Source organism: Leptinotarsa decemlineata, unplaced genomic scaffold (assembly GCF_025532065.1).
Source record: "Leptinotarsa decemlineata unplaced genomic scaffold, Ldec_3_MD MMD2_tig00026375_RagTag_RagTag, whole genome shotgun sequence".
Lineage (NCBI taxonomy): Eukaryota > Metazoa > Arthropoda > Insecta > Coleoptera > Chrysomelidae > Leptinotarsa > Leptinotarsa decemlineata.
Window position 1 is genome coordinate 408,208 of NW_027412711.1, and position 1,120,072 is coordinate 1,528,279.

General features: G+C 34.8%; 5 protein-coding genes and 10 long non-coding RNA genes across 30 annotated transcripts in view; 7 read left to right on the plus strand and 8 right to left on the minus strand.

The window, feature by feature from the left end:
- msn (serine/threonine-protein kinase msn) overlaps nucleotides 1-186,637 on the minus strand; it is a 239,473-nt gene extending 52,836 nt beyond the window's left edge. Inside the window, exons 1-15 of one of the 8 annotated variants that reach the window (XM_074185519.1) lie at nucleotides 186,302-186,637; nucleotides 186,073-186,138; nucleotides 123,385-123,592; nucleotides 119,588-119,764; nucleotides 104,703-105,085; nucleotides 104,264-104,487; nucleotides 98,727-98,834; nucleotides 98,516-98,618; nucleotides 98,173-98,193; nucleotides 90,879-91,144; nucleotides 70,120-70,297; nucleotides 66,707-67,444; nucleotides 38,764-38,874; nucleotides 19,386-19,560; nucleotides 8,479-8,699 (exon numbers count right to left, since the gene is read on the minus strand). In XM_074185519.1, the coding sequence (XP_074041620.1) occupies nucleotides 8,479-8,699; nucleotides 19,386-19,560; nucleotides 38,764-38,874; nucleotides 66,707-67,444; nucleotides 70,120-70,297; nucleotides 90,879-91,144; nucleotides 98,173-98,193; nucleotides 98,516-98,618; nucleotides 98,727-98,834; nucleotides 104,264-104,487; nucleotides 104,703-105,085; nucleotides 119,588-119,764; nucleotides 123,385-123,592; nucleotides 186,073-186,138; nucleotides 186,302-186,367 (3,045 nt within the window). In that variant the 5' untranslated portion in view covers nucleotides 186,368-186,637. Of the gene's footprint in view, nucleotides 1-8,478; nucleotides 8,700-19,385; nucleotides 19,633-38,763; nucleotides 38,875-66,706; nucleotides 67,445-70,119; nucleotides 70,298-90,878; nucleotides 91,145-98,172; nucleotides 98,194-98,515; nucleotides 98,619-98,726; nucleotides 98,835-104,263; nucleotides 104,488-104,702; nucleotides 105,086-119,587; nucleotides 119,765-123,384; nucleotides 123,593-186,072; nucleotides 186,139-186,301 lie in introns of all 8 variants that reach the window. The other 7 variants (XM_074185516.1, XM_074185515.1, XM_074185517.1 and 4 more) reach the window with 7 other exon arrangements.
- Nucleotides 79,639-84,204, minus strand: LOC141486905 (uncharacterized). The gene is made up of 2 exons (XM_074185524.1): nucleotides 83,821-84,204; nucleotides 79,639-83,771 (listed from the first exon to the last, which is right to left on the minus strand). Exon 2 carries the CDS (start codon nucleotides 83,122-83,124, stop codon nucleotides 82,522-82,524), a length of 603 nt encoding a protein of 200 aa, XP_074041625.1. The 5' UTR covers nucleotides 83,125-83,771; nucleotides 83,821-84,204; the 3' UTR covers nucleotides 79,639-82,521.
- On the plus strand, nucleotides 161,659-164,815 carry LOC111509053 (uncharacterized). Of its 4 annotated transcripts, none has more exons than XM_074185525.1 (5): nucleotides 161,660-164,057; nucleotides 164,110-164,205; nucleotides 164,286-164,318; nucleotides 164,373-164,462; nucleotides 164,516-164,815. In XM_074185525.1, exons 2-5 carry the CDS (start codon nucleotides 164,134-164,136, stop codon nucleotides 164,747-164,749), a joined length of 429 nt encoding a protein of 142 aa, XP_074041626.1. In that variant the 5' UTR covers nucleotides 161,660-164,057; nucleotides 164,110-164,133; the 3' UTR covers nucleotides 164,750-164,815. The 4 variants fall into 4 exon arrangements, with proteins under 4 accessions (XP_074041628.1, XP_074041626.1, XP_074041627.1 ...); XM_074185526.1 differs by having other exon boundaries at nucleotides 161,660-163,740; nucleotides 163,817-164,205; XM_074185527.1 differs by having other exon boundaries at nucleotides 161,659-164,205; nucleotides 164,528-164,815.
- LOC141486906 (uncharacterized) lies at nucleotides 170,055-181,581 on the plus strand. Its single transcript, XR_012468104.1, has 2 exons — nucleotides 170,055-170,328; nucleotides 181,199-181,581. It is a non-coding gene; the product is annotated as an uncharacterized lncRNA (long non-coding RNA).
- Nucleotides 186,638-239,531: 52,894 nt separating the features above from the next.
- dally (division abnormally delayed protein) lies at nucleotides 239,532-910,243 on the minus strand. 3 transcript variants are annotated; one of them, XM_074185537.1, is made up of 8 exons: nucleotides 909,929-910,242; nucleotides 709,326-709,469; nucleotides 551,982-552,431; nucleotides 543,507-543,817; nucleotides 285,861-286,135; nucleotides 279,142-279,274; nucleotides 251,313-251,472; nucleotides 239,532-242,329 (listed from the first exon to the last, which is right to left on the minus strand). In XM_074185537.1, exons 1-8 carry the CDS (start codon nucleotides 910,107-910,109, stop codon nucleotides 242,151-242,153), a joined length of 1,833 nt encoding a protein of 610 aa, XP_074041638.1. In that variant the 5' UTR covers nucleotides 910,110-910,242; the 3' UTR covers nucleotides 239,532-242,150. The 3 variants fall into 3 exon arrangements, with proteins under 3 accessions (XP_074041638.1, XP_074041639.1, XP_074041640.1); XM_074185538.1 differs by lacking the exon at nucleotides 909,929-910,242 and adding an exon at nucleotides 710,697-710,816; XM_074185539.1 differs by lacking the exon at nucleotides 709,326-709,469 and having other exon boundaries at nucleotides 909,929-910,243.
- Nucleotides 334,078-365,076, minus strand: LOC111506616 (uncharacterized). Of its 2 annotated transcripts, XR_012468119.1 has the most exons (4): nucleotides 354,743-365,076; nucleotides 344,945-345,114; nucleotides 338,898-344,883; nucleotides 334,078-338,791 (listed from the first exon to the last, which is right to left on the minus strand). It is a non-coding gene; the product is annotated as an uncharacterized lncRNA (long non-coding RNA). The 2 variants fall into 2 exon arrangements; XR_012468118.1 differs by lacking the exon at nucleotides 354,743-365,076 and having other exon boundaries at nucleotides 344,945-345,581.
- LOC141486920 (uncharacterized) lies at nucleotides 372,603-374,770 on the plus strand. Of its 2 annotated transcripts, none has more exons than XR_012468116.1 (5): nucleotides 372,603-373,160; nucleotides 373,361-373,566; nucleotides 373,643-373,731; nucleotides 373,971-374,168; nucleotides 374,636-374,770. It is a non-coding gene; the product is annotated as an uncharacterized lncRNA (long non-coding RNA). The 2 variants fall into 2 exon arrangements; XR_012468115.1 differs by having other exon boundaries at nucleotides 372,604-373,160; nucleotides 373,639-373,731.
- Nucleotides 515,654-527,029, minus strand: LOC141486921 (uncharacterized). Its single transcript, XR_012468120.1, has 2 exons — nucleotides 518,008-527,029; nucleotides 515,654-517,844 (listed from the first exon to the last, which is right to left on the minus strand). It is a non-coding gene; the product is annotated as an uncharacterized lncRNA (long non-coding RNA).
- LOC111512560 (uncharacterized) lies at nucleotides 527,107-528,090 on the plus strand. The gene is made up of 3 exons (XR_012468117.1): nucleotides 527,107-527,203; nucleotides 527,834-527,890; nucleotides 527,956-528,090. It is a non-coding gene; the product is annotated as an uncharacterized lncRNA (long non-coding RNA).
- Nucleotides 910,244-957,100: 46,857 nt separating the features above from the next.
- LOC141486889 (uncharacterized) lies at nucleotides 957,101-959,323 on the minus strand. The gene is made up of 3 exons (XR_012468095.1): nucleotides 958,924-959,323; nucleotides 958,677-958,825; nucleotides 957,101-957,218 (listed from the first exon to the last, which is right to left on the minus strand). It is a non-coding gene; the product is annotated as an uncharacterized lncRNA (long non-coding RNA).
- Nucleotides 959,324-979,737: 20,414 nt separating this feature from the next.
- On the plus strand, nucleotides 979,738-980,395 carry LOC141486901 (uncharacterized). Its single transcript, XR_012468102.1, has 2 exons — nucleotides 979,738-979,937; nucleotides 980,035-980,395. It is a non-coding gene; the product is annotated as an uncharacterized lncRNA (long non-coding RNA).
- Nucleotides 980,396-989,164: 8,769 nt separating this feature from the next.
- LOC141486910 (uncharacterized) lies at nucleotides 989,165-989,670 on the plus strand. Its single transcript, XR_012468107.1, has 2 exons — nucleotides 989,165-989,294; nucleotides 989,403-989,670. It is a non-coding gene; the product is annotated as an uncharacterized lncRNA (long non-coding RNA).
- Nucleotides 989,671-1,019,214: 29,544 nt separating this feature from the next.
- On the minus strand, nucleotides 1,019,215-1,023,513 carry LOC141486874 (uncharacterized). The gene is made up of 3 exons (XM_074185467.1): nucleotides 1,022,738-1,023,513; nucleotides 1,022,547-1,022,649; nucleotides 1,019,215-1,022,117 (listed from the first exon to the last, which is right to left on the minus strand). The coding sequence occupies exon 3, from the start codon at nucleotides 1,021,089-1,021,091 to the stop codon at nucleotides 1,019,742-1,019,744; it is 1,350 nt and encodes a 449-aa protein (XP_074041568.1). The 5' UTR covers nucleotides 1,021,092-1,022,117; nucleotides 1,022,547-1,022,649; nucleotides 1,022,738-1,023,513; the 3' UTR covers nucleotides 1,019,215-1,019,741.
- Nucleotides 1,023,514-1,077,726: 54,213 nt separating this feature from the next.
- On the plus strand, nucleotides 1,077,727-1,079,887 carry LOC111513656 (uncharacterized). 2 transcript variants are annotated; one of them, XR_002723246.2, is made up of 4 exons: nucleotides 1,077,727-1,077,791; nucleotides 1,077,851-1,078,012; nucleotides 1,078,111-1,078,259; nucleotides 1,079,754-1,079,887. It is a non-coding gene; the product is annotated as an uncharacterized lncRNA (long non-coding RNA). The 2 variants fall into 2 exon arrangements; XR_002723245.2 differs by having other exon boundaries at nucleotides 1,077,733-1,078,012.
- A 29,205-nt stretch (nucleotides 1,079,888-1,109,092) lies between these two features.
- Nucleotides 1,109,093-1,112,938, minus strand: LOC141486909 (uncharacterized). Its single transcript, XR_012468106.1, has 3 exons — nucleotides 1,112,624-1,112,938; nucleotides 1,112,275-1,112,522; nucleotides 1,109,093-1,109,206 (listed from the first exon to the last, which is right to left on the minus strand). It is a non-coding gene; the product is annotated as an uncharacterized lncRNA (long non-coding RNA).
- Nucleotides 1,112,939-1,120,072: the final 7,134 nt, after the last annotated feature.

Sequence of the window (1,120,072 nt, forward strand, 5' to 3'; positions counted from 1 at the left end):
TGGTGTAAATAAATTAGTTGTGATAGTGAAGTATTGTTAAAATAAATTTGTTTAAGACAGTGAATTCTTTAATTCGTTACAGTATGTTCCTCAATAAATAAGGGCAAGAGAATAAAGTGCTAATGCATGAAATTAAGATAAAAACGACAGTGAATAAGCGGAAAAAAATTCGGGACCTGAGCTTGAAAGGCTCGTAAACTAATACATAGACAATCAAAATAAAGTGCTAATTAAGTGCTCACCAGATATTTATAATAAACCTAGATTCCATAATGACTATGGAGTTCATGGACCTGAAAGCCAACATGACTGATGTACTCTGAGTTTTTATAGTACGTTTCTCAATAAATAAGGGGAAGAGAATAAAGTGCTTATTAGGTGCTCACTAGATATTTATAGTAAGACTGAGTTCTTACAGTACGGTCCTCAATAATGAAGGACATGAAAATAAAGGGCTAATTGGGTGCTCATTAGATATTTATAGTAAATCTAGATTCCATAATTCCTATGTGGTTATGGACTGATAACCACCATGACTGATGTACTGAATTTTTATGGTATTTTCTCACTATCATGAGGGCATTAGAATAAAGTGCTAATTAGGTGCTCACTAGATATTTATAGTAATCCTAGATTCCATAATGCCTACGGGGCTTATGGATCTGAAAACCACTATACCTGATGGAGTAAGTTCTTACAGTATGTTCCTCAATAAATAAGGGCATGAGATGAAGGTGCTAATCAGGTGCTCATTAGATATTCATGGAACACCTGAGTTCCATAATGCCTATGGACTTTCGTGCTCAAAATTTCTGTGGTTGTTGTTCTTTATCGGGTTGGTATCTGATTCACTTTGTTAGTGCACGTCTGAGAAAGCTGAAAATAATCTAATTCTATGAAAATGTCAAGAATTGAATAAAATAACGTTTTGATCCTCATTTGTACAAAAATCAATTGGAGAGAAATTCATAACTTTCCTATTTCAAAAAAATATAATTTTTTATTAACGGGCGTTTGCAAGGTGACTTTTAACTGGTTTGTCTATATTGAATAGAGTGATCCAATAAAAACAGTCTTTTGCTTCCCGTCTAGAAATTTTTTTTTAGAATGTTACAAAAATTCTTTCAGAAGTGTAGCTCAATATTTCAATTCTTTATGGAGGTCACTGAATTTATAATTTCCTTTCTAAATAACACGAAAAACATTTTTTTTTCCTCCACAAAAAATGACTTTCGTTGAATAATTTTTTTTCCGTTTTCTTCCAGTAGAACTACGAAAATGATTTTGAATCAAATTTTGAAGCTTCTGTTCTTGTCGGAAATTGAATTCTGTCGACTTAACAGATGAAGATGTATGAAGCTCTGGACAAATATCTGCTATTATTATAGTAAAAAAATAAAAATTCGAAATCTTCTCTTTAGTCTGTTCAAAATGATATCTCGCACTTCTCATGTTAAATCAAATTATCCATTTTTATGATTCATCTTTACATTTATATTCAGTACAGTGAAATTATTTAGTATACACTATTAATTGTGGAATAATTTGATGACTGTTAGGATGATTTTTTGCACTATAATTGAATTCAGTCCATTGTTGTTACGGAAACAGTAAGTTGAATATAGTCTTATTTGTTTTGTTGAATTTGCTCGATTTGCACTTCTTGACAGTCGTGGAGAAGTGCATGATATTTTGATCTTAAGATCAATGGTGATGCCATTGTAGGTAACTGTACATTTTTTGGAACTGTAACTTTTTTGAAAATCGTTCTTTTATGTGGTGAGAATGTGAAATATAAGATGTTGCATGTATTTTCTATCAACGGCATTCAGGAAGAAATATTAATTTTAATATCGTGGGAAGGATATTGAAAACATTCACACATAATCCAATAAAGTATAATGAAAAAGAACAACTCAATGTTTGTTTGAGCGTTATTGAAAACAGAAAAACTAAGTTTAGGAGTATTATTGAAGACGCAGGAGTTGGCAGAGAAACTGTGAGAATAATTTTGCAAAAAAATAAACTCCATCCCCATAGGGATGGAGTTTCAGCCAAAAGCCCGAAACACGTGTCTATGGTTTGCCCCTTTCATGAGTGCTATGTCCGATATTAACTTCTGTTTCTATATCAAGACACTCAATAACTTTCATATTTGTATAATTTCCTGGACCCGGATGTCACGCAGGTAGCTATAGCTGCCTCCGTGGTGATTTTGATAGTTTTCTTGTGAACACGAGATCTATCAACTGAAACCACAAATGTGCGGTTGGCTCCTGTTGGTGGCTCCGTGCATTTGTATTTCTATCTTTTGGTAACCAAGTGTTGCCCATCCTTACACTTGGCTGCACCATACTGATGATGGGCCAAAAGCCCGAAACACGTGTCTATGGTTTGCCACTTTCACGAGTGCTATGTCCGATATTAACTTCTGTTTCTATATCAAGACACTCAATAACTGCAATGATGCAACTAATGTTCCTTTATTTTCAGTATTTTAATATTAATGTAAGTCACAAAAAGGATTTGAAGCTTTATAACTTCTATTTAATTATATGCGAGCGCTTTCGATAACTGGTCGTACTATCATCATCTAGGCTCTACTCAAAGTAGAGTCTAGGCTCTAGGTACTACAGGTACTTTAGGTGAATTTGCCTGTATTTGGGTTACATCAGGTAACATAGAAATATATAAATAAATTTATTTGAAATAGATATCCTAAAAAAACTGGAATATATTGGGTAAAACATAGCAGTAGTAGATGATGAATAGATTAATAGAGAGAAAAATGATGAACAACTCAATTGGAATAGTATTGTGTCTGTATATATTGAGATAAGGAGCATTTGAAGAGTTGAAGGGTATTACTTTGTATAATTTCATTGGGAAGCTTGTTATAGTCCAAGAATCCTCTGTGAAAAATAGAATTCATTGTTCTTGCAAGGTTAGTTCGTGGGACAACCAAGTCATCTCTTCCTCTTGCATCGTATTTGTGTATCTGATGGGTTTATGTAATAAACTCAATGAAGTAATGTGGTGCTTTTCCAGTGAATATTTTGAATATGAATATCATAGAAAAATATTGTAATCTATTTTTTACTGTCATCCAATTCAGAATATTGATCATTCATAATATAGGAGTATATTTATGGCATTTTAATAACAAGCGCATTCCTCTGTTTTGTGATTTTTGTAGAGTAGAGATAGAATTACCGTCTAGTAATAATATCAAAGTAGCACAGTAACCAAAGAGTGGTAGGATTATTGTTTTATAAACAGTCAAATTAGATTGGAATGTTAATTGTCTACTAATTTTAGTAAAAAAAACAATTTTTTAGAAATTTTATCACACATATACTGAAAGTGTTTTTTTAAGTTCAAAGTGTTATCAACAATGAAGCCTAGGTATTTGAATTCTTTCACAATTTCTATAGTTTCGCCGTAGATCTCAATATTAATGGAGTTGATATCTATTAAGTTATATTTATATTGTGTTGTCAATATCATAGCTTTCGTTTTAGTGGTATTCAGTTTGAGTTTGTTAATGTTTGTTTATATTCAAGAGCCAAATTAATTTTGCGTAAAGCATTATGAATATCAGAGTCGCTTGCTGCAATGAGAGTATCATCTGCAAAGAGGTTGAATTCACAGTCACTAATAAAATGTATGTCATTCAAATAAAGTATGAATAAAACAGGGCCAATTACACTCCCTTGGGGCACCCCGGTATCAATTGCTTTTTGGCTTGATAGGACGTTGTTTATTTTAGTACATTGAGATCTGTTGAGTAAATAACTTCAGAACCATAGCAACACCCTACCAGTTATTCCATATTACTCTAATTTTGATAGCAAAATAGATATATCTATAGTTTCGAACGCTCTTTTGAAATCCAAAAATACTGCTGCTACATATTTATTGTCATCAATTGACAGTTTCCATTTAAACAAGGCGAGTTGAAGAGCAGTTTCACATGAGTTTTGCGATCTAAAACCTGATTGAAGGTTGTTGTCTTCGATATATGTGCATATTTGGTTATAAGCAGCTAAGTCTATTACTTTTTCTAAAGGAGACAGAGTGTTTATGGGACGAAAGTTGAAAGCTTCATTTGCATTGTAAACTTTAGGCACAGGAACAACTGTACTAATTTTGAGTTTATCTGGAAAGTGCCCATTTATCAAAGAAGTATTGACAAAATCAAGAAGTACTAGACCTAGTAACGAGAAGATACTCTTGAGAACCTTGTTATTCATTATATTAGTGTTACACTTGTTATCCAAACATGAAATAATTGACTTCAATTCCTTCAGTGTAAAACGTTTGAAATCGGACAAATTGCATCCAATCACTTCAAGATTTTCACATGACCATTGTACAGAAGCCGGAATTGTTGCTTTAATATCAAGAATACTTTCAATAAAAAAATTATTGAAGCTTTCAGCTTTGTCTTGGTCTAACATCACTCTCTGTGTATCAAATACAATTACATATACAGGCTGATTCACGGTAGATGGCACATTAGACGTTTCTGGTGAACCAGTCAATGGATCACTTTGAAAATTTAATGGAGGGCATATTCGGACATTCTCTAGCCAACTAAAATATTTTCGACAATGCGGTGTTGCCGCTTCTATTAGAAAGCAGTAGCAACTTTGATTTTTCAAATGGAACACTCTGTATATAATATTATTTTTGGAATCTCCAACAATTGCCCGACAACTTTTCTTGATATTTCCCTATACCTATCTCTTACAGTTTTCGAAATAAAAATTAATTTCAATTTTTTTCTTCGAAAATCATGACTTCTAAAAATGCCGATATCTTTTAGTTAAGAAGTACTATGATATCGAAATTTGGTTTGGAGTTAGGTGATACTTGGACACTTCCCACACGTCAGCCTAATGTCCGTTACTTCAATACAGGGTGGTACAAAAATACAGTTTTATTCGTTTGCTTGAAAAAGTTGCTGAAATTTGATTATTTTAAATGGAACATCCTGTATATTATGAAAATTCGGAAAGCTGCTGAAATTTGCTTTCTTTCTATGTATATCATACCTATACCTAACTTGTCAAGTTTCGGACTTATGAACATTTATTTGTGAAAATGTCCCTTCAGAATGGTATTTCCATTCGGTATTTGGTAAGCAGGCCATGATTACTATTTGACAGTAGCGTTGTGACATTCTCCTAATAATATCGACATTTTAGTCACTTCAGAAGTTGCAAATACCTTCAAAACGATGGAACAAAACTATTCAAATGAAGTTCTTATGAATTTGTTTATTATTTTTGGACAGTGTGACAAAATTATCAGCAGAACATGTAGAAAGTTCAATGAAATGTATCCGAATCTACCGCCAATGAACCTCAAGAAATTTATACGAATTCAGAACAATTTCAATATGTTTGGATAAACTTTAAAAAAGCACCAAGAAACTTGAAATTGGAAATATTGATATGAATAATTATAAAAAAGTAAAACAATCATGTGGAATATTTCAAAATATGTTCGAATCGCTGGCCGTTCACTTCCAAGTACTTTAAAATGCGGGTGTTGACTGCTTTCGTGGTGGCAGATCTGATTTCATTGGGATCCAAATCTTCAAATGTTTGGGCAATCCTTTCTAACAATTTATCTCTCGAACGCACGGGTATTTTGTAAACTTTTTCTTTAAACATTCCCCACAAATAAAAATCTAATGGATTAAGATCGGGTGATCTCGCTAGCCAATTCCATGGTCCCAAGCGCCTCATCCACCGATCGTCAAATAGTCTATCCAGTTCTGCGCTCACTTCTCTTGTGCAATGTGCAGGAGCTCCGTCTAGTTGGTACCAACAGTTTCGATAATCTTCGAGTGGCAGATTATCCACGAAACTGTCTACAGTATTCTCCAAAACATTCAGGTAGCTTCTGGATGTTAATGACTCCTCGTATATCACGTACCTCAATTTGTTGTCCATCAACATGCAGAAGACATTAAAAGTAAATTTTTCTTGAAATCCGGCTTCTTTTGTGACGTGAGGATTTTCACTGGACCAATAATGACGATTTTTTCTATTGAAAATCCCTTCTCTCGAAAATTTCGATTCATCAGTCCAAATAATTTTATTTAAAAAAAGTGGATCTTCTTGAATGCGTGTCAACAACATTTCACAAAATTCTACTCTCTGTTGAGGATCTTGAGGCTTCATTGCTTGAATTTTGGTGAATTTATAATCATGCATTTTATGTCTTCGCAAGATTCTTTGAACCGATGAATATTTTATACCCAAATCTTCTTCAGCACTTCTTACCGATGACTCGGGAAATGCGTGAAAATATGCTAAGACATTAATCTGGTTGTCTTCGAAAGTTACGGGTCGAGGCAAGTTTCTTGGTGCTTTTAAAGTTGATCCAAATGCATTGAAATTGTTCTAAATTCGTATAAATTTCTTGAGGTTCATTGGCGGTAGATTCGGATACATTTCATTGAACTTTCTACATGTTCTGTTGATAATTTTGTCACACTGTCCAAAAATAATAAACAAATTCATAAGAACTTCGTTTGAATAGTTTTGTTCCATCGTTTTGAAGGTATTTGCAACTTCTGAAGTGACGAAAATGTCGATATTATTAGGAGAATGTCACAACGCTACTGTCAAATAGTAATCATGGCCTGCTTACCAAATACCGAATGGAAATACCATTCTGAAGGGACATTTTCACAAATAAATGTTCATAAGTCCGAAACTTGACTAGTTAGGTATAGGTATGATATACATAGAAAGAAAGCAAATTTCAGCAGCTTTCCGAATTTTCAATAATATACAGGGTGTTCCATTCAAAATAATCAAATTTAAGCAACTTTTTCAAGCAAAAGAAAAAACTGTATTTTTTACCACCCTGTATTGAAGTAACGGAGATTAGGCTGACGTGTGGGAAGTGTCCAAGTATCACCTAACTCCAAACCAAATTTCGATATCATAGTACTTCTTAACTAAAAGATATCGGCATTTTTAGAAGTCATGATTTTCGAAGAAAAAAATTGAAATTAATTTTTATTTCGAAAACGGTAACAGATAGGTATAGGGAAATATCAAGAAAAGTTGTCGGGCAATTGTTGGAGATTCCAAAAATAATATTATATACAGAGTGTTCCATTTGCAAAATCAAAGTTGCTACTCCTTTCTAATAGAAGCGCAACACACCGCATTGTCGAAAATATTTTAGTTGGCTAGAGAATGTCCGAATATGCCTTCCATTAAATTTTCAAAGTGATCCGTTGTCTGGTTCACCAGAAACGTCTAATGTGCCATCCACCGTGAATCAGCCTGTATATATTCTTTGTGATGGATCTTCTCTAGGTTTACTGTTTCTAGAAGTGTGTATTATTTTGTGTCATATATTTAATGTTAGGTCTTGTTGTGTTTTGATTTGTATTTCTTCCTTGATAAGTGAATTATGACTGTTAAATTTATGGATGTTCAAGTTTCCCCAGATGTCCATACGGTTTCCCTTATTGACTTGTTTTATGAGTTTTATATCCTCTGGTGAGGGGAAATTATGTTTGTTTTGTATGGCGTGTATTGCGAGGTTTGAGTTATATATTATTGGGTTTATGTATGCCTTTTTGTGCCCGTCGTACCTTTGGATCAGTTTTTCTTGGTTTGACCGATATATGGTCAATCGTCTTCAGGTGATAACCGTTATCACCCGAAGATGATTGTGGATACTAACAATCGAAACGTCGTAACGTAACTTGATTTGGAATCTTTTTAATTGTAATTTTTTCCATTTTTTATTAAAAATATTTTTAATTTTCAGCTTGTATTAATATTTCAATTTCTTATTTTTTTGGTTGTTGCTTGTATGTTATGTCTTTGTAATTTTAGTTTTTTGTTTAATAAAATTGTTATTTTTCGATTTAATCTTTTTAAATTTTTTTACAGATTCTTTCAGGGATTTCAAATCAATTTATATTATATTAGACAATGGAAGTCCGAACTGATGGAAAAACAACAACTAACCCAGGTAATGCCGCGCAGGTAGTTGAAGTAAAAACATCAGGCACCTGTGTAATGTCTTCGATTTGGATGAATCGTCGCAAGTCATTTCCCACTATGAAACGCAAAAATTAATTTCGTTTGGTCGATACGAGCAACCGTTAGACAACATACTTCGGGGTGGGAGTCTGAATAATGATTAGTATTCCGGAGAGGTGCATGCTCCAGGTTCAGGTGAAAACACCTTACCCCTTGCCTCTCATGTAGACCTACGACTTTGTAGGTACGTGTGGCGGAATCATTGTCATTGTATGAAATATTACCTTTTTTAATGCTTGAACATATTGCTAAGAGTTCTGCAATGGGTTTTCTTCCTTTAGATTTTATGAAAATATATTTGATCGGAGATATAAATGAATTAATCTGGGGGATAAAAAGTTAGGGTACTGGAACGAATTCCAATAAAATAATATAACAAAAGATCTACACTCACATCACTAACACCATCTGTCCTCAATATTTTACTCTTCAGCCAACTGAGATAGTACACTCTAACTCTATTCTTCTTCCCTGATATCGTAACAAGAATATTCTGACCTTCAAGTACTTCCATCTGTTGAAACCTCCTTCTTGATATTAGTTGGTACACTTTACCTTGACCACTCCTATCCAAAAGCATAAGTCCGTGTTCTGTGCCTATGAGGAGATTCACACCTATAAAAAATCGCTGATTAGTACCGGATCTACAAAAATTTCAGATATAAATAATGAAAATATAGATTGGTAAATACAGGAACGACCTGTTTTCTGTTACAAAATTTACCATCCATAATAGTTATTATTTTCACATTTTTTTTTATTTAAGGTGTGTTTTGCTACACAGTAACTTCATCAGTCTAACTAATGTTAGTCCAACTGACAAAGCTACTGCGTAGCAAAACGTATATTAAACAAAAAACTTTGTGAAAATTGTATAATTATCACCATGGATAGTGTTAATAATTTTCATCAAGTCAGTGTATTCATAATACAACACTTTCTTGTGGATGGATAATAAGAAATTAAGGAAACAAGAAAATAAACTGAATGACTCAATCTTTGAGAAATATAAAGAAGACAGTGAAAAGAAAGCACAACAAAGTACTATAACAAAGTTTCTCCAGTTAGTCCTTCAATTTGATACATATAAACAGATCTTTCTTGATGCAGAAATATGCTCTTAAAAATGGGCCGATCAATATTTGTAGAGCTTTATTCAGTCCTTGTCTATAAACATTTACAACTTAGTATAGGGAACTGAAGAAATTGCAACACTTATAAATGATGGTAGAAATAAATGAAACCATTCAGCTGCCATTGGGTAAATCACTTTCAATCTTTTTGCCCAAAAATTTAAATAGCAAATTACCGCTGTCATACCAAAATTAATACAAGTGGGATGGTAGCCGGCTCGCCAACTGCGAGCCACTGACGTTCAGTGTTTGTCAAATTCAACTTTCTTTTTGAAAAAAATTGAAAAAGTGCATTTCTAGATCGAATTTAACAAACAGTTACTTGAAAAAGTCGTGTCTACTCATTCCATCGACCACTATATGGTTTGAGCCCTACGTTTGAACGATCAATATTTCCTGTGTATCATCCAATCTCGTTAATCCTTAGCTTCCGCGTTTCCACTTCTGAGGATGGTCGTTTGTAGAAAAGGGGCGATGGCTGTTTACAGGAATAACGGATTTTCACAGACAGTAAATCATATATTTATCGAAATGTATTCAAGTAATAGTACCATTACTTCAGCACTGTTGAAGCAGCCATACTTTCATAATTCAAATCAAAATAAAATGAAATTATTATAATTGGTTTAAAGGCCACCTAATCAGCAGAAAAAAAGTTGCATAAAGTGAAAGTTTGTAAACATCAATCGAATAGTTCATTTGGATTCTTTCATTCGTGCGATTTTTGTTCATTTGTTCACAGTTAATAATACTCTGATCTCAACATGGCAGCCGACGAATGAAATTATATTATCAATACATAAAATAAAACAGATGATTACTTAGCATCAAGAAAGTTACACATCAGAGATGTATGCTAGGCAGTTGCTTTTTTTTAAATTCTCATTTCAAATATCTATACAAAAAAATTCCAAAAAAAAACAGAATATATATGCATGTACACAAAAATAAATGTCTAAAATGAATTGATCACATTTGAATTACTGTGAGAGCATTTTATATAGATTTGAGTCAATATTTGTTGTCTGCAAAATTAGAGGAATTCCGGTATTCCTGTATAATTCTAAAATGTAGTTCAAGTATTAGTTTCATGTTAAATAATTTTAATTTCATTATTCAGCAATGACATTTATATACATTAGGGTGCAAATGTATGGAATAAATTCGATATTTAGAAAATAGGCGTCTTTTGAAAGACGTCTAAAAACATTCCAACTTTAATTTTTGACGGTCCATCTCATGATATACATATGAGAGACGTTTCGTTACCGGTGTTGGCGTGATGACGTAATCTACAATTTTTTTTAAATACAAACAGGGGTCATGTGGCACCTCATTCAAAAGGTCCACTATTCGTCTATTCAACGGTATAATTATTCCAATATGTATTAATACAGGGTCATCCGAAATTATGTATTTAGATGGATGAAATTACAGTAAATACTCATTTGTTGACCTAAATTATGCTAAGGACCGCCACTGAGAATAAAACATCGTGGTGAGTACTATTGTTTTTGTTAATTCAGAAAAAGAAATGCATTGATTGAAATTAGTAGATGTTATTGAAGTTAAGCGTCATTGAAGCGTTTGATATTATTTCTATAAAGATATTTGAGTCACTTATAATCTGACAATGAGACTTACAGAAACCAAACGAATCGAAATTTTAATTATGATTGGCTGTGGAGATGCTTATTCAATACTAAATACCCCAACCGAGGACCCGTTTCTCAATCAACAATTAGTAAAATTGAGATGAAGTTTCGAGAAACGGACCATGTTAAAGACCTATCTAAAAGTGGTAGAAAATCAATTTCAGAAGCCCAAAAACTTTACGTGGTACTTGTGTTCCAAGAAAACCCCCATACCAGCTCAAGGCAAGTCGCACTAGATAATAATTATACCAATTGACTATTGCTACAGTGTTGAAAAAAGAAAAGTGGCATCCTTATTAAGTTTATCCGGTTCAAGAACAGTTAGAAGATGACTTTGACAGAGGAATCGAATTCTGCAAAATCATGATGGAACGCTCTGACATACAGAGTCACCAATAAAGTGCGCACCATATGGGAAACTTTTTTTTCGAAAAGTTTCAATGATGTTTAACTTCGACACTTGTTTGTGCTTTAAATTTAACTTAAAATGATGCGGCCAACTGCGAGCCACTGACGTTCAGTGTTTGTCAAATTCAACTTTTTTTTTGAAAAAAATTGAAAAAGTGCATTTCTAGATCGAATTTAACAAAAAGTTACAGCAATTTTATATCCATATGCCAAATTTTATGTAACTAGGATAAAGTTAACGTTTTGTTTATTTTTGACAGATATCCCCTTTATTTTAAAAAACAAGTTCGGTTAATTGTCATCAATTCATGTATACATAACAAACTCATCATGGAGTTAAACTTTTCTGATACATTTTTACTTATACTATATGTGTGCTATATACTATATTATACTATACTTATATGCTATAAAAATTTCAACATGACTGGTGCAAAGTTTCAATCACTTGGCTATTTTCTTAAACAAATGTCAGTACCTTCAATTTTGAAAAAGCATACACAACTCAAAGACACAACATTGCATTGAAAAAAATTGTCGACTACGTCATCACACCAACAATGTTGACGAAACATCTCTCATATGTATATCATGAGATTGACTATCAAAATTTAAAGTTGACATGTTTTTTTGGGTCCTTTCCAAAAGACGCCTATTTTTTAAATATTGAATTTACTCCATACATTTGCATTGTACTGTAGAAAGTTCTAAACGACTTAGCAACAAAATACAAAATGCAAATTTATTCTAACAAAAAAAGTATAGTAGTAATCAAATCTATTTTCCTAAATTCAATATGAGAAATATAATGAAAGTATTAACACTTTGAGCCAAACGTGTCCACCGGTGATAATTTACCCTTTACTTCCTGGGACCACTTGTCTGTTTTCAACCACTGATCACAGTTCAGTGAGGGATGAAGATACATAGCACAATAAATTTTCCAGACTTGACTATCACTAAAATCAATAATAGACATGATTTTCCACAAACCAGACTTCACAATATATAATTTATCGACAGATCCATATCAGCATTTAGTAACATTCAATTGTATGCTCCACAGACTATTGAATATTTCATTTTCAGAAAGCAATAAACAAAAATATTTCATTGAAATATTTCATTCATTACTACACCTTTGGTGTAGTAATGAATATTACTGGAGTTTTTTCCCAACGAATTGTTGTCAACAACAGTTACAAAGTACATATTATTGACTCACCAATGGTGAGTGGTTAACTTCCTGTTGGTCATTCAGTGTAGGGTGACAGTGTTCCATGTGAGTACAATTTATTACCATTTATTCAAAGTAGAACTCATGTGAATGATATCTGATTCTTATTCCTCAACAAATGTTCGATATACAAACTGAATAGAGAAAAGTATCTTCTGTATAATTCAGTGTTCATATAGAAGTATTTGTTTCGAAAGAATTTTTTTCTTTCGTGTAATTCAATGTTTATATGAAAGTAGCTGTTTCAGGAGGACTTTCTTTCAGTTTGTGTCTGAAAGTTACTTCTTTGCATGATCTACACATCCATGTATAGAGTTACTTATTTTCAAATTGATTACTTCCTTCCTTTCTTTGGAAGATTCTCTCATCCATTTTTTTGTATCAGATGGAGTAGTAGAAAGCCAAAAACTTTCTTTCCCAAAAATTAATCACTCCTAAAAATATATCCCTTTCAAATCAAATAAAGTTTTGTCTTTATTGTTTTATTATTAAATTAATTTGCTTAAATTATAATTTGTTCTATAAGCCAAGTCCAAGTTTTTCTTTTTAAAAATGAGCGATGTCATTGGAGAGTTCACCAAAATACCTATATAAATGTCCTATGACGCTTATTATCGTTTCTGGAAGTGAAACAGACCTGGCAAATGGTTTGTTATCGTAGTTTTTTGGAAATAATTTGAAAAAATGGAGTTGATAGTAACTACCTTGTAAGCATTGCTGACAGCAATTTGTTTGATATCTGTCAGTGCTCTCTGAAAATTCTTTCTGACAGTTGGATATTCAAAGCAACTAATTTATGGTGTTTTTAATGTTTAAATTTTTAATTAGTTTATAACTAAGCTCCGGTAAAATTATATGCCATTAGGTAGGTAGGTAGGTCATATGATTCAAATTACTATATTATATAAAGTACTTTTAGGTAGAATTTAATCAGTATGAACACGCCTGAAGAAGCAATTGTAAAGGAAAACACGTGTTGTACTTTTGTGATATATTATATTTCATGTCCAGTTCTCAAAATTTCATAATTATGTAGTATATGTTTTATTCTACTTCACAGCACAAGGTTCAAAGAAAGGCAAAATACGGTCCTGTCCCTCCAGCCGGTCCATCACATAGCACGTGGAAATGTTTTAATTATGTTTATTGTGCTTCATGTGCAAGGTTCGTTTTATTCTCTCGTTGTCACACGCTAAATTCAGAAATGTAAGTACTATGTACTACATTTAGGAACAGATCAATAGATTTAAATGATTTCATCAGTTCGGACTTCCATTTTCTAATATAATATAAATTGATTCGAAATTCGTGAAAAAATATTATAAAGATTACCCGAAAATAACAATTTTATTTGAACAAAAAAACTGAAATTACAAAGAAATAACATAAAACCAAACAACAATCAAAAAATAAAAACCGAAATATTAATAAAAGCTGAAAGTTAAAAATTATTATTAACAAAAAATGAAAAATAAAAATTAAAAGATTTCAAACCAAGTTATGTCATGACGTTTCGATTGTTACTATCCACAATCGTCTTCGGGTGATAACTAATAATAGAAACGTCGTGACATAACTTGGTTCGAAATCTTTTAATTTTTATTTTTAATTTTTTGTTAATAATAATTTTTAATTTTCAGCTTTTATTAATATTTCAATTTTTACTTTTTGGCTGTTGTTTGATTTTATGTTATTTCTTTGTAATTTCAATTCGTAATTTGTAATTTCAAATAAAATTGTAATTTTCGGTTAATCTTCTTAATATTTTTTCAGGAATTTCAAATCAATTTATATTATGTTAGACAATGGAAGTTCGAACTGATGAAATACACCACCAAGCATTGTCAATCATTTTCAGATTTAAATGATATTAATCTAGGAAATACAAAGAGCCATATAGGTGAGACTTATAAACAAAACATATTCGAAACCTGTTTCATTTAGTTATTTCAATGACATATGTAAATGAGAAATCATCAATAAGAAACCTTCGTCAGTGATTTTTTCCATTGTATATATACCTACTTCGCGAATTAATCGATAGACAATATTCTTTTTTAGGGCTATGGTGAATTCAAAACACAAAAAACGTAGAAGACGAACTTCGTCAGCGTCTTCAGACGAGGGAAAGCCTGCGAACAAGAAGAGGAGTCGTATAGATTCCGCTGCGTTACTGGAAAGACTGTAAAGAATAGAAGCGAGTTGAAACATCGGTCCACATCACGATCAACGATATCCTCACGGGTGTATGATTCACGCCATAATGATCGTAATCTCATACAGTCTCCGAAGCGAGTAGTTTCTGACGTATGTTCTCAATCGATCCGACGTTTACCTATACGGGAAACTTGTGCGGGGTTAGATCATTCAGCGTTGCCGTGTGTAGCGACCAACACTGAAGATAACAAGCAAGACGAAAATGTGTGTAACATTTCAGTAATACCAGATGAGGTGTCGGGAGTTCACAGCCCAGAACGAGATGAACTTGTCATTCATGATGACGTTATAGTTGAACAAATACTCTCACTTTACACAAGCAGATAGTTTCACAATGGCGAACAATTCTGTCGAACGGGTTGAAAAAATCCGAATCACAGACTTTATTCATCGCATATGGTGTCCCCAAGAATTTGAACAATTTGAGCCCCCCTAAACTTAACCCCGAAGTAAAGGCTGTTCTGTCTAAATAGAGTATTTTGACAGACTCCTCTCATGTGGAAGTTCAAAATCAGTTTGAAAAAGTCCTAGGTGCCTTAGGAAAAAGTTTTAACGTTATGCTGGAAAACTTGGAAAAAATTCCAGAGGACCTAAAGAAACAAATTTTTTCGGACTTGTCAGATTCCGGCAGAATTCTGTTTCATCGCGTGTCTGTAACACATAAAAACATGATAGCACCTTGTTTAAAAAATATGAAGGAACTATCAGATACTAGCATTCATACAGAATTTTTTAATCATAAACGAATGGAATGGAAGAATAAATTCCTTGAAAACACTCGAGAGTGAAAGTAAGGAACTGAAATTACCTAGTGCCAAACAAAATCCTATTTGGAAACAAAGCAGAGAGGGAGGCGGGCATACTCAGAGCCCGTTTAACCACGGTCAATTTAACATGGGAAGAAATTTAAACTCCTACCGCCCGGTCCGTCGGTTGGGGACGACAGGACCAGAAGCGGGCCAGACCTCCAAGCTTACCACCGAAATTATTCGAGGGACAACCAATGGACCAAGAGTAAAGACAGACGGAGATATTAATAGAGAAAGTGAGTATCACGGGTTATGCAGGCCAGCTGAAAAACTTCAGGCACCATTGGTTGCATTCAACCAAAAACCATATCATATTACATTGGCTAGAGGGGTACAAACTACCCTTTATTAAAAAACCGCCACCTTACCATCGTCGTGGCGTCGTACTAAAAAATCTGCAGTAGAACATAGACAAATGCAGGTTGAAATAAACAATTTATTACAAGTGGGTGCGGTAGAGACTTGTAATATCTGCCCTATTCCTCACAAACAAACCCAATGGTAAAAAACGTTTCATTTTGTACCTGAAAGCTCTTAATAAATACATTCACGCTCCACACTTCAAAAAGGAAGATGCCAGAAGAGCCGGTAAACTGATTCGAAGAGGCTACTATGGAGCTAGGTACTGATGATCTTAAGGACGCCTATTATTTGTTGCCAATTTATAAAGAACATAGAAACCCGAGATTTTTTTTCAACAACACTCTTTTAATTTGTATGTCTATCATTCGGCTTAGCGTCTGCTCCTTATGCTTTCACGAAACTCTTGAAACCTGTAGTTCAGAGTTTAAGTGATAAAGGTATACTGTGCACCAATTATCTTGACGATGTTTTCATACTAGGATCAACAGCAAATCAGTGCAGAGAGAATGTGCATGTCGTTACTTCCTTATTGACCTCTCTAGGATTTATTATTAATTTAGAGAAAAGTGTCATGATTCCTAACAATGTAACGGAAAAACGTACCTAAATATTGAAGTCCTTCAAATATTTCCTCAAACACCCAAACTTTCAAATCCTTAGATTTGCACATTTTTAGGTTTACTTACAGCCGCTTGACCAGCGGTTAAATATGGTTGGGGGTACACAAAACTCTTCGAAAGAACTCTTCGATCTCATTTTTGAGATCCAATAAAGGAAATTATCATGCATACATGTCACTGCCAGAATCTTAGCAAAACATAATCTTAGAGGAGATCGATACGATTTAGAAATTCGTACTGATGCGAGCTTGTCAGGTTGAGGAGCTTTTTCAGGCGGTGAAAGTACACATGGCTGGTGGACTCAATAAGACTCGTCCCACCACGTCAACCATCTGGAGCTTAAAGCGATATTTTATGTCTTGAAATGCTTCACCAGCCAGTTCAATAATTGTACCGTTCTTATGCTACGGTCCGAAACAGAGTGGGCTCTAGATCAAAATATTTTCGATAATATTACACGATACTTTGAACAACCAGAAATCAATAGATTTGCTTCATTGAACAACCATAAATGTCAACGATATATTTCGTGGTTGAAGGATCCACGGTCAGAAAATATTGACGCTTTCACTGTATACTGGGGAAGCATATATTTTTATGCATTTCCCCCATTTTTGCAGATAATAAAAGTTCTACAAAAAATATTAAATGAAAATGCAGAAGGGATAATAATAGTTCCTCTCTGGTCATCACAACCCTGGTTTCCGTTATTCTCAAAACTAATAGTAGGCACTCCTCTTCAGTTTGGACCCAACTCAAATCTTTTATTTTGTCCTTTCAGCGGAGAAAATCATCCACTCTATCGAGACCTTATCCTGGTAGCAGCCAAACTATCTGCGAAGCATTTCGCAGAAAGGGAGTGCCTGAAGATGCCATAGGAACGATGCTAAGATTCTCAAGTCAAAACACACTCAGTCAGTATGGCACAACATACAAGTTGTGGTGGCAATACTGTCAGCTAAAAAGATATCCCTCTTCGATTGCGAAATATCGGATATCTTTTTTTCCAGGACATTCTAAACTCGTCTGGAAGCATTTACGGAACCTTCAATAAACACCGAGCGACTTTATCACTAATACAAATTTGGAAATCAAATGCTTTATAAAAGGTGTTTTCAGACTGAGGTCTCCAAAACCCAGATATAATTGCACCTGGAACCCTCAAGAGATTTTTGAATTTTTTGAAAATTGTGAGTCTGACCTGAAATTTTTATCCTGCAAACCTTATTGGCCTTGGCCACTGGAGAAAGGTACAAACAATTTCACTTATCAAATGTTCAAACGTGAAAATTTCAGGTTCAGGCATTATCATCCCAATTCCAGATTTAATAAAAACCTCAAGACCGAAATTTTACCTACCATCCTTGTCTTTGCCATATTTTCATCAAAACCCACAGCTATGTGTAGTATCTTTGCTAATACATTACATGGATACCACTAAACCTCTAAGGATAACTGGTTGTGATGCTTTGTTTATTTCAGATCAAAGGCCACACGGTATAGCTTCCAAACAAACACTCAGTCGCTGGGTGAAATTTATACATCGGAAAGCGAAAATAGATTCTACAGTTTTTACAGCCCATTCCATTAGACACGCGTCAACCTCTTCGGCTTTACGAAAGGGTATCTATACGTGATCAGAAAGTCAGCTAGTTGGAGCAAGGAGTGTAATACAATTGCCAAATTCTATAATAGACCTCTAGTTAGCTCTAAGAATGATTTTTTCTATTCTATTATGAATCTAGAATAATTTGTATAACTTGTATAATATAATTTGTATAACTTGTATAATATAATTTGTATAACTTCCCTGAAGTTCGATCGAAATTATATGATAGTCCAGTCCGAAAATATTACAACCCTGTCCCATCCACAAAAAAAACCCAAATGACCATAAAAACACATACAATACAATTATTTAAACTAACGAAAACATTTCCACACGCTATGTGATGGGCCGGCTGGAGGGACAGACCCGTATTTTGCCTTTCTTTGAACCTTGTGCTGTGAAGTAGAAGAAAACATATACTACATAATTATGCAATATTTTTGGACTGGACCATGATATAATTTCAATCGAACTTCAGGTTAAGTTCTTTTGATTGTTTTCATTACTTTTATATAAATTTGAGAGCATTAACTGGAGTGTATTAAGGCGTTATGATATATAATTTGGTTAAATTGTCAGTTAAAATATCACAATAAAGTGTTACTTGAATAAGTTATGGATTTTTATCAAGTATCAGCCATCAAGTATTCATTCAATGTGTATTATTAATGTTAAGAACTGCCAAACAGTGAAGAACTCTAGATAGTAAACTATACAATTGTTTTCAATGACCTTATATTTCAGATATATTGTTATTTTTACTTCAATTTATTTGAACAATATGAAGAATAATCTTTAGTAAAGCTTTCATTATTCAATTTATTTACTTTTTGTTTTATAACCCCAAAAAATTACTATGAATAAATAAATTCTGCATTCTACATTTTGGGACCACAAATTCACTAAGCGTACTAAGAATCAATGAAATTGTTTCAACCTGTGTCCACGCGTTTCTGAAATTTAGAACATTCTGTGGCCACCGGAGAAAGTCTCAGGAATATAAAACGGAAATGACCACTCGTGGATACGTAGAGTCTCAAAATGTTAAATATGCATGCATGTTATGTATTCTACTGTTACTATTATTCTGTTCTACTATTTTGTATATTCTATACAAAGGTGTACTGTTATCAAAATTTGAGCAAAATTGGTTATCACTAATTTCAACATTGCAAAAATTTGTGCTCTGAAAACCTACAATTTTTTCTCGACTTCTGGTCACGATCAAATATTTTCTTATGTTTACTAACCCCATAGCGCTGCACATAATATTTCGCTGTTGAACCTTTTCTTGTATTTCCTGATTTCTGGAGTGTCCGAAGATAATTCATGCGAGGTGGGTGTCACATTTACGTTGACATGTGATTCTCTTCTAGAAGGTGCTGAATTGGCTCCAAAACCAAACGCTAGGAATGAACGTTGTTTCTGTTGCAAGGCAAGAGCATTAGCGTGCATATGGTGTGGAGGAGTTTTGGACGAAGGCGGGGTTATTAGAAACTGTAAGAGAATTTAAAAAATTGTTATTTTTATGAACAAACTAATATTCGTTCTTGAGATAAATAACATTGAATTCAGTTGCGGATAAGGCATTATTTTGGTAAGAATGTCAATAGAGCTTCTATCTCTCAAGATAAGATTCATATAAACAACTTCAACATACATATTCAATAATGAAACGATATTTCATGGCAAATGTAGCTTTCCAGAAATATTATACATGTTGAGAAATGAGATTGTTATTTTCAATATTATATCATTTATAGTTCAATAGAATGTCTGGCAATATATGTGAATTGAAAGATTTGATAATTTGTTCACATTGTATTTCATTTTCACACAGGAGTCACAGCAAAATTTTTAAAATATCTGAATATCTGAACGTTTTTAAACATTGTTACTTTAAAATAACATTTGGTGTATTGGTACTCTATATTTCAAATCTACCCGTAACTAATTACTATTCTATGATTTTCAATAAAAAAAACCTTACATTCATTTTTATGTACTTAACAAAAAATAATATACCTAAATCTACAGTCACCTAATTGAATTAAAACAAAAAAACAAAATTATGACTGAATGAAAATAACCTATAAATGAAGAATATGCAATGTAAGAAGTTTGGCGAAATTCCAAAAGGTATTTTTGTCACTGTTTTGATAATTTGCCATAATTCTTTCCTAGAAATAATCACAAACAAACAAGCACAAGCAACAGGCACATTCAAAGAACTATTCAAATGAATATTTGGCTTCTGTGATTTAGTCCAATTATACACATGTTTGGTGGAAACCAGTCATGTCGAAAATGATTTTGTTTCAAACTAATTCACAAAAGCCACAAAGTGTCAAAAAAATGTTAGTGGATCAATAAAATGATAATGAAGTCTTTCCCGTTAGTTTTCCAAAACCAACAAATGCATGAAAAAATAAGTAAACTAGCATAAAAATGGATTACGAGAAATTATGAATGACTAACTACCATTCCACCATGTACTGTTTGATAATTTTTATTTCCTACAGTCAGAAATCGTTTTCAAAATAGTGAAACTTCAAGTAATCAATGAAAGATTTGATTTGATTTCGATAATAATCTTTATTATTCCCAAGAAACGATAATATTTATAATTTAGATTCCTGTACATTTCACTCAACTTACGATAAAATGCTTATGGAAAATAAAAATAAATTAAGCATTAGTAGCAACACAAAACCCTGTCGGAAGGCATACATCTCATGACTTTCTAAATCTTTTTTGAAAACCGCTGAGGTATACCATTTTGTTCTTCTAAACACTAATTTCTATATATTTAATTTTTAGCAAAATCAACATTTGAAAATATTAGAAAAATCTTTCCATATAAAATATGTTCACAGTTCCACTTCTAAACTTATTCCACTCTCCTCGCTTTTGATAATTTAAATCGAGAAAGTAGTTTTCTATGATAACTGTTTCATCGAGTGATTTTCTCCACTTATCTCTAAATATCGTGGATCGGCAATCATTTCTTCAAGTAACAACTGACAATTGTCAATTCACCAACAATAACATTTTAAACCCAAAGGACCATATCCAATAAGGATTATGTTTGGAGCACATGTATTTTTTCTACATTGACTACTCTATGTATTCGTCATTAATGTCAGTTATAATTAGGGTGAATTTTTGAACAAAAAAAAGTACACTTAGGATTTGTAAAATGAAGGTTTATTTTTTATTGTATACAAGTATACAGATGCAGCAGCAAGAAAACAATGTATTTTTATAAAATATCTACCTATAAAATATATACAATATATGAATTGAAGGGGTTATATTTTTAGGAGTGATTAATTTTTTGGGAAAGAAAGTTTTTGGCTTTCTACTACTCAATCTGATACAAAAAAATGGGATGAGAGAATCTTCCAAAGAAAGGAAAGAAGTAATCAATTTGAAACTCTATACATGAATGTGTAGATCATGCAAAGAAGTAACTTTCAGACACAAACTGAAAGAAAGTCCTCCTGAAACAGCTACTTTCATATAAACATTGAATTACACGAAAGAAAATAATTCTTTCGAAACAAATACTTCTATATGAACACTGAATTATACAGAAGATACTTTTCTCTACTCAGTTTGTATTTCAAACATTTGTTGTGGAATAAGAATCAGATATCATTCACATGAGTTCTACTTTGAATGAATGGTAATAAATTGTACTCACATAGAACACTGTCACCCTCACTGGTATACACCGATGTTTCGCCTTAAGACACTTGCCCTAAGGCTCTTCAGTACCAAATTGGATAATATTATAGAAAATTCACACACTTCATTCATGAATTACGATTTTGAATGTCACGGAATAAGCTTGTTCTGCTTATGTCATCGATGACATCGTAATGACATTCATTCACCTATTTGATTTAATCCCAGCCAAGAGGAATCCTATTTGAATTGAAGGGGTTATATTTTTAGGAGTGATTAATTTTTTGGGAAAGAAAGTTTTTGGCTTTCTACTACTCCATCTGATACAAAAAAAGGGATGAGAGAATCTTCCAAAGAAAGGAAAGAAGTAATCAATTTGAAACTCTATACATGAATGTGTAGATCATGCAAAGAAGTAACTTTCAGACACAAACTGAAAGAAAGTCCTCCTGAAACAGCTACTTTCAAATAAACATTGAATTACACGAAAGAAAATAATTCTTTCGAAACAAATACTTCTATATGAACACTGAATTATACAGAAGATACTTTTCTCTACTCAGTTTGTATTTCAAACATTTGTTGTGGAATAAGAATCAGATATCATTCACATGAGTTCTACTTTGAATGAATGGTGACAGTGTTCTATGTGAGTACAATTTATTACCATTCATTCAAAGTAGAACTCATGTGAATGATATCTGATTCTTATTCCACAACAAATGTTTGAAATACAAACTGAGTAGAGAAAAGTATCTTCTGTATAATTCAGTGTTCATATAGAAGTATTTGTTTCGAAAGAATTATTTTCTTTCGTGTAATTCAATTTTTATATGAAAGTAGCTGTTTCAGGAGGACTTTCTTTCAGTTTGTGTCTGAAAGTTACTTCTTTGCATGATCTACACATTCATGTATAGAGTTTCAAATTGATTACTTCTTTCCTTTCTTTGGAAGATTCTCTCATCCTTTTTTTTGTATCAGATGGAGTAGTAGAAAGCCAAAAACTTTCTTTCCCAAAAAAAATATACAATATACAAACGCAAAATTCAATTTTCTTTCGACATGCCAGCTTGACTATCTGGATCATTTTGGTACCAATCGTATTTTTGGGAACTAAGGATAGCCTTCAAATTTTTCAAAAATTTCACTACAAGTCTCATTGAAGTTTGTGTGGACTTGCATGATGGATTCCAGAGTAGATAACTTCATCTGCGATTTTTCGGAACTCCAAAAGTTATTTATATTTGAGAACAACCTTTCAAGCGACGCACTGGTCCCAGGCAGACAAAAAATACACTCGCATAAAATCTTAACATTTTTTAACCCGTTTTCTATTTGCAATAGTTCGAGCCATCGATCTTCAGCACATTTTTTTGTACTCGACACCAATAAAATCGCAAAACTGTTTTAATTTATCTACTCTGACTGTAAAAATATATAAATGCTTAAAAATCTTAACCGCAATAACCTCGACATCAATTGGTAAGACGTCCGTCGCATTTTGTACACAGTTGTTGAAAATGTGTGCCACACATCCAATTCCAACCAAGGGTTTGCCACGAGAAGCATTTAATTTGTGAAATAGATTGTTCACCCCTTGTCTTCTCATTCCGCCAAAATTTGTATTCGTATTATCAGCAGACAATCCAATAAATACATTTGTCAAGTAAATTCTGGTTATTCAAAGCACTAACCACATAGTCGTTTAACTGCTCTGATGTTTCACCAGGTAAGTCGCGCAACTGAAGTAATTTCACTTGGATACTCTTTTCATAATCAAAGTACCTCACCATTATGGGCACAACTTTGATTTCCTTATGATTTGGCGAATCAATCGTGATGCTAACAAAATTTGCTTTTTGTAGATCAATTTTTAATCTAGACTGAGATTCTTGAGCAAAAACATTTTTCACAATGTCTTCAGTTTTGGTTCGAGCAGCTGCAAATTTTGGCTCAAACATATTTACTATGAGTTTGGACGTGCAGTTTAATGATCTGAAACTTTGCAAATGCCTAATTGTATGATAAGCAAACGCACCTTCCTTGGCGGCAATCAACATATTTTCCGAACTGAAGTTTTTAGTTTTAAGTAAGATTTCCAATTTTCTGCTGTTCAACTTCGTCTTTGCAGCCAAAATATGCTTTTTCTTTAACAAAGGTTGTTTAATGGTGCTGCGACCACTGTTAGAAATATCAACATCACTTCGGCAAATTTCGCAATACACAAGAATATTATGTTACATAATATTCTTATCTTATAAGAACATAATTTATGTAGGTACTTCTTCAACACGGAACACGAAAAAATTACAAAAAACCGCTTGACCAATTTAACGCTCAACTAAATCAAAACTAATCGACAGCCGACAGCGAATGCAGACGATATCAAACGAAATGCTAAAAAATCGTTGTGACTGGGATGGCCAAATAGCGTTCGAACTGCGGTAAAATGAAACAGCGAGATAAACGTATCGGCAAGCTAGTTTACGTGCGTCGCGTTGTTGCGCGCTGTTTTACAGGAAGGCGATCATTGGCTGCACAGTGGGTTAAACCAAACCAAATCGCTATGAGGTTCGTTCCAACCTTGAGTCACAAACAGATTTCCAACTGTTTGTAAATCGTTGACAACGCGCATGTCTGGTAAATATTGGTTTCTGATTAATTTGAAATTTCTGATTGGAACAGCTAATAGTTCAACTGAAGTTTGGCATGGAATTTCAACATAACATTTAAAAATAATTTGGGAAAGAAAGTTTTTGGCTTTCTACTACTCCATCTTAATACAAAAAAAGGGGATGAGGGAATCTTCCAAAGAAAGGAAGGAAGTAATCAATTTGAAAATAAGTAACTCTATACATGGATGTGTAGATCATGCAAAGAAGTAACTTTCAGACACAAACTGAAAGAATGTCCTCCTGAAACAGCTACTTTCATACAAACACGAAAGAAAAAAAAAAATCTTTCGAAACAAATACTTCTATATGAACACTGAATTATACAGAAGATACTTTTCTCTGCTCAGTTTGTATTTCAAACATTCCACAACGAATGTCACTCCTAAAAATATAACTCCTTCAATTCTTTAAAAATAAATCTAATCAAGTGTATTTCTGGAGAGTAAAAGAAGGTTGCAGTATTTTATATCTCTATTCTATTTACTTATCAACATGGAACTGGGAGGTCACCGCAATAATTAATTTGTGTAATTAAAGATGTTCATATTATAGGTTCACTTAAAGAATTCCCAATTTTTCCTGCCCCAGCAAATACATAATTTATTTTATAACAATTTTTGCAGGTTATGTTGTTTGTAAGTTGCATGAACATAAAACAGAAACAGTAATACGGAATACGCATGCGTCAGATTGATGGTTAGAAGATAATCCTCAAACCATTCTGATAGATTTCGAACAGGTTTGAATCTTGGATGGAACAGAAAACTGATAGTTTACTAATGGTTGGAAACTCACGTTGGAACGCAATCACATTACTGCGCAGAATCCTGACTGTCAGAAACTGTTTCTGACGCTGGTTGGAACGAACCTATTGATATACACCAAAATCAGTTTAATTATTTCGTTTTTTTTATTGAAACAATAAGTAGGACATACTTTTTGGTAGGTATCTCTAAAAAAAAGTACATTTAGGCGTACTTCATAAACCTTCGAAGATAGTAGGACAGTGTTTGAAAAGAAAGTACTACTGTCCTAATAAAAAAGTACATATGGTCACCCTAGTTATAATATGTAGGTGATGTTTGTATTTTTGAGATTAATTTGCTTTTTGAAAGTCATTTCAATTATATGCATTTCATTGTACATATTGATAAAGATTCTGTGTGGTGCATATATAATTATTCAGGGTTGGCTACTCTCTGTATTTATCATGAATGTCAGTAGTTGTTCTGACTTCATAGAGAACAGGTGTGAGTTTAGTAAATTGTTTATAGTTCAGTAGGGTACGATGACTATTAAAAGGGAAAATACACTAATATTGGATTTCAAGAATGTTAGAAAGAAACCTCCAAATATAAATATCCATAGATGGATTAAACAAGATTTCGATTTCTCAAGAGATCAAGTAGAATGTATTCAATATGATCACATACGTTCGATGGTGTACATAAAAGTTATAGGTGGTTCCACTTATGTTTCGCTTGCGTTTACGCAGCTATTTTTATCAAGTACTTTCTTGGTTTTTTCTCATTTTGTCTTCAATCGAGGACCGCCTGCCCGGTACTGACGATACCCAATAGGCTGAAACAGCTGTATACCGGTGGCTCTTAAATTGAAATCAATATGGGAATGATCAAAGAGTACTTATCTATATATATATATATATATATATATATATATATATATACGAGTTACACCTCTCGAAGCGAAGCAGTAACTCGTCTTGATAATGCCATCTGAGATGATGGCGAAACGTCGACTATCGAATAGTACACAACGGATGAACACCCGGAAGAACAACACATCATATATATATATATATACAGTGTGACCCATTTAAAATGGAACCACCCCTGTAGAATGTGCATTTTTCAATCAATCTCAATTTTTTTTAATTGAAATATTAAGCATGAAAAACTGTATCTTGACACTAACTTTCACAATTTTAGTTTCATTTCCAAGGCACTCTATGGTTTTTTTTGTTTGTCAAAAACGGCAAAAGTTTATTAGGCAATTTTTGTTTTCAAATTTGACTACACCACTGGATTCGTAGTCGTTATAAATCATAACTGTCAAATTTTCATTAAAAAATATTTGTTAACAACGAAGTTACAACAACTTCAATTTTGGAAACAAAGTATTTGTTTGTAATTTTTATTCAGATTATAGACACATTTGAGATCTGACAACACTGTCATCACCAAGTAGAACACCAGTGAATTTGTACAGTGAAAATCCGAAGTCAACAGCTCAATGCGTTCTACAGTTATAACTCCTGAAAATATGGTAATGTGAGAGATTTGTGGTGCAAGCGTTTTGTAATAAAAATCTGACTACGCCACTGGATTTGTGGATAATATTCCCTTAAAATCATTCATTTGAGTGTAGGTTACGAGAAGTGTATTCTAGAATAACAGAAAATTAAAAATTCATTTTCAAGTTATGCAGTACTTAGTACATTCTTCCGCATAGCCGCTAAAATCAAATTGATTTAAAGCATGGAAATCATTTATTCAATAATAAAACAGAGAGCAGGACAAAAATTGTTCCCTGTAAATTCTTCATAACTCAGCTAAAACAATCTTTTAGAGGAGATATCAATAATTTGAGGAAGCTGAACTCATTATGCAAAGGTTTTATAATAAATCAACAGTAGGCTGTGATTTTGACAGTTAATCATAAATAAAATAATAGTTGTTAGTTACGTGCATTTAATAATGGCTTTGCAATTATCATTAGGAGAAAGAATTGAAATTGTGAGAATTTCTGGGGACAATTATCATAGTGAAAGAGAAGCAGCTAGGATATTTAATCACAGACATCCAAATCGACTTCCCATTGACAGAAGCACCGTCAGTAAAATTAACAAAACATTTAAAGAAACCGGTGCAGTCAGCAAACATATTTTAAAAAATAATCACCGAAGAAGAAATTTAAACGAATGTGCTGTTTTAGATTATTTTAGAAACCACCCAAACAGAAGTTTACGAGTCGCCAGTTTGGATTTAAACTTACCGAGAGAGACTATTCGACGATGTCTTAAACAAAACAAAATGAGAGCATTTAAACCTAAATTTCTTCACTCTTTAAAGGCAGGTGATGAAGTGAAACGTATGGAATTTTGTTTGTGGGCACAAGGCGAGTACCTGAATACAAGAAATTTTTTAAACTGCATAATGTTTAGTGATGAAGCTTCTTTTAGCACCAATGGGGTAGTTTCATCGCAAAATGCTCGGTATTGGGCTACGGAAAATCCGCACTGGATCATAAATTGTAAAAGTCAATATTCCGAAAAAGTTAACGTTTGGTGTGGTATAGTACAAAATAGAATAATAGGTCCATTTTTTTTGATGGAAACATAAACGGACAAAATTTTTTGGAATTTCTAAATAACCAATTATCGGACGAAGTAGATGAAATGCCTCTTGCGGAACAAGTAAATTTATATTTTCAGCTCGACGGCTGTTCCGTGCACAATTCGAGGATTGTTAAAGAGTGGCTAAATAACCAGTTTCCAAATCATTGGATAGGACGAGGTAGTGACTTAATTGAATGGCCACCTAGATCGCCTGATCTAACAATATTAGACTTTTTTCTGTGGGGTATTCTGACACAAAAAGTATACAGAACAAGACCAACGAATCGAGCTGAACTCATGCAAAGGATACGACAAGCTTGTGCCGAAATTACAGTTCAACAAATAAGAAATAGTGTAAACAATATTCGGAAGAGATACGATAAATGTATTGAACTTAATGGAGGTTTGGTAGAAGCCACAAAAATTTGAATGTTTAGTTTTAAATCAATGTTTATTTTAGTATCAGTTTTTTCTTAATGGCAATTAATTGTTGAATAAATACTTTGAAACTTGTTTGTATACATTTTGTTTTCATCAGCTATAGAAGAAGGTAGAGTAAGTTCAGAATCTCATAAAATGTGATTTTCCAGGTGCGCTGTTACAAAAGTACTATTATTTATTATTGGGAAACTTCCAAAAAGCTTACAAGTATGACCATTAATACTTCAAGATTCTATCAAGATTTGGTAAAAGCGCAATTGGGAGATCCCATGACATGAGATTCTGAACTTGGTCTACTACTGCGTAACTTGAAAATGAACTTTTAATTTTCTGTTATTCAATTATTCAATTTTTATTTTAATTTTCACTTCTCGTAACCTACACTCAAATGAATGATTTTAAGGGAATATTATCCACAAATCCAGTGGCGTAGTCAGATTTTTATTACAAAACGCTTGCACCACAAATCTCTCACATTACCATATTTTCAGGAGTTATAACTGTAGAACGCATTGAGCTGTTGACTTCGGATTTTCACTGTACAAATTCACTGGTGTTCTACTTGGTGATGACAGTGTTGTCAGATCTCAAATGTGTCTATAATCTGAATAAAAATTACAAACAAATACTTTGTTTCCAAAATTGAAGTTGTTGTAACTTCGTTGTTAACAAATATTTTTTAATGAAAATTTGACAGTTTTGATTTATAACGACTACGAATCCAGTGGTGTAGTCAAATTTGAAAACAAAAATTGCCTAATAAACTTTTGCCGTTTTTGACAAACAAAAAAAACCATAGAGTTCCTTGGAAGTGAAACTAAAGTTGTGAAAGTTAGTGTCAAGATACAGTTTTTCATGCTTAATATTTCAATAAAAAAAAATTGAGATTGATTGAAAAATGCACATTCTACAGGGGTGGTTCCATTTTAAATGGGTCACACTGTATATATATATATATATATATATATATATATATATATATATATATATAGATATATATATATATATATATATATATATATATATATATATATATCCAAAGAATGCAAAAATTTACTTTATAAAGCTGAAATTGAACCAGTCGCATTTTCAGATCATTCAGTGTATCTTATTTTACCTCAAAATAAATAATAGGCCTAAAATTATAAATCATGGATGAAGAAACTATAAGCGATTTTAAACAAGAAATAATAAGATTAAAACAAAATTTCTGTTATAATAAAAATTTTATCAGATGGTTTCATGTATTCAAAAAGAAAGTAAAATCTTTTTAAAAAAATATTGAAACTGATGTACTGTTGAGTTTTATAACAGGGCATTAATTGAACAATGAAACACTTCTCAAAGGCGAACAGGTTGGGAATGAAATACGTGAAATGAAAAATATCATGATAGAATTGAAACAAAAAGCTTAGGACAAAAAATTCATGAACAAACATAAAGACCAACTCAATGATCATTACTCCTTATATGACCTGATGAAGGAAAGAAAAAATAGTCCTCAGTAATCTCAAAAATTTAAACTGAAAACCAAGGAATTTTAAAGACTTCTAAAGATATTTCACATTATGCATCTGAACACTACAGACAAAAATTTCAATCTGCCGAGGTTGGGGAACAGGCTGTACGATCTATGCTAGCTCATATTGTCAAGAAATTGTCGATTCTAGATAATACGCAATTAAACAAGGGAATCGATAAAGATGAAGTGTGGAAAATCTTGAATTCAGTGTCAAAAAAGAAAACACCGGGTATCGATGGAATACCCTATGAATTTTACATTTGTTTTTTCAATGAGATAGGAGATGAATTAACAAAATTTCTTAACTTGATCTTCATTAGTGCAGTTTTGCCCCCTAGAGAATTTTCTGAGGCTGTTATTACTCTGATTCCAAAGATGAAAAATCCATTGATGATCAATGATTGGAGGCCTATAGCTTTATTGAATACGGACTATAAATTACTGACAAAAATTATAGCGAAAAGAATAAAAACTGTGAATTTCACTAGTTCGGACTTCCATTGTCTACTATATAAAATGATTTGAAATCCCTGGAACAACTAAAAAAGAAGAATTGAAATTGAATAGCTGAAAATAACAATTATATTAACCAAAATAAACCTGAAGTGAAATAAAATACAAGTAAAAATAGAACAATTGAATAAATAAAAATAAAGAAATCAAAAAAAAGAAAATAAAAATAAAAAGTGGAGAGATTCCAAGTCACGTTAGTTCACGATGTTTCGATTGTTAGTATCTACAATCGTCTTCGGGTGATGACTGGACTGATTCCTCCGAGAGATGACTATTTATAGGTCGTTCGAGTACTTTCACTTATCCCCGCTTTCCATGTACGCAACATATAGAAATCCATGATCAAGCGAAAAATGGCCAACTCCCGCCAAAACGGTCATCTCCCACGGAACCAGTGCACGACTCTGCATCTTTTGTAGTCTGATTCATTACCTTGTAATACTGAGGCACTAAATGAACTGAACAGAATGGGAAGAATTTATAGCAAAATTAGAAAGTAAAAAACTCGAAAATAATATAATTTAAAAAAAAGTTAAATGGTTTTATTGAAAAAAAAAGATAATCATGATGTAGATAATGTACTAACAACTTGAAAAGAATTCGGAAGGTCCTAGGTAGCAGCCATCACACCACTCTCCTCAGCAATCTACGGTGTTGATCAGATAAAAAATAATAAAATCGTGGGGCGTAGTATTTACATATTTACTCAGGTTACGCTACGCCTAACGATTTTATTATTTTTATCTGATCAATTTGCTGAGGAGAGTGGTGTGAAAAACTGCTATTTAGGGCCTTTCGATGTATTTTTCAGTTTTTAGTACATTATCTACATCATTATCATCTTTTTTTTATAAAACTGTTAAATATTAAAAAAAATTGCCTATTTTATAATATGTTGGCTACTCTATGTATTTGTCATTAGTGTCAGTTGTCATATGTAGATGTTTTTATTGTCCTATACTAACAAAAGACATGTTTTTAAATTGAGTATAGAAATATTGTAATATAGGCTTTCACGGCTGGTGTCAATGTTTTGGTTGGTTTCCGAGTTATGCCGTGCTTTTCTTTTTGGTTATAATCTCCAAATGATTCAACAGCAACTACGGCAGACATCTTCAGTGGCGTGTTCTTGACGTAACAACTTGAACGGAAGCTTTCATTTCTGCCGTGTCATTTATAGTGCTGATTTTTTTGCGCACTTTCCGCGCGATTTGGGTGACTTGTCTTCGTTTTGGCGCTTTTTAATTATGTGTATCAGATATTTGGTAGATATATTCTCTCTCCCTTTCTGTTGAAATTATCTTGGTGTGTGTGTGTGTATTAATATGGCTTCTAAATACATTCTTATTGAATAATGATTCGACGTTGCTAGCCTCTCAGTATTTTCGAATAAGATCTTGTGTTCCCTGTCGGACAATGCATGTTCCGTGACTGCAGACTTCTCGGTCTGCCCCAATCGGCAAATCTGCTTGGGCTCGACTAGGCGGGTAGCAATACTTCTTTTCGTCTGACCGATATAGACTTTATCACAATTACATGGAATCCTGTAAACTTCCATTGGTTTGTTGTCTTTTGCTGATCTCAGATACTTCGATATTTTCTTCGTTGGTTTGAAGACGGTGTTAATTTTCACCTTCTTTAGAATTTTTCCGTTCCAGTACAACATGGAATTAAAAGAAAACCTCCAAATCTCATTCCATTAAGGAAGGTAATAAGGTATACAGGAAGAAAACACACACGTATCGATATCTACATAATGGATCCAACCATCACCCAAAACAGAAACGAATATGTGAAGAAAGGTACGTCGACGACGAAATAAAACATCTAACAACTGTGTTACAAGCAAACGGCTACGACAGAAAATACATAATCTACGCTACACGTCCAAGGGAGAAGAAGATAAACTTCAGTGAAGATCAACTCCAAGGCACTGTTTATCTGCCATACATAGAACGTGTCACCAACCGAATGGGGAAAATTCTAAAGAAGGAGAAAATTAACACAGTCTTCAAACCAACGAAGAAATGTCGGAGAATCTGAGAAAGGCAAAAGACAGCAGAGATCCACTCGAATCTGCGGGAGTTTACAGGATTCCATGTAACTGTGGTCTATATCGATTAGACGAAAAGAAGCATTGGTACCCGCCTAGCCGAGCACAAGCGGAGTTGCCGATTGGGACAGATCTAGAAGTCTGCAGTCACTGAACATGCATTGTCCAACTGGGAACACAAGATCCTGTTCGAAAATACGAGAAGCTAGCAACCTCGAATCATTTTTCAACAAGAATGTATTTAGAAGCCATAGAAATACGCAAAACCCAAGAGAACTTCAACAAAAAGGAAGATAAAACATATCCACCAAAGATCTAGCACACAGCATTGAAAAGCGCCAAAATGAAGCCAAGTCACCCAAATCGCGGGGAAAGTACACGAGAACCCGCCATTACAAAAAGTGCGTGAAAAATCAGCACTATAAATGACACGGCAGAAATGAGATTCAGTCTGAGTTGATACGTCTAGAAGAGTACTTCACCATGCCACTGAAGATTATAACCAAAGAAGACAACGGCAAAACCTGGAAACCAACCATAAATATCGAAACTTTCTTAAGAGTCCTAAAGAACATATTTGACTTCCTAATTGTTTCACTCTTGTTAGGTAAAGCAAAAATATTCAGGATAGAAAATGAAAAACATCAAATAAGTGACTTGAAACTAACTGAAATTCGCAGGGAGGTTAGAACATTTATAGAACCTATTCATTATGAAACAATCATTTGAAAAATGTACGAGTCGAAATAATATGTGTCATTGACGACTTGTTTATTTTGTGGTATTTTGTGGTTATTATTAATTTCATTAAAGTGATCATGAATTAGAAGTTAAACACTAATGAGAACTATCTGATCTGTTGAAGACGACACATATTTATTTGTTATACAAGAGACGAGCAGTGGAAGATATCATACATAAATAAACCTCTCGCAAAACATGTTTTGCGAAGAATATACATTTTTGTAATGCTTAAATTTTCAAATCATCTTGAGAGACTAAAATATGTAAGGTAGTTGATAAGATTTGGACTCTATTTTTTAATGGTCATTCAATGGTTAAATGTTTTCATTGATAAATTGATGGATGTAGCCGTTACTACGTGGTAGGAGATCATAATGAAAAAAGAAATGAAAATTTCTATGTTTTTTACCACTTTCAATTGTAACTAACGTTACTGCATACAATAAACTCTTTATTGTATTAGTTTGAAAATGTCCATATAGGACGAAACTGCAGTAACGTTAGTTACAATTAAAAGTGGTAAAAAACATATAAATTTTCATTTCTCTTTTCGTTTTCATTGATGTTTTATCATATCTCCAAAGTAATGAATTAATAAAGGAAAAAGATTCTCCAAGATCTTTTAAAATAACAATTCACTTAGCTCTTAGCTTGTGTACCTTTATTAGGTAGTCAACCATGACTACTAGTCAATATGACAGTGAGCATTAGTACTAACGAAAACTTAATGTTCAAATTGAGGTTATGAATTGAAATTATCAATGAATAGATTAATTTATAACTTCAAAAAGACACATTTTCAGTTGATTTTTGTAGGAGTTCAAAACCCCCTGTTTGTATTACAATCAATATTTATTATTTGGAGACAAAACCCAAGAATCAAAACAATTATGTTTTCCTATGTACAATAACAATGAATAATATAAGACTGAATATAAGTTTAAAAAAAATGTGATAATTTAACTAGGGAATAATGATTCTACAAGTTTGAAATCCTGTTTCTGACTGATACAACAACTTTGAACCTCAACATCAATACATAATGAAGTCTCAAACACTACATAGGCAACTCTGAGTTTTCATACTTACATTTAAGTAACACACGTTGTTATGGACGTCACTCGTTAGGCAAAAACCAAAGAGAAAGACATAAACATTAGTGATGTTGTTCAGATGATAACAAAAAAAAGTGAAAAAAGCCCATGACTAGAAAATAATCCAAGAGCATCTTTAGAAAATAATCCAAGAGCAACTTTTGAATATAAATAATATAACCAAACTTATCAATGGATGGGCCTGGATTTGAATTTTTTTTTGTTATAGCAAGGGAGCCCACGATGCAAAATGGGGATTTACTCGAGCGTCATTGAGACATATTAGGTTGCAAAGCTTAGATGATGAGAAGAAAAAAATGTTATATAATATATACCTACCTTTTCATCGGTGGAGGAAGTGGCTATAGATTTTTAAATATGTAAAAAATACTGTTGCATGAACATACTCGGGCGGTCAGATATTGATAACATCAATGTCCTACGTATTTTTAATAATGTTGGTATGTTAATCTGGTCGTTTGCATGATGTGGGTGGTTGTACGTAAGGGTTAAAAGTGAAAAGAAAAAAAATCAATCGAGCGCGTCAGATTTTCTAAGGGGGTGTTGAGTGCAACAAAAAAGGTCTCATTCAATACTCGCGGCCATTATTATAATGTGCTAAAAAATTCGCCATTTTGAAATACTCAAGCGCGTCAGATTAAGATATATATGGTTCAATCTGACGATTATCTTGAAGGATTCGCTTAATCTGACAAAAACAATATTTTTTTTTTAATTCATTGAACTTAACCAATCGAAAAGCCCAGGAAATAGCATGTTTTTTAAGTAGAATACTTGTATTTATAAAAAAATAATTAAAAAAATACCCAAAAAAATTTAATTTTTAAGAAAAGAGAAATTAAACTTTCTATGTTTTTACCACTTTTATTTGTAACTAACGTTACTGCAGTTTCGTCCTATAAGGACATGTTCAAACTTATATATTGTATAAGTTTGAAAATGTCCTTATATAAAAGAGAAAGAGAAATTAAACTTTCTATGTTTTTACCACTTTTATTTGTAACTAACGTTACTGCAGTTTCGTCCTATAAGGACATGTTCAAACTTATATATTGTATAAGTTTGAAAATGTCCTTATATATTGTATAAGTTTGAAAATGTTCTTATAGGACGAAACTGCAGTAACGTTAGTTACAAATAAAAGTGGTAAAAAACATAGAAAGTTTAATTTCTCTTTTCTTCATTATGATTTCCTACCACGTAGTAACGGCTACATCCATCAATTAATTGATTAAGTAATCATCATCTTCATCAAGAACGAGTCTCTGTGTACAGCTGTGATGGCAACAGAATTCGGCTTGCGGAAATCGTCAGATTATATATTTTTCGTTATTCTTGAATTATTTCCTTCTAAATAAAAAAAATTTAGCTACGTTCGAGAATGTCGTAATGACGTAATTTTTTTTACAACTTTGCTGCCCTCCTCTTTCTTTACTTCACTCTCAAATTGTCAGATTACTGGAATATACACTTTTTAGCAGGTAATTAACTCACCCTACCTTAATCTGACGCGCTCGAGAATTTCTGATGATCAACTTTTTCTTACTAATCTGATCTTTTATCCCCCACAGGCAGCCTTACATATGGGGCTCATATTTGGTGGAGGTACTTAACCGGGTACAAGGTATACCCCTGTAAATTAATCTGCGGCGCTTTAGTAAATCCCGAAATCCCCGCTTGGGCTCCCCTATTATTAAGTGTTGTTAACCGTTGAAACTATCATGGATCATCAATTCTACTGTTCAATATTTTTTAGGCATAAAGAAAATAATGTTGGTGTGAAATATTTCAAGCAATACAGTTACCTATAATGTCGAATTTCTTTTAAATAACAAATTTCCACTTGAATATTATTATATAACATAATTTTTCGATATAAGCTATCATTCAAGTAAGAGCTCTTTCTGATATAATACAAACTTCAACTGATTTGCCTTAATTTTTCACTTGTAGAAGAAAAAATATGTTATATAATATGTATTTCAATCCATTTTTTTATTCATGACACGTGTGTAATGATTCATTGTCCAAGTATGCATATAACGAATAATATGGATACTCCTATCTAATCAATACTGGCCACTGAAATATTTAGATTCGATTTTTTTTTCATTTACTCATTAGTGATTCTTTCGAAAATGGATCCAAAGTAATATAAACTATAAATGAAAGGCTCATAAATCTGCTCAGTGGCAGATGACTTAAAAATTCAAATATGAAACATTATCAGTGTGTCACATTGAGCTTCCATTAGAAGTCGGAGATAAGTTTATCGAAAAGTTTCATATAAAATCGCAGCATATAAAATTTTGTTTAATATGTCATGTAATATTGCTTTCCACAACAAATTCACCCAGCATAAACGGATGAGAGGTTACGTCAGAAATAATGTGAAAATGCTGATCTATGGATTCATTCCATTTATAATAAGAATTCAGTTGAAAAGTATTATATTAGGGTTGAGTGGAACAACACAGTAACAATTGTGTTACTTAAAGTTGAACTTCGCCAACTGTGTCCATTTACTTTGTTGAATAATGATGGAAATAACAAAAACGATTATTATCATTACAATATTTTTTTGAAAGTCACTTTCTTGGAATCCTAATGTGAAAAGCAATATGTAAAATTTTATTTATGAAAAATTTACTTTGATATGCCAAGCTCCTACTCTCTGGCCTACATGTTATGAATTATTTTCAAAAGAGAAACGACGCATTGGAGTCCAAAATTACTTCAAACTTCTAGTGGCATATACTGTATCTATATCTAATGACATGGGACTAGTCCCATATATATATATATATATATATATATATATATATATATATATATATATATATATATATATTGATGGATGTAGCAGTTACTACGTGGTAGGAAATCATAATGAAAAAAGAAATGAATTTTTCTGTTTTTTACCACTTTTATTATTTAGTTTCGTCCTATACGGACATTTTCAAACTTATATAATAAACTAACAATGATTCATTACATTAGCCTTTATATACCACCCCTCTAGGTACTAATAGAGGTAGGTACTTGGTTTGATTGAGTACCTGAATTTACAGTTCACAATACGGATCTGCCAATTTAAAAACCGGAGAGTAAACTAAATCGATTTGATCAATTAACAGGTTTGTGAATTTCCAAGTATTCTGAATAATTGAGTTTCAAACCCTTCCTTGCATAGTGCAAAATTTCCGTATCGCTTAGATTCGGAAACTTGTGGTTGCATGCCAAGGAATGGTTTGAAAACGTCGAATCATTTTTTCCTAGTCTGAAGGACCTTTCATGTTCAGCATACCGTTTTTGGAAATTTCGGCCACATTGTTCCACTATTACACTCCGGACACTTAAGCTTATGAACTCCAGATTTCTCCAACTTGTTCACCTTATCTTTGGCATTGAAAAGGAAATAAGATAACCTGGCATGTGGTCTGAATGCCACTTCCACATTGTTTTTTCTGAAGAAACCCGCAATTATCTCTTGTTCTTTTTCCAGAATATGTTAGCGTTACCCATTTCTTGATTTCTGGTTGTTTGACCTGAGGGTATATTAATCTGTAAGTGAATTTCCGGCTTTTTTCCTGACTAACTTCTGGAAGTATCTGCGTTGAAACCATTATTATGACCTATTTGTGTAATTATATAAATTTCCATAGCTTGATTGTTAGCAGACAAGGCAGTGAGAATGCTCTGTGCAACATCCCATCCCATCCCAAGCGATTCATAAATTAACAGCCTACAATGGGTAACGCTAACATATTTTGGAAAAAGAACAGAGATAATTGCGGGTTTCTTCAGAAAAAACAATGTGGAAGTGGCATTCAGACCACATGTCAGGTTATCTCATTTCCTTTTCAATGCCAAAGATAAGATGAACAAGTTGGAGAAATCTGGAGTTTATAAGCTTAAGTGTCCGGAGTGTAATAGTGGAACAATGTGGCCGAAATTTCCAAAAACGATATGCTGAACATGAAAGGTCCTTCAGACTAGGAAAAACTGGTTCGAAGTTTTCAAACCATTCCTTGGCATGCAACCACAAGTTTCCGAATATAAGCGATACGGAAATTTCGCACTATGCAAGGAAGGGTTTGAAACTCAATTATTTAGAATCCTTGGAAATTCACAAGCATAAATATTGCGGGTGCAACCTGTTAAATGATCAAATAGATATAGTTTACTCTCCGGTTTTTAAATTGGCAGATCCGCATTGTGAACTGTAAATTCAGGTACTCAATCAAGCCAAGTACCTCTATTAGTACCTACAGCGGTGGTATATTTGAAAATGTCCGTATAGGACAAAACTGCAGTAACGTTAGTTACAAAAAGTTTCATTTCTCTTTTCATATGTATATATATATATATATATATATATATATATATATATATATATATATATAAATATATATATATTATATTAATAAACATATTGTAACAAAACAAGGAAGGAAAGCAGTCATAAACTTTAATTTTCGCCTATGGAAGTTTGAATACTACAAAAACTTACATACCTCTTCACTAGTGGATTTATCGCGAGTAGATGGTGTACCAGGACTACCACTGGCCTGACTTAGGAGGTCCGGTAATACACTTTGTCGAGGATGATCACCACTTCTTCCATTCTATAAACATAATTACAATAATAAGTTGTTCACTAAACTAAAACAAATTTTTCATTTACACTAAACCTGTGTATGTTGACGCCACAAATGAATAAATGTGATTAATTTGTATTAAAACACTGCTAAGCATTTTAAGGCATCTTCAAAAGTTATTACAATATTTGAAAGATGTAACAAATGTTGGAATAAGAAATAAAAAATATATAATGCATATCGTGAATGTCACTGACATTTCACTATGTAATTCTGAACTTTCTCTACATATCTTTTTCTAAAAAAATATTTTTGAATGTCTTAGATGAGTTTCAATTATGCAAATTCTGAAGCCAAAAAAACGTATCTGAAACTTTATATTCCATTAGAATTATTCATAAATATTTGTCAAGTCATACTACACAAAAACTTATAGTTTGTTGATATTTCAAAGGAAAAGTTCTAATTTTTATAAAAAATTCAGACTCAACTTACTTTTTTAGATCATGATATAAAATCGGAAAATCACATCAGGAAAGAATTAATTTCATGCATTGATTTGAAAATACTAAGGGTGTCCAAGAAGCAATGATGGAAATGTATTTGATCACAACATATTTTACATTCTACATAATTCAGTTTATATTGTAGTTCCGTCATAAGCATCGTTTCAGATACACCAGAGTTCCACTTGAATTTTCATGTTGGAACTTTGATTTAAATTTACATGAATTGATAAGAATGTCCACAATATGCCCTGTTAATGGTATGCAGTATTACATCCCTTCACAAGGGGACAGACACCAAATGCATCATAATGTACCAAGATAGAAATCGTAATACACAGAAATTTACTCCATCATAACGTCAAAAGATAGAAATCGCAATTGATCATATAGTACAAGATAGAAACGTACAGCGGCATAATATACAGTTTCGTAAGGTAATCCATCATAATATACTTCATCATAACGTACTCCATCATAACGCTAATGCATCATAATATCAAACGATCACATTCGTAATCGGTAGAAACCGCATCATAACGTACTTCATCACAATATAAAACATCATAACGTAAAGTATCATAACGTATTTTGAAAAAAAAAACTAATCAATACAGTTTATTGTATGATTTTCACTATAAAAGGGTTTTACAAAAACCGCGACACGTGTTTCGCTATACAAGCATAGTTTATGCTTGAGGAAGCTATTGAATAGTAATATGCTTCTGTATGTATCATATGCTTCTGTTCCACAACATATCTATCAGAAATTTAATTAATCCGTTTACAATACACATCTATTAAATAATACAATGCTGTATTTTTATTTAGATTCCATCTATTGCTGAATGAAAATAGGAAGCATAGTTTATGCTTAAGGAAGCTATTGTATAGGTAGTATGATATGCTTCTGTTTGTATCATATGCTTCTGTTCCACAACATATCTATCAGAAATTTAATTAATCTGTTTACAATAGACATCTATTAAATAATACAATGCTCTACTTTTTTTAGATTCTATCTATTGCTGAATGAAAATAGGAAGCATGTTTTATTAAAAAGTTCAACACAGAAAAGTGAATGTCAATCATCACAAAGCCGTCAAGTGGGATTTTCTAATTGCAGCAGAGCCAAAAGCTAACCAATTCGAGAAGATACTGACTCAAATTCCAGGTAATAGTGCAAATCTATTGAGACTATAGATATATTATGAAGTTTGAATTGAGCAGATTAATAATCCTCTTAGGATAAGGAATTGATTCATCCGTTTTTTATGTTGCAAGTTTCTTTTATCATTACATATGGAGCAACTAACTCAACGTAGAAAGCTTTCAGTGCTCCATTTGATAATTATTCTCACATTCACTACCAGTACCTGTGCAAAGCGATGTTCAAGGGAGAGCTTATCAGCCTAGCTTCACATCGACCTACAAGAGATCATCTGTAAATAGGGCCGTCACCATGGGGAGGGGGGGCTCCCCTCCTGCTTTTTTGACTTGGGAAAAAGTTGGGCCGTGAAGATTGAAAAAAATAATAGTAAAAAATGAATAAAAATTTAAAAAATAAAAATGAGAGAAAAGAAAGGAAAAGGTAATTAGAAAAGGAAATGAACCAGGTGAAGGTCGTGATTTCCTAACATGCATAACTTGGAGATCCCATACTTTGAAATTCTGAGTTGTTTGAATACTTCAAAAAAAGGTTTGTTTCTCCCAAGTAAGAGAACTGTCCTGAACAGTCCACAAATTTTCAAGTGACAATTTTACGAAATTCTCAACTTTTCGCTGTTATTTCGACTTGGAAAAGTTGGGAAATTTCGGGCCGTGAAGATAGAAAAAATAATAGTAGAAAACAATAAGTTCAATATAATTCAATTGTTGTTTCCTTTCATTTGTATTGAATATTCCCTATACATGGTGGAAGACCAAGGACCTTGATCCAAAGAAGAATAATTCCAATTATTATTTTTATAATTACCAAAATTTATTTTTGTTTGTGCATACCCTAACGGGCATAAGCATTCAGCCAATCTTTGGATAGCTAAGTAAGAAAATTAATATATAATAGTAGTAACTAATCCATCAGCTTTCATTTTTTTGAAAGTTGGGAAATTTTGCTGGTGGGGTTGGGAAAATTTGAATTCCCTTCCCCCCTGGTTTTTTTTTCGCTACGGCCCTGTCTGTGAATACCTTAATTTGATATATGCCTGAATTCTTGAGAAATATAGATTTTTGTAGAGACCAGTGTTACTCATTTTTCTATGTATAACTTTGATGTGAATAAATCTGCTGGTCTCGTTGTTATTACTTATATCTCAACAACAAAAGAGATTTGTCCAACAAATAGTTTCAGACTATTGCATTTTAACTTGGCTTATATCTGAATACATAAATAAAATTAAATCTGGCAATGATATATTCTTTGACAATGGCACTCAATTTGTATAGTATGTACAAGTAAGGCCGTGTAATTCACATAAGGTGTAAACAAATGTTATGAAATTTTTAGATGCCAACTGAGAAAAAAATGTATGTTCCCTTTTTACAATACAGTTTTTTTGAACTTACACATTCCTCACACTTACTTACACATGCACATACACATACACTTACTTACACATTACACTGTGGTGCTTCTAGAAAAAAATCATACCAATGTTCACTAAATTATCATTATTTTGCTATTAACTGTGATTATTATGGTTTTCCTTTAGACAAGTACCAGTCAAACCTTCGCCATGAAGCTCAGACACATACGAAGGGCGCGGCGGTGCCATTCTTTAAAATGGTATTTGGTCTCGGAAATTGCGGATTCTGAAAAGACGAAGTGAACCAAAGACAGCGACTTCCTGCATTCGTCAGGCTAAGATTTCTGCCGTCTTATACTAGACAAGTTCTCATGACGGATCGTTAAAACAAATTGAAACTGATGGTTGGGGAATGTGTACCTTAAGAGAATTGGTTTCATAAGGAGTCACACGGAATGTTTATTGTTTACCTTCACTGTTTAATTTGTCAATGAAGACTTTCCAACTTTTGAAAATACTCAATTCCTCCGACGACCAAGATTTCTTAAAAGATGTTGATGATTTGTCAACTAACAAATACAGCCACTTTTTTTAACGAGAAGTATTAGTATCACCCAGTATACCCGGGTACTCTTTATGTAATTTCTAAGGAGTCCTTAGAATATGAGTAATTCATTTCTAACAATATTCCTTTTTATATCTACATGATAGAATTCAGCAAAGTGTTGGACATGTGTAGATCATTGATTTTTAGCTTCTTTTGTTTACTGTTGTATATACTAGTGAATAATACTCTTTTGTAATTTGGCACTCTTCCTAATACTTCAGTAGTCTATAGGAAAATAAAGATATTTATTCATTTGTTATTTATGAGTTGTCTTAGTTCCTTTTTAAAATTTTGTGAAATTGGATGTTTTAAAATAATACTTATATACTGATTGTTGTTTAAATTTTGTTGAATTTTTATTTCTGTACCGTTTCATTTTGGTTGATTCTTTATTATCTGAGAACATATAGGTATTCGTTATTTAAAAAAATGGTTTTTTTTTAATGTTAACAATATAATATTATTTTGTATCATTCATTTTCCTGTCGAAATACTTGATTGACCTTTTGATGCTATTGAAATTGTCCAGTCAACAACTAAGAAGAATATGCTCCAAAATTCAAATAATAAATTTGGTTCAGATTTAAGAGGGTTTCAACTGATACTCGTAACCAAGTTCCCACAGTAACTTTGTTTTTGATACTGACGACTAAAATATGTTTTTCACTTGTGATTTTGATATGAAAAACATGACCTTACAACATCAATAATATGAAAAGTAATTATTTTCATGCACCAGTCAAAATTATTTCTACGAGCTCGGTTATTCAGTACAATTTTGTTTTTATATAATTTATTCAGAATTCATTATCTTTGTCAAAAGTTTATATCGTCATGGTTATTTTATTACATTTGAATAACCATGTGAAAACAATACCTGTTTGTAAACAAACCCTAGCTACAACCGACATCTTAGTACCACTATAAAAAGGCTGATGACAAGTGTTTGAGCAACGCTCGCGTTTAAAACTCTCACTTTTTACACCGTTATTTATCAAGGGCATAACGCATAGGTGTTTATAGCTCGGCGTGAATAGTGTAACGATACTGAATATACCGCCTGCTAGTACATAAATAGCTATTTTCTGCAGTAAAAAAGGATAGAAAAAAAATGCTATTTCACCACTCCAATGATGATCTGAAAATGTCACTTTTCTATCCCGCAAATCATGAGACTTCCAAATTTTACAACTGGCTCGAAGTAGTAAAAAAATATTTGCCAACAAAATTTATTCACATTCTAGGAGAGATTCGACTAAGTTGGCAACCTACATTTTCATGAAAAACCTCTATCGCTTCAATGGTCCTAATTTTTACATAGTGTATAAAAATTGAAAATATATACAGAACATATATTAGTTTTTGTCATAATTTCTCAGATAGAATTCAGTTTTTTTCTTTTTGTTCCGTTGGTTGCATAAACTGCTAGGCTTGTTACTAAAACTAGATGAATACTACAGTAATATTCAGTACTACACCAAAGGTTCCAAACAGTGCATCACAACTAAAACTAGATGTTCGTTCAATGATCGTCAAAATTATTCCAGATTGATTAGAAATAAGAATCTAAGAAACTATTGATTCTATCCATCCCCAAAAATGAACATTGAACAGTAGCCCTGTGAAATTAGTGAATGGCATAGCATCTGTCAAAAATTTCCCTAGCAATTAAACATAACACACAAAATTCCCTAGCAAGTTAATTTTGCACATAAAATAGATATTAGGGACTTTTTTTGAAAAATTGAGATATGCAGCTGGTATAGTTTTTATTTCTGTACAAAAATTTATATGAATTTCTAAAATTGAAGAGAGGTCTTTCATGAAACATTTTGGTTGGCAACTTGGACGAAACTATCTTTTTGAGTGATAATATTTTTAGTGTTTATAGATTCAGAATGAGGTTAACTTGAAATGTAAGCAGGCGTCATAAACTCTATCATCATTAAAAAAGCGTCAGCTCAGATGACCAATACATAAATAACTTGAATAACTTTTTTGCGCACATAGGATTTATAATTAGTGTGAAGTTACCCACAACTTTTCATCCACAGTTTATGACGAAGGACAATCGAACAGGGTTTAGAATGAGATTTGCGAACAGTGTTGCCAGATTGCAAATATTAATAATTTTACCTGTATTTTGATTTTAAAAACACGATATATTATTGAAACATGTCGAATAAATGAGTCAGCATTCTACATAAACTCATTATATCAGCAAACTGTCCGTATACAAGCAGTAATACCGAAAAAAAATGTAAAATAAGAGTAAAATATTATTCAGGCAAAATTCATTTGTACCGAAACATGTAGCGAATGAGAACTGGAAAAATAGTTTCTCGGTAAAAATTTTATGACTTGTAAAAAGTATGTCATTTGAAATATCCTGCGTTAAACAATACCGAATGCCCAGGAAAGACTCATCCACAAAATATAAAATTTCTCACTGATCAAAAATAGTTTGTTGACGAAAATTTCAGAATTAATTCAGCGAAAGTATAGCTATCGACGTGCCGTAACAAATTTGCGTACCATTCGTTTCTTGGGTGCGAAAAAAAATAGTTCCATATATTCGGAACTGAATTATTCAAAAAAAGTCAAATTTCTCACTTATCAAAAATAGTTCGTCGATGAAAATTTCAGAATATATTCTTCTAAAGTATATCTATCGACGTGCTGAAACAGATTTGCATACCATACGTTCCTTCGGTGCAAAAAAAAAGTTTCGTATATTTGGAACTGAATTACTCATGAAAGTCAAATTTCTCACTTATCAAAAATAGTTTGTCGATGAAAATTTCAGAATATATTCTTCTAAAGTATATCTATCGACGTGCTGAAACAGATTTGTGTACCATACGTTCCTTGGGTGTGAAAAAAATAGTTCCATATATTCGGAACTGAATATCTCAAAAAAAGTAAAATTTCTCACTTATCAAAAATAGTTTGTCGATGAAAATTTCAAAATATATTCTTCTGAAGTATATCTATCAACGTGCCCAAACAGATTTGTGTACCATACGTTCCTTGGGTGCGAAAAAAAATAGTTCCATATATTCGGAACTGAATTACTCAAAAAAGTCAAATTTCTCATTTATCAAAAATAGTTTGTCGATGAAAATTTCAGAATGAATTCTTTGCAAGTATATTTATCGACGTGCCAGAACATATTTGCGTACCATACGTTCCTTGTAGTAGAATATATTCTGAAATTTTCATCGACAAACTATTTTTGATATGTGAGAAATTTGACTTTTATGAGTAATTCAGTTCCGAATATATGGAACTTTTTTTTCGCACCGAAGGAACGTATGGTACGCAAAGCTGTTTGGGCACGTCGATAGATATACCTTAGAAGGATATATTCTGAAACTTTCATCGACAAACTATTTTTGATAAGTGAGAAATTATACTTTTATGAGTGATCCAGTTCCGAATGTATGGAACTTTTTCTTTCGCACCGAAGGAACGTATGGTACGCAAATATGTTCTGGCACGTCGATGAATATACTTTCAAAGAATACATTCTGAAATTTTCATCGACAAACTATTTTTGATAAATGAGAAATTTGATTTTTTTTGAGTAATTCAGGTCCGAATATACGGAACTATTTTTTTCGCACCCAAGGAACGTATGGTATGCAAATCTGTTTGAGCACGTCGATAGATATACTTTAGAAGGATATATTCTGAAACTTCCATCGACAAACTATTTTTGATAAGTGAGAAATTTGTTTTTTTTTGAGTAATTCAGTTCCGAATATATGGAAGTATTTTTTTTCGCACCCAAGGAACGTATGGTACGCAAATCTGTTTGGCCACGTCGATAGATATACTTCAGAAGAATATATTCTGAAATTTTCATCGACAAACTATTTTTGATATGTGAGAAATTTGACTTTTATGAGTAATTCAGTTCCGAATATATGGAACTTTTTTTTCGCACCGAAGGAACGTATGGTACGCAAAGCTGTTTGGGCACGTCGATAGATATACCTTAGAAGGATATATTCTGAAACTTTCATCGACAAACTATTTTTGATAAGTGAGAAATTTGACTTTTTTGAGTAATTCAGTTCCGAATATACGGAACTTTTTCTTTCGCACCGAAGGAACGTATGGTACGCAAATATGTTCTGGCACGTCGATGAATATACTTTCAAAGAATACATTCTGAAATTTTCATCGACAAACTATTTTTGATAAATGAGAAATTTGACTTTTTTTGAGTAATTCAGGTCCGAATATACGGAACTATTTTTTTTCGCACCCAAGGAACGTATGGTACGCAAATCTGTTTGGGCACGTCGATAGATATACTTTAGAAGAATATATTCCGAAATTTTCATCGACAAACTATTTTTGATAAGTGGGAAATTTTACTTTTTTTGAGTAATTCAGTTCCGAATATACGGAACTTTTTTTTTCGCACCCAAGGAACGTATGGTACGCAAATTTGTTTGGGCACGTCGATAGATATACTTTAGAAGAATATATTCTGAAATTTTCATCGACAAAATATTTTTGATAAGTGAGAAATTTGACTTTCATGAGTAATTCAGTTCCGAATATACGGAACTTTTTCTTTCGCACCGAAGGAACGTATGGTACGCAAATATGTTCTGGCACGTCGATGAATATACTTTCAAAGAATACATTCTGAAATTTTCATCGACAAACTATTTTTGATAAATGAGAAATTTGACTGTTTTTGAGTAATTCAGGTCCGAATATACGGAACTATTTTTTTTCGCACCCAAGGAACGTATGGTACGCAAATCTGTTTGGGCACGTCGATAGATATACTTTAGAAGAATATATTCCGAAATTTTCATCGACAAACTATTTTTGATAAGTGGGAAATTTTACTTTTTTTGAGTAATTCAGTTCCGAATATACGGAACTTTTTTTTTCGCACCCAAGGAACGTATGGTACGCAAATTTGTTTGGGCACGTCGATAGATATACTTTAGAAGAATATATTCTGAAATTTTCATCGACAAACTATTTTTGATAAGTGAGAAATTTGACTTTCATGAGTAATTCAGTTCCGAATATACGGAACTTTTTTTTTGCACCGAAGGAACGTATGGTACGCAAATCTGTTTCAGCACGTCTATAGATATACTTCAGAAGAATATATTCTGAAATTTTCATCGCCAAACTATTTTTGATAAGTGAGAAATTTTACTTTTTTTGTTATTCAGTTCCGAATATATGGAACTATTTTTTTTCACACCCAAGGAACGTATGGTACACGAATCTGTTCCAGCACGTCGATAGATATACTTTAGAAGAATATATTCTGAAGTTTTCATCGACAAACTATTTTTGATAAGTGAGAAGTTTGACTTTTATGAGTAATTCAGTTCCGAATATATGGAACTTTTTTTTTCGCACCGAAGGAACGTATGGTACGCAAATCTGTTTGGGCACGTCGATAGATATACCTTAGAAGGATATATTCTGAAACTTTCATCGACAAACTATTTTTGATAAGTGAGAAATTTGACTTTTTTGAGTAATTCAGTTCCGAATATATGGAAGTATTTTTTTCGCACCCAAGGAACGTATGGTACGCAAATCTGTTCAGGCACGTCGATAGATATACTTTGGAAGAATATATCCTGAAATTTTCATCGACAAACTATTTTTGATAAGTGAGAAATTTGACTTTTTTTGAGTAATTCAGTTCCGAATATACGGAACTATTTTTTTTCGCACCCAAGGAACGTATGGTACGCAAATCTTTTTCAGCACATCGATAGATATACTTCAGAAGAATATATTCTGAAATTTTCATCGACAAACTATTCTCGATAAGTCAGAAATTTGACTTTTATGAGTAATTCAGTTCCGTATATACGGAACTTTTTCTTTCGCACCGAAGGAACGTATGGTACGTAAATATGTTCTGGCACGTCGATGAATATACTTTCAAAGAATACATTTTGAAATTTTCATCGACAAACTATTTTTGATAAATGAGAAATTTGACTTTTTTTGAGTAATTCAGGTCCGAATATACGGAACTATTTTTTTTCGCACCCAAGGAACGTATGGTACGCGAATCTGTTTCAGCACGTCAATAGATATACTTCAGAAGAATATATTCTGAAATTTTCATCGACAAACTATTCTTGATAAGTGAGAAATTATACTTTTATGAGTGATCCAGTTCCGAATATATGGAACTTTTTCTTTCGCACCGGAGGAACGTATGGTACGCAAATATGTTCTGGCACGTCGATGAATATACTTTCAAAGAATACATTCTGAAATTTTCATCGACAAACTATTTTTGATAAATGAGAAATTTGATTTTTTTTGAGTAATTCAGGTCCGAATATACGGAACTATTTTTTTTCGCACCCAAGGAACGTATGGTATGCAAATCTGTTTGAGCACGTCGATAGATATACTTCAGAAGAATATATTCTGAAATTTTCATCGACAAACTTTTTTGATATGTGAGAAATTTGACTTTTATGAGTAATTCAGTTCCGAATATATGGAACTTTTTTTTCGCACCGAAGGAACGTATGGTACGCAAAGCTGTTTGGGCACGTCGATAGATATACCTTAGAAGGATATATTCTGAAACTTTCATCGACAAACTATTTTTGATTAGTGAGAAATTTGACTTTTTTGAGTAATTCAGTTCCGAATATACGGAACTTTTTCTTTCGCACCGAAGGAACGTATGGTACGCAAATATGTTCTGGCACGTCGATGAATATACTTTCAAAGAATACATTCCGAAATTTTCATCGACAAACTATTTTTGATAAATGAGAAATTTGACTTTTTTTGAGTAATTCAGGTCCGAATATACGGAACTATTTTTTTTCGCACCCAAGGAACGTATGGTACGCAAATCTGTTTGGGCACGTCGATAGATATACTTCAGAAGAATATATTGTGAAATTTTCATCGACAAACTATTTTTGATAAGTGAGAAATTTGACTTTCATTAGTAATTCAGTTCCGAATATACGGAACTTTTTTTGTACCAAAGGAACGTATGGTACGCAAATCTGTTTCAGCACGTCGATAGATATACTTCAGAAGAATATATTATGAAATTTTCACCGACAAACTATTTTTGATAAATGAGAAATTTTACTTTTTTTGAGTAATTCAGTTCCGAATATATGGAACTATTTTTTTTTGGCACCCAAGGAACGTATGGTACGCCAATCTGTTTCAGCACGTCGATAGATATACTTCAGAAGAATATATTCTGAAATTTTCATCGACAAACTATTCTTGATAAGTGAGAAATTTGACTTTTATGAGTAATTCAGTTCCGAATTTACGGAACTTTTTCTTTCGCACCGAAGGAACGTATGGTACGCAAATATGTTCTGGCACGTCGATGAATATACTCTCGAAGAATACATTCTGAAATTTCCATCGACAAACTATTTTTGATAAATGAGAAATTTGATATTTTGTGGACGAGTCTTTCCTGGGCATTCGGTATTGTTTAACGCAGGATATTTCAAATGACATACTTCTTTTACAAGTCATAAAATTTTTACCAAGAAACTATTTTTCCAGTTCTCATTCGCTTCATGTTTCGGTACAAATGAATTTTTCCTGAATAATATTTTACTCTTATTTTACTTTTTTTCGGTATTACTGCTTGTATACTGACAGTTGGCTGATATAATGAGTTTATGTAGAATGCTGACTCATTTATTCGACATGTTTCAATAATATATCGTGTTTTTAAAATGATAACATCAAAATACAGGTAAAATTATTAATATTTGCAATCTGGCAACACTGTTCGCAAATCTCATTCTAAACCCTGTTCGATTGTCCTTCGTCAAAAACTGTGGATGAAAAGTTGTGGGTAACTTCACACTAATGGATTTATAGGGTTTGAAATTTAAAATTTTATTTAAATTTCATCTTACTGAATAAGTAGAGATTTCTAGGCATCGCGACAAGCTTTTATTATAATATCAATTCTGTAAAGTCATAAATAAATGTGGTTAATGTGATTTAAAATTTTATTCTGATCTTTTTAGGGCACTTAAAAGATTGTTTTAAAAGTTTTTTTATCATTATTTTATATTTTTTATTTTCAATCGAGAGTTATCGAGTCGGAGAGTCCTTCAACAGAAAAACTTAAGGAACGGGAAAAATTATTATTAGGATAAAGTATATTCTATAGAAGTAGGTAGGTACCTACTCCTCCGGCATACCTTATAGAAGAATAAGCTTGTTTATTTCTTAGTCTATTCATTTCATTGATGGCGTCATTATTACATGGCCGAGTCCCATTTAATTTCGAACAGTCTAATTCTTCTATCAGGAGGCTTTCTATTGATGAGACCCTACTTAAAGCCACGTACGCTTGGCCGGCAGCGAACAACTTTGAACCCAAGTATACAACAGTGTGGTCAACCGTACTACCCTGCATTTTGTGAACTGTACAAGCCCAGCATAAAACAATTGGCAACATTCTACGTTCAGCTGTACCATGGCTGAATTTAGCTGGAAATTGCACAGACTTCGGTTGAATAACGTCGATTCCCATCTTTGCCGAAGTCGATACGGCCTGATGGAATGTCCGTGTCATACAGTTGTGCTCTCCGGAAACAGGGCCATATAATTTCCATTATATGACTGATGACACCATTCACTAGATCCTTAGACACATCAACATTGTATGGCAACATCACCTTGGCCCCCACAAGTATTTCCAACTCTTAAGACAAACCCCCAGTCTTGTTTATATCAGATGGTATAATATTATTTAAATCTATATTATCATTTTTTCTAGTACAATCTTTTAGACTATTTTGTACAATTATTTTATTAAAATGCAAATACATATGTGTTCTTACAACCTACTACACCATTTATTGTCTTCTTTTTTGGAGTTCGGGAAGTAGGTATTTAAAGGTAAAAGCTTGATTTAATTTTTTTTCTAGAAATATATATTTTTTATTGAAGCCAACATTGGATGTGGCATCTATTTCATGGTGGGCCTACCAACTGCCTATCATAAACGAATGCGTATACAAAATTTCGTGTCCCTGTTATTTACCGCTGAGGAGATCTCTCGTACGGAGCCGAACCTGGCAACAGCATCAGGTCACGTTTATGATTAACATGCATTGTCATCGGTTCTGGACCAGCATGCAAAATTTCAGGTCAATAGGATACCGGAAAGTGGGTCGAATTAAACTTGCAAGATACATACAAGACAAGTTAAATGAAAGCTTTTAATAATAGAAAATATTAACGTTATAGATTCTATTGAGTTACGTCAATCAACAATGCTTTGAGACTTTACCGCAATGAAGAGTAGTATGCCAAAGAATGTAAAACGAGGAAATACAGGAACTACATCAATATACGAAGCAGTCTATTACAATCAATATACACCAACAGATGTAATTATGTATCTGATCGGCCATTTTGATATCTACTCATAAAATGTCTTATTTCATATGTTAAATTGAAATGAAAATGAAATGAATTATTCTGTAATTACTATCAATCATCTCTCTAGTAATTATACTGAATCTTTCAATAATAGTTCCACTATCAATGAAAAATAAGAAAACGTTTAATATGAGTTCGAAACATCAAATAAGTAAATCGACATAATTTTGGTTATCTTTGATGAAACTCAAAGTGAAATGTATTTGAAATAAATTCTACCCTACGTAGTAAAGAAAATTTCCGCCAAGAATATGACGGTTATTTTGTTTAGAAAATTTGTGTTCGGCCCCGTATGGCACCGTAAAGCTTTTGTGAGACAGACTTGATGCGCGCGCAACTAAATTATGATGGATTACGTTATGATAATTTACGTATTATATACATTACGGATATGATGGAGTACCTACGTATTCTGTACAATACGGTTGCTACGCTTTAGCGATATGATACATTTAGTTTATGATACAATGTGAATATGATGCGTTACGATTACGATCGGTTAGCGTTTCTATAAGTACGTTATGAATTTGTACGTTATGACAAAGTAAGTTCTGCTGGTTTACATTATGATGAATTGCGATTATGACGGCTTACGTTTTTCTGCATTACGTATTCTGTATATTACGATTATGATCTTGTGACATTATGATGCATTGCGATTTCTTTCCTTTGCTGTTGATGGAGTACATTATGATGAATTACATGGACCCCCTTCACAACAGGGTCATTATAAGAGTTACTTTTTGAACAGCCTTCGTATAATTGAAATATGTGAAATGAATATATTGTCAACAATTTGCAGGTACCAATAAGTAAAAACTTTAGGACACTGTACACTTTCTTTTCAAAATATTCTATGATCAAGTCGAATGCCTATAAAAAAAATGGATATGTGTCAAAAATCCATTTGCTGGATATTCCAACACTGTCGGAATTTTGTCAAAAATATTTATATATTTCAACCATCATTTATATGAAACATAAAAAAAACAGTGTTCAAGCTGACTAAATTATAATATTCATTAGAACATTTTTGACAAAACCATCCTTGCGTAAACCTAGCTATAAACTCTAACTAATGCACACACAAAAAATGGAGTAAGAAAAAGACGAACACAATCAAGACAAATGAATAAAAAGATGGCAGCAGCGCCGCAGCCAGCTTGACATCTATCTTCATGCTCATCATGGATAATTCAAGAATTCGAAACATGCTGAGGTATTTTTATTCAAAATCGATCTCGATAACGATGTCCAACCTTCATGTTCAATTTGTAGATGAAAAATTGGTTATTTTTTAAAATTGAAGATGTTAATATAAGCGAGAGTATTTGTAACAAAGTATTAATCGGTTGTTAATTTGAGTTGTTAAAACAACCACATGCAGAATTTTAGAAGAAGCTGTTCACTGGGGATAATTTATATATATATATATATATATATATATATATATATATATATATATATATATATATATACAGGATCAACCAAAAAATCCTAAATTATTTTTTTGCCTATATCTTCTTTATTCGCAGACATATTGAAAATATGTCCACCTTTTGCCATTGGCCTTGGGCTACTCCCATTTTTGAATTTTTAAATACGGAGCTGTATTTTTTGTTCTAGTTTTTGGATCGTAGACGTTCACTTCATTCAATTTTATATTTCGGTAATATTCGATTATAATTGTGTGAATATTTTCTTTTAAATTACGGCACTGGAAATTGGTTGACTGAGTTGAATAAAAACACAATAGCAACTTTCACGTCTCCCTATGAACCGTAGAGTTTTTCGAAATGGAACACCCCATTTTTACGGTAAAACATATTAGGGGGCAAAATAGGCTCAAAATTCCTTCAGATTCGTGATCAGGACTACCAACTTACTACGAATATACTTTTTTCCTGAAAAAAATTCAGTCCTGAAAAATCCGAATTTGTCTCACTCCTTATGGAAACACCCCCGTATCTTCCGTAATATTCGAGGTGGAACGATGAAACTCTCAAGACTGATGGAAATGCTCAAAATGCACCTACCACCTGAATGGGGTTGGCCAAAGTGATATACACTGACCGCCACTCGCGATGGAACACCCCATTTTTACTGTGGACGGACAGTGTATATAACTTTGGCCAACCCCATTCAGGTGGTAGGTGCATTTTGAGCATTTCCATCCGTCCTGAGAGTTTCATCGTTCCACCTCGAATATTACGGAAGATACGGGGGTGTTTCTATAAGAAGTTAGACAAATTCGGATTTTTCAGGACTGAAATTTTTTCAAGGAAAAAGTGTAATCGTAGTAAGTTGGTAGTCCTGATCACGAATCTGAAGGAATTTTGAGCCTATTTTGCCCCCTAATATGTTTTACCGTAAAAATGGGGTGTTCTATCGCGAGTGGCGGACAGTGTATATCACTTTGGCCAACCCCATTCAGGTGGTAGGTGCATTTTGAGCATTTCCATCAGTCCAGAGAGTTTCATCGTTCTACCTCGAATATTACGGAAGATACGGGAGTGTTTCCATGAGAAGTGAGACACACTGTATGTGTTTTGATGAGCAGAAAAAAAAATGGTAGCAATAATAACATCCGCAACGAACACTATAATTATAATGAAAATTGAAATGAAGTAAGTAATTTATAAACACAAAAAAATTAATTGTGCAATAAATGTTCGAATTGGAGTCTTTCCATTTCGAGACAATGGGATTATAAGATGGTCTGCAAGATCACCAGATCTTACTATTTTGGACTATTTTCTATGGGGGATATTGAAAAATAGGATTTACGCTGGCAGAGAGATAGAAAATGTGGAAGAATAGGTACCTAAAAATGAAAAAAAACTCTCGAAAAACTCTATGATACATAGGGAGACGTGAAAGTTGCTATTATGTTTTTATTCAAGTCAGTCAACCAATTTCCAGGGACGTAATTTAAAAGGGAATAATTCACACAATTATAATAGAATATTACCGAAACATCCCGAAATATAAAATTGAATTTGATTTCTCAGTATGAAGTGATCGTCTACGATCCAAAAACTACAACAAAAATACAGATCTGTATTCAAAAATTCAAAGATGGGGTGGCCCAAGTCAGATGACATTATACATAAAAGATTAATGGATATATTCTGAGAGACCACATCAAGTGCCAATAGCAAAATGTGGACCCAGAACCAAAAGAGCTATATTCGATTTCTTTACATCATTGAATAGCTCTCTATCTCTTATCGTTTACAAGATCCCCATATACAGAAACGAATTTGAATAACATAACACTCAAGAAAGTGGCAAACCATAGACACGTGTTTCGGGCTTTTGGCCCATCATCAGTATGGTGCAGCCAAGTGTAAGGATGGGCAACACTTGGTTACCAAAAGATAGAAATACAAATACACGGTTGGCTCCTGTTGGTGGCTCCGTGTATTTGTATTTCTACCTTTTGGTAACCAAGTGTTGCCCATCCTTACACTTGGCTGCACCATACTGATGATGGGCCAAAAGCCCGAAACACGTGTCTATGGTTTGCCACTTTCTTGAGTGTTATGTCCGATATTAACTTCTGTTTCTATATATATATATATATATATATATATATATATATATATATATATATATAGCTGTTTCAGCCTATTGGGCATCGTCAGTACCGGGCAGGCGGTTCTCGATTGAAGACAAAATGTGAAAAACCAAGAAAAGTACTTCATAAAAATAACTGCGTAAACGCAAGCGAGACATAAGTGGAACCACCTCTTAAATTTAAATCAATATGGGAACGATCAGAATCGTATCCAGCAGCTTGACTGAATATATATATATATATATATATATATATATATATATATATATATATATATATATATATATATATATATATATATATATATATATATATATATATATAATACAGAATACTAGGAGGTTCAACTTTATTGGGTTATCTCGAACATATTAATTGAAAGGTAGTAGTGAAACAACTTATGGAATAGTTTTGATGAATGCCAATACCAAAACATTTTTTTCCTGGTTTATTTTTTTGTCAACTGAGTCAGTATCATCTCCTGGTGATCGTCTTCATAACTACTACCGATAAAGCAGAGTTCGGTCACATGATTAGAAAATCTAACTCTCAAAATAAATGTTAAATGCAATCTATCAATTGTCAGCATTGTAAAAGTGAAGTGAGCAATTGTGCGATTGATATTATTTCCATTACTCGACTTGTTCTTAATTTCAATATTTTCATTTTATAACCACATACATGATGTTTAAGGTTTCAAAGTCATGATATGAGAAAGAAACATGCAATTATGAACAGATAATCTTAATTCTATTCAACTATTTGCCAATGGAACACTAGTTAGTTCAGTCAATGACCTTTTTCCCGTGGATGCCACACCTTCTGGAGGGCGAACAATGTTATATTGAAAATACGGCCGAACCTGTACCGGAGGGTGGATGCCACACCTTCTGGAGGGCGAACAATGTTATATTGAAAATACGGCCGGAAATGGATATATTGACTAATTATAATAATCAACTTTTGTTTAAAAAAGTTTGTTCTTAAAGTCAATATTTTCTGACTTATTCGCGAGTGTCAGTTTCAATTTTTCATTCAATAAACCCACATTTTCAGTTTTGACAGTTTTTTTAGACACTTAGTTCTTAGTGGTAAGTTATGGTGTCAATACAACGGGAGAAATAGCTTGTTGAAAGTTGGTTCTTATTCATCAAACACCAAAATTGAAAGTTTCAACGTGAAGTAACAAAAAAGCTGCATTTTACGTATTGACGAATATAAAGGCAATTTTTTGCAGTTCCAACAATGCTCTTTTCACTCCAAGCTAATTTTTTCAAAAACTGAGCATTGTAAACTGATAAAAATTCAAGACCATAAAGTGGTAACGAATATTTTCAATTGGGGTGGTAGGTTATAAGAGAGAGATAATCATATTTTTCGTCTCCGAAAATATTTGATGATTTGATTCATAGCCAGTCTTCAAGTATGCCTACTGACTATGTGAATAATATAATAAATAAAAAACTAAATAATAATTTTCATTTTGACTCGCTCAGTTTTGATGTTAGGGATTAAAAAATGAAAGTAAAGGTGTTTTTAAACACTCCAAAAATGATTTAATAAGTATTCCCTGAAAAATTAATTGTTTATAGATTAATTCTCGTTGAAACTAAATTTTGGTGTTTAAAAACCAACTACTATTCCGTTTGTATCGTATTGGGTATACAAACACAATAAACCCATCATCCTTTTTGTTTTTTTATAAGATAAATTTCTACTCAGGATGATGTTTTCGATAAAATACTTTTTTAGTTATCCGCGAAAAACCGCCTCAAAACGTTTATAGGTTAAAAAATTCACAATTTCACTTGCGAATAAGTCAAGAAGTATTTATGTTCAGAAAAAAATTTATTGAACAAAAGTTGATTAGAATTAGTCAATTTGTCCATTTCGAACTTACCTTCAATAAAATGTTTTTCACCCCGGAGCAGAAATGGCACCATTTCTTAGGGTCAACCTCTTATAAAAGGTGAACTTTGAAGTATAGGCTAAGTAGAATCTAAATCCAAATTTTTGTGCAGATCAGTGTTGTTTAGCACAATGGCAGCTGAACTCAGAGTACTGGCCAGACAAGCCTGCCTCTGTAAAATAGAGAGCATTGTCTGAGCGATTTACTATAAATATTTATAGACCACCAGGTAATAGAGCCATACATAATCATTAGTCTGACGATCATCTCATATATCCAAAAGATATGTTTGGGGCCAAGTTATTCTAAAGATACTTCGACAAGTCCACAAAGATAGTCCGGCTTAGTGTAAAACCTTTTGAAAATGAGCCTTCCAAATGATTCATATCGAGAATAATGCCTTGATATTTCAGTTCCATTGCAAATGGAATAACATTACCAATGAAGGAAAGGGGACTTGAATCATCCAGATTTCATAGTTTTTCTGGAGATTACAGACAACTGTTCAATCTGACACCAGCTTTCAATGTCATCCAACGTTCTTTGGATGACATTACAGGCTACCTTTCCTGACATACTCCTTGCAATAACCAAAAAAAATTAGTAAATGAAGACCAAAATCATCCTGCATAAATGTTATAGTTTGTCATGATACTTTAATTTGGTTTCATAACTGGCAAAAACTAGGATTTTCTCAAATTGAAATAAAAACCTTTCAGTGACGTTTTTCCACTTGACTTCATTTCTGAAATTCACATTTCGAATAATGATGTTTATGTTTAATTTTGTTTGCAATCTGTCAATAATCCAAAGAGTGTAAACTTTCACTAGCTATTGATAACTATGTTAAAGCTGATAAGTGGAATTTGGAACCTCTGGCGTGAAATGAATCTATTGAAAACATATTTTGAAAGGTGCGTCAAGAGACAACAAAGTACACCTCTATTTCATATAAAGCAAAGTGAATAGTGTACTCTGAGTACATGCAGCGCCGATGGTGCTATCATGGTTGTTGATAAAATGTTAGTATAATGATATCACCAAAGCTCATCCAGAATCGTCATAAATAGACGTCGTTCTCTGTATCGTTCCGAAATTTCTTTGAGAGAAAACTTTGTTTAGCCTGCTTTCAAATAGAGTAAGAATATAGTCTGGAAATTATGACAAATTACAAGCAATATAAGTTTTCTAATCATACGATCATAAATTGCTCTATAGGCAGGAGTAAATTCATGAACGAAAACCTCGAGATAAACTTGAAAATATTTTCAAAGTGCAAGAGAAGTGAAATAATAATTAAAAATCAATTAAGTGGAGCATCATAAAATACCTATTATTATTGGTTCAACAGTTTCAAATTATTTAATTGATTTAAAGCATACAAAAATATTTGGAGTTTCAATTCAGTTTTAATTACAGAAGAAGTTTCATTGAACTAACTTGTGGAACTTGATCCCTTGAATCTGAAAATCTCTAATCTAATAATGAAATTTATCATCATGGATTACATGAACAAACGATACCTATCTGAATATAATTCTAACTTTTTACATTTATGAGGAATACCAAACATAGTTTGAATTGAAGGGGTTATATTTTTAGGAGTGATTAATTTTTGGAAAAGAAAGTTTTTGACTTTATAATACTCCATCTTGATACAAAAAAACTTGGGAATCTTCCAAAGAAAGGAAGGAAGTAATCAATTCGAAAATGAGTAACTCTATACATGATCATGTAGATCATGCATGATCTACACATCCATTGAACGCTACATTGAACAAATGGTACCACCCTAGAAATAAAAACACCAGAGAGGACAACCGCTGGAGAAGCGGCACCAACCCCACAAGAAAGAGAAGTGGTACCAACCACGGAAATAGAAATATATATATATATATATATATATATATATATATATATATATATATATATATATATATATATATATATATATATATATATATATATATATATATACCTGGAAGAAAAGAAACTGGACTTCTACACCTACACGATCAAGAGAGACATACCGCTTCACGCGGCCATCCGCGGAACCCCAGAAAACGTGGAGGCAGGCGGAAGACGTCGGAAACAACCCGAAGAAACCACTATTCCTAGTGAAAGTGCCCAAAAATGAGGAAAAGATATTCGCACTAAGGACATGCGTAAACCTAATAGTGCGGGCGGAGTCGCAAAGAAAAAATAAGGAACTAGTGTCACAGGTGTCAATTTTTTGGACACTCGCAAAGATGTTGCCATTCAACGGCACGTTACGTGAAATGTGGTGAAAACCACGAAAACAGAGACTGCACGAAAATTACAGACACGTATGGAACGCCGTTTTACTTCTTATTGTCACAAATATTCATTCCTCAATTTATTCAACTAACAATGTATTTGTTTGAATTTAATTGATTCATGCATTTGTTCGACACATTAAAAACGATTGTTCCCAAAATTTGTTCTATTTTAAATGACACTTGATTTAAAATTTTACATGAATTAATTTGTTTGATGAAAAGTTGCGAACAGTTATAATATAGATTCATTGTTTGAAATTTTTGCAAGTAAATGTTTGTCATATATACTTTTTTGGTAACTATCGAATAATTTACTACAATTTTTGTGAAACATGAATAAAAGAATAAAATGGTTTGTTGATAAATATAGTTACATGAATTAAAACGATTGTTGATAATTTTAATTCGGCGCTAGCGTCGAACGGATTCTTGCAGAAGCTGAATTTTTAAATCTGGCAACATGATAGTTTAGTGATAGTAACACAATATTCCGTCCGACCGCAGCGCTGAATAAAAATTATCAACAATCAATTTAATTCATGTATCACCTAAAAGCAACAATCAAAACAATTCATTTTTACAAAATACCGATAGAAAGTAAAACGACGTGTCACGCCGTTTTACTTTTTTTAATATTCCTTTGAAATGATCTGAATTATTTCGTTTGTTGAATTTCAGTGATACATGAATTAAATTGTTTGTTGATAATTTTTATTCGGCGCTGCAGTCGAACGGATTATTACCGTACTATGATCAATGACATACATATATATATATATATATATATATATATATATATATATATATATATATATATATATATATATATATATATATATATATATGCAGTTATGATGTAGTTCAGCAAAAATACGTCCGACGTCAGCGCATTGTATTGCATTGTATATGTTTCCTTCTTCCAAAAACTTATTTGCCTCTAGTATAGTTTGACGAATCCTACGCTTCATATTAAAACCACTCATGATAAATATAATATTGTAATGTTTTCACTATGAACAACCCGAACCATCAATTTCTGTTCAGTTGGGTAACCTATTTCTTGGTGTCAGTGTCAGTATTAGGCGTATTAGACTATAACTATAAGCCGTGCTTACGTTAACTATGACGTCTGGACATCTTACGTTAGACACAGTCTACAATTTGTTTCTCAAAAGTCGCATAACATTTGCCATCTATACAATCAAACAAGATATACTAACCACAGAATAGTAACATTAACGAAAACTTGATGACATTTTACAGACACCAACCAAGAAAACTGTAAGAGGAACTAGTTTGACCAAAATCCGTTCGACCGCAGCGCCGAATAAAAATTATCAACAAACAATTTAATTCATGTATCACTGAAATGCAACAAACAAATCAATTCAATTCTTTCCAAAGGAATAATAATAAAAAGTAAAACGGCGTGGCACACCGTTTTGCTTTTTATTAATATTCATTTGAAATGAGCTGAATTATTTTGTTTTTCGAATTTCAGTGATACATGAATTAAATTGATTCTTGATAATTTTTATTCGGCGCTGTCGTCGGGCGTATTTTTATGGAACTACTCAACTGTATATATGTATGGCGTTGGTCATAGTACGGTAATAATCCGTTAGACCGCAGCGACGAATAAAAATTATCAACAATCAATTTAATTCATGTATCACCTAAATGCAACAGTCAAAACAATTCATTTTCACAAAATACCAATAGAAAGTAAACCGGCGTGCCACGCCGTTTTACTTTTTATTAATATTCCTTTGAAATGATCTGAATTATTTTGTTTGTTGAATTTCAGTGATACATGAATTAAATTGATTGTTGATAATTTTATTCGGCGCCACGGTTGAACGGCGTGTTGTCGTACTATAAATGAACTAGCATGTTGCCATATGTAACAATTGAAGTTCTTGATAAATCCGCTCGATACCAGCGCCGAATTAAAATTATCAACAATCGTTTTAAATGTATCTTTCAAATACAACAAACTTTTTAAATCATAAAAAAATTTAATTTTTTGTCAGAAATTAGCTTTTTAAAAAGACTGATGAAATAAAATGATACTTGCTTGAGAATGTTTTGCACAAAAGTTGTAACCAAATTTTAAATTGAATGTATTAAAGTGAATGTTGCAAATATTGAACACTTTCAATAAAATTGAAATATAACAATCTTTATTATTCATAGAAAAATATTTAGTATGGAAAGTTAATTTGCTATATTTTCAGACAAACAAAAGTCTATTTTTATTACCAACAATGTTTCATGGAAAAACTTTGACAGTCATTCAAATATATTCATTGAAATTTTATTCCCAAACTTACTTTTAGACAATGAATTTAAAGTTTCATTGTAATTCAACAGTCATATAAATAACTAACATTTTATTGAAAGGTCAAAATTATATGCGGAATTGAAACGTTTGTTGAATTTACTCGAATAATACATTCCATTGATTGTTGAATTAAAATGTTGGTTTATTGCTGAGTTGAACTATATGTATATAGATTATTTTTCATCATAATATATAATAAATGGGCGTTCCATTTTCCAATACTCTGAAACAATATTTTTCTTCGGAATCAATAAAAGCTTCAAGTTATTTCATTACTCTTTTTTATTCAAATAACAATTTTATTCATGTAACATTTTAAATCAAGTGTCATTTAAAATAGAACAAATTTTGCAAACAATCGTTTTTAATGTGTCGAACAAATGCATGAGTCAATTAAATTCAAACAAATAAATTGTTAGTTGAATAAATTGAGGAATGAATATTTGTGACAATAAAAAGTAAAACGGCGTTCCATAGACACGCCAGCGAAGTGCGCGAACTGCCTGGAAGCTTACCCGGCAAGTTACCGAGGCTGTAAAATGTTCCCGAGGCCGAGGACATCAGCATGGAACAGAGAAGCCGACAGACACAGGTCTAAACAACAACAACAGTCATCTGCCAAAAAGACGATTCCACAAAAAAAAGGAATCGGACAGCGGCAATGAACTAATCAAAGTTCTGAGCAAGCTCACGACGGAGCAGCAAAAGATCGCGCAAGCGGCATTAGCTGCACTAATTCAATCACCCGGGAGACAATAATGCCTGCACGAATCCCGGAACAATTAATAGGATCGTGGAACATAAACGGTGCCACAGACAGGCGAAACGAGCTACTGGAGCTGCTATCGCGTCTAGACATAGACGTCATGGCACTGCAGGAGACAAGGTTAAGGAGCGAAAAGAGCTACCGAATCTCCCGCGAGAAGATCAAGTCCCAGACATACTTGACATCGCACTAGTGCAGAACATCGAAACTACGGAGATGGAAGTACTAGACGAAGGTTCGTCAGACTACAACCCAAACTTACAATAGGAAGAGGTGAAATGGAAACAGACACCTCAACAAAGCGAGTCATCGACTGGATGAGATACCAGCGCGCCATACACGATGGGTGAGATACTGCGCATCGAAACAAGAACAGATCTGGAGGACGCCACACACCAGCTGCAACAGGCGATCATCCAAACGATGGAAAGAAGCGCACGGGAAGTCCCAGCAACACGCTTCAACTTCCAAGAGCAGCTCCCACCAGAAACGATGGAACTGATCAGAATAAGAAGACGCCTAAAAAGACAATACCAAAGGACACACGCACCTATGGATAAAAGGTGCATGCAAGGATCCAACAGGAAAGAAGAACTGAGAGCTATCCGAGAAAGACAATGGACCACTCGTCTGGAAGAACTGAACACTGAGGACCAGTCTGCATGGAGAATGCAGAAAGTACTCAGGAATGGACCTCGACAGCCATGCCCGCCAATACACGGCGAGCAAGGAATCGTCTACACTGACCAGGAAGGCGGACGCATTCGCGAACAACTTCGAAAGGCAATGCAGAGAGAACGACGTCCCATTCACGGACGAGGTAGACGAAATAGAGAGACAGGTGAAAATGAACGGTACGAAGGCTAAGACAACGAACGGACAACGCGCAACTCCTGGCCCCGACATCTCCCGAGGAAGTGAAAGAAATCCTAAGACATCTATCCACTCGGAAAGCACCAGGCCCGGACTGAAAGTACTACCGCGCAAGGGTATAGCAGCCATAACAAACATCATAAACGCTATACTCAGATTGCAGCACTTCCCGTACCCGTTCAAAGAGGCAACGGTAATCCTCATCCCGAAGCCCAAGAACCACCTGTTCCCAGACAATCACAGGCCAATTAGCTTACTTCCTTCCATAATCAAAGTGGCTGAGCGTGTCATCTTGAAGAGACGCGAAGACCAAACCAGAGAGCCAGGAATCCTCCCGGATGAACAATTCGGTTTTAGATCAGAACCTTCGACAGAGCTACAAGTTCTGAGGGTAGTAGACTTCGCGACCGAAGGCTTCAACCTCGGCAAAGGATACAACACCGGAGCTATCTTCTAAGACGTCTCCAAGGCGTTCGACAGAGTTTGGCATGACGGACTACTGGCCAAGATGAGCGATTTCGGATATTCAAAACCAATAGTAAAATTAATTCAGTCTTTTCTAGCTGACAGGCGATGCCGTTGCAGAGTAGGAGACGAACTATCAACAATTCGACTACTGGAAGCAGGGGTTCCGCAAGGAGCAGTACTTTCGCCACACCTCTTCTCTGTATACATAGCGGACGTGCCCAAGCCAGAGAACAACTTCAACAAATTGGCGCTCTACGCGGACGATACGGCCCTGCTGGCGAGATTCACGAGCCAAGCGCATGTCACGAGGTACTTGCAGCAACAGGCAGACAGATTAGAGGAGTGGGCCAACCTGTGGAAGATCAGTATAAACCCTGACAAGAGTCAGGCGATACTGTTCACTCGCAGGTTTGTACAACCGGAAGGCAACGTCACCTCTAACGGAAAAGAGATTTTGTGGACCAACAAAGCGACATACCTGGGGGTCATCTTAGACAGGAAATTAACATTTCAGTCTCACGTACGGTAGAGAATCGGAATGGCTAGACATGCCAGAAAATGCCTGGCACCTATCATAGGACGCAGAAGCAACATGGGGTTGAAAGTGAAGTTGCTGATGATCAAAACCGTTCTCATGTCCATAATACTGTATGCCTGCACTGCCTGGGGCCAGTGCGCACAGACATACAGGAAGAAGATACAGTCGTTTATGAACGCGAGCGTAAGGGCCGTCGTAAACGCACCGTACTACATTCCCAACAGATTTATATACAGAGACCTAGACCTGGACACGCAATATGTGGACGTGTATATGAGAGAACACGCAGAAAATCAGATCGCACAACAACCCAGCGCTACGCGATCTACACGATGCGTTGAATATGGATGACCCCAGATTCCAAGAAAGGGATAAATACCCGAGGCCGACCAAGCACCCCCACGAGTCGCCGTCAGGAGACTCAGGTAAGCATAGCACTAATCAGACTAACTCTCTTTCAGGTAGGTTCAACGCAGAACAACTCTGCCGCGATTCACTCCTCCTCAGATTCACTGACGTTTGCTAGACGCTAATAACAATAGCCGCCGGTTCGTTTTCGAGGGCCCCCATTCAAAAATTCAGTTAAGAATAGTCACGACAAAACATATAATCGATCGCGAAAGAATAGCACCTAAAGGCTGACTTTCGACCAAAAGAGGTCAGATGTCAATCATGCTGAAGTGCCCATCAGTAAGTTGAAGACCGCTTGGGGTGGATGGATTGGGGTATTAGGTTCTCCTCGCTAACTAGCTGGGGGGGAAGCTTCTACTTCAGGGCACTCAACCCGGGAAGGGACATGGGGAGGGGGGTTTGGTCGTGATACTCAGACGGTTCACACCGTTCTGAAGAGACCATGCCCGGTTCTGATGATGAGGCAATCATGTTGTTGAGTTTTACCTGAGTTCTTCTTCTTCTTAGTTGACCTCATCTCCCCGTTAAGGTAACGGATTCCTATCCGTTTTCACGGATTCCTATCCGTGAAAACTTCAGATTTCATATTCGATACCTTAACGGGAAGATGAGGTCAACTAAGAAGAAGAACTCAGGTAAAACTCAACAACATGTAAGTAGTAGGTAGTAGAGTTTATGGACACTCTACCTCTGAACACGTAACGAATACCGTTTTACCAGTATAGTAAGAAGTGAGTTGAGCAGGGTCAACAAACTTCTGAACACGTAACAGCACACCTAGATAATGACAAATGAGATTTTGACGAAACGTCGGTGAAATTAGAGATAATATCACATACACGGATCAAATACCCGGAAAAAACAGTTCAGCATATTCCTATCCGTGAAAACTTCATATATATATATATATATATATATATATATATATATATATATATATATATATATATATATATACAAATAAGAAAGTTATTGAGTGTCTTGATATAGAAACAGAAGTTAATATCGGACATAGCACTCATGAAAGTGGCAAACCATAGACACGTGTTTCGGGCTTTTGGCCCATCATCAGTATGGTGCAGCCAAGATCTATCACAAATGTGCGGTTGGCTCCTGTTGGTGGCTCCGTGCATTTGTATTTCTATTTTTTGGTAACCAAGTGTTGCCCATCCTTACACTTGGCTGCACCATACTGATGATGGGCCAAAAGCCCGAAACACGTGTCTATGGTTTGCCACTTTCATGAGTGCTATGTCCGATATTAACTTCTGTTTCTATATATATATATATATATATATATATATATATATATATATATATATATATATATATATATATATAAAAATGGTTAAGTATGAAACCTATGCAGAACCAGCACCACAAACTGTAGAAAGGTGTTGCTTTTACTTTTTATAGCACTAGAACTTGTGTAATTGAAAATATCAGTATTCAGCGACTAAATCTAGAAGAGCAATTTTCTAAATCTAAGAATTAGTTAACAATTTTTATACAACTTCGAAGAGTAAAAGCACCCGAAAAACAAACCAAAAAAACCAAAAATTACCTGAATGAAAGAAAATTCATCCCCTGCAGTAGAATTCGAACCAGTCGATGTATTCGAGATATCCGATATATTCAAAGAACTTATTTCAATAGGTTTTGAACTATGCCTTCGCATACTATCAGCTTCTTTGCAAAACTGAGATTCTATTTCTTTTCTACGAGCCTCCAGAGTTTCTCTTATACTTCGCCTGGCTTCCGAGTGTCTCAGTACTATATCAGACTCAGTTTTTTCACGTCTAGGACGAATAAAATTCTTCAATAAACTACCTTCTTTTTTTTCGGATCGGCCAAGATCAACATCAGTCTTTTTTTTAGAAGTGGAGCTTACTAATGAATCAGTTTTCTTAATATAATCCATCAATATAGGCTCCCCACTTGTCTTTTTTGACATTCCAACATCAGAGCCCCTTCTGTTACTGAATATACCGCTCGATCTGGCATTTTTGTCAATATATATAGCCGAATGTCTTGAACTCATGGGGAAAAAATCTGAATTTTCTCTACGGAAACCTCTGAAGAAGGGATTTGAAATTTTTGAGTCGCTCTCCATTCTCCTGTGTCCTTGTTTCATGTCATTTTCATCACTTTTTTTTTCAGAACTGTTGGATGTAGACGTGGAAGACTGAATATTGGCGACTCTCACTGGAAAAAACTTGTCGAAATCCCACTCTCTGAGCAGTGTTGCTTCGTCAATATCTTCAACATTGCGGAGTTTGTCATCTAAATTAGCTGCGGACTGCTGCCATTTTTTTTGGGAATAAGAATATTTACAGATACACAGATACAAGGAGATTTTTTTGGTGTCTTGTCAAAATGTGTGGAATATACAATTATTTTAGCAATCATCAAGAGTCAGTCCCAAATCATCTCTTGATGCTTTCATTATGATTCATAATTTGAAATATTCTGAAGTTATTAAATTGTATGTATGCACAGCTTCACTATACTGTTTTATCTATCATCTATCTATGTATTTTGTGATGCTCTGTGTGGAACCTTCAGTGCAGTAATGAATATTAGGAGTTTTTTCCAACACCAAACCGTTATTTTAGCACCTCGACACGTGTTTCAATCACCAAGTGATCATCTTCAAGAGTAATATCAAAAAGTGATCATTTTCCTCTTGAAAATTTTACTAAAAAAACTTCATAAATATGGATGTAGAGGTGTAACGAACACTTGGTTTGAATCGTACTTTTCAGGTCGAAGTCAAATGGTGAAGACAACAGAACTCTCGGAGAAAAGGGCCATTGAATATGGTGTACCATAGGGTTCTGTGTTAGGCCCTATTCTGTTTCTGCTATATATGAATGACATCTCTATGATTAACATATCTGGTAGTCACTCTATTCGCGGATAATACTACAATATCGTGAAAAGAAAAAAACTCAGAGGAGCTAAATAAAATAATATCAGACTTGAAGAAGGTGACCAGCTGGTGCGATGCAAATTTACTCTCTCTCAATGCACCCAAAACGAATATAATATCATTCAAATGTTCGCTTGATGAAATTTCCATAGACGCTGCCATATTACAAAATAAATTAAACACAAAATTTCTCGGTGTATTCATTGATAATAGGCTGAAATTTGATGAAGACCTTAAACAACTCAAGAGTAAGATCTCCTCCGGATGTTATGCAGTTAGAGTGGTTTCAAATGAGTTGGGTTTCCATGTTGCAAATACCGTTTACCATGCGCTTATTGAATCTCGACTACGTTATGGAATATCTTTTTGGGGAGCATGCAACTCATCCCTTCTCTCTTGTGTATTGATATTACAGAAGAGGGCAGGCACTAAGATGTCTCTGTAAAGTCAAACCCAGAGAATCGTGCAGGAACTTGTACACTGCCAATAAAATGTTAACAGTCATGGCACTTTTCATCTTAGAGACGGTTTGCCTTATTAATAAACATAAATCGAAGTTCAATTTTGCTTCATGCTACTCGTAATAGCAATTATATCTTTAGACGTTCCATCCCAACTTCGAATTTAATCAAGGATTCCATATTATACTATAATGGTGTTAAGTTGTTCAATAACTTACCATTAGAAATGAGATCTGCAAATCTAAGCAAAATTCATTTCAAAAAGGTCGGTGAAGAACCTACTTGTTGATAGACCCTATTGTTTGGAAGAGTATTTTAGCGAATCCTTCTAACAATATATCAGCAAAATGTTAGCAATTAATTTTTTGTACTATCACTTTATATATGCTGGTATTTTATTTATACATTTTTAGAACTTTTTTATATTTAAATTAATACATTTTTATATCTACATTTATACTTTTTTAGTACTTTTTCTATATTAATATTGTATACCTTGGACTTTGTCAATAAGATGCAAATATTCGGACAATAAAGTATATTTTGATTTGATCACTTTGTGATCGAAACACGTGTCGAGGTGTTAAAATAACAGTTTGGTGTTGGAAAAAAACTCCAGTAATATTCTTTATCTATGTATCTGTCTATAAAATCAACAACATTATAAAATTTTTCAAGTTCAAGGAGTTAACTTTTAGGCTAACTCCTTGACACATTTATGCATATCACCAACACACAAACTGGTCTTTTGGATTATCATCTTGCAGTTGATAATATTTTTTATGATTAATAATTTATTTATTCAACTTCAGGCCATTCATATACTTGGATACATTTTCTACTAACTTTTTTACCATATTGTTGTGGAAGATCTTAGCCAAAAACACAGACAAGTTAAAAGATTGGTGAAAAAAACAGTATTTCCTTTGCAATTGCAAAGGAAACAAATGATGTATTTCGGGAATCATTACAGAACCGATTTTCTGAGAAATTAAAAAGATAAAGGAAATGACAATTCTGCCTAAAATAATGGGCCACAAGAAAGGATCAAACTGAAATTATCATTAAAAGTAAAAACTTCAATGTCAAAAGAGGAAACTTGACAACACAATGTCAAGATAAAAAACCCAAAAAAACAAAACCAAAGTTTTTTATTGCACTACTTTGGAGTACATACACTCAATTGATCTCATACAAGCAAATAAAAAAATCACAGGACAAATGCCACAACTCGTTTTAGATATTTTTCATTATGGCCTTGTCAGGTAGAATAAATAGTATCAAGACTGCTTTGATGTATTTTGTAACCAATAAATATCACTATTTTGAACCATGGTAGAATGTTTCGTTTTGAGAGTTACAAGTAATACAATTATGGTAAAAAAAAACATGGAACACCACTTTCTCTCTTTTTTTTTTTAGATAAGCTAGAAATCTTTATTTTTGTTGTCTTAAATGGCAAAAAGTGTGAGTGTTTCAAGACAACAAAAAAACCTCTCTCATCAAAAAAGACACTGAATGAAAAATATATTACAAGAAAAGCCAAAGTTCCACATTTTCAAAAGAACAATTCCAAAAGCTTACCTTCCTGAGAACAAGAGTTCTGTCTCCTTGAGATTCATCGTCATCTGGCGTTGGGGGTAATGGTCTGTTGGGAGCACTTCCAGAACTAGATCCTGATCCGGCTGTAGCTCCTGGACTAGAAACACTAGCAGTACCCTCCGGAACCACACCCAAACCTGCCCTGTAAGAGAATTCAGGACTAACAGAAAAAAAAAAACGGAAAATTTCAACACAGGATAATAAAAAAAAGGGTGAACAAAAAATCAAAGGTATTTATTTAAAATTGATTATATTAATTTTAAATTGATGAAAAATAGTGGAACAAGGTGGGGATAGGGAGAAAAAGAAAAGAATTAGTGATTTGTTACCAGCAATAACATGCTCTTCATCATTTCATCCATTGCTTATAGACAATGGAAATAAAAGAACATTAATTAATCAACTAACATATTTCACAATCTATGTTTTTTATTGTTTTGGTAGGTTATATAATTAAAATTGAAGATAATCAGTCTGTTTGGTGGCCAAAATACTTTCACATTACATGAAGTTGTGTTCTAGATTTATTTTATTATCCTTACATTCAGTCAATATTAAATTATTCCAATATATTTGTATGGCTGCAGTGGGGTAATGACCTTAATATTTTCACTTATTCCATAGGTGCAGTTTTTGAGCAAATTTCATTAAACCTTTTTGGTAAGGCATCAATCACTTTAATGTTCTTTATGAAATGGTAGAACGCATTGACTTCAAGTTCTTATGTTCTTGTTGCTTTGGTGATTGTCAACCATGAAAGTTTGTTTCTGCTGTGGTTAATTGTTCCCATTTTTGCACTTTATCTTGTTGGTTGAGTAGGTACTTGAGTAAATAGGATTCTATTTTTTTTCTTACAAATAAGCATTTCATTTTTTAACAATAATAGTATGCATATTGTAAAATATGTAGACATTTGTAATAACTTGATTAACATGCCAATGTCGAGTTATTCAATTTTAAACTTGCCAAATGAAAGCTGCCATGAAATAATTTCTGCTCTGCTCTATGCAGAACATTTTTTATTTTCATGGGATCGAAAATGCAGTTTCAATACTAAATTAATTAGATAGTTCGTACTGGAACCTCTGGCATAAAATGAATCTATTGAAAAACACTTTCCCAACACCAGAACAAAAATTACTTTCTCGACGTGCGTTTCGCTAACCAAGTTAGCGTTCTCAGGAGATAATTATGACTGATCATTATGAGTCACAATGATCTCTTGAGGACGCTAACTTGGTTAGCGAAACAAGCGTCGAGAGACCGTATAATTTTTGTTCTGGTGTTGGGAAAATGTTTTTCAAGAGATTCTAAATGAATTAGATGAATCTTTTACGACAAATACATACTGATAACTTGTTGTACTTAAATTTTAACTTTACTAAATTAATGAGTGGTCCAGGAATAATGCATATATTTTTTTTAATAATTCCACTGTCTATACCAAATGCATCCAAACTATTGTTATTTTTCATGGACAGAATCAAGAACATCTTGCTCAATTACTGGTAGTATAAAAAAGACGATGAAGGCGGTGGAGAATGACAAATTTGAGAAACATACCTTCTGCACAGTTAGGTATGATACTTTCAGCCACATTGACAAAAAAATTATTGAATTCTTCAGTGGAAATTTTAGTACTACAGTGGTGATTTTATTTTTTGGGAAAGAAAGGTTTTAGTTTTCTATCTCTTCATCTTCACACAAAAAATGTGGAAATCTTCCAAAAAAGGAAGAAATCAATTCCTATTACATTCAAAGTTGACTAAATTCTGATTGACTTTTAATTTATTGTCTGAAGAAGTGATGTAGTTTTTGTGAGTCATAGTGCTAAAATTTTTTGGTATTCTTTCTCTAATAAGTGATATAATGACATATACATAGCATCATTAGAAGTGTCTTCTATAAATCTGAGGTTCACTAAGGTAACTCGTATGACTTAAAAGGAGTAATTGAACCAATGAACAGGGGGTTTGTTTTCATTGCGTTGAATTTTCCACAATGTAGTACATGATTTTTTTGAAGCTGTATATGTACTCACTGAGAAATCAGCACTCATCAGTACTATTCAAGTACCTAAGTACTCAAATAGTATTATGAATGCTGATGATAGCGATATGTGATAGAGATACTGTGACTAAGGCAAACATTTGCGTAACTGATTTTCTTCAGTTTGGGATCAACGGATTGCTGGTGAATTTGATCAAGATATTTTTTATGGTATTTACAACAAAAACCAAATAATCATGATTCCAATTCTCTAATAAAAGGTAATCATAATAGTCTAAGAGCCGGTAAGAGATCAATTTACACTCATCTGATAACCAGATGAAACATTTTTTTTTGAAATTTTATCAGTTAATGAACAAATGAATAAATACATTTAAACTAGACATACAGATTTATTAGAAGTGAAGTTATATAATTTATTTGAAGTTAATTTATAAAATTCATAAGCTTCATTCATAATTTAAATCACCTGATTCTACCTACACAATATAATCTATCTTCAGCAGAGTTTGTTCTCCAACAAATCCAATTAGTTTCAAATAATTATTTTCTAAAACCCAGCCACAATTTAATGCAATTTGGATTGATTGCGTGATGCCACATCGAATTAATGTATATAGTTTGCAAAATGTTCTGCATTAAAGATGACCAATACAGTGGCATGAGTCGAAACTCTTAACTTTTTTAATAATTGTTTAGTGTCTTATTCTAAGAAGTAACTTATCTGGAAAATAAGATATAAACTACTGAACAGCATTCATTTCTTCAGTTATGAAAATATCAGCTTCGTCAAGTAATAATGCAAAAGCATTTTGAACCTTTTATTTTTATAGAGTTGTTTGTAAGGTACTAACACTTAGCTTTCAGGTGGAAAACTGCCATATAGTTACAACCAGTAAACGAGTGGAATGCTGGTAGGTTCCTAATTTTTTAAATAAATCTGTATAATTGATGCAATCATGGTATTGAGTATTTTTCTTCTTGTTCGCTGAACTGGCTAGCCAAACTTCTGATTTTTCAATTTTGTGCACCTGGGTGCATCTAATGAATACGTCCCGCACAACGGCTATGTTGTATCCTCTTCTATCACACTGACTTCTGACGCAATTAGTCTCTCTCTCTCTCACACACGTATTTAATTGCTCCGATTGTAAAACTTTATGACGAACTTTTTGCAGACAATCCAATACCATCATATTTGTTATTAAATTGTTTTATTTTGACACTCATTTGGATTGTTTAACAGCTCGGTATAATTACCTATATTGATTTAAATATCAGACTTGCTTGGCAGGTAGCTATGACCAGAAAGAGGAGTAAACCTCGACAAAATAATCCAGGAATCCTATGGTGTAAGCCTATCGTGCCTAGAGGATGAATGGTTCGCCCGTGACCGTGCCACAAACGATGCCTGCCGGATATCTAGTCGCTTCCGGTAGTGATATAGAACTTGTCACAGTACGGGAGCACTGCTGTGACTGACTTACTTCTGCCCTACTCGTGGGAATTAAATGGAGATTAATACACATAAAAACAAAAATACTGATATTCCTGCCATGCAGGACATTATGACCGACCCACCTCGTGGAAATCAAATGAATGAAAAGCTTGGTGCCTAAAGTTGGAGAAGGGTCACTCGATGATAAGGAGAACCTTTTTAGAATAAAAAACGTTTTAGCTAGGACACCTCCTAGACCAAGAACAGTTTCACTTTCAGATGTGGAAGAAAAATTGGGAAAAAGAAAAAGAGTAGGAATCACTACAGATCATAGTATAAAAAGTGATTCCCATAAGGTGATGGAAGTGCTGAGGCAGATTACAAGCCAAGTGAAGTCATTAGAGCAAGTTCTAAAACAAATCTACAAGCCAAAAACGAGCAGTCTGAGCTTTCACGTAAAAAATCTGGAAACTATGTGTCCTAGAGATTGGTTAGGCGATACTGACAATGCCTCTCACCCATATCAGAAGCTACTGATGGAAAACGAGAAACTACGAAAACAGATTAAAACCATGGAAGAGAAACAGAAAATGCATGTGGAATACTATATTTCTGACGTGAAATGCGAAAACTGTGAGAGAAAGAGGAAAAAATGAGATCAAGAAAAAAAACTGAGGAAAGACGGGACATATGAAGACTTTTTGTGCTGTCCCTGAAGAAGATTGGAACACTGGCATATTCATTAATCCATGCACCGAAAATGTACAGACCACGGATGCTCCAAATGAATTTGGTATTATCTTGCTGTGTACCAGCAACATAGAGTCCAAGGATAAAAATATAAATGGAATCATAAGTTTGGAGGCAGAGAGGGATTGGTCCACCAGAACAAAAAGTACGGTGAAATATCTATGATGCGTCAGTCACTGGAACTCCCAGATAATGATGGTAATCTCAACCAGACAACGAGATGGGTGTATTACCCAATTATTGAGCAAGACATTGTAGCAAATAATAAATCAGGCAAGCTACTTTTTCATTCTCTATCGAATATAAAGGAACACTCATCAAGACAGAACCTAAACAAGCTCATCATTCCTGAGACAGATGGTCTCCTTGGACTCGTAATAAATCGTATGTTGGCCTTTTTGTTCACAGACTCAGATATCAAACCAGTTATCTCAAGACCAGAACAGCGAATAGGCAAGAACAAAGCAGACACGATGGAAAAACAATGTATGAGTAACACCCAAACAAGTAATGTACAGAACCAGCAGACAAGAAAACCCAGACAGGATGCCTTATTGGTACGTATGGAAGAAAAATCATACGCTGACCTGCTTAGAAAAATAAAAGACAGTCGAACCTAACGAAGTGGGTGCTGAAATCAGGCAAATCAGGAAGAGTATAAAAAATGAAGTCATCCTAACAGTTCAGAATGGATGGAGCAAAGCTGAATCACTTAAAAAGAAACTGGAAGAAAAAGGACCGGAAGCTACGACTTATCAACTCAAAAACAACAAGACTATCCAAGTTAGGGGAATGGATGAGGTGGTGATCGAGGATGAAATTTGTGAAGTAATTTCAAAGATTATTCAAAATAAAACGGGAGAGTTTCAAGTGAGAGCGCTTCGACTAACCTATGGCAATAAGCAAACCGCTACAATCATATTACAAGAAAATGACGCTGAAAAACTACTGGAAGCTAAATCAGCAGAAATTGGTTGGACTATAGTATAACAATTTTCAATTGAAGGTAACTCATATACAAATTGAACTGAGAGCTAATGGTAACAATGTTAAATGTTAGAACTAAATTCTTACTGGGGTCATTTTTATTGTCTATGCATCACCATTGTAAATAATTGAAAAGTAAAATGATTCCATAAAATTTGCCCCCCGTAACAAGATAGCTTCTGCATATCTATAGGATGTACGAGCGAATAGGTGAACCAGTTCTGTAAATACTTTGAAACATTGGTAAACTGATCAACACTTCGCAGGTCTATTATTATATTTACGTCCTTAAAATGCCATAACTAGTCATTCGGTTTCTTCATTATCAAGCGTCCTTATTTGCATAGGCGTAGTGTGTTCTGTTTCTTGTGAAGGTGACTTTGTTTGGTATTTATTAAATATATTTTATTATATTTATTAAATAGGCTGTTATATTTATTAACTTCAAAATATAAGATAGAGTTGACCAATACTTGTTTTTCAAAATACATTATCATAGATTTTCATCTCATTCACACTTTATTGTGAGATAATTAGTTGACCTAGTCATTAAACTCAAGTATAAATGTTCCTTAAACTCAAATATAACTGTTATTAAATAGTTTCTAGAATATTAATAGTTTCTAGGTAGATAGTAATATTTCAAAAAGTATATATAAATCACAATGTATGTAGAATTCAGTTTGTTAGTGAACACGCTTGAAAAAGCTATTGTTCAGCGAAACATGTGTTGCAGATTTGTTAATCTGTTCTAGTGAAAATCTCACAATAAAGTGTTTTTCAAAATACATCAACTTTAAAATAGTTTTTGAGGTAAGTAAACAACTGACAAATAGCTGAATAATATGATTGAATTTAATTATTTTTATAGTATTAAGATGGATGCCGTAGCAGGTCCAAGTAATGTACAAAGAAAGCGGAAGTTTATGTCGTTAGAAGAAAAACAGATTGTCTATAGAGTGTACGAAAATTTAAAAAAAACACTCCGTACAGTGGAAGCTGTAGCCCAGTGTTCATTTTTAACGGGAATATCCCTGTCGACAATTGAACGCATTGTACGTGAAAAAAAGGTGACTGGGATTGTGCAAGCTCCAAAAGTACTTTGTCGTGGTAGAAAAAAAATTGAATTGGACGAGTACCAGAAAAATTTAGTACGCTATACCATTCATTCTTTCTTTTTTGAGAATAAAGCGCCAACCATCGAATCCGTTAGGACAAAGTTAGGACATTCCAAAAATTAGCAAAGAGACGTTAAGGGGAATAATAAAAGAAGATTTGAAATTTATATATGCCAAACGATTCCACAAATCTGTCTTAATAGAAAGAGAAGATATAGTCTCATGGCGAGATATCTTCGCTCTATTAGAGAAATGCTCACAAAAAGATTTATTATCTGGACGAAATGTGGGTAAATGCTGGTCACAGAGTATCTAAGATCTGGCAAGATACTACTGTAACTAGTTATCGTCAAGCATTTGTGTACGGTTTATCAACAGGGTTACGCGGACCAACGGGTAAAGGGCAATGACTAATTGTCGCCCATATAGGTAGCGAGAGTGGCTTTTTAGACGATAGTGCACTAATTTTTTTATCAAAAAAAAACGGGGGATTATCACGAAGACATGGACGCCCAACGCTTTTCGAAGGATGGTTTGAATCCCTTCTTTCACGAGTCGAGCCAAATTCGGTAATAGTAATGGATAACGCTTCTTATCACAGCCGATTAGTAGAACAGCTGCAAACTATGACCACCAGAAAAGCAGACATGCAAAGTTGGTTAGAACAAAAAGGAATTCTATTTTCCGAAGACATGGTTAAGGCCGAGCTTATGAGTGTCATTAAACAGCATCGTGACAGACAGAATGGGTAGCGGATACGAACCTGGTTATCATAAACCAAGGAGACAAACCTACCTTTGTCCATAGAAGTTATGGTTCCAATCTCCACAGAAAAAATTCGATCGTTCATAACATCATGGAATGTGCTGGATGAAGAGTCTCTCAGTGACCATAAATACATACTATTTGAAGTCGTGGGAAGAAATCAACACTATAAATCCAAACAGACCCAAAGGTGGCAAACGAAAAAGCCAAATCGAGAAAAGCTCCATTCGATACTGAACGAATTGGAAGAAAACGAGAATGTACACTCCCCAGAGAATTTCTCAAAAAACCTGGTACAGATATGTGACAAGGTTATGCCAAGAAACAGGAAAGGAATCTGCAAGAAACCTGTCTACTGGTGGAATGTCGAAATTGCTAGCCGTCGAAAAGAATGCCTTAAGAAGCGAAGAGAATACACGAGAAACAACCTTACTAGCGGCAAGGGAGATTTTGTGGAAATCCTACAAAGAAAGTAAAAAGTGTCTCATAAATAGAATTAAGTAATCATAACAGAATTGCTGGATAACATTACGTGACTCCATTGATAGAGATATCTAGGGCGACAGCTATAAAATTGCAATGAGGGTAATATTGGGGTTTCCTCCCCAAATAACTCTCACAATGGACATAATGGAGAAGGTGACCAATCACCTCTTTCTGACTCATGAGGGGGTAACATTCATTTGCGACCACAGTGGTAGACTTCCATACTTCACAGTCGAAGAGGCAGAAGCTGCCGGCAGAAAATTAAAAAGTAATAAATCTCCTGTACCAGGAGGAATACCATCAGAAGTAATGAAGATGTTAGTCGCTGAAAAACCCGAGTATGTGCTCAAAGTCTACAATAATTTAGCAGATCATGCAAATTTTCCCGTAGAATGTAAAAAAGCTAGGCCTTCTTCCTATGGAACAATTTGCCTACTGGATGTAGAAGGCAAGTTCTATGAACACTTGCTGCTCGAGCGCATCAACGGAAAACTGGAACGAACCGGGAGACTATCAGCGAATTAATATGATTTCCGAAAGCAACGGCAAACCACTGACGCAGTTAATGGAGTGATACTCTGTGCAAGAGAAGCCATGGCCCAAGGACTTCTCTGCGTTGCGATACGATACGCGATACCCAGGAACGCCTTCAATATTGCATCATGGCAGTGATTCTGAACAAAATGAGAGACAGAGGGATATCTGAGAGCCTAATTGGTATTATCTTCTCATACTTGTCGGAAAGGGAAGTAATACTGGAGAGCGAAGGAAGTGTCAAATCTATCAAAATAAGTAGTGGTTACCCCAGGGACCGGTGCTGGACCCCACTCCTTGGAACATTCTATATGACGACTTTCTGAAATCGTAAATGCCTGATAAAACTTATCAGTTTTGCGGATGATGCTGCCACGATAGTGACAGCAAAAACAGAAGAGTTTCTGATGAACTCGACGAACAGAGGACTGGTCCGTACCTCAGAAAAAATCCACCGGCAGCGATTGGAATTGGCTCCCGAGAAGATAGAAGCTGTCCTTCTCTCTAAGAGAAGGAAACTGAAACCAATTAGTTTTGATATCCAAGGAACAACGATTGGACTCAGCAAAGCTATGAAATATCTGGGTATATGGCTACACACACAGCTCACTTTTGTTGAACATGTAAGCCAAATTGTAGTCAAAGCCGACAGAACCGTGGCTGCACAAAGTTAATGCCGAATATAGGTGGCTACAGGGCATATCGAAACGATTAATCATATCCAGCGTGGTGCACTCCCAGATGCTGTATATATATATATATATATATATATATATATATATATATATATATATATATATATATATATATATATATATATATATATATATATATTATATATATATATATATATACTAGAAACATGTGGATTCGTTTTCCGATGGCATTTCAGGTTAGCTTCCCAAATTTCTGCTACCGCAGTTGTCGGTTGATTGGTCAAACCACCAACACTGACATAAAAAACTTGGCAAGTTGACTTGGGTGTCACACCAATAGGTGGTTCCACTTATGTTTCGCTTGCGTTTACGCAGCTATTTTTATCAAGTACTTTCTTGGTTTTTTCTCATTTTGTCTTCAATCGAGGACCGCCTGCCCGGTACTGACGATGCCCAATAGGCTGAAACAGCTGTATACCGGTGGCTCTTAAATTGAAATCAATATGGGAATGATCAAAGAGTACTTATCTATTTATTTTTTGATTTTCATGGAATTATTTTCCAGCAGCTTGACTGCATTAACCTTTCTAGATTTCATATATATATATATATATATATATATATATATATATATATATATATATATATATATATATATATATATATATATATGGAGACAAAGAATAAACCGTCTTAAACAAATTTATTTCCAAAAATATTTCACTATCACAAACTAATTTATATTCAACAACTAATGTTTAATTCATTTCCACTAATTGAATTCCTTGTTTAAGCGCTCGATTCACTTTCTGAACTAAACTGCTCTCTCTGGGCGAGAAGCCGCCCTTTTATATCGGTAACAATCGTTCTAGAATTCTATACTCGTTTCGGTACTCAACTAAAGTTTAATCGGTGGTTGCCGACTGCATTACTTTTGCGGTTGCCGACTGCATTCCTTTTGCGGTTTTCATGTGTTTGTTCGCTGGTAGACATATCGGTCAGAGGCGGCTTCAGATTCGTTATATTGCCCCCTTCTTAAAGACTTTTCGGCCCGAAATGTCATCCTTGGCGTGTGTCGATACTTGCAGGACTCCCCATATCTGCACTGTGAAGTTCGATGAAAGTAACACTTCACAGGCTTCATGCTCGATCGTGGAAGATGGTTACCTCACACCAAAATCTTGATTCCGCTGGATCTGAATATCGTTTGTAACATGCTTCTCACAATTCTCCAATCAAGCCTGTCAAGCCCAGAGGCTAATTTCGGGATTGCCAAGTCCACAAGATTCTGGTCGAGCATAGTGTCCCTCAGTCTGGTAAGACTTTTCCAGACATCTTCATAAGACGGTTTGTCTCGAGAATGCTTTTTGGTCACCAATGTACGACCTTCCGTCCGTTCAAGTATGAAGACATGAACTTCTGGAATGTCATTTCATCCTCTGGTGGTCTGAGGGAGCGAACTTGGTCGTGATCTCCAGCATAAGGAGCCAATCTATTTAAACAGACGAACCCAGGCTTTCTTCTAGGTGGCTTATGGATTCGGTAGACGAGGTCGTTTATCTTCTTCATGATTTTGTACGGATCTTCCCGAGTCTCTTAGGGTTGTTTAGCCAAACTAGGTCACCGGTTTCGAATCCTCCAGCATTCGCCTTGATGTCATAGGCCTTCTTCATCCTATTGCTGACATAGTCTTCCCCCGCAGTGTCTTGTTCTGGCGGCGTTCTCAATTTCAGATCGCAAGGAAGCTGCAGCTCTCGGCCCATTAATAATAATAATAATACATTTATTTTTAATTATTTGTTCTGGAAACGACTTATCAAACACATCGGACACTGCACTGTGGAATGATAAAAAAGGGGTCACATTCAGAGAGTATGCTCACCCAGTATTTCAAGGCAGTTTTGACAGAACCTATCATAGTTTGAACGACTGAACAATCTACCATACTTATGTATGGTTTGTTTTTTTTTTGTTGATTTTAAAAGAATAGAACATATCACTGCTTCATGATCAGATAATCCGGATGGAATAACTCTGCATAAAACACTTTGCTTGTCAATATTGCTACAGACATAGTCGATGCAGGATGCAGAAAATCGAGAAATGCGAGTATCTGTATCAACATGCATATACTTAAGTCAAATGATAAAAGTAAGTTCTTCAGTGACTCATTAACCAGAGAATCACAGTCATTGTAATTGATATTGAAATCGCCTGTTATGATTATAGAACTATTTATCGGCAGGTCAGACAAGAAAAGCTCAAATTTTCTCAAAAATATATTAACATCTGTAGAGGGAGATCGGTAAAGACAAACAACATATAAATTATATTGTTTGCTGAAGCAGATTGTGAATTCAAATGTTTTATCATCCAAGAGGTCATTGAACTTTTCGATTTGAGAGAAAGAGTAATCGGTAATTGCAGTGTCAGCCACCAGTATAACTGTTCCCCCATGGTTTGAGTCTGCTCTGGAGTTTCTGCATACCACAGAGTACCAAGGTATGTATATAGGCTCATTACTATTACACCAACGTTCTGTTAACAATACTATACTGGATATTACTGGAGTTTTTTCCCAACACCAAATCGTTATTTTCAACACCTCGACACGTGTTTCGATCACCAAGTGATCATCTTCAATGAGGAAGATTAAAACTAAGGACTAGTGCGAGCTAATCCTATTTATGCTATACAGGTAAACCATTCAGGCATACCAACCTAAATTAATTTTACAATTTTGCCTTATCTATTATTTTACAATATATGTTTATATAAAACAATTTTCAGCTATATAAAAATTAATTTCACAATATTGCATATCCAAAATTATTTTTGCAATGTGTCCTTATGTAGTAATCAAGTAAACCCAACAACATTGTTTTATTTTATTTTATTTTAACAAGCTATATAGTATGCTCTTTCGTATTTGATTTTTTGGAGAGACTCGACCCACAATTCGCTTACATATGTTCTATCATCATCTTCTACATCTGATGATGGCTAACCGAACTGCGTACACTCTGTATTACAGAGGAAATGGACGAACAATGCCCCAGCATTGTTCCTTTCTCAAGGTTACGGGAAAGTAGTTGACATTCATAACCCTGACCGGCACAACTTTATCAACACGCAACAGGGTCTTCCCCATGGCGATTTCTCGTCCAATTTTCTCATCGTGTATTTCGGGCTTGAAAATTACCACCTTTCCACTGCACACACTTACGTACAGGCGAGCCTCCAGGATGGTTTCAGTCCTCTCAGGAACGCACACGTCTTCATCTAAAATGACCCTGATCATCTATTCGCTTCTTTCATGAAGCACCAGCTCTTCTCCGCTGACACGTAGGATGCCGTCTTCAAAATTAAGTTCAAACCCTCTGGAATTTATTATGTCCATTTCAATGATCGCATCGTCCTCGATGTCCGCCACCAATGCTCGATGGTTCAATTTAGTGCTGCCCAACATCAATTCAATTGGTAGTTCTCCAAGTACAGTGGCTGGCTCCCCTGTTGCGGTGCGTATCTTCCAACTTGAAGGTTCAATTCTTGCCGGTGTTTTGGCATTTGCTACGCACATGCCCAATTTTCCCACAGTTCCAGCATCTTATTTGTTTTCTCTCAGGCAACACTTCTTTCATTACCTTTCCAATGGTGACCTCAATATCAGCAGGCATCTGTCCATCTTCCTCGATAGTTCGAACTTTGCTCTGGCTCTTGCAGGATTTTTTGCAGCCTCAAAGTCTAGAGCGCTTGCCAGTACATCTACGAGATGTTTGGGGTGATCTTGTGTCATGAACTGCCTAGTTTTTTGGTCGCGAAGTCCGTCCAAGAATGCCTGAACTGCTAACCGATCCATTACATTTCCCGGTGTAGCAGGAAATGCCAGAAAAACCAAACGAGCAATGTCGGCTTCAAATTCCTGTAGAGAATCTTCTGATTTCTGGCAGCAGTTCTTCAGCTGTGAATGATAAACGTGCTCTAGGTGTGCATGTCCATACCGTAGCTCAAGATGTTTTATAAGTTGGTCATAGTCTTCCTGTTCTTGGGCGGTGAGGGTTTGCAAAATATTCCTTGCTTCTCCACGTAACGCCAGTGTTAATGCTACCGCCTTTTCTCCTGCATTCCATCCATTCGCTCTGGCCGCAACTTCGAATTGTCGGCGGTAATTTGCCAAGGGAGTTTTTCCGTCGAACTGGGGCGGCTTCATGGATAGCTTTCCTGGTTCAGAACTGACTGACATATTTTATTGCCTTTTGGAGTTCTTTCATGTTAAAACGCCACTCTATTTACAGGCAAAAACAGAGAAATACCAAAAATGATTGAAAGACCTGTTGAACTGTACGGTTATATAATGAGGTACCAACAATAAACATGAATGTACAATACCACTACTTCCCTTAAGAGATATTTCAATGATTTACTTTCTATTGATTTGTACTTTTCATTTGAAATCTTCTTAAGTTATTTTACATCCCCCTTATATTGGCCAATATATGAGTTCACATGTTAATTTCTTTCAATATCATATTGCTGATGATTATATATTTTAAAATTTAAATGTTGAGTGGTAAGTATTACCTTCTCTTAATATAAATAATTCTTTGGATCCTGGAGTTATAATTAATGGATAGATCTAACCTTTTCTCCAGGGCTAACGTCCAGAATTATAAGTCCTGATGTTAAAGCTTGTTGCTTTATTGGGAATCCTTGAATCTTCTTGATTGAGCTGACAATGAACCAGCAGGAATACTGAGTAACTGGTCTCTAAATGTAACCATCTACATTGATAGTAAACCAAAATCCCATCTACACCTCATGGGCCTAACAAATCAGGAAATAAATTTAGGTATCTTAAACCTTAAATCATCTCTAAAAAGGCCAACCGATCTGCAAGTGTAACTGTTAGAAAAGTGAAATATCAATCTCCAAAACTTACCTTCCAAAAAGGAAAGGCCTTTTATGTAGATATTAATTAGAAATCAAATCGGGAATTGCCACACAGCCTTCCTCGTGAAATCTCACCTCGGAAAAAAAACGCCTTTTTCAAATCTAACCGGACTTATAATGACCAATTGTGACATGCAATGAAGAATTTATATAAGGAAAATATCTCAATAATACACTTCTTAGGAAATATATTATCCTCTAATTGTTTATCATAACAAAGCGTCATGAGGTTAGATGTTAAGCGTCATGAGGTTAGATAATAAGATGTATGGCAGGTCTACGTCACAGAGAATCCTGTAGAAATACCTTCACTGAACTGGCACTCTTAACATTGCCTTCACTGTATATATTAATCATAACAATGAATATCAAGAAAAATGAATCAAGCTACATTAAAAATAACATGATACATAAACATCACACTCGGAATGGTAATGAACTGCGACTACCCTACTCTCGACTGGCTCTTGGTCAGGGATCCTCAAGTTATCAAGGTATCATCTGCTATAATAAAGCACTTCAGCTATTTGGAAACACTTGTAATTTCACTGAATTCCAAAGTTCTTTACTTGATTACCTTACCAAAAATGCATTTTATAGTACTGAAGAATTTCTTCAACTCTAGCTATTATTGTGTAGTTACTTTATTTTACTTGTACAAATAATAATAAAAAAAAAATAGATTTCACAATTTTAACTAATTTAAGCTACTTGCATATATTATTTGTCACTGTTCTTGCATCTTTTTATTATGTCTACTTAACTTCTAATAACATGTATATATACACTAACTATAGATAAGCACAATTGCTTTATGTTCGGTTCTGACTAGTCTGATAAAGTTTTATGCTGTATGTACCACATGTATAAAATCTTTTAATGATGAATAAATTTCTATTCTATTCTATTCTATTCTAAAAGCGTACCTGGGTATAATGGTAACATTCTGTTGGACGGAATCTAACTTCGATTCATCTGACATCAAAAGGTAAATAAATGAATCTAACTTTCAACAATGTTCATGAATGAAATGTAAAGTGGAATTCGAAGCCTAGGAATTATGCAAAGACAATTATAATGTTCCTGATGAATTATATTCAAGACACATAATTGAGATTGTTTGTTATGCTAAAAACTTGACAGAAAACAGAAATGCACAACTCATCTCAATATATAATGTTATGAATGCTGCATAAGTTTTTTTATTTGAAGTTTCAAATTGTTACACACTTTCAGGTATCATTCAGAATGTTTACTTGTTATTTTGAAAAGTCATTTTTAACGTTATACTGCCCTGATTTCATCTTTGATCTCCCCTTTGATTACCCCTACTTCCGTGTTTATTTCCTTCCTGACTTTGTCTATCTCTATCTCGATGGTTCCTATCCTTTCTTCGAGTAGACTCGCCACACAACAAAGTCGTTTCTTTAAGCCTTCCACATTTTCTAGAAGTTTGTCTTCCAAACTCTTCAAATTTTCCAGAAGCTTCTCCTCCAGGCACTTCGAATTTTGTTCAAGTTCATCTTTTAAACTTTCCGAATTTTCTAGAAATTTATCTTCCAAGCTTTTTGAATTTTCCAAAAGCTTCTCTTCAAGGCTTACTGAATTTTGTTGAAGTCTATCGAGTTTGCTCATTATTGAACTCAAATCACCCCCAGAAACTTTGAATAAATATGTTTCGGGATCTTCTCCTGATTCAGTCAAGTTATGCCACAGTCTCTTTTGGAGTACTGATTTCTTTCCAGAACAATCTAGTTCCCTCTCCTCCAATTCTTGCTTCAATTTCAAGTCCACTAGGCGCACTTTCCTCGAACACATTTAAAAAAAATGTTTAATGTCTAAACAGGAATAGATCCCAATAACAAGACACATTAATATTATTAACAAGCATGTTACAGTTTATATCTGCCTATATACACAGAATATACATACATATATAGATACATACACATATACATGAATACAATACTAATTTATCAACTAGAAACACCTGAAGCGAATAAACAAAAAATAAAATAAAGTAAACATTTAGGAGAGTTAAGCAAAAAATTAGGTGGAACACTTGTGTGCAGCAAGCTAGGAGAGTAATTGAAAAAAACCTTAAGTCAGATATAGAGCTAACAAGTAAAAACATAGTTCAGGTGTATCACAAAAAAAACATAATTCAGCAGTAATACAGTAATAGTAATAAGCTCACATAGTAGAATAACTTTCACGTATGCATTGAAAAGAGTTAAAAAACTGTCTCTGCTACGAAAGTTCTTACAGTTGCGATAAATGAGCCCTAGCACCTGTTTGGCTGAGCACGTTATTGTGTCATAGTGGATGGAGAAACTCAGTTTAGGGTCAAATGTGACACCAAGATCCCTTAGATGAGTGCTTATTTGAAGAGGTGTGTTATTTATGCAGTAATCATGAGAAATAACATTATGTTTAAGAGTATATTTTGAGTATTTACATTTGTTTGTATTGAGGGGAAGATTATTTTCGGTACACCAAATGTACAAAAAGTCAAGGTCTTTTTGTAAGATTAAGCAGTCCTCCTGTGATGTAATGGGCCGAAAGATTTTCAAATCATCCGCAAAGATTAAGAAATTGCTAGAGAGAGTATTTCCTATGTCGTTAATGATGAGTGAGAATAAAAGAGGTGTTGAATTGCTTCCTTGAGGGGCACCACTGGTTGCAATAAATTGGAACGACTTGTGACCCCTATAATCTACGAATAGGATACGTTCAGTTAAGTATTAGCGGAAAAGGTTTAAGAGTTGGGAGTTGAATCCATATTGGTGAAGTTTATTGATAAGAATGTTATGATCCAACTTGTCAAATGCCTTCGAGAAATCTGTGTAGACAGTATCTACTTGTAGGTTATTATCAAGTGCATTACTTACTGATTGTGTGAAGCACATTAAGTTAGTTATTGTTGATTTTTTGCTAACGAAACCGTGTTGAATTCTTAACATCAGGAAAGATTCTGTTGTACAAGCACATCTCAAAAGCCTTTGCAAAGTTTGATAACAAGGTTATAGGTCGGTAGTTTTGGATATTGTTTATGGCAACAGCTTTGAAAATTGGGCAAATTTTTGATATTTTCCATTTGTTAGGAAAGCATCCTGTACTCAGTGCTAGAATGAAGATTGACTGTAATAGTATGGCAAGGAGGTGTGAACAATCTTTAACGAAAAAGCTAGGTATGTTATCATCCCCGCTTGTGAGTTTTGGTTTTAGTTTGTTGAGAGAATTGCAGATTTCAATTAGTGAAAAATGTTTTAAAGAAATGATAGGATTGTTTGAGGTAACATTCGTGTGTTCATATGATTGCAGGGGTGGAGAATATGCACTTTCAAAAAATTGTGCGAATGCATTAACGATTTCAGAGGCATTGTTGTATTCAACATTGTCCCAGAATAGAATACTAGGAATTCTTGATATACCTTTCTTATTTTGAATGCACGACCAAAAATTGGTAGGATCTTCTTTGATTGCCATTTCAGATTTATTTTCATATTCTCTGTATGCTAAATTGATTTTTGTTTTGATGGATCGACGAAGAGATCGGAATTCTTCTTTGAGAATACCTGAGTCTGTAGTTTTCAGTTTTCTAAAAATTTTATTTTTTCTTTTAATTTCGTTGATTATTTCATTATTGGGAGGATATTTTCTAATTAAGTTGTGACTAACCAGAACACACTGACTAATAATTCTGTACAATGGTCGATGGGCGACCAGTCAACATTTTGCATCAGAGTATATAAAAGTGGAAAATTAGCTTTACGAAAGTTATACCTGCTTTCTGATGAGTTATATGGTGATGAGAATTCAAAAATTATGTTCAGTGCTGGGTGATAGCCATCTTCGGTTAGAAGGGGTAGTTTATCGTGTGATACAGAGCATTGAAAGTTAGATAAGACAAGGCCAAGTAAACGATTTGAAATATTAAGCAGATAATTGAATTTGTTTAGATCATATAAACTATTGAATTGATGGAGATTGTCCAAGTTGTGATTCCCATTTATGAGATTTTCGTTTGAATAGTTTGGTATATTGAAATCACCTGTAATGAGAATCTTGTTATCATATAAACATTCAAGTGACTCTAGAGTTTCAAATAATTTCAGAATATGAGCTTCGTTAGTAGTTGGAGGTATGTAAATCACAAACATGAAAAAAAATATTGTGCTTGAATACAATCTTACAACCTATGACATCAATATAGTAGAGAAGTTACCCTCGAATTCAGAAAGATCAATTTCAACAGCCTGACAGTCATCTCTCACTGCTAACAGAACGCCACCACCTCTAGATACGGAGCATGCTTCGAAGTTTCTGTCTTTTCTGAAGACCACATAATTATCAGTAAAGAGTTCCGAGTTGTAAACGTTGGATTGGATCCAGGATTCTGCGATGGCAATGATATGGAAATCGGCTCCAGAGATGATTTGTAAAAGTCATTTGTTTTTGTACTGAGACCTTGACATTTTGATAGTAGCACTGTACATTGATGAGGGACTCCTCTTCAGACGAGCTTAGTGGTTTTTCATCATTCTCGGCTCTCCATTTATATGTTTTATTTTGAGATTTATCTCACCATTATTCATGGGGTCAGTTAACTGTTTCTTCATATCTTGATACTGTTTCATTTGGTACGGAGTCAGAGGTAATGAATATGTTTTTGAATTTATCTATGGATTTTATATTTTTGTTATTGTATATTGATATCATTCGCCTTCTCAGCCGAATAAAATGCGATTTTTACAGGCCTAGGTTTAGTATAGTTTTCATTTATTCTCCCAATTCGAAACATCTTCACATCATCTTAGCCAATGTTAGGATTTATACATTTAATAAATTCGGTGCAGGCTAATTTATCTTCTCGGTTGTTTTCGTTTTCAGGAAGGTTAAAAATAATCACTTTTTTTTTTCTTGATTCCCGGTCTGCGATTTCGGCAATCACTTCTTTCATTTGGAGGGTGGGAGGTTCCGGAATCTGATGCTTGTTCTTCAGGGCTTCAATTTTGTTTTTTAGATCTGCGAGTGATTTAACTATAGCAGAAATCTGCTGTAGGCCGCAGTTACAATCATTGCATAAAAATCGAGGGACCCTATTTTTCAGTTGCATATACTTGATTTCGGTGGCTGATAATTCAGAGCAGAGTGAATTCGAGTGAACATCCCTCTTACAGGAATCACACTCGAAATACGCTTCATCTCCTACATCATTTGTACATTTGCAACACTTTAGTGGCATATTTAGTGGCAAAGTATATCACAAGCTTGTAGTTTGTCTCTAATTGTCTATTTTCCACAAAACTGAATATGTCCACTTATTTTAATCGAGTCCGAAACACTTATTTACTTTCACAAGTCTATTTTTCGCGAGAAAAATCTATCAGTTTATGTTTCCTTAGTCCGGTAGTGTCCACTTCGCTAAACACAACGAATCACCAGTCTCTCTGCGCGAACAAATAAGTCTTATAGTCAATTTCACAGCAATAAAAAGATTGTCCACCAAACGCTCACAGATTTATTTTACAATTCCACTTCTGATCACCAATTGTAACAAATTAAAGAATTAACTGTCTTAAACAAATTTATTTACAACAATATTTCACTATCACAAACTAATTTATATTCAACAGTTAGCAACTAACGCTTAATTTATTTCCAGTATTTGAATTCCTTGTTTAACTGCTTGTTTCACTTTCTGAACACAACTGCCCTCTCTGGACGAGAAGCCGGCCTTTTATGTCGGTAACGATCGTTTCGGTACTTAACTAGAGTTTAATCGACGGTTGCCGACTGCATTCCTTTTGCGGTGATGTCATGTGTTTGTTCGCTGGCCGACATATCGGTTAGGGGCGGCTTCAGATTCGTTACGCTATTATAGGCGTGGTTTTTGTTGTAAATGCCATAAAAAATGACAAAATGGTTAAGGCTTTCGTGGCTGAGGTTTTCACTTCCTGACGTTTCGCTGGCGCGAGTGGCTAGCTTCCTCAGAGGTTTATACGTCTTTGATGACCATCGGAGATAATAACTCAAGAGGTTTATACGTCTTTGATAACCATCGGAGATAATAACTCAAGATGTATAAACTGAGGAAACTAGCCACTCGCGCCAGCGAAACGCCAGGAAGACATTCCAAAAATCCATGGCCTTCAAACCCGGAAAATAGTGACTGCCATAAAAAATGTATTACGACATCATGGTTATTGAGCACTGAGACATAGAAGTTACATCCGACTGGAATCACATGCAAAGACTGAAGTATTTGCAGTTTTTCAGTTTGTCAATAATTATTGCCTTAAGCAAATTTTTGGAACTATCTTTACACAGGACAGGTGGATTTGCTTACTATTAGAAGAATTTTGAAACAATGTTTGAGAAACAGTTATCATACACTCTTTTATCAATTCAGCATCAGTAAAGTGTTTCATGTGTTTAGCAAGAATGTTACACACTTGGTAAAATGCTTTTGGAATAGCCTCATTTTGCATGACTGCTGTCATTATATTTTATTGACGATAAATGGACGATTTCAAATAAGTTATCTTATTCTTTCTTTCAATCGATTCTAAAGGGCAGGCTTCAGTTAATGAACTATGCTTACTTGTGTAGTGGCAAAATAAATTATATTGCTTAATTCCGAAGACAGTTTCTCGACATAATGAACAAATAGTACTACCTTCCTTATGTCCACTTTTGACTATTGAAATAATTCACTTTCCCCACCCCTCTTATTACAAAATGAGGCTAAAACCCAAATACAATGAAACCGAGTATTTGTTATTTATTGAATCGAAGAGGTTTTTGTATGAAAGTGTATAATTATAAAATTATTGCAAAGCACTTTCGACATCAGTGCACTGATGATGACAAAAGTTGAAAGCGCTTTGCAATAATTTTATAATTATACACTTTCATACAAAAACCTCTTCGATTCATTCATTCAATAAGTGTATCAGCTTTCCAAATCTATTTATTTTTTATTTGTTTTGCATTGAGTGGCTAGCTTCCTCTTCAAATAATATTCCACACTGGAATACTTACAGGGGCTTAGGCGGGTCACTGGCCAGTAGCGTACCATCATTTCTCACTCTGCCGTTATCCTCCGGCTCTGAATCTGTCTCGCTGTCAACGTTATTACTGCTAGGCTGGTTGCTAGGCATATGGTTAATAGCAGAGCTAGGAGTGGATACATTATTGTTAGCTGCCGACTGAGCCTGTTTGTAATTCTTATTTCGTGGAGGAGCTTCTGGTTGGGCAGTTTGCTGGACCCCGAGTTCGTTCAAATGTGCTGCAAGAGCGTCGAGTTCCTAAAATATGAAAATCAGAAATGCTTTGTATATCTTGACAAAAATGAATATGATAAAGTTTGGATAATATTTTTCATAATTTCTACACATAACAGATCTGAAACCTAAAATTATATACAAGAAATGAACAAACTTTTTAAAATACTGTTACAGGTTGGATTGTCCACCATGAGATTTTCAGTTGCTTAAAAATATGGATCCATAGATAAAACTACTTAAGTGAGCAAAATCATCAAATATTATTTGTTTGGGTGTTTTGATGTCAAAAATCGAGGCATCATTTGTAAAATAAAATTTATGTAAAAAGTTCTCTTATATTCACTTTAAAACACTTCTTTTCTACATATTATCAGATAGCAATTTGGTCCACAATAATGGAGATTGGGATATAAAAAGTAAATATTCATGTGCAGTTGGGGGCAAAAGATCGACCAAGTGTCATCAATACTTGAAGCGATAAAACACTTTTATATAGCATCTTTCTTTTCAAGTCCAAGAAAACTGCAATTACATAATCACTAATATCAATTAAGTTTTCCATTTTGTTATGGTTAAATGTAGTGATGATTTGCATGATAGATAGATAGATATTTATTTTCTCCTTCATTGCCACTATTACACGGATTAGGTAAGTCAGAATTACATAAAAAGAAATGTAAAATGTATAAGGTGTATATATATACCTTAATGTATAATGTATAATGTATATATATATATATATATATATATATATATATATATATATATATATATATATATATATATATATATATACCTTATACATATACCATATCTATGGAAGATGTGTTTAGTATATAAACACATCTTCCATACACATGGATTGTGTACAATTAAATAGCATACAACAGATACAAACTTAGTATACTGGAGATAAAATCCATGTATATACTAATACACTGTGTACACCGATACACTATTTGTGTGTTAGTATACACAGATGTGAGTTATGTATAACTGAAAATCGCAATTAAGATACAGGTCCAGATACCATTACAATATACCAACTGACCTTACACAAAACTAGAGTGCAGGTAAACAATTATACCCACTAATTATGCTAAAAAGGTTTATTTATTGGTTATGTACTACTATTTATAGTTTTTAAATAATTTTCAAATTCTTGTATATTGTAGAAGCAACCTTTGTTCATAATCTTTCTCAGTTCTTTTTTGAAGATTATTACGGACGAACATTTGATATTGTGAGGAAGCAAGTTGAAATAATAACATCCTCTGTAGATTCCAGTTTATTTTTAAAGAATGCGTGATTAACCCTGCCCAGTCGCAAATTTTTAGAATTTCTAGTGGCATACTTTGAAATATCTCCGACTTTCTCAAAGTAATTGATGTTTGTTTTGATATACATTAAGATTTTCATGAGATATATACTAGTTAAAGTAGGGATGTTGTTCCGTATGAAAGTATCGGCATGATTCGTTATAGGAAAGATCAAATATTACACGAATTATCCTTTTTTGTATTACAAAAGGTCTTTCCATCTCTGTGCTATTTCCCCATGACATAATGTTGTAGTTCAGAGTTGAGTGAACTAATGCATAGTATACATTTAGTAGAGATTTCATGTTCAAGGATCTCTTCAGTTGCTTAATCGCAAAGCACTGGCTACTGAATTTTTTGCAGATAAAGTCAATGCGCCGGTCCAGTGCATTTTGGAGTCGATAAATGTGCCCAAAAATTTTGCATCTTCACACATGCTCATCGTGATATTGTTTATTAATATATTGTAGTCTGATTGGTTTTTATGCATTCCAGTGAATTCAATGCATGTTATCTTACTAATATTGATTAAAAGTTGATTTTTTTGGCACCATTTATGACATTCATGTATGACTGTAAGGGCCCTGTTATTTGCTTCTTCTGGCGTTTTGCCATGCACCACTATTGAGGTATCATCTGCATACATGAATGTCTCTCTCGTACTTATGTGTAAAGGCAGACCATTGACATACAAGATGAATAGTAGCGGGCCTAGGATACTTCCTTGCGGTGTACCCAGTTCTATGCTAAATTTTTCTGATATTACATTTTCTGTCTGTACTACGAGCTGGCGATTGGTAACATATGAAATGACCCAGTCGTTCAGCGAGCCTCGTATGCCCAGCGAGTTGAGTTTATTAGACAATATCCGCGGATTCAGTGTATCGAATGCACGTGATAGGTCAAAGAGAATTCCTAACACGAAATAATTCTGTTCTAGTTTTTCGTATATGTACTGTGTGAATTCTGTCGTTGCCGTTTCGGTGGATCGGCCTTTTCTAAAACCATGTTGACACTTATGCAAGATTTCGTATTCATCTAAAAAAGAGGTTATACGATCATATGCAACTTTTTTTGATGACTTTGGAGATGGGACTAACCAGTGTAATTGCCCTGTAATTTTCAATTAGGCGCTCGTCCCCTTTTTTGAAGACTGGTATTGTCTTCGAAATTTTTAATAGATCTGGGAATTGGCCAGTGAGTAGAGAAAGGTTGAGGTGAGATGAAGTGTTAAAATATATTTGCAATACTTTATTAATTTTACAGGTATTTCATCTAGACCAACTGAAGTCTTATTTTTGAGATTTGATATAATACTAATAACTTCGTGCTCACTATAGGGGTGAAAAAACATAGACGCATGATTGACTACTTTAACACTATCATTGTCAGATGTCATAGTTATCGCATTTCTCAGTGTATTCGCAATAGAGTTTGTGAAATGTGTTCCAAACAAGTTTGCGATAGGAATGGGCTCGGATATCATGCCGTTTGCTGTATCTAACGTAATAGGTTTGCGGTTGATTTTGTGTCTGTTGATATTATTATTAACAAATTTCCAAACATCCTTTGATGTTTGTTTGAAGGTGATTGACAATGTTTCATGATGAATTTCACTAGATCGGACTTCCATTGTCTACTATATAAAATGATTTGAAATCCCTGAAACAACTAAAAAAGAATAATTAAAAATGAATAGCTGAAAATAACAATTATATTAAGCAAAATAAACCTGAAATGAAATAATAGTGAAATAAACTACAAGTAAAAATATAACAATTGAATGAATAAAAACAAAATAAAAATAAAGGAATAAAAAAAGAAAATAAAAATAAAAAGGGTAGAGATTCCAAGTCACGTTAGTTCACGACGTTTCGATTGTTAGTATCTACAATCGTCTTCGGGTGATGACTGTAGACAATGGAAGTCCGAACTAGTGAAATCCTTTGATGTGTTGTGTGAATTTGTGAGTATCTTTTCGAAGAAACTTTATTTTTCGTTTGTTAGTTTCAATTCTAAACATTTCGTTTTCAATTTATATTTTTGATGGATACTATCTGACTCTGTTGCAAACTTCCTAAGCCAGTTCAACTGGCGTAGGCTGTCGGCCTCCGTATGTGCACTTTGGGATATTATAATTTTTTCTTTTTTTTTGAGTTGAACTGTTTTACATTTACTGGTTTTTTAGGATGGGATATTTTGAAGCAATAACTAAGTGTAACCAAAATGTGGAAAACATTTCATTAATATCATCACTTTCTGTAAGTTCTTCCCATTCCCTCAAATACAGTGTTATGAATTCATTTACTGTATTATCATTCATGAACCTTTTCTGGATACGGATGTTACCTGGCCTTGTTTTTGAAGTTTCCGATGTGAACCAGGTTACAACTTGCGCTAAATGGTTGGAAAACCCAGGGTCAACTAGTTTTGCTTCGTTGCTGCCCTCTTTATTTGTAATAATATAATCGAGAGTATCATGAATGATTCTGTCTAAAGTCTGATTGACAAGCCATTAACAAATTATTTTGATAAATTGATGGATGTAGCCGTTACTACGTGGTAGGAGATCATAATGAAAAGAGAAATGAAAATTTCTATGTTTTTTACCACTTTTTTTGTAACTAACATTACTGCAGTTTCGTCCTATATGGACATTCTCAAACTAATACAATAAACTAACAATGATTCATTACATTCGCCAATATATACCATTCAGGTACTTGACTGAGTACCTGAATTTACAGTTCACAATGCGGATGTGCCAATTTAAAAACCGAAGAGTAAATTAAATCAATTTGATCATTCAACAGGTTGTATGCTTGTAAATTTCCAAGGATTCTAAATAATTGAGTTTGCAACCCTTCCTTGCATAGTGCAGAATTTCCGTATCGTTTAGATTCGGTAAACTTGTGGTTGCATGCCAAGGAATGGTTTGAAAATGTCGAATCATTTTTTCCTAGTCGGACACTTAAGCTTATAAACTCCAGATTTTTCCAACTTGTCGACCTTATCTTTGGCATTGAAAAGGAAATGAGATAACCTGGCATGTGGTCTGAATGCTACTTCCACATTGTTTTTTCTGAAAAAACCTGCGATTATTTGTGTTCTCTTTCCAAAATATGTTAGCGTTACCCATTTCTTGATTTCTGGTTGTTTGACCTGAGGATATATTAATCTGTAAGTGAATTTCCGGCTTTGTTTCCTGACTAACTATTATTATTATGACCTATCTGTGTAATTGTATCAATTTCCCTAGCTAGATTGTCTGCAGACAAAGGCAGTGAGAATGCTCTGTGCAACATTGAGTTGTCGGCTGCTAATTTATGACTGTCTGGATGGAAAGAATCGCTTGCGATGGTGATGTCTGTATAGCTAGGTTTTCTGAAAACATTGAACTCGAATTTATTCTGATTGTGTGTAATGGCCAGGTCTAAGAAATTTATCTGTTTCTCTATCTCTGTTTCAAGTGTGAACTGAATGTTGCTGTCGAGATTGTTCATGAATGTCACCTCTCAAAGCGAAGCAGTAACTCGTCTTGATAATGCCATCTGAGATGATCGCGAAACGTCGACTATCGAATAGTACACAACGGATGAACACCCGGAAAAACAACACATCATATATATATATATATATATATTATATATATATATATATATATATATATATATATATATATATATATATATATATATATATATATATATATATATATATATATCCTCACATAGCACAGGTATACTGTTTTATCCGTTATTGTATTGGCTTCCTTTTATCAATTTAAATCAATTTATTTTATATACAAATATCTTTTTTGACTAGTCCGATAAGTTACATAGTTACATAAGTTACTGTAGTTTTCACTACACAATGTGTATTGTTTTGTGATGAATAAATGATTCTGAGCCTAGAGCTACACCTTAGGTGTATTGGGTATATTTTCATTTACACAAGAGAGGTGAAAAATGTCCCTGAACTCGGTCTTATGACAATGTCACGCCATGGCCTTTGTGTATGCCGCTGACAAAGAACAAGATATCTTCATAGCGCATCTAATATTCAAAGCAACAAATTGCTTCCGCAAAGTTGACATAAAAAGATGGAAATTATAAATGAATCAAATTGAATTGTTCCAATAGGATTTTGACCAAGGCCCTTCTGACCATTATAATTACATAAATTTAGATCAGATCAAAAGTGATGAAGCGACAATCAATAATGAAAGGTAGAATGTAGAATAAATCTGCACGTAACAGAATTGGTTCCAGTTCAACAACCATTTTTACAGACATCATGGAGGCATAACAATAGGACCCATTGTCTTTTTTATAGCTAATTTAAAGTTCATTGTTCTTCTGTATGAATCAAGATAACCAAAGTGGTTGGATTGAATTTTTGAAAAACTGAATGTGAAAGTAGTCTTCAAAAATGTTTTTTCACTTCAACAAATGTAAGGTAACCTAAAGACAAGATGTTGGAAACCGAAAAGTCAGGAAGTATATGAAATAAGCTGTGAGGAGTATGACAAAAATATATCAGTCAGACTGAGACATCTCCGAGTTGGGAGACCAGAAATGTCTGGTGTCACTCAACACGCCTTGGAAAACAACCATAGAATAAATGAATACTGTCTAAAATTGTTGAAATCGATATATGACACTAGACATTTGGAGTATTTGAAGTCTGAAAATAGGAAAGTGTGGCATAAGAATGATGAACAGTGACAAAGGTCCCATTCCAAAGAGTCCATTACCTAGCATCATATGAATCACAGTGTTAAAAGTTAGCGGAAACTTTTCCGAGAACATTTTCTGCCAATCTCTACCCAAAGTTAAAGATCTGTGTCTAAAAGCGAAAGTGTCCCATATTATCTACAAATAGGCCTGCTATGGAGTTAGGAAATGATCTATGTCATCTCCTGAAGAAGTCAACTTAGTCAAGAAAAGTGGTGTCCGGAATCACACGTTAAAAGGTAAGACCTCGTTAGTCCTTAGCTCGCACAAGTTTCGACTTCTGAGGGTTGTCGTTTGTAGGGGTGCGACAGCTGGTTAACGGAAAAACAGATTTTAAGACATATTTTTAAAAACAGTGCTTGTTTTGGACAATGAATGAGTATGATAATTACAAAATATAATGTTGAATTATAATTTTGTTATCAAGTTGTTAAATTTGAATAAACATTCTACCAATTCATTATAAAGAACCTTCACATAGGGATAACGACAATACCAGTATAATTCGTTACAATTTCTACCTAAATCTATCAATCTACTTGAATTTACAAATATATCAATTCTTTTAGATAGTAGACTTCAAAAATATTCAGTCATATTCCAAACAAATATTCCACTTTAGAACAAATACATGGATATCACGATCAAGTCAGTAATTGGGATGTCTCTGTTAAATGAAAATAAGTAGTTAAAATGAATAAGTATAAAATGAATCTTTTTGATATGAATGAAAATATCTCCAATATCTGGTCGAAAGATTTGAATATAATGTTTTACTGGCATTTATGAGTGTCGATATTTTATATTCTTACGGTTTTCATTATCAATATAATATGGTAATAATATTTGCATACAGTAAAACATTTTTTGAAAAAGTGTTACCAAAACAAAGACCTTATTAATTAATTACATTATAAACATAAAGTTTCAGCTAGGTATAGACTAAACCATCAAAAAATACATAAAAAGCAGGAGAGAACAAATAAAAACCTACCTCAGGTTTACGTGCAGGACCCTGTGGTGAGAAGTGACAAATGGACATGAAATAAACAGAAGGACTAAATTAGATGGAAAGCAGTGCTACAAAATAAAAAATATTGTTGTAGTCAATGATTAATTGATGCCAGGAAACAATTTTCAAAGTGAAAAAACAATACAGTAATTTGAACAGTACAGTAATTTGAAAAATTCAAATTATTTACTAAAAAACACAAATTAGTAATAATTAAAGTGGAAATGACACACATTGGTTTTGGATTATACACAAATAGATATCCTACTATTAATTTACTACTTACAATAAAATTGAAAGTAAAATAAAAAGGATATGTTTTTACCATAGGTTTGAAATGGTGCTGTTGTGAATTCCTTTGTTGTTGCTGCTGCTGTTGCTGAGATTTTGAAGCTCCAAAATTGTTGTCAGGTGGAGGTGGGAGAGGCCTGAAATTTTTTACCATCTAAAGTTTTCAATCTTATAATCTTATTGAGTCGTGCGTGGTTTTGCAAGACAATACTTATTGAAAAAGATAAGAGTCTCTTCTTATTTACCTGCGAGGTGGAGCAGGATCAGGAACAACTATTATTCTTTGAGGAATTGGAGGCCTTGCAGGTGGTCCTGGTTCTGGAATTTCTTCTCGATCTTTATTTTTACCACTCCTGAAACACAAACACATTAAAAATTCAAAATATAAAATCTTTTAATGATGAATAAATTTCTATTCTATTCTATTCCATAAAGATCACATAGGATATCATTTTCTTTGTGAAAAACAACATACAAAATGGAATAAATATTATAATAAAAAACAAAAATAATAATAATAATTATTGGTTCGCTCGACTGGTCTGTACTGACCCACTCAGTCAGCAAGAATAAGTCTTTTGAGGTTGGAACAAGGAACATTAAATTTGAGGCCTCAACGAAATGTGCGGATCAATTTTTCACAAAAGGCCAGAAGGCACTGGAACACTGATAAACTCTAAAGAGACATCGAGACTGGTCTGGGAATGCTGTGAAGAACTGAGGAAACTGGCAGATAGGAATAGACCGACTATATACAAGGTGCTAGGACACTCTGATATCGTAGGTAACGAAAAACCTGATGAGTGTACCTGTGTACCAGATACATTTCATCAACTCCATATATAAGCCCTGAACAAGCTGTAGGAGTAACAACCAATATAGCAAGTGGGTTTATAAAAAGCATAAGATTACGGGAAAAATATATCTGGGAACACACACTGTCCATTGAGAGAATACCTAATCAGAATAGGACTGTATAACAGATACGTTAGCTGCATGCATGCAACAAAGGGGCAGATAAAGCTCTTCATATTTCATGCAAATGTGAGGCAGTGGACCACAGGAGGCAAATAATTTATGGTCAACTTAAATTATGACCTGAAGAAACTAGTACAGGAAACAAGATTGTTAGAATGGGTATCGAAAAAAAGATATGGGGTGGGCCCGAGAGAATACTACATCTGGTTGAACGAAGTTTATATATATATATATATATATATATATATATATATATATATATATATATATATATATATATATACATACACGGGCAAGCCCAGTTCAGACTGGGGACATGTAAAGATATTTTGGAGAAAAGCTCGGGACTGATACCAAGTCCGTTGATAATTTTGAATAGAAGTATTAAATCTCTCTCTATGTTTTCTGCGAGTCTCAAGGGAAGGTATGTTCAAAATGCATTCCAATGCAGTATAGTCGTAGTATACACGCATCTTGAAGGCAATATATCGCAGGAAATTGTGCTGAACGGCCTCAAGTTTCTTTTTTTGTGTAACGTCGTGACGGGACCAAACTGTGGAACAATAATCGAGATGAGATCTAACCAGCGAAAAATAAAGAGATTTAATAGCAGTGATGTTGGTGAAATTACAAGTGGTTTTCTTTGTAAAGCCAAGAATCTTCATAGATTTTTGAATTACAGCGGAAATGTGTGATTTATAGCTAAGTGTGGAGTCTAGGATCACACCTAGATCTTTGGTTTCATTAGTAGAATGTAAGGTCCGATTATTTATACTATATTCAAAATGATTGGGTGATGTGTTCGATGAAAGCGAAGAATTTGGCATTTGGATGCATTCAAACACATACCATTTTGCGAACACCAGTCGGATAGGCAATCTATATCGTTTTGTAGACACAATGTAATCAGCTTCATTTTTAATCATTTTGAAAAATTTTAAATCGTCGGCAAATAGCAAAGCTTCACTTTCATGGAAACAGCTGATTAGATCTTTGATAAAAAGGTTAAACAACAGTGGCCCCAAGTGTGAACCTTGTGGAACACCCGATGTAACTGCGATGGTATGAGAATAATAATGATTAACTCTAACAATTTGTGTTCTTTCCGTAAGACTGCTCTTGAGCCACTGCAATATTTGCCCATCAACACCATGTAAACAAAGTTTATGGGTCAATAGCTCATGATTAACTTTGTCAAAAGCTTTGGAGAAATCAGTGCACACAGAGTCAACTTGCAAACCTTTAGACAGAGCGTCAGACAGAAAATCAACGTAGGTAATTAGACCCAGTTTAGCTGACTTTTTGGATGTAAATCCGAAATGGACGATAATTACACACGTCGGATTTTCGACCTGATTTATATATTGGGGTGACATATGAGGTTTTCCAATAGTCCGGGAATTTGCCAGATGATAGGGAATTATTAAATATATATTAAAGTGGTCGAGCTAAAATAAAGCTAAATGATTTAAGAAAAGTTGGAGGAATTCCATCAGGACCGGGGCCTTTGTTGATATTAAATTCGGACAGTTTTTCGTAAATTTTAGAGATTTCAATATGATAATTGGACACATTAACCATGGATGTAATATTGGTATCATAAGGATGTAAAGATTGACTTATATAGACGAAAGAAACTTGATTACAGCAAAAAGGTTGGCAATATCGATCACATTGGTAGCAGTATGATTACCAGAAGTCATTGTATTAGGTATAGTGTTATTTTCCCTTTTGCTGCTTACAAAAAAGATTCAACATTAATAATTATAGAATGTTCAGTGCGTTGGATGTAATCTGTATAACATTGTCTGGATAAGGATTTACATCTTGATCTTGAATTGCTAAATGCTGCGTAGCTTTCTAGACACCTTGCGCTCTTGTAGATCTGGTGAGCTAATTTCTTTTCATAAAGTAGTTTCTTCAGCTAAGAGGAATGCCAGGATGGAAATCTCCTTTCATAGATTTTTTTTTGAGGAACGAAGCGATCGATGATAGAATAAAGAATGTCGTAAAATATTGAAATCATATCAGAAAGCTCCTTTCCATGTAATGCACTATCCCAATCGATTGCTTCAAGGGTCAAATTTATCGATGCATTGTCAGCGAGAAGGAAGTAATAGTAATATTCCTCATCAGATGAATATTCGTTTGAGATTTTGAGTGGCAAATAACATTCAAGTGGAGGATGATGCGAGTCTTCAGGAATTAAGATGTCGACAGCCTTTAGTACCGTAAGATCAACTGGTGATAAGATGAGATCAAGAGTAACTCCTCTATCGTTGAATATTTCGTTGGATTGAAAAAGATTGAGAAAAGCACACATGTTGGACATCGTTTCAATAGAATCTATCTCAGATTGAGTGGATAGAACAAAGGAGAAGCAACAGAGCAATAATCCTCCACCTCCCATAATGCTGGTGGACGATTAATATCGCCAATAAAAAAAAGTTTGCATTACTATATTGCTCATTCAAGGTAATTAGCTGATCAAAGTAAGATTGGTATAAAGTTGGTGAAGATTTAGGTGGAAAATATACCGTACCAATAATAGAATTGTTATTGAAGAGAACAAACAATTGTTCGATCGAAGGATCAGACTGAATTAGATAAACAGAAAATTATTTTTTGATAGCTATCAGTACACCACCACCCCTGCTGAAGATACTGGATTCACTAGAGCGGTCAGTTCTATATATGTTGTAGATGGAAAGCCCAAGTTCGGCGTCGGTGAATTCAGGTGTGAGCCAGGTTTCGGTGTAGATAATGATATCATAAGAACAATTGCTAAAATTTAAACTGAGGTCCGTCAGTTTAGTTCTAAGATCTCTAACATTTTGGTAATAAAGCGAAGGGCTGCTCGGTTTTAGTTTTTTTTAATGATTTTTGGTGTATTATTGAAGTATTTTATAGACAAATTCTGCTCACCAGCCTGTTGACGCACTATAAGTTCATTTTTCACCGAGTCAAGTTGCTTTTTTTGATAGAGTTTGATCAGGATGGAAAAATATTTTGTTAGAATGGCCTAATTTATATTTGTTTCTTAGGATTTCATGGACATCGCAAGCAGAAGACATACAAACTTTAATTGGTCGATGACCATTTTTGTTCTTCTTCGCAAAATGTAGAATATTTGTGCCATTGACGTTTACCGCCCCTTCAGATAATATGGATTTTACTTGGTTAATATCTTCGGATGTAGTTGATAATTCCGGTAGATTAAAGATCAATAAATTCTTTGATCATTTTTGACAATCATGAAGCTCATTTATGATGTCATCAGTTGCTGGAAAGTAACTCTTTTCATCCTTTAATTTATGAATTTCAGCTTTGAGTATGGTAACTTCAGACTTTCAATTTCTCTTAAAATTTTGGGCACACTTTTGAATGCCTGACAGCAGTCATAGCAAAAGTAAAACAGGGTTCTCTTCTGAATTACAACAGCTCGAAGTTCGGAAGAACTCAAACCTGAGCATTTTTCCCTTGGATGTAAGATGATATGACAGCTATCGCAAGCGACAGACTTATCATCAATGTTTTAACCGCAGTTTGAGCACTTATTTATAACCATTTCAACAATTTCACTGGAGTATCAATGTGTGAGCGATATTAGCACTAATTCTCCCGGACTAATGAACAGATCAGTTAAGTTCGTATCAGATGGCACTTTTTGTAGGTTTTGAGTTTTATTTTTTGTAATCAGTGAACCAATTGATGGATAACTATTTTTCTATTTTTGCAGACAAAAATGAGATAATTTTATGGTTCACTGAACGTAAATATATTAGGCGAACGTCGCACAACAAAAAACGAAAATTTTTGTTGACTTTTAACAATTTTTACTTAGATAATTCGAGGAGCGATCAACAGCACTGTCAAGAGTTCAACACTTTCGAACAGTTCTCGAACAGAAATGATAAATAGATAAGATTTCTTTAAAGAGTAATGTACAGTATATATATTTTTTAAGTATATATGTATGAGGTATTTTTGTATATATTAATGTCTTGAATGGTTCAATTCAAGTGTATCTGTTTGTACTTGTGATGCACTGTTTGGAACCTTTGATGTAGTAATAAATAATACTGATCCCAACACCAAACTGTTATTTTTAACACCTCGAACTTGTGTATTGAAACACGTGTCGGGGTGTTGAAAATAACGGTTTGGTGTTGGGATAAAACTTCAGTAATATTTCCTATCTGTTTGTGTTTCATGTTATTATGAAAATAATACAATGAATAAACTGATTGATCTATATAGTATTCTTGCCTATGGTACATGTATTTTTTGGATATAGTTTTGTTCAACAAAAATATATTGTGGGGACCATCACAGAAGTGGAAGAACTTTAAGAGACTAAAGATTCAGTGCACCTCTATAACCTCTGTATATATTTATACAAAATGAAACAACAGTTCTTCAATAAGAAAAATCTTCACTAAACACAAGATCCAGGGAATTTCTTGTACCTAGAAGTACATAGAAGTAGCCTACATAAAAAAAAAGTCATTTATATTTGGGGTGCAGAATTTTTAATCTTTGAATGCCTATCCAAACCTCACCAAGAATTATTATTTTTATTTCACTATGAAAGTTTTACTTATTGAGAAAAAACTTTATAATTAACTTTGTGGTACTCAGTTTTTATATCTGTGTTGATGATGACATTTTGATTATTTGTACTGACACATTTGTCATGTGTTTTAATTTATTTTAAGGTGGCAATAAAAATATTTTTTCTATTCATATATTTTCAATTCTAAGGATTCAAACCTTATAAACGTATCCAATTCAGTTGTCTTACCTTGATGGAGGTTCAACTTGGCTAAGAGTGCGCCCTTCTTGTATTTGTTGGAAATTCCTGCGTAGTGTATCACCACCAGGAGCTTGAACAATACTACTAGGCTCTCCTGCAAGTTGCGGTTCTTCTTCTTCATTTTCAGAACCTGAATATCTGTAGTCTTCCCTCTCCTTTTCTTGTTTTCTCTTTTTACATCGGTCGATGTGATCTTTCAGTTGAATTCTAACCTATAAAGTAAATGATTCAATTGGTTATTTTGGTCATAAAAAAACATATTGATCGATTGTTGAGGCAACACCACCTCTAGGTAAAAAATATTCTGTGTAAGATACATGAAAAACTTGTGAAAGTATTGTTCATGTGGGAAATGAAATTATGTTTCATTCACTCATAGATTGACAAATTTAAGCATTTGATTTTGAATTTCATTGCTATAACATACCTGTCTCTCAGTAGGTTGGTCCCTGATGAATGGATGTTTCAAAAGTTGTTCCGTATAAGGCCTCTCATGATAATCCTTGACTAGAACAGTGTCTATGAATCCGTGAAACTTCTTATTCCACTTTTTATTTTTCAGACGCGGAGGAGGATTCCTAGGTATGAGAAATAGTGCTCTCATTGGATGAAGTTCGCATAAAGGTGGTTGCGACTCTGCCATTTCCAAGGCCGTGATCCCCAAAGACCACAAATCACTGCGGTTGTCATAAGTTGCGTCGGGATTTTCATCACATGCTATGACTTCTGGAGCCATCCAATAAGGGGTACCGATAAAAGTATTTCTGCGGCCAATTGTTCGATCCAACTGGGCAGAAACCCCAAAATCGACTGAAATGAACCATATTCAATTTTTAGTGGAATAACAAAGGGGAATTTTAGATGAGAAAGAATACTTGTGGGGGAGTTGTAGTCCTTTGGTCTCTAAAGAAGCGGTATCTTAGTCTCTAAGAAAATCCTAAAACATATTTGGTAACTAGGTTGCAAATCAGCACGATTTGACAGATATTAAACGAAGAGGGTGGCACTGAGTAAGGAAAAAAATATTAAAGTGAAGTTGACCATATATACAGGTTCAAATCAGAACAAATTAAAATATGCTTTATTACCCAAGATCTGAACATCTTATTAACAAAGTCTAGTAAAGTAAAACGTGAATATGGGACAATTAACAAATATATACTATAAAATAATGCTTAGAGACAAGAGCAGAGTATATGGACAGAACAATATTAAGCCCAGCTGAACAGATACAAATATAAGTACATGAATATATGAATATTGAGTAAATGTAAATATATAATGCTACGTAATGAACATTGATAGCCATTTTGTGTTGATTTCAATAACTCGTTTACACAAAGCTACATGCCAATTACTCGATAGAGCCTTGGTAGAATTCGTCCACACTATAATAGGGCCTCCCAACAAGGAATTCTTTTACTTTCTTTCTGAATTTCTTTTCATTATATATTCGATATTATATTAGAGTGAATACCATATTGTATCGAAATTGAGTACAATTTGTGATAGTAGTATCTTACTCTCTTGCAACAACTCTCACTGCATGACATCCTGCTGCTAGTCTTTTACATAAGTAGTCGACATGGAAGTCAAATTTTAGATTTTCATCAATGAAAAGCCAAATTTTCAATTTTTACATTTTCCAAGTGTACTTCCCTTATGTTACATCTAAACATGACCACATTTGTTTTGTCGATGTTGAATGATAAAAGATAAGAATCACACCACCCTTTCACCCTTCTTATGTTGACGATGATTTGATCAAGTAAATTTGAATTGCTATGCCAGAGGATAATGGTGTCGTCAGCGAAACGTGAATTTACGACTTATGTCAACATGTAATAAGTCATTGACATAAATGAGAAACACAGGTCCCAACAGAACCAATATCTTCAAAAAATGTATCATATTAGATGTAGAGGGTCTGTATACACATATTACAAAAAAACTTAATTCGGCGCATCTCCTGATTGAGAATCAAACTCTTTTTCCATAATTAAATGATCCAATTCGTCAACCTTGAAAAAATTAGAACTTAGATAATCTTTAACTAAAACAAGGGTGCCTCCACCAATTGAGTTAAAGCGATAATATTTTGAAATCAAGCTATAACTGAGGTAGAAATACTGGTTCTTCCGGTTTCAACCAATGTTCAGGTAAAAGAATTATATCCGGATATTCATATTCAGCCAACAATAACAATAGTTAATAACGATGAGATTGGAACCTTTGGTGTGAAAGTTGAATAACTTTTTTCGAGATCAATTGCCCTGACACCAAACTGATATTTTTGCACTAGACGCGCGTTTCGCCAACAAACCATTCTTCTCCTGAGGATGCTAACTTTGTTGGCGAAACGCGCGTCGAGTGCAAAAATATCACTTTGGTGTCAGGGCAATTGATCTTGAAAAAAGTTATTCAATAACAATAGTTCATCAGTCTTGTGTCTTAATGATTGAATGTTCGAGAACAATACTCTGATGCTTGTTTCCTTGCTGCGCCTAAAAAAGACGGGTCCTCAGAAGTTTTTGCAGACCTCGTTTCTTGTACTGTTGGCATTGTGGAAGGACGAAACTGTTTTCCATATGAGCTTTTATTGCTTTCGATAGGAAGTACGTACCTTCATTATTGAAATTTGTTTCATAGCCCCTTCTGATAAAGTTTGATTTTCGTAAAATATTGTTGCATTCAAGGAAATGTCTTTGGAGATAGTCTTGATGCAGTGCTTTAAATAAGGTTATATTATTAGACACATTCATTCAAGTAGCTGTTGAGTTTGTAATTCTAGTCTGGTTCACATGTACTCGATTTAGCTCTTTTTGGTGACATTTTTCAGCCCTGTCCAAAAATTACGACTAAGGTGTCATTCGATTCGTATTTCTGCCTAGAAAGTTTAAGGATAGGTCCGAAAACGCGCCGATAAAAATTACAGAAGTTATAAACAATTAAGTGAAAAAAAAAATGGGACTTTAGTTTTTTCTTAATATCTCGGAAAATTTTCAAAATTTTTTAAATTTGAAAAAAGATTTGAAAAGATCAATGAATTTGCGTAAAAAAGTCCCGACTCCCGAAACTGTATCTCGACTATTTATAATTTTTACAGAGCCCTGAAAATAGAGCCAAGAGCGGGTAGTCTGGCTTCCCCGCGCGCCTTTCGTCACTCTGACATAAAAACAAAAAAAATTATTTAAACATATTAAATGTAAATATTAAGGAATGAAAAAATTCATGTAATGTTGGGATACATCAATAAACAATAATCCGCAGTCAAAAAATTTTTATCCCAATTTTAACGTTAATTATAAATTTTTCAATGAATAACTTTTTCTGAATTGAAAGAATATAAAAATTCCTATAATTATTGAACTAAAACCCAGGCATTTTTTCCTTTGGTGAAGTTATCCTTAATAGGCAAAAAACAGAATACCTGTTCAATAAGGATTGTAAGTTACCATGTGGGCCGGGTGTTAGATATTTAAAAGGAGAAGACAATCTGGAAAATTAATAATGGAAGACACCAACCCTTATTTGGTTCCAGAAGATCTCCTTGCTTTCTGATCTCACTTCCTAATTAGTTCGTGGGGTACCCCGGTGGCGATCTTGAAGGATGCTGTTTTGGTGGTAGATAATGATAATTTTCACCATACATTTAGCGGAACACACTTCTTTTTCCGAGCACACCTCTTGCTTGTCTGTACTTTATACTTTTTTCACGGTTTCCGACCTCCGCGCGTGCGTATAAGGCCGGTGTCATCAATCAAATGTAAGCAATAATAATAATAATAATAATCATACCTGAACCCACATACAGTAACAGGTGAATACCGAACATACTCCCCACTAGTTTTGGTAAATATAAATTTAGCAAAATAAAATATAAAATATAAGAAAATATAGGCAACTAAAATAAAAAAAGAAAAAGAAATAGATTTTAAGCCTCCGGTAAAGGGCAAAGTTTTACCAGAGGTCGGGTAAAGACCCCCGCTCTGCACCGAACTCGAGCAAGATTCCATTTTAATGGAGGAACATTATCCTCCTTAATAATCACTAATGCACCTTCCTTGAGAGGTGTTCCTGGAAGCGTCCATTTTCCTTTCTGATGAAGAGTATGGAGGTACTCCCGATGCCACCTCTGCCAAAAAGTTGAATGCAACTGTAAAAGAAGCTGAAAATGGTCAAGTCTGCCCATTCTCAGATGTGATGTATCAGGATCAGGAAGTGCGGTTAGGGGTTCAAGCGTTAGGAAATGACCAGGCGTAAGAGCTCTCAGGTCGTTAGGGTCTGAGCTCATTGCGCACAAAGGCCGAGAATTTAATATCGATTCTATTTGTACTAATACAGTGTTCAGTTCTTCATAGCTTAATATTTGGTTACCAATCACGCGAGCCAAATGGGATTTAATTGATTTTATGCCTGATTCGGCTAGACCGGCAAAATGAGAACCATAAGGTGGATGAAAAGTAAATTTTATTTTTTCTTCAGCGAAAGCCTCCTTCATAATAGTCAATAAATATTTATTAGCGCCGACAAAATTTGTTCCATTGTCAGATACTATTTCTGAACAACGACCACGTCTAGCAATAAAACGACGAAGCGCGCATAAAAGTATATTTGTTGATCAATCAAATGTAAGCAATAATAATAATAATAATAACCATACCTGAACCCACATACAGTAACAGGTGAATACCGCACATTACCGTTGCCAAAAAAAAATATATTTTCTATTTTTTTTATTAACAATTGAAAATAATAATTTTATACAAAATACATTACTTTTTTTATTGTTTCAATGTCTCATGGCTAAAAACTAATTAATATTTTTTTTTTAATTTTTACAGCTATTGTTAATAAATTAATTATAAACAAATACATTGTTTATGAGCAATTCGAAAATTTTTTTTGCATTATGTTAATTGAAAAAAATCATGATTTTTAGAAAAAAAATGGTTTCTTAAAAAATTTCTTTGTTGCTAAAAAATGCGTTTGTTAATTAACAATCGTTTTTTGCAAGTAAATATTAAAATTAAGGAACCGTTTTTTTTTAATCATAAATTCTATTGTTCTTTGAGGTTTTGAAAAAATTGTGAGCATCGGAAATTTACAGAAGGTTAAAATCAAATTAACAGAATGACTGATTGCTTCATTTAATTTTCTTAAACTCCATACAAATATGACAATAAGTAAATGTTAATGATCCTACAACTACTAAAAGTGCAATCAATAAAATCCTTATGATTTATTGTTACATGACACGAAGTTTATGTTGAGAAGACTTAAAAATATGTCTTTTTTTAATAAATAACGATCAATAATTAAATAAATAATAGGACTACAACTTTAGTAAAAGGCTTGAATTGTTATTGAATTCATAATGAACAAAAAAGACTTGAAGCATATTTATCATAACTGCAATAGTTTGAAAGTTATTAAAATTATAAAAGCGAAGGAGCGAATGAAAAAGAGAAGTATCAAGGTATCACAATATTAAAAGTTTTATAAAAAATAGAATAAATTAAAAAAAAACACATAGTTACTTTTATTATAGAACAGAGTATTGAAAAAAAAATTTGTTTATAACAATTTTTTAAATAAACAATTAAAAAAAGAATAAAAAAAAAGTTTTTTCAAAACCTTAAAAAACAATAGAATTTATGATGAAAAAAAAACGGTTCCTTAATTTTAATATTTAGTTGCAAAAAACGATTGTTAATTAACAAACGCATTTTTTTAAGAAATTTTTTTAAGAAACCATTTTTTTCTAAAAATCATAACGCAAAAAAAATTTTTCGAATTGCTTATATTTAACGGTAATCTATTTTTTTGCCTATTAAGGATAACTTCACCAAAGGAAAAAAATGCCAGGGTTTTAGTTTAATAATTATAGGGATTTTTATTAACTTTCAATTCAGAAAAAGTTATTAATTAACAAATTTATAATTAACGTTAAAATTGGGATGAAAATTTTTTGACTGCGGATTATTGTTTATTGATTATCCCCAGCATTACATGAATTTTTTCATTCCTTAATATTTACATTTAATATGTTTAAATAATTTTTTTGTTTTAATGTCAGAGTGACGTAAGGCGCGCGGAAGCCAGACTACCCGCTTTTGGCTCTATTTTCAGTGCTCTGTAAAAATTATAAATAATCGAGATACAGTTTCGGGAGTCGGGACTTTTTTTTTCACTTAATTGTTTAAAACTTTTGTAATTTCTATCGGCACGTTTCGGACCTTTCTTTTAACTTTCTAGACAAAAATACGAATCGAATGACACCTTGGTCGTAATTTTTGGACAGGGCTGAAAAATGTTACAAAAAAAAGTACATGTGAACTAGACTATCTGTAAAAATTATAAGTAATCGAGATACAGTCGGGACTTTTTTTACGCAAATTCATTGATCTTTTCAAATCTTTTTTCAAATTTCGAAATTTTGAAAATTTTCCGAGATATCAAGAAAAAACTAAAGCCCCATTTTTTTCTCTTAATTGTTTATAACTTTTGTAATTTTTATCAGCGCGTTTTCGGACCTTTCCTTAAACTTTCTAGGCAAAAATACGAATCGAATGACACCTTGGTCGTAATTTTTGGACAGAGTTAAATCGAGTACATGTGAACCATATTACAGATGAGGTAAATGTTGTAGACTACAAATGGGTGTATAAAAAGAAGAGAAACATTGATGGTAGCATAAGGTTTCATGCAAGACTTGTAGCCAAGGGTTATACTCAGAAACATGGCATCGACTATTGTGAAAATTTTTCTCCATTAGTAAGGCATAGTACTTTAAGAATTTTGATTGCTTTATCAGTACAATTGGATTTGGAAATTAGTCATTATGATATTATGACAGATTTTTTGAATGGTGTTTTAACTGAAGATTTATATATGCATCAACCAGAAGGTTATCAAATACCTAATTGTAAAAATAAAGTTGTAAAAAGGCGATTTATGGGCTTAAACAGTGTTCACGGATATGGTATGAAAATGTGGATAAGGTAGGTAGGTAGGTCTAAAGTGAGTGGGTCTATTCGAACCTCCACCGCAACCCACAAGGGTTTATTGTGGCTCGCACCTATTCACACTAGGCCAAATAAACTCAGCTTCTTAATGAAGCCGATTAGTTTGTATGGTGAGTGATCTTTCAGGTCAGATGATGCGAGTACGGATCTGCCGAACTCAAAGAACCTGACTCGGTCCCCAGCGGGGCATGCACAAAGTATATGCTCTGCTGTTTCATCATTTTCCAGACAGAGGCGACACACACTGTCTTCCGACAGTCCAAGTCTCCGCATATGATGATTCAAATGACAGTGCCTTGTAAGAAGGCCTGTTAGACATCGTAGTTCATCCCTACTGTAGTCCAACAACTGTTTGGGATCAAGCTTCGAAGGCTGAATAAACGCCTTGGAGTAAGACAATCCTGAAAGATTCTGCCAGAAGTCCATAAATCTTCTTGCTATCCAAGTGTTCAGTGTTTCTTTGGCAAAGCCCAAAGCGATGCCAATGACAGGTTCTGGTCCAATGAAGCCTCTTGCAGCACCCCCCTTTGCAAGAGAGTCAGCATCTTCATTGCCTTCCAGGCCAGTATGGCCAGGAATCCATACCAGAGACAATCTGTCAAGTCTTCCTATCGAGGAGAGTCGTTTTTGGCAGTTTGTAACCAATTTAGACGTTGCTCGGTAGGAGCCAAGAGCTTCCAACGCTGCTTGACTGTCCGAGAGTATTATGACAGCTTTTTTAAATGGTGTTTTTATTGAAGATTTATATATGCATCAACCAGAAGGTTATCAAATTGTAAAAATAAAGTTGTAAAAATGCGATTTATGGGCTTAAACAGTGTTCACGGGTATAGTATGAAAATGTGGATAAGGTTCTCAAGGAATTTAATTTTAAAAGATCTGAGTTGGAGGAGCATTGTATCTACATTAAAAACAATGAAAATAGTTCAACTATTATTGCTTTTTATGTTGATGATTTCTTTGTTTTTTCAAACGACCCTGGTGAAACTGGTTTGTTGAAAACTACATTGAATAGTGAATTTAAATTGAAAGTTTTGAGTGAGGCCAAAGAATTTCTTGGGATGCAAATTATCAGAGACAAACAAAAAGGGACTATAATTCTAAATCAGAAAGATTATATAAATAAAATATTAAAAAGATTTAATATGTCGGATTATAGTAAATCCATGTCTACCCCTTTAGACACTAATTTGGAATTTAGTTTGCAAGTTGATATTTGTAATGAAAATATTCCATATCAGCAAGCTATAGGAAGTCTCATGTATTGGGCAGTGCTCACTCGCCCAGATATTGATTTTTCTGTAAGTTTCATGAGTCAATTCAATAATAGTTACTCTGAACATCATTGGAAATGTGTAAAAAGAATATTTAAATATTCACAGGGCACTAAGGATTTAGGTTTAGTTTTCAAGACAAATAATTTTGCTATTGAAGGTTTTGTAGATGCTGATTGGGCAGGTGATAAGCAAGATAGGAAAATCATATATAGGTTTTGTTTTTGAGCTCTCTGAAAGTGCCATATCTTGGGAAAGCAATAAACAAATAACCGTAGCTTTATCAAGTACAGAGGCTGAGTATATGGCAGTCTCAGAGGCAATATACCTCAAGAATGTTTGGTTTGAATTGACAGGCAAGTCAGATTGTATAGCATTATATTTTATAAGAGAGGCTATATCAGATAAAAAATGTTGAATTCTTTCATGTACCAACCGATGAAATGGTTGCAGATGTTATGACAAAAAGTCTTAATGTTTGTAAACATGATAAATTTGTAAAAAGTATAGGTTTGTGGAAAAGTTCAAAGGTTTGATGTAGTGGAGGTGTTGGTTTCTGACATCAAACTGTAATGATTTATGTCGTTGGCAATATTGAACTGTTATATTGGCAACAATGTACGCTTCCCGTCTTTTAAAAATAAAGAGTAGTCGAGATCGAACAGCAAACAAGCGTGGTTGTTTTATTCCCGTTTCTCTCTCTGCTCAACATTTTCGTGGCATTGAATTGAACCTGGTTACTTTCATCCCAATTTGAAATCACCTCTAGATCTTTATTAAGATATGTAACCTCCTGTGCCGGTGAAGACGTGCATCCTCAGCCGATGTCCTGGAATTCAAATGAAATAACGGGACAAGTATGCTGTCTTCCGCAAAGCATTATATTGGATTCTTAGTTTTTTTCCAATAAATCGTTGATATACAATAAAAAAAAGGTTGTAGGCAATATGGATCCCTGGGGAGCACCAGCGTTGAAGGTAAAAGTATTCTACAGACATCCATCGACGGCCACTAGAAGGAATGCATTCTTTCAGGGAGCTGGAGAACCATACATAAAAATGATGCAACAAGCCATAGCATCAAAGTTTTGCCAGCAAACCCTCATACCACACGTCGAAGGCTTTAGAAATATCAAGTGCAACAGCTCGTGACTCTCCATGTTTCTCGATTCAATAAATCAATCAAACAAACATTTATTGAATCAGTTTTCCTACACAGTCACATTAGACAAGAAAAAACATTACATCATCATCAACAGGTCAAACAAACATAAAAAAGATTACTGTCAATCTACTATAAGGTTGATGTAGTTGAGAGTTATTTCTGGTGAAATGTTCATGAATTTGCTCATTTCTGAAAATAATTGAAATATTGTTCTTTATACACAAATCGGAAAAGTCTAGGGATATTTTTATAACATACTAAATATCATAAAAATAAATGCACGAGGTCGTTTAATTTTGATTAAATTGGTACACTCGACAACCCTGTAGATTTCTATGGGTTGAACAAAGCCTGCAAAAACGGTAACTAATCTTTTATCAAGATTTTTACAAACTGTAGGTTTTCGGCTAAAATGAATAATCTGAAAGTGTCGAGTTTGTACATTCTATGCAGTTCTTGCTCAGCAATTAAACTGGAAATATTGTGCTTTAACATGGAATGCCATCACTTACCATTGGCTGAGATGAATAGAGCTGTAGGGCTTCTTCAAGGTGGCATGCTACAAAATGATGTAGCTCTTCGTTTGGGGGTATCCCAAAGTGTTATCAGTCGATTGTGGCGGCGTTTCCGTGAAACTGGCAGTCCAGCCGAACAACATCCAGGGCGAGGACGCGCTACAACTGCAGTTCAAGACCGATTTTTGGTCTTAACCGCAAGAAGACAACCGACAATCACATCACATGAGTTGGTTAACGTATTGCAGCAGACGCACCAGGTAACCATTGGTCGTGATACTGTCAGAAATCGACTGCATGAAGCAGATCTCCACAACAGAAGGCCACTTAGATGTCCACCTTTGTCGAGAGGCAATCGCGGTAGAAGATTAGAGTGTTGTCAAGAACATCATAACTGGGATGCAAATGATTGGGCCACAGTTTTGTTTACAGACGAATCCAGATTCTCGTCGAGCAAGACTGTGGAGACGACCTGGAAATAATGAACGTTTGAGACACGTCCAGGAAGTCCACACATACAGAGGTGGTACAGTAATGCTATGGGGCGGAATCATGATCGGCGGCAGAACCGATCTCGTTTTTCCAAATCGCTCCCTAACAGCTCGACAGTACCTCGACACCATTCTTCTACCTATCGTCCGTCCGTTTGCTGGTGCTGTTGGTGAAAACTTCCACCTAATGCACGATAATGCTCGTCCACATGTCGCGCGTCTAGTGACTGACTGGCTCACCAACGAAGGAGTTGATGTATTGCCATAGCCAGCACAATCACCGGACCTGAATCCCATCGAGCATGTGTGGGACATGCTTCAACGAAGAATTACTTCGCACATGGGGAACATTCACACAACGTTTCAATTGAGAGAGCTTTTAATTGCTGAATGGGCAAATGTACCTCAACAAGACATTGACAATCTCATTTTGTCGATGCACGATAGATGTAGGGCCGTAATAAACCAGCGTGGAGGCCATACTTTGTACTGATTCCAATTTGTTTTGTATTATGATTTTTTTTCGGGGTGCCAAAGAAGAGCCATATTTTTTTTAGTTTTGCTTATATGCGCACTCAGTATTTTTGACCATTTAATAAATTTTGTTGTAAGTTACATTCGTTTAATTATCACCCGTCAACTTTTTTTTCCCTAAAGCGATCTAAAAAAAATTATTGCCATTTTAAAAAATATCCCTAGACTTTTCCGATGTGTATATATATATATATATATATATATATATATATATATATATATATATATATATATATATATATATATATATATATATTTATTTATTATTATTTTATATATATATATAACATTTTTTCTAAAATTCCAAACATTAATATTGCATATAAAAATCAACTCACATTGAACAAATTTTTTTCAAAATTAAAAGACAAAGATCCAATTTTAGACAATTCAAATGTAATCTACTGCATACCTTGCACACAATGTGAAAAAAAGTATATAGGCCAAATCAAAAGGAAATTGAAAGACAGAATTTGTCCTCATAAAAGCGACATTAGAAATTAAAAATCGTATGCTGAGCTCTAGCTCAGCATACGATTGAACTAGACCACAGACCTGATTATGATAATGTAACTATCTTAGAACATGAATCCGATTCAAAAAAGAGAACTTTTCTCGAAATGACAAAGATTTTTAAAGAACCAAATTCAATCAATGGGGAAGCAAACTGTCAATTTGTTGTACATAGAGGGCGCTAAGTGTTTGTCATCAAAAGATACATTGGTTATATGGGAACATTTGTGATTTTTCGTTTTCATTCAGAGAAATGGGTCGTTGTGCTTCTTTCGGGTGCAAAGAAATGGGAGTTTATAAGTTTCCTGAAGGTACTGTTATGAGAAGAAAATGGGAAAAATCTTTGAGGATAGTAAAGTTCAAATGTACTGATCATTCTAGGTTTTGTGGTGAACATTTCAAAGATTCTGATTGAAGTAGTACTTCAAAGACAACTGGTAATTAGCATTCATTCTACTTACTTATATGTGATATTAATTTTATAAAATTTTATAGGGTTTTCACCTAATCAGCCAGTCCACACAAACACCAACTTCATTCAGATTATTTTCCAATGATGAATTTCTAATGAACAAAAATCTGTTCTTTATTATACAGGTCTCTCTTGAGGGATAGTCTCGAAATTAAAATGTCTATCATAAGCCTCTAATCTGAAAACAAAATTGAACCTTAAAACTTGCATGTTTTTGAGGTTAGAATAATGTTCATTGATTATTAGTGAAAAAACACAAAATGTGTTTTTTTTTCATTAATATATTTCTTGGGAGCAAATTAGATGCAAAAAAACTGTCTTTATAATGAGAGAGTTGTTCAAATATGCAAAATTATGAACCTTTCCACTAGATCAGCTTTCTTCCCTCCTAGGGTTGCACCTCTCCTCTGCCACTCCTCCTTCAACTGAGCAATACGCCATGTAGAATACATCTTGAATTGCAAATTTAAATAAGAAACTCTCAAATAAATCAATAAATAACGGTGGAAACTTTGACAGCTAATGACCAATGTGACAAACACTCAGCGCACTCTGTCGGATGAGTTTCCCGTAATCATCCCCATTATAAAACATAAATCATCTTAGCACAATTTACCCATTTTACTCATATCTACGAAGTCGCCCTCTACAAGGGACTTCCAACAACTGATATAACCCTTCCAAAGATAATATAATATTGGCAACCCTAGATAGTTGGTGTTTTTATATTTTTTATTTTTCATCTCTCATTGTACGTTGGTAAAAAGGTCAAAAAAATCGTCAATGATTTCATTACTGTCAACTTTCAACTTTACATCATAGTCTCCATGGAAGACTATGATTTAATAAATACTGAGGTTATTTCAAATAATCTAATCAATCATTACATAATGTAAAGTTTCTATTTTCATGTTGTTTTTTACCAAGAGTGTTTGTCGTTTGGGAAATGTTATGTTTACAAATCGCGGCAAGTGAAAGGGATTACTAACCTCACTTTCGTAAGTGTCACACATTTCACAATTTGTTAAATAAATATTAAAATCAATCAATTCATTGTAGAGTTCCTGATGAAGAGCCAATAAAGACTCGAAAGCTAGAACAGAAAAAAGAGTTCACTTATTTTACCATCCCCTTATTGACTACATACCCGAAAATTATAACAGATTCTTACTGTTTGTTTTAACCGACGTAAATATATATGTTTACCGAGCTTCAGTTTGACACTATCAACATGGAACTTCCAGGTAAGTTTATTATCAATATCAACACCTAAGAATTTAGTACAATTAACTTGATGTTAGTTTCATTATTTAATCTAACCAAACAGCTTTTATCAATTGTTGTATTTTTATTAACAAATTTGAGCATTTGAGATTTACCAGCAGGCCATTTATAGAACACCACTCAGATTGCGTTGTTCCAAATATTAACTTTTGGTATTTTTGATTATGTCCAATTTAGATATTCATTTTATTAAATATAAATTGACATGTTCGATACCATGTAGTTGGTCTATGAATGAATAAATTTCTTTCTTATGGATGACATATGAAAAGAAGGTTGCCTGTTGATATTTGTTTTCGAAAACCATATTGATGGTCTCTCAAAGGGCTAAAGCCTTCCAAATATTTAAGGATATGGTGGTTTACGACTTTCTCCATGATTTTTGATATCACTGATAGCAAAGCTACTGGTCTATAATTATTTGGAAGATTTTTCTTGCCTTTTTTGGGAATAGGCTGATCACGAGCAATCTTCCAACAAGAAAAAACCCCTTCCTTGTTAGACAGGTTGAAGTCTGCAAAATACTAGTGCGAGTTCATTGGTTTTTTCTATGGTTGTTGTTGCAATTGAACCATCCGCTTGTGTTAGTGGTGGAACTGTGGATTTTGCAAAGTTTATTATCATTGTTTGCTTTCATTTATTCTAAGTTTTCAGCTGTTGGGAGCATTAACAATCCTAGTTCGGTTTTCGGCACTGGGATTTTTGTGCCACTGCCGGTAAAAACAGGAGAAAATTTTCCAAAAAAAGTTCTGCCTCCCGGAACTGTGGGACCAATATTTATAATAAGTTTTTTCATCGTATCTAAATTAGTTTATAAGTTATCCTAGATTTAAACATAAAACAACTGGTGAGAATGATGGAGTAAAGAAAAATAGAATTTTTGAAATTTGATATGAAATATAAATAATATATTTTTCTCAAGAAATAATACATAGTTGTTTTTTATCTTGTGTAGAAAGAGAAAAAATATATAGAAAAAATTTAATTATTTATAATAAATTGTTTATTAAATTAACAATGGAAATTTAAATAAAAACTTATTATTTATTGAAGAGCAAAATAATAAAATTTTTTGGTAACGAATCAGTTTTTAAACAATACATTTTTTTTTTGTAAATTATGATTTACATTAAAGATTATATACAAAAATATAAACAACACATTCTGTTTATAACAATTATTTAAACAATAGCAGATACAAATTTTGAAAAATCATTTTCGTGTAGCTTCTGATCATAAAGGATTTAATTTTGGCAGGGAGCCACTGTTTTGGGATTTTATTGGCCAACATTTGAAGAACTATTCAGCTGTCAATGATTACACAGGACATTCATTTGTAACAAATTAAACAGTTTGGTTATTTCTGGCAGAAGTTCAAACTAAATTATTTATAGCAAATACAGTGTACTAGAGGTTTAAGCTCGATTAATAACAAACCAATTATCTATATATTATTATATGATGAAATTAACTTTTTTCATGAATTAAAAAGAGCTGATTAATCTCGGGGAAAATTTGTTGTATGTAATAATTACCAAAAAAAAAGGTATTTCATTGACATTTTTTTTATTAGAATATAATTATTTATATTTTGAAGTTATAATTTGTGTTACTTGTCTAGACTAATATTGGATGTTTCTTACTTCTACACAACGAATTCACAGACTATGAATAATATTTGTGCGTTTACTTATTCAAGTATAAAAAGAAATCAAGAGATGAAATGTTATCCATATAGCAAATACTGGGTAACAATACGAGTTATATTTGGCTACTACATAGACAATTCAAAACATGTGTCTTCATTGCCTATATAACTTCATTCTTAAATTAGATTCATCATAATCAGAACAGTGAGTCATTTTGCAATGTTATATAGGTATATTGTTGTTCTTGAAAATGTAATCTGAGTACTAGCAACAAAACAGTCAATTATCGTGATTTGTTCAATGATAAGTGGAAACAATTTTTATTATTTACCATAGATGACAACTGGGATACTTCAGATTTGAAATTAGAAAATTATTTTCAACTTACCCAACTTCACTTCAGCATTATCCGTCAACAGTACATTCTGTCCCTTGATATCCCTGTGTATAACTTTGTTTGAATGCAAATAGGACAAACCTCTCAAAATTTCTCTACAAATATATGCGATCCACTCTTCTTTCAATGACTGACCCTTGGTGGATTTCACCAAATCAGTAACAGATCCTGAAAAAATTCTACAGTCAATATTTATCAAGTAATAATATTTGGGAAAAATATATTCACTGAGAGGCGTGGCAATTCGTTATGGATTTTGCCTTTCTTAGACTTATTGGTGAAGAGGACAGACACTGAATGGGAAACGTCTGTATACCGAAAACCCACTCACACGGGACAGTATCTGAACCAGGAATCCAACCACCATCAATCAACTAAGAGAGAAATCATCAAGGATCTAGCAGACAGTGCTTTCGGGCTCTGTAATACAAAGGAAGGTCTCGAAAAGGAACTAGGCATTATCAAAAATTACCTTCAACGAAATGGTTACTCCAAAGTGATGGTGGAACAGGCTTCAGCTAGAAGACAGCATGAGCCTCACAAGGAAGAGAAGCCGCCACAACCAGTACTTGTACTTCCCTACATCAGAGAAGTGTCAGAAAGGATAAGAAGAATTGGGTCCAAGTATAACATCTAAACCTGATTCAGATCTGGGAACACTATCCGTAGCAGCCTCACGAAGAATTGCATTTACCAGATACCATGCAAGTGCGGAGAATCATACATCGGTGAAACTAAGAGGCCATTGAAAGTTCGCATTATCGAGCACAAGAAACACACACATCAGGAATAGCAGAGCATGTTTGGACTCATCAACATCAGGAGGAACAACACAAGGAGAAACACTAGTTTAGGAGAAAATTCAAAGAAGCCGCGTATATATTGTCTAACAAGGTATTTAGCCAAACGTCATGAAGTAACTTGGCTTGGAATCTTTCAATTTGTAATTTTCATATCTTGTTCATAATTTTTTCAACTTCGTTCTCGTATTAATATTTCAATTTTTTGGTTGTTGCTTACATTTTATTTCATTGTAATTTCATTTTTTTTTGCTTAATATAATTGTTATTTTTAGCTGATCTTTTTAATTTTTTACAGATTCTTTCAAGGATTTCAAATCAATTTATATCATATATTAGACAATGGAAGTCCGAATTAATGAAATGCAAATATATTAATAATTATCCACGTCTCAATCATTGAACAAATGTATATAAATAAGTTTTATTGTTTTACTTGTTTGGTTTTGAATTTAAATTCAAAACATTATCTTCTCCCAATGTTCCTACAAAATAGGAGCTGGAAAATACCTGCTGGAAAACGACAACTTTCCTAGTAAATAATAAGATGGACATTTGATTATATCCGAAAGACATTTGTGCAAGTTTACTCACATATGAAACTCTTGCAGATAGATGCCTCTCGTTTGTTCGACAGTATTATTTATGCACGGCAGATTAAACCAACATAGTAATGCACTGGTAATCCACTGATTGATTTCATTGAAGTCCTGCTGTTGGATGAACAGGAAGCACTTTGTAGCGAAACGCGATTTCCACAGCGCCACTTCGTTATAGAACCCACAATACATTTCTATGTGCTCTAGGCAGGGCTACGATTAGCAGCTCGAGAAAGGTTTTTCAAGGCGAGTTTTTTTAGTTCCACATAAAAACGGCAACGGCTATTTCGATCGTGGTTACTGCAAAGGCCATTTAAAAGTCAGAAAAGATCGACACATTGATGAAACTGTTTTCGTGCTTTTGGTTGAATAAAACTCATAATATTATCCTTTTGATATTTGGTTGGTGCCTGCACTATTTTAGGTAGGTAAGGATATAAAATTCAAGTGTAAATCTAAACGTGCAATATTTTAGTTTTGTCAAGTCATCTGAGAATAAATAGTCTATCACATTTCTGCTTTTCACTTCAAAGAGCCAGGTTTGATCCACTACAACCCTGAGATACCATACGATCCATTACAACTTGCAATAAATCAGTGTCCGTCGACTTAGTCATGCTAGTCCAGGGTAAATACCATAATGTAGTGAAGGGATGCATGCAGCAGGCTCTGAACATTATAACAAGATGGACCGAAGAAGAAGGGTTTAACATAAGCCCATCCGAATCGACCATAGTAGCATTCACCAACAGGACTAGGAGGGTCTCGGACCTCTAAAACTTCGAGGTGAAGAAATACAAGTATCGGGGGAGGTTAAATATCTGGGAGTAATCCTAGATTCCAAACTGACCTGGAACCAATACTTGGAGAGGATAAAGAGGAAAGCTGAGGTAGCACTGATGCTCGCCAGATGCACCTATAGAAAAACATGGGGGCTAAAACCAGACATCGTATATTGGCTATACACGATGGTAGTTAAACCCATGATAACATACGCATCTCTGGTCTGATGGCCAAAGATGAAGCAGGCGACCGCCATAACAAACTAGGCAAGGTGCAAAGGCTTGCATGTTTGGGAATGACGGGAGCAATGAGAACTACCCCAACAGCTGCATTGGAGACACTCCTGAATCTACCTCCTTTAGACTTTGTGATAATGGGGGAGGCCAGGATGGGCCAATTCAGACTGGAAAACTCACCGAACTACAAAAGATCGGACCGAACAGAAATTTTGGAACAAGTGGAGGATCACATATTGAATATGTGCACGGACCACATGACAACGAATTACACCTTTAACACAAACTTCACGGCCAAAATCATAAGCCGTGAAGAGTGGAAGACTATTAGTCATCCCGAAAACATGTTTGGAAAAAACACCTGGTATACAGATGGATCGAAGACCAAACATGGAAGGGGAGCTGGAATATAATCCGTCTTTCAGGCGGAAGTGTATGCTATCTTGCAGTGTGCAAGGCTTATTAAATTGAGACCTCAAAGAAATGAGCGGATCAATATTTTTACAGACAGCAAGAGCGCACTAGGGGCTATGACAAATCCGAAGGTGACATCAAAACTGGTCTGGGAATGCCATGAAAAACTGAATGAACTTGCAAATTGGAACTAATTAACTTTGTACTGGGTGCCAGGGCATTTAGGAATCACAGGTAATGATAAAGCTGATGAATGGGCTAGATGCGGATCATCAACTTCATATATAGGTCCTGAACCAGCTCTGGGGGTACCAAAATCATTGGTACGAAACCAGATTAGGACATGGACCAATAAGAAGCACACAGAGTACTGGACAAAAGTACCTGGCGCAACAAACACAGTAGAACCTTAATTAGGGAACTACCCGAGAAAATAACCGAAGAACTACTTCAATATAGTAGGGATCGGCTCAGAATAATGACAGGGTTACTAATCGGCCCCATTTTATTCAGGTGTCCGCTTAGCGGACACCTGAATAAAATGGGGCTGTACAACGGAGACCTCACCTGCAGATTATGCAACGAAGGGAAAGAAACAGCTCTACACATCTTATGCGAATGTGAGGCACTGAATCACAGGAAGCAGGCAATATATGGACGTACAAAAAGAGAAGATGGGGGAATAAACGCAATAAGCCCAAGAGGCTGCAGTGTTTTCTGGAGACTTGGACTAAATGGACAAGTCAGACAGCTCCCAAGGTACAAAAAAAAAATGTCCATCTTGGTGTTAGTAAGAGAAATAATTTTCCGGTAGGCCTTTGCCAGATTCTACTGTGTAGGAATGTTGAGAAGTGGATGTTTCAAATTTCAAATGTTTTATTTAGTGATTTACCTATTTTTCATCACCTTTGAACTATTCACTATGAGTTCTTGAGTCTGATAATTGTTATAAGTACCTGCACCGCAGTATTCCATAACCAGCCAGAGTTGGTCATCTTTTCCGGGAGGCGATTTTTTTATGAAAGCGCCATAGTATGTAGCTATATTTCGATGGTTTGAATACTTCTTGAGAACATTGATTTCCAATTTAATTTCTTCCTCTTCATCCTCTGTAACATCCATAACCTTAATAGCGGCCAGCTGTCCAGTTTTTGTATGACGGCCCTGTAACAAAATGAAAATTATGTAAAAATTTGAGAGGACTGACAAAAATTTAAACAAATGTTACTATAATGCATTTAATGAACCATATGCAGAATAATTCAGTTCATTGCACATATAATATCTGAGGTTAGGTTACTAGGTTTCTGAGGTCACTCTTGGGAAAGCATGTTGATTGATAATTCTGAACGAATTATAAAGTTTTTTTAATGAAGTAAGTGTATACAAGAACTGAATTGATTCAATGAATACAAAAGAAGAATATTTTAAGAAATCATATTGACATGTTTGAGGTGTTTCATAATTGGCAAAACTGGCATTTGACGTATGTCAAAACGTGTTTTCACTGTTAAAATGTATCATGTTAAATAAATTGATTTATTGTTTTGGTCACATATCATATATATCTACTGCATGTGTTGTTCATCCTATGACAATACGCACTTCAACCAAAAACAAATACATTAAAAACAAGTACTCTTCCCAATCACAAGAAATACAAATACTCTTCACGACGCGAGTTTCGCTAACCAAGTTGACGTCTGGTGTACTTCATATCCTAATCCATTTTATGGTCATTATCATTAACATGTTCTGATAATGCACATCTGTTTATGTTCCTCTCACAATCACTGCAGTCACTTCCATCAGAAAAAAATTATGTTTTGTAGAGATACTTATTTTCCTAAAAGGAAAAGATTAGTCAGAACAGCACTCAAGAAAAATTATTGACAAACCGCGCTCATCAGCGCGGTGTAGCCAAGTGCACAGATGGGCAACACTTGGTTGCCAAAAACGGGAGAAAACAGCACAAACGAACGGAGTCACCAACAGGAGCCTACCGCACATTTGTGATTTCAATTAGGACACCTAGAATTTCTAGGATATCCTAACATCACGGAAGCAGCTATAGCTACCTGCGTGACTTCCGGGTCCAGGATATAAATATAAAAGGGAAGGTGTTATCGAGTACTGTTCATGTTAAGGATTATGGGGATGATTGAAGATACAAGTCTTGTAACATAAAACGTGCGTTATATTTCTATCTCAAAAAACGATATGGTAGGCGTACGCAGTGTTGCCATCATAATCCAATATTATATTCAATAAATCATTGTTAGTTAACACCTCCCCCCAATGATTTATATTAACAGACCTAACATTACAATTAATAAGTTTTAACAGAATTAACAAACTAAAAATATACAATGCGAACTAAACTCTATTCCAACCCTAACTTATGTACAAAATAATTATGAGAGGTTTTGTTTAATGGTTTCGTAAAAATATCGGCTATTTGTTGCTTTGTAGGTATATGTATATACATAACACAAATTTCCTTACATTCTATTTTATGTTTAATAAAGTTGTATTTTACATCCACATGCTTCATTCTTTTTTGAACACGATTACATACAGAAAATATTGTACTTTTATTGTCTTCATATATGGTAGTGGTATTACAACTAACGTCTAACTCATTTAATAATTTCCTAATCCAACAAGCCTCCAGAGCGGCTTCATTGAGGGAGTATAATTCTGCCTCAGTAGTGCTTAAAGCTACAGTGCTCTGCTTTTTGCAACGCCAAATAACACTGTTGTCAAATACTTTAAATACATAACCAGTTGTAGATTTCCTATCTTTATCTACAGCAAAACTAGCATCAGCATATCCAACTAGTTGTTTCGTAGTTACAATTCTTATATTTTAAACTATAATCAATGGTACCCTTAACGTATCTTAAAATCCTTTTCAAGCATTGCCATAACCTTTCTGATGGTCTAGATTGATATCTTGCTAAATATGAAACAGCAGCACACAAATCAGGTCTTGAACCTACTAAAGCATACATTAAAGAACCTATACAAGCTCTGCATTTACGCTCTAAAGAGTAATCAACTGTACAATCAAGATTAACATTAACTTCCATGGGCGATTCACTAGCATTTGCTTCAGACAAAGCAAAATTTGTCAATATGGATTCTAAATACTCTTTTTGGTTAATATACAAATAGTTATTATATTGAATAATATGAATATCCAGATATTTTGAATTTTTAGATCCTAGATCTTTCATTTTAAATTCTGTATTTAAAATTTCTTTAAAATTATTTATCCTTGAATTGTCCTCACATAAAATTAATAAATCATCCACATGTAACAAAATGTAAATACCATCCTTAAAATATAAACAATAATCACTTTCTGCTCTTTGAAACCCTTTGCTTTCCATAAAATCGTAAAATTTATTATACCAATTGAAGATTTTTCAAGACCGTAATTATTTTTTTTTTATTTCAAGACATAATTTTTATTTGTATTTACACCAGGTGGGGCTTTAAATATACAATATCATCAATTTTACCATGAAGGAAAGCACCTTTAACATCCATTCGATGAATTAAATAGTTCCTTTGAACAGCGACTGATGAAAGAACTCTGAGAGTTTGTAATTTCAAAACGGGAGAATAAATTTCTGTAAAACTACCTTCCTGTTGGAACCCCCTTGCAACTAATCTAGCTTATTGGCGTGAAGTTATCCACAGATTTCTGGCCACACTTGCTGACGTAGAGGAAAATAAAAATCTATGGTTGGGATACGAAATTATTAGCACCCGTACTAATATCTGTGGCTGGAAATACCTATTCACTATAGGTTGAACGTGGAATTATTAAGACTATTTGGTGTTCAACTTTTTTATAGAATCTTGAGTAGATTGACGCGTAGATAATCGTTTTCTCATCAACAATACAAATTTAGGGAAAAATAAAATTGGAAATATTAGACTTACTTTCCAATATCCCATGTAAAATGATATCCGATGATGTGCGTCCATCAAAATTACACAACTTCCATAGTTTCTTGAGTACATTAAACTTGGTGATGACAGTTTTCTTGTCATCTAAACAGATTTCGAAAAAGAAATTGTTGAAACAATCAGACTCATTTTTTGAGATTCCTTGTATTCATGAGAATCACACAACTCTTATAGAATCTTGGGTAGATCGATATAGTGAAAACTCTGTTTTCTTGTCACCCATACAGATTTGCGATAAAAAATTGTTGCCACAATCAGACTCATTTTTTGAGATTCCTCGTAGAATTGGAACCAGAAGATGTGCGTTCATGAAAATCACACAACTCTTATAGAATCTTGGGTAGATCGATATACTGAAAACCGTGTTCTTGTCACCTCTACAGATTTCGATAAAAAAATTGTTGCAACAATCAGACTCATTTTTTGAGATTCCTTGTAGAATTGGAACTAGACGATGTGCGTTCATGAAAATTACACAACTCTTATAGAATCTTGTGTAGATCGATATAGTGAAAATCGTTTTCTTGTCACCCACACAGATTTCGAGAATAAAATTGTTGCAACAATCAGACTCACTTTTTAAAACACCTTGTAGAATTGGAACCATATGATGCGCGTTCATGAAAATCACACAACTCTTATAGAATCTTGGGTAGATCGATATAGTGGAAACTGTTTTCTTGTCACCTATACAGATTTCGATAAAAAAATTGTTGCATCAATCAGACTCATTTTTTGAGATTCCTCGTAGAATTGGAACCAGAAGATGTGCGTTCATGAAAATCACACAACTCTTATAGAATCTTGGGTAGATCGATATACTGAAAACCGTGTTCTTGTCACCTCTACAGATTTCGATAAAAAAATTGTTGCAACAATCAGACTCATTTTTTGAGATTCCTTGTAGAATTGGAACTAGACGATGTGCGTTCATGAAAATCACACAACTCTTATAGAATCTTGGTAGATCGATATAGTGAAAACTCTGTTTTCTTGTCACCCATACAGATTTGCGATAAAAAATTGTTGCCACAATCAGACTCATTTTTTGAGATTCCTCGTAGAATTGGAACCAGAAGATGTGCGTTCATGAAAATCACACAACTCTTATAGAATCTTGGGTAGATCGATATACTGAAAACCGTGTTCTTGTCACCTCTACAGATTTCGATAAAAAAATTGTTGCAACAATCAGACTCATTTTTTGAGATTCCTTGTAGAATTGGAACTAGACGATGTGCGTTCATGAAAATTACACAACTCTTATAGAATCTTGTGTAGATCGATATAGTGAAAATCGTTTTCTTGTCACCCACACAGATTTCGAGAATAAAATTGTTGCAACAATCAGACTCACTTTTTAAAACACCTTGTAGAATTGGAACCATATGATGCGCGTTCATGAAAATCACACAACTCTTATAGAATCTTGGGTAGATCGATATAGTGGAAACTGTTTTCTTGTCACCTATACAGATTTCGATAAAAAAATTGTTGCATCAATCAGACTTATTTTTTGAGATTCCTTGTAGAATACAGATTTTCGATAAAAAAATTGTTCCAATTCTACAATGAATCTCAAAAAATGAGTCAAATTGTTGCAAAAATTGCAGTTTCGGAAATAAACATTTCCGAAAGCTTGACGTAATACCAAAGTTTTTCTTACTCTCTGGCATCCTCAAAATTGACTGCAACCCCACAAAAAGAAATCACATAGTGGTTTCGAAGTGTAACAACGTGGTTTTGTGTGTAACAACGAAAACTTAACAGAGCCGTTTTTGAATATAAAAAGTAAGATTTTTTAAAAAAGCTCGGACACGTCGATTTCTAATTAAAGGATGACACCTTTCAGACTAATCAGATTTTTTGTAGTACGCACCCCCCCCCCGGAGGGGTGCGTCCGACGACCCTTATTTAGATAGGGAAAGTAGGTCGAATGGCACCTTGTTTTAAAGGTTTTTCGAATACCTTTACAACTCTGTTAAAAGAACATTTTTGTAACGATTAGTTTTCGAGATAATTTGAAGTTGAAATTGCCATGTTAATAATACAGACAGACCACTCGGTAACTTGTATGCCTAAATAAAAATTTTTTCGAGCAGTTCTTCTATCAGTTTTTTGTAAAATAAAATCCCTTTTTTTAAATCAATACCCATTCCTCTTCTTCCAGTTTTCATTAGTATATCGTTCGATTGTTTTGTTTAAACGGGTCGTGTATTGTTATTTGTTTATAAATGCCTTACACTACTGCTGAAAGGGTTTCAGTTATTGCTTTATTTTTTGGCAACGACCAAAATGCTAATAGAATATCAATTTTATTTAACGAGCAAAACCCTGGTAAACACCTAAGCAGAAATCACGTTCTGGATTTGGTCACAAAATTCAGGGAGACAGGTTCGGTTTTAAATAAGAAAAGAAATGTTCAGAGAAGGGTAGTGAATGACGATAATGCGATTGGAGTGATTGGTCAAGTCATCGCCAATCCCAGGTTAAGTACCAGAGGTTTATCAGCAATGGCCGGAATAAGCCATATGAGCGCATGGATAATCCTTAAAAACCATAAATTCCATCCTTACAAAATTAAACTCGTCCATGAACTCAATGAGGATGATTTTGATCGAAGACATGAGTTTTGTGAGGACATGAGTGAGAGATTAATGCAAAATTCCGAGCTGCTTTATAACATCTGTTTTTCGGACGAAAGCTCATTTTATTTAAATGGTTGCGTGAACCATCACAATTGCTGTTACTGGTCGGATGAAAACCCAAGACAATACGCAGAAATACATACCCAACATCCCCAAAAGTTGAATGTCTGGGCCATTTTTCATTGATGAAAATTTAACCGGTGATTCTTATTTACAACTTCTTGAAGAGGCAATACAACCTCGTATAGTTGAAATAATTGAACATTTTCAACAAGACGGTGCACCACTCCATTATGCCCAGCAGGTTCGAAATTTTTTGAATAATCATTTTGAAGGACAATGGATTGGCAGAAGAGGTCCAATTGAATGGCCAGCACGATCACCAGATTTAACACCACTGGACTATTTTTTGTGAGTATATTTAAAGTCTAAAGTGTATGCTACACAGCCAGCCAATTTAGATGAATTACGTCGTCGAATTATTGATGAATGTCGAGCTACAACTCCTGAGATGTTGAATAATGTAAGAGCAAAATTCGAACAAAATCTTTATTGTTGCATGGAGCAAAATGGCGCACATTTTGAACATTTACTCTAAATTTCCTATGTGAGTTACCCTTATTAGGTGTTACTTTTTTTGTTTGTGCTTTAAAAACAATTATTGGGATTTATTAACTCTAAAACAGTTTTTTAAACTTTTCTGTGTCATCAGCATTCAAGGAAATCAGCAGGTTGTATTCGTTGTGTAGGTAAGTTTTTAGTATGATTCACTTTTTTGTCAGAAGCATAAAATATCCACGTCAAAAGGCAACCTTCATTAGGAGGTGCCACTCAATTTACGTAAAATGTAAGGGTGGTAACCAAACCCATCCCCCGAAAAAATCTCGTAATAAACAAATAATTCTTACTTTTTTACTAAATTAAATGGACACGTATTAGTAGGTTTTCATAAAAAGCAAAAGTTCATTTTTTTAATGAAAGTTCTGAACGTAAATTGTACCTCAAAAACAATTTGATTTATTTTAAAAAGAGTTGAACTCAACAAGGTGCCACTCGACCTACTTTACCTATCTAAATAAGGGTCGTCGGATGCACCCCTCCGAGGGGAAGCGTGCTACAAAAAATCTGATAAGTCTGAAAGGTGTCGGCTTAGTTAAGTTTTTGTTGTTACATATTAAAATCAATAATTATTTATAAAATTATTACAATGTGTTAAAACAACGATAAAAATAAAATAAATACTACAATAAAAATTAATTGGCGCTCCGGGGCGACTTCATTGATTCCAGTGGCGCATTTGCTTTTTCAGATTTCAATTGAAATATTATGTCTTAGTTTTAGTTAATTTGCGTGAAAACTTGAATGTAATTCCGTTATTTCCATTAAAAATATTTACGCTATTTGTTTTTTTCATCTGGCGGCATTTTATTGTTGAAATCATAAAAAAATATTCTCATGGCTATATCTGTTGATATAGAGTGTTTTTTTGTAACTGTTAGCTGTGTGAGTTTTCGAATTTTTGAGTTGTCATAACTTTGTTAATAATGAATATTTTTTCATGAACTTTTGGTCACACCTTTTTAGAGGCACTCTGAATCCAGTGGCGTAGTGATTTTTTCAATAAAAAACTCGCTAATAAAAAATCCCAATTTTCGACTAAGAGAAAATATCGTAGTATGCCCTGAAACTTTAATAAACATTTCAAATTCTAAGAGAAAATATCGTAGTATGCCCTGAAACTTTAATAAACATTTCAATTTCTGTCCCAAGGTAGACCTTTTAGTACTTGACATTTAAAAAAAAAATATTGAAATCAGTTTACAACTTCAAATTTTAGGGGGGTGTTTCCATTGCAATTGGCTGCACCGCGCTGATGAGGCCAATAGCCAGAAACACGTGTCCGCGGTTTGCCCCTTTTTTGAGTGTTTTATTCACGATGTTTTCCTTTTGATTTATATCATATACACTCAATAACATCTTTATCTCTGTATTTATATCCTGGACCCGGAAGTCACGCAGGTAGCTATAGCTGCCTACGTGATGATGTTAGATGATTCCTGGGAATGCTACGTCTTCTAATTGAAACTACAAATGTGCGGTTAGCTCCTGTTGGCGACACCGTGCATGTTTTTCATTTTTGATAACCAGTTGTAGTCCGTGAATAAATAAATTAACGGGGTCGCTCAGTCAAAAAAATCAAAAATCAAAACTCTGCTTTACTTTGCCAAGCTTTCGCTTCTAATGGGAAGCTTCTTCAGGGCCTATAATTTATTGAGTTGTGGGTTTTTTGCCAATGAATAACATTACAATTCACACTTACAGTAAAAATGAGTAAAAAACAATGAATTGAACATATAAATTGACGAGAGAAAGTTAAACATTTAATTTTTTGACTGAGAGACCCCGTTAATTTATTTTACTGTACATATCTCCAGTCGCTAAGATTCTCAACTTATTTATATACAGGGCTATTCAAATTCGTTTCTGTACATGGGGATCTCGTAAACGATAAGAGATAGAGTGCCGGTTAAATTATGGCAAAGTTGCGTATTTTAGAGACCTATTCAATTATGTAAAGAAATCGAATATAGCTCTTTTGGTTCTGGAGATATACAGGAAAAACAAAAAAATCCCAAAATTATTGTTTTGCCTATATCTTCTGTATGGCAGACATATTGAAAATCTGTTCACATTTTGCTATTGACACTTGATGTGGGCTCTCAGAATATATCCATGAATCTTTTATACATGGTGTCATCTGACTTAATACACTTATTTGCTGCATTGTTGCGAAATCATTCAAAATCCTCAATCTCGAGTCTTCCACATTTTCTATCTCTCTGCCAGCGTAAATCCTATTTTTCAATGTTCCCCATAGAAAATAGTCCAAAATAATAAGATCTGGTGATCTTACAGACCATCTTATTGTCCCATTATTTGTCTCGAAATGGAAGGACTCCAATTCGAACATTTATTGCACGAATAATTTTTTTGTGTATATAAATTACTTACTTCATTTCAATTTTCATTATAATTATAGTGTTCGTTTCGGATGTTATTATTGTTACCATTTTTTTTCTACTCATCAAAAACACATATAATATATTTTTGTTGTAGATATGTTTCAGATAATCATAAAAGGTTTTCTTATTCGAAGTTCATTGTAGAAAACGCTCAGAGCAATGGAAAAAATATGAATAGGTACCTAAAAATGAAAAAAAATTCTCTTAAAACCCTACGGTACGGACGTGAAAGTTGCTATTGTGTTTTACCGAAAAATCACGAAATATAAAATTTAATTTAATTTCTCAGTATGAAGTGAACGTTTACGATCCAAAAACTACAATAAAAAATACAGGTCAGTATTTAAAAATTCAAAGATGGGGGTGACCCAAGTCAGATGACACCCTGTATAAAAAATTCGTGGATATGGGAGAGCCCACATCAAGTGCCAATAGCAAAATGTGGACAGATTTTCAATATGTCTGCGAATAAAGAAGATATAGGCAAAAAAATAATTTGGGATTTTTGTTTTTCCTGTATATCTCCAGAACCAAAAAAGATATATTTGATTTCTTTACATCATTGAATAGGTCTCTAAAATAATCAACTTTGCCATTGTTTAACCGTCACTCTATCTCTTATCGTTTACGAGATACCCATGTACAGAAACGAATTTGAATAGCCCATATACAGGGTGTAACTAAATAAGTGTAAAACATTCAAGGAGGTGATTCCTCATCGAAAAAAAGATAGAATCTTTCATATAAAGAAATTTCATTGAAGCATCCCTTGTTAAGATACAGCCTCTTAAAGGGGGTACATAAAATTTGTATAACAATATTTTTCACAAGTACTAAAAATTTACAATATTGAAATTAACCTGAAGTTTTGAACTACCAAAAAGACACTTAACCAGAAATTTATTTGGTTTACCCCATGGTTGTAAGGGGTGGAAAACGCAACCCCTAAAACTTATTTCCAATGTAACTTTTTGTCTTATTATTTGTTTACCATTTAAAAATTTATTTTCGATAGCCTGTTTCATTCTTAAAAAAATGTCTCTTGGGTTTTTTGCCCAAAATAAACCAGTTCGCAGCAAAAAATTATTTTACGAACAACCACAGAGATACATCGTCATAAATGCGACAATACGAAACTTATCTATCTAGTAGGTCGCTATTAGCGATAGTGACAATTAAATTGGTATGACGCTGTCAGTTTGTGAATTTTCGAAATTGAAATAATACTAATTGTGTGTTGTTCTGTTCTTAATTTGTTACTTCAATAATTCACTTGTTATTAAAATGGCATATACAAATGAGAAAATGGCTGATATGCATTACGTTTACGGTCTGTCGCAGGGGAATGGGTTAGAAGCTTCTAGAAGATATGCTGAAATGTATTCTCAACGGCAGCATCCTTCACATAGAATATTTGCTCGACTTCATCAACGATTACGAGAATATGGTTCATTCGACAAAAGAACGCAGGATTGTGGTGGCCATCAAGAAGTACGAACACCACAGATTGAGGAAGCAGTACTTAATTTGATTGAAGAACAACCTACTAACAGTACTAGAAAGATTGCTTTCCAGCTAAATGTTTATCATATGACGGTATTTCGAATTTTAAAGGAACAACTCTTATACCCTTTCCATCTGCAACGAGTACAGGCACTGTTACCGCGAGACTTTCCGAACCGTCTTGAATTTTGCAATTGGATGCTGGAAATGATTAGAAGAAATCGTGACTTTATGAATACGATAGGATTCACAGACGAATGTAGTTTTTCACGGGACAAGATTATTCATTTTCATAATTACCACATATGGGCTGATGAAAACCCTCACGCTATTGTCGAAACTAACCATCAAGAACAGTTTTCTCTTAACGTGTGGCTCGGAATTTATTTGGGCCTCATTTTCTACCTCCTCGATTAAGTGGTGAGGCATACGTTCAATTAGTAAGAGAAGTGCATCCAGTACTGCTGGAAGAAGTACCTTTGGGCGTCAGAAGGAATATGTTTTTTATGCATGATGGGGTTGCCGCCCATTTTAGTCAAGTAGCACTGACTAAATGCAAATCAGTGGATTGGTCGAGGAGGACCACAGAACTGGCCCGCTCGATCCCCGGATCTCAATCCTCTCGATTTCTCTATTTGGAGCCATTTCCAGCATTTGGTTTATCGTACTCCTGTTCGCGATGTAGAGGACTTAAGAAACCGCATCATCGATGCGTGCAGGACAATCAGAGAGACTCCAGGAATATTTGAGCGAATACGTGGCTCAATGCGCCGACGTCTAGACGCATGCGTAATGTCTGTAGGTAGACATATTGAACATTTTCTATGATTTCTACATGTTGTGTTTTGTTATTAATACATTAGTTTCTTTTATTACACTTTAATCGTTTAATACAGGTACTAACTTCAAAATAACAATAAATCCAGTTCGCATTTATGACGATGTATCTCTGTAGTTGTTCGTAAAATAATTTTTTGCTGCGAACTGGTTTGTTTTGGGCAAAAAACCCAAGAGACATTTTTTGTTTAGAATGAAACAGGCTATCGGAAATAAATTTTTAAATAGTAAACAAATAATAAGATAAAAAGAAAGAAATTTTAGAGGTTGCGTTTTCCACCCCTTACAACCATGGGGTGAACCAAATAAATTACTGGCTGAGTGTCTTTTTGGTAGTACAAAACGTCAGGTTAATTTCAATATTGTAATTTTTTCAATGCTTCTGAAAAAAATTGTTATACAAATTTTACGTACCCCCTTTAAGGGTGCTCCAATGAAGTTTCTTTATTTGAAAGATCCTATCTGTTTTTCGATGACGAATCACATCCTTAAATGTTTTACACTTATTCAGTATACTTATATAAAATTGAATTGCTGTTCGTTAGTTTCGCTAGAACTCGAGAACGGTTCGATCGATTTGGCTAATTTTGGTTTTACATTATTTGTGGTCCAGGGAAGGTTTAAAAGGCGAAATAATATGAAAAACTAATAATACTAGAGAAAAAGTATTCAAGAGCGGCTGGACCAATTTTTATGATTTGGATTTGTCTCCGTCGGGAATATTAAGTATTAAAAAATTATACTTTTTCAATTAAAATGAACTCATGAACGGCTGGACCAATTTTCAAATTTTTGTGTTTTTTTATATTTTCCTCGTCCGCTTCGTCGGGAATAGGATAATAAGTATTGAAATATAATATTTTATCAATCAAAATAATAATAAGTAGCGGGCCCGGCGAACTTAGTTCCGCCAACAGTCAATAAATGAGCAGATTTAGGATTTTAAAATGGATACAAAATTATTAAGTTTAATAAAATAAATGGTATTGGTATATAACAAAATAAATGAGAATTGGTAGGAAGAGTGCACTCTTCAGTGACCCTTTATTATCACTACTCTCGTAGCAATGCATAAGGCTATCTCTTAGCTCATGCTTCCACTCAAAGCGTCCATTGTCATTGCCAGGATTGTCATCAGTAGGCAAATTATCGTTATGGGCCCACCACCTTGCCTCTGACCTCTTCGAGCGGGTCGATTATGGGGGTCCCTTTCTCGATGACTAAGAACCAAGTTTCGGGTCCGCTGGGTGGTTAGCCCTGTGGACCCACGGCCGGCACCGGAGGGAGAATAGTGTTCTCCTTTCCGGGTACGCCTGGGCTGCTGGTCCGGTTTTGCACCAGTTGCCCGGGTAAGGCCAAGGGTGTTAATGACCATTATTATTGGTATTATTATTATTATTTTTCATATATACTAACCTTCAACACCTTCCCTGAACTTCCACAAATAATTCAAAACCAAAATTAGCCAAATCAGCACTCTCGAGTTTTAGCGAGACTAACGAACAGCAATTCATTTTTATATAGAAGAAAAGAAGATAAAAAAGCAAATCATCAGTGATAATGGTGACGTGTTATAATAAAAAAATGTGTGCTTCTCGGGCCGCCCGACAGAAGTAATAACTTGAATAAAATCTTTTATTGATCACTTAGTGTATGTGCATATATTATAGCTACCATAAGCCAATTGATTCCTTTGTAGGATTAAATAATGATACTGATATTGTACAAACACAAAATTAGTATCATAATTTTTAAGCCACGTTTCACATAATAAGTACATACGTAGTTGCTTGCTGGATTTTTATAATACTGTCAATGGCAAACTGAAAACTGACCGTCTGTCCGATGAGAGAGAGGAGTCTACCTTCTGCTGACGTATGCGCGAGAGAAAGGGAAGCCAGACAGACTGGCGGTGTAACGCGTTAGGTAACGAAGCGGTTTACGCTCGGTTAAGAAGTTATCACTTCAAACTGCGCAACTGACAGCTCACATTCATTTTTACAGGTCATGTTCATTGTTCATTTGTATTATAACAAAACGCAACTGACAGTTCACGTAATGTTGTCAATGTCTATTGTTTGATTTAAATTATCGCAAAGTTGACCGGTAATGTGTTTGTTTTGTGCAAGAATTATTATAATATAAATCTTATTGTGACGATATTATTATTAACAATGCCGCGATCGAGAAGATCTGATTTTTCCGGACAAAGCCGTAATGCAATTAGGATTCGAAACATCGCGAATTCTTCATTGTTGGTGAAAAATTGGAAAAAACGCGATATTATGCTTACACGTCGCGATGCTAAGCAACTGCAACAAATATATGAAACACATCATTTGTATGACACGTTGCAATACCCGCTGATGTTTTGCAAGAATAAGATGGATATTATTTCAATATCAAAATGAAAAATCCATTGAATGGTGAGAATAAGTAGCATAGCTCAAACATGACGTAAGTTTGTTTGTTTCCAATATGCATAAAATATGCAATAAAACAATAGGCATGTGAATTTTACTTACAAAATAATAATTCAACTGTTTTAATTTTAGGTGAGGACACTACCAAGAAGGTTAGCAATATTGCGTTGACATGTACGTCAAAATCGAAACGAAGGCGCTCAACCTTCATTAGGTTGAACCAAGCCAAGGAGTATATCTATTTACATATTGCAATTAGCACCGAAGGAAATGCAGCTAATATTGGTCGATTGACTATGCTGCCGGCGACGTACGCAGGTAGTCCACACCATATGCATGAATATGCGCAAGATGCAATGACATAATATGTTCGTCATTATGGTCGGCCAGATCTCTTCACTACTTTTACGTGTAATCCAAAATGGATTGAATTTAGCCAAATGGTGCTTTCCGGACAAACGTCAAGTGATCGACACATCACCGCACCTGCATTCAGGCAAAATATATTGATGAGGAACTATATTTTCATCCGTACAGGGGCCCCCGTACAGGCCCATTCCGTCCTATCCATTTATTGGGAAATACTTCATTTAGATGATATCTCACTTCTGCCGAATAGTGAGCAGGTGCACCATCATGTTGTAACCACATTATATTGCGAAGATCAATAGGAATATCTTCTAACAAACCTGGTAAATCATTTCGTAAGGAATTGAGATACATTGTTCCATTTATATGTCCCTCAAAAACGTATGGACTAATTACATATTCTCCAATGATGCCTCCCCAGACATTTATCGACCACCATGTTGACAGTACACCTGTCTCAATAAATGGGGATTTTCTGTCAAATAATAATAGTAATTATGTCGATTCACCCGACCAGAAAATGTTAAAAAATCTTCGTTTCGACGAATTTTTCCCATGGCCCAATTGCAAAATCTCACTCTATTCTCAAAATCGGCATACAGTACTTCTTGAATTTCACTAGTTCGTACTTCCATTGTCTAATATATAAAATGATTTGAAACCTTCAAATAAACAGTACTTCTTGATGTAATAGAATGAGGTATGGATGAAAGCGATGTTTTTTCAAAACTCGTTGCACTGATCTCTCACTATCCACTATTTCACAAATTTGTCGTTGACTCCTACTAGGATCTTCTTCAACAGCAAGAAGAACTTGCAATTCATTATCTTCATTAGTAGCTGGCTTGATGCGCTCATGTTTGGAATAATTAATAGATCCAGTTTCAACGAATCGTCCCAAGACCTTTCGGAAAGATCTTTCATCTGGATGCCTTCTATCTGGATACCGTTGAGAATAAATTCTACTTGCCAATAAACAATTCCTGTCTGATTCACCTAATATGAAAATCATATCAATCAAATCACTTTTTGATAACAACATTCTGATGAAATTGTACCGACAGTTCAACTTCACGATTGACTAAAAATTTCAATATTCATTTGCAGCCAAATATTTTGTTCTGTCATTTGCCAGACTACTTGATTTCCAATAAATATTTCATTCGCTGAAAGGTTGTTTTAGACCGAAAGAATATGGCACAAATTCCGAGATTTTTGAAATTATTGTAACTATTCAAGAACGTCCATTTTGTGGTGTAATTCGCAACTTGTTTATCTAGCAACAGGTAATTTTAGGAATGGGGGATATTTTAAGGAAAGGGTATTTTTTGTACATTCTTATCAGTCGTCAAATGGATTTCGCTTTGAAAAAATGACCATTTTTCGAAAGAAATGCTCATTTAAGAAAAACTATTGAACTTAGCCATAGGGAACACTTAATGAAATTTGTAGAGGTTTCGTTGGCGCTTCTTATGGATCAATAATATACAGGGTGTTCCATTTAATCTAAGGAAGATTTTGCAAATTTTCATTTACAATATTTGGCAAGCGGTTTTTCATACCCTGTATATCACAGGTCGATTTCAGATTAGTAGCTGGCTTGATGCGCTCATGTTTGGAATAATTAATAGATCCAGTTTCAACAAATCGTGTCAAAACCTTTCGGAAAGATCTTTTATCTGGATGCCTTCTATCTGGATACCGTTGAGAATCAATTCTATTTGCCAATAAACAATTCCTGTCTGATTCACCTAATATGAAAATCAAATCAATCAAATAACTTTTTTATAACATTCTGATGAAATTATATCGAAAGTTCAACTTCACAATTCACTAAAGATTTCAATATTCATTTACAGGCAGATATTTTGATCGGTCATTTGCCAGACTACTTGATTTCCAATGAATATTTTATTCGCTGAAGGTTGTTTTAGACCGAAAGAATATGGCACAAATTTCGAGATTATTGAAATTATTGTTACTATTCAAGAACGTATATTTTGTGGTGTAATTCACAACTTGTTTATCACATGGGGCGATATTTTAAAGAAAGGGTTGGACAAAAACTATGCATCAAATGAAGAAATTACACGGTAATCTATTTAGAGAATAAATGTGTTTAAACATAACATTTATCTCGATCACAGTCGTCACATATGAATTTCACAGTAAAAAAATCATTGATATAATGGCGATAAAATAGAGAGTTGTCATTTTTAGATTTTAAAAAAATAAGAAAAACTATAGGACACGCTATAATGTACAAAATTGAAACAAGATATCTTTTGTATATTCTTATCAGTCGTCAAATGGAAGATTCTGCAAATTTTTATTTTCAATATGTGACAAGCGGTTTTTCATACCCTGTATATCACAGGTCGATTTCAGATATAACGCTCGAGAGAGTTACCACTGTAGGATATTTGACAAAAAAAAATCAATTGGACTTGGCACAACTTTATAATTTTATAATTTCAAATATTCTGAGTGACGAATATTGGAAAAAACCTGTTGTGCTAGATATCTCGAAAACCGTCAATATTTTCGAAGTGAAGTGTCTCTGTGTGAAAGTGTCTTTTATTTTCTATGCAGAAACAGAAAAAGCGATAAAAATATATTGCCATTTAAAAAAACACAGTTGGGATCCGCCCAGAAAAAATTGAACACCCTGTGTGAACGCCAATATTTTTATTTTGTCGAGGTCGAGCAATAAGGTAATATAGAAATTTACATTCCTATCTGTTTCCTAAATAGAGATATGGAACACCGCGCCACTGTTGCAGGACCGTGTATAATAAATCGCAACTTCAGGAAAACTGGTTACCACTGGTCTAAGATTTTCCTGAGACAACTTCTCCTCAGAGTTAATAAAACTAGAGACCCGCTCAACGCTATCAACAAAAAACAATTTAAATATTGGCAGCTTCTAGTTCAGTTTTCACCATAGATATCAGTGATAAAGTTAATACACTTGAAATTCATATGTTGCTTTCCACCTTTTGTTACTTTTTTAATAGTTTTCCACATATCTTTAGGGATATTTTTATTCGAGTCAACTTTTTGTTTAAAGTATTACTTTTTTTATTTAAAAAAAATTAACCTCATTTCATTTTGATTTATTTTTATTCCAAATTGGCACTGGTCGTTTTTTGGAAGTATTTATATAAATTGTCCTTTGTTTAGAAATTGATTTCATTTCATTATCGTACCAAGGAACCTTATATATTGGTGAATTTCATTCACATCAGTGAAATTACTCGACCATTCACATTCAATCATCCTCAAGTTGATACTATGAAAAACCTCATCAGTTAACGTCCGTGTGAAAAAAGGTGTTGTATTGCAAAGTCACTATTCTGTATATTGATGAAAATTATTCAGTGATCAGTGATCTTAGGCTCATGGTGAATAGAAACATTTAGATTATTCCGATTTGATATCACATAATCAATTCTTGTCGAATCACCAGATGTTCAATACAAAAAGTCATCATTATATTTTATTTTTTTTACTGTGAGTAGTATTACTAAGATATTCTATATTTGCATCACCAATCAAAAGACACGTTTATTACTCATGAAGTAGTACAACACCATTGTTCAAATTTATCCAGGAACACATCATGACTTGAATTTGGGTAATGATAGAGTCCACCTACTGAAAATTTTGTGTTATTCAATTCAATTTTGATAAATTGGCACCAGTAATTGGTATCCAGTATACATTTTTTTGTAACGAATAACTAATATCTCCTCTTACTCAGCGGCGGCTCGTCAGAGGAGGCTTAGCCTCCCCATAAAATTTGAGGCTATTCATCGCAATAAATTAAAAGATATTGACAAATAATTATGATAATTTTTATCTAAAAATGCTTGGGTATCATTACTTTACCATTAATTTTTAATATAAATACATAATATGCCCGAAAAAAACACTATCGCTCACTACCTAGTACGTACCACACTGTATCCTGCATCAACAAACGTCAAACGCACCGCCCATGAACGAATAAACCATCAACCCGAAATAATAAATGCCATACGTTACAAAGGAGCCAAGCCTCCAACCGCTTTAAAAAACACAAGCTCCGCGAGACCGAACCAACCAGCGATATACGTCCCGATTTGTAATTTTGGTTGCGGAAATTATAACGTTAGAGGAGGCTAGCCTCTAGTTGGTCTCCGTTAGTGCACGACTGCAACACAGGTTGCCGTAACCGACCGGGACTGAAAAATATTTCGGTAAATAGTTTTAGTGTTTCTTGATGATATTTGTTATTTGTATATAAAACAGGCAGTATTGTATTATATCAGTGCTTTTTGGTAATATTTTTAATGAAGTGTTTTCTTTCAATTTCAAGTTGTTTTCAGGTTTTCACTTTTCGGTAAGTTTTTTTTCCATTTATTATGGATAAGTTGGACGAAATTAAAAAAATCTGATGATATAGTCGATTGGTTGCTGGAAGGCCTCAACCAAATTTGATTTCAATTAAAGCGTCAGATAATCGACAAAATCGAGGATTTAATATTAGTTGGTACGATAAATACGATTGGTTAACCGGCTCCATTGAACGAGAAAAACTTTTTTGTTGGCCCTGTGTTTTATTTTCCGTACAAACCGAATACCAAACGTGGTCTAAAATAGGATACTCCGATTTAAAAAATCTACCTCGTTCTACAGAAAAACATTTTAAATCTAAGGAGCATATATTTTCGTCTTATAAATTAAAATTGTTTAGCAAACAAAATATAGCAAGAGCTTCAGGTACAGGTCAAAAAGAGACCATAATTTCTTTAAACGGTAGAGTTTTTTCGGACACCTCAAAAACCATCCAAAATGAGTTTATAGACAGTGTGGCATATACTATTAAGGAAAATATAAGCAAGGAGATTGAAAGTGTTTTTTTGCATGGGAAATTGATGAAACTACCGATATTACCTGTATATCACAACTTTCAATCGTTTGTATGTCAAAGATGGTAATGTGACAGAACGTTTTATGGGTTTTCATGATGTTTCATCTGAGCGCACAGCTGACGATTTGTTTATTTTTTTAATTCGTACGTGTGACACCTATAATTTTAGGCAAAAGTTAATTGCGCAAACCTATGATGGGGCTGCGGTCATGGCCGGCCATTTAAATGGTTTACAAACTAAAATAAAGTCCATAGCTCCTCATGCACTTTTTACGCATTGTCATGCCCATGACCTAAATTTAGTATTAAGCAAAGCGTGCAACAATAAAAGATTGCCGCGTATTTTTTTCAAGTTTGTCTGGATATTCGGCATTCTTTTCAAAATCCACCAAAAGAAGTCATGTTTTAAATGAAATATGTGGTAGCCGAATGCCAAATTTGTTGCTACGCGTTGGAATTCTATATCTAGAGCAGTAATAGCAGTAATTTCAGTGCATTCAAACAAAGACAAATTGATTAATGTCTTTGATTTTATCCTAAACAGTGGCGATTTTGAAACCGACGACCAAAGTCTTAGGGAGGAGAGAGGTTTCAAATATATTTTAAATGATCACAAGTTTTGTTTCTTGTTAGAAATATTTAATTTAATATTTGAACATACCGATGTTGCTTTTTCTATTCTTCAAAATAAATCAACAAATATTAATTACTCAAAACAACGGTTGAAAAGAAAGAAAAGAAAACGGTTGGTGTTAAAAGAGGAATATTAAAACCTTCCTCTTTGAAGATGATCACTTGGTGATCGAAACACGTGTCGAGGTGTTAAAAATAACGATTTGGTGTTGGGAAAAAACTCCAGTAATATTATTTAGTTTCCTCAGCATCACATTTAGCACACTTTTTGGCGGGTAAAGGTACGGTCGGGTCTGAATCAGCTCTAAATATTAAAACTTGCAAAAAGTGCAGAAATAATTTAAAAACCGGTGTAAAATGCACAAACTGTTCTAACTACTTCCATGTTAGTTGTGCAAAATCTCTGAACCATGTGAATTTCATAAGTGAGGATACAGTTGCATGTTGTCCAGTGAAAGTTCGAATGAATGATCGAATTCACAGTGATGACAGATCAAGCATTCTTCGATGCCCTTGGAAACCTTTCAACAGACAACAATGTAGATATCAACATATTCAACTACGTTATAAAACAAAAAGATATGTTGATAAATGAACTGCGAGAGAATATTCAATTCCTAAAAACTCAAATAGAGGAGATGACCAACTTGAAGGCTTCTTATCATGCCACGAAAAACGGACCCTCCGAAAAAAAAGGCGGAGACAAGAAAACATATCCTGATAAAACTAAATCAACGAATGATGCTTCTCCCAATATAAACAATGATTCCAGCTCCTCTGGCTCTTCTGTAAATTCTATAATTACAAGACAAGAAGTGTCCAATGCAATTTTGCAAACCCAAACCAGTCAAGCAATGGATGACATTATTAATCTGACGAAAGACCCGCAAATTACGGGAGAATGGAATCAGGTTACAAAAAGAAAACCTAGACAACTTGTCATCGGTAAAAACAACTCCTAATGGTAAAGAACTGAAAGGTGTACCCAAACATGTAAGTCTCCATGTCTACATAACGGATCCCTCCATGACTGTTGAAGATCTTCAGGGATGTACAAAATCTTATTTTCCCGAAGTGAAGTGTGAAGCCTCACCATCCAAATTCCCTGAAATATACTCTTCGTTTAAACTAACAATTTTTGAACATCACCTTGATGATGCAATGGATCCTTCCAAATGGCCTGATAATGCTCATGTACAACGTTTTTTACACCTTCGCCAAAAAGTGACGCATAAGGACCAGCTAATGAGATAAATGGCAAGTTTGACCTTTTATTAATGAATATTCAGTGCCTTACGCAAGACAAAGTTGACAATATAACTATAGAAAATTTCTACAATCAACTCAATTTTATCTGCTTAACAGAAACTTGGTCCATTGTTGAAAATATAAATGCCACCAATTTTCCAAATTTTAACTTATGTAGCCACTACTGTAGGAAACTATCTAGGGGTGGGGGTGTAAGTATATGGGTCAATTCTGACCTGAATGTCAAACCGCTAGATCTCTCTGAATTCTGTGACGAGGAAAATATAGAAATAACTGGTGTATCCTGGGAATGTTTGCCTGGTAAAAGGTACATAATTTTAACAAGCTACCGATCTCCCACTGGAATCTTCAATATTTTCTTTCATAAGCTAAATGACTTATTAAATAACATTTTCCACAAAAATGTTGCCATAATTCTCAATGGTGATTTTAATCTAAATTCATTTGGGAATAATGATAAAATTAGTTTCTCTCAGCCATTGACAACATATAACCTCAATCCCAGAATTCATGAACCAACACGTATCTGCTCTACAACTCGAACAATACTTGATCAAATCTACAGCAACGACACCGACTGTGACAATTATGTAGTTCAGGACAATAATATCTCGGACCATCGTACGATTCTTTATTCTTTCAACAAGCTCGTACTCAGGAACGCCAATGATAAAATCTATATATCTAAACGAATTATGAACGATATAAACATCAACAATCTTATAAAGGCACTCCAAAATGAAACATGGGCAGAGGTTTATTCAGCAACCAGTTCAGAAACGAAATTCAACTCTTTTCATGACACTTTATTATATCATTATAGTGTTATATGTCTACTTATAAAAGTTAGAATATCAAAGCAAAAAACGGATTTCGGTAGAGAATGGGTAAACGAAATAGTCAAAAAAATCTAGTCAAAATTTAAAAACTTCATTTCAGGCTCAAAAAACGGATCCAAAACTAAACGCAATATACAAAACAGCTAGAACAAATCACTCAAATTTGATCAAATATACAAAGAACCATTACTATATCAACAAAATTCATTCATCTTCCAACATAAACAAGACCACATGGAGTATTATTTCTACTCTGAACGGAAAATACACTACTCACAAAAACATCTCCCTCAAAACAGGTGATGAAGTTATCAATAATCCAAAATCTGTATCCGAAGCCTTCAATGATTTCTTTATTCAGGCGCCGTATGACACCATTAAAAAAATAATCAATAAAAGTCACTCACCTTCTAAGAATATGAATAAAAATATGCCTAATAGTTTCTTTATCAGATACGTGACTGAACAGGAAATTATGGATACTATAAAGTACAAACTCCAAAATAAACACACCTGTGGCACAGACGATATTTCTGGATTTCTAATTAAAAAAATCGCCGCCTCTATCGTCGAACCTCTCACTCATGTAATAAATGCCTCCCTTCAAGAGGGCTTATTCCCATCGAGATTGAAGAATGCTCTTGTATCTCCAATTCTAAAAAAACATGATCCGCAAAATATGGAAAATTATCGTCCCATTACTGTTTCCCCCATATTCCCCAAGCTTTTTGAATACACAATGCTTGCACAACTTGTGAACTTTCTAAATATAAACAGTTCACTTCACGCAAACCAGCATGGTTTCCGCACTGGACATTCCACAGAGAGTGCTATTCATTGCCTTTATGTAAAAATTGTTAATGGGACACAATCCAACTGGATTATTCTGTGACCTCAGTCGAGCTTTTGACTGCGTAATACATAAACAACTACTTGATAAACTTTATCAAAAAAGGAATTCGAGGGAAATCCCACGATTGGTTCAGTTCTTTTCTCGAAGGAAGAACCCAGAGAGTAAAAATTAGCCACACTAGTGCAAATAAAAAAACTCACATATTTATCATTTCCACAAGAAAATAATATTGGTGTACCTCAAGGCTCTGTCTTGGCTCCTATACTTTTTATCATCTATATAAATGAACTCTCAATAGTTTTACCGGAAGCGTTCACTTGCTTATATGCTGACGACGCTACTCTACTCCCCTCAGATAAATCAAAATTAGAACCTAACGTCACTGATATCCTACACGGTTGGTTAAGTAAAAACTCGCTATATCTCAATCCTTCCAAAACAAACTACATGACATTCCATACCAGTCAAAACCTCAATTTACCTGCCTTAAACCTGAACCTATGCGGTATCTCTATCGAACCCTGTACCACTATTAAATTCTTTGGCATTTCTCTTGACAACGATCTTACTTTTAAAACACACTGCAAAAATCTCACCGGCTCACTGAACTCTAAATGCTATCAAATCAGAATGTTAAAAAATGTATTGAACACTGAAGGTCTACTATTATTTTATTATGCTCAAGTTCAATCCAAAATTACTTATGCAATCAGTACATCTCCAGTCGCTAAAGATATATTCATTGCACAAAAACGAATAATTCGTTTCATAACAAATGCACCGAAGCTGCAGTCATGTCGAAATCTCTTCAAGAAACTCGGTATTCTTTCTTTTTACGGTCTCTATATTTTGGAAGTCGCAACATATATTCATAAAAAGAAAAACACGTTTCTCACAAGTACTGACTTTCATAGTTACAACATCAGGAGAAGAAACGAGCTACGCCTACCAAAGTCACGTCTAAACCTCCGTCACAATCTACCTGATATAATGGGATTGAGACTATACAGGCTGATTCACGGTGGATGGCACATTAGACGTTTCTGGTGAACCAGACAACGGATCACTTTGAAAATTTAATGGAGGGCATATTCGGACATTCTCTAGCCAACTAAAATATTTTCGACAATGCGGTGTTACCGCTTCTATTAGAAAGCAGTAGCAACTTTGATTTTTCAAATGGAACACTCTGTATATAATATTATTTTTGGAATCTCCAACAATTGCCCGACAACTTTTCTCGATATTTCCCTATACCTATCTGTTACCGTTTTCGAAATAAAAATTAATTTCAATTTTTTTCTTCGAAAATCATGACTTCTAAAAATGCCGATATCTTTTAGTTAAGAAGTACTATGATATCGAAATTTGGTTTGGAGTTAGGTGATACTTGGACACTTCCCACACGTCAGCTTAACCTCCGTTACTTCAATACAGGGTGGTAAAAAAATACAGTTTTTTCGTTTGCTTGAAAAAGTTGCTGAAATTTGATTATTTTAAATGGAACACTCTGTATATTATTGAAAATTCAGAAAGCTGCTGAAATTTGCTTTCTTTCTATGTCTGTTTAAAAAAATCTGTTTAAAATCTGTTTTTCCGTTAACCAGCTGTCGCACCCCTACGAACGACAACCCTCAGAAGTCGAAACTTGTGCGAGCCAAGGATTAACGAGGTCTTACCTTTTAACGTGTGATTCCTAACACGGGTTGTCGGTAGCAAGTGAAGATCGATCGTTCAGACTAGGGCTTGAACCACCGACCAGCACGGCAGTCAATTCGAGTGAGTGAACAAAGCACCCACACCGAACCGCTTGGCTACCGACATACCTATACCTAACTAGTCAAGTTTCGGACTTATGAACATTTATTTGTGAAAATGTCCCTTCAGAATGGTATTTCCATTTGGTATTTGGTAAGCAGGCCATGATTACTATTTGACAGTAGCGTTGTGACATTCTCCTAATAATATCGACATTTTCGTCACTTCAGAAGTTGCAAATACCTTCAAAACGATGGAACAAAACTATTCAAACGAAGTTCTTATGAATTTATTTATTATTTTTGGACAGTGTGACAAAATTATCAGCAGAACATGTAGAAAGTTCAATGATATGTATCCGAATCTACTTCCAATGAACCTCAAGAAATTTATACGAATTCAGAACAATTTCAATGCATTTGGATCAACTTCAAAAGCACCAAGAAACTTGCCTCGACCCGTAACTTTCGAAGACAACCAGATTAATGTCTTAGCATATTTTCACGCATTTCCCGAGTCATCGGTAAGAAGTGCTGAAGAAGATTTGGGTATAAAATATTCATCGGTTCAAAGAATCTTGCGAAGACATCAAATGCATAATTATAAATTCACCAAAATTCAAGCAATGAAGCCTCAAGATCCTCAACAGAAAGTAGAATTTTGTGAAATGTTGTTTACAATGTTGTTTGGACAGCGTGACAAAATCATCAGCAGAACATGTAGAAAGTTCAATGAAATGTATCCGAATCTACCGCCAATGAACCTCAAGAAATTTATACGAAATTTAAACGAAATTTATAAACTTTAAAAAAGCACCAAGAAACTTGAAATTGGAAATATTGATATGAATAATTATAAAAAAGTAAAACAATCATGTTGAATATTTCAAAATATGTTCGAATCGCTGGCCGTTCACTTCCAAGCACTTTAAAATGCGGGTGTTGACTGCTTTCGTGGTGGCAGATCTGATTTCATTGGGATCCAAATCTTCAAATGTTTGGGCAATCCTTTCTAACAATTCATCTCTCGAACGCACGGGTATTTTGTAAACTTTTTCTTTAAACATTCCCCACAAATAAAAATCTAATGGATTAAGATCGGGTGATCTCGCTGGCCAATACCATGGTCCCAAGCGCCTCATCCACCGATCGTCAAATAGTCTACCCAGTTCTGCGCTCACTTCTCTTGTGCAATGTGCAGGGGCTCCGTCTAGTTGGTACCAACAGTTTCGATAATCTTCGAGTGGCAGATTATCCACGAAACTGTCTACAGTATTCTCCAAAATATTCAGGTAGCTTCTGGATGTTAATGACTCCTCGTATATCACGTACCTCAATTTGTTGTCCATCAACATGCAGAAGACATTAAAACTAAATTTTTCTTGAAATCCGGCTTCTTTTGTGACGTGAGGATTTTCACTGGACCAATAATGACGATTTTTTCTATTGAAAATTCCTTCTCTCGAAAATTTCGATTCATCAGTCCAAATAATTTTATTTAAAAAAAGTGGATCTTCTTGAATGCGTGTCAACAACATTTCATAAAATTCTACTTTCTGTTGAGGATCTTGAGGCTTCATTGCTTGAATTTTGGTGAATTTATAATCATGCATTTTATGTCTTCGCAAGATTCTTTGAACCGATGAATATTTTATACCCAAATCTTCTTCAGCACTTCTTATCGATGACTCGGGAAATGCGTGAAAATATGCTAAGACATTAATCTGGTTGTCTTCGAAAGTTACGGGTCGAGGCAAGTTTCTTGGCGCTTTTGAAGTTGATCCAAATGTATTGAAATTGTTCTGAATTCGTATAAATTTCTTGAGGTTCATTGGCGGTAGATTCGGATACATTTCATTGAACTTTCTACATGTTCTGCTGATAATTTTGTCACACTGTCCAAAAATAATAAACAAATTCATAAGAACTTCGTTTGAATAGTTTTGTTCCATCGTTTTGAAGGTATTTGCAACTTCTGAAGTGACGAAAATGTCGATATTATTAGGAGAATGTCACAACGCTACTGTCAAATAGTAATCATGGCCTGCTTACCAAATACCGAATGGAAATACCATTCTGAAGGGACATTTTCACAAATAAATGTTCATAAGTCCGAAACTTGACTAGTTAGGTATAGGTATGATATACATAGAAAGAAAGCAAATTTCAGCAGCTTTCCGAATTTTCAATAATATACAGGGTGTTCCATTTAAAATAATCAAATTTCAGCAACTTTTTCAAGCAAACGAAAAAACTGTATTTTTTTACCACCCTGTATTGAAGTATCGGAGATTAGGCTGACGTATGGGAAGTGTCCAAGTATCACCTAACTCCAAACCAAATTTCGATATCATAGTACTTCTTAACTAAAAGATATCGGCATTTTTAGAAGTCATGATTTTCGAAGAAAAAAATTGAAATTAATTTTTATTTCGAAAACGGTAACAGATAGGTATAGGGAAATATCAAGAAAAGTTGTCGGGCAATTGTTGGGGATTCCAAAAATAATATTATATACAGAGTGTTCCATTTGAAAAATCAAAGTTGCTACTGCTTTCTAATAGAAGCGGCAACACCGCATTGTCGAAAATATTTTAGTTGGCTAGAGAATGTCCGAATATGCCCTCCATTAAATTTTCAAAGTGATCCGTTGTCTGGTTCACCAGAAACGTCTAATGTGCCATCCACCGTGAATCAGCCTGTATAACGTCCTCCCCAATGAATTGAAGTTAATGAATCAGGCTCACATTTTCAGGAAAAAAACTAAAGATTTCTTACTTCATATTACACCGTACGATCTGAATGAGTATTTTGAAAATTGTCGCAATTGCTAGTGCTAACTTTTGTCACGTCTTCAAATATAGTGTGTTGTCCTCTAGCATTTACATATTTTATTCACTTATAGATATATTTATTTTATGCTAGTATTTGGTTTTGTCATGTCTTTAAATATACTGTGCTGTCCGCTAGCATTTATTTATTTTATTTTATTCACTTATATATATATATTATATATATATATATATATATATATATATATATATATATATATATATATATATATATATATATATATATATATATATATATATATATATATATATATATAATATATATATATATATATATATATATATATATATATATATATATATATATATATATATATATATATATATATATATATATATATATACACCTATATTAATATATTTTACTACAATTTTGTATACCTTGACTTGCCCTATAGCTTCTTGTATGCTCATATTGAGGACCAATAAACGTATTATTATTATTATCCATTTATTCTAATCCTGACAAGGTTTAAAAATCTTTGAGCCTATATGAACTATTTTTGTATTGGATGCACCATAATATGGTGAGACACCATTATCATATTCTGATAATTGAGGTTTAATAACATTAAATGAAATGAGATATTTTGTAGCACTCAAATATTCAACATTAGACACAGTCTCAATAATTTTATATCTAAAAATTACTGCCATCACTGTCAGGTTTAGGAAAAATATGTGGGTTTGCGTCATCCCATTTGCAACATTTGTTTTCTATTAAAAAAACTGATAAAAACAATATTTTTTAAGGATTCAAGTTTTATATTTCATTGTTGGTAATCATGACATCTGTCATCATTTTGGGGGCAAGTTGGGTGACAAAACTAAACTTAGTTTTTTTTATTTTAACAAAAATTGGCTAAATTCGTTATTCGTAAGATAATACCTGATCGGTATTGAAGGCGAAGCAGTTTTCAGGGTCAATCCGAGTCAAGTCAATCCAGAATCAATTCGGTCAATAGTTGATATTTATGTGTAATAGAAGATTTGGCGAAGAAAGAAGTGTTTACCCTTGCTGATGAAGATAGTTAAACACATATATTTATTTATTTTATTTAAAAACTCTACAGACCATGGCCCAGTTACAAAGTAGGAAAGGTAAATATCACAAATAGATTTGTACATACAACAAAAAGACAAAAAAGTAATAAAAAAAATATTCAACAAGAGTTATACAATTTCATCCAACCTATTTCTAAAACTAGTGTATAAGAAAAGCAGATATAATAATCGTAAAAAATATATTTTAGCCACAGATACATCAATTCACAATTGTACTTGACGATTAAACCATCACCCCTTTTCCGATATAGATAAACAATTAAATGAATCACAATGCACTCTCCTAGCTCACTCGAGTTGACTAACTAATAATTCCATCCAATCTCTCGGGCCCCGCGATTTTTCGGGTACCGTGTTTTTTCCACCCATGTCGATAGTGGTTTCTTACATTCGGCCATGCTTCTATTCCACTCGATCTCGAGGGGAAATCTACCAGTTTTCTGAAAGAAAATAATAGAAATCAATTGCACAATCAAACATTCTAATCAATTGACTCCGGTTGCGAACTCGCTTTCCAGATATTTCATTCTTCATCGGAGTGAGCACTCTGCTCACTGTCACCACTTTCAACATCGGTCGTGAAAGACTTCATCTGATCTATGACATATACTCCTGTATACTTTCTTCGAGATCTATTAGAACTCTTGATATCGCTGACTTCATATCTATCATTGGCCGGAATCTTAGTGATAACAAATTGTCATCGTATTTCGGTAAAAGTTTCTTACTCTTGCTCGCATTGCTACTGGCTGGTTTCATCAACAAAATCTGCTGTTCTAGCTCGTAATGAAATGGTTTGCACCCTTTTGATTTGTAATATTTTATCTTCATCTGATGTATTTTTATCCTGATTGGATGGCGTCTGATATACTTCTGAAGTTGTAATCGAAACAAAGCTCATATGGATTTTTTTCCACTTGAATAACCGACGGTTGAAATCAAACCTTACTGAATGGAGAAAATGAGATTATCTCATGTATTCTCGTCGTACTGAATAAGTAATTCAGTATTGCACGGTTTTGCCTTTCCACTTGTCCAATAGCATGTGAAGTGATAGTAGTAGTATACACCACCTTAGTTCCTGAAATTGTCTGACTTGTTGACTATGAACTTATATTCAACACCTCGTTAAAATATTCACAGCAAGAATCTTCTAGTTGAGCTGATAGAACCCAATCGATTCTTGAATTATATGATGGAATCGGCCGATACTTGAATTGATTTGCAGTGCATCTCATTCAACAACCCTACAAATTTTCTCTGAAGTACCTCTACTCAAGGTATCTACATGATCATCCTGCTCCCAGGACGGTATTCGATGTTGGAATCGAACCCCCACGTAATAGCCACCATCTTCCGTTTCTCGGAAAGATATCTCTCAGTGATTGTGATTCTAAGTGTATTACAGTCTATTATAACTTTGGATTCACGACCTAGCAAATGACCTCCTAATTGCTTCAGACTTTCGACAACTGCCAATGTTTATAATCCAAATGAATGGTAGAGCTGCTCCTGCTGTTCTTCCTGCACTAGGAATTTGAAATTAAAACCTAGCGAATGAACTCTGAATTGCTTCAGACTCTTGAAAACTGCCAATGTTTCTATTTCATATGAATGATAGCGTTATTCCTGCTATTATTCCCTCATCGTCTGTGGGCTGAAGAACATGACAGACCCGAATGAATTATCTCCCTGCTTTGCAGCAGAATTCTGCCAACACCAACCTTGGATGTATCGGTATGAAGCCCGTTTCTGCTGCACTGTCGTGAAATGCCAAATCACTATCTAGAGATCCTTCATGAGTTTCGAAAGCTGTGTGACGCTCTTCTTTCCACTACAACTCCAGTTCTTTCTTACTAAGGGATGTTATTGGTCGAGTAATCACTACAGATCCTCCAAATAGCTAGTTGACCCTAGGAGCCATAGAGACTAGGAGCTGTCTTACTGAATTAACGTTCGCAGGCCAACTTCTAAATGCAATAATTTTCCTAGAATCAGACTCAAGACTATTCTGACAAAATGGTTTAGACTTTCACGGCTGAGGTTTTCAGAGTCGTTGCTTTTCGAGTTTGAAAGCCGTGGATTTTTGGAATTTCTTCTTGACGTTTCGCTGGCGCGAGTAACTAGCTTCTTCAGAGGTTTAACCATCATGGCTTGTTGTCCGATGACTACCTTTTAGGATTCGTAAAGCGTATTTATGTCTTGTCAGGTAATCAGTTGTGTTTGTACCTGCACTTGTACCTTTACTCGTACCTGCACTTGAACCTGGAACATTAACAATCTTGCTGCCTGTTGTCCTGTTCGTTATTCTCGAATTCCTTAAAATGGGGTTCCTTATTCGATTGAGGTTCACCGCTTCTTCTTTTCTATTGAAATTCTCCGTGTGTTTGTGGATCTCAATTGCCTCCCGTACCAGTCGGCTATGGTATCCCTGGTTGGGGGCAATTAGTTATGTGTTTTCAAACAAAATTATGTGGTCTTCTTCACTAAGTGCCTGTTCTGCCACAGCTGACTTGTCCGTTTGGCCTAGTCTGCAGTTCCTTTTATGCTCTTTTAGTCTTGTTCCCATGGATCGTTTGGTGGTTCCGATATATACCTTTCCACAAGTGCACGGTATGCGATAGACCCCTGCTGCTGATAACGGGTCTCTTTTGTCTTTAGCCGACCTGAGGCTTTGTTGTATCTTCCTCGTGGGTTTGAAGACTGTTTCGATGTCGTGTTTGTCCAATAGTTTTCCAATTCTGTCCGTGACCCTAGAGATAAACGGTAGATATGCGCGTGCAACCATCTGATCCTTTTTCGCTTTCTAAACCGTGGTGCCCTTCGGTTTCATGGCTTTTCTGGTCTCGGGGGCATTGTATCCATTCGATCTCAAGGTCACTTCAAGGTATTTCGGTTCCCTCTACAGATGTTCTGGTTCACATATTCTCCAAGCCCGTTTCGTTAGAGTTGAGATGACTTCCTCTCTTTTGGCTAGGATGGTGGTTCGATAGTGCGTGCAAGTATCTGTGTGTGTGGGTTTTCGATTCACTTTTGAATGGGGGGAAACTTCTATGAGCAACTAAATGGCGGCGATGGGGAGTCCACTTAGCCCAGTGATAGCAAATTATTTAATGGAACGGTTTGAAGGGAAGGCGATAGACACTTTTCAATTGAAGCCGATCAATAGAGATCCACAAACACACGGAGAATTTCAACAGAAAAGAAAAAGCGGTGAACCTCAATCAAATATGGAACCCCATTTTAAGGAATTCGAGAATAACGAACAGGGCCCTATAATTATTAAACTAAAATCCTGGCATTTTTTTCCTTTGGTGTAGTTATCCTTAATAGGCAAAAAAATAGATTACCGTTGCCAAAATAAAAAAATTGTTATTTTCTATTTTTTTATTAGCAATTGAAAATTACAATTTTATAAAAATACATTGCAATTTTTTCATTATTTTTTATTGTTTCAATGTCTCATGTTAAATACTAATTAATAATTTTTTACAGCTATTGTTAATAAATTTATTATAAACAAATACATTGTTTATAAGCAATTCGATTTTTTTTTTGCATTATGTTAATTGAAAAAAATCATGATTTTTAGAAAAAAAAAATGGTTTCTTGAAAAAATTTCTTTGTTGCTAAAAATGCGTTTGTTAATTAACAATGGTTTTTTGCAACTAAATATTAAAATTAAGGAACCGTTTTGAAAAAACTTCAACTTCAAAATTTTATGATTTAAAAAAAAACGGTTCCTTAATTTTAATATTTAGTTGCAAAAACCGATTGTTAATTAACAAACACATTTTTCAGCAACAAAGACATTTTTTTAGGAAACCATTTTTTTCTCCAAATCATGATTTTTTTCAATTAACATAATGCAAAAAAAAAATTTCGAATTGCTTATAACCAATGTATTTGTTTATAATAAATTTATTAATAGCTGTAAAAATAAAAAAAAAAATTATTAATTAGTTTTTAGCCATGAGACATTGAAACAATAAAAAACAATTGTAATGTATTTTTTATAAAATTATAATTTTCAATTGTCAATAAAAAATTAGAAAATAACAATTTTTTTTATTTTGGCAATGGTAATCTATTTTTTGCCTATTAATGATAACTTCACCAAAGGAAAAAAATGCCAGGGTTTTAGTTTGATAATTATAGGGATTTTTATATTAACTTTCAATTCAGAAAAAGTTATTAATTAACAAATGTATAATTAACGTTAAAATTGGGATAAAAATTTTTTGATTACGGATTATTATTTATTATCCCCAGCATTACATGAATTTTTTCATTCCTTAATATTTACATTCAATATGTTTAAATAATTTTTTTGTTTTTATGTCAGAGTGACGAAAGGCGCGCGGAAGCCAGACTACCCGCTTGGCTCTATTTTCAGGGCTCTGTAAAAATTATAAATAATCGAGATAGTTTCGGGAGTCGGGACTTTTTTACGAAAATTCATTGATCTTTTCAAATCTTCTTTCAAATTTCCAAAATTTTGAAAATTTTCCGAGATATTCAGAAAAAACTAAAGCCCCATTTTTTTCCACTTGAATGTTTATAACTTTTGTAATTTTTATCGGCGCGTTTTCGGACCTTTCCTTAAACTTTCTAGGCAAAAATACGAATCGAATGACACCTTGGTCGTAATTTTTGGACAGGGCTGAAAAATGTTTAAAAAAAGTACATGTGAGCTAGACTATACCCCTTATAAAAAAGAGGAGATGCGCGACAATTTTTTTTTCACGACAAATTCTCGACAATTATTCAATATAATATTGCAATGATTTTACTGCAAGTTGCCTTGCTAACTTTATGGAGGTCATATTTCTGCGCAAGTTTAAGTAAGCTGCCTGATTGCAAAAATAAAAGAAATTGTTGCTGGTTTAATCTTCCAGGTAGTTCAATTGATCGGTTTATGTTTCATTTATTATACCAGCTCATAAATTAATACCAAACTGGAAGTGAAAGCAAAAATATATTAAATATTTTTTGTTATATGTGCAACTCAACATGCATTTTATATGGTATTAACTAGTACATTTATCAGATCCGGTACATTAGTCTTTCATTTAGTTATACGGATTGACTTCATATAGACTCAGAGGTTGAACCAATTGGAGTTCTTGAATTTTCGGAAATTTCGTAACGCGAACCTGGATTTGCGGAATTTTCGGACAGCAGCTCAGGCCGTGTACTAGTACGCGTACGCATATATTGAGGAAGTACAGTCCTCATAGGACAGTTTTCCATAAGGTAAACAGAGTTTTAGCTGTGATTCCTCTCAAAAAAATTTTGCAAATTTTTGTTTTCAAAAAGCAAAATGGCGGAGAGGACTGCAATTCCTCACTATCTACGTACGAGTAGGTACAAGCTTTCAGTGTCGGAGATCGAGATTTTTTAAATGACAGATTTCTTGTAAAACAACATTATAACTGTTTTAAATTCACTAGTATTTGAAAAATTAATTAGTGAAATCCCCATAAGACTTTGTGGTATTTTCCCAAAAATTTTGGGAGATTGCAATACTCAATTTCCCGAATACTTACCTAGTGCAACAGTTTTATTGGTCACAAATAATGTTTCAGTAATAATACTTTAATTTTGGATTTTAACAATCCGGATCTCCTACATTCTGTGGACCGGGTTTGTGCATGGGAATTTATAAATGTTGCACATTGAGACTGGCCTGAAACCCACAAACTCTAAACACAGAGTGCAGTCGGCTTCTGTTGCATGTTTGGGCAATAAAAAAAATTACAACGGCATTATTTGAAAACTTACAATATTTGTAATGAGGTAAAGTACAGTAACGGAGATTACACTTTCTTGAAGCATTTTGTTATTATTTGGGACTGTTTGGTTCTAACTTGGTTTTCGACAGTATCAAGCTTTTTGGCTGTATTCATTGTCTCTGACCTTACCTTTGCCGCCCCTTCCAGTGACCGTTTTTAGAAGAAGAAATGACGCTAGTAGTCATAGATTCTTGAGTTAGTTTTGTCCAACCGCACAGCGCCTTCTTCTAGTTGTAACAATCGCCATTCATCTTGCACAAGTCCGACATCAAGTTGTAATGGCAACGCACGAGCTAGTGTTGCGATTCGACCCACGGTAACTGATTTCTTTCGCTTTCATGACTAAGGAAATTATTGCTCATAGAACTTTTTTTGATTATATGGGCTACTTTGATGTGCTCTTGGGCTTTTGTTAGGAAACTCAGCCGAACATCCTCTTCTAATGCATAAATTTCACTCATCACATAATCGTTCAAAATTATTTTATTAGCTGGAAATAGATGGGTAGGCAATAATATATAATTGCAGACGCCAACATTCTTAAACGATTCTGGCTTACATATTATTGCAGTAAGTAAAGACGCTGGACGATGAAGCTCATCGTATATGATATGAATCATAGGTCTGGAGGGCTGAAATGCTTTAGTAAATGTAAAGTTTCTTGTACTAGATCCACGATATTTGTCGGGAAATAAAAAACTATTATTCCAGACCATTCAACAAACATACCCAGTTGATAAATTATTATTGGTAATGTTATGAAATTTAATAAGCATATGGTAAAAATTTACGGCGAGTAGATTTATTTTCGGAATTTTCGGTCAAAAATATACGGCAATTTCGGACCTTTACCGAAATATCGGAGTTTTCCGAAAATTTCGGACCCGGTTCGATCCCTGATAGACTATACCACTGTTGTTAGTTGTGAAAAAAAGAATATAGAATTTAAAATAAATCCACATCACTTTTCAAATATTTAACGGCCGATTTCATAACCAATATCTAAAGTCCACTTTACCGAAAGGAGACTTTACACTAAAGTCCCCTTTAAAGTAGCTGTTGCCGCCATTTGGTTTTATAATTAATATTAAAGTGCCCTTTCTATAAAGTATCTTTTAAGTAATTTATAAGATGTTGGTTAACCTGGAATTCATAGATTTTGACAAGATTTGTCATATTTGGCGAGTATTTGAATAAGTAAGGTTAAGAGTTGTGGTGTTTGGTGTTTTGGTTATTTGTTTTTGTGAAGACAATTTATTTGGACAGAAATGGAAATTTTGAAAAATAATAAGAAACTTCGCTCGTCAAATTTTTCTCGAGAGGAAGAAATGAATTTAATACAAGAAATTGAAAAATTCAAGCATATTTTAGAATGCAAAACTACCAATAAAGTAACTAATGCAGAAAAGGTATGTATTACAACTACAACCAATTTTGTGTGTGTATTTTATTTATTGTAGAATACATGCTTATATAATCATAACCCTAATTTTACTTCATCAAGGGTGAAGGGTGTGAGCTTTAAATAATAAATTAAAACTATATATATTTATGTAGTTATAAATATAAATTTAAATATGATTTTAGGAAGAGGCTTAGCGCAAAGTACTTTCCAGCTTCAACTCTAGAAATCTACAAGTGAGAAGTATGACTCAGATTAAATCAAAATTTGATAATCTGAAAACAAAAGCTAGAAAGGATATGACAAAAAAAATCATATAAGTATGACGGGAACAGGGGGTGGTCCCACAATAAAAATTGATTTAGATCCTGTTACAGAAGCAACCCTAAATGTAATAAATATGAAAACGGTGGTGGGTTTGAATAACAGCTTGGATAGCGATTTCATAAATGTAATTACATTTTTTTATAACCAAATCATTTTGTTTCAACAGTTACCAAATTAAAATTTGGTTAATGGTTAAAAACATTCTTTATTTCATGATTTTATCTGTATTGGTTAGGGCAATAAAATTAAATATTAATTGTTCGTGATATTATAGGATCTTGGAATGTATGCATATTCTTCAGTTTCAAGTGAAGAACTTCAAAAAGAATATCCTCAACAATTTGCTGTAAGTAAATATATCGTTTTTTGAATGATAATATATTTGTAACCTGCTTATAGTTGTCAGAGAAATTTGTTATTTTTTCTCTTGGGAACATACTTGTATAATATTAATTATTCTGAATATATTATTAGAGGATTCAGAAATGATAATAATTGCATCAGGAGAAACCAAAGATGAAAGGTCAGAGATTTCTACGCAATCAGTAAGTTATTGATTTTTTTCACTACTAATCCATAGTTTGGAAAAACTTTTTAATTTGAATTGAAGAGTTTATATTTTTAGGAGTGATTAATTTTTGGGAAAGAAAGTTTTTGGCTTTCTACTACTCCATCTTGATACAAAAAAAATGTGGGAATCTTCCAAAGAAAGGAAGGAAGTAATCAATTTGAAAATATGTAACTCTATACATGGATGTGTAGATCATGCAAAGAAGCAACTTTCAGACACAAACTGGAAGGAAGCCCTCCTGAAACAGCTACTTTCATATAAACATTGAATTACATGAAAGAAAAAAATTCTTTCGAAACAAATACTTTTATATGAACACTAAATTATGCAGAAGACACTTTTCTCTACTCATAACGAATGTTTGGAATACAAACTGAGTAGAGATAAGCATCTTCTGTATAATTCAGTGTTCATATAAAAGTATTTGTTTCGAAAGATTTTTTTTCTTTCGTGTAATTCAATGTTTATATGAAAGTAGCTGATTCAGGAGGGCTTTCTTCCAGTTTGTGTCTGAAAGTTGCTTCTTTGCATGATCTACACATCCATGTTAGAGTTACTTATTTTCAAATTGATTACTTCCTTCCTTTCTTTGGAAGATTCCCACATTTTTTTGTATCAAGATGGAGTAGTAGAAAGCTAAAAACTTTCTTTCTCAAACCTTTTAATTTATTATGCTTATATAAGCTAATATTTCAGTTAAGACCTCAAAAAATGTAATAGTATATTTGCTTTTAGATATTGCCTGAATTTACTGAACAAATTGTATTGGAGGACAACCAGAAATCACCTCTAGATCAGTGACACCCTCAGGGATCATGTCAAGTAAAAAAAGTGAATTTTGAATTGTGTGAGGTACAGTTGTAATTTTTATTATATTAACTATTGTCTGTTCTCAGCAAACGCATATTAAGAAAAAAATTGATTGGAGTAGTTATGCACCAAATAATTTAAAAAGAAAAGCCAACGGAAAACTACAGCCAACCAAAATAAAACCGTTATATAATGCAAAAAAAGAATATTATAAAAAGAAAAAGGGGCTTCTTGAAAAAACGGTAGAAGCAGAGAAGAAGGAGAGATCAAGGAGAAGGGAGAGAGAAGAAGAACATTAAAAAAATGATTTTATTGGATTTAGAAATAAAATTAAAAGAAAAACAATAGAATGAATTAAATGTTTCATAAAACTGTGATTTTTAATTATTATTAGTATTTACAATCTAGCAAAATGTTCATTATTTATCAAATTCCTTATGTTTTCTGCTATATTTGGATTATTTTTCATGGGTGGTGAGTACATCTTCATTGTCTTCCTCTATTTCATCTTCTTCAGTAAAGTTATTATTCATATCAATGGCAATGTTATGAAGAAATACAGTTGCGACTATTACTGCCATTGTGGTTTCTAGTTTTAGTCTCATGCCAAACCTCAAAACGGGAAATCGTCTTTTCCATAAACCGTATTGACGTTCTACTACATTTCGAGTCCTTATTATAGACCCATTGTATAAATTTTTAGCAGGTGTTCTAGTTTGTTGTAACTTAGTCATAAGATATGGCTTTAGAGATTATCCACTGTCACCAATTAGCATATACTGACCAAATACACCATTTTCAAATTTTTGCTTCAAACTGCTATTATTAAAAATTGTTTGGTCATGCACCGATCCTGGCCATCTCACAACAATATCTCTTATTTTCAATTTAGCATCGCTAACTGTCTGAACATTTAATGCAAAATAAGATTTTCTACATCTGAATATTTCTGCATCATGTCCACCAGGAGAATCAATTTTAACTAATGTGCAATCAATTGCTCCAATGGTCTTGGGAAATGAAGCTATTTCATAAAATTTTTCAACTGCTTCTTCCATTTCTCGATTATTTTCATACATGCGAATGTGTTGTCGGGCTAGTGAGGCAATAGCAGTAGACACCTTTTTGATAATCCTGCTAGCTGAACTTCTAGACACTCCCATAAAATCTGACACGATTATTTGCATATTTCCTGATGCATAGAATCTTAAAGTCAACAATAATTGTTGTAATGGTGTAATGCACCCACCTCTAAAAATTAAATAAAAGTTATTTATAATTATATTAATAATAAAAATTTTACAAATTACTTATTATATTAGTAATTCAATTTGTTCTTTTAATTCATCTAGTGGATACAAAACAGTTTGTTTCTTTAAGCGAAAACGTTGGTAAAAGTCAAGCTCATCATATTTTTCAAAACAGTCTGTTCTTTTCCTATACACTTTTGGTCTTCTAGTATAAATAAATTGTTCATCAGATGAACTTGAGCTAGACGTTTCAAAATTACTCATATTATTATGATCAACGGCTAAAAGAACACAAAAGTAGCAAACATAGCGAGTAGCACAACATAACCTCAATTATAAAAATTGAGGTTATGTTGTAGTTAAATGACACTTTAGCGAGTTGAAGTAGAGAAATCTACACTTTAACCTTGAAGGACGTTTTTGACTTAAAGATTACTTCAACTTGGTTATGAAATCAAAAATACACACATCGGAAAAGTCTAGGGATATTTTTATAACATACTAAATATCATAAAAATGAATGCATGAGGTCGTTTAATTTCGATTAAATTGGTACACTCGACCACCCTGTAGATTTCTATGGGTTGAACAAAGCCTGCAAAAACGGTAACTAATCTTTTATCAAGTTTTTTACAAACTGTAGGTTTCCGGCTAAAATGAATAATCTGAAAGTGTCGAGTTTGTACATTCTATGTAGTTCTTGCTCAGCAATTAAACTGGAAATATTGTGCTTTAACATGGAACGCCATCACTCACCATTGGTTGAGATGAATAGGACTTCTTCAAGGTGGCATGCGACAAAATGATGTAGCTCTTCGTTTGGAGGTCTCCCAAAGTGTTATCAGTCGATTGTGGCGGCGTTTCCGTGAAACTGGCAGTCCAGCCGAACAACAGAAGGCCACTTAGATGTCCACCTTTGTCGAGAGGCAATCGCGGTAGAAGATTAGAGTGTTGTCAAGAACATCAAAACTGGGATGCAAATGATTGGGCCACAGTTTTGTTTACAGACGAATCCAGATTTGGATTTCATCCAGATTCTCGTCGAGTAAGACTGTGGAGACGACCTGGAAATAATGAACGTTTGAGACACGTCCAGGAAGTCCAAACATACAGAGGTGGTACAGTAATGCTATGGAGCGGAATCATGATAGGCGGCAGAACCGATCTCGTTTTTCCAAATCGCTCCCTCACAGCTCGACAGTTCCTCGACACCATTCTTCTACCTATCGTCCGTCCGTTTGCTGGTGCTGTTGGTGAAAACTTCCACCTAATATAATGCTCGTCCACATGCCGCGCGTCTAGTGACTGACTGGCTCACCAACGAAGGAGTTGATTTATTGCCATGGCCAGCACAATCACCGGACTTGAATCCCATCGAGCATGTGTGGGACATGCTTCAACCAAGAATTACTCCGCATATGGGGAACATTCACACAACGTTTCAATTGAGAGAGCTTTTAATCGCTGAATGGGCAAATGTACCTCAACAAGACATTTACAATCTCATTTTGTCGATGCACGATAGATGTAGGGCCGTAATAAACCAGCGTGGAGGCCATACTTTGTACTGATTCCATTTTTTTTTTGTATTATGATTTTTTTTCGGGGTGCCAAAGAATAGCCATATTTTTTTTTAGTTTTGTTCATATGCGCACTCAGTATTTTTGACCATTTAATAAATTTTGTTGTAAGTTACATTCGTTTAATAATCACCTGTCAACTTTTTTTTTCCCTAAAGCGATCTAAAAAATTATTGCCATTTTTAAAAATATCCCTAGACTTTTCCGATGTGTGTATTTAGGCCCGGTTCCATAATATCGGTCAACAGCACACTTTACCGAAAGGCGCCTTTTCTCAAAAGTCGGCTTTAAATGTCCCAAATGTTTCATAATCGAATGTAAAGTCGCCTTTACTGAAAGTGCGGTTTTCTTTCATTGAATGACAGTTGGCATCACTGAGCGTACATAAAGTGGGGTTAAATGTATCTGTTTTGGTTCGTTTTCACGCTTCGCTGCCTCTAGATTTTCAAGTACTTTGTTTCTTTTCGTGTTGATGGCTTCAAGCAGTTGCAAGAAAAAAAAGGCATCGCCCTTCAGTAAGGAAAAGGAGCTGCGGTTAGTGGAGAAAATCTATGAAGAGAGGAAGTTCATAGAGAACAAAGAAACAAACAAGGTTTCAAATATTGCGAAGGTGAGTTCATTCCAGTTTGTAAAGAATGTGACTGCTCATATCTGAGTATTTTATGTAACATTAGATATAATTGCAGGAAATGGTATAGGTACAGATTTGCGCTTCATTCAACACCAACACTTTAGAATTCAGAGGTGTCGATCAACTAAAGTCAAAATATGACAACCTCAAAACAAAAACGAGGAAACAAGTGACGAAAGAGAAAAAATATTAGAAGGGCACTGGTGGTGGATTCTTCATACCGAAGATGGACGACCCAGTTATGGACATGATTCTGAAAATTGTGAATGCAAACCCAAACGACGACGACAATATGAGTAATTATTGAAACATCTTTGAATATATTTATGAAATATTTTTTTATTTCAGGCAAATGAAACAATTTTGGAGAAGATGGATGAAGATCTGAGAAAAGATTCAGATGTCTCTCTTATTGAACCGCCATTGCTTATTGAAGAAATGGAAGTATGTATTTTATTGGTTTTAAATGTTTATAGTTTGACTATTTTATGAAGAATGTTTAATCAATGATTTTTAAATTGCAGGTGGTACTTGCAGAGGAAACGCCATCTGAAGAAGTTAGTATATTGATGCAAATTTTCTTACAATCAAATCAATGAGATTAATTGTAGGTGCAAATTGCAAAACCTTCGTGCCATCAAAAACCCCCATCAAAAAATGTGCTTAAAGGAAAAAAGAATATCCCTGGATGTTCCAGAAACGTAAGTTAAAATAAACTTGCTCTTGAACAAGTTAAGCACTTATTTATTTGAAGTTTGCTTCACAGAAAGTTACCAACTGGGCGGATTGTAATCCTTATGAAACATCTCCGTCCAAAAAGTTGCGACCTGTTATGCAGAGTTCATTAGGAGATGCGGAAGAAAATTATTACAAAGTCATGGCAGAAACCATGAAGCACGAACTGGAATTGAAAAAAAATAAAGATGTCAGGGAGCAGGAGATACACGAGTTGGAAAAGGAAAAAAGAATATTGAAATTGAATTGTTAAAACTCGACCTGTTACGAAAACAAATTCAGTAAATGTTTCAAAAATGATTCTTTATGAAACTTTATTTTTTCTATGTACAATTTCAATATAGATTATCTCTTTACAAATTTGCAAAATTATTGTTTATTATAAGCCTCTGCATGTTTCTGCCTCCGTTCAATATATTTTCATCATCTTGGTCTCCTCCTCCTTCTTCTTCTTGTTCTTCTTCAACTTCAATGTTTTCTTGGACAAGCCACTCAGGTAGAGGTTCATCGCTCCAGTCAATAGCCATATTATGTAAAACCGTTGTTGCTATAATGACGGCCATAATGGTGTTGAGTTTGAGGCGCATTCCGAAGCTCAGAACTGGGAATCGTTTTTTCCACACACCCTATTGTCTCTCCACAACATTTCTTGTTCTGATTATAGATTCATTGTATAAATATTCTGCCTCATTCATGACTCTGCGCAACTTGGTCATCAAGTATGGTTCAAGATGATAACCGCTGTCTCCTATCAAAATATATGGCTCATACTCGTCACGCTCAAACTCATTCTTCAAAATACTATTGTTAAAAATGGTTTGATCATGAGCGAGACCTTAATATTTCAGCGTCGGCACCTCCGACCGAGGTGCAATCGAAGTGTGCAATCGATGGCACCTATAACTCTGGGGAATCTTGCTATTCTATAAAATTTTTGAGCATCATTTTCCATCTCTTCCCTGGTAGATCTCATGTTTATGTACCTTTTCTTTAGACCTGCTATCGCACATGACACCTTTTTTACTATTCTACATGCGGAAGTTTTTGAAATTCCCATGAAATCTCCCGCAGTTATTAGGAAGTTTCCCGTTGCAAAAAATCGCCAAAAATAATAGCAGCTGTTGCATCGGTTTAATAGCTCCTCCCCTAAAAATTTCAAACATGAAAATGGTATAGATGATATCTTATATCAAATCATCGTTGAACAATACATTATATATCATGGATGTAAATGGTGACATACCTATTGGTACGAGGTGCAAGAACGTTTTCTATTTGCTCCAATAATGAAACTGTATTTTTTATTAGGCGAAACCTATCATAAAACTATTTCTCACTATATGTAGTCAGGTATGCTCCTCTTTTCCTGTATGCCTTCACTTTCCTCAAATCCACATAATTTTCATCCTCATCTTCATATGAAGAAATCAACTCAAATCGACGATAATTCATTTTAATGCTCAGAAGAAACTGAAATTTATTGGTGGTTATGTTGACAAAAAGCCTCCTTTTGCGAGCAAAAGTCGCGAAATCGACGCTTTAGCATAAAGGACACTTTTACGTAAAGGAGGCTTTAAAAATCCATTATGGAACCGACTCTAAGCATAAAGACAACTTTAGTTCTTAAAGGAGACTTTAACATCGATTATGGAACCGGCCCTTATTGAAGTATCCTTCAAAGTTAAAATAACCTTTGTTTCTTTATGAAATCGGCCGTAAATGATTTTCAATGTTAAAAAATCATAATAAGGAAAATACATTCATTTTATAAACTTTTATCATATGATCTCAAATATATATTCATTAAAATGGCTCCAAGAAGCACGTGTTTTTTTAAATCCATTATTTAAACTTTTTATATTGTTGTTTGTAAAATATTCGGAGAAAACTTTGTTGGTTAACAATTGTAAGTATAACTTTTTGGAATATCAAGGTAGTTTTTCCTTCAGGTGAGACTTCACTCCATGAAGTGTTCAGATAGATAGCAGCATTATCTTGATAATATTTGATACTGTAAAAAATATTTTATGTGGTATACCGTAATGGCGACGCGGCGTTTAATTAAAATTATAAATAATGGATGTAGAGTTTTGGCATGTCTATACAGAGACGCCTGGAAGAAGGTATGCGAAACATGTGTATAGGTATAGCGAAACACGTGTATAGGTATAGCGAAACACGTGTTGCGTTTTTTGTTTAGTGAAAATTTCACAATAAAGTGTTTCTTATTCTTATTTCACATATCATACAAACCTAAATTTTTGTATTGAGCTTTGATAGTATCTAGCAACAATATCAATTTATTTCATTTGTTCCTTTTAGATTGTCCCAAGACAGGAAAATACTTTTGAGGAAAATCATTAAATGAACTTGAATTAGAGAGTAATCTCTCTATAAGTACTACAGTACTTATAATGATGAAAATGATAGTAACAATGTCGAAACATTCAACTCTAAGGAACGAAATGCATATTTATTGGAAAGTATTAGGGAATTTTCATTAATCGTGTGAAGGATAAGAAAATATTTAGAGAACAACACTAGGATAGGGAAAATGATATTAATAGAAGGTGGGTTACAGAAAAAAAACTTAAAATGAGATTTACAAAAAAAAAAGAAGTATACAGTTTTCGATAACAGCACGTTATGGATGTATTCGTTGGACTACAGGAGAAAAAGACATTGCCTTGCAATAGTTTAAAAAATGTATTCGTTCGAAGATAACCCCCAAAAAACACGAGTGTCAACAATTTATTCATCAGCATATTGGTATACTTCAAAAAAAGGACTTGGTCAGGGTAAAAACATTGCTTTATAATATTCAGGAGAAAATGAGGCTTGTCAAGAGTAGGTAACAGTAACCACATGGAATAAACTTATAATTTTTTTATGTATATGCTCATATGTCTTACTTCATTACTTTATTTTCCGTTGATTTTTTTCATTTCAAACGTTTTGAATATACATGAGAAAAAAAGTATTTTACTACCATTTTAACATTTTCATATCAAAATAAGCCTCCTGTCTTTGATTAACCTGATAAAAAACTCATATGAAAACTTTTGAAAAATATATAACTTTCAGCCATAATGGCTTATTTGCAATAGTTAGAAAATTAGATTGATTCTAATCAAAATGAATCTCGATTTTTTTCAAAGAAAAAATGTGACAAAATGTATTTTTCTCAAGAGGTATCAAATATTTGGAAGGTAATGAATAATTTCTTCTCAGAAGTGAATAATTTACTTTTCATCATTTATCCATTGATATTAGTATGTTTCGAAATTTGTGGTAGACCGGTTAATTATTCTTTGATTTCCAATCGTCGTTTGCAATATTCATGTGCTCCTCTTGGTCTTCCGATATCTAGCTTCCGAGAATCAGTATTATATATCAAGTGTATACAGCGTGACTCACGGTCGATGGTAGGTTAGACGTTCCTGGAAAACGCAAAGCATGATTTTTCTGAAAATTTCACCTCTCACATTTCCTTACCTGTTCTATCGATCTAAAATATTTTCAGCATTGCGGCGTTACCACTTCCATCAAAAAGTCCTAGCAACTTTATTTTTTCAAATGGAACACCCCGTATATTAATACATTTTTGAAATCGCTCTGGTATTTTAATACTTTATGGTTAATAATGTCCTATACCTATCTCTATCTGTTTTCGAGATAAAAAATAAATTGTGCTAAATATGGTCCAAAACATAGCCTTAATTGAAATTAAGTACATCAGTACTCTCAATTCATGAAAAGTTGATATTTTGATGATAGTTTGGACGAACTCGAAATATTCAAATAACACCAAGAAATCGACTCCATATCATACAGGACGTGCTAAAATTACTATTATTTCCATTGTGCATAAAAGTAGTCAAAAGTCCATTTTTTCAAATGAAACCCCCTGTATATTACTCGGTAAATTGAAAGATGGTGAAAAATGCTTCAAGATGATATATCATGTCCCTATACCTGAATCGTCAAGTTTTCTCAATAAAGTCGCTTCTTCTAGAAACATTTTTTTAAATTTGGATTTAGGTAGCAGTGGAATTATCAAGCTTATAGCGGTTCGGTTACTTTTATAAGTAATTTAAAAAAAGTTATCGACGGTGTTTCGAATCATCTTCCAAAATGAATGCAAATATCGATTATTCAAACGAAGTTCTTATGAAATTATTTATTATACACATGAACAAAGTGATCAAATCATTGTCAGAACGTGTAAAAAATGCAACCAAATGTATCCTGAATTAACACCAATGAACGAGAGGAAGTTTGTAAGGTTACAAAATAATTTCCTTAACTATGGTTCAAAGTTTCCAGGGAACAACTGTACCAAAAATCAGTAATTTTTAGGTAAAAAGTAAGATTTTGTGGGAGAAAACATGTGAAAGTACAGACAGTAACAGAATAGGATGATTCAAAATAACAAAATTGTAAACAAAATATCTCATTTTCACAATAAATGCTGAAAATGTTGTCCATTACATTCTAAATACTTTAAAATGTTTTTTTGTACGCTACTTGTGGTTGCTTTTTCAATTTCCTGGGGATCCAGATCTTCAATACTCCGCACTATTCGCCGTCGCATTTTTTCTTTGGTAGGCACTGGAGTACTGTATACCCTTTCTTTTAAAACACCCCATAAAAAAAGGTCAAGTGGCGTGAGATCGGGTGATCTCGGTGGTCAATACCACGGCCCTAAACGCCTAAACCAACGATCGTCGAAGAGTTCGTCAAGTTTCCTGGAGACTTCCTGGGTGGAATGAGCTGGTGCTTCGTCCAGTTGAAACCACGAATTCCTATATTCCTCTAAAGGCAAATTTTCAAGAAAATCGGTTACAGTCGTCCTTAATATTTGGAGATATCTCTCTGCATTCAGTGTGTCTTCATAAATATAAAAGCTAATTTTATTGTTCTTCAGAATACAGAAAACATTCAGGTCAATTTTTTCTTGAAAACCCATTTCTTTTGTAACATGAGGATTATGATCAGCCCAAGAATGTTTATTCCTTCTATTGAAAATACCATCCCTCGTAAATTTTGATTCGTCGCTCCCAATTATTTTTGACAAAAATTCCCGATCTTCCTGTGTATGAATCAAAAGGGATTCACAAAAATGCATTCTACGTTCGAGTTTTCTGCTTTTAGAGCTTGAACTTTGGTAAATTTATACGGATGCATTCCGTGATTTTTCAAAATTCGTTGTATGCATAAAAATATGCCAAAACGTTAACAGTATTGTCCTCATTTGAAGTAACAGGTTTTGTTAATGTTGAAGGCGATTTTAACATGGAACCATAGTTGAGGAAATTATTTTGTAATCTTACAAACTTCCTCTCGCTTATTGGTGTTAATTCAGGATACATTTGGTTGAATTTTGTACAAGTTCTGGCAATGATTTGATCACACTGTCCGTGTTTAATAAATAATTTCATAATCAATATTTGCATAATCAATTTTTGAATAATCAATATTTGCATTCATTTTTGGCGAATTTTTGAAACACCGTCAATAATCTGTCATAACTGTCATAAGCTACCTAAAAATCAAATTCTTTAAAAATTATTTTTTGTACAACTGTTGTTGAAAATCTCTTTGATTCAAATTCAAATTTTTTATTTGGTTCATAACAAAGCTAAAGCTTTAGAACATGTCACAAAATACCATCAAATTAACATATGCCAAAAGTAAAATATAAAATCTTCAGAAGATACAGTGCAATAAAAATAATAATACAGTACATACATACAATCGTGAAAGGCGTCTTTGCTCTATGGTCCCGGGAGTGAATGGAAAAAGTCATTAATACCATATAGGGGATTTTCCGTAAGTAATGTCTTTAAATGTTTTTTAAATTTACTATAGTTCAGAGAAGTACTGTAAGAGGTAGGGCATTGTACATTTTAATATCAATAGTATCGTCCATTCTTTGTAACCGGGTTTGAGGTAAAATCAAATTATCTTTATTTCTAGTATTGTGACCGTGTATATCGGACACAACAGAGTAACTATTAATGTTTTGTTTGAAATATAGTAACTTTACAAAAATTATCAGAGAGTAAAGTGTCATTATTTTCAACGTTTTAAAGATTGGTTTGCAGGAGTCTTCAAAATTAGCTCCTATGATACATCTTACAGCCCTCTTCTGAATGACGAATATAGCATTTAAATGAAACTGAGCTGCCGAGCTCCAGACAGACAAGCCATATCTAATAATGGATTCGAACAGTGCTTAATAAGTAGTTATTGCAGCGGATTGGTTAATAAGTTGTTTAACTTTTCTTATAGCAAATACTGCACTATTTAGTCTATTGCAAATTGTATATATATGTATGTTCCATAATAGCCTGACATCTATATCTACACCCAGAAATTTAGTGTGCAGCATGTTTAGGTCGTTTTCTACATTGTAGATTCGAAAATGAGACTTTTAGTTTTTTTTTCATTGAGTATGAGCTTGTTTGTCAAGAACCAGGTTTTTGCTTGTTCCATAACTTCCCCAAGTATTGTAGCCGGACACTCCCCTTTATTGATACTGATGCCAAATGTGGTGTCATCATCATACATAATTGTCTTGATATTTGAGGAGAACATATTTGGCAAATCGTTTATATAAATAATAAAGAGAAGGAGGCCCAATATTGATCCCTGAGGAACTCCCCTACTTATTATCTGAGGAGTGCTTCTCTGATTTTCAATACAAACTACTTGAAATCGATTGGACAAGTGGGATTTGATTAGTTTCAGTGCCACTCCTCTTATTCCGTAGTACTCCATTTTCCTCAGTAGTATGTCATGATCAACACAATCAAAAGCTGCACTTAGGTCTGTGAAGATTCCCAAAAATTTTTCGTTTCTTTCAAAACTAGCTTTTATAGCACGAGTTAATGACTTGATAGCATCCAAAGTGGACATATTTTTCCTAAAACCATACTGCTGAGGACTCAGGATTTTGTTCTTTTCGAAGTAATCAACTAGTTGATTATAAAGAATAGTTTCAAATATTTTTGAAAAGCAAGGCAAGATTGATATTTGCCTGAAGTTTTGAGTTAGTTCTGGGGATCCTTTTTTATACATTGGGGAGATTCTTGCCAACTTAAGCATTGAGGGAAAACATCCTTCATTTAGAGAGGTATTAATGATATTTTCAAGAACGTCCAACAATAAATGACCACACTGTTTAACAACATAGACACTTATTCCATATATATCTATTAGTGTGAAAGCAGCCACGAGTTAGAACTCGTGGCTGCCATGGATTTGTCGATGCGAAGCGGGAGATCCGATAATCAGCGGCTCCCAAAATACGGAACAAATTGATGGCCAGCCATGAATTTACTGAACAATCTGAAATGTATACGATTAAAAACAAGTATAACAATAAATCGTGCATATCAAAAATTGTCGAGAATATCAAGTCATTAGAAATTGTTGGAATATATACATATAAGTTAAAAGAAAATCCATGATTCATCAAATCCATAACTTATTAAAATATTTCGTGAATGCATTCAATTCAGCATACAGAATAAGACCCTTATGCCAAAATATTTTGTCGGGCCGAAAATCAACCCCCAGCTAGAATTGAATAATTTTCAAAGAAAGATCCATAACTCTTTCAAATATTGTTTGGATTACGATTTTTTTCTGTGAATGTATTGATTTTAGCGTACTTGAGGAGACCCATATGCCAAAATATTTTGTCGGGCAGAAAATCAACCCCCACCCCGAATTAAATAATTTTCAAAGAAAAATCTATAACTCTTTGAAATACTGTTTGAATTTGTAATTTTCTCTATGAATCTATTCATTTCAGCGTACTTAAGAAGACCCCAATGTCAAAATATTTTGTCGGGCAGAAAATCAACCCCCACCCCGAATAAAATAATTTTCTGAAAAAAATCCATAACTCTTTGCAATACTGTTTGAATTTGAAATTTTCTCTATGAATGTATTCATTTTAGCGTACTTGAGAAGACCCCTATGCCAAAATATTTTGTCGGGCAGAAAATCAACCCCCACCCCGAATAAAATAATTTTCTGAAAAAATTCCATAACTCTTTGAAATACTGTTAGAATTCGAAATTTTCTCTATGAATGTATTCATTTTAGCGTACTTGAGAAGACCCCTATGCCAAAATATTTTGTCGGGCAGAAAATCAACCCCCACCCCGAATAAAATAATTTTCTGAAAAAAATCCATAACTCTTTGAAATACTGTTTGAATTCGAAATTTTCTCTATGAATGTATTCATTTCAGCGTACTTGAGAAGACCCCAATGTCAAAATATTTTGTCGGGCAGAAAATCCACCCCCACCCCGAATTAAATAATTTTCAAAGAAAAATCCATAACTCTTTGAAATACTGTTTGAATTTGAAATTTTCTCTATGAAAGTATTCATTTCAGCGTACTTGAGAAGACCCCAATGTCAAAATATTTTGTCGGGCAGGAAATCAACCCCCACCCTGAATAAAATAATTTTCAAAGAAAAATCTATAACTCTTTGAAATACTGTTTGAATTTGTAATTTTCTCTATGAATCTATTCATTTCAGCGTACTTAAGAAGACCCCAATGTCAAAATATTTTGTCGGGCAGAAAATCAACCCCCACCCCGAATAAAATAATTTTCTGAAAAAAATCCATAACTCTTTGAAATACTGTTTGAATTTGAAATTTTCTCTATGAATGTATTGATTTTAGCGTACTTGAGAAGACCCCTATGCCAAAATAATTTGTCGGGCAGAAAATCAACCCCCACCCCGAATAAAATAATTTTCTGAAAAAAATCCATAACTCTTTGAAATACTGTTAGAATTCGAAATTTTCTCTATGAATGTATTCATTTTAGCGTACTTGAGAAGACCCCTATGCCAAAATATTTTGTCGGGCAGAAAATCAACCCCCACCCCGAATAAAATAATTTTCTGAAAAAAATCCATAACTCTTTGAAATACTGTTCGAATTCGAAATTTTCTCTATGAATGTATTCATTTCAGCGTACTTGAGAAGACCCCAATGTCAAAATATTTTGTCGGGCAGAAAATCAACCCCCACCCCGAATTAAATAATTTTCAAAAAAAAATCCATAACTCTTTCAAATATTGTTTGAATTGGGATTTTTTTCTTTTAATGTATTCATTTCAGTGCACTCAAAAAGACCCCTATGTCAAAATATTTTGTCGGGCAGAAAATCAACCCCCACCCCGAATTAAATAATTTTCAAAGAAAAATCTATAACTCTTTGAAATACTGTTTGAATTTGTAATTTTCTCTATGAATCTATTCATTTCAGCGTACTTAAGAAGACCCCAATGTCAAAATATTTTGTCGGGCAGAAAATCAACCCCCATTCCGAATAAAATAATTTTCAAAGAAAAATCCATAACTCTTTCAAATATTGTTTCAATTGGGAATTTTTTCTTGAAATTTATTCATTTTATCGCACTCGAAAAGACTACTATGTCAAAATATTTTGTCAGGCAGAAAATCAACCCCCACCCCGATTAAAATGATTTTCTGAAAAAAATACATAACAAAACATTCAAGTTTTGGACGATACAAGAAAGTCACATAGGAATCAAAAGACTCCGATCACGATAAATCAAACCAATTTGATCTATATTTGATGACAGAAGAAGAAAAACAATGTTTAATATGTAGAACATTTTTCAAAATACGAGGATTAAAAATCCACATGCGAAAAGTGCATTCTAAATCAGTCGATACTACAAGTTCCTATGAAAATTCCAATCCCGGTAATGATTTCGAAGAAGAATTTGACCCTGGAAACAAAGAAGTTCCATTTCATATCCATTTATCTAATTTGAGAAGAAATATACATATTATTAAACGTATTCCGAAGGCTGCAAGGTTACTCTCTGCAATTATCCTCAAAAAATTAATTAACGAATGTGTATCCAGGAATTCCTTCACTTCTTGGAAAAATTTGCTCATGTTTGCTTATAAAAATTTTAGTATTCAGAGAACTAAAGATAATCGAAAAATTTCAATCACAACAATAGTGAAGAAAAATTTGAATAGTTTCAATAATAACATTACGAGATCGACTAACTGTTATGCCAAAATTTCGAAAAAACATACAAATTATAATGACATCCTTAAAAAACGAGTACTCTCGAAAGTCTCTGACGGTGATAAAACAGCAGCTGTTAGATTTCTCTGTTCTACTGATAGTCCTGCTGAATTTGATGCTGCAACATTGGAAGAATTACGAAGTAAACATCCTGCTTCTGAAAGTTCATACAATTCTGGACAATATACAACTTCTCATAGTCCTCTGGAAGTTACAAGCGTAGATGTTCTCAGAGCAGTGAGATCTTTTCGCACCGGTTCTTGTGGAGGTCTTGATTCATTGCGACCGTCCCATATTCAAGATATGCTAAGCTATAGTTCCGGTAGTTGTGGCGAACATCTTTTGAATTCTTCAACAAACCTTTGCAATATGTTTCTTTCTGGAAAGGTCAATCAAGACATACGTCCTATTTTATATGGTGCTTCTTTATGTGCGTTAAAGAAAAAGATTGGCGGTCTACGTCCTATAGATGTTGGAAATTTTTATCGACGTTTAGTAGCGAAACTTGCTTGTTTCAATTTACGAGAAAGTCTTGGAAATCTATTTCGTCCCCAACAATTTGGATTCGGAACAAATGGTGGTTGCGAGGCAGTAGCCCATGCTGCCCGATGTTATATTAATCAAAACCCTAACCCAGTTGAAAAAGTTTTTCTGAAACTTGATTTTAAGAATGCAGTCAATACTATAGACAGGAATTTCATGTTACATTCGGTAGCTAACGTCATACCAGACATATATCCTTTTATTGAACAATGTTACAGTGAACCCTCTTTTTTAATATTTGGTAACGAAATTATAATGTCCGAACAAGGAGTACAGTAGGGAGATCCACTTGGACCACTATTGTTCTGTCTTTCTATTCACCATATTATAAATAAAATATCCACTGAATTCAACGGCTGGTATCTGGATGATGGTTCAATTGGTGACAAAGCAAATGTGGTATTAGAACATTTTCGTTACACAATAAGTCATTCGAAAGACCTGGGACTTGAACTAAATTTCGAGAAATGTCAACTCATTTTTCTGGATAAACAGGTCCCTAACATCATCGATCAATTCAACCTAATAGCTCCTGGTATACGAGTGATTGAAAAACCAAATTGGTTTCTTCTTGGTGCCCCATTATCTGATGATGTCTTGAAATTTTGTTTGGAAGAAAAATTACAATCACTTCGTGTCATGTCAAGACGTTTATCTATTTTACCAACACATGTCGCATTCCATTTATTGAAGAATTCATTAGCCATTCCAAAATTATCGTATATTTTGAGGTGCAGCCCTACTTGGCATGACGAACAGGGATTACAAAATATCGATGACGAATTAAGAAGGATGCTGGAACTCATTACTAATAACGATATCGAAGACAAAACTTGGTTACAGGCATCACTTCCAGTTTCTAGAGATGGATTAAGAATTCGTTCAGCCACTTCACTCGCTTTGCCATCATTTCTGTCCTCATTTTGCAGTGTTTCCGATCTGATGGAAATTATCTTACAATACCCAAAGCCAATATCTGATTGTTTTTGATCGGGGAAAATCTCTTTGGGAATCTAAAACTGGCCAAACAATGAAAATTAAAGACATGAAAAACCAGAGGGCATGGGATAAACCATTAATAGATCAAGCAACTAGTATTTTATTGAAGACAGCTTCTGACACTTCAAAAAATAAGGCTCGTCTTCTCGCAGTAACTGTGAAAGAATCTGGTGCTTGGTTAAATGCTGATCCTGTAGCATCACTTGGGACTCTATTGGATGACGACTCTTTCAGAATTGCCATCGGATTTCGACTTGATACACCACTGTGTGTTTAACACTTTTGTAAATGTGGTGCATTTGTGGATGAATCAGGTACTCATGGGTTGAGCTGCCGTTTTAGTGCTGGTCGTTTATCTCGCCATTATGTAATTAATGATCTAATCAAGAGGGCTTTAACTTCAGCAAAAATTCCTGCGATTTTAGAACCCATAGGCACAAGTCGAGACGACGGAAAACGGCCGGATGGTATGACAATTGTTCCATGAAAAAATGGTAAATCTGTTGTTTGGGACTTTACTTGTGTAGATACATTAGCAACTTGCCATCTTCCTGCTACTTCTGCGAAAGCCGGTGCTGCTGCTTCTTTAGGAGAAAGTTCCAAACTACGGAAATATCAGAATTTAGGAAATAATTATATCTTTCGCCCAAAAGCTTTCATCAATGAAATTGAAAAAAAGGTAACTGATGAAACCCACGAATCGAGAGCCACATCTTTTCTCATTCAGAAAATTAGTATAGCATTCCAAAGAGGAAATGCACCTTCGTTTTTCGGTACTCTCCCTGATTCCAAAAAACTTGATGAAATTGACTTGTTTCCTGAAAACCAGTTTCGTAAAGAAAAGTGAGGTAATAAGAAACCATTTTATGAAATTGAAATAAAAGCAAATTAAAAAAATACTTTCTCTCAGCAAAATTCTCAAACGGGTTTCAAAGATATTTCGGATTGTTCCGTGATAAATTCTTCAGTCAAAACCTTTGGGTTAAATGGTTTGAAAAATATTGGTAACACCTGTTTCATGAACAGCGTAATTCAATGTTTATCAAATACGAGATGGTTATTGGACGCTGAAATGAATACATTTCAAGGAAAAAATTTTCTTCCGAAAAATAATCGAAAGAGGTATGGATTTTTCTTTGAAAATTATTTAATTCGAGGTGGGGCTTAATTTTCTGCCCGACAAAATATTTTAACATAGGGTTCTTTTTAAGTACGCTAAAATGAATACATTCAAAGAAAAAAATCCCAATTCAAACAATATTTGAAAGAGTTATGGATTTTTCTTTGAAAATTATTTTATTAGGGGTGGGGGTTGATTTTCTTCCCGACAAAATATTTTGACATAGGGTTCTTTTCAAGTACGCTAAAATGAATACATTCAAAGAAAAAAATCCCAATTCAAACAATATTTGAAAGAGTTATGGATTTTTCTTTGAAAATTATTTTATTAGGGGTGGGGGTTGATTTTCTGCCCGACAAAATATTTTGACATAGGGGTCTTTTTAGGTACGCTAAAATGAATACATTCAAAGAAAAAAATCCCAATTCAAACAATATTTGAAAGAGTTATGGATTTTTCTTTGAAAATTATTTTATTAGGGGTGGGGGTTGATTTTCTGCCCGACAAAATATTTTGACATAAGGTTCTTTGCAAGTACGCTAAAATGAATACATTCAAAGACAGAAATCCCAATTCAAACAATATTTGAAGGATTTGTTTGAAGGTGATTGACAATGGTTCGTGATGAATTTCACTAGTTCGGACTTCCATTGTCTACTATATAAAATGATTTGAAATCCCTGAAACAAGTAAAAAAGAATAATTAAAAAAGAATAGTTGAAAATAACAATTATATTAAGCAACAATAAACCTGAAATGAAATGATAGTGAAATAACCTACAAGTAAAAATATAATAATTGAATAAATAAAAATTAAAGGAATGCAAAAAGAAAATAATAAAAAATAAAAAAGTGTCGAGATTCCAAGTCACGTTAGTTCACGACGTTTCGATTGTTGGTATCTACAATCGTCTTCGGGTGATGACTGGACTGATTCCTCCGAGAGATGACTATTTTATAGGTCGTTGAAATACTTTCACTTTCTCTACTTTCCATTTTCCGCTTCACTGATTCCGTGAGAGATGACCGATTTGGCGGGAGTTGGTCATTTTCCGTTTGATGATGGGTTTTCATATGTTTCGTATATCTACGCTGGCCTGGCTGAATACATTGTTGGACAACATGTATGCGGCTTCCTTAAATTTTCTCCTGAACCAATGTTCCTCTCTGTGCAAGATCTCAGCTTGGGACCACTCGATGTTGTGTTGATGGGTCCAAACATGGTCTGCTATTCCTGATTTGCTGGTTTCTCCCCGCTGTGTGTGCTTCTTGTGCTCGGCAATGCGAACATTCAATGGCCTCTTAGTTTCACCAATATAGGATTTTCCGCACTCACAGGGTATCCGGTAAATGCAATTCTTGGAATCGCAGTCCGCGTTTGGGGGCCTGGTTTTCGTGAGGCTGCTACGGATAGTGTTACCGGATCTGAAACAGGTTCTAATGTTGTACTTGGAACCAATTCTTCTTATCCTCTCCGATAATCCTCTGATGTAGGGAAGTGCAAGCACTGGTTGTGACGGCTTCTCTTCCTTGCGAGGCTCCTGCTGTCTTTTAGCCAAAGTCTTTTCTACCATCGCTTTGGAGTATCCATTCCGCTGAAGATCATTTTTGATGATGTCTAGTTCCTTCTCGAGACCTTCCTTTGTATTACAGAGCCCAATTATTCTTTTTTTACTTGTTTCAGGGATTTCAAATCATTTTATATAGTATATTTGAAAGAGTTAAAAGAGTTATGGATTTTTCTTTGAAAATTATTCAATTCGGGGTGGGGGTTGATTTTCTGCCCAACAAAATATTTTGGCATATGGGTCTTCTCAAGTACGCTAAAATCAATACATCCACAGAAAAAAAACGCAATCCAAACAATATTTGAAAGAGTTATAGATATTTCTTTGAAAATTATTTAATTCGGGCTGGGGGTTGATTTTCTGCCCGACAAAATATTTTGGCATATGGGTCTTCTAAAGTACGCTAAAATCAATACATTCACAGAAAAAAAACGCAATCCAAACAATATTTGAAAGAGTTATAGATATTTCTTTGAAAATTATTTAATTCGGGCTGGGGGTTGATTTTCTGCCCGACAAAATATTTTGACATAGGGGTCTTTTCAAGTACGCTGAAATGAATACATTCAAAGAAAAAAATCCCAATTCAAACAATATTTGAAAGAGTTATGGATTTTTATTTAAAAATTATTTTATTAGGGGTGGGGGTTGATTTTCTGCCCGACAAAATATTTTGACCTAGGGTTCTTTTTAGGTACGCTAAAATGAATACATTCAAAGAAAAAAATCCCAATTCAAACAATATTTGAAAGAGTTATGGATTTTTCTTTGAAAATTATTTTATTCGGGGTGGGGGTTGATTTTCTGCCCGACAAAATATTTTGACATAGGGGTCTTTTTAAGTACGCTAAAATGAATACATTCAAAGAAAAAAAATCCAATTTGAACAATATTTTAAAGAGTTATGGATTTTTCTTTGAAAATTATATTATTTGGGGTGGTGGTTGATTTTCTGCCCGACAAAATATTTTGACATAGGGTTCTTTTTAAGTACGCCAAAATGAATACATTCAAAGAAAAAAATCCCAATTCAAACAATATTTGAAAGAGTTATGGATCTTCTCAAGTACGCTAAAATCAATACATTCACAGAAAAAAACGCAATCCAAACAATATTTGAAAGAGTTATAGATATTTCTTTGAAAATTATTTAATTCGGGCTGGGGGTTGATTTTCTGCCCGACAAAATATTTTGGCATAAGTGTCTTATTCTGTATGCTGAATTGAATGCATTTCAAAAAAATCTCCATCCACGAAATATTTTAATAAGTTATGGATTTGATGAATCATGGATTTTCTTTAAACTCATATGTATATATTCCAACAATTTCTAATGACTTGATATTCTCGACAATTTTTGATATGGAGGATTTTTCGTTATACTTGTTTTCAATCGCATACATTTCAGGTTGTTCAGTAAATTCATGGCTGGCCATTGATTTGTTCCGTATTTTGGGAGCCGCTGATTAGCGGATCTCCCGCTTCGCATCGACAAATTCATGGCTAGAACTCGTGGCTGCTTTCACACTGATTATATATCTTCAGTCTTCTTGTTTTTCAACGTCTGTATCACGGCTAGAACATCATATCTATCATTTGCTCTAAAAAACATTGAATATCCAGTATTATTCGTTTTGCCTAAATATTCTTCTATATCCTTTGAACTGTATATCCTGTAAACTGTTTACTAGATTTTCAGCATGAGTGATAAATGACAAGTTCAAATTATTTGAACTTATGTTTTTTGGATACACCCTTTTTGTACTTCTTTTCCCTGTTTCAGTTTTTATAATGTTCCAAATAGTTTTACTGACATTTTCAGAATTTTTAATTTTACTTTCATTAAAAGTTTTACGTGAGTACGTTAACATTTTATTATATACATTTTTACTAAGTCTATATGCAGCTTTGTTATTTTCGGTCGGGTGGTTTTTATAAAAGTCATATAGAAACAGTACTTGCTCTCTAGCTCTAAAAACTTCCTGTGTTACCCAGTTTGTATTGTTAGTTTTATATTGTCCTATCAAAGTTAAAAGAAAGGAATTATTAAAATGGTGAAAGAAAGTCTCATGGAAATTATTATATTTTGTATTAGCAGTTTCTTCAATAAACACACTACGCCATGTCTCAAGTTCCAAAAATCCATTTAATTGTTCAATATTATATTGAGAGTACAGCCTTCTGCTATTTTTTAAGTGGTCGTCAACTTTTCTTTTTTCTACCTGAGTGGCGTCTAGCAGGTCAATCATTTGGCACTTATGATCCGAAGCACCCCACCATAGATTTGAGATATTAAAGTTTTCATTTGTGAAAATGTTGTCAAGACAATTCCCTTGTATATGAGTAATCTCAAAGATTGTTTGTTTTAGGCCGAAAGACTCAAATAGATCAGAAACTCCACGTGCATTTTCATCTTGAGAGTTGTTGAAATGAACATTGAAGTCCCCTGCAACCACCACTCTGATGCAATGATTTAGGTTATTAATAAAATGAAGTGCCCTAGATATTATACGTATGAAACCATCTAAATTTTTATGCTTGGTGGATCTATAGACACAAAGAACTACTAAATTCAATTGTTTTATATGACAAGCAGATATTTCACATAGTTGTTCTTCAGACATCTGAACAACATTTTCAAGGTTTTTAATATTTTTATTAAGTAGGCTCTTATGGACAAATACAATGGAACCACCTCTCCTGATATTATTTCTTGAATAATAGCTGATACAAATAAAGTTTTCAAAATTCACCGATTCCAATTAATCTTCCCGTAACCAATGTTCAGTAAAACAGAGTATTTTTATTTTGGGGTATAACAGTAAGAGATGCTTCAATACCAAAATTTTATTTGAAATACCTTGCATGTTTGTATGTATGATTGAAAATATAGCAGGTTCACATAAACCCAGGCCATCAGATACAACTTTTGCTGACTGACATTCAATATGTAAAGTCAAGTTGTTTATACAAGTGCTTGTAGTTGGGTATTCATTTAAGGATTGGAGAAAACTGATTGTACACTACTGAAGGAGCTGTTCACTACACCAAAATTTTTTTGACGAGGATTATCTAGGAAATGTTGACCTTTTTTAAAATCAAACCGTTCAAATGTTACACCACCTGGCTAGAATGATTGTTCATATATAACATCCTTGAATCGGGGTTCTACACCAACTAGGAAACAGTTATTATCCTTTCTTGTGTAAAAGGTTTTTAATAATTTAACTTCAATTTCAGTCATATCACATTTTGTTTTTCCATGTATGTATTTCTTTACCATTTCTTCCGTCACATGTTCTTTAGTCCTTGATACAAATAGCCAAATTTTTCTATTATTTCTGTTTTTTCCCGAGTTAGTAACTTCTCGACCTTCAAATACAGTTCCAGCTGGATCTTTCCCTCCAACATTAGACCCCACAAGTTTTGTTCTTTTGTGTCTACGCTGTACAACTTCTGTGAACGTTTCTTGGTCATTTCGTATTGTGTTCGAAATTTCAGGATTCCTACCATCTGATTTATGTTGACTTTGTTTATGTTTGATCACAGGTACGTTTTGTATGTAAGGGACGTTTGTGACCTACTTCCATAAGTCAAAGGAGGTATCAGCAGTGTAGCAGCTTCCCCTGTTAAAAGTTTAATCATGTCCTTATTGGAATCCTTCAAGTTTATGACTTCTTGTTTCGTGTTTTGGATGCTATCTTGTATTGTAATTTTTAATCCTAGAATATCTGCTTGTAATGGTTTGACAACTTTATCTGGTATTTCCTGTTTCATAGCTGCTTTAATGCATTGAAGTTCATTATGAACATCTTTTATGTCACTCAGAAGAGGTTTAGTAAATTTATCATTAATGTCTTTAACAGTGACATACTCCTTTTGAAGAAAAATATTTAATGATTCTTCAAGTTTATTTGAGAGTTTTTTTATATCTTTTTGAATTTCTATGAGTGTAGTTTCTTGAGTTACGATATATTTTGATTGACAGTCTACACATAAATATATCAGCCTTCTGGTTGACTTCAAGATAGCTGCTCTGTATTCAGTAGTTGGCAATTTCGCACATGTTTGACACAGTTTACATTTGCATTTATCACATATACTTAATGGGTCTTCCTTGGTCTCCACTATTTTGCATTTATGGCAATTCATTATTTAAAATTGTTAAGCCGGACTTATTCATTCCAATATCCAGTTAAAAGTCAAGGACAGTCATTGGGTCCAAAAAGTTAAACTGATAAGGTGATAGAAGTTGAAAAAGAGAAAGAAAAAACTGGCAATGAGAAATAATTTGAATTAAATTCAAATCAAACTATAGATGACTGGTATTTCCAAGCAAACGAATTATGCCATTTTTACTATAGTCCATCTAGCTTGTTGTTGACCAAATTTCACTAATTATTGATCACTTTTTACCACCATAAACTTTACTTATTAAAGCTGAGATTGAGAACACTTGTACACGGTGTGAATATATCTGTGATAGAAACACTTCAATCAGAACACCTACCAAAAAATCATTTAGAAAAGTTCACACATGCAGTTCGTGCTATTGGTAATATTAAATCCCTGTGAAGTTACTGACGATGGCAAAGTAGTATTCAGTCCAACTGTAGAAAGTCCTTCATGACTAACCAATAATCCTCCTTAAAATAACGTGAGTTGGCGTATGTAGTTGTAACATATGCCTTGTAATCCAAAGATCGTGTGTTCAAATCCCATGGACCCTATAATTTTTTTTATTATCAGCAGTAACGTTATACAAAAAAATTTGCATGATACATTTGTTAAAAGTGATTTTATTTTGCTCGTGAGTTTGCGCCACTTGCTGACGCTCGTTTTGCAATAATCCCCACTCACAAAATAAAATGCCACTTTCAACACTTGTAGGTAAAACGTGAATAACTATTTTTCCACAAAAACGGCTTTATTAAGAAAACTTGACGATTTAGGTATAGGGACATGTATATCATCTTGAAGCATTTTTCACCATCTTTCAATTTATCTAGTAATAACAGGGGGTTTCATTTGAAAAAATGAACTTTTGACTACTTTTATGCACAATGGAAATAATAGTAATTTTAGCATGCCCTGTATGATATGGAGTCGATTTCTTGGTGTTATTTGAATATTTCGAGTTTGTCCAAAATATCAAATTTTCATGAATTGAGAGTACTGATGTACTTAATTTCAATTAAGGCTATGTTCTGGACCATATTTAGCACAATTTAAAATACTAGAGCAATTCCAAAAATGTATTAATATACGGGGTGTTCCATTTAAAAAAATATAATTGCTAGGACTTTTCGATAGAAGTGGCAACGCCGCAATGCTGAAAATATTTTAGATCGATAGAACAGGTAAGGAAATGTGAGAGGTGAAATTTTCAGAAAAATCATGCTTTGCGTTTTCCAGAAACGTCTAACCTACCATCGACCGTGAGTCACGCTGTATACATTTCAGTAACGCGCTAACTAACGGCAGTAACGATGAACTAAACATGTATATTTTTAGAAAAAAATACAGCATTTTGAAGCCCAGGCCTTTTTCCTAAAGACATGTTTTTTGAGACATCAATGTGACTTGTAATGAATCTTTTACTGTGGAGTGGAAGTATGACATGTTATATACTGAGTTATACATAATATATGTGTATATATGTATAATATACACTTGTATATACATACATTGATTTTCTACAAATATTTAAATTCATTAAGGGTTTTCATTGATGAATTGACATTTTTGAATAGACTTTTTATTTTTATTTATTATTTTCATTATCGGATTCATCAGTAATTGCTGTGGTAGATTGTAAGACCGAGACAATAGGCTTATGGTATGAGAAATATGATACATATGTTTTCAAATGAAAAATTAGAAAGATATTTAGAGCAAACTTATCGATTGTTTATCCATGTCTTATGGTAGGCTCATTTTGGGTATTTTTCATTGGTAGTTCTAATTTATCTTGAAGCCACTGTCAATTGAGGAAATACCTCCATAATACGGGGCTAGTGGGTACACCTCTATGCAGGATGTGTGAACAAGAAGATGAGACTGTCAGGCATGTCCTGTGCAAGTGCCCGGAGTTATCGTCAATAAGAGCGTGTGTGTTCGGCGAGTCTTGGCCTACACCTGTCGATATAAAGGAGATGTCTCCCACCTTCCTGGAAAGGACAGGATGGACGATGCCCTCGGAGGACAACTCCTTGGGAGGATGTACAATGGGTCACATGTGGCCTAAGTGCTGTGGGCTTACACTCACCCTCCCTGCTCTACAGATACAGATATCTTGTAGAAAGTTTACCAAGAGTTGTCCATCTTTGGACGCGAAATTAACATCGAAATCTTCTGCTAAAAATTGTGGCAACGTATGATAATTTTTTCCTAATTCTTCAGGGCCTACTCGACCGTAAATGTGTGCTCGCACCTGTCTCTCTTGTTGCCACAGTAATATGAGAAACATAACTGCCTCTCTATCTTCACTACCTTATACCTCACTCTCAACTTCTGTTCGCCTCGCCCGATCACTCTTTTTGTAGCGCTCTTGTCACATTCACCAGCTTTTCCCCCAAGTCAAGTGCACATATAGAAGTTTTACTTATAAAATCAGGATTTGCCATTCTGAGGCCATTATACATCCTTTGAAGCAGGTTACCAAACATTGGTTAGATTACAGCAGGAATTACTTTGTCTAACATCCCTACCTACAGGATAACTATCGTCTAAATCATAACATGAAGAGACTTGTACTGTGTGAAGTCATATTGTGCTGTCCATGTTTGGAAGAAAAAACAGCAGAATAATACATTGTGCCTGCTACTTTTGATAAATGTTGGTCGAGTTATATAGTTAATTTATTTATAAATGCCACAATGTTTTGATTTTGATTTTTTCAGGTAAATATTTTCACTTTGAATCACATTTTCCAACCTAAATATCAGCAAGAGAAAAAGAAAAAAGAAAAGGTAATTTTCTCAATTTTCAGGGTAAACCCTTTTCTACTTTTGATTACACTTATCATCAATGTTAGAAATCACACGTTAAAAGGTAAGACCTCGTTAGTCCTTAGCTCGCACAAGTTTCGACTTCTAAGGGTTGTCGTTCGTAAGGGTGTGACCTCTGGTTAATGGAAAAACAGATTTTAAACAGAAACAATCTCCTCATTGTCTTTTCTGGGAAACTATTAGATGACACATCTCTGAGATATGAATGTTTGAAAAGAAATTGAAAATCTTACCTTGTAAACCTGCCCATATGTGCCATTTCCTACAACCTCGATTAACTCGAAAATTCCTGCAGGATCCTGCAAAAAAATTGTTTTCAAAACAAAAGAACTAATCTTAAGCTGATGATTCACACCTACAGATTTGACGTGTTTACACATGAAATTAACAGAGTTTGGGCAATATTATGGGGTATTATTTACAGGAAAATTACTACTTTTGCATTTTGAAAAGAAACCTTACCTTCAGGGCTGTCAAGTCGATATCATCTAGTGAACAGTTCACTGAAGGGGGCATTTGATGCGCCATTTTGATTAAGTTTACTCACTTTTAATCAAAATATTTATCACTTCTCCCAATAACGAGCCAATACTACACTACACAATTGAAATACACATGAGATATAGCCATAGATTTGAAAAAATCCAATTTTACATGCTAGTCTAGATGTGGAACGCGTTTTGAATAAAAAAATTTCAACAGACAATCAAACAAACCATGTTTATCGTACTCTCGGCGCACCCTTCTCTGTCGTCTCGACAACGAGGACAGAAGATAAGACAGATACACAACACTCAACGAGGTCACAAAATTTTAGCTTACAACAGAACCCATCAGACTGCTTAAAAACTTGATTCAGTTTTGCCACCATCACAACTCTAAGCACTGAGGCGACACTGCAATGACAGTAACAAGCAGTGGCGGGGTTTTACGAATTTAGAAAAAATAAAATCGCTGACCTTAAAAAATATTCGACTGAACTGAAAATTCTAACATCTATTTTAGAATTGTGACTGATATCTAAAAAGGTTATTCAAAATGTATGTTCGATATTCAATGAAATTATACAGCATGTAAGCAAATTCATTCGTGATGGAGATATACTGAAGATAGCAGAAACAAAGCCCAAAAGAAATTTTGTAACTCATCAGCGAAAACAGTTTCGTTTTTAAATGTATAAGACAGCAAAAGAAGTATTCGATCAAGCAATATATCCAATACTTATGTTACCATATTATATATGACAAACCTAAGATAACACTTACAAACTTAATAAACAATTCAAATTAACTTAACTTGGTAAAAAATATATTTTGACAATGAAATACGATTGTAATAATATCTACATTTGTACGACGTTACATCTATTGAGTTTTCGATTAAACGAACAATCACACCCAACTATTCCAGCGCAAACCTGAATAAAGACACATTGTTCAGGTGAATCATAATATGAATTTTGGAAATACTGACATTCTTATTTTTCGAAAATCAACTCTCAACTGTCGCAGTCGGTAAGATTCGCGAAAGAGTCTGTGAAAGTTAAACGTTTATTCGCGATCAGAAACAATCGATTTCTTGACGGCAGCATCACGACTTCCCTCCAACGACCAAAGAGAGAAAGCCAAAAGGGCCCGAGGTTACGAAGGGGCGCGTGCTATCGTTCGAAGTCAGTAGTCATATAAAATAGTGTGCTAAAGGGGCGCCTGTGAGTGCTTGCCTAGGGCGATCTCCACGTTTAATCCTCCTCTGAATTAAACGTTCGCCTTTTCAACGAACACTCTTGAGTATACATTTTGCAATGGCATATCCGCATATTTCTTTAAATATAATGTCATAGGCAGATCCATCGCCATGAGGGGGGGGAGGGGAGGAGCCTCCCCTCCTACTTTTTCGACTTGAAAAAATGGGGAAATTATGGGCCGTGAAGATAGAAAAATATAATAGTTGAAAAATGAATAAAAATTGAAAAAATAAAAATGAGAGAAGAGAAAGGGAGAGGTAATAAGAAAAGGGAAAGAGTTGGAGATTTGAGCCGGTTCTAAGCCTCCCCCACCACTATGACGTCACGTAGGGTGAATGACCCTCCAACCAACACTCTGACGTCACGTGGGGTGAATGACCTAGACTGACTCATGCCTCCCCCCACCACTATGACGTCATTAACGATGTAATGGTGTAATTAGCGTGACTTTGAACGACATGTCCGACTCATGCCTCCCCCACCACTATGACGTCATTAACGACGTAATGGTGTAATTAGGGAGACCTTGAACGACATGACCGACTCATGCCTCCTCCCACTACTATGACGTCATTAATGACGTAATGGTATAATTAGGGTGACCTTGAACGGCATGTCCGACTCATGCCTCCCCCCACTACTATGACGTCATTAATGACGTAATGGTGTGATTAGGTTGACCTTGAGGGTTGGTGTGTGTATCTGTGTGTGTGTGTGTGTGTGTGTGTGTGTGTGTGTGTGTGTGTGTGTGTGTGTGTGTGTGTGTGTGTGTGTGTGTGTGTGTGTGTGTGTGTGTGTGTGTGTGTGTGTGTGTGTGTGTGTGTGTGTGTGTGTGTGTGTGTGTGTGTGTGTGTGTGTGTGTGTGTGTGTGTGTGTGAATGCATGGTACAGGGTTTATCATTGCGTATCTGTGTACAAACATATGTTTGCATACTTCAAAGATCCTCCAAGTAATGAATGTTCCATCAGTGTGAGCCCACCAAGTCAGTAGTGGTGTGACGTCACAGCAGCAGCAACCGTTTCATAGTAGGAGAGCGAGATGTGCACTACACGGCGTGTGGCTGTGTAATGCATATTCATCAGTGTGTCCTTACCTCACTCGATGCCGTCCCCCACCACTTGACACCCCCACCCTTCAACCTCCATCACTGGACACCCCCACCCTTCAACCCCCACCATTGTACACCCCCACTGTTCAACTACCACCACTGGACACCCCCACCCTTCAACCCCCACCACTGGACACCTCCTCCCTTCAATCCCCACCACTGAATACCCCCACCCTTCAACCCCCCCACTGGACACCCACACCCTTCAACCCGCAACACTGGACATCCCTACCCTTCCACCCCATACCACTGGACACCCCCACCACTGGACCATTATCTCACATGACGTCACGTGGGGTGAATGACCTAGACCGACTCATGCCTCACCCCACCACTATGACGTCATTAACGACGTAATGGTGTAATTAGAGTGACCTTGAACAACATGTCCGACTCATGCCTCCCCCACCATTATGACGTATCAATTGCTTTTTTGTTGTTGTTGTTTAGTGAAGTCAAGGTGATGTGACCTTGAAATGTCTGGTGCATGGATCGTTCAGAATTTTTTTCCGGTTCTAAGTCTCCCCTCACCACTATGACGTATTAATTGCTTTTTTCGTTGTTTAGTGAAGTCAAGGCGATGTGACCTTGAAGTGTCTGGTTCATGGATCGTTCAGATTTTTTTCATATGAGATTTTGTGTGTGTGTGTGTGTGTGAGTGAGAGAGAGAATGCACGGTACAGGGTTTCATCATGTGCTTGTCTATGTACAATCATACGTCTGCATACTTCGAAGATCCTCCAAGTAATGAATGCTCCATCGGTGAGAGGCCACCAAGTTAGTAGTGGTGTGACGTCACAGCAGCAGCAACCGTTCAACGGTAAGAGAGCAAGATGTTCACTCCACCACGTCTGGCTGAGTAATGCGTATTCATCGGTGTGCCCTCACCTCTCTCGAAGTGAAGAAGGCTGTGACGTAACGCATCGCTCTAGCCTCGCTATCGATCGTGATACGCAGGTGGCCGAGGACTGTGCTAACGTCTGCCCTCTCCGAGAGCACAACGACCACTGCCTGTTCATATCGGCATCTGTTATCTAAGATTCCTAGAAACCCTGGTGTTGGTAACGCTTAGATTTTGTTTTGAACTTTTTGAAGGAACCACCTGTTGCTTTTAACAACACTTACGAGAGTTTTCCCGAGATGGCGCTATTCTGAATTGTTCGAGTCCCCGCTGAGTCAGTCAAATTAATTATTATCTGTCATTGTCAAAAAGGATTTTCAACTTTTGGTATTTTGAAATTGATATTTTTTGTCATCCCAATCTTTACATTGTTCGCATTTTTTATTATAGTTTTCGTTTGTTAGTTCTCAGTTATTTTAGTTTGGTTACATTTTTCAGTAGTAATAAGGAATAGTTTTATATAGTGTATAAGGATACTTTTTGTAAAATGGACAATTCTGTATTTTGTGTGGACAGTGTAAAAATTCGAGTAATCATCTGTATTCAGTGCCAAAGGTAAATGAAACATTTTATAATTACTGTCTATCCACCACGGATAAACTAAGTTTGTATCAGCCTACACCAAAATCCAACTTCATATTTTGAATAATCCTTGACCCTTTCAAATCCACCTTCTGCTACTAGAATATCATTACTTTCTTAATCATAATATCAAATTGAAAATAAACATTCACTTTTGCTATTTTAAAATTTTTTTAAATACAACTTAATACCTAGTTGGGTAAATTTTCGTTATGTGGACACCCGGCGATTTTGAAAAAAATTTTGACTGTACTTACGTATTTTGATGCCTAGATTACGAATCCGAAAGAAAAAAGCGGCGCTCTCCCTTATTCAAAAAGTTCCCTTCAAAGTTCAGAAAAGGGCAACTTTTCAGCCTTCTTTTTCACTAAATAAACTATTTAAAAACTCAAGCATTTATTCACTAGGTCACCTTTACACCTTATTCCTCATTCTTTAACACTTTTCACTTCAATAATCAACATTTTTCTTATAAAAAACTTAATTTAAAAACGAATGCTTCTCCTGGTGACATTATTCTATTTTTAGGTTAGTTACTAGTGACATTTCAGAAAAAAGCGGTTGGTATTTGCCGTCGCCTACTATTTCAAAAAACCTATAAAAAACCTTAGATTAGATATCTTTCCTTGTCTAAGTAAAAAACATTTGAATTACTTCAGGAATATGGACTGCCTCAGTCTTACCAACCATATCATTAACCTTAAAAACGTAAAATACGGTGATATGTAACCAAAAAGCAGCTCCGTACATTTTTTAACATTTTTATAAAAAAAATGTTGATTATTGAAGTGAAAAGTGTTAAAGAAGGAGAAATAAGGTATAAAGATGACCTAGTGAATAAATGCTTGTGTTTTTAAATAGTTTATTTAGTGAAAAAGAAGGCTGAAAAGTTGCCTTTTCTGAACTTTGAAGGGCCGTAACTTTTTAAATAAGGGAGAGCGCCGCTTTTTTCTTTCGGATTCGTAATCTACGCATCAAAATACGTAAGTACAGTCCAAATTTTTTTCAAAATCGCCGGGTTTCCACATAACGAAAATTTACCAATTATTCAGTTTTGTTTACAATAAATTATATAACAAAGAAAGCTTGTGCTGTAACCACTTATACTACTACTACTACTATAATTATTATAGACACATTTATGTGTGTTTAATGAAGGACAAAATTAAAGTAATGAAAAACATTTGCATGAGCAAAGAGTGAGATTCTTAAAAATATTTTCATCATCACAGAAGAAATTGATTTTATCAGAGTAGTCATTTTCAAGTCTCAACATTTTAGATGTTGGAGATGGAGAATGATACCCATAGTTAGTTAAGTGATATGGTGTAATAAATAGCTTTATTTGTCTGATGGACCTTCGTGGAACGTTGAAAGTTATAGGGGAGAAAATTTCCGGACAATCAATGAAACCAGATATAATTTTGAATAGATAAACTAATGATTTAGTGTAACTTCGATTCTGAAATCTGCATGAAATATTTTTAAAATCGAATTGAATGTATGAACTCATCGTGCCTAATTTCGTAATAGTTAGTTTCCTGGCTTTGCCCTGGTCATTTTTGGTAAAAATATTCGACTGCAACTGAGACAGTCATATTCAGTTGTGTTGATGGAAGTAATCTTAAATCTTACAGAATAAAGTTGATACTGAAATTAGTTTCAATGAATATGTCGTGGAGAGTACTTCGTCAACGCCGCTGAAGGTGACTGTCGTAGTTGCAGTCTAAACGTTTGGAGTTTACCAAAGAAGACAACAGCAAAACCCGGGAACCAACCAAAACATTGAAGTCAGTCATGAAATCATACTACACGAACTATTGAAAATTGTCGATGAAGGATGCTGAAATTTTCCGAGATTCAAAGATTGATTTTAATTTTTTTATATCTGGTTTTATTTTTCAGTTTGCAGTTGGATTATCCAGTGGAAAAACTCCCTTTGAAACATGAACAACCGAAATACTTGAATCCCTATGTTTAGTTCTGTGATCAGTTTTTTCAAAGAATATTTTATAAAGCGTTTACCAAATATCTGATAAGGATTGTGTTATCTGAATTGAAGGGGTTATATTTTTAGGAGTGATTAATTTTTTGGGAAATGTATCAGATGGAGTAGTAGAAAGCCAAAAACTTTCTTTCCCAAAAGATTGTGTTATCATTTATATAGTTTGATTAATTTAATTAAATAACATGTATTGATCTAAAAGGGAAAACATGTTTTATACAAGTAAATTGATGGATATACGTGATAGAAGATCATCATGAAAAATGTAGATTTTAGACAAGTTCTATTGTGAAATTGACGTGATAGTCATTTTTATAATAAAAATACATATTTTGATAATTTTTTTAATTTTTCAGTGAAACCGCTCCTGACCTTCCACTAAACGTTTTTCCTGGTCCATCCTGTAGTATTCCAACTGATTCACCAGACTCTGTACCAAAATATCCATTGGTAAATTCTAGCAGTATTCAACTAGAGCATATTCCTAACCCCATCGAAACCAATACAAACCTTTTTTTTTTAATCAAGAATGATAAAATTTTCATTGATCTTCCTCTTTACTGGAGTTTTCATAAGTTAGAGAATCAAATTGTATTTTCTAAAGTGGCACTTGGAGAGAACAATATGCCTTACTTAGAGAGATCAGTAGTTCTTACTGCTGATACCATACAAGCTCGAGCAATGCATAGAGTTGTTGATATCATGGAATCTGTAACCACCGTAGACAATCTAGAGGATTACTTGAGAAGACTAAATGAGGAAAAAATCTGCAACAGTCAGAGTTCATCTTGTGAAGTTTTGATTCCCATCAATAAAAACAAATGTATTTCTTGCTCTAAATTCATCTACAATAAGAAAGTGACAGAGGCGAAGAAAAAAAGTGCACAATACAAAAAAAAATAAAATCAAACAACAACTGTACATGAGAAAGAGAAAGGAACAACTGGAATCTATTGTGGTGAATATTACAAAAGAGCTGATAGACTCGAAAAAAATTGATAAATTCATCAAAGATCTGCCTGTATCACAGCAACAAATGATAAAAACTTGTTGTAAGGCGAGTCACTGTAAAAAAAACAGGAAAAGGTATACTCTTGATTGGATATATTCCTGTATATTGATGAAAATTAAAAGCACAAAATTGTATAACTACATGAGGGAAAATAAAATTCTACCATTACCATCCCCAAGTACACTTTCAAGGTAAGTGAAGATCTCCATTTGAAGAAATTGGTATGTAGCATACTTTCATTTTCAATTAAATTTCATTTGAAGTTATCAGACTTATCAAATTTATACTGCTCAAGTATCACATAACTATAGTATTTTTTTTAATTTCTAAACACCAATAAAACTTAATATACAGAGTAATATTACTCCTAGTTATTTTAAGAAACATTTGTAATCTATAAATTGAAAAAAAATTCTAAAAATCTTCAGATCTTTATCAAGATTCCTTTTCATCAAACTGTTCATTATTTCTCATGTTTCAGTTTTTCTATATTTCTAAATTGTTTAATCGATAATTAGTTAGGTATCATTTATCATCACCCTTTAATTTCGAAAAAAAAAGGAATTTTAATATTTTCTGAAGATGTGTTTATCACAAATATGTGTTTCAAGTTGATGGTATGGAAATTAAAAGCAATATTTAAGAAATAAGTACGCCATGATATAATAATACTTCATTTTAGTTTTTGACAATATGAATTGACAATATGAATGACAATATGAATAATCAGAGTAATATACAAATAAATAGATACATCAACATTTTTAAGGTATGTAAACGTCAATGTGAAATATGAAATATATATAGTTTAAAAACACTATAAGTATGTAAAAGCACTGTAAAATATCCTATGAGTAACATTTTAAAAGAAATTCTGAACAGAGTACAAACATGTTTCAATCTACTTTGTTTTGTCTTGAATATTGTGCAAGTAGAACACTATTTCAAATCATTGGGTGGAGTGTCGAAAAAATTAGCCCAGCACTATCTGGTGATCAATACTAAATTGTATAATTCGTTAATGAAATTTGGAAGTTGTCTTTGAACCACGTGTTTTTATAATGTATTTCTGACCTTTTACGATATTTATTTTTGTTTTTGAAGTTTCGCCAGCAGCGGTTGAATGTGGGAGAGACACTTTTTGCAAGTGTAAAAAATATAAGGAAATACATCAATATGCTAGAATATTTAGATACTGTTCAACAACATTAATGAAAAAAAAGGAACTGTTATGAATTCATATCATATATTGAAATACTCCAAACCATACTGATAAAATAAATAAATTGACAAGTACTACAGGTATTTTCAACAAAGTTAGGTATATTCCACACAGTGCGGAACAAATGTTCCCGGAATGTACTTTTGAAAAGATCATCTTTACACACTAAAGTGAGTGCCAAAAAGTAGACCTTTTCCGCAAGTTATAATATTAAATGAAGTGATTCTTTTAGGTACATTAGAAACATTGACGGAACTTTCGGGTTTCAAAAAGAGGTTTTTTCTATGCTGAAGGAAAAAACTAAACATATGAAGGAATGGGAAAAACATGGATGTCTTCTCGTTGATGAATGCAAGATTTCAAAAACAAAAAAATTCGATAAAAACTCCATGAAATTTGTTGGATTTGTCGATCTGGGAGAATACACTCCTAAGAAAATGGAGAACAATCTTGGAGACCATGCGTTAGTCATAATGTTCCAACCATTTGCTGGTCATGGTCTTCAAGCATTGGCATGTTTTCTTAGTGGAGGTGATGTGACAGGGGAGATTTTGGCCAGAATTATGTTGGAGTGTGTCATTCTTTGTGAGAATGCAGGGCTCTACATTGATGTTATAACCAGTGATGGAGCTAGCTGGATCGAAAAATGTGGAAACACCTCAGTGTAGAAAATAGCCTTCAACCATGGTGTGAACACCCCATGGATACATCTCGTAAACTGAGAATGTGTTCAGATTTTCCCCACCTCATAAAATGTTTGAGGAATAATTTGATGAAGAAAAAGAAATTCAAGGTATGACGGTATTTTGTTTATTTATAACGTCTCACCATCAATAAATTATATATTTCAGGTTCCTGAAGGTTGGGTTCTGTTTTCCCATTTTGAAAAACTTTTTGAACTTGAATCTAATAAAGAATTCAAAATGGCATTCAAGTTGACAGCAAGCCATATCTATCCAAAACATGGAGAGAAAATGAATACACGGCTTGCATTCCAAGTAAGAAATAACTTAGAGTAATTTTTGCTAAAAAAATTAATCATTTGTTCATTTTCCAGTTATATAGCAACACAACTGCCGTAGCAATGGAAACATATCGAGATAAAAATATCTTATCAAATATTGATTCCACTATTATTTACTGCAAAAAAATAAATCGACTCATTGATATAATGAACTCTTCAAAACCTGACAATGGATTGAAGCTTGACTCTCAAGAATATGAGGTGACTGTACCTTATTGTTTTCCATATAAATATCTCGATTTGAACAAAAATATATTGAAATATTCCAGTATCTTTGCATTGTATACTTAGTTTGGCAAGTTATATAGGGCGTTGCAAAATTTAATATAAATATTTCAAGGGCTTATTCCTAGGATCAAAATAAGACTTTTTTCTCATAAACCTGTGTCCTAATATTAACTTCCTACAACCTATAGGCAGTGCATGTGGCGCGATTGATGATCTATTTATTGAATATAGGATAAAAAAAGTAACTCTTGTCTAATTTCCACTAGTAAACTGTAAAGTAGTTGATAAAGTTGTTGTATATACATTAATACAGTCATTTTGCCCTCTAGGTCAGGTCTTCATCAACCTACCTAGAGGGCATAATGGCTGTGTTATTATATATGTGAGAACTCATTTGTCATACTAAGTTACAGTACTCGATAATGGTTTAATAAACCGAAACCAGTCGTCACAAATAAAAGGTCATGAGGCCACTTAGTATTTTAGTTTGTTACTTTAATATTCTCCTTTCATTTAGCGTCGCTTTTCAAAACAGGCAAGGAGTAAACATTTTTAGATTTTTTCATAGCTAACCTGATGTTTGAGTTAGATTTTTTTGGAATAAATAAGACACTTTGGCCATAAATCTTGCAGGCAACCCTCATTCATCTTTTTGAATTCAAAATTTATGTTTTTTTTTCGCGTTTGTTTTGTTTAAGGGAAATTCATTCATATTTTCAACCTAGGAATACACCCTTGGAATATTTGTCTTGAATTTTGAAACACCCTGTTTATCTGACATTCATACAGCCAATATCAACTCAACTTTAACAATATAATTTAGATCTCTTGAGCTATAAACATTTGCTCATGAGATATTTCATCTGATCTGATTGATATTAAAAAAACCTGATAAAGTACAAGTATAAATTTTAACTTAATGCATTGCAGGATCTAGATTCATTCTTGATATATTTGGACTTATGGAAACAATGTTCCCCTACAGAGTTTTTTTATCAGATTCTACTTATGAAGGGTTTTGCGCAACTATTTCATGTACACTAGACTTAACAAAGTATTTATCCAATCTTGGTTTCAAATACTTGATGACATCCAGATTAAACCAAGATCATTTGGAGGTGATAATGTTTACATATCCATAACAATTCCAATCAACTTTGTTGTTATCATTTTCAGCACTTTTTTGGGATGATGAGAGCTGCAGGGGGATGCAATACTCATCCCGAGTCAATTCTCTATTTTCTGATAAAACCGCCCAGGGGAAGTAATGTTAGTGGTGGAGAAATAATGAAATCACTTCTTCTTCTTTCTGAAAGAAAAAAAGCAAAAATTCATATTCGATATTGAAACAGAAGAAAATATCTCCGAAATTGAAGAGGATTTCTCAGACATTGATGAAGCTTTTGTTTATTTCTGTGGATATGTCGCAAAAAAAATTAAAAGCACCACCAAATGTGGAGAAGGTGTGGATTCGATATTGGGGAAGGGAAATGAGATGTTCAATTCCCTCATAAGAAACAAGAGCAGGGGATTTTTAACATGTCCATCACAAAAAATTATTAGCTTTCTTCACGATGTTGAAGCCACAATATCAGATGTTTTTGAGAGGGAACTTACAAGAAATTGCCTTTCAGTAATTTTAAGCAAATTGTCCAATTTTTCTCCCAAAAATATTGTGGGTTGTGAACACCACAAGGAAGAATTGTCAAGAGAGTCACTGAGGGCATATTTAATCTCGAGATTGAGTATCTGCTGTGCTAAAGAGCATAATGTAAGAGCCCTCGAAAATAAATCTAAATATTTTTCCAAAATGGCTAAATTGTATTGAAGTTTATCTCTTAGTGATTTTATGAAATTAGTGCCTATTAATAATACCCAAATGCCGGGTATTTGTTGAATTCCATAATATCCTCATGAATTACAGCAAGCATATTTTTTACTTGCACTGCTTGATCTGGAGAACGCCGCACACCAGCTGCAACAGGCGATCACCCAAACAATGGAAAGAAACGCACGGCAACTCCCAACTCAGCGCTTCAACTTACAAGAGCGTCTTCCACCAGAAACAGTGGAGCTCACTAGAATTAGAAAACGCCTGAAAAGACGATATCAACGGACACGTGCACTAATGGACAAAAGTTGTATGCAAAGAGCCGGCAAAACACTGCGAGAAGAAATAAAAGCAATCCGAGATCAACAATGGACAACCCGTCTAGAAGAACTAAACACCGAAGACCAATCTGCATGGAGAATGCAGAATGCAGACACCTCTTAGGAAGGGACCTCGAAAGCTAATACACGACGAGCGATGAATCGTCTACACGAACCAAGAGAAAGTGGAATCATTTGCGGACAATTTCGAAAGGCAGTCAGAATCATCGACCATCCCCGCGAGTCGCCATCAGGCGACTCAGTTAAGCATAAACTAATCAGATAAACTCTCTTTCAGGTAGGTTCAACGCAGAACAATTCGACCGCGACCGCGATTCACTTAGATTCACTGAGGAATGCTCGACGCTAGCAACAATAGCCACCGGTTAGCTTTCAGGGGCCCCCATGCAAAAATTCAGTTAGGAATAGTCACGATGAAACAATTAACCGATCAGAAAGAATAGCACCTAAAGGCTGACTTTCGACCAAAAGAGGTCAGATGTCAATCTTGCTGAAGTGCCCATCAGTAAGTTGAGGACCGCTCGGAGAGCGGGGGTGGATGGAGTGGAGTATTAAGTTTTCCTCGCAAATTAATTGTGAGGCGAAGTTTTTACTTCAGGGCACTCAACCCGGGAGGGGGCATGGGGGGGCGAAAGGCAGTGTTAAGGGTAGTAGACTTTGCGACGGAAAGCTTCAACCTCGGCAGAGGATACAACACCGGAGCGATTTTCTTAGACGTCTCCAAGACGTTCGACAGAGTTTGGCATGACGGACTTCTGGCCAAAATGAGCAACTTTGGCTACACTAAACAAATGGTAAGATTAATCGAGTCTTTTCTAGCTGACAGGCGATGCCACTGCAGTATAGGACAAGAACTCTACAAGGTGCAGTCCTTCCGCCATATCTCTTCTAGGTATACACAGCAGAAGTGCCCAAGCAGGAGGACAGCTTTAACAAGTTGGCGCTCTATGCGGAAGACACAGCTCTGCTGGCGAGATCACCATAATTACAGAAATCTTACAAACTTTAATATACTTTTACAGACAATAAATACTTCACATTCTATCTGAACTAAAGAAGCTATTCAATATATCTGATGGTCAATGAAAGGTAATTGACCGTGTTACATCCATTGTAAATTAATGAATTTTGCCTTGTAATTTCTCTCAAATTATTTGCAGAACCCAAAGGCTTGCATCAAGGTGGGACTGTAGTGCTATTTCTCTTGAATGATTTTGTGTATGTAACAAGATATGTATGTTTGAGAAAATCAATGTCCTAATCATGAGTAGAACTGCTAGGTGTGATATACATACATTCATAGTCACTATGAGTAGATGTATTTTGGTTGAATATCTATTAGAAAACAGCTGTTTCTACTCATTACATTGTTCTTCATATATAAACCGCTTATTCCAAATTTTATGCATCAAAGAGGAAACTTTTTTATTATTAATTTAAAAAAAACAGTTAAAAGTTGGTGCTTATCAAAAGGATCTCTCAACAGGTAATCGAAAAGTTCGACAAAGAATTCACTGGTAATATTTCTTTGTAATCAAGTGAATTATTCAGACCTTGAATATTATGAAAGTCCTTATTAAATTGTGTTATAATTTTTTTTCAATCTCACTGGTATGTCATCACCTCATTATTCGAATCATTTTCGATTAATATTCTATAGTTCCGTAGTTATTGAAATATTTGTTGTTTCATGAATTCATAACAGTATATAAAAGATAATTGCTTTTGATTTTCGTTCTTTTTTTGAAACGTTAAAATATTCCCAATGATTTTTTCTGTATTTTCAAAAATAGAGAGACTTCTGAATGACTTTTTAAAGTATTCTAAAAACACTTTATTGTGAGATTTTCAGTAGATAGTTTTACAAAAATGCAACACGTGTTTCGCCATACAATGGCTTCCTCGGGTGTGTCTTATTAACTACTGACTTTTTGAAAAGAATGATGTTTAATGCACAAACCAAGGACTCAATACAACTTTTCTCATCACCCATCATGGAATTCCTTGCGAAGCACCTACTTCTATCACAAATAACTTTTTGTGACATTCAGAGTGAAATAGGTTTTAACTTGTTGCATACTTCTTGTGACATACTGCATTTATATATAACACAGTTACATTCATTATCTTGCACGTTGTTGATTCACTTTCCTTGATGCAATATTAATATGATGAAAATAAAAAAAATGTAAGGAACCTACATCAGATTCTTGAAGGAAATATTGTAGTTCTATGAGTTGCGATATAAATAAAATATTGGTATCACAGAAATAAGAAATTTCATGTTTACAAAGATCATGATTAGCTTCTGCCCAAAATAAAAAGATTTTTTTCTGGGAACATGGAGTTTGAGACCTATGTGGCTGGATAAAAAAGTGTTTTCATTCCAATACCATACCAAAAACATGTATTCAAGTATATAATCTTTATACTTACCACCTGTTTTGTTGAATTCGTTCCGATAAACAACCCGTGTCGAGTACATAATAACATCTGCCAACATTTCTTGGGTTGAAATATCAAGAAATTACACAAAATTTCTTCAAAACTTTGCTAGGGTTGAAACTTCAATAATTCACCAGAACTTGGACACTTATCTTTCGATTTAATACTGACAATTCGTCAATAACACTCAAAACACCAAAAATTCATTAACTCACTTCTTAAGTTATCCTAAAAGCACAGTATGAAAAATGAATGTGGAATTAAATATAAATACAAATACACCTTGTGTGGTCTATGATTACAGTTTACTGTAATGACTGCTTGCGCCACCCGAATCGGCGTAAACGTAAACGGCGTTGATCTCCGCTAATCAAGTTAGCCATAAATCCCTCATTTTACTCCAAACTTTTGCAGGTATGAGTAGATGCACCAGGGTTTTTAGACCTCTTAGCCTCCAACCATACTTGCCAGAATGGATTATTCATCACTTTGAATTGAATGATGAAAATCGAGAGGAAATTGAAGATGTTCGCGAAAATGATGACTATGAGTAGTTCATAGAGGTCCCACATACGATAAGCCAACTTGATTTTGGCATTCAGACCGCTTTTGTTTATTCTACTCAAAAGTTTGAGCTTGTGTTTATCATCTGGTACAATGTGTCTTATTTTCCATTCGATTTTATTTATTTCCAAATCAGCATCAACCTCACCTATATATGAGTTTTTGAATGATCGGGCGATAATCAAAATCAATTCCTGTTTAGCATTCAAGATACTTTTGTTGTAATCTTCAGCAAAACCCATCAAATATTTCAGTGGTAGTTTTCCACTAAAAACATGACTGTTTGTATCCAAGATATCTTGTTTCAATTGTGAAAGTCCCCAGCCAGATGTCAATAATGTGTTATAGCATGTGATTGTCCAAATGATATCATGGTTTTCATTGTAGATGTTATCTCAGGTTTTCTAACAACAGCTACTTGTTCACCACCCATTTCGTAACGAATTTCATCAAAGAGAAATGCAATTGCATTATTCGAGAGATAGCATGTTTTCGCTACATCTTTCGGGGTGAATTTACCTTCTATGTAAATGAAGCTCTCGGCAATATCTAGTATAACATCTTGATTATTGATTGCAATTCTAATTTCATCCGAATTCCTGAATAGCGGTGATCCGTATAGGGCTTATATGTGTGCTCATGTAAACTTATGTAAACTTATGAGAGAATGATCGAGCACTGGTTCATCGAATATATTCAACTTTTCACTGTATGTTTCGAGCACCATTGTTATTTTCTCACTTTCAATCCAATCGATTTCAAAAATATAAGATCACTCACAGACAGAGCGTTATGTGCTAACTGTTTAGCATACACTTGTGGAATGAGCTTCTTTTTATGCACACTTTTCTTTTTATGCACACTTTTCTTTTTGATAGTGCAAGCTCGTTTTGGTTTGGGATTGTTCAATACGATTTTGTCTATTGTAAATGAAACCCATAACAATAGTTATTCGATTTTCTTCAATTCCAAAATAATGAAAATCTCTTCTTCACTTCCAAAATCGATAAGGTTATTTTTTTCATCCAAAATACGCACTGTAATGTTGTGAATCAATTGACGACCTTCTGGACTGACAGGCATATATATAATACTGTGTGATTCTTTAGTAAGATTGTATCCAGGTTCGACATCAATATCGAATGAGAAAAGAATGTGGGATTCTTCACCATTAATATATGAACCAGATATTATATTGCAATCGAAGCGGATAAGTCTCACAGTTGTGATGTTTATTGGTAATGAGGATTCATGTGTCTGATTTGGTGGAAATATGTCATGAGCGAATCCCATCATTTCTGCTATTGAGTTTGGATGTGTCAGATCAATTTCATATTTGGATCGCATTTCACATTTGAATGTATTATTATTGGCGTGTAGATAGAAAATATCATCTGCAACGATATCAATTGGTTTTTTATCATGAAACAATCTGAACATGATGTGTTTCTGTATGACGGCATTGATCTCTTCTATTTCGTAAGCACCACATGGAATTTCAATTGTAAACTTTTGGAGTATCGATGACTTGTCATTACTGATTCTGAAACTCACTAAATTATTAGCTTCAGTTATATTATTGATTGTATTGCATCCATAGAATCCCAAAAGTCCTAATCCATAACGGCTGTTCCTATCCAATTCAATTGGTGGAAAAAAATCCGCACTCAAGACACTTGTCCCGACAGCTTGTAGCTCGAACTTTCGTGACATGACTGATGAATATTTTGAAACACATTTCAATTTATTGTTGTACAGAGCAACAGCACATTTGAGACAATTTACACTTTTTGGAAGGTGTTGTATTGTAATAAGTATCATTTTTATTGATACCGATATTCACATCCTCTATATTACAAATACAACACATAGATTTTCGAGGTATAGGACCATCATTAACATCTGAATCTAAATTTTCATCGGGGTGGTGTTCATAACAATATCTATGTTTCATTATATCGATGTCATCTTGTAGATGTTTGGGTAACTTTTCCCAAACATATGCAATCTCATGTGCAACACATGCAAGTATCACTTCCTTGGGCATATTTGCAAGCATCACTTTATCCATTTTTTTCAAGGTACCATATTTTGAAAACATTCTAAGTGAAAACCCCATTCCCTCGATAGCCTCCCGATCCAGTTTTGGTGTTGTATCCATTTTTCATTTGGAAACTTATTCAGAGAGAAACTGTAAGCACAAGTGACCACAGGGAACTGTATTAAATTTCTGTTGACGATCATAGTTATATTTGATTTTTACATTCGAACATTTTCGAAAGAATCGAGTCAATTCCAATGGTGGGGGTAGATCTCCAAAACTATCGAAATATGTGACTTCTTTCCCGCATTTTTTATATGCCACCCAATGTGTTCCTGGTCCACTCATTCCATCTAAATTAACAATAGTTGTCTCGTTTTGTCTTGGACCTCAAGAGGGTAATCTGTCACGCATAAAAACACCACGAAAATGTGGAATTTTCATTTTTTGTGCATAATAACTGAGGTAGGGGTTCAATTAGTTTTTTGTTTTGTTTGTGGCTTTGTATGGTTTGAAATATAGTCCTAAACCTTTACGGTATGGTTTGAGGTATATTCCACTTCCGCGTTTACCCAATGCTACAGCCTCCATGGTTTTATTGTTGCGATTGGCTTCCATTAAAGCCGCTCTGCTGGCTTTGGCCGAATTCACGGCCTTGTTAATACCAGCAGCGGCTCCCGCCAAACTCCCTAGTGCGGATAGTCCAGCAAAAATTGGTATCGATGGCAAAAGTCCATCAATCTTGGGAACAGGAATTATGCGTGGTGTGCGGATTTTCTTCTTTCCACCGGCAGCTTTGAGGTATTTACGTGCCGCCTGCAATGCCACAGTGATAGCTTTTTTGCTATTATTCGTCACAAATTGATTCCCACCAGCTTCCTTCAATACATTTCGCACTTTATGGACTATCCCAGCACCAAATGCAACTTTTCTGATTTTATTTTTCTTCGTTTGTTTTCCTCTTACATTTTTTCTTATTGGTACTACAACCCATGCCCATATGTCTTTTAGTTTTCATAATGTTGGTGACAAGTAATGCAGCTGCTCTTTCCCCAATACTCGCGTCCTTCGATTTAACTCTATCCCAAGCGCTGTATTCAAGTTCTTTGTCGGCTAAATGTCTTGTTGCAAGATCGGATGGATGCTTAAAATATTGAATATCGTGTTTTTTGCATTCAATATCTAATTTATTGATTCCAGGATCGTTGCGAGCTAAACGTTGTTTCAGTTTTGTACCCGGTCCACAGTATTGATAACCTCCGGGTAGATGTAATTCGAAAGAATGTTTGTTTATTAAATCATTAACAAAACCACAACCTCTTTTAATTTTATGATCACTTTCAATACGTCCGTATCGTTTGATAGTACACATTGAAATGAATAAGCTAATAACATTTATATAGTCTCCAACCACGGCACGATGCGCATTGTAAAACAGAAAGAAAAGTTTTCTGCAGATAATCTAGATGAGAAATTTGGGTGTAGATTGAATGGACAAAGGGTATTCAGACATGGTCCATTACTTCCATCATCAGTTCGAGGACTCATTATAGGACCTTCAAATTGTGGAAAGACGAATGCAATGATATCACTATTAACACATCCACAAGGACTGAGATTTAGAAATGTGTATCTCTATTCGAAATCACTCAATCAACCTAAATATCAGTACTTGCAAATGTTTTGGAACCTATAAAAGGATTAGGTTTTTATACATTCAGCAATAATGCAGAAATAGTGGAACCCTCCGACGCTAAGCCTAATTCTGTTTTCATTTTTGATGATGTGATATGTGAAAAGCAGGATATTATTAGATCATATTGATTGTTTTTATCTAGCACAGATATATTCACGGGTACCCAAACAATTAGTGCGTGACAATACCAATTTCATTATAATGTTCAAACAAGATGAGACGAATTTACACCACATTTATTCAGATCATGTTTCACCCGATGTAACATTCAAACAATTCCAATTGATGTGTGTTGAATGCTGGGAGGACCAATATGGATTTCTAGTCATTGATAACGACAGAAAAATAGATGAAGGTAGATATCGCAAAGGAATCGATAGTTTTATATATCCATGATCTTATTATTCAAACTTATTCGATCACTGAATATTGTAGAGGTCACTTCATCAGCGAATAGAGCTATAATTCAAAAAGAGCATTATGAATACGAAAAATGATTCTGAAAATAAAAATAGTGAAATGAATTTGAAACGTCAACTAGTAGAGACAACAGAAGCTGTCAGGCAGAAATTCAACTCTATCAAGAATGATAATATTGAAAATCGTACGACACTTGAAAAATTGTATGAGCCCATAACGAAACCGTTGAATGTTTTATCATCAAACGCTACTTCGTAATCATCAATGTTATCGTCAAACCATGGAAATGTTCAATCTACTTCAAATTATCCCATGAGTACTCCAATAGGAAGAAAACAATCTTTTGGTAGTGTATCATCTGTGAATAGTAACACGAGCACACTCCAAGACGATATGAGAACAACTCTATTCGAAACACCATCATCGTCCCACATCGATTACTCGGATCATGACTCCTCACCTAATATGATTGAAAGTCGTGATGATGTTTTGGCGAAACATTTGAATAATGTGAAATCTAGAAATCCAGCATATTTGGTGTACGTATGGATTCTATTACACAAAAGCTGAAAAAGGAAAGTCTAGTGGTACATTTCAAAGATGGAAACATTTCATTTTTGGATGCTAATAAAGTGAAAAAATATGAATGCGCAGGTACTCCATGATATGATCTTTTTGAAGAATCCGCAAGATGTTGATAATGAAGAAACTCGTCAAGTATATTTCAAAATATTGAAAATAACGAATGCTCCATATAAACAATATCATCTGAAGAATGGTTTTAAAAACACAAATTCTAAAAAATTTCGTGAAGTTATCAAACCTCTATTAGGCAATATCCAATAAGAAGTAGAATTGGTGGATCACTCAAACGAAAGAAAATGGAGAAAACATATAATGCTAAACCTGTGAATTATGTGTACTGGAATTCACCGAAAGAGTTAGTTGCTCGTCTACGACTATTGGTAGCTTCAAAGTCAGCTGGGCATTCTGGACATGACAATGAAATAATTCCAATAATTGAAGAATTACGTGAAGAACGTATAATATATTGATATATCCTCAAGTAATGATCACTATCATATCATCATTCAATGCAGTAACATTATCAACTTTTCCCTTTAATCATTTTGAAATAGAATGACTAATGAAATAAGTGATGTCAAACGACAAGTTGTTAATGAATTACATAGACCTGCAAGACGTAATTTTCATAGGAGAATAACCACCATCAAAGGTTTTGCAGATCTATAGCAAATAGATTTAGCTGAACTACAACCTTATGCAAAAAGTAATAAAGGATACCGATATATACTTGTAGTGATTGATTGTTACTCAAAATATTTGTGGACTGTAGCAGTTAAAGATAAAACAGGTAGTACAATAACTAATGCAATGAAACATGCCAAATTTTCCCTCAAACATATACAAAGCGATCAAGGGAAAGAATTTTTTAATATAAGCTTCTCATCTCTCATGCGAGACTATAATATCAATCATTATTCAACATTTAGCACAAAGAAGGCGGCTATAGCAGAAAGAGTGATTCGTACAATAAAGGCATGACTCTACAAGGAATTTTCGATGAGAGGTCACCACAAATGGCTTGATATTCTTCCAACTATAACTAGTAGATATAACAATAAAGTTCATCGTACAATAGGTATGGCACCCATCAATGTTGATTCAACAACAAAATTGAAATTCAAAGGTATCAAAGGAATTGGAGGAAATCAAAGTAAACCCAAATTCCAATTGAATGATATTGTACGTATAAGCAAGTACAAAAATATTTTTGAAAAGTCTTACACTGCGAACTTTACCACGGAGCTCTTCAAAATTGTTAAAATTAATAAAACCACCCCCCAACGACTTATAATCTTGAAGATATGAATGAACAACCGATTAGAGGATGTTTTTACGAAGAAGAATTATTACGAACCGAGAATCCTGACGTATATCTGATTGAGAAGGTGTTGAAGAGAAGAAAAAATAAAGTATTTGTAAAGTGGTTAGGCCTTCCTAGCGAACAAAATTCTTGGATTGATGAATCAAATATGGTTTAAATGTATCTACTATTGTATTTACGAATAAAGTAATGTTAAAGTTCATTTTTGTTTTCATTTCAATTATAAGTATGTGAACTGAAAAATATTGCAGCGGTAAACGTTGCCCCAGCCATTCGCAACGTTCTGTGTATACCAAACCAAATTAATTGTATACTCCATTCCCGCTTATATTTTTCAACTCACGATATTGAAAACACATTATCATTCCCAAAACTAATCGCCGTCACTTTGAAATGCAGTCTCCAACTCTTTTCGCCAATTATCTCTCACTGATAATGCCGTCTCATAAAGTTGAGTCGACTCCTCAAGCTCAGCCTGAGCTTGCATTCTCGAACGTTGATTGAATTGATTATCTTTTACAATTTTTGAACGGAGTTCATCTGCATCCGTACACATTTTAGCCAATTCAACCTTCGCTAATGCAATCTTAGCATCTAATGCTTGAAGAGTTTCCTTATTAGCATTTATAGCCCGCTTACTCTTTTCAAGTTCAGCAATAGCCATCTGCGCTTTTACAAGGCAACATTTTGCTTTCTTTTTCATTTCTCCAAACCGATGTTGAGGACTGAAAAAAGATCATTGCACATACCAGTGCAATGATTAATTGTTTCCTTAGGTCTACTTATTTGGCAAAAGTAGCACACAATAGCTCCCACTATCATCATTGGGTAGACACACACTTTTGGTTTTCCATCCCACTCTTTTGGAAACGGCATTTTTACTAATTCGTTTAGAAATAATAAGAGATGACTTATAGAAACTCTGACTGCTCTCTCTTACAACGACATTCTCTATTTATACAAATTAACATCATGTGAAAGTATAGTGGGGAAACTTATCCTTCTCTCCCACTCAAAACGAGTCAAGTGGTAGGTGGGAGTCGTACCAATTCCACTTCCTATTCAATCATATAAGTCGACTTACCTGAAGTTCATTCATTCACTCTACAACTGTGAGCAAACAAGTGTGAGCAAACAACAAGATGAATTCTGGAAAAATTGCTGCTGCATTAAATAACATATCTGCTATTGATGAAAATAATTGGATAGACGAGTCAGATGATGAGGATGTCAATATTCCACTAGAGGAAGTGATAGTTGAAGAAGAGGATATTGGAGTCGATGAAGATGTGATAGATGAAGTTGAAAATGAGGCCAATGAAGATGATGACGTTGTAGAGTTTGAGGGGGTTTTGGATGGAGAAGAAGACGATGAAGGGATTGTAGCTGATTCTACTGAAGGTGATGGTGCTTTGAGGATCGGTATGCGAATGCTCAATGTCAGTGAGACATCAGAAGATCCATTGGACTTATATTGTGCAATGGATGCATACGTGTTGATCAGCACAATTGATGGTGGTAACAAGAAACTATGTTGGTGCTGCTTTCGTTTTTATTCACACAGAAATAACAATGGAGGGTGGTATCATCATGTCAACACCCACAACACCGTCTCTATTATGGAAATGGGGCAGAATTGGTGTGATGCTTGCGAGAGGCCCCTAACAAACTTCACCCGAGTGTCGACATGCATTATATGTAACAATGTCAAACCTGTGGCACAATAACTGTGGACCTACTGGTCAAAAAAAACAACAGCCCTTTTCAGGGCTACATAATTCACACAAACAGTAGTAGTAGAATTCACAGATTATGTGACAAATGACTACTTTGACTAAAAAAATCGAAGTTGGGATTTTGTTAATCATTGAATATCTATACATATGATGAGTACTTCTTTGACTGAAAAGTCGAAGTTGGGAATTTGATAGTCATTGAATATCTATGCATATGATGAGTACTACTTTAAATGAGAGTTGAAGTTGGCATTTTGTCAATCATTGAATGCATATAATGATGAGTACTACAGAGTGTGATGATGGTAACATAATGTTAACAATGGTATGAACCTGTTTCTGTTTGAAAGTATAATGATAGCTCTGAAAAGAGCTGTTTTTTTAAGTGATTTGAGAACACAAAAATTGATGTGAGGTATTTGTCTAGAAGACCTTGGAATTGAAATAAAAAAAAGAAAATAATAATAAGACGAAGTGAAGAAAAATGCTCCACCCATCGCATTGTTCAATTTGTACCAAACCAAAACAATGTACACCCTTTATTTCACTCCTTTTTTTATTTTATTTTATTTTATTTTTTGGTTCCTAAAATTACAAATATAAACTTAAAACTACCATAATTAAATATTCCTAACTAACCTAAAACTAATCTTATGTTTACACTTAATCTACGAAAAAAGTGTCCATAATTGTCGCTAATTTTTTGTACAGCTCTATCGAAGAGGTCTCTGCTTTACACCTTTCCTGCAGAGATGCATAATTCCGATCTATTTCGGCCATTTCCTTCTGGAGCTCCCTCCGTCCGAATCTAACGTAACCTAATTCGCGCGCGGAATGCATTCACCATACCCGTTCAATTAATACGTCATCTGTTGGTTTTGGTTCTATTATTCTAACATTTGGATTAATGTCCAGTCCTAGATATCCCAGTCCACCTGATGGCCTGACTTTATGTTTTTTCTCCAAAACTTCAACTCTCTGTTCCAGTACATCATATTTTTTCATTGTAGTCGCTGTTAGACATAGCATCATATTTCTTCATTGTAGACGCTGTTATGTCAGACATTTTTATTTCTACATCACTTGTAAGTTTGTCAAATTTACGAGTGAAAGTTATCCGAGCCTCTGCAATTTTATCATCGAATGCTTGACGTGCATCGCGAGCAACATTACCAATTGTGGATTTTATTGCAGCTTCTAGGGCTAGAAGTATGACCTCTTTTGTTCCATTAATTTCCTCCTCGAGATATGATACAGTTACACAATCACTCTTGTCAATTGGTTCGCTTGTATTTTTCAATATTTCTCTTTGCATGTCATAATGACCATCCTTTGTTAATTTAAATCCATTCCCGGGAGGACCTCGAATGATATTACCACCCCATTTTCTTTTTCTACCAAACTTATCTATCGTTTTAGACATTCTGCACCCTACGATGATTCTTTTCAAACTGATATTTCTTTCATTTACATTATGCTATATACTTTGCAGTAATTGGTTAGAAAAAATATAAGTAAAACAAATAACATTTTTTAAAATCATTTTTATATTCATCAAAGTAACTTGACAAAAGTAATACTTCAATGTAAAAAAATTACAATGAAATAATCACAAATAATGAATGTTCCAGTTTGAAGGAAAAAGCAACAACACTTCGAATGATAATTCAGTTATTCATCTCAACAGTCAACAAATTAATTAGTTGGTCTAAGGCGCTCTCTTGAGAAAAAGAATGAACGATTTCAGACACCCAACGAATGTTGTCATTAGGATCATTTCGACAAAACTCTATATCGCTATGACCCCATGGAAGAGTTCGAGTGGTATTCGGAATGATGAATATTTTGTCGTCGTGATATGATAATGCGACTTTATTTTTCAATTCATGTAAATATCATGTAATACGCTTCTGAATGAGTTCATCTTCCTGAATATCATATCTTCTTCTTCGATGATTTTTTCATAGTCTTCACATGTCAATTCATTCTTTATAACAGATCGTTTGACGCCTTTGGCCTTCTTCAGTTCACCATCAACAGATTTCACATAATACGCTTTAGCACCTGTACCGTAAAAGCTGACTATTGGATCATTTGGGAATTCATCCTTGAAATTGCCCAGAACTGACTTTGTCAATGGGATATTAAATTGGTTTCCCATTTTATAATTAGATGTATCGAACTTATTTATATTATTTTTGATAAATTCATAGAAATTGTCTGTATTTACTTTGAGAATAAGGGAGTCGGTATCAGTGTAGAGTAAGGACGCATCTTCTCCAAACTGTTGTTTGATACATCCACATCCATAGAAAAAATCATACATAACTGTTTTGGATAATTCCAGAATGGAAAATCCCAAATACAGTGGTTTATCATAATGAACTTTTACTCTAGCCAATTGAATAGCAACAAAATTTTCAGTAAAAATGGAGCATTTTTAAAAATTTGGTCGGGATATGAGATAACTAGCACCAATAGTTCTTTTTATATTTTCCCAATTGTAATATATGCTACGTACGTTGTGAATGCACCGTAACAGGATCCTGACAATTGAGAGTGCCTAGAGGGGTACTGGCAATTGAGGTTCTAGAGTTAGGATTTTTTCACGAATAAGATGTCGGATAATGGCGTGGGCCAGATTTTGTATTGTGATATGAATTTTGATAATAAATAATTATTTATAAATTACACCTTTTGTTGTGTGAATATACAATAGTTTGGCGACGAGTCAGGAGTCTGCCATAAGTCAGGTCAGTGAAAAAGAAAATTGTCGGTTGTAAGTCAAAAAAAAAAAGATGTCATTAGTGGGATCTATAGAGCATTTCAATGTCAATGGAGGCGATTTCGAATCGTACAAGGAGCCAATGGAACAGCTTTTCAAAGTAAATAGCACAAAGGAAGAAAAGAGAAAGGTCCCTTATTTATAACATTATTTGGTCCGGAGGCATACAAATTGTTGAAAAATCTTATGCGTCCTGAAAATCCGACGACGAAAGCTTATAAAGATATGGTGAGCGTGTTAGAAAAGCATTTTACACCAGAAGTGTCAATAATTGCTGAAAGGTATAAGTTTAATAGTAGAAATCAACAACCAGATGAATCCATATCTGAATATATAGTACAACTGAAAACTCTATCAGCACCTTGCGAATATGGTAGCTTTCTAGACCAAGCTCTAAGAGATCGCTTTGTGTGTGGCCTCAGATGTGAGTCAGTGGTCCAAAGATTATTGACTAAGGACAATTCACTAAAATTTGAGCAAGCTTGTAAAGAGGCATTGAATTATGAGATGTCAACAGCACAATCTAAATTAGTCTTTCCACACACAAACGTACACCAAGTCAAGTCACAAGGCAGGTTTATGAATAAGACAAGTCAACCAAAAATGGGTCAGTCTTCAAAACAGTCAAGGTATCAGTCAAATAGTGAAAGTCGTTCACAAAAGTCACAGTACAAGCAAGCACAAAGAGATTCCCACATAGCAATAGATATTCCAGGTATATTTCATGAATATACATTTAAGGATATTGTATTATGCTATGAATATGCCATGGATATATATATCTTCTGGAGAATATTCCCTGGAAGTGCTCCTGGCGAACCTTTGATATATTTTAAGAATATTCCTTGGGAATATTCTTGGAATATCTTATAATATTCTTAGAATATCTAAGGTATATTCTATTAAGAATATTCCAGGAATAGAACCCGAGGAATATTCATAAAATATTCAGGATAATCTTAGTTTATTGTAGGAATATACAATAGAGAAACACCATAGAATATTCTTTGAATATATTTTATGAATATTCTAGGAATATTTGGAATATTCCAAGAATGTGACGAGTAACCGCTATTAGGCATGTATATATTGCATTTTGATACAAGATTCACACAACTAATAAAACACATAATATTCATAAACAAATATATTTTAAAAACAATATACACTGAAATATTTGACGTTTCAACCAATATTAAAAATAAAAAAATCTAATTCAAAATATTTATTCACTGAATAAAATATTCCTGAATACTGTCATATTACAAATATAAGAAATGTATTAAAATTAGGATGTTCCTACTCTCAAACAAATGTATACTAAAAAATATACTAAAATAACAACTCTGTGAATTCATCAGCACTAATTAAAAAATAATAAATATATCATTTCATTGAAAAAGAAAAAGTGTATTACATCAAGAAATAGGTTAGGTTGGGTTTCTCACTTCAAAAAATAAACCCACAAATGAAGTTTTTAAAATGAGTGGTATGATGGGTTCTTCAATGAATTTCACTTACTTAAAGTTATTCAAACTTTGCTCACCAGAATAGTTTTCCTTATATTTGTCCAACAATGCATCAGCCAGTGTTTCAATAGTAATACCTGGAACAAAATGTACATTAACGTTCATTATCACTATTTGAAAGTGGCATAATAAAACTGGAATAAAAATCAAATAGATATTTTTCGCATAGGTTACTCATGAACATTTACAACATTTTATGACTTGGAGAGCAACTTGCATTGTCTTGTTGAAAAGTAATCATTACGTTTTCAGTTCCTTGGCGCACCTGCCTATACCAGGTACCACTCTGTTTCCTTTTGGGCAAATTGATACTATCTTGAAAACGAGTGATAAAAATTATGAAAACAAATGATACAAAAGAATGTGTCATTCACTTACTTTTCTCTATTGAAGATACACAGCTGAAATCACTCTAGTTCAAACATGTACTTAGTCAAACTAACAAATCCCACACACCAACTCTCCTCGAACCTAAAATGAGGTATAGTAGGTTAATCACCATGACTTTACTATCGATACTATTGCATTTTACTTACTTTTCTTGAAGACTGAATAGATGCAACTCTCCTGTTTGAAGATCCAAAATCAAACTATTCGCTGTACTGCAAATTGGACAACCCCAAATTATAAATGGTACACTGAACGTGACAGAATTATAGTTTGATAATAACACCAACACATCATGCATTACACACGCGAACCTGCCACGTCAACCGCCATGTTGAATCAAATGTCGAATTTAACGCAAACGCAAATGTACCAAGCATTAAGGGACAGCCGCTTTCACAGAGCTTATTCGACTGTCGCGCGCTACACTTTAAATGACCAATGAGAAACGTTTACTCCAATTATTCACTTCCCCATTTCTCTGTTTCCAGGATTTTTCGCTTTGTAATTAAATAATTTCAAATACAAAAAGACAAATAGGATGAGAATTAACCAATTTATTGATGCAATTGGTTCATTTATTGGCCCATTCAAATTTTTTTGTCGTTTCCAACAGTTGCTGTTGGAGCAATTCATCCAGAATCTTTGCGTTGAGTTCAAAAACTGGTTAACACTATCAGGGTTATATACATTAGGTTATGCATTCGATTAAGATCTTCAAATATTTTTGTTTTTAATAATATTGAATTATTTGAATACGTTATTATAAGATAATTCAAAATTCCATTGTATAGAATATTCCAAAATATACCGTGGGGATATATTCTAAGAATATACCATATGGTATATTCGATCGACAATATTCTTAGAATATTCAAGGGAGAATAATCCATTTATAGACATTCTATGCACATTCTTTCGGGAATAATCCTGCCATATTCATTCAAGCATATTCTATGAATATTCTAAAGGCATGTATATATTCCAAGAATATTCTATGAATATTTGGAATATATACGTTCGTTTTATGATATACAGGGAATATTCCATGAATATCTAGTGCTGTGTGGGTTGTTTCCGTTATGGAAGGCAACACAATTGTGATACATGTCCTGCAAAAAACTGGGAATGTTTTGTATGCAAACGCAAGGGTCATACATCTAAAGTCTGTAGGCAGTCTAGAGGAGTCAAGTACGCAGAGGGTGAAGAAAACTCAGAGTCAGAAGAGGTACATAATGAGCAGTGTTTGAACCTAGAGTTAGAAGAAATTGTTATTAACAAAATTTCCAGCAAATGTCAACTCGTTCAGGTTTGTGTTGAAAACAAAAACATTGCAATGGAAGTAGATACAGGAGCTAGTGTAAGTGTAATTTCTGAACAAGATTATGTTAGATATTTTGAACACTTATCTTTATGTGTTAGCAATTTATCAATTAAAACAGTTTCAGGAGATAAATTGTTAGTCAAAGGTCAAATTATTGTCAAAGTTAGGTCAAGTAGGGATAATTTTGAATGCTTACCTCTAATTGTTGTTAAAACTAGTAAATCTTTCAAACAATTGTTAGGTAGAAACGGGTTGGATAAGCTTAAACCAGCTTGGAGATCAATGTTTAATTTTGGTCAAATTGTCAAAAATAACATAATGCCTAATGTTAAGAAAGAAAATAATCATTGTAAGTGTTTTAGGTCGAATTATAAGTCAATCCCAAATGTCAATAATGATTATAATCGGTCGTCAGTTGCAAAAAGTCAAGGTCTCAGCCAGGGAACAGAGCCAATGTGTCAGGGAGGTTGGAAAAGGAACAATAGTCAGTTACCGATTATCAAGTCAAGTAGTAAGTATGACCAGTTGGTATGTTTAAACCAAGGTATAGATGGAAATGTCTTTGAAAAACAAAAGGAGTCATTAAATTTACCTGCAATATGTCAAGTTAGGGAAAATGATAACCCTACAACAGGCAATAATCCTAGTTCCCCAAACAGTCTAAAATTGTCAACTAATAAGTCAAGTTATGTTCTGAGTCATGTTGAAGTTCAAAGTATGTTAAAAAAGTTTAAGAAGTTATATCCAAATGTTTTCAATAAGGATAGAAAAACACATATTAAAGGTTTTGAAGCTAATTTAGTAGTCAAAGAAAATGCAAATAAGATTTTTCATAAAGCTTATTCCGTACCTTATTCATTAAGAGAAAAAGTAAAAGTTGAACTTGAAAGTTTAGTGTCAGAAGGTATTCTAATTCCTGTTAGTCATGCAGATATAGCTAGTCCTATAGTGGTAGTCCCAAAGAAAAACAATAGTATTAGAATTTGTGGGGATTTTAAAAAAACTCTTAACCCAATTCTAAAAATGGATCACTACCCTCTTCCAACTCTGGATGATTTGTTTTTCCCAGTATCAGGTGGAGTTATGTTTAGTGTGTTAGATTTATCCAATGCTTATTTACAATTGTCAGTTAGCAAACAAAGTCAAGAGTTACTCACATTGGATTATTTCAATACACTAGATTACCTTATGGTATCTCAAGTAGTCCAGCTATATTTCAGTCAACGATGGAACAAATTTTGAAAGGGTTGGAATTTGTAGGTGTCTATTTAGATGATTGTGTAATTTCAGGAAGAAATTTAGAAGAATGTATTAAGAATGTTGAACTAGTATTACAACGCTTTGAAAAACATAATATCAAATTAAATTGTGACAAAAGTATATTTTTTCAGTCAGAAATTGAATTTTTAGGACACACTTTGAGTAAAGAAGGTATAAACCCATTAAAGTCAAAAGTAAAAGAAATTATGGATGCGCCTGTCCCCACTAACTTAACTCAGCTTAAAAGTTTTCTTGGGTTGTTGAATTCTTATTCTAAATTTTTACCTCATTGTTCAGATATCTTGAGTCCACTGAATGACCTACTAAGGAAAAGCCAACCTTTTAAATGGGGAAAGTCTCAACAGGCAGCATTTGAAAAATGTAAAGGCATGATTAAGAACTGTGTTACTTTAACACACTACGACCCTAATAAGGAACTTATAGTGGCTGCAGATGCAAGTCCATATGGGTTGGGTGCAATTTTAAGCTTGGTAGAAGACGATGTTTGTAAGCCAATCCAGTTTGCATCTTGTACGCTGTCACCATCAGAAAGAAATTATGCTCAAGTACAGAGAGAAGCGTATGCAGTCGTGTTTGCAGTTCGCAAGTTTCACAAGTTTTTGTATGGAAGAAAGTTTACCATTTTGTCTGATCACCAGCCATTAAAAACCATTTTTGGAGAAGAACAGGGGTTGCCTACTTTAGCTCATGCTAGAATTCAGCGATGGGCGGTGACATTATCGGCTTATAACTATGAGATTAAATACAAAAAAGCTAGTGAGATGTCAAATGTTGATTGTCTTTCGAGATTGCCGCTTTCTGAGATGTTCGAAGACAGTAAGGTAGAGGACCAAGTTTTTGCTTTCACATATGAAGATAACCTGCCTATTACGGCAGAGCTGATTTGTGAAGAGACAAAGAAAGACAAATGTGTGAGTGAAGTCATTGAAAACATTAAACATGGGTGGTCTTACTGCAACAATGAAGAGTTGAAGCCCTATTTTCAAAGAAGAAATGAGCTGAGTGTAGAATGTGATTGCCTAACTTGGGGAAATCGAGTGGTAATACCAGAATCCCTAAGAGGTGCACTGTTGGAAATTTTACATGAAAGTCACCCCGGAATTGTAAGAATGAAACTGAGAGCTAGAAGCGATTTTTGGTGGCCAAATATCAACGACCGTATTGAGCAATTTGTTAATCAATGTCAAGCATGCCAAATATTGAGTAACCGTGAAAAAAAATATCAGCATATCAGCTTGGGAAAAAAGTGAGAGAAACTTTTCGAAAATTCATGTTGATTTTTTTGATTTCGAAGGCTACAAATTCTTTTTGATGATAGATACCACGTCAAAATGGTTAGAGATTTTTCGAATGAATGGAACAAATGCTCTAAAGACAATTGTAAGACTTCGTGAAGTTTTTAGTAGATTCGGTCTACCTGAAGTTTTGGTGGCAGACAATGGACCCCCTTTTAACAGTGACGAATTTCATCAATTCTGTAGATCCAATGGAATACATGTAATTAACACACCACCGTATCACCCATAATCTAATGGCAGTGCAGAGAAATGCGTTTCGACAGCAAAAAAATCTTTGAAAAAAGTATTTTTACAGGATGAATTGTCAGTATTGAACATTAAAAAAGCTATGGAAAATGATATTTTCAACCGAAATTTGTATGAGAAATGCGATTCAATTGAGCATAAGTTGGATAATTTCTTGTTTAATTACAGGAACACTCCAAGTACCGTCACAATGAAGTCACCGGCCGAACTGCTATTTAAACAAGTTCCCCGAACTAAACTAAACATGTTTCATCCAAAATATTTAAAAGGGAAGGTAGAAAGGAAAAGAGAACAAGTCGTAGCCCAGAGACAAAACAAGGGAAGACGTGAAAATATAATGTATTTAGTGAATCAGTCAGTGATGCTATATATGACACAGCTGAAGAAGTGGGTTACAGCTAAAGTTTTAAAAGCAGTTGGTATACATTCTTACTTAGTTATGACCTCAGAAGGAAGAGTTCGGTATGTTCACGCGGATCATTTGAAACCAACTTTTCTACAATTTCCAGAAATAGATGTTTCCGTAGATGGATCAGATAAAACAGATAAGTCGGCGGTAGAAAACTTCCAAAAGTCGGATAGGCCTGAGAGTAATAGTGAAAACCTTCATGAGCAGAAATCTATAGAGAATCAAGGTTTAAAAAATAATGAGGTTCCCCCCTCAGTTGAAGTAGTAGACCCAAAGAGTTCTGTTAATCCTATTACACCTATACCTAAATCTCTTGCTAAAAATGATAGGGTCAGGGTTTCCTCCCCCAAGTATTCAAAGACATCTCCATCATTGGTTCGTAAATCTCAAAGAGTTAGTAAGGCTCCTGACAGGTTGGATTTGTAACCGTGGCTGGGATCTTGGAAACAAGCTAAGTGGGAAGAATATATGCTACGTACGTTGTGAATGCACCGTAACAGGATCCTGACAATTGACAGTGCCTAGAGGGGTACTGGCAATTGAGGTTCTAGAGTTATGTTTTTTTCACGAATAAGATGTCGGGTAATGGCGTGGGCCAGATTTTGTATTGTGATATGGATTTTGATAATAAATAATTATTTATAAATTACACCTTTTGTTGTGTGAATATACAATACCAATGTGTAATGAGTCTAACATCAATTCTATTGTATACGTTTTCCATTATTTTCCCATAGACTGCATTATTCATTAGTTTGTAGAAATCTTTTTCAGATTTGTTATTAGACCGATTACGCATTTCAGTATTCAAATCTATATAGGGCTTCATCCAACATGATTGCTTGAACCTCAATACTCTATGTGTGTTCATCACTATCAAGCCATGATTGACAGCTTGCTGTGAGTTTCTATAGTGAACAATATATTTTCTTTCATCGTTTAAATTTGGAATTAATTTGGGAACTTTCGATTTTGCATATGGAGGTATCAAACGTTCAACTAAAAATGGAAAATCTGAATGTTTATCGTGAAATTCTTGGGGATAATGTATATCCACTTCCAATACATATCCATAAAGACTATCAACATCCACATTCATTATATCAAGATTGAGAATTTCATGAGGTGTTAACCATGAAAATTCACCTGTTGGTAATGATTGTGACATGCTGTGACCATATAGATTTGTTGCATCCAAATATGAGATGAATGAAGATGGAGCCGGAAAAAAGTTTTGAACGATCCATGCACTAGACACTTCAAGGTTACATCACTTTGACTTCACTAAACAACAACAAAAAAAGCAATTAATACGTCATAATGGTGGGGGAGGCATGAGTCGGACATGTCGTTCAAGGTCACACTAATTACACCATTACGTCGTTAATGACGTCATAGTGGTGGGGGGAGGCATGAGTCGGTCTAAGTTATTCACCCCACGTGACGTCATGTGAGATAATGGTTCAGTGGTGGGGGTGTCCAGTGGTAGGGGTTGAAGGGTGGGGATGTCCAGTGTTGCGGGTTGAAGGGTGTGGGTGTCCAGTGGGGGGTTGAAGCGTGTTGGTGTTCAGTGGTGGGGGTTGAAGGGTGGGGGTGTCCAGTGGTGGGGGTTGAAGGGTGAGGGTGTCCAGTGGTGGGGGTTGAAGGGAGGAGGTGTTCAGTGGTGGGGGTTGAAGGGTGGGGGTGTCCAGTGGTGGTGGATGAACGGTGGGGGTGTAAAGTGGTGGGGGTTGAAGGGTGGGGGTGTCCAGTGGTGGGGGTTGAAGGGTGGGGGTGTCAAGTGGTGGGGGACGGCATCGAGTGAGGTAAGGACACACTGATGAATATGCATTACACAGCCACACGCCGTGTAGTGCACATCTCGCTCTCCTACTATGAAACGGTTGCTGCTGCTGTGACGTCACACCACTACTGACTTGGTGGGCTCACACCGATGGAACATTCATTACTTGGAGGATCTTTGAAGTATGCAGACGTATGTTTGTACACAGACACGCAATGATAAACCCTGTATCATGCATTCACACACACACACACACACACAGATACACACACCAACCCTCAAGGTCAACCTAATTACACCATTACGTCATCAATGACGTCATATTAGTGGGGGGAGGCATGAGTCGGACATGCCGTTCAAGGTCACCCTAATTACACCATTACGTCATTAATGACGTCATAGTGGTGGGGGAGGCATGAGTCGGACATGTCGTTCAAGGTCACCCTAATTACACCATTACGTCGTTAATGACGTCATAGTGGTGGGGAAAACATGAGTCGGACATGTCGTTCAAGGTCACCCTGATTACACCATTACATCGTTAATGACGTCATAGTGGTGGGGGGAGGCATGAGTCGGTCTAGGTCATTCACCCCACGTGACGTCAGAGTGGTGGGGAGAGGGTCATTCATCCCACGTGACGTCATAGTGGTGGCGGGAGGCTTAGAAACGGCTCAAATCTCCTACTGGAAAGAACCAGGAGAAGGTTGGGATTTCCCAACTGTTTTTTCGACTTGGAAAAGTTGGGAAATTTCGGACCGTGAAAATAGAAAACAATAAGCACAATATTATTTAAGTGTTTTTTCCTTTCATTTGTATTGAATATTCCTATACATGGTGGAAGACCAAGGATCTTGGTCCAATGTAGAATAATTCCCATTATTATTTTCATAATTAATAAGATTTATTTTTGTTTGTGCATTATCTAACGGGCATAAGCATTCAGCCAATCTTTGGATAGCTAAGTAAGAAAATTAATATATTATAGTTGTAACTAATTCCTTGGCTTTCGAAAGTTGGGAAATTTTGCTGGTAGGGTTCGGAAAATTTGGATTCCCCCCTTCCGGTATTTCGTTTCGCTACGGCCCTGGTCATAGGGATGCGGTAGAGATTTTAATAGAATATTTGACAATATAACACAAATTTTTATATGGATTATCGTGAAAGCTGCAAAACAATTATTATAAGGAAAAGTATATTATCAGTCCCATAACAAACATATTTATTTTGTTTGAACTTAACAACAAATAAATAATTGCACAAAGAAACTTTCTTTCAGTTATCTCAATGGTGCGATTTTGTTGCACCCTTTTCATAAAAGAGGACGTATGCTTCTCCACTCAAGCGATTTTGGTGAAATTGGTGTTACGTGTGAATCGTATTTGTGCCACGCGCCAGTATACGGGTGTCTGAAGTATGCTGTATAATGCCCTCTGTAAGTAGTCCCACTGTGATATAAAAGTGCATATAGATTATAACAACAAGTAGTTATATTTTCTGCTGCAAAATTGTCCATATCCAATCCTTCCAGAGGAAATTAGATGACATCATTCAATTTGCCTCTAAATCTTTCCGTTGGAACAAATATTTTTAAATGAATTACTAAAATATGGGGGAACTTGTGGATTGATTGATAGGGACTTCGTGCATTTTCTCCTTTCCTTGCATTTCGAACACGTCGATTTTTCATTTCCATCCAAAGTTTCTTCTCTTGTGAACGAATCCAAGCATTGCCACAAACTTAATTATTGGTCAGTATTTTGTGGTATGGAGAGAGACAAATCCCAGAAAGGATCAAAGGTTATTGATGGGTGTCCACAGTGTGTGCATTTCATCGTGGATTTCAATTGACCAACGAAACTATCTACAATCTTAGAGTTATGCATCCTCAAATATGTGAGCCATGACTTTTGTGCATTTTCGCTGTCGCTCAATTTTTCGTCAGTCTCCGTAAGGATTGGTTTAGGTTCCTCATTAATTATATTAACGTCTTCATGTCAACCTTCTAAAAGATAACGAAGAAACTCCTGGGCGTCTTGATGGGAATTACCCATGACTCGAGGAGCAAAACTTTTAATGTGATTTTTTTAAAAGACTGTATTTACTACTCTATCAAATGAATTCATCCTTTTTCAAATATTCCAACAGGTGTTACCAATATTTTTCAACCCATTTAACCCAAGGGTTTTGACTGAAGAATTTATTACTGGACAATCGAAATATCTTTCTTTATAAAGTTGGTTTTCAAGAAACATGTAAATTTCATCCATCAGGAAGAATACCGTAAAAAGAAGCCGCATTTCCTCTTTAGATGGCTATACTAATTTTTTGAGTGAGAAAAGATGTGGCTCTTGATTCGTGGGTTTCATTGGTTACCTTTTTTCCAATTTCATTGATGAAAAATAAGGCTTCAGAGCAAAAACACCAAAAGGCTGGTTCTATGGAAGGGTTTATTCCAGAAGCCAGTTTATTGTTCTGTTCAAAATCTTTGACCTTAGATTACTATGGAGAAATGAATAGTACAATTTTCACCAAGTGGATTATTTTACAGTTACTTCCCAGTTTGGAAGAACCATCTTCAATTATAATGGACAATGCACTGTACCACAGTGAAATTTTGAATAAACAGTCTACCAGTTCTTCAAGAAAATCGGAAATTGTAAGTTGATTACACGAAAACAACATTGATTTTGATGAAAAAATTTGACCTTAGATTACCATGGAGAAATGAATAGTACAATTTTCACCAAGTGGATTACTTTACAGTTACTTCCCAATTTGGAAGAACCATCTTCAATTATAATGGACAATGCACTGTACCACAGTGAAATTTTGAATAAACAGTCTACCAGTTCTTCAAGAAAATCGGAAATTGTAAGTTGATTACACGAAAACAACATTGATTTTGATGAAAAAATTAACAAAACCAGAATTATTGCAATTTAAGATGAACCGAAAGGAAAAATGAACTGGTACGAGAACATGGACATGAAGTATTAAGATTATCACCTTACCACCCAGATTTTAATGCTATTGAAATAATTTTGGCTGATTGCGAAACCTACGATAACAAATATATTGGTAGAGATGGATACAGTGATGAAAAAGTATTAAGTATGTGGAATGAAGCGTTAGAGAAGTGCAATGCTGAAACCTGGGCAAAATGTGTGAAACACACCGAATCACTCATAGAAAAATGGTATGAACGAGAAAAGCTTCTTTGTGATATGGATATACACTACACTATTATTATAAACGTTGGTGAAAGTTTTGAATCTGAAAGTGATTAATATATTTTTTTTTCATAAATGGTAGGTGCATAATTGGTACGTGCTCGCAATGTATACATATATGTATAAATAAATTTTTAGTTGATGATGTGTTGAGTATTTCCTGACCAAATATATTTCAACTGGTGTTTTTTTTACTTCTTAGACATACATTTGTGTCTCTGCATCCATGCACGGATAATTCAATGGAAGCTCGTTTGTTAAGCTAATTTTCAAGTAATATTTGATATAATTTGTGATGTGATGTGTTGCATAGTTCCTGGGATTTTTAAAAATCATTTATTTGATATTAGGTTTTCTACTGACGGAAAGATGGCGCTACCCATCACTCTTTTGAAAAATGAAACGATTCGATAGTTTTTCTCATAAATTCTGTACCTCAGAGGTAAACTATCGTAACTGACATTTTGCAAATTTTACCGGAGAGCAGTTGTAACTCAAGTTACTTGAGTTTACCTCTATCATATCATGACAGATACATTAAAGTCACATTGGCTCTGAGCCATTCATTAGCTGTGCAGATAACGACAACTATCCACTCAAGAATATAGACCTCGATAATGTAGTTACATCAATAACCCCAAAATCGAGAATTTTTTAGTTACGACAGTTTACCTGTCAGGTACAGAATTTAATACAATTTTTGCGTAGATATTATAGTTCAGGAATCGCAAAGTTGCGAAAAACTAGAAAAATCGAGCAATTGAACTGAATACTTCAAGTAACACTTTTTATGGGATTTTCACTGAATATTTTGCAAAACCGAAGCAGTCTCTACTATTCAAACTGACACTTAATCCATTGTAACGTTATTTCCACATTTCAAGCTCTTCAACTTCTAAATACAGTGACTAGTTTTTATTCAGTTATTTTGTTCAAATAAAGAAGCATATTACTTCCAAATTACTTCAAGACCTTCACAACCGTACGGAAGTGAACACCATGCTTTTACACACTTTGGCGATCACGGTCTTCAATCTCAGTTCATAGATGGCGCAACTATATTTCCAGCTAATGCTTGTCCTTTTATATTTTGAGAATGTATTGAAATACTCTTGGAGGACCATATTTGTAATAAAGCACGCCTACCTGGCATGCCTGACGTCACAGCTAAGCCTAGCTCTCAGCTGTGGACGCGTTAACAGAAGTCGTTACGCTATCGTTTAGAGGACAGATGCTAACATAGTTCTCGCCGCCTGTGCGTCACCATTGACAGCGAGGGATGAGCGATGCGTTACGTCAAAGTCATCTCCGTATCGAGAGAGTTAAGGACCCACCGATTAATACGCATTACTCAGCCACACGCCGTGGAGTAAACATCACGTTCTCCTATCGTTAAACAGTTGCTGCTGTGACGTCACACCACTAACTTGGTGGGTTCACACCAATGGAACATTCATTACTTTGTGGATCTTTGAAAGAGAGAGAGCGTTACCAACTTTTTTCCAATCGGAAAGGGGGTTTTTAAAAATTGATTCAATTGTCAATTCAACACTGTATTACTTTTGGAATTTCGAATTGATTCAATTGTCTATTCAACACTGTATTACTTTTGGAATCTCGAATTAGCAATTTCTGTGTAATCAACAGTTTCACATACGTTTTATGACAATGTAAACAAAATTTTGGAAGAAATATACTCAAGACGAATTCATCTCGATGCGCTCTCACATACTGAATGATGGCGTTCACGATCACAACTTGTTATGCAGACGTGTGTTTATTCTGTAGAAACTGGTACAGAGTACATATGAACGATAATGTCAAATCCTAACTTCATCTTATATGTCAAATCCAAAACACTACTTCAAAGTCGCCTTGTCCGCATGTAAAGACTTCTTCAAAAGTCACTTTGTGCGTACAAAAAAAAAATCTCAAACAGTCCGAAATAGTCTCGGACACTTGTTTAAATCAGAACGCTTTTGAGGAGACCACTGTGCCACCTATCGTATATATGGAGAGATGAAGACGAGTCATGTCCATTTTGTTATGTAGCGTATCCCTATAGTCAGCTCAAATGTTATCTATCTTCAATCATCGATTTTTAAAATCAAATATTTAAAAAAACATCCTAGCAAATAGCCCAAACAAATTTCCATGAATGCGCATGAGCAACGGGAACAGTTCAGCCTCGAGAGCAAGAACGATTCGGGACGGTTCAAAACAGTTCAGGATCATTTCGCAGTCAAAACCAGAACAGAGGATTCATCAGTCTGAAATTATCCTCAATAAACCAGAACGCTCCATATCAACTGCGCATGATCCTGACGTCCTAGAACCTGAATTTCGCAGAACCAGAACAAACCTGGTGATACGAGCCAAGCAGTGGTCGTTGGAACTTCAGAGAGTGTATACGTGTGCACTCTCTGTCATGATAGGTACCATCCAAACTGATTAGGATGGAGCACTAGTCAGTCGATAATGTCAAATTCTAACTCTTGTATGTCAAATCCAAACTTCAAACAGACTTCAATGTCTCCTTGTCCGCATGTAAATACTTCTTCAAAGTCACCTTGTCGATATCGTGTGACGTATGTTGAGATCATTTCAATGTTGAAAGTGTAGTATGTAGACGTACTAACTTGGTGGGCTCACACCGATGGAACATTCATTACTTGGTGGATCTTTGAAGTATGCAGACGTATGTTTGTACATGGACAAGCACTTGATGAAACCCTATACCGTGCATTCACACACACACAAACCAACCAAATGTAATTACGTCATTATGTCACAATCACACACACACACACACACAAAATCTCATATGAAAAAATTTTGAATGATCCATGCACCAGACACTTCAAGGTCACATCGCCTTGATGTTACTAAACAAAAAAAAGCAATTAATACGTCATAGTGGTGGGGGGGGGGTAACACAGTCCTCGGCTGCCTGCGTGCCTCGATAGCGAGGCTAGAGCGACGCGTTACGTCACAACCTTCTCCACATCGAGAGAGGTGAGGGCACACCGATGAATACGTATTACTCAGCCACACGTCGTGGAGTGAACATCTCGCTCTCTTACCATTGAACGGTTGCTGTTGCTGTGATGTCACACCACTACTAACTTGGTGGGCTTACACCGATGGAACATTCATTACTTGGAGGATCTTTAAAGTATGCAGACGTATGTCTGTACATAGACAAGCACATGATCATGTGACGTATGTAGAGGTAATGACCTCAATGTTAATGTGACCCGAGACAGACTAAAATCCCAAGGTCAACCCCCAAGGTTATGCGACTTTGAACATGTTCGAAATAGCTGTGAAAATATGAAGTGTGAATGAAAGTCATTCGAAGTCAAACCCAAAACACTACCTCAAAGTCGCCTTATCCTTATTACCTTGTGACGTACGTTAAGGGTGTAACGTAGATCAAGGTCGAAGCCAACTCGATGCGTCGAACACAGGCGCTCCCCCACCACCCCCACCACCAATTCCAACTCGATGTGTTGACAGAAGGCGATACAAGCAAACAGTGGTCGTTGAAACTTCACGGAGTGCAGACGTGTACGCTCTCTGTCACGATGGGTACCATCCAAACTGGTGAAGAAGGACCGCTCATCAGTCGATGGATCTTCGTGGTAATCAGACGTGTGTTTATTCTGTATAAACAGGTACAGAGTACACATGAAGAACAATATCAAACCCTGACTTCCCTAATCTCAAAGTTGAATTCCATGTTCAAGGTCATGAACATAAATGAAGGATGTAAACCCTGTACCGTGCATTCCCACACACACCAACCAAATGTAATTACGTCACTATATCACACACACACACACACACACAAAATCTCATATGAAAAAAAATTCTGAACCAGACATTCACCAGACATTTCAAGGTCACATCGCCTTGATGTTACTAAACAATAAAAAAAAGCAATTAATACGTCATAGTGGTGGGGGGAGGCCCAGAACCGGCTGTATTCTACTACTATCGTTTCTCGAAAGCCCCTGCTATCTGATTGTATGTTTCCAAAATGATCGTGATTACACTAAAGTCAACAATGATCTAACAAAATTCGATAATTTTAATATCACAATATAACGTTGATCTTAACGGTGAGAATTACCCCAAAGAAAAAATGCATCTGAATTTTGCGAAAATGAATTTTTGCTATTTCAACTACACACAATTCGGTCTTAGCTACAAAATTACTAATCAACATCCGCCGACTTTACCAAACGTATTCAAAAATACTTTATTGTGAGATTTTCACTAAACAGTTTTTCAAAAACGCAACACTTGTTTCGCCATACAATGGTTTCTCTTGTCATCGATTGTTCCAGAAGGGGCGAAAGCATCAAAAGTTCCAGTGTTGATGTGAAGCTTGAAATCGAAGCATCTGAAGGTTTCCCCAAAATACGAGAGCCTATCGCAACATTGTGCACGACACTGTCATTGAGCACCCCCCATTCAGCGAAATTGTTAAAAAGTTCAAAATTTTCAATCAGTTGACAGTTGGACATAACGAGACTAGCATTCGTTGATATTCAAGGATTTGTTGTTGAGCAACAATTCCACCCCCAAGGAGATTGCCACTTAAGATCGGTAATCAATGTAACAATTTTCTCCTTTTGCCGCCTTGAGCAAAGACGATAGAAAAGGCGTTGTTGTGTATGTGGAAAGAAACATTCATGGTTCGAAGTATTCTTCTTCTGTCTAGCAGATTAAATTCCTATCATCTGCTAGACAGTATTCTCAAGAAAAATCTATATGCATTTCATCAGTTCGGACTTCCATTGTCTAATATGATATAAATTGATTTGAAATTCCTGGAAAAATCTGTAAAAAATTAAAAAGATTAGCTGAAAAATAACAATTTCATTAAGCAAATAACTGAAATTACAATGAAATAACGTATTAGCAACCAAAAAATAAAAAAAATCGAACTATTACACGAGCTGAAAATTAAAAATTATTAACAAGAAATGAAAATTAAAAGATTCCAACCAAGTTACTTCACGACGTTTCGATTGTTACTATCCACAATCGTGGTGATAACTGATTATCACCCGATTGTGGATAACATTCAAACTATGGTATTGATCAGATAAAAAAATAATAAAATGGTTGAGGGTAGTATTCACATATTTACTCAACGCCTAACGATTTCATTTTTTTCTGATCGATACTGAAGATTACGGAGGAAAGTCGTGTGATGACCGCTACCTAGGACCTTCTGAATTATTCTGTATTTTTAGTACATTATTATCTTTTTTTTTAATAAAACCGTTCAACATATTTTTTGAACTTATTTTATTTTTCAATTTCAATTTTAATTTTTTTGTCTCATAAAGTGACGTATTGTGAAACGTGTGTTTGTTTTTTATTTTTGACTTACCACATATACACTTTGTATCGCAAATGGTGAATAAAAAACAATATAAGAACGTAGCTCTTCACAAATTTCCATTTCTTTTATTTTTCCATACTTTCCCATGTCCACAACCCATACACGGAATCTCTCACATTTAGTATGTTTATATTTTTAGCTTTGTCTTTTATTGTAATTTGTCTCCAACTCAGAACTTAAGTATTTGTGTTTCCTTCAATTTACTGGGTAAAATAAGAAGTGTTGACCTTAATTTTCTACTCATGAGTAGCTACTCACCAGGCGAGAAACCTTGCTGTAATGGACAAGTGACATGAAAGGTCGTAATTATGTGCAAAATCTTTCAGTTTTCTAGAAAACTGTGTCCCGTTATCAGATCTCACACCTCTGGAATATTGAATCTAGAAATCAGTTCTTTCATTTCAGAAAGCTACTTAAGCTACTTAATTCTAAAATCTCCAAATATCGAGAGTAATTATCAACTATGATCATACTTTTATCATTTTTCATGTTTGAAAAAGTCTACTGCAACTTTCTGCTATGGTCTATTCACTGTTTTGTCTTTGTGAAAAGTTTCTTTGATATTTTGTCAATTCTCAATGCAACTAGGGCATTTTTTCACCAGATTTTATATTCTAGCATGCTCACGACATTTAACGATGATCTAGCCATCTGGCCTGTGGAAATGGATTACACAACTTTCAACGATGAGCTTTCAGGAACTATTTTGCGTATCTTTAAGGAATAGATTCTCTGAATAAGGAATATCGTATTTATATTGATAGTAAGGACAAAGTTCCGTTGGTAATTTCGATTTTTCTAGCCCAAATAGAATATTCTTTGATTAGCGCTCATACTTACATATCGACTTCAACCTTTAACTCATCATTCAACCTGTAAACTTATGTAATTTGATACTCGATACTCGATACTCGATACTCGAAGTATACAGGGACTTATGTTTTCCAAAAACCGAAAAGTCTTTTAAAAAAATGATTTTTTATTCAATACATAAAAATGATTAAAAACGATGTTTAGCAGTACATGTATAAAATCAGACTGAATGTGAAAGGTCGTTTCCCGAGGCGATGCTCTCTGGCCGGCTATGCTGATAAGAAGCTTTCCTAGGAATTGTAGCTGAGTGTCAGCAGAATCCGGGGTCAGTGACAACGTAATTCCTCCCTCCGAAGATGGAAAACAGGGTTTCACGAAGAGAAAAATGTTTTCCGCTGCCTTGGTAAGGGTGGATCTGTATTTCCCTCTTGAGGTCCTTCAGGTGGTTGGTGTCGGACTAACAGGTGCTTGTATTTGTATATAACAAATATCAAAAAACATACTACGATTATAGCATATGCTGGAACTGTCCAAATATAACCTGATGATGGGCGAATATATGTTGTCAAGGGTAATAAGCGGTCGGCTTCTTTGTGGATTTCGTTTAGCTTGTCTAGAGGAACGTCTTGGAGTTTTAGAACTGGTACCACCTGGGTTGTTGGAATTTGAGGAAGCACTATGTCTGGTAGAAGTAGGGGTTGTTCACCTATTTCTGTTGCTTGGTTGACATATTCGTCCGTGGGGGTTTTGAACTGGCATCCAAGAGGTAAGGTGATCAAGTGTGCTCCCTTGAGAGTGGTTATGTCTGTTGTTCCACAAATAGTCTGGATACGGGTGGCATTCTTGAAGATGCCAATATAGTGGGCTTCATCTACTTGTTCGATAATGTTTGATTCCTGTTGGATTGGTATCAGCTCGCAGTTGATTGGGTTACTGTCGATGCTCAGGATTTGGAAGATACAATCCTTCGTGGTGGATCCCGGCAGGAGGTTGTTCCAAGGGCAGTAATGGACATCGTGCAGGTCCAGGCAGGGCGTTGTGGAATATTGAAAATACACCTCATCCGTTGTCAGATAGGGTGAGGGTGGTATAATGGTGGTTCCATTCAAGGTTGGAATCGAGTATAGATGGTAAAGGGTAAATATATGTGGAAGTACCAAAGGGAGTTTGATGATAAAGACGATTTTATTATGTCTTTGATATGTACCTATATCGATGATATCATAATATCGAGATGTATTTATTGGGTCTAATCCAAACAACAAATTTTCAAAAGAATAATGTTCTGATAAAAATGCTATCATTGTTTCGAGATCTTTTATTTTCAAAACGCTAGGGTGCGTAGTATGTAATTTTGCAAAAGTTATTGCATTTTCTAGATCTGTTAATATTTGGATTAGTAGGTGTAAAATGGCACTTAATTGATCGAATGCTTCTTTTGTTTCAAGAAAATGATTGAAATCAAAAACAAAGGTTGAGAGTTCTGTAGCAATTTTATCTATTCTATTTGCAATTACTTGTTGATTATGTTTCACCGTAGCAGTTGTTTCACTGAAAGTTTCAATTATATGTTTTGAGAGTGAGATCTGATCATTTACCCTAGAAATAATGTTTTCCTGGCTGTTTTGCAATTCTATAATGGCTTGGTCATACTTTTCGGCGTCTTGAGAATCTAGATTACCACTAATACTCTTAATTATACTGCCTAATCCGTTTATAAGGCCTCGTTTTGATCTCCTGATGGGTGTGAGTGTATCAAATTTAGCAAATGATAATTGGAGCTGAAAGAATATCGACTGATTGATCGCTTTCAACTCTTGAAAATATGGGTGTGATAGCCCGCTATTGACTGCTTCAAGTAATTTTGAATATTGATTTTGTATAAGAATAAGTTCGTCAGCGATAGGAGTAAGGTCAAAGTAATGAATGAAGGTGTGGAAACTACTTTTGACTCTTGCGGTTCCTAATTTGAAGGGTAGGATACCTGGATTTTTATTTAGTGACTGTATTTGAACTTCCTGGCTCATCGTCAGCGATAGGACGAACCTGAAACAATGGTCTTTTGAAACTTGATTTGTGTAGAGTATTTTTAGGTAATTTCAATTTTGTCCTTTGGTCTTTCAAAACTGTTACTCTTTTAAATTTTGAGGCTAATTTATTACGTGCCTCAGTGCGTTTGTATGCCGGTGTTTTTTCTTTGTAAGTGAGAGGGGGTTCGCGGTTTGCGTTCCGTTTTTCAATTAGTTTTTGTTTGGATTTGTTGAGTTTTTCATTGAGGTGCCTATAGATCTCGGAGGTCTTGTTTTTATGAGCTGCCATGTAGGCGCTTTGTACTCGATTTTCAATATTGATATTGAAAGGGTCCGAGGTAGATAGATGTCCAGTTATGACATCAATAGGTTTCATTCCTGTTGCGGAATGTATTGAATGGTTATATCCCATTATTGCATAAGGCATTTGTTTAATTATGTCAAGCTCTTTGTGGGTAGTTTGAAGAATTCTCAAATGCTCAATAATCGTGGAATGGAATCGTTCAACGATTCCCTTAGATTCAGGATGATCGGGGGTAACATAATGTAATTTTATGTTGTGGGTTTTCGCGAATTCTTGGATGAGTTCATTTTTTAGTTCAGTTCCGTTATCTGAGCTGAGTGATTCAGGAACACCATGATGATTAATATAAGTGAGTAAGTTATTAGCAACTTCAACAGCGCTAAGGTTGAGAAGGGGGTACGCTTGTCCATATTTGGAGAAAGCGTCAACGATAGTCAAGAATTTTTGATTCTTTACTTGAAATGTGTCCATAAAAACTGTTTCGAATGGCTTAGTTGGCGTTGGACTCACTTGTAAAACTTGTTTAGGGGGATTACGGTCATATTTATTAGGTTGACATACAGGACAGTTGTTAATGTATGTGCGGGTATCGATTCCTAATTTTGGCCAATAATAAGTTTCTCTAATTCGTTTTTCCGTTTCGACTATGCCTTTATGGTTTGTTTTGCCTTCGTGATATTTTTGTATTGTTAATTGTTGATCGTCAGTCCGAATAACATCTTTTAGCACTTTTGTACATCTAACAAATTTATACGAGGGTGTTTTGAATGTATTTTTAATTATTTCACAAAATCGGGGTATCATATTTTCGTCTGGCAAATATATTGCGTACGTATATTTTGGATCAAGAAAATCCTTGAGCAGTTTGATAACGTCTTGTTCAAAATTTTGCAATGATAACTGAGCAAATATTCTTTTTTTATTTTTAAAAATTTCTTTAATTTTCGGTTCTGCTGGTGAATAGAACACGAGATCAATATGAAGTTGGTGGTCAAAATTATTCAAGGGTTGTTCCGAGATTGGAATGGTGAGTACAGGGTCTTCGGCGTTGGAGTGGACGGTTTCACAGTTATTATTGTCAGATATGTTCATATTGGGTATTTCATCACTGACACCTGTGTTAGTGACTTCGTTGATAAGGTCTTCAACATCAGTTCGGGCTATGTTATTACTGCTAAGATGATTTCCGTCGCTGTTGGCTCCATTGTTTGTACTCACATCTATTATGGGAGGTACAATAGGAGAGTCCGTGAAATTGATCAAGTCTAGTAACGATGGGGTTCCAAAATATGATGAGGGGGGATTTTCGTCACTATCGACATCATTTAGATTGGGATTTTCATCCATCTGAGGGATAATTGATTCCTCATCTCTTGATCGATTTGGTCTAATAGGAGTGTTATTGGAGATATCCAAAATATCCAAAATTTCACGATGGTCTCCGTTGGATTCATCTGTAAAATTTTGTAATTCGTTTGTATGTATTTCCACTCTAGATAGTGCGTCCGCGTTGGTGTTTGACTTTCCCTTTTTATAGATGATTTCATAATCGAACTCCTCTAGTTTGAGACGCCATCTCACTAAGCGTGAGTTGGGTTCTTTGAGTGACATCAGCCATTGTAGGGGCTTGTGATCGGTGAAAATTTTGAATTTTCTGCCATACAAGTATGGTCTAAAATATTTAGTAGCCCACACGATTGCTAAGAGCTCCTTCTCGATAGTAGAGTAATTTTGTTCAGACTCATTGAGTGTTCTAGACGCATATGCGACTGGTTTGTCAGAACTAATTGGTCCTTGTGAAAGGACGGCTCCTAGGGCAAAGTTGCTTGCATCAGTCGTTAAATTGAATGGCTGTTCGAAGTTTGGGTATGTCAGGATCGGTTCATTGGTAAGCAATGTTTTGCAATGTTCAAAACATTGTATGAACTGAGAATTGTGGACGATTTTTGCACCTTTCTTCAGGCACATTGTGAGAGGTTTCGTCAATTTGGCGAAATCTTTTATAAATCTCCGGTAATACCCGAGAAGTCCTAAGAACGCTTTTATTTGTTTTGTTGTAGTTGGGATAGGAAATTTCTTTATAGCCGATATTTTGCTGGGGTTGGGTTTGATCCCATCGGTCGTTATGACGTGTCCCAGATAGGCGGTTTCCTTTTTGAGAAATTCTGATTTATCCATCTGAACTTTAAAGTTTGCTTTCTTCAAGCATTTAAATGTTTTAGAGAGGTTGTCTATGTGCTCCTGAAGCGATGTTGAGAACACGATAATATCATCTAGGTAAACTAGACAAATTTTGTTAACGTAATCTCTGAGGATGTTATCCATACAGCGCTGAAACGTCGCTGGACTGTTCTTGAGGCCCATTGGCATCCTCAGGTGCTCGTAGTGACCTCCTTCAACATTGAAGGCTGTCTTCTCAATGTCAGAGGGATTCATTTGAATCTGGTGAAAGCCAGATGCCAAATCAAGTGTTGTGAAGTACATAGACTTGCCTAGTTTATCCAAAACATCTGTGATGTTAGGAATTGGATACTTGTCATCAATCGTCTTCTCATTGAGCTTACGATAATCGATGATTATTCGCCATTTTTTCTTCCCAGATGCATCTTCCTTTTTGGGCACTATCCAAATAGGAGACGACCAAGGGGACTTGCTGGGTCGTATTATATTCTGGTCCAACATTTTACGAATTTGGGATTGAACTTCCTGTTTATGAATGAAAGGATAACGGTATGACTTCGTATAAACCGGAATTTCATCCTTAGTTTTTATTTCGTGTTTTATTTCAGTTGTCGCAGTTAATGGTTCACCTTCTCTGTAGAAGATGTCTGAAAATTGTCTACACAGTGTTAGTAATTGACGTTTCTCTTCAGAATTAAGGTGGTCTGTCCGTATTATATTTTGAATGTCACATTTAGGTACACCCTGTAAGTTTTCAGAGAAGTGAATTTCAAAGTTATTTTTCCAGTCATGTTCGCTTATGGTGGGGAACTCTGGAAGCTGATATGTATTATCATTTTTAAGGGATACGGTTTTAACCGGGTAAAGCATGGTTAATTTGGTGTCGTTTTCCGTTGGATTTGAAATTTCAACAGATGCTTTTCCTTTGTATGCTACAGTTAACGTTTCTGGAATCAGGCATGACAAGATTTCTTGTTTGGGTATCATAATATAACCGTCTGGACAGTCAACAGGAATTTGTGCGGAAATTTTGGAATTTTTTGGAATAATTTTTTGGAACAAGAGAGTTGGGTTCGATGTAAAATATTTTATAGTTATGGTCGATTCAGGGGTTATTATTTTACTATTAATAAGATCTAATCGGCTTTTTAACAATTTCAAATTATCGATTCCCAATAGGCCATCGAATATATTGTGAAATTTATATAGGAAAAATTTTATTTTCTTATTTGTTTTTAGTTCTTCAAAAGCCGGAATTATGAGAGACGAATTATGATTTGAAGTATTGAAACAAGTCGATACCGAAAAAGGTTCCTCAAGAATAAAATCTTTGAAGTATCGATTAGCAATTACTGGATCTAAAAATGAACGTGTTGAACCTGTATCGATTAACAATTTTAGAGGAGGTTGTTTTATTTCAATGAAAGGGAGCTGCCTTTCTTCGATGTTATTTGTTTCAATAATTAAGTGTGGTCTTCTTGACCCTGGGCCTCTAGAAAATTTTCTGGATCAAAATTTTCTTCATCATATACGTATTCGTCAGGTTGATAACTAGCGTTATTTTCATCAATTTCGTCTGGGGTTGAATCAGAGTGTTCGACGACAGGGACAGAACTTTGTTCAGTATGGAAGAGTTCTTCCGAAATGAAATTTCTATTCTGATTATTATTCTGGAAGGTGTTTGGACGAGTTTGTTGTCTGAGAGTTGTGCCATGTGATATGCCACTCATAGGGGTAGGTCGAATATTATTTGTATTTGGTCGGTTTGGAGGATTTTTCCAAACATTTTGAGGTCTCCCGAATACTTGAGAGTTCGTGAAAAATCTTTGAGGGGGTCGGTTGATCGGCCTTATAGGTATAGGTTGACTTGGAAATGTGGGGCGTTGTACATTGCCATTTGGCTGATGAAAATTTGGTGAAGAAAAAGTAGGTCTCGGTGTATTGAAACTAGTGTGGGGTTGTTGATAAGTAAGATTTGGAGGTCGACTTTGTTGATTGTGATTAGGGCGAGAGTTGTTTACTTGAGGTTTTGGGAAGAAGTTTCTTTGTAGATTCAAAATATTTATTTCGTCATTGAGAATTGTCAAAGCATGTGGTAATGACTGAGGATTACGAGCCCTTACTCTCGTACCATATGGTTCTTTTAAACCTACCAGAAAAACGCGTAAAGTTTGACCAGTAAAAAGTTTTCTTTCACATTTCTTCTCAACTTCGGTGGTGGTATGTAAGTCGATATAGTTACAAATAGTGTTTAAAACATGAATACAATTTGAATAAAACTGCTGCGGGGTTTCATTCCCTTGTCTCATATGCATTAAAGTTTGATTGAGAGAATTTAGGTCTCTCTGATCTCCAAAATTTGATAATAATGTTTCTCGGATTTCTAACCAAGTTTTAGCATTATAAATATTTACTGCTTCTAGAGCCGCACCCGTGAGTTTTGAAAATATAGTGTTCACAATCAATAAATTTTGAGGTGCATTAGCATTGGTGTTATCAAAATATATTGCTGATAGTTCTTCAACTGTTTTTATAAATCTAACCAGACCAGTTGGATTCCCGTCATATTCAGGGATGGTCCTCAGAAGATCAGAACTAATCGTGGGAACAATCACAGCGTCAGGCATACTGAGAGCTGCAAGTCTATTTACTAATAAATCTATAGTAGAATCTATTTTGAAAAAATTCAAAATAAAATTTCAAAAATCTCAAAAAAAATTTTTAATTTTCAATGCAAACTACTATAAATATTAAATATTTGTATCGATATTAGGTATAATATCAAATTCAATTTATATATTTGACAATATTGGTATCGTATTGGAATTATTGATTTATTTTTTTTATTAAATATTGGATAAGGAGGATGTTTATAGGAACTCTGAAGTTTCAGAGGAGTCTGACATACATAAATGAAGTGTACTTACAATAAAATCAAAAAAAGCTTAACCATCTGCATCTCGGCTATGGACTGCTACTGCTTTGAAGGCTTTTCGATTCCAACTTATTGTCTATGAACGTCGTTTCCACGATGGATGCGTACGTTCGCGATTTTGAACGAACAGTAAAAACTGAAGCGAACAATTTCACGATGAACTTTTTCACTTTCAAAATCCTACCGACTGCGCCACTTATGTTTTCCAAAAACCGAAAAGTCTTTTAAAAAAATGATTTTTTATTCAATACATAAAAATGATTAAAAACGATGTTTAACAGTACATGTATAAAATCAGACTGAATGTGAAAGGTCGTTTCCCGAGGCGATGCTCTCTGGCCGGCTATGCTGATAAGAAGCTTTCCTAGGAATTGTAGCTGAGTGTCAGCAGAATCCGGGGTCAGTGACAACGTAATTAGGGTGTTTATTAAAAATGTATGAAAATTCAAGGGACTATTCCTATTTTAGGATATTTTGTCCTTTGATGATTTTTGATAGGGCGCTTTCTTTCGAAGATACGTAGCGAAAAATAATTTCGACAATAACAATTTATTTTTAAAAATTACATGTAATGTTTCATAATCTACAAGAACTGTAGAAAATGACTACCCCCCGCTAGGATGCAAGAATCCAATCTTCTCCTCATCGACTCTCGAACTCTTTCAAAAACCCAGGATCGTTTCTGATTGCGTCACACCCAGCAATTATCCAATTTCTCAAATCTTCCATATATTTAAATGGAGTAGTATAAACTAATGCCTTTAGATTTTTTATTATTGGTAGGTCCAGTGTAGTACGCTATACTATTATTTCGGCTACATTAATAATTTACAAATTACCAAAATTGTTGTTATCGAAATTATTTTTCGCCCGGTATTTTCGAAACAAAGGGCCATATCAAAAATTAGAATAGTCCAAGGAATGGTCCCTTAATTTTTTTCTGCATGTTTAATAAACACTCTGTATGCCAGAATATTTATACCTCAATAACTCATCCTAAATCATTGTAATCCAGGTGCCAAGAAATCCCGATTCTTAGTTTGTAGAATTTGTACCAGAGGTGTTCAAAAAACACACTTTAATGTGAGATTTACATTTAACAGTTTACAAAACTGCGACATGTGTTTCGCTACACGAAAGCATCATCTGGCATCACAATACTGGCGTCAATGTATTCAAAAAACACTTAACAGTTTTACAAAAACGCAACAATAGCTTCTTCGGGCGTGTACAGCGTGACACCAAACTTCCTCTCGTTCATTGGTGTTCCTTGTGATCCAAAGATCGTGTGTTAGAATCCCATGGATCTTATAATTTTTTTTTCATTACCAGCACTTTTGTACTATTGTACAAAAAGTTTGTATGATACATTTGTTGAAAGTGATTTCATTTTGCCAGGTATAGGGGACACGATATATAATCTTGAAGCATTTTTCATCATTCTTTCAATTTATCGAGTAATATCTAGGGGGTTTCATTTGAAAAAAATCAACTTTTGTACACTTTTATGTATAATGGATATGATGGTAATTTTAGCAAGCCATGTATGATATGGATTCGATTTTTTGGCGTAAGTTAAATATTTTAGGTTTGTCCAAACTATCATCAAAATATCAACTTTTCATGAACCGAGAGTACTGGGGCTATTCAGGGCTATGTTTTGGACCTCATTTAGCACAAATTATTTTTTATCACGAAAACCGATAGATAGGCATAGGACATTATTAACAAAAAAGTATTATAATTGAAGAGCGATTCCAAAAATGTGGATCATAGACACTCGATAACACTTTTTTTTATATTTATTTTCTGGACCCGGAAGTCACGCAGTACCTGCGATGTGGTGATGTTAGGATATCCTAGAAATTCTAGGTCTCCTAATTGAAACCATAAATGCGGTAGGCTCATGTTGGTGACCCCGTTTTGCAACCAAGTGTTGCCATCTCTGCAGTTGTCTACACCGCGTTGATGAGGCCAATAGCCAGAAACACGTGTCTGCGGTTTGCCAATAATTGTTTTTCCGACTAATCCTTTTCTTTTTGATATAAATCATTGACATAGACCAATTTTGAGTAGAACCTTGATGTTTTGATTGTTTACAAAAAGGATCTGAAGTTTTCATAACTTCTAATTATTATATGCGAGCGCTTTCGATAGCAGACTGTGTCTTCTTCATGTCTTCTTCATGTCTCTACTCAAACTAAACGTTTTATCTTCTTGTTTGTTCTTTTATACGGTTAGATCGCCCTAGTAAATTTGTTGATGCTTCATTAATTAGGGTTTGGGCAGGTATTTGTCCTCCCCTTTCATCCCGAGATCTCATTAAATTTGCCTGTACTTAGGTTACATAATATTCTTTGTGTTGGTGTCTCTCTAGGTTCATTTTTTCTAGGAATGTGTATTGTTTTGTGGAGTATATTGAATGTTAGGTCTTGTTGTGTTTTGATTTGTACTTGTTCTTCTATAAGTGAATTTATGGATGTTTAGGTTTTCCTATATATCTATAAGGTTTCCTTTATTGACTTGTTTTATGAGTTTGATGTTTTCTGGTGGAGGAAAATGATGTTTGTTTTGTATGGCATGTGTGGCGAGGTTTGATTTATATGTTAATGAGTTTATGTGTGCTTTTTTGTGCTCACCTTTGGATGAGTTTTTTCTTGGTTTGTCCGATATAGAATATGCTGCAGTCCGAGCATTGTATACTGTACACTCCATTTAGGTTTTTGTCTTCTTCACTTTCATAGCTGTTTTTTTTTGTGTTATTTTCGGGTTGATGTTGATGTTTATCTATTCTTTTAGATATATCCAGATAAATTAGAAAATAGAATCAAACACAGAATACAGAACAAAGCTCACACTACTCCAACAGATAAAACAACACAAAGATGGACTGTATTCACATACATAGGTCACCAAACCAAAAAATTAACAAAAGGCAACTTTTCATTTATTTCTAGCAAAATTAAGGCTTGTATACAAATAAAGAAATACATAGTTTTCGGGTACTTAATATAACATTATAGCTGTTACAAAGCTAAAGACTAGTTAGTTTCACAATTTTCATTACGAAGAACAAAAAGTGAGATTTTGCAATATTTTTGTTAGTGAGCATAATCGAATTTTCAATTTTTCATATTTTTGGTTTCAATTCTTATTGCTTATTGATATGCGATCATTGTCAATATATAAATACAAAATGTGACAAAGCTGTAAAAAAATTCATGATGGGAGTTGATAGAATATTTATAAAAACTAACTCTGTAGAACTACTTTAAATATGGCTGATATAACATTATGAAGGTAGAATCTTCTGAAATATTACCAAAAATTCACGGGTAAATAAATTAAAATCTCATAACATTTGTTCCTGCTTGTTAAAGAAAGAATTGCATTTATAAAAAGTTTGAAGCTATTTTCAATTATGAATGTAAGTATTTGGTGAAGAATTTCTGGTAAATATTATTTCAAATAATTCACACAATATTTCTTATATACATACTAATTATCCTCTATATTTCTATATGGTTTCATGACATTTTTACTGTACATTTCATATGATTTATTTCTTTTCCTTGTACCCTCAAGGTTCCTCAAAATATATTTTTTTATAATTCATTCTTAACTGGGTCATTACAATATATTCAGAATAAAATTCGATAAGCTGATCTGATACTATGTAGATTTGCTCTTTTTAGAATGCTATTTGATACTTAGGAAAAATATAGTTTCAAATATCTTGTAAAATTTCTGATAACACACAGAGGGGCAGTCTCAATTACTTAAAGACTTTGTTTCATTAGTATATGTCTGTATATAAACAGTTTATCAACTGTTTTAATGGGAATTGTTTTATATTAACATAATCTCAGTAACTGCTGTGCTATTAGATACTTGAAACTATGATACAACTAATTATTTTAATAAAACCTTTCAAGTAAAAAATGTATATAAGCTAACAACTGATTTGAAAATATAATAATTTGAATAACTAATTTTATAATTGAATAATAGAATAGATCAATCACAGACAATTCTCGAAATAATTTAAAAGGGTTAGATATATATCTTATAGTGTACTATCTACATTCTCTCATAATGCTAGAACTCTTTCCTTACTATATCACTCGTTAGGTGTATTAGGACACACCATTAAAAGATGCATGGATAGATTTTGATATTTATTTTTTCAATTTGAAAAAGAATCAGAAGAGAAAATATACCCATGTCAAAATTATCAGTGTGTGAACTGAGTAAGTAATTTTTCATTTGAAAAATGAGAAATGAAAATTAATTTTTTTACCTATTTTATGAAAGTGGTAAAGAACATAGAAATTTTCATTTCTTATTTGTCATGATGATCTACCACGTAGTAACGACTACATCCATCAATTTATTGAATTTTGCAAGTGATTCCAATAAATTTGAGTAACTTAGTAAAGCTATTCTTCAAGGAAGCATGCTTTCAAATGTACAAAACGAGAGTCTGAACACTCTAACAAAATAAATCAGCATGCTTTCTATAAATATATAAAAAGAAATAACTGTTTCATTTTCATCGGTTTTCCAAAAACAAATCTTATCAATATCCCCATATTAAAAAATGGAATATTGCTTTTATTTGATAATTATGACTTATTTCAAGTTTCTGAAATTTGTAGAAACGTTGAAATATCCATAGTTCTGCGAAAACAATGAACCATGAAATATATATATATATATATATATATATATATATATATATATATATATATATATATATATACTTTGATGATATTGCAAAAAAAAGAGAATATTAAAAGAAGCTATTTACATATTGTATACATCATGTCTGTTTTACCACATGAACAAATTTCATAAAATACTTTTGAAAGTTCAAACATCTTCAATTGGCAACTGGAAAATAACTAATACAAAAACATGAGTTACTAACATTCTACGAACAGTCTCATGAGGACTCCTTTAAATATAATACATACAGTCTGACAAGTTTCCTATGACAATATTCATTACAAAAAACCAGAAAAACTTTATTCCCAATATGCAGTTCCAAACTGTTTGCAACTTTACAATATCACATTTTACTACTTCAACTTCATGAATTACATAAGCATATATAGTTTCTCCGACTTTTTAATTATCTGCATCTCCTTTCAATTATACCCAAATATGGTCGATGAGAAAAACATCTGAATATAATTTCTGAAATGAATTTATAATTTTAGATAACCTCTCTGTTTTTAGATTTTCTTGTAGTCATTTCAAATGTTCTACCCAATTTTGTGCAACATTTATGTTCTCAAAAAACAATAGAAAGTTTTCAAGATCATCTCTATGTCTACTATCAACAATTTCTTTTACATAAAACGATTCTCTCATATTAAACAATGGCACCTCTCCTGATGAAGCCTATCCATATAAATATCTTATTACAACTTTAACAGCAAATAGAAAACTTACTTTATCTTTCTTATCAATCTGAGAACACGAATATCTCTATCACTCAAGTCTACAAAATCTTTCTTTGTACAAAAATACTTTCTTCAGTTAGTAAATCCTCCAGTGAAAAACCATGCAGACTAATAACATTGGTATCATTGTATAATGAGTAACTGGACTGCAACAACCACTTCCCACTATTGTAACAGTCGGTGTTTGGACATTTGTTGTTTTAGTACCACCTGATGAATCTCTGGGGGAACTGTCATCTGTTTTTCCAATATCGTCTGAAAATGAGTGAATATGGTATTAATTACTGTTCACACAGTGTGTCTCAAGTTGTTTCAGGGAGATCCTTGATTATTCGAGTATATCAAATTGTCTAAAAGAACGATTCGTTCAGGCTAGTTTTAAATTACATACACTGTAGGTTAATGGACTGACACACACATACACATAAATATACATACACACACACATATATACGTATGGTGATGTTAGATGATGCCTGGGAATTCTAGGTCTTCTAATTGAAACCACAAATGTGCGATTAGCACATGTTGTCCATCTTTGCAATTGGCTGCACCGCGCTGATGAGGCCACTAGCCAGAAACACGTGTACGCGGTTTGCCCCTATTTTTTGAGTGTTCTGTCCACGAATTTTCCCCTTTTGATTTATATATATATATATATATATATATATATATATATATATATATATATATATATATATATATATGATCACGAGCGAGACATAAGTGGAACCACCTATTGATGTGACACCCAAGTCAACTTGCCAAGTTATTTTATCATGAACTTGGTAGTCCTGGTAGTTATGTCAAGTTTTCAGTCATTCGGTAGCTACAGCGATGAATACTTAGCCAGTTTCAATCAGATACCATCAGCAGCAATGGACCTACATTCATTGAAAAAATGGATAAAGTGTTCGATATTTCAAATTCAAATCGATTTGACGATGTCAAAGATTTCAATAAACCGTTTTTCGCAACATCAAAATAAATTGATTATCTGAAAGAAATTAGATTCAAATGGACAAATGAGATTCATTAAGGGGTGCCAGGTACCAATTTCGGCATTTCTGCAACTTTGGAAAAAACTAAATGTGAAGGACACAATATATTGACGACGAATATAAATCAGGACTGTGTAGAAAATCATTTTGCTCAATGAGAAATACTTGTGAAAATGCCAGAAACCCAACTCCTATTCAAATTACCGAATCACCAAACACATTTACTCTTCAGTATTTCACACAGGCAGAAGGTTTCAACTGTCTGGAAGATACTAGTGAGATTCTATCCGATATTACAGAAATATAATGAAGATTCTTGTGGAAGTTCCAAAAAATCCCTATAAACCTTTGAGAGTAGAGACAAATGATTATAGAACTCTAGCCACTCCCGAAGGCAACAGCTTGGGCTATGATTGTGGATATCTATTGAGAAAATGTTTAAGAAAGTATGTACAAATTTTGCCACGGCGGCTGGTACCACACTGAATGAAACAAATATATAGTTATCTTAAGACATACAGAAGCTAAACAGTTTGGAAGTTTATATATGCCTCCAGATTCATTTTTACAAAGTATCATTAATCTAGAGACATAATTTCATAATCATTTTAACAAATTAATTTCCAGTGATTGCATAGGCAACCAGCTCAAAACAATGTTTTCAAAAATCAACATTTCTCACCCTTGTGATAATTTTCCTTTGGATTTTTTATTTTCTCTTTTCTCAAGGGTATGAATTCATTATATTTTGAAATTTGCCAAGATAAATTTGAAAAAAAATGTAAAAAAAATCAAAAACTCATCATTCTGAAAAATCTTTAGAATAGATTTGCATAAGTTTTTCACCTAAATCGTATAATCTTACTTTACAAAATATACGATTATTTAACCACCTTGTCTTATTTTTTATCAATTCCTAAACAGTTCACAATTATATGAGACATTTATTGTGAACTCCCCCTAGCAATGATGAGGTCAGATCATGGAAACATATTTTTTGATCGAACCTCCTGCAGAGGTGCACAATAGCTTTTACCGACACCTTCCACGGATCAAAAATATATATATATATATATATATATATATATATATATATATATATATATATATATATATACAAAGAGAGATTTTATCGAGTGGGTATGATATAAAAATCAAAAATGAAACAATTAGTGGACACAACACTGCACCGCGCTGATGAGGCCAATAGCCAGAAACACGTGTCCGCGCCCCCTTTTTGGAGTGTTGTGTCCACTAATTGTTTCATTTTTGATTTATATATATATATATATATATATATATATATATATATATATATATATATATATATCTGTCTGTTTAAAATCTGTTTTTCCGTTAACCAGCTGTCGCACCCCTACGAACGACAACCCTCAGAAGTCGAAACTTGTGCAAGCTAAGGATTAACGAGGTCTTACCTTTTAACGTGTGATTCCTAACACGGTTACATATATATATATATATATATATATATATATATATATATATATATATATATATATATATATATATATATATATATATATGTGAAATGAATAGATAAGTACTCTTTGATCATTCTCATATTGATTTCAATTTAAGAGCCACCGGTATACCGCTGTTTCAGCCTATTGGGCATCGTCAGTACCGGGCAGGCGGTCCTCGATATATATATATTCGATATATATATATATATATATATATATATATATATATATATATATATATATATATATATATATATATATATACATATATATATATATATACCGGGTGTCCCACATTTTATGTGACAGGCAATATCTGGTTTGTTGAAGGAGATACACAAAAATGTTTCATACAAAAGTTTTAGGAGTTCATGAGAGCTATATTTTGATATAATTTTTAAATATACAGGGTGTTTGGTGTAGGTGCTACAGACCAAAATTCCATTTTTTTAAAATAGAACGCCCTGTATATCATTACATATTCAGATGCTACGTTAAATTCTGATATCATTTCATGTTTGGTTTTCGAAATTCGGTTACGGCGTTGTTGAGGTGTATTGCTTAAAATGTAAAGTCTTGAGAACGACTATTATTTTTAAAAATATCTCATACAATTATTCTCTCTGCATCAGATCACATGAAAATTAGTCAAAATTTTGGGTGTTCGAAGTAATGGTTTCAATTTTGAGTTGTGGAATTCAGTCAGGAATCATTTTGAATATGAAACAATTGCGAAATTGAAAGAGGTGTATTCGAAAACAAATCTTTAATTAATAACAATGTAAATAATATAACTTGATAAATCATTTCATAAGAATGGTAGGTACCTAGAAATAAGTCATAAAAATTGTTCAAAGTGATGCCCATTAGATATTATACAGGCTTCGAAACGTCGAATCACTTCTCTCGTACAAGTCGCTCTTATAATATCAGGCGTAATATCACTGCACGCTAGTCGAATTTTCATTTTCAGATCATCCACATTCAAAGGGGGAGTAGTGAAAACAATATCTTTTAAATAACCCCATAGGAAAAAATCAAGCGGTGATAAATCTGGGGAACGAGCCGGCCACCGAATTGGACCCTTATTACCAATCCATCTATTTGGGTACGTTCTATCCAGATATTCAGTAACAACCTGTGAATTGTGAGGAGGAGCACCATCTTGTTGCTACCAAATTCCTTGTCGTTCTGCTATGGGAATATCTTCCATCAACTGGATCAAATAATTTTCTAGAAAATGTAAATATCGCAATCCATTGAGATTTTCATTGAAAAAGTAAAGTCCTATGATGCGGCCATTGAACAATCCACACCATACATTAATACCCCAAGTAGTTTGAAAATTACTTTCGCGGACCCAGTGGGGATTTTCTTGAGACCAATAGTGACTGTTATGTCGATTCACAACTCCATTATTGTGGAATCGCGATTCATCGCTCCACAAAATTTTACTGAATATGTTAGGACTTTCATGTAATATTACCTGAATACAAGCAATGAATTCAAGTCGTCGTTCAAAGTCCGTGGGTTTCAAACCTTGTACCAACTGAATTTTGAATGGGTGGTATTTATTTTCTTTCAGAATTCTCTGTACATTAGATTTACTAACACCGACTTCTTCTGCAAGAGTACGGATAGAAACATGTGGATGAATAATAATATAAGCCAACATATTGATCTCTAAATCTTCAGTTCTAACAGATCTCATATGATGACGATGCTTTATAGTAGAAGGAAATGACCCAGTTCGCAATTTTTCTACAACTCTCGAAAAAGTCATTCGTGACGGAATGGGTCTGTCTGGAAAACGTTCTTGGTATAGACGTTGTGCTTGACGGCAGTTTTTCTGACATTCCCCAAAAATTAATAACAAATCAATGCAATCACTTGGACTAAACGCGAAAGGCATACTGGAGTTTTCGCACAAAGAACACAGTTACTGTTTTGCAAAGAATCACTGAATCGAACTGACAAGTAGATACAATTCAACAACATTTGTTACTATGGCATCAACAAGCATAAGCTACTTGATGAAATTGTGCAATATAAAGCAATTCACCCTCAAGTTAGTCACATTCTCAAGAATTTCAATATTATATTCAACTGATATCGATATCGTATCGTAGAGGTGAGAATAATGGTTTGTATTCAGTAGTAGTCTAGTTCAATTTAATAAAAGATATAGACTGGATTCGTGTACGAGTAAATAAGTTTTTTTGAAACTTTATATTTAAGGAAAAGTGCAATAACTCAACAACGCCGTAACCGAATTTCAAAAACCAAACATGAAATGATATCATAATTTAACGTAGCATCTGAATATGTGATGATATACAGGGCGTTCTATTTTAAAAAATGGAATTTTGGTATGTAGCACCTACACCAAACACCCTGTATATTTAAAAATTATATCAAAATATATCTCTCATGCACTCCTAAAACTTTTGTATGAAACATTTTTGTGTATCTCCTTCAACAAACCAGATATTGCCTGTCACATAAAATGTGGGACACCGGGTATATAAATATCAATGTAAGTCACAAAAAGGATTTGAAGCTTAATAACTTCCATTTAATTATATGAGAGCGCTTTCGACAGCTGGTCGTGCTATCATCATCTAGGCTCTACTGAGTAGAGCCTAGAGTAGAGTGTGCATGATACAAATAAAAAATGTATATTTATGCATATAGAGAAATATGGAATATTGTTGGAGATTCAGTCAAAATTACTGGACTGTTGTGTAAATAACACTCTTTGTCGAGCTTTCAAGAATGTTTATTCCCTTTATCAAGACATTAACTTGAGGTTATAGTAAAAAGTCAGACGTGGCAATGAGAAAAACAAAGTTAATACTCTTCCTCGTGTAGAGAAGTGTCGAACATTCAATTTAAAATTACAGAGAAAAAGTACAAAAACCCATTTTATTTAAACATTTAAAAAGTTATTTCACTTGCCGCATTCTTGGCACTTACTTGGAGGCGTGGTAGCATTGTCTGAATAATTTGTGTTGTTTCTGAAAAAATGTCATCGCCTAACAAAAAACCAGTTATCAAGGGTGTATCATTATATAACATTTTAAAGAACAGTACCTATAATACTAAATGAAATATGAGAAGAAAGCACAAAGAAATCATGTTCCATTTGCTACCTTAATCGAAACTAATTATAGGTACGACACTGGCCGGCAAGGGGGTTATCTTTCCAATAGTAATTTAGTGGAAGAGTCTATACTTGTGCGATCGCTCGCCATCACGTTTGGCGCTCGCTATATTTTGTGGGGTTGCAGTAGGGATGTTACAAAGTACTCTTTGTTATCTGCCAAGCTTTCGGTAAGTCGATCACCGTCGTTAGGACAACTAGAATATATCTTTTTTTATAAAGTTAGGACAACTAGAATATATCTTTTTTTATAAAGATACAAAATATGGAACACTTACTAACGGGAGAATAATAAAGAGACGAACAAAGCAAACAGAAATTCGAAGCATACATTTTTTTTAAATGTGTCAAATTTTGACAGAATGTCATGTGAGAATATTCTGATTACTAGGTGATTTTCTCTAATCTTTCTCGTTTTTAGGTAAAAATGTACAAATTTGGCTCAAATTCTCAAGATCTGTTTTCTTGTTCATGCTATGTTCTTCGTTAGTGATGTTGGTCATTTCTAAAAATTGAATTAATTTCTCTGTTCAACATTTCTGGGTTCTCAAAATTCATTCTGTGATCCTCCATCTTGAATTGTTCAAGAATTGGGCAAGAATTAACGTTTCACCCGCAGTCTTTTTTATGTGTTTTGTTTTGGAATAATTCATACAAGAAATTTAGTACATTGTGTTCGACTTTTGTTCATCCAAATTAAGAATTTTGACTTTACTATATAATTTAGAAATAGTTGTGACATTTCCTTTAGAAATTAAAAAAGTGATTGTTTCGGAATACATTAATTAATTTTGGTGTTAGTTCTTGAATATTATTTAATGATTTATAATTGAAGGGTTGCTCTTTCAGATTATCAAATCCATTTTGGGAGGTTGGAGAAACTGTTTTTTCACAAAAAAAAGTCTATTCACTAAATCTTTAGTGAATTATTTACTGAAACAGTTTCTTCAATTTCCCAAAATGGACTTGATAATCTAGTACAGCTCTTATACCAGGTGTCAACGAATCTATTAGAAAATTCATAACTTCTAGGCTATTGGGTGCATTGAAATGAGATTTGGTATAGGTAAAGAGGAAGCAATCACATTTTTTTCACTTTCCGGTTCTGAATTTTTAAATAGAATAGAATAGATATACCCTGTATATCGTAACATTCTTGGATTTTTGAGACAATTCTGGGTCAAAATATGATATTTCCGAAAGTTTTAACGCCTACTGAATTTTTTCAGAGTCACTTTTGAAATGGCATCTAGGTGGCCATGATCAGACGTAAACTAATCCAAGGACCTCAGGTGATATCAGAAAATTACAATTGCGGAGTTTTATTGATTGGTACGTTGAATATGAATAAGACAACTTGGCCAAATTACATTTTTGTGTCCAACTATTACTTTTCAAATGGCGACCATTTTTTGACAGGCACTTTTCGAAAAAAGGATTTTTTGACGAATCAAATGACGATACTGATTTATTTGCGATTGGAATACAAATAAGAACATAAATTAAATTACTGAGGAAAATACTTGTAATAATTTATTTACTTTTATCGAGTGTGCCATGGATAGGCATGATGCATAATATTTTGCAGTTATTTCCATGTTCCAGTTGTTCCATGAAAATTGCTTCCAGTTCGCCAACTGTTTTTATGGGCAACATGAGGGTACGGCAATAGGAAACCCGTTGTCTCCTCTCATGGCTAATCTGTTATGAGCAGATTTGAAATGGAAGCAAGGGAAGAGTTGGATTACTTTCCACGAACCTCGAAACGATACGTGGATGATGTACTTGCCATTTTCGATACGAATAGGAGTAAGGTAGATGATTTTATATTTCGCCTAAACAACAGATTTGCAAGAATAAAATTCACATATGAAATTGAAAATAACGATAGACTACCATTCTTGGATGTACTAGTTATTGAAAATGTCGATAAGAGTCTAGAGTTTAATGTATATAGAAAGAATACGAGCACTTTCAAGTATATCCCTGAAGGCTCTCATCACTGCCCACAACAAAAAATGACGGGACGACAATTTCTTGTCCATAGACTGCTCACATTTCCCTAGATCAAAGAAAGGTATTAGATTGAGATCTGGTGTTGAGAAAGTGTTTTTAATAAAATCTGAGAACAGCTTTTACCACGACTCAACTACTGAACATGTTTTGGTTGATTCAAAACGGACGAATGATGTTTTCTTCGGCAGTAGGTCCCCCGTGACTTATTGTACTTGTTGCTCAAAAAATATATTGTATTGCAAATGTCTGAAGCCGAGAATCATGTAGAAAAATTTTCAGTGATCTTCTTGTCTTGACAATTATATCTGTCTTTATATTTGAAATATGTATTTGATGTATTCAAAATCAAATTACCCTTCATAATGAATAAAAGTGTTGAAAAAGTTGAAAAGTTTTTCAATTGAGAAAGGTTTTTATTTTTTCAATGAATTTTAATTTTTAACAGATTTCAAACAGATTTTTTAGTACATTCAGATTTTGATTTTGTGCCGTGGTTAGTTCTAAGTGTTGTTTTATCTTTTGTGTTTTTTTCTTGTTATTGATCATTCTCATAAAAAATTTTATTGTCTGAGTTTAAATGAAGTGTCATCATCGTTATTCTTATTATTATTGTTATCATTTATTTCCCAAAGGGTAAGCTGGTCGGACCCTGTCCCCGAAGCACGCTTGAGAGAGTGCGCCAGTATTATTAAAGAATGACTACTCCCCACACTGAGTGGTGAGTTATTGGGTCCAAGAATCATGTGCTCTAAGCAGACGCAATGAGCCAAAAATGCCAGCTTTCTGCATTTCCGGCCAAGATTTATTATTATTATTTTACCTTAGGGTAAGTTTGTCGGGCCCTGTCTTCGAAGCTCCAACACATTCGGGAAGGCGTGCCAGCATTATCAACTAACGACTACTACTCACACAGTGGGGTAAGTGATCATTGGGCCTGAGAATCATGTACCTTCAGTAAAAACAGTGAGCCAAGAATGACAGCCTTCTGCATTTGTCCGGCTGAGATTTCTGCCTTATTTGAGATTCGAGAGTAGAGAGGGCATCATTCCACCAAGCACTCCAATAATCAGAACAACCATCTTGCCAGATTGGTCTGGATAGAGTCTGCGGAGTTCGAAGAGAAAATCGATATTTTATCGGTTTTCTTCCTCTTTTGAACAATATTAGTCTCATCAGGAGCTGAAAACTCCACGACAAAAATCTTCTTGCTCTGGTGGTCGAGAAGGAATACATCAGGCGTAGCTTGTATCATCCCGAGGGTGGGGAACAAATAGTTTCAATATATTATTATTATTTTCATTATCTTTATTATTACATTTCAATGAAGACAAAGACATCGACATTTCCAGTTGTCGATACTAATGACACAACAGGTAACGAAAATGTTGAGAAACTTGAAATATTTCATTCGTCGGCGTCGCCAAGTCTACAGTGAAAAATTGAAATTTAAAAACCAGGATCAGATTTTCAAATCCTGGGCACGGTTTGATACAAAACAACAAATATTTTGAGATAATGTTAATTTTTTCAGAGTATTCACTCTTGTTTTCTATAGAATATTTGAGAACACTTACCATCGTGTCTTGGCCCTGAGCCTGAACCAGACCCGATATGATCATCGTCTTGGTCGTCTTCTTCAATATCTGGACCACTACCAGATCCTGACCCTTCAGCTCCATCTCCCTGCATATAATCTGCATCCGAATAATTAGAACCTAGGGAACTTATGGCCATCTAGAAATCAAGAAAAATAACTTAAACATATATGTACAAAAAGTATATTTTTGATTTGAATGTTCACTTAAAATGTATTTCTGTTGAGCGTTATGTTTGATTTTCTGGCACAATCCTTTCCAGGCTCAACAAACATTCTAGATCACTTACTTTCAATGAAGGCACTAATTAAGAATTGTTATATATACTCGTACGTTTGAACTGTAAAGTTGATGCCTACATTTTCAACGTTACTGTTTATTTAATTTCAATAGGAAATATTCATATTGTTTTTAAATTATATACGTAGGATGAATTGCATTACATTTCTCATCATTGAGATATAACCTAAAAGAACAAACAAAGTTTAAAATACTGCAAAGTATTGAACATAACTTAATATCGGCATTCAATATAGCCTAAAATCTATAGAAATTTAAAAAAGCATAGGCAGGTTAAGGAAAAAAATATTCCAAGGATCCCTACTCTAAACACAAAATTTATCTCTTAACCATTTTGGATACTTATGAATAAAATAGAAACAACTTCAAAATCAACTGATGATGGTTCTGATTACAGCCGAAACATGTTCGACGCGGTTTATAATGGAAACTTTCACCAATACTGTATTCGAATTCAATTTGAATTTGGAATCAGTTATTCGACTATTTGTGTACGATAACTCAACAGAGTAATAGATACCAAACAAAAAAGTATTCACTCGGCCATCGAATCGCTGTATCATTTACATTCAATGATACATATCTAAATCGACAGACCTAGAAGATGCTTTTGGAAAAATCTATATTATACCATGAATAGGCAATTTTAACTACTTTTAACTCAAGTTGTTAACGGTTAGTAACACCTTAATTTTTTTAATAAACTATATAATTAATAATTACTAATTAATCATAATATTTCAACTAGTCTCAACACCCACACATTGTATTGAAATATATAATTAAAATCATTGTTATTTTTAAATATGTGCGGCATATGGAAACCAAAATGAGACCTTATTTGGAAAATAAGTGGGTGGCCAAACAGCCCAACCCACTTGAAAGGTTTGGAGGGCAATATGATGGACAATAAAAAATTCAGCAGAAACTTATATTATTATGTCCAATGATATAATTATAACAATAGTAATAGTAATTATAATAATTTTTTTATCTCATGAGTTCAGAACATGAGAGAGCAGGAATTGAAGCATTTCTCTTTAAGGCAGATGTCGAGCGTGGTGATTCTTTATCTTAGTTCTGAAGTCGAAAACTAAGTCAGATCCAGGTAGTTAGCCTAAAATAGGTTTTATCGATCATCGAAGTAACACAATCTTCCTCATTTGAGTTTTCCGCTCTGAGTGAAGCGAATATCGTCCGAAAAAAGAAGGAAAAACGCGTTGTTCGAGAGTACTCGAAGAGAACTGCACAGACTTTACAAAAATCACTCTGCTGAAATGGTTGTTCAAATTATAGAAGTTCTAGGTGGAATGATGCCTACACTACTACTCTAGGTCTCAAGCTTGCTTCAAAATGACACAAATCTTAGCTCAACAAACTCAGGAGTCTTTCACTCTTGGTTCGCTGCGTCTTGTCTCTTCTACTCAGGGCAAGTAATTCTCGGACCCAATGACCGCTTATTCATTGTTGTGGATAGTGGTCATTGGTTAATGACCCTGGCAGTATAACCAAGTCCATCATATAAAACATATAGTTGGTTAGTCATTAGCAATATTTCAAACAAAAATTATCATTTGAAAATCCATTGTGTAACTATGGCAGCATTTGGAGAAAAAATCTTATGCTTTCTACTTTTCAATTTTTATACAAACTAATTATAGGAAACTTAAGGAAGCAAGAAAGAGATTCAGTTCAAAATAAACTCTTTAGAAAGATGTGTAGATCGTGATACGAGTTACTTTCAGAAACAAACCGTATGAAAAAACCCTTTCGAAACAATTACTTTCACATGAACACTGAATAATTACAAGAACGAAAAAGTGTTTTCAGTTTGTACTCCAAACATTCGTTATGGAATTGAATCAGATATGATTTATAGGAAGATACACAATATCATATAAGAACTTCGGAGTTTTGGAATAAGATACTTGTCTTATTGCTTCATCATCACCTTTCACCACAAGATGAAGTATTCATTTCATTCATAACATGATGACTTTACGTCATACTACTCCAAAGTAAACTTTTCCAAAAATGTGTAGATCATACATATAAGTGACTTTCAGATACTGGAAGAAAAAGCCCCCCAGAAACTACTACTTTCACATGAACATTCAATTACACGAAACAAATACTTTCATATGAATATTTGAAAATAAATTTTTCCTATTCAATTTGTACTCCAAATTTATTCCGAAACAGCAGATTTTCGAGGCTAACTTGATACAGGTTTAAAAAAATACGTATATATACATACATATGTGAATCAAAATATTTCTGTTAAGAATCCTGGAAATCGTTGATTGGCTCACTGTTGCGATTTTAATATCGTAGCAAACATGGAAGAAGAAATAAGAAAAACCGAGTTACTTCCTTCCTTTCTTTGGAAGACTCCCTCATCCTTCTTTCTTTTTTTTGTATCAAGATGGAGTAGTAGAAAGCCAAAAACTTTCTTTCCCAAGAAAAACCGCTTCGGAAATTAGTGTACTTGTTTTGCCATAAAAAATGGAAATGATTGTAGCAGTCACGTGTGGAATATATTGTGAAACAAATCACGACAAAATAATTGTTGTTTAGAGAAACATAAAATTCAGAGGAAATGAAACAAACTTAATGTGATAACATACCTGAAAATGTCATAAAAACTGTAGCCCAATTCAACCAAAAACAACTAGCAGAAACCAAAAAGTTTACGTCCAATCACTGGAAAAGTTTTTGATTTGATCTACCATACTGGGAGAATTGAATATTGTGAAAGCATTAGTACTGATCGGTGAAATGCGCTTCAGGAAAACTGTTACAGTTCTGGCGTGTGGGAGAATTCCACTTTTCAGCCTATCAGGAATTTTTGAAATTAAATTCAATAAACAGGGAGAATCGGGATTGCCCCATTCTCTCTATTTATTGGAACGTATTTATAAAACATTCTTGACAAAATATAAAAATTTCTGGTTTTACCGGAAATGGCACCGGTTTTGAATTTTCAAATGGAATCCTGTATATTTTAATATTTTGTATATTTGTGGCCATTTTGTATCAGAATGCAACCTTTGAAGTTTCTACGCGTACTTAAGTTTTTAGAGCCACTTTTAGTACGATATTGCATCTAGCTTCTAGGTGGTCAAGATCGAACCTCAACTAATTCAAAGACAACAGGTAATGTCAGAAAATTATAATTGACAGAGGAATAAAACAAGTTGACAAAATTACATTTTTGAGTCTAACTACTATTTTTTAAATGGTGACCATTCTTGACAAACACTTTTCGAAAATATTCAAAACCGGAAGTGTCTGAATAGTGATAAATATGCGAAAAGCCTCGTTCTTCACTATATCGAATCGTATTTTAGTACATCTAATATTCTAGGAGTAATGTTGAGATTGCTAAATTAATTTCATTTGGTTTGGTAATTGGTAGGTACTTTCACTATACGTTCCAGTTAAAACAAGCTAGCATAAATTTCATTTATGTCATTTGATATTGAAACTGTGAAAAAATCCGCGAAATATTCCAACTTTAGCTTTCAGGGGGAAATATTGTTACGTAAAAATCAACCCATTGGTAATAACTCCCACCTCACAACCCTCATGTCAAAAATTTCAAATGAAAATAATCTGTTTTTAAATCTGTTTTTCCGTTAATAGTCGAATGATAATTCTATTGAAAGGTTTTCAACTCTGTATTCAACCCTGTAACATTTCCAACATTACAATGAGAAGCAATGTCATAAAATATAATCTTTTACATTTTTATTCAACTCTGAACACAGAGTTTCATTATCTGAAATGTTCATGAACACTACTGAATGATACTAATCAAAATAACAGAAATGAGAACTCACGGTAGAAACATTTTTATTTAAATATACAATATGGTACTGAATTTCAGTAGGAGATTTGAGCCGGTTCTAAGCCTCCCCCCACCACTATGACGTATTAATATTTTGTTGTTTGATTTGAAAGGGTTATATTTTTAGGAGTGATTAATTTTTGGGAAAGAAAGTTTTTGGCTTTCTACTACTCCATCTGATACAAAAAAATGGATGATAGAATCTTCCAAAGAAAGGAAGGAAGTAATCAATTTGAAAATAAATAACTCTATACATGGATGTGTAGATCATGCAAAGAAGTAACTTTCAGACACAAACTGAAAGAGAGTCCTCCTGAAACAGCTACTTTCATATAAACATTGAATTACACGAAAGAAAAAAAATTCTTTCGAAACAAATACTTCTATATGAACACTGAATCATACAGAAGATACTTTTCTCTATTCAGTTTGTATATCGAACACTTGTTGAGGAATAAGAATCAGATATCATTCACATGAGTTCTACTTTGAATGAATGGTAATAAATTGTACTCACTGGAACACTGTCACCCTAACTGGTATACACCGTCTTTTGCCTTAAGACACTTGCCCTAAGGCTTTTCAGTACCAAATTGGATAACATTATAGAAAATACACAAACTTCATTCATGAAGTTGTTGTTGTTGTTTAGTGAAGTCAAGGTGATGTGATCTTGAAGTGTCTGGTGCATAGATCGTTCAAATTTTTTTTTCCGGTTCTACGTCTCCCCTCACCAATATGACGTATTAATTGCTTTTTTTTGTTGTTTAGTGAAGTCAAGGCAATGTGACCTTGAAGTGTCTGGTTCATGGATCGTTCAGATTTTTTTTCATATGAGATTTTGTGTGTGTGTGTGTGTGAGAATGCACGGTACAGGGTTTCATCATGTGCTTGTCTATGTACAAACATACGTCTGCATACTTCGAAGATCCTCCAAGTAATGAATGCTCCATCGGTGAGAGGCCACCAAGTTAGTAGTGGTGTGACGTCACAGCAGCAGCAACCGTTCAACGGTAGGAGAGCAAGATGTTCACTCCACGACGTGTGGCTGAGTAATGCGTATTCATCGGTGTGCCCTCACCTCTCTCGAAGTGGAGAAGGCTGAGACGTAACGCATCGCTCTAGCCTCGCTATCGATGGTGACACGCAGGTGGCCGAGGACTATGCTAACGTCTGCCCTCTCCGAGAGCACAACGACCACTGCCTGTTCGTATCGGCATCTGTTATTGCATCCAGTTGGGACGTGGGTTTGACTGTGACGTCAGGCATCTCTACTGGGTAGCAACAATCAATGTGAACCTTTCACGGTTTCATGGTGGGTGACTCGCGCTGTTCAACATAAAAGAAATGCCTGGCACACTATGAAATCAGTAAACGAATATATCTGCAGCAGTAAGCAATTGGTTGAGTGTTATTCAGTTCGTAATAGAAGGAAGACGGTGAGTGTATTTTGCTGTTGGAAATTGTTTATATTTTCATACATATTTTCATCATGTCCGTTTCAAAAGTAGACTTAAATAAAATCAATAATTTGATTGTATAGGAGGTTGAAATACTAGAGCAGAAGGCTTTATCATCATTACCAATTGATGAAGTATATATAATTAAGAATATGTCAACTTATTCTACAAGGTTTGGAAAATCAATTTTATTAACTTTGGAAGATGTGAGAAATGATAAATTATTTAAAACATGGCTACCAAAACGTAATTCGTTGCAATTCAGTGATGACGATATAACTTATATCAACTCATCTGGTGATGAATATACAATGGTGTATTCAGGTCAGAGCCCGCAAAGTTTTGCAGGTATGAAAACGCGATCTCTAGTCAAATTCAGTATGATTGAATAATAATAGTAATTATGTATAGTGAATTTCTTTTTGTTTTAATAATATTCATATATTAGATGATTTAGATGATGATTATATGTAAATGTGAACATTACTAACTTAGTTGAATACACTCACTTTATAAGTACAAATAGAATGGGAATGTGAGTATTATATCATGGAAACAAGTTGTAGGTTGCTAACTGTTTTTTTTTATTTGATTCCAGTTCCACCATTCAGAGATGTGGATGCAGTATGCAAGTCAAGATTGGGTCGATGTTGTAGATCTCAAATCATCTGTTCAACATTTGTCGTCTAAATTGAAGGTGTTGGGTGATGGAGCTGAACATGCAAGCAATTATGATATGAGTGTATGCTATGATGAAAAACAAATCGAATTATGTCTTCGTGATGCTGAGAACTATCGGAGTGGCGCTGAAGTTTGTAAAAAATTTTTGGATAATGAATTGGAATTGTGGCAACTTTGTGAGGTTATGATTGAACTGAACCTGAGAAGATTCCTGTATAGCCTCCAACCATACTTGCCAGAATGGATCATTTATCACTTTGAATTGAATGATGAAAATCGAGAGGAAATTAAAGATGGTCGCGAAAATGATGACTATGAGGAAGAAGTTATTTTAGATAGTCTGTATGTTCCTGTAAATCATAAATAATGTCGAATAAAAAAACTTTGTATTATTTTCATGTTTTATTTATTTAAATCCCATAATTGCAATCCCATAAATAGAACATGGTTACAAAACAATAAATATGATATATATGAATTAGGAAAAATTACAATACATGATATAAGTCAGTTACAAATGGAAGATACAGTTACAAATGCATGATACAGTTTTAACATGCAATGCATCCAATGCATTGGATGCATTGCATGTTAAAACTGTATCATGCAAAATTAATGCATATACTTCAGTGTTGTCTGGAAACTTGGTCTTCCTTGTCTCAAACTCAATCTTTATATCAATAATTGATGATTTTGTTGCATTCGGTTGATGGGAACAATCGATGACGAATAGTGGATTCTCTCTAAATTGTCCAATGTCCATCAGAGGTTTACTCATATCTTTATCATAATAACTTCGCTGGAAACTCTCAAAAGCATAATAAGCAGGAGCATCAAGTTTTTTATCAAAATTCAAATTCCAACGCTCATATGGATAAACTTCAGAATTCAAGTATACTCGAATACTATTGATCTCAGCAGTTGTAAATTTTGTAATATCCTATGTTCTATCCTCAGATGTGGTAGTACTTTGGAATGCGATGATGACAAAACGAGGAGTTTCCAGAGCGTTAGTTGTTTTGATGGCCCATATGTCTGAAGAAGTCCCACGTAATGATGGAAGTTCATAGAGGTCCCACATACGATAAGCCAATTTGATTTTGGCATTCAGACCGCTTTTGTTTATTCTACTCAAAATTTGAGCTTTTGTTTATCATCTGGTACAATGTGTCTTATTTTCCATTCGATTTTCTTTATTTCCGAATCAGCATCAACCTCACCTATATATGAGCTTTTGAATGATCGGGCGATAATCAAAATCAATTCCTGTTTAGCATTCAAGATACTTTTGTTGTAATCTTCAGCAAAACCCATCAAATATTTCAGTGGTAGTTTTCCACTGAAAACATGACTGTTTGTATCCAAGATATCTTGTTTCAATTGTGAAAGTCCCCAGCCAGATGTCAATAATGTGTTAGAATGTGATTGTCCAAATGATATCATGGTTTTTATTGTATATGTTATCCCAGGTTTTCTAACAACAGCTACTTGTTCACCACCCATTTCGTAACGAATTTCATCAAAGAGAAATGCAATTGCATTATTCGAGAGATAGCATGTTTTCGCTACATCTTTCGGGGTGAATTTACCTTCTATGTAAATGAAGCTCTAAGCAATATCTAGTATAACATCTTGATTATTGATTGGTATTCTAATTTCATCCGAATTCCTGAATAGCGGTGATCTGTAGGGCTTATATGTGTGCTCATGTAAACTTATGAGAGAATGATCGAGCACTGTTTCATCGAATATATTCAACTTTTCACTGTTTGTTTCGAGCACCATTGTTATTTTTTCACTTTCAATCCAATCGATTTCAAAAATTTAAGATTACTCACGGACAGAGCGTTATGTGCTAACTATTTAGCATACACTTGTGGAATGAGCTTCTTTTTATGCACACTTTTCTTTTTATGCACACTTTTCTCTTTGATAGTGCAGCTCGTTTTGGTTTGGGATTGTACAATAGGATTTTGTCTATTATAAATGAAACCCATAACAATAGTTATTCGATTTTCTTCAATTCCAAAATAATGAAAATCTCTTCTTCACTTCCAAAATCGATAAAGTTATTTTTTTCATCCAAAATATGCACTGTATGTTGTGAATCAATTGACGACCTTCTGGACTGACAGGAATATATATAATACTGTGTGGTTCTTTAGTAAGATTGTATCCAGGTTCAACATCAATATCGAATGAGAAAAGAATGTGGGATTCTTCACCATTTATATATGAACCAGATATTATATTGCAATCTAAGCGGATCAGTCTCACAGTTGTAATGTTTATTGGTATTTCACATTTGAATGTATTATTATTGACGTGTAGATAGAAAATATCATCTGCAACGATATCAATTGGTTTTTTATTATGAAACAATCTGAACATGATATGTTTCTGTATGACGGCATTGTTCTCTTCTATTTCGTAAGCACCACATGGAATTTCAATTGTAAACTTTTGGAGTATCGATGACTTGTCATTACTGATTCAGAAACTCACTAAATTATTAGCTTCAGTTATATTATTAATTGTATTGCATCCATAGAATCCCAAAAGTCCTAATCCATAACGGCTGTTCCTATCCAATTCAACTGGTGGAAAAAAATCCGCACTCAAGACACTTGTCCCGACAGCTTGTAGCTCGAACTTTCGTGACATGACTGATGAATATTTTGAAACACATTTCAATTTATTGTTGTACACAGCAACAGCACATTTGATACAATTTACACTTTTTGGAAGGTGTTGTATTGCGATAAGTATCATTTTTATTGATACCGATATTCACATACTCTATATTGCAAATACAACACATAGATTTTCGACGTATAGGACCATCATTAACATTTCCATCGAGGTGGTATTCATAACAACATCTATGTTTCATTCTATCGATGTCATCTTGTAGATGTTTGGGTAACTTTTCCCAAACATATGCAATCTCATGTGCAACACATGCAAGTATCACTTCCTTGGGCATATTTGCAAGCATCACTTTATCCATTTCTTTCAAGGTACCATATTTTGAAAACATTCTAAGTGAAAACCCCATTCCCTTGATAGCCTCCCGATCCAGTTTTGGTGTTGTATCCATTTTTTATTTGGAAAATTATTCAGAGAGAAACTGTAAGCACAAGTGACCACAGAGAACTGTATTAAATTTCTGTTGATGATCATAGTTATATTTGATTTTTACATTCGAACGTTTTCGAAAGAATCGAGTCTTGGACCTGAAGAGGGTAATCTGTCACGCATAAAAACACCACGAAAATGTGGAATTTTCATTTTTTGTGCATAATCACCGAGATCAAGATCAGTAAGAGGCCTCTGAGGTGGGGGTTCAATTAGTTTTTTGTTTTGTTTGTGGCTTTGTATGGTTTTAAATATAGTCCTAAACCTTAACGGTATGGTTTGAGGTATATTCCACTTCCGCGTTTACCCAATGCTACAGCCTCCATGGTTTTATTGTGGGGATTGGCTTCCATTAAAGCCGCTCTGCTGGCTTTTGCCGAATTCACGGCCTTGGTGATACTAGCAGCGGCTCCCGCCAAACTCCCTAGTGCGGATAGTCCAGCAAAAATTGGTATCGATGGCAAAAGTCCACCGATCTTGGCAACAGGAATTATGCATGGTGTGCGGATTTTCTTCTTTCCACCGGAAGCTTTGAGGTATTTACGTGCCGCCTGCAATGCCACAGTGATAGCTTTTTTGCTATTATTTGTCACAAATTGATTCCCACCAACTTTCTTCAATACATTTCGCACTATATGGACTATCCCAGCAACAAATCCAACTTTTCTAATTTTATTTTTCTTAGTTTGTTTCCTCTTACATTTTTTCTTATTGGTACTACAACCCATGCCCATATGTCTTCTTGTTTTCATAATGTTGGTGACAAGTAATGCAGCTGTTCTTTCCCCAATACTCGCGTCCTTCGATTTAACCCTATCCCAAGCGCTGTATTCAAGTTCTTTGTCGGCTAAATGTCTTGCTGCAAGATCGGATGGATGCTTAGAATATTGAATATCGTGTTTTTTGCATTCAATATCTAATTTATTGATTCCAGGATCGTTGCGAGCTAAACGTTGTTTCAATTTTGTACCCGGTCCACAGTATTGATAACCTCTGGGTAGAAGTAATTCGAAAGGAAGTTTGTTTATTAAATCATTAACAAAACCACAACCTCTTTTAATTTTATGATCACTTTCAATATGTCCGTATCGTTTGATGGTACACATTGAAATGAATAAGCTAATAACATTTATATAGTCTCCAACTACGGCGGCACGATGCGCATTGTAAAACAGAAAGAAAGGTTTGCTGTAGATAATCTAGATGAGAAATTTGGGTGTGGATTGAATGGACAAAGAGTATTCAGACATAGTCTACTACTTCCATCATCAGTTCGAGGACTCATTATAGGACCTTCAAATTGTGGAAAGACGAATGCAATGATTTCACTATTAACACCTCCACTAGGACTGAGATTTAGAAATGTGTATCTCTATTCGAAATCACTCAATCAACCTAAATATCAGTACTTGCGAAATGTTTTGGAACCTATAAAAGGATTAGGTTTTTATACATTCAGCAATAATGCAGAAATAGTGGAACTCTCCAACGCTACGCCTAATTCTGTTTTCATTTTTGATGATGTGATATGTGAAAAGCAGGATATTATTAGATCATATTTCTGTATGGGACGTCATAAGGATGTTGATTGTTTTCATCTAGCACAGACATATTCACGGGTACCCAAATAATTAGTGTGTGACAATACCAATTTCATTATAATGTTCAAACAAGATGAGACGAATTTACACCACATTCATTCAGATCATGTTTCACCCGATGTAACATTCAAACAATTCCAATTGATATGTGTTAAATGCTGGGAGGACCAATATGGATTTCTAGTCATTGACAAGGAACGAAAAATAGATGAAGGGAGATATCGCAGAGGATTCGATAGTTTTATATATCCATGATATCCATTATTCAGACTTATTCGATCACTGAATATTGTAGAGGTCACTTCATCAGTGAATTGAGTTATAATTTAAAAAGAGCATTATGAATACGAAAAATGATTCTGAAAATAAAAATAGTGAAATGAATTTGAAACGTCAACTAGTAGAGACAACAGAAGCTGTCAGGCAGAAATTGAACTCTATCAAGAATGATAATATTGAAAATCGTACAACACTTGAGAAATTGAATGTGCCCATAACGAAACCATTGAATGTTTTATCATCAAACGCTACTTCGAAATCATCAATGTTATCGTCAACCCATGGATAGTGTATCATCTGTTAATAGTGACACGAGCACACTTCAAGACGATATGAGAACAACTCTATTCGAAACACCATCATCGTCCCACATCGATTCCTCGGAACATGACTCGTCACCTAATATGAATGGAAGTCGTGAAGATGTTTTGGCGAAACATTTGAATAATGTAAAATCTAGAAATCCAGTATATGATGGAACATTTGGTGTACGTATGGATTCTATTACACAAAAGCTGAAAATGGGAAGTCTAGTAGTACATTTCAAAGAGGAAACATTTCATTTTGGGATGGTAATAAAGTGAGAAAATATGAATGCGCAGGTACTCCAGAGTTGTATGATATGATCTTTTTGAAGAATCCGCAAGATGTTAATAATGAAAAAACTCGTCAAGTATATTCCAAAATATTGAAAATAACGACTGCTCCATATAAACAATATCAATTGAAGAATGGTTTTAAAAATACAAATTCTAAAAAATTTCGTGAAGCTATCAAACCTCTATTAGACTCACGACAATATCCAATAAGAAGTAGTATTGGTGGAGCACTCAAAAGAAAGAATATAGAGAAAACATATAATTCTAAGCCTGTGAATTATGTGTACTGGAATTCACCGAAAGAGTTAGTTGCTCGTCAACGACTATTGGTAGCCTCAAAGTCAGCTGGGCATACTGGACATGACAATGAAATAATTTCAATAATTGAAGAATTACGTGAAGAAGGTATAATATATTGATATATCCACAAGTAATGATCATCATCATTCAATGCAGTAACATTATCAACTTTTGCCTTTAATTATTTTGAAATAGAATGACTAATGAAATAAGTGATGTCAAACTACAAGTTGTTAATGAATTACATAGACCTGCAAGACGTAATTTTCATAGGAGAATAACCACCATCAAAGGTTTTGCAGATCTATGGCAAATAGATCTAGCTGAACTACAACCTTATGCAAAAAGTAATAAAGGATACTGATATATACTTGTAGTGATTGATTGTTACTCAAAATAATTGTGGACTGTAGCAGTTAAAGATAAAACAGGTAGTACAATAACTAATGCAATGAAATATGTACTGAAGGAAGCCAAGTTTTCCCCCAAACATATACAAAGCGATCACGGGAAAGAATTTTTTAATAGAAGCTTCTCATCTCTCATGCGAGAATATAATGAATATAATATCAATCATTTTTCAACATTTAGCACAAAGAAGGCGGCTATAGTAGAAAGAGTGATTCGTACAATAAAGGCATGGCTCTACAAGGAATTTTCGATGAGGGGTCACCACAAATGGCTTGATATTCTTCCAATTATAACTAGTAGATATAACAATAAAGTTCATCGTACAATAGGTATGGCACCCATCATTGTTGATTCAACAACAACATTGAAATTCAAAGGTATCAATGGAATTGGAGGAAAACAAAGTAAACCCAAATTCCAATTGAATGATATTGTACGTATAAGCAAGTACAAAAATATTTTTGAAAAGTCTTACACTGCGAACTTTACCACGGAGCTCTTCAAGATTGTTAAAATTAATAAAACCACTCCAACGACCTATAATCTTGAAGATATGAATGAACAACCGATTAGAGGATGTTTTTATGAAGAAGAGTTATAGAGTTATTACGAACCGAGAATCCTGACGTATATAGGATTGAGAAAGTGTTGGAGAGGAAAAAAAAAGTATTTGTAAAGTTGTTAGACCTTCCTAGCGAACAGAATTCTTGGATTGATGAATCAAATATGGTTTAAATGTATCTACTATTGTATTTACAAATAAAGTAATGTTAAAGCTCATTTTTGTTTTTATTTCAATTATAAGTATGTGAATTGAAAAATATTGCAGCGGTAAACGTTGTTCCAGCCAGTCTCAACGTTCTGTGTATACCAAACCAAATTAATTGTATACTCCATTCCCACTTATATTTTTCAACTCACGATATTGAAAACACATTATCATTCCCAAAACTAATCGCCGTCACTTTGAAAAGCAGTCTCCAACTCTTTTCGCCAATTATCTTTCACTGACAATGCCGTCTCATAAAGTTGAGTCGACTCCTCAAGCTCAGCCTGAGCTTGCATTTTCGAACGTTGATTGAATTGATTATCTATAACAATTTTTGAACGGAGTTCATCTGCATCCGTACACATTTTAGCCAATTCAACCTTCGCTAATGCAATCTTAGCATCTAATGCTTGAAGAGTTTCCTTATTAGCATTTATAACCCGCTCAATCTTTTCAAGTTCAGCAATAGCCATCTGCGCTTTTACAAGGCAACATTTTGCTTTCTTTTTCATTTCTCCAAACCGATGTTGAGGACTGAAAGAAGATAGCGATTCAGCTTTCAAATCACCCTTCATTTCTTTAAGTGAACCTTTTGGCTTCCTCTTCGATCTGTCACTTTTCGTTGTGGGTATTTTCTCTCGCACAACACTTTTCGATTGTTTTTTTTCTCTGAAGTCAGTGACAATCGATGAAGATGCATTAGTAACCTTCCCCTTGATTTTTCTAGATTTCTCATCAACACCAAGAGGAAGAGTAGATGAAGGGTGTTTGAGTGGTGATGATTGCGAAACGATTGGATTTTCAATAACAATTTGCTCATTTGGTTCCGGCACATTTGCAAAGTTAACAAAGTCGTTAATATCAAAATCATTTATCGAATCTCAACTCGATAAATGTAATACTGGAATATTTTCAAAATCAATGTGATCGATATCAATAAGTGGTGAACCATCTTCAGCCATCAACAACGGCATAGAGCTCATGGTAATGATTATTTAGGTCTGAGGAATGATATGTGATAGCAATAGAATGTGAATAGGAAAGGTGATGATGTAACTGATACTTCACCTTTTATAGAAGAAAATAAACTAACGCATGTGCTCTTCTATCAACTAGCCCACTCTTTCATTGACTAGCACATGCGCTCTTTCACCAAACTGTTCACGCATGTGACGATCTTTATCATTCAAGAGGAACACTTTGTTGCATGCATTTCAAAATGTGAGAAAATAACACAAATAGATTCAAAATAATATATTTATTGATAACAGAAGACAATGACATTATTAAAACAAAAAAATTAAAAGTGTTGATGTGTCTCTGTCGTTGTAGAATGTTCTTTGATTCTTCTCCTCAATATTTGTTGATCATGTGTCAGACAGCAACATTGAAGGAAATGAATTCTCCTATTGGGGTAGAGTTTACCAACCTTCTCACACAGATCCCAAGTACTTTTACAGCTGAATCCGCGACATACAATCATTGCATATACCAGTGCAAGGATTAATTGTTTCCTTAGGTCTACTTATTTGGCAAAAGTAGCACACAATAACCCCCACTATCATCATTGGGTAGACACACACTTTTGGTTTTCCATCCCACTCTTTTGGAAACGGCATTTTTACTATTTCGTTTAGGAATAATAAGAGATGACTTATAGAAACTCTGACTGCTCTCTCTTACAACGACATTCTCTATTTATACAAATTAACATCATGTGAAAGTATAGTGGGGAAACTTATCCTTCTCTCATACTCAAAACGAGTCAAGTGGTAGGTGGGAGTCGTACCAATTCCACTTCCTATTTCAATCATATAAGTCGACTTACCATCCTGAAGTTCATTCATTCACTCTACAACTGTGAGCAAACAAGTGTGAGCAAACAACAAGATGAATTCTGGAAAAATAGCTGCTGCCATTAAATAACATATCTGTTATTGATGAAAATAATTGGTTAGACGAGTCAGATGATGAGGATGTCAACATTCCACTAGAGGAAGTGATAGTTGTAGAAGAGGATATTGGAGTCGATGAAGATGAGATAGATGAAGTTGAAAATGAGACCAATGAAGATGATGACGAGGTGGAGTTTGAGGAGGTTGTGGATGGAGAAGAAGAAGATGAAGGGATTGTAGCTGATTCTACTGAAGGTGATGGTGCTTTCAGGATCGGTATGCGAATGCTCAATGTCAGTGAGACATCAGAAGATCCATTGGACTTATATTGTGCAATTGATGCATACGTGTTGATCAGAACAATTGATGGTGGTAACAAGAAACTATGTTGGTGCTGCTTTCGTTTTTATTCACACAGAAATAACAATGGAGGGTGGTATCATCATGTCAACACCCACAACGTCTCTATTATGGAAATGGGGCAGAATTGGTGTGATGCTTGCGAGAGGCCCCTAACAAACTTCACCCGAGTGTCGACATGCATTATATGTAACAATGTCAAACCTGTGGCACAATAACCGTGGACCCACTGGTCAAAAAAAACAACAGCCTTTTTCAGGGCTACATAATTCACACAAACAGTAGTAGTAGAATTCACAGATTATGTGACAAATGACTACTTTGACTAAAAGAGTCGAAGTTAGGATTTTGTTAATTATTGAATATCTTTGCAAATGATAAGTACTTCTTTGACTGAAAAGTCGAAGTTGGGAATTTGATAGTCATTGAATATCTATGCATATGATGAGTACTACTTTAAATGAAAGTTGAAGTTGGCATTTTGTCAATCATTGAATGCATATAATGATGAGTACTACAGAGTGGGATGATGGTACTTTTACATGCATTTTGTTTGTTTGAGACTATAATGTTAACATAATGTTAACAATGGTATGAACCTGTTTCTATTTGAAAGTATAATGATAGCTCTGAAAAGAGCTATTTTTTTTTGTTTCAGTCTTCAATTGTAGCCCTGAAAAAGGCTGTTTTTTTATTAATCCATGCAATGATATGGACTGACGCTCCTCATCATCAGAAACAATAATGATGGTGTCGTCATCTGAATCATCTGAATCAGATGATATACTAATCACATCGTCCGCATAATCATCTAGATTGTTGTCATCAACAGCCATCTCAAACTCTACATCTTCTTTCTCCTGCATACCTTGTTCTACTTGTTCTGGGAAATCATCAGGAAGATCATAGATTCGCTGCAGAAATTGAGCGAAGGTTGTACTGAAATGATCGGACGTTGAATCTATTTCATGTACCTGGACGGGTCCTATACTAGACATTGTGGAAGAATGATGTAGAACTGGGATTGATACTATATTTAGATTGGAAAAAATAAAACGGAGGGGCTCAAGTGTAAATGTGGAACAATTCAGTGTTTGATATTCGGAAACATCAAGAATGACGATCTTCATGAAACTCTGAGCGATTATTATGAGAAATTCTGAGTGATTATTATGAAAAAAAAAAACTAATAAGGGCGAGGGAGGAAGACACTGCCCCAGCCTCGCAGTGCCTCGTGTACACCAACCAAAAAGTCTGTACTCCGTGGAAGGGAAGGAAAGAAAAGGATGGAAATAATTAGAAATCATCATCTGAATTGAGGACTTCATCATCAATCAGGATGGGGGATGGTGGAGGACTATCTTCGATGAGGATTGGGGATGGTGGAGAACGTCTATCCTCAGACTCATCGTCAGTGTCATCGCCAGCATCATCGTCGTCATCATCATTATCGCTGTCCCCAGGCACTATGTCATCCCAATCGGGATCCCGCCAATCGTTTGGGTCCGGATATTCATTGTCCTCATCACTGCCGGTAACAAATTGCACCTGAAGTCTACAATCGTATATTATGTCATACGCAATTCTGTGAGGTGCCGTCGTCGAGTGGACTAAGGGTTGATGAACCGGCATCCAAAATGGTGTCTGAGGCTCCTGAACGCTATTTGGTTCACTAGTTGAGTCAGGTTCCATATTGGAGGTGAGTGATCAACTGAATATTCCAACAGATAATTCCTACTTTTATACTTTTGAAAGGGAGTGGGGAAGGATTGGGGATTAAGTGGGAATGAATTGCAAAATGACATAGGCTATATTCAATGAAAGAGATAATTGAATGGATAAAATACAATATGAATTATATGAAATTATACTTGTTGATTTCATTATGAAACATATCTTTTTTTCATTTTCTTCTCAAGAGATTATTTACAAGTGATTTGAGAACACAAAAATTGATGTGAGGTATTTGTCTAGAAGAGCTTGGAATTGAAATAAAAAAATGAAAATAATAATAAGACGAAGTGAAGAAAAATGCTCCAACCATCGCATTTTTCAATGTGTACCAAACCAAAACAATGTACACCGTTTATTTCACATCTTTTTTTATTTTTGTAAAATTACAAATATAAACTTAAAACTACCATAATTAAATATTCCTAACTAACTTAAAACTAATCTTTCATTTACACTTAATCTACGGAAAAGTCTTGATAAATGTCACCAACTTTTTATACGTCTCTATTGAAGAGGTCTCTGCTCTACACCTTTCCTCCAGAGATGCATAATTCCGACCTAGTTCGGCCATTTTTTTCGCTAATTGTCTCCGTTGGTCAACAATTGTTAACCAACGCGGCCTCACTTGATCTGGAAGCATGTTCGGCTTCCTTACATCTCTGTAGGAAACCGCTCAACATCTCACTGACCTCTCCGATAGGTTGTCGCACTTGTGGCACCAACACTTGGGGAATCGCCGGTGTTTCTGGCAGCGGTGATAGCGGCACCGCCAACGGGGTCAATACAACGCACTCCGGAGAAGGCGCCCTAGGTGTTTCAACTGCTGGTGCTGCTGCGGGCGGCGTGGAGGGCCTTAAACTCTTACAAGTGGTCGACCAACTACCTGCATAAGGATTAGTCTTATTGCAAGTAGCTCGGTACTTCTCAATAGGACCAAGCCTCGCTGCAGGTCGTTGACAAACCTTCTTCACAACCCTGACTTCCTCCTCCTCCTCGAATAAGTCAGGGCAGAAATAACATTGTTAACTTACTGAAAATTCTGCTTGTTGACTGGACTGGTGTGGACTAGACTGGAGTGTTGACTCGATGACTTGAGCTGTCGAAGAGTGCTCTCCTTGGGGTATAGGCATGCATGCGCGAGTGGTGGGAATGTGGCGGGGGCGCGCACACGCAATGGGGGTGGGGGCGTGCATGCGTGACTGTTGGGAGTTGAGGGTGGGGTGATGGGTGGGGCCTCGAGGGTTAGGGGTAGGACTCAGAGGGTGGGGCGGTGGATTGTTTCCCTGGGGGCGGGGCGAGCAATGGTGGAAAGAAAGCGGGCCGCGCTCGGCGCGGCCTTCGCCCTGATTCGCTACGCTCGCTACGCACGAGCTACGCATGAGCGTAGTGGGGCCACCGCCCGCGGTGGCACCCCGCCCCACCCCCCTGGGAGTGGGGGGAGGGGGGCCGCGCTACGCGGAGCCCCCGTCCCCCGGCGACAGTTGCGCTACGCGCGGTCTCGCCCCGATTCGCTACGCCACAATTCACCATGCAGGTTCAATTAATACGTCATCTAACCTAACCTAACGCGGGAGTAGATTCACCATGTTCGTTCAATTACTACATCATCTGTTGATTTTGGTTCTATTATTCTAACATTTGGATTAATGTCCAGTCCTAGATATCCCAGTCCACCTGATGGCCTGACTTCATGTTTTTTCTCCAAAACTTCAACTCTCTGTTCCAGTACATCATATTGTTTCATTGTGGTCGCTGTTATGTTAGACATAGCATCATATTTTTTCATTGCAGTCAGACATTTTTATTTCTACATCACTTGTAAGTTTGTAAAATTTACGAGAGAAAGTTATCCGAGCCTCTGCAATTTTATCATCGAATGCTGGACGTTCATCGCGAGCAATATTACCAATTGTGGATTTTATTGCAGCTTGTAGGGCTAGAAGTATGACCTCTTTTGTTCCATTAATTTTCCCCTCAAGATATGATACAGTTACACAATCACTCTTGTCAATTGGTTCGCTTGTATTTTTCAATATTTTTTTGCATGTCATAATGACCATCTTTTGTTAATTTGAATCCATTCCCGGGAGGACTTCGAGTGATATTACCACCCCATTTTCTTTTTCTACCAAACTTATCTATCGTTTCAGACATTGTGCACCCTACGATGATTCTTTTCAAACTGATATTTCTTTCATTTACATTATGCTATATACTTTGCAGTAATTGGTTAGGAAAAATATAAGTAAAACAAATAACATTTTTTTTTATCATTATTATATTCATCAAAGTAACTTGACAAAAGTAATACTTCAATGTAAAAAAATCACAATGAAATAATCACCAATAATGAATGTTCCGGTTTGAAGGAAACAGCAACAACACTTCAAATGATAATTCAGTTATTCATCTCAACAGTCAAACAAATTAATTAGTTGGTCTAAGGCGCTCTCTTGAGAAAAAGAATGAACGATTTCAGACACCCAACGAATGTTGTCATTAGGATCATTTCGACAAAACTCTATATCGCTATGACCCCATGGAAGAGTGCGAGTGGTATTCGGAATGATGATTCTTTTGTCGTCGTGATATGATAATGCGACTTTATTTTTCAATTCAGTGTAAATATCATGTAATACGCTTCTGAATGAGTTCATCTTCCTGAATATCATACCTCCTTCTTCAATGATTTTTTCATAGTCTTCACATGTCAATTCATTCTTTATAATAGATCGTTTGACGCCTTTGGCCTTCTTCAGTTCACCATCAACAGATTTCACATAATACGCTTTAGCACCTGTACCGTAAAAGCTGATTTTTGGATCATTTGGGAATTCATCCTTGAAATTGCCCAGAACTGACTTTATCACTGGGATATTAAATTGGTTTCCCATTTTATAATTAGATGTATCGAACTTATTTATATTATTTTTGATAAATTCATAGAAATTGTCTGTATTTACTTTGAGAATAAGGGAGTCGGTATCAGTGTAGAGTAAGGACGCATCTTCTCCAAACTTTTGTTTGATACATCCATAGAAAAATTGATACATAACTGTTTTGGATAATTCCAGAATGGAAAATCCCAAATACAGTGGTTTATCATAATGAACTTTTACTCTAACCAATTGAATAGCAACAACATTTTCAGTAAAAATGGAGCATTTTTTAAAATTTCGTCGCGATGTGAGACAACTAGCACCTATAGTTCTTTTTATATTTTCCCAATGTGTAATGAGACTAACATCAATTCTATTGTCTACGTTTTCCATTGTTTTCCCATAGACTGCATTATTCATTAGTTTGTAGAAATCTTTTTCAGATTTGTTATTAGACCGATTACGCATTTCAGTATTCAACATCCAACATGATTGCTTCAGTATTCAACATCCAACATGATTGCTTGAACCTCAATACTCTATGTGTGTTCCTCACTATCAAGCCATGATTGACAGCTTGCTGTAAGTTTCTATAGTGAACAATATATTTTCTTTTGTCGTTTAAATTTGGAATTAATTTGGGAACTTTCGATTTTGCATATGGAGGTATCAAACGTTCAACTGAGAATGGAAAATCGGAATGTTTATCGTGAAGTTCTTGGGGATAATGTATATCCACTTCCAATACATATCCATAAGGACTATCAATATTCACATTCATTATATCAAGATTGAGAATTTCATGAGGTGTTAACCATGACAATTCACCTGTTGGTAATGATTGTGACATGCTGTGACCATATAGAATTGTTATTGATGATGAATACGCATTACTCAGACAAACGCCGTGGAGTGCACATCTAGCTCTCCTACCGTTGAACGGTTGCTGCTGGGGATAGAGCGATGCATTACGTCACAGCCTTCTCTGCATCGAGAGAGAGGTGAGGGCAGACCGATGAGTACGCATTACTCAGCCACACGTCGTGGAGTGAACATCTTGCTCTCACCGTTGAACGGTTGCTGCTGCTGTGACGTCACACCACTACTAACTTGGTAGCCTCTCACCGATGGAGCATTCTTTACTTGGAGGATCTTCGAAGTATGCATAGACAAGCACATGATGAAACCCTGTACCGTGCATTCTCACACACACACACACACACACAAAATCTCATATGGAAAAAAAAATCTGAACGATCCATGAACCAGACACTTCAAGGTCACATCGCCTTGACTTCACTAAACAACAAAGAAAAAGCAATTAATACGTCATAGTGGTGAGGGGAGACTTAGAACCGGAAAAAAAATTCTGAACGATCCATGCACCAGACACTTCAAGGTCACATCAGCTTGACTTCACTAAACAACAACAAAAAAAAGCAATTAATACGTCACAGTGGTGGGGGGAGGCTTAGAACCGGCTCAAATCTCCTACTAATTTTATCACCTAATCTGTGTTGGAGTGTTGATATTTATGTCAAAATTATTCTGATATACCAACTGCTTGCTCAGTTTTATTATGAGAGTTAGTTGTAATAGAGTTAGTTGCAGTTTCTTGAAAATAACTAAGGGGCACCGCTCTTAGATCGTCTGAAGGTTTTTCCTGTTGTGCTTGTGTTTTGTCCTTAAAAAAATACTACAGAATGTTCACCCAGATCTCTCGATTTGATTACACAGAACTTTTTTCTATGAGAATGGTTGAAATCAAAAGTCAACGAGACGAACCCAACTACCTACTATAGATACTGAAATGAAACTGAATACGAACTCAAAAAAAGTTTTAATTTTTTTTGAAGTTGCTCATTGTTGTAATGTCAAAAATGTTATAGAGAGATACAAAATTAAAAGACCTTTCAAATAAGTTGTCACTTGATTATTATTCCTCTTTGAATTTTAACGTAGAAGTATGTTGGAAAAATAAAAGTTAAATGACTTATTCACGGTGGCTGGTTTTAACTGGAATGCACTATATAATACTGATGTTATATTTTTATTTTTACAACTTACAGAACTGCTGATGGTTTTCTTTCACACCGTCCAAATATTTCGTTGTTACAACACGTTGATATTTTCAATGAGAAATCATTTAGTTTATGATGGGTCGACATTTCATAAATGAAATTAGTTTCTGTAGTTGAATAAATTAGATTTTGATATTAAAGGAAATACTTGTCGTAAAAACTATATATTAAACATTCATAAAATAAGTATAGTAAACTAAAAAATAATCGCACAAATGAAACCACTTATCTCTAAGCAAAATTGAAATCAAGGCAAAAAGGGATTCAGAGGCCCTGACTTTAAGTTTAAATCAGTTGAGAGCCCAAAAAAATATAAAGAAGATTTTTTCATGTATACTTTAGGTTGGAAACGAAATTTAATAGCGGTAGCCTTAAAAATGGGGATAATACCAACGGTGATCCAGATAATGGGGAAAAAATAGGATGGAACGAAACATGGCGGATTAGGAGAAATAACGGATTCCATGCATCGTAAACAAAATAGTTAGCTTGTGCATATATAACTACAAATAATGTCGAGAAATTGATAAAAAAGTATTCTCATTATGGAACAGTGACAGAAGGCTATAATTTCGCATTAGAAAGAACGAGAGTGAAATTATTGGTGTTCGGTAGCGTGGAGCTGCGCTCTTTGACAATTTATGAATCGCAGAGAGAAGAGAACACGCATTTTTTATCGTGATATCGAAGTTAGGCGGTAGCTGAACCAATTTTATCTCGCATGAAGCACACCGTATCAATGTCTTGAAGTTAAAAAAAAATGTTATATTGAATATAAAGGTTATAAAAGATCTTGTCTCGTTTCATTATAGAGGATAAACAATCGCTTGTTCATATCTCTTATTTGTTAAAGTATTGGAAGAAAATCATAAACCTCAATACGGGTTACTTTGAAAACGTAAATGAAAAATAATATTATATTATCAAACCAATAAGTACCTTTTTATCATTTACAGGACATCTCTCATTATATTTTTTAAAGAAATTAGAGAATAGAGAAATTAAAAAAAAACATATAGTTTTTGTAACTTTCAACAGAATAGTTCTGGTCTTGCCATTTCTATTCGAAGGTAGGCAAATGAATTCTATTCTTTGTTTCACATTTCTCCTATCAATGAAATCTATTATCTTTACTAATATTTTAGAAATCTAGCCATGGAGCCCTCTTCTAAAAGTGATCAAAGGCATTTTCAATTAAATTCCTGAGAAAACTTCATATTTAATGGTTAGATATTTGTTTATTAATAAAATGCTTATGATAAAGGAGGAATAAAAAGATTAAAATGGTAGTAATTCAAAGTATTATTTATTACCATACAAATAAAAAATTATTGAGAAATCAGCAAAAAATTATTCATCATACAGAATATACTTTTATAGTCTTTAGTGCGAAACTTGTTTGCCTATGATTAAAATATCAACATTAGGAGTAATGGAACTTATCACACGAATAGCTCTTCTTGTCTTACATCAGAGCAGTTCAATGACTTTTTTATAAATGTAGCCCTGAATATGAATAATGAAATGAGCACACCCAATAATTCATTTTCAAATTATCTCCACCAAGTTCCATGCAATGCTGATAACTCGGTGAATTAGAAAATCGAGTTATTTAAGAAGATACGGATTGGTTTAATGTGAATAGCCTATGTGTGAATAAAAGCAAGACACAAACAGTTATGTTCTCGCTGTCTCATAATCTCTCAAATAATGTGAAATGTCTTGGTATAACCATTTATTCAAAGTTAACTTGGAAACTAGCAAAAAATCTAACATGCAAGGTCTATGCAATGAGACGGATAAAAAAAAATCGGTAATGAAGCTGCCCATACCACTAATCATGCAATGTTTCATAGTTCCTTAATTAATGGATTGATAAACTGGAGCACATCTGTTCATACCTCGAGAATATTTGAAATTCAAAAAAGAGCAATCAGAGCTTTAGCTGGAATAGGCCAAATAAAGAGCTGTAAGAATTGGCTTATTAAGTTCAATATATTAACTCTGCCATCATGTGTAATATACTGCAATTTGATACACATTCAAGAACATTTACAAAAGTTTACTACAAACGGTAACAACCATTCGTATAATACTAGGAACAAGGATAATATTAGAGGACCAAACCAAAGACTAGAAATAACAAGGAGATGTAACTCATACATATCATTGTACAATGCACTGCCCCAATCAATGAAAAATGCAACCCTCGCTAATTTCAAACCAAAACTGAAAAAACATATCTCAGAGAATGCGTCTGACTTCAGCTGTACAGAGTGACTATCGTCAATGTAGGTACTGTCTCTATGTATCTTTATTTTTACATTTCATTTTTAAATTTATATATTTATTTACTTTATTTTGTGCTTGTATCATATACAATTTTTATGTACTACCTACTCCTTTTCGGTAATTCTAATTGTAATTTATATATATTTTTTACATTATTGACTTGTCATAGCACTAAGGTGTAATAACTTGACCAACAGAAAATCTAATCTCACTCTTAAGTTCTCTTCAACACTTATTCTGCTTCTATAGTTATTTTTTAGGTACAAGAGTTCAGAAAATCTGTTCTCACACAAGTAACTCGTAACAAATGGCATCAAAAATAGCAGAGCTTGCCGGAAGAGCAAAGGGTACTCGGTTTTACATCCGATCCAGAAATTCGTTAAAGATTTCTGTTTAAAGTAATCTTTCATGGAATTATCTTCTGTAAGGTCGATAAAACTTTCTTTTAGTTCCAATTCATTTGGTGATATTCTCGAAAAAGGATTTCTGATCCAGTCCACTTTTGAATAATCTTCAGAGAAATACTTCTTGAAGCTTTTCCAAGTGAATACTGATATCTGAAACCACATCTGGCATTGGAGATATTTCATTTTCTTCAAAAAATGATGATAGAGTAAGGAATTCAGATGAATTCTCCTCCTGTATTTGTGAAAAAACAGGATCAACTTTCTCTTGAAGGAGTTTATTTTGTCACTGGCTGTGAATCTGTTGTGTTTGGTCCCTGAAGTCCCAAGTTCAGTGTGTTGAGTTCGTTAAAAATGTCGGCTAGGTAAGCCAATCTTGACAACCATTCATGATCAGCAAACAATTTTTTCATGTCATGATTTTTTTCACTTAAAAACATGAAAACTTCTGATCTCAGTTCAAAGATACGGTTCAAAATTTTCCTGCGAGATAACCACCTCACTTCTGTATGCAGGAGTGAAGTTTTGAACTTGCCACCCATTCCTTCACACATCAAGGAGAATAATCTTGTGTTTGGAGCCCTAGCCTTTATGAAGTAGTTAATAACTTTCATAGCATCTGATAGAACGGAGTTAATATTTTCCAGCATACCTTTAGCAGCTAATGCTTCTCGATGGATGACAGAATGCGAACTTTTGCATTCAGGAGCAACTCCTTTCATTTTTGCTGCTAGCCATGTCAATTTTCCTGACAAAGCCTTTGCCCCATCTGTACACAAGCCAATACATTTGGACCAGGGAATGCCAACTTTGAGCACATATTCATCATTTACCTTAAAAATGAGTTCCGCTGTGGTATGTGATTCAAGTGGTTTGCAGAAAAAACTCTTTTATCACCTCTTCATTATAATCAAATCGCAAGAAACAAGTGGTTGCGCCATGTTTGTAACATCACTGCTTTCGTCAACTTGAAGTGCAAAAGAAGTGTATTCTTAGAGTTTTAAAGCCAGTTGTTCTTCATATTATTAGACATATCGTCAATTCGTCTTCTTACTGTGTTATTTGACAGAGTTATTTTTTTAATTTCTTTGGCTGCCCTTTCTCCTAACACAGCTTGAACCATATCCACAGCGGCCGGCAGTAAAAGCGTCTCACCTATTGTGTGAGGTTTTCCATCTTTTGCAATTCTTAAACTAGCAAGGTATGACGCCTTTATCGATAAAGGCGTCATTCTAACTTGAGTTAGTATCAGTATTGACAAAATTCGTCAAACATTGGGTTTCTTTCTTTTAAAAATTAGATTTTCTTTTAAAAAATCAATAAGCCTACCAATCAAATCAGGGTGCTTAGTATTTTGGTGTCGCATCAGTAAAGAAGGCTTCATGGATTGGTTCGAAAGTGTTTCAAGACATACAACACATTGAGGAATAGGAATGTCACCGGTTTCAGTCACTGGCTTCACTATGAAAACGCACTGTAAGTAGCTTTCATCGTATTTACGATTGGCCGGTTTTTTAGAAGCTCCTTTAAAGAAGAAGAAGAGAATGTCAAAAATTGTTTCATAATTGAGTTTTTTTATACAAAATCAGAATTAATAATCACAACACCCACAACAAACCTGTAATGCCAAGTGAAAGTAAAATACAATACTTTTAAAGACCCACAGGTGAAAAATGAAACACCCTTTGTTTACCAATTGTACTATCTGGGGATTCCTTGGTAAAATTCCTAAAGTGTTTTATTGTTTTATTATTAGAATTATAAATTCCAATGTAATAGAAAAACAAAGATGTCAGGTCGTTCACTGGGTTATTTGTAGTTTGTTTTTCTAGAGACCCGTGAGCTGAGTCATGTTTGCTATCAACAGCATGTTGCTCACATCACTCACGCGTGCCACCTGAAACGTTCCCGTGTACCACTGGTGGTACGCGTACCACCGGTTGGGAACCCCTGCTATGAAGGTAGAAATGATTATTATTAATGTTCCTGACAAACGATATCGACAATCTGGAAACCAGATTTTCAATCGGAGTATTAACTAATATCTATTCAAGTGTTAAGTTAAAGTGTTTTCAGAAATATACCAAATTGACATTTCAAACCTTCATGATAAAACCGTTCAAAAGCCTATTTGGTATTTCTATATATATATATTATTATATTATATATATTATATTATATATATTATATATATATATATATATATATATATTATTTATTATAAAAATTGAGTTTCCGAGATTTCGTTGTCTTATTTTTTGGTCTTTGTAATGTTATTCGGCTTTTATAGTCATATATGGTAATCATATTTGGTTAAATGGAATTAATGAATTTACCGCTGAATGTGCATTAGACACTTGTTTTTTCGAATGACATGTGAAATGATAAGCAACTAAAACAAAAAAAAATATAATATGAATAACAGGTCACTCCTAAAATATAACCACTTTAATTTGAATAGAGAATAGTTTTGAAATCTTGAAAGTCTCAGATGTTGGATAGCTATCAATATTAGATATTGTGATTTTTTTATTATTAAACTCAGTTTTTCTATATCTTATAAAATCCATTATGTTGGGCGACACATTGAAATACTTTGTAAATTGTCTGAGTCGGTGATTATTATTCACAGAAGATTTTGGCATACTCAGACTTCGAAATCTACTTGAAATTGAAAATATATTCCGATGCAGGAGCGTAATTCCTCTCTACACAGACTGACACAATACGTAGGTACCAAAATTTAGTAAATTATGAAAGTAAAAGAGAACTTACGTGATGCACCCGTTGCAATTTATCGACCAAGTTAGCCACCTTTGGATCGACGCTTTGTATGTTTGTGTTCGGTTTCACTTCAGGATTGTACTTCTGCATATCCAGTCCTACGTCCACTACGGTTTTCGTATATCTAGAAAAATTATATTTTTAAAGTGAAAAAATAACTGGTATAACAATAATTGGAGAAAGTCTTTGTAACTTTAGAAGTTTTTCTCTTGAAAATCTAAACATTTACCGTTTTCCTTAAGTGGTAAGAAAGTAATTAGCAGGAAACTCTCAATTTCAAAACTATTACTTCATGCCAACAGCGCCATGTTCCACAAGAGAATCACACTTTTTAAACGAAGAAATCAAATTTCTTGGCCTTTCAACTACATCATTCGTTTGAATATATTATTGCGAAGATGAACTACTTTGAATCAAGAAAATATAATATCATCTCACAATCAACCACCTATTTGAAGATAAAAATAAACTGTTTCAAATGGAGAGCAATATCAACTTGATCTGAATACATATTGTTTGTTTGAATTTAAAACTATATTCCTTCAAATAAGGCAATTCGTTTGTAACAAGAGTTTTGTGGATCTATATAGAAAACTATATTATGATCGACTGAAGATAACAGGAATTTTATATAGAATGAACAGGGCTTCTTTTAAAGAAGTATTTCATTCATTTCAGTTTGAAAAAAACTGTTTTATTTGAACATAGATATTATTGAAAAGAATTTAAATTTAGTATTATGAGAAACTAACAATGTAGTATTGTGTTACCAGTTTTATGAAGTAAATTTAGATCCCATGCTTCAATTCGATCAACTTACAATCATAGGTTATAAAAATTTTATCAGAAAAAATATTTAGGTTTAGTGAAAAGTCACAATTCAAAAGTCGATTGAATATTCATTTCTGATATTTGTATAACTATATAATCTCTCAATAGTGTGCGGTTGGAATGTGACATTCAAGCAAAGATTAGCAAAGAAAATTTAATTCTCTATTGAGTTTTTTTATCATATGCTTTTTCAGGGTAATATGATTTGCAATTGCTTCAAATAAACCAATCATGATATATAATGTATTATTGTATTTCTTCCCTCACCATTTGTACCTGTTCATATAACAAATGAGATACTATGGATTTAAGTAACTAAAGGCATCCATATGAGAGGGACAGTTTATAAACAGAAGTATAAGTTCATCTTCGACAAGTAAATGAGTTTATTTGATTCATACAAATATAATCACTTGAAAAAAATGCCTTTCTTCAAAGGAAAACAATTAATTTCTCCTACGGAGATATTTAAATAGTGTTCCAAGTTAACATATTCTTTCAAAACCCAAAACAGTTTTGCTTCGAGATTAAATTTGCTCAGAGTGTATTGCGAATAGTTTTGTGGAAATGGATCGTACCTGGTTGCCTGGTTGAAAACAGAAATATGAACCTTAACTGAACTGAATTCTCAAAACACATCCAGTATGTGTGTTCATGTATTGTCGCGTGTGACATCTGGACATTATATTCTTTTGACGTGTGTCGAAAGAAATTAGAAGTATCACAGTTTGAGGCAAGATTTTTATAGTGAATACAGGTTTTGAAAACGGAAATGGATTGTTTTCCGAATCGTTAACCACTTCAAAAAAATACCTTCAAGAAAACTACAGAAATATGGAAAGTACCTCCATTTACATTTTTAAATTTGAATAAACATGAATTCTTTTTTGTTTGGTCGTTATTCAGGAATACCTATGCAACATTTTGAATAACTATTTCGTATATTCAGTAATATTTATGAGGAATGATATATTACATAATTAATCTAATAGTAACACTGATGATTTTCAAACAAGACTCAATCTCTAACGGAAGCAAAAAACTCTGGAAGGTTCGAAATAGATGAACATTTCAACCTAGTAGACCACTATTATAATATTCTGGTTTATGTTTGACGATAGTCGTGTCACGAAGTATTCTGGCGATGCATTGAATTTATTGGAGCCTCTGGAGACATCCTACATTTTGTTTTATAAGAGAGAGGACATTGTTAGATCACGATCTTCAGATGATGTGGTGCTGCAGGTTTTTTCGAGTTTTCCAGCAGCTGAAAAAGCAAATGCGCTACTGCGCTACTGGAAACAATGAAGTCGCCCCGGAGCGCCAATTAATTTTTATTGTTGTTTTTATTTTATTTATATCGTTGTTTCAAAAACTTCATTTGTGTAAAACTATAATAAATTAATTCACAAGAAAAAAAAATTAACCTTTTGAAATCGAAATTAGTTTTATTTCTAATTAAGTTTGATATAAATTCAACTTATCAGGTACACACATGAATGTAAATATCAAATGTATTGGTACAGGACCATGAATAAACTTTCCCTCAGTTATCTTGAAGGTGCGATTTTGTTTCATTCTTTTCATAAAAGAGGACGTATACTTCTTCATTCACAAGCGATTTTGGTGAAACTGGTGACACGTGTGAATCGTTACATTTGTGCCACGTGTCAGTATACGGGTGTCTGCAGTATGCTATATAATGCCCTTTGTAAGTAGTCCCACTGTGATTTAAAAGTGCATATATAGATTATTACAACAAGTAGCCACATTTTCTGCAGCAAAATTGTCCATATCCAATCCTTATAGAGGAAATTCAATGACAACATTCAATTTGCCTTCAAATTTTTCCGTTTGAGAGAATCTTTTTGAATGAAAACTTGTGGATTGATAGGGACTTTATGCATTTTCTCCTTTCCTTGCATTTCGAACACATCGGTTTTAAATTTCCATCTAAAGTTTCTTCTCTTGTGAACGAATCCAAGCATTGCCACAAACTCAATTGGTCGGTTTTTTGTGGTATGGAGACAGAAACAACCCAGAAAGGATCAAAGGTTTCTATGCATTTCATCGTGGATTTCAATTGACCAACGAAATTATCTACAATCTTATCCTCAAATATGTGAGCCATGACTCTTGTGCTCTTCTAAAAGATAACGAAAGAACTCCTGGGCGTCTTGATGGAATTACCCATGAATCGAGGAGCAGAACTTTGAATCAATTAAAAAAAGGTCATATAATAATGATAAACATAAAAACTAATAATTTTTCCAAAATATTAATAAAGTAGTTAATGAACACATTCTTGTTTTGACATGCACTTATGAATGATTTTTATGTTTTCACAATATACCAATAATAATAGAATATGCTGAATGGGAATGAAAAAACCTATAAAATAAAAACACAAAATATTTTGTCAAAACACCCAAAATATGGAATTTTTGATAGAGAGATTGAAAAGAAATCGAAGAAATGTCACGTTACTAATGCAAACGCACACACAGTCTTCTTTCTACAAACAGGCATCAAAAGAGTGAAAATATTCTATATGCTATATTTGATGTCTTTATCTGAAGGTTGAATATACACAGGATGTTGTCCGTAAACTCAGTTCAGTAATAGCAAAAATATTCCTTGGAGAATGATCATAGAATAAATGACAAATTGGTAAAAAACCGATACCAGAAAACATACATATGTATGTCTATAAAGACGTCTCGGAGAGGTATGGAAAAATGTGGAATGTGATCTATGAGCAACGGCAAGAGTTCCATCTAAAATGCTTTTGTTAACTCTTCTACATAGCGACTAGAAAACTGATATAATAATTAGTAATAAGAATTCATTCAGGCATGCGCCTCATTACTGAGATAAAAATTTTACTGATAAATAAAATTTCTGTCGTTCGCTTCAGCGTTGTTCGAGGTATGATACTGTGAAAGAATTCAATTTTCAATTATGGGAAATCATCGACTTCGTGTTAAGGCCAAATAGCCCGAAACCAGTCTGCAAGTGTGCCCGTTTCAACACTGGTAAAAATTTTTCCACCGGTACCGGTGGCAATTTAATTACCGCCCATATTAGCGAGAAATTACTTTCGTGTGTGATCTCACATTCCATGCGGAATATTATTTTGTAATTCTACCCCGAAGACAAGTGTGGAATTTTTCAGTGTAATTTTTCATTTTGAGTGTACTTTTGTGTTGAAATAAAACTTTATAGGGTAAATTTGCGATATAAATTTATATCGAGATATTACACTCTTGACAGAATTTTACAGTAGAATTTTACACTCTTATATAATTTCACAGTGGAATTCAATACTCTGATAAAATTTTACGGTGTAATTTTTCATTTACGGGTTATATTACCTTGGGATATTCCGTTGTAAGAAAGTCCGTATTCAGAGAAGTTTTGAAGACAATGATACCTCAATCGGATGTTGACTCTTGACTCTTAAGTGGCCATTTTTTCTCATGATTTAGATAATTGAATGCACAAGAAATATTACACATTGATATATTAAAAAAATATATATATATACAAAATAAGTTCATATACATTCTTGAAATGAAATTCTACAAAACATTTTTTTTTCATTTTGATAAAAGTCAAATAACAGTACAAAATAAAAAAAAAAACATTCTTCAAACTAACACATTTTCTTTCTTGCTCATGGTGGTATTATTCGGAAAGAGAAATGAAAGTAATATTTCTTTTTCTTTTTTCCTGAATTTCTGTTATTATCCTAAAAGAGAAATGAAATATCATCAAATGAATAGGTTTAGAAATCTAAAAACACAGTAAGTTGACGAACACACATTCCTAGAGAGAAACTACTACTAGTTTGACTTCAATATTAATATTTCTCAAAAATGTTTGATACATATTCAACCGTTTAAATAAAAAATTAGATTTTTCCAAATGTTTTCCAACATCTGAAATATAGCAAATATAGCTATAATGATATGGTATGAAGTGGTGATGAAGTGTTTTGTTCACCTCTTCAACAGAAACAAAAAGATCCTAAAGTGTTTCTCGATTCCTTCAATTTTGAGTTCCAACTTGCCTCCCATCGCAAAAATGTTTTCAAGTTCAATAATAAGAATCACAAATCCTCAAATTTATCCAAAATTATGAGAGATACGAATAAAACGTTCAGATATTTTTTAGGTGAATGGAATTACGATTTAACATTGTCGATATATGCAACCACCAATACGAAACTTTATTCCTCATCGAAATTCATTTTTAAAATGGATCGTGCATACGGCGTCACTGATGAGTCACGCCACTGCTATCGAGTATATTTCTTTTTCTCAATAACATTCAGTAATTATCACAAACATTTTCAAATATATGTTCTGTAATTATTTGAAAATCAGTTAAAATAATATATGTTGTACTATTCCATATAGTATGAAATAATTCGCGATGTGAGGTTAGGATATACTTGTAATAAAAAAACACTCTAAAATGCATAACGAGAAAACTCAATGAATTCATCTGTTTATTGGACTAGTTATTGAAATTTTACAAGAAATGTACTCACCTTCTTTACTTATTATCACCAACAACAAAAATATTCTAATGCACACGTCAGACAAACCGATGCGCTTCTGTAGACAAGAATGAACAATACAATAATCACTCACAAATACAAGCGTAACTTTACATTCGATAAAGAGATGACGAAAATTTACACTTCACTAAGAGGGAATACCCATCGTCCAGTTAGTAATTCTCTCCACATGAAATAATACGTTATGATTTCACACATATATTAGATGAATATTTAATTCTCAATGAAAAGTACATTGCCTACTGAAATTACGCTCGGGGATGTGAATTATTCAATAGAGAGAGTATATTTTCAATAAAACTGAAGTAATTTTCTTCGTTCGAAATGAAAATTCCGAGGTAAATTTCAATCATTTTTCCCGGTGAATAATTGAAAATCGTTGTGTCGCCAAAGCATGTGCCAGAATTTGTTCTGTGAAGAATCCTGCATTGACACCTGTCTTATATAATCCAAAGGCTTTCGTGATATTAGCCAGGGGAGTAGTTATTTTCTGATTGGTGTCAGTCCATGAACCTACTGTGTAGGTAAGGAAAGACTGGCCTGAATGAATTATTGATTAGCGAAACAGTAATATTTACTTTTTCCGCACTTAATTTTTGTTATCATTGACTATTCGCATGTATTTTATAGTTTTTCATGATTCTTCATCGGTCTATGATTTCAAAAGGCTAATAAATTATATTATTTATTCACGCCAGATTATCAGATTGGCATTCACATTCTGAACTATACAGCAAAATACAACGTATGCAAGTTTGTTTGATCATTTCGAATATCTAGCATGTTTTGATCTTCATTCTTTCGTAGTTCTTCGTGAAATGGATCATCTGATAACATTAAAAGCATCTTTCAGCGATGAGGTAATTGAACCTCAATGAGACATGAACGTTCAATCGATTAATTTATTTTTGTAATCACTAAGCCATTTCTAGAATATTAAAAAAGTCTCAAATTAATGGAAACCGAACACAAATAAATGGCAAGGTACTGAATAAAATGTCAATACAAATTTGACTTTCGTATGTGAACATGCCGACTCTTCTATTTTTTTATTATCAACTCAGAACAATGCACAGTCTATGAGTAAAAATTATGAACCAATTGAAAAAAATATCAAATGACAAAAACGGCATATGTATCTTGTAGAAAGAAATCCACCAAGTGACATTGGCTGATACTAGAAAATGAACATTGGTACTTTTACTTCCAAAGTACAGGAACGTAATTATTATAATTTCATGAGTAATTCAAGCTGTATACACTCAAGTAATTGAAATAAAAAAAAAAAACTCACTCTGCGATTCGTTCTCCATTCCAACACTGCTTGTCTTTGCGCTCGGCAAAGGATTCGTCCTGACACAGTGTGTTCGCGAGATTGGCGTAGAATCCTTTTGTTTTACCGATTGCGGAAAGAAAATGAGAAAGTTCATTTTCGGGTAGCGGAGAGAAATTTCTTGGGTTTGTGGATCGAGGTTTTCCACTAGACGAAATAAGCGTTGGAGTGCTGGTTTCTGCTATCAGAGGGTCTTCTTTCTGGGAGAATTCTGCCGCGCCGCATGTTTTTTTCACCTGGAAAAATAAATGGACATTAGATTGGTGGTCAATAAACTTGTGAAACAATGCTATTGTGTTGAATTACTGAGTAAATAATTCAATGTGAGGAATCCCTATTTACTTATTTCGTTTGTTGAAGAAGCTATACGATGTTTATACATCCTTTTTGCATCAAAAATAATTTTTTTGCACAAAAAAGTAGATAGCCTTTATTTCACATTACGAATTTGCATTGACTTCTGATCTTTTCCATCAACGCCTAACTTAATTATTCTAGATGCTAACAAAATCCTTATTGAACATATTTCCAAATCTATTTGTAAAAATATTCCTTCATTCATCGAAATAATAAGATTATAAGATCGTTTGAACATTTTCTTTTTTTTTGAGTAGGAGATTGTGGATCCAGCGAAGGGTGAATGTGGGTGAACAAGAGGAACTGAAATTTCGTTATTATAATAATATAGTGACTACTCGTTTTGTTCAAGTCTATTATAGTAAGGTAAATTTATTAATTAGTAGGCATAGTACAAACACATTCAAAACAGCGCCATAGCGTTAAATACATGACTGACCAGATATCTGTCTACCACTACCACCAGTGTTGTCCCAAATTCATAAGAGGTGCACAGAAAAAAGTACCAGATAGAAAAAACTACTGAAATAGTGAAGGGTGAATAATTAATATATTCAGCATATATTCACCCTTTTCCTTGCTATAGTTATAGTTTTTCATCAATTTTGAATCCCAATTCAACAATAATGATGAATAATTGGGCGAGAAAAGATGGTCACTACAGACAAAGTGACAACTGACATGAACATGTATAAGCAAATCATGTAAGAACGATTTCATTTCAAAAATAACACATATGTCATTCATCTAAGGTTACTTAGACTGATTTGATAAAAAACATGTTGAAAAAATACTAAAATGGCGCACTGAAAATATTTTGAGGTAACAAATGTACTAAATTTAGTACAGTACTAAACGGCAACACTGACTACATACGTCAATTGAGTGGAAGTTGCATGAAAAACGAGTATGTATACCGATTAGCTTTTGATTTGTCAAAAAGTCTCGATGCGAGAAATTATATTGATCCGATTTTGTACACATGTTAATAGACAAAATCTGTCGAGCGTTTTTTGTTCTTATCTTTAATTCATGAACCACAATGTGAAAAAATTTACCTAATATCAATTAATTCTCAAATGTAAACAACATTAAAAATTGAAGTGCCACCTCTACATTGTCAAGTAGCAACTCTGTGAATGGGATGCTGCTACATGTTTGGATCTCTTTATTATTTCTTTATCAAGAGTAGATCGAAAGTTTTGACACAATATTCTACAAGGGGAAAAGGTCTAAGTAATCACATCAGGGATATTATATACATCTTATAACTGATCAAAATTGTGGAGAAAGTTTTGAAAAACAAACGAGCTGAGAGTCACAGTGTTTTCAGTCTCATTTTCGAAGTATTGAATGAATTGGATGTGGTACCTCAGAAACCGAGAAAATCCGGATGTTAACATTAAATCAAAGTTTTGATAATTCCATACTGCACATTTTGGAGTTTGGTATTCTCATGTCAAAAGGTAACTTGGACGAAAACACCAAAAACCACGAAGAGAGAGAACAAGCTGCTTTGACATTTTGTCAAACAAATTTGGGCAACTTACAGGCGAATTTGGAAGTGGAGATATTCCTCCCTGAAACAAACAAAGGTCCTAGAATGCAAAAACATTCTATGACCCAGACATATATCTAAAAAAGTATGGAATTCCGAGCTACATTTTCAGACGTATTCTGAAAATCACAATGTTTTTCATGGAAAAGTCATGAAAATCGGGAACTACCAGAAAAATGGCAAGAGCATGATTGGTCGGTGCTGTTATTATGAATGTTTACTAAGCAAAATAATGCTCGCTATGGTCTATAGTTAATGAATCTAACCTAATGTAACACGAATTATTGAAATGAAATAGTCTAATTTCTAATAGATCAGGTTAGGTTGGTTACCTTAGTTTTGAAAAATAGTTGTGTAATGTTTATTACTCATATGATCGTGTTTAGGAAGAATTCCCATCTGACTACTCAGGAGAAAGTATAATTTTCGGCGTCAGGGCGAGATTTAGAAAATGTCGGTAAGAAGGTTTCAAACTTGAACATCAACGGCATTGATTTCCCTTTTTCATGAACTTCCTCTCCCCTTCCGGTCCAGACGTCCTGCAACCGCCCTTCGGCAAAGGGTTACTGATTCTAAGTAATTTGGAATATGTTGGAATTATGATATAAATTATATGCATGCTATATGAATATACGATGACAAATAAGTATATCTGTTAAATTGTGTGAAAGTGTGTGTGAGAGCGTTGGCTTTTAAATAATAATTTAAAAAATTCTTAGAATGCACGCCTTTTGATCCATTGAGCTTGGTATATGAAAAATATATGTTATCCGGTAGTTTTCAGAAAAAAAATACAGTTTTGAATTGAAATTTTACTGCTGAAAATTATAATTACTTGTCAAAAATATTAATGTAAAACAATCAATTTCGTGGTTGGAGATGAAAATTTGGTCAGCTTTGAAATGCTTTTCACTGATCTCATTTCGAAAGCAAGGTACATCGGCTATACATGATGGTGGTTGAACCCATGATAACATACGCATCTCTGGTCTGGTGGCCAAAGATGAAGCAGCCGACTGCTATCAACAAACTAGGCAAGGTGCAAAGACTTGCATGTTTGGGAATGACGGGAGCAATGATAATTACCCCAACAGCTGTATTGGAGACACTTCTGAATCTACATCCCCCTTGTGATAATGGGGGAGGATAGGATGGGCCAATTCAGACTGGAAAACTCACCGAACTAAAAAAGATCGGACCGAACAAAAATTTCGGAACATGTGGAGGAGCACATATTGAATATGTGCATGGACCACATGACACCGAAGTACACCTTTAACACAAATTTCACGGCCAAAATCATGAGCCGTGAAGAGTGGACGACCATTGGTCATCCCGAAAATGTTTGGAAAAAACACCTGGTATACAGATGGATCGAAGATCAAACATGGAACGGGAGCTGGAATATACCGAGAGGATAGAAATTTAAACTACAGTTATCCGCTAGGACTATACACATCAGTCTTTCAGGCGGAAGAGTATGCTATCTTGCAGTGTGCAAAGCTTATTAAATTGAGACCTCAAAGAAATGAGCAGATCAATATTTTAACAGACAGCAAGAGCGCACTAGGGGCTCTGACAAACCCGAAGGTGACATCAAAGCTGGTCTGCCATTAAGAACTGAATGAACTCGCAATCACGAACCAATTAACTTTGTACTGGGTGCCAGGGCATTCAGGAATCACAGGTGATGATGAAGCTGGATCATCAATTTCATATATAGGTCCTGAACCAGCTCTGGGGGTACCAAAATCATTGGTACGAAACCAGATTAGGACATGGACCAATAAGAAGCACACATAGTACTGGACAAAAGTACCTGGAAACAAACACAGTAGAACCTTCATTAAGGAACCGTCCGAGAAAAAAACCGAAGAACTACTTCAATAAACCTGAATAAAACGGGGCTGTACAATGGAGACCTCAGCTGCAGATTATGCAACGAAGGGATAGAAACAGCTCTACACATCTTATGCGAATGTGAGGCACTGAATCACAGGAGGCAGGCAATATATGGACGTACAAAGTAACGTTCAGAAGAATATGACGTACATACAACACGGAACCTGTATTGGTGAAGAGAACCGACACTAACGAACACCTCACGAAAACCAGGCCACCAAACACGAACTACGATTCCAAAAATTGCATTTACCGGATACCCTGCGAGTGCGGAGAATTATACATCGATGAAACTAAAAGACCATTGGAAATTCTCATTGCCGAACACAAGAAACACACAGCGAGGAAAAACCAGTAAATCAGGAATAGCAGAGTATGTTTGGGCTTATCAACATAACATTAAGTAGGCTCAAGCTGAAATAATCCACAAGGAGGAACATTAATTTTGGAGAAAATTCAAAGAAGCCGTATATATGTTTTCCAACAACGCATTTAGCCAAGCTAGCGTAGAGATACGCAACATATCCGTGTTAGGAATCACACGTTAAAAGGTAAGACCTCGTTAATCCTTGGCTCGCACAAGTTTCGACTTCTGAGGGTTGTCGTTCGTAGGGGTGCGACAGCTGGTTAACGGAAAAACAGATTTTAAACAGATATGGATAAAGCGGAACACGACCAACTCCCGCCAAATGGTTAGTTTCCGCTAAAACCAATGAAGCGGAGAGAGGGAAGAGGGGATAGGTGAAAGCACTCAAATGACCTATAAAAAGTCAGTTCTCTGAGGAATAAGTCCAGTTATTACCCTAAAACGATTATGGATACTAACAATCGAAACGTCGTGAAGTAACTTGGTTTGGAATCTTTCAATTATCAATTTTCATTTCTTGTTATTGATTTTTTAATTTTCATTTCGTGTTAATGGTTCCATTTATTAATAATTTTTTGGTTGTTGCTTGTATTTTATTTGATTAATTTCAGTTTCAACTATTCATTGACGAAACAGGTACAAGTAAGAACTTGACAAAAAATAAATAATAATTGCACAAATAAATTTTCCCTCAGTTATCTTAAAGGTGCGATTTTGTTCCATTCCACTCACAAACGATTCATGTGAAATTTGTGACACGTGTGAATCGTTGTATTTGTGTCACGCGCCAGTATACGGGTATTTGCAGTAATGCTCTCTGTAAGTAGTCCCACTGTGATTTAAAAGTGTATATAGATTATAACAAGTAGCCACATTTTCTGTTGCAAAATTGTCCATATCCAATCCTTCTAGAGGAAATTCGATGACATCATTCAATTTGCCTCTAAATTTTTCCGTTGGAGAGCGATTCTGATGGAATTTGTGACACATGTGAGTCGTGGTATTCGTGCCACGAGCCATTATACGGGTGTCTGCAGTAATGTCCTCTCTAAGTAGTCCCACTGTGATTTGAAAGTGCATATAGATTATAATAACCAGTAGCCACATTTTCTGGTGCAAAATTGTCCATACCCAATCCTTCTGCAGGAAATTCGAAGACATCATTCAATTTGCCTCTAAATCTTTCCGTTGGAGAAATATTTTTAAATGTATTACCAAAATATGGGGAAACTTGTGGATTGATAGGGACTTTGTGCATTCTCTCCTTTCCTTGCATTTTGAACACGTCGGTTTCTCATTTAAATCCAAAGTTTCTTCTCTTATAAACGAATCCAGGCATTGCCACACACTCAATTGGTCGGTTCTTTGTGGTATGGAGAGAGACAACTCCCAGAAAGGATCAAAGGTTACTTGAAGAGTGTCCAACAGTGTGTGCATTTCATCGTGGATTTCAATTGACTAATGAAATTATCTACAATCTTAGAGTTATGCATCCTCAAATATGTGAGCCATGACTCTTGTGCATTTCCGCTGTCGCTCAATTTTTCGTAAATCTCCGTTAAAATTGGTTTAAGTTTCTCGTCAATTATATTAACGTCTTCATGTAAAACTTCTAGAAGATAACGAAGAAACTCAAGTCAATTTATATCATATTAGACAATGTAAGTCCAACTAATGAAATGCACTATGAAACATTGTCAACCACCTTCAAAAAAAATCTGTTATTCAGATTCACATAATAGAAATGGATGGAAATATTGACAATACGGAAAATATTTCGATTGTGAGTATTTCAGATACCAAAAGTAACACTAATAGAATTGCCCCTCACTACACACAGATCAGTTTTCGTCTTTTCAAAATAGATATACGTAAGATAAAAAATAGAGTCCAAATACAAAGCATTTATGCATAATTTAACACATGACAACGTTGTTCCGACCCACCATAAGTCTCAACGTCTTCAGTTCAATCAGGTTGAAGCCCTTTTAGCTGATTCACAAATGCATTGCTGGACTTGAATGTCCTTAAAGGATAAGTCTGAGTAAGTGAGGACAATGACATTTTTCCTCACGAAAACGCCATTTACGAGATCGACAGAAAATTCAATCCTCGATAGTCGAGACTCCCCAAGGCGGTAATTTGCAAAGCTGAAATTCGACATCGACCGCCTACGATCTCCCAAAATATCAACTCTTCTTTCGGCACTATCGCAATCCTGCTAGATATCCAGAAAGCTTTCGATAAGATCTGGCACGCAGGCCTAATCTGGAAGCTTATCCAAATTAGCCTTCCACATGTATTCTGCATTTCACTGCAAGACAACTTGCTGAAAACCAGAGCCCAAATACAACCCATATATGGTTCGACACCAGTCAACTCTGTTTAGAGTTTTTGTTTTGCTAAGTCACTCACTTCATGAGTGACTTAACAAAAATATTCCCCTGTCAATGAGCCAAAAAACCTGATATTATCATCATCATTGTGAATAAAAAACAAGATTGAATTATCGAATGTTAGATATTGTTGTATGTTTGTTTGAAGGTGACAATGTTTCATGATTCATCATTTTCATGAGGAAAATGATTTGAAATCCCTAAAAGAAACAATACAAATCAAAAATTAAAAATAGTTAAAAATTAAGCAGTTATATTAAGCAAAAAACCTCTGAAACGAAATTACAGTGAAATCAAATACAAGAAAAAAAATAGAACAATTAAAAAAAATAAAAAAATAAAGAAATTCCAAGTCAAGTACTTCACGACGTTTAGATTGTTAGTATCCACAATCTTGGAATTGCAGTCCACGTTTGGTGGCCTGCCTTATGTGAGGCTGCTACGGATAGTGTTTCCGGATCTGGAGCACGTTCTGTGTTGTACTTGCACCCAATTCTTCTTAACCCTTCCAGTAATCCTCTGATGTTTGGAAGCACTGATTGTGACAGCTTCTCTTCCTTGCGAGGCTCTTGTTGTCTTTCAGCCAAAGTCTGTTCCACAATCGCCATGTAGCCATTCCGTTGAAGATCATTTTTGATGATGTCTAGTTCTTTCTCGAGACCTTTCTTCGTAATACAGAGCCCGAAAGCACGGTCTAATAGAGTATTGATGATTCCTCTTTTAGTCGATTGATGTTGGTTGGATTCGTGGTTCAGATGGTTTTTGGTATACAGATGTTTCCCACTTAAAGTCGGTCCTCTTTACCAATACATCTCAGAATGGCAAATTCGTTGCTTAACGCTGTTGATGTGCTTCAGGAAGGCGTCTGGTTCAGTGTTCTCTTTGTTCAATATTATGAAGGTGCCGTCAACATATCTCAACCAGACTCGGGGTTTTTTGTGGGCTTCTTCAATAGCCAGAGTTTCACACCACTACATATGCAGTGTCACCGATAAAGTTCGCATCAAATGGGAAACTTTTTTATTTATCGTTTTATGTGAAATTTGATTTTGGCAGTAGATTTTGCTTAAGAAATGATGTCAAATGGCGTCTACAAAATAGGTCACGTGATTTCCTTAACCTGTCAAAATTGACATTTAAAAAAAGAAACATGGAAAAATTACATTATTCTTCAAAATAGCCAAAAATATCAAAGGATAAAAATATTTTCTTTTGTAATTTTATACCCACACACCAAGTTTCAAACCCATAATAATAAGTATTTTATATTTTCACTATTTTTCCGCACTCCTGCTTTTTCTACTTATCAAAATTTAAGCACACCTGTACTAAATCATTTATTTTAACTAAACTCGTCACCGAATTTCTTTTTTTGTAATATAATGATATCTTAAGAGCTTCTTTGATGTTAAAAACAAATTTTGAAAAATAAAAGTTGTCAAACTTGATGCAAAATTCATCTAGTTTCAACGGGGCTTTCCAAACTATACAATACTTGAGTTTTTTAATGAGCAAATGGCCTCACAATATGAATTAGAACAAAACGGAACATTAGGAAACAATATCTTAGAGTGTTTATTGTTTTTTTAACAAAAAATACAGTGGAATTCAATCTTAATTAAAAGGAACTGAAAATAAACATGTACCTATACCTAATAGCAAAAAAACACGAAAAAAAGACTCACGACATTAAAAACACTACATTTCTGTATGTCTTCCATCGAGTTCTATGCAGATAATTGTCCTTCTTGATACATCTTTTATTGATTTGTTGATACTCACAGGGTTTATGTTCAAAATAGAGTTTCTAATAACAGTTTCTAGGTGATTCACGTCACGAAAAGGTCTTTGTTCATAAACGATTTGTTTTAAGTAACCCCACAAAAAAGAATCTAGTGGAGTTAAATCTGGCGACCTAGGCGGCCATATTTGCTCCATATTTCGCCCAATAACTTTGCCCCTAAACAATTCTAATAGTTTCTTTTTGACTTGTCTTGAACTATGAATAGGAGCCCCGTCACATTGATACCACAGACTGTGTCTTATTTCAACCGGCATATTGTCCACTATATCACTGATCTCAGTATTTAGAAATTGCAAATAATCCTGAGAAGTTAAATTGTGTCTGAAAAAGAATGGTCCCATTACCTGATTATCTAAAACACCGCACCACACATTTGTTTTAAATGAATATTGGCCCCGACATTCTATCACAAAATGAGGATTTTCCTGAGCCCACCACCTACAATTCTGGGAACTGACTACGCCGTTCGATGTGAAGGTACCTTCGTCGGTCCATAGGATTTTGTAAGGAAATTTTCTGTTTAATTCTACTTTTCCTTGGTACCAGAAAGAGAAATCTAGTCGAACATCGAAATCTCTTTCCTTTAAGGTATTTATAAATTTGGGTTTGTAGGGTTTGAATTTATTTTTATGTTAAATTGCTCTTACGCTTTCTCTTTTAACGCCAGTTCTATCTACAATATTGGTAATACTTGATTTTTCCTGTTCGATAACATCCAGGCAGACAGCCAACTGAACCTCATCATTATTGCGTGATGGATTATGACGTTTTTTAAAAGTATTTTCAACTGAACCAGTCAGTTTAAATTTTTTTAAAATCCTACTTACAGTGGATTGCTGTACATGTCTACCAGGATGTCTTGCGTTAAAAATATCAGCCACTTGTCGATGCAATGTGTTTTCACCACAAATTAGCACAATTTCAATTTTTTCTTGTAAAGATAACATATTATTTTAATTTTCATACATTACATTGAACTAACGGGCATTAATTTATTCAGTGACAGTGACGTTTTCTAAAACACATTATGTAGTTTCATATTTTTTCACAGCCTACCCAGTTTTTTTAAATTAGTGTTGTTAGCGGAGTAGGTAAATGTAAATACTATGAGTTTTTTTCTTTTATTGAATGGGCTTCAAGAATCACGAAATGATGTTTCCTAATGTTCCGTTTTGTTCTAATTCATATTGTGAGGCCATTTGCTCATTAAAAAACTCAAGTACTGTATAGTTTTGAAAGCCCCGTTGAAACTAGATGAACTTTGCATCAAGTTTGACAACTTTTATTTTTCAAAATTTATTTTTAACATCAAAGAGGCTCTTAAAATATTATTATATTACAAAAAAAGAAATTCGTTGACGAGTTCAGTTAAAATAAATGATTTAGTACAGGTGTGCTTAAATTTTGATAAGTAGAAAAAGCAGGAGTGCGGAAAAATAGTGAAAATGTTTTTATCCACTGATATTTTTGGATATTTTGAAGAATAATGTCATTTTTCGATGTTTCTTTTTTCAAATGTCAATTTTGACAGGTTAAGGAAATCACGTGACCTATTTTGTAGACGCCATTTGACATCATTTCTTAAGCAAAATCTACTGCCAAAATCAAATTTCACGTAAAACGATAAATAAAAAAGTTTCCCATTTGATGCGGACTTTATCGGTGACACTGTATATGCTGGCTATAACTGGTGAAAGTGGCGATCCCATTGGCAGTTTCTCGTCTTGACACATAAACATAATATCGAGTGGTCCCAAACTGAGATCATACACAGGGAGGAAACTGGTTTAGGTGGAAATTCAAAGAAGCTGCATACATGTTGTCCAACAATGTATTCAGCTAAGCTAGCGTAGAGATACGCAACATATGGAAACCCATAATTAAAGTATTTTTTTTCTCGATTATCAAAAACGCATTTGGGATAAAAAGCTCTCATAAAAAAATAATACTTTTGAAGGAGTGTCCAGTTTCTACTACTCTTAAGTGAATTATCAATAAGCATCTAAGTAGGCCATCGAATGAATCTGAGATAAGACTCTAGATTTGTTGAGTTAGACCAAAGCGCCGCTATTCGTTTGAAGGATCCGATAAGAACAAGTTTTATAACATTACTAGTCAAAATGCTTGACCGACTGAAATAAGTCAAATTCTTTGAAAAACCTTTTTTATATCAAACTCATTACATAATTTAGTGAAAAGAATGGCTTTCTTCAAGTAAACCGGCGAGACAACCAATTGAATTAAACAATTCACGAGATAATTTGTCATAATGAATACAATCCTAACAAACTTCCAAGTTAGCAAGTGGAACGTAAAACTCCTGAAATTCGCAAACGTGCAACTTCGCGGACTGCTTGTAACTCTAATTGTGAGTACTCGGTGCTCATGGTCTCTAATCTGAAATACGTTGGCATTATTACCAAAATCAGAATGTCTTCATTTATTGAAAATAATGACAGACGATTCTCACAAGGTGGATCAAGATTGATATTAGTGGAATTTGCCAAAAGAACCAAGATTGAGAGACTAGGACATCTAACACTCCTAAATGAACTGATACCATTGTTAGAGGAGGTTGAATGGAGGACTGACCTGGAATTTACATAGGATCAAGAGGAATAGCGAGGTTGCTGCCCAGATACACAATAGTGGTCCAACCCTTGATAACATATATGGATCTTTAGTTTGGTGGCCAAAGATAAAATAATCTATTGTTATTGATGCTTCAATTGTGCTATGAAGGCTTGCTTTGTTGGGAAAAACTGGAATGATGAGAACCACACCAACAGCATCATTAAAAAAACTCCCGAATCTATCCTTTTTGACCCAAACTTTACGGTTGAAGTCAAACTGTGATAAGCTACTTGTTGTGTTACTACATATCTGTCTTCCAGGTAGATGTATATGCAATTTTGCAATGTGCAAAGAACATAAGTTTGAGGCATCAAGTAAATTAGTGAATCAATATTCTCACAGCCAATCTGAACTGGCGGAGAAGAATAGGTTTATTCCATACTGGGTACCAGAATATTCAGGAATCACTTGTAAAGATAAAGCTGACACTATACACGAGCCTGAATCAGATGTGAGGATATCAAAAACTACGGTGTGAAACTAGATTGGGGAACATACATATCATAAAGGGATCATCCGAAAAAACAACTGCTTCGACAGAGGGAGAATCAGAGTACACGTGAACATGTGTCCAGAGTACACGTGAACGAATTAGGGTTGAATAATGGATATTCAGCTGAAGACAAAGAAACAAAGTCACTTAGACAAATCGTCATGTTTTATGAGTATATGAGGCACTGGATCACAGGAGACAAGCAATTCAAGGATAACCCAATTTTAGAATAAAATAATACTATGGAAACATCTTATGAAAACCTATATAAACTGATACAGGGAACAACATTGTTGGAAAGAGTGTCATGAAAAGACGGGAGAAAAAACGCAATTCCGTGAGGTAAGTGTTTTCTGTAGTCTTGAAAGAAATGAGCGAACAAATAAATTTTAGTTTCTATAATTTTTGTGTAGGTAATTGCCTAGAATAAAGTTCTTTTGAATTTTTCAAACGCATTTGTTATCAAATCCAGAAACACCGCAATACTAATCACTACTACTAATTTGTATATCAAATCAATGAATTATTCAAACAACTCTTTTAAATTTAACACATGAAAGTTATCTCTAGGCTAATGACAAATGTAGTCGATTCCGATGATACCAAAATAAGTTATCTCTTCCGGCGAGGTGACAGATCCGCCCCCTGGCGTTTATCAACGGTCACGTCATCACCAAATAAAATCATCACGAAACGACAATCGGGATGGCCACCAATAAAGAACGGATAAGGGCTCTGACGGACGGGAAGGAAGGGCAACACCGGGGTGGCATTCCGTTACGTGCTTTATATTTTAGCAGTCACCTATGTTAATTTGTGTCACGTTTCAATCACGTCGGCCTCGGTGAACATGTCGAAAAAATTACTCAATTTCGTGGGCTGGCAGCCGTTTTTCGTTTTTTTGACAATGTTGGTTTGATAAAGGGATGTTTACTGATTAGCGAACGGGTTCTCGCTAATGGACAAGTGGTGGAGGAAACGAAGATAATTGGGTGGGTTTTTGGTATTTGCGGGGTTGTTAATTGAACGTAAACAGAAAGTGAAAACTCTGTAAAACAGGAAACATGGTTTCCTATCGTGAAAGGGAGCAAATATCGCTTCAGTATGATCAATTGAAATTTTGATGTTTGTAAGTGAACGCTCAAGTTGAGCAGATATATTTCACAACAATTGAGTTCTTGACCAGTAAACATACATAAGCAGACTGATGTAAGCTTCCATGGTTCGGTCACCTGAATATCTTTTTAGTGCAAATTCAATTTCGGATAATTTCAGATTATTAGACAACATATATGGAGAGAATGTGTATCTCATTGACGGAAGGTTCCTACACCATTGAAACACGAGAGACGTATACCTGATTCGAGTAACTAAGCCACTATCAAAAGATACTGACAGTAGTCTTGGTCACAAAATGATTATCCAGGGCTCATTCTATTCGAAACGATCTCTAGCAACTTTTTGAAAATTTTCAAGAGGGGCTCGAAAAAATTGCAAAAGCTATAAACAATTTAGTAAAAAAATGGGGGTTGGTTTCCTAAAAAAAGTTCCACCTCCTGGAACTCTATCATCAATATTTACAATTTTAATTTAGAGGCGAAATTCGCGTTCCGCACGCGCTGACCGACACGGACCTTTGAACAATACAAATTAGTTTAACACTTCAATGCACGGCAAAATACAATAAACCTTGATATGATTGAAATAATTTTAATCGAGATCTGCCATCTTATGTACCTGTCAAGTATTCAAAAAGGTACAATTTATACTTTATTTTACCAAAATATCTTTTTTTGCATGTTTGGATTCCATACCTTTGTCCCAATAGACCACCGTCAACCGCATATGTAATTTCATTTGAATGATGTCATCTGGCGGCTAACGGAAAGAGTTTGTAGGAGGTTATTTTATAAGAATAATTGTTAGCAGATGGCAGTGCAATCTAGGTAGATCCCGGTTTGATGTTTGTCAAAAATTGAAGACAGAATATAGACTCACCATCGTGGGTACAATAAAAAGTAATAAAAGAGAACTGCCGCAAATTTTAACACATAATAAAGATCGTCCTGTAGGCTCCTCCACTTTTGGGTTTGGTGTTCATATGATGGCATCTTCATATGTGCCCAGAAAGAGAAAGAATGTGCTGATGATATCTTCGTTCCACAAGAGTGATACAGTCAATCCAATAACTGGTAAACCAGAAATTATTTTATTTTATAATACTACTAAATGTGGAGTCGATATTGTGGATTAAATGAGCTCCAGTTATAATGTAGCAAGGAATACGAAACGATGGGCTTTAGTTGTGTTTTACGGTATTTTGAACATTGCTAGCATAAATGCATTCATTATTACCTGGTAACGACCCGAATTAGAATCATAGTAAACAGAGAAGATTATATATCAATAATTTGGGTTTGGAGTTAATAAAAGACCATATGCAGTCCAGAGCTACTATGTCAGGTTTACATTCCTACATTCGAAATGCAATAGCTGAACATACTGGAATCGACACTGAAGAAAAACCTGAACCTCCACCCAACAAACGAGGGCACTCCAAGTATTGCAAAAAGAAAAAAAAAACTCGTTATTTTTGTAAATTTTGTAAAGCTTGGCTTTGTATGAGTCACATAATATTGAGTTGTAGAGAATGTGTTCAGCACCGGTCCTGAGTCCGGTACTGTCAATTCAGGTCAATGCAGTGTCTGCAGTGGTATAGTAATTTTCAATTTTTTATTAAAATTTTGTTTTTGTTCTTTTATTTCTCTAATTGACGAATTATTTCATCTCTGTATTCATTACTTTTTTTTATAATGGATTATTCTAACAATAAAGCCAAAAAGCATGGTTTTTGCATTTGTCAGTTTTTTGTGTGTTTATTATCAAAAGTAAATATATTGTTTCGTCAAGTTATTGAAAATACCTCAATACTTACGGAAACAACTTTTTGAAAATATCCAAAAATTTGTGGTGAAAATTTGTTATATTTGAGTTGGTCCTAATAGACCACCCTCGTGTATGGGTGTTAGTCTGGCTGAGGCCGTCCATCGGAGTGTTAAGCATGAAAAAATGTTTTTAAGAAACGACTTTGTTTTTAAAAATCATAACATTCATCACTGATAAAAATCCCCCCAAATAATTTTCGGTGCTCTTGGACAGAAGTTCCAAAAAAGGATCTTGTTTCCCAGACTACAGGGGAGGCCGCGGACTTCTGAGTTTGGAGTGTCTACAGAATGATTTTGTCTCCAGATAGGCCCGATCTTATAAATTTATTAGAAGGTCGAATCCTCCCCTCTACATGGTTCACTATGAAAAACAGAGGTGGAAACATACATTCCTTTTTGTAGCAGCTACCCGAACAGCCCAACCTCTGTCTCCCAGATGAAAACTGTTCAGAAAAAACTCACATAAAAACCTTAGAGATCTCGCGGCTTGTCAAGTTAATAAAGGTATCCTTCAAGAACATTGATAATTTTGTCTCTTTCGGGGACATGAATTTTGCCTTCTATAGGTCAAGTGGGCTGACATCGAAAACCGAATGACACATCGTGGCCTGTGAGGATGACGTCTTACAAATAAGTCCAGTGGTGGATAAGAGATTTCTGCATGGTCTGTCTCGAGGCAACTGAGAGCTTTACGCATTTGCTGTCAGCATGTCAGACATATGCCTCATCAGCCTAGATTCACCGACACAACGCGAAATTACGAGTCACACTCCTACGGTTATGATTAGAACAGTGTTATAACTATCCAATTCCCAACCTCAGGTGGGAAGACGATTTTCGTCATGGAGTTTCTTGCTTGGGAGAAGGGAGTATCGTCCGAAAAATAGTAGGAAAATCAGATGAAATCTCATCACAAATTATCACAAATTTTATTATAGTTCATGCATATAGCTTGGAGCCACAAGCATGACGATAGTTTGCGACTGTGTACAAATGAAAGACAATGTTTTCTCGAAATGTTTTACGAGGCACAAATATATTGATATATTATAGTAATACATAAGAATATATTTGAATGTTCGAGAGTTTATGGAAATGAGCTCGGCGTTTCTTTGAAAAAGTAATATAAAATTATTGTTATAAATGTGAAATGTAAATGCACTCGATTTATAATTATATGGGATTACATAACAGAAAAACATATTTCAAATCAGCTAGACAAATTATTGTCATAACAGATAAAATTTCTAACTTCTAACTTCTAAGTCGTATGCATGATTTAGATTTCCAGATATTTCATCTCATCACTTTTTTAATATCATTCAATTGCATTGCTTCACGTTGGAATATATTCACTAAGAGGCTAATTCTGATGAACCACTCATGAAAAAAAAGCAATTGGATATTCATTGGATGTCAGAAGTTTATGATTTGAAGTCAAATATCAGTTTCTTAGATTCAAGAAATATAAGATTTTTATGTAGACTTGGGAAAGACCGTGAATTGCTATACAAAGTGTTAATTGAGTATGTACTATAAATTTAACAGACGATTCTTTAGGTAATTTTAAGACGAAATGTTCATATAAATATGAGTCTGCAAATCCTTCGTTCTCAAGATACAGGGTGTTGAAAAAAAAAGTTATTCGTAAATATCTTAAATATCCTTTACCTAATTTTGTTGTAATTTGGCAATGGTATTCATAATATTAAGGAACTAATTTAGCCCGAACGTGATTCAATTTATTAAGTCCAGTGGCGTTTCGAGCGGGATTTGAACGAATATTTTTTACTTAAAAATGTAAGCCACTGAATTTTGTGCAATTTTTATTATCAATTTTTTGTATCTTGAAATTTTTTCGTATCTTGCTTAGTTTTTAAGAAAAAAAAGTCGACCTAATTGCATATCCCTAGACCTCACAAGGAATAATATGGGGAATCAAATGTTTCTTTTGGAAATTATTATTTTTACAATTCTTCATTACTAATTATGTAACAATAACAACAAATATTGAATAACATTAACATCTAGACTAACGAATTGCACTAAATTAAGTGTTGGAAATTGCCTCCTTCGGCTTCAATACAACCGTCTAGCCGCCGCATCATTGAATTTCGCACTCTTCTGAAAATACCTGGCGTATTTTTTATTATGTCACATGAATTAATGATTTTATTCCGTAAATTCTCTCCACTTTGAATATCAGTTTTGTATACCAACGCTTTAAGGTGTCCCCAGAGAAAATAATCTAAGGGATTCATTTCGGGCGAACGAGGTGGCCATGGGTGTGGGCCTGCTCTCCCAATCCAGCGATTATGGTAATTTTCATCCAAAAATTGCCGTGCCACTACACTAAAGTGTGGTGGAGCACCATCGTGCATGTACCACATTTGGAATCTTTCCATGACTGGAATTTCTTCTAAAAGTCCAGGTAAAACAAATTCTAAAAACCTTCGGTATTCCTCTCCATTAAGTCTAGGTGGAAGGAAGTGAGGCCCAATGAGATGGTTACCGACAATTCCCACCCAAATATTGTATGAAAACTTTCTTGAGAATTATTTTCTATCAAGGCGTGTGGATTGTTTTCGGCCCAAATGTGATTGTTGTAGAAGTTAATAATTGATTTGCGAGAAAAACAAACTTCATCTGTAAACAATATTCGACTTAGGAAACCTGGATTTCTTCTTATTTTACCGCGTAACCAATAAGAAAAAGCTAGTCTTACAGGCAAATATCTGGGCAATAGAGCTTCCACACGTTGCATGGATAGGGGCTGGGCTCCTAAAATCTGCCACACTGTGACATGTGTAATATTTATTTCTTCAGCTATTTTCCAAGTACTGGTATGAGGATTTACTTCAATCTCATTTAAAACAGCTTCTTCAATTTGAACTGTTCGTACCGTTGCAGGCCTCCCAATGACAATTTTTCATCGTAAATGCGTTTCTGTGAGCCATTGCATAACAGAAAGACATATCTGTCATTTCACTGTTAGTAAATTGAGCCATGTTTTACAAAAATGTTTCAAAAAATAACCACTAAACACACTTTTTATAACAATTATAAATTGAAAGCTTGTAAAGTTGACAACGACTGTCAAGTTGTTTATTAAATGCTGCAATCGTTTTCCAAGGCAACCCTTGAATATTATTCATGGTATTTTCAGAAGAGTGCGAAATTCAATAATGCGGCGGCTAGACGATTATATTGAAGCCGAAGAAGGCCATTTCCAACACTTAATTTAGTGCAATTCGTTAGTCTAGATGTTGATGTTATTCAATATTTGTTGTTATTGTTACATAATTAGTAATGAAAGATTGTAAAAATAATAATTTCCATATTATTCCTTGTGAGGTCCAGGGATATGCAATTAGGTCGACTTTTTTTTCTTAAAAACTAAGCAAGATACGAAAAAAATCAAGAGACAAAAAATCCAAAGAAATAAGAAAAATTGCACAAAAGTCAATGGCGCACATTTTTAAGTCAAAAATATTCGTTCAAATCCCGTTCAAGACGCCACTGGATTTAATAAATTGAATCACGTTCGGGCTAAATTAACTCCTCAATGTTATAAATATCATTGCCAAATTACAACAAAATTATTATATGTTCATTTGCACATTTCCTCTTAAAATTACCTAAAGAATCGTCTGTTGAATTTATGGTACATACTTAAGTAACACCCTGTATACAGGGGGTGTAACATAAGTACGTTAAAATATTCAAGTGACGTATTCTTAGGACAATTTTAAGAAAAAAAATATATATGAACTTGTGTCCGAAAATGCTTCGAAGCCGAAACGAAGCATTTCCGGACACAAATTCATATAGACTTTTTTTCTTAAAATTATCTCAGGAGTACGTCACTTGAATATTTTAACGTACTTATGTTACACCCTGTATACACTTCTGGATTCGTAACCACAAACTGTTTACTGTGGAACAAGTACGATTCAGAAAGCGCTATATATCTTTTTGAAAAACCTAGATTCGAAAGCTTGTGAAAAAGAAGTTTGTGATTCTGTTAAGAAAAACCTTAGAAAAAATATACATCAACATCGACATATCCCATAGTTCGCGCAAAAATTGACTTATCATCAATAATCGAGAGAGAATTCACTGAAACAAACTTCCATGATTTATTAAGATGTGGTTATACAAAATTTTCTTGAACAATTGAGTTGCAAAGTTTAAGAGAAATATTGACCTGTAATTAAGTACTGATTGAATTTTTTGCATCGAATTTGTGTATAGGATACCCTTTCCAAATTACGGAAAATGTGGAACATTCAAGTATTCAACAGAATTTTTTTTAATGGATGAAAAAAGATACGTATAGTTTTTGAATGAAGAAATATTATCTGGGTCAAATGTGAGTTTATTTTTCGTGTAATACAATAGTATAATATAATAACAATAATTAATTTCAATCAATAAGGTTGTACACAATGATACACTGTGACAAAATTATTGTGAAAGACGTCAATGGGAGGATTACATCAATCATTATATATACCTGTATACAATAAACAATATTAGGATTAAAAATGTATAAGATCTAGTTGATGAATTCTTTTTGTTTCAATGATTTCACATTCAGTTATAGGTTCGGAAGATTGAATTTAAAAGTATATATAATTCCCTATTACTCCCAACTCGCAGGGACAACAGTGATGTTATATTCTTGTAAGAATTACTCAACAATCTCATTAAGTAGACTATGTATATGTATGGTATTCAGATTACACCCAGCCCACCCTTTGAGAAAAAGTCCCCTACTAAGTAAAATCGCTTATAGAATACACAAAAAAGAGCTCTCCTTATTGAAATAATGAAATATTCAACAGGTATTTACACTTATAAATACGAAAGTCACTTAACACTCATTCATCTCTGTTTCTCCGTACTGGTAAGTCCTAGGAAGCTAAAATTTAGTATATAGGTGCTTCTTAGGTCTTGAATACGTACTAAGAAATTATTTTCAAATATTTCCACTGGAGCGCCAGCAGCAGCGGAAAAGGAGCGTTCATGAAAGTGAGTAAAGGAGAGGTACAGGAATTTATTCGGGAAGAATTAGGGAAAGTGCTTCAGGAAACAAACAGTCGACAAAAAGTTTGAAGGAGTCGAAAAAAAGTTGGAAGAGATATTCCGGGAAGTGCGGAAGGAATTACCGGAACCGAGAAGGATTACTGTGGAAAAATGGAAATCGGAAACAACATCTTCCCCTTCTAGCAGTAGTTTTATTAAAACTCCAACTTTCGATGGCGAATCTTTCATGGTCAATTTGTCGTAGACAATTTGAGGCCGCTGAGGAAAATGATGGGTGGAGAAATGAGGAGAAAGCAACAGCTCTCATACTGGCACTACGAGGAAAGGCTTCCGAAATTCTGCAAAATATTCCAGTAAATAGGCAGAAGGATTATGAAACAGTCGCATCAGCTTTGGAGGTCAGATATGGTAGTGAGCACCTTCAACAAGTCTACCAATCTCAACTAAAGGTGAGTACTCAAGGTCCATCAGAAAGTTTGCAAGAGTTTGGAGCTGAAGTCGAGAGGTTAGTAAGACTCTCCTCCCAGAAGCATAACTTCACAACTGGATTAGTGTCCATAGTTTCATCGACGGGGTTCGTAACACGGAGCTGCAGCAGTCATTGAGAATGGCACGTCATAAAAAATTTAATGTAGCCTTCATTTATGCCCTAAAATTTGAAGCTGCTGAAAATGTTTAACAACAACAACGAAAAGGCCTAGTGAAGACCATCAATGAAAGGGAAGACGATGGAACAGATCGACTCATGGTAGGTCTTGAAGAACTCTTTAAGAAATATTTGATGAATGGAACTGCACCCAAGGCAAGAGGAAGGCCTAAATGTTATATCTGCGGCAGAGAAGGACATTCAAGGCGGGTCTGTCGATCACGTCCAACATCCGACGAAAGAATAGACGCATTCGAGATCACATGAACTGGAGCGACAGGGTTTGGAAAAACCAAATTAAGCCTGCGGTAAGAAAAGTATATTGGCCCCAGGTAATTAATTTCCATGATTGGACGCAACAGTAACAGCTTAGTTGTCGACGGATCTCTGAATAATCATCGGTGCCGTTTCATCATTGATACTGGTGCAACGAGGTCAGTAATGAGAGCAGACATTTCCAACAGAAGCAGTTTGAAGAAATTTTGTCAGTAGTAACTGTACAGTCACTGGAGAAGCTGAAGTGAGACTGAGGCTTGGAAATTGAGAAATAGAAACTGAGGTATTAGTGGCCAACATCGTCGACGAATTCATTCTGGGAATATACATCATGTCCCCCTACGGATTCGTGGTGGACGTAAGGAACAAACTGTTGAAGGTTGGAAATGAGGAAATTTTGCTCGACGTACCCTCTCAATCTTATGACTGCGCCAATGTGGTTATACTGGAAGATTCCCGAATCTCTCCTAGCACCAAGAAAATTATTCAAGCGGAAATTGCTGGACCTGGCGGCTCGAACAGCATTGATGGAGCCATCCAACGGCTCTGAATCAGGAATTATCGTGGCCATATTCCTCGTGAATGGCAATAATCAGACCATTCCAGTAAGAATAATCAACCCAAATAATAACAGGGTGACTCTCAAGAAGGCGCAAGAAATAGGCACCTGCGAACCGGTCGTGAAAATCGCCAAAATCGAAGAAGTCCCTCTATAGCGTGCTTAACACGCAAAGGAACTCATAGACTCTTTCAAGAAGACGTGGATCCATCTGTCTGAAAAACTATGCAAGGTCATCCAATTCGTGGAGGAAGAGAAGAATCAATCAGCCCCTGGTCGTCACCTGTTGTGTTAGTGACTAAGAAAGATGGATCGACGAGATTTTACGTAAAGATACCAGAAAATACAGTTGCCCTCTTCCTAGAATAGATGACACCCTGAACATCTTGGCCGAATGCAGATGATTCTCAACATTAGATCTGAAAAGTGGATATTGGCAGGTAGCCGTTCGCCTCGAGGATAAAGAGAAGACTGCCTTTTCCATCGGCAATGGATTATACCAGTTTATGTTTAAGCCGTTCGGGTTATGCAACGCACCCGCAACATTTAAACGTTTGATGGAGTTGGTTTCGAGAGGACTTACCTGGAAAACATGCCTGGTCTATCATGATGACATTATAGTCACCGGAAAGAGTTTTGACGAACATCTGTCAAACTTGAGGGGAGTTTTCACGAGGCTACGGAATGCTCATTTGCAGATCAATCCTAAGAAGTGCTGTCTCTTCCACGAATGGGTGAATTTCTTGGGACACATTGCATCTTCAAAATGAGTTGAAAGAGATCCAGAGAAAATCAAGGCAGTGCAAGAAAGGCCACCACCGAAGAGCAAGCACGACGTAAGAAGCTTCCTAGGACTCTGTAGCTATTACCAGCGTTTCGTGAAGGACTTTGGAAAAATCGCCAGACCGCCAGACTGAAAAGAGAACACCTTTCGTTTGGTCCCCAGACTACCAACAAGCATTTGCTACCCTGAAGAGACATTTAACCAGCGCACGGATCCTGGCATACCCAAAGGAGAAGAGCTTGTTCATATTGGACACGGATGCATCCCAACAAGGAATAGAAGCAGTACTTTCACAGGTACAAGAGGAAGAAGAAGTCGTCATCAGCTATTTTCATAAGTTCCTGGGAACGTCCGAAAGATTTACTGCGTTACTGGAAAAGAACTCCTCGTAGTGATCAAAGCGGTGGATCACTACCACTAGTTTTTATACAGTGCATTTCTTTAATGTCCCTCTCTTTTATTTTTTGAACAGGTCAACTGAAAAGAAAAAAATTGGGATAATGAAATTAATGCATGAATACTTTATTTTGAAGTGGTATTGACAGATGAAACTTTCAAGATGGCGACTGGGCGCCATCTGGGGAAAAAATTAAATAGAAAGGGGGGTTTTGTGACACATCATTTTGAAGCATCTGACGAAAACTTCACAACCCTAGAATATGAAGTCAATATCTTCACCTACTACAAAATGGCGGAACATTCTAACAACACGATAAGGTTTGTTAAGTTATTTTTTCTTTATAAAAACGACAAAAAATATCAGTGCGACAATGAACATCATTGTTCAGTTAGAATATTCTCATTTAGTTTTCGGTTTTACTAGTAGAAAGGTACCACGTCAACAATCTTCTAAAATGATCAATTCTCGTCCATTGAAAAAAAAATTGAAGTACCATATTGTAGGACCTCTATTTATTGATCAAAATTTAACAGGGGAACTATATTTGAATATGCTGGAAACTACTGTCGACCATCTCATCACTGAAATCGTCGAAGCGAATTCTACTGAATTCAATATGGATATTGTATACCAACAGGATGGAGCACCATCACATTACTCCAGACAAGTAAGAAACTATTTGAATACTATTTTCCCGGTCGTTGGATTGGCCGTCGAGGTCCTGGATAATGGCCAGCCCGCTCGCCAGATTTGACACCTTTGGTCTTTTTTTATAGGGCTATTTGAAGCAAAATGTGTAATAAAACTGAACATTCTTCAATATTGGATATACGGCAGAGAATAATAATTATTTGTAGAGATATTGAGGTTACTGTGTTTGAAAATGTTCAGCGTGAAATATCGGATAGGCTGTTCATAAGTCAAGAAGTTCAAGGCAACCATTTCGAGCATCTTTTGAACTGACCTCAAGCTTATTACCTCATATTATGTTGTTAAATGTCAATTTATTCAGGCAATTATCAAAAGTTCCGCATTTTTGTAGTAGTTGAAGATATTGACATTATAATTTAGGGTTGTGAAGCATTTGTCCGGAACTTCAAGAAGATGAGTCACAAGACTCCGCTTTCCATTCAACTTGTTTTCCAGAAGGCGCCCAGTCGCCATCTTGAAAGTTTCATCTGTCAATTTCACTTAAAAATAAAGTATTCATGCAAGGGGGGGACATTAAAGAAATGCACTGTATGACCGTACATTTTTGATCAGGTCAGACCACTCAGCACTTCCGATGGCTCTTCAACTTCAAAACACCAGAAGGACAAATAGCTAGTTGGATCGAAAAGTTACAAACTTACGATTTTGAAATTCAACATCGGAAAGGAAAGAGTCATGGAAACGCAGATAGCCTCTCAAGAAGACCATGCCTGACATCCGGATGCAATGTTTGCCAACGCCAGGAGAACAAGGATACCCAGCTACCAGAAGAAGAACTTCCCACCAGACGTGATAAGGTAGCGGGCAGAGACTCCTTTATGGACAGCTCTAAGTTCCCCTACCTTCCGCTGCTTCGTGTAGCAACCTGTAAGGGCCCCTTACGTAAAGAAAATTTGAGGAATCACCTGACCATGGTGTGGTACGGTCATTAACAGCCTCTGAGGGTGACACTACCTTTCTGACGAGGCAAGACATCATCGTAGCGTAGAAGGAGGATCTCGTCTTGAAAACTGTACGAGAATAGAATACCAAAGGAGTGAGAACGGTATGGCAAGAGATACCCAAGCACCGGCAGTAGGAAAAGGGTTACTGCTCCAATGGAACTCCTTACTCGGAAATGGGAAAGCCCGGATGGAAGAACACACCAATTCCAGATAATCCTTCCAAAGACGTGTATTCCAAGTATCCTTGAACAGCTCCACGGTGGTTGCACTGAAGGGCATTTCGGAGTAAATTAAACTCTAGCGAGAGTGGGTGAGAGGTACTATTGGGTCAATTTCCGTCGAGACGTAAAAGAGTGGTGTAAGCGCTATGCTCTTCGAGAAAGGGTCCGAAGACAAGGCAGAGAAAAAAGTTGAAGAAGTACCTCAGTGGGTGCCCTTTCGAAAGAATCGCAGTCGACATTTTGGGACCACTCCCTATGACCACATACGGTAACAAGTACCTTATGGTGATGGACTACTTCTCCAAATGTCCTGAAGTAGTAGGCTTACCCAACCAAGAGGCTAAAACGGTGGCAGAAGTCCTGTTGCAAAACGTAATTGCCAGACACGGATTACTCCAAGAACTACACTCGGATCAGGGTCGCAACTTCGAATCGGATTTATGGAAGGAAATGATGACTCTGTTGGGAATGAAGAAGACAATAACACTCTTCACCCACAGTCTGGTGATATGGTCGAGAGGTAAAATCTGACCATCAATAACTACCTCTTGATGTTTGTTTCCGAAAACCAAAGAGACTGGGATAAGGTTCCTCTTTTTCTATTGGCATACAGGAGCTCCCAACATGACGCGACAGGTTATACACCATCCATGTTTATAACTGGTAGGGTACTTCCAATAGATGTATTGTATGGCAGTCCTTTCGACGAATCTCAAGAGGTACCTCTTTCAGAGTATGTGAATGACCTGAAGACACTGGAAATTGAACACGAATTTGCTAGGACCAATGTACAGCTTTCCAGCGACAGGATGAAGATAAGATTAGAGAAAAGTTCGTTGCCAGTGACCTTCAAGGAAGTCGATGCAGTGTGGCTCTCCCAACCCCAACGTCGGAAAGGTTTGTGTCCCAAGTTGCAGATACCATGGCAAAGACCTTCCTTGGTAACAAAAAAGATAAACGATCTGGTGTACAGAATCCAATTGTCACCCAGAAGCAAGCCTAAAGTTGTCCACATAGAGAGGCTGAGTCCTTACATGGTATCTCTTGGAATGTTGTTGGGGGCGAACAACCTCAGGGAAGGGGGAAGTGTTGTAAATCATGCCTGAAAGAAAATAACGCCGGCCGCCACTGGTAACCATAAACCAAACGTGACGTAGCTAAGAGAGCACGAATTCACAATGTTCCCTCCCGCTTTAGAAGCAGCGAGAATAATGCTACCGATTTCGACAGTATTTCGCGAAGTTTTCTAGCGCAATTGATTACGATATAAAAATGCCAGCATATCGACACAGTCAAGTGGAAGAAACAGTGCGGTACGTGAAGCGATCTAGTAAGACAATAGACATTCAAATAATTTTTTTTCAAAAAAATACACCTCACGATTTGATCTTCACAAACTTTATTTTCAAAAATATATCATAACATGTTTCACTAGCACAGTAGCTTTTTCAAGTGATTTATATAAATCTATATAAATGTATATACATTTTTATAAATCACTTGAAAAAGCTACTGTGCTAGCGAAATATGTTGTGGTATATTTTTCGAAATAAAGTTTGTGACGATCAAATCGTGAGGTGCAGTTTTTGAAATTACTATGGATCTTCATCAAGTAACGGCCGAATCAATCAGAAAATTCAAATAATAGTGCCCACACAGCACCAGATATTCATGGAATATTCCCTGTATATCATAAAACGAACGTATATATTCCAAATATTCATAGAATATTCTTGGAATATATACATGCCTTTAGAATATTCATAGAATATGCTTCAATGAATATGGCAGGATTATTCCCGAAAGAATGTGAATATAATGTCTATAAATGGATTATTCTCCCTTGAATATTCTAAGAATATTGTCGATCGAATATACCATATGGTATATTCTTAGAATATATCCCCACGGTATATTTTGGAATATTCTATACAATGGAATTTTGAATTATCTTATAATAACGTATTCAAATAATTCAACATTATTAAAAACAAAAATATTTGAAGATCTTAATCGAATGCATAACCTAATGTATATAACCCTGATAGTGTTAACCAGTTTTTGAACTCAAGATTCTGGATGAATTGCTCCAACAGCAACTGTTGGAAACGACAAAAAATTTGAATGGGCCAATAAATGAGCCAATTGCATCAATAAATTGGTTAATTCTCATCCTATTTGTCTTTTTGTATTTGAAATTATTTAATTACAAAGCGAAAAATCCTGGAAACAGAGAAATGGGGTAGTGAAGAATTGGAGTAAACGTTTCTCATTGGTCAATTGAAGTGTAGCGCGCGACAGTCGAATAAGCTCTGTGAAAGCGGCTGTCTCTTAATGCTTGGTACCTTTGCGTTAAATTCGACATTTGATTCAACATGGTGGTTGACGTGGCAGGTTCGCGTGTGTAATGCATGGTGTGTTGGTGTTATTATCAAAGTATAATTCTGTCACGTTCAGTGAACCATTTATAATTTGGGGTTGTCCAATTTGCAGTACAGCGAATAGTTTGATTTTGGATCTTCAAACAGGAGAGTTGCACCTATTCAGTCTTCAAGAAAAGTAAGTAAAATGCAATAGTATCGATAGTAAAGTCATGTTGATTAACCTACTATGCTTCATTTTAGGTTCGAGGAGAGTTGGTGCGTGGGATTTGTTGGTTTGACTAAGTACATGTTTGAAATAGAGTGATTTCAGTTGTGCATCTTCAATAGACAAAAGTAAGTGAATGACACATTCTTTTGTATCATTTGTTTTCATAATTTTTATCACTCGTTGGCTGCACTTTAATATTTGGGATAACGCCCACCAGGGGGAGTGGCATATCAATCGAAAGGGGACGATGAGAAGAACACAATGGTATGGGTTTTATCGCGAGGAAATAAGAGGAAAAAGATTTGAAAAATGTCAAAATTTTCTGACATGAACTAACCTAACCTAACCTAACCCAACCCAACCTAACCTAACCTAACCTAACCTAACCTAACCTAACCTAAACTAACCTAACCTAACTCAACCTAACCTAACCTAACCTAACCTAACCTAACCTAACCTGACCTAACCTAACCCGTGACATTTATATACTGCTTCGCCAATGAAATGGATTACGAGAAAGCCATCAAAGAGAGCAATATCCGTGACTACGAGACATCGAGTGCCACTGTAGCTGATTGGTACAGCTATTGTCAAGAAGTCTGTATGGTGGCCTTGAACGAGGTCTACAAAGAAGGCCAGATCGGAGGTGTCGGTCATATAGTAGAGATCGATGAAACCAAAGTTGGAAAAAGAGAGTACAACCGAGGTCGTAAAAGAGAAGGCCATTGGATACTCGGAATGATCGATAGAGATTAGAGATCTGCCCTGAAAACAAAAGGACCGCTGATGTTCTGATACCTCTGATCAAGAAGCACGTGACTCCGGGCACTGAAATTCACATCGACGGGTGGAAACCTTACCTATGCCTCTCCAATGAAGGATATGTCCACAAAACCGTTAACCACAGTAAGAAAGGCAAAGGACGGTTCGTCGATCAACAAACCGGTGCTCACACTCAGACAATAGAAGGAAGTTGGAAATGGTTGAAACACGATTTGGAAGAGCGTGGTTACAGTGGTGATGACCTGGCCATGCACATGTGCGAAAATCTCTGGCGTCGGGAAGTCCGTCACAATAAGTTGGATCCCTTCTTAGAACTCATTAAATGTATAAAAAGTCAGTTCAAACCAAAATATATGTAATAGAATAATATGAATAAAAAATATTTTTTGTCATTTCCTCGCGATGAAACCCATACCATTGTGTTCCTCTCATCGTCCCCTTTCGATTGATATGCCACTCCCCCTGGTGGGCGTTATCCCAAATACTAAAGTCCTGCCCACTCGTTTTCAAGATAGTATCAATTTGCCCAAAAGGAAACAGAGTGGTACCTGGTACAGGCAGGTGCGTCAAGGAACTGAAAACGTAATGAGTACTTTTCAACAAGACAATGCAAGTTGCTCTCCAAGTCATAAAATGTTGTAAATGTTCATGAGTAACCTATGCGAAAAATATCTATTTGATTTTTATTCCAGTTTTATTGTGCCACTTTCAAATAGTGATAATGAACGTTAATGTACATTTTGTTCCAGGTATCACTATTGAAACACTGGCTGATGCATTGTTGGACAAATAGAAGGAAAACTATTCTGGTGAGCAAAGTTTGAATAACTTTAAGTAAGTGAAATTCATTGAAAAACCCATCATACCACTCATTTTATTTACTTCATTTGTGGGTTTATTTTTTTAAGTGAGAAACCTAACCTAACCTATTTCTTGATGTAATTCATTTTTTCTTATTCAATGAAATGATATATTTATTATTTTTTAATTAGTGCTGATGAATTCACAGAGTTGTTATTTTAGTATATTTTTTAGTATACATTTGTTTGAGAGTAGGAACATCCTAATTTGAATACATTTCTAATATTTGTAATATGACAGTATTCAGAAATATTTTATTCAGTGAATAAATATTTTGAATTAGATTTTTTATTTTTAATATTGGTTGAAACGTCAAATATTTCAGTGTATATTGTTTTTAAAATATATTTGTTTATGAATATTATGTGTTTTATTACTTGTGTGAATCTTGCATCAAAATGCAATATATACATGCCTAATAGCGTTTACTCGTCACATTTTTGGAATATTCCAAATATTCCTAGAATATTTATAAAATGTATTTAAAGAATATTCTATGGTGTTTCCCTATTGTATATTCCTACAATAAACTAAGAATATCCTGAATATTTTATGAATATTCCTCGGGTTCTATTCCTGGAATATTCTTAATAGAATATATCTTACATATTCTAAGAATATTATAAGATATTCCAAGAATATTCCCATGGAATATTCTTAAAATATATCAAAGGTTCGCCAGGAGCACTTCCAGGGAATATTCTCCAGAAGATATATATATATATATATATATATATATATATATATATATATATATATATATATATATATATCTATGGCATATTCAGGGCATAATACTATTGTATTATGCCATGTATATTCATGAAATATACCTGGAATATCCATTGCTATGTGGGTGGAAGTGAAATAAAGTTAAGTTTGATTATTCAGTGTAGTCAATTATTGATCAACCCATGGAGAATAACTTAATATTCTATCAAGTGTTCACTCAAATATAGTTATTTCCAACTGGACCTACCGAATATCTTTCCATCAGTGAATTTCATATATGTTATTGTATTCGTTTGAAAATGTCCGTATAGGATGAAACTGCAGCAACGTTAGTAACAAATACAAGTGGTATAAAAACATAAGAAGTTTTATTTCTCAATTTTCATAATTACATTATAAGGACAGTGAGTTGTGTCAAGCAGCCCATGGTTGCAGAGAAGTACTCAAAGTGGGAGACTGAACTCACTTCAACAAAAACTGGTAACAAGGCTTAATTGGAAAACAATATTCCTATTTATAACAAGAACTATTCTTCTATCATGAATATTCATCCTGGGAATTGCTAAATAGACACTTCGTCATCGATGGTTTAAAATTATTGCAATGACCCAAAATGAAACCTGATTCTGTGACAAACATTGAATTCGGAAATTGCAGAAAATACGATTAATAAGATATGCGATGAATAAATGAAATTGAATATTGATCTGAGAATTTTTAATCGAATCACTATTTAATAATTTCCAAATTATTGATTTGAAATTGGAAAATTACTTCAAATTAAATTCAAAAAGTATTTTTTCATTCTTGAGAATTCATTTCGGACCACTCCAGATTCCTACAAGACATATTCATGAAAAGACCTGGTATCATCAAGACAAAGCAAGCGATGATGTACACGTGATTTGATCTAGTCCTACATTCAAATGTTTATGAATCCTGCAGACAATGGCAACAATACATTGTACAATGTATGGCAACACAAGTTACATTTCTGTTTCAAGAAAACCTCAAAAGTTGAAACTGTTACGGGCGAAATATTTACCGGGTCTTACCTTTTAACTTGCGATTACTAACACGGGTTGGACGATACGCAGTGAAAATCGATCGTCCGACCGTCGGGCCCGAAACCCCGTTCCACATAGCGGTCAACTAAATGAGTAGAACAAAGAACAATCAATATTAATTCGTACATAAATATTTTCATGAATAGTCAATTTAAATTTCAAAACTTCGGCTAAAAACTTTCTCAACTGAAAATTTTAAGTAAAGCCTTCAATTCCGCAATCTTGAAGTGATTAACCTCCGGATTATAACAGGGGAGCAGTGTTTTCTGTGTAATTTGTCGCGGATATTATTTTTAGATTTCGAAACGCTCAAGCTTCCTTGCCGAGACAATAATAGAAAACCACTGCTTTGAAACACATTTTGCGTCTACTATAGAAATCATTATTTATATAAACAGGTGCTGGATTCGTTTGCCTAGGGGCTATGTAGCTAGAGATATAGAATTTGCATTTAGATAAATACCGATTATCACTAACAACTACTATGAAGTCTTTTTGCTTGTTAAGTTTTTAATTTATATCTTAATACAGGCTGATTCACGGTGGACGTTAGACGTTTCTGGTGAACCAGACAACGGATCACTTTGAAAATTTAATGGAGGGCATATTCGGACATTCTCTAGCCAACTAAAATATTTTCGACAATGCGGTGTTGCCGCTTCTATTAGAAAGCAGTAGCAACTTTGAATTTTCAAATGGAACACTCTGTATATAATATTATTTTTGGAATCTCCAACAATTGCCCGACAACTTTTCTTGATATTTCCCTATACCTATCTGTTACCATTTTCGAAATAAAAATTAATTTCAATTTTTTTCTTCAAAAATCATGACTTCTAAAAATGCCGATATCTTTTAGTTAAGAAGTACTATGATATCGAAATTTGGTTTGGAGTTGTGTGATACTTGGACACTTCTCACACGTCAGCCTAATCTCCGTTACTTCAATACAGGGTGGTAAAAAAATACAGTTTTTTCGTTTGCTTGAAAAAGTTGCTGAAATTTGATTATTTTAAATGGAACACCCTGTATATTATTGAAAATTCGAAAAGCTGCTGAAATTTGCTTTCTTTCTATGTATATCATACCTATACCTAACTAGTCAAGTTTAGGACTTATGAACATTTATTTGTGAAAATGTCCCTTCAGAATGGTATTTCCATTCGGTATTTGGTAAGCAGGCCATGATTACTATTTGACAGTAGCGTTGTGACATTCTCCTAATAATATCGACATTTTCGTCACTTCAGAAGTTGCAAATACCTTCAAAACGATGGAACAAAACTATTCAAACGAAGTTCTTATGAATTTGTTTATTATATTTGGACAGTGTGACAAAATTATCAGCAGAACATGTAGAAAGTTCAATGAAATGTATCCGAATCTACCGCCAATGAACCTCAAGAAATTTATACGAATTCAGAACAATTTCAATTCATTTGGATCAACTTTAAAAGCACCAAGAAACTTGCCTCGACCCGTAACTTTCGAAGACAACCAGATTAATGTCTTAGCATATTTTCACGCATTTCCTGAGTCATCGATAAGAAGTGCTGAAGAAGATTTGGGTATAAAATATTCATCGGTTCAAAGAATCTTGCGAAGACATAAAATGCATGATTATAAATTCACCAAAATTCAAGCAATGAAGCCTCAACAGAGAGTAGAATTTTGTGAAATGTTGTTGACACGCATTCAAGAAGATCCACTTTTTTTAAATAAAATTATTTGGACTGATGAATCGAAATTTTCGAGAGAAGGGATTTTCAATAGAAAAAATCGTCATTATTGGTCCAGTGAAAATCCTCACGTCACAAAAGAAGCCGGATTTCAAGAAAAATTTAGTTTTAATGTCTTCTGCATGTTGATGGACAACAAATTGAGGTACGTGATATACGAGGAGTCATTAACATCCAGAAGCTATATGAATATTTTGGAGAATACTGTAGACAGTTTCGTGGATAATCTGCCACTCGAAGATTATCGAAACTGTTGGTACCAACTAGACGGAGCTCCTGCACATTGCACAAGAGAAGTGAGCGCAGAACTGGATAGACTATTTGACGATCGGTGATGAGGCGCTTGGGACCATGGAATTGGCCAGCGAGATCACCCGATCTTAATCCATTAGATTTTTATTTGTGGGGAATGTTTAAAGAAAAAGTTTACAAAATACCCGTGCGTTCGAGAGATGAATGTTAGAAAGGATTGCCCAAACATTTGAAGATTTGGATCCCAATGAAATCAAATCTGCCACCACGAAAGCAGTCAACACCCGCATTTTAAAGTGCTTCGAAGTGAACGGCCAGCGATTCGAACATATTTTGAAATATTCCACATGATTGTTTTTCTTTATTATAATTATTCATATCAATATTTCCAATTTCAAGTTTCTTGGTGCTTTTTTAAAGTTTATCCAAACATATTGAAATTGTTCTGAATTCGTATAAATTTCTTGAGGTTCATTGGCGGTAGGTTCGGTAGGTTCTCTCGGTGAAAGAAATGTAATAGCATATGATTGTAAATTGTTTACTCGCGTATATCAATTGGATAGAACGATATTCATGTTTTGTGGACAAAACTGGGAAATGCAGATAGATATTTGATTACCTTATGTAGAAAACATTTGTAGTAAATCACAATACATACACATACACAATAAGAAGGTGCAATCAAATTGGTAATAAACATAATACAAAAATTGTACATACAAGATTGAATGCTAAAATATAAAGATTGCAAATACCTGAAAGTTAAATATGATGAGAAACCAGAAGTTCAAGCAGAAAATTTACCAACATGTGTAGCAATACAGGTAGGTGTCCAGTTTATATTCGTCAAGAATGTAAAATGATATACTAATTAAAAACCGTTTGATCGCTTTCTTGAATTCATTTTTACTCATAATTTTCACCTCAATTGGGATTTTATTGAACAAGTTCTAATCAAGAGAATTACTAACTGATGCAAAAAGTCTATACCCAGGGGAGTTCTTGAGAGATTTTTTATGGTTTCCATCTGCATATTGCCCATGTATTCGTTGTTGAGAACGCATAGGTATTTTTTGGAATACCTATGAGCGTACAAAACACCGAACAACATGTATTTTAAAGGATTTTTTTAAGCCCATCATCTTCAATTTTGAGAGGTAACACTGCCATTTCAATTGAAAGTGCCCTCGTCACGCATTTGACTAAACTCTTTCACTATTTTGATTTATTGATCACTTCATATACAAACAATAAATAATTAATAATAATGAATAAATCATACGAAGCACATGGACCTGCTTGAACTTAAGGTAATGTTTGGGAACATGATTGCTCAAAATGTTGAACATTCCAACATTTTAGGAATATGTTATTTGAATGTTTTCCATGATTTTTAATAACACTGTAACAAAAATTAATTGCAAGCTTTTTTCCTATGATCTGTGAGCTATTTCGAGATATTTATTTCCACTTCCAATAAAGACCTCTTGAATTGGCAGTGGCCGAGTTCTCGAAAAGTTCTGCTAACTGTCTAGCGCGTAAAATGCAAAAAACATTGAAAACAAAAACGGTCATCAGAGTGCCCTAGACATCGTTACTCGAATGAGAATGCCATAAAAAGAAAAATGTCTAAAGAAAATTCCTGGCGTGATCCACCACAAAGTACAATGGCCGTAGCGCGGAGCCTAGATCAAATAATTATAGATCAAAGTTACATTTTATATTACTTCGGTGTAATGAACGTCGATGGTCGCTAGGGTTGTGGGGAGACCTTTGATGGAACTGATGAATATAAGAAGGGAAATGTTTTTCTAACCGACGCGCGACGAGTTATTTTACTTTGGGGTTATTTGAGATAATGGTTGATATAGTTATCTGTGGCTCTTTATTTTTCACTGTAACTTGTCGAATTCAATAATTTCACCTATCAAAAAAGAGCTAAGAAATTGTAGGCACCTTTATGTTTCGGAATGTAATTGCCTCCATTTCAGAATTGTCTAATGGTACTCACAGTTTTTTTTTAACTGGTTCGCTTCATTTTCAGATGTCCTCGACAGATATGACAGGACTTAAGAAATGTTAAATTGTTGTTGATTGGCTTCTGAAACATTCGTGTTTTCTGATATTAGTTTGCTGCAATTTCGCAAGTATCCATATCTTTCTTCATGACAGGTAGCCAAATAATATCCATTTCTGAGGAGCTATTCGGAATACACTTTTCTCCAGATATAAGAATATACGCTTATGTCTCTCAGTTTCATATATCTGGTGACGTCGTCTCGTTTCGCTGAACCACATGAAGAGATGTGTCACATAATATCTCTTTATACATATAAACAAAAACTGGAATTGGAATTGGAATTTTACCAATTCTATTTGAGTCTGCCCGGTACTGACGATGCCCAGTAGGCTGAAACAGCTGTATACCGGTAGCTCTTGAATTGAAATCAATATGGGAATGATCAAAGAGTACTTATCTATTTATTTATATATATTATATAAAATGTAAAGTGGTTTTTGTTAATAGTTATTGTGTAATTATTATTATTTTTTAATTTAGATAAAGTAAAAGTTTATTTCTGTTTGACTTTTATAATTATTATTGTTTTTATATCTGCTTTTTATTTGATGAAATAATAATTTAGATTCGGCTAGATTCTTATATTAAGTTGAAATCCCTATAACTCAATATATAGAGATTTTTCTCAACACCTCAGGTGGATTCAGACTCAAATACAAATATTACTTATCCAAAATGATCTGACTAGCAGGTGTTCCTGTGAATAATTTTGGGAAAGACACAACTGAATATAATAAAATGTAGAACAATTCAATCAAATGTAAAATTCAAATTATAAATATAAGTTTTGGGAAAGAAAGTTTTTGGCTTTCTACTACTCCATCTTGATACAAAAAAAGAAGGATGAGGGAGTCCTCCAAAGAAAGGAAGGAAGTAACTCTATACATGGATGTGTAGATCATGCAAAGAAGTAACTTTCATATAACCCCTTCAATTCAAATATAAGTTATCTAAAGAGAACAGCAATTAATTCTAAAAATGTTCTATGGCTACACCGAACTGATTTTCGTGGATAATGGAATGCACTAATAGTCTGTGAAGGGTCAGTTATCAATATATCAGGGGCACTGTGATTTTCTGCTTCAGCTCAACGGAAATTCTTGTATTTAATTGTTTCATTTAATTTGTCCAATTTATGTTCATGGACAATTTATTTTCTTATATTTAATTTTTGATGTGGAAAAGGTAAAAACCTGGTTTTACTCCAATGTGTTGTGTAGTGTAAATTTTCTCACCTCTGGATTCCTCTTCACTACTGCCGGGAATACTTTAAGCACTGAACTTGGACTAGATCTGGCTTATACTTGATTTTTATTATTCATGCATTCAATTACTATTATTCAATATAATTATATATGATTCTCTAACTTTTCTATTGAATTTTATTTAATTTTCTGGAGAGAATAATGTTGCGTGTCGTTCACTTTCGTTGCCTTGAGAAGAATCCTCTTGTTGATAAAAAGTTGAAAATCTTCCACCTTCCTTAGTTACCAACTATAAATTTTCCTAACTTCAATATCACAAAAATTATTTGTTCTACAGTTTTGCTACTTGTTCCTAAATTTAAATACATCTTTACTTAACAATTATTTGAATAGATGGTTAACCTCACTTATGTCTGTATCATCATCTGATGTCCGTAACTAGGGAAATGGTTTTCAACAATAAAATTCAAACTTTTCATCATTTTTTAATATTTACAACAAGTTTATGATGTTCTTTTCCAATTTCATTGAACAGATATAATTTTGTTTTCATTTGACATTAATTTACAACCTCTGTCAGCTGTCTGTTTCATGAAAATTAATAAATTTTGGTACACACATTTTGGAATTGAATTTCCCACTCTTTTGTTCTTGTTTCCTGTCAAGTCTGTAGATTTCTAAACATGTTCAGGGTGACCTCACTGTACTTCTTTATCTGAATTTTTCTGAGATGTTGTTAATATCTTCATCCATTGTTGTTATTGAGTCTTTTTATAACAAATACCTCAAGTATTAGATATATTTTTTTATAAACAAAAATATATCTCATACTTCCAATTATTATTATAAAATATTTTTATCGTTGTTTATATAAATAAATATCATGAATATTAAAAATTCCTCTGATTCTTTCATCATTTATATATTTTAATTTGTAACTATTCACATTATTTTCACTTTCAATTTCATATGGTCCTTCAAATATTGGAAGTAACTTTGCACATTCATGTTTTCAATAGTTACTCTATTAGCTCTTATTAACACTAATTGACATTTTTCAAATTATATATTTTTATGTATTTTCTTATTATTTATTGTTTTTGAATATCTCCTACCACTTTTATTTTGTTTCATCCCTACTTCTGTTAAAATGTCATAAAATGTTTTATTTTTTTCTCTCAACCATTTTCTGGGAGGATGTTGTCCCATCATTAAAAAATATGGACTGATTTCTGTAACCGTGTGTGACAATTGATTGAGATATTTTCCTACCTCTGGTAAATTATTGTCCCAATTTTGATGATCTTCTCTTGACTATATTCGGAGAAATTTGATCACCTCTTGAATATATCACTCAGATGGATTTGATTCCGAATGTCTTATGCTGGTGAATATAAATTTTATTTCATTTTTATGCCAAAAATGTTTAAATTCATGATTTTGAAAATATGTAGCATTATCCAAAATACATTTCTGAGGTTTACCTACTTCATTGAAATATTGTTGAAGACAATTAGTTATTACTTGTACATTAGTTCACTTACAAGGATATAATTTTATAAATTTTGTGAAGATGTCTACGATTAGAAGAATATGTTTATTTCTTATTTGTGGTTGATATGAGTTCACTAATAAAATCAATGGCAATTCCTATTAATTTATTTGTGGTGATAATATTTCTTTCAGATAAATCTAAGATCAAGTTCGTATCTATTGTTTATTACCTATTACATGCATTTGTTTATAAAAATTCGGTATTTTTTTGACTTTTTCGTATCTTTTGTGATCTTTAACTTGTTAAATTATGCAGATACAGTAATGAATTTGAAAATTTTTCAAGGGATGAATTGCCTGACAAATTACTGATCAACCATACTCTTATTGCTAATTGTTTAAACAATATACTTACTGTTTCTGTGTTCAGTTGACTGGAGCTCCGTTGAACATAAATGTTATAATATTATACATCAAAATTTTGTTTGTATATTTTATTTAAAACTGTTCCCGTTATATACTCAACAGTTCAATAGACTTCTCGTCGAGATTCTACTTAATTTTTTAAATTTTTTTTCGAAATTTCTTTCGTAAGAAAATAATTTTTTTTTGTCAAAGCATATAAGATATTTATAATAATGACTTAAAGTTCTTGAATAGTAATAAAATTAATTCGTATATTTCTTTTATTTATTTTCATCTTTTACAGTATTGCGATTGTTCTTTACGGTTTTCGTTTATATTTGACATTTTCTTCTTTTTTTAAAGGGAGAAATTCGGGAACAACTTGGCTCGTTAACGTTGGAAGTTGGAGAGTCTTCTACCGTTTCTTCGACAGCATAATATTCTTTCATTTGATCTTCTTCTTCGTCTTCTGAATCAGTATCCTTAAATCCAAAGATTTATCGTTTGAATCTTTCATAAGCTAATCGTTTTGTATTTCGCTTTTCTAACTTTATTTCCGAAATATATAATCAAAACCTTCATCTTCATCGTCTTCTTCATCTTCATTGGCGTTTCCATTAAGTTCAATAAGGTCAGTAGGATTTGAACAGCTCTCGCCTTTACATTCCTTACATGCTCTAGTACACTTCATCCCAGCTTTTTTGCAACTACAAGTATTGCTGCAATTTGAAGTTGAGCAACGGCAGTGTACTAGTTTTAATAAATCTATTGGTGCCAAAAGTTCTGTTGTTTTAATCGGTAAAAAAAGAGTTTCCGTTTTTTGCCATCCCCAGTCTTCAGGATTTTTGAAATTACCAAGCCATGTCTGCACTTGATAATAAGCTCTTAAAGAATGTTAATGCGTAGCAGAAGCTGTTGGTGGTAAAGTTGCCAAATTTACTGCGGTAGACTTTGTGACACCAGTCGAGAAGCGTTCGATTCTGCACTGGTTAATCGTATCTTCTTTAGCTGCAAATAATTTCATCATAACTCGCTCTCCAGCTTCTTTTATCTTGCTGACTGACGATTGAGGGCTATAAAACTTTTCTACTTTCAGTTTTGAAGTTGGGTCTTTCTGGATGCATTTTAGTAAGCCGTGTTTCCCTTTTCTAAATTTGGAACTTACTGTATCACACCCAGTGAAAGCATGGCTAAATAATAATAAATTCTTAAATTTGGAATTTTTGTCAGCTTCGTAAATTACATACGGTGTTTTTGAAATTTTTGGCTTCCACATAGCTATATATTTGTCACTAGGTGATAAAATACTACTGCGAAAAAATACAAATTTACGAAAATTCAATCGTAGTGTCATGAGGATCAAGAAAAAACAGATATATAATTTAAACAATTAGCAATAAAAGTATGATTAATTAGTAATTTGTTAGACAATTTATCCCTTAACAAAATTGTTCTCAAGTTTATTGCTGTATCTGTATAATTCAACAAGTTACAGATCACAAAAGATACGAAAAAGTAAAAAAATACCGAATTCTTATAAACAAAAGCATGTAATAGGTAATAAACAATAGATACGAACTTGATCTAAGATTTATCTGAAAGGGAAATTTATTCTCTATGAAATGCTACTATTGATCTTACTGATTCTTCTCTGTTAATTATGTTTCTCTCAGTTTGTTTTATTTTATTATTAATGTCTTTTACTTTTTCATTAATATTATTCTTATGTTTTCTAAGTTTATCTCTGGTTAATTTATTTTCCCTGTCAAATGTTTTATTCAACTTTTAATTTTCTGCCCTTCCTGCACTAACCCTTCTTCTACTTTATTATTACTCCCATGTACTTGGTGAATTTGTTCTTCACTTTCTTTTCTATGATCTTTCACCTTCTGTGAAATTTTTTCCACCTTTTCTTCTATGATCTTTTTATATTCTGCTAACATTTGTTTCAGATTATTATGATTTATTTCAATTTCTTTTTTTAATTTCTTTACATTATTTTTCTGTTCATCTAATTTTTCATACACCTTCTTCATATCTTCATTCCTGCTATCTGTCTCTTCATGTCTCATTATTTCCAATTTTTCCATATCTTGTCTTACTCTTTCCAGTCTTTACATATCTTCTTTCATGCTTTTTGTTTCTTAATTCCTCATTCTTTCCTCATTGCTGGCTTTTCTGTTCTGGTGTCTCCTATCTGCTGCGTTTCTTCTACATTTTCTTCAGTTGTCTGTTCACGCTGTTGACTCTTCTTAGTTCTTCTTGTATCCATTTTAATTTTTTTTTTTAGTGAATTCATTTAAAATTTAGATTATTTAGATTTTTCAATTTAGTTTAATAATTGAGCGGTACAATTGAGCTGTACAATTGAGTTGTACAATTGAGCTCTGCATTGGGCGACAATTTATTATAAAAGTGAAGTGGGTTTTGTAATTAACTTATAGTTATTATTATTGTTTTTATTATTAATGAAATGAAAATATTGATTTAGTTAGACTGTTATACTTATTATTGGTTTTATTGTTGTTTTTTCTTCAATGAAATAATAATTTTGCTTCGGCTAGACTCTTATGTTGAGTTGAAATCCTTATAACAATGTATAAAGATTTTTCTCAACACCTCAGGTGGATTCAGGCTCAAATACAAATGTTACTTACCCAAAACTAATCTGAATATCAGGTGTACTTGTAAATACATTTGGGAAAGACACAACTGAATATATGAAAATGTAAAACAGTGTAATAAAATGTAAAAACTAACTTCTAAATATAAGTTAACTAATGAGAACAGCAAATAACTCTAAAATGGTCTATGCTATACTGAACTAAGTAACGTGAATTACGGAACGCACTCACAGTTTATGAAATGTCAGTTAATCTTCTAGACACTCTGCAATTTTATACTCAATGAAAATTCTTGGATTTAATTTTTTTATTCAATTGACCGGTCTTTGTTCTTGGACAAATTATTTATTTATATATATATGCATATATTGGTAAATTTTCGTTATGTGGACACCCGGCGATTTTGAAAAAATTTTTGACTGTACTTACGTATTTTGATGCGTAGATTACGAATCCGAAAGAAAAAAGTGGCGCTCTCCCTTATTTAAAAAGTTACGGCCCTTCAAAGTTCAGAAAAGGGCAACTTTTCAGCCTTCTTTTTCACTAAATAAACTATTCAAAAACACAAGCATTTATTCACTAGGTCACCTTTACACCTTATTCCTCCTTCTTTAACACTTTTCACTTCAATAATCAACATTTTTCTTATGAAAATGTTAAAAAATGTACGGAGCTGCTTTTTGGTTACATATCACTGTATTTTACGTTTTTAAGGTTAATGATATGGTTGGTACGACTGATGCAGTCCATATTCCTGAAGTAATTCAAATGTTTTTTACCTTTATTCTTCAGATCGTAAATTGGTTTTTGGTGGTGTATTACGAATTTGAAATAGTAGGCGACGGCAAATACCAACCGCTTTTTTCTGAAATGTCACTAGTAACTAACCTAAAAATAGAATAATGTCACCAGGAGAAGCATTCGTTTTCAAATTAAGTTTTTTATAAGAAAAATATTGATTATTGAAGTGAAAAGTGTTAAAGAAGGAGGAATAAGGTGTAAAGGTGACCTAGTGAATAAATGCTTGTGTTTTTAAATAGTTTATTTAGTGAAAAAGAAGGCTGAAAAGTTGCCCTTTTCTGAACTTTGAAGGGCCGTAACTTTTTAAATAAGGAAGAGCACCGCTTTTTTCTTTCGGATTCGTAATCTACGCACCAAAATACGTAAGTACAGTCTAAAATTTTTTCAAAATCGCCGGGTGTCCACATAACGAAAATTTACCAAATTTTCATATTCACCGGATACTTCTCTGCTGTGCTGGAAATTCTCCACGGACTGAATTTCTCGATTGGATTTGGCTTATACAGGTTAGTTTTGTTATAACTTTATTCAATTATTATTATTCTATATAATTATTTTATTTTTTTACTAACTTTTCTATCAAATTTCATTTAATTCTAGGAGAAAATGATTTTGCGTGGCGTCCATTTTCGTCGCCTTGCGAAGAATGTTTATTGATGAAAAAGTTGAAAATCTTCCACTTTTCTTAGTTACCATATATAAATTTTTGTAACTTCAAATTTCCAACTTTTATATCTCAAAAACTATTTCCTCTACCAGTTTGCTACTTACTTCAAAATGTAGATACATATTTTCTTAACATTCGTGTAAATAGATGTTTAACCTCACTTATGTCTAAATATATTAATTTTTCGTAAGCATCATTTCATGCCCGTAACTAGGGAAATGGGCTACAACAATAAATTTCAAACTTTTCATCATTTCTAACTATTTACAACAAGTTTACGATGTCTCTTCCAATTTTATTCAACAGATATCATTTGACATTAATTTACAACCTCTGCCGGTTGTTTATTTTATGAAAATCAATAAATTTTGGTACAAACATATTGAATTTTGTATTTTCCGCTCTTTCATTCTTGTTTCATGGATTTCTAGAGATGTACAGGGTGATCTAACTGTACTTCTTTATAAGAATTTTCCTGAGATGTTGTGAATATCTCTATCCACTGTTGTTATGGAGTCATTTTATAACAATATATATAGACGATTATCTCTGGTGGAAATAACTTTCGTGAAATACGACTAACTGCTTTCCAGCTTTAATCGCTATTAAGCTTCAGCGGTTTGCACTCTGCTATGAGTGACGCCGCGCCGGTAACTCAATCTTATGTACTGATTATGTGGATTGTCATTTGGGATACCTATATATCAGGCAAAGTTAACCTGATCACCTAATTTGAATGATTTTTAAAAATTTTTTCATTGATTTGAATAAATGTTCATAAATTCTTCAACAGTATGAAAACATTCGCTACAAAAGAAACCTTCTTTTGAGCAATGAACACTTCAGTTCGACGCGAAAAAAATCCTCATACAATATCTTAATCTCGAACTTGTTAGCTATTCTTTGAATTCTTTAGATTTATCTTTACATTTACATTCTTTACTTGTTTGCATATTGTTCTGTATTCACATTTTCCTATTGCAGCTTTTTCCATAAAATGATCCCATATTGCTTCCTTCCTTCTTCCCGACATTAACATTATTAATATTCATTTTAAAATGAACTGTAAAAAAGACATAACTAGATCACTATCAGAGTAAGATATATACAACCATACAATGGAGAATGTTCCTCAATTTGGGTTATTACAGCAAATGCAAGTTTGAACAAAATAAAGTTGAGTTTAATTCATGAGTTTTTCAAATTAATTTCAAAAAATGTTCAAATTGATGTTTCAAATGTTGGGTTTTAATTTTTATAGGGATTTGTTCCTAATTCACATATTGGCAACAGCGCCTATATCAAGTTGAAATAATTTATACGTACCTAGAGATATTCTACTTTAAAAAAGGAAAATTATCTTTATAAATCAACAATAAAGGCAAAATATAAATTATAGTTCAATACCACCTCCACAAATCACATAAGCAACAGTTTTTTTATTATTTACTTATATAGGAGGAAGATAGGTTAGGTGCACAAAATGTCATATATCACAAAATGTCTCGGAACTCGGAACATAAGTAAACAGAACAGCACGCCTCTGGAATATGTCATCTTTATTTGTCTCATACAGGTAACAGATTCATTGTCCTTTATTAGCTATAACCGATGTTGCCAAATGGTGAAATAGAAACGAATCCCTTTAAATATTGAATGCATTATTTCATTCCTCTTTTTTAAGTATTTAAATAATAAAAAAAAAGAAGGTTGAAATGATAACTTTAAAATGCGTTATTTTAGAGCTCTTTTATGAAAACTACTTGATTTTCGTCAGGAGGAACATTCCCTATTATAGTCATTAGCAAAATGAGTTAAAAATCGATCCTCCCTGCTTTTATAAGTTCAAACTGTTTCCCGTTGAAGCAAGTCACGGCCTTAAGGGTTTCCGACAAGAATAAACCAATTCAATTTGACACAGGATTCGTCTTGTCAAGAGGACAAAACAAAATTAATTTCAAATAATTTATTGATATACATTTCACAACATACTCCTCACCTTTTTTTTTCCCAATCAGAACGAATTTAAGTTAATTTCTGTTGAGAAACAAAATGGATAATTGAAAGTTATACAAGATATATCCAAAAAAAAATTAAATTGGAAATATACAGTGGAAAACTGAGCTATGGAGAAAGGAAAAGTGCATTTTTAGATTGATGAACGTGTTTTTATCTGAGAACTGGCGAACCTTTCGTTTCTTTCAAATTTCAACCATAATCCGTTATATAAAATCAATGTTGTGAATATTTGAAGTACTCATTAGAAAACACAATCTTCGTTCCATTTTTCCAACCTCAACTTTTGTCTCATCCTTAAAATGAAAAATTTGGAAGGGCAAAAGTCATCTATCTAATCAAAGTTCCGATTAGTAATTTCTTGTACACAAATTAATTCATCCATACAGTCTGCTCAGAAGATCCAAAACAGTATCAAAATTTAACAACAAGCTATTTGAAAAAAATGGCTAGATAGCATCGATGAAGAAATTTTCCACATTTTTCAAAGTCTATTCGATTATCTCTGGTGAAAATAACTTTCGTGAAATACTACTAACTGCTTTTCTATTCCAGCTAGGTGTTGTTAGTTGCTTCAATCGCTCCATCAAGCTGCAGTGGCTTGTAATTGCTTTTGTAAATCCACCAGGAGATTTACAGCGAGGATTCATAGAAATCCGTGTTTCTGGTCGTCGAAAGGTAGCTTTGTTTTGTCGTCCGATTCGAGCCGAGGTTGGAAAAGTTAATTTGATGGTCTCTGATATTAGTGACGCCGCGCCGGTAACTCAATCTTCAACTCATTCTGGATTGTCGAGAAGGGGAGTGTAGTGATAAAATCTTGACGGTTTATGAAATCTATGAACCAAAGTAATCTAAACGTAATCAATGCCGTTGACGATCCTTGAAAAAATAAGAAAATAAATTGTATTCCAAAAAATCTGTTTGAAATCTGTTTTTCCGTTAACCAGCTGTCGCAACACTACGAATGACAACCCTCAGAAGTCTAAACTTGTGCGAGCTAACGACTAACGAGGTCTTACCTTTAAACGTGTGATTCCTAACACGGGTTGGACGATAGCGAGTGAAAATCGATCGTTCAGCCTGGGGCTTGAACCATCGACCAACACGGCGTCCCATTTGAGTGAGTAAACAAAGCACCCACGTCGAACCGACTGGCTACCGACCGAAATTATTGTATTCCAAAGTATAGACTCTGAATTCCTGTTCAGAGCATTTTCATTGCACTTTGAAGATGACTTCACAGTAAAAAAAGTTTAACAAATCAATATGAGCAAATGTGCTTAAGAACACAAGCTGGAAAGTTCACTCCGCAATATAAAATTCATCTGAGTAATCGTCTGACAGTCAACAAAAAAAAATATTGAATGTTTTTCCCGACTCCCATATGTAACTAGAATTATCACGTAGTTTTTTTAAGGACCAAACACAAGTACTACTGGAGATCCCTCAAGCTGCTCTAAGACCGGTGCCTGTGCCTGGAGATTAAATTCATTTGGTAAAACGTTTTCAGGAAGTTTATATCACATAAACGCAGTCGTCTAAATGAAATAGCAGAAGCAGAAAGCGAAATTGTCTGTCCTGAAATTATTATATACGGTTCGGAGACATTTATGTTTTTGGAAAAAACGGATGCCTGGGTTTTTGTGGAATTGAATTGAACCTAGTTACTTACTTCTATTCGAAATCAACTCTAGATCCTCATCAAGATATGCTGCCTACTACTGCCGGTTACCTGCAATCAAATGGAATGACGAAACAAGTGTGCTGTCGTCGACAAAGCAATATTTTGGATTCTTGTTTTTTTTCCAATGAGTCGTTGATATACAATTAAAAGAGGGTTGGAGAATATGGATCCCTGGAAACTACCAGCATTGATGGTAAAAGTATTTGTGAGATATCCATCGACGGCAACAGCAACAGCTCTTGACTATCCATGTTTCTCGATTGCGTTATTCCAAATATACGTGACATATGATAGAAGGTCGCCTGTTGATCTTTGTTTCCGGAAGCCATATTGATGATCGCTCGAAATGTTGAAGCCTTAAAATATTTGGGGATATGGTGGTTTACGGCTTTCTTCATGATCAATGTCAATGGTCAATGGAAATCAAGACAAAATAATCGAGAGAGCTAGTTGAAAGAAAGAAAATAATATAAAAAATGCGAAAAAATGAACAATGAGTGAGAAATTGAAATAATATAATAACGATAATTTCTAACACAGATTATGTGACCTAAAACTAACTAAATGAAAGTATGTAGGTAACTATTATCAATAAAATTGATAATTAAGATGAAAAATAATGAGAGAAATGCAAAATATAACAAATAAGAAAAAGTGTCCATACCTAGTCAGTCATGATCTCCCGAGAACTAGGATGCTAACTTGGTTAGCGAAACGCGCATCGGGAGACCGTATTTTTGTGTTGGGAAAGTGTTTTCAATAGATTGACTGAATTGAACACGTCCATATCTTAAGTTGATATTGAACTCTAGCTAGAATCAAAATCAAATTCTGAAGTAGAGTCGAAACAGTATTTCAACAGTATTTCACTATGTAGAGAGTTTATTGCATACTCTATGAAGATTGATTCGTTTGAAGAGTACACCAGAAAAAAATTAATTTAAAATCACACTACTTAACGCGTGAAATGAGTAGATGAACAAAACGAGATCTGGCGCACTTCAAGGTCGTGCGCCGCTGGTAGGTGTTTCAGAGAGAAACTTCAGTAACTGGAAGAGAGAAACGTGTGACGTTATCGTCACACGTTTGATGGAATGTATGATGGAATGAGTATCGTAGCGATTCAAGCGTGGAACTCCGCTCCTCGGCCCCCTTAGTACTCTAACAATGACGACGAAATGATAAAGAATAAAGGCACGGTCGAAACGTATGCGAATCAACGTATTTTGAAATGTTACTATCGAAGACTTCGCTCCCCCATTGCCCCCACGTTGAGTCCACAACGCGTAACCCCTCGACACTTTTGGGTGTCCTCTTTTTCCTTATGATGCTAACTTGGTTATCAAAGATGCGACTTAGTGTCCTTATAACATGTTGGAACGCTAGACTTCTGTTAAATCGACATGTTTTTTCTTAAATAATGTATTTTGACGCACCCTGTACACTTTGACGCCATGTTTTTTCTTTGATGATGTATTTTAAGACACCTCGTATACATTGAGGATCGCAAATCTGATTCATTATTATAAAATATATCACTTTTGCGCTTCCAATTTTCATCGAGTCGTATTCCTTACCCTTCACGCTTGATTTTGAAACCGGAAACGCTACATAACCTCATAAACAACGATTCATTTTACAACCAGCAACACCAAAATCGCTCTAGCAACGTAAAACGTCGATAACATCTCCATCTCTCTTCGCGTCGATTACGTCACACGTGTCTCTCGCTCTCACACACATACACACCTTTATATGATTTATTTGAAAGATTAATTCTTTCCCAAATCTAAATATATTTTTCTATCTTCAACACGATAATGACGTGACAATTTCTTTAACATTCTACGGAAATAAAAAAAATGCGGTCAAGTATAATGAATGAGTCAATTTCGTTCCCGACAAAAACATACGCTATAAATATCCATCATTTGCAATCATATCCAATATCTTACATTAGTGTTGAGGCTAAGGACAACGTCTACCACGCCGACGTCCTGGGTTCGATTCTCATAACTTTGAACTTTTTTTAATTAGAAGCACGTGCCAAGGGGGTCGAGGGGCGGAGAGAATGTCATGAAAATTTATCGTCTGGAACACAAAAAAAATCTCTCAAATTTCTACTCGTGAAACTCAACTAATTCATATTTTACTTCTGCAGTTTCTCGATCAAAATTGCTAAGGTCGAAAGTTATCCATGTAGCATATTAAATTCCAACCATAAATTCCAATAGGTCACTACTGCGCTCATTTTGTCAGAGACAGAAAAATTATCAAAGCTAAACCACCCCCTGTTTTCCGGATGTTGACAATTTCATGCGGGTTTACTTGAATGCGATGTTCTGAACAGTATTCCGCATTCCTCAGAAACTACAAATAAACTCGTTCGTATGAAAAGTTACATTCCAAATGAAATACTTGAAGACGCTGAGTGAGTAGTGAAACAAGATTGGAAATCATTTCATTCCTCGAGATGGTGAATTTACGTTCCAGAGGTCGGTCAGTCTTAATTTCACATACATTTATCATTTCACGTATGGCCCATTTTTTCCAAAAAAGTTCTCATTTTCAGTCCTCAACGATATTTCTTTTTTAGATTTCCATCGCCATTCTATTTTCATTGGCACATTTTTCCATTTTATATTTCATTTGATTTTTCTTCTTTGTAGTAGAATATCAGCAAAATATCTGTGAAAATGAGGAACCACTGACATATACGCCAAAAGTACTATTTCACTGGTCCTATCAGTGGTTGGTTTGAGCCGATTTCGGAACCTACCCCTTCTCACTTTCAACTTTGAAACGACCTTTATCTACCCTCAAAATTATCTCCACCCAAAACACTACCTCAAAAATACCTTGTCTGCGTCGTTGTGATGTTGTTGTGACGTAAGTCAGACTCAAAACACTCCCTTGACTATGTCGAGCGTCGTATGTAAAAGTCCCTTCGAAGACAACATCAATATATCCCTTTTTTTCAGAAACTACACCTCACGATTCGATCTCCACAAACTTTATTTGAAAAAGTATAATCACTAGCACAGTGCTAGCGAAACATGTTGTGATTATATTTTTTCAAATAAAGTTTGTGGAGATCAAATCGTGAGGTGTAGTTTCTGAAATTACTATGGATCTTCATCAAGTAACGGCCGAATCAATCAGAAAAATCAATATATCCAATTGACAAACAAACAGATAGTGAACAAGGAAACCCGTTTTAACGGATCCGTAGTTTATTTCGCTAAATTCACGTCAGCAATGTCTTCTCCAAAGGAATTTCTCAAGTATTCAACTAAAGGCAATTTTACTCACCGCGCCATTTCTTGGGAATCACTGCAGCACATAAAGGTGGTAGATACGATAGGTACTGCTAAAGATCCCTTCCCATCTTAAGGTTAGGCAGGAGGGAAATGGAGGGCGCAGCGCGTTTCATTTGTTTAATATTCGTTCTCGTTCTTGGGGTTAATTTTTTCAAGTGTTGAAGAAATCTGGCAGTATTTTTTCCAGGAGTGTGGTACTGAAATCTGAGAGTATCGAATGATAGAAGATTGCTTTGGGTTTTCAAAGAACTGTGAATTTCATGGGATCCTGCACCCGCATATTTTATTTTAGGTATGTTATTGTGATTGAAAGAATTACTTGGCGTACCCAAACCCTGCATACTAAGAGGCTTCTGTGTACAGTTGAAGTATTATGTTTGTATGTTCAGGTATGAACAAACCAATACTTACCAAGGTACAGCTACCGGACTGAGTCATGGCAGGTGGGAGAAATCGTATCTGCGTAAAGTTTGGGTCGGAACAAAGAAAGTATTAGGAAAAAAGGAATAGAAACTTTTGTTTGCAACTTTACGTTTACGGATCGAATAATCTAACAGACTGATAACAGATTTCTACACATCTACTGCACATCTTGAGAGAGGGGCTTCTCAGCGGCAGCTGTAAATAATATTTTATTGCTACCCTGATAATCGCTCAAACGGAAACACTACTCTCGTTACGTACGTTATGTACTATGAATAATTCTAGCAAAAGGACTTAATTTACAGTTTACACAGACTACTGCGAGAGCTGCAATGGGAGGCGGGGCAAATTCTAGAAATGAAAACTTCACTGGAGTTTGATATCACCAAAGTTTTAGTGCTAGGTGCTTCAAGTATTAAATAATTTATCGAGAATAAGCTATGGAGCATAATGACAAGTAAATATTGCCTCCATTGGAGCGACTATCACAGCAAACATTATTTATTTGATGCTCATCAAATTAGTGATATTCTCAGTGAAATCGGGAAGAACTGAAGTGAGAGGCCCGGTTTTGCCGGGTATGTCTACAGACACGTTCGCTTTATCAAAATGTGTAATGACAGGATTTCTGCTCATTTCGTTATATTCAGAAAAGGGCATGGAAAGTTTGGACGAAGAGATTTTTTGATAAAATAAAATATTTTTCCAAATATTATTGTGTGAAATGTCTTGTTTGAAGGAGTTTTATTGAACTTCTGCATAGGATAATGCTTACTAAAAATTCAAATATGTCTTCGTTCGAACCTTTCAATGCCTATGTAGCTTACAATAAGGCACTCAGTTTCCAAAAAAAAAAATAATGATAAGATCATATTTTGCAAAATTAAATTTATACAAACGCCACTAGTTAGGCAACTTATTCACATCAGATCATCGCTAGTTGTCTGAATTCAGGCGCGGTAGAATAATCAGAGAAAGTTTGCGGTAGTAGCCACGCCCCTAGAACAGCGGCGTGCGAATACATATTTTATTATTTCTTCAATAAAATGTAAATGGGATATTCCGAAATTCTTGGGAACAAATATTTAGTACTGGATATTTCACAGGAAGTGGTCAAAATTATAATTAAGGGTTAGAGCACATAACGTATATTTAGACAAGCTTTTATTTATAAGCTTTCAGGATTAGGTTCATTTGCAGGTAACAAACTTACCAACAATGTAAGAAATATTTCAAATTGAATTTGACCCAGTTCTAATCATCCGATTGATTTGAAATTTTGCAGGTGTACATAATCCCGGTGACAATGTATTATGAAATTTTTGTTAATATAAAAAACAAAATGGAGACTTCATATGGCAAACGAGTTTTTTGATTATAGTCCGATTCAAATCAAATTTGGTATCTAGGGGTTTTTGGGGTCGGAGATTATGATTCTCATGTCAAAATTGGGAAATTCAACGTGGTGGCTCCAGAATGGTGGACGAGTTTTGTGATTATCGCCCGATTTATTCAAAATTGGAATCTGGTGGTTTTCAAGGTAGGCGATTTAGATTTTTTTTTTAAAAAATTAAGATGGAGGCGAAATAAACGGGAAAAAAATGTTATTTGTAGTTGTCAATAACAAGAGAAATAAAAAGTTGAAAATAAAAATAATAAAAAAACATTTTCAAACAAATTCTTTTATACACACACAAAAAAAAAGAAAAACAATTATTTATTGTTTGATCTAGGTTATTCTGTGAGTTTTTCATTTTAAACTATATACTCAATTTTTCGTTTAGAATCTAGGTCTGTCTCGTATTCACTTGACTTGCATCAAACTGCTGCGCTAACGAGAGATTGCGAAATTATTGTCATATCGTATTGCTATAGGTCTAGTGACATCTGACTCATTTTCTGAATATAGGTATTTACTTTTTGAAAATACTTCACCTTCCACTGATTTCTATCATTTTGCAAAATACTGGGTGTTCTATAAATGATCGGTAAAATTTATACTTACATAATAGAATATAAGTAGTTTAGATTGTCAATGTCAATAAGTTATTTCAAAAATGACGTACCATACGTCACTTTTACTTTAGGGAGGAAAAGTACGACTTTGCTTCCTACAATGAGGTCAGGAAATGTATACTTCCGATAGAGGTAAGCGAAAAACATATTCATTGTTTATTTCTCAGTACATTTTTTTCCTAATAAAAGTGTGTGTATTACTTGAAACCCAAAGTGAACTACGTGCAAATACACAAAGAAACAAAAATGCAAAATATTTCTCTTTGTCACAACTTGGGGAGTTTAAAAATAGAAATAAAAAAGTTATATTATCAAAACAATTTATTTGCAGTAAAACAATCAATTATTGAACTTTATCTTCGAAGATAAACATGAAAACAACAATAAAAATTAATTGGCGCTCGGGCGACTTCATTGATTCCAGTGGCACATTTGCTTTTTCAGCTGCAGGAAAACCCGAAAAAACCTACGACACCACATCATCTGAAGATCTTGAACTGTCAATCTCCTCTCTCTCTCATAAAACAAAATGTAGGGTGTCTCCAGAGGCTCCAATAGATTCAATGCATCGCCAGAACACTTCGTGAAACGACTATCGTCAAACTTAAACCAGCCCGTTTCGTCTACGACCAAGACGCAATAATGACCAAATTCAACGTCAGAACCACAGTGAACAATGGCTGCATGAATATTATAACACTGGTCTGCTAGATTGAAATGGTCATCTATTTCGAACCTTCGAAAGAGTTTTTTGCTTCCGTCAGAGGTTGAGTCTTGTTTGAATATTATCAGTGTTATTATTAGATTGACTGGTGCCTCAGCTATACTTGTTTCCTTATATCAGTCAGTTAGTTTGGCGCATGTTTGGCAATACAGTCCATCATCACCTGTTGAAAATTTCATTTTCAGATGATTTAACAATAAGCTTTGCACGGACTGGATATTAGTCATATTAGGAAACGCTAGATGAAGTTTCAGATATTCACGTAAGTTTTTGCTACCTCTTGAACATTTACTACAAAGTAAACAAGTAATGAATTTTCCAGAAAAATATTTATAAACACAAGACGAGATAGACTGTACGGAATCATTCAATCCGGAGCGGTCAGGAGTATTGATTTTGCTATTGTTTTGCTCACGAAGAGTATTCAACAAGAACCCCAAGAATTCGGAACAATCCTCTTGTTGTCTTAACGAGTATCTAGTGGACTTCAAAGACTCCAGGAAATCGGTTGGAGGGAAAGATGATACATTCTTACGAAACTGCAGCTGCATGAACAGGTGTTTGAGTTTGATGAATAAGTAGGAAATATTCCCCTTCTCGTTCATCATTAAAACCTCGTTGTTGAAATTCTTCGTCATGAACAACACTTGTAAAATGCTACTCATGTAGCAAATGTTTCCTAAATCATCCAATCCAATGTTCTTCTTTAGATTTTCAGGATAACTCTACTGATTCGTAAGGAAGAACAAGTTTCACAGAATCTCCATAAGAACCATTTCTCAAGCTGTGAAGAAGGGTTTCGTAGAGGGATCGATTCGGCTCTTGCTTCATGAAGCTCTTCCACTGAAAGGGAATCAGAACTACGAGGACTGCATCTCATATTTGGGTCCATTGTCCATTGACTGCACTGAAAAAGAAGAAGGTGGATCAATCACTTGTGAAATAACCTTGATAGGAGACTGATGAATATCCACGTATCTCGGCTTGTTTCGAAGAGATTTCAGTTCCGTACTGAATCTGGTTTTTTGCAACATTCACCATTTTTTGCCTGGCCCTCTTTTTAACTCAAATTTTGCGACGACGTGTGTATCTCTCCTCAATTTATTTTAATAGTGCAGGCATTCTACCTGTTAGCGATTGAGATAAAATGGACACAAAATGTTTTATATTCCATTCCACAGCAGAAGCTTCACATCTTGCTTGAAAGAATCATCTTGAACAATAATTGATCCGTTTTCCACCTATGTGTTTACAAATGATGGAATTAAATTGTTCAACAGTATTCGTATCGACATTATATAATAAACTTTCGGAATGCATAGCATGATATTTGACTGGGACCATCATTATTTCGTATAAAGCTGAAAGAAAATGATAAATTAGTATACAATTCACATACCATCAATGTTTTAAGTTGAATATTCTAATTAAATTTCAATCTTATCTTGATAAATGAATTTCACTCACCGGTAAGCTTCATATCAGTTATTATTAAGTTTGCATTCGACTTTTCATTGCAGATGTATGATGAACAATTTCTGTGTTCTCCTAAAATATGACTGGGTCCATTCAATATATCTTTCCTTGAATTTTCAATTTTTTCATATAAAAAAGCATTTTCTTCTGATCGATATTCGATAGCCTTTGTTACTGAAGATCTAAACCGCAGAAGATTCTTCTGAAATTATGAAAAAAAAATTTATTACCCGAGAATATATCAATGATGATAATTATTGGGGTATTTCTTATAGATTTTTTCATTTGTACTGATAAAATAATCGTTTATTGACCTTAATTTGTTTTCCCAAAACTGCAGGGCCAGCATGTTTGTTCTTACAAATATCTGCCAACTTATTGACATAATTTCTTAGGAGATACATTCAATTTTTTTCACTGTATAAGGACCGAGTTCCAATAACTTTTGATAACAGGAGCTGTCTCCATCCGCAATCATCGTTTTAAAAATTATTCTGTGCTTTTCCAAACTTTGTTGAAATGCTGCTGCGATTCCATGGCACTTGAAGACAACATCCAATTTTTGAAACAGCGATGGGGTTTTGGCTGACTTCCTTTATTTTCATGTTTTTTACACACAACGCAATAGTCATTTTCAACCCCCATGCTGATGACTTTATTAGTCCTTTATAGTTCCTTTTATACGACCTTTTGGCCCAAAATCCATCGCAATTTTTTTCTTCTTCTATTGCTTCATCTATTACTTCTTGTGATTTCTCCTCTATCTTATTACAAACTCTATTGTGAAATTTATCGTATGTTCAATGGGATCCATAAGGAATTTCTAATGTTGCTGCGATCTTTTCAACATGTTTGTATCCCAATCCTATTGACATGATCCCCAAAACCGCTTGTTCATTCACTCCTTCGGCATCATAGTTAGTTTCTATATTGTAATATCGATTGCACATGTTACATTTCAATTTTACAGTCAATGCGAATCCAGAGCAACGTTCATCAATAACAACAATATTTTGCAGAGTGCATTCCGTACCGGGATCATGATTTTCTGGAAGTGAAATTATTTTCAGTGCATTGAAAAAATGGTCGATATCTATAATTCTTTTCCCAACCAAAATAATTTCTTTTTCAACAGTGTCTTTGTAATTTCTTTTTTTACATTCATTGGTTTTACCATCCATTTGGGTTTTTGTATCTGATGATGATATCTCTGTTATCGCTTTCCAATTGATCTGAAGATATATTTTCTATATTTGGATCGTTATTCTTATTATTTTCCAAAATTAAAGGTAACTCACTCGTCACATTGTTTGTTTGGGACCTGAAATAATAAAGAATAAGAGACATATTTAATATTTATGGAAACATGAATGAGATGTTGTGAGTACAAAAAGTGTAATTCACGCCCTAATGCATAAAGTTGAACTTTATAAACTACTTCATGTACTTACGGCGTAAATGAACTTTTCATTTCTCCAATGAAATTCTAGTTTCGGTTCACAGTATTTCTTTGAAAATAAAAAATTTTCACTTACTTGTATTTGGATAGCCTAGCGATTCTTGTTTTTGCACTAATTCGCCTTATACTCAAACTCATTCTTTTTTTTAGGACCAACGTCTCTCCAACAATGTTTGCTTTCCATATTCATATCGTCCAACAACCTCCTAGGTATTTGTCTTTTGATGAATACTAAACGCAAACCTAGAAACACACGATTACAATGATTTTTACGTACCACCACGTACTTAATCTGTGCCACCACTGTAGAGTTGCTTCTGTACTGATATTGTGTTTATGCGCATGTCTCAGCTACTTGCAAGCTCCACCTTTTCCCTTCCTCCCGCCTGACCCTGGCACCCCTCAGAAACTATTCGTGCCTGACACTGTTAATGTTTAATGAAAATTGAAGGTTTATATTTTCAATTCAAAATTTAGGGATGATTCAAACCGGAATATATTTGTTTAGTAAATTATAAATATAATAATATAGCATTCAGTCTAGTTTGAAATAAATTGCTGCAATTTAACCAACTCTCTTACCATTCAAAATAATCCCTTTCGAATTGCACAGTAAATTAAATAAGATTTTCTGAATGTGTTAGATTGCCGAACATTAAGAAAAACTAAATCGTTGTGGTAATTAACTTCTAACGTGCTGAAAATCGAACGTAAAAAGTAAAATCTTTTTATTCCCTATTTTACATTTGACTTGGGAAGTATGCTGGTGAATGCGTGTCGAGAGCGTTACGAGAAGTTCGATCGGGCGAGGCGCGCGCTTGACTTGTGATTGCGCATTCACCAATGCCTGACGAGAGTGTTACGAAAAGTGTGATCGGGCAAGCCGAGCGCTTGAATGGGAAGTAAGCTGGTGAATGCGTTACGAGAGCGTTCGAAGTGTGATCAGGCAAGGTAAACGGAAGATGAGAGTTAGTGAAGATTTCGTATATTTACTGTAAGGGCAAGAGAGAGAAAGAGAGGGGTGCGAGCACACATTTACGGTCGTGTAGGCACTGAAGAATCAGGAGAAAACTATAATGTCGATTGGGCGAAGTGATCGAAGTGCATTTTTTTCTAAATATCTAATTTTCATTCGAAAATATATGAATCTTATTTTTCAAACCATACCATTTATAGAAAAAATATATTTCCGTTGAAAAAAAAAAACTTCAAAGTCAATTAGATTCGCTCATTCGAAAAATCGATTTCACATATAAATAACACGGGAAACATGTTTTTTTGGCTTCAACTCGATTTTTCGGTACTGAAAAATTTAAAAAAAATTAGTCAACTACAAAAAAATTCCTTGTTGCAAATACTCTTCACTCAAAAGTTTTTGAGTTGTAGAGCTGGAAATGTGAATGTTAATTGAAACCAAATTTTCTTAAAATTTTTAATTTTACAATGAATATCATTTACAATAGACGCTGTGAAGTTATAGAATTGTTATTTATAGACTATAATATCTATTAAGTGAATTAATATAATTTTCAATGTACGAGTATGAATCGTTATTACTGAAATTATTTTTCTCATTTCTCAGTTGGTGTTTACAATAATATTGGCTTATTAATATTCGGAAAATGCTTCTATGCATTACTACAATTTGCAATAAGTATTGTTTCTGTTCCTCATTATTAAACTCCGATCATATGATTCCATCAATTGAACTTTTCATTCAGCAGTATCATTACGACACGTAATTGTTTTTATAATTGTTAAGCATGTATTATAATTTTTATCAGATTTTCATTGATCTGGATGTAATTTTAGAAATTCAATAGAAAGTTAAAATCACTCAAATCTTAAAATTTGTTGGTCATAAAGGTATCAATCTTGACTTTTTTGATATTAACACAATTTAAATTTGTATTTAGGATAGCTTTTTGATTGATCGATTCGGTAATTTCAATTATAATTTCTGAGCTCACATTATCATCGAAAAATAATAAATAAGTTCTTCAATCAAATACCAGAGATAAGAGCTAAATTTTTTTGACGCTGCTTCTGAAATTTTCTTTATGACGGTTTTATATTCCAATAAATTTTTAATAAATTCTAAATCTTGTCGCGGAGCTTGAATTGCCAAAGGCGCACAATACCATGCTTGAAAAAATACAGATATGACGGAGTCATATCTGTATGTTCCTGTGTTATTCATATGGGAAATCAAATGTTGGAATGAGCTAAGCCTCTATGACTTGAAGAAAATACAATGGAAATATTTTTTTCATTAATTAAATCACAGTATTTTGTGGGGTTGCATGTATTGCATATATTGTGGGGTTGCATATATTTGATTGATGCAACTAGTTTTCCTTTATTTCAATGTTTTAACTTAACACTTATTCACAAAAAGGATTTGAAGCTTTCGATAGCAAACCTTGCAATCATCTTTATGGTTAGATCGCCTTAGTGAATTTGTTATTTTTGTTGATGGTTCATTAATTAGGTCTTGTGTTTTTATTCGTATTTGTTCCTCAATAAGTGAATTATGACTTTTGAATTTATGGTTTAGGTTTTCCCAGATATTCATACGGTTTCCTTTATTGACTTGTTTTATGAGTTTGATGTTTTCTGGTGGGAGAAAGTTATGTTTGTTTTGTATGGCGTGCGTGGCGAGGTTTGATTTATATGTTTTACCTCAGTTGTGTGGTCTAAAGCGCACTCCTTTTTTTTACAGATTTAATTGTTTCAAATCAACTCAAGACTTATTAAAATTTGTTTGAAGGTGGTTGACAATGTTTCGTGGTGTATTTCATCAGTTCGGACTTCCATTGTCTAATATAATATAAATTGATTTAAAATCCCTGAAAAAAAATGAAAGATTTCAAGAATTGCATTTACCGGATACACTGCGAGTGCGGAGAATCATTCATCGGTGAAACTAAGAGGCCATTGAAAGTTCGCATTGCTGAGCACAAGAAACACACACAGCGAGGGGAAACCAGCAAATCCGGAATAGCAGAGCATGTTTGGACTCATCAACATAATATCAAGTGGGCTCAAGCTGAAATCATCCACAAAGAGGAACATTGGTTTAGGTGAAAATTCAAGGAAGCCGCGTATATGTTGTCCCAACGCATTTAGTCAAGTTTGCGTAGAGATACGTAACATATGCAAACCTCTTATCAAGCGAAAAACGACCAACTCCCGCCAAACGGTCATCTCCCGCTAAAACCAATGAAGAAGAAACAGGAAAGAGGGGATAGGTGAAAGGTGAAAGCACCCGAATGACCTATAAATAGTCAGATCTCGGAGGAATAAAACCAGTTATCAGCCGAAGACGATTGTGGATACCAACAATCGAAACGTCGTGACGTAACTTGGTTTGAAATCTTTTAATTTTAATTTATATTTTTTATTTTTGTTAATAATATTTTTTAATTTTCAGCTTTCATTAATAATTCAATTTTTTATTTTCTGGTGTTAGCTTGTATGTTATTTTCTTGTAATTTCAGTTTTTTGTTTTAATAAAATTGTTATTTTCGGTTAATCTTTTATTTTTTTTCAGGGATTTCAAATCAATTTATATTATATTAGACAATGGAAGTCCGAACTGATGAAATACACTTATTGAAATGTTATTTGTATATATAGTAGGTGTTTCTCCGCATTTACCATTTCATAAATCATTTACGATGAGAGCAAAAATCTCAAACCTTTCAAGTGAAAATACCCTTGAAAATACCCTTTTCGAAATATAAAAGACAACCAAATCAGATTCTTTGAATCGCAAATATTGTAGTAATTACTTTCAAAAAGTGTAATCCCATTAAAAGCAGTCACAAAGTTATGCATATTGAAATAGTTTCGGGATGAAAATTAGATTGCCTTGGGTTTCATGTCATCTGTCTTTTCGATCCTATTTCCCGGAATGGGAAGAGCATTATTGGATGTCTCTTGTGAATTCCACTGTCAAAGCCTTGAACTTAGTAATTTTATCATATTCGGAGACCTCGTCAGTATGCCAGTATTTCATTCTTGGTTTGGGAAATTTCATAAGAGGTCATTGAAGACGAAGGTATGTTATTGGAGTTCTAGAAGTGATAAAGGTTTGTCAGAATGATTCAGGCGATTATGATATTTATTTTCCATTTGAAATCACTGAGAGCTATTCAATTGGAGACATAATATATGAAGAGAAGTTTTTAGTTATATGTTAATTGTAAACAGTAGTATGACGAGCGAATGATGGATACAATCTCAAATTTCATTAATAGCCATATCAATTTGATGGCCCCACCTGAACATAAACTAGAATAAGAACGGGGGTAAGAAAAAAGCTGAATTAATAATCATAACTTTTATTTATCAAAATCTAAGAATGAGAATACTTGGAATGTGTTTGCTCGACTGGCTAAGTTAAGAAAACAGGAACAATGTTTGGAGCAGGTTTTGCAGTCAAAGACAAGAAGACGTGAGAAATCTTTTTTCGGTTCAAGCTTTCGAAAATTTATTAGTTCTTCTCCAGGTACTCTGAAGTTAAAAAATTAAAATTTCTAAAATACATATTCCAAACAGATCAATTATTACTTACGAAAAGTGTATATTCTAAGCCAACCACAACCCGGCTAATGCCGGGATGAAAGCTGAAGTAAAACCATCAGGCACCTGTGCATTGGAAGATTCGTCGCAAGTAACATCCTGTATATATGAAATTCATAAGCTTTTTCTGCACTCGATTCGATAGGATGCCCACTACGCCACCTGCAGACAAAGTCCGGGAACAACTCCATAAACATACACGCCGGGGTTGAAGTCAGAATAATGATGACATTCCAAAGAGGTACATAACAAACCCAGGTTCAGGTGAAAAAACACCTTATTCCATTCCTCTTATGTAGATCTACAACTTTGTAAGTACGTGTGGCGGAAAGCTGAAGTAAAAACATCAGGTACCTGTGCAACTTCTTCCATTTGGAAGATTCGTCCCTACTAAATTTCCCCATTTAGTAGGGACGACCACCGACATACCGTGGTACTTGCCCCTCGTCAGTACTGTCATCTCCCAAATTAAAGACGTTGCACAGGTGCCTGATGGTTTTACTTCACTTTCTGCACGTCATTAGCTGAGTTAGTTATTGTTTTCCGTCGGGTATCTGCAACACTTCCTACAAAGCCAAAGATACACAGGAGAGGAAAGGGGTAAGCTGTTTCACCTGAACTTGGGCATGTTATGCACCTCTCCAGAATACTATTATATATATATATATATATATATATATATATATATATATATATATATATATATATATAATATATATAATTTATATATATATATATATATATATATATATATATATATATATATATGCTCAGGGTTGCCCCTTTCCTCTCATGTAGACCTACGACTTTGTAGGTACATGTGGCAGATACCCAACGGAAAAACAACAACCCACCCAGCTGATGCCGCACAGAGAGTTGAAGTAAAGCCATTGGGCACCTGTGCAACGTTTTCGATTCGGAAGATTCGTCGCAAGTTATTTCCCACTATGAAATGCAGAAATTAACTTCGTTTGATAGATCCGACCAACCTATAAACCGGTTCCGGCTCTGTCTGCGCCATTCGGAGACAGAGCCGGAACTTCTGTTTCTATATCAAGACACTCAATACCTTTCATATTCGTATATATATATATATATATATATATATATATATATATATATATATATATATATATATATATATATATATATATATATATATATATATATATATATATATATATATATATATATATATATATGTCGGAGACAAGAAAAATGAGAACTCTTTTTTCTGTTCAAGCTTTCGAGACTTTATTGACTCTTCTTCAGGAACTCTAGATGATAAGATGAAAATTAACAATTGTCAAAATTTGTTGTACATTACTTACGAAAGTTGAGGTTATGTATATGAAGCAAGCATGAGAAGAATTGTTTTCTTAAAACACTTTGAAAATGTGATGATTTATGAACACTCATGATACTGGATAACTGGTTAAGACTGAGAACATTATAATAAAATGTAATATTCTACAAAATATTTTTTGACAAGACAATTGACAGTTGTCTTGGACATGTCCCTTTCACAAGATGTATAAAAATGTTAAAAAAATTTATTTTACAACAATCTAATGTTATTAGTGCCATCCACATTTTATTATAATGTTCTCAGTCTTAACCAGTTATCCAGTATCATGAGTGTTCATAAATCATCACATTTTCAAAGTGTTTTAAGAGAACAATTCTTCTCATGCTTGCTTCATATACATAACCTCAACTTTCGTAAGTAATGTACAACAAATTTTGACAATTGTTAATTTTCATCTTATCATCTAGAGTTCCTGAAGAAAAGTCAATGAAGTCTCGAATATATATATATATATATATATATATATATATATATATATATATATATATATATATATATGAGAAATGAGTAATGAGAAAAATCAAGAAAGTACTTGATGAAAATAGCTGCGTAAACGCTAGCGAAACATAAGTGGAACCACCTATTGGTGTGACGCGGCAACTCTCTGCGCGGCATTAGTTGGGTGGGTTGTTTGTTATTTATATATATATATATATATATATATATATATATATATATATATATATATATATATATATATAAGTACTCTTTGATCATTCCCATATTGATTTCAATTTAAGAGCCACCGGTAGACAGCTGTTTCAGCCTATTGGGCATCGTCAGTACCGGGGTGTGACGTTTACGCAGCTATTTTCATCAAGTACTTTCTTGGTTTTTCTCATTTTGTCTTCAATCGAGGACCGCCTCCCGGTACTGACGTTGCCCAATAGGCTGAAACAGCTGTCTACCGGTGGTTCTCAAATTGAAATCAATATGGGAATGATCAAAGAGTACTTATCTATTTATATTTTGATTTTCATGGAATTATTTTCCAGCAGCTTGACTGCATTAACCTTGCTAGATTTTATATATATATATATATATATATATATATATATATATATATATATATATATATATATATGTACATATATATATATGTATATATATATATATATATATATATATATATATATATATATATATATATATTATTAGAAAAATAGAAATAACAAACTTCAAACTCGAACGTATATTAAACTTGTGAACTATTTTCAAAATCAATAAGATATTCGATGAGCGGGCGATCTATATCAGGCATCGGGAGTGACTGGCCGTCCGAAGGTTGCCAGAGAGTCCCTTGACTGACAGCGACTCATCAGTTCCTGCGCGGTGTTGCCAACACGTCCATCCTGACGTAGTCTTCGCTCTCGAAGATACCAGAAACATTACTTGGCAGCAGCGATATCTGCAACTCCAACTGAAACACAAATTTTTCAGACCATTATCTTTTCTTTCCTTTCTAATAGTAGTGAGACCGCAGCCATCACATCGGATCTACCTGTAACGGGACAGAGACCAACAAAAATTCACATGAATATCACATTTTCAACTGGTGAGGCCTCAGCCATCACAACGGCTCTACCTCTGACGGGACAGAGACCGACACATTTCCTTTAGATCATTCAATCATCAACAGTGAGACCGCAGCCATCACCTCGGCTCTACCGCTGACGGGACAGAGACCGGAAATTTCACAAAAACTGATATGCAATAAATTTAGTTTTTCACAGTGAAACCGCAGCCATCACCTCGGCTCTACCGCTGACGGGACAGAGACCGGAAATTTCATAAAAACAGATATGCAATAAGTTTAATTTTTCACAGTGAGACCGCAGCCATCACCTCGGCTCTACCGTTGACGGGACAGAGACCGGGAATTTAATAAAAACAGATATGCAATAAATTTAGTTTTTCACACTGAGACCGCAGCCATCACCTCGGCTCTACCGCTGACGGGACAGAGACCGGGAATTTCACAAAAACTGATATGCAATAAATTCAGTTTTTCACAGTGAGACCGCAGCCATCACCTCGGCTCTACCGCTGACGGGACAGAGACCGGCAAATTCACAAAAACTGATAAACAATAAATTTAGTTTTTCACAGTGAGACCGCAGCCATCACCTCGGCTCTACCGCTGACGGGACAGAGACCGGAAATTTCACTTAACTTTAAGAAAAAACTGAATAAAACTCATCGTAATACTTATAAATGCTCATACTCACGATCACCGTTACTTTCAACTGGCACATCGTTCTCTAAAAATTCTAGAATTTTCTCCATATCACATGACACAGCCCACTGTGAAGGCCAACGCCTCAGCTGTTCCTTTGCTGCTCTTGTCACAATATTTGTGCCAACTTTCTTAATTTCGAATCGATCACGTTCTAAGCAAGCAACTATCTCGTAAGGACCCAAAAATTCATAATCTGATTTGCTGATATGCATCTGTGAGTCCCGATGCATCAAAACAAAATCACCAGGTGAGAAATTTGAATTATTTCTTCGTCGCCGATTCGCTTCATCTAGATTGGTTTTCTTGGACAACTTTTCAGCGACCCGTTTTCTGTCTAATTATCTGTCACGAATGGGCGATAAATCGGGAGAAATCTCTTTCAACAAAGCTTTAATGAGTGGGGTGCTACTTTTGATGCCAATCAGCAGTTGTAATGGAGAAACATTCGTACTTTTTTGAAATGTTGTGTTCAACACCAGTTGGATTTTCCACAAGTTGCTCGACCATTCTGACTTTACATGTGTTTCAATTCTTAGTAAGTTTCTAATTGTTCTCATGTACCTCTCAACCTGACCATTGCCGCGATGTACATCTGGAGTAATATAGTGAAACTCAATTTTCCATTTGCTCAAATATTTTGGGAACGTGGTGTCTTTGAAAGAGGTTGCAGCATCTGTTATCAATCTCTTGGTTGTACCAAAAAGTGATATGACAACTTGCAACTTTTCGCGAGCTTCGTGAGTCGTCACAGATTTCATGGGCATCAGAATACAATATTTCGTGAATGCATCCACAACAACAAATATGTGTTTATAGCCCTCTGAAGTTACTGGGAGTGGACCTAAGCAATCTGCATGTAATGTATGAAATGGTTCATTCGGTTTTTCCACAGGGTAGATCAGCACTTGTAAAGGACCTGATCGTGTTTTCTTCATAGCGCTGACAACACAGTGTCGTATGTAATTCCGAATGAAATTTCGCATACGCGGAAACCAAAAATGCATTGCTACTGACTCGTATGTTTTGTCAGTACCTATGTGGCATTGCTCATCATGAAAAATTCGGAGTAAGCCCAAACGACTTTGCCTTGGAACAAAATACTGCAAATTGACTGTTTCATCGACATTGGTTCGTTTATGATAAAGCAACCCATTTTTTTTCGACATATTGATTGGGATCAAGTTTTCCATCTCAAAGTAATGTCAGCATGTTTTGGATTTCTTCATTTCCTTTCTGTTCTATGTAGGCCCAATTATTATGAGAAATACGGCGAGCACTGGTTGACGGATTTCTACTCAAGTAGTCTGCATGTGGTAAATTTTTCCGTTTTCGGTAAACAATGTGAAAATTGAAATCTTGCATGTACACCCACCATCTAGTTACACGAGGAAGCAAATCCCTTTTTGTAGCCTTAGCTGTCAAAGCATTGCAATCGGTAACCAATGTAAATTTGATAACAAGCAGATATGTTCGAAAATGTTTTAATGCTTCCACCACAGCCAACGTTTCGAGTTCATACGAATGGAATTTGGACTCACTGTCAGTAGTTCGTTTACTAAAATATGCTACAACTCTGGGCTTATCCTCATACTTCTGGATCAAAATCGCACCATAGCCCAGACTGCTAGCATCGGTGTGGAGCTCAGTTGGTTGAGCAGGATCATAAACTACCAGAAGGGGTCTTGAAGTTAAATGACCAATCACATAAGATCTGGCGTTTTCTTGATCTTGGCCCCATTCAAATGGCACATTATTTTTTGTAAGCTTAGTAATGCAAGCCGTCCGACTTGCAAAATCTGGAATGAATTTTCTGAAGTATCCAGCGAGGCCCATGAATTGTCTTACTTGCTTCACATTCTCAGGTACTGGGGAATCTAACAATGCCTGAATTTTTCGTGTACCTGGTCGAATACCCTCACTCGATATTTCTCTACCCAGATAATCGATGGTAGATTGGAGAAATTTATATTTGCGGATATTCAACGAAAAACCAGCTAATTTCAAGGCATCTAGGACTTGTCGCAAGAATAATAAACCTTCATCAAGGGTTTTGCTCGGAATCAAAATGTCATCCATGTAAACTAAAGCAATATGGTCTTTCAGAGAACCCAGAGCTAAGTGCAGAGAACGCTGAAATACCGCTGGTGCATTGGCCAAACCGTAAGGCATTTACAGGTAGTCGTAATGGCCGTTTGGGACAACAAATGCAGTTTCGTGAATAGATTCTTCCTCGATTGGTATCTGGTGGAATCCCGACGCCATATCCAATGATGTGAAGAAACATCCTTTACCCAAACGATCAAGTTGGTCATCGATTAATGGGAGGGGGTAACGATCTTTAATAGTGTTCCGGTTCAGCTCTCGAAAATCAACGCACATGCGCAGAGAACCTTCTTACTTTTTCACAAGTAGTATGGGGCTAGCGAATGGCGATTCACTTGCCCGTATAATTTTATTCTCCAATAAATCAGATATGATGTCATTCACGACAGATTGTTCACTTTGTGCCAATCGATACGGCGATTATTATTCACAATTATGTCTTTATCAAGACGGATTTTTAAACTTACATTGTTGACAGTTCCAACTTCATGACCAATGGTAAACATATCGAAGTAATTTGACAAAACCGACAATAACTGGTCACGAAATTCTTGAGGAACCTGTATATCAGATTCCTCACTTATTTCGATTATACGATTTATGCCTGGAAGTTGCCGCCGTAATACTCTTGATCCTTGGTAATCAGTTATTGTCATAATTGAAGGGTCTTCGTACAAATTACGACCGATAAAAACATCGTAATCAAAGCATTCGTCGGGTACGACCACATAAGTGATTTTTGTATGCGTATCGTTTACCTTGGTGTTAGCAGTAAACATTCTCTTAGCACGAACTACTTGAGAAGTGATCCCTTTCAAAGACAAATCGCATGATTCTAATTTATTTTCAAACAGGTAGGAATATTTTTCCGAAATCAGCGAAAGATCAGCACCAGTATCGATTAGAGCCCTAAAGCGATGCCCATCGATAAAAATTTCTATGAACCCATTATTCAGGAGTTCCATAGCCGAACAAAAATTAATACTACGGCGTTTCTCTATAGCGGCCTTTGTAAAACACTTGGGAAACATCGTGACCTGTCTTACCACAGAACGCGCATTGTCCGCTTCTTGTTGATTCATCCACACTAGACAAGACAGCTTTGTTATGATTTGTCGTTTGTTTATAGTGTGAATCGACACGCTTGATTCGGCAATTAATACGAATATGACCCGATTTGCCGCACTGAAAACACTTTTTTGTAATTTTACTGGTACTTGGAAGTTCGTCATTTGCGAGAAACAGATTCGTCATTCGCCCTGTACTCCCCTGACTGTTGCTTAATAAACGAGGACAAAAACACCAAAAGTTCAGAAATAGTTTGACAGTTGCGATTGGTCGCAGCATTACGGACATCGAGCTAGGAAATTCCGTAAACGATTAGTTCAACCAAATCATTTTCCGAGAAATTTGCACGTGAGCTCTTTAATTTTGCTGTTTTTTCGTGAACATATGTTTCGTAGGTATTAACGCGAGCACTGGTAAGGGTACATGCTAACTCTAATAAATGCCCCAGATTCCTTTTAGGTGGAAAAGCCTCAATAAAGTCTTCAGAAAATGTTTTCCAATCGCGAGTTTCAGACGACCATCGTTCAAACCAATTCTTAGAAAGACCAATTCTCACTAAAGTCTGGATGTCCGACCAACCAAACTCACTTCGAATAATTTCAACATTGCTCACCCATTTACTGGAATCGTCCGTCTCAGGCCGAAAATACGGCAGATCTACTTGTTCTGTCGAATTTGATTTTTGCGACTGTAGTGCTTTGATCAATTCCTCCAAGATCACTTGCGAAGCTTCACCTGCCATTTTTTTTGCACTCACAAACAAACTCGCGAAAAAAACGAACAAATGACGTAGATAAGAATCCTACTTCTGATATTAGAAAAATAAAAATAACAAACTTTAAACTCGAACGTATATTAAACTTGTGAACTATTTTCAAAATCAATAAGATATTCGATGAGCGGGCGATCTATATCAGTCATCGGGAATGACTGGCCGTCCGAAGGTTGCCAGAGAGTCCCTTGACTGACAGCGATATATATATTTCTGGCTATTGGCCTCATCAGCGCGGTGCAGCCAAGTGTGAAGGTGGGGAACACTTGTTTGCCGAAAGCAGGAAACAACACATATGCACGAAGTCAACAACAGGAGCCAACCGCACATTTGTGGTTCCAGTTAGAAGACCTAGAATTCCCAGGCTACATCTAACATGATCACGTAGACAGCTATAGCTACCTGCGTGACATCCGGGTCCAGGATATAAATACAGACAAAGATTTTATCGAGTGTGTATGATGTACAAATCAAAAATGAAACAATTAGTGGACATAACACTCCAAAAAGGGGGCAAACCGCGGACACGTGTTTCTGGTTATTGGCCTCATCAGCGCGGTGCAGCCAAGTGTAAAGGTGGGGAACACTTGTTTGCCGAAAGCAGGAAACAACACATATGCACGAAGTCAACAACAGGAGCCAACCGTACATTTGTGGTTCTAACTGGAACCACAAATGTACATACATGTATATGTATATATAAATATGTTATTGAGTGTGTATGATATAAATCAAAAAGGGGAAAATTTATATATATATATATATATATATATATATATATATATATATATATATATATATATATATATAACCCACCCAGCTAATGCCGCGCAGAGAGTTGAAGTAAAACCATCAGGCACCTGTGCAACGTCTTCGACTTGGAATATTCGTCGCAAATTATTTCCCACTATGAAAAGCAGAAATTGACTTCGTTTGGTCGAACCGACCAAAACGGTTTCGGGGTGATTGACCCATCATCAGTACCGGGCATGGTCTCCTCAGAACGGTGTGAACCGTCTGGGTAATCACGACCATATGAAAATAATTCCATTGGTCGTAGTTGTAGTCAGTTTCACTCAATGTTTGACGTTTGATTTTATTCGGTTCATAAATAAACAAGTTATGTCAATTTGAAGAATCACGTCATCTGTTTATCTGTTTGAAAAATACAATTAAACCATTACTGTTCAGTTGATTTGATTGAAATTTTTTATTGATTTTACTTATAGTTTGTTGGGGAACGAAGGTTTTGGCTTTCTACTTCTCCATCTCAATACAAAAAATGTGTGAATCTTCCAATCAATTTCAAAAATTTAACTCTATACAAAGATGTGAAGATCATGCAAAGAAGTAACTTTTAGGCACAAACTGAAAGAAAAAACTCTCTCGAAACAGCTATTTATTTACGTACTGTCATCGATGACATATGTGGGTTCAACTCATTCCGTAACAAACAAAAAATCGTAATTTCATGAACGAATTGAGTGTTTTTTCGTATAATGTTATCCGAACCCTGAAGAGGCACGAGCCTATAGCAGGGTCTTAACAAATACACCAAACAAATTGTAAACTACTAACCAAAATAAGTAAATAAACGTGAGTACTACTACTAATGTTATCCGTATATGGTACTGAAGAGCCAATAAGACAAGTGTCTTACGGCGGAACTTCGGATGTCTACTAGTGAGGATGACTACGGAAGCGATGACAGTGTTCCATGTAAGTGAAATTTTACTTCTTTCATTAATTATATTGTGTAGGAATCCTGTGAGTGACATTTTATTCGATTGGAATATTTGGAATACAAACGGAATATAGAGTGTTTTAATTATAATTGAGCGTTTATATAAAAGTGTGTTTCGAAAGTATTCTTTCTTTCGTGTAATTCAATGTTTATATATGAAAATCGCCATTTCGAGAGGGCTTTTTCTTCCAGTTTGTGTATGAAACTTACTTCTTTGCATGAACTGTATACAACTAATTTTTGAAATTAATTTCTAATATTCTTTCTTTGGAAGATTCCCACATTTTTTGTATCAAGATGGAGAAGTTGAAAGCCAAAACTTTGCTGTCCCAAAAAATCATTCTGTCCTAAAAATATACCCTTTCAATTCATGGTTTGTATTGTGAAACAGTGTTCTTATAATCAGAGAACTAAAAACTTTTTTGTCGTACAAAATCTGGGAAAATCCAAAAATTGAAATCCACTCACATGAAGTGAAAAGAATAAAAGACTTACCGGATTGCAATTCTTATAGTCGTTTTCTGCGTTTTGTGGCTTGCTTTTTGTGAGGCTGCTATTGGTTGTGACGACCTCTTTCTTGCAGGGCTCCTATCTTCTAGCCAGAGTCTGTTATACCAGCTTTCTAAATATTCCGTTGAAAATTTTTCCTGATGCGATCCAGTTTTTTGCAGTGATTTCTTTTTGTGTTACAGAGGATGGTTGACTCGACAATCAATTGATAACAATTCCTTTATTGTCATATTGATTGTGGTTGAATTCGCCCAGAAGATATATCAACTATGACGCATTAACAAATGCGTGTTCAGCAAATTATGAAAATGATATAAATATTCATCGACCCAACGACAACATACATAGTTATGCTGAGGCCGCAACATTAACAATTATTTTCTTTGCATAGCATGTATATCATCATGATGAACAAAAAAAGTCCTACTTATAATTGGTTTGCCCCAGGACAATATGACATGAGAGTCTTCAAACTAGACTGAAATAAATACTTCGTGACTACTAGCCTAAGACTGGTTGTGCTCAATATGAAAATGTTTTTCTATTTTGGGCAGTCAACATTATTTGAAACTAAATGGAATAATAAAAAGAGACTGAAACGCGAGACCGTCTTTAAATCATCCAGAATTGCATGTGATACATTCCATCATTTAAACTTAATAAAACTCAAATGTATGGTGGTTTCAATGTTATTGACATCCCCATCTACTTTGCTCCATATCAACAATTTCCCATTTGTATCGCTGTACCGAGTTTAATGTCGCACATTACGACTCAATAAAAATAAAGAATATGGTACTATTTTCAGTTATTTATCGATGTTATCAATGATTCAATGCTCGCCAATATATCACAACTTGTACAACTTTCTGAATTAATCTGCTGAATTAATCAGTGTTTTGCTGGAGGATATAATTATATAGGAAGTCAATTCAAAACCGTAAACGAGTTTTAATTTTTATGCATTGTACCGTCGTCGAGTGTTTGATGGTGACATCAAGAAAGAAGAGAGACAGCATTGTTCGACTACCAAATTAGATGGGTTATTTACGCCTTCCATTAGGTGCACAAATGCGGATTCTTGGTGAGAGAGACCAAAACATTTTCGGAAATTATTATAACTGTCAATATAAGAAAAATATCCTTCTCGTTTTGCGGTGAACTAGATGAATATATAACAAAAATCTGCTCACAATAAAAGTGTTAAAAACTCATGAATTTTCCATTCAGGTTCTCCATTAAACGGATAAATTCATTATTAACAATTGATGTTTGATATGTCATCGATATTATCACATTAATATTTTTTCCGACAATATTCTGCGTGAATGGTGAATCGTTAATTCGGAAATTTCAGTCAAAACCTGGATATTTTTTCGAAGTTCTGACAAATTGCATAAAACTTTTCGTTACTGATATGGTTCTTGAAAATGGAAATTTATTAAGTAGCTAGCCATGGATATCAAAAGTGAAAACTGTCGAAGAGAGATTCATACGTATGAGAAAAAAATGAATATTTCGAGATAAATTTCGAAATATTAATCCCTCCCAGCCACCTACACAGTAGGGTCTGGTAAACGTCTGTCGAAAAGCAATTACTTCCCCAGCTAATACCACACTGGATATTGAAGTATATCCATGTTAAATTATTCAAGTAGATCCTGCAGACCGTGGTTTCAAGGTATCATCTCTCGTCAGTACAGGAAAGATCTTACCCAGACAGTGTCTGGGACTCAATGACTTTCAACACGGCTCCGCTACACAAATGAAACTTTCGTCTGAGCGAAAGATTGTTAATTAGCCCCAGCGGGGAAGAAACATCCCATATACCAAAACTCGAACAGAAATCAAAAGTGAAAACATGAGGACAATACTCCAAAGAAGGTCTGATCTGAGCTTCATAAAGCATCAAAAGTTGCTGGTTCGGAACAGTGTTCCAAGCTTTTGAGAAGCGGCTTTTGCAATTCCAGCGACATGATTGTTCTAAGACATATTGGTGTTCATTTTTAACCCCAAACAAGCTTATTGAAGCAGAAAGTCTCAGTGCTGATTTTTACGTGTTTCAGAAAATATTATCGAAAATTATTAATCAATACTGCTAGACTCATTTCTGCGGAATACTTATACTTATACTTTAAAGCTTTCACAAAAATAATGTAACTGCACTTATAATCTCAGTCTTGATTTAGATATATATAATACTCAGGGAACTAATTCAATAATTTTTTGTAAGTAGCTAGACCAATCGGAGGGGCCTAACATCCCCCATACACATACACCAAGGCTCGTTATGTGTATGAGCGCGATCGTGATTGTTATATAGTTTTATAACATAGTTTTGTAAAATTCGTTATTATTAATCTAATGGGTCTTCAGTAGTACTGAAGTAAAATATTTACGCTTGTTTATCCCAATAACTACTGCATAATTGAAAATATATACGTTTGAACTGATAATAAAAGTTATGAACAAACCCTTGTTCAGTTACAAAAATGTTTCTCATTGGATATACTTACAATCTCAGTCTCGATTTTTATATATGATTCTCAGGTAACTAATTCAATAATTTTTTGTACGTAGCTAGACCAATCGGAGGGGCCTAACATACCCTTAGACACACACAAAGGCTTGGTATGTGTATGAGCGCGAGTGTGATTATTAGGAAGTTTTATAACATAGATTTGTGAAATTTGTTATTATTAATCTGATGGGTCTTCAGTGATACTGAATTAGAATGTTTACGCTTGATGATACCAATAATTACGGCACGATTAAAAATGTTTCTCATTTTATATATGATACTCGGGGAACTGATTCAATAATTTTTGTAAGCAGCTAGACCAATCCCCCAGACACAAACAAAGGCATTGCAGCAATCATGTTGGGCGTTGGGCAATATACATCATTTGAAAAATGATGATTTTCACGTGTGGATATTGATATGGGATTGGAAATAAAGTAAGATATGTTGATATCACAATTAGGACCATCATTAAGCCGTTGCTTTCCAGAATTGGATGCACTCACCGGATGTGATCAGAATCCTGCTTTTATTCAAAAAAGTAAGCAAAGGACATTCAATATACGGAAAAAGTGAAGAGTATCAGGAAGTGTTCAAGAAATTTGGTGATCCCAACTCATTCAGTGACTTACAAATAGATACAAATGTATTCAACACAATACAGAGTTTAATTTGTGAAGTTTACAACGTCACAGGAATAATTGACGTAAATACTGCCAGATTTCAATTATTTTTGAATTCTTACATGGTTTCTGACGTCAGTGAAGAGTTCAACAGAAAAAAGTTAAGAATTTTGATGCGAGCAACTTAGCAAGAATGAGCTCGTGCAGCAGTTTAAATGAGCTAATTACATCACTAGTCTCTGGAGTAATGCTAATATGAAAGAGCCTACTTATTTCAGTCCTAAAAACAATGGGTTGACATTGAAAGACACTCGCTATTATTTTAAATGGTTCAATGGCTAACAATTACTAAGTTTTGTTAGTGAATCTCTTCAGGACGAATCAGAAAAAGATACTGAAGATGATGGAAATATTCAATACCAACAATACTTTGATGAATTATTAGACATTAATGATGATGACTATGTGAATAAAAAAAATTATTACGAAATTTCTATTGATGAATTTATTGTATTTTTTGTTTACAACAAAACGCAATTGAACTACTATTTTCATAAACTGAATGCAGTTCAAATCATACATTTTCCAAGTATATCGAATGGGAAATATTTTTCTAACAACGGTTTTTTCATTATGTTTATTATGAGTTCAAAAGGGTATATTTTTAATTGTGCATGTATTATTAGTAAAATTGAGCGTGGATATTCAACTTCATTATTAATGAAGACCCATTAGATTATTTATAACAAATTTTACAAAACTATGTTATGAAACTACCTAACAATCACGCACGCGTTCATACACATAGCGAGCCTTTGTGTTCATCTGGGGGGATGTTACGCCCCTTCGATTGGTCTAGCTGCTTACAAAAATTATTGAATTAGTTCCCTGAGTATCATATACTGAGATTGTAAGTATATCCAATGAAAATCATTTTTGTAACTCAACAAAGTTGTGTTCATAATTTTCATTGTGAGTTCAAATGTGTATATTTTTAATTATGCAGTAATTTTTTGTATAATTGAGCGTGAACATTCTGATTCATTATTACTAAAGACCCATTGGAATATTATTAACAAATTTTACAAAACTATATCATAAAACTACCTAACAATCACGCTCGCGCTCATACATATAATAAATATAGCGAACCTTTGTGTGTATCTGAGGGTATGTTAGGCCCCTCCGATTGGTCTAGCTTCTTACAAAAATTATTCAGTTATTTTTCTGTATCATATATGAAAATTAAGACTGAGATTGTAAGTAGCAATATTTTTTGAAAGCTTTAAAGCGTTTGCTAAAAATTACCGCCGTCGAAAAGAGTCTGGCAGTATTTATTATTAATTTTTGATAATATATTGTTCAACATACCTGAAAATCAGCAGTGAGACTTTAAGAAATGTAAATACTATTTTCACCCACCTTTAGCACCTGGTATTAGCTGTGAACTGGCCGTCGGCCCAAGTTAGCAGGTATGCATACCATATACTATGTACTAACACTACGTTATTCTATACCCTATACAATTTATTTCTGAGAAAATGAGTAACGTCTGGGGGCCCTAGGATATTGGACTAACAGAAACGATACACAATATAGCATATAAAAGAGATAAAATTTCAATTATATCGAAGGAACACTGTCTTGTCGATAAGAACTTTTCTTTGGTAAATAAAGCATATTTATTATTATTATTATTATTCCTCAATGGCGGTCATAGATGTTTCGAAATAACATACTTGTTTTATTGCCTCTTAAGCACCAATCTGGGTAACTTTACAAAATACAGCACTCGATTAATTTATAACATTACGATTTCTTGTCACGGAGGAGTTGAATCTACTCAAGTTAGGATGACCGAACCTTCATACGCTTATTTGATTTAATGTAAGCCATAGGAAACTCGTTCAAATTAAAATAGGCTTATTTTAAGGAAAGATTCGTTTTATGGAAGAACAAAAAATTTGAGAAATTTCCAATAAAAGAAAAAAAACAATTCATTTAACAATAAACTATTTTCAAAGATGTGTAGATCATGCATAGAAGTTACTTCAGACACGAACTGAAAGAAAACGTTCACTTGCAACAATTACTTTCATATAAACATTGAATTCAATAAAAGTACTTTCGAAACAACTACTTTCATTTGAACATTGAATTATTCAATTTGGATTCAAATTGATTGCAAAGTTGTTATGAACAGGTTTATATTTTAAATGTGATTGAATAATTTACAATAAGAATGTAGGTTTTCACGACTTGGGTCAATGTTTTGGTTGGTTTCCGGGATTTGCCGTGATCTTCAGTGGCGTGGTCGAAGTACTCTAATTGAAACAGTTGATATGTTACTGAAGATGACTGCCGCAGTTATAGTTGAATCGTTTGGAGAATATAACCGAGAAATACCACGACAAAACCCGGAAACCAACCAAAACATCGAATAATTCACTATTCGAATAATGAATACACTGATCCGCTATAAGTTTTATTCCACATAATAACATTTATGGTATGAAATTTGTATTATTATTATCATGTGTGAGCGAATGATTAACAAGGCCTCACCTTTTGGCGTGCCATTCTTAGCATTCTTTCAGTAATTGGTATACCTGGCGTAAACCGATTGAGGCTCGCCCCTATAATGTTTTTGTCTCGTTTTGTATCGGAGTAGAATTTTGCTGGTTCAATTGGTTCAAATGGTATTCAATCAGATCAAAAATATTTTTGAAGCATTTCTTGATTTACAGAAAATTACGTCAAAAAAAATTGTCCTCATTGAAACGATCCAGTCACATTATAAAGAGGATTCCTAAATCTGCTAGAAATTACTCTGCCTCTGCCCTTTGCGAAATTATAGATGAATGTTTACATACAAACTCTCCAACAAGCTGGGAAAACTTGTTATCTTTTTCGTATGCTTTGTTCTCCATCCCGCATGCCAAGGACTCCGGTAGATCTTCTCTCACATCCCTCATAAAGAAAAACATCAAACTTCTAAATTCCAAGACCAACGTCATTCCATCTCAGATCGATAAACGGAAATATAACCAAAACTTTTCTGAGCTTATTTTGAGTAAAATAGCTGATGGTGACATTAGGTCAGCTATCAGAATCTTGAGCTCAAGTGATACGTTGGCCGAATACGATGAATCCACGCTTCCAGTTCTCCGATCAAAACACCCACGATCAGATTCCTTTACGCATTCTGCGGATTCGCAACCACCACACGAGTTTTCAGAGTTTCCGGTGTTCCAATTTTCAGAACATGAAGTATCGCAGACAATTAAATTTTTTCGTTCTGGTTCTGCTGATGGTTCATTTTCTTTCCGCCCTAGCTACATGCAAGACCTCATTAGTCACAGCTCTGGAAATTCAGGATAGAAACTTCTTTCTTCTGTTACAAAATTATTTAATTTCATTTTTACTGGTAGGGTTTCTCCAGAAATTTGTCCTATACTTTTTGGCGCTTCGGAAAAAGGATGCAGGAGTAAGACCGATTGCAGTCGGTACCTTTTATCGTCGATTGGTAGCTAAAATGGGTTGTATGAAGATCAATCGATGGATCGATGTTACGTCCACTACAGTTTGGTTTCGGTACTGCAGGTGGATGTGAAGCTGTTGCTAATGTTGCTCATAGATATATTAATCTTCATTCAAATCCCGATTCGAAAATTTTCCTTTCCAACATGATTGATGGAAAAATCATGCTTCGTAAGGTTAAAGATTCGTTTCCAGGATTATATCCCTTCTTAAGTCAGTGTTATGAATCAGCTTCCTATTTGAGTTTTGATGAACATCTGATTCTGTCTGTTCAACAAGGTGATCCCTTAGGAACTGCTCTTTTTTGTCTGACCATCAACGAACTCACTGGATGCTTATCATCCGAATTTAATTGTTGGTATTTGGACGATGGCTCAATCGCTGGCGATGGAAACATTGTTTCAAAGGATTTAGAAAAATTTATTGATTATTCCAAATATCTTGGACTTGAACTAAATTTTGATGAATGCAAGTTGATTACTCTCTCAACTCCGAATAATATTTCCGAATCCATCAATTTGAAATTGGCTCGTCGTATAAAAATTTTGAAAAAGTCTAAATGGAGTCTTCTGGATGCTCCGATTTCTAAAGATTCACTTTCATAACATCTTTAAGAAAAACGGAAATCACTCAAATTGCTGACTGCCAGATTGAATGAACTTCCTAAACACGTTGCATTTTTTCTTTTGAGAAATTGTTTGGCGATTCCAAAACTTATGTACGCCTTCAGATGTTCCCCCACTTGGTCAAGTCAGTTAGAGCTTGACGAATTTGATAATTTACTCCGCAACACGACGGAATATGTTACAAACAATCATTTCAATAATGATTCATGGCTTCAAGCAACGCTTCCTGTAAAACTTGGTGGACTAGGGCTACGTTCGGCTTCTTCCTTAGCCATCAGTCAATAGTGTTTCTGATCTTATCGATTCTATCCTTCCCTCCATATTTATCAATATCAAAGACGTTTTTTATGCTGAAGGTGAATCACTTCAGCATGCCGCAACTAATATGGCTCCTCCTACAGAAAAAAAGAAAATACAAAGTGCATGGGACCGACCTCTTCTGAACATTATGACTGATGAACTTCTGAAAGCTACAAGTGTATACGATGAGACTCGACTGAAAGCAGCAATGATCAAGGAATCGGGTGCTTGGCTGAATGCTTTACCTGATGAATCTTTCAGAATAGCAGTAGGACTTAGGATGGGTTTATCTATTTGTGTGCCTCATACTTGTGTTTGAGGTAGTATAGTTGATGAGAAAATTACACATGGTTTGAGTTGCAGGGGAAGTGCAGAGCGTACATCTCGACGTCACCAGGTGAACGACATATTGAAACGAGCTATGGTGTTAGTGGATGTTTCTGCAATTCTGCAACCCTTAGGTACTAGTTGAAATGATAGTAAACGACCAGATGATATGCCTCTCATACCATGGTATGGGACTTCACTTGCATTGACACGGTCGCGGCTTCCCATCTAGCAGGAAGTTCGAAATCTGCTGGAACTGCAGCATTGTCTGGCGAGAAATTGAAAAGAAAAAAATACCAAAATCTTTGTAACAACTATCTGTTCCATCCAGTAGTGGTTGAAACTTTTTGTGGTTATGGCCCGGAGTCTGTTCATGAACTCAGAAAGAGAATGTGCCAAGCAACGAAAGATCAACGTTCTTCCTCTTTTTTGATAGAAAGAATTAGTATTGCTGTTCAACGTGGTAATGCTGCTTCGGTCCTTGGAACCATTCCTCCTTCACATAATTTTGATGAAATCATGCATTGCCCTCATTTCAGTACGGAACTAAAATCTCTTCGAAACAAGCCGAGATATGTGGATATTCATCAGTCTCCTATCAAGGTTAATTTGCAAGTGATTGATCCACCTTATTCTTTTTCAGTGCGGTGAATGGACTCAGGTCATTCTTGCCCCCAAATATGAGTTACAGTCCTCGTGGTTCTGGTTCCTTTTCAGTGGAAGAGCTTCACGAATCAAAATCCAAATTGAAAGGATCGATTGCAGCTTGAGAAATGTTTCTTATGCATATTCTGTGAAACATGTTCTTCCTTACGAATCAGTAGAGAGTTGTCTTGAAAATATTGAAGAGAAAATTGGATTAGATGATTTAGGAAACACTTCCTACATGAATAGCATTTTACAAGTGTTGTTCATGATGAAGAATTTCAAGAACTAGGTTTTAATGATGAACGAGAACGAGAATGTTTCCTACCTATTCACCAAACTCAAACACCTCTTCATGCAGCTGCAGTTTCGTAAGAATGTATCATCTTTCCCTCCAACCTCTTTCCTGGAGACTTTGAATTCTACTAGACACTCGTTAGGACAACAAGAGGATTGTTCCGAATTCATGGGATTCTTGTTGAATACTTCGTGAGCAAAACAATAGCAGAATCAATACCTCTGACCGCTCTGTATTGAATGATTCCGTACTGTCTATCTCGTCTCGTATTTGTGAATCATTTGCTGGAAAAATCCTCACTTGTTTACTCTGTAGTAAATGTTCAAGAAGTAGCAATAACGTATGTGAATATCTGGAACTTCAACTAGCGTTTCCTAATATGACCAATAACCAGTCCGTGCAAAGCTTATTATTAAATCATCTGAAAATGGAACTTTTAACAGGTGATGATCGACTGTATTGCCAAATATACGCCAAAATAACTTGACTGTTATAAGAAAACAAGTATAGCTGAGGCATCAGTCAATCTAATAATAACACTGATGATCGTCAAACATGAGTCAACCTCTGACGTAAGCACCAAAATCTTACGAAGGTTCAAAATAGATGAACACTTCAATCAAGCAGACCACTATTATTCATGCAGTCATTGTTCACTGTGGTTGTGGCGTTGAATCTGGTCATTATTACTCCTTGGTCAAAGACGAAACGGACTGGTTTAAGTTTGACGACAGTCGTGTCTTAAGTGTTCTGGCGATGCATTGAATTTAGTGGAGTCTCTGGAGACACCGTACATTTTGTTTTATGACAGAGAGGATATTGACAGATCAAGATCTTCAGATGATGTGGTGCTGCAGGTTTTTCTGGGTTTTCCTGCAGCTAAAAAAACAAATGCACCACTGCCGCCATCGATATTTTTTCATACACTGCTCCACACTCGATAATCTCGATAATCTAGAATGTGGTGCGGTGACATTGTCCTCAGAGAGGCTCAAAATGAATGATAGCATCTCACAGCCAAACGAATCCATGAAAAAAGCATATTTGATACCTGAGAGTACTCTCCGGATAGAATGACGGGGTTCAGATATTGGAAGCGAAATCTTGCCGCTAATGACTTTTACCGTACAAATGGCTTGTTCCATTGCGGGTGACGGGTAATGTATATCACTTTGGCCAACCCCATTCAGGTGGTAGGTGCATTCTGGAAATATCCATCAGTCCTGAGAGTTTCATTATCCTATCTCAATTAGTATGGAAGATATTATGAGAAATGGGATAAATTCGCATAACAATCTGGTGGTTCTGAATATAGAACTGAATTTTTTTCAGGAAAAAGTGTATTTGTTGTAAGGTGATAGTCCTGATCACGAATCTGAAGGAATTTTGAGTCTATTTAGCCTCCTATTATGTTTTACCGTAAAAATTGGTTGTTCCATCGCGAGTGGCGGGCATATTTAGGGCATATATATATATATATATATATATATATATATATATATATATATATATATATATATATATATATATATATATATATATATATATATATATATATATATATATATATATATATATAGTCTCCCAGAGTAGGAAGTGAGCCACTTCCATTGAAAAATTACGGTTGAAGTGAGGTCCGCGACAAAGTGAGGACCAATATACGGACCTCACTTTGTTTCGTGAATCAAATAGTTCTAATGAGTGTCTCACCACAAGATATTGTCATTCAACAAAAAAAAAATGGACCTCATTTGGTATGAAAACCCTTTCACCGCATATATTTCAGTTCAATGGTTGGGCGCTTGAGGTCGCTGTTCCTCCCGTATATTTTCATTCGTGTATTCCAAAGGTGCCTTCGATTTATTTGCTGCGTGCAAAGTGAGACCCGGAGATGTCGCAACATAGCGCTGTCCTCTCTTTGTCGGTGACTTTGTTAGTATATGAGTTCACGAATTCAGAAATACATTTATATGAATTAGTCTGGGCTTTAAGTTTGGATTTGTGTTAAATGGACATACTTTTTGTAAAATTAAATGGTTAGGCTCATTCGATTCGGAATATTGTCTATATCATTGTGAAAAAAAGTAAATTTGTTCATAAAAAATTCTAAAAGTTATAAACAATTTAAGACCCTAGAAAGCAGTGTTTGGTTTTGTTGTTTATAGTTCGTAAAGTATAAATATTTTTGAATTTTGTAAAAAGATCCTTGAAGAGAAGGAAATTTACTAAAAAAGAACGGTATCTCCCGGAACGGTATCTCCATTATGTATAATTTTGATTTAACGCTGAAAATAGCCGCCTGCGCGCCACTTTTAGGTTGCGCGCATGGCCTCTAAGCGAGTACATAACTTGAAAATAATTTTTTTGAGGTACGTGAAGTAAATAGAAAAATTTTAAAAATTCATGATATGATCTAAACACCTTAGAGAACTGATTTCGTTAGAATTTTTCATCAAAGTTAATTTTTCAATAATCTAAACAATTGTTAATTAACAAAATACTTCGTTTATAATAATTTTTTAAAGTAAACAATAAAAGAAAAGACACAATAATGTTGTACAAAAAATATCTTTATTCATCATTATTTTATCGTTTTTATGTCAATAAAAGAAATTCATAAACTGAAACAAATAATTTCTATCTCCATTTGTTTATTATTTCAACTGTCAATTATGATTGAAAAAAATTCTTACGAATAATATTTTTTTGTTTATAATAGTTTTTTTATATATCTACTAATTGAATTATTAGTTAAGACATTTTTTTCTTTTCTAAATTCATAATTAACAGTTATTTACAAAATGACAGAATAAAATTCATTAACAATTCCATTGTTTATTGACTTAACAATTAGTACCTTAGCTAAATTTATTTCTTGAAAGTTATACAAATTACAAAACCAACTACGAGCATAAAAATGCCTGAAACAATTTTTTTTTTCATTATTTATTCAATTTTGAAAATACACTTGCTGCAAAAGTCGCAGCAGCTGATTTGTTGACTTTAATACTCGTATAACTTTTAAACTATTAGAGATGCGACAATAAACATTCAGATCATTTTTGTAGATAATTGAATCGTCTTCCAAATTTTTCCTTGCATATATTTTTTAGTTATTGTTTATTTCTTGTTTTAGGCATTTGGTTGCCTTGAGTTTTTTCAACTTTTCAGGCTTACAGCTCAGTAAATATTGCGGATTCGGATATTGAACTCCGGAGCAATTTTGTTAAACTATAAATTATCTTACAGTTGCAGTTGATTATCTGTTTATTTGTTCATTTTTTCATAAGCTATTAATGAATTTCGCTAAATTTTGGGAGTAGATATGATATTTATATAACTGAAAGCAGTTTATTCCTTTCAAATACAGAATTTCGTTATTATTACATCAAGAATAAAAGAATAATGAAGCAGTCAGTTTATTTTATTAATTTTGTCTTTTCCTCTGTTTTTTGGGGGGAAGTTTTTGAAGTATGTACTTGCAATATCTAGGTTTGGAAGTGAACGTGCTATTCTTTTTCATTTGTTACTCGGGAGGTTTTCGATTTTTTGCTCTTCTTTCTCTTCTGCTTCATCTTCTTTTTGATCTCTAGATTCTTCCATTTCTTTTTCGTCTGAATCTGCTCCGAAGATTCGGTTAATAATTTTTTGATAAGCTGACTTTTTTTATTTTGTTGATCAGTGACCATGCCGTATTCGAAATCCTCATCTCCATCATCAGAGTCATTATTTTCATTTTCACATCGATAACAAAATTGCTCTGAAGTTCAGTATCCGAATTAGCATTATTTACTGAGCTGTAAGCCTGAAAATTTGTGAAAACCCGAGGAAATCGTTAATTTTTATAAACAAATTCCTAAAACAACAAAATAACAATAACTAAAAAATATATGCGAGATGACATTTGAAAGATAATTTAATTATCTACAAAAATGTCCTGAATGTTTATTGTCGTATCTCTAATAGTTTAAAAGTTATATAAGCATTAAAGTCAACAAATGGATCAGCTGGTGCAACTTTTGCAGCACGTGTATTTTCAAAATTGAATAAATAATGGAATAAAATTGTTTTCGATTTCTGTATGCTCTTGGTTGTTTTTATAATTTTTATAATTAAAAAAAAATTGAGCCAAGTTGCGTATTTGTTTATAACAAATTATTGAGCAGATAAACAATGAAATTGTTATTATAATCTTTTTTGTCATTTTTTGGAGAACTGTTAATTATGATTTTAGAAAAAAAAAGTCTTAACTAATAATTTGAACAGTAGATAGGTATCTATAACAATTATTATTATTATTAGGAATTTTTTTAAAAATTATAATCGACAATTCTCTATAAAGTTGCAATTTGTTTTTCATATATTGAAATAGGCCATTTTTTATAAAAAAATGTATAAACAATTTATTTGTTTCAGTTTATAAATGTCTTTTATCGACAAAATAATGATAAATGAGAAAAAAAATGTTCACAACATTACTGTGTTTTTTCTTTCTTTGTTTATTTAAAAAAATTATTATAAACAAAGTATTAAAATTTTCAGAACTTTTATCTTGCAATGTATCTAAGAAGGTCTCTACGGAGCGAAATGATTGCATGGTAATTATTTGAATATTTATTTTACTTTGAACAATAAAGGAAGTTCTAGAAAATTTTGTATTAACAAATTATTGTCCAAATTATTGAAAAATTAACTTTAATAAAACATTCCAACGTTAATGTTTTTAAATTTTTCTTTTCACTTTAAGTACCTCAAAAAAATTATTTTCAAGTTACGTACTTGCTTAGAGGCCGTGCGCGCAACCTGAAAATGGTGCGCGGACGGCTATTTTCAGCGTTAAATTGAAATTATAAATTTTGGAGATACCGTTTCGGAAGTCAAAACTTTTTTTCAGTAAATTTCCTCCTCTTCAAGGAATTTTTCTCAAAATTCAAAAATATTAATAGTTTACGAACTATAAACAACAAAACCGAACACTGCTTTGTAGGGTCTTCATTTGTTTATAACTTTTAGAATTTGTATGAACCAATTGACTTTTTTTTTCACGATGATCTAGACAATATTCCGGATCGAATGAGCCTAACCACTTAATTTTACTAAAAGTATGTCCATTCAATACGAATCTAAACTTAAAGCCCAGACTAAATGATTGATTACAGTTAATACCAATGGTTGTGAAATTAAAGAGACAACAAAATGGTCCTGTATTTGAATGTGAAATTACTGATTCAACTCATTCTATTCCATTTGTTGTTTTCGTTTTGACATTAGCGACGTTCGAGAAAAATATGTAGTCATAGGCAGATTCGAATTCAAGATCTGCTGGCACACTATTGCTGTGCCGTTTCACCACTTGTATTAGCTGTAATTTTTGATAATCACATCAGTTGAGTATGTTGAATTTCCCACTTCAAAGAATGGTTGAGTTTTGAATAAGTGATCGAATATATTTTTACTGGTTTTATCGCTCTTGATGAAGAGCTAAATGAAAAATTCAACTCAATTAAAATCTTTTACTTACTTTTACTTTTACATTGGTTTTTGAAAATGTTTAATTTCATCCACAAAACTGTTTCTCACATACAGAAATATTGCAAACTCGATGTAGGATGCTAACGTCGGAGTACGGAAGCGCAGAAGGGCCACATATTTTTATTATTTGTTTCTCGGAAATTACGACTTTGAATTTCGAAATTTCGACTTTTTTCTCGAAATTTCGAGAAATCTCGTAATTTGGAAATTACGACTTCAAACACGAAATTTCGACTTTCGAGATTCAAAGTCGTAATTTCCAAGAAACAAATTATAAAAATATGTGGCCCTTCTGCGCTTCCGTATCGAAGTTTGCTTGCTTTTTGAATAAAAGTTCAAAAATTGAAGTTTTCATTCACACACGTACTTTTTATCAATTTTTTTTAAACGCCATTGTTAACATCATTTATCTCGAGAATCTAAATAGAAATTAGTAGTTTTTGAACTTCGACTTCGAAATAACTCTCTTGTACTACAAAAACGTGTCGCAGATAGTAATCTGTTTATTTTTCTCTGCCAGTGAAAAAGTGAAAGTGTCAAAGCTCTCATTCATAAAAATGACACTTTTCACCGGTACAGATAAATGGACAGTACAGTATCATTTTTTGTAGTAACAAAGGTACACTTCGATGTCGAAGTTCAGAAAATACCACTTCCTATTTAGATTTTTGAGACCAATAAAGTGAAAATTGGCATATAATAAAATTCAGTAAAGAGTTCGTTGATAACTGAAAAATTTCAATCATTGACTTTTATTGAAGAACTGAAAAAATTTCGTCATTAGTTTCTCTTTATATAGAGTTGTTTGATGTCATAGTACCACCATATTCAAATAAAAATGGCCATATGTGTTATATTGTTGAAAAGAAAATTTTATTTCTGATCCAATGTTTGAAAAAAATATACAGTCCTATTGGAAATTCTTGACTTGTGAAGATTTTCACAAGGTTTATTATAAAAAATATCAGCTTCGAAGAACTCCGAATTTCAAATTTCTTACTACATGAACAATTGAATGGAGCCATGTACAATGATTTCGTTGTGACCTGGTATAGCAACTTCACAAGGGAAATCGACATGCCCACTTTCTATTCATAAACAACAACAATAAAAAAAATAAATGGAAAAAACTAATTTATTAATAACAAATTGTTTTTTGAATGAATAATTAAAAAACTATTTCTTTTTAAATTTCGTAGAACAATAGAATTCATGATTTAAAAAAATGGTTCCTTAATTTTGATATTTGGACGCAAAAAACCATTGTTGATAAATGAACGCATTTTTTAGCAATAATTAAATTTTTTCTCTGAAAATCATAATTTTATTCAATAAATATATAACAAAAATATTTTTAAATTCACCCATGTAAATGCAACGGAGCGAGGCGATCTAATCGTTAGCCTATTGAGAATAACTTCACGAAGTGAAAACAATTGTAGGGTTTTAATTAGTTATTTAACAGTTATTTATTAACTAACAAATGCATAATTAATGAAAAAATTGGGATGCAATTTTTTTTATCGTGGATTATTGTTCATTAATCTATTCCAAAACTGCATGCATTTTTTCATTCCTTAATTTTCATATTTATTATGTTGAAAAAAATGTTGTTGCTGTGTCAGATTGACGCCCCGCGCGCGAAAGCCAGGCTACCCGTTTTTGCTCTAGTTTCAGGGCTCTGTAAAAATGATAAATAGTAGAGGTACTGCTCCGGGACTCAAATGTTTTTTTAGCATATTTGATGATTTTTTTATCTATTTTTAAAATTCAAAAATTTTGAGTACTGTTCGAGATATTCAGAAAAAACCAAACCTCAAGTTTTTTAACTATTTTGTTTATGATTTTCGTAATTTGTTTCAGTGCCTTTTCAAACTTATCCTTAAACTTTCTGCGTGACAATGTGAATCCAATGACACCTTGATCGTAATTTTCGGAGACTATATAAAAATTTTAGAAGAAAATGGTACATGTGAACTAGACTATTGATCTCATTCCTGCCAAGTCCCTTGCTTCTTTAATATTTTGGAATCCACAACCGGTCTAAAACCTCGTTATTATTTTTCACCATATTCAAAATTTATGTTTTTTTGTCCACCATGAAAATTGTATTTGTGTAACTGAAATACTCAAAACATGAACAACATGTATATTTTAGTTTATTTTAATCAATACTAACTTGAATTACGTAGTGGTTTCCACGACGCAACAATCAAACTTTGAATCTTCGCTAATATACATATCTCTTGTCGATCTTGCATCCATCTGTTTCACATGTGAAAAACTCGGCAACGTTTAATGGACCTCACTTTGCCTTTATGATGAATTAATACGTGTATATATGTCCTCACATTGTTAGGATCTTTGAAAAATATATACGGACCTCACTTCGCTAGGAGAATACTACAGTCCTCACTCTGTAGATGTATATTGAAGAAAAAAAACTAGTCAAGCTGATGGAAAATAATTCCATGAAAATAGCTTGCGTTTACGCAGCTATTTTTATCAAGTACTTTCTTGGTTTTTTCTCATTTTGTCTTCAATCGAGGACCGCCTGCCCGGTACTGACGGGCAGGCGGTCCTCGATATATATATATATATATATATATATATATATATATATATATATATATATATATATATATACATATAATATATATATTTTATATATATATATATATTTTATATATATATATATATATATATATATATATATATATATATATATATATATATATAAAATATATATATTATATGTATATATATATATATATATATATATATATATATATATATATATATATATATATATATATCGAGGACCGCCTCGATATATATATATATATATATATTTTATATATATATATATATATATATATATATATATATATATATATATATATATATATATATATAAATATATATATATATATATATATATATATATATTACAATGTAGGTTTTCACGGATGGTAGAATATGATGTGTTGTTCTTCCGGGTGTTCATCCGTTGTGTACTACGTTGTGAACACCCGGAAGAACAACACATCATATATATATATATATATATATATATATATATATATATATATTGCAGTTTTTGGTTCAAACAGGAGTGGGGGGAACGTGTGACGTCATCGTCATTGGAGCTGTTTTCATGTTTCAATACGACAGTCATCTATCACCTAACACGTTTCGCTAGAAAAATAAATGAACTCAATTGTTTACCTCATTAAATAAAGCCGGTGAATGGGAGCATTCTAAGATCACGATGTGGATATGGACGTTGCCATATTGAATCCGTGATATTTCTTTAATATCACCAATGCTGTGCGGAACTTCAAAACTAACAAATTACATTCAACAGCATGAAGTTATGACCTCTATCATGAGGTTATAATAGACATTAGAACCTAAACTAGTGCCACATTCACTTCGAAAATATTTGCCATCACCATATAAATCGGCACAGTTCGTTACAAGTGAACTCGTGGCAACACTGTCGAATTTGTCGTTTGGAAGCCTACTACCTGCCTTGCAGTGATGCCAATTTGCCAGTAATTACTGCATTTGCAAGTAATCCGATTATTCAGAAACTAAAATGCAGTAATAAAGATATGCAAGGAATTTGTAAGGACTTTCGATATTCTGCAAGGATTTTGGATATCTCTCTTTATATTGATATATTTAGTGAGAGAGAGAGAGAAGGAAAGAGAAACAGTTGATTGAATAGAATAATTACATCGGCGACAGGTTGGTATGCATGGGGTACAATTCCCATTGGCAACACTGTTGCCTTGTTTGTCTATGTTATCCTCGAGTGTTTACTGTTTCCCTCCACTTCGTGTTGACATAGTTTGGTTTGTGATATTTATTGAAAATAGTGAATTTGTTACTGGGTTTGGTTTATATATAGTTAAATAATAGATAGAAACTAATAATGGGTTTGCAAGCAATCTCAATGTTCTAACCAAAAATTGACCTTACACAGGTGAGTGAATACAGGTTTTTGCTCATAGGCGTCACAATGAGTTTCGAATTGCTATAGATAGGTACTTCAAAATGAAACCGAAATTCATTTTGTATGGCACGCAGTGAAATGCAATGTTTTCAGATGAAAATATTTTAAATATACAAATTCTAATAATTTCTATCTACACGTATTAATGAATAAAGAGCAAAAATTTTCAGATTTCCAACTGATGCCAATGAAAGAGCAGTTTAAATTGAGAATTTGGGATTGAAGCAATGCCCCGAAAATACTCTAAAGTATGCAAGAATTTGTTCCGTTCATTTTGAGGGAGAAGCGTTTGAAGTGAAACCCAGTGGAAAATATTCCTGAAAAAAGGTGCCCGTCCTTTGTCTTTTAATCAAGAGTATATTCCTTCAACTTCAAGGTATAGTAATCATCCAACAGTTATCATTTTCTAACAATATTTTTTTTCGTAACATAAATGAACTTTTTTCAGAAAGGATGACTCATCTACAGATTCAACAGATACAGCTTCAGAAAACAATTTTTTGGAAGTTGACAAGTCTATTGATGACCCTCCACTAAAGAGGTAAGATCAAAACCAGGTGGTGTAACATGATTGAGGCTCATTTTTATAAATATTTCTGCTCCTGGTATTGTGCTAATAATCAAATAATGATCTTTTATGCTCACGTAATTTTGTACTCTTAGTGCTAAAAAAATATCAAAGGAAAACTGAATTGGTTCCAATGTTTCCTGTGGGATTTTGAAACTAATAGTATTTTCCATTTAGAAATTGGCCCAATCTGAGCATTCTATAATTTTTAGATTAAGAAGCAATGTGCAGACTCATCAGACCGAAATATCTCATACTCTGACTCCAGAAATGGGCACACATTCAAGAGGAGAATATGAAAAATGTATTGATTCTAGCTCAGAAACATTGACTGCATCAGAAACTGAACTAATCCATAACTTAGTCACAGAAAAGGAAACAGACTCGCCCACAAATTTGCAGAAGAGAAAGTAAGTGAAGAATAATCTAACAGAGAAATAGTTTTAAGAAGTTATCACAAGCAATGGGGTAGCTATATTTGTAAGCTAATTTTAATCACGATTCCCAAATTTGTATCCGTCAATGGTAACAACATGCGTTCAATAATAATAATAATAATGATTTCAGTTCATTTTGATATTTTAGGCCAGTATTTTTCTGCTTGTCATTTCAATGTAAATTAATTATTATTGATATTTGCAGTCTGATCTTATAGTTTTCCAGAATATTCAGAATTCATGTTCTTTGACATGTGCATGCTTGTGAATACAAATAACAGCTTTAACATTATTATTATTATTCTTTATTAATCCCAAGAAACATGAACGATGTTCATACTAGGGAAATAATACTAAATTAATAAACTTCAATATAACAATTTAAAAAAAAGATGAACAGTTTTTGAAGAAAAACTGAATTTTATTTATATTCATTTCAGAGCTCCTGATGACCTAGCTACCAGTGATTTTTCAACTCCTCGTAAGGTCAGAAGAAATCTGAAAACAATGAAAAAAAAATTAACAAGCCAGAAAACTAAAATTAGAACTTTACAACAGTCAGTGCGGAAACTGCGGTCCAAGGTGACAAACTTGAATTCACTGATAAACCATTTGAAAGGTAAATCTTTGGTCCGTGAAGATTGTGAAAGTTCATTGAGAGTGAGTTGATAAGGTTTCAATCCGTTTCACCACCACAACAAATTGTATGAAAATTATAGATTTTTGTAGAGTTGATTGCTCATGAACTTCTTTGCCGAGCAGAAAATATGATAATGATAATGAAATAGTCATCTTTGATGTCATAAGGAAGTGATTGAAAAATTTTCGGTGCTATAATATGTAGCGCATTATGGGATATATTGTGTTTTGTGTTTATTTTTTCTATACACATTTCAAGTAGCATTATAGGTACAGTTTAAACATATAAAAAAACTCTTTTTTTCCACTAACTCTAAAATTTTTATTTTGTTTATCATCTTAACAATCTGTGAAGGAATTGAAACAAAAGTTTTCTTTTATGAATAATCGACTCATTCTGAGAAGTTGAAAGTTCCAGCAACTTACTATTTTATGTTCTTTTGAGAATTCAAATTCGATTATGACAAATCATGTGATAACAACTTTTTGATCTTCAAAGATATCTAGCATATTTTTTGTTGCAGGCTTCTATGTCAGAACTCAAAAATATACACCAGCACTTAGATCATTTGCTCTAACTCTGAGATTTTATTCTACTAAGGCATATGATTATGTTAGGACGACATTCAATAATTCTTTACCGCACCCAACAACTTTATCAAAACGGTACCAATCAGTTGATGGTGCTCCTGGGTGGACAAAAGAAGCGTTAACAGCATTGAAACTGAAAGTTGATGCAGCTAAATAAAAAAAAATGTGATATTATTTGTAATTTAAGTTAAATGGACTGGCAAAAAGTTTTGTGGGTATGTAGATATTGGTACTGATTTGGATAGCGATCAACTTCCTGAAGCTAAAGAAGTGTTGGTGTTTATGCTAGTTTGTTTGAACAGTTGTTGGAAAATACCTGTTGGATATTTTCTCTTAGATGGTCTTTCTGGACCTGACAAAGCTGGTCTTGTTAAGAACTGTTTAGAGTTGGTTGATGAAACTGGGGTAATTGTGTCCTCTATAACATTTGATGGTACTGCAGCCAATTTCGAGATGGTTTCAATTCTGGGAGCAGATTTCAATGTTTCACCAATGAAAACTCATTTTAATCATCCTGTTACGAAGCAAAAGGTATATTTATTTCTAGATCCATGTCATATGATAAAATTGGTAAGAAATTGTTTGGAATCTTATAAGAACTTGCAAGACTCTGATAAAAATCAAGTGAGATGGGATTATTTTGACAAATTAGTTAACATTCAATATAATGAGAGGTTACATGATGCAACAAAACTGCGAAAACGTCACATACTGTGGACTAGAGAAAAAATGAAAGTCAAAATCGCCACACAAACGCTAAGTAAAAGTGTAGCAGATTCTTTGATATATCTATGTAAAGATTTATTACTGCCTGAATTCCAAGGATCGGAAGCAACTGCATTGTTCGCCCGTTACTTCAATGATTTATTCGACATTTTCAATGCAAAAAATAGATTTGTTAAATATAATTATAAAAAACCTTTGTCTTCTGTAACGAGTAAGTAATTTTTCGACTATCTTGACATTATTTAGGAATATATATTGCATCTGTCTACAGGAAAAGTTGAGGTATTGAAATCAAAGAGAAAAACTGGTTTTTTACGATTTCTTATTTGTATAGAGAGCCTCAAAGGCCTTTACAAATCTTATGTCGAATCTGGAAAACTGAAATATATTCTAACTTATAAATTATCCCAGGATCATGTTGAATTGTTCTTTGGAGCAGTTAGAAGTCGTGGGGGATTCAATAACAATCCAACTGTTAGACAATTTGAGTCAGCTTATAACAGGTTGATAGTTCATTCAGAAATAAAAGCTGGAGATACGGGAAATTCTTTGAACTTAGATGCAACCTTGATATTATTTTGTAACAGTGGTCGAGTTACCATCAGTGAGAATGGGGAAGATCTTTCTTCGACTACTGACCAAGCAATATTTGAGGATAAACTGAGTGAAGACATACGAGCGTTGGATTTTCTCCATTCTTCTGCTTGGTGTTCAACAGATTATGTTAATGATATTGTCTGTTATATGGCGGGTTATGTGTCGAGGAGCCTGGAAAATATTGTTTCATGTTTTAGATGTAAGTCACTTCTATTTGATGAAAATGATGAGACTACCTCTACACTGCTTATAAGAAAGGAATATCGAAACTTCACTAAGGCATCAAAGTAAGTAGTAGAAGTTTGTGTTGTTGCTGAAAAGTATTTTAGATTTTTCCATAAAACTAACAACATATTCAGTAATAGAATAAAAAACCTAATAAATATTTTGGTCAATAATACTCTGAAAAACATGACACCAAAAATATATGATTATTTTGGTGCAGCTATTGAAACTGATTTTGAATAAATATTTCAACATTAGAATTCATCATGAAACATCCTCTAAATTAGATTCATCAACAAAACGAGTTAGGTGTATATTGACAAAAACTGTTTTGTTTCGAAATCAATAAAACTCTTAGAAACTTCGGAGAAGATGAAAACCCAAACACCAAACTGGAATCACTCGCACTCGACGCCCGTTTCACTAACCAAGTTAGCGCTAACTTGGTTAGCGAAACGTATGTAGAGTGCGAGATTTCAGTTTGGTGTTTGGGTTTTCATCTTCTTCGAAGTTTCTAATTTCAAACAACTATTTCTGAAAAATATTTCCATTCATATTATCGAGAGGGTTATTTATCAAAATTATTGGGTAGTTGTTTCAATATGATTATATAATACTATATAATTGTAAAAGGTTAATTTTTAATTGACTAGTTTCAATTGTGAACCGACACTATTTTTCATATAATATTATTCGGAATGGATTCATGGATATATTTGTATTTGGTTCCTTTTCAAATTGTAATAATTTTTTTTATTGTTATTGTTGTTTATTTTGTATTGTTTTATTTGTTTCATTACAGTTATTCTTTAAACTCGAGTTGTTTAATTTACAATCCTACCTCAGAACAAGAAAAATATACCATCTGAGATGCAAACAAAGACTTCCTCTTCGTGCAGGAGGTCGAATTCAAGCTTTTTCGAAAGCCTTATGAAGTTGATATAGTTGCAAAATATATCTGGTGATAGTACAAAAATGATAATTGATGTAAAATCTAACAATGAGTTCTGATTTCAAAGAGAGGCAATGACACTTTTGATGATTTTTGTTGTTAGAGAGAGAAAGTCTGATACGACAAAATAATGGTGGGTTAAGTAAAATTAGACAGTCAAATTGTAAATTCAATCAAAAGGTTAATATTATCTTCTTACTAATTACTTTAGTAACCCATCTACTCTTAAAATTATAAAGAAATACCGTTTTGTGATTGTCATTTTGTACCTTCAATATGATAGAACTAGAATAGATCAAAATACTCAATTTAAAACATTGTTCCTTTTTCCTCTTTTTTTATTTATCAATTTTCAACAGTTTTTTAAAAGAACCGACTTTTTCGAGTAATTATATTTATTTCGAATACAATGAAGTTTTCTTGTAATTGATATCGGAAATATCTATGATCTCTAACAATAATTGATGAATAGATCTCTGAAGTTTTCATAAGTATATAACATTTTGCATATTTTCGTTTACATTGCCCATATTGAATTTATTGCGTGCGCCACTGTCCTTGGAGGGTATGTCACAGTCTATCAAGATTCATCCTTCCCCGTAACCCGCTTGCCTCCGCACCGAGCGACTTCAAAATATTCTGTGTTGAAGGTATTGGTTTGCCGAGTCCATTTATTTTTCTACGTCCATGGATAAAACATTAAAATTTGGAAGTGACGTAGTCAGCGTAGGAGGCGGTAGCGTGGTATAAAATGAATGATGATTCGTTAAAATGAATGAGTTATTTCAAAAAAAAATGTCGTAACTGTCAGAAAGCCACCAAGTTGTATATTCGCTAATAATTATCGGTTAGTGATGTATAGCATGTCAAATGAAAGAAGAATAAATGCAGAATGTATCGACATGTATCGAAACAAAGATGGCGCCACATGTCAGGAAGGCACAAATCCACATCGTCGTTAATGATAGTTGAACCTCAACGTTCAGCTTATCAAATGAAGGGGAAACGAAGACAAAACAAAAACAATGTCAGAAGGGCACAAAGCCACATCTTCGTTAATCATAGTCGAATCTCAACGTGCAGCTCATCGAATGAAAGGAAAACAAATGCAAAATTGATCGACAGAGGAAAAACAAAGATGGCGTAACATGTCAGAAGGGCACTCATCCGAATTTTCGTTAATAATAGTTTGTTCTCAACGTGCAGCACGTTAAATGAAAGGAAGAGAAATGCAGAATTCGTCGACAAAGTGCCAATAGGGCACTAAGTTGTATCTTCGTTGAGAACAGTCACATCATCGCGTAATGCAGAATTCATCGAGAAAGAAAAAACAAAGATGTCCGCAACATGTCAGAGGGGCACTAAGTTGTATATTCGCTAATAATGATCAAATCGTCATGCACAATACGTCAAATGAAAGGGAAATTTACGCAGAGGCCCCCACAATCGACCCGCTCGGAGGGGTCAGAGGCAAGGTGGTGGGGTCCATAACGATGATTTGCCTACCGACGACAACCCTGGCAACGACAACGGACGCTTTGAGTGGACGCATGAGCTGAGAGATAGCCTTATACAATGCTACGAGAGTAGTGAGTCCGCGCGAAGAGGGTACATGGCGAGATTGCATGCTCTGTGGTGTGAAACACATCCGGAGCATGCCGCCTTTTCCGCCCAAAATCTTAGGGATTACGTATCCTATCTTTGGCGGCAGGGCTATATAGCTCCTCCCCAGTCTGCTAACGAAGTGGTAGAAGTGGCAGTTCTACCACCCGTTGGCACGGCTGGAGAGGAGACTCGCACCATACCACCAATGGAGACGACAATCAGAACACGCAGGACGCTCCACAGAATTAGGCCCCTGAAGCCACAAGAACTGGCTTGTTTGGATGCGGAGGTTCATAGTGTTCTAACAGAAGAGGCTGACATCTGGCAAATCAACATCGCCGTGTATAACGTCGTCCAATCGCTTTCCGAATCGGAAGGACGAAATCCCGGCCTTGCGGTTCGGAAGATTGAACGGCGTGTACACAAGACGGAGGCTAAGATCACGTCGGCGAGACAACACGCGTCTCGTATCCAATGTGTGATGGACTACAGAGCGGCCAATAGGCCTTTCACGCCCGCAGTGCGGCGAATAGCCGCCAATTTACGACCACACTCTAAGCCAAGGCGTGCTGTTGACCACCAAATAGCATTGCCTTGATAGGATACGAATGCTAGTGGCTGCTAAGAAGTCACTAGTGAGGCGAGCGAAAAGTATCGCGGAAAATCTTAGGTTCCGCGAGAAACCTTCTCGCTTATTCCAAGAGCCTCCACGTGTTGTGGATAACCCGCCGACTGCTGATCAGGTGGAATCTTTCTGGAAGGATATCTATGAACACCCGCAGCCACTCAACTTAGACACTCCAGCCCTAGCGCAGTTCGAAGCTTTCAACAGAGAGCTTCGACAGCCTGAGCTCAATGAACTGCGCAACCCGATAACCCCAGATGACGTTCGAAGAGCCCTTGTTGGTTCCAAGAACTTTGCTGCTCCAGGCCCAGATGGGCTGAACACTTATTGGTGGAAAAAACTACCAAGTACCCACCGCCATCTGGCCAGAGTTTTCAACTTATGGCTGGACGGAGAGCAGCCGATTCCGGATTGGTTTGTCGAGGGGCGGACCGTTCTCATCCCCAAAAGTGGAGATTTGTCGATTCCTAAGAATTACAGACCGATAACATGCTTGAATTCGTGTTATAAGTTGTTTACAAGCATCTTATACACACGAATACTTACCGCAGTTGACCGAGTGTTCGAACGGATATATTAGCAGAGAGGGTCGAAGAGAGGAGTCGCTGGATGTAAAGAGAACCTGCTCATCGATAGATGTGTAACGCAGGACTCGATACAATATAAGCGTAACCTCTCTATGGCCTGGATCGATTACCGTAAGGCATTTGATACAATTTCGCATGAGCTCATCTTGCATTTGCTCAGATGCCTTGCGGTACCCGACAACATAGTGAGATGCATTGAACAACTGATACCACTATGGCGAACTCGCTTCACCATAACATCTGGTCAAGCAAGAGTCCAAAGAGGGTGGGTCACTTTCAGAAGGGGTGTATTTCAGGGTGATTCCCTCAGTCCCCTTCTATTCTGCATCTCACTATTGCCATTATCCGTTGCGCTCAGAAACGCTCGAGGGTATAACTGTGGCACCCCCGGAAACCGGAGGCACAAGGTCACCCATCTGTTTTATATGGATGATCTTAAACTTTATGCCTCTGGAGAGAAGGATCTCCATCAGTCCTTGAGGGTGGTGGAAGAGTACACGCATGCTATCGGTATGAAATTCGGGAAAGACAAATGTGCAATGGTTCATCTCAAAAGAGGACGATGCGGGGACTACGGAGAGGATGTGCAGCTCGTAGATGGAAGCATCCTACACCATCTGGATGCCGGAGAGATGTATACTTACCTCGGGGTGGAACAACGCCACTCACAAGAGGTAACCGCAGTGAAAACTCTCTCCGCGGCAAGTATCAGCACAAACTTCGACAGATCTGGTCATTGGAGCTGTCGGGGAAGAACAAAGTTGCTGCAACAAATATGCTTGCCGTTCCAATCTTACTCTACTCGTTTGGAGTAGTGAAGTGGACTCGGGAGGAGCTGTATCAACTCGACGTAAGGACCCGAAAAATGATGCATCTCTATAGGAGTTTGCATCCCAAATCGTCCGTTCCACGGTTGTACTTTCCCCGACAACAGGGAAGTCGTGGACTTTTGAGTTTGGAGTGTCTACATGACAGAATGGTACTGGATACAGCCTGTAAAGTCGTCAGGAGTTCGGATCCCCTTCTCTGCATGGTCCGTGACCATGAGAGAGCAGGAATTGGAGCATTTCTCCTTAGGGCAGCTGCTCGAGCAGCTGATGAACTCGGTATAGTTTTCGACTCTGAACGAGGTGACTACAACTCTGTCACCGAGTTGGAACCCGTTCAGCAAAAAGCTCAGATAAAAGCCGCAGAGATTACCTTACTTCTGCGGAGACACAGGGATAAGCCAATGCATGGGGTCTTCTTCAATAATATTGAAGACCTTGGCTTATCAAAGCGCCTGACGTTCGCTTTTCTCAGGTCGAGTGGGCTGAAGTCGGAAACTGAGGGGTTCATCATGGCTTGCCACGTTAGTCTACCGCAGTCGCGTGATGGGTATAGAGGTTCCTGACACAAGGTGCAGGGCCTGCCGCGAAGCTGCCGAGACCCTAATGCACTTGCTATCAGCATGTACAGCATATGCGGTCTCGGCCTATATCCATCGACATAACGCGGCCGTAAGAGTGCTATATTACCATCTACGGCACTCTTACGGTATTGACGAGACACCGGTGTTGCCCTACGCTCCGGGGGATATTGAATCCGTTGTGGGAAACGAGAAGTGCCGAATTTATTCGAACTATTCGTTCCCCACCCTCAGGCTCATACAAGCTAATAAGCCTGATGTAGTCGTTCTCGACCACTAGACCAAAACGATATTTGTCGTGGAGTTTTCAGCTCCTGGCGATACGAATATCGTCAGAAAAGAGGAGGAAAAACGGATAAAATATCGAGATTTTCTCTTCGAACTCCGCAGACTCTATCCAGATCACTCTGTCAAGATGGTCGTTCTGATTGTTGGAGTCCTTGGTGGAATGATGTCTTCTCTACTCTCGAATCTCAAAATCATACCGGCTTGCCGCACTAAGGCAGAAATCTTAGCCGCACAGATGCAGAAGGCTGTCATTCTTAGCTCACTGCGTTTGCTCAGGGCACATGATTCTCGGACCCAATGATCACTTACCTCACGGTGTGGGGAGTGGTCATTGGTTGATCATGCTGGCGCGCCCTCCCGAATGTATCGGGGCTTCGGGGGATAGGGCCTGACCAGCGCACACTACGGTGAAAAAAATAATAATAATAATAATAATAATGATGTTTGTATGTCGGTACAAATTCGTAATCGATTTATTAACCTCATTCTGCCGATTTTTGCTCTTTTTGGGGTGGGGATAACAATAGTTTCATTGCAATACTGATGGATTGTTCAGTTACGTTCAATAATTGATAATTTAACATTTTCCGTTGACTGTTTAGTTTTTAACAAAATAAAAAATTCAAGATATATTCCCTATCTTTACAACAAATTGCATTTGTTGTATTCCATTCTGGAAGATATTTTTAGATATTCTTGATAATTTTCTATTCAAAGATGTTTCAATTTTTCAAATTTTTGCTTATGTGTTTGTCGAAAACTTTTACTGAAGTTTTTCAATAATGGTGTTGGAGTTTTCAAGCCACTCTCGTATTTCAAATCGTAATTTTCATAAAATATCACAAGCGTTTCTTCACTGTCAATGTCTTCGGAAATTTCCAAAGTAACTTCACAGTATTTTCATTCGAAATGATTGAAACATTTCTTGATCAAATAACCTGCAAAGTAAACAACGGAATGTTTTTCTAATGTGGCATCATAATTCGAATGGAATACAGAATAATTAGAAGAACTGCTGGATGAATCCGTTTCTAAGGATGACGAATTTTCTTCAACATTCAACAAAGCTTCATTTTCATCTGCTGGTACAAATATGTTATCGTTATCATCTGGTTTACTGCCTGCATTGGCACTTCTAGGTGGTTTCATTAAATTGGTGACTATATTGATTTCAAAAGCTAATTGAAATGCTTATACTGCTGGGTTTCTGTTATATCCTCCCCTCTAACGATATACAGAAAATTGATTTTCAGGTGGATCCTGAATCAGTCTTCCTGTGAAAAAATATCTGAAACCTTATTTCTTTGATAACTTGCAAATTGTCACTGCATTTATGATTACAAGAAATCCTCCAAAACTATCACGTCTGGTTAATTAACCTTTTTGTCCAACTTTATAAAGATTTTTCATTAAGTCGTACCCTGCATTTATAGCAACATATACTTCCGGGTTGGTATCACTCAAAACAAGATTGAAGGATTTTTTGTATTTAAACATATGCTAATAATTGTCCATTGTTACAACAAAGTCAGCTGTATTTTCAGCTGTACTCGAAACAGATTCACCGGTTCTCGTGGATGTCATTATGGTAGCATAAACAATATGGGTTAATAATTGGGTAGCTAATTTAACATTTATTTTTTCAAAAGAATTCGGGTTGAAGTGTTTATCGGTGAGTTTCAACAACGCTTTTCCTGTTGTGCTCTTTTTATCCAGGTCATACACTTTCATTATGTCGGAAAAGCATATATATGTTCTTTCCATTCAGTACAAAACTATTGTTGATAAAATTTGTTTCTTACACATTTCAATGGATGAGGAACATAAAAAAAATAATAATTTTTTTTTTATATAAAAAATATAATCATTGTTCTCCAACACAACTCTATATGAATAGAAGAAATATTTTGACAGGTTGACCGGTCATTTTCAAGTATTCAATACACTTGTCAAAATTTTTAAAATATCAAGGTAATCATCAGAGACCATGATACAAATAAGTTATCAACGCACGGTTTTTCTTCGTCAACCCCCAAATGTTTGAAAACTTTCTGATGGGTTTAAAATCTGTTTAAAATCTGTTTTTCCGTTAACCAGCTGCCGCACCCATAAGATGATGAATCACAAATAATGTCTATTGTTACCAGTTTTGTTCCAATTAGTTCATCTAAGGCCTTCGTAATGATGAGCATTAACGGTTCACAGCACACCTCATCATCCGATACAAAGTAATTATTCAATTAGGGGGCGTCCATAAATTACGTGAGGTGTTTAAGGCGGGAGGGGTCGAGTCAAATCTCATCTAATCTTACGTTGGTGAGTGGGGGGTCCCGGCGAATATCACGCAATTTTTTTTCTGATTGAAACAAAAAAAAATACTATTTTGGTCCATTTAATCCAGATTGTAATACAATTAAGATCATTCACTAATTCGTTCGATTCTTCACGACCGTTTTCTGCCACCTCCATACCCTATCAGTCAAATTGCTGGACATTTGACAATTCCGGACTTTAAAGAGCATGACGGAAAGTCATTTGCTCCATTTCTAATACGCCACTGCCTACCGATTCAACCGCTGAATGCCTTAATCAGCACGCCTTATGATTTCTATTGCCCAAGTGTACGAGATGATTCAGAGAAAAGATGCTGCAGTACATGCGGTATTAACTTTGCATCTAGCACAAGAGCTGCAGAGCACAGGCGAGCAGCCCACATTGCACCAGCTAAGCAAGCGCCGTATGTTCCGTAAAGTGCGACCCTCACGGATTGTCACAATACGAGCTAATGAGTTACTGTGCGCAAGCGCCAACGGCTTAGAGTGGCTAGATCAGAACGAAGTTGAAGGAGCAGATGATTTTACTGAAAATCATATGGACATGTTGGTTCCAATAGTCTCTCTTGAGACCGCGCAAGATTCTCCATGGACTGAATTAGAGTAGATATTCTTTTTTTAATCACAGTAGTTACGATTTGAGTATTCTATTGTTAAAATTCTATTACACTTATAATTGAACTCTCAGCAATATTGATTGCTTAACTAGTCGTGAATAAAAGCACGAAGCAATTTTTTTTTTCTTTTTACAATAACCATCCAACGTGTTTACGTAAGAAACCCACATTTTGAAAAATCTCACGTGAGATTGGGGGATAGGGGAGGCCCCCTTACTTTGGCCGATACTTGATGAAAATCCATATCAAAACTTCTTAATACAGATTATCGTATGATTTTCACTATAAAGGGTTTTACAAAAACCGCAACAGGTATTTTGCTGTACAATAGCTTTCTCAAGCGTAAAATAATATTTTACCACTGCCTGTGGAACAAGATGGAACATTTTGCAACTATTTCAATCAATTTTCATGTTAGTTGATACTGACAGAACTATCAGAAAATAAACATTTCCGTTCTGTTCGAATGGTTTCAAATACATCAGAAGATGTAAACTGCTATTTGTCAATACTTTGTGACTTTGCAGAACTTTTGAGTAGATGAACAACACCGATTCTGGACCACTTCAAGGTCGTGCGTCGCTGGTAAGTATCTCAGAGAGAAACTTCAGTGAGTGGGAGAGAGAAACGTGTGATGTCATCGACGCAGGATAGAACGAGTATCGTAGCGATTCAAGCATGGAACTCGGTCTCCTTGTCTCGTTTCAGTCACGTGATTTTAATTAAAACAAGTTTAAATTTATGAGATTCGAACCTGGATCGTCCGCGCGGTAGGCATTGTCCTTAGCCTCTACATCAACGTAAGATATTGAAAGTAACTGCGAATGTTGGGTATTTATAGCGTTAGTTTTGTCGGGACCGAAATTGACTCATTCATTATACTTGACAGCATTTTTTTAAATTTCCGTAGACTGTAATCATCATTATCATGTTGAAGATAGGAAAATATACTCATATTTGGGAAAGAATTAATATTTCATGTAAATATGTGTATGTGTGTGTGAGAGCGAGAGACGCGTGTGACGTAATCGATGCAAAGAGAGGTGGAGATGGTATCAAGGTTTTACCGCTTGCTAGCGCAAGCAGGTGTTGTCGGTTGTACAAATAAATCGTTGTGTATGGGGCAATGTAGCGTTGCCGGATACTTAGATTTGGGAAATAATTAATATTTCATGTAAAGATGTGTATGAGCGAGAGACGCGTGTGAAGTAATAGAGGCAAAGAGAGATGGAGATGGTATCGAGGTTTTACCGATTGCTAGCGCAAGCAGGTGTTGCCAGTTGTACGATAAATCATTGTTTATGGAGTAATGTAGCGTTGCCGGTTAGGAAATGAAGGGTTAGGAATACGAATGTGTACGGGATATCTCACAAATACATCATTTAAAGAAAAAAACATGACGTCGAAGTGTACAGGGTGCGTCAAAATATAGCATTTAAGAACAAACATGTCAGTTTATCAGAAGTCTAGCATTCCAACATGCCAAAAGGGCACTAATTCTCGTATCTTTGTTAACCAAGTTAGCATCATCAGGAGAAAGAGGACACCCAAGAGTGTCAAGGGGTTACGCGTTGTGGACTCAACGTGCGGGCAATGGGGGGGGGGGCGAAGTATTCGACAATGACCTTTCAAAATACGTTGTTTTGTATAAGTTTCGAAGGAAAACGATGTTCCGTACGTCGTTGGTAAACAAAAATTAGTATTATAATGGCATTCAGAGAATACAGGCGTGACGTAGAGGAATTTGAGATACGAGTCCAACAAATAAGTGATGATATCCAATTATATGAGGAAAAAGAAAATGGTTCTCAAGCAGTTGAATAATTTACACATTCAAGACAAAGTGTTCCAGCCTCAGAGTGTAGAATATGTCGTCAACGACGCTGAAAAACAAATTTTGTACTTGCGACTACAATAATTTCTGTTCACTATGTGAACGTACCAAATGTGGGTGAAATTCCAAGGAAGTATCCGTGAAAGCTAGTGTTTATACATGTAAACAATGGGAATCGATTCGTTCGGCATCAGTCAATGAGGGTCAGTTAGCAGTATTTGCGCAGGCGCAATTCCAAAGAATACACCATTCAAATGTGAATTGAAAAAGATATTTCAAGATCTTCGTCATTTAAATACGAAATACTGTTGAATTTGTTCCAGAATACGCAACGAGGCAAGAGAAAAAGAAGCCACAAATGGAATTTGACGTTTATAGAGTTATCATAGAATCTACGATGTCAGCATGTATTCTAATTAGACAACAATTATGAAATTCAATAAAAAAAAATAATATTTTGATTGAAACAGTAAATTTTTTGTTTGATTCCAAGTTGATAAAAAGATATAATATAGGTATGTAGAATTATCGTTATCACTTATCGATAAAGCCAGACACGTGGCTCAAAGTGACGAAACAAAGGCTCTTTGTTTGATTGCATAATATGTCATCACCTATTTTCCTATTCTTACCTAAGGTGACATTGATCAGTGTCAATGCTGAATCAGCACCCAGAGATATGCAGTTCTCAAAGCGACGAAACAAAGGCTCTTTGTTTGGTTTTGAAATATGTCATCACTTATTTTCTTATAAATACCTCTTGCGAGGCGAAATGATGGGTTAGTTGTGTCAGTGATACTAGTGACAAGTGCAACGATTTTATCTGGAAGTAAGTGTTTTTCATGTTCACTTTATGAATTTTTATTGCAAGATTTTTTATACGTTTTTGACTTTTTCACAAAAGAATTTATTCAAATTCAATTTAATTCAGAGGTTGTGAGAGTTTTTGTTGAATTATCATTAATTTTCCAAAAATTTTCTCAGACTGATATACTTGAGTGTTTTTTCATACATACTTTTTGAGGATTAACGTTTTTTCAATTATTTTTTATACAAAACGGTTCAGAGGTATTTACGTATTCCTCAGGCCAAACCTGGACTACTATTTTTATCCTACATACATACAATCTTTAATAATGAATAAAAGATAAGAACCGGTAATTGCTGACATCCATTTTTCTCGAATACTATCTCTTACAGTAATTATTGTATCGTACAATTTGTTTTGATGTTAGATGGCAGCCTCAGAACCGGAAAACATGATTATGAATTTCACTCGAGAAACATCCAAGCTGAATAAGAGTTTTTCTCGTATTTTATGTATTTGTCTTTGACAATGCCATATCTTGTCTGTATACACATTTATTATGTAATAAACAGGAGCTCATTTTGTGAACAGCTTTCTAGTAGAATAAAACGCACAGTAAGTTACGAATAACTTTCATTCATGTTGTCGTTTATTGAGAGTGTTCGTATAATTTGAAACATTAATTGTTTTTTTATTTTTGGTTTCTCGCAGGTGGATTTCCTAAAATTCAAGTTCAGCCGTGGAGAGGAAACCAAATAACAAAATAGCAGATTCACCTGTAGAGACGCCGCAGAGGATATTGACAGCCAACATCGTGAGAAGCATTTGGAAAATACGCTATCGTGTTGTTTCATTTGAAATTGTACGAAATTAAGGTTGGTACTGCTTTTTTTCTCTGTTCTATATATGTATAGAGTTTGTGGTTGTATACTATATTTTTTGTTCGACTCAAAAAATTTTTCATTCATAGATATGATCCGCATGAAGTAGTGTTTTCGATATTTTTTCTTCATTTAGTACGTGCAGAATATGTGTTTTAAATTCGTTGTTTTGAATGACAGTTGATTTTTTCAATTATAACTGTAGCTCGCTCATTTTTCACAATCACTCCATGAAAAACATTACCTCGACTCTTGAATTTTATTTTTCTTTGGTGTATGTTTGTATTGAGGATTGCATTTATTTCAGAACACTACATCAACGTGTGCAGTATAACTTCAGAGTCATCTCAACAACTACATCCAAAATCGTCTTAGCAACATTTTCCACAACGAGTTTCAAATCACAACAGCTTCCAGAACCATCTCAACAGTTTCCACAGAACGAGATTCAATTCTCTGCAGCTTCCAGAACCTACTCATCACACCAAAAATTTCATTTGTGAACAAAATATCGGTGAGTCATGTCAATAAATAAAATTCAAATGATTGATTTTCCAAAAACCAAGTCGGTAATTGATAATTACCTTTTAGTCATTAGAGATAATAATTCAGAGTATATGGCCAAACAAGCTATATAATTTATTAATAAACATATAAGGAAATGCGTTTTAGCTATGAAAAAAATTAAATTTTCGGTTGGTGAAAAAAAGAAAATAATTAGAAAAATTGGGGAATTGAAACGCTTTAAAGTGATTATCGAAATTATGAATGATAAGCATATAGGCTCTGGTTTGAAACGACGAAGTCCAGGGTAAAGTGGCAAACTGTTAACAATGTTTTCAATCGTAGAGTAACAAAGGGGGTAATCATCAATTTAACTCATAAAGATCCTGAAAAGTTTCTAGGCGATGCTAGAACGTGAGAACGTGAGATTTCCAAAATTTTAAATCAAATGTCATGTCTCAAAGTTAATTATACATTTTCAGGGGATTTTATTAAAAAGTCGAATGATGGGAAAATTGTTGATCGTAAATATTTCAGTACACCAAATAAAATTATCGATTCAGGTACGGACTTGACTGCTTGGTACAATGAAAACGCTGTGAATGTTATATTGAATAAATTAGGCGAATTTGAAGAACAATTGTCGGGGTGAGCTTTGAGTAAAATTCTTTTGTTGGAAGTAGCAATTATTGAATATGTGATTGGTAACAGTTCTTCTTTCATTCCATTGCCACAAGAAATCGCAAGGAAGAAGGCATGTATTAATGTACAAACGATGACGGAATGTGCTTCTTTTGGAGTATTATTAGCGCCTTGTATCCTGTAGCAATACATTCTGATAGAGTGTCAAAATATCCACACTATTCTACAGTTTTGAATACTACAGGGCTGAATACTCCAATGGATTCACATCAGATTTCCAAATTTGAAAAACTTAATGATATTTCGGTAAACGTTTACGCTTTAGAATTGAATCAAGCAAAGGAAAAATCATTTTATGTAGTAGTACCTGCCAGACCCACGACAACAAAACGAGACAGACATGTTAATTTGTTATTAATTCAAGACAAAAATTTCCAAAATTGAACGATTATGAGGCTCTACATATTGATGACGATGACGAGACTGAAATGAAATTCCATTATTGTTGGATCAAAGACATGTCCCGATTATTAAGTAGACAATTGAACAGAGTGGGAAAAAGAATTCTTTTGTGATAGATGCCTCAAATATTTTTCAAGTCAGCAAAAATCAAATGATCACACTGTTTTGTGCGAAAAAGTGAATGATTGTAAAATTTCCTTTCCTACATACGATTATGTGGAATTTCGAAATTATGTTTATAAACAAAAATGTCCGTTTTTAATTTTTGCTGATTTCGAGTTACTGTTGGAAAAATGTAACGAAAACATATCTAACAAAACTACAAAATACCAGAAACGTATACCTTTCAGTGCAGGCTACTACTTCAAGTGTTCCTATGACGACAGATTCTCTCATATCGAGGTGAGGACTGTATGAAATGGAGGATTTTTTCTATCTAAAACCCAATAATAATACGCTGAAAAGTGGAATATTCTGCCTGAAGCACTCGATTGATTTCCGACCTGCAAATAGCTTGGCTCACATACTGGAGTTTTCATCTACTCTTCTCAAACCAAACGAACATTACGAATCCGATCTACCTGTGGATATCATTAAAGTACGCACCATACACATAGATAGCAACATTACGTTTGGAGCCTTCTATAACGACACACTGACTCATACGATATACGAATTTGCTGTTGGTGTTGATCCTGGGTATGCAATTGACGAAACACCTAATCACGCCATTTACCTACCTATTGCACATAGTCTCAGTAAACAATATTACGCTGCGAGTGCTCGACCAACATTCTAGGCTCATTGATTTCCGAAACGAAGAAATAATAATTCGTTTGGAATTGAAGCGGAAGTATGGTGCTGACTATCTATAAAAATAATTCACCTCCGTACCCCAAGTCAGTCTTCACTAAGACCTTCACTAGTCGACAACTGTTGACAGCGGAAAATAAATTGTTTCTGGAATCTCTTGATTATTATGTTGTCCAATCAAGTGTTCAACATTTCCCGAAAACCGCAAATCGATGAGTCAATACAAAAGGTAGAATGGCGGACCTACTATCCATATGTCAAATCTTTTCACAACAACGATGTTATTGAAATCAACAACAATCAATCTGATGCCTACGATGCTTTGTACGATAGTCTGCTGTTCATTAGTGGAAAAGTTGAGAAGACCAAAGGGGACGGTAAGGTGTCATTCGTAAACAATGCTGGCGCTTTCATGTTTCAATCTGCTAGTTACGAGCAGAGTGGTAAGGAATTGGAAACACTTCGTAAACTTGGAATTGTTAGTACTGTTAGAGGCTTTCTCATCTACACCGACGAAGATAGCAAACACTTGGCCACCTCCGGTTGGACTTTTTCCAACAATACAGGCGTCACCAACACAACTCATCTAACATTCAACATGCTCATACCCATCCAGAATTTTTTGAATATCTTCAACGATTATCAATGTGTTTCCTACGGTAAACATACCATTCGATTAGTACGAGCTGGAGATGATAGGAACTGTTTCAAAATAGAGACTCCTGCTGCACTTACGCCGAAAACGGAAGTTAAATTGGAAATTGAAAATATCGAACTGAAAGTTAAACGAATCTTTCCGCATGATCAAATTAAATTGCAACTTTTGAAAGCTATCCAAGCAGACACTCCTATTCTTATACCGTTCAGAAAATGGAAACTTCCACGAGTTGAATATACATACACGCGTTGTGAATTTGGAGGGCTATGGTAATACAACATGGATGGTTCCCACATTCGACAACAACGAAGGTGTTTTACCCTGTATGCATCACATTCGCAACCGAAACAACTACAATTGCAGTCTCCGAAACGTAGATATTTTATACGAATGGCTTTGTGACATATTACCAAAATAAAAATGTATAATAAATTTTTATTCGAATTCATTTCTTTTTTTATCTAACCTCACCGCCTTATGATACCCTCAACAAAAAAAAAGGAAACGTATGCAAAACGGTCGAAAACGCACGAAAAACGATCGAAAACGCACGAAAAACGATCGAAAACGCACGAAAAACGATCGAAAACGTACGGAAAATGGTCGAAAACGCACGAAAAACGGTCGCGAACGGTCGAAAACGCACGAAAAACGATCGAAAACGCACGGAAAACGGTCGAAACTTAAGGAAAACCACGTATTTTGATGTCATTGTCGAATACTTTGCCCCCCCCCCCATTGCCCGCACGTTGAGTCCACAACGCGTAACCCCTTGACACTCTTAGGTGTCCTCTTTCTCTTGATGATGCTAACTTGGTTAACAAAGATACGAGAATTAGTGCCCTTTTGGCATGTTCGAATGCTAAACTTCTGTTAAACTGACTCAAATGGTATATTTTGACGCACCTTGTTCACTTCGACTTCATGTTTTTTTCTTCAAATGATGTATTTGTGAGACATCCCGTACAAAGTCGTATTTCTAACCCTCCATTTTCAAACCGGCAATGTTACATTACTCCATAAACAATGATTTATCGTACAACTGGCAACACTTGCTTGCGCTAGCAACCGGTAAAACCTCGATACCATCTCCATCTTCTTTGCCTCGATTACGTCACACGCGTCTCCCGCTCGTACACATCTTTACATGACATATTAATTATTTCCCAAATCTAAGTATCCGGCAACGCTACATTGCCCCATACACAACGATTTATTTGTACAACCGACAACACCTGCTTGCCCTAGCAACCGGTAAAACCTCGATACCATCTCCATCTCTCTTTGCATCGATTACGTCACACGCGTCTCTCGCTCCTACACACACATACACATATTTATATGAAATATTGATTCTTTCCCAAATCTAAGTATATTTTCCTATCTTCAACATGATAATGATGATTACAGTCTACGGAAATAAAAAAAAATGTTGTCAAGTATGTTATATGCCCATGGCTGACCTCTACCATTCATCTCCAAGGTGACCATCTCAAGAACATAGCTGAATCAACATCCGACACCTACGCAGTTCCAGAAAGATCCCAGGCGCCGTTTACTGTTCTTTGTTCACCCAGACGCTTACTTCATGATATTTTTTCATATAAAAAACGTCCTGCGTGGCGTAATAGTTAGTTGTATTCTAGTTGTCATACTGTTACTACTCAACTCTGGGGATACAGATCTGTTTCCCCTGTTCAATAAATATCAATTTTTAAAAAGTTATTTTTCTCAAGTGAGTTATAACAAAATTGGCGCAGTCGGTAGGATCCTTCAACACTATACGAAACAAGGAACAGCCTAACCGATAGTGGTGGATCCTAATCCTTCAAGGAAGAACCAACAACCCCAAGCCACAGGACCATAGCAGGACGGTCTCTTCAACGGTAGAAGAACAAGCGCACGCTAACTTCGCCGGAGCAACGCTAGTGAAGCCGGATTTCATCCTCCATGGACATCCTTTGGTAAGCAACAAACAAAGAATCATCTCGATTTTTAATATAATTGAATATTTCTATTCTTGTGTGTACTGTTCTATTTTCAAAAATGCCCAACACAAATGCTTCACCCAGTGCACCCCCACTGAACCCTATAAATTGAGTGAAATTTTTTCAATTGTCCCAGAATATGACGGTGATCAAATTTTTCTTAATACGTTCATAAGTGCGTGTAATACCGCTTATCGCATGGCAATTCAAGACCAAAGAATTTTACTTATTTTACATATCAAAAACAAACTCAGAGATAAAGCAGCAGAATTAATAAGTTCTCGCAACCCAGAAACTTGGGAAGAAATTAAAATATTGCTAAACCAATATTTTGGTGATTCTCGAGATTTAGCCTCTTTAATTCAAGACCTGCAGAGAATTTTCCAAATGCCAAATGAGTCCCTCTTGTTTTTATTAACAGACTTCAAACTCATAATGCAAAAATGCATGCGGCTATACAAAAACAACCGCTCACCGCAGAAGAAAAACAAGCCCAACAAAATCTTATCGAAACCATGACGCTAAACTCGCTATTAGCAGGTTTAGAGCCAACAATCGGACAAATAGTAAGAGCAGGAAATCCACCCTCAATGCTCGAAGCTGTCCAGAGAATTAAGAGAGAATTACAACTCTCTTACTTCCAACAACAGAAACTCAATAAAAATATGAATCTTAACCAATACAAAAAACCACAAAACCCTACACAACAAAAATTTTGTAATCTCTGTAAACGACAGGGACACCTCCAAACCGAGTGTAGAGTCAGACAGATTCCCCAACAAAATTTTCAAAAACCCATGTTCCAACAAAATCCATCGAGCCAACAAAATTTTCAAAAAACAAATTTTCAAACGCAAGGTGTCAGACCTAATCAACCCGCATCAAATCAAAATCTAAATAGGCCATCGTTAATTAAACAAAACCCAAACCAACAAAGACCATCGGCTATACAACCCAATCCTTATTTTAATCGAACAAACACTCAAAGAGCACATTATCTCAATCAAGGCATAGATAGTTATCAAGAAAATTTTAATGAACTTTCTGAAAACCCCTACGAATACGAAGACTATGCAGCCAGTTTTCCAACATATCAAAATTTTCATGAAAACCCGAACGTTGACTCTGTTGATTACCCGCAAAATCAATTCAATCAGGATTTTCAATTTGGCTCAACAGCAGCAGACCCTCCTCCTATCGACCCAACGTCAGAAATTCAGACCCAAATACAAACATTGAATTTGGATTCCAACCTGAATTTTCCAGAGCAGAAATTCGTATAGAAAAATCATTTATGCTTAATTCAAAAAATTTATATCATATCATGGATGCCACAAAAACATTCAAAATTCTAATAGATAGTGGAGCCGGAATTTCAGTATTTAAACCCAAAACTGTCGAAAAATATAGAAATCGCTCACCAGAAAATGTTATGATTCAAGGTATTACTAACGAAAGAATTCAAATAACCGAATCAGTACTGGTGCCCTTTTCAGACACTGTCCCCCACAAAATCTACATACACAATCTTGACATAGACTTTGACGGACTTCTCGGAGCTGATTTTTTGGAACACTATCATTGTGTTGTTGATTTTCAAAACAAACAATTAATAACTGATTTCAAAACCATACCTCTTTTCAAAGTGATAGACTCGAATAATGTACCAGAGTCTTCCCAAAATTGTCAAAATTCAGAAAAGAAACACCAAGTTACGTTGGACCCAGAAACATCAACCGCAGAACTTGACGATATTTTTGAATACGACCCTGACAATTATGCTTTTGAAAGTAAATTTGACTACTACCAATATTTAAAAGACGAAATTCCAAATACTATAGAAATCGAACCTCGGACAGAAGGAATTTTCAAATTAAAATGTCATCTCTCAAATACTGATGCTATACTGGTAGCTCAGAATAAAGAAAATGTTCGTTTGCCAAACGCCTTAGTAAAAGTAAATGAAAAAGGAGAATTTTTCACTTCAATTATAAATTCAAACGCTATACCTAAAGTAGTAGAATTTTATAATCTGGATATTGAACCAATTCAAAATTTTTCCTTGAACCCCATAAACGAAACAAAAATCGAAAAAAATTATGTAGATAGGGAATTTGAAATAAAAAAACAATTACGATTAGATCATTTGAACGAAGAAGAATCCGAAATAATTACGCAAACTTGCTTGGAATTTTCAGACATCTTTTATTTGGAAGGTGATCGACTCACATTCACAAATGAAATAAAACATTCAATCGACACGAAAGATGCAAAACCGGTCTTTACCAAATCATATCGCTACCCTCAAATTCATAAAGAGGAAGTGAAACGACAAATAAACAAAATGCTAGAAGATGGAATTATACGTCCTTCTATTTCTCCCTGGTCATCTCCAGTTTGGGTTGTACCAAAGAAAATAGATGCATCAGGAAAACAAAAATGGCGTGTAGTTGTCGACTATAGGAAGTTAAATGAGCTTACTGTAGATGACAAATACCCTCTTCCAATGATATCGGACCTTCTGGACCAACTTGGCAAATGTCAATACTTCACCACCTTGGACCTTGCTTCTGGTTTCCACCAGATCGAAATCGATGACAAGGACATTCCCAAAACAGCATTTTCGGTAGAAAATGGCCATTACGAATTTCTTAGGATGAGTTTTGGCCTCAAGAATGCTCCATCAACATTTCAAAGGGTGATGGATAACATTCTTCTCGGAATCCAGAATGAGCGATGTCTTGTCTATATGGACGATATCATCATTTATTCCCCTACCATTCATGAGCACATTTCCAGACTAAAAGAAGTATTTAAAAGACTCCGCCAAGCCAATCTCAAAATCCAACCAGATAAATGTGAATTTCTTAGAAAGGAAGTAGCATATCTTGGACACGTAATAACCAAAGACGGAGTAAAACCAAATCCCGACAAAGTCGATTGTATAATAAATTTCCCAGAACCTCAAAACCAGAAAAGTATAAAATCATTCCTCGGATTAGCCGGATATTATAGAAAATTTATCCCAAATTTTGCTAAAATATCAAAACCCCTCACGAAACTACTTCAAAAAGACACACCTTTCATTTTTAATGATGAATGTAGAAAATCATTCGAAGAATTAAAACAAGCACTTGTTTTAACCCCAATTCTAATATACCCAAATTTCGAAGACACATTTCTTTTAACTACAGACGCAAGCGCATACGCTATCGGAGCCGTATTATCCCAAGGCCCTATTGGCAAGGACCTACCTATTGCATACGCATCGCGAACTCTCTGTTCCGCAGAATCAAAGTATTCCACGATTGAACGAGAGCTATTGGCAATAGTATGGGCAGTTAAGCATTTTAGGCCCTACCTTTTCGGTAGAAAATTTAAACTAATTACGGACCATAGACCCCTAACTTGGTTATTTTCCATAAAAGATCCAGGAAGTAGACTCGCAAGATGGCGTTTAAAGCTTGAAGAATACGACTATGAAATTATATATAAACCCGGAAGAATAAATAAAAACGCTGACGCACTTTCAAGAATCAAAGTTGATTCCACAAAAGCCTGTCTCGTTTTTAATACAAAACTAATACCTTCAGGTACCTTCATTTTGCCAACAAATGAAGAACTAGATCTTGAAATAATCCAAGATCCGGTACAAGAACCAGAGGAATCCGAAGGAAACCCTGAAAACCCTGAAAATATTGAAAACCCTGAAAACTCCGAAAACCGTGAAGGCGATCAATCAGAATATACACCAGAACAGATAACCGAAGAGTTCACAACATTCGTAAATTTATACAAAACAACATCTCTGATTGATTATTCAAAAGTCGAGTATTCCAATTGCCAATTTCTCGATAAAGAAAATAAAAACATTTTAATATTCCCTAGACAAAAGGAATTGAAAGACTTTCACTATAAAATCTTTGAGGATATTCTTGAAGAAGATTACGAATTCAGAAATCTCAAAATAAATATTGTATCAAGCAAAACAATAAAAAACAGAAAATATTATATAGTTCCTCTCACTTATGATCCAGAATCGGTGATTGAACACTTGTTTCTCACCCTGTATAGAAGTCAAAATGATTTAGATCCCTCTAAAATATATTGCATTGAAACTAATCCTGAACTTCCCATTTTAGAAATTCTATGTTTCATTTTTGCTCAAAAGGATATAAAATTCAAAATATGCAATAACATCATTACCACTCCGGATAAAGATCAAATCCCAATCATAATTGATCAAAATCATAACGGAAAAAGTAATTTACATCGAGGTATCAATGAAACAATTCGTAGAATACGTGAAAAATATAATTGGCAAGGACTCAACAAAGATGTTGAAAATTTCATAAAAGCTTGTGATGTTTGTCAAAAAGCAAAAATCTGTCGAAAAAATTTAAACAACCCATTAGTCATAACCGAAACGCCTAAAACAGCTTTCGAAAGAATAAACATTGACGTAGTTGAAATCCCAACGAAAAATTACGCATTGAGTATACGTGACGAACTGACAAAATTCACACAAGTGTATCCAATCCCAGACAAAACAGCAAAAAATATTTCAGATACCCTACTTTTATTTTTCCAGCACTATGGAACCCCATTACGAATCCATTGTGATTATGGTCGAGAATTCGATAATGCCCTTCTAAGAGACCTTTGTACCCTTTTTGATATAAAGCTAACATATTCTAGTGTCAATCATCCCCAATCCAACGGATCTGTGGAAAGATTCCATGCAACATTATTAGAAATGATTAGAGCCCATCTGGCTGAACACCCAGATGATCACCCTTTTAATGTATTACCATTCGCGGTAATATGTTATGATAACTCTGAGAACAAATCTCATGGATTTACACCCCATGAATTAGTTTTCGGACACACGGCAAGCAGGCCTCCAGAAAAACTATATAATCAAGAACAACTTATTACAAAATACGTGAGAGACCTAAATAATAGACTCTCTCATTATTACAAAGTCGCACGAGAAAAAATCGAAAGGAAAAAGGAGAAAGCTAAAATCCGTTTCGACAGAAATATTTCTGGAGAAAAACCCAATTACAAAGTAGGCGATAAAGTTTACGTTAAGGAATCGCAAATAAAAGACAAATTGCAAAATAAATTCAACGGCCCATTCATAATTGAACAACTCTTTCAAAACTCAGCAATACTTCTAAATGTGCAAACAAATCAAAGAACAAAAGTGAACTTTGATAGGATGAAACCGTATACTGAAAATTAAATTTATTTTCAGGTCACTCCTACTGCTCGGAACAGTAGCGTTCCCTGTAACCAGTCCATACAAAATCGAAACAATCAACAATACCGTAGGCGTATATTATCATGAAAAAGGTAATATTATTCTTACGAACGACAAATGGACGCTACTCGTCAGTAAAAACATTTCCCAAATCAAAGAAGCCTTTGATAACAACGTTAAGATTCTAGATTCATTAATCGGCATGACCTCGATTTACGGTCAAAGCATGAGCACATTTCGCTCTGAAGTCAAAACGCACACCGGGCTTATCTTACAACTAGCTCAAGCGTTGAGAGATAAGTTTCGTGAAATTGCAATGGATGCAAAACACCCTAGACGAAATAAACGTGGTCTCATAAATGGCATTGGATCTATTTTTAAATCAATTACTGGAAATCTTGACGCTTCAGATGGCGAATTTTATACAAACTCAATAAACAGGCTAAATAACGATGAACATCAATTAGAGAATTTATTAAAAAATCAAATATCCGTTACTACTTCTGTAATTCAAAATTTCAATACAACAATAAGAAAACTGCAAATTGATGAAAAAACATTTAATGAAGACATTCGAGTCATAGAAAAGTCAATAACAGAACTGAACGACAGAATAGCACAAGTGGAAGCAAAATTGAAATTTATAGAAATTTGTGAAAAACTTATGGAAAGTTTTTTATTTATTCAAGAAAACGTTGATGACGCCTTGGATTCAATCACATTTGCAAGATTGAATATTATTCACTCGTCAATCATAACACCTGATCATTTAATAAATGCACTACTAGAAATTTCTCAAAATTTAAGAAGAAATAACCTCCCTCTCCAACCAAAATTGGACAAAATAGCTCAATATCTCGAAATAATCGAACTAGAAGCTTTTCAAACTGAGCACAACCTAATATTTGTACTCAAAATCCCATTGACTGAACCTCCAATTTATACCCTATATCATGTGTACCCCATTCCAATATTTGATGATAGAACAGGGCTACATCATATTTTGCAAATTTCACAACAATATATCGCGAAAGACGATGACTCTTTAATGTTCATACCAATCACGGATATGAGTGCGTGTAAGACATTGACATTCCAAACTAAACTGTGTTACAATATGTTCGCATATCCGATTGACCAAAACTCAATTTGTGAAGCCCAAATTTTCAAGTACACGAAAAACGTTCCAACCAACTGTCAGAGCTCCTTATTTTTCAGTCAGAATTATAAGGTGCACAAAATTGAAACGAACCTATGGCTAGTGATACTCTCGGAACCTTTACAAGTGACTATAAATTGTCCCGAAAAGAAAGTGAAAACGGAATTAATAAATAAAAACTCTCTCATAACCCTTGAAACGGAATGCAGTGCCTTTATTGGAATAACAAAAATTCAAGCTGATTCCAGATTTTCGAAATATTCAAATATCTCGTATGGATCACATCCAGTCTTAATACCATACGAATGTTGCAATAACCTACCGGACAAATCAAGTATTCCAAAACTGAAGCCATTGAAATTGAACGATTTGAATGTCGATGATTTGGAAATTGCCAAACACAAACTTGATTCATATTCTAAAACCTTGGATGATTTAATAAATCAACCATATGTAACCAAACATATTTCTTGGTTTACATACTTCACCATTACGCTAATTATTGAGCTAATAATTCTGTACACCTTTTGTAAATGCAGAAGAAGACGTCGCAGCAGCCTAGCAATTGCAGATGTCAACAACCCACCACCGCCTCCAAGACCCTTCAGGCCTTTGAAGCGTTTTACAAGTATGTTCCCAAGAAGAAGACCTAGCCTTCAAGATGAGATTCCCGAGGACGAGGAAATCACATTAGACGATTACTAATATATTTTTTATACTTTACAGCCCAAAAGTTGCTTCATAAGGAACCAACTTTTTTTGGTAAAGGGGAGTTGTTATATGCCCATGGCTGACCTCTACCATTCATCTCCAAGGTGACCATCTCAAGAACATAGCTGAATCAACATCCGGCACCTAAGCAGTTCCAGAAAGATCCCAGGCGCCGTTTACTGTTCTTTGTTCACCCAGACGCTTTTCATGATATTTTTTCATATAAAAAACGTCCTGCGTGGCGTAATAGTTAGTTGTATTCTAGTTGTTATACTGTTACTACTCAACTCTGGGGATACAGATCTGTTTCCCCTGTTCAATAAATATCAATTTTCAAAAAGTTATTTTTCTCAAGTGAGTTATAACAAGTATAATGAATGAGTTAATTTCGGTCCCGACAAAACTAACGCTATAAATTAGGGATGTAACGGAGATAGTTTTATCGGAACAGAAGGCGGAGTCGGATTTTTTAAATTTGCTTTATCGGAGTCGGAATCGGAGTCGGAGGATGGATCAGAAAGTGATGGCATGAGAAAGAATTTTTATTTAAGGACAAATAAAACATTATTTAGTCAACATTTTATAATTTTAATTTTCAATTATAAAAGAAAACACAAACAATGAAAAAAAATTGCATATTTCCAAATAAACAAAAAATTAAAATAAACAAATTTAAACCCAATGTAGCATATTACATTGGGTATATTAAATGAACAAAAGCTTAAAAAACAAATTAGATCAAATGAATTGACTCAATAAGTAGTGTATTATACTTTACGAACAAAAGCTTTGAAGCTTTGTCTCCGTCTAATCTATTTCTTAATGAGTCGTAAATTAGGCCAGCGCCACTAAAAAATTGTTCGCTCGCTACCGAGCCTGGTGGACACGACAAATATTGGCGGGCAATTGATTGAAGCGGCTGGAATTTTGTATTTCCATTTACTTTCCACCACAATAACGGATCATCACTAATATTTATACGTTTTTCTTTGTTGAACTCATTTAGTATACTTTTCATTACAACAAATTTGTCAAAAACTGCACATTTTTCAGATGTGGTATTATCATCGTCTTCATTACTACTCAACAATATATTCGACAAAACTGTTTGGACATTACTATGGCTAGCTTCTGTTGACATTTCCATTCTTGTCCGTTTTTCTACAGGAACGGCAATATTATCAGCCTCGTTTTTAGATGTATCTGCTTCAAATAGTGACATTATTTCAGTTTCAATATTCTCTTTAACCACCTCATTAAAAAAATTTGTTTTATATCGAGGATCTAGATATGTTTCTATTGCAAAGAAATTGTTTGATTGAAGGTCACCAAATTTGGAATTAAATTGATCGATGGTGCATTTTATTATACTTTTAAATTTTTCATTTGTGTCTTGTTTACTGCCTTCAGTGTGTAATGTTAACTTTAGTGTGTGTATAAGTGGGATTACTGATGAGATACTGGTGTCATTGTCACTCATATTTCGAGTAATTTCTTCAAAAGGTTGAAGTATAGTCACTATTTTTTTAAGCTGCAGCCATTCTTCAGGAGACAACTGAGAGATGTTGTGTTTACTTGCGTACAGGCATAGAGAATCCTGTATTCTAAGCATTCTTTCCAAGATATAAAATGTATTGTTCCACCTGTAACAAATTAATTAAACTAATTAACGCTTATAATATACACTAATTTACAGTATAACTTAAAGTATTATTTAAATTAAATGAATGACAAAAACTAAATAATACACTCATTATAATCAGCATGCATATACCACAGCAAGTTTTAATAAAATCGATTTAATAGTTTCATTTGAATTTATTGTATTAGCGTGGATAGATCTTTGATTGAAATGAAATAATCTGGAGGTAAAAATAAATGCACAAATTAATACAACTTACCGCGTACTACACTCCTGTATTACACTCAAACATTCTTGGTTGAGTTGTTCCTTTTGTATTTTATACAGTTCAGTCTGAGCTAGTTGGGAATGATTAAAATGCGTCGAAATTTTTTTGCATTTGGATAATAAGGCTTTAATTTCTTCATCACAATCTAATAATATTCGCACACACAGTTGCAACTGATGTACAGTGCAACTGACATCAGGTATGTCGCCGAGTTTCATTGCTCGTTTCATATTAGATCCAGAGTCCCGTACAAAACAATGAATTTTCTCTTTTATGATGCCCCATTCCATCAACATACTCTTAATTTCTTCTAGGACTAGGTCTTCTGTATGTCTTCCTTCAAATGTGTGGCATTTTAAAATAACTTTTAGCTTTTTAAAATCTCTATTTATGCCATGCGCTGTCAGACTCAATAATGACACATTCGAACTTGGTTCAGTCCAAATGTCTGTTGTAAATGAGATCTTTTCAAATTGTGTGAGCAAATCTTTAATTTTTTTTTGCTAATGTTTCATATAGATGACCACAAATATTTTCAGTAAAAAAATGTCTTCCCCTTAAGTGATAATTCGGCACAGTGAACTGCATAAGTCGCCGAAATCCTATACCTTCCACAAAATTGAAGGGTAGATCTTGCAAAGCAATCATTTCAGAAATCAATTTGTCAATTTCCATAGATTTAGCATTAGAAGTGCACCTATTTGAATTCTTCAGCAAAGTTTCTTTTAAAGTAATTTGTTTTTTAGCATCCTGAAGGGGCGTCGAAGTCGAAGGCTGTACAGTATTTTTTTTTCAGTTTCTAACTTTATAAATTCTTCGTATTCAGTGGCATGGATAGACTTCAAATGGCCTTTTAACGACGTTGTCGTTCCTCCCTTTCTTGAATATGTCTTCGTACACAGTTTACACTTTGCCGAATCTGAATCAACTTCAATGAAGTAGTTCCAAATACAACTTGATTTAGGTTTCATTGTATAACACAAAAACAGATCACTTTCACTGATAATAACCCGCAAAAATGAAAACAAATATCAATAACCTATAAACGTGTCGTGTGCGTAACAAATGAACAAGTGAAAAAATAATTGACAATAGAGTGCACATAGTGAGAGTCGGGGGCCGGAGGGATTCACCACGCGACATGTATGAAGTATGAACCTGTTCATAACAGTCGACACAGGCCGCCGTCGCCGCTATGTTATGCTTAGACCTCCGATTAAAACCTTCGATTTAAAAGTGTCGGAGCCGAAGTCAGAACCGAAGGTGTAATAATAATCGGAAGTTCCGACTTAACGGAACCTGAGTCGAAGCTCCGTAGCATCCCTAACTATAAATACCCAACATTCGCAGTTACTTTCAAAATCTTGTTAGTGTAGAGGCTAAGGACAATGCCTACCGCGCGGACGATCCAGGTTGTCTCGTTCCACGTGAACGAGACAAGGGGGCCGAGTGGTGATGCGGAGTCCCAAGGAGACCGAGTTCCATGCTTGAATCGCTACGATACTCGTTCCATCCTGCGTCGATGACGTCACACGTTTCTCTCTTCCACTCACTGAAGTTTCTCTCTGAAATACTTACCAGCGACGCACGACTTCGAAGTGCTCCAGAATCGGTGTTGTTCATCTACTCTTTTGCAATTTTTCCGCGCATATAATGCGAGAATTCATGGAATCATCGATTTCAACTTCTCCCGTTCAGAAAAAAAAACTGCAAAATCACACATACATACATACTCTTCGATCCACAGAAGTTTCAAAAACATTTTTAATTACCATTTAATTTTGGAAAAATTATGTCTATATCCACTGGCCTACTTGACATTTGATGACAATCATCAATGATGATTTTCGATGAAACATTCCTAGGATATTTCCATATTCTGAAGAAATTACAATATTTGTACAGTAAAAAATTCATACGTTCACTCTTCTCAGAGCAGCTTATTTGGCGTATGAAGTGGACAATATTTAAGATTATCTTCGAGCTGTCAGATGTAATTCAATCTCTATAGGCAAGTAGTTGTTTTTTTAGCGAATGTCCTCTTTGATGAAAATTGCACTAATAAATGTCGAATGTAATTCAATATCTGTTTGGGTAAGTAGTTGTTTTGTGAGGGCTAGGTTTCCCTACACTTCGAAAACCAAATTTTGAACCACCCCTGTATAACGTAAACCTTCCTTCTTCATATAGAGAACGCATTGCTCGATTGTATCGCAGTCTGTAATTTGTGAGTTACGTCTCCCCCACCTCGAAAACAAAATTTTGATACACCCTTGTATACTCCATTGAATTGCCGCCACGTGTTTGATTTAACGATCTATTTTGAATTCCAATATTCCCAATGATGTGTTTTTCTCTGGCTCTCTTCTCTTAAATGATATGTTGGTATATACCTGGTATACTAAATTTGACAAGCAACCACCATGTTTTTTTTTAAAGCAGTCACCATGTGTTTTCTGTAATTTTTCATTCATCATTATTATTATCTCACATTCACCAACTACAATCATTATCCTTTTTATAATTCAGCCACGCGCTCAACTGACAAATCCTTATCATCACCAGAATGAACTTTAAAATCCTTATGGCGATTTACGTTGGTTGTGAAATTCTTGCAGTCCCTTCACTTACGATATTTCTTATCATTCAACTAGCCTTTCGACGCACCTAATTAATTTTATCGATTTTGAATGAGATCGGACCATAAACCAAGGAATTCGTCAGCCATGTTGATTTTATGGATATTCTCATATGCAAATATTTATTAAAAATTCAAAGATATGTATTCAACACCTTTTCATACAAGACGATGTATGGAATGGGTCAAATTTGAATTGCAAGACCGAGCCATGTTGGGCACATATCTCAATATTCATCAAAACTGCTATTTGTACGTGTGCTGCTTTTGATACAAATTTTCATTCAAATGCTCAAATAAAAAAATATTTCTTCAGATGTAGGTTTACTGTGATCAATAAATTCAAAAACTACCTACGCCTCTGCCTACGTAGACATACCTAGATTACCTGACGATGGAACAACTACATCCAGAATGATTCGTCTTGACTTTGATCAGGTTGAAAATCTCTTCCCGTACCCTTTAAACTGTCTTTCGCCATGGGGGACTACATCCAATGCCATCTTTGTAGTTTGACGCCATCTATTATTGGGAAAAGTCGGTTGCCAAAGCCAAGAAATTACAACATTCAGTAAGGATAGATATGCCTAGGACATGAATTCCCCAGCGCCATGTATTATGCTGCCCTCCTCGTCAAATGATATACTCGTAAGGCTGTTCTACTATCTCATTATCTTTGTACTATGTTAATACTCTTTGAACTGAATACGCCAGTAATCTTAAATATCCTATTTATATTATATTGATCTTCAATTATTTTAGGGTTATGTTTGTTTGAAAGTTGTTGACAATGTTTCATAGTGTATTTTACTAGTTTCGACTTCTATTGTCTGATATTATTCTAATATGATTCGAAATCTATGAAAGAATTAGAATGAATAGCCAAAATATCAATTATATTGAGCAATAACACGTGAAATGAAAATACAATAAAACAAATAAAATAGTCAAAATAAAAGACGAAAAAACCACAAGTAGAAAGGAATAACAAAATAAATAAGCAATGAATTTGAAAAAAAGGATTGAAAATAATAAAAAAATGTATTTAATATTTTTTTAAATAAAGTTTGAGAAGATCAAATCATTTCCGGTGTAGTTTGTGAAATCTCTCTTACCCATGCGAAGTTGGGTCGTATCGCTAATTTGGTAAAAATATTTGATTGATATCAATATATATTTATGTTACCATGCAAGAACTGGTCCAGATATTCGACAACACTGACGTCAATAAGTTCATTTTTATCAACATCGGTTATCCAATGCACACACACATTTCAAAAAAGACTTCCGAGTACATTTTGATGACATTCTTTATATTTCTCACATGGAACTTGAAAAAGACCGATTTGAAGAATGATTAACAATCGAGAACATGAACAGATGGAATCAAAACTATAAAAAATGAGAAATGGAACTTTCTATGTTTTTTACCTCTTTTATCTACATCTACGTAATTACGTTGTCTCTAATTATTTTTAATTGATGAAACGCGTGCCTCAAAGTGAATGATTGGTTACTGCGTATCGTGAAGGTTCATTTTTGTCAAAGTTGAGAAGTATTTGGGATTACAGGAAATGAGCAGTTGAAAGATGGGACAGGATTGTTACAATATTGAACTGAAAATCCTAGATTTCAATTTTTTAGAAAATTCAAAAACATTCAGCCGTGATATGCATTTCTTCCACGAAACTTTTCAACCTATTGAAATTTTCAAACTAAAAAATTGTTGAAAGTTTTTTTACCCGTTTCATAAATGTTAGCAAGATCTAGACATAGAGGATTTTATCGAAAACGAGACGCAATATTTTTTTCGCTTGAGTACCGTAATGAAATACTCACCAATTGAATAAAAATAACTCAAACCGAATGGATTATAGTTGAGACTCACCTGAAACAAGATAGAAACATAAAAATAGGTTATACAAATATAACATTCCGAATAAAAAGTGAAAATAACCGTCTAAAGAAATAAACTTTAAATGTTCAAGCCAGTCTCAGATATACCTAGATAGTAGGTTGAATGGACTGACGCCTATCAGAAAACAACTACTCCCCTAGGCGTCAGTCCATTCAACCTACTGTGTAGGTATACCCGAGACTGGCTTGAACATTTAAAGTTCATCTCTTCAGATTTGTTTACTGCCTGTTTTCAAGCATAGCCCACTGACTAATACGAAAGAAACTAACCGTGACAATAGTGTTGCATCACTCGTCGCCAAGAGGGCACTACCAACTTTTTCTTCAAATAGAAAAAGGTTTCGTTTGATAACTCGTTTGATAGGTATTTCAATTCTTTATTCAACATTCTCTCTTTTTCAAAAATATGATAAGTAATAAGCAGTTTCAAATTAGTTTTAAGGATTTACAGACAAACGATAAATATCATAATTTAAAAAAAATGTATGTAAATAGTTACTAGTCACTTTCTGACAATAATGAAGCTTTTTGACAAATTCATTATAGATTGTTTCCGAGGTAATTTCGTTATAGTCTATTTCAAAAGAGTGTAGAGTAATAAATCATGAAGTGTCATAAAATTTGCCTGAATTTCGTTGTCGTCCATGGGCGTAGGCAAATCTTAGGATTATTAAACTTAATAATTAAAGTAAATTAAAAATTACAGACATAGATAATAATAAAAGGCCATTTTTGGGAAGTAATTTGGTCTAAAACTAAGTACCTACATGTATTTAGGTAAGTAAAATTTCTTAAAAAAAGATTAAGATTAATTTTAGTGGTTCTTGTAAACTTATTTAATATGCAATTTGGGTTCATATACTTGAGCATGATTTCTCAAAAAAGGGTTAACACTTAGTTCCGAGGTGCCATGTCATTATAATAATCCCTTTTTGACCCTGCCCACCAATCATGCAATACCTATTGAACCCAGGTAATTAAGAAAAAGGGTTTAAATATATTGTAATGGTGTCTTAAACATTCGAGTTATAATAGTAATTGTTACTACACCAATTAAACGTACAGTGATATTGTGATATAGAAATAGTGAAAAAGTTATAAAATGGGGACATTTACTCCAAAGAAAAGAAGTGTAAAAAATTCTCCGCTATCTGTTTGCGAAAAAGTTATAATTTTAAATGTATATGATTGCATAAAACACGATCACCCTAGTTTGTCTGTGCAAGAAAGTGTTGAGCGATGTGCCCGAATGACTGGAATTGGACAGTCCACGATTTTTAAATTATTGCGAGAAAGAAAGATATCAGGCCAGGTAAGTCCATGCAAGAGAAAATCAGGAAGACCAATAAAAATCTTAGATGAAGACACCAAATGTGACATTCGAAGAAAAGTTCATTCGTTTTATTTTAAAAAGGAAATACCCACTCTTGAAAAAATATTTATCGAGATAAGCCAAGATAACGATATTCCTTTGATATCCAGAAAACTTTTATGGAAAACTTTAAAAAGTATGAATTTTGCCTGGGAAAAGCACAATCGAAAGGCACTATTACTGGAAAGTGATGAAATTGTTTGCTGGAGACGAAAATATTTGACAACTATAAAGCAGTACCGCAGAGAGCAAAAGAAAATTTTTTATCTTGATGAGACGTGGATAAACGAAGGTTATATAGTCAAAAAAATGTGGCAAGATAAAAATATAACAAGTTCTCGCCAAGCTTTCATAGAAGGCCTTTCGACGGGTATTAAAGTGCCTTCGGGAAAAGGGAAGAGGCTTATAATTGCTCACATTGGAAGCGAAGACGGATTTTTAAAAGAAGGTTTGTTAAGCTTTGAGTCGTGCCGGACGGGAGATTATCATGAGGACATGAATTCGGATGTCTTCGAAGACTACTTCGGGGAAATGTTGAAATTTCTTTCAGCTGATTCGGTCGTGGTTATGGATAATGCAAGCTACCATTCAAGGCGCTTAGAGAAGGTACCAACTTCAGCTTGGAGAAAGCAAGAAATTATTAACTGGCTGTCAAATAAAGGTATTCAGTTTGAGACGAATTCAGTAAAGAAGGAACTACTAGCCATAGTAAAACAACATAAATCTCGCTTCATGAAATATGCCGTAGAAGATGTAGCAGAAAAGTATAAAGTAACTGTGCTGCGCCTACCGCCATATCATTGCGAATTAAATCCTATAGAACTTATATAGGCACAAGTTAAAGGATATGTTGCAAGGCACAATACCACATTTAAAATGAAAGATGTCAAGGTATTGTTTGATCAAGCCATTATGGAAATCACATCAGAAAACTGGCAAAAAGCAATCCAGCATGTTTTAAAAGAGGAAGATAAAATGTGGGAACTGGACAACTTGGTCGATCAGGTGGTTGACCCTATAATTATAACACCAGGGGATGATGACAGTTCTTCGGATGAAGACTATACTGATGTAGAATAATTTAATTGAATTGTAAATATACTGTAGCGGGATAAGCAATCTGGACAGAGACCAGTGTATCAGTGACAGTGACACTTTTGCTTAGGTTAGGGTTTAGAATTAAGGGTAGTCTGAATAATTATTTTCTCGGAAGGTTCTCGAAAATTGTACCTAGTAATCTCTAGAACATTCAATTAGGGTATAAATAGAGTATTGTTAAACGTTAAGGGAAGTTCACAGTTTTAGTATTGTTCAAGTGTCAAATTGTAATAACGTATCCAGTAAAGTTCTTGTCGTTTTTGTGAATAAATTGATTTAAAGTCCCCACAAGTGTTTCAATACGTAAAGTTCGTTCGTGTGTGTTTGTGAGTATTTCCCGATTTCGGTTCGTATATATTTTATTGTTACATTTTATATTTTTTTAATAACACTGTTCTGCTGTATTAAATTTTTATTTCCTTTAATATAATTTTTATGAATGCATATTCTTTTGGCAATTATCCCACTAGCGCGCCTCTGGATCAGTATTTATCCGTCGATAACAATGGACAAATCCCTTAAAACAGGGTGATACCTACCTGCTCTTTATGAAACGACATAATTTTGCAATGCGGACTAGGGAAGTGACAGAATTTATTGACGGATCACCCTGTAGCGCTTTTGAATACTTAATGAGATTTTATTACTCTACACTCTTTTGAAATAGACTATAGGAGCATATATTTTTTCACCATGAACTTTGGAGGAGACTGTGTATCGTGAACTTTAGTTTTCACCAATTCCAAAAGGTGCAGGTAATGCAGCGGATCATTCTATGGGACCATGTTTACCTATCCACTGGCTTGGATAATTGTCATATAACTTTCAAAATGGCTCGTCATAATGAAGACTAATATTAGACATCTGAAATGTATGATACACAACCTCAATTCATTTCAGAACTCGTGAATAGAGGTGCTTGCTAACCCCAGAAATATTTCATAATGTATGAAAAAATATGTAAACAGATTTCATTATCATCAGGGTGTGAATGATAAATATTTTGAATGGTTATTGGGACGAACTTGAGTGATTTTTGAATATTTTTTTCTTGAAATTATATTTATAGTGTGTGCAGATTCTTAAGATGAATATAAAACTGCTAATTATTCAGGAACAGCTGATTTGATTTCCAACAATTGTATAGAGAATTGAAATACCTATCAAACGAGTTATCACATGATACTCTTTCGATTTGAAAAATATTAGAAGCGCCCTCTCGTCGACGAGTGGTGCAACACTACTGTCTTCCTTATCAAAAAGTACCAAAAACAATACATTTTTACGTGAATTTTATATAACCTTGATATCTTGTTCCGTTCAAAAGTTTCGAGGGGATAGGGAATATTTACGTCCGCACTGTATAATATACATCACTTACAAAAAAGCTTTGAAATTGAAATAATCTCCTGAAACTAAGATTCCAGTGAAGTTATATAATGAAATTTTAAGTCCGACATCAAGTATGATATTGTTCAATGTAAGTGAAACTTTATATCTTAATTCTTTCATATAGATATTACATTGTGTAGCGTTCCTATGAATTATATCTGATTCAATTCCATTACGAATGTTTGGAGTACAAACTGAATGAAAAAAAGTGATTTTCGTATAATTCAATGTTCATGTGATAGTAGCTGTTCCGGTTTGTATCTGAAAGTAACTACTGGGCATGATCGACACATTTTTGTAGAACTTACTTGTTTTCTATCTTCCTTCAGAAGTTTCTCACATAAAGTAGAATGCCAAAAACTTTTTTCCCAAAAAAATTTACATTCTTTTTGTTGCTCCCATTACATTTATGATATCGAGTCTTTTTAGGCTTGACATTATGATTTTTCAAAATTATGAATTTTTAAATTTATGAAATGCACTAACGGAAATGAATATACTCAAATTTCATTTAGATTTTTTCACGATAATATAAAATATGTTTTCTTATATTGATTATTGTTTTCGATGAAATTAGTAAAAATTACTCATACAATGAAGAGAAATTTATGAAATAACAAAAAAATCCTGAATGAATTAAAAAAAAAGTCCAACCTTTGTATGGCAATTCTTTACCAAATTTCGCCATTTTATGGAAATGGAATTTGATTCAAAAGACCACCGAAGAAATTATGAAAACAAGAACGGGGCATAATCGATGAAACAGCAAAAACTATAAATCGTCTATTTCTATGAAATTCAATTAACTAGAACATTACCGGAAGCAAGTACCGATAACGGCTGCACGAAATTGCTTTCAAAAGTAATTCAAGAAAACTATAATTATCAATTATTTCTCGTCTACAGCATAACGCAAAGGTTGTTATTTTTGTGATATTTTATAATAATTGCTTCAAAGGTGGGTTGAGCGATTACATTGTTAATTCAGAAATTATTCATTACGAAGAGATTAAAATTGAGTGCACTTACATCATCATCGATGAAGAATGTCAAGACTGCATACAGTGCGAACTTGAAAAGTCCCCAACTCTTAACTTTTTAACGAGACAAGAACAAAAATTGATTGAAAAAAAAAGATTAGTGAGACGTCATCTTGAAAAATTGTTGAAAAATGTTCACTATTCACTTTCTGACAACAGTAAAGTCAATAAGTAACAAATGGTATATGGTATGTCACGATTTCTTTTTCATTCATTCAAAAGAACTACAAATGATGTTTATCCACGTAAATTTTTAATCAAATTTGATATCTATCCTCGTTCGACAGGAACACTTTCTATGTCTGCATTATATATTATACTGCATGGCTTGGTACTGTGGTACTTGGTACTGTGAGATTTTCACTGCGGTTTGCGAAACACGGGTTTCAGTATACTGCAACGAATTAAAGAATTAACTGTCTTAATCAAATTTATTTTTAACAATATTTCACTATCACAACTGATTTATATACAGCACTTAGTAACTAACGCTTAATTTATCTTCACAGTTAGATTTCTTTCTTTAAACGCACGATTCACTTTCTAAGTATAGACTACTGCTCGGGACGGAGAGCGACCTTTTTATATCGTCAACGAACGCTCCGGATCTCTCTGGGGATTTCGGGACTCATCCACACCTTTCGCGCTGTTTCGCGATGAGTCATGCGTTTGCTGACTGGGACATCGGTCAGGGCCGGCTTCAGTTTAAAGACGTTTCGCCCCGAAATGTCATCCTTGGCGTGTGTCGATACCTGCAGAACTCTCCATATTTGCACTGTGGAGTTCGATGGAAGTAACACTCCACAGTCTTTATGCTCGGTCGTGGAAGATGGTTATCACATACCAAAATCTGGATGCCGCTGGATCTGAAGATTGTTTCCAACATGCTTCTCACAATTTTCCAGTCCAGCCTGTCGAGCCCAGAGGCTAATTTCGGGATTGTCAACTCCATGAGATTCTGGTCGAGCATCGTCTTCTTCAGTCTAGTAAGACTCCTCCAGACATCTTTATAGGACGGTTTGTCTCGAAAATGCTTTTTGGTCACCAAGTAGAAGATGTTTCTCTGACCTGATGCTTATGGATTCGGTAGACGAATTGGAACGGACTTTGTACGGACCCTCCCACGAGTTCCGCAATATCGGCGATAAACCGCGGCGTCGCTTAGGATTGTACAGCCAAACTAGGTCACCGATTTCGAATCCTCCAGCATTCGCTTTGATGTCATAGGCCTCCTTCATCCTATCGCTGGCACTCCGGATGTTCAGACGGACTCGTTCATGAATGTCGTCCATTCTCTGCCGAAGCTTGCTGACATAGTCTTCCCCTGCAGTGTCTTGTTCTAGAGGCATCCCAAATTTTAGGTCGCAAGGAAGCCGCAGCTCTCGTCCCATTATAATACTGGCAGAGGTTTGGCCGGTTGACTCGAGCACTGCCGAACGATAAGCCAGCAGGAACAGGTGGAGGTATTGGTCCCAGTCTCTTTGATGGTCTGAGACTACCTTGGACAAGTGGCGGTTTATAGTCTTATTCATTCGTTCCCCCATTCCATCGGACTGTGGATGTGAGGCTGTGGTTCTGGTCTTTCGAATGTCCAACAGTTTACATATTTTTTGGAACTGGTTGGACTCAAAATTTCTGCCCTGGTCCGAATGTCCAATGGGGCACCGAATTGACATATCCATTCTTTTACCAGGACGCCAGCGACGGTAAAGGCTTCCTGGTTGGGCAGGGCATAGGCTTCTGCCCACTTGCTGAAGTAGTCCATGGCTACCAGGATGTATTTGTTCCCATGGTGGGACTCTGGGAACGGGCCGGCGATATCGATGGCGATTCTCTCGAAAGGACTACCCACGTTATACTGGCGCATTGGAGCTTTCAGTCGTATAGATCCGTTACTGGCAGCGCATACAGCACACTTCCTGCACCAGTCCTTGACGTCGGCTTGACAATTAACCCAGTGAAAACGTTGTCTTACTTTCTGGAGGGTCTTCGTTACTCCCAGATGTCCTCCAGTGACTCCATCATGGATTTCTTTGAGCACCGCCCGTCGTCTGCTTCGGGGTACCACTGTCTGGCACCTTTCTTCTGCACCGTCTTCAGACTCCAACAACCGCTTCAGAACCCCGTTTTCCAAAGTCGGGAGATCCATTGTGCCCAGTAGGAATAACTGGCGAATAACCTGCTACCTCCTGCCACGATGTCTTCGATTACTTTTCTTCCATCCGATGACTAAACCAAGATCTTGGTCTTTTTCTTGGTCTTCCTTGATCTTATCATCCTCCCTGTTGTCGTTTACAGCTGTAGTTCTACAAATAGCTGCTTACTTCTCTTCTACTCGTCGACAATGTGAGCAGTCATCTGCGTTTTTATAGCTACTCTCAGCTCGATGTTCTATTTCGAAGTCAAATTCTTGTAATCTCTCAATCCAGCGCGCTACTTGGCCTTCGAGATTTTTGAACTGCAGAAGTCATTTGAGAGCTGCATGCTCCGTTCTCAACAGAAATTGTCTTCCATACACGTATTTGTAGAAATGCTCTACACCTTTGACTACGGCCAAAAGCTCTCGCCTGGTGACACAGTAATTACGCTCTGGTTTACTGAACGTTTTGCTGAAGTAGACAATAACTTTCTCCTGTCCATCCTGGATTTGAGAAAGGACTACTCCAAGTCCCACGTTGCTGGCGTCCGTATCCAAAATAAACTTTCCGTCAGGTAGGGGATAGCTCAAAACAGGAGCGTTGATCAAAACTCTTTTCAACTTTTTGAATGAGTCTTGGGATTTCTCAGACCATTGGAACTGGATCTGCCCTTCTGTGAGGCGGGTCAATGGTTTGGCGATGTTGGCAAACCCCAGCACATATCGGCGGTAGTAGGTGCATGAACCAAGGAAGCTCCGAAGCTGATGTATGTCTTTTGGAATGGGTCAATCCTCAACTGCTTTGATCTTTTGTTCGTCTACCGCCACTCCTTCCCCAGAGACGACGTGGTCAAGGTAACGGACTTCTTTCTGCAACAGATGGCATTTCTTGGAACTAAGTTTCAATCCAGAACTCCTCAGACGCATGAATACCTCCTCCAGATTTTTTAAGTGATTGTCGAACGATTTTCCGACCACGATTATATCGTCGAGATACACTAGTCACGTCTTCCACGAGAGCCCTTTGAGAACCGTCTCCATCAATCTCTCGAAGGTTGCTGGAGCATTATAAAGCCCGAATGGTATAACCGTGAACTGCCACAATCCTGAGCCGATGGTGAAAGCAGTCTTTTCTCGATCTTCTGGGGCCAATTCAACTTGCCAGTATCCACTCTTCAAATCCAAGGTCGAGAAAATTGTGGAGCCGGCTAGCGTGTCTAGGGTGTCGTCGATTCTTGGAAGAGGGTAGCTGTCTTTCTTTGTCACGTGGTTTAGTTGGCGATAATCCACACAGAACCTTGTCAAGCCGTCCTTCTTCTTCACTAACACGACTGGGGAATACCAGGGGCTGTCAGAAGGTTCGATGACTCCTTCTTTTCTCATATCGCTGACTATCTTATCTGCCTCTTCTCTCTTGGCAAGAGGGAGTCTTCTAGCTGATTGCCAGATTGGTCGGGCATTCCCAGTGTCGATTCTATGCTGAACCACATTCGGTCTGCCGCCTTTTCCTTCTCCAATGTCGAAGATTTCCTGGTGCTTCTTGACTAACTCCCTCAGTTTTGATCGGTGAGTTGGTGGTTTGTCCTTGGATGAAATGTCAATCAACTTCTCCAACTTTTAAGGCAAGTTGTTGGCTTGGCTAACAGAACTGCGTACACTCCGTATCACAGAGGAAATAGACGAACAGTGCCCCAGCATGATTCCTTTCTTCAAAGTCACGGGAAAGTAGTTGACATTCATGACCCAGTGCGATTCCTCGTCCAATTTTCTCATCGTGTATCTTGGGCTCGAACATTACCACCTTGCCGCTGCTCGCACTTCCGTCCAAGCGAGCCTCCAGGATGGTTTCAGCCCTTTCCGGTACGCACACGTCTTCAGCCAACAAGACTCTGATCGTTTCTTCGCTTCTTCCATGAAGCACCAACTCTTCTCCGCCGACACGTAGGACGCCGTCATGGAAATTCAGCTCGAACCCTCTGGAATTCATTATGTCCATTCCAATGATTGCGTCGTCCTCGATGTCCGCCACCAATGCACGATGTTTCAATTTAGTGCTGCCCAACACCAATTCAATTGGTAGTTCTCCAAGTACAGTGGCTGGCTCCCCTGTTGCGGTGCGTAGCTTCCAGCTTGTCGTTTCAATTTTTGCCGGTGTTTTGGCAAAGGTTGGCCCGAGAATGATTCTCGTCGCACCTGTATCCAGCAGCATGGTGCAAGGCTCGTTGTTGATGAGGCCGTCTACGAAAACACCTTTGTCTTGTACGGGGGCTTGCTGTGTACAGGCCGACGATTGCCCCTTCTCATCGACCCCCTCAAGTGTTCCTGATTTGGGTATCGATTCTTTGAAAGCTGGATATTTGCTACGCACGTGTCCAATTTTACCACAGTTCCAGCATCTTATTTGTTTCCTCTCAGGCAACACTTCTTTCATTACTTTTCTGAAGGTGGCCTCAATATCAGCAGGCACTTGTCCATCTTCCTCAATAGCTCGAACTTTGATCTGGCTCTTGCAGGATTGTTTTGCAGCCTCAAACTCCAGAGCGCTTGCCAGTACATCCACGAGATGTTTGGGATGAGCTAGCGTCAAGACCTGCCTCGTTTCTTGGTCGCGAAGTCCATCCTAGGATGCCTGAACTGCTAACCGCTTCATTACATTTTCCGGTGTAGCAGAATATGCCAGACGAACCAATCGAGCAATGTCGGCTTCAAACTCCTGTAGGGATTCTACTGATTTCTGACAGCGGTTCTTCAGCTGTGAATGGTAAACGTGCTCTAGGTGGGCCTGTCCATACCGCAGCTCAAGATGCTTTACAAGTTGGTCATAATCTTCCTGTTCCTGGGCCGTGAGGGTTTGCAGGATATTCGTTGCTTCTCCACGTAACGCCAATGTTAATGCTACCGCCTTTTCTCCTGCATTCCATCCATTCGCTCTGGCCGCAGCTTCAAATTGTCGGCGGTAATTTGTCCAAGGGGTTTTTCCGTCGAACTGGGGCGGCTTTATGGAGAGCTTACCTGGTTCAGAACTGGCTTTGAACTCTTTCGGTTCCGGAATGGAGTTTTCGGAAACATTTTCTGTGGTGTGGGCAGAATTAATGATTTGGTATTGCAACTTGTTAACTGTTTTCTTGCCTAACTTTTTTCCATTTTCTTCACCTCTGCTCCAATTTCATCTTTGATCTCCCCCTTGATTTCCTCTCTGATTTTGTCTATCTCTGTCTCGATGGTTCCTATCCTTTCTTCGAGTAGGCTTTCCATACTACAAAGCTTTTTCTTCAAGCCTTCTGCATTTTCTAGAAGTTCTTCCTTCAAGCTATTCGAATTCTCTAGAAATTTATCTTCCAAACTCTTCGAGTTTTGTTGAAGTTCATCTTTTAAACTCTTCGAATTTTCCAGAAGCTTCTCCTCCAGGCATTTCGAATTTTCCAGAAGCTTCTCCTCCAGACTTACCGAATGTTGTTGAAGTCCATCGAGTTTGCTCATTATTGAACTCAAATCACCCCCAGAAACTTCGAATAAATATGTTTCGGGATCTTCTCCTGACTCAATCAAGTTATCTCATAGTCTCTTCGGAGTACCGATTTCTTTCCGGAAGAATCTAGTTTTCTCTCCTCCAATTCTTGCTTCAATTCAGCGACTTTCAAGTCCACTAGGCGCACTTTCCCTGAACACATTTTATCTCTTACTGTCTATTTTACTCAAAACTGAATATGTCCACTTATTTAATGGAGTCCGAAACACTTATTTTTTTTCACAAGTATATTTTTCGCGAGAAAGGTCTATCAGTTTATGTTTCATGTGGGGTCCGGATACTGTGGGAAAATTTTAACTGGGTCAAAAAAAAACAAATAATAATAAAGTGCTACATATTATTTTGGTTTCAAATCACATTCTGAATTATAAAAGAAATACAAGACCTCTTATTAATGTGAGAAACTACACCGACGGTCTTGGCCAGTTTTGTATAGATTGGTTCTCGAGAGGAACAACAAATTCGAAGTGTGTCTTCTAGGTGAGCGTCTGTTGATCTCGAACGATATTTGTTTTTCAAAAAATTCATCTTTCATGCATATGTATGTCGAGCCAAACATAGTGGCCAAATTGATAGCTAGTCTTTTACAATTTACATATTTACATACATTTGCAAAGACACATCTTCTTGCAAATCAATTATCTCCATTTGAAGTGATGGCTTTCACATATTAAACAACGTGGCAGCTACATCTGTCCATTTTGCCGCTGCGTCAATTTCAAATGGAGATTTAAGATTTGCCTATCTCTGCAAAGTCTTGAAATCTTGTAGCAAATTCGTTCTTGAGATCGGCCAGAAATTTTATAAATTCTGCTATGTCTTCTTCAGAGGTCTCCTTTTTAAATTCAAGAATTGTCGGAAAATGAATTAATTCTTGTTTAACGATATCTTTTTCAAAGATATCCAGCTTACGACGAAAAGCAGACACGCTGTGTATCAGATTACATATTAATTTTCCATTCCCTTGTAACTCTGTATTGAGCGCATTCAGAAGTCCAAGAAGAGTGTTTTTAATGTCCGCAGCTGAAATTTCAGTTTTTCGTGTATTACTTCTCGCTGACAATGGAATACTTGAATTGCAGAGACATCTTTTTTTTCTTCAAGAAGTTACGTAACTACTGTCAACATACATTCCATCACTATCTCAGAATCCGAAAATGGTTTCTGGTGTTCCTTGGTAGCTCATGCAACGAACCAGTAATTCTGTACTCTTTTCGTAAGAACTGAGATATGTCTGAATTTTTTCTTTACAAGCCTGACTGCCAAGAGGAAAGTTTTTGTGGAATTGCTGATGAGTAGTTTCGTAGTGTCACTTCAAATTTCCACTTTAAACAACATTTTTATTGCATATAAGGCACACTGTAACCGCTTGAGGCCTATAAGGCAGCGTAAAACAAGTTGTTCAATCGATTTTGCCAAAAACCTTCTATTTCGACTGTCGACTCTTTGTTTTTTAGGATCTATATCAAAGTACGTACAGAAAGATTTTTTATCAAATGAACGAAAACGACAGAAATCATAAAACAATGTCCATTTACTCCGTTGTTTGTGCTGCGACAGATGACTGGCAGTCTACTTTCAGTGCTTTCCCACTCCCCCACTATCGATTTCGATACGCGCTCGTGCTTGTTTCAAAAAAACAAAACAGGAGCAAGCACGCTGAAGTAAGGTAAGTACGCGGTGCACTATGGAATGCTCCCGCACATATTTCCGAAAAAATGGTACGAAGTTCAAGCTATGGATGTACACGAAATACACGAATAACAGAAGGTTTGTTTTGGTTTTAAAATCCGAAACTTTTTGAAAACTGCGCAAGACATGATGCGTACAAATAAAAATTCTCAAACAGTCTGAAATAGTCTTGGACAGTTGGTTGAACCAGAACACATTTTGAGGAGACCACTGTGGCACCTATCGTATATATGAAGAGATGAAGACGAGAAAATACTGTTGATCATGTCTATTTTGTTATGTAGCGTATCCTTGTCGTCAGTTCAAATGTTATCTAACCTCAATCATCCATTATTAAAATCAAATAAATAAAAAAACATCCTAGAAAATAGCCCAAACAAATTTTCACACGAATGCGCATGAGCAACGGGAACAGTTCTCAACAGTTCAGCCTCGAGAGCAAGAACGATTTTCAGGATGGTTCAAGACTTAGGATCATTTCACAGACGAAACCAGAATAGAGGATTCATCAATCAGAACTTATCCTCAATAAACCAGAACGCTCTATATCAACTGCGCATGATCCTGACGTTCTAGAACCTGAATTTCGTAGAACTAGAACAAACCCAGAGACTTTTTAAAATATTTAAATTAAATATTTAACTTGGCAACTTGAAATAGAATACGTACTAAATTAAATTTTATTTGTGTAATTTTAATTGATAAGGGTATGGTTGGTATACCTCATCTATGAATTTTTATATGTACTTGGTATATGATACAGTATTTGGGGCGGTCCGCGGGTCAATCTTTCGCGGTCCGTAAACGGACCGCAGTCCGACTGTTGCTGACCGCGGGTATAATAACCGAACTGATGGAAAATGTACTATATAAATGAATCTGGTAATAATTGTGATATATCAAAGATTCAGATCTGATATATATTTTCGTCTGTTCTTCAGCAGCTCTGAATTCCCAACAATATTCAAGAAGTATTCATTCTGATAGAATTAATTTTAATAGAAATTAAGGAAAGCGCTTATCGGCATAAGATATAAAAAACTACAGGAATGGATCACATCACATTTCCATTAGAATACATATATTTTATGAAAATCTGTCTGACTCTACTTCAACTATTTTTTTTTATATTTGTAAATCATCATTAACCACAGAATTTTCTTCATCTTTTTCAATAACAACGGCATTCAATAATCATCAACATTAATTAAAAAAGTTTTGAAGGTTTGAAAGATCGTCTCTCAAAGAATGATATTATTAGAAACGATAAATTTGGCTTTTGTAGTGAACAGAGTACATGTGATGAAATTTTTTCCATCTGTAAGTGGCTAATAAAAAATCAATTGTGGCGAAGATGTCGCAGCAGTGTTCTATGAATATGATAATTTGCGTTAATTCCATCGTTATAGTTTTAACAAAATGGCGATTGAGTGGATCAACCTTGGAAATCAAAAACAGCTTGTGAAGGCTACAAATGAATCGAAATTACACTGTAGGAATTGAAGAGTTCAACATGGACCAATTTTGTTGCTATTATATATGAATGATTGTAATCCGGCTAAAAATTTTAATGATATTTGCCGATGATAGAATTTTCTATGGCATAATAAAAATTACGAAACACTTCAGAAAATAGTTAGCAGTGATGTTGTTAAAGAATGGTGTGTTGCGAATCTTTCAACATTCAACATCAATAAAATTAGCTTAATTACTTTCAAATGACAATTGCCTGATAAACAAATTTCTATCTTTTTCAATGTTCATGGAAACCATTTTCGACATATTTTTCATAAGCAGTGCTTCACAACACAACAATATTTTTTGAGTAGAAATGAGGATCATACAGCAAGTACACAAAAATAATAACTAACCCCATCCTCTGAAGCCTATATACTTCAAGTAGTTCAAGAATCAATGTTAAACCTTTTAAATTAGTACAGACCCATTCTGGTTCAAATTTCTGTTTTAGCTATGAGCGCCGCATACATTCCTTATTCTAAACTCCAGTTCGCTAAGAACGCTAAGAATTTTTTAACGAACCGAGGTTTGAAATGAAGGGCCATTTGAATGACTTTTATTTGTTCGCTGTTTAAGATGTAGGCGTTATCACCAGTGAAAGTTTTTCAATTTGAGGTTAGTAATCCATGTTCATAATTCACATATTGTAAAAATATTATTTTGCACAGGGGTAAGATGATTTCGAGTCATGATTGTGAATCACTCCATATTATAGAAAAAAGTCTTCCGCAGCATCTTTTTGGCTTTTAACCTCAACGCGAAAAACTCAAAAGATAAAATATAAGTTATTGATGTTTTGTGTTAATTGGTTGAAATATGATAACATTCCCGTGAGAACTCGAGGGAAAATGCTGTCTAATCTATTTCGTGATATAACAAAACGAACATATTGTTCTTTTTTCATTGGTGTACCAAAAAGTTCGCGAAAAGATCAGATGTAATCCTAAATTTGCATGTAAAAACAGGCTAAAATAGATCAATAAATAATTGATTATTACAAATTAATATTTCTAGGGAGGCTGAGAATGATTATCTCGTAAGAACAGTTTGAACAACGGAGAGTTATGCATATCAATTCGATTATTCAATAGATACTGGAAATAATTGAATTTATTAATTTCCATATTTTCCAGTAAGTTCAGTTCCAAACCTCGCAAAACTTTGAACTCTTGATTAACTTTATGTCTCTCTGAAAAGACGAGTAATACGCTGAATTCATTTTTCTATTAGGCTCTTTTATTCATATTTTAAACTTTTTACCAATTTGACCATGTCATATGTTCAAAACATAAACCTTCTCTAGTGAAAATAACAATTCAGTCTCCTATATTCGATAATAATAATCAATAATGGTATATCTACTTCTGAGTGTTGGATTCCTAATATTGAAGATTCAGTTTTTTGTATTGAACAACTAATGGAGTTGAGCTGATTCGTTTCCATCCTCACCGCAAGGCGCTTTTAAATGCTGGAAGTTAGCTATTTATTATGAGCATACAAAAAATATATGATTAGTTTCAAACTTGATTTGTCGAAGATATTCTACCGTTAATGGTAATCTATTCAATAAAAGGCTCTCAAGTTTATTAATTTTAAAATTTATTACCTGAAATTGTTTCATCACAGCATCCATTTTTTAAATTATTGATGGCTTTGATAAAAATACATTATCGACATTGTTACTTGGTGAAAAGTTTAAGAAGTACCTATACCTATTGTTTGATAATTTATATAAGCTCAGCGGTTTTACAATGATTTTTTATTGGATTTCTAAAAAAAGAGACATTTCAGAAGCATCGTATAACGATACACTTTTCAGCACAAACTCCATTAGTTCCTTCATTCTGTAAAAAAAATCCTTTACGTATCTGTTTTGCATCAGCCTCAATACCCCAATCATCATATTTGAGAACGTATTATGTAGCATATTAGAGACATCGGATTGAGGTATATTAGGAACGTTGTCCAATTAGCTCCCATCAGATCATTGTTAGAGTGAACATCAATTCTACAGAGGAAGTATATTCTAGGTGCATCAGAAACATCATTTGCACTCACCTCTTCAACGGTTTCTTTTGATGACGACCTAAAAAATAATTGTATTGGCGTTATTATCACGAATCGACTTCCTTAATGCCAAACATACCAGAAACTCGTTACACTGTTTTCAATCAACGAAACCGAAAAAATCGAACGAGATAACAGTACTGAGGCGCCATTGAAGATGTCGAGTAGTTGTGCATGTACCAATGGGCGTCCCCAATGGGGCTTCAGGTCCAATGGTTTCCCACGAAAAATCGCAGAATTATGGAATGAAATTTGACAATATTTTACCGTAGGTGGTGCCAAATGGTGGTATTGGCGAAATGACATATGAGTACTTGTAAATTTTCTCCAAATCTGCTACAAAGCTGCATCAAAATGTCAAATATTGGAATTTGAAATATAAATAATGTTCAAATTGGAAATCTTTACTTTTAGGAGAGTGAATTGTTTGGGAAAGAAAGGTTATGGCTTTCTACTTCTCCATCTTGATACAAAAAAATGTGTGAATCTTCTAAAGAAAGGAAAAAGTAGAAAGCCTAAACCTTTCTTTCCAAAAATTAATCTTCAATAAAAATATACACATTCAATTTTAACAAGATTCCTATAGTTGGGATTTAATCAAATGAGCGAATGAATGTTATTTACGTACTGTCATCGATGACATAGGTGAATTCAACTCATTGCGTGACAAAAAGTCGTAATTTCATGAACGACTTAAGTGTTTTTTCTTAGAATGTTATTCGTATTTGGTACTAGAAAGCCGATGAGGCAAGATAGTCTGGGTCACAAGATACTTTTTTTTTGGAACTTCTGTCCAACGGCACCGAAAACTATGATCCAAGGCTCATTCGATTCGGAATGACATCTAGCAACTTTTTGAAAAATTTCAACTATTAATTTTTAAAATAAAAATCTCAAATTATGTTCACTTCTTGAAGCTTTCTTTGAAAGCCTTCAAAAAAGATTCCCGTTGGAAAAATTAAAAAATTTTGATTTTCCACTTTGTTATTAATAATCAATGACGTTGAAAAGTGAAAAATTCAATTGAAGCAATGAAAATATTTTTTTCGATATTCAGTTTTATTCGTATTCTTATCATTTGAAGTTGCATTAAAATCATTTTTCATAATTTTTAGCTCTATTTGTTTAAAAAATTGTTATAAGATAATTGAAATTTTTTGGGGGGATTTTTATCAGTGATGAATATTATGATTTTCAAAAATTTTTGTTTAAAAAAAGTGTATTGCAAAAAACGCGTCTGTTGATCAACAATTTTTTTTTGCTACTTAATATGAATATTAAGGAAAAATTTTTTTAAATCATAATTTGTATTTCTCTTTAATATTCTGAAAAAAAAATTCCCATTTGTATTTTCTTTATTTATCTAATAAACAATTTGTTTTGAACAAATTAATTTTCACGATATATTTTTCTAAATACTATAATAAAAACAAAAACAACTAGGTGTGACTTTTTGTGTAAAAAAAGTTCTCAATTAAAAAAAAATCAATATTTTTTTTACATAAACAGTGACACATGGTTGTTTTTTGGTAGTATTTAAAGAAATATATCGTAGAAATTAATTTGTTTAAAACAAATTGTTTATCAAATGAATAAAGAAAATATGAATCGAAAAAAGTTTTTTATCAGAACATCCTGATTGGAATAAACGTGGTTAGTCCTGTGCTCCGCAGCATTATATAAGTGCATATATATCTTCCCACCATTATCAATTCCACTTCAATACTGTAACGTTATGAAATGTAACAATAATGAACAAAAGTTCAAAGAACCCTTCGATATTGGTAAATACTTTTCAGTTTAAGATAATCAATAAAAAAAAATTCAAAAGTTTGTCAAAACCAAAATTAATCGTTATGTGATGATGAATCGTTTGATCTTTTGTGTATTGCCTTCGTGTAATGCTGGTCAAAGTCCCTGTGATGTCGGTAAGAGTTCGTATTTTCATATTTAAAATGTGTGTATTTAATACTTATTATGATAAATAAATAAACAAATGACGTTCGAATGTCAATCAGAACTATTTCAAACTGTGTATTGTGTATGCCATAGATAATAAACACACATTTCTCACATAAAAATTAAATACAAACTGACAAGCAACATACAGATAGTTACGACAAATTGACGCGCCTTATGCACTTGCAAAATATGCATTTACTTAAATTTCTTCTGTTTATCTTCAAATAAAGTTATCTTGCATGTAAAAAATCTTTAGCAATTAAGTGAATACGTTGGTTTGAAAACTTAAATTTATCCACAGTACGATTTCAATTCAACTTTACTATGAAAGAAACCGGGCATCGTTTTCAATAACATTTTAACTTCAAACTTTTTTTTCACCTTTGTATTTTTACACTTCATAATATTTCTTTTCATATTTGCTCAAAGTAATTTACATTCTATTTTATTCATTTCTCCCCTCTTAGGTTTCAAAACTGTCAAACAATCTAACATAAATAAAACTCTAAACAGTGGTTCCCAATCTATGGATCGTGAGACACTGGTGGGTCGCGGGAGCAATTTGGGTGGGTCGCGGAAACAGATATAAAACGATTAATACTTGTGAATTTTTTTCCTATTTTGGATAAAGGCTAGAGGAGAGTATCAAGTTCTGTCGAACATAGCCTTCAAAGAGCTGATGGGGTTTTCAACCACATATTTGTGTGAGAGGGCATTTTCCACTTTGGTATATTTAAAAAATAAATATCGATATAGGCTTTGTGTGGAAAGTGACCTGCGTTTAAAGCTTTCAACTGTTAATCCAAATATAGAATATCTTTTAAATTGTAAGCTCCAGCGCCACAAGTCACATTAATTACATTAGTCTCATTTTTTCATTTTTTGTAGTTGTTCAGTTTCCATATTCTAATTTAAAAGTCTTTTTTCGTACTGTATTTTATCTTCGATTATATCATTTTTACCATTTTCTTTTAGGGGTGTATTCCTCAATAGGGAATTTTCACGATAATAATGATGAAAATATCATTAGTAGTAATAAATATACTTGATATTATTTAATGTGTGGGTCGTGAAAAAATTCCACAATAAAGTTAGGTCCACGGGCAAAAAAGTTTGGAAAACGTGTTTCTAAACCATTCACATTGAATAAATTGAAAAATGTTATCAAATAACCGAATAGAGTGTCAACAATCATTTAACTTTTAGAATAATTCGAATACTTTTCTAGTAACGCTCATGCCTACAAGCTGAGGACCGCCAATTCGCCATCGAAGATGGCAATATCCTGGCAATATTTCCCCAGATAATTTTTCTCTTAGGAAACTGACTAGACTGTGGCCAACTGGACTATCCCGGCAGTAGTTTTTGTTAAAATGCGATTATATTAATCATAAGAAATTCTTGCCTATAGAGGCAGAAAACATAATTGCATGTTTGCTGGAGTAATAAAATATAATGAGATGACAATGATCTTGACCAAAAATAAAACGGATGTATCGGGAAGTGGATTCTTTCAGTATATTCTTAGTTTTGATATTCATTCGTTGGTAAAATTAGCTTTTACTACATGTTAATTTCCAATCACAATAAAAATAGTCTTCGACTGAATCAAGTGGAGAAAATAATGACAAAGTGACATATTTCGAATTTCGAAATGATGAATTGGAATCAAATTATTTCGAATAGTGTTGCAATAATTATAACAAGAAATTTTAATCATATAAACTTTTCTGACGCTCAGTTCTGTTTCGCCGTGACTCAGAGGCGCCGGCTCTGTGGGTGCTCGGGTGCTCCAGCACCCACGAGAGGTTAATACTGAGCGAATATCTAAAATAATTCTCATTCTCATCTTTTAACAAACGCGATCTAAATTATATACCTTTATACCTAAATAATATACGTAATACACGTGCCTAGAAACAAACCTAGCCGCTCTCTCACGCACACGAAGCGCAGAACTACCGAATTTCACTTTTGTTTTGTTTTGTTACCTATATCTGTGATTCATAGATTTTATTCGTTATCGTTAATTGTAATTCATCAAAGTTAAAGAATGAGATGAATGACGTGCAATTTAATTTATTTTCAATCGAATGTTTTAAAACAAAAGTGTGTGTGTACGGTGCAGCATTTAGTATAACGGCGCGGCAGCGGCGGTACGAAGTTCCCAAGGTCAGCTAGTACTGATATAAATAACAAAAATATAAGTAGCTAGGTATGTCATCAAAAAATCTGAAGCACCAACGTGAATTTTAAAAACCCGGCTACCCTGGCCGTGATCCCAGCCCCCCGATAGACCAACCCTGAACGTTATGATCAGACAACGTCATATCGTCACGTCGAATGTGTAGTGGATTTTTCGAACCAACGAGAATCGCAGGTTAGTTAGAAAAAGCAACGAACGGCAGTGAACAAATGAAACAAGCGCGTTAATTTTGAATTTTAAATAACATGTTCAGTTTGATCAGTTTTAATTTCGAAATAATAAATAAAGTAATGAATGAAAGAATACCACTTATTGACTGTAACAGAATAGTTCGTAAAAATACGTCAACATTTCGAATAATTACTGTTTCTTTTTAAAATCTTCTTTTCTGTTGATCAGTTGTCGCTCCAATACGAACGACAACTCTCAGAAGTTGAGAAACTTGTGCTAGCTAAGGACTAACGAGGTCTCACCTTTTAACGTGTGATTCCTAACACGGTTGCAGAATCATCCCAGCTTCAACCAGATAAATTATCTCGAGAAAAATATCTGGTCGAGGCGGGAATTGAACCCACGGCCTTCCGATCGTGAGTCGCGGGCACTACCACCGCGGCCAATTCCACAACACATTCCATTACAAAGTCGTTGCGAGTTGTATTTTATTCTGTATACATAATTATAATTTGAAAAAATGAAAATGAAGTTGCTCACAAGTTCAATATTCTGTCGACACTGTTAATTCAGTAACGGATAACATTGAATACCGAGAATTACGGTCAATCTCAGATCACAACTAATACAGACCCATGGAAAAATTTAAAGCAATCACTGGATAAATAGAAAGCCAAAACCTTCCTTTCCCAAAAATAATTCTTTCATAAAAATGTACCCCTTTCAATTTCTTCTCCTTATTTTGTAGTTTTTTCCTTTACCTATCCTTAAGGCAAAATTTAAACCTGAATATCAAAGTGAAACTTGAAATTCTTCCCATTTCCGTAGTCGAAAATTTGACTGTTAATTATGTATTGGTTTCTAGTTCATAAATAATTCAAATCAAACTGAAGGTGACAAAAAAACTTTTTTGGTCAATTTCAAATCGTTTGAAACCAATTTGTTTCGGTTAGTTATAGGTACACATATTTTGAATTAACCATTATTTTTATGCGATTGATCAATCGTTTGTTTGAGCAACCAATAAAATATTGAATTTAATTTCCATATAAAATGAGGAGTAAAAAGAAAAAATGAATTCACGTTGAAACATAAGAAATAGGACGAAAATACTCATCTGAAGCCATGGTTACACGATATAAAAATTAATAAGAATACATACAACGAAAACAATGTTGATAACAAACAGATTCAAAAGTGAATAAAAAGCCTATTACAGAATTAAAAGAGGTATGGAGCTGATAAAGTAAAAGTGTGTAAAAATATATCGCGTCTTGAATGAAACGTCGCAAAACATACTAAGAAAATAGTAGAAACGACTAGGTTAGGTCGATAGTGAGTGAGTATCTATTTAAATTGGGTATATATGGTAGTAAATATCGAATGTCATCTTTCATCGTTCTTTATGTTTGTAAACTCATGCCATTCAATTTTTAAACCTTATATTTTGGTGAGTTCTTTTAATTTATTGTTTGCTTCCATTTTTTATTTTTAGATATTCTTGAAAAAAATTAATAGAATATTATTGATCTTCAAGCTTTCGGGATATTCTATTGATTTTTTTCAAGAATATCTAAAAATAAAAAATGGAAGCAAACAATAAATTAAAAGAACTCACCAAAATATAAGGTTTAAAAATTGAATGGCATGAGTTTACAAACATAAAGAACGATGAAAGATGAAAAATGTTGACAAACGTTGAATAATCTGTCACATTATCAAAGAAAATGGATCTGAAAATAATTTTGGCCTGTACCAAGTTATCATGAATATAATTCCCAGTAAAAAAAAATTTATTATAGTTGTAAAATCAATTGAGGTGATATAAGAGTTGATTATTTTTATTTTCATTTTTATTATTTATTCAAAACTTAAAATGTTATTATAAATTTAGCACGAATATTTCATTTCTGATTTTTTAATTGAAGAATTCTGACTTTTACTAATGTGAACTATTTCAAGGAACAATCTTTTAGTTTTATTATTTTCTAAAGATAGAATTGTGGTATTGTTATAATCCATATAATGACCCTCCGAAATTACAAGCTCTGCTAAAAACCACAAGATCTTTTATTGGGTCTACAGTCACTTTTATATGAGAAATTCGTGAAGAAAGGTTACGAGAAGTCTCACCAATGCAACTCAAATTACAGGATGTGCAAGAAATACTGTTTATCACATTGTAGGTGCAAAAATTAGTCCGCTCAACTTGCAACAAGCGTTTACTTCCATTAACATTTTCATGGTTATTTTTTCCACTTCTTGGCTTCCGAGAATACTGTTGAAAGACAGGATGATGTCAAAATATATGTGAAATGAAAAAGAATTTGAAAATTAACATTTTTTCAAATGAAATATAAACTCCTAACTTTGGTTCTATAATTTATTAATAAAACATCGGAGACAACTTTATGATAATAAATTAAGAAGCATTTATAACATATATGACAACGGCTTCATTTTGAATTCATTTCTGGAATCGAACACCATTTTTTCACGAACCATAATTCTACGTGGATTGAATGCCTTCACTTTTCATTGACGCAGCTTTACTTTCGCCCAATGCGGATGGACCTTTTCTCTCTCAGTCAATAAAACTTAAAAAAACCTAACATTATTTGTGTAATTGATGATCACTTTAATGAAATGAATAAAAACACTTTTGTCTAATTTCCACCAGTTATTTTATTTCTACGACCGGTTTCGGGTTTCATCCAATTATCAAGTATAAAAACTAACTAATACATTTGAAATCTAAAAACTTGATATATAGAGAGTTTGTAGATAATCTGTGGTGAGGTAATTAAGTAAACAGGGGTGCCAACTATAACAATTCAACACTGGAGTTTATAGAAATTACAGGGGTTGTCAAACTTACCTTATAAAGAACTTCCAGGATGAACTAATAATAATTTAAACAAATTGCGGTGAACTGCAGTATAAATAGGCCAAACTGATAGAAATTTTGATGTAAAGTCCATGAACACAACACATCTGTTTGGACAGAAAATCTACCATGTATGAACATCTGCAAAATTCAAAACACAAGATAAGTGAAGATAATCTCAAAATTCTACACACATGTAAAGGGAAGAAACTGAATTTGTTGAAAGCCTTGGAAATTAATATAAATCATATAAAAACCGAAATATATAACCCTAAACGAGCAACTCGATTTATGTAGGTCTCCACTTTCAAATTTATAAGTCGAGTTATTGTCAGTTTCAACGCTCATGAAAAATCTCATTTTTATATATTGACTAGTTGTTTCTCGCGGCTTCAGCCGCGTAGAATTTGGTAGTTGTAATACTAATTAGTACTATGTTGCTGTATTGCTGATGTTCCAATGTTTTGACAGAATCAGAATCAACGAACTTAGGCGTACGCAGCATTATAGAACAGTGCTTTCAAAAAATTGTTCTACAGCGCCATCTAGTGGCTGGTTACAGAAAAATTGATAGGCTAAAAACCTTCTCTATGACAAATTACTTATACATGTCAAGTTTCATCACGATCGGTTGAGCGATGTAGAAGTTTATCACTTACCAACCAACAAACATCCATTTTTATATATTAGATTGTTTGTATAAGCATGGTATTGTGCGCCTTTGTCAATTCAAGCTCCGCGAAAAGATTTAGAATTTTTAAAATATATATTGAAATATAAAACCAGCCATGTTTTCGAATTAAAATTAGAAATATATCTAGAGAAAACTGCATTGATTGTTGTTCCATGTCTTGATGTAGGTTCTTATCGGTTATTATTCATTTGTAGTTCTAATTTATCTTGTGGAAAGTTTACCAAGATTTGTCCATCTTCGGGCGCGAAATTACCATTGAAATTTCCTGCTGACATTAGTGGCCACGTATGATAGTTCTTATTTCCACCACAGCTGAATTCCATTCTGCCAAATCATAGATTTCCATCATACCAATAGCAGTCACTAAATTTGCAAGAGTTTGTTTCCCTCTGGTTTCTCTCGAAAATCTAAATGGTAAATGGATACAGATACAAATACAATATTTTTCAATTTAATTCTGATCGTTACGAAACAAAATTATGTTGAAGGAGCTTTTCGACAATATTCCATACCGAATAAGTTATGGAGAAAAGTAGTGCAGACATAATACAAATTAAATTTGATGAAAACAATACCGTTTGATGGAAATATAATTTGGTGATTCTGATGGGTTGATGAATGATCGTGCCTAATGCTTTAATTTTAACAAACCTATCTATAAAATTGATGGTGAATTGAAATTGGGAGAAATTTTTATTAATGATTATCTTCAAAGACCTGAACATCTATTATATATATGTTCAACTCAGCAGAGTTACGCTAGCTGCACACACACCGATTTTGGACGGCCAACTTTGTACTGGTCGTCCAAATTCCAATAGTGAACCACATGTGGGAACGGGACCTGGCACACACGCCGACCGGTGATCTTCGCTGGTAAAATACCGGTGAGCAGCCGTCCACTGCCACTGTATCGCCGGCAGTACCGGGAAGTAGTGGCGTACATGACTAAATACACTCTTGCATACTCACCGGTTTTTTACCGACCAATCCAGTCTCGAATGCTCGGTGAATTTGTAGTTACTACGCATTAACTTCGTTTTGATAGGGCGTGCTAATTACGACAACAAAGCAATTGATTGTTTGACCGATAAAAATCCGGTGCAAGCACCCGCTACCAATAAAATATCGGCCGATTTTATACTGGCCGTCCTAAATCGGTGAGTGTGCAACTAGCCTTAGTGTTCCAGACGAAACGGTCAGTTCACAAACCAGACTGGAGTGTCGTAACACTTTTGCGGCTTCTCTTTGTCTCGACAAGAGTTTAGTTTGCCTATCCCCAAGTCCACACTAGTGATTACCCAATTGATGGCACAATATGGCTTCATGTCGTCGGCCAGGTGCTCTGCTTGCACATGACAAATCAGTTGTAGTCTGTGTGTAAACATATGGGCTGTGCCAAGATATTTCGACCGTGTCTGAAAAGCTTTATCTTAGTGGTCCGTTACGTTGTTGTTGAGGTTTTACCAATTCCTTTCAATGGTCCGGCAGTGAATAGAGAAATGTAATAATTACAAAATATATTCCTCTGCAGAAACGGGTCAGGTTGAAGAAAATCGAACTCAAAATATTCTCATTTCATTAACAAAAACATATACAGTGTGTCTCACATTGGGTTGAAACTACAAAAGTTTAAGATTTTAATGCATTGGGCTCTCATAAAATAATACCTAATGTACAGGGCACCCAGTAGGAGCGTCCAACGTATCAAAGTTAGGTTTTTTAATGGAATGATATATAATGCTTTCTATATTCGATTAACGACAGAAAAACTTCTGACCAATATAATATCGTATAGACATATACTGAGCAGTTCTGAAGTTATGCCAAAAATTAACAACCGTCCTCATTTTCAATTAAAACTCAGTTGAAAAGTTTGTATTGCATTCGCATGTGAAATAATCTACAGACATTGATAACTAGATTTATTTAGGATTGATAGTACCGAAAAAATTACAGGCCCAGTTTTCCTATAAAATCATATTGATAAAACCATATTAATTTCAATCCAAGAGCCACCGGTAGACAGCTGTTTCAGCTTATTGGGAATCGTCAGTACCGGGCAGGCGGTCCTCGATTGATTTTATTCAGGTTGAAGCCTGGCTCCCTTCCCCTTTGAACTGATGTTTGCCAGAAAGACAAACGGGTCATGACTGATGTTTGAAGGTGGCATGAAAGTCCTCAGACATCCATACCGCCCTTCGCGGTGTACCCCTCAGGCTGGGGTGAGATGGATGAAGATATTATTCATCTGTTAACGGAGGACATAGGGGCCTCATTCGACAGAGTGTCGGGGCCTTCTATATCGGGAGGGGTCGTCTACAGCGTAATCTATAGCTTCCCTGACTAACGGATTTTCGTGAGTTTCAGCGTAATCTAAAACTCGCCGGTTCCTCGACTGGATGGCCTGCTGAATGGAAGGCAGCTTCAAATTTCTGCGGATGGCTTCATTCCGCACGAACCACGGAGCATTCACAATGATCCGTAGAATTTTATTTTGTAAGGTCTCCAAGATGGAGATGTTAGTCGGAGCCGCTTGTCCCCAAACGCCTGAAGCATACATGATGACAGACTTGAACATCATGTTATAGATCATGATTTCATTCTTTAGGCTTAACTTAGATTTTCTATTGATCAAAGGGTACAGGCTTGCCACCCGACCCTGGATCTTTGCCTTCACGCCTTCCAGGTGAGCCTACGATCTATAAGAAGACCTAGGTACTTGACCCGCGTTTGCCAGTTAATCTCCCTTCCAGAGATTCTTACTTTCATGGCCGGAGAAGCTATCGTTCTTCCCATGATTATTGCCTGAGTTATTTCCGGGTTCACTCGGATCTTCCACTCGAGGTACCAGCGCTCGAGGTCGCCCAATGCACGTTGCATATAGATGATCCCGAGCTCTCGACCCATGGAAGATGAGAGGAGAGCCGTGTCATCGGCGTAAAGAGATACCTTCGCATGCTCGGACCTCGGAAGGTCGCTGGTGTAAAGGGAGTAGAGCGTGGGAGAGAGCACGGCTCCCTGTGGCACTCCAGCAAGGATCTCTCTGTTGTCAGACAGAGAGCCCTCTACTCTAACCTGAAATGTTCTGTCTTTCAGGAAAGACCCAATCCACCGGATCAGGCCCCGAGGCAGGTCGAACGCGATTAATTTGTGTAGAAGGCCTTCATGCCAAACGCGGTCGAAGGCCTTCGAAATGTCTAATAGGACTAGGTGAACTTTTTTGTTCCTATTTAGCTCCGCGATGGTATTTTCGACCCGTCTCAGAGCCTGCAACTCAGTGGAATGTTCTCTCCTGAAGCCGAATTGCTCATCAGGCAGAACATTTCGGTTCTCAACTTCTTCGTTGAGCCTTTGAAGTACGACTCTTTCAGCCAGCTTAGCCGCCGCGCCGACGAGAGCAGAGTAATCGGGCGATAATTCTGCGGGAAAAGTCGGTTCTGCCCCTGTTTTGGGAGCATGATGACGACCGCATGTTTCCATCTTCTGGGGAAGTATCTTAGAGCCAGAGAGCTGTTGATGATGGTCAGTAGGCTCTCAACGCAGTTTTCCGGGAGCTTTTTCAATAACTTGTTTGTTATTGAGTCAAACCCTAGGGCTTTCTTGGCCTTTGCGGCCTTGATGTAGCCCTTTAATTCTTCCACAGAAGCCGGACGAATGAAAGACAAAATGAGAAAAATCAAGAAAGTACTTGATAAAATAGCTGCGTAAACTCAAGCGAAATATAAGTGGAACCACCTATTGGTGTGACACCCAAGTCAACTTGCCAAGTTTTTATGTCAGTGTTGGTGATTTGACCAATCAACCGACAACTTCGGTAGCAGAAATTTGGGAAGCTAACCTGAAATGCCATCTATTTATTTTTTGATTTTCATGGAATTATTCTCCAGCAGCTTCTAGATTTCATATCATTTCTAGAAACATGTAGATTCATTTTCCGATGGCATTTCAGGTTAGCTTCCCAAATTTCTGCTACCGCAGTTGTCGCAGTCTGCTACCACCAACACTGACATAAAAACTTGGCAAGTTGACTTGGGTGTCACACCAATAGGTGATTCCACTTATGTTTCGCTTGCGTTTAAGCAGCTATTTTTATCTAGTACTTTCTTAGTTTTTTCTCATTTTGTCTTCAATCGAGGACCGCCTGCCCGGTACTGACAATGCCCAATAGGCTGAAACAGCTGTCTACTGGTGGCTCTTGGATTGAAATCGATATGGGAGTGATCAAAGATTACTTATCTATTTATTTTTTGATTTTCATGGAATAATATTCCAGCAGCTTGACTGCATTAACCTTTCTAGATTTTATATACAGGGTCCTGCAACAGTGGCGCGGTGTTCCATATCTCTATATAGGAAGCAGATAGGAATCTAATTTTCTATAATATTACCTTATTGCTCGAGCTCGACAAAATAAAAATATTGGCGGTCACACAGGGTGTTCGATTTTTTCTGGGCGGATCCCAACTGTGTCTTTTTAAATGGCAACCTATATTTTTTATCGCTTTTTCGGTTTCTTCATAGAAAATAAAATAAACTTTATGTATATCTGCACTTCGAAAATATTGATGGTTTTCGAGATATCTAGCATGACAGGTTTTTTTTTCCAATATTCGTCACTCAGAATATTTGAAATTATAAAGTGGTGCCAAGTCCAGTTGAAATTTTTTTTTGGTCGAATATTCTACATTGGTAACTCTCTCAAACGATATATCTGAAATCGACCTGTGATATACAGGGTATGAAAAACCGCTTGCCAAATATTGTAAATGAAAATTTGCAAAATCTTCCTTATATTAAATGGAACACCCTGTATATTATTGATCCATAAGAAGCACCAACGAAACCTCTACAAATTTCATTAAGTATTCCCTATGGCTAAGTTCAATAGTTTTTCTTAAATGAGCATTTCTTTCGAAAAATGGTCATTTTTTCAAAGCGAAATCCATTTGACGACTGATAAGAATATACAAAAAATACCCTTTCCTTAAAATATCGCCCATTCCTAAAATTACCTGTTGCTAGATAAACAAGTTGCGAATTACACCACAAAATGGACGTTCTTGAATAGTTACAATAATTTAAAAAATCTCGGAATTTGTGCCATATTTTTTCGGTCTAAAACAACCTTTCAGCGAATGAAATATTTATTGGAAATCAAGTAGCCTGGCAAATGACAGAACAAAATATTTGGCTGCAAATGAATATTGAAATTTTTAGTCAATCGTGAAGTTGAACTGTCGGTATAATTTCATCAGAATGTTGTTATCAAAAAGTGATTTGATTGATATGATTTTCATATTAGGTGAATCAGACAGGAATTGTTTATTGGCAAGTAGAATTTATTCTCAACGGTATCCAGATAGAAGGCATCCAGATGAAAGATCTTTCCGAAAGGTCTTGGGACGATTCGTTGAAACTGGATCTATTAATTATTCCAAACATGAGCGCATCAAGCCAGCTACTAATGAAGATAATGAATTGCAAGTTCTTCTTGCTGTTGAAGAAGATCCTAGTAGGAGTCAACGACAAATTGGGGAAATAGTGGATATAAGTGAGAGATCAGTGCAACGAGTATTGAAGAAACATCGCTTGCATCCATACCACGTTCAGTTACATCAAGAACTACTGTATGCTGATTTCGAGAAAAGAGTGAGATTTTGCAATTGGGCCATGAACAAAATTCGTCGAAACGAATATTTTTTCAATAATATTTTATGGTCGGATGAATCGACATTCCATAAAAATGGATTTGTAAATCGACATAATTACCATTATTATGCGACAGAAAATCCTCACTTATTGAGACAGGTGGATTATCAACATAGGTGGTCGATAAATGTCTGGGGAGGCATCATTGGAGAATATGTAATTGGTCCATACTTTTTTGAGGGACATATGAATGGTGCAATGTATCTCAATTTCTTACGAAATGATTTACCAGGTTTGTTAGATGATATTCCTCTTGACCTCCGCAATAGAATGTGGTTACAACATGATGGTGCACCTGCTCACTATTCGGCAGAAGTGAGAGATCATCTAAATGAAGTATTTCCCAATAAATGGATAGGACGGAATGGGCCTGTACGGTGGCCCGCTAGATCACCAGATTTGACGAAACTAGATTTTTTCTTATGGGGATACATAAAAAATATGGTTTACGTTGAGCCACCAACTTCTCCCGAAAATATGCGACTTAGAATAACGAATGCTTTTCGCAGCATTACACCAGCTATCTTGCGCAGGGTAGAACAGTCTTTCAAACATAGACTTCAGGTCTGCATTCAAGAAAATGGAAGACATGTTGAACATATTTTATAAAAGTTTCATTATCAACCTTAATTAAACTCTCCCTTTTGTAGTTTTGTAATTTGCCAGTTGACAAATTTGAATATCTAGAACTCAAGCTCTGAATGAATATAATAACATGAAAAAAATAGTTATTTATAATGTTTCTTTCTTTTAACTTGTTTGGTTTGATATTGCACGATTTATGAGTGAAATTCTGCATCCAATGAAAAAATAATTTTCCATTTAGCAAAAAGTGATAGGTACATACATTTATTTCGTTAAAAAATATTTGTTTGGACACCTTCTAATGTACAAAATAGAAACAAGATATCTTTCGTATATTTTTATCAGTCGTCAAATGGATTTCGCTTTGAAAAAATGACCATTTTTCGAAAGAAATGCTCATTTAAGAAAAACTATTGAACTTAGCCATAGGGAATACTTAATGAAATTTGTAGAGGTTTCGTTGGCGCTTCTTATGGATCAATAATATACAGGGTGTTCCATTTAACATAAGGAAGATTTTGCAAATTTTCATTTACAATATTTGGCAAGCGGTTTTTCATACCCTGTATATCACAGGTCGATTTCAGATATATCGTTTGAGAGAGTTACCAATGTAGAATATTCGACCAAAAAAAAATTTCAACTGGACTTGGCACCACTTTATAATTTCAAATATTCTGAGTGACGAATATTGGAAAAAAAAACCTGTCATGCTAGATATCTCGAAAACCATCAATATTTTCGAAGTGCAGATATACATAAAGTTTATTTTATTTTCTATGAAGAAACCGAAAAAGCGATAAAAAATATAGGTTGCCATTTAAAAAGACACAGTTGGGATCCGCCCAGAAAAAATCGAACACCCTGTGTGACCGCCAATATTTTTATTTTGTCGAGCTCGAGCAATAAGGTAATATTATAGAAAATTAGATTCCTATCTGCTTTCTATATAGAGATATGGAACACCGCGCCACTGTTGCAGGACCCTGTATATATATACAGGGTGTCCCTGGACTTCCTCTTTTCCTCTCGGGAATGTATAGATGGGGTCAAAATATCACCAGTACTTCATATAACTTTTTTTCCTAAAAGTCTTCGTAACCAAGTTACGGGCCCTCGAAGTTACAAAATGAAAAATGTTTTTCTTTGATAACTTTTCAAGTGAATATTCAAAATCATCCAAATTTTGGTAATTGACTAAACAAATGAATTCCGTCGATGAGCTTTCATGCAGGAGTCAGTTGTTTTGCTACAAAGTCAGGAACGGACTACCCCCGATGGTCCACACCTCAAAACTTTGAAATGACATATATTTTTCAATATTTTTCAACAAAATAAGGTTACTTGGACAATTTTATGAATAAAAGTACTCGTTTGGAAAGTCGATCGGAGCAACGAGTCTTGATAAAAATGTAGTTCTACTCGACGACATCAAACCCGCTCGTCCACCATTATTTGAAATAAATAATTATCAAAGCAGAAATAATAATGATAACGTTAATTCAACAACATTTATAACAGGAATAATACAAAGTATGCTAAAATGAAGTCGTAAACAAAAAGTACAGTACCTATATGGAAGTTTAAGTCACAATTGTGATAGCAGATATTTTTTCAAAAGAAATATCAAGTTCTGTAGATTCGTGGTGTTTTTAAACTAACAAGCTACTCTACTATGAAATATCGAATTCATTCCATATTTTGTATGTACATAATACGTGTGGAATAATCACGTTTCGTGTTGATCAGTTATCTGAATCTCACGAAACTCAACATTCGAATGTTTCAAATTCTTCTTCACAGCTAAACTGTTGAGGAGTTTCACTGATAATTATAATTTTATGGGAGAAATTCTTTAACACGAATCTAAATTTAGCTGAAAAAACGCACATCGGAAAAAATATTTACTATACTAATAAAAAGCAAAACGAATGAACTACAAAAACGGCTGCACATGATCAGGTGAAAAATATCCAGGGAATAATTATGTTCCATTTCTTTCACAAATGTTGACAAAAAAACCTTTTAGAAACTTTTGATAAAAAATGAGAAACTGGAATGCGATTTTGTTTTGTTGAGTGGTGCGTTGTCATATGACTATCATTGTATTGTCAATATTCTATAGGATATTTTGAATTTTTTTGATATGGCCGAACAGTTTACATTCAATGAATATGCAGATATGCATGTATTTTATGGACGAGCATTTTGTAATGCTGCAGAAGCTCGTCGTCTGTATTCCGAGCATTTTCCCAATCGAACGGTACCGTCAAGAGAAACATTCGAGCGTGTCGATCGCAGCTTGAGGGGGACAGGTATATAATATTTGATAATTAATTTGAGCACGTTGTTTTATTTCGATATTATTGTAGGTACAGTTTTGCCAAAACGAGGTGGTGGGGGCGCTCCTAGGACTGTACGTACCGTTGTATTGGAGGAAAATATTTTGGAAGCCGTCGCTGATGATCCTTCAATGAGCATCAGAAATCTATCAGAACAGTTCCATACATCCAAGTCCACTGTTCATAGAATAATTAGGGAACAACTGCTCCACCCATTTCACATCCAGAAGGTACATGCCATGACACCTCAAGATTTTCCAGCACGACTGGAATATGCCAATTGGTTCATGGATAGGCAAAGAGAGGATATGACTTTTATTAATCGAGTTTTATTCACTGATGAAGCAGGTTTCAGTAGAGATGGAGTTATCAACTCTCATAATCTCCATATATGGGCCGGAGAAAATCCCCATGGGATATTGCAAACCAAACACCAACGGAAATTCAACGTGAATGTTTGGGCTGGTATCATAGGAAACCATCTTATAGGACCATTCGTTCTACAGGACCGATTGAATGGAGAACGTTATTTGGAGTTCATTCAAACCCGAAGAGATATATGGTTTATGCCTGATGGCGCTCCTCCTCATTTTAGTTTGATTGTGCGTGACCATCTGAACCATATTTTCCACAATAGATGGATTGGTAGAGGTGGGCCATATTCATGGCCATCGCGGTCTCCGGATTTAAATCCATTGGATTTCTTTCTGTGGGGGCATCTAAAAAGCCTTGTTTACGCTACACCTATTCACACAAGAGATGCATTGTTGAATAGAATAACATTACATTGTGAAGCCATACGAAACGACCCTGGAATGCTATTTCAAGTACAGAGAGGGTGCCTTCGCAGACTAAGAAAATGTATAGAGAGAGAAGGTGGTCATATCGAGCAGTTTCTGTAGCGAATTTTTCATTTCTGTTTGCTCTCGAGGCTCTTGAGTTTCGTTAGTTAAACGTGTTTGCATTATAAAAATTCGTTATGAACATTTTACCTATCATTTCCATTTTCCTTAAAAACTAATATTTTCGAATAATTGTAGACATCTCAGGATAAATGTTGTTGAATTAACGTTATCATTATTATTTCTGCTTTGATAATTATTCATTTCAAATAATGGTGGACGAGCGGGTTTGATGTCGTCGAGTGAAACTACATTTTTATCAAGACTCGTTGCTCCGATCGACTTTCCACACGAGTAATTTTATTCATAAAATTGTCCAAGTAACCTTAATTTGTTGAAAAATATTGAAAAATATCTGTCATTTCACAGTTTTGGGGTGTGGACCATCGGGGGTAGTCCGTTCTTGACTTTGTAGCAAAACAACTGACTCCTGCATGAAAGCTCATCGAAGGAATTCATTTGTTTAGTCAATTACCAAAATTTGGATGATTTTGAGTATTCACTTGAAAAGTTATCAAAGAAAAACATTTTTCATTTTGTAACTTCGAGGGCCCGTTACTTGGTAACGAAGGATTTTAGGAAAAAAAGTTATATGAAGTACTGGTGATATTTTGACCCCATCAATACATTCCCGAGAGGAAAAGAGGAAGTCCAGGGACACCCTGTATTGGCTTTGAACCAACTGTACCAGAATTATTTGTGCGGGACATGACTAGGAAACTAACCAATAAAAAAGTGTGAGCCGTCACGAAACGCCTGCAGATGTGAAAAATCAATGATACTATTTGTGACCCCTGTTGGGTACTGAAATATTAAAAAAATGTTATCAAAATATATGGGTCTTTCATTGAGCCTTAAATTTAAATAAAACAAAGTGTGTGTGAGATATTATCGAATTTTTTCTTTCTATTCTATATAAAGCCGTTTGAATGTCCGCCACGGTTTCTCTGCATGGAGCACATCCGAAACTTTCAACTTTCCATGGCTTATTCACGTACAACTGCGACTTGAGAAAACCTCACAAGAAAAAGTTTAATGGGATCAAATCGCATGATCTCGGTGGACAGTTCACATCACCTCCACGTGAGTTGACCATGCCCTCAAATCGCTCGTGCAGAATATCCAATGTAGCATGAGCTGTGTGGCACGTAGCGTTTTTCTGTTGAAACCACATGTTGGTGTCCAGATCTTTCAATACTGACCAAAATAGTCGATAATCATCAACCTATAGTGCTCGTCGTTGAGAGTAATGGCCTGGCCAACGTCGTTCTTAAAGAAATATGGACCGATAACGCCGCCACCCCAAAAGTCACACCAAACATTAACTTTTTTGGAATGTATTGGACGCTTTTGGATATCATGTGAATTGGTATCGTTCCCAATTCGACAATTTTATTTGTTCACGAACCCATTCATCCAGAAATAGGCCTCATCGCTGAAGATAATTTTTCGATGAAAATTAGGGTCAGTTGAAAACTGCTCCAGAACTCATTTATCAAACATATGTCGGTGTCTATGGTCGTTTACCTTCACTTCCTGAGTCAGTTGAATTTTGTACGGATGCAGGCCCAAGTCATGACGCAAACATTGCCAAGTTGTGGTCTGTAAAAGGCCAAGTTCCTGTAAGTGACGCGAAATCGTCTGCCTCGGATTCTCCTGCACACTCTCACAGACAGCGGCGATGTTTTCGGCAGATCTTGCGTTTCGTTGACATCTGGGTCTTGGTCGATTGTTTACCGAACCAGTAGACTCAAATTCATCCACCACATTGCGAATAGTTCTCTCGGTAGGACGATTATGGCGACCGTAAAATGGGAGAAGGGCGCGGTACGTTGCTTCAACAGAAAATCATTTTTATAAAACACATGTTTTACATGTTATTGAATGCTATATCCCTTCATGGAGATCTGGCAAAACAGACTGACTGAATGAATGACAACTAATTTGACAGATATAGCTTCAACAAGATGACCGTTGGAAGACCCTATACATGAAAACATTTCAAGAATCTTGGCTAGTTACTGCAATATTATTGCAATATCGAAAATTAATTAATTTTTTGATGTTCCTGTTGATAAAAAATAAAAAAACATTCATGCACTACTCACTATCAGCTGATTTTGAAATACAATTTTCTCAGTCTTTATGAAGTGAATTTTTCAAGCAAGTGTTATTATAGTGCATTATTTTTCATAAGAATGAAATTGAAATTAATAATCAATTTGAGAATATTATATGCTATGAAAATTGTGTAAATTCTAATCTATCAAGTGAGTAGATTTTACATTAACTGACCCTTCAACATTAACAAATATACGCGGGCTCAATGCACAGAAAAATGCACACTTTAATTATAAAATATATTTAATTTACTGCAAAATCACACTACTATCGTAGTATGATTTTGCTTTTTGTTTCTGCAGGAAGGCTGCCCACTTTCAGTTTCTCAATTATCATTGTCAGACATATTTTATTTTTCATTGTTGAAAAAATTGTTTATTTAGTAAACTATAGGTATCGGAGCTCAGTGTGGCAAGAGAGATAGCGTAACGCCGAACCAGTGGGAACATAATCGTACAGTCTTTGCGGGGCGACGCGTCACCACGGCAGCACTCGGTTTTACGTGCGGCTGGCTGTAGATGTTTTACATCAAAATAAAGGGTTCAGCAGGGCAAGGATCAGCTCAAAATAATTACTGGGCTACTTACTGTTTATTTGGAGAACAAAATAAGGCTACATAACGGAGACATAAGCTGCAGGCAATGAAACGAAGGACCAGATACCACTCGCTATATCTTATGAGATTGTGTGGCATTGAATAAGAAGGCAAGCAATTTATGGACAACCCAAATCACGGCCAAGAGAATATGATAAACATCGAACAAAGAACCAGTACAACTTAGTACAGTGAACAATATTATTGAAATGGGTGTCATAAAAAATGGTAGGGAAAAAGCAATAATGCTATAAGCCTGCAGTAGCAAATAACTGTAAGCTTGAACTTACTGGGGATACAATAATAATTTCGAAAATAACAAGAAAAAATATAGTAAAGTCAAGTTTTCATAACGAAGAGACAAAGAGGCAACACATATCACTTTTTCTATTGTTTGTTTGAAAGTGGTTTACAATGTTTGATGATGAATTTTACTAGTTCGGACTTCCATTGTCTTATATGATTCTAAATATACTTTGAAATCTATGAAAGAACAAAATTAAAATGAATAGCTGAAATATCGATTGTATTAAGCATTGAACCGTGAAATGAAATTACAATGAAACGAATAAAAAAATCGAAATAAAAGATGAAAATGACCACAGAATCAAAGGAAATAAAAATAGAAAAAAAAAGATTTTAAACCAAGTTACTTCACGACGTTTCGATTGTTAGTATCTGCAATCGTCTTCGGATGATGACTGGACTATTCCTCCGAAATATGACTATTTATAGGTCATTCGAACGATATGATAGGATGGGTGAAAGGAATATTTTGAAATAAAATTCATTTTGAAGGATATCCCGAATGACAGAAACCATTAAATTACATAACGAGAAGCAAGCTACAAAAGCATTAAAAAATATTTTCCATTTTGGTTATTTTATTCAATTTTGAATAGTTTGAAAAGTGATTGGTGAAATAAACTGTCGTCGGTGTGATTTGAACCCACGAACATTGACTCACAAGTCAGAGTTCAACCAACTACTCATAATTTTTTTAGCAACATTACAAGTTTCTGGTGGGGTATACTCGTTTTCACTTTGTGAGTTCATGTTTTCTTCTCGTTGAAAATTATTAAAAATTAGCTTGCTGAAAATTTGTGTGAGTTTGTAAACTACAATTTATTTTGTTATTAAGTGACGAACTCTCGAATGCGAATGAAAATGATTCAAACACATTAATGAATTTGCTTGCTCGAAAGTGGTGTGTTAGATATCTGGGCAATTATGATTGGTTCAAATGGTTTTAGAAATAAATCATTACCTATAACAAGCAATAGTCATATAACTGAGGTTTTTCAATATTCCTAAGAAATAAATCTTTTCTTTTTACAACATTAATTTGTAACTTTAGATTACATGAATGATATATAATAAGAATACGAACAAAACACAAATAATTCATTAGACCAATGTTATCGAATTCAATGAAAAGGCTTGTTCTTCAAATCTCGTGCGTATGCTGCGGTGGAAATTACTGTAATCTTTACAGATTGCAGTTATTAATTTTTCATTAATTTTTTAATGGTCAGTAATGATGATAAGAAACTGAGATGAATTTCCACGTTTATTATCGTTATCGAAATAGTTCCAACAATTCCTTCAACTTCAATAAGTTTTCGAAACAGTAATATGCTCTAATATTCATACAGAGTGGCCAATCGAAAACTAAACAGCCATCATCAAGATCTGTGTCAAAATTGTAGAAACGTTATTTGTTACTTCCTACTTTCACCCTCTAAGTGAGAGTAGGAATCACTTCAAAAATTTCAATGGCATTTGGAGTTGAGTAAAATATTATCTGAAAAAATAGGTCTTTATTTTCCATGAAAAAAATAACTACAATTGACAAACATTTATTTATAAATTAATAGATAACATTTGCGAGAAAATGCCGAAAATCAAGTGATCAATGTACTTTATACAAATTACTTCAACCTTTGTTATCATTCTGTAGAGAATTTTAAAATTTCACCGGATAGTTTTGTGAAAAATACCCGAATCCATACAATGTTAAACATTTCGTTGAAAATATTCGCCCAAGCATACATTTTATTTTTCAGACATCCCCACAGTAAGAAATCAAGGAACAACAAATCTGGAGAAAGATTGTTACATTCTGTCTGTTCATTCAAACCAGTGTTATGCAAAATAATGGACATAATGTGAAGTAGCTCCGTACTGTTGAAATATAAAATGACCGTCATCATGCTGTTATTTCCAGTTAATTAGAAATACATTTTGCCCATCAGATAATCAAACAGCAAAAACACCGGAACTAATATCCAAAACTTCTTAAACACAAACCTCACGTTCATTCTGAGATTTTCACATGTTCCACTTTACAATAGTGTATGAACATGCCTTGAATTAGTTATGATTACGTTACAGATTCTCAATCCTGTAAGTACCGAAAATATCCAAAGAGTTTGATGAATTGCCACTGAACATCCGTCGTGAAATCCAATATTTTCAAACAGACGGTGCCCCCCTATATTACAGCTATAGTAAGGGATTATTTAGGAAAATATAGACCGGAAACAATGGATCAATTTTCTTGGCCAGTTCGATCTCCAGACCTTACTCCTGTTTTGTTTGTCCTGGGATATATAATGGATGAGGTTTTTCTATACCTAATACAGATATCGACTATTTCAAACAAAAATGAGAGATGTATGGCAAGTTCAAGTTGAAGACGTTTATTCGCATTTGGGTTACATTACCGGACCAAATTCTGAAATATTGACAACTGACCAGACATGTCTACCAATTCTAGCTAAGCCGCATAATCATGAAATTATTAAAATAAGTTTGCATTCAAAGAATGAAGACTTCAAATTCAAAATACTTGAAAAAAGGGATATTTTTCACCTCTTGAGTATTCAAGTAATACTTTATAATGAGAATCTCATTGAACAGTTCAGAAAAACACGTCACCTGTTTCACTATACAACAGCTTCAATGTGCGAACATGCACATCTGAAAATCTGAAATGTCATTTAAGTTATCATAGATTTTCATCAATTCAATTATCGTTCAATTCCATCACACCACTCTTCAAAGAGACTCACTCTCGAACCGAATTTTCTCATCTGTATCAATATCTTTCCTAACGTTTGTGTCATGTTCTCCGTTTTCGAAAACAACGGAATGCCAGTTCTGAATGAAAGGTTTGATCATGGTCGAATCTATTATTTCCCATCTCCACATGGTTGCGGCAGCAACACGAATTACCATGTGGCGGTGGTAAACTCATGAGATTACAATTATATTTTGCTACCATATTGTATTTTGCGAGGTTGGTACTCCAACTTTCATAATCCCTGTACCGAGTTACTAAGCCGCGGAAACATTCAATGGACCAGGTCTCGAACAGAATTAGTGAGTTTCACACTCGGTATGAAAAAATACACTAGTACGAAATAAATCGTAAATGTTTTCTTCTTTCAACTATCTATTTATGAGCTAATTAATAATGGCTCAGAACTGATAGCTATTCATTTAATGCATTGCCAGCTATTTCAATAAATCAACTCATAATCTTCAACCTTTATAGTGAATTGATAACTGGTGAAGTATTTGATATCCTCACTTTGGCAGTATTGAAGAAATATTGTCAATATTGTCCATAAAAATGTGATCTATGGAGGAACCAAAGCAAAGGGGCGACGTTAAATACTTTGGTAGGTATGAAATATAAATATAAAGATTAACTAAGGCAAACACTTTCGAAAAATAGTTTCGAAAAAACAGCTGCATTTTTTCCTTCATTGAAAATTTTCCTACACTTTTTTAATGTACCACACTCTTTCGGAGTATGTATAATTACAAACTGATAGCGTTTTGAAACTGAACCCTATGTTCAATTTCAAAAAGATTTTCTATTTCTTTTTTATATTCAATGGTGTTCTTGTTTTTCCGAGGAGAAATATAAAATACTTTGAAAAAGACAAAGGTTTGTATGAACTCGTGAAAAATATTCTTGTTCCCCTAGAGAAAATAAAGTGATTGAACCTTCAACTCCAGAGGTAAAATAAAGTCTAATGAAATAAAATGAAATGAACATGATACATATGGTCAGATTTTCAGGTTGGGCTAGATATCTTCCATGTTCATTGTAATATACAAACAAAAATATCGGTAACAACATTCAATATTTCAATATTACAATTAAGCAAACGGGAATTTTATAGAGATGTAGCTGACTCGTTCATTTCCCCCTTTTCAAATTTAATTGGTTTTAGCGAATCGTCCCAATTTGCAGTTGGAAAATTGATAGTGTTTATGTCTTTATAAATTACATCGAATGATTATATAACAACAGAAACTTTTCAAGTGTTTCGCCAAACATGGAAAAATCTTGAAAGCTGTTAGTCATCGCACATAAAACTTTATTGTGAATAATTTGTAGGAATATTCCGCGATAATTATTTATCGTTCTGTATCACTTCAGCGGAGGACATAAATTTGCCGTATTAGGTTGGCAGTTGTAACCACTGGCCATTGTTTTGAGATGTAGAGCAGGGTTCTCCAAACTACGGCCCGCGGGCCAAATCCGGCCCGTCAGTGTCATCAACCCGGCCTGCGACAACCAATGATTTACTGTCATCAATCTGGCCCGCGACAGCCAATGATTACCTAATTGTTGTTACTTTTGCTGTGATAAGTTGAAGAAGAAAACACAGAATGATAATTACTCGGTTTTATTTACTTCCAAGGTAAAACTTAACGACAGAAATGATGACAAAGAAAACTTAACTTGAGTATCTAAGTTTGAGCATGTTAATAACTAACAAATATGCTCACTAATGAGATATATGTAATTGTGATTTTCCACCGACAATACTTTTTAGTTGTGGATCAATTTTACTTGTACCAGTTATCAAAAGAGATTCAAGATGCTCATCGGTCAATTGAGATCTGTGAACATTCTTTGTGTACTTCATCTTAGAAAACGTTTTCTCACACAAGTAAGTAGTACCAAAAACAGAAAACAACCCACGAGCACATTTATGCAAATTATCAAATTGTTCCAGTGGAAGACTCTAATAAAATTTCAACAAAGATGGATTTTGATATTTGTTCTTAAGCATATCACTGCACCGTAAATCAATAATTTTCATTTGGACTTCCGGAGCCAGGGTTTGAATGTCAGAATCGAAAGGATTTTGAAAGAGCTTAATTTCATTCGCAATGACATCAAAATCTGAAAAACGAGTATCAAAATTCATCTTCAAAGCACTCAAAGTTTCGATTGCAAAATTGACGGGAAATTCAGTCTCTGTAGTGTGGCTGAATATTTCACATGTTTCAAAATGTTTAAAACATTTTTTACTTAATTGTGATTGAAATAGTATTATTTTCTGCCTGAAGGATTTGATATTGGTGTAAAATCAAGGAGAAGCTGATTTTCTCCTTGCAATCTCAAATTCAGTTCGTTCATATGATTTGTCAAATCGACATAGAAGGCTAACTTCCACATCCATTCACTATTTTCTAAATCGGCAAAAGGGCGCTGCTTTTCTCATTTAAAAAAATTTCGTTCTCTGCTCGAAGTTAAAAAAAGCGCTTAAGGACTTTTCCGCAACTAAGCCAGCGTACGGCAGTATGATATGGTAAATCATTTTCCCCAAGCTGTTGAATAAACTCGCGGAATTGTCGGTGATTCAGCCCAGTGGATCTGATGAAGTTAACAACTGATATGACTGGTTTTAGAAATTCAGACATATCCAAACATTTTCCACACGAGGACTGTTGATGAATGATACAATGTAAGACTAATGGTTTTGAACCACCATCATTTTCTACAGCCTTTGACACAAGTGCAACCACTCCTTTATTTCTACCATACATATTTTTGCCTCCATCAGTTGTTATACATTTCAAATTTCTCCATCGAAGGTTTTTTTTATTAATGGCATTTTCAACTCCCTTAAAAGTATCTGCCCCAGTTGTCGTGCCGTGAATACTATCAATATCAAGAAGTTCTTCATACACTTCATAGCTTTTATCTACTCCGCGAATAAAAATCAACACCTGAGCAGTATTTGACACATCCGTTGACTCATCCAATGCTAAAGAAAACCACTCATGATGTCCATTTTCGTCAGACAGTTGAGATGACATATTTTCTGCGATGTCTTGCACCCTCCAAGCCACGGTGTTTGCTGACACTTTTAAATAAATTTACCTTTTCGGGGCATATTTCTTCGGCTACTGCAATCAAGCATTCTTTTATCATTTCTCCATCGGTGAATGGTTTGCCACGTTTTCCGATTTCAAGAGCCACACGAATGCTGCCGCGAGTTGCAGACTCTTGTTCATTATTCGCTAGTCTTTGAGAACAGCTATAGTTTCATTACAAATTGAACATAGCGCCTTATTAATGGACTCAATCACAAAATACTGAAAGTTCCATTTTTCTTGGGCTGCATTCACTGTCGATTTTTCGCTTTTTTTCCATACTAACAAATCACACATAAAAACAATAAGTCAAATCAAAATACTTTTATTGACGGGTGTTACTTTATTTCACAATAGAGAGTTTCGCTTTCTTCGCTTTTCCTACGCAGACTAACTCGCAGTTGCGCCGTTAGCCTTTTTATATGCAATTATTACTGCCATCTCGAGGTGATCGGAACCAGAACTTTCTGGAACCAACGCGGTAATTCCAAATATTTAATTACGCCTAATGCCACCTAGCGGGTAGCTGAAAAAGATAGTACATAGTACCACTACTCGCCACTAGATGTCGTTAAGTGTCACAATACACAATAATAATTGGAATGCAAAAAAAGCGTAAGTTTGCTTAGGTCACGCACTTTGCGACTATCCTAGTCTAGAAATATAGTTAAGGGCAGAAATTGGTCCTTGGAACAAACTGAAAAAATCATTATGGCCCGAAGGCTTCAAAGTTTGGAGAACCCTGATGTAGATTATCCTTACTTGAGTATCCTTGCAGCTCCTGCTGCAGGCATATAAAAAAGATGTATGAAACTAAAGAACCCGATCAAGAATTATGTGCATAAGGAATTATTCCTAATTTTTCTCGAATTGGGAGATAAGGCACTACCTAGACAAGTATGTATATCAAATTTAAACAGATAATGAGCGACTGTAAATTAAGCAAATATTATTATTCAAAAAATTTCGATCTCTGTAAACTACAAGCAGATTGAGATCTGGTGAACGAGTGGGCCAGGCAACTGATCACCACCATCCATATATATTCCTGCATCTCAGTTTCATCGTGGACATCACTTAATATTTGTGAATGAATATCACCAGTCAAATATTCGGAGGAATAGTATGACAGAAATGGTTTTAGTTCGTTATATATCTATGTCACGGTAATACCGGGCCCTCCCTTGACTCTACCGTGCCTTCACTAGTTACTTATTGACCATGAAGTAACAAAGGATCACGATGAAGAGGTTCTCAGTCCTCTACCTTTTGAACATACCTAGAAGTCTAGAATGTGCAGTCAGGAAGTGACTTATCGTCTCTTCAAGAGCAGGAAATCTTATGAATCTGTCCTGTACAAAATGCATGTGTATCAGAAGCAGAATCTGCACTATGTACGTTTGACCTTTTATGGGAAGGTTGCTGTGGGCATCAAGGTGAAAATCATGCACCTTGAACAATCGACAATCTCAATAAGGCACGACTCCAGAATTGCACAATCCGGCCTGGGCTGCTACAGGCTATCTGAGAGAAGAGCAGTTCATGGTGGGTGCACTTAGTACCCTGCACTCACAGGAGGCGACTCTCTGAAATTATTCAGATCTACCTGCAACACATTAGAGTTGTTAATTTACCTGACGAAGGTAGTTGCAGGCTGACCGCCGATCAGTCCTCATTAGACTGTAGAAATTGTACCATGGTCTATCAACCTTGGGATGGATTATTCTTCATAAAAAACGTCGGGCCCTGGTACCAGAGCACATATTCTGTGCCTACTCCGCCGCGAACTAAATTGGGTTTTCAGAGTCTCACTAATGCTAGTAAATCTGAAGGATCGCCCACGAAATAAAAAAATCGGCTTCGTTAAGAAGCTGGATTTATTTGAATGCGTTTGCATAGATGTTAATCACAATAAACCCTCGCGGGTTGCAGTGGTGGTTCTAGTATAATTACTCATTTTCTACCTACGTTGTTGAAATTAACTTTTCTAGAGAGGATTGTTTCTGAAGCATCCAAAGAATAGTTCCAGGCTACAATTTGAAAATTCATGAATGTTTTTATGCAAATCTTTAAGTTGACAAAAATTCTTGAGTAATAAAAGCATATTTGAGAGGAGAATTGTGATAATTTTTCAATTACTCACCAAGTACCAGTTTTTTCCATACCTCAATGTTTATATTTGATTTGTTAAAAAACAGAATCGGGCATCGTGTGTGCGAGCCGAACCTCCAGTTCTCATCCGTATTTTGACCTCTCAATTACAAATATGAATATTGGTGTTTCGGAATGGAAAAAATTTTTCAGGAAATTTTGACATATTCTGAGGAAAAGAACTTCTCTTTCATTCATTAACTAAATTGTTTATAACTTTCAAAGCGAATATCACTGAATAACAACACCAGGCCGTTATTTTAACACCTTGACACGTGTTTCATCACCAAGTGATCATCTTCAAGAGGAAAATCAAACAGGTTTTTTAGTTTGATCTTCCTCTTGAAGATGATCGCTTGGTGATCGAAACACGTGTCGATATGTTAAAATAACGGTTTGGTGTTGGGGAAAAATTCTAGTAATATTCCTTACTACACCAAAGTTTCCAAACAGTGCATCACAAAAACTTTTAAACTGTTTATTTGAATGTTTGAATCACACATAATTTGATTGACATCTTAATCATATTTTTCGGCCTGAAATGATATGAAATGGCACTTATCAACTAAACTATTTAATGGAAGATTATTATGAAAATCGCCTTCTGTTTTTTATTTGTCTTTTGTTTCCTTCTCCAAATTTAATATACAGTTGAAACAAAACTATCTAACTACCATTGTCTCTGTCGCAAAAACTAACTTTTTGTGTATCCCCCGTATCAGAGAGCCGTTTCCCAGCTATTTATTCAAGTGTTCAAAGAGATCGGTTGAGTCAGCAAAATTCCGCGACTCGGTACATGTATCGTCGTGAGGAAGAAATAAAAGCGCCTGCTGGTCGTTTGGAAAAATCTCTACCGCTTGTTCGATTTGTTTATTTTTTTCGATGGGCGGCGGCGGCGGCGGGCGGGAATCAGCGATAATGCGGATGCCGCGGTAGTGGAAAACTGTTCGAAAAAATGATTCCGCTATTTGAATATTATCAAAAGGCGAAATGTTTCCGGATGATTTTGTTTGAGTAAATTTGAATAAAACATACTCGCGAATGGTGATGGGGATTGGAGAGTGATTTACGGAGTTATTTTGTAACGATAGCGAATTCAGTTGAGAGCTGAAATAAATGTTTTCGTTGTCGAGGGATTCGAGTATGGAGTTAGATGTAAGATCGTCACTTGTTTTGTTTGAAAAATGATCCTAAAGGAAATTGAAACGTGGAGTTCAGTTGGAGAAACTAGTTCCGCTGATCAGTCATTCAGGCATAGACAAAAAAAGGATCGACAAGAAAATGTGCACGATTAGAGAAATATTGGTATAATCATAAACGATCAGTAGGAAAGAAACAGTAGCAGCTCAGGTAGCCACAGGAGGGTTTTTGATCTCAATGTTTGTTCTCAGTGTTATGGAACCTTATAATGTACGATGTACTTTGTCCTCTTTCAAAAGAATCAGATGTAAGGGTATAAGGCGAAACCGGAAAGTATTAGGGTTGTATATTAAGTTTTGAGTAAGACTGGTAATGAAAGTACAATCATTTTAGGTGTTTTTTAAATTTTTTTCATCGGGTGTAGAATAATGAGCAGACCCAATTTCATGTCAAAAAAAAATCCTTACACAGTTGTATAAATGAATAAAATTATTGAATTATATTATTAGGATGTTGAAATTCACTTAAAAGTTTCAGAATGAATATTTGAAATAATAAAATGTAATTTTCTAACTAAAAAAAACCAGTCGATGTAAAAATATTACAAAGCAGTTTTGAACGAATGAACAAGAAAGCTCAAACTTGGCATGATGATTTGAAAGTAGCGATCTTTCAGCTGCCTACAAGTCGTTCCATAAAATTTCTCATCGAAAAGGTTGTTGTGAAAGACCTGTTCAAAAAAGAATCTAACTAATTAGAATATGAATAAGTTATGGTGACTCTATCTTGCACAGGATGGACTAACTTATTTCAAAACTATCGAGCCGCCACGGCTCTGCACGGGTGCAATGCTGTTACTAAATATCCATATAAATGCGTGCGATCTCTGCTAATCATGAAGTGATATAGGGCAAAGAGCGGCCTTCGACGAGATATTTATAAGAACGCGCCGCTGGCCCCCGGCCGGTACCGCCGCAATCGCTATGTCCCTGCATTTTAAATCTGTGATGTCTTCGAAAATATTCACTTAAATTACATGCTGTAAAGTGCCATATTGATCTATACTAAATGCATAATGTATTTAAATTACTTCATTGAATAAGAATTAATGTATTGCTTAAAATAACTTCGTGAATAAGTCATTATTTCTCAAGGATAAAAAATAGTTATCGTGGGTTATCCCAAAGAGATAGACATATACCATCGCGGGACTCTTTTGTAGATCTTTGTGAGATGTATAATACTGTCTTACATTTTTTCAATGTATCTCGTAGGATTTAGCCAGCGTTTGCAATGTAAGCGCAAAAGAATGTGTTCATTTACTACGTCACATTGGAAACCTCCACAATTATCAGTGTTTCTCTACTATATTACATGTTATACACATATAAACCTTTCTTTTGAATCAATCTATCTATTAAAAAACACGCATTGGAATACGTTGCGTAGTTTTAAAGATCTAAGCATACATAGGGACAGACAGCGGGAAACGACTTTGTTTTATACTATACTCGGTCCATCTAAGCACCGGAGTGCTTCAAACATTATCATGCACAGTGCACGTGATCTCCCAGAAAGGGCTGCTTCTAGGGCGCACTAGGGAACTTCAAAAATTGTATTTTTTAATAATATGCGGATGGGTACCTATAGGAAATTTGTTTAAGTGGAGTGTAGGGACCAAATTAGCAATTTCTTCATACGTATCAGTACTCGACATTTGAAAAATTTTAAACTTTAAAATACCGTATATCTACACACCACAGGCGTTAAAACGTAACTGACCACACCGGAACTGTAACATGAATTCCGCCAGCCGATTCTAGTTAAATCTGACTGCATCTGACTGCAAATGTGCGTGGTGATCGTGATTTGTTTGGGTTAGTTTGTTCGTGGCATGGATATAGTTTATGTAGTGATATCAAAATGAATACAAATGAAATAGAAACACTGTAATACTGTGAGTTAAATCCAAGAGGTTGAATGAGAAAGATGTTTTGTAATAGTACGTATACATCAGACCCTGGAGATGAACCGTTGATGTAAGGGTTAACGTAAGCCAACCCGTGCACGCAATTTTTCATTAGCATAAAATAACCTTTTATAACTCATTTTCACTTATGCAGAATAGTTTTCGAATATAATAATTTTGGAAAGTGATAGAAACACATTGAAACAGGAGCCAAAAAACATATGTTTCGCCAGAAAGAATATACGCGCCGGTAGAGTCGGCAAAGTGTAAAGACAGTTTGTGCACTTTTGAATACATTGAAACCTGGGCTGGCGTCAAAATCGAAGTAGCCACATGTCCCACATGGCGCACAAGTTTCTGTAGGTTATACTACATATCAGCTAGACAACACTGCTGCTATTTCAGTCGGATCTATTCTGCACTGATGAGAAGTAATACCTCGAAACCGGTCTTTGAGTAATCTACTCTGGTTCTGCTGGTGGATAAACGAGAAACATCTCTGTCGAATATAATTTAGAGTCTATCGTAGTATTAGCCGAATAAGTAGTTGTTTTCAGGCAAGCATTTACCATATCATACTCTGTAGCAACGATAGGAGAAATGAATGTTTCATTTCTCCTATCATTCTGAGACAAGGGCAAGTAGAAAGAGGTTGAACAAAACTTGTAGAATATGTGATGAAAATGATACGGAAATTTATACTTGAATTCGAGTAAAAATCTGCGAATATTATACTTACTCTTAATAACACCATGTCATTTATCACAATTCGGAAATTCACAAATATCACAAACATGCAATTTACGCTAATCAAACTACCCTAAATGCTCAAAGTTTTCAGTTTTCTGAACAAAACTTCTGTTAGCATAAATGTTCAAGAACTATTTTTTCATGCGGTTCTTATAAAATTCAAATATAGACATGCCCTTTATTTTACTAAATATTTAAAGCATGAAAATATATTCATGACATCCTCAGACAATCATAAATATATAATAATGAATTGTTTGTATAAACCACTCTATTAATAAACGTGTCATTATATCACCCATATTTTGCAAATACAAGATTAAGTGGTAGGAATATTCGTTTTAGTAGTATCAAATTGCAGATAAGTGGAATATAGAGAAATGTATTCGAATTACGATGTTTATCATGCTATAAGAAAAAAATATCTATTCGACTTTATGACTGGTCATTAGTTTTTTAAAAGTACCTGTTGAACTCGTTCGAGTTTACTATGTGTCAATACCACTGACAAAACAGGTCAGTAGGAAAAATAACTGCACCAGAAACCAGTAACATAAATGTTTTAATCTTGTTCGAAATATCATACAGAATTTCAATACTGTCAGATATAATGGTTGGTTCTCTCTTTTTTACTCTATAATATATCTCCAGCACAATCATTTATAAATATATCAAACTCCCTATCATTATTATCTGTGTCAAAACATTTCCTTGCTAGGTCGTAAATATCTTCATTTCCCCTGGGAGACTCTCGAAGCGCGTTTTGACGATTATAAAAGCTGTTAATATAATCCCAGGCAAAATCAAAACAATATCGATGCACGCAAAATCAGATATCTTCTGAAGAAATTCGCAATTTTCCTTTAGTTGCATATCTCAGGATGGTGTCTCGTGTGAATGACAAAATATCCATTTGGAAAAAATTCTGGAAAAAGGTAACGATGATGTACTTGAGATAAAAGTGATCATTGAAACAAAATTATTAAATATTTCTTTGAACAATTATATCAAAGATTTCACAAATGAAATCAAATCTGTAATATACTGAAAATTAACAAATTGAATGGTATCTCTGTTTGAAGGTGATTGACAATGTTTCATGATGAATTTCACTAGTTCGGACCATTGTCTAATATATAAAATGATTTGAAATCCCTGAAACAACTAAAAAAGAAGAATTAAAAATAAATAGCTGTAAATAACAATTATATTAAGCAAAAAAACCTGAAATTAAATAATAGTGAAATAAAATACAAGTGAAAATAAAACGATTGAACAAAAAATAAAAATAAAGAAATACAAAATGAAAATAAAGATAAAAATAAAAAAGTGAAGAGATTTCAAGCCCAGTTAGTTCACGACGTTTCGATTGTTAGTATCCACAATCGTCTTCGGGTGATGACTGGACTGATTCCTCCGAGAGATGACCCATAAATAGTCATCACAAAATTAGTGACGTTTTGGGAGTTGTGGCTTCCGAAACATATCTTCGAAGAATTTTAAAGAAAATAGGTTTCAAATGGAGAAGGGCTGATAATAATAAAAAAATTTCAACCGGGAAAATGCACATCAGAGCACTGAGGATCAAGTATTTAGCCAACAACGACCAATTGTGTTTTTTATGAAACATAATTTCATAGTAGACATACATCTTCCAAGAACTGGACGGATAAACCAACCAAAGGGTTATTTAAAAAAATTGTGAAGGGACTCTAAGACTCATTATTGTCCATGTAGGAGGTGACATGGGTTTTATACCTAATTGTCGGCTTATATTTGAATCAGGCACAATATCAGGGGATTATCGGAACCAATAATGCTCCATACTATAGTATTCAATACAATCAGCCTCTAAAACAATTTCTAGGAAGGTTGACATGGTGAAGTGGTTGCACGAAAAAAATATTATGTTCACCCCTAACATGCTCAAACCGGAATTATACAAGTTGATCAAGGTGAATAAAAAGCATCATTTTAGATACAACGTTGATGAGGTTCTGCTTGAACACGGACATAACGTTTTGAGACTTCCACCCTACCATCCGGATTTGAATCTCATTGAACTCATTTGGGCTACTGTCAAAAACAACGTGTTCAAAAAAAACTTTCAAGTTGGAGGATGTGAGGAAACTGGTGGAGCACGAGTTTGATCAAATCACTTCCGAGGATTGGCAAAAACTTTGTCGACATGTAGTAGATATACAGCAGAAATATTGGGGGAATAAAACTTTCACAGACGTTCAAACAGAGGTAAATCCAGTGATTATGAATTTAAATGACAATAGCTGCACAAGCACAAAACATCAGGGAAGATGAAGAAATTTTGTATTCAGATAGTCACTTATTTTTGGATAAGTGTATCATTAATAACATTTTATGAATCACCTATAATACTAAATTAAATATGAAAAGAAATTGCAGAGAAGTCATGTTCCATTTGCTTCCCTACTTAAAACTAATTATAGATACGACACTGGCCGGCAAGGGACTTATCGTAATCTAATAGTAATTTAGGTGGGAGAGTCTATACCTGCGCGATCGCTCGCCATCAGCCGTGGCGTGTACTGTAGTGTTTTCTCTAGAAGAGACATAGAAGGATCATGGGAAAGAAAGTTTTCGGCTTTCTATTATTCCATCTCGATGAAAAACTGTGAGAATCTTCCAAAAAAGAGCCCTAAGCCCGTAAGAGCCTTCAGTACTGAAGAGCCCTAAGGCAAGTGTCTTACTGCGAAACATCGATGTCTACCAGTGAGGATGGCAGTGTTCCATGTAAGTGCAATTTTTTACTATTCATTTAGTGTAGAATTCCTATGAATGATTTCTGATTTCATTCCCTAACGAATGTTTGGAATACAAACCGAGTAGAGAATACGTAGTGTCTTCTGTATAATTCAGTGTTCATATAAAAGTATTTGTTCCGAAAGATTTTTTTTTCGTGTAATTCAATGTTTATATAAAAGTAGCTGTTTCAGGAGAGCCTCTTCTTCCAGTTTGTGTCTGAAAGTTACTTCTTTACATGATCTACACATCCATGTATAGAGTTACTTATTTTAAAATTGATTACTTCCTTCCTTTCTTTGATTCCCACATATTTTTATCAAGATGAAGTAGTAGAAAGCCAAAATCTTTCTTTCCCAAAAATTAGCCACTCCTAAAAATATAACCATTTCTATTTAAATATGCTTATTTCAGTTTGTTGAATCGAATTTCTTAAAATTTCTATCAACCTTTGTACTCTGATATTTTCCCTTCGTCTATAATTTTGAAATATGATAAACAAAAACGTCCAATTCAAATCCTATATACACCTTAAAATATGGATAACAAAAGAGTAATCTACCGATTTTCCGAACCTTCAATCAAAGTTTGAGTTTTCAAATGAATTCTTTGTGAATGCTTTCAACGACTGTCGCTGTGATAATTGAACCAGAGTTCGAAATGCACTTTTATGACACCTCATAAAAATTCAAATGAACAGGAAGTGATATATCTAAGTTACGAAACGGGACGTCGCCGTCGTTATGACTTCGTGAGAAATTATCGGAAATTAGAACTGAGGTGAAAAAACTATCGAATGATTTACACTGGCAATGATGATCTTGAAAATTGTTGTATTTAGTGTTAAGAACTTTTAGAATTTCACGTAAATATATTCAATGAATTATAATATCGATAATATATTTGAATAATGTGCGAGAAAATGATGTGTACGTATCTTCGACTTGTAGTTGACTGTTCCGGGCCGATGTGAAACTCGTTCCTCGCCTCTCCCCGCTTCGGCTCAGTTGTATCTGTCTGCAGTGGAATGTGAACAGGGTCGTATCGGCACAACATGGCCTCCGCTTTGAAACACTCCAGGGTTTCAAAATAGGTTAGAGTTGATGCGGCAGAATGCTGATTTAACTACGGGACGTTTTAGTTCTGCGGTGGCGGTTTTGATTACAGAACGTATAACACGATCGACACCTTTGTGGATTTGTAAAGTTCTGCCCATTTTCCATTTCAGTGGTGGTAGACCTTCCTTCTTAACGAGTACCACAAGACCAATTTTGATCAGCTGAGGATGTTGCGTTTTCCACTTCACTCTTGTTTGAAGATTGGAAACATATTCCTTTGTCCATCTAGACCAAAGATGTTGCACGATTTGCTGGGTCTTTTGGAATCTTGAAAGACGATTCTCCTTGAGGTCCAATAAGTTAGGTTCTGGTAGTGCTGTCAGGCTTTCACCAATTACAAAATGTGCCGGGGTAAGAGGAGTTAGGTCATTGGGGTCAGTTGAAATGGGATAAAGCGGTCGGGAATTAAGACACGAATTAAGACATTCAGTATGTAGGTTGCTGGGAAGTGACTCATCCCATGACAACTTGAGTTTCCAGAGTTCTTGTAGAATAATTTTTACCCTAATTGTGAAAAGAATCCCAGGAGGAGCAAAAATCTGAGCGGTTAGTGATAATATCTGACGTTTCGAATTTTTAGAACAATGTTGAGAAGTATTATTAGAGTATTGGAGACAGTAATCTATCGGATTCCATAGTAATCCGAGTGTTTTTATTTTGGTCCCTGTCACATATGTGTAGGAGATTAGGATTACAATCAAGAAGAAAATCTTTATTATTTGATATCCATTTTCTCAATGGAAAACCGTAGGAGAGTAGAAGTTTAGAAATATTTTCTTTAATATAATTGATCTCCTCTACAGTGCCAGCACCAGTGAGAAGATCGTCGACGTAAAAGTCGTGTAAAATAATGTCAGCAATTTTCGAAAACTCATGCTTGTTAAGATGTGCAACTTCGTGCAATGATCTGATAGCCAGAAACGCTGAAGATGCCAAACAATACGTGATTGTGTTCAATTTGTAAATCTAAATTTCACTTTCAGGATGGAAACGCCATAATATCTTTTGAAAATCGCATTGTGATTCATCAACGAGCACTTGACGGTACATTTTTGTTATGTCTGCTCTCAGAACATAATTGTGTTGTCGAAATCTCAATAGAACATAAAACAAATTATTTTGAATGGTGGGTCCCACCATCATGATATCGTTAATTGATATACCAGTAGTGGTTTTAGCGGATCCATCAAAGACTACTCTCAATTTTGTAGAATCTTTCAATACGCAATGATGCGGAAGAAAGAAACCTGAATCGTCACTTTGATGTTCAGCTAGAGACATGTGACCGAGTTGAATATTCTTCAATGAATTGGTGATATTGTACCTTCGTGTTGGGATTTTTTTCGAGTTTTTTTCTCGAGATTGCGAAACCTGTTTTCAGCTATTGTTACCACAACCGTCTATGGTTCTCTGTATGGTTTCCTAGAAGTGTTTCTCACAATAGTTTTCTTCGTCGAATAGGAAAATACAGCTGTGGTGAGTTTTGAAAATTAAACTTGCAGTACGTAAAGGACCTGATATTAACCATCCCAATTTAGTTTTTTGTAGCGTTGGAAGACCATCGCCAAGTTTTATTTGACCAATGCTCAAAAGATCCCAAAATGTGTCTGCCAATATTTCTATGGGAGCAGGTTTATCGAAATGTGGATCAGCCAAATTCAATTTACCAGGAATGTTCATTTTGGTTTAATGTAAACATGAGGAAGGCAAGTAACTCGTTTTTTAGGCAGAATATGCAAGAAATTGTTTTTTGAAAATTATTAATATTAGATCTGAACATGAGTGAAACAGAAAATTGTACCTTATTACTCATTTTGGTTTATACCAGTGACTGACATATTGATTCAATGCTTTTTCAAACGTAAAATATTGGACATTTTTTCTGAAATAAAATTCACCTGGCTCCCACTATCAAGCAGAACTCTACACTGATGTGTGTTATTAAATGCGTCAAAAACTTTAATTATTGCGGTAGAGAGTAATACCTGAGGAGAAGCAGATAAACTAGTAGTTAATGTATGTTGTAAGTTAATTTCATCGGCATCTACATTAGACGCGCCCGAACTATTTAAAGCTATGTCATTTACAGGTTTACCACTCTCCCCTACCCGGTTGTTTTCGAAATGTAACATACTATGGTGTATCTTTCCGCACCTCCTACAACCCGCTGACTTACACTCCTTTGTGCGGGGATTAGAGCCCAAACAATTTATACACAGTCTCAGACGTTTTGCTGTACTCAGTCTCTCGACTGCCATAAATTTAATAAATTCCGAACATAAATACGTGTTATTATTTTATTTGAGGTTGCTTGCCTTTGTGATTGTTTCATAATACGCTTAGATCCTTCCCCGTGTTCAGAATCTAGCGATAATACAATTCGACAACGTTCTTTCAAAAATTCTAACAAGTCTTTACAAGTCGGTATATTTTTCGAATCAGTTCGAGATTCCCATTCACGTTTTGTCATTTTATCGAATTTTGTTGTTGTCAGATGTAAATTTAAGTAATCCCATTGGTCTATAGGACGTTTCAACACTTCCAAGGCATTCAGTTTTTTTTTTTTCAAAACCATCAAGTAATGAATTGAATCCATAATATGACTCTTCTTTAAGGGTAGGTATTTCAAAAAGAGCCTTTACGTGGTTTTTAATCAATGCTTGTTCATCTTCAAATCTATCTTACAGTAAATTCCATGCGACTTCATAGTTGTTGCATATTTGTAAGGACGCAATTTTTTCCGCAGCATTTCCTTCTAAAGAAAGACGCAAATAGAGAAATTTCTGCACGTTATACATAGTTGGATTCTTATGAATGATTGATTTGAAACTATCCGGAAAAAAAACCATTTATCAAGAGAGCCATCAAAAGTAGGTAATTTGAGTTGTGGTAAACGAAAGTTTAAATTATTATCGTTGGCAAGGAAGAGAAGCCGTCACAACCAGTGCTTGCACTTCCCTACATCAGAGGATTATCGGAGAGGATAAGAAGAATTGGTTCCAAGTATAACATTAGAACCTGTTTCAGATCCGGTAACACTATCCGTAGCAGCCTCACGAAAAACAGGCCCCCAAACGCGGACTGCGATTCCAAGAATTGCATTTACCGGATACCCTGTGAATGCGGAAAATCCTATATTGGTGGAACTAAGAGGCCATTGAATGTTCGCATTGCCGAGCACAAGAAGCACACACAGCGAGGAGAAACCAGCAAATCAGGAATAGCAGACCATGTTTGGACCCATCAACACAACATCGAGTGGTCCCAAGCTGAGATCTTGCACACAGAGGAACATTGGTTCAGGAGAAAATTTAAGGAAGCCGCATACATGTTGTCCAACAACGTATTCAGCCAGGCCAGCGTAGATATACGAAACATATGGAAACCCATCATCAAACGAAAAATGACCAACTCCCGCCAAAACGGTCATCTCTCACGGAATCAGTGAAGCGGAAAATAGAAAGTAGAGAAAGTGAAAGTATTTCGACGACCTATAAAATAGTCATCTCTCGGAGGAATCAGTCCAGTCATCACCCGAAGACGATTGTAGATACCAACAATCGAAACGTCGTGAACTAACGTGACTTGGAATCCTTTTTACTTGTGACTTGGAATCTCTACACTTTTTTATTATTTTCTTTTTTCATTCCTTTAATTTTTATTTATTCAATTATTATATTTTTACTTGTAGGTTATTTCACTTATTTCATTTCAGGTTTATTGTTGCTTAATATAATTGTTATTTTCAACTATTCTTTTTTAATTATTTTTTTTACTTGTTTCAGGGATTTCAAATCATTTTATATAGTAGACAATGGAAGTCCGAACTAGTGAAATTGAAAGGTTACTCAGTACAAGAGATACTAATCTAACCTAACAAATGGCAGAATTCAACGTCTGCGCATGATAAATCAAGGCAGAAATTGCTCTTCCATCCAACCAGTAAGAGATAACTTATTAATACACATTATTTGCTTAATGAAAAGAAAAAAAAATAGAAAAGTAGGGAGAAAAGCAGAAAAGAGAGGCAAAAAACGAATAAATGAATATTAGATGTTTTATATATGAAAAATCATGTCACAAACATAATAATAATTTCTACATATTTATTGTAAAAGCATTATGTATAGGTGTCAACTGATCAATGTTGTAAAAGAAGAGAACCGGATTGTAGCATAAATCTCTTCAGATATTTCTTGAAACTATGTGGTGGTAGGGATTTCAATTCAACGGATAGCCGATTATATAAGCGTGCAATGTTATAAGAAAAAGATTCTCGAAAGAAAGAAGTTTTATGTTTAGGTGCAGTCAAAAGATGTTTAAATGTTAAATTTAGATTATGTATATCGGTTCTAAAGGACAGTTTCGTGAATAGGTAGGCAGGTTTCCCAGTGGATATCATCTTATGGAATAAACTAGCAGAAGGCAGTGTGCGCCTAGCATCAATGTTCAGCCACCCGAGTTGTTCCAAGTATTGAGACACATGCTCACGTCTCCTTACGCCTGTGACGAGTCTTATGCACGAATTCTGCAGTTTTTGAAGTCTCTGCATGTCAGATTTCAAGAGTACTGGACCATAAACAGTATCAGCATAGTTGGCATGAGATAGTACCAGTGCGTCGCAGAAGTGCTAAAAAGATTTTTACTCGAGTATACTAATTTTAGATTCATATAACCCTTCCTAAGAATCTAAGAAACATGTGTAGTGAAACGCAGGTAATTATCGTCACTTTTTGGTAATTGAACCCCATCGATGGAAATGTTAATCAACTCGGTGCAACGATTCTTCGCATTTGGCCTACCGAAGAGCATGACAGAAGATTAAGTTGGGTTTACAGAGAGACAATATTCACTTGATTCAGTTATCAGAGAGTGTAGATCATGAGTCATTTGTTCTAGCGCAATTTTGAGTGAATTTTCATCGAATTGTAAATACAATGTATCGTCGACGTAACAATGCATGGAAGTGTGAAGAAGGCGGTGTGAGAACTAAGAAGTATATAAAGCAAAAAGAAATGGACCTAAAATCGATCCTTGAGGGACCCCATTATTTATTTTAAGAGTATTCGATTTTTTGTTATTGAGTATGACACACTGAGAACGGTTCAGCAGATAATTTCCAAGCAGAGTGACCACGCTAGAGGCAAAATCCAGGTACTTCAGTATTGCCAGAAGTAGTTAGTTAATTCGATCAAATGCTTTAGAGTTGTCCAGCAATACAAGAAAACAAAGTTTATTATTCTCGATAGAACAAAGTAAATCATCAACAACTTGTAGGACATATATTGAAATCATTCAAGTAGTTACGTATCTGCAAGTTCACAAATTTTTCAAACGCTTTAAATATGGCACACAAAATACTAATTGGGCGAAGGTCAGTCAGACTCTCTGCATTGCTTATTTTGACTAACGGAATAATATGCGAATGTTTTCAGATTGTTGGATAAATATTTTTTTGAATACAATCATTGAATAAGTGGCATATGAGGTAAAATAATTGGACAACAATATAATAACATTTGTATGCTGATATTATCAGGTCCAACAGCATTAGACTTAATACCTAACAGGATGGTGTAAATTTCATTCTCGTTAGTTTCATGAAATTTGAATTTTTGGTTATTCAGCTTCGAGCTCAAAAAATGATTTATTGTGTCACCATCAGGCGTGGAGTTACTATTAACAATATCCGCCAAAAAAGTTGATGATTTTTTCAACATCTGAGAGGTGTTCAGCAATTGTCTTTTGGCCTTTTTTCTTATAAACATTGAGCTTAGCTAGTTCCTTCCACAATTGTTTACTTTTCGATAAGCAATAGTTAAGATATGCCTTCTCGAGATTTACCGTTCGATTTGTGAGATTCCTCAACTCCTTGTAATATACCTAGTGATGAGGTGACTTGTTTTTTTAAAATCTAGAATCATCTAGATCATCTCTGAGTTTGAACATGAGTTTATCTGTAATCCAAGGTGCTTTTTTCCTAGATATTTTGATAGTTTTAACCGGTGAATGTTTGTTAAAAAGTTCAAGAACTAACTTGTTGAATATGGCAACGATGTTATCGGAACTATAAATAGGTTGAAAATTAGTATTATTTAAGTCAGAATGAAATGTAACTGTCTGCAGTGGAATGTGGACAGGGTCGTAATCGGCACAACAAAAAGGATATACAAAAAATAAAATAGAATAGAACTTTTTTCGAGATAGTTTTCACTGTATATATGGAAACAATATTTAAATAAACAATAATGACACTCATGCGGTAAAATACCATCAAATATTGTCCGATTCAACGAAGTTCTTAGTTAGTATAAAAACAAATATTATCATCCATTGAATAATAAATCTGATTTTTTTAAATAGTCAGATTATAAAATTCTGGACCCGCTTTCTAAAATCGGGACATCATATTGTAAAAATGAGTGTCATTAGGAACTGAAAAAAAAAGATAAGATGCTCTTCAAAGGAGAATCATTGGACCAACACTATTCAACATATCGAGTGGGCCAACGAAAAGTATGCACCTTGCTTTTCTCCTTTTTTTTAACTTAACGGCTCGGACAGTTCAATTTTGCTTTCGAGGTTGACACATTTTAGATGTATTTTTCTATCTGTGCCTTCAACCCCCTAGCGAGGGTGAGTAACAACCCTAAAATTTAAATGGAAAGTGGGGTCGAGTGATATATCATTTGAAAGGGCACAAAATTCTCTTTCCAATGATACCTAATTTGTTGTATTTACTTGAATAGTTATAAAAAAAGCAATAACATTTACTCGATATTTTTGGTGTTAATGAAAATGCAGAAAAACGGCATTTTTGTCACTACTACATTCCTCAATTTCTCTCGTGCGTTTTTTGGTTCAAATAACAACAGCAGATAAGTGTACAAAAATAATTTAGGCAAACGTTCATTGATTCAGTTCGGTTGCTTTTGAAATTATTTCAACTTTACTGTAAAAATGGTTTATTCCATTCCTGAACGAGTTGAAATTGTCAAACTTTAATATCAACATAATAGTTGTGCTAGACTTACTGCTCGCCTCTTTAATAACAGTCATCCCGGGAAAAATGAGAATGATTCGTACGTTGCCAAGTTAGTCCAAATGTTTGTCGATACCGGATCTGTCTGTAATATGAAACACCAGCCACGGAAACCAATCAGAAATGAAGCAATGGAAATCGCTGTTTTGGGACATGTTGAATTGGATCATACTCAAAGTACCCGTCAGCTTGCTGCAGCCTCAGGTGTCTCCCGTTCGTCCATAATACAGATATTAAAAGCCTATAAATTTCATCCATACTAAATTAAATTAGTACACGAACTCAATGAAGATGATCCCTATAGAAGGCTGCCATTTTGTGAACAACTGAGCCAGCTACTAATTGATGATCCACACCTATCATTCAACACGTGCTTTTCCGATGAGAGTACATTTTTTAATGAAGCTGTGAATAGGCATAATTGCCGTTACTGGGATGATAGTAACCCACACTTATTCCGAGAGGTCCATACCCAGTACCCACAAAAAATCAATGTCTGGTATGGCATATTAGGTAGTCATATCATAGGGTCACTTTTTATTCCTGGGAAATTAACTGGTGAGGTCTACTTGAACATGCTTGAAGATACAATGGATCCTCTCATAACAGAAATAATTAAATGACCAAAATCATAATGATGCTCGGCTACATTTCCAGCAAGATGGAGCACCTCCTCACTATGTTGCTCCGGTAAGAGAGTTTTTGATGACCGGTTTCCTCGACGGTGGATTGGAAGGAAAGGCCCCATCGAATGGCCTGCCAGGTCACCTGATTTATCGCCTTCAGACTTTTTCCTTTGGGGACACTTGAAAAATAAATGTTTTGCTATGCAGCCCGAGTCCATAGAAGATCATCGCCAACAAATTACAGCAGAGTGCAGAAGTATAACACCTGATATGCTACAGAATGTTAGAAATAGATTTGAACAAAATCTGTATTATTGTATGGAAGCAAATGGGTCTTATTTTCAGCACTTGCTGGAGTAGGATTCTACTAAGTCAATTACACATTTCAAAGTACTGGGTTGTAATTGTTTTTCTTCATAATACCTACATGTTTGAGTGAAATACAACAAATTAGGTATCGTTGGGAAGATAATTTTGTGCCCTTCCAAATGATATATCACTCGACCCCACTTTTCATTTAAAATTTTAGGGTTGTTACTCACCCTCGCTAGGAGGTTGAAGGCACAGGTAGAAAAATACATCTAAAATGTGTCCCCCTCAAAATCAAAATTGACCTGTCCGAGCATTTTTGCGTTAAGTTACAAAAAAAGGAGAAAAGCAAGGTGCATACTTTTCGTTGGACCACTCTGTATAAGCTGGATTGACATGAGTTCAGCGGCTTATTTCGGAATCTCTACACGAAAACTGTTTGCTTTTAAAATTCGAATTCCAATTAGGATTATGTAAAAAATAAAGCATGAAGTATTCAATGAAATTTCTATCGGTATTCCATACTATGAACGACCTAGACTTGGAACTACTTCATGTTGAGTGATTTTCTTTCTTTGACTGTTCTTGTACTGTGCCTGTTGAGGTTCATTATTCTTTTGGTTTCTTCGATGCAAGACTTACAATAACAATTCTTCAATTCGTTTATTTAAAAAAGGTTTCGATGTTGTGATCTGATCCAGATCCTTAGTATATTTTTGATAATCCTTCCACATAAGGAATGAGTAGCAGTGATGGTACTATTTACTTTTTATGTCAGATTTTGGTTTTTTCTAGGTCAATGTATGAGTTCTGAAAACCATCGATGTCATCAAATTCCATATAGAGATTTTCACTGTTCTTGCAGAGATTGATTTGAGGAATATTTGTAGTTTCCCATTTCGATTGGTGGTGAGAGGTAATAAAGACTTGTTTTTTTTCACTAGACAGTCCTTTACAAATAGGTCTTGGACGTATTGAAATACTCGATTTGGTGATTTTTTGATAAAAAAAATCACATTCAGCCTAAGCAATCTTTAAGGCGTAGCATTCCGGTCATTAATTCTCTTCAGTGGTTTTGGTTCCCTACTACATACTTTCTTTTGATGATCTGTTGTGTCACTTGACAGGAATATTGAACTAGTTGCTTTATACGTCGAAACTACTGACATGGTTTTATGTGACACTTCCATTTTTCCTAGGGACTTGACACAAAGTCTTCAAAACTCGAATTTCAGTTAAATCTTGTGTGTTAATATTTTTTGAACTGAAGATTGGGGAAACTTCACATTTGAAAATCCGGTAATCTACTGACATGAAGTGTTGATGATGATATTCCTTATATGAAAATAAAACAGATGTTTCTTCGAGGTAGGACATATTTTTCCATTTTATCAAGGGTAAGAATTGTAGAGATGGAATAGCCTGCATCGATAATTCGTTTTATTCAGTAAAATGTAATAAATGTACCTATCAAGGTCGCATGAGTATGGTTTATTCTCATCAATTTTTAGTCGACGAGATGTATAAGTGCCTGAAACTTGCAGGGATGTAAATGTTTGAGAGGAATATATCTGGATGTGTATCAAGTAAACCTGCTAGCGATTCACGATCGTACAAACAAGAAATTCGTCGCGATCAACCGCATTAGAAAATAAGTCGCTTCGAAAACTCCCAATAAACCCAGTCTACTCATACAAAAGCGAAGACAAATTCACTTTAGAACTTTTCATCACCCCTTAATATGAAAATTAATATGCGAAAGTGGTTTTGTATACCTTAACTTCTCATTCTCGCCGTATCAAATGTGAAAATATAATGGCGGGATTTTATTAATAAGTTTTGCTCATGTCGAGGTTTCCTCGCACACAGACTTATTATATAGACCGGCAGAGGGAGCGACTCCTATGAAATATGGGCAGACCCAGTGTTAACGGTGCACTTAGGCCGCAATATTCGTGCGGAAAAGATTTCATTTAATTTCACCAAATGGCGTAGTTTATCTCGAACCTAGGCAGCTCGTGTTAAATTCTCCTGAAAATTTGACACTGCTTTATTTTCGCGATGATATTTTTGCAGAAAATAACAGCAAATAGCAGAAAATCGATGAAAACGTATAATTCACATGATTTCAGTTAGGAACTAGTCTGAAATATGATTAATACATTTATAGAAACATCTTTTTATTTTTGTTTGAAGGTGATTGACAATGTTTCGTGATGAATTTCACTAGTTCGGACTTCCATTGTCTACTATATAAATGATTTGAAATCCCTGAAACAAGTAAAAAGGAATAATTAAAAAAAAGAATAGCTGAAGATAACAATTATATTAAGCAAACAATAAACCTGAAATGAAATGATAGTGAAATAACCTACAAGTAAAAATATAATTATTGAATAAATAAAAATTAAAGGAATGAAAAAAGAAAATAATAAAAAAGTGTAGAGATTCCAAGTCACGTTAGTTCACGACGTTTCGATTGTTGGTATCTACAATCGTCTTCGGGTGATGACTCGACTGATTCCTCCGAGAGATGACTATTAATAGGTCGTTGAAATACTTTCACTTTCTCTGCTTTCCATTTTCCGCTTCACTGATTCCGTGAGAGATGACCGTTTTGGCGGGAGTATCTGAACCACGAATCCAACCACCATCAATCGACAAAAATAGGAATCATCAAGACTCTATTAGACCGTGCTTTTAGGCTCTGTAATACAAAGGAAGGTCTCGAGAAGGAACTAGACATCATCAAAAATGATCTTCTGCGGAATGGATACTCCAAAGCGATGGTAGAGAAGACTTTGGCTAAAAGACAGCAGGAGCCTCGCAAGGAAGAGAAGCCGTCACAACCAGTGCTTGCACTTCCCTACATCAGAGGATTATCGGAGAGGATAAGAAGAATTGGTTCCAAGTACAACATCAGAACCTGTTTCAGATCCGGTAACACTATCCGTAGCAGCCTCACGAAAACCTTTGGTGAAACTAAGAAACCATTGAATGTTCGCATTGCCGACCACAAGAAGCACACACAGCGAGGAGAAACCAGCAATTCAGGAATAGCAGACCATGTTTGGACCCATCAACACAACATCGAGTGGTCCCAAGCTGAGATCTTGCACAGAGAGGAACATTGGTTTAGGAGAAAATTTAAGGAAGCGGCATACATGTTGTCCAACAACGTATTCAGCCAGGCCAGCGTAGAAATACGAAACATATGGAAACCCATTATCAAACGAAAAATGACCAACTCCCGCCAAAACGGTCATCTCTCACGGAATCAGTGAAGCGGAAAATGGAAAGTAGAGAAAGTGAAAGTATTTCAACGACCTATAAAATAGTCATCTCTCGGAGGAATCAGTCCAGTCATCACCCGAAGACGATTGTAGATACCAACAATCGAAACGTGAACTAACGTGACTTGGAATCTCTACACTTTTTTATTATTTTCTTTTTTCATTCCTTTAATTTTTATTTATTCAATTATTATATTTTTACTTGTAGGTTATTTCACTATCATTTCATTTCAGGTTTATTGTTGCTTAATATAATTGTTATTTTCAACTATTCTTTTTTAATTATTCCTTTTTACTTGTGACTTGGAATCTCTACACTTTTTTATTATTTTCTTTTTTCATTCCTTTAATTTTTATTTATTCAATAATTATATTTTTACTTGTAGGTTATTTCACTATCATTTCATTTCAGGTTTATTGTTTGCTTAATATAATTGTTATCTTCAGCTATTCTTTTTTTTTAATTATTCCTTTTTACTTGTTTCAGGGATTTCAAATCATTTTATATAGTAGACAATGGAAGTCCGAACTAGTGAAATTCATCTTTTTATTTATTGACGAGTCTCGGACTTTGGCGAATCTATCCTCAAAGATATATATCAAAAATGTTTAAATAGTGACTACACCTATCACTTTATTCTGACTCGGAGACTTCTCAAAACTGAAACAAAAATTTACATAAAATATGAATGACCTACCAAAACATCAGATTTTTCCATTTTGAAGAACTTCAAATAAAAACAACGATGTAAAATGTTCACATTTTGAAAATAATCTTGTTTCATTCATCAACATGTGTACAAAGTTCAGTCAATCTGAATTTCACTAGTTCGGACTCCCATTGTCTACTATATAAAATGATTTGAAATCCCTGAAACAACTAAAAAAGAAGAATTGAAAATGAATAGCTGAAAATAACAATTATATTAACCAAAATAAACCTGAAATGAAATAATAGTGAAATAAAATAAGTAAAAATAGAACAATTGAATAAATAAAAATAAAGAAATGAAAAAAGAAAATAAAAATAAAAAGTGGAGAGATTCCAAGTCACGTTAGTTCCCGACGTTTCGATTGTTAGTATCTACAATCGTCTTCGGGTGATGACTGGACTGATTCCTCCGAGAGATGACTATTTATAGGTCGTTCGAGTACTTTCACTTATCCCCGCTTTCCATTTTCCGCTTCACTGGTCCGTGGGAGATGATCGTTTTGGCAGGAGTTGGACATTTTTCGCTTGATGATGGGTTTCCATATGTTGCGTATTTCTACGCTGGCTTGGCTGAATACGTTGTTGGACAACATGTATGCGGCTTCCTTGAATTTTCTCCTAAACCAATGTGTGTGTGAAACACACACAGCGAAGGGAAACCTGCAAATCAGGAATAGCAGACCATGTTTGGACCCATCAACACAACATCGAGTGGTCCCAAGCTGAGATTTTGCACAGAGAGAGAGGCATATTGGTTTAGGAGAAAATTCAAGGAAGCCGCATACATGTTGTCCAACAACGTATTCAGCCAGGCCAGCGTAGAAATACGCAACATATGGAAACCCATCATCAAGCGAAAAATGGCCAATTCCCGCCAAAACGATCATCTACCACGGAACCAGTGAAGCGGAAAATGGAAAGCGGGGATAAGTGAAAGTACTCGAACGACTTATAAATAGTCATCTCTCGGAGGAATCAGTCCAGTCATCACCCGAAGACGATTGTAGATACTAACAATCGAAACGTCCTGAACTAACGTGACTTGGAATCTCTCCACTTTTTATTTTTATTTTCTTTTTTTCATTTCTTTATTTTTATTTATTCAATTGTTCTATTTTTACTTGTATTTTATTTCACTATTATTTCATTTCAGGTTTATTTTGGTTAATATAATTGTTATTTACAGCTAATGGAACGGATCTTGGTACTGACTGCACAAACGGCTTCGCATCAGGTTTCATTTCAATAGTCATTTCTGTTTTATACTGACCTATTCCACTAAAAATTCCATCATATGTTCGCTCAATAATTTCTACATTCAATTTATTAAATGCTCTACCATCATTGTCAATATTTATACTTTGAACACTTACTTTGTTTCCAGGAAAATTCAAAACCTTAAAACGTAAAATAGAAGCTCTACAATCGGTTGCTTAAGTTTTCTTACAACATACATTTTTTCTAAATACGTGATACCCTCATAAGCTAAATTTACCTGAAATTTACCAACTACATCTAACTTATGATCAACTGGCCCTCGCACAGGCTCACATTCTTCAATTCTATTAATATTTTCATTAGGTGATTTTTCAAAAGGAAAACAGTTTACATCTGCCCCAGAGTCTACAAAAAATGGATACTTATATTTACCATCTATAAGCATATCAACATACCAGTGATCTTTATTACTTAAATAGATTTGTCCAATGAATTGGTCTATACTATCCAAGTTTACCTGTGAACCCTCTGCTCCTACTGCTCGGATTCTTTTTTTTTCTGCAAACCACACTCCAGTGTCCCTTCTTTCCGCTTGTTCTGCATACTGAATTCTTGACTGGGCACCTGTCCCGATCCACACAACCTGTTATAGCACAGTACTTGCATTTGGGTTTTTCCAGTACTCCTGATTTTTCTTGTTTTCCACTATCCTTGTATCCAACAGTTTCAGCCTTCTAGTCCTTCTTTTGAAACTTCTTGACGTTATGATGAACAACTGCTACTTCTGGATATTTTTCTTGTCTTAAAATTTTGTTTTGAGAATTTTGTAATTCGGCATGTCTAGCTGTTAAAACTGCATCAGCTAAACTCAAATTACTTTGTAGTTGTAGACATTCGCTTACCTTTATATCAGCTATTCTCACCACAATCCTATCTCGGATTAACTCATCTTTGAGGGTTCCATAATTTCAATGGTATGCCAAGGTGTGAAGCGACGTTATGGAACTATCGACACTTTCCCCGGTCTTTGGGTCCTCGCATTAAATTTGTATCTTTCGAATATTACATTTCGTTGGGGTATAAAATGCGAATCAAATTTAGCTAGAATATCATGAATAGTAGTGTTTACTCCTGCTAGTTGGAATTGAATGAGTATTTCCTCTGCCTCGCCGCCCATGAGGTAGACTAGAATATCTATTTTCTTGGGAAAGAAAGTTTTTGGCTTTCTACTACTCCATCTGATACAAAAAAATGGATGAGGGAATCATCCAAAGAAAGGAAGGATTAATCAATTTGAAAATAAGTAACTCTATACATGGATGTGTAGATCATGCAAAGAAGTAACTTTCAGACACAAACTGAAAGAAAGTCCTCCTGAAACAGCTACTTTCATATAAACATTGAATTACACGAAAGAAAAAAAAAATTCTTTCGAAACAAATACTTCTATATGAACACTGAATTATACAGAAGATACTTTTCTCTATTCAGTTTGTATATCGAACATTTATGGAGGAATAAGAATCAGATATCATTCACATGAGTTCTACTTTGAATGAATGGTAATAAATTGTACTCACATGGAACACTGTCACCCTAACTGGTATACACGTGTTTCGCCTTAAGACACCTGCCTTAAGGCTCTTCAGTACCAAATTGGATAACATTATAGAAAATACACACACTTCATTCATGAATTACGATTTTGAATGTGTGCTCTATTATCGGTTCCGGTAGGCATATTTCTTTCCTTCTTTTTGCTTCGCTGCAACCGTTAACTCTGGCACAAGATGGCTTCTCTCAAACTCCGTGAGCTACGATATTGAAACGAAAAAGATTTGAAGAGTTTCTTGATACGATACTCTCACTTTTAATTGTTGTGAGTCACCGCTGCCACCATGTCGTATCATGCAAATAAAACTCTGAGATCCTTTATTTGGGTTTATTTGCTTCTCAATACTTTATAACTTGCTCACCAGAATATATCACATCGAACTCACCTTCTTGACCTCTGTCGAAGCTTGGAACATAACCCAACAGAGTTACAGACACAGGACACCAACAACCATGGAGTATGTAAAACATTACATTACAGTTTCCATTGAAAAATTGAGAATATGTGCTATAATGTGCTATATAATGCTCACTTCGTTGACAAATGAACGTCGAAACACAGAGTGAATTTTCAGGCAAGCCAATGACAGAAAAGCACTGAAAATAAACAATTCTGATTCATATGTTCGACTCCTCTCGAACAGCTGAACTTCTTATGTAGGTATATGGCAAAAAACTCAATCTGGAAGTAGATAACAATAAACTTGAATCCATAAACCAGTTTAAATATCTTGGATTCTTACTTGATGATAGCCTATTATTGCATGCACATGTTTCCTACGTAAGTAAAAAAAATAGTAAGAAACTTTACTTCTCCTCTAGAATTTTTTCATGTATTTCAACATACTCCAAAATTACAGTATATAACACCATTATCCAGCCCCACTTTGATTATTGTGGTAGCTTACTACACTCCCTTGATTCTAATAAAATTCCACAACTACAAAAGCTGCAAAATCGCGGTATGAGATTAATACTAAAGTGTAATCGTTTTACCAAAATTGCAGCGATGTTAGATTTTTTGCAGTGGGTATCGGTGAAAAACAGATTTTATAAATTAACAATTATTTTTATTTATAAATCCCAGATTATATAGGTGAATTAACTATGATTAAGTCCCAAATATATAACTATACTACTAGAGGAAATAATATGTTTCATCTCCCTAATTGGAAAATGGCACACTCAATGAAATCGCTATTCTATAAAGGACTCGATGAGTTCAATAAGCTATCACAAGACATCAAGCAATCTAATACCAATTATGTATTTGAAATGAGGATTCAGTAAACATATCCAGTCACCAGTCACTATAAATCACCAGAATGTGTTAAAACATAATCAATCTTGTTTACACGAATTTATTTATATACTTTAAGTGCATTATTTTATTTTCCTTTCTTTTTATTATATAACTATAGTCTAGACACATGATTGTATAGCTATTTTTTTATTTTTATATTAGGACATGTCCTACTAAATAAATAAAGTTCTCTCTTGAAACCTCACAGTGGCATGCAGCCATTCGAAGTCCAGGAGATATTTATTCAACAATTTGTTTGTTACTATCATTGTCTTCTGACGGTTTTTATGAGGATGGTTATTCCGGTACGCTTGATTTCCTTACGGGTGTGAAGTTATCCATATCCACAGAGTACACTGAGAAAAAAATATTGAACTATTATTTTGCATTTAACGACTTTGTATACCTAACAATTTTCAATATGATACGCCTCATAAGCCACATCGCTCCCATAAACAATGCTTTATTTTACAACCAACAACACTGAACTTTTTGCGCTATCAAACGTTTGTTATCATTGAAACGGATCAGTTCGATACTATCTCCATCTCTCTCACACTCATATGATAAACCGGCTCCACTCACTTTTGTACACACACACTCTTATGAAAAACCATCTTTTTCGCTTTTACACACATACTCTTATAGAAAAACAAATTTGGGTAAATTTATAAATAGTAAATTTATAATAGGCAACCTGGGTTGAAATGTAAGTTAGATGTTGTTTGAAAAATATGTTCAGTCGCTGCAGAAGCTGCGGCTTGTGGTGTAGACGCGTTCAATAGAGTATTGTTTTCATTGCTCAACGGATTAGCTTCAACTTTCGTTTGTACCGCTTGCTGATTAGATGAAGAAAGCGACGCGGAATTTAAATTTGCCACTTCTACATCCACTATAGCTACCGTATTACTTGTAGATTGCGACCATGGTTGCCCGCGAGTTGCTAGTTGATTTGAGGCAATGAATTAATAAGAATTTTTCAAAATTCGTAAGAGACCGCTGGGCAACTCCACGATGAGTTTTTAATACTTTAACTTGATCAACTGTCATGTTTATTGCTCAATCAATTACTAAATAAGAAATAAAAAATGTTTATTATTTATAAGGAGAGATTTGTTTTGATCGTTCGAATTTGATCTGACAGAGTTTATTCTGATAAAAAAAATGAATAAGTGAGAATGGTAATCGAGACAAGGATATGTAGGATGAGTAGGATAAGATTGGATAGTCCAAATGACTTACCGTGACCATCGACGATTTTGACAAGACTGTTGCTAGCCGTGAATACATTGGATAGATTGATAAACCACTGCTTGGGCTGCTGTACGCAATGGATTTTCAGCACTTGATATCCTGAAACTGGTATGCTGCTGCTTGGAGTTGTGCAAGATTGCACTGATGTCGATAGTACGATGTTTACTGTTCACTTATAGTTTCAATTAAAAACTTGAAAATTGTGAAAAGATAGGGTGATAAAAATAACTAGCAAGATATAATGTGGACAAGACAACATTTATTCCAACTGTACTCTTGCAAGGTTTCAAACATAATGAATGATTTTACAAATTAAATGTTTCACCAAGGTAGTTGGAGAGGGAGTTTAGCTTGGTCATTGTAGGGAAAAGTTCGGGGTAATATAGGTAGGAAAGGTCACAATAGAGGGTGAGTCCCAAGTTAAGGGACACAAGGAACAATAAAGGAACTGAAAATCTAGACATTTGCAGCTTACAATATTTACATGGAAATAGACTTGAATATACGTGTTGCTTAGGTTTGAAAACCAATCACAGAGCTCCAGCAGATACGTCATACTCCTTTTTCAGATAAATACCAATCACAGAGCTCCAGCAGAGGCGTCACACCTTCAAACCACGCCTCCCGAACGCTAAATACTCACATTGCAACTTCATCCCTCCCCCCACCTCTTTCGCGAAGAACTACACCCTCATTGACAACGACCAGCAGCTCCCATGAACAACAACCATCCAGAACTACCCCTTTTATTCTTGAATCTGGGTATCTACTTCGAGAATATTGAATTTTATGAGGATGAGTGAATTAGAAAAGACCCATTCATTAGAAGACCAACTGGAAAACCCCCATTGGGAGACCTTTGAGAATAATGAAAAATTAAATAACTCAAACAAGATAAGTTAAAAATACGTAAAATAAAAATAATGCCATAAAACGATCTATTTTCTTGTAGAAGATTTAGAGCTGGCAACTCTAGGCTAAATACTAAAAATTTAACATTCACAATTCACTCGAAAAAATAATAATTTTGATAGCAAGATTTTGAAACCGATCATTATGCTTTGAAAGCAACCCCAATAGATAATACCCTATTCAGAAAAACATTAAAATGGAACTGTTGATAATTTCAGAGGATATTTCAGAACGATGTATGGTTTGTAGTGGTTCCGTTACTGACGAAATGAAAATTTGTGATTTATTTAAAATGTGATATTTCATTTTTACTTTTATCTAGAACAACTCTTTTTAAATTTTCTACACCCTTTGGTTGGTATAAATTTTTCATGTTGTCTAAAGCATAATAATTTTTCCCAAATAGTTCCTTCATTAGAGGGTTGCATGTGTTGTTATTTTTGAAAATATATTTTATGTCATTTTGTTTATGTTTCCGTTTCAGTAAGTTTCTGATTAATACATTTTTTGAAACTTCTTATTGTTTTATTTGAGATAAGATATATGAAATTGGGGAGTTTGAGCCCATTTAACATAATACATTTTTGCAAAAAAAAGGTTTCGCTTTTGGCTTCATCTGTATACAAAAAAAAGGGGAATCTCCCAAAGCCAAAACCTTTATTTTTCGAAAAGTAATCTCTCCTAAAAATAAACTCCTTTCAAATTGAACATTTTTGAAATTCTGTCAAACTATATTCAGAACCGAAGATGAAAAGAAAATACTACAACTCAGTGAATCAATCTTTTGAAATATAAAATTGTTTATAATCAATTGATAGTGTAAAACATTTTATGAAACGTGCTTTTATTGTATTATTATTTATATTATTATTTATATTATTATATTAATTACAACATCATCGAATAAAATCCACCAATCCATTACATTATATAATTGATATGAAATAAAAGTTTCCACTCCATTTTCACCTCCTTATATGTCAAAAACTTTGACACGGTGGTTCCTCTCAAACGGCGTGTAAAACTATGACGTGATGTTTTTCTCCTCGGTTTAGTCATCAAGAATAACATATTTCAGTTTGGTAGGTGTACAAAGTAGATTTTTCATGTTACGAATTTTATAAATATTGTAACGAATTAATGAATTAACTGTCTAACGCTCAATTTATCTTCACTGTTAGATTTCTTTCTTTGAACGCACGATTCACTTTCTAAGTACAGACTGCCTGACTGACTAGAAGCGGCGCCTTTTTATATTGGCAACGATCGCTCAGGATCTCTCTAGGGATTTCGGGACTCATCTACACCTTTCGCAGTGTTTCGCGATGAGTCATGCGTTTGCTGACTGAGATATCGGTCAGGGCCGGCTTCAGATTTATTACATTGCCCTCGTCTTGAAGACTTTTTGCCCCGAAATGTCATCCTTGGCGTGTGTGGATTCCTGCAGGACTCTCCATATCTGCACTGTGAAGTTCGATGGAAGTAACACACCACAGTCTTTATGCTCGGTCGTGAAAGATGGTTACCACACACCAAAATCTTGATGCCGCTGGATCTGAAGATCGTTTCCAACATGCTCCTCACAATTCTCCAGTCCAGCCTGTCGAGCCCAGAGGTTAATTTCGGGATTGCCAAGTCCACGAGATTCTGATCGAGCATCGTGTCCCTCAGTCTGGTAAGACTCCTCCAGACATCTTCATACGACGGTTTGTCTCGAAAATGTTTTTTGGTCACCAAGTAGAAAATGTTTCTCTGACCCTTCTTCAGCTGTAGCACTTCTCCGACTTCTGGATTCTGTTCTTGTAATGTTTGGAGCTGACCGAATTTCTTGTTGAATACCACAGCGATACCCTTGGACATTTGAATATCCTCTGCCACGCAGTGGGCTAGTGCGTAATCAACTGGAACCTTGAAAAGGTCTCGTGGCTCTTCTCGAGTTACCCCATGTACGACCTTCTGTCCGTTCGAGTATAAGGACATGAATTGCTGGAACGCTATTCCATCCCCTGGTGGTCTGAGGGCGCGAAATTGGTCGTGATTTCCAGCATAAGGAGCCAATCTATTGAAATGGACGACCCTAGGCTTTCCTCGAGGTGTCTTGAGGATTCGGTAGACGATGTCATTAATCTTCTTCATGATTTTGTACGGACCTTTCCCCGAGTTCCGCAACTTCGGTGATGAACCACGGCGTCGTTTAGAGTTGTACATCCAAACTAGGTCACCGTTTTCGAATTCTCCAGCATTCGCCTTGATGTCATAGGCCTTCTTCATTCTATCGATGGCACTCAGGATGTTCAGACATACTCGTTCATGGATGTCGTCCCTTCTCTGCCGAAGCTTGCTGACATAATCTTCCCCCGCAGTGTCTTGTTCTGGCGGCGTCCCAAATTTAAGGTCGCAAGGAAGCCGCTCTCGGCCCATTATAATACTAGCAGGGGTTTGGCCGGTTGACTCGTGCACTGCCGAACGATAAGCCAGCAGCAACAGGTGGAGGTATTGGTCCCAGTCTCTTTGATGGTCAGAGACTACCTTGGACAAAGGGCGGTTTATAGTCTTATTCATTCGTTCCACCATTCCATCGGACTGTGGATGTAAGGCTGTGGTTCTGGTCTTTCGAATGTCCAACAGTTTACATATTTCTTGGAACAGGTTGGACTCAAAATTTCTTCCCTGGTCTGAATGCAGCTCCAATGGGACACCGAATCGACATATTCATTCCTTTACCAGGACGTCAGCGACGGTAAAGGCTTCCTGGTTGGGCAGGGCATAGGCTTCTGCTCACTTGCTGAAGTAGTCCATGGCTACCAGGATGTATTTGTTCCCATGGTCGAACTCTGGGAACGGGCCGGCGATGTCGATGGCGATTCTGTCAAAAGGATTACTCATGTTATACTGGCGCATTGAAGCTTTCGGTCGTATCCTAGGCCCGTTACTGGCAGCGTATACAGCACACTTTCTGCACCAGTCTTTGACGTTGGCTTAAAAACTAACCCAGTAAAACCGTTGTCTTACTTTCTGGAGGGTCTTCGTTACTCCCAGATGTCCTCGAGTGACTCCATCATGGATTTATTTGAGCACCTCCCGTCGTCTGCTCCTGGGTACCACTGTATGGCGCCTTTCTTCTGCATCGTCTTCAAACTTCAACACCCGCTTCAGATCCTGCTACCTCCTGCCACGATGGTCTTCGATTATTTTTCTTCCATCCGATGACGAAACCAAGATCTGGGTCTTTTTCTTGGTATTTCCTGATCATATTGTTTTTCCAGTTATCGTCTACAGCTGTAGTTCAATAAATAGCTGCTTCCTTCTCTTCTGCTCGTCGGTAATGTGAGCAGCCATCGGGACATGGTATCCGTGACCAGGCATCTGCGTTTCTTACGGGGGCTTGCTGGATACAGGCTGACGATTTTTCCTTCTCACGGAACTTCTCTAGTTTTCTTGCTTTGGTGTTGGTTCTTTGAATGCTTGGACATTTGCTACGCACATGCCCAATTTTTCCACAGTTCCAGCATCTTATTTGTTTTCTTTCAGACAAAACTCCTTTTATCAACTTCCTAATAGTGACCTCAATATCAGCAGAACCCTTTCCGTCTTCCTCCATAGTTTGAACTTTGCTCTGGCCCTTGCAGGATTGTTTTACCGCCTCAAACTCCAGAGCTCTTGCCAGTGCGTCCACGAGATATTTGAGACGAGCTATCGTCAAGGCCTGCCTCGTTTCTTGGGCGCATCCAAGAATGCCTGAACTGCTAACCGCTCCATTACATTTTCGGGTGTAGCAGGAAATGCAAGACGGACCAATCGAGCTATGTCGGCTTCAAACTCATGTAGGGATTCTCCTGATTTCTGGCAGCGGTTCTTCAGCTGTGAATGGTAAACGTGTTCTAGGTGTGCCTGTCCATACCGTAGCTCAAGATGCTTCATAAGTGGGTCACAGTCTTCCTGTTCTTGGGCCGTGAGGGTTAGCAAAATATTCGTTACTCCTCCACGCAACGCCAATGTTAATGCCACCGCCTTTTCTCCTGCATTCCAACCATTCGCTCTGGCCGCAGCTTCGAATTGTCGGCGGTAATTTGCCCAAGGAGTTTTTCCATCGAACTGGGGCGGCTTCATGGAGAGCTTTCCTGGTTCAGAACTGAGTTTGACATCTTTCAGTTCCAGAATTGAGTTTTCAGTAACCGTTTCTGTGGGGTGGGCAGAATTAACGATTTGGTTTTGCAACTTGTTAATTGTTTTCTTCATCTTACTGATGTCTGCCTCGAATCCGCCTTTGATTTCATTGCCTATTTTTTTTTTCATTTCTGCTCCGATTTCATCGTTGATCTCCCCTTTGATTTCCTCTCTGATTTTGTCTATCTCTGTCTCGGTGGTTCCTATCCTTTCATCGAGTAGGCTCTTTCTTCAAGCCTTCTGCATTTTCTGGAAATTCTTCCTTCAAGCTATTCGAATTCTCTAGAAATGTATCTTCCAAACTCTTCGAATTTTGTTGAAGTTCATCTTTGAAACTTTTCGAATTTTCCAGAAGTTTCTTTTCAAGGCTTACCGAATTTTGTTGAAGCCCATCGAGTTTGCTCATTATTAAACTCAAATCACCCCCAGAAACTTCGATTAAATATGTTTCGGGATCTTCTCCTGATTCAACCAAGTTATCCCAAAGTCATTTTTGGAGAACTGATTTCTTTCCGGAAGAATCTAGTTCTCTCTTCTCCAATTCTTGCTTCAATTCGGCGACTTATAAGTCCACTAGGCGCACTTTCCTTTGAACACATTTTATCTCTTACTGTCTATTTTACTCAAAACTGAATATGTCCACTTATTTAATGGAGTCCGAAACACTTATTTACTTTCACAAGTCCATTTTTCGCGAGAATGGTCTATCAGTTTATGCTTCCGTCGTCCGGTACTGTCCACTTCGCGAAACACAATGAATCACCAGTCAATCTGTGCGAAAATTTTATAGTCAATTTCATTGTAATACAAAGATTGTCCACCAAGCGTTCACAAATTTTTTTTAAAAATCCACAACAAATTCATTTTTAACAATATTTCACTATCACAACTAATTTATGTACAACACTTAGCAACTAACGCTTAATTTATCTTCACAGTTAGATTTATTTCTTTAAACGCACGATTCACTTTCTAAGTACAGACTGCCTGACTGACTAAAAGCAGCGCCTTTTTATATCGGCAACGATCGCTCTGGATCTTTCTAAGGATTTCGGGATTCATCTACACCTTTAGCAGTGTTTCGCGATGAGTCATGCGTTTGCTGACAGAGATATCGGTCAGGGCCGGCCTCATATTCATTACAATATATCCACCCCATTTCCACCCTTTAGACGGCCTGAAAACTTGGACGGTTCTGTTTTTTCACTAAGTCAGTCAACAAGCGTATCATATTGAAAAATAATATAGTATAATAATAATAGTACAAAGTCGTTGAATGAAAAAATAATAGTTCAATATTTATTCTCAGTTTACTCTGTGGATGTGGATAACTTCACACCCGTGATTTCCTTTCAGTTCTGGAAAGTAAATTGGCGCTTGCACTGTAGTGTAAAAAAAAGGATGGTCAAATGGTCATATTTGGTGAAGTCGTTATCGTGTTATTTTTTTCACAGAGTTCTGCCACGTAACTTATAGATACAGAAAAATTTCTGCCAACCTTCTCAGATTACCAATAGGGCAACAATGTATTTTCTGGCGCATTTCAAGGTCGCCCGTCGTTGGTAAGTGTTTCAGAGAGACGTTATTGGGTGGGAAAGAAACAGGAAAATGCTGAAGCTTACATTAAATGTTTTGTTGTTAAGAGCATCAAGAAACTTATTAAAAGTAAAATTTCGATTTCTGAATTGTAACAAGATGGAGGCACGAGTATCGATTTGATTGAGTAATGGTATTGACTAACTATTTGTCATTAAAAAAGATATTTTTATCACTAAAATTTCAGGAACCTTTTTTCATGGCGTAAAGTTATTTGCACTATTAGATGATCACAGTTTTAATTTGAAAGGGTTATATTTTTAGGAGTGACTGATTTTTCGGGAAAGGTTTCGGCTTTCTACTAATCCATCTTGATATTGAAAAATGTGGGAATCTTCCAAAGAAAGTAAGGAAGTAATCGATTTTGAAAGAAGTAACTTTATACATAGATGTTTAGACCATGTGTATTTTTTCTTATGTTATCCAGATGGGTACAGAAGAGCCCTAAAGTAAGTGTTTTTTGGCGAAACATCGATGTCTACCAGTGAGAATGAGTTCCATGTGAGTTCCAAGTGGAATTTTTATGTTTCATTTAGTATATTGTGTAGAAATCCTGTGAATGATATCTGATTCAATTCCATAACGAATGTTTGGAATACAAACCGAGTAGAGAAAAGTGTTTCCTGTATAATTCAGTGTTCATATGAAAGTATTTGTTTCGAAAGAATTTTTCTTTCGTGTAATTCAATGTTTATAAGAAAGTAGCTGTTTCAAGAAAGCTTTTCCTTTCAATATGTGTTGAAAGTTACTTCTTGCATGATTTACACATCTACACACACACACACACACACATTTTGATCTTCCTCTCGAAGATGATCACTTCGTGATCGAAACACGTGTCAAGGTGTCAAAATAACGGTTTGGTGTTGGGAAAAAAACTCATCTATGTATAAAGCTACTTCTTTTAAAATTGATTACTTCCTTCCTTTCTTTGGAAGATTCTCACATTTTCTGTATCAAGATGGACTAGTAGAAAGCCAAATCATAGTTTTGTTATCTCAATATTTGAAAACTTATTAAATGGAGATTTATAGGAAAATATGGTTTCACAGTTTCTTTAGATACCAAAGAAAAGATGTGAAAGGGACATTTAAGAGGAAAGTGCTGGTTAAGTCAACTCTTTCAGAAATTTCGGAAGGAGCTATTATATGTGAAAGAACAAATGTTGGCGAATAGTTTGTTGACGCAAAAAAGGGCCGGTAATTCAACCTTCGAAAACTCTACACTATATATCGATAGTTGATTTTTCTCAATCATATATTCCGAAATATATTCAACTGTTCCAAATTTTTTGAATTCACTGGGTATATCACTTAATATTCACTATAGGAAAATGTATAGTCACTTTTGAAACTATAAGCGATATTTCTCAATAGTTAAAATAATGATACTATTAGCGAGCATTTTATTCTATCAAGAGTTGAAACTAATAAATGCATTTTTTATTTTTTGTTTCTACATATGTTAACATGGGTGTAACAATAATTTTTATTCAAGTCATAAAGTATTTCCAACACCCTAAGTAAATGATTCATTTGTGATATATTAGTAAAAACAAAAAAAATTAAATGAAACCAGAGTCCTGAAAAAGTTTTTGTGATCCAACACCAGACCATAGGTCTCGTCAGTGTTGCTAGGCTCAACCACGGATACATTGTTGGACTCAACAGCCCTTAAAGGACACCCAACTCGAGGTAGGTGTGTTTCGGAGAGTGGTAGAGAGAAACGTGTGACGTAATCGATGTAGAGAAGAATGGAATGAGTATCGCAGGGTGAACCTTGGGACTCCGCCTCAGCCCTTGGGCCCCTTTGTCGCGTACCAGTCACGTGGTCCTAATTGAGGAAAGTTTATCGGTATGAGAATCGAACCCAGGACGTCGCCGTGGTAGACGTTGTCATTAGCCTCGACACCAACGTGGAATATTGAATGTAATTGCGAATTGTTGATATTTATAGCGGTTTTTTTGTCGGAACCGAAATTGACTCATTCTCTATACTTGACAACAGTTTTTTGGTTTCCGTAGAATTTTAGGAAACTTGAAACGTCATTTCCTTGTAGAAAATAGGAAAATATCTTTAGATTTGGGGAAGAATTGATGTTTCATATAAAGATGTGTGTACCTGTCGCGCAATAGTTGTGTGGCCACATGCCGTCTAGCAACACGCATGGTGTGGCCTACCTACTTTGAGTGGCCATTTTTTTGAGGCCACTGAATGCGGACCTATTTTAAATGAATCTACGCGGTCTGCTGATCACAATGGTAACTACTTCTCTATTTGACCCCAGAGTGATGATTCAGAGATGTGCCAAAATTTGTGTTAACTCAACAACATTTCATCTACCTCATGTGGCCATCACTTTCGTCTGCCCAGTGCTGCATCTACAATAACATGCATCTTGGAAACTACTTTCAAGGACTCTCAATTTATTTATCGAGCGGACTGAAGCAAAATTGAATTCTCGCAACTTGTGTTTAAAGGTGCCTTGTGTGGACCATCAGGTGTTCATTATTTAGTGCCAAGAAGTTTTTCTTACGATCTTCAGAAATCAAACTTTCATGTTTACCTAATGCAAATGAAAGATATTCAAATATGATATAATATGTGACATAATTTACAGATTTTAACGAGTGATCTATTTAACTAGTTTTTTCAAAATTTGTCAAACAAATTCTTCAAAGAAGACTTACTACCTACAATTAATTCTTGCCGCTAAAAAGCTGGGGGTTAAATAAATCTCAACGTCCGTCCATAATAGGTACACCCACATCCCAAATGTTGGGTTGGCTTCTAACAAAAAATCATGCAGATAGTAGAAATTATCATTTATTAGCCTTTTGAGACATGATTCAATTAAAAGAATATAGGCAGTATATCTAATTGTATCATTCCAGGAAAATGAAAAACTGTACAAAAATATGTACAGATTTTCGTACATATTTGTGCATGTGCAAGATTGTGCATTCCACGTAAGACAATCGTTGAAGAGTGTGGTAATTGGTAAGCTTCACAATATTGACTATATATCTTTCTAAAATAAACTACCTCAAAAACCAATAACGAAACCTCTTGACGCTATTGTGTGGGAGAACAAGTATTACGGGTTTATTGAGCTGGTTGTGAAAATCTCACGAAGTTTTGGTCAATAATGGTTTTAAAAATATATGAATCATTAGGAATTAATTGAACAAAACCGCGTTTGAGTAATATGTGACTAAAAGACTTCTTAAACTCGTCAGTTTCTCATTTCAAATTTGGTCTAATTGCAGGGTATAGGTTTAGTGATGACTTTAGTTTCGTGGGGTGATTCCTTCTCGTATCTTATAAAAAACTTTGAATAAACATAGTGCTTTATCACTTTTATCGAAAAGTAGGGATGCTAAAGTTGTAATAGAAAAACAGTTTTTTATTACCTGCAAAAGGAATTTTGGCGATTGTGATAAAACTTGGCAAAGTTGTCTGATTGATATATGTGGTGAAAATCAATATTCATCACCAGTTTTATACAACTCTCTTATCAATATCAAAATAAAGAATTGAAAATACAATTTCATGCTATCATGTATGTTTGTCGTGTCGTGCTCACTTTTGGAAGAAAAAAAAATCTGTGAGTCAGGAAAAAATATTATGAAAATGCCTTATTACTACTTACTAATGCTCAAACGGTACTATGAGAACTCTTAATTTTTTTAATTTTATGCCAAAGGGTACGCCTAACTTTGTGACAAGGTAGTTTATTAGTTAGATAAATGGATGTACCAGTTGAACTGAATCAGGTGAGCAAGCACCATTATTGACTTTGTTACTGAAGAAATGACAGTAGCAAATTAATGTTTTTTTACCCCCATCAACATGCAAGGAATAACAATAACTAGTTGAGCATTGCTTTTTTAATTTTTAGGTAACATTACTTGTTCTAATGGAAGGCCCTGCATGTATTTTTTTTCTGGTAGAAAATGAAATTTCAATAATTGAAAATATTGACAATGTTTCTTCTTTAAGTGGAAAATAAGTGATTATTGGGACCTTAACAGTAGTAGTTACCTCACTTCAGGCCAACTGTGACGTCATCACAGCAGCCAGGTTGCCTCTCAGCTCGCCATATAAGGCAGACAGACCACCCAGTCAACCAGAGTACAGCAAATTGTCACGTGGTGTCCTGTCACCCAACCGTGAACCAATCAGAGTGTAACAAATTGTCATGTAGTGTCCTCAAACTGTCTTGCAGCTCGCCAGCTAATCAGAGCGCACGCTTCTACATCTTAGAACACCGTGGCGGGATATTTAAATTTTCTGTGGACATAAATAATTCAGGCAGACAGACGACCAGACATATCCCTCAACGAGACAGACCGCCCAGTCACGTGGCGCACTTACGTCAGCCCATCTTTTCGCTCAACACATTTTTGTTCCATGACGTCATAAAAAAAGTGTTCGTTGTTGAAGTGAACGCAGGCCTTTGGAGCGATAGACTTGATCTTTAGCCTCGACACCACCGTTAGATATTGAAAGTAATTGCGAACTGTTGATAGTGATGTCTTTGGTCATTGCCTTTCGAATTGTTTTTACATTTGAACTATGATCATTGTTCAATAAAACATATTTAGTTTTGTTTGAAGATGTATTGACAAAAACAATTATGTCACAGTCGGAAGTAGCTTAGCAGTGTAGGGGCGTTGGCGTTTGAGAGATAACCAGTCGAACCACCATCGCACCAAAGACCAGCGTTCAATTCTCCAACGAAAACTTTTTTATGATGTCATGAAACAAAAATGTGTTGAGCGGAAAGATGGGCTGACGTAAGCGCGCTACGTGACTGAGCGGTCTGTCTCGTTGAGGGATACGTCTGGTTGTCTGTCAGCCTACATCATTTAAGTCCACAGAAAATTCAAATTTCCCACCAAGATGTTCTGAGATGCAAGGCTGCTCTAATTAGCTGGCGAGCTGCGTGACAGGTTGAGGACACTACGTGACAATTCAGTACACTCTGATTGGTTTACCGCTGGGTGACAGGACACCACGTTACACCACGTGACAATTTGGTGTACTCTGGTTGACCGGGTGTTCTGTCTGCCTTGTATGGCGAGCCGAGAGGCAACCTGCTGCTGTGATGACGTCACAGTCTGCCTGAAATGAGGTAACTCCTACTCTTAATCATTAAAATGTGTTTATATTATGATACAAGAATAACCACTTGTACATTCACTTAATACCTGAACAAATAGCAAGTAATACTGTTAGAGACAGATTATATCGACTCTGCAATGAAATTTATATTTGCCTCCCACGATGGTATACTTAAAAACTTAATGCCGTGGAAAGTATGTAAATAAACAAATAAAAAATTTACAATACATCATGAACGATCAACTTGAATTAATTAAATTATTCTTCGTTACTAATTTTATTTTTATCAGGTACAATACTTAGTAGTCTTTGGTATAATTATTATGTTATGATCAACTAATTTAATTTACCAAGTTATTTGATTTGAATTTATATCTGATATTTTTAGATGATTGCATTAATTATCTGAAAAGACCGTGGTCTGATAATAAGTAGAAGTTGGTAATATTGTGTGATGTTAATGAATAATCAAATAGTATAAATATTTTGGGTATAGAGTATAAATATGTACTTGTGATGCACTGTTTGAAACCGTTGGTGTAGTAACGAATATTACTGGAGTTTTTTCCCAACACCAACCGTTATTTTCAACACTTCGACACGTGTTTTGATCACCAAGTGATCATTGTCAAGTGATCTTCATGAATATGATCACTTGGTGATCGTAACACGCGTAGAGGTGTTGAAAATAACGGTTTGGTGTTGGGAAAAAACTCCAATAATATTCAGTATACATATGGTTGGTTGTATTTCAGAACTGATTTATTAATCGTGCTCGAGAAAGCTATCGTATAGCAAAATACTTGTCGAATCGTGAAAGTCATACAAAAATTGTTTGATTAAGTTTTTCTCAAGCTCATGCAGGTATAGATGTGGAATATAAATATCGGAAAATATAAAACCCAATGTATTCTGGACTGTATCCGCAAAAGCAGTCGACCAGTTCAAAATTAGAGATTTGTTCGCGACGGAATATCAACTATTCAATTGAACCACCGTTCCCCTTTTCGCACTGTTGCGGATCGTTAGTAGTCGCAAGTAACAAGTTAGCCATAGCGGTTGACATTAAAATAAATTCTTGTGAACTCTCAAATGTCCAAGCTCAGAAAGGAAGGAAAGATACAAATGTTATAGTGGTATTTTGGTTATGGTCATGAAATTGGCCGATACTTGATGAAAATCAAAAACGCAACACGTGTCTCGCCATACACATTTTTGATGAGTGATCATTTTCTTTACGAATGAAACACAATCCATCATCCATTGTTTGATATTTGTTTCGGGTAAATCAACAGCTAGGTATTTCTGTGCGTACTCAGTTACCACAAAAACACCATGTTTGGACAGGAATATTAGGAGAGAATATTATAGGTCCACTTATTCATAACAACTTCAACACGCGTTATTCGGAAAAGCTATTTATTACATTTATTTAATTGAATTGAAAGTAAAAACCATTTTTGATTTGAATGGATAAAAACAATATCCTTATACCACATCCAAACGTTCTCCGCATATTGTTTACATTGCAAGAAGCATATTGACACACTAGTTCCAATGGAGATGTATCGACGTACCTAATCAAATTGAGGATAGTTCAGATATAAGTGAGGTATTCACAATATCACTCGACAGTGACAACACCTTCAATTGACGCTGCAATACCTAGCGAAAGCTATGTATGGTAATATATATTCTAATCTCGGGAAGAAAAAGATTTTTCTAATTCAGATTTTTTAAAGGCCGGATCTGACTCTCATATAATGTAAAATTAGGCGTGTTGTGAAAATATTCACAGTCATATGTATTTGTCACGTAGCTCAAGATGTAAATATGGGCATATCAATATCCTAGCATTGAAAGTTTTGTCAATTCAGCTAAATAGGTTTTTCTGAATACCCCCGTCGCACGTGGACGACGGCAACGACGAAAGGTTTGAAAAATGGGGGGACGAAGTACCCGTGATTTCTTCCTGGCGTTTTGAAAGGCAGAGAATATGGAAGGTAACATCCAAAACTTGATGTGGAGAAATTCCCCTGTTTCAACACTATTAATGTATAAATTCGAGTAAGAAACTAAATATTCAACACATTCAAGAAGAAAAAGAATTAATGAAGACTGATAACATGAAATTTCTATAATGGTTTTACTCAATTGTTTACTTTTACGCCAAACAAATCAGTAATGTGACCAGGGTTTCTACACATCTTGGGAGGTCGATAGCAATTTCTTCAGTCTAGTTCCTAACTAATTGTAATGACTTTTTATTAGTCAGTGGGCTATGCTTGAAGACTAGCAGTAAACAAATCTAAAGATATGCCAGCCATCTGACATAGCTCGATTGGTCTGTACCAATCGAGCTATGTCGACTTCAAACTCCTATGGGGATTCTTCTGATTTCTGGTAGCGGTTCCTCAGCTGTGAATGGTAAACGTGCTCTAGGTGGGCCTGTCCATACCGCAGCTCAAGATGCTTTATGAGTTGGTCATAGTCTTTCTGTTCTTGGGCCGTGAGGGTTAGCAGAATATTCGTTGCTTCTCCACGCAACGCCAATGTTAATGCTATCGCCCTTTCTCCTGCATTCCATCCATTCGCTCTGGCCACAGCTTCGAATAATCGGTAGTAATTTGCCCAAGGAGTTTTTCCGTCGAACTGGGGCGGCTTCATGGAGAGCTTTCCTGGTTCAGAACTGACTTTAACATCTTTCAGTTCCGGAATTGAGTTTTCGGTAACCGTTTCTGTGGGGTGGGCAGGATTAATGATTTGATTTCGCAACTCGCTGTTTTCTTTATCTCGCTGATTTCTACCTGAACTCCGCCTTTGATTTCCTCTACTTCTGTATTTATTTCCTTCCTGATTTTATCTATCTCTTCTAATGCTCTAGAAGTTTATCTTCCAAACTTTTCGACTTTTCCAGAAGCTTATCTTCTGAACTCTTCGAGTTTTCCAGAAGCTTATCCTCCAGGCACTTCGAATTTTGTTGAAGTTCATCTTTTAAACTCTTCGAATTTTCTAAGAATTTATCTTTCAAGCTTTTCGCATTTTTCAGAAGCTTCTCTTCAAGGTTTGCCGAATTTTGTTGAAGTCCATCGAGTTTGCTCATTATTTAACTCAAATCACCCTCAGAAACTTCGAATAAATATGTTTCGGGATCTTCTCCTGATTCAATCAAGTTATCCCACAGTCTCTTCTGGAGTACTGATTTCTTTCCAGAACAATTTAGCTCTCTCTCCTCCAATTCTTGCTTCAACTCAGCAACTTTCAAGTCCACTGGGCGCACTTTCCTTGAATACATTTTGTCTCTTACCTATTGTCCACAAAACTGAATATGTCCACTTATTTCAATCGAGTCCGAAACTCTTATTTATTTTCACAAGTCTATTTTTAGAGATGAAGGTCTATCAGTTTATGTTTCCGTAATCCGGGACTGTCCACTTCGCGAAACACAACGAATCACCAGCCTATCGGCGCGAAAGTTTTATAGTGAATTTCACCGTAATACAAAAATTGTCCACCATGCGCTCACAAATTTATTTAAAAGAATCCACTCCTGATCACCAATTCCAACGAATTAAAGAATTAACTGTCTTAAACAAATTTATTTTTAACAATATTTCACTTTCACAACTAATTTATATACAACACTTAGTAACTAACGCTTAATTTATCTTCACAGTTTGTTAACCACTCGATTCGCTCTCTAGAAACAGACTACTCCCCCTAGGGACGGGAGGCCGGCTTATATAGCGGCAACGATCACTGCAGATCTCTTCTCATCCTTACGGCATTCATCTAGAATTGTCATTGCGGTTCGTCGACCGCATTATTTTCGCGATGAGTCATATGTTTGATGTCTGAGATAACGGTCAGGGCCGGCCTCACATTCATTACAGTATCTTTGACATTTCTTTGTAGTAAAAGAGGTACAATTCAATGTCAAAGTTCAAAGAATATTACTTCCCATTTACATTTTTGAGATAAATCAAGTTAAAGATGGCATCAAATTTTTTTTATGAAAGTAGGTGGATTAATGAAAAATTTCATTTTTCGAATTTTTTTTCAACTGAGCAGATTAAGTCGTGGTTTGTTACTTCCTACATGAAGTTGTTTGACAATATTTTTATACATGACGTCATAGTGCCGTTAGATTGAATTTGGAGAAAATTTGGAGAAAAACCTTACCCTATTTTCAGTCTTTGACACCCAAGCTCTTGAACGTTTTTAAGAGTTAAAATATTAAATTTGCTCAATGCATTGTCACCACTACGAATAGTCTGTTTTCCAAAATTAAAACTCCTTTGAAAACTTTAGAAAAGTCTAATGTAGTATATGAAATTCCTTGTCATACATGTGATAAGACATGTGTTGGTCAAACATCTAGAATTTTATCAGGACGTATAACGTCACATAAAAGTGATTGTAATATGAATAAAGCTACCTGTGCATTGGTTGAACATGTCATCAACACAAAACACACAATGAATTACACCGAAGTTAGAGTATTGTGTACTGAAAGTAACTTACAGAAACGGCTGTTTAAAGAAATGTTCTTTATCAAAAGGAATACTAACAACATGAACAAAAAGACTGAGATTAACAACCTCAGTAATATTTATAATTACATCTTGAAATTGGAACTGATTCCCCCAGGTTCCCAAAGTAACAGATAGTGTGTGAGTTTGGAAGCAGTGCTGAGTCTTGTTATTCACTTCTTTTATGAGTACTTGGCAGCACTGTATCCATATTCAGATACTTTTTGAAACTGCTAGTGTCAACATTGCTGTTGGTGTGCCTTTTGGTAATCCTGTTTTGGTTTATACTGTCACTTTTCAAATTTTAAACTTCAAATGTCATAATGTCAATTATCAATTTGCAAATATTTCCTGTTTCCTTTCTTTCTAGTTGCTACCACGCCACTAGTAAGTGCCATGCATGGCCGTTAAAATAAAATTTAAAATTTCAAATCCTTTAAATGTTACTTCTGAATAAGTTTTATATATATTTTTTCTTTAAACCATAAAAATTTAATGTGTGACACTTTTCTACATAATGAAAAGTACTAAGTTTGTGTTTCTCAGTGAAACGTTCGACTTTTTACTATAACCTCAAGTTAGTAAATACTTTTTATCTATTGTTTTACAATTTTGCTTCAATGTTATCAATTTATTGTAGATGTCTTGATAAAGGGAATAAACATTCTCGAAAGCTCGACCATATAACAAAGAGTATTCTTTAAACAACAACCCAGCAATTTTGACTGCATCCCCAACATTATTCCGTATTTCTCCTTAACTAGTCAGTCAAGACTACCCATCGCTATATATATTATATATATTGTTATACAATATATCCTGGTATAATAGTGATTTGTGATTTATTTTGAAGTGAATTGTTTAAATTAATTTTTTTATATTAATAAATGGGTTCTGAATTTACTTGTTATATTTTTTATTATTATTATATGTTTACTAAAATTTCGACAACCTGTACTTTAGGTGATACCCTATCCTAAAGGAAACTTCCTACCTTGTCTAGCTCAGCTCAGTCGGATTTAAACAGCATGCAGTGCCCTCTCTCTCCACAGGTAGAGTTCTTGGAAAGGTCTTTGATGTTTATCAAAATTTATTGTGCCAAATAAAATTTCAAAATGCTAAATAAATATAATGTAAAATTTGAAAAAAAAAACAGCATTGATATTAATCACCTTATCACTACCTAGAATCTGCGAAACATAACTTAATCTAAAATGAGTACAGATTACCACTCTATGGTAATGTTTGTTCTATGATTTCTAAACTTTATCATAGAATGACAGTTTTCTGTTTGTGAATAAACAGTGAATAACTGGAAAGTGACAAATATTGATTTATAGACAAAAACAATTTTCACGATGTTATGATTTGTAAATTATTGTTCGAAATGGTGAAATAATGTTTATTGAGTTTGTGATCACTGAATGATGAAAAAGTCTCTCCTGCCTCCTTACTTGGTTAATAAAGATAAGACAAGGTGTCCTTCTGACATGTTGAAACGCACGTTTAAACGTTAAACTCTCCTAGTCATCTCATTAGCAAACAATTTTATCGAGTCGTATTGCTAACCGTTCATGCCTAATTTTGAAACCGAAAATGCTACATGCTACACAGCTTTATATGAAACATCAATTCTTTCCCAAATCAAAAGATATTTTCATATTTGCTACCACGAAATGACGTTACAATTTTCCTAAAATTCTACGGAAACCAAAAAATGTTGTCAAGTATAGAGAATGAGTCAATTTCGGTTCCGACAAAATAACCGCTATAAATATCAACAATTCACAATTACATATTCTACGTTGGTGTCCAGACTGAAGACAACGTCTACCACGCCGATGTCCTGGGTTCGATTCTCATATCGATAAACTTTTTTTAATTAGGGTCACGTGACTGATACGCGAAAAAAGGGGCCCAAGGGGTGAGGCGGAGTCCCTAGGAGGTCCACCACCTTTGAATCCCTACGATCTTCATTCCATCCTTCTCTACATCAATTATGACACACGTTTCTCTTTCCCACTCTCCGAAACATACCTACCTCGAGTTGGGTGTTCCACAAGGTTCCGCTCGGATGTCACGAAAATTGGAAAAAGTTGAGCTCTATGAAAAAGTGCATGGGATTTTGTGCCAGAAGTCTCTTTGTTCATCTACTTCAGAGTTGTGAGAGCCGATGACATTTCCCTCTGTGAAAATTCCATCTATGGGATTGACAGTTTTCAATGTTATCAATATTTGTATCATCAATATTTGTATAAATATCTATGTTTTGGAGACTGCAATTGTAGTTGGTTCGGTTGCGAATGTGATGTATACAGGGTGAGACATCTTCGTTCTTGTCGAATGTGGGAACCATCCATGTCATATTGTCATAGTCCTCCAAATTCACAACGCGTATAGGTATATTTCACTAGTTCGGACTTCCATTGTCTACTATATAAAATGATTTGAAATCCCTGAAACAACTAAAAAAGAAGAATTGAAAATGGAAAGTTGAAAATAACAATTATATTAACCAAAATGAACCGGAAATGAAATAATAGTGACATAAAATACAAGTAAAAATAAAACAATTGAATAAATAAAAATAAAGAAATGAAAAAAGAAAATAAAAATAAAAAGTGCAGAGATTCCAATCGTCTTCGGGTGATGACTGGACTGACTCCTCCGAGAGATGACTATTTATAGGTCGTTCGAGTACTTTCACTTATCCCCGCTTTCCATTTTCCGCTTCACTGGTTCCTTGGGAGATGACCGTTTTGGCGGGAGTTGGTCATTTTTCGCTTGATGATGGGTTTCCATATGTTTCGTATTTCTACGCTGGCCTGGCTGAATACGTTGTTGGACAACATGTATGCGGCTTCCTTAAATTTTCTCCTAAACCAATGTTCCTCTCTGTGCAAGATCTCAGCTTGGGACCACTCGATGTTGTGTTGATGGGTCCAAACATGGTTTGCAATTCCTGATGTGCTGGTTTCCCCTCGCTGTGTGTGTTTCTTATGCTCGGCAATGCGAATATTCAATTGACCTCTTAGTTTCACCAATATAGGATTTTTCCACACTTACAGGGTATCCGGTAAATTCAATTCTTGGAATCGCAGTCCGCGTTTGGTGGCCTAGTTTTCGTGAGGCTGCTACGGATAGTGTTACCGGATCTGGAGCAGGTTCTGATGGTGTACTTGAACCCAATTCTTCTTATCCTCTCCAATAGTCCTCTGATGTAGGAAAGTGCAAGCACTGGTTGTGCCGGCTTCTCTTCCTTGCGAGGCTACCAAAATGACAGGGTATAATAAATTTTTATTCAAAATTATTTCTTCTTTTTTTTCTAACCTCACCCTACGATCTTCATTCCATCCTTCTCTACATTAATTACGACACACGTTTCTCTTTCCCACTCTCCGAAACATACCTACCTCGAGTTGGGTGTTCCACAAGGTTCCGCTCGGATGTCACGAAAATTGGAAAAAGTTAAGCTCCATGAAAAAGTGGATGGGATTTTGTGCCAGAAGTCTCTTTGTTCATCTACTTCAGAGTTGTGAGAGCCGATGACATTTCCCTCTGTGAAAATTCCATCTTTGGGATTGACAGTTTTCAATGCAAACTCCGTCCTTTGAACGATGTAGAAGCTTCGCTTTGCAACATACCACCTTTGGGAACCCCAGTTATCATTATAGGAATGTAGGCTTTCATGGTCAATGTTTTGATTGGCTTCCGGGTTTTGCAGTGGTTTTGTTTGGTTATAATTTTCAAACGTTTCAACTGCAATTGCGGCAGTCATTATCAGTGGCATGGTCGAAGTACTCTTCTTGACATGTCAACCGACACATCAACTGAAGTATTTTCATATTTCATTTGTAATCTTCAATTACTACATTCCAGGTCTTTGATATGTTAATATTACCCCCAATCAAAATATTTCAGTAATTTTAAAATTGGTTTCTCTAGTTTGCATATTTGCATCAGTGTTTTGTCACATATATTGACATCACGGCAACAACGGAAACGTACAACATTCTCTCGAATATATTTTTTTCAGAAACCCCGCTAGTTCTATTGACAAATAGATGCATTAGTCACTGTCAAATATAGAATGAAATCCACACTGAGCAAACACCAAATGAAATAACGTTTATCACGACACTCCACATACGATACTGTTACGCCCTTTTACTATCTTCAAAAAATTAAATACAGGATCCTCAGTGTAGAAATTTAAGATACTTCGTCTCCGTGTAATCTCATTGGGGACTGAACGGATCCTGAAGCTTAGGTTGTTATCACATTATGGAATAGAGCTGAAGACGAGTAGCGATGTGTAAGAGAAAGGTATCCCTTCTATTATGATATATACAAGAGGATGCGATCGGTCTCAGTTTGATGAGTAAATGCTTCGTGTTTCATAGGTGTATTATGTCGATTCAGGTATGCATTGTGTGTCAACAGAGGCGTTCCGAGACGATGAAACGAAATTAGGAGAAGAAATTGTATTGAAACTCCCGGTAACACAGGATCATTATCTTAGTAAATAAAGAAATGAATACACTGAAAAAACACTTTGCAATTTTCAATCACGGCCCTATTCTTGGAATCATTCGAATTAGATGGATTATCGATAATGTTGAACTATTATAAAATCATTGAGGTGATTACATTCCTGTGCGGGCTCAGCCAGAGGACTGAGTTCAGCTTTTTTTAGAATCTTCTTTTCCTTTTCTGTCAAAGCTCGAGCCAGAGTATCGACGCAAGTGAAATCACAGACAACCGGTTTTCTTTCCGCCAAGGAATGAGTCATGTCATCTGGTCGTTTCTCATCATCGTAGCAGGAGCCTGAAGTTTCTAATATGGACAGCGTATTTGTCGAACATAAGGCACGTTTGATGACATCATTGACAGCTTGATGACGGGAAAAGCGTCCGGCGTAGATCTGCAACTCACGATATCCTCGGGTGCCTATTTCCACTCCACATTTGCATTTGTGTTAGCGTCCGGCGCTACATCTGCAACTCATTATATCATCGGGTGCCTACTTCCACTCAACATTTGCATTTGTGTTGAATAGAAATATTAGAATCTAATCGAAGACCTACCTCAACTCTAAAATATTCATTGTCCAATGATGTAACAAGGGATAAAACTGGTGAGGCATTCAACCAAGTGCCTGCATGTTTAGATAACACTGCCTTCTCTATAGGATATTTAGCAGAGTCTAACAAATCATTCTCATTTCTTCTGGGACTTGTTACTTCTAGATCAGTTTGTGACATCCATAGTTATTCGGGTGGTAAGATTGAATTTATCAAATTGGTCACACTATAACTTGAAGAGAGGAAGGTTGGTAGTGAAAGATCGGTGGTTATGCAACCACCAAAACATCCACGAGAGACCGAAAGGGTACTCTGAATCCATACATTGCTCTCCAATTGATAATTCAATAGGAGTCGAAGAGTGTTACGAATTTCTTCATCAAACTTGGTCGCATACGTTTGGAGGTGCCAGGCTGGATAAAATCTCATGAGATAAATAAGCTTTGTAATAGTCAAATACTTCCTGAGAAGATGGAGAGCTACATGTCTTGGAAGTACATGAAGACGAGAAGATATATTTCTGAAATTATGTATTTTTTTCTTGAAAGATGTAATAAATGATTCATCTGTGGGAGGGGAACTATCAAGAATTGAATTATTTCTGTCACTTATATTGATTATCGGAGCAATATCTTTGAATTATCTCAAAATATTCAAATCAGGTCCACTCAGAAAATGAAGTTCACATTTCTTGAAGTTCAGTTTAGGCCCTATCTCCTTCGATTCATGAATACCAGATGAGAGGGTATTGAGAACTTCTATAAAGCCTCCTCCAAAGGAACCGTTATCTATTTAGATGCTTGCTTTATATTGCGTATAGACAGGCAAAAGATATCTGGTGATATTGTGTTTTCATCATATATCAGTATGGAAGCCTGGTGGTAGCACTGAAATACAAACGGATATATCTGGAACACTATTTTGAACCGATTTCAGGATAAATTCTCGATTGAGCATATTGAAAGCATTCATATAGTCCAATTCAGGAAAAATTTTCCTTCCTTGCACTCGTGTTCATCAATATATATTTGGGCAGCGTGGGAGACGGCTCATAACCACTTGGATATCCGAAACCAAATTGAAATGGACGACAAATATTTCCTAGTTTTTTCTTCAATTTGAATGAAGCCAGTTTTGCCAAGTAAACGGCGAAAAACATAGCTAACGGCAATCGGTCTTATTCTAATTTTAAAGCACATAATGAATCACCGAATAAAATAGAACAAATTTCAATGTTCACAGTACTTGCTACAAAGGGCTGTTAGCGATGATAAAATAATCGATGCGGCAGAACCAGCACTATAACTCATCATGTCCTTCAGATGAGATGGATTCGAATAATCCAATCCTCGATAAGAACTACTACGAAAAGACATGATTGATTAACAAACTTCATTCTCATTCACAACTAAAGAACTAGTCGAAGAGAATTTAGTTTGATAAAGAATTTGAGTTTTTGATTGATAATGTTTAGACTGGGATCAATAGAAGGTTTTCATGCTAAAATTAGCCAGTTTGTCGTCAGAGCATAGAACTTTTACAGCCCTTGAAAGATATCCATCTGATTCTTTATAAATCACAATTTTGATTGGGATAGACTCAAGATATTTAGATTTTATGATAAACTCAGTTTCAGTAGATTTTAATGTAGTACGGAACTTTTATAAAAAAAATGGTCGAATGAAAATCACATATTATTCAGCAATATGCAATAACTTTTTTCAGAATCAGTTAATTTTACAAGTCGGTTAGAGTAATAATGGAAATAATTCAATATTTCTTTCAACCAAAAGTATTAATGTGTGCCTTTCAAACTAAGCATTAGTTGTAATCAAAGGCAAGAGTTTCAACAACATAATTCACTTGATTACAGGAAGTGAGGTATTATGGCCTGAAGTACACTTTTTGTGAGATGTGATAATTTGTCTTCAATTTATATGTGGTGCTGCAGGTTTTTCCGGGTTTTCCTGCATCTGAAAAAGCAAATGCGTCACTGGAATCAATGAAGTCGCCCCGGGGCACCTATTAATTTTTGTTGTTGTTTTATAATTTCATGAAATAAAGTATTTTATTTTTATTTATATCGGGATTTCTTTCAATTTTTTGCTAAAAATTTCTGTTTTGACAATAATAGTTTTCTTGAATTGAAAGGGTATATTTTTAAAAGAGATTTACAGTTGGGAAAGGTTTTGGCATTCTACTTCTTTTGATACAAAAAATGTGGGAATCTTCCAAAGAAAGGAAGGAAGCAATCAATTCTAAAAAAATTAACTCTATACAAAGATGCGTAGACCATGCAAAGAAGTAACTTTCAGAAGATTTCCACATTTTTTTTATCAAGGTGGAGAAATTTTTCCCGATGCTTTCTTGATATGATTTTGGGTACAATTATTGAACTGCTTGTTTTACACTCATAAAAGCATACATTTTTGAAAGGTACTTTTTAAAAGGAGTTTAGATATTTCATATAATATATAGTGTGGTGGTATTTGAAGAGAGAGAAATTGTTCCTGAATTTTGATTCACCCCGTATAATAAAAAAGTATTTTGGTGAAATTATTATTTCCCGATAAAAAATATATTGTCAAATTATTCTCATCACAAAACTTCTAGCCTACTATAAACTGATTTGATACACTATATGATAAGGTTTGGTCTGAAAAAGTATAACACGAAAACAATAATTAACTCACCTACCATGATCATCAAAATCGTACTAATTCACCTGACCTTTTCAGGTAAAAGAAATGTACGATAAATGCACGAATACTTTTATGACATAGGGATTAACTCAAGATACAAAATACTAGTTGAGAAATATAGTTGATAAAGTGTTTAACAGGGCCACCCCTAACTTCGGAATTTTGAATACGAATCTCTATGTTCATCGCAAATTTTTTTCTATTATATTCAATGGTAATTTGAAAAACCTGTGAAAATTTTAGGTCGTTTTGATAACATTGAATTATCAGAATATTTTTTATTGTGATGATATGGAAATATTCGATTCATTGTGTTCTTTCATGACTGAATGAGCATATATCAAATTATGAATTCATGAAGTATTTTCTTCAAAGTGTGTGAATTATGTGTGGGCTCATATGGACTGAAAAATTTCAATAATTCTAATTCATTTATTTTTTTTTGGGAAAGAAAGTTTTTGGCTTTCTACTACTCCATGGAGTAGTAGAAAGCCAAAAACTTTCTTTCCCAAAAAATTAATCACTTCTAAAAATATAACCCCTTCAATTCTAATTTATTATCATTTTTTTGTATCATGACTGAAGTTAATCATCGAAATAATATAACCTCAATTGTTTTCATTATGAATCTAAAATTTGTATCGATTCATGTTTCTATCTGAATCTTAAATCGTTGAGCAATGTCAAATTAATAGGATGCAATGAAGTAATCCTGACTGATGTTTCAGACGCCTACGAAAGTGTTTATTGAACCCAAGCCAGACAATTGAAGTGTATCACAAATACCTCTTGGGCATGGTTCAATCGAATTAATTGTCAGTTAATGCTGCTGATGAGTTCCGACGCAACCAAGAACACTTTGAAAAATCACATATTTATTGCCGACATTAATACGAATTTCAGAACCCCTCCTCGGGCTTGAGGATATATTCAGTATGCTCACCCACGATTCTTATGTAGTTGTAAGTCCGGATATTTCGTCATAAATCCTTAGATGTCAGGCACCTCCCGTGGACACGAATTGAAACATAATATCCAATATGTCAGTATACTGTACCTACGTACAGGATGGTATTTGGAAAAAATATTGTAGCATTCAGGAAGTATCACTTGGTGCCAGTTCTAAAATATTATCAATTAATGAAACAAGAAATTTCTCAGAATATATAATTCCAAGGAGTTGAATGTTGATGAAGATTTTCCTTACGAAAAGAAAACTCAAACCACAACAATCGATGGAGGGTACCAACAAAATCATCTAGGGACCACAACTGCATCATATAATATAAGCTCATTGGAATAACAGTATCTCCCCATCGATTTATATTAATAATAATAATAATATCGTTTATTATACATGAAAGGAAAAGGGTTAGCCGAAGGCTATCTTCCACCCCTCCCAAAAATTATATAGTAAGTATAAGAAAATAAATTATAAACATACTTATTTACTATCATAACAATGATAGAGAAGAGAAAAAAATAATACATCATATAGTTGCTAATAACTCTTAATATTCTTAACATTATTTTGGTCAATTTAACAATTTCATTGCACTACCATACATTGAATTTGATTTTTTTTAAATTAGCACTGAGCAGCAAGCATCTGTGATTTTATTTGTTTCTTAAATTGATGAACATTATGATTTGAAAGACGTAAAATTTCAATCAGATAAGAAGGGGCTATATAAGAAAAACATCCTTGAAATTTGGAAGTACGGTGCCTAGGTATGTTGAATGAGATAATTCTCAAATTGACCATATGTATGTCAGAATGCCTGCTTAATAAACTATATAAATAACTAGGTGTTTTAGTTTGAAGCAACTTGAACAAAAACATTTTTATCAAATATTGTTCTTTGTACCTCACATTCCGCTCCTTCATTGGGGGTTAATAAGAGTTTTAACTAACCTGAGTTTCATTTCTTCTGATAACTGATACTTGAATTTATATAGCGTGTTAGGAATCACACGTTGAAAGGTAAGACCTCGTTAGTCCTTAGCTCGCACAAGTTTCTCAATTTCTGAAAGTTGTCGTTCGTATGGGGGCGACAGCTGATTAACGGAAAAACAGATTTTAAACAGATTTAAACAGATTTGAGTTTGAAGAATGATACTTTGAAAATGTTTGTCACATGTTCATGGAAAAACAAAGAGCTATCTATGGTTACGCTAAGATTTTTAGCACTGCCTACCCAGTCAATGTCTGCGTTATCGAGAGTGAGTATAAAGTTACAATGAGTTTCTACTATTTGTCTTTGAGACCCTATGCATAAGGCCAAAGTTTTATTTGTATTGATTTTCAGTCCATGATTCTCCGAGTATAGGAATGCTTTGTGCGAATCTTTGTTTATATTGGCCACGCAACATTCTGTATCGGTGTTATGAGAAGACAAATATAACTGTATATCATCTGCGTATAGATGTACTTGACAATGTGATAAGAAAGTGGGGTGATCAAAAATAAACACTGAAAACATCAAGGGTCCTAAAATACTTCCCTGCGGTACACCTGAGATTGTTTCTTTTAGGGATAAACATGAGTAATCATCTAGTTTGACACTCTGTGATCGGCCTGTGAGATAGCTGGTCATCCATTTAAGAGAAATGTCATCGAATCCTATGAACTTGAGCTTGTTGATGAGTAAATCGGAATTAACTAAATCGTAAGCTTTACTTTGATCAAGCAGTAGTAGAATGGTGACTTTTGATTGATCTCTGAATCTCGCAAGATCGTCGATTATTTTCAAGAGGGCAGTCTGGCAATTCTAATAAGGCAGCCTACTATACTTCTAGATAATAAATACAAATGGTAGCCTGGCGTGACAAGCTGGTGTGATTTGTCTTTATTAATAATTGTTAATGAAACTTCAATATTTTTTTTTACTTTTTGTCGGCAAGATTAGCTTACAAGATTGGTTGGTCCCATTAACTGCTAGTAATATATTGAAACTGTTTATGTTTCTGTCAATTAGTGCAATTGATTCGGTGATTTGGGTATCCTGCATTATTTCATGCGAGGATGATCTGGTCCCAAGACATGAGTTGACGAACTATCATTTATAGAGTGTCCATATAGTCAGAATTTTTCAGTTTATCTAACAGATCCATCCAACATAAACTTAAATTACTATTGAATATTGAACTTATGGACATTTCAAAAATGTTTTTCGGAACAGACGAATCGGTGAGGTCAAATTTTTTTTTCAGATTCAGATTTTTTTTTCAAGACCTATCAGACCTATCAGTAACGCTTTCCGCTGTCTGTCAATATGTATGCTTAGATCTTTCAAACTACGCAACAGATTTTGATGCGGGTTTTTTAAGTAGATACAGTAATTCAAGAGAAAGGTCTATATGTATATAACATGCATAATATAGAAGAGATACACTGATAATTTTAGAGGTTTCTAATGTAATGTCGTAAATAAACACATTTTTTGCGCTTACATTGCAAACGCTGGCTGAACCCTACGAAATAGATCATAATAATGTACTACAGTGTTGTACACCCTAAAAAGGCCTACAAAAAAGTCAGCGATAGTATATGTCTATCTCTTAGTGATAACTCACAATAATCATTTTTTTATCCTTTACTTTTTTACGAGGCAATTTCAAGCAATACAGTATTATTACTCATCCAATTAGGTACTTGGAATACATTGTGCCGCCCCCCTCGGTACCAGCCGAGGGGAGGCGGCGGTACCCGGGGGGGAAAACTGGCCTATAAATAGCGCATCGAAGGTCACGCTACGCCAAACCCTGAGGAACTATAAGCCTATAGCAGTGCCCCATACAAAACACATTTTTACAATACTTTGCAATTTTATCCTAAAGCCTTATAAACATTTTTGACTTGACTTGACGCTTCGCCCTACAGAACTTTATGATAAGCAGTTATAACATGCGTTTATATGTATATTCAATATCAGCATTGCATCCGTGCGGAGCCAGAGTGGATCGCTAGTTCTCAATATACAATATATCTATTTTAGGAATTTTCGGCTACACCGGTTTGAATGTTTTTTTTAATTTTCCCCGAAGACAGTTGTCGCTTCCTGTAAATTTATGTCGCTCTCTTGCTTCGAATGCTAGATATTTTTCAATAACCTACAAATTGAAGGGGGACAAAAATTATATTTTGAAGAGATTTATCATATCATGTAGAACTGAAAGGTAGAAGTGGAACCTCTAGCATAGAATATATAACCCAAAACAATCACTACTCTCACACACTAGAACTGCAACACTCTTTCCGATGCGCTTCTCGCCAATCATGTGGGCGTCAATAGGAGATGAACTGGACTTATTCCAGGGACTAGACTGCACTCAATCTGATACATTTTCTGATGACCCCAACTTGCTTGGTAAAACGGGCGTCTAGAAGAGTGTTACATTTCTGGTGTGTGAAGGCAGTGAGTAATTTCAATGCTTAATACGTAATTACGTAATTAAACCATACATGCACTTCTGTGAAAAATCAGATGTATTTTCTATCTGAATCAGCCGTAGAAAAAACAATATAAGCAATGATGATATTTTATAGTCAATTAACTACCTTCAAAAATTTCTACTTTCCTACCTTCGAATGCTGATTTCTTAGGCAATTAGTAAACGCCATTTTTGTTTTTTTCTGAAAGTTGAAAATTCATAGTCTTAATTTTGGTGATTTTCAGAATGTATCTTGAAGTAATACATAGTTCATACACATGTTTGTTATATGGATATGTCTTTCCGATATCTTTGAGAATTTCAGCTCGTATTTTATCAGTTCCGGGAGATTTTCCAATTTTCAATTGTAATATAATTTCTTTTATTTCTTTTCGGTTCGTTCCTGTTAATTTGTTTTGTACTTGATTGTATTTTTTAAAGTGTTGTCATTTATTTATAACTTTGTTTGAGATTTCACTCACTTCAGTAAAATATTTACAGAATATGCCTGAGATTCCTAATGGATTGTTTGTTATAGTTTCTTCAAAAGTGCTTATTTTATTAATTTCAAATTTTTGTTTTGAATGAGTTGAAAGTTCATTAAAGTATTCTTATGAATTTTTGCTGAAAATTTCATTGTCATCAAGTTTTGTGATACAATATATTCTTTGCTGTTATATTAAAAAAGAAATCAATGCATCAATACACTATCAAAAATCATGGAGGAAGCCGTAAACCATCATATCCTCAAATATTTGGAAGGCTTCAATATCTTGAGCGATCATTAATATGGTCTTTGGAAACAAAGATTAACAGGCGACCTTCTATTGTATGTCACCCATATTTGAAATAACGCAATCAAGAAACAAGGCCTTTCTTTGACCGTGTGTGGTACAAGGGTTTGCTGACCAAACTTCGATGCTATGGCTTGTCGAATCATTTCTGTCTATGGCTCTTCAGCTTCCTGAAAGAACCTTCTCTGCAAGTGACCGTCGATTGATATCTATATACTTCCACCATCAACGCTGGTGTGTTTCCCAGGGATCCATATTGTCTTCAACCCTCTTTTTATTGTATATCAACGATTTATTGGAAAAAACAACAATCCAATATATTGCTTTGCTGACGACAGCACACTTGTCTCGTCATTACATTTGGATTCCAGGACATCGGCTGTTGATGCACATCTTCACCGGCAGCAGAAGGTTGAATATCTTGATGAGGATCCAGAAGTAATATCAAATTGGGGTGAAAGTAACCAGGTTCAATTCAATGCCACAAAAACCCAGGAATCGGTTTTATCCGAAAAGATAAATGTTTCCAAATCGGATATAATAATGTCAGGTCAGACAATTCCACTTTCTGCTTCGATAAGATTGTTGGGGGTTAAAATGGTCACCAATAATTCTTGAAACAATCATGTCGCTGGAATTGCAAAGCCTGCTTTTCAAAACCTTGGAACACTTTTCCGAACCAGAAAACTGTACTCGGCTCTGCAACTTTCGATGCTTTATAAAGCTCAGATAAGACCTTCTTTGTAATATTATTGTTCTCAAGTATGAAGCTCCACCCCAAATTATACCGCCTGATTGGAGATGCGAACATCACTTGCGAACTTGATAGTCTGGACTATCAAAAAAAGGTTGGAGATTTGTCTCTCTTCTGTAGATACTTTCACGGGAAGTGTTCAAGTGACTTAGCACATTTGATTCCACCAAAAGCGATACATATCAGAAATACTCGATGGACTGTGGCTGCTCATCGTTTCAAGTTTTAACTCAGTACACCTCGAACTTCACTGTTTAAGATCTGTGGAGAACGGCGTTAATGTGGAATAAATTTCTTAAGAACGTTTTTCCAAATGGATTTAATCTCCAGCGATTCAAATCCAATGTGAATCGTTACTTTCGCACAGGCACCGCTCTAAGAGCGCCTAAAGGATTTTCCTGTAGTGGTTGTGTTTTGTTCTTGAAACAAAAATAACTCAGTAAAGTTATTTTCCATTAATTTGTTTTTCCGATTTTTTATTCCAAATATCATTTTTATTTGGAATAAAATTGAAAGTATCAATGTTTTTACAGATCAAATTTAACTTGGAATATCATCAAGCATTTTCATTAACCTGTTTTGGGATATTTTTACCTTCTACGTAAAAAATATAAACATTGTAATGTAGAACTTTATACAGTTGTAGAAAGAGCATTTTTAGTTCGCCCCGATAAGTTACGCCTCAAAATTCAAACCATTTTTCACAAAAAAAGATATTCTATTTATCAGTTAGAGCTAAGAAATTATACAGATACTATCTTAATGTTTCGGTGGTTAAAATCTGACTGTGTCTTCAAAATTGGAAATGATTAATGATACTTGCATTTTTTCTTTGTTAGTTCGCTTTATTTCCGAATGTTCCCGACAGATGTCAACAAAGTGTTGAATGTGAAATATGTCAATATAGTGATTTTCTCCATTCAATAAATTATCAAGATGTTTATGAAAAATAATTCAAAGTTAAATAAAAAGTGAACCTCCGAATAATTTTGTTTCAGATATTCCTTCCAAATGACAATAGATCGAATTTTCGAATTGGTATTCTTAAGATGTCAGTATAATTCCATTTGTTTTTCACTTATGTGGACCGGGAAGAATTTTATAACAATTAACAACCATATTCTTCCTGGAGCGTGAATTATGTACCATTTTTACTTTCATTGTATTGACAAATTTATGATATGGAAGATATTGATGGATGTGAATTTGCTGACATATTCTCTTGTCTTTATTCATGATATTTTCACTGGAAAGTGAGACTCTTGATACGTGGTTGACTAATATAAAATTTACATTGAAAGGGGGTATATATTTTAGGAGAGATTAGTTTTTCTTCTACAAAATTTATATTTCATACGATGAATCACAGCAGATAGTCAAGTTATATAGCCCGATATAATAATAACAGTTTTTAATGAAAAGAGAAATGAAAATTTCTGTTTTTTACCACTTTTATTTGTAACTAACGTTACTGCAGTTTCGTCCTATATGGACATTTTCAAACTTGAACGATAAACAATAAAAGGTTAGTTTAGTTTCAAACATAGAAATTTTCATTTCTCTTTTCATCATGATCTCCTACCACGTAGTAATGGGTACATCCATCAATTTTTAACAGTTTTTGGTTTAATCGACTTAGCAATAGTCTGAGCCTCGAAAAACAGATATTTGACAAGAATATCATAGGACACTTTGAATTTTTGCATCGTTTGCACTAGTAGTAGGGATAAATATAAACTATTCACATACTACTATTCACAACTATTCACATAAACTATTCACATACGCTACTCTTTTACTAGAATCTGTATACTAACCTGTCCAGGAACATCTTCTTGTGTTAAAAACATTATTTTTCAATTGTACTTTACCATATGTTTATATAAGGATGAGGAAGTGTTTGTCCCTACCGAACTACTAGCGCTGCTAGTGAGTGATTTTTCATTCTTTAGGAAAAAGGTTCATTGACTTTGGCTTAATAAAAAAAATGAAAAGAAAATCCGGCCCCAGACGTCATTGACAATGACAGCATAAACTCCGATTAAGCCTTATTTACATTCTGATTAATTGACGGATATACCGAAATGACCTCAATTTATTATTCCACCGTAAAGCTTTTCGCATCCAGTCCTGTAGAAAGAGGATGTGATATATGAATATACAGTATACACACTCGCACAAGGTGATGTCATGCATAAGGGACGGGTCAATTAATTAGAATTATTTCTCCAAGCGAATATCTGATTGCATAATGGATTTCTAAATGAAATTGTTGACTCGAATAAATAACGCTATTATGTATTTGATACGTTTATTATGCAAAATACCGTTTTTATTAGAAGCTTTTAAGGTACGTCTATGATGGTAGGATCATCACAACAGTATTGTCGTCAATCTCCGCACAGAAAAAATGTGCTTAATATCTATTAACATACAATTATTCAGTTCAAATTCTGAATTAAGTACATGTGCATTCCTCTTAATTTATGTAACAATGCATAGTGAATTCCTATACAGTCCATACCAACTGATTTTTTGTTAAGTTTAGAAGCTCGTCATTTTAACTAAATACATACATGTGAAGGAGAATAAAAACCGATGGAATGTAATCACTTGGTATCCTCTACTTACAATTATGAACAAACATCAAACCACAAATACTTTTGTTGAGGGACTTCATATATGCAGAAATCTAAAGCGAAATTTAAAAGTTTACCTCGCAATTGAGATAATTTGGTTTATGTTTTGCTCATTAGGGAAAACGAAATTTTTAAAATTATAATATACTAACGTGCCGCGCCTGCTTCGCATGGGTTGTAGCAGAGCACATATTCCTATAATTTGTTTTCATATAATCTTATCAGCTTATAAGTCCTCAAGGCCTGTTCGGAAGATATTGCTAGTGTTGAAAATTCGATTCAATATAATATGCTTGATTCCTTGAAGGGACTGTTTCGAAGGAAAGTCAGGAATCAAATATCCAGGAACATGATAACAAATAAACCGAAACACTTAATAAACGATGATAAAACAAAAAGGAACATATCAAGCGATTGAAAGACAAAGACGTCTTTCATTTGAAATCCGACAAAAGTAATAAAGTAGTAATTCTGGATTATCGAAAGGGTCAATCAATACTCTTATCACTAGAGGGCCATAAGCGAAATTGAGAAACCCGTTACCAAAGATGACATAAATAAATAAAAAAACGTACAATAACGGTTTCTCGAGGGGTATTGAAGATGATATTATAAAAAAATAAAAGTTTAGGTTAAGAATGAACGAAATCTCGACTTTTAGAAACGACGAAAACCAAGATAAATATATCTCAGTTCATACCACCAATACACGAAGAACTTCAAAAAGATTTTCGAAGAAATAGATCTGAAGGCGGTATTTGAAACAAGTAATACACTACAGAGCCTTCGAAGAAATCCAAAGAATAAAGAGGAGACTTCAGAAAAGGCTGGAATTTACGGAATTAAATGTAAAGACTGCGGTGCAAAATATAATGGACAGACTTAAAGATTTACTGAAATAAGAAGGAACACTTAGCACAACTTGAATATGGAAGACCAAAAAAATCAGCAGTCGCCCATCATGTTTTGTAACAAAACCATTCCATAGACTTTAAGATTAGTTAGACAAGTTAACAACAACAGGCAGATGCCTGTTAGAGAGTAGAAATAAAAAAATATAATAGTATTATCAATAACGATGGTGGACCATCGTTGAAACAATATTTTATTTATCAGATTCACCCATTAGATAAGGCAACAATATAAAATTAATTTAAAACTAGTAGATAAGGCAATAATGCGAAATTGATTTAAGGCAAAACGATTTGTTACTCGAATGTTGAAATGGTGCTATGTGATATTCTAATCCTTATCATTTTTACTCAAAGAACACTCATATTCATCATGACAGGTTTTTACTTCGTTTATTACGGGTAGTAGTAAAAATTATCCAATGATTTCATACAAAATTAATATTGCAAAGGTTCTGATGCCATCCAACCAAGCAACGTATATGATCTTCGCACCACAAATCCTCACATATATTCAACTGGCTACAGAACTGCCAATAAAAATTCAGAGTTCATATTATGTGCAACAATTATATCTCCCCAAATTTTGAATCACCCTGTAACTATCAATGCCAATTCGTTCAAATTGTCAACAGCCGTAGCCGGTTTTTGCCAAATAAAGGAAATTTTTGTCCGCATGCTTTTGCCTAAATTAATTCCGAATATATAAAAACATTTTTTTTTGTTGTACCCACTACTCTTTTTTTGTTCCAAAGAATGCGATCGGTAGGTTTTTATGAGCCGTTATTGTGACAAACTGGATGATTTCAAATGGATATTTTTAAAATCAGGTAGAAGTAAAGCCTGAACCCCATTTTTTCATCTTATTACACGACATGATTTGGTAATATAATTTTGTTAGAACTTTTGTAATAACATTTTCGTGTCTAAAAAACGAACTGATTAGCCTCCTAACTGATGTATTTCGAACTACTTTCATGTATTCAAGTACTGATTAATTCTAATATCTTTATCTTGTCATCTCCGAACTTGTTTTCTAGTTTACTGAATATAGTGTTTGATATGGGATAAAATGAAATTATATCAAGAGTAAAACCAGAATGCACCTGAGCCAAATATTGAAAATAAGCAATTGCAGCATACCGGCGGGACGGTAACCGGTTGGGTTGGCTGTATTGAGGGTAGATAATGAGATGCGGAAGAGTTTTTAGGTTTTCTTCTGAACAGACTCAAAGATAAAATGTTAGAGCTAAAGGATCGGTTAAATATTACACCGAAGATGAAAAACCTTTCGTTGACTTTGCTTTGAGCAATGATACAAATAATGAATGGACATAAGTGACATCTTCGGGGGGCAACTGAAGTAGGTCATTCACCGTACCGGAGACCACATTACTGAGAATATCCAGCCTTTCTTCACTCTGCCACTCAACATTGAGAAAGTGAACACTGTCAGAAAAGTTTACAGGGGCTGATGTCGTCGAAAACTAACAGGAAGGTCGAACCGTGGGAGCAAATTATGCTCTGCAAACTTCCCGTTATCATCAAATTGCAGTTGAAGTTTTTCGAATACAGCCACGACGGTTGCACGAAGATTATATCAAAGCTTTGGAGTTTGGATTCTACTTGAAAATTGATTCGACATTGGTATCGTCGGAAACAGTCTCAACAGAGAAGCAGTACAAGCTATTCACCGTCGCGTCGTTTACCACGCAGGCAAAAATGCCAACATTGAACACTACGTGACCGATGCCTTCCATGTCGGCTACAACAGCTGGACAAGGTACGACGATTCTTCTGTCAAGGCCGTGCAAGAAAAATACGTGCTGAAGCCCCAGGGAACGCGAGTTCTTTATTTTCTGTTTTATAAACGAAACGATCCGATTCGATCTGATCTGTTACATATTGAAAGTCCACTTTTTACGAGCTATGTGTTCGATAAATTTTCAACATATTCCGTGTAAGGAATCACACGTTAAAAGGTTAGACCTCATCAGTCGTTAGCTCGCACAAGTTTCGACTTCTGAGGGTTGTCGTTCGTAGGGTTGCGATAGCTGGTTAACGAAAAAACATTTTAAACATATTTATGCACATATATATGTTCTATATTTTCATACATATATCTACAGGCTGATTCACGGTGGATGGCACATTAGACGTTTCTGGTGAACCAGACAACGGATCACTTTGAAAATTTAATGGATGGCATATTCGGACATTCTCTAGCCAACTAAAATATTTTCGACAATGCGGTGTTGCCGCTTCTATTAGAAAGCAGTAGCAACTTTGATTTTTCAAATGGAACACTCTGTATATAATATTATTTTTGGAATCTCCAACAATTGCCCGACAACTTTTCTTGATATTTCACTATACCTATCTGTTACCGTTTTCGAAATAAAAATTAATTTCAATTTTTTTCTTCGAAAATCATGACTTCTAAAAATGCCGATATCTTATAGTTAAGAAGTACTATGATATCGAAATTTGGTTTGTAGTTAGGTAATACTTGGATACTTCCCACACGTCAGCCTAATCTCCGTTACTTCAATACAGGGTGGTAAAAAAATACAGTTTTTTCGTTTGCTTGAAAAAGTTACTGAAATTTGATTATTTTAAATGGAACATCCTGTATATTATTGAAAATTCGGAAAGCTGCTGAAATTTGTTCTATGTATATCATACCTATACCTAACTAGTCAAGTTTCGGACTTATGAACAGTTATTTGTGAAAATGTCCCTTCAGAATGGTATTTCCATTCGGTATTTGGTAAGCAGGCCATGATTACTATTTGACAGTGACAGTGACAGTGACATTCTCCTAATAATATCGACATTTTCGTCACTTCAGAAGTTGCAAATACCTTCAAAACGATGGAACAAAACTATTCAAACGAAGTTCTTATGAATTTGTTTATTATTTTTGGACAGTGTGACAAAATTGTCAGCAGAACATGTAGAAAGTTCAATGAAATGTATCCGAATCTACCGCCAATGAACCTCAAGAAATTTATACGAATTCAGAACAATTTGCCTCGACCCGTAACTTTCGAAGACAACCAGATTAATGTCTTAGCATATTTTCACGCATTTCCCGAGTCATCGATAAGAAGTGCTGAAGAAGATTTGGGTATAAAATATTCATCGGTTCAAAGAATCTTGCGAAGACATAAAATGCATGATTATAAATTCACCAAAATTCAAGCAATGAAGCCTCAAGATCCTCAACAGAGAGTAAAATTTTGTGAAATGTTGTTGACACGAATTCAAGAAGATCCACTTTTTTTAAATAAAATTATTTGGACTGATGAATCGAAATTTTCGAGAGAAGGGATTTTCAATAGAAAAAATCGTCATTATTGGTCCAGTGAAAATCCTCACGTCACAAAAGAAGCCGGATTTCAAGAAAAATTTAGTTTTAATGTCTTCTGCATGTTTATGGACAACAAATTGAGGTACGTGATATACGAGGAGTCATTAACATCCAGAAGCTATATGAATATTTTGGAGAATACTGTAGACAGTTTCGTGGATAATCTGCCACTCGAAGATTATCGAAACTGTTGGTACCAACTAGACGGAGCTCCTGCACATTGCACAAGAGAAGTGAGCGCAGAACTGGATAGACTATTTGACGATCGGTGGATGAGGCGCTTGGGACCATGGAATTGGCCAGCGAGATCACCCGATCTTAATCCATTAGATTTTTATTTGTGGGGAATGTTTAAAGAAAAAGTTTACAAAATACCCGTGCGTTCGAAAGATGAATTGTTAGAAAGGATTGCCCAAACATTTGAAGATTTGGATCCCAATGAAATCAGATCTGCCACCACGAAAGCAGTCAACACCCGCATTTTAAAGTACTTGGAAGTGAACGGCCAGCGATTCGAACATATTTTGAAATATTCCACATGATTGTTTTACTTTTTTATAATTATTCATATCAATATTTCCAATTTCAAGTTTCTTGGTGCTTTTTTAAAGTTTATCCAAACATATTGAAATTGTTCTGAATTCGTATAAATTTCTTGAGGTTCATTGGCGGTAGATTCGGATACATTTCATTGAACTTTCTACATGTTCTGCTGATAATTTTGTCACACTGTCCAAAAATAATAAACAAATTCATAAGAACTTCGTTTGAATAGTTTTGTTCCATCCTTTTGAAGGTATTTGCAACTTCTGAAGTGACGAAAATGTCGATATTATTAGGAGAATGTCACAACGCTACTGTCAAATACTAATCATGGCCTGCTTACCAAATACCGAATGGAAATACCATTCTGAAGGGACATTTTCACAAATAAATAAGTCCGAAACTTGACTAGTTAGGTATAGGTGTGATATACATTGAAAGAAAGCAAATTTCAGCAGCTTTCCGAATTTTCATAATATACAGGGTGTTCCATTTAAAATAATCAAATTTCAGCAACTGTTTCAAGCAAACGAAAAAACTGTATTTTTTTACCACCCTATATTGAAGTAACGGAGATTAGGCTGACGTGTGGGAAGTGTCCAAGTATCACCTAACTCCAAACCAAATTTCGATATCATAGTACTTCTTAACTAAAAGATATCGGCATTTTTAGAAGTCATGATTTTCGAAGAAAAAAATTGAAATTAATTTTTATTTCGAAAACGGTAACAGATAGGTATTGGGAAATATCGAGAAAAGTTGTCGGGCAATTGTTGGAGATTCCAAAAATAATATTATCTACAGAGTGTTCCATTTGAAAAATCAAAGTTGCTACTGCTTTCTAATAGAAGCGGCAACACCGCATTGTCGAAAATATTTTAATTGGCTAGAGAATGTCCGAATATGCCCTCCATTAAATTTTCAAAGTGATCCGTTATCTGGTTCACCAGAAACGTCTAATGTGCCATCACCGTGAATCAGCCTGTATATTCTGGCGACAACAAATATTGATGTGAGTGAGTGAATGAAAAAAACTATATATTTTCAAGTTGGACAATTGGGAAAATTTTGTATTCGTAGGTGATTCTTAATAAGTATAGCACACTTGGTGGATCTTCTAACATCAAATTCCCCAAGTTCATCGAGTCAAAAAAAAGGGTGGAGTAAGTGGTAAATCAGGAACAGTACTGCTTTGTGCGAGTCTTCCAATGCGAGTCTGTGAAATTTCGTTATACCCCCACTTCTCAACGGTATTGAATGTAGCAGGTATGGAATTTCCAGTTAACTTGAAATATATTCCTAAATTTGAGGTTAAGAACGATTGCTCTATCAATGTTTATGGGTTGAAAAAACAGTTTTAAAAAATGTAAAAATTGAATATGAAGTTGCCCATTGCACGATTAGAAATGTAGTCTTAAGATTCACGTGAATCTGTTGATTTATTAATTGTTTGGATAAATTGAATTTTTCAAGTATACCATCGATGGTGGACATTTAAGATAAACTGAATGAAAAACATGTTTCTGATGAGGATTATAATAGAGGGAAACAGGTATGGGACAGATTCAAATGTCGTGGTTTGGGTGGATATTCTGACCTATACTTGAAATCTGACGTTCTGGTGGGTGTCATTAATGAAAATTTCAGAAATATTTCGAATACATATAAATTTTATCCTGCACATTATTTTACATCTCCAGGTCTATCTTGAGATGCTATACAGATGTCGAGTTAGAGAGGAGTAGATGTGCACAGAATTGCACGATTCACATTCGACTTGCCATTTTTTGTGGAAAGTATTATACTCATCGTTAAAGTTCGAAATACCCATACTTATAGCAAATTTAAATGAAGAAAAAATTATTATTCATTATATAAATTTGAAACAGGCGGGTTCCTAATGGTTTGATGAGGATTCATATAATTCTCAGATTTAATCAATCGCCATGGTTAAAAAAATATATCGATTTGAATACGAATCTAAGAAATAATACCACGAATGTGTTCGAAAAGAACTATCTCAAATTGATTGTGAATTCCATTCATAAGATGAGGTATGGGTGCCAATGTTCTTATAGCTCGTCTCGTTTTCAAAACATTATATATATTTCCGTCATTCATATAGGTAGAGTAGAGGTTTGGTACAATAAACCATTGCATTTGGGGTTTTGCATATTGGATCTGCTAAAAACTGTTAAAGACAACTTTTCCGGGACTTCAACCTCGATCAGAAAGAGGGAGCGCTTCTAGATGTCCACATTGAGGATGTAACGACTTCTCCGACTTTGAAAGATTTACTGAAGGAGTACACTCCATACGTGGAGGAGACGAACCCCTCACTGTCTCGGAAATCCTTGCTGGGATCATCAGATGTGGAAGAAGAATTACTGTATCCGTCGGAGACGCTTCATCTACCTCCGATGCTATACCAGTTTAGCTCGGAGATAATTGAAAACTAATTTAAGATTGTGTTCAACATCGATAATAAGTTATATGGCTTGACGTAACTTATGACTTTTAATAAGTCTGAAATCAGAATGAAAGGAGGGTGCTAAATATCCATTGCTATAAATACTTGGTTAGCCATAATAAAAATATAATTTAAAGCATCCTACGCTTTTTTTACATTTTCTTTTTGTAAACAGATTCATTCTGATTCTAGACTCATTGAAAGTCATGAGTTATATCAAGTCATAGGACTTATTATCGATGTTGAACACAATCTTGAATGGGTTTCGAATTATTTCATAGTGTGTTGCTATTAAAGCGTGTTTGTTTACTTATTTTAACTATTAATTATTCTAGTTGAACAACACTAGAGAAGATAATATTTATTTTTCTAATAAAAAACATCGCCAACTCGCAAGGCCGTAGCCAGAAAATAATTTCGGGGGGGGGGGGTTTGGTTTGGTGGAACAGTAAGAAAACATGAAATATAAAAATAAACGAAAGAAACAAAATGGTGTTACATGATCATATATATTTATTAGAAAACCATTACAGAAATATTAACATTTTTTACAAAATCAAATTTAGTTTTCTAGCTTTCTTTGCAGCAAACAAATCAATTACCTCCTCGGTGTCGATGTCAATTCTACGGTGGATTGACATTAACGCCAAACCATTTAGTCGTTCCTGGCTTGTGGCGTTTCTTAAATATTTGAATAATGTATTTTCTTGCGTCCTTTTTGCCATTTCAATTGTTGATCGACCTGTAACAAATTAACAATTATAAAAAGGAGCCAAGTATTAATTCCATTTGTACAAAAATATTCACTTCAATAAAGATTTTAAAGAGAATGAATACCAGTGAGTAGTCTACTATTAGGCATCAAATACTTTTAATTCAAATTAAAAAATCATATCATTACTCACTTTCACTTCACTAATTCGCAACACTATAATTTTCCACACACTGCACTATTACTTCGCTTATATCTCCGTACTCGCATTGGATCATGTAAGACAGAACTGCGCCTGCGTGCTCGACATATTGCGCAGAAACGGCATAAGCAGCGTTGCCAATGAAAGATGTCAAAATTACTTACTTTGAGCTGTCGTAATACTCACATTTTCGCGCCCTTATTTAGTATTCCTCACAAAATCCTCACATTGTTCGGGAGGGATCAGTTCCCCTTGATCCCGCTCTGGCTATGGCCTTGTTAACTCGACAGAACGTCACACTGTCGAAGACGATGTGACATGATGTCATATAATACATGCATTTAAACGGCGTGGCGGAAGTTCGTTAGTAGTCTGTCAGACGCCTCATATTTATCGTCCAATATCTCGCGCATATACCTTGAAATTGCTTGTATGTCACATCTAGTGACACGTGTAGGTTGGAAAAAATATAACTGAGACTCATATCATCTTGTTTGAACAGTACAATGAAATTTGCATTATATCGAATTATTTGTATCGGGACTCGTGAATATGTTTGGGCTAGATATAGCAATTCACATTCTAATGACGACCTATACTGAAATATGATCGTATAACATCCTGTTTCTCACACATAACATTATCAAATATGAATATTGAATCGGTTTTGGCAACTGACGACTCCAGTATTTCAGTTGCATTATGGGCAGAAGTATAAAATCCCAATCCTTAAATTGGAGCTAGTGCTGTAAGTACTCATATTTAGCAGAGACATCCTAACATTTTTCTTTCCACAGTTCGAAGGTCCAATAATTATAATTTGACCTCGAACGGATAGTGGAAATAAAGATCAATGATGCTGTTTAATACAACTTTCCGATCCACCACCCACTTTTTCATCGAAATTGTCTATAGAAAATTGGTATTTCTGTTTAACTATGCCCATTGTATGACAGTTGGAGACTACATACCTAAACATAGAAAAACAAACTTCGAAACGTCGATCTTTTAAATTGCAGGGCACCTATTTTTCAACTTTCTTGACCATTCCAATATGTACTTGTGATGCACTGTTTGGAACCTTTGGTGTAGTAATGAATATCACTGGAGTTTTTTCCCAAAACCAAACCGTATCTAATTTTAACACCTCGAGACGGGTTTCTTCAAGAGGAAAATGAAACTGATCTTCCTCTTGGAGATGATCACATGTCGAGGTGTTAAAATGACGGTTTGTTGGTGGGAAAAAAGTAATATTCATTCCAATATGTTTTAAACCATCAAAATCCGCATGGGAGCTGGCGCCTAGTTCTTCCGCCACTCCACGCACCATTTGAGGTAGGTCAGTCTCAAACAATATCATTGCGTTTCGCTACACGGTATGACGATGGAGCTAGCCAAATGGCTCTTTAATGAAATTAATTGTGGAAGACGTTGATAGATAGATATCCTTTATTAGTTCTTTGTAATAAAAAACCTTTTCAGGTGGAGAACATGTCAATTACAGTAAACATTTAAAAGAAGTAGAAAATCAGAGGCAGTATCATTATTATTGGTTACGAATATAAGAGAATATAAATGACCACAGATGTATGAATAACAAGGTTATCAGAGTCAATATACTTAAAGTAATATTACTATTATTATTATTTTAGATACAGAACACGAACATATACATGTATATATGGGTTCAGTTGAAATTATCATTGAAGAATTCTTCCAGCGAATTATTTGGAGAGAAGCAAAGTTTTCAATTTATTCTTCATGGTCATAGAAGATAAAGTTCTGAGAGATTCAGGTATCTTGTTATAAATATTAATGATAGAAAAAGGTATATTTTTTTGAAGATAGAGAAAAAGTCATTTTTGTTTCGTATTTTGTGGGTATTATTCCTATCATGAGTCGCAAAAAGAGATATATTTTCTTTGACAAATACCACAGATTCATAAATATAGAAACCTGTTAGTGTTATTATTTTTTTCTCACGAATATTTTTTTACAGATTTCTCTCTGAGAAAGGTTGAATATTTTTCTGAGACACCGTTTTTGCAATATAAATATTTCTTGTGTACGTGCAGACATTTCCCAGAACATAATGCCATATCTGATGTGACTCTGAATATAAGCATTATATGCAAACATCGCAGCCTTAGTGAATATATTTTGTGTAATTATTTTCAGGGCATAGCAGTCCTTTGACATATTATGTGTTGTCACTATATCTATGTGGCTGTTCCAGTCCAGTTTTGAGTCAATTATAATTCCAAGAAAGGAAAGTTGGGTCACTCGTTCTTAGTAGGTAGAATAACTTTTTTCGAGATCAATTGCTCTAACACCAAACTGATATTTTTGCAATCGACGCGCGTTTCGCCAACAAAGTTAGCATCCTCAGGAGAAGAAAATTGATATCTAGTCTGGTTGATCCTTATATACTAAAATTTGTTAACTGAGGTTGTATACCTGAAGTCCAACATGGAATTTCTCGGTAATTAACTACCTGCAAGTTCTTAGTAATTATTCTCTTCCTTACAGAAGATTTAAAAGCGGGGTAAACAGGATGGGCCCCTTATCGCCATTCATGCTGTTCTTACATTTGGCTATTTCTAGACTCTCACATGCATCGAGTAGCCTGATGTCATACACATGCTTAATCAGTTTCAGATTGTTTTCACTAATTCTGTGGTCCTTGTCAAGAGCATGTTGGGCGACACTGGATTTTTCTATCCTTCCGTATTTCATGTATGCACAATGCTCTTCGAAGCGGGTTTTAATCGTTCGTCGGCTCTGGCCGATGTATTTGCTGTTGCAATCTTGACAACTGATTTCGTAAATCCCCGACCTTTATGTGTTTTCTAGTCTATCTTTTGGACTACCAAGAAGCTGTTGCAATTTATAAGAAGTTTTATATGCAACTTTATCGAATATCTGTTGAAGCCCTCTCGTGTATTGAATAAGCATGTGCATGACACCAGGCTACTCGATGCATGTGAGAGTCTAGAAATAGCAAAATGTAAGAACAGCATGAATGGCGATAAGGGACCCATCCCGTTTAGCCCGCTTTTTAATCTTCTGTTAGGAAGAGAATAATAACTAAGAACTTTCAGGTAGTTAATTACCAAGAAATTTCATATTGGACTTCAGGTATACAACCAGACTAGACTAGGTATAAATTTTCTTCTCCTGAGGATGCTAACTTTGTTGGCGAAACGCGCGTCGAGTGCAAAAATATCAGTTTGGTGTTAGGGCAATTGATCTCGAAAAAAGTTATTCAACTTTCACACCAAAGGTTCCAATCTCATCGTTATTCGTTCTTGAGTATTTACACCATCACTTAAAGTATTATTTGTGCCGTTTTGGGTAAAAGATATGATTTGTGTCTTGTTTTTATTCAGTTTAAGATTGTGTGATGCAAAGTAGTCCTCCAGAATCTTTAGCTTGAAAAAGATATTTGCCTGTAGGTAGTTGTGATCGGTTGAATTGAAAACCACAGAACAGTCATCGGCATATTGAACCATGCATTCATCAACAAATCCAGGCACATTGTTAGTGTTAAGAATGTATAGTAGTGAGCCCAACACTGACCCCAGGGATACACCCCTTACAATATATAGCATTTCTGATTTCATTAGATTTCCATCAGCATCCCTTTCAGTGACACATTGCTGTCTATTTTTCAAATAGGACGTAATAACTTCGAGTAGCAGCCCTCTGATGCCATAGAACGACAGTTTTGTGATCAGTAGCCTATGGTCAACACTGAGAAAAACCTTGGACAAGTCCAGATTGATAGCTGTTATAGCCTTTTTACTATTGATAGATTCAATTACCTTACATAGAGCTTGATAGTTAGCTCGAGTAGTCGATTTCTTTCTTGTTAATCCATTCTGCATATCACTTAGGAGACTATTATTCTCTAGATACGTGATCAGTCTATTGTATATTATTTTTTCAAAGATTTTACAAACATTTGACAGTATTGCAATAGGCCTATAGTTGATTATTTCATGTATATTTCCCTTTCTGAAAATAACTTTGACATGCGCAAATTCAAAATTATCAGGAATATACCTGTCAAAAATGAAGTTGATTATGTGTGCAATAGGTTCACATATCTCATATGGTACATGTTTCAGTAATTTAGTTGGTATTTCATCTTCACCTACTGCTTTACTATTTTTTAACTTCAGAATAGTATCATAAACCTCTATTGAATCTGTTGGGGAAAGAATATGCCTCCATCAAAAGATGGAGGCTGTAAATACATATTGCTCTTATTTACACTATTCAAAGTTGTTCAGATATTAATAAAGTACTGATTCACCTAGTGAGCTAGTGTTTTATAGTTTCATCTAGAGAAATGTTTTTTCAATAGGTGTCCGAATTAGTAATAGATTTGAACAGATTCCATACTGCTTTGGACTTATTAGTGGACGTTTGAATGTAATTTTCATTACAGTGTTGTTTTGCTTCTCTAACTACTTTTTTGGAAATATTGCTATATCTTTGGTATGTATCATTGGATATGATGCCATTTTTTGAAATCTGTATAAATGTTGTTTACGTTTGCTAGATGTCTTTATTCCTATGGTAATCCAATATCTATTTTTCAAGTTGGTGTCTGTTTTACAAGATTTTAGTGGGGTGACTATATTTATCAGTTGTCTGAGAACTCCATTGAAATAATCATAAGCTTCATTTGGATCTTCATAGGAATAAAGTTGATACATGTTGGTATTTCTCAATTCATTTTGCAATTGATCAAGCTCAGCATCTGAGAATACTCTTTTCTTATGTTTTGTATTTGTTTTTATAGTTTCAATTTTCCCTGATCTGAGCCTTTGAGTCTCATTATCGGATTATGCAGAGGTAATAACTTCTCCAGGATGATCGTTTTCGAAATTTATAAAAATATTATCCAGAAGTGAAGAAGATCTTCATGTTATTCTTGTCGGTTCATTTATCTGTTTGTGCAGATTATATGTTAATAAGATATATCATGGATTGTGTTAATAATTTTCATCAAGTAACGGGTCAGTTTTTTCATCAGTATGCAGTTTCCAAAGTCATACTAACCTCAAAAATACATTCTTTGAACATAATTTCAGGCAGTAATTTTTTACGTGTTTTTCGAAACAAAACGTAGAATTCAGAAAGTAGGATGAAATCCACGAATTATTCATTTCTATGTTCCGACTTCAGAAGTCTCAAAAAAAATCTTTAAAAATCTCGAGGTTGAATCTCCGTCTGGACCATCACCTTATTGTAAATCAAACTCAATCAACTTCAACCGATCAAAAAGATTAAATCGAATGAATCAGCGACCGCACAATAAATTAACACTTTTTTTATTGGGTTTTATTTTCGCCGACTATATCCTATTTTAAAATCGAAATAAAAATTGAAATTATTGGCAAGGTGCCTGGTATCTTAGTCATTCTGAGGCATAACGATCGGTAAGATTAATTGGATCGCAATCCAATGAACGCATTTCTTTATATTTGTCCATTTTAGTTTTCAATTGAGAACTAACCATCAGTTCGGACTTCGTTGGATATTTGTTGACGTGAAAGTCTTAGTTGAGGTTTTATAGGTAAAAACTTCTTCTCTTCTCCTTTTAATTGAACAAGCCCCGTCAAAGCCGAGTCAAAACCAACAAACGAGCTGTTCGTTCTTAGTTAACTTCGAAACAAAGAGCAGCTTCTTTCTCGAATATTAGGCCCTCTCTTGTGTAATTTGACTGATTCAAGACTAACAATAATATCTATCCACGAAATCATTCTAATTTAAATTGCCTGTTATGACCTACTCCATGCAAAAAGATGAAAGTGACTATGATGGACTCTCTTATGACTAAGTGAGGCTTAACTGAACCCAGTAATGAGGAGAAGATATGCAGACGATATTTTCATCATTTCGTCTTTCAGAACTCTAATACTTTTTGAAACATCCAACAACACAACATGTTCACCTTAGAAGAAGCGAACATGCAGGTATACCTCCTAGACCTATTGATCACGAGAAAACCAGTCAGCGTTCCAGGATATTCAGTTTATCGGAAATTACTTGTGGAAAAAAATCGATATCCACCATAACACCAAACGTAGCTATTGTACATATAAACCGAAGCTTCCGCACAGTGAAGATGAGAATACGAACAAAGTTCTAATATAACGCAACACCGCGTCGTCCAATCGGTGTCCAAATCGGAAAAACGAAATCCCGGTCTTGCGGTTCTGAAGATTGAACGGCGTTTACACAAGATGGAGGCTAAGACCACGTCGGCGAGACAACACGCATCTCGTATCCAATGTGTGATGAATGGACAGGGCGGCCAATAGGCCCTTTACGCCCGCAGTGCGGCGAATAGCCGCCAATCTACGATGTATCCATCACATTTTAGGTCAAGGCGTGCTGCTGACAACCAAACAGCACTGCCTTGATAGGATACGGATGCTAGTGGCTAGAAGTACTTGTGAGGCGAGCGAGAAGTATCGCGGAAAACCTTAGGTTCCGCGAGAAACCTACACGTTTATTCCAAGAGCCTCCACGTGTTGTGGATAATCCGTCGAACGTTGATCAGGTGGAATCCTTCTGGAAGGATATCTATGAACACCCGCAGCCACTGTACTTAGACACTCCAGCCCTAGCGCAGTTCGAAACTTTTAACAGAGAGCTTCGACAGCCTGAGCTCAATGAACTGCGCAACCCGACAAACCCGGAAGACGTTCGAAGAGCCCTTGTGGGTTCCAAAAACATTGCTGCTCCAGGCCCGGATGGGCTGAACACTTATTGGTGGAAAAAACTACCAAGCACCCACCGCCATCTGGCCAGAGTTTTCAACTCATGACTGGATGGAGAGCAGCTGATTCCGGTTTGGTTTGTCGAAGGGCGGACCGTTCTTATCCCCAAAAAGCGAAGATTTGTCGATTCCTAAGAATTACAGACCGATAACATGCTTGAATTCGTGTTATAAGTCGTTTACGAGCATCTTATACACACGAATACAGTTGACCGAGTGTTCGAACGGTTATATGAGCGGAAAGGGTCGAAGAGAGGAGTCGCGGGATGTAAAGAGAACCTGCTCATCGATAGATGTGTAACGCAGGACTCAATACAATATAAGCGTAACCTCTCTATGGCCCGGATCGATTAACGTAAGTCATTTGATACAATTTCGCATGACCTAATATTGCACTTGCTCAGATGCCTTGCGGTACCCGACAAAATAGTGAGATGCATTGAACAACTGATACCACATTGGCGAACCCGCTTCACCATAACATCTGGTCAAGAAAGAGTGCAAACAGGGTGGGTCACTTTTTAGAAGGGGTGTTTTTCAGGGTGATTCTCTCAGTCCCCTTTTCTTCTGCATCTCACTGTTGCCATTATCCGTTGCGCTCAGAAATACTCGAGGGTATAACTGTGGCACCCCCGGAAACCGGAGGCACAAGGTCACCCATTTGTTTTATATGGATGATCTTAAACTTCATGCCTCTGGAGAGAAAGATTTACTTGAGGATGGTGGAAGAGTACATGCATGCTATCGGTATGAAATTCGAGATAGACAAATGTACAATGGTCCATCTCAAAAGAGGACGATGCGAGGACTACGGAGAGGATGTGCAGCTCGTAGATAGAAGCATCCTACACAATCAGGATGCCGAAGAGACGTATACTCACCTCGGGGTGGAACGACGCCACTCACAGTGTAACAGCAGTGAAAACTCTCTCCGCGGCAAGTATCAGCACAAACTTCGGAAGATCTGGTCATCGGAACTGTCGGGGAAGAACTAAGTTGCTGCAACAAATATGCTTGCCATTCCAATCTTACTCTACTCGTTTGGAGTATTGAAGTGGACTCGGAAGGAGCTGTATCAACTCGATGTAAAGACCCGAGAAAGGATGCATCTCTATAGGAGTTTGCATCCCAAATCGTCCGTTCCACGGTTGTACTTCCCCCGACAACAGTGAGGTCGTGGACTTTTGAGTTTGGAGTATCTACATGGTAGAGTGGTATTGGATACACCCTGTAAAGTCATCAGGAGTTCGGATCCGCTTCTCTGCATGGTCCGTGACCATGAGGGAGCATTTCTCTTCAGGGCAGCTGCCCTAGCAGCTGATGAACTCGGTATAGTTTTCTACACTGAACGAAGTGACCACAACTCTGTCACCGAGTTGGAACCCGTTCAGCAAAAAGCTCAGACGAAAGCCGCAGAGATCACCTTACTTCTGCGGAAAAACAAGGATAAGCTAATGCATGGGGTCTTATTCCATAACATTGGAGACCTTGGCTTATCAAAGCGCTTGACGTTCGCTTTTCTCAGGTCGAGTGAGCTGAAGTCGGAAACTGAGGGGTTCATCATGGCTTGCCAGGATGGTGTCCTCAACACCTTAGTCTACCGCAGTCGCGTGATGAGTATAGAGGTTCCTGACACAAGGTGTAGGGCCTACCGCGAGGCGCCCGAGACCCTAATGCATTTGCTATCACACGGAAAAAAAAAGATTTGTTACTTCAAAGAAATTTATTTAGTCTAATTTATTTCATCACTTTGATTGAATATCATTCATTCCAAACGACGTGTGTATTGTTTCGATTAGATCATTTTGTGGAGACAAAATGAAGTTCTCATTTTAATTTCTCTAATATTTCAATTCAAGAGGTCTTTTACTTAGTCAAATAAATTGTGGATCATTTCAAGAATAACATTTATTGAGTTCTCAAAATGATTCGGTTGAGTCAAACAATATAATTTCATTAAATCAAAAGTACGTCTGTTGAATGAAAACTTTCCAATTCAGTTTAGCACTATGGGGTGCTGTTTTGATACTAATATATAATTGAATCACCTGAATATTTATTTTCACTTCAACAATACATATCAATACATTTAATTAATGTAATGGAAATTAATGGAAATAATTTCAAGCCTATGGATAATTTCATTTCAATATTTTTATTATTTGTTGGTTAGAAAACTTAAATTGTTTCCTTGAAAGAAATGGTATAGTTGAAATACTTCTAAGGAATAGAGTGCTGGTCGGCACCATTTGCGTTTTCGCAAGAACAGTAAACTAATCACGAATGGAATAAGAATTAAAAATGTGTTTTGTGTTTTTGAAGGAAATGACGAAGAGGTTTACAGTTTCTTTTTGATTATACGTGGATTGAAGTTTTTCAGTGTTTTCACAGGTATGTTGATAATATACTTTCTTTCATTCCATATTTTCAAATAATTATGAATAGCATGTACTGGATAAACGGACATCGTTTTTTTCAAGCCCATACATTTTTCTCGACAGCTATCTATAAAACTGTCTTGAAGTTCTTATTTTTTAATGTAATGACTGAAGGAAAGCTTCGATGTTTTCAATTAGGTTTTTAAGAAAGTAGAAGCTGTCGAGTGAAATGATTATCATTGAGAGGTGGGTAGGTATGCATACATTGGGTACCTAGTTGACCTTTGATTTTAGGATACGGAGGAATTGGACATTTTCAGAGTAAATACAATTAAGGTGTTTGCCACGGAAATAGGTGTAGGTATACAATGTCAGCGAAGAGCTGTACCTTTGTTCCGAATTCTAAATTTCTTACATCATAAATAATTGAATGGTGCCGTAAACAATGATTTCATTTTCATCATGATAGTATATACTGAATCCTTGAAGGAACCTCCTTTTAAGATTTTTCTTTCAAATAACATTGTGAAATAATCACAGTTTTCTCTTGTATTACTTTATTAAAATAAATAATACCGAAATGATGACATCCAACAAAACTGCACGATCTCAAAACATGCAATATAATCTCTTTTATTTTTAGACATGGAGGAATTTCTTAATAACTTGGGATTAAATGATCTGATTGGCATTTTTGAAGGTAAAAAAAATACATATATTATTTATCTCCTACTAATATACTTAAAACACATACTTTTCAAACAGAAAATGATGTAACCTTAGACATAGCTAAAAGGCTGACTGATGAAGAAATGATTCTCCCATTTGGCAAAAGAAAAATATTCAATCAAGGAAGCAATTGATCGAATAAATTAAGAATCATATATAACAGAGGTATGTCTTTCATTCATAATTTTTATAATAAATATGTATACCATTACAATTAAAAACAGATTCAGTTTTCTCAAATAACTATATATTTTTGAGATTTGCTGTAGATACTTATTATTATTCAGGTCTGTACCTAAGTAATTAAATGCTAGAATTCTCAAATTTGATAGATTTGAAGGCCTGAACGTTATAATTGGATACCTAGGTGAATTTTGTCATCACAGTCATATTTCCAATAAAATTTTTCTGTGATGAAGTACGCCATTGTTTTTTTCCTATTATCAAAAATAAGGGTATCTCCGTTTGTTAAATTGGATTTGTACAAAAAAATTATTATATTTTTATATTTCTGTGAGATAATATCCAAGCTGGTTAGTAGAAATTGATCCAATTGTATTATTGCGAAAATGTAGACTATCACTAATCTCTGTTCTCTCTCATTCTAGATCATAACTTCAGTGAAAGGTTTCGAAATCAACTCTTTTTGTTTTTTAGTAGATATTACCAAAAATAATAATAAATAATAAAATATGTTAATGTTTTAGATTAGGATTAACCATTTGTAAAAAATTTATATTTTTATTTAAATATTTGTAGAAGTCTATTATAATTTATTAATTGTTTGAATAAATTTGTTACTGAAATTTCTTGATTTTCATTTATATTTTGCTCATTCTCACGTTGAACAATTTTCCATATCATTTACATAATCAGTATTGAATATGAAATATTATCCGCAAGACTCCCATTAGCAGCTGATTAAAAAATCGTGATACGTAAGTAGATCAATAATTCAGTTGAGAAAATGATACAAAGTGTATTTCATGTATTGAGAAATCGGGTTGTTGAACAAACTATAATATATTCTCACAATTATTCAATAACTTGATTTTTTTTTGATTGGAGATTCATGTAAATTCAATCACTGACTCTGTATTTCTGATTCTGTCGAAAAGTACTTTTCTCAATTTACTAAAACTATACGTAATGCTTTTTATCTACAAACTTAAAAAACATATTGAAGTTTTAGAGAAGAGAAAAGTAATTTTCAGTAGAACTGATCTGAAACTCCATTACTGCCAACGAGATGCTGGTACTCAGATTAGTATAATATTTGGTTAATTGAATCCAATAACCAAATTCAAACAAGAGGGAAGGATTTTGATTTGTAACTTTATATCATTTGGTTCATCATTATTCATACTTATTTTGAACTTTCGAAATGCTTTACTCTATCAGCAAGATACTCACAATGAGGTATAAACATTGTTCGTTCAACTACTATTCATTATTTGTTCAACAAAATCATTACTTTAGTGGAAATTTTTCCATTATCAAAACAAGCAAAGTTCTCCATCATCCTGCAGATATATTATGTTTCTTCAACATAACTTTTACTCAAATAGAAAATACATTTGATTATTTCAATCAGATTCACTATTTCACCCATCTTTAAATTTTGTTTGTTCAATAGAATATTCGAATTACTCTAAATCATTCTCGCTATCAATTAGACAAAATATTACTTGAATTCAATTCTTCTTTGAATTGAAATAACAAATGGATGTGATAGTTTCAATCAAATATTTGTTTGATACAATGAACATATGCTTGAAGAAATAGTTGGGAGTCAAAAATTCTTTTTACTTGCATAAACAAAATATTTTGTCGTGCATATATGACACTTTTATTTCTTTGAATGAAGTGAATTTTCTTTCATTCGACAAATCTTTTTTTCCGTGCAGCATGTCCAGCATATGCGGTATCGTCCTATATCCATCGACATAACGCGGCCCTAAGAGTGCTATATTACCATCTACGGCACTTTTACGGTATTGACGAGGCACCGGTGTTGCCCTACGCTCCGGGGGATATTTAATCCGTTGTGGGAAACAAGAAGTGCCGAATTCATTGGAACTATTCGTTCCCCACCCTCAGGCTCATACAAGCTAATAAGCCTGATGTAGTCCTTTTCGACCACCAGACCAAGACGATATTTGTCGTGGAGTTTTCAGCTCCTGGCGAGATGAATATCGTCAGAAAAAAGAAGGAGATTTTCTCTTCGAACTCCGCAGACTCTATACAGATCACTCTGCACCTTACATAAAGAGTTCACTTCACCTATTCCTTACAAGATATCAATAATTTGATTTAATTTCAGTCTAACAAATAGTCTTTATATTTAGTTTTGAACTTTGTGAAATTTTATTTTTTGAGGGGTTGGGGACAGAATTATACTCGCGACAAATTTGATACTTGAAAGACCGCCTGAACACTTCTGTTTTGAATTTTGGCATTCCAATCATATTTTTATATCGAATATTCAGGTTATGCATGTCCGTACGATATGTGATTTTCCTATGAAGATATGGAGGTTTTATGTTACAATTATTTTATGGAAAAAACAGACAGCGTGAAGTAACCTTATTTTCTCTATGTTCAGCAATCCAATATCTTGAAGCTTATATGAGATCCTGTGTCGTCGACCAATACCAAAAATTAACCTGAAGCGTTTTGAACTTTTTGAATCTCATTTTTGTATTGATTGGTAAAACATGGGCCATAAAGAACATCCTTAAAGAACATCAGCCATGGAGCTTTCGGTTTTATTACTCTGGAAGTAGTTTTTGGCATATGTTTATCAAATAAGTATTTCAAACAATTTACCAAATATGTAACTTTCTCCTCAATAATTTTTTGATCATATATTTAAAAAAATGAAGTATTGAACAGATCTACCTGAAAAAGATCTTGATTGAAGGCTTTGAAGCTTCTGTATGTACAGAGTTTGGGATCCTGTCGCTTTTCACGTACTCTCAACATACAATATACTACATCGTGATCAGAAATATTGTGAGGTATAATACCATTCTCTGCCTCATTTTCCTCTTGGACTATAACATAGTCCAAAAGACTTGCTGACGTGACTGTAACCCTAGTAGGAGAATCCATCAACTGACAAAGATTCAGTGTATTCAGTATTGAGTAAAACTTTTAACACAACTATTCTCATTGTCCAATAAATTGAATTAAAATCTCTCACGCATATAATTTCATCTACCGTTGGTCTTATTGCAGCCAAGCTTTCCTCAAATTCATCCAAGAATACATTTGTATTCTGTTCATGAGGTTTATAAATTACACCAATAGCAATATTCTTTTTTTCATCTCCATAAAGTTAGCAAGGCAACTTGCAGTTAAATTATTGAAATATACTTTTTTAATTGTCGAATAATTGTCGAAAATTTGTCGTGAAAGAAAAATAATTGTAGCGCATCTCATTTTTTTTATAACGGATAGCCCTGCTAACTTGATATAAAGTTAGCACAGCACCTGTAGTAAAGTTTTTAATATAACTGAATTATTGAAACTTTCATTACTAGTATTTGTTGAATAATATTGTCGTAACCCAATCCATATCAAAAATTTCCTGAAATGTATTTTTTTGGAAAATATTGCGTTTTTCGTGTCATACCTTGTACTATATGGATATTTTGAACCATATGGCAACACCACAACAGGCGTATTTAATTTCTTCATATATTTTTTAAAAGGATCGCCAGTGAAAAGTGATAAAATAAATTCGTAATGTATCTACGTGGATATTATCGATAATTTTTTTTGTTTAATCTATTTTTGTAATCTTATAATCATGTCGAATATTTTTTGCAATTAGCAACCTATTGACCAATTGTATCTCTTTCGACAATCGTTTATAAATGAAGATCAATCAAAAACAAAAGTATTGTTCAATTGCCGAAACAGCAGAATTGATACAGCGTGACTCACGGTCGATGGTAGGTTAGACGTTTCTGGAAAACGCAAAGCATGATTTTTTTGAAAATTCCACCTCTCACATTTCCTTACCTGTTCTATCGATCTAAAATATTTTCAGCATTTCGGCGTTGCCACTTCTATCAAAAAGTCCTAGCAATTATATTTTTTTGAACGGAACACCCCGTATATTAATACATTTTTGGAATCGCTCTAGCATTTTAATACTTTTTTGTTGATAATGTCCTATACCTATCTCTATCTGTTTTCAAGATAAAAAATAAATTGTACTAAATATGGTCCAAAACATAGCCTTAATTGAAATTAAGTACATTAGTACTCTCAATTCATGAAAAGTTGATATTTTGATGATAGTTTGGACAAACTCGAAATATTCAAATAACACCAAGAAATCGACTCCATATCATACAGGGCGTGCTATAATCACTATTATTTCCATTGTGCATAAAAGTAGTCGAAAGTTCATTTTTTCAAATGAAACCCCCTTATATTACTTGATAAATTGAAAGACGGTGAAAAATGCTTCAAGATGATATACATGTCCCTATACCTAAATCGTCAAGATTTCTTAATAAAGCCGTTTTTGTGGAAAAATAGTTATTCACGTTAAGTGTTGAAAGTGGCATTTTATTTTGTGAGTGGGGATTATTGCAAAACGAGCGTCAGCAAGTGGAGCAAACTCACGAGCAAAATAAAATCACTTTTAACAAATGTATCATACAAATTTTTTTGTATAACGTTACTGCTGATAAAAATTATAGGGTCCATGGGATTTGAACACACGATCTTTGGATTACAAGGCATATGTTACAACTACATACGCCAACTCACGTTATTTTAAGGAGGATGATTATTGGTTAGTCATCGTCAGTAAGATCACAGGGATTTAATATTACCAATAGCACGAACTGCATGTGTGAACTTTTCTAAATGATTTTTTGGTAGGTGTTCTGATTGAAGTGTTTCTATCAAAGAGATTTTCAATAACAGTTGTACAAAAAATAATTTTTAAAGAATTTGATTTCTAGGTAGCCGTGGAAATATCAAGCTTATGACAGTTTGGTGACTTTTATAAGTAATTGATAAATGGTTATTGACGGTGTTTCAAAAAATCGCCAAAAATGAATGCAAATATTGATAATTCAAACGAAGTTCTTATGAAATTATTTATTATACACGGACAGTGTGATCAAATCATTGCCAGAACTTGTAGAAAATTCAACCAAATGTATCCTGAATTAACAACAATGAACGAGAGGAAGTTTGTAAGGTTACAAAATAATTTCCTTAACTATGGCTCAAAGTTTCCAGGGAACAACTGTACCATAAATCAGTCATTTCTATGTAAAAAGTAAGATTTTGTGGGCTAAAACATGTGAAAGTATAGACAATAACAGAATGGGATGATTCAAAATAACAACATTTTAAACAAAATATCACATTTTCACAATGAATGCTGAAAATGTCCATTACATTTTATAAGGGCTACCCCTTATAAAAAAAGGAGATGCGCGACAATTATTTTTCTTTCACGACAAATTTTCGACAATTATTCGACAATTAAAAAAATATATTTCAATAATTTTACTGTAAGTTGCCTTGCTAACTTTATGGAGGTCTTTTTTTCAACAGTAGTTCTTATCCAACACTGTTCGCATAAGTAACGCCCACTGTCAAAAGGTAGTTTGTTACTAACATATAAACATAAACCCCTTCCCCTGCAATCCTTATCCACCCTATGTAAATTAAAGCCATTAATGTTCAATCGATTATTATCGGTGGAATATTTCAACCATGTTTCACAAATTATTGATATATCTAAAGAATTGTTCAAGACTATTTGTTTGACAAGACGGCAACCGTGATCTAGCATTACAAAAACCTACATTAGGAAAGTACATTTTGGAAGCAATTTATTTGTATTCAATTTTGGAAAAATGTTGAGAAAACCAAACAAGAAACAGATAACAAATATTTTTTTAATTTTTTTTTCCCTTTTGAAGTTTTAAATGAGACTGAGAATAAATCAAAGAGAGTACTTCAAGGGTACATAATATTTAATAGAAGATATATACACATATATTATATACAATTACTCACAATGAACATTTGAATGAATATATTAAATTACTCACTAACTAATTGTTACATTCAACAGATATTTTGACGATATCTTTCATCTTCCAAATTCTAACACGTTCTGCTGATTATTCGGCTTAGCAAAAAATTTTTCCATTTATTGTCCATACTTTTCCAGCCGAACCCACCCGTTTACAAACTTCCCCAACAATTTCCATCTGCTCCTTAGTAATATCCTCTCTAATCACCACTTTGCTGGCTTTTAGGAGTCTCTTATCATTAATACACTAGATTGAAAATATCCAAAACGGTTTTAGTGACGTCTTCATTGGGTATTGTTTCAATAACACCATACAACCTCAAATTTCTACTTCTTTCTTTCTGTTCCTACTTCTTATGCCGGTTTACCAAACTATTGATAGTCTCCTCCTGTTGCTGAAGTTTTTCAACCATATTATCATTTTCACGTTTTAGTAACAAGATTTTTCACAAATAGGTGCATGCAATTCATCCTGGCCCTTATTGCTCTGGCTTTGTTTTCGTGTTTCTCTACTCATGACAAAAACTTAAACTTACGATAGTAAAGATGAATCAATCGATTTCACAACGGAGAATTGTATACTTTTTCACTTTCATTACTTTCACCAAAAATCCGAAGTTTATTGATGTACGTTCAACAAAGATTTTTTATTATGAAGTAGCAGCACTGTGGAACACGTCTACTCTCTTTGGTTTATCACAGCCATCCACGTTCTTGAGGTTTTCAAAAAACTCAATTTAAATATGATTTCCAAGAAATGTCGTTGATAATGAACTCATGAAATATCTCACATTGTGAAATATTTTCATAGTGAAAGTTCTTCTGGAATATTGAAATTGATAAAAATTTAGCAATTGAAGGATTTAGGGCACACTGAATAAATTAGTTGCCTGGTTCAATACATGATTTCTCAATCTCATCATATCGCTTGCAAAAATATGGGATGACTGATGTCTTTTTTTATGGCGGAGGTTTAAAATAGGAAATATTAAGGTCCAACATTTTCGATTTTGAGAAACTTTCATAGGCCTTGAACGAAGTTTCTGTTTAGTGTCACTATTTTCCGGGTTTGAAGGTCGTGAATATTTGGAATTTATTCCTCAGAGGTTTATACATCCTGAGTTAATAGTGCCTGAGTTAGTGGCTGCAACTAACAGTTTCTCGAGGGGTATTGTAGATGACATAATAAGGGAGAAGAAGTTTTGGTTAAGAATGAACGAAATCTCGACTTTCAGAAAGGACAAAAACCAAGATAAATACATCTCAGTTCCATACCACCAATATACGAGGAACTTTGGAAAGATTTTCAAGGAACTAGGTATGAAGGTAATTTTTTGAAACAAGTCATACACTACAGAGCCTTTTGGGAAGACCAAAAGACAAAGTCGAGAATTCGGAAAAGTCTGGAATTTACGAAATCGAATGTAAGGACTAAATATTATGGACAGACAAAAAGATCTACTGAAGTAAGATATAAGAAACATATAGCACACTTAAAATATGGAAGACCTGAAAAATCAGCAGTCGCCCATCATATTCTGCAACAAAACCATTCCATAGACTTCAGTTCATTAATATTAGTTAGACAAGTTAACAATAACAGACAACTAGATGCCTATGAGAATGTAGAAATAAGTAAACACAATAATATTATGAATAACGATGACGGACTATACCAAAGAGTATACTATATAGCTTGTTAAAATAAAATAATATTGTAGGGTTTAGTGATTACTATACATAAGGACACATTGCAAAAATAAATTTAGATAGGCAATATTGTGAAATTAATTTTTTTTATATAGCTGAAAATTGTTTTATATAAACATATATTGTAAAATAATAGATAAGGAAAAATTGAGAAATTGATTTAGGTGGTATACCTGGATGGTTTACCTGAATGGTATACCTATATAGCATAAATAGTGTTAGCTTCGCATTTGTTTCTAGTTTTGATCTTCCTCTTTGAAGATGATCACTTGGTGATCAAAACACGTGTCGAAATGTTAAAAATAATGATTTGGTGTTGGGAAAGAAATTCCAGTAATATTCATTACTACACCAAAGGTTCCAAACAGTGCATCATAAGTTAAATTAGATAAATAAATAAATGTATAATTTTTTTATTTATGTATAAATAAAAAAATAATAATTATAATTATGATTATAGCAATTTTCAGCAATTACAATGATGAAAGTACTAGAGGTGGATGTTAGGCATTGAAGATTGCAACATTTTTTGGATTTTTTTTCAATTTCTATTTTGAATCTATTAGGTTCTTTTAATTTGTTTTATATTTAATGGCAATATGTTGTATAGTTTTGGGCTATAGTAGAAAAATGATTTTTGTGTTAGAGATTGATTCATATTCCAATTTGTGGTTGCGCGAGTGTGGACTTTCTCCTTTCAAATGATAAACTCGTAGTAGGCATTGGTAAGTGTAGATTTCTCTGACTGAATAGTTAAGTTTCTTCATATATGAGTTGCGTTAGAAATCGACTATTTTTACGAAGTATGATTTTTAAAAGAGTGTTTTGAGGGATTTGGGATTTGTAGATTTTGTAAGGTTGTTGTGAATGTGCCACCCCAGGTAGTTATACAGTATCTTAAAGTTGATTCGCATAGTGGATTGTACATCATCATCAAGTTTTTTCGAAATAAGATATCTCTCATACTGTAAAATCAATTCATTAATGTACTTGTACCCTTGTCGAGATAGGTAATACCATCGTTCCATTTAATATGCTGAGCAATCATGACATTCATTGTTGCAGTTTTCTGGAGTGTAGGGCAATTGCAGTCGTCTTCGTTATTACACAGGGGATTATGTAATTTGATATTAATTTTGGGATGGTCTGTGATAGTTGTTGAGAATGTGATATATTTTGTTTTGCCGATATATAGGCTGAGTATAGATTGAAATCCAACCATATTTTGATTCTTTGCAAATTTGTCTCTCTTTTTTTGTGGACTTCTTTCCAACTTATTCCAGTAATGACGACAGCTGGATCATCTGCATAGCAGATCAATTGACCTTCAAGATTACGTATTCTGAAGATACTATTTCAATATTTTAAAAAAAATATTGGTCCGAGTACAGGTCTTTGGAGACCTCCAGTCTTGACTGTTGACTCAGAACTCAATTCATTTCCAATATCAGTTCTTTGTGTTCTATTTGACAGATAATCTTTGAAGAGGTCTAGATTCGAATCATAGTCATGCATTTTAAAAATTAATCTGCTATGAGCTGTGTCAGAGGTCTCTGCAAGGTTGAGAAATACTGCTAAGCATTCATCTGATTCATCTAATGCCCCAACTATTGGTTTGAGCAGACTCAACACTTTTACCGAGTATCGTCATGAATAGTTTTTTTTGTTTTCTATTCAAACTCATATATCATTGTTATATTATATGCATATATATATATATATATATATATATATATATATATATATATATATATATATATATATATATATATATATATATATATATATATATATAAATATATATAAAATCTAGAAAGGTTAATGCAGTCAAGCTGCTGGAAAATAATTCCATGAAAATCAAAAAATAAATAGATAAGTACTCTTTGATCATTCCCATATTGATTTCAATTTAAGAGCCACCGGTATACAGCTGTTTCAGCCTATTGGGCATCGTCAGTACCGGGCAGGCGGTCCTCGATTGAAGACAAAATGAGAAAAAACCAAGAAAGTACTTGATAAAAATAGCTGCGTAAACGCAAGCGAAACATAAGTGGAACCACCTATTGGTGTGACACCCAAGTCAACTTGCCAAGTTTTTATGTCAGTGTTGGTGGTTTGACCAATCAACCGACAACTGCGGTAGCAGAAATTTGGGAAGCTAACCTGAAATGCCATCGGAGAACGAATCCACATGTTTCTAGAAATGATATGAAATCTAGAAAGGTTAATGCAGTCAAGCTGCTGGAAAATAATTCCATGAAAATCAAAAAATAAATAGATAAGTACTCTTTGATCATTCCCATATTGATTTCAATTTAAGAGCCACCGGTATACAGCTGTTTCAGCCTATTGGGCATCGTCAGTACCGGGCAGGCGGTCCTCGATTGAAGACAAAATGAGAAAAAACCAAGAAAGTACTTGATAAAAATAGCTGCAAGTTGACTTGGGTGTCACACCAATAGGTGGTTCCACTTATGTTTCACTTGCGTTTACGCAGCTATTTTTATCAAGTACTTTCTTGGTTTTTTCTCATTTTGTCTTCAATCGAGGACCGCCTGCCCGGTACTGACGATGCCCAATAGGCTGAAACAGCTGTATACCGGTGGCTCTTAAATTGAAATCAATATGGGAATGATCAAAGAGTACTTATCTATTTATTTTTTGATTTTCATGGAATTATTTTCCAGCAGCTTGACTGCATTAACCTTTCTAGATTTCATATCATTTCTAGAAACATGTGGATTCGTTCTCCGATGGCATTTCAGGTTAGCTTCCCAAATTTCTGCTACCGCAGTTGTCGGTTGATTGGTCAAACCACCAACACTGACATAAAAACTTGGCAAGTTGACTTGGGTGTCAAACCAATAGGTGGTTCCACTTATGTTTCGCTTGCGTTTACGCAGCTATTTTTATCAAGTACTTTCTTGGTTTTTTCTCATTTTGTCTTCAATCGAGGACCGCCTGCCCGGTACTGACGATGCCCAATAGGCTGAAACAGCTGTATACCGGTGGCTCTTAAATTGAAATCAATATGGGAATGATCAAAGAGTACTTATCTATTTATTTTATATATATATATATATATATATATATATATATATATATATATATATATATATATATATATATATATAGAGAGAGAGAGAGAGAGAGAGAGATATAAATATTAACGAGTGTGTATGATATAAATCAAAAGGGAAAATTTCGTGGACAGAACACTCAAAAAATAGGGGCAAACCGCGGACACGTGTTTCTGGCTATTCGCCTTATCAGCGCGGTGCAGCCAATTGCAAAGATGGACAACAACTGGTTACCAAAAATTAAAAACATCACATATGCACGGTGTCACCAACAGGAGCTAACCGCACAGTTGTGGTTTCAATTAGAAGACCCGGAAGTCACGCAGGTAGCTATAGCTGCCTACGTGGTGATGTTAGATGATGCCTGGGAATTCTAGGTCTTGTAAGGTCTAAGCATGCCAGATTCGATGGTTTCATGGAAAAATATTCCCAGCAATGTGTTTCTGCAAGGAGTTATGATTTTTTAATTAAAATTGAATTAAGGGTAGAAGGGGTGTATTTTCGCGAGACTAAATCAGCGACCCTTCTGGGGTTAATAAGCATGCCAAATTCGATGGTTTCATGAAAAAATATTCCCAGCAATGTGTTTCTGCCAGGAGTCATGATTTTTTCTAATGAAAATTGAATTAAGGGTAGAAGGGGGTGTATTTTCGTGAGACAAAATCATTGACCCATCTGGGGTTAATGAGCATGCCAAATTCGATAGTTTCATGAAGAAATATTCCCAGCAATGTGTTTCTGCAAGGAGTTATGATTTTTTTAATTAAAATTGAATTAAGGGTAGAAGGGGGTGTATTTTCGCGAGACTAAATCAGCGACCCTTCTGGGGTTAATAAGCATGCCAAATTCGATAGTTTCATGAAGAAATATTCCCAGCAATGTGTTTCTGCAAGGAGTTATGATTTTTTCTAATGAAAATTGAATTAAGGGTAGTCGGGGGTGTTCTTTCGTGAGACAAAATCATTGACCCATCTGGGGTTAATAAGCATGCCAAATTCGATGGTTTCATGAAAAAATATTCCCAGCATGTGTTTCTGCAAGGAGTTATGATTTTTTCTAATGAAAATTGAATTAAGGGTAGTCGGGGGTGTTCTTTCGCGAGACAAAATCATTGACCCATCTGGGGTTAATAAGCATGCCAAATTCGATGGTTTCATGAAAAAATATTCCCAGCAATGTGTTTCTGCAAGGAGTTATGATTTTTCTAATGAAAATTGAATTAAGGGTAGAAGGGGGTGTATTTTCGTGAGACAAAATCAGCGACCCTTCTGGGGTTAATAAGCATGCCAAATTCGATGGTTTCATGGAAAAAAATTCCCAGCAATGTGTTTCTGCAAGGAGTTATGATTTTTTCTAATGAAAATTGAATTAAGGGTAGTTGGGGGTGTATTCAATTAATTGACAGAAAAAATATTCCTAGCAACGAATTTCCTTTTGGAATTATTTTTCTGCTTCTATTATTATCAGTTGTTTGTACAATTTCAATAAAATGCGGTTCATTTCATAAAAAAAAAAGATTTTCATCATCATTTGAATCATTTCCAATCACGTCAGTTCGTTTCCAGCAATGAGTCTATCAATGTAAAAATTTCCATGGCTAGCCATGTGAATAATTGCTGTGAAATGACCTATGGCGGAATAGCGCGCTCGCCTCTCTTTCACCAAACACATGGATGAAAACACATGGCTACCTTCACACTGATTGAAATTGAGACACTTCTGATCACACCATGAAATGAGGTTACCAACCGCAGTTGTACACTTTTGTTTCAAGGTATTTTCACATTTGTCAGAGACAAATATTTTGGTGTCATCTGCATATCTAATAAAGCTGGCAGAAGATTCGATATTATCCATGTCATTCGTGTAGAATAAAAATAAAATTGGCTCTAAAACAGAGCCTTGGGGAACGCCCATAGAGATATTTTGATATGCAGATTTAGTGGAAGATATACTAACAAATTGTTTTCTGTGTGTTAAGAAACTCCGCATCCAGTCGAGTGAAACTCCACGAATACCATATTTGTACAATTTAGACAAGAGTACCTCATGCTGAACGCAGTCAAATGCCCTGCTGAGATCACAGAAGATCCCAACAGGGCATTCACCTGATTCGATTGCTTTGATCAATTTTTCATAAAATGACAACACCGCACTCTGAGTTGAGCGTCCTGGCAGGAAAAAGATGCTATGACTTAATGCAAAATTCATAAGTCTTTGAAGATAAGAATATTCAAAAACCTTAGAAAAACAGTATGTGACAGTAATAGGCCTATAATTTTCAAGATTTGCTGGATTTTGCTTTTTGTATACTGGGATGACTGCCGATTTTCAATAAAGATGGAAAACAACCACAAGTGAAAGAAAGATTAACTAGATAAGATAGAGGCGAAATAATGTGACGTAACACCTTCTTCAAAATAAATGACGGAATCTCATCTGGCCCCGACGAGGCTTTATTCTTCAATTTATTCGACATCAACTGTAATAATTCAGGTTCTGAAAAGGGTGCTAGAAACAGGGACTCATTGAACCCAATTATTTCAGGTTCGGGAAGTTGAGCTGTCCTTTGAGGCCTATGTTCACTGAGAAGTTTGATTGGCATATTTATGAAAAATTAATTAAATAAATTACTGATTCTCTCTGGATCTTCAACAGATTCATTTTCATGCGAGATAGAGATATTATTAAAGGAATGTTTTCTCGTGCGATTAGTCAGTCTAGTGAGGACCTAATCAGTGGTCAGTGACCAGTCTGCGACTACCTTCGTCAGTTAAATAAATGACACAAATGTGTGACTTGAGAAGAATGTCTCGCATTTATGTTACGCATTTCAGGGGACACCCTCCTATGATTGAATGGTACTTACTGGCTGGCTGTAATCGTGAGATGCTCTCCTGATCTTCTCACTTACCCTGAGGTCTGAATATTTAGCTTTGTAATAATTCTTGTGGACTATCTTTTGGAAAATTCTCTACGGTAGCTATAATAGCAAATTGAAGACATTTCAGTTGATTGGTTGGTATTACGTTATCGAATGTTCAAAATGCAAGATTCCCACCTTGATGATGGTAACAAACCTTTCCACTTGATGGCATCTGTGAGTCAGCTGAACCTGTATGGTTCAGTAGGGGTATTTTAATTGGATTAGTCTCCGACTGAAATAGTAGAATAACTATTGAAACGTTTAAAAGACAATAAAAAATAACAAACATATTGAGAACGTTCGGTTTGTTAGGATATGGCAGTTGTCATGGTACATGCAAAGATAATTTCGGGCTATGTCATTAGTGACTGTGCGCGCATGAATAATTTGTTATGTCATATATATATTATTGTGTCGTGGTGTGTCGTGACGCACCACAAGTATATCGTATCCATACATCTAGTATGTTTAGAATTATATTACTAAAGTGCAGTGTGTCAGGACGCGATCTGTCGTGACGGCAATCAGTCGATTCCCAATCGGCGTCAGAACGATGGTGGGGTTATGACGCGTCAGAAGACTCCACACTAGTATATTTCTAATCTGACGCGTTGACTAGCTAGAGAATAGTCGTTTGCATTTATTTGTGCACAAAATGTCGAACAAACTTATTGAACTTGTTAGAAAATACGGGTTTGCATTTTTTTAATATCATTTTCAACCATACTCTGATTGGTTTTTTGACATCCTGAAATATTGATGAGATTTTCCTTCATCACTAGTAAATGATATTCGCTTCGACTACTTCTCAGATCATTTACTGGATGGACCCAATATTTTCTCTTTTCTTTTTAAGTAAACTTCACATTAGCAGACATGCAAGGTTTTCTTGAATATCACTATCCGAATCGGAGAAAAGCATTGCTGTCACGAGCAAAATTTGTGAAGCGTTCACAACGAACCTGTCATGCAATTACACTGCGCGGAATATTGCAAATCAATCCACAGAAACGTCTTTTGCAGTGTTGTCAGATCATCTGTTATGGGTCTTGAGCTACTGTTCTACTCAGCTTACTTTCTAGAATAATCATTAAACGACTAAGAAGTGGAAATTACCATGTATTCGGTAAATATGTATGAAATACTATAAAGTCCATTGATGGTTTTTTCGTGAAGGGAGATGTCATTGGCTTTTCTTACTCAGACTTGTTTGTTAAGAACGGTGGAATTCATCAATGCATCCCATTGCCAATGATGCTCGATGAATAAATATTTATTGTGAGAATAAGGTAATATAAACTAGAAGTTTACACTCATTTAAACTTCTTTCCATTCCGAAATAATGTTAGTAAATTATCACTGTTCTCAATTGGTTTTCTAGGAGGTTCCTCAATAATACCAGCGGGGGTGCGTCCACTTCCCCTCAGTGGTCGTGAGATGGTGCTTATATAGTTCGTCTCTTAGGCCTACGTTTCTATTTGTTCTGATAACCCATTCTGGCTACCTTATTGCATTCACTCCTCCAAGTGGATGAAAAAGAAATGTGAATATTTGTATGCCATAGCATGAGATATATAGTAAATGAAATGACATATTTCTGTATTTTGTACTTGGTGGCCAATAATCCAAAAGTTGATCAAATGGAAATCCCCGTAATTGGCTATCATAAATACATCAACTTATGGGACGCAGAAAATATTTGATTAGATTTCATTAAAAGTAGAACATTATAAACATGATGTTTTCATTACTGAAATAAAACTAGTCTATAATTGAAACTATTATTATGACTTACCCTATCGTCGATATCTTTCGTATTTGCCATATAGTGCATTATAGCGTCCGAAATTTTTGTGTCTAAATTCCTGATGACGGCATCAGCATTGATCCCTGCGTCGTTGTTACTTTTCTTCATAGCGTTCAAAAGGCTCTCGATACCTTCGACGTATCCGTTCCACGGTAGATCCAGTTCCGCTACGTATTTTGTGATACACCCTCTCAGGACGTTGAGGCAGTAGCCCGAACAAGGCTTGGTGTTTTTCCGCAAGCCCATACACTTCGGGCAATACGTCATTTTCAAAAGTGCGGTGTGGCATTCGGAATTTCCTGTGGAAGTATTGAACAATAATAATATTGAAGAGCTATTTACGATATACAGTGCTTTTTAGATAAAAGTATCCACCTTTAATAACTTTTGTAATACTGGTATTTAGGAAAAATCCAAAAACACGTCAATTTATGTTGGAAGGGGCAAGCATTATGGCTTATTTAAACTTATATGATGCTAGGGGTGAGGGGGTGGAAAAACCACCCCCTCATCCCTTTTTTTTTAATTACTTCTCATATTTTTTATGTAAAATTTGGATAGTCCTCTTTGAGCTGATTCCAGTTCCAATTCTACAAAGTGTTTTAAAAAGTGAGTCTGATTGTTTCAATATTTTTTGCTGGAAATCTGTATGGGTGACAAGAAAACAGTTTTCACTATATCGATCTACCTAAGATTCTATAACAGTTGTGTAATTTTCATGAACGCACATCTTCTAATCCCAATTCTACAAGGTGTTTCAAAAAGTTAGTCTGGAAATCAGTATGGGTGACAAGAAAACAGTTTTCACTATATCGATCTACCTAAGATTCTATAACAGTTATGTAATTTTCATGAACGCACATCTTCTAGTTCCAATTATACAAGGTGTTTCAAAAAGTTAGTCTGATTGTTTCAATATTTTTTCCTGGAAATCTGTATGGGTGACAAGAAAACAGTTTTCACTATATCGATCTACCCAAGATTCTATAACAGTTGTGTAGTTTTCATGAACGCACATCTTCTAGTTTCAATTCTACAAGGTGTTTTAAAAAGTGAGTTTGATTGTTTCAATATTTTTTTCTGGAAATCTGTATGGGTGACAAGAAAACGGTTTTCACTATATCGATCTACCCAAGATTCTATAACAGTTGTGTAATTTTCATGAACGCACATCTTCTAGTTCCAATTCTACAAGGTGTTTCAAAAAGTGAGTCTGATTGTTTCAATATTTTTTCCTGGAAATCTGTATGGGTGACAAGAAAACGGTTTTCACTGTGTTTATCTATCCATGATTCTATGAGAGTTGTGTGATTTTCATGAACGCACATCTTCTGGTTTCAATTCTACAAGGAATCTCAAAAAATGAGTCTGATTGTTTCAACATTTTTGTTTTCGAAATCTGTTCGGGTGACAAGAAAATTGTTATCACTACGTCAATCTACCCAAGATTCCATAAGACTCATGTGATTTTTATGCACGCACATCATCTGGTTTCAATTCTATAAGGGGTTTTAGAAGTTAGTCTGATCGTTTCAACAATTTTATTCTTGAAATCTGTATGGGTAACAAGAAAACGGTTTTCACTGTGTTAATCCATTCAAAATTCTATAAGAGTTGTGTGATTTTCATGAATACAAGGAATCTCAAAAAATGAGTCTAATTGTTTCAACAATTTCTTTTTCGAAATCTGTTTAGATGACAAGAAAACTGTCATCACCAAGTTAATCTACTCGAAAAACTATGGAAGTTGTGTTATTTTGATGGACGCACATCATCGGATATCATTTCTATATGGGGTATTGGAAAGTAAGTCTAATATTTTCAATTTTATTTTTCCCTTAATCTGTATTGTTGATGAGAAAGGGATTGATTATCAACGCCTCAATCTACTTAAGACTCTATAAAAATGTTAAACACCAAATAGTCTTAATAATTTCACATTCAACCTATAGTGAATAGGTATTTCCAGCCACAGATATTAGTACGGGTGCTAATAATTTTGTATCCCAACCACAGATTTTTATTTTCCTCTACGTCGGCAATACATATAAATATAATACATACAGGGCTCTATACTTGCACCTATCCTATTTCTTATTTACACCTCTGATTTTTTCAATGTACTGAAAGATTTTCAAATGCATAACTATGCTGATGACACCAATATAATTTTTTCCGCAAAAATTGATGATTTTTTATCCATTGAACATTTTTTAAATAATATATGGATGATCTATTGAAATATCAAGAAATCACTGTTTGAACATCAACCGAAATAAATCATCAGCCATAAGAGGGGCATAGACAATTTTTGTCAATAATCACAAATTGGAATATAGTGACAAAATAAAATGTTTGGGGTTGACAATAGATTGCAATTTGAGATTCATTAGCCATATTAACTCTCTGATCCTGAGAGCATATGGTCTACTGAAACATCTATATACCAGGGGTTGACAAGTAATATTGGGTGGTGTTCTGATACTGTGGGAAAATTTTAACGAGGTCCAGAAAAAACAACTGATTATATTTAGGTGCTACCTATGTATTATTTTGGTTTCAAATGAAATTCTGAATTATAAAACAAAAGATCCAAAATTAATGTGACAAACTACACCAATGGTCTTGAGCCAGTTTTTTATAGTTTGGTTCTCGATAGGAACAGCAAATTCAAGTGTGTCATCTAGGTGGGCGTCTGTTGAGCCAAACATAGTGGCCAAATTTACAGCTAGTTTCTTGCAATTTTCATATTCGTTCCAAACATTCTTCAGTGAATACCGTTTTATACATTTGCAAAGACACATCTTGCAAATGAATTATCTCTATTTGACGTGATGGCTTTAACATATTCAACAACTTGGCAGCGACATCAGTCCATTCTGCCGCAACATCAACTAATTGGCACACACAGATACACAGGCTAGATAGGAAACTAATCAAACTATATTAGTTGTAGGTGCTTGTAAAACATGTTAACTAGGCAACATACTGAAGTAAAATAAGTACTACCTAAGTTGAATTATATATTACTCAAAGATATTATTTTAATTATTCAAGGTATAGCATACCTCATCTAGGTATCAATTTATACTTGGTATACAGTATTTGGCGGTCCGAGCTTCGACCTTTCGCGGTCCGTTTGCGGACCGCGGTCCGCCTGTTGCTGACCGTTGATCTATACCCAAACAAACCTTACCTGACTGAACATTTGAAGATTCAACAATGTGATACACTTATTTTATCAATTTTCAACTATGGTGATATTGTCTATGGCCCGTGCCTTAATCTAGAAACTTCTTCCAGGATCCGAAAGTTAAGAATGCCTGTGTCCGATTATTATTTTCGCTGAAACGAAGAGATTATGTAACACCATTTTTAAACAATCTGGGGTGGCTGAACATGTTAAATAGAAGGAGACATCACCTTGCATGCTTCGTTCACAAATTATTGAGAAACCAATGTCCAGATTACCTCTAGTCCAAAATGAATCCATGTCACCAGTATCACTCTAGAAACCTTCGTAACATCTATACACCCACCCTCCCGCGTCACTCTTCATCTCAGAGGTCGGGATAGTGTGGGGTCCGGATACTGTGGGAAAATTTTGAAAGAAGTCCAGAAAAAACAACTGATGGAAATTAGGTGCTACCTATGTATTATTTTGATTTGAAATCAAATTCTGAATTATAAAACATAAGACCTAAAATTATTGTGAGAAATTACACCAACGGTTTTGAGCCAGTTCTTTATGGCTTGGGTCTCGAGAGGAACAGCAAATTTGAAGTGTGTCTTCTAAGAGGGCGTCCATTAATTTCGAACGATATTTGTTTTTCAAAAAATTAATCTTTGAGAAAGATGTTTCACGTACGTATGTCGAACCAAACATAGTAGCCAAATTTATAGTTACTTTCTTGCAATTTTCATATTTTTCTGGGTCATGTTTGGCCCAAAATTCTTCAGTGGATACCGTTTTATACATTTGCAAAGACACATCTTCTTGATGCCTTTGCTCGTTTTATTCTGTTAAACAACTTGGCAGCCACAACTGTCCATTCTGCTGCTAAATCAACTTCAAATGGCGTTCTTCAGAGTTCTTTCTATATTAGAAAATTGTCGAAAAATTTATAGATTGCTGTGCTGCCAAATCTTTTTCAAAGATATCCAGCTTGCGACGAAAAGCAGACACGCTTTGTATCAGATCATAATTTTTCATTTCACGAGCCTCACTGCCAAGAGGAAAGTTTTTATGAAAGTGCTGATGAGTTGTTTCGTAGTGTCGCTTCAAATTGCCACTCTTAACAATATCGACAGTTTTATTGCATATAAGACACACTGGAACCGCTTGAGACCAGCGTAAAACAATATTGTTCAGTTTATTCTGCCAGAAACCTCCTATTTTCGCAGTCCAATTTACCAATTTCAGGATCCATATTAGCATAGGTACGAAAATATTAGAAAATGCGAAATATGGTTGCCATGCGGTTTGCCCTGCGACTTACAGTCTACTTTTCCCCGCACACACGCCTGCACTCGCTCGCGCTTGTTTCAACTAAACAAAACAGTCGCAAGTGCGCAAAAATATACACACACACACAGGCTAGATAGAAAACTAATGAAACTTGAAAAACAGGTTGACTAGGCAACTCGAAATAAAATAAGTACATACAAAGTTGAATTTTATGTAGTTCAAAAATAATACTTTGATCAATAAACGTTCCTTCTCTAATAGCGCTGTAACCGAGTACAACTCATATCTTGATTAATTGAAATTACTATCTGTTTCTGCGTTTAAAATTAAAACGAAAGCCATCCTCTTCGGTAAACAATGAATCTGACTGAATTGAATTAAATAAAATTTAATTGAACTTAATTAAATTATTCAAGTAATTTTACTTCATCATGTTTTTCTTATTATTATTTCACTTACCTACATGTACTTTTGTTTTATGATGTTAAAACCTAGATTAGGTCCTAGTTTTGAGTTATGCTACTGTACTATTTATACATACATGTATAAAAATAGTCTTGGTTGAGTGGTAGAATAGCGTAAGCTGAACTCCGCCAAGATAAAAATAAAGACCATTTATTATTATTATTAATAATAAATATTACTCAATTCACCCCAGAATAGCAGAAAAAGCACTTCGATTATATTTACCTTTCTCAAGTACATATTTGTACGGAAGGGAATTTTCTGCTGTAGTTGCGATAAAAACCAAGTACCTATAGAAATAAACTTGACATTGGTAGTGATTTGCGTTGTGCAATCTCTATGGTTAAACCGAGAATTGTAAAGCCGGGAACACATTGTTCTGATGCTACACCACGCCACGCCATCCGACATAATGCGTCAGAGATGTACTTCGTGCACACTGTTCCCACGTCATCCGATACAACGCGACGTTACTTTACATAATGAATGATAGAAAATGAGACCAGTTTGAGTTCAGACACTATGGCGAATAGTAGTTCCTCCGATGAGTGGGAAGAAGAACTAGAATGTGCAGCATCAGCTTTACTGTTATTAGAACGAAAACAAAGAAGAAAATGTTGGGTACATCCAATAAATTTGGAACGTCACTTTCATGGAGAATATCATACGCTAATTGACCTTCTCGAAATGGGTAACAATAGTGACCGGTTCCACATGTATTTTCGAATGAACAAGGAGCAGTTTGAGAATTGGCATTCACTGGTGGAAATGAATATTAAAAAAATAAATACAACCTTTAGAAAGGCCATATCAACCAAAGAGCGACTAGCGATTTGTCTACGGTAAGAAAAACGTTTATTTGTTTTTAAATTTATATCTGTATTTTAGAAGATATTTACTTCTTACATACAAACTATAATATATATAAAAAAAAGTTAATCCTAAAAACACCGAACTTTAAATGAATCAAATACGTTCTCAATCAAAAGAACGTATTTGATGGTTGTAAGGATTTCAGGTGGAAGGATCTTGTTGAAATGTTGTGTACTGCATGTGAGCGTCTTGAGCCGGATGTTCTATCTGACCATAATTGTCGTAATTAATTAGTGAAAATGGCTGGTTTGATGTAGATGCTTGTGAAAAAGGCCTAGGAGGAGGTGGAGAAAATCGCTGGTTTGATGTAGATGCAGTAGAAGTGAATTAAGAAGGACTGGTTAATGGTATGGCTGTTTGATATGTTTGGGGTCCTTCCTGACTCCTCATTTGTCGAATTTCTGCTTCAGAAATCATAGTACACATGTTCATTCTGATAGTTGCTTGATCTATTGGAGACAGACTTTTAACAGTCTTAACCATGCTCAGAAAAAACATGCCAATTTCATCGAACGCAGATTGATATCCTTCAGGTTTTGGTACATTTTTGTACCTAGACCTTCGAAGCTCAGCATTCTCTTTCATTATGTTGACCAATTGTTCAGCTGAAATTGATGTTTGTCTACGTGTAGGCGTTTGTCTCTTTACAACCAAGTCAATAGAATTGCGAGAAGTGGTAGGATTGTTGACACTCAATTCCTGTTCGTCTTGAAATTCTGTTGTTCCGTGAACTACATCCTCATCCTCTTCGTCATTCAATTCTTGGGTTTCTTCAATTAAATTTGTTTGCGTTTGCCGAGTTTCCAAATACGGCAAGAGAAATTCCATTTCCTTTTCAAACTTTCATTTTACAAGTTTAGTGGCAGCTTGCCCACTTTTTGTTTTACGTCTCTTTTGAGCATTGATAAAACAGTTCCTTAACTTATTCCAAGCTGTTTTTAAAGCATCCCCTAAAAATATATATACTCTATCTGATGAAATTAATCAAAATGAACAGTTTATTAAAAATTACATTTTTGTTTTAGATTCCTTGCAACCGAAAACTCATTCAGATCTTTGGGCTTCAATTACAGAATGGGGTTCAGTACAGTACGGCAAATAATTAAAGAAGTATGTCGGGCAATTTGGCAAGTATTGAAACCCATGGTGATGCCATCACCGACTACTGAAATGTGAAAAGATATTGCCCAAAGTTATGAACGACTATAGAACTTTCCGCATTGCTTGGGAGCGTTAGATGGCAAACATATAAATATACGTTGCCCTATTAATGCTGGTTCTGAATATTACAATTATAAAGAGGTCCAATCAATTGTTCTGCTGGCCCTTGTTGATGCCGATTATAAGTTTATTGTGGTCGATGTAGGAGCATATGGAAAAAACAGCGATAGTGGCATCTTTTCAAATTCTTTGTTAGGCAAATCGTTAGCTAATGACACATTCAATATACCTGCCGATGAGAAACTGACAGCAAATGGAGAAGAATTACCTTACGTTATAGTAGGCGATGAAGCATTTCCGTTAAAATCTTATCTTCTGCGCCCGTATAGTAGAAGAAATCTTTGCGGAGATGAAGCCAAAAAAATTTTTAACTACCGTCTGTCAAGGGCACGAAGAGTAGTAGAAAACAGTTTTGGGATTTTAGCTGCTCGCTGGAGAATTTTTCTTCGATACATAGAAGTTCAGCCAGACACAGCACAAGATATTATTTTAGCAGCTGTATGTTTGCATAATATGTTATGTCAAAAACGCGACTTTGAACCGGAAAATGATTATTCAAATGGGTCTGATTTTTGTTTTACTTCAGTACTACCGCTTCGGCAAAATTGCACAGAGCGGGCAATGTTTGTCAGAGATAAATTTGAAGAATATTTCAACTCCCAAGAGGGCAGCGTACCTTGGCAGACCCAAACCGTAAGACGCGGAAAAATACAGTGAAGTTGTAAAAATATAGTATTAATAAAAAATGGTTACATAGTTTGATTTACCTGCTATGTTCATATCCAGAGCAACTTCCTCCCAAGCTTCTCCTCTCATATTCTGGTCTCTATAGTGCTTGCTTCTCATATTATAAACACACTCGTGCTTCCGAACCAACTCAATTAATAAATTTTCATCGATTTTTGCCGCCATTGTATATATATGATGCCACCTTCGCGTTACTACACCTTACGACGCGGTGCCACGCGACGTGATATTATATGATAAAAATCAGGCAAGAAGGGATTCGCACCATGTCGGATGGCGTCGAGTCGCGTAGGATGGGATTGCATCAGAACAGTGTACACACAATATATAAATATGCATTACAATCAAAGGTGTCAGATCCTTCTGACGTTGTGTCGGATGGCGTGGCGTGTTGTAGCATCAGAACAATGTGTTCCCGGCCTAAACCTCGTCAAATTCATGCAAGCTATTCGTCACATTCCAATAAATAGGGACTACTTAGCAAATACTTTTTGTGTGAATTTTCGTTAACTTTATAGTTTATCGATCAATGAAAATAGTTATTTTGTTATTGAATACTTTTTGATTCTGATCTGATAATCTGGACAGGAGGATGGGGAGCATGAAATTTTGTATGGTCGAAAGGTGGCGTGTTCCAAATAAGTTAGGAAACCCCTGTGTTGGATATATAAATCTCGATCTCAACTTACCCGCACTATGTTCGTCTATGAGCAATGTGTCTGTGGTGTTCAGAACTTCCGTTCCTATGCGGAATGCTTGCAATAGAAGCTGCGTAGCTTCCAAACTCTTCGACAAAGATTGAGCAAGTTGTTTCGGAATATCTCCGAAAGGTGATATGAAGTCAATTGACTTTTTCAGACACGCCTTGTAATTCAAAGTGAAGTCTTTGTTTGATATGTCGGCGGAGTGATGGTAGGCCAACGGAAAAAGTTCTGTGAAAAACGACGTTACACTGGCGACGATTTCTTCGGGGCTTACGGCCGGCTTGGCTTCCGTGGAATCGATCACTACGTAGTTCATGATTTCCCTGTAGAGGTTTTCGATTGGTTTCCGGGATAGGACTGCCATGCCTTGGTACACATGCCAAAAGAGTAGCAGGGTTTTGTTCTCTGATTGACGGGCCAGTTCGGATACGTGATCTGGAAAAGAAAACCCGTTTTAATGTGTCTAGTAAACGGCGAGGAAATAATTAATTAATTTTGTTATCTTTCTCATGGGTTTGAGCAATACGCAATATTGGCGGTGCGTTCATTCATGTGGCAGGAAGTGAGTGGAGTAAACGTCCATATGAGGACGATGTTCAACACGACAAGATGAATGTTATTTTTTATTTCAATCTATCACAAAATCAAATGAATTTCTAAAGATAAATTGGACTTCTATAGAACCGACTGAAAATTCTTGATTCATTCACAATTCGAAACTAATTTTCATATTAAAATCTTCATAATGTCACAAATCAGGATTAATTATTTTGTAAAAACAAAATTTCCAAAACTGTAGTAGGTTGAAAGAGCTGTGTTAGTTATTCATTTATAATGGAGAAATGAATTTTTCAACGTACAAAGAAAGGAATAAAAACATTGTATCAACCAATATTTCTTCAGCTGAAATTTGAACACATACCAATTCACTAGCAAGTTTACTTTTGTGAAGACTTTTCCATACAAGCGATATCTTACTATAAAAATGCATGTGCAGAAAATAGACAAACAAATTTCATCAATTTCCAAAGGTTACAACATGCACTTTGGGATTCCGAAAACTTGGCTTGAGTAAGTATGGTGCATAACATTGACATTTGAGCTGAGCTTAATTTTTCAACGAGGTTTAGTAAAGCTTGGATTTGCATGATATACTAGAAATACGGACAAAAATTGGGGTACAAAAAATAACGTTAACAAATAAGAAAACTGAACTGCATAGCATGATAATTATGATACTAAAATGGTAATCCTTATGTAAAAAGCTTGCCTCGTCATCGGCAATGTGTTCTTGGCAGACAGTGACAGACGTCGTGGCGGATGCAAATTGTGCATGCTCCAGGCATTCCACAGGACTTTGTGAAGAATTGGGGTAACAATGTTCTTATGTATCATGCAGGCTCCCAGTGCGTATGTAGGTAACCTGTAGGCTTTAATGTCACCAACTGTGTTAGCTACTAGCCCGCATGTCCTTTTCACCCTGTATCCTTGCAATGTCAAGTGTTTCCAATGAAAGATATCTGACAACTCCACATGAGAACGTTGCCTATCCCATGACGCATTTAGGTGCTTCGAAAATTTAAACAATTTCCACTTTTTTTTGTTTCATCTCGGTGTGAAGTCAAAGCAGTAGCAACCAATAGTAGGAGAGCGAGATGTGCACTCCACGGCGTGTGGCTGTGTAATGCATATTCTTCAGTGTGTCCTTACCTCTCTCGATGCCGTCCCCCACCACTTGACACCCCCACTCTTCAACCCCCACCACTGGGCACCCCCACCCTTCAACCCCCACCACTGGACACCCCCACCACTGGACCATGATCTCACATGACGTCACGTGGGGTGAATGACCTAGACCGACCCATGCCTCCCCCCACCACTATGACGTCAATAACGACGTAATGATATAATTAGGGTGACCTCGAACGACATGTCCGACTCATGCCTCCTCCCACCACTATGACGTCATTTGGGGTGAATGACCTAGACCGACTCATGCCTCCCCCCACCACTATGATGTCATTAACGACGTAATGATGTAATTAGAGTGGGGGTGGGAGAGGGTTGGGGTGTGGGGGTGGGTGGGTTGACCTTGGGTCAGATTATCCTTCATGGTGGGGGTGACTCGCACTGTTTAATATAAAAGAAATGCCTGGCACACTATGAAATCAGTATATGAATATATCTGCAGCAGTTAGCAATTGGTAGAGTGTTATTCAGTTCGTAATAGAAAAAAGACGGCGAGTGTATTTGTCTGTTGGAAATTGTTTATATTTTCATATATATTTCCATCATGTCCGTTTCAAAAGTAGACTTGAATAAAATCAATAGTTTGATTGTACAGGAGGTTGAAATACTAGAGCAAAAGACCTTATCATCATTGCCAATTGATGAAGTTTACATAAATGAAAATATGTCAACTTATTCTACACGGTTTGGTAAATCAATTTTATTAACTTTGGAAGATGTGAGCAATGATAAATTATTTAAAACCTGGCTACCAAAACGTATTTCGTTGCAATTCAGTGATGATGATATAACTTGTATCAACTCATCGGGTGGTAAATATACGATGACGTATTAAGGTCAAAGCCCACAAAGTTTTGCTGGCATGAAAACGCGATCTCTAGTCAAATTCAATATGATTGAATGATAATTGTAATTATTTATAGTTAATTTCTTTAGGTCGTAGCCCACAAAGTTTTGCTGGTATGAAAACGTGAACTCTAGTCAAACTCAATATGATTGAATAATAATAGTAATTATAGTGAATTTCTTTTTGTTTTAATAATATTCATATATTAGATGATGATTATATGGAAATATAAACATTACTAACTTAGTTGAATGCACTCACTTTATAAGTACAAATAAAATGGGAATGTGAGTATTATATCATGGAAACAAGTTGGAGGTTGCTAATTGTTTTTTTTATTTGATTTCAGTTTCACCATTCAAAGATGTGGATGCAGTATGCAAGTCAAGATTGGATCGATGATGTAGATCTTAAATCATCGGTTCAACATTTGTCGTCTAAATTGAAGGTGTTGGGTGATGGAGCCGAACATGCAAGCGTATATGATATGAGTGTATGCTATGATGAAAAAACAATTGAATTATGTCTTCGTGATGCTGAGAACTATCGGGGTGGTGCAGAAGTTTGTAACAAATTTTTGGATAATGAATTGGAACTATGGCAACTTTGTGAGATTATGATTGAACTGAACCTGAGAAGATTCCTGTATAGCCTCCAACCATACTTGCCAGAATGGATTATTCATCACTTTGAATTGAATGATGAAAATCAAGAGGAAATTGAAGATGGTCGCGAAAATGATGACTATGAGGAAGAAGTTATTTTAGATAGTCTGTATGTTCCTGAAAATCATAAATAATGTCAAATAAAAAAACTTTGTATTATTTTCATGTTTTATTTATTTAAATCCCATTATATACAATTGAAAATGATCACAAAACAATAAATATGATATATATGAATTACGAAAAAAAATATAATACATAATATAGGTCAGTTAAAAATGGAAAAAAAATATCATAAAACAGTATATGATAGAGTGAAAAAAAATGAAATAGTATCAATGATTTGAAAAGTGTCAATATCTGCTATGAACTGAACCATCCAAAGCATTGTATGTTAAAACTGTATCATGCAAAATTATTGCATATATTTTAGTGTTGTCTTTATATCAATAGTTGATGATTTTGTTGCATTCGGGTGATGGGAACAATCGATGATGAACAGTGGATTCTCTCTAAATTGTCCAATGTCAATTAGAGGTTCACCCATATCTTTATCATAGTAACTTCGCTGGAAACTCTCAAAAGCATAATGGGCAGAAGCATCAAGTTTTTTATCGAAATTCAATTACCAACGCTCATATGGATAAAATTCAGAATTCAAGTATACTCGAATATTATTGATATCGACACTTGTGAATTTTGTAATATCCTGTGTTCTATCTTCAGATGTGGTAGTACTTTGGAATGCGATGATGACAAAACGAGGAGTTTCCAAAGCGTTAGTTGTTTTGATCGCCCATATGTCTGAAGAAGTCCCACTTAATGATGGTAGTTCATAGAGGTCCCACATACAATAAGCCAACTTGATTTTGGCATTCAGGCCGCTTTTGTTTATTCTACTCATAAGTTTGAGCTTGTGTTTATCCTCTGGAACAATATGTCTTATTTTCCATTCGATTTTATTTATTTCCAAATCAGCATCAACCTCACCTATATATGAGTTTTTGAATGATCGAGCGATAGTCGAAATCAATTCCTGTTTAGCATTCAAGATACTTTTGTTGTAATCTTCAGCAAAACCCATCAAATATTTCAGTGGTAGTTTTCCACTGAATACATGACTGTTTGTATCCAAGATATCTTGTTTCAATTGTGAAAGTCCCCAGCCAGATGTCAATAATGTGTTAGCATGTGATTGTCTAAATGATATCGTGGTTTTCATTGTAGATGTTATCCCGGGTTTTTTAACAACAGCCACTTGTTCACCACCCATTTCGTTACGAATTTCATCAAAGAGAAATGCAATTGCATTATTCGAGATATCGAATACGTCTTTGAGGGTGAATTTACCTTCTATGTAAATGAAGCTCTCGGCAATATCTAGTATAACATCTTGATTATTGATTGCAATTCTGATTTCATCCGAATTCCTAAATAGCGGCGATCCATAGGGCTTATATGTATGCTCATGTAAACTCATGAGAGAATGATCGAGCACTGTTTCATCGAATATATTCAACTTTTCACTGTATGTTTCGAGCACCATTGTTATTTTCTCACTTTCAATCCAATCGATTCCAAAAATTTAAGATCGCTCACAGACAGAGCGTTATGTGCTAACTGTTTAGCATACACTTGTGGAAGGAGCTTCTTTTTATGCACCCTTTTCTTTTTATGCACACTTTTTTTTTGATGATGCAGCTCGTTTTGGTTTGGGATTGTTCAATACCATAACAATAGTTATTCGATTTTCTTCAATTCCAAAATAATGAAAATCTCTTATTCACTACCAAAATCGATGAGATCATTTTTTTCATCCAAAATACGCACTGTAATGTTGTGAATCAATTGACGACCTTCTGGACTGACATATATATATATTTTTTTCTGCCATTTCTGCCATAGAAATTGGATGTGTCAGGTCAATTTCATATTTGGATCGCATTTCACATTTGAATGTATTATTATTGGCGTGTAGATAGAAAATATTATCTGCAACGATATCAGTTGGTTTATTATCATGAAACAATCTGAACATGATATGTTTCTGTATGACGGTATTGATCTCTTCTATTTCGTAAGCACCACATGGAATTTCAATTGTGTACTTTTGGAGTATCGATGAGTTATCATTACTGATTCTAAAACTTACTAAATTATTAGCTTCAGTTATATTATTGATTGTATTGCATCCATAGAATCCCAAAAGTCCTAATCCATAACGGCTGTTCCTATCCAATTCAACTGGTGGAAAAAAATCCGCACTCAAGACATTTGTCCTAACAGCTTGTAGCTCGAACTTTCGTGAAATGACTGATGAATATTTTGAAACACATTTCCATTTATTGTTGTGCACAGCAACAGCACATTTGAAACAATTTACACTTTTTGGAAGGTGTTGTATTGTAATAAATATCATTTTTATTGATAACAATTTTCACATCCTCTATATTACAAATACAACACATAGATTTTCGAGGTATAGGACCATCATTACCATCCAAATCTGAATTTTCATCGGGGTGGTGTTCATAACAATATCTATGTTTCATTATATCGATGTCATCTTGTAGATGTTTGGGTAACTTTTCCCAAACATATGCAATCTCATGTGCAACACATGCAAGTATCACTTCCTTGGGCATATTTGCAAGCATCACCTTAGCCATTTTTTTCAAGGTACCATATTTTGGAAACATTCTAAGTGAAAACCCCATTTCCTTGATAGCCTCCCGATCCAGTTTTGGTGTTGTATCCATTTTTATTTGAAAAATTATTCAGAGAGAAACTGTAAGCACAAGTGAACACAGAGAACTGTATTAAATTTCTGTAGACGATCATAGTTATATTTGATTTTTACATTCGAATATTTTCGAAAGAATCGAGTCAATTCCAATGGTGAGGGTAGATCTCCAAAACTATCGAAATATGCGACTTGTTTCCCACATTTTTTATATGCCACCCAATGTGTTCCTGATCCACTCATTCCATCTAAATTGACAATAGCTGTCTCGTTTTGTCTTGGACCTGAAGAGGGTAATCTGTCACGCATAAAAACACCACGAAAATGTGGAATTTTCATTTTTTGTGTATAATAACTGAGATCGAGATCGGTAAGAGGCCTCTGATGTAGGGATTCAATTAGTTTTTTGTTTTGTTTGCGGCTTTGTATGGTTTTAAATATAGTCCTAAACTATTACAAATTTTATTTGTTTTATTTCTATTTTCCTAACTAATTACTGCAAAGTATATAACATAATGTGAATGAACGAAATATCAGTTTGAAAAGAATCATCGTAGAGTGCACAATGTCTAAAACGATAGATAAGTTTGGTAGAAAAAGAAAAGGGGTGGTAATGTCATTAGAGATCCTCCCGGGAATGGATTTAAATTAACAAAAGATGGTCATTATGACAAGCAAAGGAAAATATTGAAAAATACAAGCGAACCAATTGACAAGAGTGTTGTAACTGTATCATATCTTGAGGGGGAAATTAATGGAACAAAAGAGGTCATACTTCTAGCCCTACAAGCTGCAATACAATCCACAATTGATAATGTTGCTCGCGATGCACGTCAAGCATTCGACGATAAAATTGCAGAGGCTCGGATAACTTTGAGTCGTAAATATGATAATCTTAAAAGTGAAGTAGAAATAAAAATGTCTGACATAACAGCGTCTACAATGAAAAAATATGACGCTTTGGAACAGAGAGTTGTAGTTTTAGAGAAAAAACATAAACTCAGGTCATCAGGTGGACTCGGGTATCCAGGACTGGACATTAATCCAAATGTTACAATAATAAAACCAAATCCAAAACCAACAGATGACGTATTAATGGAACGAACATGGTGAAGGTGCAGGGAAGTTGAACTTGCTTCCCGATCTAGTGTAGCCGAGTTGGCTATCATTTTCCGCCAACAAGCTGAAATTGCTAGCCAACGAAGCAAACTAGATCGGAAGCAAACATCTTTGGAGGAAAGGCGAAAAGTATTGACCTCTCCGATTGAGCGATTTAAAAAATTAAAAACTATATAGGAAACATTTTTTGTAGATGAATTGTAAATAAAAGGTTAGTTTAAGATCAGTTAGGAATATTTAATTATGGTAGTTTTAAGTTTATATTTGTAATTTTAGGAAAAAAAATTTAAAAAGGAAGTGAAATGGAGGGTGTACGTGTACATTGTTTTGGTTGGGTACACATTAAACAATGCGATGGTTGGGGCATTGTTCTTCTCTTCGTCATATTATTATTTTTTTTATTTCAATTCCAAACTATCCTAGACAAATACATCACAACAATTTTTGTTTTTTGTTTACTCATCATATGCATAGATATTCGATGACTAGCAAATTCCCAACTTCGACTTTTCAGTCAGAGCAGTAATTTGTCATATAACGCACAGACATTCAAAGACTAACAAATTTCCAACTTTGACATTTTTTTTTCGTCAAAGTACTGTTTGTTTGAATAATGTAGCCATGAAAAGGGCTGTTGTTTTTATTTGACATTGATACATAGTACACATGTTGACACTCGGGTGAAGTTTGAAGAGGTCTCTCGCAAGCATCGCACCAATTCTGTCCTGATTCTATCACAGAAACGGTGTTGTGGGTTGTTGTGGGTGTTGATGTGATGGTCCATCCTCCATTGTTGTTTCTAATGGAGTGAAAACGAAAATTAATCCATGCACTGGTCTCTTAAATGACAAAGATCGTCACATGCGTTAACAGTTTAGTGAAAGAGCGCATGCGCCAGTTGATGAAAGAGCGCATGTGCTTCAATTTAGACGACAAATGTTGAACCGATGATTTAAGATCTACATCATCGATCCAATCTTGACTTGCATACTGCATCCACATCTTTGAATGGTGGAACTGAAATCAAATTAAAAAAAAACAATTAGCAACCTCCAACTTGTTTCCATGATATAATACTCACATTCCCATTTCATTTGTACTTATAAAGTGAGTGCATTCAACTAAGTTAGTAATGTTTATATTTCCTTACAATTATCGTCTAATATATGAATATTATTAAAACAAAAAGAAATTCACTATAATTACTATTATTATTCAATCATATTGAATTTGACTAGAGATCACGTTTTCATGCCAGCAAAACTTTGTGGGCTATGAGCCAAATACGTCATCGTATATTTACCACCCGATGAGTTGATGCAAGTTATATCATCATCACTGAATTACAACGAAATACGTTTTGGTAGACATGTTTTGAATGATTTATCATTGCTCACATCTTCCAAAGTTAATAAAATTGATTTACCAAACCGTGTAGAATAAGTTGACATATTTTTAATTATGTACACTTCATCAATTGGCAATGATGATAAGGTCTTTCACTCTAGTATTTCAACCTCCTGTACAATCAAACTATTGATTTTATTTAAGTCTACTTTTGAAACGGACATGATGAAAATATATATGAAAATATAAACAATTTCCAACAGACAAATACACTCACCGTCTTCCTTCTATAACGAACTGAATAACACTCGACCAATTGCTAACTGCTGCAGATATATTCATATACTGATTTCATAGTGTGCCAAGCATTTCTTTTATGTTAAACAGTGCGAGTCACCCCCACCATGAAGGATAATCTGACCCAAAGTCAACCCATCCACCCCCACACCCCAACCCTCCCCCACCCCCACTCTTATTACATCATTACGTCGTTAATGACGTCATAGTGGTGGGGGGAAGCATGAGTCGGACATGTCGTTCGAAGTCACCCTAATTAATGACGTAATTAATGACGTCATAGTGGTGGGGGGAGGCATGAGTCGGTCTAGGTCATTCACCCCACGTGACGTCATAGTGGTGGGGGGGATACATGAGTCGGACATGTCGTTCAAGTTCACCATAATTACACCATTACTTCGTTAATGACGTCATAGTGGTGGGGGGAGGCATGAGTCGGTCTAGGTCATTCACCCCACGTGACGTCATGTGAGATCATGGTTCAGTGGTGGGGGTTGAAGGGTGTGGGTGTCCAGTGTGGGTTGAAGGGTGGGGGTGACCAGTAGTGGATGTTGAAGGGTGGGGGTGCCCAGTGGTGGGGGTTGAAGGATGGGGGTGTCCAGTGGTGTGTATTGAAGGGTGGGGGTGTCCAGTGGTGGGGGTTGAAGGGTGTGGTGTCCAGTGGTGGGGGTTGAAGGGTGGGGGTGTCCAGTGGTGGGAGTTAAAGGGTAGGGGTGTCAAGTGGTGGGGGACGGCATCGAGAGAGATAAGGACACACTGATGAATATGCATTACACAGCCACACGCCGTGTAGTGCACATCTCGCTCTCCTACTATTGAACGGTTGCTGCTGCTGTGACGTCACACCACTACTAACTTGGTGGGCTCACACCGATGGAACATTCATTACTTGGATGATCTTTGAAGTATGCAGATGTATGTTTGTACACAGACACGCACATGATAAATCCTGTACCGTGCATTCACACACACACACACACCAACCCTCAAGGTTACCCTAAATACACCATTACGACATTAATGACGTCATAGTGGTGGGGGGGGAGGCATGAGACGGACATGTCGTTCAAGGTCACCCTAATTACACCGTTACGTCGTTAATGACGTCATAGTGGTGGGGGAGGCATGAGTCGGTCTAGGTCATTCACCCCACGTGACTTCAGAGTGGTGGGGGGAGGGTCATTCACCCCACGTGACGTCATAGTGGAGAGGAGAGGCCGAGAACCGGCCAAATTTCCTACTGAAGTCGAACTCTTCTCCCCCCACATTTCCACAAAGTGGTAAGATGAGGCAAGTATTTGTCCGAAAACTAAAACTTCCTCTCTATCAACAGTCCTCACAAAGGAAGTCAAATGTAAATCAATGCCCGTAAGAGGAAGAAGTTCTTTAATTACAGATATTTGCCTTATTTTGGCATTTTGTGGAAATGTGTAGAGATAAGGCTTCGATTTTGTTGAATTTTTGTATTTGATTTAACTTTCCAATAGACACACTTTTCGAACTTTGTACGAAAAGTGTGCTTCGGAACTGGGAGAGTTTCGTCTAAGTTGTCAACCTACATTTTTCATGAAAAACCTCTATCGCTCCAATGGTCCTAATTTTTATATAATTGTGTATACAAATTGAAAATATTATACATAACATATATTAGTTTCGATCATAATTGATCAGACAGAATTTGGTTTTCTTTGTTTGTTCTGTTGGTTGCATAAACTGCTACGCTTGTTACTAAAACTAGATGTTTGTTCAATGATTGTAAAAATTATTCCAGATCAATTGAAAAATGAGAAACTGCATGATATTCTAATGATTCTATCCATTCCTAAAATTGAACATTGAACGGTTGCCCTGTGAAATTGGTGAACGGCATAGCATCTGTCACAAATATCCCTAGAAATCAAACATAACACACAAAATTCCCTAGATTCCCTAGAAACTTAATTTTGACCATAAAATAGTTATTATAGGGACCTTTTTTGAAAAAAAAGGATATACAGCTGGCAATGTCTGCGTAGGTCAAAATAACTGAAAAACTCATTTCAACTCTCGGAAATTTCCGCAATTTGTTCAAAATTGAAGGATAATTCAATTAAACACTATGGTCGCTTGTGGAATTTGGCAGATGCCAAATCTAGTGGAAATGAATTTCGCGAATAGGGCAGACAAAAAGCAAAAATTATAATCAACCCGTGTCTTTTGGTAAATAGTTTGATGAAACTGCCCTTCAAACAATTTCAAGAAACCGGTGGGAATGATGTCACTTCAGAGCAATATTATCCAACAGTTCGACGGTGAGCCGTAATCTTCAATAAAATTATAGAAAATATAAACGTTATGGATTCTATTGAGTTACGTAAATCAACAATGCTTTGAGACGGAACCGCTAGGAAGAGTACCGGCCTAATATGCCAAAGAATGTAAAACGAGGAAATACAGGAACCGAATTAATATACGAAGCAGTCTACTACAATAAATATACACCAACAGATGTATTTAAGTATCTAATCGGCCATTTTGAAATACCTGATATGTACTCACAAAATGTTTTATTGCATATGTTTAATGGAAATGTAAATGAAATGAATTAATTATTATAGTAATTATTACCAATCATCTCTCTAGTAATTATACTGAATCTTTTAATAACAGTTCCACTATCAATGAAAAATTTGAAAACGTTTAATATTAGTTAAAGTGAAATGCATTTGAAATAAATTCTACCCTTCGTAGTATAGCAAATTTCCGCTAAGAATATGATGGTTATTCTGCTTAAAATATTTTTGTGTTCGGCCCATCGACTATGACACCAGTAAGCTATTGTGAGGCAGACTAGATGCGCGCGCAACCAAATTATGATGGATTACGTTATGATATATTAGGTATTCTATACATTACGGTTATGATGGAATACGGATTCTGTACATTACGGTTTCTACGCTTTAGCGATATGATACATTGAGTTTATGATACAATGCGAATATGATGTATTGCGATTATGATCGGTTAATGTTTCTATAAGTACGTTATGAATTTGTACTTTATGACAAAGTACGTTCTGCTGTTTCACCTTATGATGAATTGCGATTATGACGGCTTACGTTTCTCTGCATTACGTATTCTATATATTACGATTATGATCTTGTAGCGTTATGATGCATTGCGATTTCTCTCCTTTGATGTTATAATGGAGTACATCATGATGATTTACAAGTACGATTTAAGTACGAAGTGTTAGTTTATTGTGGAGAATATCAAAGGTTCTCATTTGTATAAGTTTAGTGATAGTGTTTCTCACATCAAATTAAACAGATTAAACAAATTGTCGTATTCGATCTAAGAAGAAAAGGTAATTTTACACACTGTAGCCGCGCTTGGAAGAAGCACGTGCTCAAGATTTCCCTCTCTCTCTCTCTCTGGCTTCACATAGTTCGTCACACACCTCGCAAACTCAAGGTTCTCAACTCATACACCGCATACATCTTGAAGAACTCATCGCAAAAGGAAAGATACATTTCTCATCTCGCTGATGATCTCTCCTCTGAAGACATCAAGGAAATTTCCATCCCCTCGCAGGTACAGCTGGGTGGTAAGAAAAAATAGGACAAATTCTAATTGGCCAACAGCCAGGACTAAGGACAAAAAGGTTAGATCGTTTCAATACTTCAACTATTCCTCTCATAGAAGAAAACAATGTTAGCAGGAAATTGCTAGAGACATTCAATTTAAAAATACAACCATTTTTATAAACTTTATTTTCATCTTGAAATTTGTCGTTTAGTAAGGAATATTTTTAGTTTTACGTTATAGTTACATTTGGTTTATTTTGTGAATTTAGGATTTAGTCTCTATTTCTCTCCATTGAGAAAAATATCATTACATTTTGTGAAGATGAACGCGGACAGTAAAAGAATAGGTCTCGCGCGCTGTAAAGCCGCGATAACTAGAATCGAAACCTTTGTAAATTCTCTTTCAGCTGATGATGTTAATAATGTTAACGAATTGGTTGTAAGAGAATCGCTCTTGGTAAAGGCTTTCTCCGAATATGAAAATTGTCAAGCGGAATTAGAAAACTCCATTAACGAAAATGATTTAGAACAGGCTACTCTTCGGAATGATGATAGGGAAGCAATCAAAATCTGACGATTTCAAACAGTAGGACATCTCTAGGACAATCAGACAGTAGTCAACAAAACTCAGGAAGTATCCAACATAGTCTTAAGGTTAAACTCCCAAGTATGAATATTCCATGTTTCAGCGCAAACTATGGAAAATGACGTACATTCATTGATTTATTTACAGCTAGCGTACACAATAATGGGAATGCTCGCGAACTCTCAGAAATTTGTGTATTTGAAATCCTTTCTGAAAGACAAACCTCTTTCGCTTATCTGTGAATTAAATATCTCTGACGATAATTATACTAAGGCTTTGGATATTTTGAAGGTACATTACGATAAAAAAGTGCCTGCCATAAATTGTCACATAAACGGTTTATTGCATGCAACCAATACAAAAAATTCAAATGCGCTTCGCGATTAAACGAGACAAATAAGACAACATATCAATTTATTTCATCAGTTCAGACATCCATTGTCTAATATGATATAAATTGATTTGAAATCCCTGAAAAAAATTGAATAAATCGAAAAAGATAAACCGAAAATAACAATTTTACCAAACAAAAAAAAAACTTAAATCACAAAGAAATAACGGGTGATAACTGTTATCAGACGATTGTGGATACTAACAATCGAAACGTGGTGACGTAACTTAGTTTGGAATCTTTTAATTATTATTTTGAATTTTTTGTTAATAATATTTTTTAATTTTCAGCTTTTATTAATATTTGAATTTTTATTCCTTTTGGTTGTTGCTTGTATGTTTCAGTTTTTTGTTTAAAATAAAATTGTTATTTTCGGTTAATTCATTTAAATTTTTTTCAGGGATTTCAAATCAATTATTATTATATAAGACAATGGAAGTCCGAACTGATGAAATACACCACGAAACATTGTCAACCAGCTTCAAACAAACATATCAATGCCCCATCTGCTTGTGAACGAGGTAACCAACTGCATATCCGAAATTTGCCCAATTCCTCGTATAACGACAAACCTTTTGTTTGTTGTATGCTTCAGCTCAGTTGGAGCAATGATCTCTGAAGGAATTTGATTTTCAATTATCGGAAATCATCGACTTTATGTTGATGATATACACTAGTTTGCACTGACGAGTGGCCACGAGTTTATCATAAAATTTTATCCTCAAACACAGTCATCAGTTTTCATCTATCTAGTTTTAAAACAAGAGTTTCCCTTTAAAAGTGTCTAATTTGGCCCGTTCCATATGAAGCCACCTTAAGGGCAAATTATATCCACAGAGAATGAAATCCGGCTTCACTGGCGTTGCTCTGACGAAGTTAGCATGCGTGTGTTTTTCGACGTTGAAGAGACCATCCTGCTGTGGTCCAATGGAAGGGGTCGCACGATGTTGGAATTGTATTGATTGTTTGTAAAGGAATTGAGTAGATCTAAACATACTTAAAATGAAAACCTGATTTTTTTCAGAAGAGAAATGAATCTGTGGAATAATGACAAAGTCCTTGAAAGTTTTTATTTGCAGTAAGGTTGATGTTGCGGCTTCCTTAGAAAATATTATCCACATTTCATTAATATACAGTGTATGTCACAACAAACTTATGAAAGAGTGAAGTTTTTGTTGAAGGAACTGTTTCATGAAGATATTTTCAAAATGAAGTTCATTCATATTTTATGTATTATCAATAATAATCAAAATTTGAACAAAACATTTTTTCTAATTCTGGGTGAATCAAAACTTGAAATCAGTTGTAAACTTTCTTATAGTAATGATGTCTAAGATTTGTTACGTTATTTTTTTCTTTTTTGATGTCAATGAATTTGCTGGTAGAGTGATTCAAGCTCCTCTCTTGAATGTAACATTTTGTTTTTCCAGTGCACGAATTAAATGATTGGAACGAAAAAATAACTTTTTAAAAAGAATTTATTTTACAAACTAGAGACGACTGTCTCTTAAGAGAGCTACAAACAGAATGATAATTAATATAATGTTAACTGGATGCTAACTGCATGTCGAGATAAGGGATTCCTGGAATATCTCTTACTCAGCTGAATCTCCGTGTGAATGGCCGTGTCGTGGGAACTATTGTTACGTTGTTCAACGGGGGTGGAAGAGAAATTTGGTTTTGGAATGAAAGTTAAACCCCCCTTCGGTATATTCCAAAACCGTATTGGTAACAAAAATATTTTTTCCGGTCACTGAAAAGTTTACTCAAATGACCACTCGGCTAGCTCAGCAATTTGGGGGTGAGTATGGAGAATAAATCCACCAAAGGGTGCTGTTCTTGATATTTTACAAAAACTTTATTGAATCTTTAACAGGTTTCAAATAACATACAATGACAAATATCAAGAGAGAATATGCAGTGTTTGTATCAACCCAAAGTGGTTTTGAGGGGTATTTCTCAAAGCAGATTAATGTATATATACATATATATAACAGAAATGCTTCCGTGCCTGTGTGATCACACCTGATTCGAGCACGTTACTTAACAGGAAACAAGTTCAATAAATCTATCAATAATAATTCTAATCTAACACTGAATCATTTACAAAACTCAGTAATCACAAATTTGATACAAATCAAAGTTACACTGACTGATAAGGGCAAAATAACAGTTTGATGCAGCACTTCTTATGAAATAGAGGCAGCAAATCGTATTAAGGCAAGTCTCTAGTACTCGTAAAGCGTTGAGGATGCTAATGATTACGCAATGTATTGTTAAACAAACTGAATCGGTGTCAAGCACAGCTGCGGCAAGCTTTAGGCATTCATAAAGCTATAATAATTGATCAAGTGTGTTTATATGCCGCGGAATGCAGCAGGATACAGCGGAATGCAACAGGATGCAGCGTGCATGCAAGCTCACGATGGTATTTCCCAGGTTGTGACATGTATTGCATCAGTTAGGCCATAGCAAAAAAGAAACGGACTCACCAGAATAAATCAAATGAATAATGCTACTGCTACTTATCATGCAGCTCCGTGATGTCCAACTTAAATGCAATATCTAACAATGGCGGCTGGTGGTCTGAAGCGGCCGTTTCGAGAGGCTAGGGCAAAACACCAAATCCGACCTCTTGTCGGGATCCCGTACCAGCAAACTCCTTGTACTCGTACTCGGGATTCTCGAGTCTTTCCCTTATGAAACCCAAAATACTTTGGAATGCAACAATTTCTCCAAACTGTTAACAAAATTAGGAAAAGACCTCTTGTTTCTTCCTCGTCTCCTCGAACCAACCTCTCTCTCTTCCTTTATCCCCTCCTCTTTTAACCTATTTCCGCCTTTCAATTCCTACTTATTGAAATTCCTCATATAACACTCTTTCTTGCCTTTAGACTTCCTATAATTGATCAAGGTGATTGTTTGAATGTTCATAACGGTCACCTTTTACGTAACACAGCTGCAGCTATTTTATAATTCGCCTGAATCAAATTTTACCGCCAGGAAGTAAACCTGACTAGTTCGGTAGTCGATCTTTCTCGACCGGCTTGCGAACTACGATGGCAGCAAATGACACCTATGACAAAGGCAACATCTAGGTTTTGTTTACTTTTCCAAATGCGTCAATTGAATATCAAAACAGGAATGCCAAGTAAGTATTGACAATTGTAACATATTGGCCTTCCCTCTACACTCATTATTTTCATCTCTTTATATAAATGAATGAAGATATTTTGACTTTTCTTCCTTTTCTGGAGTACCAAGTTTGTTTAAAATAATAAATTCCTTTAAAATGTTCTTAATCAAAGGTAGACAACCAACCCTACTTGGCAGTTGTAGTGTGGGCTGCCTATCTGAACTGATATTAGTGTATTTACATAGAATAAAATAGCCCAATGTTACTTGGCGGGAAACCGGCACGTAACACTATGACCACGAAACTCATCCCTCCTTAATCCGAAAAAATGATGAAATTATTTTGGCGGTTTTAATCCAATTTTTCTTAAAAGCTGCCAATATCAGGACAATTATTGTGATAGTAACTCCTGCAAAGATGCCAAAAAGGGTAGTGTTATTTTCGGAGTTGTTAAATTTGTGGATTGGTTTCAATCGGTCCACTATATTGTTGATTTCGTAGAGTTCTTCAAAATTTAGTCTCGACAAATTTTGTGTTTCATATATTGTTGACTTCTCGATATTTTTCATTTCAATTTTAGGTTAGATCAGTGGCTTGCCTGTTCCTATTTTCGCGTTGTTGGTGAAAATCTTGTTTCTCACTTCAATTTGGCAATTTTTCGGGATCTTGACTAGGGTGGGCGCCTTTATTTCCAAATATTGATCGGTTTTACACTTGGAAAATATTCTTTCGCTCTGTATCGGAATTACCAGGATTTCTTCTTGAGTGATTTGTTCGATAATCGACTCTGCCACATTGATTGGAAGAGGCTGACAATTATCGGCGACTTTGCCTTCAATCAGGTGGGATGTGCATTGGTCTTCGGAAAAGTAATCTTCTGGACAATAATACGTTTTCTCTAATACTGGGCATGGATTGTCTTCGAACTGGATATTGTGGTTTACTCGTGCCAAATATGGGTATTTTGGGATAAAAATACTGTGATTTTGGATGATAGGATAAAGGTGGAAAAATGTAAGAACTTCGTTTCCGACAATAGGAACGTGTATTGCGAAAATTATTCTGTCATTCGAAAAAGTTACTTGTGCACCAAAAAATTGATAATATGTCAACATACTGTCAAATTTCGGGATTTTTGAGTCAGTGTAGATGTTGCTTAAATAATTTATTAATTCTTTCAGTTCAGAACTAGGTATTATTGAATTATGTAAGGTATTTAACTTCGCAAATGTGATAGCATCTTCTAGATTATCGATAAAAGTAATCATATTTTGGCAGTCAAGGGTTATTTGTGAAACAATTCCTTGAAAACTAATGTAATTCGTCAGGTCGCCAATGGTATTTTGAACTGCAGACTGTTTTCTAATTTTTCTTGATTTGAATTCAAAATTTGGATATAGTTTTATTATAGTGATTGATTAATTTTTTGGACAGAGAGATTTGTATGTTTACCTCAATCATATTTTCTTGGTTACGTTCTAATATAGCGATACTTTGGTCGTATCGTTTACCATCATCAGCATCAAGAGTACCGAATAACCAATTTTCGATTTTTCCAATAACATTTATCATACCTCTTTTTTGTCATATCAATAAAATACTCGGTTCTGACTAGCAGGCTATATGCTAATCCATGATAGGAAATTGGGTTATTCATTGTTCCTTTATCAAAATTATTTTTGATTATTTGGAAGTAGTCGTCTAGTTTGTTTAATTGTTTTATTATAGAGCTAAGTTCTATGTAATATAAAAATGTATGTTTGCTGTATATAATTCTTGCATTTCCCAGCTGTATGGGAAGGATGGGGTTGGTTATAGGGGTTATTTGAATATCGTCACTTTGAACTCGGAGCACGTAAAGTATGAGGTATAACGGTATCAATACGTGTATCTTCATGTTATTTTACTCCCTGTAACAAAAGTTTTTTTTTAAATTTTTGGTTTCCTGGCTATTGTTTTGTGGTAGGTGCCTTTATTTGTTTTAAGTTTTATATCGGTCTCTTCAATAATTTCAGTTTTCTTAAATTTCGGTCGATCTTTAGTTCGCGCATTTGTTCTAATATACGCAACTTGTTGATTTGCAAACTTTGGGGGTTCATTTCATTGGGTATTTCTGTTTTCAATGACTTTTTCTTTAGTAATTTGTTTGGAATTTTGAATAGATTGATATAGTTTTTTGATATTTTCTTTGTATTTTTAAACGTAACCGGAACGATCATTTGAATCAAATGGGTCTGTGTTATTAATATGACCTTTAATTATTTCGAGAGGTGTAAATTTGGTAACACTATGTATTGAATTATTATAGCCAAGAACAGCTATTTTCATCAGCTGTTCAGGTGTGAACGATTTTCCTTCTTTCTTTAAGCATCGATAACAATCAGTGTTGAATGAAATCTTTCAATTGGTGAATTAGAATTACTGATTTTTTAAGTTGTGTAATGCAGCTCAATGTTATAAATTTCACAAAAATTTTCTAGATCTTTATTTTTGAATTCGGTGCGTGAACCACCGGTTATTTTGAGTGGTAAACCGTGATCGGTAATAAAATTGAGTAGATTTTCGATTACTAAAACTCCGGTTAAGGATTTTAATGGATATGCCTGACTGTATCGTGAAAATGTGTCGATAATTGTTGAAAAAGTTTCGTTTGAAATTTTGAATGTATCTATGTGAACATGCTCAAATGGCTTAGAAGTTTTAGGTGTTAGGTTGAATTTAATTACAGGAGGATTCCGATCGTATTTGTTTTTCTGACATGTTTCCCAATTAATTATATAATTTTGTATGTCTTCTGCCATTTTTGGCCAATAAAATCGTGAACTGAGGAATGTCCTCATTTCATTTATACCTCTATGGCATGTTTTCTCAATGTGATAGCATTTAAGTTTCTCTTTCTGTTCTTTCAATGTTTCTACATCCTCTAGGAATGTTGGACAATGAACAATTTTGAATGAAGAATTCTTGAGTAAATTTTGAATTGTTGTATTGAACATTTGTGAGACTGCTGGGTTTTTAAAATGGAAGGCAAATGTTTGTTTTGGATCGATATATTCTTTAATGAGTTTGACAATATTCTCGCTCAGATTTTTGGAGGGTATGGTAATATAATATCGCAAATTCTCGAATACCTTTTCTATTCTACATTTAAGTTTTTCTATGTCACCAATAGCTACAATTATTTGATTTTTATATGTATTAACTGGTCTTTCTGAAATGGGAATTTGAAAGACAGGGTCTTTGAGAGAAATGTGAACGGTTTGTAAATTCGATGTTTTTTCGATTTCATTTAATTTTGGGGGAACGATTTGGATATCAGATAATATGTTAATTTGTTTTTTCGGTGCTTGCGGTTCCAGGATTATTTTGATCTGAAAGTGTTTCGATAGCATTGAAGTCAATTGTATGAGGATTTCTGGAAAGAGCATCTGCTGCTTGGTTACATTTTCCTCTCTTATAATTTACAAAATAGTCGAATTCCTCTAATTTCAAACGCCATCGCACAAGTCTTGAATTAGGCTCCTTCAGCGAGAAAGGCCACTAAAGGGGTTTGTGGTCTGAATAAATTGTAAACTTTCTGCCGAAAAGGTATGGTCTGAAATATTTGCAACTCCATACAATCGAAAGAAGTTCTTTTTCGATAGTTGAGTAATTAATTTCAGGTGGGTCAAGTGTTCGAGAAGCGTAACAAATTGGGTGTCCATTTTGTGACAAAATGGCACCAAGGGCATAATTTAAAGCATCAGATGTGACTTCGAAGGGTTTTTCAAAATCGGGGTATGCGAGAACCGGTTCTGAAGTTAATACTGATTTACAAGTATTAAAACATTCGATAAATTCTTTAGTGTGTTCAACTTTTGCGTTCTTTTCAAGACAACTTGTGAGAGGTTTTGTTAGTTTTGCAAAGTTGTTTATAAATGTTCGATAGTATCCCAATAGTCCTAGGAATGACTTTATTTTCCGTTGTTTTTTTGGGATTGGAAAATTTTGAACAGCTCTGATTTTGTTTGAGTTTGGTTTTATGCCTTCGGGCGTAATAACATGACCCAAAAATTCTACCTCTTTTCTGAGAATCTCCGATTTATCCAGTTGGATCTTAAATTGTGCCTCTCGTAATTTAGAGAAGACCAATTTCAAGTTTTGGATGTGTTCTTGGAGTCCAGTGCTGAAAATAATTATGTCGTCCATGTAAATCATGCATACCTTATTCTGTAGGTCTTTCAGAATCTCGTCTAATACGCGCTGAAGACTTGATGGACCGTTCTTAAGGCCATACGGAAGTCTCAAATACTCGTAGTGTCCGTGCTCTACATTAAAAGCCGTTTTTTGGATTGAATTTTCGGCCATCTCGATTGGATGGAAACTGCTTGCCAAATCGAGGGTGCTTAAGTACTGAGCTCGTCCCAGTTTATCTAAAATGTCGTTTATGTTTGGGAGTGGTAACGATCACTAATGGTTTTATCGACTACCACACGCCATTTTGGCTTCCCGGAAGCATCCATCTTTTTTGGAACTATCCAGACCGGGGAAGACCAGGGACTACAGCTTGATCGTATAATATTTTTTTCAAGCATGTCTTTTATTTGACGCTGAACTTCGCTCTTATGAACGTATGGATACCTGTATGGTCTGGTATGTATGGGTATTTCGTCTGTGGTCTTGATTTCGTGTTTGACCTTGGAGGTGAATGTTTCAAAAATATGTCTGAAAATTATTTACAGAGTTTTGTAGTATTTGTTTCTTCCTTGTTCATGTGGTCTGTACGTATTAAATCAGCGATATTAATTTCGGTTGCCAATTGAGGTGAGTCCGTCTCTGTATTTTCGAAAGTTTCGTAAGAATACATTTCGAAGGTTGAGGATTGAAAGATCTCTACAGGAAGCGGTTGTATCAATTTCACTGATATTGTTCTATCGATGGGGTTTTGTACTTCCATAAGGGCGTAACCATTTTTTGAAGTTGTCAATATTTGAGGAATGAAAAGGTCATTGAGTGTTCCCTCAAGGGTAGGAATTTCACCTTCAGGAACCGTGACAGGCAGATATTTAAGTACTCTTTCTTGTGGGTTGACAGAGAAAGAAAAACTCGTATCTGTAGACTGTCTGAACTTGAAAGGAATTTCAACATGATTTCCAGTCACTCTCTTATTTACAAGGTCTATATTCAGGTGCATATTTATCAGGTCTGTTAATCCTAAAACTCCGTGAAAGTAATCATGGAAATCAAATAAAATAAAAGTAATTTCATAGTTTGTGTTGAACTATGGAAAAGCAGGTATCGAGGCTTGGTACCTTACTTTCTGACTTCCTAAAGCCGTTTGGATAATAGTATTTGAGTGATAAATTTTGTTTGGGAATAATATTACAATAATAGATGGTTTAATAATCGATCTTGAACTTCCAGTATCGATTAGTAGTTTAATAATTTTATTTTTGTGACTAACTTCGACATAAGGTAATGCATTGTTACAAAATGCATTGATTTTCGCTAAGTATGATTTTCGAATAGGGTTGTTAAATGAAAATTTCAGTTTCATCACAATCTATGTCGCTTAAGTATTTATTCTTAAAATTTGGTTCGTTTTCTAAATAAACAGCATTTTCTGAAGAGTATGCTTCTTCACTGAGGCTCGGATTATCATAAAATTGTTGATCTGTGTCATTATATTGGGGAAATTCATCGTATTAGTTAGAAAATAATTCCTCAGATATGAAATTCGGTTTTTGACTTGCGGTAAACATTTTTTGAGGGTTTCGGTAATTATATAGGGTTCCTTAAAGTGCTGTTTTGTTGAGAAAAAGGTCTTTGAGACGTTTTTGTTGGGTTGCTTGATGTAATGGACATGGGAACCGGTTTTAGTAATTGATAAGGTGGAATATTTTTTGGTTTGAAAACATTCTGAGGAGGTCCGAAAACCTCTCGGTTTGTAGAGTATCTTTGCGGTGGTATTTGTCTGGGTTGGATATTAATAGGTTGGCTTGGCCAATTAGGTCTAGTTGAGAATTGTGGATTGAAAAAATGCTGTTCATTTTTTGAAAAATAATTTGGGTTAGAGAAATTTTCGTTTTGAAAATTTTGTCTTTGAGGTTGTATGATTCTAGGGCCATTTTGGTTGACGTTTGTCATGATGGATTGTCTACCGAAAGTATTGAACTTTGGTTTATAATCGTTTAACGAACCATACATTTTTTCAAAATTTTCGAACTCGTTTACGTATGCCATGGTATCTTTCAGTGAGGCCGGCTTTTTGAGATGCATATTATTTCCCAAAATACCAGGACAACCAGCAATGAAAGTACTGAGGGCTATTTTATCGTAATGAGTTGTTTGGTAAAGTTTTTCTTCTGGAGTTATGTATGGGTTGTTACTGACTCTTGGAACTACATAACTTTTGGTTAATTGAATTCTACTACCGAAAGTCATTAGGTCTTCTCTCCTATGGGGTCGACTTCTAGTTAATTCTTGAACTAAACAGTCCAAATCTCTCCTATCCGAAAAACATTGTTTCAGAGCAGATTTTAAGGCGTCCCAAGTATTAAGTTCGGTTCTGTTACCAACCATATACTCGACTTTACCTGTCAATTTTTATTGAATACATTCAAGAACGTGTTCATTAAGTGAAGCATCATAAAACACATTGTATGCGTTAACTATAGCATCGTATTTACTGATAAATTTGTTCAATGTATTGCTATCACCATCAAAAGTTTTTAAATTGTTTATTCTAGATCTGAAAAGGTTCCAATTTATTTGAGTTGGTTGGGGCGGAACTGGTGGAACCATGTAGGTTGAAAAGTATTATCAAAATTTTCAGTATTATTTGCTGAACTTTCTTGAAATGATAAACTATTCAATCATGACAAAATATCTTCAATTTCACTAATAAATAAATAATTGTTTTTCTCAATAAATAGCTACTTACAATTACTCGTCTCGAATAGACAACAATTTGTTCGCAATGAACGATACTATATATCTTCGCCGAAGTCCTTATACAGAGGGTTCGTGAAGGCAAGAAGGAAATATTTGGCACTTACTTGTAAGTTCCAATTCCTTCTCCGTTGATTCCTTGCAGCTTCCCTGGGGATCTGTCGTCTCCTTGTCCGCTCGTTCTGGGTGGTCCTCGAAGGATTCTTCTTGAATTTGTGCTGAAGGGGTTGAAACTCCACGACGCAAACAGTTCGTTTTCACGCTGCACAAATCCTACCGACTGCGCCATTAAATGATTGGAACGAGAAAATAACTTTTTAATAAGAATTTATTTTACAAACTAGAGACGACTGTCTCTTACGAGAGCTACAAAAAGAATGATAATTAATATAATATTAACTGGATGCTAACTGCATGTCGAGATAAGGGATTCCTGGAATATCTCTTACTCAGCTGAATCTCCGTGTGAATGGCCGTGTCGTGAGAACTATGACCACGTAACTCACGATGCCTCACAATTTAGGTTCGAATTTTTTTTCCTAATAGTCTTTTCACTTCTGAAAGCTACCTACTAGCGTTCTTTCATCTTTGAAAGCGTAAGTTTGGAAAAGGTTTTTTTTTATTTCAGTTGTTATAGTTTACCGTGCATTATTTTACTTTGAAATTTGAATGAGTAATTGTTGAGTTTCCTGACGATACCAGCTTGGTTTTCCTAACCAGTCCCAAGAAAAATATTATTTTTTGTTTTTGTGATGGCAACAAATTTCGTTAGATATGAGAAGGCTGTCTAAACATTCCATGTCACCGAATCTGATTTTACAATAACTTATCAATCTTTAAACGATAATTCAATATTAAAAACCAATGAAATAAAATCTTCTCCTTCCACCGAATACTTTATTATATTGGGTTACCGTTCGGAGAGATATGTGACATCGGCCTCCATTTAATGAAAACCGCTCCGACTCTTCATGAGATTTTCTCCCGGTCGAATGAGAAATGAAACTTCCTACGTTTTTTACCACTTGTAAGTTAGTTGTATTTATTTCTAAAGTATACAATAAGTTTATTGTATACATTTATTTGAAACGTATACAACGAGTTTATTGTATACATTTGAAAATGTTTTTGGAGGACGAAACTGTAGTAACGTTAGTTACAAATACAAGTGGTAAAAACATAGAAAGTTTTATTTATCACTAACTTTTACCCGCGGCTTCGCTCGCCTGAGAGCGATATTAGGGTACATCCATTAATTTAATAAATGATTGACTTCTATCGATGTGATGTGTTCAATCAATTTTGATTTTATTCACGGTATCTTAAGAATTTCAATTAAAATTATTGATGTTTAATGAAAAGCAATATAAACAAGCAAAGTCGAAGTTTAAGGTTAACTGGATCATAAATGTATGATGAATATTGTATAAAATTAACTTTCTGTTTCCAAATTACGAATGATACTCACTAGTACTACTGTTCACTTGTTATATTTACGAGAAGTTTTAGTATCTGTGATATAAATACAAAATATTAATTCAGTGTCAAGCAGACAGAAAAACTGAATCGTCACATCCTTTTCCATCCACAATTTTTTTTTATTCTCCGTACCACGAATCTTATTTTTCGTCTGCGATATAAATATATCATACATGCTAAAACTTCTCTTTTATTTCGTTTCAGTTCATCTCATGCTTTGGAAATTAGGCTATAAAATACCGATGATGCTCTTTTAACTGAGTCTTGATGATTCATCTCTAGTAGAGCGTGCTCTCGGGCTCTGTAATACAAAGGAAGGTCTCGAGAAGGAACTAGACAACGGAATGGTTACTCCAAAGTGATGGTGGAACATATTTTGGCTAGAAGACAGCAAAAGCCTCACAAGGAAGACAAGCCGCCACAACTAGTACTTGTACTTCCCTATATCAGAGGATTGTTGGAAAGGATAAGAAGAATTGGGTCCAAGTATAACATCAAAACCGGTTTCAGATCTGGCAATGATATTGCCAGATCTGAAACCGGTTTTCCGGTTTCTCCTAAACCAGTCTTCCTCCTTCCAAGGAGGAAGACTGGTTTAGGAGAAAATTCAAAGAAGCCGCATATATGTTGTCCAACAACGCATTCAGCCAAGCTAGCGTAGAGATACACAACATATGGACACATATAATCAGCTCCCGCTAAAACCGATGAAGTGGAGAGAGGAAAGAGGGGATAGGTGAAATCACTTGAATGACCTATAAATAGTCAGCTTTCGGAGAAACAAGTCCGGTCATCACCCGAAGACGATTGTGGAAACTAACAATCGAAACGTCGTGAAGTAACTTGACTTGAAACTTCAAAATTAATTTTTTTTATTTTTTGTTACATTGTTTTATTTCTTTTACTTGTATTTTATTTCACTATTATTATTAATGTTAATATTATTAACCATGCTAAGATATTAATGATGATGTCGTTCGTATGGGGGCGACAGCTGATTAACGGAAAAACAGATTTTTTTAAACATATTATTGTCGTATGAACAGTAGCTGTAGGTAAGAAGAAAATGAAGGCAATGACGAAGGAAGTGATTCAAAAGTAACCATTGTATTTTCAGACAAATTGTCGAATGATTCTTATATTAAGAATGCCTTATGCATTCTTAGTAGATGCCAGAGCAGATCGTGAAAATTCCATATAGTGAGAAAATAGTCAGATTTTTAGGAGACTAAAGTTTGACTAAGTTTGAAAATACTTGTGGATGGAAAATATATAACAAGATGTCAAATATGAAAAAATGGCAATTCAGTAGGAGAGAGCAAAAACTATATTATTACTGTTTGATTCATTATTTCATCGATCTTTGTACATATCTCAAGTAATTGACTATATAAAGGAGGAAATGTTATCCTAAATTACAGTTTGAAGGTTTGTTATTCAACAGTAGAGGTTGGTAAGTGTCCAGTAATTGAAAGTGAAGAGATTCATCCCTCACCGGTAGATGTTTAGTAGAGTTTTGCTAATGATAAGAAAGGGGATTTATATTGTACTTCTGTATTCAGTTTCCCCACTTGAAATTATTGAAATGCATCCTAATAAAAAGTGAAGGTATTCATCCTGATAGGTAAGGTTTTCTTTAATGAAATGAATGGAAACACTTTTGTCTAATTTCTACTAGTTATTTTATTTCTACGATCGATTTCGGGTTTTATCGAATATGAAAACCAACGAAAAATCAAATTCGATAAAAACTCAAATGAGGAATTCCGTACGATTTCAGACGTTGAAATCTACGTGAACACAGCAACTCATCCCCTTGGGGGGCGTTATTTAGATCGTATCGTATCGCTTTGTCCGTAGAACAGCAAATAAGAAACTCGCATTCCCTAGGGCTTCGGGTGCTAATGCCGACTGAATGCCTCCCCCCACCCCTTTTGACCTTGAGACGTCACACGACCTTGAATGACGTCACCTAACCTTGAACGTCGTACACGTAGTATGAGCTTGAATGCGGTGTTTGACCTTGAGTGTGGGGTTTAACCTTGACGTTCGACCCTTCGACTACCTTGAGCTTGCTCCATGGCATTGAATGTTGACCTTGAATGAAATCGTGACGTGTACAGAATATACAGTGGGGTTCGGCGTAGCGGTGTTTGACCTTGAGTGTGTGGTCACTTCGTCACTTCGACTACCTTGAGCTTGTTCTGTGGCATTGAATGTTGACCTTGTAGCTCTCATTTGGGTTATGGTGGGGGGGAGGAGTTGGGCTTTTATAAGGAGTGTGGTGTGAACGTTTCACTCATTTCAAATTCTCCTTATCGTACGGTGATGGACCTCCAACATCGAAGAGGCAACGGTAGACACCCCCAGCACTTCCAACACTACAAACATGCGTTTGCTGCAATTTGATTATTGCAAGCGATCAGATGAATGTACATCGGAGGACGTTGCAGCACAGAACAAATGCATGTGTTCAATATGGGGAAGGTGTGAAAATTGTCAATACAGCTTTTAAGTGTCGAATTGTGAGCTACCGAGTGGACAGTGAAAACCACCACATGGATTACCCAACAGTCTTCAATGAAATTAAGCAGAAAGTAGTGAAACTACTCGAAGAAGTGTTGGATATCCATAAATGCATGAAAGTGAACATGGAAGTGTTTGGGCGGTACAGTCTGCAAACTAAGGATCTTTCAGACATCAAATCATTTAATAGTCCCAATGAAGTAGTTGATCAATCGAATGATTTGGATGTGGTTTATAGCAGTTTTGCAGATAGTATAACTGTTAAAGCAGCGGAATTTCAAGATCGGGATTCAGGTGTGTGATCTAGTCAAAATGTTGATGATGATGGACTTATAGAGAAAACCCATATTTTCAGGTTGGACCATTGAGAAAATTTTGTACTTGGAGGTGAATATCAACAAGTATAGCCCCTTCGGAGGGTCTTCTTACATTAAATTGCCAAGGTTCATCGAATTGAAGAAAAGTGTGGTGAATGTTCTTAATCAAGATCAGTGCTGCTTTGCGTGGGCTGTGACTTCAGCTTTATACCCTGCCAGTCAGAAACTTAATGAAATTTCATCATATCCCCACTTCTCAACCGTCTTGAATGTTGCAGGTATGGAATTTCCAGTTAAGTTGAAAGATATTCCTAAGTTTGAGGTTATGAACGATTGCTCTATCAATGTTTATGGGTTGGAAAATGTTTTTAAAAATGATAGAATTGAATATGAAGTTGTGGGTCCGTTACACTATTCTAAACGTAGATTAAATAGTCATGTTAATCTGTTGATTATTACAGATGATTCTGGTAATAGTCATTATTGTTAGATTAAGGATTTATCGAGACTAGTATCATCACAAATATCTGCCCGTGGTCATAAAAAGTATTTTTGTGATGGTTGTTTATTGTACTTTGATAATGAACGAACTTTATTGCGACATCAGTTGAATGATTGTAATCACATATCGACAACAACACCATCCACAAATTTCAGGGTTGATAAATTTGGTAAAAGGGTACCTGAGAATATTTTGAAATTTGAAAATATCGAGAAACAGTTGAGGGTTCCATTCGTTGTATATGCTGATTTCGAATCTATTCTGAAACCAGTGCATACTAATGAGCCAAATCCTGCTAACTCTTATACAAATCGAACATATCTTCATGAACCATATGCTTTTTCTTACCTCATAAAGTGCTCTTTTGATGATTTTATATCTAAATTTGTACTATTAGAGGTGCTGATGCAGCTAAAGTGTTTGTGTCAAACTTGGAGGCTGATGTCACCAATATTTATCACAAATATTTGAAGAATGTCATTCCAATGAGTCCATTGACTGATGAGGAAGAGCATGATTTCAATATTGCCGCCACATGTGGTATATGTGGAGAACCATTTGGTGATGGTGATATTAAGGTGCGTGACCACTGCCATCTAACGGGGAAAAAAAGAAATGGAGCTGCACATAGTATTTGTAACCTCAATTTCAAATTGCCCAACTTTATACCCATAATTTTTCATAATCTCAGTGGGTATGACTGTCATTTGTTCATAAAAGAGTTATGCACAAACAAAACAAAAGTTGATGTCATTGCTCAAACTAAAGAAAAGTATGTTTCCTTCACGAAACATATAATTATGGAGAGAATAGTAGATCACAATGGAGTGATGAAAAATAAGTTTTTGAAATTAAGGTTCATCGATAGTTTTAAATTTATGGCTGCTTCCCTTCAAGAGTTAGGTGACAATTTAGATGAAAAACATTTTGTGGAAACAAGAAAATATTTTCCGGAACAGGATAAATTCAAACTTATGAGCCAGAAAGGTGTTTTTCCGTACAGTTTTATCGATTCTTTAGATAAGTTAAATTATTTTAGTATACCATCAAAGGTGGACTTTTATGATAAATTAAATGAAAAACATGTTTCTGATGAGGATTATGATAGAGTAAAGCAGGTATGGAACACATTCAATTGTCAAGATTTGGGTGAATATTCTGACATATACCTAAAATCTGATGTTCTACTGTTGTGCGATATTTTTGAAAATTTCAGAAATATGAGTTTAGATACATATAAATTGGATCCTGCTCACTATTTCACTTCTCCAGGTCTTTCTTGGGATGCTATGTTGAAGTATACGGGTGTCAACTTGGAATTATTAACTGATATCGATATGGTGCATTTTCTCCAAAACGGTATACATGGTGGTGTAAGCCAGTGTTCGGAGAGAAAGCATATTACAAACAATCAGTTTCTTCCAAATTATAATCCCGAAGAACCTTCATCTTTCATAATGTATTTGGATGCAACAAATCTGTATGGTCATAGCATGTCTCAATCATTACCTTTTGGTGGGTTCACTTGGTTGACCGCCAGTGAAATATGTCAGTTGGATATCAATAGTATTCCAGATGATAGCCCTCAAGGATACATACTTGAAGTAGATGTGCATTACCCTGTCGAGTTACACGATCTACATTCGGATTTACCATTTATGGTTGAAAGTATTATACCACCTGGTTCAAAGTCCAAAATACCCAAACTTATTCCTAATTTGAATGATAAAAAGAAATATATCGTTCATTATAGGAATTTGAAACAAGCGGTCCGTAATGGTTTGATGGTGATGAAAACTCATAGAATTCTCAGATTCAATCAGTCACCGTGGCTGAAAAAATATATCGATTTGAATACAAATTTGAGAAATAAGGCTACCAATAAGTTTGAGAAGGGTTACTTCAAATTGAATATGAATTCCATATTTGGCAAAACGATGGAAAATGTAAACAATAGAAGAGACATTCGAATTGTCACACATTGGGAATCCATAAGAAGAGGTATGGGTGCCAATGCTTTGATAGCTCGTCCCAATTTCAAAACATTATCCATATTTTCGGAAGACTTTGTCGTCATACATATGGATAAAGTTAAGGTTTGTTATAATAAACCATTGTATTTGGGGTTCAGTATATTGGATATGTCGAAAACAGTCATTTATGATTTTTTCTATGATGTCATCAAAAAACATTACGGACCACAAGCTTCCCTTCTCTATACCGATACGGATTCTTTGATACTGAAAATAATGACGGATAATTTTTATAATTTTATGATTGCAAATGTTGATAAATTTGACACTTCCAACTATAGGTTGGGTAATAAATTCAATGTGCCAGTTAGCAAATCGGTGATTGGAAATATGAAGGATGAACTTCCGAATGATCCCATCATCAGTTTCCATGGCACCGGTGCGAAAGCATATCATGTACAAAGTGTGTCTGATGAAATAAAGAAAGCAAAAGGTATTAAAAAATCCGTTATAAAAATCAAATTTCAATTGAAGATTACATTAGGATTGTTGAAACAGGCGGTATGATATTTAGAAAGATGAATGTATTCAGGAGTGATTTACATGATATTTACACGTTGATGTGCAATAAAGTCGCGCTGTCACATAATGATGATAAGCGATTCATCATTCCTAATACCAGCAAGACATTACTTTGGGGCCACAACGATATTGAATTCTATTAGACAAGTTCCGAACAAAATTTAAGAATTCTTTTGAATGTACTGAAAGATGAAAACAGTATAAGTGACAAGAAATTAAATCTACTCATTGCCTTATTGGAAGAGCAATCGAGTAATTGAATTTTTTCACTCATTATCTGGTTTGTTCAACAAATTGTAAAATTCATACTTGTCGAATATTTCAAACGAATTATCCTACCCCACTTCCACCCCCACTCCCATTCCCACCCGAAGTGGCAGGGAGCATACGGCTATAAAACATGAGGAGGAGGAGGCCACAGTTCATCATTCGATTGCAGTCTTCCCTCGAAAGAAGCAGCCAACCCGAGATACCTGCCAGCCAACTTAGTTGAAGTTGAAAATTCCAAGCAGCTTGATGTAAGTACACACTTCCATACTATTTATATTATATTGTCTAATATTTTCATCTTCTCTTTCTAGAATCATGTCTTTTCTATGCTCTGATGACCCCGAGTACCACTCTAAGTGAGAGACAGTTGGAGGATGTAGAGCGGAGGAGGGTGGTTGTCCTACAAGACATCATGGTACAACCACCAGCTGCACCACCAGCTGCAGCTCCCATTCCACCACCGGGGATGACTTCCACCCAGGAAGTGGCGGCTCCCATTCCACCACCGGGGATGACTTCCACCCAGGAAGTGGCGGCTCCTGACTTGAAGTTCTTTTTCGAGGACTTCAAACCAACCCCCGAGGAGGAGGAGATTGACCCCCCACTGCCACCAACTTTGTCGACATTCAGTGGACCAACTTCTTCGTCAGCACCCCAAATCAAAGATTTACTGAATGTCTACAACCCGGACCTGGACGAGTCTCTGGCGGATTTATCGCATCTTCAAAGTTTCTTATCGCCCATCGAATTATTATCGCCCATCAATTCAGGGGATGAGTTCGAGAAACCGGTGAAGAGGGCCAAGAAGATGAAGAAGTCCGCACCTGTGAAGAAGTCCGCACCTGTGAAGGCATCCAAAGCCAAAGGTGGGAGGGGTGGTAAGTTGAATGCTTTTCGCAAAAAGTGTGAAAAGAACTCACCTTACGTTGGTTGGCCTACAGCACCCCTTCCAGTGATGGAGGTGCAGAACTTGGTGGAAGTCGTCGCCCAGGTCCATCGGGATGCGTCGCCCCCTCCAGTCACCCCCCAGGTCCATCGGGATGCGTCACCCCCTCCAGTCACCCCTCAGGTACGTGTTGAGCATTCCGAACAAGATGTTGCCCCGGAAAATGTCCTTTCACAGACTGTGGTAGAGGGTAATAAACTCAAAGAGTCTATATCCTATGCACAGTCTGTGAAAAAGAGATATTTAAAGGAGAAGAAGGTTGTGGATGGTTCTGATTCCAGAAAAAGGGCCTTGATGTCGGAAATTTCCACCATCGAGGCCCAGAAACTGGAATTAGAGAAGCGACTCTCTTTGCTTAGGGCGAAACTTCAAGAAGAAGATTCGCAACAAGGAAAGAGTTTGGCTTACATCCAAAAATATGGACCTCTTGTTCAGGAATGGGATGCCATGTGCCAGGGGTTCCTTAATACCTAACCCCTTTTGTAAATATATTTTTGTTTAGTTTAAGTTAGATGTAAGTTAGATGTATTCCTAAAATTGTAATTTTAGGAATATAATAAAAACTTGCATGTTAATTTTAAGGTTATTTAATAAAGTCTATGTTATGAATGAAAAAATAAAATAAGGAATATTGGAGTGCATATCTATTTTGGTTGTTGCACGCAAAATACTGCGTGGTTGGGGCAGTATTTATTCCTTCATTCTAGTCATTTTCTAGTCACATGTAGTATATAGAATAAAATTAGTTAAATAGAATAATTGTATAGAATTTCCATCATTTGAAAGTGTGTGAATTGTAAAATAGTTATTTTTTCTAGAGAACGAATAAAGGTGATTCTAGTAATGCTCTGAGTATAATTCCAAAACCTTATGACACTTCTCTCATCATTACTTCTCTCAACATTATTCAAACAAATTTCATTTATGTGAATGTGTAAAAATAAAATCATGAATCTAATGAATATTATATTGGATTTATTCCCCAACTCTCACATCAATACTTGAATAAATAACCTAGTGGGTCTTTATTTTTCACATATTCCCCCTCCCTTACTCTACCCCACTTTCTTCAAATCATATAAATAAGATTGTATTCTCAATATTCTTCAACTTGTTCGTTCATCATCAATCAATTATTCGGGAAGCTGATTCCACCAGTGAACCTCATTTTGCCCCACCAGAGAATTGGTCCTATGGTGACATTCAAGTTGCTGTAGTTGATTCAACATCTCCCGATGATGAATTCGATGGGTATTCAGATACAACAATAGAGCTGAATGAAGAACAAGATGTAACCTCAGACGAAGATGAGTTTGAACATGATGAATTTGCCAGCCCAGAACTTGTGGATCAACTGTGGCTTGAAGATCATCAAATCGCTCCACCAAATATCATCGTGGTGGTTGATTCTCCCGAACCTGACATCATCATTATAGATGATGATGATTATCAGGTAGGTTAGGTTAGGTTTTCCTCGGAGTGCATATAGTACCTGGTTGGTGCACACGGAATGCTGCGTGGATGGGGCAGCATTCAACCTAACCACTCTATTTGGTAGTAGTGAAAAAAATAGGGCTATATCGGTACGCCCTTGCGGTGAAACGTTAGTTGTTTCGCTATAAAACGAACGAATTAGAAAATGGAAACAGTTAATCATTATTTTTGGATATCTTTGGAACATTATTTTGATAATGTTGATAAAAATTCGTATCATAAAGAAATATTAAGCAATGTATATTCGGATAAGTAACGAAGGGAAAGGTTGTATAGGCGATCGCGAAGCGATCGCTCAGCAGGCCGCTTCGCGGCCTGGGGCGCTCAACATCCACCACTTGCATCCGGGGCCCGTTTTTTGGCGACCCCCACCTCCCCCCACTCCGCCTCCCACTATACCCCCTCCTGTGCAAGAGTATAAATGTAGGAGTTCCTTAATGTAATCTTCAGTTGAGTAGCTATCGTCAGCATGTCAACATACCAGGAAGCCGATTCCACGACCGGACCCCAGGCGGAAGAACCTACAGCGCCACTCCCGGATCTTCAGTTGGAGGATTCCGATATGGAGAATCCAGATATGGAGGCCGATTCAACCACCACGCCTCATCACCCTTCCACATCTTCGGTCCAGGTACTGCATGTGACCAGTACCGAAGACCACTCCGAAGACTCGAGCAGCTCGGATGATGATGACGATCTCTGGGACGACGACGCATTTGCGGAGGAAATGGCGTTTTCTGAGGGTTCGGTGATGTGGCAGTACTTTCTCCGACCCGATGACAGCGAAGACGACGACTTGTAATCCTTTCCTTTTTTTTCCCTATTTTTTTTTCCTATTTCACCCATCCTTTATCCTTCCCTTCCTCGGAGTACACATTTTGTTTGGTTGGTGTACACGAGACACTGCGTGGTTGGGGCAGTGTCTACCTCCCTCTCTCCTTTCCACCTTTGAAATAAATGTTCTGAATTACAATACCAATTACTCTTATTGACTACTCTGAATAAACACCCCTCGAATTTGAAATATTGTCTTATGAAAATTATATTTCCAAAATTTGACATGAATTCTGCAATTGTTCAGATAAGAGAGAGCTAGTATGTTATCAAACAGATTCAAATCCACTCGGACGCTTAAACAATCATTTTTCAATGTGATTTATTTTACAAAGATAAGATATTCAGAGAACTTACATATTCTATAACACATTTGTGCATACCTCATATGTATATGGATGTACATTTTAGAGGTATATCCATATATTACAAACTACTCTTCGTATGATTATGTGACACTCAAAATATTCTATTTCTTTGACTGAGTGATCAATCTTATTATTAGATATCTACACTTTGTTTGTAGCTCTGAAAAGAGCTGTATTTTTGTTGACCCGAAAGTCCACGGTAACTGCTCCGCAGATGGGGTGTTATTGCAATCTTATTATGAGATATCTACTCTTTGTTTAAATAATGTAGCCCTGAAAAGGGCTGTTATTTTTGTTGACCCGAAGGTCCACGGTTACATCTCCAGAGGTGGAGTGTTGTTACATATGATACAGAAGGCTATTCTCCTAAAGTTGGTCAAAGGCCTATCACATGCTTTACACCATGTTTGCCCCATCTCCATGAAACGGGCGGTGTAATGAATGTCGACGTGCTCATAATACCCTCCATTGTTATTCCGCACAGAATAAAAGCGGAAGCAACACCAACACAACTTCTCTATTTCACCGTCAATCGTTTTGATCCTGACATGACTATCCGTTACACAATACAAATCTAACGGATCATCCAATGTCTCAGTGATATTCAACCACTCGACATTGCCAATAACTACTTCGCTGTCGTCAGTCTCGTGAGTCGAATCTGTTGCGATACCTTCATCTTCTTCTTCAACAAGACCTTCTTCATCATCATCAATATCTAAATCCCCAACACCTTGCTCAATTGCCTCATCGTCTTCGATATTTAAGCCACCTTCTGCACCTTGCTCATTCACCTCATACTGCATATCTCCACCATCATTTTCTTCGTCAACACCCACCATCATCTGTCCAACTTCTTCAAACTCTTCCACCAGCTCATGGTTATTAATATCTCTCTGAGATAATAATGCTAACACAGCAGCTCTCTGGGCAGACATATTAATGTATTCTTGTGGTGATACTTGAATACTGACTGAAGTTTACAATCACTCACCGATTTTTATATGATTTTTGACAGTGGTGGTGGTAGCTCCCTCCACTCTACCCCACTCTACACGGTACCTGTTTATAAGAGGGAAACATGGGAGCGTGAGAGTGTAGTTAAATTCATCGATTGAATATTTGTACATCTACCAGTGAATATGTCTTTCCCTAAAGAGTGGGATACAAAACCGACAATACGCGTCTTTCCAATCAAAATTGGCAAACATATAGTGTGTTACAACTGCCATGGGTATTGGCCTGAAACATATATCAACCCATGTACCGGCCTGTGTCGTAGATGTGTTGTGGCAAGGAATCCAGACCCACTTCGGAAGAGGATAAATGGTTCAACTCTAGAAGTAAGTGACTACCGCCAGCAGTGCAGAGAATGTTCGAAAGAGATTATGTGTAATAATATGGGCATTTCAAGGAATATATGCATAAATTGTGTAGCGACTTGCGATACATTAGTCCAGCGATGTCTACAATGTGGTGAATATAGTGTGGATTGTTGGAACAATTTATGCAGTGCTTGTAGAAATGATTGGCAATTGTGTGAGAATGTCGGCCAATTTCACCCCAACAGAAATGTCCACTTTCGAGAGTGCTGGTGTCTAACCCATGAAGAGCGGATGGAGAAACGGAGGATTCATGGAAATCTTATGCTAACATACACATCTTGAAGTGATTTCAATATGTTGAATTTATGAAAAATAAAACCAATAGTTTACATATTACTTGCATCATTTCTAAGGTTATTATTCTATTTAGTTTTCAATAAATAAAACAATTTTAATACACTATTTTTTTATTTTTTATCTAATATTGAGTACAATCATGAGTTGTGATCTTCAGAGAACCCCAGCCACTTTACATAGAGGCGATGTCCTTTTCTTTTTAAAACTCGCTCCACCAAATACGTATTGGGATCTTTCGTTTTATTCAACTCCAGCCCATAAAAACAGCCTTTGATTGGTTGCCCATTCACATCTTCTAAAGCATAAGTTATAGGTTCTGTATTATTAACCTTCACAACTTGAATATTTCAGCTGTAAAATTTGCTGTATAACCTTTATCGAATGCATTTTTATATTTGCTGATTCGAACACTATCCCCAATTTTAAACGTACTTTTTTTACGTTTCACATGTGGACTCTTAGATTCGGCATACATTGACAATTTAGTAGACTGTTTCACATCTGCAGGTTTCATACCAATCGTACGATGAACTTTGTTGTTGACCTTGAAGTGAAAACTCCTTATAAAGCCAACTCTTCAATGTTCTGATTACTCGTTCTGCAATTGCAGCTTTTTTTGTGCTGAATGTTGAGTAATGATTGATGTTGTTATGTAATGATGACCTTGTTTTCTCTCATTGCCTTTGTTAATTTGAGTATATCACCATATGTGGTCATATCGGAAGAGGGGATATTTCTCGATGGTACTTTCATGAATATCAAGTTATATAGTTTTGGAGTGCCCTGATAAGAGCCAATAGTTTTACCATTTTTCATAAACACAATTTTCTCATCGATAAATTCCACATCAGCTACTCCCATTTGTAAATTTCCCGTTTCAGTGTTCATGTGTACTCCAAAGACTGTATCGTAAGAGGGATTTCCTGATAGTAACTTTTTTATATGCTTTTGTACTTCATCACGATCATCGAATACATTAGGTGATTCTGAATCTAAAGTTGTCAATTGAGAGGTTTGAAGATCCTTCGAGGAAGCCCCTTCAAATTTCGGTTTTCACTCACTTTCAATTATAGTTTTGGCTGTTAATGGTGTAGCAGGCTTTGTTTTCTGCATCACTTGATTCATTTGGGATGCTCCTTCAGTATTGGCAGATATTACTTTCAAAGGTGTTATTATTGGCTCATAGATCCTCTCGAGTTCTGATTGATCACCTAGACGACTACTTTTGATATAATTGAATTTCTTCCGAACGGCATCCGTTGCTTCAATTAACTTTCTTTTTAAACATATTTCATCATCATTTTTTCCCTCCATAATTCACTCCAAGAATTTGTATAATGAAGTGTTATCTCCACTATCTAGCACTCAAGTGATTCAATTCTTCAAGAACGTCAAGGATATATGAAAGCATCGAATCCTTTTCGATAACGTCCATTTACCACTTCTCGATCCTTATCAATTACTAAAAATCCATATTTATCTTCCCAACATCTCGCACACATATCTTGAAATTGCTTATATGTTACATCTGGTGATACATGGTCGGAAAAAATATGATTGAGATTCATATCATCTTGTTTGAACATTACGATAAAATTTGCATTATCTCGTATCAATTGTTTCGGAACTCGTGAATATGTTTGGGCTAAATAGAAACAATCCACATTTTTATGACGACCCATACTGAAATATGATCGTATAACATCCTGTTTCTCGCACATAACATCATCAAAAATGAATATCGAATCAGGTTTGGCGTCTGAAGGCTCTACTATTTCACCTGCATTATTGGCAAAAGTGTAAAAACCCAACCCTTCGATTGGAGATAATACTTCACATAAATACTCGTATTTAGGTTGATAAAGAGACTTTGAATAAAGATAAACATTTGCGAATCGTAATCCTAGAGGATGCGTTAGCAAAGAAATCATAACATTTGTCTTGCCACAGTTAGAAGGTCCAATAATCAGGCCGTGAATAGAAAGTGGAAGTAAAGGTCCGTGACGTTGTTTGACACCGCTTCCCGATCCACCACCCACTTTTTCATCGAAATTATCGATGGAAAATTGCTGCTTCTGTTTAAAATCTGTTTAAAATCTGTTTTTCCGTTAACCAGCTGTCGCACCCCTACGAACGACAACCCTCAAAAGTCGAAACTTGTGCGAGCTAAGGATTAACGAGGTCTTACCTTTTAACGTGTGATTCCTAACACGTTAAAAGGTATAGTCTCCAACTGTCATACAATACGCTTCAATATGCGCATTGTATGACAGTTGGAGACTATATAAGCAGGGTTCCTCATCGATTCCTTTATTTAAATAGGGGTTATGAGTCGATGCAGATCTACTGAATTGCATTCAAATAAAACTGGTAGAGGATTGATCAATTCCCTCATCAATAATCTACCATTTGAATTACACTTACCTGGCTATCAGTATTGCGGTCCGGGCACCAAATTGCAGAAAAGATTGTTGAGAGGTGATTCGGGTGTCAATCAGCTGGATTTTGCATGCAAAAAACACGATATTGCATATTCACAGAACCCCGATAATCTTGCAGCTAGACACATAGTGGATAAGGAGCTTGCAGAAAGTGCTTGGAATCGTGTCAAAGCAAAAGACGCTACTATTGGAGAAAAAGGAGCTGCTTGGCTAGTTACGAATATAATGAAAGGGAAACGCCGATTTGGTATGGGTTGTGACTCATCTCCCAAGCAGTCACACATTCCGAAGAGAAAGCGTTCTATTAAGAAAAAAAAAGTTAAAAAAATATTGAAAGCTTCTAAGGTGATAGCTTTTGGTTCTGGGATCGTTCAGAAAGTGCGTGATGTTCTACACAAAGCGGGTGGAAGTGAATTTGTTGTGAAAAATTCTAAAAGAGCAGCTGAAATTGCACTCAAAGCAGCACGCAAAGGCTGCAGGTGGGAAAAAGAAAATTCGCACACCGCGAATCATACCGATTCCTAAAATTGGTGGAATACTACCACTCATTCCAATTTTTGCTGGTTTATCAGCACTAGGTAGTTTAGCCGGTGCTACTGCTGGTATAACGAAAGCAGTTCAAGCAGCAAAAGCGAGTAGGGAGCAGTTGAGTGAGACAAATCGCCATAATAAACACATGGAGGCAATTGCTATAGGTAAACAAGGGAGTGGTATTTACTTGAAGCCTTACCGCAAAGAATTAGGAGTCTATTTGAAACCTCAAAATTCAAAAAACTCATAAATTTGCTACCTAAAAGAGCTCTCTCCAATATCGACCTCAACTATTACGCTAAGAAAATGACGATTCCATATTTTCGGGGGGTATATATGCGTGACGATTTACCAAAATCAGGACCACTCCGATATGAATCTGCCATAGTAAATTTGGATAGTCGACATGGTCAAGGGACACATTGGGTAGCATATAGAAAAAGGGGAACTTCGATAAAATATTTTCATAGTTTTGGCGATTTACCCCCTCCCAAAAAACTGATTCACTATTTTTATATGGGTTCGAATCCTATCAATACTATCACATATAACTATAAGCGTGAACAACGATTCAACACAGTATGGTGTGGCCATTTGTGTTTGAAGTTTCTTCAGAACAAGACATGGAGTTAACACCAGTACAGGATAGGGAGAGTATCAAGAGGATGAGTCATTCATTGATCGCATATTCCAGAGTACGCACTTTACAAAAAATGAGTAAAGAACAACTCGCTGATATGCCGAAAGAGGTGTTGATTGGGTGTGCATCACATGAAATTGCATCTGTATGGGATAAGTTACCACAAAACCTACAAATGATATTGATGTCTTGAAGTATCAGTACTGTCAAGAGCATTACAATGATTCCAGCGGTAGCAGTAGTAATTCCGATATGAATGATGGTCCACCTACGAGAAAAATTTTTTGTTGTTATTGTAAAGTGAATGATGTGAATGTAGTCACACATAATGATACGGATAGACCACCGAAAAAGCGACGATTGGTCCACAATTTCTGCTGTCAGCAATAAAAAGACATGAATCATCGAAAATTCGTCAGTCATGTCACGCACGTTTTCATTGTCGGGATACTCTAGCGAGTTGAGTGCCAACTTCTACCCACCCATCGAATTGGATACCAACAGTAATTATGGTCTGGGATTACATGGTTTCTACTCCTACAATTCCATATTCAATGTAGATGCTAAGAATAATGTTATCGGCTATTCGAAGACAATTATCTCACCCCCCACTATTATAAAAATTCCACCTGGGGCATATGAAATTGATGAAATTAAAAAGGTGATTCAAAGATTCATGAAAACCAAAGAAGTGCAACTAGAAAATGGAATTGAAGAAAATATCGACGAAGTATTTCTCCTACGTGCAAACAACAACACTCTGAAATGTGAAATGCGATCGAAATATTACATTCATCTCAAACATGAAAACAGCATTGCTGAACTTCTAGGGTTCGATGACAATGTTTTCAATTGTGGTGAAATACATGAATCAACATTGCCCGTGAATATCAATAAGGTGAGGATTATTCGTGTGGATTGTAATGTCACAGCTGGAGCATATTCGAATGGCGATGAAATCCATAGCATCTTTGAATTTGATATTGATGTAGAGCCCGGTTACAAACTCACCAAGGAGCCACAAAATATTATTTATATGCCAATCCGACCTGGTGGTCGTCAGTACCTCGACAATATCACTCTTCGCATATTGGATGATAATGGTAATCTGATCAATTTCAATGGTGAAAAAATAATAGTCAAATTGGAATTGATAAAGCTATGATAATCATCATTTCTCATATATTTATTCACAACATCGACGACAGTCATTAGTAACAATCATCGTTTCTCATACGTTGATTCAGAACATCGATGACTGTCATTAGTGTATCATAAAGAAAATGAGTAAAGGAAGCATCGATAAGTTTGGTCGCAGAAGTAAGGCAGTTTCAAATACTGTTTTGCGTGGGCAGCCTGGAGTTGGTTTCAAATTAACAATCGATGGAAACTTTGATATGGAAAATAAACGTTTGAAAAATATAGCAGAGCCTGAAGAGAGTACGGATGGTGTTAATCGAGGATATGTCGGTTTTTACATCTCAAAGATGAGAGGAGAATTAGATACTGATATTGACAAAATTAATTTGAAATTAGATGGAGTAGAAAAATATTCTGTATCAGTGAGGGAAGATCTCATTACGCTTGGACTGAAATTAGTAGAATTTGTGAAAAAGTATGAGCATATGGATAAGGATATCAAATCGCTGCAATCTGATTTGAAAAAACAACCCTCTATAAGCATTCAAACGATCGAGCAAAAACGATGGTGAGCGATGATCATCTGTAAAAAAAGTCAATATAAAGCTGAAGTTGATCAAATTGTTACTCAGTATTTGTTACTTCCTAACGCTGAGCAGGTGATATTCATTGATGAATCTATAAATTCTGCGATTATCGTTTCTAAAAATGGGGTTGTGCTTCAATAGTCAGCGATTGCCGCAGCGGCAGCAGTTGAGTCAGCATAATGTATTTGGTGGAGGCTATGATCATGTGCATTTGAAGAAGCGAAAATCCAGCAGTCGATTCATTTCACGTATATCTGCCAAACGGTCAAGATATAGAATAAGTGCTAATAGCCTGAACTTTCTCAAATCTATTGGCTTGAAGGTGCGATATAAAAAATAGTAATAACATGGCGACAATCACCACAAGTGATAAATTGGAAGTGTTCGAGGAGCCCATGTTCGACCATTCCCTCAACAGCCTTCATGAGCATACATATAAGCCGTATGGTTCACCATATTACAAAAATTCAGATGAAATACGAATTCCAATCAATTATCAAGATCTCATACTCGATATTGCAGATAGTTACATTTATATCGAGGGGAAGTTCACACCATCTGATGCCACAAAGCGGTGCTACCTATCCAATAATGCTCTCGCCTTTCTCTTCGACGAAATTCGCTATGAAATGGGAGGTGAGCAAGTGGTTGTTGTTCGAAAACCCGGCATAACTACCACAATGGAAACGATGATATCATTCGGAAAAACGCATGCAAATTCGCTACTACCGATAGGGTGGGGACTCGATGTGAATAAACAAGATATATTCGATTCCGTTAGCAATGTATTTAGTGGTAAATTACCCTTGAAGTATCTCATGGGTTTTGCTGAAGATTACAATAAGGGGATAATGAATGTGAAGCAGGAGCTCATTTTGATTATAGCTCGCTCATTCAAAAATTCATTCATTGGGGAAGTCGATGCAGATTTGGAAATCAATAAAATAGAATGGAGAATCAGGCACATTGTGCCGGAAGATCGACAGAAACTGAAACTATTGAATCGCATAAATAAAAATGGTAATAATGCTAAAGTGAAGGTGGCTTATCGTATGTGGGACCTTTATGAATTACCCACACTTCGTGATACATCCTCGGATATATGGGCGGTGAAGACAACCAGCAACCTCGAAAGACCACGATATATCATCATCGGCTTTCAAAACACCGACCAATCCGAAAATATGTCAAAAGATGTAACGAAATTCACACATGTGAATATTGATAATATTCGACTATCTCTGAACTCTGAAGTATACCCATATGAGCGTTGGAATCTGGATTTCGACAAGAAGTTAGACTCATCAGCTTACTATGCATATGAAAACTTCCAACGTAGCTACTATTATAAAACTATGAGTGAACCGATGATGGATATTGGTAGCTTTCGCAACAACCCACTATTCATTATCGACTGCTCCCATCAACCCGAAGCTATGAAGTCATCCACTGTCGACATCAAAATAGAAACACGCAAGGTGAAGTTTCCAGCAAACACCAAAGTATATGCACTCATCCTCCACGATGCTGTTCTATCATATAATGCTCTTAATGGCTCTGTTCAAACTGGATTGTAATAAGATTGACATGTAATATGCTATGAAATATTCGATATTGATGAATAATAAAACACTCAATAATTATGTTATATCTTCTATTCACCAAACAATTAGATACAAACAAATATGGATTGAAACATTATTTTATTCACAAACATATACAACAGATTTCAAATATTTACAGCACCATCATTTATCGCTTCTTCCAGTTGCGGGTTGTGACTCTGTGGTTCCAATTGATATTTCTCTATGATATTTTGCGGTAGGTAGGTGCATATGTCTTGAAGAAAATGTTTCAAGTCTGCTTCAATTATTAACTCACAGAACTCATCCAAATTTCTACTCCCATATGAATATTTATGACACAATGCCACACCGAGTTCATATTTCTCACTAAGCTCCAAAAGTTTTCGCACCTCTTCAGCATCGTAACATACACTCAAATCATAATTTGATGAATGTAGAGCATCAAAACTCAAATCAGCCATCTCCCAAGCCATTTTTCTTATGGCGGAATCCAAATCCACTGCTTCCGGCCACTATTGGGCTGAATATTACATCCACATATTTATAGAAAGGTGAGTTCCGAAAATTCATAAATGACATTCATTAGTTTGCAAATAATATAAAAAAAATACTCACTTGAAATCTGACTATGTCTATGAAGTGACCAAGTTGATACATATTTAATATTAATCTACCATATTTTCACTATTTACAAAAAAAAATTCATAATTTCAAAATGTTCAATCTAAAACATTGAATTTCATCAATGATCGGGTTTTAGCACCAGGATAATCCTGCGAACTTTGACCCATATAAGTAAGTGTGAATTTGGCTTTGGATGAATTCACTTCACGAATGAAGTCTTCTGTTAATTGCTCTGTGACACGTTTTGGAAGCCATGCTTTAAAAGGAGTATCACTTTCCTCATCCAATAAAACTACTTGAATTGATTTACCATATCGTGTGGAATACATTGACACTTTTTCAATTTTATATTCTTTATCAATAACCAGAGCGTTTATAGGTTTCTGCTCTAAAGCTTCACTTTGTTGAATTATAAAAAAATTAATTTTTTCAATGTCAAATTTCAAATTATCCATATTCATAAATATAGTGAAATTACGGTTAATTAAAATAAAATATATATTCACCTCACTGACGAAAACGCCCTCTCGGATGGGTTGATACTCGTTGTCTTCACTTTGGAATTCGACAAATACTTCTGTTTACCTATTTGGGTATTTTAGAGTGTCTAAACTGAATGTGGAAGCATGATATTCTGAACTTATATAGGAATTACCAACAAGGGAGGGGGCAACGCCGAACCCCACTGTTCAAGGTTATATTCTGTGCACCTCACGATTTCATTCAAGGTCAACATGCAATGCCACAGAGCAAGCCCAAATTAGTCGAAGTGTCGAATGTCAAGGTCAAACCCCACACTCGAGGTCAAACACCGCATTCAATATCATACTATGTGTACGACGTTCAAGGTTAGGTGACGTCATACGATATTCTTAATTTATATAGGAATTACCAACAAGGGAGGGGACAACGCCGAACGCCCACTGTTCAAGGTTATATTCTGTACACGTCACGATTTCATTCAAGGTCAACATTCAATGCCATGGAGCAAGCTCAAGGTAGTCGAAGTGTCGAACGTCAAGGTCAAACCCCACACTCAAGGTCAAACACCGCATTCAAGCTCATACTACGTGTACGACATTCAAGGTTAGGTGACGTCATTCAAGGTCGTGTGACTTCTCAAGGTCAAAAGGGGTGGGGGAGGCGTTCAGTCGGCATTAGCACCCTACTTGTCACCCTCAGAGGTTGTTAATGACCGTACTACATCATCATGTGATTCCCCATTTTTCCATTCCGTTTCCCTGGACAACGGATCTTTATAGGTTATTACCCTCTGGGTCAGAGGGAATCCGAAGCGGCGGGAGGTGGGGAAGCCTATCAGAGGTATCCATAAAGGAGTCTGCCCGCTACCTTACCGTCTGGTGGGAAGTTCTTCTGGTAGCTGGGTATCCTTGTCCTGGTGTTGACAAAATTTGCATCCGGATGTCAGGCACGGTCTTCTTGAGAAGCTATCTAAGTTTCCGTGACTCTTTTTTTTCTGAACTTTTTGATCCACCTGGCTATTTGTCCTTCTGGAGTTTTGAAGTTGAAAAGCCACCGAAGTGCTGAGTGGTCTGACTTGATTAAAAATTCACCACCATATAAAAAGGAGTTGTAGTGATCCACCGCTTTCACCATTGCGAGGAGTTCTTTTCTAGTGACGCAGTGATTTCTTTCTGATGTTCCCAGGGACTTACTAAAATATCTAATAACGAATTCTTCTTCTTCCTGCACCTGAGAAAGTACTGCTCCTATTCCATGTCTGGATGCATCCGTGTCCAGTATAAACAAGCCCTTCTCCTTTGGGAACGCCACGGTGCGCTGGTCAAATGTCTCTTTATCGTTGGATGTTGAATGAGATTGACAGTCCCGTCTTGAATGTCCCTCTCTGCCGCAGTTATAACTTTTATGCCATCCTCTTGCCTTGGGTGCAGTTCCATTCATTAAATATTTCTTAAAAAGTTCTTCAAAACCTACCATGAGTACATCTGTTCCTTTGTCTTCCTTTTCATTGATTGCCCTCACCAGAAGTTTTCGTTGTAGCATTTTTGGTAGCTTCAAATATAGGGCATAAATGATGACTTCATTCACTTTTCATGACGTGCCATCCTCAACAACTGCTACAGCTCCGTGTCACCAACCTCGTCGATGAAACTACGGACACTAATCCAGTGGGTGAAATTATCAAGTGCTTCTGGATAAGCGAGTCTTACCAACCTTCCGACTTCAGCCCCAAACTCCTGCAGACTCTCGGGTGGACCTTGAGTTCTCACCTTCCGTTGAGCTTGGTAGACTTGTTGACCATACCTGATCCCCAACGCTGATACGACTGCTTCATGATCCTTCTGTCTATTGACTGGAATATTTTGCAGAATTTCGGAGGACTATTCTAGTAGTGCCAGTATGAGGGCTGTTGCTTTCTGATCATTTTTCCACCCGGTTTTTCGAAAGCAGCCTCGAATTGTCTGCGATAAAATTGATCATGAAGATTCACCATCGAAGGTGGGAGTTTTAATAAAACTACTGCTTGAAGGGAAAGATATTGTTTTCGATTTGCATTTTTTCATAGTAATCCTTTTTGGCTCCCGTGATTCTTTATGAAGTTCTCGGTAAACCTCTTTAAACTTTTTATCGACTCCTTCAAGCTTCATTTGAAATTTCCTTCTGACTCTTTCAAGCTCCTCTTTAAATTTTCTTCCGATTCCTTCAAACCCATCTTCAAATGTCCTTTCAACCACCTCAATCTTCTTATCTATTGCTTTTTCCAATCCTTTCTTGTTTCCTGAAATACTTTTTGAGATTCTTCCTGAATAAATTCCTGTACTTTCCCTTCACTCACTCGAGTAGTTTTCAAATCTTCAAATAAATGAAGGTATCTCATTGTCTTTTTCCTGTTTTTCAGAATACCTACTAATGATTCACGATCTTCATTTCGGAGTAATCGTCCTTCCTCTCTTCTGCGTTCATCATCATCCCTCTCCTTCGTTCATCTTCCTCTCTTCTGCGTTTTTCATTCTCCGCCAGGCTCGCTTGCACAGCCTCAAACATCTTCTCAAGATTTTCTATTCCGTCGTAATTGACACTCCTTTGAAATAGAAAAATTTCAGTAAATTATTCCACTTCAGACATCAAATGTTACGTTTTTCCCGGTGGGTTGACCAATAATTGATTACACTGAACAATAACCAAACCTAACTTTATTTTACTTTAAATACAACAAACACTTCAACTGAAACTTCAACTATTATTCGAATGTTTATCACCTTACTTGATCGCTTCGCGTACCGCACTGTAACTTCCACTTCACTGTCTCGATATGCTCGTGGCTAGCGTTTATATATCATAATCGAAGGCGGTAGAAAGTTCGCCGAAATTCTATCGAAGCCGGTAACATTATTCTTGCTACATCTAGAGCGGTAGCAAACATCGTAGTTTCGCGCGTTCTTAGCTAAGTCACAATTGGACGATGAAGAATTTTTCAACTAACTAAAAACTATATCCGGGTGACCACTAATAGATCCATAATACAAGTAACAACGGTTGAAATAAGTTTGAATTGATTTCGTCAAACAATCTATGGATAAGCAGAAAAGTGCAGGACCCAAAGGATCTTCTTGTTGAACTCCTCTTTCTGACATTGTCTCCAAAAGTCAAAAAGTTGGCTTTTGATAACACTGGGTGATGAAGGTGTCAAATCCATGATTCTTTATAAAAATACTCGTCTGTGAATCATATTGAATGCATTTTGGAAATTTAGTTTCAGAAAAATTGTTGAAGATGAATTCGAATGCTGATTTATGAAATGGCGAGCTGCGTGAGCGACTACTCCTCATCCTCTGGGAGTTCCAAATCCGAATTGTACGGATATTGGGAGTGTGAAAGCCTTAGAGAATCTAGCCAACCAGATGATCCTATGCGAAATGATCTAACAGCACGTAAAACATCAATTTCAGTTACAGTTACAGGAACTAGGTTTTCATTTCTATTTCCTGGAATGTTGTGTTTCAGGTGAATATTTTCCGAGGGATGTTTTGATTTGAGCAACGTGAATGTTTCATTCTCAAAAGTAGTAATTGAGTCAGTCGAAGGTAAAATTCGTATAGCCCAAGTAATATCACCATATGAAACTTTATTGATTATATATTTATATATTTACTTTTACTTTATTTCATTGGTGGTTTTCCATCTCTTGGCGGAAATTTTGAAATATTGTTTTTTTATATTTCTCCTAATTATTGAAGTGATGAATTTTTGATGTGGTTTTCTGTATGAAGGAATACAAAACGATGTATACGCAAAACACAGTAACTTTTTCTAGGACTCCAATAAATTTTATTGGGTATAAGTGTCTATTATATTGGCTAACGAATCAGTATCAAACATCCTGGATAATTGAGGTATTCAAAATGCTCACTTTCAGATATCCTAAATGAGCATTCAATTTTTCGGAAGTGAGATTTTCACTAAGCAAAAATGTTCGAACGTTTGAAGATTCACTAGTGTTTTGAGAAAGAGGGGTTGAATGATGTTTTTTTGTCATACGAATGTTAACACCATGCTTTGTATTGAAAATTGCCATTACAAAAACTGCATTCAAGTTTGTTTTGAGTGCAGGACACACAATAGTTTCGTTTCCACCTGATATTCTTCTGGATAACAACTCTCATGATTTGTCATTTTTCATGTTGCGAAATGACAGATTTGAAAATTATATAATTTCACATCAAATGAATGGATTTCATGTAAAACGATATATTTCAGAAAGATAAACTTCTTGAAGGTGAATTTAAACAACATTTCACTCAAATCAATGTATAAAAATGAGAGTTTTCATGAAACTGACAATGACTCGACTTATAAATTTAACATACATAATAACATATAACATACATAAATCGAGTTGCTCGTTTAGGGTTATATATTTCGGTTTTTATATGATTTATATTAATTTTCAAGGCTTTCAACAAATTCAGTTCCTTGCCTTTACATGTGTGTAGAATTTTGAGATTATCTTCACTTATCTTGTGTTTTGAATCTTGCAGATGTTCATACATTGTAGATTTTCTGTCCAAACAGACGTGTTCATGGAGCTTACATCAAAATTTCTACCAGTTTGGCCTATTTATTTATACTGCAGTTCACCGCAATTTGTTTAATTATTATTAGTTCATCCTGGAAGTTCTTTATAAGGTAAGTTTGACAACCCCGGTAATTTCTATAAACTCCAGTGTTGAATTGTTATAGTTGGCACCCCTGTTCACTTAATTACCTCACCACAGCTTATCTACAAACTCTCTATATAATCAAGTTTCTAGATTTCAAATGTATTAGTTAGTTTTTATACTTGATAATTGAATGAAATCCGAAACCGGTCGTAAAAATAAAATAACTGGTGGAAATTAGACAAAAGTGTTTTTATTCATTTCATTAAAGTGATCATCAATTACACAAATAAGGTTAGGTTTTTTTCAGTTTTATTGACAAGAGAGAAAAGGTCCATCCGCATTGGGCGAAAGTAAAGCTGCGTCAATGAAAAGTGAAGGCATTCAATCCACGTAGAGTTATGGTTCGTGAAAAAATGGTGTTCGATTCCAGAAATGAATTCAAAATGAAGCCGTTGTCACATATGTTATAAATGCTTCTTAATTTATTATCATAAAGTTGTCTCCGATGTTTTATTAATAAATTATAGAACCAAAGTCAGGAGTTTATATTAATTTGAAAAAATGTTAATTTTCAAATTCCTTTTCATTTCACGTCTTTCAACAGTGGTCTCGGAAGCCAAGAAGTGGAAAAAATAACCATGAAAATGTTAATGGAAGTAAACGCTTCTTGCAAGTTGAGCGGACTGATTTTTGCACCTATTTATCAAATTTGAAAATATTTCAAGTCAGTCGAGTTTTCGTTGAAAATGCAATTCACGATCACTTGTATAAACAACATTATCACTGTATCGATAACGTAAATCGGAGAAACGGCATGAACCGCACACCAAGATTCTTTTGTAAAGAGTGGAATGAACCACAGCACCCATTTGTTATCGTCGCGTCGATGCAACTTTAACAGTGCTCCATTGCATTTCATTATCTTTATTGATCCGATAAATAGGTTAGGTGATAATAACAGGTAGCGATTCAACCTAGACAGTTGCGCAAATCAAGACTATCGGGTTGGAGAATATCTTTCGATTCCTGTTAGCGCATATAATTTATTGACAATTTCTGTTCCGCACATCAGAGCGGAATTGTTTGTTTGCCACTTATATCTACTGGTGAAGTGCTGGTATGATAAGCAATGTAATTTCAAGTTTCAAATAGGCAATAGTGTTTCTAGTGAATCAATCTAAAACCCTAATCGATACCTAATAATAATAAATTGATTATTTTAAAAAGATAATTCATGAGATTTGAAAATTACTACTAAAATAATGACATTGACCCATTAATTTTCCAATGCCTTACCAAGATAGAACACAAATTATGCATTGAGCATCAAATCAAATAGAGGAGGATCTCTTCAAAACCAATGAAACTTCAACAACGAAATGAACTTAATTAGAAGGTTCCACAAAATGGTTACTATAAGACGATTTCCACCTATAGGGATATAAATAATACTTGATCTTGGTAAAACAACACACCATGACAACTCAAAATTGCCACAATAATGCTGATAATCAGAAAACACACTGACTATATAAGTGAGCGGGTGAAAAAAATAACAAAAATCCACTGACGCTGACAATCTCAGACTTCCTCCCATTCAGATGCCCAAACATCAACTGCCAAAACACAGCTTCGTCGAAGTTGTATATTTCAATAAAAACCTAAAAACGTTTCAAAATATACCCTGAAACTACTGAACCCAATCAGAAAAAATAATCGCCTGATTAGAAATACAAAAATTGAAACAAAACTTGATGGTCTGGAAGTCTAGACTGTCTAGAGCATCGAATGAGAAGACGTCTCTCCCTTCTACAGATGAAAAAGAATATGTTTGTAGTGTTTTACTGTCTTTTTTCTCCGAAGTTCAGCTGAATACCCTTTGAACTACGATTTTATAAAAATCATACTTCAAAGGGTATTCAGGGTATTATAAAAATAGTAGCAAATCAATTTGAATTGATAGTTTATATGATTTGAATTTTCTTGAAAATTCATACAATAAATATGCAAAGCCGTACTAAAATACACGTACGGAAATTTATGTTTCTGATACTTTTTTTTCAGTCAAATTATTTTCTTTTTAGCTCACATTTGTAGGTACTTGTGATGCATGGTATAGTAATGAATTTTACTGTAGTTTTATCCCAAACGTTATTTCAACACCTCGACACGTGTTTCGATCACCAAGCGATCATCTTCAAGAGGAAAATAAATCTTTCTGTTGAAGATCAACAAATGATCATCTTCAAGAGAAAGATTAATCTTCTTCTTGGAGATCGAAACACGTGCCGAGGTGTTAAAAATAACGGTTTGGTTTTGGGATGTAACTCCAGTAATATTCAATAGCTCACATTTGGCCAACTGACCGACACCCTTCATTTTCTTTCTTCATAACCTTTTTCGTATTTCTATTGAAGTCTCGATTGACGTGACAAGACAAGTCAAGTTCCTCACCATTCATGCAGCCAGCAATCGCGATACAAAAAATTCGAAATTCAAAATGTCTCTCCAGCGATGTGAACAAAGTTACCTCATCGATATCAAAGTCACGGCCGACAAGGCTAATATTTTCCATGCATGCAGCGACCAGTCAATATCGACTAGTGGAGTTAGCTAAGTACGTAACGGAATGTGGCAGCAAGCAACAGGAAATATCCGCTGCGTTTTGTTGGACTTCTGCTGCTTAGACCGAGCAACCGTCTCGCGTCCCAGGCGGGCGTCATGAACTTGTCTCTCTCTGTAGTGCTATAAGGACAGATGATGGTTCCGGTGGTACCAAATTTACTCACTCTCACCATTCACCAATATCTACTTCAATTGCCAGAAGGCCGTCAATCAGTTCTCCACAACAGCCAGCAAGTTCAGCATCTCAAGAACTTATCCAACAGCCAAGTTCATCGTCGATTCCAGAACCCCTTCAACAACCAGCCCCAACATCAGATAATATTCAAGCACAAGCATATATGATATCAGTAGTGGTAGCATTGTAGAGTAAATGAAACATTCTAGTATGAATAAGACATTACTCTATTAAGACGAAGGAATGCAATTGAGTGGCCTCCTCGGTCACCCGATTCAGTATTATAAACTAGTTGTGCTGAATGAATTTTTTCTCCCTTTGTGAATCCGAAAAAAATTCTGTGTACGAATAACACAACTTTATAACGATTTCCCCATCTTAAAAATATTGATGAAAATAAAGATGTCCACAAAGGTTTTTCTTTCAATCAATATAAGTAGTTCTAAACTACTTTTGGAAAACCGAACTCCGGTATATTGCATGAATCAGCGTTCCAAAGCATGGCTGAGTCGACTTCATCCACAACACTGAATCGGAATATAACTTTTGTACGCCGCTACTATAACCCAACTGTGGGGAAATCAAATGCGGAATTTTAGGGTAGATGGAACAATAATTATTACCCGAGGACAGAAATCGTAATGCTAGTTGCACATACACCGTAACGCTAGTTGCACATACACCGTAACGCTAGCGATACGCGTTACGCTAGCGTTACGCTAGTTGCACACACACCGATTTCGGACGGCCGACTTTGTCTCGGTAGTCCAAATTCCAATAGTGAACCACATGTGGGAACGGGACCTGACACACACGCCGACCGGTGATCGTCGCCGGTAAAATACCGGTGAGCAGCCGTCCACTGCCACTGTATCGCCGGCAGTAACGGGAGATAGTGGCGTACATAACTAAATACACTCTTGCATACTCACCGGTTTTTACCGACCATTTCAGTCTCGAATTCTCGGTGAAATTGTAGTTACTACGCATTAACTTCGTTTTGGTAGTGCGTGCTAATTACGACAACAAAGCAACGGATTGTTTGACCGATGAAAATCCGGTGAGTGTGCAAGCACCCGCTACCAATAAAATATCGGCCGTCCAAAATCGGTGTGTGTGCAACTAGCGTTACGAACCTATACGGGTACATATATACAGTTATAATATCGCTAAAGGGAGTTACAAACTAAAAAATCGTTTGGTTTCTGGATATGATCCAATGATACTTGAAATACATGTACATTTCCGTGTTATAATATGAACGTGAAATACATTTTTTCAAAAGTATTGCCAACTTGTATATAACTGCATATACAGGGTGTAACTAAATCAATGTAAAACATTTAGGGAGGTGATTCCTCATCGAAAAAAAGGACCTGTCATATAAAGAAATTTCATTGGAGCATCCCTTGTTAAAATACAGCCCCTTAAAGGGGGTACATAAAATTTGTATAAAAAGCACTAAAAAAGTTAACCTTATGTTTTGTACTACCAAAAAAATACTTAACTAGAAATTTATTTGGTTTACCCCATGGTTGTAAGGGTTGGAAAACGCAACTCCTAAAATTTATTTACAATGTAACTTTTTGTCTTATTATTTGTTTACCATTTAAAAATGTATTTCCGATAGCCTGTTTCATTCTAAACAAAAAATGTATCTTGGGTTTTTTGCCCAAAATAAACCAGTTCACAGCAAAAAGTTATTTTAGGAACAACTACAGAGATACATCGTCATAAATGTGAAAATACGAAACTAATCTATCTAGTAGGTCGCTATTAGCGATAGTGACAATTTAATTGGTATGACGAGGTCAGTTTGTGAATTTTCGAAATAGAATTAATACTAATTGTGTGTTGTTGTTCTGTTCTTAATTTGTTACTTCATCAATTCACTTATTATTAAATATATGCTGAAATGTATCCTCAATGGCAGCATCCTTCACATAGAATATTTGCTTGACTTCATCAAGGATTACGAGAATATGGTTCATTCGACAAAAGAACGCAGGATTGTGGTCGCCATCAAGAAGTACGAACACCACAGCTTGAGGAAGAAGTACTCAATTTTCATAATTACCACATATGGGCTGATGAAAACCCTCACGCTATTGTCGAAACTAACCATCAAGAACAGTTTTCTCTTAACGTGTGGCTCTGAGTTATTGGGGATGATTTAATTGGGCCAAATTCAGGGGCCAAATTCTGTGAATCGACCTGCCTGTTCTGATTGACTCTAGTGGTGGCATGATGTGAGTCTCCTCTCCAGCCGTGCCAACAGGTGGTAAAACTATCACTTCTATCACTTCCTTAACAGGAGCTATATAGCCCTGCCGCCGAAGATAGGATACGTAATCGCTGAGATTTTGGGCGGAAAAGGCGGCATGCCCGGATGTGTTTCACACCACAGACCATGCAATCTCTGTATTTTATTATTATTATTATTGGCTCAGTGAGCCAAGAATGACAGCCGTCTGTCTGCATCTGTCCGGCTAAAATTTCTGCCTCAGTGCGGCAAGTCGGTATGATTTTGAGATTCGAGAGTAGAGAGGGAATCATTACACCAAGGACTCCAATAATAATACTCTACTTAACAAGAGTGGTCTGGGTAGAGTCTGCGGAATTCGAAAAGAAAATCTCCTCTTTTTGGACGATATTCTTCTCGCCAGGAGCTGAAAACTCCACGACAAATATCGTCTTGTTTTGGTCATCGGAAAGAACTACATCACGCTCATTAGCTTGTATGAGCCTGAGGGTGGAAAACGAATAGTTCCAATACATTCAATACTTCTCTTTCCCCACCACGGATTCAATATCGCGTAGGGGGATATTATTATTATATTATATCATGTAAAAATATATAAATATGGAGAACTTACTAACACAAGAGTGAAATATAAAATGGCTTGAAAACGGGTAGAAAATATAAAATTATGACAGTTGATCAAATTTTGACTGACAATGTCAAGTGGGGAAATTTTGAATAGTGGATCTTTTATTCTCTTTGTTGGAGATTAACAACAAAAATGAATTTGAGCCACATTATATTTATATGTTTTTGATTCGATGTTTCTATGGTTGTGTGTTGTTATATATTGTCAAGTTCAGTTGTTATATTTTACCAGAAATAAAAATTATAAAAAGTCTCCATAAAGTTCTTATCATAAATATAAAGTATCTTCAAACAGGTTATGGGCCCAGGCACGTTTCAATAAAACTGGCATATATAAGTAAAACTGTTGTTGATATGGATGTGACAAAATTCAACATAGTCAGACTGAATAGCAATAATTACCAAATATGGAAATACAAGGTTGAAATGCTTCTACTGAAAGAAGAACTATGGAGAATAGTCAATCAAAACCCACCTAAACAAAAGAACAGTGATTGGGATGCAAAAGATGGTAAAGCGAGAGCTACAATTGGTTTACTAATCGAAGATTCACAAGTGATACATGTTAAGAATTGTAAAACAGCCAAAGAAGCTTGGGAGAATTTAAGGAAACAATATGAAAAACCAACTCTCACCAATAAAGTTTTTTTGCTGAAGCGGTTATGTAAAACAACATTACCTGAAAATGGTGACATGGAAAAGCACATAGCTAATATGATGAGCATTATCGATCAGTTAGTCACATTGGGAGAAAATCTAGCAGAGAATCTACAAGTAGCACTACTTTTATGCAGTCTCCCAGAAAGCTATGAAAATCTGGTAACAGCATTAGAAGGAAGGGCAGAGTGTGATCTTACTCTCGAAATGGTAAAAGGCAAATTAGTACAGGAGTATCATAGGCGGAAGGAGAATTCCACATTAACTAGTGAAATGGCTCTAAAAGTTTACAAGAAAGGGTCTGTTAAAAAGGCATTCGAGCACTGCAACTCGAAAAATGTGATATGTCATTTCTGTAAGAAAATAGGACATATGAAGAAAGATTGTTTTTATTATAAGAAATCGAAAAGACAATCAAATACAGCCAATGTAGTTTCTACAGATAATGAAGAAAACACTCATGTTTGCTTTAACGTTAGTGATAAAGCTCAAGCTCATGAATGGTATATAGACTCTGGAGCAAGTAGTCATATGACAAACAATAGGGATTTTTTCAAGCATTTCAAGGATTCGCTGAGTGAAGTTGAATTAGCCGATTGTAGAAAAGTTCGTTCTTATGGTGTAGGAACTGGACAGTTAACTTGTATTCTGGATGACAATAAGAAAACAGAAATCACAGTGAAGGACACTCTTTATGTACCCGAGCTCGGTACAAGTTTACTTTCGGTCAAGAAATTAACACTTCTTGGATTCAAAGTCGAATTTGATAAGCAGCATTGTTTCATCAAATCAAATAATACAGTTGTTGCTCAAGGAACGCTGGTTGGTAATTTATATAAACTAAATCAGTACAATTCAGCAATGACTGTATGGGAAGGCTGTAATGACGGCTGCATTCATTTATGGCACAAAAGGTTTGGCCACCGTGATTCTACCATTATACGAGAAATTACAAATAAAAACATGGTGAATAGAATGAAAATCAAAAATTGTGGACGTTTATTGACATGTGAAACTTGCATTAAAGGTAAACTGTCAAGAAAATCATTCCCAAAGAAATCTTTGACAAAATCTACTAAATTATTGGATTTGGTGCATACTGATGTTTGTGGTCCCATGCGTACTATAACTCCTGGAGGAAAGAAGTATATACTCACCTTCATAGACGATTATAGTAGATATTCCATTATTTATCTTCTCAGTCAGAAATCCGAAGTATCAGAGAAACTTCAAGATTACGTCAGAATGGTCGAAAATAAATTCGACAGAAAACCAAAAATCATCAGATCTGACAGAGGAGGCGAGTATATGAACACAGAAGTTAGGAATTTCCTGAAAAATGAAGGCATAGAAATGCAACTCACGGCGCCATATTCAAGTCAGCAGAATGGTGTAGCTGAACGGAAAAATAGATATTTAACAGAGATGGTCAGGTGCATGTTAATTGATGCTGATCTACCAAATACTTATTGGGGCGAAGCAACCATGACAGCAAATTTACTTGAAAATTTGGTTCTGACAAGGTCAACCAATAGGATCCCCTTTGAAGTATGGCACGGGAAGAAACCAAATGTAAATCACATCAAAACCTTTGGCAGTATTGTTTATGCACATATTCCTAAAGAAAAACGCCATAAATTAAGTGAAAAGGCAAAGAAATTCGTATTAGTTGGTTACGAAGCTGGTTCCAAAGCATATAGACTTCTTGACAGAACCACTGGAAAAATCACCATTAGCAGAGATGTACATATTTTGGAAGAAGCTCATAGCGGATTTCATCAAATGAACGAGTTTCAAAACACTAAAAATAGAAGTGATTGTGAATGTCAAAATGACAGCAGTGAAGTTGAAATATCATTTTGTCAAAAATCTACAACTTCTGATGGAAATATTCATGTAAACGCCGAATTTCCAACAGAAAATATTGAAGAATACTCTGCAGAAATGACTGATGAAGAGACTGGTATCCAGAAAGTTGAGGAAAGTGTAACCTCGAAAGAAAGTAATGCGGAAATCCAAGATGAAGTTCACGGTTTGAGAAGATCAAAAAGAATAAATAAAGGTGTTCCAGCCAAGAAATATTCTGAAGAATTTTCAGTAGAAAACATTCAAACCGAGCCAAAGCGTAGAAATGAAGCTCTACAGAGGAGAGATGCGAACAAATGGATCGAGGCTATGGACGAAGAAATACGTTTCATGAAAGATAATAATACTTGGACATTGACTGAATTACCACCAGATAAAACGGCAATTGGAAGCAAATGGATTTTTAAATTAAAAACCGATAATCAAGGCAATATATCCAGATATAAAGCAAGGATTGTTGCTCAGGGTTTTTCTCAAAAATATGGTCTTGATTATGACGAAGTTTTTGCTCCAGTTGTCAAACAAACAACATTTCGTCTTCTATTAACCATTGCTGGGAGGAAGAAAATGCACGTTCATCATTATGACTTCAAAACGGCTTTCTTAAATGCGGATTTGAATGAAGTAATATACCTGAAACAACCCAAAGGCTATATTGAAGAAGAACAAGAACATTTGGTCTGCAAATTGAATAAAACTATATATGGATTAAAACAATCAGCTCGAATATGGAATTCAACAATAAACAAAGTTCTCATTGATATCGGTTTTAGAAGGGGTGATTATGATCAATGTCTCTATACTAAAAAAGAGGAAGATAATTTCATATACATACTGATATATGTGGATGATATTCTAATAGCTTGTGAAAACATCACCATTATCGAGAAAACAGCCAAATTGATACAAAAAACTTTCAAAATGACAAGTTTGGGAAACATTGAAAATTATCTTGGAATAAAAGTAAGAAGAAATAGTGATGGAATTTATTATATTCATCAACAGAAATACATTTCAAAACTATTAAAAAATTTCAATATGGAATCTGCAAACCAGCTAGCATTCCTTTGGATACAGGATACTACAAAAATAGATTTTCCACTGATGAAAAATTTCATGATGAAGATGTTTATAGAAGCGCAATAGGAGCACTATTGTATCTTTCTGTGAATACGAGGCCAGATATATGTATCGCTACGTCAACTCTTGGAAGAAATGTTAGTAATCCTCATAAATACGACTGGACAGAAGTAAAACGGATCATGAAATATCTTAAAGGAACTCTGAATATAGAAATCCAGTTGGGAAATATTTCAGAAGGAAATAATATTTTATACGGTTTTTGCGACGCTGACTGGGCTGGAGATAAAACTGACAGAAAGTCAAATAGTGGATATTTATTCAAAAACATGGGAGCGATGTTCGATTGGCGATGTGAAAAGCAAACTTGTGTGGCACTTTCATCTACCGAGGCAGAATTCATCTCCCTGTCAGAAGCTTGTCAACAGACCATTTATTTGACAGGACTTTTTCAAGATTTTCAAATCGAAATCTCAGAGACGATTATTTTCGAAGACAATCAATCATGTCAGTCGGTAGCCAAGCGGTTCGGCGTGGGTGCTTTGTTCACTCACTCGAATTGACTGCCGTGTTGGTCGGTGGTTCAAGCCCTAGTCTGAACGATCGATCTTCACTTGCTACCGTCCAACCCGTGTTAGGAATCACACGTTAAAAGGTAAGACCTCGTTAATCCTTAGCTCGCACAAGTTTCGACTTCTGAGGGTTGTTGTTCGTAGGGGTGCGACAGCTGGTTAACGGAAAAACAGATTTTAAACAGATTTTAAACAGATTGACAGTGGCAAAATGAGTGACAGGACAAAACATATAGAAACGAAATACAATTTTATCAAAGATCTGAAGCAGAAAAACAAAAGTAATTTTCAGTATTGTCCGACCAGTTCGATGTTGGCTGATTTTCTGACAAAACCACTTGGGCCTGAAAAGTTGTCAACATTAAGAAGTTTGATTGGATTGAAGACAGAAAATTCATTATTGTTGAGAAGGGGTGTTGGAGATTAACAACAAAAATGAATTTGAACTACATTATATTTATATGTTTTTGATTCGATGTTTCTATGGTTGTGTGTTGTTATATATTGTCGAGTTCAGTTGTTATATTTCACCAGAAATAAAAATTATAAAAAGTCTCCATAAAGTTCTTATCATAAATATAAAGTATCTTCAAACACTCTTTGTCATATTTTATTAGGTAGGTATGTGTGAATAGTGCTAAAATTTTCAATATCAGTTCTTTTTTTCATTGAGTTTTCTTCGTGATTGATATATATATATATATATATATATATATATATATATATATATATATATATATATATATATATATATATATATATATATATATATATATATATATATCGGGTATCCCAGAGCTTTTAGGCCAGCAGATATCTCAGTTACCTGCAGAACAAAAATTAAAACAAAAATATGTATCATAGGAGAACACAAGCACTTTCATGCAGCATAGCAAAATCCACCCCCTGGTAAACAACCCCCAAGAAACCACCCCTAACTTTTGTTTTTCAAATGGCACGCCCATGTTTGTTTTGGTTCAACTTACAGTCTTTTTCATTTCTCGGTCAATGATGTATCATGGTAGGTAGAATGACATGCAGAATCATAGAAAATAAAAACACAAATGAAATATTAATGTTTAAGGTCATCTGTATTTTGATACATGATACTACAGAAAATATTCAAAATGTTGGCCAGCACTTGCCACACATGCTTCAAGTCGCCGAATCAGCGCGCGAGTACAGGAAGCCCTAATCATTTCCGGAGTAACGGTATGATAAGCCTCTAAAATTTTTTGGGTTAAATCGTCAATATTCATTGGTTGTGTTTCGAAGGCAACTCGTTTCAGATATCCCCACAGGAAAAAGTCCAGTGGCGTGAGATCTGGAGAACGTGCAGGCCATCGCACAGGTCCACTATTTCCAATCCAACGGTTTCGAAAAGTATCATTGAGGAATGTAGTAACTAAATTATGGTTATGTGCAGGAGCACCATCTTGTTGCCACCACATTTGTTGTCGTTCTTCAAGTGGAATATCTTCCAGGAGGGCAGGTAAACAATTTTCCAAGAAATGTAAATATCGGTGGCCCGTCAAAGTGTCTTGGAAAAAATGGGGCCCGATGAGTCGTCCATTATGTAAACCACACCACACGTTCACACCCCACATTGTTTGGAAATTGGTTTCTCTAATCCAGTGAGGGTTGTCCTGTGACCAATTGTGCATGTTATGTCGATTAACAGTACCATTATTATGGAAGCGGGATTCATCACTCCACAAGATTTGATTGAGGATGTTTGGATTGTCATGGACTAAAACTTGAATGCGAGCAATGAATGCCGTTCGTCTTTCGAAATCGGTAGGTCTGAGTCTTTGGTGTAAATGAATTTTGAAGGGATGATACTTGTACTGTTTGAAAATTCTTTGCACAGATGACTCACTGATCCCAATCTCTACCGCCAATGCACGAACCGAAATATAAGGATGTGCTTCGGCGTAGGCCAACACATTTATGCAATTTTCCTCAGTTCGCACGGGAGTAGGATGTACTTGATCTGTTTTTCCTGGAAATGATCCCGTTCGCATGGTATTTTCTACATACGAAAACGTATTACGACCTGGTTGTCGACGATCAGGAAAGCGCTGCCCATACAGCCTCTCCGCAGCACGTTTATTCTTTCGGCATTCACCAAAAATTAAAAGCATATCAACGTATTCGTTGGGAGTGAAGGTAAAAGGCATTTTGATATACAACAACAATATCACGACTGATGGCAATGTGTCATCCAGATATCAGAGGAATGAAAGGAAGCACAAAAAGTTCTAACATTTTATCGCCTCTTTTTCTGCGTAGCGTCCACTTTTTCTGGTGTCTACAATGCAGAACAATTCGATCAGTCTAGTGAATAGTACCCACTAACGTATTCAATTTTCTCGAACAATTATGATATATCGTTGGTTGACAAATAACAAGAGCTGTCAGTTGAACGACAAACAACATGGGGTTGCCATTTGAAAAACAAAAGTTAGGGGGTGGTTTCGCAGGGGTTGCTCGCGAGGGGGTGGATTTTGCTCTGCTACATGAAAGTGCTGGTGGTCTTCTATGATATACATATTTTTTTTCAATTTTTTTCTGCAGGTGACTGAGATATCTGCTGGCCTAAAAGCTCTGGGACACCCGGTATATATATATATATATATATATATATATATATATATATATACAGTGCTAGTCAAAAGTCCCCTCCCCCCCTCGTATCTTTTGAACGGGTATACTTCTAATAATGAAATTTGGAGGGTGGAAATAAACGGATGTAGGCTTCTTAACTGGTCATAACAGGTGACGCAATAGTCATAAATGACGTCACAAGGCCACTGTGACCAAAAATTTTAAAAGAGACCCTATGGCAAGTGACAGCTCGTTTGAAAGGTATTGAAAATACCTATTTAGTCATACCAATTTTGTTTGGGTTTCGGCTGATTTTGATTGATAAATTGAAGAAATACGAAAATTATAGTTTCGCATTGATTTATTAAGAATTAAGAACCAGTTCTTATAATAAGTGTTCAAAATGTGCTCCATCTACTTCCTGGCAGTAATGCATCCTATTGCTGAACTCTTGTCGTACTCGTCCCAGTGTGTCAGCGGAAATTGCCCTACATTCTTCAACAATTCGTTGTTTCAGAATGGCAATACTGTCAGGTGCTGTAGCGTAAACCTTAGATTTCAAGTACCCCCATAGAAAAAAATCTAATGGTGTAAGGTCCGGTGACCGAGCTGGCCATTCGATCGAACCTCGTCGTCCAATCCATCTACCACGATATTCTTCATCTAGGTAACGTCTTACTGCACCGTAATAGTGTGCAGGAGCACCATCTTGTTGAAACGTTATTTCCAAGTTGTCGAATTCATCTGGATTATCTTCTAGAATTTCAAGAATTAACGCCTCAATATCAGTTTGTAACATCTCCAGATACAATTCACCGGTTAAGTTAGCATTGAGAAAAAGAGGCCCAACTATGTGGTTTCCCAAAATACCTGCCCAAACATTTACTTTTTCTGGAAATTGAGTATGTTTTTTACGAAAGATATGAGGATTTATGTCACTCCAATACCTCACATTTTTAGTGTTAACATTTCCATTGAGAAAGAAAGTACTTTCGTCACTAAAACAAATTGTCTGTATGTAGCCTGGTTGTTGGTTCATTTTATCGGACATAGTTTCACAGAATTCTAGTCTTCGGTCGGGGTCATCATCTGAAAGTTGGTGCACCATTTTTAATTTGTATGGATGAAATTTGTTTTTAGCCAACACCCTATGTACTGTCCTTTGACTGACTTCACAGATAGACGCAACTTGGACTGTGGAAGAAGTAGGGTTCACTACCATTTCTCCAAGTATGTCAATTTTTTTGTCATCACTAATTGTTGGTCGACCAGATCGTTTGGCATCTTGAACACTACCTGATGCTTCAAACTTCCGAAGAAGCTCCCTCAAATAAACCCTCGATATAGGGCGATCGGGGTACCTCTCATTAAACAGTCGTTCCGCTGCATGGAAATTGTTTCTACATTCACCAATTATTAAGATAGCTGCTACTTTGTCGGCTACAGTACATACCATTTTGGCTATGTAAACACTTAAACGTCTCGTTAAACAATAGCTTAGGTAAATTTTCAAGGTATAAACACTTTTGACAAGTAGATAATTCAAACACGTCAACCTTTTTGACAATGAACCAGAGGCGTACTTTAAAATCTTTATTAATTAAATGCGAAACAATAATTTTCGTATTTCTTCAATTTATCAATCAAAATCAGCCGAAACCCAAACAAAATTGGTATGACTGAATAGGTATTTTCAATACCTTTCAAACGAGCTGTCACTTGCCATAGGGTCCCATTTAAAATTTTTGGTCACAGTGGCCTTGTGACGTCATTTATGACTATTGCGTCACCTGTTATGACCAGTTAAGAAGCCTACATCCGTTTATTTCCACCCTCCAAATTTCATTATTATAAGTATACCCGTTCCAAAGATACGAGGGGGGGAGGGGACTTTTGACTAGCACTGTATATATATATATATATATATATATATATATATATATATATATATATATATATATATATATATATATATATATATATATATATATTTCCGAACAAATCGAGATCCTTCTAAGATATAAAACATACAAGTAGAGATCCATTTTTCAAGGCGAGATCCGATTTCGGATCTCGTCTTGTATCCCTGTGTATATAGAGTTCATCAGGTGAAGGAAGGGTGGGGAAAGGCATGATTGAATTTTTGTTGGGATCTCACATTGGACCCATTTTATGCAATTTTATACTTCAGAAGTTCCTCGATGTTGCCTACAGAGGGTGTGGCAGTAACATACACCGGTATCAGCTCAATATGCATTTTACGGTAAACCTGAGATCCGGTAAATTTGGCGTTATTGTGTATCTCATATCACCTTGCACTCCTCAAGACATATGTTAACATTACATCCTAATCTTTTGTGTTCATTATAATTTGTTTCGCAAGTGTGATTTTGCTAAATGGCTATACGTTGTCGAACGAAAATGCTGAAAAGGACATGACTCTTGATACATGCAATTCTGTAGGTCGTCAGATTTTCTGAATTTTTAGATATAAGTATTATTTTAGTGATCCAGAAAAGCAATTTTAGTTCGTAGAAGTTTTTTGTAACTGGACAGGGGAGCCACAAAAAGCATTGAATGTCTAATATATATCAAGAAATTTGTCTACACATGCGTATTTTATGTTGATTTCTGGATTTTAGTTTTTTCAGACAAATCTGATCGAAATTTTCAGAAGAATTATTTCGTTCGTGTGTCTACAGGGTTGGCCAAAAAAGTTGTTGAATGTCGGTCACCTCTTATGGGAAATTCTGTCTATGTTCCTGTGGATTGTTTATTGAATTATCGATATGATTTTCTGTGCAATTGACAGAATTTTTGTTTAGTGTATCAGAATGTATTCCTCGTTGGTAAAATTTGTATGCCCATATTAAGGGTGTCCCACAATATAGGGGACAAACTCTGATGGTAGAATATTCACTTTATTTTAGGGCTGGAAGTTCCAATAAACATATACCCTAAGATGAATAATAACCGAGTTACTGGGTTTTGAAAGTGACAAAAAATATATGTTTTCCAGATTAACTCCATAACGGCTCAACTTCTCTTAATGGAATTTGGTATGTCACATGACAGCATTCAGTTCCAAATTTCAATGCGAATCATGTGTTCGTAACTTCAAACAGGAGCGTACGGCAGGTGGGTGCCCCTAATCGCCCCTTCCCAAATTTCATGCCACTGGATTAATATCGATTTCGTTTTCTTTTTCTTAATCCCAAATATTTCCTACACAAAAAAGGGATGAGTTTTGTTTCACAAATATCAACGCTTTTCAAGATATTTTAAGTTGAATAAGTGCGTTCGTATCAAAATCTCCTGATTTTTGAAAGGAATGTGTAGGTAACTATTTATAACATTATAACCAACAGATTTCGTACCTTGCAATGAGTATGACTTTAAGCATTCAGAAAATTGTTTGCATTTCTGAGGGATTTTGTTTACAAAAATTTCCCGATATAGAAAAACTTACATAGCAACTAATGAGTATCCATATAACATACGCATTCACCTTCAAATATCTGGAAATTCTTATATTTTCATTGGTCTTTGATATGTGTGCCAAATTTTAGATTATTCTGAGAATTGGATGTGGCTAAAAATTAAATTTCAAAATTCTCAACATTATTATTATTATTACATTAATAATAATAAATTTTTGTACTGTCGTCGGTCCTTGATGTGTAAGCCGAATTTTAGATTATTCGGAAGATTGAAAGCAGGTGGAATTTATAATTAATAAATTCACATCATTATTTTTTTTTTTCATAAAAGGATGTCCTAGTCAGGCCCTAGCTCCGGAGCCCCGATACTATCGGAGGCCGCACTGGATCATTCACCCAGATAATCACTTCCCACGTCCATGGGGTGAGTGATTACTGGGTCCGAGAATCATGTGCCCTGAGTAGCCGTAGTGAACCAAAGATGACGGCCTTCTGCATTCTTCCGGCTAAGATTTCTGCCGCATCACGGCAAACCGGTATAATTTTTAGATTGGAGAGCAGCGTCTCCTGTATCTTTCTCGATCTCACGTTGACTGGTATAAGTGTTTTTTATGATTGATCCCATAATAAGAAATTAATTTCCTTCATTTTCAATGATATGTTTTGGTCTATTTGCATTTTCATAAGCTACATCTCCAGTTCTACGAAATTCATGTAGCAATCCGTTTGAAAACCAACTTGTTTGGATGACTCCAGTCTGGAGTAGTACTTAAATTTAACGAATATTGATTGAGTTATTCATCAACAATGAATTGTAGTCGATATATTTTTTATTACGATAAATTTCAAACTATGGTAAATGCAGAGATTAAGAGGAAAGGTACGAGGTTAACTTAATGCTATATGTACATACACGCATATAAGAAAAACTTTTAATGATTCATTCATTTTTCAAAAAAAAAAATAAAAACTAGAGGTGTTTACAATAAGGCAATTTAATTTCGAAAATGCAAAAATAACCAATTTGTAATTGATTTGCTAAAATTCCAAAAGATCCCAACAAATATCACAAGTTGGCAATACCGAGCGAAACCAAATTATTTCACAGGGTGAATGCTTCTGCGGCCATCCACCCACGGATTCGATTATCTCTTTCCGTACACCGTCAGGCGACATATTCATCTCTCTTTCTTTAGAACCGTGTTGCTACATGTGAACCTTTTTTCCCACGAACGACTTTTTGTACATTCTTGTCTCAAAAATGCAACTCTCTTTTTCTGGTCGCAGAATCGAAGGTTACACGGTCTCTGTCTAGACATTCCACCAGACTGGTACGATGACCATGGGCGTGCATTCCAGAGAGTGAATCGGCCAAATTAGGTCAGTAAGCCTTCACGTTTAGAATAATCAGAGGAAACGGTAGACATACGACAAGTGAAATCCTACGTAAGTGCATACTGAATTTAATCTGAATAATCTGTTTGAATCTGTTCAAAATCTGTTTTTCCGTTAATCAGCTGTCGCCCCCATACGAAAGACAACTCTCAGAAGTTGAAAAACTTGTGCGAGCTAAGGACTAACGAAGTCTTACTTTTCAACGTGTTATTCCTAACAATAGGTTAATTCATGTTTGAGATAAAATGCTACTAGATATCCATTTTCTTTCAGAACTGTTTACTATAATTAGGAACAATACCTCCATTCCCACAGAACTGAAAAAACCCTTAATGACATTAACGTTTGCAGTCAAGTCTAGGTAGCCAGACTTGATTGATGTTGATTCCCCCTTCCATTCACACATTGTCTCTATATATAGCTTGGATAGTTATACACTGGGTTCTATCGAGTAACACACTACATCAGTAATGAAAAGAGTATAAAATACCTACGAAATGTTGGAGAAAATTCAAATTATCCACGAGAAAAGTGTTTTTATAAATGTTAAGCTAATACCTAGTGAAAATATAAAAAATATATCTAGAATTCTACTACTTCTTAAAATATCACACGTAAGATCTTGATCTTTGATTGATAGAAACATTGGATGGAAAAAAAGCCTTTTTTTCAGATGAATATGAAATGAACTATTTTCTCGTGGAAACGATTGTTTTATAGGTATATATCACAATACCTAACTGATATTATTTTTTAAAACTGTATTCATACTTTTTTAAATTTTAAAATTACAAAAGGAAGGGAGAATTGCAGAAGGGTAAACAAACAGAATATAGACTGAAAACAACCTAGAAGTTTCATTTCCAAAAGTTGATTGGAACGATATAGTTGGTTATTTCATTCTTTTCTTTTAAATGCATTGCTTTAGTTCAGTAATTACCAAGTTTTTTCAAATCCTACTAATCTCTTTCGCTGTGTCATAGCCATAGATACGTGAATAAACTACGAAAATAAAGTTAGTATATCCTTTCCACAGAAATGACGTTTTTTTAAACTAAAATAAGTAAAATTCAGTCATGAATAAAAATTAGATTTGAAGTCACATTATTCGACGCCCATGATCTGTTCTCTCGGCTGAACCTTTGTTGTTGAAGAAACTGCTTTGATGTCCGCGGTGGATTTTTCGAATTGTTTAATAAAGGTTGTTTCTTGTTTCAACTGGTATAATGAAGTGTTTCTAGGTCTTTCATCTTATAACAAAAACAACACATATTTATATCAGTAGTATTTGAAATGATATGAAACTTGAAGGAATCTGATATAATTAATTCGAATAATTCCTGTAGAATTCAAGGATATTTTTTTCCAAAACAATAAAATGATATAATTTCGGGAAACCTTCAAAACAGAGTTCTGCGGACCAGGCATAAAATGACAGTGATAAAACTGACAGTCATCAAATAAACAAAGATGTTTTATTGATGAAACTGATTGAGGAATTTATATTACGTTATTACGTCGGTGCCTTCAGATCAGAATATTTCAGGAAATAATCTTAACGAAGACCACTCGTACTAAAAAAACCCAAAACTTTTTTTGAGCAATACCAATCCGGCACACCTCATTTGATGAAACTATCATGCTAGTTGTTTTCATGATATTGCTAGATAGCGTTATCGTTGTAAAATATTTATTTTTTATTTATCGACAAAATTCTGAGGTATTGTCGTATTACTTTCGATTATTGGTTGTTTTTTTATAATTATTATTAATCAAACTTTGTTATTTTTCGGCAATACCAATCTGGTAAGCATCACTTGATAAAACTATATTATGCTAGTTGTTCTCATGATATTGGTAAATAACAACGTTATCGTTGAAAAACAGTAATTCATCGACAACATTCTGAGGAATTGTTTTAATAATTTCGATTATTTGTTGTTTTTGTATTATCATTATTAATCGAACTTTTATAATTATATAATTGTCAAGGGGTAAATATTGTGTGAGGAAGAAAAATGGTATTTTCACTGATCCGAATTCTCCAGTAACAATTATTTATTTCTCTTTAGACTTTATAGTGTCAAGGAAGAAATAAATTTCCATTTTTTCTGCAGACCTAATAGGTTCATGTCATTAGACATGTCAATACATACTAATATAGTTTGATGATCAAATTGAATATCACCAAAAATGTTGACAGATAGGTAAAAAATAAACACATACAGATTATACCCACACTTATATATAAACACACAAAGTTATGTCATCCAATAGTCTAGAATGGAATAGAATGTATTGGAATAGACTACGTTTATTGACAGCATCATCAAAATTGTAATAGTCATTAAGATCAAGGGTTACAATGAAAATTACTTCAATAAACTCTTGAATTTGAAATTATTACAATTTTGACGCGTTAAAAGTACTTTCTCATAAAACATGGAGATCCGTCTGTCATAAGCTAGTCTGAGAGTTGTATTATCAGCAAAACTGCATAAGAGGCTAGAGCTTTTATTAATATATTTAGTGGGATGTTAGTTGGTTATCCAGAAATTGTAAGAAAATTAATTCCATATTGTCTAAGACCCGATTCACACGGACGAAAAATTCAACACCCCGCAAATTATATTAGGAGGAACGTTGTTTATATATAAATAGATTGTCTCTTATATCAAAATCACCCGAAAAAGTTGCTGCAATCATAAATATGGCGAAGCCGACGTCAGTGGAAGAACTCAGAAGATTCTTAGGTATGGTTACATATTATGCAAGATTCATTCCTAACAATTCAAGTAAAACTGCTCCTCTTCGTCATCTGCTGAAAAACAATGTCAGATTCAGGTGGACAGAAGAATGTGAAGCAGCTTTCATCAAACTCAAACAAGAAATTGCCAGTGACCAAGTTCTTATGCCTTTCAATCCATCGTTACCAGTGCAACTTGCATGCGACGCAAGTCCTAATGGTGTTGCTGGAATATTGTTACACGTTGTGGATGGTAATGAACGGCCTATCGCATTTGCTTCAAGGTCTTTGACTTCTGCAGAACAAGGTTACTCTCAACTCGATAGAGAAGCCTTGGCCATCATTTTTTCTGTGGATCGATTTTACCAATATTTGTTTGCACGCCCATTCACACTCATTACGGATAATCAACCACTTGTAAGAATGTTTCATCAGAACGCAAAGATTCCCAAGATGACTTCAGCTCGACTTCAAAGATACGCTACATTTTTGTCTGGATTCAATTACACATTATCCTTCAGGAAAGGAAAAGATAATTCAAATGTAGATTGCCTTTCAAGGGCGCCAGTTTCAGCAAAACTTCAAATGGATTCAGTAATCAATAACAAAGTTCATCATTTATGTAATTCTAACATTTCACAAATAACTACATCAGAACTGTCTTATGAAACGCTGAAAAAGGAAACATTTAAGGACGAAACACTGTCAGCCCTTTTGAAAGATCTAAAACAGGATTCAAATTGCAAAGCAGAATTCACTGTAGACTGTGATGTGTTATTCAAAGGCCAACGTGTTGTTATACCTACATCTTTACAAGCAGCAGTTTTGAAAGAGCTTCATCATACTCACATTGGAATTACTAAAATGAAACAATTAGCCAGCCGTTACGTTTACTGGAAATCTATTGATAAAGACATTGATCGCATGGTAAGAAGTTGCCCATCCTGTATATCTGTTCAGCCAAACCCTTCAAGAGCACCATTGAACCCTTGGATGGAACCAGAAAATAATTGGCAGCGAATACATATCGACTATGCAGGACCGTTTCAGAATCATCATTTTCTTGTTGTTATCGACGCAAAATCCAAATGGGCTGAGGTTGTTCCGTGTACATCAGCTCCAACTTCTTCATCTTCAATAGAGATACTTCAAAAGATATATTTGCTCGTAATGGATTTCCCGATGTTATGGTTTCCGATAATGCAACTATATTCACAAGTGAAAATTTTAAAAAGTTTTGCCAATCAGCAGGTATTTTTCAAAAATTCATCGCACCAGGACACCCACCTACAAATGGATTAGCGGAACGTAACGTTCAAACTCTTAAACACAGACTTGATGCTATGGCTAACGAACCTTTTTCTATGCGACAGAAAGTTCGTGAGATACTTTTTCGTTATCGAGCAACACCATTGTCTAATGGGAAGACACCATCAGAGCTTTTTCTTAATCGACAGATTCGTATCATTCGTATCACGCTGGATGCTTTGAAACCCGTTCATCATGAAAAATCAGCACCATCAAATAAAAAGGCACGACAATTCAGTGTGGGAGAGAGAGTTCAAACAAGGTATTACACAAATAATAAACAGTTATGGAAGACAGGAGAAATTATCAAGAAATTTGGGCTTCTTCACTATCAAGTGAAACTCGATGATGGATATATTTTGAAGAGACATATTGATTAGATAAGATCGACCAACTTGTCCAAAAGTAAATCCTTTTTTTTCGCACCTGAAGTAGAAGTTACTTATGAAGATCAATCAAAACAGCCTAATATAACTGATTTGGTGACGATTCCAGTGCAAGAGGAACAAGCCAATCAACCGGATAATATTCAAAATGAGGTGTTTGAACCAGATCAAATTGAAGTACCTGATGATCAAATACCTCATCCACCAACCAACATAACAGAGTTGAGAAGATCAGGCCGCCCTGTTAAACTTCCATCGCGCTTCAACGATTACATAGTTGAAAAAAAATAATTCAATAAGCGTGGGAGATTGTCGTGTATTACATATATTTATATATTTGGGACACCCGTGATATCATTAGTGTAAATTATTATCCAGTTGTCAAATAGATGTCAATTAAAAAGATCACAAAGAGAAGTCACATATTCATTATAAAGTGGTATTAATACATACATCAAATCAAATACTACTCATTCACAACAGTTATCCTCTCCTTTGAAAAGTAAAATACAATTTTCTATTCGAATTTTTTATATTCAGTTATGCTACCCTTCAAATTAGATGGCAACTGTGGTAAATATATCTAACGGAAAAAAATCGTTTTTATTGCTTTCCACATCAGTAACAAATATGCATACATTTAGTAGCAAATGGCATTGTTCGCTTCCAGACAACCATAACATATTGAATAGTTCTAGCTTATTAGTAGTGGATAAGATCTTGAGTATCCGTTATTTATGCAAGAAGATTTCAATCAAATTCACCAATGAGATTTTCTAAAATGACTTAAAAATTTCCGCTTCCAGAAATAGCAGCCAAACGTTCAACCAAATGTGATACACTTTATCACTGAAGATTTCAAAAAACTTAAAAGGTTTTTGAAATACATTCTTGATGAAAAAACATTACTGAATTTGCTCATAACCATCAATCCAGTTCTATTACTTACCAATTCAGTCAAATGAACTATTGGTGGATCTTAATTGATCTACATGACCCATAGCTGCTTTACAAGTTGATACCCCTGGTAGACAGCTAACATAAGAGTAGGAAATGTGTGTGAGCTCATGCAATGGTTATTAACAGGTGCTGAACAGACCTATCATACGACTAACTGGGTTGGTCTACCGAGACCAAGTGTCAAAATATCTATATACCTCTTGGAAATAACTCAATTATTTTCAGACGAAATCGCCTGCTTTACGTTTGTTCAAAAGTGTCCAGAAATGAACATTCAAGAAGCAAGGATCTATAATTTATTAGACTTCCAAGCAGTTATGAAAGTTATAAAAGAAGTCCAGATACTTGTGGGTCCAAATTGACTTGTGATCATCAGGTTACAAGGGAATTCAAGGAAATGTCCTGTACTGCGAAGGAGATACTATAATATTCCTTTCTTCTGGTCACGAACCTTTCTAGGTATCCTTGAAGTGCCACATGAAGGAGAAATAATGATGATTAAAAATTGATTTTGATAACTTAGTTATCACAGGAATAAATGCCAGGACAAAGACAAAAAACTAAACAGTTTCTAGGATTGGAAAAATACATTGATTGGTAGTAACGTCATATTTTCAATTCCAATCGAACTAACGCGCAAACAGATTCTGGTTTCTATTATTAGAAGTGTTGTCTAAATTCAAGAAATGTGTACAAAATATGTTATTTTGGATCTTTCTGTATGTCGTTGTTTTGTAGTCATAATGGTCTAGAAGTCTCATTTGTAAATTACGATCACATATATAAGGTACACTTTCAATACATTTCTCAATTTTTTTTTCTTCGTTTACTTGCTGCATTTGATTCAATCAGATATCAGATTTTTTTATTGAAAATTCCAAGGATTTAATTCCACAATGGAAAAAAATCAAAAGTGTAATGGACAACTTTATACAGATATAAAAAGGCAAAAATTATTCACTGCACGTTTTCAGAATTGAGAAAAAAATTAATTGATTTGATTTTTATACTTATGAGGCAGATTCCACTATGGTTGAAACTATTCAAAAATTGAACTGAAACCATTTCATTCACATTGTACTGTTATGTTTGCTGAAATTATAATTGCTGTAGGTATTAGGAATTATTTTCAAGTCTTTTAATTGATTTATGAAAAAAAAATTCATGATGAAATTACCTTCAAAAACATCGTTGATGGAGATAATTTTGTTTTGAAAAACTTGTACTATTATTATACATGGCAGACTTTAAAAAAGTTATTTTATATGCTTATAACCCGCAAAATTTTAATTTACACTGAAACTTGGGTTATTGAAATAGAAGAATGGTCAAAGTAATCTTCTTCGATTTTGTATCGTATTTACCTCTCAAATCTTATAAAAGTGATATCAATGTTGAATATTATTCTTCGACTTCAAATACCACAAAAAGTTGGTATGCCCAACTACAGCTATCTCTTGATTTATTCAAAAGTTCTGAAAAAAGGGCCAAGAGCGTAGTATTTTTTGAAAAAACAGTTTGACTTAAGAAATTAGGTAACACTCATTTTCTTCCCTAGATGAGACAATAGAAATATCGGAAGTATACTTATGAAAGCATTTTGGTTACTAAGTTATTGAATTGATTTATTGTATACGTCTGTTTATAACATGTGAATAGAAAATAATGTTCGGTTAGTTCACAAATAACGATAACATTTTCAATGTGTTTTCGTCAATATCATTGTTACTTTTAGATCATGAAAATCAACAGTTAATATTTCATTCCTGCATACAAAATTTACGAATTCAAATTATTTGAAAACGTTACACAAATCGCTCTGAGTGTAAGTCAAATTCGACTCTTCTTCCCGAAAACATTTCAATTTTAAAACTAAAAATGGAATTTGGTTCCGAAAAGTGAGAGAGAGCATAATCCTCCGACAAAACGTTATGATTAAAATATTGGAGCGCCTCAGAGCCGAGTACTTAATAACACAACCATGGAATATCCCGTCACAGAAGCCACAAATCCTGCTACACCACTTCATTTGAAGCTCTTATTTACATAAAAAGATTTTATCGATCAATATTCTCTTAGAACTCGCATCTCCCTTCTTTAAATGGGATGATGCCTTCGCAGTGCCTTTATTTTAATAAGGCGTGACCCCACCTTATATAATCGGTGATTCAATCATTCGAAAAACAAGGCTCAACAGATGGTGGTGAAAATGTCAACGATACCGAGTTTCAATTATTTGGCCATTATCAGAATGAAATTCTGCCAAACTCTTGAAACATGATTCATTTCTGGGAGGAGCTGGCACAATGTATAAGCTCTGCTTCATCAGTTTCCAAACTACAGTATCGGCATATGTTAATTCAAACGATAGTGACATGTAAACAGGTCCATTGGAAAAAGTAGGTCATCCCTGCTAAAGTCTACCAATTATTTGGTACCACGCCTTTCATGCCTTGAACTGGAACAATCTTGGTGAGTTTTGACAAGTCATGATATATTGTATCAAAATACAATCATATTGGAAGTTTCCCATTTCCTCAAATGTTGTTCAATATATACACTGATGCATTGAGAAAGCAATTACCTATTTCTGAAATATATATGAGAACAGTTTCTACATATTTTCTTGTATAATTGTAAATCGGCCACAAGGCACTAAATTAAAATTCCAGTATAATCTATATAATTTGTTTCTAACGAACGTGAACAGGATGATATGTGTGAGGGTATTTGCAAAATTTGACGATCTTTTTCTATCATAGTATTTTAATGTTGAGTTCGAGTCACATGTAAGTTGATGATTCTTCATTTTCTATAGAACACTGTTATCAATATCGTAGCCGAATTTAATAACATTGAGATATAATATAACCATTTATTCAGCTTCAGATTTTTAGATCGTTGCCAAAAAGATAACTCCATTTTTTATGACAGTGGTTATCAATGAAAATACAAACGAGAAAGGTCATCAGTTTAACCCTGAGAGTACCCCTAGAGCTGCCTGGAACTCAACTAAAATATAATCACCATACTCCACGTATAGATTTTTAATTCTGACAAATATTACATTGATTCTACAAGTGTTGCTGTCAGTATTATTTCATCTACTATGGGTTAATCATGTGGAAAATGAAATTGGGCACAGTTCACCTTTCTATTATAAAAGTGAATTATTTTTTCGATAAAAGTAACTATTGTTTTTGAATAATGAACATATTTTGTTTTTTTAAGTATCGGGGTATTGAAAGGACTTCAGGTAGAGGTTTGACCAGCACATAAATTCCACTTTTAAAAATGAGGTTATAATTTGTACTGATGTCTAATGAACAATCGAAAAAAAGGGAGAAAATACATTCATAATTCCTCGAATATTGTCATGTTCAATATTTTCTCATGACCTGAGATGGTTAATATCTGACCTTCTAGTAAGGTTTTTCATATACATAGTGGGCATACTTGAAGATTGGCTATAAATCAAATCATCTGAAGGAACAATTCATTTAGACCAGTCTCAACTCCCTAAAATGTAGGTTGATGGATTGACACCTATCAGAAAACAACTACTCCCTTGGCTAATACCACGAAGGGCGTTGGATTATATCCAATGATTAAAAATCTATTACGTCAGTTGTATCGCCAACAACATATGCAGGAATAACTTCAGTGAAGAATCCTGCACTGACACCTGTCGGATATAATCCAACGTCCTTTGTGATAGTAGCCAGGGAAGTATTGTTTTCTGATAGATGTCAGTCCATTAACCTACAATGTAGGGAGATGAGACTAGCCTGAATCGATTGTTCCTTAAGATGATTTGTTCTAGTAAGGCAATTTTCTCAACGAAATCTATGAATTTTTCAAAAACTACACCTCACGATTTGATATCCACAAACTTCGGCTATACCGTATTATGACTTTTTGTTTGACACTGATAATAACATAAATTTCAAAGTAGAAATTCTTCTGAAATTTTAGTAGATTGAAAAGTGATTCAAATCATTTGACAACGCTACTGTTTAGCGAAACATGTGATATATTTTTCAAAAAAAGTTTGTGGTGATCAAATCGTGAGGTGTAGTTTTTTTAAATTACTATGGATCTTCATCAAGTAGGTTAGGTTAGGTTAGGTCCAAAGTGAGTGGATCTATTCAACCCTCCACCGCAACCCACAAGGGTTTATTGTGGCTCACACCTATTCTCACTCGGCCAAACAAACCCAGCTTCTTAACGAAGCCGATTAGTTTGTATGGTGAGTGGTCTTTCAGGTCAGATGGTAAGAGTACGGCTCTGTCGAACTCTAAAGACCTGATTCGGTCCTCAGAGGAGCAGGCACAAAGTATATGCTCTGTTAGTGAGGAAGTCGGATAATCAAGTTGCAAGATTCTCACCTTGATACCCACGACAATCTTCCCATATGAAGGTTTTTGCACGTTAGCTACACCTGACGATGCCTTAGATTCAGCCGTGCAGGGTAGCTGCCTACGTGGTCATGTTAGATGTAGCCTGGGAATACTTGGTCTTTTAACTGGAACCACAAATGTGCGGTTGACTCCGTGCGTTTGTGTTGTTTCCTGCTTTCGGCAAATAACTGTTGCCCATCTTTACACTTGGCTGCACCGCGCTGCTGATGAGGGCAATAGCGAGAAACACGTGTCCGCAGTTTGCCCCCCTTTTCGGAGTGTTGTGTCCCCGGATGTCACGCAGGTAGCTATAGCTGCCTCCGTGGTGATTTTGATAGTTTTCTTGTGAACACGAGATCTATCAACTGAAACCACAAATGTGCGGTTGGCTCCTGTTGGTGGCTCCGTGCATTTGTATTTCTATCTTTTGGTAACCAAGTGTTGCCCATCCTCAAGTTCGGCTGCACCATACTGATGATGGGCCAAAAGCCCGAAACACGTGTTTATGGTTTGCCACTTTCATGAGTGCTATGTCCGATATTAACTTCTGTTTCTATATATATATATATATATATATATATATATATATATATATATATATATATATATATATATATTAGCTTAGTAATTGAGCTGTTCAATTTAACGGTTTAATCAAGCTCCGCGTTGGGCGCCAATTTATTATATGATGATTTATTGATAAATGATTTTTAATTGATGTGGGTTTTGTAAAATATAATTTTTCTTATTTTAATTATTATTGTTATTCTTTTGTTATGAAAATTTTAATCGGCTAGACTCTTACGTTGAGTTTAAATCGTATACCTTAGTGTATAGAGATTTTTCTCAACATCTCAGGTGGATTCAGGCAAAAACACAACAATTACTTACCAAACTTTGATTTTTCTAGTAAATTTCACCTGTGGAAAAATTTTGGAAAAAGACACAATTGTTCTTAGGAAATATAGAACAGTTTTAATTGTAAAAGTAAAAATATGTTCGATTCAGAAATATATAATTGCCAGAATAGAAAATTCCTTACTTCTAAGAAAGTCCTAAATCTACACCGAACAACGAACTATTCAATATAGAAACACCGAACAAATGTGGTAATTGTCAGTTTATGAATTGCAGGTCACTGTAATTCGGCAGAGTCCAATTTCTGGTTTTGATTTCAAGTACTTCTTATTCAGTTCGTAGGTCTTTTCATTAATTAATGCATATATTGTTTATAAATGCTTTAAGAAAATACTATACTTTCCTCCAACGCTGGTGTCTGTGTCGTGTGATATTTCTGTGAAGCTGGAACTCATGGATTCCTTACTCGACTTGGCTGGACAGGTAGGTTTTTTCACTGAATTTATTATTACTAATCAGTATTCAATACTATTCAGTTTAATTCTTAATTCATATGCTATATAATTCAAATTTAACGTCGAGAAAAATTTAGCGTGGCGTCTCTTTCGTTGCCTCAAGAAGAATCCCCTTGTTGATAAAAAAATCTATCTCGTTCCCCTAGTTACCATCTATCAATTTTCACATATACAAATTTTCAACCTCTTTATCAGGAAAATTATCTATTCTACTAATTTAACATTGCCTCTTGAATTTAGATACATTTTCTTTTTATAGTTTCGTACAACAATAGTCAACCTCCCTTGTATGTAAATATAAATATTTTTCAAAAGCATCACTTCATGTCAGTTTCTAAGGAAGTTATTCACAATAATAAATTTTGAATTTTACATCATTCCTAAATAATAACAATTTGTTTATCATGCCTTTTTCGTTTTTTCATCACAGATGTTAATTTAATTTTATCTGACATTTCTTTCTAACCTATGTCGGTTATCAGTTTTCCGTATTTTGATGCGTTTCAATGTAAGAATGTTTGTCCTTGCTGTAGTTTTGTATCTGAATTCCTTCGTAATGTTTTTTAAAATTCCCATAAATGTTGTATTTCGAGTCTTTTCATAACAATATATAGGTTATATATATATATATATATATATATATATATATATATATATATATATATATATATATATATATATATATATATACGTGGACACAACACTGAGAAAACAAGGGGGGCAAACCGCGGACACGTGTTTCTGGCTATTGGCCTCATCAGCGCGGTGCAGCCAAGTGTAAAGATGGGCAACACTTATTTGCCGAAAGCAGGAAACAACACATACGCACGGAGTCAAAAACAGAAGCCAACCGCAAATTTGTGGTTCCAGTTAGAAGACCTAGAATTCCTAGGCTACATCTAACATGACCACGTAGGCAGCTATAGCTACCTGCGTGACATCCGGGTCCAGGATATAAATACAGATAGAGATTTTATCGAGTGTGTATGATACAAATCAAGAACGAAATAATTCGTGAACACAACACTAAAAAAAAGAGGGGGCAAACCGCGGACACGTGTTTCCGGCTATTGGCCTCATCAGCGCGGTGCAGCCAAGTGTAAAGATGGGCAACACTTGTTTGCCGAAAGCAGGAAACAACACATACGCACGGAGTCAACAACAGAAGCCAACCGCACATTAGAATTCCTAGGCTACATCTAACATGACCAGCTATAGCTGCCTACGTGGTCATGTTAGATGTAGCCTGGGAATTCTAGGTCTTCTAACTGGAACCACAAATGCACCGCGCTGACAAGGCCAATAGCCAGAAACACGTGTCCGCGATATGTGTTGTTTTTCCGGGTGTTCATCCGTTGTGTACTATTCGATAAAATAATACAAGGCTCTTGCCATCAATGAAGCTCGATGTAGACCAGCAGTTTTCCTAAATGAAACGACCTTTACAGAAACACTTCCTAAGAAAATTATGGTGAGATTCAACAGTTTCCTGTGGTCATAAGGAGCTTGATGTATTTGTAGTTGATTTCCCGGAAAACAAATCTGTCTGCGGTCACTTCTTCAAGGATGTTTGCTTCGGCGTGATCTGTTATTGTTTTGTAGTCGCTTGGGTCAATTGTGTTCCAATTGTTCTTAAATCTTTTGGATAATTGTACATCAGGACTACAGCTGACAACATCATTTGGTGATGACAAGCGAGCCAAATCATATTTCTATCTGTTTTTCGCTCCAACTGATTTTATGTCACTCAATTTAGAGACATCAAGACTAGAAGCTGATTGGTTGTCAATAGTATCTTTTCGAGCTTGTTTGTGATGTGGCTGAGTTTTCGACAATTCTTTTATGCCTTCAGAATCAGATAAAGTTGCTTTTTCACTGGTGGCAGTTGATGACCACGAAAAAGACGACTTTTCTGTTAAACCCGTCAATTTTGTTTTAACGTCCGAGCAATTTCTGAAGATGTTCTTCTTTCTCTTTCATTTTTTCACATTTGTTTGAACTGTTTCTATCCACTGAACCCATAAAACCCGCCTAATTTATCGTATTGCTAATAAAAACTACTTGTCTTTTTTACAGTCATAATATTTAAAGCATGATGAACAATAACAAATATATCTTCTCATTTTTGTTGCCAGTTTTGTTCTTTTTCTCTTCAATGCTTGTGAACATTTTATTTGTTCTCTTTCGTAGGACTTTCAGTCCTACGAAATTCATGTAGCAATCGTTTGAAAACAAACTGGTTTGGATGATTCCGGCCTTGGTATTTCTGGTCATACACCCTCGATATCAAAAAACAATTCTCCTAACAGTCACTAATAGCTAAAATCATTTCTATCCGCTCTTGATTGGGATAAGTTTCCATTTTCAACGGTAAAAATTCAGTGAATGTTTTAAATAACGTAAAACACAATAATAAGAATTATTTCAACAGAATGAATAAATGTAGTTTCAAAACTATCTCGATTCAAAGAATACATTGAGATAAGAACTTTTATTTGAAAAAAAACAATATCTGAAAAACTATTTAGGTTAGGTGTAGGGAACCCCAAAATGAAATGAAGGATGATAGGCTTTCCTATTATTCAGACCAAAAATTTAATTTTATGACTCTTCTGTCCATCATAACACTTGGTTAGTAAAAATCATCCAATACGAACCGCCAATTCTTCAGTTCACGTGAACTAGTTGGCAGCGGCTTTATTTCGCTGTATTCTTTTTTTGGCCTTTGAGAACGCCGACACTTTAAGTATGTACAATACCAGTTACTTCGACTATAATACCAGTAACGTTTGATTTCTTATTTATAGTGGATAGCATTAATGCACAATTGATGTATTTTATTAGGGTTCATGCGCCTTCGAGAATCGTTTGAAAATGCAGCTTGTTAAATTATATTTAAAATGATTTTTAGATATATCTTATACTCAATTATTGTCCATTTTTATGCTCAGATCGTTCATTTTCTTAGAAAAATGGAATACCCATGTCACAACTTATTGGTTTATTCGGCATTGAAATTGTATATTATATCGGGTCCACTCCACTTGTTTTCGCAACAGTGAGTATCATTTTTTTTTAGCTGACAGCTTGCGTGAGAACGATTCGTTTTTTCATCTCTTAACTTTTTATTTATATTTATTTGTATTTCTTTACTTTTTGTTCAATCGTTTTAATTTTACTTGTATTTTATGTCTCTATTATTTCATTTCAGGTTATTTTTGCTTCATATAATTGTTATTTTCCGCTATTTATTTTTAATTATTCTTTTTCGGTTGTTTCGGGAATTTCAAATCATTTTACATATTAGACAATGGAAGTCCGAAGCAGTGAAATTTCGTGCTTTTGATATGATATATATATATATCATATATATATATATATATATATATATATATATATATATATATATATATATATATATGACTAGTTTCCTTTAATCTTGATTATATTTATAGAAAAAAATTTCATAATATGAGTTTTGGTTCCCAAAGGATAAAATGAGAAAGAAATAGGTAAAAATGTTGAAAAGAAAGAACTACAATCCATTTACTCTTGCAAGACTTCGTAGAAATCATTTAAAAAAAGACTATTAAGTATGTAATTCATATTAAGGGAGAACGAAAATATTGAATTTGATGTCACAGTTTTTGATTTCAACTTCAATTATTCTCCACAGAAAGTATTACCTGCGGAAGGTATGAAACAAAATGAAATAATATTTTTGCAAAAAATCAGAATTTATTTAACTTTATTAAATTCCATTATATAATTAAAGGTATTAAGTCAATAACAAGAAACTGGTAGCAGTTATCAACTATAGATGATTCTTTCAGGAAAAAATAAGTTTTGAGGACGACAATAATAATCTTTCTAAAAATACTCATTTATAATGAAAAATGAAACTTTATTTCTTTCTTACCATTTTCATTTGTGATCATCGTTAGTGATGTTTCGTCCTATATGAACAGAACATTCTCATTGCTTTATCTGCTGACAATCTATATAGGGATATTGAAATAAATAGGACGTAACAATGATTTCAACGCAGACACAATTCAGAACTTAAGTCAAAAAACAAAGCCTCAAATTCACGTACTTACAGACTAATATACCCCCAGATCAAACAATCAGCAATTTGTAATTCTAACATTTTGGAAAAAAGAATAGAGACAATTGCGATTTTTTTTCAGAAAAAACAATTTGGAAGTGACATTCAGATCATATGCCAGGTAATCTGATTTCCTATTTAATGCCAAAGATAAAGTGGGCAAGATGGAGAAATTTGGAGTTTATAAGATTGAATGTCTGGAGTGTAATTGTGTTTATGTGGGACAATGTGGACGAAGTTTCTCAGGACGGTATGCTGAACATGAAAGATCATTCAGACTACGTTTTAAAACCATTCCTTGGAATGCAATCACATGTTTCCGAATTTGAACGACATGAACATTTTGCACTATGCAAGCAAAAGTTGGAAACTCAATTATTTGGAATCTGTAAAAATTCATAACCATTAGCACTGCTAAATGATCAAATCACCGGTTTTCAAATTACCCATATTGTCACAGGTGAACAAAATGCAGGTACTCAATACAGTTAAGTACCTCTGTTATTACCTACAGTGGTATTTAGTTATATAAGGGCAAGTATTAGTTCTTCTGAAAAACTAAAAATTAATCACTCCTAATCACTCCTTCAATTCAAATGAAATATTTCTGAGATGATATTTCAAGAAAGTTCAAATTAGATAGCAAAACTGATAGAATAGAAACAAAAGGAAAAGCTTTCATCACAAATATGCTCTTCCTCATACCCTAAAAACACTGTGTTTATGAACAAAGGTACATGAGCAAGAAATTACCAGTTTGATGATGAAAAATTCTGGAAAATGACCTATAGGCAATTTTATGATAGTTACATGATATACCTATCAGTCAATGTCTTTCAACTTGTGTGAAATTCTCTGTAAAACTATATAAACGACCCTCAATCAAGCATTTTGTTTTAATTTAAAACTATTTTATGTTCGTATATCGAGTCCAACCAATTGAATTTTGATAACACAAAACTATCACACAATTTCTTTCTGAATTTCGTTGGCATAATTTGTCTACTACCATGAAGTATTTGTAGGAAATCATAGGTCCGTTGAAATAGTTTGTTCACAAGTTTTCAAATCAAAATCGATTATAACACCCAGATTTTGTATCTCTATAATCACTATATTTTGATCATTCATAACATTAGAATGACTAGAGTTCATGATCAAACAAATAAATGTTGCTGAAATGATAAATGTTCATAAGTCTCTATTTTTTAGTTGACAGGAACCTCGATAGTTTGAACAGAAAAATTATAGTATATATGACTTTCGTCCGTATGAAGATAAAAAGCAATTTCGAAGAAAACTCGATATGTTTGAAAAATAATTTGGCAATGAAAGCGGGCCCAAAATGGATCCTTGAGAAACATCTGTCACTCTATTCCCTATTTAAAATGTAGCTTCGAATCAATTCAGTGGCTTCTGGGGTGAACCCACTTCAGTTTTTATTCAATAGGTAAAAAATCCATTTGTGGTAAAACAAAAATCAAATCATGCGTTTTATAAGGTAAAATATAGTTTCCACTCAAAATGTATAACCCAACCTGTTTTCTCTAGTCCTTCCATCTGCATATGGTTCCTAGATAAGCTGAAATAGAGTAATTTATGAATTTATAATGAGACGTCTCATCGAATATTTTGCTATAATTTAGTATATGTTGTGATGCCATAAAGGAAACGATGAGATACGAAGTTGTGGGCCATGACAGTTAATTAGACGGAGAAATAAAAGACAATTGACATGTCCCACAACGTCTGTAGCTGCTCGTAACAAGATGAGGGTACACTGTGAATACACATATGTATACGGGCAGACTACCTTCAGCAGCCTCATATTAATTCCAGCTCTTCTTTGCAGGATACATCAAAGAAGGTTGGATTGAACAATTAAGCATCGTTATGGGACTTTTAGCCGGATAATGCATAATTTAATTGGTGGAAAAACACCGAGTGTGTTGTCGTATTTAGCGTGATGAGCGAGCGATGATTAATTGTTCACCTTTCACAGCTGTCGCGAAAAGTTTAAGTTTTATTGAATTGATGGCCAGTCGTTTGGTTTGATTCCGACATGTTTCACTTCATCATTAGTGGAATAAGTTTGTTGATTTCGTTAGAAGCTTAATGTGTTTTTGTATTAAAGTGGTTCATTTCTAGTATAACTCATTTTAGTGTAGGAAATAATAATTGTATACAGTGCATTTCTTTAATGTCCCCCCCCTTTTATTTTTTGAACGGGTCAACTCAAAAAATTGAAATTTGGGATACCGAAATTAATGCATGAATACTTTATTTTGAAGTGGAACTGACAGATGAAACTTTCAAGATGGTGACTGGGCGCCATCTGGAATAAAATTGAATAGAAAGGGGGGTCTTGTGACACATCATTTTGAAGCTCCTAACGAATACTTCACAACCCTAGAAGTATGAAGTCAATATCTTCACCTACTATAAAATGGCGAAACATTCAATAATTTCCTGAAGACAAACACATTTATATCGATATTTCTAGAAATATTCCGTTTTATCTACCATATGGCAATTTCAATAACCCGATAAGGTTTGTTGAGAAAAGTTGACATGGAGTTTTTCCCGTCACCGAGTGAGGAGTGCTGTTGTACATCACTAAATAATCCTGAAGTTCATTCTTCCAATCTGTGTGAGTGATTGACTCATTTTTATTCTTTTGAAGATATCTCTGTTCTGCCTCTCAATTTCGCCATGTATGAAAAAAAAAATCCATACTGTTGGGAAAATGTACGTAGCTCTTGACTCGTAAGCTGTTTCCCATTATCGGAGGTGACTGATGGGTTGCAAACTGTTTAGAAAATCTCTTGAAGCAGATCTACCACTTTCCTTGCGTTTATATCTTCAGCGATTTCAATCTCCTTATAGCAACTGTAGTAATCAATGACCACTAGTATGTACTCGTACTCCGTATTAGGTTTCGGTCCACGATAATCCACGTATATATCTACCCATGGACTAGACGGTACCTCTCGCCGCTTCATGGGATTGGGTAACGTAGTTGTCGCTACTATAATACAGCCTCAACAAGTTTTCACCATTTCCTGTGCTTCGCCATCAATCTTGGGCCACCAGGTCGCGAAAATTCTATGAGTTCGTTTATAATTTCCACCTCAAAAGATTGGGCAGACACATAGTCTCGAGAGCGAATTGACTATGTTCGATTTTACTGGTTTGTACACTATTTTGAAGTTTAGGACTGAAGACGAAGTATCCATCTTTCTATACGAATGTTTGGTTTAGATTTAGGGCGAAATATCTCCAAGGTTTATGATCTATAACTGACTCGAATTCTTTTTTCCCGTATCGATATGCCTTGGAGTGCTCGACGGCCCAAACTGATACTGATGCTTGAGTTCCTTTTTCTGTTTGGAAGTACTTCTTTTCAGATTTAATCAAGCTTTTATTTCCATATTTAAATTTTTAATATTAAGTTTGGAAAATATTTAAAAGTTCCGAAACCTTGGAAATAGTTCATTGATTGTTGGAAGAGGGTAGTTTTTTCTGATTATAGCTTTATTAGCTGTTGTCATGTCCACGCATATTATAACTTTCCCAATTCCTTTTAGAACTGGAACTAGGGAACAAATCCATCTATTCCTCTATTATGTCACAGTCCAATAGTTCTCCTTGACGTTTCCGAACTTGCATTTTTCTGCCTGGTTCCTTTGTCTGAGAAGAAATTTTTCAAATCCGTCTTCTTCTTTCTGTTTCATAAGCCGAAAAACGTGTCGCTCGTATGTTTTGCTGTGCTTGGGAGAAAAATACCCATTCAGTTCTGAAATAGCCTTTTCGAAGGCATTTGCTCCACCCTCTTGATAAGTAACGTTTGCTCCTGATATGTTCTAGAATATCTCCTGTAATCCTAACCCACCGTGATGTAGGAGGTGAGCTCTCTTTTTTAAGGGATTCTCAATTCCAGTAGCTTCAACGTAGATAAGGAAGGGTCTTTTCCATTTCTCCCAGCTAATACCCACTGAACGGATGTCACATTCGACGTCAAATTGGGTTAAGTTGTGGTGTTGGGTTCATGGTTAACCTACCATATTTCATTCCGTTCAGTGAACCTCATATATTGTGTCTGTTCGAGTTTTCACTCAGGTCAGTGACCACTCAGACATCGTCTGTTTGAGTTTTCCACTCGGGTTAGTGAACCACCACGCATCGCCTGTTCGAGTTTTCACTCAGGTCAGTCACCACTCAGACTTCGTCTGTTTGACGTTTTCACTCAGGTCAGTGACTCCTCAGACATCGCCTGTTCAAATTTTCACTCAGGTCACCTTGTTGTAATGTAATTTCTTATTATTATCATTATTAATTCCTTGTTTCATTATTGAGAATCTAGTTCATGATTTATTTATGTTCATCGTGCAATACTTGGTTGAATTTAGAAATGTATGTTTTGCTGACAATACTTTATGAAGTTCGTTGTCGTTATCACCTCATTTTAACTTGTTTAATTTCTATTGGCTAGAATATGAAAGGTAAAACAGTAACTAGCGTCTATGATCACGTGACAAGGAACTTCATAAAAAGCGAGCGTTCTTTTGTTTGAGGAACACTTACACTTGCATTAGCATTTTGAACAGACGACATGTAAATTGTTTATCAAAAACCTGTACTCTATTTTATCTATTCCGGCGACTTGTTGTGTTTTTGTGGTGAATAAAAACGTTTTTCTGCATTGAAGTTTTTCATTTCAATCATCTCCAACAAAATTTGGTGGCAGCGGTGGGATGAATTGGATTTTTTTTGATATTTGTGAATAATTTGGATTTTTAATGGAACTTTTGGAGTGCTGTTAGCTGAATTTTTTGCATTATGAGGCTGTCAGTGATCACCTAGCGCTGATTTTGAGCGACTGTGTACTGAATTCAACGAGAACCATCTACATTTGGTGCAGCATTTATACCAAAAGAGCCTGATCCAGTTAGTTCTTATCCAGATCCATACGTCACAAGGAAAGGTTGGAGAAACACCCAGCAGAAGACGTGAAGTAAACCTAGAAGCCAGCAGAGCGACCGGAAAGATTTTCAAGCCCTTCGCCCAGCATTCTTCTTCGCACAGGGACCATTCCTGTCTCATTCAACTCAGCAGACCAACCGGTCTCACTCACCAGACTCAGCTTACCAGGAAAAATTTTTGAAGTAAGAAACATTTTAAATTGTAAATTTTATTCATTGATTTTTATATGCCTGCTAGAAACAATAGTGAAGTTGATAACAATCCTGTAAAGGAAATGGTATTCCCAACTGATTTAGCTTTGAAAATGATTTCCGAATTCAATGGTAATAGAGATGATCTTTATAAATTTTTATCATGTTGCGATATTATGTCCGATTATGCATGAACACGAGAAGAAATAATTCAATTTTTGAACGTTGTGAAATGTAAATTATGTGGTCCAGCTTACAATCACATTAAATATAAAACTTTTGATACATGGGCTGAATTGAAAAATATTTTACAGTCTCAATATCTTGAAAAACGAACTATTGGTCAACTCCAAACAGAACTTTTGAATGCCATTCAAAAATGTTCTGAAAGTGTTAAGGATTTTGCAAATAGAATAGAAAGAACCTGTCAAGATCTAACAGACGCCTGCATCGCCAGTGAAGGCAACGCAGCGGCCCAAACTATTCAAAATTTAAATAAAAAATCATCACTGAAAGCTTTCGTAGAAGGATTACGAGATCCAATGAAATTAATTGTTAAGGCAGCAAGATTTGATGACCTCAGTGACGCGATAGAAGCAGCATGTGAAGAAGAGCGAAATTTGAAATCAAAAAACAATTTTATAGATTTTGATATCTTCCATGTATGTATCCTTTTTTAAGTATTCCAACAACCAGCCCGTGTTTGATACACATTGGATTACACTGTTCATGAAACAGGTGTTTCCAAGATTTTTTCAACCCATTGAACCCAATAGGTTTGACTGAAGAATGTATCACCGATCTATTGTTGTAACTGTTGATACTATGTTTGCCACTACTATCTTATTCTGAGTAAACACGGATACGATTATTCACCCCTTCATTGGATTGGTAGCATAAGGAATTCGAAGCAGAACTGCTCAAAACTGAATTGAATAGTTCTTTAGGGGATTGTGAGGCCTCAGCCAGAGGACTAAACCCAGCCTCATTTAGAGTTCTTACTTCCTTTTCTGTCAAAGCTGATCGTTTTGCTGCGAGTCTTCCATCACACTGCACAACTCCAGTTCTTGCACTGTCTGTACATATTCGTTGCATTGCGTGAAAACATGAGAATTGGATAGCGGCATCATTGAAAGAGATTTGTGACATATAATGCTCGATTGGGGATGAGGATAGGATAGGATAGGATTGGCTGTACATTCTAGGTAGATGCTGATATATTTTATTCATGGGAACATTGATAATTCACTTAGGGTTTTTGATGGAGGAATTGTATCTAAACATGAAGCTGTATTTCCTCTTTGAAACAGAATGCCAATTTTTTGATCAATCAAAATCAAGAAAGAGGTAGCTTTTGCTTGGGGGCCTAAGGTACCAAATGTTTCGATTCCTATTGCATAAAAAATGAAATTATCTCCCAAATAATTGCATTTTCGTGTTTTTGACAATTTCGCTGATGAAGCTGCTGCACCGCTGGATACAGAAATCGAAGGAACGTGACAGGGAGCCAAAGTATCGACGCAGGTGAAATCCCAGACAACCGGTTTTCCTCTCCGCCAAAGAATGAGAGTCATGCCATCTGGTCGTTTCCCATCATCACTGCAAGTGCCTGGGGGTTCCAAGATGGAAGGTATATTTCTTTGATGACATCTTTTACAGCTTGATGACGGGAAAAGCGCTCGGCGCTATATCTACAACTCAATCCATGATATCCTCGGGTGACTACTTTCACTTCACATTTGCATTTGTGTTGAACAGAAATATTGGAACCTAGTCGAAGGCCTACAGCAACTCTAAAAGATTCATTTTCCAAATATGTACCAAAGGATGGTTTGGTTCTGGTTCTTGGTACTTCTAGATTAGTTGTTGACATCCATAGTTGTTGGGCATCCCTCAAATTTTTATTCCATGAAAAGGAAAGGATGGTGGTAAAATTGAATCTATCCTATTTATTACACTATAACATGAAGAGAGGAAGGTAGGTAGTGAAAGATCAGTGATTGCACGAATGCCTAAACCTCCATAAGATACAGAAAGAGTAGCCTGATGCAATGCATTGCTCTCCAATTGATCATTCAATAAAAGTCGAAGAGTGTTACGAATTTCTTCATCAACCTTGATCAGATAAATTTGGTTATGCCAGGTTGGAAAACATCTCATGAGATGGAGGAGCTTTGGAATAGTCAAACAGTTTCTGAGAAGATGAAAAGCTACATGTCTTGGAAGAGCATGAACACGAGAAGACAAAATTCTGAAATTAGGTAATTTTTCCTCAAAAAAAAGTGATCAATGATTTTTCTGTGAACCAAAAAGAATTAAATTAGTTCTGTCAATTATTTTGATCCCAGGAGCAATGTCATTGAATTTTCTCGAAATATTCAAATCAGGTTCACATTTATGGAAGTTTAGTTCAAGCCCAATTTCCTTTGACTTTTTAATAACAGACGAAAGGACATTGAGAACTTCCTTAAAGTCTCCTCCCAGAGAACCGTCATCTAAATACCAAGCATTGAACTCTGTTTTCAAATTTTTGATGATATTGTCTATAGACAGGCAAAAGAGAGCAGGTAATGGATACCCTTGATGTACTCCACGCTCTGATGATATTGTGCTTTCATCAAATTTCAGTATAGAAAGCTGGTAGTAGCAATGAAATACAAAATAGCGAAAAACTTTTCCGTCCTTGGACTCGTGTTCATCAATATATCTTCGGCCAGCGTGGGATACGGCTTCACAACCACTTGGAGATCCGATACCATTTTGAAAAATATTTTCTAGTTTTTCCTTCAGCTTGAATGAAGCCAGTTTTGCAATTAAATGGCGAAATACATTGCCGACGGCAATCGGTCTAATTCCACCATCTTTATTTTTCAAAGCACATAATGAAGCATCAAATGAAATATGACAAATTTTTTCGTTCACAGTACCTGATAGCAAAACATCACAAAGGGCTGTTACGTTTCAAAGCAGCCATACTCGTTCTTTGAGACATCGATGGTTTCGGAAACAGAAATATTGGTATTATTTCTTGAATTTTGATGAATTTTTCCATTATGTATCTTGAAACCAAAAGAATTCTTAAAAGATTTGCATCTGTGAAATTCACAGATGAAACTTTCAAGATGGCGACTGGACGCCATCTGGGAAAGAAATTAAATGGAAAGGGGGGTCTTGTGACACATCTTTTTGAAGCTCCTGCCAGATGCTTCACAACCCTGAAATATAATGTCAATATCTTCAACTACTTCAAAATGGCGGAACTTTAAATAATCGCCTGAATACATTGACATTTAAGTACATAATACGAGGTAATTCAATATTTCTAGAAATATCGATATTAATGTGTTTGTCTTCAGGAAATTATTAAATGTTCAGCCGTTTTGTAGTAGGTGACGATTATGATTATGACTTCATATTCTAGGTTTGTGAAGTATTCGTCAGGAGCTTCAAAATAATGTATCACAAGTCCCCCCTTTCTATTTAATTTTTTTTCCCAGATGGCGCCCAGTCGTCATCTTGAAAGTTTCATCTGTCAATTTCTCTTCTAAATAAAGTATTCAGGCATTTATTTCATTATCCACATTTCAATTTTTTGAGAGGGGGGGCATTGAAGAAATGAACTATATAAAAAATTCCACTACTGAAAACCTAAACCATTGTTTATCGTGAAAAATCACAAAATATCATAAATTGACAAAGGAATTTCAACGTCATCCTTGAATGAAAAAATAATTTTCACAGCTTGTTACGAGTAAATTGCATGCAATTTCGATCATAATAACCACTGCAATTTTTCCGGATTTGCGTCATAGCTGTATACAAACATTTCCGCTACTTCAATTAAAGTCTTCATCTATACCAGAAACAATTGAAAACAATGGATTGTGAAACACATGATTATATATTCTATATATAAATAGGTCGACAGATGTCATTCATTCATACGTGATTCCACGAAATTAAAAGGAACACACAGACGTCCTATTCGTTCTTTCTTTTTTTCTGTAAAACATTCTGTAATTGGTTTGAAGCAAAAAACGTAGTAATTGACTACGATAGACTGTTCGTCGCCATTTTCAAGTTTACTACTCACGATATATGTAAACCGGGCCATGAACGCCGACAAATCGCGGTGAGCCATATCAAAGTAGCGACGGGACGGCCCTCATTAGGTTCTAATACCGGCTTCCGTCAGAGAAGGTGGAAGAATAATCTTCTGCAATCACGTCATCACTGGAAGGTCGAACGGACATGGTTGTTAACGGCATAACGCCGAATATTTAGTTTAGTTAAAAAAGTCATCGTAATAGATGCCTCTATATCAATGGTGGATAAAATTTTTCAAGTGACCAGAATGATTTTGCTAACATTAAAGAAATACTATGAAGAGCATAAAAAACTGATTTACTTTAATAATATAAACCATCGAAAAAATACTATGAGGTATAACTTTTGGAAAAAAAAATTCAGAAAACCTAGAAATACATTTAAATTGAATGAAAGTGGATTTTGCTCCAATATACGAAACTATTAACCTCCAAATTTTCTGAAATAAGAATAGTTCAGTGATACGTCATTGAAGATGGCTTTTGATTGTTGCTTCGTTTTTGAAGATTTGTCCAGTCGTTCAAAATATATGAAGCTTTGAAATTCCAACAAGATAAATCAATTTCAAATGAAACCCTTCCAACAAGTATTGGGTCACATCGTCAGTAACTCGAATGACTTGAGATTGCATCATCTTTAACTTGTGATTTATCTGATATTTCGACTTCTATACTGATGGCTCAACTCGAGTCTGGCTAACTTGATTGCTGGATACCTGAAAATTCTTTTTTTGTCCTCATATCCACTTGAATCAGAATTATCCTTTCAAATTCGTACTTGTTCCTAGATATACCTACTATATAAAATTCTCGTGTAACATTGTTAGTAGCCAAACACCTCGAAATTGACTAGACTAAACCGATTATTATGAAATTTCATACTATATTCGCTAGGTCTGAGAATAGGTTATCTATTTTTCATACCCCTAAAGGGTGTTTCACCCCGAATATTTTTTTCATTCTTTGGACAAAATTCTTTGTTTAAATTTTTTATGATGTGACATTGAAAAACACACTTAACCCTCGATTTATACCTTTCTATCACCACCACCAATTTTTTAATAGTAATTTTAGTAATTCAATAATTTTGAAACTTTCCGTCAGGCTTCTACCGGTGTCACTTCTCACTCAGTTAACAGAACGGAGTAGGGATGAGAACGAAGTCGGTCTTCTGTCTCTCTCACACAATAAGCCTCCTTTCACTACCTACACAGTTTTCGGCCACTATTATTGTATATCCATCCAGGGTGGATACAGTTTGCAATGCCACCAGAGCTGTGAATTATCCAACAGAGTTTTTCAACTCACTGGATTTGCCAGGTATGCCAAAATTAATAAAAAAGATTGTCGAAGCCAGCATTTTGAATGGCAAGTTCCGAGATGAAAATATATTAATACTATGAAACAGCATCAGATATGCCAATTCGTTTTGAACGTGTGCAATTTCCAATTAAATTGGCATTTGGAATGACAATTAATGAGTTTCAAGGCCAAACGATGTCCATTTGTGGCTTGGATTTGAGAACACCATGTTTTTCACATGAACAATTATAGGTGGCATGCTTCTGAGTGGACCCATCCAGTTTGTTCGTATTAGCTAAAGATGGACTAACGAAAAATATTGTACACACTATAGCATTGAGGGATTGAAATTATTTGTAATTGTAATTTTCGGGAAAAAAAGTTTTTGGCTTTCTACTACTCCATCTTGATACAAAAAACAAGGATGAGGGAATCTTCCAAGGAAAGGAAGGAAGTAATCAATTTTAAAATAAGTAACTCTATTTTAAAATTGATTATTTCCTTCCTTTCCTTGGAAGATTCCCTCATCCTTGTTTTTTGTATCAAGATGGAGTAGTAGGAAGCCAAAAACTTTCTTTCCCAAAAATTAATCACTCCTAAAAATATAACCTCTTTAATTCTTATTGTAATTGTTCTGATAGAAATAATAAATGTGGCAAAATAATGTTTGCCGGGCCAGCTAGTTTTTATATATAATGATATATCATTCATTCGTGATTCTTTATACTGAAAGCTCAAATTGATAATTTAAAAAAAGGAGTCAGCGTTTCTTCGTTCAGTTTATATCGATTCAGCTTTTCTGGGGCCTTTTTTTAATTATTGAAAACCTTATCGGTTGATTCCATCATGTCATATAATAACTTGAGTTTTCTTTTCCTTTTTCTTGATTCTTAAATCGTCTTCAATGAATTGCAGAATCTGTCGTCACATTATGTGTCTCTGTTTGGGGTCCATCGAAGACATCCGCAACCAACTGAGTAAACGCTCTAACATAGTGGATTAGAGTAGATTAGATTAATATGGGGCTTCTGTGCTGAACAGCCACTACACTGCGACCTTTGCAGGTCTATTGTGTGTGCTCTCATGTATGCTAGAGTTCCTTGTCTAGGCCCGTCCTTGTAACTAGACTCTATAGGCCAGACCTCAAGTTCCCCATATATTGAGAGGGTTGTAGTTTTTCCTCCCCTAATGTTGCAAACCTTATCCTTGACAGACCTTCGCGATAGCATAGTATGTGTAAGGAGGTTTCCTCATCCTCTTGGCAAAGCCTGCATAGGGATGTGTCTGCCAGTCCGATGTTGTTCATGTGTTTGTTTAGTCTACAGTGTCCCGTCAATAGTCCAACCAGAACTCAAGTTGATCGCCTATTCAGACTTAGTAAGTACTCCGTGAATTTTGGCGATGACTTTTTAATGAACTCTTTGGCCTAGTTCTTGTAGCTTTTCTAGTAAGTTCCAGACCAGTTTGGAATTGACCTGCATGGAGCTAATTGCTTTTATAGCTGTTTGACTATCAGAGTATATTGCCTTGCCTTAGTAACTCTTCAGCGCAGTAACGTATTGCTGCCGTTTCTGCCTAGAATATCGTCACTTTTTTATCTAAGCTCAGTGAGACTTTTGTCTTTGGTTTAGTTATATAGATTCCTGCTCCTACACCTTCTTCAGTTTTTGAGCCGTTGGTGTAACAGGCAATCTCTGCATTTATTGGAGGTCCTCCCTTCCATGCCTCTCTGCCTGTTATAATTGTTTTGAAGTTTTTTCCGAAGCTATATTGGGGAAGCATCTCATCCGATGGCATTCCCATTATGGGGTCGTTTTCCAACTCTTTGTTTAGCTTGTTGTACCTCTTACCGTGCAGTATGCTTATAGGCATTTGCCCTCTGGTCAGTCTACTGATGACTGACCTGGCTTCCCCTTGAATATATAGATGTAGTGGTGTAATGCGCCGAGAGCAATTGAATCATCGAAAGTTGATGTATTTTTTATGTGGTTGATTTTATATCTAGATAACGCTAATTACATGTTACTATGTGCTCTACTGTCTCACCAGTTATTGTAAAAATTGTAAGGTTATTAGTTTTCTATCGACAGGTAAACCGATCGTAATATTACCCCCTACTATTATCAAATGAACTATGTATGTTTGAAATATTGAAGAAATGATAATATTTTGGTTTCAACCCTGTCCTGAGTTATCAAAAAGGAACAAACTGGCGTATTCGTTGATCATAATAGTTATCAGCGGTTAGGATTAAAATCCACGCTTTATATTGGTAGACATAAATATTTATCTAAAAACGTTTTATGTAATAAACTGAATTGCGAAATTGGTGCTTAGCATTCATTAATGTCTATGTTGTTCTTTAGTTATAGTTTTTAATAAAAGGTTAAAAATGTACTCAAACTGTGTTTCTGTAGGTTCGTAATTCAACACCTAGTTATCCATAAACTCGCTTATTCAGGAACTATCGCTCGATTCTGAACAAGTGAATCAAGCTTTTATTACACACTCATGACGTTTCGAATTACCCAAACATCATCTCCAGTATAACCGCTCTCGAACTGTAGAGAGGATATTTAGATTGGTCAGAAAGTGTGGAAAGTGTGTTTCATATACTTTATGAATTCCATTTGAGTATGTTTTCTTGAGGAAGCTTTGAATTCCTCGTCACTGCTGCTTGCAACTCTGAACATGGTATTGAGATTGCTTTTGTAGGTGCAATCGTTGCTTTTGTAAACACCTTACAAATATCAAATATGTATAGGTATCCCAGAGAAAATAAACCGATTTTCAATATTCAATATTACTATTTTGTATATCAAATTTACCGAAATCCATTCGGAGGAATACTCACGAAATATTAATTTAGTCGAATTATTGATATTTAATGTGAAATCCAAGAGAACCGTTTAATATCTTATTCCTGAATATGTTTTCTTAATTGAATAATTGGGCCAATGAAACAAGAGGCCTAAAATTGTTTTCCAATAAAAAGTTCCAATAAAAAGTTCATAACTCCAGAAGATTTGAAAAATGTCAGTATTTGTCCCAAACCAAATGCTGAGAAATACCAGAGTTACGTAGGTGTTATTACTCATACAATGAGCAAACTTTCATTAACACTAAACGCCAGGAATATTACTACTGGTAACTTCTGTCTATCAATAGTTACTTCTATTTTTTGTTCTTGCTGAATGAATGTGCACATATTTGAAACAACTACATTCCAAATTGAAAAGGAAATATTTTTAGGAGATATTAGTTTCTCATTTTTCTCATTTTCTTACTTCCTTTCTCTGGAAGTTTGTCACATTTTTGGTCCAATGACGAAGAAGTAGAAAGCTGAAAATCTATATTTTATACTCAATGAAGAATATATCCGAACATAAAAGAGTCCCGGTTTTTGTCAATACTGTATGATCTTTCAGGAGATCCTCAGAAGACTCTGATAACAGTAATTCGTGACCTCATTATGAGGTCATGATGAAGTTTCTGATTTTATTCCACCTAAAGCAAATGTTAGATGATGTGACATGCCAAATTGTAGACATCTAAATTGTCTCCTATTTGAGTTTTTCGGAAAGTTATGTTTACCTCGTTGAGCTACTACAATAAAAATGTTCCATTCTATATTGTGTCACCATAGATCATACGAAAACGAATGTGATCTGTTCTGTTTTCTGTTTTTCCGTTAATCAGTTGTCGCCCCCATACGAACGACAACTCTCAGAAGTTGAGAAACTTGTGCGAGCTAAGGACTAACGAGGTCTTACCTTTTAATGTGTGATTCCCAACACGGTGATACAACCAACAATATTAAGGTTGATATTTTTGAAATTCATGTACACATTAACCTAGTTTTAGTATGTTTTTGTGTCGTTAACTGTTTGGCGGAAATACAACAAGATTAGGAAAAACCGTCCTGGATTAAGAAACTACAAAACCTTCTCGATCCTTATACAACTACCATCTTCCAAATCTACATAATCAAAGTAAAAGAAATAGATGATTTGCTAAAACGCTTTACTGAATTTTGATTGTAACTGAAAATTATCAGTTCCTAACGTAATTCCTTTGAACCTTTTCCATCGAGTAACTAGACTAAGAAGGGAGACTTAACCAGATTCTTCAATACACCCACCTTTTGCAATATAAGTTCAAGATAACTTGAAAAAACTTCAGTAACGTCGGTATGTACTTTGGATGATGGAACTGTATTTTGTAACTCTGTGAAATCGGGATTATCTAATGTCAAAAATGTTTCAGGATTTGATACAGAATTGAAACACCATTCAAATAAGGTGTCACTCCATTTTATTCAAAACTTTTGATATGAAGATTATTGTGGGAAGAGGGTGCCCGACATGGGTCGATTTTCATGCAGAAATGTATTTCCACTAAGAAAGGCGATTTTTCATTCTCAATAACAAATGACTTTTCTTTGAAGGTGGTTGACAATGTTTCGTGGTGTCTTTCATCAGTTCGGACAATGTCATATTAGACATTGTCTAATATGATATAAATTGATTTGAAAACCCTGAAAAAAATTATAAAAATTAATAAGATTAACCGAAGATAACCATTTTATTAAACAAAAAACGGATAACAATGAAATTGTTATCTTCGGTTAATCTTATTAATTTTTATAATTTTTTTTCAGGGTTTTCAAATCAATTTATATGATGAAATACAACAAATGACCTATTCCTAAACTTACTCAAGGTGATTTTCGTTTCAACTTGGGTGTATTTACTGAATGGAGTCGCTGACTTTTTTTAGATCTACTAAAAATAATATCATCGTAATAAATGGAACTTACCATTGATTTACCATTACGCCAGCTCACGTGAATAAATCAGTTCAAAAAAATATAGGATTGGAACACTACTACTTTGAAGTTACAATTGGTGTTTCTGTTTTTGTGAATTCTTGAGAAGCAGTGGTTTATACGCTTCAAGAACGGATTGAAATAGTGAGTTTGTATTACCAGAATAGAAATAGCGCCACAAATACGTTTCGGAATTATTGAACAAATTTATGGAAACTGGATCACTTAACAATAAAAAGCATAACCGTTCAGGAGGTGTCAACGATGAAGCCATTTGTACTGCAGTTTTAGGGCACGTTGGACTAATGGAAAATTTGCAATCTCTCACTATGTTATCTCAAGAATCAGGAATTAGTCGTACAAATGTTTTCAGGATTCTTCATGAGTACATATTTCATATACAAAAAAAATGGGGTGTTCACGAACCCCTCTTGAATTCTGCCTTGAATTGATTCATTAAGTAATTGATTTTTTTTTCGAAGGTTATGCTACGAAATAATAAATCAGCCTGATTTAACATACACAAAAATCAATTATTTTTCTACCATGATCCTAAACATTAACCGATCAATTTTAATAGATCAACAAATTATTTGAGAGCTGTCGCGGTCGCGGTCGTCCATTAATCAAGTGATATTTTTAGTAACTTTTTAATCCCCCTCCTCCCCCTCTGGTGATGCTTGGTGATGATGTGAACTACCCTCCCTCTGTTCAAAATCACATGTATTTTTTAGATAAAAATAATCAAAATATATTCAAGTGCATAAAACAAAGAATATATTCAATATTGTAGAATAGAGTAGAGTATTTTATTTGACCATTTTACATACAATAGTACATTGATGGCAAGTGACAAGTACATTGTCCTCAGGCCACGAAGAATAGAGACTTTCTTCAGAAGTAATAAGTGGCTAAGGCAGTATAGGTTATAAGGCAATTCGTCAATAACTTTAATTTGTAAATACACGTGATTATCTCGCTACATCCCCTCTCACCCGTGATGGTATTTCGAGAGTTTTTTCTATTTCGTGTCCTTTCTCAAGGTAGATTCTGTATAGAGCTGAGGTTGTTGGTTTGTTCCGGAATGAGAGTTTGTGGTATCCTAATCTTGCCAACAATTAGACTAATGTCAAAATTGCAGAAAACTCAATCAAATGTGTGTTCAAAATGAGGAAAAGGAAATATTTTGGTTGGAGTTCTCAAAAATTCAATAATAAAAAGTTGATGTCAAGTTAGCGAGGTTATGGATGTTTTTAAAACAAAAGTTAAATGAAATATTTTCCTCTGCAACTAATTAGCGAATAAATATATCAAACCAATGTTATAGTCAATGTTCTGGAAAACTCAATAATAAAAAAGTCGTATCGCCTACTTGACGTCAAGTTAGCGAGACACCATGTATTCGAAAAAATATTTTTCTCCGCAACTAATAAGCGACTAAATATAACAAGCCAATGAATGGTCTAGTCGAAGTTCTGGAAAACTTTATAATAAAAAAGTGATATGGCTAACTTGATATCAAGCATCAACCTTTTTGGGTACCACTCAATTGGCGATGACCAAGGAGAACTGCTTGGCCTAATAATTTTCTGATCGAGCATTTTTTTGATCTGATTTTCGACTTCTTGCTTGTGGATAAATGGTCCACACCGGTATTTCATCAGATGTTCTAATTTGGTGCTTCACACGACTCGTAAGATTCAGCGGGGTGTTTTCAAAATAAAATTCTTTGCACAGCGAAAGTATCTCAGATCTTTCCTTGTCATTCAAATAGTCACATAGAATTTTTGAAAAATCTAAATTTTACTTAGGAGAACCATCAAAGTTATGAAAATCGATTTTTTAAATTTTGTTCTTATCAAATTTTTCAACAGCGATTGGTTCTGAAAAATTCAGGGTTACTGGTTTGGTGGTGTTGTTAAAAATTGTAGTGAGAGCTCTACCTTTATTTGCAATAGTAAGACACTCTGGCAATTCACGATTATGCAAACGTTAGTTAGGTATTATTATTTCACCATTCTGAATTGATTTTTTGACCTCTATAACTTGTTCAGATCTTGGAGCAATCGTAATTAAATTGAGATGGCTTTTTGTTTTTTGAAACTTCAGTTTTGTTTTCGCATAAGGGGTGATAAGATAGCCGTTACGAAAATGTAGGTTAGCTTGTAAAAGTTTTAATTTGTCAAGACCAATTAATCCTTTGAAAATGTCATGAAATTTGAAAAGAAAAAAATGTAAATGTTTTTGTGGTGGCAAATTAAATAATTTTGAGGCGGGCATAGATACGTTATATTTATGAGCTGATTTTTGAAAAACTGTGGAAATAATAAACGGGTCTTATTTAATTAGACTTGGAAACAGTTTTTGAGCAATTTCGCGTCATATTCTGTTTTGAAATGGTTGTCTAAAAACTTACGCGTTGGTAAATAATATTTGGGGTTGGCTTGGTGCTCGATGCCCGTGGCTGAATTGGTATTGGTTGTGAAGGAAATTGATTTTGCTGTCTGAAAAAGTTATTTGGTGTACTATAATTATTGATAGGAGAAGAATTTGGCTGTCTGAATTGATGAATTGGTGTTCTAGAAGGTTGAAAGTCTGGCCTAAATGTATTCTTATTTGAGAAATTTTGGAGATAATGTTCATTATCTTCCTGTAAAACAAACTGTAACGCTTCACTGAGAGATTTGGGTTGCATACAACGTATTGTAGTACCCACGGAAACCTTGAGCCCAGAAATAAAGGTTTTCCATGCCAAATTGCTATATAAATCTCTTTTACACTTTTAGATTCTGCTGTGATTTCGTGAACGTCGATATAATTGCACAATAGGTTCAATATATTTAAACACCTATCATAGAACTGTTGAGGTTATGCCTAAGCATAACCATGTCTCTGTTTAGGCAAGTTTCATCCCTTTGATCAAGTTTCTGGTCAATGTATCTTCAAGTTCTTTCCAATTTGAAACATTCTGTATATTAGCAACTATTTCAGCATTGCCTGATAATTTTGAAATGAGACAGTTCAGTAAATAAACGTTTTGAAAGCTTGTTGGCTCAGCCACATTATAAAAAAAATCGGTTCAAAATCTGTTTTTCCATTAATGAGCTTGTAAGTAGTAATTATTGAATCACAAACTGCTAGATATTTATTTAAATCATTAGGATTGCCGTCAAATTCAGACACACACCTAAGGTATTCTGAGTTGAATTGATTAGCCATTATTATATTTGAATTACTAGAAGAACTAGGCAAAGAAACTGAAGAGTCAGCTGAAGGGTTTTCATTATTCAAATTTAACTTTCCAAGAATTTGAGATAAGGTATCAACAGACATTTAGAAATAACGACTTACATTAAAATTGTAAAAACTTTGAGCATCCTTTATAAGGTAGACGACTGGTTCCAAAAATAATTACTTGCGAGACTGGACGATTCTGTTCCACTCGCCGATGATCTGCCTGTTGAGGGTAGCTAAAGGTCCAAGATGGATTGGGTTTCTTGAGGTTTGAAGAGCCACTCCTTCACAAACATCTCCACAAGACAAAATAACAAGTTCGATACCTGACAAATCGTTGAAACTGAAACTGCACGTTCGATACGTTCAATTTCGAGTATCCTACCAACTGCGCCAAATATAACTTTCGGATGTCAACGTTCTTTTTTTAAAAAATAAATTTTATTAACAAAGATAGGTATTAACAGTGTGAGAGTAAAATTAAGACTGAATTATGAAAGTATTATGCCCATGAAGATAAGATTGCTTGCACATTAGTTTCCCAGAATCGCGAGATTCTGCTTCAGCATGGTCAGCGGTTCACATGGGAACGGGCTATATAATTCACGAAAAGTTTCTGCGTGATATAAGCCACTGACGAGTTCAATTAATCAGTATAGCTTAAATTCATAAATTTTGCCTTCAAATTAAAAGAATCAGTTGAAAAAAATACAATATTTATACTTAGCTCAGATAATTCGCATATATATGTATTCTTTTAGCAGGTAACGAGTGTATCTCAAATAGTTCTGTGGAAATGGATGGTACCTGGTTTGCCATCACTAAAAAGAGAGGTGGAAATTAAAAATATGAACCTCAACTGAAATTTCAAAAAACATCCAGTTTATGCATTCATTTAGACTATCGCATATGACGTACGTCAAAAGAATGAAAGCTTTCTATAATTTGAGGCGAAAGTTTGAAGTCAATTTCAGGTTTTGAAAATAGAAAAAGCTTGTTTTCAGAAACATCGACCACTAAAGAAAGCTAAGTATTGAAATTTTTCTTTTTTTTTTATTGATTTTGTTCAGTTCTTAGGCAAACATTTATGAATATGACAAGTTACTGATTGACTGAGAAAATTTTTCCAAATAGTTCATGAAAACAAATTTTTCAATCTTAGGAAAGGGAGACCTGATATCTGGGCTTGGATCAGTTTCCAGTGAATCCTAAAAATCTGTGTAAATCTCATTTCAGAAATCCTGTTTTTTCAGTTCATCATTTATATAAAGGGTTTTGGATTTAATATTATAAATATATAATAAATATCTATATATGTTACTGCAGGACTGAAATTTTTTATGAATGCATAATATTATTTTCTCAGCATGTATGATTTGAAAAAATGTAAGTAGATATATTTTATGGAACTATTATGTAACTACCAAACTTTCCAATTCTAGGATATTTTTTTATTTTTAGTATCACGTGTACCTTGTGTTGTTCAAATTAATTCAACAGAAACATATACTGTTCTATATTTGGTATTCTCGGTTTCCACTTACAATATACCAAGACACTTCTCATTTGAAATTATTAACGACAATTGTTTTTTGTGCGGTGCATTAGGTTCGACAACCTTTTTAGGGAAATAGTATTATAGAAAACCTCGAGAAAGGCGAATTATCTATTGGTTTGTTTCATATTATGGAACATTATGTGGTAGGAAAGATTGCACGGGTTAAATTGAAAAACGTATTGTACTGTTACCTATCGTGAATCATGTAAAAGTTTTGATGGTTTCCATGGTTTCTACCATTGGGTATCAATGAAAATAAGACTGAATACAGTATATGAGAAATGAAGAATAAATGCACCTCACTGAATTTGAACTGGTAAGTTTCCACTAGAAGGCTGCTTTACATCCCAAATTGGATTTAATATATATATATATATATATATATATATATATATATATATATATATATATATATATATATAGATATATATTGAAGACCAGTCATCTACCCTAGAGGAAAAATAACAGACAATAGTGTGAATATACAAAGTATCCTGAAATCTCATTTTTTTTTAAATACAGTTTGTGCTTATATCTGAAAAAACCAACATCTTTTCACAACTTCTATATTCACTAATATATCTCACCAAATAGGTAGCGTTTTATTACTACTTTCAGAATCGACGATGCTTGTGTTGTGTTTTTACTACTTATTACTATTTAGTTTAGAAACATTTCACTTCGTTATTGATTTTTATTTTTGTATTAAAAATTCTTGTTAGGAAGTTAACTTTTCACAACTCTATTATCGAGCAGTCGTACAAAATATCCATCTGATTGGGTTTTTCATGGTAATTCTTTTATTTTAATTTTTACTCACCATTCTTGTATTTTTTCATCGCATATCATTGAAAGGCTCTCGTCTCTTGAATCGAAGTTTATTGCCGAAAAACACATGAATATTTCCACCTCTTTCCTCCTTTGCCATCGTAAAAAAAGGACATAAAATATACTTTCGAACATACAATAATATAATGAAGGGTTTCAAAAATTGATTTTGAAAGATTTCTGTATATGCATAATGTCCATGTTTGTTATTATTCAGCAACCGTTAAGAAAAATGAAAATATTTAAATCAATGAAGAGTATATGTAGAAAAGTTGAGAATGTAGTGGCTGACTAATTTAGGTGTAGTGCATGGGTTGAATTTTAGGTTTTAAATTATTGCATTATATTTCATTTAAGAAGTCGTATTTTGAAAATATTGTCCCATTTCAAAAATGATGATCCAAAATAAGTCCACAACAGTCTCATGAGGAGCATATGATTATGATCATACCATGCCGTCAGTATAGATTTTTTATTAAATATACCTACCCTATTGATGATTTTATCATTTTCTTCCAGCATATTTTTTTAGGAACAGTTTCTCAAGACAAGTTATCACAAAATTTGTTGAGAGTCAATAACTATTTCCTGATTTGTTTTGATAATCATTTTTCTTGCAATGTCTTCAATCAGTTCACAGAAACATAAACGATTAAAACATTGAAATCTTGGTCCCAAAATAAATGCTAGTCAGCCGAAAAACTTTTTTCCATTCATGCCCCTCTTTCAACTAGATAATTATAGTGTTAGAACAATGTTTATTCATTCGAATTACAAAAAAATCATGAGTAGTTGAAACCTCTCCTAAATGCCAGCATACCAGCAATTACGGAATATTTGAAGAAGACTATAATCGGTAGCTTCGTGACACACGTGCATTAGTAAAAAATTTAGTAAGGTGGACACGTTCTGGCTCGGAGGTACCTGGCGTTTATAAAGACGGTGCTCACACATGCATGTAGAAATAGATCTCACGCAGTTTACAATTTGCTCAAATTAATAATTTCTTAATCTAGTCTCTCAGAATTTCAATAAATAGAGTCTGACGAAGAGTTGGTTTGCTAAGAAGTGTTTAGCAGTGGCAATTAGATGTTTTATTGATATGTTTATGTGAAGGTGGAGTAAATTACATGCTTCCTGGGGTATGTGTTTTATTGAAATTATCAATTATTTCTTGATTCATTCATTTACTGGTTTTGTTAATGAAAAATGAAAAAATCATAATGAAATTATAAGTTCAGTTCTGAAAAAAACAGTATGGTGTTTGACACATAGGAAAACAGCCAGAGTAAAAATTTCCATTAAAATGTTCTGATCTGTTGTAAAAAAATTAAATGTAGACAATAGGTATTTCTCAATCGACTGTTTCAATTTACATTGCCTTGATCAGTTCTCTACTCAAGTTATTTTGGATCGAAAAGTTATTCTCGACAGTAACCTTAACCCATTTTGGGCTTGTATACAAAACTGCGGTGCGACATCGCAACGCAAAAATCTGCGAGCTCGAACTACGCATCGCAAGAACTTACGAATTGATTGGGATGAACCCAAAATCTTCTTTGTTTCTTCTGCCTGTATCTCCTAAGCAATAACAAAAGTGCACACTTCTTTTTACGATCCATGTCACCTCCCACATCTAGTACCTGTACAGGACCTAGTTTTCAAAATACGTCCAGTACGGTTGACGGTCGTCGAAGGAATGGTCACACTAGGGAGCCATTCGCATCGCAGCAATTCGTGTCGCAACTTTCTGCGTTGCGAATTCGCATCGCGTCTCATCGCAGTTTTGTGTACATGCCCTTAGGGCTTGTACACAAAACTGCGGTGCGATATTGCAACGCAAAAATCTGCGAGCTCGCACTACGCATCGCAAGAACTTACGAATTGATTCGCAACGTGCATTTCTGCGATGTTACACACACTTTTTATAGTTCGCTCTGAGACAGTGTGTGGGCAAGACGTATGATTTATTGTAAACAAAATGACAGAGTACGACGTTGATTTTTTTATATCACTGATTTTAACAGAATTGCATCAACCTCATGGCTACTACTATCCGAATAGCAACTACCAAGGTGGCTATCAAACTCTAAATTTTGCAACAGCTCAACAAACGCCACTGAAACGTCCACATTCATCTAAAATACCAGATCAAATTGATTTACCTAGTAATAATTGTTCTAAATCGAGCATATTAAGCATACTTTCAACAGAAGAAGACTTTGATTTTTTGTAAATTTTATCGATTGTAATATTTGAAAACTCTTTTCTCAATAAAAACAAAAGTAAATAATCATTGTTTTACTTACCGGATAGAGAGGCCAAGAATTTCAAGAGGCGTAACAGGATCTCTCCCCTTGTACGATCGTTTCTGAAGATATATTGAAAATAAATTTAAAAGCTCTTCGAATGAAGATATGCTCATTCTAAAAAAATCAAAAAACTTTTGGCCGTCTGTTTTCAAAGCTTCATATTTTCGATGAAAATAATTCCCTTCGGCGTTCATAATAGTAATAAATGAATGAACCCAAAATCTTCTTTGTTTCTTTTGCCTGTATCTCCTAAGCAATAACAAAAGTGCACACTTCTTTTTACGATCCATGTCACCTCCCACATTGAGTACCTGTACACGACCTAGTTTTCAAAATACGTCCAGTACGGGTGACGGTTGTCGAAGGAATGGTCACCCTACGGAGCCACTTGCCGCAAGAATTCGCATCGCAGCAATTCGTGTCGCAACTTTCTGCGTTGCAAATTCGCATCGCGTCACATCGCAGTTTTGTGTACATGCCCTTATGCCTTTTTTATTTTTATTTTTTTTATGAAACTTGTATATGTGGTAAAAATGTCATTTTTATGATGGGTTGATACTAAAAATAAAAATTTAAAGGTCACTTTTTGAAATATGATGTTGGTGATTTTCGACCCACTTGGGCAAATTAATGTACTTTTTTGTTGTGTGATACTTAAAATTGAGAATGCATTTCTTGAATGTTGAGTCATGGTATTATATAGGGAAATAAAACCCAACTGTTATTGAAAGTTATATTTTATAACAGAAACTTGAAACTTTTTTTATGATAATCTAGAAAACATTTATCATGAAGGGTAACTTTACATTGATCGCATGCCTTGGTTGTTATATTTTTACAAAAAGCACATCTTCGTCGTGTTTGACTGGTCACAACCAGATGCTGACCCTGTCGACGTGCCGCTGGACTTACAGAATGGAATGTTGGACCTGTGGCAAAAGGAGATTTTCCATATTTTTGTAATATAGCGATTACAGCTCTTCTGCGAAATTCCAAATTGTCCAACTTCAAACCAAATGTGCAAGACAAAACCCAGGAATTACACATACATATGTCAAACATCCAAAATAAAATAGGAGTATACCATTTTTTACCTCGCAGACCTATACGATAATTTGCAATATTATTATCCATCTGATCTACCCCTCCCATATATTTATTATAATATTGCACGACGTGTGGTTGCTGTATGTCTACTTCTTTTTTATGTGTTGATGCATATCTTGTTGCTTTTTGGATTGGGCATAAACCATATTCATTTGACAACAAGGTAACAACACTGTTGTCTTTCCATCTCACACAAACAATGTTTTTATCTTTGTCAACTGCACTATCGTAGACACCTCGATCTTTCTTTTTCATTACAGTCGAATTTTCAAGAGGACATTTATCTGTTCTGTTTTCTCGAACGGTACCAGTTGCACCAAAACCCATTTTTCCGAGTTTACTTATAAGTGAAGCACTTGTAAAAAAATTGTTTACTTATAAGTGAAGCACTTGTAAAAAAATTTTCAAAGTACAAAGAAAACTCACTATCGGAAAATTTATTTTGGAGCAAGTTGGCAAACGTTGTAACCACAGGCCCTCCAAGCCCATCTTCTTTTCTTCTTTGTTCATACTCCTCCCTTGGTATATATTAAAATTCACACAGTACCCGCACGATAGAGCAAGAACCCATGCTTTGTAGCCAAAACGAATGGGATTTCCTTTTATGAATTGCTTACATCCGTTTCGGCCAAAGTACGGGATCATAGATTGTCAATGGATAATTCCGAACAGACAGGTACATATTTTACAAAATTATCATTCATTTTTTCTATCAGGGGACGTAACTTAAGCCATTTTATCATTCTCTGCCAAGTTATTGTTGTCTGCTGCATGTAGGAATCTGAATATTTCCTCAAATCTATTTCTACGCATGGAGTTATACACCAGAATATTTCGAGTGACATCTCGCCCTTCCCAAAACATTCTTCGACGTTGAAGTGGAACATAACCGCTCAAGTATAATTTTGCTATGAAAACGAGTAGCTCATCGTTGCCTAGTTCTAATCGACTGTTTTTGCTACTTGCATACAAAACGGTATATTTTACAAGATCTTTGAGTACATCTGCATTTAGAAAGAGTTCTAAAAAAATCTGAAGGTACACTTTTATCGCTTAGCGTAAGCACAGGTAATATGTCAACCACAGGAAATTTTTCAGTAGATGATGATGACGTTATTTTACCCAAATCACCCTTTGACCAGTTACGCTTCTTTGAAAACTTATTTTTTCTAGACAGTCCACTTTCCTCTTGTAACTGAGTTTCCTTCTCATTGTCACTGTTGTCTTCTTCTAATATTTTGCATCGCAGTCCTTACATTCAATTTCGTAAATTCCAGACTTTTCCGAATTCTCGACTTTGTCTTTTGGACTTCCCAAAAAGGCTTTGTAGTGTATGACTTGTTTTAAAAACCACTTTCATACCTACTTCCTTGAAAATCTTTCCAAAGTTCTTCGTATATTGGTGGTATGGAACTGAGATATATTTATCTTGGTTTTTGTCCTTTCTGAAAGTCGATATTTCGTTCATTCTTAACCTAAACTTCTTCATTCTGCACCAATAGCTTCAATAGCAGAGCACACCCCACTAATGAGCCTCTCATTGTTCGCCGTTTGTCAAAAAGAACCGAAGAAGGCCAACTACGATTATAAATTGTTCTTCCCGACAGTTCCGATGATCAAACTGTTGGGAGTTTTTTCCTGTATTTTCCTCATTATTATTCTCTTTTGACTTAAGCGTTGTATATTAGCAATCATTTCCTTTCCTACATCACCATATAGTATTATATCAGAATAGAAAGAGAGCTCTCTTTTATAGTAATTGATAATGAGCTATAGGAAATGCACCTTTCCTAGTTATTCAAGACTATTTTGAATAACATCTAAAGACTTTTGAAGAATATTGCAAAGTAGAGAAAAATCGACAGCGATCAATATTACTTATAAGCTGAGTCAGAAAATTGGATGTTGAAAAAGTACAAAAGTGAAGTTAAGTACTATTCTCAAGAGAAATTAGGAGCGATATGACAGAAGCAATCAAACAGAAACAAAAATAATAAGGAAGAAGGTGAAACTACAAACTATATTTTTATTTACAATGTTTAGGATTCTCTTGACATGTTTTGACAATTATTTCCAATTATTATTTATACATGTATTAAAGCATTTTTGAACGCATAGTTAACTGACTTTTATTGGCTGTCATTATATGCAAGGCATGCATCGACGCAAGAGAATGTCTATTGTGTAACATAATACAAGGACGAAATATTCCCCAATATTCGATTAATAAAAGTTAATTTGATCAAACCGTACAGGGATTTCGCCAATATCAAAAACCACCACAATTTGTTGAAGTATGACTAGTTGAAAAGGCTACTATAAACTAGTGAGGTAAACATTTTATCAATATGATGCATTTCCTACTTCTTTTAACCCTTCAAGTTACTAGGAAGCTGTCAACATTTGTTTATGGCTTATTTGTGAAAGTAAGTATGATTTAGCGCTGTTATCGCTTGTAACGTCTCCAGAATGGGATGTTTATGCCAATTTTATATGTTAAGAAGGTATCTGAACTAATCGATATTTAAGTTCGGGAAATGAAATGTCATTATTTGTGGATATCATTTTGAGAAGGGTGTTATTCCTCGAATTTGATGAGTTAGATTTGTGATGAAATATAACTACTTATACGGAAAGTCTGGATGGGTAATACATCTTCAGAATCGTATAAAACTCGTTTTGATGAAACTGAAAATTTGAAGGTTGTGGGTTTGATTTTTGAGAAAATGTGTTCATCATGAAAATACCTCTAATAAAAGACAAAATTAATGATTTCTTTGATGTTTTTTCTTTGATCCCTACATTTACAAATTGGTAACCTAATTACTAACCTCAACCCAAAATCAAAAGTTCTAACAAGATTAACATAAATATGTTTTGACTGGCTTCCGGGTTTTGCCGTGGTCTTCTTTGGTTATAATTTCTAAACGTTTCAACTGCAACTGCGACAGTCATCTTCAGTGCCATGGTGAAGTACTTTTCTTGACGTGGTAACTGAGATAAAGACTCAGTTCACACATCAAGAAGAGTACTTCGACCAAAAGCCAAATGATTTGGAAAAACTTTTTCTTTTTCGAAACTAATAAAAAACTTCTACATACCTACAAATAAGAGTATACAAAGCAGACGTCCTCCTAACTTTTGAACTATGTGAGGTGTCACGATCGTATATTACATATTTTCAGTTTTTTCATACGATAGACAAAAGTAGCATCACTTGTTGCCAAAAGGATACAAGCAACTTTTTTTCGAATGAAATGGCCACTGGATATAATCCAATGCCGAAACTTATGAATGTATATTATATTTATGACAGAGTCATCAGACTGATCAATTTCTATTTAAAAAATTGAATTGTCGTTTTTCTCCAATCATTATATTATGAGGACAACAATTTTTTCAATACTCTCATAGTATATTTGTTCATAAACAATTTATAAACAAATGGTGCTAAAAACTTTTTGTTCAACTTACAGAATGTCTTTATTCAATATTCAAAATAAAAAAAGCTCCACAAAGCTTAATCATTTTTTGGAAAATTATTGTTATTTTTCCAATAATTCACTTTAAGTTTTTTCCAACGAGAATCAATTTTTCATAGTATCCAAAACACACCCTGAATTTTATGAATTTTCAAATTGATATTTAATATTTGAAGAAGTATTTTTTGTGACGTACTCGTTTTAGATGGCGCGTTCGCATTCCCAAATTCGTCCGCGAAAAGATATTTTTGGCGTTAAATGAAATTATAAATAATAGAGATGAAGTTTCGGGAGATGGTAGGTGTTTTTTGAAATTTTCTCCTCTTTAAGGATCTTTTTTCAATTTTTCATTTTTTACAGTTTTCGAATTATTTGTAAGAAGCTTCTTTATATCTCAATTTGTTAATAACTTTTGCAATTTTTCAGGTGCTGAAAAACGGTTTAAGGATATTCTTCTAAATATCATTCCGGATCGAGTGAGCTATTACCCGTATTTTTTCGACCATTATTTCTATTTTTCACCATTTTCAACTTGTGAACTGGACTACCTACAGTAATTTTAAAAAGCTAATTATTTTATGCATAAAAGAACAATTCATAAGTCGTATAACAAAGAAACCGAAAAACTCTCGAGAAAAATTAAAAACTATTCAAGCCGGTCTTTAAAAAAACATTGAAAAATGTATGTCTCGAAAAAACGAATAACATATATGAAGGTGAATCTGACAGGTCTTGAGCCTTCTAGATATAAAGAAGTTAACGTTTCCATTTAGGCATCCCTGTATAGTATGTATCAGTTTGTAAGTTTGATACTTAATAAATATGAGTGTGTCAGAGTGTGCCAGCACCAACTACATTGCGACCGTTACCATATCGCTTTTGATAATGTCAACCGCAGTCACAGACGAAACGTTGGGCATAAAAACCTACAGACCACTGCCAAAATACCCGGAAAATAGCTTTCATTTGGTTATGAAATAAACTTTTTGTGATCAGTCAATATCATTTGATATGTAAAAATTTAATATACCGGTAACCTGAAAGGCATATGAAGTTTTTCGCTGGAACAAAGCTTGTTGAAAAAAGTTGTGTAGAAATTATATAACCACTTGCCTTCTTTTGATGCGGTAACTATTGGAAACGTTGTTAGGATTTCCCATACGCTATTTCATGTATGAACACTTTAACTTTTAACTGTAACGTATTTTATCAAATATTAGACATCCTTTTCCAAGAGTCATCACCCTTCACTTTTTATTTTTATTTTCTTTTTTTCATTTTTTATTTTTATTTATTCAATTGTTCTATTTTTACTTGTATTTCATTTCACTATTATTTCATTTCAGGTTTATTTTGGTTAATATAATTGTTATTTTCAGCTATCCATTTTAAATTCTTCTTTTTTTTAGTTGTTTCAGGGATTTCAAATCATTTTATATAGTAGACAATGGAAGTCCGAACTAGTGAAATTCATATAATTTCACATTCATATTTCTTCAATTTCACATGTTTACCTTCATACACATATTTTACAGTTAAACATTTGAAATTTTATATTTTTACATCTTTAGATATTAGATCTATATACATATATTATATATTATATACTTATATTATATGCTATATATATATATATTAGATGTATAAACATTTTGAAATTTATATTTATCCATCTCTTGATATTACTATTTTGTATTCATTGTATTTTTGTATACATTTTAAATTTTATATCTTTACAAATTTTGATGTTTACATTTCACATTTTACAACGTTCATATTGATAGATTACTTAATTTGCACATGCACAAGATTATACCTTTTATGAACAACAAACCAATCTATTTGCTGAATTAAATTGAATAATTGTTATTATAATTTTATATATTTTCGATGACAAAATAAAGAACGAAATAAAATTTAAATTTACTGGAAATTACATAACATTCAAAATTAAACAGTTTTTCCCGAATACCTTTTTAATATTCTACTGATCTATAGTAAACCAGATAAGTTCTCGTGTTATCAACCAGTGATAATGATTATTATTCTAAATATTTTATACTCACCTATCTATAGCCACCGCTGTAGTACATCACTGTTCGTTATATATTTGCAGCTAATGTAATGTTCATTGAATTAAAACGAAGTTTCTTAACAACAAACAGCCAGAAAAAGTGCCATTTTGAACAATTCGTCGATAAAATAGTAATCAATGAATTTATATTTGAAATTATCAAAACGCGGAAAACACCTAAGATAATGGTAGACTGTCATCACATTATTTCACATTGTTCATTAAGAAATCGGGTACTTCTCAATACATATTCATGAGTGGAGAATACCATACTCGACGAAGAATGTAATTTTTTATTGAAGCGAATTATTTATTTTCGAACTATTATCCAGCATGTAATAATTGCTTAAATGCGCATTTTGAATATAAACTACAAATCACTGATAATTATCAACTAATTACCTTGCTAAATGATTGTTGCGTTACGAATGTATATTACCATATTTCAGTTCATATTGGTTAGCATTTATTAATGTCAAGCCATTACATGAAGTACATAATAATTATTAAATTCAGAAGAACCACTCGTCGTAGAACACTCGTTTATTTATATGAAGTTTATACTTGTTTATTGGTTGAATCATTCTTGTGGGATTTACAGTTGCTCTGAGCTTGTGAAATGAAACATCAGTACTAGAATGAAATTCATCCCCTTTTTAGTATGATATGGTATACTATTATATACTATTTAGTGAAGACCCTCAATGAGTGTCTAGTTTGGTATTGAAAATTCCCCTCCTCTCAGATTTTAAACAGGATAAGATAGATACTGCAAGCGCCAAACATGATGGCGAGCCTGCCCCCATGCGCACAAACTCATTTTCAATGTAACCCCTACTACAGCTCTTGCAAGACAAACAAATGCTAGGTACAGAGGCGGATTATTAATTGTCCTCTAATGCTATTAGCCTTTGGCATTACCTGAATTATTTGTGTTATTGTGTTGGGAGGGTAAACCGATTTGTAACGTAATGCATCAGTATGTTTTGCTCCCCTTTTTCCTCACTCTATCGCGACGGAGAAGTACCTCGCGTGGGCACGAAACTTCGGTAGGTCAGTCGTGTAGGAATAATGTTGTGCTCAATATGTCACGTCATTGTAACACGTCGAACTATTGGAGCCAAGTCTACAAATGAGAATGGAGTTTGCTGGTGATTGACAATGTTACGTGCTGCATTTCATTAGTTCGAACTTCCATTGTCTAATATGTTATAAATTGATTTGAAATCCTTGAAAGAATCTGTAAAGATTAAAAAAATTAGCTGAGTAATAACACTTATATGAACTGAAAAAACTGAAATTACAAGGAAATAAAATACAAGCAACAATCAAAAAATGAAAAAATTGAACTATTAACAAGAGATGAAAACTAAAAAAAAATATTAACAAGAAATAAAAAAGTTACTCCACGACGTTTCGATTGTTAGTATAAACAACCGTCTTCGGGTGATAACTGTTAATAGTTCAATTGTTGATAGTTACATTTTTTGATTTTTTGGTTGTTGCTTGTATTTAATCCGATTTATTGATAATATAATAAAAACATGAAAATAAAATAAAAACAACAATAAAAATTAATTGGCGCTCCGGGGCGACTTCATTGATTCCAGTGGCGCATTTGCTTTTTCAGCTGCTTGTATTTCATTTCTTTGTAATTTTAGTTTTATCGCTTGATATAATTGTTATTTTTCAGCTAATCTTTTTCAATTTTTCGAGATTCATTCAGGGATTTCAAATCAATTTATATTATATTAGTCTCTCTCTCTCTCTCTCTCTCTCTCTCCCTCTCTATATCTACAAAGTATTAACGATTATTATAAAAATGTAACCAGCAAGCACGTAATATTGTTATATTATGTGAAACGTAGCTTAAAAATGATGATACTAATTTTGTGTGTGTACATTATTAGTATCATTATTCAATTCCACAAGAATAACAACTGGAATTAGGTAGCTATAATTTATATACATACACAAAATAATTACTAAAAGATTTTATTTTTAAAATTCGTTTCCCTACATTATCATATTATTACACATAAAATTTTAAGTAATAACCTTGTGGGACGGTAGCCTGTTGGGTTGACGTGGCTTTTCTCAAGTTAAACAATTTCAATATTAAATAGTTCAACTTGGATTATTTTAAGTTATCGCTTAAAAAAACGACATCGCCTATCAAAAATTTATTTTTGGATAGGTGTATCATTATATAATATTTTAATGAACTGTACTCCTACCTATAATACTAAATAAAATATGAAAAGAAATTAACTAGAAGTCATGCTCCAATTGCTACTCTAATCAAAACTAATTATAGGTACGACACTTAAGCCATGGGTTTCAGGCACGAATTGGGGGAATTTACCATTAACGAAAAGGAGTGCGCCAAGCCCCCATTGGTCGTTAAAACTCATTGCTAGTCATGAAAAGTTGTTTTTTATAACCATAATTTCATGGCCAGCCGCGGACATTTTCACATAAAATGATAGTTTTCAACGTTTTCAATAATATATTTACAGTCCTTGATTTGGTCGCGGAAAAAACATTTCCAGTAACTCCTTCCATCTTTTTGATTGAAAAAATTATATCTTTTGGAAAATTTGTGCTGCTGGGGATATTTTCTCATAAAACGAAAATATTCGGCGCATTCTATGATACCTACATAGTCCTGGATTTTGTCGCGGAAAAATACACCACATGCAACCCCTTCAATTATTTTGATAACAAAAAATCATATCTTTTGAAAAATTTGTGCTGCTGGGAATATTTTCACATATAACGAAGGTATTGGGCGGATTCTATGATACCCATATGGTCCTCGATTTTGTAGCGGAAAAATTCACCCCCTGCAACCCCTTCAATTATTTTGATAAAAAAAATCATATCTTTTGAAAAATGTGTGCTGCTGAGAATAATTTCACATGAAACGGAGGTAATCGGCGTATTCACTGATACCTATATGGTCCTCGATTTTGTCGCGGAAAAATACAACCTTTGCAACCCCTTCCATCATTTGAATAAAAAAAAAATCATATCTTTAAAAAAATTTGTACTGCTGAGAATATTTTCACATTTTTGAAAAGATATGACCATATAGGTATCATATAATACGCCGAATACCTTCGTTTCATGTGAAAATATTTTTGTAGCACAACTTTTTCAAAAGATATGTTTTTTTACCAAAATGATAGAAGGAGCAGGGGGTGTAGTTTTCCGCGACAAAATCGAGGACCATAAAGATATCATAGAATACGCCGAATACATTCGTTTTATGTGAAAATATTCTCAGCAGCACAAATTTTTCAAAAGATATGATTTTTTTTATCAAAATAATTGAAGGGGTTTCAGGTGGTGAATTTTTCTGCTACAAAATCGAGGACCATATAGATATCATATAATACGCCGAATACCTTCGTTTTATGTGAAAATATTTTCAGTAGCAGAAATTTTTCAAAAGATATGATTTTTTTATCAAAATAATTGAAGGGGTTGCAGGGGGTGTAGTTTTCCGCAACAAAATCGAGGACCATGAAGATATCATAGAATACGCCAAATACCTTCGTTTTATGTGAAAATATTCTCAGCAGCAAAAATTTTTCAAAAGATATAATTTTTTTTTATCAAAATAATTGAAGGGGTTGCAGAGGGTGTATTTACAAAGTCGAGGACCATATAGGTATCATATAATATGCCGAATACATTCGTTTTATGTGAAAATTTTTCAGTAGCACAACTTTTTCAAAAGATATTTTTTTTTATCAAAATGATAGAAGGGATTACAGGGGGTGTGTTTTTCGTCGACAAAATCTAGGACCATATAGGTATCATAGAATACGCCGAATACCTCCGTTTTATGTGAAAATATGCATATTGCATTTTAATCTATTTTACTCCATCACACTTTACTTATATATAATTTAGACAATACCACATCACTTTGTTTTGTTTTATTCTTCAATAATTTTATTATGTACATTGTATACATTTCAGATTGAGCTTTTGATATATATACCTATATATACCTGTATATTCCTTATTCATTACACCACACACAAGTAACATTTGTTGCTTCCGTGGATTGTACGATATTTATTTGCAATGTATTTCTCTTCTACATGTCTTGTGTGTGAGCAAATGAATATATTATTATCATTATTATTATTATATTCCCGGCAGCACAAATTTTTCAAAAGATATAATTTTTTTAATCCAAATGATGGAAGGGGTTACAGGGGGTGTATTTTTCCGCGACAAAATCGAGAACCATATAAGTATTATAGAATACGCCGAATACTTTCGTTTCATGTGAAAATAACCACAGCAGCACAAATTTTTCAAAAGATATGATTTTTTTTATTTAAATAATTGAAGGGGTTGCAGGTGGTGTATTTTTCCGCGACAAAATCGAGGACTTTGTAGGTATCATAAAATATGCCGAAAACTTTCGTTTTATGTGAAAATTTTTTGCCAAAAAAATTATCCTATCAAATTTGTCTATTTCTAGTCATGTGTGTCGAAATAACCAATGAAACCATCATTACACTGATAACTACCCATGGATAGTTTTCACGGGTAGTTATCACTTATGTCATGACATTGCTAAGCAACCAACACAATAAAGTTGTTTGACATTTCAGTAATTCAATTTATTTCGAAAATGTCACTTCCTCGCTTTGGTGTTCAAAATGATGCGGCAATTGACAAAATCATTGAAGAAAATACACCAAAAAATACTGTCAATAGTAAAAAATATACTTGGAAAATATATATGGAGTTTTGTGACGCCAGAAAATATGAATTGGATGGAAATCGTACTCTCGAAGAGCTTGCATTAATACTCAAGGATTGGGCGATTAATATGAGAAAAAAGGATAGCACAGAGTTTAAGGAGGCTACTGTTAAAACCGTATGGAATATAACAAGCAAATTATTACAAGAAAAGTATTACAAGGAGTATAATATCATGCTAGACCCCTATAAAAGTGTTGCATTCAAACAAGCGCGGAATGCACGCGACGCAGCACGAAGAAATTTACAAACAGATCCCACTAAACGCAAAACAAGCTCAGTACAATTAACTTCAAATGAAATGAGTAAAATTATAAACGTTTGGGATGAAAATACCCCTATAGGACTCCTACGCAAATTTTATCACATAGCAGCGGTGGAATTGGCTTGGAGAGGTGGTGAAGGTGCTGCTTGCTTAGTTGATTATTTTCATATCGAAAAGGACAACAATGGATCTCCAACTAATAGGATAGAATATAATCCAATTTTCAGTAAAACCTGCCAAGGGGGTTCAAAGAACTGCGCCTCTAGCAAATGGTTAGTTCAAAATAGTGATAACAATGCTTGTCCTGTCAGATTATTCATTAAATTATTATCAAAACGAGGCACAAATATCAAGACAAATAGACTATTTTTAAGGCCAAATCGTCACTGGAAGACAGGAAGCGATAACTGGTATGACAATATGCCTCTGGGTAGAAATATAATCAACGGATGGACGAAATCTTCTGCTGAAGCAATTGGCTTGGATACGAAACAGAGGAAAATAACCAATCACTCTAATAGAGCAACTGCAGTCAGTCAACTAGCTGAGAGTGGAGTTCAAGAACAGCAATTGTTGAAAATTACTGGGCACAATAATGGAAATTCCATAAAACCTTATTTGAATATTGATCAGGAACATCATAACCAAATGATCAATAGTATGCGTGGAAACACCTATGCAGTAACCGAGGCAAATACAGCAATATCAACGGAATATCATTATACGAATTGTCCTTTTAATAACTGTGTGTTCAATGAATAATTTTGTTCGAATTGCAAAAAATTTTCTCACCGAATGTCCCTCGAACATTGATAAATAACTCATAATTTTATCACAACTTCCTCAAGCACGTTATTTTAGGTAACATCCCTCCGCCTTCGGCGTCGGGATGTTACCAAATAACGTGCTTTCGAAAACTGTGATAAAATTATTTCGTCAGTTATCAATGTCCTTGGGATATTATAGCTGAAAATATCCCCAGCAGCACGAATTTTTCAGAAGATATGATTTTTTCAATCAAAATGATGGAAGGAGTTACAGGGAATGTTTTTTCCGCGACAGAACCGAGGACTCTAAAGATATCATTGAAAACATTGAAAACTATCGCTGGCCATAAAATTATTGTCATAAAAGACAACTTTTCATGACTAGCAATCAATTTCAACGACGAATGGTGGCTTGGCGCACTCCTTTTCGTTAATGGTAAATTCCCCCAATTCGTGGCTGAAACCCATGGCTGCCTTCACACTGGTCGACACTGCTATACTTTATCATGGAAATAATAATATTGTGATATTTGGTTTGATAAGAAACTGCCAACGATAAATATCACAATATCAATCAACACTTACACTGGTTTATTTCCATAAATGTTCTGAATGTTTAAAATTCATTATTTTCAAGACATTGAGACGAAGTCAATGTTTCTTGCTGTTTTTTTGCTTTTGAATCATCCTATGGGAAAAATGCAAAGAGCTAAATAAAAAGGTAATTTATTGAAGTATAATGAAGGGCAAACTGAAAAGTTCCCCCAAAAGTCCATTTTCTATCTGAATCGTTTTCTGTCAGTTGATAACAAAGATTGTTTGATATGTAAGAATGAAATTTATGTTTTTATGACATATTTGAAGCGTACTGACAGATACTTCATAATTCGAAGCTATCGCTTTTGCTATATGATATGGTTGTTTGAAGATTCTTCAAGATAATTCAACTTAACTGCTAATTAATCCTAAGCTATCGCTTTTAGTATATGATAGAGTTTATTCGCAAATTCTTAAAAATAATTTAACTCAACTGTTAATTACTCAGAAACGGCTGCTCCGTTTGAAAAAAGTTAATTCACTCGTAAAAAACAACAAAACAGGTATATTTCGGATAATGATGTTTGGCTTAGTATACATCTCCATTATTAAACAAAAAATCCGGGAAACTTCCAAAGAAAGGAAGAAACAAAAATACCTGCAATAAAAACTCTTCATAAAGTGAATACACAAAAGTTTCTTTCCGATACAAGCTGGAAGAAAAAAACCCTTTCGAAACAACTTTCACATGAATATTCAGGAAAATGAATGCGAAAATGTCAAAATAAAGTTTTGTTAAATATGTTTATTCATCACTTCAAATAAGTCGCAATCTACAATCTACATTCGTGATCCCTTTCGACAATTGAAATTCCTTCTCATGGTTAATTAAGCATAAGTACTTCAATTTCAAAATTCAAGACCGCCTGCGAAATGTTTATTTTTGACCATCGCTCATCGTGTCCAGACCGCAGCAGATTCGCCCGTCGGAGACTCCATTGGAAATTGGCGATCGTTTCGTATTTGCCAGATTGTTTTGACATTGAATCACGTACGAGAAAATGTCGTCGACCCAGAGTTCTATATTTTTCAGTCATTTCAAAGGCATAATCGAATGTCAGCCGACGTTATCACGCGCTGTCATTGTAAATGGCCGTCCGCAGAGAGTTGACACAATAAGGGAGTGCCAGTGGCGTGGAGTATGAGAGTTAACAAAACGGCAATAACTTACAGTACATCCGGAAAGTATACGTCTCTAAAAAACATTATACACGGTATGTTCAGAAAATAATGGAAACTTCAGTTTTTTTTTTATGTTTATTCTTCTACATCAATGCTGTCGTCTTGTATTTTGTGTCAGTGCTTCTTCCCATCTTCAAAACACTTCTAAAACACGATATTTCAATGTCATCTCTGCTTGTAAAACAGCCTTCTGAAGTTTTTGTTATTCGATTGATTCACGCAAAGAGCGTTGAAATTTTAGGTAGTAGTCCTCATTGTCTGTTCGTGAATAAACTCATCACAAACAAAAGAGATTTCATTCACCGTTTTTTGATTAACGGAAGCAACCAAATTCGGAAAGAAATCTAAACAATAGGTACGCTACTTTGGACAACATCCTTCTTAAAATGAAACATAAAGTGATACCAGCCGTTAGTAGGAAAATTATATAGAAGATACTGAAAAATATAGCATTTGAATAGAAGAAATGTAATAGAATCGGTGGATACACTTCATTGTAAGATTCTCACTACACAATTTAACAAAAACGCAACACGTGTTGTATAGACACGCCCGAAGAAGCTATTGTACAGTGAAACCCGTATTGCGTTTTTGTGAAAATGAGTAGTAGAATTTTCACAATGAAATATTTCTTGAATAAATACAAGAATCAAGATAAGTGAAAGGCTTCATGTGAAAAACGCACTTATATACAGAGGCAAATGGAGATTTTGAGAAAATAACATCATATATATGGATCTGACCCTGGTATTTCTTAACAGCACTATATTAAAAATTTGGCAAGATAATATCATAATATCGATCAAATTTACAATTTATGGCCTGGCGGAATGCAGGTTTTTATAATAGGCTTGGTGGATATAATGTCATGTTGAATTCATCGCATGGAAAATATAACCCCTACCCATCACCAATAAGTAGTACAATCGGTTAGCAACCAAATAACAACAAAATATGGGCACCTGACCAATTTGTACCTGTTCGTCGATATTCGATAAAAAACCGCGGTTAATTACAATGGAGTTCACACTGCACCTAAAAGAGATTTCTCCTCAAATCCTTGGATTAGACAACGAAGGAAAATATGTTGACAGCGAATTTAGACTAAAAGTTGTATGTATCCTCGACGAATATTCTGAATAGATATTTCACTACCGATCTAATCATAAGTCGCTTCCTTTATGCAGTGAAAACACCAAGAAGTAATATAATAGAGATTATAATATGATTTTTCCAAAGTGTTGAACATCAATAAAAAATTTATACTTAACGGGTACTATTGACCTTAAATAATCTTTGTTAGGGCGCACTAGATGAATCTGGCTGAAATAGTATTAGTGAATGACTTTTGAATAGTTTATACCTTTGAGAAATTGAATATGAAAATAAAATGAGAATTTAAAAAAATGTGCCATATATAGCATGAATAATATTGCATATCATTCAAAGCACACTCGTCTGAAATACGTATTTGAAATATTGCAATGCAGAAGAGGTGAGAACGGAATATTCATTTTAAATTTTCATAGAAATTATTTTATGGCATTGGAAGGGTTTCAATAGTTTCAAAAGTGTTATAGCTTGTTGTTCTGATGTTGATGAAGGTAATCTTGAAGTTTGAGCCAGTAAGTCATCAGTGAATCAACACATACCTTTTTCAGACAGTTGAAAGAAAACCTATTTCAAACCCACTTGAATTATTGAATGATGAAAGGCAGCGGATGAAATTGGAGTAAAGGGAAAGCTGAAATTACTCTTCATTTTTATTGATTATATATACAGTGTCACACAAAAATTCGTGACATACGGAATTTTTTTATTATTATATATAATGACTTGGCAGTTAGTTTGTGCATGAGAAATGAGTAACTGACAGCCTTGTTTCTTTTGTCGTGTGCTATTCTGAATCTGTCAAATTTTACATTTTTTCGAAAATCCTCAAAAAATCACTTTTTTTGGAAATCTTAAAAAATGCCAAGAAAGAAAGTTGCTCAGTATACTCTTGCTCGAAAGTTGGACTCTCTGGTGTCACTTTTATAATTTTGATGAATACGAGACTTCACTGGCATATCATGCCCAGAAAATACCGGCTTCGGCCGGTTACTAGAAAAAGAAATAAATACACCTCCAGAAATTCGTCTTTGTTGTTGCGAAGTTCATCTAGTTTTTTTTTTTCATTTAATTGTTAAACTGATTCGGATTTTCAATATATGGACGTTAATATGTCATTAATCAGTATTTCTCTTCATTCTTATCATTCCTCTGATCAATAATTCAGTTATGAATCAACCCGAAATGTCATACTTTTCGGTAAACTAAACATTGACCCTTCAGTTTCATAACTATTCAAAAGACTTTCATTCTAGGGATTTGTACTAAACATGATATAAAATTTCGTGATTTCAAACATTACAAAACTAATGAAACATATCGGGAAGAAAATAGTAGGTACTGATCAATCATCGGCATCCAGGAAGAAATATTCACTTTAGTACCGTGGGAAGGATTTGAAAACATTCAAAGAAACTGGCTCTGTGAACAATCGTTTCAAGAAACCACATGAAGAAAAACAATTCAATGTTTGTTTGAGCGTTGTTGAAACCAGAAAAACTAATATTGAAGATATAGGGGTTGGCAGAGAAACTGTGAGAATAATTTTGCACAGAAATGAATTCCATCCCTATAAGCCAAAGTTCATACACTCTTAAAGGAAGAGATTTCGATATTCGAGTGGGATTTCCATTTTGGTTCAAAGGGAGAAAAAAAAGATATCGCAGGATTTTATGTACAGACGAGGCAACTTTCACGTTGAAAGGACCAAATAGTTCCAAAAATTGTGGTCGAACAATAATCCAAATTTTGTAATAGAATACCGTGACCAATATTCATTCAGGACAAATGTGTGGTGTGGGTTATTACATAACCAAATAATTGGATCACATGTGTGCACTTCATCGTGGATTTTAATTGACCAACGAAATTATCTATGTTATATGTACTCAAATAAATCAGCCATGACTCTTACCCTTTTTCGCTGTCGCTCAATTTTTCGATAATCTCCGTTAAGGTCGGTTAAGGTTTCTCAATAATTCTATTAACGTCATCATGTAAGCCTTCTAAAAGGAAGGAACTCATGGGCGTCTTGATGCGCATGACCCATGAATCGAGGGGTAAAACTCTGTATCTGACTGTTTAAGGAGATTGTGTTCACTGCCGTATCAGATGAATCTTCTGACCACAATTCCTTGATAACTTCTGCGAAAGTTTTGATTAAAGCAACATTCGTATTAGAACTATTAATATTGATATCTTTCATGTACTCATCCTTTTCCAAATATTCCAGTAACCATCTCGTATTTGACAAACATTGGATTGAACTGTTCATGAAATAGGTGTTGCCAATATTTTTCAACCCATTAAGCCCAAGGGTTTTGACTGAGGAATGTCTCACTGATTCAATTGTGTTGTAGGTGTTGGTGATACGTTCGCCACCGCTGTTTTCATTCCAGTAATCACGGATGTAATGATTCTTCCCATTATTGGACAAACGGAATGAGGAATTTGAAGACAAATTTCTTGAAATTGAATCAGAAATGTTCATGGTGGTTTTTTCGAATTTGTGAAAGAAAGATAATTCCAGAACTTGTTTATTTTCCTCTGCATCTTCTGAAACAATTGGGCAATGATCAATCTACTGACTCCATTTTTCGTTGTTCATAGGAAATTTTGATTTGATTTGTGGGTTCAGGGATTTTTCATCTAATTTTTGAGTAGACGGAAGAGTACCCAATATCGATGTGGCATTACCCCTTCGAATGGCGATACTGATTCTTTGAATCAAAAATGAATAGGCTCCGTTGTCATTGGTGGAATTCATCATTCTTCTACCAGTTTCTTTCAACAATTCATAAGCATGAGATCCAAAAACACCAAAGGTTTCAATAACACCAGGAAAGAAACAGTAATAATCTAGCAAAGTAGAGTATTTCCAAAATTTTGATTTTTCTGCAAGCATATCAGCTGCACCAGTAGAATTAGATGTAGCGGCAAGGTGTAAAGCTGGTGAAATCCCAAACCAAAGGTTTTCCAAATTTTCAAGGAATTAGACTCATCCCGTCTGGACGCTTACCAACATCTCAACTAACACCAAGGGGTTCGAGAACTGAAGGAACCTCTGCAGTGGCTAGAGCTCTTTTTATAAGATCATCAATGGAATGATGTCTTGAAAATCTGCCAGAACTGAATTCACAACTTAGGCCATGGTAACCATTTTCTTCTACAGTGGATCCACATCTGCATTTATGACTAACACAAATTGAAGAACCTGACCGAAGACCTATCGAAATCTCAAAAGATGCATCATCTAAGAGGGTACCAAAAAAATCCACGAAAAGAGCATTCAGCCAGGCACCAGATTCTTTGGACATTACAGCTTTGAGTCTAGCCATTTGAATATCGAAACGTTCAGCTGACTCAAGAAGTTGATTATGAACCAAATTGATCATTGGATAATCCCAGGCTTTCTGACACTTTTTATTTTCGGGAAGGGTATTTTTTGTTTGAGATAACCATTTATTTTCACCATTCAAGTAATACGCATCAGAAATTTCAGACAAAGATTTGGAAAGAATGGAGTTGATCAAATGATGAGAACTGTAATAAGAGGAAAGAAATGCTGGCAGTGAGAGAGATGAGGCTAATCGATTACCTAAACCACCAGAGTTAACTGGGAGAGTAGCTTGACGCCAAGTGATATCCTCGAATTTATTATTGGTAATTTCTTGTAAAGATTGGCGTAAGGTGGAATCAAATTCCTGTAACTCCTTTTGATATATCCAAGTTGGACTGCATTTCAGGGTATACAATAATTTGTGGATTGCCAAACAGTATTTCAATAGAAAATATGCTATATGGGAAGGAAGACTATTGAGACGAGATGACATTAGAATTAGAGACTCTGTTTTCTGTGTGAGGCAAAGTGATAAAGCCTCTACAGAGAGAGGTGCTCCCAATAAAGACCAGTGTGTTTTGGGAACCATTTTAATTTGTGGAGAAATCATTGTGAAAGGATTTGTAAGCATCTGAAAAGGGGCAAAAATTTCACATTTGTGAAAATTCAATTCCAACATCATTAGAGAGATAAATTATTTTTTGAAATTCCTGGAGAACAGAATCTATATTACCACCAATTGAACCATCGTCTAGGTACCAACAATTGAAATCGGTGTTGATAGACTTTGTCAGTTCATTCAAAGTGAGGCAGAAAAGAGCAGGACCTAGATGATCGCCTTGTTGAACCCCTCTCTGAGATAAGATAGTATTTTTTCCAAAGTTCAAAAATGTTGAATTTCGATAACATTGGTTGATAAAAGGAAAAAGGTGAGGAATAATTTCGTGGGTTTTTCGTGAAATGATGTTTCTGTGAATCATGTTGAAGGCTTTTTTATAATCTAGTTTAACAAAAATTTGAGAAGATGGATTGGGATGCTCATTTAAAAAGAGACGTGCAGCATGTGCAACTGCTTCACATCCCCTTGGAGTTCCAAAACCAAATTGAACAGGACGAAATAAATTTCCTAAAAAAACAAGAAACATCAATACAAGATAATTTTCCTACAAGGCGACGAAATATGGTACCAATAGCAATGGGGCGAATGCCACCATCTTTTTTTTAATGCTATCAAAGAGGCACCATACAAAATAGAACAAATATCGGGATTCAGTCGACCGCTCAGCAAAAAGTTACACAAGGAAGTCAAAGAAGACTTCACCTTTACAACCAGAAGTTTTTGATGGTTTCAATACTTGTTTTTCATCCACTTTGAGTGGAGTACAGTTCGTGTTAGGTATAGGTTCTTGACAGACGTCAGTGGTATGTTTAGCTTGAAGTTCAGTTAACGTTATATCATCAAAATCTGCAAAACTGTCCGTTGAAGTCAAATGCGGATTGCCGAAGTGACATCGCCATCCGAAACTTTATTTATTACAGATTTTGAGAAATTCGTTTCCTTTTTAGATCGACTCTCGAATTTGTTTATAGAAATTTCTGGACAGGTATTGGAAATGTTCTTTTTAATGAGTGAAGTGAGAGACTTTTTACGATTTTCTTTATGTGGTGGAAGACAAAAGCATCTGTATGCAAAACAAAGCAAATATTCCCAGTGATCTAACGAATTGCTCTGAATGCATTCATCAATAGCTTTGCTCAAAGCTTCTGCAGCAAACATTTTTGCTCCTTTGGGAATTCTCTTCAATATGTGAGAATGGAGTTTGTAAAGAGAAAGTCTATCATTGATAGCTTTGGTAGAATTTGCACTAGATTTGGATTCTACATTCGGAGTCATTGTACAGGTTTGGATGGAAGAGGAAAACGTTGTTGACTCAGATTTATGAATTTTTGAAAAGTGGATTCTCAAACCTTTTGTTTTGAAATTCTTATTGCAATATTGACAAAACGAATATTTTATACTTGCATCGTGTTCAGTTGTAGAAGATAGTTCCTCTGTGATCTGCCTGCTAGATAAAGTATACTTTTCATCTCTGAGAATTCTATCATGAAAATATTTCTCTACAGCAGGCCTTGTTGTTTCAGGTGTAGCACATTGCATTTTCATTACTCCTCCGTCCTCTATCCAGTGTTCAACACATTTCTTCGATGGTTTTGACAGCAATAATGAATCTCTCACGAAAAATGTGTGCTGTTTGGTGATGGGGATTTTCATTTTCGACTATCATAGAAAAATGGAGAAACAGGGACTCACGAATCGGAGAAGAATTGGTTTATAACGGAGTGCAAAAAACTAGACATGTCACTTTGACATGTTCAAAAATCATGAACTCAATTGTTGGAATACAAAAAACCATAGAATAAATTGCATAAATCAGTTTATGAAGGCAATTTATTTGTCTGTGATATTTTTCTAGAAAGGGTGAGAGTGAAATCTATCATTGAGTTATCACGCTTATTTTTGATTTCACATAAAAGATAGTAATGACAAAAGTTGTATAAAATTAAATTTTGGCTTCTATCATTTTTTTCGTACCATCGATATTTTTCGAGAAAGGTAGAGGTAAAATTTTATCATTGTATTATCACGTTCATCTTTAATTTCACGAGAAAATTTTTGATGAACAAAGTTGTATAAAATTGGATTTCCTACAATTTTGACCAGTATCAATTTTTCCGTAGGATCGATATTTTTGTATTTAAACCTGAAATGAGTAGGGGGTGAAATCTTATAATGGAATTATCTCATTTATTTTCAATTTCACAAGAAAAATTACTATGATCAAATTTGTATGAAATTGAAATTTCAATAATTTTGGCCTCTATCAATTTTTTCATAAAATAGATATTCTTCGATTTGAATCCGAGAAAAGTAGGGGTGAAATCTTCTAATAGAATTATCACGAATATTCTCAATTTCACGAGATTGTCATGAATGAAGATGAATACAATTGAATTCCATACAATTCTGGTGAAGTTTTGAATCTACACAACGTACCCAAAGTGACTTTGAGTGTTTTGTGTTTGTCATTGAATAACCTTCATACAAACGATAGTCGAATCTCTAAGCTATTTCAATCAAAGTTATGCTAGGATGAACTTTTTTAAAATATGATGTGAAAAAATACATAATGAATTATACTTTTTTTTCGAATGAAAGGGAATGCTTTAGTCTTTAACCATTTTATTCCTATTGTGGAAGTTGAAAGAATGAAATGAAGAATTTTATCAAATTCCGAAGCAATTTATTTTATAATGATGAGAGAATCACAAAGTTATATCCACATTTCGAGGCTTTTCAATACAAGTAATCATGAACTCAATTGTTGGAATACAAAAAAAAAAACATAGAATGAAGGTAATTTATTTGAGCTGAGGATTCAAATAATGAAATACATAGGCAAGCAAGAATATTACATTCCAAAGTCATCACCCGAAGACGATTGTAGATACCAACAATCGAAACGTCGTGAACTAACGTGACTTGGAATCTCTACACTTTTTATTTTTTTTATCATTTTCTATTTTTTTATTATTTTCTTTTTTTCATTCCTTTGATTTTTGTTTGTTCAATTGTTGTATTTTTGCTTGCAGGTTGTTTCACTGTCATTTCATTTCAGGTTTGTTGTTGCTTAATATAAGTGTTATTTTCAACTATTCTTTTTTAATTATTCTTTTTTACTTGTTTCAGGGATTTCAAATCATTTTATATAGTAGACAATGGAAGTCCGAACTAGTGAAATTCCTGTACCAAATGTTCAGGGGGGGTCACAAAGAGAATCTGATTTGTCCATACACAGTTTGAGAGCCCCTAACGCTATAATGTCACAACCTAAACTTCCACCAATTCTTATTCCCAAATTTAGTGGACTTGTAGATACTTGGTTGGAATTTAGAGACACAATTAATTCATTTATTCATGAGAATGACTCTATTGGCAACATTCAAAAATGTCATTTTCTTCGAGGTGCTTTAGATGGTGACGCCAGGCGAATAATACAATCACTGGAATTCTCAGCCATAAATTACCAAATTGCATGGGATTTGCTTTGTGATAGGTATAATAATGAATCGTTGTTAGTCAATAATCACCTAAAATCATTATTTACATTACCGTCATTGGTGAGAGAGTCTTCAAGCGGATTACGGAAACTCATGGATGCAATGACAAAACATTTGAGGTCACTGGAGTCTCTGGGTTTGAAAATTGATTCTTGGGACATAATTATAATATTTCTTATTCGTGGGAAGTTAGATTCAAACACACTACGTCAGTGGAATGAAGAGCGACTTCGCGACAAATTAGCAACATTGAGTGAATTCGAAGAATTTCTAAAATCGGGGACTGAACTCTTAGAAACATTAGAAAACAGTCATGTTGATAAAAAATCTAATCATGGTAGATTCAAATCTGATTTTAAACCCAGTAAATCTCTGGCTTTAGTGTCAAATATAGTTTGTACTTGTTGTAATGGTAACCACTCAATTGGTTATCGCGAAAAATTTGGAAAAATGAGTGTGCGTTAAAGATATAAATATGCTAAACGTTCAAAATTATGCTTGAATTGTTTGCGAAGAGCTTCACATATAAGTCGAGATTGTTGAAGTAGTAACTGCAGAAAGTGTGGTCAGAAACACAACACTTTGTTGCACTATGAAGTACAAAAACATAAAGGACCTATTGATGAGTCACTAAATAACCTTGAAACACAACATTCTAGGCAAATTGATGAAAGTGGATCAGCTGATCCTCAAATGGGTACTTCACAAGTCACTTCAGCTAACACATCTACATTAACTACACTCAATGAAAATATAGTATATGATGGAGGCAATGAAGTACTATTGTCTACAGCTTTGGTATCTGTGATGGATAAAAATAAAATTGTCCTCAAATCGCTAGAATTCTTCTTGATAATGGATCTCAATCTAATCTTATAACATATATTTTTACACGAAAATTGGGAATTAAGTTGGATAATATTCAGATATCAATTGTTGGCATTAACCACTCGGTATCTGAAATAAAAAATAGGTGCACCATTACATTTCAATCTATAAAGAATAATTTCAAACAAAATATAATGTGGTCGGTTGTTCCTCAAATTTCGGTTAACATTCCATACTATAACATTGATGTGAGTCATTTGAATATTCCTCCTCATCTTCCATTGGCAGATCCTGGATTTTCGAAATCCAGTCCAATAGGTATCTTGTTATGAGTAGAAATTTTTTATTCTTTGTTATGTATTGGTCAAATAAAGTTGGGACTAAAAAACCCAATTTTACAAAAAACATCACTTGGTTGGATTGTTTCAGGATCTATAGGTAGACACAAAGGAAACATGATAACACAGTGTAATCTTGTTAGCAACAATCTTACTCAAACTTCTGATCTACACGATCAATTGGAGAAGTTTTGGACAATAGAGGAATCTCCTCCCTTGAACAACTACATGTCTAAGGATGAGCAGAAATGTGAAGAGATTTTGGTTAACACAACAAAAAGATCTTCTGATGGAAAATTTTTGGTACAAGTGCTTCTGAATCACCATGTAAATTGGTAGATTCCAAAAAACATGCTTTAGATATGTTTTTGGGTTTGGAAAAGCGGTTCGCAAGGATTTCACAGTTAAGTAATATGTATTGTGATTTCATGGAAGAATATGAAATGATGGGACACATGTCATTGGCACCTCCGAACAAGTGTCATATTTTTTGCCACATCATGGTGTCCTAAAGGAACAAAGTTCGACAACAAAATTACGAGTTGTCTTCAATGGATCAGCACAAACAAGTAACAGCATCTCTCTTAACGACATACAGTATAAAGTTGCAAATAACCAAGACGATCTTTTGAAAATCTTGTTGCGCTTTCGTCAATATTGCAGTCTGCGCAGATATCGAAAAGATGTATAGGCAAATTTGGATAGATCCTATGCCTAGAAATCTTCAAAAAATCTTGTGGCGCAAAAATCCGGAACAAAGTATCAAGGAATGTGTTCTCAACACTGTTACCTATGGAACAAAATTAGTACCTTTTCTGGCTATGAGGTGTTTAAAGGAAGTTGGTATTCAGAACTTAGAAAGTGCCCCAAAGGCGGCACAAGCTATTTTACATCATTTTTATGTTGACGATTTTGTATCTGGTGCAGATTCTCTTGAAGAGACAGTTCAGGTATGTAATGATGTGTCATCATTATTGAAAGCGAGTGGATTTCCACTGAGGAAGTGGATTAGCAGTGACCCGCAAGTTACCGAAAAAATTAATGGCAATTTTTCTGAATTGGAAAATGTTCATTTCGGTGAGAAGGAAGAGAACAAAACGCTTGGTTTGTGTCGATGTTTTAGTTTAGATGTACTCAAATATATTATTGATTTTTCAAAGTCAGACAAGATAACAAAACGATCAATTTTGTCTGATATATTAAGAATATTAGATCCACTTGGTTTATTGGGTCCTTGTGTTATCATTGCTAAGATGTTGTTACAGACGTTATGGGCATTAAAGGTGACTTGGGACGAAACATTGCCGTCTGACATCCATACACAATGGTATCAATTGAAAAATCAATTTAATTCTCTCAATGATTTACAAATTGCACGGCGTGTAGTTTGTGCAAATCCTACTAGATTGGAAATATATGGCTTTGCTGACTCCTCTTCAAAGGCTTACGGGTCATGCGTGTATATAAAGAGCATAGATGAAAGAGGCAATATTCACGTTTGTTTGGTCGGTTCTAAGGTAAAGGTAACACCGTCGAAATCTCAAACAATTCCACGACTTGAAATGTGTGGTGCCTTAATTTTAGATAAATTAATAACCAAAATTAAAAGTTCTCTAGACCTTCAATTTTCAAAAACATCAAAAACAGTGCTCTGGTCTGACTCAACTGTGGATTGATACATCACCACATTTATTACCGACCTTTGTTGCAAACAGGGTCTCGCAAATATATAATCTCATTGATCCAAAAAATTGGCGGTATATTAAAAGTAAGGACAACTCCACAGATTCTCTGTCTCGTGGTATAAGCCCTGGGAGAATTGGTGATTGTGAAATATGGTAGAAAGGTCCAAGTTGGCTTTCACTTGCAGAGGAAAAATGGGCTTCATCATTTGTATAAAAGATTAAGCCAGAAAATATACCAGAGATAAAAAGAAAAGTTTCATCTTATCATGCAGTACAAAAAATCTCATATTTTCCATTTGGAAAATTTTCATCGTTAACTAAAATGAAACGCACATTGGCTTAAGGTTCATTCACCATTGTAAAAGTAAATTTGATGAACGTTATGATTCGTAAACACCCCTCGAGTTAGAGTTTGCTATGACAACTTTAGTAAAATGGTCTCAAAAGGAGTCGTTTGTTGAAGAAATAAATAATATTGAAGCGAAAAAACCGATTAAGTTGAAGTCATTTGCTAGCTTAAGTCAATTTTTGGATGAATCACATCTACTTAGGGTGGGGGGAAGACTTCAACTATCAGATATGGATTATGCTAAGAAACATACCATAGTTTCTTCATCAAAACATTACTTATCCTATCTTTTAGTCAAATTTGAACATGAACGACTGCTTCATGGTGGTCCTATCATGCTATTAAGTTCAATAAGGGAAAATTTCTGGATAATTGGAGGTAGGAACCTAGCCAGAAGAATCGTATTCGAATGTATTAGATGTTTTAGAACTAAACCAAAAGGTATTTCTCAAATTATGGCTATTCTTCCTGAAGAAAAGGTTCGTCCAATGCCACCATTTTTCACAACTAGAGTGGATTATTCAGGTCCTTTTTTAATTAAAGATGAACCTGGTCGTGGTGCAAGGCTCTCAAAATCCTATGTTTGTTTATTTGTCTGTTTCACCACTCGAGCAGTCCATTTAGAATTGATTTCCGCCCTTACATCTGAAGCATTTATTGCTACATTCAGAAGATTTTGCTCGCGTAGTGGTGAACCGAATTGTGTATGGTCTGATAATGCCACAAATTTTGTGGGTACTAATTTGGAATTGAAAAAATTGGCTGAATTTTTGAAAAACGATGAGATTCCACTCGTAATCTACTTATCAAATGAAGGCGTAATTTGAAAATTTATTCACTCCAATTCTCCAAATTTTGGTGGTCTATGGGAGGCAGCGATAAAATCAACAAAATTTCATTCAAAAAGGGTAATGGGTAATGTTTCATTACCATTTGAACAATTGTCAACTCTACTCACCTAGGTAGAAGCAGCTTTGAATTCCCGACCATTAACCCCACTCTCCTCCAATCCAAACGATATGGACGTTTTGACACCATCTCACTTCCTGATTGGAAAAAGACTAACTAGTTTACCTGATCCAAATTTAATGGAAATTCCAATCAATAGACTTTAGAAACATCAGCATATTCAACTGATGTACCGACACTTTTGGAATCGATGGTCAAAGGACTATGTCACCGAACTCCAGCAGCGTCATAAATGGCAAATTGAGCAAGATAACCTGCAGACTGGACAGCTGGTTATAGTACGTGATGAAAATCTTCCTCCTCTCCAATGGAAACTTGGCCGTGTGTGTGAAGTGTTCTCAGGTCCTGATGGGAAAGCTCGTGTTGTTTCCAATAAAACAAAAAATGGTATTATTGAAAGAGCTATTTTCAAAGTGTGTCCTTTACCAATTGATAAAGCAATCAGATAATTGCATTGATGCTTGATTTGTAGTTGTAAAATTATGTTTATTTCCTTGTAACTTTACATTTCGTTTTGAAAGACAATCTTTCAAGGTGGGGGGTATGTTGAAATTATAGAATGAATTATATATCTGGCAACGGTGCCAACACACCCCTCGCGCATAGAGAGATAACAGTTTTAAGAGCTTTTGAGATGCTAGTCAAGTGTAACGATGGTAACACGTTAGAATAGAAGACATACCGTGCATACATTGCTCATTGTGTAATATTTGGAAATATAGTTTGTTGAAAGTACTTGGGCTTTCATTATTACTATTGAATAATTATATACAGTCCACATTGGTAACGGGTTAAAACCCTAACATTTGATACAGTGCATACATTGCACATTGTGTAATATTTGGAAATATAATTTGTTAAAGTACTTGGGCTTTCATTAATACTAGTGAATAGTTATATACAGTCCACATTGGTAACGGGTTAAAACCCTAACAGTCACCTTGTCGACATCGTGTGACGTATGTAGAAGTCATTTCAAAGGCAAAAAATGTCTTCGGAATAGCCGCGTGAATCAATGAAGGTGGTGAAAATATAGAGTGTGAATGAAGGTCATTCAAGGTTAAATCCAAAACACTACCTCAAAGTCACCTTGACTGAGTCGCCGCCATGTAACGTACGTCAAGTGTGTGAGGTAGATCAAGATCGTTCAAGGTCGAAGCCAGCTCGATGCGTCGACCACAGGTGATACCCACCACCAATTCCAACTCGATGCGCTGACTGAAGGCGATACGAGCAAGCAGTGGTCGTTGGAACTTCGGAATTCTTCGAGGAATTGTCAGATTTGTCGTCAAAGCTGGAAGGCGAAAGTCGTGTAAGCCCATTTTTCTCAATATAAAGATTTTGATTATATGTCAAATTTCATAAATTTTATGCGTTTCACAATAGTCAAAGGAAGTTACGTCAAGATAAGAAATTCTGTATCTCAATTTGTTAAACTAATTCATGATGTCTTTTCAACAAAATGTAACAATATTGATTACATGACAAAACTCATAGTACAATGTATGGGATGCTTTTTAGAGCGGCATAATGTTATTGTAATGAATCTGAAGCCGGCCCTGACCGGTGTCCCAGTCAGCCAACGCATGACGTATACCGTGAAAACTCCGGATGGGTCCCGAAATCCGCAGAGGGATCCGGAACGTTCGTTGACGATATAAAAACATCGCTCTTCGTCCCGAAGAGTAGTCTGTACCAAGAAAGCGAATCGAACGGTTAACAAACGGTGAAGATAAATTAAGCGTTAGTTACTGAGTGGTGTAAATAAATTAGTTGTGATAGTGAAGTATTGTTAAAATAAATTTTTTTAAGACAGTTAATTCTTTAATTCGTTACATTTGGTGATCAGAAGTGGATTTTCAAAATAAATTTGTGAGCGCTTGGTGGACAATTTTTGTATCGCAGTGAAATTGACCATAAAACTTTCGCACTTTCGCGCAGATAGACTGGTGATTCATTGTGTTTCGCGAAGCGGACAGTACCGGACGACGGAAATATAAACTGATAGACCTTTCTCGCGAAAAATAGACTTGTGAAAATAAATAAGTGTTTCGGACTCCATTAAATAAGTGGACATATTCAGTTTTGAGTAAAATAGACAGTAAGAGATAAAATGTGTTCAAGAAAAGTGCGCCTAGTGGACTTGAAAGTTGCCGAATTGAAGCAAGAATTGGAGGAGAGAGAACTGGATTCTTCCGGAAAAAAATCAGTACTCCAGAAGAGACTATGGGATAACTTGATTGAATCAGGAGAAGATCCCGAAACATATTTATTTGGAAGTTTCTGGGGGTAATTGGAGTTCAATAATGAGCAAACTCGATGGACTTCAACAAAATTCGGTAAGTCTGGAGGAGAAACTTCTGGAAAATTCGAAGAGTTTGAAAGATGAACTTCAACAAAATTCGAAGTGCTTGAAGGAAGAACTTCTAGAAAATGCAGAAGGCTTGAAGAAAGAGCTTTGTAGTGTGGCAAGCCTACTCGAAGAAAGGATAGGAACCAATGAGACAGAGATAGACAAAATCAGAGAGGAAATCAAAGGGGAGATCAAAGATGAAATCGGAGCAGAAATGAAGAAAATGGAATAATAGTTAGGCAATGAAATCAAAGGCGAATTCGAGGCAGAAATCAGCAATATAAAAAAACAATTAGCAAGTTGCAAAACCAAATTGTTAATTCTGCCCACCCCACAGAAACGGTTACTGAAAACTCAATTCCGGAACTGAAAGATGTCAAACTCAGTTCTGAACCAGGAAAGCTCTCCATGAAGCCGCCCCAGTTCGACGGAAAAACTCCTTGGGCAAATTACCGCCGACAATTTGAAGCTGCGGCCAGAGCGAATGGATGGAATGCAGGAGAAAAGGCGGTAGCATTAACATTGGCGTTGCGTGGAGAAGCAACGAATATCCTGCAAACCCTCACGGCCCAGGAACAGGAAGACTATGACCAACTTGTAAAGCATCTTGAACTGCGGTATGGACAGGCCCACTTAGAGCACGTTTACCATTCACAGCTCAAGAACCGCTGCCAGAAATCAGGAGAATCCCTACAGGAGTTTGAAGCCGACATAGCTCGATTGGTCCGTCTGGCATATCCTGCTACACCCGAAAATGTAATGGAGCGGTTAGCAGTTCAGGCATTCTTGGATGGACTTCGCGACCAAGAAACGAGGCAGGCCTTGACGCTAGCTCATCCCAAACATCTCGTGGATGCACTGGCAAGCGCTCTGGAGTTTGAGGCTGCAAAACAATCCTGCAAGAGCCAGAGCAAAGTTCGAGCTATCGAGGAGGATGGACAAGTGCCTGCCATCAGAAAAGTAATGAAAGAAGTTTTGCCTGAGAGGAAAAAAATAAGATATTGGAACTGTGGGAAAATTGGACATGTGCGTAGCAAATGTCCAGCTTTCAAAGAATCGACACCAAATCAGGAAAACTAGAGGGGGTCGATGAGAAGGGGCAATCGTCGACCTGTATCCAGCAAGCCCCCGTAAAAAACGCATATGTTGCCGTTCTCCAACGACAAGACAAAGGTGTTTTCGTAGACGGCCTCATCAACAACGAGCCTTGCACTATGCTGCTAGATACAGGTGCGACTAGAACCATTCTTGGGCCAACCTTTGCCAAAACACCGGCAAGAATTGAACCGTCAAGCTGGAAGCTACGCACTGCAACAGGGGAGCCAGCCAATGTACTTAGAGAACTACCAATTGAATTGGTGTTGGGCAGCACAAAATTGAAACATCGTGCATTGGTGGCGGTCATCGAAGACGATGCGATCATAGGAATGGACATAATGAATTCCAGAGGGTTCGAGCTGAATTTTCAAGACGGCGTCCTACGTGTTGGCGGAGAAGAGCTTGTGCTTCATGGAAGAAGCGAAGAGATGATTAGAGTCCTGTTGGCCGAAGACGTGTGCGTACCGGAAAGGGGTGAAACCATCCTGGAGGCTCGCTTGGACGGAAGTGCGAGCAGCGGCAAGGTGGTAGCCCACGCTACATCGTGTAGCCCACGCTACACGATGAGAAAATTGGACGAGGAATCGCACTGGGGAAGACCCTGTTGCGTGTTGATAAAGTTGTGCCAGTCAGGGTCATGAATGTTAACTACTTTCCCGTGACCTAGAAGAAAGGAACCATGCTGGGGCACTGTTCGTCCATTTCCTCTGTCATACTGAGTGTACGCAGTTCAGTTAGCCAAGCCAACAACTTGCCTAAAGAGTTGGAGAAGTTAATTGACATTTCCTCCAAAGACATACCATCAACTCACCGATCTAAATTGGGGGAGTTAGTCAAGAGGTACCAAGAAATCTTCGATACTGGAGAAGGAAAAGGCGGCAGAACGAATGTGGTTCAGCATAGAATCGACACTGGGAATGCCCGACCAATCCGGCAATCGGCTAGAAGACTCCCTCTTGCCAAGAGAGAAGAGGCAGACAAGATAGTCAGCGATATGGGAAAAGAAGGAGTCATCGAACCTTCTGACAGCCCCTGGTCTTCCCCAGTCGTGTTAGAGAAGAAGAAGGACGGCTCGACAAGGTTCTGCGTGGATTATCGCCAACTAAATCAGCTACCCTCTTCCAAGAATCGACGACACTCTAGACACGCTAGCCGGCTCCACAATTTTCTCGACCTTGGATTTGAAGAGTGGATATTGACACGTTGAATTGGCCCCAGAAGATCGAGAAAAGACAGCTTTCACCATCGGCTCAGGATTGTGGCAGTTCACGGTTATGCCATTCGGGCTTTGTAATGCTCCAGCGACCTTCGAGAGATTGATGGAGACGGTTCTCAAAGGTCTCTCATAGAAGACGTGTCTAGTGTTTCTCGACGATATAATCGTGGTCGGAAAATCGTTCAACGATCATTTGAAAAATATGGAGGAGGTGTTCATGCGTCTGAGGAGATCTGGATTAAAACTGAGTCCCAAGAAATGCCATCTGTTCCAGAAAGAAGTCCGTTACCTTGGCAACGTTGTATCTGGGGAAGGAGTGGCGGTAGACGAATAAAAGCTCAAAGCAGTTAAGGACTGGCCCATTCCAAAAGACATACATCAGCTTCGGAGCTTCCTTGGTTTATGCACCTACTACCGCCGATATGTGCTGGGGTTTGCCAACATCGCCAAACCATTGACTCGCCTCACAGAAGGCCAGATCCAGTTCCAGTGGTCTGAGGAATGCCAAGACTCATTCAAGAAGCTGAAAAGAGCTTTGATCAACGCTTCCGTTTTGAGCTATCCCTTACCTGACGGAAAGTTCATTTTGGATACGGACACCAGCAACGTGGGACTTGGAGCAGTCCTTTCTCAAATCCAGGATGGACAGGAGAAAGTTATTGGCTACTTCAGCAAAACGCTCAGTAAACCAGAGCGTAATTACTGTGTCACCAGGCGGGAGCTGTTGGCCGTAGTCAAAGGTGTAGAGCATTTCTACAAATACGTGTATGGAAGACGATTTATGTTGGGAACGGACCATGCAGCTCTCAAATTGCTTCTGCAGTTCAAAAATCCCGAGGGCCAAGTAGCGCGCTGGATTGGGAGATTACAAGAATTTGACTTCGAAATAGAACATCGAGCTGGGACTAGCCATAAAAACGCAGATGCCCTATCACGGAGACCTTGCCCCGATGACTGCTCACATTGTCGACGAGTAGAAGAGAAGGAAGCAGCTATTTGTAGAACTACAGCTGTAGACGACAACTGGGAGGATGATAAGATCAAGGAAGACCAAGAGAAAGACCCAGATCTTGGTTTAGTCATCGAATGGAAGAAAAGTAATCGAAGACCATCGTGGCAGGAGGTAGCAGGTTATTCGCCAGTGATCAAGTCCTATTGGGCACAATGGAACTCCCTTACCTTGGAAAACGGGGTTCTGAAGCGGGTGTTGGAGTCTGAAGACGGTGCAGAAGGAAGGCACCAGACAGTGGTACCCAGGAGCAGACGACGGGAGGTGCTCAAAGAAATCCATGATGGAGTCACTGGAGGACATCTGGGAGTAACGAAGACCCTCCAGAAAGTAAGACAACGGTTTTACTGGGTTAATTGTCAAGCCGACGTGAAGGACTGGTGCAGAAAGTGTGCTGTATGCGCTGCCAGTAACGGACCTAGGATACGACCGAAAGCTCCAATGCGCCAGTATAACGTGGGTAGTCCTTTCGAGAGAATCGCCATCGATATCGCCGGTCCGTTCCCAGAGTCCCACTATGGAAACAAATACATCCTGGTAACCATGGACTACTTCAACAAGTGGGCAGAAGACTATGCCCTGCCCAACCAGGAAGCCTTTACCGTCGCTGACGTCCTGGTAAAGGAATGGATATGTCGATTCAGTGTCCCATTGGAGCTGCATTCGGACCAGGGCAGAAATTTTGAGTCCAACCTGTTCCAAGAAATATGTAAACTGTTGGACATTCGAAAGACCAGAACCACAGCCTTACATCCACAGTCCGATGGAATGGTGGAACGAATGAATAGGACTATGAACCGCCACTTGTCCAAGGTAGTCTCTGACCATCAAAGAGACTGGGACCAATACCTCCACCTGTTCCTGCTGGCTTATCGTTCGGCAGTGCACGAGTCAACCGGCCAAACCCCTGCCAGTATTATAATGGGACGAGAGCTGCGGCTTCCTTGCGACCTGAAATTTGGGATGCCTCCAGAACAAGACACTGCGGGGGAAGACTATGTCAGCAAGCTTCGGCAGAGAATGGACGACATTCATGAACGAGTCCGTCTGAACATCCGGAGTGCCAGCGATAGGATGAAGGAGGCCTATGACATCAAGGCGAATGCCGAGGAAAGCCTAGGGTCGTCCATTTTAATAGACTGGCTCCTTATGCTGGAAATCACGACCAAGTTCGCGCCCTCAGACCACTAGAGGATGAAATGACGTTCCAGCAATTCATGTCCTTATACTCGAACGGACAGAAGGTCGTACATGGGGTAACTCGAGAAGAGCCACGAGACCTTTTCAAGGTTCCAGTTGATTACGCCCTAGCGCACTGCGTGGCAAAGGATCTCCAAATGTCCAAGGGCATCGCTGTGGTATTCAACAAGAAATTCGGTCAGCTTCACAGAACAGAATCCAGAAGTCGGAGGAGTGCTACAGTTGAAGAAGGGTCAGAGAAACATCTTCTACTTGGTGACCAAAAAGCATTCTCGAGACACACCATCCTATGAAGATGTCTGGAGGAGTCTTACTAGACTGAAGGAGATGATGCTCGACCAGAATCTCGTGGAGTTGGCGATCCCGAAATTAGCCTCTGGGCTCGACAGGCTGGACTGGAGAATTGTGAGAAGCATGTTGGAAACGATCTTCAGATCCAGCGGCATCCAGATTTTGGTGTGTGGTAATCATCTTCCACGACCGAGCATAAGGATTGTGGAGTGTTACTTCCATCGAACTTCACAGTGCAAATATGGAGAGTTCTGCAGGTATCGACACACGCCAAGGATGACATTTCGGGGCGAAACGTCTTTAAGGAGGGAGCAATGTAATGAATCTGAAGCCGGCCCTGACCGGTGTCCCAGTCAGCCAACGCATGACGCATACCGCGAAAACTCCGGATAGGTCCCGAAATCCGCAGAGAGATCCGGAACGTTCGTTGACGATATAAAAACATCGCTCTTTGTCCCGAAGAGTAGTCTGTACCAAGAAAGCGAATCGAGCGGTTAACAAACGGTGAAGATAAATTAAGCGTTAGTTACTGAGTGGTGTAAATAAATTAGTTGTGATAGTGAAGTATTGTTAAAATAAATTTGTTTAAGACAGTTAATTCTTTAATTCGTTACATTTGGTGATCAGAAGTGGATTTTCAAAATTTTGTCGACAAAGTGAGGGTTTTAGACAAAGCTTCATAGGTATTCAACCTCTTATTAATGGAAGGAAATAATAATTAGAAATGCTGCAAAAAGGAACCAAAATTAGTATAGGAAATATATTCCGCCAAAACTTGTCTTTGTTTTTCAAGTTCAATATATAAACGAAAGTAATTTCTTATGGAGAAAATCAAAGTTTTCATTGGCATTATTGGGTATTCTCAAAGAAATGCAAGAAAAAGACGTTTGGAAATATTTTTTTCTGTATGTAAAACTTTGATATTAGAGTAATTTGGTTTATGACCTGTTTCTATAGAGTGTTGTGCTAACGCGCATGATTTTTTATTGAGCTTTATATCACTCTTATGTGAAGTTACTCTATCATTAAGAATTCTAGATGTTGTTCCAATATAATTCAAGTTACAATTGTTACAAGGAATGTTATAAAAAGATAAAACTGATACAACAAAGAAGTCAAATGTGATTTTGTTCAGTGTATGCCCAGTTATTATGTGAAACTCGAAGAAGCACCTTGGGGGGATTCCTGCTTAGAAAGTCTACATGTGAAAGACTACTTTCCTTGCGGTACACGATCTCGAAGTTAAAGTCCAGGAGATAAACCCACTAACGGGCTATTCGGTGCACCAGATCTTTTTTTGTAGCTGTAGCTTTGAAAGAGTTGCAATCGGTGATCACAGTGAACTTTATGCCAAGCAGGTAAGTACGGAAATGTTTGAAGGCTTGTACTATCGCCAAAGTTTCCAATTCGTATAAATGATATCACAACACAACAAAGTTTTTGTTTCGGGGTTGAAATTAGATGATTTTAATGTATTTCCACGTGTTAAAACCGAAAGTGACCATAAAAATTATATATTAGCTCTTGTTTTCAAGATATAGTATCATTATATTATATATATATATATATATATATATATATATATATATATATATATATATATATATATATGTGTGTATGTATATTGAGTTTTCAACAAATGAAATATTTCATCACCAACAGTTGGTACACATGTTTGTTTACATAACACCCCTCTCATCAGCTGTTCTTAATTAGTAAACATAGCCTATGTGAGTTTGTCAATTGTACGCACGTGGTTGCTATTGAAATTATCGTGTGAAGTGGATTTTTAAATTAATTTAAGTGCTGATCTGAAATGCCTCGAAAGTGTGTGAATTCTGTCGATAGCTTTTGCTATATATGTGGTGAAATAACATTTAAGGCTCAGAAACGTAAAATGACACCTATCGGTAAGACAGCCTATGAACATTATTTTGGTGTGAAAGTTGGGGACCAAGATAAATCATGGGCTCCTCATATATGTTGTAATTCTTGTTCCGTCATATTGCGAGAGTGGCTGAAAAATAAAAACCGGGCAATGGCTTTTGCAGTACCTATGGTTTGGCGTGAGCCTACCAATCATACAGACGACTGTTATTTCTGCTTAACTCCTCCCATTAAGCAAGGTTTATCTATGAAGAAAAGAGGAACGGTTAAATACCCTAATCTCCCATCTGCTCTTCGGCCTGTACCACACTCAGACAATTTGCCAGTCCCTTCTCCACCCCAAAACTATGAAATTTTAGAGGAAGGTGATGAAAACTGTTTAGAAGGAGCAACCCATCCTTCTACATCCTATGACCCTGATTTTGAGGTAAGCGATAGGTCTAGTGATCCGCACAGAATTAGTCAAGCAGAGTTGAGTGACCTTATAAGAGATCTTCGCTTGTCTAAGGAAAAGGCTGAGCTGTTAGGGTCAAGAGTACAACAGTGGAATCTTCTAAAACATGATGTGAAAATATCTCAGTACAGACAGCGTCAAAAAGATTTGCTTCCTTTTTTTGAGAAAAAAGAAAACCTCGTAGTTTGTTCTGATGTTAATGGTTTGATGGACTGCTTGAATTTGGATCACACTCCATCTGAATGGAGACTGTTTATAGACTCTTCAAAACTAAGCTTAAAAGCTGTACTTCTGCATAATGGAAATCAGCTACCCTCTATTCCTATAGGTCATGCAGTTCACATGAAGGAAACGTATATAAATATGAAAACACTTCTCCAATCAATCAAATATGAACAACACAAGTGGCACATCTGTGGTGATCTGAAAGTCATTGCTATACTCCTAGGAATGCAATTAGGGTTCACCAAGTACTGTTGTTTTTTGTGTCTGTGGGACAATCGGGATAGAAAATCTCACTATAAAAAAATGAACTGGCCTACACGAGACCTAAACCCTAATGAGAGTTTACGAGCCTCTTGTAGATCCTAAGGATGTTCTCCTTCCCCCATTACATATTAAGTTGGGACTAATGAAAAACTTTGTGAAGGCCATGGACCAGGAAGGACAAGCTTTTAAGTACTTGAGAGCAAAGTTTTCCAGGTTGAGTGATGCTAAAGTCAAGGAAGGCATCTTTATTGGGCCTCAAATCCGTGAAATCGTAAATGATCCTGCTTTTGACATGATTTTAACAGGAAATGAAAAAAGAGCCTGGGAAGCCTTTAAGGAGATTGTACATGGGTTTTTAGGTAACAAAAGAAATGATAACTTCACAGCATTGGTTAAAGAGCTTCTTCAAGCTTACCACCAACTTGGATGCAACATGTCCTTAAAAATTCATTTTCTTCACTCTCATCTTAATTTCTTCCCACAAAACTGTGGAGCTGTGAGTGACGAACATGGAGAAAGATTCCATCAAGACATTGCCTTAATGGAACAGATATATCAGGGCCGTTGGAATGAAGCAATGCTTGCAGACTACTGCTGCTCTGTGTGTGGGGATGCTCCAGAAGTGTTTTATAAAAGACAAGCTAAACGACAGCGATCTTACAATGAATCGGATGGACTTAATTGAAATTTGGTGGTACAAACTTCTTTTATTTGTCAAAACACTAAGAATAATGTTTTTTTTTATTAATTTTGTACTCAAAATATTCTAAAAGAAACATAACAATATTGTTTTATGTACTTTCACTTTTCACGTATAGTATAACTACTCTTTAAGATTAAGTACTGTGTATCTCAAAAACCAGAGCTAATAAAAATTTTTCATTGTTATTTTCGTTTTTATCACCCCAAAATTAGTAGAAATTGACTAATTTAGTGTAGGAAACATTAAAAAAATATTTTTTTCTTGTGTTGTATATTTAGCCTCACTATATGTTGTCCTTCTGCTAAAATATGCAACAACTTTCGGCTGGTTTTCGTGTTTTTCAATGAGCATGGCGCCATATCCAAGACTACTTGCATCGGTATGCAGTTCAGTAGGTAACTCTGAATTGTATACGACCAGCAATGGTCTAGACCAGGGGTCTCCAAACTTTGAAGTCTTCGGCCCTTAATGATTTTTTCAGTTTGTTCCAAGGGCCAATTTCTGCCCTTAACTATATTTCTAGATTAGGATAGTCGCAAAGTTCGTGACCCAAGCAAACTTACGCTTTTTTGCATTTCAATTATTATTGTGTATTGTGACACTTAACGACATCTAGTGGCGAGTAGTCGTACTATGTACTATCTTTTTCAGCTACTGAATTTGAGATTGCGAGAAGAAAATCAGCTTTTCCCTGATTTATACACCAATATCAAATCCTTCAGGCAGAAAATAATACTATTTCAATCGCAATTACGTAAAAAATGTTTCACATATTTTGAAATATGTGAAATATTCAGCCACACTACAGAGACTGAATTTCCCGTCAATTCCGCAATCGAAACTTTGAGTGCTTTGAAGATAAATTTTGATACTCGTTTTTCAGATTTTGATGTCATTGCGAATGAAATTAAGCTTTTTCAAAATCCTTTTGATTCTGACATTGAAAACCTGGCTCCGGAAGTCCAAATGGAAATTATTGATTCACGGTGCAGTGATATGCTTAAGAAAAAATATCAAAATTCATCTTTGTTGGAATTTTATAATAGTCTTCCACTGAAACAATTTGATAATTTGCATAAATTTGCTCGTGGATTGGTTTTCCAAGATGAAGTACACAAAGAATGTTTACAGATCTCAAATTAACCGATGAGTATCTTAAATCTCTTTTGATAATTGGTAGAAGTAAAATTGCTCCACAACTACAAAGTATTGTCGGTGGAAAATCACAATTACATAAATCTCATTAGTGTTTTTGTTTTACTGTGATTCATTTCAATCATTTGTTAGTTATTGATATGCTCAAACTTAGATACTTAAGTTGAGTTTTCTTTGTCATCATTTCTGTCGTTAAGTTTTACCTTGCAAGTAAATAAAACCGAGTAATTATCATTCTGTGTTTTCTTCTTCAACTTATCACAGCAAAATTAACAACAATCAAGTAATCATTGGCTGTCGCGAGCCAGATTGATGACAGTAAATCATTGGCTGTCGCGGGCCAGATTGATGACACTGGCGGGCCGGATTTGGCCCGCGGGCCGTAGTTTGGAGACCCCTAGTCTAGACGTCAAACAATCTATGACATATTTTCGTGTCTTCCCCTGCTCCTTGCCCCATTGAAATGATACACCTTGTTTCGTTAAACTAGTAATGCATGCTGTTTTGCTAGCAAATTGGGGAACAAACTTTCTAAAGTATCCTGCCAGGCCCATGAATTGACGGACGTGTTTGACATTATCTGGAACCGCTGACATCACTAGTGCCACAACTTTCATTTTTTCGGGTCTCATACCTTCACCTGAGACTTCTCTTCCAAGGTATTCCAAGGATGACTGAAGAAAGCGGCATTTATTAATATTTAAAGAAAAATCCGCGATAGAAAGTGCCTCTAGTACACGCCGAAGATTATCGAACCCCTCTTTCGGAGTTGCACTACGTATCAAAATGTCGTCGAGATAAACTAGGTTAACTGAATCCTTCAGATTACCAAGGGTTAGGTTAACGGCTCTCTAAAATACAGCCAGTGCATTGGCAAGCCCGAACGGCATCCGCAGATATTCGAAGTGACCGTCTGGCGTAACGAATGCAGTCTTATGAATGAATCCTTCCTCGATCGGGATGTGATGGAAACCGGAAGCCATATCCAAGGATGTGAAACAACGTCCTTTGCCCAGTCTGTCCAATTGGTCATCGATGAGTGGCAGAGGAAAGCGATCTTCAATTGTGAAGTGGTTAAATTCGCGAAAGTCTACGCACATTCGAAATGAGCCATCTTTTTTTCTAACAAGCAGCACAGGACTTGCAAACGGTGATTTACTTGATCTGATATTGTTATTCATCATCAAATCTTCTGTTATTTCTCGAACTGCCTCCCTTTCACTGGTAGTCAGGCGATAGGGAGTACGGTTGACAATAATGTCTTTCTCTAACCGTATTTTCAGGCTTTTATTATTGACAGCTCCTACTTTATTCCCAATTGTAATCATACTGGCAAAATCTCGATGAATTGTTTGTAGATTACTGCGCCGCGTTTCAAAGCTTCAAATTTTCCTTCCGCAAACTTCCTTTATACTTGGAGTAACTTTGAAGATGTTTCGATTCACAGTGTCGTTCAATGTTATAGTCTTTGAGAACAGCTATGGTTTCATTACAAATTAAACATAGCTCCTTATTACTGGACTCAATCACAAAATACTGAATGTTACATTTTTCTTGGAACGTTCTGCATTCACTGTCGATTTTTCGCTTCTTTTGCATACTAACAAATCACACATAAAAACAATAAGTCAAATCAAAATACTTTTATTGAGGGTGTTACTTTATTTCACAATAGACAGTTTCGCTTCCTTCGCCTTTCCTACGCAGACTAACTCGCAGTTGCGCCGCTAGCCTTTTTATATGCAATTATTACTCCCATCTCGAAGTGATCGGAATACACTAGCTAGAACCAGAACTTTCTCGAACCAATGCGGTAATTCCAATTATTTAATTACGCCTAATGCCACCTAGCGGGTAGCTGAAAAAGAGAGTATATGGTACCACTACTCGCCACTAGATGCCGCTAAGTGTCACAATACACAATAATAATTGAAATGCAAAAAAAGCGTAAGTTTGCTTAGGTCACGCACTTTGCGACTATCCTAGTCTAGAAATATAGTTAAGGGCAGAAATTGGCCCTTGGAACAAACTGAAAAAATCATTAAGGACCGAAGGCTTCAAAGTTTGGAGACCCCTGCTCTAGATGGATTAGACATGAACAATTATGCAGCAGAAAATGTGACTCCTTGTCGTTATAACCTATATGCACTTTAGAATTACACTGGATCTACCTATAGCGGAAATTATACAGCATTCTGCAGACATCCTTATACTGGCACTTGGCACGAATACAATGATTTACAAGTGTCACCAATTTCACCAAAATCGCTTGTGAGTGGAGATGCATACATCCTCTTTTATGAAAAGGAGGAAACAAGTTCGCACCTTTGAGCGTTTTGAAATGTTATTTTTGTACTGTTGTTTCTAATGTTATAATGAATTAGTTATGTAAGAAAAAAAAAGCTTTAGGTATTGACAATATAAATGAAGATGATTCATTTATTATGTATTTTTTCACATCATATTTAAAAAAAAGATCATCCTAGCATAACTTTAATCGAAATAACTTAGAGATTCGACTATCGTTTGTATGAGGGTCATTCAATGACAAACCCAAAACACTCAAAGTCACTTCGGGTACTTTGGGTAGATTCAAAACTTCACCAGAATTGTATGGAATTCAATTGTATTCATCTTCATTCATGACAATTTTTCTCGTGAAATTAAAAATATATGTGATAATTCTATTTCACCCCTACTTTTCTCGGATTCAAATCGAGAAATATCTATTTTATGAAAAACTTTATGGAGGCCAAAATTATAGAAAATTTAATTTCATACAAATTTGATCGTAGTAATTTTTCTTGTGAAATTGAAAATGAATGAGATAATTCCATTATAAGATTTCACCCCCTACTGATTTCAGGTTTAAATAGAAAAATATCGATCCTACGGAAAAATTGATGCTGGTCAAAATTCTAGGAAATCCAATTTTATACAACTGTGTTCATCAAAAATTTTCTCGTGGAATTGAAAATGAACGTGATAATACAATGATAAGATTTCACCCCTACCTTTCTCGAAAAACAATCGATGGTACGAAAAAAATGATAGAAGCCAAAATTTAATTTTATACAACTTTTGTCATTACTATCTTTCATGAGAAATCAAAAATAAGCGTGATACTCAATGATAAGATTTCACTCCCACCCTTTCTCGAAAAATTTCGATTCTACGAAATGAAGGTCATTCAAGTTTAAACCCAAAACGCTACCTCAAAGTGACCTTCTGACGTAGTTCTAGGGTGTGACGCAGGTAAATATCGTTCAAGGTCGAACTCACAAGACTTCTTCAAAGTCACCTTGTCGACATCGTGTGACGTATGTAGAGGTCATTTCAATGTTAAAATTGAAATGACCTCTACATACGTGACAGGTGGCGATACGAGCAAGCAGTGGTCGTTGGAACTTCAGGGAGTGTAGACGTGTGCACTCTCTGACCTTGAATGAAGGTCATTCAAGGTTGAAACAAAAATACTCCCTCAAAGTCGCCTTGTCCACGTTACCTTGTGACGTAGTTCAAGGGTATGACGTAGATGAAGGTCGTTCAAAGTCGAACTCAAAACACTTCTTCAAAGTCACCTTGTTGACATCGTGTGACGTATGTAGAAGTCATTTCAAAGGTAAAAATGTCTTCGAAATAGCCGAGTCAATCAATGAAGATGGTGAAAATATAGTGTGAATAAAGGTCATTCACCATGTAATCGCCATTTAACGTGCATCAAGGGAGTGAGGTAGATCAAGGTCGTTGAAGGTCGAAGCCAACTCGATGCGTCGACCACAGGTGATCCCCACCACCAATTCCAACTCGATGCGCTGATTGAAGGCGATACGAGCAAGCAGTGGTCGTTGAAACTTCACGGAGTGCAGACATGTACACTCTTTGTCACGATGGGTACAGTCCAAACTGGTGAAGAAGGACTGCTCATCAGTCGGTGAATCTTCGTGGTATGCAGACGTGTGTTTATTTTGTACAAACTGGTACAGAGTACACATAAAGGACAATATCAAAGCCTGACTTTACCGTGTATGCAATCTAGTCCATATGCAATTTAGTCCCCTAATCTCAAAGTTGAATACCATATTCAAGGTCATGTTTCATGAACATAACTTAAGGACGTCCTTCAAGGTCAATTGAACGGTTGCTGCTGTGACGTCACACCACTACTAGCTTGGTGGGCTTACATCGATGGAACATTCATTACTTGGAGGATCTTTGAAGTATGCAGACGTATGTTTGTACACAGACACGCACATGATAAACCCTGTACCGTGTTTCTAAACAAATAAAAAAGCAATTAATATGTCATAGTGGTGGGGGTAGGCCCAGAAACGGCTATAATCTACTACCTAGACCCTTTTGTGCAAGATGAATTGCTTAGGGTCGGGGGTTGAATTGGAAATTCTAATTGGGATTCTCTAAAAGACATCCTTATAGAAAGACTGGTGGAATATATTTACATACGGGTGCCTATTCATTAGAAGCCATATTACGCCAAAAATATTGGATTTATGGCGGAAGAAATTTGATCAGATGTCGTATTCATAAGTGTAATCGTTGTTTTAGGTTGAAACCCAAAATTTTAGAGTCACGGATGGCTAGTTTACCGTCAGTACGGGTACAAGAAGCCAAAGCTTTCACTAACACTGGGGTGGACTATTTTGGGCCGGTTAAAATTTCTTTCGGTAAGCGGAAAAATGCTTTAATATGTAAGGGTTATGTGAGTCTGTTCATTTGTATGTCTGTCAAGGCAATACATTTGGAGCTGGTTAGCTCTTTGTCCGCCGATCATTTTTTACAGGGATTTAAAAGATTTATATTTCGAAGAGGCCCTGTTCGTGCTCTGTATTCGAATAGAGGTACCAATTTTGTCGGCGCTAAATCGGTTCTTGCCGATATCAATAACTTTGTTAATTCTCCAGAATATATTAGTGCGTTCGAAACGGAGCTTGGTGTTCACGGAATTGAGTGGCATTTCAATAGCCCTTCCGCACCCGAACAAGGAGGTTTATGGGAAAGAAATGTCAAGGCCGTTGCAAATCACATATACCGGGTCATCGGAGACCAATTACTAACCTACGCAGAATTTTCAACATTGTTGACGGAAATTGAAGCACTTTTGAATTCACGGCCTTTGAGCCAGTTACCAGCGGATCCAACTGCTCCAGACGCTTCAACTCCCGCACATTTTTTGACATGGGCTCCTCTACGCGGCTTTCGTTCTGAAAAAGTCGATAATATTCCTATCAACCGGTTAGACAGATTTCAACTAGTTGATCGAATGGTTCAAGACTTTTGGAACCGTTGTTGATTGGAATATTTAGGTAGTTTTACAAATTCGTAAAAAATGGAATAATCAACCCCCTAATATCGCGGTAGGTACTGTTGTAATTTTGAAAACCGACAACGCGCCTCCATTGCATTAGCCGTTAGCCGTAGTTATAGCGGTTCACCCGGGTAACGACGGGGTTGTGCGTAACGTACCTTTAAAAACGAGCAAAGGCATTTTTACGCAACCGGTGGTGAAGTTGTGTTCATTGCCCTCACAGTAAAAAAGCTGTTCATTCAATGGGAAATTAATAAGATTTTTTTTTTCTTCAGATGGTCTGGAAATTGGTTTGATCTAGAGTGTAGATCTGAATGGTATCTATAATGTATTATTTATGGTTATTCAAGCACATGAGTGTTATTTTGTGTTTTTTTTTCTTTCTTTACAAATTCACTGAAAAACAAATGTTTTTTCAGGGTCGGGGGTATGTTCTCGCCTTTCTTTTATTTTAGGTTGAGGACAGTTCGGCAACATTGTATTCTTCGGCTGACCAGAGAGTGGAAAAAGAATTCAATAATAGATTATGTTATCATCAATACACATCGGATGTACATTTTTGGGCGGCTTTCTTTATTTTTTATGAGTTATTACAAAAGTTCGACAACGGTGTTAGGTTCGGCTAGCTGGTCCTTGTGGAATTGCTCATATTTCCTTATCACAACTTTCCTTCCCAACCAAGTTTACCGAGTGAACACAGTTGGATCGACAAGCCAAGGAAAAGTATCAACAACCAAATCTCAATCTGTGAGTATAATTTCCAATTTCACAAATTTCCAACTGAGCTAAGAGGGAACAGACTGTGTGGGCCATTATTTACCACATATGCTATAAATCGTATCACCTGGGTATGGAAAGCTTTCTCTTCTTGTGTTTGGTTGGTAACACAGATCGACGAATTGAAGGGAGATAATTCTTTGTTAAAATGAAATGAGAAATTTTGAGAGGGAATATATAAACTTTCTACTACTGTTTTGGTTGGTTAACAAGTTTTGCCGTGACCTTCTTTAATTAGTATCTACAAACGTTTCAACAGCAACTGCGGCAGTAAACTTCAGTGGCGTGGTCGAAGTACTCTTCTTGACAACTGAAACTAAAACTTTCAGACACAAACTGAAAAAAAGTCCTCCTGAAACAGCTACTTTCATTTAAACATTGAATTACTCGAAAGAAAGAAATTCTTTCGAAACAAATACTTCTATATGAACACTGAATTATACAGAAGATACTTTTCTTTACTCAGTTTTTATTTCAAACATTCGTTGTGGAATAAAATCAGATATCATTCACATGAGTTCTACTTTAAATGAATGGTAACAAATTGCACTTACATGGAACACTGTCATCCTCACTGGTATACATCGATGTTTCGCCGTAAGACACTTGCCCTGAGGCTCTTCAGTACTGAAGAGTACCATGTTACCATGTTATCATTCATTTAAAGTAGAACTCATGTGAATGATATCTGATTTTATTCCGCAACGAATGTTTGAAATAGAAACTGAGTAAAGAAAATTATCTTCTGTATAATTCAGTGTTCATATAGAAGTATTTGTTTCGAGATAATTTCTTTCTTTCGTGTGATTCAATGTTTATATGAAAGTAGCTGTTTCAGGAGGACTTTCTTTCAAATTGATTACTTCCTTCCTTTCTTTGGAAGACTCATCTCTCATTTTTGTCATCTTTTTTTGTATCAAGATGGAGTAGTAGAAAGCCAAAAACTTTCTTTCCCAATGAAATTACTTATTTAAGTTGTTACCTAATATCACAATAGGTACTTAATTTTTATGTAATAAACAAAGTAAATCGCAAAGTAAGTCAAGATACGATTAGGTACGTGGACGCTGCAAAATGTCTTCGTCGCTTGTATGAAATTCAACGCGCCGAACTTGACCGATCACAGCGCGAAAACTCCCGAATGCAATTTCGGTTTCGGTCGTAGTTTCGGAAGGTTTGCCGCCGAAACCGAAACTAAACCAAAACCTGTTTTTTGCCGAAACTCGACCGTAACCGAACTTTCAGTCGGACACTACATTGATTTTTGTGTGAATAATAATCTGAATACCCTACTTAGGGTGCAGGTGAATATCAATTACTGCTTTTCCAAAAATTATATATTACAATATCATTTGATACTACCCCCATTTAAGATTTTCAGTATAACATATATTGAAACATGAAACAGTTTTTTCCAAACAACCTCATAGAAAATAAAACTGGCGTATCTTTCCAGCCTTTCATAATATTTTCTGGAAGGAAGATATTATTTCGATATTCTGTGTAATTGAAGAATAATTGAGTCATCACTCAATCTATTCCTTTTTTGATAAATGAATAGTAATCATTACCCAAGTAAGAGAGATGACACCTCCCCCTACGAAGACGCCATTTATGGGATCCACAGACAACTCAATCCTCGAATATCAAAAATAAATTAGTTGCAAAGACCAGCTTCGATATCGACCGCTGGCAACATTCGTGCTCAGTCTTTTACTGTAGCACCCACTATAAAGCAACCAATTGAAAACTAGAGCCAATAATAATGCATTTATGATTCAACACCAGACAGCGCTGTATCGACTAGTCACAGGTCTCATCAGTGGTGCTTACGAAGACTCTATCAATGGGATTGACAAAGAACTCAATCCTTGAATATCAAAGATAAACAAGGCTTGTTGAGGTGGTAACTTGTAAAATCAAGCTTCTACATCGACCGCTGACGAGATCAGTCCTCTGTCTTTCACTGCAGCTTCCCTTACAAGGCAACTAGTTGTAAATCAGAACCCAAACACAACGCATTTATAATTCAACATCAGACAGCGCTGTCTCGAGCAGCTTCAGGTCTCATTCAGTGGTTGTAGGATGAACCACAAATGCAATTCTGGTCTCAATTATCCTCAAAGGATAGAACTCTTGTTCAACTTTCAGAAGCTTTTCCACAGATGATGAGATTCATAGCATAAACAATTGAATATATTCATTTTTTCAAACAACTTCAAGAGTGTTTTGTCCATGAACGTGTCAGAAAATCATCCTTAAGGATATGATCATCATAGTTTTATTTTCTTCTTCTGAAATCTGGTTTTTGAAAAATTGATTTCTTTTGTTGCATGAAGACTCATTATCCCTGCGAATTTTAACTGTTTTAATCTTCAGCGCCATGCGAAAGCATCAAAATGCTTCTAAACATTTTCTGATTGATTTGGCCGTTATTTGATGAAGATCTACAGTAATTCCATAAACTACACCTTACGATTTGATCTTCACAAACAAAGTGTAGGTTATGAAATTACTTCTAAACAATTCGAAGCGAAAAGACAGGAGTTCTCTGTGGATTAATTCGAAAGCAAAGAAGCGAGAGTGAATAAGTGCGATATATATTCAGTTATAATTTGAGTTATTGAAAAAACTTGTTAAATTTCAATAATCCTTGGAAAATAAAGTTTTTGGCTTTCTATCACTCCATCTTGAATAATCTGATTAGGTATTATGAAATGACCTGTTACTTGAAAATTAATAACAGTATCCATGATAATAATTAAACAATTTTCACAAACACAAACGTCTAGAATTCAAAAATATCTGTAGAAATTGTTCAATTATTATCATGGATATCGATACGTATTCATCAATTTATTCAAGAATAAACGTATTAGACACAACATTAGTAACATGGCAAGTTATTGACAATATTAATAATGCCAGTAATGAAACTAATGTAATGAAGTGAATCGTCATGCTTTATATTCTTTAATATGTGTGCACTGTAATAACTGTAAGATGCATATTTGAAACTATATATCATTCACGATACCAAGATCTTAAGGTATTCACAACTAATTGAAAATGTAGATAAGTACCAAGGAATTTCTATATCATTAAGTTATTTCAATTTCAACACAGGATTGCATGAAAAGTATAAATGCTTATGATTTTCAACTGTCGTTCTTATTGGTTACCATAAAAGGTTAACTCATTGAAGGTGTAGATATATCCAAAGAATTTTTATGTTATCAGGTTTCTAGATAGCGGTGTAATCCACCGGAGAATGGTTCCTATATCACCAGAATAACCATTAACAATGATTCGTCTGATTCTGCCAGTTGCCTCTCTACCTTTTCGTACGCTCCATAACCGCATACGCTTCCATGGTCGCATAGATGGTGATGGGAAGGCGGATGTAAGTAACTGCGCGATAAATTATCCAGAAATAATGCTATAAAATGTGTTTTGCTCTCACTTCTACCTCACGATGACTTTTATTGTAGCTGTACGTATCGCGAGATGAAGCAACAAGAAAAATGAGCAACATTCTGGAAATGAGTTTGCCCTTATTTCGGAAGATTTTGAAAGACTTCAAGAAAGTTCAAAGTTATATACAGTCAGGTTTGGTACGAGAAAAGTAAATATTTGGTAGAGGTTGGATCTTATCGGCTCCGATCACGACATCCACGTGCTATCTTTGAGGACGGTCCTTATCGGCACAACCTTTCCCTATGGCAATCGAAGAGGAAATCTCTGAAGGTAGCTAGTCAACATTTTAGTTTTTCGAAAAAAACTTAGCAACAGAGTAAAAGTAAAGACACCTACATATGTTTGCATGAGAATTGGCAACTGTACGATATGTGAACACAGTTACACACACACAGTTATACACACACATAAATATACCTTTTGTCGTTGGTTTACACTCGGTGTGTTTTGAAACATCCATTGAAATTAAGCATTTTTTTGACTTATTTTCAGATTTACCCGATATTACAGAAAGTTCGGATGAATGAGATGAAAAAGACAAGCCAGGTATGAATTCAAACTCAGTCATCGTCTAGAACTGTAACTTTACAAAATTTTCAGATGAAGAGGAATATTTTCTTTCCATTGGACCATTACGACAACCAAATGAAACAAAAATGACACAAACCAAAAAAATAGCAGTTATCCATGTTGCAATGAATAAGAAAATTGTTCCTGGAAAGGTTATGTGTGAAGAGTGCATACGAAGTTCTGGGGAAGTGCTAAATCAAAGAAGATGGACGGATATGAAATATTACATGAAAAAACTGCATAATGAAACTTAACAAAATAACAAGGGCACCAACACCTCATTAGTCCTGGCGTTTATATTTTTTCAAGAAAAATTTCAATTTTAATTTCATTGTAATATATACGATTTATTCATTCAAATATATTTCATTCGAAAGTTTTATAAGAATATGGTGGAATAGGTGAAATATTCCCACAAATCTGAAAAAATTCGCACCCATATTCTTCAGTATATAAAAAAAAGGGCAAAAATGGTTTTGATTTTAGAGGGCACCACGACACGACGAATAATCGTGACCTCACAATACTTAGATTATTGTTATTTCTACACACCAGACCTTTTTTTACCGCTGTGGGGACAAAACATTTTTGACAAAAATATCATGAGTTAATTGACTGTGATAGTAACTACTAAGAAAAATGATAGCGTGATGATGAATGAATAATTTTGACTGAACAATGATACAATAAGTTGAAATATGAAAGAAATATACAACATTTTCGTTATGGGGATGAAGGTATGTCCCCTGTAGTCGGTATGTGTTGTGTAAGTCCCCTGAGCTTCGAAAAAATTCATACACATATCCCCAAAGAGACATGAAAACAAACACACACACACACTCTTTTTTTACTATTTTCATTGAACTATATTTGTTATAATTTCTGATACAGGGATTTTTCTGAAGTTATGCTACTTACGAAAGCTTTGATTGACGAGTATTTGACAAGTTCTCATTTTTTAAAAAAAGATTTGCTATTTTCGTTGAGACTATAAAAACGAGAAAGCCATAATTTTCATTCCAGTAAAAGACAAAATACCTTGTATCTACTTTTGACCTTCTGACATCTGTACAAATTTCTGAATTGAGAAGGAGGAGGAAGCTTCTCACAAAAGGTAAAAACTATAATACTATATGTATCACCTTTTACCATGTTGAAAAATTCCGAATATATATATATATATATATATATATATATATATATATATATATATATATATATATATATATATATATATTCCAATCAATCAATATATATATATATATATATATATATATATATATATATATATATATATATATTGTGATGAGAAATTGTATTTTCTTTTCTTCACCAACTCCAACTATTTTTTGTTAATTTGTCTATTATTATTATCTCAGTCAATGAAATTTCAGAATAAACTAAGTTTTGAGAAATATGTTGTTGCGTTCAACAATTTATTTAATGGCTTGCTTGTGAAGTAGAAATCTGGTATTTTCACATTCATTTTTGATTGAACTTCACAATAACTTTATGCGAGTGAAAATACTGTAAATATATTCTGAAACAATATTCTCTGAACCATTTGTTTTAGTTTGGGATTGATTCAGGCAGTTTTCATCGTTTATCGACTTCCGCGGAAAATTTATCAATTTTTCGTTGTTATCCAATTGATAAAAAGTTCAATAACATTGACTTCCCCAATTTTCTATTTAATTTCCTTTCGGGATTTTAACAGAATAGTAGAAAATAAGACGATTTCCATTTCACGTCTTTCTATCAGAATCGTTATCCTAATTGAATGATGGTCGTTTATTCTGCTAAACCATATAAATCAAATAATTTTCAAACTCTTTGGACAACTTTCTCCATATTTCACAGCGGTGCAGAATTTAATTGCCTCAAACTTACGATTTACCCATCAAATTCAAAGGTTGAAAGAAATCAGACTAATTAAAGAAAGCCAGAGAGAAGAAGAGAAAATTATCGAATTGAATTTTATAGGTGCTAGAGTTTTCTGCTCCCTAAATTAAATTTAACATGACTTGAGTTGAGATTGAGATATTCATGTGAAATAAGTACATTTCATTCATAAGTACATGAAAAATAAGTAAATTTTCCAAATGAAAGACTTCTTAAACAGTGAAGTTCGAGGTGTACGGTTATTATCCTAACTGCATATTCTGAGATACAGATAATCCAAAATAACTATTTCGCAAAAACTTTCGAAAAATAACAAAAATAAAGAATTAGGTTTCTTCAAGAGTTGTGTCTACTTTAAACTGTAATATCTCAGTGAATACTTATTCAATTCAATCCAAATAAGCGTCATTTGAACCAGTGCACTTTTGTCAACGTAGCACAAGTCGATTATATCCGTCAGCAAAAAAATTGTGTGATCACGATTGGATAAAGTCAACGAAAGCCGTTTTTGCCTACTCACGATTGGATTAGGTTCTACCAGTGAAAAAGTTATCGAAGTGCGAAGATCTCTTCTGTTGACCAGTGCCGGCTACTGCTGACGCAATTTTTGATACATTTCATCAATTTCCTCACAATAGGACTCTGTTATTAAGATTAATTGAGATTAAGATTAATTAAAGTTTCGACAACTCTCGTATTTTGCTGACGTCAGTGGAAGGGATGGCTTTCGACGTAGTGATACTCCTTGCTCAAAGGAAAATTACGTCGAATTCTCACTACGCCGAGATTTCATCACGTCGAATTCTCTTCAGACTGGATTTCTGTCATGGAAAATCAATTTGAATTTCGACAACTTCCGTATTTTGGATAAGTCGGGAGAAGGGGTGGCTTTCGACTTAGTGATACGCACCCGTAACATCAACGGGCTATAAATATATAAACTTCCTTGAAAATAAAATCGGTGTTTTATTCCAGGCCATTCAAAAAAATTACCCAGTTAATAAATTATTATTGGTAATGTTACGAAATGTAATAAGCACATTGTAAAAATTTACGCCGAGTAGATTTTCGGAATTTTAGGATGATGTCAAAAATATGGGGTAATTTCGGACCTTTACCGAAATATCGAAGTTTTCCGAAAATTTCGGACCCGGTTCGACCCCTGCAAGGGCTATAAATATATAAACTTCCTTGAAAATAAAATCGGTGTTTCTCGATTTCTTTGTGAAATGCAAAATTGCATTAGAAAAGTATCTAAACGTAGTGTCTTGACAATTGAATACCAACAAGAGGAAAAATCCAATAATTCAGGCATACTTATAAATCGAAGACGCTAAGACCCAATAACGAACAAAACAATTGGTCATTTATTCTTATGCAAAACAACCTCTACGATATAATTAATGCAGTGTCGTGGCCAATAATTAGATGAAATAGAACAAGAACTTACTTTGTAAAGTTGTTGCCGTCGAAATGAGCAATCCCTGGAGTGACCTTGAATTATGCCGCAGTAGATCTGCGAAGTCCCGCTGGCCTTGCTTTCTCAATAACACTTCTGTTTTTTCGTCACAACACTGTCCGCCGCATATACTGCCTGGAAAGAGTAATATTGCTAGAAATAATAAAATCATAAAATACATTTGACCCTGTCTGAAATATTTGTTTTTTTTTCTGGATTGATAAAATTTCAGAAAAATTTCAGGATCGACGGGTTTATGAAAACAAATTAGTCTGCTGAATGATCTTTATAACAAAAAATGTGATAATATACCTAGGAACATTGCAATAATACCTTTTTCTATGACTGTTGAAAAAAGCATCAATTATTTTACCGTTTTCTTGTTGAGTAAGTAGCCAAAATGAAATATATCTCACACAATTCGAACCAATAAGAATTGACCAGAATGATAATTCACTACGTATGTCTACCTAGTCGGGTTGACACAGGTCAAACATATTTCTCCGTCTCCGAAAAATATGAATGTACATGATTTTTGAAACATGCTGGGAATGGAAAATTCACTGTGATCGAAGTGAATTTTTGAATAACCCCGTGCCTTATTAGTACACGCTATTTTCGATTTATTGACGACCTCGTTAAGAAAATGCGTATTGTGTATACAACAGATTAACTTTCCATTCATTATGAGTTTGATGAAACGAGATATGGCAATGCACTATTATTAGCACATCCAACACTTCTGGATCAACGCTCTGTCAGAATACACTTCTAATGATGTTTGTTATCGATTTCAAGGTGGCTTGCAATAAAGATTCCTGATTGGATTATTCACTGGTCAATATAGATTAACTAGTGATCGATGACCACAATGGACAACGATAATAAAGGAACCGATATTGGAGCATACTATGTATTTCTCATTCATTAAACTTCTCAACAATTGTGGAACACTCCGTTTAAATACCTATTTATACCTGTTTTGATAGGTCGATTTTATATTTCATAAATTGTTGAAGACAAATTGATAAATGCCCCATGCAATATTGTTTCCTTTTGATTTAACAGTTCACTGCTCAATAAAACAATTCATTATTTATCATTTTCATTATTACAATAAAAATATTCGCAGTTAGGCGTGAAACGAAATTAAACTGCAGAGATCCACTATGTTCTTTGAGCATTTTTTCACTTAGGACATAATTTCTTAAACCAAATTGTACTTTGCATCAATCCACTGAAATAAATATGTATTTCGAAAAAGAGTGTCTGAAAAATATATACTTCAATGGAAAATACAAATAGATTGAGAATTGAAACCTTTCAGAAGATTGACACTGCTTACATGAAATACAATCATACCTGGATAATCCGACTCCGATTCAGCAAATATTTTCTTCACAAAGTGAACAAGAAATAATTGTAAGATAATATTGGATTTCATGTAGTGAACGTACGTGTACTGATTTCTCTAGTGCATTCGGTTTTACGTCAACAATGTCGTTTTGTTATTCAACCAACAAACTTGTTAATCATTCAACCGGTTGAATTCACGTTGCACGATAGAATCAACATTGAATAGTATGTAGTACTTGCACGTAAATATTGATGTAACCTAGACAAATTATACAGACAAGTGTTTTTATCATGATGGTTAATCTGTGTGCTATTTTCATTTTCCAAGAGGCACTTGATTCAAATTTAATTGTTGATATTTGTTCTCATGACATGATTTCTAGAAACAGTCTCTTTGTCTTTCCCAATAAGGCACACAAATGCAAAAAATATTGTGGGCGAAAAATACTTGATAATTCGCGTAGGTATACAAAATACTTTCACAAGACTACACTTTTAGAAAAAGATAAAAATTCTAATAGGCAACAGCTAGTTTCAAAAATATATGTTCAAATTTAATGACGTCAAAAGTCTCTGTAAGTCGTTGTTGTTGGAGTGTTCACAAATACTCGTATGAAAAAAAAAGAGTTGTTTGAATTTGTTATTTTGAAATATTCCATTAGATTGATCGAATCATTTTAAATCAAAATTTCATGTATTTTCTCCTAATTCTTTTATTCAATGTGAAAAACGTCAAATTACTTGACTGGCAAAAATATTTGATTTGCTGTCAATGATAAGTATTGTTTGCATTGAGTATTTTTGATGGTGTTTTCTGTTCTGTAAACTTCAGGCATTGAATTATCTAAAATCATAATTATGAACCATAATATATAATTACAAATTACATCATTAAACTCACTATTTTTGCTACAGATTTTTTGTCATAGTGTAAATTCGTATGAAGGTTAGCACTTTTATGGGAGTTGGCAACCCTGTGCTGCAGTTGTAGTCGAAGGATTTTGCACCTGCAGTTTCAAAGAACATAAGGCCAGTGAGAAATGGTATTCATGTGTGTAAAGCAATTGAAATTTCGTGCGTTTTCCAATATTGTGAAGTAGTGTTAGAAGGCTCTAATCAAAATAATACCTACATACTTGGATGGTAGAATACCATGAAAATTTTGAAGGTCAAACCTGAATTTACTCACAGTGTTTTGTCAAAAATTTAAATAATATAAATGGCTTAACCACATTTATTCTATAACAGAATACTGATGTTTTGAAAACGTATACCTGATAATGTAACTAGAGGAAGCTGACAAAATTTATAAATATCTACAGCAAATAACCTGGAATTTAAAATTCATACAAAATAAATAAAATCCACTGAAAGTGACCCATAATATTCAGGAGGTATTGGTTGTTTTTTTAGCTCGAAAAAGAAGTATAATCAAATGACTGATTTGAAGTGATTAGTTTCTGGAAAACGTAAACCTTCATTTTCATAAGCTGATTTAGGAATAGGAGCAAATTTGAATGTTTTAATGAGGAAATTATCTACTTTCTTGATATTTTTCCATGAACTAATATTTATCTGAAGTCGAATAATTACTTATATACTTTGATCGAATATACTATTTCTCTCTCAGTTTAAATTATTTTTTTGATGAATGGGTGGCGATTTCACTCAATTCTAATATATCTTCAGTTCAATAAATCAAATAACCATACATTATGAATTTGATTACAAAATATTCTAGAATGAAGGTTCAGGTTCCGTCTATTGGATAACTCATTGAATTCAAATAAATATGTGATTCTTGTATCAAATAAACCAAAATAATTGAATAGAACTACATTTGTTACATTTTGATATCAATAAATATGTTTATCTGTTTTCCCTCAATATGTTTATTCCGCCATATCCGTATCCACATTTGTCTAACAGAATAATGATTCATTTGAATCAATAACGTTCTGTGTACACACTTTAAAATGCATTGAGTTTTGAAGTGGCTTTAAAATTTGAAGTTGATACACGACACAAACATTTCTGAAAGATTTCGGTTATTAGATGTTAAATAAAGTTGTTATTTTGCTGTCAAAATTATTATCAGCCAAACGTTTGTACTAAAAATGCTTTTATGTAATCCACGTTTAGATTTGGTAAACGATAGACTTTGTTAGAAACGCAAATAGCACGACGTGATCCCAAAGAGTTATCAACAAATACCTCTTGGTGATGAACATTCCTAACGTATTCAATTGATACTCTAATTATTATCAGCCAAACGTTTGTACTAAAAATGCTTTTATGTAATCCACGTTTAGATTTGGTAAACGATAGACTTTGTTAGAAACGGAAATAGCACGACGTGATCCCAAAGAGTTATCAACAAATACCTCTTGGTGATGAACATTCCTAACGTATTCAATTGATACTCTATTGTGAGATTTTCTTTGAAGAGTTCATAATACCGTGACACGCCTGAGGTAGCTATTGCATAGCGAAACACGTGTCGCGGTTTTGTGAACTGTTAAGTGAAAATCTCACAATGAAGTATTACTTGAATATCTGTTTGTTCATTTCAGTGATACTTGTAGTAAGTCGATAAACAGCACTTTCACAGAAAAGTTTCTTACTCTTTCATGTATTGTAGCATCGAATGCCATGCGTTGATGCCATTTAGCCTCCTAGATTTCATCAAAAATTCTTTCCGGTAGCTCATAGGTTTGTTGGAAAGGATTATTGACAGATTATTTGCTAAATCCAACTAGACTCAACTAACTGACAAGTCTAAACGGTCGAAAGTTTCTGACATATCTCATTCACGGAATGGCAAAAGCAGAAAAGGCAACACATTCATCTTTAAAATAATTCAGTGCAACACCACTGCTACGAATAAATAATTTATTGGATAGAGCAGAAAATATCTCTTGATGCAAATAGATCACAAAAAAGTTCAATCGGTATTCCACCACTAGTTTGGATGATATTTCTTGGCAAGCTACTTCATAGCTTTGTCTGCCTTTTCATTTCTTTTGATGCCAATACTACTTGTTTCCTAAAAAACACTATTTTCCACTTTCAGTGAGGAAGTGAAAAAAATCAATTATATTTGTGAAAGTGAGTTTTCCATTTTATAATCAGATGGCATACAGCTAGCTCCTCTGGGCAAATATTTGCTAGTAGTGACAGGGAGTTTTTGTGAGTATCCCCTTGAATGAAAATTTTACTGTCATAGCGAATCCTCACTTGTGAGTGGAATGAACTTGTTTATTGTTGATCTTGGTGGGGTTTAGTACGGATAAGCAAATTAAAGCGGCTTTTTGAATGACATGAAAGCCAAAGCGTCTATTCAGAGAAATGATTAGGATATACTTTATCAGAGAATGAGTTTTATTCTAGAAGGACGGCTCGGATATTAGTTCTTTTGAAACAATTTGCTGCAGTTGAATGTGGTGAGGCAGAAATCAAATTTCTCTGCAATGAAATGAAGTGTTATTCATACATTATTTCCAAAAATAATACAACCTACTTGAATACCCAAATCAATATGATGACATTTAAAGTGATCAATTTGAATGAAAAAAAGAATTTTACAATATACGGATTTTTATATGGAAGAAACAAAAGATAAATAGAAGGGTTTCATTGGCATTTGATCGAAAATAGATAGAAATGTTTCTTGTTATTTCCTTTCAAAATTTCAGCCTTATTTTTGAAAAATCTCAGGAAATTACACATTGCGTCTATCAGAAATGCTTGCTAGTATTGTAATAGAAATCTTGAAAAAATCATACTCAATTCCCTTCCAGGCTACAACTTCCATGGAAACGCCGAGCGGATTGATTAATCAATTAATTTCTCAGCTGTCGAGGCACACTTGCGATCAAACTAATAAGCTAGTGTTTGTCAATTAATTGCCAAATGGCGGAAGACTGGAGAAACCATCACTAAGCAATCAGATGGGCTCTTCTTCTTTGCCTATGTAGTGATGCTAAATCTGCATTCTGAATAGCGTACAGCAAATTAAATTTCAGGCACGTTCATAATCGAATGAATTTTGATTCATTATTACCATGATGGAACAAATTTTGAAATGAGAATGAATTGAATGAAAAGTATTTCAATACAATACAAAATTCGTACCTGCGAATAAACGAAAAATGTCATGATTTCAAGAAAAAATGTATTCAAAACTCACCAATTCTTTCCAATGAATGTGAAATGATCACTATTTATTTCCTGAAAATAATGAGGTTTGTTTACAAGTTCACTTATACATTATGGAGTTTTTCTGTGGTAATTCTAACCATTAAAAACCACGTCATTTCAGGCAATCTAGCGGGTCATTCTAAAAGACCACTTTGCCTATCCACCGCTTTGGTTTTGAACCAGCCTGTCGTAATAAAGAGAAATCCCATCTTTCAGAAACGAAAAAAATTATGAAAACTTATTTGGGTTTGTTAATTATACAAATCTGTAGACAGGTAGACGTAGTTCTTCAGTTTTTTATATATTTTTACTTAAAATAATGATATTAATTGTTTTCAGATTTTTAAGACTGAATTGAAAAAGTGTTGGATAGGAAACTGAAATATTTATCAAATGAAGTATCACAAGACCCCCTTTTCCATTTAGAAAAATAAGTTAGTAGTGTTCTTTGGGTTGGGCGATGAGTGATGCAACACTTCTGTGGTCCTCATACCAGAGGTGCAACATCCTCCTCAACACACGTTTCACTAACTTGCTGACGTAATCAGAAAACGTAGTTAACTTAGTACAGTTCGTCAGTCGATAACGAAAATTTGGTTGGTGAAGGGTGTTCTGTTCTTTTGGAACAGTGTATTTGATCTATGGATTTTTTATATCATTTTATTTTTTCAGATGATTTTCATGATATTTCAAAAAGTTTGCGGATCTCTGGAGTGTGAAAGTTGAGTTATGATATTTCTTTCATAGTTAGATATTAGGAAGTTATAACTCTTATTTGTTTGAAGGTGGTTGACAATGTTTCGTGGTGCATTTCATCAGTTAGAACTTCCATTGAAATAATTTTTTCAGCTAATATTTTTATGTTTTTACAGATTCTTTCTGGGATTTCAAATCAATTTATATTATATTAGACAATAGAAGTACGAACTGATTTAATATTTAGATTCTGATTCAGAGGTTCTACAAGTTTTCAGTATTCTGATACTTGTTTTTTTAATACAACAATGTCATTATCGAAGGAGGGTTTATTTTAAAGAGATATTTGGATGGAATTGAATATTTTTTCAACAGGGCTATCATTTGAGTAGTTTCACTGATGACAGAAATTAATTTTTCTGCTGAAAAGCAGAATTCTGCATGTATTGCAAGTTGAAACTATCTTCAAAATACAGTAGTTTATTGAACGTGTGAAATTATTGGAGCATTTCAACTTTGATAAATTATTTTTAAGAATGCGAGAGACAGGAAAAGGGTCTGAGAGGTTGATTTTGTAATTGAGCTAGTCTGTCTGTTCTCGTTCGAGTTTTTCGCATGGCGAGGGATCAATGTCAGATACACTGCAGTTCAAATCACCTCCAATTTTCAAACTTTTGAATATGCTAGTAAGACTTTCCTGATATAGGTTCAGCAGGAACATGAGATATAATCTAGGTTCAAAGTGGATATACAATATTATGAATTGAAATGTGGAATGATTATTATAACTGAAAATCCACCAAGGAGTCTTATCTGAAAGGAAAAACAAAACAGTGTTCTTGCAATGGACTGAGAATCCACCGGATCATATGCTATCCCGGATGATGTTAATTTGGTTGATCATATTGTACGATGAAAAGTAGCTGGGAATTGCAATGGTATCCTCGGAGGTTCAGTTTTCTGATAGAAATAAAGTATGAAATTTACCTGAAATATATGATAATACGGATTGGTAGCTGCACTGAGACTTTTATACTTTCGTACCAGTTTCTTATGTTGAAAGAGGAACACTTTTAAGGATATCATCAACATATCATATACATTAACATACTATTAACATAACATATCATCGGGCGAGGTGGTAGTGCGCCCGACTCACGATCGGAAGACCGTGGGTTCGATTCCTGCCTCGACCAGATATTTTTCTCGTGAGAATTTATCTGGTTGTAGCTGGGTTGATTCTGCAACCATGTAAGGAATCACACGTTGTAAGGTAAGACCTCGTTAGACCTTAGCTCGCACAAGTTTCTCAACTTCTGAGAGTTCGTATGGGGGCGGCAGCTGATTAACGGAAAAACAGATTTTGAACAGATTTTTTTTAAAACAGATCTTATCGTGAGGTAAGTTTGTAATTCATTTTGTAGAGCTTCCAAAATTTGAAGTTATCGGAGTTGATGTGTAGTGTAGGGTATGAAATTATTCTTGTGCTCATATATTTCAGTAACATTTCTGTTGAGACGAGTATGGTAGTGGGCAGCAGATAAGATGTCCTGATCAGTTGTGGCTTTATTGGTTCAAGTCGAACTGCAATATTTGTGGTAAGCCTACTTTTCTCGCTATGAAGAGTGGCCCAAAAATATACAGACACGCGTGAGCATATTCATATGTACCATCTTTCATTTGTGTTTGAATATTCATCGAAAAAAATCCCTTCGAACTTAGACAGGTAATTGAATCAAGCTTATGTGACGGAATGAATTTATGATCGATTTCAAATATACATTTGTTACTATTAGTTGTCTATTAGAATACGAGTGAGCATTAGATATCGTTAAATTTGAACTGATTTCCTCTTGTACATTCACTCACGAACTCGATGCATTTCTTTTGATTTTATTACTGACAACTTTTGAACTAATTTTATCCATTTCATTGGGCCTAGGGCAAAGTTCAAAAAACATGAATATTTTCAATAATTGAAGTTTCCACTGGATAATGAGTTAAAAGGATATGGGGATGAATAATAAAACTGAGATTACAATTATCTGCACCAGATACACAAAGGATCAATTGAAGTAAATGAAATGTAAGCCCTCGTTAGTGTCGGACGGAATTTCAAATTGATTTCTATACGAATATTACTAGAGTTTTTTTCCAACACCTAACCGTTATTTCAACACCTCGACACATGTTTCGATCACCAAATGATCATCTTCAAGAGAAAGATCAAAACCGTTTTGACGACATACAACTCACTACCTCCTCTGTAAGGACTACTGACGAATCACTGATCGGCAGCCTAAGAAGGTTCAAGGTAAAATCTTTATCTTATCAAAGTAATTTTGCCATGACCTCGGAAAGAAGACTCAAGTTATCCGAGTGACCATCTTCGAAAAAGCTTTTAAGATCATAGATAAAAAGTTTATAGAAGGATATGTTAAACTAAAACAAAATTACCAGTAGAAAGAATAACGGATGTCCAAAATTGCTAATTTCCAACAGAAAAACCAGATTTGTTGCAAAATGTCATTTGGTATGATTCACTATCAAAGAAATAGGTCTTTTCATTATATTTCCTAGAACTGTTATGTTTGACAACATAATTTTTTATAGTCTGGAATATTCTGAGAAGGAACTTCAAATGTTTGTGAAACATCTGAAAAACTGTTATTTTCAACTGAATTTTTTATATAAATCTTGGATTCAAAAAAATAAGTTTGCTTTCAATTTTGATCAGGTTCGTTGCAAGATTCGATTTCAACTCCAAGTTCATTTCACTATATAAACTAATATGAGGACTACTACGTCATAGAATGCATTATAACTATAGTATTTGAATACGTATTTCTTTGTAATTAATTATTCTCACTTTGTCCAAACGGTGTATGCGAATATGGCGTTAGTTTATGATTTTTCAACCTTGCTCGTACGTTAACAATTCAAAAAAATTTGCATTATACTGTTAAAAGAATGAAAACGAATTCTGATGAAGATAGCCTCAGGGGTAAAAGAGCTCAAAGTGCAATTGTAATTGTTCAGCAACTTTCCGTGAATTGTAATCATCACATAACGTATAACACTATAAAAAATGAATATGAGGAAGAATGTTTATTTAGAAGAAAATAATGAGGTGCAATATTATTGTTCTACAAATGAAGTGAAACACCAAAAATTTCATGAAAAAGTAGTTCAAACTTTATTTGTGGGTTGTTACCAGTGTTGTATACAGGAATGGGTCATAGGGATTTGAATGAAAAATTTTCATAAGATATTCATGGAGACAAAATAAGACCAGCCTTATTTATTCTTCCCAATGTAAAATACACCAACTACACTAAAAAGAATTGAGAAACAAGAATAATACAGTCACAGGGTCACATCGACTATCACTTTTCCATTTCAGCATAAGTTTCATAAATATCTGATCATAAGCTTAACACTTATATGGCTATGGGAGGAAGGTAGGGGACAGACAATCCCTTTCTGTTTCTTATATACACGTATGGTCAATAATCCATAACCTTGACTTAAAATAAATCAAAATGTTATTTCTTAGTGATATATCCTACCTCCATCGACATAATTACTAAGCATTAGTAATCCAGCTATGCAGAATTACATTTGGATTTGAAGTGAAACTAGACATACAGTCAGTGAACAAACAAGTTTGGATTTTGAAGAACAAGGAATAATACAAACATGTTTAGATGGTGTTCCATCATTAAAAATATTCATTTCCACATTATAAAATTACAGTTACAAGTATTTAGACATTAGAAGCTTAGTTATGGAAATCAAGGGCGAAGTTTCTTCGGTAGATTCTTCTCTGTTGTATTAACACGAACAAAAATATTTGTAACGAAGGTAGAATGAAAACTATTTTAATCAAATTTGATAAGAGCTGTTTTCTGTAAAATTGACTGAATTTATGAACATTTTGTGTTCTTATACTATTTACTTACTCAAATGAATACAAATCAGCTCAAATAAAATATATTTCAAACTCAATATAGTAAAAGTATAATTTCCTAACGTGCGATTTAGGAATCGTAATGTGAAGTCCAAATGTAAAAGCTTCGATTTGAATACCTATATCGATCCTATAATAAGGCTCTCATAAAACTTGGGGAAAATACTTTCACCACATAAAACCTGAAATACTGTATCTAAACGCGTGATTCGTAAACAATGTTAACACCATCAGAACATGACTAAAACATTTGTAGTCATCTCGCCGAAAAACAGTACTTTTGTTCTGGTATGATGCTTGCCGCCGTAGCAGACAAAACGTTTGGTACTTCAGGATACATTCGCTCAGATTTTGTTCTGTGGTGTGAATGCTCTCGGGAAACCTAAAGATCAGCATTTGATTACGTTAAACAAAAGGGGACAAAAGCAGTTTCAACTTCGGATATAATAGGCATATCAAAAAAAAGTTCGAATTGCCGACAGATAATCAGGGGGTTAACTGCGAACAAATAGTATTTTTTTTTCATTGAAAAAATGCAAGTGTTGTTTTAGAATTAAATAATAACGCGTCAACGAATGAGTTTGAAACCTTTGATTTTGTGAATAAAAATGATCAACGTTTTATATTACGACAAGACCATATATTACGGAAAATTGCGTCAGCAGTACCGGCACTGGTCGAACATATCATTTGACAATACATAACCCAATCCTGACTAAATGTATATAATAAATGTGTAGTATAAAATGCTTTGAACTACTTATACTCCATCCGAATATTCCATCCCTGCATTCCAAAATAATTATTCCACCAGATTTCATCTCGCGTGCACCGAGCAACCATCAGTCATTCCCGCCAAAAACAGGAATTTTTGATATAGTCATGATGTCGAATAACATTAAAAAATGCGTCTACGCAATTTGAAAAAGAACAAAAAAACATCGGCGAGCAATATGAATCGGTAATAGAAACGTTCTGCCAAAAAAAGTCGGGTCGTCGGAAAACAATCACTTTCCGGCCACACTGATTTTTTGCATACTACGTAAAATCATCGGAAAATCTCGGAAAATATGGGCACGAAACTCTTTGAAGGATATGGTTCGGACCTTGAATATGTAGAGCTGATATTGAAAAGTGCACATTGCTGCAATTATATGTCGTAGCGCGTTCACAAAGATGCATTTATGGTAGGATTGCGGGATGTGGATGCTAAATAATTTTCAATATCATCAAAGATTTAGAGTGGTAGGAAAGAAAATGAATATAGATGCATTGTCTCGAAGGAACGAAAATAAGTCTTGTCATACGGAATAGGTAAGTAAAAAGAACAATGAAACCTTCGAAATTATATTTGACAAACCACCAAATAACAGTGAATATAAAAAATGTACAAAAACTTTCAAGATGTATAGTTGGTGGAAAATTCATTTTAGAAAAAAACTTGACCATGTTTTATAAAATTGCTGAAGTTAAATTATAGATTTCCATTTCAGTTCAAATGCATAGAGTTGCCCAAGGCCCCTTTACAGTATTTTCGGAGGTGTACCTAATTGATATTTGGGTTAGAGATTGTAATCGCGAAGGGAAAGTCTCTCAAGTTTTGAACGGCAAGTAAATCTAAGTAAATCCAAGAACATTAAGCACCTAAAATGTTTTTGCTATTTGGGTTTATCATCATTTCAAAATGAATCCCAACAAATCCTATTTCATGATATGTCTATAATCCCTAATATTTTTTTTGTGTTTGTTATGGAGAGAAATTGAAATTTTTGTAAAATTTTCAGTTTGTAATATTCTCACTTGTGAACATCATTCAAAATCCAAAATAATATCTACGTTTTTTGCAAATAGTCTGATAATAATCTATAATCTTCGATTTTATCATTAAGGTTCAAAATATCACATCATATATCTCTGAAAAATATACCTGATAATTAGAAAATACATTCCAATGCACATTCTACCAAAATTAACAAAATCTTCTGCAAAATACAAATAGGAGATTCGTTTTTCGAAATTTTTAATCTACAAATCGAAATATCATTCGATATATTTGCTTACTTACTTCATTCAAATATCATATACCTATGTATTAGTTTGAGGAATTTCTTAATAACGAATTTTTTTTAAATGATACCCGATATGAAAAATTGCAAATTTATTTATGGTTGATGAGAGTTCAATTAGTTTCTATATACTGATCGTATAGGTACTGTTACTATTCAACCAAAATCTTTATATTCAGCTTTGATAAGAGTAAAATAAACATTGTATTCGAATGCCGAAAATGAGTTCATATTTGTATTTATTTTCATTTAAATTGAAATGATAATGAATTAAACGATTGATCACTCAAATCTAAACAAATTTTCATCACCTTCCACAATCTGTAGAAAATGATTATATGTCGATAAAAAACTGATTTCGCTCTACAAAGAATCACTTTCGTTCAATGAAATTAAATATTTTCAAAACATGTATATTTATAGATAAATAATTGTTATTGGAAAAAATATCGAAAAATCTCAAAAAAGTATTGTAAAATTTCCATTTTTCAACGTGATACCACGAGAGCACACAGCATGATGCAATCAAAAGTCCGTATTTTTCAACATTAGGATTTCACTGTTGAAATATATCGTACCTCGAAATGAAACCGCAGACTCAGCATGCGACATACTTGACACGGTTGAATGCATCAGCAGTGTGGCGCGTTTTCTTTATATTTCATTGAAATTCTGAATAACCTTTCTATTCGAATTGAAGATCTCTTATAATCCAAATAAGTTTAGATTATGAGCTTGACATTTCTGGATATGGTATATAAATTGTTGGTATTCAAGGTAGAGTTTAAATTGAAGGATTGTTGTATTATTTTCGTGAGGTCATGTGAATCAGTGAAGTTTGACAATTAATTTTTCACTTCGGTCTGTTGTATATCTGTTTATTATATTGCTGACTTTTATTTGATTTGCATTAATTTGAATTGTTCCAGTAGAGTTATTGTCTAGACACTATCATAAAATTAAACCTGATAATTTATCTTGAAGCATTTATGCAAACTTTCAATATTCAGTCACAATCATATTTGAATATTCGATTCCATTGGTTCAATTTAATTAGGACAGTGACATAACTAGATCTTGAGGGTCACGTATGACTCTGGCCAGTGATTTGAAACTCTGGCCATTGAAGAAGCCTACACGAAGATCCGAGTCTGGTTAAGATACGTTGACGACACCTTCATAGTAGAGCATCATGGAAATACAGAACTACACACCTTTTGAAAGCACATCAACAGCGTAAATCCTTCCATAGCCTTAACAATGGAGAAGGAAGTCCACAACGAATTGCCATTCTTGGACATTTGTATAACGAGAACCCACTCACACAAGACTCTAGTCAGTGAATCGTGCTTTCGGGCTCTGTAATACAAAACGTATATTTTTTCACTCTTTTGATTTTTTGCTCATTTTTAATTTTTACTATTTTTGATTTTTTTTTACTCTCTGGTAATTTTCATCTCATATCTTGATTATTTCATTATATTCATTTTATCGTATTTTCATTTCACGTTATATTGCTTATACATATTTGATATTTTAGTTATTCATATTATTTTTATACACTCGTGAATATTTGGTGGTTGTAATTATCATGTAAACCCTCATACATTGAAGCGAATTTTGAATTCTTGAATAAAGATTGTAAACGATTGAGAATACATAACAATGTCACCAGAAAAGAAGAAGAGAAATATGAATTTCAACATCCTTTCTCCTGGATATATAGGAGGTTATTATAATGAGGACAAACCTGACATAATGAATAGATCCCTGAATTTCTGAGAAAAAAAATTAAAAAGTAAGCGAAAGCTTTTATGAGCCGAAAAAATTGCATTTCACTGTTTCTCACCGAAGATGAGAAACGGGAACAAGAATGAGGTTTAAATCTCGATATTATCTAAGAAGGCCGAGCAAGTTAGAAAAATTTGGTACAAGTAATGGTATAATTTTTTAACTGATTTTGCTACTTCTATCGACCACCTAATAAAATCAAAGAAATCAATCACATTAATCAAGAAACAAAAATTCCAAAACATATCAGCAAAGTAAAATTTTTGGTCGACCCGGATTGAATTGAAATGATACTTTTGTTATATCAATATTTATCTCAGCGCTACCATATTTATCAGTGAAGATATTCATAAACACAAACTGTAACAGGAAAACATGGCATCTTTTGAAAATATCGTTTCAATTTCCTCGTCTTGGAGCGCATTTTCTTCTTCGCTATGATAAATATAGTCGAACACGATTTCCTTATACACACAACGTTATGCCTCGTAGAAAATGATAATTTATGAGGGCAGATACATTTCTCACACATGTGACTACTGAAACCGCGTCACGAGACGTAAAAATGCATACAAATAAATAATGTATACTTACAAAAAGAATAACCAGAGAATGAGTTTGCAAAGATGGTGAACATGATTCTTCCCTCGGACCTTGGGAAACGGCAGAATCATTTTCGTAACGTTGCATAATGACAAAACAAAAATGTAATAGCATGATTTAAGACAAAAAATTATTGACTGAGTTAGATTAAGATAAAAGTGGGAAGGTCTATTCGGCTCTGCAGTACATCTGGTGGTGAGAGTTAAACCCCTACTAAACTCTGAAAACCTGTTTCGCAAACTTTTTATTTCCTTAGAATTTTGCATAGTCTGTTCTCGAAAAAATTGATTTGTATTGACTCATCTATCCATGCTAATAATTATACAATTTTTATACTACAAATTTTATTCAAATTCAAGACATGTTTCAATACAAGATAGTTTCATTATTTGAACTGGTAGTCGTACATCAAACTATTCTAGGTACACTTTGTCCATACAAGCAACAGACTGCTCCAAAACATTATTATGCATAGGGCACGTGATCTCCCAAGCTAGGCTGCTTGTACAGAGTCGCACTATGGAATGACCATTTTTTTTAATAATATGCAGATGGGTACAAGAACATTTTCAGGTGGAGTGTACGAACACACATAAGCATTTTCTTCAGCCGTATCAGTACTGACATTTTAAAATTTTCAAACTTTTGAACATGTAAACAACACAAGCGTTAAAACGTAACTCTGACTTTGTAGCGATATACCTGAATGAATTCCACCAGCCCATGGCACTTGAATCTGATTGGCCAGAGAAGGCACGCTTGTTCATTTAACCCAATAGATTCAAATGTCTATCATCGTTTGGGTTACTTTGTTTGTTTGATGGACAGAGTTTACAATGTCTTTCATATGTCGGTAGGTTAGATAAATGATAAGCTATGGTATAACAGGTAATTCATAGGAAGAAAAGAGAAATGAAACTTTCCATGTTTTTTACCACTTTCATTTGTAACTAACGTTACTGCAGTTTCGTCCTATACGGACATTTTCAAACTTATACAATAAACTCCTACCACGATTTCCTACCACTTAGTAATGGCTACATCCATCAATTTAGTAATTTATAGGGTTTAATTTTTGTTCATTTTCTGTATGTAATATGTCGCAGTTCATGTAGAAATCATGACTGTTCTGTAATAGGTGGCAAGCGTAGGTGGAATGGGTATTCTTCGGTTAAAACATTTTTTCATCACCCATATAAAGTCATGGGTTCGATTCAAATGTCTGATTTGTTATCATTGCCCATGTTTGACTTATTTTCTATATATGTCTACCAGTCTCAAATATGCTATGGTAATGTTCTCTTTTGTTAGTAGTCTTTCAATTTTATCTAATGGTTTTTCTGTATACCTTTCACTTACACCTACAAAACATTCACATCACTAACAAAAGAAAACACTAACATGGCATATAAGACTGGTTACTTGGGTAGACAATTAAAGATCACCAAGTCAACCATTAGCAAAGGTAACAAATCAGGGTTCTAGAAACTAGCATTTGGATCATTCCCAAAAGTTTATATCGGATTTATTCCACCTATGCTTGCCACCTTCAGAGAACAACAACATTTCGAAATGAACTACGATATTCAAGAACCACTTTGTTGTGAGATTTCCGCTAGACAATTTACAAAATTGTAACACTATATATTAGATGTGTTTACATACTAACGTTTCCATACTAACCGCATTCCACTCAATATATGCTTTATGAACTAACAATTTATCATAATGAAAAGAGAAATGAAAATTTCTATGTTTTTACCACTTTTAATCATAACTAACGTTTCACTAGTTCGGACTTCATGATGAAATTTATCATGAAACATTGTCATTCACCTTCAAAAAAATAACTAACGTTCCTGCAGTTTCGTCCTATATGGACATTCTCAAACTTATACAATAAACTTCATTGTATAAGTTTAGTTACAATTAAAAGTGGTAAGAAACATAGAAATTTTCATTTCACTTTTCATTATGATCTCCTACCACGTAGTAACGGCTACATCCATCAATTTAATTTCAATCATGTTTAATTTACTTAGTATGAAAACGTTTGATAAAATGGATCACGTAGTGCGGTTTCGTTAACTGTCTTTATAGTGCAAATCACACAATGAAATGTTACTTGAATAAGTTATGTATTTTTATCAAGTATCGGCTAATTCCATTACATAAACTACGATATTTTTCATACAGAAAATAAAAGAAAAACAATAAACCTGCTGGTTTCTCTGGTTATTAAAAACGCAAACATTCAAATTTCAAATCAAGCGACCAACAAGAAGTTATATTGATTCACCATTGTTAAACTTATTTCATAAAATAGCCAGAATTAGCATATGCACAAATTACCTGATTTCCAGAAGGCATATTGAATTTTAATTATTTTTTGTTAAATCTACAGAACGACATTCATTAAATCACCTAAGAGGAATAATTAACTGTTATGAAAGACATTGTAGAATAGTTTGATGCTTCCTGGAATTGAATTCATAGCTTGAAAATTGTTTTACGAATTTTCATCAAATGACGGGTCAGTGTATTCATAATGATTTATTGTTCTACTTGCACATATACATAGGGAGTTCTTTGAGTACTTTCTATACCTTGGTATTGAAAACGATATAACTACAGTACTTGTTAAAAACCTATGTCATTAACGATATGAAAAACGTAAAATAAACTGAAAATTTCTTAGGTTTGTGCTGTTACCTCAAGCTGAAGTCCAACAAATCTGTAGAGTTTCTCATAACTTTATTGAGTACTCACTCAACTCAACTGTACTGTACTGATGGCACCGAGCGACTCAAATTTATAGCCTTACTGCAAATACAGTCATTCAATTTGTTTCTGTAGGTTTTCCATTCATTGTCTCAATTTATTTCGACGTATTTTTTTATAATTTGATTTTTGAGTGACGCCGGGATCGTAAATCTATGATTTTATGTTTATGATTTTAAGGAAACCATAGACGCTGTTGCTAATAAATAGTAAAGGATATACAGACTTTTTTCATTGAATATGATGACATTTCGGATCTGTAATTCATTTTCTACACTCCTTGGAGTAAACAGAAAATATAAAGGTACATATAAATGTGCGTTGGGAAAATAACGCATAAATTAGTAGTTGAATAGGCAGATTTATTAGAAAATTTAGAAATGCGTCGGGGTTTGATTTTGTCTTTTTTTTCGATAATTTATTGATAGCGGGACTTATCTTCGAGCAATGAGGTCATCACCATTATTTTTGAATGGAACACCTGATTTTTTTTTTAGTTTCCGGAGTTATCATCTTCAATTGATACCGAAATCAGAAGTATCGTCAAATTGGCACAGGTTGGTGAACAGTTCAGAATATATCTTGAAAATGTAAAACTTACTTCAACGACCTACTTGGGCATTCAATTCGTCTCTGACACTGTGCTAGAACTCGCACGTAAGAAGGTAAGGCTTTGTTAATCCTTGGCTCACATAAATTTCGATTTTTGAGGATGATTGCTGCGAAATGTAGCGGTGCGAAACAGATTCTCCGGTTCCAAAGTATTGGCTTCAGATGAAATAATTGTATTCCGTTTCCTTCCATTGACCTTTCAAGGTAGTTTTGTTCTGGTATTCTTTCAGATTAGACTAACAACAGACTATTGATGAGCGTTTTGGCAGTGAATTTCTGTTTGAGGAATGACATGAAAACATCCTGTTTCTTTTTGTCATCATGCTACTCTAAACCTGTCAAATTTGACATTTTTTTCGTGAATCATAAAAAATCAGTTTTTTTCGTGTATCCTCAAAAAATCAGTTTTTTTTTATTTTTCCGTTTCATTTACCAATAATCTTATAATATGTTATGGTGACTTTGAGAAAGTTTTTGCACTTGACTTTGAACGACTTTGACCAACGTCACCCGACGCAGATGAGCTGACTTCGAGACAGTGTTTTTGGTTTGATCTTGAATAACCTTTATTGATTCACACGGTTATTTCGAAGATTTGGAGATTCAACCTTCAACGACCTTCAGCTGCATGGTCGGAAAGGCTTTTGTAGTGCGTTTTCAGTTTGACTTGGAGTGACCTCCCATATGCCTCTGCTGAGGTGAGTCTTAGGGCGCATATGCAATCTCTCTACCGCCTCCACTCTCTGAAAGAAAGTAAAAAAGAAGGACCACTTACTCACAAGAGTCAGTTTCATATCGCATGTATTGAATATCTCTACGAATATGTGATAGGTGCGGTTAAAGTTTCAGCCGTAAAGATTACTTGCATTGTCATCAAGTGCAGTCCTGCAGGCCGGATGATGCTGCAGGACTGCACCAAGTGCAAATCATGAATTGTGCAACTATGTTAATATAATGGTGGAAACACCTGGAAACATTTGAGCACAGAACAAATTCCTGTACAGAATTTGACGATGGTGTGAAAATCATCAATATCGCATTTAAATACAGGATCGTTAGCTACAGGGCCGAAATTGAGAATCAGCATTCAGACTACTATTAATTTTTCAGTTAGGTCAGGCAGAAAGTTATGACTTTGATTGATCGAATGGTCGAAGTTCATAACGCATTGAAAATGAATAAATGAATATGTAGTTGTTCGGGAGGTACACAATAATAATAATAAATTTATTTATCCTTAAAAGATCATTCACATGATATAGGATATGTCATAAAATACCACACAGGAAACAGTGAAGACAATACATAAGTAAAATCTACGTGTTACATTATTCATTTTTTTGTAGGGCAATAATCTGGAACATTGTAAAAACATGACTCTACTAAGTGTGATTTCAATTTGGCCTTAAATTTCATGCAATTTTGTTCACCGTTAATGCTGATAGAAAGACAATTATAAAATTTAATGCCAGTAAAATTTGGAGATTTCTCGTACAACGAGCTGGTATGTTTTGCGATCCTGAGTAGGTTACCGTTTCTAGTAGGGTACTGGTGCATGTCTGAATTCAATTTGAGTTTGTCAATATTTTGTTAAACATTTAATAGTATTTTATATATATATATATATATATATATATATATATATATATATATATATATATATATATATATATATATATTACAATGTAGGTTTTCACGGATGGTAGAATATGATGTGTTGTTTTTCCGGGTGTTCATCCGTTGTGTACTATTCGATAGTCGACGTTTAACCATCATCTCAGATGGCATTATCAAGACGAGTTACTGCTTCGCTTCGAGAGGTGTTACACCTCTCAAATTGTTGATCAATCTAACGACCTTGAGGAGGTATATAGGACATTTGTCGATAAGTCAGCGAAAGCTTAAAACACATGATATGAATTTGGTAAATTGAAAAAACAATTCCTGAAGCTGAGATTTATCCATAGCTTCACTTTCATAGCGTCGTCACTGCAGCGGTTTTTCAGAATATGGAAAATTTATCTTGATGAGACAGAAAATAGTTTTCCTCTACAGTTTTGTCAAGGATTTGATATGGTTAGATTGTACTAGGTTACTATCAAAATCAGATTTTTATGATAAACTATACTTTACAAAAAATGAGTAAAAAACAACTCGCCGATTTGCCAAAAGAGGCGTTAATTGAATGTGCATCACATAAAATTGCATCTGTACGGAATAAGCTACCAAAAAACCTACAAAATGATATCGAAGTTATGAAGTATTAGTACTGTCAGGACTATTACAATAATTTCAGCAGCAGTAATTCCGATGTGAATGATGGTCCACCTAGTGGAAAAATCTTCTGGTGTTACTGTGACGTGAATGTAGTCACACATAATGAAATGTATGGGTTGGATAGACCACCTAGGAGGCGACGATTACTCCACAATTTCTACTGCCACCAATAAAAGAATGTGAATCATTGAAAATTCATCATTTATGTCAGGTACGTTATCGGCTAATCTAGAAAAAGTTAACCCATCCCCACCATTATGAAAATTTCAAATGGAATCGATGAAATCAATAAGGTGATTCAAAAATTCATCAAATTCAAAGAAATGCGATCGGGAAATGGGTTTGAGGAGAATATCGATAAAGTATTTCTCTTACAAACAATTCTCTGAAATGTGAAATGCGTTTGACATATCACATCCATCTCAAACATGAAAACACCAATGCTGAACTTTTGGGGTTCGAATGTGACTAGCAAAGATGGGACCCACAAACCAACATTGCCAGTGACAATCCATAGGGTGAGAATTATTCGTCTGGATTCTAATGTCACAGCTGGAACATATTCGAATGGTGGTGAGATCCACAGCATCTTCGAATTTGATATTAATGTAGAGCCCAGATTCAAACTCACCAAGGGAACCACAAAATATTATTTATATGCCAGTCAAGTCTGATCAATTTCAATGGAAAAAAATAATCGTCAAGTTGGAATTGATGAAGCTACACCAATTAAAGTAGAACTCATGTGAATGATATCTGATTCTTATTCCTCCACGAATGTTCGATATACAAACTGAATAGAGAAAAGTATCTTCTGTATAATTCAGTGTTCATATAGAAGTATTTGTTTCGAAAGAATTTTTTCTTTCGTGTAATTCAATGTTTATATGAGAATAGCTGTTTCAGGAGGACTTTCTTTCAGTTTGTGTCTGAAAGTTACTTCTTTGCATGATCTACACATCCATGTATAGAGTTATTTATTTTCAAATTGATTAATCCTTCCTTTCTTTGGAAGATTCTCTCATCCATTTTTTTTGTATCAGATGGAGTAGTAGAAAGCCAAAAACTTTCTTTCCCAAAAAATTAATCACTCCTAAAAATATAACCCTTTCAAACCAATTATCATTTCTCATATATTTATTCACAACATCGACAACTGTGATTAGAGTTTGATGCCAGGGTGGGTTAAAGGACGGTTAAAAAAATTAAAAGAATGGCGATGGTCGCCTATTTTAAGGCTAAAAACAAGTCGTACTATAAAAATGGTATGTATGATCGCTATGATCGTTGTGTTTTTACAAAAAAATACTGTTTCGTGTATCATGAAAATGAGTAAAGCATCAATAAGTTTGATTGAAAAAATAAGACAGCTTCAACTAGCAGATTATTATCAATAATAAAGCTGTACACTCGGCGATGATTTCATCTGATAAAAACATGGGATTGTGCTTCAATTGATAGCTATTGCAGCAACGACAGCAGTTGAATCAGCGTAGTGTATCTGGTGGAGATTAAGTATCATACGCAATTGAAGAAAATAAAATTTTAAAGTCGATTCATTTCACGCGCGTCCGCTAAGCGGTCATGGTATATGAGAAGGGCTAGTAGCCTGAAGTACCTCTAATCTATTGGTTTGAAGCTGCGATAGAAACAAAAGCCGGCTGCCGGCTGCCATCACCGCAAGTGATAAATTGCAGGTTTTCTACGAGCCCATGTTCGACCATTTCCTCATTAGTCTCCATGAGCATATATATGATAGTTCATAGTATCACAAGAATTGGAACAAAGTCAGAATCCCCATCAACTTTCGAAATCTGATACTCGATATTGCAGATAGTTACGTATATATGGATGAAATGGAAAATGGAGACAAGTGAGTAATTACTAGCGGGTATCCTCGAATATTTCATCTGTTTAAAATCAAATGAAGTGAATTACAAAGTGAAACGTGCATCAAAGACATCATCATATCGGACTCTATCATATGCGTAATTATCTTTCAAATTGTTCAGCTGGGTCATCCACATTCCATTTTGAATATTAGAATATTTAACTTTATTTCAACGTACGATCTAAGAAGTCGTGAGGTTTTTTGCTGCAATCCAACAAATAAATATCTGTGCGCAAAACGAATCACTCATTGGATCGCTCAGGAATTTGTCACTATCGAGCTGCCATCTGTGCCTCACTAGTTAGTAAAGTTCATCAGTTCGCAGGGGAGATGTCGAGCTTCGACTCGATGTCGCAATCTCAGTTTCAAAGGAATCTGCGATCCAAGAAAGTGGAATCCATGACAGAGGCAAATGTCAATCTGATTATTCAACAAATAACTCTCAATCTCACAAGCACTATTGATACAAAGTTTGCACAATTACAAAAAACACTCAATAGCACTGACAAACGTATAACAACCAATTCAAATAAAATTCTAAAAATAGATGAAAGGGTTGATTTTTTCGAACAATACACCAGAAGATGTAACCTTAGAATATATGGTCTTAATCTCAGGCCTGACCAGAATTTGGAAGAAATGCTTCATGGGTTTTTGACCAATAAACTTGAAATGAAAAACTCTACAACCTTATCAGATATTTTGAATGCACATTCAAAATATCTGATAAGGTTGTATTGGTGAAGTTTGCCACATACCAAATGAAGCAAGCAGTATTCAAAATGAAGAAACTGAAATGCTCCAAAATTACTATTAGAGAAGATTTGACTCCTTTCCGTCATGAAACCGCAATCTGGTTAAAAATAAATATGGATATAAAAATGTATGGACCATTGACGGAAAGCTTCGTATCAAGATAAACAACAATATAGTGAAACCGAGTTTCAATGATTTATGTAAACTGATGGTAGAAGTTCCCCACTCGGATGAACAAGAAAACTTATAACTGTTTTTTTAGTAATTATTGGTGCAGTATGCGAACTCTCTTTTTTTCTCCACCAGAAAATATTCAATAATTTAAGATTGGTTCATCAACTTGGAATATAATTTAATGTCCTTCAACTCATATGATTTTTTTTTCTTTTTATAATGGTTAGAATGCTTTTTATATTTCAAGTGTCAATAAACATTCATATAAATTTAGGATTCTATGTATCTTTAGTTCCACTGATTTGATTTCAATTAGGTAGCATTATTTTTTCTCTCTCTGTTTTTTGTTCGCGGTACTCTTAGTTATGAATCTCAAAATCGCAACTCTGAATTTTCTTATTAGTCAGTGGGCTATGCTTGAAGACTAGCAGTAAACAAATCTAAAGCAAATGGAACTTCGAACGTTCAAGCCAGTCTCTATATACCTAAACAGTAGGTTTAATGGACTGACGCCTATCAGAAAACAACTACTCCCCTGGCTAATACCACGAAGGGCGTTGGATTATATCCGACAGGCGTCAGTGCAGGAATCTTCACAGAAAATTTCCTGCATATGCAATTGGCAATACAACTGAAAGAGTCGACCTTCAATTATGAAACGGCACACTTGCAGACCGGTTTCGGGCTTATTAGCCACTCATCAGTGCAAGATAGTGACCATCATCAACCTAAAGTCAATGATATTCCACAATTGAAAATCGGAATTCTTTCAGAGTATTTCATTCCTCTTCCGAAGATGAAGCGAACATCACAAAATGTCACTCCATCTAGGGGACGAGGTACTAACCAACTGCATATCCGTAATTTGCCCGATTCCTCTGAATAAGGAAGAAAAACTTTCTTATTAGTCAGTGGGCTATGCTTGAAGACTGGCAGTAAACAAATCTAAAGCAAATGGAACTTCAAACGTTCAAGCCAGTCTCTATATACCTACACAGTAGGTTTAATAGACTGAAGCCTATCAGAAAACAACTACTCCCCTGGCTAATACAACGAAGGGCATTGGATTATATCCGACAGGCGTCAGTGCAGGAATCTTCACAGAAAATTTCTGTGAATGTTAGGTCGCTGTTTGCTGGGTTCGACCATTTGAAAGAGATAAACGTAAATACAATTTTGATCTGATAGTTATAACTGAAACATGGCTTTCGCCAAATATTTCGCAGCACATTGTTGACGAACGTCAACAGGGTTACGGAATGATACGGGTGGATCGTTTGGACAGAGGAGGAGGAATAGCTATTTATTATAAATCCAACATTAAATTGAAAAAAATTATGCATTGACGATTCTAACACATCTCTTGAACAATTGCGGGTAAGTTTTTAATTGAATGTGTAAAAATATAGGAGTTGTTGGAATGTATAGACCCCCTCACACTAATGTGAATGAATTGTAGACGAACTGATTCTTATAGAATATATTAATTTGAATATTTTAAATAACTCTAATAATAACACTCGCAAATTTATAGATTTTTGAAAGCTTTCTGTTTCACAATAGTAAATGATGAACCCACTAGGGGAACAAATTCAAGTGCGTCCCTGATTGATATTATTGCTTTATCCAATACGGAAAATATTTTAAGCGAACAGACAATGAATGCAGATATAATTTCCGATCATAGTTTAGTATTGTGTGAGTTGATTTTTCAATCAGTGAAAATGAAACATACTTATCGTACTTTCAGAAATTATAAATATTTCAACTATGATAACTTCTAAATCATCTCATGGAAATGCCATGGCATACATATATCTTTTAGAAAATGTAGATAAAATTGTAAAAACTTTTAACCATACTTTACTTTTTTGCATATTCGATGTTCATGCCCCCATAATAACGACGAGAATAAGCAAACCTAAAGCTTTCTGGTTGACTGACGTTTTGAAGATCATGATTAAGACAAAAGATTCAGCTTTCGCGAAATATAAACGGTACAAAACGAGTGATAATTGTAACACCTATAAGGGTTTGAGAAACATGATGACAGCTGCTATACGGAAAGAAAAAAAGGCCTACTTGAATTTCATTAAAAATCAACAAAACGCTAAACATCTATGGGACAAATTACACCTATTTGACATTGTCAATCGTAAAAACAGGAAAGATAATCCTGAACATCTTTCTAATCCTAATGAAATACACAATCACTTTATTACTTCGGTCACTCAAATTGCGACTGAACCTCTGGATACTTTTCTTAACTTCTACAAAACAAGGAAATTTCAAAAAAATTTAACTTATAAACTCCATCAAATCAATATGGATGATATTAACATAATAGACAACATCATAAAAACGAATGCTACCGGATCAGATATCTATCAAAATGCCAAGCCAAGCGGTTCGGCGTGGGTGCTTTGTTAACTCACTCGAATTGACTGCCGTGTTGGTCGGTGGTTCAAGCCCTAGTCTGAACGATCGATCTTCACTTGCTATCGTCCAAGTTAGGAATCACACGTTAAAAGGTAAGACCTCGTTAATCCTTAGTTCGCACAAGTTTCGACTTCTGAGGGTTGTCGTTCGTAGAGGTGCGACAGCACCTCTACGAACGGAAAAAAAGATTTTAAACAGATTTTTTTTAAACAGATCAAAATATGTATCCCTTAGTCAACTTCAGTTCTAACATATTTAGTCAACAAATGCCTTGAAACTAGTATATTCCCGGAACTATAGAAACAATTTATTATTTTTCCTATAAACAAAATTTCTAAACCTTTGACACCAAATGATTTGAGGCCCATAAATATAGTACCGGCAATATCAAAAATTGTGGAAAAGGCAGCCTATAGTCAGATATACTCATGTCTCTGATAATAACATCCTGCCTGAACACCAATCTGGTTTTTGGAAAAATCACAGTACATCTACTGTACAGTGCACCTACTGCACAGTGCACCTACTGCACAGTACATCTACTGAAAATGACCGATGATATTTTTTCAGCCACCTATAATGAAAAGGTCACTATTTTTTTGTCTCTCGAGTACAGTGAGGCTTTCGACATCATGAATCACGATCTGATGTGCGCTAAACTTGACTTCTTTGGTTTCAGTATGGAGGCATGCGACTTTATTAGTTCATTTTTTTTAAATATAAAGCAACGTGTTGTGATAAAGGGTAGTCAGTCTGATAATATGAGTGTTTGTCATGGAGCCGCACAAGGTTCAATACTCGCCCCGCTACTCTTTATTATCTACACATCTCCCTTCTCCAAGGTCCTTAAGTTATTCAACATTTATACATATGCAGATGACACTAACTTGTACTACTCCGATAAAGTAAATCAGCTTATTGATCATGAAACATCGCTCAATAATGACATAAAAAATCTTGTTCAGATTTCGCAGCAACACTGTCTAAACCTTAATCCTAGTAAATCAACTTTGATAATTTTTGAAAAAGCCAAAAATCGTGGAAGGGCCATAGATAACATCGATTTGTATATTGATGGACATTCTGTGGAATTGACTAACAAAATAAAATGTTTAGGACTTCATATAGACTACAACCTCAGATTTGTTCATCAAGTCAATACTCTCATTGGAAGGTCGTACGGTACTCTGAAACACCTGTATTCAAAGAGACACTATCAGTAGGTCTCTCAAAATTACCGTTTCAGACGTACTGATTCTATCTATGTTTAATTATTGCGATGTCATCTATGGCCTTTGTATCGATTCCATGACTTCTGCAAGAATTCAGGAAGTACAGAACGTAGACTAATATTCAGCTTGAATTACAGAAATCATGTGACCCCTTCCATCAATCAACTTAATTGGTAAAAAATGCAAAACAGAAGAGAATTGCATTTCGCCTGTTTCATTCACAAACTGATAAAAACATAACAACCCACTTATTTGGTAAATAAACTCCTTCCCAGACATCAGATACGCTCAAGAAACCGAATCATAACAGCACTATCTATGAACGATCCTTCACGTATCATGCTGTAACAATGTATAAATTCATTCAGTGAATCTTTGAAAAATTCATCACTACCGCTATTCAAAAGTGAAATCAAAACTAAATTGTTCTGCCAAAAGTGATCCAAACATAAACATTTGTATTTCATTTTACTATTGTCCTGAAATTACCATATATGTTTTGTAATGTTTCTTTTTTTTTTCAAACGTGGTTGAGTGGAATAATAGCGCTTTGCTAAACTCCACCACGTAAAATAAAGACCACATATTATTATTATTATATCGAGGGAAAGTTCACGCCACTACACTAGCAAGCCACGTGCCCAATGACGCACTCGCCCTCTATTCGATGAAATTTGCTATCAAATGAGTGGCGAGCAACTGGCTGTTGTTCGGAAAATTGGCATAACCACCATGAAGAAAACTATGGTATCATTTGGATAAACGCTCGCAAATTCATTTCTGCCGATAGGATGGGGCCATAATGCAAGGTAACAAAATATACTGGATTCCGTCAGACATGTATTTGGCGGTAAACTACCTTTGAAGTATCTCATGGGTTTTGCTGAAGATTACAATAAAGGTTTATTGAATAAAGCAAGGGCTCAGTTTCATTATAGTACACCCATTTAAAAATTAATTCATTGAGAAAGTTAATGCAGAATTGGTAATCACTAAAATAGAATGGAGAATAAGACATATTGTGCCAAAAAACCCCCAGAAATTGAAACTCTTGAACCGCATCAATAAAAGTAGTAATAATGCTAAAGTTAAGGTGGCTTGTCGTATGTGGGATCTTTATGAAATACCATCACGAAGAGACGGTCAACAACCTCGAGAGACCTCAAATTATCATCGGCTTCCAAAAACACCAACAAATCCGAGAGTTCGACAAAGGATGTGACAAAATTCATACATTCGTCCATCTTTAAACTAGAGTCATCAGACTACTATACATATGAAAATTTCCAACGCAGCTACTACGATAAAGCATGGAGTGAACTCATGATGGATATTGGCAGCTTTCGCAAGAACCCACTATTCACTATCGCCTGCTAACACCAACCCGATGCTATGAAGACATCCACTGCTGTTATTAAAATAGAGTTTGAAACACGTAAAGTCAAGTTTCCGGCACATACCAAAGTATATGCACTCATCCTTCACGATGCCCTTAATGACTGTTCAAACAAGAGTATCATAAGGTTGACACTACTCTTTCTCATCTATTCAATTAGGTTGGGCTATATGTACGTGTTATAGAATGCTATATCCGTCCATGGTGATTTGGTAAAACAAACTAAATAAGTGACAACTAATTTGACAGATGTAGCTTCAGCAAGATGGCCGTTATCAATTGTCAAACTTTCCTGTTGGAAGACCCTATATATTTCGAAGTTGAACTAAACATTTTTTGGAGTTGCCTGGTACAGTTTCATCTTTATAGAACAAATCATTCCTTTTCTTCTTTCGATGTATTTATGAATATAATTTACAATTTCTATGAATTGCAGCTGGATATGATTTCAAAGTTTTTTTAATGTTTTCTGTTATGCAAATGTAGTTTTCCGAAGTTCAACCGATGAAGATCAAATGTCGACAGAATATATACGGTTGAGTAAGAAGCAATGTGTACTCCTTTCTTCTAAATATCGTGTATAACTTTTTGATCATAGATATCTAGTCAAATTCCGTCTTTGAAATTTTGTTATGTTGACCAATTCGCCATTTTGTAGCTGCGGCCATCTTGAATTTGCAACTTTTTCGAAGTGTACTATTATTCTATTATTTCGAAGAAAAAATAGCCAAGAGTTTTCGCAACTTATATCACGAAGTTGACAAACAGTTCGTTCATCCAATAACCACACTATTAAAAAAAAGAAAAAAAAATACACAACGAGATATCATAAAAATCAAATATCATTTCCGGACATGATTCTTTGAATGACACATCAGTGAATAAAATATAGTAACTTACTCTGTTAATATTACGGGACCATTAGAGTGTTAAACTCCAATTTTGTTGAAATTTAGTTGAAATAAAACACTCAAAAAACAAAACTAGGATTTGCGGAAGAAAAAAACAGAGATGAAATCTTTAAAACTTCTTTCGAAATTAGATCACACTCACGACAACACATCTGAGTATAATTTATATAATAAAATCAAACACATGCGCAGAATTACCGAGAGAGCACAGGTGACTAGAACTACTAGTTAACCCTAAAAACCTTCAATTGAAACCATTTTTTGTATTCCAAAAACAATTGTGTTGTTTCATCAATCATACATATTTTGAGAGTGAGTTTGTATGAAATATTGAAATGAGAAATGAAACTATCTGTATTTTTACAACTTTGATTTTCAACTATCGTTACTGCAGTTTCGTCCTATATAGACATTTTTAAACTAATGCATAAACTAATGATAATACTGATAATAATAGTTTTATTGTATTAGTTTGAAAATATCCATATAGGACGAAACTACAGTAACGATAGTTACAAATAAAAGTGATAAAAAATATAGAAAAAATTCATTTCTCATTTTTCATGATGATCTCCTACCACGTAGTAACGGCTACATAATAATAAAAATAACAATGATAAAAATAATATAGATACCTTGACATATCAAAGCACTTGACTTTTGCTTTCCTCAGGTCGAGTGGGCTGAAGTCGGAAACTGAGGGGTTCATCATGACTTGCCAGGATGGTATCTTCAACACCTTAGTCTACCGCAGTCGCGTGATGGGTATAGAGGTTCCTGACACAAGGTGTATAGCCTGCCGCGAGGCGCCCGAGACCCTAATGCACTTGCTATCAGTATGTCCAGCATATGCGGTCTCGGTCTATATCCATCGACATAACGCAACACTCAGAGTGCTATATAACCATCTACGGTACTCTTACGGTATTGACGAGACACCGGTTTTGCCCTACGCTCCGGGGAATATTGAATCCGATGTGGGGTACGAGAAGTGCCAAATTCATTGGAACTATTTGTTCCGCACCCTCAGACTCATTCATACTAGCTAAAAAGTTTGATGTAGTCCTTATCGACCACCAGAGCAAGACTATATATGTCGTGGAGACGAATATCGTCCGAAAAGAGGAGAAGAAACGGATAACCCTCTCTACTCTCGAAACTTAAAATCATACCGGCCTGCCGCACTAAGGCAGAAATCTTAGCCGGACAGATGCAGAAGGCTGTCATTCTTGGCCCACTGCGCTTGCTCGGACCCAATGATCACTTACCCCACGGTGTGGGGAGTGGTCGTTGGATGATAATGCTGGCGCGCCCTCCCGAATGTATCGGGGCTTCGGGAAATAGGGCCTGACCTGCGCATACTTCGTTAAAAAAATAATTACAAATAGAAGTAAGTTACAACATAGAGTGAATGAATAAATATATTGACACATTGGTTCAATCATGTCAGACAACCTGTTGAGTTCAATTTCCAATATTTGATTTCAGATTATTTGTGCAATCATTTCATGTTATCATAAAATGAATACGTAATGTTATATGTTCTTAAACAATTTTATTCTTGACACACAAATATGAGGATCCTCTTTGATACTTCATTTCAATGTATATACGTATATATATATATATATATATATATATATATATATATATATATATATATATATATATATATATATATATATATATATATATATATATATATATATATATATACAGACGATGCCCAATAGGCTGAAACAGCTGTCTACCGGTGGCTCTTATATTGAAGTCAATATGGGAATGATAAAATAATAGTTATCTACTTATCTTTTGATTTTCATGGAATTATTTTCCAGCAGCTTGACTGTATTAACCTTTCTCGATTTCATATCATTTCTAGAAACACGTGGATTTGTTCTCCGATGGCATTTCAGATTAGCTTCCCAAATGTCATCTACCGCAGTTTTCGGTTTATTGGTCAAACCACCAACATTGACATAAAAACTTTCAAGTTATCTATTTATCTTATAAGTTGTGTGAAGGTTCAACGACTGTCTAACTTGAAGAAGAATATTTTATAATTTTCGGGTGTACAGTCAACAAGGGGATGGTAAAATAAGTGAACCCTTTTTTTCTGTTCTAGCTTTCGAGTCTTTATTGGCTCTTCATCTTCATCAAAGTTTTATATTCATGTTGTTTCTTATCAAGAGTGTTTGTTGTTTGGGATATGTTATGTTTACAAATAGCGGCAAGTGAAAGAGATTACTAACCTCACTTTCGTAAGTTTCACACGTTTTACAATTTGTCAAATAAATATAAAACTCAATAATCAATTAATTGTGGAGTTCCTGATGCAGAGCCCATAAAGATCCGAAAGCTAGAAGAGAAAAAAGAGTTCACTTATTTTACAATTCCCTTGTTGTCTGCATACCCGAAAATTATAAAAGATTCTTGCTAGTAGTTATTCCATCAGATTTCTCACAAATTATCTGTCTGCCTGAAAAACGAATGACTTTGGTTTTTCTTCAACAGAGGTTTTGATGTTATAGTTTTTATATTCTCTGGTAATATGTTATATAATTTGATTACGCAAAAAGAGTATGCTTTTGAAATTGTTTTTTTACGATAGTGGAGTAAGCGAGTTGCGCACGATGTCGGGTGTTATATTGGTGGCATCTAGAACTTGCTTTGTTACCACAGAAATGGTACATTACGTTGGTACAGAAGAAGTATAATTGTCTAATATCCATCATTTGACATTATTTGACGCATCTTCAAGGTGCGTATTCACCAGAAAAAGTGAGCACGAGCGAAAAAGAGCGAACAAGAATGAACGAGCATTCTGCATCATTAATAAATAATGAGCGAACACGAGCAAACATACACGAATGCTCGCTCATGCTCGCTCGTGCTGGCTTTTTTGGTGAATACGCACCATCAGACATTACAAAGCGATAACAGCTTCCTGCTAAAAGTGCTAATTGTGCAGTATCAGCAAGATGAACACTTGTGCTCCAGACAAAGCAATTGCTGACACTGTTCAAATATTGTTTTTCATACCAAACATATAAATAGACCCTGCGAGGTCAGAAAGATGTTCATTAACCAAGTAACCATTCTCTAGTACAGTTCACCAACTTAGAAATCATTCTCTAGTACAGTTCATATACGATTCATATCAATTACTTATTCAGTTAATGTTCCAAGTTTTTCACGTTATATTCAAATATTGTAATAAAGTGTTTATAAAGAAATAAACCAATTTTTAAAAAGTGAATTGTGAAAAACAAGATATAACAAATTGGCGCAGTCGGTAGGATTCCTGAACGTTGCTAGAACAAGAAAATTCTAACTGGCAGCGGTGGATTCCAATCCTTCAAGGAATCAAAGAACCAAGCCCTTCAAGGAAACAAAGAACCGAGCCCTTCGAGAAAGCGAGAACCAAGAGAACCCGAGGAGTCATCACTTGAAGAAAACCACGGAAGGAACACCTAGTGAAGCCCCTGGTGGAAAACTTCGAGAACAAGACGAATCACCCATGAAACAATAATATATATATATATATATATATATATATATATATATATATCCTATTATATGGCCTACTGTGTTTAGTCTGAATAAATTATTTAAATACAGTTTGAACAATATCGGCCCCAACACAGTACCTGAAGGCACATAACACTCAATTTTTTTTGGGTTACTTGTTGTATCACTCACCCACATGACTTGTTTTTTATGTAAGTAGCTTTCAAAGATTCTCAAACAATTTCCTCTGATACCGTTGTTTTCTAGGATCTGTAAAAGTAATTGATGACCGACAATATCAAAGACTTTTGTCAAGTCAATGAATAGACACGAGAAAGGTTTACCATTTTCTAGAGATCTGTGTATCAGTTAGTTCCGTGAGTTCCAATACGATATTCTCGGTAGACTTTCTTTATATCCAAATTGTTTTTTGAAATGAGTTCATATTTACTTATGAAAGAATTTAGTTTTTTTTAAAGCAGTTTTTCAAATCTTTTAGAAATATGTGTAATTAACGAGATAGGCCTATAATTGTTGACTTCTGCTTTATGTCCTTTTTTATGTATTGGGGTCACTATTGTCGTTTTGAAACAGTCGGGCCAAGTACCGAGCGATAGGCATTTGTTTATAATATACACTAGAGGATTGAGAATATATTTTGAAATGTTTTTCAGTATATGAGCCCTGATTTCATCTATTCCAGCAGATTTTTTGCTTTTCAGCTCACTAATCTGGTAGTTCACTTCCTTTTCATCCGTGGGGCTTAGAGCTGGTGAGTTGGTAAGAATATATTCAGTTGGGACGTAATTGTGATCTTTTGAGATTTTTTCGACAGGTTTTTACCTACATCGATAAATTTGTCGTTGAATTCGTCTGCAATATCTTCGTTTTTTGTTAATATTTTTTCGTGGTTTTTTATAGATCCTATATATGGAGATTGCTTTGTGTCGGTAAGTTTTTGTACAATATTCTATAGTTGTTTTGTATTTTGTTTGTGGTTTTCAATTTCATTTTTGTAGTAGTTGTTTTTTTGTATAAAATTAGTCACCATATTTCTGTAGCCTTTGTAATTGTTTTTGAGAAAATTGTTGTAAGGGTAGTGAGATTTGAAAGATACGATTTTTTTGGTTGACTTTATGTAATAGAGAATTGGTTAACCAGGGTGCAATTTTGTTTTTATTCTAGATGTACTTTTCAATTCGGTGTTTTTGTTAATTATATTTGAGATGATGGTTCAGAAGTTGTTCATTACGGTAGCAGGATCATCTTCGATGTAAACTGTCTCCCATGATGTGTTCTGTATTTGTTTATGTACTTTGCTGTAGTTCAGATATTTCATATGATTAAATATATTTGGTAAGCTGAAAACACTTATTGAATGAATGAATGAATCGAAGAGGTTTTTGTACGACAGTGTATAATTATAAAATTATTGCAAAGCGCTTTCGACTTTCGTCATCATCAGTGCTCACCTAAAAGTAAGTGATCTAATTGAGAACAAAATTTTGTGAAAATTGAAGTTTTCTTATTAATGAACAGCATTGAGCGTGAAAGAAATAGTGGAGAGGTTCATCAAAAGTTCAGTGATAAAATAGCATCTTATTCAAAGAATTCACTTCGTGAAAAGTTGACGCAAAATTTACATAATCACAAAATATAGCACTAACTGATGCAATCATTTGTCAAGAGTTATGAGCGAATTAACAAAGACTGGAAAACTCACCACCCTTTGGATACATGCGGGATTAAAACCCATCTTCAAAACAGAATAAATTTGCAATTCTTGCAAATATGTAAAGAAACTGATCGTGAAAGAACAGCAGTTCTAACAAGATGTAATGTCCTACTGCCTTATTATCAATCATTTGACTTGCCTCAACAAGTGGCAGCCTAAATCATGACGTCAATAAATTGTATATTCTATTAAATATATAAAGTCAATAAGCTACCAAAAAATTTGCTACATGATGCCACACGACAAACTCAAGATACATAGCAATAAGGACAATCTGGTGAGTGTGAGTCACGATTGTTACAAAAAGGTATGCCCTCTCGAGCAAAAGAATAAAGAAAACCCGTAGCATTGAAAACTGGCTTCACATTTTAGCATAATTGAAGAAAAACTGGTCGCTCTTCCTAGAAGTCAGGAATGATTCTCAGTTCCATAAAAAAAATAAACTTAAACTTCTTAAGAAGGGATCCAAAGTTTAAAATTACATTTCAATGTCACTAACAACCTCTATCTTTCAAAATAAGATATTAACAATCCATCGACGAAAGAAGTTTGCAAGTAACTTTCTAGAGCTGAGAGGAGTTGGAACTCTCCGGGAGTTATGATGAATAGAATTTTAAAGTATGTGTGTATCCTTGTTGGAGAATTTGAGAGAAGTTTGTGAATTCGAATTCGAACGAAATGTTGCCAATATCTCGTCGAAGGATAGTTTCAGGAATCGTGAGGTGAATTTTCAATATTACATATATGAAAAGGATATCAAATGGAACGTAACGGAAAGGTAAATCTTGGCAAGTTATGTATAGAGAGATTTAATAAGGAGAATACGATGATATCTCAAAATCTTGTTAGACTAGATCAGTTTCTTGAATATACAAAATATTGAAAGTGTCAGGGTAATGTTTCAAGTAAAATAGTTGAAAGAAAAGTGTAAAAAATATGTCGATGTAAATTATGGAAGATGAAAAATTGGAGTAGTACAGATCCATCTTCCAAGTGCCTCCATTTGAAGAGGGTTGGGCGGTAAATAAATTCAAAAAGATATTATTCATAACCTTGGCGATCAATGCATTTAGAAGTTGTACATTTTTCATTGAGATGATGGTCGATCGGGAAGGCCAGTTTCTATGTCCACTTCCGTAAATACCGATGCAGTTCATATCAAACGTACAATTTGGCTAAAACAAATATCTGAGAAACTGAACACTTCCATCATATATTTTCATTTGGACATAAACGAAATTCCTACAAAATTGTTTTCCTAATGCAAGAATGTTAATAATAGGAACATTGCGTTCGATCTGTGTTGTTACTGTGTATGAAACTCGGGTATATAAAATATGAACAATCGATGCAATGGTGTAATCTATTTTAAAGTCTTTTTATTATTGTGATAATATTTCATAAGAAATTGAAGACTATGTTTAAAAAAAAAATACCCGAATGCAAAATCCAAAATGAAACTTTCATTTACTGAAATGATGTGACTTAATTCATCGCACAATCCTTCTTCGAATTTCAACTATTAGTAGACAACCAAACTTTTCAAACAATTTTACTTGACAAAAGAAATCTAATATTTTGCCGAATTTTCACCATTCACCATGAAAAATGATTCATTAATTCAAAGAAAAACTTTTTCACTACTATTATTTTTTCCAACTAATGAAGTATGATTGGAAAATAATGAAACCTTTGCAGTGTTTCAAAAAATATGAACAAAATTTGAATTGAAGGGGTTATATTTTTAGGAGTGATTAATTTTTGGGAAAGAAAGTTTTTGGCTTTCTAGATGGAGTAATAGAAAGCCAAAAACTTTCTTTCCCAAAAATGAACAACATATAATTGATTGCATACGCAATTGAAATAACACAGTTGAGATGAGTGATGGAGGGATAGATAAACCTAATTTGCTTCTATATTATAACATAACAATTATTCATGCGCGCAGAATGACGAATAACAGAACCCGGTTCTGCGTGTAACCTAACAACTGTCATAACCTAAAAATGCGAAAGTCGCCAATTTGTTAAATTTTTATTTCTTTTTTCCCAATTTTTCAAAGTTTTCAATAGTTATTCTGCTATTTCGCGAGGGGACAAGTAAGTGCAACAAATGAAAAATAATGAAAATCGGTCCAGCCAATCTCGAGTCATAAATGATATAACAAACGCGATTTCACGACTTTGTTTTATACATTAGATTTTTCAGTGGAAACTTCACCAAAACTCTAAAAATAATTGTTTTGGGTTCTATAACAATTTTATAAATATTTTCAATTCATAGATAGCAATCACTTACAATTTAATTAGATATATTATTAAGTGGAAATGATTTACTAAGACAGTAGAGTCTAAATACACATTTTCATAAGCTGTTCCCCATCACCATTACACTGTACCTATGTAACGAAAATATTATTTTAATTCCGAAAAAACTTCAATAATTTTCAGAAAGTAGTGTCATCTGAAAAAAACTGTCGAAATCTGAATTGGAAAGCCAACAATGATAGAGATGAATCTGCTATTTCAATGCTCTTGTAATTTGTTGTTGCCGTTTTCATAAAATCTATTTTCGAAGATGAGAGTCCTTTCTCATATAATAATATTTTCCATTTCGTGAAATGGCGTAAATCAACAAGTAGACATTACACAATGTTTGCAGTAGTACTGCACACTTGTTTCTATTTTATGTGTCCTTATTTCAAGTGTTCCGTTAAACCTATCAAGCATTTCGAAGATTTAGCTCTTTATTTCTCTACAGTAGCGGATCTTCTGATTGAACAAATTTCTCCCTGTGACAGGATTCATCCTTGCTTCTTGAGGTCTGTACCATTCCCAGAGGCGACCATTCTTTTTAGAACTCGTTTCCGTATCTGAAGTAATTGATTCTATTCGTTCAGTTAAAAATTCATCAAGTGTCGATATCTATGATTTGAATTCTCGTGGATGGAAATATAGAGGATGAGGTATTAGACTCAGCTGAACACTGGTATTCTGATAACGTGCTGACTCTGAATATAGATAAAACGCAGAAATAAAACTTCTTCAGCAATCAAACGTCGAGTAAAGGTGATACCGTTAACCTTCTGGGAATAACACTGGATGACCATCTAGCCTGGGGTTCACATATTGACATTCTGTGTAAGAAAATCTCCACCTATATCCTTGTTCTCCGCAAACTAAAAACATTTACACATCGAGAAACTCTACTCAGTACTTTTCACGCCCTCATTCAATCACATCTGAATTACGATGCCATGTTGTGGGGAAATTGTGGGGAAATTCAACGCATGCCAGTAAAGTGTTTATTATACAGAAAAGAGCGCTAAGAGTTATGGCTAATGCTAAATACAGAGATCATTGCCGTCCGCTATTTGTAAGGTATGGTATCATGACAGTGGCTTCTTTATATATCTATCATACTCTTCTTTACATTCAAAAACATAAAGACATATTCACAACCAGTTCGGATTTCCATACTTACAATACAAGAACAAAAGACATTTTACTTGAGCTTCGATATCGTCTAGATAAATCAGCTTAGAATTCTCCCAATATTAAACTTTATAATAAACTGACTGAGAAGACAAGAAACCAAGGATAAAATTTAAATCTGCGATAAAAAAAATCTCTTTTACAATACGGTTCTTACTCTGTTAATGAATATTTGAATAATGATTACTCTATGTAGCCAGCTAGTCTAGACATTAAGGTCAAACCCTCTTACTTATTTATATATAATGTATATGTGTAAATTTTGTGTTTTGTAATGTTATACAAATAGCTGAATTTATGCCAGAAGTATACTTGTTTTTCTAATCTGAATGTTAGATCGGTATTTATATTTTTAAATCTTTTATTGTAACCCAGTACTAAGGAACTGACTTGCTATAAATGTATCTTTGTACATAATGTAGTAAAATAAACATCTATCTGTCGATCTATCTATCTATCTATATCCAACATATATATCACCATCTCTTATCTGTACGGAAACAAGTAAGTGAGATATTCATTTGTTTCTTCTGTTCTCCAAACACTTCCGGAAATGGTAGCGTCTAAACATACAAACTATTGTACAGTTTTCCATTTCAGAGCAAATATAGTAACACGTTTTGTCAGCTGTATGTAACCACTTAAAACAACAGTTGGTTTTGAAATCTTGACTCATACTTCTCAATCAAGAATTGCTTTTTGTACTGCACGGCATGTTGGCATGTTATTATATTGACATAAAATATTTGTCCTGTTTTTCAATGAAGTTATCTCAACTATGCTTGTGATTTTCACATAAGAGTTCATAAAACCGCAGTAGTCTCTCTATACAATAGCTCTTCAGGCGTGTTAATATATGGGCTTAAGAGGATGACTTTTTTCTGGATAGAATCTTGCCAGAAGTTTATCTAGGTTTTAGGTCAACAATCGGTTTGAAAGTGTAGTTTCTCAGAAGCACCGTTAATTTTTTACGCAGCTGGCGAAATTGAGTGTCCTGACATAATGATATCTGGTTGCATCACATTACCTTTTTAGATGTATTCCCCAAGTTGAAATTTCTTTCCGAGTTTCCTCAAGATGTAAAACAGGTAATGTGCGGAAAGAATGGAAAAATGTGTCGTTAACAATCCAAACTATTATATTTGTGACCTTTTCCAAAGATTGTTTCGCGTACAATTGAAATAGGGTTAGAGACAATATTGAACAGTTTCATCAAACGACCCATAAAAAATTCACATGGATGATTTAAAAATATCTCTAAAAAATGTCCATCCGCAATAATCTCTGTGGAAGACCAGCAATGATGGTGAAGGCATCGAAGAGAAATAGTTATCGATGCCAGATTGACACGAACAAAGACGATCTAAGAAAATGGTCAAAGGCCCTGAAAATATCAAGCGCAACAGTCCAAACTTCCTCATGTTTCTCGACTTTCCAAAGGTGAGCGATAAATGTACGAAGGTCGCCTGTTGAATTTTAGCTTTCAGCAACTACATTGGTAATCGCATGAGATGTTGAAGCATTCCAAATAATGAAGAATGCGCCAATTAACAACTATTTTGTGATTTTGGAGATCACTGACATGCAACTGATCTAGAGTTTTTGGCAAAATTTTTCTTGCCTTTTCAAAATTTGGGCTGAACCCGAGCGGTATTCTGATAACGAAGAAAACACATTAGCTAGGTATTCGCGTATTTTTTTTTAGTATGATAATAGGTACCTCATCAGGGCCAGAAGCCTTGTTGATGTTGTGTTGTTTCAGAATTAGTCTGAAGGACGTTGACGAAAATAAATATTCGGATTGTGGATTGTTTTTTCTGAAATCAACTATTTAGTCTAGTGAAACTTGTTTTGATAGTAGGTACGTATGCTTTTCATACCACTATTGTTGCTGTTTGGCCATCCGCTTGGATTAGTGTTGAAATTGTGGGCTTCGTTTTATTTTCGAAAGATCTAGAAACACTTGGACTGGTAGACATGAAAAATATGCATCTTTGTCTGATATACTGATATTTTCGGTTATTTCAGAAGCCTTGTTGAAGGGTCCACCTGGGCCAAATTTTGTGGTTGTGTGGTTACTATGAGGGATTCACACATAATTCATACATAACTGGTTTCCTTTGAAGAAAAAATTTCAAATATTAATTGATCGATTTCAATTCTTAGCGAAATTTAATAGAACATCCATGAATTCACTTATTAAACGAAAGAAAAAAACATTATCATTTAATTTTTTATTGTCATCTGATCATCAATGCAGCGGGCGCGATGAATACAATAGAACCTCAACCCGCTCTTGACCGTCTTCAGAGTCGAATCACTGTAATGAATATTGCAACGAGGTAAGTCATAGAGAAACAAAGCAATGCTTTCTACCTGATACGATCAGAATTCCATTAGAAGCTCCCTCCCACACGCATTCCACACTTTTAATAGTCTTCCTTCGGAGGGAGATGCGTTTTTTATTTCAATGTTGAATCATTCTCGATTGTTAGCACGAACTCTCAATATCGTACTACCGAAACGCTTGAATCGATTTGATTGCGCATCGAAACAGGCTTTTGAATTGAATTAGAATGTGTATACAATCAGGTTCGAATGACTAAGTATCAATTCCAATTAGTAGGATGGCTTCTTGTGAGAACATGCAAAAATATAATGTCTTGCCACACACTTTCTGTTTTAGTTCTCATAGGTTATTTCACAAATCCAGTTTCGTCCAACTTGACTTTCGACTGTCTGACACTGATTGAAGACCTCTAGCAATTTTGAAAGTTAATTTTATATTAAGTTTATAATCATTTTTTTAAATTCTATTCAATACATTAGTGCATCTCGATTCATATAGAATAATAATGAATTTTGAATGATCGTTTTTCCAAAACGTTTGAAATATGCCTTCTAAATCAAGGAAGTCGACTCCTACAGTCATGCATTCATGGTAGACATTCAATAGACATTAAAATTTTAATCACAGATAATGTTGAACTTATGAAGATCGAGCGAACGAACCACCAATGGAATACCATCGTATAATCGGAGACATTCGAGGAACGAGAGTTTTCAAAAAAGGTATACAGGGTGTCCCTGGACTTCCTCTTTTCCTCTCGGGAGTGTATAGATGGGGTCAATATATCACCAGTACTTCATATAACTTTTTTTCCTAAAAGTCTTCGTAACCAAGTTACGGGCCCTCGAAGTTACAAAATGAAAAATGTTTTTCTTTGATAACTTTTCAAGTGAATATTCAAAATCATCCAAATTTTGGTAATTGACTAAACAAATGAATTCCGTCGATGAGCTTTCATGCAGGAGTCAGTTGTTTTGCTAAAAAGTCAGGAACGGACTACCCCCGATGGTCCACACCCCAAAACTTTGAAATGACAGATATTTTTCAATATTTTTTAACAAAATAAGGTTACTTGGACAATTTTATGAATAAAAGTACTCGTGTGGAAAGTCGATCGGAGCAACGAGTCTTGATAAAAATGTAGTTAGTTCTACTCGACGACATCAAACCCGCTCGTCCACCATTATTTGAAATGAATAATTATCAAAGCAGAAATAATAATGATAACGTTAATTCAACAACATTTATAACAGGAATAATACAAAGTATGCTAAAATGAAGTCGTAAACAAAAAGTACAGTACCTATATGGAAGTTTAAGTCACAATTGTGATAGCAGATATTTTTTCAAAAGAAATATCAAGTTCTGTAAATTCGTGGTGTTTTTAAACTAACAAGCTAATCTACTATGAAATATCGAATTCATTCCATATTTTGTATGTACATAATACGTGTGGAATAATCACGTTTCGTGTTGATCAGTTATCTGAATCTCATGAAACTCAACATTCGAATGTTTCAAATTCTTCTTCACAGCTAAACTGTTGAGGAGTTTCACTGATAATTATAATTTTATGGGAGAAATTCTTTAACACGAATCTAAATTTAGCTGAAAAAACGCACATCGGAAAAAATATTTACTATACTAATAAAAAGCAAACGAATGAACTACAAAAACGGCTGCACATGATCAGGTGAAAAATATCCAGGGAATAATTATGTTCCATTTCTTTCACAGATGTTGACAAAAAAACCTTTTAGAAAGTTTTGATAAAAAATGAGAAACTGGAAAGCGATTTTGTTTTGTTGAGTGGTGCGTTGTCATATGACTATCATTGTATTGTCAATATTCTATAGGATATTTTGAATTTTTTTGATATGGCCGAACAGTTTACATTCAATGAATATGCAGATATGCATGTATTTTATGGACGAGCATTTTGTAATGCTGCAGAAGCTCGTCGTCTGTATTCCGAGCATTTTCCCAATCGAACGGTACCGTCAAGAGAAACATTCGAGCGTGTCGATCGCAGCTTGAGGGAGACAGGTATGTAATAATTGATAATTAATTTGAGCACGTTGTTTTATTTCGATATTATTGTAGGTACAGTTTTGCCAAAACGAGGTGGTGAGGGCGCTCCTAGGACTGTACGTACCGTTGTATTGGAGGAAAATATTTTGGAAGCCGTCGCTGATGATCCTTCAATGAGCATCAGAAATCTATCAGAACAGTTCCATACATCCAAGTCCACTATTCATAGAATAATTAGGGAACAACTGCTCCACCCATTTCACATCCAGAAGGTACATGCCATGACACCTCAAGATTTTCCAGCACGACTGGAATATGCCAGTTGGTTCATGGATAGGCAAAGAGAGGATATGACTTTTATTAATCGAGTTTTATTCACTGATGAAGCAGGTTGCAGTAGAGATGGAGTTATCAACTCTCATAATCTCCATATATGGGCCGAAGAAAATCCCCATGGGATATTGCAAACCAAACACCAACGGAAATTCAACGTGAATGTTTGGGCTGGTATCATAGGAAACCATCTTATAGGACCATTCGTTCTACAGGACCGATTGAATGGAGAACGTTATTTGGAGTTCATTCAGAACGATTTGAATGGACTTTTGGAACATGTTCCATTGCAAACCCGAAGAGATATGTGGTTTATGCATGATGGCGCTCCTCCTCATTTTAGTTTGATTGTGCGTGACCATCTGAACAATATTTTCCACAATAGATGGATTGGTAGAGGTGGGCCATATTCATGGCCATCGCGTTCTCCGGATTTAAATCCATTGGATTTCTTTCTGTGGGGGCATCTAAAAAGCCTTGTTTACGGTACACCTATCCACACAAGAGATGCATTGTTGAATAGAATAACATTACATTGTGAAGCCATATGAAACGACCCTGGAATGCTATTTCAAGTACAGAGAGGGTGTCTTCGCAGACTAAGAAAATGTATAGAGAGAGAAGGTGGTCATATCGAGCAGTTTCTGTAGCGGATTTTTCATTTCTGTTTGCTCTTGAGGCTCTTGAGTTTCGTTAGTTAAACGTGTTTGCATTATAAAAATTCGTTATGAACATTTTACCTATCATTTCCATTTTCCTTTAAAACTAATATTTTCGAATAATGGTAGACATCTCAGGATAAATGTTGTTGAATTAACGTTATCATTATTATTTCTGCTTTGATAATTATTCATTTCAAATAATGGTGGACGAGCGGGTTTGATGTCGTCGAGTGAAACTACATTTTTATCAAGACTCGTTGCTCCGATCGACTTTCCACACGAGTACTTTTATTCATAAAATTGTCCAAGTAACCTTAATTGGTTGAAAAATATTGAAAAATATCTGTCATTTCAAAGTTTTGGGGTGTGGACCATCGGGGGTAGTCCGTTCCTGACTTTGTAGCAAAACAACTGACTCCTGCATGAAAGCTCATCGAAGGAATTCATATGTTTAGTCAATTACCAAAATTTGGATGATTTTGAATATTCACTTGAAAAGTTATCAAACAAAAACATTTTTCATTTTGTAACTTCGAGGGCCCGTTACTTGGTAACGAAGGATTTTAGGAAAAAAAGTTATATGAAGTACTGGTGATATTTTGACCCCATCTATACATTCCCGAGAGGAACAGAGGAAGTCCAGGGACACCCTGTATATTGCGCACAACTATTCAATGAAACTAGTCTACGTCTCAATTTACTACGTTCACACAATTTTCTCAGACGAACGTTTTCCAATTGTTTTGTTATCGTAAATTGTATATCAGTTGTACGATTTTTCATCGTCTTTCATCATTTGTTCTTGTATAACCTACTGTACTCAAGCTGAAGCAACTTTTTTCCCGAAGGTCTCTCGAATCTGCATTCTCTTTGATCACTTCATTTCTATCTTTTTTCATCGTCGAGGTTCTGAAGGATAATTAATTTGTGATGAAAAATTGCCTTCTTCTGATATTCTATATGAAAAATAAAGAGTTGCGCCAGCCATATTTCAAAGTAAAAAGTGAATCAACAAAAGTTTTTGATTAATTTGACGTTGAAAAGTCTCTGCACAGAGACCAATTAGTTATAGCCCCATTCGATTTTAAAAAAATCACAGCTGCGATAATTTTTGGGCGTATGAAATCTGGTTTTCAATCTACAGTTTTCTACTGCAACAATAAGTGGAAATGCACACAAATCCGTGACTCCATTGTATGAAGAGAAGATCTGAAATTGACATTAATTAAAGTCGTTTTTAATTCAGAAAAGGAAAATTTTCATCAGTCAATATTGTAATAATTGATATAATCTAGTAATTGTACAGATAGAAGTATTTATAAGATTGTTAGGAATTTTTGTCTTATGAAGCCTTTCTCCATGGGATCGAAAAAAGACTCAATCCATAACTCTCAAAGATAAACGAGGCTTACAAAAGGCGTTCTATAGCGAAGCCAAACTTCGACATATACCAACGACTGAGATTCGTCCTCCGATTTTATATTCAATATTCTAGTTTGATTCTGGAGTTACTTAATGAAAGAAACTATTGTGAATGTGATGACTTGTCTCTCGATAAAATTCTTAGATCCATATAATTAAAATAGAAAGTCCTGAAGATGATTGTGAAGATAATTTAGAATTACAAAACAGGCTATAGGATCGGTTCAAATTGGAAGATTACAATTTATAGAAAACAGCCTCTTAGTTCGTTATTGTCTTTCCTTTGAAACTCTTTGTCGTTGTTTTTTTTTAATATCGCAAAAATACACATCTTAACATGAAACCCAGTCCAAAATTCTTAATTCCTGTACCAGCCTGTACTGATCCTCTGTTGGACGTTTGTTCCTTAGTTTTATTGTTAGTAAATTGTTTATTTTCTGTTATCAAACACTTGATATTTTCCGAAAGACATGACGAACTGTCTCTAACCATTTCTTGCATTATCTACAGCTACGGATTCCGTTATACAAGCTGCATTTTATTAAGATGTTCTCTAAATGGGTAATAATTATTCTGAGCCGATTTCTGTGTGGTCCATTTATACAGGTTTCCTAGTGACTTGTTCAATTGATGACTTATTTATTTTGCAGTTTACTTGAGAATGGTTTAATAAACCGAAATCGGTCGTAACAAATGAAAGTCTTAGTAGAAATTAGACAAAAGTTATTTTCCCTGTCCTATATTTCCAATTGACCCTTTTCTTGATCTCATTCTATAAGTTTTTCGTTCAAAATACTCAAAGAGCCCTTCATGAAATCTGGTGATTCAATATACAAAAAGCTAGAAAATCTCCCGTGATCAATTTCCAAATTCCATACTTTCATTCAAAAAATGTGCTATTAGAAACTTCTACTGGTACCAAAAAGGAATGAATACATTGGAAACCATATCTAAGGTATAGTTTTGGTTATTTACACCGTACTATATCTAAAAAATAATTATAAAATATAAGAAAACCAATCCATGTCATCAAGATGGTAGTGCGCACGACTCACGATCGGAAGACCGTGGGTTCGATTCCCGCCTCAACCAGATATTTTTCTCGAGAGAATTTATCTAGTTGAAGCTGGAATGATTCTGGAACCATCTTAGGAATCACACGTTAAAAGGTAAGACCTCGTTAGTCCTTAGCTCGCACAAGTTTCTCAACTTCTGAGAGTTGTCGTTCATATGGGGGCGACAGCTGATTAACGGAAAAACAGATTTTGAACAGATTTTAAGTGTTTAGAATGTCTTGTTTGATCTTGTTGACAAATCATGATTTTATACCTAAAAACGATTTTGCAATATTTTGGTAATTATATCCTGAAGTTGAATACAGTTTGATCGTTTTTCTCTATTATAGTTTTGTTTTATTATATACGAAGTTTAAGAAAGAGAAAATTTCAAGATTGAAAACAACTTAGGTACAGGAATCCGGTTCTGATTGAGTGGAATACTGTCGTGCTTATTTATCAGTTACCTATCAATTCGCTCATTTACGGTGGAATTTAATTTTGAAAAAATAATTATCATAACTTCTTAGTGTTTACATAAATCACCTTATTAAAACCAGTAAGTCAATTTATTTTACTATGTCCCGTTGAAGCAATCTGATTTAGTTATCAAGAATAAATACAGCCCTTAAAGTGTCCCAATTCGGATGGTCAGGGCACACTGATAAAAATAATTACACAATTTATCGTTGGCAATTTATTACCACAATCTATTATGTAATCATATAACGATACTAATTACGTAATTTTTCTTCAGTATAGAAAATGTAAAAGTCACACAATTTATTTAGTAAAATTTCACAGTAAAAAAGATTTGCAATTTGAAATTACACCACAAATAAGGTTATTATAAACGATATATTGTGGAAATTTTCAGTAATAATAGCATGGTTTTACCATCAAATCTGTAATCTTACTGTACCCTTCATATAATTGTACATTACTCGAATTGCATTTTTTTTCTGAACATGAGTAATAATACAATATGGGAACTGTATCTTTACCATGCGAAATTTCAAATTCCTTTATAAATTTCCATTATACATAGGGTAGGCATATGTAAAAATACATGGTAATATTAGAATGTAGAATTACAAGGTATTATTACGTTTTTGTTTGTAAAACTACAAGGTATTTCATGGTTATTACATATTAAAATCCAAAACCATTACAAAAATATTTATTAAAACAAAGAATTAACATAAAATAAATATTTCAAATAAACGAATAAAAATAAATAGGTACTCATTTTTAAACTGAATAATGTAAGGAACGATAAAAACTAACACAATAATGTTACAAATATTAAATGCTATATAAAGGGGAACTGAAAATGTATTCAAGGGAAGAACCAGTTATTTAATTTGTTGACATATCTAATAAGAATTCGAAACTAAAAATTGTAACTACCGTACTAGTAAATGGGCTTAATTATAAAAATGAATTTTCAAGATTGTCAACAAAAGATGATACGATTCTAGTGTTAATAGCAAATAGCCATTCAATTATCATTTTTAGGTATCACAAGGAATATTTCAATTCCATTTATTAATGTTGCTTGAAAAATACTAAAAGATAAATTTATTCTTGTATAAATTTAAATACTAACAACCATATATTATCGAAAGTTTATATTACATTTTGAATTGGCTATAAATTTTGATCCTAAGTTCGAATTCCTCAAATTATTATTATGTTTTTCATTCACTTGGTACATAAAGATGATAATTTTACAATTAATTGCTTTTCAGTAAGTAGAAATAGTTTCTAGATCTTCATTTTATTTGGAATGAATGATTATTAAATTTCAACATATAATTCAAAACTTTCTTCTTTGTCTGAGTAACCTTTCCTCTACTCTTGGAACCAGCATCAGGATGAATTTTGAGATACATCCTCTGTAGGAGCTCGAAGGTTGCTTGGAGTTTTGGAGGATATTTCAAATTAAGAATGAAATATAATGAAAAAGCAACTTTTAGAGCTTCCATAAATGTTCCATATCCTTGCAAATCAATGTTCTCTCTTTCCACAAAAACAAAGAAGATTTCATTTTCTTGTGCATCACCTTAAATGAAAAAATAAATAGGTTTCTCATGAATAATTATATGAATAATGATATGTATGTACTGAAATAGAACTTTATTTTCTTAAAGAGTAATGTCGAGAACTATTTTTAGGATTTTATAAGGGCTGATGATTGAGTAGTTGAAGAGTATGAATGTACAGTGTGTGTATGGAAAGGGAAGTATTTTTCATTTCATTGAAATTATGTATCATATAATTTGTATTTAGCTGATCTACCTTTATCAGAAAATCCATCAATTAATGTTTGTAATGATTTATCACATAAAAAAAATTTACTCTGTAATATGACATACATGTTCGCCAGCAACTGCACTCCTAATTTTTCAATTTCAACTCTTGTATATCAGTCTGATTTATATCACTTCTTTCAATTTGTGAATCAATGCTGAAAACGGTTCTGTTTCGCTATGATTACGGAAAACATGTGATCTGAAGCTTTTGATATTAGAAAAAATCGTATTTATATTACATATTACAGAAAGAGGACAGCTTACTCTAACATTAGGTTCTTTGAAATGACTGTATAAATGGAGAAATAAATGTTTTTTGTTCAATGTAGCAAAATTACAACCAGCAACATTACAATTATTATTATTGTGTGAATTTCCCTCTCGAATTCCAACACTACTACTTTTCTTATAATTATGTGACCTGAATACATGTTGCCTGTAACCTGTATACGATTTTAAAATGACGCCACAGCCATTTCGGCGACAAATAAATTCAACACTTGGCCAATTTCTATGAACATAATAGTGAATATCATATTTTCTGATACTGTGACAATGGAATGTACACAAATTACATTTGAACATCTTTGTTGTTTTCATATAAACAAAATATATGTACTTACTGAGACATTCGATGAAATCAATAACTAGCAACAAACTTTATGATAAATTCTTAAATTCTAACCTATACGCAACAACCGAAACGTAACTGCTGACCATTATAATCAAAAATCGAGTGTGGCCTGGCAAATGGGGGATGCGCGCGCACTAGAATAACGACTTTTTTCCGAGTTTATTATGGAATTCTCCACAACAAATTCTTCAATATTACACGATTAGTAATGACTTTTATTAAGATTTATATTTTTACGTTGAAGAATTCAAGCGTTGAAAATTCCTGTATTGATGTTGGAAATGAATAATTACAAAATATTCACTGGTTATTTACAATGTACTACTACAGAACTAATAAAGTGTGTTAACATAATACAATATTATAAACGGAAACTTAGTAAAGTACTATGACTTTTTCCAGGATAAATATCGAATCAATATTTTTACCAAATAGAACATGCAAAATTGAAGAATAATTTGTGAAAAGTACATAGCATATGTAAACTTACCATATCAAAATAGAAATAATACTGGGCTTTAGGATTTATGCGTTAAACATCACGAAAAATAATGATTCCTTAATATATACCGTGAAATTTACAGAATGCATCACGAAATTTTACTCACATTTTTTGCAGTGCACCAATGAGGCACCAATGAGCTATATTTCTGTACTATGAATAGAACATTGAATCCGGGTACTTCTTATTCTCATCAAGGATTTCAAACAATAGAATATGAATTTACTTAGCAAACGAAGAAATAGTCGATGACTAGAAGGTACTAGACTAGACTAGATTAGAAGGGTAGAAGGTAAACCAAGAAATTCTATCGGCAAGAAGACTCCTAATGAAAAATTAATTATTTCGAATGTATCTCCTTCGATTCTCCACGAGAAGTTAGAAACTTGACTGCGCAACCTGGACTTACACTTGGTCTCTCATTATTTTTCCTAAGAAGAACTTATATAACTCCTACAGACCACTCCACAATACCCCCAATCCATTGTCATAACATTTGACGAGACCTCATACAGCATATGTCTCTCCTTAGGAAACCAGCCCTGTTTCAAAAACAAACAAGAAGGTTATTTAGCTGTAAATTGATGTAAAACATATCAAAACTGTTCTCTTCTGTACTGAACCAACATAACTCATCGATATTCCCCACAAAAAACAAGCCATATTGTTTAATGCACTCGATAATACCAAACCTGAAGACTATCGCTGGGAACACAAGGCGACCCTAAAAATATCTTATTCTCATCAAGGATTTCAAAATAGAATATGCATTTACTTAGCAAGCGAAGAAATAGTCGATGACTTTTTCAGTAGGGCAGGAGGGAAAATTACAGTAAACCAGGAAATTCTATAGACAATAAGACTCATAACTCCCAATGAAAAATTAATCATTTCGAATGTATCTCCTACGATTCCCCACGAGAAGTTAGAAACGGAACTGCGCAACTTGGGCTTACACTTGGTCTCTCATTATATTTCCTAACGTGTTAGGAACCACACGTTGAAAGGTAAGACCTCGTTGATTCTTAGCTCGCACAAATTTCGACTTCTGAGGGTTGTCGTTTGTAGGGGTGCGACAGCTGGTTAACGGAAAAACTGATTTTAAACAGACAGACAGAACTTATATAACCTCTGTAGACCACTCCATAATACCCCAATCTATTGTCATAACGTTTGAAGAGACCTCATACTGCATATGTTTCTCCTTAGGAAACCTGCTCTGTTTCAAATGCAAACAAAAAGGTAATTTAGCTGTAAATTGCCCAAATGACGAGCCGGTTCCAAATATGGATAACAAACACACTAGAAGTTCCTCCAACAACTACTAGTGAACCACGAGAACTGAACTTCCCCCCTCTTCCTGAAACAATAGACATCATCTCAACTCCTATAACGGAAACGTCAGTACCAAGTATTTCAATGAAACGCCGTATACCTGAGATCTCTACCCCACACGCCCACATCACCTAAAACGGCCTTTAAACCCCTACCAAATCAGCTGAAGGAAGTCAAAACCACTATAAATGAACCGTTATCGAAAGATCTTCTGAGACCTACTAGACCTATGTTTGAAGACACTCAGGGGGTCGTTCGACCCCCTGAGTATAATATTAGGGGGTCGTTCGACCCCCTGAGTGTGTCGAAAATCTATACATCGGATATCGTCGGACTACTGGACTTGTTTCATAGCACTTACCCATTACTAACAGAACGAAAAATAAAATCAAGATGCACAAAAATCCAAAATAAAATAAAAAAACAGCTGGAATTAGAGGCATACAGCGAAATAAAGGATAGTGATTCAAGAAACCTACTGATCCTCAGAGATCTTTCTTTTTTTTTCTCTATATATAACATTCAATATGATACTTCAGTGGAACATCAATGGATACTACACTCAATTAGACCTCAGTATTATGTCTACAGGAAACCCACTTTCGTAACCAAAACATATATAAACTCTCAGGTTACACTTGTTTCCATAAAAACAGAAACAATCCCCATTATGCCAGTGGAGGTGTAGCTATTTTTGTAAAAAACACATTGGAGGCAGAGAATCATTCCATTGACTACTGATTTAGAAGTTGTGGAGATCACTATTCTGGGACCGCAAAAACTACACGTCTGCAATGTATACATTCCTCCAAATCAGAATCCAAGTATAGTAGAACTGTACAACCTCTTCAACCAAGTATTCACCCCACGTATAATATTAGGATATTTCAACTCACACAACGACATATGGGGGTCTACGAAAACAATAAAAATGGCCAAAACAGTAGAAACCTTCAATAATAATCTAAATCTCAATCTTGTAAATGACGGAAGGAATACTAGGTTCAATACCACAAATGGGATATCTTCAGCAATCGACCTGTCTCTCTGCGATCCAGACTTATCCATGTCATTGGACTGGGAAATACTTCCCGAGGTATATGGAAGCGATCACCATCCCATACTTATATCCAAAGAACAATCACAACAATCAATTTCTATACCTCTAAAATGGTCCCACAATACAGCTAACTGGAGTAAATTCGCAACAATCATTGAAGCAAAAATTTCAACAATAAGAAATGTTAAACCTTGAGATGAATGAAATCATTAGTAGTTTCTCACAAATTATTAGGCAAGCCGCTAAAATAGCTATCCGGAAATCCCACATCTCTAACAAACATACTGCTCTTCCTTGGTGGAATCAGGAATGTCAATAGGTAGTAAAAAAGTCAAAAAAAGTATTTTACACATTCATAAAATATGAAACTTCTGAACACCAGATAGAATTCAAACACTTGAGGGATAAAGCAAGATACATCATGAAAACAAGTAGAAGGCAATGTTGGAAATAATTTATACCATAAATCAAAAGTATTACCCCGTTGGGAAAGTCTGGAAAACAATCAAAATAATTTCTGGCAAGCCGAACAATAAATATATTACTTACATTAGACATGAAGTAAAAATATTAACCTTATCACAAGATATATCTGAAACGTTTGCTTTAACTTTCGAATTCCGATCTAGCGATGAAAACCCTAAAATCGATTTTCAAAATTTAAAACCTGATTTCGCAAGTCAACTTGACGAAGACGATAATCATCCAGAGAATTCATTGAATCTGTTTTAAAAAAACTGTTCTTCCGTTAACCAGTTGTCGCATCCCTACGAACGACAACCCTCAGAAGTCGAAACTTGTGCGAGCTAAGGATTAACGAGGTCTTATCTTTTAACGTGTGATTCCTAATACGGTATCATCCCATAACAACAGAAGAAGAACTTTCGGACTGTCTTAACGAAACTAAAAACTCCTATGGGACAGAAAGTCCCATGGGACAGAAAGTCCCATAGGAGTCCCATACTACTCCATCTTGATACAAAAGAAAAAGTGGGAATCTTCCAAAGAAAGAAAGGAAGCAATCAATTTTAAGTTCGTAGTTACTCTATACATAGATGTGTAGATCATGCAAAGCAGTTACTTTCAGACACAAACTGACACAAAAGAAAATCCCTCCTGAAACAGCTATTTTCATATATAAACATCGAATTACACGAAAGAAAAATTCTTTGGAAGTAAATACTTTTATACGAACACTGAATTATATGAAACAACACTTCATTTACAATATTATCCAGATTGGTACTGAAGAGCCCTAAGGCAAGTGTCTTGTGGCGAAATATCGATGTCTACCAATGAGGATGATAGTGTTGTATGTAAGAAATTTTTCCATTCACTTAGTATATTGTGTAGAAATCCTGTGAATGATATCTGATATAATTCCATAACGAATGTTTGAAATACAAACTGAGTAGAGAAAAGTGTTTTTTGTATAATTCAGTGTTCATATAAAAGTATTTGTTTCGAAAGTATTTTTATTTCGTGTAACTCAATGTTTATGAGAATAGCTGTTTCAGGAGGACTTTTTCTTCTAGTTTGTGTCTGAAAATTACTTCTTTGCATGTTTGTTTGAAGGTGATTGACAATGTTTCGTGATGAATTTCACTAGTTCGGACTTCCATTGTCTACTATATAAAATGATTTGAAATCCCTGAAACAAGTAAAAAGGAATAATTAAAAAAGAATAGTTGAAAATAACAATTATATTAAGCAACAATAAACCTGAAATGAAATGATAGTGAAATAACCTACAAGTAAAAATATAATAATTGAATAAATAAAAATAAAAATTAAGGGAATGCAAAAAGGAAATAAATAAATTCGGGTGATGACTGGGTCATCACCCGAAGACGATTGTAGATACCAACAATCGAAACGTCGTGAACTAACGTGACTTGGAATCTCTACACTTTTTTATTTTTTATTATTTCCTTTTGCATTCCTTTAATTTTTATTTTTATTTATTCAATTATTATATTTTTACTTGTAGGTTATTTCACTATCATTTCATTTCAGGTTTATTGTTGCTTAATATAATTGTTATTTTCAACTATTCTTTTTTAATTATTCTTTTTTAGTTGTTTCAGGGATTTCAAATCATTTTATATAGTAGACAATGGAAGTCCGAACTAGTGAAATACTTCTTTGCATGATCTACACATATATGTATAGAGTAACTACTTTCAAAATTGATTGCTTCTTTCCTTTCTTTGGAAGATTCTCACTTTTTCTTATGTATCAAGATGGAGTAGTAGAAAGCCAAAAACTTTCCCAAAAATCAGTCACTCCTAAAAATATAACCCTTTCAATATAAAAACTCCTCTCCTGGCCCAGATGACATTCCTATGATTTTCCTCAAAATGATACCTAATAGCGTGAATAAATTACTTCTCAGAATTCAGTTTTGAGATAATTTGAAGCAAACATGTTTTTCCTCGCTGTGGTAATAGTTCCCATACACAAAACCACCCATTCAATATCGTCAACTGAATCATACAGACCAATTGCACTCACCTGCGCAATGTGTAAAATTCTAGGAAAAATCATCAATGAAAGATTAATGTGGAGTCTGGAAAAACGAAAACTTCTCATACCTCAACGAAGCGGATTTCGAAAACAACGATCCACATAATCTGGTAGACCTCGACTGTGAAATCCATGAATCTTTTGCCATGAACCCAGATTATATTGCAATTTTTTTTGGTATATCCAAAGCTTATGGTACAGTAAGGAGACACACTCCGCAAGTGGCCATTTCATGGAAATATCTTGAAATTTATCACAAATTTTTTGGCATACCGTAATTGTCGAGTCCGTGCGAATGGAGCCCTACCTTCAAACATATTTCAGGAAAACGGAGTTCCTCAGGGCTGTTCACTGGGTGTTACCCTATTCTTGATAGCCATTAACAATATAATTGATGACTGTGGTGACGATCTGGTTGTATTTGGTAGAGGTAAAAACCTGAAGACCGTCCATGATTACCGTCAACATTTCCTAGTCCAGTTACAAAAATGGTCCTCGAGCTCCGGGCTCCGAATATTTTTGGAGAAGACCAAAAGTATGCATTTCTATAAACGTCCCAAAGAAAATATACCCAAACTACGAATGTATAACAAGGCCTACGTTAACCAGGTCAAATTTTTGGGTATGTTATTCGATCCAAACTGAACTGGAAACAACATATCCATTACCTCAAAATGTCATGCCAGAATGGTTTGAACCTTATGAGAACCATCGCTTCAAAAACTTGGGGTACAGACACAAGTATGTTGATGACAATCTACAGATCTCTAATCAGATCAAAGTGAGACTACGGATCAATAGTATGTAATTCGGCGAAGAAATCGGTTCTGAAACAACTGGATACTGTCCACAATAATGCTATCACAATTGCCCTTGGGGCATTCTAGACAAGTCCAACCGAAAGCTCACAATGTGAATCAGGCAAACCATCTTCAGCAACCCGAAGGCAGTTTTTAACCCTCATCTATGCTGCTTCCGTTACAGCGGAGAACCCAGTATACCATATTGTGATTGCCCATAGATTTTCATCAAAATATGCCAAGAAGAGAAGAGCTGATCCTTTTTTCGAGAGATAAAATCAGTATCAACATAATTTGAACCTCCATCAACCAAAACCATTCTCCGACCCGAATGTTCCTAACCCCACTCCATGAACTACCCCAAAAATTCTTAACCAGTTAAAAAAGAAAGACTTTAACTACGAAGTCATCAAATGTAACTTATATGAAATGATTCTTACGAAATACAAGGAGTTTGACACGGTCTACACGGACGCATCCAAATTTGAAGACGCCGTAGGAGCCGCTTTTACCAGTCTTCAATCAAGTTCATCAATGAAACTTCCCTTAGAATATATATATATATATATATATATATATATATATATATATATATATATATATATATGTATATATATATATAGAGAGAATTTTTGATTAGCAATCAACCAATTATACTCCAAACATCCCATCATTCGTCTTTCTTTAATGCTCCCCCCTTCTTTTTTTTTGAACGGGTGGACTCAAAAAATAGAAATTTGGGATAATCAAATTGATGCATGAATACTTTATGAAATTGACAGATGAAACTTTCAAGATGGCGACTGGGCGTAACTTTCACGAGATCGAAAGGATTTTCAATGAACGTTTTCCGAATCGTCCTATCTGTATAACATATTTGAGGGAACTTGTTTCCAAATTCACAACTACCGGCAGTGTACATAACAAATAGCCCCCAGGTCATCCGTCCATTCCGGAATAACAGCAAGTGCAAATAATTGGTGAGATGGTAGTAAATCCTGAATAGTCTACTTATTCCGTCGCGAATGTTTGTGAGGTGTCTCCTTCTACTGTGTGGATACTTTTGAAGTATATTTTGTATATTTTTTTAACAGCAATGTTTACAGGCAAAATTGCCGTTATTGAAGTGACACCAACCCTCACGTTTTCCGGTAAACACATACCCAATAGCCAGACAAAATTAAAGTTTGGGCGGGAATATTGGGAAATCTTATTGTAGGAGGAACTGTATTTGAATATGCTGGAAACTACTGTTTACCCTCTCAACACTGAAATCGTCGAAGCGAATCCTAATTAATTCCATATGGATATTGTATTGCAACAAGATGGAGCACCACCACATTACTCCAGATAAGTAAGAAACTATTTGGATACTACTTTTCCCGGTTGTTGGATTGGCCGTCGAGGTCCTACAGAATGGCCAGCCCGCTCGCCAAATTTGACATCCTTGGACTTTTTTATAGGGCTATTTGAAGCAAAAGGTGTACGAAACTGAACCTGCTTCAATATTGGATATACGACAGAGAATAATATATATTTGTAATTTGTAGAGATATTGACGTTATTGTATTCAAAAACGTTCGGCGTGAAATATCGGGTAGGCTGTTCATATATCAAGAAGATCAAGGCAACGATTTCGAGCATCTTCTGAACTGACCTCAAGCTTATTACCTCATATTATGTAGTTAAATGTCAATGTATTCAAGCAATTATTAAAAGTTCCGCCATTTTGTAGCAGTTGAAGATATTGACATTATATTCTAGGGTTGTGAAGCATTCGTAAGGAGCTTCAAAATAATGTGTTACAAGACCCCCCTTTACATTTATTTATTTTTTTTCAGAAGGCGTCCAGTCGCCATCTTGAAAATTTCATCTGTCAATTTCACTTCAAAATAAAGTATTCATGCATTAATTTCATTTTCCCAAATTTCAATTTTTTGAGTTGACCCGTTCAAGGGGGGGACATTGAAGAAAAGCACTGTATAAAAGAACTGATCAATATACTGTATGGAAAAGGGGTTATTTATAAAATTTATAAGGGTCCCTTCTTACGTTGGTATAAAAGGAAACAAAAAGAAGCCACTATCAGTCTTTTGAACAGTAAAAAAAATATGTTTTCCATACAGATATAAAACCGTACTATAAGAAAATCCCTACTGAATCATGGCAAGATCAATGGAATGGGACATGCAGTAAACTTTTCTAAGTAAAAACAAGTGTACTTCCATGGATACATCTCCCGACAAGTAGGAAAACCCAGGTCATAATATCTCGCCTGCGAATAGGCGACACTCGCCTCACCCATGGATACCTCATTGCCGGCGACACCAGCCCTATGTGAGAAGTGTGCGACTCTCCCGTAACTGTAGACCATATCTCAACAAAGTGTGTGCTATATTCCAACGAAAAACTAACTCATGGCACCCTAAGGACCATGGCCTAAGGACCTAAGTGTAATATTGAAAATATTGTAAAGATTTTAGAAAATGTCAACTTGTTCAACCTTATATAATACCACTGCAACTGATGCATTGTTCAGTAGCTAATAATCCTGGAGGTTGATGCGACTTTAAATAAAGTAAATTAAAAAAACTTAGGTACAAAATTTGAAACATTTTTTTTAAATCGAAAGTTCTTGTTCCCACTTATAAGCGAACCTTTGAAAAACTGAAAAATTAACTTTCTCAAGCTTATAGTGAGGAGTAATAAACAATATCAGAAAGCACTATCATAACAATTGAGTTTATACGAATAACATATTGGATTATTAATGAACAAGCTTTACTGATTTACTACGAATTACTGTGCAAACCATGTTTGAAATCAATCATTACACAGTATCTTTAGCGGCATTTGAATTCTTCCCATAGTAATGAAATAATAAAAATAATGGTTTAAGTAACTGATAATAGCTTTGTTAAATCTGCTGGTAGCCGCAGTTCATGAAATATAAAGTATTTATGAATAATATGTTCGTTACCTCAATATGACTTCATGTGATATATCGATAAAAATGTCGTTTCTCATCATTGCACATTTATCGGGTTATGGAGAATAAAAATTGTATAATATTTTGTTCAACGAATATTCCCTATTTCAAAGATACTAAACCCTGACCTCCTTATTTCATAAATATTTTTTACCATTTTGGCAGATTTGATATCGCTTTCAAAAACTTTTAAATTGAGAGATATCCATGATTCTGTTTGAAGACAATTATTTTACACTTTTTAGTTTCTTGAAACTATAACGACAAAATTTGATTGAACGGGTTTTTCCTTTAACCATGTCGTCTCCATACGTACGAGAACCCTCAAAAATTGAAAATGTACAATCTTAGGATTAATGAAGTTTTATTGTGTTTCCAAAGAAATAGCAAATTAGTAGTTTCACTACGAGTGTTAGAGCACTTGTAAACAAAGATGTAGATAAAAATCAAATGATCTAACAATAGTTAACCTCAAAACCTGTCGATTCCTGATGTTTTCATAACTCTGGATTGTAGTGTCATTTCAGTTTGAATTTTTGAGGCTTGAGATAATCTCGGAGTCAACTTCAAATTGTGAAGAATCCTAAGAATTACAAAAAGCCATAAATGTTTATCAACATAAAAATAGAAGTTGAAAATAGAAGTTGATAGAAAATAAAAATAACGTTTGCGTAATCCTAAGTTGATTTCTGGGGTAGTATTAAACATCTATTTCACCGCAATATTATTTCTTTTCGTACATAAGGTAAGAAAGGAGTGATTTACTGGACTAAATACACGAGAGATTCTTATTTGAATTGTAAATTGTAAATCGTAATTCATGAATGAATTGTGTGTATTTTCTATAATGTTATCCAATGTGGTACTGGAGATCCTTGGGGCAAGTGTCTTAAAGCGAAACATCGATGTATACCAGTGAGGATGACAGTGTTCCATGTAAGAACAATTTGTTACCATTCATTTAAAGTAGAACTCATGTGAATGATATCTGATTTTTATTCCAAAACGAATGTTTGAGATACAAACTGAGTAGAGAAAAGTATCTTCTGTATAATTCAGTGTTCATATAGAAGTATTTGTTTCGAAAGACTTTTTTTCTTTCGTGTAATTCAATGTTTATATGAAAGTAGCTGTTTCGGAAGGACTTTCTTTCAGTTTGTATCTGAAAGTTACTTTTTTGCATGATCTATACATCCATGTATAGAGTTACTTATTTTCAAATTGATTACTTCTTTCCTTTCTTTGGAAGATTCCCTCATACTTTTTTTTTGTATCAAGATGGAGTAGTAGAAAGCCAGAAACTTTCTTTCCCAAAAACGAGAGATTCGTATCGAAATGTGATTATTTAATTTTTATGTTTCTGAAATATTTTGAGAATAATTTCTGAATACCCAGAAAACGATAAAATGTAGAGTACTAAGTTTCTCATCTTTCGCCACACGTAAAACTTTCAGAAACAATTGCAATTGTCCTGTATCATTCCTACTACCACGAGAGTATTAATCTAAAAAGTGTCACCATAGATGTCATATAAAACCAGCAAAAAAATATTATTGGAACGTTTGCCCGAAAACAACTCAAAAATAAAAACTAAACGTCCAGAGAAGACCTCGGAACTTCTTTCGAAGTTGCACATTACTCACTGCATTATCTTTCTCGAAATGTATAAAGGCAATATAATGGGCTGTCATCCATGCAAGAGAAATAACGGGAAATAATTCCAACGGCGCGAATAAAATCCATTTTTCAATTGAAGGGGCAAACTGACTAAAAACAAATCTATTTAAATTCGTATCTCATCATAGAGAACTCGTGAAAGGTAGGGGATACAGCAGATGCAATGTGGGTACAAAAAATTATTTAGTTCTTTTTGCTCTAGATATATACATGAAAAACCGAACCATTCAAAATTCCAACTGTAACTTTTTCATTCGAAATAATGTTCATCTGTTCATATACAGCCACGGAAACTTTCCAAGCACTGAATATAAATTTGAATTTTTTTACAGTTCATTTGACGGCCATTCAGAAGGCGAAACTTGTACGACTTCGGCTTTACGAGGTCTTACCTTTTATGTGCGATTCCCAGCAAGGGTTGGACGATAGGAAGTGAAAACTGATCGCCGATTCATACAGCAGTCGAATGAGTGAGTGGAGCAAACCCCAATGACAACCCCACCGTCCCAATTATCTTTGATATTTCTGGGTATTTAACTTTCAACAATGTGAAAAATAAATGAATCTAGATCAGCGGAGACTCTACTGAAGTGTAATGAAAGGTAAAATGGAAATTTCAGAGTAAAAAGTTACTGGGTAATACAAATCTTTGGAGAGTCTACTTTGTCAGTAACTTTTCGTATTTATGGCAACACTTGGTTGTCAAAATAACTAAAATTGCACGGAGCCATCAGCAGAAGCCAGCCATACATTTGTGATTTCAGTTAATAGATTTTATGTTTATATATATATATATATATATATATATATATATATATATATATATATATATATATATATATATATATATATGTATATATATATATATATATATATATATATATATATATCCCAATCAATATTCCCATATTGATTTCAATTTAGGAGCCATCGGTAGACAGTTGTTTCAGCCTATTGGGCATCGTCAGTACCAAGCAAGCAGTCCTCGATTGAAGACAAAATGAGAAAAACCAAGAAAGTACTTGATAAAAATAGATGCGTAAACGCAAATGAAACAAGTGTTACCAATCAACCGACAACTGACGTAGCAGAAATTACGGAATGATCGGAAAGTACTTATCTATTTATTTTTTGATTTTCATTGAATTTTTTTCCAGCAGCTTGACTGCATTAACCTTTCTAGATTTCATATCATTTCTAGAAACATGTGGATTCGTTTTCCGATGGCATTTCAGGTTAGCTTCCCAAATTTCTGCTACCGCAGTTGGCGGTTGATTGGTCAAACCACCAACACTGACATAAAAACTTGGCAAGTTGACTTGGGTGTCACACCAATAGGAGGTTCCACTTATGTTTCACTTGCGTTCACGCAGGCAGCTATTTTTATCAAGTACTTTCTGGGTTTTTCTCATTTTGTCTTCAATCGAGGACCGCCTGCCCGGTACTGACGATGTCCAATAGGCTGAAACAACTGTCTACCGGTGGCTCTTAAATTGAAATTAATATGGGAGTAATCAAAAAGTACTTATCTATTTATTTTTTGATTTTCATGGAGTTATATTCCAGCAGCTTGACTGCATCAACCTTTCTAGATTTCATATCATTTCTAGGAACATGTGGATTCGTTTTCCGATGGCATTTCAGGTTAGCTTCCCAAATTTCTGCTACCGCAGTTGGCGGTTGATTGGTCAAACCACCTACATTGACATAAACACTTGGCAAGTTGACTTTGGTGTCACAACAATAGGTGGTTCCACTTATGTTTCACTTGCGTTTACGCTGCTATTTTTATCAAGTACTTTCTTGGTTTATCTCATTTTGTCTTCAATCGAGGACCGCCTGCCCGGTACTGACGATGCCCAATAGGCTGAAACAGCTATCTACCGGTGACTTAAATTGAAATCAATATGGGAGTGATCAAAAAGTACTTATCTATTTATTTTTATATACATATATATATATATATATATATATATATATATATATATATATATATATATATATATATATATATATATATATATATATATATATATATATATATATATATATATATATATATATATATATATATATATCGGGTGTCAACGAATCTATTAGACAAGTCATAATTTCTAGACTATTAGGAGAATTGAAATGAGATTTGGTATAGTTGAATGGTATGTAGAGAGGAATGTTTTCACATATTTTTCACTTTCCGGTCACTTCCGGTTTCAGCGGAAATGGCTCCGGTTCTGAATTTTTAAATGGAACACCCTGTATATTGTAACATTTTTGGATTTCTGAGACAATTCTGGATCAGAAACTGACATTTCCGGAAGTTTTCAGCCTACTTGATTTTTTCAGAGTCACTTTTAAAATTGCATCTAGGTGGCCATGATCGGACGTAAACTAATCTATGGACCTCAGGTGATATCAGAAAATTGCAATAGCGGAGTTTCAGTGACTATAGTGTGTTGAATATGAATGAGACAAGTTTACAAAATAACATTTTCGTGTCTAACTATTATTTTTCAAATGGCGACCATTTTTTGACAAGCAATTTCCGAAAAAAGGATTTTTTGATGAATCTAACGTTACTAATTTATTTGCGATTGGATCAACAAATTTAACAAATTTAACTAATAATTTCAGCGATGCACTTAGATTTTTTGCAATATCCTAAGTTCTTGAAAATTCCACTATAGTAAATTTTCAAAGTGCATCCCTCCTTGTTCAAGACACATTTCAGCTCGTTCAATTGTTTCTCTCAACACGTTTTATAACATTTGAGGCGATATACTTCTGAATGCCTGTTGAATCCTTTCTTCTAAGATTTCGAGAGTGGCTGGGGCTGTTGCATAGTAGACCCTTTCTTTTACATATCCCCAAATGAAGAAATCTAACACAGTCAGATCCGGTGAGCGGGCAGGCCACCGTACTGGACCGTTGGTTGCAATAACTCTATTATTAAAATGCTCTATTAAAAAATCAAGTACGTCTCTGCTATTATGGGGTGGTGCTCCATCTTGCTGGAAGTAAATTTGCCGTAAAACTTCTAAAGGCATATCATTAAGATGATCCTCGATTTCATTTTGAAGAAAACCCAAGTATCTAACCCCTGTTAACTGACCTTGAAACAATATTGGACCAATTATTCTGTTTCCAACGATACCAGCCCAGACATTGACGCCAAACCTTTCTTGAAAATTGCCCTCTCTCATTGCATGTTGATTTTGTTGGGCCCAGTACCGACAATTCTGATTATTAAACATGCCATTATTTGTAAACCGTGATTCGTCGGAAAATAGAATGAAGTTGATAAAATTTGGGTTAACTCTATGATTTTGAAGCAACCAATCACAAAATACTACTCTTCTATTGCCGTCGTCAGCATACAAATGTTGATGTAACTGATATTTAAATGCTCGATATCCGTGCTTTTTCAGTATTTTTCTTGCTGATTCGTGACTTATCTGCATTTCTCTACTAATTTCTCTTAAAGAAACCGTTTTGTCAACTTCTACCATAGCAAGAACGTTAATCTCAGTCTCCTCATTTATGACAAACCTCTGTTCTGCGTCTCGATTTCCCTCTTGCCTAAAACGACTCTCAACATAGGGAAAATACTGATGAGATGGGTGTTGCCGATTTGGATATCTCTGAGCATACAACTCAGCAGCTTTTCTTGAATTTCTGTGGCATTCTCCAAACAATAACAACATATCCACTTTTTCACTTTGAGTATACATTATTTCGACGAAAAATTAAACTAAAATTAACGAAAATCAAGAGAAACGTCTACTTTCTGCTCATAAAGCTTATGTCACTGTCATAACCTAGGTGAGCGTTTTGTTCTCCAAAGTGGACTTGATGGAAATAACCGCAAAATATTATGCATCATTCCTATCCATGGCACCCTTGACAAAAGTAAATGAATTTGTATCGAGTATTTTCCTCAGTAATATTTAATTTATGTTCTTATTTGTAATCCAATCGCAAATAAATTAGTATCGTTAGATTTGTCGAAAAATCCTTTTTTCGGAAAGTGCTTGTCAAAAAATGGTCGCCATTTGAAAAATAATAGTTAGACACGAAAATGTTATTTTGTAAACTTGTCTCATTCATATTCAACACACTAGTCACTAAAACTCCGCTATTGCAATTTTCTGATATCACCTGAGGTCCATAGATTAGTTTACGTCCGATCATGGCCACCTAGATGCAATTTTAAAAGTGACTCTGAAAAAATCAAGTAGGCTGAAAAACTTCCGGAAATGTCATTTTCTGATCCAGAATTGTCTCAGAAATCCAAAAATGTTACAATTTACAGGGTGTTCCATTTAAAAATTCAGAACCGGAGCCATTTCCGCTGAAACCGGAAGTGACCGGAAAGTGAAAAATATGTGAAAACATTCCTCTCTACATACCATTCAACTATACCAAATCTCATTTCAATTCTCCTAATAGTCTAGAAATTATGACTTGTCTAATAGATTCGTTGACACCCGATATATATATATATATATATATATATATATATATATATATATATATATGTATATATATATATATATATATATATATATATATTGTATTTCTATCTTTTGGTAACCAAGTGTTGCCCATCCTTACACTTGGCTGCACAATACTGATGATGGGCCAAAAGCCCGAAACACGTGTCTATGGTTTGCCACTTTTATATGCCACTATGCCCGATATTAACTTCAGTTTCTTCGGAAAGTGAAAAATATGTGAAAACTCCCCTCTCCACATACCATTTATCTGTACCAAATCTCGTTTTGATACACCTAATAGTCTAGAAGTTATGACTTGTCTAATAGATTCGTTGACACCCGGTATATATATATATATATATATATATATATATATATATATATATTGTATTTCTATCTTTTGGTAACCAAGTGTTGCCCATCCTTACACTTGGCTGCACAATACTGATGATGGGCCAAAAGCCCGAAACACGTGTCTATGGTTTGCCACTTTTATATGCCACTATGCCCGATATTAACTTCTGTTTCTATATATATACATATATATATATATATATATATATATATATATATATATATATATATATATATATATATATATATATATATATATATATATATATATAAATATTTAAATATATATATATATATATATATATATATATATATATATATATATGTAGTGCTCGTCGTACCTTTGGATCAGTTTTTTCTTGGTTTGGCCGATGTAGAATTTGTTACAGTCCGGGCATTGTATGCTATACACCTCCTTTACATTTTTGTCTTCTTTTTTTTCATAGCTTTTTATTTTTTGGGTTATTTTCGTGTTTGGCTTGTATGTGATGTTGATTTTCAGGGGTTTGAAGATGTTTGTTAGTTTTTTGGTTTAGTGACCTACTTATGTGAATGCTGTTCATCGTTGTGTTGTTTAATCTGTTGGAGTAGTTTGATCTCAGTTCTGTATTTTTTGTTTGATTCTATTTTCTAGTTTATTCATAAAAAGAATGTTAAGGATACCACATAGCAATGAAGTCTGGAACAAGGAACCGCTACCAAATAGCGGATACACCCAAAAGACTAATTTTCCTTTATTTTCGATATATTGATATTGATATATGTCACAAAAAGGATTTGAAGTTTTATTACTCCTATTTATTATATGCGAGCGCTTTCGATAGCAGGTCGTGCTTTCATCTTCAAGGCTCTACAGTTTGAGTGTTTTTGTCTCTCTCTCTCTTTGTTCTCTTTCATTGACACTAAGGTTATCTGAACTCCAGGTAATACTTTACTCATAGATCGGTAAGCTTATCAGTTCTAGTAGGTTCTCGAACTATTGGTCATACCATAAGCAGTCGACGGAAATTAATTCGGTCAAGGAAATAGAAAACCGCATTCTGCATATTTCCGATCCTTCTTTTCATAACAAAAATTTAAATATACCTTTTCCAATTATTAATTAATAACTCTTACACAGATCCTCTACTTGAGAAGCTATTATTTACTACGTCAACCATTGACGTACAAATCAACAATAACAACCAGTTGTATATAAATCCTTTACAGTCTAACAATGTCACAATTGGGGTTGATCCAACTCCAGTTCCTATACTTTTCTCTTCTTCACCATACATAAGTGATATGACACCTAAGTTATGCAGATTTTCAAAGATTCGAATGTAAAAAATAGCTTTCAGAATCATATTCACCATTAATAAATTATTTGCGAAACAAAATTTTAATTAATCTATTACATTCCATGTTCTAATTGTGGTAGGGAATATATTCGTCAAACGAATCAGTTCACATAAAAGTGATATTAGATTACATCCTGAGAGATATGCTCTCAGTAATCATGACTCCAAAGAAGGTCATTAAATGGACCACAATTCAACTGAAATTTTATCAACTGAAAGAAATACATCCAATAGATTGTTTTTGAAAATGATATTTATATTTCAATCAAATAATTGCATTATTAAAAGATCTGACATTGATCACATCAGTGAAAACTATGCCTTTCTATTAGACATTGACAAAAATCTGCATGATATCCAAACCAATAATAATTCTGGTTTTTCATTATTATAATTTCATAACATTTTAAATATTTTCCTTTTTTGAACAAATTTCCAACCTCCCTTTGGCAGGGTTTTACTTTCATTTAACAACACCTCTTCACTTGTTTTCCACAAGTTTAATGAGGGTGTTGTCAATTAATTAACATATTTGATTTTTGGGTTTTCTCATTGAGTTGCTCATAGAACAGCAGATGTCTCTGATTACACTTGCACCATAATAGTTCTTTTTTGTTCCATAGTTTTATCATCGACGAACTAACACACTTTTTCAAACTGGATTACATGACAGCTGTCATTGTCAAATGTTTTTTGTCTCTCTCTTTGTTCTTCAACCACATGGCTTTTACCGGTAATCCATAATTGTAAAACAAATAACGATTTTCATTAAATTTTAATTCAATATTCTTCTTTGTATCCAGTGAGGAGTCAACTACTTTTAATGTAGTGACTTATTTATTGTATTGACATGTTTCAATTGTTTAAATGTAACATTCTTTTCGACACGGCCAACCTCACTAACAGTAAGTTTGAGACCTTTATATATATATATATATATATATATATATATATATATATATATATATATATATATATATATATATATATATATATATATATATATATATAACGCCAACAATCAAATTTCCACATTGCTCTGTTCTTCCAAGGACAAAATTGTCAATGAATCCCAGGGTATATATGAAATTCCATGCTCCGATTGCGATAGAACATATGTAGGCCAGACCAAAAGACGTGTGACAAGTAGGGTATATGAACATCAACTTGCTTTCCGGAAACAGACCCATCCTCAGCCCTGTCCAAACATCATCAAGAGACAGGACACAACAACATAGACTTTGCGAACACTAAGACCATCGCCACAGCGAAAACACTACAAGCTCGAAGAACTCGCGAGGCCCACCTTTCCGCTTCAGGAACTTCCGTCGATATAAATACCACCGATCACACATGGACACGCCAGTTCAATCTATGGAGTAGGCAGATTGAGACCTTTGAGATAACTCGTGACGAGACCTGGGGAGTAGGCAGATTGAGGCCCCGGCGTTAAGCCACAAATTCTTGAAAATGGCTACAAAATGGGATCCGAAACGTCGAACACAAAACTCGAGACGCGGTTCAACCCTATATATATATATATATATATATATATATATATATATATATATATATATATATATATATATATATATATATATATATATATATATATATATATATATATATATATATATATATATATATATATTATATATATATATATATATATATATAATTGATATATATATATCCGTTAATTCTATCTTTACCAAAATAAAAGACAAAACACCTCTTACTCATCAATCAACTCATCTATCTCTTGTCAAAATTGTGACAGCATATACATTGGTCAAACTTCCAGAAACTTGAAAAACCGTATTACCTCACATAAAAGCGATAGCAGATTAGCCCCACATAGATGTGCTTTAGGCGAACATGTTAATCAAACAGGGCATGATATGAACTATAATAATGTAAACATTTTATCAAAAGAATCTAACCTCACACAGAGAATTTTTCTTGAAATGTCTTTCATATCACAATCCAATCATTGCTTAAATAAGAAAACTGATCTAAATTACCTAAGTGAAATTTACTCTTACTACAAATTGAAAAAAAAATCATAATTTCAAAAATTCATCTTTATTAGAGTAATAGAATAATCATAATCAAATTGGCATTCCTGTAAAGGATGAAAGTTTGGCAATACTGAATCCAACAATTTAATTGTTTTGTGAACTGTCGTGTCATTTATTTCTTCTCCATTTTCATTCAAAATTAGTATTATAACCTATTTTGTGATCACATGTACCGGCCTGGTACAAAATCAGAATTTTAGAATAAGAAAAAAGGAATTTATTCATTAGATTCACGATAATTTTACCAAATTTGACGTTTATATGTTTAATTGTTTGATGTGTAACTATAATCATTCTTGAATCACTATCCAAACTAATTTCAATGTTTTCCCATTTCTCAAATCTAAGTTCAACAATAAAATCTAATAATAACAAAAATTATTCTAAACATCACTGAGTCCAACCTCAATGACAATGTAAGTACATAATTTTCAACTGTACAATATCAATTAGTCTTATGTTCTATTATCGTAGTTTTCCCGGAGGATGACAGTATACATTGTCGAAATGATTGGAATATATTGTTTAAAGAGTACACTTTCTCAATTGCTGCTTACCCAAATATTTATATATATATATATATATATATATATATATATATATATATATATATATATATATATATATATATCAAAAATGAAAAAAATCGTGGATACAACACTCCAAACAGAGGGGCAAACCGCGGACACGTGTTTCTGGCTATTGGCCTCATCAGCGCGTGCAGCCAAGTGTAAAGATGGGCAACACTTGTTTGCCGAAAGCAGCTATAGCTACCTGCGTGACATCCGGGTCCAGGATATGAATACAAATAAAGATTTCATCGAGTGTCCATGATATAAATCAAAAATGAAAAAATTCGTGGATATAACACTCCAAACAGATACAACCCTCTGTTTGGAGTGTGTGTATACGAAAATACTTCAAAAATCCGATTCCGATTAAAAAAGAACATAGACTTTTATGGACTTCACTTCGTTGGCCTATTTCTTCGATATTCGATATTCCCAGAGCCGCTGCCTAGAGATTCGTGCCTCGAACTCCCATCAAATTCATTCAATTTCCTCCTACTAATCCAAAACATTCGATGTCAATGGAGCGATATCGAAATATAGGCCATCGGCAATCACTCTAATGGCTTCGATTCCTGTTGGGAAAGCGGTTTCTGAGTGGGAGACTTCTTGTATTCCGACTTTCAAATCACTTCGGTAAAATTACGAATTGAAAAAGGAAAATGTTCCCAGAAGGGATCTGCTCATTCCGTGTTCGCTTGAATGAATGATTGATAGTCTCTTTTGAAAAATGGTTCATTGTAATTCTAAACTCTTTTTTACGTAGATTTGTCATTTTTCTTCGAGTAAAACTCGACCCTGATATGAAATGTGACTATGATACTCGCCTCCTCAGAACTAAACATGAGTTCAATCATAATTTCAAAACTCTTCATTTCCAGAAAAAAAGGTTTAAATTAGACCTTCTGCAAAGTATGAAAATTTATGAATTAAAAAATGTCTAGTATCTAATGAAAGATTGAATTGATTTCTATAAATCTCCTTTGCTGAATTTGTTTTTACCAGATACTTAAACTAGAATGATTATTATCATGTATAATTCATAAATTTATTTACGTTTTTACTAGTGAATTTGGGATTATATCTGCACTCTTTTCAGATAGATAAATCTAGCCTAGAATTGATTGTTTGCTTCACCTGCTATTGACTAATGTTTGTGAAGTATGAAATGGTTATAATTTAGGAGTAACCTATCAAGCTTGAGGAAAAATCTGTTTAAAATCTTAGACCTCTAAGTAGTCGCATCACTTCCCATAAGAGCGACTGTAGACGAAATGTTAATTCTTGTGCATTAACAGAAGATGTTAATTCGGAGGATCATATAATGAATTTTGAAAATCCAAATATTTTAGATAGAGAAACCAATACAACTGAATGAATATTTTTGGAAATGATACATATTAATAACGAAGAACATACAATGAATAAACGAACTGATATTGATAGTCTTAGTAAAATTTACACGTACCTACTGAAATATGATAAAGTAAATAAAAGATCTAGTAATTCGAGTATCATTCAGAATTTTCCCACTTGACATTGTCAGCTAAAATTTTTATCAACTGTCATTATTTAATGTTTTTCTATCTGTTTTTGAACCGTTTTTGAACCGCCACTATCCAAAGTTTTCTTCAAGATGGGTAGTGGCGAAATGGCAACAAACTGAAATCGGAGAATACCTTGTATTACATCGAATATTTCAGTTGTCAATCAACAACATTGACATAATTTCATATTTCAAAACTTCTTTGACATCTGTCGAAGAAGTAAAGAAATAAGCTCTCAAAAAAGGAATAATTATATATATATATATATATATATATCTTTATTTGAAATAGGAATTCCTAATATACATACAAATCTTAAAAATTATGATAAATGTGAAAAAATTGTCAATATCGCGAAATATATGAATACATCAATTATAATAGCTACTAGTAATAAAATACAAATAGATAAAAACAATTTTTATATCAATCTGTTAAAAAAATATTCTTCAAAATAAGTGTAAAACAGTGAAACATATGAATGTGTGTGTATAAAGTTAAAAGTATTTTAAAAGCTAAAAAGAAAGAAAAGAAAGTTAAAAGAACGAAAAAAATTAATAAATATCCAGTGACCTTATATGTTTTTTTAGCTGATATTTGAAACTATCGATAGTGACCGAGCATTTAATGTCTTGAGGGAGTTCGTTGAAATCATTCAGTCCCCTGAAAAATAATGATATCATAGAATTTTTAGTTTTGGTTCTAGCTATATGAAATTCATTATTAGTCCTTGTATCATAACGGTGAATTTGATTGTTATAAGTAATAAAAGACTTGAAGTAACTTGGTAATAAATTCTTTGTGATTTTATAAATGAACATCATTGACATATAAAATAGTCTTTGCGTTACACTATACCAATTTAGAGTATTTAGCATAATTTGAATGGGAGTATATCTATTACACATCAAGATTATTCGCATTCCTCGATTTTGTAATTTTTCTAATTTTTGTTTGTTGTTTTTGTCCAAGAGATATAGAAGACTAGAACAGTAATCAAAATGTGGCTGTATAATGCTTCTATATATAGTTATCTTTGAAAATAAAGACACTTGAGATGATATCCTAGAAAAAAAGAAGAGTTTTTTCGAAATTTTTTTGCAAATGTAATCGCTATGAGCGTTCAGTGTTAGTGAGTCATCTATTATGAAACCTAAGTATTTAAACTCGGTTACCCATTCAATCTTGTCATGATCAATGGTAAGTTGTAGAGACTCATAGTCCACATACTTTAATTTATGTTTATTACTGAGAATCATGGCTTTGGTTTTTTTTGTATTTAATTTTAGTTTATTAGTTCCCAGATAGGTTTCATATTTTTTTAATACTTGGTTCATTCGAGTTATTGTTTCGTTAAGATTGTGACCATAACATGCAACCAATGTGTCATCCGCGAATAAATTCAGAAAATCATGACCTTGCACATAATTGAGATCATTCAAATATATTATAAAAAGCAGTGGTCCCAGCACACTGCCTTGAGGTACACCAAAATTATTAATAATTTCGTTTGAATAAGAGTTGCCTATTTTGGTTCTTTGAGATCTATTACTGAGATATTCTTTGAACCAATTCAATACTTTACTCTGAATGCCATAATATTTCAATTTTAGAAGTAAAATTTCTCTGTCGATGGTCTCAAACGCTCTTTTGAAGTCAAGAAATACTGCCACTACATATTTACCATCATCAAGTACCTGCTTCCATTTCGATATTGTTAACTGAAGGGCAGTTTCACATGAATGATGTTCTCTAAAACCAGATTGGTTACCCATAAACAGATCATTCTTACTGAAGTACTGAGTTATTTGTTCGTGCACTATTATTTCTAAGAGTTTCTCTATAGTTGGTAAAGTATTTATGGCCCTATAGTCAGACATTTCTATTGCGTTATTAATTTTAGGAATGGGCATTATAGTACTGAGTTTCAATTGGTTGGGAAAACTACCATTTGCAAGTGAAGTATTTATCAAGTTCAGGAAGACAATTCCACCAGTATAAAACGTTTCTCTCAAAAACCTGACACTAATTACTTCCTCAATACTGCCTTTTTTTTTGAGAGAAAATATAGTAGATCTCAACTTACTTAGGTTTACACTTTCAAATTCAGGAAAACTAGCTACCACTGGTTTAAGATTTTTCTGAGACCACTTTTCTTCAGAGATGATAGAACTAGAGATCCGCTCAATGCTATCAACATAGAACGAATTAAACTTATTGGCAGCATCTTGCTCAGTTTTTACCCTTGATATAGTGCCATCAGTGCTAAAGTTAATGCACTTGAAGTTCATATGCTGCTTCTCACCTTTTGTTAATTTTTTAATAGTTTTCCACATTTCTTTAGGGTCATTTTTATTTGAATCAATTTTATTTTCAAAGTATTGCAATTTTTTTATTTTCAGTAAATTAACAACCTCATTTCGTTTTGATTTATATTTATTCCACAACTCCTCTTTATTGGCATTGGAAGTTTTTCTGAAATCTTTATACAATTTGTCTCTTTGTTTTGAAAATGATTTTATCTCATCATCGTACCAAGGTACCTGATTTTGTTTGTTTTTGATTTCGATAATGGTTGCTATCTCATTTAAAATTAATCTACACTCCGATTCAATATTATGGTAAATCTCATTCACATCAGTGGAGGTTTTCAACCATTCACATTCAATCAGCCTCAGGTTGATACTATGAAAAACCTCATCATTTAATCTCCGTGTGAAAAAAGGTGTAGATATTGCAAAGTCACTATTTTGTATAATAACGGAAATTATTGAATGATCAGTAATCTTAGGCTCATGGTGAACACAAACTTTTAGACCACTCTGATTTGATATCGCATAATCAATCAATGAAGAACTATTAGAGGTTATTCTTGTCGAATCACAAACAAGTTGTTCAATACCAAAAGTCATCATTATATTTTTAACTTTTTTGCCGTGAGTAGTATTACTAAGATAATCTATATTTACGTCACCAATCAAAAGACACTTTTTATTTCTCATGAAGTAGTCCTCACACCATTCTTCAAATTTGTCCAGGAACACATCATGACTTGAATTTGGAGAATGGTAGAGTCCACCTACTAACCATTTAGTGTTATTCAATTCAATTTTGATAAATTGGCACCAGTAATTGGTATCCAGTATATATTTTCCTTTTAACGAATAACTTATATCCCCTCTTACATATATAAGTACTCCTCCAGTATGTCTGCTGTTAGAATCACATCTAACGATAGAATACCCTGAAATGACAATTTCGCTATCAAGAACACTATCTGTACATCTGGCTTCACTTAATATTACCATTGATAGATAATAACAAAATATTTCTCTAATTATTTGATCTTTGTGGGCTAGAAAACTCTCAGCATTCATGTAAATGATGTCAGCCTTGTATACTATATTAGGACTTTCAGTTGCATATTTATTCGAATTTTTATCCATTTCTTAAGACGGAGGCAGATTTTGGCCTCCGAAACGTAAAAGATAAGTATAATTTCTTAATATTTTTTTGGATAGGCAAAATTGTGAAATACGACAAGTTACTGATAAATAGAAGATTTTTCTTTGTGAAAAATACTTTGATTTTTACGCAGTAACTTATCGGGGTAAACTAAAAAGTTTGCCCTTCTACACTTGTATAAAGTTCTCCATTATAATTTTTATATTTTTTCAGATTGTGGAAGGTAACCATTATCCAAAAAAAGGTCGATAAAAAACTGATTTTTTCCTCCACAAAAAATGACTTTCGTTGAATATTGGTTATGATGTTCCTGATCAATATTCAAATAAGGTTTTATGGAATTTCCATTATTGTGCCCAGTAATTTTCAACAATTGCTGTTCTTGAACTCCACTCTTAGCTAGAATTCATATTTTCTGGCGTCACAAAACTCCATAAGTATTTTCCAAGTGTATTTTTTACTATTGACAGTATTTTTTGGTGTATTTTCTTCAATGATTTTGTCAATTGCCGCATCATTTTGAACACCAAAGCGAGGAAGTGACATTTTCGAAATAAATTGAATTACTGAAATGTCAAACAACTTTATTGTGTTGGTTGTTTAGCAATGTCATGACATAAGTGATAACTACCCGTGATAACTACCCGTATCAGTGTAATGATGGTTTCATTGGTTATTTCGACACACATGACTAAAAATAGACAAATTTGATAGGATAATTTTTTTGGCAAAAAATTTTCAGCTATAATATCCCAAGGACATTGATAACTAACGAAATAATTTTATCACAGTTTTCGAAAGCACGTTATTTGGTAACATCCCGACGCCGAAGGCGGAGGGATGTTACCTAAAATAACGTGCTTGAGGAAGTTGTGATAAAATTATGAGTTATTTATCAATGTTCGAGGGATATTCGGTGAGAAAATTTTTTGCAATTCGAACAAAATTATTTATTGAACACACAGTTATTAAAAGAACAATTCGTATAATGATATAACTCCATAAATATTTTCCAAGTGTATTTTTTACTATTGACAGTATTTTTTGGTGTATTTTCTTCAATGATTTTGTCAATTGCCGCATCATTTTGAACACCAAAGCGAGGAAGTGACATTTTCGAAATAAATTGAATTACTGAAATGTCAAACAACTTTATTGTGTTGGTTGCTTAGCAATGTCATGACATAAGTGATAACTACCCGTGAAAACTATCCATGGGTAGTTATCAGTGTAATGATGGTTTCATTGGTTATTTCGACACACATGACTAGAAATAGACAAATTTGATAGGATAATTTTTTTGGCAAAAAATTTTCTTTGTAACAGCCCAGCTATTGACTGCAACCTCACGAATTGAACCGATTTATAGTTAATCCAGTCACTAATTATTCTGTTTATATATATATATATATATATATATATATATATATATATATATATATATATATATATATATATATATATATATATTATATATATATATATATAAACATATATATATATATATATATATATATATATATATATATATATATATATATATATATATATATATATATATATATATATAGAAACAGAAGTTAATATCGGACATAGCACTCAAGAAAGTGGCAAACCATAGACACGTGTTTCGGGCTTTTGGCCCATCATCAGTATGGTGCATTTGTATTTCTATCTTTTGGTAACCAAGTGTTGCCCATCCTTACACTTGGCTGCACCATACTGATGATGGGCCAAAAGCCCGAAACACGTGTCTATGGTTTGCCACTTTCTTGAGTGCTATGTCCGATATTAACTTCTGTTTCTATATCAAGACACTCAATAACTTTCATATTCGTATATATATATATATATATATATATAAACATATATATATATATATATATATATATATATAAACAGAAGTTAATATCGGACATAGCACTCATGAAAGTGGCAAACCATAGACACGTGTTTCGGGCTTTTGGCCCATCATCAGTATGGTGTAGCCAAGTGTAAGGATGGGCAACACTTGGTTACCAAAAGATATATATATATATATATATATATATATATATATATATATAAAACATAATAACGGATGCTATGTGAGAATATTCAATTTGGAAATTTCAATTTTGAAAGAAGTCTTCAACATCAAAATGACAACTTTTTGACATTGAATAATGTGAAATACTTTTTAAGATTTTTTATTATCGTTTATTATGGGGATTTATACTGTGTTAATATTACAGGATGTATTCAGATTTATATTTTGTTAGTAAAAATGAATAAATTTTGCTGAGGTTGTCGATGTCTGTCTTTTTGTTGATATTGTTTTCTTTAATTTTGATCTCAGCCATTTCCAGAAATTGCCTTTTATTTGAATCTGGTTCGAAATGGAGAATTTTGGTGTTAGTATAATTGGCTGAATGATCATTATCTAGAACATGTTGTGTGAGTGCACAACAATATATATATATATATATATATATATATATATATATATATATATATATATATATATATATATACTTGGAAAATATCTTCGGGTGATCAGCAGAACGGAAGTGTACTCGTATAACAATATTTTGATTGGATTTATTATCATTTTCAAGGAAAAGCTACAAAATTTGTTTGATGCTATTACAATATAAAAATTATTATGGAAGGCTCAACTTACTGTTGGTGAGGATGGCCGTGTCGAAAAGAATGTTACATTTAAACAATTGAAACATGTCAATACAATAATGGTAATCGATCTATTCAAATCTAGTTGGTCATTCATTAGAATGTTTAAGTTTATTAATTTCCATTGCTTCCAAGTTTTAAACGTTTATTTTCTATGTGCAAAATTTCGAACTCTTCGTTAAATATATGATTCTCTTCTAGAAAATGATTCGAATATGTTGAATTTGTTTTATGTTTTATGCTATGTAAATCATAGCACGTATGATGTTCCTGGATTCGATTCCTATATGTCCTGCCAGTTTCACCAATATATACCTTAGGGTACATTCCAGACTTTAATTCATCTACTCCTGATTTCTCGAATTTGGATGTTTTGTCTTCATTATTTTCAAGTAACTTTTCCAACGTATTACTTTCTATATGCAGTTTCAATATCTCGTTTCCTCAAAAATGAAGCCACCTTTTCCGGTCATCCATGACATATGCTGCTAAAATGGGGCTAATCTCCCATTGAAGTACCAAAAGATTGTTTAGTAGGAGAATCAATAGAAAAGATTATAGGTCTAACCGACAGGTAATGCATAAAATTTTGGTAAGGTCCCAATATAATTAGTAAAACGTTTTTTTTTGTAAGTTCGTGACTTCAAATAATTTTTTAATCAAATCACTACAATTATGTTGAACTTGTAATGTGGGATCTTTACTCACTTGTCGGCAAGAATCACAATTTTCAATGAGGTTTGTAGAAAGGGTAATATATTGGTCATGGTCGAGAATCACAGTGACATAGCCTTAATCAGATTTGGTAACAATGAGATTTGGATTATTTTTTTAAAAACGTTTTTAAGTTTGTAAGTATTAAAATTAGTAATAATATTAGTAGACTATGGACTTTTTTTCATTATCATTAGTGATAGTAAATGTGATGTAGTCAACATCAGCTAAAAGGTTCTTTATGGAAAATGTGCCTGAAAGATTCTTTATCCATTCTGATTTCGTGGAAAGTTTTAATTTATTACCTGCAGATAAAAGTTTGTTGAATTTATGTGAATTACATAATCTAATTTTGTGAAAAATTTTATTAAATGAGATTTGTTGTTTTCCACAAAATTCTAAGAAGGCAGAGCGATTTGATAAATGAAGTCACTCATTCATAAGCAACTCTAAGTTATGTTGAATGTGATACAGACATTTATGATTACTATTGATTTCATAGTTAAGAAGTTTGGTTCCTACCCTGCAAGTGAATGTTCCTGTTGTGTTGTTATATTCTACATCTTGTTTTAACACTAATTGATCAATGTGTGGCGAGTGTGTTGTGTTTTGGTAGTATTCCTACTGTACGACATCTCAGGAGAAAATATCTACAGTTCTTTTCTTTGGCTAGCTTCTTCTTTAGGCGGGATTACTGTTTCATTTCATTGACTATTTTATTATTATGAGTAGCTCTTAGGTCTTCATAGAAACCCATATCTGTTGATTTAGTTGACGGACAGTCTTTGCTGACTAGTTGAGAACAAAATTTGATAAATATCTTTGGGTAATCAGCAGAACGGAAGTGTACTCTTATAGCGCAAGTTATTTCAATATTTCGATAAAATTCATTATCATCTTCAAGGAAAAGCTGCAAAATTTGTATGATGCTTTTACAATATAGAAATTATTATGGAAGGTCTCAACTTACTGTTGGTGAGGATGGCCGTGTCGAAAAGAATGTTCCATTCGAACAATTGGAAGATGTCAATACAATAAAACAAATCACTACATTGAAAGAAGTTGACTCCTTACAGGATATAAAGAAGATTATTGAATTAAAATTTATTAAAAATTGTTATTTGTTTTAAAATAATGGATTACCAGGATGATCAATGTCTGTTCTTCTTCTTCAATCTTTTAGGTGTATTTCTTTCAAATTATAAAATTTTAGTTTAATAATAGTCCATTTCATGACCTTTGGAGACATGATTACTAAGAGCACATCTCTCATGAAAGTGAGGATTTTCTCACTTTTATGTGCATTGATTCTGTCTTTGAGTAGTCTTGACGTTTGATCAATATATTCACTACCGCAATCAAAAAATGGAAGGGAATGAATGAATTGAGACTGATAGTTGATAGGAGTTCTATCTTTGAGTTTCTAAAATAATCCATTAATGGTTAGAATAGTTCTAAAAGCTATTTTTAAGAATGAAATAAACTTTATTCAATATGTTTCAATTTTTAATATTTGTGGAATAATACAATTTTTGAAAATTCTGCATAACTTAAGAGTCATATCACTTATATATGGTGAAGAAAAGAAGAGTATAAGAACTGGAGGTGGATCAGCCCCAATTGTTACGTTGTCAGACTGTAAAGGACTTCTATCCAACCGGTTGTTATTGTTAATTTGAACGTCAGTGGTTGACGTACTGAATAACATCTTCTTAAGTAGAGGATCAGGGTAAGAGTTATTGGTAAATAATTGGAAAAGTATATTTAAATTTTTATATGAAAAGAAGGATCGGAAATCAGCAGAATGCGGTTCTTCATTTGTTTGCCAAATTAATTTTCGTAGACTACTTATGGTATGACCAATAGTACAAGAACCTAACAGAACTGATGAGCTTGCGATACCTATCTATGAGTAGAGTATTATCTGGTATTCTGATAACCTTAGTGTCAAGGAAACGAACCCATTGTTTAGTTTTCAGTTTCGATGGTGAACTGTATGTAAGGGTCATAACTATTTGAAGATGTTCATAATCTCAAATACTCCATCTTGAGGAAAGGAGATGATAATGTTGTCCACATATTTTTTTATAAAAAAGAGATTAAAGGGTAGTACCTGTAAGATAACTTCTAGCAGGTCAATAGGAGATTTGAGCCGGTTCTAAGCTTCCCCCCACCACTATGACGTATTAATTGCTTTTTTTTTGTTGTTGTTTAGTGAAGTCAAGCTGATGCGACCTTGGAAGTGTCTGGTGCATGGATCGTTCAGAATTATTTTCCCGGTTCTAAGCCTCCCCCACCACTATGACGTATTTTGCATGGATCGTTCAGATTTTATTTTCATATGAAATTGTGTGTGTGTGTGTGAGAGAGAATGCACGGTACAGGGATTCATCTTGTAATTGTCTATGTACAAACACACCATCGGTGTGAACCCACCAAGTTAGTAGTGGTGTGACGTCACAGCAGCAGCAACCGTTCAACGGTAAGAGAGCAAGATGTTCACTCCACGACGTGTGGCTGAGTAATGCGTATTCATCGGTCTGCCCTCACCTGTCTCTTGACGCAGAGAAGGCTGTGACGTAATGCATCGCTCTAGCCTCGCTATCGATGGTGACACGCAGGCGGCCGAGGACTGTGCTAACGTCTGCCCTCTCCGAAAGCACAACGACTACTGCCTGTTCGTATCGACATCTGTTATCGCATCCAGTTGGGAGGTGGGCTTGGCTGTGACGTCAGTCATCTCTAGTGGGTAGCAACTAGCAATGTGAACCTTTCACGGTGTAATGGTGTGGGTGAATCGCGCTGTTCAACATGAAAGAAATGCCTGGCACACTATGAAATCAGTAGACGAATATATCTGCAGCAGTTAGCAATTGTTAAAGTGTTATTCAGTTCGTACTAGAAGGAAGACGGTGAGTGTATTTTTCTGTTGGAAATTGTTTATATTTTCATACATATTTTCATCATGTCCGTTTCAAAAGTAGACTTGAATAAAATCAATAATTTGATTGTACAGGAGGTTGAAATACTAAAGCAAAAGGCTTTATCAACATTACCAATTGATGAAGTATATATAATTAAGAATATGTCAACTTATTCTACAAGGTTTGGAAAATCAATTTTATTAACTTTGGAAGATAAATCATTTAAAACATGGCTACCAAAACGTATTTCGTTGCAATTCAGTGATGACGATTTAACTTGTATCAACTCATCGGATGGTAAATAAACGATGGTGTATTTAGGTCAGAGCCCGCAAAGTTTTGCAGGTATGAAAACGCGATCTCTAGTCAATTTCAATATGATTGAATAATAATAGTAATTATGTATAGTGAATTTCTTTTTGTATTAATAATATTCATATATTAGATAATTTAGATGATAATTCTAAAGAAATATAAACATTACCAACTTAGTTGAATACACTCACTTTATGAGTACAAATAAAATGAGAATGTGAGTATTATATCATGGAAACAAGTTGGAGGTTGCTAATTTTTTTTTTCAATTTGATTTCAGTTCCACCATTCAAAGATGTGAAAGCAGTATGCAAGTCAAGATTGGGTCGATGTTGTAGATCTCAAATCATCGGTTCAACATTTGTTGTCTAAATTGAAGGTGTTGGGTGATGGAGCTGAATATGCAAGCAATTATGATATGAGTGTATGCTATGATGAAAAACGAATCGAATTACGTCTTCGTGATGTTGAGAACTATTGGAGTGGCGCTGAAGTTTGTAACGAATTTTTGGATAATGAATTGGAATTGTGGCAACTTTGTGAGGTTATGATTGAACTGAACCTGAGAAGATTCCTGTATAGCCTCCAACCATACTTGTCAGAATGGATTATTCATCACTTTGAATTGAATGATGAAAATCGAGAGGAAATTGAAGATGGTCGCGAAAATGATGACTATGAGGAAGAAAATATTTTAGATAGTCTGTATGTTCCTGTAAATCATAAATGATGACAAATAAAAAAACTTTGTATTATTTTCATGTTTTATTCATTTAAATCCCATTATATACAATAGAAAATGATTACAAAACAATAAATATGATATATATGAATTAGGAAAAATTACAATACATGATATCAGTCAGTTTCAAATGAAAGAAAAAATCATAAAACAGTACATGATAGAGTGGAAAAATGAAATAGTATCAATAATTTTAATGTCAATGTGTCAATATCTGCTCTGAACTGAACCATCCAATGTATTGTATGTTAAAACTGTATCATGCAAAATTAATGCATATACTTTAGTGTCGTCTGGAAACTTGGTCTTCCTTGTCTCAAACTCAATCTTTATATCAATAGTTGATGATTTTGTTGCATTCGGTTGATGGGAACAATCGATGACGAATAGTAGATTCTCTCTAAATTGTCCAATGTCCATCAGGGGTTCACTCATATCTTTATCATAATAACTTCGCTGGAAACTTTCAAAAGCATAATAAGCAGGAGCATCAAGTTTTTTATCGAAATTCAAATTCCAACGCTCATATGGATAAACTTCAGAATTCAAGTATACTCGAATACTATTGATATCAGCAGTTGTGAAATTTGTAATATCCTGTGTTCTATCTTCAGATGTGGTAGTACTCTGGAATGCGATGATGACAAAACGAGGAGTTTCCAGAGCGTTAGTTGTTTTGATGGCCCATATGTCTGAAGAAGTCCCACGTAATGATGGTATTTCATAGAGGCCCCACATACGATAAGCCAACTTGATTTTGGCATTCAGACCGCTTTTGTTTATTCTATTCAAAAGTTTGAGCTTATGTTTATCATCTGGTAAAATGTGTTAAATTTTTCATTCGATTTTATTTATTTCCAAATCAGCATCAACCTCACCTATATATGAGTTTTTGAATGATCGGGCGATAATCAAAATCAATTCCTGTTTAGCATTCAAGATACTTTTGTTGTAATCTTCAGCAAAACCCATCAAATATTTCAGTGGTAGTTTTCCACTAAAAACATGACTAAGATATCTTGTTTCAATTGTGAAAGTCCCCAGCCAGATGTCATTAATGTGTTAGCATGTGACTGTCCAAGTTATCTCAGGTTTTCTAACAACAGCCACTTGTTCACCATCCAATTCGTAACGAATTTCATCTAAGAGAAATGCAATTGCATTATTCGAGAGATAGCATGTTTTCGCTACATTTTTGGAGGTGAATTTACCTTCTATGTAAATGAAGCTTTCGGCAGTATCTAGTATAACATCTTGATTATTGATTGCAATTCTAATTTCATTCGAATTCCTGAATAGCGGTGATCCATAGGGTTTATATGTGTGCTCATGTAAACTTATGAGAGAATGATCGAGCACTGGTTCATCGAATATATTCAACTTTTCACTGTTTGTTTCGAGCACCATTCTTATTTTCTCACTTTCAGTCCAATCGATTTAAAAAATTTAAGATCACTCACAGACAGAGCGTTATGTGAGCTTCTTTTTATGCACACTTTTCTTTTTGATAGTGCAGCTCGTTTTGGTTTGGGATTGTTCAATACGATTTTGTCTATTGTAAATGAAACCCATAACAAAAGTTATTCGATTTTCTTCAATTCCAAAATAATGAAAATCTCTTCTTCACTTCCAAAATCGATAAGGTTATTTTTTACATCCAAAATACGCACTGTTATGTTGTGAATCAATTGACGACCTTCTGGACTGACAGGCATATATATAATACTGTGTGGTTCTTTAGTTAGATTGTATCCAGGTTCGACATCAATATCGAATGAGAAAAGAATGTGGGATTCTTCACCATTTATATATGAACCGGATATTATATTGCAATCTAGGCGGATAAGTGTCACAGTTGTAATGTTTATTGGTAATGACGATTCATGTATCTGATTTGGTGGAAATATGTCATGAGCAAACCCCCATTTCTGCTATAGAATTTGAATGTGTCAGATCAATTTTATATTTGCATCGCATTTCACACTTGAATGTATCATTATTGGCGTGTAGATAGAAAATATCATCTGCAACGATATCAATTGGTTTTTTATCATAAAACAATCTGAACATGATATGTTTCTGTATGACGGCATTGATCTCTTCTATTTCGTAAGCACCACATGGAATTTCAATTGTAAACTTTTGGAGTATCGATGAGTTGTCATTACTGATTCTGAAACTCACTAAATTATTACCTTCAGTTATATTATTGATTGTATTGCATCCATAGAATCCCAAAAGTCCTAATCCATAACGGCTGTTCCTATCCAATTCAACTGGTGGAAAAAAATCCGCACTCAAGACACTTGTCCCGACAGCTTGTAGCTCGAACTTTCGTGACATGACTGATGAATATTTTGAAACACATTTCAATTTATTGTTGTGCACAGCAACAGCACATTTGAGACAATTTACAGTTTTTTGAAGGTGTTGCATTGTAATAAATATCATTTTTATTGATACCGATATTCACATCCTCTATATTATAAATACAACACATAGATTTTTGAGGTACAGGACCATCATTAACATCTGAATCTAAATTTTCATCGGGGTGGTGTTCATAACAATATCTATGTTTCATTATATCGATGTCATCTTGTAGATGTTTGGGTAACTTTTCCCAAACATATGCAATCTCATGTGCAACACATGCAAGTATCACTTCCTTGGGCCTTTATCCATTTTTTTCAAGGTACCATATTTTGAAAACATTCTAAGTGAAAACCCCATTCCCTTGATAGCCTCCCGATCCAGTTTTCATGTTGTATCCATTTTTCATTTTGAAAATTATTCAGAGAGAAACAGTGAGCACAAGTGACCACAGAGAACTGTATTAAATTTCTGTTGACGATCATAGGTATATTTGATTTTTACATTCGAACATTGACGAAAGAATCGAGTCAATTCCAATGGTGAGGGGTAGATCTTCAAAACTATCGAAATATGCGACTTCTTTCCCGCATTTTTATATGCCACCCAATGTGTTCCTGGTCCACTTATTCCATCTAAATTAACAATAGCTGTCTCGTTTTGTCTTGGACCTGAAGAGGGTGATCTGTCACGCATAAAAACACCACGAAAATGTGGAATTTTCATTTTTTGTGCATAATAACTGAGATCGAGATCAGTAGGAGGCCTCTGAGGTAGGGGTGTTCAATTAGTTTCTTGTTTTGTTTGCGGCTTTGTATGGTTTTAAATAGTCCTAAACCTTTACGGTACGGTTTGAGGTATATTCCACTTCCGCGTTTGCCCAATGCTACAGCCTCCATGGTTTTATTGTGGTGATTGGCTTCCATTAAAGCCGCTCTGCTGGCTTTTGCTGAATTCGCGGCCTTGGTAATACCAGCAGCGGCTCCCGCTAAACTCCCTAGTGCGGGTAGTCCAGCAAACAGTGGTATCAATGGCAAAAGTCCACCGATCTTATGAACAGGAATTATGTGTGGTGTGCGGATTTTCTTTTTTCCACCGGCAGCTTTGAGGTATTTACGTGCCACCTGCAATGCCACAGATATAGCTTTTTTGCTATTATTCGTCACAAATTGATCCACACCAGTTTTCTTCAATACATTTTGCACTTTACGCACAATGCGCATTGTGAAACAGAAAGAAAAGTTTGCTGTAGATAATCTAAATGAGAAATTCGGGTGTGGATTGAATGGACAAAGGGTATTCAGACATGGTCCACTACTTCCATCATCAGTTCGAGGACTCATTATAGGACCTTCAAATTGTGGAAAGACGAATGCAATGATATCGCTATTAACACATCCACAAGGACTGAGATTTAGAAATGTGTACCTATATTCGAAATCACTCAATAAACCTAAATATCAGTACTTGCGAAATGGTTTGGAACCTATAAAAGGATTAGATTTTTATATATCCAGCAATAATGTAGAAATAGTGGAACCCTCCAATGCTAAGCTCAATTCTGTTTTCATTTTCGATGATGTGATATGTGAAAAGCAGGATATTATTAGATCATATTTCTTTATGGGACGTCATAAGGATGTTGATTGTTTTTATCTCGCACAGACATATTCACGGGTACCCAAAAAATTAGTGCGTGACAATACAAATTTCGTCATTGTTCAAACAAGATGAGACGAATTTACATCATATTTTTTCAGATCATGTATCACCCGATGTAAAATTCAAACAATTCCAATTGATGTGTGTTAAATGCTGGGAGGACCAATATGGATTTCTAGTCATTGATAAGGACAGAAAAATAGATGAAGGTAGATATCGCAGAGGATTCTATAGTTTTATATATCCATGATCTTGTTATTCAAACTTATTCAATCACTGAATATTGTAGAGGTCACTTCATCAGCGAATTGAGCTATAATTTAAAAAGAGCATGATGAATACGTAAAATGATTCTGAAAATAAAAACAGTGAAATGAATTTGAAACGTCAACTAGTAGAGACAACAGAAGCTGTCAGGCAGAAATTGAACTCTATCAAGAATGATAATATTGAAAATCGTACGACACTTGAAAAATTGTCTGAGCCCATAACGAAACCGTTGAATGTTTTATCATCAAACGCTACTTCGAAATCATCAATGTTATCTTCAAACGATGGAAATGTTCAATCTACTTCAAATTATCACATGATGACTCCAATAGGAAGAAAACAATCTTTTGGTTGTGTATCATCTGTGAATAGTGACACGAGCACACTTCAAGACGATATGAGAAAAACTCTATTCGAAACACCATCATCGTCCCACATCGATTCCTCGGATCATGACTCCTCACCTAATATGAATGAAAGTCGTGTAGATGTTTTGATGAAACATTTGAATAATATAAAATCTAGAAATCCAGCATATGATGGAACATTTGGCGTACGTATGGATCCTATTACACAAAAGCTGAAAATGGGAAGTCTAGTGGTACATTTCAAAGATGGAAACATTTCATTTTGGGATGCTAATAAAGTGAAAGAATATGAATGCGCAGGTAGTCCAGACTTGTTTGATATGATCTTTTTGAAGAATCCGCAAGATGTTGAAAATGAAGAAACTCGTCAAGTATATTCCAAAATATTGAAAATAACGAATGCTCCATATAAACAATATCATCTGAAGAATGGTTTCAATAACACCAATTCTAAAAAATTATAATATATATATATATATATATATATATATATATATATATATATATATATATATATATATATATATATATATATATATATATATATATATATATGACCACCATCAAAGGTTTTGCAGATCTATGGCAAATAGATCTAGCTGAACTACAACCTTATGCAAAAAGTAATAATGGATACCGATATATACTTGTAGTGATTGATTGTTACTCAAAATATTTGTGGACTGTAGCAGTTAAAGATAAAACAGGTAGTACAATAACTAATGCAATGAAACATGTACTAAAGGAAGCCAAATTTTCCCCCAAACATATACAAAGCGATCAAGGGAAAGAATTTTTTGATAGAAGCTTCTCATCTCTCATGTGAGTATATAATATCGAATCTTTATTCAACATTTAGCACTAAGAAGGCGGCTATAGCAGAAAGAATGATTCGTACAATAGAGGCATGACTCTACAAGGAATTTTCGATGAGAGGTCACCACAAATGGCTTGATATTCTTCCAACTATAACTAGTAGATATAACAATAAAGTTTATCGTACAATAGGTATGGCACACATCAATGTTGATTCAACAACAAAATTGAAATTCAAAGGTATCAAAGGAATTGGGGGAAAACAAAGTAAACCCAAATTCCAATTGAATGATATTGTACGTATAAGCAAGTACAAAAATATTTTTGGTAAGTCTTACACTGCGAACTTCACCACGGAGCTCTTCAAGATTGTTAAAATTAATAAAACCACCCCCACAACCTATAATATTAAAGATATGAATGAACAACCTATTAGATTATGTTTTTACAAAGAAGAGTTATTACGAACAAAAAATCCTGACGTATATCTGATTGAGAAGGTGTTGAAGAAAACAAAAAATAATAATTCGCCAACATTCAGCTAGAGAAAGTGATAGTTGAAGGAGGTGTTGGAGTCGATGAAGAGGAGATTGACTTTGGAGTCAACGAAGTTGAAAATGAGGCTAATGAAAACGAGGCTAATGAGAGCGATGAAGATGATGACATGGTCGAACAGTTGGTCGTGGATGGTGAAGGCGATGATGAAGGGATTATAACTAATTCATATGAAGGTGATGGTGCTTTGAGAATCGGTCTCCGAATGCTCAACATCACCGACACGCTAGAGGATCCCATGGATTTATATTGCGTGATGGACGCGCATGTGCAGATCCGAACGATTGATGGCAACATCAAAAAGTTATGTTGGTGTTGTTTTCGATTTTACTCGATACGGAATAATAACGGCGGCTGGTATCAACATGTAAACATCCATGATACGGTCTCTATGATGCAGCTGGGTCAGTATTGGTGTGAGGCATGTGAAAGACCGCTCATAAATTTCACGAGAGTGTCAGCATGCATAATATGCAATAATGTCAAACCTGTGACAGAATGACCGTGGACCTACTGGTCAAAAGAAACAGCCCTTTTCAGGGCTACATTATTCACACAAACAGTAGTTTTAGTAGTATTCACAGATTATGTGACAAATGACTACTTTGATTAATAAAAGTTTTAGTTGGAAATTGGTTAGTATTTCAATATCTGTGCATTATATGACAGATCACTACTTTGACTGAAAAGTTGAATTTGGCAATTTGAATATATATGCATAAATGATGAGTACTACTGAGTGGGATGATGGTACTTTTACTTGCATTTTGTTTGAGACTATAATGTTAACCTAATGTTAACAATGGTATGAACCTGTTTCTGTTTGAAAGTATAATGATAGCTCTGAAAAAAGCTCTTTTTGTTCAGTCTTCAATTGTAGCCCTGAAAAGGGCTGTTTTTTTTATATTAATCCATGCAATAGTATTGACTAATGCTCCTCATTATCATCAGAAACAATAATGATGATGTCGTCATCTGAATCAGATGATATACTAATGATGTCGTTCTCATTATCATCTGAATCAGATGATATACTAATGACATCGTTCGCATAATCATCTAGATTGTCTAACTCGTCAACAGCCATCTCAAACTCTGCATCTACTTCCTCTTGCATACCTTGTTCTATACGTTCTGGGAAATCATCAGGAAGATCATAGATGCGTTGCAGAAATTGAGCGAAGATTTTACTGAAATGATTGGACGTTGAATCTATTTCAAGTACCTGGATGGGTCCTGTACTCAACATTGTGGAAGAATGATGTAGAACTGGGATTGATGCTATATTTTCATTGGAAAACATGAAATGTAGGGGTGAAGTGTAAATGTAGAACAATTCAGTGTTTGAAATTCGAAAACACCAAGAATGATGTTCTTCATGAAACTCTGAGTGATTATTATGAGAAACTCTGAGTGATTATTATAAAAAAAAAAGGTAATAAGGGAGAGGGAGGAATTGGGGATGGTTGTGGTCTATCCTCGAATTCCTCGGACTCATCGTCAGCGTCATCATCGTCATCATCTGTGTCTCCGGGTAGTGGGTCATCCCAATCGGGATCCCACCATCCGTCAGGATCCGGATAACCACCATCCGAAAGGTGCCCTTCATCGCTGCCGGTAACATGCTGCACCTGCATTCGAATATCATGATTCATGTATTCATATCCAATGCCGTGCGGTGCCGTCGTGGAGTGAATGATACGTACTTGGATGGAGGCGTATGCTCTGGGACACTAAATGGTTCACTAGTTGAATCAGGTTCCATGTTGGAGGTGGCTGATCAACTGAATATTCCAACAGATAATTCCTACTTTTCTACTTTTGAAAGGGAGTGAGGGAGTAGTGGGGAGGAGAGGGGATTAAGTGGTAATGAATTGCAAAATGACATGAGCTATATTCAATGAAAGAGATAATTGAATGGATAAGATACAATATAAATTATATGAAATTATACTTATTGATTTCATTGTGAAACATGTCTTCTAAAACTAATAAGAAAGAGGGAGGAAGACACTGCCCCAACCTCGCAGTCCCTCGTGTACACCAACCAAAAAGTGTGTACTCCGAGGAAGGAAAGGAAAGGTGAGGAAAGGATGGGAGAAACGATTACATATCGTCATCAGAATTGAGTTCATTTTCAATTCTGCGTAAGAAAGCCAGCCGCCTCGACCACTGGGCAGCAGCTTCCGGATCAGTATCCATATTAGGATCCTGATACTCTATGTCCGACCTTTGCCTATCGTCAGTGCTTGTAACATGAAGCACTTGCATCCGGGAATCAATGCTCCAAAACGTTGAAGGACCTCTATGTGGCTCTGTAGTGGAATCGACTTCCATGTCCACGTCCGAATCGTCGTCGTCGTTGTAACTCCTGTAGTCAGGAGCTCTAGGTTCTGACAGAGGTTCCAACTGGGGTACGGTCGTGGAATCAGCTTCCTGAGTTGTTGACATGCTGGCTCTATCGAAGAGGTCAATACTTTTCGCCTTTCCTCCACAGATGTTTGCTTCTGATCTAATTCGGCCATTTTTTTTCTAGTTCACTTCGTTGGCTAGCAATTTCAGCCTCTTGGCAGGAAATGCTAGCCAACTCGACCACACTAGATCGGGAAGCATGTTCTGCATGATGAATGCCACCGCATTGTTCAACTCCTGGGTGTTGGATGCCATTCCGAAAATGTAAAATAATACAAAGTTAGTTGATAAAAAAAAAATAACATTGTTAACTTACTCAAAATTCCGGTTGTTGACTGGACTGGACTGCACTGGACAAGACTGGAGTGTTGACTCGATGACTTGAGCTGTCGTACTGAATGTTGAGGAGTGCTCTCCTTGGGGTATAGGCATGTATGCGCGAGTGGTGGGAATGTGGCGGGGCGGGCACGCGCAATGGGGGAGTTGAGGGTGGGTCGATGGGTGGGGCCTTAAGGGTGGGGCGGTGGATCGTTTCCCTGTGGGGGTGGGACTTCGCCTTGTAATGAGTCTAACATCAATTCTATTGTCTACGTTTTCCACTGTTTCTCCATAGACTGCATTATTCATTAGTTTGTAGAAATCTTTTTCAGATTTGTTATTAGACCGATTACGCATTTCAGTATTCAAATCTATATAGGGCAACATGATTGCTTGAACCTCATTACTCTATGTGTGTTCATCACTATCAAGCCATGATTGACAGCTGTCAACAAGCTTACAACAAGCTTGTTGTAAGTTTCTATAGTAAACAATATATTTTCTTTTATCGTTTAAATTTGGGAACTTTCGATTTTGCATATGGAGGTATCAAACGTTCAACTGAGAATGGAATATCGGAATGTTTATCGTGAAGTTCTTGGGAATAATGTATATCCACTTCCAATACATATCCATGAGGACTATCAACATCTACATTCATTATATCAAGATTGAGAATTTCATGAGGTGTTTACCATGAAAATTCACCTGTTGGTAATGATTGTGACATGCTGTGACCATATAGATTTGTTGCATCCAAATATGAAATGAATGAAAATGGTTTATTTGGAATATAATTCGGTAAAATTTTATTGTTTGCTTTATGTTTCCTTTCACTACATTGACTGATTCCACCACGAATACCATTTTGAAAGAAGTGAACCATATCAATGTCAGTTAGTAATTCCAATTCAATATTAGTATATTTCAACATGGCATCCCATGATAATCCGGGTGCGGTGAAGTATTATGCCGGATCCAATTTATATTTATCAATAGATATATTTCTAAAGTTTTCAAAAATGTCACATAATAGTAACACATCTGACTTAAAATATAAATCAGAGTATTCACCCAAATTCTGACATTCGAACAAAGTCCAAACAAGTTGAGCTCTCTCATAATCATTATCTGATATATGTTCACAATTGAGTTTATCATAAAATTGATTTTTGATTGAGAGTCTTGGATGATTCAGTTTGTCGATGTCATCAACAAAACTATAGGGAAATACACCTTTCTTTCTCATTAAATTGAAATTTTCAATTTGTGGGAAATGTTTGCGCATCTCGATTCACTGATCAGATGTTAAATAGGCTCCCAAGTTCTCCAAAGAACTAGGCATGAATCTGAAACTATCAATGAATCTCATTTTCAAATAATTCTTCTTCACCCTACCATCTTTATCCGTATAGGAATGTGTATAGAGATGTTTTGTTAAAGATATATATTTCTCATTAGTTTGTGGAATGACATCCACTTTATCTTTGTTTTTATACAATTCCTTCATGAATAAGTGACAATCATATCCACTCAGATTGTGAAAAATAATAGGAATGGAATTTGGTAATTTAAAATTCAAATTACATGATGAATGAGCAGCAGGGGACCTTTTCTTTTCCTGTGATATGACAATGATCCCTCACTTTAACTTCACCATCATTGAATTGTTTAGAACAAATGCCACAATTTGTAGCAGAAGTAAACTGTTCCTCTTCCTCAGGAGTTTGTGCATCCATAAGAATAGAAAACCTGATACGATACAAATTTTGACAAATCATCATTGTATGAACATTCAATCAAATAAGCAAATGAATAAGGCTTATGTTTGAATGTCTTGCACATGCAAAACAATGCTGATCTTCATTACGGACATTAACCACGGCCTTCCTACGCTCGATACATTCACGTAGCTTCAAATATGAACATCCACTTAGCAGGCTGTACTTACTGATGTTCACCTACAGAAACAAGATTTTTTCACAAGTCCAATCTTAAATACAAATCAAAATTACTGATACATCCAATTAAAACTTGGTAGAAATGCTTATCTGAATCACGTTCCTGGAATTCTGTAGTTTGAGCGATAATTCCATTTCGAAATCCATCAAATGAGGAATTCGAATCAGTAGATTGGTCAACTGTTCTATTCTAAGAGTTAAATGATTTGGTTTCGTTCAGGTCTTGCGTTTGCAGAATATAACTCCCAAATACTTCCATATTCACTTTTATAATTTTGTGAACCCTGATAGCTGATTTCAATAATTCAATAACTTTCTGCATGATTTCGTTAAATAATAACATGTATTCGGTGGAAACAATGGAACTCTGCACCCTGTATGTAGCAATCCGACGCTTGAAGACACTCTTTATAATTTGAACACCATCACTGAATTGTACACATGCATTATTCTTATGTTGCAGACTTCTATTGTGAGAATTCACTTGAATCAATGGAATCGTCACATTACAACAATTACACGTGTACATAGGTGTTGCAGCGTCATCTAATCTCACTCGTTTCACTGATGGACCTCCTTGACAACTCTGGAGCTGATGACGACGAGGGTTGTTACTAAGAGTAAAGATTTACCACATTCACAAGAATACATTTTCTATGATATGTTCTCACTAACTCACTCGATGAAAACTGACATAGCCAACACTCGCTCGCTTCTTAAATAGCACAGTCCTCGCCGCCTGCACGTCACCATCGAGAGTGAGGGTAAAGTCATGCTTCACGTCATAGCCATCACCACATCGAGGGAGGTAAGAGCAAATCGATGAATACGCATTACTCAACCACACGCCGTGGAGTGCACATCTAGCTCTCCTACCGTTGAACGGTTGCTTCTGGGGTAGAGCGATGCGTTGCGTCACAGCCTTCACTGTATCAAGAGACAGGTGAGGGCAGACCGATGAATACACATTACTCAGCCACACGTCGTGGAGTGAACATCTTGCTCTCTTACCGTTGAACGGTTGCTGCTGCTGTGACGTCACACCACTACTAACTTGGTGGGCTCACACCGATGGAACATTCATTACTTGGAGGATCTTCGAAGTATGCAGACGTATGTTTGTACATAGACAAGTACATGATGAAACCCTGTACCGTGCATTATCTCACACACACATACAATCTCATATGAAAAAAAAATCTAAACGTTCCATGCACCAGACACTTCAAGGTCACATCGCCTTGACTTCACTAAACAACAACAAAATGCAATTAATACGTCATAGTGGTGAAGGGAGACTTAGAACCGGAGAAAAATTCTGAACGAGCCGTGCACCAGACACTTCAAGGTCACATCGCCTTGACTTCACTAATCAACAACAAAAAAAGCAATTGATACGTCATAGTGGTGGGAGAGGCTTAGAACTGGCTCAAATCTCCTACTCAGGTCATCCATGACATATGCTGCTCCCATTGGAATACCAAAAGTTTGTTTATAAATTTTACCATTAAATGAAAAATATGTATTGTGAAAAAGGAAGGTTTTAAGTTGGAAGAATTCGTCTTTATGAATGTCACAAAACTGACTGATACGTTCCCATTTTCCATCGATAGATCTTAGACAAGCATCTAAATAGATATTGCATCTAAGCAATCACATAATTATTAGGTAATTTCATTTTTGTGAATGAAGAGAAAACATCCAATGAATCTTTCGTGAAAGAGAGGTTCAAATTCAAAAGCTTTCGTTGAAATGTGTGTTACAAATGATGAAGGTTTTTCATTAGGAGAATCGATAGAAGCAATGATAGGTCTAACCGACAGAATTGGTTTGTGTATTTTAGCCCCATTTTAGCAGCATATGTCATAGATAACCTGCTAGATTTTGTCTTACAGGTACTTCCCTTTTGTATCTTTTTTATAAAAAAAATTACCTGGGTAAGCAGCAATTGAGAAAGTGTACTCTTTTAACAATACATTCCAATCATTTCGACAATGTATACCAAAGTGTACTCTTTTAACAATACATTCCAAACATTTTGACAATATACTGTCACCTCAGGGAAAACTACAATAATAGAACATAAGACCAATTGGTATTGTACAGTTGAAAATTAGGTACTTACATTGTCATTGAGGTTGGACTCAGTGATGTTTAAAATAATTTTTGTTATTATTTGATTTTAATGTTGAACTTAGATTTGAGAAATGGGAAAACATTGAAATTAGTTTTGATAGTGATTCAAGAATGATTATAGTCACACATCAAACAATTAAACATATAACCGTCAAATTGGGTAAAATTATTGTGAATCTAATGAATAAATTCCTTTTTTTTATTCTAAAATTCTGATTTTGTACCAGGCCGGTACATGTGATCACAAAATAGGTTTTAATACTAATTTTGAATGAAAATGGAGAAGAAGAAATAAATGACATGACAGTTCAGAAAACAATTACATTGTTGGATTCAGTATTGCCAAACTTTCATCCTATACAGGAATGCAAATTTGAATATGATTATTTTATGTACTATACTCTAATGAAGATGAATTTTTGAAATTATTGAATTTTTTTTCAATTTGTAGTAAAAAAGAGTAAATTTCACTTAGGTGATTTAGATCAGTTTTTTTATTTAAGCAATGACTGAATTGCGATATGAAAGACATTTCAAGAAAAAGTATCTTTGTAAGGTTAGATTCTTTTGATAAAATTTTTACATTATTATAGTTCATATTATGCCCTGTTTGATTAACATGTTCGCCTAAGGCACATCTATGTGGGGCTAATCTGCTAGCGCTTTTATGTGAGGTAATAATGTCTTTCAAATTTCTGGAAGTTTGACCAATGTATATGCTGTCACAATTTTGACAAGGAATAGAATATATAACATTTGATTGATGAATAAGAGGTGTGTTGTCTTTTATTTTGGTAAAGACAGAATTAATGGATAGAGCGATTTTATAGGCAATTTTAGAGTTATTATTATTAAATTTGTTAAAAATTCTTACAAGTTTAGGTGTTACCTCTTTTATATATGGAAGTGATACAGAACGTGGCAAAACAGGAACTATGTCAGAAGTATTGATATTCAAAATATTATTATTATCATCATTAATTATTAATATTTCATTGAATGAAGACGGAGTACTGAACAGTATTTTATTTAATAAAGGTTATGGATATGAATTATTTTTAAACGACTTGAAAAGAATATATAAATTTTTTTGATGGAAAAAACAATCGGAAATACAGAGTATACGTTGTTTCATCTGTTGTATCAAATTAACTTTCATGGATTGTTTGTGGTATGAATGATAATTCATAAATCTACCCGAATTAAGTGGTTTTCTGTACCAATCACTTAGGATGGTATTATCAGTTGTTCGATGAAATTTGGTATCCAAGAAAGGAACACTTTGTGGTAAAGCAATAATTAAGTCATCGACATATTTTCTATGAAATGTAATTTGAAAGGTAAAACTTTTAAAACAATGTCTAGTAAATGTCTCAATTGCTGCTTACCCAAATATTTACCCGTTTAATATATATATATATATATATATATATATATATATATATATATATATATATATATATATATATATACATATAAAATCTAGAAAGGTTAATGCAGTCAAGCTGCTGGAAAATACCGGTGGCTCTTAAATTGAAATCAACATGGGAATGATCAAAGAGTACTTATCTATTTATTTTTTATATACATATATATACATATATATATATATATATATACATATATATATATATATATATATATATATATATATATATATATATATACACATATATATATATATACACATATATATATATATATATATATATATATATATATATATATATATACACACATATATATATATATACACATATATATATATATATATATATATATATATATATATATATATATATATATATATATACAGTGTGTCAATTTGAAAACTTCCCACCCTCAATATCTCCCTTCCAGTACATAATATGAAAAAATGGTCAGACAGGTCAACTTTATTTGCAAGGGGGACACTCTGAATGAATATTTTCAACCCTCGGGGTTCAACCCCCTAGGAGGGGTGGATGTTACCCTCAGAATTTCAAATGGAAAGGGGGGTCAAGTGGCACATCATTTTGAAGGGCATTCAATTCGCTTGCCGACGGTGCCCTCATTTATTATTTTCCGATCAGCAGTATCCGAAATGTAGTTCTAAACTAATAGAAGTAATAAGAATTGGCCTATACTAAAATGCCTGGTTATCAAGTTAGTATGCAAAGAAATACAATTTATTGACTCTCTTATAAGTAAAACTTGTGATGACGGGTCAGCTTTTCAACTTTCCATCAGGGGTAAAATTAGACAAGCCTCAAAAAATTTACATTAATTAGTTATCTGATTTCGGTGACTTTCATTTGGGTTTATTATCGGATTTAAAACTCTTATCCCTTTTTGTTACTTCTGCTATAAAAAGTATCGTTTTTTGAGCAAAAAAGGTGTTCATCGCATTCAAGCCATTTGGTAGTACTATCATTTCAGTTTCATTTGTTGAGCTGATCAGCGATACCTTAGAAAGTGTATAAATTGTAAGAATGGTTTACACTATCCAAGACCGAATTGAAATAATTTTTATTTATGGAGAGGTGGGCAAGTGCGCACGAAGGGCGGCATCTCTTTTTAATGAAAGAAATCCAAATCTTAATATAAGTCACCGGTATGTGCTTGATTTGGTGACAAAGTTTTCCGAAACTGGTTCGGTGAAGAATAAAAAAAGGAATAACCCCAGAGTACTGAATGAGGATGCTCAAATTGAGGTGTTGGGAACATTTGCTGCAGAGCCGACTAGCTCCTTACGATCAGTAGCAGAACAGACGGGAATGTCACACGAGACTGTAAGGAAAGCACTGAAAATGCACAAATTTCATCCATATAAAATGCAGATTCTCCACGAGCTCCATGAGGATGATTATGACAGAAGAATAGAATTCTGTGAAATCATGACTCTTCGAATCAATGCTTTACCTAATCTTCTGTTCAATATCTGTTTCAGTGATGAATGTTCATTTTTCCTGAATGGCAATGTTAATAGGCAAAATTGTCGCTATTGGAGTGACGAAAACCCTCACAATTTTCGAGAAGGACATACACAACACCCACAAAAAGTTAATGTTTGGGCTGGTATTCTTGGAAATGCCATTATCGGACCTTTATTTTTTGAAGAAAACTTGAATGGTGATCTGTACCTAGATATGCTTCAAGCACCTATCGATCCACTTATAACTCACGAGCTCGAAACTCAAATTGATGCACACGGTAATTTACTGTTGCAGGAAGATTTGTTACATTTCCAACAGGACGGTGCGCCACCTCATTATTTTCGCCCCGTCCGACAATGGTTGAACGAGCGATTCCGGGAGAGATGGATTGGCAGAAGGGGATCAATTGAGTGGCCACCGAGATCACCGGATTTGACTCCATTAGATTTTTTTCTTTGGGGATATCTCAAATCTGTCGTTTATAAAACACAGCCCACTGATATGGATGACCTCAAAGGACGAATTACAGCAGCATGCCGGTCAATTAGTGGTGAAGTTTTCCAAAATGTTCGAGAGGAGTTCGAAAACAGACTGTATTACTGTTTAGAGCAGAATGGACAACATTTTGAACATATTATCAGATAAAGCGTAACAAGATGGTTGAAATTTGTTTTTTGCAATTTAGTATTTTTTGTTTGCACTCGATGCGTATTTCGTTAACTAAGTAGTTCTACATTCCTCTCACATCCACGAATTCGAATATTACTCAAGGGTTGGAACGATGCTACCTAGTACGATGCTCACCTTTTCCAATAGTCCATTACAATCATTTGTTTTGAATACCAACCTGAATACCAAACATCTAGTGCGGGCGAGTTTTAATCATTTATTCTTATTCACTTCTAATCACCGTTCGTTTGGAACGTTATTGTTCAAAAACTGCTCATCAAAAACTAATGAAAAAGGTATCATTGGCAAGAGAATTGAATGCCCTTCAAAATGATGTGCCACTTGACCCCCCTTTCCATTTGAAATTCTGAGGGTAACATCCACCCCTCCTAGGGGGTTGAACCCCGAGGGTTGAAAATATTCATTCAGAGTGTCCCCCTTGCAAATAAAGTTGACCTGTCTGACCATTTTTTCATATTATGTACTGGAAGGGAGATATTGAGGGTGGGAAGTTTTCAAATTGACACACTGTATATATATATATATATATATATATATATATATATATATATATATATATATATATATATATATATATACATATATATATATATACACACATATATATATATATATATATATATATATACATATATATATATATATATATATATATATATATATATATATACAGTGTGGTCCAACGAAAACTTAACACCTCGAGTTTCCGGCGTTAACATGAAAATGTGGAAAATCGCTCGAACCCGTCAATTTCTGATTCGAGGGGGAACAACTGTTCCACTGTTTTCATCCCCGTGACTTCAACCCCCTAACGGGGGTGAGCACAACCCCTTGATTTTGAATAGGGATGAGGGGTGTTGAGATACCTCATTTTGAAGATCTTATCGTGTACTATCTGACCGTAAAATTTCGCTCCAAAATATCCATCGATAACGACATGACAGGTAAAAGAGTGGAAGAGTACGTACTTTTGTGATTACTTTATTAAATGTTCGAAATGGGCACCATCCACTTCCATGCAGTAATATAAGTTTTGCTGAAAACGTTCACGTACATTACTCAAGATGTCTGGTGTAATTTGACGGCATTCATTAATGATCCGAGTTCGCAAATCATCCAGTGACTCAGGCTGGGTAGCGTAAATCTTGGATTTCAGGTGACCCCATAGAAAAAAGTCCAGTGGAGCCAGATCCGGTGATCTGGGTGGCCACTCAATATGTCCCCTTCTTCCAATCCAGGCGTGAGGAAAATTGTCATCTAAAAACTGACGCACTGGTTGAACAAAGTGAGGTGGTGCGCCATCTTGTTGGAAAATGATCGTTTGATGGTCTTCTGCATTCTCCAATACTTGCACGAGGGCTGGATAAATAGCGTTCTCCAATAGATCGAGATAAAGTTGGCCTGTGAGATTACCGGGTAGAAAAAAAGGGCCGATTATGTGATTTCCATAAATACCCGCCCAAACATTTAATTTTTGGGGGCGCTGTGTATACACCTCACGAAATAATCGTGGATTTTCATCTGACCAATACCGACAGTTATGCCGGTTTACAATGCCGTTAAGGTAAAATGAACACTCGTCCGGAAAACAGATATCGAACATGTAGTTTTGATTGCAGTCAATTATTTCACTGATCACTTCACAGAACTGGAGTCGGCGATCGGGATCATCCTCATTCAGTTCCTGAACCAATCGTATCTTATACGGATGGAATTTATGTTGTTTCAGGATTCTCATGATTGTTGTGCGTGAAACACCAGATACCTCGAACAATTTCCTAGTACTAACGGTCGGATCCATTGCTATATGACCTAAGACAGCCACGTCCCTCGCTTCGTCTCTTTCATGCACCCTCTTTTTGTTTCCAACTGACCCAGTAGCGTCAAATTTGGCAACCAGTTGCACAACGTAAGCAGCGGATACATTTTTTCCAGGATGTCGTTCGTTAAATAAAGCCGCTGTTGTGCGCGCAGAGTCGTTATTTCGGAAAAATAATTTTATCATTTCCACCCTTTCTTCTACGGAATACACCCTTTTAATTCCACTACAAATTTACAATCGCTTGTACACACTTGTACCGTTCTTAACAATTCACGATAGACTAAGGTACAAAAACAAGGTCCGTCTACTTTTTTGGACAAAAAATTAACCACTCAATACCTTTGAAATGCGTCGGATACGAATAATATTCTCGAGATAAATTCCATATTGCCTCTTTCACTATTTTCGCTGTTATTTCATTATCGATGGATATTTTGAAGTGAAATTTTACGGGCAGATAGTACACGATAAGATCTTCAAAATGAGGTATCTCAACACCCCTCATCCCTATTCAAAATCAAGGGGTTGTGCTCACCCCCGTTAGGGGGTTGAAGTCACGGGGATGAAAACAGCGGAAAAGTTGTTCCCCCTCGAATCAGCAATTGACGGGTTCGAGCGATTTTCCACATTTTCATGTTAACGCCGGAAAATCGAGGTGTTAAGTTTTCGTTGGACCACACTGTATATACACATATATATATATATATATAGTCAAATGGACTTGGGAAAAAATTAATAGTTTTTAATATTTCCCTGAATTCATATTTGTGATCAATTTCTTCGTATCACTATTAGAAATATCAATTGAAAAATCTTCCTTTGCTTAATTAATAACAGATGTCAAGTTCGAGGAACGAACACTAGATCATTCGTAGCAGTTACGGAATCCTCACTTCAATTTATATTCCGTGTTTGTTTTCGTTGTTTTCGTTTTTACTCTAATTACATCTTGAATTCTACATCGGATCAAATCTTATTTCCTACACGACTAGAAACATGTTTCCCTACTAGACAAAATGATTAAGACTTTCGTGGCCGAGGTTTTTAGTATCACTACTTCTATTCGGATTTGAAGGCCTACGTTTTTTGAAGATTCTTACTGACGTTCCGCTGGCGCAAATGGATAGCTTCTTCAGAGACTCATCCATCTTGATTTTGTCTCCGATGACTGGGTATTCCGACTGCATAGAGCATATTCATATGGATTCAAGTAAGTTGGATTGCTATTTACTGTACCTAGAATTTTATATGACTAACAGCGAGTACAAGGACATTTTGTACATTTGAGAAAAAATTATACCAATGTGTATCTAGGTTTTTTTGTGATATATGAGTTCACTCAACAGATGCCATTCATAAAATGGATATGTATACTCCTGTCAGTCTTTTTTATATATCAATTTTTGTATAAACCGTATAACACCAAGACTTCCTTTCAAATTGTCTATGAAAAATAGATAATGATATAAGATGCAGATGGACTGTAGTACTGTTGAGAATCACTGATACTTTTTGAAATGAAAAATAACATAATATTTGTACTTATTTACTTATTTTGATGTGTTTTGACGTTTGTCAAATGGACTTGGGAAAAAATTAATAGTTTTTAATATTTTCCTGAATTCATATTCGTGATAAATTTCTTCAATGCACTGTTATAAATATGAAGAAAATTGAAAAATCCTCCTTCGGTTAATTAATAACAGAGGTCAAGTACGAGGAACGAACACTAGACAATTCGTACCACCTACGGAATCCTTACTTCAACTTATATTCCGTGTTTCTCTTCGTTGTTTTCGGTTTTACTCTAATTACGTCTTGAGTTCTACATCCGATCAAATTTCATTTCATACACGACTAGAGACATGTTTTCCCTACTAGACAAAATGGATAAGACTTTCGCGGCCGAGGTTTTCAGTATCAATACTTCTATTCGGGTTTGAAGGCCTACGTTTTTTGAAGATTCTTCCTGACGTTCCGCTGGCGCAAATGGTTAGCTTCTTCAGAGACTCATACATCTTGATTTTGACTCCGATGACTAGGTATTCCGACTGCGTAGAGCATATTCATATGGGTTCAAGTAGTTTGAATTGCTATTTACTATACCTGGATTCAGTAAATTTTCATTAACATTCGTTCTACCTGGCGTCACGATGTTTGCTATTCTTGATCTTCTTAGAATGGGATTCCATATTCGGTTGAGGATCACATCTTCCTCTTTTCTGTTGAAATTATCTGTGTGTTAGTGGGATCTCTATTGCCTCCCGTACCAGCCGGCTTTGGTATTCCTGGTTGGGGGCAATAAGTTTCGAGTTTTCAAATAGAATCCTGTGGTTTCCCTCACTGAGTGCGTGTTTCGCCACAGCCGACTTGCCCGTTTGGCATAGTCTACAGTTTCTTCCATGTTCTTTCAGCCTTGTACGCAATATTTTGGTGGTACCGATATATACCTTCCCACAAGTGCACGGTATGGGATATACTCCTGCTGCTGATAGTGGGTCTCTTTTGTCTTTAGCCGACTTGGGGTTCAGTTGTATCTTCTTGTTGAGTTTGAAAACCGTTTTATTGTTGTATTTCCCCAAGAGTTTTACAATTCTGTCTGTGAATCTAGGGATATATGGTAGATATGAAAGATATTTGAAAATTCCATTTAAAAAATCTTCGAAGAGACATTGTTCAAGATCTTTTTTATAAATATATCTGTTTCCACCTTCTACTGGTACAGAATAGCAGTAGGTAAAAATATTGCAAAACTGATCCTTATTCATTGGAATTATCGATTTGAATTCTCCATCTGTAAAACTCTCTTGATCAGGATCAAGAACATGCCCCAATGGGATTACCAAGGTAATCCCATTGGGGCATGTTCTGTACATTCCTAAGTTCTTACATTTTTTTTCATTCTACATGATCAAAAATTAAACTGCATCCCAGGAAGAATTAGTCTCAGGAAAAAACCGTTCTCATCCTCCAAGTGATGTATGCAAGACCTAGGCATTATCTCTGATATAAATATTTTTCAAAACACAAACATTGATTGGGCACTTCAAAGTTAACCGATTCAGATTGAGTTTTGCATTACATACTACGCACGATTCTCTCGGAGTTTGTTTCAAAATATTCAGCTTGAGAAACATCCAGTCGTCTTCCAAAGCAAAGTCTCTTTCATTACTGCTATTACAATTCAGGTACAGTCTGTCAATGAGAATATCTGGTAGTTCTGATTCTTCCTTTTGTTCAATAGCAATCTCCTGTTTTTCTTCATTATTAACCCCATCGAATTTTGTCATTCGTTCTATATGGAAAATATTTTTGCATATGAAACAATGTCTTTGATTTTGAGTAAAAGCAATCAAAGACGAATGAAAAATCAAATAAACAGGCAAAAGAACCAAACTTTAGAAAAATATGTACTCATGTGGTACAGACATTACTAATGGTATGTCATCATGACAATATGAGGAGTCATCTGACTGTTACTCTTGCAAACAGCCGATTCACGAGAAAGGTAGCTCGCGGCTCACATCCAGTGAGATCAAATGTCTGCAACTCAAATCAGGCAGGGCGTTTCACAAAATGGTCTCGGAGACCCAAACCGATAAATATAATATTCAATACACAGGAAGAAGCCAACCAAATTATCCGAAACACGAAAATATTAAAGCAACAGGCCAGTTTCAATGACATTGTTGTGACAACTGATAAAACGTCCTTTCAAATGAAGCAGTATAAAGATTTTTTTCAAGCTGATAATTTTCTGCAGGCTCACCTGATACTTACTGATACTCTATTCCAATTGAATTGTAATTTGTTTTGGAAGTTTCATTTAATTTTTTGCAAGATTTTTTTAATAAAAGTTTGGTGGAAAAATACTATTTTAAATATTTGGAATGTGCCCTCCAGAGTTCCGGGATATGCAACAACAATTGATTGCAACAATAAAAAAAATAAGTATAAAATGAATGAAATGAAATCGACCTTCAAGTTTGTGTGAGATTTCTTTCTTTTCAGTCTAATAATTGAATATATAAAGGAGGAGTCTTTATTTTATTTATTTATTCGATTCCAACTAGACAACCACATATGGACACATGCAAAAAAAAAAACAGGTGATCGAATTTTCGAAAATTCACTTCATTCATAGTCCATGGAAATTTTCTACAATTTCCACTTTTTCACCACTCTAGACGTCTTGGCATCATCGTTTTTAGATCTGATTTGTCAAAACATTCATAAATATTACTGGATTTTTTTCCAACACCAAATCGTTATTTTTAACACCTTTTAAGATAGATTAGAGTTTATCTTCCTCTTTGAAGATGATCACTTGGTGATCAAAACACGTGTCGAGGTGTTAAAAATAATGATTCGGTGTTGGGAAAAAACTCCAGTAATATTCATTACTGCACCAAAGGTTCCAAACAGTGCATCATGAAAAACATACATACACAGGGTATTTAGTGAATAAGTGAAATAAACTCCAGAGTGTGATTCTGTATGAAAAATTAATGACATTTTACTGTATAACTTTTATCCGCAAATACTTAGTTTTCCGATATACAGGTTGTTAAAGTTTTACTTAAAAACTGACTATTTATTTATTGTTCTGGAACCGGTCAAGCTATGCAAATTAAATTTGGAGAGGTAGTTAGTTATTGCGCATTTTCTGACATGCAAATAAAAATTTTATGTTCATCATTAGCGCGCATACAGGTAATGAGCTCAAACTAAGAATCATTTCTGAATTACTCGTTCAATTTGTGACAAAAATTTCCCCCTTGACTTTTTTTTTGTACGGGCGCCGTTTTTATATAAATAAATAAAACATTTTCACGCGTATTTGTCATTGTTATTCTAAAACTGTTCTGAAATTGTTCTGAAATTGTTTTTTCTCTGTCAACCGGCTGCTCCCTTACGGCAACCCTCAGAAGTCTTCGAGAGACTTGTGCGAAGCTAGTAGGCTACTGTCAACATTCTCAAAAACGAATAATTCAACGAAATATCAAATTAACGTTTCATCATTATTAAGCTTCCAGTTTGGTATATAATATAAATATCAATAAGTAATTAATTTTTTCTTTTATCGGAAAGACTGAAAAATTATACAAATGTGGAATTGTCATAGAGGCATTTTGTCCATAGAGTAACCTGCAACACATAATCGAAAAATTGCCAACATATTGAATGTAAGCAACTTCACTATATTCAAAATTCTTACAGAACAGCAATTGTATCCGTTTCATATTTAACGTGTGCAAGCTCCACTACCTAGAGACTTTTTTCCTCACGTAGTTTTTGCCATTGGATTCTTCATCAAATTGCTCACATTCTTAATTTTTCAAATGGCGTTTTGTTTACTTACGAAGCTAATTCTGGATGATAATGTATATGAAATTTCCATATCACTTCTGGACTGAGAAAAATCCACGTGGAATATTTGAAGCTCATTTTCATCATCAATTTTCAGTAAATGTATGGCTTGGGGTAATTGATGATTATATTTAGCGACTTTCACTTTCATTTTCTACATGAAGAGTTACCTGTTCTTTTTGAAGAAATCTCTCTACAGCTGAGACAGCACTTATGGTTGATTCATGATGGTGCACCAGCCCATTTTAGCAATAATGTACGTATTCACTTAGATACATAATATCCAAATCGTTGGATAGGTAGGGGAGGTACGGAACATCGGCCTGCTCGATCGTCGGATTTAAATCTTCTACATATTTGCATTCGGATTTTCTCAAGTCGTTGGTTTATTCCTCTCTCATCGAAAGTGTAGAAGACCTGTGGAAACGAATTATAGCCGGCCGTGAGGCAATAAGAAATACATCAGGAATATTTACGCGAATACGACAATCAATGAAAGAAGAGTTGAATCGTGTATAACGTCTGAGAGAGGTCATTTTGAACATTTGTTATAGCTATGCGCCTATTTATTTATGAGTGTTATTTTTTGTTGTTATTCTGGTTTGATGTAATTGAATTAGAAAGTTCCTAATAGTGTATTGAAGAAATGAAAAGTATGCGTTAAGATATTTTTTTTGCATAAAAACGGCCCTCCATATGAAAAAAAGGTAAGAGAGATTTTCTGTCACAAATTGAACGAATAATTCAAAAATTATTGTTAGTTTCAAATATCTCACATTCGTATCTGACATACCAGTTTTTATTAAAAAAAAATGAGATCATTACCCGTACGCCCGCCACTGATGAACCAAATTCTCAATTGCATGTAAGAAAATGTGCAATAACTACCCCTTGAAGCCCAGCAAATTTCATTTGCATACCTCGACTGGTTTCAGAGCAATAAATGAATAGTCAGTTTTTAAGAAAACCTTAACATCTGGTATCCACAAATACGAAGAATTCGCGGACAAAAGCTAGAGAGCAAACTGTCATAATTTTTTTATACAGAATCATCTCCGGAAGTTTGTCGCACTTATTCACTAACACCCTGTATAAGTGAGTACATCTTATTTTGGCCCAAATTCATTTCAATCATTAAATGAGGGAAATTTTAAAACAAAATCCTATGGCAAAAATGAGCTAACGCTTGATAGTGGATTCGAAGATATCATTTATTCATCAATTATTTGGGTAACATTGAATTTCTCTATAATAAGTCTAAGCAAAAAACTAATAGAACTATATATTTTCTCGTGTCGTGATACAGAATATTGAAAATAAAACATTTTATTTCTCTATAATAAGTCTAAGCAAAAAACTAATAGAACTAAATATTTTCTCGTGTCGTGATACAGAATATTGAAAAAAAAAACATTTTTAGAAAATGTTCAACACCTTGTACCTCAAAAACTATACACTCCCATGTTCATGTGCACTATTTTATTTTGGTGATGAGTAACATCGACCATTGAACAATACTTTTTCGAAAAACCTTTTCTCGAAATATACACGAATTCAATTCAATGCTCGAGATGAAATTGAATATACAAAACATCACATTCAGGTGAATGTAAAAATGTTTTCTTCGTTGCAGTAGATTTATTCGTCGAAACAGGATGGATTTGGACATTGATAAAGTTATATCTTAGATATAAATCTGTATTATCAGTATCCATGTTCTCTCCACCATATACTATTGATTACAGTTTTTGTGTAACAACCTATGAAAAACCAACCACTTTGAAATATTCAATGGCACCATTCCACTTCGGATACAGCAAATATACAAGGTACACATTGAATACGTTGAATAAATCACACCACGATATCTCACTTGGTTCACGATTAGGTCTCTTTAGTTTTTAAATTCTGCGTTTATGTGAAGAGTTTCCAATAATTTTTATCAAATAACAATTTTACTGCGATTTCCAAAAAGATCATAGGTAATTTACACGCTAGATAAATTGCCAATAATTTCTATTGAAATATTTCAGGACTATGGAATCAATCCATACAACTGAAATATAAAGAAATATTGTCAAAGGCTCTTGACAATGTCTGCAGGAGAGCAAAAAATCAATAGGCACGGTACTACTGAATATCATTTGAATATTTTTCATCAATTGTGTCATTTTCAATATAAAAGCACCTTTTTTCACAGTAAATAGAATTTTCTCGCCTTTTCATAATCGTCAGCTGCATTTACATGAGATCACTAAAAAAAAGTAGCCTGAAGTGTAGATAATATCGAAATTAATATGAATATCACAACATGAATTCATAATCAGAATGCAAATTCAAAATTCCCGTAAGTTAAAATGAAGAGTGATTTTCAAATCACAGGATATTGGATTCTACCACAGTTCTTGTGATGTCAAAGTAAATTGATTGCGATTTCAATATGTGAATTCACATAGTGGCTCGGTGAAAACACAAAAAGTGTGTACTTACAATGCCATCCACAACATGACCGATTGACTGTGATTTTTCATTGTAAAATTGCTTCTTAAATAGAATCTCACAAAACATATTTGTTCTTTTACCTTCATATATTGAGAATTCTCCGGGGTAACATGGAATTTCACAAAATTGATATCAACGTGCTTGTAAAAATATCAACATTATATACACCATCTGAAACTGGTGCCGACTTTTTGCAAAAACACATTTTTCCCTAAAACTCGATCAACATATTTTGTCGATATCGCCGAGTGCTACTCAAAACTCCCATCAGAACTGCTCTGAGATTCCTTTCTGTCATTCGAAATTTTGGTTTTTCGAGTTTCGCATAAATAAATTGAAAAGTTTCGATTTTTCGATAAAAGTCTAATGACATATTCTGTATAACTCGCCGAGTGCTATTCAGAACTTCCATCAGAACTGTTCTGAGATTCATTTCTGTCATTATTCAAAATGTTGGTTTTCAGAATTGCTCACCTTATGATGGCCAATAAATTGAAGTTTCGATTTTTTTATAAAATTCGATTGACATATTTTATAGAACTTGCCTCTCACCAGAACTGAAATATCTCTTGATTTTTTTTCCAAAATGATAATTTTCATAAGTCAAAAATAGATTTTCTTCTTCAATAACTTTTTTATTTCGGCTGAGCTATATTCCAGAATGGTCAAGAACTCCAGAACTATCCTTCTTCATCTTCATCGAAAAATACCACCAGAACTAAGTTTTTCGAAAAAGTTGGCACCGTGTGAAGTAAGCGCCACTACTTTCTCTTATTGGAATACACAATTTGCTGAAACTATTCAATATTTATATCAGGAACTCCAGAACTCCATCAAATCGACCCAGAACTCAAAAAAATGTGTTTTTGCACTCATGTGAAGCTGGCGCACAAAGTCGGCGCCAGCTTCACATGAGTTATTTATATTGTTAACATGGGTTCCAAGACTATTATTTTTCCAAGACCGTCCTGGAACTATACAAAAGTCTTGGAACTAGCCATTAGTTAGCAGGAAAAGGAAAAGTCTTGGAAATGAACTTTAGTCATATATATATATATATATATATATATATATATATATATATATATATATATATATATATATATATATAGGGTTTCGATCCGTGTTCTGTAAGACCTCTTTGTTCGAAGTTTCTGAAACGTTCTTGTTTGTTGGAATACCTTCTCCCCGTAAAGGTTTGAAATGTTAACTCGAAGATTCTCACGGATAAAGTATGATGAGCTGTTTTCACGTGTTCTACAGGACACGGAGCGAAACTCGAGAAAACAGCTATATATATATATATATATATATATATATATATATATATATATATATATATATATATATGTGTACCAAATAAAAAAATTACAGTACATGCGTCAGACCGAGTGTCGAAAAATTAACAATATGCCTGTATACACGGCACATCAAGACACCGGCGGTGGCAGAAACATAAAATCCTCGGAGACGGCCAAAGTATTTCGGCGCCGGTTGTATCGATTCGGGGACGGGCTGCGAGACGAAGACAGGATGTTCCCCCTGAGGTTTACACCACTCTCGCGCGTTTCTGTGTCTAGTTCAGGCGATGGACCAAAAATATATAGGATTTCAACTCAGAGTGTTGAAACGCCGATAAGAATATGATGACTGGAAAGTCCAAAAATAGGACTACCAGCTAGAGATCCAGAGACAGATAATGAACACCCAAGAAAAATAATTCAGAAGAAATTTTGCCAAACAGAAAGAAGTAGATAGTTTTAGATGTAGTATGGAAAATATAGTAAAATTTGAATCCTTATTAGTTTTTCTTTTAGCTACAAAGCGTTTTCAGCTGTTCCTACTATTGTTATCTAAGAAATGGTGAAACTTACAAGATTGTTTGCATTAGACTAAAATTGATAACTCGGAGTGTGTTGTCCTACCATTTGAAATATTGTGAAAATGAGGCTGACGATCTTTATGTACGATTTCATGTTTGTTGTGATCCAATTTGCAATGAGACTTTGCAATGAGACTTCAATACAAACAGTTTTTTATCAATTTCAGTATCCTTCACCATAACAGATTCAGCCATGTATCACAAACATATAATTTCCGAAGTGTATCTTCGGAAAAACATCATAAGAGGCACATTTCATCAGTTCGAACTTCCATTGTCTAATATGATATAAATTGACTTGAAATCCCTGAAAGAATCTGTAGAAAAATTAAAAGGATTAGCTGAAAAAACAATTATCTTAAGCAAAAACCTGAAATTACAATGAAATAACATACGAGCAACAACCAAAAAACCAAAAAAATTTAACTATTGAACACGAGCTGCAAAATTAAAAAAAATTATTAACAAGAAATGAAAATTAAAAATATAATATTAAAAGATTCCAAACCAAGTTACTTCACGACGGTTTGATTGTTAGTGTCCATAATCGTCTTCGGGTGAGAAATGGACTTATTCCTGCACGTCGTCTTGATTTCATTCAGGTTGGAGCCCAGCTTCCTTACCCTTCTGGCTGAATTCAGGGATTTCGAATCAATTTATGTCATATTAGACAATGGAAGTTCGAACTGATGAAATGCGCCACGAAACATTGTCAACCACCTTCAAACAATCATAAGAGGCAGGTTAAACAATTTCCGTCACAGATGTTTGTTACCACGCGGCTTCTACTACCTATTTTATACGGTTTCCAGGAGCTCAACCACTGATCGGTCGCCGACTAACTCAGAGAGTGGGCGTGAGTCATAATTGGAGGAAGGAAAAAAAATGAGCGCCACGTGATTTAAACCAATCAGTAGTTCATGTAAAATACTTAACTCACAAAATAAATCACGAAACAGTGAATTTGTATAAGCGAGAATACCATACAAACCAAATTCAGATAGGCGGTGTGCCGTTATCAAATTTCCAGTTATGGTTACAACAAAATTTATGAAATGAACAAAATAAAATGGTTCAGAGACAATTTATTTCGACCCAGCAAAAAGTTATTAGGAATGTCAATATTCACATAAATTATTGTTGTGAACTCATGGCGATATTTTTAATATCAAATTTTGTAACACTTAATTTTATACCTCCGTATAGATCTATATTTCGGCTAACATACTTTTCCAAATATATCGTAATTTTCAACAATCCACTTAATGGAACTTCATGACTTCAATAAAATCAATTATAAATTTAAAGAAAACACTATAAATAACTGTCAGTCGTTGTTTTATCTTCAAATAGGGTAATGCCCAATACGATTTCGCTTGAACGATTGCTTGTGGAAGCAACAAGAGAATCTAAATGTACAGGACCTGACTATCGATGTTGGAGACGATACAAACATAAAACTTATCTTTATGCCACCAATTCCAGGATAAGTCCCAGGATACAGAGGTCTCCAGAACCGTCTTAATAGCCCAACTTGTTTGTATTGGTAGTCAGACCTTTTCTTTGTGGTATATATAAAAAGCCCTGAACGCAGCAGAAAAAAAAAGAAAATTAGAAAATGTTACACCGGGAAGTTGCAGTTATATTTACTCACTTGAGATGTTATGTAGGCTTCATGTTAAAGATTTTCCGCGTGATCAATCGAACACAAGTGCTGTTTACAGTTTTCCCAAATCCAAAAAAAACAAATCTTGAAACACGTTTTCGCATTTATAACCAAATGCACGAAAACTCTATGAGAAGCTAGATATCCCTATAGGAAAATAAACAAAATCGCATTCTCACTACGAAACAGAAAACCAGCACTAATCTACCTAGGTACATCAGTCGAAATCTTTTACAATCGCTCGCCAATTCCTTACTTGAAAAAGCCTGTTCAGAAAAACGATTTGAAAAACAATTCATATGAAATTAGGGTGATAAGCTGTTTAAGCGAATGGTATATTTTAAATCGACAATGGCCGATAAAGCGCCCGTTAGATATATGACCCATTGTACAATGATTTCAAAGAGAAGTTGGTTGTCTATAAATTTGAATCAGTTGATAAATAATCGGCCTTCATATTCGAAATACAGGGTGATTATCCTGCAAACATTAAAAAGCTCGTTGTGAGTTTTTGACCCGTAACAACTCCCCCTTCACTCCCAGGAAAATTTCTTCTGAAATTTTTCCAAGGTCGTATCTGTTGGTTAAACTCAATATCGAAGTAATTGCAACTTCCGAACAAAAAAAAACATAATTTGAATAACATCATAAACTGTAATAGAATACTATATAAAAAAAATATATTCACAAAAGAGAACTTCGTGTAAGGAAAGTGATTTGATTACTAATCCTCTTCAAGCCATGTTACGAATATTCAGCACAACCTCCTTCAACAAATCGCAGTTGTCAAATAACTTAACGTCTACAATCCATCCAGAAAACTTTATCCACTTACAACAAGTGGCCACGATCGACACTGTGGCGAGTTCCAGATATTGTATAATCATAACATCCTTACACGAACTGAAAATTGAACTATTCTGCTGTCAAATCTGGTTTCAAGTCTTTCACATTCCAAACGCCACCCTTCGAACCACGGAGTCCGCGCAATTCGTAAGTCCATGGATTGAGTCTACGATGGATTTTAAAAGGGCCTAAAAATTTTGGTGCGAATTTTGCTGTGAAATACCGTCCAGCATCAGAAAGAGGAAAGTTCCTGCGCCATACTCGATCACCAATCTCATACTGGACATCACGGCGACGTAGGTTGTACGACTTCTGAGCACGCTCTTGCGCTTGATCTAATCGTTTTCTAACGTCTTTAAATACTTCTTTCAAAGCGGAAGATCTCTCTTCGGGTGAAGGTATGTCCGTATTATCCGAGACGTCGGCTTCAATTATCGGTGGTGGGTTGTGATCTGAGCCATTAAGAATCATCTCACGACCATGGTTTATGAAATATGGGGTCTGACCAGTACTCTCATTTCGAGATGTTCTGATTGCGCAAGAAACCTTGGGTAGAAGTATGTCCCAAGTTCGATGGTTATCTTTCACAAATGATGAAATCATGGTTTTCAAGGTACGATGTTGGCGTTCACACGCATTTGCTTGCGGATGCCAATTTGGTGATTGGATGAATTTTACGTTATATTTTTGTGCTAATTCTTTAACTTTTCTACCAGCTACCTGTTTTCCATTATCCGATAAAAGAAACCGTGGTACTCCATAAACCAAGAAAACATGATCTTCCAGAAGACGAACGATTGTTCTAGCATTGGCCGATCTCATTGGTAAAAACACGCAATATTTAGAAAAATAATCTTGTACGCTCAATATATACATATAACCGGAAGTGGACTTAGGTAACTTACCAACAATATCAAAAGTCACAAACTCCCAAGGCCTTGTGATATCTGGACGGGTGGAAATGAAACCGGCTGGAGGTTTTTGCTCCGGTTTTTGAGATGCACATACCTGACAGTGTCTGATATAATTGGCAACATCCGACCTTAACTTTGGCCAATAGAATTTGTTACCAATTCTACTAAAGGTTTTATAGATACCTGCATGTCCGGCGATCGGACTATCATGATAGTCCTCCAAAATTTTCTTGCGATGTGACTTCGGTACTACAATTTTCCAGTCATAGACAGCACTATCAAGACCAGGATACTGACTCTGCAGCTTTTTGTAAATAGTCCCATTGGAAATCCTCCAATTAGGAAAATTTAGAGGACGTGAAGTTATATTCTGTATCATTCTGGAGTACCATGAGTCCTTATAATCGGGGAAAAGACAATCACTTTCAACACAAACTTCATCCAAAACAGGAACTGATCTTGACAAGACGTCTGGCACCACATTATCCTTGCCTCGTCTATGGACGATATCGAAATCATATTGTTGTAAACGAACACTCCAACGTGCTAATCTTCCACTAGGATCTTTTAAATTACTAAGCCACATAAGTGCAAAATGATCAGTTATAACCCTAAACTTTGTTGCTTCTATATATGGTCTAAATTTTTCTATCGCCCATACTACAGCTAAGCACTCCTTTTCAGTTGTGCTGAATTTCCTCTCAGAATTGGTGAGACTGCGACTGATAAAACTAACGACTCTCTCTCCATCAGGATAAGATTGTGAAAGCACTGCACCAAGACCAAAATTGCTAGCATCCGTCTGGACAATAAAAGGACGTTCGAAATCAGGGCAGCTTATAACTGGGGAAGAAACTAATTTCTCTTTGATAGAATTGAGTGCCAATGTGCATTCATCGGTCCAAACAAATTTTACTTTTTTCCGTAAAAGATTTGTAATAGGTGCCACCAGTGATGAAAAGTTGGGGATAAATCTACGATACCAGCTAGTCATACCTAGTATTCTTCTCACTTCCTTGACGCTAGTTGGATTAGGTATATTCAGAATAGCTGAAACCTTTTCTGGGTCGCAGCGCAAGCCCTTACTGTCTACCAGATATCCTAAAAATTTAAGTTCTTCCCGACAGAACTGACATTTCTCTCGACTGACTGTCAACCCAGCAGAAGATAACCTAGTAAATACTTCCTTCAATATTTCTAGGTGCTTCTCGAATGATTGTGTCACTATCACGATATCATCCAAATACACAAACACATAAGGCTCAAGATCTGCGCCTAGAACTCTATCGATAAAACGCTGCCAAGTTGCTGGAGCGTTGTGCAAGCCGAACGGCATTCTACAAAACTGAAACAAACCCCTTCCTGGTACTGTGAATGCAGTTATGGGCTTACTATCTAAAGACATCGGGATAGTCCAATAAGCACTTTTTATATCAAGCGATGACAAGTATTTGGCATCTCTGAGTTTGTCTAACGTAGTCGAGACAAACGGCAGAGGATAGGCGTCCCTCTCTGTTACTGCATTCACCTTGCGATAGTCGACGCAGAATCTGTAACGTCCATCTTTCTTTTTCACCATCACAATCGGCGATGCCCACGGTGAAGAAGAAGGCTCCACTACTCCGAGTTGCAACATTTCGTCTAGTTCCTCGTTAACATGCTTCTGAAGAGCGGGCGAGATTGGGTAGTAGCGTTGCTTAATTGGATCTGCCTTGGTAACAATTTTATGTTCTACACAAGTCGTACACCCTAATCCTTCTGGCATTTCTGAGAAAATCTGTCCAACAATAGACTCAAGTTGGTTCACTTGATCGGGACACAAGTTTCTATGGTCAGTAATAGCATCTATTTGATCATCACCTCCATCAGAGAAATTCCACAAACCCCTTCTAATATCAGGGACTATCCCCATGCTCTTCCAAAAATCAGAGCCCAATATAAGTAGATGGGGTAGAGAGGGTATAACCAGTACATTGATCACTCTAACCTGAGTCTCTAAACAAAAAGGTATATCAAAGCTACCTACGACCTGACAACTACTTCCGTTTGCCACGTTACAGCTTGTCACAGCACTAGGTAATAGTTTCAAATTAAAACTTTTAAAAAGCTCGTACCCGTTTTGGCCCAAGATCGTTCTTGAGGCTCCAGAGTCGAGCAACCCAAGAATCACTTGATCAAATATTTTTACCTTCAGGTAGGGACGTTCATCTCCGATGACGTTAGCAAGAATAAAATCTAACTGAATCTGGAGCTTCTGGTCTAAATCAGTGGATAGGCTCACAGGACAACTTACCTGCGAGCCATCCGCAAGTTTCCCGAACATGAAGGGCAATTGGTGGAGGTGACATTTGGGTGACCACACCTGTAACAGTGCTTGGTTGCCGGACTTCGACAGTTACGTTTAACGTGACCATTTTGACGACAATTCCAGCACACAATAGCGCGAACAGGTTCTTGAGTAACAGTGCCAAGAGCCGGACCCTGAAGTACATCACTATCACGGATCATTGTTGAAGGTAGGGAGGAATCTCTTTCGATGGCCAGTAAAGTACTGACACGTTCCTCTCGTCCTTTAGAGTTTTCCACTAGCTGACATAACCTAATTAGTTCGGATACGGTTGTAACTTCTTGTGCCGAAATCCTTTGTTGAACATAAGGTTGTAGGTTTCGACGAATATGAAAAATGCGAGTTTGCTCATTAGGCTTGGCTGAAAGTTTATTGAAGAGAGACTGCATTTCGGCAATATAGAGTGCAACTTTCTCTTCAGGGTGTTGGACTCTATGTCGGATGTTTTCCCAAAGGTCTTCCTGAAAGTCGGTTGGTAGGAAAGTATTGCCTAAGAGGACGGTAAGATCATCCCAAGAATGCCATATATCCACATTGGCATTTACCCATGCTTTTATTTTATCATCAAAGAGTAGAATATATACGCCCATTAGCTGCTCTTTTGACAAGCCACAAGCAAGACGAAGTTCCTCGACTCTTTCTAAAAAGTCTGACACATTAGAATTGCCATCAAACTTCCGTAAATTCCATCTCGATACTATATTAAAAACTTTAGACCGATCTTCAGAAAAAGGATAACAAGGAATTTGACCATCTGGAGCCACTCTCTCTGAACGTCCAAAGCTACCGGGAATCTTATCAAAACCTTGTAAAATATCATTTTTACAAATACCAGAGATTTGACTCATCGACTTGCCCTGTAGGTATGTATCATGTCTAGGAGGTACAGCTGTACCTGAGAACGTTACGGTGGTATTAGAATGCTTCGGTTGTGATACCGTAGTTGTGGTACCGAAATTTTGAGTAGTGGTCTTTCCAACTGAATTCGGAAACTCTCGATTACCGTTCATCCCTGAACGATATCGAAAAGGCTCCGAACCATTTGGCAGTAGCCCTATTCCGCTTCCCTTTGCAGAATCAGCAGTCTTCAGAAGGCTTCCTAAGTCATCATTGGGTAGGTCCAAGATTGATAAATTATGATTTGAAACAGTGGTAGGACTGGGTGCAATTGTTGAATTTAGTTTCGGTGGACTTTCGACTCGTTGTCGTGATAAAGAAACCATTTCATCTAACAACGTTGTCATTTCTCCAACCTTGACCAACAGCTCACCCTTACGCCCTGCCACGTTTGGATCTAGTAATCGATTCAACCTACCAACAACATGCAATACCCGAGATTGAATTCGTTTATACTCGTTTTCGGCATTCTCGAGATGAAAATTTCCGACTTCCTTATCCAAATCTTCAAGCTTATCATAACAAATTTGTATTTCTTTTTCTGCATCTATCTTTTCTGAGCATGCGAACGGAATTCCACCAAGTTTTTCTATTTTCAAAATAGCCCTCAATCGCTGACGTTTTTCCGCTACCGTACCCTCATATGGTAACCCTCTAACGTGCAATTCATAAGAAAGTTCATCACTATGAAGTCGACTCACTTCCATAGTTCATACACAACGAATAAACAAAAAAAATATATGATAAAATAGGTATATGAACACTCCCACCCTTTCCTCGCAAAAAAAACAAAAAAACGCTCCAAGGTGGAATAAATGAAAGAAAAAAACGAAACAATAAAAATGATCCACGCTTATAAGTATACCACTAATGAGTGTTACAATTTTTCGAATATGTTCGGTTTCGGAAAAAAAAACACTAATGGGACACCCTGTATATCGACATGTATTCTGACACAACTTCGCTTTGAAATTTCAGAAAACAGAATTGTCAGTTATATTGGCTGGTACAATAATTAAGTTTACCTCATAGATTTTGAAAAAAAAAAATGCGACTTAAATAAATAGTTCAGAAGCAAGAAAGAAAAGAAAAAAAAAGGTAAAATTGAAACAAAAAATTATTGTTGGGCGCCAAATATGTTACCACGCGGCTTCTACTACCTATTTTATACGGTTTCCAGGAGCTCAACCACTGATCGGTCGCCGACTAACTCAGAGAGTGGGCGTGAGTCATAATTGGAGGAAGGAAAAAAAATGAGCGCCACGTGATTTAAACCAATCAGTAGTTCATGTAAAATACTTAACTCACAAAATAAATCACGAAACAGTGAATTTGTATAAGCGAGAATACCATACAAACCAAATTCAGATAGGCGGTGTGCCGTTATCAAATTTCCAGTTATGGTTACAACAAAATTTATGAAATGAACAAAATAAAATGGTTCAGAGACAATTTATTTCGACCCAGCAAAAAGTTATTAGGAATGTCAATATTCACATAAATTATTGTTGTGAACTCATGGCGATATTTTTAATATCAAATTTTGTAACACTTAATTTTATACCTCCGTATAGATCTATATTTCGGCTAACATACTTTTCCAAATATATCGTAATTTTCAACAATCCACTTAATGGAACTTCATGACTTCAATAAAATCAATTATGAATTTAAAGAAAACACTATAAATAACTGTCAGTCGTTGTTTTATCTTCAAATAGGGTAATGCCCAATACGATTTCGCTTGAACGATTGCTTGTGGAAGCAACAAGAGAATCTAAATGTACAGGACCTGACTATCGATGTTGGAGACGATACAAACATAAAACTTATCTTTATGCCACCAATTCCAGGATAAGTCCCAGGATACAGAGGTCTCCAGAACCGTCTTAATAGCCCAACTTGTTTGTATTGGTAGTCAGACCTTTTCTTTGTGGTATATATAAAAAGCCCTGAACGCAGCAGAAAAAAAAAGAAAATTAGAAAATGTTACACCGGGAAGTTGCAGTTATATTTACTCACTTGAGATGTTATGTAGGCTTCATGTTAAAGATTTTCCGCGTGATCAATCGAACACAAGTGCTGTTTACAGTTTTCCCAAATCCAAAAAAAACAAATCTTGAAACACGTTTTCGCATTTATAACCAAATGCACGAAAACTCTATGAGAAGCTAGATATCCCTATAGGAAAATAAACAAAATCGCATTCTCACTACGAAACAGAAAACCAGCACTAATCTACCTAGGTACATCAGTCGAAATCTTTTACAATCGCTCGCCAATTCCTTACTTGAAAAAGCCTGTTCAGAAAAACGATTTGAAAAACAATTCATATGAAATTAGGGTGATAAGCTGTTTAAGCGAATGGTATATTTTAAATCGACAATGGCCGATAAAGCGCCCGTTAGATATATGACCCATTGTACAATGATTTCAAAGAGAAGTTGGTTGTCTATAAATTTGAATCAGTTGATAAATAATCGGCCTTCATATTCGAAATACAGGGTGATTATCCTGCAAACATTAAAAAGCTCGTTGTGAGTTTTTGACCCGTAACATGTTTTAGAAAATTAGATGCTAATATTATTCGTACCTTAAATTCGAAGAAATATATCAACTGCCAATATCTTTCGAAAATTTGCATGCAGAAGTGAATACCATGCATTCCTTCAAGTGTTTGTTGTTTAAAAATCAATTCAGTATTACCACAAATGACTATATATCCGTATCATAATCCAAAAAAACTGTATCAAAATTCAACATACTTCCGTTTTAAGTATCTGGAATAAAACTGCGGTCTCATGAGCTTATTGCGTTTTTTCCCTTGTCTTTTTCATGATATACGTTTCATCAATCTTGCTCCGCGTACTTTTTTGTACAGGTCTCTTGATGGATATTATGTTTTTATTTAAATTATTATATTATATAGTACTTCTCCACTGTAAAATATTTACATCTACCTTCAAATTTTCGAAAGTTATTTGAAGTTATTGCTTGAGTTCTGGATACGAACATTATATTGGGTTGTTTCGAAAGTTGTGTCCGTTTTTATGAGTCTATCATAAGTCAGGTAATTTCGTCAGCATGGAAATTGTGCGGGATTCCATGAATTCGATAAAGGTCGTTATTGGCGAAGGTTCTACCACTAATGAAGTTATCGAAGCGCTTAAAAATATGGCAGTCGGTTGGGCGACATTCAATTCGTTTAATTTTCAGTTATTGAAATTTCTGTGGTTCAAATTGTATGGCATCCACTTTTTGAGCTTTTTTTCTACCGGTGTGAAAGTCATCGAAGTACTTGAAAAGATGGTAGTCGGTTGGCGAGAGGTCTTGCTGGATGAGGTAGAACTTCGACGCTCAGTTTGTTTAATATTCGGACGGTGATTTTTGAAATGTGTGGACCTGTGTTGTCGTGTAGCAGGATCGGACCTCTTCTGTCGTCTATTGCCGGCTGCTGCTGACTCAATTTTCGGTACATTCCATCGATTTCCTCACAATAGTACTCTGCTGTGATGGTTTGGCCCGGTTGAGTCAAACCAGCTGCTGACCACCATACAGTAACCACGGCCTTTATTTGGTGGGTTTTCGCCCTTGAGGAGTGTCTGGGTGGCTAATCGGTGTTCAACTACTCTCCTGAACATCTCTTGTTGTAGAGGATCCAATTTTCATCACACGTGACGATCCATACAAAAAGGAATGTTTTGGTTGCGCAAAAGAACAGATCTCGAAACGTGACTTCTGTCGATCGTTCAAGTCGTGGGGCACCAACGTGCGAGAGCTCACGCCCAGTTCTTCCGCCATGCTACGCACCGTTTGTGATGGGTCAAATACTCGTCCTGGATTACGGTAGGTCGACCACTTCGGGGCTCATCTTCAAGTATAAAATGTTCGGGACGAAATTTTCCAAACCAACGTCAAACAGTGCGCTCATTATCATTATCATTGCTGAATGCCTGGTAAAATTTTTGAACTTATTCGGTGGCGCTTTAGTTGAATTCGTAGAAAAAATGGCACAACATCATATATTAATGAGCTAAAAAGAGGCAAAATAAAATTTGGAAAAAAAGCATCAATGTATAGAGTACAAAATTCTCCATCGATCAGTATATACCACAACACCGTAGAATGAATATTCATTGAGACATGAAGCTACATGACATTACCACGGACAAAACGTTTGATACAACTCAATATCTGTAGTTTTTTCTGATGATTGCAAAATTATGCTTAGAATATTACAGATTAACTTGCATCACATTTAAACTTCCAGCTTCATTATGAAATTTTGTTCAGGAAAGCTTTTGGTGAAGTCAATGTGTGACATTCGTCGCCGGGAGGACGCTAGTAACTTGTTCTAATATATAGAGTACAAACTCTATAGACCCGTATACACCACGACACAGCAGAATGAATATTCATTGAGATATGGAGCTATTGAATCGGACAAGACTCTTGAAACAACCCACTATTTTCATACATTTTTGTACGACCTGACTCTAATGTTTTACTGGAAAGGTCATAAAAACATTTGTTGTGATACATGCCAAATTTTGCCTCCATTTCTGAAGACGGAGGCAGATTTTGGCCTCCGAAACGTGAAAGATAAGTATTATTTCTTAATATTTTTTTTTTGATAGGCAAAATTGTGAAATACGACAAGTTACTGATAAATAGAAGATTTTTCTTTGTGAAAAATACTTTGATTTTTACGCAGTAACTTATCGGGGTAAACTAAAAAGTTTGCCCTTCTACACTTGTATAAAGTTCTCCATTATAATTTTTATATTTTTTCAGATTGTGAAAGGTAACCATTACCCAAAAAAAGGTCGATAAAAAACTGATTTTTTCCTCCACAAAAAATGACTTTCGTTGAATATGCCAAACTTGTTATGATACGGGCTATTAACACTGATGCAAAAACTGAATAATAGTCATTTTTTGTCTAATTTATTAATCAACCCCGTCTTACTATTTTCGAGAGAGCATAGTTAGAATCAACTAAAAAACGGTCCATATATACGAAAACTACTAGCAGTTTAACATGGTCGCTAACGTGGTCATTTTATACTTCTTTAATATGAACAAAATACACCAATGGATCGATCCCAATTTCCAAAAATTAAACTTAAAATGGTTTTCAAAACTACCCTTATACAATTCACCATGTGTTGGGCAATTCGAAATGAAGGATCCTGGAAACGGAATAGTCTGGGATTTACGAAATAAGTTGTGAGGATTAGGATAAAAAATATGTTGATCAAACTAAGCGAAGTATAATAATGCATTTTAAGAAACATGTTTCATATACATATTCGGTTTCATAGACCAGAGAAGTCAAGTGTCGCTCAACATGACTTAGAGAACTGCCGCAAAAAATGAGACTTTCTTGAAATTGTTGATACCCTACATGACAACATGCTTTGAGATGCCATTGAGAGAGAATAATTCAAAAAATGTCCCAATCCAAACAGCTCGTTATATACGGCCGTTGCGTGAGAATTACGAGAGTAAAGGCATGCCCGAAGAAGCCATTGTATGGCGAAACACATGTTGAGTTTTTTTAAAACTCTTTATTGAAAACCTCACAATGAAGTGTTTTTTGAATACGTTAGTTATTAATTTTCATCAAGTATCGGCCAATTCCATCATATAACAACGAGAGAAATATCAGGTATTCATTAACGTAACAATTAGCAATTGAGATAAATAACAAATCATTCAAGTAACACTGTACAGTATATAAAACCGCAATACGTGTTTCACTATATCTCTTCGGACATGTTCATACCAATGAGTTTCTAGTTACTTGATGACTAATAATTTTACTTGAATTTAGTTTTATATCAATTAGGAATAAAAACATTAGGAAGGAAATTTCACAAACTCATTTAAATGGACATATAATTGAAGAAAATGGCCTGACTCTCATTGTCGATGGTAGCGAAACGAGTCGACGCGACGGTAGAGAAACGTGTCATTTTGAAAGACGTACAATAACTCATACAAGCTACAATTCTTCTATTCAAAAATACTGCCTCTCACAGCCTCTTTGATAAAACGACGAATAGAATTCATTTCCCTGGTTTTATGTTCTCCTGATCTAAACTATATGGTAGAAATTTGTGTATTACAAACTCCATTGAAGATACAATGTATCCTATCACTAATTCGTGTTCCTATTTATACCAGTAGTAGTGAAGACTATTTAGATATCAACTGAAGGTGAAACTAACTGAATAATAGAACTAAAAATTCAGAAAGAAATGAATAATTATATTTCCTAATTACACACGATATAAATGAACTAATGAGAAAATCATTTTTATTGAAACAAATCAATAACATCAATTACATGTTTTTGTACCATTGAATCAAAAAGTACTATCTATTTATTTTTTTATTTTCATGAACTTATTTTCCAGCAGCTTGACTGCATTAATCTTTCTAGATTTCATATCATTTCTAAAAACATGTGGATTCGTTTTCCGATGGCATTTCAGGTTATATATATCTGTTTAAAATCTGTTTTTCCGTTAATCAGCTGCCGCCCCCATACGAACGACAACTCTCAGAAGTTGAGAAACTCGTGCGAGCTAAGGACTAACGAGGTCTTACCTTTCAACGTGTGATTCCTAATACGTTAAAAGGTAAAATCCTTCCTGGGATTTGTCACTTCCCATACCAGAAAGAACTAACCAATTGAGTTTATGACAGTACTTGGATTTCTTCACAAGAGAGGAAAATTTGGATGGACATGAAAAACCGAAGTGTTCAAGTTGCAAAGAAACAAGAAAATGCACAAAGTCTCTATCGATCCATAAGTTTCCCCATATTTTAGTTATTCATTTCGAAAGATTTTCTCTAACAAAAAGATTTAGAGGCAAGTTAAATGTTGCCATCGAATTTCCTCTTGATGGATTAGATATGAATAATTATGCAGCAGATAATGTGACTCCTTTTCGCTATAATATATTCTGCAGACATCCTTTTAATGGCACGTGGCACGAATACAATGATTCACAAGTGTCACCAATTTCACCAAAATCGCTTGTGAATGGAGATGCATACATCCTCTTTTATGAAAAGGAGGAAACGATGTTCATACCTTTCAGCGTTTTGTAAAGTTATTTTTGAACTGTTCATTTTAATGTTATGTATTATCTAGTTGAATGTTTATAATTTATTAGGAAATATTAATAATATATTCTATTATTGGACGGATAACGTGTGAATCCTTTTAATTTTTTTCACAAACAAATAGTATTCGCACTTTGGACAAAATTTGAACTATTGAGAAATCCATAGTTAGTCATACTACTCTAAGGAATATTACATCCAGGATTCACCGTTAATTCAGAATTTCATATTTCACATCACCAGCAAAATAACCAATAAATAAACAAGATCCAACTTTTCGAAGTAGATATTCTCTTTCAGAAGATCAACTGAGTATTCTAACTGTACAAAACGGTACAACTTTGCTCACAGTGGCTCGAGTACTTAAAACCTTGCCAAAAAAGAAGAAAAGATCTGAAAGTGAAAAACATTCAACCGGTTATTCCTCTCTTGTTCCGTGGCATAGCAATGTTGTTTCGGCCATTTTTTTCGATACATGGTGAAAGCAAGGATTGATTGAATAGAAATTGAAATAATGATGAATAAAAACTAAAGACTCTTTTCGTGAATACTGTGTAAGGAAAGCAGATTTAATAATAATCGTATATATTTTACCTAAAGATACACCAATTCACATTGAAACTCAACAATTAAACTATCACTTCTTTTCCGATCTGGAATAAACAACAAAATAATAACAATTCTCTAGCCTTATTCACTTGAGTCGACTGACTAATTTTTCATCACAACCTCTAGGGACCCGCGTTTTCTCCACCCACTTCGATAGTCTAATCAACAAGTTCAAAAACATGAAAAATAGAGATAAAGGTCCTAAAAATATAAGCGATAGCTCATACGATTCGGAATCACCTCTAGAAAAATGTTTTTGAAGGATTTTGGTGCTGGTAAAAAATTGCAATTGTTATTAACAAAACAAGATTGAAAAATTAGGAATTAAAAAAAAATCATAATTATCTCTAGACAACAAAATAGCAAAAAAAATTTTCAAAAATATTGAATTTCTCTATTTGTTTAAAATAATTTAATTAACAAATTACGTAAAAAATTCATATCCTATGTTAATAACTGCCATTGTTCAGTATAAAAACAGACATAGTTAAATATCAATTGAAAAAAAATTATCAACAATTTTTATATATTTCATTTTGCAATAGTTATAAGAAATCATAATCAACAAATTGATAATTTTCACAGGATCGTATGAAGTATATATATATATATATATATATATATATATATATATATATATATATATATATATATATATATATATATATATATATATATATATATATATTAATTATATTATATATTATATATATTATATTATATATTATATATATTAATTATATTAAAATTATAACTAATGGAGTTTCGGGAGTCGGGACTTTTTGATCGGACATTTCCTCCTCTTTAACGAGCTTTTTTCAAAATTGCTTAAATATTAATATATTTTGAGTTAATAACGAAAAACTATATACCATTTTTTCAAATCTCATTTTGTTAATAAGAATTGCAATTTTTTACCTGCACCAAAATCCTTCAAAATCATTTTTCTAGAGGTGATTCCGAATCGAATGAGCTATCGCTCATATTTTTATCTCTTTTTTTCATGTTTTTGAAATTGTTGATTAGACTACGATAGTGGTTTCTTACAACTAATCGATTTCACAAATCATGTTCTTTTGTACGGATTTTCTGATTCTTCTTCTACACGACAGATTTCACAATTCTGATTAGGGATTTTTTTAACCCTATGGAAAACGAAATTTCGAATATTCATTACTATCCACAATGAAATGTTTTGATTATGATTGTTGGCTTGAGTAGCAAATTGAATATTTGAGTGAGGCCAGTTTATTGACATTGTATCTATATTTCGTGCTATATCCCCACAGACATTACCTAACTGAGCACTTGAATATTTAATTCTGTAATACAGTTACAAAATAATCAATGTTCCGCTCATTTGCCTAAGGTCCGTGCCCGATTTACCTTCTCGTTTAATCTTTAATATCTTACAATATTTATCTGATATGAACTGAACTGAATATGAACTGAAATCTATCTACTTTTACGTTCAAAATCAAAACAGAGCCCTTTCTTTTCGATAAAGAATGAATGTGTATGGGTATAACTTACCAATGTTGTTTATTCTTAATGCGATAACATTGAGAGGAGACTCACCTGAAACAAAGAAAAATCAATTATGGTATGGAAGTAGGGTTATGAATACAAAAAATATAAAATTATTGGATACCTACAATATTTCCGATGAATATTATCTAGATGAAACTCGTTTCGCTACGTGGTAGCTTCATCGGCTGGACTGGTACATCAAACTATTCTACAGTCTTTTAAATAACGGTAGGTAATAACAAGGTTAGTTAGGTCAATGAATAATTCTTGAAACACGGGTAGATTTTGAAAAACGATTATAATACACTTCATAGAATAATAGATAAAACCACTCGCCCTACGAACTCGTAGCTTTATCATGCTGGTTGTTCTCATGGTATTGTGCGTATTGCGTAAAAAAATGAAAATTTATCGATACAATTTTGAGATCTTGTGGTATCACTTCCGATAATAACGGTAGGAAATCGTGACTTGGTTGTTACTTCTAGATCAGTTTTCTTGTAGTGATTTTCAATCTGTACAAGTAACTGGTAGTTTACTATAAACTTTATATAAAGCAGCAGCAATTTTGAATAAAATTGAAAATTAAAATAACAATTATATCAAGCAAAAAATCCTGAAATGAATGAATTGAAATGAAAAAATTAAAAAATTTCAAGACGAAACGTCGTGAAGTAACTCGGAAATATTTTCAATTTTTCATTGTGATTGTTCAATTTTCAATTTTTTGCCTAATTTATATTCCATTATAATTTCAACTAAGTTTTTTTTTTGTTTGACAATTGTTATTTTCAGCTATTTTAATTTCCAATTTTATTTGTTCTTTCAAGGATTTCAAATCATATTATTTCATATTAGACAATGTGTGTTTATTAAATAACAATCACGATAAAAATATTTTGACCGCGGATTATTGATGATCATTAATTTATCCAGTAGTCTTCAATTATTCATGTTGATATTTAATAAATTGAAATAATATTTTCTTTAAAGATCGAAAGTGGGCGTGTCTTGCGCAAACCAGAGTATACATTTTAGTGGCACTTGATTTTTTCGAAAATCATCTACACGCTATTCAGAGTCGAATGATACCTCGTTCATATTTTCCGGATGCAGAGAAAAAAAGTTGGCCTGAGAGGCAACTTGTGAGCTAGACTTCACCCAAAACTTTCATGAACAAAATTGCATTATAATAATCGGACAGGAGAGAAAATTCAAATGTAATACCGAAACAGCCCGAAACGGTAACCAGGCATTTACCAAAGACCGTGGTTACTGTATGATGATCAGCAGTTGGTGTGATTCAACCGGGCCAACCCATTACAGCAGAGTGTGAGGAAATCGATGAAATGTACCGAAAGTTGAGTCAGCAGCAGCCAGCACTAGCGAACTGAATAGGTCCGATCCTGATCCAAGACAGCGCCGGTTGCACGTTTCAAAAATCACCGTCCTAATATTAAACGAATTGAGCGTCGAAGTTCTGCCTCACCCACCATACACCCAAGACCTCTCGCCAACCGACTACCATCTTTTAAAACACTTCGATGACTTTCTCATCGGTAGAACTAAAATTGAAAAATTCTTTATTGTCTATTTCTCTATTAGTTAATCTAAGGTCCAATGTACAGAGTATATATACAATATATCTCTTCCACGAACGGAAGTGGGTGGGGGGCAGAAAAAGGGTTGGTAAAGGAAAGGGGAGGATCAGCAGAATGAGACCTTCAATATAGAGCTCCAGGACGTCCACAGAGTGAAGCGCCACCTTATCGACCCACCACAGGCCAATGGGAGGCGCCCCCGCTGGTGTTAACGGGTGGCTCTCTGCCACCCGTTACAGGATTATCACTAGCCCCCTGGGAAGAGTTCAAGATAAAAACAGGAAAGAGTAATTCTGATGTCACAAGAATAAGTGAATTATCTTAGCCAGCTTTTCCATGAATTGAGCGCGATCGCAGTCGCGGCGTTCAAGGAAGATATTTAGCATTTCATAAATCAGCCTGTGTTTTCGGGGCTCACTATGATAACCCTTAAGCGCCTAAGCGGGATTTTCGGCAGAAAGAACTTGAAGAATTTATATGACAGCCTCCTGACTTGTTCAGTGACCGTCGCGACTCCTGCCAGATCTAACAGATCATTCAAAATAATGTATCTGTCACTGTTCGTGCATTTACGGAGCACCTTATTCTGTATCGTCTCGAGTCTCCTCAGAGGAGTCCTCTTGAGGCTGCAGAATACGGGACAAGCGCAAAACATAGCTGTTCTGATTACTTTTTTGTAAATTAGCAGCTTGTTGTCAACACTAATCTTCTAGTTTCGTGCAATGAGCAGGTACGTGCGTTTGATTGCAGCACCCGCTCGTTGGATCGCCAAGCTCAAATGTTCCTGAAAATTCTGGAGCCCATCTAGGATAACTCCCAGATATCGCGCGCTCCTCTGCTCGTCTATGCAATAACCCTTTACTCACAACTGCCCGAAGATCTTCACGTTAGTAAATGTTTTCATGAAGTTGACGAGTTCTGTTTTGTTAGGGTTAATCTCGATTTTGTTACGCTCGAAGTTCGGCACGACCAACCTGTCGTGGTGGATCTGAAGCTGTTGCTTCGCCACGTCGCTCGAGAACGAATATGTATATCGCAGTGCCATCTGCGTATATATCCACATTCATTTTTGGAAACATCGGGAAGTCGGGCATGCATAGAGAATACAAGTGAGGTGACAGGCATGACCCCTGCGTGACACCTTCTTTTATTGGATAATTCGTAGATGTGGTTTCATCCACTCTCACATGAAAAGTTTGGTTGCTCAGGTAGGATTGGATAACCCTAATCACATATAAGGGCATGCCTGCAGACCACATCTTGGGGACAAATCCCTCTATCCAAACTTTATCGACAGCTTTTTGGATGTCCAACAGGACCATAACTATATTCTTTCCCTGGTTGAAGGATTCCTCCACCTCGTGGACAATCCGGATCAATTGGGAAGTTGTATTACGATCTCGTCGGATCCCGAATTGCTCCTCGGGGATGAGTTTCATCCTATATTCCAAGCGAAGAAGTCTACTCAAGAGAATCTTATCAATGACCTTCGCCACCGCACTGAGCAGCGAGATCTGGCGATAACTATCGAATAGATTTTTCCGTTTTCCAGACTTATGGATGGGAACTACCTCCACATGCTTCAGACAATATAGGTAGTCTTGGTGTTTGATTATAGCATTGACTATATGTACTAGCTGTACAATGGAGTCTCAAGTATGTGTTTTTGCGGCTTGACCTTAGATGTCTCCTGAATTTTCGGAGACTCTCTCTGTCACTATCCGGGCCTTTCAGATAAGTTAGTTTGTGTCCTGGGGTCTGAGGTCTAGTAGAACACTTTTACTCCCAGACTTGTTTGTATTTATGAGATTTTTCATAAAATCCTTTTTTTTATATATAATGTATATGAGTTTGAGTTTCAAGCTTGCATGTATAAGGGCTGGATAGTTTTCAAAAAGTAGCTAGTTGTAAGTTTCTATGTTTAGTAGCTTATTATATAATAATAATACTGATGATAATAATAAAAATAATGTCCAGCATGTCCAGCATGTACGGTCTCGGCCTATATCCATCGACATAACGCGACCCTAAGAGGTCCATCTACGGCACTCTCACGATATTGAAGAGACGCCGGTGTTGCCCTACGCTTCGGGGGATATTGAATCCATTGTCGGGAACGAGAAGTGCCGAATTTATTGGAACTATTCGTTCCCCGCCCTTGCGCTCATGTAAGCTAATAATCATGATGTAGTTCTTTTCGACCACCAGAGCAAAACGATATTTGTCGTGAAGTTTCCACGTTGGCGAGACAAATATCGTCCAAAAAGTTGAGGAAAAACGGATGTAATATCGAGACTTTCTCTTCGAACTCCGCAGACTCTATCCAGACCACTCTGTCAAGATAGTTGTTCTGGTTATTGGAGCCCTTGTTAAAATGATGTCCTCTCTATTCTCGAATCTTAAAATCATAACTGCTTGCCGCACTGAGGCAGAAATCTTAGCCGTACAGACGCAGTAGGAGGCTGTCATTCTTGGCTCACTGCGCTTGCTCAGGGCACATGAGTTTCGGACCAACTGATCACTTATCTCACGGTGTGGGGAGTGGTAGTTGGTTGTTAATGCTGGTGCGCCCTTCCGAATGTATCGGGGCTACGAGGGATAGGGTCTGACCAGCGCATACTACGGTACAAAAAATAATAATGATTATAATAATAAGTGGTCTTTATTTTCATCTTGACGGAGTTCAGCTTACGCTATTATACCATTCAACCAATTAGCAAAGTTGAAAAATTACATTGCATAGTTGAAAAAGAAGACTCAAGAAAAATCATTTAATTTTTTTCGATGAATAATTTTTGAAAATCAGTGATTTTACTGTTTTATTTACACAAATTTGACGAAAAAAATCATACCGAAATTGATTCTAACATATATCTTCTCTCAGTTTTCTTTATGTAATCGTTGAATATAATTTGAAAACGCTGTAAAGTTTCAAATGACTTTCGAAGGTGTACATGTACATTTTTTATTATTCTTCTATGCTTGAAGAAAGTTGAATGATCATAATTTGACACATACGTTTTTACAAAGCTGCTGAAGATTTTTTGGATTTCGACAAATTTGGAAAAATTCAAGTTAACTGAATACAACAGCAATTTCCACTCTTGACGATTGAAAAATAAAATTTCCGTAAAGTATATCAACTAAAGTCACAATTAATATACATTTTGAACTTTCTCAGAGTTGATTATTAAGATTTTGAAAGGCTTTATTCTTTAAAGATTTCAGATCTATGATAATATTCCTGCCCCACTTTTTTGTGCGGAACACTAACAATGATGTGTTGTTTATCTCGTTGTTGAATTTTGAACACATGATAAATGGGTTTGAATGATTGAATTTCTCTTCAATGAATCATTTTCATGTAAAGTATATAGACACTACAACTTTCATTTGAGGCGAAGATACATGAAAATCCTATCCCCATGACAATCACGTCACCGCTGGATAATGTTTATCCTCCCATTCCACCCTCAATGGACAATTATTTAAATTGTCGTCACTAAATCAAAGCACTACCGCATAAATTATATGTATGCAACTGAGCACTGTAATATTTCAATGGTGCTGGATTACTTTGTTAAATTATGATAAATGCCATTGAATACTGTTGCTCGCGAATCATTGCGTCTTCCTTATTTTCAATTCATATTTAAATTCGTTGGCGGATGCGTCAGCCCAAGAATCTTAGACAATGCATCGCCAATTGAATTTTTTTTCTGGAACGATCAAAGGTGTTAATTGGAAGTGTCCGGTCCAGAAGAAATTATTTTATTTTTGTTGCTCAGGTATGTGAATGATCCTTGATAAATAACAGCAAAAAGAGGTTCTTAATAAGCTAGATTTTACAGAGATAGCACTTACATTCTTTCAGAAAGGAAAAAACGAAATTTAACTGGAATAGTTCTTTCATTCAGTATATCCATCTTAGATATTTATACTTTTCTTCATTAGCACGAAACATTTCCCGAATTAGTTAATCCAAATATATCCAAAACCTTTATGTAAATGTAGAACGAACAATAGTTTGTTCTACATTTTGAACTTTTGAATACTAACTGGAACCACTTCAGTAACAAAAAATGCTTGAAGTTTGGAATTCATTCATAGGAAGAACATCAGAAGTACTTTCAATAAAAAATGGCGGGAGTACATTTTTAGGAGATTGTTACTTTCTGAAAAATGATAAATAAAACTTTCTATGTTTTTTTTCCAATTGCATTTGTAACTATACATTAAACTAAGTTTATTATATCCGTTTGAAAACGTTTTTGTAGGACGAAACTGCAGTGATCTTAGTTGCAAATACAAGTGGTAAAAAACGATTAAAGTTTTATTTATCGTTTTTCATGATGATCTCCTACCTATCGAAACACATGTCGCGGTTTTGTAAACTTTCAAGTGAAAATCTCACATTGAATAGTGTTTTATGAATAGGTTAAGTGATAATGAACATTGCTCAAATTTGTTGAGATCGTGACAGGACACTAAATTTTGGGATGGTTTCGAAAGTTTGGAAAAAAGTGTGGCATGAGAAGTATGAATAGCGACAGATGCCTGATTCTACATATCGAATTGTTTAGTCTTTCATAAATCCCTCTTTTAACAGACAACTTGCTCTTGTTTGCTTGCTCTTTGCTATTTGGATAATTCATTAAGTTCTAGGAGGATATTACCAAAGCAAATCTTCTGTTAATTTTTTTTGCAAAAAACACAAGTTACAGCAAGCGCTAAACGTTATGGCGAGCCCGCCCCAATGTGCACAAACTCATTTTCAATGTAACCCCCACTACAGCTCTTGCAAGACATACAAATGCTCTGTACAGAGGCATATCATTAATTGTCCTTCAATGCTGTTGGCGTTTGGCATTGTCTGAATAATTTGAGTCGTTTCTGAAAAAATATCATCGCCTAACAAAAAATCAGTGTTAAATATGAGTCTGATACGATATCAAATGTAAGAAATAAAACATCTCTCGCTACAGGTAACATTAAATAAATTCAAAAAATAACTATCTCAACACAAATCTTTATTTTGTATTAGGTATTTCAATAAGAACCATTGAAAGAGTGGTTAAAGAAGGGGAGCAATTTAATTCTGCAAATAACGGCGAAGTCAAATTTTTCACCCCAAGAAAGAAGCGACCTAGTAAAGCACCAGTAACTGATATTCTCGAGTATGAGTATTCCAATATCAGACGGATACTAATTTGCCGGGAAATTTGCTTGAAAATTGTTCAGTAGAAAATAAATACTTATTCTTTTCAATAACAACGTTCATGTATCAGGCGAATTTTAAAGTATTGAAACCAATTTGCAATACTTTATTTAGACAAAGGAAAACTATTTTTGGCATAAGTTCTTGATTTACTATTCACCATAATAAAAAAAGAAGTAAGCACAAATAAAAAATACCATTAAATATCTGTAGACAGCACCTATCTCCATTTATCGCAACACATACAGCAACACAATCAGTTTATAATGAAACTGATGAAATAAAGTATACTTGTAATGGTACTAATGTTCATTACATTTTTTTTTAATTAATATAAAATACAAATAAGTATTAGGAATTGATGAATGACCAAAGTCTAGGAAAATCATATTTATGAATATCTAGAATTGAAAACCAACAAAATTTACTGGTTATATTTTCAATAACTATTGATCATAAATTAATTTTTTGAAAAGATTCAATATTGTAGAATGTTAGTAAAGTTTCAGTCATCTCTTGATGATGCTAATTTAGTTAACGAAATGCGTGTCGAGAGACTCCATTTTTGAGAGAGGTTTTAAATTCGACTAAACCAGTACCCATGTATTGTCACCCAAACTAAATGTGTATGCAAAATTTCAAGTTAATCGTTTTAGGATAATTTGAAAGCATTGAATGATTCGCTAGCGAAAAGTGGATTGTTGAGCGATAGGTAATCAAGTTGAAAAGTTATTTTTAGCATTTTGAAAATATATTATCCATCTGGCCTATTCAGTTTCCCGGTTATCACATATACCTGATGAACGCTTCAATGTAACAAAGAAAAAGAGAAACTCTCGAATCACAAGCAATGAAATGATGTTGAAAACTTCTAGAAGTAATAACCCCATAGTGATATATATGTCATACCTTATAACGTAGGCAGAGAGCACTCCTACGCTAGTTTTGAGACAGAGCGGTTTATAGACAAAGTTCTTCATTCCATTATATGTTTTAAATGCTTCTTTGTCGGTAATTGATAGTTTAATTAGATAGGCACTGCTAAAACGTCTATAAATTCATTCGGTTTTATAACTTTGTGGAGATAAAGCGGTAGGTTAGTAGTTGGATAATTTTAATTTTATGCAAATGTAAATTACTCTTGGGTTAGATGGGCGCCTGAATATGTGTTGTAGTTTCAGAAGTATATGAATTCAAATATTAGTGGATCAACAGTCATTTTTATATACCCCATATTTAATTCCAAGGATATACATTTTTACATACAATTTAATTCTGGTGACAAAAAAAATGATGACGTAAGTTAGCAGTCAGTATCTATTGTATATTGTAGATTGTTCTGTGACTTATAATGTACTAGTTGTTGCCCGTGGCTTCGCCCGCGTATAATTTGGTAGTTATAGTTCAAATTATTACTATGTTGCTGTATCGCTGCTGTTCCAATGTTTTGACAGAATCAGAATCAACGAACTTAGTCGTGCGCAGCGTTATAGAACAGTGTTTTCAAAAATTGTTCTACAGCGCCATCTAGTGGCGAGTTAGAGAAAAATTGATAGCCTATAAACCTTCTCTATGAAAAATTACTTATACATGTCAAATTTCATCACGATCGATTGAGCGACGTAGAAGTTTATCACTTACCAACCAACCAACCAACCAACCAAACAACCAACCAACAATCATCCATTTTTATATATTAGATTAGTTGTCGCCCGCGGCTTCGCCCGCGTAGAATTTGGTAGTTGTAGTTCTAATTATTACTATGTTGCTGTATCGCTGCTGTTCCAATGTTTTGATAGAATCAGAATCAACGAACTCAGTCGTGCGTAGTGCTTTCAAAAATTGTTCTACACCGCCATCTAGTGGCGAGTTACAGAAAAATTGATAGCATAAAAACCTTCTCTATGAAAAATTACTTATACATGTCAAATTTCATCACGATCGATTGAGCGACGTAGAAGTTTATCACTTACCAACCAACCAACCAACCAACCAAACAACCAACCAACAATCATCCATTTTTATATATTAGATATTTTTATCACTTACCAACCAACCAACCAAAAAACCAACCAACAAACATCAGTTTTTATATATAAGACTAGTCGTTGCCCGCGGCTTCTCCCGCGTAGAATTTGGTAGTTGTAGTAGTAATTAGTACTATGTTGCTGTATCGCTGCTGTTCCAATGTTTTGACAAGATCAGAATCAACGAACTTAGGCGTGCGCAGCGTTATATAACAGTGCTTTCAAAATATTGTACTATAGCGCCATCTAGTGGCGAGTTACAGAAAAATTGATAGCCTAAAAACCTTCACTATGAAAAATTACTTATACATGTCAAGTTTCATCACGATCGGTTAAGCGATGTAGAAGTTTATCACTTACCAACCAACCAACAAACATCCATTTTTATATATTAGATTTCGTAAACAACCAAACTATTTGTTTCCTAGGATGCTAACATTACTGGTGAACTTAATCAGTTCCTCGATATTTCAAGCTGTTCAGTTCTTTTGCAAAACGGAGTGACATTAAGTTTTCTGCATTTTTGCGACTCAGCCGCGGTAGTTATCATTCTCATTATCCAATCTCCCAATGTTTCAGACCTCAATGAGTAGGGTTGAGTAAACATTGTCACCCATTAGACAGACCCGCACCACCAATCGCTCGGGCAATTAAAACAAAACAGTAGAATATTTCATATGAAATTTGGAAGTATAGTTTCATTTCAAAAGCAATAAACTGATGGTTTTTAAAATAATATTTTATTTATCAGATTTACCTTACTGATAAACAAGGACACATAGTAAAATTAATATAAGACTAGTAGATAGGGCAATATTGTAAAATTAATTTTATATAGCTTTTAATATTTTAATCATTAGATTCACCTAACTATTACATTAGGACACATTGTGAAATTAATTAAAGACAATTAGATAAAGCAATATTGTGAAATTAATTTAAGACACTCAAGACGCAGGTACCTTGAATAGGTATCTATGTTATAAATAAGGATAGCTTTGGAAGTATGATGAGTTTGATCTTCCTCTTGGAGATGATCACTTGGTCACCGAAACACAAGTTCAGGTGTTAAAATAACGGTTTGGTGTTGAAAAAACTCCAGTAATATTCAAGAGGAGTATTGATGAATAAAATCACACAAATAGGGGACAACTGGAAATAGCGAAAATGAAAATGTATAAGAAACTAATTGATTACTGCTAGCATGATCGTTTCCTAACGAAGTGACATGCTATGATATCGTGAAGCAAACTTAAAGCTTCAGAAGAAAAAATTCACTGAGATTTTTTTAAATATCCCACTCACTTTCCAAACAATTTATATTGTATGTTGAATACTTGCCAAGATTTCTCGATCCAGCGTTATAAATAAACGTTACCTAGTTGATTCACGACATTTTTTAAAATAAATATTTTTTGTCGTAAATCACTTATTATAAGAACTAATGAATAAAATACTGCTGAATGTTCTCAATAACTCACAATATTTGTATTTATTAGGCAAGAATTCTTGGAGATTAAAAATAGCTTCAATAATGTGTCTGAGATTATAATTGCAAAATCGGGTCACATTCAGTGCCGTGCTTTTGAATGGGTTCGAATATATTAGAAATAATTTTTGCATTGCCTCAGTGAAAATATATTTAAGCAAGTCTCTTATGCCATAATTGTAAATGATCGGCCTATATATATATATATATATATATATATATATATATATATATATATATATATATATATATATATATATATATACATATATATAAAATCTAGAAAGGTTACTGCAGTCAAGCTGCTGGAAAATAATTCCATGAAAATCAAAAATAAATAGATAAGTACTTCTTGATCACTCCCATATTGATTTCAATTTAAAAGCCACCGGCAGACAGCTGTTTCAGCCTATTGGGCAACGTCACTCTGATTGTTCGTGAGTAAAAGTTTTCGTTGCTTGCTAGCATTTTTGTGTTGTCGAAATTGATGTTATGTCCTGTTTGAAGTTGGAAGAGAGAACACGTGGTGACTTTTCCCTTCACTCCTAGTTTGTGTTCATCTTTGCGAATGTTGATTCGTCTGATGGTCTGGCCGATGTAAGTCCTGTCACAATCATGGCATGGTACTTCATACACTCCTTGTGATTCCAGTGGTATCTGATCCTTGGGATTACGAAGTTTGTAAAAAATTTTTGTCAAAAGATTAAATTTAAATTGACTTAATAATTGTCAAAATTGATATAACTTTGTTAAACAAAGAAAATTCCCATTGATATTACTTACTTTTATTCATGTCTAAATGTAATAGATAAGTATATATTGTACAAAGATGATTGATATCTATTCGTTTGTTCATAGTATTAGGCTCTTTCATAATTTTTACCATTTCAAGAAAAAGTCTTTTTTTGTAATTGTTTTCAATTTGTAAAATAATACTTTGTATGATTTTACCAAAAAATCATTTGGAAAATGATTTTTTGTAATACAATGCTCAGCCAAAGCACAAGATTTTTTATTGAGTCTTATGTCACTTTTATGGGCAACAATTCTATCTCTAAATGATCTAGAAGAAGTTCCAATGTTCTGTAAATCACAATCATTGCAAGGTATGTTATATACTATATTAGTTTGCTTCATTGGTTCTGTTTTATCTTTCAGTTTAGTATATAGATTTCCAACGGTTTTGATATTTTTGTTTGTAATTCTAATATTGACATTTTGATTGAATTTTGAGAATATGCTTTCAAATTGTTTTGATAAAATGGGAATATGAATCAATGAAGAATATATAGTTGTTTATTTTCGTGCTAACATATCCGAAGATTGAGATTGATTGTTTGTATTATTATTGGAATTTTGTATCTCATAGTAAGGATTATTAATTCTTCTGGAGGCAGACTTAATTCAATAAAAATTAAAGATAATTGGATGAAAAACTTATCAAATTCAGAAATATCACATGATGTTTTCTCTCTATTAGCATTGGGATCAAAATTCAGTATAGAGCCTAGCACAAATGATATTTCTATACCAAAATTATTATCTGATGTAGAAGCATTGATATATGATACAACCAATAAAAATAATGATCTATTCAAAGCTCATATCACAAATTTAATAACCAACCATTTTGAAAATAACAAAAATAATCTTCATTTTTTAGACAGAATATTCAATAAAACCAAACAATTTTTCAAAAATCATCCTCAACTGACGTAACCAAATCTGAAATTTAACTGTAATTATGGAAAAAGAAAAATACCTAGAGATGTCCAATGAGTTATTAGAAGATGGTAATACATATAAAATTTTACAAAGAGATCCAACTTCAAAAATTCAACAAAAATCTAATAAACTCATCTGTAACTTGAAATCATTGAAAATGTTGAATAAAGAAGAGGCAAAGTCATTTAAAATGTACAATTCACAATGCCCAAAATATTATGGTCTACCTAAAATTCACAAGTCAACTATTTCTCTTAGACCCATAATATCATCTCTCAATGCACCCAGTAGTAAAATAACTGAAATGATTATAGATATTCTAACCGATGCCTATAATTTTAATAATGAGTCAAAGACTCATTTGAATTTTCTACTTTCATCAACGAAAAACAATTACAACCAGATTTTCAGCTAATAAGTCTTGTCGTAGTGTCTCTTTTCACTAATATACCTCTAGAGCTCATAATAGCCAGTATTAAAAAAAGATGGCCTAGGATAGAAAGCAAATGCAATATATCGCAACTAAAATTTATTTTTGGGAAAGACAGTTTTTGGCTTTCTACTACTCCATCTTGATACAGAAAAGAAGGATGAGGGAGTCTTCCAAAGAAAGGAAGGAAGTAACTCTATACATGGATGTGTAGATCATGCAAAGAAATAACTTTCAGACACAAACTGAAGGAAAGTCCTCCTGAAACAGCTACTTTCATATAAACATTGAATTATACGAAAGAAGATACTTTTCTCTACTCAGTTTGTATTTCAAACATTCGTTGTGGAATAAAAATCAGATATCATTCACATGAGTTCTACTTTAAATGAATGGTAACAAATTGCACTTACGTAGAACACTGCCATCCTCACTGTTATACACTGATGTTTCACCTTAAGACTCTTGCCCTAAGGCTCTTCAGTACCAAATTGGATAACATTATAGAAAATACACACACTTCATTCATGAATTACTATTTTTTAATGTCACGGAATAAGCTTGATCTGCTTATGTTATCGATTTATTTATTGAAATTATATCTTTTATATTCGATTCTTGCTATTTTTCATTCAATGGTAAATTTTACAAACAAATTCTGAATGGATGGATGATCTTTTGATGGATTGTGTATCTAAACTAGATTTTCAAGTAGCTTCTATAAAAAAAAATGTTAACGATATCATTTGTGCTATTCCTCATAATAAATCAAATTATATTTTACTGATATTTAAGAATTACAGCGATAAATTACAATTCACTCTAGAAGAAGAAAACAATAACAATATACCTTTTCTTCACGTGAGAGTTATTAAAACAGAAACTAACATATTAATAACTGATTGGTTTATAAAACCCACCACTTCTGGGAGATATTTAAATTATTATTCTTTTCATAATCAAAAAACAAAAATCAATTCACTATTAAGATTAAAAAATAGGATTGAAAAATGTACATCCTACTTTACAAGAAAAAAATTTCAAAATTTTATATAATATTCACATTGATAATTCTTATCCATTTAAATTATTAAAAAAACGAATCTATAATACTGCCTCCAGAAGAATTAATAATCCTTACTATGAGATACAAATTCCAATAATAATACAAACAATCAATCTCAATCTTCGGATATGTTAACACGAAATTAAACAACTATATATTCTTCATTGATTCATATGCCCATTTTATCAAAACAATTTGAAAGGATATTCTCAAAATTCAATCAAAATGTTAATATTAGAATTACAAACAAAAATATCAAAACCGTTGGAAATCTATATACTAAACTGAAAGATAAAACAGAACCAATGAAGCAAACTATAGTCTATTTCAAAAGAGTGTAGAGTAATAAAATCTCATTAAGTATTCAAAAGCGCTACAGGGTGATCCGTCAATAAATTCTGTCACTTCCATTGCAAAATTATGTCGTTTCATAAAGAGCAGGTAGGTATCACCCTGTTTTAAGGGATTTGTCCATTGTTATCGACGGATAAATACTGAGCCAGAGGCGCGCTAGTGGGATAATTGCCAAAAGAATATGCATTCATAAAAATTATATTAAAGGAAATAAAAATTTAATACAGCAGAACAGTGTTATTAAAAAAATATAAAATGTAACAATAAAATATATACGAACCGAAATCGGGAAATACTCACAAACACACACGAACGAACTTTACGTATTGAAACACTTGTGGGGACTTTAAATCAATTTATTCACAAAAACGACAAGAACTTTACTGGATACGTTATTACAATTTGACACTTGAACAATACTAAAACTGTGAACTTCCCTTAACGTTTAACAACACTCTATTTATACCCTAATTGAATGTTCTAGAGATTACTAGGTACAATTTTCGAGAACCTTCCGAGAAAATAATTATTCAGACTACCCTTAATTCTAAACCCTAACCTAAGCAAAAGTGTCACTGTCACTGATACACTGGTCTCTGTCCAGATTGCTTATCCCGCTACAGTATATTTACAATTCAATTAAATTATTCTACATCAGTATAGTCTTCATCCGAAGAACTGTCATCATCCCCTGGTGTTATAATTATAGGGTCAACCACCTGATCGACCAAGTTGTCCAGTTCCCACATTTTATCTTCCTCTTTTAAAACATGCTGGATTGCTTTTTGCCAGTTTTCTGATGTGATTTCCATAATGGCTTGATCAAACAATACCTTGACATCTTTCATTTTAAATGTGGTATTGTGCCTTGCAACATATCCTTTAACTTGTGCCCATATAAGTTCTATAGGATTTAATTCGCAATGATATGGCGGTAGGCGCAGCACAGTTACTTTATACTTTTCTGCTACATCTTCTACGGCATATTTCATGAAGCGAGATTTATGTTGTTTTACTATGGCTAGTAGTTCCTTCTTTACTGAATTCGTCTCAAACTGAATACCTTTTTTTGACAGCCAGTTAATAATTTCTTGCTTTCTCCAAGCTGAAGTTGGTACCTTCTCTAAGCGCCTTGAATGGTAGCTTGCATTATCCATAACCACGACCGAATCAGCTGAAAGAAATTTTAACATTTCCCCGAAGTAGTCTTCGAAGACATCCGAATTCATGTCCTCATGATAATCTCTCGTCCGGCACGACTCAAAGCTTAACAAACCTTCTTTTAAAAATCCGTCTTCGCTTCCAATGTGAGCAATTATAAGCCTCTTCCCTTTTCCCGAAGGCACTTTAATACCCGTCGAAAGGCCTTCTATGAAAGCTTGGCGAGAACTTGTTATATTTTTATCTTGCCACATTTTTTTGACTATATAACCTTCGTTTATCCACGTCTCATCAAGATAAAAAATTTTCTTTTGCTCTCTGCGGTACTGCTTTATAGTTGTCAAATATTTTCGTCTCCAGCAAACAATTTCATCACTTTCCAGTAATAGTGCCTTTCGATTGTGCTTTTCCCAGGCAAAATTCATACTTTTTAAAGTTTTCCATAAAAGTTTTCTGGATATCAAAGGAATATCGTTATCTTGGCTTATCTCGATAAATATTTTTTCAAGAGTGGGTATTTCCTTTTTAAAATAAAACGAATGAACTTTTCTTCGAATGTCACATTTGGTGTCTTCATCTAAGATTTTTATTGGTCTTCCTGATTTTCTCTTGCATGGACTTACCTGGCCTGATATCTTTCTTTCTCGCAATAATTTAAAAATCGTGGACTGTCCAATTCCAGTCATTCGGGCACATCGCTCAACACTTTCTTGCACAGACAAACTAGGGTGATCGTGTTTTATGCAATCATATACATTTAAAATTATAACTTTTTTGCAAACAGATAGCGGAGAATTTTTTACACTTTTTTTCTTTGGAGTAAATGTCCCCATTTTATAACTTTTTCACTATTTCTATATCACAATATCACTGTACGTTTAATTGGTGTAGTAACAATTACTATTATAACTCGAATGTTTAAGACACCATTACAATATATTTAAACCCTTTTTCTTAATTACCTGGGTTTAATAGGTATTGCATGATTGGTGGGCAGGGTCAAAAAGGGATTATTATAATGACATGGCACCTGGGAACTAAGTGTTAACCCTTTTTTGAGAAATCATGCTCAAGTATATGAACCCAAATTGCATATTAAATAAGTTTACAAGAACCACTAAAATTAATCTTAATCTTTTTTTAAGAAATTTTACTTACCTAAATACATGTAGGTACTTAGTTTTAGACCAAATTACTTCCCAAAAATGGCCTTTTATTATTATCTATGTCTGTAATTTTTAATTTACTTCAATTATTAAGTTTAATAATCCTAAGATTTGCCTACGCCCATGGACGACAACGAAATTCAGGCAAATTTTATGACACTTCATGATTTATTACTCTACACTCTTTTGAAATAGACTATAATATAGTATATAACATACCTTGCAATGATTGTGATTTACAGTACATTGGAACTTCTTCTAGATCATTTAGAGATCGAATTGTTACCCATAAAAGTGACATAAGACTCAATAAAAAATCTTGTGCTTTGGCTGAGCATTGTATTACAAAAAATCATTTTCCAAATTACGAACAAAGTATGATTTTACAAATTGAGAGTTATCAGAACAGAAACTAACAAATTAATAACTTATTGGTATATAAAACCCACCAATTCTGGGAGATATTTAAATTATCATTTGCATCATTTGCAGTAATAATTTCAAAAAACAATTCAGTCTTGATGTTCTGATTTGAAATTTCATTCAAAATATCAATGGACTAAAAATATTTTTTCAGTGAATAATTTTATTTTTCAAATCAATCTTTTGATTTGATATGTATGTCAAGCACCTTAATTCTAATTTTTCGATTTTTTTAAATATTTAAGTATCTGAATTTTTTAGGTGTACAATTTACGATAAAGTTTTCATTGTTGAAATCCATATTCTGGTTTGCTTTCGAATAATCGAATTAGATTTTAAAATGTATCTTCCATTTCGTTCAAAACTTTTTTCTGTACTGAATCACGGGTAATTGAAAATATTTAAATATTTCGCTAACACTTATAATTCTCAAAATATGTTTTTTATTTTGATTTTTTTTTGAACAACCTATCAAGGAGGTTACGTATAGTGCTATCTGCCCGCGAATAGCTCAAGCGAAATTGATTCTTACTGTTATTTTCCATCCATTCACTTTTATATTTTTATGCTTTATAGCTTTTATATTCTCACTTACATTTATGTGTTGCATGAGAATATTCATTATTATTATTATTCATTTCAATATGTAGCATATATATTATCACTTTCTGACTACTACAGCGCCATCTGTTCGCAAATAGATCAAGCAATAATTGATAGTTACGTAATTGATAGTTACACCCAAACATGCATACAAACAGTCATACATACAGAATTTCACTAGTTCGGACTTCCATTGTCTACTATATAAAATGATTTGAAATCCCTGAAACAACTAAAAAAGAAGAATTAAAAATGAACTAAAGTAAACTAACGTGACTTGGAATCTCTCAACTTTTTATTTCTTTTCTTCATTTTTATTTATTTTTGTTCAATTGTTCTATTTTACTTGTATTTTGTTTCACTACTATTTCATTTCAGGTTTATTTTGCAAACAAGTGTTGCCCATCTTTACACTTGGCTGCACCGCGCTGATGAGGCCAATAGCCAGAAACACGTGTCCACGGTTTGGCCCTCTATCATGCACACTCGGAATTCTAGGTCTTCTGACTGGAACCACAAATGCAGCATATATATATATATATATATATATATATATATATATATATATATATATATATATACATATATATATATATATATATATATACATACATATATATATATATATATATATATATATATATATATATATATATACATATATATATATATATATATATACATACATACATACATACAGGTGAAGCTAATATAAAGCGTGTAAAAAATAGGATAGAAAAATTAGTGATTGATCCAAGGGTTTCAACCCTTAAAACCAACTTCGATTTGGCCGATTAATATTAGAAAAGGAAAACTGGTTTCAGAATTGTTCACCTTACCTTTCTTCTGGGCGGATCCCTGGGCGACGACGAATTTCTAATCCAGGCCTTTTCTACGGTCGAGTAAGTAATGCACAACACAATTTTAATAATATTTTATTGGTTTTCGATTGACTGAGGGTTTTGGGGAATTTTGAATATTGAAGATATGTTGACCCGTCATTTACCGTTTTGTCTCTGCCGAGTCAACGAGATAAGGACTTTGTTTTCCTGCACCAGTTTTTATCGTGCTCTTTTTTGTTTGAAAGGTATCGCAGCAGATTAGACCAGTGAAATTTGAAATGAAATTATTGTATAAAGAAACGAAATAAAGAAAATGATTCTTGAAAAATAGTAATATATATTTTTCCCCATATATTGACTTTATATACATATGAGCGAAATAATAACAATTAGTACATCCTACTTTAAAAAAAAAATTCAAAACTTCATATAATATTCTCATTGATAATTCTTATCCATTTAAATTTAAAAAAAACTATTAAATTAAACTACTGCCTCCAGAAGAATTAGTAATCCCAACCATAGTTGGTATTTCATAAAATACAAAATTATGAAAGAGCCCAATACTATGAACAAACGAATAGATATAAATCATCTTAGTACAATATATACTCATTTATTACATTCAGACATAAATAAAAGTAAGTAACATCATTGGGAATTTTCCATACGAGTGTGAAGGCAGCCACGGATTTCTAGCCATGAGTTTGTAGCGTGAGCCTACTGCACACGGCATCAGCGGCATCAAAAATGTGTTGTAAATTGGAGAACAGCTACGATTATTTCCAATAATTAATGAAAATTCACTGCAGAATGTTTTTCGAGAAATGAATATTGATTCATTATATTGATGAGAGGATCTGACCTGTATCTCATAATATTTTGCCAGGCAAAAAACCTATCTTCACACAACCGTACATGCTTTGAAAATAAACTTCAATAAATCCATCAGAATATTCGTGGATGAGGATTTTTTTGCATAATTACATACTATGAAAGGTGCTGAATGAGACCTATATCTCAGAATATTTTGCCAGGCAGAAAAAGTACCCCCATACACCCTTTTATGTTTTCAAAATTGAATTCAATAACTCCATCACAATATTCGTGGATGGGGATTTTTTTTCCATAATTACATACTATGAGAGGTGCTGAATGAGACCTATATCTCATAATAATTTGCCGGGCAGAAACGCAACCCCCACGCACCCTTATTTGTTTTCAAAATTAAATTCAATAACTCCATTAAAATATTAGTGGATGGGGATTTTTTTGCATAATTACATACTATGAGAGATGTTGAATGAGACCTATATCTCAAAATATTTTGCCGGGCAGAAAAATTACGTCTCATAAAAGTGATTGCAGAAGAAATGTTTTATCATGTGCATTATCAGAATATGTAAATTCATTAAACCACCAAATGCACTATACTAATGCTAGTATTTTAGAAATTGAACAAAATTCCTACAAACGTTCTTTTCTAGAAATGAAGAATTAAAATCCATGAATAAAAGAACTAACTTGAATGGTCTCAGTCAAATTTATACTTATTCGTTCAAATTAGATAATGATAATCCAAGAAGAAATAGTAATGCTGATTCATCCAGTATGTAACTGATGTAAAAGAAATTATTATTTTTATGCTATCAACAAATACTTATCATTTATTGATTCATGTCAAAATTAATTTTCAATATTTTTCGTTTCGATTTGCTGCTAATTTTTTATATTGATCTCATGTTGAGTAAGTTATATCTGTAACGTTTTATACATATATTTTTACAATCATCTTTTCAGTTGTCCTGAAGAAGGAAATAAACATTTCCGAAAGCTTGACAAACTAGCAAAGAGTTTTCATCATTGACCTTGACTGCAACCTCAAAACTGACATTGATAATCTCAGCAATATATACAGTAACTTTACTGGAACTACATCAAAAACACGATAATAATGAAAATTGTATCAATCAATAACTCTTTCTTGAAGTCAAAGGTTATGAAATCATCATACCCATTTGAAAAATGACATTAATGTGAAGGTATAACATTTGTCGAACCTTTTTACTGTAAGTATGAATTGTAATGTTTTTCGATGGCAAAAAAACCAACAACTAAATAAATTATAGGCCCTGAAGAAGCTTCCCATTAGAAGCAAAAGCTTGGCAAAGTAGAACAGAGATTTGATTTTTGTTTTTTTGACTGAGAGACCCCGTTAATCCATTTTGCTGCTATATATATATATATATATATAAGGATGGGCAACACTTGGTTACCAAAAGAAAGAAAGAAATAAAAATGCCCGAAGCCATCAGCAGAAGCCAGCCGCGCATGGTGGTTTCAGTTAATAGATCTTGTGTTTTCAAGAAAACTATCAAGATCACCACGAAGTCAGCCATAGCTACCTGCGTGACATTCGGGTTCAGGATGTACGAATTAATTAATTATCATTTGTCAACCTCAAATTTTTATATTTCCATACGGTCGGCGTTTTTTTTTTTTTATTTAAGCAAGAATCGCATGAACCACAGAGGGTTATTAACGGGGTACATTGCAATTTATAATAGATATATACACACATATATACGAACTTCATATTTGATTGTATACATTAATTTTCTTTATAAATTGTATAGTTTTCTCCACATTGTTATTCAAAGTAAGTTTTATGTTCTCACTGATGTTCATTAGTTTTCGTTCTTCATTCTAGTAGGGGCAGAGACACATGATGTGTTCCACTGTCAACGGTGTATTGCAAAATTCACATAATTTGGAAGTTTGTTTCTTGAATAAATGTTCATGTGTTATTCTGGCGTGACCGATCCTCAAACGAATAATTGTGATTTGATCTCTTCTGGTTAAGTATGAGTAGTTCTGTTTGGTCAATTCCGGATTCACTTTGAATAATTTATTTGTGGTTTGCTTTTGCCACCTTTCTGTCCAATCCTGCGAAATTTTCGTTTTAATAGAACTGTATAAATCTTCATGATGAACTTTATATATGTTTATCGCTTCAGGGTTCTCAAAGGAGTTACGTGCTACAACATCTGCCTTTTCGTTACCGAGGATACCAATGTGAGAAGGAACCCATACTATTTTCACCGAACGATCGTTATGATATAGTTCTTGAAGATCAGCTAAGAATCAGTAAGTTATTTATCGACTGTGGCAGCTCCTACGCCGTCTATTGTTTTCGATGCATCTGTGTATATGTGATTGAACTTAGCGTACTTGAGGGTGATATTTCTAAATTCCGCTTGGATGACCTTACTTGCTGTTTCACTTTTTGGAAGACTCAAAATTTCAGTGTTGCAGTGAGAAATTTTAATAGTCCATGGAGGTGGATAGATTGGTTGTATGGGATAAGTTGAGTCAGACATGAGGGAAATGGACATTCTGTGGATTCTGGTGTGGAAAGGAGTAGGTAAATGTATCTTTTGCTCATATATGGGGTTGATATGATTAGGAAACGTTCGCCTATGAGTCGGGTTCTTTGGGTTTGCTGATATTCTGGCAGCATATTTGAGGCTTAGATAGTTCCGCCGTAGTACAAGAGGGGGTTCATTTGCTTCTACATGTAAGCTCTCCACTGGACTGGTACATAGCGCTCCTAAGGATATTCTGATGGCTGTATTGTGTATTGCGTCCAATGGTTTCAGCACCGATTTCTTTGCACTAGCATATGCAACGGCACCATACTTAGTCAATTTTGGATCTGACTATTGCCCGGTATAACCGCAAAAGCGATATGCAGTCTGCTCCCCAAGAATGACTTGCTATGGTTCTCATGAGATTTATTTCGTTTTGGGATGACTGCTTCAGTTTATTCACATGTGTTTTCCACTGTAATTTTTCGTCAAAGATAAGTCCCAGAAATTTGTGTTCTTTGACAAATTCAAGTAGGTGGCCTTCAAGCATAGCGGAGGGAAGATATCATTATTTTTTCTGGAGAAAATGATACATTTATTTTTTGTTGGTGAAAATTGCAAACCAGTTTTCTGCGACCATCTTTCTGAACCATGTATTGCGTCCTGTAAGAGTCTAACTGCAGAATGGATATTTCTGCTGCTTGTATATAGCACAAAATCATCAGCATACATATTGGCTTTAGTTGATGATTGAATTTCCTTAAGTATATCCTTTATGGAAACAAGAAACAGTGTAGAACTCAAAGATGAACCTTGTGGTAATCCATTTTGTTGAATTTTGGTATTCGATAATACTCCATTAGTTCTCACTCTAAACAGTCTCTTCGAAACGAAATTATTAATGAATACTAGAAGGTTACCTTGAACGCCCCATGAGTGCAGTTGTTTTATTATTTGTTTTCTCCAGACTCTGTCAAAGGCTCGTTCGATATCAAAAAAACTGCCGATTCTAAATTGATCAGGTTATCTAATGTGGAGCGGTTTTTTCGGAATCCACTTTGCTCTGAAATGATCATTCTCTTCTAGAAAATAGACGAGTCTTGCGTTGATGTTTTTTTTCAAAATTTTGCACATTGTGCATGTTAGAGATGTGGGTCTGTATGACTGTGATTCTAATTTGTTTTTGTTTGGTTTAGGTATCGGGATGATTATTGCTTCTGACCATTTGCTTCGAAACTGTTGCGATAAAAAAATTTCATTTAGAATACTGAGGAGATGATTGATTCCTTTTTCACTTAATTTTTGTAGGAAGACGTATGGAATGTTATCAGGACCCGGACTAGAGTCAGTTGCCTTCATCAATGCATCGTGCAATTCTATGAGTGTAATAGGAAGATTCAAAGGGGGATGGTTGTCGTTATATATATATATATATATATATATATATATATATATATATATATATATATATATATATATATATATATCAATATATCTATATCTTCTTCTTCTGTTTTTTCTTATAGAATTCAGGTGTATAGTTTTCATCACTCGTTTGCCCTTGAAAAAAATTGGAGAGAGTTTCTGCTATTTCCTCATTTCCAGAGATTATGTTACCATCTTCGTTTAGGCATGTTATTTCAGTATTATAATTCAAACTTTTTATTCCCTTAATGCTTTTCCAGATTTCAGTTAATGGAGTTGAAGAGTTCATTTTTTCAACATACGCTTTCCAAAATATTTTCTACTGCGTCTGATGATGAATCTCATATGTGCTCTGGTTTGTTTGAAATGTATAAGATTTGCTTCAGAATGGTTTCTCTTCAATTTCTTGAGGGCGGTTTTGTTGAGCTTTATGGCTGTTTCACATTCCTTATTCCACCAAGGGACGGGATTGTGTTTTTTCAGTTTGGAAGTTTTTCCAATAGCTGTTTCTGCTGCTTCGACAATAATGTTAGAAAATTGTTCTACGATATTTTCAACTGATATTTCAGGAGGCGTTAATGAAGTTAGATTCATATCAACAGATCAGAAAAAAAATTCCACTGTTCAATAGTGGCTTCCTTGATTTTCCATTTTTCGTGAACATTATTGGGGGTTTGGGAGTTGTGATCACTATCTATAGAGATTGGAAAGTGATCACTGCCATACGAATACGAAGAAACGTTCCAGGAAAACTTCATATATAAACTAGGATCGCATAAGCTCAAGTCGAGCACTGAGTGATTTCCTGTTGCTAGGTTGAGTCGAGTTATGTCGCCAGTATTAAGTAGCATGAGGTCAAACTGGTCGATGAACTGTTCTAATATTGTTCCCCTAGTATTTGTCGTTTTGCAGCCCCATACGATATTGTGTGAATTGAAATCTCCTAGGATCACACGTGGTTTAGGGATCTGCTGTAGGATATCTACCAATTCATTCAAATGAATATCTTGATGTGGTGGGATATAAATATTGCATATATTATTATTTTTGTTTGTTGTAAGTGATACAGCTACTGCTTCGAAATCAGTTGTTAAAGGAATCTCCTTCGCTTCAGTAGAGTTTTTGACATAGATGGATACGCCATCACTAGATCTTTGTGAATCTCTATTTTTATGGAAAGATCTGAAGTTGTTCATGGTATGAGTGAGGTTGTTTTGGAAATGAGTTTCTTGCAGGCAGATAACAGATAACATTAATACCTTAAGCATCTCTAGGTGGGTAATTACCCGTTGATATTCCACTGTAGTATGAATATAATGAATTGTTAGATTTGATAAATCGATTGTCCTAGTACATTTTTTGGGAACATTCGCTGTCCTGATCTGATAATGACATGGTTAAATCAGTTTCTAGTTTGGTTCAATTGTTTGAGGATTTTTTTCTTGATTCTTGTTATTCTAGCTTTAAGGCCTCTTTCTGTTTATGTTGGGTAGATTTTAGCAAGCATACCAAGGAGTGCGTCAACATTGTCAGTGTAGTTTCGAGCTATATTTAGTGGATCTGAAGTTCCAAATGAGTTCCCAAAAAAATTGGTCAGTTGATTAAAATTTAAAGAAAAAGGAGGATTTTTTTGTTCAATCATCAGTTTGGCGGGTTGAATCAGAGACTGCATATCGGATAAATTTTCTGCATTAGCTTTCTTGTTTTTTTTTGGATTAGGCACGATTGGTTTAGTGAAATTATTTACTGTAGGTTCCTCTGACCGAGTGTGGTATAATTGGACATTACTAGGCGAATAGAAGGCGTTATCAATTTTCTGGCCGTGATGAGTTCTCCGTTGATAGAAATGGAACCAGTATTTTTCAGAAATTTTCAACAATTTCTTTACTGGAGAGGTAAATGCATATGCGGTTATTGGAAATTCTCGAGCAGAAAATTATGTCTTTAGGTTGTACTTTTGTGCCTAGTGCTAGAATATATTCTTGAAGTTTAATTCGTTCTATGGCTGGAAAAAGTATAGCTTGTTCTTTCGAAGGGAATTTGAAGTTATTCACTACGTTGGAGTATGTTGTATATGGTTTATTAGTTCCCATTGATGAGTTTTGAGGGTCTCTATAGTTAGAAACCGCTCTGGCATTGGTTTTAGAAGTATCAGTCATTTTGTTTCACGGCGGTTGACCTGCTAATAATTTCATATCCGGAATACTGAGTGCAGTCCTGCTGTCTGTTTATCACCGGCGATGAAAGAAATACTTTCAGGTTAGCCGACTCCAAATAATTAGTTGATTCAGATCAATAAATTAGTAGCAGTGGGATCGAAACTCACCAATCACTATATGACTAACGTTATTAGTTAACGAACTTGACTTGAATTACTACTGATTCCAATTATATTCGAAGTAAAATCACAAATTTGTCACTACGCTCATATAACTGTATCAGCCCTAAGAAGATCAGGAACGAACCTCCGGCGTTTTTTTTTCTTCAAGGAATAACGGGTGGTTATTTTATAAAATGATGTATCATTTTGTGATGTAAAATATTGTTGTTGTTTTAAACTTCCTGAGGTTATTTTATAGTCTCTACACGTGATATATTGGATGAAAATTCTCTAAAAGTATTTGCTTGAATTCTTCAAGAGAATCAAACAAATATTTTCAAAGAATTCTTATCCAACCCATTCAATCAACAAATCATTATTTAGCACTTCAAATAATATGAAAGGAAGCATCGGAAATCATTTCATTCAAAAAACCTCAATATTTTATTGCAATCATTTATCAATAACTCTCAAGCAGATCCACTGTTGAAAAATATTTTATTTGATATGTCTAACATTGACGCTCATGTTATTATTATTAACAACCAGTTGGATCAAACTAGTTTGCTATCTAATATTATTACAAATGAGACTAACCCATCTCCATATCAAATGTAAATCATTGAAACCATTTTAATTATCAATAAATTGTTTCAAAACTCAATGATGAAATATCTATAAATTTTCAATCAAAATTGGTCTACTCAATTCCATGTAAAAATTTTAGAAGTGAATGCATTGGACAAACATCAAGACTACTCAAAGATGGAACAGTTCTCACAAAAGTGATAATAAATTACACACTCAGAGATGTGCTCTCAGTAACCATGTATTCAAAGAAGGCCATATAATGGACTAGGTACATACAACTCAACAAACATTTTATCAAAAAAAAAAATCTAAAAGACTGTTCCTGGGAATATCATTAGTATTACAATTAGAAAACTGCCCTAATAGAAGGTCAGATATTAACCACATCAGTGAAATGTAAGCCTTTTTGCTCGACAGTGACAAAAATATACACAAATTTCAAAGTAGTAATACTTTTGAAGATTCACTAGAATAAATTTAACAATTTTTACTCAATCACATTTCAATAATTGATGATATAATTTTGCCTTTTTATAGGGTAGTACTTTCAGATTGAATTATCATTCCTCACTAAATATTTTCCTTAAGAAAATAATAAGTTTCTCTCCACACAACTAATGATTGTGTATTTCTATTAGATAATATAATTTGAAAAATGATACAGTGACATTGGATTTCCTCATTACCAGCAGATGTGTCTTTCATCACACTTGTACCAGAAGGGTTCCAATTGTTCCATAGCTTCAATATGGACCAACAATCAAATATATTTTCATTATCATGATTCATGTTTCAGTTAATCCTTGTGCATTAGTGAGGATTCCCTTTTTAATATAGTGTCTTGAATGATTATATTAACATGTATTATTCATATAAATTTCACATTCTTTTTGACACGGCCATTACCACCAGCAGTAAATTTTAACCTTTCTGTAAAATGATTTTTTTTTTAATTATGTATCACATAATTTTTTGTTGCTCCTCCTTGGAGATAATAATACATTTTATCAAAATATTGGAATACTTCCGTTCTACTGATAACCCAAACATACTTTCCAAGTTTTGTTCTTAACTAGTCAGCAAAGACTGCTCACCTTTATTTATGGAAATACTGATTTGGACATGAAAGCAAATTTTTAAAGGAATTTACACATTCAGAATGGGATATGAAATATTTAATTGAAGAGATGAACTCTTCTCTCAATGTTTTCATTTTTCACGCCTCTAAAACAGTGAAATGATTTCTTTAAATACACATTTTTCTCACCGTTTTGACGTCAATACCATATGAAAATAACTGATGATTGTTTTCAACCAGATTCGCTGTTTGATTTGGCGCTAGAAAACGCATAAAAGTTTTGATGTAGAATAAAGCAGTATATTCGATCTGCTACTACCAAAAAACAATGATTTTTGAAAGTTGTGTCTGCTGTGCACTTACCTCAAAAACGGCCCAACCGATTTGATAGCGGTTTTCACCATTATATTTCAGAAAGCTTCAGTTAACATTCAAGTTTTGATTCATTTCAGTCGGTTTATCAATAAAACAATTGTGTCAATTCACATCAGACATAATTTATATTTTGTGAATCGATTTTCTCATGAATCACAGATAGGTAAATACATGAGAACGTTTTGTTGTTACACAATCTCGAAAGCCTCAAAGTCCACGCCAACGAAGTTGCAGGGGACAGCTAGTTTGAAAATATATTGTATTCACTTGGTAGTGCCTATTCTAATTTTTTTCTTTAATTTTATTCGAATTAGTTGTTTCGTGAAACATTTTACAGGAGAAAATAAAAATACCTACATTAGCGAAAACTGCACTCGCAATAACTGCCAGATTTCTCAAACAGTTATTGTTTTCCTGAATCAAACGCCTTTAGATAAACGAATTCAACTCCTACGTCTGCGCATTTTTCTATTTCTCAAACAGTTATTGTTTTCCTGAATCAAACGCCTTTAGATAAACGAATTCAACTCCTACGTCCGCGCATTTTTCTGTCTCCATTTGCATGCAATTAGGAGGGCCAGACCAAATAAATAAAAACACACAGAGCTGGTTCGGTGGTCGCTAATTAAATCTGCCGAAAATGCATTAAAAAGGAGTATATCTTATACCGTATCTCCGGAAGTTCGCGTTATTGGATATTCTAATGTTTAGCCAGCATAATTGGGCATAATGATGTGTTAAATTCTACACCATTAGGTAGTATCAGGAGGTTTTGCGGAAACTGAATCATTAGTTGAGTCATAAAAACTTACAAATGGCCGGGTTGTCGTTGAAGGACCATCGGGACATTCCAGTTTCGACATTTTAAAACAGTGATATCCAGAGTAGATGCAAAATTTTTAACGTAGGTATATGAAGTATAAACAAAAATACTTTTTTCCGTGACATTTCTTGAAGAAGTTATTTCATATTTTCCAATTCTGTTTGTGGGATTCAATTGTTCAAGGCTAGTTCTATTTTCTCTTGCATTCTATCGACTCTCAGCCCTAAATATTCATCTCAGTTCACACAGCTTATATATATTTTTTTTATTTACGGTAGAATTTACAGGGTTTCTCATGATAACTTCAAAATATGCACTGTTTACCAACACCAGAACTGCAAAACTCTTCTCAACGCGCGTTTCACCAAGCAAGTTGGCGTCTTCAGGGGCTGGAGTAGACTATACGAGAAACGTGTTGCAGTTCTGCTGTTTGAGAACAGTACTTTTTTTGGATTTATTCTACTCCAGAGTTTCCAGTTCTTATATTCAAATAATTCACACTTAAATATGTTTTCTATTGAGATGTATTGGCTCGTATACCGGTACTAATTGAAAATATTCATAAAGTGATGTTCGATTTGAGGATATAAATCATTGCAGATTATATACATTTGGAAAAAAAAGAAATTTCATTCCACAAGGACGACGATGTCCAATTGAAAGAGTTCTCAGAAAGTAGATCAATGTGTATTGTTAGTTGTATTTCGAAACGATAGTTTGCAGCGCTATAGCTTCAATTTTACTTTTATTACATTCACCTTCCTCGGCGGAATTAGGCAGCCTGGGTTAAGTTAAAACTTAAGTAGTCTACAACTTCTCAATTTCAAATGGTGAACAAACATATGCTTTCATAGCCGGAGTCACGATCAAAGAAAACAAATCCGAGCTAGTAATACGTTTTGAATAGAGCTTGTAGTAGGTACCAAACATTTGATCAGCTAGTAGTGTGGCAGACATCAGTGCGTTGACTGCAAGGACGAATGTTATATTTCGAAGTCTCAGTAATAACTGACTGGCGAACTCCGTGTTCACTCGTGTTTATAATTTTAGAGGGTAGTAAGGTTGCGTGGGAAATTGTGGTAGAATGTCCATGCGAATCCTCACATCTAATTGGTCCGAACTTTTTGATCAGCAGACCTCTTATACTCATTTAGCAGATGTTGAAAAGAACTAATGTAATGGTCGGGGGAAAAAATCAAGGGGAGAGTTGGTAGTAACAATAACATTAATTCGAGAAAGTATATGTGTCTAAACTATCCATATTATACAGTTAAAAACAATTAATTTCAGAAGTAATTGCTCAATAGCACTGGTACTTACTATATAATCACACTATAATTTTTGAAAACAGGTTATTTCATAACTGCCAACACTATATCTTCAAATGTCTGGAGCGATCATCAATGTGGCTTTCGGTAGCAAAGCTCAACAGGCGACCGACTTCTATCATATATCACTTTTGTTTGGAATACCGCAATCAAGAAACATGGAGAGTCGAGACCTGTTGCGCTTGATATTTTTAAGGCCTTTGAGCGTATGTGAGAGGCACAAGGGTTTGCTGGCCAAACTTCGATGCTATGGCTTGTCGTTCTCTGCAAGAGCTGTCGATGGATACCTCTTGAAACTTTTAACATCAACGATGGTGTTTCACAGGGAACACCAACCCTCTTGTTATTGTATATTAAAGAACATCGGAAAAAACCAAGAAAACAAAATATTGCTTTGCACTGCACACTCGTCTCTTCATTCCATTTAATAAAAATCTAGAGGTAATTTCGAATTAGGGTGAAATTAATCAGGTTCAATTCAATACCACGAAAACCTAGCCATCAGTTTTCTCTAAAAAGATAAATGTCTTCGAACAGGATATAATAGTTTAAGAAGGACAGATAATTCCGCTTTCTGCTTCGATAAGTTTGTTGAGGGTTGAAATGGACACCAATATGTCTTGGCACAATCATGTCGCTGGAATTGCAAAAGCTTCTTTTTTAAAACACTGTTCCAAACCAGAAAACTATACACACCTCAGCAACTTTCGACTCTCTATGAAGCTCAGATCAGATCTCCTTTGGAGTATTGTTCTCATGTATGGAGCTCCGCCCCAAAGCATATCTTGAAGCTGCTGGAGACACAAACATCACTTGCAACCTTAATAGTCTGAAACATTGAAAGAAGGTGGGAGGTTTGCCTCTCTTTCATAAATACTTTCACGGGAGGTGTTCAAGTGACTTGTTACATTTGATTCCACCAACAAACCTCGAACTTCACTGTTTGAAAACTCTTTCATTTGGAGAACTTCGTTTAAGTTGAATAAACTTCCTGAGAACGATTTTCCCAGTGAATTTAATCTCCAGAGATTCAAATCCAACGTGAATCGCTTCTTTCGCACAGGTACCGCTCTTAGAGCGCCTTATGGATTTTCCTTTAGTGCTTGCGTATCGTCCTTGTGAGAAAAAACACCTATAGAGAACATGCTTGAGATAATTGTATATATCAATGATTTCGAGGTGTTCGGTCCTGTTTTTCATTTCATTAGTTCGGACTTCCATTGTCCAATATGATATAAATTGATTTGAAATCACTGAAATAATCTATAAAACATTAAAAAGATTAGCTGAAAAATAACAATTATATCAAGCAAAAAAATTAAATTACAATGAAATAAAATACAAGCAACAATCAAAAAATTGAACTAAAAATTAAAACATTCCAAGCCGAATTACTTCACGACGTTTCGATTGTTACTATCCACATTTTTGTTGCTCAATAAAATTGTTATTTTTCAGCTAAAATTTTGGATTTTTTATATATTTATATCATATGATATTTATATCATTTTAGAGAATGGAAGTCCGATATTCACAAATTACTCTGTTACCTGTTGTTGAAAAATAAAGTAAAAATAATGTTTTTGAGGGGATTTGAACTCCACATATCTTGTCATGAAATCCTCTTTTGCCAATTTCATAGAATTTCACTTCTTTTTTTCGAAATGGAGGGTACTCGCAATGAGTTAATTATATATTGATATATCTACACATGAAAGTATCAAAGAAACTTCAAATATGAATAAACTGCACAATTTTATTCATTTGATGTTAGTTACCATAGACCACAAAAAAAATACAAAATGACTTCACTACAATTATTGAAAAAATTTAAATGATCATAGAATGGCCTAAACGGTTACAAGAGTATATTACAAAAAGGCTGGTACATTTCGTAAACGTTGAACTGAACAATCATGTGCGAAATCCGGTTGTTCATAATGAATATGGGTTTATTTTTAATAAGGATACCTACTTGACCGGTCTTGACCTCGAACAAAAGAGATACTACTACTCATCACAGTTAAAAAATGGTATTCTGTTGGTCATATGAATATTTATATTGTATCGGCATATATATTCGCCTGGCAAGCATCCAAACGGTGAAAGCGGTTCAATATCTTTTAATTTTCAATTTTTTTATTGGTGGATTCATTGAACATTTTTACTGAGCTAATCAGTCAATTGAGTAACATTTTTTTTTATTTCAGCGAGTAACAGATAACAGTTTCTGATATATATGCAAACAAAATTCAATAACACTGAGCGTGACTGAGCCATGAATATACTTCATGTATTCGCTTCAAAGGTGCTTAGAAATGCCAAAAAATCATAATATGGAATACCTACAAAACAGGAAGCCCAACTTACTAAATTGTGATGTCATCGTACATGCTCCTGCTTCATGCATAGTGGGAGGACGGGCGAATTAATGTAAATCACTAGTTCATTTTTGGAAATCGGACGAACTGTTACTGAATGAGAATTCTGTTAGAACATGAAAACGATAAATATGATTTCATAAAAATTTAATCAAAACTTAATCAGTTCCAGAAAATGTTAAAAATTGTCGTTCACCATTCACTTCCTGATAATAATGAAATATGTCTACATATTCACTTTTCACATTGTAATATGTTTCTAGGGAATAAAATTGGAAGCACATCCTACTCTATTCACGAGTTCTGAAATTTACTGCATTAAAATTACGTAACACTTTATTGTGAGATGTTCACTAAACGGTTTACAAGATCGCAACACCATAAGCTTCTTTAGGCATGTTCACACTCTGTGGTTCGTTTTAGATTTCACGTATCACCAAAAAAAATATCTAAAAGCATCATATCAGGTGATCTAGCCATTCAAAGTTACTATGTCAGGATAACTGTTGATTTGGATAATTGACAATCCCAAATGAGTTTTCAACTGATGTTACGTTTCAGTAAGAAGATACATCGCACATTATGAGAGGCAGGTTGAAAAGCGGCTATATAGATGATAATTACCCAAACTGATAAATTAGTACTATATAGATCGAAGTGGCTCCTTAGAATTGTCCTCTATATCACCTGATGTGACTCTTTTAGTTTTTTCTAAGGATTCCTGAAATTCAACTTCACACAACCGCAGTCCATTCCAGAACTCGTGGATAGAATGAAAACTGCTAGTGAAGAATTTACTCCAGAAACATTCGATAATGTGAGGAATGCTTTTTGTGAACAGACTTCTCCATTGTCAGGAAATAAATAACGAACATTTGAACAGTTACTGGGACAAACATGGGTAAGTTTTGAAAAAATGAATTTTCAAAATTATGATATTTATGGTTTGTTTGCAGATTTTCAAAACTGCGAGTTACTTAGGAACGGCAGATTCAATTTTTACTAATATTGGATAAAGAGTTGAAATGGCTCCCTCTTGATGACGAATGATGCTTAACTGTAGTTTTTCTTAAAGACGATTATTCAGTAAATTTCGTCCGAATGTGATATCTTGTCCGATTCAAAATTTAAGAGCGGGGAAATTTTTTTCTTTTCGTTCTCTTTGGAAATTTGAGTTTACTTTTTACATAAAAAACTATACTGCAATAAATAAACAGTGAATTTAATACCAATTTAATAACTATTAATCTTCAATATAAAGGCAATGAATGCAAGGCATCATCAATTTATACAGTGTGTAAAAGCCGAATGGATTAAATTCATTATTTCGATTACTGTAGATATTTAAAAAATCTCGAAACATGTCAAATGTAAATTATAGTTTCACATTCTTCAACGTAAAAATGCCACCCCTACCTTCAACCCACTTCGAATGACAGGTGCATCCTCCAATTTTTCAAATGGGAAGTATAGGTTTGTGATATATCGTTTGAAAGGTCTCTTCATTCTCTATTCAAAAATGTTATCGCTTTCAAGTTTATTGCAACAATTGAGATAAAATAAATTAAGATCATGTGGTTACCGGAATTTGATAAAATACACTAAAATATAATGTAAAATGTAATGAAATGTAGAATACAAAAAATACCATAGATGTTAACGAAGTAGATATTCAAAATGTTCACCGCGAACGTCTTGGCAACATCCTAATATCAAACTCTCTTGTAACATTATTTAACATATCAGGCGTGACCGACTTATCGCAAGCGTTATTCGTTCTTTCAAGTCATTCAAATCTGAAGTTTCAGTTTTCTACACATTGCTCGTTACATATCCCCATAAAAATAAATCGAATGATGAAAAATCAGGTGATCGCCCTGGCCATCCTCGCCTTCCTATACACCGATTGGGAAATGTTGTATCAAGGTATTGCCGGACATTAACTTGGTAATGTGGTGGTGCTCCATTCTGCTGGAACCATATCGTATTCACTGCAACTTATGGGTTTCCTGGATCAGGATATAAATTTGCTAAACTTGGAATGACATTATTTTGTAGTGCCAAATAATTATCGCCATTCAAGTTGCCCTCAATGGAACAGGGACCAATGATATGGTTTCCTACAATCTCTGCCCAAAAATGACCCTTTTGAGGGTATTGCGTGTATTCTTCTCTCATCCAGTGTGGATTTTCCGTTGACCAGTAGCGGCAATTTTGCCGATTAGCATGACCGTTGAGAGACAAAGCACACTCATCAGGAATCATTATGTCTTCTATTTGAATGATAATGTTATTCAACATGTCCATCATTTGGTCACAAAAATAAGTTCCATCAAAAACGTCTTCCATGAGCTCCTAAGTAGGTATCATTTTAAAGGTATGCATTTTTTTTTCTTTCAATATGTTTATTATCGATGTATGGCTAACAATGAATCTAATGGATACATGTCAACTCGATGTATGTCGGTTTTCCTCCAACTCGAGCATCACATCTAATTTGAGTTCATCACTCATTACATTGGCAACTGCATGACCAAGCTTGAGAAACTGCTTCTCTATTTTGCTTATTGTTCCATGAGATATAGGCGGTAAATTAGAAAATTTCTCGTGAAATAGGCGAGCTACTTCCTATTGTGTTCGGGATTTATCTCCGTAACCAGTCATTTTTAAAACTGTTATTTTATGCATTTCCATTGATGTTACCATTTGTCAGACTAGAAGTTAACGAACTTTAAACTTGAATTAAAATACTGATAACTAATATTGTAACATACAAAACAAGTTGACAAGGCGTTTTAAACTAACGTTGCCACGAAAAGTATTTACAGTTTTTTAAATGATACCATAAAAAGAGCATTGCTATTGTTCTTGCTTACTTTCTTATTATCAATACCTCAACATGAAATAAGTTTTGAGTGTGTTTTATTTAATTTCGGTAACCACATGATTTCAATTTATTTTATCTTAATTGTTGCAGTAAACTTAAAACCGATAATATTTTTGAATAGAGAATGAAGCGACCTTTCTAACGATATATCACAAGCCTATACTTCCCATTTAAAAAATTGGGGGTTGTAACTGTCATTCGACGGAGGTTGAAGTATTACAAATTATAATTTAAATTTGACTTGATTCGGAATTTTGTTAAAATATGTACCGTATCCTAAATAATGAATTAATTTCATTTGGCTGTATGTATTACTGTAGTATTTGAAATAAAAATATTCTTTTGAAATTATATAAGTTGTTACATTTTTCATGATAAACTGATAAGAAATGCTCTCTGTGTATTTTTTATGGAATCGATCAATGTTAATGGATTAGAAGATGGAACACAACCACTGTTGTTGGTTTTTCATTTGATTTGGAAAGGCAAAAAAACCTCATTGCTATGTCCTATCTAATGTAGAAATCATTGTGCAGTCCGATATTAATTCAAGAAGTATTTATAAGTATTGTGTATGTACTCTGGGATTCGATGTCGGTAATGAAAACCAAATACAGCTTTTGTCATTCTATCTTCAAAAGTACCACTTATCACATATTTTAAAGTTGACTATTTTGAGTTATTATTTTACTCAAAATTGTTTGTTTTTTCGATAATTGATTGATGAAATGGTAGGTGCACTAATACCACAGTTGTTTGATGGCTTTCTTCAACTGTATAATGTTCTTCATTAATAATTATGTTTTCAGACTGTGATATGAAGCCCGTTTTTCATCTGATCCCACTATTGATATCTCGGAAACAGTAATACCTACAAGGTCGATTATTTCGAACAAAAGCTTCCTATTTTGGGGAAGTAGAATTGTCGAATTTCGTTTTTTAGCTCTACCGCCTCTTTTTCGAATGAGATAAAAAACTTCCGATACTTTTTCTATTAGTTATAATCTGATATAAACCAGTTTGCATTGTGACGTTTTGTTCATTAGGTTTCATCATCAACTTCTTTTTTTTTAATACAAACCTGTATGTAGTACATATAGCTGAATTTGTTATTTCAGTAGTTACAAAAATTAACGAAAAAAACTAGAGGTCCCTATTACAAAATGGTACTAGGAGAAATCTAATGAAGGAAACGTCGCATTGCAAACTGGTTTAGGTTGGATCATAACAAATATAAACCAGTATTGAAAGTTCCTCTGCACTTTTTTATATCATTCGAAATTGAGGCAGAGCCAAAAAACGAAATAAGACGATTCTGGTTTTTGACGAATATTTCATTATCACCTAAATAAACTTTAGAACTTTCCAAAATATTTACTAACCATCAAGAATCGATTTAGATAAGCACTATAAATACTTGACACTGCAACGCCTCAATGTTCATTATTCATCTTGGTTTTTAGTGAATGTATTGACTGTATTGTCACGAAATGAATTGTTTTTAAAAATTTCATACTACCAATGTTTTAGTGTTTTAGTTTCTCAGATATGATGTTTATACTTTCGTTGACTGGTATGTTGGAGTACATGTTTTTTATGTCGAACGAGAACAGTTTAGTGTTCGGACTGACATTTGTCGTAGAGATTCTGTCTGTGAGTTCCATTGAATTTTTGATGCTGTGGTCGTTGTTCCTCTTGATTTTGTTTTTCAGTTCGTCGGCTATGATTTTTGAAATTTTGTATGAAGGTGCTCTGGTGAAATTGATAACCGGTCTTATAGGTTTATTTTCCTTATGTATCTTCATCTGTGCGTTGAGACAAAACCTACATTAACCAAATGGAACACAGTCTAAATACAATACTTAATCAAAATTATTTCGAATCTGAAGGGAAAATTTATAAACAAACAGATGGACTAGCGATGGGATCCCCACTATCTAGCATTATATCCGAAATATACCTGCAAACCATAGATGAGAAAATCTTAACAATAATGAAAACACATGATGAAAAAGGAGAATGGTTCAGATACGTTGACGATGGACTGCACATATCACAAAACAATGGACTAAGAATAGAACAAATAACAAAAGAAATTAACGAAATAAATCAAAAACTATGTTTCAGCATTGAGGAAGAACACAACTGGAAACTCAACTACCTGGACATAACCATAGGATATAACCATAGGATATAACCACAACAAAACACAATTTCAAATGGCAATATACTGCATCGAGAGAGAGGTGAGGGCAGACCGATGAATACTCATTACTCAGCCAGACGTCGTGAACATCTTGCTCTCTTACCGTTGAACGGTTGCTGCTGCTGTGACGTCACACCACTATTAACTTGGTGGCCTCTCACCGATGGAGCATTCATTACTTGGAGGATCTTCGAAGTATGCAGACGTATGTTTGTACATAGACAAGCACATCATGAAACCCTGTACCGTGCATTCTCTCTCTCTCACACACACACACACACACATACACACACAAAATCTCATATGAAAAAAAAATCTGACACTTCATGAACCAGACACTTCAAGGTCACATCGCCTTGACTTCACTAAACAACAAAAAAAAGCAATTAATACGTCATAGTGGTGAGGGGAAACTTAGAACCGGAAAAAAAATTCTGAACGATCCATGAACCAGACACTTCAAGGTCACATCGCCTTGACTTCACTAAACAACAAAAAAAAAGCAATTAATACGTCATAGTGGTGAGGGGAAACTCAGAACCGGAAAAAAAAACTCTGAACGATCCATGCACCAGACACTTCAAGGTCACATCACCTTGACTTCACTAAACAACAACAACAAAAAAAAGCAATTAATATGTCATAGTGGTGGGGGGAGGCTTACAACCAGCTCAAATCTCCTACTAGTCATAAATCACTTATCGAGAAACACGTACAAATCAAAACACAACAAGATCTCACATTCAATATATTAAACAAAACCATACACATTCCTAGAGAAGATCTAACACGAAGAAGAGTAACTGATGCAGAACAAATACCGGCAAATTTACCTAAAGTACCTGAAATACCTGAGTTAAGACGCTTTGACCGTATAAAGAGACAAACAGGATGACCAGTTCAGTATATATAAAAAGTATATATATATATATATATATATATATATATATATATATATATATATATATATATATATATATACTTTTTCTTTGAGAGTTTTTGATATCAAGGAACAATGATTTTCAAAATTTCCAATAACTATTTATTTAGATGTTGTATTTTGGTAAAACAATACTACCTACACTATGTCATTCGTTTACTTAAACGAAGCTAAATGTCTAAACTGAGGAGGCGTTGATTATTTATCCGAATCATTGTCATTAGTTTTGAGTTGTGTCTATCTGAGGTCAGTTATTATTATTGGCTATTTGCCTTCAAATTATTGATAGTCTGGAATATCGAAGAAAGGTTGGTGATTTGAATTGAATTCTACCAAGAGCGGTGTATATCAGAAATACGCGACGGACTGTGGCTGCTTATCGTTTTGAGGTTCAACTCAGTACACCTCTAACAACACTGTCTAAGAACTCTTTCAAAGAACTGCGTTCATGTGGAATAAACTTCCTGAGAACGTTTTTCCAAATGGATTCAATCATCAGCGATTCAAATTCAATGTTAATCACTACTTTCGTGGCACAAAGTACATCCAATGAAGTCTATGAACCCTTTATAATGAAAGTATACAGTCTAGAAAGTGTACCATCCGCATCAGTTGTCTTCCTCAAGGAATTAAATTAGTGTCTGACCTTTCGTGGCAAATTTGGTAAGGCGGCCCTAGTTCATTAATTACGTGGCACTATTATGTTCAATCAACTCAGCCCTGAGATATGCTCCAAGATTCCGACTGAAACAACTAAGTAGTAGTTTACAGGTGAAGTTTATTACACCCAACTTGGAAATTCGATCTTTTGTGTCTGAGGTGTTCGAAAATCATGATGATGATGGTAAGATTGACCTGCAAATATTCAGCTGATGTTCAACGTATATATTGTGTTATGGCATGTGAAACGATTCAAAATGCCAACATAAGTAATTGAGGTAGTACATATTCGAAACATTAGTTTATTTCGTTTTAGGTGCTTTCGGAGATTCATAGATTATCATTTCATTGATGCAAAATTCAAATTATACATTAATCAAAAGTGATAATGAAAGTTATAACTGGAACTTCTGACGTAGAATAAATTCAAAACAAGCACTGTTCACAAACACCAGAACTGCAATACTCTTCTCGGCGAGTGTTTCACCATCCAAGTTGGTTCATTCACCTCGTGAAGACACTAATTTTGTTGGTAGAACGAGAATCGATACGGGTATTGCAGTTCTGGTGCTTGGAGCGGTGCTTGTTTCGTATAGGGTCTACCAATAGGAAAATTTAGGATGCTTTATGGAGAAAAGAGAAATCCTGAAGATGAGTGTCATCATCACAACAATGGAAACATATTTCTCTTTGAATTATCAAACAGATTTGAATTATACCTATCTAATATATTGTTTTTTGGTCAGATGACATTATGAAGCTACAGTTGTATCATTTTCATGCCATGATATTTCATTGGTTTGCAAATAAAGTAAGTTTAGATTCTATTTTAACAACTACAAAAGTCGTTAATAAGCGTATATACTATAGAAACAATAGAATTGGTCCAAGTAACGAGTGTAGGAGTACTCCCTTCAGTTATGTTTGAAACCATTTATGTGTAATACCATAGTTATAAAGATTCCTCTGGCGTATTATCACATAGTTATACAGATGTTAAATACCATTTAATATGGTTGATAAGTGGAATTTGTAACCTTTGGCGTGAAATAAATCTATTGAAAACCCATATTTCTCACCAGAACAAAACTGCTCTCTCGTAGCACATTTCACTAACCAAGTTAGCATCTTCAGGAGATGACTAGTGATGTAAAATAAGTTGGCTAAACGCGCATTATTAAAGCAATTTTTTTCTGATGAAGTTTACAATGATAAAAAATAGGTATGAGACGGATATTTTAATTGGTCTTTGATATACAAATCAAATACTTCAAGCACAGTTTTTCATGAGTTTGTTCACTCATTACTAAAGGGTATACACTTGAGCCCATTAATCTTCATAATGGGGTAAAATCCAAAACCGGTCGTAAAATTTAAATAACTAGTGGAAATTAGACAAAAGTATTTTTATTCATTTCATTAAAGTGATCATGAATTTCCACAAAATAAACAAGTCACCAATCACACCTAATAAAAAAGTTGCGCTTCAATAGATACAATCGTGAAAAAGCATCATCAGGAGATGACTAATGATGTAAAATTAGTTGACTAAACGCGCATTGTTAGAGAAATTTTTTTCTGATGAAGTTTCCAACTATTAATATATACAAATCTAATACTTCAACAACAGTTTTCTATCAGTTTGTTCACTCAATACTAAAGGGTATACACTTGAATTGCACTCATTTTTCATATTCTCAAATGAAAAAACCAAGTGCATATCAACTACAGAAATTATGATCTGGATGACCAAAAATTCAATATGAATAATAATAGTGAATGTATTATTCATAATATCCGATTATGAAATTCAAATTAACATGAATTGAAGGGGTTATATTTTTGTTTTATTTAATTTAATTTTATTTTGATTTTGTCAAATTAACATCTAATATTATTTAAATTGTTATTCCTACCAAAAATCGTTATAATATCTCCTCCTATCTTGTTCAAAATATTATAATTATAACACTTATTTATCCTATATAATATGAAAGTTGCACTTTTTCACATCTTAATTGTTTTCTTGTTATATGTTTCCGGGTGTGAAGTTACCACATCAACAAAGTACACTGAGAAAAAAAAATTGAATTATTGTTTTTTAATTTAACGATTTTGTACACCTACCATTTCTCAGTATGATTCGCTTATTGACTAAATAAGTGAAAAAAAACATCCTAGCTTTCAGGCCGTCTGAAGAGGTGAAAAAAATTGTAACATGAAGAATCGACTTTGTACACCTACCAAACAGTTATAATATGTTATTCCTGATTACCGAATCGACAAAAAATCATCACGTCATAGTTTTCCAGACCGTCTGAAGGGATAGAAATGTGGGGAAAACTTAAAAAAATCTATCATCGAAAATATGGTGGAAATAAAAAAAAAACGTATAATCGAAAATTGAATTAGTACACCCACAAGATTGGGATATGTTATTCCTGATAACCGAATCGACAAGAAAAACATAACGTCTAAGGGGGTGGAATTGGGGTGGGAATATTTAAAAAATTCGTTACATGAAACAGTGACTGTACACCTACCAAATTGAGATATGTTTTGTCTGATGATCGAATGGACAAGAAGAACATCAGATGAATATTACTGGAGTTTTTTCACAATAACAAACAGTTATTTTAACACCTCGACGCGTGTTTCAATCATCAAGTGATCATCTTCAAGAGGAAGATGAAACTAATCATACTTACAAAGCTATGGTTATTTATACCATAGATACCTGTTCTAGGTACCTGCGTCTTCAGTGTCTTGAATTAATTTCACAATATTGCCTAGTCTACTAGTCTTAAATCAATTTTACAATATGGACACATTGTAAAATTAAATTAAGACTAGTGCATATGGCAATATTGTGAAATTGATTTCATATAGCTTATTATATTTCAATTATTAGATTTACCTGACTATACATAAGGACACATTGTGAAATTAATTTCAGACTAGTAGATAAGACAATATTGTGAAATTAATTTAAGACACTTACGACGCAGGTACCTAACTAGAATAAGTATCTATGCTATAAATAAGTATGATTAGTTTGATCTTCCTCTTGGAGATGATCACTTGGTGATCGAAACACTTGTCGAAGTGTTGAAATAACGGTTTGATGTTGGGAGAAAACTCCAGTATTATTCATTACTACACCAAAGATTTCAAACAGTGCATCACAAGTAAAACATCACATAGTTTTTCAGGCCGCCTGGAAACTAAAGAATCGTATCATCGAAAATTGAATGTATACACTCACAAGCTTAAAATATGTTATTTCTGATGACCGAATTGACAAGGAAAACATAACGTCATAATTTTCCAGGACGTCTGAGGTGGTGGAAATAGGGTGAAAACTTCAAAAAATCGTATCATTGAAAATTCAATTTGTATACCTACAAGATTGGTATGTTATTCCTGATAACCGAATCAACAAGGAAAATATCACGTCATTGTTTTCCAGGCCGTCTGAGGGGGTGGAAATGGGGTGAAAATTAAAAAAAAAATCATTTAATCGAAAATTTAATGTGTACACCTACAAAATTCAGATATGCCATTCCTTATTACCAAATCGACAAGCAAAACAACACGTCACAGTTTTCCAGGACGTCTGAAAGCTATTTCTCATGAGAGACTTTTCTAGGTATACAGATTGAATTTTTGATGATATGATTTGTAAAAAATGTGTTCATTTGATTTCTATCCTCCCAGACAGCCTGGTGTGGAATTTTTCTTGTCGATTCGGTCATCAGGAATTGCATATCTCAATCATATAGGTGTACACATTCAATTTTCGATGATAGGTTTTTTTTTTAATTTCCACTAAATTTCCACCTCTTCAGACGGCATAGAAAATTATTACGAGATGTTTTACCAATATTTATTCAGTCATCAGGAATAACATATCTGGATCGTGTTGGTGTCGACATTCAATTTTCGATTATACGATTTTTTGAAGTTTTCACCCCATTTCCACCTCCTGAGACAGCCTGGAAAACTATGACGTGATGTTTTTCTTGTCGATTCAGTTATCAGGAATAGCATATCCCAGTCTGTGGGTGTACAAATTAAGTTTTCGATGAGACGTTTTTTTTTTTAAATTTACACCATATTTCCACCCCCTTTGACGTCCTGGAAAATTATGACGTGATGTTTCACTTATTGATTCAGTCATCAGAAATAACATATCTAGTTATTGTTGATGTTCACATTCAATTTTCGATGATAAACTTTTCTAAGTTTTCACCACATTTCCACCCCTAATACGGCGTGGAAAACTATGATGTGATGATTTTTTGTCGATTCGGTAATCGGGTATAACATACTTCAGTTTGGTAGATGTAAAAAGTCGATTTTTCGTGTTACGAATTTTTTCAATATTCTCACCGTATTTCCACCCCCTCAGACGGCCTGGAAAACAGTGACGTGATGTTTTTCTTGTTGATGTACAAATTCAATTTTCGATGAGACAATTTCTTAAACTTTCTACCCCATTTCCACTCCCTCAGACGATCTGGAAAACCATGACATGATGTTTTTCTTGTCGATTCGGTCATCAAGAATAATATATTTCAATCATGTAGGTGAACAAATTCAATTTTTGGTGATACGATTATTCAAACTTTCCAAACGGTCTGGAAAACTCTGACGTGGAGTTTATTGTGTCGACTCGATCATCAGGAATAACATATCTCTATCTTATAGATGTACCTTACTAAACATTCAATTTCAAATTAAATGATTTTTGAAAAGTATTCACCCCCTCAGAAGCCCTGGAAAACTATGACAATGTTTTTTTGTTCAATTGGTCATTAGGTATAACACATCTCAATCTTGTAGGTGTACACATTAAATTTTCGATGATACGATTTTTGAAAGTTTCCTCCCTCAGACGGCCTGGAGAACTCTGACATAATTTTTTTTCAGTTTGGTACATATACTAAGTCGACTTACGAATTTTTCAAAATATTTTCACCGAATTTTCATCCCTTCAGACGAACTAGGTGTATAGACTCGATGAATGAAAAAAAAATGTTTTCATTTGTTTTTGGATAACTTCACACCCATATATATTTTTTATAAAACAAACCTCATTTATTTTTGCGCGTAGTCTGCTAAAAAGATTATGGGACTATTCAAACACAAACTCTTCATAATCATAATCAATATTTCAAATCATTACGTTATTAAGTTGGGAACTGTTAGCTCGACTGTTAGTATGTAGACACTTTCACATGAACTATGTTTACTAAACATTTATTGTACATGCATTCTGGCGAGATACAAAATAACGCCATTATTTTGATACTTTAAAGCCTTGCCGTCTCAATTTATAGGTCTTGATCGTCATTAATTGAATTAATTAAAGTTTTGAACAGATGTCTTTATTACACATCTGGCAAATCTGAAACCGGGATACTTGATGCTTCATTCCAGAAGAAGACGATGATGAGCTGACCGAAGAGCAATGGTAAGTATTTTTATGGGTTTGTTCACGAGTGCAAAAGCGAATTATTGTAGGGCTTGTCATATACAGGAATAAACATTGAATTACATGCATACAGGTCGATGAAGATTGTTCCCGTTTTTACTGAAAATACGTGCTTTCAATGAGGGTTTGAAATTTTTAGAGGAGTATGGAATATTCGAGAGTATTCCACAACAATCCGGAACGTTCTGGAATTTTGTAGATTGTTGGCAATAGTCTGAAACGTTCAGGGATATTATGATGTATGCATCATTTTATCAAATTTTTACGCAATTATTTATGAATTATTACTTACGTATTTTTGTATTATCAATAGTTTCATCCTTTTGTGACTCTTCACGTAAATCAGAATTATTTACCCCCTATTCAGGTCATTGTGAAACACTTCAGAACATTATCGAGTGGGGTTACCCATTGGTAGGGGTTATAAAGCAAATTCCATGGAAATTTGTTTATAACCCCTATTGGAAGGAATTCCAATTAACACACAATCTCATATCAACTTCCTGAGCGAAATCGAGTACCCTAGCTAGTAACTATTAGAAATGACCTTGAATACAATTCACTTGAACAAAAGTAGCTTCACAACTTTCAATTTTGATTTTGAAATAGGCAGAGTATCTGCCTGAATACAACACGGAACTAAAATACGAACGTGTCGCATATTCTTGTTTTAATTTTGTGATAACTCCTGAAATTAAATAACTTGTATGGTGTAAATTGCAATTATAATTTTTATGAAACGCTTGAGGTAACTAACGTATTCATCTGATGAGAATTAACTATGACCATAAATCCAAAAATTTTAATAGGTGTAAGCTATTGTTGAAAGATATACATTTGCCACCGTGGACTTTCTTGAAGCCCTATGAAAGAATAACAATACGTAGATGAATTTTTGAAACTAGAGCTATACCGACATAACATTTCCACTTCGTTCGTACCAGAACGGACAATAAGGTCCATGTTTCGTAATCCCAAGGATCAGATACCACTGGAGTCACAAGGAGTGTATGAAGTACCATGCCATGATTGTGACAGGACTTACATCGTCCAGACCAACAGACGAATCAACATTCGCAAAGATGAACACAAACTAGCAGTGAAGGGAAAAGTCACCACGTCTCTCTCTTCCAACACGTACTTCAAACAGGACATAACATCAATTTCGATAACACAAAAATGCTAGCCAGCAACGAAAACTTTTACTCACGAACAATCAGAGAGGCTATCGAAATTGAAAAACGACCTAATAATATGAACAAGAGGGATGATGCGCAAAGATTACCATCAACATGGAGATCCGTTTTATCGCTTCGCACAAGCAATCAGACCGCTCAACCCCAGAAGCAAACCTCGGTACATGACAATACAGGTACAATAACAGAGACAGGAGAGGCAGCTCAGGTAATAAGACCAAAACTGGTAGTCGAGCAAACGCAGGCAGTGACAGCAACGCAGGTAAAGGGAAACATCCATCCCTATAAATTGAGACACAGAGTTCGAACTAATCAGTCTAGTTGAAAAAACCAGACATCACCAGAAGATGGCAAATGAGACTTTGCCGAAACGTTGTGAAAATAATCCTTATGGAGAGAAAATACACAGAACACGGAGCGAAACCCGAGAAAACAGCTCATCATACTTTATCCGTGAGAATCTTCGAGTTAACATATATATATATATATATATATATATATATATATATATATATATATATATATATATATATATATATATATACAGTGTGACCCATTTAAAATGGAACCACCCCTGTAGAATATTAAGCATGAAAAACTGTATCTTGACACTAACTTTCACAATTTTAGTTTCATTTCCAAGGCAAAAGTTTATTAGGCAATTTTTGTTTTCAAATTTGACTACACCACTGGATTCGTAGTCGTTATAAATCAAAACTGTCAAATTTTCATTAAAAAATATTTGTTAACAACGAAGTTACAACAACTTCAATTTTGGAAACAAAGTATTTGTTTGTAATTTTTATTCAGATTATAGACATATTTGAGATCTGACAACACTGTCATCACCAAGTAGAACACCAGTGAATTTGTACAGTGAAAATCCGAAGTCGACAGCTCAATGCGTTCTACAGTTAAAACTCCTGAAAATATGGTAATGTGAGAGATTTGTGGTGCAAGCGTTTTGTAATAAAAATCTGACTACGCCACTGGATTTGTGGATAATATTCCCTTAAAATCATTCATTTGAGTGTAGGTTACGAGAAGTGTATTCTAGAATAACAGAAAATTAAAAATTCATTTTGAAGTTATGCAGTACTTAGTACATTCTTCCGCATAGCCGCTAAAATCAAATTGATTTAAAGCATGAAAATCATTTATTCAATAATAAAACAGAGAGCAGGACAAAAATTGTTCCCTGTAAATTCTTCATAACTCAGCTAAAACAATCTTTTAGAGGAGATATCAAAAATTTGAGGAAGCTGAACTCATTATGCAAAGGTTTTATAATAAATCAACAGTAGGCTGTGATTTTGACAGTTAATCATAAATAAAATAATAGTTGTTAGTTACGTGCATTTAATAATGGCTTTGCAATTATCATTAGAAGAAAGAATTGAAATTGTGAGAATTTCTGGGGACAATTATCATAGTGAAAGAGAAGCAGCTAGGATATTTAATCACATACATCCAAATCGACTTCCCATTGACAGAAGCACCGTCAGTAAAATTAACAAAACATTTAAAGAAACCGGTGCAGTCAGCAAACATATTTTAAAAAATAATCACCGAAGAAGAAATTTAAACGAAGGTGCTTTTTAGATTATTTTAGAAACCACCCAAACAGAAGTTTACGAGTCGCCAGTTTGGATTTAAACTTACCGAGAGAGACTATTCGACGATGTCTTAAACAAAACAAAATGAGAGCATTTAAACCTAAATTTCTTCACTCTTTAAAGGCAGGTGATGAAGTGAAACGTATGGAATTTTGTTTGTGGGCACAAGGCGAGTACCTGAATACAAGAAATTTTTTAAACTGCATAATGTTTAGTGATGAAGCTTCTTTCAGCACCAATGGGGTAGTTTCATCGCAAAATGCTCGGTATTGGGCTACGGAAAATCCGCACTGGATCATAAATTGTAAAAGTCAATATTCCAAAAAAGTTAACGTTTGGTGTGGTATAGTACAAAATAGAATAATAGGTCCATATTTTTTTGATGGAAACATAAACGGGCAAAATTTTTTGGAATTTCTAAATAACCAATTATCGGACGAAATAGATGAAATGCCTCTTGCGGAACAAGTAAATTTATATTTTCAGCTCGACGGCTGTTCCGTGCACAATTCGAGAATTGTTAAAGAGTGGCTAAATAACCAGTTTCCAAATCATTGGATAGGACGAGGTAGTGACTTAATTGAATGGCCACCTAGATCGCCTGATCTAACAATATTAGACTTTTTTCTGTGGGGTATTCTGACACAAAAAGTATACAGAACAAGACCAACGAATCGAGCTGAACTCATGCAAAGGATACGACAAGCTTGTGCCGAAATTACAGTTCAACAAATAAGAAATAGTGTAAACAATATTCGGAAGAGATACGATAAATGTATTGAACTTAATGGAGGTTTGGTAGAAGCCACAAAAATTTGAATGTTTAGTTTTAAATCAATGTTTATTTTAGTATCAGTTTTTTCTTAATGGCAATTAATTGTTGAATAAATACTTTGAAACTTGTTTGTATACATTTTGTTTTCATCAGCTATAGAAGAAGGTAGAGTAAGTTCAGAATCTCATAAAATGTGATTTTCCAGGTGCGCTGTTACAAAAGTACTATTATTTATTATTGGGAAACTTCCAAAAAGCTTACAAGTATGACCATTAATACTTCAAGATTCTATCAAGATTTGGTAAAAGCGCAATTGGGAGATCCCATGACATGAGATTCTGAACTTGGTCTACTACTGCGTAACTTGAAAATGAACTTTTAATTTTCTGTTATTCAATTGTTCAATTTTTATTTTTATTTTCACTTCTCGTAACCTACACTCAAATGAATGATTATAAGGGAATATTATCCACAAATCCAGTGGCGTAGTCAAATTTTTATTACAAAACGCTTGCACCACAAACCTCTCACATTACCATATTTTCAGGAGTTATAACTGTAGAACGCATTGAGCTGTTGACTTCGGATTTTCACTGTACAAATTCACTGGTGTTCTACTTGGTGATGACAGTGTTGTCAGATCTCAAATATGTCTATAATCTGAATAAAAATTACAAACAAATACTTTGTTTCCAAAATTGAAGTTGTTGTAACTTCGTTGTTAACAAATATTTTTTAATGAAAATTTGACAGTTTTGATTTATAACGACTACGAATCCAGTGGTGTAGTCAAATTTGAAAACAAAAATTGCCTAATAAACTTTTGCCGTTTTTGACAAACAAAAAAAACCATAGAGTGCCTTGGAAATGAAACTAAAATTGTGAAAGTTAGTGTCAAGATACAGTTTTTCATGCTTAATATTTCAATAAAAAAAAATTGAGATTGATTGAAAAATGCACATTCTACAGGGGTGGTTCCATTTTAAATGGGTCACACTGTATATATATATATATATATATATATATATATATATATATATATATATATATATATATATATATATATATATATAATATATAACGATCAGGTTATAAATTATAAAACAGCAACAAAAATTTATTGGCGCTCCGGGGCGACTTCATTGATTCCAGTGGCGCATTAGCTTTTTCAGCTACAGGAAAAACCTGCAGCACCATATCATCGGAAGATTTTGATTTGCCAATATCCTCCCTTCCATAAAACAAAATGTACGGTGTCTCCAGAGGCTCCAATCACGACTGTCATCAAACTTAAACCAGTCCGCTTCGTCTTTGTCCAAGGCGTATTAATGACCAGATTCAACACCAAAACCACAGTGACCAATGACTGCATGAAGATAATAATAGTGGTCTGTTAGACTGAAGTGTTCATCTATTTCGAACATTTCAGAATTTGGTGCTTCCGTCAGAGGTTGAGTAATGTTTGAAGATCATCAGTGTTATTATTAGATTGACTGATGCCTCAGCTATATTTGTTTTTTTGTAACAGTCAACAAACTAACTGACTGGCAATACAGTCGATCACCACCATTTTCAGATGATTTAACAATAAGTTTTGTTTCTCTTTCTCAAGAGAGACAAATTTCACAGTTTTCAATAATAAAATTGAATTACAGTTGCTACAGTTGGAGTAACATAATAAACCATTCATAAATGATCAACCAAATACCTTAATATATTTTGCATATCGTGCAGTTTTTGAGTCTTTCGATAATTTTTTTAGAACAAACATTTCTCATGTATGTGCCTATTGTTGCTTTTTCTGCTGTTTTAGCGATTTACATAGTCTCTCAACTTATCTTAGATAATGTTCCACGGGATGAGATCTAAACACAAAACCTTTGAAAGACTCTTTTTTAGAAACAGCGATTATTAGCGTCAAAATGTTTATACTCGGAGATTGGCTGTGGAATGAGCAGTAAAAAAAATAATGAATACATCCTTCTCACTATAAAGTGAATTAGCGTCGTTACAATTTTCATTTGAGCAATCTAAATATATTTTGCATTCAAATCTCATTTAAATAAATCTCATTTATTTTACCTGGGATTTTTAATTGCATGCAAATGACTACCAAAAACTGCACGAATGTAGGAGTCATCCGCATAACAGAATATAAAAATGTCTGCTACCAAAAAAAAAAACTCGCCTTGTGTATATAACGAGACTTTTTTCTTTCAAATTAAAATTGTTCAGTAACCGATGGATCATTCGACATTATTTATTCCTAGCGGTTATATGCTTCATTTGCATTCGCCTTATTCGGAAAATTTCACCTTATTCAGAAAAATTTGCCTTGCGTACTTTGCATATGATTTACGAGGGATACAGTACTATGCGTCATCCGTCAGGGCATTGCGGCACCGATACCAATTTTTTCAAACGGTAACCCAGATTTTTCAATTTGTTTTTGGATCCTGCAACAAATTCTGAATTCAGTCATATAGAACCCTTGTATTTTACATTAGAATACTGATAAAAAAAGACAATTTTATTGCATATTATAAAAAGAGTCATGAATAAGTCAAAATAAATGTAATAGGGTATTTATCGATCTGTCAGAAAACTTGTCAGGCTTGACGATAGAGTATTTAGTTTTGTGTTGGTGTTTCGTAAAATTGAAAAAAGGTTCAATTTTCAAAATCAAAAAAATTGGATATGATATGTATTTATGGAGAAGCAAGATGAAATTCAAAAGAAGCAGTGATAATATACGCTAATCGATATCGCTAGCTTGCCCAAATCTTTGGCACAAAATGGAAGTTTTAACGAACGGAAGCGAAAAAAACAAAACACTGCTACCTATGAGAATCACACTAACTAAGACTAAGCCAAAGATGACGAAGCTGCTAATCTCAAGCGTAAATTCAATCATAGTTGGTTGCAAACTTATTCGCCCTGACTGGTTTATTCTAAACGTCTGAAAGGTGCACTGTGTTTATATTGTGTACTATTTTCACCAAAATTAGGTGCTGGAGGTTTGGGTTCATTTGTAACTCGATCTTTTTCCCACTTATTCATGAATACTGCGTTAAGCATGTCTTATGAATCTGCAGTCAACGATGTAAAAAAGAATCGGAGCAAATTCCTGTGGATGTAATGATAAATAGGGCTCATCAGCAGGAAATTGAGAAAAATAAAAATAAATTGTCCTCTATAATTTCACCAGTTATTTTTTGTGACACTCGCATGACTTGCCTTCGATGGGTAAAGAGAATCATGAAGGCATTCTTGTAGGTAGAGCTTTTAAATCTGAGAATTCAATCTGGCGTACAAGGTTTGAAACAGCTTCAGAATATGGGAAAAATGCCATGTATACATCCCCACAAATTCAAAACCATATTATTGATTTATACGGTATGGTCGCATAATAGAATGAGAATTTTGTTGTACCCAAGTATAAGAATTGTAGCGGTTGAAAATGCGGCACTGCGTGCGTCGTCACGCACTTGGTTACAACCTTCCAGGAACCACTGGAAGTTGATAGACTCTTCTGGTCCTGTATGGCTTGAATGTGTGTTTTATCAAAATCCTCCTAAAGTTATTTTCTTGGTAGGCCTGTTGATATTTTCAAATTTCGCGTTGACATTGACAAATTGACCACCATCAGATGAGGAAAAATGATGATGAAATATATAGAATCACAACCTTGACAACAATGTTTTAGTTTTAATGCAATAATATTTATGAGAATTTAGTGCCTACTATTATGGAATTGTAGTATACAATAGGGCAAATTGTTTCGATTTTAATAGTCTAATGAAATATAATTGCGGTTGAACTTTAACTGCCCAAACAAAAAATCCATTATCTATAGTTGTTATTTTTTCCCTTGCTTCTACGTCTTTTAGAGATTTTGTAATGTAGTAAAACTGCGCAACGACAATTACTCCGATAGGTAGTAGATAGTATGAAAAAACGATCTAGGTTTTTTTATAATAACCTTACCGGTGATAACTAAACTTCACACTTTTTCATTGAGTTAACTATTTGTGGAAGCATCGTTAATTTTCAGTTTCCTGCAAAGGTTGAACCTTCATATTTATCTGTTTGAAAGTTTCTTTTTATTATTTTTTTAACACTTCGGAAAAATATATACCTAATTGAATGAATATTCAAGAAGTTTAATCCCAAAAATATTTCACACCCCTCATATATCTCATTTGTAATATGGTAGAGATTTTATTACGGCGGGTGCCTTTAGGATTTACAATTATTGCATTGGGTATGAATTTCAAAAATCAAATTTAAATATTTTGTTGCTTACACCAGGTAACTTGATTTATAACAAGTGAAATATGACGAAACGATATTACGCTGTCCAAGTTCTTCATGGAATAGGATTATTGTGTTTTCTATAATTTATGTCTTTCACACAGAGTAGAAAATAAAATCGGATTTGCCAAAAGATGTTGCCAAAATTCGCAGTTTGCCCTTTTGCTGATTTGTGAAATGTCAATGAACTTCTGAGGAGTGAAGAATAAAAAAAAAATAAACAGTGAAATTTAGGTACGTCCGATCTAGAAATAACATATCTGATATGATTCGTTGGAACCGTACGCCTATTATCGCATAATCACTGAATTATACATGTAAATCACTACATAGTATAAAACAAAGACCCTTCGGCTGTATATCCATATGTATTCTTAGATCTTCAATACTACACAACGGATTTTAATGTGGTTTTTTTCAATAGATAGAGATAGATAAAATACAAGCAAAAACCAAAAAAAATAAAGCAATTGAAATATTAACGCGCGAGCTGAAAATTAAAAATGAAAGGATTCCAAACCAAGTTACTTCACGACGTTTCAATTATTAGTATCCACAATCGTCTTCGGGTGATAACTGGATTTATTCCTCCAAGATCTGACCATTTATAGGTCATTCGAGTGCTTTCACCTATCCCCACTTCCCTCACTCCACTTCATTGGCTTTTAGCGGGAGCTGACAGTTTCGCGGAAGTTTCGCGGAAGTCGTGTTCCGCATAATTAGAGGTTTCCATATGTTACGTATCTCTATGCTATCTTGACTAAATGCGTTGTTGGCCAACATATATGCGACTTATTTGAATTTTTTCCTAAACCAGTGTTCTTCCTTGTGGATGATTTCAGCTTGAGCCCACTTAATGTTATCTTGATGAGTCTGAACATGCTTTGCTATTCCAGATTTACTGGTTTCTCCTCGCTGTGTGTGTTTCTTCTACTCGGCAATGCGAACTTTGAATGGCCTTTTAGTTTCACCAATGTATGATTCTCCGCACTCGCAGGGTATGCGGTAAATGTAACTCTTGGAACCGAAGTCTGCGTTTGGTGGCCTGCTTTTCGTGAGGCTGCTACGGATAGTGTTTCCAGATCTGAAACAGGTTTTGATGTTATACTTGGACCCAATCCTTGTTATTCTTCACGACAATCCTCTGATGTAAGGAAGTACAAGTACTGGTTGTGGCGGCTTCTCTTCCTTGTAGAGCTCTTGCTGTCTTCTAGCCAAAGCCTGTTCCACCATAACTTTGGAGTTGGAACTGGTTCTCGATCTAGCTGTTCTCTGATTATCCATCTGAGTTCTTCTGCCTTGATCTGATCAATGAGGACACTGGTGGTTCCACTGCAGTTATTATTTCCAAAGGGGGCACAGATGTTGGTGTAATGGCGAAGTTTAGACCTTTCCTCAACAAGGATTCCCCTATGTCGGTGAGCGGACGGGAACTCATGTTGATGACGTTGGCGGCTTCATAGTTGTACTGTTTTCGTTCTGCATTTGAGCATAATTTCCCACAACAGGAAGTGGGGAAAGACACCAAGTCTATTTTTGAAAAAAAGAGAGACCACCGCTAAAACCGCACCACAGTAAGCCCCCTCACTTGTATGGACTACCCAAAATCCACAAGAAGGATGACCGTTCATTAGCTCCAGAGATTCCGCCACTCAGAACTTGTCCAGATTTATACTACCAATAATCAAACCACTGCAAGGAAAAACATCATCTTTTGTGAAAAATTCAAGACATTTTGTTGAGCTACTAGGGGAAATCGAAGTCAAAGAGCAGGATCAACTAATCAGTGTTGACGTGGAAAGCCTCTACACCAACGTTCTTGTCGAAGACGCACTTCAAATCATACAGAAGAAGCTATCCGAAGGAAGGACCTGAAAGATAAAACAAATATACTGATAAAAGTTATCATAGAATTATTAGGATGCTGTGTACGAAACTGCTACTTCCAACTGAAGGACGAATTCTTCACGCAAGATGAGGGACTGCCAATGTAATTGGATCCATATGTAACTGGATCCCTAATTCAACTGAAATTCTCGATCACATCAATCCCAAGTTGAGACTGTTTGGAGAGAAACCCTCAAATTCGGAAAATGTAACAATGAATGTCAGATGTTTTTGGAATTCCTTCAGTGACACTTTTACATTTCAAACTGATTTACCTAAAGTGACAATTAAATTTTAGAGTTTCGAAATCAAAATATTATACTCCACTTTGGAAAGAAGCAAATCGACGATTCAACTGCATTTGCTTTGTGATGCTTCTGAGATATCAATAAAAAACCCACGAAAGTGGAAGAAAAAAAAAAGGGAGAAATTATGTCAGCAGAAAAGCTGTTGCATGAGAAAATTTAATCAAAAACATTTTCCGAAGTGATCGATTGTTTAAATAATAATGTGGACCTGAAAAAAAGCAGACTTTATCCATTGTCTTGAAATCCAAAGCCTCACCAAAGAAAATCAATATGATTTTGAAAGAAAGGAAGACATATGTTTTTTTGACTTCTAATGAAACTGTTATTGAAACTCCAACCCCAGAACATTTTTTTTAATGGCCGAGATTGTTAAGAGTAACTGGCTGTATGTCCAGAATCATAAAAATGAGTAAACAAGGAATTGGACGTCAAAGAATTCTCAACAGGGATGTTAATTTGTAAAAAATAAAAAAACTCACGAAAGTGGAAGAACAAAAAAAGGAGAAATTATGTCAGCAGAAAATCTGTTGCATGAGAAAATTTATTTAAAAACATTTTCCGAAGTGATCGAATGTTAAAATAATAATGTGGACCTGAAAAAAAGCAGACTTTATCCATTGTCTTGAACTATGGATGAAGATGGATAACTTCGCTTACGAGCAAGACTTGACAATATTGAGAACGTCCGAGAAAATTTCAGAAACCCAATGGTGTTGGATCCTAACCTAAGATGTTGTCCACAATTCAAGACAAAAATATTGTATTTTACGTATCAGACAAGCAGTGCAGTATTATACAAGGGTGCATTGTCAAACATGCAAAAACCGAAGAGCTACTCCAAATATACCAATCATGGGACAACTGCCACCTTGTCGACTTGAGAAAACAATACCTCCATTTATTAGGACAATGGTCGATTATTTTAGGCCTTTAATGGTTTCTGTTAAGAGAAGCCATGATGAAGGTTACGATGTGATTTTTACTTGCATTACCGCCAGAGTACATTAAAAATTGCTCCCAATTCAGATGTAGAAGGGGATTTCCAGAAGACCTCTTCATCTTAATGGATCCCACTTCAGATCAACACAACGTAAACTACAGAATCGTAAAACAATCTGAACCAGAGAGAGATCAAAATATTTTGCTGGCTAAAAAATACCTCTTGGAAATCTTTATCCAGTCCAAATATGAAGGAGATTTTACAATCAAAATATCCTCAACGATATATTCTGAGAACTGTTTTAGCAGAAATAAAGAATATGGTGAGCTCATAACCTTACATTTGTAACAAAACGAAGGAAATGGCAACAAGAAACAACATGTATTCGAAAGATCGGTGTTGTTCTCATAGTAGACCTTAATGATCCAAGGAATTGTTGGGTCAAAGGCAGAGTTTTGATTTTGAAGGTATCCTGCGAAAGACAACTAATTTAATTCAATTAGCCAACGGAGTCATTTTAAGATGTGAAAGGAAGACATGAGGATGTAGTAATTGTTTTTTTCTGCATTAAAACAATTACTGGGAAAAGAATGTTATTGTTTCAGTTTCAAAACTAATTTATGTTGATGTTGATTTGTATTGGCTGCTAAGAAAAAATAATACAGGGTGTTTATTAAACATGCGGCAAAAATTTAAGGAATATTCCTTGGAGTATTCTAAGCGTATTTTGTCCTTTGATGATTTTTGATGGGGCGCTTTGTTTCGAAGATACGGAGTGAAAAATAGTTTCGGCAATAACAATTTATTACCAAAAATTACATGTAATGTTTTTTAATCTACAAGAACTGTTGAAAATGACAACCCCTCGCTCGAATGCAAGAATTCAATCTTCTCCTCATCGACTCCCATACTCATTGAAAAACACCAGGATCGTTTCTGATTGCGTTACACCCAGCAATTATCCGATTTCTCAAATCTTTCACATCTTCCACTGAAGTAGTATAACCTTATGACCTTAGGTGGCCCCATAGGAAATATTCCAGGGGGTTTAAGTCCGGTGATCGAGTAGGCCATAAGAAAGGTCCACCTCGACCAATCCAGTGATCTCCGTTTATTACTGTTGACAACTCTCGAGCCAATATGCTAAAATGCGCTGGTGCACTATCGTCCATAAACCACATTACATTTCTTGTAACCAATGGTACATTCTGTGGGAACTGAGGTAGCGTTTATTCCAAAGAGATGCGGCATACTTTTCCGGTCTAATTAGGAAGTCACCTACAATTCCCACCCGAATGTTTAACGAGAACTGACGTTTAAAGCGATCTCCAAGCATCTCATGTGGATTTTCTTCAGCCCAAACATGGTTATTGTGGAAATTTCTTATGGCACTTCTTGAGAAACTGGCTTCGTCGGTAAAAGAATAAGCATCAGTAGCTGAGTGATTTGAACCAATGTGCGCAAAAGCAATTAACATAATGCAATGCGTGAAAGAAAATTTGCAGGAAGAAGTGCCTGAACTCTTTGTATGTTGTATGGTTCAAACAAATAGTCACTAAGAATGTTCCAAATCGTCCCGTTATTTACATTTGAAGTATTTGAAATTTTCGAGTAGAGGTACCTGGATCTTCTTCTTTCATGGTCAGTACATTCTCTTCCACTTCTACTATTCTAACTGTCATTGGCCTTCCTGCTTCAATGTTGATGTATACGTTGGAAGGTTTTTCTATTAGGCACATTACGATTACTGAATCGTTCACTGAACAACCGTCTAGCTCTCAATGAATTGCCATCAGCAAATCCATAAATAAAATGCATGTCAGCGATCTCTGCGTTACTATAGCCATTCATGATAGAGGACTTCCCCAGAAAGACTTTAAATATTAAACACAGAATATGCACGTCGAATAGACAATGTTTCAACCTATTCGACACATACAAATGATCACTTACGAGACATACTATACAAACTGAATGTCTGCAGCCGTTTGTAGTAATCGGAATTTTGTTGATAGGTACCAACAGAATTGTTAGATTTTTTATTACTTAGTAGTTCCAGTGTAGTACGCTATACCTTTATGTCGACTACGTTAATAATTTTAAAATTACCAAAATTGTTATTTTCGAAAATTTTTCGCCCCATATCTTCGAAACCCAGGGCTCTATCAAAAATCATCAAAGAACAAAATATCCTTAGAATAGTCCAAGGAATAGTCCCTTAATTTTTTGCCACATGTTGATTAAACACCCTGTATATATTGTAGGTAAGAATATTAATAAAAAATTTCCTCCGGAATGTACGTTGACAAAATGAGATATTTGTCAAAAATTAAACATATGGAATATGAATAGTATCGTTCAATTATAGTATTACATATTTTTGCATTCCATATAAATATTTGACATCATTCGTTACATTACATCTTTTTTCGATATGAATAGATTACAACTCATTTGATACTAATATACTTTTCTTATAATATGGAAAACTTGAGAAAATTCGAAGTTTACAACGAGAACTGTTGGAATTGGTACTTCATATTTAGAATATTGTGATTGAAACAGTTGGGAAAGAAAGTTATTTTTTACCACGAAGTTCATGAAAAGTATCAGGTGTATCAATATTTCAAAGACATCCATAAGAAAATCAAATGATAATATAAAATGTATAAAGTAGTTATGAACGAGATACATCATATATAATCCAACAATTGAAGATAACACCTGCAACTCCAAGAGAAATTTCAATAAGGCAGTTGACAGTTTTCTCTACATAGCGACATTTCACTAATTGACAATGACGTGGAATGACTCATTTTTCACTGGATACTGAAACAGAAAAAACCAGAAAGAACCCATTTTATCGTATCTACCTCATACAATGCTATTAAGCCGTGAATGAATATATTTTTGCCTATCTATAGAATAACTTGATAACGGGTAGAAATTATATCGCAAATATGTTCCTTTTACACTAATTTCATGCAATTTGAAATGATGCTGAATCCAAAGACAAAAATGTGAGATATTTATGTCTGCTAAATGTGGTAATATCAGCCGGAAAAGCAAGTAACCATTTTTAGGGCTTTTTTACTGAAACTTTTTAGACGAACAAATGAATATATTAGACTTCTTAACGAATAATTAATGAATGTGTTCGTGAATTTGATAAAAAGTTGATAGAAAACACTAGTTTAAATTTTTGAAAATAATTTGTTTCTGCAGGGAACATAGTTCATTATGTCCAACGAGTTTTGCAACGCGTAGGAATCAAATAGGCCATGAGGCTGTTTGTCTACATGTTTACGGATTGAACCTGTGTTAATTAATGAATAAAAACAGACCACGACCAAGGTAATATTAAACGCAATTCCAATTGCTTACTTCCATAGAGTTGATTAACAATACTGAACATGAACGAATTATCTGTCGGGTTATTTCTTCCAATTATTTTAACGGCGTTGTTATGACTTTTTCCATGCCGTACAAGTTATTCCAATATTTCGATAAAATTCATTATCATCTTCAAGGAACAGCTACAAAATTTGTATAATGGTGGTACAATATAAAAATGATTATGAAAAGTCTCAAACTTACTGTTAGTGAGGTTGGCCGTGTCGAAAAGAATGTTACATTTAAACAATTGAAACATGTCAATACAATAAACAAATTACTACATCAAAAGAGGTTGACTCCTCCCTGGATACAAAGAAGAATATTGAATTATAATTTACTAAAAATCGTCATTTGTTTTAAAATTATGGATTACCGGTAAAAGTCATGTGGTTGAAGAACAAAGAGAGAGACAAAGAACAATTGACAATGACAGCTGTCATGTAATTCAGTTTGAAAAAGTGTGTTTGTAGATGATAAAACTATGGAACAAAAGAGAACCATTATGGTGCAAGTATGATCAGAGACATCTGCTGTTCTGTAAATAACTCAATGAGGAAACCCAAGAATCAAATATGTTAATTAGTTGACAACACCCTAATTAAGTAATCTTCAAGAAAACAGGTGAGATGTTGTTAAATCAAAGTAAAACCCTACCACAGGGAGATTGGAAGTTTGTTAAAATAAATAAATTATTCAAAATGTTATGAAAGCTGATTCTGTCTTTGAGTAACACAAACAAACACACTTTCTGCTACCACTGTTGTCGGTTGATTGGTAAAACCACCAACACTTACATAAAATCTTGGCAAGTTGACTTGGGTGTCACACCAATAGGTGGTTCCACTTATGTTTCGCTTGCGTTTACGCAGCTATTTTTATCAAGTACTTATATATTTATTTTATATATATATATATATATATATATATATATATATATATATTATATATATATATATATATATATTGTATGTAACAGCTTGTAAGTTGGTAACAGCTTTTATCACTAGAACCACTGACATATGTTATGTCAACTATCTGTCAATCTCTCCAAATTAATGTTTTGTGAAATTTCGACATGTGACATTATTCTTCCTTCAAAATAATTTTAAACTGTAACGTTTTTCACAAATATTTTATCCAATATTAGACATCCTTTAACCAGTTTTAACCAGTTGTATCAATGTTCATCCATCATGTTGTGTCCAATATTTTACATAACCATCGTATGAAACATCCTCAAAAAGTTGTAAGTCTAACCATTCATAATTACATATTAATATTACTAACACCCTCAAATTGTAGCATCCCTGATGATGAAAACAATTTATTACATTTCCGAAAGCTTGGACAAACTTCAAAGAGTACTCTTTCATTTGCTGCTTAGCCCCATTATTTGTTGGTTCCATTCCATTCGATTATAATTGTGAGAATTATTCCCTTTTAAATTACGACCCTAGAAATTGGTTGACTGAGTTGAATAATAACATAATAGCAACTTTCACGTCTCCCTATGTATCGTAGAGTTTTTCGAGAGTTTTTTTTCATTTTTAGGTACCTATTCATGTTTTTTCCATCGCTCTGAGCGTTTTCTCCAATGAACTTCGAATAAGAAAACCTTTTATGATTATTTGAAACATATCTACATCAAAAATATATTATATGTGTTTTAACAAGCAGAAAAAAAATGATAGCAATAATAACATCCGAAACGAACACTATAATTGTCATGAATAAATAGAATGATTATAATCGAATATTACCGAAACATCTCGAAATAAAAAATTGAATTTAATTTTTCGGTATGTGAACATCTACGATCCAAAAACTACAACAAAAAATACAGGTCCGTATTTAAAAATTCAAAGATGGTGGCCCAAGTCAGATGACACCCTGTATAAAAGATTCATGGATATATTCTGAGAGCCCACATCAAGTGCCAATAGCAAAATGTGGACAGATTTTCAATATGTCTGCGAATAAAGAAGATATAGGTAAAAAAATAATTTGGGATTTTTTGGCTTTTCCTGTATATCTCCAGAACCAAAAGAGCTATATTCGATTTCTATACATCATTGAATAGGTCTCTGAAACACACAATTTAACCGACACTCTATCTCTCATCGTTTACGAGATCCCCGTGTACAGAAACGAATTTGAATATAATATATTATACCAAACAGATGAAAAAAAATTATGATAAAATATATAGAATCACAACCCTGACAACAACGGTTTGGTTTCAATGCATTAATATTTTTGGAATTGTACTACAGTAGTGAGTAGAACGTTTGCACGATATTTATGTATTGTTATGACCTTGACAGATCTTTAGTATGTTGGTAGTTGTCTAAATGAAATAACGTTGACTTCATATGCTTTGAGTTCGACGTTGAGACTCGGTGGTGCCATATGAAAAGGCAAAAAATTGCAAAGGGAATCAAAATGTTAAATAATTGTTAGGTTGCGTTATACAGGACTTTTCATGATGAGCGTTAATTAGCCGTTTATGACAAACTATTCAACGGATCAACCTGAAAATTTCACAGTATGCATAAATCAATATGACCTACACTCCTAAAATATTTCAGACGAAGCGGCGTTGTCGCTTCTACTATAAAGTAGCGGCTTCCTTGATTTTTCAAATGAAACACCTCGTATATAATCATATTATGATTCATTATCACTTTGTCAACAAATTCATATACTATTTCCCTATACCTATCTATTACCGTTTAGAAGATATAAATTAATTTCGATATTTTTTTTACCAAACATGAACTTTTATAGATGCTGATAATCTTGAACTCTCTTGCACTAAAACGATCAAATTTGAAATGGAGTGGAGTGATACTATGAGGATCTTCACTCCGAGTCATATTTTCATTTGCCTCATACAGGGTCTTCAAAAAATGCAGATACTTTGATCTCATGAAAAAATGAGTGGAACTCAATTTTTTCAAATGGAACACCCTGTATATTTCAACATTTTTGAGCTCTACATCCAATTTTAGATTAACTTTGTTTAGATAATACTATTTCTATTTTGAACCGTTTTCGAGATGAACTGTTTCAAACGAAAACTGACGTGGTTTTCTTGCTCGTTTTTTTGAATCCATCACTTATTTTGGATATTCATAATTTTTTTTTATACTTAGTAATATTTCTTTTTGATCCAATTTTTTAACTGTCTCAGATCAGTCAATTCGAAATTGGCATGTACCTACCTTAGAAAAAGTTACAATTTGTATACATTGAGGTATTGGTCTCTAACGTACAACAGTACACATTAATATTTTTTAATACTGTGCTTTGGAAAAATAAATAAACCAATTATTTAACGTCAGACTTTCGTTGGTGGTTTTGACTGATTGTGATAGATACCAATTATAATAGAATAATGTCAAGATTAGGTTACAGGTATGAAGATTTCTTGAATTTTTTAATAATTTATAGTGAGTGCAATAGAATTGCAAGTAGAACATGTCGAGTATTTCATGAAAGATATCCACAATTTCCGAAGCCGAATAATAATGTGATAAATCGACTACTAAAAAACTGTAGGTTGAATGGAACCTTCCGTCCAAAAATCATTCGTAAGAAGACTAAAGTGGATGATGATGACAATTGTATAACAGTTTTGGGATACTTTCATGCATTTCCAAATGCTTCTCTGCATGAGCCTGAAAAGGAGATAGATATACCCTACGTGACAATTTGTCGAATTCTTAATAAGCATAAATGGCATCCCTATTAGTTCTACTGTGTCCAACATTTGAAAGAGACTGATTTACCTCGTAGAGGAAATTATTTGAATGGTTACTTGTCAAGACTCAAGAGGATGAACATTTCCTTGACAATATCATATGGACAGATGAGGCCAAATTCACAAAAAATGGAGTTTTCAATAGATACAAAAGTCATTATTGGGCGCCAGAAAATCCCCATGTTGTCCGCCAAAACGGTTTTCAAGAAAGATGGCAATTCAATGTATTTTGTGCCATAAAGAATGAGTCAATTTTTTATATCGAGTTGTATGATGATAATTTGAATGCATCAAAATATGAAGATTTACTGAGGAGTGGAATTCAAATGATTTTAAATAATAGACCAGGAAGAGAACGTGTATGGTACCAAACGGATGGTGCTCCACCCCATAATTCTCATTCAGTCAGCGAAGCTTTACCCGAAATCTTCGAAGACAGATGGATTGGTAATAATGGACCTTTTCGTTGGCCTCCTAGAACACCAGATGGCAATCCATTAGATTATTTCGTGTGTGGTTTCATTAAAAATATGGTTTACTCTACTCCAATAACAACAATGGAAGATATGAAATCGAGAGTTACAACTGCTTTCAATAGTTTGACTCCAGACTTGATCAGAAGCGCTACACATGACAATCTCTTGAAGAGATTACATGTTTGTTTAAGTAGAGGTGGAAATGTGTTTGAACATATTCTGAAATACACTGACGATTAAATTAACTCATTAATTTATGGGTTTATTATTTTCAGTTCGTGTTTCAGCGTTAATAAAACTATTGTTTGAAGAGAAGTTTCATTCGATGGTTGAGGAGTATTTTAATAATTATCTTTTCATTGTATTATCTGTGACTAATTGAGAAACATCAAACGAAATCTGTTTTACGAAAATGAGTGATGAACAAGGAAACCATGTCAATTTCTGTTTGAAACATTTTATCTCGAAAACGGTTCAAAATAGAATTATCTGAACAAAGTTAATCTAAAATTGTATGTAGAGCTTAAAAATGTTGAAATATACAGGGTGTTCCATTTGAAAAAATTGAGTTCCACTCATTTTTTCATGAGATCGAAGTATCTGCATTTTTTGAAGACCCTGTATGAGGCAAATGAAAATATGACTCTGAGTGAAGATCCTCATAGTATCACTCCACTCCATTTCAAATTTGATCGTTTTAGTGCAAGAGAGTTCACGATTATCAGCATTTATAAAAGTGCATGTTTGGTAAAGAAAATATCGATTTTGATTTTGATTATATACGGGGTGTTCCATTTGAAAAATCAAAGAAGCCGCTACTTTATAGTAGAAGCGACAACGCCGCTTCGTCTAAAATATTTTAGGCATGTAGGTCATATTGATTTATGCATACTGTGGAATTTTCAGGTTGATCCGTTGAATAGTTTGCCAGAAACGGCTAATTAACGCACATCATGAAAAGCCCTGTATGTATACATACAGCCACATCCCATCATCGTCAAAATTCGAGATTCTCAAATACAATAGGCAGTTCTAGTCTGTAAAATGCAGTATATTTTAGAAACCATCAACAATAATTTGATTTCAGTAATGTTGCAATTGAACTATTCTATTGAAAAGAGTATGGTGTCGTCCATAAATCCCATTGAGCAAATATGAATTTATTCACTTTCTCTTAGGATATGTTATGTTTCGTTGACTATTATTTAATTCACGGTGAATTATAGCTTAGTTAGCGGCAATTTCATTCGAATCCTTTTTTAATCTTCCCAAACCGTACCATATATCGAATATCATCCCGACAAAGCACCATTTTTTCACAAAGTTCCCCATAATTTATAAGTCCCAAGATATCAGAATCTCATTCAATTAAAATATGATTTTTTCGAATGTCGTGATTTTTTTAAATCATAGCTATCGAAAACTATACAAAATAATTTTTGAATACGATTTCAAGAAAAATAAGTAGGAAATGAATATTACTGGAGTTTTATCCCAACAACAAACCGTTCTTTCAACACCCCGACACGTGTTTCAATCATCAAGAGGAACTGCATACTTTCATTAATTCTCAGAATTGAACTGGAGATTAATCCTTTAACAAAGGATTCATTCTTCTGTGTTTTTGCGTCATTTCGCTCAAACTCGATTTTCAGGCCAGTGATTTTCATATGAAACTTCGGATTTTTTGTGGCAGATTAGCAGGATAACTGCCCTCGTCGAACAATAAATAAAAACCCCGGCAAACCACTATCATGTGACACGAGAACTCAACCCATAAATGCGGCCAGCTATGAAAGAGTTATTATTATAGGTCCTAATATATATATATATATATCTATTGGAGGTCGGTTGGCAGTGAAGTGTTCTTGGGAAATTATAATGAAAAGGAAATAATATATCGACTGGACAGATGCGAGCCCAGACGGGGCACTTTTGAATAGAGTTGACAAAGGAGTGGCCGCGCGGATCAGACTCACTACCTATGTAACTCTTTAGACGAGGTATTGGAATATCTTTATGTAATATCTCCTGGAAAATATATAATTATTAACTGTAATTACAATAAATATGTAAAAATATGTTTTTAATCAAAATATAACTGAAACCTGAGCCAACCCTATTGATTTTTTATCGGTACGTACCTTCAACTTCCCTGCTTCAAGTAAGTATTTATATTGTTCTAAATAAATTTGACGAATGTTACAAATTGAAGATTTCATTGTCTAAAATACGCCAGAAAATATGGTGTTAACATATTTCTAATATTTGAAAAAATTAAATAAAAAACATATGAAGACGATGGATACAAACAATCAAAACATCGTGAAGTAGCTAATTGGAAATATTTTTTTCTTATTTTCCGTTTTCAGCATTTTTTTTTCATTTTTATTGTTTGCCTACCTATCTATACAAGTTGTTTCACTAATTTTTCTATCCATTTATTCTTCCATTTTCATTTGGGACATTTCTTACATTTTTTAATTTTATACGTAGGTACTGTTTATTCAATGAGAGTAATAAAATAATTCCAAAAATATAAAATCGCATATCTCATGATTGACATTTTCCTAATTATGTTTCCAAAAATAGTTTTTGTACGAGAAGAAGAAATTTTAAATATTGTTTTTTCTGTACACTATCAGTAGACATTGCATGTTATTGTACTAAATTATTGTATGCTATTGCTGTATAAAGTGAACCTACGAATAAGTAAAAAAGTTCAATTATTCATTAGTATATATATTGCAAAAATATATAAAAAATTTCAGAAGAATCATTTTGATTCACAATGACATCAAATAGTTGAGTTTATTTTTTTACATTTTTTACTTGTTATTTTGAAGTAATAATGGAAAGGCAAGCTCACTTATTGAACTTTCAATACTGCTGATATAGTCTAAAAATCGGTCTGATTTTTTTTCTGATTAAATGTCAAGTAGGTATTGATATTTTTAAATTTTTTATAGTTGTGTACTAACAAGCTCGATTGAAAATATTGTAATTTTATGAAGATGAAATGACATTATCGTATAAACTGAAAATTTGCTTTGATGAAAACTGAAGACTTATACTATAGGTAAATAAATTAGTGGACTCCTTTATCTCAATAACATGACTTAATAACTGTTTCTAGGTAATGGAAATAACGATTCATTGCTATTATGAGAACTAGTAGTGTTCTTTCACTGATAATCAAACGAGAGATGTAATTGAAAAAAGTAGTTTTAGAATAGTAATCAAGTCAAATCATTTTCGGCGGTTATTTCAATACCTCCACTAGCACTAAATAATCTAATAAAAGATCTTTTTATTGATACACACTGAGGTTTTTCATCATTCAGAAAGTCCAATGTTTTGAATAACGATAACATTTTTCAAGAAGAAGTTTCATCGTTGCAAAAAATTAAGAGAATCATGTATAACAACTTCGGGATGTAACTATATAATAAAATTATCTATCTTGCATTGATCTAATCTTATAATTACATCGCTCAGTTTGGTGAGATGTTGAAATTATGATATATTCAGATCTCGTCTGAGCAGATATAATTCCAGAACCCAGAATTCCTACTTATAAATAATAATGTGTTTAGGAAACATTAACATGTCTGAGATAAACTCGAAGTATAACATGACTGAAATAACATCAAAGGTTATCGATTAGCATAAAGATTGATCTGAGAATAAGTTAATATTTTCATTAGGTGTTAAGTATCAAACAAGTGTATTAAATTACCATTTGTTTTTCTGACAGGCACTTTTTAGATTTTTTTTAGAATAGAATGTATGAAATATCATTCCCTAATAAATTGATTATTATATAGCTAAAATAAACGAATAAGATGGAAATTACACTGAAAATGAATATCCATTCAAATTACCGCATTTCTGACTTATTAGCAAAAAGATATTTTCATATAAAAATGACAAGTTCCAAAATATATTCTCTATTCCGATTATCATAAATATTTGTCAATAAGAAGCGAAGATAATTATGCAGTATTTTAAAATAATTGTTCTTCCAAAAATGTCTTTGGTAGTGCTTTCTGCAGATATAACATTTTTTAATAATAACAATATCAATAAAAGTATTCAAAGACATTCAACTCTTCAGGTTGGCAAATAAGGCATATTTCATAATATTTCACTATTTCATAAACACGATAGCAAATTACGAGTCCGAGAATGAAACGAATAAAGAGTATTTTTCTTTTTGTAAAAAGGTACATCAATGTCGGGTATGTGTGTACATTGCTTATGATATATTGTCGCGATTACCTATTATCTTCAAAGATAAGAAATCGATTTCTCATTTATATTTGCAAAGATTTATAGAAACATTCAACATCACTGAAGAAAACACTTGATAATCGTAATATAATAAACATAACAGTTTGTCAAATCTAGGAAGAGACTTGAGAAATCTTTCTCTCTCTCTCTCTTCTCTCTCTCTTCTCTCTCTCTCTTCTCTCTCTCTTCTCTCTCTCTCACTCACTCTCACTGTCTTTTAACGAACGCAGATCTAGTGGGTGGAGCATTCCGAAAGCTCTGAATATATTTTGTTAATAAGAATCACAAGATATCGTACAAAAACACGGGTATGGAGTTATCCACATCCACAGAGTACACTGAGAAAAAATATTAAACTAATATTTTTTCATTTAACGACTTTGTACAACTACCATTTTTCTAAAGGATATGCTTGTTGACTGACTCAGTGAAAAAAAGAATCATCGTAGCTATGAGGTGGAAATATTTATAAAATTCGTAACATCAAATATCGACTTTGTATACCTTTCAAACTAAGAATGTTATAGCTGGTGACCGAATCTACAAGAAAAACATCACGCCATAGTTTTACAGGCCGTCTTAGGGATTTTAATTGGGGTGGAAACTTCAACAAATCCTATCATCGAAAATTAACTTCGTACACCTACAAATTGAGATATGTTATTTCTAATGACCGAATAGACAAAAAAACATCAAGCTATAGTTTTACGTAGAAGCTGCTGGATTCCTTTCAGAAAAGAGCTATCCGCCTGATTGGAAACGCGAACATCATGCGCAACCTGGATTATCTGGAACATCGAAGAATGGTTGGAGATTTGTCTCTTTTCCATAGATATTTTCATGGGAAGTGTTCAAGTGACTTGGCACATTTGATGCCACCAAGAGCGATACGTATCAGAAATACGCGACGGATTGTGGATGCTCATCGCTTCGAGGTTCAACTCAGTACACCTCGAACTTCACTGTTTAAGAACTCCTTCATTTGGAAAACGGAGTTTAGGTGGAATAAACTTCCTGAGAACGTTTTTGCAAATGGATTTGATCTCCAGCGATTTAAATCCAATGTGAATCACTACTTTCGCACAGGCAACGCCTTGAAAACGCCTTATGGATTTTTCTGTAGTGCTTGTGTTTTGTTCTTAAAAAAAAAGGCCGTCTGAAGGGGTGGAAATGGTGTGGAAACTTCAAAGAATCATATCATCAAAAATTGAATTTTTACATCTACAAGATTGAGACATATTACTCTTAATGACCGAATCGACGAGAAAAAAACCACGCCATAGTCTTACAGGCCATCTGAGGAGGTGGAAATGGGGTGGAAACTTCAAAAAATGTTATCATCGAAAATTGAATTTTTACACCTACAAGAATGAGATATTTATGTCATTCCTGATATCCGAATCGAAGAGAAAAAATCACGCCATAGTATTACAGGCCGTCTGAAGGGTGAAATTGAGGTGGACACTTTTAAAAACCGTATCATCGAAAATTGAATATACACATTTCAAAGATACTCCTGATGATGGATTTAACAAAAAACCACCGTTGCAAAGTTTTCAACATATGAGGAATTGGAAATGGAGTGGAAACTTCAATATCATATTAATTGTATAATGTAATGGATTCATGGATTTTATTCGATTCAAGGTTTGTGTTATACTTGTTTGAGTATGGTAATAAAAGCACATTTCATAAAATATTTTATACTATCATTTCATTGTAAACAAGTTTATATTTTCAAAAGATCGATACACTAAGTTGTGGTATTTTCATTTTCAGTTCTGAATATAGTCTGACAGAATTTCAAAAATGTTCAATTTGAAAGGGGTTTATTTTTAAGAGAGATTAGTTTTCGAAAAAAAAGGTTTTGACTCTGGAATATACCAGATGGACCAAGAGCAAAAACCTTATTTGTTGAATTATTATTAAACGTATTAAGTTGAATGGGCCAGAATTCCCCAATTTCAGATATATTATCTCGTATAAAACGATAGAGAGTTTCAAATAAATTGTTTATGAAAAATGTAACATATTCAAATAATAAAAAAATCAACATATAGTCATATTATTCATCGAAACGAAAAAAAAAACAAAATGACAGGAAACATTTGTTCAAAAATAACTCAACACATATAACTTTCTAATAAAGGAACTATTTGGGAACAACTGTTATGCCTTAGACCACATAAAAAAAGCTCAACCAAAGGGTAAACCAAAAAAAAAATCTCAGTCTAGATAAAAGTATAAATTTTACATAAATCACAATTTCCATCTCTAAACAAGAAATATCAACCGTGAAACTTTCTCCTATATACATAGTGTTTCCAGTAATGGAAACACTATAAACCATACATATTTCTGAAACATCCTCTGAACGTATCAACAGTTCCTTTTTAATTTTTTTCTGAATAGAGTAATATATATATTGGGGTTGAAAATGATGCTTTCAAAGCATACTGCTGACAGAAATAAATAATAAATACTCCACAGTTGAAAGTCTCTGTTTGTTCAAACATGTCTTGGAGAGGAAAGTTCCCAAAACATATTAATTCAATTTTTACATTTATATTAATCATATTTTTTAAGAAACTCTCTAAACATTCCTAAATATTTTTCAAAGGTTTTTATTAAATTACCTCTGGGACTAATGGAAGAGAAAATTTTCTTTTTTATTTCCAAAATTATTAAACACCAATGATTTATATTGTCATGTAGAGGAAAAATGATAATATCTTTTCTGAAAAATTAAATAGACCATGGAAATGAAATTTTTCGAGTTGGTTTGTTAAATTGAAGATTGCATATGTGTTATCCATTGGAGTAAATGTAACCTTCACGTCACTATGTCGTTTGAAGATCATATAGATATGTAAATTTTTGATGATACTATTTCTTTTAGTTTCCACCCCATTTCCACCTCCTCAGACGGTCTTTAAAACTATGTCGTGATGTTTTTCTTTTCCATTCGGTGATTGGGAATAACATATCTCAATCTTGTAGGTGTACAAATTCAATTTTCGATTATACGATTTTTTGAAGTTTCCACCCCCTCAGACGGCCTGTCAAGCGTGGTGTTTTTGTCGATTCGGTCATCAGAAATGACATATATCAATCTTGTAGGTGGACAACTTCAATGTTTGATTATACGATTTTTTTTAGGTGTCAACCCCATTTCCACCCCCTAAGACGGCCATTAAACTATGGCGTGATGTTTTTCTTGTCGATTCGGTTATCAGGAATAACATAGTTCAATTTTGTAGGTGAACCAATTCAATTTCTGATGATACGATTTTTTTAAGTTTCCACCCAATTTCTACCCCGTCAGACGCCCTGTAAATCTATGTCGTGGATTTTTCTCATCGATTCGGTCATTAGGAATAACATATCTCAATCTTGTAGGTACACAAGTTCAATTTTCGATTATACGATTTTTTACGTTTCCACCCCATTTCCACCCCCTCAGACGGCCTGTTAAGCTATAGCGTGGTGTTTTCTGTCGATGCGGTTATCAGGAATGACGTATCTCAATCTTGTAGGTGTAGAAATTCAATTTTTGATGATACGACTTTTAAAGTTTCCACCCCATTTGCACCCAGTCCGACGTCCTGTGAAACTATGGCGTGGTTTTTTTCTCGTCTATTCGGTCATTAGGAATAACATATCTCAATCTTGTAGGTGCACAAGTTCAATTTTCGATTATACGATTTTTTTACGTTTCCACCCCATTTCCACCCCCTCGGACGGCCTGTGAAGCTATAGCGTGGTTTTTTTGTTGATGCAGTCATCAGGAATGTCATATCTCAATCTTGTAGGTGTAGAAATTCAATTTTTGATGATACGTTTTTTTTTAAGTTTCAACCCCATTTCCACCCCCTCAGGTGGCAGTTGAACTATGGCGTGATATTTTTCTTGACGATTCGGTCATCAGAAATAACATAGCTCAATTTTGTAGGTAAACAAATTAAATTTCTGATGATATGATTTTTGAAGTTTCCACCCCATTTCCACCCCGTCAGACGTCCTGTGAAACTATGGCGTGGTGTTTTTCTCGTTCATTCGGTCATTGGAAATAACATATCTCAATCCTGTAGGTGTACATTTTCAATTTTTAATGATACGATTTTTTGAGTTCCCACCCCATTTCCACCTCCTCAGACGGCCTGTAAAACTATGGCGTGGTGTTTTTCTCGTCGATTTGGTCATCAGCAATAACGTATCTCGGTGAGATAGGTGTACAAAGTCGATTTTTCATGTTACGAATTTTACAAATATTTCCACCCCATTTCCACCCCCTCAGACGGTCTGTAAAACTATGACGTGATCTCGTGGATTCGGTCATCAGGAATAAGATATATCAATCTTGTAGGTGTACATACACACTTTTTTGAAGTATCCACCCCATTTCCACCCTCAGACGGCCTGTAAAACTATTGCGTGTTGTTTGTCTTGTCGATTCGGTCAACAGGTATAACATATCTCAGTTTGATAGGTGTCAAAGTCGATATTTCATTTACAAATTTTATAAATATTTCCATCCCTTGTTGAATCCTTTGACTGTGATTCTATAGATTATACGCTTAAAGTTCTACAAATATTCGACTTTGTGTTTCTAGATACAATAATGATATCCCCGAGGACATTCCTATTTAAATCCAATAGATGTGGATCACTTCCCCAAAGATATTTGAAGATTTGTCGAGTTACTTATGATCAATAATGATATCACAACAGAATATCCATTGACTTTCAGAATCAAGTATCGAATTTTTTTCTTTCTGCTTATTTACGTCATTAAAATCCAGTTCCGCAATAGGTGATAAATAATAATAGTTGATCCATATAATAATTATAGAATTTCCGTAATGTATTTTATTTAAAACGATTTTCGCTACACGGTAGCTTCATTAATTACTTGTAAACTGCTACTCGAAACGCTACACATGTTTCGTGTTCAATAGTTCGCCTTCAATAGTACTTCTTGGGAGCTTATGTGGATTTTCTGAGAGGTATTATCGTATCAAGTCCGCCAGAATCGTATGTAGAGCCTACATAATTTCCACAGTAAGATCCAACGTTTAATGTATTCCACCATCGAAGAGATATTCTTCAAAATTCAGATCTTCTGCTTCATTCATTACAACCATAACATAAATGATGAAGTTGAAACATGTTGTGAAACTTCCCAAAATATCGTTAGACAGATGGTTGTCCGCTTATGCAACGAAACCAAAAAAATAATAATCACCTGTGAATGTTAAGTTAACTGAACCATTTCTACATTAATGTTTTGACCATAATTTTGGACAAATTTTTAACTCAAATCCTAAATTGTTTACACTTCATTGCAGGGACTTAATATCGTGAGTCCTGTTAACTTAAACGTTATAATGAAATATCTGCCAAAGAACAGTTCCGAATTTGGGAAATTCGTTATAACACCGAATTGAGTTTGCTAATTACTTCCATATACCTATTAGTTTATGAGCCCTGCTCCATATAAAAGTAAAAAAATAGCATTACTATTTCAGAAAAAAATTTGATATAGCTATATTAAATTAGGAGAAATATTCTAATATTCTGTGTGAGATGATGGGTGTAGATGTAGACTGAATGGAGTTGAGGTCTTTAAATTTCAATTATTGTAAACAAAACAGGTATGCAAAGGCCTTTACGAGCAGGTAGAAATTACACATTCCTAGGAGAGGGGTACGCTGGACAATTGCTTCAAGAAAGAAGGCATATTCGGTGAGGAAAGAGAATCAGTGATAATGTGAGACATCCGAGTGAATTTTAATGAAGATACCTAAATAATTTTAATTATTTACAAACAACTAATAACTGACACGCAGTTGTCAATAAAATATTTGATAACAGTTAATAAATAAATTTTGTGGAGTATTGCATCCGATCTTTAAAAAATAGATTAGTGCAGATTTTGCGTATCATATCCTATATAATGGAAACGTGTCAACAGAACAGAAAAATTTCGATCTTCTGAGTAGGACGTCGATTTTTTCTTTCTATAATGTTCGATACCAGGTTATAACAAATGACTCACGCCACGGTGATCTTAGTTAAAGACACTCACAAATGTTGATAGAAAGTTGATCTGTTCAATCAGATTCAAAAATTAAAAATTTTATGGTGAATGATAATTTGGGCAAAATTGCAGCAACATAAACCACAGCGTTGAGGTTGATTTTAGAAATTCACTTTTTTGAGCTTTTTTATCATATATAGATTCGATAAAAGTGATCAAATTTCACAGCTGAGGCATTTTGTTGTTTTTGGCTACTGCGAATCGAGTTTTGTATTTCCATAATTTTCGGAGTGATTCATGAAACGAACTTAAAACGGTGTTTCAATTATAAGGGTGTAATGAATCTAAAGTTCAGTCTACACAACTATTTGTTGCTTTTCATTATGCTATATGGGCTGTAACTAGTTCAGCTTTCCAAAAATGGAAACACAATTTTTTTATTTTCTCAAATTTCTCCAAATTAAAAATTGTGAAGAATAATTTATTATTCACTATGACCTCCTAAGAATATAAATCATGCTTTAAAAAATTTGCTAATGTCAATTTTCTAGTACTGCCAATTTTCTAGTATCATTTCTAAACTTTTTGTATAAGTAAGTATTCAATTTTTTATTTTATGAGAACTTCATGAGATTCCTTATTTTACTAAATTCTGAGCTGAATTCTTATTATTTTTCTCAATGCATAAAAACACTGTGTAATTGTGTAACCTGAACCTGAATATGCTCATGACAAGCGCTGCCAACAACAATATTTTTGACAGGTGATTTTCAGAACATACTGATTTCGAGATTTCACATGAATTCTTACTTGAGTGTTAATTTTGAAAAAGAGTTTTTTTGAATTCAACTGAGTATATTATCGTTTCCTTTTACCAGAAACAATCTCAACATATATTTCCCGTACACCAAGCTCGGTTGATGAAAATTCATGCAAACCCATAATTTATTCTGACAACTTTGGTTTCAAGCAAGCGATTACGTGTATAAAAATTTGATTAGCAACATTTTGAAAATCATGGATTAACACATACAGGTTTTGAAACATGGAAAATTCCGAGTATTTCGGATATATCCGGAAAAAACTGAAAATCAAATTTTCGCTTTAATTTTTTTCTAGCGTTATTTGACAACTTACCTCAAAACCAAAAACACATTTTCAGTGATACTTTTTTTCGGCTACACGTTTTCATATTCAGATTTACTGTCCGGGGTTTCGTCTTCTGGCAGTCATCATCAACCTTTTTTTTGTATCATGGGCGCCATATTGCCATATTGTGCTTCTCATTCTGATTTCATTGACGTATAATTTGTTATGATTGTATTGAATAAAACATCTTCATCTGAGATGGTCAAGACTCCATCGAAAAATTTTGTTTAATAAACACTAATTGTCAAAACTAATCAAACATTATAAGTTTGCACAAATATTTCAGTCGAAATGTCCTCATTCTCAAATGAAGAAAACCGAGATATGTTGAAACTTTATTATAAATTTGAAAGGAATGTACGAAAACAGCACAAATTTATAGATAGACCTGAATTGCATGATGATATTTTATCTAAGTTCACCCAGTGTCACATTCTTGCTCTCCATAGATTCTGTTCTTTAAAGTACCCCACAAGAAAGTTTCCAAAACTGTAAGATCAGGTGACCTTGCCGGCCTTCTCACTTGCCTAACCACCTATTAGGAAATGTTTGGTATAAATATTCGCAAACTGCTCTTTTATTGTGTGGAAGGAGCCCCGTCATGCTGAAACCAGCAGATGTTATAATTAATAAGGGGAAACTTATCCGAATATTCTTTGAATTCGTTTCTTAAGAACCGAAGATAGGTTTCCTCAAAGTATTAGAGAAAAAATGAAGTCAAGTATTCTGTTGTTATAAATTCCAGCCCTCACACTCAAACGAAACCGAACTTGTGGTCTACTTCTCTGAGATATCGTGGATTATTTTCACTCCAACTGTGCTTATTATTTTTATTAAAAACACCAGTTCGAAAAAGTACTTTCCTCGGTCCAAATAATGTTTTTCGAGAAGTTTGTACGATCTACCCTATTCGACAGCCAGCTACAAAATTCCACCCTTCTCTCAGGATCACCTGGATGTAATTTTTGTGAAATATATATCTTATAACATTTCAAACCACTTTTTGCGAATTCCCTCCAAACGCTCGTCGGTGGCACATCTATTTCTAGCGAGACTTGATGCGTTGATTGGCGCTCATAATAGAAAAAAAAGTTGATAATGATTGCCAGAAGACGAAATGTCGGATAGTAAATCTGAACATGAAAACGTGTCACCGAAAAAAGTATAAATGAAAATATGTTTTTGGTTTTGAGCTATGTTGCCAAGTTTCAAAACAGTATTTTGTTAAGCACAAAAAAAAACGCAACTTTGTCCCAATTTAAGCTTCGACGTATCTCCTGTAGTTTAGGAAATCCCAATGGCGGAGGTCGAACTTGAACTACCCTGTATTTTGTATGAATGAATTTGTTGCCATCGGTAAACCTTGACCTTATATTTACTGATTTTTTTTATAAGTATCTTTCTTTCTGTAGGGCAGGACTTTTGCCCCGAATTTGAAACACTTCGAGAACTAATAACTTTAAAATTAGTGTGAATACATAACAGAGTGCAAACTTTGACTTTTGAAATAATGGAGTAAGTGCATATCGTGAAATGTTCAATGTGCAATGGAATCAAAACAACATAATTATGAAATAAAAACCCCATATAACAAAATGAAGCCCTGCTATTCGTTTAGTAGAATGGAATGCAACTTATTAAGTATATTGTTGAAAATTTACCTTTTGCCCCACTGGAAGACATTGTAATGTTTTTCACACTGAAAAACTGCTGGACACTTTCGCAACTATTAACTTCGGCAATCCTTTTCAATCTGGGTTTATCCATATCTTTGGCAAGTACAACACTCATCAAAAACACCACAAACAATGTGTAAATAGTTGAAATTTCTTTGGAATTCATGACTGTTTTTTTTCAAACGATAGGCGATTGTTTTACCGGCCGAAAACAAACGTATGCTTCGTGCGTCAAACGTCTCCGCGTCGTCCTATGCAACTTATACCGACACACTAACTTCTACTGACTGAAAATCGCCGAGTGGAAAGCACTGAACCGCGCACGGATCTTAGCAGATGTATCGCGAACAGGGTTGCCAAACTTATCCGAGCAGCATTGAGAACATTTTGCAATAATAATAGTAATACAATTTTCTTCCTTTTCATCTCTAGATGTAAAAGTAACCAATAAACTGAGTATTGAAAATCGTGGAGACTTCAGGAACTTTCGGAGTTTGGAACACCTAGTATTGGCTGTTTTGTGTTTTGATTACTAAAAATAAAATGATATGACTTGTCAGATTTTAAGATATTGTCATTGTAATGAATTGTCAAATTGAAAAGTTTTTGAGATTTTATTCATTTCCGGAAAGTTATTAGAGTCTTTATAAACAGTTTATTTCGTTTGTATCCTTTTCGATATGTATTCTTCGCCGTATAGGTGTTGTTTTATGAATTTTATAAAATTTGGCGACCGTGACAAACATGGAAAAACTTTTGTAGACTTTAGATGTCCACCGAACTTCGTTCACAGGAATTTTTACGGAAACGGTTCGACTGATGGAAAATGCAGATTTGGATATAGCTGACATAATGGGAAATGTATGAAGGTAGTAGACAATGTTTCATGGTGAATTTCATTAGTTCCATTATCTAATATGATATAAAATGATTTGAAATCCCTAAAAGGAATTAATTAAAATGAATAGCTGGAAATAACAATTATTCTAAGCAAAAAAAAACTGAAATGAAATTACAATATCGTTTTCGGATGATGTCTAGACTCATTTCTCCGCGACTCCTCTCTCCGCTTCACCGGTTTAGCGGGAGCTAAACGTTTGCCGAAGTTGGCCGTTTTCCTCTTGATTATGGGTTTCCATATGTTGCGTTTTTCTACGCCAGCTTGACTGAATGCGTTGTTGGAAAACATATATGCGGCTTTTTGAACTTACTCCTACACCGGTTGCAAGAAGTTACTACGAAAGTCAAATTATTTCGATTCGAGAGGGTACGTGGATGTTAGAACTCACGGAGTTAGGAATTACCATATCTGATATTGAAGATGGTCTAATTGAAATTTTGATAGGCGCAGGTATTGCAGGAAACCATTTACTGGAAACCAACATATCTTGAGAAGTGGTTTAGTTTCAATAGAAACGAAACTTGCCTGGACTCTGATGGGTAAAATATATCAGAACATTTGGTGACTACGAAAATTATTCTCCATTTCTACCAACAAACCTGTCATGCTGGAGTACTAGTTGTAGGTACTTTGTAAAATCCGAGAACATTTTTGAATGTTAACTAGTTCAGTGATCCAATAATTTTTCTGATGAAATTTTGGTTGGGTAACAAAATCGATTTGTTCTTAAAAAACAATTGTTCTCTTCACGAAGTTTCGAATTTAATCAAATTATCCTTCAGGGTTTGAAAAGTAGTTTCTTCATGTTGCAAATATTACTGTTTTACAAACCATCAGACACATTATATACATATTCAAAATATAGAAAACATTGAAACAGACAAACTTCCAAGACAACATCAACACAAAACGACATGAAACAAACATGTCGTTTTGTGTTGATGTTGTCTCGGAAGTTTGTCTGTTACAATGTGTTTTATGGGAAAGAAAGTTTTTGGCTTTCTACTACTCCATCTGATACAAAAAAGGAATGAGAGAATCTTCTCAAGAAAGGACGGAAGTAATCAATTTGAAACTCTATACATGAATGTGTAGATCATGCAAAGAAGTAACTTTCAGACACAAACTGAAAGAAAGTCCTGCTGAAACAGCGACTTTCATATAAACATTGAATTACACGAAAGAAAATAATTCTTTCGAAACAAATACTTCTATATGAACACTGAATTATACAGAAGATACTTTTCTCTACTCAGTTTGTATTTCAAACATTTGTTGTGGAATAAGAATCAGATATCATTCACATGAGTTCTACTTTGAATGAATGGTTACAAATTGTACTCACATGGAACACTGTCACCCTCACTGGTATGCATTGATGTTTCGCCTTAAGACACTTGCCCTAAGGCTCTTCAGTACCAAATTGGATAACATTATAGAAAATACACACACTTCATTCATGAATTACGATTTTGAACGTCACGGAATAAGCTTGATCTGCTTATGTCATCGATGACATCGTAATGTCATTCATTCACCTATATGATTTAATCCCAGCCAAGAGGAATCTTATTTGAATTGAAGGGGTTATATTTTTAGGAGTGATTAATTTTTTTTTGAAAGAAAGTTTTTGGCTTTCTACTACTTCATCTGATACAAACAAAGGGATGAGAGAATCTTCCCAAGAAAGGAAGGAAGTAATCAATTTGAAACTCAATACATGAATGTGTAGATCATGTATAGAGTTTCAAATTGATTACTTCCTTCCTTTCTGGGGAAGATTCTCTCATCCCTTTTTTTTATCAGATGGAGTAGTAGAAAGCCAAAAACTTTCTTTCCCAAAAAATTAATCACTCCTTAAAATATAACCCCTTCAATTCAAATGTGTTTTACTTTTTTCAATATGTATCTGATATGTCTGATGGTTTTAAAATAATGATTTGAAAATGTATGAGCATTATGAAAACAATATTTAAGCAAGAAAGTTTAGACAGCTGTTCGAAAATTTATAGATATTAGGGTGTCGATGTATATGACTATATGAACTCAAAAAATATAAAAAAAATTTATGAATTTTTCAATTTTCAAAAAATTTGATTTGGGTAGTAGGTATCTATTTATAGCAACTCTACAAATAAGGTAATTTGGCAACAGCGCCTTCATTTACCTGCTGAAAAATATTTGAGAGGCCAAGGAACAGACTATTCTGCCCACGCTATCGGCATCTCTGGACTCACGGTGAAACTATTTCTCATCCGTTGTTCTCTCTTCTCCGCCTTAGCCGTAGATTATAAACTAGGTATGCCTCAGCTGAACAAACATGGTGAAAAGTTTTGATGAAACTATCAGTGATATGACATGTGAAATCGACAAGTCAGGTTAAGTTTTGTAATTGAAGTATACTGATAACAGAAATTGAATAATTCTCCAACAGACAGACATGTTTATTCATTTCTTAAGAATTGTGAATTGTTGATCAATATGTTAATTCGATACATTTTTTGTTACCTATTGTTGACCTGGATTACTAGAAGATCAATCAAGTCTCTCTCTAGTAAGTTTCCTTATATCGAGTCCGTTTTCAATATGTATTTAAAAAAAGCTTCTGAGCAGTTTTTATAGGGGGGATCGGGAGAAATAAGGCCAAGTCTTTCCATAAAATTTTAATTGATCAGTAAAATACCACCATTGGACCAAATTCGTTACAATTTGTCGAAAAGCCTTCAAACCCAAAAATTGATAAGTAAAGAATTAAACATCTATGTTTCAGCCCAAATCAGAATTGGCGAATACTTGAAAGAAGTTTTCGAAATACAAGTACAATTCCTTTTTATTTATGTTCGCACTTCGTTTTTGAATATTTCATTCAGACAAAGAATTTGTATTTGTACTTTAACAGCCACCTGTATATGCCAATTCGTGAGAGAATGCACTGGTCAACCAACCTCTGGAGGAAGCAAGAAGGATATATATACGTTCTAAAATCGATGATCTAAAATCAAAAGCGAGTTTTTTAGTTTTTCAAACTATATTTATTTCTCATTTTTTAGTTTCTTATGCTATAAAAGCATGTTTTTTAGTCTATTCAGACTATATTTATTTCATATAAACTTTGGGATCAATCAGCTGTATATTGTTTCTGATTCCGGAGAGGGAGCCTGAAAATCAGCTACCGAGCCCAAGGTAGCAGGCGCGCAAAGGATGGTTACAAATAAGGCAGCAGGCGCGCGTGTTATTAAAAAAAAATCTACTTCAAGTGAAGAAAGACATGTAAAGTGGGTTCGAATTATATCAAGGAAGTTACGTACAGCGCCATCTGCCCTCGACTATATATATATATATATATATATATATATATATATATACACATATAGATATATATATATATAAATATATATATATATATATATATATATATATATATATACATACATGCATACATACATACATACATACATACATACATACATACATACATACATACATACATACATACACACATACTTGTCTTGAATACGTTGTGGGAACTAGATACTTTTTTGAACATTGTGGGGTCCTTGAAGTTACACACATAGTTATTTAGACCTGCTGATTCATAGGTATTTAGGTATTTTCGAAATTCTTTTACACACCGTGGGTTACGAATAAATCACCCTGAAACGTGAAGGGGACATGATCCCCTCTTAGATTTCTAAATTGAGTGTGTTTTTTTGACCCCATAAATATACCTTTTGTCGTTGGTATACACTCGGTGTGTTTTAAAACATTTCCTCATCTTGAAATGTACGGGGGACATTCATACTGATCTGAATGAAACGTGTTATCCTGACCCCATGTATATATTAATAGGGGAGCCCAAGCGGGGATTTCGGGATTTACTGAAGGGCGGCAGATTGATATACAGGGGGATGAATGAATGAATTAACGTTCATTATTTCTTTTTGTTTTGGTTTACATTTTGTTTATATGTTACAATCTATGGTGCCCTGTAGGCTTATGCCTCTTCAGACCTTGTACCTGGTTAAGTACCTCCACCAAATATGAGCCCCATATATAAGGCCGCCCGTGAAGGATAAATAATTAGATTAGTAAAAAAAATTGATCATCAGAAATTCTCGAGTACGTCAGATTAATGTAAGGTGAGTAAATTACATGCTAAAAAGTGTATATTCCAGTAATCTGACAATTTGAGAGTGACGCAAAGAAAGGGGAGGGCAGCAAAGTTGTAAAAAAATGTTATCTTGACATTCTCGAGCGTAGCTATTTCTTTTTTATTTTGAAGAGAATAATTCAAGGATATCGAAAAATATATAATCTGACGATTTCCGCAAGCCGAAATAGCAAAAATTCGTCGAGAAAGTTTAATGCGTGCAGCTGTGTGATGCCTATATTTCCCTCTTCGCGTTTCTATTTCTTTTTCACTTTTTCTCTATCTATTACTCTCTCACTCCGTCCCCACTCCAAATTCTGATTACAGCTGATTACAGAGACTCGTTCGAGATGAAGATGATTATTGACTAATCAAATAATTGATGGCTGTAGCCATTACTACGTGGTAGGAAATCATAATGAAGAAAAGATAAATGAAACTTCCTATGTTTTTTACCACTTTTATTTGTAACTAACACTTTCTATGTTTTTTGCCACTTTTATTTGTAACTAACGTTAGTTAGTTACAAATAAAAGTTTTCGTCAGATTAGGCGAATCCCTCTAGATAATAGTCAGATTATGAGACAGCACGTCTAAAACACAAAAATAAACCATATATATCTTAATCTGACGCGCTTGAGTATTTTAAAATAGCGATTTTTTTGCACGAGTTTGCGTCAGATCGAAATCGTCAGATTATTGAATGAGAGCTTTTTTTGGGGCACTTAAGACCCCCTTAGAAAATCTGACACGCTCGAATAATTCCTTTTTTTATTTTTAACCCTTCCGTACAACCACCCACATCATGCAAACGATCAGATTAACATACCAACATAATTGAAAATACGTAGGACATTGATTGTATCAATATCTGACGCGCTCGAGTAGGTCCATGCAACAGTTTTTTTTTACATATTCAATAATCTATAGCAGCTTCCCCCACAGATGAAAAGGTATATATTATATAACATTTTTTTCTTCTTATCATCTAAACTTTGCAATCTAATAGGTCTCTATGACGCTCGAATAAATCCCCATTTTGCATCGTGGGCTCCCCTGCTTTTATTGATGGTTTACACACGGTGTGTTTTTGTCGCCTTGAAACGTACAGGAGATATTCATATTGGACTTTTCCATGATTTTATATAAAATATATGTTTCTTTTTTTTGTTGTTATACACACAGTGTGGTTTTGAATATTTTTTATCACGCTATGACGTCGGTTCACGAACCCCGGAAAAATCATATGATTCAGTTATTCTTCCATTTGAATTTTGGAAAAGATCGCCATGTCATATAATCGAATGCGCAATGATCCGTGAAGTACAAATATTGATTTTTTGGCAAATTTCGCTCGACAAGTGAGTATATTTTATTAATTCTATAATTGTGGGGTCATTTTTAAATTAGGCTCTTCTCCATGTAATATCCAAAATGATTGAAGTAACACGTGATTTTCGGTTCTACCAAACAATCGCATTTTGTTCTCATCAGTTCAGGAAATCAGATTAGTGATAGAAAGTGTTTTAGTTGAAGGAGTCGTATTGGCAATCAGGAGTCCTAAAGGTAAGTTGCTGATTAAAATATGTGATAATATGGATATATACATTTTTTTGTGAAACTTTTGAACGGTACCTATATGTCTATGGCGTATTTTGAAACAATAACCCATTTATTTCATAGTTGTTGGGAAAACAATTTCGAAAATATAAATGTCACGAGTTTTTAATACAGAAATATTCCTTCTTCAACAGATTATTGTGGGCCGTCCAACTATTTGAATAAAAACTCTTCACTAAAGAAGTGTAGTGGTTTTCATTCACAACAGATTGTTTGAACTTTCGAAATTGTTTCAACAATCAGCTCTATGAGCTCTATAACAGTTGAATATAATCAACAAAGAATGTAGTTTCGGGAAATCCCCGATGATAACGGGCAGTGCCGTCTTAGCCTGACTTCGGTCTCTGGTGCAACTGCCCGGCAATGTTCCATATGAATATCGCTTTTGCCCAATTTTGTTCATATCTGATTTATCAGAAGGGACCAACACAAAAACTATATTATAGAATGATTATGAAACTTTTTTGTTTCATTTGATAAAATAGATTTCTAGTTGCTCTGGACCAAAGAATTCTTATCAATTGTGTGAACAATGTAGGTCTGAATCAACAGTGAATTAAAAAAAATATATTTATTTCACATTTTAGGAACAATTAATTTTTGAACATGAGGCAAAATGAAACAAAAGACAATGGGGAAAAAGAAAATACTGGTCTCTGAAGAGTTTTCTTTTTCTTAAGGTACAATAGTCACAGAACTTTTATATGGCTATAAACGAACTATTTTCCATGAATCAAGTTTTTGGAATGAATTTATTTCCATTTTCAAAAATATCAAGATGACAAAAAGCACAAGAGAAATAAAAAATAAATACATTGCCTACAATTACAAACAACTGAAAAAACGGATGTGAAAAATGTGGTTCAGATATATGCAGAATCTTTTTCTATGATTGAGAACAGTGGCTGATAATTTTATTCAACTACTATTTTCGATTTATATTTTTTTTATCATTTAAATATTTAATGGTTTGATTATGATTGTTAAAAGGTAAATTCGACAGAGATTTTGTATTTCAGATTATTTCATTCTGAATTTCACTTATTCAGGGTGTGGCACCCCATACGTCACGGTCCTTGTAAACCAAAGCAATACTCTTTTCTGAAATTTCTCTATTTTATTATATGTATATTGAATAAGGCTAAAGAATAAAATTTTTTGCAGCCTACAGGTGGCTCAAAAAAGTGACATATCAAAGTTGTGTTTTTTGAAATAGAACACCTTGTATTTCGTTACACTTTCGAATAGGCCAGTAAAAAATAATATCATTTCATATGAGGTACTACGTATCTAACTATAACTGTTTTCGAATTATTGATATTTTCATGGAAATGGTAAGTGCAATTGGAAACTAACTAACATCAAAATATATGGAAACCATTCCTTCGAATTCTGATCAAGCATAAAAGATGTTTCGATCGAGCTATCGACTTCGATAAAACTCGTTTCTCAATATTACACAGAATGTTCAAAAATCATTCACATTTTAATAATTTTGGAAAAAGATAATTTTGTTATTTCAAATTGAACATCCTGTATTTTATTGGTCTGAACAATATAAAATTCAATTATCTTTCATTTCATTTTGGGGTTCCCTATACCTAACCTGAACAAATTTTCAGATATTGGCTTTTTCAAATAGTAGTTCTTATTTCAATGCATTTTTTGAAACGATATATAATAGCATATATCGAAATGGAGAAATTCCAAAAAAAATTATTGGTTTATTTTGTCGTATGGGGTGCCCCACCCTGTATAAACCATTTTTAGAAACATCCTCATCGTTTCATTATTCTCTACCGCTATAAATTTTTGAATGATTATAATCCGTAACATGACCTTTCGAAACGATACGAGTAGTCTTCCCAATACCGAGTTACGCGATGAGCGTGGAATAGGTGATATATAAGTATGTTATATATTGTTTATTGACCTTCTAATGAGATATAACTTTTCCTTGGTTATGAGGGCATTTTTGATTTTTGAATAAAGATATGAAATGGTTTTGTAGCTTTTTGTAGAATTTCAATATTTATATTTTCTAGGGTAGCACATTATAGTGGGAATGTAAATAGTCCCCTCCTCTTAACTTTCGAAAGGGACCAGATATCAAGGCCGAAAAAAATTACCTAGAAAAGTATAATTTTCAGTACATTTTGATAGAAGAGATGATAGTTTTAGCATTACTCGTTGTCAAAAGAGCGCTATCAACTTTTTTTCAACAAGGAGAGTCATGTGATACCTCTTCCGAAAGGTATTTCAATTCTCTATCCAGTACATTTACATTTTTAGAAATCGAATTAACTGTTTCCGAGTAATAAGCAGTTTTTATTCGTTTTTAGAACCTACGAATAAACGATAATTATAATATGATAATATCATAATCTCAAAAAGAATTAAAACTCACTCCAGTTCATTCCAATAAATATTCAAAATCCCAACCATTAGCTCCCTGATAATAATGAAGTCAGTAAAGTAACAACAAGAGTTCCAGCACACTTTGGATCATTTTTACGTGTTAAACGCCATAAGGAAATCTAAGGTCCATTTTGCATATTGTGATACCACGGATCGGATCCTTGTGGAACACCCTACAGCTTCGTCACCGGCCGTGAAACTTTATACATAAAAAAAATCGTGCCGTGTCGGGGGGCTCGATCCATCGATCTGCAGCTTACGAAGCAGACGCTCTACCATCTGCGCTATCGTGACGCTTAATACGTTTTGTGAATAGTTTGTATCAATGTGACGATACCAGTGTTGAGTTATTAACTCAAGAAATAAAGTTTTCAAATATTTTTGAAAGAGTGGTAATGATAGTGAACGACTCATGGACGTGATGATAAACTTTAAAAACCCTCCGACGCATATAAATGAATATAAAAAACGGATGTGCTGTCAGAATGACACGACGACACCATCGATTTTAGGATTTTTGTGGCGAATTAGCCACATGAATGGAGAATTATTTGCTGGAAGAAGTGATAGACTGATATTTGATGCTAGTCAACTGTATTCCCAATGTTCTCGGCGGCCGACAGTTGCAAAGTACCTACTGATAAATAAGAAGTTGTTAAAGCAGCGTATTGAGAAAATAGGAATATAATCAAAGATTCACTCGAAAGATATTTTTTCTTTCGGATATCTATTTGAGAATCTGATTGAAGTAATTGAAATGAAATCTTGATCGAAAGTTCTCACGAGAGAAATATAAGACATTAGGACAGAAAGCTTTATCTCAAAATCGTGAGAGTGAAATACCTTTTTGAATCCAAACGGTGAGGGATAAGCAATGAAGTGTCTGGAAGGAATCTATTTTTTTCTGTGTTTATCGTTAACTGGCTGTTGCATTCCGATGGGCAACTCTCAGAAGGCGATATCTGTGTAGAGGAAAATGATATATGAATTCTGAAACAGGCAGTTGAAAAACAAGTTTTCTAATATTCGGAAGAATATATTAGGTAACCTAATTTGTCGGAAAAATAGCTCATAAAAATGTTCAGGATTCCAAATGTAAATCATATATATACTTATGAATTACTCGCGAAATGATATGCTCAGGAACAAACAACTAAAATTCTGTGTCAGTAAGTCATCACTAAGAGAATTAACATATGTTAGGTGTATGTTGAACGGAACGAGTTTTCAAGTATTCATACAAAGGAAATTATCCTAGGGTTTCTGCACTCGAAATCATGATGACGAATAAAAGAACAGTTATTATGTAGGTCTTTTTTATGTACGGAAAACACTGAAGTGAGTGAAATTGAATTACAGAATACATATTCGGAAGAGAAATAAATATAGTAGGATTTGGAAAAATCTTGAGGTTTGGTTAGAATTTAGAAATTGTCGAAAGAGACAACTGCTTTGATGAGTCGATTTTCTATAGTTTGTGCCTGTATTTCTTGGTCCCGTATGACAAAAACTTGTCGATTTTGATATTGCATGTAGCTTTTGCATTCCGTTTTGACCTTCACAGCGTATGACATCAGCGTAACTATAACTGAAAAGTAGGATGTGCCATCACTTTGATCGAAAATAAATTCATTCACCTGTCATTGCCAGATTTACCCGGCAAGTTTGGTTTGACTTTGAAATAAATGCAAGGTTATTATCTGCCCCAAAAGAGATGCGTAGACTCAACACATAATATTTTACAGGAGAACAGACTGACATTTCTCACGCATATGCATGTCTAACATGAACTAGGTACCATATACTTAATGATGATTCAAAATGCTACACTATATTTTTTCTTGAAATATGATTACATTACAATTTGAACCAAAATAGTGGATGATATTGACGTAACTTCAACTGAAACGTGGGTATCGCCTCACTTTGGTCTCTTTTTTTCCACACATCGGCAAAATCTGATGGTGAAGTTTGGTTTAACCTTGAAACTAAATACTAGGATTTTCTTGAGGGTCGAGTTTTCATGTATGTCAATGACACAACATTGTGACGTCCCCAGATATGAATGAAATTGAAAATGAAACGAAACTAGTAATCAATGAATTCGAATGTTGGTGTAGAAACAATCATTTAATAAATAATGGAAATAAAACAACATTTATCCAGTTTTCAAATAAGTATTAGCGCCCTTTCCAAATAAATATAGGTTTCGAAACTGAATTGTCTTTCAATAATCACATCGAATACTTGTGCACTTCTCTGAAAAACGTATTTTGCCTTCTCAACAATGAAATTAAATTTTTTGAGACATAATCTCTTGGATATATACTATGGTCTAGTGTATTCTAAGCTTAATATAAATATTACCATTTAGGGACACTCATCAGAAATGAATAGAATCTTTATAAGGCAAAAACGCTTCATTAGACTAATTTTTGATCTCAAATACAGAGAATCTTGTAAGAAAACATTCCAAGACAAAAAAATTTCACATTACCATGCATTTATCTTAACAAAATATTAAGCTACGTTCATGTACATTCCCATTTGCTAACAAGAAATGAGGAAATTCACTGTCATTAAACGAGACGGAGAAACGATTTCCATCAGGAAAAAATAAACCATAATGAAACAAATTTACTCATATTCAAGAAAATAGTCAAAGACTTTTTAGTAACAAGTTGTTTTTACTTCCTGATAGAGTATGAAAATAAAAATAATATTTTTGTGTAACATGTGCTGTTATTGATATAAGTGCTATAAGATAAAATATCGTTTGTAAAAATGTGACGTGTCATATATACATTCATGTATCAAAAATGATGACTAAAATTTGACTTTGACTTCTCCGCCAATGTCATGCTAGACGGAGATATGTAGACATGTAATGTCAACACTTGACATTTTACAGGAGAACAGACTGATATTTCTCACACATATGCATGCCCTACATGAACTTCCGCATGCTTAAAAATGATGTAATAATTTAAAATGTCACACTACGTTTTCTTTTCGAAATATAATTGATTACAAATCTGAAGCCATACAGTAGATGATATTGATATGATTTCCACTGAAAAGCAGGTTTGGTCTGTTTCTCCCCCACCATGTCAAGATCTGACAGAGCAGTTTGGTTTGAGCTTGAAACTGAACGCCCAGGTTATACTAGACGGAGATTTGCGGAGTTTCCAAAAGAGATGCGTAGGGTCATACCATTTTGCAATACGATGGATTGATATTTCTCACACATGCATATGCTCGCCTAACAAGAACTTTCACGTATTGCAATACAATCTAATCATTTGAAATTCAACACTATATTACAGTATCTAACGGTGGAGTGTGATTTGATTGTGAAAATGAATACAAAGTTCATTCTTTGCGAAAATCATGCTAAACAGGGTTTGGAAGTTCTCCAAAAGAATGTATACAGTCACAACACACCATTTTGCAGCGAAAAAGATATATTTTTCACACCTAAATATATTTTCGACATGAACTTTTACATGTCGCAATACACATGTTTCAATTTGAAATGTATTACTATATTCTTCTTAAAACCCAATATTATCCAAGATTCAAGGCAATATACCATATGATGTAAGCGTGTATTCAACTGAAAAGGAGGTATTTCCACACTTCAACCTGAAAACTGATTCCACCCCTACACCATTTCATGATCTGACCTTGAATTTGAGTTTGATTTTCAACTTGACTACGTGGTTATTTTCTGTCGATGTCCTGCTATACTGGTTTGTGAGTCCCCAACTTTTACACAATGCACACTTTTTTCGAACATACACACGCATGCTTCACACAATGCATGCTTATGCTAATGTTGTAATATTTTTCTTGAAGCTGCGATGATTCTGCAACCGTGTTAGGAATCACACGTTAAAAGGTAAGACCTCGTTAGTCCTCAGCTCGCACAAGTTTCTTAACTTCTGAGAGTTGTCGTTCGTATGGGGGCGACAGCTGATTAACGGAAAAACAGATTTTAAACATAAACAGAACATTTACTTGCTGCATGATAAAGATACAGTAATGCAACTTATCGCTATCGAATTGGGTACTGTAATAGCGCGATAAATATTTTTGTCAACATTTTTACTGTTGTTCCTGTGAATATAGTGTTTCAGACTAATATATCATCATAGAAATTCAGTTTTCTGATATACTATGATTCCATAAGACATGTTTCTCAATAGTAGATTTTATTCATATTCATATTTGGTCACATTACTTCTAACGCAAAGTTTTCCCCGCTAGGAAGTGCTGTTTCTAATTTACTGTTCAAGGAATATTTTCTGGCGCTCCATTTCAGTCAATCAGTTATTGTTGAACCTGCTTCTGCAATTTTGAAAAATATTTGCTGATGTGATAAACTATATCGCATCTATCTTGAGCCTCATAATAGATGAATACCAGGAGAAAACAGTGGAGGATGTACTTGAAGAGTGTTATAAGGCTTCTAAACAAATAAAAAAGATCTGAAAAATACTACTACTAGCATTCTTGCTCAATAATACAACACTACGTAATCAGATGAAATTTGAGATGAAGAAAGGAGCAGGCCTGATTAGCCGGAAAAGACAGCCTCTAATCGAGTACATTGGGATGATTCAGAATCGGCTTTCAATTCGCGTATCCGGACTGAAGTGATTAGTAATCTCAAGCATAAGAACCCTGCCACATTTTTGATCGACTATAAGACCCTTTTTGTGAGACTAATTCAAAATGCATTGAAAAAGGATGCATTTTTAAATGTTAATATAACATTCTGTTGAGAATTTGAGGTTGTCAAAGGCGATCGAATCTAACGCATCCATCCATAGTAACACTGATATGAATATGTGGTTTGAGGAACATGTTATAGAGCCAATCATGATAAAGTTGGAAGAGTTTCAGGAACGTGACAGAGGTTAGACGTTGAAAGCAGTATCAAATTGGAGGGGGGGGGGGGGGTTACCGTAAACAAATTTGTGCCGCAGAGAGGTTCATCATACATTGAACTGCCTTCTCAAATCAAACGAAAAATCATGATAATGCCTGCTTCGCTTGGGCCATTGTTTCGGGGTTGTATCCAGTTCCCCTTGGACAACATTCAGATCACATCCTATCTTATCCTGACAATTCAAAAGTTCTGAAGTTGTAAGGTATTCACTTTCCGATGAAAATTATTCAGATGTTAGATATGTTAGATAAACATCATGAAGACTGCTCGAAGACAAAGGAATGCCTACCAAAATTACCTATGTAGGGAAAATATATTTTGAGGTTCAAAAATTTCAAAAATAAAATTACATCGCCTTTCGTCATATATGCCGAGTGTATTGGTATCTGCACAAGATGGCAATAAATATCAACGTCACATTCCGGCATCTATTGGATATTATGTGAAACGCTCTTATGATGATACACTACTATCATTTTATCGATCATTTCGTGATGAAAATTGTATGAAATGGTTTGCAGACGAGATAGGTCTGTTTGCTGAAGATGTTGCAACTGTGTTCCAGAATCCATTTGATGTAGATATATCAGCCAGCCAGGAAACATATTTTCAGGCAGCAACTCATTGTCATATATGTGACAAACCATTCAATATATCAGATAAAATAGTATGCGACCATAATCGTCAAATACCTAAAAATAATTAATCGCCAACCATATCACAATGAGTGCATTATAAATTATCAAGATGATCCAACAATTCTCATCGTGTTTCATAACTTATCAGGGTATGATGCACATTTTGTTATAGAAAATATTGCATTGGATCTCAATGGAAGTGTCGCCGTTTGGTCGATAACAAAGGAAAAGTATATCTCCTTCACTAAAAGTATTTCTGGTAGCAAAATCCACTTAAGATTTTTTAACTCATTCAGATTCATGAGTTTTTCGCTGGATACGTTAGTATCATATCTATCAGATTTTCCAAATCTCATATCACAGTTCTCCAACCGCTCGAATGATGACGAGTAGATTTTGACAAAAAAAGGGTGGCTATGACTATATCGATTCTTCCAAAAAATTCAATGAAGATTTTTTACTCCCTATCGAAACCTTTTACAACATATTGGAGGATAAACCGTGTCCTAGGATATCTTACTTGCGTGCCAAGCTGATATGGGCTACTTTTAATATAAACACATTGGGAAAATATACGAATCTGCATTTGAAGACGAATGTTATGCTTCTGGCTATGTCTTCGAGCAGTTCCGCTCAAGTTGCCATAAAACTTACGGTTTGGATCCTGCCCATTATTTCTCTCTGCCTAGCTATACATGGGATGCTATGTTATTCGAAACGAAACAGCAACTTGAACTTCTCACCGATGTAGATCAGTTGATGTTTTTCTAAAAGGGAACAAGAGGTGGACTGAGTCAAGTTTGCTCCAAGCGAAGAGTCACAGCTAATAACAAATGCATGGGTGACAATTATGATAAAGCCAAAGCTGACTCATACCTAATGTATTTCGATGTTAATAATCAATATGGTTGGGCAATGTCTCAATATCTACCATACGGCTGGTTTGAGTGGATGGACACCAACATTGATATCACAACTGTGCCTGATGATGCTTCGAAAGGTTATATACTAGAAGTTGATATGGAGTATCCAAACAACCTTCACGATATGCATAAGGATTTATCGTTTTGCCCCGATCATGTGGATCCTGAGAAAAAAAAATCTCGAACCGAAAGTACATCGGATATGAAACAATTCAAATTGATTGCTACTCTACAGTCGAAGAAAAATTATGTGAATCATTACAGAAATCTCAAGCAGGCCTCAGAACATGGTCTCATTTTGAACAAGATTCATCGTGTTCTAAAGTTTAAGCAGTCCACATGGTTGAAGCCCTACAAAGGCTTGAACACACGTTTGCGAACTGCTGTTTCGAATGATTTTGGAACTTATGAATAATGCCGTATTTGATATGTACTGCTATCTTCAAAACTCAATTTTTGTCCCATATATATAAATATTTGTTTCAGGGAAAACTATGGAAAATCTGAGAAAGCACTCTGATGTTCGCCTTGTAACGAGTTGGGATGGGCGATATGGTGCCGAAGCCAGAATCTCCAATCCTCGGTTCAAGAGTTTGACTGTCTTCGATGAAAACTTGACTGCCATTGAATTGGGACAATCCAAAATATTCTTCAACAAACCTATATATGTTGGAATGGTAGTACTGGATTTGACAAAGTTGACCACATATAATTTCCATTATGAATACATGGCTCCTAGGTATAGAGAAAATTTTTGCGCAGTTTAGACTGACACGGACAGTTTGATTTATGAAATTATAAATTATGATCCATATGAAATGATGAAAAATGATTGTCATCAGTATTTCGATACTAGCGATTATCAATCAGATATCATTTACAATATTCCCCGAGCGAATAAGAAAGTGATTGGATTGATGAAGGATGAGAACAACAGAAAGCTTATGCTCGACTTTATTGGACTCAGATCTAAATTATACTCAACTAAAACTGCAACGTCAGAAGATCAAATCACTGATCTGAAAAAAAGATTGAAGCAGGAGAATTATGAAAATGATGAAATCAAACGAATTGTGGCCAATTTCGGAGTATACAAGAAAGCGGAGGGCGTTAAATATAATGTTGTCAAAACAAAAATCGCTTTCGAAGATTACGTGGCCTGTTTGGAAAATCATACCGAAAAAGCAATCACAAAAAAAATGATAAAATCCTATAAGCATAGGGTGTATTCAACAGAACAAACGAAGATTGCTCTCAATCCTAACGATGATAAACGCTATCTAATTCCTAAAACCTACCATATTCTTCCATGGGAACATTACTCAATTCAAAATCTATGAATATTGATTAATCACAATATCAACTGCAAATTATTCTCGTCTCACATGAACGGGTCTAAGTACGAGTGAAAATCACATATCACATTGAAAGTTTTTGTTAACATATTATCTTGTTGTTGATATACAGGTGTATTTTTGTGAGTCAAAGCAGAACTATTGGAAAAATGAACCCTACTGTCATTTATTTCGAATTGAACCACACACCTATTTTCTTTCGAGACAGGTTTTATATAGGGCTATTGGCGATGTTTTTTTTTTCCTCTACAATCTAAAAATCAAACGCTCCGGCAGCTCTAACTCCAGGGTGGTGTGGAAAAGAGCAAAGAAAACTGTTTTATCGATGAACTCACAACCTGATGATATCAACCACTTGTCCTCATTTGTTAGGCTAACATTTCTTGGTCTCTTCCTTCGAAGGGCTCATAAGTATCTATTGAGTCGATGTATTTCCTGAAAATATCAAATTCAACTCTTCCATCATATCTTTTGTAAACAGACAACAATAAAAAATATTTATATATTGTGTAAGATCTTGTTCATTATATCTTTTCGGTTTACATTTTTTAAGAAGTTGTTTTGAATCATTAGTTAACTTGAGTGTGTTTTTATTGATGTTCAAAATATTATTTTCAATAATAAATATAAATATAAATAGACGAAAACACACAAATAAAAATTCGGTTTTGACCAAATGGCAGTATATTTCATAGCAAAGCACTCCATTAATTATGAATCTCGATATTATAGAAAATGCCAAGTCGAACAAACATGTTATTATCAGCTGTACCCTTTTCGAAATTAGTCCTTATTGAGATTAAAATCTTTCATAATTACCAATCAACCACATTTATCCTTCCACTATTCTAAACAAATATCTTCAATTTCATCAAAAGACAAATATGGAGCTACATAATCGAAATTTGGTATGATGGAGATTGCGATCACACTGTTCGAATGGAACAATCACATTACAATTGTAGCGAATCATTTGTTTTGCTTTTCGTCTGTAATTTTGATCTAAATACATAACATCGATATCTTTATGGCTACACATTGAAAACATTTTCTCAAATTTGTACCAATATATTTCAAATACGCACTTGGTGTTATGAGAGTTTACTTGATTTTGAAATTTACTGGTGTGTAATTTTTTTGCGTATCTGTAGAATGGCTTCAGTTTTATAGGGAGACTAGATCAAGTTTTTTTTTTTTCAACCATTCTTAGCTGGAAATGAAGCCCAAACATAACGCATTTATGATTTAATACCGAACAGCACTGTTTCGACCCGCCATAGCTCTCATCAGTGATGTTACGCTGAACCACAAAATCATTGCTAGAATCAACTGTAATTGAAGAACAAGCTATAGTAAAGAAGCGGGTTTACATCTCTGCCCACGGCGAGGGTGGAGTTTGCAGACCGGTTTCGGGCAGTTTGGTCACTTGTTTTGCCACTCGACTTTACGTTCATTATAGACCCGAATCCGATCTGCAAACTCCACCCTCGCCGTAGGCAGAGATGTAAACCCGCTTCTTTACTATAGCTTGTTCTTCAATTACAGTTGATTCTAGCAATGATTTTGTGGTTCAGCGTAACATCACTGATGAGAGCTATGGCGGGTCGAAACAGTGCTGTTCGGTATTAAATCATAAATGCGTTATGTTTGGGCTTTATTTCCAGCTAAGAATGGTTGAAAAAAAAAAACTTGATCTAGTCTCCCTATAAAACTGAAGCCATTCTACAGATACGCAGAAAAATTACACACCAGTAAATTTCAAAATCAAGTAAACTCTCATAACACCAAGTGCGTATTTGAAATATATTGGTACAAATTTGAGAAAATGTTTTCAATGTGTAGCCATAAAGATATCGATGTTATGTATTTAGATCAAAACTACAGACGAAAAGCAAAACAATTGATTCCCTACAATTGTAATGTGATTGTTCCATTCGAACAGTGTGATCGCAATCTCCATCATACCAATTTTCGATTATGTAGCTCCATATTTGACTTTTGATGAAATTGAAGATATTTGTCTAGAATAGTGGAAGGATAAATGTGGTTGATTGGTAATTATGAAAGATTTTAATCTCAATAAGGACTAATTTCGAAAAGGGTACAGCTGATAATAACATGTTTGTTCGACTTGGCATTTTCTATAATATCGAGATTCATAATTAATGGAGTGCTTTGCTATGAAATATACTGCCATTTGGTCAAAACTGAATTTTTATTTGTGTGTTTTCGTCTATTTATATTTATATTTATTATTGAAAATAATATTTTGAACATCAATAAAAACACACTCAAGTTAACTAATGATTCAAAACAACTTCTTAAAAAATGTAAACCGAAAAGATATAATGAACAAGATCTTACACAATATATAAATATTTTTTATTGTTGTCTGTTTACAAAAGATATGATGGAAGAGTTGAATTTGATATTTTCAGGAAATACATCGACTCAATAGATACTTATGAGCCCTTCGAAGGAAGAGACCAAGAAATGTTAGCCTAACAAATGAGGACAAGTGGTTGATATCATCAGGTTGTGAGTTCATCGATAAAACAGTTTTCTTTGCTCTTTTCCACACCACCCTGGAGTTAGAGCTGCCGGAGCGTTTGATTTTTAGATTGTAGAGGAAAAAAAACATCGCCAATAGCCCTATATAAAACCTGTCTCGAAAGAAAATAGGTGTGTGGTTCAACTCGAAATAAATGACAGTAGGGTTCATTTTTCCAATAGTTCTGCTTTGACTCACAAAAATACACCTGTATATCAACAACAAGATAATATGTTAACAAAAACTTTCAATGTGATATGTGATTTTCACTCGTACTTAGACCCGTTCATGTGAGACGAGAATAATTTGCAGTTGATATTGTGATTAATCAATATTCATATGGTAGGTTTCAGGAATTAGATAGCGTTTATCATCGTTAGGATTGAGAGCAATCTTCGTTTGTTCTGTTGAATACACCCTATGCTTATAGGATTTTATCAATTTTTTTTGTGATTGCTTTTTCGGTATGATTTTCCAAACAGGCCACGTAATCTTCGAAAGCGATTTTTGTTTTGACAACATTATATTTAACGCCCTCCGCTTTCTTGGATACTCCGAAATTGGCCACAATTCGTTTGATTTCATCATTTTCATAATTCTCCTGCTTCAATCTTTTTTTCAGATCAGTGATTTGATCTTCTGACGTTGCAGTTTTAGTTGAGTATAATTTAGATCTGAGTCCAATAAAGTCGAGCATAAGCTTTCTGTTGTTCTCATCCTTCATCAATCCAATCACTTTCTTATTCGCTCGGGGAATATTGTAAATGATATCTGATTGATAATCGCTAGTATCGAAATACTGATGACAATCATTTTTCATCATTTCATATGGATCATAATTTATAATTTCATAAATCAAACTATCCGTGTCAGTCTAAACTGCGCAAAAATTTTCTCTATACCTAGGAGCCATGTATTCATAATGGAAACTATATGTGGTCAACTTTGTCAAATCCAGTACTACCATTCCAACATATATAGGTTTGTTGAAGAATATTTTGGATTGTCCCAATTCAATGGCAGTCAAGTTTTCATCGAAGACAGTCAAACTCTTGAACCGAAGATTGGAGATTCTGGCTTCGGCAGATATTTTTTTCTATTATGGTTGTCGAGTTGATTACTCATCAAATCAGATAGATCTTTTATCCAAACAAAGTGTTTTCTGATTGGTGACGTAACATCATAGATATTTATTGAATCCTCACATCTTTCATCGTAATACATGTCTTGAATCATGAGTAGATTCACATGTTTGCTTTTATTTTTTGCTATGCTCAATCTTAGCGGTATTACAGTATATTTGAATTCAAAATGTTTCAACGTGTAAACATTGACTGAGAGATCATTCTGCTCTTCGAAACTATTTATCTGAATAATTTTCATCGGAAAGTGAATACCTTACAACTTCAGAACTTTTGAATTGTCAGGATAAGATAGGATGTGATCTGAATGTTGTCCATAGGGAACTGGATACAACCCCGAAACAATGATCCAAGCGAAGCAGGCATTATCATGATTTTTCGTTTGATTTGAGAAGGCAGTTCAATGTATGAACCTCTCTGCGGCACAAATTTGTTTACGGTAACCCCCCCCAATTTAATACTGCTTTCAACGTCTAACCTCTGTCACGTTCCTGAAACTCTTCCAACTTTATCATAATTGGCTCTATAACATGTTCCTCAAACCACATATTCATATCAGTGTTACTATGGATGGATGCGTTAGATTCGATCGCCTTTGACAACCTCAAATTCTCAACCGAATGTTATATTAACCTTTAAAAATGCATCCTTTTTCAATGCATTTTGAATTAGTCTCACAAAAAGGGTCTTATAGTCGATCAAAAATGGGGTAGGGTTCTTGTGCTTGAGATTACTAATCACTTCAGTCCGGATACGCGAATTGAAAGCCGATTCTGAATCATCCCAATGTACTCGATTAGAGGCTGTCTTTTTCCGGCTAATCAGGCCTGCTCCTTTCTTCATCCCAAATTTCATCTGATTACGTAGAGTTGTATTATTGAGCAAGAATGCTAGTAGTAGTATTTTTCAGATCTTTTTTATTCGTTTAGAAGCCTTATAACACTCTTCAAGTACATCCTCCACTGTTTTCTCCTGGTATTCATCTATTATGAGGCTCAAGATAGATGCGATATAGTTTATCACATCAGCAAATATTTTTCAAAATTGCAGAAGCAGGTTCAACAATAACTGATTGACCGAAATGGAGCGCCAGAAAATATTCCTTGAACAGTAAATTAGAAACAGCACTTCCTAGCGGGGAAAACTTTGCGTTAGAAGTAATGTGACCAAATATGAATATGAATAAAATCTACTATTGAGACACATGTCTTATGGAATCATAGTATATCAGAAAACTGAATTTCTATGATGATATATTAGTCTGAAACACTATATTCACAGGAACAACAGTAAAAATGTTGACAAAAATATTTATCGCGCTATTACAGTACCCAATTCGATAGCGATAAGTTGCATTACTGTATCTTTATCATGCAGCAAGTAAATGTTCTGTTTATGTTTAAAATCTGTTTTTCCGTTAATCAGCTGTCGCCCCCATACGAACGACAACTCTCAGAAGTTAAGAAACTTGTGCGAGCTGAGGACTAACGAGGTCTTACCTTTTAACGTGTGATTCCTAACACTGTTGCAGAATCATCGCAGCTTCAAGAAAAATACTACAACATAAGCATAAGCATGCATTGTGTGAAGCATGCGTGTGTATGTTCGAAAAAAGTGTGCATTGTGTAAAAGTTGGGGACTCACAAACCAGTATAGCAGGACATCGACAGAAAATAACCACGTAGTCAAGTTGAAAATCAAACTCAAATTCAAGGTCAGATCATGAAATGGTGTAGGGGTGGAATCAGTTTTCAGGTTGAAGTGTGGAAATACCTCCTTTTCAGTTGAATACACGCTTACATCATATGGTATATTGCCTTGAATCTTGGATAATATTGGGTTTTAAGAAGAATATAGGAATACATTTCAAATTGAAACATGTGTATTGCGACATGTAAAAGTTCATGTCGAGAATATATTTAAGTGTGAAAAATATGTCTTTTTCGCTGCAAAATGGTGTGTTGTGACTGTATACATTCTTTTGGAGAACTTCCAAACCCTGTTTAGCATGATTTTCGCAAAGAATGAACTTTGTATTCATTTTCACAATCAAATCACACTCCACCGTTAGATACTGTAATATAGTGTTGAATTTCAAATGATTAGATTGTATTGCAATACGTGAAAGTTCTTGTTAGGCGAGCATATGCATGTGTGAGAAATATCAATCTATCGTATTGCAAAATGGTATGACCCTACGCATCTCTTTTGGAAACTCCGCAAATCTCCGTCTAGTATAACCTGGGCGTTCAGTTTCAAGCTCAAACCAAACTGCTCTGTCAGATCTTGACATGGTGGGGGAGAAACAGACCAAACCTGCTTTTCAGTGGAAATCATATCAATATCATCTACTGTATGGCTTCAGATTTGTAATCAATTATATTTCGAAAAGAAAAAGTAGTGTGACATTTTAAATTATTACATCATTTTTAAGCATGCGGAAGTTCATGTAGGACATGCATATGTGTGAGAAATATCAGGCTATTCTCCTGTAAAATGTCAAGTGTTGACATTACATGTCTACAAATCTCCGTCTAGCATGACATTGGCGGAGAAGTCAAAGTCAAATTTTAGTCATCATTTTTGATACATGAATGTATATATGACACGTCACATTTTTACAAACGATATTTTATCTTATAGCACTTATATCAATAACAGCACATGTTACACAAAAATATTATTTTTATTTTCATACTCTATCAGGAAGTAAAAACAACTTGTTACTAAAAAGTCTTTGACTTTTTTCTTGAATATGAGAAAATTTGTTTCATTATGGTTTATTTTTTCCTGATGGAAATCGTTTCTCCGTCTCGTTTAATGACAGTGAATATCCTCATTTCTTGTTAGCAAATGGGAATGTACATGAACGTAGCTTAATATTTTGTAAAGATAAATGCATGGTAATGTGAAATTTTTTTTGTCTTGGAATGTTTTCTTACAAGATTCTCTGTATTTGAGATCAAAAATTAGTCTAATGAAGCGTTTTTGCCTTATAAAGATTCTATTCATTTCTGATGAGTGTCCCCAAATGGTAATATTTATATTAAGCTTAGAATACACTAGACCATAGTATATATCCAAGAGATTATGTCTCAAAAAATTTAATTTCATTGTTGAGAAGGCAAAATACGTTTTTCAGAGAAGTGCACAAGTATTCGATGTGATTATTGAAAGACAATTCAGTGTCGAAACCTAGATTTATTTGGAAAGGGCGCTAATACTTATTTGAAAACTGGATAAATGTTGTTTTATTTCCATTATTTATTAAATGATTGTTTCTACACCAACATTCGAATTCATTGATTACTAGTTTCGTTTCATTTTCAATTTCATTCATATCTGGGGACGTCACAATGTTGTGTCATTGACATACATGAAAACTCGACCCTCAAGAAAATCCTAGTATTTAGTTTCAAGGTTAAACCAAACTTCACCATCAGATTTTGCCGATGTGTGGAAAAAAAGAGACCAAAGTGAGGCGATACCCACGTTTCAGTTGAAGTTACGTCAATATCATCCACTATTTTGGTTCAAATTGTAATGTAATCATATTTCAAGAAAAAATATAGTGTAGCATTTTGAATCATCATTAAGTATGCGGTACCTAGTTCATGTTAGACATGCATATGCGTGAGAAATGTCAGTCTGTTCTCCTGTAAAATATTATGTGTTGAGTCTACGCATCTCTTTTGGGGCAGATAATAACCTTGCATTTATTTCAAAGTCAAACCAAACTTGCCGGGTAAATCTGGCAATGACAGGTGAATGAATTTATTTTCGATAAAAGTGATGGCACATCCTACTTTTCAGTTATAGTTACGCTGATGTCATACGCTGTGAAGGTCGAAACGGAATGCAAAAGCTACATGCAATATCAAAATCGACAAGTTTTTGTCATACGGGACCAAGAAATACAGGCACAAACTATAGAAAATCGACTCATCAAAGCAGTTGTCTCTTTCGACAATTTCTAAATTCTAACCAAACCTCAAGATTTTTCCAAATCCTACTATATTTATTTCTCTTCCGAATATGTATTCTGTAATTCAATTTCACTCTCTTCAGTGTTTTCCGTACATAAAAAAGACCTAGATAATAACTGTTCTTTTATTCGTCATCATGATTTCGAGTGCAGAAACCCTAGGATAATTTCCTTTGTATGAATACTTGAAAACTCGTTCCGTTCAACATACACCTAACATATGTTAATTCTCTTAGTGATGACTGACTGACACAGAATTTTAGTTGTTTGTTCCTGAGCATATCATTTCGCGAGTAATTCATAAGTATATATATGATATACATTTGGAATCCTGAACATTTTTATGAGCTATTTTTCCGACAAATTAGTTTACCTTTTTAGCATGGTGTAGTGTCGTGAAATGACAAAAAAAAACATAAATGATACAATTATGATATCAATTTATATAAATATATTCTTCCGAATATTTGAAAACTTGTTTTTCAACTGCCTGTTTCAGAATTCATATATCATTTTCCTCTACACAGATATCGCCTTCTGAGAGTTGCCCATCGGAATGCAACAGCCAGTTAACGATAAACACAGAAAAAAATTGATTCCTTCCAGACACTTTATTGCTTATCCCTCACCGTTTGGATTCAAAAAGGTATTTCACTCTCACGATTTTGAGATAAAGCTTTCTGTCCTAATGTCTTATATTTCTCTCGTGAGAATATTCGATCAAGATTTCATTTCAATTACTTCAATCAGATTCTCAAATAGATATCCGAAAGAAAAAATATCTTTCGAGTGAATCTTTGATTATATTCCTATTTTCTCAATACGCTGCTTTAACAACTTCTTATTTATCAGTAGGTACTTTGCAACTGTCGGCCGCCGAGAACATTGGGAATACAGTTGACTAGCATCAAATATCAGTCTATCACTTCTTCCAGCAAATAATTCTCCATTCATGTGGCTAATTCGCCACAAAAATCCTAAAATCGATGGTGTCGTCGTGTCATTCTGACAGCACATCCGTTTTTTATATTCATTTATATGCGTCGGAGGGTTTTTAAAGTTTATCATCACGTCCATGAGTCGTTCACTATCATTACCACTCTTTCAAAAATATTTGAAAACATTATTTCTTGAGTTAATAACTCAACACTGGTATCGTCACATTGATACAAACTATTCACAAAACGTATTAAGCGTCACGATAGCGCAGATGGTAGAGCGTCTGCTTCGTAAGCTGCAGATCGATGGATCGAGCCCCCGACACGGCACGATTTTTTTATGTATAAAGTTTCACGGCCGGTGATGAAGCTGTAGGGTGTTCCACAAGGATCCGATCCGTGGTATCAAAATATGCAAAATGGACCTTAGATTTCCTTATGGCGTTTAACACGTGAAAATGATCCAAAGTGTGCTGGAACTCTTGTTGTTACTTTACTGAAGTCTGTCACAAATTTATTTCCTATATTATGAAATAATTATTTCATAATACAGGAAATAGTTTTTTTTTATCCACAAGTTCTGAAAATGAGCTGCGGTTGTGTGTCATATATCTCCTCTTAAACATCTAGATACGTCATGTCAAGTGCTCTAGTGGGCTATTCTGAGAGACTATGTCTGCTTGCCTACCGGTTTGAATAATTGACAAACCCAAATAAGTTTTCAGTTGATGTAAATTTTCAGCAAAATTGGCTGGCTAGATGACAATTATCCAAAAAGTGAATAAGCGAATGTGCTTCCTTAGAATGACAGTAGGAGATTTGAGCCGGTTCTAAGCCTCCCTCACCACTATGACGTCACGTGGGGTGGATGACCTAGACTGACTCATGTGACTTTGAAAAATATGTCTGGTGCATGCCACCTTGATAAATATGAATGGTGCATATGACCTTGAAAAATATGTCTGGTGCATGGGTGGTATGTGTAAATCACAGATTACAGCCGGTTCTGGGCCTCCCCCCAGTTGTTGTTTAGTAACATCAAAGCGATGTGGCCTTGAAGTGTCTGGTGCATGGATCGTTAAGATTTTTTTTTCATATGAGATTTTGTGTGTGTGTGACATAGTGACGTAATTAAATTTGGTTGGTGTGTGGGTTTACATTTTTCATTTATGTTCATGACCCTGAACATGGAATTCAACTTTGAGATTAGGGAACTAGATTGCATACATGGTAAAGTCAGGGTTTGATATTGTCCTCATGTGTACTCTGTACCTGTTTGTACAGAATAAACACACGTCTGAATACCACGAAGATCCATCGACTATTGGGCGGTCCTTCTTCACCAGTTTGGACGGTACCCATCGTGACAGAGAGCATACACGTCTGCACTCCGTGAAGTTTCAACGACCCCTGTTTGCTTGTATCACCTTCTGTCAACACATCGAGTTGGAATTGGTGGTGGTGGTGGGGAGCGCCTGTGTTCGACGCATCGAGTTGGCTTCAACCTCGATCTACGTTACACCCTTAACGTACGTCACAAGGTACTAAGGATAAGGCGACTTTGAGGTAGTGTTTTGGGTTTGACTTTGAATGACTTTCATTCACACTTCATATTTTCACAGCTATTTCGAACAATGTTCAAAGTCGCATAACCTTGGGGGTTGACCTTGTGATTTCAGTCTGTCTCGGGTCATATTAACATCGAAATGACCTCTACATACGTCACATGATCATGTGCTTGTCTATTACCAAACATACGTATGCATACTTCAAAGATCCTCCAAGTAATGAATGTTCCATCGGTGGTTACACGCAGGCAGCCGAGAATTGTGTTACTTCCCCCACCACTATGACGTATTAATTGCTTTTTTTTGTTGTTTAGTAACATCAAGGCGATATGACCTTGAAGTGTCTGGTGCATGAATCACTCAAAATTTTTTCATATGAGATTTTGTGTGTGTGTGTGTGTGTGTATGTGTGTTTGTGACATAATTACATTTGGTTGGTTTGTGTGTGTGTGTATGTGTGAATGCACGGTATAGAGTTTCATCAAGTGCTTGTCCATGTACAAACATACGTCTGCATACTTCAAAGATCCACCAAGTAATGAATGTTCCATCGGTGTGAGCCCACCAAGTAAGTACGTCTACATACTACACTTTCAACATTGAAATGATCTCTACATACGTCACACGATGTCGACAAGGTGACTTTGAAGAAGTATTTACATGCGGACAAGGCGACATTGGAGTAATGTTTTGGATTTGACATACACGGTAGAGTTAAAATTTGACATTATCGACTGACTAGTGCTCCTTCCTAATCAGTTTGGATGGTACCTATCATGACAGAGAGTGCACACGTCTACACTCTCTGAAGTTCCAACGACCACTGCTTGGCTCGTATCAGCAGGTTTTTTCTGGTTCTGCGAAATTCAGGTTCTAGGACGTCAGGATCATGCGCAGTTGATATAGAGCGTTCTGGTTTATTGAGGATAATTTCAGGCTGATGAATCCTCTGTTCTGGTGTTGACTGCGAAATGATCCTAAACTGTTTTGAACCGTCCCGAATTGTTCTTGCTCTCGAGGCTGAACTGTTCCCGTTGCTCATGCGCATTCATATGGAAATTTGTTTGGGCTATTTGCTAAGATGTTTTTTTATATATTTGATTTGAAAAATCGATGATTGAGGGTAGATAACATTTGAGCTGACTATACGCTACATAACAAAATGGACATGATTGATAAATAGTATTTTCTCGTCTTCATCTTTTCATATATACGATAGGTGGCACAGTGGTCTCCTCAAAAGCGTTCTGATTTAAACAAGTGTCCGAGACTATTTCGAACTGTTTGAGATTTTTTGTTTGTACGCACCATGTCTTGCGCAGTTACCAAACGTTTTAGGATGTTAGAACCTACCATCTGTCAACACATCGAGTTGTGATGGTGAGGAGGTCGCAAGACACTTTCAATTCTGAAATGACATCAACATACGTCACACGATGTCGACAAAGTGACTTTTGAAGAAGTCTTTAAATGCGGACAAGGCGACTTTGAAGTAGTGTTTTGGGTTTGACTTTCACGGTGAAGTTATGATTTGACATTATCGTTCATATTTACTCTGTACCAGTTTATACAGAATAAACACACGTCTGCATAACGAGTTTTGATCGTAAACGCCATCATTCAGTATGTGAGAGCGCATCGAGATGAATTCGTCTTGAGTATATTTCTTACAAAATTTTGTTTACATTGTCATAAAACGTATGTGAAATTACACAGAAATTGCTACTTCGAAATTCCAAAAGTAATACAGTGTTGAATAGACAACTGAATCAAATTTTAAAAACCCCCTTTCCGATTGGAAAAGAGTTGGTAACGCCCTCTCTCTTTCAAAGATCCACAAAGTAATGAATGTTCCATTGGTGTGAGCCCACCAAGTTAGTGGTGTGACGTCACAGCAGCAACTGTTTAACGATAGGAGAACGTGATGTTTACTCCACGGCGTGTGGCTGAGTAATGCGTATTCATCGGTGGGTCCTCAACTCTCTCAATACTGACGTAACGCATCGCTCATCCGTCGCTGTCAATGGCGACGCACAGGCGGCGAGAACTATGTTAGCGCATCTGTCCTCTAAACGATAGCGTAACGACTTCTGTTAACGCGTCCACAGCTGAGAGCTAGGCTTAGCTGTGACGTCAGGCACGCCAGGTAAGTATGTTTATGCTTTATTACATATAAATGGTTCTCCAAGAGTATTTCAATACATTCTCAACATATAAGAGGAAGGGCATTAGCTGGAAATATAGTTGCGCCATCTATGAACTGAGGTTGAAGACCGTGATCGCCAAAGTGTGTGAACGGTTGTGAAGGTCTTGAAGTAATTTGGAAGTAATATGCTTCTTTATTTGAACAAAATAACTGAATAAAAACTAGTCACTGTATTTAGAAGTTGAAGAGCTTGAAATGTGGAAATAACGTTACAATGGATTAAGTGTCAGTTTGAATAGTAGAGACTGCAAGTAGTTTTTTTATAATTGGAAACCAATCATGATTATGACCACTTTGAAAATATATCTAGTATGAATACGCCAGAGAAAACTATAGTATACAGTACACAGTTATACAAGTGCTTCGATTTTGCGAAATATTCAGTGAAAATCCCATAAAAAGTGTTACTTGAAGTATTCAATTAAATTGCTCGATTTATCTAGTATTTCGCAACTTTACGATTCCTGAACTATAATATCTACGCAAAAATTGTATTAATTTCTGTACCTGAGAGGTAAACTGTCGTAACTACGAAACTCTCGATTTTGGGGTTATTGATGTAACTACATTATCGAGGTGTATAGTCTTGAGTGGATAGTGGATCTGCACAGCTAATGAATGGCGTCATAGCCAATGTGACTTTAATGTATCTGTCATGATATGATAGAGGTAAACTCAAGTAACTTGAGTTGCAACTGCTCTCCTGTAAAATTTGCAAAAGTCAGTTACGATAGTTTACCTCTGAGGTACAGAATTTATGAAAAAAATAATCGAATCGTTTCATTTTTCATAAGAGTGATAGGTGGCGCCATCTTTCCGTCAGTAGAAAACCCAATATCAAATAAATGATTTTTGAGAATCCCAGGAAGTATGCAACACATCACATCACAAATTATATCAAATATTACTTGAAAATTAGCTTAACAAACGAGCTTCCAGTGAATTATCCGTGCATGGATGCAGATACACAAATGAATGTCTGAGAAGTAAAAAAAAACACCAGTAGAAATATATTTGGTCAGGAAATACTCAATTTATCATCAACTGAAAATTTATTTATACATATATGTATGCATTGCGAGCACGTACAATTATGCACCTACCATTTATTTAAAAAAATTATATATTAATCATTTTCAGATTCAAAACTTTCACCAATGTTCATTATAATAAGTGTAGTGTAATATCCAGATTACAAAGAAGCTTTTCTCGATCATACCATTTTTCTATGAGTGATTCAGTGTGTTTCACACATTTTGCCCAGGTTTCAGCGTTGCACTTCTCTAACGCTTCATTACACATACTTAATACTTTTTCATCACTGTATCCAACTCTACCAATATATTTGTTATAGTAGGTTTTGCAATCAGCCAAAATTATTTCAATAGCATTAAAATCTGGGTGGTATGGTGATAATCTTAATACTTCATGTCCATGTTCTCGTACCAGTTCATCTATAATATATAATAATAATAATAAACGTCTTTATTGTATTAAATGACATATGATATACAAATGAAATGAAAGTGTTGGCGAAGTCTAGCTCAGAGCTATTCTACTCAACCAACAGGGGTTTGAACTCCGATTTGAAAAAGAAAGTTCACAAGTTAGGTAAACGATAATTTTAGTAAATGACTGTACTTCAAAAATAATTGAGTGGGCAGTAAACATAAATAAGTTATACAGGTTAATTGTAGCGCTCTAAATTCCCGCTTCAAGATAAGTTCACAAATAAATAACAAAAAAAAATGACAAAAACAAAAAAATATCTTCCCCTATGTCAGTATATTATTATTATTCTGGACAAATGCCACTAGCACAGTGAAGACGGGGTGGTGGTCCATAAAAGGTGTTCAAAGGCGCCACATGATTTGATTGCCCAGAATAAAAGATGTTTATAAGTCCCGACAAATAATGAAAGGTAGAATCTTATATATATATATATATATATATATATATATATATATATATATATATATATATATATATATTTATAAAAAAAGCTGATGACACTGCAGAATATATTGTATTCTTATAGTAAAAAAAAATTTTTTACTATATATATATATATATATATATATATATATATATATATATAAATATATTTATATAAATATATATATATATATATATATATATATATATATATATATATATATATATATATATATATATATATATATATATTTATAAAAAAAGCTGATGACACTGCAGAATATATTGTATTCTTATAGTAAAAAAAAATTATTCACCTAGTGAACAACGGATATGAAAATAATAACAAAAAATATATTTTGGATATGTAGCGGAAATTGTCGATTGAATAACCATGGAATCAAACCCCACTCTAACCCAAAGCTTAAGCTTAAACTCAGGCGCAGGAAAAATAAAATAATGATAAATATGTAATTTCCGCTTTCCGTGAAATAATAAGTGATATAGTTGATAAATGGATCTTAATAAGTATATCACTAGATCAAAAAAAAATTCTTAACCCTCTTATCTAGGTACTTGCGTGCTGGGGCATAAGACGCTGACTCAAGGTTAGGTTAAGTTAGGTTAGGTTAGGTTAGGTTAGGTTAGGTTAGGTTATATCAAATCGTGTAGATAAAATCCCAAGCCAACCAAAAATAACCCTTGAAAAGAAAAAAAGATGATCAGGAACTGACTCCCTTTTTGAATTTTCAGAGAACTAGTCAAAATACTGAGTCCCGTTTCAATGTAACCCTCTTAACGTAAGCAAATTATAATTAAAATTATAATTAATTGAGAGTTCCTCATTCCTTGTGTAAAACCCAAAAATTGCCCTATATAAATCACTCTGTATGATTTACTCAATAAACCCATAAAGTGCCCTATTCCAAACTGAGAAATTAAAAAAAATATTATCCTTGTTCTTCTTACACATACTTTCTTAAAATCCCTTCTGTGTTAACAAAACAAGAACAAATTATTCAATTATAAAACCAGTGATTGTTTGAAAAAAAAATCGAACGCCAGTAAGAACGAAAAATATTAACATATTTTCCTTATATTGAATTCCCACCCTGTAAGTGAATTCAAATATGAAATCCCCAAAATGTTTCCCAATAATAATTAAATCAAAAACAACAAGAAATATCTGTATCACCCCTTATGCAACTTGATCAAATATCGAAAAATATTTTGTAGATATCATTTAGCGAATTATACAAGTCATCATTGAGTAAAATTTATAATAAAAATCGATAAATTAAATTGTACACGTAGCTGATCTTGTAATGAATCTCAAAAAAATCGAATACCCACAACTTTATATTATAAATGATCAAATGTTCACTATATAAATCATGTAGAGCTAACTCAAGAAGTTTGAACAAAAATGTGTATTTGATTCGTACTGTAGAAATTTCAAGGTCAACTAAATTCTGAAAACATTTACTTGGTATAATTCAATTAGCAAAAATTTTATTATTTTTTTCTATAAATAGAAAATTGAAATAAAATAAAAGAACTTGATAATTTTTATTTCATATGTGGAACTGGGAAAAATAATGTAGTGAAATACTGTACTATTCTTACCTTCTCAGAAGGGATTTTTGTTTCTTCCAAAGAGGAAAAAAAAAGTAGACCAGCAAAATTCCTGGGCGTTGGTTTATTATTTTTTTTTTGCTCCAAATAACACCTTCAACCCACAATGGATCGATTAAAAAGAATGGAGAAAATTCTCAACTTCCCTTCTAGTGATGTGAACACTTTGAGAAATCCGTCCCAATAGGTGTAACTGGAATTTTTCCACCTTTGTGGTTTTTTTTTTATAGTAGCAGCAATTGAAATTGAACTGGATGAAAAAAGAGAAAACGAATGAAGGTTACGAATAGAAAAAAAAACGTTTTGGTGTGGCTTACCGGCTCCGGTCAAATAAATCCCTTAAACGGTTCGTGATAGTCCTCAACAATAACTACATCAATGACCAAAATCAAAGAGGCACTTCAATCACTATTTTGATATCAGAAGTAGAATCCCCAACGTGGGTAACAATAAAAATTGTTGCACTCCCTCAACCGTTAGACCTGCCTGTCGTTCATTTTCAAACACACTCCAAAAATAGATGATTTTCGCCTCCCTCTCACAGTTCCATCGAAACACAACACTCTCCTAAGAAAACTTCGCGAAATGAATATCATTCATTCACGATTCCTGCAGTACTATTTTCCTGCGAGTGCGATCACCCACACCTAGGTGTCACATATGATTAAAAGCAGGAAACCTAGAACGTACCTAATGAGGGTACGGTCAATTGCTATCAACGATTTGGAAGGACAGTTACTCGTTTCCAGATGGCTCTACCGAATTGGAAAATATAAAGGCACGAAAATGAGTTAAGAAAATAAACTTTACAGGGAATAACAAACAAGTATTATTAGCATTCAAATTCAATAAAAAAAATGTTACAAATTCCCCCTTACTTCAAGAAAATTTACTCAGGTAAATTTTCACTAGCGCTGGCTGGCTTCAAATCCTTAATGTTCCAAACCCCCTTGAAGATTCCGTTGGAGTCTTCCAACTCGTACGTCCAAGGGGAAACTTTCTTTCTAACTAAAAAAGGTCCCACAAATTTTGGAGCAAGTTTACTGGTATAATATTTGGACGCATCCGAGAGTACAAAATTCTTTCTCCAAACTAATTGGTGGGGTAAGAGCTGTTCTGGTCGCCGGCGTAAGTTATAATTTTTCGTATTTTTATCTGCAGCCCTATCTAAGCGTTTCCTGACATCTGCAAATAGGTTTTTGAAATCGTCTTCCCAGTCGTACCTTCTGGAATGCCATTATCTTCAAGATATAATTTTTCTTTCAGTTTCTTCTTATCGAATTCACTACCATGAAGTACCATGTTTCTCCCAAAGTTTATGAAATACGGCGTATTGCCAGTTGTCTCATGAATTGCGGTTCGGGTGGCGCAGGCCACTTTTGATAGACTGTTGTCCCACTTGCGATGATTATCAGAGACGTAAACTGCTAACATCTTCTTTAGAGTCCGATTGTACCTTTCAGTAGGATTAGCTTGGGGGTGATAGTAGGCATTATACCGGATCTCCACTCCATATGCTTCCATCAAATTAGAGAATAGCTTCGACTTGTATTGTGGACCATTGTCGCAGAGAATGAGACGAGGAACACCAAAAATCAAAAATACGTCTTCTTCTATCTCCTTTGCGACAGCAGAAGCTGTGGCTGTTCTCAATGGAAACACCAAGGCGAACTTGCTGAAAATATCCATCACCACTAAGATAAATTGATTACCACGACTAGATCTGGGAAAAGGTCCCATTAAATCTGTAGATATTACCTCCCAAGGGTGAATTGCTCTAGGCTGAGGGATTATCAGCCCTCTAGGTCCGCCAGTATCTCCATTATGTGCTGCACAAACTGAACACTGTCTTACATACCTTGTCACATCACTCTTTAGCTTAGGCCAATAAAACCGTTCTGAAACTCTACCATAAGTCTTCAATACACCCATGTGTCCAGATGTTGGGGGATCATGAGCCTCTCTCAGAATCGTATCACGTTGTTCTTTGGGCACAACCTCCTTCCACTTTTTCACTTCAGGTACCAAACTAGACAAGGAACTTTGAATATACTTATAGAGTCGTCCGTCGCAACTCCTCCACTGTGGATACTTTAGCGGTTCTTTGTTGACTTTATCCAACATTCCCCTATACCAGGAATCCCTCGTAACCACAATTATGTCGTCTATTACCGGTACGGATCTGGAGAGAGTATCCGGGACTACGTGATCTTTCCCTTTTCGATGTATTATCTTAAAGTATTGCTGCAACCTGACCGCCCATCTAATCTCCCTGTCGGGTCTTTCAGGTTTTGCAGCCATACTAACGAATAGTGATCAGTAATCACGGTAAATGGTACACGCTCTAGGTAAGGTCTTAGCTTTTCGATCGACCATAGAACCGCTAAACACTCTCGTTCGGTCGTCGAATAATTTCTCTCTTGTCTGGTCAGAGATCGGCTTAAGTAACTGATGACGCGATCCATATCTGGGTGAGGTTGCACCAAAACTGCTCCAAGGCCATAGGCTGAGGCATCACATTGAACGACAAAGGGAAGGTTATAATCAGGACAGTTTAGCACGGGTGCCGCCACAAGGCATTCCTTGAGCTTCTCAAAAGAACGTTGACACTCAGGAGTCCAGGTGAATTTTCGACCTTTCTTTAAGAGAGCCGTCATCGGAGAGATTAGGGTTGCAAAGTTGTTCACAAATCGCCTGTACCACGAAAAAGTACCTATAACTCTTCTCACCTCCTTTATTGTCTTAGGTTCAGCCAGTTGAAGCATACCTTGTACTTTTTCTGGATCAACATGCAAACGGTTTCGGTCGACAACATACCCTAAGTAGCGCAGTTCTGGTCGACAAAATTGGCACTTGTCAAAACTAACAGTCAATCTGACCTTACGTAATCTGAGAAACACTTCTTCCAAAATTTTTAAGTGGTCTTCAAACGTCTGGGTAACAATGACTATATCGTCGAGGTACACGAAAACGTGAGGTTCAAGTTCGGACCCCAGGACTTGGTCGGTCAGTCTTTGCCAGGTGGCAGGGGAATTGTGAAGGCCGAATGGCATCCGCTTAAAATGATAAAGACCTCGCCCCGGTACTGTGAATGCTGTATAGGGTCTCGATTGCTCTGCCACTGGAACTTGCCAGTACGCGGACTTGATGTCGATGGTAGACAAATAATGTGCATCGCGCAGTTTGTCTAGTGTACTCGAGATATATAGTAAGGGGTAGCTATCCCTTTCCGTGACGGCATTTAACTTCCTGAAGTCCACACAAAATCTATATTTGCCATCCTTCTTCTTCACTAGTAAAATAGGTGAGGACCAAGCACTTCTCGATTTTTCCTAACCTGAGCATCTCTTCAAGTTCTCTGTCGATGTGACTCTGCATGACCGGATTAACTGGGTAGTATCTTTGCTTGATTGGAGAAGCAGAAGTTACTATCTTATGCTCCACCAGGTCTGTACATCCTAAATTCTTACCCATAAGTTCCAAATTACGTTGGACGAGTGCGTCAAGCCTGGAATTTTGCAAAGGGGTGAGGCGAGTTTGACTTCTAAGGTGGTCAACGATATCCACTGTAGCCGGCAGTTCAGAAAAACACCATTCATCATGACGAAGGTCAGGAACTATGCCCATAACTTTCCAAAAATCTGTTCCCAAAATGAGCGTGTGAGGAACTTCCAAAACAACTAACACATTCATTAGCCTGAGAGGGTCCCTGACTTGAAATGGTATAGAACATCCTCCGATACTCTGGCAAGTTTGACCGTTGGCAACCCTACAGATAACTTTCCTATTGGTATCCAGTGGCAGTCCTAGTCCACTAATAAGCTTCCACCCGCGGCTCCCAAGAATTGTTGTTGAAGCACCAGAGTCAAGCAATCCCAATAATGTCACCCCTAGAATACTAACTCTCAAGTAAGGCCTCTCATCATTCTCAGCATGGTCTAATATGAAGTCAAGGATCGGCTGTAGTCTATCATTGGTTGAGAAGATGTTGTCGACGCGTCTTTTTCGACCAGTTAAGACCGTCGCACCTCGTTTCCCGTTGTTGAACACTTTGGGCAGGTTTTTGTAGTGAATCCCTCCTATTTGCATGTGAAGCAATATAATTTCTTTGGCATTGCACAGCCGATTGCCCTATGTTCTACCTGATTACAGCGGTAACAAATAATTTGACGGCTGGTAGAAGAGTTTGAGGAGGTAGAAGCAATATCCAAGCGACTGACGTTCTCTGTTACATTCACAAATGCAAGATCTTTCTCCAAAACCTTCATTATTCGACTTGAAGGTTCTACGTAGTTATTTATAGTATCCCGTCTGGCCTCCATGCTCCTACATAATAACCTGAGTTCATCAATTGAGGTTGGTAGAGGGTCTCTCAATCTATCTTGGTAAAATGGATGTAAATTTGCTATAATTATTGAAAGCTTCACTTCTTTCGTTACTGGACAACGCAATCGATTAAAATAGCTGGACATTATGGCCAAGCATACTCCAATTGACTCAGACGGATGTTGTGTCCTCTTCTGCAATTCTTCGAATAATGCCTGATTGTGGTTTGATGACAAATACTCATGTCTGAACTCAACTAATCCTTCCCATGATGTAACCCTTCGACGACATTCTTTATAAAATTGATAGGCTCTCTCCCAAAACAAATCCAACCCAGACTCAAATAACACTTCTTTAGGGACATTTCGGGCCAATCTCAATTCCTCAACCTTTTCGAAAAACGCGGAAATGGAAACTGACTTTGAACTTCCTGTGAACTTTTCCAGGCTCCACTTGTGTGGTGGTACCATCTTCGAAGTAGATTGGGTGTGGTATATAGGAGAAACAGATCGCGGGGAAGAGGTTTGTGCGTTTTGTATCCCAGCTTGAAATGCTTGTCTGTCCGTGGTACCGTGCAGTACACTCAGCCCTGGTGGAACTTGTTGAACCGAAGGTAACCTCAAATTTGTCTCAAGCGAATCTAGTTTGGCGAGAAATTCATCATACCTTGTGAGAGCGTCAGCCAGTAATTCAGCCCTCAGTGCATTATCGTCTTCAAGTTCCCCAGCCTCCATATGGTCTATCCGTCCAAAAACATGAGCAAATTTTGTCTCTATCTTGACTGCTTCGCTGCTTCCTCTCCCGGTTGTTAGTCCGACAATCCTTGCTTCTAAATCTTCAGTCAGTTTCTTCTTCACCGCTTCCGCATCATCTTCAAATGTGTACGGGTATGTCGAATACTTCAAACTTGCTCCGAACTTCTCAAATCTCAGAGCCATAGCAAGACGATTCCTCATTTCATCACAATTTCCAATTGCAATACCGCGCATTTTCAGTTCGTACTCTAGCTCATCCTTGTCCAGTCGATTTATCAACATTTTCCGAGCCATTTTGACAAAATGACTTTAACACTAAAAAATTATCAAATGTTTTTTTTATTTATTTTTTTTAGAAAAAAAAATGTAGCCCCACGTTGGGCGCCAAATGTAGCGCTCTAAATTCCCGCTTCAAGATAAGTTCACAAATAAATAACAAAAAAAAATGACAAAAACAAAAAAAATGTTTTCCTCTATGTCAGTATATTATTATTATTCTGGACAAATGCCACTAGCACAGTGAAGACGGGGTGGTCCATAAAAGGTGTTCAAGGGCGCCACATGATTTAATTGCCCAGAATAAAAGATGGTTATAAGTCCCGACAAATCATGAAAGGTAGAATCTTAAAATAATGATAAATAAGTAATTTCCGCTTTCCATAAAATAATTAGTGGTATAGTTGATAAATGGATCTTAATCAATATATCACTAGATCAAAAAAAAATTCTTAACCCTCTTATCTAGGTACTTGCGTGCTGGGGCATAAGACGCTGACTCCGTTTCCGGTAGGTATGGCTCAAGGTTATATCAAATCGTGTAGATCAAATCCCAAGCCAACCAAAAAAAAACCCTTAAAAAGAAAAAAAGATGATCAGGAACTGACTCCCTTTTTGAATTTTCAGAGAACTAGTCAAAATACTGAGTCCCGTTTCAATGTAACCCTCTTAACGTAAGCAAATTATAAGTAAAATTATAATTAATTGAGAGTTCCTTATTCCTTGTGTAAAACCCAAAAATTGCCCTATATAAATCACTCTGTATGATTTACTCAATAAACCCCTATTCCAAACTGAGAAATGAAAAAAAATATTATCCTTGTTCTTCTTACATACTTTCTTAAAATCCCTTCTATGTTAACAAAACAAGAACAAATTATTCAATTATAAAACCAATGATTGTTGGAAAAAAAATCGAACGCCAGTAAGAACGAAAAATATTAACATATTTTCCTTATATTGAATTCCCACCCTGTAAGTGAATTCAAATATGAAATCCCCAAAATGTTTCCCAATAATAATTAAATCAAAAACAACAAGAAATATCTGTATCACCCCTTATGCAACTTGATCAAATATCGAAAAATATTTTGTAGATATTATTTAGCGAATTATACAAGTCATTATTGAGTAAAATTTATGATAAAAATCAATAAATTGAATTGTACACGTAGCTGATCTTATAATGAATCTCAAAAAAATCGAATACCCACAACTTTATATTATAAATAATCAAATGTTCACTATATAAATCATGTAGAGCTAACTCAAGAAGTTTGAACAAAAATGTGTATTTGATTCGTACTGTAGAAATTTCAAGGTCAAGTAAATTCTGAAAACATTTACTTGGTATAATTCAATTAGCAAAAATTTTATTATTTTTTTCCATAAATAGAAAATTGAAATAAAATAAAAGAACTTGATAATTTTTATTTCATATGTGGAACTGGGAAAAATAATGTAGTGAAATACTGTACTATTCTTACCTTCTCAGAAGGGTTTTTTTATTTCTTCCAAAGAGGAAAAAAAAAGTAGACCAGCAAAATTCCTGGGCGTTGGTTTATTATTTTTTTTTTGCCCCAAATAACACCTCCAACTCACAATGGATCGATTAAAAAGAATGGAGAAAATTCTCAACTTCCCTCCTAGTGATGTGAACACTTTGAGAAATCCGTCCCAATAGGTGTAACTGGAATTTTTCCACCTTTGTAGTTTTTTTTTTATAGTAGCAGCAATTGAAATTGAACTGGATGAAAAAAGAGAAAACGAATGAAGGTTACGACTAGAAAAAAACGTTTTGGTGTGACTTACCGGCTCCGGTCAAATAATTCCCTTGAACGGTTCGTGATAGTCCTCAACAATAACTACATCAATGACCAAAATCAAAGAGGCACTTCAATCACTATTTTGATATCAGAAGTAGAATCCCCAACGTGGGTAACAATAAAAATTGTTGCACTCCCTCAACCGTTAGACCTGCCTGTCGTTCATTTTGAAACACACTCCAAAAATAGATGATTTTCGCCTCCCTCTCACAGTTCCATCGAATTACAACACTCTCCTAAGAAAACTTCGCGAAATGAATATCATTCATTCACGATTCCTGCAGTACTATTTTCCTGCGAGTGCGATCAACCACACCTAGGTGTCATATATGATTAAAAGCAGGAAACCTAGAACGTACCTAATGAGGGTACGGTCAATTGCTATCAACGATTTGGAAAGACAGTTACTCGTTTCCAGATGGCCCTACCGAATTGGAAAATATAAAGGCACGAAAAAATGAGTTAAGAAAATAAACTTTACAGGAAATAACAAACAAGTATAATTAGCATTCAAATTCAATAAAAAAAAATGTTACATAATCACCATCACATATACATTATTGAAAACTTACTAGCCTGAATAATTGCAGTCAATTAAAAGGTAAAATGTAAATTATCAGAATTTGCTATTTTACATCATTGTGTGGGTAATAAATAGTTCTTCAATTTATATTTGAATTTATTTATGTTATATAACTTGAATTGGTCAGGAAGAAGATTGTACATTCGAATGGAGTTGAAAATAAAAGATCGTTGAAATATCGCAGTTTTGTGCTGGGGCATGGTCAGGGCAGATCTGTTTCTGACATTTTTTGAATGTATTCTAGAACGTGGAATGAATTTATGCAATAGAACTGGTGGGTTGGACTTGTTCAGGAGTCCATGTGTGAATGAACCCAAGTGGAGTTGCCGTCAATTCTCCATGTTCAGCCAGTTGCACTCTTTGAGTTTATGGGAGATGGAGTCATATTTTCGTATTCCATAAATTAGTCTGCAACAACTATTCTGCACTTTTTGTATCCGATTACTATCATCTTTAAATGAACAGGGACCAGGATATATATATTTTCCTTTCGGTTCATCTTAGCCAATTGCAATAATTCTGGTTTTGTTAATTTTTTCATCAAAATCAATGTTGTTTTTGTGTAACCAACTAACATTTTCCCATTTTCTTGAAAAACTGGTAGGCTGCTTATTAAAAATTTCACTTGTGAAATTGTCCATTATAATTAAAGATGGTTCTTCCAAACTGAGAAGTAACTGTAAAGTAATCCACTTGGTGAACATTGTACTATTCATTTCTCCATGGTAATCTGAAGTCAAAGATTTTGAACAGTACAATAAACTGGCTTCTGGAATAAACCCTTTCATAGAACCAGCAGGCACAACGATAAATCGTTTACCATCATATCCTTCGGGTTTGCGTACACTTTTTTCATTATTATCCTGCCAAGACTTTCTTTTATTTCCTCTTCTTCGGTTTTCCCGGTATTTGCATAAAAAAATGCTCGTGAAACGATATTAGGTCTTTCAATCAAAGCTCTTCGATTATCATCTTTTTCAAATTTAAATCCCAGCTCTTTCAGTAAAACATTTGAAGACGATTTGCACGATTTGACGATTTTCCTTATTTTTCAGTTCATCGTTCAAAGATCGAAGGGTAAGATTTTTTTTCTGGAAGAAAATATTCAAATTAAAATAGGTACATTTCAAAATTCATAGAATAGGAGAATTGATATTATAACTACACTTCAAATACGAGATACAAGTGAAACTTCAAATGTAAAAGAAAAATATATTTGACAAAAAAGTTTGACTAGTTAACTAATTATCATACATCCAAGGCCTTTCCTGATACAGTTGTGACTGATAAAAATGGGGGGTTATATTTGTTTAGAATTTTTTCTCACTAGTCAGTGTCGTGTCTAAGTCATTTGCATCGAATAAAATCTGCTTTCTTTTTGAGAGTGTGCTGCACCGATACACTTAATTTCATTGGTTAAAAATTACATTTGTCAAAATTTAACCTATGGTATAGCTAGAATTAGAAGTCCCGACGCAACACACTCAAACAGAAAACACGTGAAATAACATTTTTATCATATAGACATCTGAACAGTCAATTTGTACCGTCTTTCCCTCACCATGTATTAAGAAGGTGTACTCACTGTCTTTATACGTACAGAGTATATCGTACTTCCATTTCCTGCCCTTCAGGTAAATCAGATGTTTTCTTTTTGATACGATGTCTACTTTTTCCTGGAGTTGATGGAATGGGTTTGTGTTCATTTCTTTGTTTGATGTTGAACACCGTTTTTTAGATATTTTAAATGCATCTGCAACTCTCTAAAATAAAGTTAAGAAAAGTTATGACATTTCTTTTATCATTTTAATGGTTACCTCTTGAACAGATGAAAATGGTAACAAAGGTCCTCCAAGCGCCCTCTCTCTTTCAAAATATTCGCACAAGTTCAACACAATGTTGTGTTTGTGAATTAAGAATACTTCCAGGCATAATCTAAAAAGGAGTATAAATATATTGTACATGTTTGGCATGACTTCATAGATTTAATTAATGTTATTTCTCTCATTATTGTTTCCACACTCCCAATTACTCTTGTATAATATACCGGTAATGCGGAATTATAGTCACGAATATCAATTGTGAGGTTGGAAATATTAAAATTAAATAACCTTTACTTTGAAAGTAATGATGATGCATTTAGCTTTGAAAAAAACTATTTTTGTAATATATTTGACTGCAAAATACTGTAAAACTGACGAAAACAATACCCAATAACATAAAACAACGATACTGTCAATATCATGTCTGACAAATGTAGCTAAATTGTAAAACACTGTCGGCTGTCTGGTTATCACATAACCATGTTTACTACAGTTCAGTAATCTAAAACAAAAGGAAAATAACATATAAAATGCTGTTATGTGTTTCGTTCCTGGTTGTAAACACTACAGTGAACAGATGATTTGTAAATTTTTTGGATTTCGTGCAGACCCAGCTGAGAGAAAAAATGTAGATTAATCTCATAAGGTACCTGATAAGCATACTTAATACATAGATGAAGCATTTTATTGTTAAATTAATTAGCAGGAGACAAGATCGAGAACCATCAAAGCATTCATTAGTTTGCAGTTGTCACTTTGTTAACATGGATAAAAAAAAAATAGAACAACTTCATTTGAATTCAATGTGAAGAGAAAGTTCGACTTCAAATCTCCAGAAAAACTGCATGTTCACAGGAATGAGAAGAGATATTACTATTCTTGGATTCAATAACTTTGTTTTCAGTAAACGAACTGTCAAGGCAAGAGAGGTTGAGGTGGAAGCAACCAATATAAGTTCAGAAGCAGCAGGGCCTTCAGAAATATCTGAAACAGAAACTCTTACCATTTTAAATCTGTAAATGGTATCATTTCCACATAGAAACTTTTGACTCCTTTGGTGAATAAATATATGATTCCACTGATTGAATTCTTCGAATTTTATTCACTATTTACAGTAGTGGCCTTAAAAAAATTAATACTATCTATCACAACTGATCGATTTGGTTTCCATTATTTTGAGCTTGTCCCCAACAGTTACTATATTCAATACTATTACAGAAATATTGGTGAAGGGGTACATTCTGAATATGTATTACATATATCTAATACACTTTACCTCAACATGATTATCTGGGTATAGTTTTATATACTGAGTCAAGTTTCAGCTGATATAAGATTGTGTGTAAGTTTTGGCAGGTACTGTTTCATATATAAATATTCTAGCAGCGATAAGTTTTCTGCCCACAGTGGATCATATTCCTTGTCCGTCACAGATATATTGTAGTGTCCAAAAAGAGCTAATGTGGCGATATGATGACATTTTATTCCTCTAGGACAAGCACAATTTGCATATATGATATCTTCAAATTTATTCAGTGTGATCTGCAACAAAGATACTGTTCGGTAAAAATGGAAAACTTATACATGACATACGACTCACTTCAACATGATGGAATGTATCTTTCATGCTTGCATGGAAGTCAGCATCAAACTGTATACTTTCCACATGATTCGATTCCAAGGCATTTTCAGCCTTTTTCATGATTTTATTATCATTGTCAAGTAAATCATTTATAGAGGATAGTTTTAAAACATGTTTTGAATCCATTCTACATCTGAAATCTGAAACAATAGATGTTAAGTTACTATATTTGAATTGAAAAAATAACATAACCTCAACAAACATAACAACCCTTGAATTTTCATTAAAAACATTACCTACCAATGGAGATTTTTTTCAAAATATGTAACAACTAAATGACGCCAAATCAAAAATGTACGCGAATGTCCTTATTAGCAATGCAAGCACATACAATATATATATATATATATATATATATATATATATATATATATATATATATATATATATATATATATATAATTTCTTATGGCGTTTTAAGATGCAAAATCGATTTATTTGGAAAAATTCGCTAAGCTCCGCCTACTTGTGACGTCAGAAATTAGAAAGTCTGTTAGAAAAGTAAAATCTTTTCACATTTGACACTTTGTGGCCTCAGGAGCTCAAGGCTTCCTGCCAGTATTGTAGGGGGAGTCCTTATAATAACAGTTGATACAATTTATAAACTGACAGATGAATCAAGGGATTTGTTAACAAGTTTGGAACCAACTGAGAAAGGTGTGGATGTCAGGGAAAGGAATTATAGATATTTTACCTGGATCTGAGTTTGATTCAATCGGTTACCGTTTGGAATAAGTTTCCCGTTTCTGTTTAGTATGCTATATAAGCTCCAAGGTTGATAAAGCGGGTGGCGCTCTACTCTCCATCTTACCCACGCCTTTCTTCACTGTTTAAAAGCTGGCGGCCTATCCTGGGAACTATGCTCTCTCTAATCCCTAGTTGTCACCCTCATGCCAAATTGTGGAACAACGAGAAATCGTTAACAGATCAAAGCAAATTAATTTTTATATTCTTCAACACAGATTATATCAGGTTTGTTCTGGTTCTACAAAATTCAGGTCCCAGGACGTCAGGATTATGCGCAGATATAACGTTCTGGTTTATTGAGGATAATTTCGGACGCCAGTATATGCATGTATATTCAATGATGACAAATTTTCAACTCCAACTTTCAGTTAAAGAAGTACTCATCATATGCACAGATATTGTCAAATATAGAAAATAATCATGAAATGATTCAGATTCATTTGAGTAAATATATGAATTGAAAGATATTCTAACCTCACTTCAATATTTTAACACAAGAACACTCAGTATTCAGAATTCCATCTTTGGATATTTCAAGTTCATAGACATCGAAATTGATCCGATCACAGGATATGGAATATAAAACAATCTCCAAATATGCAAACTTGGCACAGATTGCATGCTGTGCATTTTACCTCAGTACAGTGACCGGATCAAAGTCGCAATGTCAGCGTATAATTCTTTATAAATATTGAGGGAGGTCAAGATCATAGATAAGAGTTAACAGTTAACAGTCAACAGACAGTATTCATTTACGAATCGATTGGGTCATCAGAAATGCAGCACATCTCCTTTTCTTCAATCCTGCTGGGTGGCAGTGTAATGTAAGTTTTTTGATTATTTAATGTATTTTTTCTTATTAACATTTGAGTGTGAGTTTATTTAAAGTATTTTTTCCGTTTCTTTTACAATAAACATTTAATTAAGTTTTAAACGAGTTCTTTTATTATTTGGATGAATGAGATGAATGGGTGAAACAGCAAATAAAAATCCTCTCGTAAATAGCCAAGCGAGAACTGAGTTGCGACACGTGGTGGAGGCGCCGGGCAACGATCCCGGTACCTCTCGGTACCTCTCGGTACCGACACGTGGTGGAGGTGCCTCTCTCGTTCTCGGGGGCTCCATTCTTCATAATGGGCCTGTGAAACTAATTTTCTGATACAAAAAGTTGATTTGTTCAAGTTTTGAAAATATGTTGTGATAATTAGCAGAAAAGTGTATTTTTCTTTTGTTTTCCAATAATGAGAGAATTTAATAGCTGTTTCATCCAGTAAAATTACAGTTTTTCCTTCTTTTTAATATACTTCAAATAAATGTTTTTTTTTGATAGTTTGATAATCCAAATACAACCTATCATTTCAGTCAACTTTCCATGTTTCCCTTCTCCTCAAATTATGAGTGATACACTTTCTAATAACTGTCCATCAGCTTAGAAAGAAAAGTATTACTGAAGTTGAGCAATCATAAAGAATATCTGTTCATTCAGCTTCTTAAGATTGCCAATGGAATAATTTGAAAAAATTTTCATTTATCGTCTGTAAATTTCGAAAGTATGAGCGGTACATTTTTCAATATCTGTTTCATCAGCTTGGAATTGTACAGTTGAATTGGCTAAACGTATGGAATATCTGTTCATCCAGCTTCGTACGATTATTCATCACATGATTCCGAAATATTGCATACGTATCTGACTTTTTGAAAAATAAATGATACACCTAGCAATATCTGTTTCATCAGCTTGGGAATGTGTAACATAGTATCAATTAGTTGGATTCATAATATATTCCTTGTTCCCAATCATCCTTTAACATTTTATTGGTAATTATTCGAGAAAAATTATAGTAGTCGTCAACGTCAGCTCATTAAGTAATCAATATATTCAATATAATCAATAAGAATATTGACACAAGAAAAAGGTCCATTTTTCAGTTTTATTAACTTTTTGAAAACTGTTGAGATAAGGAATGCCATCATGATCGCCAACATGAAAAAATCCTCATTTTTGACATACGGTATAAATATGAACCCTTGTCGATTGGTTTGTAATGTTGTTTTCGATACAGCGCAACGTAAAATATTTAAAAAATCCCTCAGATTTACTATTTTAGTAAATTCTGGAAATAGTTTCATTTTAATATAACCGCCAAATATTCAAACTTTTTTTCTTTGAGTTTGAAGAGTAATAATTCATTTGCTATAAATATTTATTGCGAAACTGATATCAAGAGGTAATAAAAGATGCTGGTCCTCAAAAATTTTATTAAAACATGTTTTACATGGCAATGTTACACTTCATACATACTTACCTCTCTTTCACAAAATATTTTGTTCTCAAATACTATTGCTTAGTATTTTTTACATAATCTTATGCGCCTCCCCTATAACAAAATTAAATTTGTTAATAAATGCTTGTAATCCTTCATGAAAATTCGTAGTTAGAAATGTCCAGAGTACATATAATATTAAACAAAAATTAATTTATCTAGCTAGGTATACGGAAAAATTCCAGAACTGAATTGTTTCATGAATGAGTATTCTGACTCGAATCAAAATATTTAATTTTAAACATATAAGAATCCAGAATAGTTAGGATATAAACATTAGAGATTAGTAATTGAATGAAATGCAGATACAAAATATTTTTTCAATTGCATTTTTCAAATAAAATTTTACACACAATAAATTAAGGAAAAATAAGCAGTAATTATATAAGAAAAGAAACATAATAATAATGAATGCATTATTGACACACCCCTGGTCAGAAGAAGTACAAACAATTCAATGTCACCACATAGTTTTATTTTTTTATTTTGTATGGAAAGTAATAGGAAATAGCATCTCAGACTGATGATCCACAAATAGTTAAGTTTGTAATATTATGAGAAATAAAAGAAGCATATTGAAAAGGTGAGAATTGATGATTATGTATTGAAGAAGAATCATTTATATAGGTAGACTATACACACGAGATGAAAAGGCAGACTGTGGAGGACGCTCCCAAAACTGCATGAAATTTTTCATTTTTGAAGGTGTGTAAAATGTGCTAGATGTTCATGAGAAATGATGATGATAATAATATGAATTTTGTATGAGGCATGAAATGAAATGCGCATACATGAGGTCTTTAGAAGAAAGACAATAGGTACGATGTTGTAAAAAGTACGACACAGAAAGTTGTCTTAAGAAAAGACAAATATGATGTTTCAAGATGTAGAAAGTTACTACGTCATGGTGATTATGAAAAAAGGTGAAAGAGTATAAAGAGAATAATAATAATATATGCAAAATCTGAGAGATGCAATTCACATGTGGTTTCTAATATATATTTATCAGATATAATTCAATATTCGTCGTTGGTACTAGCCAAGAAAGTAGTTGTTTTCGATAAATATTTCCAATAGCTGTTTATTTTCATTGAAAAGAAAATAAATTGCTATTGCTATTTTCAATTTCCTATTATTCAGTGAAATGTATATCACATGAGGTGACAATTGAATAGGCAGGTGACAAAGACTGTAAGGAATCAGTAAAAAATTGTACAGAAAGAAATTAATGTTAAAATGGGTGTGTCATAAAGAACCAAGGATTTTGAAAGTATGCTCAAGCATAAATCAAAAAGGATGCTTCAAAGTTGAAAAAGAAAGTTTGTAAGCTATTTGCTATTCATCGTCAAATTAACTTTAATGTATATTATATGTACTCTAACCAATTAGATTAAACTGTCAAATGATTGTTAACTATATAATGCAGTGATTTTTGTTGATTTTTTTTATTATCGAATTCAATAGTAACATAACCTAGCTATAAGAATAAAAGTATATCATGAAAGAACTTACTGCCGAATTTCTCTCTTGTTTCATGCAATGGAGGCAACACCACACCCCAAGGCACTTCGAGGCAGTCACTACTCCACTACTCCATCACCACTGTTACGGTTTTCCACTCCAGGACATTCAGCAGATCGTACCATAGACAGCACGATGACCTAGGGAAACATGAAGTTGAATCATCATGGCTCAAATGAATGGACTATAGGAATATCGCAGTCACTAGTGCCATATTCAACCAGAAACAAATACTTACGTTGTTGCGTTACCAGTTGTTCTGAGTAGCTGATAAACAGTTCCTGTGTGGGCAGACATCATCCACAGACATAATATGTGAATAGAATTGTAATACTCAAAACAATTCAGAATCACCATCATACCGTTGAGTACCAGGATAATCCAAATCCCAAGCAGCCTACAGAAAATATTTCGCAAGTAATTTATGAAAACAACGCTAGTTTCATAAATGCTGACACAACAGAACCACAAACGATGATGTTTGAAGTTTCCCAAAAGCTCTCGAAGGGGTAATTTCTATATTCCTGGGCAGCTAATAACTCGATCACACTATTACACGATGAACACACAGATATAAATATATTTCAAAGTGTAAAATCAAAATTACTTCAGTGAACGAAAAATGCCGCTGAATATTCACATATTCATCAAATTATATGTCATATGTCATGTCAAATCGTAAATCTTCTTCTCTATACACAATTGAGAGAATAGGCATGGAACAGAATGACAGATACATTTCACAGAAACCAGAAAAACATGTTCTGGTAATACGAGAAAACGCAAAGCACAACGTAATACGTAATTATAGTCCAGTCCAATTCAGTCCACTGTTACGTTGCCAATGTTTCCATCCAGTTGAGTTGTGGTAGCTGAGCAGCCGTCAACCAAAACAGTATCAGAACCAAGACACGGAACGATGTGCGGACAGATTGGTGGAGTGACACAAAGACAGATAAAGTTCAGTGCGGGACTATGACAATATAAGTGTGGGAACTCATAGTTGCAGAATCAATTGGACAATATAGTTTTTTCTAACTTTTATAGGACATATAGTTTGTAATTGAGGTTTATGATCATATTTTAAACCCATTGTTTTTTTTATTATTCAAAATATTTTTATTGAATTGTGAGTTTTCATTTGAATTTCAATTTGTTTTTTTGTTTTTCGTTACCACCCAGAAAGCTGGGGGCCAGCTTTAACGTGGAGGGGAGATGTGTCAAATATAGAAAATAATCATGAAATGATTCAGATTCATTTGAGTAAATATATGAATTGAAAGATATTCCAACCTCACTTCAATATTTTAACACAAGAACACTCAGTATTCAGAATTCCATCTTTGGATATTTCAAGTTCATAGACATCGAAATTGATCCGATCACAGGATATGGAATATAAAACAATCTCCAAATATGCAAACTTGGCACAGATTGCATGCTGTGCATTTTACCTCAGTACAGTGACCGGATCAAAGTCGCAATGTCAGCGTATAATTCTTTATAAATATTGAGGGAGGTCAAGATCATAGATAAGAGTTAACAGTTAACAGTCAACAGACAGTATTCATTTACGTATCGATTGGGTCATCAGAAATGCAGCACATCTCCTTTTCTTCAATCCTGCTGGGTGGCAGTGTAATGTAAGTTTTTTGATTATTTTAATGTATTTTTTCTTATTAACATTTGAGTGTGAGTTTATTTAAAGTATTTTTTCCGTTTCTTTTACAATAAACATTTAATTAAGTTTTAAACGAGTTCTTTTATTATTTGGATGAATGAGATGAATGGGTGAAACAGCAAATAAAAATCCTCTCGTAAATAGCCAAGCGAGAACTGAGTTGCGACAATATTCAATGACTAACAAATTCCCAACTTCGACTTTTCAGTGAAAATAGTAATTTGTCATATAATGCATAGATATATTCAATGACTAACAAATTCCCAACCACGACTTTTTTAGTCAAAGCAGTCCTTTGTCACTTAATCTACTACTGTTTGTATGAATAATGTAGCCCTGAAAAAGGCTGTTGTTTTTTTTTGACCAGTAGGTCCACGGTTATTGTGTCACAGATTTGACATTATTGCATATTATACATGTCGACACTTGGGTGAAATTTGTTAGGGATCTCTCGCAACCATCGCACCAATTATGCCCCATTTCCTTTATGGAAACGGTGTTGTGGGTGTTAAATAACTATTGTTTCGTGACACTTCCTGAAGAAGATATTTATATGTTATAGTGATGAACCATTAATACTCATAACAGTGGAAAGAGATAACCAGACAGCCGACAGTGTTTTACAATTTAGTTACATTTGTCAGACATGATATTGACAGTATCGTTGTTTTATGTTATTGGGTATTGTTTTCGTCAGTTTTACAGTATTTTGCAGTCAAATATATTACAAAAATAGTTTTTTTCGAAGCTAAATGCATCATCATTAATTTCAAAGTAAGTACAATACAATGTGTTTTATTCATGAAGGTTCTTTAATTTTAATATTTCCAACCTCACAATTGATATTCGTGACTATAATTCCCGCATTACCGGTATATTATACAAGAGTAATTGGTAGTGTGGAAACAATAATGAGAGAAATAACATTAATTAAATCTATGAAGTCATGCCAAACATGTACAATATATTTATACTCCTTTTTAGATTATGCCTGGAAGTATTCTTAATTCACAAACACAACAATTTGGGTTGAACTTGTGCGAATATTTTGAAAGGGAGAGGGCGCTTGGAGGACCTTTGTTACTAATTTCATCTGTTCAAGAGGTAACCATTAAAATGATAAAAGAAATGTCATAACTTTTCTTAACTGTATTTTAGAGAGTTGCAGATGCATTTAAAATATCTAAAAAAAACGGTGTTCAACATCAAACAAAGAAATAAACACAAACCCATTCCATAAACTCCAGGAAAAAGTAGACATCGTATCAAAAAGAAAACATCTGATTCACCTGAAGGGCAGGAAGTGGAAGTACGATTTACTCTGTACGATATGTATAAATACAGTGAGTACACCTTCTTAATACATGGTGAGGGAAAGACGGTACAAATTGACTGTTCAGATGTATATATGATAAAAATGTTATTTCACGTGTTTTCTGTTTGAGTGTGTTGCGTCGGACTTCTAATTCTAGCTATACCATAGGTTAAATTTTGACAAATGTCATTTTTAACCAATGAAATTGAGTGTATCGGTGCAGCACACTCTCAAAAAAAAAGCAGATTTTATTCGATGCAAATGACTTAGACACGACACTGACTAGTGAGAAAAAATTCTAAACAAATATAACCACCCCATTTTTATCAGTCACAACTGTATCAGGAAAGGCCTTGGATGTATGATAATTAGTTAACTAGTCGAACTCTTTTGTCAAATATATTTTTCTTTTACATTTGAAGGTTCACTTGTATCTCGTATTTGAAGTGTAGTTTGAAGGTCAGTCGGTAGCCAAGCGGTTCGGCGTGAGTGCTTTGTTCACTCACTCGAATTGACTGCCGTGTTGGTTAGTGGTTCAAGCCCTAGTCTGAACGATCGATCTTCACTTGCTACCGTCCAACCCGTGTTAGGAATCACACGTTAAAAGGTAAGACCTCGTTAATCCTTAGCTCGCACAAGTTTCGACTTCTGAGGGTTGTCGTTCGTAGGGGTGCGACAGCTGGTTAACGGAAAAACAGATTTTAAACAGATTTTTAAACAGAACAGTTATAATATCAATTCTTCTATTCTATGAATTTTGAAATGTACCTATGTCAATTTGAATATTTTCTTCCAGAAAAAAAATCTTACCCTTCGATCTTTGAACGATGAACTGAAAAATAAGGAAATTGTTTCTATGTGCAAATCGTCTTCAAATGTTTTACTGAAAGAGCTGGGATTTAAATTTGAAAAAGATGATAATCGAAGAGCTTTGATTGAAAAACCTAATATCGTTTCACGAGCATTTTTTTATGCAAATACCGGGAAAACCGAAGAAGAGGAAATAAAAGAAAGTCTTGGCAGGATAATAATGAAAAAAGTGTACGCAAACCCGAAGGATATGATGGTAAACGATTTACTGTTTTGCCTGCTGGTTCTATGGAAGGGTTTATTCCAGAAGCCAGTTTATTGTTCTGTTCAAAATCTTTGACTTTAGATTACCATGGAGAAATGAATAGTACAATGTTCACCAAGTGGATTACTTTACAGTTACTTCCCAGTTTGGAAGAACCATCTTTAATTATAATGAACAATTTCACAAGTGAAATTTTGAATAAGCAGCCTACCAGTTCTTCAAGAAAATCGGAAAATTTTAGTTGGTTACACAAAAACAACATTGATTTTGATGAAAAAATTAACAAAACCAGAATTATTGCAATTGGCTAAGATGAACCGCAAGAAAAATATATATATCCTGGTCCCTGTTCATTTAAAGATGATAGTAATCGGATACAAAAAGTGCAGAATAGTTGTTGCAGACTAATTTATGGAATACGGAAATATGACTCCATCTCCCATAAACTCAAAGAGTGCAACTGGCTGAACATGGAGAATTGACGGCAACTCCACTTGGGTTCATTCACACATGGACTCCTGAACAAGTCCAACCCACCAGTTCTATTGCATAAATTCATTCCACGTTCTAGAATACATTCAAAAAATGTCAGAAACAGATCTGCCCTGACCATGCCCCAGCACAAAACTGCGATATTTCAACGATCTTTTATTTTCAACTCCATTCGAATGTACAATCTTCTTCCTGACCAATTCAAGTTATATAACATAAATAAATTCAAATGTGAATTGAAGAACTATTTATTACTCACACAATGATGTAATATAGCAAATTCTGATAATTTACATTTTACCTTTTAATTGACTGCAATTATTCAGGCTAGTAAGTTTTCAATAATGTATATGTGATGGTGATTAACCTGTATAACTTATTTATGTTTACTGCACCACTCAATTATTTTTGAAGTACAGCCATTTACTAAAATTATCGTTTACCTAAATTGTGAACTTTCTTTTTCAAATCGGGGTTCAAACCCCTGTTGGTTGAGTAGAATAGCTCTGAGCTAAACTTCGCCAACACTTTCATTTCATTTGTATATCATATGTCATTTAATACAATAAAGACGTTTATTATTATTATATATTACAGATGAACTGGTACGAGAACATGGATATGAAGTATTACGATTATCACCATACCACCCAGATGTTAATGCTATTGAAATAATTTTGGCTGATTGCAAAACCTACTATAACAAATATATTGGTAGAGTTGGATACAGTGATGAAAAAGTATTAAATATGTGTAATGAAGCAATAGAGAAGTGCAACGTTGAAACCTGGGCAAAATGTGTGAAACACACTGAATCACTCATAGAAAAATGGTATGATCGAGAAAAGCTTCTTTGTAATCTGGATATCACACTACACCTATTATAATGATTAATATATTATTTTTTTTTAATAAATGGTAGGTGCATAATTGTACGTGCTCGCAATGCATATTTCAACTGGTGTTTTTTTTTTACTTCTTAGACATTCATTTGTGTATCTGCATCCATGCACGGATAATTCACCGAAAGCTCGTTTGTTAAGCTAATTTTCAAGTAATATTTGATATAATTTGTGATGTGATGTGTTGCATACTTCCTGGGATTCTCAAAAATCATTTATTTGATATTGGGTTTTCTACTGACGGAAAGATGGCGCCACCTATCACTCTTTTGAAAAATGAAACGATTCGATTATTTTTTTCATGAATTCTGTACCTCAGAGATAAACTATCGTAACTGACAATTTGCAAATTTTACAGGAGAGCAGTTGCAACTCAAGTTACTTGAGTTTACCTCTATCATATCATGACAGATACATTAAAGTCACATTGGCTATGACGCCATTCATTAGCTGTGCAGATCCACTATCCACTCAAGACTATACACCTCGATAATGTAGTTACATCAATAACCCCAAAATCGAGAATTTTGTAGTTAGGACAGTTTACCTCTCAGGTACAGAATTTAATACAATTTTTGCGTAGATATTATAGTTCAGGAATCGCAAAGTTGCGAAATACTATAAAAATCGAGCAATTTAATTGAATACTTCAAGTAACACTTTTTATGGGATTTTCACTGAATATTTCGCAAAATCGAAGCACTTGTATAACTGTGTACTGTATACTATAGTCTTCTTTGGCGTATTCATACTAGATATATTTTCAAAGTGATCATAATCATGATTGGTTTCTAATCATAAAAAAACTACTTGCAGTCTCTACTATTCAAACTGACACTTATTCCATTGTAACGTTATTTCCACATTTCAAGCTCTTCAACTTCTAAATACAGTGACTAGTTTTTATTTAGTTATTTTGTTCAAATAAAGAAGCATATTACTTCCAAATTACTTCAAGACCTTCACAACCGTACGAAAGTGAACACCATGCTTTTACACACTTTGGCGATCACGGTCTTCAACCTCAGTTCATAGATGGCGCAACTATATTTCCAGCTAATGCCCTTCCTCTTATATGTTGAGAATGTATTGAAATACTCTTGGAGGACCATTTATATGTAATAAAGCATAAACATACCTACCTGGCGTGCCTGACGTCACAGCTAAGCCTAGCTCTCAGCTGTGGACGCGTTAATAGAAGTCGTTACGCTATCGTTTAGAGGACAGATGCGCTAACATAGTTCTCGCCGCTTGTGCGTCGCCATTGACAGCGAGGGATGAGCGATGCGTTACGTCAGTCATCTCCGTATCGAGAGAGTTGAGGACCCACCGATGAATACGCATTACTCAGCCACACGCCGTGGAGTAAACATCACGATCTCCTATCGTTAAACAGTTGCTGCTGTGACGTCACACCACTAACTTGGTGGGCTCACACCAATGGAACATTCATTACTTTGTGGATCTTTGAAAGAGAGAGGGCGTAACCAACTTTTTTCCAATCGGAAAGGGGGTTTTTAAAATTTGATTCAATTGTCTATTCAACACTGTATTACTTTTGGAGTTTCGAAGTAGCAATTTCTGTGTAATTTCTCATACGTTTTATGACAATGTAAACAAAATTTTGTAAGAAATATACGGATTCATCTCGATGCGCTCTCACATACTGAATGATGGCGTTTACGATCACAACTCGTTATGCAGACGTGTGTTTATTCTGTACAAACTGGTACAGAGTACATATGAACGATAATGTCAAATCATAACTTCACCGTGAAAGTCAAACCCAAAACACTACTTCAAAGTCGCCTTGTCCGCATATAAAGACTTCTTCAAAAGTCACTTTGTCGACATCGTGTGACGTATGTTGATGTCATTTCAGAATTGAAAGTGTCTTGCGACCTCCTCACCATCACAACTCGATGTGTTGACAGATGGTAGGTTCTAACATCCTAAAACGTTTAGAAACTGCGCAAAACATGGTGCGTACAAACAAAAAATCTCAAACAGTCCGAAATAGTCTCGGACACTTGTTTAAATCAGAACACTTTTGAGGAGACCACTGTGCAACCTATCGTATATATGAAAAGATGAAGACGAGAAAATACTATTTATCAATCATGTCCATTTTGTTTTGTAGCGTATAGTGATCTCAAATGTTATCTACCCTCAATCATCGATTTTTCAAATCAAATATATAAAAAAACATCTTAGCAAATAGCCCGAACAAATTTTCACATGAATGCGCATGAGCAACGGGAACAGTTCAGCCTCGAGAGCAAGAACGATTCGGGACGGTTCAAAACAGTTTAGGATCATTTCGCAGTCAAAACCAGAACAGAGGATTCATCAGTCTGAAATTATCCTCAATAAACCAGAACGCTCTATATCAACTGCGCATGATCCTGACGTCCTAGAACCTGAATTTCGCAGAACCAGAAAAAACCTGGTGATACGAGCCAAGCAGTGGTCGTTGGAACTTCAGAGACTGTAGACGTGTGCACTCTCTGTCATGATAGGTACCATCCAAACTGATTAGGAAGGAGCACTAGTCAGTCGATTATGTCAAATTCTAACTCTACCGTGTATGTCAAATCCAAAACATTACTACAATGTCGCCATGTCCGCATGTAAATACTTCTTCAAAGTCACCTTGTCGACATCGTATGACGTATGTAGGATCATTTCAATGTTGAAAGTGTAATATGTAGACGTACTAACTTGTTGGGCTCACACCGATGGAACATTCATTACTTGGTGGATCTTTGAAGTATGCAGACGTATGTTTGTACATGGACAAGTACTTGATGAAACCCTATACCGTGCATTCACACGCAGACACAAACCAACCAAATGTAATTATGTCACAAAGACACACACGCACACAAAATCTCATATGAAAAAATTTTGAATAATTCATGCACCAGACACTTCAAGGTCACATCGCCTTGATGTTACTAAACAACAACTGGGGGGAGGCCCAGAACCGGCTGTAATCTGTGATTTACACATACCACCCATGCACCAGACATATTTTTCAAGGTCATTTGCACCATACATATTTATCAAGGTGTCATGCATCAGACATATTTTTCAAAGTCACATGAGTCGGTCTAGGTCATCCACCCCACGTGACGTCATAGTGGTGGAGGGAGGCTTAGAACCGGCTCAAATCTCCTACTAATGACCTCGTGAATTACCTGATATGACGCTTTCAATTACTTGTGGGGATTCGAAGATTCCAAGAAATATTTATTACTTCTTTTGGTTATGGTCATTGCTTTCTTAATCAGGTGCATTTGACAAAAAAAATATATGTTAAACAACTGCCATCTACTTGAAAGTTCATAATTAGAATAGGAGATATTCAACGAAAGTCATTTTTTGTGGAGGAAAAAATCAGTTTTTTATCGACCTTTTTTGGGTAATTGTTACCTTCCACAATCTGAAAAAATATAAAAATTATAATGGAGAACTTTATACAAGTGTAGAAGGGCACAATTTTCAGTTCACCCCAATAAGTTACTGCGTAAAAATCAAAGTATTTTTCACAAACAAAAATCTTCTATTTATCAGTAACTTGTATTTAACAATTTTGCCTGTCAAAAAAATTATTAAGAAATAATACTTCTTCTACGTTTCGGAGACCAAACTCTGCCTCCGTCTTCAGAAATGGATAAAAAATTCGAATATATTCGCAGTTACTCCTTTTTTGATAGCTTATTTCTTTACTTCTTCGACAAATGTCAAATAAGTTTTGAAATATGAAATTATGTCAATGTTGTTGATTGACAACTGAAACATTCGATGTAATACAAGATATCAGTTTGTTGCCATTTCGCCACTATACGCTGATTCTTTTAGCTTACGTCTCTTAAAATGAGGCTCATTGGTAATCTTTCTTGTCCTATTCCATTCCACCCGATGTTCACCGTCGGATTTTAAAATGTGTTCTGATAATTTTGATTCTGTCAATTGTCTATTTTTCATATAATCTCGATGTTCATTCTCACGCACTTTCAATGGTCTTGAGGTTTCACCAATGTAACTTTTATCACAAGAACTAGGTATTTTATAAATACAATTTTTTGTTTTTTCTTCAGTGTTGTTGGGTTTTGAATGTGTGAGTATAGATCTCAGTGTATTTTTTGTTTTGAAAGTAGTTCTAACATCTTATCTATTTCCAATTCGTCTTATTTTTTCAGAAAGTCTTGGAATGTAAGATATAACGTTAGTTGTAAAAGGTGTCGGTGGATGTTGAGTCGGTAATTGTTTAGTTGGATGTTGTTGAATTTGTGAAGCTGTTTGTATGTTCATTTGGTTTTTAATTGACTCTTTATTTTCTATAGAATTTATCGTTGAATTTATAAAGGAATCTGGATAAGCGTTATCTTTCAAAACAGATTTAATTAATGATATTTCTTTATTGAGATTTTCAGTTGAATTGCATATCATTTTAGCTCTTTTGTAAAGGCAATTTATTATACCTTTTTTAACACTCGCATGATGATTTGATGTATAGGGAAGATATCTATTTGTATGTGTTTTCTTCCGATGAACATTTGTATCAAATTGATCTGATGACTTCTCCAACATTACATCAAGGAAAGGGAGTCGACCATCTTGTTCAATCTCTATTGTGAATTTTATTGTTGGCTCCCGCTCGTTGATATAATTCAAAAAAGTATTCAGGTCATCATTGTTTCTATTCCAATCAGCAAAAATATCGTCAACGTATCTCCACCAAACTTCGGGACCATTCTGATAAGTTTCAACAAAAGATTCTTCAAAATACTTCATATATACGTTACTTAAGTTGGGAGATAAAGGGGAACCCATAGCCATGCCAAATTCTTGTTGATAGAAATCATCTCTATATTGAAAATAGGTTTTGTCTATACATAATTTTAAAAGTTCTAATGTAGAATTAACATCCAACTTCGTTCGATGTTTTAAAGTTGAGTCATTTTCCAACATGGATTTGACAATTTGAAGAGTTTTATCAACAGGAACATTCGTGAGAAGACTTTCAATATCAAAGCTCATCAGAACATCACCATCACTGAGTGTTATGTCTTTAAGTTTATCTATGAAATGGGTTGTATTTTTTAGGAAATTATTACTGTTTCCTGAAATGGTTTCGAAATTTCCAGAAAATAGAATAGGAGGTTCTTGAACATTGTGGGGTCCCTGAAGTTATACACATAGTAATTTAGTCCTCTTCACGCTGATTCTATAGGTACTTCCGAAATTATTTCACACACCGTGGGTTACGAATAAATCGCCCTGAAACGTAAAAGGGACATTCATGTTGATCCCCTCTAAGGTTTCTAAATCTTGAAATGTACAGGGGATATTCATACTGATCCCCTCTGAAGTCTCTGAATGAAACGTGTTATCCTGGCCCCATGTCTCCAGTTCGTTCCAATAAATATTCAAAATCCCAACGATTAGCTCCCTGATAATAATGAAGTCTGTCACAAATGTATTTTCTATATTATGAAATATTTATTTCATAATACATAATACAGTTTTTTTCTATCCACAAATTCTGAAAATGAGCTGCGATTGTGTGTCATATATCTCCTCATAAATATCTAGATACGTCATGTCAAGTGTTCTAGTGGGCAATTCTGAGAGAATATGTCTGTTTGCCTACCGGTTTGGATAATTGACAAACCCAAATAAGTTTTCAATTGATGTGTTTCAGAAAAATAGGCTGGCTAGATGACAATTATCCAAAAAGTGAATAGGCAAATGTGCTCCCTTAGAACCTCGTAGATTACCAGATATAACGCTTTTAAATTTATGTGGTGATTCGAGGAATCCAAAAAATATGTTTTCCTTTTTCTAGTTATGGTCATTGCTTTCTTAATCAGGTGCATCTGACCAAAAACATATATGTCAAACAACTGCCATCTACTTGAAGGTTCATAATTAGAATAGGAGGTTCTTCTAACCAAATTATGATGAAAAATACTGAATGATGTAAAAAATGAATTTGTATACAAACTTCTTCATTGTCAGTAAGTGAATGATGAACATATAAATGATCACTGGAATGAACTAGTGAGTTTAGAATACAGTTTTTTTAATAAATACATAGATATATTTATCGTTTGCAGATCCTCAAAACAAATATAAACCTACTCATTACTCGATATCGACTGACTCGATTCCCAAACATACAAAAAAATTGAATAGTTGATTGAAATACCTATCACACGAGGTAATGCAAGACCTCTCTCTAGTAAAAAACGTAGGTAGCCCTCTTGGCGATGAGTGATGCAATACAATTATCTTTCTTATCGAAAAGTACTGAAAATGATACGTTTTTACGTAAATTATGACCAATTTGATATATAACGTATTCAAAAAACACTTTAATGTGAAATTTTCACTAAACAATTTTACAAAAACGCAACACGTATTTCGTCATACAATGGCTTCTTCGGGCGTGTATAGTAAAGACGTATTCAAAAATCATTTTATTGTGGAATTTTATATAGTAAAGATACGCCCGCAAAACACTTGTTGCGTTTTTATAGAATTATAGAAATTCAATCACATGATATTGTTGACAATATCATGTCATGAAATAAACTTGACAAATAGCTGATAAAAAATGTAAAACTTATTTATTGATGAGGTTATGATTCAAGAATGTAAACTTTCCCTTCCGAAGATAAATGTGTCAAAGCTAGTTTTCGGGATTTTTAGCCGTGGTCCGCAGGTTGTTCAAAAAATAGGCACTCAATGGAATATATACTTTTAATCAGTTTACGTTCGATTGCTTTGTAAAAAAAACATCAGAAATATCAGAATGAAACTTCTTCTTCCATACAACTGAAGAAATAATATGATGTAAAATATTTGAAATCACCAAAAATGCAAACTTCATGTTGTTAAATATATCTATGTAATTATTCATTTCTAGATTCATTCTACTTGTGTCGTCTGGATAAGTCATCGCAAATAAGTTACTCAGAAATTTTCGAGATAACCTGGTTGGAAAAGAAAAGAGCGAGTAAAACCCATTATACATTAGGAAAAAAAATACGGTTAGCGAAAAATCAATCATTTGTGAAATCATATTATAAAATCAGCAGGTTTATACATGTTTTACCCGAAACTGGTAAAAAATTCATTGAAGAAGAAATAAATTACATACGGGAACAAGAAAATCGCTATCCAACAGATGAAGAAAAAATTGAGGATTCAGATCATTTGGAAGAACAACAGTTTTCAGATGAACTATCTAGATATTCTAGCTCAAAATCAGGTACCCAAACTGAGTAAAATGAAAACAAAAATAACATATTTTTATTCGATACAGAAACTTCATTGGAACGTTATGAAATTTTGAATCTAGTTCATCAGAAATCAACATCAAATAGTGTGCTACTTAATGATGCTCCATTAGCTCATGCTTCATTTACGAATGGGATTGATTTAGAAGATTCCAAAATGAAATTACTGATTGATAATATGGAATATCAGAAGGTATCTAACGAGGTGAAAACGAATGTTCCAGTCAACTATGATAAATATTTCGTCGTGGAAGATAGTGATAGTGAATTGAATATTGAAACAGGTGTTCATAGTTTTCCAATTGATTCAAAACATCCAAATCAAGAGGAAAATGATTACCAAAATGGTTCTTCAGAAATAAAACCTATAAAGAAAATAATAGTATCAGCAGAAGATATCGCTGACCTCAAAACTAAAAAACAGAAAGAAGAGTTAAAAGTTCATTAAAAAAAATAATTAATATATTACAAGATATTACTCTCTCAAACCTTAATACTGATCACTACGATGAAGGCAAAAATAGTTCAGATCCAATTTTGTCTTATTCATCTACAGAACCTTATTGTGATAGTGGAAGTGAGTATTCACCTTTTGATAGAGAAGACTTTCCTGAAAAATTCATGAGAACGGAGTCCAGAAAAATACAGAGAAAGTCTACGTTGGAAGAAAATATTGAAGCAATGAAACCATCTTTTGAAAACAGTGTTTACTCAAATAGTGAAATCGTAGAAAAATTGCAGAATACTACTTCAAGTTGTTCAAAATTCACTGTACCTGATACAAATTTGAATGTGAACATATTTCTAGATGTTGACGAAATGAAGGACAATAAACGAATATATGACAAAACACACTGATATGTCATCAGAAGTGTCTCAAAATGGCTAGGCATTTGGAATTGAAACATCAGAAGAGCTTGCCGTTGCACAGATTCTTGCTAAAGAAAAAAATCTTCAGAGAGAAGAAAAAGTTTCTTAGAACTCATAGGAGCTGGCGATTTCTATCACAATATGGAGGTTCTGTCATCTAGAAGTGAACAACTGATTCTCTGTAGACGTCCATCGGCCATTTGTAGCCGTTTGCTCTCATATAATGATTTTGGAACTTGTTTCTATTGTTTAGGGTTCATGAACAAGTCTTTTTTGACACGAAATTTCAAAGTATGTACATCACACAGATCTGAAAATCCTAATACAAAGAAATCAGTTGCGTAGCAAGTAACGCACTTGTCAATTCAAGGCTCTTCAATGGTGATTCAAAATTTAGGAGCTTCATTTTAGACACATTATGCCATAACGAAATATCTGAAATCTGCAAAACTGACGTTATACTCGGTGTTGGAATGTTACTTTTTGAAAATATGCTAACATCCAGAAAAAGCTTATCAAACATTCGATGCAACAGCTAGCGAGGCTTCTCCAGATCATTAGAGAAAGTTATTCAGAATTTGCAAATAAAAAATTGGAATACTTCATCGACCCCACATATTTTGATATAGTAGTCAATTCTATAAAAACTTTATACAAAGCAAACTTCAGTTCATCAGAGAAAATGGAATATGACATTTCATCATTGGCTTTAAAAATTGGTCATAATTTGAGGAAAAGTGTAGGATTGTTGAGGGGCCAAGCTTTAAGAGCAGGTGAATTTCAGGAAGATAAAAAATTATTCTCATTCTTACAACTTTTGGATTTGGAATGGGAAGTGCGAATTTCATCTAATGCTCTTTCTACCTTAACTAAGAGAAAGATCAATAGTTCATCACTCTTACCTCTAACACAGGACCTCTTGAAGTTGAATGAGCATATTATGAAAGGAATAGAAATATTCAAAGTGCTACTAAAGGATAATCCCTGTGAGAAAACGGCTTGGCTTCGTTTAGCACAATTTATTTTAACCAGAATAATTGTATTTAATAAACGAAGAGCTGGAGAGATGTCACGTATGACAATCAAGCAATATTCATCTTGTCCAGATTGGTCGAAAGAGTCAACCGTAGAATTGCAAGACAGTCTGACTTCATTCGAAAAAGAGTTCGCAAATAGCATGAAAGTCATACAAATACCTCGTTGTCACGAGGTGATCATGAGGTGATCACCCGAAGACGATTGTGGATACTAACAATCGAATCGTCGTGACGTAACTTGGTTCGAAATCTATTGATTTTCATTTCTATTTTTCATTTTCATTAATAATATTTTTTAATTTTCAGCTTTTATTATTATTTCAATTTTTTATTTTCTGGTTGTAGCTTGTATGTTATTTTCTTGTAATTTCAGTTTTTTGTTTCAATAAAATTGTTATTTTCAGTTAATTTTTTTATTTTTTTTTTTTCAGGGATTTCAAATCAATTCATATTATATTTAGACAATGGAAGTCCGAACTGATGGAATATATTATAAAATTTTCAGATGAAGAGGAAGATTTTCTTTCCATTGGAATATCACGACAATCAAATAAAACAAAATAGAATAGTTCTACGAATGGTTATAATAATGATCCACTTATCATACTACAAATCTTAAATTTTATTAATTTCCACCAGACGATGAACCAATTAAGAAAAAGTGCAAGGGACATCGACCTTGGACACAAAATAAAAAGAAAAGCAGTTGTCAACTTCTTCCGTGTTGCAATTAAAAAGAAGATTGTTCTAGGAAAGGTTATGTGTGAAGAGTGCATACGAAATTCTGGGGAAGTGCTAAACCAAAGAAGATGGACAGATATAAAATATTACATCAAAAACTATATTACAAAACTTAACAAAATAGCGAGGGCAACAACACCTCATTAGTACTGGCGTTAATATTTTTTTCAAGAACAATTTCAATTTTAATTTTATTGTAATCTATATGGTTTCTTCATTTTCATCATATAAATAATATTATTCTATCTCCAAGCATATTTCAGTCAAATGTTCCCACAACTCGAAAAAACTTCACATCCATATTGTTCAATATATGAAAATGAGAGCACAAATGATTTTAATTTTAGAGGGTGCCACTATACGATAAATAATAGTGACCTCACAATAGTTACATTATTGTTATCTCCACACACCAGACCTTTTGTTACCGCTGTGGGGACTGAAAACTTTTGACGGAAATATCACGATGTGATGGTAACTACTGAGAGAAAAGCGTGATGATGGATAAATAATTTCTACTAAAAAATGATTCACTGAGTTGAAAAATGAAAGAAGTATAGCACATTTTCGTTAAGGGGACGAAGGTATGTCCCCTGTACTTAGTATACGATGTGCAAGTCCCTACAGCTCCGAAAAAACTCACACACATATCCCCAAAAAGATATGAAAACAAACACATACATACATACATACATACATACGTACATACATGCAAACTTTTTTTTAAGAAGGAGGGGAAATCTTCATAGACTCTGTGCTGGATTCCTACCGACTAAAACCCCTCCCCCGTTGCTCAGCAATACGTACCGGAAACCGCTCTCGCATTACTTCGATACGTATGCCCTAGGCAGTATTTGTACTAAAAGTACATTTAAGAACTATAGGACGTTTACATATACATTTAAAGAAAATATCACAGTTATTATCACGAACTTTTGGCAGGTAAATATCACATTTGGTCATCGATTTGTGATACGACTGATCTCAAGTTTCCTTGTGCTTATTTCTCTTCACCTGCTTTCTCTTTCCTTAGTTTTGATGATTTCTCTTATCGTCATATAGGTTTTGTTCCAAGTCTCTTCGCCACGTGAGAGACTTTCCATCATGTTTTCGGCATTGAATATGGTGTTTGTTCCACGTGCATACAGAAGTCTCGCAGACAAAAAGGGTTGCATCAGATTGGCTAGCGCAAAAACTTTTCTTTCTGCCATGAGGATACTTTGGGTTACGTTTTCGGCAAAGGTGAGATTCGTGTCAAACCATACCTCAAGATACAGTAACAACTTTTCTCAGTACTATCTCTGTGCCTTGCAGATCAAGTGATAGTGAGCAATTCTGCTTCGGTTTTTTCTGGAGCTAAAGTCTACTTTCCATCCAGTCTGCCACCAGCAAAAGTGCTCTCTTTGCAGTGTTTATTGAAAGTTCTCTTTTTTCTTCAACGATCATCACCACATCATCAACAAAGCCGACCAATTTAACTCCTTCGGGCATTTTTGTAGAAAATAGACCATCGTATACTATATTCCACAAAGTAAGGCCAACAACTGAGTCCTGAGGCACGCCACTAGTGATGTTAACAAGTTTTGTCCATTCCTTTGTTTTCAGAAGAATCTCTCTTTCTGATAGATAGGATGCCACTATAGTAATCATGCTCTCATTAATTCTCCTACTCCTAAGTGACTTCAGTATCACCTGCCACGATGCACTATTGAAAGCATTTTTTACATCTAGAATGATTAACGCACATAGTTTTTGTTGATAGGCAGCTCCTTGTGCTGTATTTACTACCATATTGATCGCGTCTACAGTTTAGTTTGTCTTCCTTTCCGAAATCCAAACTGCTGATCTGATACTCCTCCGGTATGTATTACTTCTTCATTGAGACGTGTAAGCAGGAGTTGCTCATGTAGTTTACCTTCTGAATCAAGTAAGCATATTGGTCTATATGACGAAGGATTATCTAGGGGTTTGTTGCCTTTTCTCAAAAGCACAAGCTTAGCTTTCTTTCATTCAATTGGAAAGTTTCCTTGCTTCGCTAGCTCATTGTAGAAAGATTGTGTATTATTCGGGTTTTGTAGGGCCACTGCTTTAGTTATTTCTGGCGGGATTTTTGCTGGGGCCTTGTTGATTCTTAATTCAATGGAAGCATTAAGCAGTTCTTTCTTCGTAAAATTAATTAAATTCTCGTCCTTATCGCAGGTGAAACGGACTCCTTCATGGATGGGAAACAAGTGGTCTGTTTTCCTTCATCTTATCAATATTCAAATTTAGTTTGGCAGGAAATCCCAGCATCTCCTTCATCGCTATCTCATACTCACTGCCCCAAATGTGTTTATCTACTTCTTCACATACTTTTTTCCAGCAGTCCCTTTTTGCCGATCAAGTTTTTTCACTTGCCATCCTTGTCGTACTGAGATTTGCTCATACACATGTACGTTGTCTGAGATTTTAAACAGAATGTATTTATGATCACTTAACGATTCGTCTTCTAGTACTTCCCTTTGGTCGGATGTTTTTGGTCGGATGTTTTCTTTAGATATAGTCAAGTTCAGGATAGAACCATAGTTTTGATGTTCAAACGTCGGTTTTTCCCCCTGATTGATCACAATCAGATTATTGGCTGAAATCCTCTCCGTCATAACTTGTCCTCTCGTGTCGCTACAGTTCATACCCCATTGTGGGGATTTGGCATTGAAGTCATCAGCTATATAATGCAATCTCCTTTATTATCGTTTGAGGAGCTGTTTTTCAAGAATTTCTCTAAGTCTTCGATATCAGCATTACCGGAGCAGTTACAACTAAATATTGTAAAATTTGTGAAGGCGATATATGTAAACCCGTGGCCCTTGACCTTGATCTTTCGTTCCTTCATTGTAACCTAGTAATGTAATTGCAGGTTTGAAATCGTCCTCGTATACCCAGTCTTTTCTACCGCGAATCGTACATATGTTGGGTTCACTCACAATAAGTATTTCTACTCCTAGCTTATTAGCTCTGGCATGAGCCATATCAAGAGCTGTTCGACTCCTTTTACAATTTATTTGTAGAATTTTTGCCATGGACAGTATTGTAAACTGCCACCTCCATTGCTTAGCTACCCGTGCTTTCATTTACTTCTGCGGTTAATACTTCTCCGGTTGACTTTGTTTCAGTGGTCACTTCCTTTTCGGTTTGCGAAGTCAATACTGAAATTTTCTTTTTTGATTTGGCTGGACATTTGAATGCACCTGATTGGTGCCCTTTTGTCTCACAGTAAATACAATATGGTCTGTTTTGACACACATTTGCCCTATGCCCTCCTTCTGCACATCTCAGACAAAATCACGATCGATCTGGTCCTGTGCATTGTTCCTTGGGGTGTTCAAATTCCCAGCATTTGAAGCAGCGAATCTCGTTCTGTCTTTCAGCGAATCTAAAGATCGCCCAACCGATCCTCGGTGCTTTTAATTGCAATAGCTTTTTGGCATCGTCTTGGTACATTAGTAATATTGCATTCTACTTATCTCCATAAGCAGGTAGAAGTGCTTTCACCTGAAATGCTTCAGCGTTCTTATTGATAATTTTGGAAACCTCTTCAACTATTTCTCTTTCTGTCTCGGTTCCGTCCATGCCCTTTATGTGGATGATCTTTTACTGGAAAGTTACCGTGCTGTTGCTTCTGGTCCTTTTTGCTCTCACTCTTTTTTTAATTTCGGCCTTGTCCCATCCATTTTGTACTGTGAGAATAACTTTATTATTTCAACTTTTTCTCACTTCATTATTATCTACTCCTATTTCGCTTGTGTTTACTGCCCCTTTTATTCTGTTAAGTAATTCACCATACGATGTATCTTTCATTTGTATAAGGATTGCATCGTGTCGTGGTTTTTCACTACGAGTGCTACCGTTGACGGGCGTGTTTGTTTGAGGGTTTCTTGTACTTTGTATAACTCTCTCATTTTCTAAATAAACAATGAGTTCCACAGTCGTGTCAGCAAGCAAATTTCTGAACATACGGGATAAAATCGTTCCGAATACATCATTTGGAATATGTACCGCTAAAGTAGAAATACAAGGCGGAAGGTGACTCAATGTTTGCACATAACCTCAAATTCGTTTTTTCATAAGAGTGTGCGTGTCAGAGCGAGAGGATAGGTTTTCATAAGTGCGTGTGTGCAGAAGTGAGAGGGTTTAGTTTGTCATATGAGTGTGAGAGAGATGGAGATGATAGCGAGCTGGTCCGTTTCAAAGATAACAGCGCAAACAGTTCGGTGTTGTCGGATGTAAAGTAAAGCGTTGTTTATAGAAGCGATGTGGCTTATGAGGCGTTGCTGGTTTTTTGAAATTAAGCGTGGGAAAAATAATGTCGTCAACGGCGATGATTAGCAGGGTCTAATGTTTCAACGTGCGATCCGACATGTTAGAAGAGCAGTAAAAGCTGTTCAAGCAGGCGCGTGAAAAATTGAGCGTGATAGCGACACGGTTGAATTATAAAAATGATGGTATAATAATAATAATAATAATAATGAAGGAAAAATCGGCTTAAAGAAAAAAACATGACGGCAGGCATTCAGTACAGCGTTAAAGAAAAAAACATGGCTACCAACGTAAAAAAAATGGCTGCCGTCGAGGTATACAGGGTGTATTATTTAAGAAAAAACATGCCAGTTCAACGGGGCTCTATCGTTTCAGCGTGCGATCCAACATGCCAAAAGGACACTGAACAGCATTTTTGTTAACCAAGTTAGCATCATCAAGAGAAGTTAATCAAGATGAATATAACGGAAAAATTCTACAGGGTGCCTTAAAAAATATAGTTTGAGAAAAAAAAAGAATGGCAACGAGGGTCTAACGTTTTAACGTGTGATCCAACATGTCAGAAAAACACTGAGCAGCATCTTCGTTAACCAAGTTGACATCATCAGGAAAAGTGGACCAAGAAGATTTTAATTTTGCTTACATCTCACCTATTCAATCGGTGATCTACATAAAAACTCTCAGTATCAACCGAAATGTCTTCGAAAAAGTATAAACGCAAATTGAAAGAATTCGAAGAGAAATTGTTCATTTAAAAAAAAAACATCAGTTTTTTTGAAGATAAAACTGAAATTACGAAGCAACTATCTAGTTGCTTTGTCTATCGTGGAATCCTGAAGAAATAAATCGACAGCAAGAAGCAAGTGTTTTGAGGTCACTACCTACATCATCAACATATCCGTTGAAACGTATTCAACCTATTGAGATCGTTATTGGAAATAATCGGCAGAGATATGGATAAGAAACTACTTTTATTCAATATAACTAACATTGAGAATATGAAAAATGAAATGGAAAATGTTTTTTCAATGGTATGCGTAATATTAGCATGTACGTTCATTTTAATTGTGAAAATTATATTGAAACATGTACAGAAAAAATTAATTCTACATGTAATATAAAAATTTTTTGAATATACGGATTGTTTCATTTCAATATGATGGAAATTTGTAAAGTAATTCATTTTTTCATAAAATGAGAATTTGTTATGAAATAAAAACGATGTAAAATGAGAAGTTGAATAATCAACTTGCAAATCGCACATATTTGCAGAAAGTACTGTAACTTGATATTTCTCACACCGCAGTTGAAGCAAACAGTCACAATATGAGAAAACAATTGAATTGCTCATCTCAACGTTTTTTCCAGAATGTTCAATATTGCAATCACATGGGTGTGGACACCGATAACCACTATCGTATAAAAATACCAGAAACTTGAATGCTGTGTAATCAAAGTTTCAGTCGAGCAGTCGAAGTCAGACAGTCAAGCTGTGTGTTTTGTTGTGATAAAAAAAACCTTAAAATAATCATGGTGAGTTTTCATAAATATTATTTGAGTGCTACAATTTAGGAATTCATTATTTCCGAAAAATATTATTGTTTTTGTAGCTTCAATAATTTTTTTACAGATGGATTTATCTAAACTAAACATCACTTCAATTACAGAAAAAAAGAATAAATTGAAATTGAAGAATGAACCTGTGGGAGATCCCCAGAAAATATTGTCGGCGAGAGAGGTCGCAAGCAAGTTTGGTCCAACAATTTTATTAGAGTTGGAGGATAACATCTCTTTTTTGCCGCTACGTATCACCAAAGAGTACAAACCATTATTGACTGAATTCACTGGAGGAAAGTATTCGTTAGTTTAAGAGGGAACTATCGACGTGGGAAAACCTCAGCCAGCTGATTCATTCAGGATAGTGGAGAGTTGAAGTTTTTTTTTTGGAAAAATAAAAGAGAGTAGGTAATATATTAATTTTTTGTAAGCCATATTATTTTTTGTATTTAAAAAATGTGTAGAATAATCAAACAGTCAGACGATTTGTTACAACATATTGAAAGAGATTTTCACAAACTACACTTAAACGATTTGATCTCCACTAACTTTATTGAAAATAATCATAACATGTTTCGCTAAAACATTAGCTTTTTCAAATGATTAATCAATTGAAAAAGCTAATGTTTTAGCGAAACATGTTATGATTATTTTCAATAAAGTTAGTGGAGATCAAATCGTTTAAGTGTAGTTTGTGAAATTACTATGGATCTTCATCAAGTAACGGCCGAATCAATCAGAAAAAAAAAAAAAAAAAAAAATATTGAAAGAGTTCGTAATTCAATTCTTTATGAAAATTTCATAAGCAGAGATATACAGATTTCGATGAAACGTTTGAATATCCAAATTAGAAAATTTAATAAAATTATCAAAGCAAATGCGTTACCTATAGGCTCAATAAAAAAATTAATAACTAATGTGGGACATTTCAAACATTTTCGAAAATTGATTTTAAATTATAGAAGACATGGGTTAGGATTCAATTCACCAAGTAGAGTCAAATGGGAAAATGTTATGTCAGGTTTCAAGAGCCGGATTAGAATAGGGGTAATAATTAGTTTATATCAGCAGGATTTAGGACAATTATTAGATGATGCATTCAAAGTTTTTGAACAGAAAATTAAAAATATTTTGAAAATTTCCACATTGATTAAAATCAATATTACATTTTGTGGAGAGTTTGTTAAATAATGGAAGGAGATGACGACGTTCATGAAATTTATGATTTCAAATATTTTAATACTAAAAATGCTGTTATAGATTCATCGACTGATTTATATGATTGGTTTGCTGAAAATATCAAAGATGAGATTTTCATGAAAATATCCGAGTTTTTTGAACGAGGTTCAGGAGCTGCGTTATCTAAAGTGATTTCATCAAAAGTTATAATCAATAAATTAGAAGTAGGCAACGGTTCATCCTTCATCGAACTACCAAAAGAAATTTCAAATAAAAAGGCGTGTAATAATGTAAAAAATTCTGATCAGGCATGTTTTTATTGGGCAATAGTCAGTGCATTATATCCTGTTAGTAAAAATTCAGATCGAGTTATCTGAATAACGAGTTATCCACATTGATCTGTTGTATTGTTCACAGCGAAATCGGAAGGACATATAACTTTCAACGATATGTCAAAATTTGAAAAATTGAATAATATATCGGTCAATGTTTTTGCGCTGGAATTGATTGAAAATGAGAAAAAACTTTTTTATAACGTAGTACCTGCTAGACTTACGAAAAATGAGCTTGCAGTACATGTAAATTTGCTTCTTATTCAAAACAAATATTTTCCGGAGTTGAATAATTACGATGCTCCACCAAAAGATGATTATGATGATGATGATGATAATCAGTTTGAAATCAAATTTCATTATTGTTGGATTGAAGATTCAGGGATGGTTCACAGATGTCAGCTGAAAAAAGTAAAATATTCATTTGCGACCGCTGCGTAAATTATTTTTCTAGTGAAAGTAAATTAACTGAACATGAGGAATTATGTTCGGATTTGATAATTGTAAAATGTCGGTTCCTAAATACAATCATGTAGCTTTCAGAAATTTTGTATACAAACAAACTACCCCATTCATAATTTACGCTGATTTGGAATGTCAATTGAATTATTTCGCAGATTCTAATGTTAATTCCGATAGAAAAACGAAGAAATCAAAAACACGTACCTTTCAGTGCAGGTTACTACCTGAAATACTCATATGATGATAAATTATCATATTTCAATAGTTATAGAGGAGAAAATTTATGAATTGGTTTGCAATTGGAATGGCTGAAATTTCAAAAATGATGAATATGAAAATAAAAACAATCGTACCTGTAGTGGAGTAGCCTAATTCATGTGAGGTGACAATATTTCATATTTGTGAGAAAAGCTTTTCAGCTACGGATGTTATTGTTGGCGATCTCGATCATTTTACAGGTTGATTCAGAGGATACGCACATCAAGCCCACAATTTGAATTTCAAAAAACTGTTTGTCGTTCCCGTAGTCTTTCATAATTTGAGTGGGTTTGACAGTCATTATGATTAGCGATTTATGTGAACGAGGTCATTTGACCTTACTACCCGTTAATAAGGAAAAGTATATTTCTTTCACTCTACATTCAAATGAAAACAATATGAAATTCAGATTCATAGATTCATTGAGATTTTTAGGAGCTTCCCTCGATGAATTGGCTACAATTTTAGATGTATCTGAAAAAAAAACTACTCAAACGAGAATTCAGTTGCTTGGATGACGATACATTTCATTTATTGACTTGTAAAGGTGTACTTTGTTATGATTATATTGATAGTTTGGATAAATTGGAGGAAACTTCAATACCATCACATCAATTTTTATAACAAATTGTGTGATGAACACATTAGCGAAAAAAAGTATTGCCATGCTCTGAAGGTTTCGAATACTTTCAGATGTGAAAATTTGGAGGAATACAGCGACATGTATTTAAAAACATACATTTTACTTTTTGGAGATATTTTTGAGCAGTTCAGGTAAAAATGTTGAGATATATTTCACTTAGAACCAGCATGGTATTATACTATGCCTGGATATACGTGGCATTGCATGTTGAAGCAACAAAGTGTGAATTAGAATTATTGAAGGATGTTGATATGATTTTATTCATAGAAAAAAGCATAAGAGGTGGAATATCCATTTGCAGCAACCGATTTTCAGAGGCTAACAATAAATATATGCCGAATTATGATCCTTCAAGTCATCTAAGTATATTCTTTATTTAGATGTGAATAATCTTCATGAGTGGGCTATGAGTGAATTTTTATCCTCAGCGGGATTCAAATGGATTGAAAATGTTGATAAATTTGGCATTGTATCAAAAAGTGATGATGGTGATTATATTAACATAATTCCAATCTTCTAGCTTCCAATAAAATCAAAAGAAATATCATAACATTCAAGGGCGACTTAGATGATGTTTATTTGGACAAGGAACAAATCTCCATTTCTACAGATAATAAATTTCTGGGACTTCTGATTGATAATAAATTGAAGTTTGGTAACCATATTACAAAACTATGCAATCGATTAGCTTCAGGTTGCTTTGCGGTTCGTGTCGTTGCTAATGAGTTGAATTTGGGTATAGCGAAGAACATATACTACGTACTAATAGAATCTCATCTTCGTTATGGAATCTGCTCCTGGGGCGCTTGCCTCATGCACAAGAAATACCAAGCTATAATTACTTCTGAGTCAACCTATAAGACTCGCTCCTCTTACTTGATCTCGCTTCCGATTCCCTCCTCAACCTTAATGCGCATTTCTCTAATTTTTGAGGGCAAGAAAATTTTCAATCACCTTCCCCTAACATTACGTGTCATCAAAAACGAAGTCAAGTTCAGAAAATCTGTAAAAACGCTCATAGTTGGGAGGGCCTACTGTACCCTGGAAGAATACTTTAAGGATTCTTTTTGCTGAGATCTCTATCTTCAGCGGCGGTCATATAACGTATGCCCAATTCTTTATATATTTAGAGGTAGTCCTTGTAATTTCATGTACAAAATGTAAAAAATGTTTTCTTTTTGTTTTTCCGGCATGTTACTTCATTCATTTAATTGGCACATCGTAGTTTTGTTGTTCAATGTTATTTGGCTTAGTGGTGTAAATCTTGTTGCGTTTGTATATGTAAGTGTAAATTTATGTGTATTTATGATCTCCTTGCTAACTGTATATTTGTGATGTTGTTGTGTGAGTTGTGATTCGTCATGAGAATTGTTATTCTTGGACAATAAAGTATATTTTGATTGATTGATAGCAGACGAAGCGCCAGAAGGTTATTTTTTTCAAGTAGATTTAGAGTAACCAAAAAAGCTTCATGATTCACATCAAGACTTTCCATTTTCTGCTGAACATCGAATACCAAAATCAATGACTACACTTTATGATAAAAATAAATATATTATACATTATAGAAATCTCAAACAAGCTTTATCTAACGGATTAATATTAACGAAAATACATGAAGTTTTGAAATTCAATCAATCTGCATGGCTGCGATCATACATTGAGTTAAACACCAATTCGAGAACTAAAGCTAATGGTAGTTTTGAAAAAAACATTTTCAAATTAATGATAAATTCCATTTTTGATAAGACCATGGAGAATATGAGGCAACATAGAATAGTGAAATTATGCAGAAAATGGAATGGAAGATATGGTGCCAAAAACTAGATTGCAAGTTTTAGGTTCTATAGTTGCGAAATTTTTCATGAGAATTTGGTTGCTATCGAACTCAAAAAAACAGACGTTTGTTTCAATAAACCGTTGTGTATAGGTGCAGCAATTTTGGAAATATCTAAATTATTGATGTATGATTTTGATTATGGTTTCATGCTTCCCACAATGAAAGAGAAGAATTGTATGTTGTTGTATATGGATACATATAGTTTCATATATGAATTGCGGTGCTTAGATGCACATAATCAGGTTATAAAAAAATATAAACATAAATTCGATACATCAGATTATGCAGAAAATAACCCGTATGAAATTAAAAAATTTAATAAAAAAGTCCCCGGTTTGATGAAGGATGAAGCCAATGGAAAAATTATTACACATTTCGTAGGATTGAGATAAAAAATGTATACAAACAAAATGCAAGTGGATGACGAGGAGAATAATGAAGAAAAACAACGTTTGGAACGGAAACAATTGAATAAAATGAAAATCGATTGTGATATTCAAAATTTAGGTATAGTGGAAAAATCTAAGGGTGTAAAATATAATATTGTTGAAAATAAAATTTCCTATAAAGATTTCAAAGAATGCTTGAAACAATATAAAATTCAAAGTGCAAACGTAGATGCATTCGTTCATATGGACACAAAGTATTCAGTATAGAACGAACGAAAATTTTTCTCAGTCCTTTTGATGATAAACGCTACTTGATACCACAATCATTTAATCAGTTCCTTGTGGGCATTATAACATATCATAATCACGGTTTCAGATGACAACCGCCATGCCCATGAAGAAATAAATCAAACGCAATATTATTGGTGTCAAAGTTGTTTTCAACAGGTTTTATTCGAAATTAAAACTAGGGAATCATGTATGAACTCATTACATATTTTATTCGGCAAATCATAGATTCATATATATATATATATATATATATATATATATATATATATATATATATATATATATATATATATACAGGGTGTTCCTTAAACACATGCTGATATTTAAGAAGGTAATTCTTAGACCTATGAACGTATGTCTTAAACGCCTTAACTTTTGAGATACAGGGTGGCAAAGTTTTCAAAAATAATCAGTTTTTTAATAATAACTGAGATAATTTTGTAGACATCTTTGGCATATTTGGTACATATGTGCCATGCCTCAAGGCGCATTTTCTGATGTACAATTTTCTTAATTTTCTCTGCCAGTGGCGTACGTACGAGTTTTGAAATGTAATTTTTTGGCTTTATCTTGAATTAAAAGTTATTTTTAATATCTCCATACATTTTTGAGCACATTTGATCTGCTGGGTTTTCTTTGTCCGACGCATGGTTTTCGCTCAAAAAATTAAAAAACGCTTCACTTAAGGATAAATTCCTTAAAAATCTGATGCGGTATCGTGCATCGACTGAAAGCAAACTAAGAGATCAGATTTGTTGCAAAATAATTGAGGATCTAAAAGGTATTTGTTTGTTGTCAGATGCACTGTTCTCAATTAAAATTACGTCATAACGCAGCGCCGCTTAATAATTTTTGAAAACATAAATTTAGTTATCCTGGAATAAATGACGTGTAGTAGAATTTATTTACTGCACCTCTTGGAAATATGGATTTTGTCGATATGTGATTTCTTTTGAAGCAGAAAAAACAGCGTACCCACCATAGCAATAAAAAACGAATTCTCTGTATGTACAAACGTCAGTAGCTAATATTGATGTTGGTTTAAAGTAAGGTGTTGGTGTTAAAAACTGTCACAGCGCGTTTTGATTGATTTTTAAGTGTTATTGAAGTTATTTTGGTAGTCCGCTGTTTTTCTGAATATCAGTGAATATGGTAAATTATACGAATGCGGAAATGGCGCAAATGCATTACGTATATGGCCTTGCCGATGGTAATGCAACAGAAGCCAGACGCATTTATCAGGAAAAATATCCTAATCGTGCCTTACCAGATAGCCGAACCTTTTCAAATATTCATCGTCGACTTGGGGAAACTGGTAGTTTCAAGAAAGGGACTCCGGAAGGTAGACCTCGTGTAGTAAGAACTTCTGAAATTGAGGAAGCGGTGCTGCAAGAAATTGAGGAATATCCTGAGACGAGTACGAGGAAGATCGCTAGAACTCTGGATATTTGTCATTTTTCTACCAGGACGCCTTGATGGTCGTTCTTATTTACACTTTCTCGAAGAAGACTTACCTGGGTTATTGGAAGATGTGCCACTTGCGTTAAGGAATCGAATATGGTACATGCACGATGGCGCCCCTGCTCATTTCAGTGTATTGTCCGAAACCATTTAAATACAGTTTATCCTAATCGTTGAATAGGTCGCGGAGGACCTCAGCAATGGCCATTAATACTTTAGAAGATTTAAGAGAGCGAATAGTTGCCTCGTGTGAAACTGTAACCTCGTTACTTGAAGTTGCGATTGGTGGGCTGTCACGATGACAGTCAAGGCATACCGGTTCACTACAGAGGATACGGAAGTGAGTTTACAGATGTTGTATATTATATTTTTTTTTTATTTGGGCGCCAGGTAAGTTGAAATGCCAATAGATTTCACTAATATCTTTACCAATTCTCCAACTTACCAAGAGAAAAGAAATAAAATTGACCAGCCACCATTCCAATAGATCAGTATATTAATAACGTGGAAATAAATTGTACAGTATAATTTTAATACTTGGGTATTTAAAATTCAATTACTTTGCGAGGAAAAAAAAACAAAATTAGCACAGGTTAAAAACACATCGATTAAATCCATGGATTTAATCGATGTGTTTTAAACAAATTCAAATCAATACTTAAAGCCAAACGGAGTTGATAACTTTCTAAGTTTCCTTACTAGTTACCTTGAACTTCTCAATAAAAAAAAAATAGAGCCAGCTACGTATAATTCAAAATTGAATACACAAAGAGCAGGAAGTGAAGCCGCAGGTAAGTCACCTTCAAGAATATTTTACAAGGATTCCAAAGTCATTTGCTGTGGGCCCAGAACGCAGACGCAGTATCATGAAAAAAATAATTAACTGGATCAAAACACGACTTAATTTCCGCTTTACATAATTAACAGTAAGTTATTATTCACGATAATGTAAATAATATATGAAAAAAATATAGTCAATTTTTTTATTGTTTCAGGTACTTGCGCGTCTTCTCCGCCCCCAAGTCCAAACAACAATCTTGAATCTAAAGACTCCGCCAAGATAGGTAGTCAAAATGTTCCAGAGTGGTTGTTGATCTGGCGTGAATTCTTCCTACAGGAAAACGGTACCCCAAAAAAAACCCTTTAAAGAAAAAAAAACTTAATGATTTCTATGGAAATCATCCTAAGTACATAATACAAAAGTAGCATCCTTAATGACTTTAAATTAATGGGACAACACCGTAAAACAGTGATCGATATGAAAAGTAATATTTAATTTTCTTAACCTTCAATAAAAAACCAAAAGTTTTCTAATATATATAATAACATGGCAAGAATCTACTGAAATTATCGAAAGTAAAAATTAATGCGCTGATTTCCAGCGGAAGAATCAATAACAAAAATAAAATAAATTATGATAGAACGTTACTATGATATTATATATTTTTATTGGCAAATGTCTAGTAACCGTATACTAAAAAAACCAAATGAAAACAACAGATATTTTTCACAAGACACTTTAGGTACACTCCGCCTGAATTAGAGCAACTTACCTTCCAGTTCAGAAGGGTTTCATTTACAATAAAATTCGGAGAAATACTGAAGACAAGTATTTCTTTTTCGGTTTCCATAAAATAGATTTCAGTATTTTTCCAAAATACTGATTTGAGTAGTTCCCAACTCGTAATAGCTCAACAAAATCGTCTATGAACTAATCACACGTAGATTGCCCTATAATAGGAGAAATTGAAAATGAGAAAACGTCTCAAGAAAGCACAAATGGACGGAAAAGGTTGACAAAAATGGCGTACTCACGTGAAGTTCTCTGATCCCTGAACAGGGTGAAAGGGCCACAACCAAACAATAGCAATACTCTATAAGTACGAAACTAACAGGTCGATCTGTTTCTCCTTGGCGTCCTGAGTAGGCCGGAAATTGAGATTTGGAGTCTAGTGGGAGATTATATCCGTTAGAGCCTATTTTGAAAAACTTTTCCTTACGGAAGCGCATGCCTATACGTCATGAGCAGCGTTGGGTGAACCAATCGGTAAGTTAAATCACTGAATTATTGGAAAAGGTGTGTGAAACAGAAAGGGCAATAATTTGAAACCTATCGACATCTAAAATTTTAAGGTATATTTACAATTACAAAACCTCTAAGTCCCTCTGACCCATAGATGGCGAAAGATAATTGATAATGTTTGTTCACTATTGTTTAATTTAAACAAGTTGTCAATTATTCACCTACACTTAGTCCGAATTCAATTAGATATAATAATCAAAAAAACAGTAAAAATAATTTCCTTTTCGAGCCCTATGATGACAACTGTTTCACAGATCTCGACTAATAATCTAACTTGATGAATCTTATTTTCTGAAACTGGGTCAACAGAACCACTAATAAGCTAACCTAAATGGTACAACGAAAACAATCTGAAGGATTATGGAAGTAACTACAACTGGACGGTCAGCTAACAGGTGGGTACAATAATATAGTTATTTTCAATTAGAAGGAAAATTATTTCCGTAAGAGTTAGTTATTTAGGCTTGGTAAGACATGTATTTTGAAGTGTTATTTACTTTCAGGTATCCACATCGAAAACCGAGGACAATCTAGCTCAAATTATGTCAACTGCTCCCTGTATCCTTATAACCTCAAATTTATCCTATTACGAAAGGCTATACGAAACGAAAGAATATATTCCAAACAAATAATAAAGCTCACCTAATTTTTGACATTCATCCAGTGGCGCGGAAAATCATGATGTCCGGGGGATATGTCCAATAATGTTGTAATTGTTGAATGTAAAATGTTTATTTTATATGAATACGGAATAATATATTTTTTTCCTCATGAAGTTGATTTCATTATCAATATTTTGAACTATATATTTTTAAGTAGATAATTATCCCAATATAAAACTATACGAAATACGCCGGGAATATTTGAACGGGTGCGTAATTCCATGCGTAGAAGGGCGGAAGCATACATACTAAGTGCAGGTGGCCATTTCCAACAATTTTTATAATCAGTTTTGATATTATTACTAATTAACAAATTTGTGCTATTCGTTTAGACTTACTGTCACAAAATAAAATAAAACTCGTTTTTGTGAAAAATTTATTTTTTTGCAGATTATGTTTTCAAATATTATTAGGGAATTGGTAATGCGTTATGAAGCAATTTTCAGATTCTCATTCATTTCAGAATTGATCTAATTTCTTAATTTGCTTTCTGTCGATTTTTATTTTTTTGAGTGCGTCGGACAAAGAAATACCAGGAGATCAAATTTTCTCAAAAAAAATGAGGATTTTGAAAATGATTTTATTTTCAAAAGAAAGCATGGCCGTAGTACTTTTTCCCCAAAAATATTCAATGCGAAACCCGTAGGGATGCCACTGTTTGAAAAAAATACAAATTTGTGTACATCAGAAAATGCGCCTTGAGGCATGGAACATATGTACCAAATATGCCAAAGATGTCTACAGAATTATCTCAGTTATTATTAAAAAACTGATTATTTTTGAAAACTTTGCCACCCTGTATCTCAAAAGATAATATTACCTTATTGCTCGAGCTCGACAAAATAAAAATATTGGCGGTCACACAGGGTGTTCGATTTTTTCTGGGCGGATCCCAACTGTGTCTTTTTAAATGGCAACCTATATTTTTTATCGCTTTTTCGGTTTCTTCATAGAAAATAAAATAAACTTTATGTATATCTGCACTTCGAAAATATTGACGGTTTTCGAGATATCTAGCATGACAGGTTTTTTTTCCAATATTCGTCACTCAGAATATTTGAAATTATAAAGTGGTGCCAAGTCCAGTTGAAATTTTTTTTTGGTCGAATATTCTACATTGGTAACTCTCTCAAACGATATATATGAAATTGACCTGTGATATACAGGGTATGAAAAACCGCTTGCCAAATATTGTAAATGAAAATTTGCAAAATCTTCCTTAGATTAAATGGAACACCCTGTGTATTATTGATCCATAAGAAGCGCCAACGAAACCTCTACAAATTTCATTAAGTATTCCCTATGGCTAAGTTCAATAGTTTTTCTTAAATGAGCATTTCTTTCGAAAAATGGTCATTTTTTCAAAGCGAAATCCATTTGACGACTGATAAAAATATACGAAAGATATCTTGTTTCAATTTTGTACATTAGAAGGTGTCCAAACAAATATTTTTTAACGAAATAAATGTATGTACCTATCACTTTTTGCTAAATGGAAAATTATTTTTTCATTGGATGCAGAATTTCACTCATAAATCGTGCAATATCAAACCAAACAAGTTAAAAGAAAGAAACATTATAAATAACTATTTTTTTCATGTTATTATATTCATTCAGAGCTTGAGTTCTAGATATTCAAATTTGTCAACTGGCAACTTACAAAACTACAAAAGGGAGAGTTTAATTAAGGTTGATAATGAAACTTTTATAAAATATGTTCAACATGTCTTCCATTTTCTTGAATGCAGAGCTGAAGTCTATGTTTGAAAGACTGTTCTACCCTGCGCAAGACAGCTGGTGTAATGCTGCGAAAAGCATTCGTTATTCTAAGTCGCATATTTTCGGGAGAAGTTGGTGGCTCAACGTTAACCATATTTTTTATGTATCCCCATAAGAAAAAATCTAGTTTCGTCAAATCTGGTGATCTAGCGGGCCACCGTACAGGCCCATTCCGTCCTATCCATTTATTGGGAAATACTTCATTTAGATGATCTCTCACTTCTGCCGAATAGTGAGCAGGTGCACCATCATGTTGTAACCACATTCTATTGCGGAGGTCAAGAGGAATATCATCTAACAAACCTGGTAAATCATTTCGTAAGAAATTGAGATACATTGCACCATTCATATGTCCCTCAAAAAAGTATGGACCAATTACATATTCTCCAATGATGCCTCCCCAGACATTTATCGACCACCTATGTTGATAATCCACCTGTCTCAATAAGTGAGGATTTTCTGTCGCATAATAATGGTAATTATGTCGATTTACAAATCCATTTTTATGGAATGTCGATTCATCCGACCATAAAATATTATTGAAAAAATATTCGTTTCGACGAATTTTGTCATGGACCAATTGCAAATCTCACTCTTTTCTCGAAATCAGCATACAGTAGTTCTTGATGTAACTGAACGTGGTATGGATGCAAGCGATGTTTCTTCAATACTCGTTGCACTGATCTCTCACTTATATCCACTATTTCCCCAATTTGTCGTTGACTCCTACTAGGATCTTCTTCAACAGCAAGAAGAACTTGCAATTCATTATCTTCATTAGTAGCTGGCTTGATGCGCTCATGTTTGGAATAAATAATAGATCCAGTTTCAACGAATCGTCCCAAGACCTTTCGGAAAGATCTTTCATCTGGATGCCTTCTATCTGGATACCGTTGAGAATAAATTCTACTTGCCAATAAACAATTCCTGTCTGATTCACCTAATATGAAAATCATATCAATCAAATCACTTTTTGATAGCAACATTCTGATGAAATTATACCGACAGTTCAACTTCACGATTGACTAAAAATTTCAATATTCATTTGCAGCCAAATATTTTGTTCTGTCATTTGCCAGACTACTTGATTTCCAATAAATATTTCATTCGCTGAAAGGTTGTTTTAGACCGAAAGAATATGGCACAAATTCCGAGATTTTTGAAATTATTGTAACTATTCAAGAACGTCCATTTTGTGGTGTAATTCGCAACTTGTTTATCTAGCAACAGGTAATTTTAGGAATGGGCGATATTTTAAGGAAAGGGTATTTTTTGTATATTCTAATCAGTCGTCAAATGGATTTCGCTTTGAAAAAATGACCATTTTTCGAAAGAAATGCTCATTTAAGAAAAACTATTGAACTTAGCCATAGGGAATACTTAATGAAATTTGTAGAGGTTTCGTTGGCGCTTCTTATGGATCAATAATATACAGGGTGTTCCATTTAATATAAGGAAGATTTTGCAAATTTTCATTTACAATATTTGGCAAGCGGTTTTTCATACCCTGTATATCACAGGTCGATTTCAGATATATCGTTTGAGAGAGTTACCAATGTAGAATATTCGACCAAAAAAAAATTTCAACTGGACTTGGCACCACTTTATAATTTCAAATATTCTGAGTGACGAATATTGGAAAAAAAAAACCTGTCATGCTAGATATCTCGAAAACCGTCAATATTTTCGAAGTGCAGATATACATAAAGTTTATTTTATTTTCTATGAAGAAACTGAAAAAGCGATAAAAAATATAGGTTGCCATTTAAAAAGGCACAGTTGGGATCCGCCCAGAAAAAATCGAACACCCTGTGTGACCGCCAATATTTTTATTTTGTCGAGCTCGAGCAATAAGGTAATATCATAGAAAATTAGATTCCTATCTGCTTCCTATATAGAGATATGGAACACCGCGCCACTGTTGCAGGACCCTGTATATATATACAGGGTGTCCCTGGACTTCCTCTTTTCCTCTCGGGAATGTATAGATGGGGTCAAAATATCACCAGTACTTCATATAACTTTTTTTCCTAAAATCCTTCGTTACCAAGTAACGGGCCCTCGAAGTTACAAAATGAAAAATGTTTTTTTTTGATAACTTTTCAAGTGAATATTCAAAATCATCCAAATTTTGGTAATTGACTAAACAAATGAATTCCGTCGATGAGCTTTTATGCAGGAGTCAGTTGTTTTACTACAAAGTCAGGAACGGACTACCCCCGATGGTCCACACCCCAAAACTTTGAAATGACAGATATTTTTCAATATTTTTCAACAAATTAAGGTTACTTGGACAATTTTATGAATAAAAGTACTCGTGTGGAAAGTCTGCTTTGATAATTATTCATTTCAAATAATGGTGGACGAGCGGGTTTGATGTCGTCGAGTAGAACTACATTTTTATCAAGACTCGTTGCTCCGATCGACTTTCCACACGAGTACTTTTATTCATAAAATTGTCCAAGTAACCTTATTTTGTTGAAAAATATTGAAAAATATCTGTCATTTCAAAGTTTTGGGGTGTGGACCATCGGGGGTAGTCCGTTCCTGACTTTGTAGTAAAACAACTGACTCCTGCATGAAAGCTCATCGACGGAATTCATTTGTTTAGTCAATTACCAAAATTTGGATGATTTTGAATATTCACTTGAAAAGTTATCAAAGAAAAACATTTTTCATTTTGTAACTTCGAGGGCCCGTAACTTGGTTACGAAGACTTTTAGGAAAAAAGTTATATGAAGTACTGGTGATATTTTGACCCCATCTATACATTCCCGAGAGGAAAAGAGGAAGTCCAGGGACATCCTGTATATATATGATAATTATATTATGAACATTTTTTTTTTGTATAATAAAATAGAAAAACAAATATTCCTTTCATCAGAATAAAAGTAGTGCAGTGTACGACTGAAACTTTCATTACCGAAAAATAATAAAATAAAATTTACGTTGAAAAAAGTTTTTTGTTTTTTTCTTTTTCTGGAACATTTTTGTTTGTTTTTTGCTTCATAGATGGAGCGTTTGTGATGATGTTTCACGTCGACATAACATTAACTAAACGCACATCTATGGAGTGTCAACATAACGCATATCAAATAAAACGATGACGTTTCATCGATATGCGTTGCGTTCGATGCTTCGTTTACATCGCAACGTCAACGCAACGCACATCCATGAAACGTTGACGCTCCGTCTACGCTTCAGGTGTGTTCCGTTGTCAACGGAATATCAACGCAACGTACATCAATAAAATGGTGACGTTTCATTGATGTGCGTTGCGTTGACGTTCCGTCGACAATGAAATGCATATGAAAAAAGAAGTAATAAAAAACAGTTTTTCAAATTTTTTTTATTTGCATAAATCATTTATAACTTTCACTTTATAATGAAAAATATATTCTTTGAGAGCATTACAAAATGAAGTATTTAGTATTTCACAAGATCTTTATAATAATTCTAACTTTCCAGAATTGAAGTCTGGTTTATCTTTGGAAAATATTTCAATACTATCTATTACACTATAATAATCAACACAAAAGTTGATGTTTTCTAATGAGGCAATTCGATGTGATAGCAGAGTCAGCTTGGATTACTTGGTATATTTCTTCTTCGGAAAACAGGAATTCAATACCGTGTTTCGCAATCGCTAAGCATTTCGTATCAACATATACTAATTATGTGACTTTACAATAATCACCACAAGGGAATATCGTAGGATCATACTCTTCTGGAGATGTTGAAAGGTCTCATTCGAAAAATTCATTCTTCTGTATGAGTAGCTCGATTGAAGTAGTCCATTCGAATATGCTGAATGATATTTTTTTCGGTTTGAAAGGTTGCTTCACAACAATTGTTGCACTGAATGTTTCAGCTGGAGATAATCCTACCACTATTTCAGAACCTCCAAGTGAAAACACAGTTTGTAGTAGTAAATGACATTCATTTTTGGCAGATACTTCATATTTCATTAGAATTCTGATTCTTTGTTGTAATCAGATATATTGGTATCATCACTAAAATAACCACTATCTTCAGAACTCATGTTGATGTATGTGTGTGTGACAATAATGACAATGACGGACTTCACACTGCTCACTGACGTTGAAAAAGTACAAACTTGTTTCAATATACATTCAATTCATACGTAACCCCCACCACTCTTCGACATCAAAATGTAGCTGCTTTCCAGAATTGAATTCATACGCGCACATCAAAAAAGTAGTTACTAAATATCTGTTTTTTTCAATTCAACTGTTATGCTTGCTATCTAAACATACATTCTTTTGCCTTTTTTTCTCATCACTTTTTTCACGCGATATATATCAGGATTTGCAGTTTTTTTCAATTTTTTCCAATAGAAAGCACCTCTAATAGGTGCACCAATGCATATTTTCAAGCATAAAAGTGGCGAGGTTAGTAATGTTGACTTTGATAATTTTGAATGATTCCGTAGTCCAATTGGGTGTGTAGCCTTTTTCGAAAACGTGTTTCGCCTCACTGATTCGCACAACATCACCAACTTTGAATTTGCTTGGCGCAGCTATTTTCAGGTGGGAGTATGTTGAATTGAGAATTTGTTTTTTTTTGTTTTTGTTGACTTCCGAAGGTTTCGCGCCCGTCTTTGAGTGCCGCATATCATTATAGACTTTTGTTATTTCAGGCAAAACGTTCAGCCATTTGTAGGTGCTATTGAAACTGAAATATTCGAAAAGTGTTTCTTTTAACGTTCTTATGACACGTTCAGCCAAAGAAGCCCTCATGATACTGTATGTATTGTAGTGATTCATTCCATGTTTTTTCATTAAAGTTTGAAATTTATTATCGTAAAACTCCATCTCCTGATTGGTTTGTAGATTTTTTGGACAACATTTCGTATGTTCCAGAATATCTGAAAATGTTTTGACGATCTCTTCTCCTGTTTTCGATTTTAGCGGTCGAGTCCACACGAATTTCGAAAAAAAATCTATGACAACTACGAAATATGTCCATCTTAACTAGCTAAAGATAAAAAGACAAACACCTCAATCTACTCCTCATACAAGATGATAATGATTCTGCTAAACACCATTTTGTATGGATCAAAAACTTATCAAGACTGCATTCACGTAGAGACGAATGTCAAAAGTACTTTTGTGATCGCTGCCTACATTACTTTCGATCCCAAGAGAAATTGGAGAAACATACTGAGGATTGCCAGAGAATTAATGAAACAGCCATCAAGATGCCTGAGGAGGAAAAAAACATTGTCAAGTTCAAAAACCATAAAAATAAAGGAAAGGCTCCAGTCATCGTATACGCCGACTTGGAATCCATTCTGAAGCCTACTGATGATTTTAAAAAACTTCAGCTGTGGGTTACTACTTGAAGTGCTCATACGATGACACTCTATCCTTCTATAGGGCATATCGTGGAGAGAGTTGTATACAATGGTTCGCTGATAAGATGAGACAACTAGTAAATATATGACTACAGTGTTTTGGTGTCCATTCGACATCGATATGACTATAGAGCAAGAAGTTGAGTTTCGAAGAGCTACACACTGTCACATCTGCGAAGAGCCCTTCACTCCCGAAGATAAGAAAGTTCGAGATCATAATCACCTGATACCTGGAAATAATTTTCGGGGGGCTGCTCATGAAGGATGCAACATCAACTTCGAAGACTCTCATACTATTCCTGTTGTTTTTCACAACTTGAGTGGATATGACGCACACTTCAACTTTAGAGACGTCGCTACAAGAATGGCTGGAAAGGTTGATCTACTACCGATTACCAAAGAAAATTATATTTGCTTTACAAAACACGTTGACGATACACCAATTCAGATTTATCGACTCGTTCCGTTTTATGTCTTCTTCATTAGATACTCTAGCATCATATCTTCCAGAGTTCCCCAATCTAAAGTCGCAGTTTGCCAATGTGCCTATGGAACACTTCAAACTTTCAACGATGAAAGGATTTATGCCATATAATTATTAGATTCGTTTAGTCGATTTGATGAACCAGGATAAGATTTATAATAAACTGGAAAATACGCCCTGCCCCCGACGTTTTTATCAACGAGCTCAGGATGTATGGACCACCTTTGACTGTCAAAATCTAGGTGATTATGTGAACTTATATATGAAGACCGATATTCTCCTGCTTTCTGATGTTTTTGAAATGTTCAGAACCTGCATCCTCAACTCACATAAATTCGATCCTGCACATTATTTCACTTTACCGGGTTTCACATGGGACGCAATGTTGGAATATACAAAGCAGAAACAGGAACTTCTTACCGATGTTGAGCGTGGAATACGAGGTGGGCTCAGCCAAGTTTGCTCAAAAAGGAGATCACATGCAAATAACAAGTATATGCCTAACTACAATTCTGCGAATTCTGAATCCTATTTGATGTATTTTGATGTCAACAATCAGTATGGGTGGGCAATGAGCCAATATCTTCCATATGGAGGCTTTGAGTGAACAGATTCCAACACAGATATCACTCAAATTCCTGATGATGACGATAAAGGATACATTCTGGAAGTGGACTTGGAATATCCCCAGCATTTGCATGACAAACATAAAGATCTACCATTTTGCCCGGAACATATATGTCCTGAGACGAGAAAATCTCCAGTAGAAGCTAAACAGCTTTCAAAGTTGATGGCTACTTCACAACCGAAAGAGAAATATATTATACATTACAGAGCTCTGGAGCAAGCATTGAAACATGGATTGATCATGTCAAAAGTGCATCGTGTTTTGGAATTCAAACAGTCTCCATGGTTAAAACCATATATAGATTTGAATACTAATTTACGGAAGGCAGCGAAGAATGAGTTTGAGAAAAACCTGTTCAAGCTAATGAATGGTCAGTTTATTTGATAGAAATATGAATTGTGTTCTCATAAATCACTTTTTTGTAGGTAAAACGATGGAGAATATTAGAAAAAAGGTCAACATTCAACTCCTCACCAAATGGAATGATCGCTACGGAGCCGAGGCCTATACTGCTAAATCAGAATTTAAAAATTGCACGATATTCAATGAGAATCTGATGGCTGTGGAATTGAGGAAATTGCAAATTTGGCTCAATAAACCGATCTATGTGGGACAGGTTATACTGGATATGACTGAACGTTTTGGAGAGGACTGCACCGTTATGTATACTGATACGGATTCTCTCATTTACGAGTTGCATCAGGACTCTTATGCAATTATGAAGGAGGATTGTCATGAATTTTTCGATACATCAGACTATACCGACAATAATAAATACAACATTCCTCAAGTCAACAAGAAAGTTCTAGGCATGATGTAGAATGAGAACAACAGAGTGCCAATGACTGATTATGTTGGACTTCTTTCCAAATTATAAAATTATATACCACAGAAGTGTTAAAAACTGGAGCTGACATTATGAAACTGAAGCGGAAGTTGGAACTTGATGAATATGAAGAGGACGAAATTCAAAAGGGTATTGAAACGTCGGTGCTGAAAACCACGACTACATTCGAAGATTCCATCCAATAGATACTACAGAATAACTTTACCGCTATTATTTATTATATTATACTATTAATGAATATTTCAAATATCCCCATTCGTCAGTCTACAATTGATTTCATGTCCTTTATTTTCAATTTCAATTATCATATATATATTATCATATATATATATATCATATATATATATATCATATATATATATATATATATATATATATATATATATATATATATATATATATATATATTGTTTTACCATTGATGATTTCTATATCATTGTAAAATGATCATTTTATGAAATAAATATATACATATATTGTATTGTATACTAAAACTCCAATGGATCTCTTGGTTCATTGAAAGATGATGAATAACCTAACTCCTAATCCACCTCATCCTTATATTCGATAACAAAATAATAAAATCGCTTGTTTAGATTATTTTTGACATGGGTAAGAAAGACACCTCCCAATTGACTTTGGAAATCTGTATGTCTCCTCCTTGTTCATGTTTTACAAGTTGAGAAAAACATTCCCCAATTAACTTTGGGAATCTGTGTGTCTCCTCCTTGTTATAACGAGTTTTTTCATTGCTTTGTTATTGAATTTCTCATTCTCCCGAGGGAGTTGAGCTATCTACATGCCTGTAAAAGTGCATACCTTCTCGTGGACTCCATTAGACAGCATTCATGCTGACTAACATGCACATTTTCCATTTTACATTTTTTCTCAGTCATTGCCATATTGTTTTCTTCAATGTTGCACACGGTAAATATTTGTTCACCCTGTATTTCCCCACGGTAGATTTTTCTTAAACGTCGACGCAATTTTTCTACACCCTGTATATATATATTTTCTTTAATGTTCCCCACCCTGTATAGCCAGAAATGAGAGATTGTAGTTAGATTGCTAGGGGAACATGAATTGATGAAACGAATAAGATAGTTGTTCCCCAATATTACACATTATTTTTTCTTTAGAAATGGAATCATTGTGGGACATGGATAATTATACCACCTACACCCCAAAACTGGGGCAAATGAATATAATCAGGATGCCGCCGATCAGTAAGAGCCGTTCGGTGAAAAAAACATTCAAAATGGCCGAGAGAGAGAGCGTCACCGGCGGCTCATGGAGGAGACAGCTGCAGTGGCGGCTGAGGCGATGACTGCAGTGACGGGGGCGTCGGCTGAGATGGCGGTGGCAATCAATTGATCGATTTAACGAGTTTTTGATGCGATAACGATTTGGTGCGTTTACAAAATTGAACGTTTTAACGCATGCTATTTTTTGACTTTTTTCGTGCGTTTTTCGTAACAGTTCTGCACCTTTTTTCGTAACAATTTTGCACCTTTTTCAGGCTTCATCAAATCAATTTGGAATAATAGTAGAATAATTTTGACAGTTATTTTTGTAAATTTGAACATTTATGCAGAGTGAATCAATTTGAGGTTATAATATATTTTCGATGGTTTATTATATGAAATGGTAGAGTAATTTTATCAATTATTCGAAATTTGAACCATTTTATATGCAGGGTGGATCAATTTTTGATACAAAATATTTAGTCAAATCTTGAGCCCAAATTGAGGACTCACCCCCCAAATCAAGGGCTATACTCGAATCGAGGTCCAAAATCAAGGATCTCTACCCAAATCGAGGACCTGTCCCTAAAGATGATAGGGCATGTGAGATGTTAGTAGACGGATGACATTGACAACATAATTCATGTGATAGACATTTTTCTCAGTTTTTTTGTCATATTTTTTCTATAATGCTGAACACGGTACACATTTTTTAAAAATTCATTTCAATTCAATTCAATTCAATTCAATGGGCCTCATGGAGCCCTAATTCTGGGGTGCGAGGACCCCCGAACCGATACCCCAGGGGGCCTCAATACGGAGCGCGAGGACCACCGAGATGATGCCTCCAATACGGAGCGCATCTGCTATGGAGCTGGCTAGTGCGGGGACAATTTGGAGCGCTCTGATTGTTCGACAGAGCAAAAATTATCAGAATGAACCTCCAGAATGAACCACGCGATTTCAAAAAACTCATCCTCTCGCTCTAACACGCATGCACAAATAACTACAAGAAATATTATTCAACTGAATGTCGTCGTACCAATTATTTTCAATTACAGGTCTCCTTCTAATCGAGAATCCCAAAGATTGATGATCGAGTATCCCCGAGGTTCCTCGATGACATCGAAACTCCATCACTATTATCAGTTCGCTATTGCTTTCAATATTCCACGTTGGCTTTGAGGTTAGAGACGAAGTCTATCACGCCAACGATCTGAGTTCATATCTCATAACTATAAACTTTTTTAATTAGAATCACGTGACAAGGGGGGCCTAGGGGTGGAGTCTTAAGGGGACCAAGGAGGCGGAGTATTGAGGGGGCCGAGGGGTGGGGTACTGAAGGGTTCCGAGGGATGGAGTACTAAGGGGGGCGAGGGGTGGAGTACTGAGGGGGGCCGAGGGGTGGAGTACTAAGGGGGGCGAGGGGTGGAGTACTGAGGGGGGCCGAGGGGTGGAGTACTAATGGGCCAAGGGGTGGAGTACTGAGGGGGTCGAGTCTACGCTTGAATCGCTACGATACTCATTCCATCTTGCGTCGATGACGTCACACGTTTCTGCTCGATTCTCCGTCGTATGCGTGACCTTGATAGGAACCAAAAACGCCAGAATGAACCTTAGCAATTTCCCAAGTTGATTTCCATAAGGAATGAGCTAGAACTCTCGCGTGACCTTGAAGGGAACCAAAAATTGCAGAATGGACCTTAGCCATTTCCTGTGTTAATCTCCCTAAGGAATTAGTCAGAACTTTCGCGTGACCTTGAAATGATCATAAATCTCCCAAATGAACCTTCATAAGGAATAACACGCAATTTTGAGCTAGAAGCCCTGCTGCCTGATTACTGAAACATTCACGGATTGAGGTATTCCTCTGGCTTTGTGGAATATAATCAATTGCATGCCATCCTCATGGAAAATCTACAAAGTGTCGATGTCATTCATGTGCGAGGACATCAAAAACACGACTTTCTAACTGAAAAATGTCACGAGTTAAATATACCTACACGTGTTGTGAATTTGGAGGGCTGTGACTACACAACATGGATGGTTCCCACATTCGACAACAACGAAGGTGTCTCACCCTGTATGCATCACATTCGCAATCGAACCAACTACAATTGCAATCTCCGAAACGTAGATATTTTATACAAATGACTTTGTGATACATTACCAAAATAAAAATGAATGTTCAAATTATATTCTGAATAATTTCTTCTTTTTCATCTTACCTCACCGGCTTATTATGATATACTCTCAACAAAAATACAAAACGTATGCAAAAAGGTCGAAAATGCACGAAAAACGATCGAAAACGCACGAAAAACGATCGCACGCAAAACGATCGAAAACGGTCGAAAACGCACGAAAAGCGGTCGAAAACGCACGCAAAAATAGTCGAAACTTATGCAAAATGTCATTATCGAATACTTCGCTTCCCCATTGCCCTCACGTTGAGTCCACACTTTTGGGTCTCCTCTTTCTCCTGATGATGCTAACTTGGTTAACAAACATACGAGACTTAGTGCCCTTTCGGAATGTCGGAATGCTAGACTTCTGTTGAACTGACATGTTTTTTCTCAAATGGTCGCAGAAGTGTGTACCCTGTACACTTGGACGTCATGTTTTTTTTAATGATGTATTTTGAGATATCTCGTACACAGTCGTTTTCGTAACCCTTCATTTTCAAACCGGCAACGCTACATTTCCCCATAAACAATGATTCATTGTACAACTGGCAACGACGAACCTGCCATGCTGGCATTGGCAGCGTATAACCTCGATACGATCTCCATCTCTCTTTGCCTCGATTACGTCACACGCGTCTCTCGCTCTTACACACACATACACATCTTTATATGAAATGTTAATTCTTTCCCAAAGCTGAGTATATTTTCCTATCTACAACATGATATGACGATTACATTCTACGGAAATAAAAAAAAAATGCTGTCAGGTATATAAAATGAGTCAATTTCGGTCCCAACAAAACTTTCGCTGTAAATACCCATCATTTGCAGTTACTTTCAATATCTTACGTTGGTGTAGAGGCTAAGGACAATGTCTACCATACGGACGTCCTGGGTCCAATCTCATAACTATGAACTTTTTTTAATTAGAATCACGTGACAAGGGGGCTGAGGGGTGAGGCAGAGTCGCAAGAGGGGCCGATAGGTGAGGCGGAGTACTAAGGGGGCCGAGTTCCATGCTTGAATCGCTACGACACTCGTTCCATCCTGCGTCGATGACGTCACACGTTTCTCTCTTCCACTCACTAATGTTTCTCTCTGAAATACTTACCAGCGACGCACGACCTTGAAGTGTGCTCGTGGTCTCTTTGTTCATCTACTAATATAAGGAAACATAGAATAGTGAAATTATGCAGGAAAGAAAATGGAAGATATGGTGCCAAAAACTTGATTGGAAGTTTTAGGTTCCAAAGTTGCAAAATTTTTCATGAGAATTTGGTTGCTATCGAGCTCGAAACAGACGTTTGTTTCAATAAACCCTTGTATATAGGTGCATTAATTTTGGAAATATCTAAATTATTGATGTATAATTTTCATTATGGTTTTATGCTTCCCACGATGATTGGGGAGAATTGTATGTTAGTGTATATGGATACGGAGAGTTTCATATATGAATTGCAGTGCGTAGATGCATATGATCAGGTTATGAAGAAATATAAACATAAATTCGATACATCAGATAAAACCAGTATGAAATAGAAAAATTGAATAAAAAAGTCCCTGGTTTCATGAAGGATCAAGCCAATGGAAAAATTATTATACATTTCGTATTTTATTGAGATCAAAAATGTATACATACAAAATGCAGAGATGAATGACGAGGAAAATAATAAAGAAAAACAGCGGAAACAATTGAATAAAACGAAAATCGATTGTGATATTCAAAATTTAGGTATAGTGAAAAAATCTAAAGGTGTAAAATATAAGATTGTTGAAAATTAAATTTCCTATGAAGATTTCGAAGAATGCTTGAAACAATATAAAATTCAAAGTGCAAACCAAAGATGTATTCGGTCATATGGACACAAAGTATTCAGTATAGAACAAACGAAAATTCCTCTCAGTCCTTATGATGATAAACGCTACTTGATACCACAGTCATTTTATACGCTTCCGTGGGGGCATTATAACATATCATAATCACGGTTTCAGATAACAACCGCCACCCCCATGAAAAAATTTATCAAACGCAATATTATTGGTGTCAAAGTTGTATTCAACAGGTTTTATTCGAAATTAAAGATGGGGAATCATGTATGAACTCATTACATATATTTTCTGGCAAATCATTGATTCATAGGGTCAGATGACAGCGAATTTAGTATCGATGATTTTACTGGTTACTTTGGTAATTAGTGTATGGCTTTCAAAAAATAAACAATGGCTCATTCTCTTTTTCAAAACTATTTTATTTGCTATATATTATATATATATATATATATATATATATATATATATATATATATATATATATATATATATATATATATATATATATATATATATATATAGATATATATTGTGTTTATAATGTCATTGAAAAATATTAATTTTATTATGAACATTTTTTCTTATGTTCTATTTCTTATAAAGAAATAGAAAAACAAATATTCCTTTCATTAGAATGTTTTTGATCACTACAAAAGTAGTGCAGTGTACGACTGAAACTTTCAATACCGAAAAGTAATAAAATAAAAATTACGTTGAAAAAAGTTTTTTTTTTATTTTTCAGGAACATTTTTGTTTTTTTTTTTGCTTCATAGATGGAGCGTTTGTGATGATGTTTCGCGTCGACATAACATCAAATAAACGCACATCTATGGAGTGTCAACGTAACGCATATCAAACAAAACGATGACGTTTCATCGATATGCGTTGCGTTCGATGTTTCGTTGACATCGCAACGTCAACGCAACGCACATCCATGAAACGTTGACGCTCCGTCGATACTTCATGTGCGTTTTGTTGTCAACGGAACATCAAGGCAACGTACATCAATAAAACGGTAACGTTTCATTGATGTGCGTTGCGTTGACGTTTTGTTAACAACGGAACGTTAATGCAACGTCAACGCAACGCACATCCATGAAACGTTGACGCTCCGTCTACGCTTCGGGTGTGTTTCATTGTCAACGGAATATCAACGCAACGTACATCAATAAAATGGTGACGTTTCATTGATGTGCGTTGCGTTGACGTTCCGTCGACAATGAAATTCATATGAAAAAAAAATAATAAAAAACAGTTTTTCAAATTTTTTTTATTCGCATAAATCATTTATAACTTTATAATGAAAAATATATTCTTTGAGAATGAGTAGCTCAATTAAAGTAGCCCATTCGAATGATATTTTCTTCGGTTTGAAAGGTTGCTTTACGACGATTGTCGCACTGAATGTTTTAGCTGGAAATAATCCTACCACTATTTCATAACCTCCAAGTGAAAACACAGTTTGTAGCAGTAAATGACATTCATTTTTGGCAGACACTTCACATTTCATTGAAATTCTATCTGATTATTTGTTGTAATCAGACATATTGGTATCATCACTAAAATAACCACTATCTTCAGAACTCATATTGATGAAAAGGATTGTCATGTACACTATTACTCAGTAAAATAAAAACATCAATAAAAATTAATTTGCGCTTCAAGGCGACTTCATTGATTCCAGTGTCGCATTTGCTTTTTCAGCTACAGGAAAAACCTGCAGCACCACATCATCTGAAGATCCTGATCTATCAATGTCCTCTCTCTTATAAAACAAAATGTAGGGTGTCTCCAGAGGCTCCAATAAATTTAATGCATCACCAGAACACTTCGTGACACGACTATCGTCAAACTTAAACCAGTCCGTTTCTTCTTTGACCAAGGCGTAATAATGACCAAACTCAACGCCAGAACCACAGTGAACAATGACTGTGTTATTATTAGATTGACTGGAGCCTCAGCTATACTTGTTTCCTTATAACAGTCAGTTAGTTTGGCGCATGTTTGACAATACAGTCAATCATCACCTGTTAAAAATTCCATTTTCAGAAGATTTAACAATAAGCTTCGCACGGACTGGTTATTAATCGTATTAGGAAAAGCTAGATGAATTTTCAGAAATTCACATAAATTTTCGGTACTTCTTGAACATTTACCAAAAAGTAAACCAGTGAGGATTTTTCCAGCAAAAGATTTACAAACACAAGACGAGATGGGTTGTACAGAATCATTCAGTCCAGGGCGGTCAGGAGTATTGATTTTGCTATTGTTTTTCTCACGAAGAGTATTCAACAAGAACTCCAAGAATTCGGAACAATCCTCTTGTTGTCCTAACGAGTATCTAGTGGACTTCAAAGACTCCAGGAAATCGGTTGGAGGGAAAGATTATACCATTTTACAAAACTGCAGCTGCATGAACAGTTGTTTGAGTTTGATGAATAAGTAGGAAACATTCCCGTTCTCGTTCATCATTAAAACTTCGTTCTTGAAATTCTTCGTCATGAACAGCACTTGTGAAATGTTATTCATGTAGCAAGTGTTTCCTAAATTATCCAATCCAATTTTCTTCTCTAGATTTTCAGGACAACTATCTACTGATTCGTAAGGAAGAACATGTTTCACAGAATCTCCATAAGAACCATTTCTCAAGCTGCGGTCGATCCTTCCAAGTGAAGAAGGGTTTCGTAGAGGGATCGATTCGGCTCTTGCTTCAAGAAGCTCTTTCACTGAAAGGGTACCAGTTTCACGAGGACTGCAACTCATTTTTTGGGGGCAAGAATGACCTGAGTCCACTGACCGCACTGAAAAAGAAGAAGGTGGATCAATCACTTGTGAATTAACCTTGATAGGAGACTGATGAATATTCACATATCTCGGCTTGTTTCGAAGAGGTTTCAGTTCCGTACTGAAATTAGGGCAATGCATGATCTCATCAAAATCATGTGAAGGAGGAATAGTTCCAAGTTCTGAAGCAGCATTGCCACGTTGAATAGCAATACTAATTCTTTCTATCAAAAAAGAGGTAGAACGGTGATCTTTCGTTGCTTGGCCTATTCTCCTTCCGAGTTCATGAACGAATAACAGAGATACCGGGCCATAAACACTAAAAGTTTCAACCGCTACTAGATGAAACAGATAGTTGTTTCCAAGATTTTGGTATTTTTTCCTTTTCAATTTCTCGCCAGATAATGCTGCAGTTCCAGCAGACGCAAGTAAAGGTTTACCGTATTTCCATTGATGTATGTGTGTGTGACAATAATGACAATGACGAACTTCACACTGCTCACTGATGTTGAAAAAGTACATACTTGTTTCAATATACATTCAATTCATACGTAACCCCCCCACCACTCTTCGACATCAAAATGTACCTGTTTTCCAGAATTGAATTCATATGCGCACATCGAAAAAGTAGTTACAAAATATCTGTTTTTTTCTATCCAACTATTATGCTTTTCGAAAACGTGTTTCGCCTTACTGATTCGCACAACATCACCGACTTTGAATTTGCTTGGCTCAGCTATTTTCAGGTGGGAGTACGTTGAATTGAGAATTTGTTGTTTTTGTTGACTTCCGAAGGTTTCGCGCCCGTCTTTGAGTGCCGCGTATCATTATAGGATTTTGTTATTTCAGGCAAAACGTTCAGCCATTTGTAGGTGCTATTCAAACTGAAATATTTGAAAAGTGTTTTTTAACATTCTTATGACACGTTCAGCTGAAGAAGCCCTCATGATACTGTATGTATTGTAGTGATTTATTCCATGTTTTTTCAATAAAGTTTGAAATTTCGTATGTTCCAGAATATCTGAAAATGATTTGACGATCTCTTCTCCTGTTTTCGATTTTAGCGGTCGAGTCCACACGAATTTCGAAAAAAAATCTAAGACAACTTAAATGAGATTGAAATTTCGATTTTGATGAGCGAATGATCTCATCTCAGCCAAGTCCATCTGCCACAGATCATCCAGTCCTTTGATAACGGTATGACGTCGTGGAAATTTTTTTCTAATAGGTTTATGCAGTTCACGAACAAGTTGAATCTTGTCTTTGGAAGCCATGTGACGGACTGATGGTCGAGAATGTTAAAACTAAATTTTGTTGATTTTCTTGAAATCAGATTGTACCTTCGCTAAAACCGAATTTATTTTGGAAATTTGTTCGGAAATATCACCTTGAAAGTGCTCCATCATGTCGTTTTGTTCAATTTTCAAAGTTTTGTTATGCGAATGAACCAAATCGGTAATTTCTGTTATTTTCTTTAACAAATCTGCTTGAATATTTTCAATATTACTTACATATTGCTGATTGAATTTTTTGTATTGCGCTACCGCCTCGTTATTGCGTACCATATTTGTTTGTACCATTTGAACGGAATTGGTATCAAGTTTTTGAAATTTAGTGTTGAATCATTTGTTCACATTCTCCTGTTCTTGAATATCATTACTCATTTTTGTTACTTCATCATTAACTTGAGTTATTTGATGTTAACATTTATCGACTTGCTCTTGCGTTTTTGCTAGATTTTCATTTACTTGGGCCATTTGTTTCTGATGTCGACCGCTTTGATTCTGTATAGTTGCATCAATTTTTTTCTCAACTTCATCCATGTACTCTTTGTTGACTGCATCTGATGCATTCGTAGGTCTTTTCACATTACATGATTTTAAATTATCGAAATCAATGTTGCCATCGGGTGTGTGTATGTGACGAAAATGAACGTTTTATCGCATCAAATTTTTGACATTTTTTTGACGCGATTTTCGTGTCAGTTTTGCATTATTTTTCGTAGCATGTTACGATGTAAATCATATGGGTTTTGCACGGAATGATGATTTGAAATATACGTTTTTTTTGTTGCGATTAATTATCGTTTTATCGCATTGATTTTTTGACATTTTTTCGTTGCGATTTTCATGTCAATTTAGCATTATCGCATCGAATTTTTTGAATAAAATACATGTTATTTTAAATGATTTATTACTGAATAATGTTGGCTTCTCTGAGTTCATTGATTATAGCTGTAATTTCATTGTCATGTGACGTATTTCCAGCATCTTTCGAAGCTATACGCAGCTTTAATCTATCGCATAACTCGTTCGGATCATCCCAATACACATACTCGAAGGGCTTGTTATTATATATCCAACGATGAGTGTTGATGACATTCGTTTCTAGAATGCTGGAACCAACTACATCATTGCTCACTACATTATTGTAACCCTTACCAAGTGTTTGATTACGAAACATGGGTCTTATTACATCTGACCATTTCTATTTTTGTGTTCCCTTCATGGATCCTATGGCATTTAGGTAGGCTTGAGTTACTTCCAAGAAACGTTTATGAGAGGCTCAATCGTCTTTATTATAGTCTTCAGGTTCATCGAGAAAGATCAAATTATATAGTCTTGGAGTTCCTTCGAAGGAGAGTCCTTCAGTTGTGATATTACCACGTTTATCGAAGTCAATGTAGTTTCTACCGAGAATCCATTTTGAAGAGGACTTGTTATAAACTGGTCCGTATATTTTATCGATTGAATTTTATTTAGCCCAGTGTTTCATGACATACTTGTGTGATATGGGCAATATTGCTCCAGATATTCCATCATACTCTCCTCTGAAATATTTTCCATTGATGGTGGTGGTGATTCGTGGAATATCTCATCATAATTCTTTCCCGTCGTTTCAGCAACATTTTCGAGTGGTAAAAATTGTGTCTCTTCAAATGGTTGAGATTGATCGAATGGTTCCGTTTTTATTTCATCTTTCTTCTCCTCCTTCTTGGTGACATCACTACATTGTCTCAAATGACCTACCGATTTTTCAGAGATTTCAGCAATATTCTTCAGCGGCTTCAATATAGGTTGAAAAAACTTTTGCAATGACTCATCCTCTTCAGATTTTTCAAATTTCAAAGCTAGATACTTTTGTCTTATGCTTTTTGAAATTTCGCGCCAACATTCGGCACACATTCTCTTGAATCCATCGGAAGACATATTGGGAGAGACGTGTTCGTCGAATACATGTTTCAAATCAATTTTGTCTTGCTTGAACAATACAATCATGTTACAATTTTCACGTATCAGTTGCTTAGGTATCTTGGAATACGTCTGACACAAATACAAGGCATCAATGCCCTTATGACGACCAATAGAATAATATTCACGAATTTTCTGCTGGCCATCGCAGGCTACATCATCGAATATGAATATGGAATTTCGTTTAGCCGCCTCTGGACTCTGAATTTCTTCGTTGTCTTGAAATGAAAAATAACCGACTCCTTTGGTATTTTCCAATATCTCTCAAAACAGTTGATACTTGGGTTGATAGAGCGACTTTGAGTACACGTAGACATTTTCAAATTTGGCTCCATTCGGATGGAATAATATCGATAATGCTGCGTTGATTTTTCCACACCCCGATGGACCATATATGATGGCGCGAAACGAATTTGGTAATAACTTGCCATGTTTTTTCCGATACTTGACACCATTATTCGAATAGTCTAAGTTGTCTATTGTCTTGATGAACGACCTCCATGTTCTGATTGGTGGTTGAGGGATTCTCTTCAATATATAGAGTGCGCATTGTCATCCATCTTTCCTCATGTTGACGGAGAAGGTGTCGTCAATACGCTAATCAATAAGCTGCCATTCGAATTACACTTGCCAGGCTATCAATATTGCGGCCCTGGTACGAAACTACAAGATAGTCTTGCACGAAGTCAAACCGGTGTAAATCCATTAGACGAGGCCTGTAGAGAACACGATATTGCATACTCTCAAAACAGCTATTCACAACATCGTCACGGAGCTGATAAATTGTTGGAAAATAAAGCTCGGGAATGCCTTGAATCGAAAAACGCAAAATTTGGGGAAGAAGCTGCAGCTTGGCTCGTCACTACAACAATGAAGGCGAATTATAGGTACTTGTAAATACATTTTAAAAATTGTGATAATTTATTTGATTTCTTTTTTGTTTCCTTTTATATTTACTGTTTTGTTTTATTTTAGTTAGTAGTTCTTAAGCTTATTTTGTTATTGTAATTTTATCTCTCTTACTTTTAATTACAATTCAATATTGTGTTTGTAGGAGTAAAAAGTAAATAAATAAATAAAATTACTGAAAATTGGAAGCCACATTCTACTGATATTGAAAAATCTAGTGCTTCGGCTTTGCGAGCTACTAAAATGGCATTGAGTGAAGCTGGAGGACGAAAAAACATACGGATACCTAGGATAATTCCAATCGAAGCGAAATCTGGAGGAATCCTGCCACTCATACCTATATTCGCTGCCCTTTCAGCTTTGGGTTCATTGGCAGGTGGAGCAGGCGCTATCACAAAAACTGTAATAGATGCAGAAAATGCCAAAAAGAAACTCAAAAAAAATCAACGTCACAATAAAACTATGGAACATTTGGGTTCTGGTTTGTACCTACGAAAAACACCACGAGGATATGGTTTGTTCCTAAAAAAAACAGCATCAACGCAAAGGACGAGGTCTTTACTTGAAGAAGCAAAAAAAACTCCTGTTGAAGCTTTCCCATAGAGCATTATATGATTTGGAAATTCAACAATGTGCCCATCAATTGAAAATTCCGCATTTTCGTGGAGTCTTTAAGCGTGATACATTGCCAACTTGTGGTCCTTGGCAACGAGAATGTGCTATTGTAAATTGTAGTCTCAATTGAATACAGACACACATTGGGTAACTGACATTAAAAACGTTGATGATGTACAATATTCCGATAGCTTTGGTAATCTCAAACCTCCAATGGAATTGATACGATATTTTGGAAAAGGTGCAACGATTACATATAACAATGATCAGTATCAAAATTTTCATCAAAGTAATTGTGGATATCTGTGCCTACAGTTTCTACTACATAATACCTACAAAAATTATGGAACTTTTTGTTGATAAAACTTACACAAGAAAGTTCATTAGTTGTTATTATTGTGAAAATGAATTTTATTTTCGTTGAAAATTTTGTTGTTTCAATCATTATTAAAAGAAATGTTGTATTGACATTATGTCAGTCATGTCTATGATATTGACGCTAACGAGTCGTTTTTCGACGCTATCCATCGATTTCAATCCGCCCATTCGATTGGATTCCGAATACAGTTTAGCTTTGCTAAGTTTCCATTCGTACAACACTATACCAAACATTGAAGAAGGTACAAAATTTTATTATTACGGAAACGGTGACACGACTAAACGAAAAAGTATCGATATTACTGCTGGATCTTACGAAATTGATGATATCGAAAATTTGATGAGCAAACATATTGTACCTAAAACGTATAAGGCAACCCTGAAGATTTTTTTTATCTCAAACTGAATAATAATACGCTAAAAAGTGGAATATACTGTCTGAAACATTCGATTGATTTCCGACCTGCAAATAGTTTGGCCCGCATTTTAGGGTTTTCATCTATTCTTCTCAGACCTCATTTACATTACGCACCCGATTTACCTGTAGATATCATTTAAGTACGTACCATACACATAGATAGCAACATTACGTTTGGAGCATTCTACCATGACACACCGTCTCATACGATATTCGAATTTGCTGTTGATGTCGATCCAGGATCGACAAAAGGTAGAGACCTACTACCCTTACGTCAAATCTTTTCGCAACAATGACGTCATTGAAATCAACATCAATCAATCGGATGCCTATGATGCTTTGTACGATAGCTGCTATTCATCAGCGGAAAAGTTGAAAGGACCACGGGAGATGGTCATGTGAATTTCGTGAACAATGCTGGTGATTTCATGTTTCAATCTGCTACGTATGAGCAGCGTGGTAAAGAATTGGGAGCAGTTCATGAAGTTGGAATTGTTAGTACTGTCAGAGGCTTCCTCACACACATCGAAGAAAATATCAAACACTTGGCAATCTCAGGATGGACATACCCCAAGAGCTTCGGCATCATTCAAACTACATCTTCAACGTTCAACATACCTATCAAGCATTTCTTGAATATTTTCAATGATCATCAATGTGTTTCCTATAGTAAATACACCATCCGATTAGTACGAAACTACTGGTACAGTGGCATCAAAGGCCGAAGTTAGGCTGGAAATTGAAAATATCGAACTGAAAGTTGAACGAATCTTCCCTCATGATCAAATCAAATTGCAACTTTCAAAAGCTATCCAAGCCGACACTCCTATTCTCATACCGTTCAGAAAATGAGAACTCCATTTGGTGCCCGCTCTCACACAAGGTGCAGAAAATGAAATATGGGCCGTCAAGACTTCCTCGTTTCTCGAAAGCCCTCGATATGTGATTGTATGTTTCCAAAAAGATCGTGATTACACCAAAGTCAACAATGATCCAACACTTTTCAACCATATGAATATCACCAATATAACGTTGACTCTGAACGGTGAAAATTACCCCAAAGAAAATAGGTATGCATCTGAATTTTGGGAAAATTAATTTTTTGCAAGCATATTTCAACTACGCACAATTCGGTCTCAGCTACAAAATGACTAATCAACATAAGCCTCTGATCAACATCGCCGACTTTATACAAAAAACTCCCTTTGTCATCGATTGTTCCAAAGGGAAGCATCAAAAGTTCCAGTGTTGACGTAAAACTTGAAATCGAAGCATCTGAGGGATTTCCACAAAAAACACGAGCCTATCGCATCATTGCGCACCACACTGTCATCGAGCACCTCCCACTCAGCGAAATTATCAAAAAGTGGAACTGGAATTGAAATGACACTCCCTCTCCCACACGTCAATCAAAAATATTAAAATTCCAAAATTACACCTCACAAACCACAAGAGGAGACTAAATCATCTGTCGGTAACAAATAAGACAGATGGGTATCCGCGGCTAAGCTAAACAGTGGAGACGGGAGTGGGTTAAACAACTTAGCAAATTTCAAATAGATCTCAATGGGCGCCAGGTAAATTTAATCCTCCAGATACCCTGAGTAACTCACAATATCAATAACTTACCAATTAATATTGGAAATAAAAGATAAAGATCCCCAATATGATTTATTCAGTAATCCTAACTTACATGGATTAACCAACAACGCTTCTAAGACAACAATGCAATATTCACACTACTACGCGATGTTCAAATGTCCATACAAGAGCGCGGTGTATCTAACCACGAATTCAATCAGCCATAAATTACGGTAGTAACGACGCTCAAAAAAAACTACAATACGTCGAGTAAAACTACCACGAAAATTGAGTAGGTGAAATCGTAAATACTAGTATCGGATGGTAAGACAAACTCGTTTGCGTCGCGTGAGCTCAGGCGTAGGCGCATCGGTGTCAATCAGCAATCGTGAAAGGAAGAATATACCTCAATTTCCGTTTCACAAATATCTATGCCAATCAGGTATCAATAAACAAACTCTTAATCAATAAACGATAAACAAACACTATATCAAACAGGTATCAATAAACAGAAGGGCAAACAATTATTTAAATATCTCAGTATAGCACAAATTTTCAAATAAATCAATTATAACTTGCGTGCTCCTTTTGGGCCACCCGGTATATGGTGTTAGGCTACCCTGTAGTATGGCGGAGATGGATCACCCTGTAGCACCGGAGATGGATCACCCTGTAGCACCACCAAGATAGATCACCCTGTAGCACCGGTGGATCACCCTGTAGTACGGAGGAGATGGATCACCCTGTAGCACCACCAAGATAGATCACCCTGTAGGGCACGACAAGCTGGACCAGTAATGGATCACCAAATAAGATCAAGAAAGAAAATAAAGGAAAACAGGAACCTTTGACGAAGACAAAAAAAAGCAGGAAGAAAAACCCTACGGAAGAAAATTCTCAATCAGAATCAGATAAAAACAAGGTGAGATTCAACCCCCATTCAATAGGACTATTTGACTAATCAATACCCCTGGTATATTTTCATTTAGCAAAGTAGCAAGATAACAAGAGTATATTTTTGGGTGCCCTGTATAACCATATGACCCGTAAAAATCAAGAAAATTGAATGAGTGTTGAAACCTCTCTTCAATACTAATATTCATTTGAGATATAACGATGGAACCAGAAATTACTAAACTCATCAAAAACACATTTAATGGTAAAATTCTTACCCTGGCCAAGGGGTTTTCTATACGTTTCTTCGTGTGCGGTGCTCTGCACGGAAGTCCTACTGGGACTTGATGAGTGACTGAGGGCCTTCTGTTTCTTATGAATCTAGAGACGAGAAACGAAGGTTGTAGAATTGAAGAAGTGATATCATAGCTAAGATCACATGAGAGATGCGACAGTGATTCAGACATACCTAATTTCGGAAATCCTTCCACCTGGCACGAGTTCGGTAACCACCACAAATCCTCAAAAGAGCTTAAGTTTCAGACTGCAAATATCCACACCAAAATGACCAATCAGTCTTCCACTATACAATCCTGACTTGTAGAAATAATCCCCGTGAAGGATGGCACAAATACAACCAAATATATCCTACAATCAGTCTGATGGTACCCTTTGAACTCCGAACCAAGCTCACCGAAGGCTAACTTCCAAATACTAAGCGACTGCCACATCTGACAGCTAACCAGTTGTTGCCACAGTGCATCCAATCTACACTACAAGCACCAAGGGGGCGCTGTGCACAACATCATACATCTATCAATTCCTCCACAGCCACTTGAGACAATATCAACAAGTCCATAACCCATCAAAACTCCTTCTCAAAGCAATGCAACCCTAAAACAACCCTTGACAACTTGAGTAACCGATAAATCCTCCACCCGTGAACAACTGTAGAACTAGTTCGGTGTAAGTCGACGGAACGATACTACGAAAGTTCGGCAGATGTCAACCAACAGCTGTCTCTTAACCTTGTTTACGAATATTTACAAAATATATTGTTCCAACCTATTTTCAACTATTTACCAATCCTTATTCATGCGATGGAATAGAAACATACAAGGTAAGTCGCCACATCCTTCCCTTTCAGTACAAATATTAGAGCATTCGTTTTATTCAGATTATTTACCGAAAATATCAAACAGTATTCAGAAACCCAGAGGTAACTAATATTGTTTTTCAGGCGATATGGCTCTAATATGTCAGTAAACCTTCTGGAAGTGATGAATAACAATCTATGCAAGAAATATTCTCGGAAAGGTATAGGGAATAAGGCAGACAACGGCTGAAAAAAATGATAGGTGAAGAAAACTGAGAAACAAACAATAACAACTATTTCAACGTAGCGAGGAATTTCGGATCTCCAACGTCGATTGGCAATAGGAGAATGCGTAAGTACTGGTCAAGCAGTTAGTCAGGGAGCATACATTTATTCTTATACATTTCAGGTATGGTTTTCTATGGAACGGAAGATTCCCATTACTATGAGGTTAAATGAATAAAATGAACTTGTAACTGAATTACATTGTTAATATCCTCTGAATAAAGATCTTAAAAGGTAAGGTAGTGTTTTTGAAAGGTCACATAAGAGCAGTTTGATCTAGTGCTAAATTGAAACGTAACAACTTCTTTGAAAATGTAGGTTGGGCACACTGACAAACCAGATGTGTCCCTAGCTGTGACGAAAAGTTCGTCATCAATAAATGACAATTCTGTCGATTCCATAGTAAATAAACGAACAATATCTACAATATTTACAAGTAAATTTAGACCGTTACAATTCCCCCCTTGCCTCAAGAAAATTTACTAGCGTAAATTTTCATCAGCGCTAGCTGACTTTAGGTCTTTCGCATTCCATATCCCCTTATAATTACCGTCTTCATCTCTTAATTCATATGTCCACGGGGATACCCTTTTTTTAATATAAAAAGGCCCGACAAATCTTGGCGCTAGCTTAGCACTAAAATATTTGTCCGCCTCCGATACCACAAAATTCTTCCTCCAAACGGGTTGATTTGGCCAAAATTCTTCACTCCTTCTTCGAAGGTTATAAGTTTTTTCATTCTTTCGAGCAGCCACATCTAACCTTTTCCTTATCTCCTCAAAGAGTTTTCTAAATCCTTCAGGCCTCGAATCTTCAGCAGGTTCACTATCAACCAATAGATTTTTCCTCCGAGAGATCTCCTCTCCGCACAAAACCATTGAGCGGCCGAAATTCACGAAATATGGAGTGTGGTTAGTCGTCTCATGTCGAGCCGTTCTCAAGGCGCATGATAGCTTGGGTAAGTTGAAATCCCAGGTCCTGTGATTATCGGACACATACATAGCCAACATTGACTTCAATGTTCTGTTCACTCGTTCAGTCGGGTTTGCCTGAGGATGATAATGGGCATTATACCTAATTTTCACCTTATATTCTTCCACGAGTTTTCTCATCTGTCGAGATCGGTATTGCGGCCCATTATCGCACAAAAGAATTCGGGGAACTCCATATACCAGAAAAACTTCCTCTTCGATCTTCCTTATGATGATTTCTGCTGTTGACGATCTTAGCGGAAAGACTAATGAAAACTTGCTAAAGTAATCTGTTACGACTAAGATAAATTTATTGCCTTTTGTAGATCTAGGTAAGGGTCCCATGATATCACTGGCGATCATTTCCCATGGCCGGGTCACTTTCGGTTGTGGAGTCATTAGTCCATTTGGTCCTCTGAGGTCGGGTTTATAGGCGGAACAAGTGGAACAATTTCGAACAAACTTCGACACGTCAGATTTCATCTTTGGCCAATCATGCCTTTCCCTGATACGATGGTAGGTTTTGAATATTCCTTGATGTCCTGAGGTCGGGTCTGCATGAGCTTCAATAAGAATTTTCTTCCGATCCGCTTTTGGTACAACTAACTTCCAAACGTCGGTTTGGTCTTCTAATTCCACGTAACACGGTTTGACGTACTTGTAGAGTGATCCCTGAGAGAATCTCCAATTGGGGTATTTTTCGGGTTGTAAACTCACTCGATCTTTCACGCGCAGGTACCACTTGTCCAAAATCTCTTCTTTCATCTGCTGGTTGATGGCATCAATGACTGGGACCGATCGAGAAAGGGTGTCAGGAACGATGTGATCCTTCCCTTTCCTGTGAACAATTTTGAAGTCATATTGCTGCATGCGGACTGCCCATCTTGCCAGTCGTCCTGATGGATCTTTCAAATTCTGTAACCAGACCAAGGAATAGTGATCGGTTATTACGGTGAACGGAATAGCTTCTAAATAAGGTCGCAGTTTTTCAATCGCCCACAGCACGGCCAAGCATTCCCTTTCTGTAGTAGAAAAATTGCGCTCTTGTTTCGTCAATGATCTACTCAAATAGCAAATTACTACGTCCTCATCCTCGCGAGTCTGAGTGAGAACAGCGCCAATTCCAAATGCCGAGGCATCTGTTTGCAGAACAAATGGGAGGGAATAATCCGGACAGCTCAAGACTGGTGCTGATATAAGACGTTCCTTCATCTTCTGAAAAGCGATATCGCAAGTTTCGGTCCAATCAAACTTTCTACCCTTTTTCAGCAGCGATGTGAGTGGAGAAACGATGGATGCAAACTCAGGTATGAATCTCCTGTACCAGGAAAAAGTACCCACCAGTCTCCTGACATCTTTTACCGATTCTGGTCTAGGAAGCTGCAACATAGCCTTGACTTTATCGGGGTCGACATGCAACCCATTTCTATCTACAACGTATCCCAAATACTTCATTTCTGGCCTACAAAATTGACACTTTTCGAAGCTAACAGTGAGATTTGCTTCTCTCAATCTGCGGAAAACTTCATCAAGAATTGTCAGATGTTTCTCCAGAGTTTGGGTAACGATCACTACATCATCCAAATAGACGAAGACGTGTGGTTCTAGTTCAGGTCCTAGGACGGTATCGATCAACCTCTGCCACGTGGCTGGTGAATTATGTAATCCGAACGGAACAAACCACGCCCAGGAACGGTAAACGCTGTATACGGTCTCGACTTTTCCGCCACAGGAACTTGCCAATACGCAGACTTGATATCAAGAGAGGATAAATAATGTGCATTTTTCAATTTATCGAGCGTGTGGGAAACATATGGGAGAGGGTAGCTGTCTCGTTCCGTTACCGAATTTAGTTTTCTGTAATCAACGCAAAAGCGGTAGCTCCCATCTTTCTTCTTAACGAGAAGAACCGGTGACGACCAGCCACTATTCGACTTCTCGATAATATCGTTCTTCAACATCTCTGTTAGTTCTCGATCAATATGTTGTTGAATAATAGGCGACACTGGATAATAACGCTGCTTGATGGGTGGTGAGTTGGTCACGATGACATGTTCAGTTAGATTCGTACAGCCTAAATTATTCCCCATGAGCTCCTTGTTCTTCTCTACTACAGCGTTTAGCCGAGCCTCTTCCAATGGTGATAAAACTGTTTGTCCTCGAAGATGGTCCAATGCGTTCAGATAGCAAATTTCCTCAGAAAATTTCCACTCGTTGTGCCTCAGATTCGGAACCACTCCCATTGCTCTCCAGAAATTCGTTCCCAAAATTAAGTGATGAGGGACATCAGGAACCACTAAAACTCGAATTAATTTCAGCTTGCCTCTTAAACAAAATGGCACTTCACATTCTCCTATACTTTCACATACTTGACCATTGGCAACAGTGCAACTAATTCTCTTTGCTGAATTCAAATGTACCAAATCTTTTACGATTTGCCAACCTGGGTGTCCCAAGATAGTGGCTGAGGCACCTGAGTCTAATAACCCCAGTAAACTACGCCCCAAGACTTCAACTTTAAGGTAGGGTCTCTCATCGTTTTCGGCGTGATCCAGAATATAATCAAGGATTGGTTGAATAGCAGTCGCCGAGTGCAATTTGCGAGCGCCTTCCCCTCGACGATTCAAAGGCGTCGCTTGTCGTTTCCCGACACGGAGCAGTTTGGACAATTACGAACGGTATACCCTTTTCTCTTACATCTGTAGCATTCCAGTTGCTTCGGTAGAGCACATCCTATAGCACGATGTCCGGGTTGATCGCATCGGAAACATACTATCTCCTTCGACTGATTGTTCGACGGAATTCGTGCCGTTGCTATCTCTAAGGCATTCAATTCCTTGGTGACCTCTACGAAAGCCAAATCCTTCTCTATCACGTTGCCACGACGTGCTGATGGTTCTACGTAGCTATTGATTATGTCCCTTCTGGCTTCCATTCTTCGACATACCGAGCGAAGTTCTGAAATGGTTGTGGGTAAGGGTTCACGTAATCTGTCTTGGTAAAAGGGATGTAAATTCTTCATAACTATGTTCAGCTTAGCTTCCTCTGTCATTGGGCAACCTAGGCGGCTGAAGTAGCTTGACATCACTGCAAGATAAACTCCGATGGTTTCTGAGTGGTGTTGAGTCCTTTTCTGCAATTCTTCGAACAATGCGTCAGAATGATTGGCAGGGAGATATTCTTCTCGAAACTCTTCCACTAGTTCTTCCCAGGTCGATACTCGATTCCGACAATCTTTATAAAATTGATACGCCTTGTCAGCAAAAAGGTCCACACCTGAGTCCAACAAAACAGCGTTGGGGACATGTCGCGCTAGTCTCAACTCCTCTATTCCCTCGAAAAATGCTGTCACCGACATTCCTTTACCATCTCCAGAAAACTTCTTCAGATTCCATTTATAAGGCGGAATCATTTTACTGGTTGAGCATGGGTCAAAGACTGGATCTTCCGTCAGAGACGATCGAGCAACTGCTCCTAAGTTAGCATGGAATGATTGCGCTCCCAATCTGCTTTCTAATTGATTTAGTGCAACCGGCACACGCTTCGTATCACTTCTCTTGCTGCTGTCAACTTTATGTGAAAATTCGTCCATCAACGACAGAGCCAAACCCAGGAGTTCGGATTTCCGGGTTTCTTTGTCCTTATCCTTATCTGGGTCCATATTGTCTATACGATTCAACACATGTGCTAGCTTGGTCTGAAGTTTCATTGCCCCGCTACTCGTTCCAGAATCGGTTATGTCATCAATCAGCCTTCTGATATCATCTAGTTTCCCTCTGATTGCAGCCTCATCTTCCTCGAAAGTGAATGGATATGAAGGATATCGAAGACTCTCGCCGTACCTTTCCATCTGCATTACTTGAACCAAACGATGTCTCATTTCCTCACAAGTGCCAGTTGCTACGCCCCGATATGCTAATTCATAGGTCAGTTCGTCTTTATCAAGACGATTTATTACCAGTCTTCTTGCCATAACGCTATTCTACTAGAGTGGTATCAATTAAAAAAAAAAATATTTATATTTTTCCAACGTTTCCAAAAGTCACCTACTAAAGCCAAAACGCAAAAAAAAAACCTTCTTTTAAGGGCCCCACGTTGGGCGCCAAAATGTCACCTCACAAACCACAAGAGGAGACTAAATCATCTGTCGGTAACAAATAAGACAGATGGGTATCCGCGGCTAAGCTAAACAGTGGAGACGGGAGTGGGTTAAACAACTTAGCAAATTTCAAATAGATCTTAATGGGCGCCAGGTAAATTTAATCCTCCAGATACCCTAAGTAACTCACAATATCAATAACTTACCAATTAATATTGGAAATAAAAGATAAAGATCCCCAATATGATTCATTCAGTAATCCTAACTTACATGGATTAACCAACAACGCTTCTAAGACAACAATGCAATATTCACACTACTACGCGATGTTCAAATGTCCATACAAGAGCGCGGTGTATCTAACCACGAATTCAATCAGCCATAAATTACGGTAGTAACGACGCTCAAAAAAACTACAATACGTCGAGTAAAACTACCACGAAAATTGAGTAGGTGAAATCGTAAATACTAGTATCGGATGGTAAGACAAACTCGTTTGCGTCGCGTGAGCTCAGGCGTAGGCGCATCGGTGTCAATCAGCAATCGTGAAAGGAAGAATATACCTCAATTTCCGTTTCACAAATATCTATGTCAATCAGGTATCAATAAACAAACTCTTAATCAATAAACGATAAACAAACACTATATCAAACAGGTATCAATAAACAGAAGGGCAAACAATTATTTAAATATCTCAGTATAGCACAAATTTTCAAATAAATCAATTATAACTTGCGTGCTCCTTTTGGGCCACCCGGTATATGGTGTTAGGCTACCCTGTAGTATGGCGGAGATGGATCACCCTGTAGCACCGGAGATGGATCACCCTGTAGCACCACCAAGATAGATCACCCTGTAGCACCGGTGGATCACCCTGTAGTACGGCGGAGATGGATCACCCTGTAGCACCACCAAGATAGATCACCCTGTAGGGAACGACAAGCTGGACCAGTAATGGATCACCAAATAAGATCCAGAAAGAAAATAAAGGAAAACAGGAACCTTTGACGAAGTCAAAAAAAAGCAGGAAGAAAAACCCTACGGAAGAAAATTCTCAATCAGAATCAGATAAAAACAAGGTGAGATTCAACCCCCATTCAATAGGACTATTTGACTAATTAATACCCCTGGTATATTTTCATTTAGCAAAGTAGCAAGATAACAAGAGTATATTTTTGGGTGCCCTGTATAACCATATGACCCGTAAAAATCAAGAAAATTGAATGAGTGTTGAAACCTCTCTTCAATACTAATATTCATTTGAGATATAACGATGGAACCAGAAATTACTAAACTCATCAAAAACACATTTAATGGTAAAATTCTTACCCTGGCCAAGGGGTTTTCTATACGTTTCTTCGTGTGCGGTGCTCTGCACGGAAGTCCTACTGGGACTTGATGAGTGACTGAGGGCCTTCTGTTTCTTATGAATCTAGAGACGAGAAACGAAGGTTGTAGAATTGAAGAAGTGATATCATAGCTAAGATCACATGAGAGATGCGACAGTGATTCAGACATACCTAATTTCGGAAATCCTTCCACCTGGCACGAGTTCGGTAACCACCACAAATCCTCAAAAGAGCTTAAGTTTCAGACTGCAAATATCCACACCAAAATGACCAATCAGTCTTCCACTATACAATCCTGACTTGTAGAAATAATCCCCGTGAAGGATGGCACAAATACAACCAAATATATCCTACAATCAGTCTGATGGTACCCTTTGAACTCCGAACCAAGCTCACCGAAGGCTAACTTCCAAATACTAAGCGACTGCCACATCTGACAGCTAACCAGTTGTTGCCACAGTGCATCCAATCTACACTACAAGCACCAAGGGGGCGCTGTGCACAACATCATACATCTATCAATTCCTCCACAGCCACTTGAGACAATATCAACAAGTCCATAACCCATCAAAACTCCTTCTCAAAGCAATGCAACCCTAAAACAACCCTTGACAACTTGAGTAACCGATAAATCCTCCACCCGTGAACAACTGTAGAACTAGTTCGGTGTAAGTCGACGGAACGATACTACGAAAGTTCGGCAGATGTCAACCAACAGCTGTCTCTTAACCTTGTTTACGAATATTTACAAAATATATTGTTCCAACCTATTTTCAACTATTTACCAATCCTTATTCATGCGATGGAATAGAAACATACAAGGTAAGTCGCCACATCCTTCCCTTTCAGTACAAATATTAGAGCATTCGTTTTATTCAGATTATTTACCGAAAATATCAAACAGTATTCAGAAACCCAGAGGTAACTAATATTGTTTTTCAGGCGATATGGCTCTAATATGTCAGTAAACCTTCTGGAAGTGATGAATAACAATCTATGCAAGAAATATTCTCGGAAAGGTATAGGGAATAAGGCAGACAACGGCTGAAAAAAATGATAGGTGAAGAAAACTGAGAAACAAACAATAACAACTATTTCAACGTAGCGAGGAATTTCGGATCTCCAACGTCGATTGGCAATAGGAGAATGCGTAAGTACTGGTCAAGCAGTTAGTCAGGGAGCATACATTTATTCTTATACATTTCAGGTATGGTTTTCTATGGAACGGAAGATTCCCATTACTATGAGGTTAAATGAATAAAATGAACTTGTAACTGAATTACATTGTTAATATCCTCTGAATAAAGATCTTAAAAGGTAAGGTAGTGTTTTTGAAAGGTCACATAAGAGCAGTTTGATCTAGTGCTAAATTGAAACGTAACAACTTCTTTGAAAATGTAGGTTGGGCACACTGACAAACCAGATGTGTCCCTAGCTGTGACGAAAAGTTCGTCATCAATAAATGACAATTCTGTCGATTCCATAGTAAATAAACGAACAATATCTACAATATTTACAAGTAAATTTAGACCGTTACAGTTGTGAGGAGTGTTAGTACTGTACAAGTTGTCATCCTGAGAGTTGCATTCGTAGATATTCAGGGATTTATTGTAAATGGACTGTTCATCCCTAAAGAACTCACTATCGAATTTGGGTTTAAATGTAGCCATAACATGTTCATGCCTCCACAACCGTTTGACGCATTAAATAATTAGACAAGAAAACCGCATCTCATCTGGAATGAAATTTCCATGGTATCCGGTACTCTGATGGAGATATCGACTATTTCAAACTGAACAAAATACTTCAATCCAAGTTGCTGAATGCTGCCAACTACATTTACGTTCGTGGTGAGCAAAAATCATAATTTTTTCAGCAGGAATGTATAACTTCCGGAGTTTATCCTATAATCATTGATGTTTGTAAATTTGATGGAACACCTTATGCAACTGGAAACTTTGAAAAAGATGTGAATCGATGTCATGCTACTGGACAATTTTCGTGTACTGAAAGAAAAGTGGAACGTATGCGCCAATGGTTTTTGAACACGATATTACCTTTGTGATTTGACATGGAGCTGACATATGCTTCCGACAGCTTCAGATATATCATCCGCTTGTGAAAAAATCGTTGATTTCATCGATAAGCACATCGATCCCTATGATATTTATGCGGAGATTATAGAAAGATAAACCAATCGGAAAAAGATACTGATGAATTTCATAACTACTCCTGGAATGTCTACAACTAAATATGGTGAAAACTACAGAAGTTGCCCCTGGTCGAATCCCAATACTCAATGCGGTCCTGATACATGTGAATGCGCATTCATATCTCGATATATAATAGAAGCTTAAATGTTATAGTCAACACGATTATTATTATTATTATTATTGTTATTATTATCATGAATATTATGAAGAACTGTATGACCATTTGTATTTTCAATAAAAAAAATCTATTGAAACACACCCTGTATATACTTTTTTCTCCATCTACCCAATAATTTTCCTTCTTTTGATGTGCTGCACGTCACGTCATCTGTGTTTATATGTAAGCAGAATTAAAATTTTCTTGGTCCACTTCTCCTGATGATGTGAACTTGGTTAAAGAAGATGCTGCTCAGTGTTTGTCTGACATGTTGGATCACTCGTTGAAACATTATACCCTCGTTACCTTCCTTTTTTTCTCAAACGATATGTTTTGGGGCACCCTGTAGAATTTTTCCGTTATATTCATCTTGATTAACTTCTCTTGATGATGTTAACTTGGTTAACGAAAATGCTGCTCAGTGTCCTTCTGGCATGTTGGATCTCACGCTAAAACGATAGAGCCCTGTTAAACTGGCATGTTTCTTCTTAGATTATACACCATGTATACCTCGATGTCAGCCCTTTTTTTAAAGTTGGTAGCCATGTTTTTCTTTCTTTAACGCTGTACTGAATGCCTGCCGTCATGTTTTTTTCTTTAAGCAGAGTTTTCCTTCATTGTTAATATCATACCATTATTTTTATAATTCAACCGTGTCGCTATCACGCCTAATTTTTTACGCACCAACTTGAACAGCTCTTACTGCCCTTCTAACATGTTGGATCGCACGTTGAAATATTAGACCCTGCTAATCATCGCCGTTGACGATGTCATTTTTCCCACGCTTAATTTCGAAAAACCGACAACGCATCATAAGACACATCGCCCCCATAAACGACGCTTTATTTTACATCCGACAACACCGAACTGTTTGCGCTGCTATCTTTGAAACGGATCAGCTCGCTACCATCTCCATCTCTCTTATGCAAAAACAAATTTGAGATTATGTGCAAACATTGAGGCATCTTCCGCCTTGTATTTCTACTCGCTAATTTACTTGTTTTTGTATCTGGTTGCATGCTCTTTGATCGCTACCAGAGACTGAAAGAGTAGTTTGTCAGATTGGTCGCTAGTCGTTCAGGATTAGAAAGCACATCCATCTTATAAATTGGTTTACATTTCCATCTTGGTTTGGGAATCCAAGAAAATGACTCATCATGGCTACTTTCCCTTCCTATGATAATGTTCAATTGAAATTACTTTTTGAAAAACTTGTAGAAACCAAAATCCCAAAAAATATTTGTTACCTTCTTGTTATGTTGTTTTCAGAAAGACAAATATTTTTGGAAATTGGCGAAACTATTTCTATTCCTCGTAAAACATCTTTGGGAATACCCCAAGGAAGCATTCTGAGTCCTTGTGTATATTATATACAAGAAATTTAGAAAAATGTATTGAAACAGACTCTCAGATAATACAATATGCAGATGACATTTGCATATCACACAAAATTTGTCTTTTGAAAAGTCACTTGAAAACTTGGAGAGACAGATGGAAAATGTAAATAAGTGGATGGACAAAAACGGATTGATGATTGCGGAAAAAAAGTCAAAAATTTGCATATTCACCAGAAAAAGAATACAATTTTTATCTCATACAAAATCTGGACCGTGGGTCCTACCAATTCGACCGTCAGTCAAATACTTGGGTATTATCCTAGATAAATTTCTGATATGGATACACCATATAACTCAAATTCGACAGAAGGCAGAAAAAGGTATCAATATCCTTAGAGCCTTTTGTGGAACAAAATGGGGTGCAGATCCAAATATCGCCCTAATATTTTATAGAGCATGCATACTTTCAATATTAGACTACGGAAGTATTTTTTATGGAAGTTCTGCAGATACTCACTTGAAGAAATTGGAAGTAATAAAAAATAAATGTCTGAGAATATGTCTGGGGTATCTCCCGTCAACGCCAATATCAGTTATGGAAGCCGAAGCTAAGGAACCACCATTAGACTCATGAAGACAACTGCTCAGTAGCAAATTTGTGACAAGAATCAAAGAAAAATCTTCAAATTTGATTCCCAAACCTCATCAACTTACAATTTTCACACTCACTCATCGATACTGGCAGAAAAAGAAAACGAATTTGTTGGTAGAAAGTTTCACCAGATCGTCTTCTTATGACAAAACTAGAAAGATTTGAATGAAATTTGGCAAAATCAATTCAATGAATCTCAGACAGGCCGAAATTTCAAACAACTCTTTCCAAAGATTATTGGAAATAGATGGTTTGAACAACAGAGCGACAGAAAATACATAAATATAATAAACCGTTCAAGATCAAATCACGCTATCTGCCCAGCTTACAAATTCAAAATTGAATTAACAGATGCTCATGTGGACGTTATGGCGATCTCAATCACATCATGTTAGAGTGTTCGCACCATATCCCTAGTATAAATACCCTTTACTCTGAATCGAAATTTCATAATATCTTGTTTCCGATAAACTTAAATTGTATGTTAACTTCAAACAACAGAAATATATACAAATTATTATACAATCATCTAATAAGATGCAAAATTAAAGTATGAATGATTGATTGTAAATAAAGTTATAGTACTACTAACAATATATTCAAATTTAAACAGAAATTGAATCATATTATGTACAAACGCATTGATAAAAAAATCTATATAAAATAATAAAAATAAGAAAAAAAAATATTAACAAAAAATGTAAGGAAAAGAAAAATATAAAACAAATCAAGAAAAAACACTTATTTAAAAAGAAAAAAGACAAAAAAATGAAATAAAAATGCAAAAACGAAAAAGAAAAGAAAATAAAAGAAAAAAATACAAAAACAAATAGAAATGAAAATTCAAAAGCAAAAAACGACGAAAAAAAAACCTATGTTTGAGCTACTATTCAATATTACTTTCCAATAGTTTTTTATTAAAACAGTCTGGCTAATTGGTTCTCCCAAAGCCAAAAAATTTAAACAACACACACATATCATCTTCAGATTCATCTTGTGAGTTATTTTGTCTGGGACGGCATCAAATGACAACCGTTTGTGTCGTGGGTCGAAATGTATGCTGCACAAAAATTTGTTACTTAGTGATTTTGGGTTCAGACCAGGCAATGTGATGTTGCCTGAAAAAGGACAATTACTAATTGATAACTCGATGAAACAACTTGTGAAAGTTTTTATTTTCACAAGCTTTTATTTGGTTTCACCTATATCGGTATCCGACTATGTGTCTGTTATCAAATCTTGCAAGTTAAATTTGGAACACTTTTAATTACCCGATTGATTTGAAATTTGGTAGGTGTAGATGACTCCGATGAAAATGCATTATGAAATTTTTGTTAGAAAAAAAAACAAAACGAAATGGCGGCTCCATTATGGCGGACAAGTTTTGTGATTATGTTCCAATTCTATTCAAAATTGGTGTCTGGGGGTTTTCAGGGTCGAAGAATTTTTATTCAGTTTTACCTGTTTCGGTGTCTGACTGTTCCCACATACTCCACCTAGTGTGACTTTCATAATGAGAATCCATCATTTTGTGTTTATTCTTCAATAAATTTTAGTGTGGTTGAAAGTAATTTTCAAAATTCGATATGTCGAAAACGGTTGAATTCAGGAAATGATATGAAATGATATGCTGGATCAATGTTATTCAGAATTTCGATCAGAATATAATGATACATAATGATACATAGGGTGTCCTACTGAAGAAAAAGCAACTTTATTTCTCCAAGACTTTTTGACTTATACTGTATACTTAATTTTCATTCAGTATGGTATATTTTGAAGAACCCTAAAACTTCCGTTTAAACCCAATTTCTATGGTGAGTTCTTTAGGGATGAACAGTCCATTTAAAATAAATCCCTGAATATCTACGAATGCAACTCTCATGATGACAACTTGTACAGTACTATCACTCCTTACAACTAATTTTGAAGTTTTGATATTTTTGATTGAGGTGTGGGAAAGGGAGTGTTATTTGAATTTCAGTTCCACTTTTTGATGATTTCGCTGAGTGGGAGGTGCTCGATGACAGTGTGGTGCACAATTATGCAATAGGCTCGTGTATTTTGTGAAAATCCCTCAGATGCTTCGATTTCAAGTTTTACATCAACACTGGAACTTTTGATGCTTTCATCCCTTCTGGAAGAATCGATGACGAAGAGAGTTTTTTGAATACAGTCGGCGGTGTTGATGAGAGGATTATGTCGATTGATCTTTTTGTAGCTGGGACCGAATTGTGCGTAGTTGAAATATGCTTGCAAACAATTCATTTCCTCAAAATTCAGATGCATATTTTCTTTGGAGTAATTTTCACCGTTCAGAGTCAATGTTATATTGGTGATATTTATATGGTTGAATTGGGTTGGATCATTGTTGACTTTGGTGTAATCACGATCTCTTTGGAAACATACATTCACATATCGAGGGCTTTCGAGAAAAGAGGAAGTCTTGACGGCCCATATTTCATTTTCTGCACCTTGTGTGAGAGCAGGCAGCAAATGGAGTTCTCATTTTCTGAACGGTATGAGAATAGGAGTGTCTGCTTGGATAGCTTTTAAAAGTTGCAATTTGATTTGATCATGAGGGAAGATTCGTTCAACTTTCAGTTCGATATTTTCAATTTCCAGCCTAACTTCGGCCTTTGATGCTACTGTACCAGTAGTTTCGTACTAATCGGATGGTGTATTTACCATAGGAAACACATTGATAATCATTGAAAATATTCAAGGAATGCTTGATAGGTAAATTGAACGTTGAAGATGTAGTTTGAATGATTCCGAAGCTCTTGGGGTATGTCCATCCTGAGATTGCCAAGTGTTTGATATTTTCTTCGGTGTAGGTGAAGTAGCCTCTGACAGTACTAACAATTCCAACTTCATGAACAGCTTCCAATTCTTTACCGTTCTGCTCATAGGTAGCATATTTAAACGTGAAACCACCAGCATTGTTCACGAAGGTCACATGACCATCTTCCTTGGCCCTCTCAACTTTTCCGCTGATGAATAGCAAGCTATCGTACAAGGCATCATAGGCATCCGATTGATTGATGTTGATTTCAATGACGTCATTGTTGCGAAAAGATTTGACGTAAAGGGTAGTAGGTCCGCCACTCTACCTTTTGTATGGACTCATCGTTTTGCGGTTTTCGAAAAATGTTGAACACTTGATTGTATGACATGATAACCCAGAGATTTCAGAAATAATTTATTTTCTGTTGTTAATAGTTGTCGACTATTGAAAGTTTTGGTGAAGACTGGCGAAGCGTATGGTGATGAGTTTTTCTTATAGATAGTCAGTACCATACTTTCGTTTCAATTTCAAACGAATTATTATCTCTTCGTTACGAAAATCAATGAGCCTGCAATGTTGGTCGAGCACTCGCAGCGTAATATTGTTCATTTCGTCTCTATGTGCAATAGGTAGGTATATGAGATGATTAGGCATTTCGTCAATTGCGTATCCTGGATCGACATCTACAGCAAATTCGTATATCATATGAGACGGTGTGTCGTTGTGGAATGCTCCAAACGTAATGTTGCTATCTATGTGTATGGTACGTACTTTAATGATATCTACAGGTAGATCGGATACGTAATATAAGTTAGGTTTGAGAAGAGTGGATAAAAACCCTAAAATGCGAGCCAAACTATTTGCAGGTTGGAAATCAATCCTTATACGTTTAAGGTACAATATATTTGCTTATCAAATTTCCGATTTCATCAATTTCGTAAGATCCAGAAGGAATATCGATACTTTATCATTTATTCGTGTCACCGTTTTCGTAATAATACAATTTTGTACCTTCTTCAATGTTTGGTATAGTGTTGTAGGAATGGAAACTGAGCAATGCTAAACTGTATTCGGAATCGGAATCCAATCGAATGGGCGGAAAGCGGCGACGATGGAAAGCGTGGAAGAACAACTCGTTAGCGTTAATATCATAGACGTGACTGATATAATGTCAATACGACATTTCCTTCAATAATGATTGAAACAACAAAATTTTGAATGAAAATATCATTTATTTTCACAATAATAACAACTAATGAACTTTTTTGAGTGAGTTTTATCAACAAAAAGCCCCATAATTTTTGTAGATATTATATAGTAGAAACTGTAGGCACACATGTCCACAATTACTTTGATAAAAATTTTGATACCGATCATTGTTTTATGTAATCGTTGCAACTTTTCCAAAATATCGTATCAATTCCATTGGAGGTTTGAGATTAACAAAGCTATCGAAATATTGTACAGCATTAATATTTTCAATGTAATCCACCCAATGAGTGCCTGTATTTAATTTAGAATCCAAATTTACAAAAGCACATTCTCGTTGCCAAGGACCACAAGTTGGCAACGTATCACGCATAAAGGCTTCACGAAAATGTGGAATTGTAACGAATTAAAGAATTAACTGTCTTAATCAAATTTATTTTAACAATACTTCACTATCACAACTAATTTATTTACACCACTCAGTAACTAACGCTTAATTTATCTTCACCGTTTGTTAACCGCTCGATTCGCTTTCTTGGTACAGACTACCCCTCGGGACGGAGAGCGACCTTTTTTATATCGTCAACGAACGTTCCGGATTTCTCTGCGGATTTCGGGACCCATCCATACCTTTCTCGCTGTTTCGCGATCAGACATGCGTTTGCTGACTGGGACATCGGTCAGGGCCGGCTTCAGATTCATTACATTGCCTCCTTCTTAAAGACGTTTCGCCCCGAAATGTCATCCTTGGCGTGTGTCGATACCTGCAGAACTCTCCATATTTGCACTGTGAAGTTCGATGGAAGTAACACTCCACAGTCTTTATGCCCGGTCGTGGAAGATGGTTACCATACACCAAAATCTGGATGCCGCTGGATCTGAAGATCGTTTCCAACATGCTTCTCACAATCCTCAAGTCCAGCCTGTCGAGCCCAGAGGCTAATTTCGGGATTGCCAACTCCACGAGATTCTGATCGAACATCGTCTCCTTCAGTCTGGTAAGACTTCTCCAGACATCTTCATAGGACGGTTTGTCTCGAGAATGCTTTTTGGTCACCAAGTAGAAGATGTTTCTCTGACCCTTCTTCAACTGTAGCACTCCTCCGACTTTTGGATTCTGTTCTCGTAATGTTTGAAGCTGACCGAACTTCTTGTTGAATACCACAGCGATACCCTTGGACATTTTGAGATCCTCTGCCACGCAACTGAGCAAGTGCGTAATCAACTGGAACCTTGAAAAGGTCTCGTGGCTCTTCTCGAGTTACCCCATGTACGACCTTCTGTCCGTTCGAGTATAAGGCCATGAATTGTTGGAACGTCATTTCATCCTCTGGTGGTCTGAGGGCGCGAACTTGGTCGTGATTTCCAGCATAAGGAGCCAGTCTATTGAAATGGACGACCCTAGGCTTTCCTCGAGGTGGCTTATGGATTCGGTAGACGAGGTCATTAATTTTTTTCATGATCTTCGGTGATAAACCACGGCGTCGCTTAGGGTTGTACAGCCAAACTAAGTCACCAGTTTCGAATTCTCCAGCATTCGCCTTGATGTCATACGCCTCCTTCATCCTATCGCTGGCACTCCGGATGTTCAGACGGACTCGTTCATGAATGTCGTCCATTCTCTGCCGAAGCTTGCTGACATAGTCTTCCCCCGCAGTGTCTTGTTCTGGAGGTGTCCCAAATTTTAGGTCGCAAGGAAGCCGCAGCTCTCGTCCCATTATAATACTGGCAGGGGTTTGGCCGGTTGACTCATGCACTGCCGAACGATAAGCCAGCAGGAACAGGTGGAGGTATTCGTCCCAGTCTCTTTGATGGTCAGAGACTACCTTGGACAGGTGGCGGTTAATAGTCTTATTCATTCGTTCCACCATTCCATCGGACTGTGGATGTAAGGCTGTGGTTCTGGTCTTTCGAATGTCCAACAGTTAACATATTTCTTGGAACAGGTTGGACTCAAAATTTCTGCCCGGGTCCGAATGCAGCTCCAATGGGACACCTAATCGACATATCCATTCCTTTACCAGGACGTCAGCGACGGTGGAGGCTTCCTGGTTCGGCAGGGAATAGGCTTCTGCCCACTTGCTGATGTAGTCCATGGCTACCAGGATGTGTTTGTTCCCATGGTGGGACTCCGGGAACGGGCCGGCGATATCGATGGCGATTCTCTCGAAAGGACTACCCACGTTATACTGTCGCATTGGAGCTTTCGGTCGTATCCTAGGTCCGTTACTGGCAGCGCATACAGCATACTTTCTGCACCAGTCCTTGACGTCGGCTTGACAATTAACCCAGTAAAACCGTTGTCTTACTTTCTGGAGGGTCTTCGTTACTCCCAGATGTCCTCCAGTGACTCCATCATGGATTTCTTTGAGCACCTCCCGTCGTCTGCTCCTGGGTACCACTGTCTGGTGCCTTTCTTCTGCACCGTCTTCAGACTCCAACACCCGCTTCAGAACCCCGTTTTCCAAAGTAAGGGAGTTCCATTGTGCCCAGTAGGACTTGACCACTGGCGAATAACCTGCTACCTCCTGCCACGATGGTCTTCGATTACTTTTCTTCCATCCGATGACTAAACCAAGATCTGGGTCTTTCTCTTGGTCTTCCTTGATCTTATCATCCTCCCAGTTGTCGTCTACAGCTGTAGTTCTACAAATAGCTGCTTCCTTCTCCTCTGCTCGTCGACAATGTGAGCAGTCATCGGGGCATGGTCTCCGTGATAGGGCATCTGCGTTTTTATGGCTAGTCCCAGCTCGATGTTCTATTTCGAAGTCAAATTCTTGTAATCTCTCAATCCAGCGCGCTACTTGGCCCTCGGGGTTTTTGAACTGCAGAAGCCATTTGAGAGCTGCATGGTCCGTTCCCAACAGAAATCGTCTTCCATACACGTATTTGTAGAAATGCTCTACACCTTTGAATACGGCCAACAGCTCCCGCCTGGTGACACAGTAATTACGCTCTGGTTTACTGAGCGTTTTGCTGAAGTAGCCAATAACTTTCTCCTGTCCATCCTGGATTTGAGAAAGGACTGCTCCAAGTCCCACGTTGCTGTCCGTATCCAAAATGAACTTTCCGTCAGGTAGGGGTTAGCTCAAAACAGGAGCGTTGATCAAAGCTCTTTCCAACTACTTAAATGAGTCTTGGCATTCCTCAGACCACTGGAACTGGATCTGCCCTTCTGTGAGGCGGGTCAATGGTTTGGTGATGTTGGCAAACCCCAGCACATATCTGCGGTAGTAGGTGCATAAACCAAGGAAGCTCCGAAGCTGATGTATGTCTTTTGGAATGGGCCAATCTTTAACTGCTTTGATCTTTTGTTCGTCTACCGCCACTCCTTCCCCAGAGACAACGTGGACAAGGTAACGGACTTCTTTCTGGAACAGATGGCATTTCTTGGGACTCAGTTTCAATCCAGAACTCCTCAGACGCATGAACACCTCCTCCAGATTTTTCAGGTGATCGTCGAACGATTTTCTGACCACGATTATATCGTTGAGATACACTAGACACGTCTTCCATGAGAGCCCTTTGAGAACCGTCCTCATCAATCTCTCGAAGGTCGCTGGAGCATTACAAAGCCCGAATGGCATAACCGTGAACTGTCACAATCCTGAGCCGATGGTGAAAGCTGTCTTTTCTCGATCTTCTGGGGCCAATTCAACTTGCCAATATCCACTCTTCAAATCCAAGGTCGAGAAAATTGTGGAGCCGGCTAGCGTGTCTAGAGTGTTGTCGATTCTTGGAAGAGGGTATCTGTCTTTCTTTGTTACGTGATTTAGTTGGCGATAATCCACGCAGAACCTTGTCGAGCCGTCCTTCTTCTTCACCAACACGACTGGGGGCTGTCAGAAGGTTCGATGACTCCTTCTTTTCCCATATCGCTGACTATCTTGGCTGCCTATTCTCTCTTGGCAAGAGGGAACCTTCTAGCCGATTGCCGGATTGGTCGGGCATTCCCAGTGTCGATTCAATGCTGAACCATATTCGTTCTGCCGCCTTTTCCTTCTCCAATATCGAAGATTTCCTGGTACCTCTTGACTAACTCCCTCAATTTAGATCAATGAGTTGATGGTATGTCTTTGGAGGAAATGTCAATTAACTTCTCCAACTCTTTAGGCAAGTTGTTGGTTTCGCTAACTGAACTGCGTACACTCCGTATAACAGAGGAAATGGACGAACAGTGCCCCAGCATTGTTCCCTTTTTCAAGGTCACGGGAAAGTAGTCGACATTCATGACCCTGACCGGCACAACTTTATCAACACGCAACAGGGTCTTCCCCAGTGCGATTCCTCGTCCAATTTTCTCGTCATGTATCTTGGGATCGAACATTACCACATTTCCGCTGCTCGCACCACCGTCCAAGCAAGCCTCTAGTATGGTTTCAGCCCTCTCAGGTACGCACACGTCTTCGGCCAACAGGACTCTAATCATCTCTTCGCTTCTTCCATGAAGCACAAGCTCTTCTCCGCCGACACGTAGGGCGCCGTCTTGAAAATTCAGCTCGAACCCTCTGGAATTCAGTATGTCCATTCCAATGATCGCATCGTCTTCGATGACCGCCACCAATGCACGATGTTTCAATTTTGTGCTGCCCAACACCAATTCAATTGGTAGTTTTCCAAGTACATTGGCTGGCTCCCCTGTTGCAGTGCGTAGCTTCCAGCTTGACGGTTCAATTTTTGCCGGTGTTTTGGCAAAGGTTGGCCCAAGAATGGTTCTAGTCGCACCTGTATCTAGCAGCATATTGCAAGGCTCGTTGTTGATGAGGCCGTCTACGAAAACACCTTTGTCTTGTCGTTGGAGAACGGCAACATATGCGTTTTTTACGGGGGCTTGCTGGATACAGGTCGACGATTGTCCCTTCTCATCGACCTCCTCTAGTTTTCCTGATTTAGTGTCGATTCTTTGAAAGCTGGACATTTGCTACGCACATGTCCAATTTTCCCACAGTTCCAGCATCTTATATTTTTCCTCTCAGGCAAAACTTCTTTCATTACTTTTCTGATGGTGGCCTCAATATTTGCAGGCACTTGTCCATCCTCCTCGATAGCTCGAACTTTGCTCTGGCTCTTGCAGGATTGTTTTGCAGCCTCAAACTCCAGAGCGCTTGCCAGTGCATCCACGAGATGTTTGGGATGAGCTAGCGTCAAGGCCTGCCTCGTTTCTTGGTCGCGAAGTCCATCCAAGAATGCCTGAACTGCTAACCGCTCCATTACATTTTCGGGTGTAGCAGGATATGCCAGACGGACCAATCGAGCTATGTCGGCTTCAAACCCTTGTAGGGATTCTCCTGATTTCTGGCAGCGGTTCTTGAGCTGTGAATGGTAAACGTGCTCTAGGTGGGCCTGTCCATACCGCAGCTCAAGATGCTTTACAAGTTGGTCATAGTCTTCCTGTTCCTGGGCCGTGAGGGTTTGCAGGATATTCGTTGTTTCTCTACGCAACGCCAATGTTAATGCTACCGCCTTTTCTCCTGCATTCCATCCATTCGCTCTGGCCGCAGCTTCGAATTGTCGGCGGTAATTTGCCCAAGGAGTTTTTCCGTCGAACTGGGGCGGCTTCATGGAGAGCTTTCCTGGTTCAGAACTGAGTTTGACATCTTTCAGTTCCGGAATTGAGTTTTCAGTAACCGTTTCTGTGGGGTGGGCAGAATTAACAATTTTGTTTTGCAACCTGCTAATTGTTTTCTTTATCTCGCTGATATCTGCCTGAACTCCGCCTTTGATTTCTTCTACTTCTGTGTTCATTTCCTTCCTGATTTTATCTATCTCTGTCTCAATGGTTCCTATTCTTTCTTCGAGTAGGCTCGCCACACTACAAAGCTCTTTCTTCAAGCCTTCTGCATTCTCAAGAAATTTATCTTTCAAACTTTTAGAATTTTCCAGAAGCTTCTCCTCCAGGCACTTCGAATTTTGTTGAAGTTCATCTTTCAAACTCTTCGAATTTTGTTGAAGTTCATCTTTCAGCGATTTGGTGTTCTCCTCGAGTTTGCTCATTATTGAACTCCAATCACCCCCAGAAACTTCGAATAAATATGTTTCGGGATCTTCTCCTGATTCAATCAAGTTGTCCCATAGTCTCTTCTGGAGTACTGATTTTTTCCGGAAGAATCTAGTCCTCTCTCCTCCAATTCTTGCTTCAATTCGGCGACTTTCAAGTCCACTAGGCGCACTTTTCTTGAACTCATTTTATCTCTTACTGTCTATTTCACTCAAAACTGAATATGTCCACTCATTTAATGGAGTCCGAAACACTTATTTATTTTCACAAGTCTATTTTTCGCGAGAAAGGTCTATCAGTTTATATTTCCATCGTCCGGTACTGTCCGCTTTGCGAAACACAATGAATCACCAGTCTATCTGCGCGAAAGTGCGAAAGTTTTATAGTCAATTTCACTGTGATACAAAAATTGTCCACCAAGCGCTCACAAATTTATTTTGAAAATCCACTTCTGATCACCAATTGTAACGAATTAACTATCTTAATCAAATTTATTTTAACAATACTTCACTATCACAACTAATTTATTTACACCACTCAGTACCTAACGCTTAATTTATCTTCACCGTTTGTTAACCGCTCGATTCGCTTTCTTGGTACAGACTACCCCTCGGGACGGAGAGCGACCTTTTTTATATCGTCAACGAACGTTCCGGATTTCTCTGCGGATTTCGGGACCCATCCATACCTTTCCCGCTGTTTCGCGATCAGACATGCGTTTGCTGACTGGGACATCGGTCAGGGCCGGCTTCAGATTCATTACAGTATCTAGCTTTGAAATTGGGAAAGTCTGAAGAGGATGAGTCGTGGCAAAAGTTTCTTCTACCTATATCGAAGCCGCTGAAGGATATTGCTGAATTCTCTGAAAAATCGGTAGGCCATTTGAGACAACGTAGTGATGTCACCAAGAAGGAGGAGAAGAAAGATGAAATAAAAACGGAACCATTCGATCAATCTCAAGCATTTAAAGAAACACAATTTTTACCACTCTAAAATGTTGCTGAAACGACGGGAAAGGATGATGATGATGAGGTATTCCACGAATCACCACCACCACCACCATCAAAGGAAAATATTTCAGAGGAGAGTATGATGGAATATCTGGAGCAATATCCGCCCATATCACACAAATATGTCGTGAAACACTGGACTAAAGACAATTCAATCGATACAATATACGGACCTGTTCATGACAAGTCCTCTTCAAAATGTATTTTCGGTAGAAACTACATTGACTTTGATAAACGTGCTAATATTACAACTGAAGGACTCTCCTTCAAAGGAACTAGGACTATATAATTTGATCTTTCTCGATAAACCTGAAGACTATAATAAAGATGATCGAGCCTCTTATAAACGTTTGTTGGAAGTAACACAAGCCCACCTGAATGCCAGAGGATCCATGAAGGGAACACAAAAATGGAAATGGTCAGATTTAATAAGGCCCATGTTTCGTAATCAAACACTTGGTAAGGGTTACGATAATGTAGTGAGCAATGATGTAGTTGGTTCCAGCATTCTACAAACGAATGCCATCAACGCTCATCGTTGGATATATAATGACAAGCCCTTCGAGTATGTGTATTGGGATAATCCGAACAAGTTATGCGATAGATTAAAGCTGCTTGTAGCTTCGAAAGATGCTGGAAATACGTCACATGACAATGAAATTACAGCTATATTCAATGAAACCAGAGAAGCCAACATTATTCAGTAATAAATTATTCAGAATGACATGTATTTTATTCCAAAAATTCAATGCGATAAAACGATCATTTCTGCCACTTCAATCGCAACGAGAAAAACGTATTTTTCAAACCATCATTTCGTGCAAAAACCCATATGATTTACATTGTAACATGCTACGAAAAATAATGCAATATTAACATGAAAATCGCGTCAAAATGATGTTAAAAATTTGATGCAATAAAACGCTCATTTTCGTCACAAAAAACGTATCAAAAACTCAACAAAAATTCAATGCGTTGAAACAACCATATCTTGGTCGCTTAGAAAGAACGCATATTATTAGAATCTTATCGGTGTGTGTCACATTTCCATCATGACTATCGACAAGTTTGGACGCAGCTCCAATAGAAAGCGAAAGCAATCTGCAACATCAGCAGTAGGCACTGGTGGAGGTTTGCTACACACACACAGATGTAGTCAACAAAGAGTACATGGATGAAGTTGAGAAAAAAATTGATGCAACTATACAGAATCAAAGCAGTCGACATCAAAAACAAATGGCTCAAGTAAATGAAAATATAACAAAAATGCGAGAGTAAGTCAATGAATGTCAACATCAAATAACTCAAGTTATTGATAAAGTAATGAAAATGAGTAATAATATTCAAGAACAGGAGAATGTGAACAAATGATTCGGAACTAAATTTCAAAAACTTGATACCAATTTTGTTCAAATGGTACATACAAATATGGTACGCAATAACGAGGCGGTGGCGCAATACAAAAAATTCAATCAGCAATATGTAAATAATATTGAAAATATTCGAGCTGATTCTATGAATAAAATAACAGAAACAGATCTTTGAAAATTGAACTAAACGACATGATGGAGCACTTTCAAGGTGATATCTCCAAACAAATTTCCAAAACAGATTCGGATTCAGCGAAGGTACAATCTGATATCAAGAAAATAAAAAAATTTAGTTTATAATAAAATAAGAAGTTTAACATTCTCGATCATCAGTCCATCACATGGCTTCCAAAGACAAGATTCAACTTGTTCCTGAACTGCATAAACTTATTAGAAAAAAATTTCTACATCATCAAAAAATCTACGAACCGATCAGGAGACGGAATTTCACAATAATAAATTTCAAATTTCAATGAAAAAAACATGGAATAAATCACTACAATACATATAGCATCATGAGGGTTTCTATGGCTGAACGTGTCATAAGAACGTTAAAAGAAAGACTTTTCAAATATTCCAGTTTGAATGGCACCTACAAATGGCTGAATGTTTTGCCTGAAATCACAAAATCCTATAATGATACGCAGCACTCAAAGACGGTCGCGAAACCTTCGGAAGTCAACAAAAATAACGAAAAACAAATTCTCAATTCAACATACTCTCACCTGAAAACAGCTGGGCCAAGAAAATTCAAAGTCGGTGATGTTGTGCGAATCAGTAAGGTGAAACACGTTTTCAAAAAAGGCTACACACCCAATTGAACTACGGAATTATTCAACATAACTAACACCGCCACTTTTTTGCTTGAAGATATGCATGGTGCACATATTATTATGAATTGAGTATATTTCGTGGAAAAAGTGCTGAGAAAAAAGGCAAAAGAATGTATGTTTAGACTACAAGCATAGCAGTTGGATAGAAAAAAACAGATATTTTGGAACTACTTGCTCGATGTGCGCGTATGAATTCAATTTTGGAAAGCAGGAATGGTGGGCGGTTATGTATGAACTGAATGTATATTGAAACAAGTTTGTACTTTTTCAACATCAGTGAGCAGTGTGAAGTCCGTCATTGTCATTATCGTCACACACACATACATCAACATGAGTTCTGAAGATAGTGGTTATTTTAGTGATGTTACCAATATAATAATAATGATAATAATAATATTTTTTTTCAAAGCAGGGATTGCCACTGACACCCTTGGCCTTTGGTGAGTTGGGACATCACTTACCCGAGCAACTGGTACAAAACCGGACCGGCAGCCCAGGCGCACCCGGGAAGGAGAACTCTATTCTCCCTCCGGTGCCGGTCGTGGGTCCACAGGGCTAACCACCCGGTGGACCCAACACTTGGTTCCCAATGATCAAGGAAGGGGTCCCCACAATCGACCCGCTCGAAGGGGTCAGAGGCAAGGTGGTGGGGCCCATAACGATGATTTGCTTACTGATGACAACCCTGGCAATGAAACAGACGTTTTGAGTTAACGCATGAGCTAAGAGATAGCCTCACGCATTTCTACGAGAGTAGTGAGCCTGCGCGAAGAGGGTATATGGCGAGATTGGTGTGAAACACATCCGGAGCATGCCGCCTTTTCCGCTCAAAACCTTAGGGATTATGTATCTTATCTTCGACGCCAGGGCTATTTAGCTCCTTCCCAGCCTGCTAACGAAGTGGTAGAAGTGACAGTTCTACAACCCGTTGGCACGGCTGGAGAGGAGACCCGCACCATACCACCAATGGAGACGACAATCAGAACACGCAGGGCGCTCGACAAAATTAGGCCCCTGAAGCCACAAGAACTGGCTTGTTTGGATGCGGAGGTTCATAGTGTTCTAACAGAAGAGGCTGACTTCTGGCAAATCAACACCGCCGTGTATAGCGTCGTCCAATCGGTTTCCGAATCGGAAGGACGAAATCCCGGCCTTGCGGTTCGGAAGATTGAACAGCGTGTACACAAGATGGAGGCTGAGATCACGTCGGCTAGACAACATGCGTCTCGTATCCAATGTGTGATGAATTTCAGGGCGGCCAAGCCTTTCACGCCCGCAGTTGCGCGAATAGCCGCCAAACTACGACGTATCCATCACACTTTAAGTCAAGGCGTGCTGCTGACCACCAAACAGCACTGCCTTGATAGGATACGTATGCTAGTGGCTGCTAAGAAGTCGCTAGTGAGGCGAGCGAGAAGTATCGCGGAAAACCTTAGGTTCCGCGAGACCTTTTCGCTTATTCCAAGAGCCTCCACGTGTTGTGGATAATCCGCCGACCGCTGATCAGGTGGAATCCTTCTGGAAGGATATCTATGAACACCCGCAGCCACTCAACTCAGACACTCCAGCCCTAGCGCAGTTCGAAGCTTTCAAAGAGAGCTTCGACAGCCTGAGCTCAATGAACTGTGCAACCCGATAACTCCGGATGATGTTCGAAGAATCCTTATGGGTTCCAAGAACTTTGGTGCTCCAGGCCCAGATGGGCTGAACACTTATTGGTGGAAAAAACTACCAAGCACCTACCGCCATCTGGCCAGAGTTTTCAACTCATGGCTGGACGGAGAGCAGCCGATTCCGGATTGGTTTGTCGAGGAGCGGACCGTTCTTATCCCCAAAAGCGGAGATTTGTCGAATCCTAAGAATTACAGAGCGATAACATGCTTGAATTCGTGTTATCAGTTGTTCACAAGCATCTTATACACACGAATACTCACCTCAGTTAATCGAGTGTTCGAACGGATATATGAGAAGAGAGGATCGAAAAGAGGAGTCGCTGGATGTAAAAAGAACCTGCTCATCGATAGATGTGTAACACAGGACTCTATACAATATAAGCGTAACCTCTCTATGGCCTGGATCGATTACCGTAAGACATTTGATACAATTTCGCATGAGCTCATCTTGCATTTGCTCAGATGCCTTGCGGTACCCGACAAAATAGTGAGATGCTTTAAACAACTGATACCACTTTGGCGAACTCGCTTTACCTCAACATCTGGTCAAGCAAGAGTCCAAACAGGGTGGGTCACTTTCAGAAGGGGTGTATTTCAGGGTAATTCCCTCAGTCCCCTTCTCTTCTGCATCTCACTATTGCCATTATCCGTTGCGCTCAGAAACACTCGAGGGTATAACTGTGGCACCCCCGGAAACCGGAGGCACAAGGACACTCATTTGTTTTATATGGATGATCTTAAACTTTATGTCTCTGAAAAGAAGGATCTCCATCAGTCCTTGAGGGTGGTGGAAGAGTATACGCATGCTATCTGGATGAAATTCGGGATAGACAAATGTGCAATGGTCCATCTCAAAAGAGGACGATGCGGGACTACGGAGAGAATGTGCAGCTCGTAAATGGAAGCATCTTACACCATCTGGATGACGGAGAGACGTATACTTACCTTGGGGTGAAACAACGCCACTCACAAGAGGTAACAGCAGTGAAAAACTCTCTCCGCGGCAAGTATCAGCACAAACTTCGACAGATCTGGTCATCGAAACTGCCGTTCCAATTTTACTCTACTCGTTTGGAGTAGTGAAGTGGACTCGGGAGGAGCTGTATCAACTAGACGTAAAGACCCGAAAAATGATGCATCTCAATAGGAGTTTGCATCCCAAATCGTCTGTTCAACGGTTGTACTTCCCCCGACAACAGGGAGGCCGTGGATTTTTGAGTTTGGAGTGTCTTCATGACAGAATGGTGCTGGATACAACCTATAAAGTCGTCAGAAGTTCGGATCCCCTTCTCTGCATGGTCCGTGACCATGAAAGAGCAGGAATTGGAGCATTTCTCTTTAGAGCAGCTGCCCGAGCAGCTAATGTACTCGGTATAGTTTTCGACACTGAACTAGGTGACCACAACTCTGTCACCGAGTTGGAACCTATTCAGCAAAAACCTCAGATGAAAGCCGCAGAGATCACCTTACTTCTGCGGAAACACAACGATAAGCCAATGCATGGGGTCCTCTTCAATAACATTGGAGACCTTGGCTTATCAAAGCGCCTGACCTTCGCTTTTCTCAGGTCGAGTGGTCTGAAGTCGGAAACTGAGGGGTTCATCATGGCTTGCCAGGATGGTGTCTTCAACACCTCAGTCTACCGCAGTCGTGTGATGGGTATAAAGGTTCCTGAACAAGGTGCAGGGCCTGCCGCGAGGCGCTCGAGACCCTAATACACTTGCTATCAGCATGTTCAGCATATGCGGTCTCGGCCTATATCCATCGACATAACGCGGCCCTAAGAGTGCTATACCACCATCTACGGCACTCTCACGGTATTGACGAGACACCGGTGTTGCTCTACGCTCCGGGGATATTGAATCCGTTGTGGGGAACGAAAAGTGCCGATTTTATTGGAACTATTCCCCACCTTCAGGCTCATACAAGCTAATAAGCCTGATGTAGTCCTTCTCGACCATCAGACCAAGACGATATTTGTCGTGGAGTTTTCAGCTCCTGGCGAGATGGATATCGTCAGAAAAGAGGAGGAAAAACGGATAAAATATCGAGATTTTCTCTTCGAACTCCGCAGACTCTATCCAGATCACTCTGTCAAGATGATTGTTCTGATTATTGGAGTCCTTGGTGGAATGATGTCTTCTCTACTCTCGAATCTTAAAATCATACCGGCTCGCCGCACTACGCGCACACTACGGTGGAAAAAATATTTATTTGTACATAAATATGACACAGTGCAGAAGATAAGCGGGGAAGGGGAATAAATGTGGAAACCTATTGAAGATCGAGTTTGTGCGTAGGAGATTAAACGTGGAGGTTCAATTGAATCTGAAGTTGATAATGATAATATAACATAGTACATATTACATAAAAAATATCCAATTAAACAATACCTAATTCTATAGTTGATAAAAGTAATATATATAATAATAATTATATATAATTAATAATTATATACAACATTAATTATTTGAAGAAATATAAAAAGGAAAAATATAGAGATACGAATATGCGTCACCATGTTATGTATATACAGACATATACACATAAATATACACATACATACACACATATACAGCGTGACTCACGGTCGATGGTAGGTTAGACGTTTCTGGAAAACGCAAAGCATGATTTTTTTGAAAATTTCACGTCTCACATTTCCTTACCTGTTCTATCAATCTAAAATATTTTCAGCATTGCGGCGTTGCCACTTCCCTCAAAAAGTCCTGTTTAAAATCTGTTCTTTTGTTAACCAGCTCGCACCTCTACGAACGACAACCCTCAGGAGTCGAAACTTGTGCAAGCTAAGGATTAACGAGGTCTTACCTTTTAACGTGTGATTCCTAACACGGGTTGGACAGTGCAGATCGATCGTTCAGACTAAGACTTGAACCACCGACCAACACGGCAGACAATTCGAGTGAGTGAACAAAGCACACACGCCGAACCGCTTGGCTACCTAGCAATTATATTTTTTTAAAGGAACACCCCATATATTGATACATTTTTGGAATCGCTCTAGTATTTAAATACTTTTTTGTTAATAATGTCCTATACCTATCTCTATCTGTTTTCGAGATAAAAAATAAATTGTGCTAAATATGGTCCAAAACATAGCCTTTATTGAAATTAAGTACATCAGTACTCTCAATTCATGAAAAGTTGATATTTTGATGATAGTTTGGACAAACTCGAAATATTCAAATAACACCAAGAAATCGACTCCATATCATACAGGACGTGTTATAATTACTATTATTTCCATTGTGCATAAAAGTAGTCAAAAGTTCATTTTTTCAAATAAAACTCCCTGTATAGTACTCGGTAAATTGAAAGATGGTGAAAAATGCTTCAAGATAATATATCATGTCTTTTTCAGATTTTGGATTTAGGTGAAATTATCAAGCTCATACCAGTTCGGTTACTTTTATAAGTAATTTACGAAGAGTTATCGACGGTGTTTCGAATCATCTTCCAAAATGAATGCAAATATCGATTATTCAAACGAAATTCTTAATAAATTATTTATTATACACATGAACAAATTGATCAAATCATTTTCAGAACGTGTAAAAAATTCAACCAAATGTATCCTGAATTAACACCAATGAACGAGTGGAAGTTTGTAAGGTTACAAAATAATTTCCTTTACAATGGCTCAAAGTTACCAGGAAACAACTGTACCAAAAATCAGTCATTACTAGATAAAAAGTAAGATTTTGTGGGGTAAAACATATGAAAGTACAGACAATAACAGAATAGGATGATTCAAAATAACAAAATTGTAAACAAAATATCACATTTTCACAATAAATGCTGAAAATGTTGTCCATTACATTCTAAACACTTTAAAATGTTTTTTTGTACGCGACTTGTGGTTGCTTTTTCAATTTCCTGGGTATCCATATCTTTAGTACTCCGCACTATTCGCCGTCGCAATTCTTCTTTGGTAGGTACTGGAGTACTGTATACCCTTTCTTTTAAAACACCCCATAAAAAAGTCAAGTGGTGTGAGATCAGGTGATCTCGGTGGCCAATCCCACGGCCCTAAACGCCTAAACCAACGATCGTCGAAGAGTTCGTCAAGTTTCCTGGAACCCTCCTGGGTGGAATGAGCTGGCGCTCCATCCAGTTGAAACCACGAATTCCTATATTCCTCTTAAGGCAAATTTTCAAGAAAATCGGATACAGTCGTCCTTAATATTTGGAGATATCTCTCTGCATTCAGTGTGTCTTCATGGATAAAAAAGCTAATTTTATTGTTCTTCAGAATACAGAAAACATTCAGGTCAAACTTTTCTTGAAAACCCAATTCTTTTGTAACATGAGGATTATGATCAGCCCAAAAATTTTTATTCCTTCTATTGGAAATACCATCCCTCGTAAATTTTGAATCGTCGCTCCAAATTATTTTTGACAAAAATTCCCGATCTTCTTGTGTATGAATCAAGAAGGATTCACAAAAATGCATTTTACGTTCGAAGTCTTCTGCTTTTAGAGCTTAAACTTTGGTAAATTTATACGGATGCATTCCGTGATTTTTCAAAGTTCGTTGTACTGAAGCATGTGATACACCTAAATCTTTTTCTGCACTGCGAATGGAAGCTTCTGGATATGCATAAAAATATGCCAAAACGTTAACAGTATTGTCCTCATTTGAAGTAACAGGTTTTGGTAATGTTGAAGGCGCTTCTAACATGGAGCCATAGTTTAGAAAATTATTTTGTAATCTTACAAACTTCCTCTCGTTTATTGGTGTTAATTCAGGATACACTTGGTTGAATTTTCTATAAGTTCAGGCAATTATTTGATCACACTGTCCGTGTATAATGAATAATTTCATAAGAACTTCGTTTGAAAAATCAATATTTGCATTCAAATTTGGCGATTTTAAAAATTATTTTTTGTACAACTGTATGTGATTTCATTTTGCTCGTGAGTTTGTTCCACTTGCTGACGCTCGTTTTGCAATAATCCACACTCGCAAAAAAATGCCACTTTCAACACTTGTAGGTAAAACGTGAATAATTATTCTTCCACAAAAACGGCTTTATTAAGAAAACTTGACGATTCAGGTATAAGGATAAAATATATCATCTTGAAGCATTTTTTACCATCTTTCAATTTACAGAGTAATATACGGGGGTTTCATTTGAAAAAATGAACTTTTGACTACTTCTATGCACAATGAAAATAATAGTAATTTCAGCACGCCCTGTATGATATGAAGTCGATTTCTTAATGTTATTTGAATATTTCGAGTTTGTTCAAACTATCATCAAAATAACAACTTTTCATGAAGAGTACTGATGTACTTAATTTCAATTAAGACTACGTTTTGGACCATATTTAGCACAATTTATTTTTTATATATGTATTATGTATTAATATACGGGGTGTTCCTTTTGAAAAAATATAATTGCTAGGACTTTTTGATAGAAGTAGTAACGCAGCAATGCTGAAAATATTTCAGATCGATAGAACAGGTAACGAAATGTGGGAGATGGAATTTTTAGAGATATCATGCTTTGCGTTTTCCAGAAACGTCTAACCTACCATCGACCGTGAATCACGCTATATACATGCATATACATATACACACATACGTACATATACACATATATACATGTGCATATGCACATATATACACATACACACATACACATATAATGTATATTCAAACGGGTATCTAAAAGATAATGATAACATAACGTAGTACATACAATGTATAAAAATATATAATATAAACAATAAGTATACAGTTGATGAAGTAATATATATATATATATATAAATATATATATATATATATATATATATATATATATATATATATATATATATATATATATATACTTCGGAAAAGTCTAGGGATATTTTAAAAATGGCAATATTTTTTTTTAGATCGCTTTATGGAAAAAAAGTTGACGGGTGATTATTAAACGAATGTAACTCACAACAAAATTTATTAAATGGTCAAAAATACTGAGTGCGCATATAAGCAAAACTAAAAAAATATGGCTCTTCTTTGGCACCCCGAAAAAAGGTAGAAGAATGGTGTCGAGGTACTGTCGTGCTGTGAGGGAGCGATTTGGAAAAACGAGATCGGTTCTGCCGCCAATCATGATTACGCCCCATAGCATTACTGTACCACCTCTGTATGTGTGGACTTCCTGGACGTGTCTCAAACGTTCATTATTTCCAGGTCGTCTCCACAGTCTTACTCGACAAGAATCTGGATGAAATCCAAATCTGGATTCGTCTGTAAACAAAACTGTGGCCCAATCATTTGCATCCCAGTTTTGATGTTCTTGACACCACTCTAATCTTCTACCGCGATTGCCTCTCGACAAAGGTGGACATCTAAGTGGCCTTCTGTTGTGGAGATCTGCTTCATGCAGTCGATTTCTGACTGTATCACGACCAATGGTTACCTGGTGCGTCTGCTGCAATACGTTAACCAACTCAGGTGCTGTGATTGTCGGTTGTCTTCTTGCGGTTAAGACCAAAAATCGGTCTTGAACTGCAGTTGTAGTGCGTCCTCGCCCTGAATGTTGTTCGGCTGGACTGCCAGTTTCACGGAAACGCCGCCTCAATCGACTGATTGACACTTTGGGAGACCCCCAAACGAAGAGCTACATCATTTTGTCGCATGCCACCTTGAAGAAGCCCTACAGCTCTATTCATCTCAGCCAATGGTAAGTGATGGCGTTCCATGTTAAAGCACAATATTTCTAGTTTAATTGCTGAGCAAGAACTGCATAGAATGTACAAACTCGACACTTTCAGATTATATATATATATATATATATATATATATATATATATATATAAAAACTATTGGATAGTGGGGTATTGCAGCAAGTAAATGAGTACTCTTTTAAGTTAGTACTCATTTACTTGCTGCAATACCCCACTATCCAATAGTTTTTATTCTTAACTAGTCAGCAACGACTACCCTTCCTCTATATATATATATATTATATATATATATATATATATATATATATATATATATATATGATGTGTTGTTTTTCCGGGTGTTCATCCGTTGTGTACTATTCGATAGATAGTCGACGTTTCGCCATCATCTCAGATGGCATTATCAAGACGAGTTACTGCTTCGCTTCGAGAGGTGTAACTCGAATAACACATCCAAAAAAAAACAAATAAACAGAAAAATCACAGAAGCAGTTCAAACTGCTTGTACGTGATATAATGACACATCCGGGTAAAGTCATATTTGGGTTTTTTGATAAGTCACATGTTAGGTAAATTTCACACTTCGGTAAATGACATAATCTTTTTTCATTTTTCATACTCATTTGGAATTTATGATATTACTGAAAATATTACGTTCCGTCTTGAGAATCCACTCAGTTAAAAAAAATTAGAATTTTCTAAATTTCTCAATATTCAGAATCTCATGAGGTATTTGCTTGTATAGGTATTCTGGGTGCCAGATAATTCGTTGTCCGATCGTTTTGTCACATCGGGGTAAAAATAAAGAATAATTACTTCGTGTATTATGAGTATGTTCAAAAACTTGTAATGAATTTTTTTTATTTTTAATGAATAATAATATTTTCATACAGAAAAGTTGTCTGATATCCATGATTTTAGCTTCTTTATATAAGAGATCACTACTATAATTACGTGTCTTGCCAAATATTACTTTAAGAATCCATTTCTGAACCACATTTATGTTTTCTGCGAAACAATCACTAACACCCCCCCCATCCTAGAATTCCGTATGTAAGTTGTGACTGTATTAGTGAAAAATAAATCATTTTTAATTGTCCGATGTCCATAAATTCTTTAAGATATCTAAATTTCGGAAGAAACCCTCTTAATTTTTTGAGAAGTTGTTTCATATGTAAATCCCACTTCATATGTCGATCTATCGTGACACCAAGGTATTTCACCGATGTTGCTGAAGGGATTTGTTTGTTCAAACCTACTTTGAGAGGACCTAGGTTCGGTAATCCGCTAATATAAGATGTGAATGGTAAGTTCCAAGTTATTTTGTAGTTAACAGTCAATTTATTGAATTGGAACCATTCCGAAATTTTTAGAAAATCCTCTTCAACGGTTTGCTTCATATTTTGCCAAGTTGAAGAAGTGTACAAAATGGCAGTATCATCGGCGAAACTGACAGTTCGACCTGTGGTTTTCAAAGAAAACAGACTATTCATATAGATAGTGAAAAGAAGTGGCCCCAGTACAGTGCCTTGAGGAACACCATAGGTTACAGTTCTGGGAATACTCAGAACACCATCAATTTCAACACTCTGTTCACGATCTCTTAAATAACTGGACAAAAGATCGTATGTATTCCCACGGATACCATAGTCATTCAGCTTTCGTAAAAGGTTTTTGTGACATACAGTGTCAAAAGCCCTAGAGAGGTCTATGAATATTCCAAGTATGGGTATTTTTTATCTAGAGCATTATACACAACTGTAGTTAGTTTATAAATGGCATCCTCCGTTGATCTGCCTTCTCTAAAACCGTACTGAAATTCCGACAATAAGTTAAATTTCTTCAAAAACTTAGTCAGTCTAATTTTTATTAATCGTTCTAAAATTTCAGAAACAGACAGTAAAGAAATTGGTCTATAATTACTGATTTTTTATTTATCTCCATTTTTATATAAAGGTTTTATCAATCCATATTTCAAAACATCTGGAAAACACCCAGAGTCGAAACATTTGTTACACAAAAATTTTAGCGGAGAGCATATTTCATTCGCTACTTCTTTCAAAGTTTCTGATCGGATATTATCATATCCGGGTGACTTTCTTGGTTTTAATTTTTTTATTGTTTCAATAATTTCGAGCTCATTCGTAGGGTATAGGTACATTGTGTGTTCCAGATTGACAGATTCAACTCTATAATTTTGTAAGTCTGGTATATCGTTTGCTAAGTTTTTTCCCAATTCGCTAATTATTTCGAAGGATTTGCTTTGAGACTTTTTAAAAAACTTTATTTGTACATTTAAGGCAAATAACTACAATTGAATGACATGAATAATAAAACAAGGTGTATAAATAAGTTCGCATATGACGCAATGCTGAGTAAGCAAGCTGGATCAGCTAACGACCTGGTCTGGGAACATGCATCTGTAATGTTATACCGGTGAACTATCAGTTCCTGATATAACTCCTCCCTCCTCAAATTTCGACTTCGGGCTGGAACAGGACTGAAGGCGAATTTTCAAGTTCTTTTCCTTCAAATTTCACTTTCAATTCGGAGTTTGGTTTCTTCCGTGCATTTTGAATTTTCCTGAAGGTGTAGCAGGCCAAAACAAATAAAATAAAGCAGATAATTGTCCATAGAATCCAGTCGGTTGATTGGTAGTAATCGATGTCTTCTATTGATAGTTGATTTGTCGCATCGATATGTCTCTGAAGTTGATGGATATCTTCCAGTGGTATATTTTCTATCCTTAAAGGTTTTCTTTCGAGTGTCTCAATCCTTAACACTTCATTGTTGATTTTTGGCAAGACAAATGGTTTTCCGAAATTCGAATTTTGGCGGTTTTCGAATTTGTATCGTTTGAATTCGAAACTGCAATTGGTTGGAATTCGTAGAAGGGTGCTGCCTTTGACTGTGAAGAATTGGTCCTCTGGGCATTTTGATTTTATTTTCATTTCTTCTGAGGTGATGACGATAATATATTCCTCGTTGATTTTATTGAATATTTGGGTGGGTGGTTCTATCGGCATCTGGGGGCACCTAGCATCCTTGTCGTGAATAAGGGCGGCAATGCAGTCTTTTTCTGGGTGGAAACTCAGGTTTTCTTGATTGCAGAGATACATGTCCAAGATTTGTGTACAGGGTTGGTCCATATATTGGAATGTTTCTTCTCCGAGAGCCAAGTAAGGTTTTTTTGGGATGATTATGGTATTTGTTTCAGTTGGGATAGGAAACAAATGGAAGTATTGAAAGGTTTTAGGATAAACTATAGGAAATTCTATGGCAAAGATAATTTTATTTTTTGAAAAATAACAGTTTGTTTGAATAATTGAATACCATGAGTGGACATCTAACTGAAGTATTTCGTCAGGACTATAGTGACTGTGAAGCTCACTAATGATTTCTTCCAAATTTTGACTTGTTAAAATATCAGGGTGAACTGTATGTAATTTTGCAAAAGTGATTGCATTTTCGACGTTATCAAGAAAGGTGATAATTACATTTGCATTTAAAAATATTTGATCTAGCATACTTGAATACACAGTATATTTATAAAATTGATCAGTTATATTGATCAAAGCTGGTTTATAGATTTCAATGTATTTAGAAATATCTTTCTGATTTTTGATAATAGATTCAATATGTTTGGAAAATTTATCAATTATTTGTTTGGAAAGAGAAATTTGTGAATTAACTTCTTTTACAATTTTTTGTTGATTGCTTTTCAAGGTTTCGATTGCTTTATCATATCGCTCTCCATCGGATGCGTCTAAGTTACCAAAAAGCCATTTTTGGATTGTTCCTCCAACATTTATTAATCCTCGTTTTTGTCTGATCGTTGGTGTATTTAGAATATTTTTGAGTTTATGAGAAATTTCGAAAACCAGTGGTTTTAAATGTTCGTATTTATTTGCCAAACTCCTAAAGTACATCTGTTTATTACTTGATATCTCGTTTAATTTATTATAGTTCTTTATTAAATTTTTTATTTCAAGTTCCAGGATACTTAAATCAATATCGTTGAGAAAAATATGTTTTTTAGTTACAATTTTTGAAAAACCAAGTTTAAATGGAAGGATTCCGGGGAAGGACTTATTGTTTTTATTTCAATTTCTGGATTGGCCCTGACCATTGCTAATAACGTCAGGAGGTTCAGGATTCTCAGGTTCTTCATTTTGAGCCTGTAACAAAGGTGGTTTTCTTAATTCTTTTATGTGAATTATTTCAACCTTTCCCTTTTTATTTTTTATTTCTACTTTGTTATGTTCTAAGATTTTTGTAATGGTAAATGGTCCTAGAAATTTATTGTTCTTTTTATTTCTGTTTTTCGGATTTTTCTTGAAAACTTTTTGATTGATTTCAAATTCCTCGTTCGTGTTACCTTTAATGTTTGTTTTTTCTTGTATTTTTTCTTTGCGAGATTTCAATTTTTCCAAAACTTTTTCATAAACAGGGGTTAGTTTCTTATTGTGTTCTTGTACATATGTTGAAAAAAATTCTTTGGGACTGAAAATTTCTTCTGGACTTCTTGAATTTGTATGACCAAATATTAATTCAAATGGAGTAAAACCAGTTGAACTGTGAATTGAAGTATTGTAACCTAGTATGGCGTAATTAATGAGATCTGTCTCGTTAGGGTGTATTTCTTTCAAAATTCGTAGATGTTCGATTAAGGTGGAATGAAGTCTTTCTACAGGGCTATTGGATTCATGGTGTCCAGGGGTGGTGAAATGCACTTTTATTTTGTGTAATTTCAAAAGTTCTTTGACAGTTTCGTTATTGAATTCTCGGCCACTATCAACAGTTATATTTTGAGGTGTGCCAAAAGAAGCAAAATACCTTACTAAAGCATTACAAATGTGAATGGCTGATTTGCCGGCTATTGGTATCGCTTGAGCGAATTTAGAAAAAGAGTCAATAATTGTCAAATATATTTGGCCGTCGAAAAAGAAAGCATCGATGTGAATTATTTGAAAAGGTTTTGAAGGAGTTTCTGTCAAAACTAAAGGTACATATGGATTTTGCCTAGAATACTTTGTTCTTCGACAAATATCACATGAATTAATGTAATTTGTAATAGTTTGTTTCATATTTATCCAATAATAATTTCTTTTCAGATATTGTAAAGTTTCTTCGATTCCGCGATGATTTGTTTTTCCTTCGTGATGATTTTTCATCAAGAGGATTTGTTCGTCCTGACCTTTTATAGTGTTGACAAGTTTTGTACACCTGATTAATTTTAGAGTCTGTTTGCTAAAATTTTCAGAGTACACTTTTGTGAAATTTTTCATGAGTTGAGCATTTTCAAAATATATGAAGTAATTAATATTCGGTTTCAAATAATCTTTCATGAAATTAAAAATCAAGAGCTCATTTTCTTCTGAAGGTAGTTTTACTGTTGAAATTTTATGAATACCATATGTTTCTTGTTGAAGAGATATTTTATTTTGTTTATTTTTTAAAACGTGAATTTGATATATTTTATTATTGATTATATCATCTCGAATAGGAATTCCATCATTGGCTACTTCTTGTGATAAAGAATGGGGAGTTTCGTCGGTTTGAGAGATAGGTAGTTGATCGATTTGATTAGTGAGTTCATTCGGGGGATTGATTTGGATATCTGAAATGATATTAATTTTTGATTGTTTTCCAGGATTATCATTAGATATATCTGGTTTTGAATTTTCTACTGGATTTTCTGCTAGTTCTCTAAGAAAGTCTAAAGTTTCTTGGTCAATGTCACCTGGATTGTTAGCAATGGAGTCGGTTTCGTGCATGTTAAGTTGAATACGTGAAAGTGCGTCCGCATTGGAGTTCAGAAGTCCTTTCTTATAAACAATTTTGTAGTTGTATTCTTCCAATTTCAAACGCCAACGGAATAGTTTGGAATTGGGTTCTCGAATATTAAAAAGCCATGTTAGTGGGCGGTGGTCACATACAATTGTAAAGGGTCGTCCAAAAATGTAAGGTCTGAATTGTTTGCAAGCCCAAACTATCGCAAGAAGCTCTCTTTCGATAGTGCTATAACGTTGTTCAGTCTCATTTAAAGTTCGCGAAGCATAAGCGATAGGCTTGTCTTGGCCAATATTACCTTGTGAAAGGATTGCGCCTAGGGCTACGTTTGAAGCGTCTGTGGTCACTATAAATTCTCGTTCAAAGTCGGGGTATTGAAGTATAGGGTCGTTACATAAAATTTTCTTACATGTTTCGAAACTTTCGATAAAAGTTTGGTCATGTATTATTTTTGCATTTCGTTTTAAACATGCGGTCATAGGTTTTGTAATTTTCGCAAAATCTTTAATGAATTTTCGATAATATCCCATTAAGCCTAAAAATGATTTGATTTCTCTCTGAGTTTTTGGGATAGGGAATTTTTGAATTGCTGAGATTTTATCCGGATTGGGTTTTACTCCCTCAGGGGTGATTAAATGTCCTAGGTAGGCAACTGATTTTTTAAGAAATTCAGATTTATCCAATTGTATTTTGAAATTTGCTTTCCTCAGTCTCTCGAATACGTTTTTTATTCTAGAGATGTGTTCTTGTAAGGAGCTACTGAATATTATTATATCGTCAAGGTACACTAAACAAATTTCGTTGTTTAAGCCCCTCAGAACATTATTTATTGTCCTCTGAAAAGTAGAGGGACCATTTTTTACCCCAAAAGGCATACGTCTGAATTCGTAGTGCCCATTTTGTGTAGAAAAAGCTGTTTTTGAAATGTCATTTTTGTCCATTTCGATTTGGTGGTATCCTGATGCCAAATCGAGGGTTGTGAAATAATTTGCCCTACCAAGTTTGTCTAAGATGTCTGTAATGTTGGGAAGAGGGTATTTATCGTCAATTGTTTGTTCATTCAATTTTCGATAGTCTATGACGACGCGCCACTTCTGTTTTCCACTTTGATCTAATTTTTTGGGAACTACCCAAATCGGGCTGTTCCAGGGTGAGGTAGAAGGTTGAATTATACCCTGTTCTAACATTTTATTGATTTGAGAATTTACTTCAATTTTGTGAATTTCCGGAATTCGATAAGTCTTTGTAAAAATTGGGGTTTCATTTTTTAATTTTATTTTATGAGTAATTTCATTAGAGAAACTCAAAGGAATGTTTTCACAATGAAATATATCTCTATAATCATAGCACAATTTTGTGATTGCTTCTTTTTCTTCTTTATTGCAATGTTCCAACCTTAGATTTTTCAAGTTATTTTTTAAAAGAAGGTCCTGTTGTTCGTTTACTTTACTATTTGTCTCGATATTTCCAACGAAATTAGTTTCATTTAAATCGAAAGGTTCAATCTCAAAAGGTTCTGTTATCGTGATTTTGAATGGCTTTGTGTTCGAGTTTGTTATTGTTGTATAAGCAAAATAATTTTCTATGCTAACGATAGCTTGTGGAGATTCTAAATTGTTTCCAAAATCTATATAATTTAAAATTCCTAAACCAGATTTTTGAAGGACAGGAAGTTTAATAACTTGCTGCATTCTGCCAGGGATTATCAAAGTATGAAAACATTTTTGTGGAGTTTTATTTGATGTGTTTAGTGACTCATCAAAAATAATTGGAATTTGGTTACTAGGAGTAATCAGTAATTTTTTATGAATATCGACTATTGCTTGTAATTGTTTTAAAAGATCCATTCCTATAAGTCCATCATATTTTTGATTAAAATCAAAAATATAGAATTTGTGACATTTCTCAATATTGAAAATCTCAAATATTGGAATAACAACCACTTCGTTGTGAAAAGAAATACTATGAGAGGTTTGAATATTGAAGTTTTCATTAGAAATATAATTTTGGAAAAATTTATTTGCCAAATTTGGACTCATGAGACTACGAGAGCTACCTGTATCTATTAAAAATTTTGCTTTCGATTTGGGAACGAATATATATGGTAAATTGTTCTGTAAATGATTGAGGTCTATATTTGTTATGTTGTGTTGTCCTGGGTCAAGGTATGGGGAAAATTTTCTTCAAAAGTAAAATTCTCGGTTTCGTTAACATTTTCGTAAGGGCACTGGTTAAATACAGTGTCCTGAAAGTTTTCAAAATTGTCGTTATAAGCATTTGGGTCATTTTGTTCATTTATAACACCTGAACATTCATATTGTTGGTTTTCGAAGGGATTATCAAATTCTAACTGATCATTTGGGTAGTATCTAGTCTCTATATTATGAAGTTCCTCTGACATGAAATTTCTTGGACCGGAATTTTGAAAATAATTTCTATTAGGATTACGATTTTGTTGTATCGTAGGATTACGAGATGATGTTGACATAAGTTCTGGTTTATTTTGTATAACTTGTCCGGTAGGTTTGAAAACATTACGGGGTGTTCCAAATACTTGTTGGTTAGTAAAATATTTTGGAGGAGGCGTATTTTGTCTCGGTTGTAACTGGATAGGTTGAGTTGGAAATTGGTATCTCAAATTTTCAACCGGTGGTTGGTTTTTATTTTGGAAATTTTGGGTATTGAAATTTGGTCTTTGAAAATTTTGAACTGGCATTTGTTGTCGGAAATTTGAAATTGGTTGTTGCGGTTTGAATTGATTAGATGATTGTGGTCTTGGAGGCATCGTTTTATTATGTTGAAGAGGATTTTGAAAGTAATTATTTTGTTTTTGACTATAAATGAAATTTTCTTCTTCTAGAACACAAGAAATGGCTAGTTCCAAAGAGTTTGGATTTCGTAGTCTAACCATGTCTTGTATTCTTCCTGTTAAACCACGGATAAAGGTTTTCAAAGAAAGTTCATCGTAATTTCGCAATTTGAAAGTTCGTTCTTCCACACTCAGGTTCATTGAAACTAATTTTGAAGCAATTGTACTCCTACTTTTCTGAATTCTCTGACCAAAAGAGAAGAAAGTTTCATTTCGAAAAGGTTTCATTATCATCATTTCTTGAACAAGGCAATCTAGATTTCTTTGGTCTCCGAAACTAAGCCTAAGCAGATTCTTTAAATTATCCCAATCTCGAATTTCTGGTCTACTTCCAACTAACATTAATGCATTTCCTGATAATTTCCCAATAATAGCTCTGATTAAAAATTTATTAATTGGATCATCAATATTTTGAATATTTTTGTAGGTAGAAATCAAATATTCACAATGTTCAATAAATACTTCTAAGGTACTTTCATTATCACCATTAAAATTTGGAATCGTATCAATATAAAGTCTCAATAATTGGTAATTAATACCCATTTCCTGAGGATTTACCATATTATTATCTCTATCTAATACTAAGTTATTTAATTGTCCAATTAATTCGTCAATTTTGATTGATTATAAATGAAAATTTATTACTTTTACTTATTCCTTCACTTTCGAAAATTGTAATTATCTTCTTTCTCTTCTTATGCTAAATTTATGTTTCAGATTATTATTTTCGCTAATATCTAAAACGCAATTGATTTCCACTCAATTCTGTTCTTATTGTTAAATTCAAATTATATGCACTAATTGATTCAATCAATAGTCAACTTTGCCACAAAATTCAAATAAAAGGAGAGGAAAAATGGATGGCTCACCTATTCCTGGTTTTCGTCCACTTTTCTGGCTCACTGTGTTTTTCTGGGTCTCTGGCTCGTTCTCCAAATTTTCGGTTTCTTGTCCGTTAAGAGTTGAAACTCACAAACGAATTCGCAATGAGTCGTTTTCGAACAATCCTACCGACTGCGCCAATTATTTCGAAGGATTTGCTTTGAGACTTTTTAAAAAACTTTATTTGTACATTTAAGGCAAATAACTACAATTGAATGACATGAATAATAAAACAAGGTGTATAAATAAGTTCGCATATGACGCAATGCTGAGTAAGCAAGCTGGATCAGCTAACGACCTGGTCTGGGAACATGCATCTGTAATGTTATACCGGTGAACTATCAGTTCCTGATATAACTCGCTATAATGCTTGTTGAAAATATCGGCAATCTCAATTTTCTCTGTAATGATAGACCCATCATCTAATTCTATTTTGTCAATAACTTTTTTTGTTCATTTTCCCCACACACGTTCTTAATGAACTGCCAAATAGCTTTGGAGTTATTTTTACTATTTTGAATTTGTTGTAAATAGAATGTTTTCTTAGCTACCTTGACGATTTTGTTAAGCTTATTTCTGTATGATACATATGTTTCTTTCAAATCGTTGTTATTTGGGTCTTTCAATGACATTTGATATAATTTTTGTTTCACATTTATGGATTTAAGTATTTCCGGGGTGAGCCAATTTTTCTTATGTACATTTTTCCTTTTAATTTTTACAGTATTTGTGTTTTTTCCTATATAATATTTTAATTTTTCGATGAATATTAAAGCCATTTCGTCTACATGATTTTGAGAGTACATATCGTTCCAATTTTGTGCTCTCAAATCTAATTTGAGCTGATGATAGTCAATGTATGTTTTATAGATATCACTTCGACATACACTGGGTGAACATAGAGATTTTATTGTGAGAACAATGGGATAGTGGTCCGTTATATTATATCGAATTATGAAAGATTCAATTTTATTGTGTATTCTCTTAATTTTGTGTCTCACGAAGAAATGGTCCAAACAACTATGGCTTGGCAATCTAGTATAATCATTTATAAAAGAATCGTACCCGAAATTACTCATTATAGTTTTGTATTCTTCGACATAATCGTTGTCACCCAATAGATTTGCATTCAGATCTCCTGTGATAACATCAATATCATTTTGCTCTTGTTGTTCTAAGTATTTTATTAGTTCAGAATTAAAGATTTTTGGACACGCTCTAGGGGAGCGATATATGGCTGTAATCGATATCTTCATTTCATTCAAAATTAAAATTCTGATGACTTCTACTTCACCAATTTGAGTCTTATTTATTGTAAAGTTTAGACTGTCTTTAATGAAAGCCATTATGCCATCATTTTTATTCATTTGACCCTCATTATAAAATGTAAGAAACCCCTTTATTTTGAAAAAGTTCGGATTTTCAAGTTTATATGTTTCTGTCAAAATGATAACATCAAAATTTACTGATAACTGATCTAATAATATCAGAAGTTCATCAAATTTTTTCATGAGATTCATGGAATATTTTTAAATCACCTAAATATATATATATATATATATATATATATATATATATATATATATATATATATATATATATATATATATATATATATATATATATTACTTCATCAACTGTATACTTATTGTTTATATCAGTGGTTCAACTTTTTTAATGACGGAACCCTTTTGAGAAGCAAAATACTTGATGGAACCCTACAATAAAACAATTGTTTTTATAAGTGTATTCTTTATTAATCAGCATAATAAAAGTACACTGTAACAGTTACTAATTATTATTTACTTCACCACTTGCCAAAGACAATAATAGAAAACATTGAAAAAAAAATCTAACTAGTGGGAGGTATGAAACTGTTTTTTATTTTTCATCAATTGGTTGATATCAGGTTTGATGGAAGAAAGTTGGAGTCTCATATCAGCTTCGGCGTCCAGTCTATTGCGATATTTTGTTTTCGTGGCTGCGTAGGTAGAGAATCCTGTTTCGCACAAATATGTAGTTGGGAACGGGAGAAGAATATCCAGAGCCATTTGGCCAAGCATTGCATATTCATCTTGGATTTTGCACCAAAAATCATTGAGAGGCGTCGTTTTGAACAGTGAATCCATACTTGTGTCTGATGACATTTCTAAAAGAGATTCATATATCTCGTTTGACATGTTTTCAGGCTTTTCCAAGTTGGGTAAAAAAGGATTATAAATCCATGAATTCACTTTAATTTTTGTATTGTGTTCTTCGGGAAAATACTTTTCAAAAGATGCGCGCATCGAACTGAGATATTGGACCAATTCTTCAAACACATCATCTTCAAACATTTCTGAGTCGTTTTCGCTAACAAACTCACTGAGTAACGTAAAACTTTCTATTTCTTTCTTACCAATGCAAATGATCCAAAAATCTAATTTTCTTTTAAAAGCAGTTATTTTATTATAGGCCTGAAACACTGTTGTCTGTTTACCTTGCAACGATAAATTCAATTCGTTAAGTTTTTGTAAGATATCCGCCATAAAAGACAATCGGAACAACCAAGTTTTATCATACAAACGGTCCTTCGAATTAAAAGAAGTATCTGCTGAAAGGAACATTTGTAATTCGGCTCTAAGTTCAAATAGCCTTGTTAAAGTTTTACCCCGAGACAGCCATCGCACTTCTGTATGGAGCAGCAGTGTTTATGTTTGCTGCCATAATCTTCACACAATAATGAGAACAATCGGGATTGTAGTGGTCGTGATTTGATAAAATTAATTATTTTTACCGCTTCATCCATAACTAATTTTAGATTTGACGGCATTTGCTTCATCGCAAGTGCTTGTCTATGCAGAATACAATGACTGGAACTACAATTAGGCGCTTTATTTTTCATTCGTGACACTGCTCCTGCTGTTTTACCTGTCATCGCCTTGGCCCCATCTGTACAAATGTCAATGCAATTGTTCCAACTGAGATTATTTTCTTCAAAAAATATATTTATTTTATTAAAAATTTCTTCTCCGGTAGTGTTTGTAAGCAGCGGTGAACACATAAGCATGTCTTCTTCAAAAGAACTTTTATATGGATATCTCACAATAACCAGCAGGATAGCCAAACCAGCGACATCAGTCGACTCGTCCATTTGCAAGGCGAATCGTGTATTTTGTAGACGTGTAACTAGTTCTTGTTTGACGTAGCTTGCCAGATCATGGATTCGTCGTGAAACAGTATCGTTTGATAGCGGAACAGTAGAAAGATGCTTTGCAGATTTTTCATCGAGCATACATTTTGTTATGTCTAATACACATGATTTTATTAAATTTTCAGCGATAGTGTGCGCTTCACCTGCTTGTGCAATGCGATAGCTAACTAAATATGATGCCTCCGTGGCCTTTTCGTTGATAGTTTGTGATGCATGTAGCATCATATTTTTTTGACTTTCTAATAACTGATCTTTTTTGCGAACAAAAAATTCTTTATTCTTGTCTTTAGACTCGGGGTGTACAGTTTCTAAATGTCGGCGCAATTTGGCAGGTGCCATGGAACTATTAGGAAGCAGTTTACTACAGAGCATGCAGAGAGGTGAGCCGTTGGAATCACCAAATCCGAAACTGATATAAGATTCATCATACTTCCTTCTTTTCGTCGAGCCTGACGTCGTGGCATCATCTTCTGGATCGGTGATTGCTATATTCTCCGCGCGCACTGCTTTTGAACATCCAGCGTCATTAGAAGATGTTGTTGCAACACGTTTAACACCTTCAAGCCAACGTTCCATTCTTCTTTATTTATAATGTTACACGTCAGGATAGTGGGGTTTAAATAATGCACAATCGTTACTGCGTATACCTAAGAGACTAAATTTAGTACCTAGGTACAGTGAAGAAATGTATAAAACTGAGACAACAGAATACAGCAGGCAGTAAAACAATTAACACTATTTTCTCGCTAGCGAGCTTGTAAGTAGGTAGTAACTTTACGCTCCGAACGCTAATCGTCAACTGACGACGCGCGATCGCCGCTTTTATAATTAGTCCTAGACTCGATCTCAAATATTCTCGAAAATACTCGAATCGGTACCTTTGATAAACAAAAAGCAAAAATAAAAACAAAAATTTAAAAATTGCTTTGTAAACAATATCGACTTTATCCTTTGAAGTTAGAGACGAAAGTCGCTTGTTTTCACAACTATAGCGTCTAATTCAGAGGCGGCTTTTATCAAAGAAACTGCGCGCTCACAAGTATACTTACTACCCGCTCGCTTTAAGTTTGCCGCTGGCGATAGGTATGACGTTCGAAAAATAGCGTCAGCAAAACATAATATAAAAATATTTTTTATTTAATTGTAACAATAAAAATTGTGTACGTATATATTTGGGTAAAACTATGACACATTATAAGTTTTGTTGTCACGTGGGGGAGGGTACGCGCATTCCACAGACTGGCAAACTTAGAGCGAACGGGTTGTACAAGTATAAAAGTGTTGATACCAAACTTATGAGATATTGTACCAGCTATTGTAACACATGTTTATACAAATACGAATAAATAAATAAATAACGTTCATAGCGTTTTGTCCCCGCGCGGCCGCGGAGCGACCAGAGAGAGGTGTTTTGCTTTTTTTTTCTAAATTCTTGCGGAACCCCGACAGAGGTATCATGGAACCCTAGGGTTCCGCGGAACACACTTAGAGTATAGCTGGTTTATATTATATATATTTTTATACCTTGTATGTACTACGTTATGTTATCATTATCTTTTAGATACCCGCTTCAATATACATTATATGTGTATGTGTGTATGTGTATATATGTGCATATGCACATGTATATATGTGTATATGTACGTATGTGTGTATTGTATATGCATGTATACAGCGTGACTCACGGTCGATGGTAGGTTAGACGTTTCTGGAAAACGCAAAGCATGATTTCTCTAAAAATTCCACCTCCCACATTTCGTTACCTGTTCTATCGATCTGAAATATTTTCAGCATTGCGGTGTTACCACTTCTATCAAAAAGTCCTAGCAATTATATTTTTTCAAAAGGAACACCCCGTATATTAATACATTTTTGAAATCGCTATAGTATTTCAATACTTTTTTGTTAATAATGTCCTATACCTATCTTCATCTGTTTTCGAGATAAAAAATAAATTGTGCTAAATATGGTCTAAAACGTAGCCTTAATTGAAATTAAGTACATCAGTACTATCAATTAATGAAAAGTTGATATTTTGATGATAGTTTGGACAAACTCGAAATATTCAAATAAGCCCTACAGCTCTATTTCTCTCAGCCAACGGTAAGTGATGCCGTTCCATGTTAAAGCACAATATTTCCAGTTTAATTGCTGAGCAAGAACTGCATAGAATGTACAAACTCGACACTTTCAGATTATTCATTTTAGCCGAAAACCTACAGTTTGTAAAAAACTTGATAAAAGATTAGTTACCATTTTTGCAGGCTTTGTTCAACCCATAGAAATCTACAGGGTGGTCGAGTGTACCAATTTATTCGAAATTAAACGACCTCATGCAAATTATAGTTTCGGGCCACGGGAACCACTTTTTAAAAAGACTTTATTTAGATTTACAGACTTTATTGTACAGAAGTTACTCTAACAATCGTACTAACAGAACTGACTCTTCCTTCAAGATAGGTGGCTTTTATAAGTTTATTATAACTTCGTCAGCATTTGATAAATAAGCATAAAGGAGGGTTTTATATACATAACTCCTCCATCCCTAAGATGAAAATAATACATTAATATTATTTTCATCAACATTTTCTAACTGAATATTTTCTTGTTTATTTTTCCTTTTAAAACATTTAAATTTGTTCTTATATTTGGAATGTAAAATAAAATATGTAAGAAGTATAATAAATATAAATATACAAATATACATTAAAGTATAAGAAGTGCTGTCTTCTTCTAAGGCTTCTAGTCGATGTAATTGGGTTTTTTCAGCAACGTCCTGAAGTCGGGTTAGTTCGTCGAGGTTTACTCTTTCCGGAACTTTCATAGGGTTATTCTCAGGATGTAGCTGAATAGTATCTATTTCGGGTAACTGTAGAGGGTTTCCTTGAACGGAAGTGGCGTCGTTGGAATAAACTTCACCTTTAACAGTGAGGTTACATTTATGTGGGATAAAGATCAACTGTGGTTGTCTGATATTTTCGTATCCATGCTCCTTACAATTTTTCTCAATCATGATCTTATCAATGGGGATAATGATAATGTAGACATCGTTGACAGGTTCTATTATGTCCTGGTCTAATTGAATTTAAATCGTCTGGCATTGATGATCGGTTTTACCAATTAGTAATTTCGGTAAACAATCTTCTTTTGAAATTTGGTTGTCAACATGGTATATGCAGGTATTTTCAATTCTCGTACAGGGTTCATCTTCATAATGATGGTAAGTCGAGTTAAGAATTATATAGGGTTTTAAAGGAACGATAGCTTGGTTGAGTATTGGAATTGGGAACAAATGGAAGTAATCATAAACATTTTCAAGAAGTATCGGAAAATGAATTGCAAATATAATAATTCCATTTTTATAATTAATTTCAATTTTTAGTAATTTGTTACACGACTGAATGTTTTAAAGTTTGGTAAACTGCCTTTGTAAAGGTTTAACATTATTTTTATCAATTCTTCGATATCAGATAATGGTAATATCGTGCTATGAATGATGTTTAATTCTGCAAATAAAATTGAATCTTCAATGTTATTAAGTATTGATAATATAATTATAATAATAAAATTGTTGGTTTTTAACAATTTGCTGTAAGCTATTCGTAGTTTCGTTCATAAATTTTCTTGTTATAGTTAGGTAATTTTCTAAATCATGGTGAAGCATGTTCTGATTCTTTTCCAAAGTGAAAATTGCTTTATTGTATTTTTCTGCATCTTCATCATCTAAAGTACCAAAGAGCCGTTTACTTGTTCTGCCTACTATATTAATAAGTGCCCTTTTCGATCGATTATTTTCTTGAGGTTTAATATTGATTAATTTCACTTTGATTGTGTCTAGCAAATAATTCAGATGATTATACATGTGGTGTAGTTGTGGGTATAAAGGGTCTTTGATCAAGATAAATTCTGCGATTGTTTTTGTATTATTATTTAAGATGTTTAGGGGAGAATCAAATTGTTTTAAGTCAATGTATTTTATAAACGTATGTTTTTGTGTAGTGGTTCTTGCTTTTCCAAGGGGAAAGGGAAGGATAGGGTTATTTATCCTCGTCATTATTATGTCTTGTCCTGTCGTCGCAAGGATTCCAAGAAGTAGAAGGTATAACATTGTCATCTGAAACAATTTGTTTCTTAATGATTTTTCTTTGTGGCTTTAACTTACTTTTATGGTATTTTGATTTAGAAGTTTCAATTTTAAAGTTACTATCTTTTTTTGGTTGAATTTCCTTATATAAGGGTGATAATTTATTTCGAAGAGTTTCTTTAAGGAAAGTATTTTTATTAATTTCAATTTCTGGGGGGTCATTTCTGTTGGAATTTACTTTAGATAGGTTCTTGGCTTTTTCATTGTTTTGTTCTACTATTTCTTTCAATATTTTCATATTTCTTGAGTGTTTTTCTATATAGTTTGAGGTTATTTTTTCTAACGTTACATCATAAGGGCTCTGGTGTTCTACATTACCTTTAATAATTTGGAAGGGTGTGAATTTAGTTGCGGAATGGACAGTATTATTATATCCTAGAATCGCATACAACATTTGTTTTGTTATTGGTCGATTAGGAAATTCTAATTTTAAAGTTCGTATCTCCTCAATTAGAGTAGAATGAAAACGTTCTACCGGACTATTACTGTTCGGGTTTTTTGGGGTGATGTAATGCAACATAATTTTACGGAGTTTGCAAAAATCTTCAATTAAGTTATTTTTAAATTCTGTGCCGGAATCGCAGGTTATTCTATTTGGAATACCGTAATGGGATATGAATTTTAATAAACCATCTAAGATGTCTGTCGCATTTAGTTGTATGGGGTATGCTTGTGCAAAGCGCGAAAAGCTGTCAATAATTGTTAGGAATTTAAGTCTATCAAGTGATAAAACATCAACATAAATATGTTCAAACGGGTATTCTCCAATTGGTGTTGGGTTAAATTTTATGACATTAGGGTGCCTTTCGTATTTTGATTTTTGACATGTTACGCATGTATTTACGTAGTTTGTTATGTCTTGAATCATATTAGGCCAATAGTATACTTTTGATAGAGACAGTTTTGTTTCATTTATGTGTGTAGTTTTTGTATCATGATGGTATTTAATTTTTTCTCGTTGTTCATTTTTCTTCAAAATGTCTTTCAAAAGCATATTACTTTGAACAAGTTTGAAGGCTGAGTTTCTAAAATGTTTTTGGATTATCGGAATTATTACATTCTTTAGTTCCTCTTGAAATATTATACCATAAACAGTATTAGGTTTCAAATATTCTAAAAAGATTTTTCCTATATCGTTTTCAATGTTTCTATTAGATATTACGATTTTTAAACGTGTCTTATCAAAGAGTTTAGTTATGCTTACTTTTGGTGAAATTATGTCGTTACTTTGAACTAGGAATATTTAATTTTTAAATTTATTTAATGGTTGCTCTGATATTGGGATTTCTAAAATCGGGTCTTCTTGCGAAGAATGTTGTGTTTCATTTGAGTGTTTTATTTTCGGTTCTTCTTGTTGGGCTGGTACGACTATTATGTCTGAAAGTATTTTAATCTTCTTTTCCTCTGGGAATTTTTGTTTTTCTTTAGCTGGTTGAAAATGTCCTGTGTGGTAATTTTCGGGTTGGGGTTCTTCACTTGATTGATGTTTTTCGACTTCTTCATTGGCGAGTTCATCTATTTCTTGCACTATTTTGGCAATTTCATCAATCTCAGGGTTATCGTTTTCATCTACGCAATATTCTGCGAAATCTCCTAAACGGTCTTCTTCCATATCGAAATTTCCTAGTAAAGAATAATTTTCTAATGGATGTAGTTCAATTCTGGATAGGGCATCAGCAACAGAATTCTTTTTTCCTTTTCTATGTATGATGTTATATTCATACTCTTCTAATCTTAGGCGCCATCTTACTAATTTTGAAGAGGGGTCTTTTAAATTAAATAACCATTGGAGTGGTTTATGATCAGTAACAATCGTAAATTTTCTACCAAAAAGGTAAGGTCTAAATTATTTGGTAAAATGGATAATTGCCAATAATTCCTTTTCTATAGTTGAATAATTTTGTTCTGCGGGATTTAAAGTTCTTGAGGCATACGCGATGGGTTTATCTTTACCTAGAGGGCCTTGTGATAACACAGCTCCAATTGCTACGTTAGAAGCATCGGTTGTTAAGATAAAAGGTTTACTAAAATCGGGATGTTGAAGAAGATGTTCATTAGTTAAAACTTGTTTACATTTTTCGAAGGTTTCTAGGAATTCGGCAGAATGAAGGATTTTCTCTCCTTTTTTTAGACATTGAGTTAGCGGTTTTGTTAATTGCGCGAAATCTTTAATAAATTTTCTATAATATCCTAGCAAACCGAGAAATGATTCAATATCTCTAGCAGTAGTTGGTATGGGAAAATTTTGGATTGCTTTTATTTTATTCGGATTGGGTTTTATACCGTGGGGTGTTACAATATGTCCTAAAAATTCTACATTTTGTTTTAAGAATTCTGATTTGTCTAATTGTACTTTCAATTTAGCTTCTCTTAATACTTTAAATACTTGTTTTAGATTAGAGATGTGTTCCTGAAGGGAGGTTGAAAAAATTATTATATCGTCCATATAGACGAGACATATTTTGTTTCTTAGGTCTTTCAAAACGTAATCCATAAGTCGTTGAAACGTCGCTGGAGCGTTCTTTAAACCAAACGGCATTCTGACATATTCGTAATGGCCGTGTTCTACGTTGAAGGCTGTTTTGTCAATAGAATTTTCTTCCATCTCTATTTGGTGAAATCCTGAAGTTAAATCTAGAACAGTGAAGTAGTTACATTTCCCTAGTTTATCCAGTATGTCGTCGATATTAGGAATGGGGTATCGGTCATCAATCGTTTTTTCGTTCAATTTCCTATAATCAACGACAATTCTCCATTTTTTCTTTCCCGAGGCGTCCGCTTTCTTCGGTACAATCCAAATAGGGCTACTCCAAGCTGATGATGATGGTCGTATTATTCCGTCATTCAACATTTTTTCTATTTGTTTATTTACTTCTTCTTTATGGCAATGAGGAAACCGATAGGATTTAGTGTGTACTGGTATTTCGTCTGTCGTTTTAATTTCATGTTTTATTTTGTTTGTGAAAGAAAGTTTAGTATTCTCATCATGAAATATGTCTAAGAATTCTTTGCAAACTGTTAAAATTGCGTTTTTTTCTTCCGTGTTCATATGATCAGTCCTAATTTTACTTGTTATATCAGTTATGGAATTATTATTATAATTTTCAGGTAAGGCTTGTTCAATGTTATAAAATTCAAATTGTTCTTTATTTATTTGGTTGGAGGGGAACGGTTTATTCATTCTTATAGAGATAGTTTTATTAGTTTCATTAAAAACTTCGAAAGTTTTTGGCATAAGTTATTGTTTCAGGTACGTATAGTTTATCAATAAATCCCTCTGGATTTATTATTTCTCCTTCACTGATATCGACAGGGTATTTCTTTATTGAAGTTTCATATGGTGGTATTTCGAAAGTAAAAGAAGTTTCGTGAGGCTGTCTATAGTAGAAAGGGATTTGTACAATTTCATTTCTTAAGATTTGATTGCTAAAATCGATATTTAAGTCAAGATTTTTAAGTTCTTTTAAACCTAAAATTCCATCAAAAAACTCATGAAATTGGAATAAAATATATTCCGTTTCATAGTTGCTTTGAAATTCTTCAAAAGCTGGGATAATAGCTTTATATTGAATTTCTTTTTCACCTAATGAAGTTTTTAACTGAGAGGGTTCTCTGAATATTCTGTCTGGATAATATTTTTCTACAATAGATGGTCTTAACATGGAAGTATGACATCCGGTATCAATTAGTAGTTTAATAGGGGGGATTTTGGATTTGTATATAAGGTAATCCATTTATAGAGCCTGAATAAAGTTCTATTATACCGTCTTGTTTGTCGGAGGCGGTTTGTAAAAATTTTCGTCTTCGTATTCAGTGTTTGAGTCAGTTATTTCAGTCGTTTCTTGGGGCGTAAAGTAATATTCATTTAATTCATCAGTTAATTGATATTGATCTGGAGGGTATTGGTCTTCAATTGGGTATTGGTCTTCGACAGGGTATTGGTTAATGGGGTAACCTAGTGTCATGTCGTATTCATTCTCATCATTATGGTTGTAAAGTTCTTCACTTATAAAGGTTTGTCTTGGGGGTTGCCTAAATGATCGGATATTTGCTGGGTGGTAAGGCATATTTGATCTACTAACCGTAGGATTTCTAGAAGTAGTCGACATTGGTTGAATGATTCTAGTATCAGTTTTATTTGTTGGTTTAAACACATTTTGGGGTGGTCCAAACACTTGTTTATTCGTTAAAAATTTATATTGAACTTGTTTAGGTTGGATATTTATGAGTTGGCTTGGAAATTGTGGTTTTTGGTTAAATTGTTGATAATTATTAAAAGGTCTATTTGACATTTGACTAGTAGAAGGTGTAGGATTTCTAAAGTTAGTTTGTTGAAAATTTTGTAAGTGTGAATAATTTTGTACAGGAAAATTACTATAATTTGGTTTTATTTGTTTTGGTGGGTGTTGTTTTTGAACGTTAGTGCTTGAGCGATTCTGAAAAACCATATTTTGTGTTTGTCTAAAATTTTCATCTTCCAAAACTAAATTCATTGCTTCTTCAAGGCTATCTGGTTTTTGAACAATTACTTTATCTTGTAATCTAATAGTTAAATTTCTCATAAATACTTTCAAAGACTGTGATTGATATTGACGAATATATATCGATTTATTCTGTGGGTCTACAGCGGCAATAGAATTAATTTTAAAGATTAATTTACTTCTCAGTACTTGTATTCTTTTCGCAAAATCAAGGGGGTGTTCGTTTCTATTAGGGACAAGTGTAAAAAGTTGTTGTTCAAGGTTATCTAAATTTTGTCTATCACCAAATGTATTTCTTAATTCATTTCTTATTAAAATCCATGTGTTTAATTCCGTTCTTGCACCAATCAATAATTGTGCTCTATCTCTGAGTTTACCAATAATAATACTCAAGATACACTGATTTAGTGTATCGTCAGCGCTATAATATTTATTATAAAATTTGTCAATTGCATTTATAAAAATTTCGAGGGTGTCTGGAGATCCATCATACAAAGGTATGGTGTCAGAATAAATTTTAAATAAAGTATAATTAATTTCGGTGGAGATATTTGAAACGGATAGAGAGACAAGCGACTGTACTAAATCTTCAATTTCAGGTTCGGTCATGTGTTATTGTCGCGATCTTATCGGAAAAGATTGCTCAGCGAGTCTATTCAAGATAAAAGTTTGCTTTCTTCATTTATTCAGAAAAGAATCACGGTAATAATATTGCGAAGTTTATCACAAGAATATTTCTGAAGCGTCGTTGTGTGTGTGTGTGAAATTAATACTCTCTTTATATCAGCGTATGATATAAATAGATTACTTTTTTTTTTTCTGATTGATTCGGCCGTTACTTGATGAAGATCCATAGTAATTTCACAAAATACACTTAAACGATTTGATCTCCACTAACTTTATTGAAAATAATCATAACATGTTTCGCTAAAACATTAGCTTTTTCAAATGATTAATACATCCAAGCATCCTTACATTCATATTTATATACTACAGGTAACCACAATCGAGACTACCTGTAAGAAATTACCTGAATCTCTACATCACATACCTGCTCGATTATGCTTACCTAAAGCAAATTGCCTACCATCTACATCAATAATAATTCTTTATGGGTTTTTAAGAAAACAAGTTCAATAATGGTGATCTATTCAAATCTAATTGGTCATTCATTAGAATATTTGAATTTTTAAGTTTATTAATTTCCATTGCTTCTAAATGATTCAGTTTGAAACCTTTATTTTCAATGTGCAAAATTTCGAATTCTTCATTAAAGATGTGATTTTCTTCTAGAAGATGATTTGAATACGTTGAATTTGTTTTCTTGTTTACATAGCTCTTATGATGTTCCTGGATTCGATTCCTAAATGTCCTGCCAGTTTGACCAATATATACCTTAGGGCACGTTCCACACTTTAATTTATATACCCCTGATTTCTCGAATTTAGATGTCTTATCTTTATTATTTTTAACTAGCTTTCCCAACGTATTACTTGTTCTATATGCAATTTTAATATCTCTATTTCTCAAAAATGAAGCCACTTTTTCCGTTGGTTGTCCAAAATAGGTTAAAGCTCTATAATTTTGATTATCTACCTTATCAATGGGAAAAACGTCTCGCATCGCTTTTGTGTAGACTTTCTTGGCAAGTATTTTGTTTATTAATTCGGCTTTAAACCCATTGTTTACCGCAATTTGCTTGATGATATTGAGTTCTTTATTAAAATTATCTATTGAAAGAGGAACATTGACTAATCTATGAATCATGCTATTATAAGCTGATACTTTGTGTTGATACGGATGGGTAGAATCGTAATGTATCGTAATATCCGTATAGGACGGTTTGTGATAAATTGAAAAATCATGTTTGTTGTTCCTCCTACTAATTGTTAGGTCCAAAAAATTGATTGAGTTGTCTGTTTCTATTTCAATAGTGAATTTAATGTTCTCATGAATTTTGTTAATATCCCGATGAAAAGTATCTAATTGCCTCTTAGTACCTGTAAAACATACCAAAACGTCATCCACATATCTATGCCAATACAAGAAATTCTTAATCAAAGGGTGTTTAAAGATTGACTTCTCTAGATTATCCATGAAAATTTCTGCAAGTAATGGGCTTAATGGATTTCCCATAATTAAACCTTTTGAGGAGGAATAAATATTGTTGTTGAATTGAAAATAATTTTGGTTGAGACATAATGACAGAAGGTCAATTATTTCTCGTTTTATGACTGGGTTCACTCTATTTTTATCTAATAATTCTATTACTAAAGTAATAGTATCATCTGGAGGTATACTGGGAAATAGATTCTGCACATCAAAGGATAGTAATTTTGCGTTGTCTGGTAGAGATAAGTTCTCTATTTTATTGATTAAGTCATATGAGTTCCGTAGACTAAATTTTGGTTGGAAGTTACAATGGTTTAAGATGATATTGATAAGCCTTTCTGATAATTTTACTGATGGTGCAGTGACAAAGGAAACCACTGGTCTAATTGGAAAACCCTGTTTGTGCAGTTTTATGAGTGAATATAATTTTGGCATTTGGGGGTTCATCAATGTTAATTTGAACTTTTCCCTTTCTGTAAAAAGTATGTTAGAATTTTTCAAAAAATCTTTCACTTGTCTTTGAAATAAATTAGTTGGATCACGTTTCAGCGTTTCAAAATTTCCTAAATTCAAGAAATCAAGGGTTCCGTTGACATAGTCCTTTCGATCAATAGCAACTACAGTATTGCCTTTATCTGCTCTAGTTAATATAACATTATTTTCGTTAATTTTACTACGTATTGATTTAACAAGTTTCAATTCATTCGTAAAAGTACCTTCTTTCAGAAATTCTGACTTTATGATATGTGACGCCAAATGTTTGTTATTAATGTTATTCAATGTCCCTCCTAATGCCATTTCGTTTCATAAATGCTGACACAACAGAACCACAATTGATGATGTTTGAAGTTTCCCAAATGCTCTCGACGGAGTAAATTTCTATAAACCAGGGCCGCTAATAACTCCATCACACTATTACACGATAAACACACAAATATAAATATATATCAATTCATCAAATTATATGTATGTCATAAGTCATGTCAAGTCGTAACTCTTCTTCTTCTCTATACACAATGGAGAGAATAGGCATGGAACAAAATGACAGATACATTTCACAGAAACCATAAAAACATTTTCTGCGAGTACGAGAGAACTCAAAGCACAACTTAATACGAAATTATAGTCCAGTTCAAATCAGTCCTCTGCTACGTTGCCATTGTTTCCGTCCAGTCGAGTTGTGGTAGCCTTCAACCAAAATAGGATCAGAACCAAGACACGGAACGCTGTGCGGACAGATTGGTGGAGTGACACGGAGACAGATAAAGTTCAGTGCCGGACTATGACAATATTAGTGTGGGAACTCATAGTTGCAGAATCAATTGGACAATATAGTTTTTTCCAACTTTTATAGGACATGTAGTTTGTAATTGATGTTTATTATCATTTAAACCCATTTTTTATTATTCAAAATATTTTTATCAAGTTGTGAGTTTTCATTTGAATTTCAATTTGTTTTTTTTTGTTTTTCGTTACCACCCAAAAAGCTGGAGGGCAGCTTCACCGTGGAGGGGAGATGTGTCAAATATAGAAAATAATCATGAAATAATTCAGATTCATTTAAGTAAATACATGAATTGAAAGATATTTCCAACCTCACTTATTTTAACATAAGAACACTCAGTATTCAGAATTCCATCTTTTATTATTTCAAGTTCATAGACATCGAAATTGGTCCGATCACAGGATATAGAATATGAAACAATCTCCAAATACGTAAACTTTGCACAAATTGCATACTGAGCATTTTACCTTAGTACAGTGACCGGATCAAAGTCGCAATGTCAGCGTATAATTGTTTATAAATATTGAGGGAGGTCAAGATCATTAACAGACAACAGACAGTATTCAGTATTCATTTGAGTATCGATTAATGATCAGCAGAGCAGCACATCTCCTTCTCTTCGATCCTGCAGTCACTTTTGTGCGAAGTAATTCAAGCACCTAATGATCATGAAGTTTGGCCAACATATATCTTATCACATGATTGACACGGAATACTATACGCAACATTCACTTGGTTTATTGAAGGGACCTTGTCTTTGACTTTGCTATGGATCACCAGTTATATTGTCATTGACAGGGAGGGTTGAATTTTTCCTCATCAAACCTGAAAAGAATATCATACAGAGAGCGTACCTGTATCTTGGACCGAAATGTTTCAACTCCCTTCCACAAAATCCGAAGCAAATATCGCCAAAGATCTCATTTAAAAGAGAGCTGAAAAACTTCATTAAAAACACGCCAAGAAATGAAATCCATAGAATTGTAGAAAATAATTTATAGAAACCCCTTATTGCTCATCTGTCCATATTATATTCATTAATACATTCATACGTTTTAACCGTTGACTATTTTTATATATTTACATAACAAGGTTGAGCTTATTTGAATTTTTAAATCATAAGTATTTAATTTTATGTCATATATGGCATGCAACTAATTTTCCTTTATTTTGAGTATTTCAATATTACTTTCTACAAAAAGGATTTGAAGCTTTATATCTTCTATTGATTATCTGCGAGCGCTTTCGACAGTTGGTAGTACTGTTATCTTTTAGGCACTCCTCAAACTTTGTTTGAGAATTTGATTTTGTAGAATTTGATATTGAAATACTCAAAATAAAGGAAAATTAGTTGCATCAATCAATATATATATATATATATATATATATATATATATATATATATATATATATATATATATATATATATATAAATCTAAATAAAGTATTTTTAAAAAGTGGTTCCCGTGGCCCGAAACTATAATTGGCGCAGTCGATTGTAGGATAGTGGAAGAAAATCGATCCTGAATTTTCTTCAGTACCAACTGTTTGTCCACTACAAGAAACCAGCTTCGTCCACCAACCACCCACAATAAGGACCAGATCGTCAGACTCAGCCTCTACAGTCCTCCAGGAAGGAATACCGACACACCATCGAGGTAAGTCGAGTTTTCCTACCTGATTCCAAAATTTCCTTAAAATCTTTGTCGTAAATATTTCTGGAAGTTTCAGAAAAGTGATTATTATAATCAAAAAACGAAAACAGACATCATTTTCTCTTATAGCAATTGAAATTGGTGACAGGACTATAGAAGTCACGTAGATTAAGAAAGACAATTTGAATACTGATTTAAATTGAAGCAATTAAGTGAAAAACGCCGAATTAAATTTCCTACATTCAAATCATTTTTCTCTTTCCTCACTCATAGCAAACAATAAATGCATAGTGTTCACTAAATAGTAAAACAAAGAAGCTAAAGAATAACTTGCTGCTTCTTATATCATATGATTAATAGACAGAAAATAATCTATTTATTTCACAAAATACACTTAAACGATTTGATCTCCACTAACTTTATTGAAAATAATCATAACATGTTTCGCTAAAACATTAGCTTTTTCAAATGATTAATACATCCAAGCATCCTTACATTCATATTTATATACTACAGGTAACCACAATCGAGACTACCTGTAAGAAATTACCTGAATCTCTACATCACATACCTGCTCGATTATGCTTACCTAAAGCAAATTGCCTACCATCTACATCAATAATAATTCTTTATGGGTTTTTAAGAAAACAAGTTCAATAATGGTGATCTATTCAAATCTAATTGGTCATTCATTAGAATATTTGAATTTTTAAGTTTATTAATTTCCATTGCTTCTAAATGATTCAGTTTGAAACCTTTATTTTCAATGTGCAAAATTTCGAATTCTTCATTAAAGATGTGATTTTCTTCTAGAAGATGATTTGAATACGTTGAATTTGTTTTCTTGTTTACATAGCTCTTATGATGTTCCTGGATTCGATTCCTAAATGTCCTGCCAGTTTGACCAATATATACCTTAGGGCACGTTCCACACTTTAATTTATATACCCCTGATTTCTCGAATTTAGATGTCTTATCTTTATTATTTTTAACTAGCTTTCCCAACGTATTACTTGTTCTATATGCAATTTTAATATCTCTATTTCTCAAAAATGAAGCCACTTTTTCCGTTGGTTGTCCAAAATAGGTTAAAGCTCTATAATTTTGATTATCTACCTTATCAATGGGAAAAACGTCTCGCATCGCTTTTGTGTAGACTTTCTTGGCAAGTATTTTGTTTATTAATTCGGCTTTAAACCCATTGTTTACCGCAATTTGCTTGATGATATTGAGTTCTTTATTAAAATTATCTATTGAAAGAGGAACATTGACTAATCTATGAATCATGCTATTATAAGCTGATACTTTGTGTTGATACGGATGGGTAGAATCGTAATGTATCGTAATATCCGTATAGGACGGTTTGTGATAAATTGAAAAATCATGTTTGTTGTTCCTCCTACTAATTGTTAGGTCCAAAAAATTGATTGAGTTGTCTGTTTCTATTTCAATAGTGAATTTAATGTTCTCATGAATTTTGTTAATATCCCGATGAAAAGTATCTAATTGCCTCTTAGTACCTGTAAAACATACCAAAACGTCATCCACATATCTATGCCAATACAAGAAATTCTTAATCAAAGGGTGTTTAAAGATTGACTTCTCTAGATTATCCATGAAAATTTCTGCAAGTAATGGGCTTAATGGATTTCCCATAATTAAACCTTTTGAGGAGGAATAAATATTGTTGTTGAATTGAAAATAATTTTGGTTGAGACATAATGACAGAAGGTCAATTATTTCTCGTTTTATGACTGGGTTCACTCTATTTTTATCTAATAATTCTATTACTAAAGTAATAGTATCATCTGGAGGTATACTGGGAAATAGATTCTGCACATCAAAGGATAGTAATTTTGCGTTGTCTGGTAGAGATAAGTTCTCTATTTTATTGATTAAGTCATATGAGTTCCGTAGACTAAATTTTGGTTGGAAGTTACAATGGTTTAAGATGATATTGATAAGCCTTTCTGATAATTTTACTGATGGTGCAGTGACAAAGGAAACCACTGGTCTAATTGGAAAACCCTGTTTGTGCAGTTTTATGAGTGAATATAATTTTGGCATTTGGGGGTTCATCAATGTTAATTTGAACTTTTCCCTTTCTGTAAAAAGTATGTTAGAATTTTTCAAAAAATCTTTCACTTGTCTTTGAAATAAATTAGTTGGATCACGTTTCAACGTTTCAAAATTTCCTAAATTCAAGAAATCAAGGGTTCCGTTGACATAGTCCTTTCGATCAATAGCAACTACAGTATTGCCTTTATCTGCTCTAGTTAATATAACATTATTTTCGTTAATTTTACTACGTATTGATTTAACAAGTTTCAATTCATTCGTAAAAGTACCTTCTTTCAGAAATTCTGACTTTATGATATGTGACGCCAAATGTTTGTTATTAATGTTATTCAATGTCCCTCCTAATGCCATTTCAGTTTCTATTCCCAAAATTTCAAAGTTGTTAGTGCTATTTTTATGTCCAATGTTGTATTTGAAACCTTTTTCTATCAACCCATTTTCCGTGTCTGTGAACTGAACTTTCGATAAATTTATGAACCTGTCATAAAATTTATGATTCGAGAAATTGTTTCTAATAGATAGAGTTGGTTTCTGTGCTATTAGTGAATTTAGTTTTTTCTTTTGAATGCAGTACTTTTTATGAATGATTTGATTTACTTGTTCTCTCACTCTAACATCTAAAATATCGAATTCTATATTATGACACCTATGAAGTAATTCCGTATGTACTACCTTAAGATATATATTTGCGTTGTCCCTCTTGCTATATTCCCGTTTCGCACTTCGATAGAAATTTACTCCGTCGAGAGCATTTGGGAAACTTCAAACATCATCAATTGTGGTTCTGTTGTGTCAGCATTTATGAAACTAGCATTGTTTTCATTAATTATTAGTGAAATATTTTCTGTAGGCTGCTTGAGATTTGGATTATCCTAGTACTCAACGGTATGACGGTGATTCTGGATTGTTTTGAGTATTACAATTCTATTCGCATATTATTATGTCTATGGATGATGTCTACCCACACAGGAACTGTTTATCAGCTACTCAGAACAACTGGTAACGCAACAACGTAAGTATTTGTTTCTGGTTGAATATGGCACTAGTGACTGCGATATTCCTATAGTCCCTTCATTTGAGATATGATGATTCAACTCCATGTTTCCCTAGGTCATCGTGCTGTCTGTGGTACAATCTGCTGAATGTCCTGGAGTGGAAAACCGTAACAGTGATGATGGAGTAGTGAAGTAGTGACTGCCCCGAAGTGCCTTGGGGTGTGGTGTTGCCTGGATTGCATGAAACAAGAGAGAAATCCGGCAGTAAGTTCTTTCATGATATATTTTTATTCTTGTAACTAGGTTATGTTACTAATAAATTCGATAACAAAAAAAAATCAACAAAAATCACTGCTTTATATAGTTAACAATCATTTGACAATTTAATTTAATTGGTTAGAGTACATATAATATACATTATTGTTAATTTGACAATAACTAGCAGATACCTTACGAACTTTCTTTTTCAACTTTGAAGCATACTTTTTGATTTATGCTTGAGTATACTTTCAAAATCCATTGGTTCTTTATGACACACCCATTTTAACATTAATTTCTTTTTGTACAATTTTTTACTGATTCCTTACAGTATTTGTCACCTGTCTATTCAATTGTCACCTTATGTGATATACATTTCACTGAATAATAGGAAATTTAAAATAGCAATAATAATTTATTTTCCTTTTCAATGAAAATAAACAGTTATTGGAAATATTTATCGAAAACAACTACTTTCCTGGCTAGTACCAACGACGAATATTGAATTATATCAGATAAATATATATTAGAAACCACATGTATATTGCATCTCTCAGATTTTGCATATATTATTATTATTCTCTTTATACTCTTTCACCTTTCTTCATAATTACCCTGACGTAGTAACTTTCTACATCTTGAAACATCATATTTGTCTTTCCTTAAGACAACTTTCTGTGTCGTACTTTCTACAACATCGTACCTATTGTCTTTCCTCCGAAGACCTCATATATGCGCATTTCATTTCATGCCTCATACAAAATTCATATTATAATTATCATTATTTCTCATGAACATCTACATATTTCACACACCTTAAAAAATGAAAAATTTCATACAGTTTTGGGAGTGTCCTCCACAGTCTGCCTTTTCATCTCGTGTGTATAGTCTACCTATATAAATGATTCTTCTTCAATACATAATCATCAATTCTCACCTTTTCAATATATCTATATGCTTCTTTTATTTCTCATAATATTACAAACTCAACTATTCGTAGATCATCAGTCTGAGATGCTATTTCCTATTACTTTCCATACAAAATAAGAAAATAAAACTATGTGGTGACATTGAATTGTTTGTACTTTTTCTGGCCAGGGATGTGTCAATAATGCATTCATTATTATTATGTTTCTTCCTTATGTAATTACGGCTTATTTTTCCTTGATTAATTGTATGTAAAATTATATTTGGAAAAACTAATTGCAACTGAAAAAATATTTTGTATCTGCATTTTTATTTAATTACTATTCTCTAATTATTATACCCTAATTATTCTGGATTCTTATATGTTTAAAACTGTATACTTTAATTTGACTCAGAATACTCATTCATAAAACAGTTCATAGTTGTGGAATTTTTCCGTATAATAGATATCTAACTAGATCAACTAATTTTTGTTTAATATTATATGTACTCTGAACATTTCCAATTACAAATTTTCATGAAGGATTACGTGCATTTACAGAGTATAGTTTAACAAATTTCATTTTGTTATAGGCGTGGCGCTTAAGATTATGCAAAAAATAGTGAACAATAGTATTTGAGGAAAAAACTTTTTGTGAAAGAGAGGTAAGTATGCTTGAAGTGTAACACTGCCATGTTAAACATGTTTCAATAAAATTTTTGAACACCATCATCTTTTAATACCTCTTGATATCAGTCTCGCAATCACTATTTATTGCAAATGAATTATTACGCTTCAAACTCAAAGGAAAAAGTTTCCCAAAATTTACTGAAAATAGTAAATCTGAGAAAATTTTCAATATTTTATATTGCACTGTATCAAAAAAAAACGTCATTAACCAATCGATGAGAGTTTATATTTATACTGTTGGCCAAAGATGAGGATTTTTTCATGCTGGCGATCATAATGGCATTTCTTATCTCAACATAGTGTAAGATGTTTTATATTATTAGAGTTCATTCTGTTTTTCTGTTAACCATATCGACATCAAAGTTTTCGGTTTTATAAAAAAAATCAGGCAACAGCTTGTGTGTCAAATGTACAAACAATTAGTTTGTGTTATGTTAGCAGAAATAGACAGGGACGTTTTTCACGAAGGTAGATGTAATGGATAATATTCGATAGAAGTTTTATTTGGAGCACACGTATGTTCACTGAGATGGATATTATGTCTATTTATTCACGCCGTTATATCAACTGATATATTATTTATACTGAATTGAAAATTATTACAATGAAAACAGCAGGTGAAATATAAAAATGAAAAATATAAACGTCAATTACATATGACAACTGACTCTAATGATTATAAAAGATTTGCAAAATCAGAAAAAATACGTGTGTTACAAAATAAACCTTATTGATATGGACGATGAATCGACTATGGGAAAAACAACTTTCAAAAAGCAAATAAAACTCAAAAATGGACATCTTTCTCGTGTCAATATTCTTATTGATTATATTGAATATAATAATTACTTAATGAACTGACGTTGACGACTACTATAATTTTTTTCGAGTAATTACCAATAAAATGTTAAAGGATGGTTGGGAACAAAGAATATCTTATGAATCCAACTAATTGATACTATGATACACATTCCCAAGCTGATGTAACAGATATTGGTAGGTGTATCATTTATATTCCAAAAAGTCAGATACGAATGCAAAATTTCGAAATCATGTGATGGGTAATCGTACGGAGCTGGATGAACAGATATTCCATAAGGTTAGCCAATCTCAACAGTACAGTTCCAAGCTGATGAAACAGATATTGGAAGATGTATCGCTCATACTTTCGAAATTTACAGACAAGAAATTAAAAAAATTATCAAATTATTCCATTGGCAATCATAAGAAGCTGAATGAACAGATATCCTTTACGATTTCTCAACTTCAGTAATGAACAGCTCAACTTCAGCTGATGAACAGTTATCAGAAAGTGTGAAAAATTTAATGAAATAATAGGTTAAGGATAAACTATGTTCCAATGACCTGTTGTATATAGATTTAAAAACTAATTGAAGCACAAAAACCAACTTATAGCACATTCAAAACTGATAATCAAACAAAAAAAAAACATTTATTTGAAATATATTGAAAAGAAGGAAAAACTGTAATTTCAATGGATAAAACAGCTATTAAATTCTCCCATTATTGTAAAACAAAGAAAAAATACACTTTTCAGCTAATTACCACAAAATATTATTAATACTTGAACAATTCAACTTTTTGTATTGAAAAATTAGTTTAACAGGCCCAATATGAAGAATGAAGCCCCCGAGAACGAGAGAGGCGCCTCCACCACGTGTCGCAATCAGTTCTCGCTTGGCTATTAACGAGAGGATTTTTATTTGCTGTTTCACCCATTCATTCATTCATCCCAAATAATGAAAGAACTCATTTAAAAACTTAATTAAATATTTATTGTAACAGAAACGGAAAATATATTTTAGATTAACTCACACTCAAATGTTAATGAAACAAAATACATTCAAACAATCAAAAACTTACATTAAATTGCCACCCAGCGGGATCGAAGAGAAGGAGATGTGCTGCATTGCTGATGATTAATCGATACTCAAATGAATACTGAATACCGTCTGATGTCTGTTGATGATCTTGACCTCCCTCAATATTTATAAAGAATTATACGTTGACATTGCGACTTTGATCCAGTCACTGTACTAAGGTAAAATGCTCAGTATGCAATCTGTGCAAAGTTTGCGTATTTGGAGATTATTTTATATTCTATATCCTGTGATCGGAGCAATTTCAATGTCTATGAACTTGAAATAATAAAAGATGGAATTATGAATCTGTATTCATAATTCCATATTGTGTTAAAATGTTGAAGTGAGGTTGGAATATCTTTCAATTCATGTATTTACTTAAATAAATCTGAATTATTTCATGATTATTTTCTATATTTGACACTATCTTTAATTTCGAATAAAACCTGTCGAATACAACTTTGACACCAATAATATCGCGTTTGATAAATTTCTTCATGGGGGTGACGGTTGCCATCTGAAACCGTGGTCATGATATGTTATAAAGCCCCCATGAAAGCGTATAAAATGACTGTAGTATCAACTCGGCCCCCTCAGTACTCCGCCTCACCTATCGGCCCCTCTTGCGACTCTGCCTCACCCCTCGGCCCTCTTGTCACGTGATTCTAATTAAAAAAGTTTATAGTTATGAGATTGGACCCAGGACGTCCGCGTGGTAAACATTGTCCTTAGCCTCTACACCAACATAAGATATTGAAAGTAACTGCGAATGATGGGTATTTACAGCGAAAGTTTTGTCGGGATCGAAATTGACTCATTTTATATACCTGACAGCATTTTTTTTATTTCCGTAGAATGTTATCGTCATTATCATGTTGTGAATAGAAAAATATACACAGATTTGGGAAAGAATTAACATTTCATATAAAGATGTGTATGTGTGTGTAAGAGCGAGAGACGCGTGTAACGTAATCGAGGCAAAGAGAGATGGAGATGGTATCGAGGTTATACGCTGCCAATGCCAGCATGGCAGGTTCGGCGTTGCCGGTTGTACAATAAATCATTGTTTATGGGGCAATGTAGCGTTGCTGGTTTGAAAATGAAGGGTTACGAAAACAACTGTGTACGGGATGTCTCAAAATACATCATAAAAAAAAAACATGACGTCGAAGTGTACAGGGTGCGTCAAAATACACCATTTGAGAAAAAACATGTCAGTTCAACAGAAGTCTAGCATTCCAACATGCCGAAAGGCATGCATAAGTTTCGACCATTTTTGCGTGCGTTTTCGACCGTTAATTACATTTTTGCCCACTTTCCCTGGACTATGATGCCAACATTCCCTGGACTATGATGCCAACTTTCCCTGGACTATCCACAGAGATAAAACCCGGAAAATGCTGACACCTCTTTTATTCCGAACGTTATCTTTTATTCCGAATGTTATCTTTTATTCCGAACGTTACCTTTGTTTATTTGATGACTATGCTTTTAAACCGAACTTTATCTGCATGAATGTGCTCAGATATAATTCATCATGTTATTCATCATTGCTTACTAATATTTTGTTCTAGAATGTTCTTTGATGACAACTATTACGCATAGTATTCTCATATATAAATACTATGACTTATGTATTGTAGTTAGTTCAGTTTTCACTTCAGTTACAACACGTTGTTACCTGCTGTCTATTAAATAAAACAACACATAGTAAGAATCGAACTGCTGTTTATTTGTGGGTGTTATTTCATATTCAAGAGTAATTCAACCATGCTGTCAGTAAACTGTTCTCACAACACGGAGGGGCTTCAACGAACCACAACTGCTTGAGGTCCAACGTAATTCGTTTTTCGTGCGTTTTCGACCGTTTTCGATCATTTTGCATGCGATCGTTTTTCTTGCGTTTTTGACCTTTTTGCCTACGTTTTGTATTTTTGTTGAGGGTATATTATCATAAGTCGGTGAGGTTAGATGAAAAAGAAGAAATGATTTAGAATAGAACTTTAATATACATTTTTATTTTGATAATATATCACAAAGTCATTTGTATAAAATATCTACGTTTCGGAGACTGCAATTGTAGTTGGTTCGGTTGCGAATGTGATGCATACACGGTGAGACACCTTCGTTGTTGTCGAATGTGGGAACCATCCAAGTTGTGTTGTCATAGCCCTCCAAATTCACAACACGTGTAGGTATATTCAACTCGTGACATTTTTCAGTTAGAAAGTCATGTTTTTGATGTCCCCGCACATAAATGACATCGACACCTTGTAGATTTTCCATGAGGATGGAATACAATTGATTATATTCCACAAAGCCAGAGGAATACCTCAATTCGTGAATGTTTCAGTAAGTAGGCAGCAGGGCTTCTAGCTCAAAATCGAGTGTTATTTCTTATGAAGGTTCATTTGGGAGATTTTTGACCATTTTGAGGTCACACGAGACTTCTGGCTCATTCCTCATGGAGATTAGCACGGGAAATAGCTAAGGTCCATTATGCAATTTTTGGTTCCCTTCAAGGTCACGCGAGAGTTCTAGCTCATTCCTTATGGAAATCAACATGGGAAATTGCTAAGATTCATTCTGGCGTTTTTGGTTCCTGTCAAGATCACGCATACGACGGAGAATCGAGCAGAAACGTGTGACGTCATCGACAAAAGATGGAATGAGTATCGTAGCGATTCAAGCGTAGACTCGACCCCCTCAGTACTCCACCCCTTGGCCCATTAGTACTCCACCCCTCAGCCCCCCTCAGTACTCCATCCCTCGCCCCCTTAGTATTCCACCCATCGGAACCCTTCAGTACCCCACCCCTCAGCCCCCCTTAATACTCCGCCTCCTTGGTCCCCTTAAGTCTCCACCCCTAGGCCCCCCTTGTCACGTGATTCTAATTAAAAAAGTTTATAGTTATGAGATATGAACTCAGGTCGTTGGCGTGATAGACTTCGTCTCTAACCTCAAAGCCAATGTGGAATATTAAAAGCAATAGCGAACTGATGATAGTGATGGAGTTTCGATGTCATCGGGGAACCTCGGGGATCTTCGGTCATCAATCTTCGGGATTCTCGATTAGAAGGAGACCTGTAATTGAAAATAATTGGTACGACGACAGTCAGTTGAATAATATTTCTTGTAGTTATTTGTGCGTGCGTGTTAGAGCAAGAGGATGAGTTTTTTGAAATCGCGTGGTTCATTCTGGAGGTTCATTCTGATAATTTTTGCTCTGGCGAACAATCAGAGCGCTCCAAATTGTCCCCGCACTAGCCAGCTCCAAAGCAGATGCGCTCCGTATTGGAGGCATCATCTCGGTGGTCCTCGCGCTCCGTATTGAGGCCCCCTGGGGTATCGGTTCGGGGGTCCTCGCACCCCAAAATTGGGGCTCCCTGAGGCCCATTGAATTGAATTGAATTGAAATGAATTGAAAAAAAAGTGTGTACCGTGTTCAACATTATAGAAAAAATATGACAAAAAAACTGAGAAAAATGTCTATCGCATGCATTATGTTGTCAATGTCATCCGTCTAGTAACATTTCACATGCCCTATTATTTTTAGGCACAGGTTCTCGATTTGGGTAGAAATCCTTGATTTTGGACCTCAATTTGAATATAGCCCTTGATTTAGGAGGTGGGTCCTCAATTTGGGCCCAAGATTTGACTAAATATTTTGTATCAAAACTTGATCCACCCTGCAAATAAAATGGTTCAAATTTCGAATAATAGATAAAATTACTCTACCAATTCATATAATAAACCATCGAAAATATATTATAACCTCAATTTGATCCACTCTACATAAATGTTCAAATCTACAAAAATAACTGTCAAAATCACTCTACTATTATGCCAAAGTGATTTGATAAGGCTTGAAACCCATATGATTTGTATTACGGAAAAAGGTGCAAAATTGTTACGAAAAACGCACGAAAAAAAGTCAAAAAATACCATGCGATAAAACGTTCAGTTTTGTCACTTGAATCGCATCGAAAAAAACGTATTTTTCAAGCCATCATTTAATGCAAAAACTCATATGATTAACATTGCAAGATGTCACAAAAAAGGTGCAAAACTGTTATGAAATACGCACCAAAAAATTTTTAAAAAATCATGCGATAAAAAGCTCATTTCTGTTACTTTAATCGCATCAAAAAAATCCATATGATATACATCGTAAGATGTCACAAAAAAGTTGTAGAAACTATTACGAAAAACGCACCAAAAAATCTTTATCGCATCAAAAAGTCGTTAAATCGATCAATTGATTGCTACCGCTATCTCAGCCGACGCTCCAGCCACTGCAGCCATCGCCTCAGCCGCCACTGCAGCTGTCTCCTCCATGAGTCGCAGGTGACGCTCTCTCTCTCGGCCATTTTGAATGTTTTTTTCACCGAACGGCTCTTACTGATCGGCGGCATCCTGATTTTATTCATTTGCCCCAGTTTTGGGGTGTAGGTGGTATAATTATCGATGTCCCACGATTATTCCATTTCTAAGAAAGAAATAGTATAATATTGGGGAACAACTATCTTTTTCGTTTCATCAATTCCCGTTCCCCTAGCAATCTAACTCTAATCTCTCATTTCTGGCTATACAGGGTGGGGAACATTAAAGAAAAGGAATATATACAAGGTGTAGAAAAAATAGCGTCGACGTTTAAGGAAAATATACCGTGACGAAATACAGGGTGAAAAAATATTTACCGTGTGCAACATTGAAGAAAAAAATATGGCAATGACTGAGAAAACATGTAAAAAGGAATATGTGCATGTTAGTCAGCATGAATGCTGTCCAAGGGAGTCCACGAGAAGGTATGCACTTTCACAAGCATGTAGATAGCTCAACTCCTTTGGGAAAATGGGAAATTCAATAACAAAACAATGAAAAAACTCGTTATCACAAGGAGGAGACACACAGATTCCCAAAGTTAATTGAGGGATGTCTTTCTTAACTTGTAAAACATGAACGAGAAGGAGACATACAGATTACCAAAGTCAATTGGGACCTCCCAAAGACACCTGTCTTTCTTACCCATGTCAAAAAAAATATCTAAACAAGCGATTTTACTATTTCGAAATCGAATGTAAGGATGGGGTAGATTAGGAGTTAGGTCATTGTTCATCATCTTTTAATGAACCAAGAGATCGATTCGAGTTTTAGTATACCATACAATATATGTATATATTTATTCCATAAAAAGATCATTTTACAATGATATAGAAATCATCAATGGTAAAACAATATATATCAAAATAGAATTACAAAATACATAAATAAAACACATACACATAATAATTGAAATTGAAAATAAAGGACATGAAATCAATTGTAGACTGACGAATGGGGATATTTGAAATATTCATTAATAGTATAACATAATATATAATAGCGGTGAAGTTATTCTGTAGTATCCATTGAATTTTCTTCTATTGAATAATGCCCCTCAAGGAAGGGTGACATATGACTGAGAGATTAGATAACGTTTGTCATCATCTGGACTAAGAGCCACTTTCGCCTGCCCAATACTGAAGACGTTGTGAGCAAAAGATCTCATGGTACATTGTATGATGTTCTTCTGCTTGAAATTCTCCAGACAGTCGATGTAATCTTCGAATGTAGTCGTAGTTTTCACCACCGACGTTTTAATACCCTTTGCCTTCCTAGTGATGCCGTAGTTGGAGATTATATTTTGAATTTCGTCCTCTTCATATTCATCAAGTTCCAACTTCCGCTTCAGTTTCATAATGTCAGCTTCAGTTTTTATCACTTTTGTGGTATATAATTTGGAACGAAGTCCAACATAATCAGTCATTGGCACTCCATTGTTCTCATCATTCAACATGCCTAGGACTTTCTTGTTGACTTGAGGAATGTTGTATTTATTATTATCGGGATAGTCTGAGGTATCGAAAAATTCACGACAATCCTTCATAATTGCATAAGAGTCCTGATGCAACTCGTGAATGAGAGAATCCGTATCAGTATACATAACGGTGCAGTCCTCTCCAAAAAGATCAGTCATATACCCATAGTGAAAATCATATATTGTTGTCTTAGATGTATCCAATATAACCTGTTATGTGCATGTGATCTCCTTTTTGAGCAAACTTGGCTGAGCCCACCTCGTATTCCTCGCTCAACAAAGAGGAACATATCAACATCGGTAAGAAGTTCCAGTTTCTGTTTTGTATATTCCAACATTGCGTCCCATGTGAAACCCGGTAAAGTGAAATAATGTGCAGGATCGAATTTATGTGAGTTGAGGATGCCGGTTCTGAACATTTCAAAGACATCAGAAAGCAAGAGAATATCGGTCTTCATATATAAGTTCACATAATCACCTAGATTTTGACAGTCGAAGGTGGTCCATACATCCTGAGCTCGTTGATAAAAACGTCGGGGGCAGGGCTTATTTTCCAGTTTATTATAAAACTTATCCTGGTTCATCGAATCGATTAAACGAATCTAATAATTATATGGCATAAATCCTTTCATCGTTAAAAGTTTGAAGTGTTCCATACGCACATTGGCAAACTGCAACTTCAGATTGGGGAAGATATGATGCCAGTTTATCTAATGAAGAAGACATAAAACGGAACGAGTCGATAAATCTGAATTGAATTGGTGTATCGTCAACGTGTTTTGTACAGGAAATATACTTTTCTTTGGTAATCGGGGGTAGATCAACCTTTCCAGCCATTCTTGTAGCGATGTCTCCAAAGATGAAGTGTGCGTCATATCCACTCAAGTTGTGAAAAACAACAGGAACAGTATGAAAGTCTTTGAAGTTGATGTTGCATCCTTCATGCATCCTTCATGCGAAAATTATTTTCAGGTATCAGGTGATTATGATCTTGAACTTTCTTATCTTCGGGAGTGAAGGGTTCTTCGCAGATGTGATAGTGTGTAGCTCTTCGAAACTCAACTTCTTGCTCTGTAGTCGTATCGATGTCGAATGAACACCAAAACACTGTAGTCATATCTTCAGCTAGTTGACTCGTCAGCGAACCATTGTATACAATCCTCTTCACGATATGCCCTATAGAAGGATAGAGTGTATCGTATGAGTACTTTAAGTAGTAACCCATAGCTGCTGGAATATGATGTTGAAGTTTTTAGGATCATCGGTAGTCTTCAGAATCGATTCCAAGTCGGCGTATACGATTAATAGAGCCTTTTCTCAATTTTTATGGTTTTTGAACTTGACAATGTTTTTTCCCTCCTCAGGCATCTTGATGACTGTTTCATTAATTCCCTGGCAATCCTCAGTATGTTTCTCCAATTTCTCTTGGGATCGAAAGTAATGTAGGCAGCGGTCACAAAAGTACTTTTGACATTTTTCTCTACTCAATTGTCGTGAAAGCAGTCTTCATAAGTTTTTGATCCATACAAAAGGGTGTTTAGCAGGATAATTATCATCTTGTATGAGGAGTAAATTGATGTGTTTGTCTTTTTATCTTTAGCTAGATATGATGGACATATTTCGAAGGATTTCTTAATTCTTTCGAAAACATAAACATTGATGGAAAAATTATTCTGCCTCTCAAATCTGAGAATTTGCCTGATAGTCATAGGGAACTGTATAACCTTCAATTTAAGAACGCTGGAACAGTGGGGATAAGATAAAGTACGATCAGCATTTTTCTGCACATGATACATAGCAGAAACGACAGCCCAGGCGAAGCAGGCTTGGTCATCATTCTTAACATTGATGCAAGCATGCTTCTTCCGGATCTGAGGTTGCAACTTAATATATGATGATCCCAGCTGCGGAGTAAATTTGTTGATATTCACTTCTAAATCGACAATCGCTTTTAGAACCCATCCACTATCACGTTCTTGAAATTTCTCCAACTCCCGCATGATTCGACCCTCTACATGTTTCCTAAATCATTCATTCAAGTCGGTTTTACGGTAGATTGGAGCATTCGATTTGGTGAAATATTTGGTTTCCTTCAAAATTTGTTCACCTTTAGCAATTTCAAATTCACCTCCGAATACTGTAATCACCTTGACTGCCTCTTCATTTTCCAGAACATTTTGGATTCTTCTTCTGAACATAACTTTGCAGTCCTTCAAAAATGCACCAGGATCCTTGTGTTTTATATTGGAGATGATGCCTGTTATAATTCTTGACTTGAAGGCTGATGTCAGCTTTTCGCTGAGTTTACGTCGGTGAGATGTAGGGAAGATAGATAATTAGTCATTCAAAAAAGGAAATAAATAATCAAGTTGCTGAGATGTCTGAATGAAATATAAAAATCATATGAAAATTAACAGTTATGAGTTTTCGCACCTAAATTCCCATTATAAATTTCATAAATTCAATTAGTTGAATTACTGTCACCCCTGAAACAAATAAGATGAATACAGAACGCCCCGTGTGTCATTCACTGTCTAGTTCTTGCAGCAGAAAAATGTATGAAAAGTGTTTTCTGACGAGTGTAGTTATCTTCAGCTTGTTCTAGTGTGTTGTGAAAATGTTACAAATAACGAGAAAATGCTCGCTTACTTGCAACGTTATGGATACATCAATACCACGAATGACTGGTGGTTATATAGTCTGCAATAGCTGATTTCCAAAAGCAATACAATCTTCCTGTTGATGGTACACTGATTCAACGACCGAGATGCTGTATGGCTGTAGGTCCATATAAGTGGAATAAGACATCACTATAGTGGTCCTCCCCCCCCCTTGCCAACAGTGAAGAGTTAGAAATTACTAAAAAGGCTTTCCATTTTTGGCAAAAAATCTCTAATCCCAAATTTAAATATGTTCGATATTCAAGTCGCCAAAACCCGATATAATTATATCTTTTCAAAAGAGACAGCATTATTTTCGGCCAGACTGTATCTGTCCAACAAAAGGTGACGTGTGCAGAGAAATTCATCTGGATGAGAAAGGTGGAAATTCAATGAAAATCAACAAGGAACTAATCTGCTTGTAACCTTAACATACGAAATAAGACATGTTCTAGGTTTGGGACACTACAGCGTCATTAGATCCGTTATGTATCCCTTTTATAATGAGGAAATTGGTGAAGCGGCCGATGACGATATTATTGCAATGGAAAGTCTGTTTGGTCGACGACGACATGAGCCTTCAGTTCATCATGGAACTGCACGAAAATCCAGTAATTATCCTACATCAAATCCAAAAACAACTACAAGGACGATTCCGACCTCAGTAACGATTCCAACAACAACAACAACCAAGGATAGTGTTGGGCAGCAACAGCTGTGTAATATGAAAATACCTGATTTCGTGTTTCTGGCCAAAGCCCCCCCGAATTTCCCAATCAAAAAATGTACATTGGTTCAGGCTTCTATTCATGGAAATTAGACTTAAACGGAATGTCATTACCTGTAAAGGCAGAAGGTCTCGACACCTATCTATATCGAGAAGTTGCAATTTCACAAATTTTACAAAATTCTGCGGGGGATTTACTAGTTTTCGACACAAATTATGGAGTGTCTTCATATTCCGATGCAGGGTAAAGAAGTGTTTTTTCAAACATATAGCGGCAAAATGTACGTAACGATTCGTACATGGAATTTTTTCAAACACCTTAGTGATAACGAGAAGAGGGCAAATAAGCGACATGTTTACAGGCATACCCCATGACATCACATCGGCATTTCGTTACATCGATGGACACATGTACTTTTTCAGAGAGAACACGTATTTCAAATACAACGAGTTTACACGACGTATTGTTGAAGCAGGACAATTCAATTGGAATATGTTTGGAGTCCGATGCCCCAGTGAAGGACTGTTGAATCAACTCAGATTACTGTTATCAAAAATAACTTCTGTTTATTTTTTGTTGAATGACTGTGACATTTGTTGAATTTCTACTAGAATGGAATTTCGTCCAACACAGATTCAACGGTAAAGTATTAGAAATAAAAAAATCAACAATGATCAATGACCATTGAAGGATTGAAAAATTTTTGTTAAAAAACTCATCAATAAAAAATATCTTCACATAAGACTGAATCTTTCTCACTATGTGTGTGTGTTCTCATGACGGTAGGTCATGTGTTTGACATTTTAGCTCAACGCTTTCGTTGATACTTTGGAAAAATTAATTCATAACCTGGTTATGTCGAAACAATCATTTTAACAATATGCATACTACATAATTATCTGCGTAGCAACAACGTAAACATAAAGAAGAGGCAGCTCTATGGACAACAATGAATGTATACTGAGAAATATACCGGGACAGGGTGGTAATGCACAAAAAGCAGCGTTTAATACCAGAGATATATTTACCAGGTTTTTTAATTCAGAGGTCGGATCTGTGCCTTGGCAATATGAAAAAATATAATCTACCTACTTATTATACTTTTAAGAAAAAATAATATTTCGTTTAATGTGTATTCATAGAATAATATATATTTAATAAATACATTAACCTTTTTGTAATTTATTGCTAATTGTGGTCCATAATGTGTTTTTATACATACTGTCAGCGTATTTTTTATTAGAAAAATAATAAAGAGCTTCATTTTCTCTAACATATTCGATAAGGATTTCATCTTCTTCCAATAAAAAACTGTCCTTCTTCTGACGAAACGACATTGTCACCACTAAACTCCTAAAATCCTAGGAACCCAAATGCTACCAAGCCGGTAACGTATTCACACTTGTCTGAACCTGCACGGAACCTGCTTGGCAAATATTGTTTGAGAAGAACCCCGCGGGCAAAGGTCGTCGTTTGCCGAGACGTTGCCGGCAATAATGTGAATTTAACCACACAAAAACCATATGATCAATGGAAAAAGATATTTTGTCGATTCGGTGCCTTGCCTGTGCCGAGCACGTGACTTGGACGAAAATGAGAATTGACCTTTATATTGCTTGATATAAAAAGGGGGGGAAGGGGGGTAATTGAGGGTTCATTTTATGAATAAAATCCGCATCACCCACTTCATTCCTAGGTATTGTCGAAGATGGAAGCAATACGGATATTCTACGGTCCTCAAGCTGCTAAGAAAATCATACAGTTGAATATTAAAAGTGATATGATTCAACAGTGGTATTGCGATAAAACAATCTCTTGTTATTGACTCTTTGAAAAAACATTCTAATTCTAAAACTCTCAATTATATTCATACGTTGGAGGAGTATCGCAGAAACGGATATGATACAAAACTCATCGCTCACATTAAGAATCACGAAGAATTTACAGCTTTTTGCAGTAATAAGGATTCTGAACTGTTATTTAAAAAATGTGGTTGTATATACTGCACCATACTGATGATGGGCCAAAAGCCCGAAACACGTGTCTATGGTTTGCCACTTTCATAAGTGCTATGTCCGATATTAACTTCTGTTTCTATATCAAGACACTCAATAACTTTCATATTTGTATAATTTCCTGGACCCGGATGTCACGCAGGTAGCTATAGCTGCCTCCGTGGTGATTTTGATAGTTTTCTTGTGAACACGAGATCTATCAACTGAAACCACAAATGTGCGGTTGGCTCCTGTTGGTGGCTCCGTGCATTTGTATTTCTATCTTTTGGTAACCAAGTGTTGCCCATATATATATATATATATATATATATATATATATATATATATATATATATATATATATATATATATATATATATATATATATATATATATATATATATATATATATATATATATATAATATATATATATATATATATATATATATATATACCTCTAGACGATGCCCCCAATACGGAGCGCATCTGCTTCGGAGCTGGCTAGTGAAGATACAATTTGGAGCGCTCTGATTGGTCAACACAGCAAAAATTATCAGAATGAACCTCCATAAGAAATAACACGCGATTTTAAAAAACTCATCCTCTCGCTCTAACAGGCACGCACAGATAACTACAAGAAATATTATTCAACTGAATGTCGTCGTACCAATTATTTTCAATTACAGCTCTCCTTCTAATCGACTATCCCAAAGATTGATAGCAGAGGATCCCCGAGGTTCCCTGATGACATCAAAACTCCATCACTATCATCAGTTCGCTATTACTTTTAGTATTCCACGTTGGCTTTGAGGTTAGAGACGAAGTTTATCACGCTGACAACCTGGGTTTGAATCTCATAACTATTAACTTTTTTTAATTAGAATCACGTGACAATGGGTGCCGAAGGGTGGAGTCTTAAGAGCACCAAGGGGGCGGAGTCTTAAGGGGGGCCGATGGGTGGGATACTAAGGGGGTACGAGGGGTCGAGTACTAAGGGGGCCGACGGGTGGAGTACTAAGGGGGCCGAGGGGTGGAGTACTAAGGGGGCCGAGGGGTGGAATACTAAGGGAGAGCCGAGGGATGCAGTACTGAGGGGGTCGAGTCCACGCTTGAATCGCTACGATACTCATTCCATCTTGCGTCGATGACGTCACACGTTTCTGCTTGGTTCTCCGTCGTACGCGTGACCTTGATAGTAACCAAAACGCCAGAATGGACCTTAGCAATTTCCCATGTTGATTTCCATAAGGAATGAGCTAGAACTCTCGCGTGACCTTGAAGGGAACCAAAAATTGCAGAATGGACCTTAGCCATTTCCCGAGGAATGAGCCAGAACTCTCGCGTGACCTTGAGATGGTCGAAAATCTCCTGAATGAACCTTCATAAGAAATAACACGCGATTTTGAGATAAAAGCCCTGCTGTTTAATTACTTGTTTCGCTCCAAGTAACAGGAGGTACGGCGATATTTTTTACTCAAACTGGAAAATGATGTGTTTGGCACCAGTGTTACTACACTGAATTCCAATCCTAATGGCTATTTCTTTAGGATGGAATTTTTGCTCATCGGTGAAGCCTTGAATATCAACAACAGCTATTCTCATGTTGACACTTCGATTGATACTGAAGCAAAATCACATGTTCAGTTCCATTTTTTAATAATTTTGCTGGAGGTGTTCTATGGCAGTGTCGTGCACAATTATGCAATTATGCAATTTTGAGGAAATCCCTCGGATGATTCGATTTCAAGTTTTACATCAACACTGGAACTTTTGATGCTCCCATGCCTTCTGGAACAATCGATGACAAAGAGAGTTTCGTCCGTGAAGATGGTGAAAGTGAGAAGAGGATTATGTTGATTGGTCAATTTGTAGCTGAGACCAATTGAGACCAAAGCTTGCGAAAAAATCCCCTTTGCAAAATTCAAATGCATATTTTCCTCGGGGTAATTCTTACCTTCAGAGTGAGCGTTACATTGGTGATATTCAAATGATTGAGTATTGTGAGATCATCATTATTGACTTTGGTGTTATCACGAATTTTTGGAAACATACAATCACATAGCGAGGGCTTTCGAGAAACGAGGAAGTCTTGACGGCCCATATTTCATTTTTTGCACCTTGTGTGAGAGCAGGCAGCATATGAAGTTCCTATTTTCTGAACGGTATGAGAATAGGAGTGTCTGCTTGGATAGCTTTCAAAAGTTGCAATTTAATTTGATCATGCGGAAAGAGTCGTTTAACTTCCAGTTTGATATTTTCAATTTCCAATTTAACTTCCGTTTTCGGTTTTGGTGCAGCAGAAGTCTCTTCTATTTTGAAACAGTTGCTATCATCTTCAGCTCGTACTAATCAAATGGAATGCTTACGGTAGGAAACATACCGATAGTCGTTGAAAATATTCAAAAAATGCTTGATGGGTATGAGCATGTTGAATGTTAGATGAGTTGTGTTGATGACGCCCGTATTGTTGGAAAAAGTCCAACCGGAGGTGACCAAGTGTTTGATATCTTCGTCGGTGTAGATGAGAAAGCCTCTTACAGCACTAACAATTCCAAGTTCACGAACTGCTTCCAATTGCTTACCTGTATGCTCATAACTAGCAGATTGAAACATGAAAACACCAGCATTGTTTACGAATGACACCTTACCGTCCCCTTGGGTCTTCTCAACTTTTCCACTAATGAACAGCAGACTATCGAACAAAGCATCGTAGGCATCGGATTGATTGATGTTGATTTCAATAACATCGTTTTTGCGAAAAGACTTGACATAAGGATTTAGGTACGCCACTCTACTTTTTGTATGGACTTATCGATTTGCGGTTTTCAGAAAATGTTGAACACTTGATTGGACAACATGATAACCAAGAGATTCTAGAAACAATTTATTTTCCGTTGTCAATAGTTGTCGACTAGTGAAGGTCTTGGTGAAGACTGACTTAGAGTATGGAGGTGAATTATTTTTATAGATAGTCAGCACCATACTTTCACTTCAATTCCAAACGAATTATTATTTCTTCGGTTCGGAAATCAATCAGCCTAGAATGTTGGTCGAGCACTCGCAGCGTAATATTGTTTATTTCGTCTCTATGTGCAATAGGTAGGTAAATGGGGTGATTAGGTGTTTCGTTAATTGCATATCCCGGATCAACATCAACAGCAAATTCGTATATCGTATGAGTCGGTGAGTCGTTGTAGAATGCTCCAAAGTAATATTGCTATCTATGTGTATTGTGCGTACTTTAATGATATCCATAGGTAGATCGGATTCGTAAAGTACGTTTGGTTTGAGAAGAGTAGATGAAAAGCCCAGTATGTGAGCCAAGCTATTTGCAGGTCGGAAATCAATCGAGTGTTTCAGACAGAAGATTCCACTTTTCAGCATATTATTGTTTTGAGATAGAAAAAATCCTCAGGGTTTTCCTTGAACGTTTTAGGTGAGAAGTATTTGTTTATTAATACTTCAACGTCACCAGTTTCGTAAGATCCAACAGGGATATCGATGCTTTTTTGTTTAGTTTTGTCAGCGTTATCATGGAAGTAGAATTTCGTACCTTCTTCAATATTGGGTATACTGTTTTACGAATCGAAACTGAGCAAAGCCAAAGTATATTCAGAATCAGAATCAAATCGAATGGGTGGATTGAAATCGATGGAGAGCGTCGAAGAACGACTCGTTAGCGTTAATATCATAGACATGACTGATATAATGTCAGTATGACATCTCTTCAAATAATGATTGAAACAACAACATTTTGAATAAAATCATTTATTTCTACAATAATTACATTCTATTTGTGAACTTACAGGACCATAATACATTGCATTTTATAGCGATGACGCAGCTGATGTAGGTGGTGGTACCTCATATCGGTAATGGATGAAACATGATAAACGAATCTGCAAAGCAAATCGATGTTGGTAGTCCTTTGGTAATCTATGCCAAACATCCAATAATTCCCGAAGTTTAGCATTCTCAATCAAATAGTCGATCGATAAAGTTTTCAATTCCGCATCGGTTGAATCTCGCAAAGATTTATCTCCAACCATTTTTGCAGACATTATGGAGCAGAAACTGTAGACACAGATGTCCGCAATTACTCTGATCGAAATTTTGATACTGATCAGTGTCATATGTAATCGTTATATCCCCTCCAAATTATCTTACCAATTCCATTGGAGGTTTGAAATTACCGAAACTATCAAATTATTGTACAGCATTGCCATTTTTAATGTAAGCTACCCAATGAGTGCCTTTATTCAATCCAGAATTCAAATTCAATACAGCACATTCTCGCAGCCGAGGACCACGAGTTGGCAACGTGTCGCGCATAAAGACTCCACGAAAATGTGGAATTCTCAGTTGACGGGTACATTTTTGAATTTTCGAATCGTATAATGCTCTATGGGGTAGCTTCAGTAGGAGTTTTTTTGCTTGTTCAAGTAAAAACCTCGCCTTTTGCGTTGTTGTTGTTTCTTCAGGAACAGACCAAATCCTCGGGGTGTGTTGCGTAGGTACAAACCGGAACCTGAATGTTCCATAGCTTTATTGTGACGTTGATCTTCAAGTTCCTTTTTGGTATTTTCAGCATCTATTACGGTTTCTGCGATAGCGCCTGCTCCACCTGCCAACGAACCCAAAGCTGAAAGGGCAGCGAATATAAGTATGAGTCGTAGGATTCCTCCAGATTTTGCTTCAAATGGTATTATCCTAGGTATCTGTATGTTTTTACGTCTTCCAGCTTGACTCAATGCCATTTTAGCAGCTTGCAAAGCCGAAGCACTAGATTTCTTAATATTGCTAGGATGTGGCTTCCAATTTTTAGTAATTTTTTGAAGCGTATTACGTCAAAAGGACATCCCCATGCCCAGCTTACGTTTCGCTTTCATTGTTGTAGTTACGAGCCGAGCTGCAGCTTTTTCACCAAATCTAGAGTCTTTCGATTTAACGCGTTCCCAAGCTCTATTTTTCAACACTTGATCTGCTTTATGACGGTCTTCTAATGAGTCGCTTTGAGAGTACGTGATACCGTGATCTTTACAATATTCGTCCAAAGGATTTACACCGGTGTCACCGCGTTCCAATCTCATTTTCAATTTGGTGCCTGGTCCGCAAAACTGATAACCAGGTAGATGTAATTCGAACGGGAGCTTATTGATAATCGAATTGACGACACCTGCACCGGAGTGAGTTAACATTGAGAATGATTGGGTGATAACTGTGATGTTTATATTTATAACCGTAGCGCACTCATTGTCCAACATCACATCATGAAAGTCGTTCAACGAGACAAGACATTACTTATTGAAAACTTAGACTTTTTGAATGAAGCCAACAAGAGTAGTGTGGTTGGGAAGCATGATATATTATTACCCAATTCGTTTCGTGCAATAATTTGTGGGCCGAGTGGTTGTGGAAAGACAAACGCTATCTTAACATTGCTATTCCACCCGAATGGCGCCAAATTTGAAAATATCTACGTATATTCAAAATCATTGTATCAACCTAAATATCAAGTGGTTCAAGAAATTTTCAGTGAAGTCAAGGGGTTGGGATATTATCCATTCAGGGAAAATGAGGATATCATAAGCTTTCACGAAGCCAAATCAAATCCCATATTCATTTTCGATGATGTCGCATGCGATAGCCAACAGAAAATTCTCGAATATTATTCTGTATGTTGACGCCGCCTATCTTTGTCAGACATTTTCAAAAATCCCCAAACAATTGATACGAGACAAATGCAATATGAGTATACTTTTCGAACAGGATGAAATGAATTTGAAACATGTTTTCGATGAACACGTCTCCCCCGACATGTCATTCGATGAATTCAAGAGAATGTGTGCCGAATGTTGGCAACATCGATATGGAACCATTGTAATAATGAAAGATTTCGATAATAATGGTAGACGTTATCGTCAAGGATTCGACATATATATATATATATATATATATATATATATATATATATATATATATATATATATATATATAAGTATTCACAGTATGATGTAGTAGCATTCACCATCAAGAAACCGTTGAGCAAAGAAGTTGATGTTATTCAAAAGAATGAAATCAATGAAATTGCACGCGTCATTCGAAAAAAATTATTTGGCTCTGAAATTGGGTAAATCCGAAGAAGATGAGTCATTGCAAAGATTTTTCAAACCTCTGTCTATTCCATCGAGGAAAATAGCGAATGAAACAACAACACAATCAGCTACTACTCCATTGAAAACTGAATCAAAAACTGAAGTCAAACAAGAGATAATGGAAGAGCCTGAAACGACTCCATTCCAATCCCTCGTACATGTTGCAGATACAGATGAGGATGATGAACACGTCTTTAGTGTGTATGCAGAAGATGAACAAGACGACAACGTTGAGTCAGGCATAAATGAACAAGTTTTAAAAGAATATATCGATCAATATCCGATAATGTCTCAAACGTACATTAAAAAACATTGGGGAAATGACAAGGAAATCGACAAAGTATACGGTCCCATATATTATGGAGTATCTTCAAGATGGTTCCTAGGCCAAAAGGAAATCGATTTTGACAAGCGTAGCGGATACATAAAATTGGCTGGGTATCACCGGAAAGGAACACCCGGTATATATGAACTTTTATTTCTCGACATACCTGAAAATTATAATGCTAAGGATTGGAATGTATAAAAAAATATTTTGAATTTATCGAGCGCTCACAAGAATTCGACTGGGCATCTAAAAGGCACACAGAGATACAAGTACATCAACATAATCAAACCGTTGTTTCCTACAGCAGCAAATCGTCGTAAAACAGGTACTGAGTTTTTTCAATCTAAAACACCTCTTACTACTACTACTTCGATGACATCATGTCTACCCAAAACGTCACCTCTTGCAATGACATTCAATACGAAACCCATTCAATACATTTATTGGGATGATCCCAACGAGCTATGCGAACGTCTCAAATTATTGCTAGCCTCTCGAGATGCAGGAAATACTTCACACAACAATGAAATCATTGCCATTTTGAATGGACTCAAAGAGGCAAAAATAATTCTATAAGACACACTATGTTCTCCAATACATTATCATTTTCAAAATGGTTATCGATAAGTTTGGACGTAGCGACAGTAACAGAAAGCGAAAATTGCCAACCCCCTCTGGAGGATGTTTATTGCATTATACCTCAGATGGTAATATTCATTGTGGTGATGTGAAATTGTGTCATGTGAAGAGCCCCACCACTGATTACGATGTTGCTAATAAAAAGTATGTGAATGGAATCGATAAAGAACTTGCTTCATTTATATATCAACTATTTCAGCAACACAAAAAAGAAATGACCCAAGTAAATAAAAAACTTACCAAATTTCAAGGTGACATCTCCAAGCAAATCATCGAAATAAATTCGAACGTACAATCAACTATCAAGATAATCAAAAAGATACAAAATGAAGTTTAAGCATAACTATAATACCATAATATCTTCACCATCAGTCGTCATGACTTCCAAAGACAAGATTCAACTTGTCAACGAACTACATAAACAAATTAGAAAAAAGTATCCTCGACGCTGTACAGTTATCAAAGGAATAATAAATAACTTATGGCAGATGGACTTGTCTGAGATGAGATCGTTCACTCACCAGAACCGAAATGCCAAACTGATGCCATAGATTGTTTTTCGAAATTTGTGTGGACTCGACCACTGAAATCAAAAACGGGGGAGGAAATTACGAAAACGTTTGCGGATATCTTGACACATGGAAAAATTTACAAACTGATCAAGGTAAAGAATTTTACAACAATAAGTTTCTAACTTTGATGAAAAAACATGGAATAAATCACTACAATACGTACAGCATCACTAAGGCTTCTATGGCTGAACGTACCATTAGAACGTTGAAAGAAAGACTTTTTAAATATTTCAGTCTGGATGGCACCTACAAATGGTTGAATGTCTTGCCTGAAATCTCAAAATCCTACAATGATACACGACACTCGAAGACGGGCATACAACCTTCGAAAATCACCAAAACCAACGAAAAACAAATTCTCAAATCAACATACACCCATTTGAAAATAACTGGACCGAGAAAATTCAAAGTCGGTGATGTTGTACGACTTAGTAAGGCGAAACACGTTTTCGAAAAAGGCTATTCGCCCAATTGGACTACAGAATTATTCAAAATTATCAAAGTCAACATTACCAACCCCGCCACCTTTATGCTAGAAGATATGCAGGGTGCACTTATTAAGGGTGCTTTCTATGGGGAAGAATTACAAAGAACTGCAAATCCTGATATATATCTCGTGGAAAAAGTCTTGAGGAAGGAAGATAAAAAAAATTACGTTAAATTGCTAGGTTTGGATAACAAACACAACAGTTGGATCGAAAACGTCGATTTTGTATAGAATCTTATGAAAAACAAGCTCATTGACAATGTATTGGGAGGGCCTATTGTGAAAAAATATTTGTGTGTTTAATAAACGCACAATATCTGAAATGGATCACGTGATCTGAAGCAATAAGTGCGCATACAAACACAGATGGATATCCAGTTTGAAAATGTCTCTTGATAGTGGTTAAGGTAGTGAAGTTGAAGTAATGTTCGACAGTGATGGTGAAGATTACAATGGAACTCTGAATGCGATAGACAGAGCGTTGGAGCAATACGAAATGGTTGCTCGAAACAAACATCAATTGCTGTTGATGGCATTCCCCATGTCATCTTATGAAATTCGATGTGGCCTAAGTCCATGCAGAGACTTCAGCCCATGTATAACTTTGCAGCAGCAGTTCTCCATTCGTTCCATCAACCCTCATTGACATCCTGCAACAAATGAAAGAAAATTTCTTTGAATCACAGATCGATGGATATGTAGACGAATATGATCCAATTACAACACGTTGCGGGGATTACATTTACGTCACACAGTACATCGAGAGTAATACAAAACAAGTTTTCACTTCCAAGCACCCCACGAACATGGAGCTGTTTCAACGAGATGTAAACGAGATCCTGAATACTCACCTTGGTGTGCTATCTGACCGTATTAGAGATGGGTCGGTATTTGAGGAACGGTATTTTGGAGCGCGATTTTATGATACCGTACCGTCGGTATTCAAGAAAGATGCGCGACGGAATTTTCAATAGACGGTATCTATCGCAGAGTATCGTACCGCATCGTGTCGGGTCGCCTCTTGGCCTCTCAGTTCAGTTCCTACTGTTCCTAGTAGAAACACGATACTTACGTATAACGTATTCTGTACCATTTCTCTCTGTCGTGGTGGGTAAAGTAAGAATGGAACACCATCGCGATATATCATCCGCAAGCTGTTATGGATCTTTTTGGCACATGTATTACCCCCAATTGAGTATTAGGCGGTATTGGTCGATATTCAAAGCAGTCAATTATTGTTTGGTTGAGTTCGATATGAAACATTTTTTATTTGAATGATTTGTCATCAGGTAAATGAGATATATGAAATAAAATTAAAAATTTACTTCATAAAATTAACAAAAAATCAAATATAAACACAAAGATAAAATGAATAAATGAAATCAAACAAAGTAAAAATTCTATATGAAATAAAAACCGAAAAGCAAATGTTCTAAAATAAAAATGAGCTCACAATAAGGTAAGTACCTACACGAAATTAAATAAAAAACCTATCTATACTATAAACTCACAAAAATATCAGTCAAGATTCAAGGATGAGTTTATCTGATGAAATAACTAAATGAGCGCGTGAATTAAATAAACAAATACATACATTTGCAGAGTTATTTGTGGGAAAGAAATTTGAAATTTGAATCGGAGTATAGTTCATTGAAGCCGATATTTCTACAGGCTCAACTGAAAATTAACCCAAGTTAAAATTTTAAATAGAGCCCTGTACATTACATCAGATCAGTTGATGAGATTTGAAATTATCTTTTCGAGGTTATAATGCAAGTGACTATTTTTATTCAAAATGACGGCGTAGGAGTCATTTCCTCCAAATTCAATATGGCCACATAATGTTTTTACAATATTTCAACCATGAAACCACTATATTGAATTTGAAAAGAATGGCTGCTATGTTGTCATTTTGAATAAAAATAGACACTTGTGATATAACATTCAAACAAGAATTTTATATTCTTGAAACAGTATACAAAGTTATATTCTATTCTGTTTTATGACTGTTGTAAACTGTCCAGATGGTAGAGAACCAGAACAGGCCCTGAGATTCAATTTCAAAGCTTCTACAACCTATAACGCAACGGCGATACGCATGACGTTCCATGCTTAGTATGGTCGTTCCTTCTCATAAAGTTTCGCTATGGAGTATTCATTATTTAATCGCGGTATTTTGTCGCGGTATTTTCCAGTCGCGATGGAGTATTCATTATTTAATCGCGGTATTTTGTTGCGGTATTTTCCATCTCTAGACCGTATCGCTATGCTGGATGCTTTGAACTTCTGTGATTATTATCGAGGTATCTTAAATATAAGACAATCATGTTTACGTGAAAATGAAACTAATTTAACTTTGGAAGAAATCATAGAAGAAATCATGTCAAGCCTCAGCTTTAGAAAGTCTGTATGCTGATGCTTTACGTGAATATTTATTTTATTATAAACAAAAAATAGTGTATGATTTATGTAATGAATGAGAAAATGTTGTAATATTTGTTTCATTTAATGTATAAGGTGAAAAAAAATTCAGCTTCAAAATGTTGTTTGATGTAATAAAACACCAAAATTTTAATATATTCCATTCAAATCATATCAACGTGTACATGTACAATAATAAATAGTATACAAAAACTGAAATACTCGAACATATTTCTGTTTGCAGCCAATTCTTGAAAAGTTGGTGGTCTCTACCGCTGTTGAAAATTCTCAGAGTAACACACACCTATCAGTCATATTCAAACAAGGACAAAATTTATCAGTGACTCACATCAATAGAAATAAAATCCAAATGATAACCTTATTTCAAGCTATAGTGCCCCCAAGGTAAAGCCTATTTTCACCTGCTTGATACTGAAAACGTTGTGAGCGTATGATCGAATAGTAAACTGCTCACATGTTTTTTCTTTAAAATTTCTGAGACACTCGATATAATCTTTAAAATCAATTTTACTTTTGACTACATTATATCGAATTCCTTTTAATTTTTTGATAACTTTTCCACCCTGCACCTTGTAGGTTCACATTTTGGAACATAACCCTGCAAAGTGCGTGATGATTTTACCATTTGCCTCCTCTTTCATCAAGCCCGAAATTTTTTTATTCACAAGTGGAATTTGATATGAATAATCGAAAGTATTGAATTTTGATGAGTTCTTTTTAATGAGTTCTGAATAGACGACTCCACACGTTATTTCGTAGATGAAGCTATCTGTATCTGTATACATTAACTTGCGATTTTCTATACCTAGAGTGGGCACCATGAAATCGTAATGGAAATCAAACATGCATGTTTTTCAAATATCTAATATTGCCATTCTGATGTCCAGGGGTTTATTGAAAACAAGTTCAGTCTTTTTCAATTCAATAGCCACCAAGTCTGTATCGAAAACGGTTCGACTCTGAAATCGAGGGCTCGCAATTAAATTTTTGGCGCCATAACGACCGTTCCAGGAATTCACAAGTTTGACCACCCTGTGTAACCGAATGTTTTCCGTCGTTTTCCCAAAAATAGCATTTACCATTAGTTTATATAGATTTTTACCAAAAGAACTGGTAGCTGCAGCAAGTATTCAAGTCAATGTAGGGACGCAACCATGCAGATTGTTTGAATTCACAACCCGATGAATTTTGGTTAGAATCAAACCGTTTTTCAATGCTTGTTTCAAGTTGCGATAATGCAAAATATATTTGTCTTTATTATACAGGGTTACCCATTATTATTTTTTTTTTGAATTTGGTGGTGCTTGATGTTCTGGACAGAACGGAAAATCTTTATGTAAATCATGTAATCTTTCGGGGTATTCCAAATCAACTCCAATATGTAGCCTTCTGATGCATTGTCAGGAATTTCAGTTACATCTTTATCAAAATTTTCCACCCACTGAAAACCGTCGTAAGGCAAAAATTCTGACATTGCTCACCCATATAAATACAAAAAATATTTTGAAGGTTTTTCGGGATTGCATGCTTCCATATATTTATTATTTTCTTCTGAATATCTATTTGAACAAACCCATATTCCGCCCCTTATCTCCTTTTCTACAAACATAATCATGTCAATGTCTTTTGAAATTTGTAATTTACACTTCGTATACTTCAACATGGCATCCCACGTGTACCCAGGCATAGTATAATACCATGCGGGGTCCAACTCATTAGTTGCTATGCTTTTTTGACGAAAATTTTCAAAAACGTCTGAAATATCTGTTTTCAAATATAGGTCCGCATACGATCCCAAATTTGTAATTTCGAATGATTCCCAAACATTTTGTGCGTTAGCATATTTCTCTTCTGTTATGTATTCATCATTTAATTCATTATAGAATTCTTCTCGTGATGGTAACTCGGCGATGTTCACTTTTTCCATGCTATCCATATAATCATATGGAAATACCCCTTCCTGGTGAGAAGAGCGAATTTCTCATCATATAAATGACTAAATTCTTTCTTTAAATTTTCTAAATCATTCATATCCAATGTGGATACTAATTCATCCAACAATGTTCCCATGAATCAATCGAAAAGAATTTATAAAATCAAAATTTAATTTTAGTTTCAGCATCCTTCTGTGTGAAGGAAATGTATTTTTCTTTATTTGAGGGAAGTATTCTCACACAGCCTTTTTTGCGATATATCTGATAATGAAGTGACTGTCGTATGCTGAAAGATTATGAAAAGTAATGGGTACCACGAATAATTTTCGAATGTTGACATTACAAGGGGCTTGGTGCGCTAAACCGCGAAACGCCCCCGTATAGTGATCGTACACAATAACATCTTTGGGAGCGAACGGTTTTTCGCAAATATCACAAGTCGTTGCAGCACCGATATTATTTAAAGGCACTGTCATCGGCTCAATGTTCTCTATTTTTGATCCAACAGATTTTGCAATATCAGACAACTCATCGGCAAACCATTTCATACAGTCTTCACCTCGATAGCTTTTGAAATGAGAAAGACTGTCGTCATAGGAACACTTGAAGTAGTAGTCTGCACTGAAAGGTATATGTTTTTTATTTTTAGTTTTGTTAGATATGCTTTAGTTACATTTCTCCAACAATGGCTCAACATCAGCAATAATTATAAACGGGCATTTTTGTTTATAAACATAATTTTGAAATTCCACATAATCATATGTAGGAAAGGAAATTTTACAGTCATTCACTTTTTCGCACAAAACAGTATGATCATTTATTTTTTGCTGACTTGAAAAATAATTGAGTCATCTATCACAAAAAAACTTTTGTCCTCTATGATTACTCATTTGTTTTGAAAATAGTATAGACATGTCTTTGATCCAACAATAATGCAATTTAATTTCAGTCTCGTCATCATCATTAATAGGTGGAGCCTCATAATCGTTCAATTTTGGAAAATATTTTATTCGAATTAATAACAAATTAACATGTCTGTCTCATTTTGTTTCCGTGAGTCTGGCAGGTACTACTACATAAAATGATTTTTCCTTTACTTGATTCAATTCCAAAGTGTAAACATTAACAGAAATAATATGATTGAGTTTTTCAAATTTGGAAATTTCATGTGAGTATCCAGCCCTGTAGTATTCAAAACTGTAGAATGGTGTGGATATTTTGACACTCTCTGTGAATTTATTGCTACAGGATACAAGGCGCTAATAATACTCCGAAAGAAGCACATTTCGTCATCGTTTCGTACATAAATGCATGCCTGCTTCCTTGCGATTTCTTGCAGCAGTGGAATGAAAGAAGAACCGTTACCAATCACATATTCATTAATTGCTACTTCCAACAAAAGAATTTTACTCAAAGCCCACCTCGACAGTTGTTTTTCAAATTCGCCTAATTTATTCAATATAACATCCACAGGGTTTTCATTGTACCAAGCAGTCAAGTCCGTACCTGAATCGATAACTTTATTTGGTGTACTGAAATATTTACGATGAACAATTTCTTCATCATTCTCTTTCTTAATAAAATATTTTTTCCCCAACCGAAAATTTAATTTCTTTTATAACAAAACGCATTTGCTTATATGTTCATCAATGAATTGTATAGCTTGTCTTGCAAAATACTCTGAATAATTATCTCTAATGACTAAAAAAGGTAATTATCAATTACCGACTTGATTTTTGAAATTTGGATTATATTTATTGACATGACTCACCGATATTTTGTTCACAAATGAAATTTTTGGTGTGATGAGTAGGTTTTGTAAGCTGCAGAGAATTGAATCTCGTTCTGTGGACACTGATGAGATGGTTCTGGAAGCTGTTGAGATTAAAGTTCGTTCTGGAAAGGTTGCTAAGACGATTTTGGATGTAGTTGTTGAGACGATTCTGAAGTTATACTGCACACGTTGATGTAGTGTTCTGAAATAAATGCAATCTTCAATACAAACATACACCAAATGAAAATAAAATTCGAGAGTGGGGGTAATGTTATCATGGAGTGATTGTGAAAAATGAGCGAGCTACAGTTATAATTGAAAAAATCAACTGTCATCCAAAACAACGAATTTAAAACACATATTCTGCACGTACTAAATGAAGAAAAAATATTGAAAACACTTCTTTATGCGGATCGTATCTATGAATGAAAAAATTTTTGAGTCGAACAAAATATATAGTATACAACCACAAACTCTATACATATATTGAACAGAGAAAAAATGTGAAGTCAGTACTAACCTTAATTTCGTATAATTTCAAAAGAAACAACACGACAGCGTATTTTCCTTATGAAAAATTCTTCTAAATGGGAGTGATACTCCTCCGTCACTCGGTGTGGTAACAAATTGTTATTGTTGTTAATTGGTTTCCTCACCACGACTGAACTTGAATTTCAGGAAATCCACCTGAGAGAAACCAAAAATAAAAAAACAGTTAATGTTTCAAATTATACGAACACTCTCTCAATAAACGACAACATGAATGAACGTTATTCGTTACTTACTCTGTGTTTTATTCAACTAGAAAGCTGCTCACAAAATGATCTTCTGTTTACTACATAATAAATGTGTATATAGACAAGATATGGCATTGTCAAAGGCAAATAGATAAAATACGAGAAAAACTCTTATTCAGCTTGGATGATTCTCGAGTAAAATTCATAATCACGTTTTCCGGTTATGGGGCTGCCATTTGACAACAAAACAAATTGTACGATACGTAAATACCTCTGAACTGTTTTGTATTACAAAATAATTGAAAAAAACGTTAACCCTTAAAAAGTATGTATAAAAAACTCTCAAGTAAATCAAACTAAGAAAAGTTTTGGAAAATTAATGATAATTCAATAACAACTCTCACCACCTTTGAATTACATTAAATTTGAATAAATTCATTTGTGAAAAAGTCAAAAACGTATAAAAAATCTTGCAATAAAAATTCATGAAGTGAGCATGAAAAACACTTAGTTTCAAATAGAATCGTTGCACGTATTACTGGTATCACCTTCAACTGATACAACTAACTCGCGTTTCGCCTCGCAGGAGGTATTTATGGAAAAATAAGTGATGACAAATTATGGAATCAAACAAAGAGCCTTTGTTCCGTCACTTTGAAAACGCATATCTCTGGATGCTGATTCAGCATTGACAGTGATCAATGTCACCTTGGGTAAGAATAGGAAAATAGGTGATGACATATTATGCAATCAAAAAAAGAGCCTTTGTTTCGTCGCTTTGAGCCATATGTCTGGCTTTATCGATAAGTGATAGCGATAATTCTGCATACCTATATTATATATTCTCACCAACTTGAAATAAAACGAAAAATTTACTGTTTCAATCAAAATATTCATTTTTTTATTAAATTCCATAATTTCACAAACTACACTTAAACGATTTGATCTCCACTAACTTAAGTTAGTGGAGATCAAATCGTTTAAGTGTAGTTTGTGAAATTACTATGGATCTTCATCAAGTAACGGCCGAATCAATCAGAAAATTCCATAATTGTTTTACAAATCTAATCAAAATACATGCTAACATCGTATATCCTATGATAATTTTATAAACGTCAAATTCCATTTGTGACTTATTTTTCTCTTGCCTCGTTGAGTGTTCTGGAACAAATTCAACAGTTTTTTGTATCTAACTGACGAAGATCTTGAAATATCAACTTCAATTCACATTTGAATGGTGTATTCTTTGGAATTGTGCCTGAGCAAATACTGCTAACTGAATCTCATGAACTGATGTGAAACAAATCTATTTCCATTGTTTACATCTATAAACACTAGCCTTTACGCATATTTCCTTGGAATTTCACCCACATACGTATATTTATTTATTTTTATTATAAAGTGTAGTCATTAATTTTGGAAGTTTAGAACCGGGCGGTATTCGATGTTCAGCAGCAAATGAAAAGTCTTCATGTGAATCATGAAGTTTCTTTGGGTACTCTAAATCTACTTGAAAAAAATAACCTTCTGGCGCATCGTCTGATATCGTCATACGTTAATATAATCATCATCATCATCACTTTTTGATACAATGCCAAATTTATCAACATTTTCAATCCATTTGAATCCCCATGAGAGTAAAAATTCACTCATAGCCCACCCATAAAGATTGTTCACATCTAAATGAAGAATAAACTTAGATGAGTTTGAAGGATCATAATTCGGCATATATTCATTGTTAGCATCTGAAAATCGGTTGCTGCAAACAGATATTCCACCTCTTATGCTTTTTTCTATGAATAAAATCATATCAACATCCTTCAATGATTCTAATTCACACTTTGTATGCTTCAACATGCAATCCCACGAATATCCAGGCATAGTATACCATGCAAGTGATATTTATCTCAATATTTTTACCTGAACTGCTCAAAAATATCTCCAAGAAGTAAAATGTCTGTTTTTAAATACAAGTCACTGTATTCCCCCAAATTTTCACATCTGAAAGTATTCCAAACCTTCTGAGCATGGGCATACATTTTTTCGCTAATGTGTTCATCACACAATTTATTATAAAAATGTTCAATTGATGGTATTGAAGTTTCCTCCAATTTATCCAAACCATCAATATAATCATAACAAAATACATCTTTACAAGTCAATAAATGAAATGTATCATCATCCAAGCAACTGAATTCTCGTTTAAGTAGTTTTTTTTCAGATACATCTAAAATTGTAGCCAATTTATCGAGGGCTCCTGAAAATCTTAATGAATTTATGAATCTGAGTTTGATATTGTTTTCATCTGAATGTAGAGTGAAAGAAATATACTTTTCCTTATTAACGGGTAGTAGGGTCAAATGACCTCGTTCACATAAATCGCTAATCATAAAATGACTAACACACGCACTCAAATTATGAAAAACTACAGAAACGACTAACAGTTTTTTTAAATTCAAATTGCGGGCTTGATGTGCGTATCCTCTGAATTGACCTGTAAAATGATCGAGTTCGCCAACAATCACATCCGTAGCTGAAAAGCTTTTTTCACAAATATGACATATTGTCACCTCACATGAATTAGGCTTCTCCACTACAGGTACGATTGTTTTCATTTTCATATTTATCATTTTTGAAATTTCAGCCATTCCATTTGCAAACCAATTCATAAATTTTCTCCTCTATAACTATTGAAATATGATAATTTATCATTGTATGAGCATTCCAGGTAGTAACCTGCACTGAAAGGTACGTGTTTTTGATATTTCTTCGTTTTTCTATCGGAATTAACATTAGAATCTGCGAAATATTTCAACTGACATTCAAAATTAGCGTAAATTATGAATAGGGTAGATTTTTTGTATACAAAATTTCTGAAAGCTACATGATTGTATTTAGGAACCGACATTTTACAATTATTCTAATCCAAACAATATTCCTCATTTTCAGTTGATTTACTTTCACTAGAAAAATAATTTACGCAGCGGTCACAAATGAATATTTTACTTTTTTTAGCTGACATCTGTGAACCAAGTAATTTCCCTAAATCTTCAATCCAATAATAATGAAATTTGATTTCAAACTGATTATCATCATCATCATAATCATCTTTTGGTGGAGCATCGTAATTATCCAACTCTGGAAAATATTTGTTTTGAATGAGAAGCAAATTTACATATACTGCAAGCTCATTTTCCGTAAGTCTACCAGGTACTACGTTATAAAAAAGTTTTTTCTCATTTTCAATCAATTCCAGCGCAAAAACATTAACCGATATATTATTCAATTTTTCAAATTTTGACATATCGTTTAAAGGCATAGGTCCTTTCGATTTCGCTGTGAACAATACAGCAGAAGAATGGGAATAACTCGTTGCTCGATCTGAATTTTTACTAACAGGATATAATGCACTGACTATTGCCCAATAAAAACATGACTGATCAGAATTTTTTCCATCAATACACACCTTTTTATTTTAAATTCCTTTTGGTAGTTCGATGAAGGATGAATCGTTGCCTACTTCTAATTTATTGATATTTACTTCTAATGAAATCACTTTAGATAACGCAGCTCCTGAACCTAGTTCGGAAAACTCGGATATTTTCATGAAAATCTCATCTTTGATATTTTCAGCAAAGCAAACATATAAATCAGTCGATGAATCTATAACAGCATTTTTAGTATTAAAATATTTGAAATCATAAATTTCATGAACGTCGTCATCTCCCTCCGTTATTTTTTCAACAAACTCTCCACAAAATGTAGTATTGACTTTAATCAATGTGAAAATTTTCAAAATCTTTGAATGCATCATCTGAAAATTGTCCTTAATCCTTATGATATAAATCAATTATTACCCCTCTTCTAATCCGGCTCTTGAAACCTGACCATAACATTTTCCCATTTGACTCTACTTGGTGAATCCAACATGTCATTTGTAATTCAAAATCAACTTCCGAAAATGTTTGAAATGTCCCACATTAGTTTCTAATTTTTTCATTGAGCCGATAAGTAACGCATTTGCTTTGATGATTTCATTACATTTTCTAATTTGGATATTCAAACGTTTCATCCATATCTGTATGTCTCTGTTTTTGAAATATTTATCAAAAATTGAATTACGAACTCTTTCAATATGTTGTAACAAATCGTCTGACTGTTTGATTATTCTACACATTTTTAAAATACAAAATACAATATGGCTTTCCAAAAATAAATATATCACTTACTCTCTTTCATTTCTTCAAAAAAACTTCAACTCTCCACTATTCTGAATGAATCAGCTGGCTGAGGTTTTCCCACGTTGATAGTTCCCTCGTAAACTAACGAATACTTTCCTCCAGTGAATTCAGTCAAACTTGCTTGTGACCTCTGTTGCCGACAATATTTTTTGGGGTTCTCCCTCAGGTATATTCTCCAATTTCAATTTACTCTTTTTTTCTGTAATTGAAGTGATGTTTAGTTCAGATAATTCCATCTGTAAAAATAAAAATGATTGAAGCTACAAAAACAATGATATTTTTTAAAAATAATTAATTACTTAATTGTAGCACTCAAATAATATTTATGAAAACTCACCTTGATTATTTTAAGGTTTTTTCATCTCAACAAAACACACAGCTTGACTGTCTGACTTCGACTGCTCGACTGAAACTTTGATTACACAGCATTAAAGTTTCTAGTATTTTTATACGATAGTGGTTATCGGTGTCCACACCCATGTGATTGCAATATAAAACATTCTGAAAAAAACGTTGAGATAAGCAATTCAATTGTTTTAAGCTATATTTTCTCACATAATGACTGCTTGCTTCAACTGCGGTGTGAGAAATATCAAGTTACAGTACTTCCTGCAAATATGTGCGATTTGCAAGTTGATCATTCAACTTCTCATTTTACATCGTTTTTATTTCATAAAAAATTTTCATTTGATGAAAAAATGAATTACTATATAAATTTCCATCATATTGAAATGAAAAAACCCGTATATTCATCAAATTTTTATATCACATGTGGATTCAATTTTTTCTGAACAAGTTTCAATATATTTTTCACAATTAAAATGAACTTACATGCTAATATTACGTATACCATTGTAAAAACATTCTTCATTTCATTTTTCATATTCTCTATGTTAGTTATATTGAATAAAAGTAGTTTCTTATCCATATCTCTGCCGATTATTTCCAATAACAATCTCAATGGGTTGAATACGTTTCAACGGATATGTTGATGACAAAACACTTGCTTCTTGCTGTCGATTTATTCCTTCAGGATTCCACTTTTTATGGTTCCACGATAGAGAAAGGTTGTCTAGTTGCTTTGTAATTTCAGTTCTATCTTTAAAAAAACTTATTTTTTTCAATGAACAATTTCTCTTCCAATTTTTCTAATTTGGGTTTATACTCTTTCGAAGACATTTCGGTTGATGCTGAGAGTTCTCATGTAGATCACCGATTAAATAGGTGAGATGTGAGCACAATTAAAATCTTCTTGCTCCACTACTCCTGATGACGTGAACTTGGTTAAAGAAGATACTGCTCAGTGTTTTTCTGATATATTGGATCACAGGTTGAAACGTTAGACCCTCGTTACCGTTCTTTTTTTTCTCAAACGATATGTTTTGAGGCACTCTGTAGAATTTTTCCGTTATATTCATCTTGATTAACGTCTCCTGATGATGCTAATTCGGTTAACGAAAATGCTGCTCAGTGTCCTTCTGGCATGTTGGATCGCACGCTAAAACGATAGAGCTCCGTGGAAATCACATGTTTTTTCTTAAATGCTACACCCTGTATACCTCGACGGCAGCCATTTTTTTTACGTTGGTAGCCATGTTTTTTTCTTTAACGCTGTACTGAATGTCTGAATGTCTGGCGTCATGTTTTTTTCTTCAAGCCGATTTTTCCTTCATTATTATTATTATACCATTATTTTTATAATTCATCCGTGTCGGTATCACGCTTAATTTTTACGCGCCAATTCAAACAGCTCTTACTGCCCTTCTAACATGTCGGATCGCACGTTGAAACATTAGACCCTGCTAATAATCGCCGTTGACGAGGTCATTTTTCCCACGCTTAATTTAAAAAAACCGGCAACGCCTCATAAGCCACGTCGCCCCCATAAACAACGCTTTATTTTACATCCGAAAACACCGAACTGTTGCGCTGCTATCTTTGAAACGGATCAGCTCGATACCATATCCATCTCTCTCACACTCATATGACAAACCGACCCCTCTTACTTCTACACCCACGCTCTTTTGAAAACCCATCCTCTCGCTCTGACACACACTCTTATGCAAAAACAAATTTGAGGATATGTGCAAACATTGAGGCACCTTCCGCCTTGTATTTCTACTCACCGTATAGAAGTAAACACAAGTAAGTTTATCCTTCTTTCCATTAATATGTTCCAAATAATCTACTGTAAATAGCAAATATGTCTATTCTTACATTCTGTCTGTCATCAATAGCAAAACACATTAGAATTTCATTCGATTGACACACTTCATAATTAGCAAACTAGGCAATCCAAAACTACGAAATCTGTATTTTATACTGAAGTTTCAATTTACAACAAGCAACCCAATAATATAAAAAAGTTATTTGAGAAAAACGATTCAAAACCACTGAATAAATGTTTGCTAAACTATTTCTTTTTTGTCTCTCATCAAATTCTGATTCAATCTATTCAATACCATTTGTTTCGATGAAGTGGGCATCAAGTCACACTTATTCTACAATATAGAAAAGGATAGAATATTTGGTCTTGAGGAATTATTGAACAAGAAAACGGCTTCTCTAGCAGAATATGAATTTCAATAAACCTTTTTTCGGGACACCAAAACAAATTGATTTTCTGAAAAAATATTTTTCAGCAAATTTACAAGAAGCAAGCAAGAAAGAAAAAACACAACTAGACAAAGGAGAATCATTGAGGGGTGGCAGATAACAATTTTGGCATTTCTGCAACTTTGGGAAAACCTACTTAGTGGAGCACAATTGTACATATTGACGAGGAATATAAATCAGAACTGTGTGTAAAATTATTTTGGTCGACTGAGAAATACTTATGGAAATGCCAGAAACCCACCTCCTATCCAAATTTCCAGAGCTTACAAAACACATTTACTCTTCAGTATTTCACAAAGGCAGAAGGAATTAGGTGTCCAGAAGATACTAGTGAGAGTCTACGTAATATAATAGATGCTGACATAAATAAAATGAAGATTCTTGTGGAAGTTCCAAAATATCCCTATAAACCTTTGAGAGTAGAGACAAATGATTATAGAACTCTAGCCACTCCTGAAGGCAACAGCTTGGGCTATGTTTGTGGATATCTTTTGGGAAAATGTACAAATTTTGCCACGGTGGCTACACCACACAGAATGAAACAAATGTATACAAGGCATACAGTAATACATGATCCAAACAGTTTGGAAGTTTATATATGCCTCCAGATTCATTTTTACAAAGTATCAATCATCTAGAGACAGAATTTCTTAATCATTTTAACAATTCATGTGTCACTGATTGCATAGGCAACCAGCTGAAAACAATGTTTTCAAAAATCAAAATTTGTCATCCTTGTAATAATTTTTTTTTGGATTATTTATTTTTTCTTTTCACAAGGGTAAGAATTTATTATTCTTTGAAATTTGCCAAAAGACAAATGTTGAAAAAATCAAAAATTCATCATTCTGAAAAACCTTTAGAATAGATTAGCATAAGTTTTTTACCTAAATTGTTGAATCTCTCTTTACAAAACATTCGTTTATTTTACCACCTCATTTCATTTTTCGTCAATTCCTAAACAGTTCACAAAAATATGAGATATTAATTGTCAGCTCCTCGAAGCAATGATGAAGTCAAATCATGGTCACATATTTTTTGATCGAACTCCGTGCAGCTCTTAGCCGACACCTTCCTGCTCCGCCACACGCCAATAAATAAATTCACTCCGATCGGGAGTGAATTTACTTGTGTTTACTTCTGTATGGTGGCCAAACTTATACTTTTACTTCATCCTTCACTTTTATCTCTGTATAATAGTCTATATACAAAACTTTCACTTTAATAATACAGATTAAAGAAAGACATGGGTCAGTTATAGGTCATTCTTGAAGAAAAAGTGGCGCATGTGCTGTAGACGCAAATTTCGGGTGTTTTCATTTGAACAAATATTGTGGACTGTGACAAATTGTTGAAAAGATTAGAAATAAGACGGAAGGGGAAGTTGAAAAATTTTATTAATTATGTATTACACTTACCCCTCACATCTAAAAATAGTAGAACACCTTGAAACCTCAACACTGAGCCGTATCAGTGGGTAGGTTTCTCGACCACAAGTGTCGAATGACAAGTGGGCATTTGCCGCTAGCTTCAGAAGGGGTGGTTCGATAAGATGTCACTAAATTTAAAGTTATTTATGGGCGCCAGGCAAATTAAATTTCCAGACAAATACCCGATTTCGCAAACTCAATCTTTCAATTTACCAACTCTGATTGAAACCACAACCGTAGTACTAAACCAATTCATTAACAACAATAATCATTGTTTTTCATGTAGTACAGGATCTTCAAACATTAACCTATAAAAAAATTAACCACTGGACTGGAAGCGTAAGTTTTGAAATACTAATCAGGCATGGAATATTCAGCAAAAAAAAATAATAACTTACTCTATTCAACGAATTGATATACTGGCATATAAATGAGAGTAGGAAGCAAATATATAGCGTATGATGCAAGTAAGTAACCGTTATCTAACTCTATTCATATCATAAGCAAAACTATATAGGTGATACTAAGTATTTGGCAACTATATATAAATCAATATCAAGCATAAAAGGAAGGAGAATGCATAAATACCATTTCCAATAAGGGGAGCAGTTCCGCTAATAAACGTCGCTTGAGCTCAGGCGCATGCATTATACCATATAGCAAAATTATTCAAAAATGTGCAATTATATACAAATAGCGATATTACCAAATGATATGCATTTACACCTCTAACAATTATGAAGTATAAGTTAGCCACAAAGCAACGTGATATCTTAGCAATAAGCAATCATAAAAAAAATAGCATTCAAACTTGCGTGCTCCTCGAAGAGTATGGCACACACCAACTTGGTCCGTTTCTCTGTAACGCCCTGTAGATTGGTAGTTTTGGAACGTGTATATTCTACGGATGAGCTATAGTCCCTTTTAGATATCCGCCTTGTACATAGCCTCTCAATGTGTTCAGAATTTCAGAGATTATTGGACTCCAAAGACCAATAGAAGAAAATAAAAAACCCTGTCAGAAGGGGAAGTTCAAATTAGAAAAGTCTGCGAAACTGAAAAAGCAAATCCCCCTTTTGACTAACTCGGTGGAAGCAAGTAAAAGTACAAACCCCCAATGAAACATTGAAAGACAAAAAAAATGTTTTATTCACTACGAAACATATAGTCACTTGGGAATTGGTTTCCAAATGTACAAATGAATTCGAGATCTGGCAACGTTTTAAAATTTATTTTGAACAACTAAAAATTTATTTCAACAGCTATTCTGATTTCAGCATTTCCATGAACACTCACTCAAAATAATCATAAAAGGAAAAATATACATTAACTCACCCTGGCCGAAAGGAGTTTTCACAAACTGCGATTTCCACTTGAAAAGCTGGTTACTTAGATGGTGGACATACATTAAGTGAAATTCGGCCTTATCGCATCTGACAATAAGAAAAATATTTGTTGAATACCAAAAATACAAATGAATCAAATAAATTAGTGGAAACAAAACTTAGATGAATGAATATGTAGTCGAACATAAAAAATACATACACATACCTGATAAATGATTCCGATGGAAATGCTTTCACTTTCAAGGTTAGGCGAGATTAAAAAAAAATCCTCTAACGAGTATAGCCGTGGTTATATAACAAAAATGTGCCAAATCGTAACACCAGTATAACCTCAGCTTGAAAATTTGTCTCGTAACATATAACCCAATGAAGGATGATTGAAATATCATGTAATTTTACGAGTCAACGAATACACCTTTCTTTACTCAATCAGCACAGGAAAAGGACAAATGACAGTCTCTAACGAAAAGACCTTTCTGTTAGTTGAAACAGAAGAGCCACCTACTATGAATCATTGACCTTCGACGGAATAATCTATCCTAAATCTGTTTCGTGAAAACAACTGAAGTTGCAGATCTGATGAACGTTGAACGATTCTTCCGATTGCAACATTACATGACAACTATTATATACAACCCATTCAAATTATACAAAATTTACAATATATATTTATTGTTGAAAACAACTCTCGGGCAAGGTGTTCCCTAACCGAACACGATTCTAGAGAATTTCGGCTTGAATAGTTGGCAACATAGACGAGCTAAATACCGATTAAATGTTTTTAATCTACCATTCAGACAAGATGTACACAAATTGATAAAACCAATTTGTTAGATCTTCCAATTAATAACTAATTGATTCGTGGATGAGACGAAGAAGTAAGCTATATTGCGACTGACGAATGAAGAAGGTGAGCATGCATACTTATACTTTTGAAAATAATTCAGAGAACGCCTGTTTGAGTATATTTTCAATGATTCGCATTCACTTTCAGCTTCAATTCGATTCGATGGTCATTATTTCATCAGGTGTCCCAGAAATACTCAATCAGAGCCGTTTTTAACGTTTACTTAAGGAAGAGGAGTCAATATACGGAGTTTTGTTGAAAGTATTTACATCACGATATGAACAGAACTGTTGGAGATGATATTCTGAAGTTGCCAAACTATCTGCAAGGCTAGAACAAATTATCGCATTCTTGACATGATTCAAACTATCTACAATAATTGAGGAATGATAAGGAGGTACAAACATATCTGTTGTGTATTACATATATTTATATATTTTGGACACCCGTGATATCATTAGTGTAAATTATTATCCAGTTGTCAAATAGATGTCAATTAAAAAGATCACAAAGAGAAGTCACATATTCATTATAAAGTGGTATTAATACATACATCAAATCAAATAATACTCATTCACAACAATATCTATCACAGATTTAACGAATATAATGATGCAAATTGACCTGTTTTCCTTTGGGCAGTACCAGAATAGGAGACTCATACTCAAGATTCAGGGTGTTCTAATAAAATATGTTCTCTAGATAATCTTTGTAATAGTTTATGTTGAATTGGTAAATGAACGAGAGAATTATAGGAAGGTAGCGTTTTATTCTAATAAACCTGAGATTAAAAATGAAGGTAACAATTCCCCCCCTTACTTGAAGGAATTTACCCCGTAAATTTCTCTTCAACGGTCAAACTTTTACTTGGAATCATTAGGACCCGGCTTCAAGTCCTTAGCATGCCATACTCCTTTCGATATGCCTTTTTCATCTCTCAATTCATATGTTCAGGGAGACAGCCTTTTTTTAATATAAAATGGACCAACAGACCTAGCAGCTAATTTACGACTGAAATAGTTAGCAGCGTTAGATAATACATAGTTTCTCTTCCAGACCAATTAGTTTGCAAGGTACTCCACATGTCTACATCGAAGACTGTATCTAGCACAAGCCTTTTCACCAGCAATTTCCAAACGCCTCCTAACATCTGAGTGCATTTTCCTAAAACACTCATTACAACTACTTTCACCAGTCTGAGTTCCATCTTCTACCTCGGGTTTTCCTATCTGACTATAATCGGCACCAGATCTGTGAGAAAATGTTTTCACAGACGACCTTCGTGTTCTCTCCAACTAGCAAATTTCAATGGGTTTCTACGAACATTATCGACCGTAGACCGATACCTATCATTGTTAGAACTGCTCAACTCAGGCATCACCTGCGGAATCGACAATTGCTACTGATCTAGAAAGAGCATCAGGCACCACATTATCCTTACCCTTTCTATGTATCACCTTAAAATTATACTGTTGGAGTCTGACTGTCCAACGTGCCAATCGACCAGTCAAGTCCTTCAGGTTATGAAGCCAGAGAAGACTGTAGTG

Bases quoted from the DNA above. Each gene is read 5' to 3' on its own strand.
- LOC141486874 (XM_074185467.1), bottom strand. From the start codon at position 1,021,091: ATGGCAAGAAGACTGGTAATAAATCGTCTTGATAAAGACGAACTGACC.
- LOC111509053 (XM_023164729.2), top strand. From the start codon at position 164,134: ATGGATGAAGATCTGAGAAAAGATTCAGATGTCTCTCTTATTGAACCG. The intron at 164,206-164,285 runs GTATGTATTTTA...TTTAAATTGCAG, and splicing joins TGCTTATTGAAGAAATGGAA to GTGGTACTTGCAGAGGAAAC. The intron at 164,463-164,515 runs GTAAGTTAAAAT...ATTTATTTGAAG, and splicing joins TCCCTGGATGTTCCAGAAAC to TTTGCTTCACAGAAAGTTAC.
- dally (XM_074185537.1), bottom strand. From the start codon at position 910,109: ATGAATTCCAAAGAAATTTCAACTATTTACACATTGTTTGTGGTGTTT. The intron at 543,818-551,981 runs GTAAGTTGAGAT...ATACTTCCACAG, and splicing joins CATAGACGAACATAGTGCGG to GAAATTCCGAATGCCACACC. The intron at 242,330-251,312 runs GTAAGTGTTCTC...ACTCATTTTCAG, and splicing joins CTCAGGGCCAAGACACGATG to ACGATATTGGAAAAACAGAT.
- LOC141486905 (XM_074185524.1), bottom strand. From the start codon at position 83,124: ATGTCAGTCAGTTCTGAACCAGGAAAGCTATCCATGAAGCCGCCCCAG.